The sequence below is a fragment of the Apteryx mantelli genome, chromosome 13, assembly GCF_036417845.1.
Source record: "Apteryx mantelli isolate bAptMan1 chromosome 13, bAptMan1.hap1, whole genome shotgun sequence".
Lineage (NCBI taxonomy): Eukaryota > Metazoa > Chordata > Aves > Apterygiformes > Apterygidae > Apteryx > Apteryx mantelli.
In genome coordinates, this window is record NC_089990.1 from 23,088,417 (window position 1) to 24,209,045 (window position 1,120,629).

At 45.7% G+C, this 1,120,629-nt stretch overlaps 18 protein-coding genes and 3 long non-coding RNA genes across 45 annotated transcripts; 7 read left to right on the forward strand and 14 right to left on the reverse strand.

The window, feature by feature from the left end:
- Positions 1-15,596: 15,596 nt before the first annotated feature.
- Positions 15,597-31,673, forward strand: RLIM (ring finger protein, LIM domain interacting). Of its 7 annotated transcripts, XM_067304363.1 has the most exons (5): positions 19,268-20,465; positions 21,597-21,675; positions 25,665-25,858; positions 26,722-26,805; positions 27,641-31,673. In XM_067304363.1, exons 3-5 carry the CDS (start codon positions 25,690-25,692, stop codon positions 29,173-29,175), a joined length of 1,788 nt encoding a protein of 595 aa, XP_067160464.1. In that variant the 5' UTR covers positions 19,268-20,465; positions 21,597-21,675; positions 25,665-25,689; the 3' UTR covers positions 29,176-31,673. The 7 variants fall into 7 exon arrangements, with proteins under 7 accessions (XP_067160465.1, XP_013804579.1, XP_067160464.1 ...); XM_067304364.1 differs by lacking the exons at positions 19,268-20,465; positions 21,597-21,675 and adding an exon at positions 15,597-15,742; XM_013949125.2 differs by lacking the exons at positions 19,268-20,465; positions 21,597-21,675 and adding an exon at positions 16,129-16,135.
- A 10,905-nt stretch (positions 31,674-42,578) lies between these two features.
- SLC16A2 (solute carrier family 16 member 2) lies at positions 42,579-93,672 on the reverse strand. The gene is made up of 6 exons (XM_067304368.1): positions 93,321-93,672; positions 54,622-54,766; positions 48,498-48,960; positions 47,687-47,830; positions 45,675-45,903; positions 42,579-43,942 (listed from the first exon to the last, which is right to left on the reverse strand). Exons 1-6 carry the CDS (start codon positions 93,670-93,672, stop codon positions 43,722-43,724), a joined length of 1,554 nt encoding a protein of 517 aa, XP_067160469.1. The 3' UTR covers positions 42,579-43,721.
- Positions 93,673-123,634: 29,962 nt separating this feature from the next.
- LOC106489842 (actin-binding protein WASF3-like) lies at positions 123,635-131,676 on the forward strand. The gene is made up of 8 exons (XM_013949104.2): positions 123,635-123,767; positions 125,755-125,889; positions 126,704-126,857; positions 127,530-127,647; positions 128,807-128,982; positions 129,514-129,777; positions 130,545-130,936; positions 131,519-131,676. The coding sequence occupies exons 1-8, from the start codon at positions 123,635-123,637 to the stop codon at positions 131,674-131,676; spliced, it is 1,530 nt and encodes a 509-aa protein (XP_013804558.1).
- Positions 131,677-153,889: 22,213 nt separating this feature from the next.
- On the reverse strand, positions 153,890-154,945 carry LOC106489831 (G-protein coupled receptor 12-like). Its single transcript, XM_013949092.2, has one exon. It carries the CDS (start codon positions 154,943-154,945, stop codon positions 153,890-153,892), a length of 1,056 nt encoding a protein of 351 aa, XP_013804546.2.
- Positions 154,946-173,076: 18,131 nt separating this feature from the next.
- On the reverse strand, positions 173,077-203,411 carry LOC106489860 (ubiquitin carboxyl-terminal hydrolase 12-like). 2 transcript variants are annotated; one of them, XM_067304369.1, is made up of 9 exons: positions 203,300-203,411; positions 191,130-191,210; positions 186,653-186,866; positions 185,526-185,752; positions 184,280-184,356; positions 183,308-183,391; positions 182,457-182,654; positions 180,330-180,408; positions 173,077-175,476 (listed from the first exon to the last, which is right to left on the reverse strand). In XM_067304369.1, exons 1-9 carry the CDS (start codon positions 203,345-203,347, stop codon positions 175,375-175,377), a joined length of 1,110 nt encoding a protein of 369 aa, XP_067160470.1. In that variant the 5' UTR covers positions 203,348-203,411; the 3' UTR covers positions 173,077-175,374. The 2 variants fall into 2 exon arrangements, with proteins under 2 accessions (XP_067160470.1, XP_067160471.1); XM_067304370.1 differs by lacking the exon at positions 180,330-180,408.
- Positions 203,412-207,891: 4,480 nt separating this feature from the next.
- On the forward strand, positions 207,892-219,067 carry LOC106489853 (ras-like protein family member 11A-like). Its single transcript, XM_013949116.2, has 4 exons — positions 207,892-208,477; positions 209,891-209,947; positions 212,367-212,449; positions 216,464-219,067. Exons 1-4 carry the CDS (start codon positions 208,333-208,335, stop codon positions 216,929-216,931), a joined length of 753 nt encoding a protein of 250 aa, XP_013804570.1. The 5' UTR covers positions 207,892-208,332; the 3' UTR covers positions 216,932-219,067.
- Positions 219,068-219,328: 261 nt separating this feature from the next.
- Positions 219,329-253,629, reverse strand: LOC106489854 (uncharacterized). 2 transcript variants are annotated; one of them, XR_010885582.1, is made up of 4 exons: positions 253,549-253,629; positions 252,783-252,996; positions 235,146-235,240; positions 219,329-219,650 (listed from the first exon to the last, which is right to left on the reverse strand). It is a non-coding gene; the product is annotated as an uncharacterized lncRNA (long non-coding RNA). The 2 variants fall into 2 exon arrangements; XR_010885583.1 differs by lacking the exons at positions 219,329-219,650; positions 235,146-235,240 and adding an exon at positions 238,127-239,517.
- Positions 253,630-253,902: 273 nt separating this feature from the next.
- Positions 253,903-284,302, forward strand: LOC106489852 (ligand of Numb protein X 2-like). Of its 5 annotated transcripts, none has more exons than XM_067304373.1 (10): positions 253,903-253,950; positions 265,443-265,904; positions 268,544-268,770; positions 269,529-269,725; positions 270,914-271,282; positions 273,841-274,020; positions 275,563-275,737; positions 275,920-276,130; positions 280,870-281,028; positions 281,961-284,302. In XM_067304373.1, exons 2-10 carry the CDS (start codon positions 265,516-265,518, stop codon positions 282,094-282,096), a joined length of 2,043 nt encoding a protein of 680 aa, XP_067160474.1. In that variant the 5' UTR covers positions 253,903-253,950; positions 265,443-265,515; the 3' UTR covers positions 282,097-284,302. The 5 variants fall into 5 exon arrangements, with proteins under 5 accessions (XP_067160474.1, XP_067160475.1, XP_067160473.1 ...); XM_067304374.1 differs by lacking the exon at positions 253,903-253,950 and adding an exon at positions 254,302-254,318; XM_067304372.1 differs by lacking the exon at positions 253,903-253,950 and adding an exon at positions 254,374-254,420.
- A 2,244-nt stretch (positions 284,303-286,546) lies between these two features.
- On the reverse strand, positions 286,547-315,983 carry LOC106489876 (pre-mRNA 3'-end-processing factor FIP1-like). 2 transcript variants are annotated; one of them, XM_067304376.1, is made up of 16 exons: positions 315,533-315,983; positions 314,773-314,812; positions 311,750-311,834; positions 310,289-310,395; positions 309,147-309,205; positions 307,984-308,094; positions 305,169-305,299; positions 304,192-304,316; positions 301,934-302,039; positions 300,280-300,478; positions 298,199-298,225; positions 295,650-295,707; positions 294,774-294,829; positions 293,061-293,259; positions 290,723-290,881; positions 286,547-288,055 (listed from the first exon to the last, which is right to left on the reverse strand). In XM_067304376.1, exons 1-16 carry the CDS (start codon positions 315,624-315,626, stop codon positions 287,923-287,925), a joined length of 1,689 nt encoding a protein of 562 aa, XP_067160477.1. In that variant the 5' UTR covers positions 315,627-315,983; the 3' UTR covers positions 286,547-287,922. The 2 variants fall into 2 exon arrangements, with proteins under 2 accessions (XP_067160477.1, XP_013804610.1); XM_013949156.2 differs by lacking the exon at positions 315,533-315,983 and adding an exon at positions 313,285-313,310 and having other exon boundaries at positions 314,773-314,810.
- A 3,303-nt stretch (positions 315,984-319,286) lies between these two features.
- CHIC1 (cysteine rich hydrophobic domain 1) lies at positions 319,287-343,070 on the reverse strand. Of its 3 annotated transcripts, none has more exons than XM_067304378.1 (6): positions 342,842-343,066; positions 335,597-335,651; positions 327,500-327,655; positions 324,456-324,512; positions 324,168-324,227; positions 319,287-323,349 (listed from the first exon to the last, which is right to left on the reverse strand). In XM_067304378.1, the coding sequence occupies exons 1-6, from the start codon at positions 343,006-343,008 to the stop codon at positions 323,299-323,301; spliced, it is 546 nt and encodes a 181-aa protein (XP_067160479.1). In that variant the 5' UTR covers positions 343,009-343,066; the 3' UTR covers positions 319,287-323,298. The 3 variants fall into 3 exon arrangements, with proteins under 3 accessions (XP_067160479.1, XP_067160478.1, XP_067160480.1); XM_067304377.1 differs by lacking the exon at positions 319,287-323,349 and adding an exon at positions 323,875-323,951 and having other exon boundaries at positions 342,842-343,068; XM_067304379.1 differs by lacking the exons at positions 319,287-323,349; positions 324,456-324,512 and adding an exon at positions 323,875-323,951 and having other exon boundaries at positions 342,842-343,070.
- A 962-nt stretch (positions 343,071-344,032) lies between these two features.
- LOC106489851 (uncharacterized) lies at positions 344,033-654,572 on the forward strand. Of its 2 annotated transcripts, none has more exons than XR_010885584.1 (5): positions 344,033-344,439; positions 351,761-351,835; positions 384,429-384,545; positions 454,856-454,965; positions 653,883-654,572. It is a non-coding gene; the product is annotated as an uncharacterized lncRNA (long non-coding RNA). The 2 variants fall into 2 exon arrangements; XR_001293477.2 differs by lacking the exon at positions 653,883-654,572 and adding an exon at positions 467,591-467,876.
- On the reverse strand, positions 355,608-364,495 carry LOC106489850 (homeobox protein CDX-4). The gene is made up of 3 exons (XM_067304022.1): positions 363,940-364,495; positions 358,748-358,893; positions 355,608-356,169 (listed from the first exon to the last, which is right to left on the reverse strand). The coding sequence occupies exons 1-3, from the start codon at positions 364,364-364,366 to the stop codon at positions 355,963-355,965; spliced, it is 780 nt and encodes a 259-aa protein (XP_067160123.1). The 5' UTR covers positions 364,367-364,495; the 3' UTR covers positions 355,608-355,962.
- On the reverse strand, positions 373,483-387,721 carry LOC106489848 (homeobox protein CDX-4-like). Its single transcript, XM_013949111.2, has 3 exons — positions 387,289-387,721; positions 377,203-377,348; positions 373,483-373,806 (listed from the first exon to the last, which is right to left on the reverse strand). The coding sequence occupies exons 1-3, from the start codon at positions 387,719-387,721 to the stop codon at positions 373,552-373,554; spliced, it is 834 nt and encodes a 277-aa protein (XP_013804565.1). The 3' UTR covers positions 373,483-373,551.
- LOC106489849 (vascular endothelial growth factor receptor kdr-like) lies at positions 448,515-595,708 on the reverse strand. 2 transcript variants are annotated; one of them, XM_067304380.1, is made up of 30 exons: positions 595,518-595,708; positions 555,778-555,874; positions 551,585-551,796; positions 536,864-536,991; positions 532,375-532,534; positions 530,724-530,860; positions 529,041-529,200; positions 528,307-528,424; positions 526,061-526,236; positions 514,508-514,658; positions 511,432-511,537; positions 502,009-502,117; positions 494,164-494,457; positions 491,832-491,978; positions 489,739-489,864; positions 489,521-489,627; positions 488,034-488,169; positions 486,572-486,676; positions 483,929-484,042; positions 479,910-479,998; positions 478,144-478,309; positions 477,460-477,557; positions 476,391-476,513; positions 476,171-476,282; positions 470,459-470,558; positions 469,723-469,828; positions 467,887-468,008; positions 467,041-467,119; positions 463,616-463,710; positions 448,515-454,219 (listed from the first exon to the last, which is right to left on the reverse strand). In XM_067304380.1, the coding sequence occupies exons 1-30, from the start codon at positions 595,579-595,581 to the stop codon at positions 454,009-454,011; spliced, it is 3,948 nt and encodes a 1,315-aa protein (XP_067160481.1). In that variant the 5' UTR covers positions 595,582-595,708; the 3' UTR covers positions 448,515-454,008. The 2 variants fall into 2 exon arrangements, with proteins under 2 accessions (XP_067160481.1, XP_067160482.1); XM_067304381.1 differs by lacking the exon at positions 448,515-454,219 and adding an exon at positions 459,324-459,509.
- On the reverse strand, positions 652,582-832,388 carry ARHGEF9 (Cdc42 guanine nucleotide exchange factor 9). 3 transcript variants are annotated; one of them, XM_067304382.1, is made up of 14 exons: positions 830,973-832,388; positions 822,065-822,212; positions 819,181-819,290; positions 720,478-720,657; positions 708,441-708,632; positions 701,026-701,205; positions 698,758-698,990; positions 693,609-693,738; positions 684,811-684,942; positions 667,681-667,924; positions 666,874-666,942; positions 656,214-656,373; positions 655,775-655,846; positions 652,582-653,715 (listed from the first exon to the last, which is right to left on the reverse strand). In XM_067304382.1, coding segments are annotated over exons 1-14 (2,418 nt in total). In that variant the 5' UTR covers positions 831,540-832,388; the 3' UTR covers positions 652,582-653,714. The 3 variants fall into 3 exon arrangements, with proteins under 3 accessions (XP_067160483.1, XP_067160484.1, XP_013804587.2); XM_067304383.1 differs by lacking the exon at positions 655,775-655,846 and having other exon boundaries at positions 830,973-832,385; XM_013949133.2 differs by lacking the exons at positions 652,582-653,715; positions 655,775-655,846 and having other exon boundaries at positions 656,106-656,373; positions 830,973-832,381.
- Positions 832,389-865,425: 33,037 nt separating this feature from the next.
- AMER1 (APC membrane recruitment protein 1) lies at positions 865,426-899,657 on the reverse strand. Its single transcript, XM_067304384.1, is given in 8 exon segments — positions 865,426-866,979; positions 867,670-867,795; positions 868,076-868,216; positions 869,508-869,755; positions 870,133-870,274; positions 895,744-895,841; positions 895,844-895,861; positions 896,125-899,657. Coding segments are annotated over 3 exon segments (3,522 nt in total). The 5' UTR covers positions 899,569-899,657; the 3' UTR covers positions 865,426-866,979; positions 867,670-867,795; positions 868,076-868,216; positions 869,508-869,755; positions 870,133-870,274; positions 895,744-895,781.
- A 20,036-nt stretch (positions 899,658-919,693) lies between these two features.
- Positions 919,694-922,313, reverse strand: ASB12 (ankyrin repeat and SOCS box containing 12). The gene is made up of 3 exons (XM_013949088.2): positions 922,168-922,313; positions 920,917-921,761; positions 919,694-919,914 (listed from the first exon to the last, which is right to left on the reverse strand). The coding sequence occupies exons 2-3, from the start codon at positions 921,737-921,739 to the stop codon at positions 919,781-919,783; spliced, it is 957 nt and encodes a 318-aa protein (XP_013804542.1). The 5' UTR covers positions 921,740-921,761; positions 922,168-922,313; the 3' UTR covers positions 919,694-919,780.
- Positions 922,314-929,565: 7,252 nt separating this feature from the next.
- Positions 929,566-955,608, reverse strand: MTMR8 (myotubularin related protein 8). The gene is made up of 14 exons (XM_067304385.1): positions 955,573-955,608; positions 953,170-953,292; positions 952,316-952,478; positions 949,754-949,911; positions 948,090-948,218; positions 946,777-946,911; positions 944,837-944,969; positions 943,148-943,257; positions 941,847-941,972; positions 940,522-940,571; positions 938,137-938,337; positions 937,590-937,718; positions 936,478-936,604; positions 929,566-935,190 (listed from the first exon to the last, which is right to left on the reverse strand). The coding sequence occupies exons 1-14, from the start codon at positions 955,594-955,596 to the stop codon at positions 934,909-934,911; spliced, it is 1,890 nt and encodes a 629-aa protein (XP_067160486.1). The 5' UTR covers positions 955,597-955,608; the 3' UTR covers positions 929,566-934,908.
- A 24,796-nt stretch (positions 955,609-980,404) lies between these two features.
- Positions 980,405-981,587, forward strand: LOC106489825 (protein shisa-1-like). Its single transcript, XM_067304444.1, has 2 exons — positions 980,405-980,663; positions 981,103-981,587. The coding sequence occupies exons 1-2, from the start codon at positions 980,405-980,407 to the stop codon at positions 981,585-981,587; spliced, it is 744 nt and encodes a 247-aa protein (XP_067160545.1).
- An 18,149-nt stretch (positions 981,588-999,736) lies between these two features.
- LOC136993272 (uncharacterized) lies at positions 999,737-1,015,755 on the reverse strand. The gene is made up of 4 exons (XR_010885522.1): positions 1,015,666-1,015,755; positions 1,015,443-1,015,510; positions 1,014,635-1,014,704; positions 999,737-999,967 (listed from the first exon to the last, which is right to left on the reverse strand). It is a non-coding gene; the product is annotated as an uncharacterized lncRNA (long non-coding RNA).
- Positions 1,015,756-1,016,741: 986 nt separating this feature from the next.
- Positions 1,016,742-1,072,481, forward strand: C13H8orf48 (chromosome 13 C8orf48 homolog). Of its 6 annotated transcripts, XM_067304387.1 has the most exons (8): positions 1,016,742-1,016,826; positions 1,017,322-1,017,373; positions 1,019,100-1,019,358; positions 1,021,602-1,021,727; positions 1,029,747-1,029,988; positions 1,038,347-1,038,499; positions 1,040,344-1,040,444; positions 1,044,382-1,044,569. In XM_067304387.1, the coding sequence occupies exons 3-8, from the start codon at positions 1,019,112-1,019,114 to the stop codon at positions 1,044,410-1,044,412; spliced, it is 900 nt and encodes a 299-aa protein (XP_067160488.1). In that variant the 5' UTR covers positions 1,016,742-1,016,826; positions 1,017,322-1,017,373; positions 1,019,100-1,019,111; the 3' UTR covers positions 1,044,413-1,044,569. The 6 variants fall into 6 exon arrangements, 3 of the variants coding, with proteins under 3 accessions (XP_067160488.1, XP_067160487.1, XP_067160489.1); XM_067304386.1 differs by lacking the exon at positions 1,017,322-1,017,373; XR_001293487.2 differs by lacking the exons at positions 1,016,742-1,016,826; positions 1,017,322-1,017,373; positions 1,044,382-1,044,569 and adding exons at positions 1,053,092-1,053,167; positions 1,072,433-1,072,481 and having other exon boundaries at positions 1,017,380-1,019,358.
- The last annotated feature ends 48,148 nt before the right edge of the window (positions 1,072,482-1,120,629 follow it).

Consider the following 1,120,629-nt stretch of genomic DNA (forward strand, 5'->3'; position numbering starts at 1 on the left):
AAAATGTCAAATTCCAACAGGTTTCCTGGAGACAAGTGCCTGGTTTGCTGTTTCCCTAACCATGTTTTCTGTCGCTGGAGCGTATTCTCCGTAACGGGGACAGAGCTACCACTACGACGGGCTTTGAATATGGATGCCCACCTTGCTGTGGGACCGAAACTTCAGTTCTGCTTTTCCGAAACTGCTGATTTCTTCTGACGCTCTGAAGCTCACGAGCTAACACATGCTCAGAGCACATATGGGCCTGCAACCTTATTGAAATTATTTGCCGTGACATTTGTTTTATTGCAAGCCTGGAAAATGTGTATGATTTAAATACAAAATAGTGACACCACTCAGAACTAGAGGAGTCGTTGTGCTTTCCTGCAAAACGGAGCAAAATGCCCATGTCGTTTCATTGCCTTTTTGTTTGTTCAGGTTTTTGTCATTTTACTATTTCTAGTTAAAGTCACATAGTAAATGAAGCGAGGGGAGATGTGGTAGCTGTCTACAAGTATTTGGAAGAGATAAACACTTGCAAATGTGAGAAAAGGAGCTGAGCTCAGAATGATTGGAGGAAATGAAGGAAAAGGAAAGAGCCTAAAAACCCAGCAATGCAAGAAATGTATTTTATCAATGGTTGGTGGTGCTCCTCACCAGAGCATTTCCCAAAACAGTAAGTCTTGCTACTTCTGTAGCTCGTTGAGCTCCTGGTTGTAAAGGACTAATTGGGATGGTCAGATTCTTCCTCTTCTCTTTTGGCTTCATTATCTTTTCAGCTGAAAAACCTTCATTTCTCCCATTTAATTGAATCCCCATCCATAATTCTCACCACTCTTTTACCACCTAAAAACTTATTTCTCAAACACTCCCCTCCTTCTGCCTGTACTTCTGTCTCTGCAAAGCATCTTGCTGGCTTCTTCCAAGAGAAAAGGAACAACATATGTAGTTTTCCTCCTTCCCTTGGCTTGTCTTCCCTTCCCCTTTCCTGCGTGCAGCTCTCTTTTTCCCTGATGTAAATGTGAATGCTTCTTGTCTGCTGTCCTCCACTAACCTTTCATGAGTTTGTGCATCCTGTGCCACCCCTGAGCTTCCTCCTGACCACCTTTATGCCCCAGAAAACATCCCCCAAGTCCTGTGCCGCTAGCCCAGGCTTGGTGTGTCCCACTGAACCTGCTGTTTGCCGTCATGGTTTGATGTTTCTCCTCTTTGGTTTTGCTCTAGAGCCTCTCCAGTTCACCTCCCGGCCTGTGCTCCACCACAGTGGTCTGCTCCCAGCTCCGGGATAACTCTCTCTTCCAAGCCAAAACATGGATAGTCCACTCTGGCCTGCCAGGTATGTTTAAGACTGCCAGCTGGTCTTCTCCTTTGAAGTCAGCTTCACCCTTGGCTTCCATGCCCAGCTCTTTTCTTGGTTTACTCTTCTTCTCTAACCATGTTTCTAGCATCTCTGATGGTGGGCTGTTGTCCCTCCTCCTCCACCGTCCCCCGTGCCTGTTCTGTTTGGTTTTCCAGATGAGCAGCCTGGTGCTTTCTCCGAGAGCGGCTGTCGTGCCTGGGAGGAGTTTGCTAGGAATGTCCATCTCATTCGCCTCAAACATATCTCACATGAGATCGTGCCTTTGTTCAGATGGCTGCTGAAAGCTCAGCAGTGCATTGGCAGATACGCCGTGCCACCGTGCGGCACGCCAGCCAATTCAGTTCTGCTGCGTTCTTGTGATCTGGTCTGCACCTTCCCCATGTGTGAGGACATGGAGGGGCTTTGTGCTGTATATGTGCTCCTCATACAGCAATAGCTGTGTCTTTGTGCTGGCAGCAAACAAACAAACATTGAAGACATACGTTATCCGTAGTTGCTGCTTGTGGACACCTGAAAAGATGGTCTTTGCTCTGTGAAGGTAGCTGAGATGGGGAGCAAAGGCCACCACTGCTTTGAATGCTGCCTCGCAGAAAAGATCTTAGCGTTATCTGGCCAACTCTCACTCCATCTTTGGACAGCAGGGTTTTATGGTCAGCGCAGTGGCCGTAATTATGTTGCAGACACATTCAGCGTAGCGGCTCACTGGGAAGGGATTACTCGGCACTAGCAGCACTGTGCCTGCTCTGCATACGGGCTAGCAGCCTGGTTTGGGGGATGCAAAGGATGGGTGGATATGAACGTGACTCTTGGAAATGGCTCAGGAATGGGAGACTGGACACTAGGCATTAACTAATTTCTGGCAGGAAAGAGGAAGATCCTCCTCCTCTAGGTGGTAACAATATTCTTGAGGGGAATCCCATGTGTTCCCAAGAAAAACTCAAATCCAGGTCTTTCACGGTGCTTTGCCTTCACTGTCAGGCTGCCTGTCCTGAAGTGTGAATGAATGCAGTTCAAAGGCAGAGCCTGTATGCTGGCATCCTGCACACTGATTCATGCGGGCCTTTTAGTAACACATTTAGTTTTTTACTAATACCGCATGCTGTCTCGGAAAGCCAAAAAGTCTGAATCACAGAGCTGCAGATGTAGGGCTCCACTAGTGCTTCTAAAAGCTAAACAATGTTAAAATCTAAAGCTTTCTCTGGTAGCACAAAGTATCGTGAGCCCTGTGAGCTTGACCTGATTTTATTTCTGAAGCTTGCAGTTTGATCCTTTTTAAATTGTAGAAGAAGAAGCAATCGGCATCTGGAGAGGGAGTGGCCACCAGGAATATCTAGAGGGTATCCAGTCAGTAGCTTTTTCTTCAGCTGGGGAGTCCGGTGAGATCATGCAGGCAGCCAGAATGTCATCTCATTCCAATTTTGATCAACATGTCTGGGGGATGGAAGAACTGAAACAAGCACAACCGAGTTTCTGTTTAGTTTTGCAGCTTGCATCTTTTTTCCCTGCTTGAAACATAGGAGACATTTATACTTCTTGTCTATACTTGCACCTTTTTTTCTTTATCATCAGCATTCATTTAGAGAACTTCTAGACTCCTCTCCATGTAAGATTATGCTTCTAGCCTTTTTATGGAAATAACAATAGGGGTGGGTGGCTATAAATCCAGCTTGAGACAGCAAATGCACTTGCAAAGGGAAAAGTACTTAACAGATGTGTTCCCCAGAGCGCTAGAAATTTTACAGCTAGATTGTGTGGCAAAAGATTTCCAAGGATGGTGGCTGTAGGCTGGCAAATTGGAGACTCTCACATCAAGGAAAATAGGAAATAGAGAACCAGACTGTTCAGTCTGTCCTGCCATCTGAAAATGAAGCACAAGCTATTGTCGCTGAAAACAGTGATCATTCAAGCAGCTTGGCTTTGCTCATCAAACTATCGCCACTTCAGAGGTGATCACTCGCCATCACTGAATGTGCTTCCAGGCGATGACCCGGAGCAAAGCACTCGGGCGATGCTTGACGCACCAGTCTGCCTGTCAGACACCATGTGTTTCTGATCTGCACCTTTTTCTCTGAGAGAAGGGGAAAGCGAAGCCTATGGCTTTTAGAAAGTGCAAATATAAAAAGATGCCTTCAGATGCTGTACCAAATCTGTGATGACCAGGGCCCTTCACACCTTGCGCCGTGCAATACAGTGTGATCGCAGAAACCTTTGTAGGGAGGGCAGGGCTGTGACTGACGTGCTCCTGTTTCCCTGCACTCGCAGCACAGATGATAGAAGGAAATCTCTGCTGATTCTGAGCAGTATAAGGTACATGACCTACAGATGAGTCAATCTAATTTTACCCTGTAGTGAGCACTGGTGCACCTGTGTAATGAATGGCACATTATCGCGCCCTTTGCTTGACTATCTCAATAGAACATACTTAGTCTTCATAGCCTTTGGTACGTCTTGTTATTTATTCTTCCATCTAATGTGTTTGGAACAACTTGCTAGCAAGATGTAACCCTGTTTATCCTTCTAAGGACAACAATAGCAGGAATAAATGTTAAACTAAAGGAAGGAATAAAAAAAATAGCAGCTCTATTTGTGCTATGCTGAGATGCATTTCTTGGCAGCCCTAGAGATTCAACAGTCTGGTATTTATCATGATGAAGCGCAGAAATGTCTGATGATTATATGAAAGAAAATAAAGAGACTGAGCATAAACTGCAGACTTAGAGATAAAGGCACATTTTTCTAGGAGGCAGCTGCTAAAGCGATGGTATGTTGAGCTAGCTGCAAGGGGCAAGGATCAGTGATCTGCAGGCGTTGGAGGTCAGGCCCTAAGGTGTGGACATGCTGTCAGGGATTTTTCTCTCCTGAGGAGAAAATTCAGCCCAGACTGTGGGCTGCAACTGCAGCAGCTGATGGAAAAGCTACCTACAAGGCAGAGATCAGGCTCAGTCTCCGCTGGGGACCCCGAGCGCGATCATACAGCCTTGCTGGCACGCTGTCCAAGAGGGCGGCAGAGGAATTAGCTGATATTTTACAGCATGCACAGTAGTAATCCCAATGGATATAATCTTCATACAACCCTGATCAGCTCAGGCCACCCACCCCCAGGGGAGTGGGTTTCAGGAGCAGAAGACCTTCCTTGGAGCTGGGTACAAATGAATTGGCTTGGTTATAAAATGAACGTAGACCAGGGAAAGGCTTAACAGCTGTCTGGCCAGCCGCACTGGCAAGGCTAGCCCAGCAAACCCCTGAATCTTGTAAGAAGGTGTATTTCTGAGACATTTAACCCAGAGAAGAAAAAACAGGGAGTGCTACACTAGTGAGAGACAAAAAGGGATTGCTTTGTTGCTTGGAGGTCTCAGTACAGAAAACGCTGGGCTCTGTGGTCATTTCTGGAGGTTGTGGACAGCAGCTTCATGGTCCAGCTGTTTTATTTCATATCAGAAGCTAAAGGTGGAGCCCAATCAGGTGCAAACCAATCTGATCCCAATTTTCTTGAAATAGATGTTCAGGAGAAAGATGTCTTCCAAAAGTATGACCCAGTGCTGGAAGATGTCATCGGAGAAGTCTGGTTTAAAGCATGACATTGAGGCACTAGAAAAAGGCAGTAAGCTGAGGACAGGACTTAGAGAATAACGGTAGCTGAAACAAGGGTGAGACCAACGGGGGCAGCTGGATGCTCCATCGGTCATGGTGGTGTGATGACAGTTAGTTGACTAACAGGCAAATGTGTCCATCGCAAGCTCTGTACATTTAGTTTTGGATTGGTATTGGTGGCCCTGGCTAGAACTGAGGTTAGGGAAAGGAAGAAGTACTGGAACTTGCATGGCTTGTGGGACTGCAGCCAGAGCTGGACTCTTCATGCTGCTGCTGGCTATTTCTAAGGCAGAGTTAAACATAAGCCTTGGATGTGGGAGAAGGTTGATACAGCTTTGTTTGTGTTGGATCCTCCCTGGGCACAAATGGTTGAATGACAGTGGTTAATGGCTTTGGTTAACTTTTAGCTAAGGGGCACCTCAGTCTGTTTTAGAGCAGGGTTTGGACTTGGAGTGAGGGATGAAGACAAAGGTGTATATGTGGGATGTGCAGGGCTGAGAATCACAGAATCACAGAATCACAGAATGGCTGAGGTTGGAAGGGACCTCTGGAGATCATCTAGTCCAACCCCCCTGCTCAAGCAGGGTCACCTAGAGCACGTTGCACAGGATCACATCCAGGCGGGTTTTGAATATCTCCAGAGAAGGAGACTCCACCACCTCTCTGGGCAACCTGTTCCAGTGCTCTGTCACCCTCACAGTGAAAAAGTTTTTCCTCATGTTCAGATGGAAGTGTCTGTGTTTCAGTTTGTGCCCGTTGCCTCGTGTCCTGTCACTGGGCACCACTGAAAAGAGTCTGGTCCCATCCTCTCGACACCCTCCCTTCACATACTTGTACACATTGATAAGATCTCCTCTCAGCCTTCTCTTCTCCAAGCTAAACAGGCCCAGCTCTCTCAGTCTTTCCTCATAAGAGAGATGCTCCAGTCCCTTAATCATCTTTGTGGCCCTTCGCTGGACTTGCTGCAGTAGTGCCACGTCCCTCTTGTGCTGGGGAGCCCTAGAACTGGACACAGTACTCCAGATGTGGCCTCACCAGGGCTGAGTAGAGGGGGAGAATCACCTCCCTCGACCTGCTGGCAACACTCTTTCTGATGCAGCCCAGGATACCATTGGCCTTCTTGGCCACAAGGGCACATTGCTGCCTCATGCTTAACTTGGTGTCCACCAGCACTCCCAGGTCCTTCTTGGCAGAGCTGCTTTCCAGCAGGTCAGCCCCCAACCTGTACTGGTGCATGGGGTTATTCCTCCCCAGGTGCAGGACCCTGCACTTGCCTTTGTTGAACTTCATGAGGTTCCTCTCTGCCCACCTCTCCAGCCTGTCCAAGTCTCTCTGAATGGCAGCACAGCCCTCTGGTGTATCAGCCACTCCTCCCAGTTTTGTATCATCAGCAAACTTGCTGAGGGTGCACTCTGTGCCTTCATCCAGGTCATTGATGAAGTTGAGCAAGACTGGACCCAGTACTGACCCCTGGGGGACACCACTAGCTACAGGCCTCCAACTAGACTGCACCGCTGATCACAACCCTCTGAGCTCTGCCATTCAGCCAGTTCTCAATCCACCTCACTGTCCCCTCATCCAGCCCACACTTCCTGAGCTGGTCTATGAGGATGTTATGGGAGGCAGTGTCGAAAGCCTTGCTGAAGTCAAGGGAGACAACATCCACTGCTCTCCCCTCATCTACCCAGCCAGTCATTCCATCATAGAAGGCTATCAGGTTGGTGAGGCATGATTTCCCCTTGGTGAAGCCATGCTGACAGAAGAGGGCCTGTATAGACAAGAAGCATCAGTATATGGTTCAATTTGATCCAGGTTTTGCCCTCTCAGTTGGGGTTATGATGCCAGGATTATTGAAATAAAGAATTGAGGAGTAAGTTTTATTACTGACTCTGGAAGGCCCTGGGAGCTCAGATAGCTCCTGGTGTGAGTGAGAGGGTCGTTGTATGGCTTTGGTCGAGGCTGGTTAAAGTTAGGGTTAGGATTTGAGAACAGAAAGGTGCAAATATCTGAATTATCACTAAGTCCTGTCAAGTTTGCTGACCTACAGGGAATCACATTGAGATGAAGGCTCATATTGGTTACAGCTGATGTGTTTTTGAGCAAGGAGTCATCACCAGCCTAACTTTAGGGCTAGGGTTATGAACCTGGTTAAGATTTCACTTCAAGAAAGGAAATTTGCCATTGCTTGGATTGCGCTGGATATTGCATGTTCCACAATAGTTTCTGGAAATGGCTTGTTTTTAATTTTGGAACAGGGCATCAGTAAATGAAGATTTCTGGGTAGGAAACTTCCCATGCAATTTTGTAAGATTGCAAAGCCTCAATTTCCTACGTGTGTGTGCATGCATATATAATTTGCATGCGGAGTTGCCATGATGTTTGGTGCATTGGCAATAGCTATGGACAATGTCCTCAGAGGTCCAGGCCAAGATCATGAAATTCATTATAATGTACAGACGGAGAGAAACTCCTGTTCTTTTAACAGTTGCATCCCAGTGACCAAAGAAGTCCCTCATTTTCCTATGCTTTGCTTTATTTACACAACCACAAAGCTGAAGTTACACCTGATCATGCTATTTTGGAGTCACTTAATCCTTTTACACTAAGGCGCAGCTGATGCAAGATTCAAGGGAATGGTGAATTGCACTGCATTTCCCTGGTGCTGGCATTTCCTAAGGACAATTCAATAAAAACACATAGACATGTTGCATATCACAGAGATTTTATATTCTCTGTGGGATTAACACCAGTAGTAGATTTGATGAGTCTCTGCCTGGCAAATTCTTCTGACGACAGCTGCTTTCCTCATCCTCTCTGCCCCAGATAAAACCACCAGGCCTTTTAGGATCAATAATCTTCTGCCTTGGAGGTGAGGAGATTGCTGGGTTACCAGTGAGCCTTCTAGGCTGGAGTGCAGCCCTTGTCACTCCCCCATGCCAAGGGCATCAGAAGCAATTACAGAAAAATGAAAATTGATTTGAAGAATGTAATAGTCATTCATCTAGCTGGGGAAGAAAGGATTTTATCATTGATATATTAGAAAAAAATAACATTTACTCTCTGATAAGCATTATGGCACCAGCAGAACTAAGCTTGAAACCTCAAGGACTTGCAGTGTAAATGATTTAATTCTGAGGAACAAGAAAACAATAATGTTGAAAATCAATCCAAGAGGCTAAGAAAGCTAGAAGTGGGCAGGGAAAGGGCTTCTGTCTCCAGTGGTGGCCCAAAGTAAGAAGTCAAGTGTCTCTCCAGACTCCATGCCTGCCTTTTCATAGGAATTTTATTTCCCAGCATATCATCCCCAACTTGCTTGTGTAGTCACTTTTGCAGCAGCTCTTGGAAATAGATGGATGTTTGTCCTTGGCAGGTCTCAGGTGTCCTGTCCTATTGAGGCAGAGGTGCTCGTGGCTGCTCTTTGCAGCCTCCCTTGCCAAATCGCCGCTCCAGAGACTTTCGCTCTGGTGAAACTGTGACTCACAAAGTCTCTTCGCAGCCAGAGGCTACAAGCTCGGACATCCCAGACCTGTCCTTTCTTCCTACCTGCAAGTTTCTCAATCCAAAATGTTGATCAACTCCTGCAAAGAAGCTGACCCCACTCCTTTCCTACTTTGCCCTTGGGTGCCTTGTGGAGGGCTTTGGCCGCTACACGCTGGGCAGGGTGAGCCGCAGGAGAGCTTGTGCAGGGGACAGGCAGCCTTGCCGGCAAAGCAGGGGAGGAAGAGGAGGTGCTCAGGGATGGGCTTCATGAGCGCAGAGGAGCTGCAGAGGGGCTGAACTGCACTGCTGAATTGCCATCTTAAATTAAGGTGGGTAAAGCCTCCGTCCGGGAGTTGGGTGGGATAAATCTGGTCTCAACAGGTACAGAGGATAGGAAACCAAAGACGATTAACAAGACAAGGTGTTTTTGAGGGAGAAACTGAAAACTGCCGTCGTTGGTATGCAGCTCTGCTCATGCTTTGGTGGTGCCCTTGGATGGGCATTTTTTGTCACTCTCTGCCTCAGCTTCTCTTGCTCTAAATGGCAACAAGCAGCACAGATTCACTGATTTCTGTAAAGCACCACATCTTTCTTACATGATCTAGCTGGCCCCACCATAGAGCACATACCTCAAACCCTGTCCTTAATACAGTCATTAAATGGCTCTGCTGAAAGGATGTTGTAAGATGGGACGGATTATGGCTCATCCAGAAACGACTTCCCAAGCGCCAAACCCTTTGACGTGATTCTTCAGCGTTTCTCTGAATTTTCTTTCTGCATTAATTTCAGTCAGCCCAGGGATTATTTGAAAAATAGCCTTGGGGGACTTGTTCAAAGGCACTGCCACCGCAGACGCCTTTGCATTATAAACTGAAGCGTTTCACTCCTATCTGTTTGGACATATGAGCTGCTCAGCACCGCTTCATTAGGCAAGTTATTTTTACATTCCCAGAAAGAGCAAAACACTGAGTGAGGAATTATCATTTGCCATTGAAACAGATGCAAAAAGGGTAGGCGCAAACCCACTACGGGTCCCCCCTGCTACTTGTGTAATTAGCCAGACACCAATACAAAAAGTCATTTACACACTCTCCGGCTACATATGAGATGTTAGAAATGGAGACCCAATACAAAGATTGGTGAGTGACCATCAAAACTGTGTTTTTGATGTTCATAAGAGGGCCACTGTCAGCACTGACTAAGAAAATGTCTTGGAAAGATTGCTCTTTCCTCTTTTGGTGCCCCCCCCCCCCCATCCTGTGTTTCTCCCTTTTTCTTTCTCTCGTTTTTCTCTTAGGAATTTTGAAAGAAACGGTACTTAAAAAAAAGCCATTCTAGATTTTCAACATGAAACAACGAACGCATAAAACATAAAACCTCCCCAGGACCCTTGCTTCCTCTCAATAATAACTAAAACCCAGCAGGGACACAATACTCTCCAAATGCCAAGGGACAGCAATAAAGCAGCTGTCATTTGGGGTTACTCTCGCCTTACAGCGTGTCTCAGTTTCTCCGTGGCTAGCACTGCTCTTATGGCGCCGAGGTAAAGCAAGGAGCGTGGCAAGACCTGTCAGAGGCACGTTTTGGGGTTGTCTTTTGCAGGTGCTGCTTGCCCTGCGCCTTGTGTTTTGTAGGGCGGCTGTGGCTCACATGGATAATGTTAGGCCTATGAACAGCGACAGCGTTTCTGTATTTATTCAGAAGTCTAGAAGGAGCTGCTCTAATAACCTGCTCTGAATTGCCGCCTAATAAAGGCCACCGGATTCCTTTGGATGAGATCTTGCTCAAGCTAGAGCTTTTATTTTAGAAAAAAAAAACCCATCTCATCAAATATTTCCAGTGATTCAGTGATGGAGACTCTGCCATAGGAGGTGAATTGTGGGTGGACTGTTTCCAACTTTCCTCCCTGTTAAAGATAATTGAGTGCATATCTGCGTAGGTCTGATGTCCTGCTACTGACTATTGCCATCCCTTTGCCAGATAAAGAGCCCTTCATCATTGCATCTGCCACGGAGCTTCTCCAACCTGAGCTTTTCACAGACTGAGTTTAGTGTCTTCTTCTGTTCGTGACTCTAAACACCCCCTGCTCCTCGGCGTTTCGCTCTAAGGTGCGTTCCCAGCCCTTGGGGAGGTCTCCCTTGACCCGAGCTCGCTGCTGGAGTCCGGCAGTATTTACCCGCCTGCTCGCAGCGGAGGTGGTGAAACCTCCCTCATCTTCCTCGGTGTCTCCCCTTTTACGCTTCCAAGGAAGCATCAGCTCCTTTTGTCACAGCACCTTATTAGGACTTCACCTTCGGCTGATTATTCCTTTTCTGAATCACTGTTTTCTACGCCTTCGTCACCCACCCTGGAGTCCACCCTCTAGTCTTAGGCCGGTGACTTTACAGCTGGTGGCGCCAAAAACATGGTTTTTACCTAACCTCAGGTTATTAACTGATCCACATCAGTTTTTGTATCCCTGACCTGCCCCTAACTTTTGTGCACCTGCAGATTACCAGTCGTGATTTTATTTTTTCTTTTAGGTCACTGATCGCCCATGAAGTCGTATGGGGTCCAGAACCGGCAAGAAGGGCACTGTGCCTGCCTCAGCAATGACTCTGCTTACCACTACATTTCAAGATGTACCAGTAAGTTTTCAATCTAATTAATATTTGTCATAGTGACTTACGTTGTTCCTATTTCTTAATCAAAATATTGTGAAAGACAAGATCGAATGTCTTACTAACTGAAGGTTTATTATATCAGCACTACTCCTTTGAACTATGATATTAAGAAAGGTATCTGGTTAACCTGACAAAGCCTAATTTTCATACTGTCACCATATCTTCTTGAAATGATTTATTAGCGGAGCCTCTTATCAGCCCGACGTTATTTTGCTTGGGATCACTGTCAGCACGACAGAGATGCAGCACATTTGCTCAAGGAAAGGCCATACGTTGCCCCCCAGGTTTTGCCATCCAGACAGGGCTCAGCCTTTAATTGAGTCTTTTGTAGTCCCCTGTGTTATTGCAAAACATGATGTAGCTGCCTGCTCTTTTGCAGGCAGGCTTGCGCTTGTTCTGCCTGCTCTCCCAACTGGCTGGGGATTAACACGCCCGTTGCGCAGGGACGGCACCTGAGCGAATACGGCACGCTGTCCCCAGAGTGCGGCGCTGCCTAATAAGGAAGCCTCCGATCAGAATTTGTTTAGGTCCAGCGAATCACTGGAAACTATTAAAAATCCCTCTTTAAGGTGCAAAGGTCTCCTCCTCCAGCTCTTTAAACTTCTTGGATGCCACACTGTCTGATTTAAAAATGACCAACTTGAATGTCCTCCGGAGATGGCATATTGTTTGAATGGAAAATGTAATCATAAGACATAAATATCTCTGTTCCATCACCCCCCCCATAAAAAAAAGAAAAAAAAAGAACCTCCATCCACTTGTCTGATCTAGGGAATGGCCTGTTACCAGCGTGGTAAAGCAATGTTAGTCAGTATTGACACAGAGAAAAGAGCAAAGTTATATCATTAGGTTTCTTCTCAAGCTTGTTCCAGGCTGCTACATTAGAGTAAATTGACTTCATTTACCTGTTTAGTACCTAGCTTTGCTAATACTTCGAGTATGTAAGGATTTGGGTTTGTCAGGTCTTTTTTTTTTTTTTTTGCTTCAGCTTTAGAAGCTCCCAAGAGATTCAAATTTTTTTCTGCCTCACTGCATTTGGATTATTCCTTATCTATATTGTGAATATATTATTTTAATACCTTTTTAGACAAAAAAAACATTTTTCTCATCTATCACTGCATACCATATAACCAGTTTTTAAGACTCTGGGGGATTTAAAAGCAAATTTATTTACCCTCATTGAAGAGAAAAGACATTAAACTTACCATGGAAAAGTGTTGTAATTCTCCTTTGCTATACATACATTATCAAATTGAAAACACTTAAGGATGAATTACACCACACTTTTGCTATAGATTTTGAATTTTTCCCCTATACTGGAAAGTTCTCTATGCAAAGATGTTTCCTCCTACAAACTCTTTGAAATACGCTGCTCTGCTGATCTTCATATTTTCAAAGCTGCCAAGGAGACATGCATGCATAGGCCATTAATTGCCATTAATATCCATGGGACGCTGAAATCCAGTAAGTGGCTTTGAAGAATCAGAGCCTGTTCTGCACCTGCTCGATCCTGCGACGACATTAGCAAATAAACGTCACCAATTCTTGCTGAGGTGGGTAGGGCGGCGCTTGTCCCTCGTTGTCGGCCCCGGGACGTAGCTGGACGTTTTTTAGTGCTGTAATTAAGCACGAGTCAGCAGAAGCCACCTGCCACCATGCGTTCATCTCCCAGCAAACTGCCAAACATCTGCCCTTAAGAATCTGAACTCACCCACAGAAGTAAAGAATAATATGTTTTATTCTTCTGTTGCTTTTCATTTGATGATCTTCAAGGCTTTCAGTAAGATTAATCAATTAAAGGTATTTTATTGAGGGAAAGAAGCAAACAAAATTACTTGCCAGATGATATCATAAAATATGCTGAGGCCGTTCCAGGAGCATAAACCATCCTCTCCTCCCCCAGTTTGAACAGCAGAATATGCTCCTTCTCCCAGTTGCTCAATAATCCCTAACATTTTGCTGCATAGGTTACTGGTGTATAACAAAGCCACTTTTATCCTGCTGTGACCTTCCTGGCCCTTCATAAAAGGTAGGGAGAAAATACAGGATTCACTTTAATGCCTAAATCACTTTGTCACAGTCACATCACCTCCTATTTCTGTTCCGTTCTTTGAGGTCTTCCAGTTGAGGGCTCCGATAGACGTCCTGCCGATTCACTAATTGCCAATACTCGCGCTCAGCGGCTGCCTTATCAATTGGCAGCATAAAGCTTTTCATCATAAAGTGAATCGATTGCGTGCTGATCATCTGGTCCCTGAATTACTCATGTTTTACATTGGAATTAATATTTTGGCTATTTCAAAGATGGCTGATGAAAAATAAAGCTTACACACACACTCACCCAGTCCTTCTCTCTTCAGGGGACACAGATCCTCCAGCCACTGGCATCTGTCAGTGACAGGAGCACTATCTACTGAGAAAAATCGGTTTGTTGTATGGCAGGAACGGCTCTATGTAAACAACGCAGCTTTTGCCAATAACAAATACTTCAGCTCATTAAAGCTGCAATTTTTTTGCGGCATTAAATTCACTCCCCCCCCCTTTTTTTTTTTTGAAATTTCACTCACATTGGACAGTACAACCAGATCTGTTAAGTCATGGTTTGACCCTACACTAAATCCCACCATCCTGCAGGATCAATATTGCAGACACGATGCAAAGCACTGATCTGATTTAAACTCACTCTCCCTGCTCCAATCTGATTTTAAACATGTAACAGGTTAACATTCTGTCAGCAGGTTTGATGTTGGATTAGGTATTGACTCCCTGTCGCTCCAACTCCATGCCGTATCAGGTATCATTTACCCTGCTGCAGCTGGCATAAACCTCCACGTCTTGTGCTCTGGCCAATTCAAGAAAAATATAGCCGGAGAGCTACATCTGATCCAGATGAAGCTGGGGCTGCAGCTCTCCAGTACACGTAATTTGGCATCATAGCCTTAGTTTTAGCGTGTTTCTAATCCATTTCCTTCATGGGTCCCATGGTGTAGGGAGTAAAAGTGATGATAAATACGCCCCGTAACGGACCACTCTGTTCTCCAGCACACACACTGTTCCCGCACTTCAGTTCTCACATCTGGATGGAAAAATTTAAACTGTGAACATTTAAAAACACTTCATTTACACTAGAAGTTGGGCCTGTATCTTCTTTCCCATTTCATTTTCAATGAATTTTAAATGCAACCCACCCCTAAACTTGACAGTAATCGCACTACTGTTGTAATAAACAGACATAAGGAGAAAGTAAAGGTCTCTCGTGGTCTTCTTGGAGCCATGAAAATCTTCAGAAATACCTCTTTCCTCCATGCACTGGATCTTGCCTAAAACTGAAAATGAGTTTCTTGGAGATCACCTCTGTTTTACTTTTTCTAGGTCCTTTTCAAGAGATACTTTTAAGTGAGGAGAACGGGATCTTTCCAAATGCTGAGGGAATCCCTTTCCTCCTCTATTGGAGACAAGTCTGCAAAGCCGTAACCTTTCCCTCTGCTTAAACTACCACGGACAGTCAGTACGGCACCCCAGCCCCCTCGGGCTCAAAACCGAGACTGTAGTTTTTTCTCTCCTGGTCTTCTTCTCACTGTATCTTTTCAGCCACAGTTTTCTTCCCACCATGTGTTACTGACTTCTGATTTCACCCCTCTGCTAGAACGTCACAGGGGACCCGCGCTTATCCTGGAAGGGGCATAGGTGGGATTTATAGTTGCAATGAGAGAGGAGGCACTGCAGAGAAGTTTAATCTTTAAAAAAAAGAAGACACAACACAACGAAAAACAGGACAGGTTTATAGCATATGGGAAGTCCAGCATTTAATTATTTGAGGCTAAAATTCTAAAACTGGAATATCGAGCTTTTACACAGCGTGGCAATCATCTGTAACAGGCGACGAGGCGTTCGACAGAGGAGCTCAGTATCGCTCTGCCTGCTCAGACGCGAGCAGGGGGAAACGCTGCCGCCGCGAGAGCTCCCCGGGCGGCTGCGAGGGGCCGCGCCAGGCCCCGCCGCCCGCCGCCGCTCCGCGCTGCCAACGCCTCCGCCCGCCCTCGGGGGCCGCGGCCTCCCTCAGCCGCCAGCACCGCCGCCCGCCGCTCCCGGGCGCCGCGCCGCCGCGCTCTGAAATGGCCCCCGCGTGCGCAGGCTTCGCCCGCGGCGGGACGCGGGCCCCGCCGCTACCGCAGGGCCGGGAGCCCCGCACGCAGCTGCTGCTGCCGCCAGGCCTCGGGCTCCCCGCGCACCGCAGGGCGCCGCGGGCAGGCGGCGGCCGCGGCAGAGCCGCCAGCCCGCCCGGGAAGCGCCGCCACACCCCCCCCGCCCCAACCCGCAGCCTTTGCCCCTCTTCAAAATGGCGGCACGCCCTCGCCCCCGGGCCGCTCTATGCGCGTAGTCCTCCACTCTCCTCTCGCTAGCCCGCACTTCCCCCCCACCCCGGAGGGGGAGGCGGCGCATGCGCAGGCGCGCCCTCGCCTTCACTTCCTCTGTCGGCGGCCGCTTCCGGGCCCCCGTTCCTTGGTAACAATGGAGCAGAAAATGGCCGCCTGAGAGGGGAGGGAGGGAGCCGTTGCGAGTGTTTGGGGACGGACGGAGCGGGGCGAGCCGGCACCGAGCCCGCTGAGATCGGGGGCAGCAGCGGACCGAGAGCTGGGGAGGCGGCGGCGGGCGGCGGCGGCGGGCGGTGAGTATCGAGGCCGGAGGCGGGCCCTCAAAATGGCCTGGAGAAGGGAGAGGCCCAGGCCCAGGGGAGGTGGCGGCCCCCGCCCGGCGCCGGGGGCGGCCGGCGCTGCCGGGGCCCCTCTGCCTCGGCTCGGCGCCGTCGCTGCGCGAGGCCCGGCGGGCTGCGCGGGGCTGGGCCGGGCCGGGCAGGGCGGCCGCTGGCTGCGCGGGGCCGCGGAGGCCGCGGCCGAAACCGCCCCGCGGCAGAGGCGGAGCGGGGTGCCGTGATGGAGCCAGGGGCGGTGATGGCGGTGCGCGGGCGGGTGCGCCCGGGGCGCCGCGACCATCCGCTCTCCCCGGCTCCCCCAGGTGGGCCCGGCCTGTCACCGCGGGGGCTTTTGCCCCGTCTCCCCCGGTACGTGGCAGGGGCCTCCCGCCGAAGCGGGACGGGCTCGTGCCTCCATTTGGAGCCGGAGGAGGTTTGCGCTCCCCCCTCGGGAAGGGCCGCTGGGCTCCGCACCCTTAGGTAGCCTTATGAGCTGGAAGAGGATTCGAAACCAGGCCCTTTTTTTTTGGGGGGGGGGGAAGTGTGTGGGGGGGAGAATTTCAACCACTACCTTGGGCCTCGCCATACTGCTTAGTGCCTCCTTGAGGGTTTGTAGCTTTTCAGGACCATGTTTTCAGTTTACCCTTCTATGAATTGAAACAAGAAACCCTATTTTGGGAGACGGGCAAAAGGAGTTCGTACTGCTGTCTCCCTTTATCTGTGACCTGTTAAAAGCTGTGATGTTTGCCATTCTTGTCCTGTTAATTTCTCTCCACTTAAGCACGTCATCTTTGCTCTGTCACCTTACCTTCCTGTGCGAGTCCCGCCTTCTCCTTTTTTAATACTATTTGCTGACATTCAGGGTTTCTGTTTACTGTGTTTCAAAACCGTAGTCAAGAGCACTGCACGTATATTACTTTATCTTCCGGGCTCTTTAATGGAGGATTAATATCTGGTTGTTTTGTATGTAATTGTTAATGTTCGTTAAGCTTTTTAGATCTTATTGTGTAGAATAAGAAGCCTGCCAAAAGGTTTTACAACAAAAAATACATTATTTTTGAGTAGTTTTGTTTCACCATTTTTTGAGAAGATACAGTCTTTATCCAGAGAAGCTTGTCTTTGAGTAAACAAGCCTTCAAACTGGATTGTACCCAAATAGTACAGTCATGCATCTGATTTATTTCCCCTATCCAGATTGTCAGTACTGGTTAATTTCAAGTTGGAAGTCATCATAAAAATGCGAAAGAAGCTCCAGTACCAAATTGTCCCTGAATTTTAATTGCAGTGACTTGACAAGTCTTTTTGAAGAATAAACAGTTGGCTGCTTCTTGTGCAGTTAATTATCTTAATTGGGAGTCTGATGCTTAGTTTTGTTGTAGTGGTCAGCTAGCACTTAAAATGACTGTATTCCCTGTACAGGTTTACAATTTTGGAACAAAAAGAATTATAGCTTGGAAATTTTGTCTTGCCTGCTCATGACAAGGGGAAAATGCCCCACGTTATTAAATTAAGAGGTTCTCGTTATGTCAGACCGCAGAAGCATAATAGTTGCAGCATTGCCTTCATCAACAGTTCTGATTATACATGTTTGTCCCTGAAATAACCACCCCGACATCTTTTTAGCAGGCAGTGATTGTCATTCGTAGCATATAAATAAATTCATAGACATACCAAGGTATACTGGAAAACAGCGTTACAAGTGTTTGGCTTCCATTATGTGTCTTTTTTGTATCTGTATTTTTAGGTGAAGGTCTCAATGTGGTCTCTAAATGGAGACACTTGTAAAGCACTGGTATATCATATACTTGCATGGCTTATTCCTGTATTCCTCTTCCTCATAGGAATCTATCAAAATAAGTCCCTTGATCTTGATAAGATGCTTCTAGTTGCAGTGGAGGTGTTGCGCATTTTTTTACAGCTGTAGCTTAATATAACTTTGTGTACCTGAGCCTAAAGATTGCCTTTAAGTCCAATTTAAAGGTATGTTGTTTAGTATGTGTTACTAAGCTGCCCTAAATTTTTTTGTATTCAGTCTCCATGTGTTAAAACAGTTGAATCCAAACAAGAATATTAGGTATTTATCTAAGTTTGAGCGTGAATGAGCTGTTATATTTCAATGTATGTTTTAGTCTCGGTCTTCATGGCTAGCTCTTTAGCTTGAAAAAGCATAGTCTCGAAGGGATAAAACAAAACACGAACATCTCTGTCCTTGAGATATCTTAATATGGTGGTCTTGTGCGTCTCAAAAACAATGCTTGAATATAGTGTAGCAGTGTAATAACTTAGAGAGACAGGATCTTCGTTTGGTGTGTAGGATAGCTAGTAGCATCACAGAGACTCCATTTTGCTTTTGAAGACTCCTGGCTGCAGTGAAGAACATCAGAAACACACGAGGCTGTTATCTTCATCGTATTGTCCAGGCACTAGTCATTAGGGTGTTTGTGTGTGTGTTTGTTTTGCTGATTCAGATTGTTGAAGCTCAGCTTCTTACTCAGCAAGGGCTGAAAAGTTGCACAGTTTTGTAAAAGCATCTAATAATAATTGAATATGCAACAAAAGTCAATGCACGTTTGCTTTCTCTTAACTTGGTAACTTAAAAACATTTTGCTTAGAGCGGTCTTAATTTCAATATGCAAGGTGTATGTGCGTGTAATCTTGTTAATAAAATGCTTGAGCCTGCCTGCCTTAGTCATCAGAAATGGACTTGTAGTCTTAGAGACGTGTTTAAATACAGATGAGTTTTACTTAATTTTATTTTCCACTTTTATATTTGTTATGTACTAGACATGAACAACAAAAAAATCCTTGTATCGGAATTCCTGTGTGGTTTGTGGTTGTAGTGACAGTCATTTGTTATATTGGTCTTTTACTTGCACTAGAAGCTGTGTTAGCAACAGTTTTGTGGAGACAGTGGGATTCGGTAGTCGACTTAGAGTGGAGTTTTTCTTTAAGTGAAATTTAATGGGTTATGATTGATTTTAGTACTTTCATTAACCAGAAGTTTTGTTTCTTCAGACATCTGAATACTACATGGTGGTCATCAGTTTTGTGGGTGCAACTCCCTTGGAAGTCATCCTGTTTATACTGCTCTGTCTTTCAGTGTCAACACTGGTTACTTGCGTACAGCAGTACTTCTTCCTTCGAGCTTCAGAGTGGGCCCTTGCTTGCTGACCTAGCAGGAAGCTCGCTTCTGGAAGAAGAGCGCCATTGCGTAAGACTCTTCTTCCAGTGCTGGAAACTTGTGATGTCTTGTGTATGCTAAGGGTTCTCTTTTGTGGTATCATCTGAACTTGAAGACAGAAGGCAGGACTATCGTAATGTTATTTTCAACTTCTTCGTGAAAGGTATTGTTTTAATAAGTGGGTTAAGCCCTTGATGTTGGCAGTTTTTACTGCATTTTCTTTTCAGAACTGCACCTTCATTCCACATGTTCAGTTCTGGAATTGGTAAGCTCCACCCTTTCATACTGAAGATAAAATTGGAAAACTGTGATGAGTTTTCTTTTATTGTTTAACTAGTTCTTGTTGAATTGGGAATTTGTAGGAGTAAGATGGCTCTTGTTGTGGGACCCTTGGAGACAGGTAGGCTTCCATACCTGATTTCACTACTTCTTTCTGACATTTCAGGAGTAGATGGTGTATCTGCTAGCGTTTTCATTTTTTTGTCTCAACAGCTTTTCCTGTTGAAGTGTGCATTCCTTTTTTCTTTTTCTTTCTTTTCTTTTGTTTTTTTTCTAAATTCTCTGCAATTTTTTGCACCTATTCTGCAAAAGCATTCATCTGCTTTCTGTTATTTAAAATGAGTGTTCAAAATGACATCTTCTTTTATGGCCTTTGCTTTGAAACATACTGGGGTAATGAAATAGCTGAATCCATGTTTAACATGCCTAATTAAGGTAGTATTTAATTTCTTATAGCAGTTTATACAGAGCACTTTACAGAAGACAAAATTTGCCTTCAACTTTCCAAAAAGTTTTTTGAGGCAAAGAGGACATAGCGCATTCTTGAGTGTTTAAAGTTTGTGGTAAGTTTATGAAGTCTAGTAAAAGGGAGATCTGTTCATCAGTGTCAGTCAGACTATCTGTAGAAAGCAAGAGTAGCAGAAAAAGAATATATCCACAATTCATGATACAACTTTGAAAACTAGAGAAGTTGTTACTTGTAGTTTCTAAAATGTAGATTAGTGAATTGTTCCTGTGGCATCAAAGCTTTCACTCTGATCACAGAATCAGGCTTGTGTACCTGCACAAAAAGGGAAAAGACTTAATAAAGCTCCGTATATAACACAAGTAGGTATTTGTTTCATTTCACTAGTTTGAGGTATTTTTTTCCCTTAATGATAGGATTCCCTTCTAGTCCATTTTTGCTTTTGAGTTTGCAGGCTTGAATGATGCAATATTTAAGATGAAAAAAATATAGCTCATGTTATGTCCTACTTTCTGCTAGTTTTGGGTACTGATAAGCATGGAAGTTATTTTTCCCCTTTTAATTATTCCAGGAAAACTAATACTGCAGGTGAAGTTGTTTCTGTTAGTGCTTAGAGAACTTGGAGTAACATCACTGCTAGTTCTAGCTGCTCTTCTTGTGTCATTTGAGAAATGGAGTTGCAGAGGCTGCTGAAGTCAGAGTTCCTGGAAAGGGCTTTGAACAGGCCACCTGTTGTACTTCTCCTGTAGGTGCAAAACCTTTCAGGTGCACGGGTATGTATATTCAGTGAAAACTGGAAAAAACAGTTTATCTGAAACAAGCCAAAACAGAAAATAAAAAGAATTTCTGGCTTCCACTATGGAGTTGCTTCTCTTAGTCAAAGGGTTTGATGGCTTCTGTAGGCTGGAAGTAGGCAAGGTGCTCTACCGGTAGAAGTACCTAATTAAGATGAGGTTATGAATCATAACTGAGAAATTAGCCCTCTGCTGAGCACACCTATAAAACACTTATTCATATTGCCATCCTTCTTGTATATACAAAAGTATTAATTATGTTGCTGGGACGTGAGGTAATTCAGGAAACGTTCCTAAGGTACAAGGCACAGCAGATCGTCATGTAGCATTGAAATACTAGTAACACCTAGATGGGGTCACTTTTCACGAGGAGGTTTTTGTTGCCCAGCCAGCTCATAAGTATGAGTTGTTTCTGTGGTTTAACTAATTTAAGTGCCTTTCTCCTGTTTAAAGTTTTTGAGACTTGCCCTGTACATCTAATGAAGATTATAATTTTAAGGTATTGTGTTTTCTTTTAGCCCTGCCAAAGAGTCACTTTCGAGTTTGTCACATCTTGTAAGTTTTATCTAGTTGGTTTAATGAGGATTCTAATTATTTTATGTAAATTTTATTTAAATTAAAAAACCAGGAGGGCAGACTAAGGTAGTGCCTTGGTATTCAACACAGATAAATGCTATCAGGACATATTTAATATATTTTTGAAGGAGGATGATCTAGTGAATTGTCACTGAGTCATTTGGTCCACCAGTACTTCCTCTGGGAAGAATCTTTTTTTTTTTTTACTCCCTAAATGGTAAGCAGTATGGAGATGCACACTGTTACTGTTGAAGGCGAATGGACAATGCAAGTATTCTATCACGACTGGTGGTCCAGCTGGGCTTTTTGAGCAGTAATAAATTCCTGACGGATTGCTTTAATTTATACACACCTTTACCTATGGGAAAATGTAAAACCTCTTGTATTGGGTATAAGAATGGTAGCTGCAGTATTAAGGGAATATCTAGTATTTTTAAATTGTTTATATCCAAGAGAGCATAATGCTACCTTCTCTTATAAAAAATAATGTATCAAATGATACCTGTTGTGGGCTTACTGTTTTTTGTACCGCAGTCTGCAGCAGTGGTGGCGAGACAGCTAGTCATTTGTGCTGTGGAGTCTCCGAGTCTGGTGGAGCATAACTGCAGGGAAGGTACTTTGCTGACTTGTCAGAGGATGGGAACACCAATTAAATATGCACTGCAGTTAATGTGTCTGGATATTCAGCTGCTGAAGAATATTTCTCTTCCTTCTTGTGTGTGTTTGTATGGTTTTGTCTTTTTTTTTTTTTTTTTTTTAAGAATATGGCTTATTCTAGTGAAGATCTTGTTTTGTGCAAGCTTTAGATGATATTCTCTTTCCCTGTTAGAGATTTTTCCAGATAGCTCAGCTGAAGTTGACCATAATCAACAGATCTGAACTTCCTACTCACAGATTTGACCTCCTTCAGCCTTTGTCAACCCAGTGCTGACAAGGGAGGACACAAAAGAAAGGAATTCTGAGTCTTTTTAATTTGGAGAAGAACAAAATCTTACTTTGAGTTGAACTACACCACTGGAAGAAAGAAAGAGAGTGGAAATGTACCTGCTTATTTGATAATGAAGTGTCAGTCATTCTTCTGTAACTTAACAGTATACCTGCTGGCTTTCCCTCATCAGGATTCCCAGTGTTACAGTAGTCGGCTTCCTTAAGCCAGCCTTAATTTTCTGCAGTGTATGATCTGAGAACAGAATCTTAAATGAGGGAAAAATTCTCAAGGTATTTTTGTGACACTCTACTGTGTGGAAGTAGGAGCGTGGTGGTGCAGTGGTGCCACCACCGAAATCCTGTTGCACAGCTAGGTGAGATATGAGGAGTCATGATGACATAATAGTACTCTTAATATTCTATAAACTCTCTCTAGTAATATAGAGCTCTGTAGTGGTGTGGGAGGTGACATTAAGGTGTGAAGCTTAAAATGAAAAGGTGGATGGTGAAGAGAGAGATTTCTATCCAAAGGTTTCTGCTGCTTTCTTAATTTCCATGTATGGGTTATAATATCAGAACTGTATTTTGAAGAGTTTTGTCCCATTTGCTATCAGCAGTAAGGTAGGGAAAGTGTGTTGGTTTGCTACTTACTTGTGTATTTTTCTCAAAGTGAATGTCCTATATAGACTCAGCATTTATATGGCTTTGAAGTAGCTGAACAACTTGAAATTGGGCTACGGTGGGTTAGTGTAATCTGTATTCATTGTAGCTTGCAGTAGGAAAGTACAGTGAGTTAGCGTCACTAGTAGAAGTAGTCCTGATGTAGGTGAAATTCTTAATTTAAAATCCCACCTCTGAGGCTTTCTTAGTTACAGTATCTTTGTAATCTTGACCAGCAGCTGATTTTATGGCTTAAGAGGGAAGAGCAGAGATGATCGAAAAGGAGGGGGGAGCAAACCTGGAAACAAGTGAGACTATGACTTTGACTTACTCTTGGCATTTCCTAAACAATCACCTACTGAAGTATACATTAATCTATGGGTAAATGAGATTGTTTTTCCTCACTTTGCTTGTTTTGACACCCTCCCTTTGTTCCTGACCAAGAACAGTTTCTCTTTCATCTTCTGAATAGGAATGGCCATATATCTTTGCATCAAATAGGCAGAATGTAGCCAAGGCACCTGCAAACACTGGAATTTGCAGTTGAAAGGAAAATTTCAAAGCATAAGCAGTAAACAAATTGGATACTTTGTGTGCTTAAAGCTGTTTTCTTTTTTTTTAAAACCTGTTGTACAATTAGTCTAATGCTTACAAACATGTTAACATTGTCATCTTTATGAATGCATTCCATTTGTAAAATATTTTCCTCAAAATCGTAGCAGTCCTGCTATTTAGTGAGTTTAAAACAAACAAAACTTCATGCTGCACCTGCCCCTTAGTACCTTATTACATTCCCTGATGTTATTAACTGTACTGGAAACTTTGGAGTGCCTTTGTTCCCCCACTGCTTCATTGTTGTCAGCCTCATAGAAAGGTAACACAGATCACAGAATTGTGTTGCATATCCCCAAAGAACTAATGCATCTTTCTGGGTTTTATTTTGGATGCAAGTGTGTCATTGTACTTGAGGCTTTGTTCAGGTGTTTCTTGCAAAAGCAGCAGTCTTTGTATTTCTGATGTCTTTGTTAGAACAAATATGTTTTTAAGTGAAGTTACTTGGGGTCATAATTTTGCTACGGAAAGCTTGTAAAAAGTTGTTTGAGTTTCAGTGCAAGCTAAGCTCTCATTAGAAGCAAGTGTCTGAGATTTGAAGTCCGTACAGATTTCATAACTGAATTCAGTCCAAGTTGTACATACCCTGCTGAAAGCATTGTGTAACATCCAGTGTAAACGGGCTCATTTATCAGTGTATGTGACAGCACATGCAGCTCTTCAGACGGGACATGCAGTCTTTAGATTGCACCAGAGGTTTAGCAATGCGGAGAGGGCTGTTAGGCTTCCGTTTGAAACAGCAGTAACCCCAGTGATGGCTGCTTCTTCCTGATGGATAAAAATTAAACTTAATTTGCTTGGCAAAATGGCAGAAATCCACAGAACCGAGTAATACCGGTAGTCTTCCATGCCTCTGTTACTGTGTGGCAACAAGTCATTTGTGCCTTGATACAGTTAACTTAAAAACACATTTTGCTGCTTCAGAAGTAGAGACAAAGCAAATTGGAGTACTTATTTTATAATCTACTATCTACAATAGTGGAATGTTATATCTTATGGAATTTCCTGCTGTTACACACTCAGGTTGTCTGTGCACTTTAATCGTCACAATAGCAGCTGAAAAAAAAGCTACCCTTGGAGATCATGCAGCGCTTCTCTTCTCTGGAGAAGCACTAATGTAAACTGTGGGCAGTCTTGACTTGACAGCTGTGCTGACAAACCAAAAAAAGATGCTTTTTGCACTAGACAGATGTCTAAGAGTTGGAAATTTTCCAGTAAAAAGCAGAAAAGCTTTATTCTTCCAGTATTTTCATGTCACATGAAATATGGTTTAAATGAAAGGAATGTTTTCTGATGGGGAATATTGTCACGGAGCTTTTTAGCATGCAGAGGATTAGCTTGCTAATCACCTTTCTGAGTAGCTAGATTCTACCAGTTATACAGGAAAATTCTTGATGTTGTGAATTGTGAGGCATTATGATTAAGGAAACTGGTTATTATTTTAACTTCCTTTGATATATTTGCATGGGGCAGCTAGTGCTAGAATGTTTCCAGCATTTGCATGCCTTTTGTTTTAATATTGATCAAATACAGGCGTTGCATTCATTGATGTTCAGAGACATTGTGAAAGATCTTGTCCAGATGAAAAAGAGCATGAGAAGGCTATATTGAAAAAATACACAATATAGAAAATGGCTCTTTATAGCAGAAATAATGCCTGGTATACATGGTGGATTTTTGTCCTGGGAACTTGTTGGTGATCACCATCAGCAATCCTTTTTTGAGGGATATAATATCTCTCTTTTCTGCATGTACAGTGTTCCCTAGCATCTTCAGACTTCCATATTTGAATTCCTCATAACCCACCTTATTCTGTTAAAATTCATTTGGATGTTGGCAATAAAGTGTTTCTCTTAATTGGCTGTAAAGCTGCACCGAGCCCTGCTTTCTTCCCTATGGTGCAGGGAAGGAAGAAGTGCTGAAATTTTAGTCCTATAAACTTGTCTTTTAGAGTAACAGAACATAATCAAGGATGGCTTGTGCCTTGTACTACATTGTTGTATGGCACCGTTAAGCATGTTTTGTGAGTTGTTAGGCAGTTATGGTTTTGGGGTATTTTATGCTAAAAAGGAGGGGTAGTCATAGACAGCTATTCAACTGTGTATATAAAGATAGATTAAAGGTTATGGTTAATACTATTCCTTGTGTTCCTAATTGCTGCTTTGAACATTTGATAATTGAGGCTATAGTTTTAGTTTGTGCATCTTGAGGAGTTCATGCTTTTTTTTTGAGAGTGATTTCATTTGTGATTATGCAGCTTATCTTCACTGAAACTTCATCAGCTAACTAAATTTCTTTCAGAATTTAATGATAACAGTAAAGAATGTAGTACAGTTTAAACTCACCTAAATATCATGTTAAATTTCATTACATTGGATGAAGGGTTTGTTTTCTCCTTTTTAGATCCTCTTCCACTCATCTTACCAAGATGGAAAGCTCAGATTCTAGTGATAAAGGAAACCTTGATCAATCAGAAGCACAACGTCAGAGTCAGCTAGATCGGTTAGATCGAGAAGAAGCTTTCTATCAGTTCGTAAACAACCTGAGTGAAGAGGACTACAGGCTTATGAGAGATAACAATTTGCTAGGAACACCAGGTGGGTAATGCTCATGTGTGTACACCTTACTAGAATTGCTTGTACGTGATGTGTGTCCTTTTGCTGTTCTCCTGAGTCTGTTTCACCATTTAGTTTTCTTGTTGCAGTTGTCTTCCATAGTAGGAAGTAGCTCTTTGCTGATTTGAGTAATTTGAGGGGGGCATTGATTAATGGAGAGGTCGTTAGGGTAGTGTGGATTTATCAGATATGGAAGTCTAGTGTTCTCACAACTTGAGGGGAGCATCCAGAGTTTACCTACTTATGGACTCTTAGACATTTTTGATTGAAAAGTTAAATCCCACTTAGACCTCCCTGGATGAAAAGTTTGCGCTGGTCACCTAACAGTGTAAAAACAGGATAATTAATCTGGTGTAACATGCTGCATGGGCATTTCTATGTCAGTTTTTAATTGATTTGCTTGCTTTAAGTTGATTCTTCATAGGATTATGCTTAATTCAAACCAGTTTCAATTTGAAATGTGACTTCAGCTAATGGAAACCTTTTTCATGCTTTGAAGGTGTTATTTTGATTATTTCTTTTTAAAGCTATTTAGCTGGTATAGAATGAAGAAAACTGAGTTGTAGAGGTCACAGAACCCAGAAAGCACTTCAGTATTCTGAATAGGCTGTAACTGTCAGATCCTTCAGCTTCAGTAAAAGATACTTGAGACAACAGTGTTGGGAGTGTCTGAACTCTTCAGCAATCTGTGGCTATCTCGTTATGGCAGGATTTAATTGGGGGGGGGAAGCGAAATAAGCAGTCACTTGTATCAAAGCCTTTGAAATATGGTCTTAAGCTATGGATAATGCTTGCCATATATATGATTTGGAAATATTTTTGGAAAACTTTGCTTGTTTTCAAAGGTGAAATTACTGAAGAAGAGTTGCTGAGAAGGCTACACCAAGTTAAAGAAGGTCCACCACAGCAAAACAGTGATGAGAATAGAGGTATATACAGTATTTGTGAAAACTCTTAACTTTAGCACCCCATACGGACCTTAACTTGAGTGCAGGAGTGGAACAAGTTAAGCCTAGGCAGGTGCAAGGTGAGCTTTGTTTCAAAACTAAGTGAACGTTATGTCTGATATCTGCTGCAGAGATCAGTTTGGGACAGATTTCACCCATAACGCGTCTGTTACTTACATCAAGATAAAGTTTCTTCTAGGTTTCTTTATTTTTGTTTAGATTGCTTTCTTGTCTGTTCCCTTCTGGGATGCTTTTGGCACTCCTTTTTTTGTTTTGTTTTTCATTCTTCTCTTTCAAGGATTCTGTATTGCTTACATTATCTCCCCTCTAAAGATGTTGGTGGAGGACTCCTGGAGCTTGTCACTGGGGTTTATTCTTCAGTGAGATGGGTTTGATATGAAGCTGTGCTTCAAGTGAAGGGTCAGAACAGACTTAGTTCTCCGTTTAGCGGTCACTAGATTGGCGATATTCTGTGTTTTTCTTTCCAAACAATTAAGCAATCTGATGTATTCTGATACTTGATACCTGGTTGACTTTCCATTTACTTATGATAAATAATACGTGTTATTTTAGTGACTTGTTTGCTGTGTGACCACTACAGCCTCTCCATACCTATTAGAAAAATGTCCACTCCTGCTCCCTTAAAAGAGCTCTAGCAGATGAGAGTTGATGTTACATGTGAAACCACAATAGTGCATGATAGGATTAAGCGCTTTTGAACTGTCACTTGTTAAAGTAAGCAATTATGTTCTTGGAAAAGATCACTCCAAAATTAGCTCAGTACTCTAATTTTGGTAGTTCCCTGTCTTTTTCACAGGTGCAGAGTCCGCAGAAGATGTTTCAAATGGAGATTCTATAATAGACTGGCTTAATTCAGTCCGACAGACTGGAAATACAACGCGAAGTGGGCAACGAGGGAACCAATCTTGGAGAGCAGTGAGCCGGACTAACCCAAACAGTGGTGACTTCAGATTCAGTTTGGAAATAAATGTCAACCGTAATAATGGGAACACAAATCCAGAAACTGAGAATGAGCCATCGGTAGAGCCTTCCAGTGGGGAGGATTTGGAAAACAGCCAAAGTGACTCTGAAATTCCAAGGTCTGAATCGCCATCCATAAGGCAGCCTGGATCAGAAAGGAGCACTTCTGAGGAGCTAACAACTGAGGAAGCCTCTCCTCCTAGAGGGCAGAGGAGAGCGAGAAGTAGGAGCCCAGAACAGCGGAGAACACGGGCTAGGACTGATAGAAGTAGGTCACCTATTAATCCAGTGAGTGAGACTCCTCGCAGGGCTCATCACAATACATCATCTCAGACACTTGACCATTCCTCGGTAAACGAAGCTGAGGGAAGTTCTAGAACTAGGCAGCATGTGACCTTAAGGCAGCATACAGTGGGGACTGAGATGCCAAGTGAAAATGCAGTTCTGTTTTCAGCCCCTGAAACAAGACCTGCTCCTCAAGCAGCAGGTTCTTCAGAAACTAATGGCAGCAGTGAGTCTGCAACTCCTGGGCAGAGGCCTCCTACTATAGTACTCGATCTTCAAGTGAGAAGAGTTCGTCCAGGAGAATATCGACAAAGAGACAGCATAGCCAACAGAACTCGGTCCAGGTCCCAGACACCTAACAACACAGTCACTTACGAAAGTGAACGGGGAGGATTTAGGCGCACGTTTTCCCGTTCAGAACGGGCTGGAGTGAGAACTTATGTCAGTACCATTAGGATTCCTATTCGTAGAATCTTAAACACAGGCTTGAGTGAGACGACATCAGTTGCTATTCAGACCATGCTAAGGCAGATAATGACAGGCTTCGGAGAGTTAAGTTACTTTATGTATAGTGATAGCGATGCAGATCCTAGTGGCCCCACTCCAAATCAGAATGTGGATGCTTCTGAGCCACAGAATGGAGGTGGTGGTAGTTCAAGCAATGAAGGTACAGATGCTAGCTCAGGGGAGGTGTATGAAGGTGGTAATGAAGGTGGTTCGACATCTGGTGCTAGACGAGAAGGTCGGAATACTAGGGGATCGGTCACATTTGAAGAAAGTGGTTCTCTACCATTCCTTAGCCTGGCACAATTTTTCCTATTAAACGAAGATGACGATGACCAACCAAGAGGACTCACCAAAGAACAAATTGACAACCTAACAATGAGGAATTTTGGTGAGAGCGATGCTCTGAAAACCTGTAGTGTGTGTATCACAGAATACACGGAAGGCAACAAGCTTCGTAAACTGCCTTGTTCCCATGAGTACCATGTCCACTGCATTGACCGCTGGTTATCAGAAAATTCCACTTGCCCCATTTGTCGCAGAGCAGTCTTAGCTTCCGGTAACAGAGAGAGTGTTGTCTAAATGAGATCCGAATTCCTGGCCAAGCAGCTAGTGTAATAGTGATGGGCAAAGAAGTCACTTCCTTTATGGCCACTTTTTGAGTGGTACCTAAATGTATAGTAATGACTTGGAGTGAATCTTCTCTCATGAAAGCATTTTTTGAATTAAAGCTTTTAAAATTGGAGCATTTCTTTAGTTAGGGTTTTCAAGGTCTAGTCAGTTTGTGATAAATATCGCTTGTCCAAAGACATCTACCCATTTAAAAATATTTTTTCATTATGAAGACTATTAAGTTCTTCCCCTGCCCCCCAGGCCAATAAGCATTTTGTCCTCAAGATTGTACTTATGAGGAATTCTTCTGAGAAGTCATCCCAGCTAAATGTACGTGAGTCGTAAAGGATTTTTTGCAAGAGATCCAACTACCCGACTGAAAAATAATATGAACTTAATTGCACACTTGAATATACTTTTAATTTTCATACTGGGTTAATATTGGACATGTCTGTGTAAATAACACTAATGTTAGCCCTTTCCCCATCACTATGGCACGCTGTAGGATGAGCTGTTAGCTTAATTGGGATATTTATCTTGTTGTGGAAATATAAGAATTGCCTATGCTTGTTTAAATAAAAAAAATCTGTTTTAAAATTGTAAAGCTTTTTTGTAGAAGCTCAGTACTTTTCCAATGCACTGTTGTACTAATGCATTAAGAATTAAAATTGTACCATGCTTAGAAATCGAGAATGCTTTTCATACAAAACCCACCACAGAGAGCAAACTAAATACAAGAGAGCTGCTTTTGTAACTGTGTACCTGTCAAGAGCAGTGCATATCTGTACTATTTATGTGAACAGCTACTGTAATATAAGAACAGTTGAATTAGACATCTTAATTGCATTAAAAAATGGAAATTGAATGTTATAATTGCAGTGTTTTGGCTCAGTAATGCCACCAAAAAGATGATAAAAATTAGAAATGGTTCTAATGACTGGTTATTTCTTTGTATGGTTACTAATATGTAATAATACAAATGGGTATGTACCAGTTCATTCAGTGAGGTTTATGCCCAATTTTTTGTACCAAATCTTATTTTAATTTTTGAGGCAACTCTGTGTAACTCTTCAGCAGACAAATACTGACAGATTTTTTTTTTTCCTCCACCAGCTTCAACAATATTGGTAAACTCGATCTGTTTAGTGAACATGCTGATATCCAGTGTTAGTAGCCTGTGACTAAAGTGCCACAGAAGAATAATTTTAAGTATTAACTGTAAAGCAGATTAATTATTAGTGCTAAGTTAAATTTGAAATTTCTAATTGATTACTGTAGTACACTTAAAATGTTACACTTCTGGCAATTGGCAACACGTTTAAAAAAAAAGCTCTTTATGCTCCTCTTGGACAGATTAGAACTGGTTAAATTTTCTATTAAAAGTAAGTATGTGGCATATTAAATTGAGAATTGGAAAATGTACCTTAACACTCATCAGTGTTGGGGGAAAGCTTCCCTTCACCCCCTCAGTAAGCTATTCTTTCTGTTTTATTCTTTAGTGATTTTTTTTTTCCAGCTAATGTGTGCAGTGGGGAAAGCAATTATTTATTTCAACTTCAGGGCAGTAGTTATGAAGGGATATGAACTGCTCTTGCTGGCTATATGGGAGATGTTGCTTGCTCCTCAGATGACAGAAAACCAAAGCTGCCCTATCTTTTTTTTTTTTTTTTTTCCTAATTAAAACACATTTTCAGTGTTTTATAGTGGTGGTTACATTAAAATATAGTCTCAGCTCTAAGCCATTTTAACTTCTCATCAGCTAGTTAAGGATTCCACAGTGTCCCAAAATTCCAATTTTTTTTTCTACTTGTGTATTTTTGTGGTGGTTGGTTCAGTGGGAAACCCTGACTGGCTATTGAGCTCGCTTTCCTCCTGGTGGGGCACACCATCGTGGCAGAGGGGATATGTGTATTCTTTTTTAAGTGGAAGAATAAATAAGCTTATGCTCTTAAAATTTTTCCCTCTGATGTGCATCACTGTAAAATTGGAAATTAGCTATGAATTTCAGGTGCTGGACTTTCATGAATGTAGATAATGTACTTTATGCCAAAATTTCCTCAACAAAATAACACTTCTGAATTTCTTCCGGTAGCATACACATAGCAAATACATGCTATCAGCTGCAGCTTCCAGTAGCTTTACTGGCTTGCTGGAGAGTAGAATTAGAAGGGGGGGAAAACCCAACCCTCTCTACGTGGCTATGTTTTAGATTTTGAAAATCTGAGCTACATCTCTGAGGACTAAGGATGGTGACCAGAAAGAAAGGAGCCCACTAGTGCTAATTAATGTGAAGCACGGCTGTGATACGTGTCATTCAGCATAACTCTCTTTTTAATGTTCTGAGTTTCCAATAACTGTACACTTTGGTAGAATCAACTTTACGGTTTTGTTATAGCTTGATAGTGGCATGCCTTAACATTTTATCTTTATGTAACAATAGCAACAAGTAAATAAAATGTTGGAGGTTTCCCAAGTGGTACCAAGAACAAATAATTTAATGTCAGTTAAGAAGCCCTCGACTGTCGGAGCTGTTTTGTCTGCCTTTGCGAGCACCGAGGGTGCTAACGGCGCGGGGGCCGAGCAGTGTCCCCACTGCTCCCAGGTGCGCCCGGCAGCTCGGTGGTGGTCACGGACGCCTTCGTAGTGTGCCACGCACAAAGCACAATTTTACGTCAGAGTCGTAGGCCTGGGGGCTGGCAACAGGAACTCTCAAGTGCTACCGCGTTGTGCCCTAGTGTGCCCCGAGGTAATTTCTCTTCTTTTAAAGTTGCCTTGGAGTTTGGAAAAGCCAGAATTAACACCTTAGTTGCTAACAAAACAAAAGCCTCTCTGATTTTAGCAAGGTTCGCAATTAGCCTGATTTACTGCTTATGGATTATTTTGGTATTGAGCATTTGTGCTTACAGCTTCCCTAAATTCAAGCTTGCTTGTTTTGGCATTGCTATTACAGGCGGGATGCAGCCGCTTTACTCATGCTTATTGCCATCTGAAGGGTTAAAACGGTTATTTTTTGTAATTTTCTGATGCCTGGTTGTACAGAAATGAGTATTAGGCAGAGGCAGCCTTGTTGCATCAACTGCCTAGTTCGTAGTGCCACCTTGTGGGAGCGTCTCTTACCCTTCCTTCAAAGCGGGGATAAATGTGCATCTTGTCTCTTAGAGCAACATGGTTTCTTTCTCATTGAAGGCTTTTGCTTTACTTTAATTTTGAAGGAGTTCCCCTGTTACTGCCTGCTTAACTAGAGTTGTCGTGGTGGGTTTTTAATGGCAAGCCACACGAGCTCATATTGTGAATGCCCGTCCGTCTGCCTGTGAGCTTAATTCCATTCTTGCAGGACTGATCTGTGTCCGCAGGACCTCCATACATGGGTATTGAAGCAGTTGTGAGGCCAAAACCTAGAAGAATGCACGCTATTTTTTATTTAAGAGTGCAGTGGACAGTTTAACTTGAATTGTAAACCAATAAAGAGTTGAGGGTGCTTGCTTGCCTTTTTTTTTTTTTTTTTTTTTTAATTAGGACTTTATTCATTAAAAGAGTACTGTGAAGAGTAATTCCTGAGGTTTGTTAGACTTCCCTTTTACATGCACTTTTTTATTACTTAAGTTGTTTTTTTGCAAAGAACTTGTAGGCAGTTAATTGATTTGTTTTCACAATGATTTGACTAGTGTAGCTACTGCACGCATAGAAATTACCCATTAAAAGTTTAAAGACTTTCTGTAGGAAGTATTAATGTGCATGCATAGCAGCTGCACTAACATGATACCGTACCAATTTTGAAGGAGCCATAATTGTCCATTGTGTCAACTTGCAAACTAATGTATTTCCCACTAATGTTGACACAATGGACCATAATGACTGTCATTCCAGTTTCCCGTCACTTAGCTGGATTATGCAAATATGTGGAGTCCGAAGGGCTGTTTCCCTGGTATAATTGCAGTGGATGTTTATCTCCAAATGGTTGCCTGCACAATGGGGAGATTCAGAGTGGTGCCATAATAACGCAGGTCTAAGAGAAAAGGAACACGGTTGAGGCTGACCATTGATTTCTGACTGTTGGCAGTGCGATTGGGTGTTTTCCGAAGCTCCCAGCATGATCTTAGTCATCACGCTGCAATGCACAGGTTCATCCAGTTGGCTTCAGCCACAGCCTCATCTTTAGCTTGAGATCCTTTGTACTGCTGTAACGTGTACGTTTGTGTAACTGTCTGATGTCTTGATTTTCTCACCGTTGTGCTTGCTCCTGCTGTGGGGACTTGCTTGACTGAGGGTGTGCAATGAAGTGTTGAGCTGCCGCGGTACACGGTTGTTACGGAAATGTCTGCCTGCTCCTCTGGCTTCTCCCGGGAGGAGTCGCTTTCCGTGGGGGTTGGCTTGGAGCCATGTTAAGGGAATTTGTAACAAATTCAGAAGTATTTCAAATCTATACAGACACTAGGCTTTTTGTTTGTTTATCCTTGACTAGGGAGGGAAGAAGGAGAGTGAAAAGACAGAATCAATGGTAACTTGCCCAAAGTACATTTAAGTGTTGTGGCTTTTTTTTTTTTTTTTTAAGAAAAAAGAAATTTGCATCTGTTATACCAGGGCTTCCCAACCTCTTTTTGATATGAGGTATTTTTTTTTTCTTATGGGGGAAACAAGCTATTCAATTTGTTTTGATTATCTCATCTGGCTTTGTTTCCTTAAGCTAAAATACCCAAGACCCCTTCTTGAATATTGCTATCTGCTAGTAAGGCTGTTGGTTGGGAAGCCCTGAATTAAACTGAGAATGTAATCATTTCCTTTTTTTTTTTTTTTTTTGTACACTGCTTTACATCTGTTTATACTGGACTTGTTTAGTACAAAATGGTACTCTGAGGTCATCAGACAACAGTTTGACGAGATTTGATAGCTAACATTTAGGAGGAGTTTGTTCCCTATGTAAGATGTCATAACGCAAATTGAAATAGACTCAATAAAATGCATGAAGTGATAATTTTGTGCTTGATCATCACTCCTTGGGTTTATTCTTCTTATGGTGGGAATGTATTGGAGTAAATTACAATGGATGTGATAGGAATTTACTTCATTTGTCTGCCTCCTCCCTTGAGGCTGGATGGAAAGGGAAGAACTGGAATGGTATCTAGCTAAGTTCTCAGAAGAATTTATTGCTCCTTCTTAGTACATAGAACTGCAGGAATAAATCTCGTTATGTACCAGACTTCTGTAAATCTGTCAGTGGACAATATGGGATACCAAAACAGTCATCCCTAAGTTGTCTTTCAAGTAGTAGCTGTGACTTTTACGGGAGCCCATCAGTACTAGGGCCTAGTGATCTGACTTCAGTGCTGCGAATCCAGAGAAACATGCCACGCTCTTTGCAGTGTGCTGTGGCTTCCGTAAGCACTCACAGATGGCTAAAAGCTTCATCCTGAAATTAGCATCTGATCTACGTGCAAACGCTTGCTTGAGTGGGAAGGAAATTTTTTAGGGTGTGGGATGCTATGTTTATTATCAGCGCTTCCCTCACCTCCCCTCACCTCAGCTCCATTCCTTGTGTAGGAAGTCGTAGCCGTTCCTTGAGAGAGGCGTGATGACACTGAAACAAAAGAAGGGGTGGAAAGCTGCTGCGGAGTACGGAAACATTCAGTGCCCATTGGTTTAGGTGCTCCGGAGGAGGTGGGCAGCAGTATCGCAGCTGGGCTGATGCTTGGCAGCACTGTGAGTGATGATCTGGCTGTGGTAAAAAGGAAAGATCTGCAGGGTTCCCTAAGGGATGGTTTGAATCTGAATCCTTCTCCAGCTTCAGTCTCCACGGGCAGCGCTCTTTGATAAGGAGCTTTTTCCCCCGGTTCTCATAGGCTTCGTTTTGAGCTCTGTGGTTTGTCTTGTTCTGGAAGCATACAATTACTTGACCAGTTCAAACTGAAATTCAGTCTTCAACTTAGGCCTTTACTTTTATTTCAATGTCTCCATGCAAGAAGCAGTTCCCATACTTTCTATACCAGAAACTCTTTGCCAGCTCGCTGACTTCAGCCCTGCATCTCCCTGTAGGAAGAAGTCCTTTGGTATCTGTATCCCTGTATTTGTTCCTTAAAAACTGTCATTGCTTGACCCCCAGATTGCCTTAAAAATCCAAACAAACCTTGGAGCCCTTGTGTCGCTGACTTCATTCCAATGTTTGTATTACATTTGAGATCTTTGTTTTGGCCTGCAAAACTTTGTATAACTTAGTTCCTCCCTCTCAGTGCTTAAACCCTATAACCTTTTATATTGTCCTACTCCTCCCTTTGGAGTATTCTTCCATGGAAGAACGGTCCTGTTGCTGGATGGGAGAGGGAGAAAGGCCGTAGCAAAATACAGGTTGAGGAACCTTTCCATCCCTGTGCAGATGGGAGTGGAGCAATAATCATTCATTCAGTGACGTCGCTTAGCTCTCTCCAAAAGATGTGAAGGAATCTGCCTGCAAAATTAATTTTCAGTGTCTAGAGTGAAAATGGCTTCTCTGTGTCCCTACTCGCACACCAAGCAAGAGAAGCTAGATGTTATAGCTCGGGAAGAGCCAGATTACCCTTGTTCTGTGGAAGGGCACACTTCAGAGACCGTCCCACAGCCTGTCTCCCATCTCAGTGTCCTGAAGCGCTCCGCTGAGAACAGTGAGCGTTTCTGCGGAGAGGGCTTGGGAAGCGCTGTTCAAGGCCATTTTTCAGTGGGATTTACCCATATCAGTGGGAAATACAGGGGTGGGGAGAAAAGCAAGTGCTGTTTTGCTGCTAGCTCATGCTTCCCAGCTGCTTCAAGCGTGACTGGACCTGCTGAGGGACCTTTACTATAGTGAACCTAAGCTCGGCTCTGCTGCGGCCGCGCTGGCGCAATTTGATGCAGTCAGTGGTGGTTGCAGGAGGAGCACTGAAGTCAAAATGATGGGACTGCTCACAGGGACAGCGTAAAGTCCTTATCTGTGACTTCATGCCGCTCTTCTGGTGCAGAGGAGACTCGTGGACTGGAAACCTGAGCAATCCGGCTTTTGCAAACCTCACGGGAGATTTCAGCTACCAAACGCAGCAGGAATGCCTAAACCCTTACACGCAGGGAAAACCCAAATCCCTAGGGTTTCTTGGGTTTTGGCGCGTTACCCTGTGCCGTCAGGTCGTGGCTCTTTGCGAAACGAAGTCGCCGGGCTCATGCGAGCGCTGCCGGAGCCGTCGGCGGGGCCTGCGCAGGCGGCCGGGCGCAGGCTGGGCACCTTCCCGGCGGCCGCCGGCCCTCGGCGGGAGCCTCCGCCAGCAGAGGGATGCCGTGCGCAGCTCCGGCAGGGCAGCCAGCAGACACAGCCCGCTCCGTATGTCTGTGTGTGTATATATATATATTTATATATATATATATATATATATTTTTTTGCACTGGTTTTAATTTTTAGGGTGAATTTTCCAAATGTGATTTCGCCAGGCGGGAGGTGGGAGGCCCGGAGCGGCGGGGCGGAAGCGATCCCCGCACGGTGAGCGGGGCCCCGCTGCCCCACGTCGGGAGGCGGCTGCGAGGCGCTGGGCGGCGCGTGGGCGAAGCCTCGGGGGCGCGAGGGCCGGCGGGCGGGCGGGCGGCAGGCGGGGGCTGCTCTCCGCGGGCTCGCTGGGCAGCGCTGCGGGCGCCTCGGGGGCGACCCGGCCGTGCCTGGCGGCGCCGGGCTGCGCGCGTGGCACCGGGGACGCCGGTGAAGGCGCCGGGATGCGCGCGTGGCACCGGGGATGCCAGCGAAGGTGCTGGGATGCATGCGTGGCACCGGGGATGCCAGCGAAGGTGCTGGGATGCATGCGTGGCACCGGGGATGCCGGCGAAGGCGCCGGGATGCGTGCGTGGCACTGGGGACACTGGCGAAGGCGCCGGGCTGTGCGCGTGGCCTGGGGGACGTTGGCGAAGGCGCCGGGCTGTGCGTGTGGCCCGGGGATGCCGGCGAAGGCGCCGGGATGCGTGCGTGGCACCAGGGACGCTGGCGAAGGTGCCGGGCTGCGCGCGTGGCCCGGGGATGCCGGCGAAGGCGCCGGGCTGCGCGCGTGGCCCAGGGGACGCTGGCGAAGGCGCCGGGCCGTGAGCGTGCCGGGGGCAGCGGGGACGTCGGCGCAGGGCGCAGCGCCCCGCGGAGAGCCGGCGCCGGCGGGCACGAGGAGCAGCGGCGTGTTCCCCCCGCGTCGCCCGGCCCCAGGGGCCACCCTCCCGCTGCGAGGGGGGTTTAGCGCCGGATAAGACTTGCTATGATGGTAAATTATATTTATATGTATCATTTTAATGTATATTTTATATATGAAATACAAGCAGTTTATATATATATATGCAAACTATATAAATATAGAAGAATATATAGAGCTATAATATCTATATCTATATAGAGATATATATACTAAACATACTAAATATAGATATATATACTATCTACATATATATCTCTATATACTAGATATCTACTAGATATCTACTATATATATCTATATATATAGAAATATATAGCTATATTAGAGATATAGCTTGAATTAATAGTTACATCAGATGCATATATAGCTATATAGCTATAACTACACATAACTATAGATATATCTCATTTACATGTATATCTAAAATATGTATGTAATTTATAACTATTAATGTAAACTCTAATATATATTTACATATGTTTAGTATCTAATATATAGAATATGCACATACATTTTACATTTTATAGGTATGAATGTAAACTATAGAGCTAATATATACAGTATGTAGTGCATACATATAGTATGTATATACTTACACTGTGCATAGAGAGGTATATATAAGCTGTATCTTACCATGTTATATATATAAATACTAACTAATATTATGTTGCCATCTAATACCTAATGTATAAAATATATTATTTGTAAGTTATAAGAAGTGTTAATGTAAACCAGATATTTGCATTACTAGGTAGACATTTGGTATTGCATATTTTATATCTATAAAATGACATGCTGGTGGCTGGGGTGCTCTGTCCCTGCGCAGGGCCGGCCTGTGGCAGGGGGGAGCGGCCTGGCTGCCGCCCGGCTTTGCCCCGGGGCACCGTCCCCGTCCCCATCCCCGTCCCCGTCCCCGTCCTGCCGCGGCCCCGGCAGCCGGCGGCGCTTGGTGGCCCCCTGAGAACTGCCGAGGTTGTGACAGGTGTGGCGTGCTGCTGGCGGCCGCGGCGGGGGCAGCAGCACCGGGCGCCCGAGCCACGAGCTGCGCCAGTGCTCAGACAGGGCGCCGCGGCCGAAAAGGTGACTTCTCGTATAATGCTCTCGCATGGGGATTGTTTAGATATAAGCATAGCTTGTTGAAATTGATAATATTTCTGGTTTAATTATGAACGAATGCTTAACTATTGTATTATGATTGTAATAAAAACATCCTTCTGGGGTTTGGTTCGGGCTCTTCTATTTCACTAACCTTATATTGATCTGAAATGATGTTTTTTTCCATCACCTTCCTGACTTTTCATGCAGCCTTTTCCCCTCCCGAGTCACCAAGAAATCTGCAGCTATTCCAGGCTGCCAGCTCTAGCATTAGCCTTTAGACTAGCTTTTCTTTTACTGCCACTTATCCAGTGACCGTTGCAAGACGGGGAGAGCTATAAAGTGCAGCGAAGCTACACGTTACACACCAGGCTTTCCGGTCGCAGGCATTAAAGTTAGTATTACCACTTTTCGCTCGGCCCCCTCGGGCACCCTGCGAAGCCTTGCACAGGAGCTGCTTGCCGTAGTCTCAGTCTCCTTGAGCCCGTATTTGCCATCTCGCATCTCCTGGTGGTTTCTTTTTTAAATATTATTTGCAGTAAAATATCCCCAACTTGAAAGGGTTTTGAGACACTTTTTTTTTTTTTTTTTTTTTAATTTAATTTTGCTTCCTGGGACCGGACAGCTCCAGCTCACGGAAATGATTTGTGCAAGCAGGGCAGCGCCGGCATGTGCTAGAGGAAAGCGCAGCAAAGCTGCTGGATGCTTCGAGCAGCAGTTCAGTGTCCGCGGGCCAGAAACGGGTAAATCGGGGTCCTGCCGCTCCTCCGCCGGTGCTGGGCCTGGTGGAGGGGCCGGCTCGGGACTCAGCTGAACCCCCCCCCCCCCGAGACGACGGTGTAGAAAAGATGCATCAAAACCAGCAGGCAGGACAGACACACCACCTCCCCCTCTTTCTTTTTAAACTGGGTTTATTCTACAGGGCTTTTAAACAACATTCATAAACATTTACAAAAATGTGCTAATACTCTTTTTTTTTTTTTTGTATACCGAGAATCAGAAGTTCACATTCTGAAAGGACAGATATACTTTAAGACACACACTCAAATACTTTTTACTTCCAAATACAAAATTTCAAGGGCGTATTAAGTTATAAGCAGACTCAAAAAAAGGAGGGTGCAAAGCCGCCGAAGGCGCCCGCAGCGTTTCCCCGCTTCCGCTGCCTCGCGGGCGCCGCCGCCGCCGCCGCCGCCGCCCCGGCGAGCGCTACCCGCGGGTGGGAGCCGTGAGACCCAGGCCCCGAACCCGGCCTCGGGCGGGCACGGTTTCCACCGCAGCCGTTTCCTTCGGGCCTAACCGACGCTGCCGCTTGCAGCCTGCGACGCCCGGACAGCAGCGGGCCGGTGAGCGCGAAGGCACCGGGGTCCCTTCCCCTGCGGCTGCCCAGGCACCGGCGGCAGGTTTTGAGCCCTGGCTTTGAAAGCGGTGTGTCTCCTCAGTTACCCCAAACAGCAGAAATTCAAGCCTCCCCCCCCGCCCCCCCCCCCCGGGTTATTACGTGGCGTTAGCTTAGAAACGCGCCTGTCCGAACGCGAAGCTTTGGCCTGGAGCTGCCCTTCCCGCTGCCGCATTTCGGGGAATGGGGGGGGGGGGGGGCATCTCCCCAGGGCCCCGAACCTCCCGGGGAAAGGCTCGTCCCCTGCTTTAGTGGGTGAAACGGGATACGCTGGGAAAGTTCAGCACTGTGTTTTTTCTGAAGCAATTTGATTTAATGCACTCAGCAGCCCAAAAAATCGAATGAGCTCAGGCTGCCAAAAGCCACCCTGTGGAAGCGGAAGAGAGGCTGGGGGGGCCGGACGTTCATCGACACGTTCGGGGGGATGCCAGAAACGCTACCAAAAAGACACGGGGATTTTAACTCTGTCCGGCCGTGAGCGACGAAAAGACCAAGGTATTAAAGCCACGCAGAAGTGCGGGCCAGTGAGCAAATCATCTTATACACCGCGATTAAAAACGTGCAAAAAGCTTCGCTCCTTCGTAAAACCGAGTGCTCGCTCTAGCGTCTAACCGTACGTTGAACGTCTACGAGCGTCTCACGCCAAGTCCTTGATGGGACCGTTGCAACTTTTGCAGGGAAAGGAGGCGACGGACTACGGCATCACCGGCACTAGAGGTGGCCGGGACCCGAGCGAAGCCAACGCGACGGGCAGCGGCGGCGGCGAGCGCGAAGCAGGGCCCCGCGGCAGGAGAAGCCCTTCTCCGCTCGCCTCCGCGCGGCCCGCTGCCGCCGCCGCCGGGTCGCTCCCACCGCAGGGAGACGCGCGGCGGAAGCAGCCGCCTCGCCGCTCCCAGCCTTGGCACAGCTGGCGCTGCCCGGAGGGAAGCCGGCCGCGCGTTTAAGCCAGGCTTGCTCGTTAGGCGATTCGCCCCAGAGGTTAAAAGGGCAGCTGAAACGCGAGCGAGGGCGCCGGGACGAGCGCGGGGCCCCGCGGCGGGAGCACGGACCGGCGAGCGGCTGCGGGGCCGGGGCTGGGGCCGGCCAGCGTCCCCGCGGCTTTTCGAGCCGCTCCAAGCAGCTTGCGGCTGCGCACGGCGAGGCGAACGGTGCCGAAGCCAGAACAAGCAGGGGGACCCCCAAACAGGGCACGCTTGGGGACGGGGCCACGCCAAAGCCCGGCTCAGGGTGGCAGGGGAGGGACGGTGCACGGCGCGGGGCGTCTCGGCCGCGTCGGCTGCCCGCGGGGCTCGTCGCGTTTGAGCCGTGTTTGCTGTCGTGCGCGTCGTTTCTCCGCAGGGCCATAGGGCCGCTCAGAGCCATACCAAAGCGGCGAGCGGAAGCCGAAATTTCTCACGGCCGGGTGCTGGGGGGGCTTTCCAGCCCCTGAATGCACCCAAAAGAGCCACTCCGCAGCAAAAGCCCTCCAACTTCTAATCGCGACGGTCATTAGGACGTGGGCTTTCCTGCAGCTCCTACCCCGGGAAGCTTTAGGAACTTTAAGTCAAGAATTAGCTAAAGCTGAGGCATGTGCCTTAGAAACACGTGTCCGGATGGCCGCAAGACCTCGGGGCAAAGCGCGCTGCAACGGCAAAGCTTAGGCAGCCGCTTCCAGCTTCGTTTCACAACTGCGGGATGCTTCGGCGCATGACTCACGGCCTCGCGCAGGGAGCTCCCGCAGCGCGAGCGCCCACCTGCCGGCTCGCCGTCCCCGGGGCGGCTCGAAAGCCGAGCCACGAGCCTCGCCGGCCGCCCAGCTCGCCCGAGCCGCCCCGCCTGCAGCCAGAGCCACGGGAGCTGAACGCTGTGCCTTGCTCTGCAGCCGCAGCCATGCAAAAAAAAAAAAAAAAAGAAAGAAAGAAATGAAGACGACACCAGCTTGCTTTTGAACACCCTCAAGCTAAAGATTCAGAATGGAAACGCCAGCCAAGTCCTGCCTGGCGCGCTGCTAAGACATGTCCTGCTCTTGGCGTTATATAAAGCTATGCGTCGCCCGCAGCTCCCCGGACACGCTGCTGCCTCTCGGGGCAAACGGCGGAGCTGAGCGCTCCCCCATTTCTTCCAGCACGTCCCGCTCCCCCCAAAGACTCGATTCGCTCCCCGCGCCGCACCGGGCCCTAGCTCGCGGGCAAACCCGCCCGTCCCGGTTCAGGCTTGGAGCAGCTCTGCTTGATGGCTCTCAATAAGTCATCTCTTTAACTTAACACCCCCCCCCCCCCCCGTAATCTTGCCCGAGGACGGCTTTAAAGTCAAAAACGTCATCTGAAGCCCCTCACCGATTTCAGATGCGATGAACCCCCCCCCCCACACACACACACACTTACAAAGGGAATTGCAATATAAAATACTTCTTTCCTTTAACTGTGATGGGGTCTGGTGATGCCTCCAGCTTCCCAGCAAAATGCATGGTTTATCCCCCCGCACGAGGCTGACCCGGCGCCTGTCTGAGCAGCCTGAGCAAGGGGACCACAGCCGGACTCCAGCTGAGGTGCCGGTGCGCAAATTCGTGGCCTGGCTGGGCACGTTTTTGCAGGTCGCCAGTAAGCGCCCTACCTGGCTATGGACCTCTTGCTTCCTAAAATGAGAAGGTGGTCAGCAGATACGTAACGGACGGTGCAATATGTGACCTGAACAGTAATTAATAACAGTCACAGGAAAGCATCTCGAAGAAAGGGCAGGGCAACGGACATCTCGTTTTATAGTCATAAACCAGACACGTCACAATACACCAGTTAATTCTCCAGCTGTTACAGGGACAGAAAGTAACAAAAGCTCAGACCACGAGACCTTATTACGCATTATCAAATGCAGATAAAAAAGGGCCAGAGGGGCATGCGGGATCCGTAGCCTATGTACAAACCTCCCGCCAACACCTGCAGGAGTCGGGGGCCTGAACCCACGTCAGGTTTCCGGAACAAAGTTTTGCCTTGGTGTTATAAACCGCCACAATCACACGGAAAACGAGGGCCGATGCCCACGGCACGTGTTCCTCTTTGCCCTTTTCGTTTGCAACGGCGGGTGATTAAAAAGAGAGGCGACGGCGCGTTTCTGCGCGACGCTGCGCTCTGCCTTCGCCCTGGGCTGTGCCTGCACATCTGCCGCGCTACTCGATTGCGATCTCGCTCTGGGAAAAGCAAGACGCGGCGGAGTCTCCGACCCAGCCGAGCTCCCGCTCGTCCTTAAGAGCGCGCCGACAGCTGCCGCGCGTTTCTTGGTGCATGCCGGCGTGTGTGGGAGGGCAGCAGAAAAGGAGAAGATAAAAAGATTACAGTGTGACCTGCTGATCGTTTATTCGGGTTTGCGTCGGACTAGAGCGGCGTTTGCTCCTTGAAAGCTGCCGCCTCCAAAATAACCCCTGGAGCTGCGCTGGGTACGGACTAGCTCACGTGAGTGTGACCTCGGCAAGGGCCGCCGAAGGGCATGGGTTGGCCACCTGGACGGTTCAACGAGCTCCGCCTGTGGCCTGCTTTAAAAAGACGTTTATTAGCTGTAAACCTCTGTTGTGACACGTAGAAAACTGGGAAAAGGGCGAGGAGATTGATCAAATTTGAATCCTTGTGAGAGTTCTCCTTAGAAAAAACGGTTAGAGGGAAAAAAAAATGAGGCTTTGAAATCAAAACTGTCCCGAAAAAAGCATTTCTGCTAGTTAAAAGCATTTAACTAGAAGAACTTTTTTTTTCCTTTACAAACATAGTGCATCTGCAATCATTGAGAATCACAGTCCGTTTAGAAAAGGGCCTGTGCTTAGGCTATCAAGAAGATGCTGGTGGCAATAGTGTGTGTCTAGGTGTGCGTGTGTCAGAGTGGAGGCCCAGGGAAAGGCTTTATATGTGTGCTTCTGAGGCAGGACAGCCTGGAAGCAGCTCTCCGTTCATGACCGTCTCTGAAACCAACATCTTGTCTTTGCCAGAATCCAGCCGCTGCTTCTTGAGCATCCTTTGATGAACCAGAGGGACGACGGATAGCACCAAGCCTCCGATAATGGGGGGAACTCCAGCAAAATAAAAGGCAACGTGGTAATTCCCAAAATAGTCCTTGAGGTATCCTGAAAGAAAAGAGCAACACTGGTTATAGCCACGTCAGTCTAACAACTAACTTGTCTCCTCCACTGAGTGAGGACTTCAGCTCTCTAACTCTGCTAACCAGGCTTGGGGAGACTTGGTTTTTAAAACATTTCTTTTCCAGTCCGCTCCTTGGACTCCCTGGTTTAAAAGATGTGTGCAGACCCCATTTTGTGGCCAGGATCACAAGAATGAAAGTCCCAGACATTCATTCATATGTAACCAGAACAGAAGAAAATCAGACGCATCTTGAACAATCTTCAAAGCAGGCTGAGGTAGTGTTAGGCAATCAAACGTTTCAGGTGGCACCTCTGAGAGCTTTGACAGCCACGAGGTATACAGGAAAAGAGGGCATGAGCTGCTCCTGAGCCGACTTCCTCCATCTGGAGGTTCTGCTCCGCTTAGGGACGCTTTGTCTGTCTTGGGATGTAAGAGGGAAAATATGTGCTGCCAATTACAAACAATAACCGATCCCTTGAAAACCAATATACTCTGCACTTGCTAGTTCAGCAAGTTCTCACACAGCCTGGCATGCTCAGAGAATAATACGTTACCATTCATCGACACTGGAAAATCCCTGTGAGTTTTCTCAAGCACAGCAACTTGCCTGGGAATTAAGTCTATGTAATGGGCCCCTTCATCTAATCCTGTGCCTAAGGAGTCCGATACAGGATGTTCTGCAGCACCAAAATAACAGAGAGAGACTTCTCCAGTCACCGAGTTCCTTCACGATGGCATGGAGCTGAACATTTGCTGCCAGAATCAGGAAGATCAAACATGCTTATACATTTTTAGCTTAGCTATTTCAGTCGCAGATGTTCTGTTGTTCAAGGGCCAGTTTCTGCAAAGTGCTCGCTTTTAAGGACGTTCAGATTATTAGTGTGCTTCAATACAGATACAAGTCTTGGTAAGACTTGTGCTCAGGTGTCTCCATCTCTAACTTGGATTCAGTAATCCAGGGCCTGAATTTATCAGTTAACAATCAGTCCTCAGACCTCACATTACAAAAGGACTTCTAAAAAATGTTAATCTTTTCTGTGACGTGTTACTGAGAACGATGCCTCTATCTATTAAGTGTGGATTTTTTTGTCTGTAGAGTCCACACTAAATTTTCTACCCTGCTCAAGAAATTCCCTACATTCCATTCCAGGCTGTCTTGGAAATGAATCATTACCTCCCGATTTTTAGCTTATCTTCCAGGGAAATTAGCTTATGTGCTCATTCTGCTTTTGAGCCTGTCTGGCTGCTCTCTCACTGGTCACTTCTCATCAAGCTGGAGAAAGGTCCTGAGATGCTGAGTTTCTGCAACAAGCCTGTACAAGAAACGTACAACTCGTTGGCGACACACGGCCAGTTTGAGCTGCCAGAGGGTAAAGACCGCCTGTGCTGTTAGATTTGCCAAGGAGTCAGGACAGAGCAGCCAGCTGATCAGCACAGCCTGACTCAGTTCTTGCAGTTTGGCAGGTCCAAGACAGACAGGAATTTTTCCGTGGCTGAGGACATAATGCTGTTAGAAAGGGCATATACAGGTGTAACATAACAACAAAAAGCCATGGTATATATGTATTTCAACCCCTGTGGTAACACGATAAACTAGGAAGTTAAAAAGCATATATTTGCTCTCATACCAAAATATCACCACGGGTGAAAGCAGCTGAAAGTGTTTGCTCACTCCCAATAGCCAGGTCCAAGACTGACACCAAGGGTGCTACCAACCTGCTATCGGCGGACCAGCAGTCATGGGCACGGCCATCAGGCCCATGAGGTACCCTATGGCCTGGGATGCCTGCATGGGCCCCACCAGCTCGAAGGCTATGGGGGCCATGATGGTGGTGAAGAATCCATCGCAAAGGCCGAGGAAGAGGCAGATGACAATGACGCCCTCAAACCCTTGGCACTGGGGGATCATCATGCACATGAGGCCCAACAGCATAAAGGATGCAACCTGGAGAGACAAAAGCAGGCATGTTCTTTAGGTGTCCGCGGGGGCGGATGAGCTCAGGGTTTCCAAGGGCTGCAGGACTACTGGGGATGGCTAAGAGGAAGCCGCTCTGCACTTTCCCTCCAGTGACTTGAGGGTGTTTCGTCTTAAAAGGAGAAGGTGAGGTTCTTGGGCAGGTAACACAAATACTTCAGGAAAAACAAGTCCTCAACCTCGTAGCTGCAAGTGCCTCAACTGATCCTTGGTCCCCTACCAGGTGTCATGGAGAGACGTGCAGCTGCTCTGGGCATTTGCTGTGACTCGGATGGCTCATTTGCTGTCTGGGTCTTTTTCCTTCTCCCCGACCTGTATGATTGCTCTTCCAGCCATGCCTTTCTGGCCCTCCCTGTCACTCTCCGCCCTTCACTTTCATCCCGTTGTGAAAAATTCCTAAATAACTGAAGGCCTTAAGCACAGTGAAGAACACTCACTATTTAATCCCAACATTTAATCAGTAGGAGGTGGATTTTTTTTATAGTGCTTAAACCATAGCAGATTTTTTTCAAAACATCCGGCCATTAAAATAAGGTCAGGCATCTTGAACAGGAGCAGCAAAGCCAAAGTTGCATGTTTACACAGGTGATGCTACAAGATCCAGGAATAGAAGGTCCACCAAACACTTTACTAGAACAAGTGAGAGCTTTGTGGGAACAAAGATGAGACCATGCAAGGATAGCTTAGCCTCTGAGCACAATCCCAGAGTCACGAACGTCTTACAGCACAGAAGGCCTCCTCCCAGAGATGACTTCTGAAGGATGACATTACTACCCATTGCCCTTGGTCATCTTTTCACCTCCTCTGGGATCTCTGCCAGGACCGCAGGACTTCTTTGCTATTATACTTCCTGCTTCTTGGAATTGCAGACAAAGTTCAAAACCCAGAGAAACTCTCTGATTTGAATGATAGCATGACTAGCATTTCTTCATCTGAACTAGAGAAAACAACGGCTTTAGTGCTGCCGAGTTTCTCCTTCCTGACTGAGGGCTTCAGAGGTCTCTTCTCCCCCAAGGAAATAGCCGGGCAGTTGCAAAAGCTGCTGACTGAATAGATGCTATGCATACTCCTAGGAAGAGCTGATTTCTACCTCCTGTCTGCTCTGAGAAGCTAGCAGAATTGCTCCTTTTACAGCAGGCCCGAATCCAGAACAGCAAAATAGACGGCAAACAGTTCTGCTCAGAAACCTCTCCTATCCCCATTACTTTGAAGCTGGGCTTGAGACACTACGAACACAGCGACTTGGAAAGTAAGCACCAGTTAGCAGTTCGTCAAGACCAAAACCATACTTTAAATGATGATAATACTGAACAGGTCAACAACACTACCGTGATCTCTAAGCCCAGCAATGCTGCCATCGACCCTCTGTTCTTGTCTCAGAGAAGTCCCTTAAGAAGGACCTTTTAAGAAGCCTTAAGAAGGATTATCTTCTGGATTATCTGCTAGATTTCAGCAGTTTGTTTATCAAAACTGAAAGAAGGTGAGAGGGTGTCTAGCAGTTAGGGAAAGAGTCAGGACTACAGTCTTCTGTTGCTGAATTGGTATCAAGACTTGAGGTCAAGCGTGTAACTTTCTGTTCCTCTGTGTACCCTCCTATAATAAATGTTGTTCCCTCATGGCATATGAGAGTGTTTTAGCTAATGGTTGGAAAAGGGTCTAAGATCTGTCATTGACAGTTACTAAGCTGAGCGTCCCAAGCTGTTGATCTACAGTAGTTAGCATGGAGCTACATTGAGGATCAGGCAGAACTTACCTGCAAATAAATCTTCTTTAGTCCGGGAATGCAGTCACCAATCCGGCCTGCAACCAAGCGTCCGAGCCCTGAAGTGGCTCCAAGGCAAACCAAGAGAATCCAGTCCTTTTTGTCTTCTTTAAATTCCTTCTCCACGTATTTTATCTAGAATGAAGGGAAGGAAATAAGGACGTTAATTCTCCCTAAGTTAGTCCGTTTCACACACTGCAAATGGATGAGCTGGAATGACCTTAAACACTAAAGTAAGAATTTTTTGGAAGGAACACACACTTCTAAATCTTGAGCACACGTGTGTGGACTTCTTTCAGAGGGCTCACTGCTCTTTGGGGTGGCTGCGGTGCTCATGTCCATGCCATGCTGACATGAGCTCACCACATCCACACATCACAAACCCAAAGGCCAACAACTCTGCCTCCGTCCTCTCTCATTACCGATCCTCCTCCTGGCAGTCGAGCGTGGCAGAAACGCTGCCACCTTGCCTCTGGAATCATTTGAGTTCAGCAGCGGGAAGCAACTGCTCTGCCGCTGCTTGACGCAGACGTTGACCAGAGGGAGCAATCAACGTGGTCCTTTGTAGGAACATTCAAAAGCCATCTCTCCCCTGTCACTATTCCTGTTCACAGCAAGTGGCTGCAGCAGTTTCTTAATTTCAAGGCTTTGGACTGCTCTGTCCCCATTGGTTCTCTCCTCCTCCTGTCCTTCTCCACCTTTCTACCTGCTCATTGCGCTCTTCTCCATTTGCAAGGAGGAGCCATCTCACTTGGGGCAAAGGGACCCCCCCTCCCCTTCCAGCCCCTGACAATGCTCTTACCAGGTGCATGTAAGGTACGAGGTATCCCAGGACAGCAGTAGCGATCCCAAAGGCCCAAATCCGATAGGTCTTTCTCCGGAAAACCCTCAGGTTGAAATACTTGCGCATCTGAGACCAGCACTGCTGCTGCATGCTCCGGCTGACCATCTTATCTTGCCCATCAGACTGAGAGTCACAAGAAGGTGGCAAGATGGGCCGATAGGTCAGGGACAAGAATATCTGGATGAACATAAAGGCACTGAGTACTTGGAAAGTATGTGCCAGCCCGATGGCCTTTCCGACTGTCTTCAAAAAGAAGGGGAGGGAAATGGAGAAGAGGCAGCTGCCACCGGCCACGATGCCATTCGCCAAGCCAAGGCGGCGTTTGAAGTAGTGACCCAGGATAACCAACGAGGGCTGGAAGGCGAAGGAACTGCCACAGCCGAAGAGGATCCCGTATGTGAAGTAACGAACTTCAAGAGACCTAGCAGAAAAACACATGCACGTGGCTATGTTACACAGGGGTAAACAAACTTTTTCACACAGTCTAGCAAAACCTTGAGTCAAGACTGAGGTCTCACATACCATGGGCACTACACAGGCAGCCTGGTCTTGAGGAGCTTATTCCCTAGACAAAGCAAGGATTATCCTCATTTCACAGCTGGCATGTTAAATCTCAGAGAAAATGGAGTCTAGCCGGGGAGTGCTTTCTGCAACGAGAAGTGGAGGAGGCGGCAGCCAGCCTGCTCTCCTCGGGAAGTTTACCTAACTTGAACAGTTTTTAAATTACAGCAAAAAAAGCTTTACTAAGGCAGGCAGGATGCATTATTTTTAGCTAGAAACCCAGTTTTTTTCCACTGAAACAACTAATTGAAAACACTCTGCAGCCAGTGTTTAAATGCAGAAGGCACCAACCTCACTGATTATCAGACACTTAGGATGAGAACATTGCGTTTCCGTCCACATTCCAGGCTGGTTAATTATGTTCTTCTTCTCTGAGCTCCTTCAGAAGTTTCAATTAGATGTTTAATAGGTTTCATTTTTACCTTACAGAAATGACTGCATTTGAGGAGGGAGTGAAGTGGCTGCTCTACAGAGCATGTGTAAAGTACTTGAGCCCCTTTGGAACAAGCCGTTTCTCAATTGTTAGCCCGGTTTTCCCAACAGAAGCAGCTGAGAAAGGGGTCTAAAGTTAGGCAGCGCAAATAACCTCCTGAGTTCTTGCAAGTTTCTCTCCAGAAGAAGGACTTTTCCTACCTTCGCGCAACACATTAAGCTGCATAAGTCTGCCACCAGAATGCAGCACGGGAGGAGAGTGCGATGGAGACACCTGGGGTAATTCACCTGGGCCAATAACCAGCCTAAAGACGCCGCAGGAACTGGGTCCTGGTTATTCCAGTACTCAGAAGTGCTTGCGTAAAAGACTAAACGCTTTTCCCAGAGCAAGTGAGAAGACAGCAGCCCAGATGAAACGGAGCAGTTAGAAATTGAGAAAATGTTTATGAGTGCATCATTTATTCCATTATGAGCTTGTCTCTTTAGCTAGCCGAGCAGAAAGCAGAACGTGATTGCCGTACCCAACTGCTCGAAGACAAATGGCTGTCATGAAAGGCAATTTCTAGCTACTCCAGAGCTAAGCTCCATCAGAAAAACCCTCTGCCAGAAGTTAAGCAAAGAGCTGGATTGCACAGGCTGCTCACACAGCTGTCCCAGGAAAAGCCCCAAAAGGGACAGAGATGTCACGGGAGTCAGGGACTGACCCACTTACTGGGGGTTGTGGGCACCACAGGGGGTCCTGACCACCCATGCAACAATCCTGGTGATCTCAGCTAGATCACACCAGCTTTCGGGACTGCGGCTAATCTTACATTTTGGATAAGGGGAGACAAATGCCACAGGTCCCATCTGCTCCTTGTTGGCGCTGAGACATCCCTGCGATAGGGCACAAAAGCAGGGGCTTGGTTCAGCCCTGTTTCTTAGCCAGCGTTTCCCATCCCATTCGCTGGGAATCAGCCAGCTGCTCTGCTCACCCCAGCACAGTTGCCTGTCGGGAAATGTGGCTCCATCTCCTTGGGATAATTAGGTCACTCTCTAATGGCTGCCTCTCACTTACAACTCACAACTGAAACAGCTCCTGCTCAGCCTCGCTGGCTGAAGCTTTGGGGTCTTATTCCCACGGGGGAACATCCTTAATGCCATCGCACAAAGACAGAAATGACACCTCAAGAATCCCCTTGAGGGCAACAGTGAAATTCAATGATGTGCTAAAGTCTTGTACGCCGTAACCACAGAAAACGCTGAGGATGCGGCGAGGAGCAAGGGTGAAGTAGGTGCTGAAAGCAAGAGACGGGTTTCTCAGAGAAAAATCCTTTGCATTATTAACACTGAAAGATGAAAGGAGGCAAGAGCGGTAACTCCATTGCAGAGAACGTGAGCTGAGGAGAGGTGCCTGCTGCTGAAGGCCCATGCACGAACCTTGGTGTGGTGGGAAGCAAAGCAGGAGGTGAGCTGCCCAGGGGGCTCACGGCTGGCACGCAGCCCCCCTACAGCCAGATCCATGGTGGGAGCTCCTGTTTCATCGGCACTGGGGCTGCTCTGCACTGGCAGAGGCGAGAGGAGCTCGCTGGCTGCTCCAGGAGCCCATCTCCAGCTCAGGGGACATGGCTGAAACACAGCGACATCTCAGGGAAGAAGCAGAAATTGGGTTGGAGAAGATGAGGCAGAAGAAGAGATAACCATTCCCCACCACAAAACTTAAAAGCCGGCAGAGAAGCCAGGGAGAAGGTTTGAGGGGACCACGAGGCCTGATGGACAGCAGCCCTGCCAAACTAGCCAACATTTCTGCCTCTGTCCTTCCCTGCCTTCATGCTACAACATCCCACTCCAAAATGGCGGGAAGGGGAAGTGTGAACCCAACTGATATTTATTAGACCAGCAGCAGCCCTGCCTGAGTAATAGTGTAACAAAGCTTGCTGAAAGGCGCCTAATGGAAGGCCGGAAAGAAAGGATAAGCCGCTTTGCTCCTCTTGCTGCCAAGCTGCGTGCCAGCTTCTCGGCTACAACAAATCCAGAAAACCCCAGCCTTCTCCCAGTCTCTGCTTTTCAGCACATTTTGTTAATGGAGTGTTTTGCTTATGGAGCTCCCAACGTTTTGCAAGTAGGAGGCACTGACTCCGAGCAAGCCCCAACGCCGGTGCTTGGTTCCTGCCTTTCGAGCTCCGCGGGTGCGTGGTTGAGGCATCTTCATCTCTGCTCAGAGCAGTGTCAGGACTCTCTGGGCACAGGTTCACGTGGCTCTGGCACTCACGGGTTCCGCTCGTGCACAGCATCTCCCTGGCTGTTCTCACGTTGCCCAAAAAATGGACCGCAAAGACCAAGTGTCCCTTGAGCGAGCTTGGCCAGGCAAGGACAGGGCAGCAGCAAGTGGTGCCGGGGGGTGGCCAGAGCCACCTCAAGCCCGGACTGATGAGAGAGGAGGCTTGGGGTCAATGTGCAGTGTACGATCTTTAGGACTTTAAAAACTCAGCTAGACTGTGCTTTTCACCAGCTCTAGTTGCCATGCATTTAGGCCAGCCTGCCCACTTGCATGCTCACTGCAACGCCTGCTCCGCGTGTATGATCCTCCGGCTGAGGCTGCGTGGAGTTTGTGTTGTCAAAATAAAAAAGCCTCTTCATTGTTCTGGGCGAGCAGGAGCTGCTAGCTCCAAATTTTGGGCCTGGGCTTCGTGATCCAGATGGAGCGCTTCCAAATTGCACAGCCCGGTGCTCTTCCTCTGACTCTTGCTCAACTTTGCCCAAGGCAGCTCAATTAAAAGGGCCTCCCTTCCCTTCCTGCGGTACAGCTGCAAAGGGGTTTCATTCCTCCCTTAAAAGGCAGCCAAAGGAATGTCAGCTAAGAGCAAGAGAGCAGGAAATACGGATTTCAGCGCTGAAGTTCTCCTGGAAATAATATTTTTCTCTGCATGCATTTCTTTTTTTTTTTTAAAGCCCAACACAACAATCCACTGGCAGTGATGTGGTCTCAAGAGTGCTTTTTCTTCGCACGAACACTTTACAATAGGGGGGAAAAAAAAGAGTCAAAGTTTTGTTGATTAGAGGGAAAGAAAGATTACAAGGGAAACACTCCGCGTCTTTGATCCTGTGCGCTGCCAGGAGTTCAGAGGCACTTTCGCTCAGGATTGATCAGACTTTCTCCAATTACTATTATCTTTTTAAATACAAAGGGTCATCATTTGTGGAGCAAGTGAGAGGGGCGGTTTCTTCCACGCCACTGCTCATGCTGTTGAGGGAGACGGCTACGGCATCCCCAGCCCCGCAGTTGCAATTAGCCCCTGTCCCTGCGCTACGTGCTTTGCAAGAGGAACGACGCAGAGCCCGTGCGCTGCGATGGTGCATGTTACAACTGAAAATAAAGCAAAGCCTCATGAGCTTTCTGCTGAAACGGCTCCTCCGCCCCTGCAAGCTTGCCCGTGGGGTCAGTGAGGTGATTTGCTGGGAGTCGGGTGTCCTATTCCCCAGGGACTGGGGAGCATGGGGTTATTTATAATTATTATGAGGCTCTGTGACACTGCTGTGTCCATACAGGGTTGCTAAAGCTCTGCCCGTCTTCCTGCGTCACGTTCCTCCGTGCCAGGAGCTCCTCCGGCAGGGAGCAGCCAGGAGCCACATCACATAGCAGAGCCTCAAAAGCCGCCTCCACCCTCACACCGTAACAGCGGGGCCTCCCACAGCCCCATGGAGACAGGTCTTGGCATGCTACAGCCTGCCAGACCCTCCTGCTGGTTTGGGAACGGGGCACGCACGCACATCTCTGCAGGAAACCAAGGGCTGGGACAAGCTTGAGGGTTTCATCAGACACTTGTCTTCAGGGTAAAAGTCCTCCTTGCGCTGAGCTGGTTCTCATTAGAAGCCAGCGATGGAAGCCTACCATCATGTGGCCAAGCAGCAGGCGGCCCATGCTTCTTGCACGACGTAAAACTCCCCAGAGACTTCTCTCCCAGCGTGAAGTATCTGAAGGCCCTCCTCAGCCAGCCGCCAGAGGCTGGCCTCCCCGGCGCTGGCAGTGAGCCTGGCACAAAGGCGGCTCTGGGCAGGGCGCAGGCAAGTTGTCCTCTTTGGAACAAGTGTGCATTTGCTTTAAAAAACACTTCTGGGAGCATTTTAATTAAAACAATATTGATTTCAACTGAAATCCAACCGCCGGCAACGTTTCTATTCAGACAAGCTTGGGCAAATGATGCTTGGAGGATGTCTCCACAGTGCCCAAGTACTGAGCTTTTGAGACTGTATCTAAGGAGAGACACATAGGACGAGGACACCGGGGGTGACCTCTTTTGCTTCCCTAAAGACGCAAATGTTCTGGGTCAGAAAAACCATCACACTGAATCAGGTAGACTTACCATCAAAATGCGCATCGGTGACAGGCTGCCAACAGAAATTTATGGGAAAGGATCAGCCTGGAAAATACGGAGTAGCAATCATTCTGTGTTGTGGCAAAACCAGCAGGCTTCGGAGCCAGAGCCAGTCTGGGAACGGCACAAACTGCTCCAAACCCCATCTATGTTCTGGACTTCCAGTCTCCTGTACACGGAAACTTTCAGCCTCCCTTCAGCACATCATTATGCTTTAGCGAGCACCACTAACTCTTGCCAGGTATAACCAGTCAAGTATTATGTTAAATATTATTTTAAGTACCAAATGTAAAATTGTTCGCAAAGGACAATGATTTTGTCCACAAGTGTCTCTTCTGAGTTGCCTGTGAGTGGCATGCCAACTTCTTGCTGCCTGTCTTAAAGATCAAATGAAGGACACGGAAATTTAAGAGCACATGAGCAGAGAAGCTCCCGAAAGCTGAAATCCCATAAAGCAAAGTTCCTTGCTCAGGTAAAGTTCATTCCTTTGTCATTTAAGGACAAAAGAGCAACTCAGGACTCAGTTTGGACAGTGACATGCTGTGCGCATGCGGGCTGCACATGGGCTGCAGCGATGCCAGGAGACCTCTCAGCTAGATTGAAAACACCTGATCCGCACCAAAAGGCAGCAACAATGTGTTAGCAGGGCATTTGGGGAGAACAATTAAAAAGAGCAGCTCGCCAAAGGGCTGTGTGACCCCTCGGCCCCCCAGCCAGGTGAGTGGTGGCCTTACTTGGTGAACGAGCTGGAGAGGAGTCCGAGGAAAGCAATGGCAGCTCCTAAGGCTGCTGTTGTCCTGCAGCCGATCCGGTCTGTGAAGATGCTCACGATGGGGGAGCAGAAAAAAATCATCCCCATGGCCAAGGCACCGACCCATGCTAGGAAGAGTGAGAGAGAGAAGAAACATAAAGGTCAGGATTGTTTAATGAACACGTGCCAGTTAGAGAAAAAACAGAGCACAGCAAATCAGGGACCGATTCCAGCTGTGGAGGTGGTCTCAGCAGAGAGGCAGTCCCATTATACTCTTAATTAACAATGCAGTTCATAAATAAAACCGTTAATGCTTGCGTTCCTTGCCAGTGTCGGCGAGCACTAGCACCCTTGCTAACACCCGATCGTGGTGAAGTCAGCAGCACTTAGTGTCTTTACCTGTACGAGGGAGGCATGTCTAATTTTTTCTTTTCTTCACCTCTGCTGGGTTCCTATGTGTCGTAGGAAAGGAGCCCAGCTTGCGACACCTTCTTCTGGTTGCTCTTACAGCCTGTATAATGACACCTCTGTTGATGCTCTTTCTAAACATGAGATAGCCTCTGTGGCCCAGAGCACTCATGGATTCAGAGGACCTCAGAGGCCCCCAGTGCCCAGTTCTTGGCTATTAGGAGCTTGATAGCCTGAGTTATAGCTCTGTCTTTTAGGCACCGCAATTTTCTGTCATTGTTCTCCACTCCCCAGAGAGCCAGGATTTCTCACCCCTCCCTTTTGCCACGAGGCTTTTCTTACAAAGCCGAATGTGGTTTTCTTCATTGCAGTGCTCTTCCCTAACCCACCGGCAATAGGATGTACCCAAAGCAGAACGAGCAAGGCAATTAAAAGGCAATTTTATGAACAACATACACTAGCAAGCAGCTCATGATATTCAAATTATGGGACCTGGACGTCATCAAGAAATGAAAACCAGAGAAATGGCAACACTTAAAAGGATGAGGTCCAAGCCCTACCGAGCGAGACTGGCATGGTCCAGAAGTTAAAAAATAGAAAGACGCCACAGTCGTGGGAAGGGACAGCGCTCCCTGATTAGTGTCTCACCACTACTATGTTCTTATAACTGCAGTCAGAAAGCTCATGGAGACCCACAAAGCTACATCAGGTTAAATTACATCCCTGGCTCTGTCGGGTGATATCCAGGCAGGAACATGACCTCATGTCTCCTTTCTACCTACTTCTGGAGAAAACCACTGTCTGTCTCTCTGTCTTTTTAAAGAAACTTTCATTATTATAAGATCAGTTCCTCTTCTCCCTGCCCTCCACCTTCTCTTTTTCATGGTTTCTTTAACTACTTTCTACAGGAAAGGCAGGCTTTCAAGAAAAGCAATGTGGTGAACAAAAATCTCTGTCTGCAGCTCTGAGGAGAAGCAAACTGAGAACGCAGTGCAGGAGGTGTTAGGCCTTGACTGAGCAAGGTTTCCTCCAGAGGGCATGGGGCTCAGAGGAAGGCAGGAGGGATGGACGGATGAGAAGGGAAGAGCCGGCGCTGCGGAACAGACCAACGGCCGTCAGGCCATGGTGGGAGGAGGTCTGCAGAGCACCGAACCAGTGAGATTTTGAGGGCTGAGGAGCATCTCTCAATGTGCAATGAGCTCCTGCACCAGCACTGGAGCACTTGAGACTGCACTCCAAGCCATGGGGACACAGACAGCCTTTTCACATGAAGAGGAGGACGAAGGTCCAGCTGGGTTAGTGCTAGAGGCTTCATTTCACAGACAACAAGGCTGCAAAGCAAAGTGCAGAGAAGACGACGCTAGGATCTGCTTGGCTCCCTTGCAAATGTGAACGACTGCAGTCTCCTCACACAATCCCACGCTAAATCCTCAGTCGCTGCTAGCGCCCAGCTCTGACCAAGTCCTGCGATCAGGATTGCTCCTCACCCTCCCTCGGTGTCTCAGCTGCCGCACGTGGGCTGCTCTCCCTGCAGTCACAACGCTCCATCGCCTTCCCAGGCACCGCGAGGAAAGAGCGAATCCATGCTGGAGGAGAAAGCAGCCTGATCCCACAGCAACGACCAGCAAATGGGCAGGCAGGGCAGCCCAGCAGACACTGGCTCTCCAGGGAAGTGCCACCAGACAAAGATCTGCCTGACCCCGAGCTCGTTCCTCCCTCCCGCCCCCACGTCTTGACAGCGTCATGTTTTAGCTTCTGCAAGACGCGGTTCTGCAACGTTAAGTACTTCTCCACAGCGTTAATTCTCCGGAGGTGACCTGCGGGGATCCTCCTGCTGACCTGGGGTGTTTGACCAGCATCGTGGAGCAGGGACTGACGTGGGGACCTCAAGCCGCCTCTGCAGGCTGGCCCTCACCTTGCAGTGCCCGCGGTCCTCGGACGGACCCCCTGCCTGCTGGCCTCCACGTGTTGCCACCCGCTGACAGATCTCTCTATAAATAAGAGCGAGATGACCTTTGCGGCACGGCTCAGCTCCCAGGGCCCCAGCGATTCACTGTCCAGGCTGCACCACCAGCTCTCCGGGAAACGCGGGGTCCCAGCTGCTTTCCCAGCCACACTTCAGCTTGCACCAAAACCAAGAGCTCTGCAAACCCTTTTAGCCCTGCTCAGTAACAACCTTCAACAGCCGTGAGATTTTCAGAAAATAGCCAGGTCCCTATTAAAAGAAAATCCCTGCTACATAACAGCCTCTTCAGTCCCTGCCTTTCAAAAGGGACCACACAAAGAAGCCCTCTTCAGCCTGGGAAGAACTGACCCTTCCAAATTAATTATAAGTTCTCAAGAACCCAATTTATTCTGAAGTATTCCTTAATAAATTCTGACTGAAGTAAAAAAAGAAAAGCAGAGGCCTAGCAGGAACCTTTCGGGACTCACTTGGATCCTGTCTCAACACAATATGAAATTAAAAAGAGAGAGGGAGAGGGAGCAGACCCCCTCTCTAGCTAATTTTCTTGGTTATAAACACAGCGCACAGTGTAATGAAAGTCCTTCTAATAGGATTAGATGGCACCACTCCAAAGAGCCGTCCAAAACAACTACAAAAGGGGGTGAGGGGTGGGAGAAAAGCCAGGATGGGAAAGGCTCGTTAAATTGGATAATATACTTTCAGAAATGTTCCTTCTACTTCAGCCAAGGCAGTAAAATGTTAGATGGCCCCATCATGTTTGAAGTTTGTTATTTTTGGAAATTGCTTTAAGAAACACGGAAATAAAAGCATAAGGCAGGTATTAAATTTAAAGGGCCAGATTCTGATCTTAATAACCCTGAGATTTACATGCAAATGAGCAGTATCAATCTCTGGCCCAAAACGCACGCTTACCTGCGGGGATCAAAGCAAACCCAAACGCGAGAGGCTCAGCGACGGGAGTTTTGAAGCTGCTACAGATTTCAGTTTGCAAAGGGAGATATTGCTCAATTAGAATCGGTCAGCAACAAAAAGATTCCTATGGCAAATTGCTCTACCTTACAGAAACAGCTTGCCACAAGCAATGGATAAAAATAGTTTTCAGTAATAACACCAAGTTAAAATTAGTAAGAACAATAGCCTCACTTCCAGAGTACGTTTTTGTCTTCACAGCGCTTCAGAACCAAGCCAACCCTCCCAACGGCCTGGGAAGGCTGGTGGAGATCCAGCTCTCCGAGATGCAGAGCTGCGAGAAGCCTTCCTCTCAACCTCCAGGCATGCGAAAGCTGCTAAGGCCCAGGCCCGTGCTCTGTTTTTTTCAGGGATGCTTAGCAATTTGCACCGAAATAATCCCCCAACAGCGGGTTTCACAACTACCCTTGTATTTTATCTGGCGGGAAGCAGAACGTGGGAGAGGGAGGGAGCCGTGCCAGCAAAGCTGCAGTGAAGAAGGCTCTTGTATCTCCCGGAGAGTTCATTTTACTGAGTTTCAGGGAGAGGCCGGAGGAAAGCAATGGTGAGAAATCACAGCTCAGAAAAATCGGAATTCCTACAGCATTTAGCACCAAGCCTGCCTTTATAGTCATGAACCCGGAGTCTCCAAACCTGCTCTGCACTGCGGTGAACACAGCTCCGGGAGCAACTAAAAGAACTCCTTTTTGGAAAAGTACTTAACATGGTATTCAAGTGTCTCGTGGACTTTCCTGGATCGCTGCTGATATTAATGGCAGACATCTCCTTTCCTCAGGTGGAAAATGCACTGGGTTTAATCAGCCGTCCTCACGACGTCAGTTTAGCAGCTCTTCAGATGTTAAAGAAGTTGGGGCTTGAGTCAAAGCCCACAAGAAAAAAAAGGGGAATCTTGCTTCTGATTTCAATGGGTTTTGGATCAGATCGTTAATTCCAAGCCCAGCCACGCCTCAAAAATCCTCTGTCAGATAATTGAGGCGATACATTCAAACACACAAATACAAGCCCCCACAAGACACATGAAGTCTTATCAGCCACGCAGTGCGATCAAGCACTGTTGCAGCAGAGTCTAAAAGAAAATATGGATAAAATCCAGCTCAGCGTTGGACTGGATTTAGTTCAAGTACTGTGCGTAATTTGGACATGAATCAGGTTAAGACTTGATTGAGTCTCAAGGTGCTGTGAGTCCAACCACTTACTGGAAGCCAGAGTTGAAGGGGCTTATTTTGGAGCCGGCTCTCAGCGGGACGAAACGGCTCATCGGCCGGGAGAGGCCACGCTGCCAGCACAACCGAGCGTCCGAAAATCCGCCCGGTGCTCCTAGCGCAGGCTCGCCACGACAGCAGGGAGAACAACGCTCCCTTTGTCCGGCACCTCCTCGCTCGGCGCCGCTGCCGAGACCCCCGCGCCGCCCCGGAGGAGCTCTGCGCGGTGGGAACACCTCGCTTGGCACCCGCCGTGCAGCCAAACAGGCTCAGAAATGGTTAAAGCTGAGTGTTGTGCGGGGTGAAACAAGTTCACTAAAGTCTCCAGCCTGATCCCCTTAGGGAGCCCGGTCACAAGGTCCTGCACGTGCTCCACAGCCAAAAAGCCCACCCTCTGAGGGATGCCTTTTCACAAATACAAAACTTTCATAAGCCACTTTTTAGCTAAAAAAAATTGCCATTTAAAGCACTCTCCCTTTGCTTGTGTTGGGGGGAGTGAAGATGACTTGCGGTTTTTAAACATGGGGTCGGCAATGCTGTAGCTGGCTCAAAGCAAGCTGGCCTTCAACACGGGCAGGAGGAAGACAGCGGCTGAACATCTCCAAGGAGGGAACAGATGAAGCGGAAAGATAGAGGCACCAAGGCCAAGTCAAGCTCTCCTTTCCCCGGCCCCACTTGGTCAGGGCTTGGAGGAGTCAACGTTCGCAGTTGATCCATCCTTGGAGCTGGCATGGAAGGCAGCTCCCAAAGGGCCGGGGCTGGCTTTGGCAAGCCAGCCCGCAAACCAGGGAGGAAGCCAATGCGGAAAGGCATGTGCTTCTGCATGGCCTACAGCTGCACCACCTCGTGTGCTGCTTAAAGCAAGGAGTGCTTTTTTCCTTAAGAAATCCCTTGCAGATCCCACATCCATTTGCTCAGCTGCCCTATGACATCTAGGTGGGCTTCAGTTGGGGCTGCAAGGGGGGAGCCTGGCATCAGGTGCGCTTCAGTCACCGTGTTGCCCCGGCAGGCGGGTGACACCGGTCCTGGGGACACCAACAGTGGGTGCTCGGTAGAGACCCCAGCAGTGGGGCATTGGGACCCAGGGGCTGGCATTATATGGGGACCCTAAAGGTCCTGCGAACGCCAAGGTGGTGTCCCAACGCACCGACACAGTGAGTGTATACACCCCTCAATGAGTTCATGACATCAAGACGCTGGAGGTGATCAAAGAGTTTCAGTCCAGAGTGGGGTCCCACAAGCCAGACGCTGACACGCTCTCTTTCCAACAAGGCCATCTCCAAAAGATGCCAAGCTCCCTTCCCTGCCATTATCCGAGAAAAGGTTTCTGGGAGTCATGGAGCAAAACAAGCTGGGAACAGAAGACTGGAGCGAGGTAAGAAACAAAAGGGGAAAGTGTAATCGCTCCGAGACACAGATCCAAATTCCCTCTGGTATTCAGCTCATTGTTAAAGCTTTCAGAAAAACATCATTAAAAAGCATACCGTGAGGTACATGCAGTCTAGTCTATTTGTTCCTTTAAAAATTAATCTCCTGGGAGACAAAAGGAAGGGACGTCCTTCCCAGCTATGCAGTTTTCCCACTGACCCAAATTCCTCAGTCTGAATGGATCAAGGACCAGGAGGTGACTTCAGATCCGGCCCTGGGCCCATGTAGGAAGTGTCTTCCCTCGTTTCCCTCCGTTTCTGCCCCTCGGGCGGCTCTGCTGGGAGGGGGCTGGATGCCGCATGCGCTAAGCTTTGCTCAAAGGAGAGACTGGGCAGCAAAAGATGAGGCACCACACCTGCCCAGCCACATCTTTCCTCCAAGATATCAAGTAATTTTTCGCCTTGTGCCGGGGTTGGCGATGCTTTTCTGGGTGCAGAGAAGGCAGCTGGAGCCCTGCTCACTTACACACCTCATCACACATCTTCAAAGCCTGACTTGGTCCCCATTCTCTGGTGGCCAGGAGCCAAAACAACCTTGCAGGCCCTGGGAGGCAGTAGACCATAAAAACTCTCTCCATGCAGTCAAAATCTAGCAGATGTTTTATCTTACTCCCTTACAAAGTAATTTTCATCATTTTGTTGCTCACTCAAAGTAAAGCCTGAATTTCTCCTAACAAACAGCTTGGTCTAACACACTTGACACCCAGCATAGGCCAAGTCCACTCTGGGGAAGATCTGTCAAGACATGAATAAAGCCAGATGCAAAGTCACAGCCTAAGGAGGTCACCACGGCATGTGGAAGGAAGGGAAATGCGCCTGGGTCTGAGCGGCAGCTAAGGAGCAGCTTCTGCGAAGCAGACAGGCAGCTGGGTTTCCTCCGAAAGACAGGCAACGTTGGAGCAGGCAGCTCGCAGACACGCCGGCACAGTCCACCTGGCCCCACTGCATTAGAGGACATACAAACTCATTAAATGTTTAGCAAGCCCTGCTTGGTAGCGTATCCTAAAGCTTCGTAGCAAAGTCCTTGTTTATAAAGCTTTGCAAACTTCTTCCCCCTCCCTTCCGACAGACCCAGTTGGAAAACAACCTGGACATTGGAATAAAACGAATCATTCAGACCCCAAACTCTGCCTCGTGCGCACTATCCCAGCTCGGCACAAGCTGGGACATCTCCTGCTGTCAAGCTGACACGCAGCACACGTTCACAAAGGACATCATTGCTTCAACTGGCGGTGCAGAGACAATAATATTTATCGGGGTTAATGAATTACCATTCATCAACCAAGCCATATTTACAGACCACACATGGTCTCTTACCCTACTGCAGGTGGAGCTTAACTGGAGTTAGATGACCCACTGCAAAGCAACGAAGCCAACGTACTCCACATGTCCCATCACAGCAGGCTGACTGTATATGCCACCACTACCACAGTTTGGCCGAGAAGCTGCAGGTCTTGAAGCTGATGTGACTCTGCTGCTCATGATTATCATCTGCCTCATTTCTAAGTCAAGTTCAAATCTGCTCCAGCTCCACTAAACTCAAGGTCCCCAATGAGAGTGTGGGCATCCAAGCCGGACCAACTTGTTTCCAGAAACTCCTAACACCTTTTGCAATGCAGCTGAGCATCACAAATATCCACTGAGCGACATTTCACCCATCATGGATTTTTACAACTCAAATCTGTAACAGACTTCACTGTCTGTTTGTAACTTGTCGAGAAAAACTAACAAAATTGCAAGTCAGCACAAAGCCAGGTCTGACATTAGACCTCTTTTCAGTGTCCTGTTCTTAGCAGAATTACAAGGGTCAAAGGAAGAACGTGGATGACATCATAGGAGAAGTGTTAGCAGGATAAAGTCATTGGCTGCCATCATCGCTGCATGGTCCCGAGACCAAAAATAATAAAACAGAAACCAGAATGTACAGCGTGCCCGTCAAGTCTTCGCCACAGAACACTTCTAAAAATCAATTTGTTACCGTTTCAGGAGCCCAGGGCATTGGAACAGAATAGGCTGGAAATGCACTTTGAACCCCCCACCCTCTCCCCCTGCAAAATCACATCTTTCCTCGTCTGACCTCTCTCCCTTCTGCCTCTCTCAAGGATGCCGGGAATATTAAAGTGCAGGGAATATGAGAGAGATGACCCCAAGATCCCCTCCCAGACCTCAGCACTGCAGACAGGGATCATGCTGCCACAAGAGCTGGTTGCTGAGCAGACAGCAGTGATTAAAATCCTGAGGACCTCTCTTCTGCTTCTTGCTGTCGGCAAGCGCTGCTCTGTCTCTCCTTGCCGCACCAACCATTTCAATCTCCTTTAACCGCTAAGTGAAGGATATCAGCTTATGTGCGAAAAAGTCTCAATATTAGCAGCCCTGTGGCCATGTTAAGTAGAGACAGAGACAAATCCGTGGTTTTGCTTGGCAAGAAGCAGGCACAAAGTGTTTGCATGAGGTTTGTGCACTGAATATCTCTGAAATTCAGCCCAAGCCACATTTTCTATCATTTTGTTCCAAGACCATAAAATTGAAGCCTAGTTAGGGCAAAATGGTGTTCGGGCCTATGCCTGAACTAAATTATGTCTTTCCCCTCCACAGCAAGGCTCTGGGACCATGCACCAAAAGATATGCTGTAAATACGGGAGGAGTGTTTGTCCTTTGACTCCTGCTCGGCCTTTAAAAATCCAGAGCCAGTCCAGAAACGCAAATCCTTGTGAAAATCATCCAAAAGCAATAAAGCAGCATGTGCTCTGCAGATGAAAACCACCCTATGCCCAAGCTGGGTTTTTAGTCTGAGCACTTCTCTCAGCAGGCCAGGAAGGTTTTCTTCTCTATGATGTCTCCTGGTTTACAATTTTTGAGAGATGATTAACCTACCACATACTAAGGTCACCAAACAAATGGGACTTATGGTTGTAACAACTTAATCTCAACACTGAACAGGGATTTCTACAATCCTGTAAAACCACATGGCCGTCAGAACATACGGGCTCAGACCCACCAACAGCTGCAAATATCCTTCCATGACCTAGACCCACAAGGAATTTGGAGATCTTGCTATTGTAGTCTCTCGTGCTGTTTCTTTATCTAACAAGTGACTCCGTGTTGGAGCAAGCAACGGATTCCCCTGTGCCAGGTCTTTCCCTGGCCAGACCCCAGTGACCCCCCCCCCCCTTTTCAAGTGGGAGCTCCTCAGGTTTGACGGCTCTACAGATGTTTGTGCAAAAACACCTAGTGCCTAACGCAACTCCTGCCTAAATGAAACAGCAGAGACTCTTTAGTATGGAAAAAAAAATCAAATTCTGGAGGCTCAGCACAACTGCACGCCATCTCTGACATCCACAGCGCGTTTCTCAGGTCCTTCCAGCGAGAGGCCCAGGCATTGAAACAACTCAACGGACTGTTTGGCCAAGGCAAAACGCCCAGGGGTTTCCCTTGCAAGTGCTATACCTGTCATAAAGATAACGATGGGCACAGCTCTTCTCGTGGGCTTGTCAGAGAAAAGAGATAACTGGTTAAAAGTGGGCTCTGCAAAGCCATTTACAGTGCTGTCAAACATCTCCCACTACACCTCACCAAGCCCTGGCTGTTTCTTATCCAGCAAATTTATGAAAAACAGAAAAGTTCCACTTTAATTGGTGAAAATTCCCTCCTCCTACATGCGGAGCTCCAATCTGCAATTAGCCTTTCATGTCAAACGATGTTTATTCCTGATGGAGTTTATCTTGGCACAAACACTCGCTCTGAAATGCGCACACATTTGAAGGCTCAAGCCCTGCGTTTAATTCTCTAGCTGCTTGTAAATCCGCATTGTTCCCAAGCCCCTTTTCAAAACACACCCACAGCAAGAATAAAGTTTTTTTTTAAAGAAAAGTCCCTGCCCAAGGCAGGAAGGGCAGCCGAGCGTTGCTGGCCCCATCCCGCAGACCCTGTCCCACTCCCTCCAGCCTCCAGACCCATCGTACCACACAGCTTCCAGGGGAGCTCACAGAAATGTCCCTTGCCAGTGCCATTAGCCTCCTTGCTGCCAAAAAGCAGGCAAGAACTCCCAGTGGAAAGACAAACTCCCAGTTCTTTCCATCTTTTGCCTTTTTTAATGCTTTTCTGGCTCTGATGCTCCTCAGATCTCTCCCTGAGCCCATTCAATGCACTACCCCAGTGCAAAGGAGCCCCCCCCCCCCCCCCGCCGCCTTATTCCTTTTGCTGGGTTTCAGTTCTGCCAGGCTGGTGAGATGAATCAGCTCGTGGAGGGGTCTGATGAGCGCCCAAGGCAAGTGGCAGGGGTGGGGAAGACCACAAATCTCCCCACCCTTAGCTTACCCCACAACTCACCCTGAGCGAGGCAGGCAGAAGTGGAACTACAATCAAAGGTTCTTGATTGCTGGCCTTAATGTTTTGTATTTTACATGCGTCTGAGTTCCCACCACCATTCCTAGCATGCAGTGAGCATGTCGCCTTCGCAAGCAGCCCATTCCTCCCAAGGGCAAACCCCACTGGACAAGCCCTGAGCAACCTGCTCTCAGCTGGCCCTACTTTGAGCAAGGGGTTGAACCAGAGACCTCCAGAGTGAGTCCCTTCCAACCTACATCATCCTGTGATGCAGTGCCTTCCCCACCAAGCAGTCCTGGGCACCTTCACCAACCTGTCCATCACCAAAAGCAAACAGCAGCCCTGGCTCCTTCAAAGTGTGATATTGCCCAGTAAATTAAGAAAGAGGAGACTTAAGAAAGGCTATAGACCAGGTGGTCAGGTGCTGCTCCAAATTCTCCAGCTCAGTAGTTTGGGTGACCACATCTCTACCAAAAGGGGAATAAATAAAATATCTATCTTATTAAATGAAAGGGAAAGTAAAACTTATTCACCGTGCTCAGCGCATACCTCTGCATATCTGCCTTGCTGCCTGTAATTGCACCTGGAAGTGACCTGGACATTTTTGCCTTATGGAGAGATGAGCACATGTTGGTCAATGAATGGTCACGGCAACTGAACAAGATGCTTCCCTGTGCAATCACTTGCAGCTTGCAAAATCCTTTAGGAAAGCTCAGGTTTCCTTTCCCTTCTGCCCTTTTGTTCCCCCTCACAGTTCCCAGCTCCTCCTTTTGGGAGCAAACAGTGAGCCCAGCTCTCCCTGGTCCTTTGGACGGGCCGTGCAATCCCCATGAGCTCAGCACTACCCAAACGACTGCACCACACAGAGCAAGACCGGACCTTGCAATGCCTGGCATGGTTCAGGTTGCCTCCTGGGCCAGCATGCTGGCTCAGCAGGATGCACTTTTTGGAGAAACGGTTCATGCAGCTGAAGTGAGACAGGTCCCAGAGCTGACCATGCTTCAGTAATTATTAACTGTGCTGTCTGACCCCGTTACTCCCCAACGGTCCGAGTCAGCAGTGTCCCCAGACATAGGCTGTTGCTTGTTTGAAATGTCAAGCCTTTAGAAAAGCCACGACCTGAGCAAACTTCACCACTCTTTGACTATGATTAACCTTTCCTCCTAGCACATATAAGCGTGCGAAGCGCTCGCTTGGTAACAGCTCAGCAGTTATGCCCCAGCCACTTCCCATGCAGTCTGGTGTACTTGCATGTGCAAGGACTGTCACCCCCGGAGAACTGCGGCCCTCCTCTCGCCCCCGACAGGGCTGTGGTGACACCCTTCCTTCCTCCTTCCCCCCAGACCCAAATGTGTCATCTCCTCCGAATTCCCACCGTGGCCACTTCTTGCAGCTGGAAGACTAGTCTCTAGTTACTGCAGCAGACGCCTACACATGGACACCACACACACAACTGGGAAGAAAATGAGCAACTGGGGGGTGGGTGGCTAGTTTTAGGAATTTGCTCCACTGCTTTACCTCCTGTTTGGAAATTGTCAGTGCCAAGAGACCGTTCTGCAAGACATGGTCAACCATCCAAACCCTTGAGCGCTTTCAGTCTGGCTGTGTAATCATGCTTTGTCCTAAAACACGCAATGTTTCCTTTGCACAACATCTTAGTCCACAAAAGACAGTATAGAGCTGAGAAAGGTCAGAAAACCATAAAAAAAAAATTTCCATGGGTAAAAGGCATCAAACAAGGCACCTCCGGAACTGCTGCAATAAGCAAAACCGATCCATTTGCAAACAGGGCAAGGATGACGCAACGAGGCAGGACAGAGGCAGGCGCCAGCCCGGCCCGGCCAGGACACACAACCAACCCCGCGTGGGGCAGACTGCCAGCCCCAGCCCAGGACCGAGACAGGAAAGCCAGGTTACAATCCCAGCTTCAGCCACTGGATCTCAGTAATGTCTTGGGCAAGAGGCTTTAGCCTCCCTGACACTCGTTTTGTGGCGCCTGTAACACAGGGCCTAGATGAGCGTTGGCCCTTTTGGGGGGCACCTGAGACCCTTGAGGAAAGGAGAATACCAGCCCCTTCACTGCTGGGAGCACCTCAACACTTCTGCTTCGAGCCCCGCATTTTGCACAGCAGATGTGGGAAGCTCACCTGCGCTTCAGCTCACTGCCAGCAAACCCACGCAAATCAGTTTTATAGCATTTTCCTGGAAAACAGCAGCTTTGCTTTCTTTGTGATACCCTGCCAGAAAGCAGAGGTCATGGCTTCCTTCCAGAACACATCAGAGAAAATGGCAAAGCGAAGCTGCATCTCCCAGGCCCTGGCTGAGCCAGGGCAATGAGATATGGCGCCTTGTTGTGTCAGGGTCAGTGGTTCATCTGCCGGCCCGGTGCAGCATACGCTGAAGACACTGTACAGATCTCTATGAGCAACTATTCCCAGTGCAAAACCCAGCACCGTAACCTTCATCACATCTCTATCTGCCAGCTGGCGAAATTACAGCCCAGCCCCCAGCTACAACAACACGGCTGCAGAACCTCAGAAGTCTCCAGCGTTACTCAGCGGTGAAGCAGAGGGGAAAGCATCTGGGGGGATTACAACCCTTCACCAGCTTGGGCAGAAAATGGGAATGTGGCTGCCCACCAGCCAGCCGCATTTCCTGGCCGCCAACGGGCTGCAGGTTGGGTACCCCTCAGGAACTGCAGCTGGTGACCCCAGGCTGCTCCATCCCTTGAAGAATGACCAGGCCCTCTCTGTCGCCCCTGCCCACTGGGAAACCCTGCCTGTACTGCATCTGGGAATCCACTGACTAGTCTGCTCGGAGGATGGAGTGAAAAAGGATGCTTTTTTTTCCAAACGCAAAGAGACAGCAAGGTTTCCCTCCTTGCCAGATCTCTCCCAAGCTATCTTCTGTTTTCTATTAAGAGAGAGAAGAAACCCTTCAGCTCAATTCTACATTCTTTCCCACTACAACTCCCATAGGCTCTTGTCAACATTACATAAAAGAGTATTAAAAACATCCAACCTGCTTGTCCATGATACAGTGAAATACATAGTGTCAAGGAGAGGAAAAACAGAGCAGGAGTTGGGTGGGCTGGGGAATGGAAAATGACACCCCCAGTTTGCTCTTAAATCTTCTACATAAGAAGTTTTCGACTCAAGTTGCTGGCATGAGCGGGATTTATCCCAGCTGAATTCATTCCATTTGCCAGCAAATAAATAGCTGTTAAATGGAGCGAAATGAAAAAAAAACCTCCCTTTTTTCTCAAAGGGAAAACAAAGACGCTGGGGAGAATAAATGGAGGTAAAATTCTGCGTTGGTCACAGACTCATGAAGATCTTTATTCCCCTTCTGGCTGGGTACTTGACAACCTTCCCTTTCAATTAATTAAGGGATACTTGGAAATAGAAATACTTCCAGTCTTTGCCAGTCCTGTCCATTAACTGAAAGAGTTGCAGCAGACTTCAGAATAAAACCAGAAGGCCCTCAAGAGTTGATCCAGCTCCTCCTTCTGGCCCTGGATGGAAGTGGGCAGCCCAGACACTGAAAGCACCATTTTTTAGACCAATAGGTGCCATTGCAGCACCTCTATGTCCTGTTCCCATCCTGGATGGTACTAAGCCATCCCTGGCGGGCATTTGTCCAGCCTTTTCTTAAAACCCTCTCGTGGCGGTGATTTCAAATCTTCCCTAGACAACCTATTGCAACATCTAGCTACCCTTGCAGTAAGAAATTTTCTCCTCTGAAGTCTAACCAAAATGTTCCTTCTTGCAAAATTTAAATGCATCACTTTTTAACCTGTCCCTCACCGGACAAACACAATGGTTTATTACCTTTTCAGCAACACTTACAGAGCTGAAGGAAGTTACTTATCCCCTCCTATCTTCCCTTCTCTGGCAGGAACACCAGTTCTTTCTGCCTTTCCTCCCCCACCGTGGTTTTTGGACAGCTGATCATTTTTCTTTCCTCTCCTTGATTCCTTCCAGTTGGCCCACGTCTTTCTTGATGGGTGGTGCTCAACTGAGACACAGCCCCCCCAACGGACTGCTTCCCAGGACCAGTCTGGGAAGCGAAATGGCTTCCCATGTCTTGCATATGACTCTGCGGTTACATTTTTCAGTGGATAGTTCACTTCTTTTTCACTACAGCGTGACATTACTGACACACTGATCAGCTGCTGACGTGCTATAGGCCCAGCTCCCCTCTGGAGGACTGCTTGATAATTAATCATCCCTTGCCTCTTACTCATTCCATTGACGCTCTCTACACAAGTGTAATACTTTGCCTGGTTCTTGTCAAATCACATCCTATTAGTGATACGATCACATCCTATTTGTAACTGAGCCATCTCTTTGATTTGCCAAGATCATTTTCGACTCACATCCTGTCTCCCAAAGTGCTTACAGCCCTTCTCCTTACAATTCATCCAAGTCGTTAATGAAAATACCTAGTGCAGAAATGCTGCTCTGGAAGATTTTTCCCTGTGCTCCTCCTTAGTGCCTACAGCAGAGATTTTATGTCCTCCTAAAGCAAATAATTCTGAGACCTTCCCCAAATCCAGATGCTGAGGGCAGGGATTTACAGCCCAGGCTTCACAGATGGCTTGGATATCTAGACTACACTATTGCACTTCCACTGATTAGAAACTCAAATACCCGGAGGCCACGAAAGAAGTGACATCATGAGGATAAAGTAGGACTTTCCAACAATGCAGGAGAAACACTGTCTTTAGACCCAACCTCCAGGCCTCAAGAGCTATCCATGCAGTGTCCCATCACACCAGATCTTCCCTGGTGAATTCCAAGTGAGCCTCTGTAAGCTGAAATAGCTGCAGGTCTGCCAAAACTGCATGGAGAGCTCGAATGAGGAGCATGTGGAAGGGCAACATCCCTCCAGCCTAAACAGCATCCCACTTCCTAGGGACAGCAGCTTCCCAAGTGTGCCCTGGGTAGACACGTGGCATGGGACAGTCCCCTGAGATGGTGGCAGCACTTGACAGAAAATGGGACTGAGTTATAAAGGAAATTTGCCCTCTTTAAGATAACGCAACTTCAAGCTTATTTATTCAGGGATATATTTGCTTTTGCAGTTGCTGGATTTTTTTCTCTAACCAAGAGCACAGATTTCTCCTATATGGACATCATATTCCTGAAATACTTGGCCAAGCCCTACACTAGGGCTTGTAGGCCACAGAACGCCTGTCTGCTTTGGCTTTCCAGGCCAACATCTCCACCACCGTGACATTCAGCATCCTCAATTTCCTCTTTTCGCACACTAGTCTCCGGAGAAACCTCACATTGGCAGTGCCAAGAGCAAATTGGGAGAGTTTATTTTGGGCCACTTTTCAATAAACAGTCTGTAAAGGCACTTCAGAAAAAAATGCAACCAGAAAACCTCTGATTAATGAGTTGCAGCTGCAATGACCCAAAACCACCATCGCCCTGGCTCCATGACCGGCTGCTGCCCTGCTCATGCAGGATGGCAGCCACCCGGGAAGCGCCACGGGCCCGTTCCCCGTTTCTGCGGGGGTTACACGGGAGACGCAAAGCCAAGGGAGCAGGGACACAGCAGCCTGGCGGAGAAGCTGAGATGTCCCACTTTTGAGGGACGATCGCAGCCACTCACGGCTGCATGAGCTAAGTAAAAAGGGGAAGAGCCACCTGCCCCGAAGGCAGCGAGCTCTCCCTGTCCCACCAACCTATTGCCAGGGGACATCCCTGGAGCTGCCGGACGCACGCCGCCTCCGCCGCTGCGTCTCGGACCGCTCGCACCCCGCCGGCCGTGCGCTTGGCACGCTGAGGACCTCCTGGGAAGCCGGCGGCGGCTCAGCCGCTTGGAGGCTATTTCTAGCGATTCTGCAAAATCCAGACGAGCACATTTCTGTCTGCCTGGGCGGGCGGCAGAGCCAAAAATCCAGCGGGGTAGTTTTCCTTCCCTTGAAGCAGAGCAAGTGGATCATTAAGCAAGAGGCCATACCTTGCCGCACAGAACATTTCCTCGAGCACTGGAGACGGGGCCAAGAGCTTTCCACGGGACACGCGTTAGCGACCTGGCAGGCTCCCTAACCTCACCCTGTGGGAGGGGGCATTTAAAGGTTACTTTTACCGCATGCCTAAAATAGCAAACAGGAAACTCCCCCCTTGCAAACCTCATTTCTTTGTTTCCTGGCAGCGGTGCTGTTCATCCCGTCCGGGATTCGAGCGGAGCTTGTCCAGCGTCGCTCGCTCGTGGTGGCAGGGCAGCGCTCTGGGCCAGAAGGGAAGTAGCTTGACTTCCCCGTGCGGAGAAGAAGGGTGTGACGAGGTCTCCACTCCTGTCCTGGGTTGTCGTAGCCCTGGCAGTCCCTGCACTGTCCTCTTCTTGCCTCCAGCCTGCCCCTAATACCATCTTTTGGGGCTTGCTGCATGCATGGCACAGTAGAGATTTGAGCCCTGACGAGGATCTCAAGCCCCCTCGATAGATGGGGACGTGGCCAACGGTTGGAAAACCATGATCCTCCTTCCCTGCACTTGGTGCAGCCAGAGCGGCCTCCCCTGGGTGGCCATCAGGGCCCATTCCCCTCACCGCGTGAGCTGTTCCCCGAGACGCCACCTCGCCGATAGGAAATACCTGGAAGGACGCGTCCACCCGAGCTTTGGAGAGATGCTTTGCTGCTGTCAGCGGGGGCTGCCCCCATACGGTATCCGCCGCCACACAAACATCCGCCCTGCCGGCAGCTCCCTTTTGAACGCGAAAGGCCATTTCCTGTTTTGGAGCGCTCTCCGGGCACCCGGCTCCCCGCTGGCCGCGCGCACGCATTGTTTGGAGCAGGATAGGAGCCCACCGGGCAGCCTTCCTCCGCCGGCTCACACCGGCAAGCATGCCACGCACGGGGCAGCACTGCGATGAGGTACCAGCGCCTAACGAAGCCATGGGAGACCCACCACGCCGGTCCAGCAGGCAGAGAGGAGCAGGAGCCACCAGGGTGGCGGGCAGCCCCAAGGACGACGCTCCACACTCATGCTCTGAGCTTGCATCCGAAGCAAATGGTCTTCAAGGGACTGCAGGGAAAAAGGCAGAAGTTGCGATGGGGCTACGGAGCTGTGCTGAGACATGAGGGCTGCCTCAGTGGTTTTCTCCCCGGGAAATGGACTGTTCCTTCGGATTAAGTTGGGAAAAAGTGAACCAGCACAACATTTTTGCCAGCAATAGAGCATTTGCTGCTGGGGTGCACAAGGCATTTCTGGTCCTGCCTCTCCTTCCAAGTAGCGCAGAGCTTAGAAACACTCCACATTTGAAAGCCCCATCCAACAACAGCTCTTGTATTAGTCCATTAGCATCACATTAGGCACCACCTGAACACTAGGCAAAATGCAAAAAACGGTGACTTTCATTTTAGAGATACAACGCTGGGCAACCGGGCGTGTTGCTCGGGCCGGTGGCAAGGTCCATGAGGGCCCAGGCGTCCTGCCTCGCTCGCCAGCTTTCTTCCCCAGCTAAACCCAAGGAGAGCTGCCTTGCAGACAGAGTATTATCAAAATATTTCAGTTGTGTAACTTATTTGCTTCCAATTAATGAGGCCCCAATTTCCCTGAAGACAAGGTCTGCCCAATAAAAGAGGATCTGTGTGTCTATAAATATGAAAGGAAAGTCTGCACAGCAACAACAGCTGCTCCGAGCGCTTTCCAAAGGGAAGCCCCCTCAAGGCTTGGCGAGTCGCCTTTTAAGTTGTTTTGCCCCTGAGCTTCGTTCGCAAATGAGATAACGCCTAGTTTTAATGGACTGTTACATGTGGGCTCTGGGCACGGCTTTGCAGAGCCCACGCCAGCAGTGGGGCGCGCGCTCCCGCTCCCGGAGCCTGATGGGGACCCCGTCCCAGGGAGCCGCCGTCTCCCGAACCCCGTCGCCCCGAGCTGTGCGTGTGCAGCGAAACAGCTCACGTGGGAGAAAGAGCCGGGCTCTTTTCCTGGTGACCAAGTTATTTTCGGCTCCCATGCCAGAGAGTTTCCCCCGTCTCTAGAGCGAGGAGACGCTTACTCCGTTGGACGTTGCTTCTGCAGTCTGTTCATGGGAACAAAAAAAAAATCCCCAAGCTACGCAAGACTTGCGTATTATCATTAAACCAAATAGCCAGAGGCCAAAAGCGGGGTGAAATATCCTTGTGATTTTAATCTCTTGTTGTTTCCTTATATTAAAGCACACGTTTTAGAACACCTGGATAGCTCAGAAAAATACACCGTGCTGCAAGTGAATCCAATAGCTAAAAGAAACTGAAGTACAGCAATATTTTATTTTATTTTATTTTGTTTTATTTTTTGCATAAAGAAACAGGTTATACCCTTTGCCAATGGCGTGTTACTTTTGGCTGACCTGCTCTCATCTGAAAGTTTTTCAGACACCCAGCGGATTCGGCAGCCGCTTTGCAGCGCTACCAACAGCCAGGGCTACTCTTGCAAGCTCCATGCAGGGGGGAGAAAAGCCACTGGCGAGGAGTTAGCTTTTCCTAGCGGGACGGCACCCAACTCTGGCTTTTCCAATAGCCAAGCGTGCCTCTCGCTTGGTGGGGAACACGCGGCCGAGTGCTCCACGAGATCTTCCGGAGAGCTCACGGGGCCGCTGCAGATGGGCCGCGAACGCCGATCGCCTCTCGCAAAGCTGTGCGTCTCCGGGGAAGGCCAGAGACGGCAACGTTGCTCTCCACCGCCGCGCGCCTTGCAAGGCGGCTCCGCAGCAGGAATTGCGTTATAAATCACACGCAACGCGTGACCCTCGCGGGCAGCTAAAAGCCAGCAAAGCGAACAGGGCACTGGGTCTGAAGAAATGCTGCATCCAGAAATTCATACATATATATATATATATATATATATATATTTATATATTTATATAGTATGCATGCACACACCCACATATATATATATATCCATGTATGTGTATGCATATATGTGTGTGTGTGTGTGTATATGTGCATATATGTATGTGTATATATATATATATATATATATATATACACACATACATATATATATTGAAAAAGCAAACCCCCGAGGGCTTTGACCTACACAACGTCTGTGCGAAGAGAGAGAGCGGCGCTTTCCTTGAGCCACACAATGTTTAACAAGAGCAAGGGGAATTGGGGACAGCCCTGACGTTTTAAAGCACCTCGGCAGCAAACCATTTCAAACCCAAGTGAAACATTAATGCGCTTCCCTCGAGAAACGTCCTCACTTTTTGCTGCATCAAGGGCTTTCCAGCCGTAATCAGGAACAGAAGAGGAGGTTCATAAAGGTTTCTGTGGGTTACTGCGTAGGTTTGGTCCTCCTCCAATCCCGGCTTAAAAGCCATACATCTTACTGCCATGGTTAGAGACCATCCTCTTCCTTGCCATGAAAATACTGCATTTCTGGGATGGATGCAAGAATGAACAGGCAAGTTACCCTATTTCAGCAAGTGTCAGACATGCGATTGATATTGGTCCAGTCCTTAAGCCATCGCTTGCCTTGTTTTCAAGCCGCTTATCTTCAATTCCTCATGTAAAGTCAATCCATCCCCCTACGTCTAGGGGGCAAGGGAAGAAGCCAGGTCAAGCGGCCTCAGCTGTGCGCAGCTGGAGCTTGCCAGGGTTTTTAGGGAACGAGGGATGCAGTGGCCCCCGTGGGGTTTCCCTGCTTGGAGCGGGGCCGGCAGCGGACGGGAAGGGGAGTCCTGCAGCGCCGGGGCGGTCGTGGCCAGCGGAGGTGCGCGCGTCCGTACGTGGGGGGCCGCTCACTCCACCAGGTTTGGGAGGCTGGCGGGATCTCCACCCTCCCACGTGCCCATTTTCCAGAAGAAGTACAGAAGTGCTGCTGTCCCCATCTGACAGAAGGGGGACTAAGGGGAAATAATGGTGATTTTTGGAAACATTTGCAGTCTAGCAGACTGCAGCAGAACAGGGAGCAGCGGCTCAGCCCAGTTCCAGTGAAACCACCAGTTTCGGTCTCTCCTTCCCCCTCCTCTTCCTCTGAAAGGGTGACTGACTTCCAGCATGACAGAAATGAGGATCTGAACGTAGGTTTGGAAAGTCTGCCTCAGAAATTCACCCAGGCGTATCACTTTGTTGGCTAAATCCCATCGGCAGTATCACAACGAGTTGCTGGGACATGTTCGGTTCAGATGCCAGCCTGTTTTGGCAGGATCCCTGCTCCTCTGCGCTACCATCAAGAAAACCGTGCTGGGGGAAGGACGTATTCTGCCTTTGAAGAATTCACCCGCTCCTGCTGCTTAAACCAACACCTCGGACAGTAATATCAGAGACGGGATTGTGGAGAGGAGCAGAAATAACTCGAAACGAATGGAGAGGTGCCAGGCAAACCTGCCTCGCTACCACGGGGCGGGAGGAGGGAGCCTCCCAAACGGGGGTGCAGGCAGCCCCTGCGTGGAGCTCGGCTCCTCCAGCGTGTGTTGCCACCAGCCCATTAATTTAAAGGTTTATTTTGCACCGCTGTAACGTAGCAGGAGCACTCAGGCCACTGGCTGCAGTCGTTCAGATCTTCGTGGCCACGTTCAGATAAATACCTTGGCCTCCGCAGTCTGTCCCACTCCCGCACTCCCGAGGAAAGGCTACACCGACATTTTTCATTTTGCAGCTTTTTAATGAGGTGTCATCAAATCGATCAGTAACTGCTCGTCCGCTGGGAGACGTCTCAGCTCAGCCACAGGGCTTTTCCGACAGCCTGCGCTCTGCAGCAGTGGGGCCCCTCGGCTGGAGCAGCTCAGCAGCAATCACACGTGATTTGGAGCTGAAATCGCCTCCTTGTCTTAAAACAAAGCGCGCGTGTTGCCCTGCACTGCCACTCAGGATGCCCGGAGCAAGACCTCCGCCTCCTATTGCATCTCCTGGAAGAAAGCCAGGATGGGAGTGGAGACAGGTTGGCTTCTCCGCAACAAAAACAGCCAGACTGCTGCACTGACCTAGGACAGACGCAGTGACGCTAAGACAGCAAAGAGCATGGGAGCCCTTGAGATGAGGATCTCCGTACGGCAACGTTGCGTTCAGTGCTAGGTTTGACTGGGCTACAGAACTTAAGTGACTCCGGGACCAAGGATGGGCATGGAGGCGTAAAGGAATCAGTCAATGGGAAAGCCAAGAAGATCAGTGGCCAAGCGAGGTGGAGAGGTCATGCAAGACTAGCGATGACTCTGCTGAAGCTGCAGAGCTGAAATCTTGGTGACTGGGAGGAAAGAAAGGCCGGGAGCTGTTTCGTGAGCTAGCACCTTCCCCGGGACAACGCTCTGTCCTGTTACCACCACAGCTCCAGAGGAAGCTGTTGAGGGGGTCACCTCCACATGTCTCATTCACAACCACTGACACTCACAAAGACACCTGGATCAGTCGATCAGCCACCTGTGGGGACCCTGTGTGCAGCCAAGCTGGTTCGGCTGCAGCTCAGCACAGCTGCGGCTGGCGCTCGGGAGCCTCCTGACCTGCTGCCAATCCCACCCAGGCACCAGGATGACTGCTCCATCCTGGTTGGACATGTTAAAGTTGAGTTGGCTGGAGATTATGTGACATGTATATATACAGAGAGACTTACTTATGTCTAGATTGATAATGAGGCTAAGACCAGTTGCATCTTGCTTAACCAGTTTGACCATCAGGTATGAGCCAAAACTTATTCATTCAAAAGAAAACATAAAAGGAGATATTGACTCGTCACCAGCCTTGACTAATGGCGAAAACCACCACCAACCCACATCTTGTGAACTGCGTATAATGAGGCAACTTTTTAAGCTCTTTATCACTCTCCTGAATTCAAATATCCAGGAGGGCTGCTGGGATGATGGAGCAGGGAGAGGGCAATGAACTCCTGTGGGTGCATCTTCGAGGCGCCTCTCGGGAAAGGCGACCCCGCGCACCCAGACGAGGAGCTGAACTGTGCCGGCGGAGGCTGCGCCGGGTTTGCACCCAAGAAAGACCCAAGAAAGTCTCCTGTTGCCGGGCCCTGGTCCCCCGCCTGCAGCCAGCAGCCCCTTCCCAGCCTCACCCAGCAAGGCTGCTCCACCACCTGGTCTTCCCAGTCTGCAGCTGAGGAAAACCAGCAGCAGCATGAAAACCATGCAAAGCCAGTTGCGTTTGAAGGCAACAAAATACCCACCCACTCTAGTCTGACTTTGAATCAGCATAGCTGAAGGGGGCGTGATATAAGTAATAAAAACCCCAGATATCTTATGCTAAAAATGATAATGGTTAGAAATGATGCTAACTTCACTGGGCAAAGTCTCAGATAATTCCTGAAATTTGCAACAATAGCTTTAGAAGCAGAGGGACTATTAAAACCCTTTAAGATGTTTCTTTTCTTGCTGCGCTGCCTGGCTTTATTGTTTCAACAGATTTTTTGGATTTTTTTTCCCCCCTTCCCTTTTTCATCCTACGATAAAAGTCTAAACAACAATCTCCCTTGAGTGGAAAAAGCTCTCAGACACCACTTCAGAGAAGTTCTCTCTGTTTGCCTTTTCATGCAGCCTATTTCGTTTTGTTGGGCAGAAATCGCTGCCTGCCTTGCTCGGGGCGGCACCGCAGAAGCAAAGGAGAGAGACCCGGCATGCACGCTGGGGAAGAGGCTTCGGCGACCACATTCCTGGGAGCTGAGCAACCCGTGGGGGAAGTCTGGGAAACGCAGCCTCAAGGAGAGAGTCAGCGAGGAAAGATCCTTCCTACAAGTCCTTCAGAAGCCAGGAAGCTCCTGGTGGTGGGATGCATCTTCTTGCCAGGCATTTGCTCGGTGCTAGGTAGCCACCAGACAGTGAAACAAGGCAGCCGAGCTGGCTGCTGAGCCGGAAGAGGGATGGGGAGAGGGGAATGCTGCCCAGAGAGTAGGGAAACTGAAGCTCTGAAATCAAGATCTGGGCTATAAAGGTTTAGTTTGACATTGGTAATAGAGTTAATCGCCAACCACAGAGTTCACATCAGGACCTTAAATACCTCCACTCTGGAGCTGTTTGGTTGATGATCTGAAGCAGGGTAGAGTTGAATGGCTTAAAAAACAGGAAAAAAACCATCCCCCATGACATATTATCTTTTGGCAATACATTTGATTTTATAGGAATCTATTTGAATTTAAGCCCCTTCAGCCCTTCTCCCAACCAAGCAAATTGAGAAGAGAAACAGGTAGAGCTGGAAAACCAGACCCAGCGGACGATGGAAGCCTAATGCAGCCTGGCCAGAGCCAGATGGGATTACGAGCAGTGTCCGTGCTCAGCCAGAGAGACGTGCCCCACCACATGCATGGGGGGCACGGACAGCCCACCAGGCACCAGCCCCCACCTCCAGCCCTCTGGAAACTTGGGTTTGTCCCCAGACTGGAGACTGCGAGATGCACCTTCCTCCTTCAAAGGCCATCTGCCTTTTTGCCAAGGAACAGAACATCTGTGGTGCTTGTTTGGGGCAGAAAACATCTGTAATAAGTGCCATTAAGTGTCCCTGAGCGATGACGGTTTACCTTGCCATGTATTTTACTGGCCCACCAGTGATAGCACAGCACTGAGGAGCAACCCAGGAGTTCAGGGTAGTACAAAAGGGGCGCCCCAACGCTTTGCTCTCTTTGGTGGAGATCCATAAAGGAGAAAGGTTCCCACACATGGCGCTTTGCTCTAGTGCGGTTTTGCTGCTGGCAGCATGGTCCGGAGGAGGGACATGTCCTGCGCAAAGTCGCTGGTGATTTTCCCCACACAGAAAATGATGCAGGCCTCATATATGGGGAAGACGAGTGGAGATACAGCCTGGTTCCTATCACTGGCTTCATCACTGACACTTCAGGGTGTTCAGGCTCCCCTCAACCTCAGTTTCCCTCTTCCCCTCCACAGTTTCCAAAGGACAGAGGTACTGACCCAACTCTCTGTCCTCAGGACCCAGGGCAGCTAGTGAGAAGTGGCAGGAGACGGACGAGAAGACCCACCAACAGCCTCACGTAGCAGCCAGCCCTGCTTCAGAGCCCCACAAAGGCTGGGGACCCTTACAGGAGATGTTTCATCCACAAGGGACGTTTACTGCTCTGGGACCTGGGCAGGTAGCAACAGATACATTGAGTCTGGCCAAAAGCTCCTGGAGAGTCAAAGCACAGGTTAGAGAAAGAAAAAGAGAAAGAGAGAAAGTCCTGCTTCTGGGAAGGCATTTGTTAGGGCTTCCAAAGCAGCCGGTGCCAACGGGCTGGGGGAGGACACCACGGCTTGTTTAGCCCTCGTTACACAAGACCACATATTTTGGGAGCGTTTTACTAAGCTGGGCTTGCCTGCCCTCGGGCGTTTGTTCACCCCAGCATGGTGAGACCGATTCAGTGTGGTCTCCTCTTCCAGCCAAACATTGTCCCCATCCCCTCCACCCTTCCCTTTGAAATGACGGCTGTCCCTTGAACCTTGACCGTGGCCTGCTGCGTTTGCAGACAACTGTGCTGCCCGGGCCGCAGGCTTTGCTGCCACCCACACAGCCCCGGACCTCGAAAAGGAGCCCTGTTCATCTTCCTCAAAGCAGAAATTACAAGCTGCTCTTAAAGCAGATATTTCTGCCCCGTGAGTTTGAAGCCAGAAGGCACCCGTCACTCCAGCAGGACTGCCCTTCTCAAGCCAGGTTTCTCGTTCGCATCTCCGCTCGGAAGGCTTGACTCATCCATGCAATGAATCACCGCTTCCCACCGCGCTCGGAGAGGGCCTCGGCGTGTCGCCTCCCCAGCCAGAGCAGCTGTGAAGCGCCCAGCCCGGGTGGCGGGGAAGCCCACGCCTGCCCGGCAGCCGGCGGGACGCCAACCTCGCCGGCCGGCCGAGAAACACCGCGGCGGGCAGGTAGCAGCTTCCAGCCACCGGCACGTCCGACGGCGCTCGGGAGCTACGGACGATGCCCATCTCTGCGCGGAGGGGCCCCGTCAGCAATTTCACACGCGACTCAGTAAACGAGAGAGGAAAATCCCCGTCCAGCGAGTGTAAGGACTTAAGGACCACGCAGCACGGGTAAGCGGAGGCTTTGCTTCTTGGGAGCGGTCAGGCTCTCTTGCATTAGCACTGAGCTCACATGCACATACATAACGGGGCTCACGTGCACATGCATAACGAAACCTGCCAAGCAGAACAGAAAAAACGACAAGGGAAGGAAACCGCACTTCCAAGTTACAGGGAAGAGCCAAGTGATCAAAGCACCATCAAGAAAGAGGTCGGCGACATCCCTTTCATTCTCCACTCCTCTCCTGTCAAGCCGGGTGCTGACCGAGGGCAAGGAGAACTTCCCTGGCATCCATGCAAAAGAGTCTCGGGGCAGCCGGCACGGCTTTTATTGCCCAGCCCGTTTCCCAGCCGGCAGGGCACGTGTCGGGGTAAGGGCGGAGAGGCTTGGAAACGCGTGTGGGCTCGCGCCGCTCAGCCCGAGGGAGGCAGGAAGAGCCCCACAAAGGCCTCACACCTCCAGAAGCGCCGAGGCCCTGCCAAGTTTATTCCAAAAAAAACGCTGCCGATATTTACCCCTTGGCAATGCTCTATCTTAATAGCATGCTCCTATTATTATCCGCTGCAATTAAGCGATAAAGATATAATTGCCTTATCAGATGGAGCCGGGCACGGCTGCAAGGCGAGGGCTGGCCTCTGCCTTGTTTGCACAAGCATCCCGACTGGCGCGCAACGGTAGGCTTGGTTTATGCGGCAGACAACGTATTCCTGCCGGTCGTTTTAAAGCCTGCCTATCAAAAAGTCTCTTCTCTGCCCAAATCGCACCCAGAAGCGGAGCCTCAGCACTGGGTTTCTCCCAGGCTAAGTGGAGGGAGCCTCGAGGCATCTGCTTACGAAAAGGAGGAGAGGGCCAGATTACCCTGCCAAGTCCTCTCCTAGCTTCCCCTTGGGTTTGGGGCACAGCAGATGTTATTGCATCTTCTTCCCATAGATCACAGCCGAAGGAAAGCCATTCTGCAACTCACTGAGGGAAAAGCACCCAGCCCTTGGCTCTGGGGGCCAGGTAGCGCTCAGAGCAGGTTGTGCCGCTGCCCTTTCCTAGGGAAACCCGTTTCTTGGGGGCAAGCAGCTCTTGCACGCAACGGCAATTGCCTAACACCAGCGGTGGCCCTCCTCATCCCACTGGAGGCGGCTGTGATGGCAAACCTGCTCCAGCGCTTGCCGCCAGCACAGGTTTCCTTCTCCTGAAGGCCACAGCTCGCAACCAGGTGAGAGCTGGGTGCTCCCAGAGCCCTCTGCCAGCTTCAGACCGGCAGATGGTCAACTCTGAACAGCATCCAAGTACGTAGAAGAGAGAGGCAGTTTTTTCTCGCCCGGCTTCTACTTACGCTCCTCTTCCCCAGACCTTTTCAGATCTCTGGTTCAGCATCCCGGCGATTAATAGGCTACTTTTGAAAACTTTTCTTATATTCAGGCTTTCCCTGGGAAAAAAAACAGAGTACTGGTGGTACTTTTCCTACAGTCGCAAATTCTTTTCCGAAATGGCTATGCACAAGTCACATGAATACCGAGGCTACGAGTGGCGAGGACGTTAAGGAGCGCCCTCGAGCTGCTCCCGGCCGCACGAGCCCACCACGGGACCGGCTGCCGGCCCGCGGAGCAGCCGCCCATGCCGAGACGTGCTGGTACCCAACCCGTCCTCCTTCCCAGGCAGCGGCCGCGTCCGGAGAAAGGACACGGATGTTCACAGGGGGCCCCGCAGCCGCAGCAGGTTGCGTGGCCCAGCCAGAAGCGCTAGGGAGTGTTTCATGCTGTAACCAGAAGGTCTTTTAGCACTTCACCGCCGTGCCGACCCCGATCCCGCGAGCTTTCGGCCGGGCGGTATTCGCCGGCCTTGGGAAAGCAAAATAAAGTCCTCCAAAATCCAATCGGCGTGACCCAGGGCAGGCAGGGAGCAAGGCAGGCAGGGACCGCGCAGGCTGGAGAAGGCAGGAGGAAAACCGCCCGCCGCCAAGAGATCTCCCGGATAGGCTCGGTGGCGGCAGCTCTGGCTGGGGGGGTCTCTCCCCGGCGCGGCGGGCCGGGCCGGGCCGGGACGGGCCCCCGCCACCTCCCAGCGCGCCCGGCTCCCGCAGCGCCCGCAGCCACAAGAAAGGCCCAATGCAAATGCGACCGCGCGCAGCCTTCCCCTTTTAATAACCCGAGGTGTTACCAGCAACACCGTTACAGATTTTTATCTCCGCAGCAGCGCCTTTCAAGAGCTCCGACTTGTTTTTCTTGGAGATCGCGTTGCATTTTATTAAAGCTGACACCAAAGAGGCAAAGGAGATGTTCTGGGCCCAGAACAAAAATATCCCGTTTAAATACCCAGTATTATTTCTTGGAAACAGTTCGCCTTTGACTTTAATTAAGCTCTCCCCGGGCTCACAAGCTCGGCATGCTTGGCTCCAAGGCGAGTTTAATCCCAGACAAGTTCCACCCCCCCCCCAGTGCTCCCAGCTTCCATTGTTTACATAAAGCTTCAGAAATAAACGTGTTTTTGCGAAAATACGGGGATTAATAGCTGGCCGGGGATCAAGAACATCTCGCCTGCTGATGTTGCCTCCTCGCCGATAGCCGGGTGAATAAGCGATGTCCCCACGACTGGCCGCGGTGGCGATGCATCCGCAGCGGCGATGCCTCCCCGGGGGCAATGCATCCGCGACGGTGACGCATCCCCGGGGCTGCTCCGCGAGAGCCGGCCCGCTCGCTCCCCGTGGGGCCGGACGGGGCAGCGGCAGGCAGGACAGCTGCGGGCTAAGCCGATGAGGCGTCCTGCCCACCAACCCCGTGCGTTTCGCTGCCGGCAGCGCCCATCGTTTTGCAGCGACAACGCTGGACGCGGGAAGGGCGAGCTCTCTCTCCGGTGCCTGGCTCTGCCACAAACCTCCCGTTTGATCTGCGCGCGTCACTCGGCTCGCTGGAGCCGCGGCTCTGCGCCTATTAAATAAAATAAAAAGACGCACCGCAACCTCCTTGGCTCTCGACTTTGCAAGCTCCAGCGAACAAGCAGCGACCCCGGCTAAGGGCAATTTGTATCTGCCGAGCCTTATGCAATCTCGTCGGGCTCCGGGCTCGGCTCTAATATCAATAATTACAACCCCATGGTAGAAGCACATTAGGATGATTGCAGCGTTAAGCCCTCAAAAGTTGGGAAATCCCAGAACGAAGCTTGTCTGGGCAACCTTAATTCATCGCCTTGTGCCTATACACAATGTAATTACAGTGGATCTTTAATCACACACCATTCTTTCCAGAGGACCCAAGCCAGATAGTGCGCACGAGGTACCACGCACATTAACAAACAGCCATCACGCCTCCCTCTCCCCTCGCCGTTCAGCGCCTGGTCGCAGCCCGCAGGAACCGGGCACCGCCACAGTCCTGCGAGAGCTCTCGGTGCTTCTTGCAGGGCTTTATACAACCCTTGGAAGGCCCCGCTGCCGGAGAGGGGAGGGTTCCACCGCCGGCTAGGTGCTGCAGTCGGCTCCGCGCACGCGGGGCAGCGCGCGAGCGGCGCGGCTGCTCATCGCGGAGGGCCCGGTGCTCACGCCGGGCGAACCCCGGCAAGTCGCGCCACGCCGCGCGCGCCCCGGGCTTGGAGGATCAAGGCGCTTCCAGTGGAAGAGCAGACGGGCCGCGCCGCGGGAAGCCAACGCTTCGGGGCCCTGGGCAACGCAACGCAACGCACCGCGCGGCGGCTCTGCCCATCCTGCGGGCTAAAAAACCAAAACAAAACCCAACCTGCAGCTCTCACTAAGCTCCTAAATCCAAACACAGAGCCTGGAAAGAAAAGGGGAGGAGGGAACACGGTCCCGTGACCGTGCACGCCGTTGCTGGCCCCATCCTTTGCCCTTGCGCCCCGCTTAGCTCCTCCGCCGGCGGATTTTGCCCCCTGCAGCGTATCGACGCCGCCGACGCGCCCGCAGCAGTTTCGCGAGGCCGTGCTCGAGGGCTGCGCTGCGAGGGGGAGGGCGGCCGAGGACCGCGGTGCCGGTCGAGCCCCGCGGTGCCGGCGCGAGGCTGGGCTCCCGCCGGAGCCGCGCGGTGCCAGCCGTGACTCACCGCGGCCCGCGAGGCAAGCGGCGTCTTGCAGCCTCCGAGGTCGCGTTCCCCCCCACCGCCGCCTGCAACCGGCGTCGCAGCGCTCTGCCCCGAAGGCCGGCGGCTTCGGGCCAGCGGAGCAGCTCATCCAAGCGCAAAGCTGGGCTGCGGGGCGCCGGCAGCGGCGCGGCGCCCTGGGAGGAGCGCGCCCACGCTTGCTCGGCGCTCCCGCTCCCCCGCCGCGGCTCACAGGGACTGTCCTGTCCTCGACTCCCCGGAGGAAGGGCCGCGACGCTTCCAAAGGGAAGCCGGAGCCTGGGCTTGGAGCAGCAACCTTCTCCCAGGCGGCTGGGGACTGACTCAACGGGGTCCGAGAAAGGCAGCCCGGAAAAATTGCTGCACTCTATGGAGCAACCAACGTATGGCGGATTCCTAAAGGCGCTTGCACTTGCGCTGGATAATTTTTAGGGATCCACGAATAAAAGGGGGCCAAAAAAAAAAGGCTGAAAGAGTGCTAATCCAAAACGTGGCCGGAACACCCGCCATCTCCCAGGCTGCGCCCCTGGTCCAAGGGGCGCGCGAGAAGGGCGGATCAGGAAGCGGCGAGAAGGGCGCTCGCCCGCGGTTCCTGCCGTCGCCCGGCCGGTTTGCACGCCGCGACGCCGCGGGGCGCTCGGCTCGGGGCTGCGCGGCGTGCAGGAATGACACCGCTGCGTCTTTAACGGGCTGCGCGCGGGCAGCACCTGGCAGGACCTGTTGTGCGAGCTGCCTGGGAGATATTTGAACCGCGTACAAATGAAAAGCGTGTTGCAGCAATTCGGAGCACACGTCATGCGGGTTTTGCAACCGCCCCAACTGTCTTGGGGTGGATGAACAGAAATAGCCCGGAGTGAACCGAGCTCCCCCCGCCGGCCCCAGCCACCGGAACGTGCACGCTGCCGGCCGGCACGAGAAACGGCCCGGCGTTAAACCCAACAGGAACGCCGGCCGTGTCCTGCGCATTGCACACGCATCCTTTTTTTCTCAAGGGCTAAATGCCAAAAGACAACATCTCCTTCCACTGAAAGATGGAATAATCAATCCTTCCAGGAAGAGAAGGAAAAAAAATCAGGGCTGCAGTGGGTGCAGCATTTTTGCATGTGTATAATTAGCACCCAGAGCGCGGGAGGGTACACGGTCCTCTTCCCCTCCATCTTCAGGGCGTGAAAACCCAGGAAAAGTGATTCCCCATGAAAACCACTGGCTGGAAGAGGCTTCCTCCTCCAGCGCCGAATCGAGGCACCGGTCAGGGTGCTCGGCCATATCCCGCGGCCTCGGTTACAGTCCGAAAAATACCTGCAGAGCCTCCTCTGCGCCCGCTCAGCCTGCAGGAGAGGCTGGAGGACTCCGCGGCCCCAAGAGGTGATGGGGAGACCATCAGGGTAGACCAAGGGATTTTGGTGAGGCCCTTCAGAAAACTATGGGATCTGTTAACTAGATCTTCCAGATGCCAGCCCAAAGTGGGCCAAACCCCAAGCTACGGAAGAGGGGGGAAACCCCAGTGGTTTCCAGCCAGGCTATGGTGGACACGGAGAAGCTGCCTCCACACACAGCTGAGCTCTCCCATTCGACTGCACCTTATTTAAGTCCTCGGGCTTTTGCACAGATGCACTGTCAATCTAGCTGTTGACATGAATTTAGCACAGCTCTGGCAGAGATCCCAAAGAGTCACTAGAATGAAAAAGCAAAAGGTTACCCGGGCCCTATATTCAGATGGTGCCAACCGAAAGCACTTGCTCCAAATCCAGAAAACAAATTCCTCTGGACGCAGCAGCGACCCGCGAGCAGGTCCCACCGGGATTAGCTCCCCATTAACGCTATAATATCATAGCTTGTTTACTGCCACCCATGCCCCGAGCATTAATTTCCCCCTGCTCACTGCAGGTTACGAAAACAGACTTCAGACATTCCTTCAGGGACTTTCCAAAGCAAATAGGGCACTGCTGCAGAGCGAACCCAAACGGCGCGGTGCTCAGCCCTGCCGACGCCGGTGGGCTCCCAACCGCTCACGCCTACAGCTAAGGACAGCCAGCTGCACGGTCAAAATCCAGGTTATTCCTCTTTCCCACAGCTCCTCTAGAAACCCTACCGGTGAGCCTGTAGCCCCGGCCCCCAACTCCCTCCAGGGCTGTCTCCAGCCTGTTATTTTACTTGTAGCACTGGGAGAAGGTATTTGGTCCATAAGGGGCAGCCGAGGCACTGCTGTTGCCGCAGCTCGTGCTGCCGTTGCTTTGCTCCAACGGAGTGGGTGAGATCTCTGGTGCCCTGGCTCCTGGGCTCATGGTTACTAATCAGCTTGTTTTGGGACAAAAGCACTCTGACTCCTGATATCAAGATACAGAGGAAACTGAGCTCTTCACTGAGCCCTACCGGGGAAGCTGAATGCCTCCAGAAAACCTAATGCAGGGGTCTGCCGCTCCAGCGTCGGCCACCGCCGCACCACCCGACTTGGGGAAAACCCTTCAGTGCTCCACACCCCAAGACCTGTCTGTTCCTGAGATGGGAAGATGACTTCTCCTCCTGCTTCCCCTGCTCCCCTAGCACGTGGCAAGACTGAACGCCCAACGGTGCCACCCGGCAAGGCAGATGAGCATGAGCCTCCACCAACAGCCCAGCGTGGCTCTGCAGGACACGGCCCTCACGTGGCCAAGCCAGCTCAGGCCCGCTCTCCTGCCCGGGGTATGGGAGATAGCACAACGCACAGCAGAGCTCAGCCGAGCGTATCAATCAACGTGCACGATAAGGAGAGAGGGAGACGGCCACAGGCAGAAGTTCTGCCCTGAGGAGACGAGCAGCAAGGGTGGCTGCAGAGGTACGAGGCAACACCCTCGCTAGTCATGCACGAACCATCTCACTCAACTGGAATTGCTTTCCTCCTCCCAGAGGGCCGCAGCAGAGATCCGCAGCGCTGGCGTCTCCTTCCAGGTACAGAGTTTCACCTAACCAGACGGCTCAGGCCTATTTTAAGGTCCTACAACTCAACTGCCCCGGATCGTTTCTGTAATGTTGTAGCATTACTTGGCCCGCTTTCCAGCAGGCAGGATATGCAGTCTCCAATGTCCCCTTCCCATATCACCACCCTTTCTCAGAAAGGTCAACTGTAAAAGATTTCTGATTTATGCTGCCTCTCCTGGTGTCCAAGTCCTGCTCCTTCGTGTTGACTTGACGTATTCCTGGAATTCCCTGAGAAGGGAAAATGAAACTGCTCCTTCGTTTCCTGGTACAAGGCACTTCCACTTTCTGTTAAATTCCCTGCTGTGCTCAGCTTCACAAAGCTACACTGAAAGCTTTGGACGCCTTTGAAGGAGGAAACAAAGTTATTTTTGAAGAAGACTTAACCAACAAAACAAGCCGGAAGATTCTGGGCGTTGACTTTGTAAAATACTCCTTCAGACAGACGCCTGAGAGGTTTTGCTAATACATCCAGGAGCCCAAAGGGTCGGTGGTTTTAGATCCCAACCTCAGATCCTACCAAAACCTCTGGTTAACCCAACACAGTATCATGGGCATCTGAGGTGCAAAGAAGCAGTGCTGCATCGAACTGGATTAAAAATTGAGGGGGGGACAGTTGGCAATGGAGCCTAAATTTGGCATCCAAAAACCCTGAGCAATTAATTTCAGAAGAAGTCTTGCTGCCCAAGTCTTGCTGCCCAAGTGGGGAGGAGAGAAAGGACAGTGAAGGAGTGTAAGGAACAGGCAAAAAAGCAAGAATTGCACTTTATTAAGTGTAATAACCAGAAGCTTTCAATAATTTTTTTTTCCTTGTTGTCTGGAAGTTTCTGAAAAGGCTGAAATGGGCTCAAATCACAGCAAGGTTCTTTTGTTTGTTTTGCTGCAACTGCAGTGACCGAAAAAGAAAACAAATGAATCAGGGATGACTGCGCAATCCCCGGGGAAGCGGGGCAAAAGGGACCCACCAGACACCACTTCTTCCTTACTATAGCGAGATCATGGGAGCTGCCACCACTTCGGTATGATGCTCACTGGGAAATACGCCCGAGACCGAAGCATCCCCTTCGCTGTTTGCTGCGGGACACTTTAAAGAAAGCTAAAATCCTTCAAATGGCAAGTCTGCTAGCGGCGAGGGTCCCCGCGCAGGCTGCTTTTCTGCCGTCCCTGCGCAGCGCATTGCCTGACCGTGCTGCTAATCCTGCATTCATCCTCTGCGCGTTTGGGTTGGGGTTTTTTTTCCCTCCCCTCCATTTCAACTACCAGAAGATACAGAAAGGGTTTGCAAAGCTTTTCCTCGCTGAGAAGAAAATGGGAGAAAGGCTCAAAACGGCGTGTTTGGCGTGGGACTGCTCACAGACCGCAGACGCTCCAAAGCAACTGCCATCGGGGCTGGCACAATCCTCTCGCCCGGGGCGGCCGGGATCCCCCCTCGCCTTGGAGTTCACCCTGCAGAATATCAGCATCACCTGGAAACACCGCCTGGATATGGAGATGAGAAGCTCCCTTAAAACAGCGCTCCCGCGCAGTAATAAGCGCGGTGGCTTCAACGGCCTTAAGAAGGCGGTTCAGCGGTGCTGCGACGCTTGGCTTGCTTCGCGGGCTGCCACCTCGTGCGGGGCCCATCTCGCCCTGCTCAGACGGGGCGAGAGCCACCTGCGACGGCCACCGCCGGCTGGTCCCGCCGTGGGGGCCGAGCCGAGGCAGAGCCCGGCGCCGGGAGCATCGCGCCGCGGACAGCACTGCGGGCAGCGGGACGGGCGCTTTGCAGCCGGCGTTTAGGGCTGTAAGCGGTGGCCAGGATGCCTGTGCCCACCTGGGTGGCGCCGTGCCTCGGTCAAAGCACCCGGGAAATGGGACCAGCGGTCCTGCCGCCGAGCGCTGCTCCCACCGCCAGTCCCTAGGCGAGCAGCCACGCCAAGCGCCCTCAGCAATTAATAAAAGCGTCACCTGCGGGGCGGTTGCGTAAGGAGGGCACATCCGCAGTGCCACCTTCAGGAGGAGCCCTCCCAGGCACAAGAACGGAGCGATAAAGCGTACCACGCATGGCAGACACGACAAAGGTTTGCTTATTAACGGTTCTTCATTTGATTTTAACAGCGCCGGTAAAAGGTGCTTTCCACGGTCGGCGATAAGCGTGTGCAACAAGTTATTTTTTCAAGTATGACTGAAACGAGGACTTTTTTGTCCAACTTGCGATACCACGAAGTAGGCTAGGTGCAGCCGCGCCTCCGAGCCTCTCAGCCTAACCCCCACGCGAGGGATGGGAACAGGAACAGGAGATCGCTGAACACTCCTATTACTCCTTACGCTAGCGTTTCCAGGCTCCTCACAAAAATCACCCATTCCTGCACGCGCAGGCGGCTGCTGCATTAAAACAGGCCCAAATCCAAAGCCTTGGGTAGAGGCCGCTTTTCGCATACGGCTAAAGGAAATGCATTTTCGCGGCAGCCATTCCCACTCGACCTACGCAGTGTGATCTCATCTCTGCCGTGAAAAATTGCTCGAATTTAGCGGAGAGCAGTTTCAAAAATTACCTCTTGCAATTTGCTCTCCGCTCAGAGCCTCCCGTCTTAGCTCACAGCGACCACGGAGAGGCCGCCGGGCGCGGGACTCTTCCGCACGCGCCACGCGTCGGCCCTGGTTTCCCCTCCCGCTCTTTCGGCACTGTTATTACTACCCAAATGCTTTACTTCTTCCAAGAAACAAACTCCCTCCTTCTTACCAAGCCTCTCCCTCGCCTCAAGAGGTTTTAACACAAAACTAACACTCCGAAGCGCCCCGGGAGCCTTTCGGGTTTTGGCAGGGACGGCGCGCCCCGGCTCAGCGCGCGGCGTCTGGCTGCCGGCGCCGGAGGAAGGGGGGACGAGCTGCCCCGAGCTCGGGGCGTTTCCCGGCGGGCCCGCAGCTCCCCCCCCAGCCGTCGCGGCATTAAACATTAAGCAAAGGGAGTTAATCTGTACCGAGGAGACCGAAACCCGCAGGGGGCAGGGAGGCGGAAAATAAGGAAAAAAGCAGGATCGATGCGCCCCTCCGGGCCGCCCTGCCGGCAGCCGCCAGGCCTCCGGCAGAGGAGACGTCGGTCAAAGAGGGTCGACGCTCCGGCAACGCTCTCCGGAGCTGCTCTCCCGCTCGGAACGGCTCCCGCGGCGGGGAAGGCCGAGCGGGAAGGCCGGGCTGCGTCCCCACGGCAGCTCGCGCGAGGAAGCCCCGCAAGGAGGCCGGACGCGCCGGGCAGGCGCCGGCGGCCCGCGCTCCCCGCGCCGGAACGCGGGGTTACACGGCCGGCGGGAAACGGGCCCGTCCGTCTTGCAGCGACCGCTTCCCCGCGGCGCTCAACACCTCCGCAGCGGAGCGGAGCGGAGCGAAGCGGTTCCTTTCCGGCCGAGCGCTCCCGCGCGTTTCTCTTCCAGCGCCGGCTTCTCCCGCCGATCCCCGCCGAAGGAAAACAAACCCGAAAGCACAGAGCGTGCCTTGCGAAAGTCCTGGCCCCGGCCCCACGCTGCTACGGGCCGCGGCGCTGGGCACGGGCTTGCTTGTTTACCTACGCTCGCAGTATATTTCTTTAAACAAAGGCGCCTATGCATTCGACGTATTGTTGCGAGCGGGTTTGTTTTGAGAGCCTGACCCCAAATTTGAACTCCGCGGATCCTGCGGCCCTCGAGATCAAACGCGCAAAAACGTGACCAGTGCAAACAAGAAAGAAACCCTGACAATTACGGCCGGGCGCTGGGGCGGCTATTGTTCGGCGCAGGCCGGCGCCCGCTCCCACGCGGGCGGCAGCCCTGCCTGGGACGGGACGGGACGGGACGGGACGGGACGCCTCGCTCGCCGCGACACGGCCCTGCGGTCGGCCCCCAGCCCCTCTCCGACCCGCCGCCCCCTTGCCCGGAGCGGGCCGGACACCAAGCCGGCGCAGGGGCAGGTCCCCGGGCCACCGCTCGGCTCGAGCGCAGCCGTTGCTCCTGCTCCGCAGAGCCAGGCGGCCGGCGCCCTTCGCGGCCGAGCTCGCGAGGGGAAGCGGACGGCGCGGCTCTTTGCAGGAAGGCGGCTACGATACTTCCCCGATGATGTTCGCGTGCAAACAACCGCCGCGGGGAAATTATGCAAGGGCGAAGAGGGAGGGATGGGAGCGCCGGAGCCGGCGGGGAGGGAGGCTGGAGGAGGCCCCCCGGCTGCCCTGGCGCTGCCCTCGGCTCCCGGACAGCCAAGCTGCAGCCCGGAGATTTATTGCTGCTACTGACGGCCCGGCACATATGGTCTCAATCACGGAAGGCAGGCGAGGAGCTCTGCCCGGCCGCCCCAGCGCCAGGCGGGATGCTCTCCCCACCCGCGGGAGTGCCGGCAGGCTCGGAGCGCGCCCGGCACCCTGCGTCCGCGCGGCGAGAGCAGACACCGTGCCAGGCGGTGTGAACCGCCTCGCTCTTCGCTCCCCTCCGAGGCCCTTCCCCAAAGCAAGCACCCGAGCTCGTATCCCGAAAGGTCCGAGCGCGAAAGCTGCGGGAAGGGCCCGCGCGCCGGCCGCTGGCGGCACAGCGTGCCGGGAGAGCAGCGAGCCCGGCCGGCGCTCCCAGAGCCGGGAGGAGCCTCGCCGAGGCGCAACGCCGGGCCAGCGTGTCAGAGGACATGCATTATTAACGGCCTTTTCCTTAAGCACCCGGACCAAAATGCATATTCGTCACCGAGGCAATTTAATCACCAAGCGCGGGCTCACCTCGCACGCCTACACGCCCTTCTTCCGAGAGGCCTCTGCGCGGTCATACCCATAAATAAATAGATCTCGAGAGCAGGAGGCAGATGCTGACTCCTACAGACTCTGTCTCGGGCATGTAGCCTTTAAACCACCACAACTTTCATTATTTAATTTCTTTTGTTACAACTTCTGCCTTTACAGCTGTGCCTTAGGCTTTCTAGATACGATCGCAGAGAGCAGGAAACAGGCAACTGCGCGATGAGTTTCCTGGAGATCTGACACACACATACACACACACCTTATATACTCCATCAATCACAGTAATTAAAGTTATCCGTACATTCCCAGCTCCGTGCAACACTGCTGCTGCCCTTAATTACAGGAGCACATCACTTCTCCGGTAACAGCATCACATAGTTAATTCTCGATCCTTAGATGTGGTCTAGCTTGGAATTTATTTTATTCTTGCACATTCGCGGCTGCAGTCGGTTAGCAGATGCGTTAGCTGAGTGAAGGGAATGCAGGCAGCTCTGCCTCCAGCGGGCCCCAGAACGAGACTTTAAGCGCCTTACGCAGCCCCCCCAGTACTGCCAGCATCCCCTGCCCGGCGGCACAGTCCCGCTTCGGTTTCTGACCGTTGCCCGTGTCCCATTAAAGCATCCAGAGGTGCAACATGACCATCAGGAGTTTCCCCCCAGCGCTAAGCGCTTGCCCCTTCCCACCAAGCAAAAGCAAGGCGGGCCGTGGGTTTTCGTCATGACGATTGAGGTGACCTTTTCATCGAGAGGAACGCGACACGGGGCGCCAGGGTGAGCCTCCCGGCAGCTTACGGCAGTTGTGCCCGGCGCCGACCCGCTCGCAGGCCCACCCGCGGGGACTGTCGCCCCAGCAGGCGCCAGGCCCTCTGCCAAGGCTGCTTAAACGGCGGGGTCTTTGCAGAGAGAAAGTCCCTTCTCCACAGCCCTGCGCAGCACAGCCCTCGCCTCGGCCGAGGTCTCTAGGTCCTACCAAAACACACTGCTACGCACTGTTTGCGGTCCTCGTTGTTAAAAACCGCCAAATATTACAGAGCCTACACCTCTAGGCAACCATATGCAGATAACGCTGCCAGACTTCACCTACATAATTGAACGGATACGACTCCTAGGAAGCGTGTCTGCAAGACAGATGCTCTCCCGGCAGCCACCCCCAAGCGCGACTCAGGAGATAAGGCAGAAATAGAGCTTAAAACAAAACAAAACAAAACAAAAATTATGGAAAAAAAACCCAGGTAGCTCCCTCCTATCAGTTGATTTGCATTATTATCCTTACTCCAAAACACATCAGGCCGGACTAGCTGAGGGCATGCTTTTCAGATGAATTACTTTTAATTGACTGCAGAGTAGCTTCGAAACATCTGATACTGTTGTAGATAAATATAGTAACGGCTGCAAGGGTAGAGGGGGGCAGGGAGCAATCACAGTTCAATGCATCCGAGGAGCCGCTTCCAGCTCAGCTGCATACTTCTGCGAGGGCCTGTGCTCCCGCAGGCGAAGCGGCCAGGCCGAGCACACCTAAACCCTCCCGGCTTCGCAGCGCGACCCTACCTCTGCCCGGGCGCAGGCAACTGCCGAGGTGCTGACAGCTCTGCTTTTAAGGCGGGGGGAGCCCCGAGCAGCAGCCCGGGCTCCCACCCGCCCCGTCCCGCCGGGCAGAGCAGCCGGGGCAGCGGCCCGCGACGCCGCCTCGCCGGGGGCCCCTCACCTGTTTTGAACTCCAGCGTGGGGTCCTTCTCTCCCGGGCCCAGGTCGCTCTGCAGCATCATGTAGAGGATCCCGAAGGAGTTGTGGATGCCGAAGATGGAGCCGTTGCACCAGGTGGCGGCGAAGACCACGACCCAGCCGAAGCCGCCGTCGGGGGGCTGGAAGGGCGCGGCGGCGCCGGGCGGCCCCGGCGCGGCCCCGGCCCCGGCCCCGGCCCCGGCCCCGGCCCGCGGCTCGCCCTCGCCCGCCGCCGCCGCCGGCCCCTTCTCGCCCGCCGCCGCGCCGCGCTGCGCCATCGCGGCCGCGCTCCGGCCGCCGCTCGCCGCCCGACTGCCCCGCAGCCGGTCCCACATGCCCGCCGGCCCCGCCGCCCGGCCCCCCCTTCCTCCTCCTCCTCCTCCTCCTCCTCCTGCTGCTGCCGCAGCCTCACTCCCCGCCTCCCCTCCGCCGCCTCCATCCTCCTCCTCCTCCATCGCCGCTCGGCCCCGGCCCCGGCCCCGGCCGCGGCCCCGGCCCCTACCTGCGGCGGCGCCGAGCGCCCCCCTCGCCCCGCGCCCGCCGCCCGCCGCGGCGCTCAGAGGCGGCCCCGGGCCCGGCCGCGGCCCCGCACCGCCGCCGGGCCGCGCCGCGCCGCGCCGCCCCCGCCCCGCCGCCGCCGCCGCCGCCGCCGCCGCCGCCGCATCCTGCGCCGGGCGCAGCCCCCCCGGGGCGGGCCCCCGCCGGCGCCGCCCCTCGCCGCCGCCGCCGCCGCCGCCCCGTCCCCGCCGGCGGCGGAAGAGCGCCCGGCGCCGCGGGCCCCGCATCCCGCCGCCTCCCCTGCATCCCGCCGCATCCCCGCATCCCCCCGCATCCCCCGCATCCCCCGCATCCCGCCGCGTGCGGGCGCCCCCCGCCGCCCCCCCGCCGCCGCCGCTCCTTTCCCCGCGCGGCTGGTGACTGTGGACGGCTGATGCAAAGAGAGATCAGCGGGAGAGGAAGCGTTCCGGGGGGGGGGGGGGGGAGAGGGACACCCCCGAGAGCTAAACCTAGCGACTGCTTCCTGCGCTGCCTGGTGTGCTGCGGCACCGGGGGGACCTCCTAGCCCACCGCTGACGGAGACAGATGTTCGTCAACCAGCTTTGCTGCCCAGGATAAATGACGTGCCAAGAGCAGGCCAGACACGTAGTAAAACATAGCCTCGGCAAGGGTATTTATTTTATTTCGTGCTGGTTTTGCCAGCGCAGCTTTTAGCCTGCTGGGATCCCATACCCAGAAAGGTTTTGAGAGCGCTTTCAGAGCGACGGCCTGAAGCCGGACAGGCTTATTGCTGCCTGGTGGCGGGCCCTGCGAAGCGAGGAGCCGGCTGCTTAATTACAGCTTCAGCAGTTACGTGATGTTCCCGAGAGGCAGCCGCTCGTCCCAAATTGCTCCCGCGCAGGTGTTTGCTGAGCAGGATGGGCGAGCTGACAGTGTTCCTACCCAAAGCCACGCAGGGCTCGGAGCTGCGGCGGGCCAACCTGCTGGGGAGCTGCTCCCTTGCATTTATCTTGTTTTGAAATATCTCTCCCTTTTCTATGCTTTCAATAAATAATTACAAACCCACCAATATATTAAGGCCTGTCTTTTAACACGCTCAAGTTATTTGCACTCTTATATATGCCAAGCCTAAGTTGTTATTCTTTCTTTACCCTGATGTCTGTGTCAGTGTCAGATTCCTATCAGAATAAAATAATATATCCCAACCTCATAATGATCTTTCTTTACCTCCAGGGCTATTAATTAAAAATGTCTGGTAAGTAACAGGCGGATGCAGAGACGCGAAGCATACAGCACGCCGGGCTGCATCGCCGGCTCCTCTCCCACCCCTCCTGGCAAAGGAAGGCTCCGGGGAGGAGAAGCGCCCGGGCTCCCGCACCGGCAGGCCGCAGGGGCAGAACGTCTTCGCTCACGCGCCGCGGCTCGCTGCGTGGTCGTGACGACCCTCTCCAGCCTTCAGAGCCGCTCCGCGGCCTGCCCGCCCGCCCCGCTCCGCGGATCGCTGCTAGAGCCGCTCCATCGCCATCGCCATCGCTTCCTGCGGCCCAGGGGACGGTGGCGACGCAGCCCCGCTCGTGACCCGCGCGGGCGTTGGCGGGACCGGAGCCGGACGGGCGCCACGGAGCCCAGGGGACCGCAGCGTCCCCCGCGGCGGCCCTGCCTTCCCGCCGCCCTTCCGCGCGGATCCAGCGGCAAAAGGCGGCCCTAGCCCTAGGGGTGTCTGGCAGCCGAGCCGCGCGGGTGCCAGCCGCTGCGGCTCCATTCCCCTTCCTGCGGCCGAGTCTCCTCCCCGGATCCCCGCGCCGGCAGCCGGGCGCTGGCGGCGGCGCTTGGCAGCGTCTTCCAGCGCCCTCTGCCGGCGCGAGCCGCAGCCGCCCGCCGCCCCGCGGCCGCCCCGCGCGGGGCTCCGGGGGTCCCGCTCGCTCCCGCCGCCGCCGCCGCCGCCGCCGCCTCGCTAGGGCCTGCAGCCACAGGGCGCGCTCCTAGTATCAGCACGGATCCTGAGCCTAGCGCAACACCCGCCAAGCAGCATCGCTTCTGGGCGTCCGTTCCAGCCCCGCGCGGCGGCGGCGGCGGGTGCCCCCAGGCCTGACAGGCACCGCGGCGGCTTTCTGAGCTGAACTGCCCGGGGACAGCTGGGGCGGCGAGGGAGGTGAAATCAAGGAGTCGGAGGCCAAAAGAACTGCTGGGGGGTTTAAAGGCCTAGGCCAGGGTCGCGCTGACAGGGACCTCTCCTGGGAGCGAGCCAGGCAGGTCTGGGAGAGACAGATCTCTGCTCTCTAATCCAAGAGCCAGAGCAGCCTTTATTTATAGTGAAGCCTCAAGTCCAGAGTGTTTGCTGCTCTGTAATCAAAGGCTGAAAGGGAAAAAAAACGATAGGAAAATAGAGGCAAAGCCACTCCTCCGTGCTTGCGGGCAATGACAAAATTGCAAGGTGTCCTCGTTGCAGCTGCTCGTGAACGGCGAGACTGCGGCGTCCTCCTCCTGCCCTGCACAGGCAGCGACAAGCATCCCACCCCTGGCAAGTCCTTGGCGAGCAACAGCAAACAGCGGCTCGGGAGGCCTGGCCCAAGACAAGGAGCCTTTGGCTGCTCAGGCGAAGTGTCGCTGTCAACAGCTTGTTGCTTTGCTCGAAACGCGGTGCCAGAACCTCTGTTTATGCCAAAGGTACTGGCAGCTGCAAAAAAAAAATGTTGATTTTGCAGAAGGAGAAGAGTGACTGAACGGAAATATCTTATGCAAACACCTTGGGAAGCTTAGCAGCAGGCTGCGTCCTAGTAGGAGAATACAAATTACCAGCATGTTTGCAGCCTTGCTTTGCTTCCCCTGGCAATGTGCAGCGTCGCGATGGAGACCTTAGCCCCACCATGGAGTTGTCTTGACCAGGCATCAAAAGCAAAATGGTGCAGACAACTTCTGCTGCTTGACCTTGGAACTCCGTTCGGTTAGTGAGCAGCTTCCAGCAGAGACATTCACATGCTTGGCACAGCTCGTCCCCCCACACGCCTGTCATCAGCAACGCTCTTCGCTTTAGGTTTCAGCTGTAGTTAAGACAGCCCTTACATCTGGCTTGACAAAGGCAGCAAATAAATTATCTCAACGGAATAAACACTTTGAGGGCAGAGTTAGCGGAAATGGCAGCAGTCATCCACTGGCAGGGATACGGGAACACGGAGTGCAGCGATCGAGACTTGTAGTAGCAAGAAAGGCAGCGCGAGCGCTGGGTCGGGCTGCCGACCAGAGTGCCGTCGCTGCTGCTTTCAAAGGAAAGCAAATACGGGGGCCGGCCAGAGCGGCTGCGAGCAGCACTGCGGGGATTGTCACCTTTTCCACCTAGCAGGGACAAAGCGCGTGCTAAGGTGCCGTCAGGTGCTTTCTCTTCCTGATGTTCTCAATGGCATTTGAACTGTGCTCAGGATCAAAACATCAGAGGTGCCGTTTCCCACGTTGCTAGCAAGCTTCAGGTTGACCCTACTCAGTAGTTTGGCTGAAAAATCAGCCAGCTTAAAGCTGTTGGTCCGAGCAGTACCCTGCAAATGTTCAAGGCATGAGGTGCCATCCAACCCCCTCCTTTAGCTTGGCTTAGTTAGTTGAAATCGCAGCGGTATGTTCATCAAAGTAGTGCAATCACCCCAGGCTTGCTGAGCTCCCCCCCAAAACGTGCTGTTATTACAGAGCGATTAAACGGGGAAGAGACCTGGGAGACCAGCAGCTCCAAAGCCATTTGCTACAGTTTCAACGTCCATGTAAGAGCCCAAGCACAAGCGTAGCCCCTGCACGTCCAGGCAGCAGGCTGCGGGTCCCACTCGCGGCGGTGCCAGCGCGGGCAGCCGGCAGCTCGTGCAAGGCAAGGCCCCAGCCCCGTGGCCGTGCTGCGCTGTGGCACCGCGTCAGATTAGCGCCTGGTGCAGCCGCGGCCCCCATCCCTTCACGGCGTGTGCTGGCCTTGCCGGCTGGATCACAAAACCAGCCCAGCTGTGAACTTTTCCAGCAGACCAGTTGTCGGCCAGATCCATTGCCTGCTCTGATTCACGGGAGCAAATGCATAAATAGCAAATGCGTAAATGCTGGTTGGGGCCCAAATGGAGCACCAGCATGGATCTGTTGTCATCTTAAAGGGTTTCCACCACCAGGGCTTAACAGCAGGTTCGCTGCCTGCCCGCTGTGCCCAGCATCCAGGCAACTGAAGGAGACTTTCTCCTGACGTGACCCGGCCTCTAGGAAGACGAGCCTCACTGACCTGACACACGCTTTCTTGTTCTGCTCCGCCGGCTTTCCTGCGGGCTCCCCATTCACTGGCCCCTTCAAACCACGGGAGCCATGGAAGAGGTGAAAAGCAAAATGCCAAAATCAAAATGCCAGACCTTGCTGAGGGTAGACATATTTGTTCTCCGGCATCCGAACAAGAAAAGCGAGAAGTAACCTCACCGGGTTTCTCGACCATGTAACGTTGCCCTGCAAGCTCCAGGTGAACAGCAAGTTATGGAGACTTGCAACTGTGGCAGCGGCTGCGAGAGCTGTGAAGGGCAGTTTCTGAGAGCATTTCATTAATTTTGCATCTTTAAAAGAGGAGGTACAAGTGGGAGTCTTTGCTGGGAAGAGGAAGCAGCTGGATGGCCGCTCTCTGCAGCCACCGAACACTGACCCCGTTTCTTTCCACCACCAATGACTGTCTTCAGCCCTTGCTCTCCAGGACAACACCGCAGGACCTCCACGAGAGGTGCCAGGGACGCGCTGCCGACAGCAGCCTCGCTGATGGTGCACAAAGGAGGCAAGGATCCAACTGTAAATTAATGTTTTATAGAACACCAAGAAAAACCAGAGAGGCTAATTACAGCGATAATCATCTGGGCCTCGAGGCATTTCCACGGCAGTGGAGAATTACCCAGGATTACCTCCCCGCTCCCAGCCAGCCTGCGCGGGAGGAAGAGCTCACGTGACGGCGGCGCCGCCTGCGTCTGGGGCTCAAGTCCACGAGCAGCCAGATTTCCTGAGCCTCCCGGCTTTCGACTGGAGATGCACGGGGTTTTACTTCCCGAAGTGTTGAGCCTGACCGCAGAACTGCAGGTGCAGCCTTTTGGCTGGGTAATTACGCTGGTGCCCTGCGCGGGTGTATTTATCCTGCGTGCCGCCGCAGGGAGCTGAAGCATCAGCCGCAGCAGTTGCCACGACTCAAAGTAGGTTGAAATCCAGGGACGTTCAGGGCTTTACTAGCGGAGAAGTGTGCAAACATGCCCTCAGGATAAGCCGTTCCCATGGTTAGTTCATTAGTGACGGTAATTGGTAACTGGAGCGCTTTGTCTGGGGACCAGGTGAATTCCCCATCCGCTCCTAGGTTTGTAGGCCTAGGAGGGCACGTCTGAGCTCCTGCACAGCACGAGGCTCGCCCCACGCTGTTTTAGGTCCAGCCTATGGCGTCTCTTTGGGCCGCAGCGTCAGAGCAGCCATCCGGTCTCGCTGGAAAGACCGGGAGCACTGAGCTTGCGGGGAAATCCCAGCTCAGCACCCAAATTAGGCTGTGAGCATCCGGCTGTGCCCCTCAACGGGCGCTTGCCCAGCAGCAGCGAGCTGACCGGGAGGACGCCGGACAGGCTGCTCCCCTTCCTCTTCCTCGCTGTGTCTAAGGGTGTCGCTACTAACCAGCCTGGCTTGTGGCGGGGCTTTCAGCTCTCCCCTGGCCTGGGGGGTGGCAGCGCTAGGACACAAGGGCCACTGCAGGGGACAGTCGTCCACCCACCTTCTTCTCCTCCTTGCACACCCTCCTGGGTTAGCAGAAGATCAGAATAAATCACTAGGGAATAACTGAGCGATGGCCCAGCAGGAGCCCCGGAGATTACCCGTGACGGCAGGTAGCACCTCTGGTCTCCGGTGGGAATGTGTGGCTGGGGACGGGGCTCAGCCTCTGGCACCCCTTGGGCATCTGCTGCCATTGGCGCGTGGGGATTAAAGCAGAAGAGTGAGTCACCAGGGCTTGCTGGAGAGCCGGGAAGCCCACGGAAGAAAACAAGCCCGGCAGTGGTCACTTGGGGTTTCCTTCTCTGCAAATGCAACGGTCCCTCGGCAGCGCTCCAGCTGTGGTTAGCACATCTGGCCCATCTGCACTGCTTCCGGGGCACCGCTCCCCCACTTCCCCTGGGTAATTAAACCCAGCCTCAGGGGGCCGTTAGCGGCTCCCAAGCCTCCGTATCGCACCTTGCCTTGCCTGACGCAGATATGGGTTTGACCAAGGGAAATAGCCAAATCCCAGGCTGCAGACGGAGCAAGGCAGGGACGAGTGGCAGCCTGGAGCTCCACCAGGCAGGCGGGGGCACAGCCCCGCTCAAGGCCCCCACTCCCCCCCGCACGTGCTGCTAAGGCCTTGACGGCCCCACCACAGCCACGGGCAACGCACATTGGCCTCCAGGATCTGCCGAGGAAGAGCTTGTGACGGAGGGCTCAGCTTTAGGAGGAAATTTGGCAGCAGGGCCGGTTTTCGTTGACCTTTTCCCAGGGGATCTTGTGCTCAGACCCTCTTCTCCTCTCCTCGTCCAGCGCAGATCGACACGGCAGGGTTGGACCAGGCTCTGGGCGCTCCGTGACGCAGAGCAAAGCCAACGCAAAGATCTCAAGGGCTACTGGCACCAGCTGAGACACCAGGCATGAGTGACCCCAGCCCCACCACTCCCGAGTGGGCATGGGGGAAAGGTGGCAGGGCCTGGGAGCATCCTTTGTACAGTGTCCCCCCTATTTTACCTTTTCATTACAAGGCAGGAGAGCAAACGGCATGACGAGTGGCTCGGGCCGCAGGCAGGAGGGTAGAGCCGGCGGCGTCCAGCCTGCTCCCCACGCTCTCTCCCTGGGTCTCCTGCTGATTTGCTCAAAGCCTTTTAAGCACCACTCCCACCACAGAAACAAAGCTCCTGACCTGTAGACTTGCTCCAAACTTAGCGTAAAGATACCAAGAGGTCCCTTCAGCAAGCCACCTTCCAAAATAACACCCAGTGTGTGGCCTAGCCACCCTCCGACACGTCAGTGAGACAGAAAAAAATGCCCCTGTCCAAGGACCGGAGCTGCCCGCCAGGCGCTCGCCGGCACTATTTATATCTGCCCGCACGCGTTACGGGCTGCATGTCTTTGCTCGTCCATGTCTTCGCTCGTCCGCGTCTTGCGGAGCAGATGGCCGAGCTAGCCGGGACGCAGCTGGGCACGCTGCCGCTCGCCCCGTGCACCGCCTGAGCTCACCTGCGCGCCGGCACTGCCAGCGCCAACGGCCCGTTTGGGGCCTTCGCGGCTACCCAGCTGCATTAACCCACCGTGAGCTGGCTCCGGCGCTCGCGCGCGAGTCTGCCTCTCCAGAAATCCGACCCCTCTGCTTTCAGACGGACCTTCGCTTGCCTCCAAGGCTGGAGATGGGGGGAGCACAGCGAGATACTGCATTGCAGCCGTTGCATTTCATGGCCCCCGGCTGGTAAACAGGCATAACACGGGAAACCGCATGGGCCTGGCTATCCGCGCTTTTGGCACTTAGGGGTGGTGCAAGGCGATGGCAGTCTTGAGTCAAGTTTTAAGGAGAGACGGTCCAGATGTTCCCGGGGCAGAGGCCTGAGGCGGTTGTGACATGATTCCAACTTGCGGCTGCTAGTTCCTGGCAATCCGTGGCTTCACCAGGAGCTGATCTGGCTCTTGAGAAGCAAGAAGTGCCTCTGAGCACTTACAGGGGGAAGCAGTCCATGTTTAGGAAGGTGCGGAGCTCAGCTCCTGCTCCAAAGCTGTTCCGGGCGAGCACTTGATGTGCCTGATCGCTGCAGGCTGGATCAGGCAGGTCTCGGCTCGGACAGAAAGGGCCTTCGCAGACGGCTTTTCAGACCCCGGACTGGAGATTAGGCCTCTGAACAGGGCTGCGAGGACGCGGCGCCAGCTGTGCTGCAGCGACGTGGGCACGTCCTCAAGGTCAGCGCCCCGGGGAGGCGTCTCAGCCAGCTTCCCGACACGGATGAACCGGATGGCGCTTGCCACCTCTGGCGATTCACTCGTGATTCAGGCGCTGCCATCCCTCCAGGCTCTCCTGTCCCAGCGCGTGGAGGCAGCGGTGGCACCACCGCAGCAACGCACGGGGGGCTGCTGTTGTGTTGAAGGCACGAGTGACACAACCCTTTGGTCCACAGTGAGGAAACTGCCCCTTCTCACCCCGATCAGCTGCCCTTCCGGCCACACTAAGGTCAGCAAGAACGTTTGATACCACCGGCTCAATTTGCCAGCATCAGGTGCTTCAGAGACAGGGTAGACCCACTAAGGAAGTCAAAACTGAACCCAGCGTAGCCAGCCTGAACATCCAAGCGACAGGACAGGGCGAGGTAGGAGCAGCCTTCGAGGCTTGGGGCTGAAGGACCGAGCATCTCAACATGAAGTCACTTTGGGTATGTCACCTCTCTCAGAAAGGATACCACAGGGATTCACTTTACAGACCCCCAGGTCCACACTTTATGTATGCACCAGGCACTGCTAATTGCAGCAAACTGATGGGGGGCATTTGCACGAGCAGTTAGCTGGTCCACGCCTGCCGTGGGAGCCCCTGGGCACAAGCTTGCAGCCAGGAGATGCCTGAGGGACCTACGTGTTGACACATGCACAAAGTCTCTGGTTTTCTGGCAGCTGTGGAGTGGCCCATGACAGCTGGTGGACACGCACAGGGCCAGCAGGCTCCCACCCCCCCCCTTACCTCCATGGCCACATGCTTTGTTAAACAGAAATCTGAAGATCTGAGCCCAAAGGGCCCTTCTGCTGGGGGTACAGCAGGTTGATGTGCTGGTGAAGAAGGATTTTAGAGCCGCTGCCTTGATGGTGCTTCCTTACCAGTACTTCCCTTACAAACCCAGCTTAATCCGGCCCTGCAGCACTCAGGAGAGAATCAAAGCATGACTCATTCAAATCTAAACCTCAAACCACGCGGCAGATCGTCGCTCTGGTCTCGGAGATTCTCTCGCGCTTCCCCAAAGTGCCTCTATGGAAGTGGAAACGAGAAGCAAGCCCAGTTTGCCTCTCCCCGGCTCTTTCCACAGCTAAAGCCTGTCTCGAGGCCGGCTCATTCTGCCCTCTAGTAGTAGCTGAATTTACAGCAGCGTGCGCTGTTCCTCTGCTGGGCCTTTTCTCGCCAGGCCCAGAGCGAGCCGAGCTGCCCCGGCGTCCCCGGAGAGGCGCAGCCCTCGCCAGGGCATGGACGGAGGCAGGCATGGAGGTGCAATTCGTTAATATAACTCTTTGGCCAGCTTGGAAAACTACTGCCTGCCACTGAGGCTGGTTAGTGACTACGGAGAGAGACCGGTCGAAAGCTCTGTAGAGCAGAAGTGTCCGTAGCGCTGTGTGTGCTGGAGCGGCTGAACAGGGAGAGGGCAGAGCCCTGGTGCAGGTCGCTCCTGGACCACCGCCGTAGGGCAGCTGCTAACTCCCGCCGGACGCCTTGGCCTGACAGAGACCCCCAAATGGCGAGCCGAAGCCCCCGTGAGCAGGGCGCGGAGGAGCAAGTGTGTGCCGGCACGTACCAGCCGTTGCATGAACCGGCATCTCGGCAAGAGCAGCTCCAGCGGCGTCCCTCGGGCATGACCGCGGAGAGGACAGACCTGGGGCAGCCCCGGTTAGTAACGGTGGCAAGACTGACCCCAGACCACAGGCACAGCAGAAGAGGCTTTGCCTGGTGCCCGGGCATCTCCTGGGGCCCTCCTGACTCCGTGTCGCAGCCCGGTCTCCCCCACAGTTGGGCAAAGGCGGGCAAGCGGGGCTGTGTCGGCACAAAGCTGTGCTTCGCCTCCTAATTTCTTGCTATCTGTAGCTTTCGACTGAGAAAAGCTATTTTTATGAGGCAGCAAATTGAACTTGGTTTCCTAAGGAAAGAAAACGAGGCTTGGCATGCTCCAGCACACCAGTCCCTCCCACTGCCGCTAATAGCTTTTTGGCCTGGTCACCTTCAAGGGGGGGAAGAGGTCTTAAATACATGACCAGCATCAGAAAGGTGGTGGCTACGTGATGCTGCGTGGAGAAGACTGCTTCCTCCCATGAGCGTACTACGGTCGTGTTCAGGGAGTATTGCGGGGGAACTGGGAAGTACCACGGGGAGGCCTGAGAAATAGTGGGATTACAGGGTGCGGAGGGAGAACTGAGGATACGGTGTCGATACTGTGATGGAGGAACCAGAATGAGAGCAGAAAAGATGGTCTACAGGGATGGTCTACATATGTACGCTCCCGCTCGTGTTGGTGCAGCACTTCAGCTATTCTGGATTTCCATCGGTGGTATAGCTCAGGTCGTAATCCTGCCTTCTGAGGGGCTTCTGTCTGTGCTGATGAGCACTGGATGACCTGAGCTCTCAGTGGGTCACCTCATCGTATAGGTCAGGGTTTCAAAATTAGGGAGGCAAGACGAGACAAGAAGTTTGGACCAGCCAGTCCAACACCCTGCTATCCCTGGAAAATTAGAGACTGATTTTTCATGCTGGAGCAAAATTAGCGTTTCACGTATGGGGCCATTGCCAGGAGCGGTTTGTGACCGTTATAAATCGGTGACCAATGCCCAGGTTAGCTTTGCGTCTCCATCTGCAGGACGGGACGTAGAAGATAGCTCCAAGCCCATGCAGGAGGACGGAGCGCCGAGTCAGCGGGAAAAACTCTTGCCGACTCCAGCAAAAGGCCAGAACTTCCCTCCAAGCTGGAATCGCTACTCTGGCTATGCCGGAGAGCGCTCGGCCCCTAATGCCCATCCGGGACAGCGGAGCAGATGATAAATTTGGGGGAGATGGCCTGGATGCCGGGGAAATTCCTGGTCATGCGGGTTCCCTCTGGGGATGCACCTGAGCGGCGGCGGCTGGAACAACTGGGGTTGGTGCTGGGAGCGAGGGCCGGGGCCGCGCGGGCGGCCGCGGTGCGCGGGGCCGTTCCGTCCCCGCGCACCGGGGCCGCCCGCGCGGCGCGGGGAGGCGGCGGCGGCGGCGGCGCGGGGGGGGGGGGCTCCGGGGCGGCGGCGGCGGCGGCGGCGGCGGCGGGGGCACATGCGCCGTGCGGGCACTGCGGAGCGCCGCGGGGCTGGCGGGCAGGCGCGCACCGGGCACCGCGGCGGCCGCCGCCGCAGCCCTGCACCGCCCCGCGGCGCCGCCGCCGCCGCCGCCGAGCCCCCTCCCCGCCGCCGCCGCCGCCGCCCCCCCGAGCCGAGCCGAGCCGAGCCGCAGCCCCGGGCCAGGTGAGCGAGCGGGCGGCCGGCGGGGGGGGGGGGGGGGGGTGCGGGGCATGACGCTGCAAGGGCGGCGGGGAGGGGGGAAGCGGGGGCGGGGGGGCTCCGCCGCTCGGCAGCCTTGCGGGGGGGGGGGGGTCCCCACCGCTTTGCGTCCTTGCATGGGGGAGGGGGGGGGGTCTCCTACCGCTTTGCACCTTTGCATCGGGGGTGCCCCCCGCCGCTTTGCATCCTTGCATGGGGGGGGGTGTCCCCCACCGCTTTGCACCTTTGCATCGGGGGTGCCCCACTGCTCTACATCCTTGCATGGGGGGGGGGGATGTCCCCCACTGCTTTGCACCTTTGCATCGGGGGTGCCCCACTGCTCTACATCCTTGCATGGGGGGGGGTGTCCCCCACCGCTTTGCACCTTTGCATCGGGGGTGCCCCACTGCTCTACATCCTTGCATGGGGGGGGGGGGTGTCCCCCACCGCTTTGCACCTTTGCATCGGGGGTGCCCCACTGCTCTACATCCTTGCATGGGGGGGGGATGTCCCCCACTGCTTTGCACCTTTGCATCGGGGGTGTCCCCCGCCGCTTTGCATCCTTGCATCGGGGGTGCCCCACTGCTCTGCATCCTTGCATGGGGGGGGGTGTCCCCCACCGCTTTGCACCTTTGCCTCGGGGGTGCCCCACTGCTCTACATCTTTGCATGGGGGGGGGGATGTCCCCCACTGCTTTGGACCTTTGCATCGGGGGTGCCCCACTGCTCTACATCCTTGCATGGGGGGGGGATGTCCCCCACTGCTTTGGACCTTTGCATCGGGGGTGCCCCACTGCTCTGCATCCTTGCATGGCGGGGGGGGGGGAATGTCCCCCACTGCTTTGGACCTTTGCATTGGGGGGTGTCTCCCTCCGCTTTGCACCTTTGCGTCGGGGGTCCCCCCACCTCTTTGCATCCTTGCCTGGGGGGTATCCCCCACCGCTTTGCACCTTTGCATCGGGGGTGCCCCACCGCTTTGCATCCTTGCATGGAGGGGAGTGTCTACCACCGCATCAGAGGGACCGCTGCCACTTGGCATCCTCACATATGGGGGTCCCCACCACTTGGCATCTTGCTTGGGGTGGGGGGTCTCCCATGGCTTTGCTCCTTTGCATGGGGGGGGGGTCTCCCACTGCCTTGCACCGTTGCGTTGGGGGGATCTCCACCACTCGGCCTCCTCGCATATGGGGGGCCCCACCACTTGGCATCTTGCTGGGGGGGGGGGTTGTCTCCCAACGCTTTTCACTTTTGCATCGGGGGGGTCCCCATCGCTTTGTATCCTTGCATGGAGGGGAGCGTCTCCCACCACTTTGCTCCTTTGCATCGGGGGGCCCTTGCCGCTTGGCACCTCGCTTTGGGGGTCCCCACTGCTTGGCATCTTGCTGGGGGGGGGTGTCTCCCACCACTTTGCTCCTTTGCATCAGGGTGGAGGTCCCCACTGCTTTGCGCTTTTGCGTTGGGGGGGGTCCCACCACTTTGTATCCTTGCATGGTCCTTGCATGGGGGGGGGGTCTCCCACCACTTTCCGGCTTTGCATTGGGGGCCCCCCTGCCACTTGGCATCCATGCATGTGGGGGTCCCCACCGTTTGGCATTTTCCTTGTGGGGGGGGATGTCTCCCACCACTTTGCACCTTTGCATCGGGGGACCCTCACCACTTGGCATCCTCACATGTGGGGTTCCCCACTGCTTGTCATCTTTTTTGGGGGGGGTGTGTCTGCCATCGCTTTGCACTTTGCATCGGGGGGCCCCCACCACTTTGTGCTCTTGCATGGGGGGGAGGGCGCGTCTCCAACCACTTCATGCCTTTGCGTCGGGGGGGCTCTCTGCCACTCGGCATCCTCGCGTGGGGGGGGCCCCACAGCTTGGCATCTTGCTTGAGAGGGGTGTCTCCCACCGCTTTGCACCTGGCATCCGCAGGGGTCCCCGCTGCTTTGCCTCCTTGCACGGGGGGAGGGTCTCCCAAGGCTTTGCTCCTTTGCATCGGGGGGGGGGCCCTGCTGCTTGGGATCCTTGCAGGGGGGCTTCCCACTGCTTTGCATCTTTGCCTGGGGGGGCCCTTGCACCTTTGCATCCTCGTACGGGTGGAGGGAAAGCTCTGGCACGCTGCATCTGTGACTGGGGCGGGCGGATAAGCCAGGCCCTGCGGCCGTGGCCGCCGTGGGGCAGGGCGGTCGGGGAGGGCAGCGTGGGCCGGGGTGCTGCGTCGACCCCAGCAGCCCACGGCAGCCGCCGCCGTGCGCCGCCGCTCCCGACGGCCTGGAGCCCCCAAGACCCGGAGTCTCCCCTCGGCCACCCGGGCATCACCCCATCTGCCCGGCCCCCCGCCCAGCCCGGGGCACCCCTGCAGGCCGGCTGTGCGCGGACACCCGCGCGCCCACGGCTGCAGAGCCCGGCCCCAGGCTCCGTGATTCAGCTACTTGCGGGGAGCCTTAATTTTGTCGCTTGAAAGCCGGTCGAGTTCGGTCTGCCTCGCGGTTGTGGCAGCGCGGTACAATTCCTGCGGATTGAGAGCCGAGAACGGTGCTTTTTAGCGTAGCTCGCGGCCGCGGTGTCGGTCGCTGCCTTGCGTCCGGCAGCTCTGCTGCCCGCTACTCGGCCGGGCGCTGGCCTGAGGAAGGCAGCGCGAGCCCCAGACCTACCGGCAGACCAGCGCTGGCCCAATTAATAATTCATCTTCAGAGCTTCGGTGCGCCAAGGCACAGCCCTCGTCTGCTCGCTCCCATCGCCTGTGCTTGAGAGAGGCTGGCGGCTCCATCCGGGCTGAAAGCGAGGTATTTGGGTGGTAGCTCTCCGTATCGTCTTGGCCAGCAGATCCAGTCCAACAGCTGGATAAGTGGGAGAGGTTGGAGAGGGCATCGGTCCAGCAAGAGTTCATATGGCAGCTGGAGGGTTAGTGCGTGCAGTGCCTTTCTGCTGGAAACCCGGTGCGCGCTAGGAAGGGCTCTTATACGGCTTGTGGTGGGACTTAGTCCCCACGTGTCTACTTCTTTCTTAAGGAGCTGAAGCCCCCAGAGAAAGCTCGAGCCGAAGCATATTTTGCTTTGAGCTGGTGCCTCCCTTGGCCCGGCTCTGAACCGAAGATGCTCAGCCTCCATTTTATGGGAGCTGACAAATCAGCAGGGCATGCCAAGATCTCGGCAAGTTCCAAACAACAGCCCTGCAGCCAAAAAAAGTGAGGTTTTTTCTTTTGAGGAGCTGCTCGTCTAGAGGAGGACAGCCAAAAGCTTGACCCTGTGAGCCGCAGCACCGGGCACAGGGGGGCAGCTGGCACAGGAGATGGCACTGATGGGTCCCGCCAGCCCTTGGCAGGAGGCAGCTGGGCAAACTGGCGATATTCGCCTCCGAAGACCCCGCTGACTCGCCTCCTCGCACGGCTTGGGAGCTGGCGGGGAAGCGCATCTGAGCGGACTGCGAGCTTCCCACAGCTCGAGAGCCCCGTCCCGCAGGGCCGGCGGGAGCCGCCTTCCCAGAAAGAGCCCCGCTGCCTGGAGATGTTTTCCGTGGTTTATCAAAGCGCCCTGTGTACTGGGGAGAATAGGGCCGGGCTGTTGAGCAGCATCCTATTCACACGAACCATCAGCAGAAGAGAGCCTGCTTTTAACGAGCTGAGCACCCGGGGAAAAAATCACTGAAGATTTTTTTCCTTTGGTGATAAAGAGTCGTTAAAAAGCGACACATGATTACTGGGCCACCGGGTGCCTTTTTTGGCCAAAACACACACAGAATTTGTTCCGCCACTTCCACTGCCCCATCCCGTAACTCCTTTTATGTGCCTGCTGCTCTGAAGATGAAGGAAGACGTAGTACTTCGCCAAGGCATTTGTAGAAGAAAAGCCAGGCAGGGAGCAGATAAAAGATGGAGAGAAGCATCACAGCGCTTAGTTTCACCCACACCTCTTTGACTCCTTCCTCCTTTGGTGTTAAAATACCAGTGAATTGTATTTGTGCGCAAATTTGGTTTGTTTTTGGAGCAAAGCAGCAGCTGGCAGGGAGGCCCGGGGAGAGGAGCGGTGCCGGAGCGGTGCAGGATCGCGGCCCATGTCCGGAAGGTGTTGCTGCGCACGGCGGCCGAGACCCGGTAAAGCGGATCCGAGCTCCGTTATCAGCGCTGGGGGGCTCTGAGGGCTCCCTGTTTCTAAGAAACCAAATGGCAGAACAAGAAAACCCACATAAACTAAAACATAAGGAAAATAGCTGCCTGAAAGCCCGCTTTCCAATTACTTTATAGCATCTGATAGGTAGCTATCTGTACAGAAACATATAATTTAAAGAAACGTATTAAGGACTCTGTTTTAAGACACACGTACAGCAGGGCTGGCTTTTTATAACCACCACAAGGTTAAGAGGCGGTTGCATCTGTGGCGTCCTTCTAGGAGCTAGGCTTTTCGGCTAAGGTTTCCGCTGCAGAACGCGGCCTTCAAAGGTGTTCATGATTTAGAGGCAATTTAGTCAAGTGCTGTGCTTAGAGCTGGAGCATTTTGCAGTGGAAGAAGGGAGGGGAAAAATGTACCGTGGCATTTATTAATAAAACTCTTCGGGAATATTTTTAGCCGTGATTTAATGTTATGTTGCACTTCACAGGAGAATTTTGGTTTGCTGAAGCCTCCTCTCAGTTATCACCACCGGGAAAGATGCTGCTGATTTAGCAGAGGAGGAGAGCGGCAGATGGCCCGTGGGAGAGCCGCGGGGCAGCCCGCGCCGCCGGGGACGGCTTACGGGCGACGCTCCGTCCCCGCAGGGCACCGCTCGCTAATTCAGCCCTCGCCCGCCGAGAGCAGAGTTCTGCTCCGGGGCCGGCCGCAGATGTCCCGCTCGCTCCAGCTGAGCCCTCTCATCCATTTGGCTCGAAAGCCTGACCCTTTCCCCCTTGGATCAGATCCTCCGGCGCTGTCAGCGGGCCCTTAGCTGTCTAAGTGGGAAATTATTTTGTTACAACCTCCGTTAGCGACGGCTTTCCTGGCTCCATCCCCCCACGTGGCTCGTTCGCGCTGGGAGGGCTGGTGGGAACAGCTCAGTCCCTGATCGGTCCTTGGCTGGCAGCGAGCGCTGCTTGTTGCCACGCGGGAACGGGACTGAGACCTCTCAGCTCGTTTCATATGTGCTGGCACCCAGCAATGACTTTCCATCACTCCTGGGCCCATAGCCCTTAAATCGGTGACCTAGAAACACAGCGCCTCTGCATCCCACGGCTCTTCACCTTGGCTTTTCGGTCCCCAAAGCATTTTGTCGCCTGACACGCTGCCAGAAAACGTGCTAATGTTGCTTGTCCAGGAGGGGGCTGGGAAGCTTTTCCATGGCCTGAAGTGAGCAGCAGACCCTTGCAAACACGGACGGCTTTTAGGCGCAGCGACAGCGGGGAGGAAGGCAGGCCATCACCATCGCTTCCCCCGCACCCATCAGCCTCAGTGCAATCAGGTGAATTTTCTCAAGTTGAAGGCTTGCCCTCCATTTTATTTTTAGCAAGGGGGACATTTGCGGTCCAGCAGTATTTAATTATCCTTTGGACAGCAGTTCTAGATTATCAGCTTTACGTGAAGCGATGGCACGTGTCATTAGCGTTTGTAGCCATTTCTGCTAGCAACAAATTAAGAAGTGATCGCAGATGCATTTCATAAATTAGACCAGTATGTCCTCTGTGTGGATCACGCTCCATTTTGTGTGAAGTAAATCAGTAAATCTGGGCCTGGCTCCTAGCAAGCAAGTTTCCCTGCGTTACGGAGCTGCCTCCACACTTTATGCCAGCTGGTGCTTCAGCCCCCACGGGACAGACTCCGCTCCCGCTCCCTAGGTTACATGCATGGCCCTGTCAGCCAAATATTTGAGATCAAGAACCATGAGTTCCGGCCTAGCTGAGCCAGATGTCACCCCTCAGTCACTAGGTAGCTACTGGTGGACTTGTCCTCCCTGGATTCATCTTGTCCCTTCTCGAACCTTTCTGCACTGATGATTTCCAGAACATCCTGGGGCAGGGAGCTCTGCTATTTAATTGGGAGTTATACTAAAACATTGCTTCTTATATTTGATATTTTTGATGATTTCATCAGCTGCACTTAATTCTTGTATCATAAGTAGTGAATAACCATCCCCTGCTCATGTTCTTGGCACCATTCATGGTTTTAGAAACCTCTGGGTTTGCTGCTCTCTCTACCAGTTGCCCCCATTTTAAGTGGAAAGTCCTATTTAGTCTCTGCTTTAGCTCCCAAATGAACAGTTCAAAAGTCTGATCTTGTTGCACTACCACCACTTATTCCTGCCTGGTGAGAAATGTGCAGAAAGGCCATTTGACAGGTTCAGTTCCCACCTCTCTGCTGCAGCTGAAACACCTTTGACTTTTCACACCACCAGGCTCCATCCTAGCCTGCTCCCCAACGCACCACCTTCCCTGCCCTTCAGGCACTTCAGAGCCCAGTTGAGTCTCATCCCCATCTCTTGTCCTTTTCCCGACTCTCATGTCTGCCCCTTTGCTTCTTTAAATATTTAAGGACTGCCTTGTGCTTCCTCTTTGTGCGCAGCTTCCCTCTGATCCTGCAGCCCTTTCTCACTTGCTCATTCCCAGGGTATCTGCACCTAAAGAAGGGCTTTTGACCTGAACAGGGATTGCAGGGTCTGGCACATTTTGTTCTTTTGATACTCATTTGCAAACCTTTTTGTCTTTCTCCATTCAAGGATTATAGGTTTTCAATATACTGCTTTAATTTTTTTGTACTACGTTGGCTTCTGGCATCCATCCAAAGCTTTTGCTTCCTTGCAAAATACTCCGGTTCCTGGCAGCACTCCGGTGCTCCAGTTCCTGGCAATGTCTGATAGTCTGGGGTCAGCAGGACTCTGGTGATCTTGTGTCAGAAACTCTCTGATCCTGGGGGCTGAGCAAAAGGATTGAAGTGAGAACTGAAGTGAGTGCTGCTGGGTGGCCCCAACTAGGAAATTGCCTCTCCTGACAGTCAGTACTTTATACAGCCGGTTCTGTGCCTGGCTTGAAGACCTTCTTGCAGGGATGGCTGATTTGGTTCTCCTTTTGCAATTTGGTCTCTTTTGCAAGACAGCAGCATGCATTACAGACAGGCTGTCTCAAATAGCTCTGCTCAACTCTGCAGTGGATTTGGTCCCAAACCAGGTTTCCTCCACAGGGAGGACCCAGCCAGCCATGAAAAATGAACCCAAACTTTGCCTCATCTCCCACCCTGGCCTAGTGAAAGAGCAGAGGGATTTCTCTTGCATCTCTTGCAATATGAGGCAGCAGCCTGGGGCTGAGCCAGCTGGAAGCTGGGGAATAGTTTGGAGACACAACACTACATTCTTGCCTTGGCTGTATACTCTTTTCACAGCATCGATTGTCTGTCAGAAACAGGCTATGGGGCTTGATGGACCTTCATCTGCCCCAAACAATCCCCATTCTCCTGCCTCGCTTACCCCCTCGTCACCAGCTTTTCTGTGCCATTTGTCTTCCTCCCATGCCTCCTCTTCACTCTTCCTTTAAAAAGGCTCCCTAAGGACTTGCCTGGTGTCATCTGTGTGGCCAAAGGGAGACATTCCCTGGGCTGGAAGAGCAGAGGGCAAATCCCACATCCTGCAGGAGCGGTTGCATGCAAGGGGCATCAACACAAGGCCCTGCTGGTGTCCATTAGTGATTAGCCAGTGACTGGGGACTGTAGCCAAAACACCTGTCAGCACCCCGCCTGTCCCTTCCCTGAATCTGCTGAACCCCCTGCCCAGAGCAAGCTGGGAAGTGGTTTTCAAGGGTCACAGTGGAGGCAATGGGGCAGTTATATACCTAAAAGGCCAATTCAAGCAATAGTTAGGAGCTAGTTGGACATGAAGCCCCATTATCAGCCTTCTTACAAAACAGCTGCTTTCCCCTGTAGGACAGTGGGAACTGCTCAGCAGGTGATGTAAAGTGGAGGTGCCCCTCCAACTCCTTTTGCTATGCATAGCTGCTCCTCCTCCAGCCATCACATATTTCCAGGTGCCCTGGCTCCCCAGCCTGGCCCAGGGCCTCTCCCCACCTCCTGACTGAGGTTCAGACATGCCATGCAGCAGGGCTGCAGCACAGTCCCCAGCAAGACATGGCAATGTGGAACAAATGGGATTTCAGTTCCTTACAGGCCCCAAGAGGCCAAAACTGGATACGAGTGTCCCTGGATGGAGAGGCACGAAGGTCCTCTGAGCAGCTTTGGTCCACTGCAAGGCCCAGGGGTTTGCTCAAGACTTAAGTCACCAAATGTGGTGGCTGTTGAGATGAAGGCAGACAGCCCAACATGTCCTTGCCAGTACCAGCAGCTGGAAGGAGCTGAATGCAAGGGTCACCTGTGTGCTGCTATCCCAGGGCAGGTGCACTGTCTGCAAAAATCACTGTGCTCACAGGCCAAGTCCAGTCTGCAGGGGCCACGGGGTGGCAGTTGTTGGTCTGTGACACTGCTTATTCTCAGTCCCTCCTGTGGTGGTTTCCTGCATGGTCTAGGAAAGCAAGGGCTGGTCCTTCAGCAGCATCAATAGCCAAGGTGTCAGGGTTGCTGCAGATAAGCTTCCCGATTTTCCCTTGGGAGAAGGCAGCTTCTCAGGACAGAAGTTAAAACTGTTGCTCATTTTCTCTTACCACCTTCCCTGCCCAGGCATCCCTGACTCACAGCCAATCTTTGCTTGGGCAGTGGTGAGGTAGATGCAGTTTTCCTCCAAGCTCCTTAACATGGTTTGGAAAGCAACTGGCAGAGAGAAGAGGTGGGAGTCACATTGCTACCTTGTCTGCAAGCTGGTGCCCAGCTTGAGTAGGTGTAGGTGCTGGTGGGCATTGGGATATCTGTGGCCCTGGAGAATGCCAAGGTGCCTCGTATCCTGAGAGCAAGCCCAAAATCTAGTAGAGACTGACACTTGCAGCAGTGAGTGCACTAGATTTAGCAAATGCAGTGAATTGGGCTGAGAAAAAACAATTTGTCTCCAGAACACAAACAGCTTGGGGAGGTCAATGCGAGTGCTGCAGCCAAGATGCCAAGGATGTTTGACAGATGTATTATGGAAACTGAAATGTGCTACCAGGGGAAGCAGTGATGTGCTGCTGAGATGCAGACAGTTTCCAGTTAGCATCAGCAGCAATGAGTCTCTTCTCATCTTGACAGCTCCATGAGGGTTGTCACAGCACCTTTCACCAAGGATATTTTCCTATATGGCAAGCTTTAGAGTTATTCATTCTTTTGGCAGTCGGGGAGAGGAGGCAATTGATGCGGTCCCACAGTAGGGGATGGCCCCACGCAGCAGCTGCTCCCAGAAAGCCCAGGAGGCCAGTCCTGACTTGCTCCATCTTTTCACTCTAAAAAATTCCTGATGAGTTTGCAGTTCTGATTCTCCTCCTCCAGCTTGAGGCCAGAGTTATTCCACTGAGGACTCCTGATCCACACTGATGAAAGACAGCAAGACCTTGTGGATTTTAATCCACGTAAGTAATACCAGAATCTGCCTCAACTTCACATAGCCAGCAAAAGAGAGGATCACCCTACAAATAATGTCCCATAGATCTGCAGAGGAACTGGAAGGCTCAGAGCATTGCAAAAGGGAGGAAGAGGCTTTAGCCTTTCACCCATGGCTTCAAACACAGCTCCAGCAGCTGGAAGCTCTTCCCATCTATCTGGTTCTCAGTTGCCTGCAGAAAAGGGCTTTTTTGGCCACAGGATGGCCAGCTGCCCAATGCTAGCATGGCTGTTCACACCACTACATGGTGCCTTCAGAGAAGGAAGGACTGATGGAGTTGTGCAGACTGATAGTCTCTCCAGCCAGTGCTGAAGCAGAGGCAATGGCTGTACTCGAGTACCCACATGCAGCCCAGGCTGGTATGGCAGGGGCAAGTTAAGGAACTGCGCAGTGCCTAAAGAAACTCGGACCATTAAATGAGAACTAAAATAAGCAAACTTTGCTGAGGTTGAAAGGAATGGCTGGTAGAAAAAGCTCATATAAACATCTAGAGCTATTTGATTGGGATGCTGGAGATTAAACAATGATTGATGGTGGAAATGACATGTGGGGCATCTTGTCTTGTTGGCATCTCTTGGCATGTTGGGCTGTGCAAGTTCAGAAGCACTAAACATTATCCCAGTATCCATCTGTACCTAGGCAAGCGTGAACAGGAAGGGAAGCCTCCACTGCCCTACTGAGCTGTGGCTTGGGCTAGTAAGAAAAGGAGCCATTGTACTGTCTACTGGCTCTGTGGTAGTTTGGTTGTCCTCCAGCCACTGGTGCAGTGGGCAACTCGCTGCATCCAGGATCTGAAGGTGACTAACCTTGCCTACATTATTGCTCCCACTGTTGCTAGCAATGAGGAATGTAAAGAAATTCAGTCCCGTTGCCATGTCTTTAGAGTGAGATCTGCCCCCAGGAGCTGTTTTCTCCCCTCTTGCCTGTGTTCAGATGTTGGGTTGTTGCCCTTGAAGCACTAGCGTTGGCCACACTGGCAGCCAGGCAAGTGCTTCAGAGGGTGCACAGTTCTGGCATCACAGAGACTTGAACCATTACCTAAGAGTAACTTAATGGTGGGGTCTGAAGGAAGTGCTAGACCCACATAGAGCAGTGCAGCCCACAGTGGCTGGAGTGTCCTAGCAGCCTTGATGCAGTTGGCTGCATCTCCTCATGCACTCAGGCGGAGCAGAAAGCCCAAACCCTCAAGGGTTGGCATTTTTCCCAATCTGAAATCACAGATCAGTCTGAGGAGGAAAGCAGGAGCCCTGAGGGAGGGGGATACTCATCCCCCTGACATTTGTCACCAAGCAAGGATATACACCTGGGAGTTGCTGCACCAAAAGGGAGAATTTTTAGGAGCTCCTTTACCCTCCTTCCCCCCCCCCCAACAAAAATGGATGCCAGCCAAATCTTTTGCCATCACCCCCTCTGCAGCAGAGCAGGCATTTTCTAGCAGAGCCAATCCCATTCAAAACAGGCTCTGAGCCTAAAGGTGGAAAAACCCTTCCAGATGCCCAGCTTGAGCAGCCACGTGCAGACATCCCACCTGCCCTTCTGGCAGCTCTGGGTTAAGTCAGCTCCACCCAGCAACACTGAATGTAAAATACACAGCTATTCCCATCCTGGTTTAGCTCTCATTGAGTCAAAAGAAGGTTATAGCTGCATATATTAAGTGAGTGCTGCTTGCAGGGTACTCGCCCAGCAGTCCCTTTCTATGTCCTTGTCCACACCAACAGGGCACAGCCTCACAGGGTCTGAGCACAGCAGGCAGAGCCAGGTGCTGGTAGCCAGGTCCACCAGTGGTCCCAGACAAGGCAAGTGTCCACAGTCCAGTGACCAGGGCCAGCATCCACCCAGAGAGTCCAGTCAGGAGCAAAAGGAGATGGGGCCAGAGACAAGACTACAACATGAGTCCAAAGTCCACCCGGGAGACAGGGCCAGAAGCAGGGCTCAAGCCAGCCTACAACATCCCTCAAAGGGGTCCATCCAGGAGACAGACTACTTACAGTGTAGGTTCAAGGTTCATCCAGGAGGCAGGGCCAGGGCTAGGGACAGGCACAGCTCAGAAAAAAGCCTAAGAGCCCTGGGCTGAGTTAAATAGAGCCCCTGGGCCCATGGGCAGGGTGTGGGAGGAGGCCCCAGGTGAAGCTGGTCAGGGCTATTAATGCTGATTAGTGCCCTCAGGGTCCTGACAGCTCTGCAGGCGGGCTGAGGCCAGGGTGAACATGTGAATTTGACCCTTTTTGGCCTAGCAGCAGTAGAGGCATGGCTTTACTGCTTGCATGGCATTGCTTGGATGAGCGGTATTGACGCTGCCCATGGTGGTTGCTGCTGAGCCTGGTGCACACTGTCCAAGGGGCAGTGTGGCAGCGATCACCCACGGGGACCATACTTTCAGCATCAGTGCTGAGCGCTGTGCTTTTCAGACAACACTGGTATGGCCATAGACATATGGAATAAATAGTGGATTTTTCTTGCCCTTGTGATTCTGTCCTTGCTTAGGTTTTTGCCCCTTGCAATAAGCACTTCTCCCACTGCATTAAACCAGTTTTCAGTAAACCACCATCTCCTGCCTTCTCACTTTGAAGCAAATTCAAGGTTGATGGCACAGTATATGCAAGCAGCATCATCATGCTTTGCATCCAGATCAATATCTGATTATTATCAATTTTGGATACTTGGTATGAGAGAATTTTTCACTCTGACTGCAAAGTCCGTGCTCTGGGTGGCCAGAAAACCAGGGTTCCCTCCTGGTCACATATCTGCCTTATGCCTTGAAGAATGAGACTTTGTTTCCCCTGTTTTAGCTTCTGTGGCGTAACGCAAAAGGATGGTTGACTCAACTCAATGGGGAGGTTAATAGTTACACAGTGAAACTGAGGGTTGTGGTAGCGTCATGGTTACTGCTGTATGGTAAAGATTCACAGTCTGCAGTCCCAGTGCTTCAGACCGAGCAGGATGCTGGCCCAGGCTGTGCCCTTGGCCACGAGGCTGGAAACTATTGTTTTTCAGAGCTTTCCTGTTATCAGTGGGTAGGATTCCCATGATATGACTTTAAAAGCAATAGAAAAAAATCCAACTTTTAAAAAACCTAAGCTCAGATGGTTTTTCTGGAGGGAAGCCCTTGGACCAGGGGTGCTTCTCTAGGAAGATGCCACATCAAAGAGGGCTGGACCTCACTAGGCTGAAGACCCAGCAAAAAGGGTGAAGAGGTTTCTCAGGATGGTCAGAGGTGGTGAGTGGTGAGGATGCATCAGAGGCACCAGCACATCATTAGGAATTAATGAAATTCCAGTGACAGAGCTGGCACTTTTTGGAGACCAATTTAAAATGTACTGAAGAACAACTACATGAAATTGCACTCTCCTATGCCATGCGTCCATTCCCTGTGTGTATTCAAAGACCAGCCAGATTCGTTTAGGTGTTAAAAAATACAGGCTTGATAATTTTGACTCTCCTTAGTTCTGCAGCAGCAGAACTAAGGCAGCTGTGGGAACAGGGGCAAATCCTGCTCATGCACGGTGCACAGCAGCGCTCTGGAAGATGGAGCAGGCTGGTTTGGATGAGCAGCGGCAGGATTTGCAAGCAGCATCTTTGTATGTATGAGCACAATGTGCCTGCAAGGACAGGAGTGACGCTGGCATCTGTGCAGTTATGTACAGCTCATCCTTTGGGCTATTGTTTTTTAGATCAGAAGTCGAGCTTTAAACCCCAGAGTCAGAGGCTTGAGCCATGATGCCTTGGACGCACTAGGGATGTTACGCTACAAACGCGCTTATATTGCACTTAGGACAAGGGATTTATAGTCTGTGTGTTCATACAAGCAGACACTAATTGCAGAGGTTTAAAAAGCAGCTTCCTTCCCTGGTTTATTCATAACTGTCCCTCTTGTGAAACACCCAGCAGCGGCTGTTGTTGGAGGCAGGTTAGCGGTTGTGTGGATGCAGGCTGTGGTCCCTCCCGTGGATCCTGTGTCCCTGCGTACAAGCGAGCAGGGCTGTGAAAGCCTGTGGGGTACATCCTGGCCAAAAGGGTGGAAGGCACGTGGGACACAAGCTTATTTTGAAGTGGGCAACGTTATATTTTGGTTGGGTAGGTTTGTCTGAAATGGAAACCCAGAGGCTGCCCATTTGATGACATTATCGGGCTTTCCACCTCATGTCGTCTTCTTCTGTGAGGAAAAAAAAAAATCTAACAGGAGCCAAACTTGTTGACTTTGTTATTGGGCAACTTGGACAAGGATCTTCAGAGAGGGGTAAAGCGGCATGTGGCCAAGGTTAGGCTGGCTCTGGGGATGTCCCATGCCTCCATTGGAGCTGAGGTCTCCTAGCTTGGGCGCAATACATGTCCATCTGTCCAGGAAGTCCGAGGCACAGTATCGGTTGCCTGCAAGGAGGCAGGGCAGAGCTTCATGGCCAGGGTGTCGCAGATGTCCCAACCAGCAGTGACTTATTCCCCGCCAGCCGGCTCATGATGAGGGAGTAGCTAGCGAGGCAGTGGGGTTTTCACTGCAGGGAGTTTAAGGCGAGGAGGGGTGGTTAAATCACTTGCCTTGACTGTGCAGGTTCACTCATTTACCCCTTTGCTGAGCTCGGTCTCTTCCCTGAGGTCCAGAGGGGCATCTGATGCCCCTGATGAAGAGGCAGGAAGCCTTCGCTTCCCTTGGCAGTTTGTTCTGGGTACAGTCATTTTATCGGTTAAAAATGTGGGCCAAATTTCTCCTTGACTTTTTCTGCTGGAAGCTCTCAGAGCTTGGTCTTTCTAAGGCTTTTTGGAGGAGATTAAAGGGATCCTTTTACTCCAGGGATGTTCTCCCATGGTACGTTCTCAAACATAGCGATCAAATCACATGCCAGTCTTTTCCAGGCTAAATTCTTTGACTGTCTGTAGGTCTATCCCTGCTGGGATTTTTTTCAGACCTCAAATCCTCTTTTTTTTTTTTTTTTTTTTCATTCCCTTAAGTTTCCCTTAGTGACCCAATGACCATCATAAATGTATGTAGGACCCCAGTCTTTATCTGGAGTAGAAACTGCTCCCTGCTTGATCCCACATGTCTGCTGAGCCTCCCCACAGCCCGTCCAGCCCCAGTGTGATTTAGGAGCGGGCGTCCTGTGTCACCACCCACAACCGAGGCCTGTCTCCTGCAGATCCGGCCTCCATCCCTTGTCCTTTGGCGTGTAACTTTGTGCTGGGCTACTTGAAATGGGCCTAGGTTCGCCTCTCTTGATTTTGTTTCCCTTTGCTCACCGTTATGCGCTGCTTATTCCCTCTGGTCCTGCCCTGATGGGTGCAGGCTGCGGCTTGGGCACCAGTTCCCTGGCGAATGCTGAGAATCACTCTCTGTGCCCAGCTTCTAATTGCTGGGCCCCAACAGTTCATTAAATGCTCTTCCCCTTTGCCTTCCTGTGCCCTGGCTGGCCACCAGCCCGGCCAGGCTGCAGGACAAGGGGAACTGAAGAGCCTGTGTCAACCGCGGCAAATTATGCAAACCCCTAGAGAGTTCTGACTGACAGCCTTGGCCATCGCAGTAGTTTCCAGGGAATCTCCCGCGGCTCCGAGCCTGGTGTCTCTGGGCCATGCGGCATTGCTGGGGCTGGGTTGTGCGGACACAGCTCTGCTGTCCCTGCACAACCGCCTTCGAGCCCTGCCGCAGGGACCTGACACCAGCCCAGCCATCGGGCACCGGTTTCAGGGGTGACACATGAGGGGAACTGTGTTTTTCAGCAAGTCAGTGGGAGCATATGGCAGTTGAACAGAACTGGCTGGGAAGCTGGAGGAAGGTAAGTTATATCAGTTATTTCCGTTATATGAGTTATTCATCTCTTTTGCGTGGTCCTCTGTGCAGAAAGTAGAACGATAGCAAGTTTTCATGGAGCTCTCTACCCCCTTCCTTTGCAAGTGTCTTGGAGATGACTTCAGTCCTGGAAGGGTGCTGACCCCTCTGACCGTGAGCAGTGAGATCCCGCGTCGTTTCGGGGCGCGTACGCAGGCCTCCTAGTCTCTGTGCATTACTACCGGCTTGCCACGGCCCCTTAGGCTCGCGTGGGCGTGCAAAGAAAACGGAACGCCGGCGTCTGGTGCAGAGGAGTGCCTGGAAAGAGGATTTGTGTCTGGCCCAAACAGACCTCTAGCCACAGATATCAAAAAACCCCCCTGGAAACGGTGTGACAGAAGTTTTCTCAGCCAGGAAGTAAACAGCTGGGGGAAGCCTCTTAGTTTATTTGGGAGGCAGGTGCAATAACGTCCCCAAAGTTTTCTTCTGCAGGAAGAGAACATGTTCTGGCTGAGCCAGTGGGAGCCACAGACGTGAGGATGAGCCTCGTGGCTCCCTGGCCTCACAAGGCATGATCTCTGTAAGCTTGCGGTTTTGGGAGGAGCTGAAGCAAATTCAGTTTGGTCTGACCAAGCTTGCAACATCTCCTTCAAGTGCCTGAAGAATTCCTTGACCCTGAGGACAACTTGGCTCTTGAAACCATGCAGCTGTGGTGAGCTGAGCCGGGGACATGGGGCTCCGGAGGGGATATCTGGCGCCGTCACTGAGCGATGCTGCGCCAGGGGCTGCTGGAGGAGCGGTGGGTGTCCCCAGCAAGCCGCTTTGGCAGCCTGCCTCGCCAGCACCTCCGTCTGAGGGTGCTGCACGTGCTTGCCGGCTCCTCTGGCTGTGAGCAAATGCATGGCAGAAGTGAGGGTCACGTTTACGGAGCGCTGGGTCCCTGGCAGGGCTGCGACAGCAGGGCCGGCTGCGCTGCCGCAGCGTGCGAACGCAGGGCAGACGCCCGGGGAATTTGGCGGGGCGACTTCACTGGTCCTCTGCTCTGTTACTGCAGCTCCGTTCAGACCCGCTGCAACGAGCCGGGTTGCGGCAGGCGGGAGAAGGACAGGCGCCTTCCCTTGCTCTGAACACGGCTCATCCACACGGCCTCTCTGGCCTCCTGTTTTCCGACCTTTGCCTTTAATGCCTTAATAAAAATAAACTCTTAAGGCAGGGCAATACTTACACAACGTTATCCGCACGCTCCTTTCTGAAGCTGCCTGCTCCAAGCCTGCATTCGCCTGCACGCCAACCTCCCGACGGGGCTCCCGAGGGAGCCAGCGAAGCGGCGCGGCCCTTCCCGCGGGGCCCCGGCGCCCAGCGAGCTGCCGCGGGGGCCTGGGACGAAATCGCAGGCTGAGATTTGCCAGGCTCCAGCATTCTGCTCGCTCGCGCGTCCAGCTCTGGGAGCACAATTGGCCCTTTTGGAAGCTCCGTATTCGTGATTTAGGAACAATTTTGTGCTGTTTGGCGGAGGGAGCTCTTGACACGCATTTGCATTTGAAAAGCGAGTTGCTGGCGCTGCCTGCATGGAGGGCGCGCTGCAAAGCCTACCCGGACTCTGCGGGAACGTCGACCGGGTGCTATCAATAGGAAACTGTTCTGCCCTAGCGCGCCTGGGCCAAAAAATGTGAACTCTGCAGATTGCCGGCTCCTGAGAGCGTCGGAGCTGCTGGCTCCCTTGTTGGTGCCGGCCTGCCCCAAGTCATTAACGTCTGCGCCCATAAGCTGTTTTTCCTTGACTGCCAGAGCATAACAGGATTTTGTTAAAGCCGGTTGGGGGGGGGGGATTGCCGGGGACGCAAAACGGGAGGATTTAGCTCCCGTTTCGTAGTCAGAGCAGTCCTATTGACGGGGCAGTGTAACAGAGGAGGGAATTTGGGCCATATGTTGCGAGCTGGCTAAGCTTCCTCAGAGCCGGCAGCGCCAGCCTTAACCAACGTCGTTACTCAGGTTTCCTGCCGAGGGGGAGGAAGCGCTGAAAAATAATGAAAGCAGCAGTCCTCAGCCTGCCCCGGAGGCTCAGGAGGGCAGTTTCTGGAGCGGGGAGGGCAGGTTGTTTTCTCCGGTGCTTGTAAGCGAGGGATCCGATTCCCCCCGGTTTCAATAACGGAGATATCCGTGATTTCGTTCTGTTGCGAGCCGAGCTGAGACCTGCTGCCTTCATGTCACATAAGCCCCCTGCTCCGTTGCGTGACGGCGTCAGGCTGTTGCCTGCTTTCTGCCGGCTTCGCAGCGCTGTCCTGGCAGCGCTGTCCCGGCAGCCCGGCCCCAACCTTGGGAGCCCCAGGAGCCGGCACCGCGTTGTGGCTGCTCGTTTCTCCGTTCTGCCTGCGGCGAGGAGCGAGTCGGGGGGAGACCTGCCCACGCTGGGGATCCACCCCATCCCGAAGGGCATCGGCATCGGGCCGGGAGCCCTGACGAGCGGCCGGCTGCAAAGCGCTTAATGAGCTGCTGTGCAGGAAAAATTATACGCGATGCCACGCTCGTTTTCGCCGGCGGCGCGTGAAAAATGTCCTCGCGTTAGGCGCGGCTGGATCAGCTCAGCGATGCTGCTCGGTCCTGCTGCCCAGCTTTGCCTTGGCAACCAGTTTTTTGTCCTTTCTGCTAACTGGTGCGTATATATATATATATATATAATATATATATAATGCCCCTGAGGATGGTGGTGTGCGCGGACGGGAGAGGAAAACCTGGAGAGCTTTGCGTTCGGCTGGAAATAACGGGATTACAAGCGGCTGCGAGTTTCCGCCTGCTATTTTGGTTGCACGGGGCTTTTTGAGAGCGCCGAGCGGCCGGCCGAAAGGCTGGGGAGTTGCACGGTGGCGGGGGGTTGCCTCCGGTTTGCATGCAGCTCGGGGAAGGTAAGTGGCAAAACCGTCCCCGCGCACACGGATTTCTCCGCTCGGGTCGCCCCGGGCGGCGCGGGGGCACGGTGGGGGCACTGGCGGCCGCCCCGCTCCTGGCCTTGGCTGCGCCCTGTCTGGGGCTGTCAGTCCAGCCAAACTCCCGCGAACCGTGGTGAAAAATGGAAATCCTGGAAGGGGCAGCGGCTCGCGGGGCGCGTGCGTACGTGCCGCTCCGCCGCGGGGGCCCGGGCGGCCCGAGCCGTGCAGGGTTAATCCCCCGCCATGAAAAGCCCTGTTGTTCGGCAGCTTCCAGGGCTGCAGGCGCGAGCGGCTGAAGGGCGGCTGCTGGGCCGAATCCTCAGGGGCGAGGTTCTTCCAGGAGAAGGGAAAGGAGGGGGGGAAAACGCCGACTGCCAGGCGCTGATTGCTTTCTCCTTGCTGCCGGCGCAGGGGGACGAGTGAGGGCTCGCCGCCGGGATGCCGCTGGTGAAGAGGAACATCGAGCCCCGGCACCTGTGCCGGGGGGCTCTGCCCGAGGGGGTGACGAGCGAGCTCGAGTGCGTCACCAACAGCACGCTGGCCGCTATCATCAAGCAGCTGGGCAGCCTCAGTAAGTGCGGGAGCGCGGGAGCCTCGGCCCGGGTCGCGCCCCGTCGCAAGGGAAGGCGAGATGGGCGAGCGGGGCCCGGAGCGGAGACGTGGCGACGTGGGAAGACCCGGGCGCACGTGGTCCTTCCCTGGCGGCGCCGTCCTGCGGGGACGGAAAGCCCTCGCCAGCCCCTCGCGGCCAGGCTCGAGGTTTCTGGAAGTAGGAAGGTCAGAACGCTTGCTAAAATAAAACCCCCACTCTTTGAGCAATTTTAGAGCCAAATCACTATTTTATATGAGAATCAATTCTTAAAAAGCTGCTAAGAGCAGAAAAGCTTTGGCAGTAATTTTTGTAATACTGTAGAAATCCCAACACAACAGGAAAGAAATGTTAACTAAAGAGTGAGAGTTGCGGATATACTGACCTGGAGTTTTGATTAAACATAAGTGAGGATCCATGAAGTGAAGCTGTTTAGAAAACATAAAAAGAGAACCAGTGTGAGATGAGGAGAGCAAAGTGCGGGGGCAACCACCTGGCCGCTGGGTCAAAGTCCTCAGAGCACCTTCAAAACCTCTTTGAATGGGATAATCCAAGATCTCGCGAGTTACCTGAAATCTTTTACATGAAACGTCCCTGAGGGTTTATGCTCTCTTCTTCTCCATCCCCAGCTAAGCCCATTACTTTTATCATCAAAACGTCTAGGAGGCTCCGAGGACACGTGCAATGTCAGAGAGGCTTTGCCCCCAAAGGGCCGAGACTCCAAATGGGCGAGAAGAAGAATGTAACTAACTGGGGAGCATCCTGGGGAGATGCCGTGGCCGGTGTGGGGCGGCAGCAGAGCGGCTGAGGAGAGCCGGGGCTGAGCACTCAACACATGAGCCCTCAAAGCTGCGGCCTGTCCAGGAGCCGTGCCGGGCCCTGGTGTTCGGGAGCTGCTGGCCTGGGCGGCTCCGCTTGGCCCCGGTGCCGCTGAGCTCTGGCTTTTGCCGGCTCCCAGCCTTTGGGAGTCTCAAACGCACCAGGTTGCGAAAGGCTCCAGCTCCGCTGCCGTCGTCCTGGCCTGGGACTGGTTTCAGCAGAAAAGGGCGGGGAGGAGGGCAGTGTTTCATGGGATGTGAACGGGAAGGTTGGATAGGGGAAGCCTGCTTTGCTGCTGCGTAGTTACTTAAAATAGAGAAGCCCAGTCTCTTTAGGGGTCCCTCTCTCATATATGTATGTTTTTTCCTCCGGAACTAGATTCTTTTCTAAAATACTCCCAGAAAACTAAACCTCATCTTTCCCGAGCTGCTGAAAGCACCACGGTCGGTCGTAGCTCCGCATGGCGGGACTGCAGGCGCCTTGGCACGTCTCTTTTGCTAGAGCGCTTCATTTGGAGATCTTTGCGTGGTGGCCACTCCAGGCCAGGACATGTGACCAGCAAAGCATCCAGGTTTCTCTCTAAACAGGAATTGACATCACACGCGCACACACACACACACACACACACACATCCCCGTGATCGACTCATCCAGAGGAAAAGGAAATCAAAAACAAACCGGCAAAGCTGGGCGATGGGCCGAGCACCCCCGCGCCGAAAGCCCCGCGGCCCCGCGCCGCCTCCTGCGGAACAATGGCCGCTTATATCAAAAGCGCCTTGATCTTGGGAAGCTTTTGATATATGTTTTTTGGAAGAAACCCCAAATAGCTCAGGCTGCCCTGGTAGCAGCATTGTGTTTAAAATCATTTCTTGGCAAAGCAGAGCTCTGCAAGGGCCTGGGCGAATACGGCTGTAGCCTGTAGGTGTCAGCAATGCTCAGGGAAGCGCTGTTATCCAACCTTCCCCACGGGGAAAAAAACCCGCCAAAATGCACTGAGCTTTGCAGAAAATAACTGGGAAAAGATGGGGAGGTTGGGCCTCTTCTGGCTTGTGCTCGTGCTTAGGGCACATGGGAGAGGCTCATCCAGCTGCGTTGAAGCAGCCTCCCCATCTTTGCTGATGGTGTGTCCCCCTTCCCATTTGGCCCGACAGGCAGACATGCTGAAGACATCTTTGGGGAACTCTTCAATGAAGCCAACAGTTTCTACATGCGGATGAACTCGCTGCAGGAGAGGGTGGACCTGCTGGTGATCAAAGTGACGCAGCTGGACTCCACCGTGGAGGAAGGTGAGGAGCTGTGGGGCTGCTGGGTGGATCTCAGCCAGCCCAGTAAGGCCATGCTGGGCAGCGATTTCATTTTTAACTTTGCCCCACGGAGGTAGAAGAGGAGGCAGTGAAAAGTGCATCCCCGTTCAGACGGGCAGTGTGAGCCCTGCACGGTGTGTGGGCCTGTTTTGAAAGGACACTTTCAGGTTGAAAATAATGGGCATTGGCCTTGGTTCTGCCTGGCCAGAGGGAGGAAGCTGTGAAACCCACAGGACCAACCTCCTTACTTGGGGTAGAGAGGGGTAACAAGCAAGCGAGCTTTCCAAAATCGTTTCACTGCACCAGGGGTCCATTAGTGGTGCAAGATACCTGCACCTGGCAGGGGACATTTCCTCTTCCTCAGCCCTGCTTAGCTAGAGAGCAGCCCAAAGCTGGAGGTCTGACACTCCTTCCAAAACTCTCCTGTGATCTGCAGTAATGTCCCATGCAGCTACTTCAGCTGCTTGGTGAAGCGACTGCTGGTCTCAGCAAGACCCAAGACCTTGCAGAGTCTCATTTTCTCTATGTCCCCTGGGAGAGCACAGCCGTCACCCCACCGGGGAGATGGGCTCAGAGCCTCCTCGCAGAAGGTCCTCCCCAGATGCCAGTGGCCTCCCAGAGGAATTCCCCTTGTGTGCACAAGGCACAGCCCCGGTGCGTGGGAGCCGCGGACTCAGGGCTTGGGGCTGGGATCAGGGGCTGGCGCTGCAGCCCCGAGTGGTGCCCAGACATGGCACCGTGTTAAAGCTGTGGTGCATGGCTGCCTGTTGACTCTGTCTCCTTCCTGCGCCCCCAGTTTCTCTGCAGGACATCAACATGCGGAAAGCGTTCAAGAGCTCGACGGTGCAGAACCAGCAGGTTGTGTCTCGCAACTCCATCCCTAACCCGGTGATGGAGATGTACCAGCGGTGCGACAAGCCCCCGCCGCTCAACATCCTCACGCCTTACAGGTAAGGGCAGGCCTCAGCATTGCTCCTGGGGCAGCCCTGCCCATCTTCCCCACACTCCTTTGGCCTGTGCTTGCTCTGGCAAGGTGGTGACAGGGAGCCGTGGGGCACCCACAGAGTCATTTCTAGGAGACTGATCAGGGAGGTGCGACCCATTTGCTGTACGCCAAGGGCTTAAGAGGCTGTTTTCGCCTTGATCTCATGTTGCTGTGCCACTGCCTCCGTCGTATAACGAGTGACCGTACATTCATGGGTGCCTGACAGCTTACAGCCCTGATCGTACCCAAACCTCATTCTTCAGGGGAAGGGAAGGTCTTCTCCAGTAAATGATGGGGTCTCCTTGGTTGCTGGATCAGCTGGTGAGCCCATAATGCCCAAACAAGCCACTCTGATGTCCTCCTTCTTACTAGAGCCAGTGGCCTGTGTGTAAAGCCTGGGCTGGGCCACATTGCAGGAGATGAAATGAAAGAGAGTGGGGTACAGGGAAGTGCTAGCAGGGAGGGTTGTGGGTTGGCAGTTATAGCGGGTGGGAAGGGCTGGAGGGACAAGGGAGTGGGCTGCCAAATTCCCCAAGTACTAGATCCATCCGTGCACCACTTTAGATAGCACTGAAATTCCCCTGAGGTTGCCTCCTGTGGCTAATCGCTCCCTCTGTCCCTCCCCAAATACCTTCAGGGACGACAAGAAGGACGGCCTCAAATTCTATACGGACCCCTCCTATTTCTTCAACTTATGGAAAGAGAAGATGTTGCAGGCAACTGAAGATAAGAGAAAGGAGAAGCGCAGACAGAAGGTAAAGGGCACAGAGAGGGTCCCCAGTTGGACTGGAAATTAGGCTAACCATGAATTAGTTTGTTCTACTTGGAGTTTCTCTTGTGCTCTCTCCCCCTCCTGAGGTGGGTATGTCTCCATGGTGCCTCGGTCCCCATAAACCCTGTGCTGCCAGGCTGGCTCTGAAGGGTCATTTGCTAGTGCTGAGGGTTGCTACTTCTGCATTACTCATGGTCTGAAGGACTTGAGATGGAAATGGAGCTCCAAAAATGCTGGGTTTGGGGTTTCCCTAGTGACCAGACCAGGCCTGAAGAAGCCACAGCAAGAGTCTCTGTGAAGAGTTTTCTGGTTTGCTCCTTGCACCTATTTCTCATAATGCTGAATCTCAGAGTATCCCACTGACACCTGAGGAGTTCTTCTTGGACTCATGTTCACTGCCTAACACACCTCTGGCTAAAAGAGCCAGAGCTCTTTAGAGCTTGGCCTTGAGCAGATATGAGGGAGGAAATCTGGGGGTTCTGTTCAAATTAACAGAGCCCCCTCACACATGTGTACATTGCAGAGTGTTTAAGGAGCCCAGGGATGTGTTCAAAGCCGCTTTTCTTCTGAGCTCCTTCCTCACATGTGATATTCCCGCTTCTTGTCCCATTTTGCCTGGCTAGAGCCTGCCTGACAGGCCTTAGGTCCCCCCATGGGTGTGGTGTAGGCTCAAGTCTGCAGGGAAGAGGTAGTTCCCTTGTGCCTCCAGCATGTCAGCAGTCTGACCCAGGCTTCCAAATCTGCAGGTGGGTTTGATCTGTGCTTGGGCTGTAGTAGGTCTCTGGGTTGTATCCAGAGCAATGAATCCATCACAGCTTGCAAGGTTGATGAGATATCTGCTGGACTCATGCAAGCTCCTGGACATGTCTGTGTTTCAGGCTCTCCCATCCCAGCCTTACAGCTCTGCTCCTGCCCTGTCCCACTGGGCTAGAGAACATGTTCTGAGCGGGTGCTGGTGGTGCCCATGGGCTCAGTGTCTGGGCAAGGACCATTCCTGATGCACTTTCTCATGCCCAGTGACCAGCACTTAGCAGAACGTGTCCTGCCACGTCAGCATCCTCTTGCAGCTCACACTGCACTGTGTGCAGCTCTGGGCCTGCACAGCTGCAGGCGTGCTAATGGGCTTGCTTGTCTGCCTGCAGGAGCAGCGGTTGGTAGAAGACTCCACCCGGGAGGTGAAGAAAGTGAGGAAAGCCCGTAACCGGCGCCTGGAATGGAACATGATGGCGTATGATAAAGAGTTTCGACCCGATAACAGGTTCTCACCATCCCCATATCACATGGCATCATCGGAAGGATCACTGTCCCCAGATAATAGGCAGGTTTTACCTATTACACATTTAGCTCACTGGATTTTCTTTGTGTTTCTTCACTTTTCTTTTTTCTTCTCAGTGTTTGGTTGGACATGTAGTCCATGGCAGGGAAGGGCTCATAGGCTAGCAAACAAGTAGGGCAATAAGCCATAGACCCATGTAGTTTCATATATAGCACTCTTCCTTCTGCCTCCCAGGGTGGTGTCCTGGCCCTCATGAGCCAGCCTAGTATGACCTTGGTGCTGAGATCTCTGTGGGGGGAGAGGGTCAGAGCACTTTTCCTTTAGGAGCTATGGGAAGATGTGAACCCAGATTTGCAACAGCGAGAGACTAGTCCAGTTCTGTTGGTGTCTTCCTACCCTCTGCTGTCTCAGTGCTTTCTTGCATATCTGTATTTTTGTGGCCACCCCCTGTGTTTCATTGCCCTGGCCCAGATGCCAGCTGGTGCCATCATGTTGCCCCGAGCTCTCCACACCTCCTCTCCTATCCTACCTTCCATCCAGGAGTACAATCTTTGGTGTTTTTGTGTGCCATAGATCTTACGCATCCGACGCAGCCGATCACTCATATCCAGCCAGCCCTAACCACCCCGCGCAGCAGATGCTCGCTTCAGCCTCCCACCTGGCAGCAGACAACAAGGAGGTCGTTCTAGTAGCTAACCAGACCCAGGAGCATGTCTACAGGCCTTCAGCAGCAGGAAGCCGCCAGAACAGCCTCAACCGTGTCCAGCAGCCGCATGTGCCACAGCCTCCAGAAGCTATATTAAATGGACCAAGACCTCACTTAGTCAAGGATTATGGGTATGGACTTCAACCTGCCTCTTTTATTCTGAGCCTTGTCCTGCCCCCTATAGTAACTTCCAGTGATTTGCAAAGCTGACAGGTTGGCAGCCTAGGAGGGAAGCAGTGTGAGACAGACAGTGCCTGTCCCTCAGCCATCCTGGTGTGAAACACATAGGCTGAGTCTTCCCAGTCCTACCGGTGCTCTGCTCACAGTGCCCAGCAAGCCCGGCAGCCGCTCAGGAAGGTGTTTTGTGGGAGGCTGACCCATTCCTCCTAGGGCACCACGAGACAGTCTGGGCTCATGGCAGTGCTGCGGCAGTAGGACGTGCCCAGTGCAGCTCCCAGCACCTGCTCGAGGCCTCCTCTGCAGCTGGCATGGTCTGAAACTGCTGGTAGGGTCAGTCAGTGCCATGAGAACTGGGGCCAAATCAGTCAGGAGCACTCTTTTGGGTAAATTCATGTCTGGGGCACAGCTGAGGGGAGCGCTTCACCCTGGGCAGCTCTTGTCCTATAGGAGATGTGGGTAAGGCAGACGGAGGGGAACGTTTTTGTCCGGGACATTGGCTGGCTTCCCACCACCATGTGTCCCATAGCCCTGTCTGTTGGCAGCCTTCCCCATGTCCATTCCCCAGGGCTGTAACCCTGAGGGAGAGCTTACACAGGGGTCAAAAGCAAACCAAGGCAACAGTTCGGCCCATGCAGGTATCTAGAGGGGGGGTTCCTGGTTGCCTTCAGCAGAAGGCATTGCTCGTGCCATTGATGTGCTTTTGATCCTCCTGTTGCAGCCAGCAGCAGATGCCGATGGCAGAATACTTCGTGCCACCAGCTCCTCCACCCCCACCGCCTGTCATCCCCTCTGCTCAGACTGCATTCGACAGCCCCATCTCGGCGCCCCCCGCGCTGGCACCCGGCACGGGGGCCTCTGCGGCTCACCCCTCCTACGCGCCCTCGCCGCCTCCCGCTCCGCCCTGCCCCTACTCCGCTTCCCCACCGCAGACTGGCCCCATGGGGCCCCCCGTTGCGCCCCCTCCACCTCCACCGGGTCCCCCTGCCATCACCTCCTCGCCAGCTCACTCGGCTTCGCCCCCGGCCATCACCGTGGAGCCTCGGAAACCGCAGATCCCGCTGATCCCCATGAGCGATGCCAGGAGCGACCTGCTTGCTGCCATTCGCAGGGGTGAGTTATAGCCATGAGGCTGATGACAGAGGGAACGCAGAGTTGAGTGTAATACGTGAAGACAGGGACACATGGATGGGACCCAGGGAAGGAAAACAAAATGCAATGCAGGTATTTGGAAGGGATGCACCCTCTGGGGAGGGAGGAATTATTGGAAGGTAGGAAAAGCAGGAGAGGGAGGCTGTACCTGAGAAAATGTGAATGTCAGGAAACACCACCACTCACGTTGACGCATATTCATTTCTGGGAATATGGAAGAAATCCATCACTGGAGACTGTACAGAGCACCACAAGGAGGCCCAGCAGATCTCCCATTTGCACTGGTCTCCTTTCAGTTTGTAGCTGATGATATGATCAGCAACATGTCTTCTGGTTTCCTTTCCTGCTTACTGCAAACCTTCAGGTTGAATGGAAGTGAAGGAGGAGGGTTGTAGCTTTATAATCACGTGTATCCCTCTGGTGGGGGTTTGCAGCCCTTCCTGTTTCAGCCAACACTTCTAACTTGGGGGGCTTCTAGTTCAGTATGGTTGCATGTGCAATGGGCCTGTTACCCCTAAACATTTTCCACATTTTCTAATGCAGGAATTCAACTCCGGAAAGTCCAGGAGCAGTGGGAGCAAGAGGCCAAGAAAGAGCCTGTGGGCAATGACGTGGCTACGATCCTCTCCCGCCGGATCGCGGTGGAGTACAGTGAGTCTGATGATGACTCAGAACTGGACGATAATGAGTGGTCAGATTGAGAGAGCCTGGGATGCTGTGTTGGATGGTAGCTCCTCCACTCTATGCACCACTTTTCCACACCAGGTGTGTATAGGCACCTTTCCCAAAAGTCAATGCCAATCATGGTCTGCAATTAGCCCCACTTATTCAGGAGCTTTGCTTTCACACTATGTCGAAAAAAATTCTGGCAGCATTACCACTGGAGGATATACATTGGTAGGATACACCTCTGAGGCAATGATAGCAGTTAGCAGCACCTTCATGTTTAATGATGTTGAAAACACTATGAAGCCCAGTAAATAGAATTACTCCAGATTTACGCCTGTGTAAGCAAGATCAGAGGCTGGCCTGCAATATATTTTTTAGAGAAATTAAACTGAGAGACAACAGTGTTTTTTCAGCTAGATGTTAAATTTGTAATGGAAAGCTACTGGAAAAGAAACCTGTTTCGATAGCTGATATCACCATCTGGCCACAGGCATTTAGACTGTCAGGTACTTGGTTGCATTTTGCTCTGGTGTCCGAAGTGTGGGATTGGGATGCGCGAGCCAGGGCCAGTCCCCGTTCACTGCTCTGAAAGTTGTGCGTGGACACATGCTGCTTTTCCCCATCGAGTTAAGCACCGCGTTTCACAGCAGCCACGGGAGGCAGTCACTGCGTTGTGTTGTCATTCTCTGGAGCACTCCAGGAGAAGACCAAGACCTTTGTGACGTGTTTCCATCCTTGGGACCGCTTTTCTGGGAGAAAAGAGTGTGAGGCAAGGCCAGCAAAAACCACGGTGACAGCTGCTCTTTCACAGTTAGCAAGGAAGCAAAGCATTTGTCACTGCTTTGAGAGGTGCAATGCCTGCTCTCCTCCGGGTGGGAAAGTGGGCTACCTTACAAAGGAGCAGGAGAGCTGCATTGTTTTGGGTGTTTTCCTGAAGTCCAACTATTATTGGCCTTAGTGCTATACCATTTTATTGTTATTTGAAAATAAATTAATTAGATAAAAATGCTGCTTTTAGGTAAACCCAAACCAGTGAAAGGAAGCGAGAACAAAGTTTATTCTTGTTCTCTTGATTTGCACTTTGTAGTTCCACAAGCTGTGCTAGTACGGTTGAGATGACTAACTCAGATCTGGTGCACTAATTACTGCAGGCCTGATTCTTCCCCTTCCTCTTACTCCCAGAGGGTCCTGGGGGTGGCATTCGGCAAAGCGAGGCACTGATGAGGGAGCCTGGCAGGATCGGGCCTCAGCCACGATGCTGAAAATACCGGCGCGTGTTCTTTGGTTTGTTCATCAAAATAGAGAGTGATTCATAGAAGCCTCTTTATGAAGCTATTAAAGGAGGAATCATGGGAAGCCAGAATGAATGGGTGTGAAACACTGAAAATATCACAGTCAGGAGTAAGAATTTGCAGAGAACTGGAAGTGGTTTCTGAACAGCAGAAAATGGGCCAGTGTCAGCCGCGAAACTGTCCGATTGACACGTCTGGCCATGCAGGGGCCCTCCCTTGCAGACCTATGCAGTTCACCAGCAAAAGCGTTCCCATATACTGTGAGTCCCTGAATGGGGGGAAATTGAATCTCCACATTGCCTCTCTTCCGGTGAGGATTTTGACTTTGGGCCCATCTCCCTGGCTTTCACAAAGGCCAAGCAGGTGAGCGTCAAAGAGCTGAGGGCCACAAAAGCCCTGGTGTTTTGAATACCTAGAAGTGAATAGACCTACAAAAGAGATGGGAGGAATTGTCTGGGACCCAAAAGGCTCATACGGGCATCGTTTGGCTGATGCTTCAGTTCTCCCTGAGAAATGTTAATATTGAATGATGCCCTGAGTATCCATTTGTTTTCCTGCTGGAGAGAAACCCTTCTTGGTGAGGTGAATTGAACACAACCTCTATCTTCCTTCACCTAGTTGTTCTGCAAGCTAAGAAATATCACCATAAGCCATCAGTTGCGCTGACTAACGCAAAATATTCTCTGTCCCTTAGATTTGACACTTCCTATATCTCCGCATCCCACTGACTCCTTCAGATGAGATATGGGCAGTGCTTAGAAGCACACCACGTTTCTCTCCACCCACAGCAAGCCTCTGAGTCAGTCTCGGGAGCGGTATATTTGGCAGCGGTGGGCAGCCTGAGTGGATGCTGCCATGTGAGTGTGCGTGGAAGTGGGAGTGAGGGATAAAGAAATCTCAGTAGGGCCTAGTGGAGAAGGATGCTGTCCTAGAAGTGGAGCACAGGATTGTGTCTGATTTGCAGGGCTGAGTTTGGGAGCTTGAACTGGGAAGTAGCATTGAATATGGGAGAGAGGAAGGGTGTGTTTGAAATGGATTTAGGGTGGGAAACAAAGCAGGCTACGCTGCCAATGAATCTTCAGTTCTCTGCACTGTCTTTGGCCATGTCCCTGTAACCTTACTGGATCTGATTTTCCCTTTACTTAGGTAAAACTCCCATTGACTTCAGTGCAGCTGATTACCAGAGTAGTAGCTGTACAGAAGATCCTTAGATTTAACCTCAGAATTTCATATCTTGGCAGCATTGCTGCCATTTAAGCTCCTCGGATGCTCATTGACTCAGCTTGTGTAGGGATGGACACTCTGAACTTCAGAGAACGACCTTGGAATATGAGATTGGCCATAGCAGATCAATCCCAATTTCTGCCTCAGCCTGCACAGACGAAGGCTCTTGCTTCTGACATCAACCCTCTGTTCAGAGCTAGAGGAAACCCAGAGATACAGAAAATGGCTGCATAAACTCTTGGCCAAGGCCTGATGTCTCTAACCAGGCAAATAGCCACTGTGGTGCCCATAAGGGGCTTTTCTTAGCAAGGCAGATGGGATTTGACCTGGAGCAAGTTCAAAAGAGAATCTTGTAAAAGTTCAGAATAACATTTAAACGGTCACCTATTAGTATTTATTGTGAAGTATTGTTAATATAGATGTGACTGCGATGTGGTTTGTGTATGATAAGAAATTGGTTTTATTTGGAGAATTTGAAAAGAGTAATAAAGCTTTGTGCACCTGTGAAAGAGAGAGAAAAATAGTGAAAGGCTGTAGCAGTTGCCATTATCTGTTATATTGCTCCAAAGGCTGTAGAGTAGGCTGTGGGGACCCAACAGTGGAGCTCAGACAGTGCTGGGGTCTCTCTCACCACTGGAGGACAAGGGCACTTGGATATGCAGGACTGAATTGCCCCTTGGGTCTGTGTGACTGTGCACAGGAAGGAGAAGGCTTGCAAAGAGACTTCCCTCAGGATCTTGTAGGAGAATGGGTGCAGTCTCTTTCCGTATATGGTGGATGCCCTGAGGTCTAACCCATGGGACAACTCAGTGAGAGGTGTGCAATGAGGAACCCCAGGTGTTTTGCCTTTGACAGGGCCTCCAAGCTTAGCTCCAAGCCCTATCGCTGGCTTGCAACCCCAGAGCTTGGTTTTCCTCTGGCTTTGTGCTGGTTTTGGAGCTAGGTGTCTCCACCAGCTTCTCTGGCTTGCTCTGGTTTACTCTAAATGATCTGGTCCTTAATTCTGACCCATAAATTTGCCGAGAGATTGGCTACTGCCAGTCAGTCTCCCATTCACATCGATGACAAAACTCCTGTTAAATTTCAAAGAGACAAAGTCAGCTGGCTCGGGGACAAGAGCTCCTCCTCAGGAGGAAGGGATGGAAAAGCAGGCCCTGCAGGTTGGGGACTGAAGGTGGTTTCAGGTGACCTTTGCATTGCCCAGACTCTCAGAAGCGGAGCCAGTCCTGGCAGAAATTAGAGAGGCGCTGAACCCCCCTAGAAGCCAGCATGCTGGTAGCCTTTACTGATGTGGAGACACTTGCCCAACCCTGATATGACTCTTCTGAGTTGCTTGCATGGGACACAGATCCTGCGCCAGGGCTATTCCTCAGGCTGCACTACGGCTCATGGTTGGGTCCTTTTTCTTTTCATGCACTAGTTACACTCTGTGTGTCACATTAAACTATGTGATAAGCATGAGCCATGGCTGTAGTAGGAGTCGCTACGTTGGCACGTGATGGGTCAGGATTGACCCTGTAGCCTCCCACTTCCCTGTCACCTTTGTAGTGACTTTGATCTGTTTGGGATTGACAGCAGTCAATCAGCTCATTTAACCCTGTTGTTGTCAGGGTCAGTGCCAATTGCGTGGCAAAGTGCTTGACAATCATATAAATCAAGCCTTGTCTGCCCTATGTCCGGGTCACATTTGCACAGCGAATGTGCAGCCAGGAACCTTATGACTGCAGGAGGAGCAGGGTGCACCATCGTTTCCTTGTGCATTTATGCTCTCACACCATTTTCTCCTCCCGCGGACCTCCCAGCACATGTCAACACTGTTTGCACTCTGCTTAAGGGAATTCCCACCACCTAATAAGGAGCCCATTTCATATGCCAAACTCCAAAGCAAATCAGCAGGATCATAACCTCCCAGTGTTGCCCACTGCTTGAGAAGATACGATGATCCAGCTCTTCAAATGATATAAACTGCCTTGGCTCCTTTAACTTCCCTGAACCTAGGCACCTGACCTGATGATACCCATTTCCTGCAAGGCCAACTCTGCTAACAGGCTGAACATCCTCATTTGCCTTTGGCTGAGGGACTCAGCCACCTTTGAGGATGACCGTCTTTATTTTAAGGGTGCTCATCCTTTCTTGCCTGTGTCACTTATGAAATCAAATGCGAGTAACACCAGCTCCTTGGGTCGTCCGGATCAGGTTAGCTCTGCTGCAGTCAGTTGTGCTATCCTAATTAACACTGGCTGAGTATTTGACCTATATGCTGCATGCTCAGTGTTTTGTACATATGTGCCTATTTCCGTATACTCTTCCAAAAGTAGGCCATGCTCTGTTATACAACCCGAAATGCTCAAATCCCCATGTGGGCTGATATAAAAGTGAATATTTAAATATTTTATCTAGCTTGGCAGCCATTAAAAATACAATTCAGGTCACAGATGATTGAATTGCTCCTCTCTCTCAAGTGTACCAAAAGTGGGCTGAGGAGATTCTCTTGTACATTAAGGTATCATGTTCCATGTTAAAATATAGCAACAGCGTTTTATTGCCAACAGATAATCACATAGTGCCAAACATTTAATGAGCCCAACCTATCTCTTGAGAGTACCCCTTTCCATTTTATCTGCCTTTTCCTACTTGCCGATTTATGGGCATAGATTAAAAATAATAAATAAAAGATTGCCAACAGGGAGAAGTATATTCTATGTGCATACAAATGAATTTGGCCAGAGTCAGTGAAAGAATAAATAAGCTGTTTTGATTCTGCTTGTAGATATTAGCAGAAGCCTCTAGTCTGTGAGGTCCATCAGAAACCTCTTGCACATATCTGATTTACCTGAAAAGGGATATTAGAGCGACATCTGTGCTGACAGTAAATCGGTCCATTACCTGCGAGATATAATGTCAGTTATGAAGGCTGATCGAGCTAAAGTTTTGCCGAGATTGGTGAAAGGATTGGCAGTGTTCACATCCCAGCGTTGCACCCCAGCTTCCCCTTAATTTGGGTGACCTGGCTCTTGAGGCTAGCAGCTCTTAGAGGGTCAATGTCCTGAAGGAATAAAAAGGTTTGGGGGAGTTTCTAACTTTCCAGTCTAGACGGAGATCTAGGGAAGAGTGAGCATCGCATCCTATCAGTTCTCCTGCTTTTGCAGCTATTTTGTCCTGTGAAGGTTTCATGCTGGTGTTAAATGTAATGCTGAGCATGGGGTCTCCAGAGAGCTCCCTGCACATAAATGCCCTCAAACGTCCTCCCTGCGACTTTTCTGACTCTGTCTCTCTTTTAAGACACCAGACAGTCTAAACAGAAGCTGTGTGTTTTAGCAAGGAGACACCTTCTCCTATTTGAGGTCTGGTCCTGCTTTTCCATTTGAATGCAGTAATTTCTGTAACACAGGTGACAATTCAGGTCACCGGGGAGTGAGCGCTGTGTAGCGGTGGGCCAGGGTCTGTAGACTTCACAGCAGTCCCTGGCCACAGAGCCTGAATTAATACTTTAGCTTTAACAATGAGTGCCCCAGAGCTTCATATGGAGGGAGACAGTTCGTAGCTTTGGAGATGACATTTTGGCGGGTATTTTTCAGAGCTGCGTGTATGGCAGGAGCAGGTCAGTCTCTCTCACCATGATGTGTCCCTGAGGATTGACCGTGGTAAGCCTAGGGGAGACCATCCGGTCGCAGCGTGCCATGTGGAGAGACATGCGCATTATAGGCCTCTCCTGTGGAAAGCTCTTCCAGTCCACACAGTGAAGAGGACAATGTCTTTTGGCACTAGATGTTGGCAAGCATATGTTGTTATTTTCACCACGATTACTGTTTTTCTGTAGTTGTTGTTGTTGTTATTTAGGGGTAAGGTATTATAGGTTGGCATGTCACTTTACAGACAAAAATATAAGTAAGGGCAAGGACTCTGTCCTGAGGAGCTTACAGTTTACAGCAAAGACCATATAACCTGCACTGCACTTTAGAAGACACAACTGCTCAATCACTTACATACCCATGAATTTACCCTCTCCTGTGGTGGTCATTGCAGGAGTGACTCGCCTGGGCAATGGGACCTTGAGGACGGTGCCCCTTCAGTAGCGGTAGCAGCCCCTAGCTTGGTGCCCCCGATCAGCACCATGCCTGCATCTCCCGCTGACAGCCATGTCAGTGGGCCTCCTGCCCCTACACTGTAACTACGCAGAAGTGCCTGAGCAAAGCACAAGAGCAGCAGGGCCATGCGGCTGCCCACCACCAAGGCGAGGGTGGTGGCCCACGTTGCAGCAAGACTGGGTTCCCCAGGGAGACGTGCTGATTTTTTTCTTCAAACAGGCAGCTATTCCCCTGGATGGTCCTTCCCCATTTACCTACATGCTGGATGGGGCAATTCTGATTCGTGATGACCATAGTACGTCATGTATGCGATAGGAAATGTACCCAGGAATGCTATTGTGGTTAAGTGTTAGGAATTAAAACTGTCCCATGCAATTTGTGTGGTGCCCTGTAAGCTTATAGAAATAGTTTCCTTCAGGCATTTGCACAAAGCCTAGACTTTGATACACTTCAATCTTTTTGAGACCTGGAAGGTTTTCTTTTGGTGAATCTGACTGTCCTTTATCAAACCCCAGGTTTTTTAGGATCACTCACTCAGGCTTTGCTTTCTCCGGGTGAAAATTGTACCTGTGTTTTGCTGCGTACAAGTGGTCATGGATTCCAGTGGGTGGTTTGCCCTAAAGACTTCAGTATACCATGCCCACAAACTGAACAGGAGGAGGCACGCTGTGATCTGCCCTAATGGGGTTGTTCTCTGGTGGGGGAAATTCTGGCTTTATCACAGGGACCCAAGGCAAAGGGAGACTCTGCAGCAGCAGGGGCAAGAGGATGGACCATCACTGCAGGAAACATGCAGGTAAGACCCAGATAGCATGTGCTTGGCCAAGATGTCCTTTGAAGGCAATGTAGATGTCCTGTTATCAGGACTAATCTCTTCATCCTGCATTGGTACAGCCACAGAGGTCTATGTAATGCTACCTGATGATAGATCAGAAATTCTTAGCCTTCCCCTTTCTACAGACATCTCTCCTAATAGATGTCTTCTCATGAGTAGCTCTCTGGCTGGCTTTCCAGAACAGTGACCATAGGTCCCACGATAGCCTTTTGTTCTTAGTAGTACTGTGCCTAAATCTGCTGAAGGCTCTTGTGTTTGGCGGCTTGTGATCCTTACGGGGTGTGAAATGACTCCTCCAGCTTGCCTATTCTATAGTTGCATGCAGCTTCAGGAGACAGGGTTGGCCTGGGTGGGCCTTTCTGCCGTATGGTAATTCTAGCACTTAGCTGTGTAAAAAATACTAAGACAGAATTGAGGAAACAAAATGGAAAGAAAATAGTCTGGCATCTTAGGCTGAGTGTTTAGTTATGCTTCTGCCATTCTGTACCTCATCAAGTATCACCAAGTATGTAAAACCTGCTGCAAAGAGATGAGGAGTGGGGGAATAATCTGTTCTTCATGTCTGTGTTGGACAAAACAAAAAGTCGTAGAATTAAATTGTGGCAGAAAAGAGTAAAATTCGGTATCAGGGAAACCTTTCAAAAAGTAAGGACAGACAAGCAGTGGAATAGGTTGTAGTCTCCGCCATGCCAGATCTTGGAGAACTGGGTAGGTGAACACCCAAGAGGAGCACTGTCAGTGGCCATGTGCTGGGCCAGGGGATGGTGGCGGTGCCCACTGGGGTCCCTTCTGGCCCGGTGTGTCCGTAATTCTGGGATTTTGCCTGATCCCCGTCCTTGGCTTGCAATGTTGTTGCTTCCAAATCTATCCTGGTAGCTTGCAGCCTCAGCATTGCCACTCAGACACTGCAGTTTGATTCTGTTCTCCCTTAGGTTTGCTGCCCCTTTTCTGATTTTGCTGTGAACCTCAAATGCAATAAAGATTAGATTTGCTCTGGAATAAACACCTGAGAGGGAAAGATGTGAAGCAGCTGCAGGGAAGTGAAGATGTGTGGCTGTTCCTGAAGTGTTTCGATAGGAAGAAGGCAGGGGCTCCAGCAACCTGTTCCTCACAGCCCGTTGATGGTCCACAGATTGCAGTTTGCAAACTGCTCTTTCAGGTTAAGCCTGAAAATGGACCTTTGAAAATTGTCCATTGATTTGGGGTAGCTCCGCTGAGGGATCCCTGTCCCAAAAGCTTACACATAATTTCCAGAAGGACCTAGCTATTTGGTCTCCTTCAACTGGAGCTGTGAGTCTCCAACCTGAAGGAAAAGTCAGACCTGACATTCCTGCCCAGGTGGCCACCGAAAAATGGAGCAGCTGTCACCATAACCACTTTCAAAAATTGGTTTATAAGCAGTGGGGAAATAAGACCTGAGCAAGCAGCACATCAGGTCATAATTCAGCAGGTAGATTGGCCTCCTGCCAAGTTAGGAAGTGCTTTCTCTCAGAAGGCCCAACCCCAGCTCACTGGTTTCAAATCCCACTGTTTTTTACCTGTTACCTGGGTCTGCGTATTCCTGATACTTCAGCTAGGAACACTTACCAAATAGAAAATCACTTATCATGAAAAAAACTCTTAAAATTCTTATCCTAAAAGCAAAGTGGACCTTGATCCTGAAGAAGTTACCGTGATGCACATTGAGGACTTGTTGATTTCTACTAAGGTTCTTTGAGTTTTGAGAATGAAAGGTGCTCTTGCTATAAATCAGAGTTTGGAAACAAGGAATGTGTCAGCATTTATCCTTATACAAAGGTGAGCAAAATCCTCTGTGTAGCCTATATCTATATATGTGTTTCTCTTCTTCTGTGCTACAGGGATTTTCTTACACTGCAGGGAAGATATTTCCGGTGCACTTTACATGCAATTAGTTTTTTACTGATTGCAGGGTCAAGCATTAAAAATTACTTGAAGAGCCAAAAAAATCATCTTTTCCAGCCCAGTGAGACTCTTCACAAGGTTTGAGTGGCTGCTGCTTTGGAGAGGCTGGTCAGGAAAAGCAAGAGGGAAACCAGGAAGGTTAGAAGTTGCTTTTGTGTTATGTTGCTCCTCAAAACAGGGCTTACATGAGACAGAAGTAGTGTTCAGACTTGTATTGGCTCAGTTCCACTTAGTGCCCATCAAGGAGTCCCTGAAAACAGCTCTTGGTGGAGCCCGGGGCTTCCCGGAGGTTTGTTCCCTTGTTCAGTAGCGATGCCCCAGGTAGTAACAAGGCTTGCAGGACATCTCTGCTTCTGCAGTGCATTAAGGAGGGGGGAGCTGAAGCTGAGGTTTCCCTGGTCCCAGCAGGGCTCAGTAAGACTGGACAAGCCACCGTTACTGGGTGGTTTCTCCCCATGCAGATCCCCTTGGATCCGGAAGCTGGCAGTTTTAACAGCAGTTGTGAAACTCCGCTACACTGGCACTGATTTCTGAGCTGATGCTCTCTGGTGGAAAGTGGACGGGAAGGAAGTTGGTGAGTGTGTGTGAACTGAAGAAAATGCGGAGGCAAACAGCATGCGGTTTCAGGCAGGACGTGCAAATGGTGTGTCTCAGTAAGCTGCCTGTGCTCCCCACACCTGTGTTAAAGGGAAGAAAGTCCCTGGGTAGCGGGTAACGTATCCAAGTTCTCCCTCTTGCTCTTGTTGCCTCTCCGTGGGTTGCTGCTAGGCTTCACACTGAGCTGCCCAGCACGCTCGTCCCGGAGCAGGAGCTCAGCACAGGCATTTCTGCGTTCCCAATAGCTCCAAGGGAATTAAAGCCAGGCTGCAAGCGTGGTGCAGAGGGGAGAAATCTGGTGCTCTTAGAGAGGCCAGGGCGGTGGTGCTGGTTCTGCTTAGCTCAGGCGTTGCAGATGTGGTGGTGCTGGAAGAGGCGTCTTTGGCACAGTCCCTCAGTGTCTCCAAAGATCATACTGTTAAAAGCATTGATTCCCCCCCAAATATTTTTATACTGAAAAATTTCAGATCTGCATTTAGTTCTGGCCAGTTTTTCCCAAATGGGCCTCTCTTTGTGTTGCCTTTCGTCTCAGATTGGAGCAGATTAAAACAAACAAGCAAACCACCAAACTGAATCCACCAAAAAGAAACTGTTTTCTCTGAAATGTATTTTTGGGAGTGTTTCAAGTCTGATGGCTCTTAATAGAGCCAACTTAATAGACTTCCTTCATTTTTAGGCGGCTTGACGCGCCCGGGGAAATCTGAAACAAAATATTCCCACGGCGTGTGTTTGAGTTGATTATTAAACATGGTTCTTGTTTTTTTTTTCCCCCTGCTTCCCTCATAATGAAAGGCTGCTCTGTGTCACACGCGGGGGCTCAGATCTTGTGTTTCTGTAGGAAGGAAAGTGGAAATGCAGCTGTATTGGAATTCATTATTGATACAAGTGCCTTTTATGGACATCTCCATTGCATTTCCAAGGCGCGTGGGGCCTGGAGTACGAGCATCTCACTAGGAGCGGCACGCAGGCACGCAGGCACGCAGCTTTGCTGTGGCTCCGCGGACGTGCCCGGGGCTGCTGAGCCAAACCCGTAGCCCAGGGGTGTCTCGTACCAGTGGCTTCACATCGTCATATTAGACGAAAGTCTGGGGCTTTTGCTCTGACCACTGTTGCTGGCGGGGAAACTGCAGCGCTCTTGTTCCCAGGCCCATGGCATGGAGGAACGGGCAGCGACTGCGGCAAAAGGGGCTCAGGGGGCACCTTGGCATCTCCGCACCTCCTCTTCCCAGCCCCGATTGCCAAGGTCTGCTGCAGTTCTCTCTCTCCGAGAGTGCAGGCCTGGGTGGGGAAGGGAGATGGGCAGAGAGCTGAGCATTTCGGATGCTAGTGATGTAATTTCGATGTGCCCTCATCCAGGGGAAAACCTGTACCCTCCCAAGCCCGGTGCCACACAGGTACCGACCGCAGCTCGTCCTTTCCTGCAAGCTGCGGATGGGGCGTTTGCTCCCGCGGCCGCACGGAGGCAGTTTTGCCAGCAGCCATCACTCTGATCTTGGCTAACCCAAGGAAAACCTGCTCTGGCAACTGTACGTCTCAAGGCGAAGATTTATACGTGCGCAGCGCAGTCGCGTTGTGTCTGGGGCACCGTTCGGGCAGGGCGGCCTTGCTCCTCCTCCTCCTCCTCCTCCTGTCCCAGCTCGGCTGTAGCACTGCGAGTTCAGTGGGGTGATGCAAAACGCAGTGGCAGGACAGGGCGTCCTTGGGCTGCACCGTCCTACGAGCTTTTCATCCCCCACCTATATCAGCATTGCTGCCTCTGCGTGAAGCTGGGCGCTACGGGAGCCTTAATTTTGGGGGCAGTAAAGCCAGGAGAGGGTCCTCTCCAGTTCCCTGCAACCAGCCAGCCTGCTGCAATCAGCTAGCCCAGGCTGCGAGCAACTCAGACACCCCCAAAAGCAGACCGTGTACTCAAATTCAACAGCCATGAGCTGGGGACTCTGGTCCCCATGATAGGGCAGGCAAAGAGGGGCAGTGGGTCAGGCAGTCCTAAAATAGAGGACTCGTCCCCCCGTAGCCTGGTCCTGACCTGGCTGGAGGTTCAGGCAGGGCGTCAGCAGGAGGCAGCGAGCAGCGTTTCGGGACGTGCCTGCCCGCGGCACCTTGCAGCTGCCCTCCCGGAGGGCCCCTGGGACCGCAAACCCCGCGAGGCAGCGGGGCTGCCGCAGCGCTCCCTCGCTCGCACGACATGCTCATTTTTTTGCACCAGAGGAAGTATTATCCTAATTTCCATTGACTTGCCATTTGATAGAAGCAACTGACAGCAGGGAGAGGCGTCTCTCCCACGGAAGGGAGCACACGTCACGAGATATGACTCGATTTCCATTATTATATAGTTGATATTAAAAAAAAAAAAAAAGAGATGTTCACCGTCTAATGGGGTCTTTTAACCATGTGCACTTAGTCAATAGGTGAGTATATGTTGCTGCTTGTATCTATCTACTGTACGCAGTTGCTAAATGTGAACAAGTGTATTTCTCCCCAGTGTTGTGGGTTCTGCCTGTCTTGACACTATGAAAGAAAGGTAGGAACAGTATTGGTGGCAAAGTGAACTTTCTTCTGTACAGGGTAGAGAGGAAACCTGCAAAGGTCTGAAACGCTGCTTGTAACTACATTTGTTAAAAAATGTTATACAACATAATCCCAAACTGTTGACACTTTATGCATGTGCTAAGAAAAAGAAAATAAAGATTTTAAGAGGTTAACGTATATTACATTTTGGCTTTCTGTCAGTTTGTTCTTGTTGAATCCATTTACTTTGAGTAAAAGCAGAGGAATTAACAGCCCCGTGATACTCATTTATTATTCCCAGAGGAGAGAGAGAGAGGTAGAGAGGAGGCAGTGAAACTGTGAGCTCTATAACCCTTAGCTTGGCAGAAGCAGCTCTCAAAGACCAGTTAACTTCCATGTGCATCTAATCCCTGACTATTTGGGTAATTGTATGGCAGAGGTTTGCTTTCTGATGGAAAGGCCTCTGTCCTAGATATTTTGCCTGAAGGCTCCAGACTGATCCGTGACCAAACAAGCCCAGGGGCACCCTGAGCCTGACTGCACGCTTGTGAAACCTTTGCAATTTACCCCAAATAGCCAGAGTCTTACTTGACTCTTCAAGCAAGTTGCTTCAATGGAGCAGTCCCTCCAGGCTAGATGTGCTCCTCATGTCTCTGCCTCTGGCCAGGAGGAGTCTTAGGAGGGATGCTAGATCCGCATACCATGAACACGAGGCTGGTGGCCAAATTGCAGGCCCGGCATCAAATTTCAGGTCTCAGCATCAGACCACAGATCAGGCACCTACCTACAGTGAAGCTGCAGGTAGGACAAGCTCACCCCCCGGGCCTGCCACCGGGTTCGGCAGAGTCACAGCAGGGAGCAGTGCTTTGGGAGACCCATATGCCGCCTCTTCTAATATCCTCTGAGGTCACCGTTACCAGCAGCCTAAAAGCATGAAACCAAACTAAATCCTGAGTTGTAGCAGTGGGTGAAGCAGAGCCTGGGCTGTTTGCCAGGGACCCACTCTGCACGGGACAGCAGGCAGCAGCGATGAGCAGGGAAGCACATCCATCCTCCAGGGCTGGTGCTGCCCCGGCACCAAGCTCTGGCCACTTCTGAGCCACCCATTAAGAAGCTGAATCAAGGCAGGCAAGAGCCCAGCAGTTGCTCCTACCACTTTTTCTTTCTTTCCCTACCTATTCTCTGAATGGCTCAAGCAGCTTTTATGATCGATCAGCTTGTCGTGATCGCAGTGGAAATACAGACCTCAGGTCAGGGAAAACCCACATAACTGCTCCAGGGCCAATTAGCTCATGCTCGCCTCTGCCTTCCCCTATCTTTGAGTGCCTCGGCCGTGGGGGCTTTCGCTATTTCACATGGGCAATGGACCAGGAAGATGCACTAGCTACTTCTTCCCCTTTATTTGCCTGGACATCAGTTTCCACCCCATCTCCCTGGGGTTTGATCTGCCAACAAATTTTCTCCTCTCTCCTGCTAAACTGATGGTGGTTCTCTAATATCTTGCTTTTTCTCCTCTTCTTCCCTTTGGTAGATAGAGAAAAACTCCAGACTAGTAAAAGCGTGTCTGAACATCAAAATAACACACCTGAATGGCCGTGCGGAGTAGCAGAAAGGGGCAGAGCACCAAACACCCTGCTCTTAATACCCAGCACCCAGTTGGGAGATTGGGAAGCTGGGGGGTGGGTGCTGGCACTGCGCAGTGCCAGAGAGCAGCCATTCCCATGGGTTTTATTCCCACGGCCCAGGGGAGGCTGGGGCAGCAGGTTGCCCAGGTGGCAGGGGACTACACTAGCCTTGCTGGGTTCAGATCTCCAAATTCATGTGAACCCTGGGGCAAATCCACAGACTGACAGACATCTGCTCCCGGATGCTTTTACACCTCATCCATGATGGGACAAGCCAATGGAGCTGCTGAGAAGCTGGTGCCTGGTTTTAGGCCACACTGGGGCCCAGTGGCCATGAAACAGTGACGCGGAAGTGCCCACCCAAGCATAAGGGAGCAACCTGAGGCTCCTGCTACCATCAGCCTGGTGGAGTGGCTCGGCCGACTCTGTCCCAGCTGAGTCTTCCTCCGAGGGCTGCGGGATTCAGAGTCACCCTGCTGAGTTCCCATCAAGATGGGAGGATGCTCCTGAGCCTGCCCAAGGGATTCCCTTTGGGCTGTATAAAACCCTCGGGTGCTCCCCATCACCTGTGATCTCTGTGGGTCTTTCTCCAGGAGCAGAGATGCCACCGCCCACCTCCTCTCCAGATCCCAGTTATCATCTCTCTTTCAGGGATTTCAGAGGTGACACCTTTTATCTTGGTCCCAGATACCAGGTTTCCCCCTTACCTCCACCCCTAGGGTGGCCACCAAAGGCTCTGCCCATCTCAGACTCTCCCTCATGACCGTGGGCTCCTCACAGGGGGATGCTGCTGTCCTGCAAAGCTGCCAACACGCCCCATGGACACGTAGCCAGGGGCACACAGAGGCCAACCACCAGCGCCGGCAATGAGCCCCATAGGAAGGCTGTGAGGATTGGGTGGCAGTGCCGATGCCCCCTGCTTGCGCACAGCCCCGGCTGAAAGAAAAACACAGACACAGAGGATGGCACGTACCTGGGACTAGTGCCCAGATCTTCAAATGTTTTAATTATAACCCCCTCTCCCCCCGTTTTTGGATATTCTCTTGACAAATCACTTTAACAGTTTTATTTACAGTAATAAAAATAAATTACTCTTACAGATGAATGTATAATATTATACACAATAGAGATACAGTGCAATAACAGCATTGATTTGTTTTCACTTGTTCATAAAGTGCATTGTAGGGGCTTTATTTAACCATAATTGAGTAGTAACTGCACATTTACCTTTGAGATCAACTTACCCAGTCAAGTTAAAAGGTTAATGAAAACAGTTACATCAAAATAATTTGCTGTCCTGATTATTCTGAAATTTCCTTGTTCCTAGGGAAGCAGATATGGTACAAGGCAGGTGGGCCCAGCCCCACGAGCCTCTCCTTATGCGATTCCTTTCTTGACTTCAAAGAGATTTCTGTACAAAAGAGCTGGCACTCAAGGGGTCCAGCCCTGTACAGAAAGCTTGTGCCTTTAAAAAAAATGCCCTGTTTTTCACTGCTCCAGCCAGCATCATTCAGGGTTAGGTTCACCCCAGGCAGAACTGCAATATAAGGAGCACATACTGCTTAAATCCCAGGAAAGCACTGAGGTACGTGTTTGCATCTCTCCCTTGTCAGCAATGCTCTTCGAGCCCTTGCTGAGGTCACGGCGAAGTGCGTGAAGTCAGGCGTGTGCTGAAGGGCTTTGCTGGCTGGGGTTTGGTACCAGGCAACCTGAGAGCTCACGTGGGTCCCCCCGCGGGAGCCCAGCAGCCAGGGAAGCTCACCCCAAAGCCTCATACAGGGTGCAATATTTCCCTGCCCCTTTAAAAAAGCTGAACGGACATCTCTCCCGAAGCTGCCGGGGCCAGGGAAACCCGGCACCACGCAGGGCCAACCCAGCCCGACTCTGACTGTTGAGCAGGGCAAACCCAACCCAAGAGGAGAGGGGGGTGGCGGGACCACCTTAAAACAACGGTTGTAAAAATGTAAATGAGTTCAATGGTTACTCCTGCAATCTGCTCTCCAGCCTCCACATTTTTGGGAGAGGAACAGGAATTTGGCTGGTTGACTCCCTCTCTGTCCATGTGTGCTTCCAAAGGTGACTCTTATGGACACTGTCCAAGAACTGGCCAGACTGATCTGGGTCACAGAGCAGATGAAGAGGGCTGTCACCAGGGCAGTTACTCCAGGGTCACGCTGGTAACTGCAGAGCTGAATCTGACCCTGGGCCTCCTCCATCTGGTGAGTCTCTCCCTCTAGTTTCACAGCCCAGGTGCAGCTCGTCTTTCCTAAACAAATGTCCTCGAAATGGCAGACGTTGTGCAAGTCCACCTGGAAGGCAGGGCTGTCACTGAGCTTTGTCACCTGAAACTCGTCCCTCCGAGCTACAGGACATGATCTCTAAGGACAGTGCTATTTAACCCGCCACAGGCATGGTTCTGATCTACTCGTAGTGTAAATCAGAAACGAGTCCACTGCCAGAAATAACCACTCTCAAAGTGGAGTAAAGGCAAAGCAAAGCAGACCCTAGAGGCCAGGCTGCAGCAAACTCAAAGGGACATTTGCTTTGCCAGTAACGGCCAGCATTCTGCTGTAGGTGTCTGATCATTAGTGAAATATTGTGCATTTGGAAAAGAGCTTTTTCTAGGACAACCCAGATGTTTTCCAACTCCCAGATCCTGCAATAAAGTCATAAAACTGTGTCTGTGATTTCGGTGTCTATCAACATGGTAATGTGCTGTCAGACATCCATCATCCTGGCCGTTGTGGGATGCTCAGATTGTGAGGGAATAACCTTTGTTTAGACACAGTTACACTTGACATTAAGCAGAATTTATGAATGCAGCTACTACTTCCCTCAACCTTTCCAGTTAGAGAGATCACCGAACTCTACTTGATATTTTGTCCTATGTAGTGTCACTTCAACATTTTTCAGTTGATCTCAAGATCATTTCCTGTATTTTCTCTAGTTCTAAATTACAGCCATTGTACCCTAGACTGATCATTTGGCAAGTGATGCCAGATAGACTTTGTTTTGCAATCCCTTTGGTGGGCTTGGAGTCAGAGACAGTTTTATTCAGATCCCTCAAAGTCAGGGATAGAAGAGTGTTGGACCACCGGTTCTGATCTGGGTCCTCTGTATTGAAAATCTGTTTTCTCTCAGTAATGCTCTGTATTGCAAAGTTTTCCCATGGGTGTAGGAAAACTCTGTTCTCTGGGGTTGCAGAAACAGAGGGAAGGGCAGCTATCTGGCTATTTTGCAGTAGGCAACTGTGCTGTTAACAGACTGGTACAAATGAAGCTGTTAGCAGGTCTGAAACACTACTACCTCACCAAGAGAAAAGGCCTAGCATGAATGAAAGGAGTTACAAGGAAATACCATATGCATGGAACAATTATTCCTGACAATTCAAAGTGAACTGTTAATTAATTGTTAACAATCAAGTGAACCGTTGATGCTGGTAAGTATACATCAATACAAATAATTATCAAGATCAAAGACTTTTTAAAGACCACCCTCCCAAAAATCAAATGCTTCTACAAGAAAGAGGTACTTTACTACCTATTGAGAACAGTAATGGTTTCTCATTTTTTTTATTCTAAGTTCAGTTAAAACTCTTTGTTTGAGATGAACAAATTGCGACTGCCACATTTGGACTGAGACCCTTAAGACATTTAACTGCTGGTTAGTGAAATGAACTTGGCTAAAAAGAGACCAAACCTGACAGCTACATTTTCACTCATCAAAATCTCAAGCTGAGCAAAATGGAGAAGAAAAAAAAATCTAAGCAATTTTGTTGATAAAGTCTATACATTTGATTATTATTTTTTTAATTCCTCAGTTGAAACAACCTAGGAGAGGAACAAGGTTTCATCGTAAATGCACAAGCTCACATCGACCCCTAGCACAGCTCCACAAAATTCAGGGAGTTCATGCAGCTGTGGTTACATCCAATTGCCAGGTGTCCCTGACCTTTTCACAGTGTGTATATTCAAGGAATGTTTTCTCTTTCTCCTTCTCTTCCTTTCCTCACCCCCTCGGCTAAAACAGCCAACAGCCAACTCAGAAAGCATTTCATACATATATTCTGCTTGCCACCAAACTCACAGCAGAAAAGCAAAAGGCAAGCAGAAAACTTGTAAAAAAACCCCAACCAAATAATGAGAAGCAGATTCATGTTTCTCTGGTTATGCTGGACACAGTCGTAGGCTCAGGTCTGGGTAGAAACCAAGTGTAATTGCTTAGGACCAATGCTCCACTTTTTTCTGCTGCTGTAAATCTAGACTAATACCAGTGGAGTCCAAAAGTAACATGAGTGTAGCTGGGGCCAGGCTCTGGCCCTTTATCATTTATCTATTTGCAAATCTCAATTTTCAAAGGTACTGCAATATCTGGGCCATTCCTCAAGGCGAGGCCACAGAGGTCTTCCCAACTCAATGCTGACCAGTCCTCTCCAAGCAGGCCCTGTTTCCAGCTGGAGAGACCCACAGAGGCTCTGCAGAAATCAAAGGACGCATGCTAATTTCCACCAGCTAAAGACCTGGCCCTTGTGCTGTGTAGCGCTACTGCTATCCACTTGTATCTCTTCTGAATAGCACAGCAATTAAAGCAACAGTTGCTTCTACAGACTTCAACATTTCTAATGACTTGTGACATAGGAATCCCAACAGGAGGAGGTTTGCCAATAAATTCAGTAACAGAAAATTGAAAACGATGGGCCAGATTCCCTGCTGCACTGCAGTTTTTTCTGTGTCCTTCCCATCATGAGCTATACAGAAGGTTGCTTGGCTACTTACACCACGTTTCTAGATGTTTTGGATCCTCAGAATGGCACAAAGTATTCACCGTGCTGGAAAAGCCACTCTGTGCCCCCAGTTCTCCTCTTATAGCTGGTGCCCCATACAGACGTGGCACCACACCAGTGCGATACCATTACATTTAGGGGAGCTACTCCCCATTTATGGTGGCATGACCACATGCAAAATCAGGCCCTGTATTTTGTACCTAAACGTGCCCCAAAGCCAGCACTGAAAGACACTGAACATCAGTGAATTCCCACCCTGCACACAGCATTGCTAAGTTGGTAAAGATTTTAAGGTTTAAGTTAGCTCTCCTTATTGACCACTGATGTATGACATTTGATTGAGAATTTTTTCATTTAAAAATTCTTTTTGGTGAAAGATGTTCTTTAAAATAAACAAACAAACAAATCAACACCCCCCCCCCCCAAAACCAAGGTGCAGTAAAAGGGTCAGAGATTTCCTTAATGCTGTGCACCACAGGTTAGCTCCTTTAATCTCCTTCCTCACTTCTCCTCATTTTTCCTCTTTCCACTGATAAAAAGGGGAGAGGGAGGTGAACAAAAGAAAAAACACCTGTGACAAATGCTTTTTTTTAATAGAAAGACCGCAAAGTGCCAATTCCTCAAAATGTTCTTTAGTGAAGATTTTTAGTAACTTTTCCTGAAGCCTGCTGAGCATTTTTAACAGCTTCCATGGCTTCCTGTAACAATCTCCAGGAGAGAAGTCCTCAATCACCACAAGAAAAAAAATAGATTGGCATTATTATACTGAATATGAGTTTGCAATATACTTGGGCCACATATTGATGTTGCCTGTGGGTTGGATTGCTAGAGCACAATAAGAGTTTCTTTATTGCAAGGGCTAGAATTTAGGCAACAGAGTTTGCTTGCAACAGAGTTTGGTCAAGTAACGAGCATGTCAGTGAGGACAGTTACATCTCCTCTCTAACTTAGTTGTCTGGTAATGACTATGTTCTCAGCCTTAGCTAGTCACATCCCAAATCTTTCTCCTACTGCTCTGGAGGGCCACAAAAGGAAAATTATTTTACATTGATCCTTGTATGCCTTTGCCAAATCTGATCAATGGATCCCTTAAAGTGAGGCAAGTTTCAAGCATACAATTAAACTCTAGAAGGAACATTCTTTAAATCAAAATCTTTGACAACAGGGAATTGACCGGAAACCCAATAAAATGCAAAATGTTTTATGTAAAGGTTTATCTAGAGTTGATTCGTTAATGCTACATTTCATTTAAAAATACAAAATGAGCTGCCCAGAGAAACAAATACCTGCCTTCTAGATCAAGTTGTATAAAAACATTTCAAAAATGTTCAAAATGGTTTAAAAATGGTTTAAATTAACTCTGTATTGAGTTTTCACACTGAGGAACTGCAGGGACCTGGCTGCAGTTATGGAAATCAAAAGAAATGAAGTGAAATGAACAGGGAAAAGTATTTTTATATATATGTATATAAATATATATATGTAAAATCTATATTTAATTCTCTTGTGTGTATATATATATTTATAAATATATATATAAATATATATATATGTATACTTCTTTATATATACTGACTCAACATTGTGCCTGTTGTCCACTGCCCAAGGTCTTCAGAAAGAAAGGAAATGAAAAAAAGGAGAGACTGGCCATCTTTCAAAGGCAGAAAATAAGTCCAAGTCCAGTGCATGCTTTGGAGATTCATAGCTCTTTCATGTGCACTTAGCTCTGAGGAGCTACAAATAGACATTCATTGCACAGTTCCAGAGAGAAAATACAGCTGCACCTGTATGCAGACATCAAGTGACTTTGCATCCACTGCAGCCTCACAAAGCAAGAACAGTTCTGTCCTCCGTGAAGCTACGGTGTACGCATGCTATGGTTTAGTGGCAATGATGCCGTTGGATTGTGCTAATAGGAACCTTAATCTGGTTTGCCCCTGGTACAGCAGAATTGAGCTCCTTTTCAAAGCGGGGCATTTTGGATGCTCTAGAGCACAGTGTCATCTCCTAAAGGAGAGCAACGTGTTTGGGAGCCCCGGCTCAGGTGGCGGGGGGGCTCCTGCTGAGCTCACTGAGCTGTTTCCATGCAGGACCCCAGAGCAGCGCAAGCCACGGTGCGGCCTCTACTGCTCCCCTGGGCCTCCCTGGACATTTTACCCCGAGCCTGACTTCTCTCTGAGGATTGGTTTTATTTTAAGTGAAAGCACTATTCCACTTCTTGGCCAAAAAAAAGCACAAGATAAAGGACACTTCATCATGGTCTCACTAACACCACAAAGCACATGATGTAGTAGAGGAATGTGAGGGTACTGTAGCTTCTCTAATGAAGCAAGTTAAACTAATAGCATCCGGAATAATACGTGTGATTACATAGGCTTCCCTCTAGGGGACCCAAGCAAGCCCAGATCTGTCTTTGGATCAAAATCCCGCCCCATGTAAACGATCAGTGTGGAAGCGTGCACAACCAGGGGAGCACACCACCCCACAGCCCCGAACCAGGCAGGAGAGCCCTTCCCGGCCTCCCCAGAGCCCTGGGGCGGGGGCACCCCGGCTGCCCACGCCACCCGCACACCGTGATCCCCCCCCACCCCCACCCTGCCCGCAGTCACCTTTGGGGGAAAGGGATTCCCCGGGTACCCCCCGTCGCCGTCATCCCCGCGACAGCAAAAAACAATGGCAATACCTTAAAGTGCCTTTCGCCCCGCAGCTTCTCAAAGGGCTTCGCAAACGACATAGAAACATAGAGGCATCGTCCCCCCGCGCGCCGTCCACCCCCTCCCACGGATCGCGGGCGTCGCGGGGATCCCACCGCGCGCGGATCCCGCCGGCGCGGCGCGGCGCGGGCTCCCTGCGCGGCTGCGGGGCGGCGGCGCGGAGCTGTCCGCCCCGCGGTGCTGAACGCCGCCGCCGTTATTGCATAGCAGAGCAAGACCTGATCAGAGGGGACCCGACCCCCCCCGCTCGCCCGCCCCACGCGTGGGGTCCGCGGGACCTGCCCCCGGGGCCGCGGGGAGCGATCCAGGCCGGGCCGGCAAGCACGCTGCTCCCCTGTCTCCTTACCCCGAGATGAGACAAATGCCATCGTACGTAGATCCCCCTTTTTTTTTTTTGGTGTTTTGTGTTTTTTAAATAAAAAATAAAATGTGTAAGAAAATAACATTTTTAAAGGAAACCATTATCATTCTATTCTCTCTCACTCTTTCCCCCTTTTTTCCCCTTTTCTCTTCCTGTTTTTTTTTCTTTTTGGCCATCTTTCCATGGAACGAGATGTGCTGGCTGGGGGGGTTCCTCCTGGTAGGAAACAACAACAACGAAGGGGGAAAGGAGGAGGAGGAGAGCAAGGGAGCGTATCTCGCTCTGCACTCAGTCCTCACACATCGCTGGATGTCCTTGGTCTGGAGGAGAAAGTGGAAGGGATACACCCGCAGCAGGCCAGCCACAGCGACTTCTGGATGTCTGGGTTTCTGAAGGCGTAAATGATGGGGTTGATGAGGGAATTGCAGGTGGCTGGCAGCGCCAGGGAGTAGGTGTAGACCACGGGGTAGCTGGAATCGGCCACCAGGGAGTAGATGGCGAAGGGGATCCAGCACAGGGCGAAGGTGCCCAGGATGAGCGAGAGGGTGGAGAGCCCTTTGCGGGTGGAGGTGGCCTGCGCCGTGGCGATGAACTGGTGCTGCACGGCGATCTGCTGGGCGTGCCGGAAGGCGATCTTGCAGATCTGCAGGTAGAGCTGCATCATGAGGGCGAAGAGGAGCAGGAAGGTGACGGCCAGCACCGCCGCGTTGTCCTTGGTGACGGGCCGCAGGATGCTGCAGGCGCTCTGGTCCCGCAGGCAGTTCCAGCCCAGGAGGGGCAGCAGCCCCACGCCGAGGCACAGCAGCCACATCAGCAGCACCATGGCGCAGGTGAAGCCCAGCGTGCGCTCGCTGTGGTAGGTGAGCGCGTTGTACAGCGACAGGTAGCGGTCCACGGTGATGGCCAGCAGGCTGCAGACGGAGGCGGAGAAGGCGGCGAGCAGCAGCCCGGCGGCGCCCAGCTCCGCCGCCTCGCTGGGCGGCCGCAGCAGGTAGCGCACGGCGAAGTTGGCCACCAGCCCCAGCCCCGCCAGCAGGTCGGCCAGGGCCAGGCTGCCGATGAGCAGGAACATGGGCGCCCGCAGGCTCGGCGTGTAGAAGAGCACCGCCAGCACCAGCGCGTTCTCGCCCGCCACCGCCGTGCCCGTGGCGCACAGCGCGATGTCCCAGGGGCTCACGGCCACCCCGCCGCCGCCGCCGCCGCCGCCGCCGCCGCCCGGCGCCGCCGTGCCCGGCCAGCCCGCCGCCGACGGCCCGGCGCTGGGCACCGAGGCGTTGCTGGGCCCCGGCAGCCGCTGCTGCTGCGGCTGCGGCTGCCACGGCTCCCCCATGGCGGCGGGGCCGTGCAGCATCGCTGCGGAGAGAAGGAGAGCGGGCCACGGTGAGGGGCGCCCAGCCGCGCCGGGCGGCGCGGAGCGGAGCGGCTCCGGGGCGCCCCGCAGCGCCCCCCGCAGCGCCCCCCGCACCGCGCCGCGCCGAGCTCCGCACCGCGCCCCACACCGCCCCCCACCACCCCGCACCGCGCCCCGCACCGGCCCCCACCGCGCTCCGCACCGCGTCACCCCGCACCGCGACCCGCATCGCCCCGCACCGCGCCGCGCCGCCGCAGGGCACATCCCCAGCCCTCTCCCCCCGGCCCGGCTGCAGCTTCCCCGGGAAAAAGCACCCCCCCCCAGGCCCCCACCCCGGGGTACCTTCCCCCCCACACCCCCATCACGCCCTGGGGGGGCCCGTCCCAGCGCCTCGCTGCCCGCAGCAGCCTCCGTGCGCCCGGCGCTGCGCGGGGGCCGCCGCAGGCGCCTCCACCCGCCCCGGCCCGGCACTCACGCCGCGGGGAGCGGCTTCTCCCTCTCCGGCACAAGCCCGGCTACACCTTCTCCTCCGCCTTTCCCCGGCGCAGGGCTACCTTGCCGCCTATTTATATCGCAAAGGCGCCATCCCCCACCCTCACCCCTTTCCTTTTTTGCGTGCGGCGCGTAAAAATAAATACTATTAATAGGACAGCCCTCGCATGTATGCGGAGCCGGGGATGAAACTGGAAGGCAGCGGCTGGAGACAGGCTACGTTAACTTTCCCGTTTCTTCCTCCCTTTTGCAAAACGCTGGTGCAAGATGCCCTTTGCCGGCTGCAAGGCGCTGCAAGGTGCAGCCCGGTGCTCCGGCAGAGCCGGGCCCCGCCGCAAGCGCGGACCCCCCCGGCCACCGCCTCGCCGCTGCCCGCCGCCCCCGCCGCCGGGGCCCGGCGAGCCGCGGGGAGGGCTCGGCCCGCTGCCCGCTGCCCGCTGCCCGCTGCCTGCTGCCTGCTGCGGGGCGCCGGCAGCGCCCCCGGGCCCGCTGCCCGCAGCTCCCCTTCCCGCCGCCGGACACAGGCAGCCGGCGCAGGGCACACACGAACGCCGCCCGTTGTGGTTTTACCTTGCTTTAATGCTTGAGGATCAGCTTGCTTCCCCCGTTTTGTTGCCTTTTTTTTTTTCTTCCTCCTTCCCAGTCCTTTCAGTCCTTGGTGTTAAGGCTCATTCCTCGGCGAACATTGCTAATAACGCTGGCAGATAGCTGGCATCGACTTGCACTTAATATTCCTGCCCCATTGGATCTGCTGATAAATCTCAACTCTGACGTCAAAGTCTTCACTTATATTCATGATCCAAGTCTGTGAATCAGAGACGCTGTGATCAGAATAACAACGAGGCCGGCTCCCTGCTCCACACACACATGCACAGCCGCAGGCACGAGGGGCTGCGCGCACCCGCACCCGCAGCCCCGGGCGCGCACACCCACGCGCCCCGCGCACGCCCACGCCGCGGTTCGTTCGCGCGCTCCGCCGCCGCCCGGCTGCGCCAAGGTCGGGGCCCTTCGCACCCGCGTCCTGCGGGCGCCGCTTGGGCGCCAGCCAGGCCCCGGCTGCTCGCAAAGGCGGCCCGGCAGGGCTTGTTTTTACCGCCCGTGCTGCGGGATCCGGTGATCGGCGGGGGGGGGGGGGGCGCTCGGCTGCGGTGCGGCTCGGATCCCCGCTTCTCAAGGGCAGCGGCCACGGACAGCACCGCCGCCCCCCAGAGCCGGCAGCGACGGGTGCTCGGGGGGGGAGGGGGGGGCACTGTGCAACCAGGCTGGGGCAGACGGATCCACCCGGCGGGGGATGCATCACATCGCAGAGCCTTTACCCACGGATGTGCTTTCCTACATCGAGCGTGAAAGCTCGGATCGGGTGGACTGACACCAGTGGGGAACTGCATGCACCAGCCCAGGGGTGCCCGTGGGTCGGTGGGGGGGGGGGGCTTGGTCCCCTCCCTCGGTGCTCCTCAGAGCTGCAGCATCCACCCACACTCAAGGCTTCCTATTCCTATGGAGGAGCAGCAGTTGCTCCTTCCCTATTCCAGACATTTGGCAAAGAATCAACCTCGAAAGAAACAAATCCCAAAGGCACCATTATTTTTGCGGCCACAAACGGTTCAGCGATTCACGGAGGGAGCAGGATTTTTGAAGCAGGGATGCTCGGCTCACAGATCGGGGCTATTTCAGGCACAACTTCTTCCCCCTTCGCACTGGTTTCATAACAGTCCAGCTTTACTCTTTCATCCCCCCTTTCTTCTGCAGGCTGCAGCTCTGTAGTGCAGCGAGCTGGATGCGAGGGAGGATTTTCAGCGCCTGATAGGCAAAGATATTTGGGGTTATGTCAGTGGTTTTCTTTGAATCCAATTGCCCCAGTTTGGCGCATCTGGGTTCCGAATGCGGCTGCAACCCATCTGTGGGGAACCGAATCGTCATCTACCTGGAGCCGCGGGCCGCGTGACTCGCTGCTGCTGCTGTGTGCCGAGCCCCAGCGACGCGAGCAGCATGGGAAGGGGAGGAGGAAACCCGAGCAAGAGAGCTGAATGAATTCACTCCAGCTCCCAGTAATTACGCACTGCCTGGGAAAGGGGAGGCGGATGGAGAGTTTTGATTGACTCCTATCAGCATCTCCCTCTGCCAGGAGGTCGGTCCAGCAGAACTGCTTTATTTAGCTTCGTTGGTTATTACGGCAGGGAGGGGATTTGACGGCCATGCGAGGTGCTCCTCAAGGACACAATGCAATGACGGCCCCCAGCCCAAAAAATTAATCCAGTCGGCTTCAGGCCATCCAGGCTGGCAGGGCTCTGGGGGACCCTCAGCCACGAGCAAGCACTGCCTGAGCAGAGCTGCCCCTCTTTCACCACCGTATCTGTTGGGGTTGCTGAACCGGGTAGGCAGCTGGCCTTCGGCACGCAGCCTGGCCGGTGCTGGTCCCTGGATCCCCAGGCTCCCCGGGTGCTGGCACCCCGGGTGCACGGGCCCCTCTGCCCTGCGGTCTGACTCCAGCTGCTGCCACTTAGACCTCTGATTAGGTTATTAGGGTTCCCAGTAACCTGGGTAGATGCACTTAGGCTTTGGGCTGGGAATATTCTGAGTGCAGATTTCCACAAAAGCATGTGTGTGTGTGCTCCTTGGAGGGCTGGCATTGGGATTTTGGGATGTTTATATATTACAAAAATTCTTGGTGAGCAATCAGAGATGTGGGCAGAAATATATAATCCCCTGGTGAACACAAGATGGTCCTGGTGAAGCTCTGAAACTGAGAGCATGATGGTAAAGACAGGGAATGGTTTGCTGCAATCACAGGGGAAAAACACCAAGAGTCCAATTTCATTTTAAATGGGAGCTCATCTTCCACTTCCCCGCGAAGGAGCCCTCCCGAGCTCCTTGTCCTCTGCCGGCACATCATCCCGCGCCCCATCCTCCACGCACCGGCTTTCTCTTCTCCGCTGGCTTTGCCCTCTCTTGCGCAAGGGAGCTGAGCAGTTGTAATGCCACAGCTCTCTCACTTGGGCACCCAGCAAATTCCCTTTTTGCTATATTTATATACTACCTGTCATTCCCCGACAGCTCAAAGTCTTTTGAAGACTATCAGCCTTTACAGCCAACCCAGAGCTAAAATTTGCCATCCTATCTGCCAAAGACAGAACGGGAGTCCTTCGTTACGTTTTTTTGCAGAGAGGAAACCTGCCGTGGATAGCGGAGTCCTTCAAGGGAGAGATACCCGCGCGTCAGCAGAAACCCAAAGCTGTTCCTCCTCCTCTCCCCCCCGCAGCACCGCTCCGGAGGGCCCCGGCGCCGTGCTCCCAGCACGACGCCTCGTCTGCCGCACTGACTCTGCATGCGATTGCCGATCCCGGTCCCATTACGGCACTGGGCGTTGGAGAGCGGGGTGTGAGAGACCAGAACCTCTGGCTATTGGCTGCTCAGCGCCGCTGAGCCCTGGGGCTGCCCGTAGCCAGACACACGTGTTTTGCCCACCGGGCTGCGGAGGGGAAGCGCAGGTTCACACCCGAAACCCCCGCTCAGCTCCTGCAGCCTGCTGCGTCTCATCGGACTTCCCTTATTTTCCGTGCATCCGCATTCAGTGATTAGTCCCGTACTGAGGAAGCTGTTATTGATCTGCCGTCCCTGGTGGCGTGACCCTGGCCCCACAGCGGCGTACTCCTTTTACTTAGCGCGGGTTGCCTTGCCCCTCTCCCTTACGGCTGTTTTCTGATCAGCTTGAAGCCATTTTGGGCCCCCCCTAGACCTTCTCAGCTGGGAACGCAGGGCTGCCGTGTAGAGGTTGTCAGGTTCGGACAGCCGCAAAGGGGCGAGATGACATCTCTGCCTCCGAGGAGGACGTGAAAAATTGTCTTTGCCAGCTGGGAGCCAGCCGATGTGAACCGCTTTGGAGGGAGGATGAGCAATGGGGAGGAAGGACCTTATGTTTGCTGGTGAGGGGCCGAATTCCCCAGTCCGCTGCCAGAAGGCTGCCGCTTGTCCTCCTCAGACAGAGATGGAGAAGAGGATTTTGAGTGACTTTGGACTGGGGTGAAATAATTAGCGGGGGGGGGGGGTATTTCTGGTGTCTTTCTGGAGCCCCACGTTCACATGCTGCTGAGACAAGCAGGAGAAACCCAGCTTTCTTCTGCAACCATGCTTTGTGGCTGCTTGCAGGCTCCAAGGAGATCCCTCTGCCCTGGTTTGCTTTCATGTCGGTGGTGGAGATGATGGCAGAGAAAGCCTGGGAAGCCACTGAAGAGGCTCCAGTAGATGTTAAGCATGTGAACTCTTTCGCGGCCTGTGCCTGGTCTCCCTCTTGGTCGCAGGCAGTGCATGGAGAGCTGAAAACCAGCTGAGATGTTGCTGTGGCTGAACAGTGACAGCCAGGACCCTGGCCACTGTGCAGCAGCAGGTCCGTGGGGGATCCTGGCCCAGGAGCAGGACTGCTCTTCTGCCAACGGCTGCGTCCAGCCCCTACTGCAGGCTGCAGGCTCGAATGTGCAGATCACAACCCAAGGCAAAAAGACCCAAGTGACCGTCCTCCCGGGCTGCAGCCACCTCATGCTGCTTGCCGGTTTTCCAGGCAAATCCTTGTGGTGGTGGGATGGTGAAATATTTATTCCCAAGTCGGCTGCGCTGTTTTGCCATGCCCTCCCGTACCTGCTGTCTCCCGCGTGGCGCGTGCCGCTCGTGGGGAAGGGAGCTGCTGCCACCCGCTTAGCTCTGCGCCAGCTGCTCCACAGCGGTTGGCATCTGATTTGGGAGCAGTTTCTGTCCTGAGAGTGAGGGGACCATGCGGGCGCCCTGATATCTAGTATCACTGCCCATACCTTTCCCCCTCTCTTCTTCATGGAGGTCGCAGGAGCCAAGTGTCTCTGCAACCTGAGCCACATCACCGGGTAAAGCACCCCGTGATGCTGCAGGGTGCCCCCGGCAGCCCCCTTGGCGCTGTGGGAGGGTCGAGTGCCGCTGGGGCATCCCAGGAGCGTCGCAGTCTCCTTGACGCACTGGGGACAGCAGTGACATTATATGGCCATTTCAAAGCCAGCCACGACACCTCTAGAGCTGCCCCAAGCTCGAAAGGCGTTGCATCCGGGAGGACGTGCCATTGCTAGCAGCACTCGTATTTGTGGTGGCTGTGCATCGGCCTTTTGTAGACGTGCATTACGTTGTGAGCTCCCCAGGTATCTATAAGGACATTTTTACAGCATATTGAGTGTGCTTTATCTGTATTCAAATTACAGAATTGGTAGTGAAGAGTAAAAGTTAATCGATGCCGCCAGGGAATGCCCAACTCCATAATTACGTATCAACAGGCCATCAATACCGTTTGAGAGCACCGCTCTGAAAGGAGAAGGCTTTTCACTTCAGTCTCTCATGTTCCTCCTTGGGCTTTGACCACCCAAGGGAAGATCAACGCTAAACGCGGTCCCCTGTCCTCTTCCCGGCACCGACCCGCTTGGAGCGCTGCAGCAGAGCACGGAGGTGCGCTACGTGACGCTGCTGTTAGTGGGGAGCAGGGGTGGGCTGCAGAGTCACCAGGTCTCTCACACGGCCTTAGAGACTGTGCCTTTGGGGTAAAAGCAGTGTCTGGCAAGCTGTGCCGGCCGGTGGGCAGCAGAGAAACCTCCGAGTCAAGACCTTGGAGCTACTCCTGTAGCGTGGGGCCAGCTATTCGTCTGGAGTAACGACCCTAACAGGGAGGTAACGAACAACGGGATCGTTAGCTCCAGGCCCGGGCTGGTCTTCGCTTCTCCTGCTCCTCCAGGCCTTCGCCTCTTCTCGTGAAGGCAAAGTTCAGTGTTAACAGCTGTTTGCCCGAGGGCTGACGTTTGCCGGGCCTAACTCCTGTTGCAGAGATCAGAAGGAATAATAACCGTGCTGGCAACAACCTGCAAAAGCAGCTTTGCAAACAGCAACCAAAATGACCCCCAAATCACAGTGAACCGGACTGGGCAAGGGATGGTTTTCTTCTGCTGTGTGCTGCCCACCCAGCCCCGGGCCGTCCCTGACCGCTACTAACGCTGCGGGCTTTTCCCAGGTGCTGCCCCCTGCTCTGTGGCCGTGCCCGTGTCCCGCGCAACCACGCAGCGCGCCGCAGCAACAGCACGCCTCGGACGCCTTCGGGAAAACAAATGGAGTGCAATCCTCTATCAGTCCTTTTTTTTTGTCTAAAAGCACAGAAATTGGCTTTATCTCTTATTCTAAGGTAAAGCGTTGTTATCCCGCTGTGGCTCACAAGCTGCTGCGCCTTTCCCACACTAGCTGCCGAGTGCTGGAAATTCGTGTCCGCATTTACCCTACATTTTATGCCGGTGTCTTTTCGGAGGCGAGGGGATGCAGCCGCGTTTCGGCTGCCTCTGTTGTTCCCTATTACCCCGATGGTGCTTGAAATCACAAGGAGCAAAGCGCGGCTATAATTAGCAGCGCTGACTAATGAGGGTTGCAAACGGCAGCGCGGCGCCCGCGAGCCTTCCCCGGCGGGGCCTTCCGGGGCCGCGCGCCGCCGGCGAGCGGGCGCAGCTCCGCGTTAAACGGCTTTGCGTAATCTCTGCGGGTGCAGCGCTGGAAACGAGGCCAGTTGGTCGCCGCTGCCGCCCCTGGAGGACGGGGGCTGCTCGAGGCGCCGTTCCGTTTGCAAAGCGCGTTGCTTGAATGCAGCGTTTCGGCCCGCTCTAAGGGTGGAGGAAGAAATAGGGTTTAGTGGTGGGTTTTGCGGCTATAAATGACTGTTCTTATGCTAAACCCAGGCCAGCGGCGATGGAGAAGGTGGATGCAGGAAGGCAGGAGTCCGGCTTGCCAAACAGTTTGGCTTTGACAACGACTAGTTGATTTGGCTGAAAAATCTCTGTTCAGGTAGCTATCGTAGACCGAATCAAGGGCTCAGCTTCCAGAAGTGACCTCTGCTATCACGCCTGGAACTACGGTCGCAACCATATTTTTACCTCTCAGAAGTGGAGATGGATGGCAATTTTTCTGTAGCGGTGGGGAACACAGGGTCCCAGCACGCTGGGAGTCGTGAGAGAACTTCCCTCGCGGCTGCCTGTGCCGACGGGAGATATTTCTGGGTTGCTGAGCGCGTGGACGGTGGGAGCACAGCGTCTCGCTGCACCGTTACAATTAGGGGCTGCAAAAACGCTCCCACGTTTCATTGCACCCGCGGGGACGCGTGTGCACAAAAGCGAAGCGTGACTGCTCGCAGCGCGAACGCCGGGTGCTCGCAGAGACCTTCTCGTCCCCCGTCTGCCGAGCGCAGGCTGGCTGGGGGGGACGTTGCAGGGGGCGTCCCCGGGCGCCGGGGACGGCAACGCTGCATCCTGGCAGGACCTGCCCAAGGCAACCGGCAGCCTTGCAGGGGTGGGGGCAGCTACGCGGGACGAGGTGCTGCTTGCTTCTAGTCACCAAGAAAGCTGGTTGCTCCAGCGGGTTCGCCCAGTGAGGCTGTTGCGGTTCCCCGTCCCTGGGACCAGGCTGAGAGGGGCCGCTCAGGAGTGTGTCCCAAGCGAGGGCTCCTTGGGAGCCTTTGCTGTGGGCTCAGCCTGCTTAAGGATGTGCTGCTGCATGTGTGGGGACAGGACCACAGTGGCACGTGCAGGAGGACAGGGCCTCACAGGTGCATGCACGAGGACAGGACCCCGCTGGTTCATGCATGGGGACAGGACCGTATGGCATGTTTGCAGGGACAGGACCCCGCTGGTTCATGCATGGGGCCAGGACCTCGCTGGCATGTGTCTGGGGCAGGTCCCAGCAGCACGTGCACGGGGACAGGACCCCTCTGGCACATGCATGGGGCCAGGACCCCACCAGTGCAGATAAGCTGAGGAGATGACAAACCACCACGATTTTCCCGTGCCGCTGAAGCCACAGTGACAGCAGAGCCACCCAGATGTGACCTCTACCAGGAGGTCAGAAGCAGCCCTATAATTTGAAGGCCAGCTTTGACTTTTCCTCCGGATTTCTGCTGGAAGCAGGTCAAACCAAGGGGAGGCTTTTTCCTCATCCATTCAGTGGAATCGTTCCCGTCCAAAAAATTTTGCTCCACGTTATTAAGCTCCGCTGTTTTGCTGATCCAAAGAAACACTTTTTACAACACCTTAGCTCGCTTACGCAGTAATACCACATGTGAGCACAGCTCTCGGGAGCTGAGGTTGCGCGCGAGTGTTTTCCCTCCTGAAAGAGACGCCTTGGGTGCTGGTTTTCCCTCCTCCTCTCGCGCTCTGTTCGCTGCTCTCGCTGGCCACCTCGGCTGCGCCCCGGAGCGACCGCGTTTCCCCAGCGCCGTGATTCACCAAGCTGTAGAAGGCTCCGGGATCTTGCAGGGTGAAAGGCGAACGGAGTGAATTAGTGTAATAAATAATAATTAACAACAATTTAATCAGCCTTCTAGCAGCGAGGAAGGCTTTCTGTGGGTTTTCTTTCTGAGGGGGAAAAATAAGCTTTGAGAAAGATTCGTAATGAAAAGACCGGAGCCGTTTTGCAAATCGGCGCAGGACGGTGCTTTCCTCCGTGACGTTTCCGCTGCCAGCCAGGGCCACCCGCTGTCACCAACACGAGCTCTCCAAAGCCCGGCCTGGAGCCAGTGGTCCTGGAGGAGACGGAGCGCGGCCGCGGCGAGCGTCTACCCCCGTCGCCGTCCCCGCGCGCAGGCGGCCGCAGGGAGGGACGAGCGAGCGAGCGGCGCAGACCGGAGAAGCGCGCTGGGGAAAGCCACCGTCCGCTCTGCCGGCGGGAGGTTTTGGGTGCTGCTCGCGGGCGACGGCCACCCAAATTTCCCAGGCGGGCCAGGTCCCAGGTAGCCCGGGCTACGGCGGGGTCCCCAGGGGGAAAAGCGGGGCGCTGCAGCCCGCGGTCTGCATGCAACTCCAGCGGCACCGGGAGCTGCTGAAGAGCCTGGCCGGGGCGCAGCCGGCTGCACTGCTGCTCCCGCCGCCGTTGCAACGCTCTCGTCGCGCTGAGCGGAGCGGCCGGGCCGGGATTTCTTGGCTCGCCGCGCCAGAGCGGCCGCCGGTGACAGCCGGCAGGTTTCCAAAAAGCCGGGCCCCGGGGCACCCGCCAGCCCAGCGGGGCAGCCAGCGACGGAGGAAGGAGTGTTTCAGCACGGCGGTAACGCATCCCGTACGCCCCCGTTGGCTCGTCCCGGTTGGGAAGGAAGCCAGCGGCTGGGAGCAGCTCCGGCGTGGGATCCCCGACCCGGGACGTGTCCGGAGCCTTGCAAGCAGGCAGGGCTTTCGCCGCGGGACCCCCCCGCGCCGGGCGACGTCGGGGGCCTCTGCCGCGGAGCCTCCTGCTCTGGGGGTCGCCGCGCGGGCGGCGTTTTCGGGCAGCTTTTTCGGAGAACCGTGAGCGCAAGGGTAAACTTGCAAATGCCTCCACTCCCGGCAAACGAGGCTCGGGAGCGTTTGCGCAGCCTCGCGCTTTCCCGGCTCGGCCGGGCATCCCTGCGGCTTTCTAGGCACGGAGATAGGGCAGCAGCCCCTAAAAAAAAAAATCCACCTCCGGGGCGAATATTTCCATCTTTACCTGCTCTGAAAGGTGCCTCCAGATGAGCCACGGTCTAAGATCCAGCCTGGGTGTTATCCCGGGAATGAGCTCTATCCAAAGCAATCAGCTCTTCCTGAGCTTTCCTTTTCCCTGGGGAACCGCGAGGCATTTTGCCTCGGAGCCGCAACGTGCCTCTTGCCGAAGTGATGCCGAAGGCCGCTCGGGAAGCCCGGAGCGGGAAACCACGGCCCTCGCGGGGGCCTCCGTGGCTGAACTCGCGGCAGAGCCGCGCGGAGGGAGAACGACGGCAAAGCGGCGCCGGCGAGACGCCCTCCGAACACCGGCGAGCCGCCGCAAGCGGGCCGGGACCTGCCAGCTGGCGCTTCGGGAGCAGAAGGGCGGTTTTCCCGCGGCTGCCCCGTCCCGTTCAGCGCGAGCCCCCTTCTCTCCCGAGAGGCCGGCTCGCGGTCGGAGACACAAGTCGGGATCGTCTCCCGACACCGGCGCGGTTGCGTTTGGTGACTCACTTGCTCGACAGGACCAGAGCGCTGGTTGCTATAGCGATTCCTCCCGCGGCGATGGAGGGAGAATACCTTAATTATCCTAATGACTCTTCGGGATGGAGGAAACACAGTGGCAAAGGATGGGAGCCCCGATGAGCCGCCAGCCGAGCTCCCCTTGGCTCTGACTTTCGCCCAGTTTGCTGTCCAAGCGCCTGGGACCGGCCGCCAGGGCTGCAGCCAGACGCGCGGGGCAGGTCTCGGAGCATTCCTGATTTTTCGGGGCATTCCCCGATGTCTGTGGGGCCTCCTCGCCTGGGAGAGCCCAGCACCACAGCTGGGAGGACTCCTGCGCAGCAGCAGGGAGCGGTGCACGCTCGCTCCCGCGCCGCCTTTTCCGGGCTTTCTCCCCGCTGCTGTTCCCGCTCCCAGGAGCGGCGGCTCTCGCTCGCAGCCGCTCTGTTTGTTTGCAAACACCTTTCGCACGGTGCCAGCGTGTGCCGAGCTGCAGCACGACTCACGCGCGCGGTTCGGCATCCCGGGAATCACGCGGTGGTGGTGGTGGGATACGGCGGGCAACGCCTCGGAAAGCGGATCCAGGCGCCACCATCCTCTCCTTTGGCATTTGGGGACACGCTCTGAACTCGTCCCACCGCTCCCTGCCCGCCTTGCCCGGCACGGCAGCCCTCTCCTCCCGGCACGGCGGCCCTCTCCTCCCGGCACGGAGCGTTACTGCTCGGCTCGCCCCGGAGGTGGGATTTGCATTGCCGCCGTGGGAGCAGGGTCCCCGCAGCCAAGCTGGCTCCGGAGCTGCCCTTGCTCTCCGGGGCTCAGTCCAGAGCCAGCAGTGAGTCCCCAGCCACAGGAGTCACCCCATTTGCCCCAAAGCACCCCAAAACCGGGAGAGCCATGGCCGTCGGAAACCCGGGACGGAGCGGCCGGGCTGTATTTAAGCTGCGGGCACTTGAAGCAGGGAGATACCTGCCGGCGGGTGGAAGCGGGTGGGTAAAGACGACGGCCTGGAGCATCTCGGCTATTTCTACAGCCTCTTCCCAAGCAGCTTCCCCAAAGCGCAGCGGTTCCAGGGCAAACCGCGGCACAGGCACCAGGCCAGGCTCCCCGGCCGATCCTCCGCACCAGGCGGGCGGCGGGGCCGGAGGAGCCGGGCGGCAAAGCCGGGCGATCGGCCCCGCTCGGGCGTCACCGTTGCGCTCGCCCGCCTGCCGCCTCGGGCCCCGCGGTGGGCGACTCGGTCCTAGGCCTTCCGCCGGCGGCTGCTTTTCGGCACGCTTTAGAGGCAAAGAGCCTCCTTAAGCAGCCGAGCGCAGGAGGCGGCCGCCGGGCGCTCCGCGGAGGCGGAAGCGGGAAGCGAGGCGCTCGGCGCAGCTGGCGCTCCAGCTTTGAAGGTCAGCGCCGAGCAGCAGCCGGCCGGCGAGCGGCGCCGGGCACCGCAGGCGAGCGCGCCACAGGCTGTTTTTAGCCGGGCAGCTTTTTAAGAAAACAAAAGCCAACCCAGGAGAAACACCCGGGCGCCGACGCGGTGGGGCAAGCGGAAGGGGCATCGCCGCGCCGCCCCTTGCGCATCTCCCATGCCGCCGCGCCGGGACGTCGCCCGGCGTTGTCCCCCGGGCAGCGAGGGACGGCGGGTTCGCAGAGCCCGGCTGCTCCACACGGGCGAGCCCGGAGCCCTTACTTGACTGCCCCAAACGTGGGGTGCAGCCGGCCACCCCCTTGCAGAGCGGTGCCGTCACAGCGAGCTTTGCCGGAATATAAGGGATTTCAGCCCAAGGCGCAGGCTGCTTCGGCCCGTCGGTCTCTCCTCGGCTGGAGCCGGGAGGGCAGATGCTCCGAGCAGGGATGGAGCCGCGGCTCGACGCGAAGTTCACGTGATGGATCCCTCCCGGCGTTATTAGCTGGCTCCATCGCGGCTTCACAGCGGCGGGCGGTGGTGGCCCACGGCCAAACCGGTAACATTGACGCCAAAACCAATGCGCCCTCTATTTTCAGAAGAGGCGATCGGGCCATCGAGCACAACGGTCGATGCGGCAATGGCCGAGCTGGAAAGCGGCAATTTTGGCAAAAGTCAAACGGCTCCCGCCACCTCCCTCCCCAAACCACGCTGGCGCCGGCGGCAAACCCAAGGGCTGGGTTAAACCCGCAGCAAGCCAAAGCTGGCGTTGATTAAAGCTTAAGCGGCGAGGAGGGCGAGGGGAGAGGGCTGGCGAGCCGGGAGACCTGCCACGCGGCCGGGGCTCTCCGGCGATGTTGCGGCATCGGAAATCCCAGCTTTTTCCGCCTTGGAGCGGAGCCGGGCTGCCTTGCAGCCAGCTTCACCAGCCCTTGGCGTGATTTTTTTCTGTGCCGAGATATAATTAGTTACGGTTCTTTGGGAGCTGTCACTCACCATCACGCTCGGGTTTCTTTTCTTAGGAATATGACTAACTCGCAAGCGATGAAACGCGCGCGCGGAAGAGCGGGGAAGAGCAAATTATCTTTTTTCCCCGCGACGAGAGGAACTTTTGGAGCCGCCTCATCCTCCGCCGGGCGCAGTAAGCCTGGGCTCGGGTGTCACGGAGCAATAAGCTCCGGCTCGTCCCCACGGCGGCACGGACGATGCTGCCGTCCGCAATCCCCCTGCCAGCAGGGCCCATTGAACGCAGCAGCTTTCTTCAGCCTCCTCCCCTTGCCAGCTTTTCCTCGGAAGCAGGACACGGCTCCTTCGGGGAGGTTTCCGTTTCATGGGAAGATATTCTGCGTTTGAAAATAACCCAGAGGCAGTGGCATTTCCAAATCTCAGGGAAATTCTTCCATCCCATTGGTATTTAACCTGATGGAAACGCTTCACTCAAGCTGCTGAGGAACAGTTAGGAGAAAGCCTGTTTTCCCAAATTGAACTAACTGACCCCCCCCCCCTTCCTCTTGGGGGACTAAAAGGAACTTTTTGCCAAAACAAAACTTGACCTTTCTGAAATTTCTAAAGCACGAGAAATCGCAAGGCACAAAAAAATTCCAAATTAGATTAATATCCAGTCTTGTACCATCCATGAGAAACCAGGAAAGCAAGAGTGAAATCTCCGTTCATCTCCTTCACCGCACCGTAGGGATAACTTAAGCAATAGACTTGTATTTTGGTTATTCCACACATCCTTTAATTTAGGAGGTGCCACCACCCGCCCTCGGCACAGCGGCCCGCAGCTGTTTCGGGGCCTCCCCACGTGCCACTGACAGGCTCAGTCTTTGGCAAGACCCCGGCGTTTCTAGACTGCCTTCTGCAGCAGATGCCGGCCTGGCCCGGCTCTTTTCTTCTGCAGCGATTCCAAAGAAGTTTAAAGAAATCAACTGGATTTTTTCCAGACTTATGCCCTTTTGCTTAGAGAAATATTGCAACTCAAAATCTGAAAATGAACAGTTAAAAAAAAGGGGGGGGGGTTGGAAAGCGTTGCCAAGAATAACACTTTTCGGCACACCACCGCCGCCACCATGTCCTCTCCTTCAGGTAATTCGCTCTGCCCTTACCGGGGAGGTGATGAGGGTTTGCTGGCACGAGGGTGGAAGGAGAGGGCCCCGGAGAAGTTTGCTTCTGGCAATGGGGCATTTTAACCAGACCTGTCCAGGTAACGGGAAAGGGGGACCCACAGACACGGCTTGCAGTTGTAATTTGATGGTGCCCCAACTTCTCCCTACAACCAAACACCCCCCCACCTTTTCCTTGTCGGCCGGCGCAGAGCCAAGGGCCATCAGCAACGGAGACGTGCTGCTGAGACAAGAGCCACGGCTTTCCAGCTGCGGCAGCAAGTCACCGCGACCTGCCCAAACGCTGCTGCAAGCCGGACTTTGTCCAACTCTTAGGGCAAAGCACATTGCAAATTGCCCATGGCTTAGAGAAAAAGGAACAGTCCTTCTAGCGCTCATCTGACACAGGCTGTAGGAGATGCAACGGAGGCAAGACAAGGTGGTCTCAAGAAGTTTCCCCGGGAAATCCAAGCCTCAGGGGTCGAGCTGCTTTGCAAGTGATCCCGGGTGTGTTCTCCCCTCCTTTGGGGCGTCCCTTCATTTCTGTGCGGCTTAGGGAAGTTCAAGCAAAACGCAGATCCTAACCGTACAGTCCCTATTTTCTGCTTTACAGGATTGCTGACTCATTGCCTTATTGCAGCGTATGTAGGCTACTTCTCACGAAAGGAAACAAATGCACGAATAGAGCGCTAATTAGGCCACTTAATTACAGTGGAAGTTGTTCAACTCCTACTGAAAACTGCCTGCTATTTTCTTTTGTGTCTACATCCACGGGTAGCGAGAAGAAATGGCTCCAGCTACATTTGACTTTGCTTCCATCCAGGGCCACGATCTTGTCTTCAGAAGCTGTGCTGAGATTTGCTCTAGCTGGCGGGGTGAAGCTCCAGTTATCTCGCCCCTTCTAAGTCCAGGCCTTACGAAAATGACTCTTTCCATCTCTTTTCCTTTTGGATACTCCCTTCCCCTCATTACTCCCAAATCTTTCACAAATCCTTCTTGCCTTGACCCATCAGGTTCAACTCTTCCTCTTGGGGCTTCTAAGTTACCCTTTATTTCAGGGCCTCTCTGCTGCCCTCCCCATCCAAGCTGATATTGGTCCATGCACCAACACGAGTCCACTCCCCATCACTTCATACCGATCTCAGAGACCATCTACTCCTATGCCTGTCACCTTCACACTTCACATATCCACCTCCCCAAACAGCATCGATCCCAGCATGGCACCACAGACAGCCCACAAGGTGCCCTCACAAAGAAACCAGCTGCCCAGCCACAGCTGCTCTGAGAGGGGTTAGCTGGGCCAAATGAGGTGTCCAAAAGCCCCCCCAAAGCTATTTACACCTAAAGCCTTTGGGGAGTCATTCTGTAGCTTCCCTTCAGGAGGCCAACTGCTGTTCCAAGAAGGCTTCACAGCCCGAGTCTACAGAGCCTCTGTTGGCATTGATTAACTCACCAAACTCTTCATTTTGGCCCAGAATTGCTATGTTGCACATCGAAGCAGTGCTGCACCATCATGATCTCCCTCCTTGGTGTCCCCCAGCCACTGACTGCTTATTCTGTTCAGAGGTAACTAACCCCTTAGCATCTGAATGGCATTCAGCAGATTTGCTGCTCCCTCCATCACCCATTTCCTTATGGGGACCACCTCAGGGAAAAGGACTGCCCACCCCCCAGCTACACTGCTCCACCCCACCAGGCCCAGCTGATCTTGTTATACTTTCTTTTCAGGGAAATTGGAAAGTTCTGCTTTGCAGGAGGTAACCACCTCTCCCACAACAACAGCCTAAAACCAACCCAAACGGAGATTTTTTTTCATGGTATGCAGCTTTTAGCAGTTCCTGGACAAAGCTCTAGAAGACGGTACTGTTCCTGAAAAAGATGAAGCGGGGAGGAAAAAAGCCTGAGGCATTGTTGAACTGCTGATAACCCCTGCAGTTATTTGCATTAAGGAGCTTTTAAAACAACTGACAACCGCTACACATGCTCGTTATTAGCAGCTCAAATAACATGGTGCCACTATGCAATTAGTCTTTCCCTTTCAGGGCTTTATCCATCATGCCAGGTGCAGTGCAGAAATGTGGCACACAGCTGTAACAGGTTCATACAAACAACAGCCTCATCAATGCTGCAAGAGCTCAGGCTAGAAACTGAGGACTACCCAAGGACCTACAGTATCTTGCAGTCCCTGCCACCAGGTCTTTGCTGCTCTGGAGCCTGCTGGCCTAGCACCTGGTCAGGATCAATGTCCTGTATGGTATGGATGTACTTAGTGGAAGACACGGGACTAAGAGCCACTGTCACCTCTAGGTGTTCATACAATACTGCTTCTCACTTGGTTGTTGCTTGGGGCTGGAGGAGGAAGTGTAACACAAACCTGAGCTGAAGACAGACAGCTCTGCGCAGACAGATGCCAGCTTGAAGGAGCTGAACGGTCAGCATCTGAAAACATCTAGGGCTGTTACAACTTTGTTCCACGTTTGTACGTACAGCTGCTGGCCCAGTGAGATCCTCATGCATAACCAGGGCTGTTTGGCTCTGCTTTCATACAAAACAAGCTTCCTAGATGTCATCAGCCTAGAACGCATCCCCTCAAAACTCATTCTAACCCAAAGACAAGTGAGCTAAAATAAACAGCCAGATGGTATAGAAGGTCAAACCATTCTCCTTGACAAAGTGCTCAGTCTTAAGAAAAAAAATGCAAGAGGACCCCTGCATTATCCCACCCATCCTGGTTCCTTTTTAACCTTATGTATTCTGAACTACCTCTTACAGACATCCAACCCCGCTCTGCTGCTGCTTTGGGGAACCAAACAAAGCAGGCTGGCTGGGTAGGTGGAAACAAATTCTGTAGATAGGGCTGATTTCACGGGACGGGGAGGGAAGCAGACAGAAGTAGCCCCAAGGTTAATTAGTGCAACAACAGCAAATGCTAGCAGGACTTTACATGTTGAGAATTAATTGTGTTTCAGAGGATTGTTTCCTTTTGATGAATGCCGGGGACTACAATGGGAAGGTTTTACTTGTCTCAGGGGCCTTTGTTAGTCTATTTTCTTTCTTGTACCAATCAAATATGATTTGTTTTAAATGTATCCTAAACCGAGCTGGCATGGTGACTTTAAAAACTCCTGCTGGTAACGAGAACAGGCCAAGCACAAACACCAATTCATAAGCAATGTTTGTTTCTGAAGTCTATAGGGCAGAACCTCTCCACCAACAAACAGTAGGATCTGCTGAAAAGAAGTAAAACAGCAAAAGAGGGAGCGTTTTGTTTCTGCAGAGAGAAATAATAAGCATGGGAAGGTCTTCACCCTCACTCCAGTACTATATTCTGGAAGAGACCTAAAGCAACAAGACAAACACAACCATTCATCAGTGAAAAGCAAGACAGAACCAGCCCCAAAGAGCTAATATAAATCCTGCCTTACGAGTGCTCAAAGCTAAAGCCACATTGCTTTCCAATATTCTGATTTTGGTTATTTGTCCTCCACAAAATTCATCTTGGGAAAAACTCTTTCTCAGCTCTTTCAGTGAAAGTCAAACTTGTACTTACTAGAGTAAAAATTGGCTCCGTTTATCGCTAACGTGTAACCCAGCAAGACGAGGAACAGACGGTATTTTGGATTTAAAATGTCTTTACAAAGCAGCTGCCAGTTTCAAAATCTCATTTGCTTCTATGGCATTTTAACCTAGTCCCATGGACTCCTACTCAGGGGGGTAGCCTTTAATCAAGTTTTCCCCATATAGAAGTGAACTCAAGTGAACGGCACAGAAATGAAGACCTACCCCTCAATGAACCTAAAAAACTCCAAGCATATGGTACTATTTTTGGTTTTAAATGTCTTTGTTCCAGATCAGTCAAACAATAGTTGCACCAAGTCTTACGGAGTCCAACAGCCGGGGGCGAAGGAGGGAGAAGGAAAAAGGAAACGATGGGGAGTGGAAATAACGGAGCTACAGGGGCTGAGGAAGGGACTGGGGACCACCAGCGGTGGGAAGGCTGCTGGGGGAGAAGGCCCTGGGTAACCACTCCTCGGCTTACCAACACATCAGTTCTAATCTGCAGTGCCGAATTATTTATCTTTAACTGCTCACACAGAGGTTTTACGCACGAAAAATCTACTAGTCAGAATCACTCAGGCAGCCAACATGCAGAGAGAAACTAGGGAGAGATGGTGACTAACCAATTACTTTTATTTCTGCTTTTGATTGAAACTCAAGGAAAAGCATTTGGGCCATGCGCACTTGACCATACATGACCTTTATTGGAGACAGGTGGGGTCATTTATTATACAGAAGTAACATCACACCATTCTCTTCCAATTTAATTCCTTTTAGTTTCCTTATAAATCTGTAGCAAAAGTGCACTTTTAACAGTTTTTAATCTATAGTATATATCTTTCAATATTCTCTCTCAATCAGGTATTTTATTTGTAAAAACGTATCGCCAGATATACAAAATACATGTCTAGTGTACTACATTAATTTTTGTATTTACTGTTTAGATTATTTTTAACTCAGTGCTCTTTTTTTTATTTTTTGCTAGACTTACTGATGACAGACTTCTGTTGGCGCCACCAAGGGAGGACTTATGACTTGTGTGCGAACAAGGGGAGGGGACCCTTAGCCGAGAACAATTTCCACACAATAGGAACAAGATGACAAAAAGGGTTGCTGTTATTGAATATGTCTCTTCAAATGACAGTACTCTGTATAATTAAAAAACAACCCTCCATATTTTATCTGCTGGAGGAGGAGATGCGCAGCAAGACCTGTACTCAGAGCACAGCGATGACGACCAATTTGCATTTTGAAGAGAGGAGTTACTTGCTAACAGGGTGTTTCTGGTCATGGTAAGGAAAAACAGATACGTATAGCCACCACAAGGAACTGTTTGTGATCTGCCGTTTTCCTGAGGACAATATTTTGGTAAAATATTCTATATCCTGTACAAGCCACAGAATTGCATAAGTTAAACGTCCTCAGGAACAACAGTCACCAGTGCATGCTATGAACAGCTGGACTAGGCACAAGCACACGGAGGACAGCTCTTGTGTTATCTAACAAGATGAAGAAAGGAAAAAATGGTATTTTCCACTGGTAGTTTAGAGCCAGCTGCGACAAGCTTTGGCACAGTAACAGGACTTTTCAAAAAAGAAAATTACGCAAGGTTTTCAGAGACTTCTTACAAACTCCCTTAGTCTTTTCTTTCTAGTTATCCTTGAGATTATAATATGTACACACGTAACGGATAATTACTTAATTTCAGTCTTCAAAAGACTACCATACTTTCCTCTGTAAAGCAAGGCCTATAGAGGTAAAACAACGAGAAGCGTTTTCGGGGGGTTATGATTCCCAGGTCAATACGAACATTACCGACAGGTGATGAGCAACACTTAGCAAGGTAATGTCAGGGTTTGTTTTTGCCTTTCCTTCCTAAACGTCCATTATCCTGAAGACTAAGAACGACTGGATTAGTTATGTGAATAATACTTCCCTTGGTTAACCCTTCACAATTAGTGCTGTTTCTGTGTATTAGCATAGATTCAAATGCTAGTTGCATCAGTTTACTACGTATCGAGTGAAATGTTGAACAGATTCTGTTTCAGAAAGAGGGCACTTTTGGTTTATGCAATAGCTCCAACAAATGCTGTAACTTTAAACTTTCTACAGCAACTGGTTGCCAGACATTCTTCAAAACGTAACCGCTTTTCTGCTCCCCTTGAATCTGCAGCGATGTAGCTCTGAGTCAAAACTTCTGCTTCGAAAGAAAAAGGTACAATAGATCAGGCTGAATATGGATAAAGTCCTATACCTTCTGAAGAAGAAACAGAACAGTAAAAATTAAAATATAAAAAGAAACGGTGCTATTAGTGTTATCTAAAACCAAAATAATGCATAATGGGGAATTTATAATGCTGCAGAGAGAGTTTTTTGTCTTTTTTTAAATTACAGACTTGACATTTCCAATATGTCTTAGCTTTGTACTGCTTCTCAAGTCTGAGTCACCAAAAATATCCAGCAACCAGCTGCTGTTCATATCCTAAAATATGCCTTCAGCTGACACTGAATATTGAAATCATTCTGCTAAAATACAGAAAAACGATGATGATAGAAACCAAGGTATAGCCTCAGGCCAACATTAAATGGTAAAAATTCTACAATGCTACTTTTAAAACTCTTCTTCAGTTCGTGAACAAATAAGCAGCCAGGTTTCAAGTAGAGGTAACACAGATTTTGGAAGATAGCACGTAAAAAAAGCCCAGAAAGAAAACTGGAGCAAAAGCTCTTCTTGTTACGGCAGTCAGCACTAATCCTCCAAGAAATGGCAGAGAGAAACCTTTATTCGCCCTGCTGGATCTGTCCTGGTCCTACAGCAACAATGAGGAACTGCTTCTGCTGTCACAAATATGTTCCATTTGGACATATCTTGATCCCTTTTTTTCTTTTATTTATACACATTTATCTTTTGTCTTAGTCTCTTGACTGGTAGAAGAGGATATATCCAGATTCTGAGTTTTTGGAAATGTCTGATGTTAACCCATAGAATTCTTCAATGGCCTGGGCATCGATTTTCTGAAAATTAATGAGAGTTAAAATTAGGCTCAGTCAAAACACCACTTTAAGAATCCATTTCCCAAACATTATTCTCAGTTTTTTGAGGGGGTGATGCTGGAAAGCCACACAGTATTAACAAAATGATAGAACAAACATTTTCTCCACTTATTGAAAAAAGGAAATCAAGATGAAATAAAAACTTCTCAGAAGTGATGCACTCTTAAGAGGGACTATGGCAAAGGGATCCATAAAAACGTATTCCTAAAAATTTGCATGATGCTTTTTATTTTTGCCTGCTTGTTCACACTGGAGTTACTTTTCCCAGCTATAAGTCTGCAATGTAGATGAAAAACAGTCAATGTTCAGCAAAGCAAACTCTTTTATAATTGGGAGTACATAAGGACATTCTTGAGTATATTTAACATTCAGCTAAAGTTCTTGTGGCCCTCTTGTCTGGAAAAGTCCTGCAACAGCAGCTAGTAACTATACCATAAAACATGTGGACCACATCTGACAATCATCTAAGTTTTATGAGTGTTTTCCTTGCGTTAGGATTTGCTGGTACAATGCCGATCAGATTGTTGTCACAAGGTTTGTGCTTTAAGAGAAATAAATTGTTCTCCCTATTAACAGAAATGAATGCTTTGCTTATATTTAACGTGCAGAAAAGCAGTTCTTCATTTCATACTCCAAGCAGCCAGGCCCACAGGGCATTACGTTTTAAAGACACAAGTTCCACAGTCTTGATCCACCTCCCGAGAACGATTGGTTTCGCATTACTGAATTTGATTCTGCGATCAGGGAGAGCAAGTGCAGAGATTGAAGCACTGAAATAAAATACTCCCAGTGACCTGTATTACTTGGCAGTCCGCTGTGTTTTAATATTTTAAAACACCTTTAGGACTTTAGATCCACAGAGACGACAGGCTGAAGCAGCACGACTTTGATGTGGAGGACCAATGGGAGACCGGCCTAGAATTAACAAAGCAGCTTTTCCTTTTATTCCCCAAAGAATAAAATCGAGGAAGCCAAAAAAAAAAAAAAAGGTACAGAATATAAGAGAGACACTGGGATGATCAAAGAACTCCTCTGTTTTGACTGGGAGAGGGAGTAGCAGAGAACGACCTCTGCTTATGTTTTCAGAGGAAGGGACCACGCTATGGCTCCATCAAAGAGCCTCCTCAGCTGCCGAATCCATCCGGCAGCGTGCTGAAGCACTGCTCGCCGAGCGGACTTTAGCACCACCAGCGAACCCCAAAGCATCGGTTTCTCTAAGTGGCACTGTCAAACAACCTGCAAGTTTGGGCCATTCTTTCCCCATTCCTTTTGAAGCACTGCATATATAAAAAAAAAAAAAACGGGCATAGTCAGTAAGTTTCCAGGAGATGCATCAATTCCAAGACATAACAGCAGAAAATTCTCCCTTGAATAGTTTTTCAGACGCTTTCTGTTAAAATTTTTTGGGAAAAATCAGATGCTTTGTCTTTCTCTTGCCATTTGAGGACTTTAGTGAAGTTGCAACACTGCAGTGGGGGCTTTAGGACTTCCACACAGTTTGCTAACATAATGCGCGTCCACTGCAAACTGTTAGATACATATTTTAATAGAAAAAGAGCAAAAAATATTCTTCAGTCCTTTTGATGTATTTAGCAGACAACTCAAACATTTTACTAACTTGCCACACAATCAAGTCTATTTCCACTACTATTTCCACTCACTCTGAATGCAACTCAAGCATCTTATACGGATTAATTCATTCTACAGATATTTTGTCATGGCAAACTGACTTCCTTTTTGGATTCCACTATCCACAGAAAACACAGTGGAAGTGAAAGAAGATTATATAGACTTTCTTCTTCTGCTGTCCTTAGTTTGCTACATATGTTGTGGACAGCAAAGTTTTACCCAGTTGCAGTTTTTAAGTGACAATGGATTGGTTGTTTCACAACTACTTTTAGGATTGCATAGCCTCACCTGGCATTAAGATAGTTTTTCATGTTACTGAGCTTGAATTTCCTTTGCTCATTTCTACACAATTATTTGGGCTTCCCAAACCAAATCTTTTCCTTGCGTACCATTCACAACACTCAGCTGAATGCTGCAAACCTCTGAACAAATTTTTAATCTAAGACAATCATTCCTGCCCTTTTCTCAATTTGGAGAACTCCTTGGAGAGACACTTTTCCCTCTGTTTCAGATAAACATAGTCACTGTGATGCATCACTTAGTTGCTCTAATGACAACTTGCCAAACTAACCAGAGATCAGTTACTCAGGCTTCTCAATGACTTTGCTTGGCACACTATCCCCTTTGATCTGATCTGCCTCCTGGATTTGGTGCAATTGCTTTTCACATTCACTGTAGCATGTTTTATTATCTATCTTCAGTTTTAATTGAAAATTGGCCTTCTGACCAAGCCCAAACAGATACATATGACTTCACCGCTTCCACGGCATTTAACAGGGTAAAGTACTTCCTATTGACCCTTCAGAGCTATTAATTTGTATCACTTATCAAAAATGCAACAAAGCTTTTCAACTGTATGGAAGGGGAAAGAAAATGTTTTCTCCTGTGTTGCGTTTCACTGTCAGTATCTATATACAGGCACAAGAGCTTTGGACTCACCTTCTCAAGTCTGCTGACTAATACTTGTTTCGCTATGTACCCAGTTCATAGTTAGAAAGTTAAGTGTCCAAAGCTTTAAAAAACAAAATTGTTTGCATGTTCTGTGAGTCTCTGAAGAGTAGGAGGCTTCCCTGGTGAGCCCCCAAACCACAAACATCTCAAAAATTCACATTTTAGGGGTTTTGGAGTCACTCAGTTTCCGAGGACAACTTCTGGAACGTCATACAGAGCAATACATTCCCTGCGCTGTCACCTTAATGCCAATCACAAGTAGTTTGAAAATAGTACTTGGTCATCTTCAGAATAGATATTTAAACCTCTTTGGGCAGCAGATGGAACAACAGTAGTTGCAGCTTCACTTTATTTTTTCAGTAAAAGCTAGAGTAGTGATAAGGAACTAAATCTCCAGAGCTGAGGATTAAGTGGGGGGAGAGAGAACAGATGAGTGAAACTGCAGCTACTTCTCCTAGCAGCTGGCATGATCGGCAGAAGAGAAGTAATCTCCACTATTCTGTTCCCCTTGATCACTGAAACGCCAGAAATTCAGGTGAGTTCTAGAGAGTCTAGGAAAGAGAAAGGGTGATACTTCCTAGGCAGAGGAAGGCGAGAGCTTCATGTTTATCAAAAGCTTAGAAGGCAGGAGCAGATATGACGGATAGTCAGTGAAAAGACCCTCTGGGACAAACCCAGTAGTAATCCTTACGCTACACTCTTTGAAGCAGTTCAAGGAGTAACTCTGTTCCTATGAAAGGCCCAATGATCTTGGAAGACTCATGTGCAAAACTCTCATATGCCATTTTTCATGTCTGCCATGAGGAAGAAAAACAAAGCCCAAATTTTATAGAAAACAAGCAGCATGAGCATACAGTAGCCAGGGAAAGCTTTCCAGCTGGAAAAGAAATCTTCAGCTTCCAGAGCTGCAGCTGGGGCATGGGGAGTGCCACAGGACAGGACTATGTTTAGCATTCCTGATCCTAATCAAGACAGCAAAATCTCAAAGGAGAAACACTAAAAACACAAAAAGTAGAAATTTCAAATCAAAGAGCTTTATTTTTACAGCATTTTAAGTGAACTCTGTAAAAGAAAAAGAAATTGGAAAAAAAAAAAAAGCCATGACTGAAGTCAGAAAAGCAACTTAAGAAAAAAGCATCCCTCCAGGAGAGAGAAACTACATTCTGTCTTCCTTATGACAGCTCCTTGAATTTATTATCCATTACCAGAGAGCACACATGTAAAAGCTCTGTTTTGATACATCTATAAAACTGCCAACAGCTTTTGCAGATAATGAGAAATTTTGTTTCAGCCTATAAGCTAAGACACAACATAGAAGTGATTGACAGAAAACAAATATAGAACAGCAAGACGGTTATTTACAGCTACTTTAAAAACGACAGGCTTATCTCCTGAATGGAAAAGAGAGTGCATATTTACATTTAAATATTAAAGTGAACATTATTTTCAAAATTAGCTGACATAATCACATACTTCAGCCATGACAGAGGAAAGTAACACTCAATGTAATAATAGGGGAAAGATAACTTGCCATAGTCATACAAGCTGTCCAAATCACTAGTCACCCCTGATGCTCAAAAACTAGCCAAAGATTAAAAAAAAGGAGAATTTACTATAACATCTCTTTATTTCAGTGCAGGCAAGGATTTTGCTGTACTTAGACACTTTGCATCAGGCCTTGAACCCAATCATGACATCTTAGAGGCAAACAGTACATTTTCATCTTTACAAAGAGCAGTTCTACGGTGGCATTTGATATTTGGTTAATAATTATGTGAACGATACAGATGTATAAATATTCTGGATATTAGTATTTATGGATTTGCTAATAGAAAAGCTAAGGAAAAGCTTGCTTGAGCAGACTTTTTAAACATAATCACCAGTGGTCCAAACTTCTACATATATCCTTAGGATCTAACCACCCAAATCTTTTTTACACTCTTTCTACACTCCTATTTGTTGGGGGCAACTGACTACATAAAAGTCAAAAGATCTTAAGGTAGCAAAGAAATACAACTATCACAAAGCAGGTTAAATAAGAAAACGAAGCCCAGAGGTAGGCAGAAATGTAAAGATTTGATGCGCTCAGCAAGGCCCCTGCGGTATTTTGGACTGAACAGCTGCCCACCACCCTAGGTCCTAGCTGTCAACAGAGCCCTCAGGTTGGTTTGCCAGCCATGGAGCTGCAGAGTGATGCTGTCTATACTGTTGTCACTACGGAAAAGTGTACCTACCTCTACAATGTCATCATCAAACAGCAACCAAAAGCCATGGCTCTTCACAATGGTGATATAATGTCCACGATTTGGACCACTGCCAGAGAAAGGATTGAAGATGCATTACTCTTGTGGCTACAAAGGCAGCACCCACTGCTCTCCCAAATGATTCCAGCTGTTACTGGCAGAGTTCGATTTCCCAGCTTTGAATGTTGTCTAATACTACCCACAAGACTGCTTAGCTTCTTAGACTTTGCCAAATTTCCAACTAAACTAAACCTTCCATCTTTGCCACTTGCCAAATATGTTCTAGTCAAAATATACAATTTTGTAAATATTTCAGATAGTCATTCATGTATTTCAAAAGACAAAATTAAAAACCAGTTATTTCAATCACTGTTTTGTCACATTCATGACTATTGAGTATTTTGACCACTGTTCAAAAATTTTAGTAACTGCCTGAAATACTTTATTTGCAAATGCAAAATTGGTCTGGAGATTTTTTCAAAGCTAAGTGTGTTTCAGCCTGTGGCTGACTGGGGATGGGCTTTCTGCAACCGCGGTTCCCAGGTCCTGGGGCACTCTCCCAGTCTGATTCCATCTCCTACATCCTGAATGCTTATCCTGATGGATATGGACAACAAAATGACCTAACTCAAAGGGAGAGGGATCAATAGACAGAGTAAAGGCAGGCAGGCAGCCCCGAAAAAGTAGTAGTTTGGGATAAGAAATTGTATGCATAGAATAATACGAGCTTTCCATCTACTAACCTCAAACTTTGAGACAGCAATCCAGGGACACAATGAAAAAAAATTATTTTTTTCCAAATTTTCTGGCTTTACTTTTCACTTAGGAGCTAAATAAGACTTTAAAACAAGCTACATTGATATGGCCTTTATGCAAAAGAAACTGCTTCTCTAGTTTTCTCCAGAATTATTGGTATACTTAAACACAATACCTGTCACAGGATTAAACTGGTTTAGAGCCAATAAATGAAAAGTAAAATTACAAAAACAAGTTCTGAAAGTCAACTGTTCAAAAAATATTATCTATCTTAAGTCTTTGGTAAGTTCTTCATAAGAATTAAAAACAGAAAAGTCACACAGGATCACTAAAAGCTTCATACAAGACAACAGCTTTGAGAATAAAAAGCCAAGCCAAGCCATTTAATACATCTAACACATTTAACATTATTAATCACCACATTGTTAAAACATAAAAATATAGTTATAGGTATATCAAATTAAGAATCTACAGAAAATGCACAGGATGGGTTCTTAATACGGTAGGAATAAATCCAAAACCAGCACAACTGTACACAACAGAAATCAGTTAGACTCGCATAGTTTCCTTGTGCTAAATCTATGCAACATTAGTGTGTTGATTCTGCTGTCTTGTTCCTCGCAATAGAGATGTTTCAAAACGTTTCTGCATGCTGCAGTAACTTCCTGTAACTTGAAAAATCAGTTCCAAAAGGCAGATCTAAATATTTTTTCTGACTTCCACGACTGCTGTTTTCTTAAAAGTGCTTAATTTTTTTCCTCTTTGATATTAAATATTTTGATATTAAAACAGAATTAAAACCCTATACCAGAAAAAAGTTTTAATCAAGCCCTATAAAGAGCGTAGTTATTTTTTTTTTTAAAAAAAGAGCAGTACACAGTTTATTCCACTTGATGGCACCAGCTTCCAAGAAAACCTTTAATGGTTTAGCAAGTGGCAACAAGGGATCTATAAATTAATTCTATTTTAGTAAATGCTTTTCCAAGATTTGTTTTTATTTAATTTAGTTTTCCTCAAAAGTAGGGTTGGTTTTTTTGTTTGTTTTTTTTTTTTAAAGTCTGCTCTTACTTTCCTAAGGCTCAGAGACACAACTTGTCTGAATTGCCAGCATATTTGAGAGCCGATAAAAGAGCAAGCCTGAGACTATGTGCTCTGAAAGCAGAATTTAAAACGTTGCTAAGTTAAAAATAATAATAATAATAATAATAATAATAATAATACTTTCAGACAAATAGCTCTGACGCTGCTTAGCTTACTCCCATATTGTCAGCCACGGTACTGTCATAAAATAGCATACGAGTGACCGACTTGCTTTAAATTTCAAGGAAAGGCATTTAAGGTCCGGAAAGCACAGAGACATACCTGCCACAGTGAACAACTACAGCCACAAGGTCATACATTCGGTCAGGATTTGTAGCATCTCCTGAAGTGTTAAAGAGCCGGAGCTCCAAGGGAAAGACTACACGGTAGGAGAGTTTGGTATATCGATGCAGCTGGTCCATGTATTTGAACCTTTTTAAGTGCAGAGCTAGAATCATGGGCAACTTTTTCACTCTCATTCTGAACCACAAAAACATGTTAAACAAAGAACAAGGTATTAGCAGATCACCTAAAACAAAGCTTTGTTCTAAAACCATTTCAATACGTTTTGAAGAAGCTTCTTAAAACATCTAAAAAGCTGATGAAGATTTGTAAAAGGCTGCTTTCTCATGGGTATTTTGGTGAGAATGGGCAACATTTACTTGGAAAGATTAAGGATACAACTGATACCTGCCTGCAGGACAGCTCTTCGTCTATATGAATACATCAATTTTTCATCATATCAAGGGAAAGAAGGGGATGGAATAAATCTCTGGTTTGGTGCTCTGGCTACTACCAAGGATTAAGTGACAATTAAGATTTTTGTATACAGTACGCGCAGAGAAAGCAGAGGGGATTCTTTTCAGTGGCTTTGAGCTGACTAATGCTAATGGGGGAGCAAAGAGTGTCTGGAAGCACTCGTATAAGCTTCTCAGGGAGGAATCCGAAATTAACCCCTTCATTTCTCTCTGGTAAAGTTACCCGTTTCCTCCATAGAGATAGTTTTCCTTACCCCCCTTCCCCACTAAACACAGACCTAAGTAGTCTTATGGTCTCTCTCTACTGATTTCATTTGATTCACAGCTGCCCATATTAAGAGAACATTTGCATTAGCCCAAATATTTAAACCTTACCTCTTCTGTGCTTCCTGTTTACTGCGGCACTGCTCACAATAGTATTTATATTCACTGCATAGAGTTTCAGTATTACTAAACCCTCTGTGGAAATTAAGGTGAAAGAAAAGTCAAATAGGCAGCGATACTCAGTCAGACCATCCAGTTTAAAGCTATTCCTAATAGTGCTGAGAAAACAGCATACACAGAAAATGAAATTCCTCTTATTCACATCACTCATATCTCCCAAACGCTTTTTAGCTGTATTTGTCCCAGTCTTGGGCTGTGGTATTAGCGCTCAACTAGAAAAACCTGGAAACGACTCCCTCCAGAATATCAGCTACATACTTTCTGGACAGGAGTCAAACAAGACACAGCAATAAGGTAATCGGGTTTTGTTTCCAGAAGGAGCCATTCCATATTTTACTTGGTGTTAGACATTAAATTTTAGAATCTATAACCACCAGCCATTGACTAGCCAAAGTCTGGGTCATCTTTTAGCTCCTAGTAATTAATACATCCGTTATCAGCTATTAAAATGCCAGCTGCTCCATGCAACTTGCAGTATCCTAACAGCTGATAAGCCTGGGAGCTGGCAGTCTACAACATGGAGCAAATTCTATCAGCAAAAAGAGCAGGACCAGACAACTGAAATGCAGTAACAGTATTAAACTAAACAAGACTACAGTATGAATCCAAACACACCATACTGAGCTTTGATAAAACCTGTGTGATGTAACATATTAAAAGCCCCATAAAACAAAGTGAAATCGATTCTTAACCTGCCACTAAGAAAGCACACTGACTACTAAAAACCACCAAGAAAACAGCAGATGCAATAGGCATGATAATAAAATCAACAGCACTCTGAACGGAATATAGTTTACCATACACTCAAACCCTACAACTGTTGCACAACAGAGCAACTAACCCAGCTTCTTCCCTTCTGAGCAAGGGCAGGTTTTTTCTCCACCCCAAAATATTTTCATTTACCTTAGACAGTGTGTAATTGATGTATTTTGTTCCACATCAACCGATAGATCCAGAAAGTCCTCATCTTTGCTACTAACCTTGAAAAAAATAAGAAGAAATATTTCATAACAGTTTGGAAGCTGGCAGGTTTTAGAGTTGCTTTAAGTTCTCGGAATGGTGCAGTGTCCTGCTCGCAAGTAGACAGATTCGTGATTTTACAAATATACACAGAGGCCTTTCTTGAAGTAAACTAAAAATGAACAAATAATCTGATGTGTAGTTATAATTCAAAAGGGAATATCAAAAAAAATTTTAAAAAAAGAGAAAAAAATGGAAAATAAAACCTTCCTTGCAAAACATCTCTCCCCCTTGAGCCTTCAAGAGGCATCTGCTTACTTCACTGGCAAAAACAAGTTTTTACCACTGAGAGCTCTCAGAGCTGGAGAAGCTTTAGCTGTATTCCATTCTGTTTTGTAGACTAATATCGCTTTCTGCTGCATTTTAGAGTCTAACATTAGATACTTATATAAAATGCAGAAACAGGCAGCTGGATTTTCATCTAAATCCTGCGAGGAGTTAGCAGTTAGGGAAACCATCTTGCCATGTGTGGAACAGTCACATTTAATCTCCATATAGTTATAATTTCAGATTTAAAATGCCAGGAGTAGTCACTTCATTTGTAATCATTTCTCTTTTCTTCTCTCCCCATCTGTTTTTGTTTTTTTTTTTGAAATATTATTTAATCAAAGCAGAACATGACTAACTGCAAATTCCTGGTCTGAAGGTGGTATGGTTCTTCTAATTTTAGACTTTCTGGCACTTCTTTTGCTGTCAAATAAGAGTGGCTATGGACCAGCACCAAGAAGCACAGACTTTCATTTCAAGAACCATTAAATTCAGTTAATCCCAGAGTTAAATAATAAGTGAGTAACTCTCATGTATAAACACAACATAAACTATCAATCACTGACACAAGAAATAACACGAAGACAAAAAGGCAGCTCGTATCAGCCAGGTGCAGACTGCCTTGATGGAAACAGGGAGGAGGAATAGAAAAAACACTGTGCTTTTTCTGAGAAACATACCTTAATGAGTATTGGTTTGAACATAGAGGTGATACAGTCATAAAATACGCTATGCTCCATATTTTAATAGAGTGCAATTTCATCTATCCTAATAAATGAAAAAGTGTGCTTAGTATTAGGGAAAATGATCCAGAACCTGTGAAAAATCTAAGAGATTTTGTTTTGTTTTGTTTTAAACGTACAGCCTCACAGTTAAGACATCTGGTTTCATTGGTTAGTGTTCCTTGGAAGATTTCATGGACCCACGTCAGATCAGTCTTGTCTCCTTCTTCGCTCTCGATGCTGCCGTTCTGGAGTTTGCCATTCTGTTTCTCCTGCTTTTTCTCTTCTTGTAGTAAATCAGCAATAGTGTTAAGTAGGTAGTTTAGGAATTCATGTGCATCCTGCTGCATATAATTATCAAACAATTCTGGAAAGGAAGAGAACGGGGAAAATGAAAAAATACAGATACTTAAAAATACCAAATTACCCCTTCTCTACTCTATATATGACTATAAATTATTTCGGGGTACAGTGCTGTTGTCCTAGCAATGAATATTAGATTACCCTTTCCTATCCCTCAGGTTGCAATAAAGAGGCAGACAGCTGAAAGATTAAAGGAAACTTTGGGCATTTCTTGGAAGAGAAGAAAACCATGGCTTTTTTTTTCCCCTTGGTGAGAGGGAGAGAAATAAAGAAATTCTTATGTGTTGCCTTGGGCCACCAGTTCATTAAGTCCAGCATCAAGGGGCAAAAATTCCCCTACCAGCATAAGTCTGTTATCGTTTCAAGTCCAGAGATGATAAATCAACACACAGAACTTTCCTTCACAAACCATCCCTGGGAAATAACCGCCAATTCTCATCATAAGGAATTTATCCTACCACAAATGTAAGAAAGGAGGTTAGAAGTAGTTAAGTCTCCTTTGAGACTTTAATTTCGACCAGCTGTGCAAAGTGTGTTTAGCGCATGACAACTTCTGGCGCAACCCAGAGCGTGCAGACTTGCAGCAGACCTCTAGAGTTCGTTATGCCAACGAATAACTGGAGTACTGAGATTTCTGTACACACGCTGTACTTGGTCTAAGTACAGAAACAAAGATATCTAGATAATCCTCTTACGACAGAGCGTAGTTAATACTGATATAACCTCTCTTCCTATGCTACAGAGGTGGTGAAGTTCACACCACAAACTGGAGTTCAAAAATCTCCCAGAAATCCGTTCAAACGTGACAATTTGGACTCACTCAAAAAGAGAACTGTGGCTATATTTTAACATGCTTAAATGTCCAATGTTTAAATCTGCATAAGGATTTCATTTACTCATTTACCATTTTCTTTCCTCAGTCGGGAAATAAATTTCTTGGGTGGGATGACTCCCACCTTCTTCTTTTGCGTAGCAATACTGTTGAAGAGATCAGAGAGGCATGTCAGGAGGCTTTCCTTCTTTCGGGGCTGCACCTTGTACGCCAAAACTTTTTCCCGAAATGGACGACAAAAATAAAGTGCCTGTAAGACTGAGTTGCAGTAGCAGGTATTGCCGAACTGGTTAAAACAGAACAAAAGGAAAACAAACATTTGCATGTTAGGTCTGTTAAAAGGTATCAAAAGAAAGAGGTCGCTCATGAGAAATGCTGTGTATTAAGAACAGAAAAAAATCTTCCAAAGTTCATTTATTGGGGAAATACTAGCAGACATTCACTAAAAGACTCGTCCTTGTATCATCACAGCTAGAAGAGGAAGAGAAGACAACAGTCACAATGGTGACAGGCGCAAACAAAACAGGAAACCCCTGACATAAGCGAGAGCCAGTTCAGGGCTCAGCACAAAACTCCTGGAGACACAGCGTGTCGCTAGTCCCGGGCAGGGCAGAGCCTGCTGGCGCTGACGTGAAAAGGTGCCAACGACGCAGCGCAACGCGGGCACGGGGCAATGGGAAAAGGAGGAGACGGCATCCACCAGCATCACTGCGCCTCGTCCTCTCAACTCCGCTACGGTAACAAGAGCTCAACGCACGAGCTCGTGTTTTCGGGTTGCCCGTGTCAGGTAACAAAATTAGTCTTTTGAGACAGCTAGCAAGGTATATGCTGAATATTTCCTGTTTACAATGAAATCTTATGAGAAGGACACGATGCAGGCAAACGCAGAGAGCAGCTGTTTTGCATCTGCCCGTCTGAAGGCAGCGTCACGTTACGCAGAGGAGGGCAGCGATAACACAGCTTCCAGGGGCAGCGCTCCAGACTGCTGGCAAGGACTAACGCTTAAACCACCAAAAAATCATCTAAAACAGCACAGCATCTGAAAGAAATATAGCATGCTTGAGCTTCTTCTCTGCAATTTATTCTGCAGCTGTAGAACAAAGAAACAAAAGATTTTTAGGTTTGCCAGTCCCCAGATAGTCTGGTGATGAGATTCTGCATCTCAAGAGCATCGAGAGCAAAAGATTTTAAATAAACAAAACGAACATACAAATAATCTGATTACAGAACATGGATCATCATATTAAGTGGCACTCAGAGAATATGGCCACTGGTGTTCACCAGAATTTGGTATAATTATTGTAGCAGAATGATTGCAAGTTAATAATCAGTTTGCTGACTGAGAGAAACAGAAAATTAATTCACACAGCTCAAAAGGTTACAGCCTTCTATGTACATTAACATTAATTTATACCATATGCAAACAACATGGAACAACAGTCAAAACTTATTTACATGAGCAAAACAAATATACAAGCTGAGCATGTGAATTAGGATAGAACCTAACTCTTCTGTTTGTGACCTAAAAAAATGGAATAAACATCACAGTAATTAAATTTTCATGAAAGACAAAATAAGCAAGAGAAGGACCAAAACTGGTGAAGCTCTGTCGCAATTAGGTACTTTGTCTTGGAACAATCATATCCAATATATTTGTCTATAATAATCCCAGAAAATATTTTAAGAGACAGAAGAAACTTGAATTAGCCTTATCAAAAAAATGGGAGGTCACGGTGCACCCTAAGTGAGAGCGTTTACAAAGCAGGTAGTTGGTGAGATTTTAGGGCTGTATTCAAGGAGAAAACATGGCAAAAGGTACGAAATGCATCAGTTGCACCTGTACAGCTTTGGGGTTATCCACACAGAAATTCGTAAAACCAAATGGAAGAGTTAAAGTTCGGTCCAAATAGTTTAAAAAGTTTCTGACAGTCAGATGCAGGATGCATGGTAGCACTCGTAAAGAGATGTGGCGAATAACACACTTTAGGGAATGTTTTAAATTTTACAGATGTCCTTCTAAAGAGTGTTTCAGCTGCTTTGTTTGTTACTACCTTTACATAATAAAGTAATTTGGAAGAACTTTGCTTTCTCCAATCACTGTTTTGCCTGTTTACATTTTAGATATGTCACGGCATGCCAAGCACTTTACAAAAAGACCCTGTGCTGTGTTTAATTCAGAAATTCTGGCTTTTCTAATGTTAGAACAAAATCCTACCAACTTTCGCAAGGCCTTGAATTGCTCAAACTTGAGTAAATCAATTACTGATTTACCCTTCTCTGTATTACAGACGGTTCTCTAAAAGAAACACGCTATTATATAGCAGTGTTACAATTGTAACTTCAATCTGTTTGCATTTAGGAATGCAATGTAGTCAGGTCTTCCCAGTCACGACCTTAGTTTTGCTGTAAAAAGAGGGATGTAACCATTTGTCTTAAATAAAAACAGAAAAGAAACAGGTTGAAAAAACAGGTTGGCATGGCAGTACTCAATGGGCTGCTGAATATTTGCAATCCTAGAGTGACAGGCACAGATCAAATAGACAATTCGGGTGGATAAAGTCTAATGTGACCTAAAGTACAAAGGAAAAAGCAGGAAAACCACGTAAGTTTTAACAACTCTTTTTGTCATGGTTTCTCTGGTAATAAATAAGTTTTTCAAAAGCCAAAAAATGTGTTGCTTAAAACTGACCGTATTTAGAAGCAACATAATTCGATTTCAAAAATTTTATACTTTCAATGTAAAATTAAAGTTTGGGGACTCACTTTAAGACAAAAGCTTTCTAAAATGGCGAGCAAGACCAAATTCTAGAAATGAAGCGTTGTTCCGTCCCTCCTAGGCTGCTGCCTCCCATCACACAATCCATTTTAACAGCGGGATGTCAAAAGAAGCAGTCAGACCCTCTCCCACACCCTGCAGTGGCTCTGGCAAATGTTTGACTGCAGGGAAACGGGGTCAGCTCACTGATCCAAAGAGAAATCCAGCCTTTAAAAAAAAAAACCGCCCATGGGTTCAGCACCTTTAGTGGGTGTTCAGCACGTTTACTAGTGCTGACGCAAAGGAGAAACGAGAGTGGGAACACCTGAACAAGGAGCAAAATGCGACGGCTTCGTGCAGCGCGATTGCAGCGCGTGACGTGAAAGCACATTCTTTACACTGCTCTGATTTATTTTCTCATTAAAGACCTAGAAATAACTCAGGAAAAAGATCTCCAGAACAGCAGCAGGAAAACGACTATCCCCGAGAAGCTGATTGCAAGAAATAAAGCACAACAGTATTAGTCATATTTTGTCCTTCCAAACAGCGTATGGATGCGGGTAAACTCACTCTGGTTATTTTTAGAACGCTATTTTTTTCTTCACAGTATTCATCGCTCTGCTATTTATGTTACAATTGGAGATGCCTTCCATTTTTCTCATTACGGCACAAACCTCAGAAGCTTCGGAATGGCCATTAACACCATACTTAAGGAATATAATTCAATGTCTTTAGACAGTTTGGTGTCCGAGAACACAAACTGCTAGAGACGCACACAAAAATCAATTAAATGAATTCTAATGCACTGCAATAAATAACACTTTAGTAGCTCTGTTAACCTTACTTGGTGTGTCAAAAGGTAGATCATTTTGTTCTTCAGTTTTCTGTGAAATGTGCCTAGATGACCAGTAAACAGAAACGTATCTGGGTTTACAGAGAGTTCTGCCAAAATTGTATATTCACATCATATATAGGATGATACAGAACCACTGTTTCTATATCTAATTGCTTATATAGCATCATTGGTAACAAAAGCAACAGCTGCCTTTCTCCTCCAGAAGCACAGGCAATGTTACACCCTTGCTCCATCCTTTCCACGGTTAATTCAGACAGACATCTCTTGATGCCCAACAGATCCCAGTCGAGTCAGATGTATGCAAACTGACAGATTTAAAAAAAAAAAATCATTTTAAAAGGACTCACTGGTGCACAAGGCAGTCAAAAAAGGAGTATTTCTACATGTTAGAAAATTATCAGCCAAGTAAACTTCATTTATCTCTTGGCTATGTCCTCACATAGAAGAACATCCATGAATCCCAGGAGCAGTATGTTTTTAAAGAAGCAATGCATTTGGTTTAAAAACTTTAAGGTTTACATACATTGTAATATCAGTGTAACATCAAATATCTTTGCTCTAGAAGGAGCAGAAACCATGCTCTAACAGCATTTGTACTTTAATAATGTTCCTTTCAGCATATTATAATCCTACAATTAGAAATGTGCCTAAGTAGGAAAGTTTCTCTCAAAGACTCTTAAATTAATAAATATACTTATTTTTTCAGTGTTTAAGATGAGATTTATATCTTGGTTATAAACAAAAAGGCTTAGCATCCCATGGCAGGATGTGGTGTCTATGCAGATTCCCACTTTGTGTCAGCAGTGCCCAGAGATAAAGTTCTGAAAGAGAATCCTGTTACATTAGAAATTAAGATTCTGAATTTATTCAAAATTTAATTTATTATCATTAGGATACGAATAGGACAACAGCATTTAAAGCAAAGAAAATTCACTTACATTGACCAAGCCAAAGTAATGCTCATTCACTGGGAACTGCTCAGGACCAATCTCTTTCTCCAAAGCAGAGGCATTGGCGCCCTGCAAAGAAAAAATATGCATTATGTTAGAGGGAAAAAACCTTCCTAAAATACATCCAACATAATCCATACTACTGCCATAGAAACAAAAAAAGTCAAGAAAAGGTGTTACTTCCTTGGAGAATTAGCATTTAAAGTGTTATCTGTGTTCTTGAAAATGTAATCAGAGACTTTATTTACTATTATAAAAGGTACCACAGTTTCACGTAAAAACCCCTACTTTCTCAGCCTGAATTACAGCAGAACCCTGTAAGATCCATCCGAAGGGGTTTTTGCATTTGAATTTATTTGAAAATTAACAATAAGAAAGTTGTTGTCATTTAAGATTTCAGGTTACTCACAGTGACGTAGAAATGACAATTTAAATTTAGCGAAGTATGCATTACAAAAACAAAGAAACTTATAAAACACACAGAGAGAACTTCTAAACCTGGAGGACAGAAAGCAATAGGTTTAAAATTCCATGAAAGAAAAAAAGGTCTTTTTTTCTAAACATATTTCAACATGCTTTGAGTATCTGTTATAATTCCATTAGATTTTTAATGCTGTTGCAGTTTCTTAAAATAAACATAGCTGATAAAATTCTTTTTAGAATATTAGAGTACAAAAATCCAGATTTTATAGCTGTACAACAGAAAGACTGCAAAAGAAAAATACCGAGAAACATAAACCATGTCCATCCTTTTTAATTTTCCGATAAAGGGCAACAAAAACATGCTGAAGAGAAAGAAATAATTCTGTTTGTTATTTGCATCTCTATCATATATAAAGAATTTCTGAACAACTTCTCGCCCTTAATGCTACTTTACATCAGAAATACTATCACTTTCTGGAAAGCATAGTTAGAAAAGAGACAAAAAGAACGGAAGGAAGAAATGTTTTAGAAATTACTTAAATTCAGCTCCCTTTGGCTTTGCTACCCTTACAACGTATTAAGCTTACAGTGTATTTCTGAATATATCCTTGAGTCTCCAGCAATATAATGAGGACAGAAGTCTAGATATGACTGGAAATACCGCTATACATCCGTATGGTCTTATTTGTCCCAGAGAAGAGGGTCTAAAGCATACCAACATCCCAGTTTCAATTTTAACTTTGTCCACCTCAAATTTGAAGTGGTCTGTGCATCTCTTCCCATTTTTCCTCTTTTTTACCCACCAATACCGTACAGCTGAGCTCCCCCTTGGGCTTCGGTGCCTTCCCGCATCCCGCTCCGTCCTGTTCTCTACTGTTTCTTGGTGGTCTTCCACCACCCCGCGGCCGCATCCCGCTGCATCCGTGCTGTTGGCTATGGAGTTAGGACCATTCAGTGCAGGATCCAAGCACTCTGGATTCCTGACTTTCGTTTTAGCTGTCTAAGGCGCTGGATACACCTGTAACCTCCTGCGGATAGTAAGCAGAGCTCCTACAGCACAGGTGAGCCACCTGAAAACCCAAACACAAACTCCTCGGAAAAGCACTGAACTAACCCCCAAATCAGTCCGGCAAAATCCCATTCACCTACTTCCCCGAAGCTACTAATGATTTTTAATAATTGCATAAATGTTTTGATCCTTTCCATGAGCGCTCTGCCATTAGCATAAAACGCGGACAAGTGGAGGCTCTGCACTTAGTCTGTTAAAGACATTCTAGATAGAACCAAGGAAAAACGAACAAAATTTCCTAAGAGACAGAAAAGATACTAAGAAGTAATTCGACTTAACAAAAGGAATGGAAACTCTGTAGTCAGATCTCTTACATCAGGTTTACAGGGAATAACATATATCAAAAAGACAGAAGACAAGGAAAGCTCATAATTATCTGGTATAAAAAACACACCAGGAACGTCGAGCGCTGACAGATTTACAAGCAAGGCTCTTTGCAAGCTGCAATTACACAGACATTTTTCGAGGCACCAGTGCCAGGTCAAGCAGCTTCTCTCATTTGCTTCCCCACATCCATTTCCTGCTCCCAGCTACTTGTGGTTTCCCTCCACGATGCCCCCTCCCCCCAAAAAAGCCAAATCTAGACATAAACTAGACATAAATCAGCTATCTTTAGAATAAACAAATGTCTGACCAATTAAATTAATAAACAATTGCAATTTTTAACAAGAGCATGCTGTAAAGAATTTACCGACCTAAAATAAAGCAATAATGTGGTTCAACTAAACCACCGACTTGTATCTTCCAAGGGCTTAATCCTACCTACTGCCCAAGATTTGTAAATTTGGGCAAGCTAAGTGCAGGGACAGATATCAAATTAAAGTTTCCTTAATAAATTAAATGCTTAAGTTAAAGTCACTCAGCCGCAGAAGCTAAACTAACCCAGTTTCAGTTTGTCCTAAAGTTCCTTATCAGAGAACATTTGAAATCGTCGCAGCAAAATCATGAAAAACAAAAGAGGGCTCAAACTGTAACTGCGCAAGGAATTAAACCCCCAAATTAACTCCTTTAAAATAGCTCTGAAGTTGTAAACTTGCAAATTAAATAAGAACGTATGGGGAAAAAGTACCGAAGAGGCTCCAGAAAACACACGTGCTTATCACAGCACGAGAAAATAACTCCGGGGCACGCAGCACGGAGTGATTAACGCCAGGAGCGAACGCCCGGGAGAGCTGCACCGCGCGGGGCAACGGAGAGGCAGAACACACTTTGCTTTACAGCGACAGCACGAATCGGCCGCGGTCACGTTGCGGCAGGAATCACACACCGCGTGCTTGGAGCGAGGCAGCGTAGCTGGAGTCAAAGTCCGGCTAGTCAGGGCCCGTGATCTTTGCCTCTAAACTTGCAAACAGCAAATTAATCAACGGGAGATCGAGCCTGGGAGGGCACGAACCGTACCGCGTGGTAGCGAAGCCTAACAAGCAGCTTTGTTTTCAGACCAGGGTTATATATGTTTTCTCACCCCCGCTAAAAGATCTCTCCATCTGGATAAATATTTCTGCCCGAGATCACACAAGTATCTGCTCATCAGAAACATTATGCACGTCACTATTTTGCAAACATAAATGCCCCAGTTCTCAGCTAGAAATAAAATCCAACGAGAGCGGCAAGTCTCCAAAGTGCGAGAACTGATATTTGATTATTTGATGAATTGAGGGGTGCATTTCTGTTGGGGCGAAGAAACTATTCTGCACCTTACAGCATATAGCACATTTATAACTATAAGAAAAGTCAAACTGTAGAAGCAATAAATAATGACAAGAAAAAAAATCTCTGTTACAAAGCAATTGAGCCTGCTTGGCACACGAAAGCTGAGCAAATAAAGTGCATTACAATATGCCTAAAGGTAAAGCTCAATGCAAGAGATTAGAATTGATTTCTCATTGCTAGCTCAAGACAAATAAATACATCTTCGGAAAATCCGCAAGTGCATCCAAGAGGCTTCTAGGAGGCCGGTGAAACGCTCTCAAGGAATTGCGCTGCCACCGTGGTTTGGGGAGAGATGGCAAAACTTTCCGCACGTAGCTCCTGGAGCAGGAAGAGAACACAACCCGCCTCGCAGAACCGATGTGGAACCTAGAGAGAACAAGGAGGGCGAGCTCAGCGCGCGTCCCCCGTTCTGGCGCTCTTCGGCAGCCCTGGGAAAGTCACCGGGCCCTTCTGGACTATCACCGTTTTGGCAGTTCAGAATAATCCACTGACGCTACAGGGCTTTAGCCGATTTTAAGGGCTGGAATTCTTGCATAGCAAATACTTGCATTTTAATCGTCTGTTGCTTTTGTTTGCTTTGCGTCGGAAAAAATACTGCTAACGATGACTGAGGCAACCCCAACAGCATACAGAGGATAAAATATTTCTTATCTTAGCTGCATCAATTATTTTTATCTTGGGGCATAATAGCATTCATAAAAAAAGGAACCTTTCCAAGAATATTCCTGGTAGTCACTGCTTTCCATCAAAAAAGACATTAAAGAACACCCTTAAAAAAAATCCCATATGCTGAATTATAGAATATCAAGCAAAAGCACAGGGAATTGGTAACATTCAGGTTTTTCTCCAGTTTTCAGAAGAGCTCAGTGAGGACATCACATCAACATCTGATGCACACAAGACACAGGGAAGATGGAAATAACTGAATAAAACTGATGTTTACCCAAAGAACTCCAAAAACCTTTTTTGGGGCAGATTTTTTTGAGTTTGGTAAAGCAAAAAGGGATGAGAAAAGCCCAGTTTCAAAAACTCTTGCCTGAAGAGGCTGGCTAAGCAAGCCATCTCAAGTGAAGTGATCCTACAGTACGGCTGAAATCGTAACTGGATAACCCATCGTGTCTAGTAACTTGGAAGCTGTGAATCTTTTCTGCTCGGTAGAGAAGTCTTAAAGATTTACTTCCAGCTCAATACACCATGCAAGGGGGAAGAAAAAAAAAAGTAGTAGACTATCTCTCAAATTACACTACTAACTTACCACACCGCTGAAACTAGACAAGAAAGAACCATGCTCAATCATTAGACTCTTATCATCTCTTCAACCAGCGCACGACTATTCCTGCAAAGCATATGAAGAGTTTGCCTGGCCTAGATTAAACTGACTACAGGAACTGGAAACATACCTTCCAGGGGCTTAAACACTTGCACGCCCTTAAACTCATTTGCATTTATAACTATTCCTGTAGCCAGATGGATGACAGACTGCATCGCTTGCCTGACGAGAAGCAAAAAGGGAAATGACTGTTGAAAGGCGAATAAAAGTCACTGCTTTTCTCTCCACTGTGTATGAGTAGCTTTACGGTAGAAATTATAATACGGCCCAGACCTGAAGAGTTCTTCTGAAGCTATCGAGGAACCGAAGAGCAGCTGGGAGCGATTGAAAACAACCGCATAGCACAGAATGTGAACTACAGTCTACTGATGAGACTGATTCACGCGTCCAGCATCCACATGGTTTTAGCTTAAAATTACAACTTTTCCCCCTCTTTTTAGTACCACAAATTTTTAGCAAATTTCAGCAAAATCCTAGTCCTCCACAAAACGCAGCCAGGAATGAACGAGTATTATTAATGAAAACCAACTGTTTTTCCCGAATTAACACTTAACACAACTGTACAGTGTTCTTGAAATTATACAAGTAAATCTGTCTAACAGCAGATTATCAACGGATTTGTAGACAGCTTCGTTACTAGCTCAACGTAATGGGACAAAATACTAACGGTTTGTCTACTTTATTAGAAGGGACAGGGAAAGCTACAGATACCTACACTACACTACACTTGCCAAACCACCATTACTAGAGTTTTTTAAGGCAAGAATGAAGCAGTTGCTTAAAGGACAGGAAAAAAGAGTAACTAGATCTGTGAAGCCCTTCTCATATTTTCCAAAATTACAGCCTGGAACTTGCAGTTTCTTTTTAATATTAACGATCCTAACAAAATCTATGACAAATTTGGTTAAGTCATTGTGTTTATTTTGGGGAACGCCATCCTTTTAAATGCTCCATTTACAGTTTATTTACAGATAGTACAATATTTTCAGAGAAGAAACTCTTGAAATCACAGTACATATATTACTGCTCTTAGAGTTTCAAAAAATTCTGATTTGAATATTTTATAAAGTGTAGTTTCCTACACTTGCCTATACTTCAACTACTGTAGTCCTACCTAAAAAATACAAAAGACTAATTTTGTTACCAGATTACTTTTAATAAACTAAAGAAAAATCAGTTAATTTAAAACAGTCTCCATTCACAGCTCCATATAGTCCAGGGAAATCTGACAACAAAGTCTTTCTGCAAAGGTAAATTACTTGCTATTTTTTCTCAGTGCAAAGTATTAATTTCAACATTACACACTTTTTCTCCAAGCTTTTTATCTTGCTCCCATTACAATTAACGTAGTTCAGCTCCAATAAAGTAATTAAGGCATTGCAACTTAGGATATTTCTAAACTTTTATTACAGCTGCATGCACACGCGGAAGCTGCACAGCGTGGCTGTTGGCGTAATAGCCAGCTGAAATAAAAGTGCCTTACGATACACCAGCTTGGGCACAGCACTACGTTGCCTCGGCTTTTGGATTGGAACCAGCTTATTCCCACTGAGCTCACAGCAGGCACCTGCCTGCAAAAGCCATTTCCCTAAAGAACAATGTCATCAGGCAAAAACGGGAGAGAGATCTAGGCGAGATTTCAGTATACAGAACATATCTGGTGTACAAGTCTTGCTGGAGTCTCTAATTAGTCATTTGACTCTCTCTTTTTTTTAAAACAAATTAGAGCAGGAAAAGATTTAGCATTTGAAAGAAAGCTGGGAAGTGGCTTTCAGGTTGGGCAGAAAGGCTCCAAGGGACACCACCGTGCAGACCTTGAGATTAGAAAAAACTCGTTAAATATACAGCATGACTAAAGAACGGTTTTAAAAAGCCAACACCACCACCACAACAAAAGCAAATAGGCCAAGCCAGAGCTACTAAAAACCTGTCAGGGAAGAAATCTGAATGAGATGATGTATTTCATAAGATCTGCCTACATTTACGTCACTAGAGTAGCTGTGATAATAGGCCCAGGTTCAGGACTACTAAAAATACCATGTGGGGGAGTGTGGAAGGGAGCAGAACTGGGGCTGTATTTCTGAAACCGTTTATAAAACATACAGCTGTGATTTTTTAAACCTTGGAATTAGATGCTAATTCCCCGTCTTTTAAAGCGTCTTGGTTGTGTGCAGCACTGAAGTCAGATAAAAAGAGCTGTCAGCTCAGCTGTCCCACACGGCGATTTAGGTTTTGAAATGATCCCTTTCCATGCATCGAGGCAGGCTGCGATTCTAGGCATAGCGAATTATGGTAAATGGAACTTTGGATTCCTGCACTCGGTATGCTTACACAGGCAAAACAAAGCGATAGCCTTGAAAGGAGCAGGTAGTGCGGTGGCCTGGACTTCCCAAGACTCCACATGTCTAAACACTACAGAAGCTTCTTCATCCACACTGAATATTCTGCCCACAGGAATGACCGTCTCTGCCCACGCTTCAACGGGGAGTGAAGCTTACAGAGCGCTCTGGCTGCTACCAACATTTTGGAGACTGCAGTGAAACTACAAAACCCTATTTCAAAATAAAGTTACTACCACCAAGTATTTCAAATCTGAAATACAGTTCTAATTAAAGCATTTTTAAATACAGAATGCTTTATAAAGTGTGCCACGTAAATGTTTATTCAATTAGGAGCTAGTCTTGCAAGGTCCACAGGATCTATGCCTTATTTACTGCAGCACAGGAAGACATAAATATCTGTGAAATTCCATAATTTCATGCTCTTCAAAATTAGACTGTAAAGGTAGGCTCCAGGGCATGCAGAAAGGATGCTGGATGAAGGGCAGGAAATACGGAGCTACCGATTAGAGTCTCGACTTTGGAAACGCGGTGTGGCAAACAGACTATCTCGCCCTTCTTGACCACCCCTCCAGGACTACATAACCATCCACAGCCAGCTCATCCACCCGAGAAGAGCCCTGCCGGGTTTCTCCCCACCTTGGGTTTCTCCCAGTTGACCTGGCGACGAGGCACGTAGGCAAGCAGGGATGTGTCCTGCCAGTACAGCTCAGAGGGGGCCAAAAGGCAGTAAGATAAGAACACGCACAAACGCACAGATCTGCAGGGGTATTCAAGGCCCAGTATTTCCCAGTATTGTTTTTTTGTGAGGGGTAATAAAATTTTAGCCTGATTCTCGCACATCGACGTTAAAAAACATAAGAACAATACTATGAGAAGTGAGGAAGCGGGTGCTGACAGAAGGCAAAACCTAACATTACAGATTTATGAATGGGTTGCAATTTCAGACGTTACATGTGTACAAGTTAAATAGGCACGGAGGGATGATAGCAAAGAAATTTGGGCACAGGGCCCATCAACAGATCTGAATACGTATGTATTCACAACCCAGTGCACGAGAGGTTACGTGGATAAAACACTAGGGAAGGAGCTGAAAATACAAAACAACATAAGGAACAAAACACAACGATCTACAGTGCAGCCCTGTATTTTGGCAACAAATCTAGGAATTTCCCAAATTGACGTCTGTAAGAGTAAATACTGAAAGTCATTTATTTTTTAATAGGAATGAATGTACAAGATATAAGAGATATGTACATAAATACAAATATACTCAATGTCTTAAAAACATTCGTTAAAAGTCCTGATTAATGAAAGCAAGAAACACGCAACAACACAGAGCACCTCTTGAACTAGCTACACTTGGCTGTTTTAACATCTTTTCCCAGCTATTCATACCTTATTCGTAAACTGTGATAGCTCCTATACTAGAGGCTCCGCTCGGATAATGAAAACCTAGTTTCAAATAATGAGCCATTCACTTCTCATAGTTCCCTCAGTACTCCTTGGCACAGGAATTATGTGAAGGCATGAAATCTTCAAGTTTATAGATAACCTCTGATCAAGACAGACACAGGGACAGCACAAAAACTCATCTGGGCGGTAGCTCAGGACTCCTGCATAATATCCAAAAAAACACCAAAAACCCAAGCTCAAGAAACCTGCCTGCTATCCACCCAATGTTATTTTTCTGGTAAAACGAAGTTTTAAAAATGTGGGTGAAACCGCAGTAGAGACAAACATTGTACATCAGGGACATGAAAGCCCTGCTGGAACTGGATAATGTAAATTATTCAGCTGGCGAATGGAAATGTCTTACTTACAAATGGTTCAGTCGTCTCTTCGCTACCACTGAGGTTAATGATTATATCCATGCTGTACTGATTCAGAGGAGCAGAACAGGACTACCACCAGTTTGTATACTGGATATGAGTTCTTCAGGCATGTCTCGCTGGTTTAGCAAATAATTAGACATGAATCTGGTGGGAAGCAACCCTAACCGCCTTACCAAGAAACACCGATACTTGTGTAAACAGCTTACTACAAACTTTTCACCAAATCAGCAGTCCGAGGAAGGAAAACATCAGAGCTATGCTTTTCATTTTCTTCCACACAAGTGTTTTGTTTTGCTCCTCCAAATGCCAGAAAAGCTATTGCTAATGCAACAACAACCAAACCCCATGACTCCTGACTCAGATTTCTGGGTTAAGCCTCAGTCCTACGATCAGTAGTCACCGCCGACGGGCCAAGAGGCCTCCAGCCCTCCGCAGCGTGGCAGGCGCGTTCGGGTTCAGACGACGTAGTCAGAACCACGCGACTCGGTCTTCCTTGCCGTGTCTCCTCAGTTAGGCAGGATTTGAATCTCTCCGTGACTGCACATATGCCACGGAACTACAGAAATACTGGGTTTTACACATTTTTTTGCAACAGGAGCTAAGCACTCATCATGAAGCAAAAGGGGCAGGGGTAGAAAACCAGCCTCAGGACTGCTTTCCACTTCAGTCTCCTAGTTAATTTTGCAGTCACTTCCAAAGAGAAAAGGAAAGGTCCTGGACTACATGGTAAACACAAGGGCTGGGAAGCAAAACTGAGCCAGAAGGATACAGCAAAGAACCAGAGCTCTAGCTGGCAGCTTTTGGCCATGGATGTGTCTTGACACATGGTGTTGGTCTCCTTACCAAACAATGAATCACATTCAAACCAACGTGTATTTTCCTATGAGTTTCCAATCTTTGCAATGCTACAGTTGCCACATGAGTTATGCAATCGCCAAAAAAGGGATGGCACTGGCTTACAGGAAATGCAATGATCGCAAGGGACAGGAGAGATGACCTGCACTACAAGAATCTGGAAGTTATTTTAGGGAGGGGGATCTGATTAAAGTCTGAATTCATTAGGAGACAGTAATGTAATTATGGCATTGAATTTAATTTTTAAAGAGACATTGCAGAACATGGGAGTGACTACGAGATGCAAAGTCAGGGACACCAGTCCTTACACTGCCGACCAACGAAGGAGTCCGAGAGTGTCATAAACCTGTGTTTCAATTTTCCAGTCCAAAAGGCAGATGATGATTGGAAGTGTTGTAAAAATTGAGTATTTTAGTAAAAAGATGTAAAGTACTGTGCAAGCACTATGTAGTAGCATAACTCTGAAGAAAGCAGTTTCCCAAAGAAAGCTTAGATTTTTCATATTCACATTATGACAAAGCAAACAATATTTTTACTTACTAAATGTTAACTCAAGTAGATGCAAATAAGCTGATTCAATTTTTAAACATAGCACCTAGCACCTTAAGTTTCCTGTGCAAGCTGAAGAAAAAAAAAGAGTAAACTTGACTGTACGTTTAGCTAACCTGTATATGCACCTACAACGCCGATCCTGAAAAATTCCGTAACATTTGATGAAATGGATATAGAACGGAGCAGGAAGCAAGTTTCTCCAGGGGAGAAAGCCACAATTATTTGGTGTTAGCAGCACTGCTCAACTCTTTCTCTCTGTAGAGAAATGAAACAATGACTTCTCTTGAAGCAAGAACAGTAAGCAGAATCTGCTTCCCAAAGCTGTAATATGCTGAGAATATAATTGTTAAAAACCTCCTCTTGAAGAAAATAGTACTTCAGAATGGACTTCAATATGGTACAAGTATCTCCTTGGCTTCTAGCTTCCCAAACCAAACTAAGATAAGCACAAGAGCGGAAATGAACCCAGTATAGAATATTTATAGCTCAGGTTTCTAAAAACAATCGCCGGAACACTGGAACGATTGTATTCAAATTTGGCTGCGTGCTCATAGGAAAATGCATTGCCTTACATTTGCCCTCTTAATCTGAGGCTCAGTCAGCTGATCACAGGAATGCATTCAAAATATTATATGGGATTGAGTCAATCACCTGCCTCTGGGGTAGGGAACTCCACAACCAAGTCATGATTCAGACACTTCTCATGACCTTAATTTCACCTGTGTTTGTGATGGGGAATTAAAAACACCATTTATTTTGGAAAATCTAGTGAGATCAGTGAGTTATGTAGCTCCGGAGAGCCTTCTGCAATATTTAACTTGAAACTGAAACACCAGCTATCCATTTCCATGAGAAGTAGACTTTTTTTTAAGAAGTATTAATACGAAACTCCACTCAGCTTTGTATAATATCACCACAGTTCTGTTCGACTGGATCTCAAGTTAATCAAAACTGGTACCCAGTACCTAAATTGATTTAAAAAAAAAAAATAATTAAAATAAAAGCACAAAACCGTACGCCCTGTACACACGCCTGAAATCAGTCCCCGCAAGCTGGTACACAAGAGCCTCTTCTGACACTGTGACCTACTGTCTGGTTTGCATGAGATACTGTTTCAGAGGAAATACAGGGCTTAAGCTTGACCACTTGGAGGAATTAAGATGTGGGGCTACGAAAAGCAAAATACTAAGAGTAAACACCCTCCGCCAGATGCAAAGTTGGAATTTGGCGATTCAGCTCTCTATTACAGTTTATACTCTTCACTAAGAATAACTGCGAAGCGTTTACATGGCGTATCGTTAATGAGATGCAATCTTTCACTATGTCACCTGCGCTTGAGTGCTAGATGAAGCACTCTGCTATTTACGCGGCCGTGTGGTTTCATCAAAAATTCTGCATAATCATGCAATTATCAGTCTCCCCCCCGCTAGCGTTGCACTGACGATACGGATGAGGCCCCTGCTATACGCATTCGTATGTGCCGATTACAGAGAGAGCTTTTATAAACTGGTATACGAATGTTACATATGGCTTAGATATCACAACTAATGACAGTGAACTCAACTGGAAAAAAATATATATACATATATGCTTCCAACTCCCCCGGATCACGTCGCTGTGAAAGGCGCCCCACGGCCACCCCCAAGCGCGCCGCTGCTGCCGGGCTGGGCCGCCGTCAGAAGGCGGCAGGTCTCCGCAGGGAGCTCGGGGCGCCCCCAAGCCGCGGGAGCAGCGGCCGGGCAGCGCGGCCGGCACCGCACCGCACCGCACCGCACCGCACCGCGCCGCGCCCTGCCCGGCCCGGCCGCCGCCGCCCCGCCGCCGCCGCCCGACCCCCGCGAGCAAGCGGGCGGCCGGCCCGGCCCCCTCCCTCCCGCCCGGCCGCCCGGCCCACCCCGGCGGCGGCGGCGGCGGCGCCTCCCGCGCTCGCGGCCCCCGACGCTCCCGCAAGCGCCGCTTCGGCCCCGCGGCAGGGCCCCGCGGCAGGGCCCGGCGCTGCCCGCCGCCGCTCCCGCCGCCGCCGAGGCGGCCGGCGCGGCGCTCACCATGGTACAGATGGAGGCGAGCCTGCGGACCGTCATCAGTATGTCCATCCGCCCGGCGCGGCCCCGCTGCCCGCGGCCGCCCCCGCTGCCGCCGGCGCCATGTTGGGACCCAGCCGCCCAACTGACAGCGGCAGCCGCAGCCGCAGGTGGCGCAACCGCCAAACGGCGCCGGGCGCCGCCGGTGCGGCGCCCAAACGGCGCCGGCTGCGCCCCGCGCCGCGCCCCGGCGGGCCCCCCCGCGCCGCGGCCCCCCCGCTCCGGCTCCCGCGGGCCGCCTCGGCCCGGCCCTGCCCCGCCCCCGGCCCCGCCCCCGCCCCCGCCCCCGGCCCCGGCCCCGGCCCCTTCCCTCCGGCCCGACCTCGCGGGAGCAGCGCGGGGAGCGGGCTGGCGTTACGAGGCCATGTTACGGGGTGTCTCCGCTCCGCTGGGCCGCCGGCCTGCGGCGACGCTCCCCCGAGGCGGCAGCGCTCTGCCATCTGAATACATATATATACATACATATATATATATATATATATGGATCTCCTTAGGAAAAATGCAACAAGGGAAGAAGGGCACAGGGCACTTGACGGCTTCCCGTGAGCAGCAAAGCAACAAAATTAGCGACAGGAAATACAGAAATAGCGCGGTCTGTACAGAGTTGGACCAACTCTAAATATAGATCCAAATAATTTCCTCTCTTCCCCCCCAAAATAGAACCAAGTGCTGATCACGGCTGCCACGGCAGCATCCGCGGACCCTTCCTGCCCCTCCGCCCTCGGGATCCGAGCGACGTTGCGTGGGTACGAGCACGGTGCTGAACCGACGGCCTCGTCCTCGAACACCTCCGGAGGCTGCTGCGAACCCGCGCGGCCTCGTTTTGCACGGGCTTTACCCACCCGCGCTCAGCACCCAAAGCTCGGCACGCACCAAAGCCTCTGGGGAACGCTGCGGGTGGACGTCACCCGTGCAAGCAGGCTTTTAGGAGAAAGATCATTTTGGGGTCAATGAGAGGCAGAAGGGGAAGGGGCGATGACAACGCTTCCCCCAACTTGCTGGGACCTCGGCAAGATCATCCCAGCTCTCTGCTCATCTCTTACTGCCCTTGTAAAACGCATGAAGAATAGTTATATCCAGTTTTAAAAGCAATTTGACATCCTCGTATGAAAAGCTCTATGGTAATGGCAAATATTTTTATTTTTAGAACGCTTCATCTCGAGAGTGCCAACAACAATAAAAACAGAAAATCTTATAAATGCCGTAGCCAAAAGTAACACAGACCAGTAAATAAATCTGTAAAAAATTTGGTGTGGAAATAACATAATCTCTCTGCAACATGCACAGGCGCATATCTTTGCGTGGAGCAACCCAATGAGCGGTTAGGGAAGTCTCCAGAATCATCCAAATGTTTTCAAAGTTACTCTGAGTTTTGCAAACATTCGCCCTTTAATTTAAGCTGTCATTTTTCCAAGAAAATTTGAATTAAAAACATGCTTTTTTTTAGCTAAATATAAGTCCATTGTACACAAACAATAAAAATCTCTTTTGTAAATAATTCTTATTCTCCACGCCAAGGGTTATACAATCTCAAGTAGTGTGAATCCTTCTGCATGGTTTCACTCAGTGAAAAGACAATTAGACAATTTAGAAAATCAGATAAAGATCAGATTGGAAAGCCTCTGGCTTTTATTATGTATCTTAAAAGAATTCTTTCAGAATTAGTCGAAAAGCTGTGACTCTTGAAAAAAAAAGGCACTGGAGAACATATTTAAAACCTTTGGAGAATATGCTGGGGTGGGTGGTTTTTTGTAGTATTAAAAAACATTCTCTCAGGAAAGAGATTTCTGTACCCAAGGGAAAAATGCTTTGGCCAGGAACACAAGAAAACTGGGCTAGTGTGTAAGAAATTTAGATTGAACCATATTAGAAGAGGAACTAGAAATCGACTGGGCTGCTTCCAAGATTCAGTCCAAGCCTGTGCTCTCACAGTTGCTTTAAGCAACCAGAAGCCCTCACAGCTGCCAAAAGAAGTAGTTCAGCGTTTCCTCCACCCCGGGTCTTTCAATCCTGCCCCCACGCATCTCCTCTCTTGTGTCAGCACCAGCATCCGTGCAAGCACATGCTGAACAGCTTGTTGGGTCTCCCCTCATAAAGCAGATTCTCCATTCCCTCGATCGTTTTAGTTGCCCAGCTCCGTACCTTCTCAGACTCCATGTCGCGGAGAGCCGCACACAGCACTGGAGATGTGGATACTCCAAGGTTTTACCTAGCAGCAAAATGGTATCCTCTGTCCTGTTCTCCACGTGATGGAGATGATACCCAACGTTTAGGTGGCTTTTCTGGCAGCTGCTGCGCATTGAGCTGATGACTTCTGCCAGTGATGACCCCAAGATCTCTTTCATAATTTATAGTGCCACTTCCAAGTTCAGCATCATTGAAGCAATACTTTAGATTATTTTTCCCTAGATGCTTTACCTTACATTTATCTAGATTAAAGCTCATCTGCCAACCTTCTGCACACTCACTCACTTCTTGAGATCCTTCTGACGTTCCTCAGCATTGGCACAACATACGGCTGCCCAAAAGGACTTTTACTTCTGCTTCTGTCAGCTGCGTTGCCTCTCTTTGGAACAAGTCAGTAAATCTGTATTCTTCTAAGAATGTCCTTCCTTGTATAGAATATTCCCCATGACATTGCTTAATTTATCTGGTCTTTTTTGCTAGGCTGAAAATTTTCTGGCCACTCAGAAGCTGATAGATATATTATTGTTTGTTTTTATAGGAGGAATATTGTGAGGAATACTTTTATATTACCCACCAACATATGCTTTTACTATCAAATGGTAACAAAGGTTCCAGCATCCCGCGGTTAGAGAGGGGGACAGTAACACATTTTTGCTAGCTAATCCCAAGATTTATAATGTGTCCTGCTCGATAACACATTTCAAAGCATACTGTTTATTGACTACAAGATGCTGAGCATTCTCCTCTCATTTTGCCTGCTCTTACAAAACTTCTGTGAGATTAAAGAACCCTGGTGATGAAATTTCCAGGAAAAGATTTTTCACTGTTTGGGTTTTTACAAAAATCTGGAAGGAAATTCATACCAGAGGATTTAAAAACTGTTTGCATCGGAGCCACGTCCTGAAAGACACATGATCTGGTGGCTCCCTCCCAGTACCATGAGCTGGAGAGCCTTCCAGACACTTTGTTCCACCTCCTCATCAGCTGACTCTCATGATGGACAAAGTAATAATACTTTGCAACTCAGCAAAGTTGATAATAATACTACAGCAACTCAGCACAAATATTGCTTCAAAATCAGTTTTTAGAGGGGAAACTGAGCCTTAGAAAAGTGACACATCCATAAATCTTCTGAATACTGTGCTTATTTTGCTGGACTGCTGTGCATCAAAGTTCACACTCAACGTGCTGAGGTCCTCCGTGATGCTGGCACAGAAACTGAGATCTTCTGGAAACCTGCCCCCTCAATTACCACGCCTTTGAGAAGAGGTGGTAATCTAGAGACCTGGCCTGATTTTCCAACCTCCTGAGCTAGCACTGTACCATGCCCCTGGGCTCGAAAACCTACATGGGAGAACTCATGGATATGCAATGATTGAAAGCAGCTGCATGAAAGCAGCTGAGCAGAAAACGCCTTTTTGATGGCTGCAGCCCCTACATAAACAGCCATGCCTACCGTCTGCCTGGCGGGAGCGTGCAGAAGACAGGAAAAGTCTGCGCAGCCAGGTCTCCATAATCCGTGGGTGGAGGAGCTGCGGTGCCACTTTCCCTTAACGTCCCCGTCTCCCACACAGCGTGACAGAGTGCATGTCTCAGCAGGATGCTGCTTGCACCAGGCCGGCCTCTGCCCACTGCTGTTCAAAGCTGGCCCTGCCCTTTGCAGCCCTCCGTTGACAAGTTTTTCCAAGATGAATCCTCCAACTGCAATTTCTGTAGTTTAATTTACATCTGTTTTATATTATTTACAGTTTGGCTTTATCTGGGCCATTCCCTCCCCATTGCGCTTCCCTTTTTCTTCCCTCCCCATTACCCTTGATAGCTGAGGGCTGCTTGTAGCCAGTGTATGGTTACATTTTGTCATCCCTACAGACCTCGCAGCCGCCAGCTGTCTTACAACTGCTCTGGGTTTTCCTGGAGCGGTCATTCATCCTTCATTCCCTCTATCTCGCTTGTCCCATGGGACGGATACCGAGTCCTTCCTGAGCCTTCCCGAGACTGTCACCAGCGCTAAATTCACTTTTCCATGTTCAGAGGACCAACAGTGCCCCAACCCAGTGCTGATCCTCATTCTGGTGGCCCGATAAGATGAATAACATGTAGAAAAGAGCAGATTAAATGTATCTTGGAGGATATAATGTGAGCTAGCATTTTGGGATAATCCACTGCTGTGTGAAAACTGGGGAAAAAATACATGTTTATTTTCATGAAGGGTCCCATCAGCTTCAGCACTCTGAAGGGGCCCAACCGCGGGACACAACAGGCCAGGGAGAACAACAGAGCCTGGCGTTGGAAGCAACTGAAAACGCAGAGGAACTAGACAGGCAGAACAGCGTTATTCAAAAAGGAATTAGAGCAGGGCATCGGGTGACTGTATTTTGCTGAAAACCCTACCGTGATGGCTGAAAACCAGAAGGATCTCGTTTTAGCCAAGAGCCAAGGGACAGCCCGTAAAAGAGGCAGCGGGGCGGATAAAGCGGCGAGCGAGCGAGCGTGGTTCATGGAGGCACACGCTCGCTCGGTGCCCGGCCGGAGGAATGTCATGGTTTCACTTGTGATTGGCTGGGGAATGGAGGAGTCAGTTTTCACGGGGGTTGATCAAAAAGTTTCCCTTTGCTTTCCAAAGTCGCTGTCTGAGCAGAGGCATCGGGAAGAGGAGGCCAGGCGCTCCAACATTCCTCAGGAAAGCTACTTAAATGAAACAAAAAGGCGTCTCTGTCCAAGGATTTACAGCCAAGAAAAGACGCGGAGAAGCTGTTTTCCTTCTTCTCTCCCCCAGCTCGCACGGCAGTTGATCAGCTCTCGCTTCTGGCATGCGTCTCATCTCCCAGGATACTATGTCACAGTATTCTACTAACTTTCTCTTGCTTCCCATACCCGAGTACCCCGTGCTAGACTGCGTGCCCAACAAAATCATCAAGCTCGTGGTGCTGGGTGGCAGTAGCGTTGGCAAGACAGGTAAGTCCGCAGGTGTGCTTCCATGCTGTTTGCTCCCTGCATGTGCTTTCCGGCTAATTCCAGCTCCGATAGACCCAAGGCTGTGTAAACTCTTAACCACAGCAGCTGAAAGATTTGAAGTTGCTGTTTTGAAAACGCACTGGATAATTTGTAAGGCAGGTTGGCTGGTCGTACAGACTTGGATCAAACGCGAGGTAGCGGTTAAGTGGACGGGGCACTGTCCTGGGAGCTCACGAGTGATACTCTGTAGTCTTGGGCAAATTATTTACCATCCAAAAATGGGAGGGGGGATTTTTACTCTCCTGTTGTAAATGTTTTATGCTCTGTGGACAAATAACAGTGTCCAAAATGTATTTTTCCATATTATTCTCTAAAGCAGAGGAGAAGAAAGGAAGCTAAAGGATAAAGTAAGCGCTATCTCTTTTGAATGTATGGTTTATGATTTCAGAAATGATTAAGGCCAGGTTTTATTTTACTACATCTGAGGTTCCACAGCACTCAGGAAAACATTTAGTTGTTTGGATTTGAAGCAGCCACATTTTCACATCATTTTTAAGTAACTTGTTGAAGATACCTACACTTTCCATTTCATTTAAGGGTACCCAAGAGGTGACTGTGTACCTATTGTGAGAAAAATGAATTTTATAAAAAAAGCCTATGATAGAGCTGTTTGCAGAAGCTTTTTATTTAGATATTAACTGCATAGTTTTGCAAGTGATTACGGATCTGCTGAGATGAGGACATTATAGAAATATAAGTTCCTATTACCATGAAGGGACTTTAAGTCTTATAAGAAATCAAGAATAAGGAAAATGTTCTAATCCAGTAGTGTATAAAAGCACCACTGGTTAAGATGAAAAAGAAGGCGCAGAGCACCGCAGCATGACCCTGTGTGTGTAGCACATGCAGTTTGTTTGGTGGGTGTGATTAGGTATCACTAATGTGTTTCATGAGGACAACTGAGGATCTTTAAGCCTGGGAAGAACCATTACATCCATCAGTCTTATTTCTCACATGACACAGACATCTTAAATTTGGTACTGGGATTAGTTTCAGGATTGTAAGAGTTTGCTTTGTCATTTTTTTCCTGAATTATCTTATATCAAAGGTCAGATTGTTGTATCTGCAGCCATAACAAACAGTACTCCGTAACCCACACTGAGTAGCCTAACTGCATCTAAGGGACCATTTACAATACAAGTTGCCCAAAACTCTGCATTAGGATGTCACAGCCTGGCCCCAAATCTGTTTTTTTGAGTGCAGAGAGAGGCGTTTGGAGAATAATATGTGAGCAATAGCAAGATTAACTTGATTTCCTATTACACTAACTCTTCCAGTAAGGTATTACATGTGTTCTTCAAAGATTGATTTTGGTTCACATTAAAGACCCATATTTTTTTCCTTGTTTTACAGCCCTGGTTGTGCGCTTTCTCACAAAAAGATTTATTGGAGACTATGAAGCCAATACTGGTGAGTCTGCTTTCTACCGCGGTATTGCAGATAGCTTGAAATGGAATCTGTTCTGTGACTGGTGCATATTACAGGAAAGCCAAGCAGTGTGAGATGTCCATAAGGTGCATATTTTCAGTTAATAGCCTCAAGCTACAAAAGCAATAAATCAAAGGCTCATTATTTATGATCCTTTCAGCCATTTTTTTTCCCAACTCGATGGAAAAGGATCAGAGTAAAAGGTCTGCTTGGGGACAAACCTATACTAAAAGGCAGGCTCAAGGAACAACTCGCATATCGATGAAACCGCAGGAGCCCCGTGCTGCTCTCTCTCTGCAGCCCTGGGAAGGCAGTGGAATTCCAAAGTGCGTAAAAGGCAGCTCTGAACTTTTTCTGAGTGCTTCCTTTTTTTCAGTGGTTTTTATGCCAAGGGAGATTGCCAAATTTAAGTCTTCTTTCCATGACATAAGCAAAGTGGCCATGCAAACTCCTTCTACTTTGTTTCTTGTTTAATCCTGACCTGTAAGGACACCTCAAAGACTGCGTTCATGTCAACTGTTTAATTCATAGCCTCTGTTCTGCGCAAGGTGCCAACCGTGCTGGCTACCATTGTAGAAAGGATCTTTGTACACTGTGCTCATACCTACGAGCACATCCCACACGTAGGCCGTCTCACAGTTTTGGGGTCAAGCAGGACTGGATTCAAAGCAGTGATTGCTTTGGATATTACTTTGGAGATACAGGCTGAATTCAGAATGACGAGTTAGGAATGGAGATAGTAGTACAAGACGCCTTTGATCTCTGCCTGTCTGATGAAATACAGCCTGGAAGCTTCTCCATACAGCTCCCTCTTACTGACCCGATGCAACCTGGATGGTTGCCTGCACTATTTCTCTTTCTTTTCCTTCACCTTTTCTATGAGAGACACTACATCAAGTTAGACTTCAGAGCTTTGCAAGGGATTGTTGCCAGAGACGCTGTGGAGAACCACACGGTTTTCCCGTGACCTACCAGCCCAACAGCCATGCTGTAGAAGAAACAAATATACCACAAAAATGAAACAGGTTGTACTGTATTTGTGATCATTCAGCCATGCTTTTCCTTCAGTTTGGTATAAGGCAGAGCAAAATCAGTGGCTGGAAGCACCTGCTCTTTTTTCTGCGATGCATTACAGAGTAGGAATAGTGTGTTGTCTGGTCTTGGTTCAGGGGTAGTGTCTTCCCCATAAAACAGTACCATCTTTCCAGCTTAAGATCTGACGTGCTTTCAAAAAAAAGATCCCAGAAGAGCTATACCACCCCACAGAGGCGGTATTAAAACATAATATGGGAATGTTGGATCGAGACGCAGCAAACTTTGCCATAGCAAATTTCCTTATATTGTGAATGTTTCTAGGAGCTCAGCTTCTTTTCCATTGAAATAAAACCACCTATTTCCTTCAACCACATTTTATAGGGTTAATCCTCAGAAGTGATGGCATCGTTGTCACTAATTGACCTCCCTGGCGATCTGAATTCCTTGCTCTCCAGTAGACGGTATTTCTCCAGGTCTGAGCTGAAGCACATTGTTCTAGCAGGAGCAGTAACAATTGTATTTGGACAACGTTAAAAGGTCACACACAACAGCTGTGGATATAGCATTTCTTTGTAAAGCCACGTGACTTGGATTAAGTTCTAAAGAAAAATGAGGAGGACATCAACCTCTGAAGCTATCCTTATTAAAACAATGGATATTTCGTAAGATCAAAACTTCAATTTTCTTTGACGCTCAGCCTGCACTCCAGTAACAAAATAATGTTCAAACCCAGAATAAGCTCTTACAAGCGCTGGGCAATCCTAGACATTTTGAAGCAGCACTTGGCCCCTGAATATCACTCATTTGGATTAACAAGAGCTGAGAGTCAAACTGTCCAGTCTTTGGGGATTTCAAACCAGACTTTGACTGCTAAGGTCCTACAGATCCCAGCGAGCATCTGGGTGTTCTGTATATAATCATCCAGGCTGTGTCCAAAACTGCAACACTTTCCTCTTGTTTTTAAACTTACAGGAAAATACAGTAAGAAACAGCTCACCTTTTACATTAAGTATCCGGATATCATAGGCTGAGATTCAGCCAACATGATAAAAAGGTAACACTATGGATCAAAAACCTGAATGGGATTTTTGTACCTGTTGTAACTAAGTATTTGATTCAATACATAGTACCACCCTTCCCAGATACTATCCCAGGGATGCAGTGGACCCATCCAATCACATAGCAAATACAAAACCACTTTATTTTAGTAACCAGCCACACACTGCAGTGGTGCCATTCACTTTTAGATAAGCAGCTACGTATCATAAGGCTCAAAAACCCGGACTGCAGCACTTCCATTTTGACTTTATGCCCTCTTTCTTCTTTGTTACAGTCACTGGCTCTAACGATCTTACTCTTCCACCAGGTGCTTTGTATTCAAGGAAGTTCACCATAGACGGGGAACAGATCTCCCTACAGGTGCAGGACACACCTTTTGTTTCACTGGAGGTAAAATATCTGCTTAATGCATCAGTACTTTACAAAACAGTTTGGTTTTTGCCAACACGTTCATCTCTAAGTAACTACTTATCAGCAGAAATACATGTGAGCTCAAACCCAAATGAAGCCAAGGGCGGGCATTTAAAGCCCTGCCAAAATGAGTCCTTGAAGAGGTTAAATCAGGCTTCTTTAAGAGTAAGTCAGAATTAAAAGGAATGTATTTCAAATACATTACTGCACCCCAAGCCTAAATAGCAGTGAAACCATAGGCTGGCTTGCTCCTGCCAACTCCTTGCTTGTTTTATTTCCTGTCAAATAGTTTCTGTCTCTGCATGGCACAAAACTCGCACCTGCCTGGAGGCCCAGCTGCCTCATTTGAGACCCTCCTATGCACCAGACTCTATCTTCTGTAGAAAGATGCTTCTTTCCAAGGGGTCATTCATGGGGTGCTTTTCAGCGCTTTCCTTACTTTTTTTTTAAATTTTACTCATTTCTTATTTCTCAGGTGCTAGTATTTATCCATATGCCTCTTTCAATCAGTGTTTAAGATATTCTAGATTTAATACCTGGCTAGGAACCTGTCTATAAATATTCTTTGAAGCTGGATCCAAAAATTAAGAGGTCTCTTTTTGAAAATCTGATTTACATGCCGAACCTAGGTTTCTATTTCCTTTTTTTTTTGATGCCTAGAAGTGAGTTTAAGTGGAAGGCAGGAGGCTTTGACCCTGCTGCCAAGGGTCTGCGCAGAGCAGAGCAGAGGACCCCTCATTCATTCTGGACACTAAAAAGCAAACAAAGGCAGCCATGGAAGTCCTCCAAATATTCAAGTGGGATTTAACAGTACAAAGGCTTTATGCCAGCTTGCTGAGAGAGGACGGAGCAAGAGAAGCTGTTGACGGTGATTAGGCACAACTGGGAATGGCAGATAAACACACAGCAAAGGGAATCCCCTTTCTGTTCTAGCCCAGGGAGGAAGGAGGGAGTGAAGGAATTTCATTCCCTCTTTCACACCAAATGTAGTTTTATTTTCCAGTTTCCCTATTTTGATATGATTGTGCCCTGAAGTACCATGGCTGTAGCCAGAGCTCTTCAAAATTCAATAATGCCATCAGCTGTGGTTTTTAGTAGTCAGAAACTAGTTTTAATTTAGTTAGGAGGAGCTTCAGTTTCTTTGTCCCGGTCAAAGGTCTGCACTGTTTCAACAGTTCTCACAGATGTGCTTATCTTATCTTGAATCCCTGTTTGTATCAAATGATGTATCTCAAATCACTTGAAGGGATTGTTCCGGGACAGAGCTCAGTTAAGACTGAGAATGGGTTGGATTTTCTGCTAAGGCCCTTAAGTAAGAGAGAGTTGTTTGCCGTCTGCAGGCTGAGGACAGCGGTTTCTGGAGGAAGTCATGTGGAATCCCTCAGGATTCTAGCCGCACCGGAAACGTTAATGCTTAAGAGAGAAACAGGAGCAAAGAGATAACTGGTTTTGTTAGGTGGTTCACTGCTGCTTGAACTCTTCATGGCAAGCGATTGTGTGCTTCAAAATTCATTCTCAGGCAGAGATTTCCATTGAAAATGTAGCCCATTAGCCTTTGATTTTCCTGAATAAAGCATTCCATCGGGGATTATCCATCCATTTCGCTGCTGGGTGGGCCTAGCTGGAGTCACTGAGCGTTTCTGCTCATTAGGCCTCTCTAAATGTGCATCTTCTCCAAAAATATTTTTAAACGCTTGCCAGAGCAATTAGGTCCTTTTCGCCATACAAGGAGTCTGTGGGTGAACAGAGGCTAGCGGGACGTGAAGGGCGGCTAATTAGCTGCAGATTGGATACAACCCAGACAGCAACAGCGCAGAGTGCCCTTCTTGGCGCAGCCTGCCCTGGCCTCGCTTGAGTTCGCTCTCATTAACCTTTCAAGCAAGGCTGCTAGTGAGGCTCTTCTCTCTTGGCTCCCTGTGCGACTCCGCTGAATTTTTGGGGGGCAGGAGGAGGGATGATCTGTTGAACAATTTCACTGCTAATAAAAGAAAACCAAGATTTAGCATTATGTTACTCTGAGCTGGCAAGGGCAAAGAACTGCTGGGCACGATGAGCCTCTACTGCCAACACTGAAATATGTACACGGGGCAGTTAGTTAGCAAAACTCTTGTTGGAAGTTGTAAGCCTAATTTATACTCCAAGGACTTCTAAGCCTTCCAAAATTCTGTCTCCCTCTTCCAGCAGAAGGATCTTGTCTGTAGCCCTTTTTTTTAACTGTCTGACGTACCATAAAAGAACCAATCAGTTCTGCTCATTCTTTTCAGCCTCTGCTTCTTGAGGTTAGGCTTTGTAATCTGTATATAAGTGTTTATATAAAAATGATCTGGTTTGGGAGATTGCTGAGCACAAACAAATCCTGTTAAAATGAATGTGAATGGCAGCTTTCTGCACATTTTAAATATATAAAAATATGCATATATATGTTAATAATATATATTTAGATACTGGAATATATATTTTACTCTTGTAACTTTCCCTAACTAATACTGAACAACGGCTAGCTTTTTACCAAACAGTTATTTTTCTGCTCTTTCCTATGACAAACTAAATTTCTGTTATAAAACCTCTTAATGCTTTTCCAGGTGTTTTATGCCTTAGGAATAAGTGGTTACATGGCGTCATGCATGCATGATAGAAAAATGTTTTAATGATGGTGAAGCATCTGAAAAGTTGCCTGTTTTATTTTAGGAAGAAGCTATCTAGCTTGTTACGCTGGGTCTGTTCTAGAGACTCCAATTCTCTGTAGTCAGTTAGCTGACTGACTTGTTTACTGGGCAAATTATTTATGTTGGCCAATAATCATTTGATAAAACATTCATGGGCATTAATGGGCTTTGGAGAAGATTTAAAATGCCTGTCCTAAGTCCAGCTGAAGTGGACGAAGATTTCTAGAACAGAATTTAGCAATAATAATAATAATAATAATAATAATAAAAAGATGGGCTCTGTATTCATGATGTTGAACTCCCCTGAGAAGACTCAAGAGCCTCTAATTTCCTCTGACTTCAACAAGAAGTGCCTTGTTGGATCTGGAAGAAATTACAAGGCTCCGGAGAGCCTGTACTATTGACAGGAACGTCACTTCTTATCAAACCAAGCCTACTGGCAGTAACTGCAACAGTGATCTCCCTATCTAGTTGAGTAGCAGGCCAGCATGGACAACAAAGAGGAGAGGAATAGCTGAAAATAGCCTCATCTTGAAAAGGGAGCTGATGTCTTTTCAAGCCCGACAGTACTGTATTCAGTTTTATATTCCCCACGCTGCTGAGTGTTATGGCTGTCTGATTCGCAGCGGTGAGGGATGGATCAAACATGTGACAAGCAAAAGAGTAACACAAGCCCATTCCAGCCCCACAAATCAACACAGAGATTTCACTTTATTTTCAGGTCCAGTAATTAGTCATTTGTTATAAATTACTTTTTCAAAGTAACTTTGAGTCTGAATAGCTGGAGAACTACATAGCAGTAAAACCTGTCAGGCTTCACCTAACAGAGTTAGCGAGAACCCATGTCCATGGAGACACTGAACACCGAACTGGAAAAAGCCCTAAGAAAAATGCCTTGGGGGGACGACCCTTCCCTTGCACTAGTGTGACTGGCCTGCTGAAGTTGGCAGGTTTTCTAATGCTCTTATCACGCCAATCGCGATTTTATCCACAGTAAAAAGGCAGCTTACTGTCACACTGATTCACTGCAATAGAACACAAAATGAACCCATACAAAGATATCGATATTTTGGCTGTTCTGTTCTTTTTAACCACGCGGCTTTGACCCCTCGCCCTGCCCGTACTGCTTACCTTTCATATGCTGTCGACACACAGGGGAACTTTGCTCTGTCCCTGATGCATCTCCCAGCAACTGGGGAGGTTTCTGTCTGTACGCTGAGCAACAGCCGCACATTAGAACAAAGCTCGGACTAGCTGTATGACTGTTTGCTCTGTCTGCTCCCTGTCCTCAGTTGTCTAATCTCGCACCTCTTGGTTTTGGCGGCAGGATGACACTGAGAGCATCTGCTGCCAAGAGCAGATAAACCGTTCCATCTACTGGGCAGATGGCTTTGTATTCGTCTACTCCATCACAGACTACGAGAGCTACCGAGTCATCCGACCCCTGCACCAGCACATCCGCAAGATCCACCCGAATGCTAACATCCCCCTGCTCCTGATGGCCAACAAAGGAGACCTCCTGCGAGCCAGGCAGGTGTCCTCCAAAGAAGGACTCCAGCTGGCCGGCGAACTGGGGGGCACTTACTACGAGGTGTCAGCCCGGGAGAACTGCGAGGGCGTCCATGAAGCCTTCCAGCAGCTGTGCCAGGAGGTCAGCAGGATGATCGGGAGCTGCAACGGAGAGAAGCGAAGAGGCCTCCACCTCGTCCGACCCAAGTCGCCAAATATGCAGGACTTAAAGAGACGTTTGAAACAGGCTCTGACCTCCAAAGGGAAATCTGGCACTACGCTTTGATGTAACCGACGGAAATTGTTTCCCACACCCCTGAAAAAAAGGCAAGAAAGCAAGCTGGTATTAAGGAGCATCTCCAAAATTCAACAGTCAGGTTGTGCAAGAGGATCTTTCATTTTGTCTTTGCCTCTTCCTTAAAAATCCTATACTCCTTCAGCAAAAGGGACTTACTGAATGTGCTCTTTGGGGCAAGAATTTAGAAACTGTGATTTAAAAAATAGATTGTCCCAGCCTGTTTCCTTTTTAAAAGGGACACAGTCAAATAGTTTAGGCCTAAAATGTAGATTTTATTAATAAAAATAATTAAATCTTACTATTAAGAGAAATGACTTCTCTTGGGGATGGAAGTATTCCCAAACACAGGTAATGAGCCATGGCAAGAGGCCAGGAGAATGACACGAGCTATCCTGAGCAAGCAAAACTTGCAAGATCTACTTAGTTGGCCCAAGACTAGAAAAATAAAGGCAAAAAGAAAATGAATAGGATAAATAGTGATAACTAATAATTAAAAGACAGCTTTTAACCTGTAGTTTAGAGAAGGTTCTTAGCAATGTGGGGAGAGATTTGTTTATATGCAAGCTTTAGCCTTACAGTGTCTCTTTAAAGGCAGATTTTTTAAAAATCACTGTTTGCTTACATTATTTTTCCTAAAACTCCTATGAACTATTACTGAGAATGACTAGAGGGTAAGACACACACTTTAGCAGCATTTCGTAGGCAGTTTCTTTATGGTCTGCTTCTCATTTTTGTGTAGGTTTCCTACATGGCAAAGAAGGAGGAAAAAATAGAACAGCGTCACTGTAAAACTTGCAAAAAAATAGACTGTACTGATCAAGAGCAGAGAGGTGACCTGAAACTATTTAGCTTTTTTTCCCAAACTAGCTAGATTTCAAGTACAAGATGCCGTGTGTAAGAAACACTGCCTCCACACAAAGTCGATTTAACTCATTGGATCTTTCTTTTTGAAGAAGGAAAGGTTTTATGATGCCTGAAATTCCTGCCTTCAAGAATTTATCATTTTGTTATTCGCCCTAAGACCGGACTTTACTCAATACCTCGCAATTCATCCAAATGACCCGTCTGTCAATACATATTCCACTGGCGGCATCTCGCTGCATTGGGTCTCGGCACGTACAAACAACGGTATTTGAAGCTGTATCCTGTGGTCTGGCCAGTTTTATGGCAGCAATAGCAACACCACGAAGCATCCATCATTCTGTTCTTAATGAGAGCGGAAGGGAATGGGGCTGGACCATGCAAAAGTCATGATGCAGCAATCTTTTTTTTAAACAGACCATCCCAGAAACTCCCAGGACCACGGAATAAAGTGAAGCTCGGTGATTTACACTGAGGAGCACAGCAGGGAAAATCCAAGTTTGATGGATACAGAAAAACACTCTCAGCTGTGGCTACAGAGAGCAATACAGAGCTAAATCAACCTTTTACTCATCATGAGCAGCAAATATGTAAACGGAGTCTGATGAGTATTTATATAGCTCAGGGCTTGGAAATTTTTCTTGTCCCTGCTTTCGACCAGCCTACTCAGGATTTTCCTTATCACCTGGATTTGCTTTATCTGCAGCTCACTTTCTGTTTTATTTATTGTTTTCCACAGCTGGTCATCTGAGAAAATCTTGTGTTCTGATTAATTTTAAATTCTTTTAATCGCACAAAAAAACCTGCACATTTTTTTAAGTTATTTTCAAGTGGCAATAGGGAGGAAAGAGAATATTAGATCATCCATACTGGGACTATAAACAATATCACAGGACTTGTGCTTTAGCTTACAGTTTATTAGCAATTTGATATTTGAGCAGTGTCATTATTCATTGCTGGCACTTCAGTATTGCATTTACTCGCACAGAATTTCAATATTTTAAATAACTAATAACATGGCTCAAATATTGAATCTTTAACATGAAATAGAGCAAACAGTTTAAAAGAGACACACAAAACACACTGAAATTTGTTTATATCAGAAAAATTATCCCCAATTTTGAATAGCAACTGAATATTTTACCATTCTACTACCGTATAATAAAGGCTAAATTTGCTGAAGACAATTGGCGGACAACATTTGTTTTCAAAAGAGCCTAAGAGAATTGGGTGCTCAGTCCTATTAAATATGGTTGCAACTTACTCTTTCAGCTCTAATCCTTTCTTATTGGAGAAGAAAGTTCATTTCAAAGGTGTCAATGTTCTCTTTTCAGTAGTGATTAATAAAAAAATGCAAGGCCTTTCCTGACTAGTATATAAAATGGCTCCTTTAAGTCTCACGTCTTTAAATGTTTCTTGTTTATCTTAGACTAAAAACATTTTTTTTTCCTTCTTATAACCTAATAACCTGCTTTGGAAGTATACATAGATATTTCCACATTTGTATTCCCGCGTAAGTAAGTATTCCCACATTCCTGCTGCACTGCTGGGGAAAAATCTACATTTTAGCTCAGGCCAAAAAATATCGAAACATTTAAGTCTTCTCCTAAATGCCGACATGTGGTAAACATTTCTTCTGCCACAGAAACTTGGGTATAGTATCTCCTTTGTTCACCCACCAGCAATGTAAGCCCCATCATAGCTTTGGTACTGGTTTTAAGCCAGACCTACCATCTCCAGAAGACGACAGAGCACGGCATTTTTAATAGCAAGGCAGTTCTTAGGCACCAGAAAGCACCGCTTTGGCCACCGGAGCTGAGCAGGGCTGGGGAAGGAGAACGGTGGCCTGAAAAGCAGGGAGAAGAGTCCAATGCAAATTAAGTGCCTAAAAATAATCGTGTAAAATATCAAAGATTCATCCTGTAGAACCCGATCCTGAATTAGTATCTTCAAGCTGCCAGGGAAAAGCGTATTCTTCTGAAGGTTTAAAATTAAGCCTCTAGATGGAAGATGCTTGACACAAAGTCAAGAGAAGAAAGGAAAAAAAGATTTGAGTTTTTATTGTGGGTACCAAGTCAAATTTTCTTCTCAGTTATACTGATTAAATCCAGATTAACTCTGTAACAATACCAAGAGCAATGAGCTGTAGAATTCACTTTTTTTTTTTTTTTATGCCTCTTTTTCATTATCCCGCACAGTTTAAATCTCGGGCAGCATCTGGTTTTCAAGATGCTTTACAGCTGGGTTTGCTTGGGCACAAAGCACTTGAGTGATTCGCCCCAAGGTTAGACAGCTGAGCAAGTACTTCAGAGGAGCTCAAAAACTGGCCTTTGTAATTAATTCCCAGCTCTTTACAGCAACCACCAGACCATAGCACCTCCCTCAAGGTATGCACAAAGCACAGTGAGCTGTATTACCCAGGAATGTAATTAAAAGTTGGAAAAAGTTACTTAAATTACAAGCTATGTTAGGAACTGACAGAGCACAATATTACTGATACGCTGGCACTGTGCACAATTACAGTAACACTGAAGCTGCTTTGTGAGTTATTGAAGTAAATGATCATTTTCGGCAGTATTTCTCAGTTGCGTTTCTCACACGTTTCTAGTGATCCCCCATGGAAATACAGCAGGACTTGGGAGACAGGAAAACCAAGCTCTATTTTTAACTTTTCCTATGACTTGCTCGGTGATCTTGGCCAGCTCTCTTAATCTAAGTTACCATGTCCATAGCTAAGAATCAGGATATTTATGCATCTTTCCAGCGTGCTTTAGCACCCACAGGAAAGAATGACCGAGCATTACAAACACATGAAATAGCCAGCATGGGCAGCGGGGATGGCTTAAATCCTAACACCTGACTTCAGAGCTTGCTCCCAATTTCCTCCAACTCAGAGTTGTTTGGATCTCACATTTATACCCGACGTATGTTAAGCATATGATCAAAATGGACAGTTCGGATCCTGACTTCTAGGAACAACTCAGAGAGGAATATTTGTATCCAGGGTTTTGCCCCAGGTACCTGGCTACTCACGGGATTTATGTCAGGGATACGACTGGAGAGGGAAGAGCACCTTTCTGAGACATGAAAAGAAACTTAGTCTGGACTGTAGAATAGCTAACGGTTTCAAAAGGCCAACTGAAAGCCTGCCAGCTTACTGCTGCAGCTGGATTTTCCTATGCCCAACGGCAAGCTAGAAGACTTTGGGTCAAAATCACATCGACTCCGTTGGAGTCGCAGCTATGTTTGCAGAGCTGGCACGTGACCCTGAAGCTGCAGGACGTGATGACACGTCTGTTAGTTTTTAGTTGCTCCTGTATTTTCAAGGTGTTCTTATGAGTTGTCCATGTCTCTTTTGGGGCTAGCACAGGACAGCCACACGATTAAAAGTTAAAAAAGATCTCTAGATTCAGTCTAAAAACCTCAGAAGCAGAGACAGTGGTCCTAGAAAAGACTCTCCAACCTATCCCCTCTGGAGACAAAGCAAGAGTGTTCCTTTGATACTTTTTCAACCTCTGTTCACACTGGTTCTTTCATTCCTTGTCCCTCCTCATTCATTCCCTCCTTCGTGCTGCTTTAGTTTAGTTAGCAAGCAGAAACTCTTCTGCAATCGTTCTTCCTTAGGTTTAGAAGGTTATTTTCTGCCGTTCAGCTTAAAATCTATTTCCAAGACTTTAACTCCAAGCAGACATGGTTTATATCAAAAGAAGAGTGCCTGCTTAGCCTTTTGACCTTATTTACCTAAATCATTTTAAATTACATCTAAATCAAGTCAGTGCAACTCTGTATTTAGACAAACCTTTGGATTCATCTCATTTTCCCCCAGACACTCCCATTGGCTTAGCCTAACAGATCCTTCCCCTGTTGTGTGCATACATCATTAAGCTCATTTGTGTTGCTTAGTCATTGTTTATTTAAACCTGCTTAGTTCTTGTAGAGTATGATAATTTGCTGCTCTTCTCCGAAATCTCTTCAGTTTAATCAAGCGAGTCCTCTTTTCTAAGCAGCTGTGCAAGCTACAGATGAGCTCAGAACAGCTGCTGATTTTCTGCTCTGTCAGACTTTTGCCCATTCTTGAAGACTTTGGAGTAACTGGGAGCATGTAGATAGATGCAGCAAACTTAGTTCTCATCTCCTTTCATCTTTCAGTCTCCTTCGGTGACAATAATTTGAACAATCCATCACAAAGTGGACAAAAGTTTATCTTAAATGATAGTGTATCAGCGTGGGTTCCTACAGACGGAAAAAACACAAAGCATGGAGCAGATAGATGAGTTGGTAGGCTTCTGTAAACCCTACGATCCAATTCATTTAGGAGCTGTCATACCAATCCTCTTTCCTTTAGAAGATACATTTTTTACATTTTCCATTTTATCCAAACGAGTTTCAAGGCGCAGCCTCTGGATCTCGTCACACAGACACTTACTGTCTCCTCTGTGGCAGGTCGAGGGGAAGCTGTGCATTTTCCAAATGTGATGGGTGAGAGTATGCATGCCTTGTGCTGCTATTATGGATGACCATGGAGACTGTTCCTAAGAACAATGTTTTTCTTCTTTCTGGGCAATAATGCAGAACACTAGCAATCAGTAACTGGTCATTTTGAAAAGATGTGAGTTCTGTTCACTGAGTCTGGAGACAAACTGTGCTTTCTCCGCTGGTCAGAAAGCTCACCAGATAAGTGGGGGTTGGGCCTGTTCTAATGCATCCTTTGAACTTCCACAATGAGAGTTGAATTATGTCACTTTTTGATTGTGATCCAGGTTTCCAGATGCTTGCAGGAGCCACCACTCTTCACACTCCGTTCTGCATTGTATTTCACTTCAAAACTCCCCCTATTTCCCTATGCCATCACGAAAAAGAGACACAACTTTGAAATATCACACTGAAGTGCAACAGCCCGTTCCCTTACCCCCTCATCTTTGATGAAGACCACGGGTGCCTGAGCTGTTTTTTCTATTTACTGGGGACTGTGGGGCCAGAATTCATATTCGTGCTTTATAAGTATAGGCTTTATCACTTCAAATGAACAAGACTCTTCATTATTTAATTAGCAGAGCATGGTATACTGTGGTACAGCTCAGTTGTTCTGTGACTGTCAGTAAGGAGCACTGGGACAGGGAAATGAGACAGCGGCATAAAATCTCTAAATTATTCTCCTGTGTGTATTTTCTTTTTCTATGAGACAAAGATAGACTGACTTTCCCTCAAGCGCTTGGAAAGATAATAAGCTGGTGGCAGCGCTGAATATAAAGCGAGTGGTGATGGCAAGTCTAGCTAAGCTGTCTGTGCTCCAGCCCATCCGTTTCCCAGGGTGGGTGGGGAAGCAGTTTTTGTAAGAAAAAATTCCCTAGTGCAGAAAAAGTGGTCACTGGGAAAACAGGAGTTCTCTGAGTCAGAACTGAGCCGACGTGTCTGAGCTATGTGTCTGGAGGTGCTCGCCGAAATGGAAAACCAGAGCCCAAGCCTTGGAGAGCCATCAGCGTTTCCCATGGATATTCGTTCGGGGCGGTGGTGAAAACCCCATGTCTTTGTCACATTCCAGCCCACACGATTATGTTATGCCTATGTCAAAGTCACTTCTCCTAAAGGACTACAGTCACATTGCTAGTCTCAGCGTAGGTACTGGTACAGCTCCAGCAACGAACCGAGAGGTTGGGTCACCATTCCTATCCACCCCTTTAATTGGCAAAACCACCTACGAAGGGCAGCGTCCTAGAGCTGGTTCCAAATCCCAAAGGTATCCCAAAGGACTGGTGTTCCTCAGCTTGTGCTGGAGATCAGGAACTGGCTCTCAGGAGAGCCACGATCTGCCAAAGGAGCAGCGTTTAAAAGCGACTAATGCACATCTATCACAATTGTGAAATGGTATGTTGTATTCGCAAGCGCTATTCTGCTAGCATTATTAGGCAGCTTTAAAGAAAGCCTGAAGTTTTGTTTTTAAATCCTGTGTGCTAGTCATTAAGATTCCTCACTGTATCTATTTTTGATATTTTTAATTTTAGCCGTTTACACTTGTGAACTTTGCGTTGGGTGCTGAGGCAAAAAGAATGGAGCTAAAGGTTCATCTCTTTACATGCTTGGCACTGCACATTTTCCCCCCACTGCAAATATGTCTCAACGCTGACCTGGAAGAACCAAGAATCATGCACAGGGCTGAGAAATACATTCAGTTGCCAAAGCCCAGACACCCCTCAGTCGCTATGCTGCAGCTATCGGTGAGAGCCCTAGACAAGGACATCACGTCTAAATAGGTGTTCACCACCTATTTACACATGCTTTGCAATGAGCATTAAAACCGAGCCTTCGCAGGGCGAGGGGAGAAGGTTGCCGAAGGGTTAAACGTTTCCTGCCCGGGCCCTTTAATCACGAATCACGTAATGCGGAATGAATGTTTCAGCTCAAAATGTTTCCTCGCTCTGACAGCTTCATGGTGTGAGGTCAAAGCGTGGAGGGGGGACGGGAAGCAAAGCGGGGGAGCAAGGAGCGGCGGGCTAGGAAACCCAGAGAAACGCCCAGACGCTCAGAGGGATGTAAAGGATGGTTTCTCAAGCACTTTCGCCCCGGCTGGAAGGGGCTGCAGCGGAGCAAGGCGAAGCACGTCTAACTTTATGGACTTCCTGCTCGGGAAGGGCTGCCTCGGCTTCTCCCATGTGTGCGTGCTTCTGCTCTGGGCACCGTTCCCACGCTGCATTGCAAAATACGCCTCGAGTTTCTCACAGTATCGCTGCCCAGACGCACGCTGCAGCTTCGGTCCTTCCTGCGCCTGCGAATTCGGGAGGTGGGGCTCCTCGGGGGGCACTGCTCGCTGTGTTTGCTTTTCCTGCAGATGTGGATCTTTGCCTACGCTACCAGAGCCGCTTCTTACACCAACGGGCTCCTCCCAGTGCAGGAAACTCAAATTTAAAAAAGCATCGAATTTCAAATTAATTTGATTCTGCAGACCAACCTGATCTTAAACCATTTCTTATACCAAGGGAGACTGGTCTAGTCTGACTTCACTTGCAAGCCTTCTCATCAGCGCAAAGTAATCAGTCATTCGGTGCATCCCACGTTTGTCTGTTTTCCCTGTAGTCTCCACCTCCTCCATCACGGGAAAAACAGTTTCCACTCGGGCAATTTGTACTTATTTAATTTATTGCCATTTAACCCGAACATCTAACCACCAATTCAGGTAGTGCAACTACGGTCCCCTGTGGGTGTCCCTGCCCTGGCATGGGTCACCCACAACCACGGCCCCCCGAGAGTATCCCTGCTCTGGGTCACCCATGGCCGTGGTCCTCCAGGAGTGTCTCTGCCCCAGCATAGGTTGCCCATGACCGCAGTCCCCCAGGGGTGTCCCTGCTCTGGGTTGCCCACAGCCATGGTTCCCTTGAGGTGTCCCTGCCCTTGCATGGGTCGCCTGTGGCTATGGTCCCCTGGGGGTGTCCCTGCTCCAGTGTGGGTCACCTGCGACCGCAGTCTCCTGGGGGTTTCCCTGCTCTGTGTCGCCCACAGCCAAGGGCCCCTGGGGGTGTCCGTGCCTTGGGGTGGGTCGCCCGTGGCCACTGCCCCTCAGGGATCACCTCCCTCGAGGAGCACGTCTCCAAGACAGGTCTCCCGAGCCGTCTCTCCCTCTAAGCGTCACCCTGCGTGTCTCCTCATGCCTCTCCTCACACATCTCCTTCCCACACAGCTGCCACTCTATCTTAGATATGTTTGAGCAGGGCGCCACGTGCTCCTCCGACGGGCTGACGTTTCGGCGCGTGCTGGGGTGTCGTTCGGTTTCGCAGCTGGGTCCGGCTGCGAGGGGCACGCAGCAGCTCGTGGCCTCGGCTCTGCAGCCCCCGGCTACCGAAATCCGGCCACGTCTGCCGGCACAGCGCTGGTGCGAGCGCGAGCTGAGCGCTCGTGCGTGAAGGCAGTTTATGCCCTGTACACTCCTGCGTTGCAAAGGTGGGAAACCACAGCACACACCCCAAAACGATGGCAGTAACACAAAGAGGTTCGGTAGATCAGCCTCCCGCTGAGATTATTAAACTCTGCATCTTCCCACCAGACGATAACAAAGGTCAGAAGGGAATCAGCTGACAAACCCTCTTGCTCAACACGGCATGCCCCCAAGCCGCATGCAAAAACAAACTGCTTTCAGGGCAGGAAATCCTCAGGCCAGTTTGTCACCAGGATTCAGAAAGATTTAAATAGCAGAGCTACTACTGCTAGATATCGATGGGTGAATGATACGGCCAGCGAAGCTGGCAAGCAAGCATCTCCACGGGCTGGTGGGTAGAAAGGCCACTGTAAGGATCTCAGGCAAATGCTTTCGGGGGAAAGATTCAGGTCTTCCAAGGATCTTAGCTCAAGCGTTAGGTCTTTTTGATAGTTCTACATGAAAACAATTTCTTATGAACTAGGAAAAGGTCAAACTCGAGCACAGAGCTCCAAATATTTTATTTCTAAAATGGGCCACTGCCAAATTTTCTAGGTCTGAACTATTAGTTTTCAGCACGGAGTTTCAGCCAGATTTAAGTCTGTTTTTTTCTGCCAATATGTGTATTTCGGGATGTCATTTGTGGGACATTACCAATTCCTCTAGTTCTATATCTTCACACTCCCTGTCTTTCAGGCATGTTTTCCAGCTACTGCAAGAGGCAATGTAACCTAATGGACCACGAAACACTGCAGGGTGTTGTTCAAGTTGTCCCACCCCTCTGTTTTGGTTCCCACAAAATTAAAATGAGACTTCCTTCCTTTGTAAAGTGTTTTGAGATCTATTGATTAAAACTGCTGCACATAAGCCAGGTGTCACACCATTTTAAATACTCTCTTGCTGCTCCCTTGAGAGGAGAAGAGCTGATGGTTTGTTATTAATAGAGCAGGAAGCGGGGATTAAACTTTGCTCTCTAATCACAAACAAAAGCACAAGAGCCCTGTAGCTTCTGGGTAAACCTAGGAATGAGCAACTGTTTCTAAGGAAAGTGAATCCCAGAAGTAGAAACCCAGATTGATGTCTCGCAGGGACTTGAATTAAAACAAGGTCAGGCCTGGCAGCCTGCCGCCTCTTCACCTTGTGAATATTCTCCAAGGGACTGATCTGGAACATAGCTGTTTTGACACAGGGTTTCCTGTTGCAAATGCTCTGTGCAGACTCCACAACAAGCAGCTGGGATTTTATATGCGTCTAAGCCACATTTCCAAGCAGTGTAAAATGCCATAGCTCCACGAGAGGCTTGCAGATCAACAGAGACCCACTTCCAGTTTTTACTGGCTAAGGATTCAACCCAGCCTAAAAATGGCTAACAACAAAAACCATTCCTGAGGCCAGGCAGGTAGCTTCACATCTACCGAGAAATTAGGTCAGACATCTTTTCAAAGCTGGGGTTACCTCTGCAATACCAGAGAAAGCTTTGTAGCAACAGCCTTTGTGTTTAATGGTGGTCTCTGTCAAGTCACATGGAAAAAGTCTGGAGAGCTGAGTAAACGTTGAAACAAAAGCTCTAAATGTTCAGTGACCCTCCGGTTTGCTTTAAACTCCTCAGGCGTGTTTTGCATTCACTTTCCAGGAATAGCCGAGTGAGATTCTTCCCGGCACAAAAGGTCCTAGCAACTAGGATGGATATCTTTAGGGTATTGATTACCCTCTGTGCAGTGCTGGACTACTACGACGTACACAGGAGTCCTGACCCACCTGCGGGCTGCTAGATTCCTGCCACAAAACACAGATGTTATCACAGCGACAACAGAGAATTTGCGGATGCACCAGTACCATCCAGCATGGTACAGACGCTCCTGAGCTCCGCTGGCCATGCTGGGACACCCAGCTAGCACAGCAATTGCCTCTGCAGTGATACCAGACCAAAGAGCTGAGAGCAGCCCGGCTCTGCTAGCACAGCATTGCAATCTAGCCAATAATCCCTGCTTAATGGCAAAAATGTGGCACTGGGCTAACACAGCTCTGCTGCTGCCAGTGTTGGAGCCGGTTTAGTCGGCATTGACAGAGGAGTCGCTGCCCCACGCTCTATTGTGCGATGGGGACATGCCCTCGGAGCTAGACAGCGGGGTATTTGTTCTGGGAATGCTTGTACGCTCACCCACTCGGCACAGAAACAATGCAGGGCGCTTTTTTCCTACGAGATCAGAATTAACAAAGCGCTACCCGTATAATCACACGGCACTGCTCAACATCGCGACCTCAGAGAAACGCGCTGCAAAAAGCACCACCTCCCTGCTGCTTCTGAATAGCAAAAAAAGGAGAGGAAACAATCTTACCACAAATATGCAGTGAGCAAAATAAAGTCCACTCTCAGCGGCAATCTCCCTGCCTTTAAAGTTCAACCAGTGTCTAATAAAAGCTCTATGGTATGGGCAGCTTTTACAATTGCTAGGCATTTACTGCACTGGGAATTGGAGAAGTGACAGACACAGTGTTCTGTAAACATCTAAGCGCACCAGAGCATGTTAATTTATTATAACATCCGTGGCGGCAGTAGCTATGCCACTGTGGTGCATGCCCAGAAATCCAGGTCTAAGAAAGAGCTCTCACATAAAAATAAACAGGACTCTATAGTCCAGTTATTTAACAGGGCACAAAAGCAGTTAAAGAGATACTGAGGAAACCAGACATGGAAAATTTAGGTCATATTATTTAAGCTCAGTTCTAAGGCTACGTTCCTTCTTTAGCATATGTTTCCTTCCCCACGCTTCACTGTTGATTCTAATGATGCTGGCAGCTACATAAACATCAAGATCTTTGAGTGTCTTTCTTCTGACTATTGAATGTCCAATCTGACCTTTCAATCTGCCAATAAGTCCAGATGCTCCAATAAAGATATCACTACTATCCGTAAGGTAAGGACCAGGAAATAAATAGAACCACAAGGAGACACTCGACCTAGGTCCATTATGGGAGTTTGTAAAGTACCAAATGTAAAAAACAACTTAAAATTAGCACCAGTATAACAAAATCAATCAAGTATTTCAAGCAAACGTAGAGCAAAAACAAGTAGCCTTGCCACTGTGTACAATAAAACCTTTTTTCAGCTAGTGCTCTACTCTTCTTTCCATATACCTCTTTAATCCCGTTTTTCTCATACTAGTATTTCAAGCCATCTCCTGTGTGCAGGAGATTTTTCTTCATTTGATCTCAGTGGATCAGATTGTAGAATGACCATTTTGCCTTTAAATTCTAGCCTGTTTTAAGGCAGGCACTTCAAACTCAACTCTAAGAAGCAGGGCAAAGGAGTTATAACATTGTCCAATGGCACAGCTGTGGTTCCCAGATCCCTGATGATTTACAAGACCATGAGAAAAAACCTGCAGTTGGCCCCCAGAGTCATACTGTCCCTACAAAGTCTTCAGTTGGAAATGTGGGCAGGTGCACGACAATCTGCAGTCATTTCTTTACGGCTGACTGCAGTCTATAACCCAAGTTTGGGAATTGGTAGTCTAGGGCAGATTAGGTTTTAAAGCAAGAGTAAAAGCAAGTTATTTTTGCATTTCTATTAAGCCAGTCAATGTATTATATAATAAATTAGTTTTCTCATCTCTTCGTTTGTACCACTGCTTTCACATGGTCTCTGTGTCCTCTGTGGAGGGCAGTCACATGCTACTGAAAGTTCAGTTTTATATGACATCCTGGACCATTTTTGAGTGATGGAGGGGCTGTGTGGAGAGCTATGCTTTATACCAGACATAAGGGCCAACATTTTCCACTGCAGAAATCCCAAACCATGTGCTTGAACTGCCACTCAGGCATACAAATAAGCACCTGTGGCTTTAATGAAAGAGTATGGCTGTTCACCAGATGTCCATGGACATAGAAATGATCCAGGCTATATAGACAACGCTGCAGAATCTGGCAAAATGCCAGCTGGGAAATCAGTAGTTAAACTACAGAAAGCAACGCTTGGTATAAGGATTTTACTGTAGGTAGAGAACCAGTTAAAAGAGAAATGGTAACAGATTGGATTGAAAAGGATTGGACCGGTATGGACCGACTAGCAGAATTTCTGAAGAACTGGGCTTGGAACCAATCTTATTAAATATTTTCATGAATGGCCCTGGCACAAACCTTCAGACCATGCTAGCAAACCTTGCTGATGATGTGAAGTTGGGAGGCCCCATCGATGTACAGGAGAATCAGAGCGTCCTGTAGGAAGAACGGCATTCCTCTGGGGAGTTGAATCATAGCAATAGGATGCAAGAGCAAACGCCTAGGGGCCGAGAACAAGAATTTCTGCTCTAATCAGTCAGAAGCAGGAAGAGAAAGGCCTAAGCGTATTACAGTAGCATGTATGAATATAAGTGTATTGCAGCTGTGGGACAGGAAATGTGATCTGAGGATGTATCAGGCAACATAATTACAGCAAAGGCAGGGAGTATTAGTGGCACCGTACATGGGCTGGCTGAGACCTTCCTCTGAGTGTTGCGCACAGCTCTGGTCACCCATATTCCTGGTAGAACAGGTGCAGGGCAGAGGAATTACTGAGGGGTAGGAAACCTGTGATATCGGAGGAGGCTGCCACATGTATATTAAGTCCCTGACCTCCAAAGATCCTGTTTTTATGTCCACATGGTACAGTACACTACATATGGAAATATTACCCTGGATTATGATTAGACATTTGGTGGTAGAGCTGCACATACAATTCCTACCCTGCACTGGAGCCTCTGTCTTCTTGCTCTTGCCCCCAGGCTGCTGCTCTCTACTGTGCTGACACAAACATTTGTGCGGTCACCTGGGAACTGAGTCAGAAAATTGATCCAGCCGAAGAACAATGCAGCAACAACAGAAAAGGTCATTTTTCAAGGTCAAGACTCTAGACAGTCAAATAACTCGGGACTATTTTGAAATCTGAGACAAGCTCAGTCAACGGTAACTTGGGTATCTCTGCAATGCGTTGCTTCTCATTGTACAGACAGGCCTTCAAAAGAGGGGGACATACTTGGTCTAGAAGAAGCTATACTGAGATGGGGCAAAGATACTCCCTACAAACCAATCTGAGCTTCAAAGGCGACTTTTTTGGCTATGGAACAATGCTGAGCAGGAATTAATGCAGAAAGTGGCCATGAATTCCCAGAAGACTGGGAATTAGAAGTTGGTTTCTAACCATGGGAGCAGTGAAGTTCTGGAAGACTCTTCCAGTGGGGGACAAACACTTTAACTGGTTTTAAAATGAGGCTTGGCCCTTAGGGACTGTACAAGACAGCTGTTTGCAATAGCTGGAAATGTCCTCTGCATTGAAGGAGGTCCCTTCCAGCAACCTGACACATACAGAGCCAAATGTTAAGTACCCTCCACTGACAATCTTGGTCATAGGACGCAGTAAAATGTATGGCAGGGCACACTACATTTCTCTGCACAAATCAAAAAAACTTGGCCATTTCTCTCCACTTTGTACTTTTTAAATACAGTGCAAACTCCACAGCTATGGCTTATCAGCACTTTTCACTCATATTTCACAAGACAAAGTGACCACACACGGTGCAAGACAGAGAAGAATAAGGCCCAAGAGGCTGACCTTCTTCTTGCCTCAGCAGAAACAAGTCCTAAAATATGTGGGAGAGAGGTTTATCCTAATCTTTCATGCTGAAGAGTTCCACTGCATTTATCCCCATACCATTCTTCCTCTACATTAGAGATTTCCATCCTGGGCAGACTGACTTCAAGGGCTTTAAATGCATAGCAAAGAGCAGCTGCCCATTATGGCTCAGAACAAATGATCGTCATTAGGATGACATTGATCCTAGATGGAGAAAAATTGAACTTAAAATGATACATGAGGAATAAACTAGGCTTTTCTTCTGCACCAACCTAAAGCTGTAGAATAAAATTGGGAAGTTGTAGGTGTTCTTTAGTGCGTGCCTGTCCCCAAGGCGCAAGGCCACGGCCTGGGTGCATGTCAGAGCCTTGTGACCCCAGTGAATTCCCACTGTCTGCAAACCTGCAATGACACCTACTGGTAACCAAAGGATAATCAAAAGCAGATGTTCCTGCTTACAAAAAACACGAGCCTGCCTGCTTCCAAAGGCAAAAGAGATTTATTTTTATAACTTGACTTTCCATCATCAAGGTTCTCCACAGACAGTATTTCTGTACACCCTCATGTGGGAAGCTGGGCTCTGCTTAGCATGGCTTATTTGCAAACCACTTGTTTACCGTTTGGTCTTTGGTTCCAAGGAGCTGCATAATCGTTGCTCCCTCTGGGTGAGGTCTGGGGGCTGGAATACGTTGGCATATGTACCTAATGTGCGTAGGCTTTGGGACTCATTCCTCCTCTCGCCTAGAGCCAAGTCAGTCAGGTCAGTACAGCACAGACCTTTCCTGGAGCTTGCTTATACTTCCACACTAACACTTCTCTCATCCTACAGGACAGGAGTTGCCCTTACACTGCAGTCCTCTGCACCCAACGCCAACTGCTTTCTGAAGGCCTTGGAAGGTGATTCTCTTCATCTGCAGGTGTCAGCAATAACACTCAGAAGGTCACCCGTGAACTGGTGAAACAAAGCAACCATCACTTCAAATAAATTAGTCCCACTATAGACAGCAAGGGAAACTAAACAGGATTTAATAGAAGTCTAATTTTAGAACCTGACACTGAAAAGTTTCTGAGACAGTGACATTACATTTCCTTCAAAAACTTTTGTTTCCCAGCCTTAGAATGAACACTTGGAGAAAACACATCCACCAGCTCTGTGGAGAACTGACAGCGTGCTAAGCACTTCACCGGCTAGAAGAAGGCAAGAAATGTGACGGCGCTGCAAAAAGTCTCAAACCTCAGCTCAGGGTCAGGGTAAGGCTTTCTAACTCCAAAGAAAAACATGGAAAGAAAGAGAGGAGTGAGGAGGGAGCAACTGCAGATATCCTGAAAGCTGAATGGGTTTTAATGCGTGTTCTGTCAGTCCACTGGACCGCCACAGAATGATTAACGCTTGTGCCATTAATCATAGGAAAAATACAAGCAAAGTAATTAGACTTAGGAGTCCTACGTGAGATTTTCTTACTGAATTCCATGGATTGGTCCCAAATTTTAAATACTCTCCTTTGTCTTTTTCCAGCACATTTCTGGGTGGCACTACAGCCTTGCATAAATAATGACGGTTTCTTAAATTATTCCTAAGAACATAATAGTTGATGGAAACTAGTCCCTCCCATTAAAGAAAATCTGCAGTGAGAATATTCTATATCTGTAAATAGGTAAGGAGCCAAATAGAGGGATTATCTGTTGACATCCCAGAAGAATACATAGCCTAGATTAATCTCATTAACTTTGGATGTGTACAGAGTAGACATAAATACCCGAGGGCTAGTTTTTCAGCCTCCCTCTACCACTAAGAGAAATGAGTACTTGTAGGGCACAATTCATCTCATCCTAGACATCTGAAAACATCTGTGTAAGGACGAGATGAATTGTGCCTCAGAGAAGTACCTGTTTTTCCCTATATAGAGACAACACATATATCAACTTTATGTAATAGATATATAAACTTATGTGAAGGATCCTACAAAGAGAGACTGCACAACTTGTTCAGCTGCAAGTATCTAGTGTGAAGAGACAACTCTCTCGCCTCGTGTTAGGAGATAAACCTTCTTTCAATAGCCTTTGCAGGGCACAGAATGAACTTTAACTGCAGAATCATAATGAGAGGCCTCATTAATTCCTTTTACGAAGGGATTATGATTCTTGGAATAAATTTTCAGCACAAATGTAAACCAGCATTTTCTGTACCTTTGTACAGGAAAGTACCTGCTGAAGTAGGTACTGCCTTTTGACATCTTATGTTCACATTATCCCACATATTTTGACGTTCACCTTTACCTCTTTGATTAACACAAATGTGACAAATGCCATCTGGGACAACGGATGGCCCCACACAGGACACCCAAACCCCCAGTGTCCCTGTCAATGGCACAACCCCCCTCAGCCAGGGGGGTGCCAATGAGAAATCGCAGTGCCAGTACCAATGCCTGGTGAGGGGCACAGCTACTGAGAGCCATTTCATTTACATCATATTTGTCTTCTTTCTGTCCTATCACCCCAGGGTATGTTTTGTTTGAGGTATCAGGAACAAAGTCAGCTGCAGGTTTACTTCCTGCAACAGTTCCTAATAGCTTTCCTTCGCACTGAGCATAGCGTTCCCAGAAGCTGGAGAACTACAGTCCTATCCAGTGTAGAAAGCCATTGCAGAACGGAGAACATCATTCGAGCCCTTAATTTGGGCATAAGTAACAGCTTGCTCATTCAAAACTTTCTATGGTAAAATAACATGTAGAACAGAGTATCTTTTTATACAACTCCGGAAAACAATTTAGCTTCTAAATAGACTTGTTTGTCCATGGCTATAACAGACTGAGAGCCAATCCACTATTTACTTAATTTGGCAAAATTTGAAATCTTCCTTTAATTAGAGCTAAATAAAGTCTGTTCTTGAAATTCATTTATTTATACTACTCTGCATCCCCACTAATATACTGGAATGAGAATTCTGCCCGTCTCCCATTTTTGCAAACATGTTTTTCCTCCTGCATTTAGAGCTCATGGAATTCCGCAACACTTTGAGGCCAAAGTCTGTGACTTAAGTGAACCAATTCTTTGGCAGGAGCCACTTCTTGCAAAAATAATTTTGGCCTAGAATGACATGGCTTATATAGCACTCCACGGTTCCCTATCACTAAAATACCACAAACTATTATGGAATGAAAGAGAGTCAGGGGTTAAGCCAATGCCCTCTAGATCTCTGCAAATCCCAGAAGCTGATCCAGTTTAAGAGTCTGTCCTTAAAAAACACGGATTTTTTCCCCCCAAACCATGCTATCTTTAAAACTTGTCCAACCACAGAACACTATAGCATCTTCAAGGCTGAAAGAGTAACGCTAACGGTTCACCTGCGTGAACTGGCAGCATTCAAATGCTTGTCTTCACAGCAACAGTTAGCTTGTAAAAGAGCGGTCACACTATGAAAAAACACTCAAGATACACAGCGTGATTTGATTAGCTGTACAGAAAGACGGGATTAGCGGCCTTGCCGGATTAGCAGCTGATGAGCTATTACGATCTGAGCTACTGCATCCCCACTGTGCACAGCACTTGGGCTTCACCTCCCCTCTCCAACAGCCTCGCTGGGGCAAGTCTGAAGGAGCAACTACACTGGACTGAAAGATTAACGTGGGGACAGGACGTGGGTTAGCACTGCAGCCAGCTCGGGTATCTGCACACCCTGCACTTCAGGGCCTGCTGGATAAACATGCCACTAAAAACCAGTAAGAGCTGAAAATCCTGAAGAGGTTTTCCAGTGATCTATCAGAAGTGAATTTAGCATTTGCACTCAGAGTTTAGGAGACAAACAACCTCCCCACAAAACTCACCATGACAAATGCTGCCAAGGAGGGAAAGAGCCTAGATGGGCGAAAAGCTCAGTTCATCATAAAACCACTGCAGGGGCTTCTCTTTGGATTAGTTCCTGAAACACATAAGTAGAGGGATGTCCAGTTATCATCGCCGTACATAACTGGGATAACCAGAAGATGCTAATTTTGTGAATTTACACATGGTACTCGCATTCTCACACATACACAAAAGCTGCAGGGAGAACGAGAACGGTTCGTTATTGCATAATGCCCTGGAACGCGGCAGAAACCTCAAAAAATCTGTGAAAAGTCTGATTAGAGACAATACAGGAAAGCATCCCAAGACACATTAATAAAACAAACAAGGAAAGGGTAGGGACCGATTCAGGAGAACAGGGTATTATTTAGCAAAGGATAATACTTAACAAAGTGCAGCAAGTCTCCAACTCTTTCTAGGTATTTGTTCTCCTGAGTCCAAAAACTGAGCATTATTCTTTTGCTTTGAGGTGGACAGAAGGATGGTCCTGCTGGACGCTGCCATCTACAAAGAAAACATGCAGTTTCTGGACTTCCTTAGGATGCAAGACTCGACCCAGAAAAACCTAATGTGCAGAAGTCCCTTCTCCTGCACCTTTTATAGTCATTTCTATCTCTATAAAGAAAGGCAAAACAAACAAAAAAAAAATGTCACCAGTGCAGCATTGTGGTATTTTACATCCTTTTTGTACTGATGTAAGTAGCAACAGAAAGTTTTGGAAAACAGAGAATCAAAGCTGTTGGATGCCAATATGCAATTAATCTGTTTTCATTTGTTCGTTCAAATTTTATTAATACACCAGAATAAAAGTCAGGGGATCAGAGCTGAGCCAAATCCTTCACACCATTAAAGTTTCACAATTTTTTTCTGAAATCTTGTTATTTTAGAACTATAACACAATAGCAACTAAATGTCTCCACTAGGATTAGGCCATAAGCTACCCACAAAAAATAAGCATTGCCAAATATAAACTGTCCCAATTCTTTTTTCCTGTCAGCAAACAAATACCATCAGCTTGTTTACACAGAACAGTAACCAACTTTGCAGCATGTAAGGCAAAAATTCAGCAACTGATTTCCATTATTTAGCATGCAAACGGAGCATCCTGCGAGCCAGCAGAAAGGTAGGAACGGCAGATGGCCTCTGAGGAGCAATGCACGGCAGCCTAAGTTGCATTGCTTGTTGACGTATAAAAAGGAGCCGCAATAAAAGAGCAACGCAGTCTAAAGGGCCAAGCATTTCCTTTCTGCTCTGGAAAGCTCTAGTGTGAATTACAAATTGTTAGTCCCTGTGATGTGTGGGTGCAGGATACGGAGAATACTCAAGATCACTGTCAGTGAGAGCCTTTCTCCGTGAAAAAGTGAGCTCCTGATCCAACACTGGAACCACAGTGGAAAGAATAGTTGCTTTGCACGTAGCTGACCCTGATACCAGCCCTGGCAACGCACAGTGACTTTCTCCTTTAAGCTGCCAGCTACTGAAGACAGCGGCTGTCTTGATCCGCGTCTCAGTATACATCAAGCACAATGTTGGTGCCTAAGGATGATTAAGATCCCAGGAAATTGCTATAAACACAGCGGGAAACTCCATTTGATGTCAGGACAACTTGGTGCTCTGTCAAGGGTAGATCAGCCAACATAGGAAACGCTGGCTCCGGGTCACAGTCTCCTCATTTCTGAACATTCCTAAATGCGATGCATGAGGACTTGGCTTACTACAGACAGATTCAAAGTGCAGCCTAAGATCTGAACACACGTCAATGTTTGGGCTGTGGGACCAGATGCGTCTCAATTATTTATAGCCATCTTTTCATAAAGCCTCAGTTCTGTGGGTATTTGTTCTCTCTATTTTTATTTGTAATCAGGACTAACTTAAGAGCGTGCCATGCAGCTATGTTTTGTGGATCTGCGTTAATTAAGGGCATATTGCTATGGGTTAGAGAAATGCTTGCTCATCCAATTAAAAAAAAATGCAGCACTAAGTAAATCACTAAGTAATGTTAAAAAATTACATTTTCACGTGAAGAGACTATGCAACCTTAACTTTCCTCTCTGTTATTTACAGTGGGGAGGCCAAACTCTTGCAGTTGTGCTTTTCCACAGCTTTCATACATTTAGGCAGAAATCTTTGTTTCTGGAATCTTTCTGTGTTGTCATGGAAATTATCACCACATCCCTAACAGTAGGATAACAATTTTATGACAAATCACAGGAGATAGGGAAGGAGAAGATTTTGGCATGAGACAATACTTACAAGGAAAAAAAAAACCCATAACATTTTTGCACCCTTAAAAGGCATCCAATTAAGGATTTTACTCTCTAATCTCTGCCCCTTCTTTACAACTAGGCGAGCAGGCAATTTAGCGATCTGCATAAAGACAATTTTTCATGCAGGATTTGATGCAGAGCAGCCCGTGGAGTTCAGGGAAGGCTGGCCGGGCCGTTTCAGCCTGCTGCCGACCATCCATCCTAAGCATCAAGGACCAAAATCTATGAACAAAGCGCATAAAAGCATAAAAAGCTCATTAATGCTTCTGACCATTTTAATACCTGAATCTTGCAGACTATGTCTCTCCTAGGCACTCTATGAAATCGGCAGGTCTCTCTTTATAAAACTGTTCCTACGTGGAAATCATCTGGCTGGTACCCAACAGAGATTTTTAACTCACTGATTAAAATACTGTAGTGTCCAAAATTTCTACTACTTCTCACTTTGGGCATAACTAATTGACCAAGAAACAAAAATAATAGAAGTTCTGCAGCTGTCTGGAAAACAGAACATCCAAAACGGTTCAGATGAAGAGAACTGATATTTCTGATATTTTTAAGTGAAAAACAAACAGGAAAAATGAAACTTAGAAAAAACATCCAGAACTTTTTTTGCTTGATAGACATTGGGGATTATTTTAGATTTCAGGTTAATTTTTTTGTTGTGGTTTTTGTATTTTGCAGACAGCACAACACAGTAGTACTTGAAATCAAAGTAAAGGTATTTTAATCTTTTGCTGGTTGCATATAAAAAGCCCAATCATCTGAAAGAAAAACTGCGAATCCACAGTCTTTAACAACAGCTCTGTGTACGACTGGAACATTCAGAAGTACAAACTTGACTAAGAACGTTTATTGCACATTCCTGCCCGCTCAGCAAGCGTTAATGGCATTTATGAATCTTTATGGTTTTTACACCAGTTTTGGGGCTGGCTTCAGAAGAACAGATGATATCTGACCAGCATAAAAAGCGCCACACAAAATTTTAACAGACCTGAATGAGCTGAATAAGCAGAACGGTACTTTGCATTACATGTCTGAGCTGCTTTTAGTCCAGTTCTTGGAAAATCTATAAACAGACGCAATGAATGAGGGTCCTGGAGAAATAAGCTCTCAAAAATCAATGGAAAACATTTGTGCATGTTTTTTTTTTTTTAATATTGATATTCAAAACTATACTACAAGAATTTGGAGTTTCAAAATTTGATGCTCCACTCTGCTTTCTACTTAGCAAAAGCATTTTTTTTCACTTCTGATTGGAAAGATTTTTCACATTAAAAAAAGGGGGGTAATGTGGGAAGGTCCTGAAACAAAAAAACAAAAAATCCCAGGCGTTTTGAAGACTTTTTCCTTTTAACGTGATGTAATGTGTTTAAGTAATAATTTCAAACGTTTACCTATAGAGGGCAGAATCTGACAATAAATTGGGATTACAGCCATAAAATCACAGCAAGCTTTAACTTAATTAAAGTGCTAAAGCTAAGAAAAGGTGTGGATGACGCATTTGAAGACCGTCCCTTACAAATGCATAAATATGACAAAAGCTCTCAAAATGGCAATCCATACGGCTGATATCACGGAGGGAAGCGCACCGCTGAGGGATGAAACCTCCAGCTTGAGAAACCAAACATGTCCCTTCTTTTCTTCCTGCCGGACAGCAAGTGATTTCAGCCAAATTATTTATTTCAAAAGGAAGGAACTTCCGCGTCTGAAAACCGCACCACAAAGCGGTTCAGCACAAACCCCCCCAGACCTGGCGATGGGGACAGCTCAGAAGAAGCCGCACCTCTGGGGTTAGGATGGCTTTGAAGACTCGAAAGGCTGGTTAAAGCCCTGCGCGGAAGGACCAGGGAAAGACAAACAAGCCTCAAAGGCGCAACGGCCCCTTCCCCAGACCTGATAGCATCCTTCAGCCACATCAAAAGCGCGCAGGTCTGTTTGATATTCGCTTTTCCTCCTTGAATTTGGAAACATGTAAACAGAGAGCCGGGCCAGTCGCCTTGAGCCGGCCGCAGCATCGGCGAGGGAAGTGGCCCGCGGTGCAGCCGGCCGCTCTCAAACCCCACGGTCTGCCTGAGGTCGGCCCCTGTAGATCAGATAAAAAAAAAAGATACAGCCCCTTTGAGAATGTACGACTACGTTTGGCGACTTCCCGGCCGAGTCACTGTGCAGTATTTCACGGCAGCCCCCCTCTGCAGGTGCCAGGAGCTCGCCGCAGCTCTTGAGTATTGCCCTGCTTCTCCAAATGACCCCGCTCCCGGCGTTTGCGGTGCACCTACAGCACTCAGCTTTCACATTTAAGGAGCTTTTAATAGTTGTAGAATAAAAACTAAAAACCGTAACCCTAAAGGGTGCAAATCCAGGAAGAAAGCAAAAATAGCCCAGTGTTTATTGTTTTTAGGTTAGCGAGGATTTTATAAAACATCTCATAGTTTGGTGGTTGACTCACGGTACTTGAAAGCTTGAGGATGTCAAGCCTATAATTATTTACCTCTGGACAATCAAAGAGAAACCCAAATTTTCATAAACCTCAAGCTTCAGAACAGGAGCCAATCTCTGCTTGCACGGGAAGCTTCTTTTTGAAGTAGGTTATTTCAGAGGGGCTCTTGACGGAGATTCCTCTGAAATACCTTGTCTTGATGTCTGCAGGAGATGGCAAATGACAGTAGATGAACCGCTGGTCAGGTGGCTTAGCAATTCCTACAGCAGCAAGGCACCTGCTGACCAAAATATACGGTCATCAAAGTATTCTGAATGATTCCTCGACAGGCTTACTGAAGCCACCCCTCAGTGCTGCGGTGTCAACGCTTTTGGTGCCACTCTCTACGAAAAGGAGGGAAAAACCCATTGGGCTCGGGCTTCTGTGAGTTAGCGTTTCTCTCCAGAGTCCTGCACCAAGAGGTTCTCCTCATGCCACCGGACCGTCTCTCCCCAGCCCTCACTCGGCCTGCCAGCCTTCCTTAAAAATACCTTTTCACAGGTCCCACAAAACCTTCACAACAGTCTTTGCTCTGCAGAGCAAATCCCCCCGCACCGCTCTGCCCTCCAATCGGATCCCATTGCCTTTCCTTCCTTCTTCCTCAAAACTGACTTCCCTTGACCCGTTTCCCAATGCTGACGTTGCAGAGCGGGGCTTGTAAACCCCATTACTGCTATCAGAAAAGACTCCCGGGACCAAAAAGCTGAGGAAAAAGCACCTTTGATTAGTGAAAAGGTTACAAAGATGAGCTGTAAAGGGAAACTTTGCCCTTCTCCCAACGCCTGAAATTTAGGTGGGATTGGTTTGGAGTTTCCAGGCTCATCTCTGAATGTGGCCCCTTGCGCAGACAGCGGTGAAGGAAAAGGGTGGGAACAAGAGACCTGTATGCGCTCAGACCTCTTCCCTTTGCTTTATCCCTTCTTTTGCCTGGCATTCAAAGGAATCGCGCAGCTTAAAGGTGGCGCCAGCCTGCGGCCGGCGGCGAAAGGCTCGCGGCGCGATCCCCGGGCAGCGGGCAAGCAGCGGGGTGGAGGTGGATGCTCTTTCCTCCTCCGCTGCTCCCTACTTTGCCCGCTTTCATGTTCCGGACTTCAGAGGTGCGTGGCTTCGCACGCCAGGGTCAGCACAAGGTCGTGACTTGGGACAGGAGGTTAATGTAGTTGTTAAGTAACAACATGAGTCTTTTCAGCGGCATGAATATTCCACCCCACCCTCTCGCAGGCGCACACACGCTCTTCGTCGCAGGCCTGGAGCCCGAGTTAGACGCTTCTTTAACGTAACGGCGACCACGCACGTCTCCTGGACGACACGCAGTGCAGTCACGGATTTTTCAATTACCACATACTCCACAGAATAAGCTACTTAATATTTAGCATTGCCAAATTTCAAATCACTGAAAAAAGCCGGGTGAATAATGTGATCCCCTTTGGACAGCTGAAAATGAATTATAAACATTGACTGTACCATTGATTCTATAGTTGTGAACAAGAAGAGAAAGTGCAGGTTGATCCAAGTCTCCAAGTTTGCTGAATATCCGCAGTTTTCATTTCCTTGAAGGGGGACTGCATATGCTTAGCAAACAACATAGTAGCTCTGGATGAGACTTCTGGAATTGGAGATGTTGCAAAAATTGTGGAACTGTATTTCAACTTTGCACATTTTTACAGGCAAAGCACTTTGATGTGAGGGTTGTCTTTTGGGAGGGGGGAGAAGGAAGAGGGAGATGAAAGAAAATTTTAAAAAGCGTCAAGTCAAGATGCACTGATCTTTTTTGCCTCTTCTGCAAAACTGCTAACACACGCGCTGCTGACCAACGAGTTAGTAGGTCTTTCCCATTGCTATTTGCTGCAGTTCAGATGAACATACTCCATGTGGGTCATAAGCGTCCAGCTTAAACGTCAGCGGGATCCTGGAACAGATATTAGCATCAGAATGGGGTACAAGGCCCCTATTCGATATCCACATGCAAGTGTGAAAGGGGCAGCAGTTAGGGCTGGAGAAGAGGAATCATAGCGACTGTCTGCTTTGCTAATGACACCGCTTTGTCTGTGTCTCTGAATTCTCCGAGGGGGTCTCAGAATAGCTGTTTACCTACCTTCCCTAATCTGATGGGAACCTTTTGATCTCAGCTGGATCCAACCACTCAGTTTACAAAGTACTATTAAAGGCAGATAAAGCCTCTCGACAACAAATCATTCAAATTCGAAGGCTCTAGAAAAGAGCCCCAATGATCTTAAAGTCAGAAACCTGCAACTTTGATGCCTAAGATTTTGAATCCAAGCTCACGTCCGAAAGAGGGAAGGGGCTGATCAAAACTGCATTAGATGTCGGGCTCTGAATATAAATGAGAACAGCAACACTAACAAACCACACATAGCAAATTAGACAATACGGCTTCCCTCCAAGACAGAGGAAAGAAAAGCCAAACCTGTTAGTTTAAGAGACTTCTCTGTCTGTAATAATCACACAGCTGCAGACTTGAAAACTCTTACTACTGTGTCAGATTTGTAAACCAGCAAGTATTTCACGGCTACATTACAGTTTGACAGAGCTATCAGGAAAAGAACTCAGATCTTGCTTCTCATGAAAAGTGTACGTCAAAGCATTTTGTAATGGTTTTTAGTGTCAAGATAGGGACAACAACGTGTTACCGCGTAAGTTGTAAAGCTATTCTTTAGCATTCACAGGCAACACTAACCAGTAGAAACACAGACATTCAGAACCGAGTTCCTCTTTGATGTAGCTCCCTCTGGAGCGTGTTGTTCTCGAGAGCTGCTACCTCATAACATGACGCATCCAAGCAGGGCCGTGCTAGTCATCAGAGATCCCCAGATGTCAAGGACAGGAAAGGAAATCAAGCCGTGTTGTTTTTCCTCTTCAGTTCTGTGGTTACCCAATTGATGGGTGAGGTAGTGAAGCTATGGAATGACTCCCAAAGGATGGGCGCCTATCAAGGACCGCCTTGCTGGTGTTTCAGACCTCCAAAGGACTACTTGAGGAGGTGAATATACAAGATAAATGCATTAACTTACTACTCTCTGTACAATCTAAAGTGACATTTTGGAATCACTTCTGTGGTGGTGTTCAGTGATAGCTTTACCACGCTAGATGTGCCTGATGGTTTGTGTAACCGAGAGGTACCAAGTTTTGCTTGAGACAGTTGTCACTAAAGTAGTTTTAAAAGCAACTGTCATGGTTTTATGCGGGTTTCTATGAAGTTACAACAGCTGTCCAGTTATAAAGCAGCCTACAAAACATCTGTGAGAGGCCCCAGAGAAGGCAGTTGGTTCCCATATGCTGCAAATGCCTAGACAGCAGGCGAGTGATACACAGCAGGGCAATTAGGGGTCCAAGGGAGCTTAAGCCTCTCTTTCCTGAAGATGTAGTGCACAGTTTATGAAAGGGAATGGTTAGAACTAGACATGGTGCAAACTGTAGTCAGCACAATTTCTGTCTCCTTCTCCCCTCTTCTGCAGGGGGTTTCTAGTCTTGACTTGCAGCTACTCCTTTCATCCAGCTACACTGACTTTTCATTGCATTCAAGACCTTTCTCACAAAAGCGTGCGGATTTTGAATGGGGTCTTTCATAATGTAACAAGACCTCACTAGGCTTTTGAACTAATATCATGAACTACTTTCTTTTTGAGGAGGACAAGAAATGAAAGAAGAAAATGGTTTTTCATACTGAATATTTTAAAGAAATGTAAATAAAGATGAAATTCTGTTATTGGAATAAATTTCCAAAATGAATACATGGACATTGGGATAACTTGATAAAACCAGACAGAAGAGCAACAAATAGGACAGAGCCTAGTACAAAAACACGCCAGCAGAGGGTACTCATACTTTGAACATCTGCAGCACTGGTGCTCACCAGCAATGTAGCTCCTGCGACTGTTGGAGGGACAGCACTGGAGGACAGCAGGGAACTTTCAGGAATAAGCAGAGTTCTGAAACAAGTGAATGAAAGAGTGCCCACAGCTGTTCATGACTTTCCCGTCGCTAAAGAGCTTCATCAGAAGAAGCTGCGACTAATGTAGTAAGGAAAAGAACATAAATCAAACTTTGACCCTGAAAATGTTGGCAAAGACAGTGATTTATAGGTTGTTCCCAAAAAGCTACTCTTTAACCCTCAGTCTTCTAGGACAAGCAGTAGGCCACAACTACTACACAGCAGCTAGATTGACAAAGCTATCCTAAACACATTTGTTATACTCGTGTAGCTAAAATGTTGCAGCTAAGGGAAAACAAGTCCAAGCAGAAGTACTATTATCAGCGTGTACGCACTCATACCAGTGTAGGCTTTTCCCATATGCATTGGGAAATAAACAACAGAATATAAGCCCATTTTACCCGTGTATGCTTGTATGCATTAACTGGTATGAAAAAAACCTACAAATCTTGTTGCCAAATCAGTGACATCACTCCAAAACTTGGGTTTTGAACAGGGTTCAGCCTCCACGGGACACTAGCTTGCACCACGAGAGTAGTGCTGACCTAGGAGCAGCCAGGATATTCAACAGAAAGACAGACATTTCTCAGGGGAAAAGGGGAGTTGAGCAATGAGATTTCTGATTGTAACGGTGACTTGAGAGCAGACAACAATGAGGAAAGTTCATGCTTCAACTATCACATGTTCTATATTTTTAAGACCAACTAGGATTTTAGCTGCCAGATTTAGGGTAATCTCACCTTAATTTGTTGTAGTCTGATCACATATGGCAACAGCTTTTGAGGAGTCTTTTTTCTAACTTAGATTGTTGTCCTATTAGGACAGGTATCTAATCTACTACCCTACCACCCAGACTTAATTGCAGTGTTGTTTTAGTCAAGCAGAGAATGTATCTGTTGTAGAGGTAAGTGATACTTTGAACAATTTAGCAAATTCTAATTTTAGAGTAGCAGAACTTATTTTGAACATCCAGTGTTGGAAAGAAGAGCAAGGATGTATCAGCATTTTTGTTTGTGTACAGCCAGCTAACCCTACCTTATGTAGCTGTCCCTTTTTTATTTTATTATCATCTTCTTGGATCCAAAATGCTACATGGTTCTCCCCCTTTTATTTTCACTTTGGACAGCAAAAACATGATAGATACACCCTGCTCTGTGCCAAGGTACATGGAAGCAACACCTTGGCACCAAGGATCCACAGAAGGAGTTTCCTTGTGATGTCTTTACAAGATAACTTTTTAGGAAGTGAAATTTCATAACCAATATCTAATAATCCAAACTCAGATTACCATGTTACCTTTATTTTGAACCCTAAGCACCAAACTAACTGCTAGTGTAACACCACTAGTGTAACTTAGAGTCATATCAGAGCTGAAGCTGGCATGACTGTCTGGCGAACTCTTCAAAAAATTCCCTACATAAGCCTTCCTATTCTCAGCAGAAATTAAATGATTCAGGAAGTCTTCCTTTTTGTAGGAAGCAAGAAGATTGCTGGATCAATTTTCATAATTATCAAAAGAATAAAAGAAATAAAGAAATACACAAGCTGGTGTAAATAAGGATCGAATCAGCCCTTTGAGTTCTACTAAACACCCCATCACAGACCTTCTTTGCAGCGCTACAATGACTAAGCTGTGTGCCTCACTTTCCAAATCCGTAATATGAATTGTAAACAGGGAGACTGTCAGGAGGTAAATCTGCAAAATAGTATCTGAAAACAGCTTTGATGATTAGGTGAAAAGAAACGAAGAAGGACCAAGTATTATGAGCAGAGAAGGCAAACTTGCTAGTGAACTCATCAGCAGGCTGGAACTTTCCTGGAGAATGAGGAATGTAGTTAGACCAGAAAGCAAAAATGTCATGGGAGCTGCAAAACCAAAAGAAAAGCATCTTCAACCACAGGAGAGGAGGTGCTGTAGCCATGAGATGGAGCTGCTGGTTGAAAAATATCTTTTCTGGTGCTTTATTTTCTAATATACATTTTAGTGCAACAATTGAAGAAATTCTTTTCAGCTAGCTATGGTGAAGTTATATCCCCTGATATCACTGAACACAATAGTCCCCTTGTTTATACTAAACAGATGAATAATATGGATGCCCCTCATGCAAGCAGAGATGCACTGTTTATTATTATTTTTAATATACAAGGATCATTACTTTGACCATTGCAGCTTCTGAAAAATGTAAAAAGGACAGCAGTGCCAGAAGCGAGGGCTGATTTCTGTTCTTGATAGTTGAGTAGATTTAATATCTACTCTCTTCATGTCAGAAGACAGACTAGGGTATAGGATATACACTGGACAATATTCTCAGAACAGATGGTTCCTAAATAGGTCTTCTCTGAGGAGCACCAGCAGTGCGACTCTTGCATTTTTTTTTGTTTGTTTATATGAATTCAGAGCAGGGCTCCAGATTTTGAACAAAAGCGTAGGTTAAAACAAGCTGCAACTAAAAGAGCAGTTATAATTTGGGCGGAAGGTATGTACTTCAGTGAATGCTGTATGATACATCTCTGTTCAGCTGCACCTGGCATCTCTTGAGTTTTTAATAAAATGATTATTGAAGGTGCTTCTTGAATACAGGCAGGAAGATTTGTCTACTGTATGCACAAGTGAATCTAATCTATGAGAGAAGGACTGATATCATCACTTGGTATGGAACAGCCTCCTTTCAGAGTTAGGCCCATTACAGGAATGCTGTGGACAAAACAAAAACAAAAGCTCTGCCAGTGAAGCTCCATTTAAAATACCTGACTGCAGTCAGAGACATACTGCATTTCATACGGTAACTGCTTCCTATCAAAGTCGGATCTTTCTGGTAAACATATTTTTATTCCTGTCAATACTCTGAAGTATGGATGATTGAGCTGCCTTACCGAAACCGTTGATTGTGTTCAATCAAGAATCTTCTTAATTTGAGCCAAGCAAATTATTCACAGTAAAAAAATTGTGAAAGTTAGCTTTTTTGCTAACATTATACAGAAGCATTCTTATGTTAACTCATAATTTGAATATATTTAACAAAGTCCTTCTTCATATGTCATGAACAGCTGAAATTCAAGCCAGGCTAAAACTGGTCAGAAGAGTCTCACAGAGCTGCTTATGCTTTTTGAGAAGATGAGTCCCAAAAAACTGGGTTGATAAGATTATGTAGAGAAATACAAAAAGGTTGATTTCTGCAAATGATGATTTGAGTGTTCAGAAACTGAATCAAATTTGCAGAGACTTGTAACTGTGGCTAAGAAATTTGTGTATGATATCCATATTCCTTTCTTCATATTTCTGGGTTGGGAGTTAAAGAAGAAGCCAGAGGGTTCAAAATGTTGGTGACCTGAGAGAATATGTGAAAACTGCCAGAAAATCTGAGGCATCTGCTCCAGAATTTAGGTGGCACCACTGCAGAATCCCTTTTCTCCAGAAAAGGGCCTGGCAGCATGCATTACAGAAGCGTGTGGGACTTAACTGGACCTGCTAAAAACAGCCCAGTGACAGCCCCAAGTTGTGTCAGAATTAATTTAAAAACTAAAGTATTCCTAGGAAAGGTTAGCATTATTTTTCCAACTCTATTACTACTGTGACACTTTAGGTTTCTATTGTACAGTCCACCTAAAATCCTAGAAGTGCTCTACATGTACAAAGATAACAGAAAACTCTATAGTCAGGGTTATAGTGTCCTTTCTGAGCTAGAGCCTGTGATGCAACCGGGGAAGTTGTGCGTGCTTGTCACAAGTCTCCTCTTCTCACATTATCTCTAATGGTGCTGCAAGGAGAAGATAGCAGCTAGAGCTGCAGGTCCCCTGGGAGAGTTTAGAGAGTTCCTAACTATCAGCTAAAAAAAATTAACCTTGTGTTTTGGATATGGAGTAACTTGGTCTACGAACGTGGCAGAGCACTCACACCAGATGCCACAACAGCATTTTCAGAAAAGTACTTCTAATGGTATAATTGTACTTTAAATGGCTATATTGCTTATTCCTCTGATCTCTTTCTCAGTGCTGTGGCAGAATGAATTTTTGCGGATTATCTTGTTAAAAAGTAATCCTATTTAGTGGGTATCTTTGCTGCAAGGCAATCTTGGCTTCCCACCCATTCAGTTAGGAATGTTTATATTTAGCTACTTTTCTGGAAACAGAGCTCCAGCTGCAGCACATTCCAGTTAATTTGGATGGATCTTGTTTTTCCTCAGGACATGCCTTTTTCTTGTTGCAGACTCAACAGTCTTACTAGAAATGTGTCATTTTGCCCGAAGAGAGTTTTGAAGAGCAAGTACGTGTAACCTGCATGGGTCCAGGTCTGTGTTAGATCTTTTCCTGATGAGACTTGCAGCCATCCCACATTCTTCTTTTCAAGCCTTTCTGGTGACTATTGCTGTTATTAAAAATTGATTGTTGTATAATATCAGGAGTATTCTGGGGCAGTTTTAGCAACAAATTCCAAGGTGGGTCAGCACATTTGGCATCTCCAACATCTTGATGTTGAGATGCTTCTTCACGCTCTTGCATGATGCTGCCATATACCATTAAATAGATGAACACTAAGTCTCATCTTCCATTCCAGAAGTAGGTGCAAGTCAGGGAACAATGGAGCAATCCCTATGAAGTTATTTTCTACATACATATTTAAATTGCTTTGGTGCCTGCTGTGCTGAAGGGCTTTCCTAGCACTTTCAGCAGGCTGTTGACAGAGAACTGATGAATAGAACCTGCTAGTTTGTATGGGTTTTAGGATCTTCATTTTTATTCTTTAATATTCCTGATATAGCTATGGAAGTACATTGTCCCACTGATGATGGCTAGTTTGATACACAGGACTTGGTGCAGTAATTTCTTGAACCCAGGTGAAGGCCGTCTCTGTGGAGCTGGGTGAAACACCATCAGAAACAGACTAGAAGAACATGTTGAAAAATGTTGCTCTTCTGTAGTGGAACAAGCCAAGGGAGCCTCTGGTTTAGTTTCCTGAACGCAGATGTCCTCCTAGCGAAGGGCAGCGTACGGCCAAGCAGAACACAAACAGCCTTCGTTCTACGAATGACCTTGCTGAAGCAGACAGCACACCTCCCAAGACTGGAAGGGGAGCGGTGCTGTCGTTATCCAAAGGGCATCCACTAGCCGAGTATTCAAAATGGATGATGATCCAAATCCCCAAACTCGTACCTTATGGAGTATTTTACACGTACTCTGGAGGAATAAAAGTGCCCTGTCAATTATTACCTTGAAATAATGAACAAGACCTGAACATACTCCAGAAATACCACTCTGTGCTCTCTACACCCCATCACCCAGACATACTCATTACTGCTGCTACTAAGCCCTTGTGGCAGCGAGTTTGCTTACGCTAGGAATAGCGCTGCAGATTTCCTGCGACTCCTGCTCTTCCAGGAAGACTGCGCTGAGCTGCCACAGTCTCGCTTGGGACTTCAAGGGGGAGAGTTTCCTGTTAGGGACGTGATAACAGCTATACTTCCTTGACACACGTAGCCTTTGCCTCCAATCCAACAGTCCAAGAAACAGATAATGTTCATAAACACAGGCAGCAGAAAGTCAGCATTCGTTAGCAGAACAGAAGCAGCTAGAGGTCAAATTCTAAATATTTCAGAGACAATGTTTAATTAATACTCTGTATCAGAGAACGGCAGTACCTCCTAGGCACACAATTTCACAGATAATATTCCTGAATTGGCTCAAATCTACTTAATATTTGTTATCAGTTTTAAGTTAGAGAACAGTGTTGAAATTAAGGCTGTCTATGAAAATAATTTCTAGGAACTTGATGGCACCTTATCTCTTATCTTCAAGGAAAGTTAGTACGGGAGGGGAGTCAAGGCAGTGGGGCTTAGAATCTCAAAAGATCAAATCCCAATGAGGTAAAAGAAAAACAGAAAATTCAGTGGGTCCTGAAATTGGCCTACTGAAATGTTATTTTATCTATTGCTATGCTATCTTTCCTGATAGACGCTGTATTTCTGAAGTCTCATGCTGCAACAGAACATGGTAATAAAAAGAAATATATTTTGGTTAAAAAGCAGTTGCAACATTTCAAAAGTATCACTCAAAAAGCTATGAAACCGCCATCAACACTATTCATTACAGCAAACCAGAAAAGCTATTTGTGCACCTTTATATATATATTTTTTGATATTATCAGATCTCCTCCACTGTCAAAAGCCAGATGGGTTATTCCTCTCCTAAGAGGCGCCAGATGTCCTCTTTATATCTGCCAACATATACTTTCCTATAAGCAGAAAACCAATCTGTTTACTTCTAGTGAAAACATTCTACATATCCACCAAATAAAATATACCGACATTGTCAATAACTAATGCAATAAAACACCGTGAGGAAAGATGATAATGGAAAATAGTCCTAAGTCATTGCTAACAAATACAAGATTCTTATGCTATATTTCTTAAAATTTTGTTTGCTCCACTTTTACACATTTCAAACAGGAGGATTCCAACTACTTCCTATACATACACAGTATGCAATGCATACATAGGGATAATTTGCAGCAAACCTCCTATAATAAAGTAATGCAAAATGAACAAAAGTACTACAGAACCTGGGAGAATGAATCCAAACAATGTGCTTGGGGCCGCGGATTCCCCAGAATCCGGCGTGCCTTCATGTGCCTTCTGCCTTCCACAAAAGGGAGATTCCATGCCATTTAATCATAAATTCCTGGGATGACTCTCTCTACTTGTTTGTGGGACTTTTTTTTTTTTTTTTAAGTGTATTTACATTCTTGTGTGTGGGTTGGGAATTTAGGTTTGTTTGTGATGAAACATCAAAGTTAGGTCCCAAATTAATACCGTGTAGTCATATAGTCTTTGTACCTTCCCACAAGAGGATGACAGAAACACACAAGGTTACCAAGCTTTAGGCAACATTAATGGGATTAATCCATAAACCTTTGTGTGATCTGACTTTGCTTCTCCATTCAATTTTCCTACTGTTATTTTTCCAATCGCTTGCTTATCAATTTTCTTTTTTTTTCAGATTTTACAAGAAGTGTTTTATGAATCTTCATGTGAAACAAAGGATTATTAAAAACATTCTTAATCATGCAAGTATATTTAGTTATTATATCTGATCCTGTCTATCAGAAAGGGGCATCATCACCCTGATGTATACACTGAACATGAATTTGGCCCATAATCTTTCTGCACACAGCGCAGACAGCGATTATTGTACAAATTATGCCATCACAGACAGGAAATTATTAGCAGACAGCAGATAAAACCTCAAACTGAGATTGCTCTATTTTTTTCATGGAAAATCTTTTCAGTTAACAAGAAGTACAGAAGTAAATTAACAGAACCGCTAGTAAATAAAAAGTCCTCGAGTTCTGGAGAACAACTTTGGCTTTGAAGAAACCAAGAGTAGGACAGAGCAGAGACTAACAGATGGTGGGGTTTGCAAGTGGTGCCACAGAGGAGACAGCAGGTCAAGCTTCTCTTCAATGCAAGGTTAACGCTCAAATTATAACTTGGGTTACTAGAGAAACTACTCCTTCTCCCAGATGTCGTGATGTTTTCAATGCAAACTGTTTACAGTTAAATAGTATGAACTGCTATTCAAATTTGCCCAGCACATTAGCTGCTAGCACAACGATCCGGTAGAGCAATCCATCTACTCTTTGCAGACTGAATATTGAACTGTGGTTTGAGGTACAAATCCTTCTTCTCCAGGACCAGTTTCATATTTTGCCACTTTCCTCCACCGTTGCTTGCTCCTGTACTAGTACGAGAGAATATCACTGATCCATAATCTCTGAATTATAAACTAGATTTGGGAACTAATCTAGCTTTAAAATATATATGCATTTATTTAAAAATATGTTTATGTTTTTTAAATAAAATATACTTCGGTATATTTTTGCCTGGATTATTTCTCAGATAGATCAGTATCCCTGTCCGGTTCACAGCTCAGCCACACGCGGAGTTGCACAGGAGCAGCTAAGGGATGGCGTGCTGCATTGCAGGGGCAGGACCAAGGAACAGGTAGGAACCAGTAATACAGCAAAGACTTCATGTCATTGAGCCACAGTCTTATTTCCAGTGCGGCTGCTTTTGCCCAGCCAAAGAAAGGAATGAATTTCAGTTCCCTACACTCGTGTTAGCTCTAGAGCAGAGGCCTGTAGGCTCCGTGAGTCCATGCGGAAACCATGACTCAGTGGGACTCCTCCATTGCAAAGCCAAACCAGAATTCCAGCACGCTTATATAACAAAACTTTCACCATACCTTAATTACATAGTGTCCACTCAGGAAAACAGGTCATCAGCTGTGATAAAAATCTCTAGCAAGTGCTAACTAGATGAAGTTCCTGATTTTAAAGGTTTGCCTCTATTTGAAGTTTCCCTGGGCTTTGCCCTCCTGCTACCCAAGTTCACCCACACATTTCCTGTCCTCCCGGACTGAGCCATACGCTGCACGGAGGAGAGACTGGTTTTCTGCTACGGCTCCAACCTCTCCCCTTCAGAGCACCCCACCAAGTTTAGTTTAAGCCTTTACCTGTACACACGTAAGCCAGCACTCAATATAAATCAGCTCTCTGTAAGTACAGGCTCCGTCTCAGACAGTTCAGGCACAGCCTGATGTTTCTGCACCAGGTTTGAGTGCTACCAACAGACCTGACAACACGCTCCCAGCAGTTACGCAGCTCTGGCCTGCTGCTATTTCTCCCTGGCACAGGAGTTTAATTGCCCAAAGCCTCAAACCAGGCAGCCGCTATGTTAACAGAATATTTATTTGTGCAGGATGGTCTGAGGACGTGATGCCACCCATCTTTCCCCACCAGCTCAGCCTTGGTGCTTCAGACAAAATCCTACCAGAGAACTAATTTAGTCTAACCAAAACCTGGGGTTTTGCAAAGCTAGATCACAGTTCCGAGTCAATCCCTACAAAAACATCTTAAATATCTTACAGTTTGTGTCCTGTAGTAAGTTGGATCTTGATGAAGGATGTGTTGCTGGCATGCCTTGGTTCCACTGGATTTCCAAAGACAATCCGAACGAGGAGCAGGAAGGGTCTGGTTGCATTTTCAGTACACGTTGCATCTCTGATGGTCTCGCCTTTACAATATGGAAATCTTCTTTTGTGTTAACAAGCATAGCTCACAACCCCTCCGTGAAGGATTTCTACAGACAAAAACAGGGAACACAGAGAGATTAAGCAAGCTGGCAAAGAACCAAAAAGATTACACAGGAAATATAGTGCAGGATTAGGAAATTAAGTCAGCTCTGACCATGCCTGAAATAAAAGGCTATCTCTTCTCTCTGTAGCAACACTTCTTCCCAGCCTTATCTTGAACAACATAAACCCCTAGTGAAGGGGAAAGGGAAGGGATGTTGCCAGGGGGTTTAAAGCACTCCTCTCTTCACTGAGGCCTCTGTCAGCCACCATGGGGCATGCCTGAATCATCAGCTACAGACAGGTGTGTGCTAGCACCACCTGCGCTGCATACTCAGGCACGTTAATGCACACAGGTTTCCTTGCTAATGAGCCCTCCTCAAAAATATAAGGTTCTGAGTTTTTTTTTCTTTCTTGGCCAAAATGCCTGTTTAAGCAGCCTTGTCTTTTGTTGTGTTCCTGCACTGCCCTCTTTACCGTAGCGCGAGCATTTGCAAGGCACTGCCATGAGTCAGAGAGAGAAATGATAACCCTGAAAAAAGCTATGGTTATTTTTCCACCTGAAACAATTCCGGTTCACCATCCGGACTTAAAAGCGACCCGGCCCAAGGAAAGGCCTGGTACGCGGCCAGCGCCGGCTCTTCCCTTGGAACCAGCTCGGACGCCGTGCCGTGCCCAAGGCTCCCAGCCTGGCGCTTCGCTGGCTGGAAGCGGGAGGCAGGGAGAAGCGCCGGGGCGGCAAGGCGGGCGGATTCGCGGGTTATCCGGGAGCAGCGCGGGCGCCGTCGCTTCCCGCCTCGTCTCCTCGCGGCCGGGCCCCTGCCGGCCACGAGACCGCCCCGCCTCTGCCCGCCGCGGCCGAGCGCCGCGGCTGGCGGGGATGCGGGCCCCGACAAGCACGAGCCGTCCCTCCGCCTGCCTCGCCCGCCGGCGGGGCGGACAAAGCGCCCCGGCAAAGCCAGGTGCCCCCGCGTCCTCCTCGTGTCCGGGCAGCCGCGGCTCCGCCACCGCCCGCTCCCGGGGCGGCCCCGTGTCCGCCTTCCCCCCCCCCCAGCACCGCTTCGCGCGCTTCGGGCGGGCGGGAGGCCGAGGGGAGGCGAGGCCGGCGGCGGCGCGGACAAGATGGAGCCCGCGGCGCCCCCCGGCGGAGCGGAGCGGGGCCCGGCCGGCCGGAGGAGGAGGAGGAGGAGGCGGGGAAGGGAAGGGAGGGCCGGGCCGGGCCGGAGACACCTGGGCGGCTGCGCCGCCTCCTCCCGTCGCGTAGGTTTCGACTTTCTTCCCCGCCCGGAAACTTGGTGGAGGAGCCGCGCTCGGCACCGCCGCGGGCCGGGTGAGAGCCGCGCTTCCCCCCCCTCCCCCGGTCCCGTCCCGTCCCGGCGCGGCGGCCCCCGCGGCCCCGGCCCGAGCCGCTCGGCCGCCGCGGCGCCTGCAGGTGAGCGGGGGTGGGGGGCGGCGGGCCTGGCGGGCGCCGCGGGCGGGCGGGCGGGCGGGCGAGCTCCGTCCCTCCTTCCCTCCCTTCCCCCGCGTGGGGAGGGCGGCTGCCGCCGCGGCTTCCCTCTCCCGGAGCGGCCCCGCGGGGCCCGGCCGGGGCTGGGGGCGCTGCGGGCAGAGGCGCCTCTCCCGGCGCCGGCGCGGCTCAGGTGCCGATTCGTGCGGAAAAGCCTGTAACTAGCGATCGGGGTGACAGCAGGGGGGAGCCCCGCGGCTGCCTGGACCTTTGGGAAGCGCCTCGAAGGTAGGACGGGCGCGTGGGACGCTCCGCGCGAGCTCGTCGGGCGCTGCCACGGACCTACGGGATGCCCAGGCCGACGCTTCGGCCCCGGAGCCGCCCGCCGCCGGCTGGGGAGGCGCGACGTCGCCGAGGAGCGAGCGTCAGGCGCGGCGGCGGCGCCGTGCCCTCGAGGACCGCGCTGGCCGCCGCCGCCGCCGCCGCGCCAAGGCCGGAGCCCTCTGGCAGCTCCCCAGCCGCGGAGAAGGCGAGTCGTGCGCGCGGCTCCTCCGAAGCGAAACTTGTCGTCTCCGAAATCGCGCGCTCGAGCCGCTCGCTCACGCTGCGGCCAAGCCGGTAGCGCGGCGGCGGCTGAACGGGGCCGACGCGGTGGCGATGCCCCCGGCCCCGCTCCGCGTTGGGGTTCGCTCCCTGCGCCGGCTCCCGGAGCGCAGGGAGACCCGGGGCTCGCGTGGCCGGCGGCGAGGGGAAGAACGATAAACCCGAGGACAACCTTGTACGGGGCGAGCTGGCTGCTGCAAAACAAAGCTGTCTGGTAAAACCGCGTCTCCGTTCGCGTCGGTTCTGCCTCCGCTCCAGCACGCGAGCCCGGCGCGTGTTTAACCCGCTTAAATAACGGCGATGCGCTAGCGTAAAACCCAGTGAAAGGGAGAGAAGGGCTGGTGGTGTGCAGCAAAAAGAAAACTCCTTGTTGGCAAATGGGTTTTTAAGTTTCTAACTAAATGAGTAGTGAGGGAAGTGAGCAAGAACTAGAAAACAAAACCAACCAGCCAGCCTGGAGAAGGAGAACTGCAAAAGGTGGAAGAAATAGGTGCGCAGTGTTTGTAGCTTGGCCGTGAAAGAACCTGGTAGCCAGGGGACCTTCTCCTGCTTTAAGAACAACGTGAGGTTCAAAGGTACCCGATGAAACAGGTTGAGGATTATTCTGGATAACGTTGGTGCCAGCTGAATGGAGCATCCAGTAACTTCAACTGGAAATTGCGATGGATGGTTTCGTAAACCACAGTAGCTGTATACTTCCTTAAGTACAGTTAGTAGCTCAATTTCTGCGTGCTTATGAAATTGTAGAGTCCTGGACTAAATGGTAGGTGGCCAAAATAAAATATCTGTAGTTCACGAACCATCCCCTGCTACACCTTTCACTGTGCATTCCCTTGTATTTCTAATTTTCTTCTGAAACTGCTACGTTGGTTCCACTTTGAAGATTAAGCTGCCTGGATTTGTCCTGATTGCGTGTATCTTGCTGGAGTAGTCGCAGCTGGTGTCTTACTCCCAGGCCTGAGTAGGTTTTGCTGATTTATTACAACCCCCCCCTTGTTTGGCTTTTCCTTTTCAGCTTCTTTAGTGGTGCTCTCCCTGCAGTTGTTGGGAATTACATTTGACGGTCCTCATCAGTTTGTCTTCCCTGATTTATACCATGCAAAATGGTGCTCTAGACTGAAACTTGGCATTTTTTTTGGACATGAATTGAATTTAAAAATACGCAAATATCTGGCAAACTTTTTAATACAGCGAATGGCAAATAGTTGATGAGAAATTGGTTCATGAAGTGTCTGAAGTGTTAGAGGAGGGTTTAGGGAGCCCAAGTGGTAGGAATCGCTACACTGGTCCAGGAAAAAGCATCTGCAGCTAAAAGGAGGGAAAGAGGATGAAGCTGGAGGAGTCTGGAGAGCGGATCAGCAGCTTGCAGGCAACGGCAGGTTTTAAGCGTACATGTTGCTCCCTGAGTTTGGAGGGTCTCTAGGCAAGGTTTGTTTGGAGACTGTGTTGTTCCTTGCTTGGAACCATCTGTGGAAGGGAAAGTCCTGGAATGGATTAGGTTTAAAAAAAAAAGTGTTGTCCAGCTTTGTCTAGTCTTTGTCTGGGCCGTAGGCATCTCCTAAACAGCTGCAGCAGACTTCTCCTTTCGGAGCTGATGGGGTGTGAATTAAAAAAGGATTGAAATAAAACTCAAACAGCTCCCTTGAGTTTTTACAGGGCTCGCTCGTGACAGCAGTTATTTTGCCGTCGCTGAAAGTGCAATAAATCGTCATCAGCCTTATTTGTAAAGTTCTTGGACGTATTAACCTCCCACCTCTAAACTCATAAATAACAGATAAACCCCTCTCACCTAGTAAGCACTACTGCGGTTCTCCTAATGGAGATGAGAGGGGGGAAAAAACCCCCATAAACCCGGTCCGTGCCCTGGGAACTTTAGATCTGAGAATATTCGCTTTTAATATTAAACCATCTCAATTGGTAGTGAAAAAAAAAAGAGCTGTATGATTATTTCACATAGGTTACCTAAAAAGCAACATACTGGGTCTTCTGAGCCTCTTTGTACTTGTGACAAAATAAAAAACTTCCCCCGCGAGGTTAACACCGGGTTGCTTGGCTGCTTTCCTAGTCACCTTGACGGGCTCAGAAATGAGGAGAGAAGGGCGGTTGCCTTCCCCCTCCTACGTGTTCCCCGGCTCAAGGTCGCTCCGCGACTCGTGCGCTGGTGGTTAGGGAAGAAGGTGGGCGCTGCCTTGAGTCGCGGATAGTGGAAGGACTTTGGTCGCTGGGGCTGTGGTTCCAGCTCTTCTAACTGGTGAGAAAGCCGCACAGGCTTTTTTTTTTTTTAATTATTCTTAGCACAAGGGGGAATATAAATATCAGTTCACTCATACTGTAAATACGTGCATAACAGGGCAAGATAACAGTGATTCTCAAAGACCTGCCTCTGGTAGGTGGAGCTGGACGCAGCTCTAAATCAGGATAAGATTTGAAAAAACAAATTAAAAAAAGCCTTGCTTTTTTTTTTTTTTTTTCTCCAGCTTAGCTTGTGAGGTCTGAAGTCAACCAAATACGCCAGGTGAAACCGTATGGTGAAAAGGCAAATTTCACCTTAAATCACACGCGCAACCGTACTTAAGTTCAGGCGCCTGTAATACAGGTATCCTCAATGGCAGAATATGTCTCCAGACTCTTACAAATGAGCCGTGACACCCTTCCGCCAGCCCTGCGGGAGGGCCGTCCTCAGCCAGGAGATGTTCTTCGCCCCTGCAGCGCTCCTTTGGTTCCCGGCCGTGGCGCGGGCCGGTTGCAGCGGCCGTTCGGCCCGGCCGCGGGCGCCGGCGGGAGGTTAAGCAAGCTTCGAAGGTCGCTGCGCAGCACCTGCAGCTTGCGAGCACGCGGCGCAGGGAATTCTTTATTTTCTTAATAGATAAGCGTGTTTGTTTCTCTCCCCTTTCCCCTGATTTGGTGAGATGTAAGGGGAATTACAGGCTCAATTATTTTTTAATTCCACTTTTTTAGTTAGTTGGAACAAGCTGGGGCTAGAAAGTACTTTGCGCTGGTTTTTGTGAAAATGCCCTCTAACCCTGTGAAAGGAAGTCGCGGTTTGGTGTGCGGAGCCGAGTAATATGGTGATGGCGTAAAGCGGGGGCCAGAGCCGTCTGGCACCCTTGCAAAAAAGCGCCTGGCCTAGGGGAGCGGAGAGGGACCCTCCGCGCTAGCTCGCTTAGCCGTGCTGCCTGCTTCTCACCTGGTAGCTCGCTTCGTTTTGCGGTTTGGATTTCAGGTGCCTACTGATATAAAAGGATACTGTCGTACCTTGTGCCAAACTCTTAACTTTAGGGCAGAGTACTGTAAAAAAATTAGCGTAACTGAGACCAAAACTTGACTTGGCGAGGGTAACTAAGAGTTCCGTGCTGCTTTCTCCTGCAGTAGAGCCCCAGTCCAGCTTGTGATGTTAACATCTGTAACGGCGATCTGTTGATAGGAAATATTTCATGGTCAGGTGCCAAACTCTGCTTTCGTGCTGCTGGATCGCTTACGGTAAAGTCGTCAGGCTGCTGGTAATAGCTATAGGGGTTGGACAGTGCTGGAGGCTTGTACCCAGATTCTGTAAACTGTGTTGCTATTTTTTTTTATTATTACTATTATTAACAAGGAATTTATGGGTAGACACATGGACAACGATGTGTTAAGAGTGTCTGATATTCATATATAGCCAATAGACATACGATCATTACCTGCTGTCAGAAGCAAACCCAGCTCTTTGGAAAGCAAGTGTTCTACCCGATTCTAGATGAAGCCTCAATTTTAACATCATCTCTCCTAATCCCTCTTTGATTTGGTTTTGGGCTTTTTCTTTTAATTGCAAGAGAAGTTTTGTTTATTAATGACAGATTAAATCCTTTATCCTTAAATTATAGTATTGGATTCCTTCTTTTCTTTGTCACTAGAAAACCTCATCCCCAAACATCAAACTGATTTTTAGGGATGGAATTGCAGATTGCTGCCAAATTCAAAGTGTTGGTGGGGGGATGGTAGAGGTAGGGGTATTTAATTTCCTAGAGAGAGAGGTGATTAGAGAGAAGAGAAAAACCTAATGAATGTGCAAAGAAAATCCATATATGCTGCCAGTGTGGAAACTTCCGTAGGAGCCTTTGGATCCAATTCTGCAGAGATGCAAATCGATCTAAGTGGTAAAACAGAAGAATCTGCATAAGCTTTGTGTTCCCCTGAGCATAAAACAAGTAGCTCGCGTGATTGCGCGGAAGAAGGGGTGTAGAAAGGCTCGTGGGTGTAGGAGAAGCACCCTGCAAAGGTGATAAAGCATGAAGGAATATGATAAAACAGCTTCTCCTGCAGCGCATGTCTTCGCTTCTATTTGCTGGCATTTAATTTATCTGTTTTGCACACCAGTAAATTAACATAGTGGCTATTTAAACCACTTGGAGGAAAAGCGTAGGTGAAAAGCATTTTACGCCACTACTGAATTCCTTGCTAACCGGAGGGAGGGAATTTACTGGTGTCTGTTACCCAGGTAATATTAACTAAACGGTAACACCAGAGTCTCCTGCTCTGTACAATGAACTGGGCTTAGCTGTTGAAATTACACTGGTGTAGTCCCACTGCTGTCAAAAAGACTAACAAAACAGTTTTGTTTTTTTTTTTTAAGCAACTGCTCTTGAAGTGTATTAGGGTAGAAACACAAACCCAAGTACCGTACCGGAGAGCTGATAGTGCAAAAGTCACTCGGGAGAAAATCCCTTGGCATAGTCTTGCTATGGTCAAACAAGCCTTTTAGCACATCTCTCAGAATAGTGTTTCCTGGAATAATAAGTCTTTTCTAGTCTAACATGGTAATGCGTCTGATTATAATTCATGAAAATACAATTGGTTTTCTGTTATTCTGGTAGAGAAAACAGATACTTGCCCAGAAGGACTTTGAGCTGGTTATATGCAAAGTTGTCTGACAAGCACACAAATAAAAGGGATTTAGAATAAAACTGATTTTCAGATTTATGATTAAAGAACAGGCAAAAATGATTGGGAGGATGACAGTGTTTTAATTGGCAGTCTTGCTTTAGGCTGAGTGTAGTTCTGCTTTAGTTTCTCAACTGGAGCGTTGGGAGATGTGCAGAGCGGTGACTCGCTCAGAGGTGGCTTATTAGGAGAGCAAGGCAAGGTTAATGTTCTTGGGTTTGGTGCTGCAGTTTTGCTAAAAGCTGACCTACTTTAAACATAGTTTACAAAAATCCTCTGATGTTTCCATGTTATTTTCTATGCCACCGCTGTAAACTCAGGAGAACTCGCTCAGGGTTGTGAAATATTGTAGCAGCCCGGTGGAAGTGTTCAACCAGAACGTTACTGTAGCTCGTGTAAAACCTGTCCCCTTTTTCTGCGTGCGAAGTGCCTGCCCAGGGTAGAGCTGAAATTCGGCAAAAAATCTGTTACAGAACACTTTTGCAATAAAAATCCCCCCCCCCCAAAAAAAAGCTATTTTATGAAATACCAGACTCTTTGAGTGAAAGCTATTTGAAGCAAATTTTGCAAAAAAAATTATCTCACTTTTTCTTATGGTTCGTTTTTAGAGTGCTGAGCTTATGTCGGGGTCCACCTGGAACTGGCTGGTTTTGTGGAAGCAGGGAGGTGTCTTGGGTTAGCGCCTTCCTGGCGCGCACCCTCCGTCATCTTAATTGATCCGGCGTGTTGGGGCTTTCTGTCCACCCAGAGAAATGTAATTAATCGTTTTGGCCTTTAGCTGGAATGTGGCATGTCCAGTCTCTCAGGGAACTGTTCTCATAAATAACGCAGCTGGCATAACGACTGCAGCAAGCCATGACGTGGCAGCGTACGTGGGGCACGCGCTGCCGCGTGCGGCTGGAAGCCTCAGAGGCAACTTTCACGTTGGGGCGTTCGGTATCATCGATCCACGTTAGTACGTAAGCTTTAACCTAAAGGTGAAGAACATAAAACCCTTTATGTCTCCAAAATACTTCCCATGTTACAAATAACCTTTTAATATTAAGAGCTAGTTATTTGACAGACTTTTCTTTAAACTGAAGCATTATGGGGTGTTTTTCTAGCCACCCCGGTCTCTTAGGGAGAATCGTCATGCTTCTGTTTTGTGTCCTTGCCTTCCTGTAGCCCGACGGCTTGTTTCACGGTTTTGCAATATGGGACGTGCTCCAGTTCACTTAACGTACTTGTGGTTTTGTAAATCAGTTAATAGAAACAGTCTTGATTTTTTTTTCTTCTTTTTTTGATATCACTTTGGACTTGCAGAGTGTTTTTTGGTTTTTTTCTGAAGACTTTCTCCATGATCTGAGCCAAGTTGCTTAGGGTCAGATTCACAGTTGTATTTAAGTACCTAATTCCCGTGAGTTGATGCCTCTGTGGGTCTATATTTTAGCCTCCCTTGATGTCGGTTTTCGGTCTTTAAGTGGGAATAGCATACCTCAAAGAGATGTCATTAAGATAAATATTTTTACGGCTGAAAGCGACTTTTATCAAATGTTGGGGCTGTATGAATAGACAGGCCTGGGCTGAATTTTCCCTGTTTGTGCTCCAAACTGAATTAAGGCTGAGTTATATGCCTTAAAAACAAGGAGTGGGAGTTAGATTTGGAAACGTTGAGACTTCAGACGATAAGATTGGAAGCAGTGACGTTGTTCTTGGGGTAATCGGGTATTAAAACCACAGCGCTTCTTCAGTCATTTTGGTGCAAGCAGATGCATGACGTTGGAAAGCTTCCTTAGACTATTCCCCCCCCGCCTTTGATTTGATTTATTTTTATTTTTTTTAACAGCTTAGCTGCAGAAGTAATTCATCGGTTCTGCTTACAAGTTCACGGATGTATTGACGACTAGTTTGGGATTGAATTTACCCACCCGAAATGGAGCCGAGCGGTTCACTTTTGGGTGGCTCTTGGCAGGCTCCCCGCTCGTGCTATTAGCTCCGCTGTAGACGTGTGCGGGGGGGGGAATATCTGAGGCTCTGTGCCCTAGCGGAGCTAAAACAAGAATAGGCAACGTGCTAACAGTGTCAGGAATAGTCTTGCTTTGGCGGGGAAGTAGATTAGACAACCCGATAAGTCTTCCTTTCCAAAAAAAAAAAAAAGTAATCTGTTCTTTGAGTCAGTATTACAGTACAAGAAAACCTAGCTGAAAAAACCCCCCACCATAATTTATTTCATACAGTGAAGATGATGCTTAAGAAATCTTTGTCCTGGGCCACACAGGGTAAGAAACTGGGAAATCTAAAGAGTTTTCTGCTGGTTTCTGCATTGAGGAATGCAGGAATAGGGTATTGCTTCCTAAATAGTTCAGACTCTAGAGGCATTCCTTGCATTGTGCTTTATAAATGGCAGAGTCCATTATGGCAGCAACATACATATATAAAATATATATATATATCTATGTCAGGCTTTTACATTCTTATGTGGTCAGTAAGTAGTAACTCGGGACAAAGCTAGATCCTTATTTTACGACTTCCTCATATTATGCATGTTGGGTGGAAGCTAGTGTGGCCTTATCTTGAAATTAGTGTTTTGTGGTGAGAGTGAGGCCTGGGGAGAGATCTGAATACCGCGGAGAAAGGGAAAAGCAGGGGATGTGTACGAGGGGTCTGAAAGCGGCATTGCTGGAAGGAAGCAGGGAAGGGGGAACGGGATAGCAAAAAGAGCAATGCGAGAACGAAGGGGGTTGGGGCTCCTCCGGGCTTCAGAGGTCCGAATGAGTAGCTGAGATTTGATGGCACCGCTAATGATTGTATTTCATATTTCACCTAAAAAGCACAGTCTTAGGGCCTGATTGAAGCGTAACTCTAGGCGGACTCTATCAAGGCTGGCGTATCGGGACGGAGCGCAGTTGTGCCTGTCGTGGTGACACAGCGCCTTTGCCAGACACTTAAAATCTGTCCGGTTGCACCAAAGGAGCCGCGGCTGAAGACGACGTTAGCAATTCCCCTCTTGCAGCACATCTGCCTGAATCGGGGAGCGAAGGGCAGGCTTGTCGGAGCCTGCCGCCCTCGCCGGCGCCGCTGCCCGGCCGCTGCCTCGCCGCGGGGCGCGCTGGGTTTCGTCACCGAGGAGGTGTCAGCCTCGGCTGCCCTGCAGCCCTCCCCTGCGCCGAGAGCACGGCCGTGCCAAAGCGAAAGGTATTTTGGCGCTTCTGGAGGAGCGCTTCACACCTTGTTTGCAAAGGCGCAGACCTGAGAAGACGGAGCGATGCGGAGTTGCGAGGAAGGGGAAAGCAGAACGGTTGGGGCGACGTTTTTATCTTCCTCTAGTTCTGGAATGACTCATACGTGGGATTCATCTCTTATAACCTTTAGACACAGAGAGAGGGAGATGAATTGGTAAATATGTGGCAAAAGCCCCGTATAAAAGCAGTTTATCAGCAAAATTACTCCGGAGTTTGTTTTCACTGAGAAACTACATTTGTTTAATCACCTGCCAAAATTTTATGCAAATACTACAACCCGAAGCACAAGTACTTCTTATTGGTAGGGGTTCGCCTTGAAAGCTTGGCCTTTCGTGAAGGGCTGGCGCTGAGCTGATTGATTCGAGTTGGTAGGTGATGTTCAGTCATTGTCTAATGTAAAAATGTTCCCTTTTGGCTTGCAAGATAAAATGTCGCCATTTGATCTTAAATTATAAGATAAGCAGTCGAGATATCGGAGTCTGTTTCAGGTGGAGGTAGGTACCGAAGAACAGTGGGCGCAGAGACATCTGCTTTATTTGCTCGTGTGCTGTCTGCACTTTTTCACTATGAAATATGCGTCTGATGGCTTTCCTTTTTGGGGAGTCAGTGGTGGAGGCGTTAAAAAATAGATCCAAACGGGAGAGCGAGGACTGCGTATCCCGTGTAAGTGCCTCTCTCAAGGGGAAGATGCTTTCTGGCACCGCAGCAAGAGGAGAAGCAAACAGCTCATGCCCAGGACCTGCCTGGAACCTTGGCAATAACATTTCACTCTTTTGAAGTGAACAAGTTTCTATGGCTAGGTAAAAAAATTGCCCATAAAATGGCTTGATTTTTATTTTATTTTATTTTTTGGTGATACGTTATCCCTTTAATTAAATAGCTGACTTATGCTTGACAGTTAATTGAAGTGGAATGATGTATGATTTTTATTAGAAACCCATGACTAATTTTTTCTTGCCGTTCTCCCTATCTCATTGTTCTGGCCTACCCTCCTCCGAAATTGCCGCTGCATGCCAGGCACTGGTGCAGACCAGCGCTGGCGCTTGTTTGGGCTCTTACCTGTTCCAGACAAAGCCATTTGTTTTCAGACATTTTCCATGTCATCTTTCAAAAATCTTCCATTTCATCACGGTTCTGCAGGGTTTTTTTTCGTGTTAGAAGACTCTGGCTTTTGTAAATGAGCTCACACAAAAAAAAGATAATACAGAGTGTTTGCTTCATGGAGGACCACATTGCTCGCTTCATTAAAATAGCTGCCAGGTTACAGAAAATCCTTCCTGCGGTAGTGCCTGCGCTTGCAAAATAATCTGCTAGCAGACTCGGGTGAATTTGATATTTGATTATACTAGGGAAGACTCCGATTGGATGTGGATGGAGACATCTTTATTAAAATCAGTATGGAGGCAACTGCAAAGAACTTAGCTTGCTCCTTAGCTTCTTACACTTAGTGAAAATAAGATATTTAAGAATCTGCTGAAATGCAAGCCTGTGTGTTACATTGCAACAAACCGTGGCACGGGCTGGTTTTTACATCTCTTATTCTTAGAAGGCTTTTTTCATAGGAAATTTGCTTCGGTGAGTGAGCTTACGCATGGATGAGTTGGGAACAACGCGGTCTTTGTTAAAATGAACTGTTTTCTTTTTCAGAGGGAGTGGGCTTAAGAGGAAGGAAACGTGCTGTAGATTTTTTTTAAGTTTCCTTTAAAAATTTCTTCCTCTTCTTTTTTCCTCTTTTGCCTCCCCAAAGCACAAACCAAAACAAAAATCCCGACAGCCAGAAGTCCCCAGGCAGATATCTCACCATGCATATCTTTAAAATGAGTAATATTCTGTATCATCTGGAAAGCTGTGCAGGGAAATCGTCAGTTTAAAAAAAAAAATGACCGTCTTGGTTATTTTCTCTCTCGCTTCCCTTTCTCCTCCCCTCCGGGTTGTTCTCCCTCCAGAACACACAGCTTTTGTTTCAGTTTTTCTAGTCTGTGTGTTTGGCAGGGTTTTATCTAGTCCGAGTCGCTGCTGCACGTAAAGTAATTTAGGCTTCAGTTTACCCACGTGCTTAAACGTTTTGCTGAATCAGGTCCTCGCGTTTGCTGTTGCCTGGGTTGATGATTCACAGGGCCGCACTGGAAGGAAGAGCCCTAAGGTGGGTTGGTGGGGGCGAAGATACCGGGGGGAGCTTAAGGCAGGAATGCAGTTTAATATCTAATTGACTAGATCTAGAGGTGACAGTTGGCTGGAAATCTCTCTTTCTCCTCTCCTCGTTTAGAGGACCGCCGTCCGACAGCGCCTGCGTGACGAGCTCTCTTCCCGCTGGCCCGCGAGCGCCTGATGCTGGTACCATGGCTGACCCCGTAGCAGGAGACCCCGTGTCCCAAGCCGGCGAGCTCTGCAGCGAATGTGGTCAGTTCCACCTCTTGCCCGACAATCATCTCTATAACTTCCAGGATGAAGTGGACGACGAGCTCACCTGCCACATCTGCCTGCAGCCTCTGCTGCAGCCTATGGACACCCCCTGTGGACACACGTACTGCTTCAAGTGCCTCGAGAACTTCATGCAGGAGTACAACTTTTGTCCGATGGATCGCAAAAAACTCTCTTTCCAGCAGTGCCACAAGTCCAGCCTCCTGGTGCGCAACCTGTTGGATAAGCTGGTTGTCCTCTGTCCTTTCAAGGCAGAGTGTCAGCAGACGATGCAGCGGTGCGAACTGGAAGCTCACCTGCAGAACAGGTGCCTAGCCATTTACATAATATTCCTACTCCATGTTTAATGCCGTCAGTGTCTGCTTTGCATCTGAACAGAAAGGTCCCTTCGCAGAGTAGTTGTTAAACTGGGGCAAGATGGGGCTCCAGAGGGTGAGGCCAGAAAGGTGGGTGGGTGAAGACAACCTAATTGTGTGTGTGTGTGTGTACGTGTAGCTCGAATGTGCTAAGGAAGCACTTCCCTACTTGGCTGCAAGTTGTCCATGGACTCAAAACCTGTCAAATGTATGTAAATGTGCGTCCTGATCTGGGGCACCTGACTCTTTGAAAGTTGTTATAAACATGCTTATTCCTCGTTTCACTTGCACGGAGACGAAAGACAGGCGCTAAGTCAACACTCTGGAGGCAAGGGATCATGCAGTGTTGCCAGTTTAATTGGTCCAATTAAGATGTGCAATACATAAGTCTTTGATCCAAATAATGTAAGTCCCTCCAAGCTGCACATTATGCAGTTGCTGAATCACCTACTTAAAATTCCATTATCTTCCCTCATTCTTCTGCTGAGAAGAAGCAACTGAAAAACAGATTCTTTTTTCCTTCTGTGGAGGAAGGGGGACTTTTTTCCTTGCACCTTTCAGCAGGGATGTGTTTTGGTGCTTCCACTGCTGGTTTTGCTAGTGGCAGGCAGAATTTTGTAGCTTTAAAAGAACTGCAGGTGACGGCTCTTGCCGTGGCGCTTGAAGAGCATTTGTTCTAGTTAATGATTGCTGGAAAGGGAGCTAAGTACAAGCCATACTGCAAGCAGAAGCAGGGCTTCATCGGCAGTGTATTTTGTTGGTGTGTGATGAGCAATGCAGTAGGCTGGTTTCCCTTTGGCTATGTTGTAGCTTCTTGTGGCAAAACCACATTTAAAATAAAAATAAAAATAAAAAGTCAACCGGCGTGCAGGTAATTGATGGTTAGGATATCTTTGCGATTCCAGCCAAGCGTGTATCCTTGTGAGTCCTGCTTGCCCACAAGCTGAGAGCTCGTGTTAGAGCCATGGAGCCTCTTGAGTGAGGGAAGATGCTTAGAGACTCCTTCCTCCTGGTCTGTGAAAGTTCATAATCTCCTTTTTCTTCAGCTAACTCCTTGCACAGCTTTCCTGTTAGCCAGCACGGCTGAACGCTGGCGCTGCAGGGACAGGGCTGCCCAGCCTCGCAGCCGCTCTGCTGCATCGCCGGGACTCTCCCCCGTGCCCAGGGGACGTGCCGAGGCTGACGAAGTGACGGGGGAAGAGACCTTCCTCTCCCCTCTGTGAATCCGCCCTGGCATCAGTAAATTTTTCTGTCACTTGCTAATCCCTCTGATGTGGAAGTTAAACGCCGAAGAGGGAGGCACCCTGAAATGTTTATGTTTCCGACCTCACTGGAAACTGTATCCTTCTCTTGCACCTTTCGTAGGACTTTGGACCCCCTTGGGGAGGGGGTGCTCTAAAAATGGAGTCTTTCACCTGGTCTGTGAGCCTCGTTGGAAATCACAGTGGGACTTTGGTGGCAGAATCTTCTTGTTTTTTAGTTTTAAGTGAAATTAACTGACAGGAGGAGACTTAAGGGAGTAAGAAGCAATCTAGAAACTTGTTTCCTTGGAGGATTTTTCTTTGCCCTTTGCAAGAGTAGCTTTTTTCTCTATGTTTTAAGAGGGACGTTCACAAGTGGATTGATCAGCTCCTGCCTGTAAGTTTTAGGGCCATGTTAATGCTGGGAGAAAAATGACCAGGAGTAAAGCAGAAGAACCACAATGAGACTTGTTTAGCTGGAATGTAAATATTTTAATTTTAAATGTGACTCTAGTCACCACCCAGTGCTACTCAGGTCTCTGGAAGTGATGCTTTTGCATTCATGACTTGCCTCACATGCCACCTTTTTTTATTACTATTTTTTACTCTTGATACTTAATTTACTCATGATAAAAGAGCTTGCTTTTCCTCACTCATTTTTGCTGAGGTAGGTTGGCTATGGTATAGCTGCACACAGTGTGTTTTGTTGAATATAGAATTACTTCTTGGACCTTTATGTGGGGAGCAGTCAATAGGAGTATAAACTTTCCTAAACTGCTCCCATTCAAGTAGAGCCATCACCTGCGCGGACTGGAGATTGAGTTCCATCAGGTCAGGTCTTGTTCAGCAAAAAAAAAATAAGCAAGCTGGCCTCGGTCACTGTTGTTGCATGTTACTGATTTGTTAAAAACAAAGCCTAATTCAAGGCTGACCTTGAAATGTGAGTCACTTCCTTTGCATAAAGGTATAGTTCATGTTCTGCCCTTTAGAGCTGACCTAAGTATTTGCTTATGTTTTAAAGGATGTATTCTTGTCTTCACTGATGGCTTGTCTGGTAAATATTTAGCAAGGAAAACTGTTCTTCCTATTCCATCTCCTTTTTGAACTAATTTGTTTAATAATTTTGAAAGAAAGTGAATAAGAATCCCACTTTTAAACTGATACTATTAGAAGCAGATGATGAAGGTCAAAGGGGACTGAATATTAGCATCTGTGCTACAAGCCATGCGGATGATGAGATCTTGAACATGCTTCTTCGCTTACATTTGTCAGTCAGAGCTTGCATGTGTGCTGAGTTAACCACGTAGGCAGAGAGCGTCCGCTTACAGTCACAGACGATCTTTCTCTAGGTGTCCAGGTTTCAAGAAATACAAAGCTGAACTAGAGCGGAAAAAGAATCCCTTTTCCAAAGGGAAGGAAGATCTCCCTGCCAAAGTGGAAACAAATACACCCAAGGATCCCGAGGTGCCAAGCGGAGGATCGTCGCTTGTAGCAGAAAGCTCGGCAGCTGCGGTGGTATCGCTAGGGACTGCAGAGCCTGGACTGGTTAATCCAGCTTTTGAAGAGACTGAAGAAGGTGAGAGTTTGATAGAGAAATGTAATTATGTAGTTACCTTTTACACTATAAAAATAAGGTGATTATTTCATATATATTAATTTTTAAAGTGTCCCCAACGTTCTTGGATATCCTCAGTGCTATTTAGCCATTAGTACCAATAGGGGTAGATCTCTTCCCTCAGCTTGTCCTTGAACAGCAGAAAGATGCATTCATGTGCATCGAGTGTGGCAAGATCTGCTCACAAGCACAAAACTGTTCAAAACAGTTCAGAGCATCTCTGTTAGACTGTAGCGGATGCTTTATTTGCAGTGTTCTTTTGTCGTGCTGTAAGGAAACAAAGGCAGTCCCTCTCAAAAGGGAGCGTGGCATAAAACACTTGAAGAGGCCAAATAATTAGCAATTAGGAATAGCTCCAGCTTCTTCTTAATCTTGTTAAGAAAGTTAAATATACAATCGGTTTCCTGGGGTGGTCAGCACCTCCCTAATGGTACTAAGCAAGTGTGTTTTTATAGCCTAACCTAATTTTTGTATTGATAGTTATGAAACCCTTCCAGATAAAAGTAACTGTCTCCGCTTCAGAATGCATCACTTCTCAGCTTTTAGTTTGACCTGTTCTTTCCTCTCCTCATAGCTGCTTTCCCCTCCTCTCCCTCCAAATGCTAATTTGGAACACAGCCTGCCGGTGTTGCAAGTCTCGTGATGTTTGCTATATGAGGGAAGATCTATTCACGTGTTGTTGTTTTGTTTTTTTTTTCCTCTTACACTTTCACAATCAGACCTTCCTCAGCGAGCCAGTCTTGTGGCTGAAACGAGCACGATTGAAATTCACCGAGAAGACCCTGAGGAAGACCTGGGGATGAGGATAGTGGGGGGCAAGGATACCCCACTCGGAAACATTGTTGTTCAGGAAGTCTTGCGACATTCTGTTATTGCTGCAGACGGAAGAATAGCGCCGGGAGACCATATTCTTGAGGTGTGTAAAATCCCATTGATAGTCCGTTGCTACTTCTCTTGACTGGAGATGAATTTTATTTACTTTGCATCTTCCACAGCTTTTTGAGATTTAGACTATTTTGCATAAAAAGATCTCTATCTGATAAGTTTCAGCCAGTAACACCGCTTCTCTCCAACAGACTGTGCTCTAGCTAGAAAATCTTATAGTTGCCTTCCTCTACTATGTTGCTTAAGCTGCATTTCCTCGAGCAGGTCCAAAGTTTAAGACCTTATGGCTTAAAGTCAGCATCATGTGAGTAATGAAGAGCACCAAACTCATAGCAGAGCTGACCCACAGCCAGATTTAGTTTGCAGATTAACCTGACGTACCGTTATGCTGCATTGCAATGGGCTACTCGGTGACAGAAGCTTGTACGCCGCAGTAAAGCTGACGCGCGGAGAGAACTGTTAAAACCTCCTGGCTATGGCTGCTCGATCATTTGACAAGCAATCAAGACCTAATTATTCTGTTGCACTGCAAACTCCAGTGATGACTGGGAGCCCCATACACATGTGGCAGATAGTCTCTTGAGTTGGTTTCTCAAACCAAGTGTAACTTCCATTTTATCCAGTCAAACTATGCATGTTGCAGCCTTGACTGGACTGTACCTAGAGCAGGTTCCCACGCTTAGTAGCCCTGTTAACATCCTAAAGAGAGACTGTGTGGAATCTTACGTGACAACAGTCAAAGCAAAAAGTAGCTTCTCCGAATTACCCTGGTGAAGGCATGACTAGACTGATGATTTTAGAAGTTCTGTAGGCTATGGACCACTCTTCCAAGTGAGGATGGGAAGTCTCCAACTTGAGTTCTCTCCAGCAAGTGTGTATTGAATACTGGAAGTTAGTGGAAAGTAGTTCTGCATTGCCATGGGTTGGAGGTCATGATTTTTAATATTTTGCACTTTCAGATTTGTAAGCTGTATCAGTTGTCCTGTCTCTTCTCTGTACTCAGCAATTCGCCATCACTGTTGGTCTTGCTTAACTGCTTTCTTCTGCATTTTTTTTTCTAGAAAACTCTGCTCTCTAATGTGCATCAGAAGCAGCTGCTTCAGTCAGGCACTGAATAGGGTGTTGTACATCCTGGCTCCAACTTTGATGTTCTGCACTGCAGAAAGTGCCTAAATTATCTTGGTTCTGATTAGTGGCTCTGGTTTGTTTGTCTTTCTAGGTGAATGGTGTCAACATTAGCAGTGTGACTCACTGTCAAGCTGTCTCCTTCCTGCGCCACCCAGGCCCTGTTCTTCACCTCATGGTCCTGCAGGAGAAGGGTTTTTCCAGTAAGACTGTACAGCAGGATTCCAGTTCTGCTCCAAATCGGGAAGTGATCCACGTTACCTTGACGAAGAGAGACCGATCCGAACCCTTGGGAATCAAACTCATCAGGAAGACAGATGAGGCAGGGATTTTTATTCTAGATCTGTTAGAGGGAGGTTTGGCAGCCAAAAATGGAAAGCTGAGCCGGAATGACAGAGTGCTGTCCATAAATGGCCAGGACCTGAGGCAAGGAACACCTGAGACTGCCGCACAGATAATCCAGGTAATTTATAACATGGCAGAGTTGTCTGTCTAATGACTCTGCAGCTGTCTGCGTTGATAGCAGGGCTCCTGTTCTGACCCAAGGGCTAACAGAACATGCTAGAGCAAACTGCATTCCCTTAAATATCTCTTTGGGAAAGCGGCTTCCCTGCGGATGTGTGGGAAGCACTGCTTCCAAATGAAGATAAACATGAAGAGTGGGAATCCGTCGTGAGTCATCTCTGACAAATCTGAAGCGAGGCAGTTGCTCATGGCGCTTTAGTTCAGCTAAGGCAACTGGATCTCCTTTGCAGTGTGGTGTTTGGAGCCTTTCTTGCAGAATGAATATTTGTACGCACCGTAGATGCATGCACCAAAGATGAGAGATTAGAATGGCCTTTCGTGCCTCATTTCAGCTAGTCAAACTAAAGATGTTTGCAGGGAGATCTGATAGGCTGGCAGCACAGAACAGAACCATTTTGATTTATTTGAATCCCTCTTAAGATTTCCCACTTAAACTGTATTTGGTAAGAGTCTAGAAAGCAACAAGACCACTCAGACTAAAAACCTCCTAAAATACTAAAAGGGAAGTAGCACAGTGGTCTTTCCCTGCATGATGGGGATGTGTTCTTGTTGCCGTGTACCAAACGTTTTGGTGAAGGGACTGGGCAAGGAAGTTTGATTTAAGGAATAAGGATTGCTGGAGGTGTGGCAGATTTCATGTAGATCAGTTTTAAATTCTTTATCTTCCTAGGTGGTGGCCTCCAGTTTCTGTTTTTACCTAAAGATCCTGACACAATACATCTCATTACATACTATTTATATCCTGGAAAGGATCTGAGGTCAGTAGAGTGAGGGAGAGCCAGTTCTCTTCCTGGTAATCAGCACAGGAGTGCAGTGGGGTGGGAGAAAGAGCAGGGTTCCAGTGATTCGATACTATAATCCGTTAGAATTTTGTTTGCATCCCATTAAGTGCTGCTGTATTTCTTTTCCAGTGTGCAAGTGTAACTCCTATATGAGGAAATCTGTCTTGATCCCACAGAAATCACTAACTAGAGTCTCAGAACTGGCTTCAGTGGGTTTGGGGATTGAATTCCTTTTGAAGTGACATTTTGTAAAACTGTGATGGTCTTCCAAACATTATCTGTTCTTCTGAGTTCTAATTAAATTCTTGGTTTAATTTTGATTGTAAGCCATTTGAGGAAAGGAGCCCTTCTACCTGTATTGTGAAGTACCATTTGCACCTATAGCATATATATATATATGCACACACTCATATGTACTGTACCTACAGTTTGGTATCTCCCAGATGAAGGGGCGGGTGAATCCTCCTCTTAAAATAGAATGTATACAATATATTTTATGAAGGCACAGATGTGTGCCAACTATCGTCTGGAAAAAATTGTCCCATCTGAATTGACTTTTGAGGTGTGAAGCTTTTAAATTATTTTTCAGAAAACAAAGCTTTCCTATAGTAATAAAAAAATAAAATAAAAAGACCCCTGCATCAGTTGGTGTAGCCTTCTTCGCAGGCTATGGGATTCACTGCTGCGAGGTGCTGTGGCACCAGGAGAATGAGCAAAAAGATCCCATGCTGAGAAGTGAGAGCAGCAACTAGTTCTCTCATCTGTTGTAGCAGGTGTCATAAATAAGCATATACATCTGACCCAAATAGAGTCCTTCAAAGTAAGGTTTTGTCAGATTATCTAGAAGAACAAACCACATTACAAGAGCAATAACAATAGTGAATGCTTCCCCTGTAGTGCTGCCAGGGCCAAACATACAGCTGGTGAAGTGTTTTAATTGGCAACAATCTTGGACAAAAGGTCATGTCTTCAGGTACTTCTCGGAGAGAAAAAAGAAAAAAAAGAGGGGAAAAAAAAAAGGGAGCTGTTGAACAATACACATGGTACATAAGCTGGGAGGCAAACAGCTTTAATAGGTCTCTTTGCAATCAAAGAAAAGGCATCCAGCTCTTGGATCACAGTCATCCACCATATGAGCCAGCAGGTGTTCTAACTCTGTTCGTTTTGTAGCAGAATGCAAAACAATATTTTGGTTATTTGTACTGAAGTGGAGGAATTAATCATCTCTTGCCACTTTCTCTTGTTTATCTGCAGCAGAGGGAGGCAGAAGTGAAGCCTGCCTCCACTTTTATTCTTTCTAACAAATGTTTACCAAATCCTTCGGTCACCATAGGCTTCTGCAGCTCTTCACAAGAACCATCACGTCATGTTGCATAGCCCTGTTTCAAACCCTTCGTAGAAACTTCTTTCTCTCTCCCCAGAAATGATGGGGCTCTCCCTAACTTCTAATGTTTTTGAATCTCTTTGAGTTTAACTAAGAAATGCATGTAAAGACAAAACTTTCATCAACGTTGCTTATGGATTGCTCTTATGGATTGGTGTGGTGCACACACCATGTGTACCTTTTCATAAAGCCACAGCCACAGTGGACAGCTTTCAGAAACATCATTTAAAACAGTCATAAGACTAAGCTACTTACTAAGGCCCTTTGTGAGCCATGATGGGACTTTGCCCTCTCATGGTTTCAGACACCTCTTTTTGCTTCTCCTGGCAGACCAGTGAATCAAGAGTGAACTTTGTAGTCCTAAGGCAGCCAGGCGTACAGCTGTCGGACTCTGTTGAAGACGGCAGCACATCGAACAACAGCAGCAGCAGCAGCAATGGAGGAAGCCCGGTGCACCATCGAAGAAGACTAGATCAGAATCATTATAGACGCAAATCTACCTACCAGAAGGTAAGCTTTGTAATAAAGGCAGAAGCACTTAGTATTCTTGGTCTAACAGGTCAATTACTTCAGCTCTGATGGTAATTCCTCATATATGACTTATCAGAAGCTCCTTTTCTCCTTTAACTATTGAAAAGCGGTATGCGTTTGACTTTCGGCGCAAGAGAACCATGCGAAATACAATTTTTAGGGAAAAACGTAAATATCTGTTCAAATGTCTCCAATCTTGATGTGGAACCAATGTTTAATCCCTTCTCATTTGCAAAGGGCTATGGAAATTTAACCTCTGTGAGATTCTAAGGGGACCACCGCTGGACTTGGTTCTCAACAGCCATCAAACACAGCACTTTCAGAATACTGCACAATGGTATAAGCGTACACTTAGAGTTTGGAGCTAGGTAGTTTTATGGTACAGAAGTGGAAACTATGCAAGTTAAACTAAAATGCCGCTATGCTTTCAGTGTTGCTTCTATCACCCATTTGTACGTTATAGGAAACGAGCAAGAAGAGAATTGCCAGTCTATTGTACCAATGGAAGTTTGCTCTATGTTTAAAACTACCCTTTGAGAAAACTCTTGCTAAAACTGCCTAGAATTTGTGTTTAAGTGCGTCTGTTGGAGATCACTGACTGACATAAATAGCTGCAGAGCGGTTCCTTGATTTAAATATTGAAACACAGTTGTATATAGTTTCTACAACAGTACACTACAATGTGTACTTTCACTACAATCTAAAAAATGAAGATGCTACTGTCTTTCAAAGATTAGTTTGTCCTTTAAAAAAAAAAAAAGTCAGCGTTGGCCTACTTCTGCCTCCAAAGTTGGTTGCATCTGCAATTGTTTGCAAATCAATAGGAGAAAAAGATGAACTCTGATATTTAAACTTTAAATAATACCATTATAATCATTAGAAACATTAATTTAGCTATGTAAGGATGCCAGCCATCTTCATGACCATCTTCAAGTTTTGACCTTATTATTTCATATATTGCATCTGGAAAACATATCTCCTAGCTGACTTTCAGTTTTATTCATTTATGTCACATTGGGTTTGACAAGCAGAACTTGGTCATTCTAATAAAAGCAGAGCTAAGCTTTAGTTAATGTGCTCCTTTATGACATGCACGAGAAGCGAAATGACAGAGGACAGGTAATGCAAGTTACTCATCCTAATCCATCCCAATTTATCAGTAGCTGGAGAGGGGTTGGTCGCTTGATGTGAACAACCTTGAAATGAATTGGTAGCTTGTTTTTTTCAGAGCAAAACTGTTCTGCTCGGAGTGAGCATCTTTCTGCAGCGAATGGATGTGGAATCATTAGGAGAGTGGCATCGTTTCCCAAGCAGCAGTCCCTCGGTTGTGATGGTATCACACTGGGAATACAGGATAGTATTTCTACCCAGAGCAAATACAACAGAAGCTGACTTTGCTCTCCAGTAACATCGCTGAAAAGCTCTGGGTTAAAGATGCAAGGTGTTCTGTTATTTTCTTCCAGCTGTGGACTTCTCATGTTAATTGCGTAAATAAATCTAAATTTTGTCATTTCTTTGTAGGATCTACCTCAGGGATACATAAGTCATGAGAAGACAGTTTCAATAAAAAAGGAACCAAAGGAATCTTTGGGAATAACAATTGGAGGTGGAAGGGATAACAAAAACAAGCTTCCTATATATGTAACGAGTGTACAGCCCATTGGATGCCTCTTCAGGGATGGCAGAATCAAACGAGGTATGGAGGCCCTCAGACCCTTAGTTGCACTTTATGAACTGTTTTTAAGTGAAAGGTGGACTTGGACACTAAAGTGAAGTTGAAAACAGAGTTCTACATGAGGCCTTGAGGCAGAAATGGAATTCTTAGCAAAAATGTGTAAATCTGTGTGGCTGTAATCATCCTATCTTCTTAATCAACAGGAGATATACTTCTGAGCATAAATGGCATTGATTTGACTCATCTGAACTACTATGAAGCTGTCTCAGCATTGAAATCTAATGCAGCTTCCCACTCAGTAGTACTGAAAGCCTTGGAAATCCTCGTATCAGACCCAACAGATCCATCTCTGGACATCAAGGAGCAAGGATTTGGTTGGTCTCCCCTCTGGATCACATGGCTCGGACTGCCTAGGTATGCTTGCTCAGTGACCGTATGGAGAGATCTGTTCAGTCACAGAGTTGACTTTCACCCCAACACTAAAAATGAGTTGCATCATAGGGTTGTCTTGAAAGCAATTAAAAATTACTGATATTCTCCTTTAGTTAAGGCAGTGGGGATCCTTATTTGTCAATGAGATCGCAGTACAATGAACACATAAAGAACTTCCACTGCTTTTCACTGTGACACCCATTGTTTCCCCCACTTCTATTAGATAGTAACCATATTTCAGAATTTCCTGAAAACCTTGCTTCTAAGAGAACGGACATAGAGAATGAGAATTATAGAGTATGGCATTTGAGGCACTGCCTTGAAGTATAGTCACTGTAGGAATAATCCCTGCTAGAATATCATTAACTGAAATCACTGTGGCTCTTCTGGATTGCATAACACAGGCCAATGTCTGTACTGTTTTATAGTCAATAATCTAATCCCCTCATTTAGGGGAAGGCAGTCTTTCAATCTAATTCTTACTGGTTGTTTTAATTGTGTAATTTGTAATATAAAGCAGAAGTGCTTCTCAACAGTTGAGTTTTCTGTTGCAAAGCATTAGACCGTAGACTTGCCACGTTACTGCTAAAATTTGTGCTAAGTTCTATGTGACAGTGTTGGGGACTTCTCAAGAAAGGAGCCAAGCATTAGACCGTAGACTTGCCACGTTACTGCTAAAATTTGTGCTAAGTTCTATGTGACAGTGTTGGGGACTTCTCAAGAAAGGAGCCAAATTCATGCTTTAGAGGTGAATCTGTTTTGCTCGCTTTTGCAGTTTGAAATGTATTCAGCCTCGAAAGGTATGGTCTTTTGCAGTTCCAGCTAACTGGAGAAGGTGTAGGAGATGCACACAAGAACAATAAAGCCAAACCCTCTTGTGAAAGGCTCAGGTTATTTACAGCCTTGTTTCTTGAGGCACCTGAAAGAACAAAAACTAACAAAGCTGCTGTTACATTACCCTCGTTACCTAGCAGCCTGTAAATGCTAAATGAAACAGCCCGAGGAAGGTGGCTTTTGTGTCTCAAGCCACTGTAGCTTGGCTTGTATTCAGCACAGTCCTACCCAGTTCCTCCGTTCTCTCAGGGAATGAGCCTGGCTGTTCTGCACAGGCCTGGTATGAACTAGTCCAAGCCGCACCTGGCTAACCCAAACCTGAGTACAAGTCCTCAGACGCTGGCTGCTGTTGGTTTTCTCATGGGTTCTACTGTGGTGAAGTTCAGCAAGGCACCGACTGCCTGCGCTTTCCCCCCTCTTCTCTTTTCCTGTTTATCTGGGTGTCTGGGGCTTGCAGCCTCACCACAGGTCTGCTACAAGGTTTGGAGTCTAGTCTTTGCTCACCAGGCATCTGCCTTCATTTCGAGAATAGACTATTACACTACCTGCTACGTAATACATTGCTTGAAATTCTTCTGCAACTGGTATTAGTGTTGGCACCTCTTCCTTTGACTATTACTATCCCTTTCCACTGAACCAAGGCACAATGATTTCAGAAGTACCTTCTGCTCTTACTCTTCCTTGCCTGCTTGGACCTTAATTCAGGCATCTGAATTTCTATGCCTGGCATGCTTGTGAGGGTGTTTAAAAGGCACAAAGCAAGGTTATTTCATTTCAGGATCTAACAAAACTTTTTCTTGTTTCCAGTAATAAAAATGGTTGCAATTCTGTCATGTGTGCTTCCTCACTAACTTTCCAGTCTGCTCACAGCAGCAGCTAGCTGGTCTTCTATAGAATGATTTCCCTAAAGCCACTGAGAATGAACAGCTCTCTGCCCTTTTCAGCTAAGCAAGGTATTTACATTTTTTGACATGGTGGCTGGCATGATCAGATTTTCTTATTTTTTTAATATTGCTGGCAACTCCTTAAACTGAAGTGGCACCTTTGCTTGTTGTCACCTTGAAATGTTTCGGGTGCCTCTATGTTAGCATGCTGGTTTGGATCAGGAATGTGCTGTTGAAGAGAGGATGGACAGAGTATGGACCTCACTCCTCAGCACCAGTATTTTGCTCAACAGACATGTTCCTTGTGGTCTGCCCTGCTTGCTAAAGTAGACATAACCTCAGTGTGCTAAATATTTTGCAATACAGTGTGAAAGTCTGAAGCTTACTGCTGATGATGTGGGTTTTTTATTTTTTTTCAGCTTTTTTTCCAAATATTTCTCTGATCCAGCAGAAACATCCTTTCATCCCTCTTAAAAGAAGCCCATGTATTTCTTACCAGTAAGAAATAGTAACTTTGTGCTGAAAGAGTGGAGTCAGTTTGCAATGCTTCAGCCCACGGTGTTCAGTTCCAGCCTTTATTCTTGTATTTGTGTTTTATTGTTTATGTTAAATACCAGCTGTCATCTTGGCTCGCTCGGTAGCTAGCACGCTGTCTCTTAACTGTAGGTTTATAAGGCAGAGCCCCTATAGACTGTGCTGTAGAACTGCTGGACTAATGCTGCTGAAGGGTTTCAGGAGAGAGATTAAAGCCCTGGTTCTCTGTCTTTCTCGGGATGATGGGTAGAAAAGGATGTAACGGAAGCATTTGGGTCACATTCCTCATAAAGGGAAAAACATTGTGCTCCTAAGGCTGCTTCAAGCATTACAGCATTTAGCATGCAAGCCTGGATCAGTAAGCATCTCCTACCTCTGTCTGACCACAGACAGTGCCAGATACTTCCGATGAAGATCTGAAAATCTCCATACCAGGGACAGTACAGTGATATTTTTCCCTCTAGTAGTCGGCTGTAAAGAATCAGGTGGTTATTATCTTTCTTGTGTTTTTATCTTGTAACGTAACTGCAGGTAGCCCTAATGTCCCTTTGAACTTTCACTGTGTCCAGTCTTTGGTTTGTTATTAACTGATGGTGGTGAGTGTTTTGAGTCGATTACACACTACTAATTACTGCTGCTGAATGTTTACCATGAGCACTGGATGTCTTCACGGAAGACAGCATAGAAGCTCTACTGATTTCTTCATAGTATTATGTTAAATCTATACCAACTACTCATAGTATAAAATTCCATCTCAAAAGAGATTTGCAGGCAGCTAGGGTGTTTTGGGGGGACCTAATTCATTGCATACTAAAACCTAAAGATTGTACAAATACTAAGTTTACAGCTTGACTTCTCTCTGTAAAAGCTTTGGCTCTTGAAATGATGATTCTGTCCAGTATGACTTGTGCCTAATTCTCAGAGAGTAGAAAAGCAGTATTTTTTTCCCCTTTTTCCTGAGATTTATCCGATGCCTGTCTCCATGAAGCCTGAGCTCTTTCTGCAATTGCTTTCAGATGCTCCCTGTCATGGCCCCGCTGGAGCAGCGCATTTCACAAATTCTGAAAGGGATGCAGAACCCAGCAGAGTGCTTGTCAGAATAAAACCTGCACTTTTATAGAAAGGACAGTCTAGAATATCCTTCCTCCTGTCACTTTCCATTACAATGAATTAATGTTTCTCTTCCTAAATGCCCTCTTCACATGGAAAATGGATTTCTAGCAAATACCTGATGTAGAAGCATGACCTTGTCCAACTTTTGTACAAAGTGTATATAGTCCGTATATATGAAACAGTGCTTCCCATGTTTGCTTTCTGTGCTATTTCGTATTTGCACTAGGTGCTGAATGCATTTGTCCTAGCTGTGTCTTTACATTTGTGTATCAGTAGGATGCAAATCTAGAGGTACCAGTAAACTGAATCTTCCCGTGTTTATGTATGCAGAACTTGTACAAAAGTAAATTACATTTTGGAAAGTAGATAATTGGGTCTTTCTCCTAGCAAGAAGTTAACTGAGAAGGCTTTTGAAATCTGAAACCCATACCCAAACTGCTGCAGCAAAGCCCTGGAGGCAAAAACGTTTATTAGGAAAAGTTTAGCTGCTGGAATACCTCAGTGGGGTGATCAGCGGCAGTTTCACGCAGTGCGGTTCGGGCGGCACAGCGGTGCCAGAATGGAACCTGAACGCGAGCCAGAGCACATGAGCTGCCTGCCTGCGCTCCTGCCACACCTTTGCAGGCACCTTAGTGCTGCAGCACACACTAGCCTTTGAATCCGCAAAACTGAGCAGACAGATACACTGCAGCAGCTGGTGTTCGTAAACACTCATCTTTGATCTCTCTCCTAAGAGTCTAGTATCTTACTGCACACAGTAATCCTGGTTGCAAGTCCTGCAAAAACCTTTCATATTCCGATTTGGCTGGGTTTTGTGTTTAGTAGAAGAAAGGCAGCTTTACCTCGTGTTTGCTTTCTTTCCATCAGTGATATCTGGCTGCTGAATGCATTCATTGTACCAAGCATGCAGTGTACACATGGAATAAAAAGCCCGATTCCTATGAATTGCATGGGGTGTAACAATGTTGTTCACAATAAATTTAGCTTCCTTTTCATTAGTGCTGTAATGAAGTTATTGATTGCTTTCTTTCAGGCCTCAAACCCATTTACAGAGTGGTAATTTTTTTGTTACCTCTTAAACTAGCACAAACAGTACTGAAAAAAGATTTCTAATGGGCTGGTATCTTCAGATTTGTGACTTATCCCTGGTAGGCAACCAGTGGACAATCTCAGCCTTGCCCTTACTGCTCGGTCTTTCTTTCCCTTCACAGTAGTGTTGCGTCCTTAAAAACACAATAAAGATGAGGCTGTTAGAGGCATTTTCTCTCTGCAACGGAAAACATGAACTTGTCAGGCAATTTTCTTTGAAAAACACATATAAGCCTTGCTTGTTTTTGACTGTGCCTGTCTTCACAGCTACCTTCACTGCTGTCAAGATATTGTCCTGAGTAAAGGTAACCTGGAAAGCTGGGGATTCAGCATTGTTGGAGGCTTTGAAGAAAGTAAAGGAAACCAGCCGTTCTTCATCAAAACCATAGTGCCTGGGACTCCTGCGTTCCGAGACAGGAGGCTGAAGTACGTATGAGCTGCTCTTCGGGGCTTTGGGGTTCGTGACAGAAGCACTGACAATCAAGACTTCCAGTAGCGTGCACCATTTTATTGAGGGGTTGTCTGCTACCCCTCTTAACTAGCCGAGCTGTTAACTAGCTCTTAACTAGCTGAGTTAATGACTTCCAATTCTTAGACACTCACTTGTAGAGTATTACTACTACCAAAGTTGTAACAAACCAAGTCCTTTATTAATGAGTGTTTTGGTTTCTCTATAAGATGCAACTACCAACTAACGGGAAGTGGTTGTTATATTTTAATTTTTATATTATATCCTCTTTGAACGCTAGGACAGCAACGCAGATAACTTGCTGGCTTCTGTAAAACTGCTACTGCACCTCAAATCACTACAGGTGACTGGTACAACCACTCAGTGGATAGCTTGGTGCTCTCCAAAGTTGGGCAGATCAGGCAGGCTCCAAAACCTCTACTGTAGTGAAGTACAAGTGGGACAGCATGCTTCAGCCTTGTTAGCACTTCACCTTAGCATCTGCTCGTCAAGGAGCTGTAGGAGAGACACTGGTGGTGAATTGTTACCAACACAGATTTGTTTTCTGCAACTTTTCCCTCTGCTGACTGGCCTTTCAGTTGCATTTCTGATGACCTTTGCTGCTTTATCACTCGAATACTTGCATCAGCCTCCTCTTATCTTTTCCATCTCTTCATTTTAAGTCCCTTTGAACACAGAACTTAGAAGCAAGTCGCTGTCAGCAAATGGTCTTTGTACTTGCACGCACTCCCTTCTTGCCCCTAATCTTTCATCTAGTCAAATAATTTACTTCGACAGAGTTTATAATCTCATCTTTGGGGAGGGCTAGCAATCCTAATGTTTTGGGATCCTGGAGTGCTGTTTTAACAATGAGTTAAATGTGTCCTGACGAGCATGTTTTCTGACTTAGGTGTGGAGATGAAATAGTGGCAGTAAATGGAGTGCCTGCTATAGGAATGAGCAATTCGGAACTAATCCCAATGCTGAAAGAGCAAAGGAACAGAGTCACTCTTACTGTGGTGTCTTGGCCGGGAAGCCTTGTGTGAATGCCAGAACGAAACATGCAGCAGTTTCAAGGATCATCTTTTGTATCAGATATTTGTTGACTATCGCACCAAGCTAAATGTGACAGATAAACCTGAACTCTTGCTCTATATACAGTGTATCGTCATGGAAGACTTCACTTCCCTTTTGGAGAAAACATTTCTAGACTGTGTTGAAGTTACCAACAAATCTGATTGTTAGAGTCAATGTAATAGTGAATCACAGCAGTTCTAGCTTCCTGGACTCATCCGAGCTCTTTAGGACTGGTGTTGTGGAGAAAGCTATTTTTCCAGTGTTTCTCTACAAATTGCCCATCTGTACTTTGAAGCATTTTCCTCAGTTGTAGAGCTGTTTTCCTTTTAATGTTCTGAACAGGTTAAAACGGGAGTGACTGTCAGGTACTTCCTCTGCTAGTTAAGAATACAGTTCTAGCTACTGCTCTCTACCTGACTGCCACTCTTGGACACTGGGTTATTTTATACATTCTTAAAAGCCACTAATAAAACTGTAAGGACATGGATCAATGTCCCACAGTACTGATCTTTGTAGGCAACAGCCATCTAATGAATGTTTATATATATATATAAAAAAAATTGGTAAGAGCTGCTACATTAGTGTTCTTGAGCTGTGCTGACTTGCATGAAGGGCCGATCAGAGATGAGGAGTTTGTTTAATTTTGATCCCTTCCTCAGCTTGGTTCCCTTGGTTTCATGACTTGATAAAATAAGGAGCTTTTCAAAAAGAAGGCAGATGACTAAGTAAACAGACAGGCTTGTTTACTTGTGAGAAACCTCTGTCCCAGGAAGCAGTCTTGTAAATTTGATCACAGCTTCCCAGTGATCAGATGCAGACTTAAAGCACTGGAGGAGGAGGAGGAGGATGTACCTCTCCTTCCTCCCTGTAGCACTGCCTGCCACACGGTACTGCCCAGTACGTGGGACTCTAGCAACACACTGGATTGGGGTAGGCTCAAGGGAAGTTGGTTGCCTCATCACCTCTTCTAACTGTGCTGTAGCAATGGTATGAAATAAGCTACCTCCAGGAGGACAGTGTGGCCGCTTTGGCTACAGGTCAAATGCACTGTATAGTTAAAATTTAGACCACAAGAAATGAAGCCAAGGCAGGTTGACTCTGACACCTTGTTAATGTCCTACTGGAAAATTCTCCATGAAGCAGTTTTCTCCTTTTTTTCCACAAAGTCAGTTAATCAGCAGTAGAAATGACTGAGATCTTTTTCAAATCAGGTTGAATTAAAAATCTTTCCTAGAATGCCATTATTGCTGTAACTCTTATGGGGCCAGCTCAGATTGTAAGAATCAGAGGAGTTTTTTTTCTTTCCCATGTAAAAATGCTCCCTGGAATGAATGTCAAATTCCTTTTTGGAGTGAACTGACTGCAGATAAGCACCCATCATCTTAAGCAGTGCTTTTTTTTTTTAGTAGCTATTACAGCAGAATAGAGTTGTTCCTTGCTAGATGATTTAGCTGTTTACATATAGAGTGACTTCATTTCCTTTGGCTGTTAGCTGAAGGCAGTATCTAGCAGGGCCTGTTATCAGAGCCCATTATACAGAAATAGCCTAGGATCCAAGTCTCCCAAAAGCTTCCCTGGCATGTGGTGTGGCCCCTTTGTTTGGCTGATAAATACTGCTGGGGACTTGGACAGCAGAAGGATTTCTTGGCCAGCTGGACTCCTGGGCCTTTTTTTCTCCTGTTGTTCCTAGTGAATGGCGAGAGCAATGTTAATTCAAAAGTCAGGAAGGTGCCTGGGGAAAACTAGTCACTCAACCGCTGTCTGATGTAAAGAAACAGAAAAAACTGAAGTAGCATTTGTCTTTTTCCTACCACAGTGCAGAAGCTGTGCCTGGCATGGAACGGTAAATATTTCTGTAGATATAAAGAGGGAAGGTTCCTACTGCAAGTATAGTAAAAGATGTCCCTTGTATAAAATAGAATAGGAAGAAGTCATGCAGATGGTGGTCAGACAGTTTTAAATGAAGGGGATGCTGCAGAAGGCAGCATGATTTTTACTATTACTCCATCTTGTTTCAAGGTGCCTTCAACTTCACCAAAATGTCTTAGTAATTAAGTATTGTTTGCAAGATCAGCCTGTTAATAAATGTTGAATTTGTTTTGATGCCTTTATAAATTATTCTAATATCACTGAAAAAACACCATGGGCTGTGGGCTGTTTTTTTTTACCTTTCCTTCCAGCGTATCTGCTAATAGCCGCTGATTCAGGCACCTCCTCAACAGCCCCTTCTCCAAGAAGTCCTCCTCCCCAGGCAGGAACCAAGTATCCTCGTCTTCCACTGTTCCCAGGAGGGGAGCTGGACCATCTTGAACCATCCTGTGGCTGTGACTACATAGACGTTTGTCCTGGCAGCTTCAGTAGTTTTTGCAAGCCCTGGCCCTCGGTTTTGCCAGTGTTCCTGTCTGAGGCTGACCACGGCACACTACTGCCTCTGGGGCTCAGAATTGACTGTACTAGGAAATAAAGCTTTATTTAACTGGGCTTAACTCCCTGATCCAGCTTGCTGCACAGCTCAGCAGCTAAAAGGCAACAGGGGAGGAAGCGTAGGTCCAGACTGAAGGCCGGGGTTAGCTTTTGTTATGATTTCCACTACTGCAACACAACTAGCCCAAAACATCCCCAACTGGACTGGTGGCGTCTGACGTTCTGGGAGAAAGATACCATTGCAATTGCCACTACGCCGCGCAACAGTAACGAAGCTGGCCTCTCTCCTTTTTCATGCTGTGCCCCTTTTATAGTTCACTTGCTGGATGTTTTCCCACGATGCCTTACACCTCCTCTCAGTACTGAGCTCACTGACAGTTGCTCAAGAAGACTGGTGCAAAAGCTCCTTGCTGGCTGTTAAGTTTACCCTCTTGGCGATATTTAGCACCTGGGGCATTCTGTACTCATGACTGCACAGGCCCATTTCTCATCTCCTCTAGATTTAGTCCAGAAAAAACACCGATGCCACCAGACCAAGAATTGGCCTCATTTCTGAAAAGGGTTAGATTGACCATCCATTATCCCTCTGAACATGACAGTGAAACCTCACTGTTACTCACATCAGGTAAAAATTAGTTCCCAAACCCCACCTTTATACTTCTCTAATACTTTTAGCATTGTAACACCTCTATCTACCTCACTAAAATAAAACTATTTATTTCCGTTAACTCCACAGCTGCTTCTAGGAGTGCAGCCCTGCTAACATCAGCGAAGCGCTTGGGCCCATCACTGGAAAAACATTCAAGAACATACATATACAAGCATTAACACACACGAATGGAAGTCTTACTGACGAGGTGCTGAACCCTAGACTTACTTACCTTCATGTAAACGCTAACGACAAGCTTTCTCCCCTGATATGAGACAGGCAATAAGCAGCTCAGACTCCTGGTTTGGGAGTCACTACTTGGCACTTCCTTTGGTGCTAGCTGCCCTAGCAATCTTAGGCATCGTGTTCTGGAGGAAAAAGAAAAAAAGAAAAAAAAAATCAATTTCAGAATTACAGAATACAAAATCTTTTTGGAGGCACAGCAAGAATTCATTCCCCCTCTCCCCCGCCTAGCAGCTGCAAACCTGTGGTCTGGAAGGGGAGGGTGGGCACAGCTGTTGTTGCAAGGCAAAGATGAGGGTGCAAATAAACTTCTCGATGACAGGGCTGACTTTGCTCCCTGTCACTCATTCCCAGCCCATCACCCTCTCCTGCACTGGGCCAGCACAAGCATTCATGCAGCAGTAGGGTGAACTGCATCGAGGAACCAATCATGCTGAAAAATAACCTTATTTTCCTGGCAAGATTATTTTTTCAGCCAGCTCTCCTGCTTCTGGATCACCACCACACTATGCTGACTTAGCGACAGTGGACAAGGCAGAAACTGCCTCCACCAGCCTAAAAAGCAAGTTGAACTGTGGCCTTAACCACTGATCTGGAGTGATGATACACAGCGAGGGATGCAAAACACCAGTATGTTTCTAGGTGGCACATACTAGGCACTCCGAATCCCCACCTTCTTACCAGTTGTAAGTTGATTTCTCCTCCTCCCACCCCATTCCCCAGCAAATTCATGTCAAGTTCATGAAAGTTTCGTCACAGCTGAAAACTGCCACCCTTGACCAGAGCAGAAGCATGCCAGGAGTGGTCCTCTTGTTCTACCTACCCGATGCTATGGGCAGGGACATCCTGAAGCTCATTAGTGCAGCGAGGCACGACTGTCCTAGTGTGACTGCGAACGGACGTCAGATGCGAGATGCCACATTCCTAGATCACGTTGTTCTACTGGTACTGTGACATGGCTGCAGAGGGCTGAGCACTTTGAAGTCTTGTCCCAGGCTTTGCCCTTTAACTCTGGTTTGCTGCACTTAGCTCCCCAGTGCACATAACATTTCCCATGCTCTCAAAGCAAGTTTTAAAAGCCACATTTACAAAAAAAAAAAAAAAAAAAAAAGAACACCTTTATTCTTCTCCCCGCAGGTTTTGCAGTTAATGACCCATCAAATGCACTGTCAGAGCATATAAACCATTCTCATAGTGCTATACTGGCTCAAGTCTCTAGAGGCTGCAAGCTTCACATGACATGATTACAATACAAAAAATATGTAAGATTTCAGAACCACATTATTTTAGGGGAAGGATTTAAGACAGTTTTAAATATCAAGTCAAAGAAGCAGAAGATATTTAAAATGAGACACCTGTGGATTTGCACAAACAGAAGTACAGTATTCTGTTCAAGTATTAGACATACCAAAAAACCCCAGAATGACTTCCCCTGTTCTTCTCACCCAGAAATACCTCTGTTGCCACCCTGCCCAACCAATACTAAGTCGAAACAAACTTTGGAATTTGACTGCATTTATTTTGAGACCTATGGGGGAAGGAATGCATTGCACAGGAGTGTTGGTGATATCCAAATAGAAATAAGCCAACCCAATGAGGGCAAACTGCTAGATGGGACTTCATGTTCTCTAGTGTGCTAGATTATTCAGCTCAACCCTTATTAATAATAATAAAAAAGTTAGTCAAAACTAAAGGGAAAATCATGCTCTTACTATGGGTCTCCACTGAACGTGGTTTTCCACTTACAGGTGTAACACATGGTAGAACTACATTTGTAATGGATAAAAAAAAGCTAGGTTCAAAGTCTTTGTACACCCTGTGTAAACACACTTAACAGCTTCTCAAAGCCATCGGACCAAAGTAAGATCACGTGACCCACCAGTAAAAGTAGTTCCTTCCCACATGCTGCCAGTCTTGCCACAAAGAAATGAGAAGATATTCTTGGAGCTATAAAGAAATGGATTTGGGGATGAGACTTTTCACTACTAGAAGCCAGACTCTAAGCTGGCTCTCAGGATCTAAATCACACGTTTCTTTGGACAATAAATTTCAAGTTGCACTTACTGTCCTACTTTTCAAAAAAGGAATGATGGTCACAAAAATAAACAAAAACTATCACCTAAATGCGTTAGTTTCAGCTGAAGCCATCTTTCATCAGAAACCATAGGATCTGATACAACGAAGTCCTCCCTAGGGACGTTTATGAGTAGAGTAGCTCAGTGCTTTTTTTATATACTAGTACTGCTGTATTTTGTCTTGTATCAAAAAAAAAAAAAAAAAAAAAAAACCCAAAAAACAGAAGTTTATCTGCACGTGCAGCCTTAACTCTCAAACCACTGCGATGTCCTTCACTGCTCAGGCAGAGTGAGCCTCTCTTCCCTTGGGAAAAAAAAAAGCAAAAAACCAACACAAAACACCACCAACGCCACGCTGGTTCGAAAGGAGCGAGTCCCCTCGGAGGGCTGACGGTAGGCCTGCGTTACTCCTTGGCATCCTGCTCCTCTCCCTCCTGGGCACCGTCCTCGCTGGCCTCCTTCTCCTCTTTGCTACGCTTGTTCTTTTTGTGCTTGTGACGCCGATGACTCTCGCCCTCCTCGCTCTCGTGCTGCTTGCTGTGGTGAGGAGCAAAGGGGAGAAAGAGAGATCAGAGGCTGCATCAGCACAGCTCTGCCACAGAGAAGAGCTCCAAGCGCACTGCCCCTGCGGCACGTACAGGGACAGAGCGCTTTGATCTAGAGTAAGCAGGAGACAGAGCAGAAATGCTGAGGGCATCGTGGTGCCACAGAAAGGCTTCATCGTGTTTATTTGGGACGATCTGATAGCACAAGCAGCTGAAGCAAGGGCAGGTTATGCAAACTGCTCGAGGTGGTTGCTTGACACCACATGCTGCATCATCACATGGTCTAGGCGGGCGGCATACTGGACGGACTGCCGTCAGAATCACTTTTGGGAAGTTTTTATAAACAACAAACATTTGTGTCACCCTCCCATTCCTGAGGGAGCTCTAATAATCTTGACACATCACAAGCTTCAATATCAAGCACTGAGCAGAGGTTCCTGCAAGAAGGAAGAGTTGTAAATCTGAGAGACCTTTGAAACTTTCACTTTATCTCCCCTAAACATCTTGGGGAAATCCCTGGACTAGAAACAAGAAACGGGTCCGTGTAGCTAGAGAAATGTGGGTTTCCCAGCAGGAGACAGATCCTGTTTCTACTTTTGCTTGCTCATAAATGACCTGGCACTTCACTACCTCTGTGCTCTAAAACCTCTTTCCCCTCAACCAGAATCGTTTTCCAGATGCGGTTGGACAACCACAGACTTTTATCCAGGATTTCTGGGATGCTGGAGAAATCCCAGCCAGAAGTAACTTTGACTAGGTTGTGCATATCTGAAAGTCTTGTACCACTGACCACAGCCGGCTGCACTGTGCACGTACAGCGTGCCTGACATAACCCACACACCGAGGTCAGCATCTGGGCTTTCATCTCCATCAGGGAAACTGGGAACGGGTGAGCTCTGGTTTTGCCCATTCTGGTTCTCGGGACCTCATGGGAGGAGATTTTCTGCTATTCATCAAATATGCAATTATTTCTCCCTGCAGGTTTAAAACCAAGTGAGCTCCCTAGAGCTGACCATGGTGTGAAAATGGCAGAACTAGAACAGAAGACAGGAAAAAAATCACACTAAATTTATCACAGAAAGGTGTGTGGTCACACAGTATAGACACATAGCTCCAAGAGTGGGAACACACTCAGGTGCAGAGACACATTCTTACTGCAGCTGGGATACCAGTTTAGCAGTTTAGTAGCAGAGACATCTAACTTGCTGAACCACTGAAGCCCTGGCTGAAAACCTCCAGGCTTTGAGTAATTTTCTGACCTGTTCAATAAATGGTTTCATAGTCAATTTAAAAAAGAAAAAGAAAAAAAAATGACTGCTGCCGCTCACCAACACATCTTCAGCCACCTTGTGGACAACAACGCAGCAGTGGTTTAGGCTTGAACAATGCAACCGTCCTTTAATATTTAAACAAGCGTCAGTGATTTCCTTCAGACTGTTCAACTTGGAGTAAACTGGAAACTACAGCAAAACGCTTTGATCTTCACCTCACTTCCACCTAGTGCAGCAGCCCATTTTCCTAACTAAGCTCTCAGAGATTCTGGCATTTGGTGAATTCCACCTTGTTCATGCAGCCAGGTAACAGCAGATTTCAATTCTGAGTACAGAAAGCTGAGAAATAACCCTTAAAATTATCAGCCCGTTAGACTGGTATCATCTCAGCTTCTATTTGTTTTGTATTTAACTTTGATTGTGCTCCTGGCCTTCCTTTCCACCACTTTGTTTCCTGCTCTTCAGCAATCAGTCCTTTCTTGAGAACTTACTCAAAGCATCTCCCAAAAGATGAGGACAGCCTTTTACCTCCAGTCACTGTGTAGGAGTTTTTTTGATACCAAATTCAAAATAAGGCCAATTACCTGCACAGCTGACACGAATTTCTTATAAAAGTAGTAAGCTGCAGCACCAAAAAAAAAAAAAGAGCAAGTCTGCTCAAGTCATTATCAGGATGTAAACTGACACAGCAACTGAGCACTGCCTCAAATTGGAGACCAGACTTTTTACATTGCTAGAAAGGATCATCTTCTGGAAGATCATCTGTAGCAAATCATACATTTTCTCCAGAAAAGCTGTTAATCAGGGACACCCTGCTCTGCTCCAAAAGTGCTCCACCTTGGTCCAAATCATCAACATCACTGGCAGAAGCACAGGACAGAGAGCTCTGATCATGCAGTGTTCAGCCAGTTCCTTACACAGCCTCCTGCTCCAAGAGGGAATTTCAGATTTGAGGCTTAGGAAAGCTTTTCTTTTCTGCACAAGAACACTTAGGACTGAGAGCTGATGCTTCTGTTATGTTTTTGCATTTTCCTTTGCATGCATTTTCCTTACACTGGGACCTGTGCTGTACAGATGTGATGTTCAGGGCAACCTCTCCTTTGGGAATCATGGCTGCAGTTTTGTTGGCAATGATTTGACATCCTGCTAGCTGCCTGAGAATGTATAAACCACAAGGAATCCTCTCCCTACTGCAGACAGCCCTGCCTCCTGCAGGTACATGTCCGAGACTGCTTTCTCTGCCCAGACTTCTTGTCTCAGGACATTAGCACGTCACAGGACGCCAAAGTGACCTAGGGCTCCAGTTCACTCTAAGAACTTCAAGCTGCTTCTCTGCAGCTAAGGTGCATTCCCATTAACAGACCAGTTCAACCCTGCACAGCTCTTACCGCCTTGAAGACTTATGCTTGCTGCTCTCCTCTTTGTCTCTGTGCCTGCGCTCTCGGTGACGATCCTCTCGCTCCCTGCTGCGATCTCGGCTCCGGCGGTAGTCACGCTCAAAGTCATAGCTGCGCTCTCGGCTGTAGTAGCGGTATCGTTCATCATCGCTTCGGAAGAGAAAGGAGAAGTGAGGCAGGCAAACAGGCCATTCATGGACATGAAAGTCAGGAGAGGGCTGCAGAACCCCACCCTCAAAGTATGTCACTTCTTGGGGAAATATTTAAAGGTGCTGTTCATTTGAGCCTGGAATTATTCTCCACCAGCATAACCAGACAGCTCTAAAGGAGACAAAAGCCTTCTCAAACATCCAGAAATTCAGGATTGTTTGCCAGTTGCAGCTTAGAACCAACAAGTTTATGAATCTGAACTCTCCTCTACCAACAGGCAGATATTCATGACGCTCTCCTGAAAACACCCCTACTAATAAGCTGCTGCTTCTTATCCATCCCAAGCAGCAACCCAATCCTAATTTCTGACCACAGTGTAATACTTTCTCCACTTGCCTAGTACACAGCCCATAAGCCCAAACAACGGAACACCTGAACACAGCTTTCTCCTGGCTTCTCAAAGCAGAACATTTACAAGCTTTGCTCTTTGGATGTATTTGCAAAGGAAATACCTCAGCAGCAGGCACATGGTCAGTGTTTCAGGGCTTTTGCCCTCACAGTCCTTCTGGAATACGTCAAAGACATCCAGCCACCCTTGTTCAAGAACAACAGAAACACGTTCCTCCTCTTATTCTGCATCTCCTTGGGCTGGATTTTACCTTACAACATTATCTTCCCCAGATAGTCTAATTCACACAAAGACATTACAGGTCAAGAGACTATTTTCTTACCTGTAAGTTTAGAAACCCAAACTGCATACTTTGCAATTGTGAACACAGCTAAGATGGTCTTTTTGCCTATACCCGTCTGCCCAAGACACCTCATTCCACCTACATACAAGAGTGGGCACAATGTACCCCAAATTCAGATACATCCTGCACTCCCTTTCTCTCCTTGCTCTATGGTCCCTCTTCCCCATTCACATGCTGAATGCTGTCATCTAAAAGGTTCAAAAATCCCACTGTGGGAAACAATGTTCAGACTCCTAGCGAAAGCAAGCCTGAAACTCTGTTCTAAGACTAATGGAAACAAGCCAGACAAGTCCATCTCCAATATTAATCACCTGGGAGTGCTCCAAAGGACTCCACTGAGCACGGCTACCTGCCCTGCTTGTTGAGTATGATCTTAGGGACCAATTTTCTCTAAAGCACCCAGAAATGCTAACAGTGTGCCCAGAAGTGCTGATCACAGGATTTGGCTGCAGCATAAACCCACTTGGGAACTGTGGGAGTCTGAGCTCTTCAAACTACACCAAGTTTGCGTTCAGCTCTATTCCTCCCCTTTCCTCCTACAGTGCCCACAACATCAAACAGAAAACAAACAAAAAAAGCTTGTTAGGAAAACGTTGCCCTGTTTGCTCACCCCAGAGCCTGGAGGTTCCCAGGGTAGGCAGCACCCCTCCGCCAGGAATGCACATTCTGATCGTGTTTTAAATGACTACTGGCATTTCCGAGCCTGAAGCCTGCAAAACACTGACGCTGCCTGCGACAGAAACATCACGAGCACCCCAGCGCAGAGCACACAAAGCAACAGCTTAGAAAGAGCCCTTGCACTCTAGCCTTCTCTTTAGCTCTCTAAATCAACATTAGGAGGCTAAGTGTCTCCTTCCCTGAGCACTCCCAGCACTGCTGTCGCCCGAGATCGTGTCACTTCCCACCAAGGTGGCCGTTTCCAGCACTCTGCTCAGAAATGCCTGGCCTTGTTAAGGATTTACATTTCATGGTTGACTCCTGCTGAACGGCACTCATTACCCTGAAAGTCTCTACAGGAGAGCTGAGCAAAGCATGGGTGGTTTTCCCTTTGATCTGACAGTTGCATTTAGAAGACAAGAAGCAGCAGCTTCTATATCCAATGTTTCACACTGAGCAGTGAAGTACCTAGTGAACAGAGAGGGGCTATTTCATTCACTGGCCTCATGTTACAGGTGGGAGAGCAAGCATAACTGGTTCTTCTGGATTAAACAACAAAGTGACAACAGATACAGGAAATCAGCCAGAGACATTGGCTCCTAGTTTTATCCTCCTGTTATGGATCCAAACTCTCTCTTCTCCAGATAGTTCAGAAAATTAAACTGATACAATCCCATCCCCAGACCAAACATCATCTTGCGCTCCAGGGCAAGGCCAGAGCTCCCTCCTGGGTAAGTGTGAGCAGAAGCCTGGTGAAACACAGCACTCACTTGTTGTATTCACTAGTGGTCGGAGTGCGGTCTCTGTCTCTCTCCCTTTCCCTTTCCCGCTCACGCTCCCTTTCCCTCTCACGCCTCGAGCCTGAGTACTCCCAATGGCTGCTGCTGGAACTGCTCGTGCCTTTGTCCACCGTCGTCACCCAGGGCGTGTGGGATGTGGAGATGGGTGGGTAGCTGATGAAACCTGAATCTGCAGTGAGAGAGCAGAATCCTTGTTTGTCTGAAGCATTAGGAGCATCCTCTCCATCCCCCTCTCTCCACACACACCATCTGGATATCCCTTGCCTGTAGCTTCCAACTTGGCCACACCAGCAGCCATTTGAGAGCCCACCAGCTAAGCAGGTTTAGACTAACATGCTCTTGGATGGCAGTTACCAAAGTAGGTGGTACAGCTGAATCCAAAAGTGATACCCTTCTCTTGGAGACAGCAGTGGCCCAGTTCCTTCCTGCCTTCACATCTTCCTTTTTCCTTCCCCTGTATGCTAAGAACATGTGAATACCTTTTCCCTAGTGATGACAAGCAAGACCAGATACTTGCAGATGTCGCCACAAATCAGCCCAACCCCTAACACAGCTCATTAATGTAGGGGCTACACACTCCCCCAGTTCTTGTTCTCTGTACAGGGCACACAATGAGGTCTCCACTGAGAAAAGTTCCAGCCAGCCCCTCCTAGGCATCCTAGCTCAGTGGGCAACGGTGCCTACAATGGTGGGGCATCCCTCTACTGCTGCCAAGTCCACCAAGTTTAATTAGTCTTAGGTTCTTGGCAACTCCCAGAAGGTCCCACTTCTCAGCAGGTACCTAGGGCCAAGGGTACCACCTGCTGAGCTCAGAGCCACCAGCATGTCCCCATCCAGATGCTGACCTGCAGGCCTGCTCAGCTGGACCAGGCCAGCAAGGTCATGGCCCAAAGCAGTACCAGCTGCTGAAAAGCTGTGCACATGACAGCACTTGAGGCTGCTGTATCTCAGGATGCCCTTGCACTGCCCGCTCCCCAAACCACCTCCCACAGAGGAGATGGTGGAGTGCTTGCTGCCTGTGATTCTGCCTGCTTGGTGAAGGGAGGAGGTGCCGCTCCAAGGACAGCTGGTCACTAAGGAAGGGGGACAGGACATTGGCATTGCTGGCAGGGTTGCGACAGGGAAGGAAGTCTGCTGAAATTCTGGCACTGCCTCTTCCATTACAAAACAAAAGGAGACAGATGCCTGCAAGTGTGTGTAGGCAGGGTGCCTGCATGTGCCTGTAGGCAAGGAAGATGATAAAGTGGGGGAGGAAGGCATTCAAAAGCTCACGGAGGAGACATGAAGCTGAGGGCTATGATTGTCCCTGAAGGGTGGGGGGAGCGAGGGGAAGGAAGAGAGCATGAACAAGCCTGTGTGTAAGCAAGCAGAAGAGCATGTTGCTGTCAGGCACACGGAGCCTTCTCTGCTGCTGGTATCTGCGTTGAGAGCAATGAACTGATGCTAAGCACTCAACTACAAAATTGCCTTCACCATTGCTGCGGAAAGGGTAACAGCTTTCCAAACACCTTATGGCGTAGTCAGACTCAGCATGTTTCTAGTGATTGGGATAGTCTGGGGCACATGCAAGGCCATAAAGTCAAAGTAAGCATGATTTCAATCAGTCTAAGAAAAACCTAAGCCACCAAGAACCAAAGAGAAGAGATACAAGCAGTTTGACTGTTCTTTGTCTTAAGAGCTCACCTGCAGAGTTGTAGCCAAATGGAGGAGGCTGCCTGTTATTGTAGCTGGCTGGCTGGCTTTGGAGAGAGCAAAGGATACAAGTTACTAACACGAGCGACCTCTTAGTTGAACTGCTTGCAGGTACGTCTGCACTGCAAGTTTACATGATTTTTTTCTGAAGCCCTGCAGAACATTCCCCTGGAAAACCTATGGTTTAAGTGAATCTGTTTCACCTCGTATTGCAAAATATCAGGAACGCAGGCACAGCCGCTTTGTCACAGCTTCTGAAACTGCTCTAACTCAATTGCTCATCCTGCTTTGTCCCTCCTTTCTGTAAATCAGGGGTAGAAAGCTTCCTGGGAAATGATCAGTGGTTGCAAAGTGCTTGGAGATTCCTTTACAGAAAACGTTTGGAAAACAAAACAAGCTATCAACTACTCTGCACTGGACCCAAGGAGACTAGATTTCCTAGATTTTATTGACTCCCTCCTATGCCAGGAAAATGAAAAGTCAAGGCTAACTACTGTAAAAGACCAGTACCGTGCAGAGAGGATTCCCTGTGGACTTTGTTCCGTCCCTCAAATCCCAGACCAGACTACTGGCGCTAGCACCAGAATTACTAGCACTATCCTAAGCTTAACCTCCAGCGTTCCTCATTACAGAAGAGTTGCACCGATGGCTCTCCCCAGGTGCTGTGGACTCATGTTGCTCAAGGCACTGACCACAGAGCAACCCAGCTCCTACCACTGGTGCACTTCAAGTGATGAGAGACACACCGGATACCAGTTTGTGTGCTAATGCCTCCCACCCAAATGAGGCCATTCCACTCTCCAGCTACACCAAAGTGCAAAAACCAAAGTTGCAAACATATTCTGTAACATAGAGGGAACTTCTTACCCATCCAACGTTGGAATGAGGAGAGCTGGTGGTGGCGCCAGAGGAGGCGGGAACAACCCTAGACAGAAGCATAAGTCATCAGAAGAGGTCTCACAGCTTTACAAGAGGGAACAAGACTTTGTTCTGATTAAAATTAAGCAGTTAAAGCACCCTTCTACTCTAAACAAGGCCCTGGTTGAAATGGAAAAATTTTCCTTCAAGGTCATACCTCCTACCAAAATTAAAACTCTATAGCTGCGCTAGTTCTATAGGACTACTAAAAAAAAGAACTACCTAAGCCTTCTGGCTGATTCATCATCAACATAAGATTAATTAAGGAATAAATATTAAATCCTTACAGTCCTGTGGAGAACAGAAAAGTGCGACTCTTGGGAGCAGATAGGTTGCAAGTATGGTGAAGGTTTTATTGCTCCATTGATTAAAATGAGTAACACGTTTCATGAGAGACAAAGTAATATAGATAGAAGTCTTTTTTTTTTAATTACAGAAAGCCAGTCTTCTGAGCATGTATACGTTTAAAAATCATGAGAAGACATAGCAACAGTGAAGCAGAGAGAGATGTCGAAAAGGTCCCCACAGCTGTCTGATGCTTTAAAAAGGGGGCCAATTTCAAACACATTAATAGTTTATTTATAGAAGCAAAAGACAATATCTTCAGAAAGCAGAATTAAATAGAAGTATATGAAGGCCACTTCTAGAGGTGACATAAGCACTTGGAAGCCTAAGTCCTCAACCTCAACCAATCTGAAAGTGAGGAAGGATGTGCTGACTGCTCCTAAAGGCACTTCTTAAACTTCTATCCATAACTATAAGCAACCGTTATAGGTGGTTACCAACGACAGCAAGAACAGAATAATCAACCATTGGCTTGACTTTGCATAAAGACTCCTCTGTTTATCATTAAACAAAAAAAAAGGAACAAACTGTTCTGATACCAAGGATAGGAGTCACCTGATTAACTTCAGATATACACGTTAGAGCAAGCAGCTCCAGGCTCCTTTTAGAGTCAAGGGACTTTCAGACAGTGGAGTCGATGAAACCTAGAGACAATTAATTCACCACCTCTAACAGTATCCAAAATGGGTGAGGAGAGCCCCTCCCTAGAAGCCCCTCACTGCCAACAGAAGTAGCCTGAAGTGACTAGCTCAGCTAGTGGAGAACTATGCTGCAGACAAGTTGGGGATATATCTCACCCTTAGATACTTCCCTCTTTTTGTGAAAGATCTTTCAACAAAATACAATGCCTAGAGCATTTCCATCCAACTTGCTCACCAACGGCAAGCACTTCAAAGTGCTACTGTTATTAGCACTTTACTCTAATGGTGGTGGATCATCATCATTATCATAATTAGCAGGTATTCGCCCTCATCTCCTTTTTCAACGCAATTACCTAAAGTGGAAGCTCTTTGGAACAGCCTGGTCATTCATTTCTTCCGCCTTGTTCCTCCCAAACAACTTTAATCTGAATGCACTCAGACTAGCAAGTGGGTGCTGCAATCTCTAGAATCAAGGCCAGGATCTGCATTTGCACTACAGATATAATTTTTCTAAATCCAAGTTAAATATGAGCAGGTTTCTTTCAGTACAATACAGAGAACCAGCTCTGCAATATTACTGTGCATGGAGAAGAGCATAAAAAGTGACATTACAACAAACTGCAATTTTCTTGGTCTGAGGGATGGCCCAGCTAGTATAAGTTTTTTGTACTTCCATTTATCAAGCTCTGAGCAGAGCACGAGCACAAGCACAAAAGCTGTGCAGCAGGTACATGTCTGACACACAGCAAGGACAAGCGCATGAAGTCCAAAGTGCTTTGGATGCAGACCTTTTGCAAGTATGTGAATCAAATGTACAATATAATACCGAGGCAGTGGTCTGGCTGCAAGTACACAGTGGCCACCAGCCTTGGATTCCCAGATGTCTGTCACTTGGTCACAGCTATTGGACCATATGGTCTGCTACAAAAATAGCTAAATTCCTTTTCCGCTGGATTAGGCAAAAATTCTAGTAGAAAAAAGAATAAGAAGAAGAAAAGAAAGATAAATCTAGAGAAATTCAGTTGTATAGTGGCCTTGAATTAGCTATATCCACAAGATTGGTTGTTACATTTCTGTATTAGCATTCACCAGCTCTACTGCACACCAGGGAGCAAAGGCTTCGGATAGAAACTGCATTTGGAGTCTCGTGCTCCAAAGCACTGATTTGTCACTTAAAAACTTTGCTATGCAAGAAGCCATAACAACAAGAAACAAACCATTCCAAATTTAACCAAAGGGCCTTTGCCATCTGAAGTTCTTTTCGCTTTCTGGATTGCTCTTCAGAGAAAACAAGATGGACTTAAGAAGCCCTACAGATTATTATTTAGGTCCAGAATAAACGATAAGTGGCTAGAGCAATTCAACAAGGCATTGGAGTTTATTAGCCTTAGTTTAACTGCATTCTAACATGGGTTTTAGAGTCATCCTATTGCATGCTATTTAATCCAAATGCTCAGATAGGGCTATCTGGGTGTTCAGAATCACTGCTGTTGAAACCAAGTTAGCACCTACCTGGAATAGGTCCGGGTGGCGGCAGACCTATGGAAATAAACAAGCAAACAGAACTAGTGAGGACAACAGGACAACCGTGTCATCTATGTACCTCAAGCTAAAGCAGAAAGCATCCTTGTGAATGTTTCACACATTTCAGCAAATAGATCAGCAGGAAAAATGGTGCTATTAAGCAGTAACTGGTCTAAAGGCTATCATTTTCCCAAATAATGACCTGTTTACCTTCATATTATAATTTTAAATGCTGTTGCCCTCCTACACTGGAGGACTCCTTTTCCCTAGTGTTAACACACAAATGGCTGATTCGGCCTTGAGAACAACTGGAAAGGCAGGGAGGAGAAACTGCTGCGGTTAGAGGGGCACATCGAGATGCTGAGGCACACTGAAGCGCCCAAAGCAGGTCACCCCTTTCGGGGCAATTACTTTCTGTCCCTGGCACATTCCCTGTAAGAGTTTCTGTTAAAAGACCGAAATCAACTACTTTGGCTGGACGTGCAGAAAGTTCTGGTGGGCAGCAGGAATGATATCCAGTCTGTCTTTTTGCTTGCTTTTTTAAACATGTTTTTCAACATTTTTAATAATCATACTTACATAGTGGATCAGACATGCTAGTGAACAACCAAAAGAACAAGTGGACAATATATCCACTTCTCTTGAATTTGACAATGGAAGGCAGTAAGAGGAGTCACCACAGTCCACCAGTGAGTACTGCAGTAATAATCCCCCTCAGATTAAAAGCCTTGACCATATTTTTTTTATTCTTCTGCCTGTGGAGCAGAATGTGGAAGTGATTGCATGATGCGCTCCTGGTGACTTCTCAGGAGACTCACTACTGCATATGGGACCAGGGAAAGCCCAAAGCACGGCCTTCACTTCCACCTTGATGCACTACTCATGCCAGAAACAACAGGGGCACAGACGTGACTTATGTTGGATCACAAGATGCAAAGACTTATTAGGAAGCGAAGACAGAAAAATGTGTTTTAGGCCATGGCCAGTATGTCTGTAAAATTGCACTGAAAAGAGTCAACAGAAATGACTTATGTCCCTTAGGCAACTGAGAGGAAAATACTCTGAATGAGTAAGCACAGCTGGGCTTCTCAGCTGCATCAAAATGCTTTATTCTTTCCACTAGTATAGCTCTCTCCTGCCTGGTGCCTAGAGAAAGCGGCCAACTGGCCTTCATGTTGTAGTTGCATTAAGAAACTTTGCAGAAATAGACTGATTATATGTACAGAAGAGACAGTAAACTGTAACATGCTGCTCAAGACAACAAATTAGGAAAAAAATAGATGAAAATTAGTTTTACCCAAGCTATCTCATCAGGTCTCACCACCCAATGTGTAACTACAGGGGTAAAGGGCATTCTGGCAGATACAGGACTTGAGAGTATCTCCACAAGCACCAAGTGCACTTAGCACAATACAAACCCGTCTGGTTATTGGTAAGAGCACAAAAACTTGCTAAAGCTGTGGACAACATCCAGTGGTCCAGAGACCTCATTTACATTATTTATATTTTGCTTTTAAAATGAAGCACCACTGTAATGTCTGCTTATAAGACACTTCTATGAGCAGTAAGAAGCATCCGACAGTAGCAGCAGGCACAATAAAATACCTAGAAACAAACACAGGAAGATACAAATCTGTATCACCTGTCGTGAATGACCCTTGCAGCATTTGGCATCAGTCATAGCCAGTCAGGATCCTGAACTAAACAGCCTGCTGGTCTGATAAAAGATAGCAATTCCTATGTTCTTAGCTTCCTCCACAGATGAACTGGAATCCATTTCTTTATCAATAAAGCAAATTGATCGGTAGCACCCATGGAAACACAACCTAGAGGTTTTTCAAGGAACAGCCGCTATTATTTAAGTATACAAGAGCAAATTGTAAAAAGGCTAATGGAGATAATGAACAGAGATTAGCCAAGTGAAAGGACCTGTTATGTGATTGCTTGACTGCCCCATAGCATCTACTGATTAAACCTTTGATTTGCTCCATGCCTGGGATGTTCTAACTCACAGCCTCAGGAGAGTGCAGATGTTTGAGACTGCCATATACTACTGTGTGAACACATACCTGGAGGATGCAGGGGAGGTGGGACAGAAGTAACTGGTGGAGGAGGGTGGAGAAAGTGTGGTGGAGGTGGACCAGCGAGAGGGGGAGGCGGCGGACCTGCTGGTGGTGCAAATGGCTGTTGCTGAGGTGGCTGTTGGGGCTGCGATGGTTGCTGGGGCTGCTGTGGGGGTTGTGGCTTACTTCCATGATCTCCAAGGACCTTAGAAGACAGAGGCAGAGGAAAGAAAAGACAGCATGTTAATCTCTTCACTCCTGCAGCTGGAACCTCACTGTGCTGGCATAAAGGGAGTACAGAACCAAAACAGGCAGCACAGTGTTACTGGAAAGAACAGTCATGTTAGACCCAGGGGATAACATCCTTTTGGGAGGAAGGAAGGTTGACTGAAGCAAGAAGTACCCTTAGAACAGGTATCTTCTCTTAATCAGAACAGCAGCAAGACTGGACTCAACTGTGCAGGACAGCTGCACATCTCAGTGTTGCGAACACCTTTTGTTCCACTGTCAAGGGGCTGAATTCAGCACCTAATGGGAGTTGCCAATGGTACAGGCTCCAAATTAGGAGCAGCCGTATTTGAGAGTGACATTGTAGCTCTTCCTATTTTTAATACATCCATTTTGTCCTTTCACAAGGGCAACAAGATGTCAAATCCTGCTCTAGATTGTGCACATGTACACCAGCTAACAGAATAAGGCTGGATTCGCATTTGTCGGACGGAATAGGTCACACACACACTATTGCTGAAGAAATGATCAATATGCAGAGATTCTAGAATGACTTGGAAATGCAAACGTCAGCGCTTGCTAAGTGGGAAGAACAACAACCATTTCTCAGCAAATTCTTTCTCTTAGCAAACTCTTAGGCCACTATTGGCAAATAGCTGGAAAATTAGCCACTAAAATATAAATAACAAAAACAGGAATTGTGTGTAGGCAGGGAAAAGGTTCCATATTGGGGGGTTTTGTGGGCAGTGGAGGGTGGCTGGTAGGAGGAAGGTGGTTAGGACAGACAAATTCTTGGCAGAAAGTCCTGGGAACATGCCTAGCACCTTCCTGCTGAGAAGCCTACCAGAACATTAGGGACATACACTGGACATGGAAGATCAGAACTGGGTTCAGTTTTAAACCACAGGTTTTTATTTTTTTAAGGGACGCTATGCAGTAACACAGGCCTGCCCCAACTCTGCAGTGTGGGCAGTGTCTGATGATGCTTAGTCTATATGTTACTTTGAAATAAAAGAAATGTAAGCCCCAGCTAGAAGTCGTCCACTGCAGAACTGGAGATTCCAGCCAAACAGCAGCCAGGTAGTATATGGGAAGGGAACAATGCACACAGGAACCCCCCAGCACCCTGAGGAATACTTAGGGAGTGCTGATGACAAGAGTAACTTGGACCTTACCATTCAAATAGCAAGGCTAGTACTTGAAAGGATGAATCTCTACCTCCTAGTAAGGTAAAGCTTACAACGCAGAAGTTATTTCAATCGGCAGAAGGGAATGGCACATGCATACACCCCAACAGGGATGATACACCATGTCTACTGCTTTGCAGAAGGAGACAGTGACCCAGGAGATCAGGAACGCGCAGACATTTGCTCAGGATTCACTAAAAGTGCAGTAAAATCAAAAATTTGTCAAGATTGTTCAAAACTTTTACCTGAATGGGGTTTTCCTCAGAGGCATGTTTATCACGTCGTCTTCCTTCTACCCTCCTAATTGTGCCTGCCTGGCCACCGATCACATCAATTGTCCCGCCCAGCTTCCTAGTACAAAGTAGATTCATCTTTTTAGGCTCAAAAACAGAAGGAACAGTTTTCCCCATTACCAGACAGAGCTCTCTCTCACACTGGCAGATGTAAAGAAAAAAGGCCACGGACATTCTTTTCCATCCAAGACAAATCTCTCCAGACAGCAGTCAGGCTGGACAAGAGATGAATGAGAAGTCTTTTTTCCACGTTTGAGCAATTTGAGCTCTGCCTGCAGGGGCAAGTTAGGTCTCTCTGAACATCTAGGAACATGATCCAAAGAGGAATCATGTACTGCAGTAATAATACAGGTCACACACTCCAGTTCAGAGCTTAAACCCCTTATTCATTCTCCAGATTAGAATAACAGTTGCAGAATCGCACTCAATGAAAGTGGAGAGTATTTATCAGGAAAAGCCTTTGGTGTTACCAGCCCAGATTTTCATTCCTTTCTGTCCAACCTTCCAAGTGTTGCTAATACCACTCATGTTGTACATGGATCAGATTGTCTGACATTTTCTATCCCATCTGCCTGGGGTCTGCCTTTTTTTCCCCCTATTAAAGTTAGTAAGCTTTGCCGCTATCTTCAATGAAATCAAAACTAGATCCTTTAAACAAAAGGTATATTCATGCAACCAGAAAACAGTGCTCTCTGCTGCACTAGCAGAAATCAGCCAGAGAACCTGCACTTCACCATGTTCTTTCATCTCCGTATCCAGGTCACACTTAGGGCAAGAGCATTTTTATAGGAGCTGGCTGGTTGTAAGGTCATCACAAGTAAAGGCTTTATGAGAGAGAGAAACTCCGGCAACTGAGGTTTAAGAATCACTCATCCTATATTCATGTAACAACTGATTCGTGTAAATATGGCCTTAACATGTTTTCCTGCAGTTAACGATGGCAGAGAAAGGTCAGCACTTTGCCAGTTAGACAGCAGACCTTTCTATTTCAGCGAGAAATTTATACATACAAAAATGCTGGCTAGCTGGCAAGAGTTTTCTTACTAAAATCAGCTCTCACATTAAGCAAAACATAAATCTAATCTCTAATCCCATAATTTTTATGATGTGGTTTATGAGGACTCTCTTCCTGGTCCTGACAGAAAACATCTGGTCCTGAACAGAAAGCTCTGCTGCAGGAACAGAATCTTTTGTCAGTACTTTCAAAACCAGACTGCAAGTTAAAACGGACAAAAATGCTGTATAGCTAAAATAGGATCAGCTTGCTTTGTACTGACGCAGAGTTTTGAAAATCTCAGGAGAGATGCATGACAACTGGAAACAAAACTGACCAGTCTGATGGCACTATGAAGAGGGACAGAAATGCCAGCAAAGTGCTTTAATACAAATGGACTAAGTATAATTTTTAAGCTTATACGTGAGGCTTATAGTTGGTTCTCCTTTGGACAAAGCTCTATTTCGAAAGGGGAAAATTGGGACGAAAGATTGGTTTCTGCAAGACAGGTATGAAAAAGATGGAATGTGAACAAAATAAGACAACAGAAACACCCAGACCCCAAACTTCTGGCTGTTCCGGTGTCACGTGGCTTTGTTTTTCTGAAGCTTTTGATAAAATCCATCAGATTCATAATGTCAGCGAAGTGAATTTCCCAGCAGAAGCTGCCAAACAAAATGACTCAATCGTTTTACTTTGCCCAGCCTTCTGGATCCTCTTGTTGGAGGAAATAACTAATTCATATGCACCTAGCGGTGTAACACACAGGTTCAGAAACCAATAGCTCCTCTCATCAGCTGCCAAATGTGTAATCCAGTTCCACTTAAAGGTAAAGATTAACATCGTGGGAGTAAGAAGAGCCAAGTAAGCACAAGCAGCCAGCAAGGTGCACCCTCAAAGCAGAGGGATGTTCCTTGTTTCATTATCGCCCAGAGATGAGTACCCAGCTGGGGTACAGGTTTCCCTCCCTATCCAACGCTATACTGGTGACACCACCGAGGACAGGTAAACGAGCAGCTGGGGTTGCACAACCCTCAGCAGAGCACTGCTGAAGGAGCTGATAGTTAACAAGTGATGAAAGTAGCCTCCAGTACAGTTTATAAGCTGCTTCTCTTTCAGGCTTGAAGAGACTCAGATATGGTCCAGGTGGATCCCAGCTCCCCCTATGAAGAACACAATATTACTCAGGCTTTTTTTTGTTTGGATCATCTCTTACCTATTAGGAGGAGGTCCAGCCTTCATGCGCCCTCCCACCAGAGCCAAGAAGTCCGTTTTGAATTCTGTTTTGATGATGTTGTTTTCCACCTCTTTTTCAGCATTTCCTGTCCTTCCTTGCTGAACCTAAGGAATACAACATGTAATACAGGTTTAATGCTTTCCCTTTCAACTGAATGGAGCAGCAGAGATGATAAGCAGGTATCAGCAGAGGATAAGCGCTCCACTGAAGAACAATCTCAGGGTTCTTGCAAACAAGCAACCTATTCTTCAGTCAGGCAGGCACATGTTTTTGTAAACTAGTTGGCTTTTCCAGCCTTGGCCTGCTGTCCATGCTGTTTCCCCTTAGAAGCCCAGAAGTCTAATAAGCTAATGTCCCATCTTACATAGTTCTTAAGTCAAAAGTGGAAATAGTGGCACTTGCTCTTGGCTTGTTGTTTGAAACAGAGTTTAACAGCTGCTGGCCACCTGATGAACTTCTGCAAAGGGTGGTGGCCAAGGCAGTCACCAAACACTCACAAAAAGCAGTCACACAACTGTAGCAGTCAACAGCAACAACCAAACAGCCACGGATGCACAGCTCCCCTCAGACTTTGAGCAGACCTACAGATCAACCTTGAAAACAAAGTTCCAGCAATTCTACACCTCTCTTTCATATCCACAGGATCTCCAAACCAGACACTCCTGAAGGCAGGTAGCCTTGAAGTGCAGGGAGTCAACAGGAAATTCACTCAAGTCTTGCTACTCCAGCAGTTCAAACTTGGCAGATAACTGGAGCTCTTCTTTCCACAGGGTGAGGAAAGACTTCTAGCAGAGACACTTAGTTTTTTAAAGATATATTTTTGTATTTCTCATCAATGGAAGGCATACTGCAAAGTTAGGTTTTAAGCTAGCTTCTGTTCTTATACTCTCACTTCTGTGACCACAGAAACAAGCCCCGGTTATACTGCAGCCATATGCAGGAGTGACATCACCTACTGTGATCTTATTTTCAGTGCTGATTGGAGGAGCAGGGTCCAGTCCAAGCTGAAGCCGTCGCTGTTTTTCACAATAAGCTTTCCACGTTTCTTCATTGAATCCATAATTAAAGTAATCAGAAAGGTCAGCACCTAACAAAGGTAGTACAAGTTAACAAGGGGATTCTGGCAGGCTTGCACTCTCCAACTGTCCTGTAAGTGCTTAAAGGAAGAGTTAGGAGAAAAACAAACACCACTCCCCTCCCCCTCCCCCCAAAAAACAAACAAAAAACCCAAAAAACCCACTCTTGTAGAGAGCACAGTTTACTCCCCACTTCGTTCTATCAGAAAGCTGCCGCGTGCCATCCCAGAGATGGCTGCATCTCTGGGTGGGAGCGGGACTACAGCCTGAACAGTGGTGGGTCTGTTTGGGACACACAATATGCAGGCTATTAAGAGATGCTTGCAACCAGTTATTCACCACCTGGGTTTTCCAGAGTGGTTTCTCGCAATTTTATGAATGAGTTGAGAGCTGGGGAAAGCACAGGAACGATGGTTGCAGCTACCACCGCAAAGATGGGATGGTGCCACACAACCTTCCTCTGCCAACGCGTTTTGCTCCTGACTGTCGTTGCCTTTGCTGTTTTGAGCAGAGATTCTGGGACTCACCCATTGGGTGAAACAGGACTAAAGCAGAAGCCTTCTACTGATACGATTCAGACTACACAAGCAATTCCAGTTCAGTCGTGATCCTAACTATAGTCTTCCAAGATTGTTAGCTTACTCTGACATTTAGTATCCTGTGAAACGTGCCATTTCAGCATGAACACTGCTCAGGAAGAGAAGTGGCCACAAACTGCTTGACAAGAAAACATAGATGCAGAAGGACAAACACAGCTTCAGCTCCGTAAGGCATATCTCACAACAGAAAGCATTATAAAGCATCTCCTAGCCCTGCTGAGATGTCCCTCAAGCATTCCCCTCACAAAGCTATTCCTAGCCAGACCAATTCTAAAACAAGAAGCTGATACACAAGGGCTAAGCAAAACACTGTTTGGCCATGCTAAGCTTGGATCTATGCAGCAAGGTTTAAGTTTATCTTCTAGGTAGGCTGCTCTTCCTGTTGGACCACCCAAATAGGCAAATTTCACCAACACACTCAGCCGCATGACACTTACGTAACTGTTTTATCGGTCTATGTTTCAGCCCTCTGTCAGTGCTTCTATGCCATATTTCTTCTTCCTCTCCCTCACTTAAGAGGTACCACCTTGCTGACCAATTAACCACACAGGATGTAAACCTGAAAGGCTGTTGAGTAAGAAGCTACTTACTTGCCATCTAATATAAACTTACGGGCCACACCTCTGCAGACATCTTCCCTCTATTCATACTTCAAGTCAACACTGTTTTAAGGCTAGCTGGATCCGTTTTGGTCCAGGGATGTCAGCATGACCACAATGATTTCCATGCTTCTATCTCTGAACTTCACTTCATTGTTTTCCTTCTAACTTCTTTTCTTCCTAGCCCCCTCTTTCTCACTTCAAAACCAATGGGAAATCCCCTGCAGAAGAAAGGCTACATTTTCTATTGTGTCTCTACTAACTCCTACTCATCACAGAGTGCTCAGTGCTAGTTTGATAGCATGACAAATCAACGCAGTTATTTGCACTGTCATGTACTCTGATGCCCTCTATTTCAGGTGTGCAAGAGATATCAAATATGCACCATGGGCAAACTTACAAAAGCACTACTTACTTAACATAATATTTCTAAAAGATAGGTAAAGTACAGGACCGGTGGGGAGAAGAACTATACCTGGGGAGAGGCAAGTGGATGTTATGCTTCAGTTAACATTTTGTCATAACACATTTCACGAGAGTGGCACAGCAAAAATTTTGATCTCTTTGGTTCCATTGTTTGCTTTCGTATCAAATTCAGATAAAAAAAACCCCACAAGATTACTTGTAGCATCTTACAGCTGTCATACAAGAGCTGCTTTGCAGTAGAAATCTCCCGAATACAAATGAGAAAGACAAAAGAGACCATGTACATATTAAAACCTGCTGTGCAAAGTACTATTTGGACAGCCGAGCAGTCTAGATAATAAGGTCTACAAGAAATAAAATGGGACAGCAAAATTATTTACTCAGGCACCGAGGGGCAGGATCTGGAAAAGAATTAGGCAACGTTGCCTCTTTAGAAGAAAAATTACAGCCTTTTTTGTCACACTAGCTAGCATTTTCCTTCCTGCTATTCAGCTGTCTGGGGCAGGAGGACACAATAGCAAAAGGCGGCTTTCCCATCACGATGTGCAGCCCTGTGCTAATTCCCACCATCACTGCCCTCTGCAGTGAGGGTACTTTCCTGCAGAAGTGTGGACATCCCCAGGGCCCAGGTAAGAAGGCTGCACAGGGATGACCATGAGTGTGGCCATGATGAATACAATAAGCAAGCTGCTGGACACGAAGAGGAGACCACGTCTCATCACCGTCAAATCTTGCTCTTGCTCAACTGACTTCAAGACGAGCAAATGTGATCACATTGATACAAGCACAACATTTTCTGGAACTAGGGAATTAATGAAATATTTTTAAAAGGCTTTTTTCTTTAGGGAAGTTAAATTAATAGAGTAAATGCAGCCCAATTTTATGTAGAGGTATGGCTTAATGAGTAAAAGTCACTAACTGTCTTGATGGATATCAGATGCTGAGCAAATAGAATTGTTCAGACTTTCCCCTTCCCTAGCAGCAATAAGTGGACAGAAATTACAAGCATAATGAAAAAGAAACAGCTAAAACTGCAGAAAATATTTACCACAAGAAACTGTGAGGCCCCACCTGGTTTCCTCCATGGTTTGTCTTCAAATGAATCTAAATCCACTTCTATAACAGGCAATCCATTTATATTCCCTGCGGCATCTAAATCAATACCTTTGGGCTGCAACTTGGCTTTGGAGAGAGAGAAACTGTTACTACTTTTAATGCAATGCCTTTAATCCACTGATTTGCTGAGCAAATTATTCCGGTTAAAAATAAATCTCTACTCTGAATTCAATACTGGCTTTACAGCATGTAGGTAACCACAATCAAGTTTTTAATAAAAAACACTCTTGTTGCTTTATAAATAGATGGCAAGAGTGTGCAGCACCTGTAGCTGAACAGCAGAGAGGCAAATTCAATACAGATTGCTACTACAGACAAATGGAGCAAATTACAAGAGCATGCGTAAAATTTACCCCAAAGAAAAAACTTCTTTCCCAGGCAAAATTTGTATTTTTTTCCTCCAAAGACACATATATTTACTTATAACAACAGGCTGCTTCAGGATCATTCTTAAGTGAACCATGTAATAACTGGAGTCAACAAAAACCTGCGGGGCACAGAATCTCTACGGGAAATTTGTGCCTGTTCTCAATCAGAAGAGAAGCATTTACATAAGGGGAGAAACGGGAGGAAGAATATGAAGACTGTAAAGGGACAGTCTCAAATACGAGGTAGGCTGGAATCTAAGTCCCAACACACGGTATAAATTAAACTGAACGAGGAGGTAAAGCTTGTCTGCGGGAATGCGCATAGCTAATGCTCAAGGCCAGAGTCTGTTTAACCGGCAAGTAGCTCAGTATATTGACCATAGAGTGAAATTTCTTCTCTAGGCAACTTCAAATGTTTGGCTCCAGTGCAACTGTATAGTTTAGAAATATTTTGTATTTTGACCATAGGAGTAATAATCAATGCAATTTTTTCCAGTTTAAAATAGAATTATAGTCAGCTTGTTCAGTGATCAGTAATCAACCAGCCATCACTCCATGGCACTTTGGGCCACCAGACTGTCCCAGAAAGACTGTTTCTCTTTAGAAAAGGCACTGACTATTCCTACTTTAAATAAGTTGTACTTATTTCATGTTCCTCCAAATAAGAAACAAGGGTTGCAACTGCTCCAGCTGTCAGTGCCAGAGAAGAGAAATATTCCAAAATGTGAAGGATGAAAGTAACAGCAATACCTGAAGCAGATGCTCCATAGCCTCTACCCGTTTTTAAGTTTAGATTCATAGGAGTTCCCCTATATGGAAAAAGAATCGCTGCATTGGTATTTTGACAAATTACTTGGTTTGAGTCTTTCATGCAAAACATATTCAAGCCTCAACACCCTTCAGAAGATGAAGTGAACTAAGGTTCACTTGGGTTTATTGATACTTCTTTGCAGTTTTTAATATTAAATCTTCAACACCTTAAAAGTGAGATTCAACTACCACATAACTTTCTCTAACCTTATGGAAACCCAGCAAACACATAAATACATATCAACCAACAACAGAATGCAGGAGGATTGTCTTGATGAAGAAGAAAAAAGTATTTCAAGGAATGGTAGTTATCATTCTGCCCAGGAACACACTTATAACTAAGTATTTACACGAAGCTGAACACCATGGAAATTACAGCTGCACGTATATCACAGAATGAGGAGCAAAAGGTGGAAGCAGCAAATTCCATACAGGATGTTTGCAGAATCTAGTGAGCTGGTGACAGGCTGGATGGAGCATTGCTTTTCAGAATAATCCATCAAACTGAAACCACCTCTACAAAAAGAGAAGGAAATTATCTGTGAAGTGGAAAATTAGAATATGCTGCAAAGGACATGTAAGTCATTTCCTTAAGAGGAAGGTTGCTAACAGCAAGTAAAAATACTGTCTTATTTTTATTCAATGCAAATCAGTGACATAATTTCCTGGTTTGCAAACTCAGCCTTGCTATTTCTGAAGCATGAATGGCTGAAGATCTCAGCAACTTCAGCACTTACGTAAATTCTTACCACTACCGATTTTGATTCCTGAAGTTTTCAAAGATGAGTTAAATGCAACTTCCCGCCTTTGATTTTGCCTGATCAAGTGTTTTGGCAATAGTTAATTTTCCAACAGCAGACCTATGAATTATACTTTTTTTTTTTTTTAAACAGATGGATTCTCCAACAAGCAATGCCAGGACAGGGAAGCCCACGAGCTTCTAATCCCAGTCCTGTGTTCTAGACATTAGACTCTACCATCTCCCAGGAGACAGATCAGCTCTCTTCCTCACTTTCAAACCAATCAAAGTGCTAGAGAGTTATTTCAGAACAGAAACGGTCACCATAATCAGCAATACATACATATACGATGGTGCTCCTGTTTTAATATTGCCAATAGTAACTTTCACGTCATCATCATCACTGTCGCTATCGCTGTCTTCCTCATCATCTTCGCCACTTGGAAGAGCCTAGCAATAATGAAAACACACAGGTGTTCATTAATACTTATAACTGAGAAATTCCCCTGGATAGTAACTCAAATCTTAAAAAGCTTGTATGAGGAAGGGCTTTAGAAAGAATGATTCTGATATAAAGACATCACTTTCTACTTCACTCCAAGGCTGTGCAAAGAGTTGCCTCTAAAGGCTAAAACCAGGAAAGTAACCAGCCTTCCACACAAATGGGCAGCTGCCCAGGAAGAAAGTGCTATGTCCTTTGAAGAATTAACCTTAGTTCAGAACCAGGATAAGATTTCTCAAGGTGGAGAAGGTTTATCTCAGTTCAAAGAACTGCATCACATCCCCCAGTTCCTCTCTCCTACTCTCTTTGAAGTGGCTGGGGCTTTCCTAAGATATCTGCTTCAGAGGTCCATGCTCAAAGTATATAATCACAGATACAATTGCCCAAACACATTCACCAACCTTCCCGTAAGGACCTTGGAGCAAATATTCTCTCTCACTGCAACCTTTGCAATAGGAAGCTGCTGAGGAGCTCTGCCTGGCTTATTTAGCACGTTCAGTCCCCAAGCCACTTAACCTTAAGTGAGAACTTTGCAGCTGTTGACTCCAGCACAGCACCGTACTGTGATCAAAAATATACCTTTACTGCTGGGGCACAAAACAAAGGAAGTCTTCTAGATATCCAGCAGCGCAGTTTCATAAGATGTGTGAGCTGAATTAACACCTCGCCACTAAAAAAAGGGCATGAGGAAGGTGTTCCTGATCCTTCCTCCTTTTCCATGGCACACGGGCTTGTCGGATCTCTCTGTGAGTTCTCTTAACACACCACAGTGGTGGAAAATAAATCCAGGAAAAAAGACTGGAGGGAGTGGGGAAGAAAACCTCCCCCTACCCTTTCAGCAGCGGTGGGCCAACAGATCACATTTAAGAGGCCTGAGGGTGAATTGGAACTAGATCCCCAGCAATCCTAACACTGCGGGCTTTCTATCCCAGTGTTTCCCATATTTTCCCGACCCCTTGGTAGTCATACTAAGTAAATACTGAGCTGGAAGCAGCAACATGTTTTGCTCATCCTGTCAACAGACTGCAGCATCAGAAGTCTTCATCTGACTTCTTCAGTGGGCATAAGTGGTACTTTTGAACTATACTTAGATCCGGGACCACTACTGCACTCCCTACACAAGAGAGGCTGAGCAGAGAAGCCTGTTGTTGTACATCGCATTGGGAATTGACCATCAAGACACTCCTACAGTACAAATGTAACATATTTGGCATTACCAGCATCTTTATACTAAGACTTTTTTATCCACAAATATTTTCACACGCATAAATAGCTGTCTACCATTTACAGTGGAACACATACGTGTTGTGACATCTCTCGGTCTTCGCTGCTGGCAGGCCGGTTCTCCTGAGGAGCATCTTGCAAAGGATGAGAAGATTCTGCATGTCTAGTAAATGTAGCAGATAGAAATAAGTGGACAAGCCTGACCTAGAGGTCTACCGACAAACATTTCTAAAGCATTTGCCCAGGTGACTTTCATACAATGGCTTTATTCACATAGTGTGTTTATTCTGCTGGCAGTTAGCTCAACTATATGACAAAAAATTAATCATTCTTGCTTGGCTTTGCTTTTGTCGGAAAGAGTCAATTTAGTGTTTCCAAAGAGTGCCAGACAGACAGCAAGGCTGCCTAGCCAAACATCAGTCAACCGTTAATATGCAAGTGGCAGGTATAATAGCTTCCAGTTTGGGTTCAGCGCAATCACAACCGACAGGAAGGAGACCATGACTAACTGCTCACTGCATAAGCAAAACTTCATCTGTCCTTCAGGCTGCTGACAATTATACAAGTATTTTGGAAGAAATAAGGACATCTGTCCAGTAGAAATTAGGGAAAAAGTGATTTTAGCCTTTATGCAAAAACACTTGCTTTGAATTTTAACTACTCAGCAGAGAAGAGAAGACAGATAATTACCCACCCAATTTTCTCATTCAGTACAAATTAATGCTAATGCAGCATTGGCTGTTTTCAGATTTACTTCCAGTTAAAGAGCTGGTACAAATGTTAGCATTCTTGTATGCATTAAGGAAGCAAAAAAGTCAAACTGACATACTAGAAAAGACTGTGCTGAGTGTTACAAAACTGAAATACAAACAGAGATTTTTTTTCTCTAATGTCAGAGGTAAAACCTATTAGAACTTCAAAATAATTCTAGCTTTTCAGAGGAGAAGATTCTAATAGTCTAGGCTGAGGAAACCCAATTCTACCACCAGTACTTGGAGAAAGTTTGTCACTAATTTAAAACCCCATATCTGGTAGTAAACATACACAGGATTATTTTCAAAGGGAAGAAACCTACGTAACACCTAACAGAATCCAAACACTGGTCAGACTAAAGCCATTTCAGAGGCTGCAGGACAGGAGACACCAAACAAGTAGGACAAAGATCACAGTAACACAACTCGGAAAGCAGTCACTGCGCATAAAAAAGAACAAATAAACAAACAATTTGAGCAGTCAATGAAGCTCCCACATTAGAAAAGCCCAGTCCCATATACAAAGAACTTCAGTAACAAAACCAAGAGGAAAGAGAAGAAGGAATGAAGGTTCAGCAGCTGACCAAGGAAGCATAGGTCCCATTTTTGCCAGGTTCCTAAGGTGACAGTTGAAGACGCTTTTAGTTATAAAATTAGCAGAGGCGTCTCAGGAAAGATCAGATGTGACATAAGTCGTTATGTAAGGATGAAGAGATGTACCACTAGAGAAAATTTCACAGATGGTTCCAAGGCCTTTCGCGTTTCATTTGCCAGATCAAAGCAACTCATAGCATCGACCTCAACCCCAGAATTTCCTTAGAATCCAAGATGACTGAGTTAAGGAAGAGTGACAAGTATTACCTTCAGCTTCAAGTCACATGAAGTATCTGTGGGTGTGCATTAAAATTTATGAATTGGCGTTCATGTATACATTTGCTAAGTAACAGTCATTCCCTAACCTGTTTGCTTCCAGGGAATGAACAATCTGAGAGGACCATAGCCATCATCTGCGTGCAAAAAAAGTCTCAGCTAGCTAACATCCCTGGAATACTAACATAACCCCTTGCGCTAATATAACTGCATCCTTCACAGACTGCTGGTATTTAACGCATCTGTTAAGCTAAGGAATGTTAACGGACGCTGTATCCTACACTACACTGATTTCTGATTCATCAATAGACACAATACCCTAGATAAGCAAAGAGATGTGCAGAGATGCAACAGTTAAAGTAGCAAACAAAAGAGTCATTTTCTTAGAACATACCACTGTTCTTAATTTAGGAACATTCTCGTTGTGGTACAAAGATCAAAAAAAAAAAAAAAAGAAAAGAGCTAGCGTGACCAAGAATAATACTTTGCCTTCAAACATTTTACAGTTATTGGAGACAGTTGTTGGAAATTCAGATCTTTAATTCTGCTTGGAAAGTAAAATTATATTCAGAAGAAAGTGACAAGGAACAATAGATTTAAGCAAGCTAGCAGTAAATTTCCATCTAAGCTAACAGATGTTCCTTCTCACAAAGCTCAATTGACATTTGTAGGTAAACACGCAAAAAATCTAAAATTTGTTTTTGTGGATTCATGTTCCCCAAGCACATGATACAACAGAATTAGGATAATATCCGTAACAGAAATTCCGCAGACACTGGACTCGCAATGACCTTGGAAGACAGTGAACATTACGCTGAACTTCTGAAAGTGCTGAGCACACAGAAATCAAGTGAACATCAAGTCTTTTGAAAATCAGACTGTTCAAAAATTGTTCACAGACAACATCTTTGCAGAGAAAAAACTCTCCTGACGCAAAAGATACCCCCACAAACAGGAAAATTCTGACCAAGAAAAGCAGACAGTTCTTTCCATTTACAGAAAGCGATACTGATCATTAAGTTATCTCCAGAGCTTTTATTTGAAAGTCTCATCCAAACCACATACTTTATAGAACCGATCAGGTCAATGGCTTATCTCAAGCTCAAGGTTTTTAAGCTTTTCAAGCTTAAAGTAGGAGCCACTGTTTTACCAACCACAGGTGAGCACACAGTCTAACCCTCAACCACCTTTCTTTGTCCCAAGAAAATAAACCAGGAAATTGGTCTAATCTAAAACTAATCAACAGGGGGGAAAAGTTAGTTTTAACTCCAGTGAGTTCATTGATCCAGTTCACTACCCAAAAGCACAAATGCTGCACGAGCCCAAGCAGGGCAGCTGGGCATGACCAGGTGGGAAAGGGATGAGCTGCTGGTTTTGGCAAGAGCTTTGGGCTAAAGCAGTCACAGAACTACGCTTAACACAGCATGATCTTCTCTCCCGTGTATATTGTTAAAATGAATAAACAGGCTCTGGACTCACCCAGAAATTGGTCCATCTTCTTGCTTACCAGTGGTGTCATCTGCAAAAATGATAATAACGAAAAGAGAAAGTCATTCAAGTGAAATAGGCCAAACGTACAGCACAAAGAGCATCACAGCTTGGGAAATACCTATCCACGACAGTGCATTATAACCTTAATGCTCCCTCTTCAACAAACCTCAACAAGAAACGGAGCAGCTAAAAAAAAAAAAAAAAAAGAAAACAAACTGGCAAAGTTTATCTGCATAAGTCACACGCCGCTGACAACAGGGCTTAAGACACCTATCCAACCAGTCACAGAAGAGAACGAACGTGGGCAAACACCAAAAAAAGGAGCTGATGTGCAAATCTTCAGAAAACTTTAACACCCAGAGTGGGGGGGGGGGGGAACGACGACAAAAAAGGTGTAAAAGCACGCGGTTGGGAAGTTTACGAGGAGGACAAAGACACTGGAAGCCACCAGCGCTGCGCTCCGCGCCCGGCAGGGGCAGGGGCAGGGACCGGGCCCCCCCGCGCAGGGGCTCCGCCGCAGCGGCCAAGCCGAGCGGTCGGGGGCACCGGGGCGCAGCGCGGCGGCGGCAAAGGGACAACAAAGAAACGACCCCCCCTCCCCCCCCCCCCCCGCGGACAGGCCGCACGCGCGCGGCGGCACCGCCGCCCCCCCCGCGAGGCCGCGCGCCGCCGCGGGCAGGGGCGGGACACAGCGCGGCTCGCCGGGGCCTGCGCGGGGCGCAGCGGGCCGGGCCGGGCCGGTACCTACCCCCGTAGAGCCAGTGCTCCTCGTCCTCCTCCGCCTCTAGCGGCGCCGCGCCCGGCACCGCGCCCGCCGCCGGCGGCTCCAGCTCGGTGGCCATGGCCGCTGCGCGGGGCGCCCGCGCTGCCCGCCTCCCCCGCGGCCCGAGGAGGAGGAGGAGGAGGAGGAGGAGGAGGAGGAGAAGCGGCCTCCGCAGCGGCCGCCGCCGCCGCCCCGGGCCCCGCTAGGCTGCCGCCGCGGCCGGAGGCGAGGCGCGCATCCGCTGCGCTCGGCACGGGGCGGGGAGGGCCGCAGCCGCCGCGCCGCGCCGCGCGAGGGGGCCTCGCTAACGTGCCGCCATTGCTCTTTCTTTGGCTCCCGGCGGAGGGAGGGCGGGAGGACGAAACCCCCCAACGTGGGAGCGCAGGCCGCCGCCGGGCCCTAGCGCCGCCCGCTCCGCCGCCACAAAGGGCGCCGCGCGCCGGGCCCTCGGCGGCGGCCGCTGCGCAGGACCGGCCCGCCGAGCGCGCATGCGCGGCCGGAGGGGGGGCGCATGCGCCGAGGGGAAGGCGCGGGAAGGCCGGCCGGCTGGCCGGCGGGGGGGGGGCGGACGGGCGGCCCCGGGGGTCTGCGGCGGCGCCGGGCCTGCCGGCACGAACCCCCTCAACCCGTCCCCGGGCTCAGCCGGTTCCCCCCCCCCCCCCATACACACCTTCCCCGAGGGGCGGTTTTTAGCGGCTTCACCGCGTGGCGGTTTTGGGAAGCGACCGGAGGCAAATCACGCCGCTGTTTGTGCCCATTTCAGAAGCCTTTCCCGTAGCGCTGTCACCTCAAGCGGTATGCACAAACACCACGTTGGCCATGCTGTACGAAGGTACTTTTTGGACGGGATTTACACAACTCGTTTCTGGCTTCGCAGCTCATAACTGAATTTCCATTTTACACCCTCAAGATGTAGCTCCTGATGCTTATTTTTTGACAGATTAATGCCATCTGGCAGCTTCCACTTCGGAGCAACTGCACCAGGATAGCATACGGTTCAGCTGCAGACCTCGCGTCACCCCCTCCGAACTTCAATCATCTTAGTTTCACAGAAGCTCACAGCAATGCAATCTGCAGTGATATTCAACGCTGCTAACAATGATAAAGAGCCACAAAACGAGTTACCTTCTCTGCCCCGAACAACAACTTATACAAAAAAAAGCAGTTACCTCAGAAGCACCTCGTCTCTGGGGTTCATCTGAGCGTGGCTGGGATCCGTCCCGCGCCTCCTCCTCGTCCCCTGCTTTCTGCTAGAGGTGGAAAGAAATGCTGCATATACGCTCACCGGAGCAATCGCGATAGGAAATCGGAACCAGGCCCACAGGGAAACACGGACCCCGAAGGGTGCTGGGAGCAGACCCCCCCCCGAGATCCCCTGGTTACGGGCTACCGCGGTTTCAGATTAACTCACGCTTCGGTAAAAAGTTGCTGATCGTAACCCGAGCGTCAGCACTACTTGCGGCTGGAAACTCTTGTTGCTGATTAACAGATTTAACAATAGAAGTTTTTTCAGATGGTTCCAAAACACCACTTGAACCTTACAAATGCCACGTCAGAGGATTAGATAAAACTGCAACAACAAAAACCCCTTAGGAATAGAATTAGAATTGAATTTATTTGTACTTTGAGAGAAGGGGGAAACAGCAGTTAAGCTAACTGGCTTCTTAGTTTTCATTTTACACCTCTGTGCTTCATAATCTATCTTAAATTAAGATTTGTGTAGAACCCCTCTGTGGCTGCTGCTTTCACCATCCATTGAACTGTCACTGCAAGGTAAAACCAAACTCGTCTTTGACGAAGCATAAAACGGGCAGGTGCGTAGGAGACTAGCGTGGAACTAAGCTCACAGCTGCCAGGCGCCTCCCAGCTATTCCCATTATTATTTGGGCGCTCGACTTCAGCAACGTTAGAGGGGCCGTTGTTTGCAGAAAGTCATAACAGACCATATTCTGAAAATCATATGCTTTAAAGCATTTCAAGGAGGGCATCCAAAACCACAGGGTGTATTAGTAAATTGTCTACATTGCCAAAACAGTAAACTCCTTTTCACTTTTGGTGCCCTACTCAGTCACTTCAGTATCATCAATGTCCCAGCTCATCCCTGTAGATATTTGTCTGGAGAACCAGTAATTCTTCAGTTATTCATTTAGATTTGTGCATTACATGATTTCCAATCAATACAGATCAATCATTAGCTTTTGTTTGTATATGCCTTTTTACTTTTGTTTTAAATTCTTTTAATCTGAAAGCTACTGTAATCCCTCCTCTTAGTTTTACTACAGTTTTGGATATCCCATATGACCTGGAGTGTCCTTCAGAAGTGTTTTTCCTTAAAGAAATCTCAGGTCATATTTATGATTAGTGTCCTTAAATATATTTATCCATTTCCTGCAGCTATTTTATTCTTCAAAAGAATGCTAATATAGATCATACAATTTACATGTAAACAACCAGTTTCCGTAAGTGCTCTGTATAATTTATATTTCAAAAAGAATGTGGAATAAAATGTGAATATATTAAAAGGATAATCCTCTAACTAGACCCAGTAACTACTGAAAATACAGAAAATTCAGTAGTTTAGCCCAGATGCATGTGAACTGTCCTGTTCACGTGTGCAAAATAAATAGGTGTGAACAAAGTCCAAATAGGTTAGATCAATCAGAAAAACTGCAACAGAGAAATTACCAGTTTAGCCAGATGAAGAAATAATAGAAAATATTACATCAGATATGAGACTAAGTAAAAGGGCTTTTAGAAAAATACAAGCAAAATTCAGGGATCAGCCTTGGGGACTAATCTTTTCAGCAAAAAGATTTTTAACTTGATGATGAAATCAGCTAGTGACAAAAATGTGTTTATAGGAGGAATGGGAAAGGATTTTTTTTTTAAAGGAACTTTGCTAGTAGCTTAGGCAATTAACATCTCATAAACCGTAACAGAGGATTAACTTGATGACTCAACCCAGTGTCCCTATATTTAGCCTCACAACCATGCAACATTTTCTAAATTTCTCAAATATTAGGTATTAGCAGTTACATGTTGAACAGCAAATCAATGGGGATGCTCCTGCATTTCTCCGAAGAACTGAGGACAATAACTTTCAACAAAAACATTAAACGTATCCATTTCAGGAATGCAATATTTTCCCCTCAGGGTGAGCCAAAGGCTTTAATTGCAAGTCCTGCTTTCACCTGTACAAAATTTGCCTGTTAACACTCAAAATGCTGCACTGTCCTACATTCACAGTCGTCTGTTTAAACCAATAATTTATTTCACTGATGCACACTATCCATGCTCAAGTTACGCTCCCTCTGAGGTCCGACTACAACAGAATTGGGAAATAAGCCTCCGCTTTTCTCAGTTTTCTGTTATGCATCACCAAAGAAACATCATGGATGCTCCAGATATCAAAGGAGCCCTGCAGCAAGAGACCCCGGTGAGAAATCCTTAAAACAGAGGCTCTGTAACCCAACTGAACAAAGCATCTGCAAGACCAACCGTGATGATCATTCTGCAGTTTTCTTTTCGGGAAAGACTTCACAAGTTTTCCAATGCTTGTTCTTTGGACCAGCCAAACCATACTCCAAATCCCAGTGCAAGCAACCGATCTGGCCATGCCAGCAACACAGCACGTCTCCCGTAAAGAAACCCCCCAATATCCCATTCCACTCGCAGCTCATCGGCACACAGGTACAGGAAGAGACACAAAGGATTTTGTTTCCATAAACACATTGCACTATTTAAAGGTTTTCATCTTTAAATTTAATTAAAGAAAAAATGTCCCAAAGTGATTAAGCATGTCTGACTTCCAGCTTCTTTTAATGGCACAAGCCAGTGCAGTAAGTTGTAGATACAGAGCTCAGTTAGATTTTTATTTAAAAAAACAAAACAACAACAACAAAAAAAACTTTCAAGGTGTGAGGTCCTATTAAAAAAGTGGCTGTTCACTTGTAAACAGAATAAAAATAAAAAGAGCGCAATTAAAGAATTTTCATACAACTTAAACAAAACCACTTTTCTTAAGCAATACAAGTTACAACTTTGTAAGTACACCAAAAGCAGAAAAACAAATAAAAAAATTGCAGAAGAATCACGTATTGTTTACTAAAAGGATAAACTATTTACATTGAATATTAATAGCTTGACATTTTTATTGCTCCAATGATAGTGTGTTTACAAGTAAGTGTAGTAAAATGTCATAGTGGGACACTAATACGCATATATTTATGTTTTTGCATATGGAGTTTTGTACCTATCAAGAAGAGCATAGGAATGTTTGTATTTATCAAGACTACACTAGATTTAGCAAAAATGTTTTGTTTTAGTCATCCATATAGAATCAAATCCACACTTCCTAGATGTGTCTGTATGAGTCTTAAAACATATATATTTTTTTCCTCCTATAGTAAAACAATTTCACAGATGCAAGTGGAAAAATCAGTAGGTTAGAGCTTTGCTACTCCACTCATTTTTTGATACTTTAATACTTCTTAAGATACAAAACGGTCCTAGATACAAAACCAAGTACTTCCTAGATAAAAACTAGAAAGGAAAATAAGTGTCAACATGTTTATGTGAAAAATTAAACACTGATTAGGTAGATAGTATTTCCATATCTGCTTTTAAAAAATCGCTGCAAACTCGCACTGAATGCTGTTACTAGTTCCCTTTTCCTCATCACTCTTCGCCCAGTATTTTCTCTTTTGTTGGAACCAGTCAAGGCACTTTCTTTACCACTACTACTACGCTTTGCTAACATTAATCTGTTATATTGCCATGAAGTCTCTCTCCAATTAACAAGCATCCTTCATAAATGGTTTTACTAATTCGTGCTGACTTCTTACTCCTAAAATGAGTTTTTTAGTCTTAGAAAATATAATCATCTGCTGAATGTTCTTTTAATAAAGCCAAGGACAGCCTAGGCAAAAGAGAACCTGCAGGCAGTACACAGTGCCCCGAGTTCACAGCAGTACTTACAGCTGCCTTCATCTTCAAATGAGCTATGGAACCCGTGTCTTTCAGATGCAAGTAGTATCGCATGCTGGTTTTGCGTTTTAATGCAAATCTATCTACTTATTAAAATATGGAGCTTGCTAAAAATTGCTGTTTTGGTGCTCAAATTCTTTACGAGTTGCTTTATGGCCACAAGTTTAGACGCCTATTAAAACACAAAAAGAAAAGCCCCTTTCATGTTTTGAAGGTTATACAATTCATAATTTAGCGTAAAGAAACATTTATAGAATTTATGCACTTAAATATAAACCTTCTAACTTCATATTCTATGAAATACACTGCTTAAGTGGGAAAGCTCAAGATATTCTCTCAGCTTGGCACAGCATTTCACAGAAGCAAGACAAATCAGATGGCGAGATTCTGAATACGATGAAGTCAGCACAGACCCTGGAGAGGATTTCTGTTAGCAATGAGACCGATGAACTGTTCAGTATTCAACACTGGCAATTAATAGAAGTCTCATTTGGCTTGCCTGTTCTCTCAGTTTGAAAGGAACGCTTTGAAAGAGTAGTCGCATAAAAGAAGAAAAATAAGAACCTGCTGAGATTTTTTGACTTTCTTGCACAAAAAGGAAATGATTAACAACAAAGTTCTGGCATAACAGTAAGAAATTTTCATCATTCTAAGTTAGCAAAAAAATTAAGCTAAGCTCCCTTTATTTGCTGCCCAGGAACTTACTTGTACGGGAAATACATGTAGAATTGAATGTGCTATTTCTGTTTTGGTTTACACTGTATTTTTCTACCAGTAAGCATCTTTTCTGCTTCCAGTTAGTTAAGACTCATCCTAAGAAATAAATACAGCGGACAAAATACTCTAGATGGTTCTGTGATGGAAATCTGAGTTGCAAGGTGCAGCTAACATTAAATCCAGACACCACAGTGTTTTATTCTTTAAATTGTGTTATGAATGGAACTGAACATTAGTTGCCACCCATCTACTAGTGTCAAATGAAAGCTCTGCACTCAGCATACAGATTTCAGAGTCTGAAGCATCAGTCCGACTGGAAACTACTGCAAGCTCTGGAGCCTGACATTCCTCAGCTGCACATAAGAGGGACCAGAAAATTGATTCAGAACAGCTTGCATAAAACTGGCCTTCCCTAAACACTGTGTACGAGAAATCTTGCCTACTACAGCTATTAGAATGCAAGGGTTTTACAGAGACTTTATTTGAATACAATATTGCATACTGAAAACATGTAAGTACATTCAGAGGAAATCCTAAGTCAGCATGAAACTGAAAAACTTCAGATGGTGTCAGAGGAGTCAAGCTGCTGCAAAGAAACGCTTGGACACTTACGATGATATTCATCACAACTTACAGACACTAAGTCACCTGCTGGTTTTCTTTTACTCCTTTTTTCTAATTAGAAAAGGGAGGGATCTTGCATCATTTTTCATTGTGTACTATTACCAAATGGTCTTGCTTAGGCCAGATGTTCTGGGAAATCTTTCTACAATTACTTCCCTTTCCGATATCAGGCAAACAGGGAAGAGTCCAAAATACCTGTGAATTCCACAAGGCATTTGCGGCTGTGCAGACTGTGCTTGAAGGCCATCCACCGAAACATGCATGAACCCATTCGACTGATCCACTTCCTCCCATCAGCATATTCTGGAATGCTACTCTGATTTAGGTAAAATTTATCTCCACTAGAAAGGATGCAGTATTACCTAGCTCCAACTTTTTCTCCTTAGTAATGAAAGTATTCGATTATGAAACATTTTTTTCCTTACTTAAAAAAATAAAATAAAAAAAAATCCAAACTGACATCCGTATAAGCCTGGTTTAAAAACAGGCTTTAGGATATTCTGATAATAGCAGCTGCCGTCTACTCCACAAATATGATTTTTTCAAAGATGAACAGTATTTAAGGTTCTTATTTCAGGTACTATAAATGACATCCGAAATTAAAAGGAAAAAAAAAAAAGAAAAAAAAACCCAGAAATGCTATGCATTTTTCATCCATTTACTAAACAAAGTGCAACTGAGCCCTACACATCTGAGAGTATGTACAAACTCATTATGGCTTTACCATAAAAAAAGCATGTGAATGGGTCTATACAGTCAGAGGGATGCTAACAAATGTAACGAATAAAACTATGTAGAACTGTTGGCAATGGAATAGTAAGAGCTATATTACATTCTGTAAACCTTGGCATACCACACTTTACATTATGCAAAGACTCAATATTTACAAATCCATAGTGGGTGAAATAATTAACCCCCTAATGTAAATGATGATTTTGCAAAGTGCAGGACAAAACCAGTGCTGTTAATTGCAAGTCCTATGCAAGCAAGTTATACTAAAATCATTACTACTAGAAGCTTACCTGGACGTTTCTACTGAGGATTTACAGGAGTGCAACAATTAGGATGAAATACAGAATGACATGGCGTTAGGATGTATGTTTAAGGACAGCAAATACAGAAATTAATAAGGCAGCATGCTCAGAACAAGTTTAAGCAGCACTGATGTTAGATCCCTAGTGGCAACTATATCAGTTATTGTTAACGTTAAAAATTCAGAGTGCAACATAGAAGCCTCATTTAACATAAAAAAAAATGTGCAAATTGTTCTCTTCTTAAACAAAAGAAAGTAACATAGCAAGGAAGATATTCTACTGAAGAACATTTTTAAATCACAGCAAAGTAGACCATCTTCTTTCCAAAATCATCTACAAGGCACTAAGGGTAGAAAATGACAGGTAACATGAAAGACCAAGCGCTGTTCCTCAGTCAGGTCGAAATATGGGATATTTTGGTAAGAACTCTATTAATATTACCTGTTGAAAAAGGGAAAAAGACAGACAAGAACAGAACACAGTAACCAAAACGTTCAAACTTTTAGCACAATTTCCATGCAAAATTATCTAGTACATAAGACTAAACATATCTGAGATATTCTTTAGGAAGGAAAAGTTTCCCAGAATAACAAAAGAGAGACTTTAGTCATTTTGAAATACAGGTCTTACAGGCACTCGACTTTTTGGGGGAAGACTACCTCTTCCCTCCAAGCCTAGGAAATCTTCATGCCTATACATGAAAGTGGGTGGGAGAACAGAAGAACAGAAATACCTCAAATTCTACTTTCCTAAATGGATCGTCTACCTTGAATAAAACTCTTTGAAATTCAGAGCTGGGGAGGGGGGGGAGGGAAGGGAAATCAACGATCCAGACAACCCCCCCCTCCCAAAACACAGAGCCTACTATAGTGCTGCACCAAGTATGTGAAGTAATTATAAATACTGATCTATCAGTAGGTAGTAAGTGTTAAGAACCTGTGGACTGCTGTGGGAATCACACCTAGGCATGAATTCGCAGTGGGTCTCCCTCATTTCAAATTACAGATCAAAATAAGTCTACTTGTAGGGCAAATGTAGAACTGCTATGAAGAGAAAATATGTTAGCAGTCACAATTTCTGAGTTTCAATATATGCCGTGGCTGCTCTCATTATGAGCTGCCTTAGCAGGTACATGCCAAGCAAGACTGCACATTTTTCCGAGAGATTTTTCAGGCAGGTGAAAATCTAGTAAGTTAAGGACTTTCTCTGTAAATCATAGTAATGTCGAATACCAAATAAGTTACAGGAATAATACTTACATATTCCATCATATTGCTAGTTTCGCATTTCCTTTTACTCAGCTTCCAGTGCAAACCAAGCTAAGAAAATAATTATCAGAGGATTAATGTGTAATACAGCATTATTTTAAATGAGTTATATAACATAAGCGTATACCAAATTATTAGGATCTGGACACTAAGGTATAAGATCAGGACTGGATATAAAGTATGGAATTATAACACGACAGTAAAATTCCTATACGCCAATTATGCAAAAAACTTACTATTCTTAAAACTGAAGAAAACAAGCACTCTAACTTTTCTTACCTTATGATATAGTCTGTTATTTTCCCATTCTAATAACTTCTGAATTGATCTTCTAGTCTAAAAAGTAAGTCAAAACTGTATTATAAATGGTTCAGTAGCCAGCCTCATCCAGAAGAACTTTACTATTGTATTTCTGGCTTAAGATTAATTTAAAATGTTAGTTTTATAAAAGCAGAACCAAGCAAAAGAAAAACTGGAAATGCAAGTCCTACCATGTCAACTAGCCATTTCTCAACATCAGATCTTCTTCAGAAAAAAAACACAAACAAAACTTTTTTTTTTTGTTAACTTAGGACTGGAACTTTCCAAATCCTCTTTCAATTATTAGAGGTCCTTCTGAATTTAGGATTTTTGCCCACCATAGCCAAGCCAACAAAGTAGAATCTCCGATCTTCTCTTGGACAAAATGCTGCCCTCTCTGTGGATAGATTACTGAATGCAAGTAATCCACATACATGTAACTTCCAGGTTTTGCTAATCTAATTCTCATCTGAATCCTGAAAAATCTCAAGACCACAGAACTCTGACTCATAATAAACAGAGTCTATTTTCAGCTCTTAGATATTAAAGTACACACGACCTTCATGTTCTGCTGTCTTCACAAGCTCCCTCACAAGCCCTATTCAGAGCTTCCACAATACCTGTGTGCCAGAAGATCATGGCAACCACCAACATACAAAAGGGAACCCCTGAATATGAGATACAGTTCCTTAATCAGCCTATGTCTACAATAGGGACCTCATTGTGACAAAAAGCCAACCCATTTCTAAAACTAACAAGCCATTTCACCGATAGTGGGAGAGGGGAAAGTGTTTTTTTAAATTTATTATTATTATTTTTTAAAAGAGTTTCAGAGATTTTTAAGGTCAAAAAGAGCACTGCAACTCCTGCATGGTATGCCATGGAACTCTACCCCCCAATTCTTTTGTGCAACCTAATAACGGAAGGTGAGCTAAACCACCTCATTTCAAAAGATACAAAGATATCCAATCCTGAGTCAAAGATTTAGTGGTAGAGAAACCAGCACTTCTTTGTAAATATATTTTTTTCCCAGCAACCAAGTTATCCTCAGGGTTAAAGAGTACGTGTTTCCTGTTCCAGCTCTCTGAGTTTCATATTCCAGCCTTTGGGTCTTGTAATGCCAATTTTTGCTAAATTACAAAATTAAGAACCATCTTATACACGTGATTCTTAGAGTGATCAAATGACTTCTTAATGCAATGTTCAATGACCTGAATAGATACATTGTATTTCACTGCACAGCATTTTTCTTTCTCCAATTTTCAAGTCATTTTGCTGTTTTTCTCTGAGTCTTCCCAATTCTTTAAATATTTTTTTAATGACATGTTGATTCTGAACTGGAAATACTTCAATATTGGTCTTAGCCATGCACCACATAATGTATGTCTATACTGCAGTGCTGCCCAGAGATATCAAAATTAGTTTGGACGTGAGAATAACTAGTGACAACAAAAGAAACCTTTTCAATGTTTTTCTATACGTGTGTGTGTGTGTATGTGCACACATCCATACATATATACAAGCACATCCAAAGTAACATGAGCCTCCCAAATCCTGCTTGATACATATGGTTTATACCTTTGAGAATTACATTAGTGCTACAACATCACATGCACATTTATTTGTATGTTCACTAGCACAAGAATATTAAGTTTCTAAAAATTTCAAATATTCCATCTGTATATCTTAAGTATGTTCCACTGCAATAAGAACATATATAAATGCAGCTAAAATGAGGAAAATAAATCTTGCAACATTTTAATGATACAGACCTCAGCAATTAGCAGTTTAACAAGTTAACACAATTCTTTCAGTGCCGTGATTTCAGCATTTTGTGGCCAAACACTATCTCCTCTAAAGCCTCTGTAAAGCTTTGGTCTCCAGTGTAAAAAACAAACTACCTGGTTCTGGCTCTCACCACTCAGAAGAGACCCAGATTATAATAAAAAGGATTCTACAAAATCTAACCTGAAGAATCTGTATGGGATATATTACATATTGCTTTTACAGGTATGCTTCACTTGCCAGTCAATGCTACTGATATTTTCTGAGCAAGCTGGAAAGCTTGGCAAAACACATTTCTGTTTTATTTTCTCCGAAAAGCACTGCCTATTCCTTGTCTTTGCTTTTAGTTTGCATTCTTAAAGATAATAAACTTAATGGCAAGATTTATTACACTTTAACATATTTCTACTTAAGATCTTCTCCTATACTTAAGCTGACAACTATGAAAGTTTTTTTCCCCCAGTCATCCTCGTGCTATTACTATTTACATTTCTGGATGGTAAGGTTTTATGGCTACAAGTAGCACAAAATATATAGCTGCAAAGATTATTTTTTACACTGTTTTCACTTACATATTTCCAACAGGTTTATCACTGTGATAAACCAATTCTAAATGGAAGCCATAGAAGTAATTAAAATTATATTTACTCGATCTTGTTAAAGTGTTTTTCAGGATTATTATTTTGGACCTGATTACAAAGTTCTTCAACAGAAAGTTGACAAAATAAAGGGAAATCTTAACACTCTCAGAATGGAAAATTGAAACTCTGATCTTAATAGAACAATAAAATATGTCAAATAAACCACAGTTCAGAACTATTATGGTACATATTACATACAACAAAGTTATTTTTACTTTCAGAAATACTTATTTCTGAGAGAAAAACAAGGGTAATTTTCACTTCAGTTAGGGCAATTTTTGAACATCTAGTTCTGCACTTGTTTAACACAATTCCTACAGCTTTAGAAATCCTGGAAGTTCAGGGTATCATATACACCATCCTGTTCCTTGAACTGAGATGGGATTAGCTATACCTAGACTATCAATCCAACTGGCAATTCAGTATCTTTTACTTCATTAACATGTATTTTTCTAAGGTAAAAACTAGAAGAAAAACAGAATAAGCTTTTGAATGCAAATGAGATACAGAAAAGGGTTTTGAAATGGGGAAGATACAGTTAAAATTTATTTAATGTTGCCAGCAGCTGCAAAAGAATGCAATGAAACACGTACTTACTCTTTTGTTAAGACAGACTACAGGCCACAGGCTACAGCCCAGTGTGCAGCAGCAGCACAGACAGCCGCAGAGCAGCCATTTTACATTAACAGGAAGATTCTTTCTTAAACACGCGTTCACACGACTGATGCTGGTCTTGAATTCTTCTGGGGCAACCTGCAAGAGAAGTGCTGAACTTCAGTGCAAAGCCATCACAGAGTATTTTCTTGATAATTGGCTCTTACCGATTTAAAGGTAAATGAAATGTAATGCTATTATACACTACGACCCAATCTTCCAAAACACTCGGTTATCATGAAAAGGCACTTTCCTGTAACAAATTTATTTATGGTGCATGCTTTGCAAGAAAAATTACATTAAAAAGCTGAACATAGTAACTTAGATGAACAGCCTTATCCATATTTATTGTGCCATTAATAAATCAATCCTCTTGCTAATGTAACAGCCCCAAACAAAACTGGAAGTAGGACACAGCCATGCAACATATGCAACACTGGAAAAAAAAACAACAAAAAAAGGAAGAATGAAGGATATCTGATCTACAGAGGAATGAAGGCAGCTTTGTAGTAAAAAGGCTGTGTTGTGTCCCACAGGGAAAAGGAAAACATGGTCCAAATCTAACTTCATACCAACGCAAGCCTACAATGTGCCTGGGGTAAAGGTGGACCTCTGTCCACAGATAATTTGTGGAAATGGCCTACACGTACATTAGGCCACAGCTTTAGTTGTGGCTCCTTCCTAAACAGGGAGGCCAAGAAAGGCGAACACAGGATTACATTCAAGGATTAATAAATGCATCTTGTACAGGATTATGAACCAAACCTATCGGCACAGCATCCTGCAGATTAGGTATATGAGACTGAATGATGATTCAGCAAATTCTAGTTCAATGGATTTTCTTTTATAGCACAGCGACATTAAATGGCAAGCGACCAGTTCAACACTGTCTACGTTTATACAGCCTGACTGGGAAGGATGCCTTACTCTGCAAGTGCTTAATCTGAAATACTTTAACAGAGCTTAATTTTAAAAGTGGATACAGCGTGTTTTCTAAAATCTGTGCATCCTAAGAAGGGCCCTGTGAGGACTCTGATTCACGTGAGCTGAACAAACAGCCGGGATAGTTTAAGATGACAGTGCCCCAATTTGTGCGTTACCACCTCTCTAGAAGAAGAGGTGGAAAGAAACATGAGTTCACCTGCTGTTTCAGGTTATCCTCCAGGATTTTAGTGCAAACCCATCCTCACCACCGGCTGGAGTCCGAGTACTCGACTGTGATCACAGCAGATAAGCCCACAGCTCTGCTCCACCCACTCCATGAGCTAAGAAATAACCTCCAAAGGGCAGAGGCACCCTAAAAATCTACATCAAGCTTTTCCGGAACTCTTGTGCAAACACACAAGTATAATCTTAACAAAATCACTAATCATTCTGGGAAGCTTTAGCCCAGATGAAAACTTTACAAAGACGGAGATGTAAAAAGATGTAAAATTAACTGTTTATAACTTCGTGAAGTGAAAATACAAATAAAATGCTACTACTTCAATGACAGCCCCCCCCCCAAATTACTCAGCCTTGTGCTTAGCAAGACCACTTCTTTTTGTTACAGTCTCACCTACTTATTCAGAACGAGAAAGCTTTCAACAGCACGAATTTCTAAGCATGGAAGAATTTTACATCATTTACCTGTAGTTTGGTGCAATACTATTTAAAATGTCAAGTTTTCTTTTTTTGGAGTAAATTAGACAATACGTGACATCATGGTTTTGACATTTTATCTGCTAAGTTCTCAATTTTAAAAATATGGTTTGAAAACCAACTTCTTTAAATGAAGGAATATTCAGAAAAGCTTGCTCAAAATAACATTTTCTATATATAGCCACAGCAGAGTCACAGTGGAAAACTGCAGGCTCTATCAGAAATAAGCTTCTCCAATGGCAGCATGTTTCTTATAAAAGAATGAGAGCATTTAACTATCCACATGCCCCAAATCTCTCATATCTTTACAGAAGAGCTTCTGGACTTGGTACTGAGAAGCAGTCTAAGCACGTCCTGTATTAGCACTCCCCAAAGGATATCGGCTCTGCAAAGACGATCTAAATAACTTGAATCCAACAAGTCGGATGTGGACTCATGGTATTAGATGTAGCTTGAATCCAAGACGGCACTCAACTTTATTCTGCTTTGTGAATCCAAACTCGGGATTGTGTTAATCAGATCCAACTTCAATAGACTCAACAAGTTAGGTGAAACAATTCAAAACCAGAAAAAAAAAGTTTCTTTCCTAACCACTTCCTGTGTTGAAGAAAAAAAGACAACTTAATGTGTATTCAAAGCTGTGCAACTACTACACAGTCCTTCCAACCAAGCCCAACTCTTTCGATTCTGCAAACAAGCAAAAAGAAAAAAAAAAAATTAAAGACACCTTTCACCAAAGGAGCAAGACCAAGGGACAGGAAGTCGAGAGGACCTGATCCTGCTACCTCCACCTAGCCACAAGAGCTAAAAGCATTAAAACATTGCAGGAAAGGGATTAAATAAATGCATCTGTTTCCCGGCCCTTCAGATCACCATGCAGTATAGAGTCAGAGGTCATCTGGGTTTGTACACAAGCCAGGTCTACAGTTAGTAACATAAGAACATCAATTCACATTGTGATTATTTTAGAGTAGGAATGAATAAGTACACAGCAAGTATCTCAACATTTAGTTGGGGGTTTTTTGACAATTAAAAACATGGTGTAACACAGGCAAATCATGGAGATTTTTTTTCCCAATACTCAAAACACTTCCTTGCAATTCTTTTCGCATATACAAAGTGGAGCAAATCCAAAAATTCACTTTAGACTGATTGGAACATTAGAATTTAAAATGTATTTTATACCAGATGTCTTATTCAGGTTAGTAAAAGAATGATTAAAAGAAAAGAAAGAAAGGAATCAAAAAGTTCAACACAAATCGGCAAAAGGAAACAGAGACACCCCATGGCTTGGGATGTTTTGAATGAACAGAAAATAATCATGTTGTAATATGTGGAAAACAAGCCTGTACTTGCATGTGTCTGAAACCAGAAGGTTTTACAGGTCTCTCTGCAAATGCCAGCTCTCATATCTAGGATATCACAAACATCACATGCACATGAACAGGACCACTTCATCTTCACTGTGAGAGCAAATTTTGTAGTAAAGATTGGGTTGGTGGTCTGCAGTATGAGCAGTTTGAGGTCAGACATGCTTTCAAGTAAATTGGGATTACACGTGTTAACAAATGAGGGTTCCTGACTTTTAAGGAAGTTTACATGTGGCTCTGTTTGTAACATTTAGATATATACAAATGGCACCTTCTTTGATAAGACCCTTGAAATTTGTACATGGATCATCCTGTTTATTTTAAAGATAAAAATAAGGCCTTTTTTAACCTCATTAGTACTTGTGCAATAAATTCCACTAAGAAAGGAGACCATTCCCTTTTTTATTAGTCACAAAGTTTGCTGGACCTTGACAACAACCACCCCTCCCACCCCCCGATGCAGCTGTGCAAGCCTACCAAGAGAATGGAGCTGCACAGCCTACAGCTTAGCTCAACGCAAAGAAACTCGGTTATCAGTGACAACATCCAACATGAAAAGCAGCGAGCCGGATTCTTAGATCTCAGCCGGCAGAAAAATCAGTTTGCGTGTGTGTGTGTGTGGTGGTGGTGGTGGTGGGGGAAATGCACATATAGGACCAAGTAGGAAGACACTGGCCTGGTAAGATTCCCTATTTCTGTTCACTTTTAGAAGAATCGTTTCAGTTTGATGCTACTTTATAAGAACATTATTAAAGTACTCTCATTCCTACATAGGATGGTATGGTAAATGGCTAATTTTGCACGCCACCAAGCAGCACGGAGATTTTTTACTTCAGGTATTTTGGCATAATGTTTATGATAATATAGTATTATGAAAGTGCCACTCCTACCTCCTAGGGTATCAAATACTTTCATGTAACGGTGTATCTCTTGGTTGCAACATAACATGAAATTACTTAAGAGCACACAGTTTTGACTAACCAAGATTACTGCACATATTTTTCCCTTTTAGAAACATCTTCATTTGAAACTTAAGGAGCCGGTGACCAAGATATGGATCATTCTGTGGTACAGAGGAGAAAAACACGGTTTTGTTCCTCTCAGTTTATAGCAGTTAAGCAGATGATGTTACAGAGTGACAAAGGACTAAATATCTGTAAATAAAATAATACCTTACTAATATGCTATTCAAATGAAACAATTACCTATGAGGTTTATTGATTTTTGACCTAATTTTAAATCTTGCCATTGTTGCAGCTAAAGATATTGAAACATTAATATGAAACAACCAAAATATTTCAAATAAACAATGGACATTTAACAACGCTTCCAGTGCAAAGAAAGGTCACTAAGAAAGTCTAGATTTGAATAATTTGGGAAAGTCACTTGGAGAGTTTCTGTTTGGGTCTTGAAAAGAAAGAGATAAGTACATAGCTCCTGGCTGTGCAGTACACCTTGTAAAGAGACATTAGCTCCTTTCAGGTCTTTAAAAAAAAAAAAAAGGAAAAAAAAAAGCCCCCAAAACATAAAAGGAGAGGAGGGAGTGTCACAGTATTTTACAACAGGATGCAGGAGAATCTACAAACACAGGAAGAGAGCAAGTAAAGCCCAGCAGGCCTGATCTTCCTCCTTCAATCAGCATGATCACAAACCCTATCAATCACAGGTTGCAACGGGATCACAATACCACGAATACATTTATGGCTTACACTTCCCTGCACTGCACGCTCCTCGCTGTATAGGACCCTTATTGTTTTCGGATCAGGGCAGGAAACTCCACTTTCTTCCTTCAGGTTCACTGGTTCCATCATTTTCTTGTCACCTGAAGCAGTGCGCGCTTTGTGCCACATACCATGAGGAGTTTTTTTTTTAAGCTTGGTATAAAATTCATGGTAGTGAACAAACTGCCTAAACTTTTAGAACTAGAAGGTACGCTTCGCTTTGGCACAACTATAAAGTTGTTTTAAAATTGTATTTTAAATGCTTGTTTCAAAAGATCTAATAACCCTGTAAAACTGTAGCATGTAGAATTTAAATTTAGCTGGAATTTAACTCTAGCCAAGTCCAATCACATTATTCCAAGATAAATATTACATCCGTGTTAAGTGCAAGTCAAATCTTTTCCTGTAAGACTTTTGTTTTTTTAAAAAAGAATCAACTGTTTCAAAGCCCACCTCTGTCTTCATAAATCAGTTGAAGCTTGCTTCTCATCTGGTAAGATAAATATCAACTTAACCTAGCTGAATTAGCTGGGGCCAATATCTGACCTACCTGATATTTTCCTTCTCTTTGTTTATGTAATTTCCTCAAATATATGCATCCACCTCTCCCTCAAAAAAGCAACAAGCATCTCACTTAAATATTTAAGATGCACCTACGTGCATCCTAGCTGTAGACAACAAATCTACAATAACTATCCAGAACCTGTAAAAATGGGGAGAGGGGTGGAGAAGGAAGAATATTTCAGGTAAAAACAAATTGGTGCAAGGTGTACTGTAGTCCTTATGTAGATGGGCAAATTGAGGGTCAGGAAGCTTAAGTATGTCCCCTAAGGCTATACAGCAGTATAAATCAAACAAGCTAGTGTTTCTGGGAGAAAAGCATAGCTGGTTTTATCTATTTTGGATCTTCATCCAAATCAATTAATTAAAAAGAAAACAGTGCCACAGAGGTATCCATCAACCACAACTAATGCTTTCACCTTTTCTACTCCATTAGCAGATGGGATATATTATCAACACCAATTCATAATGGACAACAGAGCCATTTAATGTAATGCTACACGTACATTCTGAGTAAAGTATGACATTGCTTTATATTAGCCATGTATTAATGCAAGTTTACTGTAAACATTTTAATCAAAAAATAGGACTAAATATAAACAGTCACTATGCTACGCACACATTGTGATTTGTAAAAGAAAGGCAGAAATTCTGAAAGTGATGCATCAACTGCCTATAATACTTTGTATTGTGAATTATTTACAGGGTATTTGAAGAATACTTTCTTACTGGAACAAACCGAGTTTTCATTTTCAGTAGGGATGAAGGTGATTGACTGCCATAACCAGTAGAAGCAGCAGATTATTCATTTCTTGCAATTCATGAAAGCATTAAAAAACAAAACAAACAACCCACAACCCTGGTTTTTAATGTCCTTGATGACAGTGTGACAGGCAGCAAGAAAAACTGTTTACTGCTTCATTTGATTGGTGTTTTCCCCTCAACAAAAAGAAACTAATTTCCAAAGTCTTCTAACTAAAAAAAAAAAAAAGTCCCTCAAATCTGTATATGAGAAAAAGATAACAGAATATCAAGATTCTCAGTAGAAAAAGCATAACTATATACAGCAAATCCATGTTTTGTGTGATCGATGCTGTCACAGATTAGATCCATAGAACAAGAAGGGGAAATGCCAGGCAGAAGCATTGCTAAATTAAGTCCAAGCAGTCAACTGAACTTTAATTTAAACTTTTGCTACACAGTGTTAAAACCAATTGCTTGCTGTCCATTTAACAGGAGGACAATCAAGTGGAAAATATGACAGGTATTGAGATTTGCATCAAAAAGCTTTTTTTTAAAAAAAAAAACCACAAACATTTTAGAGATACAGAGAAATGCAATTATTTCATCAAATTAAGTTTTAACATTTCCCACTAGATATTTTTTTAGGTTTATTTATAGAAAACTACAGCTTGATTAAAGCAGATAAAAACTGGTAAGATAGTTCCAAAAAGTCATCTGTGGCTTTTCAGTGAGCTGAAAGAGTTTCTTGGAAAAGAATAAGCCTATGACATGCAAGGTAGTTAAATACAGATGGGGTCAGCACCAGCCTTCACATTAGACACTGTGAAGTCAATAATATTCTTCCTTTTGACTTCAGTGAAATTCTGAATGGCAGCCAGAGCTCCTAGGTTGCCTTTTAACATCCAGAAATTCCAAACAACCTACTTTTCAACTGGACTCACGTCAAGTAATGCTGGACAAATTCAGCTGGAGAATTTTATCATTATACTCTGGGGTGAAAGTGAAGGGAAAAAATTAAAAAGAAAACCAAACAGATTTGCCAGAACAAGCAGATGCCATCCAGCTGCATTTCAGTATAGTGTTAATGACTCTACAGCTACAGCAAAAGTCCGCAGAGACCTGTGAAGCTGTAGCTGTATGGTATGTCATTAGAGACAGCAGTAAGAGCCAAATACCTTCTTCCTCACAAACGCTGGAAAAAATACACAAGGGGGATATAAAATGAAAAAAGAAAAGCACTAAACAGCTGAAAGAAAACATACATAAGAGAAAAAAAATCAAAATAAAACTAAAAAAATACAATTATGAAAAGCATTTAAAACAACAATCAATTTTGTTACAAAATTTCATTAATAATTCGCTACGAATTAATATTTATTGACTAATCTTGCATTTATAAAGAAAATAGGATTCCAGAGAAAGCAAAGACCATGGCAATTTTTCAGAAGAAAACTAAACGATTGTACTGGTGAATATATACTAAAAAACTACTTAATTTATAGATTTGACACATAACACCATAACATCTTGTTCCTTAATGCTACGAAAAACAGCTTTTTCTTCCATAGAAGTGTCTAAAAATAAACTTAAAGCTTGACAGATATTAAACAAAGAGAGGTCTAGCAGCTGAAGTAATTGAATTCATACAGCAGGTAGCACAAAGTCTAGGCATTTATAAACAAGGGTAAATAAGCCTCGGTTTCATGTGTATTGCTGGAAGAAAACAGTATCATGCCACCTTGAGTTCTTCTGTGTTTAGAACATCAGTAATGATGAAAATCACTGCAAATTATTCTTTTTCCTTAAAAAAAAAAAAAGTACACTGTAAGGGATTGGTCACTGACCACCTAGTTCATACAGGACAGAGTTACTCAACAATCCTCAGTGCAGTACTGACCTGCAATGGATTTTTGTTTGGATTCACCAACACGTATTTGTAGCACAGAAACTGCTGGATGCAAGGTATCTTTCCATTGAAAGGAACATTTTAATCTCACACTTACCTTCCCTGTCAGAATAGAAGGAAATTCTGTGTCAAACTTGTTGCTCAAGCCAAACCTTGAAAACAAAAGAGACAAACAAGATATATTCCACCTAACTTACTTTGTTTCCCTTAATAAAAAAAATTATAATAGCTTTTGTATTTCAAAAAGGAAAGTCTCTTTTGTCTTTATGTTATATAATCTCTTTTATCTTTGCATTTACATCATTTCACCTGCTTTCAATTTACATTTATATAAGATCTTGTGCATCATTCGTAAGGTAGTTTATAAAACAAACATCCCCCAAAAGAGAAATATAGCTTGTTGTCTTACTTTAAATAGCTAAAAGTACAAAAAATCTCTTACAATGGGAATATGGCAAGTTTTAGTCTTTCCTTCCTTACAGAAAAAAAACCCTCTAGTTGCACTAGTTCCACTAATCCTTTTATTGTTATTTTTCTTACTCATACAATTTATTCATATGCAATAGATGAGTTTCTTAAAACCAGCTTTATCTTCTTTTTACAGCATTCATAACCATATATCTAAATAAAACACAGCTTTGGCCTGAGGTAAACTATCTCATGCAAAATGTGTAAGAGCCTAAACATAACAGTTCTAAAACAACTATGAACTTCAAGAAAATTAAGTGTTAGGTATCACTGTGACTAGTGGTTCTTCAGTGAAGTGTTCTCATGATGGGCATCAGGTCAGCATTTATTGTAGCCCCTGAAAACTATAGGGAGCTGGGTATTTTGCAGAGTTGAGAAACTTTGCTGGGAAACCTCTTACCACTAGCTCCAAACGTGCTGAACCAATTCAAAGTTTCAATAAGCTAGTTTTGTAGATCAGCAGGACACTGACAGTGCAGGCTGACTTGGCTTTTTCCCCCCCTTTTCTTATTTTTAAAAGCTTGTATGAAGGCAAGAGGTTAAACTCTGATACTAATCCTGCTAGCTTGTGCAGATTCACAGAACTATATGATCTTCCATCCTCTCCACATCTTTAGTCCTTCCAGTTCAGCAGCATAATGAAGTACAACTGTAATGAGCCATTGGCATCTGAGCTACAATCTTTTAGATTGGAACAAAGCTGTTTACTGTACATCAAATTAAAGGCTTCACTGTCAACTCTCTCAACTGCCTGAATAATTTTGTTCAAAAAAAAGGGGAAAAAACACCACCACCACCAACAAAATCACCGCCAAAAATAAAAGCATTAACACCTTTTGCATTGTTTATTTATTGTAGAAACTAATCTTTTGGGAAGACAGTATTTGCTTCGAGTCCTTAATGGACACTTGTACAAATACTAGTATTGCCGAAATGTCACCAGTCCCCTATCATTACATCACATATGTACACTCACACACACACAGTAGTAATTCAGATATCCAGACTTGGCAATGTAACTTGTTTAGAAGTAAAGACAAGTGTGTAATTATCCTCAAAGAAGAGAGAAGCATAATAAAAGAACTTGTGCTGTCTTTGGAAACCTACTAAGCTAATTAAAATGTTTGTCAACAGTACTAGTGAGGAAGTCTAATTAAGTACTTCAGTGGCTAATTTAAGTCAGAGCATATTAGAGTGCTAGTTGTTTAGAATATTTAAATAAATCAATCAATCAACCGAAAGGGTAGATGCTCATTTAAGCACTTCTGAGCCTTTGTCTCTTAAGCTATCCTAAGTACTATATCTAACTGCCACTTATTTGTGTTTGTTTCATTCAAGGTATTTTCACTGAAAAACTTCTAGAAGCACATGCAAGTGAAGCACGGCATAGGCTACAACACGTTAAAGTGAACTTGAAAGCCATGATACTAAATTAGTGCTACAAATATAAACAGTAAAAACAATAGAAAGTTAGGCAAACACAAAGGTTACTAAAATAAGCACATTTTCATCTTCTTCCAACATAATCTGGCAGGTCAGTCTCCATTTTTTGTAGGTTTTATTTTTAAGATAAAATTTCCAAGTTTTGTTATATGAAATACTTCTTTTTAAGGAAGCTTGATAAAAATGAGGTAGCCTTTTCAGTCTTTAAAAAAATACAGAAAAGCCTAAAAACAATATGAAGCACATACACAAGCTTGCTCTTGAGGAACAGTGACTTTTCCGTCTATCAGCAATGAAACTATCTGAAATGATCATAAAGTTTTAGCAGTCAGACAGTGTAAGCAGTGAACTATCAGAAAGTTCAGGGAATGCTGCAGAATTATTTACTACACCCACGTAACATAAGACTAGTTGCACTGGATTGAGCCCAAGGTCCACCTAGCCCAGAACACTGAATCTTGCAGTGGCCCATAGCAGATGCCTAAGGAACAGCAAAATAAAAGTGCAAGCGTGTGCTAGCATTTCCCCAGCATACTCTTCTAACAACAACCTTCAGCAATTTCTGGTTCAAGAACTTCTTGAGCCATAAGTGGTGCCTTTTATCTCAATGATCATACACTCATTAAAATTCCCATTGCACTACCAATCTCCCCAAAGAATAAAACAGATTAATGCTTGCTGATTTAGCGCTATTAAGAACATAACAAAAGCACAATATATTTTACTGGATTAAATTTGAAAGCTGATGAAGTCCTGAAACATATTTAAAGCCCCAAACTTCTAACAGCTGCCAAAACATTCTGCTCAGTTTTAACACACATCCAAGAAATCTCAGCTACAGAAGCGCATATATTTTACCCTGACACCTTCAAAATGGCTAAAAGAATATAAAAGGCTTTGACTGTACTGAAAACAGAATTATGCTACATCGTAATACTACATGTTTAGTGAGCATCACTGATGGCCTTTAGCACAGTCTCACTAACGTGTCTCCAGAAGTTTTACAGAATATCTTCTTGATGATTTACTGCACAGTTCAGACAAAATTAAACTCCCATTAGCTGGGGGGGGAGAGGTAGGGAGGTGGGAGGGGAGAGGAAGGGAAGATTCAAGAACCCAATAAAAAAAGTAATTTTTTAGAACAATAATTAAAGCAGAATGTTGTATAGCTCTAGAGCTATGTGAGCAACTTTGAAAAAGCACTTAAGTTTTAACAAAATATTCAAAGTCAAAAAGTTAAGACCTGAAGTCTTGATTAAAAGAGAAATAACTTCCTAAGACTTTCTACAAAAGTCTAACCCATAGCAATAATTAAAAAAAAAAAATCACTACATAAAACAAACTCGGGTATCTGTCCTTTAAGTCATTTAAAACATCAGTTGGTGACCACTTATTTGGGGGTTATTTTTCTGGGTCCTGAGTGTAAGGCCTAAGATTTAGAAATTCAGATAAGTCATCTCTATACTTTAGTTGCAATTTTCTCTCTGCATGAGAAATACCTCTAAAAGCAAGGTACTGTTGCCTATAGGCACAAGCACTGGGATAGAACTAGGACAACCTCAATTTCTAGTTCTTTCTCCGTTTTTAGGTACGGCATCAGACAAGTCCCATCTTCCCTATTTGTAAAATGGGGAGAATACAACTTATCACAGGCAGTTGTAATAAGATACATCTCTAAGTCCCTCAAAAGTTGAAGCCCAAAAGGCATATCCTGAATCATAAGTTGCAAATTCCTGCTGCCACAGGTATCGCATTATATAATTCCTTCCATTAGTTTACAAAGCATGATATGGAAGCGAGGTGTCTTGTCCCCAGAACTGAAACAGGCAGAATTTGGTAAACATTTTCCAGTATTCAGAATTATCTAGTATTTAAAAACATATTTAGAAGTGCTTTACTTTTTTCTTCTTTTGACTTAAACTGCCCTTCACTCTTGTTTATTCTACTACTGTATTTACAGACAGTAATCAGGCCTATCAGACAACATGAGCTAAACCTGTTTAGTCAACTCTCATATGATAAGCTTTCCATCCTCCTTCAACATGGTTCCTTTCCCCATTCCTAATCCAGTTTGAATGTAACCTATCTTGAACAGGTGAACTCAAATTCTATGTGCTATTCCCATAGGTGACATCAAAGCTTTCTGTGATGGTAAAGAATAAAGAAGATATTCACCAGCTGAAATCTCCTTGGACACCTAGTATTTCTCTTTTTAGTCTACGACCTTTTCCACTGAAGCCAAGACAACTACTGAAGGGCACAGGGCAACCTTACTCACAGACGGTGTTTTAGAAAATTAATTTTTTGATAGCTAAGGTCACTTACTATTTTAAACATGTGGAAGATTTATAACTCTGGGATAATCAGAAGACAAAACCCAAACGTCTTCCTATCTCAACCGAGAGTACTTGGCTCCTGCCTGCCTTTCCTAATTCATGACGATATGCTGTTCATTAGCACCTCGATTACAGATGCCTGGAGCACTCCAAAAGAAAACATAATGGAAGGAAAAAAAAAAAGGTTAACTTCTACCCCAAACTAGCAGGTTTGCAGATTTAAGCAGAAATCACAAACTGAAAGATGTCCATTCACATGGACTTAATAACATGGAAAAATAATATGTCAGATAACCAAATTAAGAGTCTGTTTACTGCTCTGTTTTTGAAAGTTATTGCTGTTTCTTTGGTGGGTATATGACTCAGTCTTAACTAAGAACATTTATGTTGAAATACTTGGATATGCCACCAGAATCATGCCAACTGTGTAAGAAATGGAGAGCAATGGGCAATTTACAGTTCAGAAACAACGAAAAATGCATTTACCAGGTCCCAGCAATTTCTCTGTACTGAAATTGAAAAGCCTGGTAAAAACTAGCAGTCATATTTATTGTTAATTTTTTTTCAAAGCAAGAATCTTCTAGAATGAAAAAGCATTGGGCAACAAAAATTCTGCTACCTGCTTTCATCATCTCTCTTAAAAAAAAAAAAAAATACACTTTACACAATTAGTCTTATCATGCACAGGGGTAAAGGGTTAGCAAAACAGTCAGTGGAAAAAGCAAAATCCTGCTAAAAACCCTTAGAAGATTCCTGAAATCTATATTTAGTACAGTTGGATACTGCAGTGTAACTCCATTAGGTTCAGCTCAGAGACAAGGTCATATGAGTAAAAACTCTCATGCAAGCAACTAATATATTGTTTGAATCTACTAACTTGGGAGTATTTATAAGACTGTACATGAAAAGCTTGACCAAAAGATGACACTGGAACTGGAGAATTACCCCTTCTCTATACATCAAAAGCATCCAAGAAGGCCAGTGTCAGAGGAGGAACTAGAGGCATCTGAAACAAAACCCAAGGAAAACAATGGGTTTTCTTTTTCTTTCTTTCTCTCTCTCTTTTTTTTAAAATGCCTGCTCCCCCCCTTTAAAAAAAAAAAAAGAAAAAAAAAGAGAGAACCAGAGTGTGTCTCACTTTTGCCAAGACAGAAATTTTATCGGTAACATTCCAGATGGGCTCAAAAAACAAACACAAGTTTTACTGGATGATGTATCTCACTTCAGGAACTAGAGCAGGTTGCTCCTGAAGCCAACTGATTTCAAAAGAAGAAGCATTTGTGTGATCAGAAAGTGACAAGAGTTTCAGAACTGATATACAGTAACCGGAAGTTCTTTAAGAAGAAAAACATCCCTCATTTAATGAGGGGGTTAGGATTATATCCTGTATTGTCTAGTGTTTATTTGCACTTTATTGGTAGCAACCACTAACTGTTTTTATTAGTTTAAGGAGGTTTTAAAGACGTCATGATCTGATAAAAGAAATACTGTCTTCTGTCATCTTCCCAGGAAGGCATATTTGTCACAGAAAGAAAGGGGAAAGTGAGGGGAATGGGAATTCAGTTCAGGTAGTTACATGGGCATGTATGCTAGCTCATGATTCTCTCATCACTTACAAGCATTGCTTTCTTTTGATGTAGACATCATTAGTTGACCAAGTTCTTGGAGATGCTCCTGCCCATCCCCAAAAGATGTTGGAGCCAAGAAGAAGCTTTAAGGAAGATCACTAATACACAAAAAGCATCACAGCAGACAAAGCAAATGGATGGGTACAATTTTTCAGTTTAGTGCTTAAAAACAGGTAACTAGTAAGAGGGGTATATGGTATTCTGATCACTTTGCTTGTGTTACATTCCTCCTCGGGTTAAATTGCATGCTATTTGGGGTCAGGATAGAAAGAAATTCCATCAAACAAGCAAGTACACTGCGGTGCAGCAGAAAACTATCCACTGGCACTAGCTCAATGCAAACCTGATTTGGACTTACATGATGGGCACAGTATCAAATCCAACATTAGTTCTCTTAGGATGTGAGAGCCTTCCCCACCCAGTGTTTTTGCTGCAGATAGCTAGATCACACTGCACCTATTTACAGAGAGAAACGTGTATTCTTTTAAGCAGTCCAAAGATGGATCCAAAGCAACAGAAGCTTGATGGATCTCTACAATATGAAAATGTTGATGACTCCCTCCCTGTCACGTAAACAAGTGTAACAGCCAACAATTTGTTATGGATGTACTTGTTATATTTCTCCACTTGCAGGAGTAGGAATATTAAAAATAAAAAAACAAAAAAACAACAAGCAAACATTGCATATTGGGTCACGCTGTCTGATTGCCTTGCATTCCAACTGTACAAATGAGCGGCAAACATTCAGGCTTAAGTTGTGTTCTGATGACAAAAGCCTGTAACTAAACCTAACTCACCAGCAAAGTTTGGAGAAAATAAACTACAACCCAGCCATATGTCTCCTCTGCAGTGCAGTGTGGGGATTCAATGGCTTAGCTGAGACACAGAAAAGTAACTAAATTGTTTAATAAATTTGTTGAATAATAAAATCGTTTGAGCAAACATGAAAACCATCAGCTGATGCTAACGTGGTGTAGTGTTAACTTTTTATCTAAGAGAGCGTTTGCGATAGGAAGTACACTCGGGATTGTCGGGGCTGCTCCTGCACGGAACAGGCAACTGAACTTCACTTGTTCATTCATGACTTCGCGTTGCCTCGAGCTACCGGAAAACAGGACGTTTTCCGCCTAAACACGTCAAAAGCAAAACCCCTCACGCGAAACCGGTACCACGCAGGGGCCGGACAGCTGCTGCGGGCACCTGGCGCCGGCGGACGGCTGGGGGGCAGAAGAGGGATGGGGCGCAGTCCCGCCGGCGCTGCCCCCCCCCGCGGCGCGGCGCGCAGCTCCCTCCCTCCCTCCTTTCCTCCTCCCTCCTTCCCTCCCGCCGCCGCCGCCTCGCCTCAGCGGCCGCGCCGCCTCCGCTGCGCCCCGCGCCGCCTCCCGGCCCCCCGCCCGCCCGCCGCGCCGCACCGCGCCGGCCTGCCGCCGCCGCTCCTCGTGCCCGCCGCCAGCCCCCACTCCTTACACGGTGATGTGCCCGGCGCCCCGTACCGCCACGGGGTCTGGCGCATCGCGGGGCCGCGGCAGCTCCTGGCTCCTCACCACCGGCTCGGACTCCTCCTCCTCCTCCTCCTCCTCCTCCAGCTCATAGATAGTGTCGAAGTCCGCCATATTGGGGAGTAGTACGCTCATCTCAACCCCTCCCCCAACGCGGCCTCCCCGCGCGCCTGCGCACTGCGCGCTGGGGGCGGCACCCCGCGCGCCACGGGCGAAGCGAGGCGGGTGCGCAGGCGCAGCGGCGCCCGAGGCGTGTGCGGGCGCGCGCGCGCGAGCGCGGAGGGGAGCGCGGGTGGTCGCCCGCCGCGTGCCGGGCGGGGGGGGCGTTCCCTCAGCTCGCCCCGCCCGCGCAGGCCGAGCGCGAGGCCTCCCTCCCGCCCGCCCGCCCGCCAGCCCGCAGCGGGCGCGCCGGCCCAGGGGATGCGGGTATCCCCTGCGGCTGCCGCGGTCTCTCGGGAGGCGGTGCCAGCGGGCGGGGCGGGGCGAGGCGGGAGGTTGCGCCCGGCCCCGCTGGCAGGGGCGCGCGCCTCTTCCCGCCACCGCCGCGCGGCGCCACGGGGGGTGGCGCGGCCGTTGCGGCCGTTGCGCGGGGGGCCGCTGCCGCCGCCCCTCCCCCCGGCCGCCGCGGCGTCCCGCCCGTGAGGCGCCGGGGCGGGCTGGGCGCCTCGCGCTCTCGGCCCTGCTCCAGGTGCATCTCCAGGGGCTTATTGAGTAAAAGCGCTTGGGTGGGGCCTGCCCCTCGCTTTTAGCCGCCCGCTCGCTGAGCGGCGCTCACGTGGGCGGCAGGGTTTTGGGCAGAGGGGAGCTGCTTGGTGGCCAAAATGAAGATGGGAAAAGGGGGTGGTTTTAGCCACGAGGTTAGTGGCTTGTTGAATTGTCCCAAAGCGTGAAGTGGTTTCTGGAGAGAAGTTTTCTGGGAACCGAGCTCACTCCTGTGCAGGTTAACAGGGAAGTCCTGTGCAGGTTGAGAGGGAAGAAAGTCCACATGGGGCTGAGAGGAATCAGAAATTAAGGGAGAAAAGAAAAATCTGAGAATAGCTGAGGGCAGTGAAATGCCACACACAAGTATAAATGATTGCTAAGGTAAGTTTAAGTGTGTATTATCCACCTACTGCAAATCAAAAGTGAACTAAAAAGGTAATGGTGGTTTTAGTATCAAGACAAGAGCCAGAAATAAAATTCTGAGAGGAGAAAAAAAAAAGTTATCGTTTTAGGCACTATAAAGTGACACGTTGGATCTGGTACCTGGCCTGTGGAGGTCAAATCTGAACTCCTGTTCCACAGCTACTGAAAGGAAGGAAGCGTATCTTCCTACATCCTCCATTACTGGAGAAAAGAGGAAGAAGGGGTCTCCGTTCCTGTTCACTATTGTTGGGGAAAGACTTCTCTCGCAAATCGTGTTTGCTCTTTTTCAGGACTTTCTAGGCAACAGCAAAGTGCAGTTGGCCCAGCTGTGAAAATTTTAGCTGCTGGCAGCAGGGTTCTGAAAGCAAACTTATGTGAACTGCAGTTTATCAGTGTCACACTATTACTTCACCATGTTATCCATCTTACGTGGAGATACAGGTAAACCACATTCTAATGACTTGAAATAAAAATGTGACTGAGGGAGAAAATATATTTGTTAAATGAAATTAAAATATATGTTTTGTTAATGTTCTCCCCTTTATGTCAAAATTAAGTTTTTTCTTGTTTAGTGATGAATACTTGTAGTGGATAAATTGCAAAGAAGGTACGTGTGTGACAAAACGTATCTCGTTGTTGTTGGCCAAATATTAGAAAGATGTCCTGCTTAGAAACAGAAGTAAAAAAAGTGAAAATAATATCATTAATTGAAGTTCTAATATTTTTTGCTCATCTTCAGTTATATGTATGATCCCCATTCCTAATCCACAGAAAGAAAGTCTTGAAATCACTGAAATAAAGGTGTGTATGGGGTTACAGATAAGATGCTGGCCTTTATTTTATTCTCAGTTAAATTCAGGATGTCTGCTTTAGCTCATCTGAAAGTCTAAAAGATATAACTGTGTTAGTCATCGCTCAGAACACCTTTAAGAAATGATAGGTCTGAGGCAGTGCAATGACATGATGGATTTTAGTATTTAGTTAAGATTGTCTTCAATTTTGGCAACTTTGGTGGAATGTCCATGAGAAAGGTAATGATATTTAAAATATAACTGCAGGGGATATAACCTGCTGCCCTTTTGGCGAGCATTCTCTTTGAAGAGGAGCTAAACACAGGCTCTCAGGTTCAAGGCTGTCTGCGAGCAGTTGCTGAGCAGAAGAAAGTCAGTCCTGGAAGCATTTCAGAGCAGTCAGTGGAACAGTTTTAAAATGCTGTTCTGAATGATGAAAGCCGCTTCGAGCACTGTACTTGCAGAATGCTAATTAAATTAGTGGAAAGTTAATTGCCTTCTCTTATTCACCATGCCACAATAGTTTTGATTTTGTCAAGGCTTTGTATGAGTTTTTCCGCTGATTTTGTAAATCTTACAGTAGTGTTTCTATTTCTTAGACTATTTTAAACTGACAAATGAAGTTTTTACAAGTGCTTCCTTACTCAAAGGAATAATTTGAACAGAGGGCTACAAGCTAGGGTTTCTTAAATAATTAGACGAAGCTTTGTTTGTAAAGATACTTGGTGTCTTTTTCTATGTTTAACAAACTGTCAGCTTCTGTACTTCTTAATCATTATTTCCCCTGCTGTGGCTTTGCAGTAATCCCACTAATGGAATTGTGAGTACATCAGCAGCAAAGGTTACTTTGCTTTCAAAGAGCCTTGTTGATTCTGACTTGTAACCGCTTCTCTGTAACCTTATAAATTGAGAGGTACTGGCCATGTCTGCTGAAGTGTGTGGTTTTTCTTTTTTTGTGTGGGACCTTTTAGGAAATAAACATGAAAATGATGGTGATTCCATTGATACAATGTACTTGGATTTCAGAATAATTTTCCATAGGATATTCCACTGCTGAAACTAAGCTGTTCTGGGTTGATGGATGTCTGATAGCTTAATAACCAGTTAAAAGATAGAAAAGAAAAGGTAGAGTTAAAGACAGTCATCATAACAGGGAAAGATTACTAATGGAGTCCAACAGCCATAAGTGCTGTTCAACGTAATCGTAAATAATTGGGAAAGGAGGGTGACAAAGTTTGCCACTGAGATGTTCCACTGTCACATGGCAAAACTGGCTCCATGTTGAACAGCGCTAGGGAGGGTGGGGGGGTTAACTCTCCTTTCAACCCTGTCTGGGAAGTTTATGCCTTTTGCTCTGCATAATACTAAGGTACAATAGAGAGAAAGGTAAACCATGAGACCAGACAAATACCGCAGGTAGCTAAGGAGCAGTATGAAGCCTGATAGTATGAAAAAATGAGTGCAGAAGAGGCACCTAGGTAAGAGTTGTAGTCTAAGGTTTCACATGGTCACTAAACTGCCCCACTGGCATGATTCAGCTTTCACTTAGGTGAGTGTTTCTGCATTGACTTAGGATATGGATCAAACCCTTTAAGAACATTTGTGCCAGGTTTTTTAGAGAGCTTAGCACCCCCACTTGGAGGCTACAAAACAAAGCCTGGTTCCTGTCTCGGTCTTGCATGCATTCAGTTTTGTTGAAATAGTAAGAAACTATTGAGAAACTTAGAAGAATGAAACAAAGTGAGAGGCAAGCGGCATCTGTACTTTAAAGTGAAATAAAGAAACCATCTGCAAACATTTAGACTTTAATATTAGATAGGACACAATGATGGATGCAAGTAGTAAGAAAAGGTATGTAGAGAACAGTGAGAGTTATAGCAGCATCATCATGCATATTTAACTGAAAAACATCAGTTTTAATGCAACTTATGTTCTAATTTAATACAAAGTTAATGTTATGTACATTTAAATAGACAAAAGTGAGCATCTGGTGGAATTAAGACATGGGTTCAGTTAGGCACTCAAGCAGGTGGTAAAATACTTTGCTAAATTGAAGCCTAAAATGAGGAGATGTAGAGTCTTGGCGTAATATACTGTGTGACCTCTGTATAATGAGCATCTGAGGTATTAGGAAACCAAAAAGTCTCTTTAATTGAAAAAGATATCCTGCTGTACTAGCTTTGTATTATTTAACTACTTATGCTTCTTAATTAATAGATTAAAGTCAAAGTTAAGCTGAAGTTTCAGTAGATTCTTTCCCTTTTTTTGGGGAAAATGTCACACATAGAGCATGAAATATGAAAAGACTGTGCAGGAAAGATAGGAATTAAAATAAAAAAAAAGCATAATATTAAATAAAAGCATTGTTGAGAGAACATGGAGAGTGAATGCTAATATGGGCCCAAGAGGTACACTGCAAGAAGACTCAGTATTTTTTCATTCTTTCTTCCATACAAATCTCCATCACACAATCACTTTTCAGAAGGAAGAACATACAATAACAGATCCCATGTTAAATGAAGGCTGTCATAGTTCACTCATTTCAGAGACTTGTGTGTTTCCGCAAAGGAAGACCTTGTTGGGTAATAAGAATATATTCTTTGAATTTTAAGTTTGATGGATGAACCATCATGTTTCTTGATCAACATTTCCCCCTGCTCCTGAGCCAAAGATGGGGATTCAGAACTTGAGAACCCAAAGGAGATAGAAATGTCTGGTTTTGATACAGCAGAAATATTATTTTCCAAAAACAGTGATCAGAATAATCAGTATTAGATCTCGCACGTAAGGTACCCCTTTCCCAGCCATTTAATGCAAGCTGAGATTGAAAAAAAAAAAATATATATATATATATATTTTTTAAGAGAGTTCAGAGTGGAGACTGCTGGGAAACTTTTTTGCCTAGTTAGCTTGTTTCTTTAGTCCCTAGTGTGAAAAGTTCTGGAAGAACTGAAACAGACTTGTAGAAGAGATCAAGTGGTAGGATGTGGTGATCAGTAATGAGAGGGTTTTCAATACAAATGATTTACATTGACGTAAGCCCCACTGCATGATGTAAAAAGAGCAGTTTTCATAAGAATTGTTTCTTTCCATTTATGTATTGTATGAGCTGCTTTGGAGAATTTACTTAGGCTGGAATCGAGATTAACTTGACACAGGAACAAGTTAAACCGTGATAGTGTCAGAACATCGATGTTTATGCTTCAAAGAGTTTTGGTGAACCATCGCATTTTTTCAGTACTGCTTTCAAACCTATTCCAGCTAAACTGTTTTCTTGGCTAGTTTGTATGTGCTGGGCTGCTAGTGACTTGCATTACATTCCTAACTGATTTTTGCACTTTCTGCTCTACAAAGAGAGGAAGGTGCAATAAATTATCCTATCCAAGCACAAAATTCATGTCATATTTGAAGAATTTCCCATTGGCACCATAGCAGAATGCATACAGAGCTGCATGAAGACAAAACTTGAAAATAGTCTGCAAGTGTATTAAATACAGAAACTGCAGTCTAGCCCTGCTTTAACTATCCTCTGTAGTATGAGGGCCTGGATAGGATTTTTAGATGGGACTGAGCTGTGCGTTATGGGTTGCATGTGGATGATGAACTAGATGTCAAGAGGATTCAGATCAATGACTCTGTGCAAGTGAAAATGCCAGACAGAGGCCTTAAAAGCCAAAGCGGATAATGTAGGATAGTGTTCCGTTATCAGACAGCGTTCCGCGCCTTAGAGCCCTCAGGGTGCTAGCTGCACCTGTGAAGTGACTGATATTACTGCGATTGTCCTCAGTGCAAAGAGTCGTTATTGAATGCCTGCTCAGTGGCAGCTGTATATTATTCTGCCCAGAACACTTCTATCTGGGTACTTGTAATCAAGTTCTGAATTGTTTTCTTCTACATGTTAGCTTTTCCTTGCATCCTCAGTTGTTAAAAATGCCCCTTTCTGATACCTTCTCTTGTCTCCAGCTGCTTCTTACTACTCTGCCAGTGCTCAGGGTATAGACCTTACAATAAATCACAATTTTGCTAGCTTTCCCTCTTACTTGAAACCTAGGCCAGGTTTCTTCCTCTACATAGTGATGCATGCATAACTGCTGAGTTTTTTTAACATGGAAATAATTTTATTGATAAGTGAGCTTGGGATGGTTCTCTTGCATGCTGAATTTTGGTTCATAGAAAATGACCACAAGTATGTTTGACCTTATCATTAGAAACTCATAGCATTTTTCCCAGCAACGTTTTTAAATAGGTTTTAACAACACGATAGCTCATATCACATTGCAGAGGTTTACTTTCTTTTTGATTATCAATTCTGAACCTTGGCACAGAAGCATATGGGTTCTGTGAATTTTGCTAATGCCAGTCGCAGGAATTTTGAGTTTTCAGATGGTGAAGGGCTGACCCCAAACTTATGAACTGATAAAGCAATACTCAAGTTGATGAACTGGCTCTGCAGTACTGTGAAGCTCTGCCCAGATATAGAATCAGATGGAAAGCAGCTCCACAGAGAAGGACCTGGGGGTCCTGGTGGACAAGCTGACCATGAGCCAGCAACATGCCCTTGTGTCCAAGAAGGCCAATGGTATCCTGGGCTGCATTAGGAAGAGCATTGCCAGCAGCTTGAGGAAGGTGATCCTTCCCCTCTCCTCAGCCCTTGTGAGGCCACACCTGGAGCGCTGTGTCCAGTTCTGGGCTCCGCAGTACCAGAGAGACATGGAGCTACTGGAGCAAGTCCAATGAAGGCCCACTAAAATGATTAAGAGACTAGAACATCTGTCATATGAGAAAAGGCTGAGAGAGCTGGGACTGTTTAGTTTGGAGAAGAGAAGACTGAGGGGGGATCTTACCAATGCATATAAATATCTGAAGGGAGGGTGTAAAGAGAACAGAGCCAAACTCTTTTCAGTGGTGCCTAGTGACAGGAGGAGAGGCAAAGGGCACAAATAAGCACACAGAAAGTTCTGCCTGAATCTACAGAAAAACTTGTTTACTGTGAGGGTGACTGAGCACTGGAACAGGTTGCCAAGAGAGTTTGTGGAGTCTCCTTCCTTGGAGATATTCAAAAGCCTTCTGGACACGGTCCTGGGCAACGTGCTTTAGGTGACCCTGAGCATGAGAGGTTGGACCAGATGATCTATAAAGGTCCTTCCAACCTCAACCCTTCTGTGATTCTGTGATCTTTATGAAAATGTTTGGAGTTCCAAAATACTGCTGAAGTATTTTCCCACTAATATGAGCTTGTTTCCCAGGTCCAGAGATGATACTGTTTGAAGTTACTCCATGAAAAATAGATGCAGATTTAGTGGGGAGAAGGGGGAGAAACCTTAAGTAGCTGGACTCTTCCCATTAACACCCTCTGATACGTAATGAAATTTGGGACTCCGGTGTGGCTCCATCATTCTCATTCAGGTTGGAACTGTGACAAACACGGAAAACTCAGGAGTGTTTTATGAAGCATTTGTTTTTGCCCTTCTCATCCTCATTATGCTCTTGTTCCATCTTAGTTCAGCCACATCTTGAGATGGCAAAGTTGTAGTTGGTGCTCTTCCATTTACTGTAGCCAGCTTTGTTGGGTGCTACAGTGTTTGGCTTTCAGAACCGCAGCTACCAGATGGCAGCACATCAAATGCATGCTTCTGAAATCCTGCGTCGTCTTGCCAATGTCTTGAAGCAGAAATGTCTCATTCAGTGAAAGTTGCACTTGCTACCTGAAAAGCAGTAATGATAAGGGTTTCTGAGAGGAATCCTGGGGCCTGTAGAGAACAACTATGTGAAATGTTGAGATTTTTCTACTGGTCTGCTCTTCTATATCCCATCTCTATATGAGGTGCCTGTAGACAGTGTTTTAAGTTTCAACTGATTTTTAGATGTCTCATTTTATTTGCTCCACTTCTGATATTTGGGACTCTAGGGAGGTTATAAGGCCCTAGGCAGTTTCACTTCATGGTTCAAAGTATTAAGTTGATAAGAGTTGTCAGACACTTCAAACATTTTTAACTTTAATTGCGCAAGAAAAGCAACAGCCAATATGGATTTTGGACCCATGTTCACAACTTGATTATCTAGCATTCAGTCCTCTGCTCAGCCATTCACCTGTGATAGTATTTTTCATTTTCAAATTATGAGTCTTTACCCAAAATGAATGATGCCATATGCTACAAATAATTTCAATAGGATCTTTAGGGATCAGGGCATATGGAATAACCAAAATCTGTACTTCAATGCAAATATTATTTTCTTTTTAAAATAACGTATGTCAACAGTGTTAGTTACCAGGTAATCACAGATTTGTTCGATAATACCTGAGTTTTGATCTTTTTACTAATAACCCCCAAAATGTTAGCATTACCTACTGGTTTCCTCTTTAGTAACAAAAAGTGCGACTTCTGAATGGAAACTGTAACCCATCTGTAGGTGATCCTCTCTAATATTGTGGAATTTATTACAAGAAAGAGATCGTGGTAACTTCTGTGGGTTTGGTTTTTGCATTTAACAAGATTTTTTTCCCCTGTCCAGGTGTATCCAATATCTCACTGCAAATTCAAGGTCTTTTGTTTAGAAATAGATATGGGTAACTCATAAGGCAAATTTGGATATGTTCATTCGTTGAATTAAGGTAAACTAAGGGTGATGTGAGAGGTTTAATGAAATTAGTTGTATGATACAAATATTTTTAAATGTCTGGGAAGATTTTGCATTGTGCAAGAATATACAGATGTATGCTTCTTGTATTGAAAATGTCTAATGTAGAATTAGATCCAATTTGCAAAATTAATCTTTGTCTCAAAAGGTTCTCAAGTTTTCTGATCTAGAGTTTTGATTTGGCTTGTATTACTACTACTAGCAGTCAAATCAGGGCTTAAATTCTTCTCTCTTCTCTGTAAATTAGCATTTTAAAAATATCTAATAATAGAGTCCTTTCTAATTTCTAGTCTAAACTATCTGTAATTACTCTCTTTCTTTTTCTCCCACAGATCAATATTTAGAAGTTAATTAATGAAGCCAAATCACTGTGGTGCTACATTGAGTCTCAGCATGAACAATTTGTGGTAAAATCTTGCTTCTTGATTAAGTATTTATAGATAGTGGGACTGCGAAAGGCAGTTGTTCCCAAAGCTTTGGCAGCTCTACAGTATTCTCATAAGAATAAAGATGATTCAAAGAAATGTCAGAAGGGATTTGCTGGCTGCTAGAATAAGACAGTTGTGCAATGCAGAATTTTCTTTTGATATCAGCATGGTGTTAAATTTGCTCACTACTTTGCAAACTCATAATGCCAGTTAAACAGCTGAATTTAAACATTGTAATTTGCAGTTGGATGGTTTTCTGTTTACATGAAGTGAAAAAGACAGGAAACGGAGAGAACTTGGGGAAAATACCCACTGGGTGAGAAGGACTGTGTTTGATTTATTATTATTTTAATTGCCTTATGGTGCTAAGGGAGCATCTAATTAAAGTCCCTGAAGAAGTCTTCAAAGGAGGAAAGATAAATATTGGAATATGTTATTTATAGCCTTTAGTGTTTCTTTTCACCCACATAAATACACAAATTAAATACAGGGGTTAGATCATGTCTTCTGAAGGTTTTCCTTTACATATGCAATATGGTAAAGTCAAAGCAGAGCTTTAAATAGCTCCCCAGAAAATAATGGCAATGTAGGGACTTTTTAATGGTTCTGTTGTCTCCACCCAGCTGCATATCCTGATCCCAGTGTTCCTACGCTGATATTGGCAGAACGTGGATAAAGGATGGACTCCTGTCAGGCTGTCCTCTACTGAATTATTAGTCTTTAATGGGCCATTAAAATGTACCAGCATGTAGTTCTGAATTGTATTTTGATTTGGGATCAAATTCTCTAGCAAAAAAATGGCTTAGCCTCTGGTCAGATACAATGTCCCAACTCCATCTGAGACAGAATAAGAATTTTCTTCTTTCACTGGCTTGCCATTTCCCCTCTCTATGGATTACCAGGCTCCTGATCTGGTAATATGACTGCATATTTAATTGCTATCTACAGCAGCTTACAAAGTGATCCAGGTTAGCTTAAAAGATTTTAATTATTATTTTTTTGCCTGTGTCATTTTGAGAAACAGATGTGCCATTATACTTAGATTTAAAGGGATGTTATGATCTAGATGGAAATAGTTATGCACAGTACAAGGTAGGGGGAATAAGTTCTTATTTGACTGAGCTGTAGCCAGAAAAGATTTTGTGATACAATTTTAGGCTTAATGATCTTTATCTAGTGCAAGAAAGAGACTGTTCCCCCAAAATATTTATTAATGTATGCTTTGAAGCCATTTAAAGTGTATCTGGTGGAAAAATTTCAGGGTGGCGATTGTGAAAGAGGAAAGGAACACAGTTTTTTTTAAAAAACAGATTAATTTTAAATACCTTATAGGAGATGCTTTGTGTCCCATTCACAAGCTCTCATTTGGCATCTAAAATAAAAGTCTCATTTTAAAGTGTTTCTTTTATGAACAGTGGTTGTTCTGAAGTTCAGACTATGGTATGAGCAGCTCTTCTGCCTGCTTTCTCAGAACAACATGGTGTCCCTTGGCTGCCTGGCAATGCAGGGAGATAACCTGTAGCTTGTTTAGAAACTGCAGGATGAAAATTTTGAATGTGTTGAATTTCAACCTGATAAATAGCTGTGTAAGGCTTTTATTTCAATTTGTGAAATAAGTTAGAATGAAAGCAGTTTTAACTTAAGCTGTGCATTCCTGGCATGCAAATATAGTGAATGGCTGGTGTGTTTATAGCCATTTTCTTGCCATTCTTCCTTGTTGATTTGAAAACTAGCTGATCACAGAAAAGCTCTAGAAACTAGAAAAAACAGTTTTCTCTCCCTCTCCAGTTCTCTGTCACTGGTACCTTCACAAAAGCTGTGGCCTGCTCTTCTATGAGGGTTGATCTGCTGATGGCGTTGGAATTGGGTAGCAATATAAAGGTCTGGCTCCCTACTTTCTTGTACGTGTAAAGCATTATGGCTTCTTTCTTCATGTGTCTTTTTGGAAGACGAGTTTTCTTTATCTTCTACATTCTTCATGTATAAAAGGACAACACAGGTGGAGAGGCTGGTGGAACTGAGGAAACCTCCTCTCCTCAATCTGTTATAGAACAGATATATGTATTTTTTTGAACCGGCAGAGCAGCATGTGTATGTCTGGCTTTCTGCTGGCAGATACACTTCTATTCATATAAACAGAAGTAGATAACGTTTAAGCGTGCATGTGCTATAAAATGCTGCGCTCTCTTCTAAAATGTCCAAAGACATGCACTATAATATCAGTGAGCAGTTTTAGAAGATCCTTAATTCATTAAAGCCATCCAGATGTGATATCAGTTTCTCACAAGGATTGACTGTTACATATGTATATATGTAAGATTTTCTGTTTGCAGTTTGTTTGCATTAAGATATGCCCATTTATTTTATCCATATCAATGGAATATTATTGGAAATGTACTGGAGAATCATTTATAAAATGCTTACAGTCAGTAAAATCTTATCCTGTGTTACAGATTTTCTTTCTAATTTAGCTTGAGACACGCCTACAATTTAATCTAGTAGTTCCCAATAGAGTTACTTTAATGATTTACTTTAATAAAGTTATTTTTAAATAACTGCGAAACGGTGAGGTGATTTTCAAATTTAACAGTTGTCTAATCTGTTGAATCCAGAAAATGAGTGTTTTTGCAAGTTCTGCCATTGCTGCTCAGTACATTATCAGTGCTAGGTGACACTAAGAAAAGCAGAATTTGAGCTGCTGATTCTGAGACCAAGAGTTTGACCTCACTGAGTGATGCATGACTATTCAGACGGCAGATAACAGTATTTTCAGTTTGTTGGTTTGCTTCTGTTTTCCCTTTTTCTTACCTTTGCTCCCAATGACCTTTTCAATAATAATAAAAAAAAATTCCAATAGAACACTTACTTCTATGCTACAGAGAAGCTTGTATTATGGAATTGCTGTGAATAGGACTACTGTGGTTTTTTTAGCACTCTGGGTTTTCCTCATACCTTTTTTTACTCACACCAGTTTTCCTGTAGATGCCATTGCTACCTTCTCAGCTGCCTACGTGGGCCAATAATAAAAGCTGACCACGCTGTGGGCGTGTGTACCCCTCATTTGTGCTCTTTCAGGCGTGCACATGGAGAGATCGCTTCTTGCATTACACTCTGGCTGGGACTTTGCTTGTGAATGCTAAGCCGCTTGATCATGGCTTTGAAATACAATGCCAGCTATTTTTAGATATTTTTTGCCTTTAGACCAGAGTAAGTGTTATCTATAAAATTAGTGGCCTAAGACTACTATTTGACTTAAAAGTTTAGACACATTGAACTTTTTTGCTTTTTGGTGATTTGATAGTAATAATAGTTCTGTTTTCATGTTTCTCCTCTCATTTTTGAGCAACCATATATGCATTCATTGAAGATTGAAGTAATATTTACATCTTCCAAGCCATTTGATATTTACTAATGTGCATGGCAATTACTACATTTCTTAAAAGTGAGCAAATCTTGGCAGGTTTGGTATGATACTATGTGACTGTAATTATTGTTTATAAGGTTGGCATGCTCAAGGGCATACGTAGGGCAAATAAGATTTGTTTTAGTTAATTAAATGCAATATGTTGGTATTGCAACATTATGTTATGTTTCTTGCAGTGTTTAAAATGTGTTTTTGTTGTTTTTAAAACATGGCATTCTTTTCAGTACTCTTAAGTGTGAATATTTATAAACATCTACAGTTTAATTATATAAAAGTAACAAAGTAAATACACCCAGCATCTTGTATTTTCTGAAATAGTACTCTATTTTAATCAGTTCACTGACAATTTTCTGCATATATATATATATATATATATATATATATAAAAAATCAGACTAGAACTACATTTACTTGAATCTTCTGTTGTATCATTCTTTCTGTCAGTATCTGAAGCAAATTACCTCCTACTCAAAGATTTGGAGTGATGAATCTTAGCAGCAAGAGTTCCCTGAGATTTCTGTAATAATTAAAATATTATGATAATAAACCCAGATCCTGTACATAGAAATCAGCACTCTGAAGACAGTTGAATGAGAACGGTCCTTTGCGATGTTGAATTTTCCAGAGGGGAAAAAATCCATTTTTGCCCCCTCCCCCCCCCCCTTTTTTTTTTCCTTTCTGTTCATTCTGAAACTATGACTTGATGAACGTCAATAGGCTGTAATCCATTTATTCCATGTGGTGGTGGGAACAGAGAACTAGATATTTCGTTTGGGCTGAGTGAACCAGAGTCACTCTGAACTGAGCCGCCACTGCCATCAAACTGAGAGATTTTCTTCTTGATCATTTTTCTCTCTTTGGCTCGGCGATTCTGGAACCAAATTTTCACCTGCAAAGTTACAAATGATATCTGATTAATTCAAAGTAGAGTCAGCTTGTTACAATAAAAGTAGCAATGAAAATATAGGAAAAACAATACTGCATTTGTGCAGTGAAAATTTTTTAGTTACTCTATATTCATTTTCTGCATCATAACCAATAGAAAACTATTGGTCTAAATTGAACTTGCTGGTCTAAATTGAACTTGCTGTGTTATATTTAGGAACACAGGAATCATCATACTCTTTTAGACTCAAGGTCTGCCTTGTTCATCATCTAGGCTTTGACAGTGGCATGTATCATACTTTAAGGAAGATGAAATTATGGAATAATTTTGCAAGTTTCTTCTTCATCCCTGTAAGAGATTAGTTGAAACCCAGTAATGAGGGCTTATTTTCTTCTGTGCTTACATTAAGAATAACTTGTGTGTGTGTATATTTTCACTGTGTGTTTAAAATTTTTGAAGTTTTTTTTATTACTAGACTTTAGAGCTGTATATCTATATATGTAATAAAATATAAAATATATATAGCATGTATATATATAGATATATCAGCACTACTAACTGATAGTGAATTTCCCAGGCTAATTATGCATATAAAGAGGTATTGATTCCTGTCTGTTTGAAATCTACTTTTAGTTTAAGTATCTGTACTTTCTTTTCTTATGTGAAAGTGCAAATAAATAGAAGACTCCATTTATTTTTTCCTTACCATTAATTACCTATGTTCTCACTTTTACAGTTTGTGCTATATCCTTTAAGATATGCTGAATATAATATTATATAGAAAGATGTACCATTGCTTTATATTAAAAATCTCTTTATTATTTTCCAACATGTTTATTATTTCATTACCTTACAGGTAATGCGCTAAGAACCATTTAACTTTGTCAGTCATGAGTCCTGTAGAAAAGTAGATAGATTATTACGTTTTGTCTACATTCTACCTGAAGGTAATTTACCGCTCAAAAATCAGAGCGCTTTGAGAGAAAAGCAACAGTATGTAAAAGCAAACTAACTACTGATTTTTGGCAGTATTACTAGTTACTCCAGGCATGTTTGTGTTCTAAATCAGCCAGCTTGCACAACCTTAAAGCAGGGGTTTTCAATCTTTTACAACTGCAGTTCTCCAAGAATTTTCCAATGGAGCTACGTACTACTATATAACAAATTTAAGTCCATCAATGATAGACTTGTTTTTCTTAGTTACCTTTCAGGGGCCACTTATAATCTGCGGGCTGTAATGTATGCACTAGTTGGGTTCGAGAGTGAACATCACTGCACTAAAATATGTATTTACAAAAATCTGATGCTGATCCAAAAATATCATTGCATATCTATGCATCCTTATGCTCTTCCGCCTCAGCTGGTCCCTTTCTGTTCCATGTTCTGGCACAGACTGAATGCAGAAGAAGAGGAGGTCATGAAGGAGGAGAATATTTTAGAGAACTGGATGTGTATATTCAGAAAGAACAAAAGTTTTTAACGTTCTAAAAAGAAGGCTCTCTTGCTTAAGTTTACCTGGGGGACAATAAGTCTGGCTGCTAAAGTTTGAGATGCTTTATTCAGTATCACCAAATCCTCCCTTATCCTCCAGTTGTAGCAGAACCATTGAAGTTCTGTTGTATTAGGAGGGTTGGATTCAACAGTTCTACTTGCAGACTGCGGAGCTATGCTTCGTAAGCGTGCTCTCCAATGCAGTGATTTTTAGGATATTCTTTTTCCGGAATCCTTCTAGTTTTTGTATGAACACAGCTAAGATGCTTGGGGCCCTACTCAGGAAACAGAACAGCTCTTAAATACGTGCTTAAGTTGAATGGATACTGAGGTGCTGCCCAAATTAGCGATGGATCTAAGTATGCACTTGAAAATTTCCTGTCTTGGCTACATATACGTGCATAAGAGGCTTAAAGATTTGGCACCAAATCCTATAGCCTAAAGCAACCTGCACATAATAAGTGTTTGTGCTACCTGTGAAAATAATATCCAAAAATTCCTGACTTGAAAATCAAAGGCCATTAAAGACTCCTTAAAACATGTGCTGAAGTCTCACTCACTGAGGAAGAATGTGGCCTGTGGAAATAGTGGTAATAAAGTTTTAATAAAAAATACACAGGTGCTTCATTTGATTGCTCTTTGAATGCTGAGTTTTCATTTTACTGGCTTACAGCTGAAATGTATTCAGTGCTTTGGATCTTTTCTGGCCACCATTTTGTATGATTGCAAGAAGCAGTAAACTGGAGAATCTCTTAGCTCTATCCATGATAGCTATGACAATAAGAGCTGGACTGTTTAAATTCTAGCAGTCTAGCAAGCTGTTATGTAAGTAAGAATAACTGCTTTTCCATACTTCTATTACAAATTAATTCCTAATCTCTTGTTTCCTAAAACTGCAGGTTTCTGTCAAATTAGCCTATTAATTTGTAATTGTGGAGTGTATTCTCTGTGTGTCAAATACACTCACAAACCCCATCATGGTTGCCCTGGCACTACTGTTGCATACAGAACATGAATACTGCGCGTCTCCTCTGACAGTACCAGTGTCTGGTGAATGGATGCATAAGAATGATGGATAGTCTCGGTGTACCTGTCTTTCAGATAGTCCCAGGTTTGCTGCAAGTTCTGACTTTCTTCTTATTGTAATATATCTGTTGCAGTGAAATTCCTTCTCTAATTCTAGTCTCTGATGGTCTGTGTAAACAACTCGGTACTTTTCTTTTGTTCTTGTTTTACCTGTTTTGAGAAAGAAATATTATTAATATGTTGAATTTGATTTTTTTGTAGCATCTTTCTTTCAAACATCTCGAACATTTTACAGACATTGTTAAACTACAGAGTACTCATGGGATTGTTTGCTGGATGAGGACGTATGAGAGAAGTAGTAGTTTTCCCAAATGTTAAGAAAGTATTGGCTATCATAATTATTTCTCTCTCTTTCTGTCTCTCTCTCAATATACATTTAAATAGAAAGCTTTTCAGTGAAAAACACCCAGCAGCACCTTATAAGAAATAATTCATAGCAGTACATAATTGGTACTGGCAATATTTGAGCTCAGATAGGTTTCATTTCAGTGCTCATTGAAGTGATTTCTGTGCATACGCAGACTTACCTTCAGGAGTAACTTTAAGACTGAAGTTAAGTCATGATTTGTTTAGTAGCACCTTGTCCTAATTCTGTATCAGAGATTTTAAGTCACATGTCTCTAACTCAAAGAAATGTCCCACTAGAAATGTGTGTTTGCTGTCTTGTTTGGCTGTAGGACATGCTTATGAGTTCAATAATAATTAGAACTTATTTTTTCAAAACAGATCCAGTCTTGTTAGGTGGTAAGTGCCTGCAGAGCTATTGCTGGGGTGCTGAGTGCTCAGTTTCCATTTGGAGTTGAAGGCACTTGGCAATTTGTAAGACTAGGCAATAAAATACTTGTAAGAGTATTTCAGTATCGTCCTATCTCTAACATATAAAACAAATATTCTTAGATATATTGAATGTCTACTGGTAGCATAAAACATTACTTGATATTGCAAGATATCTTTCACTGCTTAAACTTTTTAAAACTATTTATCATCTGATAATAATACAGATAGCTCACTTCTTATTTGTTCTCTTTTGCACTTTCAGCAGTCAACTGGATAGTTTTCCTTTTTCTTCTGATCTTCCCAGGTTTTTTTTGATGTGAGTTTTCTGGGACAAACTGTAGGACAAAGACTCCTTTAAAGTGGTTCCCTAAAATCCATTGAGGTGTTAAGATGGAGCACACGCCACACAAAAGAGCGACAAGAAGATCTTATCAGGAACCCCTTTCACATTCAGAAACACAAGCCAATTGGTTTGGAATTTACAAGCCCTAAACAAATGTCAGACTCTTTCATCTTAGGAGGAGTAAAAAAGGACAGAAATAGATGAAGGAATATTTCTTTCTTCAGTTCCTCTTAATTTTGGACCAACGGTGAGGATAGACTGAGATATTTTTACCTGAACACCAAAGGTAAACATGGCTTAAGACATTCTGAAATACATTAATTAAGGATGATTTCCTAAATCATGCAGCTTTGACTTCTAGTGTGCAAAGATTCCTTGCTTAAATTTGCAGGGCTAAAACATTCGTCAAACCAGGTTTGCTTTTTTCAAGGTACAAATTGTTGGCTTTGAAATATTTGCACAAAGTGATAGTTATTTTAACAATAGTGTAGATATTCAGGTTCCTTGTAAACTGAAGGCTTAGAAGGTAACCTCTGAAAACAAGTTAAAATTCAACAGGGTTATTCCGGCTTCCCTATAATCAGCAAATATAACCATGATTTGAGGGGGTGGAGAAAAGGAGCAGTTTTCCCCATTCCCCTTGGTCATAAAATTCACAGAGCATTTCTTCTGAAGACAATAAAGCTCGGAGAAGGCCTCTTTATTTGCTGTGAAAATCATCACCCTTTCCGGCAATATAACTCCTGAAGAAAAGAGGGAGAAGGAAGAGACAAGACTGCATTTCAAAGCAAAGAGAAGTGTTGAAAGGGTCTGTTGCCTCAATATGACAGATAGGCCTCAAAACCTAAGACAATGTAGGCCAGAGAAAAATAGATGTCACAACTAGTTTACAAAGCAAAATAAATTAGCATTAGAGCAGAGGCTTGGCCTTTTTTTCCTTATAGTTGCTCTTCTGTTTTATTTTCTAGCTGTGTTTTTGCTGTGATGTAATCTGAATTACTTGTACATCACTGCCTGTTTAAACAAAGACATAAAGTGTGTCGAGTATAGTTAAAGAAAAAAAGTTTTCTCCATCTGTTCTTCCAAAATACAAAGTAATCTTGTCTTCTCTGTAGTCCCATTACAGTCTGTTCCCTTTCTGAGAAGGATCTCCTCCAGATGAAGTTTCACATAAGGTTTTAAAAGATAAAAAATCTTTTTTCTGGACCTTTGTTTGGATATCTTCTTTTCAGTGAGTGCCATGCCTTGAAGGCTCTCTCTCATGAAGTTCCACATTTTACATTATTGATTATACTGGTTTTAGAAACAAATTGGACTCAAGTTCTACTCTTACATAGCTGAAGTTGTCAGGACATTTTGTCTTTGGTTTTAATGAAAACAGGATCAGATGAGAAGGAATTCTGAAAATGTTCTTTTTTTTGACATTGGTAGCCTGTCTTGAAAGACATTCTTGTGAAGCCCACTTTGAATGTTTGTTTTTTAAAATTTCTTATTGCCTAACATGCCTGCAATTTCTGTACATTTGAAAAAAATGTCTAGTTTTGAATATACAGTTATGGTCTTTTTGTAAGAGAATATATTAATCAAAATTTCAGAGTAAATTCTGTCTGTGGAAAGGACATAAAAGAGTATTTCTACCTTCATGATATTGTTTCATCCTGAGAATTGATTTTTGTCGAGTAAATTTTGGTTTCACTTTTACTGCAATTTAATTACTTATATAAAATGCCAAATGCATTGAAGCAGAATGTAAAGTATTTAATATAGTGTAAATTGAGAAAAAATATTCTGATAACTTAAAAAAAAAATCCATTATCTTTAGGACAGTATTTAAGTAGGCTCCCTCATTTAGTTAGATATGTTTTTGATTTCTGTTATTCCAAGATGCTCACATACATCCATCTAAGTACACACCACAAGTGAAGTTAAACACGTACATATATATAAATATATATTTTAAAAATTTAGGGTGATATAATTCTGAAATAATTTTAGAACAATGAACTGTATTAGGCAGGGATAATGTTGATGGGAAGGAGCCAGTAGCTGCTTAAATAGCATGTATGTATGTATAATATCCTGGGGGTATGGAAAAAACAAGGAACAAGTCTGTGTTTCAAAGAGTGGCTATAATGGCTTCAGAAAGGTTTTTAATGTTATCTTCTAGATCAAATACTGATAAGTTAACATGTAGTTGTTACATGCATAATTTTAGTCTGTTATAGTTATCTAAATTTTTTTTCCTTACGCAGAACTTTCTATTTGTCAGTATTATCAGCTTAGTTGCTGGTACAATATACCTCTTTTTACGCTTAACATTATTTTAAAAAATCTCCAATAAAAATCCAAATTGATTTAGTACTTCTCCTGTTTTTGCAAAATATCACACACATGCTTTGCTTTATCAAATAGTTTTTTTTTAAAGCAGATTCATGTCTTGGGCCCAATTCTGTGAAGTCCTGAATTGTTTTTAACACTTCAAAAGGTTGGGCTCTAAGAATGTGAAGCCTCAGGACATGTAAATACCGACAGGCCCCCATTCACCTGTCCAGTATTGTTCATAAAGTATTTCAGCATGTGTGTAAATTGTGTGCAAGTGCTTTTCAGACTAGAGATGCTTTTCTGAATTGCATCTACATTTCATGAAGTTGAGCAAGCATGTGTGAAGCCTTGGAGTGTCTGCCATGTTTATGCAAGAAGTGTGAAACTAGGATTTAGATTTTAAATCTATCTGATTCTTAAAAAAGACTAATAGATATAAACCTCAGTGACACCTTGACAGAGATGGGGTTGCCCCATTGACATGCAGAGTAGTCACGATGGATTTTGGTCCGCGCTCAGGTCTTGCATCACCTTTTACACCTGGAAAACTCCACTGTTGTTAATGAAGTTACTGCTGATTTACATGAGTGTACTTAAGGGGAAAAACAGACTATAAATCTGTCTGGCTTTGAAGAACGTTGTAGAGGCTCCATGTGGAAGGATGGCATAACGATAATGCTCACTAGGGATTTTATGTTTAGTAACAGTGGGAAAAAGTGTGTATCTGCTTTATAACTATGAATCAAGTATAATACTAATCTTGCTCTTTAGTGATAACCATTTGAAGGATGATCGTTTCTCCAGTGACGGTGCTGATTTTCTGCGTCCTCTAAGATTGCTCCCATTGTAACTGCCCTTCTTTCTTTAGAGCATTTTCTTTGATGCTCTCTAACACACACTTACTACTTTTAACCTTAACAATAGATTTAGCAAACCTTGCTACACCCAATTTACACCTCAGGCGTATACGCAGAAAGGTTCTTCTGGCATGCAGTTTGTGGCAGAAACAGGCACATCAATGAGTGGCACTTGGGACAAAGTGATTTTTAATTGTCTAATTGTGGCAAACTGTGAAATGCTGATACATGAGAAATACTGTAAAAACAGATTTGAAACTTAATGAAAAGGAAACTTCACTGAGGAGCAAACAAAAATAGTCTATGCTAAAAATTATAATTTGAGTAAAATTAGTAATCTGGGAATATATCTTCTCACCTAAGAAATCTGTAGAAAAGTAAAAAAAGATAAGAACAGCAGCAGAAAATTGCATAATCACTACAGTTTGATCATAGCACATAATTCTCTTTAAAAATATTGAAAACTCTATAAAGATTTTTAAAAAATCAACCTATTGTTATATTGCTATTTAACTTGCTGCACAAAATAATTAGGTACTATTTTTGCATGTAACTGCCTATAATGTTGCTGCATTCAATGTTCCTTAGTATTTTCAAGTCTGTCACATTTTACAACCAAAATGCTTTGCACAGTGTTAGAATAAAGATTGCTAAACCTGAGTGAGATGCAGCCGTATCTAAACACACCAGCCATTCCACTATAGTAACCATATGAAGCGTTTATGAGATGAAAGTGAAACTAGTGCAAATTCAGTTAAAACTGAATTAAACGGTAGTAGGTTAAATAAATGTCATAAATGACCGACCAACCTATGTGCTTCAAGTAAAGTTAATTATTTATAAGATCGGTGATAGCAGAACATGCTTTCTGAGGAAGAAAGTTTAATACCCGCTTACCAGTAGTGTTAGCTTGCGCCGTTTTCCTCATCCATTCGTAAGAGCTGTGCCTTTGGCTGTTGGGCGAGATTTGCTGGGTATTAGTTGCATCTGCGGGAGGTAACCCCCCAGCTGCAGCGGGATGGAGGGAGCTGTAATCAGCAGAGCTGTAGGAGACCTGCCCAGGAGAGGAGCCGTTGATCTGTGCAGCAGCAACGGTGCTGGAGGGTCCCGGGCCGTAAGCGTTCCAGTCCTCCCTCTGTGGGCCGTAGTGAGATCCCCAGGTTCCCGCAGACTGTCCGTGGTTGTCCAGAGTGGGCACATGATGATATCCCATGTAATCTGGATAGGGTGGAGTAGACACAAAGTTTTGCGCCGGCAGGTTGTGGTTACCCCTTGCAGATCCTGGATACATGGTTTCTTTATCCAAGAGGGAGCTCACATACATGGTTGTCAGATTGTAAATATGTCGTCACAACATCCTGGTCATCTCAATTTTCTTTCACTGCTTAAAAATAATTCTGTGTTTGGTTTTCTCCAATAATGGCACTCTGCTTGGAATCTTTTACTTCATCCTCTTTTATTATCGACTGCGTTACCAGGTGCTGGTGGTAATGGTTTACCAAGATCTTGTCTGACGTCAGCCTAACTGCCTGCCTCATAATTACATTTGCATTCAAATGAAGGGCTGACCATGCAGGCAACCCCACCTTGCTGCTAGTTCATGTGCTTTCCTTTTTACAGAACTTTCATGTATCCTATTACCCTTCCCTGATATTCTACAGCAATTTCACTACTGTCAGATGATGTAACAGTAGCTTGTATTTAGTAGCTTAGTATATAGACCTTCTAAAAAAAAAAAAAAAGACAAAGTTTACTCTAATGTTTGGCTTTCAATCTGCTTTTAGAATGATACTTATCCATGGAGTATATTTTGTGATATATTATCAATCTATAAGTAAGTGTGTTTATTTATCTCCTAACTTCTCAGATTGTTAAAAAATCTCATAACTTCTCAAGCTAAGGGATACAGTCAAACTGAATAATTGTAAGGGAATAACTTCAGATTTAGAACACCTTTTAAATAGTGTGTCTTTGATTTAGCTGAGCTCCTATCTGAGAGTTTTTCCCTTACTGATGTTTGTAAGTGGTCTTCCAGCACGGGAGGAATTAAGACTCTGACTCTGTAGTGAACATGTTTGTGCTCTCCACATGTGGAGTGGTTTAAAGAGATCCCTTCATCTGGTGGCCATTGCAAACTGATAAATTTTATAAAGCAGACAATAAAGTGTCCTACCAAAGATGGTGCCAGAAGTATGAAAGAAATGACTGAAAAAGTAATGAAAAAAGTCTTTGATTAAGCCCGGTAATATTGTTGGCTTCTATTTCAAACTGAAGAAGACCTTTATGTGCCTGAAAGGTTTGGGTCCTTGCCCTGGAATTGCTTATATATTAGTCTCTTTTCGGTGGCGGCAGTTTTGGTAAGTTCAGTGCATCAGAACCGCCCTGATGCTTGTCTGTCAAGTGCCTGACACACATCGGGTGCTCCGTGGGTTAATACAAGCCTTCCTACCGAGAAAGCTAATTCTAAAGATGTTTATATATGTCATTATTAAGAGCTTGATATTAGCCTGGGAGGAGGACAGTGTACCTTATGACTTGAGAATTGCCACTGTATGGTTGTCTAGTTACAGTCTGTGGAGCGTGTTCTACTTCATATTTTCATCTTAGATGCATTTCTTTGCAGTGAACTATTTGTCAAGGGGTATGCCTGCAAAAGAGGTGCAAATTATAATGAGTTGTTTCCCTTTGCAAAGGTGTGGTTTTTCATTCAGTCCTTCACGTTTTGACACTATTTACACTATTCATATTCACACACCCCTTCTAATTCCAGTACTAAAGGATTCTAAGTGTGTACTTGAAGAGAGGGAAGATACTCCTCTTCTATTTTCTAGAGAAAAGTATTTTTAGTGACAAGTGTAGCAAAATCTTTATAATTAATTTGTAATATTTCCAGATTTCTTTATTTCTTAATCTCAGGATCCTGGGAATGTTGAGGAAAGTTGCATCATGGGATAGGGCATAGAAGAAGTAAGGCTTTCTGTAGTTGGTGTGACCCTTTACTATTAAAAACACTTGATAGAGACTCTTTTTCCCTTTTTCTGTAGCTGAAAGAAAATACATTGTAAAACAATTTTTTGAAAGCCCACAGACCTTTTAGTAGTGAGTTGTCCTACAAAGGACTCCACTGAGCGCCATTCAAATTAAACAAAATATGTTGCTTATACTGCAAGTATTCTCTACCTCTTGGAAATATTCTCTACGTCTCTGGCCTATTCATGAGCATTATTCTAGCCATTAAATTCCTAAGTATTGCCAAAAACATTATGCATCAACTGTCGACTGTATTTGAAATCTATTGACATACTACAAATGAATATTAGCTGTTCATAGATTTCAGATCAGATGCGTTATTTGACTTTTCATCCTAAACAGAATTTTCCCATCTCAGTGAATGTCATTTAATTTCCTAGCATGCATTAGATGATGTTAACATTTTGAATCCCTGGTCTTTCTCTTCCTTTATGGGATGCCTCTGCTGATACCCCCCTCCCCCAATTTCCCTATCACCTAATCCTATTTTTTGTATCTCAAAGCTTTATCCTTCATTCTCTGTTCTTCTTTTATCTTTTGTTTATGCTCCTCCTTTCCCTTTCTTGTTTTGCCTGTTTCATTATCTGAATTTTCTTTAGATCTATTTCAGTTCTTTCCAGAACATAATTAGATCAAGATACGCCGATGGCGAGTTGCTGTACTGATTTGATATCTGCTAACAATAGTAAGCTTTGAATAAGGCATTTTGTTTAAAAAGATTTACATAGAGGGATAAGATTGTTGGGTAGGACTGCAGATTTTTAGCACCATAGTGAGAATAAGATAACTAAAATGGCAACATTCAGATGATCTTCCACACCCTGACTCGTATGCCTCCCATTTTGTGCAATCATATGGACGTTTTAAAAAGGAACTACGTTTTTCCATGTAGTCCTGTAGTTTGAAGCTATGAGAATTTTAGGGTGGATCTTTTTTGAGAGCTACTTTACTGCTGATCTGAGCCTCCCAGAGAGGCATTTCTTGGCCGTGCACATGTCATTTCTGCTCAAATCCAGCTGTGAGCAGCTTCGGAGCTTTACCCATGTGGTTCTATTGCAGATGTGAGGGCTGCAGCCGCAGAACCGCTCCATCTTCAGCGTATAGCAGTGACTCACCCTGCAGTTCCCCCAAGACGGTTAGCGGGCATTGCTGTCAAAGCAAACCAACAAGCAAAACCCCAAGCTGCCCCTTTATTGTCCTCGCTGGCACTGTGAGGGGGCAGCAAGGAGTTGCTGGTGGTAGAAGAGCTACTCTGCTGCTCCTGCCTGTTTAAAGTGCTTGTGAGACCGTGGTGTTACCATGTGCCCTCTCTGACTTTCTGGGGTGGTGAGAAGAGAGAAACAGTTCTGAAGCAGTGGACTAGACCTCCAGAAGTCTCATCCATGTGGCGGATTGTGCTTGAGTGTCTTCTGCAGTGGGTGATAAGGACGGAACAGGAAAGGTCTGCAATGTATTGGCAGAAAGTGTGCTGTGCTCTTTGGCATACTTCAGAGAGGTTGATTGCCAAAATGGTGATAACTGAACTAGGTTATAATTTTCCATTTTTTTTCTCCAACTGTTAAAAAATTATGTATAATTTATGTACTCAGCCAGGGCCTGTAGGAGTTGCCACAGCTTTTTGTTGAAGTGGAGGGCTGTATGTGTAAAATGTACTTCGATATCTTTGGGGAAGAAAATTGTTTAATTTTCTAACAAGTGGTTTACAAAAATCTAGTCATAATAACAAATATAGTGATAACCATTGAAACTATTACAGTTTTGTCTGACAGGCAGTGTAGATTATAATACTATACTATGTGTGCTGTTCTGAGGAGCATTTCCAACACTGGTAATAGCACTATAACCACAATTGCAAAGTGCGCAATTAAAAGTTTTAATGACAATGATTATAACTTCAATTTCAGGAACTACTGATGGATTAAAACTGTCCTGTACAACAATCACTCATTCTAAAGGCATCTATACATGTGATTGTTTTTATAAATATATTATGACCCTGACTTGTAAAGTTTCTCTTCCTGTAGTATGCAGATAAGAAAAAACTAATCTGTCCCTCTCTGAAGTGTGAAAATCATATGAAATGTACTTTCGGGAGCTTTGTTTCTGAAGAGAAGAAAGCACCCGAGCTTAGCATGTTCCGTTCTGGCGGAGGCGACAGACGTTTCGTTTCCTTGCCTCCGGCTGGTCGTTCTGATAACCCGTCACTAAACATCAGGCCGAGGAATGCTTCTGGCCCCTACCTTTCTAACTGCCTGCATGGAATTTCAGTGGAATGGCTAGCTAAGGCCTTGGTAGTGAACCACGTGTTAATGAGGGATTGGTGCAATATTCCAGAGGCGTTATTGACCCTTTGTGCAAGCCGGACTTTACAAACTCACGCGTTCCCCTCAAAATTAATAGTTGGCTGTACAAATCTTGAGGAAAGGATGGTCAGTACATGACAAGCTGAGGTCAGTTCTGTTGGAAAAAAAAATCTGACCATTAATCCATGAAGGAGGACAGATTTTTTAAATTTTAAAACATATCGCTGAAGGGCCTGCTCTCGTTCAGCATCAAGCTTCTAAAAACTTTATTTACCCTGTTTAATTGGGCTGGTTTAATATACAACACTTTAGTTTGATGTTCAGCCTGTGAAAAGCAAGCACACGCCCAGTTGTACTCCTTGTGGATGGGTGAGGTGTAGCCTCATGAGCTGAAGGAGCGTGGTAACTGAACTATTTTCATTAGCAGAACTGAGCTTTTCTGGAAAAAGAACAGGTCTGTCAGAGGTGCCAGTTCTGCCCTGTGCTTCGCTTTCATCCTTAGTGTTTGTTTCTTTTCTCCTAAGAGTACACCAGTAGAAATACAGCTGTCAGTTTTCCATGAAGCCTTCATCTACATTGCCATTCTGAATTCCATGTTCTTAAATTTTGGTTGTTAACAAATCCTTTTGAAAAATCATCAGTGATAAAAAATGAACTGGTGGGAGCAGGGTGATCTTACTTGCCCTTTTACCTCATATTGCCATTTTTCTAGCTGCTGCTGACAGCTTTCATTTCTTTTGGCGTTAACTTTTCCATTTTATTAAAGTAGTGGCAATATATAAATCATGTATGGGCTACATCAGTGTTGTGTATGCCAGGAAGCAGTGCTCTGGAACTAAAGGAGGGTCTCGCTATTCTGAAATCTCAATAATTTAAAATCTACTGCAAAACCAATACTGACGATAATAAGAATATGTCCTACCGCTCAAGAAGGAGACATACCAGATCAGAACTCAAAGAGCCTGCATGTGAAATCCAGGTTAAGTCAATTCTTTCCAGCAAAACCACGAAAATAAGCAGCAAATTCTTTAGTGATACTTACTTGGTTTTCTTCCTGAATCATGGAGTGTAGAGCTCCCTCTTTCTGTAACTAATTTATCCAGAGTATAGGTAGGAGGGATTGCTGGGTGCCCGCTATGGAATCTTTCAGACATTCTTTAGTATGGTCTGTGTTTCATGAGGTATCAGAAGAATTGATTGCCTTTACTGTTTGACGTTCTTGCCATACACAGAGGTTTTATTCCTGGCAGACTGTTATTTCTATCACACAAATTTAACTATTCTTTCTTATTCTCAGGTAAGAGAGATTACTGTCTATATGTGGACAGTATAGTCTGTCCTGCATTAGATTGACTGTATTTTATTGTGGCTTATGAGACCAAGAACATGCAGGATGTATCTTAATGAAGCCTCTTCATTTATTGTGGTATCCTCTCAGAACAGTTTGTTACAGAAAGGACAAGACAGTACCTGTGCTCTTTGAGTACGAGAGGAAAACAGCTAGCATACGTTTTCATCGTAGAACCTGTTCTTTTAAATAATGAGGCTCATACAATCTTGGGTCCACACAGTAGCATGTAATGCCATTCCAGAGTGTAACTAGCTGTGTAACTCATTCAAGATGCACAGGGATGCATCATTTCAGCGTATATGCCAGATGTAAAAGCTTACGTATCTCACATTAATCTCACATGTAGATTAATGACTGTATACCACGTAAGCGACTGCAGATAGATGCTGCATAATTGAAGTTTTTATGTGTTAGAAATGCCACTTTGAATTGTATATGTTGCTTAGTTGCATGAAGTTTTTGTAGGAGATCCTGCTTGATATGTTCTTCTTGATCTTTTTGTGCATGTGGATCATGCTTCTTGCTGGGCAATAGAGTTTAAAGGTTAGTGAATTCCTCTGAAAATTGGATATACCTTGACTGTTGGTTTAATCACAATTAGGATTAAGGGCTTAGATACTCTTGTGATGTAGTCTTCTTTGAGGCACTTAGCTAACAACTAATCAGTCTTCCCAGCAAGTCTGCTCTAGTGTCCCTAGTTTTATAGATGTGATAAAAGTGACAGGTTATATGATATGCCCAAAGTCAGAAAGGAAGTAGGTATTGTTCTGAGGTCTGGTACCGGTATTTCCTGACTCATAATGTTGGACCCAAATACTTTTAGTTGATTTGGCTCCAGTTTTGTGTGTCTCTTATTTTTAATTATACACAATACAACATTATTTAGGCAACAATACTATATGGGCTTCTTAAGGTACAACAGATTTTTTGTGTTTTTACTGGACAACGGTTTAAAGGATTAAAGGACATTGAAAAGATTTAGTTGAATAGATTGCTGGTAAGTTTTACAAAAAATTTAAACTACTTAAAAGAATCACTGGCATAACTAGAAGGTTAATAATCCCTAAGGTATTGCCTGGTTTATAGATACTGCTTTTGGAGCAATAAATTTTAACCTTTGAACATGTGCTTCTGCAAATAAAATACAGCCTTATTTTGTGTACTTAACAACTTCTGACTGGCAACACATAGCAACCTATAGCAAGCACACTTTCAGCAAACTGGAACAGAAATGAGGCAGATCTTCAAAGTGATCACTTATCTTCCTCAATAACTCTTCTACATGTAAACAAGATAAAACAAGTCATTTTGCCAGACCCTTCATTCTTTGTCATGTTTAAATAATTTTAAAAGGAAAGAAGCTGTGTTCAGGTATATTTTTTGTCTTAAAGGTCTTTCTTAAGGGATTTAAGTTTTTGTTTTTCCTCTTTAAAATTCTAATGCAGAATTATGCTATGCCTTGGAAATGTGCATAAAGAATAGGTAAGTATGAACTTGATCCTGCAAAACCTTGGGGCCAGGGCTCTGAGCACTTAGCTAGGAGTAGGTGCTAAATTGTTGTTTAGCAGTACAAAAGACAAACTTTCCCTTTCTATTCTTACCTTTTAAGATTCTAAATCTGGAAAATTTTATTGATTTTCTAGTACTCAGGCATATTTCTGTTTGTATGATTAGGCAAATGCGAGGATGCTTTTCTTTTTGAACCATTTTTCAGTCTCTCTCTCTCTCTCTCTATATATATAAAGTATGGGATCTGTATGGAGAATATTTGTAGTGTTTCACTTTGTAGGCAGAATGGCTGTTCTGTGTATTTCCAATAGATACCTTTTTTGGACATATCCAGTGGATATCTCTTTTGGAAGACCAATGTTTTCTTTGGTTGCCATGCTCATCAATGTGATGCCAAGTCAGTTTTGTTCCCAAGTGCTGTTCATCATGTGCCACCTTCCATAACACATTGAAATCAGTGGGAGTCTTTCTGTTGAAATGAACTTTAAATTGCAGAAAAGTTTCTTCATCTTGCCTGAACCTGGTTCTAGAAGAGCCACATATAAAACTAGGAGAGAGATTTAATGCCAGCAAATGGAGCAGCACTGGGAAAGGAAAGAGTGGGAATTTTACAATGTAGATGGATATCCATTTGCTGTTAGTTTGGGACCTTACTCTTATCTTACGCTGTCCTTCTTGCAATCATGAAATGATGAATGAAATTAAGAAGCAATGAAAACTGCCAGTTCCCTGAACCATCCTCATTTTACCATTCTTCTCTACATTCTGTAAGCATTTTTTACCATCACCCTGCGTTTAACCTTTATGTTACAATTCAGTAACAGACTGATCATGAGAATCTTTCTGCCTATGTGCTAGTTACAGTAGCTGGTATAACGCTGGAAAATGATTAGTGAAAAAGTCATTTATTTAAATGTTCTTTATATACAAAGTAATTTTACATTACTCACATTCTGATGATCTAATAGTACTATTTGTTATAATTAAGAATCCCCCCCCAAGGATGTAGTGCCTAAATGACTCAATGTTCCTCAGTGTTATTTGCAACAATGATGGAGGCGTTTAGGAGAACACCTTGATGAAAATTAGTGAGGATCAGGATCCCAAATTTCTAACACCTGAAGAAGCAAGTGTTCTGATTATTCTTATGTACTGATTACCTACCAAATTCTGCTTAGTATAGGAGGGATCAGCACTTCTGAAATTGAAGCCTCATATTTAGATGCTCAGATACGGATTTAGGAGATTACTGTTAGGTGCCTGCCTAAAAGTTGGCCAGAGGTTATGTTTAAGTAAAATATTGCTTTGCTTTGCCTTCTATTAATTTGGCTTTTTAGATTTTCGGTATCTCAATAGGCCTGATAACTAGACAGAATTTAAAATTACTTGAATGCAATTACTGCTTCTTTATCCATGGCTTATGCTGTCTCGTGAAATGCAATTACTCTTTTAAATACCTACATTTTTTTAAGGAGTTTCCCTCCTTTGCCATTTCTTCAGGATACAAAATGAGTTTAACATGATTTTTTTTCTATCAAGCATGAATTCAGGCCAAGATTCACAATTCCAAAATGTTTTCCTCTGGAAACGTTTATGGTAAGATTGTAGGGTGCATGTTATGGTATGTAGCTTTGGAAATCATACCTGTCAAAGCCAAAAAGTCCCAAAAAGCTCATCCTTGACCTATGCCATCAAAATGTAGTGGGTTCAACCACCATGACCCAAACTTTCCATCAAGTGGGTCAAAACATACACCAGGTTTTCGTTTATCAAGATCCATGTGCAAAGTCCATGAAAGTGAGATTAGTACATGGAACCTGTGTGGAGATCGAAGGAGAAGGAAGATACTCTTTACCTAGGATCAAGGGATGGAGCACTTGCATACCGCTGCCACTACTGCCTCAGGAAAGTTGTATTGCCTGTGGCCCATTTTGTGCTTTTTCTGTCTGCGGTGTAGCACAACAGGTGGCCGTATGTGGTCCTCAGCTCTCCTCCCTCCCCGTGCCTACCCACCTGCTGCACGGCTGGAGGAGCGCTTGCTCTGTGGCACAGGCTCGGCACGGCATCCCCTTGCAGAGTCTCTCTGCACCTAGGGCTCCTTGCATACAGCAGTTCCATTGCCCTGGGAAGCTTGCACTATCCTGCAGACCTGGCAAGTGGCTCTTGGTTTACTGTGCTTGAAGCTTTTGTGCGCAGAGTGGTGTGACGCTGGGGACTCTTGCAGAACAGCTACAGCTGTCCTCTCTCTCTCGTACTGTAGTGCTCCATGTACTGTTGGGTTAGAGTGTTCGTGACGCAGCAGCGCTTTAGGCAGCCTCACTGAGAGGCCACTACCTGCTGCAGGTTCCCGTTGTGCTGCAAAGCGCTCATTGGAAGCGGAGGTGGAGGGGGCGGCGGGGGGAATAAAGAACTGGGCATTTCTGAATGAGTCTGTTGGTCAGGAACTGGCATGGGGCTCACTGAGCTAGAGTCACTCTGCATAGAGCCAAGGTTGCTGCCATCAAAATGAGTCATTTTCTTCTTCATTAATTTTCTTTCTTTGGCTCTGCGATTCTGGAACCAGATTTTCACCTGCAGAGGAGCAGAGGAAACATTTTTTCAATTACTAATAGGATGCAATGTGGCCCTTTATGTAATTAGTCATGGGGCATAAGAGAAAATCAATTGCATGAGGACCACTGAGAAAGGCAGTAGCCAACTAAGACAACAGAGCTGTTTGCTTGTTTTTCACACAGGAAATCTTCACTATCTGGGAATCAAATATTTATTGACAGTTTGATAAAGAGTTTTTCAGTGTTAGTTTTATTTTTAGGAAGTATATTTTATGGAATAAAATTTGATTTTTGGGTACAAAATCTAATGGAAAAGAATCTCATGCATCACTTTGATAGCCAAAATACTCTGAGAATATCTTTACATTGGAAACTGTATGCTCTAGGTCAGAGTAAGTCTAAACCTGTTGTTTGCCAATGGACTGAGGAACAAAAGCTTTCCTGTTTCAAAGGCTGCGTGTTAATCGGTTTGGTCCAAAGTGTAAGCGAAAGAACAATGGCAATACAGTTCGGAGCAGGATTGCACCATCTATCAGCACGTCCCATACTGGACTGTGCATGTGTGCTACTGTTGGTACACACATAACTTCAAAGAATTATGTAAGCAGTGCCTTAATAGCTGAGTGTTTTTTTATTGCATTTGTAGATGGAGCAAGAATCTGCTGCTTATGGTGCTTCCCACACAGCCCACTGCTATATACCATAGTCATTGCTTTATCACAGAAATGCAGTCAGCTTTGGGAAGAAATGGAGCAGCTGTTGAAGAGCGTACAGTTTTGGGTAGGATGGAACAAGCTACGATATGAGATGAAATTGAGCAATGTTCTGTTGAAAGTACAGCAGAATTAAAATGAATTTGATCAGGTGTGAAAGGGTAAATGTTCTATGGCAGGTGAAGTGTCTTTGGACATGAATCCACAATATTGGATTTGAACTGGTGAATTCCAAATTTATCCTTGTTTATCCTTGGAGGTGGCTCTATATTATGTCTTGTCTGTGTAATGAGTCAAGCTATCGCATTCAGACGTGTTCTGCTGTTTTCCCTTTGGTATTCAGGTGACAAAGGAAGCACTTTTGTCACCATTTTGTATAACCAAAGAAAAAAATCTGTGATTTACTGAGAAATAGTGATTTGTTGAGTTATCCTTTGCTAGAAGCATAGGAAAGAAAAAGAGTAGGATGATCAGAAAGAAGATAAAACAATAAAAAGTGATATTATCTGTGGGTATTATGTTGTGTTTTGAAAGAAACCTAGTAGTTAACCCACAATGTTACCACAAAACATCTTAAGGAGTTTGTATGGCAGTCTCAGTGTATTTGTCATTGAGGCATTAGTATTCCCATTTTACAGTTGAAGAATTTGGATACAAACAAAACTTGTGGAAACTTGAACCCAGGTTTCTTAAGTCCTAGGCTATCATCTCGAACATTTGGCTGTTCCTTCTGTTGTCTTAGTTTATGGAATATCATTTCAGTGGCAAGTTCTGTTCTCAAATACTCTCAAACTTGTAGCGTTCTACTTGTCCTGAGGCAACCTAGCCTCACCAATGCGTTTGCCAAAATTCAGGACAAGATGAAACAGCCTAAAACTCAAGGTAACACGAGATGCAGAATTACCCTCTAGGTTCAGTGTTTTTATCTGCCTTTGAATGTAGTTTTCTTTTTTTTTTTTTTTAATTAGGGATGCAGTTCTATAGTGGTGATCCAGAGAGAAGTTTTAGTAGGCACTTCATGTTCATATGCCAATTATCCAATACCTACAAGTGAATACAAATCTGAAATGATAGACTAAGAGCTAATGTGGTCAGTTGTGTCTGCCTGATTTATTCTGTCTGTGTTTTTTCACTTGGTGGTCTCTTTTCTTTCAGTATTTTTTCAATGGTTGAGTTGTCTTGCAAGTAACTTTTCCCCCCAAGTCTAATCTTCTCTCTTCTTCCTTGTCCTCACCATCTCCTTTATTTCTGTCTTTCTATATCAGCAGTCCTTCATTTTACCGCTCTGTTTTTGATTAGATGTTATGTCTTTCCTTCCTTGTCTAAACAATCATCCTTGTCCTTTGTCCTGAGTGAGATATTCCTTCCCGTGTCCTGGATGGGATTTTGGCACAGCCAGTAAAAATGCTTTCCCAGAAAGTCATTTCAGCTCCTAGGCAGAGCACAGTACCTCTAGGACCAGGATAGTGTATGTTCAGTCAATGGTGGTGTCATATTCATGTGGTGGGGTTATACAATTCTGTACAAAAGGTTAGTGGGAGGAATATATATCAGTTATTTCCCTCTTAATCTTACATTTTCAAGAGAGGCTTCAATGAAGTTTAGGCTTTGTGCATTGGAATTAATATTGTTCATAACATATATTGATGATGGAGCAGAGCAAACATTACAAGAAATGTTGCTGTGATTCCTATGATAAATATGAAAAAAAAAAAGTATTGTGCCCTTTTTTGCATCACCACTTCAAATATGCTAACAAAAGGTTTTTCAGGAATTATCACTGAACTAGGAAGTTTCAAGTAAATATTGTTCATTTACAGAAACAGATCTTAGTTTTTAAATTTAGCATAATGAAGCCAAGTTATTAAGAATTTCACAGTCAGGGAAAATACAGATAGTATGATTTTTATGCCCAGTTGAAATAATCTTAATTTTCAATAATTAAATACTTGCACTGAGCTGCAGATTGAGAAATGCTTGCAAAATGTCTGTTTGCTTCTCCATTTCTGTAAGCTCTTTCAGCACTTGCTTTGCAAGACAAGTGCACGTTGGATGAACAGCTAGGTGTATTTTAGACTATCCCTGCTTATTAGATCCCACAAGCAGTGGTGAATCAGGCATAATCTTCAATGAATAATTTTGAATAGTAATTTACTGAGGAATCAGTGCTGTAATAGTGTACAATTTGCTAATAGAAAGCTAATGAGCGTATTATCCCCTGAAATCTGTTACTGGAGATCCTTCAATAGCACTTTTAATTTTATATTTAACTGCTTATTTCAGTGTACTGTGTTAAACTTTCAAGTAAAACAGAACAGAACAGAAACTGTTGCAAAAATTTCTCCCTGCTACTGCTGCCCTGGTAAAGCAGAGAGAACTCCAGCCAGGATTTTGGGGGGATTTTTGAGCTCCTGTTTCTGAGAACAGGACTGTATTTGAGACTGGTGTTTGCTTTTTCAGTACTGGTGCACAGCTCGGTGCTTTCATTGTCGGAGCTGAGCTAGTGCTGATGGACTATTTAGAAATAAGTGCAAGGAAGGCCATCGGGCTGTTCTGCTTTGAGTTCCTACACTGCAAGTGGAATCCAGTCACGTTCACTTATTAGAGGCATTAGCATTTCTGTGTTTTTAACCAGTGCTATTATCTCCTCCGCAGCGATAATAAATTCAAAGGAAACCCTGAATGGGTGATCCATACTCTACCTGTCTCTCAGAAAGTCTTAGGTTTGCAGCAAGTTCAGACTTCCTCCTGATTGTAATGTATCTGTTGTAATGAAATTCCTTCTCTAATTCTAATCTCTGATGATCTGTGTAAACCACCCGGTACTTCTCTCTTGTTCTTGTTTTACCTGTTTTGAGAAAAGAACACATAGCTTCAAGCTAGAATTTTTTTAAATTCAGTAACACAAAATATCTGACTTACATTTGAAAATATGTTTATGGGTATTTTAGGCCTGATTCTCTATGCACTTACCCAGGGTAACTCCCTTGACTGCAGTGGACTCGATCTTGATTTACAACACAGGAATTTCAGACCCTCAGATTTTGGTTTTACTCTTCAGTAAATAGATGACAAACTGGTGCTTAGATTCTTTATTACCCTTGTGTTATTTGGGAAATCAAAGGTGGTCTTGTTAAGAGCTAGGAGCCAGGAAACCCTGGTTGTGTTCCCAGCTCTGAGGCAGGCTTCCTGCATAGTGTTAAACGGCTCGGTTTCTCCGTCTCTAAAGCTGATATAATGCTACCTGCTTTGGAGGGAAATTGTGAAGTGTATTTTACTGCATAGAAAATATTGAGAGCTTCCAAAGTTCCTCATTTCTTGTTTCTGGAAAAATTCATATAATATTGTGGTTATTTCAATTTGCAGGTCATGTTTCCCTTCAAGTCTGGCGCAATCTATCCATGACTTGACAACAGCACAAAGAATAGTAACGTAGATTTTCGGATGACGATAACAAGATGGGAAAAAGAAAGCAATAAGGTTTAACATAGGACATTGAACAATACTAGAATTGCAGCATCTGTTCTTTCGCAAGCACCTTTGCTACCTCATCTCAGCTGTCAGTACAGCCGACTGAGACGTGGCTCAGCAGTACCTGAGGTTGCTAGAAGGTAATGGCAAATGACATGAGCCAATGAAGACATATTCAAGTGGCTGGAAGTTTATGGACTCCGTATGGGATAATTTCCGAGGACAGCCTGTCTTGGCTTTAGTGAAAGAGGTGAGAACGGGACAGGCTACTGGTGCTCCCTCTGTCACCTGCCTTTCCTCTTTTGTTCATATCGGGCAATCAAAGTATCAGGGATCAACACCTGTTTCAAAACAAGGCACTTGAGCCCTTCCCTAAAGTCTTCCTACATTCTGGAAAGATTAGATCATTAATGTGCTAAGACCAGTGTTATCACGCTCACTAATAGTGTCTTATTCTTTCGCTTGTGCTTCCTTGTTTATCTGTACTCATCTGGACATTTCTTCTTATATATATATGTTTAGACTGTAAATTGTCTGGGACAGGGAATGTGTTTTTATCTGGTATTTTTTTGCAGTATCTTGCATAGTGGTACTCTAGTTAGTGATTCTTTGTGTCCTTGCTGGTCACTCTGATAGTATAATTAATGAACAGCCCCTTTAGATTAAAGTTCTCTCAGATCATGCATAAAACTTGAGGCACATGGTGGCTTGCCGCCTTTAACAGTCTGCTGTCACTGCAGATGTAGCATAGCTTTGTACAGTGGATTATGCTTGCTTTTCTCTGAAAAGGTTGTGTGAATGCCTAGTTTTTCAAAAAAGGGGTTCCTCAGACTCGTACGACTTGCACACCTAATAAGAGTAGTTAATTTTGAAAGAACGAAGAGCTCTGGAGAGCACTGAAATAGATTTTCAGGCTATGAGTTGGTAAAATTTCAGTCTCCAAGCAGGTGACCACGGTATGCTGCCCCACAGCAACCAGCTTCCCCCCTGCAGGAAAGACCCTAGCTGGAGGTTTCATGTCTCAGTGGAATTGAAGGCCTGACTGCTCCCCAGTCCCCCTTCCAGCCCCCCATGCTTGTGAATTTTTACTAGTGCCCAAAGATCAGAATTTGGGGTGCAGAACTGCAGCAGAATCTTGAAGTACTTTATGCCTTAATTTGTGACTTGGTTTCACAGACGTTTTCCCTCCATCTGTGGAGGGAGACATAGGATTTAACTCCTCGTTTGGATAGCTGAACGTATTTAAAGTTAACATTACTTCTCACTTGCTGTCTAAATGTATACACCCCATGGTAATAACTTGAGAGCCATATCACTTTCTCTCTCGCAGCATTTGACAATCAGCGCTGTGTTAATTGTAAGAATATTTGGCTCCGTATGATAGTATTTACATTATAAGGACTTTAGGGCATTGATCCTTTTAATACTTTTTGTAAAGATCCAAGATACAGATTTGTTTAGCACTGGAAGTCCTGGACACTGCAATGCTGTAAACAAATACTGTTACGCCTCTGGCTGTGGACAGTAACTGGTTCGCCCTATGTGACAGGCTGTCTCTAGCCCTCTTCCCAGGCTTGTAGAACAAGGTCTACATCAGAATTTGCTCCTACAGCTTCCAGGCTCCATGCTACTCGAACCCTGGGAAAGTACTCTGTGTTAATAGGAGTTTACAGTGATACGGGCATTTTCCAGCTATCTGGAGCTCATCAGCCTGTTTACTGGGAGTATTTCAATAGGAGACATAAGTGTATGCATGTACGTATTTGTTGCTTTTGTTGGGGCTTCTGCTCGTTCCACGTAGCCAAAAATACTTTCACTCAAATCAAATAACTTTGCTGCCAAGGTTTTGCTAGGGTGTGCTTGACTGGGTAAGTTTACTCTAATAATCAAGTGAGAAGTGATGTTAATTCTAAAATATTATAGGAAGAATTTTAGAGTCCCTGGAGAATGGTGGTTATTCAGTTCAGCTCACATAAATATCAAGACATTTGTTTTCATTCTTTGGGAGGGTAAATTGTTTGTTTAATGTATCATCACCTGGGGTGCTTTAATGCCTTACTTTATATTTTTTAACTTTTGATCTCTCTAGCTTCTGTTTTGGTTAGTTTTTTCCTTTGGTTAGTTTTTGGGGTCATTCTATGGGACAAAATGCCTCCAGTGTTTCCCTAGCTGTCCTTTGTATTGTTAAGATGGAGTACACAAAAGAGCAACAAGGTGATCTTATCTTGCACTCTGTTCTTATTCAGGAGCCATAGACAAATATCAGATGATCTTCTGTTGCCAAAACAAGGTGGTAAACTTCAAGATACACCCTCCTGTTTCTGATTTTAAGTGCAAAAACATTTATTATCAGAAGAGGAATGTTTTTCTTTGCTTTTTAAACTGAAGAAGAAATTAAATGTATGTGGATAACAGAACTTTTTCTCCTACAAAATTCTTTATTGTCATATAAGTACCTTTATATTTAGTAGTGATGATAATTTCTGATTCCTTTTAAAGGAACATTGGGAGCTTTCACATCTAGTTTATTTCTTTAAAGGAAATTAATATTTTTAAGAAGTGGAAAAGAAAAAGGAGAATATTTCTTTCCTGAAAGTTAAAAATAATCTGAGTGAAAATCTCTGTGCTCTCTCAGGTAAATCTTGTCTTTAATAATCTGATTTTTTTGCAGAGTAATACCCTGCATGGGAAACAGCAGAGAGGGAGAGCTGAGGTCTGCCAGGGCCTTCCTAGAGGCTGCTTGTTGTTCTGACAATGTCATGTTTCACTCTGTTGGGCCCTTGCCCTTACCTGTCAGGGAGAGACTTCCTACTGCCCTTGTTGGATGCTGTGCTGGAATTACACTGAATATGGCATTTCCTTTCAAAGGCAAAGGACATTTTTCATATATCTTACAAAGTTAAACAAACAATAGCAACAAAACCTTTCTGTAAACAGTTTGGAACTTCAGCCTGTAATTGCATTTGTTATGTGGAATTGACCCTCTCTGTGTTTGGAGCCAAATCTTGGAGACCTTCTGCTGTTTTTCCCTACAGTGGTGCATTTTATTTCAAGAAGAAATATTACCTGAGTAAAACCTGAGGTAGGATTTATGGATTAACCTCAGAGACAGCAGAAGGATGTTCTTCATTTCTCAAACTTCTTTAGGAGCTAATGACTTTAATCATCCAAAGCTAAAAGTTAATTTTTTAATCCAATCCATTAGTGAAATCCTGTTTATTTTACTCATTTAGATAGGTGAGTGAACTTAGCAACATCCAACTTTCTACAATCTTAATTAACCTTTTATTAATGGCAGTTTATCATTTTAATCAGCAATATAGTGTCAGTTTTACTGGAAATTTTGTATGGTGGACAATTATACCAGGGAATGGCAAGCGGCTGGAGAGGTTATCAGCAGTTGAAGCAGCTGCTTTGAAGCAGCTACCTTTGTAGTACGACCGCCTTTGGGATGGTGTTGGGGGGTGGATTCCCTGATTTTGCTGAGCTATTTAAGAACAGCGAGCTTTGTCAAAAACTTACTTCCCAAATAGTGACTACCTGAGAGTGCCTCTGGAGTGATGCAAAATCAAGAAAACTTTTCATGAGGTTTAACAGTCCGCTTCTGTGACACCCACTTTAGCAATTTTCGTGAGTGGCCAAGTTTTGAGTTGGGGGGAAGGGAACGGCTTTCCTATTGACCATAAAATTCACAGAGCATTTCTTCTGAAGACAATAAAGCTCGGAGAAGGCCTCTTTATTTGCTGTGAAAATCATCACCCTTTCCGGCAATATAACTCCTGAAGAAAAGAGAGAGAAGGAAGAGACAAGATTGCATATCAAAGCAAAGAGAAGTGTTAAAAGGGTCTGTTGCCTCAATATGACAGATAGGCCTCAAAACCTAAGACAATGTAGCCCAGGAAAGGAAAAAAAACACCATCAGACCTCACAACTAGTTTACAAAGCAAAATAGATTAGCATTAGAACTGGCCCTGGCCCCTTTTTCAGTGCCTCCTCTCTTAACTGTTCAGGAATGCCCTTGTCTTCCGTAAATTGGCATCATTCATAGAAATCCAGCAGCTACCTAACTTAGACAGAAGGTATCATGGTATAGAATAGTGTCAGGTTACTTACAGAGCATCATGATCTCAATTACGTAGTTTAATATCGCTTCAGAGGGAATTAATGTCAGTGCCTGATGACTGGAATGCAACTTAAGTTAGTGAGAAATGTGAAATGTTTTTCTGGCTTGGAGATAGGCTCCGTTCAGATCTGCATCTTTGTGTTAGCTCAGTATTAAGGGAGAGATTAAAGATAGTTTTTGTGTTTATGATAAAGCCATCAGAGATCAGGACCCAGAGTTTTGTTTTGGGCCTATCTCTAAATATTTATGCACTTATTTTATCAGTTAGGAATAGAAAGGGCCAAATTCACCCTACTTTGATTTCAGTGACCTAACTGGAGTTGTGAAAAAAAGATAATTTTAAATGAGTCTGGAAGAAGGACATTGTGCTGCACATGACATTCTGTAAAAGCTAAATTTTAAAAAATCCTTGTCATTGTGTTAGAAAACATTACATGGGCCCAATCCTGTATAAAAATGTGTGAGTAATCTCATTCCTGCCAGCATTCTTACTGAGATGAATAAGACTATTCATTATTGCAAAATGGCTGCATAAAGGTTTGGTGAAATTCTGTGTTTATATTTTCTGGTGGGTCTTGAGCATTTGTTCTTGTTATACATATTGAGATGACTCATGCTAAAAAGAAGAGAAGAGAAACACAGAATCAAAATCTGGCAGGCGACTTGAAGAATTTTCCCTCTATTTTGCTCACTTCTGTTACTGAACACTATTTAAACCTCTAATGCCATCTATTAGGGATATCTTCTACTATTCTGTAATAAAGCTTATTGGCCAAATTATGTTCTTCAGTTTGTTAGTGTGAACTATTCTATTGTGTTTTATTAATCTTCATCATACAGAAGTAACTGAATCCAGAGCAGAGTCGTCTTTTGTCGCTTTTTGATGATGATTGGACAGACCCCCCGTGTGGGTTTTATTTGGCAGGAGGACACAAGCTGCGGAAAATGTAGGCAGGTTTGTAAGTGGCAGGATCAGGGGACGTTCCATTGCTAGTGACACGCTAGGCTAAACACAGGTGATCAGCTGAACATTTTTCAAGTGTTACATGTTCTTTAGGCATTCAGCGTTTTGCAGGTATGGCTTATTCAGAGGCTTGTTTCTCTTCCCTAGAATTGAGGGAATGTAACTTCTTTCTTCTTCAAAGACTAGATGCTCTACATTTACAGTACCTTTGCTAATGATGCCATCAGCACCTGTCATCATCAGAAAGAGAGTCTTTGTATTTTCAGAGTAAATCTTTTATTGAACAAGAATGACAGGAGAATTATCATGTATAGAAAATGTCTCTCTCTGCTTATAATTAGCTTCCCTCTGTTTCAAAACTCCTGCCCTCCCTATTTTATGGTAACATAAGTGCAGATCTTAAGATGTGTTTTCAGCTTTGTGAGTAAATTCTCATTGCTGCTGAAACTGCCTGGCAATTAACTATTCAGACGTATTCTTTTGGGCACAGTTTTACCTCAAATTTTTGTTGCTTTCTCACAGAGACAAAAAGAAAAGTCTACTCCTCTGTGAAAATGTTCAGATACCTCCGAAAAAATATTGAAACCAAGAGGAGAAGATTTATGACCTGCTCTAGGATGGATTTCTTCTACTTTCCATCAAAGAATTTGACAGTAATCACGCTATTTATGTGCACGCGTGCGTGTAGAATTTGTAGCCTTGCCACCTCAAATCCTAGTTCTCATGGCTGTGTTCTGTCCTCTGTTGTAATTGCTAGTTCCTTGGCTTTGCTTGTCCTTTCAAACTGGTAATTTAGGAGGGGAGAGGGGAAACGGGAGCAATATTAGGGTCTTTTTCCACCCATGTTCTTGGGTGAAAATACTAGATAGTTAGGGTTTTCTCCTTGAAGTGTTCCAAGTCAAAATACATTTGCTTTCTCCTGTATTCTGAACACCCTCAAGAATGCAGTGACCAGGCCTTGGATCCTGCTCATACTGCATGTAGGATCAGTCCTGCCAGTTCCAAAGGTGCTGGGAGACACATGCAGACAGGCATCCTCCAACCACACGATGGTGGTTGAAAGTCTGACTAGATCTTTGCTGTGGGGAGTGCATTCCAGCACCGCTAGACCAGCATGGTAGTCTCACAATAAATTCTGAGATCTTCCAGAGGTTTCACGTGGCATGATTTCATGAATGTCACATAACACCAGCTGAAGACATGGTCTTATATTTGTTGTTGTTTTTGGAGTTACACAGTATAAGACTAAATAAAAGTAATTTCTTTTGTTGTTCCAGGTAAACTGAATAAGTGAGAGAATACAGAAAGACTTCTAAGATATGAGACAGTGGTAGAAATTTCAATAAAGTGGTTTTTTTGTCATCTGCCAGGTCACGAGGCCAGAAAGCATCAGTAAGAAAAGCTAATCGTGAAACCTCTGGAGATGGAAATGTCATTGATTCTGCACCTTGTTTCTGTAGCTGTTACTCACAAGTCGGACTACTCATGTAAGTAAACCTATGGAAGGATTCTCTCCTGATTTTAAAGGGATATGGTTACTGGCACATTTCATGCAGACTTACAAGATCATATTGCAAAAATCACTTGCCTTAATAGTCTGTGTTTCCATGGTAAAATTGTATTATTATTGCTCACTAGTATTTTGCAACAGTTAATGAACAAATAATAAAACTCATTTGTCTAATTTCTGTTCTGATAGAGTTACTTTGGGTGAGTCTGAGCCTCAGTTTTTCCATCTTTAAAATAAGAATAGTAGTTCATATCTATTTCACAGGGAATAAGGATAATTAATAAATAATAGCTGGATTCATCAGCTCCTGTTTATACAAACCCTCTACTGAAATTGCTAATGGTTTTTCAAAAAGACTGAAGGGTCATACTCAACGTACATATACAACTTTAAGAATATAAAGAGCAATAGATTCAATCTAACAAGTTACTCAGCGTTTTGATTGTGATCCAGCAGACAACCTCAGTACTTGCAGTCAGCCTAGTCACATGTTTAAAGTCAGTGGCAAGGCTTGCACGCTCAAAGCTACACTCACTTAAGTGCATAGCTAGATCCGACCCGTTAGTGTTAGTTGCTGTTAGTACTAATTTTGAGTTTTTTGGAAAATGGGGGAAAAACAAAAGTGTCTTTGCTTCTAAACAGAGGAAGAGGAGGGAGTGAGGAAAAAGAAACTGACTCCAGTGAAGCAAATTTATTGGAACTGAGTATTCCCGGCATATGAAAAAAAGGGGGGGGAGGGAAACGGGGGGGAAGAAGCAACAGGAAAACTATTTGCCTGAATGTTTCCCTAAAGCATGACCCAATACCCGTGAAGTGAATGGGTAGGCTCCCACTAATTTCAGAGGGCTGTACACTGGCCTCTGGGCATTTGAGGGGATACGGCCTTAGGACATGCTGATTTCTTCAATTCCTCTGGACTTGAAGGTACTGAACGTCTTATTGGACCAGTCACTTCAGAACGGAGAGACTGCCAGCACCGCCAGCGGATGCTCTGACCCTTGCAGGCTTGTTACGCAGGCGGTTAGAGCCCTATTGTCTGTTATACATAGCACAGTGTCCCCAGTATTAGAAGGGACAGCACAGGCAGCTCAGCAGACCAGATCTCTCTTGCAGAGAGGCTGCATTTTAAATCCACAGGAGCAAGAGGCAGGTAGGTAAAGAAGAGATGAGAAGAAGTGGATTTTTGAATAAGTTTTCTGCCATCAGAAATTATATGGTGAATCATACGGTTTGTGAGTAATTTCATTGCCCTCATAAGGACTGCTCAGAAGTAAGTTGGAAGTTTTTGCAAGATTGGGCCCTCTTTTGTTTTTTCTTGGGTAGTATACAGTGAAGAACAAATGTGATTAAAAAAAACACTATTTCTTGTATTTGGCAAAATTCTTGTTCACCCAGAGTAACAGCTTACTCTGATTGTCCTATTGATTTCTGTGGACTATCCATGAAGTTGCAGTCAACAGTAGTAATGACTTTGTCCATACAGATTAGATGCACTATTTTAACAAAGACAATTTTTGTATCTGGGTGCTTTTATTTTTCTAGAACATGTTTTAAATAATTATCTTCCCATCGGAGAGTGAGTCAGAACTTGCTTTAAAAATCATTATTTGCAGGCATGTGTGGAGCAGAGGTGGCAGAAAGGAAGGACTGAAAGGAAAGGAAGCTTCCTAAAATATAATACTGAAATACTATGAGCATCTCTTTAGAGGATATACTGGGCATCCTTAATTCCTATTGATCTCAGTGCATGTCAAAACTGCTCAGCACCTCAGAAGATCAAATACCTTTATAGCAGATTGTGTCTTAGTTCTTTTCAGGCACTTTCCTCCCCTCTTCCTCCTGTCCTGCTCCCCTGTTTTGTTCCATTCTTTCCTTCTGCTATCTGATCTAAGGTATAGACATTTGGTTTAGGGATATGCAGTAGTGTTTTTTTTTTTTTGTATTGTTCCTTTCCACAGTCAAAAGGGATCCTTTCCTGAAGCTTCATGACTTATTTTTACTTTTTAAATGCAGTGAAGCATCATTTTTCACTCACACACTAGTATGCATTGGAGATTGACCTGTCAAGGTATTAACTGGTTGTATTAGGATGGATCTTTATATTCCTGCATATTCTGAAAGCTACGACTACAAAGTGAAGCAAGCCTTTCCTTATCATTCCTGTTTTCAATTCGACTCATTGTTTGATCTTGCCAATCTCATTTCATTTCAGTGTTCTGAAGAAGGAAGTTTAGGGAGGTTGTTTCTAACACAAAACCTTATGTCCACCCCCTTTACGTTTTACTTGAGTCTTTCACGTCTGCTCTAAAACTTCAGGAAAATAAGCAAAGTACTGGGGAAATATGATGCTTTCATCATGATTTCTGTCCACAGACATGTGTCTTCATTCAAATCTGTAGGACTCGTGTTAAAAGCAATTATTTGAAGTTCAAAACTTTTTTTTTTTTAAACATATTATCTTAAGTGAAGGTACTTCACTGTTGAACAAAGCTCATGGCTTTTTCATCTGCCCCAGCATTAAAAGTCAGGAAAGAAATATAAGAATTCATCATCTGATCAAAGACACGATCCAATAATAGAACTGATATTTAACTGCTAGCAAGAGAATCCTTCAAAGCAATTAGGATCTTTTTCTTTTTTTAAGATGTACATTTCCTGTAAACGGGAAACTTGGCCACAAATAAAAGCTCTTCTCAGCATAAACCTCAGCGCCCTCCTACCTGTAGAAGTGGATTGCACCGTTTTCCTCATCCATTCGTAAGAGCTGTGCCTTTGGCTGTTGGGCGAGATTTGCTGGGTATTAGTTGCATCTGCGGGAGGTAACCCCCCAGCTGCAGCGGGATGGAGGGAGCTGTAATCAGCAGAGCTGTAGGAGACCTGCCCAGGAGAGGAGCCGTTGATCTGTGCAGCAGCAACGGTGCTGGAGGGTCCCGGGCCGTAAGCGTTCCAGTCCTCCCTCTGTGGGCCGTAGTGAGATCCCCAGGTTCCCGCAGACTGTCCGTGGTTGTCCAGAGTGGGCACATGATGATATCCCATGTAATCTGGATAGGGTGGAGTAGACGCAAAGTTTTGCGCCGGCAGGTTGTTGCTGCTGCACCTTGCAGATCCTGGATACATGCTGGTTTCTTTATCCAAAAGATAACTCACATACATGATGCTCACAGCCGGGCTTTGTCTTGCTGGGACATCCTGCTCCTCGCAGTGTTTGTTTGATCTCTCTTCCCCTCCTCTTTCTTTCTCTCTCTTTTCTAGCCCTCCCTGGCTCTATAAATGACTCCTGCTAGCCCTGATGTCCCTTTACTACACATGATTAACAATGGTGTTACCAGGTGCTGGTGGTAACAGTTTACTAAGGTCCTGCCTGATGTCACAGATAACTGCCTGCCCCAAAATTACATTTGCATTCAAATGAAGGGCTGACCATGCAGGCAACCCCACCTTGCTGCTAGTTCTAGTGCTTCCTTTCTCACAGATCCTTTATGTATTGCCATCCTGGTTCTATACTCCTTAAACGTAGTTTGAAATCTCATGGTCTTCAAGCCGAGTTGCATACATCATTAACCAATAACTGTTCAGGCAGTAAAAGCAGTACTTTACTTGTGCAATACATGGCAGAATCTAACTTCAGGCTTTAGGTTATAGTTAGTTAAAGCCTGTTATCTGCTAGTCCGGCAGTCTTTTGTTAGAATGTGCTATGTTATTGTTTTTAAACTGAAATCAAAGGACTAGTTCAGTCCTTAACTGCCACCCTTCCGTACTTGCTCACATGAGCGCTCCTCTTGACTTCAGTCCTTAGTCCATGTGAGAGAGCACTTACAAACCACAGTAATCCTATTGATTTTAACATTACAAAGGATATACAAGAAGTCTCATAGTCATTTTGAGCATTTGTTCATACGAATAGTCTTGTTGATGTTAGCGAGCCTATTCATGAGCTGGCTGCTTGCCACCGTGATTGAAGTTTCTCCGTTCTGGCTTACAATGTTAACAGAAAGAGAATCTGTTATTGAGCGAATGCAAAATCTGTCACTTTCCCCGTGCCTGTATCGGGTTTGTGATATTGAAATGAGTGGTGGTTTTCCCTAAACATTGTTCTGGTTTCATTGCTGTGTTTGTTCACAATAAGCAGCACTGTTTCTTATAAATATGGGAACAAATTATAGGTTTTTAGCTTAAAAACAAAGCAGCTTTCTAACTTTCAGGAGAAATCCTGCATTAATAAAAAAACAAATTCCTATGAGATTATTTATAACCAGGAGTGAGGGGTGAAGGTGTTGATTTCTTTTTTTAATGAGCTAGATACCTTGGCATTGTCTCTTAATGAGAATTTACTCTGTTTTCCTTCCTCTTCCTTTAATGATGTGATACTTAATTGCACCTTTATTAATGAACCAGCTTGTTAAAAGGATATTTTTGTTAAACAGGTGCAAAGTATAATGAGTTTTTTCTTTGTTCTGAGGTGTATTTTTTCTTTAAGGGTCTTTTGCACTTTAACACCATGTAAACTTACAGGTTCCTCCTTCTGGTTCCCAGGAGGAAAGAATCACTTCACACACCTGACAACACTGCTGTTTCCTTCCCTGGGAGAAAGGTCTCTAGGCCGTATTCACACAATGGTTTGTGACTGTAGTTGTGGGAGTCCTTTTTGACTCTGATATCAGGGCTAGATGGAAAAGGCCAAACTTTCTGTGAGTATTTGTTAAGATTTTCCTACTGCGCATTGTGGCAAAACTTACGCTTTTTTGCTATTTGCTTCTTGTATTTGCAGGATGATGTTTTGTGGCGTAACTGTTGAAAGGTATTTTCAAAATCATTGGCTGGGGGAAGTTTGCAGAAGCAGCTGATTGTGTTTGCGAGGGTGAGCGTATTCAGTTGCAATTTACACATGTGAGACAGCCGGCCAGTCAATAGGAATGAGTACAGCTGTTGGTGTAGACTCCCCAAATGTAGGGCAGTCACCGATCTGCGCGTTGTCTGAACAGCTTGACAGTCTCCTGTATCAGCAGCATAAATCATATTAATCTCTCTCTTGCATTTTAGTGTCTCTAGACAGCCTGTGGCTCAATGCAGTGGGATACAAGTTCTGCAGCACAATCTAGATATACTTTGTCTTTTTCTTTTTACTAGTACTTACTCCCTTTTTTCAGTCCTTTAGAAACGCATAGAATCAGTGAGCAATGTGGTTGTTAGTAGCTGTCAAGTTGAGACAGTACTGAAATAATTACAAAGAAAGATTTTTTTACAACTTTTTGTTGTAACTTAATTTCAATTTCCTTCCCTCCCCCTTTTAAGCATTGATGTACCTCTCCTGAATGCAGCTGTACCAATAAATCAGCCAAAACACTGCAGAAGAGCTGAGTATCACTGCATAGTTTGGATCTTGATCTGCTCTTATTCAGCATTCAGGAATGCTGGATATATCAGACTACAGCAGTTCTCTATCCTACTGCAACATTATTATGAGAGAGAGATTTTGGACCATTATTCCCTAATGGTATAATTTGGTTTATGAAGCTAGTGAAAGAAGATACTATACTGAGGTAGTATTTATTCATGTCTATTAGAATAGTATTAATAATTACTACATACAACTACCTTTTGGCACTTTCAACTAATATATATTTACGGGCGTGTAAGGACTATCTTGTTGTTCCATACTGCTTGAAAAAAGTACTTTACAATATATGATTGTTGAACTGACAGTGCTTTACTCCTTTGGCCGCATGCTGTGAACGCTACGTGGATTCCTGAGTGCCCTAAGTTGGTCTTATTTGAGCAAGTTGCATTTTACTGTCAGTTCCAATTTTTTAATTTGTATTACTTGAACCTAACCTATTAGTTCAGCCATGTCTTTGGACATGGATGTTGTTTAACTGGTGGGGGTAGATAAATAATCAAATACTGATATAGTTCATTTAAAAATAAACATTTTCATAGATATAAAAAGATTTTGATTTCAGTTGCTTTTCGTACTTTATAGCAAGAATATCTGTTAGTAACAGGTGCCTTCTTGGGGAGATCAGTCTATCTGTGTACCCAGTCCTTCGTAAATATGCAGTTCTTCAGTCAAAACCTCTTCTGGGGAAAAAAATTGAGAAGTTTCTCCATAGTCAGTTGTTATATCTGTAAAGTGTTTGTATGCAGTGCTATATGTGTAGACTATTTGGAGCTACTTCTTTTGTTGAGTAAAGTCTATTGACTTGTACATTTTCTTAAAACTAAATTGATAATTTTCTGTACTGTGAAAATAATTATTCTGTTTCATAGGTTGAGGATAACGTTCACTGCCTCTTGCTGTTCCAGGCCTGCCCCAGAGCCCTTTATCAGAAACAAAAAGCAGATCGTGTCTAGACAAATGCATCTCTCTGTTTATGCCTGCTTTTCCTCTATGGCCTTGTTGGTTTTTATGTTTTCCTTAGAGATTCTACTCTATGGAAAAAGATATGTAGACTTTTGTATTGTACATTTATATTTACAAAAATTATTTGTATGTAGGATAACATTTTTTGAAACTCAGTCGTGCTTGGAAAATCAGTTTTGAAATAAGACTAAGAAGTTTTAAAGTCACAAATACGTAACCTTAAAGGTAAAATAGAAGAACAGAAGATAACTAATCAGAAAATAGTTCTTCCTCTGAAGAAGTTTCCTCCTAATATGTGCAGCTGGTATGGAGCTGAGTGTGAATCTATTTCGTTCTGCATTTAGTTATGCACTAACACAATGTATTGGTACATCAAAAAATCATGATTCACTTCACACAGGAATTCAATAGGCAGGTAAAAGCACATCAGATGCCCACCATTTTTGTGTACATTACTGTTACTTACAGTGAAGTTTGGAATTTGGAACTGAACTGTAGATTTCAAACTCTGGGTAGTTTGGTTTCCGAATTCTAGCCCAAGTTAAAGAAAATTTCCAGTGTACTGTGAATTCTGACCTCTTCCTCTCCAACCTGGTGATATTTATAACTAGCATTTTGTATTATTTTGTTAATAATCCTGCACTGACAATTCTGAATTTCATTCTGTTATCCTGAATAGAGTTCTTCACAAAATTTTTGTTTAAGAGCATTATGCCAAGTGGAAGAGAGGTCCTTCTAGAAGGGAAGCTGAAGTAACAAAGCAGGGATCCAGCTCTTTTTCCCGAGTATGTTTTCCCAATAACTATGTTCTGAAGGATATAGCAGTCCCAACCTTCTCCACACTTCTCATCTTTGCTTGACTCTAATGTAGCAAAGGAAAAGGGTAGATTCTGATCTAAATAACTTCACTGACTTCAGTGACAACTGCCTTACATGCGGTATAACAGTTTCACTGCTTACAGTCTGAGCCCGCTGGAGGCCTGCCACGTTCGAAATGGCATTGCTTTGTCTTTGAATTTATAGTCAAATGTTCTACAGAGAAGCAGATAATGGGACTGAATTATGAAGGCTGAACAAAAAGCAATAAATAGATTCCAAGTTCATAACATAAATTTTATTAAGTATATGCAGTATTTCACCATTCTTTTGTGAGTAGCAGCGTTACAGCTAGAAAGCAGTTAAGGTGGTATGAATTGCCTTATAAAATATTATTCTGTCTTCCTAACAGCATCTATTGCGTGATAATAAATCCCAACCATTATCAGTAAGAAACTCTATTTCTCCACATTGATTTGTGAAAAGACCAAATCCAAAGTCATATGGGTCTAGCAAATTTAGTAACAAGTCTATGTTCTAGGCTTATGTTGAGAAGCCAGAAGATAAATGGAAATGAGGAATTATCCTGGATTCTGGAGACAAAGAAAAATTATGAGCCCAAGCCACCAGATTCTCCCTATGGCTTCTCTGAGATACCTTTTCCAATTTTAAATTCTAATAGTTTCTATAGCTTGAGGTAAGGAAGTAGCATCCATCATAGATATTGTTTGGAAAAACATCCCTTAAGGTGTTTTTATCAGATACTGCAGAGACTAGGCAGGAACTCTGGATTGCTCCAATTCACTTTGATCATTCCTGTTCTCCTACATGACTCCAGATCTCCAGGGCTTCCTTTTGTCTTGTCATAAAATCATAGATCTGATAAAATTGTATCTGAAGCTTCTGATCCAGATGTTTCAAACCGTAACCACGTCAGTGCCCTAGGAGGCAGATATTCTCCTACGCATCCATTTATTTTAAGGTGTAAATATTTATTTAAGTTTTCTCCTGTGCTACTTATAACAGGGTTATTCTATCTTGTTGACCTTTTGGAATAAAAAAGAAAAACTCTGAGAAGGCACATGCAGAGTAAAGCTAAGTCAGACAGTAAACCCTTTTCAGTTTAACTCTGGAAATGTCGGGACCAAACTGAACAGTATCATGGATAAATCTGACCTTGAAAATCCATGATATTTTGTAGCAGCCCTTAAAAACAACAGTAACTATCTTTTTTTTCTTCTTTTTTTAAGATAAATCCTACAAATGACAACAGCTATGGGATGTGCTGTTGTCGTGGAGGAAAGATTAACTGTAATAGCTCATTTTTATTTTTTATGAGCTTTCACTTTTTCCCAAGAGCAGTCGCACTCATTTTTGGAGGCAGATGCCTATCTGAAAATAGGCTTTCAATTGCAAGACTGATCCTTTCCTCCTGTGAAGCAATGGGGACAGCTAGTGGTCGGCTGGCTGAATGGCAGGCCATGTCTAATAAAAATTCCAGTGACTATGTCTGTACTCAGATTTCAAAGTACTTGAGCTATTCTGTTTTATAGGGAATAGAATAGATAATAATAGGGTCTTAATATCATTCTGATCTCGTATATTAGCTTCTTCTAGGAGTGCCTTAAGTGATGTGATTCATATCTGTCACGTTCGCTTTTCATGCTGTCCAGATGCAGGAAGAAGTATGGTTAATGAAGTGGTCTAACCTGGAATTTGGGCTTTGTTGCAGTGATTTTTGCCATGCTATTTAATTAATTGTAACATATCTCTTTTGAAACCTGAAGTAATGCTCTCAGGGAACAGGGCAGGCTTTTTAAAATTAGTCTTTACAAGGGGGTGGTTTTTTTGTTTTTTGTTCTGCAGAGTGCTCTTAGGTCCAAAATGTGCTAGATATTGAGAGCTGGATCACTGAGGTGCCATATACAACTCAGGGTGTAAATATACAGGACTGGTCTCTGTTGCACTGAAATATTGCCTCTCATGTAATGTAAAATGCCACCAGTCCAAATGCTGGTATTTCACACCCACTTTTCACTAGTAGAAATGCCTTATGAGGCAGACTGCTCGTATGGCAGTGAGGAATGAAGAGCAGGACTGTAGTATTCTAATCTAGTATTCCTTTAAGGAGTAGCTGTGTTTCTAACCTATATTCCACGTTAATGGGTATATGTGTTGTCACGAGAATGATAGAAACTTCCAGGATTACGCTTCTTAGCTCCCTGTCTTGTAAAGAGAGAGCTGACCTTCCCGAGCAGGTAGACAGTCGAGCAGAGGTAAGATAGAAAGAACATTGAGATAGCTGGTTCTCAGGGCCACCGATCTGTTCAGTTACCTTGGACTAACCGAGTAATTGGTGATCCGCAACAGATACTAATCTGTAAAATAGAAGTAACACTCATGACCTCGCGTGGTATGGTACAAATTAAGAAGTGCTATGAAAGTGCTCAAAGCTCTCCGTATAAGGGGTAACATAAAAATACGAATTCCTTCTTTCATGGCTTGTGAAGTAAATGAGCTAACGTTTGTTGCCTGCAGTAGCATGCAGGGTACCTAACATAAAAGACAGTCTCGTAAGAACGTCAAGAATATTGCTGGTTCTGATTCTGAAGGGAAAATCTCCTTTTCTAACTGTTATTTTCAGGTTGCCCTGTGCTTTGAATTTTTAATGCCTTGCAATATGCCGGATCTCCTCCGGCTGTGTGAGTCACGCCACTTCTGCGATGTGATGGAAAGTGATGAAATTCATGTAGCCAAACCTGGTAAGTCACTACCCAGCGTAAGAAGAAAACCAAGGGGTCTGCTCAGTAATTCCACAACCAAGCACGGCCAGATCTGAAACCCATGTTCAGTGCTTTGGTCTGTTTGCACGTTGTTGGTGCTGCAGGACCTCGGCCGGTCATTTGGCTGCCTCCAGCAACAGGAGGGAAACCCTATGCTGTAGGCAGGAACCCACCGAGGCCGGTTCGTAGCTAATGTGCTGGCAGACCTGCTGCGTAATGGGAGGTTTTCAGTCGCTGCCAAAAAAAGCACAGGCAGCGACAGGAATGCCTGGTATGAGCTGTGACCAGCTGAGTTAAGCAAAACGTAATCTGGCGTTCCAGTACTCTGGTTTTTGTGAGTTTGTGTATACGTATGTTTAAGGCGCTTCTACTGAGTGGAAACTCTCATGTCTGCAACTCTCAGATTTAGAAGAGAACTGTGTTGTTCTTCATATATGGCAAAACAACATTGTGACTTTTAAATGCTATCTGGTGAAATTCTAAATAATCTAAAATAATGCTTTGGAGAGTTCTATGAACACAGTTCTCTAGGTGTAAATCCTGTTCCTTGTGCCCTATGTGCTATTAGGCAGTGAGCTGCTGGCACAGAATCTGTATGTGGATGACTTGCAACTAATTCTTAAATAATGCCAAGGATTTTTTTGGTGATTGCTGGAACTAGTGCTGTTTTTTCATTTAGCAGGGAAAATATCCCTGGATGTAACAGAGTGTCTCAATGTAGGTGACTCACTGATCTACACCTAGTTTTCATATAGCTGTATAGTCATTCATGAAATAGAAATAGTCGCAGAAATAGCCTCTCATTAAAGTGATCTTTTCCACTAGGTGGCACTTTTAATACGTAGTCTAGGCAAACCTTTCATGTCTGATTAAATACCCCTATTAGCTGCTGCTCAAATTTGTAGTTAGTAATCGACCAAGCTAAAAAAGGGTCAATGTATTGCTGCCTACAGCGGTTTTCATAGCTGCTTTTAATACTAGCATTGATTAAATCCCCACCCCCTAGTCTGTATAATGGTAAATTAGCTCAGGAATTATCCCCCCTTCCTAATCCTTGTATCCAGCCTTTTGCCCCTCCACCCCCCCCCAAAAAAAAAAAGAAAGAAAAAGAAAAACAACCCAACTAATCTTTTCCCTCCCTGGAACTTAAATATAATAGTGTCGTTTAAACAACAAGTTTTATTTTAAGTTGCCAGATACAACCAAAATGAAGTGCTCATGTATTCCCCACGGTTGTTAACCATATGAGTGGGCATCACGGATCATTACTTTGCTCAGTGCTTCTTCCTAGCCCACTGACCAGGCTCGTTCCCTGTGCTCATCTAGCCTCTAGTGGGGCAGGTAGTGGGAGTATGCACGAATAAAATAAGCCAAAAAGCAAGGACAAAAGTGGCAAGGGGAGCAAAGGGAAAAGGAGTAAATGACATGGAGAAAAATGGGAGTTGCAAAGGGAAAATTGGATGGGAATATGAGTAGCATTAATTTTTATATTTAGAAAACACTTGTTTGAACTTTTCTAATATTTCATTTCTCTTTTGGAGCACTTTACAAAACAAACCTTCCTTGTGCCCATTTTATACATGAGACAAGTCACCAAAAATTGCACAGTATGGAATTTATTTATACTAAAACTCAGCTCCCCAGCTGCTTTAGTTGCCTCTGCTACTGGAGCTGCCTAGGAGCCTCAAGAGAAAAATTGAAAGAAATTCTTGCTCTGTTTGGAGGTGTGAGGTATACTCTATGAAAAATGGAATATAGGTAAAACCTAAGAATGAGAATATCCTCAGTGAAGTTATATCATGTTTATTCATCAAACTAAAAATTATTGGGGAATGGGAAGAGGTGCTGGAAAAGGCTTTAAATTACTTCCCTCTCCGTAAAAGAGCTAGATTAACTGATACAGGCTTGGTGGTACCGCATATCCATTTACCACTAGTGAATACAGTACGTCAATACTGTATGGTATTGACCGTGCTTATTATCCTAAATTTTGAGTTATGCCTACCTGGTAGAGCAGAAAGGATAAAGATGCTGAAAAAAAATTGAGAAAACAAGTTCGATTTTCAGCTCAGACCGGCAAGATTAATTTTGCTTTGGGCGAATTATTTAATCTATTTAATTTATGGCAGTACAATGAATCTTGAACTATTTAGGAGTACAGTAATGAGTTCCAGTTTTTCACCATGAGTGATAAACAGATGAAGCCAGGTCACTGATAAGACTGAACTGAATTATATCTCTTCCAGCAGCTCCAGTTATGGAAGCAAGCGCCTTCTCAACAGCTGATATTTTCAAGTAATTTTGTATGTTAAGCTTGCGCATGGCCTTCTACTTGAGCACTCTGTTTTAGGGTCCAAAATCACTCAGTAAACTCAAGAAGACCCTTTAAGCTGTTTATATTGACTGTGCCCTTTTGAGGGAAGCTACTCAAAGTAGTAGGCTTGCAGTTAGCAGGGTTAAAAATTCATTATGAACCAGATGAGATTATTAAAAATAAATCAGATACTTTTGGTTCAGTTGCTCTGATTAGCTGAGTGTATTTCTGCAAATCCCTGTATAAACTCATGACTTGAAAACATTTCAGTTTGGTGTTAAAAGCAAAACTTCCATTGTCACCCTGAAAGAAGCTATGAAGTGTCATATATGGGAGGTTTGTAGCTGTACAGCTGTTGCTTAAAGTGTGCAACATCTGCAAAGTTGATGCAAAAGCCGAGTTTAAATATAGAAAAGTGTGAGCACTGAACCTGCTTCTTTTGGAAGGTACCATACCTCTCCTTGCCCAGTGAGCGACCTTTTTGGTTGTAGCCTTAGTGCACTGAGGGCCTGTAGCTGGGAGACTGTTTACCCTCAGGTACCTGATTTGCTCCTCAGAACTTTAGGGGAGTTATGCAAGAAGTCAAATATAGTGGCAAACATTTTTAAAAGGAAAAATGCCTGCAAGCTCCTCTCTGCTTTCCCTCAAAAGGCGTTAATGGGAGTGGTTCTAGCTTTTATACAAGGACAAATGGCATGTGCAATTCACGGCTGCAAGATCTTATTCAAAACAAAGAGCTTAGAAAGGTTTGGAAAAAGATTTGGTAATTACATGAATCATAGCAAATACAATGCTTAAAGAATATAAATCCTCATGCTTCAAGGTACATATTGTCAGGGGAAATTTTCCATAATTGTCTAGTGTGTGGTTTACTGAAGTTTTCTCTGAAGTATCTGAGTTCAGGTTCTGATTATTTAAAAGACAGTATACTTTAATAAAGCATCAGTGCCTCAATTTTGCATAACAATCCTTGTTTCCACTATTTCAGCTGCTAATGGTATTTCACACATTTTATAGCGCCTTATATTCAAAAATATTTTGCAAATATTTATCTTTATACTTCTAGTAGCCAGATAAGTATTTTTGCTCAAATCTAATCTGTTACACTGCCATTGATATGACTGCTAAACTGAGCGTGAGATAGTTTGAGGCTAGATAATTATCTGCATAAATACTTCCATGAACTGTTTATAAATGACTTGGCCTAATTATGTTGAGTAAGGATGTCCTGATAATAGAGTCATGGCTAATAATGTTTATTTGCACATTGCTTAGCATAAAATCCAACATGCACCTTTCCTGAGTCACTAGTAATTTACACAGCTACCACTAGTGGAACAGATGATCATCTCACAAGCATTAGCTAGGCTTAGCCTCATAATACTTCTTATAGGTACAAAGATAATATTCACCTTTATATATTGAGAATTGAGGCAGAGAGAATTGATGTGGCAAGAAGTCAACAGTACAACAAGAAACAGGAATGTATCCCCTAAAGCATAATGCAGTGTCTTACCTACCAAGCCATGCTTTCTCCTCCTTTGTACTTTCTTGTTAAATTGTCACTGAGTGTATGACCCGATGTGTATGATGTGCTGAAGCAGCGAAACTCTGATTATGGAGAAGTCAGTGGCAATGTCAGAACTGGAAAGGGGGAAAAAAAAGGCATATAGGAACTCTGCCATTGGACTCTGCCTTCGTTCTGCAAATAGTCCATCTGAAGAGAGAGAGAGGGAGAAACCACAGTCCTGGTACATGGATTCCAGAAAAGTAATTAAGGAATTCTCTTTTGATAAAGAGCCTTTTTTGTTTGTTTGTTTAATTCCTTGCATTGCACGGGTGGTGAATCTCCAAAAGATAAAGGCTGTCAAATTAGGAGAAACTCTAAGATGGTTTAGTTCTTTGTTTGGGCCTGTTGCTGCCTTTCAACCCTTAGAGGCAGAGCTGTGGGGAGGAAGTCGGTGTTCCATTCGCCCTGCTGGACTGCACTTGAAAGTGATGAAAAAATTTCAGCTGGTATTCTTTACATGGAGAAGTGCTAAATGAAGGTGAAGATTACATCAGTTTATTCTCTTATTTCAATCTCTGTGGCTGTTGAGTGGCACCTGAATTTAGGTTTTGGAAGATGCTGCTTGTATGTGAAGGAGACGGCATAAAACGGCTTCGTAGTGGGTTCTTTCTTTTCTCTGTGAAGTAATTCTTCCCTGCCTCGGAAGGCTCTAAAATGAAACCCTGTAACTCCAGCCAGGCTAGGTGCTGTGCCAAGTAACACAGAGATACCTTTCAGTTTTGTAACAGCACAACAGGGCTGTTGCCAATGTGGCAGGAGAACAAAAGATATTGTGTGACTAAATTGTGCTTGATGCTGCCAGGGCAGATGTTTCTCAATAGCCATCAGTCACATGGAGGAAATCTCACCAATACTGTGAGGTAAACAGAATTATTGTACCAACAGCGTTAGTTCTGCGTGGGCTTTAGGACTGGAAAGTTGTTTGAAATGCCTGGCTGGTTTAGTTCTCTAGGTGCCCTTGCTGAGTCCTCTTAGCAGTGACCCATGTATCTCAGAGTGGAGGAATGAAAAGTTCCAGTCAGGCTTAGAGAAGAAGGATACATTGGGGTTTATAATGGAAGAGATCTTCAATGCTGGTTATCAGTATACTAGCAAAGCTTTTCCAAAACAATCTTGGACGCCAGGATGAAGACCTCCAAGTATCCCACTGACATTTATTTTTCCGATCATTCTTAGGTGCTTATTGTTCTTAGCCTTTGGTGACAGCGACAGAAAGAGGAAAATGCATATAGGTGATTGCTCTATGGATGCTAACACGAATATGTGGTTCTTCTACTATGATGTTTTTATAGTGTAGGAAGGTGGTTCTCTGCCAGGTGAAGAATACATATGATGTTTGCAGATTAAAAAAAGGTTATCCACATGGGTAGCAGTTCCAGTACCCTTCATTCAAGTAGTGCTGCAAGTCCAAGCATCTCTTACCTCTTTATGGATATGTAAAGGATGTTATCTGTAGTCTCCAAAGAGTTAAATATACAATAGGCATACTGTCTTGGATCCAAGAACTTCTACAGAGCTTTTCAAATATAAATTAAGTTAAGCATCAAAACTCTCAAATGACACAAATGTTAGCTTCATTTTTCTTAAGGGAAATTGGGACTCTCAGAGTTGGCTAAGGTCACACTATTAATACAGAATAGAACCAAGAACTCTACCTTGGAGTTTGGAGTCTGCTCTCTAAGGATTTGACTATATTTTTTCTGTATCTTTTGTTTTCTACAATTTTTTCAGATATAAGCAACTATTAAATGTTCTCCCATCCCCCTCTGAGTCATGTCCTGGTTATTCCACACTTTAAAATTTTTCAGGACCCAGCTGTGAATATTGCCGAGTGGCCTTATTATTTTTTATTTCTCAGAAAACTAGTATGTTGTAGCTAGAAGAATTTTATTTGTATATGATGTGTCAGAATGTCATTTTCCTTCTTGTAGCAGCGCTCTGTGTGTTCACAGCTAGCCAGCCTGGATGAGGGAGCTGCTAGTGCCTATTAATGACTTAAATAGCCTGGGCAGAACAACCCTGTGGTGTGGGTCATACTTGCAAAAGTTTTGTTCCCTTCACATTATAAATAACTGTAGAGTTTTTGATTTTCTTTGTATCTCAGATAATAAAGAATTGCAGTGTAATGTTCTCATGCTCTCGTCCCTTGCAAGTAATCTGTGTCTTCAGTTATTGTAAAAATATTTCTTAGGTGTGTGGGGGGTGCCCTGAAGATTGAAAAATTCTGTCCTTTTCTATGGGGATGAGAATTTATTCTAGTCCCACATGAGCCTTGCCCAAAGTGATTGTTCAAAAGAGCATCAGGACAGATGGATAACGATTATCCTATCTTTGTGCAAAAATTCAGCTGCCTGAGCAATTTGGTCTCTTTGATTTAGATGTCCTTTTTTTATTGGATAAATTAAAAAACTCTTTCATTAACATGAAGGATTCTGTTTTGCAATCTCACTTCCCATCTTCTAATATTCTAGGCATTCTTGAATCGTTAAGCTGCAAACCTAATATGATTCCAGCAACTGTTTAAATAGAGTAAGATATTAAGGTGAAGCCTTAGCAATTATAATGCATCGATTTGATTTATTAAATATAATATGAGAAGCCCCAAATCATAGAAGTCTTTAAGTGAAGTTGATCATTCCACTGACAATAACCTTCATCTTCTGTCTCCATCTTTGCTATGTGAATATCCTTCCTACCTGTTACGTCTTGTCCCTGTTTAGACTTCAAGCTCTGGGAGTAGAGACCGCTTCCTATTTTACATGGGCGCGTGTTCCGCACTCAGCATTTACGGAGCCCTAAGTCTAATCAGGGGCTTGGGAAATGCCCAATGTAATGCAATTTCCATTCTGAAAAACCGCTATTAGTTCTGATAGATATGTTCTGGTGAGTCCTGCTGTGGAAAACATAACTGCTTTCTAACTACGTGTGCCATCCCACTGAATGAGATTTCTGCCTTCCTGGCAGAGTTAGATGAAGAGAACCATGCATGTGCTGGGAAGGAAACAACCCACCCCTCTCAACCGGCATTAAAGTGCGGGGGGTGTTATTTTCTTTCATTTTCAGTTCAAAGTGCCTGAAACAAAGTAAGGGCTGTGTTGTGGCTTGCCAGAGTGGGATTTTGTGACATAAAACCGACGGGGGGTGTTTCATGCTCTGCCTGCGTCTCGAGTGCGTATGGAGCTGTCTGAAGGTGCGGCTCCTGCTGGGGTAGTCGCGGTGGGCTGCGCAGTGTGGAGGCAGCTAGACCTGGCCTAGTCTCAGCCGTACTGCTCATAGAAAGAAGGTCCTAGAGTAAGCTGTCCTTAGAGCTGCTTTGAGATTCATTTCAGAGGGACCAGAGTGGTTAACTCAAAAGGAGCTCGGGGTGAACTAACTGCCACACAAGGTGGATAATCAGGGTACCAAAACCCAGGGGTGCAGCAGGGACCTAAGGTAAACACTGGATGTTGTAAATGTTCTTTTAGGCTATCCATAATATCTCCCCAGTGCTGGCAGATAGGGCACAGGATCTAAAGAAGACCTTCCTCCTTCTAGAGTGGCAGCTGGAGGCCAAGGAGGGAGCCCCACAGAGTCTACGGTGGCAGTAGAGGCCTATGTTTAAGCAACTGGATGCCACTTAGAAAGACATGGGCAAAACCTCGCAATTTCATTTTTACTGTCATTATTCCATTCACTGTCTTACTGTATAAGGCTGGTACAGAAATTGCTTTGACTGTTGAAAGCATTAGACAATAAAAAAGTAAGGACCCTATGTAGAGGAAGACTACACAAACAGACGACTATCTGGAATGAACCCATTTATATTTAATGAATCTTCAAATCTTTTTCAGCTGATTTAGAGAAAGGACCCTCTGCTTGTTCTGCTCTTGCTGAAGAACAACACAATAGGTTCTGGTCCGTGAATGGGGCTCCTAAGTGCTACTATGGAAATACTATAGTTCAAGTTTATAATATTGAAAAGGGGCTTTATATACCCTATGAAGGAACTTCCATGAAAAAACAACCATTTAGATAATTATAATTATTTCTGTCCTGTTTATTCTTTAAGTACTCCTCTGACCATAACGCTTAAGTATTTTTTCCTGTCATATTTTCTTTTTTTCTAGAACTACTTTTTTATTTCTCCTGGAGTACAGGAAGGAGACCTTGAGGTCCCAGGCTCAGTATGTTCTTTCTCTCAAAGCCTTCCAACAGGATATCCCAGATTTCAAAATAAATACAGCATTTTGTTTTCGGAAAACAGGAAGAGCAGGCCATGGAATGGATGGCAATAAAGATTGTTGCTGAGATTTCCAAACTTGGATCTCAAATTTTAGCAGAAATTGTACAGAACGAAAGCATGAACCTTTCCTTTTGAAGGTTTTTAAGGAAAAGAAATCTTAGCAGGAAATGTTAAATGGAATCTCTTTTCAGTCTTTTGTCAAAGGATTTATCTTATCCACAAATATTGCCACTTTAAGTGCAGACTAGATTGTAAGCATGAGGAGAAATCTTTTGTAAACCAGATTTAGATATTAAGTCTGCTGATTGGTGCACAAATAAAAACTAAACAAAGTTTTCATTAAGCAGCAGCAGCCAATGCATCTTATTTTTATATTCCTATATTTGTGGGTTTGTGGGCTTTTTTTCCCCCCACTCCTACTACAGTTATGGTGTAAAAATTTAATGAGCCATCTGCTAAAATACAGTTTTGCTCTGAAAATCAACAGAAAAACCAGCAGCTTCTTCCTCAGAGGAGCTATTCCTTAAGAGTGTTCAAAGTGATATTTTTCTCATCTTAGTGACAAAACCCTTTTCTTTTCCAGTGCCTTTTTTTAAATTTGTGTTAGATTCATAGAGCCTGGGAAGCTACTCTGGAAAGATCCAGATTCTTTACGAATGACACTGTTAAACTTTCTGTTACGTGGACAAGTCTTCTCTTCAGTCACACCTGTGAAGCCCTCTCAGGATCACGTATCAGACCGGCTCCGGTGGAAAAGAGCCTGTTGCTCTGCAGAAATCTCAGAGCAGCTTCAAGGTACCGAGGGTGCTCAACCCTTAACGTTGGTTTTGCTTAGTGACATTTTAATAAAATCACTTTTCAGAATATAGCCATGTGTTTAGCATTCAGAGCACCTGAAAACACCAGCCTTAGGATAAGCCCTTTTTTGACTGTATATCATCAGCAGGAGTTTTTCTAAGACAGACCACTAGGTATGGCATCACAAGGATCTATTTTCAGTCTTCTATGAAATTTTAGAAATTCCTTCCCTGTCAAATGTTACCGATTTCCTCAAGTCAAACCAGAGGCAGAGGATGACATTTGTTGACAGGTACTTACTTCTTCCTTAGTGTAGACATAATATGCTTTAGCTTGCAGACTGAGCAGGGAACATCTTTCTCCCCCAGTCTGCGCAGAAGTGTATCTCGATACGATCTTGGTATAGCATCAGTGCCATAAATGTAGGTGTTTTCTAGCCTTGCGGTAACGATAGCCTTTTTTATCATTAGGCCTGTTTCTGAGGAATTTACGATGTGATATCACTACTTATCAGAATGCCTTCTTGGGTTATTGGTTTTAATTCAAAAGCTTATCCTGTGAATGAATCTTGCATGTAAAGTATCTTAAAGCTATTTACAGCTTTTAGGATCTAAAATAGTCCACAGCTCCACTTTCACTTACTGTTAAGTAGAGAGAACTCAGGAGAGCATTATTCAAAATCCTTATACCCTTTTCTTTGCAGAGTGGACCCTAAAAGAAGCCCCAAGTGGAATAACCACTGCACAGAGCCACAGGTTTAGATTATTCTTGTGTTCATAGCAAAGGAGCAGTTTGCCACTGCTGCAGCTCCGAGGCCATTCCAGTGGCAGTAGAGAAGATGCCTAATGAATCTGTGAAAGATTCCAGGTTTAGGAGGAAGAAATTTTACATCCCAGCTCCTCTCTCATCCTCCTGCTGGAAGACATTTACTAGGCTCTTGCTAAATATTGAAGAGCAGAACTCTGAACTATAGATGGGAAAGGAAAATAAATGTCCCGGTAGTAAATATATTATGATATTTGAAAAGTAGATGCTGAGGAATTGAGTACAGTAGTAAGGGCTATGTCCGTCTGTCTGATCCAGTCTGCTGGCTGCTAATGCATATATCCAAGTAACATTAGGAGACTTGATCACTGTATTTGAGAAAACTCAGGTGCCCCTGCAAGAAATGATATTTCATTTGGCAAGATTCAGGTTGGCAGGATTTCTTTCCATACAAATTATTTAGTTTTTCTGCCTGGATGAACGATTGGCAAATAGTCTTTATTATATGAATCTGGCCCAGAGATATCTCTGCAAGCCTAACTATGCTTGTGATTACCTCTTTTATGGCTGCTTTTAGATATATGCAGTTCTTAAATTAGGTTTCAGGGAAAACTTGCCAGTTTTGCTTGCTGGCTAGAGTACAAGGCCAGTATAGCGAGATCTTCCTTGCTCCAGAAATTGCTGGGAAGGAAACAGTAAAGATGCCTTGATAGAGGTAGGTTGTCCTGAGGAAGACTGCTGAAAAATTACAGTTTCTGCTTCTGTAACAGCGCAGTGAATGCTACTAATTGTATTAGTAATATTACTACTGTAAACAAGGAATGAGTCGCATCTCTCGCCTGTTCGTAACTGCTAACTGATTTATGAACAAATTGATGATAAGGGAGGTAATTGGTTTTCAAGGCACGTCAAAGTGATATTCCAAGTCGGCTGAATGCATCTGATTTTGCCTAATGAATAAGTGACGACAAAAAAAAAAAAGCAAAAAAAAAAAAAGCTCCAGCTGGTGATCAATGCTGCTTTTTCAGCAAATGATCCTGTTGCTATGAGAGACAACAGGGAATCTCAACTAGCTGCAGTGGCACAGTTTGATCCAAACCCAATATAGAAGGTTTGTCCTTGCCAGATGACATGCTCAAAGTGTTTTTAAGTATTTACAGGACCTGCGGAAGGCTTGTTAATGTAATATTTCTTCCATTGGAATGTCAGCAGAAATAGAAAGAATCAGCCTTATTTGTGAGGCAGATTTACAAAGAATAATGGCAAATTAAGGATTCCCTGTAAAATGACTGAAAAGATTATAGCTGGGCTAGGATCCCTGAGCGTTTACATATCCTGCATGCCTCATGGATCAAGGAGGAGAAGCTTGTGCACAAAGACCTGCAGGTCTGTACAAAGACCTCAAGAAACATCAAAGGGAGAGGCTTTTATTTATAAATTATTCTGTAAAATGGCAATGTGTGATATCAGGAGATAAAGGAGACACTCTGCCTCCATTCATAGGCATTATGCCAGAGAATACCACAAGGGGTCCAGGAGCCTTTGAGCCCAGGGTACTGTTTCAATCTCTGGTTAACACCAAATGCTTTGAAGATAATTATAAAAACAGCATATATATCAAGCCATGATGTCTTTAAAAGAAGAAGAGGAGAGTGTATTCTGGTTGTGTTAGTATTAATGTCAATAGCATTAGAACATTTCCAGCTTTTATTTCTAGTTCCATCAATGGAAGGTCTAAGCAAGCACTCAGATTAATTTGTGGTGGTGTCTTGAGGTTATATTATAGAATTTTAGAACTGCTGCATCCTTATTCTAGGATCAATGTGAGCTTCTTCATATAATTTTTGGCTATGACTTTGTATGCTGAAATCCAGTGAAATCCTAAAATAAATGTTGTGTATGAATGTGAGGAACTATACATTCTGCATCGACAATTACTGGATGTTTTTCGTGTCAGCTACAGATATTTTATAGCTCTGAAACACAACTGAGTGCACAATTCACAGAAAACTGGAGTCCCTTTTGCTTCTCTGTATTTGTAGTTAAATGGAAGTTCAAACTGACTGATTTAATTTGATCATTTGAATGTTTTCAGCCTGTATGGCTTTATTTTACAATATCAACAGAAATGCTGTCATAAATAAATAAGTCTGTGACAAGGAGAGCTTTTAAAAATAATGCAGATGTTATCCTCTGTGTAGCGTTTGCAGTCCGAACTCACCTGCAGAGTGCGACTGCTCAGAGCCAGAGAGGAGAAAATGAGAAGTGGAACGAACTAGCCAGGGATGTTGAACAGAACCTACACGAGCAGCACAGTTGGTGGACAAATGTGTTTTAAAGAAGCTTTTATCTTTAATAATCTGAAACACAACTAGCAAGACAATTTTTTTTTTGCCTTGACAGTTCTTTCCTCTAGAAATAGCAAAAAAAAAAAAAAAAAGTTATTGGAAGCTGTACCTTTCTTATTTTGACTGATGCAGCTGATACTTAGGGAGTAAAAGAGAAAATGAAGCCTTGCCAAGCTTTTTTTTTTTTTTTTTTTTAACTTTAGCTGGTCTTTTTTTCATTTAGGAATGGGGTAAATAAGAGCAAAGAAAAAAGCATGGCCTATTTTGAACTGATCTTCATTTGAAAATAATCAGCAGCATCTTAAGGAAGTTCTAATGTCCCTTCAGAAAAAAGTCCATTCAGTGTGATTAGAGGAGCTCGATGGTAGGATGAAGAGAGTGCAGAACTGCTTTCCTTGCACATTCGTTATATCATACAGAAGCTGGCAGCTATTTTTGCTCCCGGGTGGTGATGCTGCAAAGAAGCTAAGAGAAGCGGAGAGGATCTCGCGGGTCCCCTATTGCAACACAGTATGTAGAAAATACAGCTTCTAGCTCAGAGCTTAGATATCCTTAAAAGGTTTGTCAGGATAGCTACACCAATAGCCTACTGGAAACGCAGCTTATAAAAGAGCTATTTTATTGATATAACCTAAAGCACTTCTCCAAATAATTCTGCTGTACTGGCAAAAAATTGTTTGTTATTTTATTTCCATTCATGCTCTGTTTCCTGTCAGCAGAGGTATGTTAGTTAAGGTCGTGATTTTTTGGCCACTCTCCTGATGGTTACATAGTGCAGAAAATTTTCTGTGGAGTCTAAGCCTGGGAGAACCTTGTCGCAGCACCCACTGAGCGGCTGTGGCGATCAGGGCCTGCTCTGTAGCAATGTGTTATGGCAGGGCCCGTGCTAATTCCACATTAATGCTTTTCGATCACATGGGGGGCAGTAAGAAATTCATACTGATCTGGTACCTTTTCACTCCCGAGTAAGGTTTGCGTCCGGTTTGGTGTCACGGTATCTTGCATGTCGGTAATGAAGGCTAGAGTTCAGAGCAGTGCTTGGGGAAGCTCAGTTTAAGGGAGAAACCAGCAAAGCCCAAGAAATGGGGTTGAGGGCTATTTGGTCAGTGACAAATACCTGCCAAGGCATGTCTCCTAGGTTGTATTTTTGCATTATGGCCCTTTATAAAACATAACCAAGTTTTCTAAGCTCAGTATGATTTCAGCTTCAGCTGAGCTACATGCTCTTCTGCTCAGCTGAGTCACCTCAACATCCGCCCCCTCCTTTCTTCGCAACTGGAGGGCAGATGGTTGTTGCTGGAATTAGCCAGGCATTATCCCACCTGCTGCAAGTTTCTGTGTATTCATTATCTTTGCAGCCACCTTCCGGAAAATGAGGGGGAGGAAGGGTTTGGAAAGTGTCTTGGGACTTCTTTCATGCTGTTTTGCACTACCGAGTATCTCTGAGGAGCAGTGTTCCCTCACCTGGGCTCAGCATGCTTCACCCACTGAAGAGTGCACCAGAAAGCAAGCAAGTTTTATATATATATATATATATATATATATATATGAAAAAATATATATATATATAAAACAGCAGGCCTTTTTTAACCCCGTACTGCAACATGGCAGGAACAGCACTCGGTAGTAGCATCAATTTGGGGGCAAATAAAGGTGCTCTGGACCACTAGGCATCGCTGTGACATGAGATCCCTTTGCAGTGTCACCGCTGTGACCACCCAGGTGACACTGAGAGTCATGGGCAGTTTTGTGTGTCTCTGCTCCCCTTGGGTGCGCGTGTGGTCTCCCACTCTTGTTGCTAAGTCTCAAGACTAGCCAGCAGGGATCCTGCTGATGCTCAGAGACGGATGCAGTAGCAATATTTACGTAACATCTGGATGTTTTACGCTTGGATAACACCGTCTCATTTTAATCCTCCCACTACAAAATCCTCCTCTGCTAGGAGATACAAATACCTGAAGTTATCCTCATGGGTAAATGAATGCAGCGGGTTTTCCTGATAGATTTGGGACTATATCACTCTTGTTTTGTTTATGTTTATCAACTCTGTCTCCATAACCAAGGGCACTAGGAATGTGTTCATTTTAAAACTGGAACCTGAGGCTGTGGTGCGATAATTTGACTTGCAGGAATAGTTTCTATATGCTTGTTTATAGAGCAAATATATTGATCTAGCCCCAGTCTTGATGTACTGAGTAGTCATTTTCCACTCTTTGCCTTCTTTACAGCAAGTTAACGTTTCCATTTTATTCCATTTTTTCAGGTAATAGAAATTTAGGCACAGAAAAACTTAATTGCCTCTGTTGAATTTAGGAACTACTATCTCGCAGGCCTGCTCGGGGGCCACAAGACTTCGTTTCCTGATTACACAGCCAGAGCGGAACAGAGCTAATTCCAGCTGATGTTTCTTTGAAAAGAAAATATTAAGAGGTTGCAGTTACTTCCCTTTCTCATTTCACCTATAACGGATGGCATGTTTCTCTGCTGAATGGGATCGCTGCTATTATCAAAATGTAGAGATTTGTCTCTACATCTCTCTGAGCAGCTGCCATCATTATTCTAAAGCAGTGTTTGACTTTTCAATTGCAGATTGGTAAGGAATAACGCAAAAACCACATGGACTGAGCTCAGAAAAATAATAAGTTAACCTCTATTATTATTATTATTATTATCATCATCTTCTTCCATTCCAATGATGTGTTAGTTTGGGACACATGCAAAAAAATATGAAACTGACTGCTGACCGTCTGAATCTCTGCAGCAATTTCTTGATAGCGAAATGTCTTATTCTGTGCTTGTGGTGTGTAGAAATGCCTACTAGTACCGTTACACTGACAGACAGGAGAGACAGCTTGTACTATAAATTACAGCTTTTTTATTTTATCCGGTCGTTTTGTGCAACTAGAACTTTTGCATTTGTGGTTTATGGTTTTGGACTTTTGAATTATAGGGTTTAAGCTTGCTGTAGATTGCTGAAAAGTTTTCGTGGCTAAACATTTATTATGTGATTATCGAGGTGATTGGATACGATGACTCAAAGGGTATTTCTCAGCCCTACCTTTGCGCCTGTCCTCCTCAGCCTTTCCAGAGAGGAACCGTCTTCTCTGATAGTGCTTAGCACTCGCACCTGCCAGCGTGGGAACCACTTGTAGCTCCAACAGTCGGCAGTTTCCACTGCCCCAGTAGTTCGGTTGTTCTTTATAGCATTTGTCTGATGAAAGTGGAATTCAAACCTGGGACAACTTTGGGAATCCCTATCACCAGTGTTTTCTACCTTAATATTAGTTGATCTTTTACCTTTGATGTAGTTAGCATGTGCATTTATTTTTTGTATCTTAGCATGCCGTTTTGCTGCGCACTGTACAGACAGATGGTAACTTTCATTCCTTTTGCCAAGGAGCTCGTTGCTAATAGGCAATGCAGCCAAAAAGTGGGGGACGGACAATAGTGAGAGAACATTATTTACTCGGTATCATGTGGCAGGATAACAGCGGAGCTGAAGCAGAAGCATGATCTAAGCGCTGGGTGGGAAAGACATCACCAGGTCCAGGGTACACAGCGAGCGTGCCCGGCTTCGGGGCAGAACGCAGGCGCTCTGACTTGCAGCACGTTGCTCTACCCTGTGAGCTCTCTAGATGCTGTCCCGCGTTGCCCGTCTCCTTGTTGCACCATTTACACCAGGTATGAAAACAGTGAGAAGTTAGTGCTAGCCACTACCAGATCAGAGCACTATTATTTTACACTTATGTTGTTTTCGTAAAAATGGCACCATGAGACGCAGGCTATAATGGAATCTTGGGCTTGATGATTTCTTGCCATATGACAATTGCTCCAGTATTTTGGCTGGGGGGTGGGGGGGAGAAGTGGAGATGGGTTTTCTCAAACCTTTCAAATTAAATCCTCTCATATTCCCAAAGAAGAAACAAAGGAAAAATAATCATTTGTTTAAGATTAAGGATATTCAGCCTTTGCAATAGAAAATCAAATCTAACCATTCTTCTGTTGGAGAGATATGTACTGCTGAGTTTCCGACCTCTTGTGGTCAGTTATGACACTCTTGTGGTTTTTCTGTGAGTGGAGCTCGATATGTGACTTAAATTTAGGCCAGGAATTCAAATTTAAGTGTAAATGATACAAGCTTTGAACTACTTCAATTTCAAGGGGAAAAGTTATTCCTCAATAGTTACTCAGTGTTTTGAGATGTTTTATTTTTATTGTTTTATTTCCTTATTTTTATTTTGTATTTATTTCCTTCCTTTTGTTTTTTATTGTTTTTTATTTATTTCCTTCATCTGTTTTCTACCTGTGCCATAAATCCTCTAAAAATATTTGTTACTGCTCATACTAATCCAAAATGAGCTTAGGTCTGAGCATTTGAAATTGTATTTCCTCCAGGACAGTAGATAGCGGCCACACTGAGTCCTCTAAGTTGTATGTGGTGAGATCGATGTTCATCTAAGTATTATATTATAAGTAGTATATTATAAGTATATTGTATTTTATTCTTAGATGGTATGGGAGCACGGTTGCAGTCATCATCTTTCTGGTCATGAAACGTGGTCATGAAATATTGTCAAAAACAGAAAATCTCAAGGCCTCAACTCAAGGAATCTTCTGTTTTGCAGAACCTTCTGCAGCGATCCCAAGGTTCTGCAATCAGATTCAAACAGTGAGGTCTCCTGAAAACAAAGTCTTTAGACTGATGTTTACCTACATCTGGCTCTCCTGGAGTTCAGGAGATGAGAAATCAGACTTGTGGAAAGGACTGTACCTGAATGCTGATTTCAAGTATGCAGTAACTTTGTTTGGAGACTTCGTTCACAGACAGCTAAAATTGAAGGTGTGGCTCGGTGCGGTGGTTTTTTTTTTTTTTTTTTTTTTGATAAACATTAGCGTTGAGATAATCTGTAACAAATATGTAATGATTAAGGTAGGTCCACTGCTTATTGCTAATGAATGTCTCAAGCCAGATGCTTTCTTCTCGCAGATTGAAACAGCTTCCCACTGTGCATCTGTTGTTCTTATTAACACCAGTATTGCTGATATAGGAAATAATGTAAAAATAATCATAACATTAAAAAGAAACCCATATAATTTTCAGACTTGAACTAATTCCCAAACTCCTGTTTTAAAACCTTTAAATAGCTAGTTGATATAAGGCAATGAAGAAAATCATGAAAACTGACTTTTCATGCAAAATGATTAGTTGTGTGTTCAGGACAAAAAGAAAAGCTGTAAAGTGGATACTTCATGTTTGTCACCTTTTCAGCAGCATTACCACCAAAGATCTGGTGTCATTCCCCTGTAGCATCTTCTTTCGCCTTCCACCTGCCCACTAGGGAACCCTGCGGGGCTCTGCAGAGAGGACTACAACAAGTGGTGTAACGCAGCTCTGCGATCCCTTCCCGCCTACTCAGCATACGGACGTGCTTTCTCTCCTCAGTGGATTAATCTGTTCAGCAATAATGGCAGGAAAGATGAATAGATGCAGAGGCGTAAAGAGGGTCAGGAAAGACGACCTGCAGTTTTTCCACGTAGGCGAGTGTTTTCCTGGGAGGCAGTGCAGTTTCCCTGCACCTACAGCACGGCTGGCTGCAGAGTCCTGAGGTGCTTGTGGGACTTGTTTCTCTGCGCAGCGCAGCCCCAGCATTTGTCTGCTCGCATGGGCGGGCAATGCAAAATCCTTTTGCTGAGCTCCGGAACGAAGCTCCAGATCACACCTGCAATAGGAACAGCACATGCAAACAGTGTACTTAGTTTTCAATTAAAACTTGATTAAGTTGTTAACAGGATTAATACAGGGGACTGCATGCAGTGAACCAGGGATGTCCTTTCCAATCCCATGTCCCCAAATCATGAAGCATGCGTCACCAGTAAGTGCCAAGTGCTTCCAGAGGGCACAGAAATGCTTGTAAAGATAAACTTGTGGTGGCACATGGATTACATAATGACACTTTCCCTGTCAGGGGCTGTAAAGACCTGTGTCACTCATGGCTCCGCTACTTCGAAGTCAGATGTCATAGCAATATAACAGCACTTAGAGAGGCTGTGGGAGAGGGGAAGCAGGAAGTGCCAAGAGCGGTGTGCCTGGAGAAGTCACAGTTTGTATCCCTACACAGCTCGACTCCCTTTTGGGGGTTTCCCTAGTAAGTTGCCTTTCTTTTTCTCTGTATAGTATTGAAAGTGAGGACCTGACCTCCCACAGCCATTGGCCACGTTCACAAGGCATTTCATTACTTGTCTAGAAAGCTGTTTTGAGAGGAATGAAGGGGGAAATTCTGGCTGTGCTGCAGCTACTCTCCGCTAGTAGAGCTGACCTAAAGTGGCAGCAAGGCTGCTGGAAGGCTCCCAAGAGAAATACTGTGGCTTGAGGAACATCACGGTGGGTGTACGTCAGATTGGTATCTTCAGACTGCAGGAGACATGCCCGTGGCACATCTCAGGCAGAAGAAAACATTAGAAGCATTTTCATACCTCATTTGTTCCCCAGTACCACAATGGTACAAGGGGTCAGTGCAGTCGGGGAACGAGCGCAGGCCTCTCTCAGTGCTTCTGTGACTTGCAGTAGATGATGTAATTTCCAGAATGATGTATAGCTCCAGGATACAGAGGTAGAAGCCACCTAAACTCAGTATCTTCATCTATTCCAACAGACTGTTTAATGGAAAAGCTTGGCTCAGACAGGGAGACTTAATTAGTTTTGACAGCTGTGAAACGAAATGAAGGCATTTAGGAAATGAGGATGAGGTCCTCCAACAGGGATTGGGCCTTGTTGAGTGCATATACTTTTAAAGTTCTGCAGAAGTGAGAGGCTTTCCAGGACTGGCATACAGCATTGCCTCTTCCTTTCAAAGCAATATGCAAATACTAAGACTATTAAAAAAAATACTTGATTCACAGCTCCTCCTCCACTTGACATTTAAGTCTCAAGATCAAGATTAGGAAAAGCAAATCAGAACACCTATATTTAAATCAAATTACACTCTATGGGTACCACTTACAGATGCCTGAGTAGCTATCAGCTGGGCAAAGGAGAAGTTTGACCAACAAAAATCTCTTTTTATGAGAAGTACCTACAGGTACCTTCATTAAGCATTCACTTATACTCACTGTCACAGTCCAACTACATGACATTACTGTGGGGAATGAATGTTGAACGAGGTCTGTGACAGGAGGAGGGCTTTATGGCTGTGAGGAATTTGCATAGCTCGGTGGAAGAAGCTGCTTTATTACTTTGGCAAAAAATTCAGTTAACTTCTAGGAACATGAAAGTACACCGGAATGTATTTTGAGTAAATTTTCTCTATTTTAGCTAGCTATTAAGCAATAAGTTATAAATTTTCCAAATTACATTATTTTGAGGGATTCAACTTATGGCTTACTGGATAATTTCAAATTTTGGGCACACGATTGTAGAGGCGGACAGCACTTAAAAGTCATAGAAAAGTGACATTTGACTGAATCTACAGACGGCTTGAGAGAAGCATAGGGGAAACATTGTTGGCTTACCAGTGTTTTGGTTTGATCCCCTATCAACAAGCGTTCCAGTAATTAAATTATAGTGAATACTTGTGATAGTTTTAGTAACTGTTTTGTACTGAAAACTGAACCACCTACTTGTTCCTCTTCTGTGTTTGGCTTTGGTACCTTAGGAGCCCCAGTAATGCAGAAGTCTGTGTGTTCATGTCTTCTGGTAAAACCATCCACTTCCTTTCTGCTCTTCAAAATTTGGGACATAGCAGTTTCTTTAGTGCAGTAATTCAAATTATTAATACTGTCCTTCTAAACTGTTTGGGGATTACAGAGCTCAGAACTTGTTCAGAGCCTGAACCATGCTTAAATGCACAGTTCTGATGAGTTAAGACAATCACAGCTCTGAAAGCCACCAAAAGTTTTGAGGCAAAAAGGTAAGATGTTTTATTTCAAAGCATCCACTACATTTTTAAAAAATAGAGATGAAATTTTGCATTTGCATATCTGAAAAGCATCAGCACTGCAAAACTTATGCCACATGTATCATCAGGTACATATTTATCGCAAGACTAAAATAGACAATCTGGATCTGGAGAGCTTTTCTTATGGTAACTGGCAGGTTTTTTTCCAATCAAGTCTATACCTGCATGCTTCACTGAGCTGAATGCATCCGCTAGATGGACATAGATCATGCTGTGAGATGCCGTAGGTATGTTGTGGGAAGAACAAGGCAAAAATATTGCTAGGTATATCTATGCAAACTGACAACAACTGATGAGCTGGTTCGTTTTCCAGCGAGTTCAATTTACTCAGATTCCCAGTAAATGGAAATGACTTGCTTACGTTTATTTTGAACTAGTCCTAGTGAAATGCTGACTCTGTCTCTTTAGGAAATATTTTCCTCTACCAGCTACTTCAGCATTTTGGGCCTAATCTAGTTCACTAATATTAGTGCCTGCAGTGTAGGAAGGAATACGCACACATACAAGTGCAGATGCAAACAGTGTACAGGGAAAGCCTGTACTTCGTAGCGTACACTTGAAGGCCTACCCATGTGTTTAAAGCTATGCTAACTTCTCTGGTCCCTCAAATGAGCAGTGCTGCTGTCTGATGCTTAAGTTAGAGGTAAGTGTTCCCAATTTTTGCTGTTTGAGGCACAAACAGGAGATATAGTATGTGACAAGGGCAATATAAAGATTCCTTCCTTCTATAGTGAAATGGATGTTAGCAAATGTAGCCGTCCTGTAGCCCAGAGTAGGTGAAATCGGTGCTGCCTAGTTGTAGAACATGCCTCAGTGTGGATCAGAAACCTTAAACTGATTTTATCACCCTTGCCTGTATTATACCTTGTAGAGAAAGAAGCACCATTGGTGCTGAAATATTGCCACCTCTTCCCGAACAGTGTGGCTCCAGGCCTCTTGCAGGTGGGAGTTCTGTGTCTGAGACATGCATAATGTCTTCTGGAGAAACATTCGTTAAAGTTAACAATAGTAACTGCCAGATATGTTGTAGGTGAATTGTTTGGAATGCTTGCCGTCCTTTCTAGGGAAAATATATACATATATTAAGAATTTCATTAATGACCTTCATTTAGGAACTTCATAACAAGAGCAGGAATACAGCAGAGAGCAGAATTCCCAAAGCCCAAAATCCTAGTGCAATGGCCCAACCCACAAACGACTTTAGCAGAATAGGGTTTGTAGAGGTCTAGAATAGGTCTTACTCTTTTCAGCAGAAGTAAACAAAAACCCTACACAGTAAACTGGATAATTTTTAGAGGTGAGCAGACTGATTATTTTCATACTTTTTCTTCTTCCTAAGGAAATGTGAATAAATCCTCTTCAGTTATTGTCATTGCTTCTTCTCTTCCATGCCTGTTGTATTTCATCTAACAACTGTGCTGCAGTAAAATTTCTGTTATGTCCATTGATCTAACACTCTCCCCTTGTCTGTGCCCCCTTCTCTTTTAATCCTTAGAGAATGCCAACGTTTTTTTCTATATTCAAAGAAGCCTTTCCTTTAGAGCACTTTACAGCCTGGTCCCTGGATATCGCTTGTTTGCTAGTACCTTCATTTGATACCTGTTTTTCATTTTCTGTGACAGAGCATACAGTCCCGGGTAGTTTTATAAGGTGGCTGTCTCCTTCGGCAGGCGTGGGTGCTGCCTCGCCTGTGTTTGATCAGCTGCCTCCCACCTGAGACTGATCAGGCGATACGAAAGCCAGCAGGTTGCTCTGATTGGAGAGAGATGCCGGGGAGACGCCAGATCAAAGACTTCAGGAAACAGCTGATTACCCCTGGCTGGCACTGCAGCAAGGCAGAGGCCTCGGAAGACCATCCTAGGTTAGGAGAAAAGGCTGTCTGTGATGGGGATCATTTGTTCAGGTCTTCCTGTGTTTAAGTAAGAAATGAAGCACTGAGGATAAAGGACTTATTCAAAGTCAACCTTTCCTGGGACAGAGGTGCTGGCCATGATATTCCTCCTCAAAATCACTAGCTTGTTTTACATAGGCCAAACACCCACCCGGAGTGATGACTTAGTTGCTACTGACCTGCAACTGCACTGTTCCAATGAAACAAGTTGCAGGCCAACAGCTGCTGAAGACAGGCAGGACTCCTGCCTGAGGTGGGAAGAGGAAAGGGACTGCAGGCGTTTTTTTAAGCTCCTGTTCCACTCTACCGCCTGAAACCTTCTACATTCTTTTGTAGCTGAGCAAGGTAGGAAGGTGAAACAAAGGAGTTGTTCACAAACACAGAGTGAAGGGTGTGGAGGTAAAGTTTTATCTTATTTCTCAAATATGCCATATAGGTAAAATGCATCCACATGCCTGACCAAATGATGTAGACTTGAACTAAGTATAGTGCTTGAGAAACTGCCCTGCTGTACTAGTGATGCCAAATAAACAAAGGCCGGGATTGCTATACCTCCCAGGGCTATCCAAACTGCTGGGTCTAATTTTGGCCTCTCTTGGTTTCCAGAGGTTACTACTAGCAAAAGGCAACGGAGCAGTGGCAGGTGGAGCATTTGTGGGAGCGACATTTGCTTCCCTTCCTGGCAGGTTGCCCAGAGAAGCCTGCTGTGCTGCACGTCGCCTTGCGCCTCTAGTGCTGCCATGCAGGTGAGCCAGCTGGATGCTGTTCAGGTAGAAATTCCTACAAGATTTGCTAGAGAGAACCTTTAAATACCTTCCCCTTTTCCTGTTTTGCCTTCAGAGTTTAGTTGAGGCAGGGACAAGTCCTGCTAATTCTGAGGTGTCTTCATGTGCCACTCAGAAATCACAGCAGTCTTGGCCCCAAGTGACCTTTATCTTGAACAGCATCGTGCAGTTGCTGAGAGTGGTAAGAGAGAAACGAAACCTCAACTATTTTAAATCTGGCCCTGCTAGGAAGGAGCAGAACATTAAGGCTACTTAACCCTAATAAGTTCATCTCCATGTCCTCTCCTTTTCTGCCTCCTCTTTTTTGGAGAGGGGGAATAGGTGGGTGGGAAAGACACTTATAGAAGAATTGTTAGAACTGAAGAGGAAACAGGGCATTGCAAAAGAGAAAAGTATATGTGGGTCTATGTTGAGACACTTGAAGGAAGAATTTATTGTATCCATTGAACTGATTTGATAGTGAATGTGATTTTGGTCTCAGAGGCTGACAACTTCATCACACTTAAAAATTGTTTCTTCCTTCCAAAGTTTACTATCTGAATGAACAGATTCTCCCTTCTTATTTTAAAGGAAAGAGGAAAGGCTTGCTTAGTATTGCCAAATAAAGGGTGATTGCTGATAGTTCAAGATCCAAAATAGTTTTAGAAGTTAATAAAATATTCTTTCTATCCTTTTTTTGATGTGAAAGGCTTGAAGGAACTATTGCCAGTCTTTCCAAGCATTGCAAACTGGTATTGTGCTGGGATTGTCAGAAAGTGAAAAATAAAGAAAATAAGAATGATATTCTTTTTAAAATCAGTTTAGGTTTTTAAATCATGCATTGTGACCAAAGACAGAAGATTTGGATATTAAAATTGTGTTGCTACTAAATAGAATTACAGTTAGTTAGCAGATATCTTGTTTAAATTGATGTTGTTCACTCTGTGGGTAAATATTTAAAAAACACATTTGACCTTACTTGAGGGAGAATTGTCCCTTTTAGGAGATGATTAATTGGAGTAGTGAGAAGGTAAGCACAGCTGTAGTCATTTACACATGTGCATGCATATGTATCTGAAATAATAATTGCATATACCACCATAATCAACTTGAACAAAATACTACTATTAGAAAAGCATCTGTCTGAAAATTGCACGGTCTCACTCAATAGTATGTATTCATCTATTGCCATACACTTATGAAATGTGTTTAAAATGCTTTTATTCCTTGCATGGTTGTGGGGGGAGTGAAGTAGGAGACTTGGACTGGCTCAGATCAACAGAATTAAGTACCAGCTGTACAGCCAGAGTCCCCTCCAACTGTATATATTGATTGAAAGCAACAGGGGTATACAGTCAAATATATCAAATTTAATTTGGCCTCGGGAATCTGTTACTCATGCATGCTGCTTGATTCCCCAGGTTGAATTTGAGGATCTAGCAGTTAATATTTTATATTTAAATATTAATGGAATGAATGTGAACTGAAAATAGTGCAGTATTTATGTTTGCTTCTGTAAAATATGGCCTTGAATCTCACTGTATGCAGAAGTATTTTAAAATATGGCTACATAATGGCTACACCAATCCAGTAGCAAATACCACGTGACAATCCTGTTTAGCTAGCTGAAGGTTATGCAGTGAGTTAAAATAAGTAAATTTCCTAGATAATACTCAGAAACCATATATTGATTGCTTGTTAAACCCCAGAGGTTGACGATACCGAGAATGTTGATATGCAGAAATATATTCTTGTGCTTAAATATCCATTTACAGATAGATTTAAAATTCCAACCCATCGTTGCCAATAGTCATACAAACACTGACAAGATTATTCATTCTAGTTTAGTAAACAGAAGTGTACAGGAATATTTACATGAAGAATACAAGGTCCCAGTCCCAAGAGTTTACAGTTTAATTTAAACATATGTGATAGATATATTAGAAGTTGCTAGGTTCCTGGAGGGTGCAGGTTCCTAGGTAACTATTTCAGTGACTGCAATGGAATTACTCAGATTAACACTTCTGCCTGAAAGCATAGTTTGACCCCTTGCCTTTGAGAAAAAATCCATGACTGCAATTTTGTTTGTATGACAGCAGTGAGTATTTCACTGGTTTTGAAAAGCATTATCATCCTGGAGTGAAAAATTCTTTTTACATTAGATCGGTTGGTCCTGTCCCAGTTCCCAGTCCAGGAGTTTAAAAAGCTTCCGAGTATCTTATGCTATGGAGTAATGACATAGTAGGTTTTAAGGCATTTTAAATCAAATTTCACTGAAACTGGTAAGTTTGGGGGCTGAGAATTTTCAACATTTATGGGAGGTATATACAGGCCTGAAAAACTCCAGGTCCAAGTCTCTGCTTTGCTTTATTCAGAGTAAAGGGTGTTTTTCCTCCATCTTAAATCACTCCGAATTAGCTAGGCTTCAGCATCTGTTTTACTTGCTGCTCAGACCAGCACCCCAGTATCAGCCTACAGGGTCTGCCTGTCTTTGCTAAAAAGTGATTACAGAACTCTAAATTCTTCTTCAAACGGTTCAAAAATGGCCACTGTGGCAATTCAGCTTTGCAAAATTAATAAATGCATAAACAAAGATCAAAAGAGCTTCCTTGCGTCCCAAAGCAGAGCAAAAATGCATTTCCAAACCTCTAAAGGCATTGTGAATCAAAGCTACCATTCAAGCAGCTCTGCCACAGTCCTTTTGTCAGTATTATTTTTTAAAGCCTTTATTTTCATGGGGCATCCCTTTGTTCTTGTATTTCAAAATAAGCCCTGTGCTGAAATATTCAGTGGGACCAAACCAGAATGATTTACCTCTTGATTTTGGTGGAAAGTACCCCAGCCTTCTCTGCTTTAGTATATTCTAGATCCTCTGCACTTAAGATTCTTTTTGTCTTTCCATCTCTCCTTATGAGACTTTACTCCAAAACTCATCAGGAGGATGCAGTTCAGAGACTTGATAAACAGTCATCCTTGCTTATCAGCTCAGCAGCACAAGGCGCAAACAAAGCACCCCAAAGATATTTCCGTAGCCAGCATGACTCAGTGCGTCACTGAAGTCTGCTACGTCAGAGCCTCAAGCTAACCTGTGCAACACAAACTGTCTTAGAAGGAGGTTCATTTCGGAAGCTGATAGAGTCTGGGAGCCTTCCCGAATTGGTTTAGTTTGCCTCTGGGAAGGCTTGAGTGCCAGTGGCTAGGGAACAATTCAGTGGCAGCAACAGCTTGTTTCTAAAAGATTTAACTCTGTATTCGTGCTGCTTGCAAGGGTAAGGAAATAACTACTCATCAGTCTGGATAAGTGCTTCATGAACACGTAAATAGCTAATGTAAAAGGAATTTAAATGTATTACCCAGAAACAATTCACTCTTACTGAGCCTGAAGTAGTAAGCAATGAGGCAACCAAGCCACTGTGCAGTTAAAATACAGCAAGCAGTGAGGTGCCTCTTCACACAGGAGATGCTGCCTGCGATTGTACTGGCCAGGCACAGTCATCCATGTATTAACTTTTCATGCCTGGCATAAGCTCACAAGCTAGCACTGGCAAAGTGAGGCTTAGCTACCTTTTAAATTTCCAAGGTTAATGAAGGTGGCTTCTCACCTACCCTCACTTTTTCATGGCCTTCAGCCTCAGATTAAAAAATGCCTCTCATGAATCAGACCTCTTTCTCTCCAGGCCTGAAAGTACCACACCTGTTTAGCCCAATAATATTAGAGGGAACAAAACTAAGATAAATATACTGATAATCTGTCAGTATATGAAGGTTGGGGTCTTTTGTGAAGTATTTAGGACTTAACCCAGCAATTGCATGAGCAGATGAAATACCACTGAAGTCAGTTGCTTGCTGTCTCCAAAATGGAACTTGATCTGTAATGTAGCATCGCATCTTCTCCACTGAATATGCTAAAAGCCCCCATGAGAAGAGGAACTTTTTGATTCGTGCTCAGTTTTGCCTTATATTGCAGCACTTACTTAATTTTGCCCTATATGATACGGTCAGGACCCCTTTGCACTTGCACCAGGTTGTCACTACTCTGAAGTGCTGATAAATAAAAGAAGGATATGTTGACAGGAGGGGACAAAATTTACAGCCCAGTTAAGTGATACTCATCAAGTCAGTTAGTTTTAACCATTCTGTGATCACAGCCAGAAATTGATACCCCAAATTTAAGTTTTTCTCTCTGGTACAAGACCATTCCTCTGTAGACATGACTGAGAATGGTATCGATACCACATATATAACTGCTTTTGTACCTTTGCTGGGTCTGAAGTGAAAATAAGCCAGAAAAATGAACAAGTAGGATGTTAAATCTGCTGGTGCATTTAAAATGTACATCCTTTTTAGTGCTTAAAGCCATTCTTTTTTACAGAGGACTTGTCTGGGGAAGTAATTCAGATCATTATGGGGAGCAATAGTAAAAAGCTTAGGATAAAGCAATTTTTCTTGGGAATGCGTTTATCTTGAAATAGGGAAGCTGTAGAATTGGATGTATTGTGTTATACACACAAAGATCTTGTAGAACGTAGTACCTGAAAACATTCAGGAGCTACATGTGCGACCTGTTTTGATTTCACTGGAGGATGAAGTAGCTACCTAGTCAGTCACCTTTAAATAGAAGTTGCCCTGATTAACAGACATCGCAATGGGAGCGACTGGAAATACTGCTGAACTTAGTGCGTAGCAGGTGAACTTCTTTTTCTCATGGCAGCATTTACATGCAACCTGCCCGACTTCCTAAGCTCAAGTGTGGTAGAGCGGTCCTGAAGTACAAAGACAACGTTCATCACTGAAAAGGGAGAACAGCAGTGTCCACCCACTTCTACCGCCCCAGCTGGCATAGTCACCTGTAAGAGATAGGCCGTCTCGTGACTTGAACTCTAAGCCATAGGTCCGCACCATACTACTGCATTCCTTATGTGCAAGAGCTTGCCCTCCTGCTGCAGCAACAAAATTTTAAGCTACCCCACTTAAAACTTGTGTTAGTTGTTAAATGACAGAAAGCCAATTTCAGATGGAAAAACATCAACATTTCAAAGTTGTTGTGGAACTAATTTATTCAGAGCCACAAAGAGTTTGAGTACGGGGAATCATCCACCGTAAAGACATGCTACGGTCTGAGGTATCTGATGGAAAATTTCTTATTTTAACCACCCTGCTTTGCTGCAAGAATGTTGTCGCTATTCTAAGACCAGTTACAAATTATGGGGAAAAACAAACACCACCAAAGTCTTCAAAATGGTTTTGAACTCATTCAGTACTGAAAGATACAGTGGAAAATCTTATTTTTATATTTTTACCTTCTGATGAATATAATTTAAAATATTATTGAATTCTTAAATCCAAGTAGCAATTTTTCATGGACTGTTGACACAAAAAATACTTTGCGAACTAGTTTCCATGCATATGTAAATGCATTTCTGCCTTTTTCAAAAGAATTCAGAATTAGTATTTTCAGATTATATATCTCCAACAGTTAAAAGAAATTCTCATTTATCTTAACCGTTTGGAATGAGATTATATCAAGTCCTGGGAGGGCACAGCATGAAGCAGTGACAAACAGGATGTCCTAGTTAGGCAGTGGGTTGCAACAAGTCTGGAAGATAAAATTTTCCCAATAAGACAATTTAAAAAATGATCCAGATCATTTCTTAATAAATAAGCAAGTATTGATAAGTGACCAAGCAAGCAAAGTGTGACCAACTATTTAAACTATATATACCGTAACAGAAAAACAAAAAATCCAGCATCAGTATCTGACTTGTAAAGTCTGCAGCACTGCTAGCGTCTTCTGGGCTGTTTATTCACGTGCCCTAAACACGTGGGGATCTCTTGACATGAATCTGTCTGAAGAGTGCTAAGCATCAGCAGCAAAGTAGAAATAAAAGCGCTGGTGCCACACATGCTCCACTGCCTTTGAGCATACTCAACCCTTTGACTTCTCCCTTATCATGATGTGGAATATAATTGCGCACTTAAAGATGAAAGGCTAACCAGTGATTTATTTAACAGGCCAGATAGTACAACTCACCCAACCGATTTTTTTTACCTCTAAGAACTTGGCTCAGATGTAACTCAGAGTCGCACTAACATAAAAGTTGCTCTGAGGCGATTGTGGCAGCTTTTTATAGTAGATTAGGGATAAACTTGACAAACATTGCACAGTTTGTGCTCAGGAAAGCTACATGGCAGAGCCAGCGCTGCTTCTGCCTAGATAGATTATGGTTTTGAACTCTAAAAAGGAGCCGGAGAGCAGCGCTTGTCCCTTTCACGGACTGTGCAACTCGTGAGCACTTACAGTAAGTTCAAGTTCTCCAACAACATTACAGGCTTTTTCTAATGGCCTGTGGTACTTTAAAGTACTTTGTATAAATCTCATCTTTGAAGAGCATCAGATCTGGGATTTACTGTGGAAGTAGAAGTAGTAGACTGTTAAATACTAAAATAGCCTCTGCCATCTGGATGCGGCAGGTGTGTGCAATACAAGGCCTGGATACAAGTTACAGCGTTCAGTTCTGTGCCAAGTTAAAACTGAGCTCAGTCGTCGGTCAGGCCTGTCTGAAGGGACACAGACTAAGAACCACAGCATTCCCATCTGAACCCAGAGGAAATCACGCAGCGTCAGATTTCCTGTGTTCAGTGGGGCTTCGTGTTACTGACTGTTCCAGAAAGGAATGGAGAAAACTGATTGTTTGCAGAAGCAGTCATTTAACATAGCTTAGATTGAGTTGGCATCTCCCACTGATTAAAAGGAACTTCTACAACTTAAGTATAAGCGTCACTCCAGCAGATAGCTTTAACACTCTCGCTTTAGGCCAGGAATGGATGAGGCCACGATATGCATTGTCTTCTCCAGAGGGAGGAAATTCATTTCCCGCCTCTGAGGCCCACAACAGCGCAAAATTCCAGATGGCCCTTTCTTATCTCAGTGAACTTCGATTTCTCTGCTTTGCTGAAAGTCTATTTTAAGTCATTCCATCTTCGAGGAAAAATTTCCTCTAGAGTTTCATGGGGATTAGGCCCGATGGCTTATATTAGAACAACTCTAAATACCTACAGAGTGCATAGGTTCTTACTGGTAGGATTTTAAAGTCTTGTTATTCATTACAAGGACAGTAAATACCAAGGGATATCATATGCACTACCAGTGTAGGTATTATGAAAGCTGGAAGATGATCATGACTGGGGAAAATGCTAGAAAGATAGCTGTAAGAAAGCAGCTGCTGTTCCGTAAGGAGAGACACTGATTATTGGCCATATTCTTCAGGTTCTTTTAGTTTAATTATATTTCATTTCACTGGCAGCCATTTTGATGAAGAAAATTTAAAAACTTCTCTTTGCCTAAAAGCTTGAACTCTGTTAACAGGCTTTGTCAAGACTCAGACTTCAAAGTCCTGGGCAGAGCAGTTTAGAGACTTGAAGAAGACCCTTGTAGGCTACAGCAAGTTGCAGTTTTCTCCTAAGCTTCTGCTCTAACTCAACCAGCTTGGCAGATGTTAAGGCTATTTCCCTTATTTTGACTACACTTCCATTAAACTGTGTTACCTAGCTCAAGCAAAGAATGCACTTTTAAATCCCATCCCAGAACTTGAAAATAAATTTTCACGCATTCAGAAAGCAATTTTGAAAAAAGAACTTAAATCCCCCATGAGTTTAGAGTCTCAAAAATCATTTCATTTTGGTCTAATCATGTAATTTCAGGTAGATTTTTGCACTCAGCCCATTTTGGGCCTCACAGTTACAGTGGTGATGCAGCTCCAACAGATACCTCACCAAATTATCATTTCTCCTTGGAGTTATAAAGTTCTTTTATTTTGACCCAATGTTGTTAAAGTAACTAATGAAAGTTATTTATTCGATTTTTAGATATTGAGGCAGGTCCTATGTGACAGGGACCTGGTTTTCATAAAGGATAATCACTGTTTTGAGAGCTAGGCATTTTACAATACTTCTATTTTATGACAAAAAACAGACCCCCAAATAGAGAGATTTTCTAGAACTAGAAGGTTATTTCCTATGAGCTCAGCCTCCTACTTCTTTCCTGGGAAATAGGGAAGTTCTAGAGGTTAACAGAAATAAAGGGGTTTTTTTTCCTGATTTTTTTTGTTCAAAGCAACATGAGCACCTGCAATCTTGAAGAAGGACATTCAGTCATAGGAAGAAAGGAATTGTTAACTTTATTTCCCTAGTTAATCAAGCATTTTATTTCTTTAAGAAAGAGTATACCAAGAGGCTAGTTCTGTAGGAGACAGGCAAAGCAAGGCCCCTGGCCAGGGCAACTGGGTATCGGATGTTCTTCCTCTCAAAGCCATCTGCCTGGAGCACGCTCATTAAGGAGAGGAGCTGGACTTTCCAACCAATTCAGCAAAAAAAACCAGGGCAAAGAAGCTCTTTCTAAACCTATAATTTCATTCTTACTTATTTTCACAAAAGTTTTAGAAGTAGCGGTTGAAGTAGAGAACTTTCGAAAGGCGCAAGGCTCCTTGGGCAGTTAAGTTCTCCATGTTGATTTGCTGGAGCCGTGCGGAGCCGGGGGAGGAGCAGATGCTAAAGCTTCTGTCCCAGGTGAGTGGAATCTGCTTGAATGAGAGCTGAGCAGTGCGCTGGAGCTTGGGCTGCTTAATAGCAGGCTACCAGTTCTTAACTCTATCCTTTTTTTCCCTGTTTTCATTTAGAAATAGGTGTCTAGGAGAGATCTGTGCTAGTAAGGGAATTAGCATGAATAACCTACCAGTTTTTTAGTTAAAAAATTTCCTTCTATCAATAAGGGCTATCATTTGTGAGCTCTTTCTTTTGAACTGCCAGACACTCATCTCAAGTCTGCATCACACTCTGTCATGAGGAGAGATAAAATTGTCACCTTGGAATCGTTTGATTGACCAGTGACCTAGGGGGATAAGAATACAACATTAAAAGGGTGTTTAAGTACCGGTGGTTAATAAGACTGTGCGGACCGATGCAAAGGGCATGAGTTAAACATGCAAATCTAGCCCCAACCTTAAGACCATGTTCTTTCTGGTGGGGTTAGCAGGCTGCAGGACATCTCAGGGAAACGTGGCTTTGTTCAGGCTGAGCGAAGCATCTGCAAGGCCGTTATCGAAAATGCTTCTGTGCTCTTTTTGCTTTTTTTGGCCCATGTGACTCCTGTAAGCTGTCTGTACCAGTCTACAGTCCTCTGCGTGCCATCTCGAATAACCGAGTCCTGTACCTAAAACCCTCTCCTCTGCACCACTCCGCCTTTTATTTCCAAGTGAGAACTCTCCCAGGGATGCAGAAATACTTTCACTTCACTAATTCCACCGTTAGATGTCTCTGACCGATCGTGATTACGGCAGCCAGTCCTCCTTTCCTGCTGCACGCGCGACTGCGTCATAGCTGCCTTCAGCACCCTGACGGCGGTGCTGGGGAACCTCTGGGCGGTGAGGGGGGGCCTGGAGAAGTGACCAGCGCAGGGAGGCTTCCTGATATCCTGGATTCCTGATATCCTTGCCTGCTGGGCACCGTGGGAGGCAAAGGGCAGTTTGGGAAATGCCCGTTCCTAAATGTCATTAAAATGTTATTGTAGGTGTGTGGTGTTTGGTCCTCTGTGTTAAGAAATGCTTCTGTGCTCAATGTTAGCAAGTGCTTGTCTGCTCGATATCTTGAACATATGAAGTGTTAAGTACCGTTATTTCTAAAATCGTACCAATTCACCTTTAAAGTTTGCTATAAGCTTATTGTGTGCAGTGACTGCCCTGAGTGCAGGATGAAGGGGAACTTGCTTGTCCTTTAGGAAAAAAAAAAAAAGGAAAAAAAAGAAAAGAAAATGTTCTGGGAAGGATTGCACCTTGCAGAGATGTGCCCAGTTACCCAGACACAGGAGCTAATGCCGCTTCTGCCGCGGCTCTGTGCCTCTGCGGGGGACGCCTTTCTCTGCTGGGTGGACAAGGCCACTGGTTGCCCTTGCAATTTGCTGGAAATGCGCTGGTTGAAGGCTGCTGGATGCCTTTCTGGATGACTGTACATACAGAGGACTTCCGAGAAAATGATCACATTCCCTTTAAACATGCAGTCGCATGAACATTTACCTTTCAGAGCCGAGACAAATGGCATGTCAATGGTTAGTGACTAATAACAGTGATAATAGTGCCAGGCTCTGCAGCAGCTTCAGAGCTACAGACAAAGAAATGACTTAAGTGGTATCAGAGTTCTGTCAGAGAAATACTGTTATTCCAGTGGCTTCACATTGCTGATTTACCTTCATTATCTTCTCCCTGAAACAAATCTGATTTAACTATTAATATGTGCGGTATTGATCTGTCAGTACTTGTTTTCTGTAATGATCTGTTAGCGGTGCAGTGTTATACTTGTTAATAACAGCACATTGGTTACAGGTCAGCATTCATTTCAATAATGATACATTAGTTATTCTGCTATTGTTAGCAGGCTGGCAGAGTGAGTCTGTTTGACATTTTTGGCCAGTTTTTATTCTGTGAACAAATATAGAGAACAAATTCAAATTCGGTTTTTTTAAAGGAAAGAAAATGGGAGGAAGTATCTATCATACAGAGTTAAATAAATGCATATTCTGTATGAATGTTGCCTGTATGGTAATGCTACTGTTTGCCTCTGTAATCAGGAGTATTTTTACATAACTCATTTAAATTTCTTGCTTTTTTTCCCTATTATTATTATTCTAGCTGTTTAAGAATGTGTGTGTGAGACCATGTATATGGCTACATACAGAGTAATGTAGAATAAAGCGGTAAAAAGATTTGCTGTGCAGAAGATAAGAGGTTTGCTATTATTCATCTGTTAAAATAACAGGATAAAATAGTCCTAAAGAAGGCAAGTTTGTCTTATTCCATATGCTGTTGTGCCATTCACCTTGGGGAAAATTAAATGGAATGCTCTGGTGTTTATAAAAATAGCAAAGAAGTAGGATTACTGTAGTAGAATTTAAACTTACAACACTGAAATTTGAACCTCTGCTTTTTCTTTTCTTTATCTAATATTTCTAACTTACAGTCCAAATCAGTTCTAAATACTTGAAATTGTTTATCAGTGAAGTCATCATAAGAACGGCCACCCCATGGAATTAGTTCCTAATGAGATTATTAGGCCTGTGTTTATTCTGTGGGCTCTGAATAGCTGACGTAAACTTAGACATTGTTATTTTGCTGCCAGGATTGTGTCTGAAGTTCATTTTCTTTTCCAAGACTTTAAATCTAATATAGCAGAGCTCCCAGAAAGCGGTAGGGATATCTGCATTGTAGAAATCTTCATTATGCCCTGGGGAAAAATGATCTTGACCAAGTTGCCAGCCAAGCGAATGCTTAGTAATAATCAGACAAATAAATCACAACCCAAACATCAATTTTTTTTTTTAAATGCATGTTTTTCGAACCTAAAATGTTCTAAATGGGATGATTTAACCTGGAACAATAACTTATTTCACCAGTGAAGTGAAGACTCCTACAGATGAGCAGGATTATGTCAGAAACATGCTGTATGATGATGTGGAACGCAGTAGTGTTGGAGAATCTCTGAATGACGCTGTTCAGCAGTTTAGATGAGGAAGTGAAGCAAGATTCTGTCTCCATTTAAAATCACACGGGACATTTTGCAAAAGCAAGGCATAATTATGCAAGTAGCAATTTTTTTCAGGCCATCATAGTGAATACAAATTCTTTTTAACACATTTGGCTTGTCTATGGGGTTTTTTTTAAGTGCGGTTGTTCAGAACATTGTATTTAAGCCTGATTTGAAAGATGGTGTACACTCAACGCTCTGTAATATGACAGTGGGACCTTACAGGCTGTGTGCAACATAGGGATTGCCACGTTATATTAGACCGTTGGGTCTCATTTCCATTAAGGTGCCTCTGGCAGATCAGAACCAGATACTTCAGAAAACCATGCGAGAAATTCTTCGAACCACAAGGTGTTAATCGACCAGAGAGGCTGTTGTATTAGATCGACCACCAACTGTCTGTGATTATGCTCTAGAGAGCGAAGGTTTAGTTTACTTATACCTTTACCCTTACTAATATGATAGTGGATATATAATAGTTCTTGATTCCTGAGAAAGTTTGGCGCTCAGTAATATTGCGAGACCTGGAGTTCTGCGGTTTTCTTTGCCCTCTATGAAGCTATTACTTTTTCTCAGAGCTAAATTTACTTTATGCTGTTTCACTGCATTGTAAGAAGAGCAAGTAAACACCAATATTACTTGCTCTTTTGTATACTTCCTACCTTTTTCCCCTTCCATACACCTCTTTGAACCATACAGTCTGGTCTTAATCCATTTTAATAAAAGGTGGTGGTAAAGAACCATACTTCTGAACTACCTATGTGGCTACTTGGAGCATACTGCTTTCTTGGAGAGGTTGTTTCAGAGACATTTCCGTTTCCATCAGCAGTGTTACAGTCTAGGTCACAGCACATTTGTACTGTCATCCCTACACTTGGCTTGTGCTTTAGCCAGGATTGATTTGGTCCATCAGGTATAAATTTGTTTTGCAGAGTATCTCCTTAGTCAGATGTCTTTGAAGGAGGTTTCACTGTCAGTGCAGGGTAAGTGGAGGTTTTGCTCGCCATGATTTCCTTAGGCTATTTTATTCTTTTTTGAGGTGTGAAAGCTCTTTGAATGTGAACTTTTTCTCAGTAAAGCTCATATTTCTGAAGAGTTATTGGAGAACTAAATTTACATCAACAAAAAGCCATGGATGACTTCCATTCCAGTTTTTCCAGTTTTTTTCCCCAGTTACCTAGACCTTGGATATACACAGCAAAGTTAAAGAAAGTCCTCAGTGTAGTGTGATTGTCAAGAAATTTGTGGGTAATTTGTTAACGTTCATACTGGTGTGACACTATCCTCCAGTGAGGTTTATACTGGTGTAAAATGGGCGCCTTGTTTCGGAAAGCATGCTGGTTCTAACACTGTTGTTTGATTCTTGTGGTGTTATTTTGTCTTATTGTTTCCTTTAAGAATGACCTGGGAAATAATTATTGCATTCTTGCACAGAGTTTCCTAGTGGACATAGTATTTTGTTTGTTTGTTTTTTAATGAATTCCGTTTAATTGTGGTGAGACTAATAGGCAAGAAAAGGAGATGTAATAGGAGATAACATGTTTTTATAAACTCTGCAGACAAGGATGACTGAGTCCTCTAATTAACCACAGGAAAACCGTATGAAATGGCTGCTTAGTAAATTAGTAGGAAAAAAACCCATAGTCCATTATAATGGCTGAAAACAGGTATATATGGCTAATCTTGCTAAAAGACATTGGACAAATGGTCAGGAGAACCTGAACTGAAGGTAGGAATTCTTTTTGCTTGTGTGAGCATACTAGGAAGCTGAAATTTTTCTTCACAGGAAAATAAAGGGCACATCTGCTCTCAGATGTACCTATTGCTGGGCTCACATAACCAGCCAAAGCCGAGATATTTGGTCTTTCATGTTTTCACTGTCTTCCTGTACTTTTTTTCTCTTGGGGGCATCTCCAAACTTGGCTAAATGTGAAAAATACGAAGTGACTTAAAGGTTAAGGACATTTTGTCTTCTCACTCATGTTCTTGTTTAATTTATTCAGATAAAGTAGATATTTGAATAAGTAGGAACTCTCTAATAAAACAAAAACACAGGTTTCAGGTCTCCTTTCATTTAGACTTATGTTATCTCACAGGCTACAGGTGAGCTACACTGTGATTTACACTGATATAAGAGGAAATCAATTCTAGACTTAAGGCAGTGCCTTAACTCTATTTTATCTATCTGAGTAAATTTATTCTATGAAATAGTACTTTAAATTCAGTTTTAGAAATGGAAAGAAACAGGGAATCATTCTTTGCTGAAGGCAATATGAGAATTTTTGGAATCTGAATTACTTGCCATGCTGTGTGTGCTACGTGAACTGAGCGCTCTCTGCAAAGCGCCCCCATTCCCGTTTGCAGTATAGAGATTTGCTGAATGACATATATTGACCCCTTCCTCAAAATATCATGTAGAAGACATTATAAATATGGCAATTTCCTTGCCATGTCGATTTGCTTGCCTTTTTGTCCCCGGGAAGAAAATTAAAACTTGAAACCCATCAAGAAGATGATTTGTAGAGCAGTTCTCAAGCATTAATGCATTGCAGTTATATCACACGCAGTTGTGGTAGTTGCTGCAGCAAGTGCTCTTGGAAGGCTGCCAAAGTTAATACTCGGCCTCTCTGAAGAGCTAACAAAATGGCTACTGCAGTCAAGTGTCTCGAGATATTGCCTTCTTTGCGAAGCTTTGGATGCAGGTCACAACTTTTACAAGGCAAATCCCTCATGAGACTTCCCCATATTCAGGGAGAAGCACGTGAACGTTGAAAGAGCAGGACTTTCTGTCTGCGTTGCCTACTTGTATTTTGACAGCAAATCTCAGCTGTCTAGCTGGGAAATATTCCTAATTCAGAACCAAGCCCTAGAAATGTCACAGAGTAGATGACAGTAAAATAAATTGGTGAGGCTGACTCTTTTACTATACAGATGAGATTTTCTCATCATGCTGTAGCTCTTCCATTTGCACAATTGATATCAACAGGAGAGAAGAATGAAGTGAATCAGAAATGTATTGTCGTTAGAGATGGATGCATACCATCAAGGAATATAGCCTGCGCTCCGCTTCTTCCATGATCAAAAAGGTGGCCTCCACTTTCAAGAACTGTCAGTGAAGAGACTTTAAGGCAGCACATTTAAGAAATTGTGTATATCTCTGTTCAGCAATAGAGAAAATGGAGTGCTGAATGCTGGACTTTTCAAAATGTTACAGATCACTGGGACTGGGAATGTATCTGAATTATTACATGCTTTGCAGAGACTTGCCAGAGTGCAGACACGTTCAGAGCGGACCACTCACTGTTACTTCTGAGAAAGTTATTTCTTCACCCTCCGTTTGTATAGATGAGGAACTCGTAGTTCTCAGTTCGCAGTGACTGTTTTTGAAGTCACTTGTACATGAGAACACAGGTGCCAGCTCATATCTAGGTGCTGTGACATTTAGTATCCAGCGTTGGCTAGGACTAGAGGTTTCCGAGGAAGGTGCAAGAAGTTGCAAAGAGGGCAATAATGTAATAAGCAGCTTTGGGGAAAGTTTCTCTCTTGCATTCTGGCTTTGAATCCCAAGGGCTTTGTATTTTTCCTTTAATGTTGTATTTCTTTGACCTCTTCTAAATGTGGATGTTCTAATTATCCACATAAATGTCCAGTTCTCTTTTGGCTCTTTGAGCTTGTGCAGGTCACCAGCTATGGCTCATAATTTCATGAGTCACTGCTGAATATGCACAAATGTTGATAGTTAGGACAGTCTGACCCTTAGCTTGCAGCACGAGATCAGTCCATTCACTCTTGAAGAGATTACCCCAAAGAAACCCCTTGCTTGGACCTCCTGTGAAGCTTTGTCACCTTGCATTGTTTTAAGTTCTAAACGTGTTTACCTTTCAAACTGTGATAAGAAGCAGCTTGTAATGTGATCCATATCATATAGGAATATAGATAGAGGATGTAAACCTTGCTGAACAATCAATTACAATCTTTCATAATTCATAACTTCCATTGGAATAATAATGACACATTTAAAACAAGTGCTTTTCTTCATCAAGACCTTATCCTTACTGTCTCGTATCTCAAGAAAGACGCCTGTGGCAGTTCTGTAGCTGATTAAGGGCACCTGGGGCAAGAGGAGCTCTTTTATTTTGTAATGGTAAATTGGCGTAGAAGGCAATGGGATGTTTGTGACATGGGAGTTCACCTTCCAGTGTTGGGGGGTGCTCTAGGATTCAGTTCTTTTGGCAGGCATTTCTGTAGATAAACCATAAAATCACCTGTGAAGAGAGCTGGAGATCGTTTTACCCTGTACTTCAGGAAATGTACCCAACATTCATGTTTCAGGACTTGTTAGGATCCTTTATTCTTTGGTATTGGTGAGCCAAAGAACAAGGATTTCTTTATACCTTGGTCTGTATAATATGCGCCCTGTTCTTGAATGCATATGGGAAATTTGTAAGAGTTTCACCTTGGAACAAGCAAAACAAAAAGTGCTATCAGTTACAGATGTAGTATAATCTGAATAGTAATGTGATCAATGCGTGAAATACCTATTTCCCATTTTCAGCAAAGTTGATATTCTATGGTTTTGATTCATTTGCTGAGAAGAATTTCATCTACGGAAAAGGCTCTGTCTCCACTTGCTCCGTGAGCATTAGAACTTACGATATGTGTCACTGTATATGCTTCTTAAAATTTCTGAGCATTAAAATGATAAGATTAGGAGATAAGGCTCAGCTTTCTCAGGGTTAATATCAGTTCAGTTTCTCCTCTCCTCAGAAAAAAACTTAGAAGAACAGCTAAAAAAGAAGAGTAGAAAAATAACATCTTTAATTAACGAAAGATGATTCATTTCAGACACTTCAGAATTAAGCTAACTCTTCTTCTCAGTAAGGTACTGAAAAAAAATCCGTAAATTGCTCTAAAAGTCACAAACAAATGTTGAGAAAACTGTTACTTTGGTTAAAAATATCACAAGTCATTTCATAAATAAACCTTTAAAAAACTTTTAGAGGAAATTCCAAAGATGGATCAGAACTGATCAAATGGATGTCATTTAATTTCATAACGCTTAAAACACTGCTGTTGTTTGGTTAGGGACACGGGAGTCTTTTGGACGGGTTTGGATTTTGTCATGGTCAAAGAACTGGCTGACCTCAGACTGTTTCATTTTTCTTTCTTTTTTTTATGACAACTGATTCCCTAAGGCAAAGACATGGCCTGTATCATTTTGCTGAGTAATTCTACGAGCCGCATAACTAAACTTCTCTAGCAGAAATTGGTGTGGGTATGTTTGGTTTATTGCTGTAAGATTTTGGTCAAATGAATTCACTTGCTGAGCAGCAATGGAAAGTATTTCTAACCTGTGCTCTTGTAGGCATTAGGAATATGTGGAAGGAAGGTGATGGTGAATCAGCTATTGCCCTTCAGGAGTAGTTTTAATTAAGTCTTCAAAAACAATTTTCACACTGAAAGACTCTTCTCTACCAAATTCCTTAAAAAAAGCAAAGGATCATTTGCCCTGCTCTGGAATGCAGCCTCTTTTAGGCTGTGACATGGCTTTTATTGCTGCTTGGCCATTATCTGAAAGGCGCAGGTGAAGAAAAGGGCTCTAACTCTAAATGCAGGAGGAGAGGAAGCAAAATAATCCCTTATGATTTAATCCTGCGAGGGGCAAAAGGAAGTTCTTTGAAGTCACTTGAGGCCTCCTTGCTCATTCGGAGATCTGCAAGGCCAGGAGGGACCATTAGATCATCTGGGCTGACTTGGTGCATTACAGACCCTGGAATCCGCAGGTGCAGTGATTTGCCATGTGGAGTTAATTGTACAAACTCGGCTTCAAACTAGAAACGGCCTGGACCCGAAATGAGTTATCGTCCTTAGGTAAGGAGTGCGCAAAGCAGCAGCCCTCCAGGCAACCCGCCGCTGTCGTTCCTCTGCAGGAGATTCGCTGTGTGGAGCTGAACACCTGTCCTTCCAACCGAGGCCCGGGCAGGAGTGATGACATTTGGTGACAGCCTTCTGTGTGGACACCAGGCACTGCGGCAAAAGCAAATGCCAGCCGGGTGCTGACGGTTTGGTGGGGTTTTTGACAGCCCTCCTCTCCTGCCCCCCATGGTTGTGATAGGATTGTAGCTGGGAGTGGTGTCTGGAATTTAATAGAGAGCTCATTTTGCTCTGCATTTTATGAGCTAATAACCTCAGCGAATCTGTAGGAGCCATTTACTGCCAGAAAGAGATAAAATTATCATTTGTAGACTTAACATTTCAAAAAAGTGCTTTTTTTGTCCCCTCTGCACTCTTTTATATTCCATAAAGAATGATTTGGTTTTTCTCCTTTGTTTCTCTTGTAGTTTATGAACCTACCAGCTAATAAAATTTCAGGAAAATCTAATTCTATTGAAAAGTTCAATTCAATTTTTTTTAATAGGAATTCTATTTGAACATCCTTGTTTTAACATAGCTGCCAGCAACACGAGCAGTTTTAGGGGTTGCTGGAGAACAGTTTTCATTTCTCATTCCAAAGATGTGCTGGATTTTAATAATTTCCAAGGGCAGGAGTCGATACTAAAATGACATACTGCTGTTGCCTGCTCAAAAGCCCCTAGGCACCCTAAAATAAACATTGCCAGCAAGGGCAGTGTACTTTCCAATCTCCCTGCGGTGGAAGTGGAAAAAAGTAACAAAAATTCTCTTTCACCTGTTTTTGCTCAGTGTACATCAGTCGCTTTTGAGTTCATGAGTTGCGGTTGTCTCCTGCAGGCGCCACTGGCCTCTGGGCTGGGCATGAAGCTAGAAGAGCTCCAAGACTGCCGGCTCCCGAGTAAGTCAGAAGCCGTAGTTTTGCCTGGATTGATGGGGGATGCAAAGGTTGCTTACAGATATTTTTGTCTTCCCTTTTCCCTTGCCCCGTTCCCGTGCTGGAACAGAAAACAGAGGCTGGTGTGAGTCATGGTGTTAATGAGTAGTTCGGGAGCTAACTGTGATCCTCAACTGGTGAATGCTCTTTGTCAAAGTTTTTCAGAGAACGCTCAGCTGAACACTTTATAAAGATATTTTTGTTTTGATATTAAGGTGCTGTGGCTGGTATCCTCAGACACACGATGGCATTGGTTTTGCTCCTTTGACAGAGGACTAGACGTTTCAACAGAGGGTCAGGAATGAAAAAATTCATAACTTCTACTGCAGATTTTCACTCAAGTTCCTCCTATTTCAAAATGCTTAAAAGAAATTAATGCTTTCAAGATGCTTTAAGATACTTTTCACTTTTAGAGTATATTGTGTCCCATCTATAGACCAGTTAGGATTTTGTTCACTCTTTTACCTTAGTGCTTTCTTACCTCCAGTTTCCTCTTCATGCTCCTCTTGGCTTTCTGAAGCAGTCTGACTGGCTAGCCAGGCTGCCTGCTTAATGCTCCGCTAGCTAAGTTTGCGTTTGGAATCAAACTTCCTTTGTTATTACAGTTGATTGATAGCAGAATTTGCCTGATTCCAGGGGTTGAGGCTGGTGGAAAAATCAACATACACCATGTGCTGACATCATCAGTGATTTCTACAGGGTTGGTGTAAGAAGTTCAGAAAGTGCTTTCTTTTCAGAAATTGGTCAGTTGAGATGTGCTTTGGTGGAAAGGAGTGAGTCTGTTTTGGAAAGCCTCTGCCTTAGGAATAAAGCCCAATTCAAGAGTGCTTTCTCTTGCATTGCTTGAAAAGTGTTTTCCGCATCGAAAGAACCCCAAGAGTTCAGAACCAGAACCCGCGATAGCAGCCAGACCTGTGGGCTGTCCCCCAGACCACTGTCTGCTTCTCGTGTTCGTGCTTGTCCAGAAGCTGTGTCTCAGCCGATAGAGGCTGTTGGTTGTGTTCACAGTCACTGTTCCTCTGTCAGTTATCAGGTGTGTTGCTCGCTTCGTGCTACTTCAGACGAATACACCGGTCTGGGGTCGTGCACTGTGTTGTGCAGTGTCCTGTGCACATGAAGTAGGAAATGGAAATTTCTGCTTGCAGCCTGATCACCCTTTTCCACCTCATAAATCCCTGAAATTTTCAACGGTCACTTCTGTATTGAATTTTGGCCCAATATTGGTTAGTTTCCACAGTTGGCTGTATCACTTTCTAGTTTCCTTGGCAGTTGTGCTAGATGCACGGACATCAACTTCGCTCCTCGGGGGGGAGATTGAAAGGAACCTTAGCATTGACTGGATTGTATCCTAGAGGACATTGCAGTATCCTAATGCAAAATCAATACTGTGCTTTTTTTGGACTGTTTCTGCCAATACTTTCACCCCTGGGATGATGAAGTTAGGAGCTGACAGTGAACAACTGAACCTGTGATACCTGCCAGGATCCTTGCCCTGCACAGTCCACAGTCTGAGGCTGAGGTTGCACTTCCAAGGTTTCAGTGCCCACTGCACTGAACAGTGGATTTCATTCCCTGAATGAATCTCCCCGAAAGGTTTGGATCAGCTCCTTCTTTGTGCTCTGTATTGCTCATGTGTTCAAGGTGCAAGGCGTGAAAGTTCATTAGTATTCTTGATATGTCTGAGATTAATCCTTAAATGAAAGCCCTGAGGCTTTGCAGTGTGCTGTGCATCTCTGAACCCTATTAGCTGTGCTTGTACGATAGGGGTGTGGATGCAGCACTGGTCAAACTTCCAGCATCCTGTTTTAATAGCGTCAAAACCAGGAATAACTATTTGTTGGAGGGGAAATTTTTTCTTTGACTTTTGCATGTTCTAGGGAGGATATGAATTATGGTGTGTCTACTTATGAGTATTTATGATATTCATCTCTCCTTTTTTAAGACAATGACAGTGGGAACAATGATCTTCAGTTTCCTTTTATTCCTCAAATGTGTGGGTTTGGGTTTTTTGTTTTTTTTTGTTTTTTTTGTAATACATTGAGAATCAGTCTGCACAAATCTCATGGAATATCCACGTCAGTGCAGCCACTTATGTGTGTGTACCAAATGCAAACAAGGTGATACAGGGAATCTGAGTAAAACCCCTTGCTATAGGATCACCTGGGAGTGCCAGTAAACATGCTTTGCCAGTAAACATGCTTTCTCTTTGCAGGAGAGTCTCATATTTCTGTTTTGATTTCCCATTTGATTAGTGAAGTAGCAGCAATAAATAGATTTCTATGCCACACTTTCTGAAAGGTGTTTAGACCTGGTTCAGTCAAGCTAACAGCTGAAGTCCAGCTATTTCCTGAAATACCTGTTCAGCACACCTTGTTCTTGCTACCTGGAAGGTCTTGGAGATACACAGAGGTACAGTGAGAACCTGACCTCATGCCAAATTTCACCATGTATCAATGCACCTCTGTGTTTCAGCTGTTGAGCTATAATGATCTGCAGTCTCCTGTTAGCTGGGTTTGTACGTCAGGTCTTTACATGTCACAGCTAGGGAAGTGACTGAAAACCCAGTTCAAAATCTGTAACTCCTTGCGTGTAGGAGCTGGAAAGATGGGTTTGCTTGAGAATAAACTTGTAATGCTTTGCAGAAGTGATGGTCAGTTTTAAAAGCAAAGAAGCTAAAGAAGCTTCTAAAAGAAGCAAAAGTTAAATAGGATGAATGTCTTGTGCTACTTCATTATTGCAGCAAGTGTTACTAGTAAATTTTCTAAACCTATAATGACATGTCGCTCTTCACTGTAATGAACACAAAACAGTTGTGATCAGGCTTTTATGATGACGGTTTAGTGGAGTTTTGAAATATTCTTTTACACTATAGTTGACTCTTGGATTCGCCTTTGCCATGACCTTGTTAAGAAGTTCAGTCAGCAGTGAGTATTTATAAATGACCAAAATCTGCTCAAATACCAAAAGGCATGACAGTAGAGCTGAAGAAAATCCATTTTAAGGAAAAAACTTCCAGAATGGTGGCACGTCCTAGCTCAATATAACGATATACGTATTTCAGTGGATTTACCCCAGTGTGGGGGCAGATTTTTGAAAGTCTGCCCTGTCACAAAGGAGATGGTTGAACTGAACCAAAGGACAACCCTTTCCTTTAGAGATGCGTTGAAATGGTTGAGATGAAAGCTTACACACATTCAAAAAGAAGGAAAAAGAAAGAAAAGAAGAGGAAAGAGAGGTCCCTTACTAATTTCTCATTTCAAATCCTCAAGACTTCAAGATTTTAATATCTCTTCTCAAAAAATTCAGCACTTGTACTATTGCTTTCTAATGGACTTTTTCTCCTATAGACAACAACTAGCACAACTAAGAACAAACTCTCTCATCAACAAACTCTTTCCTCTAAAAAAATACAGAAGTCTTAGCAATTTAATAAATCCATAATCAAAAACTTTTTCAGTAAATAAATACAGCCATTTTTCTGGCTAGTGAAGATGAGCGCCTCATCTTAACAAATAATGTCTACTTCTGATCAAGTTGATGTTTTACTAATTTTCACAGTTTCCACACATTTTCTCAGTTGTTTAAGACACATGAACCACTGATGATAGAATAAAGTGATTTTGGAAGTGTATATATGTTTTTATCTGCGTGGCAAAGAAAAATATGGAAATATGAAGTCACCATATGACATTTTCAATCTTTCTGCGAGCAAGTAATATTTACCAGTGAATGTAAATATTGAAGCTGTGCTGAAGTTTCATTGACTATCTTTACAATCCTCTTCATCCCTCATTAAAATAGAGTCTTAAAAAGCGTTCTCTGCAGGCATATGTGACCAACTTTGACTACCTTCTTCTAGTTGTTTGGAAAATTTTTTCTTCTTTCAATTTCATATTTGGAATATTTCATATGATGCCTTATCTTACTTCCTAAAAAACCTAAAGTAAAAGCTACAGGACTGAGAAGGAGTTTTCCTTTTATGGGAGTCTTTATTTTGACATATTATGTGTTCAACATAGGTCATGCTGAAATCATGCTGGAAAAAGATCTTTTTCCACTACCCCTTTAGCATCCCATGCCAAAAATTCTGGTTTAGAGCTTTTATTTTCTATGCACAATAATTGGTTTTGCCAACCTGATTCCAGTTGTCTCCTTGCACTGTCATTTTAATAATTTCATTCTGGTATTCAAACTTCATAAGGACATCTTGATGATGGCGAAAACCAAATATCTGAGACTTTGGTAGAAGCCTGCTAATAGCCTGTTAGGGCATCAGAAGAAAATGGAGCCAGAGCTGGGTGGGCTGTGCTGAGGCTCTTTGTCCTGCTTGTCTTCTTGCTTTGGAACAGCAGCACTGCTCAAGTGTGATTTCATCTTCAGTCTCTTCAACTTTGGGCTCTTTCAGACTGAAAAGTTCTTTGGGTTCATTGCTTTTGCTTTAATCCTCAGGCATCTAAACTTCCTTGCACATCAGAAGTGACAATACTTTAAAAGCTTGGTTTGTACCTCTTCCAAAGGCCACCTGTGTCACGGATGGGCTGTCCACAGCCTAGAGCTTCCCTAACCTCCTACATTTTTCTATGCCTGTCTTTTGGGAATGCAAATTACATATGAAACATGATTTACTTGCTTGAAATATTGGCACAGATCAAGACAAAGCCTTTTAGCTATTAGTAATAACCAAAAATATGCCCCACTTTGGCAGAGCAACAACTGAAGCCCAAGCCAAGCGAAAGGGAATAGCTGGAAATGGTGAGACTAATATCTGAAGTGTGGGAATATAAACACTAACAGTATCCTCCCATAAAATGCAGCCTATACAGTAGTTCTTCCCAGACTTCAGACTCCCGTTGAAGAGTCTTCAAAACAGAGGGAAGGTCTTGAATCTCTCTTGGGATTTACACTGTCATTTGCAGGACATTTTTCACATATTTTGTCATAACTTGTACTGTGCTTGCAAAAACATTTGCAGCCTTTGTCTCCTTTTAAAGCATATCAAGTATGTGCCCTGCATAGTCATTTGGTTTGAATTTCCTAAACCCCAAATGCATGGCAGGGAACTAGTATAATTAAATGGTCTAGTGGTCGGCTTAGTTTTGTTCTTCTTAGTATTTCCCCAGTTGTGATCTTTGCCATCTATTTTAGAGGAAATGGTAAAATCTCCCCAGAAACAGTAACAACAATGGGAGTAAGATCTAGCAACTGATCTACACACTGGCCTCAACTTGGATTTTCCAAGTTTATGTGCATGGTTTCAAACACAAAAATAACTGCAACGGATAGTTTTGTATTCCCATTTTGGAGGTGGACAATGCAAGCTCTAATCAATGGGTGCTGATCAGATACCTGCCGTCAGGTACATTTATTTGGTCTTCCATTATTTGAATGTACAAAATAACAGGCACAAACAAAGATGACCTTTAAGCTGATTTCTTATCAAGTGCTGTTCTACATAACATGGGCAGCTCTTACTCTGGGGATAACGGGGTCCACCTCTATTAGAGTTTTGTAAACCTCACTAAAATCTTTCCTTGTTTTTTTCTCTTAATAGTTGCATGCAGTGGTGGTATAATGCAGTGGGGTTTTTGGGACAACAGTATTGCAGAAAACAAGAACAATTGTGATTATTCATTATCAAGATGATACTAACAAAGAGTTACATGTTGGAAAACATGAAAATGGTCATTACCTTGTAAAGGACAGTGTAACTTTGGTGAAATCCTTGTGAAGATACAGTGATGGATTACTTTTTACTGGATCGTGAGAGAGGAAGGGAGTGTCAAAGACATCAGGAGTGCTCAGTCCAAAATAGATTCTTCTGGGGAACTGTAGGTGTTGGTTATGTGAAGTATATGGGCCCCAAACCAACAGAAAATCCTCAGTCTGCCTTGAAAGTTGGTAATCAATTTATAATTGTGCATCTGCACAAGAAGAGTAAGTATTTAGAATTGCTTATGCTACCTGGTGCACTGGGAGTCATAACTAGCCACATTTTTCTCTTATGTTTTTGGGGGGGATTTTGCCATTAGCTACATGGCAGAGGATTCTAAATGGTGGTTGACCTGTAGGCCAAAATATAACTGTTATGGCTTTATCTTTCCACTTCATATGAGATACATTAAACCCCACCAAATATATCCAGACGTTACTTACATCTTGCATTACTAGAGGAAGTAGTTTCAAAACTTTAGATTGATAAAGAAAGATGTTCTTCACACTTTATCAGAATCAGTAGCTCCTTGAAGTTCTCCGGATAAATCGTTCTGTGTACTTTCTTAGTTAATATTTCAGCTTATTAAAAGTATCACTCTTTAGTTAGTGGGGTTCAAATAGAAAAAAGGTGGGAATCAGTCTTGTTTAAGGAAAAAACTCCTTGGACGCCTAAATACAAACTGAAGTCTTAGGAAATAGCTTATTGTTGATTCTGCCACCTTTGGGATTATGTGAGGACAAGGGAACTACATAGCATGAATTAGCATTACATAGCATTTTTGCTGTAGCTTGCTCAGTCTAGGGAAAATTACTGGCTGTACTTTGGATAGGTAAATTTATTTTCAGGTACATCTATAACCCAGCTTTCTATCTTTATCAGTTAGGGTTGTTCTTTCTTCCCTTGGTTCAAAGGTATGTAAGCAATCAGGAGGCCACTCGAGAATCAGTGCTTCTCCACATTGGAGTGGGAGTTCCTTCAGGGTAATTTGATGCAGCAGTGCAGGACCTAGCACTAGCAAGAAGCAGCTACTTGTTGCTCAGGGAAAGAAAGGAGAAGACTTCAGTTTTTCTTTGCAATTTGTTGGCACGTCACATTTATTACAGAAGAATCCTGAAGGTTTTTGGGATCTCACAACATCCAGGATTAGCACCAAGGCAAAATGGTGCTGAACCAACACAGAAAAAATTACCATTCAGCAGTAGAGGGATGCTGAGTCAATAGGTGTCAGTGCAATGGTTTGATCTGCTTATACATCATCATGACAAAAGGGGGAATTATTGATGTAACCTCAAGTGCAGCTCGAAGTTCAGAATCAATCCATCAGATAGCGAAGGAGTTGTTCGTGATGTTCAGATTTTGATCCAGCTATTTGAGTACTTGGAGAGGTAGTGTTTCGGTTTCAGTCCACCATACTGTCCATGGGGCTGTGAAGTCATATTATACTTCTATCCTGACATCATATCAGGAGGGTGATTTGTTGCTTGTTTCAGGGTCTTCAGGGAAATAGAGGAAAGTAATTCTGTACATCCCAGATTTTTTAGTAGAGATGATTAGGAAGCCCATTACCTCGATCAAGCACATCGGTGCTTCTCACCCCCTTCTACCTGCTCTCCTTGCCTTACCCCTGCTTGTCTTTGTAGTTCTGCTCTGTGCTACGATGGCTTGTGACATCCTAGCTTGGGGCGTAAACAGCAGAAGACAAGATCTGAAAAATATACATGAATAAAAGGTCAAAACTCTCCCAGGAAAGAATAAAGTTTTGTTGTTTTTTTTTAATGCATAGTTATGAAAAGCAAATTAACCTTTGGGTTTTTGAGGAATTCACTGTGACAATGGTTCAGCTTGAAAATAAACAGCTGCTACTCCAAGTATAGGGTCCAAAGATGCCCCAGTTTATTCCGCTGACCCTGAAGATCACAAACTATATAGTCCTGGCTTTAAAAAGTCATGTTGATATTGCTCATCCACAGCAGCCTGGAGGGGCAGAAGGCACAGGCCTACATGTGGGAGATGCTGGGCCATTTTTTTTTTCCTATTTCAGTGAGAAAACAAGGGCTGCATTGTGCCTTTGGTTTCTTTGAACTTATCTGCTGTTTCACTTGAATTTTTCTTTGGCAATATTACACTGGCAGAAAGAAAGACAAAAAAAGAAAAGAAAAACTGTAAGAAGTTTTCACAGTGAAAACTGTGAAAAGAAAAATATGTGGAAAACAGAGGAGGGAGATTTCTACCATATCTGAGTCGGCCAAGAACAGTGTATTATTGACAGACGCGTTGTCCTTTTTCCCCTAAGTGACCTGGAGGAAATAAGATCCCAGCTTCATTTGCAAGGGAGAAGAGTGTCTCTTTAAGGTTTTTAAAACATCGTATAATGATTTGAGAAATTTGATTTGATTTTAGAGACTTGGCCTTCCACAGGATTATGATAAAAATGCGACATTAAAAGAAGTTCAGGGAAACAGACAGGTCAGCAAGCATATAGTGGACAAGATTAACTAATGACTAGTGTCATTTTTAGGTGTGTTAAAAGGATAAATTATGGTTTGAAAGAACACTGAGTGATATAAGTTATGTGGCAAGTGAAACAGAGTAGTATTAAGAAAAAATATCAGGCAAAAGTGTGTATCTGAAGCTGTAAGATAAAACTGCCTGTAAGTTTTCTTGGAATAGCCAACTTAATTCTGCCCAAGCAGAACGCCATTTGTTTCACTGGTGTCAGTGAGATCAGTCTTGCCATATATTTGCTTTGATGCAAACAAATAAAAAAATCCATTAACTATTAGCAGGTGCTAATTTGTATATGATTCCATGAGCTCTGTTGAGTCTCGGGGTGAGTCACTAAACATAAATTAGGAAAGGCATAGAAGTTTTCTGCTGGTAATTTGACTGTGTAGGTGAATGCAATTTCCATGCAGAGAAGCTATATTAGAACCAAGGGCTGAAGCAGTCATTCATGATCATAGGATAATTCAGGTTGGAAGGGACATCAGGAGGTATGGAGTCCACCTTCCGGCTCAAAGCAGGGTCAGCTATGGGGTCAGACTAGGTTACTCAGGGTTTTATCCTGTCTGGTCTTGAAAACCTCCAAGAATGGAGACTGCACAACCTCTCTGGGCAACCTGCTCCACTGCTTGACTGTCCTTGTGGGGAAGAAGTTACTTCTTATGTCCAGTCTGCACCTCTCTTGTTTCAATTTGTCTGTTGTCTCTCATCCTCCTACCACGCACCACTGCGAAGAGCCCGGCTCCTTCTTTTTGACAACCTCCTTGCAGGTGCTGAGGGGCTGCTGTTAGGTCCTCCAAAGCCGTCTCTTCTCCAGCCTGAACAAGTGCAGGTTCTGCAGCCTCTCCTCATAGGGTGAGTGCTACAGCCCCCAGTCATCTTGGTGTCTCTCTGCTGAACTCCCCCAGTCTTGCTTGCGTTGGGGGGCCCCAAAACTGGACACAGTATGCTGGATGTGGTCTAATGAGTGCTAAGTAGAGAGGGATAATCACTTTACCTGGCTGTGCTCCTGTTAATGCAGCCCAGGATGCTGCTGGCTTTCCGTGTTGCTGGGGCACAGTGCTCAGCCTGGGTCTACCAAAACCCACCGGGCCTTTTTAGCGCAGCTGCTCCCCAGCCAGTCAGTCCCCAACCCATATTACTCCAGGAGTTAGTTATTCCCAAGTGCAGGATTTGTCCTTGTTGAATTTCATACGGTTCCTAATGTGGCTCTTACTGTTTGAAACCATTTTTTTGTTTTCTTTTGAATGGGTCAAATCCTTCTCCACATGAAATCAGTGAACTGAACTGATGACCTCTGTAGCTGGTTTGCCCTAGCAAGTATGCAAATGATGTATTTAATCCATTAGGATCGTTACCAGGGATTTGGATGAGTGGCTTATACCTAGGAGACTTATACTGCCACCCCCTCTGTGATGGGCAGAGTCCTGCTTCCTCAGAGATCCTGCCCTGCTCAAGTCTGTGCTTCCAGACCTGCGGGCTGCTCTCAGCAGGGAAAACCTGCATGCTCCACTCCTGAATTTTATTCTTGCCATTCTAGCAGAACTAGCTGTGTTTCTCCACATTTTTCGGATCCATCGCTACAACTTGCCTCCTGTTTCAAAACAACTGTAGGTTTTTTTCTTTGGACACCCCCCTAAAATCAATCTTGTGAAATAATAACATAAAGCTAAAGAAAAGTCAATAAAACAATCTGTCTTTATTCCAGTGAACTCCTTGTAGAATTTTCTGCTCTCTAGTTTAACTTTCTCTAGCTAAATAAGGCCAAACATGCCCGGTGTGAGTCCTGTTGAGTACTGTTTAAGTCCTGTATGTATTACTATTTTTATTATTTCAGGAGACCTTCTTTGGTTTGAATCTGGACATTTCTTACACGGAAACCATGATCACTGTTACATGAACTAGAAGAATAAATCCCGTTAACAGGAAGGAAGAGCAGGCTGAGTTCCTCCGATTAGGACCTGCCTTTCAGGGAAGACAAACAGTTGCATTTGCCTACACTGGGTTACACGCATACTTATTTCTCACTGTATGTTGTGAGCTCTCATTCCAGCTAAATCCCCTTCTGTGGGCTCACCAGCTAGTGAAGGGCTGACAGACAAAATGCATCTTTTTGTCTCCTTGGTGGTCAGTCTACAGTCTGAAGAAGCATCTCTGGACCTCAAAGCTGCACAGCTTAAACCACAGAGGAAACATTTCTTCTTTATTGGGTACAAAGCTTAGTAAACACCAGGCTAGACTCAGGCCCAAGGGATTCTGTGTAGATCAGATATTCAGATGAAATACCGTCAGTGACAAATGCCTAGAAAGAATAGTAGGCTCGCCTCATTAACTTCATTCACCTGGGCATTTGACGTTTGATATTCTGACAGCTTACGTACGTTCTGAGATATCCTTCAGTCCTTTTTCGTCCTTCTAAATGACAACCCTGTCTTCAATGCCATTTGCAGAAATATGGAATAGGAGTACTTAGGAGCCGTGTTACTCTACCGTGGCTGTTTGGGTGGATATGGAGGAAGTGAGTAGACTGTACACAAAGAGGAGAGGAAAAGGCTAGTCTCATTTTCTGCGTCCGTGTTGGTGGAAGAGAGATTAAGTGAATTGCCAGGACTAGATTTCCTGCATTTTGTTTCCTGAGTCCCCGTAGAAGGAACAGTTTAAACAAAATACTCTATTCTCTCAGTTTTAATGAGTACTAGCTTGTCAGGCTGTAATAACACTTCTGTGACTCATCATAGCCAACTTTAATACTGTTAAAAATAAGGGCTGTATTTATGGCCCTTGTACAGCTTCATCTACTTTTTAAGCAAGACAAGTTCATTACAGTATGATCCGTAGGGGGCATTTTGAACAGGCAATAGCCAGCAATTAAAATATATACGGGTATCCTATGAAAGACTCGGGCTACTTCATAGGTTTGGAGATAAAATTATTCTCTGCTGCTGGTGGGCCTCAATATGTACTAAGCATATAGAAATAGCAGTATTTTCCACTCTGGCAGAGCCTTTACACTTTGCAAACCTTCGTAAGTTAAGTCTCGCTATGTGAGGAAAGAAAAAGCACCCGACTGGAAATCAGAAACTGGTTCTGGTCCTTGCTTTGACGCTAGCCTGTTAGGTGACCACCAGCAAACCTCTTTATCTCTCTCCTAAGTCTTTCTCTTCCTAGTCCCTGTTGTCTTCTTGGATTTTTATCACCTCAAGCCATCAAATTTCAGCCCTTCAGATTGAGATTTTCTGGTTTTGTATCTGTACATGCTGCTGCAGTAAAAACAACCAAACAAAAATCTTTTACTTCACATATGGCAAAAGTAAGGGACAGAGAAGTTAAGTATCTTGGCCAAGACTAGGAGAAGAGCTTGTGTTTCTTGATTTCTAATTTTGTACTTTTTCTCCCCAAAATACTTTTCCAAGGCATGCCAAAACAGGGTACCTTGCAAGAAGTAGCTTGTAGCTCAAGCTGTCTGTAATACCAGGCGATCAATAATTCACATTTTGTGCTAAAAGCAAATTGCAGTTAACTTTCTATATTTTCCTTCCACCATTTAATACGTTAGTTTCCCATGAAGAGGGAGGCTCTGTATTGCCTAGCAAGCTTATACATGAGTCATACATTATATAAACCACTAAAACATTTTATATTTTACAGAGAATAATGTTCTTGCTCATTATGTGGATGAAAGGAGACGGCTGCATTTCGAATGAGATGTATAATTTAGACACTTATTTCTACGACTGTTTGAAACAGGGAATGAAGAGAAACTTTAAAATGTTTGAAGTGACTAGAGTGCTTCTTGTTTTTTACTGTGACTAGCAAAATACACAGACCAATAACTTTTAAGATTGTGCTAATGGAAGAATGGCTCTGAAACGCTAACACAATCTTTGCTAATAACATTATTTTAAGGCATAAGCAGAAACTAATATTTGTCAGTTTGTATAAAAAGGCAAAGATTTCATATTTTTCAGCCAGTAGTTACCTACTTTGCCACCAAAATGAAAAGAGGAATTGGAAATTATATTTCAGGAAGATTAGTCAAATGGTAAGGAAGAGGATGTAGCCGCTTCATTTGAATATTTTGGGGAGATTTTTTATCTTCACCTTTCTAAATGCTAGACACTAACTATGAAATAAGAGCATGGAACAGTCAATATTTCAACAGTGCAGATTTCATTCAAGTGAAAATTCAACATCATCATCTTGGCTGTGCATTGGAAAATATTTATTTGTTCTCTTTTTAGAATATTATTGCAAATTACATTAAATACTCTTTCTGAAGTTTTAGACCTGAACAACCCCAAATACCATCATGTTCTGCAAATTAGCTGCACACACTTAAGTGCTTATGTGCTTTGGTGAACATGGCTTTTATTTAGAAAGCGTAATTCTGATTCTCTTAGGGCAGTCTCATTGATTTGATAACCAGACTACCATCTCTTGTGTTTCGTGGACTGTTCTTGGCAGCTGCTGGATTTGTGGATTTCTGCATCAAACTGGGCTAACGTTTTCCCAGATCTGTGACTCTTTTAAGCAAAGGTAGCAGCTAGATATCTCTGAGCAATGACAGTGTAGCAGGTTCATGTCCTGAGTTTTGAACCCCCTGTAGAAATTAATACAAGATCTTTGCCTTGTAAAAAATCTCTCGAAACCGTTGCATTATTTATTTATATTCAGCTTCAAGGCCAACACTTCACAAGCCAAGAGAGGATACAAAGGAGCCCGTGGCTGTATAAATATAGAATCTTTTTATTTGGGGGTTAATAGATACAATACAATTTTTGACTACATAAGAAAGCAGAGTTTTCAGTGCATACATTCTTCAGACAGACAGGAACAGGGCAGACAAACATTCCTTAGTGTTTTGAGTATTACATGGCACTTAGGTTATTTTATTTAAGTCCCCAGTTATTGAGTTTTCCCAGTTTTCATTAGCTGCTTTGACAGCTCGAAGTCTAAGGGAAACTGAAGTGAGTAATAAGGATGTACAGGCTGTTGTGAACGGGATTATGAGGCAGGACAACGGGACACCACTCACTGCATTCCTCACCGGCCTGCTTTAACCATGGCCCTTAGGGCATCACATTTGCTGGGGTCCCAAAGGACCCAGTCTAGCAAGTTTTCTTCTTCTGTGTTAACACGTTATGAAGACACACATACGTCAAACAAACAAGCCAGCGCTTGGGCTAAACACTTACATTCTAGACACTCTCTGACCGATTCGTGATAGGGTCAAAAATCTGGAAGGCTTCCCTGAATTTTACTTGCATAAGATGGCGCTGGTGTCATTGCATAGGCAAAATTCCTTCTGTTTTTTATGGGGCAGTGTGAAAACAGGAATATGGATCCCAGGGTTGGGCCATTACTACTTGTAGGGAGGGACCAAGGAAATACTGGTACCTTCTGTATTTTCCATCCACTTTATCATAAGAAAAAAATATAGGCTGAGCCTTGAGTATGATGCTGATCCTGGCTAGCTCGTGTGTTCAGAAAAACCCTGCAGTGCTTTACCTTGTTACGGAGCTACTGGCTAGTGATGCTTCCCTGCAACTGCTTTGTTTCCTGGCGTTGTGCAGTTGGTGCTGCAGGGAGCTAGAGACCGGTGACCCAAGAGCACAGCCGTACAACTGGAATAGGGCCACATGAAAATTTCGGAGCAAGATAGGACATGATAAGGCTGTGCCAGCGTTCAATGTGAAGGGTTGTTGAGAAGAAAATTCTTAAGGTGTTGGCTGGCCAGTTACAGGCTTAAATGCCAACAGACGTTCCTACAGTATACAAGAGCCTAAATATAAGGAGTAAAGTGCCCGGACTTACTTATTCTACATTATTCTAGATGATTGCTAAGCAAACTGAAGAGCAGTGTTCATCTTAGTGTGAAGCAGAGCAGTTTATACCGGCAGGCAACCAGGAGAATTTAAACCTGCAGGCAGTCTTAAATGTAGTTCAAATTTCAGTGGGTTTGTTTGAGACTATTATTCAGAAAGACTTTACCTTTTTATCTGACCTTCCTTGATATCCTGGGCAGATGGTGTGGACCCAGCATCCTGGTGAGGGTGAGGATGACTTGGAAGAACCAAAGAGAAACCAAATTGTTTGAGAAAGGACTAGGAGAAAGACGAGATTCAGATAGATAGACAGCAACCTTTGACTTGCTTCAGGTATCAAATACTGAAATAACAGAAGAGAAAGAAGCGTCTCTTGTTCAGGGAAGGATACAGAGAGGCTTCCAGACAAAGCAATATAAACTAGTTTCTCTTGCTTATATTAGAAACATTTTTAAGGTGAAAAAAAGCTTGCTTTAGGTTATCTAATTCAGCCTCTGCAAGAACAGAACACACAAAACAGCGGGTGAAGCTACCTCTGTACCTGCCCTTGCTCTAAAGGCAGAGAAAACCAACTGGAGGGACTGTGAAGAACATCAAGTATCAAGAAGTACATGGAAAGTAAAGAAAAGAGGAGGTAGGAAACCAGGCTGTTGTAAACACCAGCCTCAACAGTAACATGCAGGGGAAGGCACCTTTTCCTTGCTTGGACTCCTGCATGGCAGGTGATTTTTGGGGAGAAGACAGTACTTTTCTCTGGAAGGTGCTGAGTCCCTTCGCTCTAATTCTCTGGGATTACAAGAGAAACGAGCAGTAGGAGGAAGCACTACTAAGGAAGAAAAAGGGACTTGCTAATATCAGATATCATTGAACTCACTAAGGTTAGAAAAAGCAGGTGGCTGACAGGAGTCAGATAGGAATCCCTGAGAAGTCTGAAAGAACAATAATCAAACGTTACGTCATTTAAGCAGTTTGGCCCCTTCTCTTGCTCTAGCCGATAGACCAGTCTTGAGCTAAAACAGAGGCAGTAAAATTCCTCTCCTTTACCTTGAGCTGTGTGGCGACACTTCCAGGAATGAGATAAACCTGCCGGATTCCTCTAGATCCCTGTTTCCTAACTGAAGCTAAATAACAATTGGGAGTAAGTGAGAGCCAGAGATACTTCCAGCCAAAAGGAGAATTGCTATGAAATGGCACTCAGAGGGTACTGTAACCTGGAGCCTGGCCTGCAAGCATTAGTGAAATGTTTAGTAAAGATACTTAAATCTGTTATATGAGGGTATCTCTTTCTCATTTGACTAAAATGTTACAAATATTACCACATAAATGAATTGCTATATTTGTGTCTACTGGGTAAACTATATACATCATTGTAAGAACAGAACAATAATTAAATTAAGGGAGGAGAGAAAAGGATGAACAAAATATTAGTAAATAAAATAGAAGACATATGTTCAATAATACTTTTCAGGCAATATTTTTGCTTGTGGCATTTATCGTAAGTAGGAGAAACCTTCCACGCAGAATAAATGTTGGAAACACAGCTGCCCAACCATCAGTCACTTGCCATTTTCAGAACATTTGACAGCCAACTTTATGGGTTTGGAGGGTATCTGTGCGGCCGGAAGAAACGGCCATCGATACTGCTCGAGACAGCCGCTGATTTTGCCGCTGCGGAGGAGCCCTCAGTTCTCCAGGGGCTGTCGATGCAGCCAGTGCTTTAACACGTGTCTTGAACACATGAGCCTGTGCTGTGTTTTCAGATCGTCTTACGCGAGGTAAGAAAGGCTGATAGGTGCTACTGGGAGCCAGAAAGGCTGATCTGGCTCTCAGGGCTCCGTTGGAGTGTCCTCGTAGGTCCCGCTCTGGAAACACCCTTCACGTTCCTCTGGTTTCAGAGGAACGTCTACATTTTGTCCTTGATAAGAAGGAAGGAAAATATACTCAGCTCTCTCGGAAGCACACAGTTCACACAGCAGTGTTTCCCGTCTTTTCCAAAATGGAGAGCGTACTTGCAGTTTCTTCCCTATATGTTCTTATTTTGAAGTTTAAAAGCAAAGGTTTTTACACACTGCCACTTTCATAAGCTGCAGAGCAAGGCGCAACAACAAACCGTCTCATACTGATGCCTTTATCAGTACAGCCAGACAAACCATATGCACATTTTTTTTACATTTTGCCATGTGAATAAATTATTTCCCAAAGAAGTGATTTACTATTTGATGAGCTCTATAGATAGTTAATTTCCTATTTGATGAAAAACTGATATAATGAGCTTACTGCGGCTCATTAGATGAATTATTTTCCAGTAGTTTCTTCTGTTGTTTGACCAGCTCTAGTTAATACATAGGTACTAAAATACAAAGAAGTGCAAAAATGACCATAAAGCAACTACAGACCACAACTTTTTAGCAGGTCCACTATAAAGGAGGGGCTCTTGAGTCACGGCAGATGATTTCTTTAGTAGGTCAATTCTGAAGCTGAGGAGACCCAGAAGTGCAGTTCCCAAGAGCCCTTTCTTCAGATGCTTCAGCATTCACAGTTAACATGGTATGGGGCTTGGCGCTTTGTTTTCCCCTGTGATAATACCTGAGGCTTTTTTCATGTTTATTGCAATGTAACCAACTCGAACTGATCATCCAGAAACGTTTTCTTCGCTGCTGCGAGAACATTTAGGCTGTCTTCACCAAGGTGAAATGATTGTTTTGCAAGTGTTGGATTTTTTTTTCTTCCTTTAGCTTGTAGTCCTGAAGAAAAACTCTTTCTCTCTGAAGAAGACAAATCAGAGTGTCAAGCCTGAGAAGGAAAGGAAAGGGTTGTGCAGACCTTGGAAGGAACTGTGCACAGAGAGAAGTCTATATATGGACCTAGGGTTACAATTTAGCAGGTTATAGGTTTGACTGTCAATGAACATCTTTCTCATCCTTGCTTTTTAGGCTCGGGAACCTAGATACTTTATCCCTTCTAGTTTTCTAAAGTCAGCTCTGATTATTTCATAGCACATTAAATGACAAGAATTATTTGCTTACTTGGGAAACTGCTGTGAGAAAGACAGGGGTATGCGTGGGACCCGCGTGTGCCTGCTTGCAGGCCAGCAGTCCCTACCACCCACAGCTTTGGGGTGCTTTGGGGGTAACACATCTTGCATTTCTCAAACGTGGGCATTTTTGATCCATTCAGTGTGTATGATTAGAAAGTGAAAAAAGCTTGGACTTAACCATGAAGGGCTTGGATGCAGAGGGCATTTCATTCCATACCAATATTTACCTTGGCGAGACAGTCGGTGACAAATATGTATCACATATGCTCACAGTTTAGCATGGACTAGCATTCCCAAACTGTGTGGCATCTGTGATGGAAGCCAGAGGAAGTGCTTTAAAAAAATAAAAATAAAAAAAAAATCCGTCTCCAGAAAGAAAACACAAAATTGCTGCTACACTGCTGGCGCCTCAAGAGCGTATGCGCATTTATATGTGTAACTGTTGTTAAAGGGCGTTGTATGCACACTCGCATAAATATGTGCACGTGTGGTGGGAAATTCTGTTTATTTAAGCTTAACCAGTTCTTATTTAAGGCACTGACGATGCCTTGCAATCATTAAAGATGCATCTCAATCAAGGTTCCCTAATGCATGCATCCTAAAATAAATTGCTGTTTTGACAAGGAGAAAACACAGGGAAACAGCTTTAGTCACAGTGTATGCCCTGAAAGCCTAAGAGGCCGGCCTGTGCCGTGATACGGGAGCGCCGTCTGCTTTGTGCGGGCTGTGCCGTTTTAAGAATGGGTCCTGTAGGCAGGGAAAATATATTGCAAATTGTAACAAAAATCTTTCGGGCATTTCAAAACTGTTTGGGGGGGTGAGATCCCAAGTTAAGAAAAATGTTGTAGTTTTGGATTTTCTCCAAAAACAAAAGGTTAGAGTTTACGGCTGTTGTTTTCAACTGATCCTTTACAGCATCATACTGTGCAATCCCGGCAGGATGTGTGCAAGGCCAGTAGAATGAATCCTGCTTCCAAACTAGCTTGACATGACTCTTGGTGACTCATACGGAGTAAGAAGTGAATGAAGGAACTGGCAAAGCTGCAAGTGCCAATGAACGGTCCCAGTTAGGGGAAGGAGGAGTGGAAGCAGGTCTGGGTTGCAGCTCCTATTTATGATTCCGATAGACAGAATTTTAATTTACTGCGTATGTCGCAATAGGCCTGTAAAGGTAGCAAGATGGGTGCTCCTAAAGAGCTTCCATTCGCATCAGAGATGTGCCAGAAGAAACACGTGAAGCAGCGGGCAGTCAGATTTCCTTTCTCGTTCTACCCAGCCTCTTTCCCCAGGCCTGGAGTCACGTGAGAATTTAGCGTTGTTAAGAGAGGCGCAAGGGGCCCTGGATCAGCTTGGGCTCGTTACACTGGAGGGGCAGAGTAGTGAATGACGGAGTTGTAATCTGGAGGTGGGCTGTGGCATTCCAGGTTTGGATCCATAGGGAGAAGAACAGAGTCTTCCAGTGTGAAGTCCATGGTGTCCTCTTCAACCTGTACTGCTGGCTGGTATTTGACAGCCTCGCGCTCATGGTCGGATAATATGGATTCTTTGCTCTTGCTAACAGCTCTCCGCCTGTGGAGAACAAAGTGTAACATATTGACCTTGTCTTCATAAGGTTTTGCCTCTATCTGTCATTAATGATCAAAATTAATTTTAAATATATAAAAATCATTTGAATTCAACTTTGCAGCAGCCTGTAAGACAGTGACATTTTACAGATTGGATAATGGGGGAACTGAATTAGGTATTCCAAATAACTCAGTGTATCAAAAGTAGATTTGAGGCTGAATCCAGAAGTCCTCATGCCATGTCTTTTTAGCTTACCGGTCTTCAGAGCACTGTGTAAACCTTAGTTATAAGTGCTCCTGTCCTATACATGCAACAATATTCTCTCTCATTGTTCGGACACGAAGCAGTAATTCTGACTTTTCTGAAATCAAAACTTAAGGCTATGACTTTAAGTATAATAAAAGATGAATTAATAACTAATCTATGATAGACTCTAATTTAAAATAATACTGAAAGCAACAGTGTGTGTTGAACCAGGCAGTGTAGGGCAAAATCTCTCTCGTATTCTTTAGCCCTTTAAAATTACTGTGCAGCAGGCCAGTGAAGAGCAGTGCTTTTCAGCGTTATAACTGCTGGCCTGTAACCGATGCTATTAAAAGAGAGCCAGGTTTCATTTTCTGCTGTCTTCTCTCATTATAGGTGATGTAGGCAGTGGGAGAGAAGCAACTTATATCGCTTAGAGCAACCCCAATGGTAAAAGTGGGAGAACCCTGGAGAGGATTTGTATCGCGAGGTGACCTTGAGGAAAGGTAAGCTTTGTGAACAAAAAGGCACTTTCTGTTATAGGCTGCCTTAAAAATCAGGGTTTGTTAAGCCTAGTATCTTCCATCTGAGGAATTTTTTGGAACATGTCTGGATAATTTAGGGTTGGTTCTGATAAGGATCCCAACCTGAGAATGGTCTTTTGAGCTTCTCTGCTTTGCTTAGGACCATTTAAGCTGCATCTCTTTGGAATAAGCCACACTCACAGGCTGATTATGGCATTGCTCGTGTCTCAATTCAGAATGACTCATGAATGTGCCTGGGAGAATTTAAAATTAGACAGTACTCAAGCACTTTGAGTGTCTCTTTCACATGTGTTTAAAGGAGCATAAAGCTGCATTCTAATGACCCTAAAACAAAACCAAATAATTAACAGTTCATCAAATAATCATATTATTCATTACAATTATTTTATTTGTTTGTATTGCTGCAGTGCCTACAGACTCCAACAGTAGATCAGGGATTCAGAGTGCTGGGTGCTTTACAAAAAAAGCAAAGCCAGTTCCTGTTCCAGGAAACATAAAACAATAGCCAAGAGACAGATACAGTAATTGGAGGAAGGGGGACAAAAACGGTGAATAGGAAAAGTAGTAGATCCAAGACACCAACCGTCTGCACTGTTATATTTTTGTAGATATTACAGCAGAGAAAACCATTGCAGACTTAAGAGCATTGCAGACTTGATTCTGGATATGACAGAGTTGTAATATCCAGTAGGCACAGCTCCTTTCACCTGAAGGGGTAAACAAATATGCCCTGCAGGTTATGCTACTATGACCTTAGAAGTTGTGTTATCTTGCCTCTGAATCTGGAACCTGCCCAAAGCTTCAAATTTCCAACAAGCTGCAGGTATTCTCAGTCTGGCTGACAGAATTGGTGTCGGTATCTTCATTTAAAATTTTGCTATTTCTGAAAAGGTCCTGAGTGTGCATGGAAAATGCAGTGCATTGGCTAGGGTGAAACAGTGGTCTATGAATCTGTCTGCAGCCACATTTAACAACCTGTAGTGCCCATCTGTGAATCATCCATCCCTGTAGTTCTCCTCTTGGGGAAGTCTGCGGAGTAGGTGATAGTCTGTATATCATAGTCCATGCAGCCATTCATTCTAAGCCATGAGCTAACTGAGATGCTCAGCCAAATTCAGACATAACATAAACAGCTGTAACTCTCATCCGCTGCAATGGGAGATTGGCTACTTTATAGCTGGCCTGATTTTAGCATGAGATGGTGGCTCTTCACAGAATGTTTGTATCATCTCCAGCTTGGCCCCTAGGAGATGAACCCAGGACCTCTGAGTTGTAAGAGAGAGCCAGCCATCTCTTGCACTTCTAAAATAAACTGGGGTTCCTGAGACTTCTACAATGCAAAGACAGAGATTATAGATTAAGGCCAACATTACTGCACTCTTAGACCTGCCCATGGCATTGAAACCAAACCTGGGTGGCAAAGCAGAAAATCTAAAATAAATAGTAACCCTGAGAGCTCCAACAATGTAGCAGTCTCTGATTTCACGGTCTAAATTTCCTCTTTGTCCAGAGAAAAATGTGGGTGAAAATTTCTTCTATATACCATACGTTTGGCAGCCGTCCCTTTCTGCACACACCCACTTTCTCTGTAGATAAATTCTTCCCTTGCATAAGCAACAGAACCACCGCTTTGCTTCATTGTTTATTTATATATTTTTCATTTCGTTGCTCAGCCCTATTGACTCGTGTCAGCCAATTCCATGGATGCTCTGGCTTCTAATTTGCCAGGTATTAAAGTTGTCAGTGGAGACAGGGAGAAGCTTGAAAGTATCTGTTTAACTTGGCCCCCAGCCTGCATGTCTCAGAGAGCTGGAGAAAAGAAAAGTTATTAGGGTTTAGTTTGGCCACACAGTGGGAAATTTTCAGACCCATGTAGACTCCCAGCAAGTGTTCTTGTTGGGTTTCTGCCCCTCCAGGTCAGGAGATCGGATCTGCGAATGACTCTGCCTATCACTGAAATCATGCTGGTGTTTGAAGAACGACTCTTAAATGCTGACATTTAATATTTGCTCCAAAGGCAGAAAGCTGATGAGTTAGGTCAGAAGCAAGTTTTGTCATTAGCCATCTTACAGCAGACCAAAATGCAATTAACTTTCAAAACTGTTCCTTTCATTCTAAATACATTGCCTAAATTAAAGCTCTCCAAGGGTCCTTGCGTTTTTCCCTTAACGCTCTATATTTACTGGCACTTCGTTCTACTTGGTTTTTGCTCAGCAGCAGAGAAATGTGCATATGCTTGGAGTGTGTATTGCAAAACTAGGCTGCAGCTTCCCTGTTCTGTCTGTCCTTGAAATCCCATTTGCTCCATAGAAACTGCCACACTGAATCAGGCACTGAGTCCGTCTGTGTCTTGCCTCGGGCAGTGGTCAGTACTTGGTGCTTCAGAGGAAAGCAAAAACCCCTTTATGCTCTGAGCCGACCGTACGGTCCTGTATAAGAGAGAAAAATCCTCCCTGAGCCCCACAGATGAGCATTTTCTGACCTGAGGCATTCAGTTTGATTAATCACAGAATTATATAGCCACAAAAGTTAATAACGGTTACATAATTAAATAATTTTGTTAAAAGCTAGCCATTATTTGATTCAGTGCTTTTCCTGGATTGGCATTAAACTGCTCAAAAAGATACTTCCTTGCACTAAATCTGCTCTGCCTAGCTTCCGAATGCTGCTGCTGCAGGAGGAGATAGAAAGTAAGTGCTACTCGGTTTTGATAAGTCTGCTCATAACTGTGAGTGTCTCAGTCCAGTCCCACTTGACTTTTAGTATTCTCACCACAGCACGATACTGAAGATTAGGTGCGTGGAGACTGTGAGCCTCAGCTAAACCACGTTTGCCCACTGACCCAAGCTGGTCACATTTCCCCCAACGACCAGTCTGAAAACTCTTGATTTTGTCCTTGCAAGAACATGTACCATTGGGGGCAGCATAAGGGGAGAGAGGAGAACCTGCACACTGTCATCTCCTGACCTCAAAGAGGTGTTGTAACCGAAAGAACCCTCTCTCATGATGTGCACCTTCGTATGCGCTGCTGCTGGGGGAAATGCATTTCGCAGAAGGTGGTGAGCTGGCTTCAGTCCTACTTCATAGGCAGGACAGAGACTGCAGGTGGCTAGGCACAGCACTGGACTCTCTTCTTCCAGTAAGGTACCTACAAACTGGGGAGGTTAAAGGATGGAAGTACAAAACCAGTGAAAGCACTGGAGCAACTAATACAGAAAGATTAGAAGAATACACCTCAGTAGCAGCAAATCAGCTAAGAGCGACATTCATAATTACCAGCAAATCCCCCTGCTCTTCAGGCTGTGTTTCTATAGTGTCCCTGAGCTTGGTCCCAATGTCGAGTTTGTTAGGTGTAAAACCAAATGAGGCGAAGGAACTTCCCAGTGTGGACTCTGCGTTGATAACTGAAAACCTGCCTGCGCCGTAAATAGAACTGTGTCAAGGAGCCTGGCTGTGCTCTGTGCCATTGCTCACACGTGTGACGCGTCTGCGTGGGGCCACAATGTTGTCAGTAGGTCTCATGACCCAGCCGCAAGCTTGGGCAGGTGCATTTTCGTGCGGTACTGTGGTGCGGGCAGTGAGATCCCTTTGCAGTTCCCATTTTTACTGTGCTTTGTCAGATATTCTGGTACTGATGAACCTGGAAAGTCTAGGAATTAAACTAGGCAAAGGAAGACAGCCTGAATATTAAGTAATCTTTCACAAGCTTTTTTAGGTTTTCCAGAGAAGTGTCAAAGTTGTTTAGAAGATACCACAGAGGATGATCCTGAAATAGAAGGTCTAAATGACCTAATGAGACTTTTTCATCCCACTCCATGAATCAGTGACTTTGGTTACAAGGAGAAAAATACTGAAGTCACCGAAGAGCTGGGAAATCATTACTGGAGCTGGGTTTTTTTATGTGAGAGGGAGCCAGTTGCTAATAGCCTACATCTCAGGGTCAATGACTTGCAGGGGAGCATGGAGGAAGAGAGATGACTAACAAAATCACCCTAGCCAGCGAGGAACTATGGTGCAAGGCACAGCACTTACTCCCAGTGCTGTGCAGCTGCTTTTATTGCTTTGCAGTAAAATGCCCAAGCATCTTGCCCTCAGTAGGAAAAACTAATGAACTATTACGTCCATTTAGAAATCCTGGACCTGTTTAGAAGCTGTGTTTAGGGAAGATGAGAAATTGGGCTGAGCCTTGCCAAGTATAGCAGTTTGTCTTACGACCGCATCTTGTAATAACATGTAGCAGCTTCAGGGCCTTATAACAGCTTTCGTAGGTATTTAATGAGGCACGGAGTAACACGATTAATTTTTTAATTTTTCTGCAATGAAATAAATAAAAGGGTTGCTTCTTCCTTTAATCGTTATGACTGATTCACAGTTTGCTTTAATACATTCTGCAAGGAGCGCTGCGTGGTAGGAATTTAATACTCGGATCCCCTCTGGCAGTATCGACGCATCAGTAGTCCACTGGCAGGGGAAACTCAGGGGGTTAGGATCAGGGATTCATCGTTCTGAAATGTTTCGAAACACAAAATACAGCTAAACTGAAGTTTTAACAGGCCAGAGTCACCCACTGATTAAGCATGCACGTGGGACAAAGTTGGTCAGCTACCTGAAATTTAAATCACCCAGACTGAAAGTCTCTGCCACTAGCTCCAGCACTTAAAAAACAAGGGAGATGAGAAGCACCGCAGTCAAAACCAAGCTGGGAACCACAGCCTTTCATAGTTCTGCTTTGGGTCCTTGCCACTACAAGCACATAGACTAATCCTAGGAAAAAATTGGCTTACGTAACTCTCCAAATAGCCACCGATTCAAAGCTCTTTGTATTTTTGTCATTGTGCAAGGTACTGCGTGACATTGCAGTAATGACATTTGCTACCCCAACATGCTCACCACTGAAAAAGAAAAATCTGCTGAAACTAACTTCCACTGTGGAGTGGACTTATTGCCAAATTTCACTTCTCTGAGATGTTGCAGAAGGACTCTAGCCTGCTCAGCTGGATTACGTTTTCCTTGGGCACCTCGCGTTTGGACACGAATGCCTGACGCTACTGAGCAGAATCATTTTGCTTCAGTACTGCTGACTCTTGCCTTAGGCCCGGTTTGGCTTTGGCAAAGGCAGAGCCCTCAGCGCTGTGATCTGGATGCAGCGTGCGGAGCCCAGAGCACGTCAGCTGAGCCTCGCTCAGCTGGCGTCACGGGACTGGGCCAGAACTCGCCAAGTAATTTCTGAGCAACTGAGGATAATCAGATCGGGCGGGGGGGGATGAAGGGAGGACAACGAAGCAGATATCAAACCTATTATAATTTTAAACAATAACTTGATTAAAGAGTCTCCGGGAGAATTTTAAAGCAGTGCTTGGCAGTGGCCTGTTAATATTACGAGATGAAACCTGACACCAGAGTCAGCCCATCATTACATCCCCTCTATGCTGAATGTATTTCCTTGAATACTAACTCCAGTGTCATTATCCTGGTTATTCGTGCCGTCTCTCACCACGGCTACTGCTGTAGCTTTAGACGACAGCAGGATAAAACGCTTAGAGCTCAGAAATGGCTGGTCCTGTCTAACAGTGCTCCCAGAGTATCAGATTCATCTTCAATAAACTCTTGACACCGGCATTCTGTGGTGTGTAGTGTTGCCAAATTTTAAAGTCGATAGAGAAATGAGCGCAAGATAAATAAACAGCAAGTTTTTGGCAAAAATAATACATGTAGCCACCCTGGTTTAGAAAACAGGCTAAGCCTTTGAACAGTTTTGTGTTAGAAAAGAAAGACTGTTTGAAAGGGATCCAGGGTAAATGTTTTTGATAGAGAGAGATACACAATTAAGAAAGGTGACTTTATCTTTCCCATTAAACCAGCACTTTTCTCTGACCTCTCCTACCCATTTGGAGACTATTCCATGTGCTTATTAGGTTTGTTTTTCAAGTTAGCAGTGTGGGAGGGCCAAGGGGTGACATGTCCTGAAATGAGAGGGCATCAAGATGCTCTGTGATTAATATGTAAAAAAATGTTATTTGTACCAAGGATAGTCTGCAGGATGATCTTAAAAAAAAAAAGCTGACAAAAGAACCTTCTCAGCTGGACCTCAAACACTCAGTGAAGGATCTGGCCAAGAAGAAACAATCCTCTGCCCATTCAGTGGTAGCAAGGATCCTGGGAATAAGGAGGCAAACAGCTTGCTGCAGGGTTTGTTTTTATAGCAGACCTTTAAGATGGTCTTTTGTGGTCTGGCTGGCACAGAAAGTATCAGGTGTCTTGGGAAGAATGGAATCCCTGTGGAAGTGTTGACTGTAAGTGGGGAGAGCCCCAAATGGTGTTGGTCAGGCACAGGTTCAGTGAACCCAGCAGAGCAGTGTTAGTTCATGTTCACTCCCAGAGGCCCTGCTATTGATTCAGAAGGTTTTCCTGGAAATCTCAGAAGATTATGGAATTTTTGTGTTTCTACATCTGGTTGGATGTGAGTTTTTCTGATTTTCAGCAGAAACTTTGTAAGGGGGAAGGGAGAAAACTTTCCTCTGCCACTATTCCCTGCAACTATTTGTCCAAACAGTGGGAAACTGCAGGAGGGAAAACACCAGTCAAAGGTGTTTGACAGAAATCTTTAGAAGGACAAATCTTATCGGGAAGGTTGTTTCCCTGTGTTTGTTGGGTTTGTGTCAGCTTGACATTATGCAGAAGAGCAGGCTAAATCAATCATCAGAGTAATGCAGCTTGACTGTGCCTGGTATTTGAGCTGCTTTCTGGAGAGCTGGTGCCATTTGGTCTCCATAGCAATGCACTGTGCTGTGCAGAAATGCTCTTAGCATGTGTGTAAGAACCTTCTCTAGATCCCTCCTAATCCTCCAGCAGGTCCAACACTGGGACAGCACCACAGAGGAAACAGTGTTGAACACTGTCATTCCTGAAATCACACCCCTTCCCAGCTGAATCCGTAGCAAAATGCCTGTTAGTGCAGCAAGGTTCCCCAGCCTGGGCTCCCTCACCTTCTTCCTTTTCCTCTTTCTTCTCCTCTCCTGCCATCCCAAATACTTCGAGGAATTTATTGTGGTGAGGCCTGAAAAGACACGGCAAGCTTCTTCCCTCTTCGTTTTCTCACTGAGGGAGGGGGTTAGCCCCTCTGAAATACTGTTAGGCTCTGACTGTGTACTCTCATGTGAACTCTCCAGCACCATGCAGGAATTGAGCTGGCTTCCTCTAATCTATCGTCTCTCCCTAATGCAGAAAAACCGACTTCACACAGAACAGGCAATTGCTCTGGTGGGAAAGATACATTGAATTTAATAAGGAGGAAACAAATAGAAGCCTTATCAGTAGATTTCTCAGAAAACTCTAGGCATTTCAGTTAACATCTAATTAACTTAATTAATTTAAAAGACATGGAATTCCTTGCTACAGAATTGTTTTTTGAAAATATTTTGGGTTGCTATTCTTCAAAATTCTACAAGTTGACATTTGTATGTATAAATGGGTTATTATTTCTAATATACTTTTCTAGCAAGGTAGAAATAGCAAAGATCTATTTCACTACCAGGTTAACTCTCTGTGCTTGTGCCTGGTTGTATTTTGTAGATTGTTAGAGAAATATAAGTACTGGGGGCTAAGAAACTATTTGCTTTTGTTCTGTGGTGGTCTGTACTATGAGTGGATAAACATATAGCAAACACTGGCATATGTTTGCTCTATTTGTAAACCAAATATGAAAAATCTAAGTCATACAATCGTGATGATAGTAGGATTAAGGGACTTTTCTGGAGGACTGTCATCATATTTATGAAGAAGCAAATGTAGAGAGCAGAGTTATGCTAAATATACTTGCTTTGCAGTGCTTAGACTATCCTTTACTAAACATTCCTTCTTAAATTTTCTCGCCTCCCATCAACTGCAAAGGTACAGTCCTTTTTTATGTCTAAAGTTAGATATATCTTTGGTTGTCACAGATATAATTATAAATGTTATTCTATGGATTAATAAATAAAGTTCTCCAATCTTAACAGTTTCTTCCCTGAGTAAAGGACAACACGTGGAGAGGCAGTAAAGAGCAAACTAGTGTAGATATGTATATTCTCAGTTCTTTTGCTCCTCTCATTTGCCATGTGCAGAATATTTAGCCTCAAGAGATCAGACCACAAACATAAGAAAACCAGCTTTACTAGAAAGTCTGCACTTTTTTTTTCTTTGAATATGATGCAGAATCACAAGGCAACTTCGCTTTTTTTGGAAAAAGAGTTAAGGTGGTTGACAAGACATTATGTGCTCAGGGTTGATGAAATGGGTTTTCATTTTTATCACATGATCAACATTTTTCCTGTTAATTAACATTCCTGCAACATAAATCTGGCAATGCAGCATTCCTTCCAGAGACCTGGAATGGTGTTTTGTGTTCAACTTCTTTCTGGAAGCAAAGTTTAAATTACAATTTTCTTGATCTTAAAATACTTTAACCATGGTCTTTCTGGTATAGTATTGTAATCCAGAGCTGCTTCTCCTTCTAGCCTGTTTAGATAGTCTAACAGGTGGGTTTTTTCGAATCAGAAATAAAATTGCAAATTTCAGGAGCATTTTTTGAATGAAACGCAGACTTCTAAAGAAATATGCAAAAAGAACTCACGCTAGAGCCATGATTCCATAGGGCCAAGAACGGATTTCCAGCCTCTTCGGGCTTTTTATCTCATCAGAAGTCAACACCATCCCACTGTCTGATTCCTGTAGAGCAAAAGGAGAGAACGTCAGCCGAATGTTAGCTGCTTATGACAGCATGAAGCACTTTTAAGTTAGAAATGTCCTGCCAAGGGAAGAGGTGGAGAAGAGTCAGACTGAACCACCATTAAAGCCAGTGGAGAAAAGCAGGCAAGGAGCCAATTAAATACCAAATTCCAGCTATTTTATTTTATGATGATATAGCTTCTAGGCATTGGACTTCACCTTATAAAATTGTCTCTAGCTGCAAGGGCAGGAGAATGCAACTTCTTCACCTTGGCCTGTAGAGGTTGGGACTCCCTGGCAATGCAGTTATCAGGGAGAGAGTGCCAACAAGCTGGCCATCTGTAGATGTTATGTTGCGGTGTTATACACCGATACTTGTGTACCAGAACTGCTGTAGGGGCTACCAGCTGTTCTACGTAATCACAAGATTATGGACATTACCAGGTAGGAATGGATTCCAACATGCAACCCAGAAGGCAAATGGTTGTATCAAAACTCTCAAGTGTGTGCTATTTAGTGAAGCGCTTAATGCATAGATATGTCCAGTCGGTATATGACCTTTAGACCATTCTTCTGATTGTTAAGCAGGACCTTTATTATCAGTCTTTATCGAGCTAGTCCTAATAGTGCTACTGTTTTGCCTGAGAACACTTGCCTTGTTTTTGTGATGATAAAAATTTTGAGCTGTCTTTAAAAGAATATTAAGGTACAGATATTCAAACAGTGTAACACTAATAATTTTTTTGCATGTTTTTTCTTGTATTTTGAAAGAACGTCCTTAAAATGAACAAAGCATAAAACAATTTTGATATTTTCAAATGTGAAATTGATATTAAGCATGGCATACAGATACCCTCTAGATAGGATAGCTGAGATGTGAATGGACAGAAGTTTATAAAGAATATATCTAATAATACTGGCTGGGTTCCTCAGATTAAAAAGTACCAGAAATACCTACTAGAAGTACACTGTCTGTTAGAAACACTGAAATTTTAAGGAAGTGGCAGTTTAGTATAGGTTTGGCAAATCCAGGTGCTGTGCAACGATATATAGCCTGCAGGGCTGATGGTGCTTGAGTAATGAAATTTGTATTAGCTGTCCAACAAAACTATCTTGGTTAGGTTTAAAGTGGAGGTTGTGACTGAGCTGCACTTAAAGTTGAGTCTAGAGGTTGCAATTAAGATCAGGCTGTTATTGTACAGAGTGCTACAGAAGTTCACAGACATGCGCCGTCCTTGTTTTAAATTTAAAAATATTGCATGAAGAATGTTCTGGGGGATTCCTTTGCATTTGAAATATTTCCTGATGCTGGAAAGCAGCACAAACAAACGTGCTGTCCATCAAACCCAAGAAGGGAAAAGACTTAAACATGGGAAGTGAAACTGCGATCGGCCTTATTTTAGTATTCAAACTGATTGAAATAGAACAAATAATCACAGTGAACAATAAATAAAAAACAAGCTTTTATAAATGGTTTGGTAATATATCAGTTGTCAATAACTGTCAGGAAACTGTTTTTCAATATACAAAGTAAAATCCTAAGTTAATTATTTTGTCAAAAACTCAAGTCAGTAGCACCAAGGATTTCTCTCTTTTTTATCTTGGCTATTTCCCCTTAAAATATGTGGTCTAGAAGTAATTTATCTGAATTGCTACTTTTCATTTAGCTTGCAGAAAAATTGTTAAGAAAAATATCACCAGAAACTACAGATAAGTAGCACAAATGCAGGAAGGTGTAGTGCAGCACTTCAAAAGTTCCTGGGCAGCTCTTTGAAATAATGACCTAATCAGTATTCATGTCTTGGTATTTAAGTTAATTATAGTAATTCAAGTGCACTTACTCTGTCCAAAAGTAGATAACACCACAATTTTGCTTTAAAAGATTCCCATTGCATTCCCACATTCACTTCTGAGTTGTTAGTGTATTACCCTTTTCTGAAACTTAGGGAAAATTCCCCCTCCATGTCGGGACCTTAGAAATGCCATGAATGAGGAGCACGGAGGAAAGCAGTGCTCATGCTGACAGTGGTAATCTTTTAGTGACGCCAGAGCTATCTAGTAAAGGTCTTTGTGCGAGGGACGGATTTTTATCCTGCAAGAGGGAAGATGCAGGAGCCAGAGAAAATTCTAAACCTTCTAATCCCTAAGATGCACCGATAAAGGCACAGAAATTACACTTGGCAAAGTAGTAGGAAATAACGGGCATCAATTCTGAGCTAACAAGAGAACAGATGAGAAATAGGCTGTATTTGTCAAGGACACGAAATATGTCCAGGACAAGCTGTAGCTAGAGATTTCAACCTTCCTAAGAGAGCATATATGATTTGGTTTGAGGAACGGCTGTCTGTTCAAGAGGGAATGCTAGCTGGAGAGTGGGACACTGTTGCCTGACTAGCAGAGCAGACAAACAGGCATGTTTCTGTACAAGTCTACACATCTTCTGTTTCTTTTGCTGCTCCTAGTCAGCAGATGCTTACCCTCTTCCTATGTTAGAAGGTTTCTTGAGGGCTTCATGCTTCTTCCCTAAATTTGTATCTGCTTCGAACATGCGTTACAAGGTTTCCTCCTTAGTGGTGCAGAATCTGTCTTGAGATAAGTAGGGTGGAGTGCATATGACACTGAAGCCTATGAGCACCTCAACCATAAAGAAAATTCATGAGGTTTTTTTATAAGGAAGAAAAACCTTGGAAAAACCTTCCACCCTTGGAACCTGTAATTTCAGAGGAAACCAACAAGCAGAGCTGTCCTTCTACAACAAAACAAGCTCTCCACTGGAGTGAAAATGAAACATTTCAACTACCTCCCGCCCTGCAGAGCTGTTAACCGAGCAATGAAACTGTTCTCCTAAGGTGGGGAAAATGCAGAGTTAAAGCCCTTTGTCTGAATCAAGTAAAGCAGGAACTTGAATCTTGGTCCTGTCTATCTGGAATTGAATGCCCTCACCACCAAGCTATTGGCTATCTCAGCAATTCTGTTCTGGACACACTTCCACCAAATGCTGTGCTTCAATGAAGTGCAATTTTCTTATGGGGGAAAAAACATATATTGAAATATATTCCTGACCAGCTGTAACATAAAGCTCATTAGCCTGATCAGAGCTAGAATAATCATTCATGAGCTTCTCTTTAATTTATTCATTAAACAAAATGCAGATCTGTCTTTGTTCTCGCACAGACCTACGTGTGCAATCCTAGGGCCTAATCTTCTGCTTGATTTAAAGCTTTTTCTTACCAAACACAGCTTGCAAAAGCTCCAGTAACTGTTTCTGGTGCTGGTGACAACTGATCTGTGAACCTGGTGGAGAAGGATGCAATCACCTCACCTACTTACCTCATGTATCACTTTCTCCTTTTCCACTGGCACCTCATCAAATGTCTTCACACTCAGTGGTCGCTTCTTGCTGTTGTTACTGAAAGCAAGAAAGTTGAGGGGTCAGCATAAAACCCAAGCAGATGTTGCACCAGTTGGTAGCTCAGTTAACATCCCAGACCCAGCTCAGTTGCCGTACCAGGCTTCCTTTCTCATCTCTTGTAATTAATAAACAATGCCCTGACAAATAGTATCCAAATACGTGTTGTGAAAAGTGACTCTGTCTTGGAGCTCCTGCTAGTGTCTACCTATCTATTCCATCTTCACCAAAGATACCAGTGGTTTATAAAGTCAAAATTGAGTTCCTTGATTTTATTTTTATTTATTAAGTACAAAACACTGAGCATCTGATAAAGGTAAATCCTGAGACCTAGTATATATTAATGCTGAATGAAGTACTGTAGATACTGTTATGATTCTCCTAATACCTATTGGAACAGATGATGGCTCCAACCATCTCTAGCTTTATTTTGCAAAATGAGTAACATTGTCTTTACCCTCTGTTACACAGGAGCAGGTACAGAGGGAAACTCAGCACTTCAGGAAGATCACTCCTCCCTGGAATCCTCTCCCAACTATGCAGATCGGGGGGGATGAATGGAATAAGTGGTAAAGAAGCTTCACAGTCAAGAGCCCTCAAAGAAGTCAGACTCTGTCCCCCAGCCTCGTGTCACCTGAGCTGATGAGCCATGAATGTGTCCGTCAAACTCCTTTAAAACAGTAGTTTTGAGAAAGGACAACGAACAGTGCCCAGCTGTAGCAAGTCTTTCTCTCTCTCTCATACACTTACACACACATTTTTCTTACCCAGTTTCCACTGCACTCCAGCGGTTAACGCAGTTCAAATTTTCTTCCACTGGGCCAGTTTTGGAGTTAGATTCTCCATCAGGACACAAGGTGATGTTCAGTGGAATATAGTCTTTACCATCCTATATAGTTAATAACATAAAAGAAAACAAAGCTGGTGAAGATCATTTTGCACTGCATCCCAGCTATTAAAGGTTACATTCGGCAGAGCTTTACACTGAGAAGGGACTATGTTTTATTTTGATTTTAGATTTTGATATTTCTTTAAAGTGGTTAGGATGTTCTTTGCAACGTGTGGAAGTTAGAATGTGTAGCTTTACTCAATATTGATTGTGTAGGAGGCTTTGCATGAGGAAGATTGTTCACTTGGAAATCTCCTAAGCAGAATAGTTGAAAACTGTCTCTGAAGTTCCAGTGCTCAGCTGCAATGAGCTCCTTTTCTCTTCCCGGCATCTCAGCCTGATCTATTGCTTCACTGGTCTTCCTAGCACTTACAAGACTTCTAAATGTCCCTCACATATGGCACCACAAAACAATGGTTACCTTGAGGGTGTCTATATATATGCACCCGCTTTAAGATAGTTGGCTTTACTGACTCTCACAGCAGCATCTTTGATGAGCTTGCAGCCATCTCTTCATTATTGCTACCTTCGCAATGTGTGACTCTTCCGCCTCAGTGAAGCGGAACAGAAGTCCACTGCTCTGCGCTTCAGGAAAGCGGTCATCTACGTTTTCATTGTGTTGGCATCCTTGGGAATTGCAGGGGACTGATCTCATGGACACCTAATTCCAAGTTTAAGCCACGTGTTTGGGAATAGGGAGGGAGCAGCATGAACTCACAAAGCACCTATAGCTGATACAACTGTAATGGATTTTGGAATTGGAAAAAGAATATTGCCTGCATAAATAGATTTTTCTTATGTTCAACTTAAGGATTAGAGTTTAGCAAGAGCCAGTTCCTAATGCTGTATTTGAAAAATATTTTATTTCTTGACTTTTCAAGAAATTGGTGCAGTGACTTTAATGGAAATCCTTACACATCTTAATAAGCTATGCATTGTCACTAGAGCATTGCAGTAATCTTTGGAAATGACTCTTTGGTGAAGTCCTAAAACTATCTTCCAACTTTCACTTTGCTTGATTTTTTTTTAATTCTGAGAAGCAATTAAGTGCCCTATTCCCTTATCATGCTTCTTACGTCTCCTTAATTTCCTTTGGTTACAGTATAAAACTCTTAAGCACATGGCAAACTGGGCCCTCTCAGCTTCACTTAAATTTGTTTACAAACAGGAAGGAGCTAAAGGAGAGTGTTTGATTTCTTCTTAAATTAACTTGACAGTTATATAACTGGTCTGGTTGTTTTTACTGAAGAAGAAAAAAGTTGATTTAGCTATTATGAAATTAATAATTATGTAATTGACTTTCTGAGCTTTAAACTGCATCATTTTAAAGCTCTAAGAGCACTGATGAACACAAGCTCAGGAAATGAGAGAGAAAGTTCGGACTAACTATTGGCAGTGCTGGAATCTAATTGAAATTGTTTGTGAGATAAAGCACTATTGTTCCTCTAAGGAGCAACTGAGCCTTTTTCTAATTAATGTACAGTAAGTTTCAGCTTATTATGGATGGATAAACATCCAGTTTTGCAATAAAATTCCCTTTGAAGAGGTAACATTTTCTTCACTCATCCCAGCAGCCATATTCCTTGTAACAGCTGTTACGAAAGTCAAATCTAATACTACTGCTCAACATAGTCTTTACCTGTGCACATGTACACACATACATATACATCTATATATGTACACATTCATTTAAGAAATGTTTGTATAGCTGTACCTGCTGTACATTTGCCTGAAGAAGATCTCCTAAACGCTCCACAAGCTCAGTGAAGGTCGGCCTCTCTGTGGGTACTCCATGCCAGCAGTCCAGCATCGTTTGGTAGCTACATAAACACACAGGTATCAGAGAAAAAGAAGAGGATAAGGTCTGTGCTTCCAAGCTGTTTCTGACTGCTACTGCTTGTCTTGGTCATCATTCAGACAGTTTGGGATAAAACCAGGTTCAAATCTGCTTGTGCTCAAATTCTATTCTATTTTCCACATAGGATGCTCTTTCTTTCTATATTCCTGTTTCAATTGAGCCAGTAGGTTTTTATTCTCACCTAACTTTAAATTTGAATGATGGGCCCCACTGATGTTGCTGAAGTGGGTCATAGTTGTGGATGCCTAGTTTCTGACACAGTAGTCTCCTGAACTGAGATTCACACGCTACAACTGATATTGGGATAGCTCTCAATCCCCTTCCTTGGCAAAGGTCATGACTTGGTCTTTCTTTAGCATCGGTCTATGGTATCAGAATACCCAAGATTTGCACAACCATAGCATTTACTAAAAGAAAGTACAGAATATATAGCACATATATTAAATACATATAGAATATGTATTTAAGTGGGGATAAGGGAGCTGTCATCTCATCAGATGACAGCTCCCTTATCCCCACTTAAATACAATATGTCTTTTGTGTTACTTAAATGACATTTATCAGCTCTTAGTACAAAAAGAGGAGCTCTTACACTTCTGGAGTAGAGTACTCTGGAGATCTCATCCGGGTTCCTTCTTTGAGCCGGCGGCAAAAGTCTTCATCTATCTGCACTCCAGGGTATGGTGAGGCACCTGATGGAGAAATCCAGAACGGCTCAATCACTATTTCCCAGTCCAAGGAAATAAACACAATCAATGTTAACTGCTGAGAATTCCAGCTTAGCTGGCCTACAGGAATACTGAATTGCTTAATGGGACTGACAAAAGCTTCTTAAAGGTCAGACACACTCTCTTTCAATGAGAGTAATCTGCAGATGCTTAAACATCTTCATAAGTCTGACCCTTCAAAAAATTACTGAAATACAGAGCAGTCTTTTCAGAAATGAAATTAGGGGCATAACAGACAGATTGCCCACAACTTTGAAACACGACCACTCTGATATGAATTCAGCTAGCAAAGCTCTTTGGAAGGCGCATGCTGATGCTGCCAGTGCACCAGACTATGCCTTGCTCTTTAGCAATGACTGAGCAGTCCCCAAAGCTGCTGCAGCTGCATCCAATCCACAAAAACATCCCCACGTTTTGGTTGCAGAGCAAACTAGCTCTTTCTTTCAGAGATTTCAGTCATGCTCACTCCTCTGCATTCATAATATAGCCAGGGCCCTAAGGTGAAACAGCGCAGAAGAGAAATAAATTTTATTAGTTTGAGACTTTAAATGACCTCTTGGTCATTGGAAGGAAAGTTCCAGCTCATTCACCTAGTTATATACTGTTTTCTAGACTGCCTGTCTGCCAACATCTTCCACTAAGTGAATACACATGAAGTAAATAAGTCCTGCTAATCATTTATTGCCTCAACATTGCTGAGTAAATGTATGTATAGTGTAGCCATCTGACTCTGCAGAAAACTACGAGAAATTCCTTGGAAAATGACCTTCAAAATTCTCAATCTTGTTTTCTTTTCTGAGTGTGAATTTAGTGCTGCTTATTTTCAGGCCCACTCAATCCTTAGTGTGAAACCAGGGAGGGCAGTTCATGGCAACTGTAATTGCTTTTGAGAGATAGACTTCTATAAATGGGACTGGTGGTATCGTCTTAATTTGCATAAAAGCTGGCCTAGCAGCCATCAGAAGAAGTAGCTGGCCTTTCACTTTGCTGGGTAAATGGCTATCTTCAGGGCAAAGATTGGTAGAAATGTATGTATTCACTGGATGTGCTATTCTTCTCAACAGAGAAGAGAGCGGGGGCTTTTCAGAGATTGTGATATTTGTTGTGTGACATCCGTACTTCATGTCGCACTGTGAAAAAGGGGAAGAAATTTGTAATCTGGGAAAGTGCTCTGGCCTCTTTCTAAGTAACCCAGATCTCACAGGTAAAATTCAAGAGATGGCTGAAGCTGAAGTTAGAAATGTTACTGAATCTGTTGTAGACATATCTGAAAGATCTGTAAGTTGTCCTCCCTTCCTCCTCAGCAAAAGTTTCATATGCAGAGCAAGCCTTTTCTTTCACATTTTGGCATTCTAGAGGCTGGATGGTGAATTTGGAAGAACATTTAATCAGGTCTTAACATAAGGGATTGAATGGAATCTGGATCTATAACCAGACCTTGAGGAATCTGCATATGATTTACTCTCTATAACATTCCTGCCTGAATTCCTGCATACTTTTTTTTCTCCTGTTTGGAAACACCATCACGTACTGCGCACTTGGGGGCACAACAAGTACAGCAGAAATGTTTTGGATGAAAGAACTGAAAAGGATGCTAAAATGTGGCTGTTCACAGAATTATTCAACTCTGTGAATCTGACCACTCAATCTGCAAAGCTATGCGCTGGGGGCAAAAACACTGGCGACTACCTAAGAGGGCATCTCAGCACAACAAGGAGGCTCAGATGACGTTCAGTGCTCAGGCACACTTAGCCACAGCACATCTGAAATCCTTTGGTGTGAAAAATACCATTAGAAGTATCAGATCACATTATCAGAGTGTTTTCTGGAGTTAGATAGCTTGGAAATAGCAGGGAGCATCATTTCTGCTTTGTATCTGGATTTTCCTTCCCAGTTTTGTCTTTGGCCAGACATTGCGATCATAATAATCTACTGATATAATGTTCAGCTCACATGGCATCACCCGTAAGTCAAAGAGCTCAAAACAGGCTCCCATCAGCTCACAAGATCTCTCTGAATAAACAGAGAGAGACAGAGACTAGGTCACTTTCCCACAGTTGCACTGTGAGAAAATGGCAGGGATAGGAGTAGGGTCTGAGAGCACTGACTGTTTTCCAAGCTACTAAACTGCTGCCTCGGTACATCTTCTGAACTCTCGCTAGCTTGTCTTACCCGTACGAGTTTATCTTTACAAAGCCTTCAAAAAGCACTGAGGCACCGTGAATACATCTGTGACTTGCCCAGTTGATCCCATATCTGTTTAACAGTGGCACAGCCTCTCAAGAGAAGTAAGATAAGCCTATCACTAAACTGTCAGTGTACTGGGGGAGTGCTGAAAACAACATCCTCCATTAGAGGAAGAGTAGGGCTGCATAGCCTTTTCCTTTCATTTCCAACTGCGTTCTGTGATTTTGTGCCATCATACTCAATAGCTGACTGCAGTCAAATCACTGAGGAGTCATTCCAGCTGTTTTATGCCGACCATTCGGACAAGCAAAAGACCCTTCTGCTTTGCTGAGGTTCACTGATTGCCTCCTGCACATGGTCGTAGCAGAGTCTACTGGTAAGAACTAGACTTGCAAATACATTGATTGGGACTGATACACTTAGGACAACACTTGGTGAGATGGGATGAAGAGGGATGGAGAACTTCACTTGCTCTGGCAATCTGAGTTACCTTTCCTTGATTATATCATATGGAAATCTACTGCAGTATTTTGGTGGCAGAGAGTACAGGGAAGGCAAGGAAAAATGATTCTTGGTTGCAGGATCTCTTGGTGGCTTATATTTTGGCCAATGCTAGCCTTCTACCAGCTGGAGGCAGCTCGGATCTCAAAAGCAAGGAACTAACTCACCCTTCCCCCATCTCCACTCATGTATCATCTGGACTTTGTGATATGCCTAATAACTTGGATTTGGGATACTGAGACAACTTGGGAGAAATGTAGGTTCAGACATATGGTATAAGGTCTAAACATGACGTTTTCCTTAGGGGAAATCTGTTGCAAAATGCTCAAAGATGTGGCATGCATGGGATATGGTATCACTCTTTTGATCTTGCTTTTATTTTAGTAGGATAATAAGATGCTGATGTTATACTACCAGGCGCTGCTTGTTTACATAATTACCTTTGATTGCCTTTTGAACACTGCACATTTGCATTCCAGGAGACACTGACATTTTGTAATGCGCCGTGAAAGTGATTTCAAGATGTATTAAAAATTGCTGGCATTACCTGACACCAGGTGCTCTGACCCTATTTAAATAATTAATAGCAAAGCCCAATGCAAAACCAGTCACAAATCAAAATTAACAGTCCCTCATATCCACATTTCCCTGTGTATCACCAAAATGGATCCAGTCTGCCAGCCTTTCTGGAGGAAGTTTGTAGTGTTTCATTCGACTCCTGACCTTGACAGGACCCATGTCCAAACCAAACTGTGCATTTTGCTAGTCAGTAACTTTTCCTTTTTTAAAGAGTGCTAAGTCTGTAGGACCCAGTAAAAAGCAGCAGCTGTAGATGTGGGCCAAGACATACCCTGTAGCAGCAACAAATAACTTTTCATCCCCCGGCTCTCAATGATCTGTAAAACTTTTACATAAGAGAGTTCAATCAGTGACACAAATCCTTAATTAAATATTTATCGTGTGAGCTGCAGATGTGAGTAGTGCCAAACCACAGACATGCCTGGATGATCTGTATGAAAAACCCTCTTAGAGAAAATGACTGGCTTTTGAGTCTGTGCCATGGCTGAAGAAAGTGGTTTGTGATCTACGTCATACTGAGGGCAGAGGCTGCTCTACGGATGGCAGCCCTTGGAGTAATTTAGTAGATTCTTCTGAATTCAGAAGAGGACAGTCTATTGTTCCAGCTAAGCACCTTCATTAAGAAAGGAGGCCATACAAAATGAAAAGAAAGTAGCTAAATGATTAAAAAAAGTTAATAATAGAGATGAATTTCAGTGAATATGCTATTATTTTTCTTCACTTTCTGTATTAAAGGCCGAATGATCAGAAGTTCACATCTGTTCAACACTGTCAGGACCTTTAGGAATGGCATAAACAGTTTGCTTTCTGAAGTGGTCCTTGCCATTCATCAGTATTCAGTTCATTTGGTTCCTTGGAGATGCCCAGTGGAGAGACTGTCCTCTCTGAGTGTGTTTGTGCATGCTAATCCGTGTTCCTTAATAATCTGTTAGCACTGGGGCATTGCTGGTGCTTCTGGAGCTTCATCTTTCTGTGATATTGCAAAGCACAGGCAGCAGGTGATGCCCTTGCAAAGCTGTGGAGATGGTACACCAAAGTAACAAACTCTAAATATATATATGACTAAACTCTGGGGAAAGCCATAACTTCCACTTGTGCATTTTAACCACTTGAGTGGGAAATTTCTCTGTTGCATGCTGATATAAACTAGAGAAAAGTCCAAATCAAAGAGTTGGACTGAAATCAGGTTGTGCTCTTTGCAGCCAACCCTAACTAAAGCTTAGGATATGAACAGCTCCAGACTTTGCATCCAGATCTGGACTTGGCATCTTGAGCCCGGTCATTAATTTCAGCTGATCCATGAACCAAAGATAGCAGGGGATTACAGAGTTTGCTTTAAAATTCAGCAGCTGAAGTTGACGCTTCTTGTTTTCTTCTGTCTGCAAATGCTGATGAAGAAGCCAGAAACCGACATTCCTAAATTCCCGCAGGAAAAAAAGCCTTGCCCCTCTGCCAGGGGGACTGGGGAGCAGCATAGCCCAGTTGTCTGCAGGGCTGCTTGTCTGCATTTCAGGGCTTTATCTGCTGGACAGTAACCAGATCCCAGTGAGGCCGAGATTTCTAACAGCACCATAAGGCAAGTCTAGGGAACGTAAAGAACAATATTACTATTCTTTCAAGAACTTTGTGGCTTGCAAATGATATGGCCAGAAAAGTATGCGTTCCACCTGTGTGCTGCCAAAAGGACTTACGCAAAGTCTAGCCCTGGTTCCCACATCAACCTGATGGCGGCTGTTGCCAATACGTTTTTCTTACTTAGAAAATCTTACTTAGATTTTGCAGAGGAGATCATCAAGCTGGGATAAAATGTCATGCGGGCAAACCCCCTTGTGTTTCGTGGTCTGCCCCTAGCAACATCAGACCACTGTGTCCACAGCGGTGTAATCCTCTGCAACCTTAGGGCTGTGTGGTTTCCCGAAGCAGAGTGCTCCGGGGAAAAGGGAGTTTGACAGGGAAACTATTTCATCGCTCTAAAAGAAATATTTTACTCCAGAGCAACCAAGGTTTGCATTATCTCTACGCTCTGTTGGTTTCAATTATTACAAATGTCAATTCCAGGGGGGTTTATTTTGTTTTGTTCCCCTCCCCCCAATATTCACAGTATTCATGTACTTTGCCAGATAGAGTTCTCATTGACTTCAATCCAGTAACTTTATTTTACAGTTGATATGCACTATGCACTTGTACTAACTGAAATAGAAACATGGCACCATGTTGTCTTCTTTTGTTAAAGGCTTTTCACAGCAATAAAGCCATAAATTAGAAGAAAAACCCTCAAAACAAAACACATGGTTTTAAACCAGTCTTACCTAGAGAAAATATTTCCCACAGCAGCACTCCAAAAGACCATACGTCACTCTGCGTTGTATAAATTTTATCAAAAATAGCCTCCGGAGCCATCCATTTGAGTGGCAGTCTCGCCTAAGAATGCAAAAGACATGACACATTGCCAGAATTGTTGCTACTAGTCTGCCCAAGTCCCAGGGGGAAAAAACCTTGAGATCAGCATTTCAGGTTTCTCCCACTTACATCTCCTTTCCGTACATAGTCAGGGTCTTTGTAAATGTCCCTGGCTAGTCCAAAGTCACAGATCTTCACCACGTTGTTTTCTGACAGAAGGATGTTCCTTGCTGCCAAATCCCGATGAATGCACTGTGGAGAAACAGGGGCAGGTGAGATCAGAGGGTCTCCCTGGAGTGGCTGCTGCTGGGGTGTTAGACCTCTTTTGGAAATGGAAAGATAAATGAGCTTCTGTCGGGAGCAGGTTAGAGTGGGAAAATACATGTGGGAATCTGCTGTAAATATACTGGAAAAGAGAAAATAGGGAACAAGCTGAGAAAAATAGTGACTTGTCAATTTTCAGACTTTTTCTGTGTGAAAGAACTTCCACAATTATGATGAGACTAAGGGAGTGCCGTTTTTGAGTTAATTATTCTGCAGCAAATTTGGGAGAGGTCCAGAAGCAGCCGCAGCTACCTTTGCAAATGAGGTCTCATGAGCGTGCACAGGACTGGATAACTGCCCACAGGCAACTGTGGTGCGCAGGATTTCTGTGTGTGCTACCCTGATAGCTGCGTGGTAAGTGCAAGCTCACAGTTCTGTGAGTACTCCAGCACATGTATTACATTCAATTTACTTGAAAAGCATGTTTTCCACAGACTACAAGCATATTTGTATTTCTGTTCAGAAGAGACACTAATTTGGCTGATAGTCGCCAACATTACTGACAAGCTAAATAAATAGGTGTATACTCCCTCTTCATTTTTCAGATGTACTTTTGTTGACTGTACTAGAAGGATCCTTCTCTATGACAAGCTTTTCTGAATTTATAAGACAGTTCTGTGAATGGTCTTACAATCTATTTTCACTCCTTCTGTCTAAACTCACATTACAAATGCCAGTCCTTTTAGCCAAGAACGTGATGGAGATTCCTCCATATCTCCTTTAGTGCTACTTATTACATAACGCGGAGAGTTAATGTGATCTCCAACACTGTATTACAAATGCAAATAAAAGATTAATGAGTCTCAAAAGTATATTTGGATTCCTTCACATCTGCTATGAAAGAAGTTCAGCCCCGATGTTTTAATAAGCTCACTTTTCTGGAGGCGAGAAACTCCATGCCTTTTGCCACTTGGAAGCTATAGCAAATCAGATCCTCCAAAGTCAGGGGCCTCTTGTACAAATCCTCAGCGTCTAGGAGAGATCACAGACACAGCAAAACGGTAGAGCAGCAGCTCTCAAACTTTTTCACCATTAGCACCAGTTCCAGGCTGATGATCCCAGCCCTGCATCTGAATATTGTTAGGTTCATGGGCCTTCTTGTAAGTGCTGTAACTCCACTAGAATTAAGCTCTGGTTTGGGAGCCACTGACAGAGAGGCAGAATATCAGAACATTAAAAAAGTTCCACCCAACATTAATCATGTCATTTACTACTGAGGAAAACAACATTTGGGGATAAAAGTGAGGGGAACTAATTATACTCACTGAGTGAATAGACTGGGGACAGATTGGCCCCACATATCTGGTAAAATACTGCTATTACTCCTCCTACACAACAGAAACAACTTTTATACACATACGTTATTGCAGATCTTTTGTCATGAGAAAGTTAGAGTGGGGTAGAGGGAAGAGAAAGAATTTGTGATCTCTGAAACAACTCAACAAGCAGAATAAGGCCTTGTTGTAAAGTGTATGACTATGTGTGGCAGTGTAACAGAAGCAAGAAGTAACAGAAATCTTTACTATAAAAGATCTGGGAGTAGGTAGGTTTCTTTTACCTTCTTCATCTTCTTCTGAGTCACTGTAACTCTTATCTTCAATGAATCCTGAGCTGGCAGAGCTTCCTGTGCTGGCTACACTCTCAAGGCGCCTCTTGATCAGTTCGGTTAAATCACTGTTGGACTCGTCGAGACTCTTCTCTGCTTGGTCAGAGTTTTCCTGGGACTAAAAATGGTGTAAAACTGATTTTTAGCTTTGGTGATGCAATGCCTGGACATTCAAAGACACTTGGTGGAATGAAGGTACTTAATAGAATGACATATGGAGAAGGGTCCTTTGAAGGTGCTCAAAGCACATTTGAACATGATGATCCATGAGCAGCAGCAGCAAAACTAATGAAGTCTGGTTTCCTGCTGATTAGTACAGTACCTCCTACTCCTACCACAATAACTTCAGCTCCCCCTACTTGTCCCATATAAGCTTTCTCCTGCAATATATCAGTTCCCTCTCATATTTCCTCTATGAGGTCTTTACCAGCTGGGCGAGAGGCAGCCCAAATGGTGGCTGGTTTGGAGCTGCATGTGTGCTGCCGCATGGCTTGCCAAGGTGGCTTTTAGCTGCCCTGTGACGTTAGCTAAATTCACCTTACCTTTCTCCAGACTTGGTTAACACAGCCTCTTTTTTTCTCTCAGGCTTATGAAAACTGTATAAACTTATTATCAACCAAATTTGACTGATACCCATATCCCGCTATAAAAATTGGCTTGAAAAATTGGCTGGGTGAGACTGTTAGATGATCAGAGAGACAGCGTAATTCTGTACATCTCACTTTCTTAGGAAACGAGGCTAAAATCACAGTTCAAGGTATGTGGTGTGATGTGCACCGAAGTGAAGTTGTCTCACCCTCCCCAGGGTAGGGAGGCACGACTGTCCCTGCAATCCATGGAAACAACGGTGAGACGAGAATGTCTGAGTGACTGTACCAGAGAAACCTCCTTTTCTTACATAAGGCACCTTATGTGCTGTCATGCCTGCGCACAATATCTTATAATAATAACAGTCGTCTGAAAAAATTATCTTGGGGAGGCTCCAGTTTCTGGCAGGGCTTGGCTCAGAGAGCCCTTTTGATGCCCTATTTCCCGGTGAAGAGGTAGTACCATCTTCTCCCTGTGGCTGGTTTCTGGCCCACTGTGTCTCCCCCTTTACGCCCTCCCAATTTGTGCTAGCACAAACAGGTGTGTGGCTGCACACAACCATTGGGAAAACAGAGCTTTTTCATTAGTTTTAACCAAGACCGTGTTTGTGATCTTAAGCTGGAACAGTGGAAAGGAGGATGCAGGAAGCGAGAATGAGCAGATGAGGAGAGGGCGAGCTGCTCTGGGTAGCTAAGCAGGGGGAGGTGGGTCTAGAAACAAATAAATCCCCAAACCCAGCTTGTATTTGAGAGGGCTCACCTCTTCCTAGTTCAGTTCATGCCAGTTTTTCAGTGCTTTTTTTGTGCCCCCTTGCGCTGGATGACACCTCACAAGAAGTTCCCTTTCTGTCCCAAGTGCACCAGGGTGCTTGGGTGTTTGCAACTAATTCTTCAGGAGGTGCTGGAGAAGAGTTTGGGAATGAGCTCCTGAGGGGAAATGTTCCCTTTGCTTGCTCATACAAATTGAAATGTGGTGGGAAAATAAAGCGCCTATCTAAATATATAAATAGAAACTAAGCTGTCTCAGTGGCAAGGCAGAACAAAACCCAGCTTGTTGTCAATGGCCATGAATTCTTTGCCTTGTGGCTATGAGAAGCCCGTTTGTTTCTGGTTTTTGTTTTTCTTTTTTACCTTGTATGCAATGAAATCTCCTCGTTTTCCTCTTAGATAATTGGACAGATTTCCATATTTGCAATATTCTACTATGACCATCAGAGGACCTAAAAAGAGAGTGAAAGTCAAATGAGTTTGGAAGCACAGCAAAGCACTTATTATTAATTTATCCTCACAAATCCTCTTCAAAATAGGTAAATATTATCATTCCTATTATAAAGATGAGGAAACTAAGAAACAGAGAAGTGACACCCTAGAGGAACACAGGCAATCAATATCAGATATGGAGAGATGGGAATACAGTACTGATTCTTACTTTTTCCCCATTACATGAGAACAGTTGGTATTCATTCCTCATCTCTAGACAAAGGAAAATTCAGAGTGATAAAGGAGAATATACAATCCCATATGCTATTAAGATTGTTTATCACAGAAAAAGTCCTCTACATTTATAAATCTCTTTGTTTGGGGTGGGGCTAATGCCAGTGGAGGCAATAAAATATTTATCCAGGATCACAGGCAGATCTAAATCAAAAGTTTGCAAAATATTTGGTCTATTTGAAAACCTGGAAAGTCCTGTCCGTTTCTTCCTTTCTTATTTCTGTGCAAACTACTGTAGAGTTCAATGCAACCGCTGTTTTTGTACAATTAGGCGTGTTTTTAAGACCTACTTGAAAGTGCTTTTATGTTTCAGTGTGAGCCATTAAGGACTGGAAAACTGCAATTTCTACCCTTAGCACAATCACTGCTTTTTTGCAATCATCAGAGGTAGGATAAGGTGAAATCATGGGACTAGAATGCATGTAAACATCTATTCTTATCAATCCTAAGCAACCAGACTTTCATGTCCAGAAACCTTTTTCTGTCTAGCAGCTCCACATTCAGACTCAGGAGTTCCAACTTAAAAGGAAAAATGCTGAGAGCTGCGCTTGGCTGTTCGGAGAAGAGGCAACGCTAAGCAACGCTCTTTTGCCTGGCTGTTCCAGAAACACACATACAGGCTGGTCCTGCAGTCCGTCTGCTTGGTCCAGGCTGACGTGCGTAATGCTGAATGCAGGGCTGAAAGCAGGGCTGTAAGTGAGAGCTGGTGGGGATCGAGGAGGAAAAAGCAAACCTGAGATCTCTTTACTGCATCCCAACTCAGACTGGGTGACAAATACCATTGGAAAGCAGATAGTCCCTATAAAAGGGAGAGGGTGAAATCTAGCAGTAATAACTGATAGCTTGCCAAGAACAACATTGTATACTTCTGCCAGGCGTTTTAATTGTACAAGTCTTACGGCACTGCTACATGGAGTGCACAGCTTGGGGCTGTGTGGGACTTCCAGTTGCTATTGACATCAGTTGTAACATGTTCAGTACCTGTGTACACTGTCCCCGTGTCTGCATAAATGCAGCTGGCCCCGAATCAGAGCTGCCAGTGGTTTTACTGCTGACCACACAACACTGCTCACTGGGCTTAAAGGGGGCTGGCTGGCTTGAAATGATAAGTAGGCACTGACATAGGAGCAGACACCCAGCTGCAAGTAGCATGGAGCTTCTCTGAAGTCTGGAAGCAGGGATAGATGCACAAGGATCTAGTTAGACAGCACATCTCTGATCCTGCAGCTAAATCTGCATTATCATTTCTCGTTCACCATGCTACCTCCTCTCTTGGGCTTCACATCGCCCGGTGCCTCCCCAAAGCAGCGCTGGGTTCTGGCAGTGCAAAGGGCATCTCAGGGGGATGTTCTTCTGAAGAAACTAAAGTCAAATGGCCCTCATGGATGCCCTGAGGAAATGCAGATTCCACCACAGCTTTAAAGCTCCGCTAAGTGCTTTATTCATGTTTTTGAAATGCTTCCTAGACATAGCCTCTCCATATTTTATTTCCTTGTTGTAAATCATATACCATGCATTAGTGCTAGGTGCTTAACATCAGACTATCTGCCAAGGTGTTAAGATTTGATATTTGTTATATTGTTAAAATAATGTATGTGCATGCTTAATATCAGTTTTCATCAGGAATACTGTTACATGGTTATATAAAACTTAACAAGGAAGGAGGGAGAGAGCACTGTATTCTGCAATAGCATTTTAATAGTTACTCTTATCCTCATGTCTGTCTTGAGAGCTCAAGGCTATTTTTCTTTAGTCTGCCGTTGCATTGCTCAAAGGTAAACACACCACTGCCTGCCTTGAGGATCCTCAGTGCCCTGCAAGACCTTGCCACGCAGCTCTGCTCACTCCGCTGCTCACTAGAGTCAGCAGTGATTCCCCTGGGCAGCTTGTAGGGAAGGGTGAGGGTGACCTCTTCATCCGGGAGGGCGATCAGGATGGAGCAGGGTGGAGAACAGGAAACTGAGGAACCCCTGGGAGAAAAAGCTACTCAGAGAATGGACAGTCACACTATCTGATCGGTTACTTAGATGTATTTTGCTATGCAGCTAGAACCCTATGGCTAAATTAGTGTTTTGGTTAATAAATATTGACTTCTTAGCACTGCTGCCATGTTTTACGCACCTGTTTGTGTTAAGCCACCTCATTGACTTGACAGGAGAGGAGAGTCACCCACATTCATAATGTTACTTCTCTTCTACTCACAGGCTAGTGTCCTTGCTACTGGCAAAGGCTACTTGCATATGCATCTGAATCTTTAAAACCCGCTGGTTAAAGCTCACTGTCCTCCCAAAAAAGCTTTTTGGGCTTGTAAAGCTACAAGGATTCGTGCAAATTCCCCATTGATGGCTCCCAGATTACAGCAGTATCTGCGGTTGCTGTTTGCTGACTGCTCCTTGAGGAGCTAGGAATATCTTGCTGGAGGGAAGATTTCTTTCCTGGCACCCTGCCAAATCTACCTCACTGAAGTTTCCTTTTCCCTCTTGACTGGACAACTACACATTCTTTGGGAGAATGATCGCTTCAGAGTCTCAGCTGACAACAGATGTGTGCACCATCTCTCTCACTCTTTCCCCTTCATTTATTTTACTCTGGTTTCTTTGTCCTCAGCTCTCCTAAATCTATCCTTTGGGGGTTGTTTTGAAGGTTCATTGTAAGCAGTAAAGAGGCATCTTTGAGAGTTGTTACCCTGAATTTAAAGCACAGTATAGTAAGAGACAAGGATGCTTTGTATGGCAACATGGGAAGGGAAGGGATGTTTCAGTGACAAAGTTCTAAGATTTATAGAGTCCTTTGTTCAAGTCTGTTCTTTGCAAGATTGTTTGTATGATGTACAGCCAGTTGTGTCGGCTCAGCCCCTTGAAGGTCCTTAGCTATTGCCCCATTTGGCTTGGAATGCCTAAAGCTTCCTGCCTTTGCCCTGCAGGAGTGAAGTGCCTGGGAGAAGAGGAGGTCTCAAGTATGTAAGTGCTCTCCCTGGTGCATCTTCCTGATAAGGCAGGGATGGGAGCATCTCCTGCTGCGAGTCAGTCACTCAGGAAACCCATGGAGGGGAAGGCCTTTATCTACCTCCAGATCACGCTCTCCTACACTTGTTCCGAACTTCATTTAGTGCTCTGAGCATCAGCCAGTATCACACCTGATTTGAGGGACCTTCTTCAGCATCTCTGGGGAGTTGGTTTGAGCTCATAATGCTGTTGGGTGCTGTCAGGGCTGAAGGGCCTTTGGAAATGCAGACAAGGGAAATGAAGGCCCTGGGAGGACTGAGGGCTGGAGAAAAGCTGAGAAGCACCTTTGAAATGATCAGTGGTGCTTATATGGAGAACTTAGGCACCTAGCTGCACTTAAGGATCCTGCCTCCCTTCAGTCCATACTCTCTTGTAGACAGGATTACAAAGAACAGAGAAAAAGAAAATAGAGAAGTAACACCACTTGCTAGGAGAAGGCATTGAGAAGCTATTGATGAGCTGTGTCCATATTCTGCAGCAGCACAGTCTGTCTTGTGAGCAGAAAGGTAGAAGTGTTTGTGTCTGCAATAACAGCACGCGCAGATGAGTTGGAGTATCCACCACAGACACATCCAAACTCCATTGTATCTGAAAAGTGTTTCTTCTTTGCTCCTTATTTACTGACCACTTATCAGACTGTACGTTTCTCACCTCCAGCTTTGGTGCAGGCTCCCAGCAGGTTGACTACATTCAGATGATGTCCTATATGGATGAGGATCTTCAGCTCAGACATTAAAGCCTTGCATTCATTAGTAGTTGCACATTCTGCTTAAGATAAACAGGACAAAAACATATTTACACAACAGGATATTTTTAACAGGACACAGCAAGATCCTGTTTATACTTGAAAATGAAACCCACCCAGGTTACTTGCAGTATCTCTGCCTTTCAGACTCCTAAACAGATAAGAACTCATCCGCTTCACTGTCTGTTGTTGACCTTTATGAAGTGAAATAACACTTTATCTTTTGAGTGACCCTTCCTTTCTCTAGCATGGGTTACAGAGGGTTACTGTCCAGTAGGAGAACCCCCCTGAATGAGACACCAGAGAGCCTTTGCAAGGACTGAATTTTGAAAGCTTAGTAAAGGAGCAAACAACCACCCCAAGCAACAATAACACATAGAAGAAATATGCTCCTCCTTTTTAAGCGATGTGTAGTTTAGCAGTACCTCTTTGCAACACCTCAGTCTATTTTTCCACAGTACGGAGCAACTCTCCACTGCAGGTGATGGAGGAGTCCAACACATCTGTAAGACGGGTCCCAAAATATACTAAAAAATGTACAGCAGTATGTGTTCTTGCAGAACATTACTAAATCTCCATCATGTGAGATCTTATCAACTCAAGAAATACATTTCCCAGCAAAGCAGAGGGGGCCATATTTGCTTGTGAACCATTAACTCAACACTGAACAACGCACTGGTTAGCCAGTTATAAAGTACTTTCATTCTCTTTTGCTACCAAAGTGAAGGAAGGCATCCTCAGGCCAGAATGAAAAGGAACTATTTGAATTACATAGACATTTGCTCATAGTTTATCCCATTTTCTGTGCCATATGTAGTTCAGATGCTGGCTCGTTTCCACTAACATCTTTACAAAACTCTCATGATCAAAATGGATTTTAATAAAAGGGACTGTGGCCTGTTTTCTCTGTATATCATCTGTTTCTGCCTTTGCACCATGTTAAGATTTAAAAATGAAGAAATAGTTACATAATAAATCATTTGGTGTGACAAACTTAACCTCCTTATCGGTCTGCAGAATTCTCCATAAACAAATTTTCCACCAACTTATGTGTCATAAAGAAGGGGCTATTCCAAGGCCAAGTGTTCTTCAGTCAGCAGTTTTTGTACATGGGGGTATCTCTGTTGCCTTCAGTGGCATTGCTGCTGATTTATACTGGCATGAGCTGGGACGCATGCCTAGTAAAATCCAAACAGAACAGCCTCTGAAATGCTCCAGATAATCTAGCGCATTAAGATACAGCCTTCAACCCAGGACAGATACCAAGATACTTCATGGAAATGACAGATATGCTGGAATTACAGTAATGCAGCCATCTCCAGAGCTTTTTTTTTCTTTCTTTTCTGAATGGATTGACTCACACTAGAGAATCTGGTTTATTGAGGAAAATGCTGACTTATGGACATGTTAGCTGGGGAAGGCCAGGTTAGAGCAGGAGGCCGCTGTCTCCTCTGGGGGTGAAAGGCGTAAAATTAGATGGAGGAATTGTCAGAGTTTACTGAGTATGTGCAGGCAGGGTAGATTTGACATGAGGATCAACTGACAAACACAGCATGGAAGTAAATGAAAACCCGGAGCTATCCAGGGCAGTAAGTTTTTGATGGAGAGGGGAGTATGGATGGATCAGGGGCTCCTAGGATCTTTCAGGGCAGGATCTGGAAATGGGCATGGGAGTGCAATGAACAACAGCAGGGGAGAAGGTGATCTGAAGATCTGTTTAGTGATGCAGAGAAGGAAGACCAGGTCCAGAGGAGGTCCACAAAGGTGACAAACAGATGGATTTTGGCACTTCAGAGAAATGGGAGGTAGCAGAGCAGCAGGAGAGGCAGCTGGCAACAGAAGCCAAATACTGTGATGTAAGAGAAGTTCCTGAATTATGGCATTGCAGGGGTTAATACATCATGCAGCAGCAATACAGAGCAGTTTGGGCTATGAAAAGACCTCCAGTGAACACCGTTTGTACCTTTGACAAAATCCGAAGTGAACAGCTAAAAACCTGCAACCCAAGTAGTCAATGTGCTGGCTGATGTATTTATTCATAGGCTGTCTGCAGAGTCTTTGTATGTAAATGTAATATGAAAGAATAGGCTCCGAGTTCACCCTTTCCCCACCACCGAATGGTAAAAGCACTCCTTAATTTCAATAATTGCAAGCAAGTTGTCCCTAATTCACTCCCTTGGCATTGCTTTTTTTTTCAACCCCTTGAACTGTTCTACATCTGGAAGGGCTGTGATCGAAGCCTTAGGTCCAAATTTCAGACTATCCGATGTAATTACATTCCGTAATCTGCTTCCCTCCTAACCCCACAGACCTGGAAGCTGCCATTTTCCTCCTCTAGGAATACAAGACTTAATCAGCAGCACAGCACGGAGCCCGCTTGTCGTTTCCTACACGTTAACATCCACTGTATAACGACTAATTGCTCCCATATGGCAAACCCACTCCCTTCTGAACACAATGAACTTGGGACTGGTTTGGAGCTGAGAACTGAAAAGCTTCTTGCCGACAGGTTCCCTGAGGAGTCTTCTGAATCTCAGAGGGATATGTACCTTTAAGCATTTTAACAGCAACTGTTTTGCAGGTTGAAGATTTATCAATGCCAAAAGCAGACGCTTCCACCACCTTCCCAAAAGCACCGTGACCCAGTGTTTTACCTAGAGAAGCAAGAGTCAAGAATGAGCCAAGGGGGTCTTACGACAGTCTGCACCAGATAAGAGGGAAACATGCATTCACAGCTATGCAAGAAATACAAGACTCCAAAGCCCAGGCACAGCATAGACCGATAGTCAATAGAAGCCTGTATCACATATTGCAGTATATGTATATGAACACTATGGTTTATATCCATATGACTTTAATGCAATACAGTATGTGATAGAACAGAGTAGAATAAATAAATCTGGATTCAGCTGGAGGCAAGGTTGAATATATACCAATGACTTAAGGATAAAACCATTACATATAGTTATCTCCAAGCCCAGGAAAATCAGAGTTCAGGTTGAACATGGAATTGTGGAATCCTGATCTATCATGAATCACAATCATGGAGATAGCTAGTCAAGGCATTCAGGCAGTCTGAACCCTTTAACCCTTCAGTTATTGACATTTATTTGACATAAAAGCTATATTAAATGGAATTTAAGCCGATAATCTTTCTTATTCTCCCTTTCATTTGAATTTTCCAGCCCATATTACCTAGTGTGCTCTGAGGGCTCTGAGCCACAATGCAGCAGGGCACACTGGGCATCACCATCTGACTTTCTGGTCCTGCCACTTTGTCCCTATGACTCACCATCCTCCCATGTGCTTTTTCATTTTTGTCTTTCTTTCTCCTTCCTCCGTCTTTCCCAGCTAAAGTACCACACACTCATATGCATATATTCCATGTGCACACTGTTGCACACAGACACTGCTGGTTCCCTGCGTAAATACAGTCTATTTGGTACATTTCCTTGCTCCATCATCTCTTGTGCCAACCTACTGAATGAAATTTGGTTCATTTTTAAAAAAAGAATTTTGTAAAAATGACTGCTTATTTTTCCTGACAGTTCTTTACAACTCAAAGCCAAGTTCAAATGAACGGTAAAGAATTGAATATTTGATGAATTGATGAGTTTCTTCCAAAGAAAACTCACTGAAAGACTGTGCTGTTTAGGATTCATGTCCATTCCCCTTGTCCTCTGTGGGAGTGAAGCCAAGCTCTTGACAGGACGGGGACCTGGAACATTACCTTTCTTCTCTGTCAAGAGCTTGGCTTCACTTCTTCAAGGAACAAGAAGAGGCAATGACTATTTTGAGAGATGGCATCTTTGCCTCTCTTACCAAATCTCTAGTTTGAACCCCAACAAAGATGATCTGGAATTCTTTGCCTCACTGCCAGTTCATCCCCAAGGATGGAAGTTCACTGGCACTAAATGGTAGGTTGTTTCTTGGATTATACAACCGATCTACTGAAGTTGAGGACCATTAGAAATCACCATTCTTTACGATAGTAATACCCAAACCACTCACCCAGCCGCAGTCTGTCTCTTGGGAACTCCCATTTACTACTGTCATAGGGAAGACGGTCACACTGCTCATCAAGAGGCATTTCCTCTGGATCCATTATAATTGACAGGTATCCTGTTTTAATATCTGTAGCATCAGGCTAAAAACAGGGTGTGGAGAAATTATTCACAATATTTACTCTGCAATTCTAATGGGAGAGAGCTGTCATCTAGAAGACTGAGTGCAAGCTGGGGAGTTCCCTGAATTCCAGTCTTACCTCTGAAATTTATTCTGAACCATAGATGCGTCTTTTCAGCTTCCTGCCTTTCTTTTTTTTCCTTCATCTGGGAAATAAATGTTTATATATGCCTGCCACTTGCGGGTGTTCAGAAGAGTCACTGATTAATGTTGGTAAACACTCTGAGGACACAAAATCTATCACTCTCTTCTACCTGTATCTATTAAAGGAACCCAGTGCTTTTTATGGGGACTCCATGAGTTATGCTTCTTGGTGCCCTGCTGAGCACGTTCTGCTGCATTTTGGCAGTTTATTAGCATTTTGCTTTGCAGAATTAGAAGCATGCTACGTGACTTTAAAATTGATAAAACACGGGGCCTGATTTTCCACAGTTATCCCCTTATAGCTATTGCTTATTCTAACTCAAAATTAGTTAAAAGCTAGTGAAAACTGCTACTGCTAATGCTGCTTGGTGAAAAACTGTGATTTGGTGGGACCTGTAGACGAGTGCACATGAGTGTAAAATGTAATAGGAAATTCACTGTTCACAACTCTCTTAAACTGGATGCAAAGAGAAAAAATGTGAATTTAATCACTGTATTTGCAACATGAGGGGAAATTTTATTCAAGTGTTAAGGATCAGCACAGGGACTGTAGTCTGTGTGAGCTTCAGAGCAGACACCTATGGTTTCCACTCTATTTACTGTTTGTTTTAGGAAAAATAAACTTAAATTTAATTAATTTTATCAAATGCTCCTTGGAATGTTACTGAAACTTTACTTTTTTCAAGCCACAAAAGGGAGGTAAAAGAATAACGAGCCTTGAAGATAAAACAAACTGTGTGGTTTGGGCTCATTTGTAGAACAAACATCCTAGAACAGTTCTTAAAACAGGGCCTCCTTTGCTATGTATATTTTAGAGAAATCTTATGAGACACGTGCTGAAATCAAGCCCTCATTTTAGGGCATTAAGGATTTCATTTGGTCTCCTAATCTTGCAAGCCAATTAGACTCATAGAAAGGGAGGAGCCTGATTTTCTGATACCAAGGAAGTGGGTAGAAATCTTGCAAGTACAAGTGACCTCTTGAGATGTCAAGGGACTAAGAGACTATCAGCAGAAATCTTGGATTGAACTTTTATAGGAACATTTTGCACATTTTTTTACCATCTGTCCCAAACATTCACACTGACTTGACTTCAGCCCTGAACTCTGATGCTATGCCTAAACTGGATCCAATCCCAGAGCCTTTGGACAATACGGATGCTCTCTTACTTTTCTCAGTTTCCGAATGAAAAGGGTCAGAAGAAGCCAGAAGAGGGTAGCTGCTAGGCCAGTGCAGACCAAAATGATAACTTCAATGTTGGATTTCTCCTCAGAACCTGTAGGTTAAATGGACAACCGGATTTTAAATTTAGCAGAGGACTTTGACAAAATAATAGTTCTCATCGGTCCGACACGATATATGCATTTTACCTTATCTTGGACCTCACCTTGTATTTTAATAAAGGCTGATGTGCTTTCTTGACCCATGTCATTGGATGCCTTGCATTCATAGAGCCCTTCATCATCCTTTTTCACTCGCTCGATCACCAGGGTATTATTTTCCATGGAAATTCCTGTAGTGAGGGATTTAGGTTAATTTTATCACAATGATCTATCTGCCTACAAATGCTTTTAGGAAGCAGAGCACTGAAAGTGAGGTCACAGCCATGCAGGCCTGGTACTGATCCCTGTAGGAGCCACTCTAATGCTATCCTCTTCCCTGTGGTCTGGCAACGACTGTCCCTGCCGTTTGTTTTCTCCTCAGCCACCTGCATAAATTGTTTGGGGATCATTTAACCAACAGCAAACGTGGCTGTTTGTTAATTTATCATGAGCGGACGGAGCCTGACGAAACTTTTAAAGAAGCTAGTGGGATGCTCTGATCAACAGCAATGGGAGCAGGATTGGACCTGAAAGGAGCCTGCTGGCGCAGGTACCTCTCTGCTTCAGCTGCATGGCTCAGGGCAGGCCTGGAGCTGATATTACGCCTGGCTCTTCTGTTAAGGCAAAGTAGTTCACACTCACACGGGTATGAGCAGAGACTGCGTGTTAGCGGGGCTTTCTGCTGTGGGGTTCTCGCCGAGTTCTCCGGCATCCCAAGCTTTAGGGAGGCACGATCTTACTCCCTTCTCTGCGGGCTGCAAACACTAGCCCGATGTGGGAAGCTGGGTTTTCTGGTGGCCTCATGAGTAAAGATTACAAGATACAGTGGAAGAAAAGAAAACTCAGAGAAACTCTTGGAGAAAGCTGATGTTCTGGAGGCTGTGGGAAGTGATGGCAGTTCTAACACATGGAAAATCGAAAACAGATTAGACACATCCCTGGAAAAATCACTGCAGAGAGTAATTCTGAATTCACAGAAAACCAGGGGCAAGATACGGAGTAGGAAGAGGGATGTGGCCTAGGTATGACTTAAGTGAGGCTTTTCCATATTTATTTTTCCTGATTCTGTGGCACAAAATGGAGAGATCATCTGTTTCACTAAGAATGTGTTTGGGGCAGAAACGGGAACAGACAGGGCTTTGAATCCAAAAGGGAAGCACATTTTGAGTTGCTGGGTGTTCTGCCCATGAATCCTGTTGTTGTTAGCAAAAGTACTGCACATAACTTGCTATGCACTGTGCTGAAATATTTACCCTGAGGTGGTTTTTTCCAAATATTTTATTTATGTTTCCATTGGTTGGATGAGTTACATTCTTGTCCCTCTAGAATTATTTATAAAATTTCAGTAGCTATAAAGAGTTTCTGCTCAGAACAGTCTGATCTGAATTATGGATGATCCTAGATTTCCTACCTCGCTCAAGATGCAAAATTAAAGTCACAGGACTAGCTACTAGGACTGGATTCTCCCTGATTTATAGGAGATTGCAGGACAGAGAGATCAGAAGGAATTCCAGGCACAGATAAGGGAGCTCACGCTCCCTGCCTGTGGCAGCTCTGTACAGCTGAGCTGAGAGCACTTTCTCATTACTGTGTTGTGGGAAATAAAGAAATGATGTGCGATATGCCAGAGCAGAGTAAGGGACCTGACCATTAGGGTGACCGCCCTAACGACTTGCTGCAATATATTCCGATCAGGCGCCAAGGATATCTAATAGTTCAGGCTCGGGTTTTCAGACCCACCTGACAATCGGATACACTCTGACTCGGTTTTGCACACAAAGTGGTGTCTTGCAGAAGCAGACTGAACAGCAGCGTGCTGCCCTCCTCGGTTTTACTAATGCTATGCTAATGTATGCAGAGTATCTAGCTGACTCTGCAGGCACGAACGCTGCCACTTGCAAAAGGGCAGCTGCATAAGCAGGCGTTGGGTTGCAAGCAGTCAGCAGCTCTGACCTCAAAGTCCAGGCTGAGACTACTGCAGTGGTCTGATATTTTTGGATTTGTGCTTGTGTTTTCTGGGGTCAGGTGTACCATCCTGATTCAGCAGTGCTGGTAGAGGCCAGGGAGCTGTAGGTCCCGTATTTGTGGCAAAGCTGGCAGTCTGTGACCACGTGTTGCGTACTGTCCCGTGGCACTTGCTCGAAGCGAGCGCGCTCACCTGATGCTGCTGAAACGGGATAGCCATTCTTCCTCCACGTAATCTGAGGCTCTGGCGTTCCACTGACTCTGCACTCCAGAATGATCTTGCCACTGATGTTAACCTCCAGATCTGTGAGGTTCTGTATAATGTATGGTGCGGCCTTTGCTACAGTCACAAAGTAAAAAACACAGAGTAAGTTTTCAGAAGGCAACTCCTACAGCTCTGCTTTCTCCTCGCCTTTGACCACCCACATGGCCTTTCTGGGCTGGAAGTGGCAAAGACTGGTTGATAAGAGGTAGCAACCCCCCCCCCCCCAAATATTATGGTAGGAATGGGTTCATTTTGCTTATTTTCAAACTGACTAAGCTTAGATTCAGCTCCAGCTTGAACCTCCTAGGGTTTCCCATCCTCTGAAAGAAACACAGGACGGTGAGTGGGCAGAGCAAATGCAGTGAATACAGAGAGAGGAGGGAGGAGGCAAAGAGGAAACAGATCTAAAGATTTTGTGGTTTTCTCCATCATGAGGGCAGTCATCTGCCTACCGCAAAAGCACATTACCTCCACTTTGTGTTCATTTATAAAAAATACAGAAAAGCAGTGAATAAAACCCCAAGTGTAGCATAAAAAATACATACAAGCTGCAATAAAGAGAGTAGCTAATGCATATCAATACATATAAAAGAATTATCTAAAAGCTAGTTTGTAGAGGGGAAGGGAAACTGGCTTGGAGGGGTGTTTCCATGTGTGTTCTCCAGAAAAACTGCCTCTCTGACATGTAGCAGACAACTAACAAAGCCTAGTAATTCTTACAAGAATGTGATTAGGATTCCAGTTCTCCCGTGGACAAGTTCCCAGTCTAGCTGTGTTTTTCCCATAGCCCTCATGTGTAGGTGTCATGTGTAGGTGGCAATTTGACTAAATGAATAAAAATATCTGCCAGGGGAGAGGAAAGTGAATTACCTGCATGCAGAGTGCAGAGAAAGCCCCGTGCCCCCACGGCAGATGATGCCGACAGGTGGGCTCAGCTCCCAGCTGTGGGGCCAAGCCGAACCATTAGCAGTGTCTAATGCAAGGGGGAGACTCTCTGCCTTCCTCCGCACTTCAGGAAGAGGCAGGTGCTCATGCCATTTCTTAAAATAAATCGCTTCCCACTCAGGTATCAGAGCCATGCTGGCCACAGCTGTGCCGTGGGTGAACGGTTTCTTTAGGCGTGCGTGTGTCTGTGCGGAGGGGGAAGGCGCTGTGAGCGTGCTGTTGGCTGCACTGGGTATGAGCCCGCCTTGGAAATGGGCTTGTTCACTTAAACAAGAATGAAGCCAGCACCGCATGGCTTGGTCTTAACCTAAGTGACAAGTGCTCCCTGCAGCATCACTGTCCCTTTGGTGTCACATTACCCATTAATGTAAGTGGGGAAGCCAAGTTAAAAATCTTTGTTTAACTCGGCTTCTAAAGTATTGTTTTCTGTACCCCGACTCGCTGCTGTTTGTTTCAATTCTACTCTATTTCTGTACTTTGGGTTTGTCTTCCCCATTAGAAGATCGCGAATAAATTCACCCATTCCAGCAGCACTTTTTCTTCTGAGAAGGCCTAGAGCTGATCACTCTCATGTTCTTCACTGTGAAGCAGAAACAACTTCACAGGTTGCCAGTGAGTTTCTGCTAGTGTAGGCCTGGAAGAAGTATTTCCTGCCCTTTATATTCATATATCCAAAGAAACCAGGCTTCAAGATCTACACTGTTACTATTTTTGTGTAAATGGAAAAAAAGAGTTGGGAGTTTGGGTATAAGTAAGAAAATACAGTTCTTGCAAAGAAGTGCATTCCACTTACCCAAAATAAATGATACACGTCACTTGATTATACATTTGACCAATAACATTTGTGATTATTTCTGCTAGGTCCAAATCTATAGGTATCCATAGGTATCTACATAATGCTGGTGGCTGTAGAAGGGTGGAGTCTTCTACCAAAGTCATATAGATCTAGGGTGGCAGTCCCAAATGGTAGAGTTGTGCTGTTAATAACATGATGGGTGATGTTTCTCCCCTCAGTCAGCAGTAAATCTGCACCCAGCATTGAGTTAGAAAAATAAAATGCTGCTGAAATCTCCTTTCTGCGCAAGGTGAACATTTTATACAAAACCAACAGTGGCTGGATGAGTAATCCTATGACTAGGTGCCAATCCTCCCTCCGCAATGTGAAAAAAAAACAAATATGGAGCATAAAGTGTATATTAGGACTGTTCCTGAGAAATGCTGAGCACCTTTTGCTCCCCAAAGCATCAAAGGGAACAGTAGATGCACAGCACTTCTGCTCATAATGCGTCTATCATCTTCTCCCGGCAGGACCTACCTTTGACAAGGAGCTGAGTGTGCTGTTCGAGCGTGTCGGTGGTGTTGTGCTGGTTTTGCGCTCTGCACTTGTAGAGGCCGCTGTGGTCCTTTGTGACGTTATTAATGACCAGTGTCAAAGAAATGGAATAGTTGTCAATTTTCTTGATCACTGAGTCCCTGAGAGCCACCTCTGAGGAGGGGTAATACCAGGCCAGGTTACTGTAGATGTACTTGGAGGCCCTGCAGGTCAGCTGAACATCGTTCCCCACAATAGTCGTAATCTTTGGGTCTGTTTGCAGACCAAAGGGCACATCTAGGAGGAAGCGAAAATATGTTTACCATTAAGGCACATCTGAGAATGACTTTGGCCGCCTGTTTTCAACTTGATGGTCAAATTTCAAAGAGTGGTCGTAATGGGGTGAGCCAAATTCTAATGAGAGCTGCATTTGCATGTGCAAACGGGCACTTGTACTTGTGAATTAGGTATCTGACTGTATCTTTCACGTCACAATACAGGCGTGGGGTAATTTTGCCCTGAGTATTCTAATCATTATAGTTTTGAGTAATTAATTGAAAGTTTATATATAGAATTAGTTAATGTACTAAAAGAGTTTAATCAAGAGAGACTGCTATCCAAGCAGACAAATGTGTGTTCATGAGATGTTCTCTCTCTATCTGCAATCAGTGCTTAAAAGTATAATTATATAAGAATAAAGAAACCTAGTCACGTTTCTCAGAAGTAACACTGTCTTTCTTTATCACTGAGCAATTTCCCAATACTTTCTTATTTCAGCTATGCTAATATTTGTTTTCATCAGATGTTCCTCATTGGTATATACTTGCTCACGGAATGGATTAACTGATCTGCTGATGTATAAATCCTTGAGGCCTTAATATTTAATAGAGAAATAATTGGAGGCATAAGTCCAATCTATCCACAAAAGAATCAGCAGTTCCTTGCTATATTTTTAGTAACTTTTCACTCCAGAAAAAACTCAGTTTTCCTGAAGTGCCAGACTGAATCCCTTTGAAGAAAAGCAAAAATATTTCTGAGTAAGAATCCCAGAAACTGGCCAACAGACATGTTCCTATCACTACTGCATTAGCCATCAGAGACCTGCAATTAAATTCTGTCTGAAACATATTCTTTTCCTATTTTTATTCTGTTAGTTTCAGTGATCTCCCCACCCAGCAGACTTGAATGAAAGTGCATTGATAACCAGAGTGACCTTGCGATTCTTCCTCTTGTCTGTTAGAACATGATTTTGAAGCAGCTGAAATGGAGAGTTATGAAGACTCCATTATAAATTTTACCTGAGACCCAGGCATAGGACCTGGATGGGACACTTTGGGAAGACTAGCTCTGGATTACCTTCTGAGTATGAGGCGTGTTTGCAATAAATCTGACAGATCGTTGCTTCAGTACCAAGCTATTAATAAGATGCTTTCTCAAACTGTGATGAAATGGATGGTACTTTGAGAAGGACAGAAGTTAAAGAGGAGCAAGTACGCATTGCACTTGCAGTCTGACAGATTCCACATGGGAGCTGGAATCTGGCCAAGGGCTTACACTGCAAACTCTTGCAAAAGTACTGTGGAAGCTATAGTTGAGGATTAATAGTGAGGCTGTTGAAATAACCAATCTGCCTTATAATACACCATATATTATATATAATACAGAGCCCTGGAGGAGCTTTCCAATATGATTAAAAGTCTTTCTCCTTCACAGGTCATCTGGAATAGAACCAATAAGCTTTGCTTCATGGTTTTTAAAGACTGGCACCAGAAATGTTTTACAAAAGATCCAAAAAGAGAAGAGACCCCTCAGGCCACTGCTGTGGAAATTATTTCTCTCTTCTTCCCTTTTTCATGGAATTTTGATTTAGTTTATGCAGCATTCTGTTAGCCTCAGTTTCTTTCTTTCTTGCTTACTGCTAGCTGCATGCTCCAGCTGACTTGTGTAATACTTCCATTCCTCAGGTCTGCTGTCCTGTGGTTCCAACATGTCAAGATGATGTTTTTCAAGAAGGGGGAAAAGTCTGAGGGCAACAGAACTTCTCTAAACAGGGGGAATTAAGGTCCAGTGAAAACTACAGTATGTGGCAGGGGCAGCAGCTCTCTTGAATCCTTCAAAATGTTTAAATGAAGTCCGGAATACAGCCCAGCCAAACATGACTGAAGAGTAACCTCTGCCTGATCTCTGGAAGTCCCTGTGTGCCATCTGCTAGAAGTTCAGAAGAGAAATAGGGGAAAAGTGCCCTCTTTACTTGCCCATTTCTTATATACTTTTCTAAGTATTTTCTATTAGCTCCTGCAAGAGATGTGGTACCAAGTTAGATGGATCCTTGGTCAGGCTCAGTCTTTAAGTAAGCTCAGTAGCCTGGGATGTGCAATTTCTATCCTTGGAGGTTTTCAAGATCGGACTATAGAAAGCCCAGGGTAATCTGCCCTTCACCTTGCAGCTGACCCTGCTTTGAGTAGGAGACTCCCCGAGGTCCCTTCCAGCCTGAACTCCCCTATGATCTGAATTGCTGGGTCTCAGGCAAAGTACAGAGGGATTCTAGCTGAAGTGGTGAGGCTGGAGCTTGGTCACGTTACCCAGAGTACAACACTGTGAAGCTCTGCAGAACATGCAAAGCAAGCTAAAGCTTGGCTGTACTGGTTTGCCCTTGCTTCTGCCTCTCGGGAAGCTGTTTCTCCAGAATTTATTCTCACATCTTGTAGCCCCATTTGTTTTGCAGGGTGAGTTTCCCGAATGGCTGTGGGGGAAATACTGCAGCTCTTGAACAAGGCTCCTGTATAAAGCACTGCCTGTTGCTGGCAGTGACAACATGGGCTGGAGCACCCAGAGATCTCTGACATTTTCGTGTACGTTCTCAGTGAATTTTATGTGTTAATTTGCAAGCTGAAATGTGAAGGTTGCTCGGTGTTTCAGCCTTGCTGCTGGACTTTACATGTGCAGGGTTTTTTCTACCAACTTAACATTCTGAGAGCAGAGGACTGGCTTGTTTTTCTTATCGTTCCTTCTACAGACATTTTTTATTTAGGATTTTGAATATTTTTAGCTGGGACTTGTGCTATTCTCTTCCATCTTGTTAGCCTTTCAAGAAGCTCTTTCTGCTCCAATAGAATATTCATTGATTTTCATTACAGTGGAAGGAAAGAGAAAAAAAAATCAGTCTCTCTTGCTCTCCTTTCTCTTTCCTCCTCCTACCTGGATTGTCTGGGGAGCAACTGCAGCTCTGAGAGTGTGTTATAAGTCAGTTCATCTCTTAGACTACTTTGCTTACACAATCTTGAACCTGAGCAGTGATTAACTTCCTCTCTCTGAACAGATACAGTGTTTTATAAGACTCCTAATAAGTCGGCTAAAAGAATGCACCGTGGGGCCTTTTCTCTTTTATCAGCAGTTACCAAACATTTGTCTTTCGTATTGTATTACTGTGTAGTAGCAGTGAATTTCACTCTAGACTGTGCGGGATTCCATGACAAAATAGGGAAATGAGCCATTGGGGGAAGGTAAAAAGTCAGCATAAATCAAAAGAAAGTCTGGTTCCATTTGTATTTACAAGGAATTAATTGGTTTTAATTTCCTGTGCTTTGCACAATAATCTGTATAATTCAAAACTTCTGCTCTTTCCCAAATTCCATCGCGGTGCCTGTCAGGGTGGGGGGGTCTCCCGGCAGGCATATGCATGTATGAAAAAGAGAGAGTGAGAAAAATACAGGGTGAGCCCTACAATCTGAAACAGCACAGAGCTTTTCATAAATCCTGTAAACATGTCAGGAATAAACAAATTGAGAGTGGCAAGCAGTTGTAGAAAAGCCCAGTTCATACATTGTTCCACTGTCTGATTGCAGATTCTTATCTGATGTCTGAAATACAATATTTTCTTTCTGGTAGAAATCTTTAACTCCATTTTTCTGAGTTGTTTTTGCAGTCAGATAAGAGTTGAAAAGGGGCGTTTGTTATTATTTGTTATTCTTATCATAATTCATTTGTATTCCAGGAACATTCAGAGGCTTCAAATGGGTGGGATCCCATTTTGTTGTATGGAGTACAATCATATAGTGCTAGGATTTGATTTACTGGGGACCTAGAGTAGTAGCATATAGTTGCCCTTCGCAAGGTGCAGACCAGAGATTAGAAGGTAAATAATCCTTGTTCATGGCAGAAACTACCGCCAGGAGATACCAGCTCAGCTTTTCGCTGCACCAGAAAGGTTGTGGGCTGCCTTGAGTGCTCTTTGGGCATAACTGGTGGTGGGCAATGACACGAGGCAGTTCTGAGCATCTGACAGGTTGCCCATATTGCTCCTGCCCGTGATAAAATAGTAATCTGAGTTAAATGGGAACATTGGTGTCAAAGCTGCAGTAGGCAGGATATCTAGGAGACGGCTTCTATTTCAGTAAGAAACTGTAAAAGGGATTTACACAGACAGACCAGAAATACTGGAATAAGATTTAGGCCAGGGCAGTAGGGATAACATCCCCACTGCATTAGTAGGGGAGTTTCTGTTGCCTTGAGCAGCTTTAGGAGAGCTTCAGAGGGCCATTGACAGTCAGGACATCTGCAGAAAGAGCTTAGAGAGGCTTTAGCTCTGTCACTTAATGATAAGATTTCTCATCTCACTGGACCCCTTATATGGTTTGGTTTCAGAATGATCTCCAAACCCTGGTGACCCTTCAGTGAAATGCATTCTGCTGGCAAAGAAATGCTTTAAAAATAGATATCAGTGCTATTTCTAGTGTCTGTGGGAGTTTATGAGGGGGCTCTGCAATGGAAGAACAAAATGGCTGTTTTCATTATTCCATTGGGGTAAATATATTTTTCTGAAGTGAATGCGGTGGTGATGAAAACACCATACTGAAGAGAGATGTTTCCTCACAGAGCAGGTGCAGCCTGGACAACACCTGCTCAAGCTCTGTAGCTCTCTACAGTGTCCTAGCAAAACATTTTAACCTTGACCCAGTGGGGCAGGCTTTTAGGGGAAGAAGGGAGTTTTGCCTCTGTAGCACCTCAAGACTTCTTAGCAGGGACATGGAGGTTAATTAACCTCAAGCCTGCCAAAAAATTTGAAAGTGACTCAAGACCCATCATATTGTTGGTCAGTAGGAGATAATTGGAGATCAAGATTTCCAAGTCAGCAAATTGCTGAATTAACTGTGGAGTCCCACAAGCAGTAGCTGATTTGCAGAAAACAGAGTGTAGCTGACTGTGAAGTGCCAGGAACTTTTGCTAGATGTGGTCCTAAAGGCCCACACATTGCTTGTGTGCTCTCAAACCTTAACCCAGCCTTTGCTGTCAGCTTTCACATTCAGTGCACATAAAATTAATCAGCCTGGCAGTTGTAAAATGATTTTCTTCTCACCTACTACTCGCCAAGAAGTCCCCAAACTGTCAGTTTTGTAGCAGTGGCTATATCAGAAAGACTAAAAACTTGAATTTTGAGGCAGGATCTCTGACAGCGTGCTGTTACAGGATAGTCTATTGCCTCTGCCCAACACACGTTCCCTCTATTCATGTGCAGGAAACCTTTTACTATCTTGGCAAATCTGGCCCACCCAGCCTGCTTATGGCCTTATGCTTTCGGACTCCCCCATTTGGTATCTGACAAACTGTCCCAAAGTGTTCCTCCAACACTGACGGTAGATGGCAACTGCTGCTGAGAGTAACCTGGCAGTCACTTGGCATCCTCCAAGTGCAACCGCTAGAAGACAGTGCTGTTTTTCCTTCTGCGAGGCAGACCTTTAGCAGCAGCTCTTTTGGCACACAGGCCACTTGTTGGAGTAACATGTATTACTCAGCAGAGACCATCACATAAAGAAGCAAAGGAGGAGGTCACTGTGGTGCTTGCTTTTTTTACCACTGCAACATGACCCATTTTAGGACTGGGATTCCGCATTTAGAAAGATTTCATTTCTTCATAATCCATGAACATCACTATTTTTAAACATACAATTTATAAAAGTCAGTCATACTCAGTCAGCATCTACTTTTCCCCAGAATGGCACAGTCCCACACTCTTCTCTTCAAGGGCAAGAATATATCTTGTCTTGCCAAGCCCAATTCACCTTCTGGTCTGCTGGAGGTAGAAAAGGAACATTTCTACCATAACCACTGTCAGTAATTTCCTCCAGTGATTCATTTCTTTTATAATTAAAAAGGCATGATTAAAACATTTGTGTCTGAAAACATTACCAGGTTGGTCTTAAAATAAAAAATATGAGATATTAGCTCATCGGGGGGGGGGGGGGGGAACCTACATATTTTATGCCATTTCCACTGAGAAGTATTTTTCTGTAAAACAGTCTTTCTCTGAAAGGCATAAAATGAAAACGTATTTCTGAGGTGCATAGATTGTCCTAACCCTTTGACACTGACCTTATTCTAGCTGCAGATTAGTTGCCGCAACATTGGTTTTAGTCACTAAGTATTACAAAGTACTGTGAATAGCTTGGGAACATACTGCTTTGAGAAACCCATCCAAACATAATATCTGGCAGAGTTCAAAGCAGAAACAAGCCCTTGTGAAGACTCACTTGGAAGTGGTGAAGTGTAAAATTAATAGCTGATCTTCAGCCTGCCTTGGTCATCTTGGGGACCTCTTATGTCTGTGCCGTATCCCTCAAAAGTGCACCATGACGGGCTTTATCCTAGATAAGCTGAGTTAGGATTGGGAGAAAATCTTCTGGAGGCTTAAAAACCTCTTCTGTCTCCATATGGCATTGCAGTAGTGCAAAGAAGCTGTAATCGGAGGTGAAATCTTTCCTCCATATGGCACCAGCTTCATTATCATTGGATGACATTTTTCCTATTAGCACTTCTGTGTAATAAGAATGGCAACAAGGTTTAGTGAGCACATTTTTGCTTCGCTCAATTTGAAATGTGCTGAAATGCTTTAGAGCAATGGAGTCAAACAACACAGGATGCAAGAGAGTCAGGGGAGAGCACAGCACTGTCAATAGTGAGCTTCACCCTCAGAGCTTGTTTCGTGGGGAAGAAACTACGTGGTGAGAATTGGACATTTACCTTCCAGGACAGTCCTGCACTCTTTGTTCTGCAAAGTGTTATTTTGATGCAAATTCTACCAGCCAACATCCACTCATCCAGAAAGTGAGCACAGAAGTGATTCAGTTTAGTCTAGTTAAACATTTGAACAACACTGTCCCTGGACTCCTCTCTTTTTTAAACTCCCATCTCTCCTAAAAGCAGCATATAGGTCCTGATCTCACTACTAAGGAATTTCTGTGTTAAAAGGTTAAGCAGATATTTGTTTGGATTTGTGTTCTTTGGAGAAATAGCATGTCCACCTCCTCCCTCCCTAAAGGGCACTGGAAAGGCTAATGGCTCAGGCAGAGATCCAATGTCACAACAACTCCCGGTGATATCAGCAGCCCTGGATTAGGTCTGAATATTGTCCTTGCTCACCTTCGCTATGTCCACTGGCTTAATCAGGAATCGACCATTGTCCTGAGTCAGGGAGAAGCTTGAGGTCTTGGAAGATTACAAAGGACTTAGTTTTTGCTAGAGGTTTCATGAGGACAGTGCTCAAATGTCATGAGTGTTGCTTTAAGACGTAGGCAGCTAGGCTCAGGGCCTATATCTGCGGTTTGAAAAGGGCAAAATAGGCATCAGGTCTGATGCTGGACATGCCAGACTCAGTTGGGCATGGACACAGGACCCGGCCTTGCATGGGGTGAAGAGCCCAAACTCTGTGTGATTTGGAGTTTTCTGCAAACGCAGCGTCCAGGGATTCCCAAAGATTTTAACGAGTACTCACCAGCCATATAAAACTTTAAGGTAAATCAGATCATCAGCAGCAGCAACTAGATTTTGTGTAGTGTCTCTCATGTTATTTACCTGAAACGTAGAACTCAATGCTCCTCTCTTCTGTGTCGATCTTGTTGGAAGCCACACAGTAATAGATTCCTGATGCACTGCTGTTTTCCATAGTTAGCGTGCTCACAATCTGCCAAGTGAAGAGACAAAATAGAAAGGGCTTTCAATATAGTGTGGGCTTAGCAGAGAGGCTTGAGAGTAGTGGATAAATATATATTTTATGGCAGGAAAACTGCCAAGGAACTTCTAGTAGTGAGTGAAGTTCACAGACGAGTGCTTCTACCAGTTTTTTGGTCTCTCAGCTCACATCACCTCAGCTCAGATAATTTTCTTCCTTCCTTATTCCTAAAACCCTCCCCTTCTTCTTTTCTTCCTATCTCCCCTGTGAAAAAGAGGGCTCCCCTTTGCCGCACTGCCACAGTCTAAATGTGACAACATCAGCAAAGAGCCAAAGTGAAGGACCCCAAAGATTCATCCAAGACACTGGAAAGACATCCAAGACACTAGCCCCACGTCCGCAAATTTTAATTTCTGATATAAATGCTTTTCATAGGTGACAGGACACCTACATTTGCATGGGGAACAGGTCATTCTGGTGGATGTGATATAAGGAATATTTCAGGGATTTGCTTTGCAGTGATATATCCCCAGAGAAGGGAGGGATGTGGCCCCTTTGGGCCTCAGATTACTTTTACATATTGTCCTTGGGAGACCCTTGATTCAATAACCCTTCCTCTGAGCCTCACCACAATTTGTGCAGTGCAGAAGGCAACCCCAGAGAAGCTGCCTGTGTGTGTGACACTTGGCAAATGCAGAAAGAAAGGGAGGTTCGTGACCTGCGGGAGAAAGAAGGACCCCTTGTCCTGAGCTCCACCGCACAGAAGAAGGGAGCAGTTCAGTTACTGATGAGGGCTAAATTCAAACGTGTCCTTAACAACTTGTTTTTCTTAAACAAACTAATGTCCTGCCTTGCTATAGGTCCTTCTTAATGGGCAGCCAGCCTGACGGCACTGTCCTAGCCTGTGTCGATGCACTGTCACAAGCTCGGGGAGGAATATCCACAGGTCATGGCTTTAATTGTTTCTGGTACTTCCTTCGTGATGCTAGCAAGAAAGCAGGGACTAAGCCACCAAACCAGAGATGGTCTTGCAGGATTACCTTGCTTTCCCTGCAGCCGTTCACCTGAGGAACTCAGAGCCCTCACATTTGGAACAAATACCGTTTTCTTTGCAGTCCTTTCTAAGGGCTTTAAGAATCGAAACTTATAACACCCCCTGGCCCTTTGCCCTTATCTCCCCAGACCGCTTTGATGTGCAGGAAAGCATCTCTGGATTTTTTTTTTTTTATATATCCTAAACTAAATTCACACAAAGCATTCCTTTTCTCTTCATAAAGCTACAACATGAATGTGTCTCTAGCTGTGTGGGATGTATTTTCAGAGAGTTATTTAAGATTTTCTGAGCTTTGGCACCTTAAATCCTGTAGGGAAATGAGTTTCAAAGGTTTTGATCCCAAGTGCATTTTACATTCTAATGGGGAACATTTTCCTTTTCACCTCAGCAGAATAACAGATAAATGGCAAAGGAAAAGTACCTACCTCTCATGGGTACCCAACACACAGAAATTAACCATTAACAGGGACAAATCAAATTAAGGGGTGAAAAGAGGAGACCAGTAAACCCAGCTCCCTCTGGTGTCCACCAGAGAAAGAGCTGTGCAGTCCTCATGCTTATTTATGATGTGAAAATAGCTCTACCTTGGCTATAAAATCACCCAGGGAAGCAGTCTGCTCCTGCTCCTCTTTCTGTTCCCATAGCACTGGTTCCCACGCTGCTGGTTCCTAACAAGTCCATGTTCACAGTGCTACCCCTGACTTTAAGCATTAGGCACTTCCATTTGAATCACTGAAATAGGACCAAGATTTTTCTTCTCGTGATCACTGAATCTTACAATTTCATATTTAGGAATAGAAAAGGCCAATATAGATGTACGTGCTGCAGCTGATTCACCCGGGACAGAGGGGGATACATCTGGACAGCTATTTAACAGTTCTTAATCTTGCTAAGTGACAGTTCTAGATGGGAAATTAAGGACAATGTTGTAGACCCGGTCAGAATGGTAGAGGGGAAATGTAAATATCCATTTTGGGGCATGGCCAGAGTGTTAGGGGTGACACTGTGACTCTTATAAAAACTGATGTAATGCCTCAATGTGCACTTGGTGGCCCAGAGGTAAATGCACACATACAATCACGCACATGCAGGCACTGACACCCTTAACTATGTAACTCAAGAAAAGTCTGGCACGGTAGTGGGGAAAAAAAGAGCAAATGGCTATACTGAGACCTCCTTCTGGCTAATCTCAAATGTGTCTAGATGTGAAGGTGAAAAAGATGTTGAAAGGATGGAGGAAACAAGCTTGATCTGGGGGCAATTTCTTGAGAAAATTTCACTGAGGAAAAGAGAGGAAGCAATTTTCTTGTTTGTGTGCTTAAAATCACTGTTATGCACCTGGATACCAGTTTGATACACACCTGAACTCACGAGAGAACTCAGTTTCCTGTCTTGTCTCAGAAAGTCCTCCCAAAGTCCTCTAAAATGTGACTTTCAAACCAGCAGCATCCAGTGCAGAAATGTATGTGATTTCAGTGATGGAAATAAAGGATTGGGAGTGATTTTCTTTTAATAAGATGAATCCCTTGAAGCCATTATGCAGCAGCCTTTTACTCTAGCTGTGTGCTCCCGGGTAAATCCCTGAGATTGGGAGTCCAATTATCTTTGCAGTATCTTACATAAAGTCCTCAGCTGCCAGACTAACCTAATCCTGGTTTAGTCTTCAGTAGACCAATGCTTTGGAACACACACATGATATACCAAAGGGTGTTAACACCCTTCCTCCCCTCCATAAAACCTCCATAATCTTCCTCCCCTCCATAAAACCATGTAGTTTTGTCTTTCACCAAAAAGAACCCAAAGGAAACGTTTAGGCAGCCAGCTGTGGTATCAGCACCTGCTTTTACCTGGACAAATCACTCAAGCAGATCCCATTGAAAAGTTACCTCTATTAAAACAGATTATAAAAAAAAAGAAGAAATACCCATGGTATTCTCAATGCAGATGTTTTGGTGGATATTCATCACCTGTTCATACAGCCAACCCAAGCTGAACAAATATTACCTCCATGAAATTTGTCTGAACTTGGTCATAGCTGCAGGTAGGGAAAAGAGAGTTGTTTTTCTAAATCCCATCCTTATAATTTCAATGCATACATTTCAAGAAAAGTATGCAAGAAGAAGCTGAATGTGAAAACGATATGAATTCGAGCAACCAAACATAGGAATTTTTTCCCTTTATTAAATTGAAAGCTGTTATCAGAATTCTCTTTCAATAGAACGGCATAGTCGCAGCATTTGGGGACCTTTACTGTAGAGTAGAAAAAAATTATTGAAGCATATTCTGAGGGGATAATTTACTTTCTGTGCTTTGTGCATGCAACCGCCATAGCATTTTCTATTCCTGGAAACTGAGCCAGGATAGAAAAGTTTATCCAGGCTCATACAATCGTAGAACGACTTTAACTGAACGGGATCTCTGTAGGTCTCCTGCCCAACCTCTTACTCAAAGCAGGGCTGACTTCAAAGCTGTATTTCATCCCTTCTACTCAGAAAACTGTTCCCAGACAGAACACAATGCTTTCTGCTAAGCCTAAACAAAGATGCTAATGCAAAATCTGCAATTACCTTGAAACATTGTATCACTTCAGCAAAATTACTGTTCAGGAACTACTGACGGCCTGGAATTTTGCACTTTTTTATTTGACCTTCCACCCAATATCCCAGTCAAGAGCAGTTCAAACTAAATGACACATTAACCCTTGACAGTGTTCTCCAGCCACAAGTTGTAGCACAAACTTTGTGGCTCTTCAGTCCTTTGCTTCTGTGCAGACAGTGCTGAAACCAATGATAATTAATAACAGATTATTGGCATGCAATGTCTAGACATCTTCCTAGTGGGAGCTGGCCTGAGATCCTGCAAGCTCACTGCATGCCAAGCACCAAATACCCTTTGGTTGATAACCAGTTCTGATTGCCTGTGTTGAATTTGGAGGTGAAGGGCTCCATTTCCTATGCTTAACCTGAAGGCCACCCAATACTGCCAGCCTGAGGAAGGGATTACTAGCTAATAAATAATTATTACAAAAGAATAAATGAAGTTTAAAATTCAATAAGAAAAGAAAACGACCAATTTCTGAAGAACAGCTATAGCAAGTAAATAGACATTGCTGCTGGGAAAAGCCATAATGGAACAGTTCAATAAAGTCCATATGTCTTGCACTGAAATGTTTCTAACTGATAAAACAAGCTGTTTTAGAAGCAGCCAAATAACATTCCACAGCCATATACCATGAGTGTTTTTAGACATCTCATGGTAAGGACAGAGCAGCAAGGCCTTTTTTCAAGCTGGAGCCAGCATGAATTAATATATCTTATTATTCCCTGCTTTCTCTTTCCTTTCTAATCCCACCCTCCAATGGCTTTAGTTAACAATTCTTCTCTCTTTCACTTCGTTAGCTGCATGTGGGCGAGGATGAGGAGTAGAAAAAGTGGGTGGAAAACTTCTCAGCTATCTAACTCTGGCAGAGCTGGGGTGGAGGTGGCTAGAGAGAGATGAAATTAATAGGAACTTCACCAGAGACCCCGCAAAGAAAATATTCAGCTAGCTTCCAATCCATCTATTTGAATGGCACAGAATAACACTTATTTTTATAGCCTGACAATTCCTATCTATGATCTTAGTTCATCCATTTAAAGCATGCTAAAGGATGGACTGAGGACAAGGGATAAGAGAAGAAATCTGAGCTGACTGGGAACTTCTGGGGTTTGCTCTCATTTCTGGCAGTGACTTTTTATACCTCAGTTTTTCTCCCTGTAAAATGAGGATAATCATTACCTTCCTCACAGAAGTATAGCAGAGCTGATGGTCATACTGTGTGATCATCCCCTTAGGAAAGGTGCTGAATGGAGCAGAAAATTGCAGAAAACTGGAGGTCTGAAGGGCCTCTGGAGGGATTGATGCACATTTCTCATGGGGGTGGACTGATCACTGGCCCTAGGGCAGACAGGTAGGTGTTGACTGTTCATGAGCAACGACCACCCCCATGCTTCTTCCTCACACCCACTGATTACAGCTAATAAATTAAAGTGGGCAGGAGAGACAGGGGGCTCTTTCTTACGTCCTTGCTGCTAGCCAGGCTCTCTCAAGAAGACTTGCCAAGGACAATGCAGCCCATGTGTCCCTGTGCTTGGGAAGAGCCTGAAACATCTGGGCTTGTCTCCCAGAAAGTGAGTGCCTTGTCCAAAAAACCAGCTACATGACAGTTCACCTTCCCCTGCCAGAGACCAGTGTGCCAAGGTTTGTGGGAGCTCTCTGAAACAGGCACCCACACAAGGAGACAGATTTAAACAGCCCTACTGAGTTGTTCACGTGCTTCTTACTGAACCCATCCCACCATGATGTGTAGTCCCTTAGTTCCTCCAGGACATTTAAACCTGGCATTTTCAGGTGGGCTTTCTTGACTGCTTATGAATTTCACAGGCTAAATAAATGCATGAGTTTCATTACAAAAACATGTCCAATCATCCATGTGGCAGGGCCATCTCTCTCATATACACATGTGAGAGAGAAAAGAGAGATGAAAAGAAACTCCCAAGAAGGACTGAATTATGTATGGATCTTGCTGTTCTTTTCTACTAAGACCTGTTCTTCCAAGCTCAGATCAGTATGTTCAGTTTACTAAGAGGAAGAAACTAAAATAGCAACTTAGCTCCTTGCAACCTGAAGAGGAAATTCAGGCAATTCATGCAATCAAAGGTGTTTCACCTGGTATTAAAAAGCAGTTTTCAGAGGTAGCTACATAGTGGTTTAAATCACAAAGTGAAAACTTCAGCATTGACTCAAAACCACAGGGAAAAATTAAGCCGGCACAATGTAATTGCCTCAACCAGTATTTGACCAAGACTTCTTTGAGCTTATAACGTTAATGATATGACGTTATAATGTTAATGACAGCCACATGCTTTTCCTTAGGAATGAAACTCAGTCTGTGGGAAGACAGGAAGGGGTGAAATTCACCTCCCTATCTGTGGAATAATAATGGAATAATCATTATCATTATGACAAAGATGACAAGAGACCTCAATTTTACATGCCACTTCTGTCAAACAGACATCACAAGATCTCAGTGTGAGACAGCATCACTGGTCTGATGGAAAAATCCTTGCTTGCTGCCTCTGTGAGCTTGCTTTTAAGCAGAATTCTGGATCTGGGAATTTCTGTTCCTGTGTTCTTAGCAGCTCTAAAAAGTTAATGCATTTTTTAAAAATGTCACTGAAGAACATTTATTGCTACAAGTCTTTGAGAGTGAACTGCAGGGACACTGAGAAACCTGATGAAATCTTTGAGACTAGGTAAATTCCACCTTCTGCTCTGAGACTCCAGCTATCATCGGACAGGCTCAAATCACACAGGAAAAATAACCAATCTTGGCTAATCCCAGCTTCATAACACAGTCAATAAAAGCCACGCTAGCTCAGACTCCAACATCTTTATTATTTCATCTGGCTGGTCAATGCAGATGAATTACTTGCTAGGACATGGTGGGAATGGATTGGGCTGTTTCCTGTCTATTTCATTTCTGGTGGGAATAACGACTGATAAAAAACAAGGAAAAGTCTGAAGGCTATGAGATTTCATCGGTGTCTTTTTTCAATTATATTCTATTATCTAAAGACTCTGCTTAACTCAACACAGATAGCCTTGAACTTCTGAAGGGGGGAAGGAGAGGAATTGTCTGCTAATGTAAACAGGGAGACAAAGTGCTGAAATCTGAGATTCAAAAAATCTAGTTTTATTAATTTGAATAAATCTTGTTCAGGACATAAAAATTATTAGGAAACACCTCAGAATGTGTTTGCAACCAGTGGATCAAGAGGAGATGAAAATAATGAATGTACTATAAATTATACAATTATGCAACTTGTGTTTTAAGGAACTTTAATAATGAAATACATGGAAGCTTCAGTTAAAGGGGTGTGGGCTGAGCTTTTGAACATGTCTAAAAAAAGAACATTTCAGGATGCCTGGAGTCTAGAGAAAGGGCAGAGAGCAGAGACGGCTGCTGCAGGGCTGAGCAAAGAGCAGCCACAGGGGAACTCAAGGTGCGAGCAGCGGCAAAGCTCTTGGAGAAAGAGAGGAGTCATCTTTAGGTGAACGCATCTGGTTGAGGTTTCTCATGGCCCCCATTTCTGTCGAGCATCTCCCCCGGCAATGCCTCCCTTGTGCCAGCACTCCCGTCCACCACACTTCACAGGCAGGAAACAGGCATGTGGCTGATGCCTACACTGACCTGCGGGTATGTGCTGTGGGGTCCCCCATGGGAGTGGAGCCTCCTCTGATAGCTGCACCTGGCTTTTCTTTCCAGGGAAAATAAGGGATAGAGGAATGCTGCAAAGTCCCTAATCATGCACCAACATGGAGGCAGGATGCGTTTGGAGTGCCCCACTGGATCCAGGAGCTCCAAGGCACTCCTAAACACCACATTCACAGAGACTGCAGACAAATCCCATCTCTTAACTCCACGAACAGACTAAAATTTCACCCACTTGTATATTTGCCTCAGCAAAGTTGGTGAGAAAAGAAATGGGAGGGGCATACGTATGCATAAAACAACAAAAAATGTTGTTTTTAATGCTCTTCTGTTGTAGAAGTGTTTTTCTGTTGTAGAAGCATCTCACTATCCCAGCCTGAGGGACAATTCAGCAGCCAAAGACTATCGAAATGGAATTTTTTTGAGCCACAGCAATTGTGAAACCCTTCTCTTTCATATGGGGACTAATGTAACTTTAAAACTGATCATCAGACATAAATTAAGCTCTTGGACACATGATCATATATATAGACAGACTCTATATATGGAGAGAAACAATAGTTATGAAAGACACAAAACTCTTTTCAGTCCACGAAGCAACCAGAAAGTCTTAGAAAAGAACCTTTGTGAGTACAAGTCACTGGTGTCCATTTTTTACAAGTAGTTGAAGCTTTGTAGGTGGTTGCTTTTTACCTAAGATCTAAAATTCTGAGAGAATCTGTTAAAGACAGAGCTTATGGGACACTATGCTATCTAAATGAATCCAATTTATAAATATCTTCCAGCAAGGGGAAAACTCAGGAATGGAAAGCGAACAGTGATTTTCTCCTTCCCAGCCCAACCTCCATGTTTTCAGAGCTCTGTTTTAGATTATGTTTAGAGCTGGAAAGTCTCCATGAGAAAGAGCAGATGGCTAAGGCACTGATCCTTCCAGATGCTGATTTAGTCTGGACCTGATCCAGAAAAGCACTTTAACTTTGTGCTTAACTTTAAGCATGCGAGTAGCCCAAGAATTTTATCATGTGCTTAAAGTACGCCAGGATACAGACTGCAACATTCAGCACCTTGCAGGTTTAGGAACTTAACTATCTGAGGCATCCACCTGGAAACGTGTAACCGCAGAACTGCTTTTAGAGCCACAAACCTCTGCAAGTCCAACAGGGGTAAAACAACTGTCTGAGCCAGACTGCGGCATCTTCTGCAAGGCATAGCCAGAAGTCTGTGAATCTAGAGCAGAACAGCTGCAGCGATTTCTCAAGGATTCGCATGGATGTGTGTTAACAGTATCAGTCAGTATCACCACAGGTACCCAGGAGGCTTTTTAACAGATAATTCCTGGCTGGGATCTTTGCAGTTCACGCAGGAAGCCTGCTCCCAACACTATCTGTTTGGACAGGGAAGCAGGCAGGGAAATGTAGAAGGAAGGAGGTCCTCCCACCTTCCCCTGCTTGGTAACATGGTTGGCACCCCAAATGGATAAGGAAATATCTCCAACTCCAGCCAAAACAGGCAGGTACTGCAGGCACCCAAAACACTCCGAAAATCAGGCCAACTACCTCTGGCCATGGTAGGCCCCCTTAAATAACACAGCTGTTTAACTCCTACTACTGGGAGAGTAGGCAGGGTCTTGTGGGTCTCTTTGGGCAGTACAAAGCGCTCTCTAAGTGCTAAGCAATTTGATGAACGTAGAGTCCTTATCAGTTGTGTGTGCTTCACAAGACCCCTCTTGCACTGAACCAGTCTTACACTTTCTCAAGACTGAGTGAGACAGAGAAGTTTTTGACCCAAAAGTCTTTGGAGGGCTTTAAACAGGGTAAGTGACATCATTGCCAGAATCCCGGCATTTATAAACAGTGGAGATCTGAAAATGATCCCAGGGCTGTGGAATTTAAAGCATGCTAAGAACCAGCAGCAGCTTGGGAACCGCGGGGAGAGCTGTCTGTGAGAGCGCAGCGTCCCGTCCGTAAAACCCACTGCTATTCCATGACATCAGTGCTCAGACTTCCACCAGACACATACCTTTCTTTTATCCCCATGCTTCATGGTTATGTTTTCAATGCTCCTGATCTTGTTGCCTATATACATGTTCTCCTCAACCACGATTCTTTGCCCACGGGGGTTGCATCTGGAGGTGCAAAAGCAAAGGTGGTGTTCAAAACCTGACTCATTGTGGATAACCCAAGGAACCATTATTAAAGGTGTCATTCTTAAGCAATAGTCTTAGGTCTTAAAAACTCCTAAAAAGCTTTTGCTGATAGAGATTGTTACCTTCTGGTGCAACTGCGATATTCCTTCACAACATTTCAAAGCATTTCATTTAGGACCCACCTCGACAGGACAAAGGTCACAATTTGACCAGCAAGAACACATCCCAAACTTTCTAAAGACTGAAAATAGAAAATCCTGGACACCTAAATCAATTCATGTGAGTTTAATCTGGCTAATAGGAGTAACACCCCAGCTCACTGCAGCTATAGCTTTTAAGGGCTTTGAGCACTTGCAATGCATTTCAAAATTCAAAATGTCAGTCATTCGACACAGTGTGGGGAGGTGAATGCTGCTGACTGTGACTGTGTAGCGTCATGAAGTGCGGGCTGAGGAAGCAGAACAGATGAATATTGGGATAACAATAGCAGAAGGCTCCACTGATATTGCGTACTCATTGAAAGAGAACCAGATCTTTGTCAGTTAGCAATCTTCATTTTTGAATTATGGGCAAGAGTAGTGAATGTAGCACACGTCATGCCGGGAGGCATATTTGCACCATCCAAGGCAAGAGGTTTTTCTATCCGCTTTAACTACAGCTCTTTGTACAAATGAGCAGAGACACAGGCGTTCCCATGCTTAGGAGCACAAAGGCTGCAGGCATGCTGGCTGAGGGCACTGCTGGCTGTGCAGCTCAAGGAAGCCTTTCCAATTTTAAACTTTTTAACAATTCCATAATTGCTACTTAAGCTCCAATCCAGGATGCCTGGGTACTACAAACTGTGAATCCATGATGGCAGGTTAGTGAAGTCAGTTCAGTCCCACAACTAGCTGCAATTGCACAAGTCATCCCAGTGCACGACAGGAATAAGCGTCTGTGTTCCCTCCTCTGCCTCTGCAGAGGCGCCGCACTTCCCACGGCCAGTCCCACAGCCTCAGAGCCTGCTATCCTTGTAAGGATTATAGGAGGTAAAATGAATATGGATTTCCATAGGTGATGCCCAAGGGCCAATGCTGCAGACAACTAATCCATAAGACAGCTGTGCCTTTGCCAAGTCCTCAGAAGACACATGGTTACCACCCTGGGTCAAGGGAGGGTTTATAGCTCTCAAAACAGCCTAATTAGAAGATGTCTTAGGCGACTTCCTGCAAGGCACAATTCTGTCTTAAGGATGAAGGGAAAAAACTCAAAGGAAGCAAATCACATCACAGCTCTAAGGAACAATGATAGTGTTTTGGGATTCGAAGTGCACCAGTGAGGAAGGGGGAGAGAGAGAGGGAGAGAGAGGAAGTGAGACAACAGAAGGAAATGGGGTCTGTGTCATTTCCCACAGGAATCCTCCTACAGCTTCTGCTGCAGAAAGATAAGGCTGCCCCGGAGGCCAGAAGAGGTAGACGCCACTCTGCAATTGTATTTAAATTGATAGCATCAGAGTCAGGGAGCTGGAACAAAGGTTATACGAGGTCTTTTGCCACCAGGTCACTGGTTCAAATCTGGCTTAATTCAGCCTTCTCTCCCGGGAGAGAAAAGTCTGGAAAAGGTTTCAGGTCCTCTCTGGGGCTTTCCTACAGAATGTATAATCTGTTTCCTTATGGTATTTCCATTCTGCTCTTGCCGGACACCTTCAAAGCAGCAGCTTGTGTACCTTCTGCTGACCTGCAATGCCAACAGCCCTACCTAAACATACAACTCCTGGCCAAATGCTAAACCAAGTAATGGGCTACTTCCCTCATGGAAGGACATACAGTCACTTCTGAGACCTGATCTGAGCCAAGATCACCCAACACTGCTGTGACGGCTGCAGCAGGGAACCTGGGACAGGAGCTTCTCTTTGTGGCTTGTCTCAGTCTCATGGCCTGCCATTCACAGTATTTGGAAAAGCATTGAAACTGTGAGAAAATAAGGAACAATCCAGCAAAATTTCTCTCATGCTTCCCAGATCTGCCTTGATTTTTTTAAGGAGAGAAAGCTGATTTCAGCCTTCTCATTGCAGGGAAGAGTTAAAGTATTGTCAGAGCTGTTACACACGGCTCCTGTATGTCCCCCAGGGCTACCAGGGGAAGCAAACCCATTCAGGCCTGAGCCAAGACCTCTCCCCACAGACCACTCTGCTCATATAGCAGCAGGAACAACAAAAGTGTTTGTATAAGGCAAACCACATGAGGCATCTTATGTTTTAACTTGCCAAGTTCCTATCTGACAATTTAGACCCAGTGACTTGCTTCTGTGTCTTCACACCTCATGCTGCCTCCAGACTTTTAGCAAAGAAGGGCTCTCAGTAAGGCGTGAAGGCTTGGTTACCTCTGCCAGCAAAGCAGAGGCTGTGATGAGAGCCAGATGCTCAGTGTGCACCAGTGAAGACAGCCCTTAGGAAGTGGCACGAAGTCAGGATGGCAACTAAACAAACACAAGCCTTCAGCAGGTTTGTCTGACACTAGCCCTTACAGGGGGAAAAACGTATGTTACCTCTACACAAAAAACAGAGTGCTCTTCCCTGAGATCTGCCCTTCGCTGGTCTCTCACACCTATCTTTTTTTTCTTCATCAACATCATAGGCTGCACCCAAGAGGTGTAAGAAAAAATCTTAGTAAGTCTGAGGTACCTTGCTGGTCAAGTTAAAGAAAATTCAAGTCTGATCTTCAGTCACTTTAAACTTATTTGATACAATTCTGATCTTATAAAAGGTGCTTGCAACTCCAAAAAGGATCATAGACAACTAGATATCTATTGGGTTCACAACCCCCTTGTGATCTTTAGGTGGGGAATCACTGCTAGTGATTTTTAATACAGATAAATAAGACACACTGGAAAGAAAAATTGTCATGAAACTACCAGATCAAATCACAGCACGTTCACCCTTAGGTGAGAGCTGCCTGAATGTCCACTTACACTGTTTCCGTGAGGCTGCAGGGCTGCCACTGCCACTCGATCTTTGGGTCAGGATTCCCACTTACGGTGCACTGGATTTTGTGTTTGCTTCTTAATTCCACCCACTCAATCTTATCAAAATCTGTCTCCTTTTCATAGATTTTGGGTCTTTCTAAAGAAAAAGAAAAAAAAGGAGCTTATATCCATGCTAGTGTTATTGTTCCATCAAAGGTCTTGAAACTAACAGTGATGATACAGTGAGGTTGCTGAAGTTGTAGAGCAATTACCAGCAATGCTGAAACTCTTCCTTCGCAGGAACATGGGCCGTGGTTTTAGTGTTTCAGCAAATACGCTGAAACCCTACCACATTCATCCTCATTGCTTTCAAATGTCGTGCACCTTCTACACGTCTAGAAAATGTATGCAGTGAGACTTCTATTGATTTGGGACTGCAGGATCAGGCTGTTAGTGTAGGTACTATCGACAAAATAGCATTCGACTTCTGATGTCACCGCCCGAGAGGAATCTTATCAAACAGCTGGTGCTCTGCAATATCGTTACCATTGTGCACGTTCTCCCAAGGGTCTCTGCAAAAAAAGTCTTTTTCATTGGGAAACGTTGCTTACCTTTTCCATTTCTGCGTAACGTGCACTGGATGGAGGGGAGCAGAATGCAGGGAAGAAGTGGTGAGGAGGAAACACTTGCAGAATAATGCCAAGAAATGAAACCACTCCCAAGAGTGAAACCATTAAAAATGTCGCTGCCTTATTCACATCTGGAGGGGCTGCAAGATCACACCCTTGGACTGGAAGTCTCACAAGAACAAACTTTTGTGCGACACTTTCAGTGCTGCTCGTTGCCAGCAGGAAAGAAATGCTTTGTCCCATCTACTTCCAGCTCCCACGGGAACACGTGAAAATGAGAAATAAGGCTAAAAAATCCCCAAAGTGAACTGAACTTTTCCTAACCTCGGAGAGGGTGGGTTTGAGTTTGGGGTGAAAGCGCAGGCTCTTCCCTTATGCAGACAGCTCTGTCCATCCCTGGCCATATCTCTTTGTCTGCTTCTCATAACAGGAAATCACACAGATTTATTGGTCGGGGTCCCTCTGTGGAACACCTCCGTGCAGCCGAGCGCGGCTGCTTTACGCTGAGGGCTTTTGACAAGTTGGGAAGTGAATGTAGATTAGATTTCTATTTTTCGGGTTAACTTATTTTTTCTCCTGTCAAGGAGGCCCCAGATATGTAAATATGAGCTACTGCCCACCTCATCAATCTTGAGCCCTTTTGCTCCCCGCCTTTTTTTTTCCCCTCCAGCCCTCTACTCTTACGAGAGAACTGACCAGTCTGATCCCATGTCTCGGTGGGATCCTCACTTTCCATTTCTCATGGTTGCCAGGTCAGAGTTTGAATGATCTTCTGACCTCACCATTGCCTGAAAATATATCAGCCTTCCCTTCTTCACCAGATGAAAGAAGGAGTATTGAGTGTAATTGGTTCAGCCATACCCTAATTCCCATGCTATAGTACAACATCAGCTGCTTTAAAGAGTCTACATTAGGTCCTAATTAGTGTTTCACTTAAAAAATCCAAATGGCTGGCCTTGCTTGGTTTTAAGATGGACAGCACTGTTGTGCTCCATTTTGCTTTTTCGATCCCCTCTGGTTACGTTTTGTTCCCCTTCTGCTTGCAGATGAAGTTCTATCTGTCTCCAAAAATACACTTCTCACTCCTTCGTCCTTTCAGACCAGGAGAAGGGTTATCTTTGGTGAAGGAGGAGATCAAGAAGGCAGCAGACAGGGCAGCCACGGCAGACTGTGCCTGGGGACCCTGCTACTCACATCTTCATCTGCACCATGTCGCTGCTGGGTCCCAAAATGTCCCGCTGACCAAGGGCTTTGAGATTTATGCGTGTATGGGCAATTCACAGGACAAATTATTGGGACTAATGTTGAACTTCCTTGTAACTAGCATCTCATTTTTCATCACTAAACTATTCCTGATTATAAAAATCATTCTAAAAAACTCCACAGAGGTAGAAGCACGTTTTTCATCATCTCAGACATTTTTCCTTTCAGTCTCAAATCCTTTGTTCAACATGTCCGGACTGAACTCAAGAGCATGATTTTCACCCAGAAGAAGAGGCGTGAAGTTCAGTGTGAAAAGTTACTCAAGTGTTATGTTTTCTGGGTTGTAAGAACAAAGCTTTACTCGCTTAGGGAGAGAGATAGTATGCAGGGGGGTTGGACTAGATGATCTCCAGAGGTCCCTTCCAACCTCAGTGATTCTGTGATTCTGTGATTCTGTTTGTTTGTGTATGTGTGTTTGCGTGAAAGAATATGAGGGGAAAGGTTTGGTTGTTATCTTTGAATATTAGAAGAATTTTTTACACTCTTGGTGAAATGATGAACATATTGACTGTCACTTAAATTATCTTTCTAAAAAAGAAATAATATTTTTAACTTGATCTAATTAAAATAAGAACATACATGAGTGACAAATGAATTCCTAATTCCACAGTGACTTTACTGCAAGGCACTATTAAATATTACTTGAAACCTAAAATGAGTCAAAATGATTCATTCAATGAAATAATAATTATTTATGAGGCTTAAACAATTATTTTCTTAAAACTTGAGGGGTTGGCTAAAAATGCCGCCCCAGCATTTCTTTCACAGTGCCTCATAACACAATGAGTGTGGGGTAGTAGCTAATTATGGGCACGGTGCTCAGAAACTGGGGCAGTTTTTATACCTCTCTCTCTTTCTTTCACTGCAAAATGTGTAATGGTGGTAGGTGTCATTCTGCAGATGACTTCTACTATGGTTTTGAAATCTTTAAAGCCCCTTCTTTGTGTTTTTAGGGACATCAGCATTGGCTCAGTGTGCCTCAGGTTTGTGATGTGGAGTGTGGGATACTCTGATGTCTCACACGAGGCAAGTTTCAAGCCTGAGTTAGGCCAACCTGATCTTGGGTGTGCTGTTTTGCAGTGAGATTTTGATTTTTGAGCTGAATTGCTGGACCCTTGAAGTGTTAGGGGAGGACTGGAACCACTAGGGGATATTTCTTGGACTGAAAACGTTCAGAAGCTCTGCACGCTTTCCTGGCTCTTTTACCTCTTAGAGTGCCCACTGAGGACAACCAAAGCATTTCCAGTCACTTTGCTCTGCTGGGCCAGATCCTATTTACAGAAGTTGCCTCTATCAGTGGTGGAAACACCAGGACCTACCAAGTGAACTGGTTTCTTCAGTGGTGGGTACTGGCCTTTTAGACTTACTCAGACCATAAGCAGATAACATAAGCTGTGTGCTGGCATCTGCAGCCATCTTGCCTGCAGAAAGGCTCTCCGTGTTAGCATGATGGGGAGTTTTTCCCTAAAGCCAGTGATTATCTAATGTACACCAAGCAGTGTATTTCTCAGATAACCCTCTCCCTCTTCCAAACACTGCTTTGCTTTCTCTTTCACGTTTGCTTACCAAGCAGTGCAGTGGATTATGCAGGAACTCTGTGTACCTTTGCTCATCTGCCCGAGGGAGGGAAGGCCTGGGGTGCGAATCCATTTGCAACCACTGCCACAATCCAAGTATATTTCTGGTTGCACCTTAAATTATGCATCTCAAATACGGATTTCATCAACACATGTACATTTGCATGCGTATTGCTGTTTTTTAAGCATGGAAAAAATAAGCTGTTGAGAATTGGGAGCTTTAGCAGGCATTGGACTGATGGCACTCACGAAAGCTGAGTAAACAAGACAAAGCCCTGCAGTGCACCTTCCCTCCTTGAGCAGGGGCAGCGCAAAGTCCTCCTTTCTCCTTGAAGCTCTGCGACTGGGCTGAGAACGTGACCCAGAGCACCCTCAGCTATCCTAACCTCGCGCTCACCAAACACCTCCCCCTTAGAGCCTTGCCCCCAGCCGGCAGCCCTCTCTGCTGCGCTAGTGCTGAAATGCAAGGAGAGACCTCTAAATACACCTCATTCCTGCCCTCAGCATCCCTCACTATCCAGTTTCTTGCTTCCCACTTGCCCCCAGAGATCTGCCCGCTTACTTCTTTCCTCCCCCTCCAATCCCTTGGCCACTGCCCTCCCCAAGCTGAGTTTTCTCAAGCAGAAGCCAAACAAACCTTAAAAGCTTTCCTGTCTGTGGCTGCATTTGCAACGCGCAGTGTTCACATGGCTTTAAATGTATTGAAACGAATGGGTTTTCGTCCTCTCAGGTTTAAAATGTGATTGTATCCCCAACCCGCTTTGCAGAGGTGCAATTGCTGGTGTGAGAGCTGACCTGAATAACTAAAGACTTCTCTGCTGCTGCACTGTGCAATGCAATCAGAAGCAGTTCCACTTGCTGCAAATTTAAATTTATCAGCATTAGGTAAATCTCACCTTATTTTCTAGTGCAATGTTTAGTCTTTGGGCATTAGAAGTAAATGATATGTACAATGATTGGGACAGTGACCCCTCCGTCCGACACTGCCCCTTTTGCAAAAGATTCTTCTGCCTCTAAATTTGTCGTGGATGTTATGACAGGGTTGCACACTTGCTACCCAAAGGAGCGCCCCAGTATAGAGGACAGGCCATAAAACATCTCCCTGTTTTTTGTAGAGAAGCTTTGCTTTACTTCCAGCGACCTCTTGCTGAAATGCTGTTTACACACCTTCCCCATTACAATCTCAGCTGGGTTTCAAAAAACCTTTTCACATTAGGCACATCATTAAAATAACATAGAGTGGTCTAGCAAAGCATTTAGACCCAACCTTATGCACTCTCTTGGACAAGGGGCTTCATTAAAACTAGTGACAGAGAGGCAGCTTGTTTTCTATTTGTCCTTTCTGTTTCCCGAAAGCAAAAGTAATTTGGACTTCCAAATCTTTCCTCTGAGGGACTTTATGGCAATGCAAGCTCTGCAAGTTGGGCTAGGTGAATATTCAGTAAGATAGAGAGGAAACTCATTAACGCAAGTTTGGACTGGCCAAATGATGTGGGAAAAAGAGGATGAAATTTTCCCCAAAGCCAAACCAGTTTGTTTGTATTCAGTTTACAAGTGATGATCTTTGTGGTTTTTTTTTCCTTTCTTTTGTTAAAAGGAAAGAAAGAAAAATGAGGAGCTAAATGACCTGAAAACAAAACTTTTGTTTCAGGCTGAAGAGAACATTGTGTTTGACCTCAGCTGATGTGCTTTGGGTGTTTGCCTTTGTTTCGGCCTGTTTGCTTTTGGGTTTATTCCGTGCAGTGGGCAGCGGGTGCGCGGCATGGTCCCTGCGCTGCCTCCGGGGAAGCAGGCGCAGGGATGAAACGACTGGCCAGAGCCTCCGTGGGAGTCCATAACGCGGCCAAGGATAGACTCAGGGTCGCCGATGATCGCTAACCTCGGGCACGTGCACCCTGCCGCTCCATTGCCACCCGCCGTTACGGGCCGTGGGTGCCAGGAGGGTGGAAGCACATGGAGCAGAAACCCTCGGTTTGAGGCTGTAGGGACAGATGTTAGGAAAATCACAGGGAGCTTGACCCACCCTACAGGGACTTCTGTGGCTGAAAACACAGTGCAACTTGGTTTTGTTTTTTCTAGCCTTGTACTGTCACTTTTAAGCATCTCCTATATACGTCACTACAGAGTAAAGACTCTATAGGAAGAAGACCGTCTCTCTTTCAGTCATGTACCGCCTTTTCCCAGCTCTATCGGCCATCCCTGACGCAGCCGACCTTTGGGAAAAAAGGGTTTTCTTTCCTCCTGTCTGTCTCTCCCCTTCTTATTTTTTGTGGCCAAGCAGAGTTCAAAAGCAAAGTGCTTAACGATGAGCTGCTTAATTGCTAGCAGAGCAGGCAGTTTGCTCGGATTTTTGTCTCTGCCCCCTTTGCGTGCTTTTCGAAAGAAAAAAACCCCACTAGTTAATCTACCTGCAGGCTTGGCTGAGAGACAGCATGGAAACCATGTGCTGCCGCTTTCCGCCTTCCCCCCACCGCTCGGGTTTTAAAGGCTGTCAGAGACTGCTGCAGCAAAGACGCGAGCTGAATGCTTCGGATTTTTCTGGCAAACGCCGGCAGGCCCCCACCTTCCTCTTCCTCAAATTGCTTTGGCTACTGCTAACAAAATGAAAACAGCTCGTCTGACTTTTTCATTAGGGGTTCTCCTGGGAGAGCCCAGAGGCTGAGGGCAGGCTGGGTTGCGGAGCTGCGAGTGTGCAGGGATCGCATGATGTCAGTGAGAAAACTCTTCCGAACTTGCTAATACTTAGCGTGCCGGAAAGGCTCGCTGCGGTCTGTTTGGGCTGCCACGGTTTTCCTTTCCTCTTGCTATATCCCAGAAAAAGTCGGTTGCCTCTCTCCTGCCTGCGTGTGGTGGAGGAGATGTCAAGGATAGCCTGGAGCACTATATGGTGAGGTATCTCTGCATTTGCTCTTCTCAACCGAACGTCCTCCCCACCCTGAGTACTGGCCACATCTGGTGCCAGCTGTACCCAGGAGGAAAGCAAAGCCATGGGCTTGGGGAGGAGCTCAGAGGAACAACGGTTGGACAGAGACAAGCTCTGTTTTATTTGGGGGTTTCTGGTTTGCTTGGCTGGCCCAGAAGATGGAAAATAATTTCTTCTATTTTGCCTTTTCCTGACTGGGTCCTCCTCCAAGGAGCTGCACAGGAGATGAGTATGATACACAAAGGAAAACCAGACCTGGCAGGATTTCCAATCATGCAGGCACGGTGAGGGCAGATCATTTTATGTAGCCCTGCTTCTCATAGCCGGCTCAGTCCTTTAACCTAATCATCAGCTGTGTTGCACTGATACTCCAAACAAATGCGTGTTCCTCACAATCCAGCAATGTCAAAAGAACCAGGTATGAAGAGCTGGGCTGATGACACAGCGGGGCACCGTATGCCTTGCTACGTCTTCTGGAGCTAATTCTCGCTAGGAACGGAAAGCGAGGGATAGCCAGCCGCCACGCTGATGGAACAAGGAGTGCGTGTGAGCACCCACGCGAATTCTCCGTGCACCCCTTTCCTTCCCGTCCTTGCCCAGGAGAGAGGGAATTCATAAGGAGCCTGTGAATTACTACTGCTTATGGTACTAGCTATTTCTAGCACTTAATCCTGCACTTGCACGACGCAAGAGCTTGTGGGATCAAGGACTGTACGAGGGAATGTAGTTTCAATTGACTAGAGCAGCAGGAACCCAAAGCTGGAAGAGCCTCAAAGCAGCACAGGGAAGAAATTTAGGGACAAAGCAGAAAGGCAAAGTGGCGAAGGAGATTATTCATCCCATCGTTTTGAATTAACTCCGGCTTCAATACAATCTTCACTCACAACGTGGTGGTCAGAGCATGCTGACTGCTCCATAAAGTGCTCAGCAAGAACCCTGCTACATGCAGATGACTTGTGCAAGGGTGAGAATGAAATGCAGCCTGCTTGCCCATAAATAGATTTGGGGCTTTTTGTTTATGGTTTGTTCTGAAACTGCTTTGTACTCCAGCCTGGAATAACTCTTTTCTCCCACGTTTCTCCTTTTTGGATGCCTTGGATGTGCCGCCACCAGCTGTTTGCTAGGATTGTCTCTTCTCCTTGCTCCCTCCCCTCCAAATTCTTCAGGACTTTATTTTCTTGAGGCTTTTCTCAATAAGAATTTAATCAAACAAAACAAAAACACAGCAACCCGCCGTTTCTTGGACAGTGTTTGATGTGTAAATATGTAAAGAAGGAGCATTTTGAAAATGCAGTCAGCTACCTCCTGGGGACTTGAGTCCTACAATGAGCCAACGTGACTCTGCCAGGGAGGTATGTGCTCCTGCGAGATTAAATTCCAGCTGCAGTGGGAGCACGGGTGACCAGAGGCACAGCTAAGCCACTTCTTAAAGAGATATTTGTTGAACAGCAGTGGGATCCTGGTGGCCAGTCTCCTCCAGGCCAGGCATCAAGCACACATGTCCACGTGCCATGTTCCTGCATATTATCAGCAGGCATTGCTATGGGTCCCTACCCAGAATTTGGCCGTTTTGCTCTTTTTTGCCTCTGTTGAGCTGACACGATGGATACCTGAGCTCCCTGTAGATACTCTCCAATTCTATGGTCCCTTCAAACTTCGGGGGAAATAACTCTTAAGATTTTACTCATTACCATGGAGTGAAATGCCTTGCACACACAGTGTACGTGCCCAGGGAGGGCGACTCCACAGCAAGCCGGCAGCAGGGCTGGTCTTTTAGCACGTTAAGAGATATGCTGCATATAAACTCCTGGCTCACAGGGGTTAGGCAGCTCACTTCTTATCTCGTTCTCATCCCGTTTAAAGGGGCCTCTTCCGCTGCCATTATTATTGAATAAAATACACTGCAAAATTAATGTAGTGCATTCTGATGAATAAGAGTCCTGCTGCTATTTATACTTTGGTTGCGGACAACAATTCACAACACTATTAACTTTCAACTTCCTCTACACCTACTTCAAATTGACAGTGATGGGTTCGCCAGCATGCTGACTGCCAGTTATACTCTCTGCGCTGCTCAGGAACATTAACAGTGTATTATTTTGAAGAGACTCACAGGAGAGGGGGTTGTATGTTCACTTATAATTTCTTCAGTGCAGTGTCCCTTTGCAAAACAAGGAAACATATCCAAGTAACGTTTACTGTCTCATCTAAAAGCCTATTTAAATAATTTTCCATCTTCTCTTTAATGATATAGATGAGGACTCACTTCTTCCCACAGATGCAGCTCTGAAATTTAGAAGACTGGCCTGGCTGGGGGAGCGGGGGACCGTAATGCTGTTACTCAAAAGAAATGTTTCTTGCTCCTCAGTAAGAGTGAGCTGGTACATAACCAGCACTCAGCATGAGGCTTATCCAGTGCTGGATTGCTGCAAGCACCATCTTTTAGACATGATGTAAAGCTGATGCTCCTACCACTGTGTTCACTGCAAGGCCACGAGGATTTTTCATCAAGTCTGCTAATCCCCGTGTTCAAATTCCAGCTTCAGTAATTGCATTCTCCCTATGGCTTGAACTGGAGACATTAAAATCTCCCCTCTTCAAACCTGGCCATTTTCAGCTCAGAGGTGGTTGTGTTTCAGTGGTGGGCAAGGTAATCCCTGCACAAAATACCTAGAAAGCTGAACTCCTGTTTGGCCACATGCATTTGGACAAAATGACCCTCCTCTTGGGTCGAGCACTTCAGATAGAGCATGCTGGGTTAGTGCTGCAGAGAAGAGCCTGGCAAAGGCAATATAGATTTCCCAGATGTTTTGTGTCATGCATGTCCTCCTCAGTGTTTGCAGCCACTAGCTTAAAAACAGTGGCACTCTTTGGCAGGTATTTTTCTCTGCATGTTCTTCATTTCTGGGATGGTCCATTGTTACCAAAAAAGAAACCCTTGCTGTTTATTCGTCCTGTGCTTCAACATGCAACACCTTCTCCAGGCAGTAACATTCCTGCAGGTGCTGGACTTTGCAGACTCTGAGAAATGGTGGTTTTGCAATGCAATATTTATTCCTGATTAAAGTCTCTGTTGCGCTGTTCTCACAGAAAGGCTAACAGTGAGCACCGTGCTAGGCGTGCACCGTGTGCGAGAGAGAGGATACCACATACTTGTACACACACTAAAGATGAAAGGCTTGTACTGTAGTTTATAGCAAGGGATGGTTTAATCCTGAAATAGCATCTTGTTCATGCAAACAAGGTCTGTTTGTTTTTTTCATATGCCTATTTGGGGAATGGCTGCTTTTCAACTAAACATTCTCTTTTGCATGCAAACACTAATATTTACCTTGACAAGATGATTTATTATCATTCTTAATTCTCTTTTCCTTTAAATGTTTCCGTTCTCAAACAAGACCGCAAAACCATTTTATGGATAAACAACCTCGAGTGAGCAAATTACTGCGGCTTAACACATTACTGCTCATCAGCTGAGCTGCAGTAGCTGACCTTAAACATATTCCTAGCTCTCTCCACTCCTGCATTACACACCTTAGTTTATATTATCATTGAGGTGATTTAAGCTAGCATATCTTATTTAGCATTTCTGGTAGGTGAAATGTGCCCAAACAGCCAGTTCTCCGTTCGTCAGGCATTATTCCTTTGTGAAAGGTGAAATGAGAAAAACACAAATGCTGGAAATTGCATGGTACAGCAGCACATAAGTGATACAAAACAAGACAATTGAGAATATTTTTAGGTGTGAAGAGAAAAAGAAAAGAATTCACAATAGAAAAGAAAACAAACCTGCATCAATAACTTCATTTATTTCACTGCCTGACTGAACCTCAGGAAATACAAAAGAAAGCAGAGCTAACTTTTGCTGAACTCCTATTTGGCCTCATGATTCAATCTCTCTGCTCCCAAATTCAATGGATTAAAAGAGGCAGTGGATGTTCAAAGAGACAATGTGGCTCTGTCTTTCATTATCCCAGCAAGGGAGATTAATAAATGTGATTCCAATATCTGTTGTTCCTCTGTGCCAAATGAACCTGCTTCAGTGCACACAGTTTACTTCAGTTTTCCCAGGATTCCCTTGAAAATGACCCTGTCTCTCAAATGCTCCCATCGGATAAATGACAAAACATGAAATACAGACTTAGAAAGTATTTCTGTAGCAGGATGACTGAGAGACATAAAAGACAGGGTAGCTCATCTAGTTCCTTCCGTCAGCCCTTTTGGGACTTTTCCTATCCCAACAGGATGTTCTCCAGTGCTTTGCCTAGACTGGTTTTTAATCTCAAGGAATAAAATTTCCACCACTTTTGGGAAACTATGACTCCATCTCCAAGAGCTCACTACTAGATATCTCCTCCAAAACTCCTATTGAAACTAAGTTTGTCTTTGTTCACTTTCAAGCCATTTCTGCTTCCTTCTGCAGAGACACTGTCCTGACAAAAAAGTCTTGCAGTCTACTTCTGAGGTGCAATATCTCGGTGGAAATTAAGTGACTTTAGAAGACCTGGTTTCAGATTATCATCTCATGTCAGCTCCCTATTCAGGAATGGGTGCTGCTTACGATTAACATGAGGTGACATGGGATTGATCTACAGTAGATCCTGAATAAGGTGATAATCTATGCACAGATCTTCTGAAATGCAAATTCCTAACTGGATAAAGATGCTTCTCTGAATATTTGTTGTGTGTGTGTGGCTAATATGTGATGACCAAACGCTTAATTGCATAGATGCCCATGATCATACACTCTAGAATCTAGGGTACATTTGAATATGAGGTGGTCAGTATATTAACTGTTGCTCTCCATGTTGTGCAGTGGTCAGCATCCCAAAATACTGTAGAGTTCATCCAGGGTGTGTTCTTTACTCGCTTAGCCTTGGGAAACCCTTTCTGAATGCATATTTGTTGCTGAAAAAGCCCACGTCTGTTGTATTCTGACATGGACCACTCATCTTCCCAGTTCTAAGGCACTAACATCAGCCTTCACCCACTTCTGCTTTGTGCTGAACTGAACTCTAAAAAGATATTCAGCCTATTCCAATGCTATATCAGCTCATATCAGCTAAACATGGGGGAATGTCACTCATTCCTGTTGACTGGTAAAATTGGATCACACAAAAAATGAGAAAGAACCTAGTAGAAGTTGTTATAAACATGCAGGCCTTACCTGTCACTACCAGCTGCATGGTGAGGTTCTTGTACAGGCCGTATTTTGCATTGCTCAAGACGATGGTGTAGTTTCCAGCATGCTTGGGTCTCACATCTCTTATGCCCAGTCTGTACTTCATTGGATCTGGCTCATAGCAAGTGTGGTTATCCTTGATCAGTTTGCCATCTTTGTACCTGTTTTGAAAGTCCCATCAAGACTCATCATGTGTTTGCATGTTAGCCCTCAGAAAAACTGACTATTACTCAAATTAGAATGGGTCATCCTTTGGAAACAGCAAGGGAAATACAGATCTGTAATCACTGTTTGAATGGGACATCTATTCCTTTTACCCCACCACACCAAAACTGATTGAGTAGCATTTGCAGTGCTATGGGATGGCTTCATCCAACAGACAAGAAAAGGATATTTTAAAGGTCTGAATTAACAGTGCCTCTTGCATGCTCAATTATAATCAGAAATGTGCATCTAGATGCTGCTGAATTATGCTGGACAGTCAACAACAGCAAGATGTGCAATAAAAAGTGCAGTAAATCATTGGTTTACCAAAATTTGAGTCATCAGTTTTAGAACAAGAAATTAAGCAGAATTATTTTTCAGTGTGTATGTATGACCCTCTACTGCTTCTGAAAACACTGAAGTCTCTGTCCTGGAGAATTTCAATAGGAAGGTCAGTGATGAATTTACAATCTTGAGTCTTCATTAACTAAGACTATAATAGCAGTCTGCAAGGCCTTCTCCCTCTTCACTGCTAAGCTGTTATGCAGATTTGGGTTTTGAATATCAAATAGGCAAGACTTTGCCACACACAGAGCTTCAGGGCTTGGTGGAAGGAGAAGCTGGGACACGTGTCCTACTGTCTGAGAATGCTGGAAACCTTCTTTACAGTCATTTAAACAACTTGTACTGAGAGACCTCCAACATCAACAGCTGTAGCTTAGAACACACAGGAAAGGCAGCTCTGGTGGTCCCAGACAGCTACCAAACGATGCTCCGTGCTGAGCCTGGAGAACAAAGCTTTGGCAGAGAAAAGGGGGATGGTCCCCACTTCAACTCACAGAAAGGTTCCCATCTCCTAAAAAGCTGCAACAATTAAAAATATCCCCTGGCAGGGCTGAGTTCTCTGATTTGAAGTGAACATTAGAGAATTTCATGTTATTTCACTGCTAAAAAAACACAGCAAACGATCCCTGACCAGTACTTTTTGCTGACTGCCAGCCCACCCTGAATGGACCTCAGCTAGCCGATGAAAAGTGCACCATGAAGGTGCCAATGCACGCCAGCCACCTTCTCTGCCAGGAGAGGCAAACCCATGCCAGCTGTGGTAGAGGATTTCATACAGTTAAAGATGTATAAGGTGATGGATGGGGTAGTTAAAGACTCCCTGTAAAATGAGGTGTGAGAAAAGTAGCAATAGAGAGGACAAAAGAGATGAAAGAATAAAGAGAGAGATGAGTGTCTCCTGGAGTTGCTGACGTGTTGCACCTCCTATTAAGCTGATCCGTTACAGTCCCAGTGGAGCCAAGGTTACTTGGCAGGATTCTCTGCACTGTCTGCAACGATCTGAAGTTGGAGTAGGGAGTTAGAGTGGTCATGGGTATGTCTTGGCGTATGGAAGATGCTGAGGATGACTCAGATAATATTGCCTCAGTTGTTGACTAGAAATCATGGGCAGAACTAGTGCCATAATGACATCCATATTTTTTACAAGTGGCACAGGCCAGAGTTTTATATGTCCCTAGTAGGGAACAGACCAGATTAATTTTCCACACAACATTGCGGGTGACACAGGAGTGGAGAAAATTATTTAAAAGAGATAAAGAAAAAGAATTTCACATGTTAGGAATTCTCTTGCAGCTTTCTATTAAGAGCTGCCTCTTTGCAAACTGACCACCAGTAATGCTGTTAAGCTAAAAGCCCTTCTCCAGTCACTTTCTATTTGAATCTTCCAAATAGTTCTGTGTCCAGGATAAATGAAACTCATGTTTTTGTTACGGGGACTTTTCTTGCACACCCAGGAGGGAAAGATAGCAAAGAAAAGAGGTATGGCTTGCTCATCTTCACAGAGCATATGGCACTGCAGAAAGGAGTCACATCTCCTTAGGTGAACTGTGAGACCGAAGCTATGAGCACCACCAACTCTTTTGTCTTTTATCTGTGAGGTAAGGAACAGTGAAAGTCTGTTCCTGTCAGGAGCCCAAAGAAGGTCACGCATTCCTGATTTTGCACAAGATGACATTACTCACCAGGTAACGCTTGGACGCGGAAAGGCATCCACCTTTGCAGCCAGTTTCAATGACTTGTGTCCTGATGTAATCTCATAGTAGGGCCCTTTCTTATGTGAAACCGTAATGAAAGGTTTATCTTGAAAGAGAAACAAAAAAAGAAAGTCAAGCAATGGCAGATCTGCCAGAGCACAGTGCTCACATCTTTGAATATTATTGTGTCTACACTGGCTTTCTTTGCAATACAGATCTGCAGAAGCTACAGACAACCAAATGGAATGACAAGCTGTTATAGCAGTTGCCTTGCAAAGCTCTACCACAGCCAGTGTGTTTCATCTCCAAATGAAAGATATTTAAAGTGGGGAATCAGTAATACCTGCAGGGCCCCTATGGCAGTGTGTGAAAATGCCTCAGCTGGACTGTGTGATTGGCCACGTGAATTCCAGTAGGCCAAATTTTCCAGGGCATCAGCAGCCACATGTGGTGCCAGCTTTTTTGAAACAGTTCAGCCCCCAGGTAATCCATGTTCTCAGACTTCTCAGTCTTTGACTCTCTGAGGTTTTTTGAAAACACAGTGCTGGGTGCTGGCTCTTTCATCAAATGATTATAGATTACAGATGATTAATGTTTGTTGTAGCTAGTTGGCATTCTTCCTAATTCCATTTGCATACCAACTGATTTGATAATGCATCTTTATCATTTACACTAAACAATCTTGGTTCTCAGTATTGTTCTAGTTTAGCTGCAGAACTTACCATACACTGTAACCGTGACGTTGGCCTCCAGCCTTGTTGCATTGAGTGTTTTGCATATATACAGGCCTCCATCTTCCATGGTGACATTTTCAATTGTCAGGCTACTGTCACCTTTATACACCACGCCACTTTTGTCTATCTTTTTTCTAGCATAACGGTGCTGGAGGTGAGAAAAAACGGGTGTCAAAAAGTACTTTTGGATTATTTTGTTCAGCCTTTCTAAGTCTGCCAGTTAAGAAAAGCAGTGATTCAGGTCAAAACTGTCCTATCTCCCCATCACTGAAATAAATAGTATAAGGGACAAATCAGCAGGAAAAGCTCTTGTGTGAGTTTTCATTAACAAGTCTAATAAGAGATGCACATAATCTAACAGAGTGGAACTGTGGCACTTTTTGACTGAAATCCGGGCAGGCAGGTTAATAACTGGATGCATAAAAGATCAGCCCTACTCAGGGATCAAATCCCAGGGACCAACACAGCGCAAACAGTGTTGGCACAGTACCGTTGGCTTCTGGAGGGTCCAAGTTGTGCATTTTGTTGTGGGTTTTTTTTTTTTCTGGTCAGTTTTCATCTGTCTTAAAAAGCAAGCCTACCTTCTAAAAGAACAGAAGATCTATTTTGTCAGCCAAATGCCAATGCAAATTCCTCCAGAATTTGAGAAAGCATTATATACTTCTGGTAGGATTTTTGACCACACAGATTTGGCCAAGAAATTTTACATTTACTGTGTTAGAATTCTAAGGAGGGTTCAAGGAAGAACAACAGAAGAAAGACCACTTTCTCTTCCATCATATAGGGTTCAAGAAACAAAATTCAGTAGGACCATATTGCTTGCACCTCGGTAAACTCTATACATATTTTCTGTAGTTTCTTCACAGAAACAAAATGAAACATGCTTGCTTTATGTAAACAAAAGAAGTCCAAAAATAATCAAATTTTAAGGGTCACATTTTCTACTTTCTCCAAGTGGCTTAGATGCTTCTTTGAACTGCATATTTTGCTGAATTAAAAGAAAACAACCATTTTAATTCTGAGAATCAATTAGAACCTTAAGTACTGATCTTGGACAAATGAACTGATCTTGAAAATTCCCTTTCTTCCCTCTGGATTTCCTTAGGAGAACTGAAAGATTTTAGTACATCAGAGGAAATGCTCTGTCCCTCATATTTTTAACTTCAAATCAGGCATTTCTGTGTTGCATTCCACAGAAAGCTCACGAACCTGCACTCAGAACTTAAATTGAATTCTGTGGTGAGATTTCAGCAGATGCAACTGGCTTTTGTTTCACTTTTACCTACTTTATAAATTCCAAGATGGATGAGCAGACTGACAATTTGCAACCTTCATGACTGCTTTGAGACTTGCCACTGTGAGCTGGGATCAATACAGAGGCCAACAGAAGCGAGACAGCTATTCTTTCCAACAAGAAACATTTACTTATGGCTTTTCTTGCAAGCATTCATTTAGCCTGTGATTTGCAGTTCAATTTGCAGGATCAAGATGGTCAGATAAGTTTTATTCTCATCTGAACTAAAAATACGATCAATTGTATGCTTACAAATGGTTGGCTATATTTCAGAATAATGAATACTTAGGATTTACTCGGCCCTGTGAACAGATCTTTCTTGGGGTGGGTGGGGAGAGACTGCATCAAAACAGAATTCCCAATTTTCTTCAACTCACTTTCCCGTTAGGACACACCCATACAAATTCAATTCGCCCATTGATGAAGGTTTCTGCTCTGCAGTCCAAACGGAGAGTTTCCCCAACCAGCAGCTTTTTGGGAGTTGCTTTCAGAGCCAGGTTCTGTATTCTGCCCTCTGAAATGAAAAAAAGCCGAGGTGTAACCACACAGCCCTTTATCTGCATCAATGACTTTGCAGATGGACTCCACACTCCAAATGCCTCGCCAACATCCATTCCTTTCACCATTTCAAAAATACTGTGCCTTCCTCTGGCATCTCTATGAAAACTGTCGGAAACTCCAACACAATGGAAAAATTAGGTCTCTTGTGTAAATGGCTGAACATCACTGTATTACAGCTGATCAAACTCATTGATCACATATGGACACAGTAATATATGAATTATTTTTCTTGCTTTTGCCATGTTGGGCTCTAACCCTCAATTATCATCAACAGCTCCACAGCCATCCTGATATTACTCTTCTCCTTCCCTTCACTCCTAATTCAGAAAAGTTTTTCAAAAGTGACTCATCCTTTCGAGTGCCTCAACATTTGCTTATCTAAGGGAGGGTTATTTTCTATAAAACATGAACCATGTCTCTCCTGCCCTCTGATGACAAGCTTCCTTTCCTTTCTGAATGGGATCCACAGATCTTGGTGTTACAGTCTTACTGACCCCCTAAATGCATCAATTCTGAAATAAGCCTGCATCGAGGCCGTGCCTCTTTATCTGTGGTGCCACAGACCAAATAAATACACTTCTACCACTGTACAGTAATACATTATAGGGTAAGGTCTTGCCTGTGTCCTTTTGGGCTAAACAGGGATGACCTAATGGGTTTTTTAGCTTTGCATTCATGACTGTAGTAATAAATAATTACTTCAGCAATGAAAAAAGAGAAGGAGATATTTCCAGCACTTTTATTTGGCTGCCATACAAATTTACCAGCCTGTTGTTTAAAGCTGAATGCTAATTGTATAGAAGGATGCAATGAGCTAATGGGAAAGAAGTCACAGTAAACTCTCCTATTTGAAAAATAGAGTCTATGAGGAGAGAAAGAAAATACACAGAAAACAAAGGAAAAATCAATTATAAGTGGCTTCATATAAATCCCCAGCACTTCAAAATCTAATGTTTAGTTGCTTCCCATTCAGATTTTAATTCTGAACTGAAGCTCAGCTATAAATATGAGGGAGAGGGTATGGTAAAGCACTGGGATAAACCATATAAAAAAGCAAAGATTTGAATCAGCACTTTAGTGAGATTTTTATACCATGCTCTCCAATGTTTAATGACCAGAAGTGAGAAGAAAGCCACTGTTTGGTTTATCCTAAACGAGCAGTTGTTTTAATGTAAATATCACTCTATCCAAACAAACTGAGCTTTGGTGGGGTTTGGATAAACTACTCCTATTTTGTTCCACCTCAATTTTTGGTAGCTTTTCAAAACCAAGAGTGGATCAAATCCAAGTTCTATTGAATAGGAAAAAGGGAAAAATGAGTTTAAGCGTCCCAGTCCGAACTTGCTCAGGATACAAAGCAGTGAGATATATCAAATACAATTAAGGCTAACCAAGGAATAATACCCAGAGGCTTAGCTATGAAATAGAAATATTATGGTCCTTCCTTGGCACGCACTAGTCACTCACCCAATCTCTGTGTTAGGTAATAGGATGTGAACACACTTCCATTGACATTTGCAATGCATTGGAGCATTCCAGAGTAAACGAAAGAAGGAGAGGGGATGACAAATCCTCTTGTTGGGTCCCACACCATCCTCTTGAAGGTCGTCTCTACAGGAGGAGGAAACTGAAAGAGAACAGACAGATCGGAGGCTGGTGAGACATTCCCTTTCCTCTCAGACCATAGCAGCAACCAGCCAGAGCTGTTCTGCTTTGGAGACAGAATAGATATTTGACCTGTTAGAGTGGCTGGTGGTCTCATTCCACACATAGCTGAGGCAACATCAACATATGCAAATAGAAAAGCCCTCCCTAATGTATGACCGTCTTTGAAATCCAAAACTTGGATGATCGTAACTGCGGCCCTTGATTCAGTAGCCCCAGTCCTGTCAGCTCTTCGGCAATATGCTGTCCTACCTATTTGAGGTCCTTCATCTCTCTACTGGAAATAATTATACCTATCTTACAGGAGTTTTGCAGGGTAATCTTTCTGAAAGTGCCTAAGAACAAAATGTGCTTCTCCTAACTTTACATGTCCCCACCATACATTTTTCAGGGATCTCATGATACAGTAAAAATATGTGTGAAGTTGGACCTCCCCAAAATTCAGAAGTATTCATGTCACTAACTCACCCGATGACAGGCAGCTATAAGTTAGGTGTAGTCTATGGATAGTCATCAGCTTCTCTCTATAATGCAGGAAGGGATGAGTCACTTTCAGAGGGGCCTCTTGATCTCCGCAGAAGCAGCCTAGCTGATTTGTTTAAGATGCTAAATTGTAAGATGGCTGAAATAAAGGGACTTAGAAGCACAGATTTTTTTTGTCCCAAATTCATAAATATTTGTAGTGTTCTGAGATTCTTGAAAAAATGATGTATCTAAATTCTGCTTATGAGGAAGAAGTGAGGATATTAAAGAGTAATGTGGAAAATAAGCTAAAGCAAATATTAATTCAGTATGAACCCTATGTATACCCTTGGACAGCACCAACGTCAACCAGGTTAGCTTTTTTGAGTGGAAGTAATGAGTTTATTATTATTATTAACACACAGGGAAAACCTTTATTTACTAGAGAAAATGCAATTTACTTTCTAATCATTCTTGAAAAATCCTAGATTACAGTGTAGAAACGAAATACGTGAAATTAAATACAGACAAATAACACATGAGCGTGTAGAAGAGCAGATCACTGAAGTTCACCCATCTGAGCCCACATACAGGCAGGTGGCTGGAGGCACAGGCTGGGGCTATGGCTTGTTCAGCGGGACGCAGGAAGGCTCTCTAGGGCTGAGGACGGGCTGCAGGAGGGTTGAGACCATTCTCCAGTCTTAGCTCAGCCAGTGGGAGCCACGGTTTCAGCTCACAGAGAAATAGAGTGAGGAGCATTAGGAGCAGAGGCTGGGAAAGTGGGAATGCTTTTGACTGGAAAACGAAGGGTTTGGGAAAACCTCAGTGTGCCTGCAGTTGCTGCATGGTAACTAACAACTTTACTTATTTAGGTTAAAGACTCATTCCTTTAGAAGGAGGGAGTGCTGTTCCCTCCTGCTTATCATATACAGGCTCCTCAAAGACAAGGCGAGTTAATGTTTTGCTTTTCAGAATTGCCCTGTTTTAGTTTTTGGAGCTAAGCAAGGGAAGAGCTGCGCTAGGGACTGCAAGTGGGGATTTCCCCAACGACGTAATTAGTTGTGCTCTTATTCTTGTGGTTATGCAGCAGGCGATTTATTTTTCTGCCTCCAAACAAACAGCAGTCTTATGTGGCAGCGTGGTTTAAATAGGATTCAGTTTAAATAATGCTCCTGCTCTGCAGACATTTAGCTTCAGGCCTTGAGAGCTGATACACATGCCACTCCTATGGAGAAGCTACTGAGCAGTTTGGCGTTATTTTAGATCCCTTGTTTTCCCATATTCAGCATCAAACAAAGACCAAGCAATGGTTCCTGCAGGACAGTGGTCGGTGGCGTGGCTGTGGGCAAGCAGGCAGAGCTAGGCAGTGGCTTCCTTTCGGAGCAGTGGTTCTCTGCTGGCAGTAGCAGGAAACACAGATTTCATGTAAACGCTTTCAAAGTTTTTGAGCTGTGGCATCGCTGTTCAGAACCGTTAGGAAAATTCAGGGAAATTACCAAACGAGATCTGAGACCCCAGGCTCAATCAACGCTTTAACACATGTGAAGGTCAAAGCTGTAAGAGGCAAATATACACTGAACCAGATCAGTCAACAGACAGATCTGCCAAGACTGAGCGCTATTTTTCACCCAGAATTAAAAGCATGTTAAGCAAAACTAAAAATTTGAATTGTATGTCTTGCTCTGGGTTTCTTAATAACAAAGATGGTATGTACAGTTAGCCAGGATCTGTTTAGTATTAGCAAGTAATACCTTTCCCCATACATATTTAAAAGCCAGAGAGTGCAATGATTTTAAAGTATAATGGTAACATAAGAAACTTAATTTATGAGGAAAAAAAAGTGCATTTTGTACAGAAATAATGAAATGTGATAAAGCTGAATTTCATGGTTTGGCAGCTCTGCTCCCTGATGCAGGGGAAGGAGAAAGAAAAAATAACCCTACTCAGGGGGCCCTTTTCAACACTACACACACATAAAATGCCTTCATAAAATATTCAAAAATATATATTTAAACAACCAAACAAAAAGCGTCAGTGCTGCTAGAAGGAAATCGCAGTGGCTTTCCTCCCTTTGAAGTTCGCTGTCTATCAGAGATTAAATTTGGAAGAAGAGGATGTTCTAAATCTGTCTGATCGCCTTTTTCACCTCTCCACCCCCATCCTTACCTCCACCCCTTCTCCCGCCCCGCTTCCTCTTTGCATGGGAAGCAGCCACCTTGGCTCCACATGGTGCTATGAAATTCCCAGACAGAGCAAAACAAGCAGCAACTTTCCGTACATGGAAGCTCGGGCCGGCTGCGGCGGCTCCCGGCGCCAACGCGCACCTCCCTACGTGCATCCTCTTGAGCAGAGACGTCTCTCCAGCTCACAGCCTAAGGATGGTTCCTTTGGGGAGTGAAATTCAACATATACATCCTTCCCTGCAGTCCAGCTGCTGTCTCTAGAAGAGGAAAAAACTTTAGGGGCCAGTTTTCTTTGCAATTCAAAAGGGAAATCAGCAGAGATTTCATTCCCTCAGCAGTTTGCAGCAAGATCAAGGACTTCAGCTTGTGTTTGAAGAACTGCCTGGGAGAGTTTAGCTCACGAGCAGGGAGAGCAGGGCTGCCCGTAAATAAGGAGATAAATCTGGAGGTCTGCTTGGTTGAGGTTCCAAGGCCACGTTTAGATTCGTGACGGTGCCGAAGTCAACAGCGATACTCCAGCAATGAATTTGGTTGAAGCAGGCTAAAATAGGATGGGATCTTTCATTTTTATAGTCAAGAAGGAGATGGTGATAACACTTATCCAGGCTAAAGTGATAAGCTATAAATGGAGAGGAGTTTTATTCCCCTCTGCTTTAATCCCTACTGGCAAAACTTAAAAATAGAGATCTGCTAAAGTAATAAGGCTAGTGCTGTCCCCATGCACATCTACTGGAAATTTGCCATTGGCTTCAGCAGGAGCCGGAGCACTGTCCCAGGCCTCCATGATTTCATGCTCTGTCTCCCAGGAGCAGGAGACATCTAACAACTAAGAGAAGTAGATCAGCCTCTCTGCGTGTGCTGTTATCAAGGCCTACGCAGTGAAACAACCTTGTCTCTCACAGTCCCTCCAGAACAGGCTGTGGAAGAAGGCGCTGAGGCAGAGGATGGGTTCTTGTTCCCAGTAGGACAGCTTAAAGCAGTCAGCCCAACGGGGAAATGGAAGGACACATAACCTATCAGTTAAAAGGCATGGCTGGAGCCAGGAGACCTGTGCTCTGCTCCTTACCCTGCTAGGGGCCTCTCTGGAGAGCAGTTCTAGACCCCATCAATTCATTAGGCTTTGAGGAAGCCCCGACCTTAAATTTCCATTTACATCCTACAAAATGGCCTTGGTCTCCACAGGCTACTGTGCAGCTTTGATATTCAGATGTAACTGCTGCCGAAGGAATAGAAGCTGTAGCCATTTCCCTAACTTGGTTCTAATTTATGAAATCAAACAGAAATGGGCAGCTGTTCAGAAGAAGAAACCTCAGGGTATAAAACTGATAAGTTTTCATGGGGATAGCTAATAGCCAGATGTCTTACAAAGAACTTTCAAGTAAAATACTGTCTTGCCATCTACCTTTGCCAATGCATGCAGGAACATCAAGCCACAAGATGGGAAAAATCTTTGACACACTCAGCCTAATCCCAACAGCAGCCTTGGGCACGGTTCAATACTAACGCATTGCTAAAACAGGACTGTGCTTCTGGATTTTCAATGCCTTTGGTATATTTTTCTGAGACTTACCTAGCTTCATGAATTTTATTTTGCGCTTTTACCCAGACCTCTGAATTATTTCAGTTTCTCCGAAACAGTCACTTACCTGTAGAAGCTTGGGTTTGATATCTGGAGAGGTAACTCGGCAGGGGACAACCACTGTTTTCTTCTCATCTAAAATGTAGATTATATCAGGATGTTCCGAGTGAATCTCCACAAATGGATTGCTGTAGTCTGCAGGGAAAAGAAGATTGATTTGCAAAACCGTTCCTTTCCTGGTCAATGACCAGAGTGGCACAGCAATACCGCGTCGGTGATCTGAGTGATGAACTACCCACAGAAAGCCCACCGTCGCATGTGATGAGACAGTCACTGATACCTTGCCTGCTTAGAAAAGGCAGTGTCACCTACGGGTTATAGCCAATGACTGCAAATCAGAATGCCCCATTTCTAGCCTTCTTTTACTAATTTGCAGTGCAATCTTGTAAAAGTTGCTTTTCCTATCTATTCCCCCGCTGTAAAAATGAAGTCAATGTATCAACTCCGTGGGTCTTCATGGCAGCTGAGTTCTTTTCCCAGTGCTCTGAATTTCTCATAATATCTCATAGGAGATATTATACCAGTCAGAATTCCCGAGTGGTTTGGTGTTACAGTAGGTTTACAGAAGTTAAGGAAACCTACTGAAAGAAAAAAAGTTGCTTTCGGTAAATGAGGATCTCGAGAGCACTGTGGAAAGTACTCCAAAAGGGAAAGTACACCCAAGATATCCAAAAATAGGCAAGAAGAATCTGTTTAAACTAACAGAGGAGTAACTTGGTCACCCTCTTGGGGAACCATGGGGGTTTCTACATATTTGATACAATAAATCAGACTGGATTTACATATATAGTAGAAATAAATAAGAGTCTGAGGTAGTTTAAGCTCATAAAAATTCTGAGCCTGCTGCACTGATTGTTGATTGCATGAATAAGTGATGGCCATCAGAAGATCAAAAAAAAAATGTTTGTGAAATCCTGAAACCTCCAAGATTTCTCTAACAAGCATTCTTCGATTTGAGGTTTTAGTTCCTCACTGTCAGATAGTCTTACGGTATAAGTTTCAAACACCATTCAGCTAATATAATGCAAACTACAGCACATAGTGTAGGCAAATTTTTGGTTTGGATTATACTGTTTACAGGAAAGGAGGTGCAGACTGTACGATAACCTCAACATACTTATCCTTGGCCTGGGACCTGCCTCCACACACTTAATTATATTATGGCTACAAACAGCTTCACCTAAAGAATGGGAAATAGCTGACATAAAGGGTTTGTGCACAATCTAGGTTGCAGAAATACGCCTCTAAAGTACTTTGGCAACACTTTAAAAAAAGGATGCGCTATGGGGAAATTAAAAAATATGCATTTTTTTCAATTAAAATGCTTAACCACTCCCAAATAGGCTAAATTGGTAATGAATGCAATTGGCTCAGACTGACACATATGGATTGATTAGGAGGTCTTCAACAAAGGCCACACTTTTTATGACTTTAGAAAGGGGAAACACCTATAATAGAGGTGGCCGCTTCCCCAACACTGTATAAGGAAGGAAAGTTTCCTTCTTGATGCAGCTCATCAGTGTACTTCCTGAACTACCCTTGTATCCTCAGGTCATGCTTTCTCTGTAATTCCTGATAGAATATTAAGGGCTTTTTTAATCGAGAAAAAATCAATTCCTTATTGCTTTGTGGACCTAGCCACGCTTTTCAACTAGAAATTGCCTGGAATGGCATGTTTCTGTGCAAACACGTGAAAAAGTCCACGCATCCCCAAACTTAAGATGGGGATGCTGTTTTTCAATATCTGGGACCCTTGCCGCTCTCGCCAGTTGAGAGGCTTTCAGCAGAGCAGGGGGAGGTGAGCGGAGCCCGGCGTCGGGCGGCCGCGGCGCAGCGCCTTCAGGCAGCCCTTGCTGGACAGTTCCCCGGCGGGACGCGCCGACGCGCCCACCATCTCCTCCTGCAAAACCCCCGTAGCCGCGGTAGCCGGGGCCTCGGCTCCGTGTCCCCCCTCTTTTTCACTACGTGTGAGTCTGACCTGCAGCGCGGTGGGGCGGTATCGCCAGTAAAGACGGCGCGCGCCCTCGTCAGACGCCTCTCGAACGCAAGAAACGGAAACGCGGGGTACATTTAGAAGCCGAACTGCGTGATCACCTTGGTTTAGCATTGGCACAGCTAGCCCCAATCTTTTCACCTAAGCTCATTCTCCAATTGTACATCTAGGGCTGTTGTGGCAGCTGTTCTGTGATTAAAAAAGAAATCCCTAGTCGAGGTGTGTTGGAGCGAGCCTATCTATTCACCCCATAAATCCCTGCACTGCTGTATCAGGCCTCTCTCCCTCCTGCATCTGTTGGCAAAACTGGAAATGTTTTGACATCCCCATGAGAAGATGGTACAATATTTCTTTAACATTTTTAGCCAGTGAGAAAGAAAACCTTGTAAATGGAGTTTTACAAACTCTAAGTATACCTTTCTGGATTTTGGCCATTCTGGCTACTTTTGAGAAGGGTCTAAAGAAATAGTGAGTTTCTTCTTTCCCTGCACCCAATCCCTGGCAAACATGATTTTGCTTCAAATCAGTGGGGATTCATTTTCAATTTAAAACAAATATTCACCCTTTAGACCCTATTAGGGAGCTGTGGTATTTCATGCAGAAAGGTCTGCATTTAAGCTCGTGTTGAATTTCTTCTGGGTAACAAAGGCTCTGCATAAAAGTGATATAACTGCTTGTGCTGTATTTTTATCTAGTTGTCAGCTTCCACTATTGCACTTAAACAGATGCACAGTTTTGATGGTAAATGACTTTTAGGCTTTGAAAAGTGAATGACAGTCATTCACTGGTCAGTATTTTCCTCTAAGGACTACCTATCAGCCCTAGGGATTTTTGTTTCCTGTTAGAAAGTGGTGCTGGTTGTTGGTCACCTGCAGAACAATTTGAACATGGGACATGAGGTTTGGGTTTGCTCTTCCTTTCCACAGCACAACTGCACTGTCAAAGGAAAACCCAGAGTTGGTTTATCTCATCTGCTCTGTGTTTATTACCCAACGACTGGCAACTCAGCTGGGAATAGGTCATTCATTTGGGCATATCGGTGTTTGTTTTTTGGCTAACGACAGCAGTCTTTGCTTGAGGATCGTCATGGAAATATGTAAGTGCTGTCACTTGGAATTCATCTTCAAATCATGAACTTGAGTTCCTCCCCTCCACCACCCAGAAGAGGTTCAGAGCCACAAAGGGTGAAAGGTGGGGTTTGAGACAGGGAAGAGGGGCTGATGCCCTTTGTAGTTTTGGTAGCTTAATTTTAGCTCTGAGAATTAGAAATGGGCATCTTTGCAGACCAGATGCACCACGCGCTTGAGGCACAATGAGAGCAAGTGCTGACGGGGCTACTTGTGTGTATCAGAAAGGTCACAAGTGTTACAGCGATGTTTTACAGCGGGCGCTTGGGTCACTGTGCAAGTACAAGCGACGCATGATGAACATCTGGGGAGCTGTGACAAGGAGCGGATCAGGAGCACTTCAAAGCTCTTCTGTGCACTTTTTGACCTTAACGTGAGGCAGTAAAACAGAAGACAAAGACCAGAAATCTGGATGATGCCTATCATTTCACATAATGTCTTTTCCTGTCAGCGTTTATTCCATGGCATTGAGTGATTCTGCCTGTGTTGGTCTATAAACAAGCAGGTACTTTGGAGTAAGGGCACTGGAAAAAACATTATATGACAGATATTAATTAGAACCAAAAATTAGACCTGTAATCTCCCCACATTTAGGAAGCATCAGATACACATCTGAACTTTCTGGACAAGCCTGCACTGGATCTAACCAAGTCTCCAGCTGAGAAGCCTGATCTCCAGACCACAGCTTTGTAGCTTGTTCCAAACCCCAAAACTAATATGAAATATTTACACTCAGTCCGTTTTGTCTAATGCAGTTTTGCAAACAGGTCTGCTAAATTGTTATATTGAATTACATTACAAAAATATGTTTAAAGATTGTTTGTGAGCATTAATCCTGCTTAATACCTCTGTACCTCCAAGACTGACTTCCCCCAAATTTTCAGTTTTACAACAGATCTAAAACGAATCCATTTTTTCAGCTGTAAATGCAACAGATACTCATCATGCCACTTGTAAACTACTGGAAAACATCTAAATGGGAAGCATGAATTTACGCTATATATTATAGAAACTGCATTTCATTCCTAATTCATTTCTAATGGGAGCCTGCACCTGAATTGCCATATGTCTAGCCAGTAGCTAGAATTACACTGTCCCAGATCACAAGCTACAGTCTGAGTTGGAAGCCAAAACATATAAATCTGACCTTCTACGATCAGTATTTGAAATCTAGAGAATGTTTTAAAATGACCGTGCAATTAATGACAGTAGAAGGCAATTTCTGGGTTATAAAGATTGGCTAGGAAAGGAGAGGATGATTTGAAATGCAATTGATTGTTAATGCCTAGTAGATGTCAGGTCTCACGGTCATTATTCCTGCTCTACTTTGAAAAGAAGGAAAAAAAGAGGTGTTATTTTATATGGGTCCTTCTCTTTCATACAGTGCAGTGAGGCTTCCGAGAGGATTACAGCAGCAGATGGCTATAATTTGTGTTATCTCAGTGCTTTATCCAGTTTACAGTTTTAGCCTAAAGAGAGTTCTCCCTCCATCGAAGGCCTCCTCTCCTCCCTATTTCTCTCTGCAGTACTGGAGCTCTCAAACAAGATGGGCCACCTACGCAAGCTAGTGGAGCTCCTCCTAACCTGAAGATGCTAAGGTGGCTGTTACTTGCAGGGCTAAACCACCGCAGCTTTGACATGAGACCTTGAACACGAGGGTCCGGCTGAACTGTGGCCATCATGAAAAGTAAGCCTGGAAGCGAAAGGAAAAGGCAACTGCAGGTAAAGATCAAGCACTGGCTCATAACGCAGGGAATGTCAGTGAGGCCAGGGAAACTTTTTTTTCCCGACCGTGAAACTCTTTGTGCAAAAGGAAAAATAGTATCAGCGAGCCCCAAAGAGTAGCAGCGCGCAGAGCAAGAGAGCGAGCCTCCGTGCATCCTGCGGGCGGCGTGTGTTCCCCGGGCCCACGCTTCGCTCCCGCTGCTCTCTAAAACACCACATGAGCAGCAGGCCAACTCCACTTGAACGGGTAAGGAGACGCTCTGCGCAGGAGCCCCTTGCAGGCACTGTTCGCTTAACAACGTAAGCAAATATAAAGTGGCTCAGCTTTGGATCTTCTTAACAAAATGACAAAGAATAAATACTGAATGGGGAACTAATCAGCTGCCAGCTGATACCTTTGGAATGGTTTGCACAGACAAACAAAAAAATTCTTTATGAAACTCCTAAGTAGTTCAGACTGACGGCAGCAGGGAAAAATGATCTGCTGGGACACTAGGAGTGTCCCCACCAGCTTCTATAAATACGTTCCCCACCTTAAGTTAATCAGCAATCAGTTAACTCCTTGTAAAGAAGTGTCTCAGAGACAGAACTTCTTGCAACAAAGGCGACAGGGTCACTTTTCTTTAAAAAATGATAACCTTGGCCTCGAGGAAGATCTCTATTTCCAGCTGGTGTAGATCAATTACGCTCAACTGCTACAATCTGGAGAGCGGTGATGTGTGAAATGCAGGTGCCATCCTGCAATCCAAGACTTGGAAACTCTCTGCACCCAGCAGGACTGAACTCCGGGGAAAAAATTCTCAGCAAAGAAGCACTTTATGAAAACAAGGTATTTCCCTGTCACCGGGTACATCTGTTCCTCCTGAGTGGGGAAGGTGTTACGCCCTATGAGTCTACCCATAAAAAACACCCATCAGTTCGCATAGGATAAGCACAAAGAATAATGTACTGTGGGCTGCAAAGCTCATTATAGGTGAAGAAAGACACGAGCGGCAGCACGCTGGTGACTTCTCAGCTGCGGCAGCGGCTCCGAGGAGAGGGCAAGGCCCCTTCCCTTCGGTCTCAGCCTGGCCGTCTAGCTGCGCAGGTCAGTGGGAGCTTGCAGGAAGCTGCCGCGCGGCCAGGGCGGTGCTGTTTACCCAGCGCAGCTCAAGGAGGAAGGCAAACAGAAAAGCTGAGGAAGTGGAGGCAGCGGGACGGCCGAGGGGAAGGGCGCCTGCTGTCCAGCCGCAGCCGCAGAGCCCGGCAGAAAAACCGAGCGTGCTGCACACAAAAGAACCTCAAAGGTCAAGTGCCTACAAGAACATTGTTTACCTTACGGCAGCGAAGCCCTTCATGTTTAAATTCACATTCTGTTGAGGAGGAGATTAATTGCCGCTCGGGATGAGCTTAGGGAGGGTCCCTTTTAACTCAGCGGTGGAATAGCGATTGCCTAGGGAACATGCAGTTCCCTGTTCGAGCCCCCGCGGTGACAGCAGGCGAAGCCAGCTGGGGCAGGCACCAGATTCGGGACTCCTTCGCCTCTCGGTGACATCTAGTCTCTCGCTAGCGTTATCTGTAATGTAGCTGGATATCTACCAAGAAGTGGTAGAGGTCTGCAGTTATGTCATTCTCACTTGCTGTGTAAAGCACCGTTTCAATCCTGCTTTCCAGCGGGCTCCCAGCCCCGTCCTGCAGGCTGATGAAGCTGAGGGGACTTGAAAGCATCCCGCAAGCCCAGGAGCTCAGCATGCTGCAAACTCAGGCGCTCTCCTACAGCTCTTTACTTTTCAGAGTTACATCACCAGCCTGTGTGTTCAAAACATCCTCTCGAGACGCACGCACAGGATTTTGTACAGGATTTTTGGCACTTTTCATTTCTGTTCAGGTTTCATACGCTGTGAAAGCAATTTGTCTCCTGATATTTGTATCATATCTGAAGTGGTGGAGATAACATCACCTCGCCCTTCAGATATAATCCATCACCCCGCAGAGATAATGAACGCTAAATGTCTCTTGAGGACATTCATCCACTTCTGTACATTTCTGTGAAATTCCAAAATGTTCTCAGTTTGCATCTCTCTTTGTTCCTGCTAAAGATAATTCTCTCAACCTCACTATTTATTTTCTTCATTCAGTCATACCTTAAAAGAGCAGACTAGCTGGGAAGCCTGCATGGTGAGAATTTAGCAGGCCCTTTTTGACATAAGTTCCATAAAGTTTGTCTTGATCACCCTCAAGAACACTAAGAGGAGGTTCATAATCTGTTCTTTATGTTAACAGGATCATTAGCAGATAAGTAACACTTTGGTCAGAGTATTTTGGAAAGCACTACAAGGGAATTGCCTAGTCTGCTGTATTCCTCGTGCCAACCTATCAAACCTACTTCCTTCTTCTAGGAACAGGAGTAACTTTTATAAAGTCACTTGTCCAGAAACTGCATCTTTAGAAATAAAGGACTTTTTCAGTTTGGCAGGCAAATGAAAAGCACTGGTGGTGGAATGTTTAGCTTAAATAGAAAGCAGAATATTTTATCTTTAGGCAAAGCAAAAATTACTGCAAAACCCCCCAGAACCCATTCTGAGTCAACATAAAGCATTCTCTTTTGGTCAAATGAAATACATTCTTCCCTTGGAGATTACAGCTAGAAACACAAGAACATTTGTAGAGAAAAATATTACTTTAAAAAATGTTACTTCAAAAATTGTGGAAGCAAAAAGGTTTCATTGCCAAACAAAATAAAGCCAAAATGGAACCTTTTTTTTTAATAGGTCTCCATACTTTGGCTGAAATTATGTTTCGAGCATCAGATGATTTCATAAATTCTGGTTCTCTGAACACTCGAATTTAGACAAGCTTAGTCTTTGTAAAAATTACTTCACCAGTTTTACTTGAAATCTGATCATTAAAGAACTGGTCTCCTACATGAGCTGCTGCCAATGGCACAGCTTGGGTAAGGCTCAGCAATTAGCAATTTCTGGGCAGATAAGCAAGGGGAAGGAAGACACAGGGGAATGTGTGCGTGATTTGGACTGTCAGGCTTTCATTTAGAAATTCTTTATCAATGAAAAGGAGGGGACTGTTACGTCCTCCTGCTGCGATGTTAAATGCTGTCACTGACTTAGTGCCAGAAACTGATGCTGCTCACTCCCATCGTGTCTTACAAGGCTCCTCCACTTGAAAGTGCCCCTTTAGGATATGATGTGAAGATACTGAATGTCTTGATTCAGGATTGAAAGTGCCCTACTTTTCCCCTGGATCAGGCACTTACAGCTTGAGGAACAACACCGAGGGCCCTGCATGCTGACATAGCCTATATTCCCACTTTGCGTGGCCCTAACCTCTGTGGATGAGAATATGGGTGCCAAAGCTTTCCACCACTCTGCGAGACAGTCAGCTTATCTGCTAGGCTCCACACTGAGCAGACAGGACACTATTTGCCTATCTATCTCAGCTTGCTGAGTGTCTGACAGCAAGTGGAGCTGTCTCAGTGTCTCCAGCTAAAAAGAAGGAAGAAATGCAGCCCCAACTCTCTTCTCACTGGTAATATCTTCTGGAAAGCAAGCCAAAGCCCAAGTCAGGACTGTCACCCTGGCCCTGCATGTCTACTTCTCACATTCAGATTATCTCTGTGAGCTGTCAAGTGAATTAAGGAGGCAGAAATCAGCTTCAAAGGATGTCAGAACCAAAATATGATCTCATGTGAGGGGTGCTTTCCTGCACTTCTAGCCTCTTCAGATTTTGCTCAGTGGGGAAGGGATGCGAAAGATGGGGCTTCGCAGCTCTGGGCTGCACCATTTGATAAGGAAAAGCCTGCCCTGATGCAGTACTTGTACCACCTTCCCTCGTTATTCTTTGCAATGGCAAGAAATTGCTCCTCTTCTTCACTGGGGATCTCTTGCTGTGCGACCTGTCAAGCAGTGAGATGCATGGTTTGACAGGACAAGCTGCTTGGATGTGTCCCCCATTTTCCTTCAGACTGGCTAAGGAGGAAGAGGAGCTAACAGGAAGTGCTGGATGACTCCAAAAGAGGCATGGCAAGAAGTGAGAGATTTTCCTGGGGCTATGTCCGCATGGATAGCTTAAGCGGCTCTTGAGTTCCATAAGGAGCCTTAAGTGCGCTTGAGCTCCCATATAAAAGTCTCTGTCTCACCTAAAACTTGATTTCCAGTTCTTGTGCTCTGGACCCCTGGAAGAACTGCACTATGGCTCAGGCCTAGGGTGCTGGTGCTTCATGTTGTCCACATGAACTTAAGAAGCAGCCAAAACTCAAATTCTGAGCAGGGGCATCTTCTAGTTACACTGTGTTCATGTGAATGTCAGTCCTGAAAGCCAAACGTATGGAAACAAATTAGTCCATCCCCCCTGCCATGTACCTAACTCAAAGTGACTTCAACTTCCAGCTTTCTTATTTTTCACCTCCTTATTTCTGGCTTTACAGTTCATTTTTCCTCCTCATCCTTCTCTTCACACCTGAAGCTAAAAAGGCAAAGGGTAATAGTGTCCAAAACCTCCTATTCAGAGAGGCCCACCAGGTCTTTGACAACACACAAAAGCTTGTTGTGTGTTTTCATTTGGTGCATTTTCATTTGGTACTGAAAATCACCAAAGGCGACCAGGGAAACTGGGAGTGCACTGCCCCCAAATGTCTCTGCCTGCCTGCTGGCAGCACATGTGATGTCTGTACATCAGCAGGGACTGCTAAGACCCAATATAAAAAAAAACCTAACAGATAAAAACAAGAATAAAGGAAAGAAGAATTCATTTTATGTATATCTAGTCAAAAGTTACTGAGCTCTCATTCCCTTTTCAAGAGCTTTGTGGCATGCCTGTACATATATCATCCTTCTGATGGAGTCCAGGGGGTAGGAGATCCTATGCAAGCTACAGAACTGAGTTACCAGGCTTTTAAAATGCCCAAGAAGCAGAGAAGAAATTAAGCGGAAAAAAAAATCACTTAAAATTAAGCTGATGCCTCACAAAGCTGGAATGAAAACTGTACACAGTTTTGCTAGAGGGAAGTAAAAACAGGGAAAGATAATTGTAAAAAAATGTGGATAAAATTGTATGTGTTGGTTATATCTGTCATTTCCAGAACTATGTTGCTTAACAAAATAATAAAGACCTAGGTATTTGCTGCTGGCCTTGCTAGCCCAGGAAAGCTGCCCTTAATGCCTGAAGGGCGTTCTAGGATCCTTCAGTTTGTGAATTATCAGTGCAACTCATGAAATGATATATTCTGAATGACAGCCCATGGGACTTCAGTCCTTCTCTGTTCACTTCTCAGGTGATCCCTGTCTTTGCCAGTATTCAGTATTCAAACATTTCAGTGGGGTGGCAAATTTTCTGAACCATTTGGATTTGCCAGTGAATTTCCAAATGGATTTGCCTCAGTTACCCCAAATCTGCAGGGAGAGCTGGAAAACTCAACACTGAGATGTGAAACACCAGCATCCGAATTGCTATGGGTGGGAAGACACTGCTAAAATATTCACCAATCTATGTATTCAAAGAGTGAACTACCCTAGGCACAAACAGGAATTGGTTATTCTACGCCAGCATACTTGGACCCTTGTGGGGCAGCCATGTATCATGATGTATCATGCTCATATTAGTCACGTTGTGCCAATTACAGCTCAGAGGAGGTGGGTTTTCTGTTTTTTGAAGTAGTTAGTTGAGAACCAGCCCTAACATAGCCATAATTATTTTCAGAAACAGGATAACAGCCCTGTTTTGCTTAAAAAAAAAGAAAAAAAAGGGATATCTGTTGCTGGCCCTGCTAGTCCCATGTCTTCAATGAGGAGATTGCATCCTTTAAGCTACGGTTCTGGTAAAGCAGTACTATTTGGGTGCATGGACAGGAATCAAAGCACAGTTTGGAAATGTGGATGAACTTTTCTAGACATGGTTTGGCAAGATACAACCAGCTCCAATTACCACAGTGATAATGTCAGACAAGCTGCTGATAGCAGGAAGCAAAGCAGAACCTAGCTCATGCTCCCATTCCTGATGCATTGACTGAGCGGAGCAAAAAGGTATAACAAATCTGATGCCATTACAGTACAGAGCTAAGGACTGCGAGGGGAAATCAGAGCAAAAGCTGAGGCAGCATTTCAGATGGTACAGGGAGCTCTTCCAGCTAACACCCTGAGGACTATCTTACTTTGAAACAGTTGCTCTGCTGACAATACCTGTATTTCAAAGAGCTGAGATCTGCAAGTCCCAGCTTCTGTCTAGGCTGAGGCCTGGGGTGGCGCTTTCGGAAGGTAGAGAAAATCTTTGCTTGGTTTGTTTTTTTGTTCTTCTTCTCCCCCTTTCCTAAGCCATGTTAAATTTTACACATGCCCTAGGAAACACAGTATATTGGACCACAAAAAAGACAGCCTGCACTTTGCTTTGGCACAGGAATCACAAAGGTTAAAATAAATGAATGTTTGTCACAGGGAAGCATCCATTCAGTTGGGAAGGGTGATTGCAGGAGATAGGAGCAAGCGGCACTGCCTTTCGTCTAGCTGGCTTTGGCAGCATTTGCAGTGGAAGTGCCGTCCCCATGAGTCTTTTTGTCTGTGGGCTCCTGGGTGGGCAACCAGTTTGCAGTGAAGACTTGGCTCTACTGCTACTGGGAGACAGCTTGCTAGCCAGACACGTACAATCTGTGCACTGAGGGTGGGCTTCCTTGACTCACTCTGTTCTCTGGTAGCCGCCCCAGAGAGTCGCTTGGCTGCTCTTTCAGTTGAGCAGCGTAGTGTCATGTTCAACCAGACACTGTGCTTCACTGCAGAGATTTTCCCTCAGAGTTGCAATGAAGTTAAACAATGAAGTTAAAAAACTCCAACGGTTTCTGTTCCGGCCTTAAGCTACATTGTATTTTCAACAAGGCGGTGAGCAACAGGAGAAAGGGGCTGTCTGCTTTGTAATTAAGATCACTGGGGCTTGCAGCTGCAGCGGGAAGCAGAAAAGGCCTCGGGAACAATTATTCAGGATGAAGATCCTGAGTTCTCCCTCCCTGCAGACTGTCAGTGCGCAGCTGAGGCATGGAGGCTGACCCTGCCGCCATCGGGTCCCTTATGATCCGACTGATGTGCAGGGGTCACGGCTCAATTGCACCGGGAGGGGAGAGCTGCCGAATGCCAGATTGTAACAGAGCTTAGAAACTCCACCAGGGAGGCTGTAAAAACAGAAGCAAGCACAGGAAATAATAGCCAATAAGCAGGGCTTCCGATACAATCATGTTCTCATTTCAGTGTCAAGCAGCAGGTCGGGAACGAAGGGAAAAATACCATTCCCTTTCCTTTTTTGGCAATAATGGCTTGTAACCTCAGAGGAACCTCCAGCCTTTAGGGATTGGCTCAGCATTTTCTCACTCCACCGGGCTCAGCCGTATAAACACCCTGCTGAGCGCTCACTGTCTCCGCAAAATGTCCAGAGAGGTGTCTTCTGGACCTCTCCCTTGCCTGGCACTCACAGGGAACTTAGTTTTTCACTTGGAGACAGTAGATGAATTTCTTCGTGATGCCCAGACAGCGTAGGGCCAAGTTCCTTAGAAAGGCGTGCTTGAATATTGAAGAGAATCATAGGCACATTCTGAATGCCTCGCTCAAATCAGTAGAGCCCACACTGGCCAACAGCTTTCTTGTCCCCAGAACAGCCTGCTGGTACTCAACAAATATATATAGGAATTGCAGGGGAAGAAGAGCATGCCCTGTGGACAGCATCCATGCTGGGGTATAAAACACTTTATTTCACTGAGGCTAAGCAGCTTCCTTGGACCGGCAGGCTGAATCCCAGCGGGCACTTGCGGGCTCAAAGGTTAAACTGCTGCCCTAGAGCTCTGCTGTGTGGTGGATAAGCAGCTGGCTCTGCAGGACATGGACTAGATGGTTCCCCACTGACCATCTTTTCTCACTAGTTCAGCCATGTAGTGTATAGTACAAGGTGGCTCATTTTTTGCCTACACTTCCCTCCGTAACTTTTAAAGCATAAAAGTCTGGGTAAGAGTTTGTAGAGTAGGGAGGGCATATCACACAATGAAATTGCATCTGAGAGAGGAGATTCTTTGAGGTGATTTAGAGAAAACAGTCATCCATTGCTGTTTTTAAGGGGAACCTTGGCATAGCAGACTCAGGCAAGCAAGAGGACATCCTGTGATTTTTTTCAGATTAGCAGTGTTCCAAGTCCTTCCATCACCGGTAAGCATTTCATAACTTCAAATATTTTCTTAAGGAAAATGCTCAGGCGGTCCCAAAAGATCCGTAAAATTTCCTGCACGTGCTCCCACCATAGAGTAATGAAGTTCTGGATAGCCAGCCAGGGCACTGAATCAGGACAGAGATCTGAGTTTTTCAGTGCACTATTTCCTGTAGTTTAGGCATTGGGTTGGGTTAACAATATTAGATGTAGGGCATCTGAGCAGTGTGTAATGAGAAGAGGAAACAGCTCAGCACAAGAAGTAGGGTGGATAAAGAAACCAGGGCTTAGAGTAACAAGGGAAAATAAGAAAAAAGGAAATAGGGAGAAAAAAAATGACTGCAGGAACTAACAAGTAACACCAAAAAGCTATTTTCCGATAAGAGGAAGGTTTGCTGGGACAGCAGGATAAGGGCAGAAGAGGACTATTTTCAACAGACATAGACAGGAAAATCTAATCCAAATGCATCAAACAGATGTGTTCACCTGGTAGTTCAGAAGTTAAGTTAGCTGCGTGGGCATATAACAATCCCCTTAGGATGGACATCAGGCCTCCGGATGGTTTCACCATAGTTAACAGTACCATGAGACTACGAGAGCTGGCTAGCAAACGCTTAAGTGTTTCCTGTAAGCAGATGATTTGATGAACTATTCAAATAATATCAGCCAGACTCATTCCCTCTTTAGGATTTGTTTTAGTAAGAGTATTCAAACAATCACACTTTAGCAATTACTGGAAAAAATGAAATTCACCCGTTGCATGAGTATGTGTGGGAAACTGAATAGTAACTATTCAGCACCAACGGAGTTTGTGTCATACCCTATTCAAGACCCAAAAGGTCAGCTACTTTATCTGACTATTTACAATCTGAACTTGGAAGATCCAGGGTGACTCAACAGTTTAATGCATTAATGCATTTGTCAAGTAGATTTGAAAAAGATATCAGAATTTTCCAGGAATATTCTTTTAACAAAAATTCATATTATTGAAATTGCTGTTTAGGGTGTTATATTCACTTAACTGCAGAAGACTGTGCTCATCTGAAGTTTCTCTTTCCACATATTATTAGACCTGAACTCAGTGATTCTCACACATGGAGGAGAGGCAGCTCAAAGAAAACAAAAGTGAGCAAAGGGCCATTTTTTCCAAAATCTTTTCAAGATTTGTTATTTGTAAATAAAATATTTATAATGCACTCATCCAACTTTGCTAAGTATATTGTTCAGATGTGGAGGACAAAACCGTATACCAATGTGTAGGAGAGAGGAATTATGAAGAACATCAGAGAGTTTCATGAATGGGGAGGGAGTGGAAGAGAGAGGTTTTGGGTATTCAGGATGAATCTTAGGAAAAGCACTGTGATAGCAAGACCCTTTGGAGTAAAAGAATTAATTCTTAAAAGGAAAAAAAAAAGGGAACGGAGGTTTTAAAGAAGTTTTCAAGTCTTGGAATTAAACAAGATAAGTATATTCCAGTTCTCATGTGTGTCCCTGTGAATTCAGCTAGCATGGAAGCCCAAAATGTAATCCAGCCTCTTGAAAATGTCAAAGCTGCTGTTTGCTCCAGCACTGGGTCAGTGGGGAGGTGGGGTTTGTGAATGCATCTGAACTGGATTGCCTGTTCTAGCTAGCACAGATCAAACAGTTAACACAGCTTATATTCCCAGTGCTCAGGAAGGAGAAAAGCCCTAACAACAAAACAAAATGAAGTTCTTACCTTTAACAAACACATAAATTTTGGCCATGAGATCCTCATTAGATGGGAAATCGTCATGAATGCAGGTGAAGTAACCAGTGTCATTTGCTGTGACCTTCCTGATGACAAGCATGCTGCAGCTTTGCCTTGTGTTGTTACGGCAATTATTTATGTGTACTCTAGGGTCTTCTTTCAGGTCCTCCCTCAAAAGCCAGCTTACAGAAGGTGCTCCCCTGTCAACACAACACACAAAAATTGAAGATGGGGTCATGACCTCAGACAAAACTTGGGCTTCCTTCTGGCCAACTTGTATCAGTATTCCCAGTATTCATACTCCTGACATTTGGCAATGAATGATAAAAGTTGATAGGAGTGCTTGTGTTTCCAGCCAGAAGAAGATAAGGTGGATCACCCAAACTTTTCCCCAGAGCAGTCTCTAGTAACTGTAGCAAGCTAATTCCTGGAGGGAAGTTTCATTTTTATTTTAAGAAACATCCTGAACAGAAGCTTTCTTTTAATAACACTATATTTTAGCCACTTCAAACATTAGAAAGTACCAGATAAAATTATGTGTTTCTTCCAAGCTGTGGACTTTGCATATTTTAACAGCTCTAAGGCAGCATCGAGAGAGAAGAACATTTAAGTAACTTCGCCTCACCTTTCTTTCTTAATCAGCAGTGACTGAATCTTGATTTTGTGAAGGGTCTGGAATTAATCGGATTACAGATCTTAGAATATCTGCTCAAGACACATTTTTTTCTATTCACCTCGTCACTGTGGTCAGAACACAATACAAGCAGGGCAGATACACCATTTCACCCACCTGACCTATTCGTTGTCTTATCTACGATCACAGCTAATGTCAAATACAATTCTACATAGTTCACTGACAAAAGGCAAGGTCTTTTTACAGCCTGTTGTGGAACTCAGAGAGAGCTTTCACTTGACCTAAGTTAGCTTGGTAACAAGCACTGGCTGTGCTAGTCCTGTTGTATTAGAAACATCAAGGCACACCATGTGAGCAGAAGCTCTTGGAGCTCTGTTCAGCGTGGGATGCACTTGCAGGGCTCTAGTGGAGTACTAGGTGCTCATGTGATGAAGATTATGATCTTTCTATAAGAGACTGGTTTTTGCTGGTCAGTGTGGAAACTGATGGTGTATCGGGGGTAACTGTTCGTGGATTCTTCTGGAGCAGCTGGAGTTTGTGTTAATGTTAAAGGGGGGCAGTTTCTCCTTCTGTGTTTGCAGAGAGAGGCCACTGTTCAAAAGCACAGGGAGTTCACTCACCCCTTCTCAATGAATCCCCATTGAGCAAGTGGCATTTGCTGAGCTGAGGAAGGAGGAAACACCTCTGAATTTCTCCAACTGAGGGTAGCCAGGGAGAAATCCGGTCTGGACACATCCATTCAGTATAGAGATGCTCATACTCAATGCATCTAACAAGCATGCCGTGTGAGATTTCCAGTTAGCTAGTAACGCTGACTATTCTTTCTGTACCAGTTGCTTTCTAGTGGCGCAATAGGTGCAGCAAGGGAACATGTTTGCCTGTAAACTCTCAGTGATACTTAAACAAACATCCTCTTGGCCCTCGTTTCTGCCCGTCCTTTTGTCGCCTTCCTGAAGATGATGCGGACACAGGGCTGAACTCTTGAGGTTATTCTCAGCACGTAGCTGACTGAGAGCACTGGGAAAAGTGTGAATATCCTCTCTGGTGAGCAGCCTCACCCTCATTTTTGGATGCACTGTTGACTTGAACAGCTCCACCTCATCCGTCATACCAGCTTCCTGTCCTTCAGAGTGCTGAATTACTTTTTGATGGGGAAGTCCCTACCCCGTGTTCTTTCCCAACTTTACTAACGTCATTAATGGCGTAATGACCACCTCTGTCAAAAAAAATGGGATTTGTGGCCCTGCATACGGAGCAATGCCACTTCACATTCAAACATTCAACACCCACTGCGTGCTCAGGTCCCTGCCCCTCTCCTGTCACTCAGACTGTGCTCTGCAGCCTGGTGTCTGCCAGGGTTGGAAATCTGCAACAGTGGCTCTGCAGAATAGATGAGGGATTTCACACATCTGTGTTTCCTTAAACGTGCCCACTTTTTCCGCCAGCATATTTTATCCAGGTGGAGGATGAAGACTTTGGCCTTTGCTTTGGGATTTTCACACATCTGGTGGAGGGGAGTTGCAGCAGCAGCAGCAGCAGCTCTGGCCAGACTGCCAAACATGAGGAAATCCTGGCCAAGAACCTCAGAAGAACGGAGTTTGAGGGAGAAGGGAAATTCACACAGAGTTACCTCAGTCTTCAACAGCTACCAGCTCTTTCTGCTCTCTTGTGCTGCACTCCACACAGCCCTAATGCTGCTTGGAAGTAGGAATAACTTCAGAGCTTCCTTCTGGGCCAGTCTGGAGATAATCTGTGAGTGTGCAGGTGCTCATGTCTACATGATTGACATCAGAGGACCTGATACAGGGGGATCTCACACTCAGAAAGTAAAAATCTCAATTCTAGCTTCTATTCCCTGCTGTTGCATGATGTGAGGCAAGTAACTGAACTGCTCTGGGCCTCTTTTCCCAGGTTAACATGGAACGTAATATGTTTTTACCTCTCAGGCCTGCTGTGTGGATTTATTGCTTCACATCCATAAAGTAATTTGGGATGACTGCCAGCACTACAGAAGTGCTAAAGACATAATAATAATTTCTTCATTCATTTGTTCATCTGGTGATATGAGAAAAATAGGATGTTCCTACAGATTAAAAGGGCAATGGATGGTGAACTGCTGAAAAGTAGTGATTTAATTGGCCTGGAGCACCACACTGAACTCAAGTCCACAAAACACGGTTTATGGAGCATTTAGATTTTAAAGGACAGTTTAAACTTTATTGCCTTCATGCTTGCTGCTTGCCAAACTAAAAATATCATTGTAAGGTTATTTTGACCTCATAAGCCACACGGCTAGCTGCAGGTATTTGGAAAAAACTGTCTTACGCTGCAGAAAACATCACAAATGTATGCAGAATGAATCAACTTGCCTTTCACTGTAACACTGAATTAAATAGACTGGGACGAAAATCAGAAGGGGCATATCTGTCAGCATAAACTATAGCTTAGATTCACCTTCCCACTGTGTTGTCTTACTGTCTCCAGTAGCTTCTGTTGCAGGAAACTAAACGTACTGGCTACGGGTAACAGTCAAGGAGACTTTGCCAGAAGGTGTAAAAATAGTGTGCGTGCATGAGAGAGAAACTGTGGATAGTTTGCATTACTTTAAGCCTTCTCTCTTACAATGCTCTCTGAAGGATTTAAAAAAACAAGCTCTCCCCAAAGCTTGGCATATAAATCATACTCAGAACAAGTGACGCCTCCTTACATCACAGTCTGAGGCCTTTTGTGTGACCGAGCAAGCTAATGCGTGTTCTGACACAGCAGAAAGTGCCCTGACGCTCCGCATTTGCTACTCAGATGCCTGCCGGTCAGCTGTGGCCATACACTCTGTGCCCCACATTTCTAGAGGATCATCTCCCTATAAACACAAGTCATTACCAAAATTTTGCATTTTCCTTACAGGGCTAGTTTCTACACACTGTGCCAAGAGTTGAAGAGCCTTCAAAATTTATGATCAACGGTCTGGTCTTTATGAATCCTGGCTATCTTTGATTTAAAGAATATGATCTGTTCAAACAGGTCAGGTTTTGAATGTACGCATATTAACTGCCGTTTATTTAATTGTCATCTCTTAGGCTGGACAGTATTTGAGGCCAGGAAGTTTAAGCACATATATATAGAACGGGCTGATTACATACCCTGGTGATCTTGTGTGTCATTTACTTACGCACAGAGTGAAAGACTGATTTTAGCTATGCAGGAGTTGAATCTGAACCTATTTGCAGAGGAGGATTTTCCAGCCATGTCCTTAAGTGAGATACATCCCCCTCCCATAAGCTTTCCCGTGCACTGACTCAGGAGTTTGTTTGGATCCCTTTACAATGTACAGAATCTGTCCAAGCTGAACATTGACTAAATACTTTCCTCCCTGCTCTAATACAGCCATTAAATTCTACTCCACACAGAAATGCATGTGAGGGAAAACAGCACCGGTTCGCAGATCATGGCTGTGCAGTGATCTTTGCTCTCCCCTATCCAGAAGCTGCACTGTGCCAAGGTCATCAATAGAACCAAGGAAATCCAGCGCTGCTGGAGCAATCCTTACCTGCATTTTATTTTTAGGATGTCTCCTGGAGAGATGACAATGTGGTCTTTTGCAATGCTCAGTGTTGGTTTCTCAAAAGGTTCTTCCTCAGCAAGACCTGACCCAAATAAAGAAAAAGCATCATTAGGCAGGCTATTCAGTATGTTCTGAACAGACACAACTCTGCCGAGGAAAGCTTTTTGTTTTGCAAGCAGCGCCTAATTTGGGGGCCCATACAAGGCTTTCATTTATACTGATGCAATTCAGTTGAGCATAGAGTAACGTTGTACCTAGTGAGCTCCCTTTACTTTGTTTTTCAGTCCATTATTCATCTCTCTCTTTTCTAACACTGGCACCTGCATTTCTGCTGATAGTCTCTCCTCTATTTATTCAGGTTTGGCTGTATCACTGGATGATTGCAATTTTAGGACAACAAGTTAGTTTCAAAAGGATTTTACACACACATAAAAGTGGAGGGAATCATGTCTTTGGGAAATAATTTGATGTATGATATTAGTAATGTTTAAATTCATAACATTTTAATCAATAGAAGAAGAAAAAACAAAAATTTGGGGGAGCAAATCTTTCCAGTTAGCAACTGCAAAAAATCTGCTATATTAAAAGCAAAGCAAAAGCCTACCATTTTCCAAAGCAATATTCACAAATACTGCATTTCAACTAAATAGCAAGCTTTGGCTGGTGGACCAAGCTGCTGCTTTCTGTGCCTGAATTCAGCAGATTCAGCACTTTGAGTCCTCCTGACAACCGACTTCAGAAAGTTGAACATGAAACTGTCCTAAACAAGAAGCATATCTAAGTGTATATCTATGACGATATAATTTTCAGAGAGGGAACTGAGAAGAAACAGAAGTGAGGTTGGCCAGGCTGGTTTTCTTGTCCAAACTCAAAGTAACATAATCAAGGAAAGGACAAAACAAGCTTAGATAAGCATCTCAATTTCCAAAGCTATGACATTAAAGCCTTATGTTTTCTTTCCCCTCCTGCTCTTCACATCTATATCTTCTTTTTTGCCTTGAACTTGATAAGCCAGAAATATTCATCTGGGCTTACAAGAGGCATTATTCTCAGCAGAACAGTGATGATAACATATCTAACAAAAAGAGAAACATGAGGGTTTAACTTTTCAACTGGATGAAACAGTGATTTTCTTGCCTCCCACCTCCCATCGCCTCTCATCTCCCTTTTACTGGATTCAAGTGAAACGCTCTTCACCTGGCATATTGGCTCAGGGAGGAGAGTGAATCACTCCCACTTTGGACAATCTGGTTTCTTCTATGAGCCATTCGAACTCCCATCAGAAATGACCTGCTAATATCTCATGGCACTAGCTGCCCAAAGAGGTCTTTGGCCAGAAATCGCATTGCTAGACTCCTTCTGAAGGCAGATTGACCTTTCCTACGGACCTTTAGCGAAGACTTTAGACTAGTCCTGACCATTGCTCAAGACATTGCCCATACACAGGCACACCTGCACACACGCACACAATTTTGCGGGACTGCTGATGCTGTAGGCCTAGCTCCAGCGTCCGCTGCAGAATGAGGATGCAGCGTTGGACTCTGGCCAACACAAGCTCCCCCCCTGCATTCGCGTTAGGTTCTGCATTTAGCCCTGCCTAAAAACCACTAGTGTGTGTGTGCATGTGTGTGTGTGCGTGTGTGTGCGTGTGTGTGTGTGCGTGTGCGTGTGTGTGTGTGATGCTGTGGATACAAAATAACCACTGCACTCCCACCCCGCAGTTCCCCTGTTTCAGTAAGAAGTGCAGTTATTCCTAAAGACATTCAGGGTGACACATGCAGGGCGCAGCATCACATTTAGTAAAGAATCGACCGAAGAAAACCCGAACCCCACAGGAGGAGACCCTAGGGGGCAAGTAGGTCCTTGCACTTGACTCAGAGGTCCCTCAGACTTCTGGAAGCGCCCAGTTCGCACACAGCACGGCCTGAGTTTTGGTGCATTTGTCCCACTGCGCTGGGACCATGTGTTGCTCTTTGCAATAACAATCCAAAAAATAGGCAGTAGCTTTGGAAATGTTTTTCAAGTATCATTTAATGAGCTAGCTGAGGGTTATTCTGGTCCTGTGTAGCTCTCTGAGGACACAGCTTCTACCATGATACACTCTGGGCTGTTTATGTTGTGACTTCAGCCAGGTGCTGGCTCGACTTAGAAAATCCCGGTCTTTGTAATAATCTTTTATTTGGTTCCTCTTGTGCCTTCAATTGTTCTTAGGGCTTACAGGGGCTTAGCTGCTGCCTTGAGCTGGCTTTCGAACAGGGCTGAGTTTTACTTCTCGTGAGCGAGGGTGACGCCACCCGAGGGGTCTGCAGCGCAGTGCCACGCAGCCGCCCTAGACCCGAGCTGCTAGTGGGACTGCAGAGCAAAGCGGTCCGTTTTATAATATTTGAGGCTGCTTTTTATAAAAGAAAGAAAAGTATTTTTCAATTATTCTGTTTATATTTCTGAGCTACTTCTTTCACAAAGCTTATTTTGGCCTCGGGAGCTGAAGAAAAGCATAAGCAAGGGTAATTTCAGTGCTTTTCTACCCCACAGAGAGCAGGGGTAGAAATTCCTCTGCCACACACCCATCTAATCGCTGCTGCCAGGTGACAGAGGGGTTTTATAAACACGGCGCGTGCCCTTTCTGCCATGCCAGAGCCAAAGCCAAGTGCACCGAAAGAAAGAAGTTCTCCAGCCAAACTGGGGGAAAAGGCCAGGCTGTGCTCGGTCAGCACGTCCGAATGCCAAAACCAGCAGGATGACGCTGCACAAAATTTTTATCCTTCCCGTGGTCCCTTCAGAGCTGGCCTTCATTTTCGGAGGCAAAGCTGGGGACGGCCCTGGGGCTTGCTGGACGAGAGGAAAGGGAGTTGCTCCACTTGCCTATTTGTTTTATATATTTGAGGAGCCTCCCGGCTTTGAGCAGGCATTAGGACTCTGAAAGCGACTTCCTGCAGAGAGGAGCAGGCATGTAGGCTGCCTCATACTTGGCAGCGCGTCCCCTTGTTTTCCACCACTGCTGCACCCTAACATTTGCTCAGGATCGGATTCTTGTTCGCGCTGGTCAGTGGTGCCAGGGGATCCTGGGCTGGAGCGAGATGCTGTTTAGCTTGTACAAAGCCTGAGTCTGCTGGGACATTATGTGCAGGTCTTGTGCTTGCTGGTGAGCTCTGGATTACAGGAGTTGTGCAATGCAGGCAGGTACAGTCTAGTTTGGGGAAGAGCAGATTTAACTCAATGTTGCCTTCTATAGAAAAGCATTTTTTTTAAATATGCCATGTAGCTGCGGTGCAATGCTTTTCCTTTTTAATATGCTACACCATTTAGCATATTTCATTTGCATTTTACGGCTTTAATCAATACTCTAGCACTTCTCAAAAAAAGGTTTTGCAGCTACTGTGCACATTCTGTAAAATCTGCCAGACTTGAAGGACATCTCTGTGAGGTAGCACTCTGGTTCTCCAGTAAACCCAGCGCCTACAACCTGCCCGGGGTGAGGTGGGAGATCCGTGCTGCTGGCCAGGGTCCCGCCAAAGCTGGCTCAGTCTGCTTGCACAGCTCAAATTACTACGTCTGGGCCTAAAATAATATTCTCTCCTTCCCCACTACATAATTTTGGTCCTGCTCTAGGGCTACAAGGGTCATAAAATTAAAAACAAGTTCTCACGCCAGCCATGTCATTACCATAGCAAAGCTCTCGAGAGGAACAAACAGCTAGACAGGCTCTGTTCTGCAGAAAGATGCAGAAAAGCAACAGGGACCTGCGTCAGCAGGACGGCTGTGCCCGCCGTTCCCTTTGTGAAGCTGCCGCTGCCGCATGGCTCGGGTGAGCAGGCTGGCGCAGCATCCCTCCTGAGGCTCTCTGGGGCAGTTTGGGATAAGATGCTTGAGGGATCACGTTGCAGAATTAGCACAGTGCCCGTTACCTCCTGCAGAGCTATACGCAGGTCTGAGCACAACAAGCCCTCTGTAAACCAAGGGAGAAAGACAGGTTCCTCCTGCGAAGTGACCTGGAGTGCCTGATGTTAGGTTCCTGCCCTCAAAAACTTGTTCCTGAAGCCAGTTGACTATAGTGAGACTCGCGAGCTTAGCGTTACCAGGCTAAAGGTAGAAAGGTCTCATGAATGAGGCCCTAGACTGAGGGTCTGTCCTGACTCGGTGGTTTTTTAGGGGCTATTTCCAAGAATTTATTCTTGCCTTTAGTTTAGCCTTTACCATTTTTCTCTTGACAGTGAAACCCCAAACACAGCACCACTACACAAATCCTTGGGAGCGAAATGCGAAAGGTTGACTGATACATTATCCAGAGAAGAAAAGTACATTTAAAACCATTTCTCCTGTGATAATCTGATTTTGTAGCACAGCCAACGTTAAACATGGGAGGATCCCCAGGCAGAGGGTAATGTGTGACCTCCCTCACCTCTCTGTCAGATGATTTCTAGCTCTATCTCACTTGGCTGAGGGAGATGCCTCCCACGCTAAGCTAATGTCTGATTGTTCGTGCTAGTGCCATTGCTAAGCATGGATAAAAACTATTTTTAATCTCTGTTTCTTACTGTAACAGTCTTCCTTCAAGCATCCCCTAGGCACTGTAACCACCCGGTAGCTCTCCTGAAAAGAGCACTCATAAATGCTTGCTGAGACTGAATGTATCTAGGTATCGTTTATAGTGACAGCTAATGTCAGCGCGATACCTGATTAAGGGATCCACATATCCCTGTCGGGCAGTGCAGCACACAGAGGAGGGCAAAGCTGAAAGAACAGTATCCAAGAGCACCTAGCCTCCGCATCAGCTGGCAAAGAAATAATGACTAGTCAAACAGGAGACCGCTCTGTTGGCAGCTAAACGAAGCAGGATTGACTAAGGCCCTGATTCCGCAAGGACTTGGGCGCACAGAGAGCTTTACGCGCATGATTGAACTCCAGGGACTATTCATGTGTGTAAAGTCAGCCTTGCGCGTAGATCTGCGCCCTGGGACACATCAGGTCCCATTAGAAAGGACTAGAAGTCAGAGTTGCCAAGCTGATTTTAGCGGGGGAAGGGAAGATGCACAAACACAATATTTAAAAAGTATTTCTTCTTTGCCGGCGATAGGTGGGGAATGCTTTTAACCGTAAGCCATGCTTACGTTCAAGCAGCTTAAATGTTTTGAGCAAAACTGAAAGTATTTTTGAAAGTTAGAGGCTAGATCAAGAACGTGATTGTGCTCTGGAAACACTCTGTGGAAACAGCGGGGGCTGTATAAACGGCACGCTTGGTCCCAATCACCAGTAATAGGGATTCTGCAGATGAAGCTCGTTAGCGATGCTACCGGCCAGGGAAGAGCTGATGACAGCTCCGTCTCTCCCAACCGCTCTGCGTCTGCAGCACTGAACGACACGAAGGGGAGACGGCAGCCTCTCCTCTGAGACGCCAAGGTCTCTAATCCCGAGCACACAGTGTGAGCACATCTGAAAAAAGAACAGGTGCCAGTTTTAAAAGGGGATTTTTATGAGTAAGGAAATTCTGTTTTCACTGCAATTAGAAAGTTGAAGGATTCGGTGAAAAACTGTGTGTGTTTCAACCAATGGCCTGCAATCATTTTAGGATTTATTTGAAGGTCACCCCCTATGAGAAGAGAAGACAGAGCAGTACTGCCAGCGTTATGGTAGCACAAGTCTTGAAATATTTGGTGTGTTTATTAAGTCTTCGGCTCCTATAACCAGCTTTCACTTTTTATAATTGAGTAAATTTCTATCGCTTTAAAAGCTTAAAAAGACAGTAGAAATTAACTAAAAAGACTTATCATCTGCCCCCTTTTTTTGTTGCAGCTTTGGGTGGGAGATGGGCATATGATTTTTGATTCCACTAGACTCAGCTATTGACGCTGATAAAATGTCTTATGGTCTCTATTCAAAATGCAATTTTTTCTAAATGAAATGTTATTGCTGGCATTGACCTTGCCAGCAAAGAAGGGATGCTCTTGTGGGGAAGATCCTGGCTGTAAGTTAGGAACAGACCTCTCAAATTTCTTCTTTTCTGCCAGCTAGTGAGTGCTGTGTGAGACCACTTGATAGATACTGAGTCAATACAGAGGGCAAAGGCCCCAGTGGTGGGCTGGAGATGGGGAATGGGTTGCTTTGTTGGAGTTTTTTGAGGGTAACTCACCCTCTAGACCTAATGCAGTTTGATTGTTTCTCTGTCATTTCATGATTTGCTCATGGAGTTGGTTTTGATCTCCCAAGCCCCAATTCTCTATTTGCATATTGAGGTTAATGATTTCACTTGTCCATAAAGTTTTACACCATTCATCTTTTCCTGTGCATCTGTACAGTGCTCAATGTACGGGGCTGTGACTTCCTCCTTGGGTGCTGATACAGCCCAAACCTCTGTTTATTCCTCAGTGAGCTATTTTTCTAGAGGAGGAGATGAGTAAGGGTTTAGACTGTCTCTGCCCTATTCCCACGCAAGGTGGGAATAACACTTTAGCAAGTGGTCCATGTTGCCCAAAGAGGTTGTGGAGTCTCCATCCGTGGAGATACTCAAAACCCGACTGGAGATGGTCCTGAGCAACCTGCTCTAGGTGACCCTGCATGAACAGGGGTGTTGGGCCAGTTGCTCTCCAGAGGTCCCTTCCAAACCCAACTATTCTGTGAGGCAGGTAACCATGCTATTCCTCACATACCCAGACTGGACATCTTGGTTACATGATACTTCCGCAATAATTGCAAAGCTGAGAAAAATCACCCAAAGGCAATGGACAAAAAAAAATCAAGATAGCTCTGCCACCTTTGCTGAGGAAACCAAACCACGCAGAAATGCAAGAGCAGGTTGCCAGACTCTCCACACACACACGCCACCAAAAAACAAGCAGAGAAAGCACATTTGTTTATAGCTCTCCTGGAGCAATCACAATTGCAGAGCCAAATACAATGGAAGCAGATGTTTAATCACCTCCAAGAAGTAGGCCTGACTGTAATGGGAAAAAAACAATCACCCTGAAAAGCCTATCTTTGGAAAATGTGCGTGCTCCAGATCTGCCAGGGAAGTCGAGTGCTTGCCAATTCGTGCTATGTGGGCAGCTTGCTTCTAGTTGCCACTGCCCAGGGGTCTGGACCTCACTGCCATTTGGTCCTTGATCTATTTGCCCTCCTTTCTGCTAGCTAGGCCTGTGGATGGAATTGGCCACATAAGCAAGGTGCCCACAGCCCAAAATATCTTTCTGGGAGAATTCCTCCCTTGGGACAGCTAACTGACAAGAAGAAAGGATGTTATTGGTACAGCCTTGGCAACTGGCAGGCTTAAAGCTTTCTGCATCCCTGGGTAGCACTGCAGCGTGGGGGATGCACCTGCCACAAAGCTGCATTTGACCTTCCAGGATGGGAGTTCAAGAAACCCACCTACGGCACTGCTGAGTGCTGTGAGCAGCCTGCACAGCTCCACAGGACACGAAAGGGGCAAGAGCAGAGCACAAGACTGACCTGGAAACCAGCTACAGAGAGATGAAGCACCTGGAGGCATGCTCTCCTCTGCTAGCTTTTGCAAGCTGTACATATCAGTTAGGCAAGAAAGGCAAAGAGCAAGCGAAAGGGATGCATCTGTAGCTTTTGCCAAAACTCTCTCCTTGTCCTGCACTGCTGTTAACTAAGCAAAATTATTTTTAAGGAAAATGGCTCAGCAACTTTTAAAGATTTTACTATTTTCTTTGTTTCGTTTAGGGGAAAGGTTGCAAGAATCATATCTTCCTGTTGATTCCCACCCAGAAATACCCAGGAATCCCCAAGAACAGTTCTGCAACAGCAATGTTATGTGTAGGAACATAACTAGCAACCTGTAGGCCAGAGTCAGAGCTTCCATTCCTACAAAGCTTAACAAGTTCATCCAAAATTAAATCAGCAATCACAAACTCATCAGGAGAGATGGCTAAAATTCTCCCAGGGCATTCTAATGCTAGTGTTAACCCAAGAGGAGTATCTGCTGGCAAAGCAACAGGCTTCATGGGTTTGTTGATTTTCCAAGCCAGAGGAGCTAGTATTTGTTTAGCTGATTCATGAGAAAGGGGAGTAGTTCACACCCCTTCTTGTTCTGCCCTCCACAAATAGAAGTTTTGTGTAGCTCAGCCAGGAGACAGTAGTTTGGGTGTAAATGTTCCTGGTGACAACAACAAAAAATTAAATCATTAGTCTCAAGTGGAGGAGACATCTACCCTAGCACAGTAAAAACAACTGCTAAGTAGAGCAAGTGTTTAAAGATAAGATAAGACATTGGCCTTTCTCTTGGGATTTGTTCCTACAAGGCTTTTCCTCACCCATAGATGCATCAGCATTTCCTGGGAAGTGGCACAGGGTTGCTCTGATTTCCTTCTGTAATCAACAGAAACCCTTCAGCAAGGTCACCTGATTGTTCTGTGTGCTGACACTTAGAAATCCCGTGTTAATTAACAGGAACTTTACTCTGTTTTTCTGTATTCAAAATATAACCTTTGGATTTTGACAACACCTGCTCAAAGACAACTCCCTGACTGTGTGATGCCATGTGCTTTCTTGGCTCTCCATCATATGGATCACTGTATCAGTTGCAGATTTATGGAAAGAGGCCACAGAAAGCAACTCTAGGTCAAAATTGTTTGGTCTTTAGTGGCAGCAGCTCATTAATCAGAGCCGTTGTTTTCTCTCTGACACGGCAGAGTGTAGAGTCCTAAAGAATGACAGAGATATCACTGCCTAGTGCCTACACTGAGTTATGTAGAGAGGGGACATGTCCTTTCTTTGTAACTGTATGACAAGTCCAGGATTTAGATCTACAGCCGTAAAATAAACATGAGATCTGGGAAAGGAGGTGGCAACATCTGCTATCATCTGCCATGCACTCAAGCACAGTTTAAAGTATTTAGGAAATGCAGTAATCTCGTGTCAATGGAAAGAAGGCTGGGAATGTTGTTATTTCTTGATCCAAATGATGGCAACTCCTCTGGGAAAGAGGAGACCTGGCATGCCTCCATGATTATCAAATATGTAGACCCGGTGGGAGAGAAAGAGAGAGAGGGAAAAAAAGAGACCATGCTATGTACTAAAGACTTTACGGGGGGGAAAAAAAGAACAGCAAAAAATGTGGGGTATGAAACTGTCTTTGCTTCTCCCCCAGCATGATTTCCTGAGAAAAAGTTTTAGGGTTACACATACAAGTATTTCCAATGATTCCCAGATAGGATTACTTCATAGGAGCTCCAGACATAGATTTCATTCTTACTCGACTTGACCACTGTGAAGGGAGGGCACATTCTTCAGACAAGGCTTCTAGTCCAAGGAGGAACAAGGGCACATGTTGATCACTAGCATGGGGAGCAGCCAGCACAAGAGCCTGCCCTGTCTCTCCAATCTTGGGGCTTGGCCCCAAGTGCATGGAGGTCAATAGGGATCTTTCCATTACCAACCATCTGAAAGAAGCCCTAGGAAGATTTAGGCAGGATTTCACACTCCACTTTCCCAGTGCAATCTTAGTGACCTGTCTTCAGTCACTGCAATCTACCACAGCATATATTCTGCCTGCCCTTCAACTCTTCCCACAAGACTCAACAAATGAGGACTTATTGCTACTCTGTCTTCAGATATAATCTAGCACAGATCTGCAAGTGAATCCGGCCAAGATTTCTCTCCTTCCTCCAGAGCACTGGCTAATAAAATGGCAAGGTAGAAGACTGTTCAGATGGATCTCCACCAGGTCCTTCCCAGGCTTTCCTATGTCACTGTGTCAACTCAGAATTGTCACCACAGGTGAATTCCTGGGAGACCATTTGTGTATTCATGGATAGATCATTTTACTGCATGTCACCCCAACACTTCTTCATAGCTACAGACAGTAAATCATGGACCAACTTATGATTCCAGCATGTCAAAATACTGCATTCATCCCTTTAATCTAATCAGAATTGCTCTATGCAGGATAATTTGGATGCCAAGGAAGGAATGTTTTAAAATTCCTTTAATTAAATTACTTTAATATTTTGAGTAGCTATCAGCAGATTAGCTCATTTATCAAGGGTGACATGAGGTTGAAAAGTCAACAGCAGTAATTCACAGACTTCACGTGTGTCATTTAGTGCAGCACTAAACACTGCGTTCACTCACACATCAATGGCATTGAATTTGGCACCTCTCTTATATTTCTTTCAAACTTATTTGTTTTGTACAGCTGCAAATAATGAAAGCAATTGTTGCACTGACTCTGTTCCAAGAACTATTCCCCAACCTGCTCATGTGCACAGAAAGAATCAGTCACTATAGAAAACTATCTTGATGTAAGCCAGGACCTCTCGTGAAAGAACATGTAGTAAATCTTTATTGATGCAAGCAATGATTTCTCTCCTGTTCCTACCCAGTTTTAAAATTTACGCTGGACTTTTAACCTGCAGTAAACTGGCTGCCTTTACGCTGGATAAGAGTAAAGCTCTTTAAGCTGGATTTTTCATTAAAGAGAAGGGACTTTTTTTAGGTTAGCGCACTGGTAGAAAAGGTTTCTAATAGGTCTTCTCTTCTATATAGTTTTATACCTTTCTAATCTTTCAATATTGAAGTGACAATAACCACTAGATTCAAAAAAAACCCAGTAATTTTCTTTTCAGTGTAGATATGAAATGGTAATATTTCTTTACTTGTCAATCATGACATTATTACACACTTTTGGCAGACTGGAAATATATACAATGGTTCCTACAACATAATAGCATTTCCTGGAGAGGGAACATGGGGCACCAAAGCAAAATTAAAGCTACCTGCAGGTCACTCTGTTAATAAGGCAGATGAGAGGGACAGTGCAATGGGATTTATATATTTATAAAGCAAGAAACTGCCTTCAGTTTAGCGGTTAGGAGACAAGGCAATAGCCCGTATATGCACCAGTTAATAATTCATCCCTACTGCCAGTAGAGGTCAGACTTTAAACTGGCAACGTGAAATGTTAGGGAAGGCTTTCCCGTACATGCCCGAAAAGATGCTAACAGGAGAGGCCATCGGGGTGAAATGAAATTTTCGACAAAAGTCAATAAAGTAATTCTCGTTTCACACATGCCTAAAATCTGTCCTGGTGCCTGGTCCTGCAGGCACCCAAAGCATACTGCTATATTCGTAAATCTAATCTAGTACCCATCATCTTCAAAGTGTAATCACAAAACAACCCTCAATAATAGTTTACAGCAGTCAGACTTGTTTCTGAAGGAGAGCTCTGATATCGTGGAGGCCTGGGAAATAGCACTCACAGAAATCAAAAACAAACAAAAGAAGGGAAAATGGTGATCTCTCAAGTCAGAGAGGCTGGTAAGCTAAGCTTCACTTGGCCATAACACACATATTAATGGCCAGTATTTACCCCAAATAATCCCTAAACTAATATGATCCCACTAGGCTTATACAGATACATTCATATGTATAAATACATAGCATATATTTACATAGCTGTTAAGGGATCATAACTTTTAAATTAACCTAACCTGGCTATTTAAGTTCTAAGCCAGAACGTGCATTAACAGAGATAATTTGCATGCAAGCTATGGTAATATTAACGTGCAGCACAATGTTTCAAACTACTGCGTGAATTCAAATACTGCACTGTAAGTCAGTGTCCTCCTTTGACAATACAATCTGATGAGATTCTTTGGAAAAGTGTAAGATGGATCTCCTAAAGAGGCGTTGCCATGACTTGAGAGGAAGAGGAGAGAGAAGTTATGAAATCCCTGCAAGCCTAGCTCAGGAAAAAGCGTGTTTCCACAAATGCAGTGTAAAGACTGTGACGGCAATCAGCCTCTGCCTGCACATATCAAATGGGAGGAGGCTTCCCACGCACACCCCTCTTCTACTGTTTGCGGACTAAATTGGTGGCTCCCGAGCCTTTCTTCTTGCTTCATCTGCCACTTTCTTGTAAGACTGTTGGGAAAACTCCCAGACTAGGTATAGCATAGCCTTAAGCACTGTACAGTACAGAATGGCCTTTATAAGATCCAAAAAAAGAGGTAATGAGCCCAGTCCATGGGAATTATCAGGATATGCCATGTGGATCCGTTCTAGGTCCTGTCTTTCCTTCTGGAAATCTTTGTACACGGAAATGATTCGTTTGCAGTGATTTGAGTTGGTAGAGCCGGATGAAACTTAAGAGGGAGACTGAGTAACACAGCCCTTCATTTGATAGGGGTCTGTGAAAACTGCACCTAGATAAGGCCAACACATTCCTAAACTTGGTAGCATGAACCTTCAATGAACACACAGTTCAGTGAGGAAACCTGTTCAGTGGCAAGCCAAAGAATGAGGAAAATTGTCTCTGCCTCGGGGCTGGTGGCTCAAATTCACTGAAGATGAAAATCTTTCAGTGCTACTGAGATTTTTAAGAAAATAGGAGTTGCATGTTGCAAATTATTATTTTAAAGTATCATTTTCTCTGTGTTCTTTGGTGTTCAGTCAAATATCAATTGCCCAAACTTAGATAAGGGAATACTTAAAGTTACTAAGTATAAGCATTTGGATCTCAATTTTGTATCTTGAATTTGACATCTCACGTGTCAACGGTTATTCATACAGACAATTTTGGCTCAGCATCTTATAATTGTTTTTCTGCCTTTCCATATCTCAGGCAAAATGTCACTGCTGTTTAAACGCCCGCCCCTTTTGCCACTAATCTGTTTTTTTTTTTACCTAACACTGACACTTTGCCTAAACCTGAAGACCCAGAGCCCTCTGGCTTGATCTAATGCTAGCTTCTTGCACACACATTGTAATGGGGCCCTTAGATGCTACAATGATAAAATTTTTGTAGATGAGAGTGCTTAACAAGAGGGGTTGGAATCATGGGACATCTGATACCAAGGGCAGCTATTTATCTGCTTTTTCTGTTGCAAGTGGTAAGAGTCTAGGGAGAGAAAAGAAAATCTTCCCAAGGTTGAGTTATATCAGCCTGTGTAATTCATCTCCCAAAGGAAGCAATGATGCCAGCCCTATCTTTAGGAATATTTAAAATTAGACCAGATAAAGTGCTAGGAGATGTCCTTCAGAAAACGTTTGCTGGTGACCTACATGAAGCAATCTTTAAGTGCTTCAGCTGCCACATTTAGGGCAGTGTTAGTGCCACATTGTTCTGCTCAGATGGTCTACCAGGGTCTGACCTGACTAACAGGTCCCTTTCCACTCCAGACTTCTTTGGTACTACCTCAGCACTGATGAGATTCAAAGGCAGGGTGGTTGTTCTCAGATTTGGAGTCCACAGTGCCCATAAACTAGACCTCAGAAGGGGACTACCGCTGTTGTCAAAGAATTGCAAGAGCTGATGGAGGAATTTGGATGAGGTACTGCTGAACAATAAGTTCAACTTATTCATCAGTGACCTAGATGAAGGAACAGAGTGCACCCTCAGCAAGTTTGCTGATGATACCAAACTGGGAGGAGTGGCTGATACCCCAGAGGGCTGTGCTGCCATTCAGAGAGCCCTGGACTGGCTGGAGAGGTGGGCAGAGAGGAACCTCATGAAGTTCAATAAAGGGAAGTGCAGAGTCCTGCACCTAGGGAGGAATAACCCCATGCACCAGTACAGGTTGGGGGCTGAGCTGCTGGAAAGCAGCTCTGCAGAGAAGGACCTGGGAGTCCTTGTGAACAACAAGTTGACCATGAGCCAGTAATGTGCCCTTGTGGCCAAGAAGGCCAATGGTATCCTGGGCTGCATCAGGAAGAGCGTTGCAAGCAGGTCAAGGGAGGCATTTCTCCCCCTCTACTCAGCCCTTGTGAGGCCACACCTGGAGTGCTGTGTCCAGTTCTGGGCTCCCCAGTACAAGAGAGACATGGAGCTACTGAAGCAAGTCCAGCAAAGGGCTACTAAGATGAATAAGGGACTGGAGCATCTCTCATATGAGGAAAGGCTGAGAGAGCTGGGACTGTTCAGCCTGGAGAAGAGGAGACTTAGGGAGGATCTTCTCAATGTGCTTAAATATCTGAAGGGAGGGTGTCAAGAGGATGGGGCCAGACTCTGTTCAGTGATGCCTGGTGACAGGACGAGAGGCAACAGGCACAAATTGAAACACAGGAAGTTCCATCTGAACATGAGGAAAACCTTCTTTACTGTGAGGGTGACTGAGCACTGGAACAGGTTGCCCAGAGAGGTTGAGGAGTCTCCTTCCTTGGAGATACTCAAAACCTTACTGGACATAGTCTTGGGCAACCTGCTCCAGGTGACCCTGCTTGAGCAGGGGGGTTGGATCAGATGATCTCCCGAGGTCTCTTCCAATCTCAACCCTTCTGTGATTCTGTGCTTCTGTGATAAGAGAGTGGCTCGCAAAGCAACCTCTGACCCTGCTCCATAGCTGACTCCCAGTACTGCCAGCAAGCATGCTGCATGCCTGCTGACCACTGAATGGTTTAGCAGCTCAAAAAGCCTCTCCTCTCAGGCCACATGCCCCAAGGCTTCCTACTTGGAGCCTTTGGGGTCATTTGTTCCTGGGAGGTGAGTGGTGCGGGGCTTGAGGCACCTCTGTGTCAACTTGCTTTTGCTGAACTGCTTCTGGACAGCCTCCGTGCATCCTTCCACCTCCACGCAGCCTGCTCGCCCTGGCCAGTGCAAAGCAGGCACTTCCTGATCACCGCCTTGCTGCCCCGTGCGGTGCCGGTGGGGTTGTGTAAGCAGCATCACACAGACCCCGGTGGAATCTGGGTAACATGTAATCTCAGGCCTTCTGCACAGTGGTGAATTCCTTCCCCCCCCCCCCCTCCTGTCCCAGCTCTCTTTTCTAGGAAATCTATTAACTGGTATAGAAACACTTCATTGTAAAGAACATCTGCGTCCCCCTGTGTGATGAATCACTGACCTGCAGAAGGCACAGGCCAATGGAGGGCCAAGATAGGGCTGGAGATGAAATCAGGATGGGGAAGGTGGATGATTACAGTGAGGCAGAACAAAAGTGCACCCCCAGTTAGCCAAGTGTGGCTCGGGTTGTTTTTACCATTGTTCCTCAACCTATAAATACAGAAGCAAATGAGCCAGCCCTTCCTGAGAGCAGCTCAATTAACGCTCCACACCGAGCAGAGATGGATTTGATCAAACTGCAAGGTTCATACATGTCACAACTGGGCAAAAGCTAAGTGACAGTAAAATCTGCTCAGAGGGTAATTACTTTGTTTTCTCCCTTTTTTAACTTTTCCCATTAAGAAGAAATGGGCTGAAACCGACTTTGGACTTGACACCGGAATCTGTTTTTGATCAACTCTGTGTTCCACTTCTGTTTGTTTGGTCTGTGTGACTCTCTCAGGAGGTTTTACTTCTTTTTTTTTGGTTTGTTCTGAAGGGTGGGAGGTTGCTATTTTGGGAGATGAAATAAAAGTTGTTTGCTTGAGATGGGCAGAGAGAGCCTAACCATCTCCTTAAAAACCATTTGCAGTTTCAGTTACATTTCCTCAGCATCAGGTGATTTTATGTTATCGCTTGCCTGCAACCTCCCTGTGTAGTTTGGCCTAAGTAGGTCTGGAAGCTGGCTTCCTCACTGGTTTGCATTAAGCTGGAAAGTACCAATCAGACCCAGGGAATTGGCTGCAAATCATTTGTGAAATCCTTCTTAATGACAAACTCCATCAAGCCATGGAACAGGGCTTCAATCACTTCCTCGCAGCCTCCACCACACTGTTACCCTTACATGACCCCAACATCTCCCCTGTTTGTCAGGCTTCTCCACAGCTGTGACATAATGTTTTTGATGGCAGGGTTTGGAGGAATTCTGCTTGTGGCAAAGCAGGAATCTGCTTTGAATTAGCACTGCACATATTTATCGAGTCTACGTAGCATGGCTGTCTGTTGACAAAAGTCCCTTCTTCTATTCCCCTGCTGGTTTCCAGATTAGCTAGCTTGACCTGCAAAGGCTGGGAGCAAAAGCCATCACTGGTGCCTGAGCGCGGCTTCCCAGAAGCCCAGAGGTAGGTGATACACCAGGTGCGATGCCTGGAGTGAAGCCTGTTTCTTTAGAGCCAAATCCTGGCTCTTGGCATTAGTGTGAGGAGCTTTGGGAGGATCAGACCCTTAAGGGAATCCTTCCCCTTGCTGTTGTGGTGCTGGCTATATCCTCCACGCTGCTCCAGCCCTTGTAGCTACAGCAAGTCCCTTTGGAGACAGGTTGGTGAGGTAGCCACGGATCAGTTCATCATCTGAAAATGTTCCTTCTCTCATAGCTCAGGGGTATAGTGGAAGCAGAGGATTTGCTTTGTGGGGTCCCGCTTTCAAAGCTGTTTTACTACAATCGATTTCAGGAAAAGAAAACATTGCTGGGTACCCATGAGCAAGCCCTGTTTGTATTAAAGCCACCTACGCCATTTAGCAAAAGTTGGGCAGGAAATTCTTCATTCTTCCTGCCTAAATATTTAAGATGCATTTATTTATTTTAATCCCTGTTGTGCATAGGGATTAAACAAAAATCCTTCAAAGGTTTCTTTTTATTATTATTATTATTATTATGAAAAGCAGCAACAGAAAAAGACTTGTCTAAAAATAGTCAGATATTTAGGGCAGTCCCCAGTAGTGGGAGACACAGATTTGGAGGCATTATTCAGCTGAGGAACATGGTGTCTCCAACATCCTACACATGCCTCTCGGTGACAAGGTCATGGCATTGCTGGGGTCTGACCAGAAACACCATCCTGGCTGGAGAATCTTTACTTGAAAACCGCAACTAACCCAGCCAATTTCTACACAAAGTTTTGCTGCATTGTAATTTCCTAATGAAAAGTTATTTTGTTATAAAACTCCTAACTCATAATATTTTTACCATTGATTTCAAAGAGAGCAGAAACAAGCCCACCACAGTTTTGATTTCCTAAAAATTTCACCTCTTCAGCCCGAGAGTTTATTGTAGTTCCCATACACAGACAAAACATGAAGTTGCCCTTTGAAGAGTAAAATTAGTTCTCATGCTGGATAGTTAACGAAGTCAACAAATATGACTCTAAAAGCAATTAAATGAAGAAAGCACCTCCTGGTTGTGGAGCTCTCTTTTGACTACCTCTTGTGCGTAACACAAGCCCTGGTAAGAAACACAGGTCTGGAAGAAAATGATTAAGAGAAAAGGGAATCATGAAAGTTAAGTGAGCAGTGAATGAAAGCAAAGTGAAACCTTAATGTCACCAAAAAAGAAAGATGTTGCCATTTAGATTCAGGAAGAGAGAAGTACAGTGGCAGGAGATGAAAGAATAATGCAAATGCGCACAATCAATTAATAAGACTTCTTGCCATTCTGAATTCACATGTTCAACCTCGATTTGCTGTGCTAAGAATTCAGAGAATTAATCCCAGTAATGAAATCCAGATCTGAGACACGCTGCAGAGTAAGCAAACAGCTTATCAAGGTAGAGCAATCATTAGCTGGAGTCTTTCCTTGATCCTTTAAGAGGTCTGCTCCCTCTTGCCTTGATTAGTCAGTAAAATTTTTAGTACAGCATATGAATTTTGGCCTGGCAGATGTGGACTATGTTACTGAGGGATTTCTCTGCATACTGAAGAAAACCAACAGATTCATAGTGTCTCCTGCTGAATACGGTGGTATTTGTGTGTGATACGTATCGAGGAAGAGAGGGAAGCAAACCACAAAGAAACACGTGCATTGAAAAAGCAAGTGTTGCATGCTCAAGTAAAGGTGTTTTTTTAATTTGCGCTGGATTTGCCTTAAGTTCACGCAGCCGCCTGGATCTGCATGACCAAGCCAAGCTGAGAGCAGCCACTAGTCTAGCCAACAACAAGCAATATTTGACTCAAAGAAACATGCTTGTTTTCCAGCTGGAAAGGGAGGCCAACCATTTTGTTGCACTCTTAAGCTTTTGAAATGTTTATACTCATTTAAAACAGACTGTTGAGGAGAGTATGAAAACAAAGATGAATTTTCAGGCTGAGACCTCAGATGCCAAGTTGTAAACCCATGGCTAAAATGTCTTAGGGTAGAAACAACTGCGCAGCATTAACTGCATAACAGTGGCTCATACAGGACTCTTAAGAATAAAGACAGTATTTAGCAAGATTGCAAGACTGCGAGGCATTTCATTTGGGTTTTACTGCAAGGTCACAGGATGTAAGCAGCTTCTGGAGTATGCAAAAAAAAAAAAAGGTTTCAGAGTAAAAACGCCTGCCATGCAGCGGTCCTGAATCCCTTATTCACAGGAGTTGTTGTGTTGATTTGAACATCTGTCCAGAGGGAATACTTCTGTGAGGCCACGTTGGAGGATCAGGACTCCAAGAGCTGAAAGCTGAGACTGAAGCACAGTGGGGAGAAAGCTGTAACTGGCTTTGCCATGAGTTGACTCTGCCTTGCAGTCCAAGATAAAGAGATTGTGACAGTGGGCAATGGCACTGTAATTCTGTGATTAAGGGGCAGTTTCCACTGCTAGGAACACAAAACACAAGCTCTCCTGTGCTCGCACCACCACTGGGAAGGAGGACGGCGGTTGAATTTTGGTATTCTTATACATTTGGGCTATTTTCCAGTTACGAGCCCCTGAAACAAGCATTGGATCTGTTTAGCTTTTTAAAGTCCCTTTAAAGGGTTTCTGTTTGTTTATTTTCAATGAGTTTTATTTGTTTGGATTTTGGCCATGAAAATCTATTCTATCTTAAGAGATTTAATGTGGTTTTACCAGGATATCAAAAAAGCATGAGTCAGTAGTCTGCTATGTGGCTCAGAAAACATGATCCAATTCACAAATGCATAGTGGTGCGCGCCTGATGTGTGACTACCATACAGCCCCGTACCCACGGAGCAGATGTGCTAATGTTTGGGTGCGATCGCTGGGCCTGACTCGGATCAGTTGTACTTCTGTGCACCAACTGATTTTCTCCTGATCTCTCCAAAGGCACAGAAGCAGAGACGTAGACTGCACAACCTGGCATGCCTGGAAGTTAACAATGTCTAAGCACGACCTGTTTACTGCTTCAAAATGTGTATGTATGAGTAATTCCCTGTATGATTCATTGAACTCTCTTTGTTGTTCCTTGGACCTGTCATACGGTTGTGCTGGAAGATGTGTTATTTTATCACTACAATGAACAGGAGAACTTTCCCTTTTCCCTGGTTTTCTGAAAAAATGTGGGATGTTAGGAATTGGGTTAAAGAGAAAGAAGGAAAATTTGTGGGTTTTCCTTTGGAGTCTCCCTTTCTGAAATTGGTTAGTATCTTCCACACATCCTGCATGGACTTAGACCCTCTTGACACCATCTCTTAAGCCAATAAGCTGCCGTATGGGTTGAACGCAGCTATGACTCCAATCTCTCTAGTCTTTCCCAGGCGTCTTTCACACACACGCAAGTTCATTTACAGCACTGTAAATAGCAGTTTGACCTCTTACACATTCCCGCCTTGCATGAACCTTACAATCCCAGTCTCATGTGCCTCCCTCATGCTGATGTGAGACCTCACTGTAGTTTACACAGAAAAGAAGTCTGCGGGTGTGTTGTTCCACAGTAGAAGGATTATAGTGTTGTAATTCAGATATCTAACAACAAAATAGAAGGCAATGTGAAGGATGTAGGAACCACCCATTTGCAAACACTGCAATATATTAAGTTCTCTGTTGCAGTGATGCTCTCTTAAGTGAACATTTAGTATTGAAGACCTGAATCCTAGGATTTGGAGAACAGTAACATGCAAAGCTTGTTTCCCCTTCTCACTGAGCCCTGCTTGAACTATGAAGTTTAGGATCTGCAATCTTTGCTGACCCTCTAGGACAGATGCAGGAAGGAGGAAGGGAAATTGTTCTGTATTCAGATTCAGATATAGAATCAGCTCAAAGTTCTTTTCTCCCTATTCAAGCGATTCACGTGCCTCCCTCTTCCAGCTTCCCCCACACACAGCAAAATCGGTGCACTTTGGTGAGTCCTTAACACAAAGCCCAACAGAAGAAGCAATCCAAGTACAAAGTTGAATGCTTTTCTATTTAAAAAGCAAACAGGATAAAATCTGCAGCTTTAGCTCTTCTGCTTTCTTAAAGAAAAGACCCTGCCCGCCCCCAGCCTCTGTGCAGGATTCGGCAATGGACAGACAGATCCTCTCAGTACAGAAGGCCTCGACCACCTGCCTCTTGTTCCAAAACACAAAATGAGGCTCCTCCTGAAGCTCACAGCTGTTGTTACCCCCTTTTCACGTCCCTCTGGGTTCTCCAGTGAGGCCAGACCTGGCAGTAAGTGTCCTGCAGCTCACAGTGAGAGGCTGGCTGGCTCTGGGAAAAGGCAGGAAGCATCAGGAGCCTCCCTAAGATAAACCTGTTCTTCCACAAGCTCCATCTATCTCCCGCAGATCTAGGAGGAACCCTTAAGGTGCTGACAAGCACCTGAGTGTTTGGCTCGCTCTTAGGATTTAAAGCTAATTCACTGTGAACACAACCCGAAGCAGAGCTCAGCTGTTAGCATGGAAGACCATGGAAACATGAGTGTCCAGCTCTGAGCGGGTGCTCTGGCTGCGGGTGAATTCGCACCCCTCACCCCAAGTTGCAGGGGTTCACTGTGCACATGTATTCAACTTCTCTTTCTTCTCATAATGTGCTTTCATCTCTTCCCATTTTAAAGAAACCACTGACCGCTCCACCCTGTTGTACAACAACTGTCGGGCTATTTACCACTTTGAAAGGAAATCCCATGTCACAACCCCTAGGAGCACAAGGAATAATGTCCGGAATTCCTTTATCTGTGACCAGGCCTGGCTCCCAGTCTCTTTCCCGTCTCCTAAGTATACACAAATATATTCTTTTCTTTTGTTGAGGCAATGGGCCCAGATTTTAATGATGGCTTATTAAAAAAAATAAGGCTTTGGCAGAACTCAAGAAGAAACGTTTTCTGTCTTTAGGCCCTTTTGTTCTTCAAGGTGAAAAGTAACTATAAAGAATAAGGAAAAATGAATCACTGGTCTTTGCCCTCCATAGTAAATTTGACCTCCACTGTTTTAACAGTACCTAAAATTGGTGTTCTGCACTAATCAGGGAAGTAACGTGATAAGTGTTTCTCCATGGCTGCTCTGCATAATGATTTTGTTTAAAGTGATCAAAATGGATTTTTCTTTGGGCATTGCAATTTTTATTAACTCTCAGCTTTGAGGCTTCTGCTCATGTCTCCATGCTAAATTTTGCCCAACTGAAGGTCAGGCTTATCGCTTGCTAGAGGATACACAGTTTTCAGAGTGATGGACTGAAGAGCACCAATGGACAGTGCCAGTTCTGTGGGCAGTACTCCGCTTGGATGGGAGTACCAGATGGGAAGGAGCAAGATGCTGCATATAATTAAGTGGTTCCCCATGCACTTGTGTGCAGAGTATGGGGAGTTCTCTGCACCGGCCAGGCCTTGCAGCATTGTAATGTGTTCTGATCACACTGCAGCTAGAAAGAGGATGAGCAGTCAACTAAAAGGGCTTACTTGGGTATCTGAGACATCCTTCCAGGGCTGGCAGACACGGGACACCTCTGAGATGCCTGTGTCCTTCCTTAGGGAGAGCTAGAAGCCTATAGGGTTATCCTATGACATCTCAAACAGCCCTAGATGCCTTTGCACAGGCAACTGAATCAAGCTCTGACATTTGCCTCCTTCGAGACTAGAACAATGCAGGGTGCAACCTGGACCATCAACCGCAGGAGCACGGGGAGGGAAAGCTATAGTAGGAAATGGCTGGGAGCAAGGAAGTTGCAACAGAAATATTGGCACCAGCAGTCTGAGGGAGGAGGGGGAGGGAAGCAGAAGAAGGAATCTTTCCAGGAAAAAGAGCATTTCCATCAGATACTTCCAAAAATAAAATATCGTCGTGTCAGAGAAATGTTCTAAATATTGGCAGCACTGCTGCCTTGGCCCGCCACATTTTTCAGGGGATACAGTCCTCTTGTGGATAGCTTTGAAAGAAGTGTTTATGATCCCTTGCTTTTTGGTCCTCCCGTGCAAAAAGAGAGAGACATGCCAGTGCGAGACCCCAGGGCAGCCCCAAGAGGGTCATGGCACCCTCGTCTCACTGGGCGCGGTGATATTGGAAGGCCGACAGCCTTGCTGCGGTAGAAATAACTCACCAGCTGGAGTTTACTGGCTCTTTTATTTATATTCCAAGAGCACACAGGCAATGCCAGATGTGCTTCCCCGATTCATGTACGTTATGTTTGGTGTCTCTCATCAGAATCAACCCTGGGCTAAATCCAGGAACTAAACTGTTTTTAGCGGAGATAAATATTTAGGCAAGGCCGTGATTGGCACGAGTACGTCCCTCCCTTTGCAGCCGCCTTTAAATGGAAATAAAGGTAGCGGCTCAGAACCCGAGCACATCAAAGATCTTGTCTGCGCGGGGGACAGGCGGTGCGTTCTCATTGCTGACAGAGCAGAGCAGCTGCTCTTCCAAAAGGCTCCAAAGCGGAGGAGAATTTGGCAGGACAGGGCGTTCCAGTGGCTGAAACCAGAGCGTTTACACAGCATCGTGCCTATGTGCTGGGCCACAGCATCAAATTAGCACCTGCTCCTATCGGCGTGCTGTCAGCCTCTCTGCTCTCTCTCCAGGGCATGACAGACAGTGTTGATAGTAGAGCTATCACAGACTCTGACAAGGGGGGGTAGAAGGGGAAGGTATAAATTACGCTCCTTTCCCTGCCGTTTGTCAGGTGTGGCTGTGGGTGTCTGAGCTGACTCTGGATGCTTGTGAGTTGTAAGCCTTGATTTTCCTTTGCCCTCTGTAGTCTGGTCCGTAAACTGCACGTATAACACAAGGGTTTCAGTCGTTGGACAGCGGGTGTGGAGGCTGTATACACACTTTTTTCCTCACTCTCCGACAAGCCCACTCATTTCTCCATTCGCAGAGTGGCATGCACTTTATGGGAAGAAATCTAGCACGCCTCTTAGCTTCGTTCCGAAGTCTCTTGGGAATGGCCGCTCTTTCCTGTGTTGGGATCTTCCACAAAGAGGTATTTTCACAGCTCTGGCTCGCCTGCCCTGCCCACATCATAGTGGCTGTCTTGAGAAGACGCCTTGTCAGAGCGTGGTGGATGCTGTGGTTGTGCGAGGCTCAAGTGAAGGGATCAAAGGGGAGATTCGGGGTGGCCCTTCTCTTGTTCAAGTCAGCCATTTCGTTGTGACACAGCTCATACGCCAGTTAAGCGCTGGTATTGCACTGCTTACAACAGGCAAATACACGTGATGCTCCGAACTCTTAGGCGAATGACTAGCTGTGTGAATTCAATTCATGCAAGTCAGAGTAAACTAATCCCTTCTGTTTCCCTGCACTGTCACTTTGCAGTCAGTAACAGTGATTTAAGGCCACCTTACTTGTGACCAGGCTTTTATTTCACAGCTTTATTTGATTGACCTTAATTTTCCAGACTGTCTTAAGCCAAGAGGAGATGAGCCCATATATTACAAAGGATCTAGGCTAATACTGACTGTAATGGATCACAAATGCTCCTGCTCCCCATGTCAAAAAGACTCAAGTCAGTACTTCACTGGCGTTGTCCCAGAAGGGGAAACCCACTTCTATAGAGATATGCTCTGGCTTGGAGAAGCTGGTTATAAAAGAGCTGTATCATTCGGTCTGCTTCAAAGAGATGAGGCTGTTGTGCAGTAAAACTAGAAGGCAGTTCACCTGTGTTTCACCAGCCCGGTGTTTCTGATGGCATTCGCATCTGTTCTGAGAAATGCTGATTTTGGATGCAGGTACTATGAGGAGTACACAACCTGGCAGTGTTGATATCATTTATAAAGGCTGGCAAGGATAAAAAACTTAGCACAAAGTACCCCAGCCCCGCTTCCTGGGTAAGGGGTTTTGGAAATACCTCCGCTATTTTGTATCCTGCCCAGTCTCTGCTTTTGAGCGAGATCAGAAGAGATTGTTATTCCCATCAGAGGGTTGCTGTGCTGAAATGTGGAATTTTTCAGGAATTTTTCATTACCGTTGGCTCTGGCAGATAAAATATTGGCCAGGCCAAAGACAACAAGCTTGGGAATATGTTGCTCCTGAGCACAAAGATACCGAACCCTTAGCATTGCAGTTCACACAGCAAATGGATTGCCACAACTGACAAATAGAATAATAAGCCATGAAAACTGATAATGGCCAGGTATTTTGTTTTAAATATATATTTTCCTCTTAATTAAAACGCCAGGATAGCATATTCCAAGGAAAACTCATTTATGCTGTCCCATTTCAAGTGAGGGAAACAGCTCTGTAAGAGATTAAGCTAATGAATTGCTTAGCCTGGATGCAAAGATCAACTTTCTATTTCTTCAATAATTTGATCTTTTTTAGATGACTTAACTGCATGTGAAAAGTGCCAGATTATCAGTCAAGGGTATCCAGAGAAGTGGCTGAATGAGTGTTAAGTGCTCAGTACCTTTCCCCGAACTGGCTTCACAAATGTACTTTGCTGCAGGGTGAGCGAGGAATTTGCGACGACCGTCATCCATAAACCCATCTGATCCCTGGTAATTCAGCAGAGAGCGAGGTGTTTGTATAGCCATTCGGTGAGGCAAACTTCTCTCCTACCAGCTAGAGCATGGCCAGCACACCTTGATACCTCCTCACCCTCCAGCAACCACCACACAGGGCTTCACTGAGACATTTTGGTCCCTGGGGCATCTTTCTGCACTTTGAGCTCTCACCTCTGCTGCCTTCTGCTCACTTAATTCCCAGAGACTTGCAGCTCTTCTTCCAGGGCAGCAAGAGAATAGCAAGACCTACATGTACTTTCTCCTGTTGGCTCCTGTCCTACTGTGACACCCCAGCAGAGAGCTCTCTGGACCTGCTGCTGACAGAAATGCATACTGAATACTTAAAGATCTGCCAGGCCAGCTGTGTGGGCAAAAAAAAAAGCTTCCCAAAGAGTAACAATGCCTCTTTCTGTCCTTCTTCCCACCCTTCCTCCCCAAGATAAAAATCTTAACACACACTAAAACAAGCATCAGCAGTGTAGCCTCCAGGTATGGGAAGAGAAGGCCCATGACTTGTCTGTATCTGTGTGTCCATCCACTGTTTTCTGCATGGCTATGCCTACCCTCTAAGGGCCTTTGGGAATGAAGATCGAGTATGTTGTGCTCAGAAAACGACAGAGTCTTTTGTGGAAACTGATATTTAAGCCCTACCTGTAGGTTTGGGTAGGTGTGGACATCATCGAAAAACACCCGTGGCTGAGAAAGGACAGTGCTGAAATGGCAATAAAAATAATCATAACATTCTGCACATCTAAGATTAGTTGCAAGATGGCTTACAAAGAGATTTAACCTTGCAACATGTTTGTGAGGTTGGTAAGTAATTGCTATTATATACTGCTGGAAACTGAAGGCAGATAAGATAAGTATCTTACTTAAGGTCATACAGGAAGCCTGCAGCACAGTAGCAATTAGGGCTCAAGCAAATTAGCTCCCAGTTCTGCGCCTGAGCTGCAGCATCATCCAGAGGAAGGCTCTCTGGTTTCCACAGGAGCTGGAAAGAGCTGACACTAATGAATGTCTGCTGTCATGGACAGTGGTGCCCTCTCCTGTGAGGGTGTTCGATGGGGCAAACAGAGAGGGCAAGGAGAAAAGAGCAGGTGACAGTGTATTTCAAACCCTAGCTGAATGCTGCCCAATTGCAGGTCATTCCTCTCCCCGAAAAGTTTGCAAGTTAAGTGAGTTCCTAGCAAGGGGGATTTCTCCTTTTGCTTCCTCAGCTTTGATAAATGCAGTATTCACTCTCAACCCCTGGCACAGTCTGGCACCTAGAGGCACCTTATTTCTGCCGGGCTGAACGTCGACAGAAGACTAGTGGGCTACGAAGGTGCGAGGGATACCCTCCTCCTCTGAGGAGCAGAAATGTCTTCTGAATGTCAGCACAACCACAGTCATGCTCAGGCTCATTAACTAGCGCTCCAAGAAGCACCTCCGACACAGATGTGTCCAGGGGAGACTGGAACAAACTCTCAGTCTGGAATCCTTTAACTGTAGCAGATGCTCGGCAGGGGAATCCATTAGACAGGAGCTGAAAATTAGCTTGGCAAATTTCTCTGTGCCAGAAGACACGGTCAAAATGAAAACCAAGAAGTTCTTTGGAATCTGGTGGCATGCAGAGTGACACTGCATGCATTTGCACCTGTGTGCATGTGTGTGTGTGTGTGTGCGTGTGTGTGTGTGTGTGTGTGTGTGCACTTCATGATACCTCCAAGGAAGCTAGCAGCAACCTACAGCGTATGTGTGGGGCCAAGAGGCTAACAGAGGTACCATGTAAAAAAAAAAATCAAGAAAAACTGTAGCCTTGCAACCACTGAGCATGGATGCCATACCCCTGGTGGTACCCAGGACCTGTCAGCAGGCTCTGCAAGCCAGCATTTGCAGGCAGTGGTGTGCTAGACACACCTTTTGGATGGGATATGCACCATTTTAGAAGCAGGCGTCTCATTTCTCAGACTGGGCAAAGCTGTTTGCAGAAGATAGGGTAACAATGACTGATTGAGGCTCTAATCTTTTTCATCTACTTGGCTTTGTTCCCATGCAAAACAGCTGAGAGCACAACATGTTAGTGCGAAAGAGCAACAGCCAACACCAAGCTCCTTTCTGACAGTTCAGAACTGACCTAGGGCCGGGCCTACCAAGGTATCCCAGTCCTAAACATTGCAACTTTAAATGCCTCAGTATCCTTGTAGGTTCAAATGACTTTTTTTCTGGCGATGGAAGTGAAAGATGAAGTAAATTTACGGCTCCCACCACTGCAGCACCTGAGCTTCTTTTTCTCTTCAAAATGTTTATCATCCCAACACTCCAGGGAGGAAGGGAAGTGCTAATCTCCGTGTTTTACAGAAGAAGAGCAGAGGCACAAAAGCAGAAAGCGTGTCTGGACCACAGTGCTGAGTGCCCAGAGCAGGAGAGGTCTGAGTGGGTACCTACAAACTCAGGAGCGCAGCTCATGAAGCAGCTGAGCTGTGCTCCTGGGCAAAGTGTCCACACTAATCGGTACAGTGAACACAGCTGTAATTGCATCAGCCATTTCACATCTAGAGACTCGGAGTGTTCCTGTATCATCCCCCTCCATATTCCCTGTTCTGGAGTTAGCGCTGCCAAAGCCGCTGTAGATATGCCCCTAAGTAGCTTCCCCTAAGGTGTTCCTCAACAGGCAGGGAACCAAAGTAGTGTTACTTCCTTGTCACTGCTTATGCCCTGCGTTCCTGACCTCTTGGCCTGAGGCACTGTGCCTGGCCAGCTGCCGACCAAGCTTCCCTCACCCAGTTCAGCTGAAGCTCCACAGCCCTGGCCTGGTCTCCTCTGCTCCTCTCAGCCTGGCCCTCCTACTCACTCCAGAAGCACTGTCAATGCACCACCACGTTTGCTTGAGGCACTTCCATCTCAGGTCTCCCCTGCTTGATGTGCAGTATGTCCAACATGACAGCAGTTCAAGGGAGAGGAAGACATCAAACCAAATCACATCTGAATCCACGTTCCTAAGAATGTGAAGGAAATGCGGCCAGAAATGCCCTACACAGTCACAGAAAGTTAATGTATGCTCGTTTGTATATCAGAGCATTGTCCTGGGGAACTCTCCGTTTCCTCTCAGGATCTATAATGAATAGACCTATAAGAGAATGTTATGGCAGCAGAGATTTCTCTTTTCCTACTATTTAACTTAGAACAATATAGAATCAAAACAAAAAAGGCAGCCTTTCAAAGGCTAGCCTTACAACACACACTAAAGGACCTCACTTGAACGATTAAACGAAAAAGCACCAGAGAGAGACCTTTGCCCTATGTACGCTGAGAATTCCTCTCAATTCCTTTATCATATACACTGCAAGAAGATGGGAATATTAGATACTCTCTTCACATCCCACCACACCCAGGTTTCACGATTTTGCTTTCACTACCAGCAGATGTCAAGACCAGAGCTCTGATAAGCAGAAGGATCTTAAAACGCGAAAGATGACTAAAGGAATTAGGTTGTTCTGGGCTCTCCTAATGATGCTCTTCTGTGCATTCCCTTCAGCACTGGGCAAATCAAGCAGGAGAAGGTTTCCAAAACTGGTTAATGACTGGGGATAGCTTAAAGAGGGGAACCCTAAAAAATCATGGGTCACTTGTGGCCTCATCTATAGAATGAAGCTGATGCAGTACAGTAACATCCTCAAACTCTGTTTAGCTTAGCTGTAAATTTAAGGAGCCTGTGTACAGCAACACCAGACAAGACCAGATATATCGGTCAGTCTGGAAATCAAAGAACCAGAGGTCTGAAACAGAGGCTCTGTAAGGCATTAGCTATGTGATCCGTCACGGTGAAGTATTAACCTTGAACCATAAGAGTGATGGTTTTAATGATGGCATTATTAACCACTGTCTCTGCTGCCCAAAGAATGCAAATAAGTACACAGAAAAGGGTTTGATCCCTACATCAGAAATGTCCAGAACCTATAATAGGAATCCCAGCCTAAAGCCTTCTGTACCTCCCTCATGCAGAGTGTCATGCACTGGACTATAAATTATAGATTACACCTGGCCTTTTGTTGAGGAAAAGGGCTTGTTCTCAGCTCTGGTGGTTTTCACCTTACTGATTGCATAGTGTGGCTGCCCTAATGTGGTCCAGGAATGATAAAGACACCATCTGAGGAGCATGCTAGCAACAGCATCGTCGCCATTTGAACGGATGTACTTCTATCCCCTCTCTGCACAAGGAAAAAAGCTCTGGTGGCTTTTTTAATGCAACAGACCAGCCCCTAAAGGACATTGCGCAGTACTGCATGGGCAACAGGAGCTCCTTAGAGCACGTTTCTGACATGCATTTGCAGATCCTGGAACAATTTCTAGTTGCCTTTACAAGTGGATTTGTCTCACCCTTGTAAGAGTTCATGCTGTCAGCTTTGTATCACATATTTCTGGCTTAATTGATTCTATCCAGTCATTTCTCCTGCCATGATCACTCCTCATTTCCCAAGCAATAGCTGCCCATTTCTGAAAGTTACCTATATCTTTTTAATGTAAACTATCCTGAAAAGTTCCTTATATAAAAATTTCAGTCACATCAGGAAGATGTTTAGACCAAAACCCTCAGCTCAAGTGGTCAGACTGAAGGACGTCACAGTCACAGGTAGACAGAAAGACAGACTGTCAAAGTTGCATTGCTCAATAACAGGCCACAAATCCATGTATTATTTAAAAGACTAGATTAATGTTTTAAAGCATGCTGATACTGTGACATAGCACGGTGGCAGAGCAAATGGCTTTGAACTGCAGCTGTGCAATCTCTACCCCATGGAAATCCAAACTAGCCCAGTTTTAGCTTTTCCAGTAATCTCACCCTGAGCACAGAATTTTCAGCTTTTCTGCCCTAATTTTCCCAAAGGTGCAGGACAGGTTTGGCAGATGAAAACTGTGGTTTATACTCAGACAAAATTGTCTCCTTTTCTCTTCCTTTGTCCTTCTGGCAGAAACTCTCCAGAAAGTTGAAGATACAATCATGAAGAATGTTAAAACATAATGTGGCACACGTTCTTAGGGTGGGAAAAGGCAAACCTTTCTCTTGGGAGCATTAGTCCGCACTAGCAGACTTGCAGGATGTTGCAGTGCCTCTTTGTGGCTGCCTGCCCTAGATGACATTGTATACCAGCTCTGACATGCTGCATAGTACATTAGGAAAGGAAAGCTGGTAATTTAATGATGGTAACAATATAACAACCACAGTTATGCACACGCTTCAACAGAGATCAACTTCAGTAACCAGGAGAAGGCACACTACACTCCTTCATGATTTATTTAAAAAATCAATTTATTAAATTAAATTAATTATGGAATTTCACCATGCAAGTTTGAACATTACATTTCAAATGTAAAGTATACAACCAGAAAAAAGACAAACTACAAGACAATCAAGCGTTTTTTATCCTTGGTATAAAAATCACACTCTAATTAATATATTGTGAAAACCCAGATCTTATTAGCGGTCTTTCTAGGTTCCCCCACCCCAGTCTTTCTAACAGTTTTCTCCTGATATAGGCCACAGCATATGAATAACCAAGTCTATTGGTCTTTCTGGTTGAAAAGTGTATGGATCAGACAGCATCCCTAAATAAAGTCATGTCTAACGCTAAGAAGCAGGAATCAGCCTTGTATACATCCTGCTGCCAACATAATGACAAAATCTCCTGATGGGGATTGCAGTTCACAGTACTGTCTGGAGTCAGATGAGGGGAATTTTTCAAATGCCCTACTCAGCAACCTGCCACCATCCTGAAGTCTCCTTGCCCCGACAGCTCCTCCATCTGAGGAACTGTGTCATATTGGGCCATTTTGTTTGACCTGCACTTCTCTTTCATTAGGGCAGGGTGATATTACCCAAGCTAAACTGCATTTTACATGAGGCAAAATGTACAGAGCTACAGTGACCTAGAGAATGAAGCTACCACTGTTTATTTTACTTGGTGTGAAAGCCATGAGAAAACAATCCAAATGTGAGCACAGCCTGGAACACCAGGAGCAATTCCAAACCTAAAAATACATCATACCAAAGACTGGGTTTATTTCCTCGCTGCACAGTCAGAACCTGACGTATCAGTGGATTAAGGAATAAAACTGTTAACACAGTTATTAGCAGCTTCATGGTAACAGCTGGGCTTTCCTTTCCCAGAGACCTGCAGGATCATTGGACTTTGAGAACTCATCACTGAGTGGGATGATGAGAAACCCGACGGCTCGCTTTCAAAGTGAGATGGGCCAAGTGCGTTGAGATTACAGCCAAAGGAGCTTCTGCCCCAGGGAATCCCTCCCCTCTTGCATCCTGTGCTCCCTTCATGCTGACATATGATTCTGCAGTTTAATTGCTTTCTCTGCTAAGTCCTATTGGGCCAAACCCTGCTCTCTTGTCCTAACTGCTATTCGTCCTTACGAAAATGTGAATCTGAATGAGAAAAGCACTCACTGAAAGCTGCTCTCATGACTGCATACTTTGTGCTTTTCTCATTCAGATTCTACCACAAAATTTATAAACAACCATAATAAAATAAATGCTCTCAGTCAGGTAAATTCAAAGACAGGCAATTGTCTTCAGCCAAGCTACAGTTTTAACCTGATGTAGCTGAGAGCAAAGCTTGTCCCAAATGCAGGAACATGAAATGAAAATAATCCAGACATCATCCATTTGTATAGGAAAAATGTGGCAGGCCAAAAGGTTAGCTGATTCTCTCTGCTTCACACCATGTAATAGCTTAAAATGTGTTTAAAAGGTTCTCAGGGTGACATCATTGTTTACATTCACTTGAATCATCCTCTAATTGTAACAGTATAAAACCCTTTTAACCAGCCAAATTTGCTGTTTAGCTTTGTCTTGCTGTGTCACGCAGTGAAAGCTGATATAACTTCTTTGCCTCACACGTATCTACAGAGAGGCCTGGGAAAAGCATTTTTCCCCACACCTGGGCGCCGCATTATTATTTCTTCTGATCATTCCTCATGGGCCGAGGAGCAAAGGCAGTACCTGTCCTTTTAAGCAGTGCATGTTCATGAAGTTCCCTTATCTTTGCCGAGCAAACTAGCCATGACAGTATCGACTCAGGCTAGATGTGGCCAGGATCGGAGCGGGTTCAGTTCCCTAAGCGGAGAGGGGGGAACGGATCTAGCGACACAGCGCTGGACAACACTGCATATTGTGCACCTGTGGGATTTATTTTTCTGCAAGGAAAGACAGAGACCTTGAGGCTGGCAAATTATGATCCACAGTGTTTTACTTCCCTCCTTTCAAACACAGGCACATACGTCTTCCTGTTCGGGGCTCTGGGCAATCTCTTCCAACAGGCATTTCCTGCATGAAGGCGCGCTGTAATTAGCATTGCCCACAAGCAGGGTTTCCAAATGCTACTGTGTGGGCATGGGTTATGGCCCCTCTGGGAGGCAGCTTCAGGCAGCTGGAAGAACAACTGAAGAAGTGGAGGGGAAAAAACACTTTTTATAGTCCTGAAGGACATGTTTTGGTAGGCATCAGCGCATTAAAGGTCTGAAACACCATCCCATATGCAACCAAATCCAAAAGCTAGGGAAGGCCAGGCTCAATATCAACTTCCAGGCATGATCCCTATGGCTCCAAAGGGCCAAATTAAGCCCTTCTGAGGAGCTGTGAGGGACTCTAGGATCAGGACTGGGATTCTGGGAGGCTCCACATCCACATCGGCAGCTGCACTTTTCCAGGCATGGAAAGAAAATTGCTTTCACTCCTAAATTGTTTTATCTGCGGGGCCCAAACCTGCACTAGGCTATCTAGAAAACAGGGGGAAAAGGTTTTCTGCATTTGGTCTGAGTGCCCACATTGTTGTATTCAGCACTGATTTCAGTTAATTAGAAAGGAGTTAACACCACACACAAGACTGATCCTTTACAGAACAGCTGCTTTTGGGTGTATTTTTGTGTGCATTACCTCTCTGAACAATATGGGCCATCGCATTTCGCTCACAACTATATAGGAATAGGCAAAGTATCCCCATGGTGGTTGGTGTTTTTCCTGCAAACTGACCTTAATGTATCTGTGAGGAAGAATTTAAGGTGCGCAATTTCGGAGCTGAAGGCTCTAAGGAAGCAAACATTTTGGCTGAGGTGTTTTAGATTCATGGAGATTTTTTTAAAAAATGGAACAGGTAATGACTAGGTCAAACTTCCTTGACCCTCAAATCAAGAACAATCCCAGCAAGGCTGAAAACTCCCCTCTCTATTTCCTTGGCAATCATGTTCCCACAGTTCACAAAAACACAGGAAGATCTAAGGAAACCTATGTGGAAATGCAGAGGACAAAGGCAAGTGATCTGAAAATAGAAGGCTAGTCCATATATTTCCTTTACATTCTGGGCCTGAGTCTAGTTTCTGGCTGAATTTTGAAATCTTGGGGACCATATGCTTTTGCCATTCCCGTCAGGGCACAAAGGAGAACTGGTTTGTGCAGCCTTTCATCAGCTGAAGGGTTAGACGAGGTTCTTCCCTTCTTGCTCAGTAATGTCAAGAATTCCTTCTCAGTGCTAAAAGCTTTACTGCTCAGAGCCACAACAACAGCCCTGAGCATTGGTTACAAGCACAGCACCCGCTTGCTGTGACTCCTTTTGCATCTGTACATACTGTTGGGGGCTTGCAGAAACTGCATCTTGTAAAGCTCGGTACGGCATGAAGACGTAGTGCCTCTGCTTGCAGAAGACTGAAGAGATTCAGCTGCAGAGCTTAGGCAATCCCACCCTGGCTTGCCAGATCTTTGCACCAGGTGCAATTTAAAAGGCAAAATTTATTTTGGTATAGGGCAGAGAAACTGTGCAGACCCCTGCTGTGGCAGGGCTGAGAAATTCCTCTTGGCTTTTTGTAATGTAAAAATTCTAGGAATCCTGAGCCCCGAGGGGAGTTTTGGAGACATTCAGGAAAGGGGGGGAGAGAGCACCAGAGGGACGTAGGATGTAGTGAGGACAAAAAGTATGTGCTGTAAAGACAGACTAATCCAAGGACTTGGAGACGAGGGTATTGGACTGCCTCTTAAAACGGTTCAAAGACTCGATTCACTATCCATCAGAGCACATAGTTGTATTACACCGTTAGTAACAGCCTAATACAAAGATAGCAACATTTGCACAGACTAGGAGCACAGTTGCCCTCGCTGTGTGAATTCATTGCTTACATTTTCAAAGCTTTTGAAAGCACAGGGCTGAGATAGTCACTCTGGTATATACGGTGTAATGCCAGTGATGCCTGCTCATCCTGCAAACCCGGCCTCGGCTAAGGCGCAGACAAGCCTCATTGCACCAGATTCAAATCCGTGAACTGGGGACTGCACTTGATCCAATAGATTCCTTCCAGTTTTATATTCCACTTACTGGCAAATGCAGGAGGTGCAATCAGGTCATAAAAGCAGTCACAAGATTTGCCTGGTTCGGTTCCGAATTTATGCTAATACACGGTTTCAGGCGAGCCGGGGTTCCCGAGTGTGCTCAGCACTCAGGCAGCGTGCAATTTGTACAGAATGGGCAGCAATCAGTGTTGCTCCTCACAGTCTCATAAGATCAGAGTCCCCACCTGCTCTCAACCTTTCTCCTTCCCCACTTGAGGAAAACAGCTCATGGATGAGTCTTTAAGATCACACCTCTCATACAAAAATCCTTGCTTCAAATGATTTGCTCTAATCTTGCCTTGCTCCTGGTGATTGCAAGCTCTCTGCTGCTAAAGTTCTGCTCCCTGGGGCAAGCTCCAAGCATGTGTGCTTACATTAAATGCCATTTCCAGATAATAACCTTGGCTGGTTGATTTTGGCAGGTTCTGCTATTTTCTCTGTGGCCTTAAAAAGAAAAAGAAGTGTCTAACTTAATGAGGAGATCAGTTCTCTATTACAGGTTTTATGCCAGTTTATTTATGCAGCCTATTTTTTTGTGGTTGACTACAGTTAGATGCTCTGGCCAAGGGTGAGGACCGGAGGAACAAGAATGTCATGATCAGCCCTCGGGAGCCCTAGCGTCCTGTCAGTCATTTGGGATGGGTGCTGAAGGACAGTGTTTGGGACAGACCTATTTTGCTCCTAGCTGTTGTTTAGATGTTCCAACCATCTTTTAATTATTTCCATTTGTAATTCCCATTCCAATGGCATCTGGCCAGTCTAGAGAAAAAACAAAGGTGGAGTAATGGAGAAAATCAGAAGAAATGTCAAACCAAGTGAACTGCAACAGGGCCAAGCCTCAATGTCCGTCTCAGACTCTCACTGTGAAAGTCAAACTCTGCCTCCTGGAAATTTCCTGTATTTAGGTTGCTGCTGCTGCCCCTAAGCTGCTTTGCAGCGTAAACCGAAAGCAGCTTCCTTGTTCATCCTGCCCTTCGCTGATGATCAAGTGGCTCTTGCTGCATATACTTTGTAAATGTCTTTGGAAGCAAAACACACGTTTCACCTCCGTGAGGGTATACGGCATATGGCAGATTTTCACCCTCCTTCAAATCATGCTGGCAATTTGGAAGACAAACTTAGGAAGAAAACAGATCACCTATCACTGACTGTACCGAAGAAATCTCCTGTGGTTGTTGCAAACCTTTTCACCTGTGCATAAACCTACTAGCAACATAAATACTTCATCTATGGCTCAAGTTGATATATTACTTCAAACTGAAGTAGACTGAGCTATTGCTTTTTGCAAGTACTTCATCGTAAAATGAACAATTCAGAATACCTATAAAAGGACAGAGATAACTCAAATGTACCTTGTTGCTCTTGTTTTGATTCATACGTATTAGCAAAGGGGAAATGTGTAGAGAGATATATTTTTGAAATTTTTAAAGAAAATAGGATATGAAGTTCTTGTACAGAACCTGCTACAATCTGGTTTGTATTCTCAGTATTCTTTTGGGTATGATGCTGTTTTTTAGAAGTTAGGGAAGTATTCAGAAATACTTTACATTTTTTTCCTTGACTTAAATAGATTAATTGGCGTAAAGAGATTTCCAGTTGGTTTGAATGTGGCAGCTTCAGGCAGAGAGGCTCATATATCACAAGCTTAAAAGAAGTTTTCTCTGCTGTTTATAACATTTTCCCATAGTAAAGCAAATATTTAGAAATAACATCAATTAAGAGACAGATTTTTGGTTTACTAGAACTGATCAACAGCCCATATTGTCAGCTATCTGATCCTCAAGTTTCCAGCACTGAATGCCTCAAGGAAAGGCAAAAACATACCCGCAGTGCGTTTCACTTTGCAACGTTGTACCACTGAGCGTGGTCTTCCTCACTACATGCAATGATTACTTTAGCCGCTAAACCAAGAAGAATCTGAGTTGACTTAGCTACCGATATGTGGCATATTTGAAACGTATATGTTAGGAAGATAAATTGCCCTTCCTAAAATATTTTATCTGTAGAAGATGTTGCAAAATGAAAAAAAAATTAATTTCAAGCTTGCTTTAATTTCAAAGGGATCAGGCAGGTCCTAATTTTTATTCTTGAATATTGTTAGTTTTTCAGTGTTAAATCATTGAAATTACTGAGTTTATTTCAATTCTCCAAAAAGTTATTTGGACTGCTAATATATTAAAAACCTTTTTTTCTGATGATAACATCAGGGGGTGAAAGGCACTAAATTTTCCGTGCAAGATATAAAGTGTTGCCAGTGTCAATAATTCTTTTTAACCAATCCACTCCCTACCAAAAACATGGACCAGCTGTTGCTATCTGCACAATAGTTACTACAGAAAAGGTCTTGAGCAGAAACACTCTAACTAGTACTATAAAAAGTAATAAGAAATTTCATGATACCTGTAGAACTGTCTTAGGAAATTTAAAGATTCCTGTGATATTTTAAAGCTCTTTTTTATAAAGAGTGAGGAAATTGTTGGGATGAAGTTTGCACAGCCACCCAAGGCAGCGAAACACCCACAAGGATGGAATGAGCCACATAGGTTAGGAATTCTCTGCAGGAGACCATCCGCTGATCTGTATGAATTTTATAGCTATGGTTAACTTCCATCCTCCAGCATCAGTTCAGGAATTCTGAAACATTTTTGGTTCTTCTTTTATACCCAGGCAGCCTCCACTATCTGCTGACCAGCAAGGCAGAAGGACACAATGGTTGCAATCAGCCACTAACACACACGGAGAAGGCACTCAAACTCCTTTGCTAAGATTTGGTAAGAGCTAAGAGTTGCCTTCACTTGGGCACCTGGGAAGTCCTGAACAGGGAGGTATCCCTCGGGCTGCCCTCACTCAGCAACCCCGGCGAATGTGCTTCACAGTTGCAAAACCCTCTATCTGCATTGCAGAAGAAACTGTTTGGATATGAATCAGATTCAACTTCTTCAGTGCAACTCTGCCTAATTTAGTCCACAAAGTTCCCCGAGAAGGTTCAACCTACAGCCTGCAGGATAGATGCAGGCTTGCATCCCCCCTTGTGCCTTGGGAAGTCAGCGTTTCATTAAATCCATTGCTGGAGATGAACTTTGAGGAAAAGGTGACTGAGGAGTTAATACCTCCACAACATCAGGGCTATCTAGAATCCTCTGACTTCCTGGCCCTGTTTCAGTTTGGCTTCCAGCCTAATTAGGGCACACACAGACTGTGCTAACAGATTATCTTTTCCTAATGATGGACAAAGGTCTGACATCCATAATGCTGCTTCCAAATCCATCATCAGCCTTTGCCTAGAGGGACAGCTAGCGATGTGCCTGTCTGCCTTTCTTTGTCACCAGATGCAGACACGGCTTTCTCCCTGCCCTCTCCGTGCCTGGCACTGATGTGGATGTGAGTCTGGATCAAATTCCAGAATTATTAGGACTAAAAGTATTAGGACAGTAATGCTGGCAAATAAGGAACAAAGTCAACACTGAAATGGGGGTAGCCAGACTTTTCCCCTACCCCCTTCAGTAGCAATTGCGCTGCGTGTGCTCCACTTCATCCTGGATTCTCAGGAACACTTTGTGGCAAGACACGCTTTCTGCCTTCTGCCAAATACTTTTTATTATCTCTCTGATCCACAAATGTCCACGGTAATCTAAGCCTTTATGAAACTCATCAGGATTTCTGTAATATGCCTTCTCAGGCAACCTTTCCAGACTATTCAGACCTTTAAAAACCGGTGTAGCATGCAGCTGGCTGCTCTCTTGCACGTGTCAGCCAGATGGAGCACATTACAGGAACTCTCTGCGGACTGCACTAGCTTCCTATTTAATGCCAGGTGCAAGTCAAGGTACTGATACCCATTCTGATAAGGAACTGCCTTATCCTGGGTTAAGCTGGACACTTCTACTGATGGTTGCTAGAGCATCTTTGGTGGAGGGCTCCTTACTTCTAAGATTTGCTGTTTTTTCAGGAGAAGTTGGACAAGCCCTTTGGGGCACTGTCTCAGGCGAAGCTATTTATTCTACATGTAACTGTGGAGAGTTACTATAGGGAATATGTGAAACTATACTATAGGGAATGTATGAAACTCACTGGGGCTGGGGCTTGTCAGAGAGTTTCAAAGAGTTTCTGCAGAAGGAATACATTAAATCTGAATGAATCCAAGAAAACCAAGGACACTGATGCTTCACAGTGTTTCCAGAAGCTATCCTCTTGATATTAAACTAGGAAAAAAACATAATATGCTAAAGAAGCATTGTGTTGCCAAATATGTTCACTACCCAAAGAAAATCATAGAGAATTACTGTCAGAAGAAATTCCACAGTAAATAACAGACCATCTCCCTTATACAATTTGCAGTGTCATGAATGAATAGCATGGTAATCCAATGAAATCCTCATGCTTAATGAAATAATGAAAAGTCATGTGGCAGATGGAAAAGCTCTTCTAAATCTCATTAACCTGCTTCCTCCTTTTTTCTGATATTGGTGAAAATCAGGAGTAACTCCAGGGAAGACAGTGCATTTCCAGCAGTTTAAAATGAGCGTTAGAGAAAAGAATCTAATCTAACATCTATACTGAGGAGAATGCAATAGAGAAACACCACATGAATAAGAATGGAAATACCACAGAAAATGTAGGCGTTTGCCTGTGATTTCCGTACCCACACATCTCAGAGATTAGGTCTCATGAAGAAATTAAGTTGGCCTGTTTGCCCCCGCTCCTGCATGCAGCAGTGTGGAGCCCCCAGGTACACCACAGCTCCTGCTTTTGAAGCCTCATCTTCCTCAGTTCTGTTTCAAATGATCAAATGCAACTTGAAATGCTCCCACATTGGACAGGGAGACACACAGAGACACGAAGCCCTGTAAGTTGCTATTTTTAACCAAATGCTGAAACCTCAAGGGGATCAGAAGTGTTAACGTGGAAGAAAAACGTCCTTCAAGTGCAACAAACTTCAAGGAGATTTTTCCTGAAGATACAGCTTCCTTTATTTCCAAATCTCTTTTAATGAAACCCTGACCTCTTTGAAGTATAAAACCCCAGCTGCCAGCGCTGTTGGTTGATTTGGAGCTAGCAAGCCCTTGCAAACTCGTTACGGGAAATTCCAGGGTCAGTTCATCGTTTGCCCACCGGGCACCCAGTTAATTGGAGTCTACTGGATGGGATTTCCTTGGGTGCCTCACATCTGCGGGAGGGGAACGCAAAGGGTGGGAAGCCCAGGCGGAGGAAAGCCAAGGGCGAGGACCGGTAGCTGCGTAGGGTGATCTGTGAGGCTGGTTCTCCCTCTGGGACGAGGCAGCAGGGCGCTGTGAGCCCGCAGGACCTGCTGCCCCGGGCGGGGAGACCCAGAGGCCACCCGTGACGGGCCACCAGATGCTGCCGCCTGCCCCAGGCCTGAGGGGAAGGGTAGGCCAGGGGACGGCGGCAGGAGAGCGGCAGGAGAGGCCGCCGCCCGCCCGCCCACCTCGGCACCGCCCGCCGCCCCCTCAGCGCCGCCAACCGCCCCCTCAGCGCCGCGCGCCTCAGCGCCTCGCGCGCCCGCCGCCCCCCTCGGCGCGTCCCCTCAGCGCCGCCAACCGCCCCCTCAGCGCCTCGCGCGCCCGCCGCCCCCCTCAGCGGCGCCCGCCTCAGCGCCTCGCGCCCGCCCGCGCGCCCGGCGGGAGGCGCCACCTAGCGCCCGCCGCCGGCGCCGGCCGCCCCCGCGCACTTGCTGGCGCGGCGCGGCGCCGCCACCCCCGCCTCCGCGGGAGGCGGCAGGACGCCCCCCCCCCGCCGCCCCGCACCGTGCCGCGGCGGGGAGACCCCCCCCCCCCCTCCGCGGAGCCTCCGCGGCGCCCCCGGGCGGGCGGGCGGGCAGGGCCGGCAGGTTGGCGGGGCGCCGGGCGGGGTGCGCGCTGTCACCGCCCCGGCGCGGCGGGAGCGCGGCGGCGGCGGCGGGCGGGAGGCAGCGCGCGAGCCCCAGGTGCGAGCGGGTCCTACCTGGCAGCAGCAGCAGCGCCTGCAGGGCGCAGAGGGCCAGGGCGGCGCGCGCCCGGGGCACCATGGCGGGGCGGCTGCGAGCGCCCGCTATATCCTTCCAGCGCGCAGGAGCCGCCGTCTGCGGATAGGGACAACTTTTCTTTGCAGCAACAAGTTTGTCAACGGCTGCGGGCGGGCGGGCGCGGGGAAGGGAGGGGACGGACGAGGCGCGCCGGAGTTCCCACTTGTTGATCCCAGTTAAAGTGTTCTTTCCCGTCACCGCTTCATCCTCGCGCTGCGGATTTCCTTGTCCGTCCTTCCTCCTGGCGGCGCGGGCGTTGGGGGGCTTTTTCCGGGCCAACTTTATTCCTCGCCGCGTGCCCCCCGCCCCCCTCCCGCCGGGACGCGCTGGCGACGGGGCCGGGCGCGGGCGGCCTGGCGGGGCCGCGGCTCCGCGGGGCGGCGCAGGTGCCGCGGCGCGGGCGGCGCTGGGCACGGCCGGCACCCGCCGGGCGGCTCCTGTCCCGCTGCCGTCCCCCGCCGCCGGGCTGCCGTGCCGGGCCGTGCCGGGCCGTGCCGTGCCGGGCTGCGAGGCTCGGTGCGAGCCCGAGATTCTTTATAGGGACAGGAAAAAAAAAAAAAAGAGGAAGGAGAGACGTCACCGGCAGAGGCAAGGGGGGACTCGGCTCGCTCCCGCTCCCGCTCCCTCCCCGCCGTCTGGCCGAGCCGCGGCTTTCCGAGCCGCCGCTGCCCTGCGACGGGGGCCCCGGCGTGGCCCGGCAGCCTCCGGTGGCGACCTGGCCCCGCCAGCCCTGCCCGGGGCGCCGCCGCGGCCCCGCGGCTCCCGGGGACGGGCACGGCGGGGAGCCGCCGAGCAGCGGGTCCCTTGGGGGGCCGCCGGCCTCGCCCCCCTTCCCCCTGCGACGGGAGCGCCGTTGGGGCCCTCGTCGTGCTGGCGGCCGCCTCCAGGACAGCACGGACTGGCCCGGCCCAGCTGGGGACGCCCGGGGCACAGGCGGCCTCTGCGGTGGCAGGTTTTGCTCCCGGTGTCGAAGCCCCGCTCGCTGCCCGGCTGCCTCCCTGGCCACCGCCGCCGCTCAGCCCTTGCTCCCGGGGCCCAGAGAAAGCCGCTCGCTGGAGCGGGGCGGTCCGGGCAGCCCGAATGCGTGGTCTTGTTACTGACATAGCTCAGCTGCCTCCCTAATCCCCGCGGGTGTTCGTGGCAGCTGCTCCTGTGTCACCCAAGCGTTATCTCCGGGCGGCTGGGTGTCAACAGAGCCGCCCACGCGCGGTGGCTCCCAGCCTCTCCGCACGCCCGTGCCCTTCCCGGGCCCCGCAGCCCTCGAGCAGGGGTGAGCGCTCCTCCGATGCTGGGAGGCAGCGCGGTTTTGGCCGGGCGCATGCGGATGCTTCCCCGTCCGCCTCTGTTGGAAACCATGCTCGGGCGGTGCTGGGCATCCCGGGAGGTTTCACCGGCCACGCGAGGGACCGCTTTCCCCAGGATGGATATTCCGTGCCGTCCTTATTGCAATGCACTCATCAGTTTTGTGGCTTTTTGCATACGCAGGCCACAGCTCCCCCCACACACTGGTATTCCTGATAATGCCACGACGGAGACACTGGGGTTAAATGACCTGTTACGGCCAGAGAGTAAAGCACTGCCAACCCCCATGGCTGAATGTCAGGGTTTTTGTTGTTTTCATTCTAGCTCGGTTTGTCTTCAAAAGAAGCAGAGAAAGATAGCATGTGCATTAGACCTTAAACTGAACTGTGGTCAGGGCATTGCACAGCTTCCCATGCCTCTTTTGAGTGTGCTTCTAAATTCTTAACGCGTGTAGCAAGTACACGTGCTACATCAAAGTGCACTAGAGCAAAATAAGATATAGGTGCTGTTCTGTGAGTTACAAACTGGTATGTTAGCCTGCAAGGAACATGGGCACATCAGAGGATCAGAATTGGTACCTGGTGTAGAAACGTCCCAAATACAAACAACAAACTGGACGCAAAATAGACTGAAATAATTCTGACTCGTAGGAACTGCAAGGCATCATTTCTCATGCACTGTGTTAAATCCGGAACACTGTTCTCAACGGCACAAGGTGTCACCACCAAATGCTAATTTTCATATGAATGCCCAGATCATTCCCAAGATGACAAATGCATTTTGTATTCCTAAAATTAATTTTTAGAACATACAACTCCCCCCAGAACAGTATTGCAATAATGGTCTTTTAAATAATTATGGATGATAGTAAAGTCCGATCATATAAGAAGCTTAACTGAAGAATGAAAATTCTAGGTCAGCTATAAAACTACAGTATATGTTTTATTTATGGGAGTGGGGTATTCAAAAATTCATTTATTGTTCTTGACCAACTGCTGGTAAATTGTGCATAGTTTATCTGATGCCCCAAACATATCTTTTAATTGTTGATCAATTTAATTGGCTTTTTAATTGAGATCAGTGCTATGAGTGTGTAGTTTTGCAAGGAATTCAGTGTCAGAACCTGGCCAAATAATCCTGGGAACTAATTTTATTTCTTTATTTTCTTCCCCGAAACGTGCAAAATCAAAAATAAGGCTGTAAGAATGGCATGTTTTGTTCCTGAGCATGCTAATATACCTGCAGCAACTCGTTAAAGTTTTCCAAAGCACAGTAGACGTACATAACGCAGCAGCAGGTTCCATCCGTACAGGTGGAAAAAGCAATGCTAACTGGAGTATAACCTCTTCATAATAGCGCGACTCGTTTTGCCATGACAGCCCTACCACCCGAGGACCTCAGCGCTCCTTACTAATAACAAATGTCTTAGCGAGCCTCACTTCCTTGTTGTTATTACTTTATTCATTTATGGCCATACTGATACAACTGCCAGGTGCCTTTGCAAAGCTAGTGGCATTTCATTTGGGAGTGAAATGGCCTTTTCTAGCCCTTCTTCAGTTCCCACGGGTATTGCGAGCCTATGTCTGCTGGAAGTGCTAATGGATTGGGGGGCGAGTAACAACTACCAGAATTTTGCCAGGATACCAGAGCTATGGCCTCTTCTGTTAGATAAAGTGCCCTGTGTTTTGTAGGGCCAAGGCGTACCTGGCAGTGTAGTCTGTGAGACCTGCACTAAATAGAGGCTTTGACTATACAGCTTGGCCAGCCCTTGAAGTATCTTCCCATCCTTTGATGGCACAGGCCTGACATGGAGGTCTAAATGCAATACTCCTTTCCTTTTGCCAGTGTGACAAGGGACGGTGCCTGAGCAGGAGAATCCTTCACTGCGTTTTGCTCCTCCGTTGGTGCCTGTCCTGAGTAAGTGTGAACCTAGGACACCCAGTGGAGGGCATGGCTGTAGATCAGAGCTGGGCCTGGGTTTGCCCAGCATCCTCCGTTACATGCTGGGATTAGCTTTAGCCAAAGGTAAAATCTAAGTGTAGCCATCCACGTTTTAGATGTCTAATCCAGGCTAGTTACATAGGCTCCCAGTGTTGTGACTGCAGAGATGGGTGCTGCCGGAGGGCAACTCATCCCATCTATGCAACACGTCTTTTATGAACCTTCCTTGGCAGGAGCTTGTTTGTCTCCATTAGCCCATGAGCCTATATTTTAGATGGCTAATTCTGCCCCGTGTCTTCAGGTAGAGGCACTTTGATCCAAAGACAGCCTTTCCTATAAGCTTGAGCAAGACAGTCCTGACCAGAGGCATGTGCTATGAAACAGAGGTACTCTCCAAAGCAGCTCTAGCCCTTTTTTGTTAGCGAGAGCTGAGATTCATGGCTGTATGCTAGGCTAGTGAGTACTCACCTGGGCTTCCAGAACTGGGCTTTGTTGCATGCCTGCAAGAGAGAAACAAGTAGAACATGCCAACGAACTCAAAGACATTTTTCTCTGTCCGCAATCTGTGGCAGGTGAGGAGAAGGACAGTGACCTCCTCTAAGAACTGCGAGTTGGCAGGCCCATGGATTTCCATCTCACACTGTGCCTTGTTGACTTCTCTGTCATTTTTCGGAGAGTACCTAGAGCTCTTTGTGGTTGGGCACCCTTCCATGTCTCGTATCCTGTAAATCCAAGCCCCCAAAAGAGATGATGGGAAACAGGCATGACATTGCTAGTGTGCCTTGCACTTTACCCCATTGTTGTGAGATAAAACAATGCATGTCCCATGAATTCAGACATTATTTATTTGATGGGAACATAGTGTGGCTTGGAGGCATGTGCTATCCTCCAAGACAATCAAGGAGCTGGCTGCGTATGTGTCCCTAACCCAACAAACAGAAATACAGGCATCATTTCTTAGAGTCAAGTTGCCAGTCCCACCTGATCCCCTCACACAGATGAGGAGTACTGCTGCTGGTAGCTGCTCTCTGTCGCAGCAGAGCTGCCTTAACCCCATGGAGAGCTGCAAGACCGTCGCTGGGTGTGCCTCTCTCCACAATCTCGTCAGGCTGTCTTTTATTCACGCGTAGCCTGTAGTCCCTTGGGGATCTCGAGACAAGTTAACGTTGGCAGTCTGTGACCAAACCAGGCGGGGAACTTTTTGATGAAAATATTTTTTGTTGGAAAATGGCATGTTATCAAAACAGAAAGCTTCTGTGGGAAGGCTCAGTTTCGAATAACTTCTGCTAAGGATGGAAGTTCTGGGGAAAGAAAGCACCGTCCCAGCCTTTGCCTGCAGCTTGCCGGTTTCAAGACCTCAGTCTGAATCAGATCAGAAAACTGTGCTGTGATCTCCCGAGTCTTGCAGGAGAGGTCTCACCAAGTCTATTGGCTGCGCTGTGGCCGCTGAGTTCAGTTTCTTGCAGACACGTTTGCTTACTTATTCATTTGTTTTGACAAAATGAAAAAAAAGCTTCCAAACCCTCCCCATTTGGCTCAAACACTGAATGGGAACAAAATGTTTCTCTAACTGGGAAAAACATTTCCTGCACAGCTTTATTCAAATACGTAGTAGTACATAGGCAATTAGAAAACTAATAGGAAGAGGTCTGGGGCCAGCAGAGCCACGGGCATGTTTCTGATGACTTGATGCTCCTCCGTGGGATGGCAGCTTACACATACATTAACAGAGTCTCAGGGCACCTTTTTCTTTTATACCTAAGGGGAAAATATGGCAAAAAAGGGTTTAACGATTCACCCAAAGCCACAAAGCAAGGCTGAAAGAGGAGACCTGTCACTCTAATAGCAACAACAAAGCAAAAGTACAAAGTAACGTACTGCAAGTGATTGTATTTTTATTTAAAAAGTGTTAGGTCACACTGGAAGAAAACTCCTCATTCCTATTATCCATCCCTTCCTAGCATCCAGGCAGACTCTTCCCTCGCTGTCCCATTGAGGCTTCCCACTGCCCGCATCCATTGCAGTGCAAGCCCTGGTCACAGCCCGTCCTGGTGCTCTTCCCTCAGACAATTTTCCTTGTATTTGTAGTGGTGGAAAAGCACAGGGCCCTGACTGAGAACACCGCTTAAACATATGTGTTCAAACACCAGAGGAAAGCAGAACATTTCATCCTTTCACTGGAAACATGGGAGATTAAAGGATAAAGATTACTCACCTCCCATTATACATGACTTTGAACTGTAGTTTGTTTTTTTAAACTTTAACAGGGGGGGAAATGTGTGATGTTCCATCTCTTTGTGTTTTCGCTCTGAGGTTGTTTTTGAGCATCCTTGTAGCTGTTTGACTCTAATCCTTTATAACTGAGGCTGCCTAGGGAGATCCTTACAGCTTATAAATATAATCTAGGCCTTGGGCCCATATGGCTCTTAGGAAGAATTAACTGGTTTGGAGCACTAAAGAGACTTCTGAGCCAAGAGTACAAAACGAGAGAAATGTGAGGGAAAATAAATAGCCATCAACAAAAGCAGACAGGCAGAGGGTTTGATCACGATTTTGTTCTGCTGGAGTCTGTGGCAGAAAGACAAAGATATCCACCTAACGAGGAAGAATTTCATGAGCCAGGTTTCATCCATACACAGCATTTGAGGTAAGAAGAATATTCCATTCCTTTGAGGTACCTTCGTCCAAATCTTCTCACTGCAATGACCTTCCTCAGTCAGAGGCCAGATTTCATGTGAAAGGTTTTCCTTAGCCAGAATGTGAACTTCAAAGTGTGAGAAAAATGGGTTTCATCCAGCTGTAGGCCTCAGAGTGAGTGACCAAGAATGCTTGTTTTATTTATTTTTCTTTGGATTCTAATTCCCTCTTACTCTTTCTCCCTCTTTGGGGATAAACTGGGATTTTCTTACCACTAGGGCTGAGAATGAGAAGCACGGTTCACTTCCGTGGGACTCTGCGGACATTCCCTTTATAGCGAAGCTTTCTGCTCCCATCTCTGAAGCACGTTCGCCAATGAGACCTGGCTGATTCAAATAACTGGAGTGGAGGGAGAAAACTCTGCAAAAGCTCTGCCTCACTCCCAGACGGGTAGAGCAGCACCTGCAGCGGCGTGAGACGTTCCCTTCAGCTCTGACCCGCAAGGCCAGGATGGTCCCAGACGTCCCGCGCGTCATCCAGCAACGCTAAACTATCCTGCGCTAATGCACTGCCCGGCCCTCGGCTGCAGAGCATGTGATAATCTTGCAGTGATGTGAGACCTACTTAATCATGGCACTATTTCTTTCTTCCCGTTGCATATGCTAAAAGAATACGCTCAGCACTGCTTTCGTCGGACTGCCGTCTTTCTGTTAGATTTCACAAGTAAATGCTTCTTGTCTCCATAGGACGAGCGCTGAGATTATCGCTGGTTACACTAGCTCCAAAGTAAACCAAAGCTACATGACTCAGTGCAGCCAAGCCTGTGGGGCAAAAATAGCAGGCTGGTGTACTGAGATGGCGGAGAGAATCAAAGAGACACTGTCCAACAAAATTAAAATGTCTGCAATCAGCTTTCAGCCTGTGCAGAGCCAAAAGAAATGTTTCTTCCATGGACTTGTTTATTTTTGAAATCTGAAAGGAAGCAGTTGCTAAAGACAAATGGACATTGTGCTGCGGGTTTTAGAAATCCAACGTGGTGGCACAAAGACACTGATAGCGAGGCTGCCATCACTGATCTTCATTGTCCGGGCACAGAGGGACTGAATACGGGCTTGAGCTAAAGCCAAGGGGAGTGAATGGGAGGATTCCCACTGCCTCTAATGAGTTTTGGCTCCGACCCTAGATGAAGAAACATAACTAATAATGAGTAAACTAGATTATAAAAAAATCCTTTCACCTTTAATAGAACACAGTGGTGTTAGTAAAATTACAAAGAGACTCTGTTTACCACGCAAATTTTTTAAAAAAGTGGCAGAGTCTCACATTGTGAATAAAAAACCCTAAGCATCATGCCTTGTCCTTGCCTAGGTCAGCAGCAGCAGCCGGGCTGGAATCTCAGATCTGAGAAACGAAACCCATCCTGACTCCTTCCGCAGAAGGGAGCCAGCAGCGAGCAAATCCAGCACCCTCTCAACGAGGCCCACCTCTGCGTAGAAAGGACACTCTGAAGAGGACCGAGTGCCGCAGTGAGAGGCTGTGGTTATAAATGCAAAGTGCTTCAAGAAAATAAGCAGCTACCTGAACACAACTGTGTGTCCCTCTTGTGATAGGATAGCCTGGTGTGCTGTGAAAACAAGATTCATTGGCACAGTTAGGTGTAAAATTAAGGAATGGGGAGCAGAGAGAGATTATAAGAAGACAGTAGGACAGTTTCATCTGTCTGTCCAGATCCTACTAGCCCCAGGGGGCAGGTGTTGAAGGAAGGCAGAAGAAATAATATTTCATATTTATTCTTAGTCTACGGTTCGAATAGAGTCCAACCTTAGCAAACCATGATGGCTTTTACAGACAGAGAGGCTTGGATGTAAGAGTCTCCGCAAGGTCACCGAGTGAGTCAGCGGCAAGTCCAGGAATAGAGCTGAGGACCAGCGCGTCTGAGCGGGCTTCACGCAGCCGGAGACAACAGGCTCCCCTTTGTCTGCCGGGAGTCACCGCCCTGGCCGCGGAGCCCGCTCCGGCCCTTCTTCCAGCACAGGCTGGGCCATGAATTTCAGAGATAACATATACACTTCTTGGATGCTATTTCCTGTACAAAAAAAAAAAAAAAAAAAGAGCTAGCGAGACCTTGCCATTCTCAGGGACTGCATTCAGCTATTTTGCCTGTAAAAGAAGTCAAACACATTCTTCCTGTTTGCTGCTCTTCCGTCTCCAAGTTTCTCCATCAGCAGTCTCATAAACTCAGTGGGATGTCAGGCATTAGATGGGAAGAATGATGCAGCGATTAGGGCATTAGCCTCCACTTTCATAGCATGAGTCAAGCTACTCCTCCACCAAAGTCTACCTGTATGTTCCTGGAAAAGTCACTTGGTCTCGCTGCACTTCTGGCCCTCGTGTGTAAAGTGAGGTTAAGAGTATATCCCTGAGACACAAGGGTCTTATAAAAGCCGTGTTCCGGGCTCTGTGGTAACACTGGATATTGAATACTGTAGTTACCCTGACCACGGAGTCTTATCCTGGCAGAAGACATTAGACAGATCTACCAACAAGGTGGGAAAATACTTCCGTCTGGCTAAATGGGAGAAGGATCTTGTTACAGTTGCCCATCGTATCATGGCATGGAGATGAGAGTGGCTGCTCCAAGCATGCTGAATTGAACCTGGTGCGTTACGTGAGCCTGTGCTCAGTGGCATAATGTTCAGTAACAGATGAAGCTCACAAAAATCATCCATCTCTGAAAGAAAATGCTACTACTTCTTAATTTTTTTTTTTTAATTTTATGTTTTCTAGAGGCCAGGCACCTGCTATCTCACAGCATATTTGCTAACATTAAAGGAACAAATCAATTGTTTTTTGAAAGCCTAAACATCCCTAGCAATGCCGCGGGGCTCTTTTGTACACAGGTTCTTTGTCTTCTGGAGGACAAAGGCATCAGGAAGAATGAAAAATACTGCAGAGATTTTGCACAGTAAAAGACAAAGGTGGGAACAGCAAGGGCCGTTCTTGCCTGCTTTCAATACAAAAAACAAGGATTTAAAAATGAGAGTTGGGTGGGTCTGAAAGACTGAGTTGTACATTTCTTGTCTCTGCTTTTATCTCTTCTTGGCTGGCATGTTTGGCAGTTAGGATTGAGATCTCTGGTCGCAGCAACCTCTCTTTTGTAAGGTAGCCCTTTCTTCGGATGAAGGTTAAGTTCACAGACAGTTTTAAAACAAACAAACAAAACATGAAACTGCTGCTAAGTCTTTATTCTTTTAGCTGTAAACTCCTTGAGCCAGATGGCTCTTTGCTCCATTTCTCCACACACTGCAGAGCCCACACTGGCTGCAATAGAGAAATCATGGTCTTCAGCTAACCGAATGCTAGTTCTAAAGCTACTCATCTCTCATTACTCATGGCTTCATGGCAACAGTTAGTAAATCACAGAAGAACTTTCTCCTCTTCTTGTCCAGAGTCCAGGGACATCCTCAGATTTATTGCCTCTGCTTATCCACTACCGAGGAGAAAGAGATGGCTTAATCTGGGGAGGAGCTGAGCCAGGAGGGCTCGGCCCCTTCGTGGGAAGGGACCATGAGCGAGCTCCACAGGGAGCGTTTGGTCCTGCCTCAGTCAAGACTCAGATTTCAGAAAAAGACCAAAAGAAGTTGGGAGCCAGGGGGGAGGAATTGCACTTCTCGCTGTCCACACAGTGTGTCACCCTTACTCCATGCCGTTGTGCAGTCATATAACATTCCTATGGGATCATAAATGCCTTTTAAAGGAGCAAACTTCACTGACTTACTTGTAGTTCATAAGCTGACACTGCAAAGGTGGGACAGGGATTTTAATGGTGGACAGGGATTTTAATGGCGGCCCTCAGAAGGATGAAACCAATAACTTCTTTTGAAAGAAGAGCCAGCTTTGGGAACCGAGCCTTTGAGGTATCCTGCCAGAACCACAGCTTGGCGGGGGGGTTGTCCAGCCAAAAGCTGCCACTCCCTTCCCATCATTGTTCCCAAAGCACTAAGGAAGGCACTTGTCCTTTCAGTCTTTCCTGCAGGACTCCTGACAGAGCCTCCTATTTCTGCTTGCCAGATGCTTCACCCTGGAGCCAGTGGGCATGGACACCACCACGGACAGCAAAGTGTCTTTAGAAAGATTTGATGGTGTTTTTATGTCAGCCAAAGTAAAAAAGACTCTTTCTAAATCTCGTTTCTCCCCCAGTTCTCCATGGTCCCATCACATCTTTGCAGATCTTCCTCTCAGCTCTCTTACGTTGCATTCAGCTGTGTTATCTTGCCTTCCTTCATCTGCTTTTGCGTGCTGTACCCCTGCATGTCCTCCTGGCTCTTCTTGAATTGTGCTGGCCTCCCACAACCACCTTCTTTTCCAGCTTCGATGCTGTCCTGTGCATGCCCCTACCACCTCCTCCCTGACCTTCTTCTCACAGTATCCCACCTCATCAGCCTTTCCCCTGTTGTTGTAGGTAGTGCTGTGCTTTCACCTTCCTCGCCGAGTCGCGCGGTTTTGCCAGCCCGTCCACTCCTAGCTACTGCCCCGTCCCTGGCTACGCACCCTATCCCTATTGCTCTCTGCCCCTTGGGTTTCTTCACAAGCAATCTGAAGTGGTTGTGTTATTCTGTGGCAATATGTTTGACACATACCGCAAAACCACACTCCAGGGAGCAGCAGGTTTGACCCGGGGGCAAATTGGAGAGAAAGTACTTCTTTGGATAATAATGTCACACTTGCTCTCCTCGATTAAGCAGTTATGGTAGTTCATGTGAAAAGAGGCAAGGTTCAGCACTTGGAAATGATAATGTGTCTCCTGTCTAAGGAGAGCTGTGATTGTATTGGAGATGTACTCATGGGGACAGGATTCAGCACATCTTTCTATTCCCCAGTTACATCAGTTCTGTTACTCTGCTTTAGAGGTTTTTTGTTATTCTATTGCAGGTACATTCAGGTAGTCTCAGAAAAGCTGTCACTTTCAATGGGACTGTTTCAGCAGTAAGGGACTATTCAAAATGCATAAAGGTATCAGAATCTGGCAGAAGGAAGCTGATATAGCACTGTAACAAAGAGCATTTCAGAGGGTACTTTCTGCCAATTTTATGCACTTTATTAAAATTTAATAGGCTTGAAACCACCAAGGTCCTGTTGGAATCTAATGATGTTTTATAGAAATTGTTTAAAAATATATAAGCTGTATCTTCTGTTAGTGTACATTGGCAAAATCAGTAGAGTTATGCTGGTATATACCAGCTGCCTTTCTATCCCATATAATTGAATAACAAATGAGATATCTGCGCTAGACTTTTGCAGTATAATTCAAGAATTCTAGACTAAAATTATTAGCCTGTATTAAAGCCTATAGGATTCTTCTAGAAGAGTTTTTCTTTTATTCCCATGAACATAAAAACAGTGCTACAGTTTGGTGGCTGAATTACAGCATCCTTCAAATCCCTTCTCCTAACCCTAGAAACTTGAGCTGCAGTTCTGATGTCCCTTTGACAAGTAATGTCATGACATTCATATAGCTCTGATATTATTTTGATTCTGTGCGATTTGACTGCTGTTTGTCTTCTTCATTCAGTCAAGAAAGCAATGCCCCTGAATAGCAAGGAAAATGTTGCAGGGTCAGCTGCTAATATTTGCTTTTTGCCATCCTGTTTGTCAATAGCTTATTGTAAGTATTGCCCTGGAGAGCAACAGAGATTTTGCAGATTTTGGAATAGGAAAGAAACAAGTTATGATTGTAAAGAATTATTTACTGCTTCAACCATATAGTGATGTTTGATGTCACTCCTCCCTCCCTCCACAAAAAGCATGACAGGGGAAAAGGTCTAGCAAAGGAGAGAAAACGTGGATCTCATTTAATAGTGAAAGTGTCCAGGGAACACTTCCCTTCTGCGGGTGAATATCTTGGCTTCCTCATTTCCATGGGCTGCATCTATCTGGCAACTACAGTAGTTGCTTACACGTAAAGACTTGTTATTAAATTACAGCTCTAGCTTCTTTTAATGCAATTTAGCAGCTGGAAAGCAGGAGGAGAGCCAACAGCATGGGAGCAGCCAGCTGCCTGCGTACCTCCAGCAACTGCTCTGCACATCGGAGCGTGGGGCTACTGCAGTGGCTGCAAAGACTGTGCAGCTCGAGTGGAAAGGCAGCAAATCTTTTCTTTGGCCTCAGACATTCCTCCTGCTTCTGCACAGGAGAGGGAAGAGTGTCAGGTTTAAGACTCACTAGCTGCTTGCTTCACCTCTGGCAGTGCCCGCCTGGGGATGCTCATTAGAAATAAGACTCATTTGGGAACAGAACAAAGGAATGGGTAAAGGAGGAGTGGCTTCCTGTGATTTTCCTCATCTAGCACATAAACTTTTAAGAACATAAGACCATCAATAGTATATCATATCAAAGATCCATCTAATTCATTATCCTCATTTATCTGGTGGCTAAAACTGGAGACATTTAAGAATTCAGCAAGGAAGTAATCCTTTCCAGGATTACCACAAGGTGCACACTGAAGGAAAGGTGGATCCCCTCTCCTCTTGAGAACATGCGTACTTTTAATATCCACAGCAACAAATTCCATACCATGACTGCAAGTTTTATGAAGAACCATCTTTTTTGGTTTCTTTTCAATGTGCCAGCTGCTAGTTTAATTTGATGCTCTCCCTCGGTTTTCTATTTTTCAGGCTGGAAACTCCCAGTTTGTTTAACCGATGCGGACATGGAAGCTGTTCCACAATTTTAATCCTCTTATCACCTTTTTAAAAGCTTTTCTAGTGGACATCTGTCTCTAACTTGATGCTAATAAAAGAAGCAGTAACTTCCTCTGCACCTACTGAGCAAAAAGTCCCAAGGAGTGAGGAAGTAGGCCAAGTCTGCGAAATGGAAGTCGTTGGTATGGGGAATGTTTTGGCCCCTGTGAACCCATAATATCTTCTAGAAGACCTGTAGAGAGTTTCCTGGCCCATCTCCCAAGAAAGAAGAGGAAAAGCAAAGCAAAAAGCCCTCTTGAAACTATTAGTGAAACATAGGGAGCCAGTGGAAAGACTGAAGCAGTTGTTTTCCATTAAGTGTTAGCTTCTGAGAAAAATTTCCCAAGTGTCTGAATGTTTATTACTGTGTTTATTTTGGGTTTCTTTTTTACCCATGCTGATACTTTGTGCTGTGTTCTTGCCTGAATGCTGTAAGAAGCCACCTATGGATGGCACCTCAAAATGAAGACGGCAAAAAAGCCCCTTTTGGAAACACTGTCTCCCCTAGACAAAGTCATGAAACATTTCATTATCTCTTCCCTTCTTACAGTTGACCTATCTGACTTTTTTGAGTCCCTCCATGCTCAGCAGCTCAACCTGAGATGCCATGGAGGGCAATTTTTCATAAAGTAGTTGTTTATCTCTTTCTCATGCCTTTAAAAACACTCAAGATGGACACATAAAATCCCACAGATTAATACTAGCCACAGACTGGGATGAACCCACAATCTTGACACAAAAATCATGATGGACATCTCACTGCACTCAACTATGCATTCGCTCTGATTTATCCTGGACATACCACTGTTGTCAAGGGTTATTTTGCCTTTTATTCTGGCATGATATGATAGATAAAAGCAATGCTCCAGACTATTTGATCTTTTCTTTTTTTGGACAACAGCTGTGTGTGGTTAGTCTCCATGTGTTCTCAATGATGGGGTCTCTCTGAGGTGACAGTGGCCCTGAAACCCATTATATGGCAAATTCCAGAAAAAATGGGAAGGTTGCTGATTTCTCTTGGTGTAAGAATGATTTTTCTGCCCCAACTGAGTCTAGTTCTGTGTGTATTTATGTCATGCGTTATTATTTGCAACCCTTGGCCTCTCTGCCTTTGCTGTCCTCCACTGTAGATGTGGTAGTTTCCTTTTTTATTACCACTTCTTCCTGTGTGAGCAGTAATTTACGGCCAGAGGTTAACCTCATCTGCTGAAGCATCTGACTCCCTGCGCCAATAGATCTATAAAAATGGAGAATGGGCATGGAGAGATGGGAAATAAATAAAATATATATTCTTCAAATGACATACACACCTATTCCTGTTGAGACACAGAAACAAAAGCATTTCTATAATGGCTGAGATCAATACCAAATCCAGTGTTGTGCCTTTGCCGGTATCTTGTAGCATACCTCGGAGAAAAAAGACAACTCCATTAAGTAAAAATTGTGGAGCCATCTGCCTGTAATGAGCTTTGCTCTCTGAGCCAATTTGCTTCCTGAGCCAAATGCTAATTGGTAGACACCTTACAGCCTAATATTTCCATACTGGTACATGCTTTTACATAGTTTTGTCATCTGTGGGTCCTCCCCTTGTGCTTACAGCGCTGCTGAGTTCTTGACTTTGATGACCTTTCGTGGTAATGAGTTCCACAGATTAGCTATGCATAAATATATTTCCTTTCTTTGCCCTGTGATGGGAAGTGGCTGCAACTCAAAGTTGCACATTGCCCTCTCTACCTGCAGCTTTTGAAGGAGTTGGAAAAAATGCATTTGCATGACAGAAATGGCTATGCGTTTTCATACCAGAATGAGTGAAAGGACAGGGTTGGATCCATTTGTATTAAGGGACCTTGAGTAACCTGGATTTGTTTGGCAATTTGCACTCATGCTGGAGAGCTGAAATTCTGGGGTTAGTGACTCTTGCAACTATAGTGTGCTTCCCTTAAAGTCCAAGCTCTTGGAGTTAAGTGGATATGCCAAATGGAGGCTTTTGTTTTTTTCAAGGTAAATTCTAGCTTTTTTGTGTGTACATGTGTGTATGTGGAGAGCTCCAATGTGCAAAGCCAGAAGGCAAGTAAGGAGATCGGGGGAATCTGACTCCTTTTCCTTCAAACACATACTAGAACTTTATCACTGACTTGGAAGAAGGAGAAGTAATAAACACTTCATTCTTCAGGCCGTGGTAGCAGACACAGACTTTCTGGCTTTCCTTAAAATGAGATTTTGGTCTATCTATTGTACATGACACTGTCTCCAGGTTGCCACAGAAACTGCTTCAAAATATGCCCTCTCTGCAGTCTCTTCATTACTAAAAGTGGACATAAAGACCCTTTGGTACAGTAGCAACATTTGTGTTGGTCCTCCAAAATTCAGGAACTATGTCACATTTCTCCAGACCATACACTGGTGCTTTATTTAATATTTCTATATATTCCTATATTATATTTCTATAATATTTCTATATTAGTTCATTTTTATATTTATATGTAAACATGGAACATTTCTGTAATGCTCATTCTGTGCACTCCTGGCTTTCAAGGTCTGTACTGAGCACAAAAAAGGGCAGGATTCATTTCCAAGTATTTGTTCCATCTTCCCTTCCCTGCCCCACAATTATTTTTCATTATGTTCCACATTAATCATAAACAGGCAGTGCTGGTCGTCAAGTAATTATCCAAGTAATCATCAAGCTCAGTCCCTGGTGCTAAGGCAGGATCTGAGGTTTGGTTGATGGCGCTCAGGAATGGTCTGTTCTTAAAGATCACTCACTACTTGCCCACCAGCCCTCTCTGCTGTTCGACCACACATTGTGATTTATTTTCTACTGTCCATCCAGCACTTTCCTTTCAGCTGATGTCTTCTGATTTTTTCCCTGATAGCCACCAAGAAGAATTGATCACCATCCTCCTTGTTGCTTGCTGGCTATTGATCGGTAGTTGATCATTCCCTGGAATTAACTATTACTCAAATGTACTAATTTATTAGAAGACTGTTCAGACAATGACTGTCCTGAAGACTGCTCAGACAACGTGAGTACAGCAGGAATAACCTAGCTCCCTAGCAGATCTGCAGGACGGGTGTTTCTCACCAAGCCTCCTTCCGGCTTCCCATGGCGTGGGGGTTGACAGAGCAAGTTCTCTAGTTCACAGCCGTGGGTGGGCGTCTTGCGCATCTCAAACAACCTCAGACTCCAGCTCTCTTGGGTGTAATGAAGCTATTTCTGTGTTGTTCCCTTGGTAGGGCCCTGTCCTAACTTTGGCTTCAGCATAGATGATTCTGTTAGCGCTTGCCGGCTGGAGCAGCTTATCAACCTCAGCTGATAGCTGGCCAGCTTTGCGATATATAAATCAATTGGTATGTTCCTAATTCATTTCCCAAAAATGGGCTGAATGTGACAAGGCAATAATTTTAGGTTGCAGGAGGCATGTTTGGCTAAGATGAGTTGGCAGCTTCCCCAAGACTGAGAGAAAATATTCTAAATACAATGAAGAGCACTATAAAGCCCAGCTTTAAATAAATATTAGGCTTTGACAGCAACTGGAAGAAGACAAATTTCCAGTTGCCGATAGAATGCCCGACTCCCAGGAATGTAATCTGAGATTCTTGGCTGAGTCTGTCTCAACAATATAATAATAATTTGGGCTGAAAAAGCCCCAGATTGTTGTCCACCTAAGTGATCTTGAACATAAGTTAAAATTGTCCAGGGAACTCCTCTAATTAGCTACAGCCTGACACTAGGTCTACAGTTATATAGTTTGTGACAGAGTCTGCAAATACCCTCATCCAAGCACCCTAGCTATTTTCTGTCCTGCTCCAGCCATGACCCTGTCCTGTCCCAAATGGGCTAATGCCAAGACTTGTAATGTAGCAGTAACAGTGGGCCACATACCCTGGTTCTGTGCTACTCCTGCATGGTAGAATTCCCACGGAAGGCACATTTTGAGGTTTTCATCTCTGTGGTTATTTTTTGGCAGGTCCTGTTTGGTAACCTGCCCTGTTTTTCGTGTTTACTGATGAGAACAGGGTGGGGAGAGCTGTTGCACTGAGCAATTAAAAATATGTGCCACATCCTTTCAGCAACGGATAAAGCAACTCCCCTGGTCTGAATCAAGTGGCTCCAGCTCAACTTTCAGAGCACCCAACTTGCGTGATCTGCAGGCTGCAATATTCCCTGGTGGCAGTCAGAACATCCTGGAAAAAAAAAAAAAACCCTAAACAGAACAGCTTCCTGTGAGCTAAATAAATACAGATACACAGGAATAGCTTTTGATCTTGGATAGACAGTCATAATTGTCCTGTCTTCCTTTTTCCTAAAGAAAAGAAGAGAGTCCTATGGAACATGTTTTACTACCCAAGATGTTGTCTGATAAATGAGAATGGGAGAGGGGAAGTGGGAGAGGAGGGAGCACCTTAAGAAAGAATGAAATCCTAGGCTCAGATCTAGGGCATTAATGCAAAACACACACACATCATATGCTCACAGAATAAATAGGCCCAGTTTCTCCTGGAAAAAAGCAGAGGAGCAGCATCAGTGTAGCACTTCCAAGTGTCTTTCCTCCATTTCGGGCAATTGTTTTCCTGGGGATCACTGAGCACTTTAACTCCTAGAGCTCCCACCTCTGGTAACAGAACAACAGTGTTAAAAATGTAAATCCAACCTAAGTAAACACACCTAGAAACACCAGTTCAGCTTCAGAGAGGACAGAGGGTGAAGATTCAGGGCCTGATTCCATGTGGAAGCTGTGCTCAGGCTACAGGCTTTCTCTGGGACATTCGGAAGAGGAGGTTTGGGTCCAAGCATGGACACACTAGCAGTGTGAAATGGCTCACTCCACCACCACGTACCCCACCTCCCCTCTGGGATGTCCCACGACCTCAGCCTTGGGTTAGGATGCTGCACCCTAGACACGTGCACATGCAAAGGCAGCCTGTAGAACATTTCCAGCTTCTCCTTAGCAAGGCTAAGGCTGTCAGGTCTGGCCGGCTGGGAATTTCCCTTGTGCCAGAGACCTCCTTCTTCAGAGCACTGGGTTGGCAAGGAGAAAGCAGGCATGGCTCGATAAAGACATGTTTCAAGAGTATTTTTACACTCAGGTATTTTCAGCCACCAGAACGTGCTGAAGTAGCTGTATGTCCTTGTGGGGCATGAACTGGTGCCCTGTTCAGTCCCAGAACCAGGAATCTGTAAAAATGAAGTCCTTTTGCTTCCCTTTCAGACTCCATGCTGAGCAGAGCTTGGCCAACCCTGAGCTCTGAAGCGAGGTATCTAGGTTCCCGCTGTATTCAATGATACCTCACAAATTTTTCATGTCGTCCTTGCACAGAGGACCCTTGTCTGCCTCATCCCAGTTCCTCATGTATGATGTCACTGTCCATCTCCACTGATTGCCAGCTGGGAACAGGCAACTAACTCAGCCTGGATGTTCACTGTCAGGTGGCAAAAAAGGGAAAACGCCATCAAAGTTTGTGTACGGAAGAATGGAAGGGTCAGGAGAGCCACAAAAGCTGGTTGTCTTGAGTGTCATTCTCTGGTCACTTGGTTTAAGTGGGCTTATAAAAATACGTAATAATCTCTTTATCCTGAGTGCATCCCTGCAATTGCATGGCAAGTGCTTAAGAAACAAGTAGGGGCTGTAGAGGAGAGCACAGAGAGGTGCTGCAGAGAGTGGAGCAGGGAGAAGACAGACCCAAAATAAAAGCCTGGTTACGTATTACTCTGCTGTCCTATAAAAGAACAGAAAGGCAGGACCCCGAGCCACGTATGGGGAAAGACCTCCAGGAAAAGGCAGGGGCTGTTATAGGAGTATCTGCAAGGGCCGGATCCTAGCCTGCTGCTTTGCAGGAGGAGCGTTCTCAGCAGCTCACTGGGGGACTGAATCAGCAGGTCAGCGGCTGAGTTTGCCAAGCAGGCTGGTTCGTGCCAGATGTAAGGTGTGGTACTGGCGCTGGCAAGGCTGAACATTAGGTATATTTAAAGAGTCAGCAAAAAAAGTGCAGTAATCGTTGCTCCGGTTGGCACTCCTCGACAGGCTGATAGTCTGTCTTGGACTCTGAGCTGCGAGTCTGACCTGCGGGTCGGAGTTGTAGTTCCCAGGTAAAATACCAGCAAAATCCCCTCTGACATCTACAGGAGCAAACTCCACACCTTAATTTTTTTTTTACTTCTTCCCCCTGTGAAACGCTGCCAGAGTAGCTTCACCACCTCTCTGCCTCGTTGCACTTCTTTTCAGGGCATGATGGTAAATGTGTGTGGCCTCTGATCCTGAACTTCAGGGTCTTTATTTGAGTGTCCAAGATTTCCCTTCATTCCCAGGTTAAAATCTCACTTTTAGGGTTGCTTGTCTCAGCTTCCTCCAGTTAAAAAATTCCTACCAGCTCTTTCGAGAATGTGTTTTATGTACATAAGGCAATGACCTGGCATCACACCCAGCCCCGCACACTCATGTATTCCTAAATTAATTTTTAGCAGCAGCAGTAATGCCTCCTTCTAAGATAAATAGAGGCAGATATGGTTCAACTTGAAAGAGAGCATGGGGATCCCCCTCTTCCCAGTGGGGTCATTGCAAGGTGGAGCATCCAACCCACCATATAAATGAAATGCACGGTGAACTGTGCTCTAACCTCGGAAAGCTGAATCCCACCTGCTGCTCCTTGAGACTGCCGTTTCATCACCACCCATCCCTCTTGAAGTATTAAAAGCTTAACAGTTAAATAGCTTTAGCTGGGACAGGAGAGGGAAGAAGAAAAAGTAGAACAAGGACCTGAGCCAGACACTCACCTGGTGCAGCCTTCATGAAAGGAGCCAAACCTACGTGTGTACCAGTGTGCACGCGCGCGTGTGTGTGAATGTTTATGGGTCTATCACTAAGGCAAAAGACCTTATCAGGGTGTTAAAACTTCTACATGCAAAGAGACAGGCAACTGTTTTTTACTCAGCTAGATTTTTTATTCATCCTAACCGCGTGTAGCATGTTCGAGATAGACAGCACTTCTTGCACCTGAATCTGAAGGCACAGTGCTAACCTTTATAATCTTCAGGAGGGATTTAAGCTTTCTCTTGGTTTCATATTTTACCTCTTGTTATCTGTTACATAGCAGTATGGTGGGAATAATGCATTGTCCTTTTATAATATCTTTTATTTAATGACTTCAAAAATCTTTGAAACCGCATGGCCTCTGAAACAAGAACTGGGTCAGCGCTGCCTTCCTCATTTTACAGATGAGGACAAACAGATAGAGAGGTTAAATGATTTGCCCTAGGAAAAAGCAATGTATCCATAGCGTAATTTGGAAGAGTACCTAAAACGTTTGGCTCTGTTACCTCTGCACTTACCGCAGGAATGAATTTCCTCCTTCTGTGAAAATTACTTCCTCTGTGATCACTGAATGTGAGGCTGCCAGCCAGAAAATGATAATTAAAGAGACCCCAAGAAGATTAACAGCCCAAAGCTGAACTTCCTCTCCACAGAAGAACCTGGGAGGATGATTTAGAGGGAGCTTGTAGAGGAGAATGAGACTTGCGAATGTGTGTTCAGCTGATGAATAAAGTAACTGTAAAAAGTATCCCAGCCTTCAAAACCAGCCTTGCACCTGCTGCCAGTAGCCCAGCCCAGCCCAGTGCTGAACATGGGACAGAACTGGAGCAAAAAACAAACTTTTGGAGTATTTGCTCAATCACAGACTTTAGGAAACTGTAGAGCACCAGTCCATAAACCTGGCTAGCCAACATGCATAATAAATATTTCTCTCCACTTCTGTGCGTGTATTGCTAGTGAAACCCTGGGCATGGAAATCACTGGGAAGTACCTTGCTCTTGACTCTCATTTATGTTGAGTCTCATGATAGCTCGTGCTTTTCTGGTAGTGACAGTTTCTGCAAAGATAAGATTGCATGAGAATCTCAGCTTTCATTTAATGGCAAAACTAAGTCTCTTGCCATCATAATTGCAGAGAAAAGCCTAGGTGACGGTTCAAAGAATAGACAAGCTTGAAATGTTGTATGCTGGGCCATCTCCATCAAATCATCCTGAAATAAAATTAACATGGATTTCAGTTTGATGTGTTGTTTCATCATCTTGCAGAGGGCTTGCAGGCTCAGAAAGCAAAAGCTGTTTTGAGTATGTCAGATTTATGCCCAATTTGTGTGGCCAGACAGTGACAGCAGGTCAATTGGACCTGAAAGCATTTCAATACGGTTGCAACAAAGTGCTTCAGGAAGCTTAAGATGAGAAAATGAAATGCGTGATTGTGCTACCCCATCTCAGAATTATGGAAAGGTTCCTCCGTGTTTATAGCCCATCTCCTACCCAAGGACGATGCAGTCCCGTGCAAAGGGTAATGCTGCTGCACTTTGCAACCCATACTTTCGGTTGCAAAGTACTTGAGGATTTCCTGAATGGAAAAGGTACTTGCTAAAAACAGCTCCATGGCCATCCCTTCACAGACCTTCACCTCTGGCTTGAAATCTGCCTGTATTTACTTCCCGTTGTGTCTGTATCACATTTGCTTTTAGTAATCAGGTTTTGCCTTAATAAACAAAGTTTCTCAATCTTGAAACTCCTGTGGGAGCACCTCAGTGCTACTGCAATCAGCGTGAAGTGTTTTTTGACTGCAGCGTAGAATGTGTCACACAGGCCTTTGAGGAGGGGCCTTTGACAGTGAAAGCGCTCTTAGATTGAGGATGAGCAAAAACCCCTGCCCTAAACATACTGATTCTGTTCCTGCAGCTTTCTTCCTCACATATATAAGCACATACTGCCTAAATACCTAGTGTGATGAAATGAGCTTGTCAAGTGAGTCACATTAAGTGAGGGACACAAGAGCAGGCACAGTTATTTCAGTTGACACCGTTGGACCTGGGGAGCCTGAAGTTTGCCTGCTTAGTGGCCAACCCTCTGTCTTGTTCAAGGGTTTAATGTGACCGTCAACAAAGAGGCATCTCCTGACGCAGCCGGCTGGGTTACGCGCGCATCGGTGCTCCCTGCGGTGCTACTGCTAGTTCTTTCAGCAGCAAATATCCACGTATCCACCTTGGTTTTGCAGTATGGCCCGAAAAAATGCAGCTCCAGGCTGCTGACTATGTTTTCAAATGCTGCCCCTGAATGAGCAAAAGCCTAATTTCACTGTCCTAGTGATTAACAAAGATGGAAGAAAGCTTCTACGCCGGGGTACCGCATCACGGGAAGTGGTATAGCTTGTGAAAATCTTTCCTGAGAGTTTTTCCTCCCTTCTCGGTGGATCCTGGGAGGGGAAGGGAGAAGACAAGGTCTCCAAAGACGCGGCAGGATTTCCAGCAGGAAGGGCAGCACGTCCTTAGATAAGACACTTACTGGAAGGGGAAGGATGGGAAATGTTGATTCATCAGCAACTGTGGTGAAACAAATATTTAGAAAATGGCTACATTTGCGTGTTGTTTATAAATAATTGTGCTTTTAAATTCCCTGTCAACAGTATGATTGTGCTGGGAAGCACTGATGCGATCCCGGACAGTCCGGCAACTTTGTCCACAAACCGGCACTCTTTTTTTCAGTTGTCTGCAGAAATAAAGAGGGTGTGGGAACCCCTGGAGGCAAACTGATGAGGGACCAAGGAGTTATTTAGAGCAACTGCCTGGAACATTTAGACCTGAGCAGGGACTATGACATATACAGTGTCTAGGAGGGACAGCATGACCAGTGGAAAACAACGTCAATCCCAGTGAGGTGAATACCTTTCATTCACTTGAAATACGGCAGGAGCTGATAGCAGCTGCAGGAACAATCTTTTTCGACAGAAATCGATTTTCACAAGATTGCCAGTAGAGAAAAAAAGGAGCATATTGGCATTAGCAGAGCGCCTACAAATCCGGTGTTCGCTTCCACCTCTCCAAACAGTCAAAACACCAAGAATTTTGACAGTGCAGGCGCCGACCCTTTGAGGAGCACTTTTCAGCAGACCGGAGGATTCTCCACCTGCGGGCTGAAGGATGAAAAGAAATGTTGTTTTCCAGCTGGTGCTTTAGAGCAGGCTGCCTGCCGTTTTGGCCTGTGCGCGCAGCACGTCTGAGCCAGCAGGTCCAGGTTAGCGGTGAGATAAGCAACGGGCCAGTAGTTCGGGATGAATGCATGTCCATCTGTGGGCACTCTTGTGTACCTTTAGTGTGTGCCCGACATAAAAAAAGGAGGTATTGATTACCCACTGGCTTCAAAGAAGCTGCTTTAAAGCTATTGCTGTCTAAAACAGCAACGAAAAATAGATTTTATGTTTACATTTCAACGCGGGCAATAATATTGCTGAATTACCTCCGTGTGCATCGCTTGGACCTGTCTCATTGCACCTTCCCTTGCTTTTCTCCTTATAAGCTGTGCCGGTGACGGTGGAGGAGAGTTTGCCTTTGCTCCTCGTGGCAGGTCCTGAAAGCATGAGCTCACGTGCACGATTTTCATGTCAAAAGCAACAAGATTTCAGAAGTCAGGTGGGGCTTGTCAGCTAATTTAGGATCCCAGCTAGCAAGAGAGTGAATGCAAAATAATCGTTCCTTCTGGGGGAGGTGGAAGACCAGGGTTGTATGATAGAGCCAGCAGTGAGGCATTTCCCTGTTGGCAGGGAGAGAGTCCTGAAATGAACGTTAAAATCACACAAAATTGTCCTGAAAGCTTTGCAAATGATGCAGCTGCGTGAACTGCGATGCTCCAGCACCGCATAAAGCGATGAGTGGAGCGGCAGCGGGGCAGAGGGAAAGTGGGAGCCCCACGTGCGGGCAATATCCCTCCGTGCATGGCCGCTCTCCTTGCGGCAAGGCGGCCCACCTGCAATGCAAGCCGAGGATATGGTATTTTCCTGGCAATAACTGATGAAACTAGCTAATAAAGGAAAATAGTAATTTCAGAGGCAGATGAAAGGTAGCCAAGGAAACCCCGCATCTTCCTCTCTGCGCTGTCTTGCCTCAGGGAAAACACGTTCTCCAATATTGATGCCATCGAGATAAATTCACATTTAAAAAAAACCTGTACCTCTGCTACTAATAGTGCTGGATTGTTAAAATGATGAGAACTGGTCCCGTTTGCCCGGCGATGTTCGTCACGGTGCCGGCGCTGACCGGCACATCGCCATCACCCGCCGGGCAGCACCCTCCGGGGACAGCCTCATCCAAGCGAACCTCCGGAGAAACCGGAGGGAAGCAAGGGCAGAGCAGGGCGGGAGGAGGTGTCTCCCGGACGGAGCCGGTGGGCTGCCGTCTCGGCGGGCGATGCAGGGCACTTGGCTCTCCCCAGGAAGGGCAGCCACAACGATAAGGGGGCTGCCGCGTGGGCGTACAGCGTTCGCTCGAAAAGGCCACGCTTCCTGTGGCCTTAAGCGCTGCTACGCTGCTGTCGTCGAGTGCTTAAATAGCAACAGAAGGGTCACCGCTGCCTTCTTCCTGCCTTGGGACCGCTCCCTTGCTCACCCAACGCCCGCGGCCCCCGGAGGTCTCCGGGCTGAGCAGAGGGCTGGCATCGCCCTCTCCCGAAACGGCAGGTCAGCTCCCCTTTTCCCCTGGGAATCCGGCGGGCAGCAGCGGTCCCTCTGGGATCCTGCTTCCTACATGAGCTAACACCAGGGACTTTAACGCTGTTTCGTGCTCTTGCATCGCTTCGTTAATGCTTTGCTTCCGATGGAGGTGCAGCGCAAATTTCCCGCCCAGATGGTGACGACGATAACGTGCAAACCGGGAGTAAGACACTGAGAATCGGTAATCATAAGTGCCAGTCAGCTGGTCCCTCTGGAGACGGAGCGCTTCCCATCCCAGGTGAGCCCGCAGCACTGCAGCCGCGGGGGGCGAGGCTGCCCGTTAATTCACGGCCGCGCGGGGAGCGATGCTGGGCCTGCGGCGCCTCCGGGCACCGGCGGAAGCAATCGCTTCCCTGCGCTCGCGCGTCAGTCTTGCGCAGCTGCTCCGGGCCGCGGAGGACGCAGACGATTAGGAAACCACTTCGAGCTCATCTTTCGCTCCTCAGCCTCTGCCCTGCTTTATGCCGCTGGTAGCTCAGGCTGCCGCAGAGGAGGTCCAACCAGCAGGACATGGCGCTTGCCAGGCACAGCCTGGAGACCCTGCACAGCTTAAGCCTTCCGTGCCTCAGTTTCCCTATCCACAGCTACTTCACATCTTCGCGGTACCCTGGTTTGGGTGATGCTATAGGGAAGCTCAGTTTTGCTGAACACCAACCGAAAAATACCCAAAGCGCTTGCTGGCCACCAGCACGCAGCACTCCGGGAGGGGATCCGGCAGCTGCTTAATGATTCCCAGCACCTTCCTCCGCCCGGTAGTTCCTTGAACCATCTGGTTCTGCAGGCGAACCGAACCACGCTCGGGAGGAGCACCCCGGATGCAAATCAGACTAGAAATAATTGCTCTCCCGGTGATTAATGTGGGAGTGCTGGCCTGTCCCCTAGCATTGCATGTTAATGATCTCTCCTGAGGAGTGCAAGGGGAAAGAAAAATTGCGGTGCAAAAGTCAGTTGCTGGAGGCAGGTTCCGGGCATCCTCCTTTGGTTAATTTTCAGACTTAAATAAACAGATGTAAAAAATGAGATAAACAGGGAAAGCTATATTTTTCCCCTTTCCTTTTTTTTTTTTGTTTTAAGTTCTTTTTGCATTAATCAAATCATCCATGATTATAAGCCATGTGGCACTGAATGAATGGCACAGAAATGGCATTCCCAGAAATGTCAGGTGGGCAGTTTATAGTAAACATTTTAATTTTAACAGGGTTCTACTGGAGAATGAATATATGCATATATAGAAAGAGACAGACCACGTACAGCATAATGACTTTTCAGTAATGCAAGCAGAAAGCACTGCTCATCGCTGCAGAGGGCTCAAAGCCAAACTGGGAGATCTGCAGAGGCCCAGAGACCCCGTGGGACTCACTGCTGCTCCTTCCCCAACGCTTGGTTCCTGCTAAGAGAACGCGAGGCAAAGCGGCACGTTGATCTTTAGGAGGAGGTCACAGCCACCAGAAGACACCTATATTTTTACCATATGCTCTGTGCGTTTCTCAGGTGAATTCTTCCAAGTGCGATTCCAGAATTAGACAAACACCTTCTACTTTGTCAAAATAGCCTGTGAAAATCAAGCAGGTGTAACCATGCCCCGGTTGCCTGCAATGCCGTTGCCCAACAGCAGCATCACCCCTGTCGCGGCACAGGCACCGTGCAAGAGGACGGGGCAAAGGTGGCATGACCCAGCGGGCAGAGGGCCCTCTTCTCGCTGGAAAGAGGACTGCCGTTCCCACCCATGGCTGAAGGGCAAGGAGACACTGTGTTTTCCCAGGGTTCGTGGAGCTGGTTCCCTGCAGTGCAGCAGAGGAGTGCTGTGCCTAATGCCATTCCCTGAACCCTCCATCTCGGCAACAGGTTGATTAGATGGTCTCAAGCTTGTGAGGAGCAGCGAGATCACAGTCCTCAACTGCTAGACACCCATGAAGCAAAGCTTAGTAGAAGAGCAGTGCTCCAAAAACCTGCTATGAACTTGTCCAAGCATTAAAAACACCCAAGACCATCCTCCAAGATGCTCTGCAACCCCCCCGAGATCCTCTGCTGAAGCGGGGGCAGTGCCAGCACCAGCCGGGCTTGGAGGGCCTTAAAGCCAGGGTGCCATCGAGCGATGAAGGCACAAGTTTCCCCAGCCCTTCGATAAAGGGGGGTGTTGCTCCGTACGGGGTGCGACACCCTCTACAGACACCCCGGGTGCATGCGATTTGGGTGGCAGTCCTTTAAAACGCGCATCTCAAAGATTAGATAACTGTTGGCAGCGTCCAGGGACACTGGCAAAATAGATAAACGGGATTTTCTCGCCACTCAGTGATTTTTGGGGGGAGAGAAATGTTTCAGACACTGTCGCCTGATTGAAAAAAAATCAACTAACCCAGAAGCAGAGAAACTTTAGGACTGACTTCTGACAACAGTTACAAGAGGCTTAGCGGGATGAACTTTCAGTGTTCCAATAAGATAAAGTGGAATAGAAAATTGATGTGATGAAAGAAGAGATTGGTGAAATAGACATTTTTGATGTGCCACCCTGAAATACACTGTATTTCATTAAATTATTCCTTTAGTTGAAGGAATAACATTTAAGCGCAGTGAGATTAGGAATTTAAAAGACTTCAAGAGAGCTTTTCTCGGAGAATACATTCAGAGACGTTCTGACATTTAATTTCATAGTAAAATTTAAAGGGAAGCTAGAAAATGGGACACAATTAACGTTTACTGAAAATTGGATACAGTTTTGCATTGGTTCAAACAAGAATGCAATCTGAGTTGAGGAATAATTTCTTTGGTGACTTTGCTTCCTTATTTCTGCTTCCAACTGTTTGCGACCAGCTCAGACATCCCCATTCTTTTCTGGGAGGCACCAGTTATTCACCAGGCAAATTTTATGAGTAATTCTTAGTCTTTCCTTGCTCAGGACCATATTTAGCTTTTCTACTGTGGTAGCTAACATTGAGTGGATGCTTAGGTCACCCACTACTATTTTTATTCTCTGACTGGGTGCAAACACATACGCTTCTGAGTACTAGGGCTGTCTTAAAATGTCCTCTGATTTCTGCTAATGATGTACTCATCCCCTTGATGGAATGGTCAGAAATGAATTTTAAAGGGAAGCGTGCAAATATCAGTTGACCTCAGCATCATTTTGAGCTGCTGTTGCAGATATTTTGCGGACTATTTTCCCAGTTCAAGTTTTAAACGCACCAGATGCATAAATCTGATACACCATTTCGTCGAGGTGATAGGAGAATGCCTCTCAGCCTAGGGCTTTTCTTTGTCATTCTCCTCTCGGTGGAGCAAGCTTAGATAACTGGCTTAGATTGAACAGTAATTTTTAGATAACCAAATTTATATGAAACGAATCCCCTCTGAGTAGAAAAACAACAAAAAACTCGGAGAGCATTTTGTTGAGAAAGCAGTTTCCTATCAGAAAAACAGCTTTAGCAGCCACATTTCAATCACCAATATCTATTTCTAGAAATGCATGCAGTCCCTCTGCATGAGGGCTGGGCTTGAATCTACAATTTTGCTTGGAAGAGTTGATGCAATTTCTCCTCTGTTTAGCATGGATCAGACTGATACGCACAAATCTCTGTTTATACCCCGACGTACCCAGATTAACTGCCAGTGCGTCATTTCCCTTCTGCAGGCTTCTTAAGAGCACCACGGCTGCGCATCCCCATGCTGCTGCCCCCCGGCAATTTAAAGCCATTTATTGCTATAAGCTATTATGGGACGAACGATGTGTCTTTTGAAATGGAGATGTTACAGCTTGGGATGTTTTCTGATATTACTCAGGGCTCCATCTGGAATTCCGACTTCATTCACATCATGAAGCGCTGCACTGGAAATGTCAGGTGCTGTACGCCGTTGCTTTATGTCTCCACTGGGGTTTCTCTGAATATACATGTTCCATTACCCAATTTAGATGCTGAACATTGAAGTCTTGAGTGTTTAATTCAAAAATTCAACAACTAATGAGCACAGCGGGTACAGTTATACATGGCCTTAAAAAAGTAAAATCTCCTTTGATTTGTGAAAAACATGGTATTTCACAATTTTATCTTGAATTCTACACCAGAAGGCAATTTTTGGCAAAGAAGCCAATGAATAATTTTTTTTTAACAGCTATCAGCCGAGGTCTTTGAAGAATCCCACCAGGACATCCCGATGCCTTGCAGTCAGATGCCCACACTGTATATCAAAGGCAAGGCTAGTGCGGTGATATGACACCTGCCTTGGCACTAGGCAACGAGAAGGGCTGGAGTCTGATCCTGATACTGTCACTAAATATTTTGCAGGCTGCACCATGTCACTTTACTGGGGATTTTTGAAAGATCCAAACACCAGACGTTACTAACCATGCTTAGAAAGTGTATTTATTCCACAGCAGGAAAGCCAGAGGAGCTCTAGATCGGTGTCACCTGCAGTCTGCAAGATGTTACCCAATGATCCACAAAACTATCACAACACCATCAAAATACACACACACATGTGCACGCTCACTCACTCAGCAAATGGGTCAGAGCCAGCACGAGCTGGCGCTCACTCCTGACTGCTCTTCATACCTAACAGCAAAAACAAGCCATGGCTCATACATTATTTAATCCATATTTTACATTAAAATGCCTGTAATCTCAACAATAACTGTGTTTTTTGTAAAGCAATGTAATTGTCTTTACCTCCACCCTAAGCGCTTTGTTTCTTGCTTTCGCTCCAACTGTTGGGAACGAGACAGGCTATGGATAGTTTTTTTCCTCAGGCAAAGAAGTGTCAGCAACTCTGTTCTAGGTAGGGCTAAATCCTGAGATTTCTTCTGCATCTACATTAGCATTTAGGTTCAGAGCAGTCATATGATTTTGAAGGGATCCTGATTGTCCCCACTATCTGTGTTTTAGTTTGTCTGCGGAGTTTCTTCTCATTCTGTGGTTCAGTGGTGTCCCACCGATGTTTCGTCCTGCACAGACCGGCTGAGACTGCGGTCACAGGGTGCTGGGCTGGTGCTCAGCACAGTGCAGTAAGCAGCTTGCTCTGCGTAGGCTTCAAGCTTCCTTGCTGCCCACTTTCCGCAAGGCACAGCAGTCACAGAGGAGGTGCTCGGTCCAGTTGACATTGGCTTGAGGCTCGGAGGTCCCTGTGAAGGATCATGGGTGTCCAGTGTGCCCTGAGGATTTTCCTCCTGGACCTTGTTTCCTCATCTCTGAAACAGAGATGTGTGTCCATCACAACCTCAGGAGGGTGGAAGGAGGTGATGTACACTGACAGCAGTGAGGCATTTTGATCCATGGTGATGTGTGTGAGAAGTGACAGTGGAGTATAGACAAATCTATGCTGGGTTTAATCCAACTAGCTCCAGGGTTGGTAGTTATCTAGCTGCTGTAACAAGTCAGGCTTGCATAGTAATGATGTAGTTCCTGTAGAAATGACTTTCATGACCTATGGCTATTTGTTCTGCAAGATGATCAAGAGCAGACATCATTTTTAGCTGTGTTCTAGGTGGGTGGTAATGCCATTAAGGGCTAGATTCCTCCCGCCCAGGTTTAGATACTTAACTGAGGCATCTGAGAGAGATGAGGACCTGGAAAGGGGGATGCAGATCTCTGAAGGGCTAAGGTACTTTCTGCTGATGTCTGTCTCTCTGCACTGACTACTCAGGGGTGTAGGGTACCTACACTCCTAATTTCGGTGCCCACTTTAGTGTCTAAATGTGGGTGGGACAAATGCAATGCTAAATGGCTTAATTCCACATTTGCTAGTGCCCATGAGAGGTTTAACTGACCCAATAGGCCTATTTTTACACCTAAAAACATAAGCACAAACCCCACAATCCAATGAAGGAAAGCCATTAGTCTTGGATCACAGAGCAGATTAAAGGCAGAGCTGAGAACAGGAACCCAAAGCTGAGTCCTAATGTATTGGTCCAAGAATAAAATGCAAATTAAACAAACTTATGACTGCCCTTCCATTACTGCAAATCTGGGAACCAGAGGTGTAGTTAGAGACAGCTTGGTTGCTCCAGCTGCAAGGGGCTTGCAAACAGCTCAGGTGTGGTTCCCCCCTGGGCTTCATCCCACACTCATTAGCAGAGCTCTGCAGGGCTAAGGATGGCCGGATGAATTAACATCCTGCTAGGAAAGGCAAATGGTCTGTGGGGTCTGGTGAGGATGATATTGGTAGGGAGCTCTGGGGCGTTTTGCAAGCCTGTTCAGCCCAGTCATGTCCCATGTAGAGTGGTAAAATCACTGGGCAGCCCTGTCTTCTCCTGCCTGTGAGCTGTCCCTGGAGCTCCATCTTGTCTCAGCCCTCCATAGTATGTGGCATGCATTTTCGTGTGGCTTCTGCTGGGATTTTTGTCTGCAACTTAGCAAGTCAAGGTGGTTGGCTACTTTTGTGCTAAGGCAATGCACTCAAAATCCAAATGGAAACTGTTTCCAGTTCACTGGAGAGCTATTTGTCTGCAGTTTATTATCATTGGCATGTTGCTGGTCTTCTCTTGTATTTTACTTTCTCTTTCATGTGGTTTCCTTTAGTAGGCCAAATCAGAGATTTATGCAGAAGCTGTTTTAAAATGGTTGTGAGGCTCAGTGGCTGTGTCAGAAAACCTGTGCACATGTTCCGGTGAAATAGTGTTTTTTTAGCCTGATGAACTGACTGGCTGCTGCAGCTGTCATCAGGCTTAAGTTGTTCACTGTTTTCAAGGGAGTTTCCTGACTCCCTGCTGGAAGGAGATACTCAAAGGGGAACAAATATCGGAGCTTACTACAAAATCTCTTTGGCAATCAGTAGTTTGAACTGGTCTGGACCTTATATCCTGTTTTTTATCTTGGGAACTTGCAGGACAGACCAAGGTTGTATACTTATGAGTCTTTCTAAGTAATGTCCTTCAGTAAAGGCAGAGTGAAATGAGTTCAAAAAGCTCTAGCAACTCTTAGACTAATAGATGAGGCGAAAGGAAGAGTAAGAGAATTAGCAGCAATGACTCACTGGGCCCAGGACTGCTGTAGAGGAAGGCAGTGTTTTAAACCCAGGATGTGTAGGATCAAGGGATTCGATAACCAGAGGTGAGCTCTGAACCACGCTCTTTAGTCCAGAAATGTTGAAATCTGCGTAGTCATCTCCTGAATGCTCTTGACCTTTACAGGAGAACTGGACCTGTTTCAGGTGCTTCAGACAAATTCAAACTTGAATCCAGAGCTTGGTCTGTCTTCGACTATTTTTGTCATCGATTGTTCTTTTCCAAAAAGCTTGAGAAACAGTGACACAGAACACAATGCCATTTGTCAGCGGTTGATCACAGCAAAGGCCAAATGAACGAAAGCTGTTTTCTCGGTGCCTTTCACTTAAAGGCAAAGTCAAGAGAGGTGCTGTGGAAATGAGAAAGCTGTGAAGTTTTGGAGGATGGGGAGTTGCAGATAGCAGTCGTAACCTGAAACGGCCATTACCATACAGCTGTAACCATAGCTACCCCTCACTGAAAAGAAGAGCGGTGAGATGTGTAAAGCCATCTTATTAATTACAGACTGAAAGGCTGTCCTCCACCCTCTTGGTGTGAGACAAACTGTCTTTTAATATAGCTTTCAGTAAAGCTTTGATCCTGGTGAGCTTCGCTGAGAAGAGGGAAGGGGATGGTATGCTTAAAATAAAAAGGCCTGCTATGATCTTAAGTTATATTTAAAGTCAATCCACATAATAGGGGCATATTCCAAAGAAAATGTGGTCAAGGGCAGAAAAAATAAATCTGCTGGTACAATAGATGGACTGCTCAGTGAATTGTGTATCAACATGTATATAAACGCATGCACGTAGTCTGTGAACAAAAAAAGCCACTATTAGTCCGTGGAGTTGCCTGATGGGCCACTTAGGTGTTCCTAAAAGACTGCAGTGTTATGATTTTAAATCTGCCAGATTCTGCTCGTAATTAAACCACTGAGTCTGCAACAACCTTACTGACCACAGCACAGAATTTCATGGAGGAGAAGGGGAGAGTACAAACTTTTATCACTCCAAAATGACCAGCCCCTCTGAAGAGGTGTTTTAGCTATGAACAGGATACGATTTTTCAAGTTGGACTTAAGAAGTTCTTTTGACTCTAGCCGCAAGACGGCAGTCTAGGTGTTTATCAATCGCCCTTGAAAGAGGAAAGAAATTCTTCTGTTTACCAGTGCATGTATGAGTTTGAAAAACCCTGCTATTCTGTTCTGGAAAGCAAGAAGCGCAGGAAGCTCAAGTTCCCAAGCTTGCTGGAAGACCCTCAGACAATAGGTGATATAAGCTCCAAGAAAGGCATACACTGCAGTAAGATAAGAATACCACTGCAGATTTCAAATAGATGTGGACAGAGAACAAAAGGACTGGTTAGAAGGAAGGGGCTTTGTCAGGAGCACAATCAGATATTTATCTTTTGTGCAAAATCCTTAAGGAGCTGCAGGGCAAAATTAACATCTTTCTTAGGACATGAATTTATAGAGCTATTTCCACTGCTTTTGAATCCTATATGCATTTGCTACGTGAGATTCATTGTTTTGGTGACTGATTTGTATAATCTAGCTATTATAGTATGCAACCAAGGATGAAGAAAATAGTTAATGGTATTTGCTGTTTAACAAGGAGTGGCAGATTTGGGGTGTGTGCCAGGGCGCCGAGGTTTTTACTGACACTTGTTTATTAATGCTGTGTTGTCCACCCCAAGCATTCCCAAACCAGCTGTCTAGTTGCTCTCTCCTCTCCAAAAAAACATAAGACTGGCTTAAAAAAAGAAAGCAGGAGACTTTTTCGTGTAGAGAAAAAGGGCTGAAGGGCTAGGTGCTCTGGAGTTCCTCCTGCTTTAAAGGAAGCAGTCTGCCTCAGAAATGTTTGTGAAGTGCTGGAGACCAAAATCTGTTTTTTATATCTCTCTCCCTGCAAAGATGTGTCCCCTCCAGGGACAGGAGAGCAGGGCTTCCTGCCTGGCTGCATGGGCCCCTCGACCCCTCAAGTGACCACTCTGTTTTGCTGGAAAAAGAAAGCGATGCCCAGGGAGGGTCCAAGCATACCGTGCTGCTTTTTTACGGGAGCTGCCAGGGATTTCCCTTTGCAGGCATTGCCAGGTGTTTTCATACATCTTTGCTGCATTTGAGGGCTGTAGCATAAGGACAAAATGTGCATTCAGTTGTCCCCAGGTCCAGCTCGCTGGGGTAAATCCTACCAGCTTGTATTTGACATTAAGACAGTTTGTATAGCTCTTGGTCCTTCTTTGTGTTTTTCAGAAATCAGTACAGCTTTCCTTGGAAACAGTCCTCAGGCAAGTTTCCAGTCTTTCAGCATAGCTCAGAATTTCAACTTTTCTGCCCCCCATTTTTTCCTTCTCCCTGTGGAAGTGATTGAATCGAGATTATGGTGATTAGCCGAGAACTAATCTTCAGGTTTTTCTCCTTTGCCATGTGGCCTTTCCTGTGGTTACATGAGTGACCAAAACCTGCCACCTGTAGCTCTGGGTTGCTTTTTGTGTGACTTTTTTGCAATGCACGCAAAGTCTTATGCTTCAGCACAAACTATATGGCATCGTTCTCCTTCCAAGGCTGAGGTTCAGAAACTGTTTTAGCATAGATAGCAAGGAAGGAAAGGGTCTCCCCACCTTCGTCATCCTTAAGGCAATTAACTGTTCTCAATTGCAATGTCTGTCTGACCTACAATGGTCTTCAGGAGTCTGGGAAACCTTCCATGAGCCTTTCAATGGCAGGGTGTAGGGGTATCTCTCTGGGTGGGGGCCATGCTGTCTGGTCTCCACACAGACTAAAGTTTGACTGGTATGAAGTACCTCCTTTAAGGTGGAAAACTTCTGGAAGGTGAGGAAAGATGATTGAATCCTTCTGGGTGTGCAACTTTCTGCTTGCAGAACACCTTCTTGCTGGAGTATTTACTCCCCCACTTCTTTGAGGAGACTTGACAGAGCTGCTAGCGAACATGCATGGCTCTTCCTCCTGAGATTGGTATCTCCCAAAGCCGCACTGGTTGCCAGTGAGGACGTCCCACATAAATCCAAACACCCCATGGAGAGGGTTTCATTTTCAGCTTGGCAGATGTTCCTCATGAAGATCCACTGTGGTCTGGCGCCTAAGCAAGAGGCAATGGATTACTCCACTTTCATCTGTGTAGTACCAAATGCTCACTGGAAGCGTTTTGGCATTTCCGTGGTTTGAGGCACTGGTGACCACAGAGAAAAATATGTCCTTTCAACCTAGTCTCTAATTATTTCCTTTGCTGAAAGAAGAGTAAAAAATTCTTGGTAATGTATTAACCTTTGTCCTTCTAATATGTGTCATTTTAGTCATCGCTGAATCTTGGAAAACAACACTATTGCATCTGCTTTCACAATCAATTGAGTGTCTGTTGCTTGTGTAATGTTTCGCTTTTTTCCTTTTGCAGATACCTTGTCATTTTCTGTATTTTTTTTCAGTAGTTAACAACAAAAATATTGAAGATCTTTCTTCTGAGAGGATATATTATAATTAGTTTTAAGATCCATGCTGTTTGCTGTCTTATGTCTGACATCCATGATGAGTAATTGAGAAGATACTTCTGCATCAAGAACAGCAAACTTAGGTGTCCGTTTTCTTCCATGGAAAACTATTTTTGTACTTATTACAGAAACTGAAATGACTCTTCTTCTTTAGAAGTCTTCTTTAGAAATGGATTATTTTAAACTACTGCTGTGCTGTTTGCAGGTTGTTAGGATCACACTCAAGGTCAAGATATATGTGGTGTGTGGTGTGGGTTTTTTTTTTGTTTTTTGTTTTTTTTTGAGAGGGATTTAAAAGTGCATAAGCATTTGGATTCAACCTTCTATAAAAAACATTCTGACTGTTCTGCAGTTCCTCTTCACCAGACTGACAGGCAGAAGGTTTCATTACAAGTAAGATGACTTGGGGGGAAATTAAACAGTCTTCAGCAAATTTAGTTCATTTTTAGCTGCCTGTAGCCCTTCTTCCAGTCATTTCCAGTTCTCTGCTTTACTCAGCCCTATGAGTACTTCAGTGGAGAATATTGTATGGGTTCAGGATAAGAACTTTCTCTCCTAACTTTTTCTGCAATGCTCAGGTGGTCCTTTCCTGAAGGCCAGAGTCTGCTTTTATTCCTGACTCAATCTCCTGGCTTGGACATCCGTCCCTTCAGTGGATGAGGACACTGCAGGTGCTGCTCTGCTTGCGTGCTGGGTGGTGGGCAGTTCAGCTGCCCTGCTAGGGAATCTAGTTATGGGGGTTTGAACTGCTTGTTTTCCATGTGCTTCAAGGCATTCGTCTGAAACACCTCTGAAGGGCAGGGATGCAGCACTTGGGACTCGCTTTAGCTTTCTCTGGAAGTGTGGAAGCCTCCTACTGCAAATGGAGAATAAACTGATAAACTGCTTGAAAACAACACTCCAGACCTCATGTCGTTATTGCTGGGTTTGGGACAGAAGAAATGGAAAAAGATTGGGTAAACACCGTATTTTGAAATGGCAAAACACGCAGTCTCTAATAGCCTTGCCATATCTATGATGGGGTGTTGCTGGGTTGGAAGGGACCTCTGAAGGTTGTCTCATCTAACCTCCTGTTTGAAGCAGGGCCAGTCGCAAGGTTTGAGTGGATTGCTCAAGGCCATGAGGCATGTCCAAGTATCCCTCGTTGAGTGTAACTGATGCCTATTCTGGGTAGATGCAAGATGGTAGGAAACTTTGACTGTAGGTGAACATATTGAAGCTGACTCACATTAATTTTCCATTTTCTTAAATGCTGCTCTGACTTGGATACTTTGAGGAGACACTCCTTAAGGAAGGAGCTAAGGCAACACTTATATTCCACCAGGACTGTTTCAAATATAGTGCTGACTGCTTGAACAGTGAGCAAGAGTCCCTGGGAGCAATGGTATTATATAGCATGACATAGCTTAAAAAGCAGCGAGGTTTAAAAACTGATGATGTTAAAGCAGAGCTGCTACTGTTTTGGCTGGCACAAACCTGCACTTTCTTTGCTGTGCCTCTGTATTTTGTCTTTCATTTGCTGACGTCAATAAAAATAGACTGTTATGTTTTGGTTCAACTTCTTCCAGTTCATACCAGTGGTCTCCCAGGGACTCCCCTTGACTGCTCCTTGCAAAGTCTGAGGACCATAAGGTTTTCAAACCTGCCTCCGTGAGATATTTTTCTCAGTTCTAGTGCTGGTATCAAAAATATATGTACATTGTTAGGGAAACTTGATTTGTTGCCACACACTAAAAGTTTTACATTGGTCTTAGGACAAACTTTAATATAAAGAAAGCGCCCTGAATGTGAAGTTAGAGTAAATAAAGGAACCGAAAATTCCTCCTGGGGGAAGTCTGTGGTTGCTGCTGCAGTGTGGAAGTGTGTGAACCTTACAGCAAGGGGTGGTCTATAGCTCTTTATTTAGGTACCTATCCTGGGTTTAGCCATTCGCCACCAACTCTGTGAAGTACAAAGCATGGAAAGAAGCGCATTTATTGAGACATACTGAGCAGTGTGGGCCTTAGCTTATCCCTGAAGGAGCTATGAGGGGACATGAGCACTCTGTAGTGCATGGGAACCTGGAAAGTGCCCCATGGCTTGATCTCACCAAACTCTGTGTGAAGGTACTTGGTGCTTTGCAGCAGACCCAGGCCTGAAGAAAAGTACTGTAAGCTAAAACAGTCAAAGTTCAGAGAGCAGAGCAAGAGCAGGTTGTGGTAGTCGAGACAAGCGTCTTCTAAATGTTAAGGGGCACGTTGCAGGAGATGCTCAACGGACACAAAAGGTCACCACTGCCCAAGCTTTCAGCAAAACAAAGGCCAACTATTTTTAACTTAATTTCCAGTGGGAAGCCTAAAGCTATAAGCTGGCCTGATTCCAGAAGGGCCAGACTTCTGATGATCAGAGCTGTATACATAATGTGGTCCTATGACCACGTATGCACTCATAAACAGTGTCCAAAATTTGCCCTGATCTCTGTTGATGCAGTAACGCTCGCAGCTGCAGGTGGGGCCCGATTGTGCTAAGTACTGCAAGCCATGCAGTAAAAGCAGTACCTGCCTAGGGGTTACTGTAAGACACGGTAACTCATGAACCAAAGGTGGGATTTAGTTGAAGGAGACATAAATAATTTGTTCCTTAATAATGCCGCCATCTCCAGCTGCTCACTACAAATGAGTAAAAGAGCAAGAGATACCTCACCGATTGCCAAAAAAAATGGGGCAGAGGCCTGAAGAGGCATTGCTGAAGGAATCTGCTGGGAGAAGCCACGGCTCCCTAGCTGCGTATTTTTTTTTCTAAGACAGATTTGCAGGGATCATGTTAATGCTCCTGCTGGCAGGAGTCTGCGGAGTGACAGGAAGAAACTTGCTTCTCTGTCTTACACAGCTTCTTCTCACCCTGATACTTGACTGAAGAGAAGACAAGTCTTGGTCCCAGACCATATCTGCTACTGTGAAAAGTGGGACTTCAGATGCAGGTTTTAGTTATACTCATTTCTGGTATAGAAGAAAAGCTGCTGTAGCTTGCTAGTGAGCTTCATGACCAGCAGGATCTGCAGGCCAGCTCAGACTGCTAAACAGTCTGCACCAGACCTCCAAAAAGTCCAGCTTGTCCTCTTTCTAATGTGATGAAAGCTATGTCAGGAAGGAAAAAAATGCAGGTGTGGACTAGCCTTATTTCTCCTGAGATAGTATTTGCAGCAGGGCTTTTTCTCAAATGTACAGAGGGCATAATCAGTATTTTTCTGCTCTCTTAGTAGTCCAGCAGTGCAAGTGAGGCAGACTTCTCTGTAGCGGTGAGAGGCTTGAACTCTCAGCTCTTTTTCTGTGCAGTTATGAAACTGGATCACTATACGATTATGGCACTCTAGGGAAACAGGAACCTTTTTTTCTTAGGAATGAGTTTGGAAGGCTTTTAAGTACAGGAGCTTGTTGTTTTATTGACGGTCGCTAGGGACAGGGGACAGAACATAGCTCTAAAGGCGACTCCACGGGAGGCATGAGCCCATCATTTCACTTTGACTGACAGTTCATAAATGACACTGATTTGTGCCTCTGGGTGACTGCCAAGCGCACTACGAGGGCACTGCCCGCAGCAGCGATGTGAGCGAGAATGGAAAGCTTTTTGTGTCCAAATTAATAACTGCAACACAGCCTGGGCCTGTTCTCGGCTGCCTTTCCACCGGCTTCAAAGGGGAGCAGCTATCAGCATGAGCGCCACGTCTGCAGCTTTGGGACACCTGCAGCACGTGGCCGGGAGGGCTCGCGGTACCGGTTCCCCAAATGGGCGAGCTGTGAGTTAGCGGTACCTCCTGATGTTATGGCTCCCGTTTCTCAGCCGCTGCTCAGCCCCACATCTGTCCTCATGGCAGTGCAGGAGATCCACCAGCTCCACTCTTGAGTTGCACTTTGTGTTTCTGGGAGAAATTCTTCTCTTGTCTCGGCAGCTATTTTCAATGAGCAGATTTCTCCTCCCTTCAGCAGGGGCAGGGAGTGTGCGTGGATGCTGCTATTGCTAAAAGGGTCTTACACCATGAGCCTATTACCTTTGTGCAAGCAGCACAGAATGGTTTTCCACAGCAGCACCAGAGCTTTGGAGCTGTGCTCAGCACAGCAGCCCAGCTATTACCCTGACATTTCAGTCGCCTCTTCTGATCTGATGAGTGACACAGACCTCCTAGGACACCTCCTGAGCAGCTCTTTAGCACTCTGTGTTAGTGACTTGTGCTTTTGAGGAAACCAGCATGTCTCCAGGTTGTCCAGCTGCACAGAGAACACAGATACACATTTTCATTTTATCTGCAGTACTCATCTGTCCCCCAGCTGCCGCAGAGGTCACTGAGCAGGTATTTCTCACGTTTGCCTGGAAACCCGTCTTGGAGCAATGGTGATGCTTGGTGAACCTTGTACAGGACGAGCTACCTGGGGATCCCAAAGTGCATCAGCGTTGGGGTATTGCACTTGTTTTTCTAACAAGGCACAGAGATGTTAAGAGGTTTGGTAGGAGTCATACATGGAATCTCTCCAAGAGCTGGCGGTTCGGTATGGGAGGCTCTTGGTCTTACACTTTCAGTGAGAGGCTTAGATCCATGGTGACATATTTCTCATAAGGACCTCTGACAAATAGCTAAGGACTCAATCCAGTCAACAATATGTTTAAATAGTTTTAAGTAATGAATTAGGTTTTTGACTGAATTATCACTTTTTAAGAAGGTACTTATTTTGTACCAAAAGAAATCAAATCTTTTCATTGGATGGATTAATGCTCCCAAATTAACTGGGGTTTTCTTGGAGACAAATTCCAATATATTTGGAGTTGTACTTGTGATTGTCTTGTAGAGAGGCTCAATATTTTCCACATTCAACACAGATGATTTTTTTTTTTTCATTAAAAAGAAACCTCATCTTTGAAGGAACCAACCAAAACCTCTCAGGCCCCTTGGCTCAGTGGATGCAGATCAACCTAACTCCAGCAGTGGCAGTGGAGTTGCAAGAGTGACTGGCCCTTGCTTTTTCCACCAAGCCCACAAGTGACTCAGACCAAACATTTCTTCCTCCAGGTTTGCTAGGATAGAGACTTATTTATGTCTATACCCTTGAGTGAGAATCTTTCTCATATTGCACCCTGTTCATCCTAAAGCACAACAGGAGGCGATTGTATGTAGAACCCTCCCTGTGCTCCTCAGGAGAACAGTCTCATTAACCAAAACCAGGCTGCATTTCCATAGTGTCCTGCAGAACATCCTCAGTGGGCACTTTTCAGGGTTAGCCATTACAATCAATAATAATTAAAAGCAGTCCAAAGAAGTAAGGGGATAAAGGCCTTTTCTCAGTTAGTGTCAAATCCGTTGCAGACTGCACGCTCCAAATCGCAGGCGGGAGCTGATGCTATGGGTGAGGAGCAATGCTTAAAAAAGCCCTGGCTGCTTCCCAGAGAGCTGAAGTACTAATTAGGGCCATGGACAGTCAGCTAATCCAGACCTTAATGAGCCCCAAGGGACTGCAAGATAACAAAAGCTACGCTGGGTATACCACTGTGCAGCCCTGAAGCAGCACTGTTTTATTAATAAGAGCCTTTACAATAGATGTTGCATCATACATGGAACCGGGAGAAAGCTGAAAAAGGAGCTTGTGAAATCCAGACAGTAGAGGCAGGTCCAGCCTTTACTACTGGCAGATTTCACCTGTAAAAAGCCAAATGCACATCAGCACGATTTGGGGGTCTCTCTGCTGAAAGCCCAGAGATCTGCAAAGTTGGATTGCTATTTCTTGGGCTGCAAAGAGGAACCAGTGCTGTCCAAAGGCAAGACTGAGGTGTTCTTCTTGCTTTGAGGACTTGGGACTGGGCCTGAAATTTCTTCTCTGGGTGGTTACTCTTTAGCTTGATTTTGAAAAGAAGCTGTGGTGTCTTTCCCACGCTTCATTTTCTCGGAAAGCATCTTTCAGATGGGAATTGCAGGGATCTTTGCGTGCGCACACGTAGGTCTGTGACCCACACGGGTCTCCCGATCACCTGTGTGGAAACACGGCTAACCGCTGACACAGCAGAAAATAGGACACTTCCATATCTCTGGGATATAAAACAGACGTGAGGCGGAACAAAAAGAAAAGAAAAAGAAGAAACCCCCTCCCAGCTGCCCTTGTGACCTGCTGCTCCCTCTGAAGCCTTTGCAGAAGCTGACCATAGTATTGCACTGGGGTGCTCTAAACTCCAGAGAGTCAGGCTTGCCACAAAGCCCAGTGAACCCAGTGTAGCTTTTTATCATCTTCAGGCAGCTTCATCTAACACACTAGGGACCCTATGGGGTCCTTTATGTGGATCTTCCAGCAGACCCTTCCGCTGCTTGGATTTTCACTCTTTTGAAGCGGAACAAAATTAATTTGAGCGTGAATGACGTGATTTCCTTTCTGGGGGCATCCTGGCAGACGTGGGCCAGCCTGGGCAGCCAAAGCAAATATTCCCGTTTGCTCCACGCTGACAGCCTGACTGCAGGATACCGAGTGCTTCTGGGGCCGGTTCCTCCCGAGGAGAAGCAGTAAGCAAAGCTGCTGCCCTCTTCCCACTGTGCCTGTGCGTGTGCAAAAGCAGTCCTTCTCCTGTCTCCCTCCTGCTGCGACTTCTGTGCAGCAAAGGGCAGGATTTGGCCTTTAATCACAGGTTTCGATGAGGGCTTGTGCCTCTTTGGCTGCAGCACCAATTATCTCTGCATTTTGCCTACTGAGAAGATAGGGGTAATTGACACAATTTTGCTTCAGAGCTCATTTTTAATGAATTAAATTTAAATTTAATTAACTATTTCTCACATTTTTTGCATGTTTTTTTCCTCCTTTAGTAAGCTAAAATGCTAATTGTGGAGCGTATGATCATCATGGTAAGCTACTTTCCTGAGAGTGTAATGGAGGGTAGCAAGAGGAATCTCTTCACACGCAAAGGTTCCTTCCTGCCAAAGGAGCATTAGGTCTCACCTAAGGTCCTTTCTCTCCCAGTTAGGCCTATGTTTATATACATACACACATAGATATATATAGATATATATATATCTCTCTAGCCAATACACCGCATCATCTTTTGGCACCCTGGGGAGGAGCCGGGGGCACAGTAGATCTTTCCAGTGAATTCGTGTGACTGTCATTTGCCCTTTAGATATTGCCTGGCTGCTCTAAATTTTTCAGAGCCCCCATTTGCTTCTGCGCCTACGAAGCGTCCCCGCTGTAGGATCGGGCGCTGTGGGGGCTCAGCTGTTGCGGGTCAGCATCGCAGCCCCGTCGAAAGCAGGAACCCCTGGCTGGGCTCTTGGGGAAACAGAGGAATTGCCTCTAGTTTTCCTCCTCCCGGCTAACTGGAAATTCTCCTCAGGTTGCTACAATTCTTCCTCTGCATAAATTAAAATGGCTTTTCTTGCTGACTGCTTCAAAACTGATCCCTCTGGGAGCCCGGGCGCCCCTTCCCGATGCCTAGCTGTTGCTCCCTGGTTGCTGCAGTGCCGACTCCCTCCCATTCGTCTCTAATCCTTCGTATTATTGCATGGCATTTTCTTTTTGTTTGCTACTACACGTAGCAAACTGGGCCAGTACTAAATCTCTGGGCGTCAAGCCCCTGCGAGCTGCATAAGGAAAGCAAGAAGACGTGACGAAGGTGTTAGCTCGCCTGGAAAGCTGGACCTGGCCAACGGTGAGAAAGGTTAATTTGACTTCCCTGCTAAAATAAAGGATGGCGCCTTGATCCTTAGCCTTTTTTTATCCAGTTCAGAAAGAGTTCGCTGCTTCATAAGTCAGGATCACACCCTTCCTCTTACTGCCGAAGTGCGTTTCCTGAGAAAGTACAACCTGTCTCCTCCATCTGCCGTTGCAATTAAAATAGCTGGGGTGGGAGCTCTCCTCCCCCTTCCCAGCGCCCAGAAGCGTTACTCAAGAAAACAAGGAAAAACACAACACCTACTAACCAGCCCCCATGTGAGATTATCTGCCTCGGTATGAAAATGTAAAGGAGCTGGGAGTCGCTGTGCTCCACGCGTGGCTTCAGATGCAGCATGAGGGTGGCAGAGCAGGCTCCGGGAGTGGGTGAACACTCAGGTGTGGGTGCAAAGCATGTGGCATGGTCTCGCCGTGACCTGTGTGGTCAACCAGGTCCACCCTTGTGTACGACTACCTTCAAATCTTTTGCATCCTCTCTATCCTATATCTTTATCATATATGGTTATTTTTATCTATATTCTCTCTTTTGCATCTCCTCTATGTGAACAGCTCACATCCCCATAATATCCCAGCCTGGCAAACATGTACGCAGTGACAAATGGCCAGTGGCACCGAGCAGAAGCCACTGACACCTTGGGTCTGTTTGTGCCTCATGTACATGCAAATATAGGGGCATACAAAAGCCGGTTGATTTTTCAGCCGTTGCCTTGGGCTGCAGGGTGCTTCTCCTAGCAGCTGCAGTCAGAGCAGGTGAGAGAGCGAGCGAACAGCAAGGAGCTTGGACGTCACCAGCGAGCGAATTGCTGCCCCTCAGTCTTTATCATTCATGTTTTTGAGCCATGAACATTTTTCTGTTCTCTACCATCCTCTCTTTTGCTCCTGTCCTCTTACTGAGCTGCAAAGGGCAACGCATCCTTTCAGCCAGCATCTTACCTCCAGCACTTACTGGATGAGCAGTTTCTTTCTAATGCTTCAGCTTTTGGTACAGCTGCAGGTTGAAATGGCTGCAACACAGACAGGAAAAAAATGCTCATTTTTGGCTACTGCTGTTCTTTAGTATCAGAAAGTACTGGGATATGTTGAAATTTGTGATTTTCTATATATTTTTTTCTTTTTGGCACACAAACTCAAAGTTCTTTTTATTGTGGCTTATATTCTCAGTATATAAACCTTGGACATTTGATTTTGCAACCTGGAGTTCCTAAATGGAACATAAAACAGTACAAAGCTTGTAAGAGTTGGGGGACCGGCAAGAGGCTGCCTCATTTTGAGGGGCTTTGCTTTAGGAAGGTATGCCTTGGTCACTTATTTGTTTGCTGCAATAACGTAAGGGTATTTGTTTTTTCTTGTTATTTCTAGTGAAACCTGCTATGTCATGCAGATTTTTCAACCAAAATTTCACAGAAAGTTCTTTTGAGTCATCTTTTAGGAAGTAGCTACTAGAAGTCTCTTCTCTTCCCCCCCTTCATCTTCCAAACCATGTTAAAGAACTGTAATAGGAAGTAAAAGAGTCTTCAACAGAGATGAAGCAATTAAATGCCACTGAAGATTTCTGTCTATCATCTTCAACTTCCACTTCTGCTTAATTTCACTGCCACACTCAGCTCCCTCTCATCCCTGTTCCCTTCACATAACGACCTGTCTCTCGCTACGTCTCCCACCTCTCCCCTGTCATCTCCTGGCTCCCTCTCAGCTTGGTGCTCAGTTGGCCTCAGACCTGTGGCCTCATCTCATTCCACCTAAGGGCAATGTGTGAATGGAGATTTCGTATGCTTTTATGCCTGTCTATAGTCTCATCATTGAGTCTGATGATTGCCTAGGATGGGCAAAGGTATCGTGTTATTGGTATGAGAGCTTTGTGAGTTTATTGGGGAGGTCTCTGCAGCAGCTTGGCCATTGACTCTTGGAAATATTTTATTAAATACCATAGAGAGAATGCTACTTCTGTCTCTATGATGTTTGTGTTCACTGCAATGAGAGTAATAATGTATTTTGTGGTGAAATTCTCTTGGATGCTCTGCATCTTACTTCCTGCTGAAATGCAACATTTGTGGCTGCCCCACTGGAGGAGCTTCATCGGGGAGTCTTGGTGGAAACAACTCTTTCCCGATTGAGTAATTTTTTATTTAATGAAAATCAGAAGTATCACAAGATCAAAAAAACCCTCTGTAAGAACCGTGAAGCAGCAGCCTTCCCTCTAAGTCTGGTGACCCAGCACTACCGCTCACCCATGGCAGTGTGATACATGGAGAGAGACTGTAGAGTCAAATGGAAAGTGAAGGAAAACATGATTCACCAGACATTTTGCAGCGTTATCATTATGACAGTGATGTATCAGGCGAGAGCTGGGCAGATATTTTGTGCCATAGCCTCTTGTCCCAAATTAATCCTCTTCCCTTTCCCCTTGCTCCCCGGCCGCCACCTTCAGCAGCAGCGCTGCTCCTGCTTTTTGGGCAATAACAGGGCTCAGAAGGGCTTTGGTATATTGGTTCCCACTTGGCACCCCTCTTGTTCTGGTTCTGCCGAGGGTCTCAGACACCTGGTGAGCAAACCCTACTTTGTGTTTTTATTTTTTTCTCTTCATTGGTCCTTTCCTGGGCTAACAAAATAAGAAAAATAGATTAGCAAAGCTCACAGCGGTAACAAACCGTGAAAGTCTTTGCTCTCCGATTCAACTGCTTGGCATTATCAAGCAGAAGAAATGTGAAATGGTGACACTCTTTAATTCATTAATGTATTTGTTTGCCATGGCTTAAAGCATTCTCTCTTCCTTGCTCTTTATGAACGGCAAGTACAAAGCATAAGTATGGAAGAAAAGGCAGGCACTTGCACAAATAAGTGAAAATAATGTTATAGCATCAGTTGCCTGAAAGCAAGAATCAAATTCTTTCCCATTCTGCTGAATTTGATATGCATCAAAAATACAAACTTTCTGCATTTTCAGTTCTCTGTGCAGAAGAAAAATACAATCTATTTCCCCCATTAATGACAAACACCTAAGCAGCAATCAGAACAGAATAACAGAGAACAGCCCAACTTACTGCATTTGTTTTTGTCAAAAATGCCACCAGTGTATTGTTGTAGATGAACACTCTTGAGAGAATTGGGACGGAGAAAACAAATGGGGTTGTTGCAATACAAAGTGTGTCTCCTTTCAAAAACACTTCTGGGGTTGTTTTTCTTTTTTTTGCTATTGTTTTCAAGAAGCTCTGGCTACAATGCTGGTCTCTTCTGGCATGAATGTCTCTCTTGAGAATATTTTCCAGGGTTTTTTTGGAAAACAGATGTATAGTTGAGAAATCAAATGAGGAGTGCAGCAGGCAAAGGGAATGGCTTCAAAGGTTAACCTGTTGTAATGGTTTGGCACTGCTTTCTTGGCGTCCTTGCCTGGACATCTTAAGCCAAAGATGCTATTGCTATCAGGACAGCGTAACCCTTCTTTCCCACTTTTCTCTCTGAAAGTCTAACCCATATCCAGAGGATGAGAAGTGAAGCTCCTAAAGAAAAAGGAAAAAAAGTGGTGCAAACAGCTTGGTTTGAAAGAAAACCTCCTCCCCCCCATCTCCTTTTATTTTAAGAGTAGATGGGCTTTAATGAAGAAAAAAGTTGCTGGGCGGGAAGAGATGTGTCCTCTCTTACTTCTGATGGAAAACAAGGCTAGATGAGTAGGATAGCATGGACAGCCAGTGGGTGTTTCCCTCATTGAAATGAAGCCTAAGGACAGGAAGAGGTTTAATTTTTTTCTGTTAAGAAAAAAATTGTGTCCCAAACTGACCTTAACATTGTAATTTTTTTGTTTAACTTGAACAGGGTATCTTCCTTGGGGTTTTTTTGTTTTTTTTTTAAGGTACTTTTCAGTGGACTATTATCTACCTGCTCTAGCTGGCCATTTCTGTGCCATCTCCATGCAAAGGCTTGATTTTAAAAAGCAGTGTCATACCAAAATGTGACTGCATTCAGGGCTTTAAGGGTCTTTGTAAATTGACTGCAATGGAGGTGGCAGCCAAGACCCATGGACCAAGCTTATTTCTTCTGCTCGCTTTTCCCCATACATATGTCCTTGAATGATGTCAGACAACACCGAGCATCAGCGACGATGGAAGAATTATATAGTACTGACCCTTGTGATTATTGTCCCCTGGGAAGCTTCTCACTCTTCTGGGTTTAGGAAGAGTTCAGGCATTTGAAAATGCATTGTTTTAACATTTGGCAAAGTGAGGATCCAGAGGAGAGACCACTAAAAATTTGCTTTTCATTAACACAGATTAATTAAATCATTTAGCTAGCACTTTCTGTACTGAGAGCACCCAACCACACCCTATTTTGGGGTTTCACTTGTTTTTTCTGCCAACTGCTAGGCTCCAAAGCAGCTTGATTTCCGAGCGGGCGCTAAAGACTTTTGGACACTATGATGTGCCATCCCTTGGATCTGCTGGTTTATGGCTTGATTGTGCAAGTCTCACCCAGGCAATGTGACTAATTTTAGACGTGCCTCACAGCGTGAGGGTAGGACAGCTTGCTGGAGTGCCGGCCAGTGGAGCAGCCCCGGGCACCAGCATTATTTGTATGAGGATGAGTAAGTCCTGAGTAAGGCTCACATGAGGTAGCTCTTTATTTTAATTTTGTGTTAGTAAGGTGAACTCTGCTGTAGTCAAGGGTTTCCTGAGATTATTAGCTGTGATACACCAGGTCCTAAACACCTTTTATTTCTCGGTAGTAGAAGCTGACCCCTTTTGCGGTTACAGTGTACACACCAGGAAAAAGAGCCTGATGTTTATAATTCGGGGGGAAACTCCCCATACACTTCAGTAAGCTTTGAATGAGGCCCTTCCTGAGCTACTAGCACCAAATTTTATTCAGTTCTTCAGTGGGGCTTTGCCTGGCAAGAGCAAAGCTCCAGCACCTTTCCTATTTTGTTGTGGTTCATCTCCTGGGCAGTCCACTTTCCACAATCCTTCTCGCGTCTTGATTGGATGTAGACTTTGTTTGCCTTCAATAAACTTATTTTTAGCTCAGTAAAGTACATTCCAGTCTTCCAAGGCAGCTATGCTGCTGCCTAAGCAACCATATTCTTTCTGGAGCATTTCACGTAGGAGTTGTTTTTCAGTAAGTAGTAAAGTCGTGCTGAAATACATGCGGTGCTTGGCGTGGAGTTTTATTTCCCAAGACGTAGACGAGACAGACGGAAACCCTGGCCCCACAAAGTCAACAGTAAGACCCCGGCTGACTCTAGTGAAGTGGGGACGATGGGAGAACAGCAGAAATGCAGCCTTGATAAAACAGGGAGGGCGCAGTGAAACTCCAACCCAACTTTGCCCTCCGCAGACTGCCCAGGCCCAACGCACTAGCTCCCTGCTCTTCGTCTACCCCCCCCATCAGCAAAATGGCACTTTAAACCATCGGTGAAGGCTGCATTGCCTGGATGTAAGAGTGGGTCTGTCCCTGCAGATCCCCAGCGTGGTTCAAAGGGCAGAGGTTTGCAACTGGGGGGAATTTGGCCATCAAGACTGAAGAGAGCCAGGTGAAAGAGAAGAGGGAAATCTGCAGCGAAATCTGAGAGGAGGCTAAATACCGAGGTGATTCATGCCAGAAGATTCAAAAAAATTGAAAGCGGAGGTTATACTTTAGAAAGTAGTGCGGAGATTAGAGCCTGGTGTTTGCCTGGTTCATTCAGAGGAAAACTCCCCATAGGCTTCAGTAAGCTTTGAACGAGGCCTTGGCTGGGCTGCCACTGCCACATGTTATTCAGTCCTTCTTCAGTGGGGCTTTGCCTGGTGAGAATAAAGCTCCAGCACCTTTGCAAAAGAGAGGGCAGTGCGAGTGCCTTCCCAGTTGCTACTATTAAGGCATACCGTTTAATGCGCGGCACGTCTCTCAGACCCTGGACTTGCCTGAGCACTATTGCTGATGGAGACTATACCCCACCAGGGATTGTCTGGGTGCCTTGCGTGGCAGAAATCTGGGGCAGAAGGACACTGAGAGCGTTGCTGCAGCCCGGGGAATAAGGAAAGATGGGCCAGGGCCTGAGATTTGGGTCTGGCTGGTGGTTAGCAGCTCATACAAGGTTTGCTCAGTCTCATTCCTTCTACTAAAATAGTTATCCCAAGGGAGTTCTAGTTCCCTATCCACTTTCTGACATACAGTCTCTTTTCCATTGCTGTAATTTTTATTACCATAGCTGCTAACAGTCCTCCAGTTGTGCCAGCGCTGTGCACACATGGCACCAGAGCTCAGTCTTCACGCCTTACATCAGGAGCTGACAAACATCTTTGGCCAAGCACCGTGCGCATCAGTATCTTGGGACAGCCATTTCCATCCATCCTGGAAATGGTGGCTTGTCCCATGATCAGCAATAGCACGTCTGACTTCCTGGCTAGGCTATCTGCTCATTTACAGTGCTATTAATACATACATGCCTGCGTGGGATTGCTTAACGGAAGCTAAGCTACAACGAGAGACAGACAGATAGGGGAATATTAAAAGAAAATGGTCAGGGGAAACGCAGTAGTCCTAACAGCTGTCTTACCAGAGCAAGAGCCAGTCTGAAGGAGGGAGCGTTGCAGGTGTTTATGGAAACCTGCCTTGGATCTGGAGGAACATGCACAGACACACGCCGGAAAACCAAATGCAGGAGGCATCACGGTCCAGTTGGAAGCGGAGGAAGGTGATGCAGGATAGAAGATGATGGCTAGCAGGGAGTGGGCTGGAAAGGACTTTGCAAGTGGAAGCCAACAGTCTTGTAATCTGGAGGGCCCCTTATGTCACTGATTCCACTGGGAAGGTGAAATGAGGAGGCTGTGAGGCATGGTTTGGAGCTGCTCAGCCGGGGAAATATGATGGTCTCTGCACCTTTACTGTCTGCTGCCAGCAGTTTCTGGGCTCCCTTTAAAAAATGAAAAATGTAAAGCACAAAGGAAGTGTTGAAATATTGCAAAGACAAATTATTAAAGCCAACAAAAGCTGAGAAATGCAAGACTGAACAGGGCTGCAGTGTTCCTGCCTCAGCCATTGCTCTCAAGATGTGTCAGAGGGGTGTCCTTTCTAGCTAGGATCCAAGCTCCCTCTGGCTCATTTAAAAGCATCCCAAATTTAAAAATCAACTCCTTTAATGCCCTCTAAATTGCAGCTGAACCAACCCATGGGACCCAAACTGCTAAAGTCAGGGTTGTTCTTAGCTCCAGCTTCTGGTTCAACCTCGAGAGCATGTACGTTAGCACCTGGGCAGTGGAGCAAGGTGAGACTGAGCCCTCTCTCGATACTTCAACAAGTGCCGAATAATCGAGCGCAATCAATACGAAAGGCCTTTCTTGGGGTAGGAGAGTGTCCTGGCCACTGGGGTGGGCTCCCCTGGCTGTGATGGGTTATCATCCACACCAGGCTCTAGCAGGAGACCTCTTGCATGTTGGTGTGAAGATCTGTCTTGTTACTAAAATAATGGCGTGCGTGCGTGTGTGTGTGTGTGTGTGTGTGTTTGTGCATGGTGCCCAGGCGCGACAAGTTCCCAGCCTGTGACTGGGCTTCTAGGCATCATTACAAGAATAACAAGAAATAATGGCCCTGGAAGAAATTCCTCTGTCTAAATGACTTGCTCGTGGCTTCGCTTTAGACATTGCGACGTTGCAGAACTAATGGCCAATCACCAACATTATGGCAAGGCACTTTTCACAAACGAATGCACACGCTGGGCTTTATTTTTGTAATGTCATCAGGCTGGCGGATAATGAGCAAGAACAATTTTTTGCCCTTAAATAACAGCACATGGAAAAGAAAAAAACAACCCACAAGCAGAAAGCAAAGGAGTTTGTGCATCACCTCTCCGCTCAAGGATTTATAGCGCGCAGACCTGGTCGGAGCGGGGGAACCCATGGAGATGACTGAAGTCTGGTTTTTCTCAACAAGCCCGTTTGTATCTGGGAAGCGAGAAGGCGATGAATCAACCAGAAAAGAGAGAAGCAAAGGCAAAGAGGAAACAAACAAACAAATATATCAATTTTTAAGCAGCAAGCTGCCCAAAGGGGATGGGAGCAGAACAGAGGGCTCTAATGAGAGCTCATGCCCTGCTCTGGTGTTACCGCACCTGCGTTCCCATGAACATCACTCATTTCCTCACAGTAGATGCCTGACCATGTTGGCTGGACTGATAAGAGCTTCTGCAGACATGATGACGTGCCTCATTCCCAGGTTTGGTTAGGACGGATACGTGGCGGGTTTGGCAGCGGGATGGTGCCGAGCCAGGGCCAGGGAAGAGCTTGCCGGGAGCACCTGGAGGGCACAGGGCTGCCTGGGACCCCTCCAGCCAAAGGCTGCTTCTCCAGGGTGGGTTGTTTTTGGGGGGGCGGCTGCATGTTTTTTCTTTACAGGAGCATCGGGATAGAAAAAATTATTGCCCGTCCCTTTCCAGAGAGGGAATGTGGTGCCGCAAATGGTCAAGAGCAGCAATTCAGGGTGGCCGTTAGCAGGCACGCAGCGAGGCGGGAAGCGGTGCATGCACATGAGACAAGAAGAGAGGCTTTTGCTTCAGCTGTGCCGGGTCCCGGGCTGTTTGCAATCGCTGGAGCAGACGCTGTGATCTCGGCACCGGCCTCCCTCTGATCAGCAGTGGCTTTGTTCGTTTTGTAAGTAAGTCCCCGACCTTTCCTTCCCTTTCAAATGGGACTGAAGTTTCTTCTACTTGTGTGATTGAAAGTACGTCCACCACCCTCTACTACCTTAATCTTTCAATCTAACCATCTGCCAGCTTTTGAGCTAAATGCTCTTCTCGGGAGACGAATAACACCAACACTTCTTCCCAAGCAGCTTCGAGTTGATGATACAAGACCTAGGTCACGGGGAGCAATTACCAAAATCAATGTATTTCACTTAGACAAGCATTGCTAAACCATTAGCACCACCTTAGTTTGTAAGAAGTCTTTTTAGAGCCCGCTTAGCCTGCGAAGCGGCTGCTGTCCACGCCGCGCGCGCCGCTCGACCGGGCAGCGGCAGTGCCGCGACGGGCTTTGCTGGCTGCTTGCTTTAAGCTCGGTTTCACTCGAAGGGTCTCCGCCGCGATGTTTGGCTGGGAACACCGCAGAGGCAGCGTTATTTATTGAAGCCATCTGTTTCCGTTGGCCCAGAGCGAGCCCGTCGCAATGGTTCGGTTGGTCGCCGCACTCTTTGCACACCCGGCAGTTGCCGCACGTGTTAGCAGAGCAAAGCACCCAGCTCCTGACGTTACGGAGAGGTCACGCAGGTACAAATAACGACTGCAAACGAAGCCAATGCCCTTGGTCTGCCTCCCTCTCCGAATTTCTCCAAACTGGGAATAGCACAGGAATTACAAACCTGAGCCGTGGAATTCAACCTAGCATTTCTATAGCAGTTTGTATCAGCATTTCTCTTCCAGCAAAAGCTTTTGGATTGTCTTTGGTGTGGGACAGATACAGCCTTTAACCCGCTATGTAACTGAGTATTACTAAAATACTTTCTCATAAAAAGCTAAGCCGAAGGAACTGTACAGTCAGGGCAAAACAGCCCTGGAAGTCTCCTATTGCTTTCCTCCAGGGCTGTCACCTGCCACTTTTCGGGGACCTGATGTTCCTTGCCTGGAAAACATCTCCATTAGCTCCAAACTCCTGGCCCCAGACTAAAAATGAGTCTATTTTGGGAGTGTAAGGAACACTTTCCATGGTGAAAGTGCCCCCCCCCCCCCCCCCCCCCCCACCAAGAAGAGACCGCGAACGCTGTCCCTTGCTGCTACAAATGATGCGGTCATGCTTCCCACGTTTTGGTAAATCGGGGGGCGTCAGCGTGCCCAGGGCGCAAGGAATGGATGGGAAAACCCAGCCCAGTGTTTCTCTCGCCGGGTAATGCTGTTACCGCTGGCTCCGGCATTAAACCAAAATGTGCTAGCCCATGACAAATAGCTCCCTTCCTCGCTGTCCAGAAATGCCATTAATTGGAGCCCCTGGGTAGCGCTGAAATACGCTACAGCCTGAAACCGCTTATCTATAATCAAGGAACAAAATAAAGCTTGTTTAAGGGTACAGCCATGCAGCAGACAAAAAAAAGGACGGTGTAACCGTGCTAGCAACACGGGGACCAGCAGCGGGACCCATCCTGCATTTGGCCACCCAGCCTGGTGGGCACGGGGCACGCCAAGTCAGCGCTGAGCATGGTGACAGCGCAGGCAGCCCGTGCGCTCAGTAGCGGGCACCAATGGCCCTGGGAGCAGGTCTGAGGACCACGGCCTAGCTCTCACCGTGGGCTAGGAGCATTTACTGTACTTACTGCTGTTTTCTTTTCCCACTCCTGAGACTCTGGATTGCCTTTCTATCGAGAAAAAAAAAATCACTGCAGCAGAAGGGCTGGACCGGCACGCCAGCCTTGCCACCAGGTATCTGCAGGGGAGCAAAATCTGGAGGAAATCAGTGCCTTGGTCACATCTTCCCTCAAAAAATAACCTGTAGGACAAGGGCTGTGTTAAGGCAGGTGGTGACATGGTTACGGCTGCCCTTGAAGGGAAGAGAGATGGACAGCCAGGTGCCCGACACCCCTGCCAAACTGACATGCCTCTGCGCATGTGAAAACGTAGAGGGAAAAAAAAAAAAATCAGTATAGAAAACAGAGGTGTTTGCAGAATAAAACTGAAGCGTTTTGGGTCAGTAAGGCAGCGAGCGAGGAGGGATTTTTGCAATTGCACTAACAGCACAATTTTGCCTGAGTGGCTCTGTTTCGTTCCCGGGGCCGGGCCCGAGAGGCTTTGCAAGGCGGCGTGCTTTTGTGGCAGACAGCTGGCGAGAAGAAGGCGCCGCGCGTGCCATAGGACTGGTCTTTCCGTCACAAGAAAAGCAGCGGGCAGGTTGCCGGGTGTTAATATACAGCAAGCTGCAGCTCTCAACATTTATCCAGCTTCCAAACAGAAAACAAAGGGCTCGTCGGACAGCACGAGTTCTTGGAAAGCAATTTCACTTGAAGGTCTGCTGAAATACTTTCAGCTCAAGAACCGCCGTTTTGCTACTCAGGAATGACAGATGGTGGGAAAGCTATCGAGTGTCCAGGTCAGTGGGCATCAAAGTGACATTAAAATGACCGGAGCAGTACGGCTCAGCAAAGCTCTGCTCAGCCCCTGGGTTTCTGCAGGAGAGCTCGCGCACGGGGCTTGGGAAATAGCCCCGTGACCAAGAACCGTCTGAGATAACCACAGCGGCCACTTCCAATTCTGCAAAGGGCTTATTTGCTCAGACCTGCAGCTCTCTTCACACTTTTTGCAGTGTTTTGTGGTGAACGTGATCTAGCATCAACCCAGCCTCATATAAAACCTGTATTAAAAATTGCTGTCTGTAGTAGGGAGAGGTATCTTAAGTGGCAGAGCTGACCTGTTCCCAAGCATTTCCAGTCTGCACTGGTGCAGTCGCTAGCTAAAGCCCGTGGATCAAATACCGCCTTCAGTTACACCGGGAATAAGCCTGCGGTAGGTCACTGGGGTTGTTTCAGTCTACACCAGTTCAGAAAGTCATGACTGTGATTTTTGCCCTGATTGTACAGTTCTCGGGACAATCCCACCCAGTTACAGGTGACTGTGGATGGCTGTTGGGCAGGTACGAGGAGCCCCAGCTCTGCTGGTGTAGATGACTTGTATGCACACCCACACACGTGCAGGCACACACACGCACACACATAGAAGTGAGCTAAAAAGAGAGGCAAATATAGCGATATATCCTTTTATTTCCCCAGATGATAAGAATAAAAGCTCTTTATTATCGGCGCCGAGGCTAATTCGTAACATGGCTTTTCTTCCGTTGACTTCCTGGGGAACGCAGGTGGACCAGCCAACAAGATGCCGCTTCGTCTCTTGGCGCGTGCCTTCGCAAAGGTTATAGATAGGCCATTTAGGCAGATGGTTTATTCTGAAAAATCTCAGCAGCTGCCTAACTCCTACCAAAAATGCATGCCTTTTTTCTCCCCCGCATCCGTACGATGGGTTTAAAGCTAGCCCGTCGCTAGCTGAGATGAAGCTGTTAAGGCTCTCTGCTATTACAGCAGCGGGGCAAGGAGGAGAATGAGTATTAAGAGCTGTGTGTATACATCCATCATCACCGCTCTAAATCCAATTAGCAGCTCTCTTCTCCGGCTGGTGAGCAGAGGACGCAGGGAGGGAGCCAGCGGTGACATATACTCGACTAGAGGTCCAAGAACAGAGCGCTTGCTCAAGCACTAATGTTTTCTTTATGAGGCGATCGTCTCTGCCAGGGTTTAATTTTTTAATATATATTGCCCTTAATGAAAAATTAAAAAAAAAAAAGAAAACCCACAATGTTCCTGTCTTAGGAGATTTGGTGGTGGCGGCGGTGGCGGCGGTGGTGGTGGTGGCGTGGCTGCTGCTGTTGTAACTAGCACTGAAAGAAGACGCAACGTCCACGTCCATCAAGCGACGCGCGTGGGGCCAGGCTCGGTTTGGGTGGCGCGGCGACCCCAGAGCTGCTGGAGGGAGGGCGCTTCGGCCAAGGGGCTGCGGGGCGGTGGGACCTGCCGCCAGCCGCCTCCGACCGCTCGGCCCCGGCTGACCGCGGCGGCGCCCTCAGACCCGCAAGAGGTAATGGACTAGTTTGGCTCTGAAATGAGAGGCTGCAAATTTTCGCAAGGACGCTTTTTGCCTTGAGGGAGCTAAAAAAAGAGAAAGGACGTGAGCGTTAAGCGCGTTTAAGAAATCACCCCTACCTCTTTTCCGCAGCAAAGGTAAAAAAGATGCAGGCGGCGAAACACTGTTTCACAATTCGTACTTGCAGTCTCAGGGAGACGATAGCGGGGCTACTCTCCTCCCTTAGCACGGGAGCACTGCGAATCCCTGAGCGAGCAGCGCTCGGAAGCGCTCTCGAAAACGCCGCTTAGTCTCGCTGCCCCCACACCGATGTGCAATTCGAGTTCCTTCTTGAAGAGCACCGCACAGATGGCGCGTCGCATGCTTTGGAGGACGCTGAACTGGTGCTGGGTTTAGTGCAAAACCTGGTTCTGCTTCTCGGGTGCAGAATAACAAGGAATTCGAGTGTTTGGGCTAGACTGGGATCTGTAATCCCAGAAGCATCAGTCAGATTCAAAGCATAATTCCTTAGAAAGGAGGAGCTGGTCTGTAATACCCTGGATATACGCACAGATAATACAGAGAGGGCTTAGACGTACAGTCGTTCATGCAACATTTGCATCATGTCACAACCATATTAGCCTAAAAGCTCGAGCGATTCTATTGCAATGCCCCGAATGGAGGCAGGACCTGATTCGGGTTGGGCCGGGTGAAGGCTGCACCCTGCATTCCCACGTATTTTATTATTATATTATAGCAAATGCACAGCGTGAATGTAGACATTCATTTTAAGGTGCTTTCCCTAATGATCGTGAATTCCTGAGCTATTCACGTGAACTCATGAGTGTTGCTAGTGCTCCTGCTCCCGGGACCCGTGATGGGCAACTGGGCTTCTTCCCCTTTCCCTCTCTGGCAGGGCTTTTTGGGGGACATCATTACCCATCTTGGGCAACGTGTACAGCTAGCGATCCCTTCCCGAGCCCTTCCCGAAGGGCACGCTTGCAAGCTCGGAGGTGGAGGTAAAATTCTGGCAAACAGCTTCTTGCCCCATGAAAACGCATGGAGCAAAGTGGGTGGTGCAGGTAGGAGAGACTCTGCGGAGGGAGCCTGTTCTCCCCCGCAGGATCCTTTGGGAGTGATGCCGTGCCCAGCCTGGAGGCTCAGTTAGGCGGGATAAGCGCAGTCCTATCCCCGCCGGCATCCGCACGGGCTTCCCAGCAAGCAGGCACGGAAGCGGGGCGCAGAAGCGGGGCTGGTGGCACGGCCGAAGCGGGAAGCAAGCGGCACGCCGGGGCGTCCGAGCTCAGCGTGCCCCTGATTTTCGAGCCCGCCGCAAAGCCGGAGCCGCAGAAGCCTCCACGCTTGCAGCCCGGCATCGCCGGCGCGGGCGCGCGGAGCAACGCTGCTTAGCTTTTGCATTTATTTTTCTCATTCCCCTGGCTGACTTTGCCTAACACGCGCGGGCTCTTGCGCAGGACACCGGGCATTGCCCCAGCCGCTGCCAGGTCTGGACGCCACGGCTAAATAAGCCCGGTTTTCTCGATCCTAACACATTTTCCGCGCTCTCTTGCGAGCTATCGCTGCCTTGTCTTACCTGAAAGACGCCGGCGAGCGGCGGGGCGAAGCACCGGGTATTTTTTCCCCTCCTCGTGCGCCCATTTCTCCCTGCTCGGGGAGGGAAAGTCGAGGCGGGCACCCGCCGGCGCCGGCTCCCGCCGGACCGTCCCCGCAGCCCGCTCGGCTGCTCGCCGGCTTTACCTAAAAACCCGGCTGCGTTGCGAGCCCCCACCCCAGCGGCGCTGGCTCATCCTTCGGGGAAAGAGGGAGACCGCCCTGAGGGAAATGATGTAAAAATGCCTTCAAGATGCCTTTTCACTTCTTTTTATTTAATTCCATAAATAGTTTCATAAGGCTCAGTGTCTTTACAACACTTTTTTTCAACACTTTTTTTTTTTCGTTTGTTCGTTTTATACACACAACTTTGACACTTGTTTGACAGGGTCAAACAGTCCAATATAAACAAAATAATAAAACTGGCAAGTGCGGATCAGCTGGGTTACCAAAATCCTTTTTTTTTTTCTTTTTTTTTCTTTTTTTTTTTTGCTCTTACTGTTAAAACCCCAAAAGCACTAAAATATCAGTATTTGGCTTCAAACTAGAATTTTAAAAACCTTTTTTTTTTTTTTTTAATTCTCTGCTACAAGTCCCTGTCGTCATAGTGCCTTTAAACTCCTACAGACTCTTCTTTGCTTCTCAAGGAAAAATAAGCTTGGTGATGCCATGCAGAACTTACAATAGCTACTAAATATACATGTTCCCTGAAATGTAGCTGCAATGAAAAGATGACAGAGCATAAAGAGAACAAAACCAGAAACCCAAAGCACCACAGTGTACTATCAATAACATTGCAATGGACGGCCGGTGACCGTCCGGAAACTGAAACAAAATTTCAAATATATTTTTCTATGTATTATTCTCTATTTACAACTGTTAGATGCACCTAGGTTGGTTCTCGTTTGCGCTTTTTTGGAGAGGGCGGGGAGGCGAAAGTCTTGAATTTAGATCCTCTGTTCTAGTGTCTAGGTCAAGGGGTGATGCGAGTCATTTACCTAGGGAAGAGGGTTGGGTTCTGTTTTTTAATGACTATTATTTTTTTATATATATATATATAAACATATATATATATAGTTCCAGCCAGAGAAATACCGCAAACAGGTAGGTTTGTTACAACTGTCTCGTTTTCTGCATGTGGCATGGTTATGCGGGTCCCTCCTGTCTGGCATCGAAATGAAAGTCTCTATCGGCTGCCCGGTCAAAAGGACCCAACCTGACGGCGGCCGAGCCGCGGCCGGAGCGCCGGAGCCCGCGCGGCCGCCCGGCCCTGCTCCCTAGCGGGAAAGCCGCGGCAGGCAGCAAGGGCGGCACCGCTGCTGGTTCTTCTTGGCGCCACCGCGCCACCTCTTGCAGCGCCTCGGCAATTTATGGAGGGGAAGAGCTTGCTTGAACGTCCTGACCGAGAGCCAAGCCCCTGCTTTCCTCTGGAGCAAACGCCTGCATCTGCGCCGCCGGCCACCCGGCTGGGGCAAGGGCTCTAGCAACGCTAGTGTGGCTTGGCTTGCCGGTTAAGAAAGGAGCTGCGAGTCCAACAAGTGGCCTTGTCAGATCGAGCGCGTCTTGATTTATGATGCAAATAATGGTGTGGCGGTGGTGTTTCTTTTTTCCTAGTGCTGAATATTTAGGAAGCATCTTCTCATAAAAATTATGGATGTCTCATTCTCACTCTCTGAGGCACAAAACAGTAAATGAACAGGCTTAACTAATGTGCTTGTTACTTTTTTTTTTCTTTTTTTTTTCCCCTAAGCAATTAAAAAGGCAAAGGAATAAGTGAAATTTCATCATGCTGACAATATTTTGCAATCTCTCTCTCTTTCTCTCTCTGTCTCTCTGCAGCTCTCTCCAGCCATTCAGCAACTGTACGATGCTTCAGTCCACTTCTGCGAACCAAACTCAGTCACTTCCCTAAACACCCAGGCTGTTCAACAAGCAAAATAATAATCGCTGCATATTCTGGATTAATATCTGAGCATAAAAATGCAGAGATACAAAAGAGCATTAAAATCAGTTCTGATTGATAGAAAAGGGTGTTGCCTCCTATCTGGAAATCCTGGCGTTTACCTGTTGCCTACTGCCGGTTGCAGCGGGGAGACGCTTCCCCTCTGCAACCCTGCTCGGGCTTTCCTGCTTATCGGTAATTTCTAGGTTACTAAAAAGTGCTGAGATTATGGTTGTGCTTAAATAAAAAAAATATATAGTCACTGCCTTGTAAAATGCTCTGAAAGAGAACAGGCTTCATGGAAATACTGAAATCGCACTCTCGGCTGGTCTCCCCAATTTCTTGTTTTTCTTAAGGGAGAAAAAAATGCATCTCCATGCTAGGTGGCCCAGGGTTGCTTATAAGGTGCGTGAGATTCACAGCAACGCAACAACTACCATGATCAATCATTTCATCCCACATTTGCAAAGGAGCTTGCAAAACAGCTCTGCAAAGCTTCAAGTTCATCCTCTAACACTGGTTAAATAGTCTCATTTGTCCAAGCAAAAAAAAAAAACCATCCTAGGGCACAATAATTTGTTTTACAAGCTTAAGAAATGCACCGAAGGCTGAAATCGTAGCAGGCGGCTTTGAAATCACAGCTATGAACCTCCAGAGTGAGAAAAAGAGAGAGAAAGAGACCCAGAGAGTTTAAGCTGATTCCTATCGAGCCCACTGACAGCGCTACACCTCTGCTCGACCATTGCTCCAGGTTGGATTCAACCCATCGCTGCTCTGGATCGGGTCACGCGACCACGGCCGCGTGGCGAAACTCCTCGGGCCGCATCGAGGCCACGGCGAGCCCTTCTGCCGCTACAGCCCGCATGCGTTGCATAGCAGGTGGCTACTCCCAATCACTTAAGCAACGATCCTGAAGCTAACGGGTGGCTACTGGCAGCTAACGGCTCGCTTGGCAGGTCGGGGCCCGAAGCGAAGCCGGGAGCTCACGGGGAAGAGCGGAGGGCGGTGGTGGTCCTCGCTCCGGGATCACTGCTCCTCTGAACAGCCATCAGTGCTTCGCTAGAGCAGGGCTGTGCAGGCGTGAGCGTGGCCGGCAGGATGGGACCTTAGTTCCTGAAGGAAGAAAACCGGCCATTCGGTGGAGCCTAATAGCCAATTTTCCGCTAGCTAGAATGGAGGGCGTGAAGCCACCAATTTTTAAGCTTTTATCTTTGCGTAGGAGACAAAGATAGCAGTGGGCATTTCAGAGTTGTGGCTCGGCTTCGAAAGAAAACAAAATCCAAACCAAACGCAACCCCACGGAAAGAAAAACGGGACGTCAAAGAAACGGAAGCCCCCGCTGTTCTTTTCTCAGCCTTGCTCCGAGCGTGAGCAAATCACACCGCACTGAGAAAAAGACAGCGCTTAAAGGAAAAATAAACCAAAAAATCGAAAAAAAAAAGAAAAAAGCGAGACATCAACTAAGGAAAACCCGCTCACTTCCTAAAAAGCCCTTCGACTCGCTTCCCCCTGCCCACGAGGAAACAGGTAAAGCCAGAGAAATGCTGCGCAGCAGAGCACGGTGCACGACAGAGCACATCCAGACAGGCACGAGTCGGACCGGGCAGCGCGGGACGGCGGGGGGCGGGGGCAAGGGACGATGCTCTTCCTCGGCACGACGACTCCGGGCAGAGCCAGGGACGGGCTGGAGAGGGAGGGAGAGGGAGCAGCGATCTCCCGCCGCTCCGCAAAACAGACAACATCCCCCCCCCCGCCCCCCGCCATAAATAAAATCAAATAAAATATACACCAGTGCAGTCCACGAGGAACTTCGGCGACGAACTCACACAAGCGAGAAAGCGCTCTGGGATGCCAATGGCGACTTGAATGAAAATGAAGAAGGACGGGACAAAACCAAAAACAAAAAAAAAAATTACGTCCGACCAATGGAATAAAATAAAATAGGTCACATGATTAGAAATCATTGGTGCTTCCTAGTATCTAGTAGCAGATTGCTTCCCAAAAACAACAAAAAAAGTTTTTGGTCCTTCTATATATATACATATATATATATACGTGTGTGTGCATATATATATATATGTATACATATTTAGTTGCAACAGTGCTTCTCCGAAAAAAGGTCCATCTATAAATATAATTTTATTTATTTTTATTTTTAATTTTTAGGTTTTTTTTAAGTTTAAAATTCTCCGTCTCACTCTACGTATTATTTTTTGAATGGCGTTAACCTGCTGAAGTTTTGCCAGAATGGTGACTGGCTGCGTTTGGGTTCGGTGAACTCGAAGACCTGGGCCTGGGATATGCCATCTGTCACCATGTACTGTCCCTGATTTAATGGATCCTGGGGTGGTGGGTAGGCTGGAGGAACCGACCTGGAGTAGCTGACACCTGCATCGATGATTGGGGGGAAAAAGAAACAGATCAGTCAAAGTGCAATGGGGTCAATCGTCGTTCTTCGTCATGCTAGCGCTTCTCAACAACCAGGGTCCCGACGAGCGGGGAGCTGGGCCAGAGACGGCAAATCTACGGACGGCATCGGCAGCTGCCGTGGGTCTTGCCTTGGAGGCCACCTACGCTAGGCAACGGGCTGACGGCTCGGAGAAGACGCTTGACTTCCGCGTAACGGGCAGAGCGGTGCTGGCCCTTGCGGAGAAGTCCCGCGCCGCCTAACGGCCCTCGGACGCACGGCCAGGCCCGCGGGACCATCCCTCGGGCCGGGCGAGGGCGGCCGGCGGCGTCCTTCGACCCCGCTCCCAGGTTTCAGCCTTGCTCTTTCCAAGCTCGGGCGCTCCCCCCGCTCCCCTCGGGAAGCCCCTCGTGGCGGGAGCGAGGGCAGCCGGCCCCGTCCTTCCGGCGGCCGCGGCGGGACTTGCCCGGAGGGTTTCCGTTCCGTTCGCCCTCCGGCACGGCCGCTTCCGCTCGGTCCGAGCGGGCCGCGAGGGGCGGGCTGGCGGGGCGAGACCTTCCCGCGGCGGGAAGGGGGCGCGGGGCCTTTCCCCCGGGGAGCGGCGGCCGGGGCGGGCCGGCCGCCACGCGGGACGGGGCGGGAAGCGCGCCTCGGGGCGAAGGGCGCGGGGAAGCGGGCTGCCGGAAGCTCTGGCCATCTGCGGATGGCCTCCGCGGCCTGCGGGCCCGCTCTTCTTTCCGCGGGCCGGCCAGCTTCGCGCGGGGCGACCTCGAGGCGACCGCCTGCCCTGGCTTCAACCGCGGGTGCCGGGCGACTCTGCCCAAGGAGACCAGTGTCCTCATCTGGAAAGCGGGGTAGTACGACCCACCTACCTCACACGAGGGTTGTGAAGCTAAATTAATTAATGTTTGTAAAACGCTTTGAGATCCTCGGCTGGGAAGGTGCTAGAGAAGGCAAAATACGGTGATTAGCACCCAGGTACCACAGCAACGTGTGCACGAGAAATGCGGCTCTTTGCACCCGGTCAGCGGTTCCTAGCCCCGCACAGACGCATGCTCTGCGGGAGCAGCGCTCGGCGGCCCTGCGACGGGAAGGGCTGCGCGCCGCAGGTACTTACAGGCAAAGGAATAAGCCTCGCAAAGCGCACGCGCCGAGTTCAGCCGACAACTTTTATACGTTGCCACATTGTAATCCGGGACCTCTTTTTGATACGAAGCTAAGGCTTTAGTACGGCAGGAGAGAGAATTAATTCGCTTCCCCTTGCTGCAGAATTTACCAGTCCCGAGTTGTTAAAAACCCCCAAAGGTTCAGACTGAACAGAAATATCATCTTGACTATGCCTAACTGGTTTCTTCTTCTTTACAGCAAATACCCTCAAGCCATGCAGCTCTCCGTCCACTGTAGGGAGGAACCAAGACCTTTCCTTACAGTGGACAAAACCTGCTCCATGATTCATTACTTATTAATCTTTAACAGGTTCATCACAGTTAACGTTTCAAAGTTAGTTGGAAAGAACAATCTGGAGATGCGTTTGTATCTGGATTCTGGAATCTGAACTTACTCAGCAACTAGTTTTCTGCTTTTGTACTTTATCTAGCTCTCCACTTTATCTTTCCCAACCTCCTCTCTCCCACAAGAAGCCTGCCAAGAAGAACGCAAACCCCACAGAGCCCTTGCTGTTCTGAGGACAAGTCCAAACGGGATTGCTTCCAGGATGCCTTGGACAGCTTCTGGACCATCCTTGCTGGCTGGGCCCAACTGTAAATTTGAATTTGCCACCCTGTGTGATTCAAGCCAATGATGTCCCATAAGGGCAGGGCATGAACTCATCTCTGCCCTCTCTCTTCCATCCCTTCTCCTTCTACCACTGTCCTGCTCTGAGTTTCCTTGCCAGAGGGCAATTCAACGGGTGGCCAATGTAACCAGTCGCAGAGTCTGCTCTGGAGAGCAAACTCTATCCCTGCACCCTTACAACAGTGCAGACATACTCCTGGAGACCACCAGCCATTAGTGCTCCGGGATTACCACTTCTCCCAGATGAGGAGAGGTTGGAGAGGACTTCTAGGGTCTCTGGGGAGGTCAGGATCTGGAATAGGTCCCTTATGTGGCTGGAGCTGGGAAATGTATCTTCTTCTGTCTGGTAAGGGACTTGGATCTTTGGCTGACCCAAAGGACCACGTATTACTTTAATGGGAAATAGTCCTTGTGCAACCAGGGTTATTAACTAATGTTCCACAACATGAAAGAGCTGTGAATCTAAAGCTGCTATTAAGGGACATACAGCAATTGTTTCTAGCTTTGGAAGACCTTAAAAACACATTTCTTTAATGACATGGCCCAATGGCTTTTGCATCCTGCGGCTGCAGAAGGACAGTCAGTCTCATGATGTATCCAGCCTGCCCTGCTGAGCAGGTCTGAGCTCTTTATTGTCACTAAACCAATTTGTGGAGGGTGAACTAATGTATTTTAATCACGACACAGAAGTGCTGAGAAACCTCCTGGATCAGCAAAATTTTATGCGCTTGGAGGGATGAAGTGGAGAAAGAACAGCCTGGCTGAAGCCCACTGAAATCCATGGAGTTACGCTGCAAAGCATATACTCCATAGCCTGTCTTCTCCAAAAGAGAGCAAGGCAGACTCCCCTGGCCAGATCACCAGCAACCCCCCATGGGAACGTATACGTCCCCTTGGAACATATCTGCATATACGCTGCCACTTTCCTCAGTAAAGAAACTCAGACCTACACTCTCCAAGTTGTTTATGTGGCTCTGCATGCATAATTGCTGTGTGTTTGTAGGCATGCAAATAAAAACATTTGTGCTCTGGAAAATCAGGCTGAGAAGTCCATAATAATACGTTTTCTTGTGCAATTGTCATACAGCACTTTGCAATAGCTAGAGATGCCGCAAGAAGGGCTTTTAGAGATATCCACTTTCTTGACAAGGTGGAACACAGGAATTATGTGGGGGGAGGAGGAGGGAAATTCACCCAATCCGAACACCTTCAAAGCCTGAGAAAGAGCAATTCTGGGAAAAACTGTGACAGGTTGGTATTTTTGTATTCTATACTGAAGTAGTTTGTTCCCTCACCAGAACTCGGGGCTATTGTGCAAAATTGTCTCTGGAGGGATTTTTTTTATATGCAAAGCCCTAACTCCACTGCAATTCAGCTGAAAAAAATGAGCAAAGCTCTTTTCCAATGCCATTTTGGGCTGCTGGGTGCACAGAATTCAAAACTCAAAGGAGAAGAATCGATAGCTAAGTAATGATTTCTAGACACAGCTGCTGTGCTGCCTTTCCTAGGTGCAAGAAAGCAGCCATATCCCAACGCCCAGACTTGGAGCTCCTTCTGCTGGTTCATACATAATTCTGCACTGGAGCAGACCGTGAAGCTTGCAGCTGCACAGTGAGATCGTTCAGTAGGGTGGGGGCTGTGGAAATCTGTTCAGAATGAGCAAAAAGAAAACTCTGGGTTTATAAGCTGGCTAGACAAAACTGGCAGAGAGAGATGATGCACTGTCAGTTGAAATCATGGCTTTTTTTAGTGCCAGACAACGTCACTTCGAATCATCTGGATTTCTCAGATCAGGGAAACAATTGCAGCGATTTAAAACTGTCTCTTTTTTCCTTCTAGTTCCCTTTTTTCAAAGTGTCTCTCGTGCTTGGAGTTACCGTAGGAACCCCAAACAATATTTCCAATAGGAACTAGCACTGGAAGATTTTGGAGCGAGCTATTAACTCCCAGGCATCCCACATGGATGTGTGCCGACAGACCCAGTTATAATCTAGGACAGCTACATTAACACCGTGCTGTGCCAGAGTTAATACAAAACATACACAGAACACACTTCTATTTGCCAATATACAACCACGAAACCTTCCCTTACAAGATGTTTATTCCATCCTCAGCCTGTTAAGATTTTATCTCATACTTTCATGAGCTGTTTTGTATGTTTTTCTTCTACCTACCCATCTAGACATCACGCTGTTCATTAGCAGGGTTAGGTGGGAGATAATAAAATATCAACACCTGCTCTCTGTACTGGCCAAGCCTGGGACTCTGCTGGTAGAAAAGGAAGCAGTGCTACACCGGGAAGCTTTCACGTCCCTTTGCTCTCAATAGCACCTACGGCAACTTGCATCTCTCCAGAGACATGCTCAAAACCCTCATAAATTAACCCTCCTCATGGCCACCGTAACTCCCATGCAACGTGGGGCAGCAGGGAACGCACCTCAAGAACACTAGGCGTTGTACGGTTAAATACTCCCGCAACAGCGACGAGTGAAAGAAAGAACACGAAGCGGTCATGGCTGAACAGCCCTTTGCCCTTCTTCAGCACATTTCAACAGAGGATCTCAAAGCACTTCTCCACTATTCATTGAGTTGCTGTGACATTTAGAGTTGGCAGACTGCTCGGTGTCCGACAGTATTTCTGCTCCCTGACTGCAGAACTAGCTTTTAGAGCAAGAGGGGTAGCTAGGGGCCGCGACTAGGAAACGCTGCCTCAGACGGCAGTCCTGATCAGCCACCTACTTCCTCAGTTGTTGCTTGCACGCTAAACTACCCAGCTCAAATGTTGTCATACTCACCCAATTCAAGAGGAATTTAAGTGGTGCATTAGCCATGGCTCTTTAAACAGCAGGGGATTTTACTCAACAGCCTTGCAGAGGTATTACCAGGAACGGTACCCGGTGATGAGATGTGTCTTAGCTCCTTTTTCTAACCACTAGCCTCCCTTCTCCGTTTGGGGGAAGAGGAAGGGAAAAGGGCCAGCTGCTCCTCTGGGGGGACCTTGCAGCCTTTAGAAATGTGACAGAGGGAAATAACGGCCTCGTGTCCTGGCTAATCCACAGCCAAGCGCAGTATCTACAAATACTGAGGTAACTTCACCTTCCTGAGTATATTTATCAAGTCTGTTACTGCAACCTGGTGTTATTAGACTAGACGTTAAGATAATGATTCCTCATGTGATAAGCAAGAGCTAAATGAGGCAAGATGGAATAAATTATACCAGGGCATTATCAATCAAAGCCAGGTGAAAACTAATTTATCCCATCCTGTAATTATATAGTCTCCATCTCCTCCAGCACTGTGTACACTGATAGCAAAGATCACTCCATCTATTGCATCGATATGAAGAGGTCACTTCATCCATCACTTCCCTGAAATGCAGCCTCTCCTGGGCTGAAGAAATGCACCCAGCTACACTATCCCCTATCTAAAACACCACATCAAACTGAAACTGCAGGAGAATCTGGGTTGACAGACTTACTGAAGTTGGTTTCTCAACATGACGCTGATGTCAACACCTAGACTCTTCAAATAAGGGCTTTGGGATTGCTGGAAAACCCAAGAGATCCATTTCACATCTCACCAAAAAGATCCCTCTGGAGAATTTGCTCAAAAGCATGTGCCCACTGCAGAGTCACTGATGCCAATCTCAGAGGTCTCGCACCCTGGAATTTATTCCTGATTTGCTTAGTTTGTAAATCTGACCAAATCTCAGATAAAACTACTGACTCCAATCAGGTTAGTAATTACTCCACTGAGAAGTCATCTATCTAGATGATCATCAGTGAGACTAATAAGTGCTTTGGTGAGCCCTAGATAGTCACTGCATAATCACCTTGGCTGTGTTTTGGCGGTTCTGGTTGGGGTCTCTAATTTACAGGCAATGGGATGAGCGCTAGGATTTCTCTGAATCCATGGGGAAGCAGTACTGAGAACATGGTTAGCTCCATTCCTTCACCTACGCTGTGGGAAGCTTTGTAAAAAAAGGACAACAACCTTGATTATCTGAAAATGCAAATGCTCCTCTTCATTTTAAAGAGGTTACTTTATGTGTTGCTCAGTCTCATTCATTCCCCCCAAGGCTATGTCTACACATGAGAACAGGATGGGGAACCATGCCAGGGCCACGTCAATCTGGCTAGCAATGAAGATGCAGTAGCATAGGCTCAAACACTCAGGAAAAACTGCAGGAGGCACCTAGAAACTCTGTTACCCAGCAAGACCTGTCCTAGCCAGTCAGATAAAGCCAGCAGAGGTACCTTAGCACTCAGTCATCTCACCTGCATTTTGCTAGGGAGACTTGCTGTGGGACAGCTTGAACTGCAAAAAGGTTGAGATATCCGAGAAAAGGTGTTGGGTGTTTGGGTCAGGGCTTTTATGGGCGAGTTAGCCACAAGCTCAAGTCATCAGAAGGGAAGAAGTCAGCAGGAAAATGCAGTGACTCAGAGCAAGTTTTACTGGAGGCCCAAGCAGTTCATGCTGGCTGAAGATTTAACCCCTACTGGGATATACATAGCTGGGTGTTTATGGGCAGACTGAATGACAGATGGAGCTCAGCATCCATCTAAGTCCACGACTAGGTGGGGGGGTGATTGAATATATGTTTCCCTCCTGCCAAAAGTGCCCAAACCACCAGCCTGAAGAGTAGTGTGGGTCAGGGGCATCTGCTTTGGTGAAGCTGTGGCACAGCACAGAAGAGACAACACGGGACAGAAGGGGCTGACTCCTAGCATGGGTTTGCAGCACTCGCCTGCGAGGGGGAAACCCTCCCATCTAGCACTTTACCCTAAGGTCACTCGTATTACTTTGAACAGCCATTTCACACCAAACTGGAAACATTCATGGGAAACGGTGCTTTGAGATTGGGCTCACGTTACTAGGCACCGCAATCTGCAATCACCAATAGCTTCTAGGATCGTGAGCAAAGACACCTTACACCCTCGAAGGAAGGAGACAGACTACGTGCTGTCCTGCGTGGGGACGCATGAGGCCATAACTGAGCATCCGGTAAGGGACTGAAAGCTTCTGAGAGCTGCAAACACTAAGCGTTGCAGCGGAGATTAAAAGCAGCTATCGCAAAAGCAGCTCTTGACGGGCTGAGGCACTAAAGAAGCACTGGAGCCTGGTGTTTTCAGACACTTAGAAATGGCAAATGTACCCTGGATAATCCTGGCTCTACATTAAAGATGGACTGGAGATCCACTGGGGATCCATTTTCCAGGCAACTTTAGCCTCGTTTTCACTGTTTTAGTCAATTATAAGTGTAATTTTGGAAGCACAACCTGACGCGATCTTAATGTCTCGCTTGTCAGTGCAGGCAGCAAAGGTCCTCAGTGGCAGCTGGACTTATCTGCAGAAGAACTGCACGCTTGATTGTCTGTAGCTTAAAAAGGGTTGTGGGGATTTTTGTTGTTTTTGTAAATCAAGCCAAATAAATCTCTTATTTTACTATTTCTAGGAGACACCACACTGAATTCTATTCCCTGACATTGAAAGAAGCTAAAGGGCTGTAACCAAGAGGCAAAATCTTAAACAATCAATGCAAAACAAAAAATAATAATTAAAAAAACCCATGAAAACCAGCCCTTTTCCCTGTCTGCTGCGAAGGAGCACAGCCAACACTACCCGTTCACTCTATGTCTAATGGACTTAAAGCAGGCAGAAAATTGGTTTAATGCTGTCTTAAGGCACCTGGTCTAATATCCCTCCGTTTTGCCCCATGCAATATGTAGTCCAAACCCTAGTGTATTGCTGAAATCTCACCTTGCTCATCGGGACATCGACCTGGCAGGGACCTTGGCACTGCGGGCCTGGTCTCGCCAAAAATCTTTCAAAACGCAAGGAGCTGTGCTACCCGAATAACGTTTCCATTAGCTTAGGGGGCAGAGTTTTGGGTTCTTCTCTCGGTACCAGCTGAGCTCACCGCCTCTCCCTCGCCTACCGCAGCGAGCGGCAGCTGAAAGGCTGCTTTTTAACGGGCACGGCAGCTAGCGCCGGAGGAATGCTTTGGGGAGGCAGGGCACAACGGTGCATGAAATAAGTCGTGGTTTTACACTATGTGAAAAATGTTTTCCTGCTTCGCCTCTGCCAAAGCTGATTGCGTTTTTCCATTTCACCTCCTTAACGGCCTTTCTCTCTTCCTTAAGTATTCTGTGACAGGGAAATTACCACTGTTTCCCATCGAATAGGTGGAGGGAACGACTGAGCCAATCTAGAAACAAGCCTGTTAATAGACATCTGCCGGCACAGGAACGGGGCTCTCGGCATGTCGGGGCAGACTATAAAGCCCTCAAGTCTGGCGGTAACCACTGTCCAGCAAAGGTCTTAACTCGAAATGGATAAATAGTTCTGCTGGAGCTGGGGGAAACGTTCCTATTCCTGAAGTGCTTCCCTGCTCTCAGGATGGAACTGATGCTCCAGAAGCAACTCAAAGCCCCTTGCAGCGCCTCTGCCTCGCTGCGGGACGCTGCCGTGGAAAGTCCAGGTGCCCAGGTGCCCGCAGCCGGCACCCTTTCCAACGCCCGCCTGTCTGCCCGTCCGCCTTTCTGGCAAAAATCCTGCAGGCACTGCATGCAAAATGCACATGGAGCGATTAAAAAGGTCAGTCCCTGAAAACCATGTCCCGGGAAGGTCCCCCTGCTGCCGCGCAACGCCGCGGGCTCCCCGCTGCAGGAGCTCGCGCCTCGCGTTGGGCTTGGGGCAAACGCACCCGACAAACCACTTTCCTCCGAGTAAGAAACCCACTAGTTTGACTTTGGCAAAGCGTTCAGTGCCAGCACCTCCTCGAATGAACTTGAGATTGGGCTACGATTACTACAGCGTAGGACAAGAGAGGCAGAGCGGCTAATTGAACGATGCTCTTTGCTGTTATTCCAGAACTCACGTGTTAGGCAAAGCAGCGAGGCTTCGCTTAACTCGACGCTCTGAGTCTGACGGAGTCGCGGTCGGACTCGAGGACTTCATCTCATAAAAAGCATTCCCAGTGTTATGGCATAAGCTCATTCTGCACAAAGAAAGGCTGACTGATGTTCTGGGGAGGTAGGAGCTAATTAATTTTAAATCAGAGGAGCTGAGGATAATACCCCCAAACACTTTTTCATATCAGAGAGAGAGAGAGAGAGCAAAAGAAAGAGAAAGAGAGAAGATAAGAGAGCAATTGCTGTGTAAGAAATAAATACAGTTAGGCATATTATGCTTGTCAGGATGCAAGTACAGTGATTTAATTGGGAGCACTGGTAGGCATGCTCAGGCACTTTTGAGTTGTGTCAGTTAATGATCAAACAGTAAAATTATTAATTAATTAATAGCTTAATTAATTAATAATATAATCGAATGGTTAAATCGCAAATAACAATTAAAACTGGCTTTGTTACGGCCGCCATGCAAGTCAGGTTCTGTAATTTTCCAGCTGCCATAATTTCAGTGATAGCTTCCGTGCTAAGGGAAAAGCATGCAAGAGGTGAGGGGCAAATCTGCTCAGCTGATCTCGTGATAGTAGCCTGCACTGTAGGTACATCGTATACGATAGGTGTTCCTGGGCCCGTTTTGGGGTGTATGCATATTTTGAGCTTAGAAAATCTGGCCAGGAGAGCTTTTAGAGAATGTTTCAGAAGACAACATAGGGAGTTAGTAGCGAGGAGAAGACCAATGACGATGGAGAGACACAGCAAACCGATGTGTTTACAGTTGGCCTAGCGAACCACTACTGGACCAGCAAAGCCAGTAGACAACAAATAGGTGAGGCAGAAAGCAAGGAGCTCCTTCGACTTGCAAAAAATAACCCAAAGCCTGTACTGAATGGGGAAGAATCTGCCCGGGACTGACAACATCTAAGAAATGATGAGTTCTCGCAAAACCCATTTAAAGGCCTGGGTGTGCCAAGGTACTTTGGTAACTAATCAGTATGCCTGTGACTTTGGGAAGCTTGGGGAAACTTGAAAAATGACCTCCCTGACTTTCCCTCCGTAGTTCCTATTTCAAAACCTGTAGCTGCAAGAGTTATTGCAAGAGATGAGTAGCACTGGCCTTTCAGCCAGTTGCAACTCGGTTTAACATCTAGCATGGCATTTCTTAGTTGGCTGTAGTCTGCCTGCGCCGGGAAATGAATCCGACGTTAGAGATATATAATGTCTGGACTAGGATGCTTTACTTCCTAGAGCTGCTGCGACTGTGCTGTCCTTAAAAAGTTATAGGTAGCCCAAGGGAATACGGGCCCCCCCCTCTCCAAAAGCAGGAAAGGGGTAGATCTCTTATTGGCTCCAGCATTTTAACCATCTTCCTTTCTTTTCTAACGGGAGCCTTTGGGTGTTAGGAAAAGCCCCCGCCGACATCTCCGCACTCACTCCCATTGCAGCCTGAGATAAACGACTGCGTGTGTTTAGTCCGAGGATCAGCGAGCGGCTTCTGCCCCCAGGGACAGCTTCCGGACACGAGACTGGAGACACGAGATCAAATTCATCTCTGGTAAAATTCCACTGGCTTCAATCGCGGTAGACCAGAGATTAATTTGGCCCACAGATACATTAAGAAAGGATACAAAGCACAAACGGTGTTTTATAAAAAAAAAAAAAAAGAGAGAGAGAGAAAGGGAGGGGGAAAATTCAAGGGGAACGCTGGATCCTAGCCCAGCAGGATTCAGCCCAGCCCGCTCCACCCTCACATCACCTGGCACAGGGCATGTTGCCGGTTACCTTTTTGCTTACTGACTTTCCTTACTGTCATTGCCGCTTGCCGCTTTTGATTTTCAGAAATTTCAAAGCCTGAAAAAGGGAAGACGGCAAACAGAGTTCAGAAGATTGCTTACAAAGCCGCTTGTCCTTTCGGGGCGGTGGGGACGGGGGGATTTTCTGCACCGTTTAGCAAACACGGAACCCCCTCGGTGGCAAAGCCTCAGCCCGTGAGCTGTGCGTACGGGGAGGCGTTTTATTGAAAAGCAAATCAGCCTCGCAAGGAAAGGCCTCTTTATAATCTCGCTTGTGCAGGGACCGCATGAGACGTAAGATTAGACCCGTTATTATTTATACAGTATCATAAATATGCCCAGTGCTCTACAGATGAGCAGCACAAACTGATTTTGGTTACAGCCAATTTACGGGCTCATGCTGAGGGAAGGGCAAGGCCAGTAAGTCATCGACTTTCCTGCGTTCCTATCCTGCACAAGACATGCTTAATCAGAGCAAAAATGACGCAGCCAGGAGACTCTGAGGTTTCCCTGAGGGTAGGTGGCTGGAGACGTCTCTCTCCCAGCAATACCCACGGAGGTCCACTGGGTCCAGGCTTGAAGCTATGGGCAGAATTTGTTTGGGGATGGGCAAAAATACCAGTAACCAAATGGGAAAGATACCTATTTCATGACATCGAGACCAGCCAAAGACATTTGAACAATTTTGAACAGTAATTCTACAGAAAAAAAAAAGAAAAAAAAAAGGGCTTCAACAGTTGGGGCTAATTTTAATATTACCATCAACCTCCTTTCAGATTCATTTCAGATTCCTCACCTATCTTTTCATCTTCTTGTACCATCTTCCTTTCTTCTCTGAAAGCTCTGAGCCATCGCAACTTCTCCTCCAGTTTCTTGGCAAAGAATAAGTGCATTTCCTCAGTCTCCTTGTTATGAAGTTTGAAGGCATTCTTCATGCTGACATTGAAGTCATCATCTCTCCCATCCTCTATATCCACCACCTCGTACTTATCCATGTCTATGCGACCTTTGTAATACAGGATATCTCTTCGTATCAGGTCCTGTAGAGAAAAAAAGGAGAGATGGGCTGATCATAAGACACTTACAGAGCCTGAACCCAACAGAGAATTCATGGGAGGGTTGAAGAAAACAGGGAAGCAATGGTGAAATATGATCAAATTCTTAAAACCTCATCTGCCATGAACACATTTGCTGTTGGCTAAGTGAATAGGGTCGATTATAGGCATGACAGAAGAAAATATAAATCCTCAGGCTGCAGGATTTTGCTTGCGGGCATGAAGAAATGCCTCTGAGTAGGTAATGCACTTCCATCCTTTTCCATGGGTTTGATCTCTTCTAATGAAGCACATGCTGTGACCCCTGTTCCACAGGAGAAGAAGCTGGAAAATAAGGGTCTGATCGGGTTCCTATGCTGCAAAAGAGGCTGTGTAGAAGGGCAAGACTTGAGAAATCAGCTTGCGTATTTGTTTGGCAGTGCAAACTTGGTAGAGCAGCGCTCGGTGTTTTCAGAACCAAGTCTAAATGTCACAGGAGATGATGGGGTTTCTGCCACTTCTCCCCGGAGCTCATTTCCCAGTCTTTGAGAAGGCATCGGTGAGAAAATTACCCTGATTCTCAGTTCGGAGAATTCTTAGCTCATCTCTACCCCATCACCCGCTGGTTTTAACCTCATGGTCCAGCTCACATTTCTCTTTTTCCCTCCTGGACGTCTGCAGCCTTCAGAACGAAACTGGTTCGTCCTCGGCTGCTTTCTGAGGAGATCATCCCCGGCCTTTTTTTTTTTCAGAGACAGCTCACTTCTCGGTGTCAGGAAAGGGAAAGAAAAAGTAGTCTTTATTATTAATTTTTCTGAACTCCCAGGAAAACACCCACAGCTCCTGGGGCTCATTTCCACGCCGGCAGCCGCCTGCGCAGCAATGCTACGCACCAGCTCCCCGCATCCCCCCACTGAACCACGGCGGGTGCTCGCGGCAGCTGGGAGACAGCGGTAGGTGGAGGTGGCACTAAAAAGTATTTTGAGCGCTGTGGTGTCAACTGCTCAATCACAGAGGGGAAATTGCAGATGCTGACGAACTGCAGCAAAAAATAGCACTCCCATTTTTTTCTGTTTTCCCCCTTCATATTTATTTTGATTGGGTCCATCAAGTTTTGTATCGCCTTTAATGAAACGATTCCTGATTTAAACTGGTGCAAGAGGAGAATCAGACCCACATCTATACATTTTTCATAGGAACAGGTAACAAAAGATGATCATCAGAAAACAGGATATTAATTATATAAAAGCATGACCACATAAAGTGACTCAAGTGACAAGGCATACATATTTAAAAAGCCAAATTTAGCAAGGCACAATTAAGAATCCCTTTCTCCACCCACTCTCGTAACCCAATATTTAGCCATATGAAATTAATCTAACTTAAATACCTTTTGGTTTTTTGAGAGTGCCATAGATAAATGCTATGTCTAAGGATTCATTGGAGAGGAAAAATAAAACCAATGTACAGCATTTATTTACTCGAATAAGATTTAGGAGTGAGGTTTTTTTAAAGATAAGCAAGAAGTATTATTTTAAACAAATCATTAATTTCAGAAAAGCAAATTGCACATCACAAATTTTCAGCAAATTTCCTCACGGGTCCGTCAGGCAGCACTAACAATCATGAGTCAGGGCACCGTCCAGAAGCTTATAGTCTTTAACACCCGGCTCCCTTCTCTGAAATGCTCTACCAAAAAAAGAAAAAAAAAAGCCATTGACTAACATACTGTAGAAATTTCTTCTTCTAGGATGTAGGCTTTGAATTGTGATGCAGTCCAAAACTTTGGAAAAGGAAATTTCAAGCTGAATATGTAACAAAAAACCTTTTCTATACTGTGCTAACTTGGAAAATCGGTTCTTTCCTCTCTCTCTGCCCCCAACAGTGAAGTGCTGAGAAAAGGCCGTAAAAATTGCACTAAATTTGCTCAATTAAATCAATACTGTGCATTGTGTTTAAATTATAGTCTGGGACTAGTCCGTAGAAATAGCATTTATCTTTATCACATTCTCAAAAAATCTGGATAACAAACCTTACGGGGGGAAAAGAAAAAGATGTGCTCGTTAAATTAGCTCTACTGAGAAATACTCCTCCTCCCCCAGGGGAAGCAGCAGACTCACCGCTTATGAAAACTTCCAAAACAAAACACCGAACAGACTGTCCTTGTGAGTGAGGGAGGTGAAGCGGCACCAGCCACTCTCCTCTGTGCCATACTGGTGACGGTACAGAGATTCATGCATAAAAGCTATGATGAGAATAAATAATCGCAATCCTCCTCATCTGTTTCTGAAAATGCAGCCCTCGGTGCATTAGCTTTTTTCTTGGGCATATTAAATGCATTATTTTTTTCACTCTTCTCTCCCCAATTTGTGTTTGGAAGCCACCACGGGTTATTTTTAACTAGCTGCCGCTAGCGAGCAGCTAAACCCCGATGCACGGTTGAACAGCGTGGCGCTCCTGTTACGCTCCCAGAGGACGGTGCGCTCGAACCTCATCTGGTTTGCACCCATCGACTGAATCGCTACATGCATTTCCCTTCCAAGGCTCCTGCAGCAGCAATTGCTGCCTTCCGCTACGCTTCGGTGGCGCGTTGGGAAGGCCTCCGTGGTGCGCAGGCACCGCTGAGTCCTGGAGATGAAGGTAATCAATGATGATTGCCTAGGAGCTGCTGAAGGAACGATAAGGAGATAACGGAAGCACGCGAGCGCTTTTGGGGAGCAAAATGGCCCCACGCGCTGCTGTTGCCGGTGAAAACGCAACAGCGGGCAGGAACGCGCTCGACGAGCTCCTCTAGACCATTTGCAGAACACACGCGAAGATGAAACGTCGCGGTTTTGTCCTTGGGCATTAAATGAGCACGGGTGAAAATCAGCGAAAGGCAATAAGCACGAAGCTGCTGTCTGCCGCTTTTCCTCTCATTTTGAGAAGAAACTTTTCAATAAGGAAGCCAGAAGCAATGAATCATCTTCTCCCCCATCACCCTCCCCAGAGCTCTCAGCCTCCGGCTTGACGGCAATTTGCCAGTGGAGACTCAGCCCCTGGAGGGCAAGGAGGAAGGCCCAGAGGAGAGATGCATACTGCAGTGGGGAGAGATGAAATCACCCAAAGAGGTATGGAAAAGCTACAGAGCTCCAAAAAGGTCCATGACATTATCTAGGTGCAAGTTGCTGCCCAGCGACAAGAGTGCATACTACCATACGTTGCTTCATACTGCCACAACAGAAGGACCGTCCCCCACTTGGTAACTGCAAATTCCTGCACCACTGCCCCAGGTTTTTAAGGGATCCTTGACTTTTCGTACCGTGACGGAGCACAAAAACATCCGAGTGAAGAGCAGGCGTGGGTGCATGGAGTGCAAGTTGGAATGGACTTGGTTTCTCAGAAAGTTCAGTCCATATTGCAGATGTGGTGACTGTAACTAGATTGGGGCATTTTTAATGAGTTAGTCATCTCCCATCGTCATTCCTCCTTTCTTCCCCTCTTCAGGCCTACACTCAGTGGATGGATACTGCTCACTAATAAATGAAATTTTAATATCTATAGTATGGGAAGCATAATAAGTATTTAATCCATGGCTATTTTATCACAAATGTTCCTGCAGCTCTTCAAGAATAATACATATTATTTAGCTCACCACTGAAGCATGGGCACGTTCAAACGCATTTGGCTTCCAGTGCAATTGATTTTAACAAAAGTTAAGAACCCATCTGTGCTACATGAGACATACACCAAATTAGGCCAAACCCTTGTTTTAAGGAGCTTCTTATGCATGTGGGCAAGAGAATCAAAATTCAGGGAAAAATCTAGGGAATGGAAGCAATGCTGCTTTGCGCAACTGGTGCCAGAGCCTGCAAGGGAGCCCATAGCGGTGCTGAGAAATGAACCCTGTTGTTCCGGACCCCATTTTTTGTCGGGCACAGGACTATCCTTCCTCTCTTCAAGCACATAAGCTGAATCAAGCAAGCACACACAGGTAAAGGAAAACAGATGTCTTGCTGAGGATGGAAAGAGATGACTTAAAGAGACTGGCATAACTACTACGTGTGAGAAGGACAAAGCAAATACATACACATCAAATGGAGACTTGCTGGATATATAAGTTGCCGTACTGTTAAAAGGTGCTTAAGGGAGGGCAGAACCTGCAGCTGGGACAGCTGGCTGCTGCTAGTCCTGATTATCCCAGGAATACCATACTAGGGAACTGGGATGAAATTACTGAGCGATGTTTAATCAGGATGAGGACTCAGCTGGATTGCACTGCCTCGTTTTGGATGTCGTATTAAATTTCTTTTTTTTTTGAGTTAAATTGGATGAAGTGCGAGAAAAAGTACAAAGGAAAAAACCCTCAGAAAACACGGTCCCGGGGGAAAGGCTGAAGGACTGGAGGTGTTTAACCTAGAGAAGACATGAATGAAGAGGAACATGCTACTGGTATTTCTATACACGAAATCTTCTTGTAAAAAGGCCGGTGATTATTCTCCATCTTGATTGTAGCTTGACTTAATTTACCACAAGGGAGAATAAGATTAGATACTTGTAAAAAAAAAAACCCCTCTGTGGCTATAAGGGTAGTTAAGCACCAGAACAGACAAAATAGGGAAGTCTTGGGACAGCCTTCCTTGGAGATTTCAGGAATAAGGTTAGACAAACATCCATCAGAGATGATCTGAGGATACTGGATCCTGCTAAGGGAATAGCTAATCTCCCGGGGTCCTTTCCAGCTCCACGTCGTGACAGTGCCTGGGATGAAGCGGCAGATGGAGGAGGAGAGGGATGAGAGCAGGCAGGATTGCTGCGGGCTTCAGGGGCAGCATGACAGAGGCCCCAAAGCACAGAGCGGGACAGCAAACGCGAGGAGCAGCCACCTAAGAGCACGGTGGCGGCAGACCGCAGCCAGATTGCCTTGCGTGGTGGACGCGTTTAGGTCATTTGTACTTATTTGTCTAAATACGATCTTTTTTTACCCTACAGCTTCTGCGATTTCGCCTTCTTTCTCTAGCAGAGGTTAATTAAGCTCTTCTGAACAAAAATGCTCTGCAGTCTGCTCATGTAATGTGTAAGAAGGATTTGCAAGGAAAAAGATGAAGCTCCCCCCCCAAAAAAAATTGTTGATGGGAGCACAAAACAAAGTTTTGACACATTACATATATCTACCACAACCCTGCTCTCTGCAGTTGCTTTTTCGGAGGGTTAGAGCCGGAGTGCTGGTGCCTGGGGTAGCGGCTGTGCTCAGGGAGATGGACCCGTGCAGATGATCCGCTTGGGCCATTTTCTCCTGCTCTGACTTAAATCTCCCCGGCTCGCTGTCCCTTCTTTGAAGGCAGGAGGGGACTTTCACTAGGAGGGCTTGGAAAAACAAAAATCTCATTTGTGACTGTCATAAGGAAAGCAAGACTTTAAATGGAAAACATCCCAGCCTGCAGATCTGAGGCAATGAATTATCCACCTACCCTCCAAATCACTGGACCGGATCTAGCTGTCTAATAAAGGATGGTATCTATAAATCAGATTGTTCAATAAATCTCGCCATTAAGTCGACTTCTTCTATTCTGCCTGTCTTTCGTGCTGCCTCCTCCTCCCGCCCTTTGGCTTTAATCAATCAGCTGCTTTCCGCTGCGAGCATCCCAGCCGGTAGCTACCTGGGACAGGCGCTGCCTTTGCACGGCATGTTTGTGCATGACTCAGACCCTCCCGTGCTGCTGCAGAGGAAATATAATATTAATCACAAGAGGGACAATCTGCCTGCGTAGTCGAGTGCTAGTGCAAAACGGCTCCAGAATTAGAAGCCGCCCTGCAGCTTAAAGGAGCACGTAACTATGAAATACGCCCCTCCGTCAGAAGGCACAGCCGAGCATTCGGGGATCTCCTGCTTAGCTCTCATCCCTCGCGGAAATGGGCACTGGGTGTTTCAAGTACACAGGGGAGCAGGTTTGGGGGCAAGTTGTGGCTGGAAAAAGCCCAGGAGGAATCAGAGCTCCTTTCGGGTGTAACGAACCTGCGCTGTGCCTGGGCTAAGAGTCCCACCGGTGAAAAAAGAGGATTTGTTAAGGTCTAAAGGGAGCTGAGGGGAGACGGAGGAGTGATGCTGCTTGTATTTGCTGCGCTAGGCTGGTTCTCAGCAGCTCTCGTGCTTCTTGCAGTTGAGGCCACTGCAGATTGACTGGGAGATGGAGGGGAACGCAAAAGCTCCTCTCCCCAAGGCAGAGTCCAGCCTTGAGAGGCAACCTGGCCTAACGTATGTGCCAAATGATTTGCACCTGGTACCTTTGCAGGTCCCCATTCGGTCCTCTTTATGCATTTCAGAAGCTCTTCCTATATATTTCTTTGGGCACGACAGGCGAGGAGAGACTATGAGGTCTTATGCAAGGCTTATGATTTTAGGATGGCCCATTTTTTCAAGTGCCATGTTTTACTCTATGCTAGGTCACACTCTACTTCTCATGTGTAAAACAAGTCATCTGTAAAACACAAGCACAGAGAGAGCCATTTGCAGCCATGACTCACTAGATCCCTTCTACGAGCTGACAAGATAAAAGATGCTACCCTCAGAATCATCGGTTACAAGTTTCCCGTTGCACATGTAGGTTATTGGTCCTTCTGATTACCAAAATCTTGCGTATTCCAAAGGTAAAGTAGTTTCAAAATGACCTAGGGAGGAAATATTATGCACTGTAAGTGCATGGATACAGTCAGATCTTTTGAGCTCTGTTCCTGAAGCACTGACTGCTGCACGTCTTCACGTGATTTGCAATTCCTCCATGCATCTTTCCCCACGTCTATAAAGGGATAATGATATTTGCTTATTTTACAGGGCAATTGTGAGCTGCAAATAAGTAATCTGTGAAAGACACAGTGAAAGCCGTTGATGGAGGTTCTTTAAAACCTCAAGGCATTGTAAGAATAGCTTAGCATTGGGCTTACGGGTGCTTCATGATTTGGAGCTAACAGACCAAACGGTCTCAGAGGGAAGGCTCTGCAGGCGGCAGGCACAGCCCAGGGACGGCAGACGTGCATGTGGCATCGCACAGTTCCCTGTGTCCCTCCTACAAGGCAAAGGGTGGCCTTAGTTCTGCTGGCAGTGAAAGACAGAGGTAATATAACGGGTGGCTCTTCCGCTGGGGATGGTGGGCTCCATCCCCAGCAAAAAATCTATGGAAGATCATCTCAATAACATCTTTGAGATATTTTCCTCTTGCACGGAGCATGGGTTACGGTGCAAAGCTACATGAGGGCTGTCAGGGGGTTCCTCCCCTTAGTACTCCTTAACCTAAGTACATGCTTGGTTTGAGGAGCATCACCTATAAAGCAACAGCCCTTGCAAGCGTTCATGGGGCTGGAGGGCTCGTAGTGTTAGCCTAAGTAGACGTGGGTAAAGGAGAGCCAGGACTTGCCCTAAAGAACTAGCAACTCAAACATAACACAGACAAGGTGGCAAGGCAGCAATGCATTCACTGTCACTGCAGATTATTTTGCCTAGTAGGTGACAGGTTCTTCAGCTATCAAAGGAAAATGGGGATTCAAGGACAAGGCTGAAGAAAGAGATCCTGCACAACTGGAAACTCTGTAACTTGGCCAGCTGTTGATGTTATGCTGAAAATGGGAAAGACTAAACTAGGTTCTGTAACAGCTATGCCCAAACCCTACCCATGCTTTGGAAAAGGCTGAGTTGCCTCTTGAACTCAGCTGTGGGTCTCAGACCCATCTCTGGTGATTTCTAGTGGACCTCGGCAGTGATCAAAGTGCAGCATGGAAGGCAAGCAGATCCAAATTTCTCAATTTACTCCTGAAATTTGTCCTAATTTTCCTGCCTGCTCTCCATCTTCATTCTGCCCAGCCTGCCGTGAGCAATGAGAGCGTGGCACGCTGCCACTTCGCCATGTCTTTGGGTATCTTCAGTCATAAAGGCTTTCAACATTCCTTGTTTTTTTTAAAAAAGACTCAGTGCCTACATTTTCAAAATCTAATTTACCTTAAAGCGACCCTTTGAAGAAAGCGGTTCAGCCTGCTTTTCATGAACACTGAGGACACAATTTTCCATAGTATTTGTACATTTAACTCAACTCTACTGTGGGCGGATTTTTAAGACGGGGCAGTCACGCGCAGTTCTCACTGACTTTCCCAGAAGCTGGGTGCATTGCAAAACTGGCCCGTTCTCTGTCCAGCTGAGCACCTATGAATTAACGAACCCTTCTGTATGTTTTTGTCCTAAATAGTCCTGGTATCAGAAAATAAATCTAAGCCCTACTATGGGGTTGGATGCCAGCGATGGTGAACTTTGCTATCACCCAGCAGTTTGGACCAAGCCATCCTTGAAGAGCAGCCCTGAAGTGCCCTGGGGGATGGATCGTGTTATAACCACGGAGAGGTACCACCACCTCCAGGAGAGAGCCTTGGCCACTCAGGTCTTCCCACAGACTCCCTACGATGGGCCAAATTACTTGGTACAAGTTGTGCCAGGGGCTGCCATGCGGAGATGGGAACTGAAATCTCCGAGCGCGGGGTTTATGTAATCCCTCCTTGCACAAGGACAGCTGTGCTGGGGAGGCTGGCAGATTCCTGCCAAATTATTCAGCAGTGTCTGTCTACTGAGTTTGGAAAGAGCTGTTTGATTCATCCTTGCCAGTTCCATGAAGCTGCAGTGTGGGATCGGCGTGGGGGAGGATTGGAGCTGAAAGCATTTGTGTGGAAATGCTATTTTCGTTCGACGTATTTATTGGAACATCAGTGGCATTTTGATGCCTTGTTCCACCTGAAGCCCAGGCACATTGTATCTGAAGCAGGGGAGCAAGGGTGCGTGCTTTCCCAAAGAACTAATAAACAGAAGAGACAGGAAACCTTTCCGCAGATGCATCAATTTGCTTTTCTGCTCTCTTCATTTTGTTCTCGGGGTCTGAAGATCGTCCTGGTGAAAGGGCACTGGAGGAGGAGGGATCGACTTGCAGCTTTTGAGGTCTTGCTCGTGGGCCAAATTTACACCCACTGCAATTACAGGCGCGACAAATTAGGCACAGCGTGTATTGTATAGCAGCTCGCATATCTATAGGGTTACATGACTAGGCTCAACCTGCTCCCCATCCAGAAAAGAAAACACAGACTGCGAATGGCTCTCTAAACGCAGCCCTTCCTGGATTTCACCATCGCGTGAGTAACTAACAGCCCAAACCCTTGTCCCGCTCTCCTCTGCCTGTAAGTCTCCTGCGTCCGGCTGACCCGGGTGTTTTCTCCCCGCAGCCCAGCTGCCTCGCCGGGGCCGCGCTCCCTTCTCCGATATTGCACGCCGAGCACCCAAAAGCAGCACCCGCCACACCGAGTCAGCAGCACATCAGCAGCTTGTCAGTAGGTCACCGGCTCCTGCCAAGACGGTGCATTAACCCAAGCCGTCCCGCAGAACTGCATTCAGGGCAGGTCCCAACCAGCACGCGGGCTGCAAAGCCGCAAAGCGTTCACCGAGCAACCGCGTTAATGACTATCTTGACTAAATATTAAAGGACTGTTTCGTTTTCTTCAATCTGCCACATCTGAAAGTTAAAAAAACCCTTTTCCACAACCCTTTTTAATATATATTCTGCCAACTGCTGGAATTTATCGTGTTCTGCTACCTGACATTATTAGCCGAGCAGACTGACAGAGATGAATGAGAGGATCAAACTGATTGGTGTTTTTTTCCTTGCTATGCTGTACGGTCTGGACCCACAGAAACCTCTCATCTGCCGACAGCACCGACTGATCGGCAGGGCTACATCAGTGGGGTTGTGGAACCAACGCTCCTCAAAAATTTGATTTTATACTTTGCTCTGGGACTCTGACCAGGGCATCCTCAGCCGGGCATGTTTTCTTTGGTCATCTTCATGCTCATCTTGTGCTGTCTCACAAGATGGAATAGCAAAACACCTTGCTTGTAAGTGCAACACACAACCAAGTCTCTACTGAGCTGCAGGGAAATACAGCCCGACCCTGCCTTGCTGCAGCCTGGAACCAGGCTTGACCCGACACATGGGGTTTTATGGAGATCTGCATTAATGGGAGGAAAAGGGAAGAGCTGGGGATGCGCAAAAAGTCCAGCCATGTTCCTTGTGGGTGGAAAACCAACTTGAAGGAACAAGAATTGTGCCAGTGTTGCCTTCTGTTTGCAAACAAGATTTTAGGCTAAACTTATGAGACCTAGTTAGCCTGCAATAAGAGCAGGGCCTTTGTTTCGGTGCAAAGATTACCTCAGCGTTTTTAACTGAAGCAATATGGGGACTAGATCTTCTCACACTAAAAGGGCTCTGAAAGGTCTCTTTTATCTTCCTATTTGGAAACTTGAACTGCAATGAAGGTTGACAGGATTATTTTATTTACTCTATCTCCTATAGCAAAGCTATTTCTGGCTGAATGTCTGGCTCCTGCTATTAAACTGGTCTCATTTTGCTTCTCATCCAACCTGCTTTGCTCTGAGAGCTCAAGGGAAGACAGCAATAGCAATAAACCACAAGCTGGAGTTTACATTGCCTCTCGATTGCAAGAGACACATAAGAAGTGCAAATGAAAACTAAATGTGTTTCATGCAGTCACTGATCTTTCTGCTCTGTCAGAAAACACCGAGCATGGAGCCCCACCAAAGCCTGTTCCACTATTGGCAAAAGAAATGTGTAAGTTGGTGTGGAAACGCGGTTAACCCTTCCTACTCCGTGCTGTCATTTCCAGCCCAGTACAGCACTCTTGAGCCCGTTGGGGAAACCAAAACTATCACCCAGAAGAGAAATATGCAGATCTTCATCTATTATATGGTAAGTACCTCGAGCATCCCCCAACGTGACGAGCTATGACCATAATTAATACTGTGTGTCACAGCCCTGGATGTTAAGCACTGTGATTTGCAAATTTAAAGCATCTCTGTCAAACACTCTCAACTTCAGGGTGGCGAGAAAAGTAGGTGCCTTTAAGGCAACATCTTTTAAGGCTAACATCATCAAGGACTGACTTCATTTCTTGGTAATTACGGTTAGCATACTGGAATATGTATTCTTCTCTCCTGATTACAGACATATGGCAAGTCGAACAGAGGCCAATACTTGCTTCCTACACAGTTTACTCCCTTCTTCCTTTCCAAAAGGGATTTTTGCATTATGGAAACGAACCTACAGCTTCTTCTGAAGAAAGCACCACTTTGTCCTCATGAATACAGCAAACACCCAGCCTCTGGTTCAGGAAACACAGACAGAAGATTCATTAGGAGAGTTTGATGTTAATCTAATAGCCTCAAGTTAGCTGGCTTTGCAAAGAAAATCCAAATCATGAGTTTCATCTGTGGCTCTTAATCATGAACTGTAGACATCTAAGCTAACTCAGTCCGCCCCTTTCCCCACAGGTTCTGGAAATGTTCTGCAATATCTACCTATACGCCTCGGTATTTCAGTATTCACTGAATACTGAAATGGTCGACACGGTCATTCATCTGACTAAAATTCTCACATCCTAGCACCAGACAATAATTCAGTGGCAATATTAGGAAGCAACCAGTACTGACTCTTGTGGCAAAATTTGAGCCAAAGAGATTGATTTGTAAATTTGTGAAATTTTTTCCACACAAGTTGCTTTGCAAGATGGTTGCCAAACGAAGGCTGGCTGCCGCAATGTCAGCTTGTCCATCTGCTGCTACTGCTCTTATTCATACAACTCTTGTAAACCTGAGTGCAAGTTTCCTACCTGGAAGAAAGACTTAGCTATATATCCATAGTGGCTGAGATACAACATCTGCCAAGTGCATTTTAATACAGTCCTTGATAATTATTCATTGTCACAAACTAGGTCTCTTTGCAAAGTGCTCTCAGTTATCCAAGACGTGGTGGTCATGGAAATGCATTTTGGATTTCTCTTTCTGAGGCAGTGGAGCTTATGTTGCTATCAAGGGAAGGAAATTAAATCTGACCAGCGCTGTGATTCCTCTGACTTCCCTGCCTGATCGCTGAGCCACGTATGTGCCTTGCCAGTTCTCTGAATGCACACAATCCATCAACCAACTAATCACCCACCTGCCCCTAGGCACATTTACCAAGAAAGACCCTTGGCTCTGCTCACGTTGCAAGAGCTCTTGGAAAAATCCCAGGAGATTAGGCTACTGGGAAGGCAACAGGGACATTCACATTCAAGAGGCTGCTCAAACCTGCAGCTAGCAGTCCATCCCACCCATCTGTGGAGCAGCAGATCACCTTTATGAGATGAGTGAGAGAGAGGATACAAGGGGGTAATTCCAACCTGCTGAGATTTGCAGACACCCACGATTTCAAAAGGCCAAGCAGATGCTGAAGCTTTGCTTGAAATGTTTAGGAGCAATTGATAAATGCGTTGAGTGATGATCAGCTCGCTCGTGGCTGTCAGATGGCCTGCCTGGCATTACTGATGATCTTCTGCAGGCGTATCAAGCCGGGGAGCCACCATGTGCTAATCGCAGGAAGAATCATCCTGAGAGTTATCCTCCCTCACAGAAACGTTTTGACCAGATGTTCAAAAAAAATCCCAACCTTAAAAACATTTTCAGGCATCAAGAGAAAGAAAGGGATTGCAAAGCTTCAGGAAAGTAGGTCATTTTCAAAGCAGAGAGGCGTTTATTTGGAAAAAAGGTTAACTGCTGCTGAAAGCAGACAGTGGGATATTAGAGAAATACTGGCATACCCAGTAGGCCCTGTTCCTTAGGCACAGGCAACAGCGGGTTGATCAGTGGGAAAAAGAAACTTGGTAATTCTTGCTAGCATATGATAGGTGTCCTGCCGAAACCTTCCTAGCCATCTGCCTCTATTGTTGATGTAATGAGCCTGATCCAAAGAATAAATGGTGGAAAAGAACACATTTTAGAGCTTCTGGAATGTGCCTTGCCTTTAGACACAAAGTAGGAGAACTGAAGTAGTCCTAAGTATGTACTAGCAGATAAGATGACCGCTATGAAGAAACTCAAATTTGCATGGGGAGAGGACATGTTATTTTGCACGTAGCCCTCGCCTGGAATGATGGGTACAAAATGAGCTGTTATCTTGGCTGATGATAGATTTTTTTTATACTCTGCCATGGGTTCAGCAATTACACAGCTTGCACAAAGAAGCAAAAGCTTGGAATACAGATATATACAATGGTTGCTGGCATAAATGTAGCAGTATGTTCTCCTAGGAATGATATATCCAGTGCATGGGCTGGCCATCACGCCTGCTGGAAGCAGAGTTTTGCTGTTACTTTTGCAGAAAAAGGAAAACTCGGAGCTATAAAATTCAGGTAACAGTTTGATTTTGGACATGCAGGAGAGCTTCCAGCAGCTCTTTTCCAGACGTTGCAGGAGTTCATGTACTGTCTTCATGGACCTAAAGATGCATCTATCGGTATCACTGAATGCCACTACCACTTCTTAGCCCGGAGGGGCGAAGCTGATTCCAGCCAGTTTTTGCCACATCGAGACTGCTTATTTCATCACCCGCTACAGGAATTAGTGAGCAGGAACCCAACGATCTTTGCAACGCAGCCCCACAGAGTGACAAGTTTTGTAGACAACTGAGTTCAAAGGGAAGGACCAGAAAACCAGCATCCAAAACTGTCGTGGAGCTTATGAAAGCAAACTGCATCTGTTCCATCAAGAACAGATGCATCCGTGTCTGCCAAACTGTATCTGCCAAACCACAGAATCCATATGCATTAATAGGGGCTTCGAGAGCACAGAGCTCTTCCAGCTGCAAACCCGTACCCATGAGACAACGTACAACAAAGGTGAGGGTGATGTGCAGATAACTGAAGTGGAGATTCGGAGGAGTGGGAGATCTTGTTTGAAATATACTCTTATCGTCCTAGAGCCTCTCAAGATATCTAGCCTGCTTTCACCAAAGTAAAATGCTTGTGATATATTTAAATACAGAATTTGCTTTAGTTCCTTATTTCTATTAAAAATCTCTTTTTGTCCAATAGATAGGTAAAATTTAACCATGATAATTCAAGAATATATGTATTCTCAAATAGACTGTGTCATGATTAAGGATGTGTCACACCTACTAATTTACTGTTCAGCTAATGTTATCTTATCTAAAGAAAACCCACAAATGCAGAAGATTTTCTGAAGAGGGAGATTTACCGGGATACGCCTTCTTAAGTGGTACCAAAGCTGAAACTTTTGTTCATGGCTCATTGACTAAATGAACCTCATGCAAAACATAGGTCAGGTCCTCTGGGAAAGTTCTCACCATCCTGAAGAAGAGGGGTCCTGTTCAGTCTGCCTCTTTGGAAACCTCTGAAGGGCTTAATTCTCCCTGCACATGAGACAGAGAAGCTGGCGGCCCTGGACCAGTCTCAACTCTGAATCCTTCTGGAAACCAAAACTTCAGCTTTTTGCTTTGCCCTTGCGCACTTAAGCAACTCCGATTCCTTGAGGGTTTGTGCAAGCGCGACGTGAAAGCGTGCAGCAAGCCACACGCCGCTCCGGAGCACCTCAGTTCCCATGACTGGCAGCGGGGCTGCGCTGCCGAGACTGACCCCAGCCGATCAGCCTGCGACGTGGCAGCTCCGCCGAACGCCGGCCAAACGGAGCTGGAGCACCAGGACCCCGGCAGACCTGCTGTCTTCTCCCAAGTCTCGGAGATGTGCGGGTCATGGTTCACCTCCCTCAGAGAACAAATTTAAGACACAGGGTAGGGAAGGCTGGCCACCCTTGGCTTCCAGCACCTCGACAGAGATGGTGTTAGACTGAGACAGCCCCAGGCTGTCTGGCTGTCTGGCTCTAAAATGGAGGCTATCTTGCCAGATGGCTGCTTGTTATGATCCATAGCAAGAAAGGGTCAAGACAACACAGGTTGTAAATCATTCAGATTTACTTTATATAGAATATGCGCTCCTGAAATGTGAATTAACACTCCTATTAATTCCATATTTGAACAATCTTTCTTCACAACGTTCAAGGAAAATGCTATCAGTGCTATGGGGAAATGCTATGGGGAAGTCCTGCTGTAGCCCCCTCTCCCCTCCTACCCCCCTACTCTGAAAAATAAAAAATGCAATTTGACCTTGGAAAGGCTGGCACTGCAGATGCAGAAGGAGATGCTGCAACTTGGTGTGGCCGCTGTGCCTGTGACATCAGGCTCAACCACCCTCTGCCCCATCACCCTAGAGCTCAGCGTGGAGACTGTCCCACAAGGATCTTGGCTAGCGACAGAAGAGCTTGTCACATCTGCGACACGGTGCCAGCCTCCCTACCGTGAAGACCTAGAACCACCACGGTGTCTCCAAGACAGAGCTAAAAACTACAGGATGTTTTCCTGTGAAGACACCTCCTGTGCGACATCGCCACACACACAACACACAACGCCTTTTGAATACATAAGGGAAGAGGACAGTGCCACACCAACAGCGCTTGCATACTGATGCAACCTTTAAGCCCCCAACAGCCTGCTGGGAATTGCTGAACACTCTCCGTTCATACTGATGACCACGGAAATCCCAGCTCTGACTTCACTGGGAGTTGAGGCAATGCCAGAGACCTCTCTGGGTCAGACCCACTGCAAGCCAAATTGAATGCTTATGAATTGGAAATTCAGGGTCATGATCAAAGTTCAGGAGGTCAAGATTAAAAATTAAACCCAGCTGCTTATTTCCAGCCCCATCTTGACAGTTCTCCGAACATCTGACTTTTTTTTTTTTCTTTTTTTTTTTTGCAGAGCTGGGAAAGATGCAAAAGGGACAGAAACGAGGGAAGAAAAATAAGCATACGCATTCCAGAAGGCAAAATTTCAGCCAGCCATGACTCAGGGAAAAAAGTGCCACCCACTGCATCGCACAGGCCACAGCTCCCGCGCCCCGGCAGCGGGCAGCGATGCCTCGGTGAGTCAGGAGCCACCCACTCGCTCACCCACCCACACGGCTGCCTGCAGCGGCAGCGGCGGCAGCAGGAGGGCCGCCACGCGAGCGCGCACCTCGCTCCACCTTCCCGCCGCGTACGAGCTCCGACAGGGACGCGGCCCCGCTACGTTCGGCTGCAGGCATCTGCAGCTTGCGCTCGTTCACGCTTGAAGCCAATCCAGGGGACTCCCTCTGCAGAGCTATCTATATATCTGCAGTGAAAATGTCAATGAATCCAAGTGTGTCAGAAGACGGAGGCATCCAGGACTTATGAGCTCCATCGCTTCGCACACTGACGTGTTCTTTAAAGTGGTGTGATAATAATGAGCCGGGATCACCTTAGCGAGGCTACAGCAAAACAACGGCAGGAGGCTCATAGCGAGAGATGATGATAATGCCTAACGCAGTTGCTCCCAACCACAGTTCATCCGCTGCTACTAATACTACACTGTGTTAGGAGCAGTATTCTTGACTATCTTTCTCCGCCTTCCTGGTGGGTTTCATTGCAGAGGTATGCCCTGTTAGCTAGCACCGCAGCTACCTGAAGATGAGGCTTAAAACACGTCCCACCGAATGACAGCACGTCTACCCCGGTAAAAAACACATTGCTGCCTGCTACTTCTTCAAGAAGCAGCAATCGTCATTTTAACGCAGTAATTGAGTCGTCCGCTTACGTGCCAGGTGTCACAGTCCATATAGAAATTCCAGGGCTATCTGATTCCACATCACATGCTGCTGCAAAAACCCTGAAGGAGAAGCGAGGCAACGAGCCAAAACAAGGGGCATGCGAGAAAAAGAGCGAGGCGTGAACCGAACAAATGGATGCTGGATTTGCCACTAGCATACAAATCCTTCTACGTTACGCTTGTCACCCTGTAATTCAGTATTTCTAGGATTTGCACTGCCCTTCCTCGGTGCTACCAACGTCCTCTTCTGCACGTGTGGGAAATGGCCACCTTGCCCTAGAAACCACTCTGGGATGGAAAGGCTGCAGCCTGCCCGCGGTGTGTCCTTAGCAGTGCCTGTTTCTCCCTGGATGTCCTTACCTTCTTGCAGAGAACCATCTGGTGATCAAAGAGAAAGAAAACGCGCTGCTGGTTCCGTCCATAAGGCTGGTAAATCCAGGACATCTCCCCTGTGTAGATCAACTCGGAGCTCCGGTCCAAGATATCGTCTCCCTAGAGGGCACAGAGAATGAGGTGGAGTGACTCACTGCTCCCCACCGGCACAGCGAATAAGTTTCTCTGGGTCGGCTGGCGGGGAGCAGGAATTAAATGACATTTTGACCCTCCTGCATCTCTCCAAGCTGCCCCTTCTGACCAGAAACCAGACCACCCCCACCAGCTGCCTGGAGCTCTGCCCTTTCTCATGGCACCCAGCTCTCTGAGGCAGGCAGGAGGTACGGGTATGGCCACGGTCTCGCTGCAACCTCTCAACACATGTCCTCCAAGCAATTCCCCCTTCCTCCACATCCAGGGCAGGGAATGCCCCTGGGGACCCCCAACCTTCAAAAGAGCTGCCCAACGCAAGTGCCCCTGCTGAGCATCTCAGGTCATCTCCCCCACGAACGAGCAAAGTCATCCAAAGTAGGATATCAATTTTCTCTCCCTCGAGGCTGTCAAAACTTCTATCTCCAGATTGCTGCCTCTCTTCCCACTCTTTCAGGCAATTAGATCCGCTTCTCCCGGAGGTCGTTAGAGCTCCCCATCTCCAACGAACTGTCAGGACCACCCCGGTTCATCTGGCAGCAGCCAGCTCCAGAGGCTGGCGAGGCCTCCCCGGCAGCCTGCCAGGATGCCCTCACCCCTTCTCTGCCTCAGGCTAACGCTTGTTTTCCTCTCCAATCTTTTTTTTTTTTTTAAAGGATTCATGAGCAGATGGTCTTGGAAACACAGCTCGCTCTCTCCCACTCTCGGAGAGAACAAATGCAGTCACCCTCCACTAATTGGGATGAGCTGGACTTTTTTAAAAGTTAATTAAAATCTATTTATTAAAAATGGGTGAATTCGCCACCACCTGCCCCGTGGGCATCTCAGCGTATCTCACACTCTGAAACGCCGCAGAAGGAATCGGAAGGACTTCAGCTGAAAGGTAGGGAGCAGGATGGGGGAGCAAGGCAGAGAAAAGCTTTTTTTTTGTTTTTTGGCTCCCAAACTAGTGCAGCTCTGGCTTTGATGCTGAACGAGAGCTAATTCTAGGACAAGGCCATTCCAAAATCTCAGCAAACAGCACAGAAGGCTTCAGCCAGCTACAGGGGGCATCTGGAGGGACACGCTTTTCTGGTACCGCTTAGACTTGCAGGTGCCGCAGGACCCAAGAGCCAACCCCCACTCCTAATTTCCTGGTTCGGATTTCAGGCTGCTGCTCAGGTAAATGTGTAATTAACCTCCCGGCATTGATTGCAAATGAACGCCTGAGTCCCTGGGCCCGGTGACAACAGCGGCTTCATTAAGTCGCTGCACCGTCATGCTGCAGCAGACTTTCCAATCGCCTCAGCGAGCTCTCCATCCACCCCTCTGCCTCACTTTCACGCCTGTGGCATCCGAAGGCCTCATTAGGGATTACTTGCCGGGAATACCGAGGGACATTCACAGGGAGAGAGGCGTTGTGCATCCCGCAGCGTCTCGAGAGCGCGGTGCCGGGGTCTGATCTCAGCTGCGTTACCTCCTGGTCACATCCCAGCCTTTACAGAAACTGGGTCCTGCTGAGACGGCTCAGGTATAATCAAGCCCTTGAACAAGAAGCCTCTGAAGCAAACGTATGGGCTCCAGAAGTTGTGGGCCATGCTGACTAAACACGAGCTTATGTGAAGAAGATTTGTACCAGCCTATGGAGGGGAGCTTTTATGAGAGGGGGCGAGCCTAGAAGAGGCTGTCTGCTAAAAATAGAAAGCCAGCTCTGCGTTTTACTCCTGTGGTAGCATCTAAAGCCTGAGGACACACAGAGGACTCTGTAAACACATCTACTTGATTAGCTGAATCCAAACTGTGTAGTCCCTGCAAGCAATATGAAGGGGAAAAAAAAAAGATAGGATTTGTATTGCATTTTTTATGTGGTGAAAACTATTTATATATACAGTCTATAGGCCAAAAATAGATGCTTTCCAATGTCGCGTTTGCAAATTTGGAAATATATATTGCAGATAGCTTTAGATTAGCATACAGCTGGCCAGCTTTCAGCCCCCAAGAGCAGCACTCTCCATGGCCCTGCCTGTTCCTCAAACCCTCGGCTGCTGTAGCAATACTGGCTTGGCTTTGCTGCCAGAGCCTCCTAGAGCAGATGCAGTGAACCTTGAAAGGAGGTTTTCTGCCAACACAGTTATACCACCTCTCTGAACAGCATAAAGTCTCTTCTGGTGGTGGAGCATCCATATGGGGGGTTTACCAGGACAGCGAGGTCAGCCAAAGAGTGGGGGCAAGGAGGGAAGTGTTTGCCTTTCTGCTCCAGTGCTAACGTGACCACCCCGACTGGCCTCTCTACGTGTCCTGGCTTGAGGAAGGCTTTCATGCAATGCCTCTCCCAGGCCTTCTCTAAAGCCACTGCCCTCAGAGTTAAACTGGGTGGTGGAGCTGAGGCCAGGCACACATTTGGACTGCCTGGCTTGATCACCCAAGTGGAGGCAGCCAGCCTGTTTTCAGCAGTAAGCAGCTCTCTGGTGACTAGATAGTTGTCCAGCACTGAGCAGACTGTCTGAGGTCTGGCTTCCTCCAATCCTACACAAAACTAGGCAAAAAAGTCATTTCCCTCTCCATTTTTTGCAGGCAACCCCCTGAGAGGCTGGGTCTCCTATATCCTTCTGTAAGCTGAGAGAAACACCATCAAAAAAGAAGAAGATGGATTTCCAGCAGCTCTGAACCAGCAGATGTCTTACTGACTTTGGCAGAGCACAGCAGCAAAGTGGCCAAGACCAGATTAGATGACCTCCTGAGGTCTCTTCCAACCTGAGCTATCCTATGATCCTGCAATAAGTAAACCCAGCCCTCCGCAGCCTGCACACAGGTTTGCACTGGGCATCCTGCTGCAAACGAAGGGCAGGGAAAAGAAAGCTGAGTCCTCTTTTCTTCAGCACGATCACAGAGTCCAGCTACTTCATGTGCAGTAACGGGAGCAGAAGGTCACCTGAATCGAGGCTGGATGTGTGCTTCAGGCTCCCTCGAGATTGCCAGCAGTACAGAGCAATGCCTGAAGTCCTGGGGACAATCCCAAATGTGGTGGCAGAGGGTCAGCTCTGCTACCGCTGCTACGCAAAGATGAAAATCAGCAGCTTGCCAGCTACGCTGCAGGTGACCACCGCTGGAAGGGCCCAAAGGGTTTTTAGCAGCGTCACAACAGGAAGGCTCTCGGGAGAACCAGCATAACAAGGAAGGACGTTTCCCTGCGAGCTGCATGTTACACCTCCCCGTCTGCACCGCTGCTTCTTCCCCACGTGAGCAAAACACTAGCTGGGCAGGTGGTAGCAAGGGCTCCGAAATGCTCGGCGCATCGGACGTGGGCCGCGGCGCCCAAGCCCACCGCCTGACACGGCTCCTTGCTACCGCTGCCGGGCAGAACCCCCCCTTCAGTAGTTAGCATTCAGCAAGCAGGGCGCTCTTCTGCCTGACACCGCTGTTCTTTAATTAGAGACTGACAGGCTGATTAGCACTCTGGGCTACGGAGAGATCACAAAAAGGAAAGTGAGAGAAATGTTGTCCTTTTCATCAGGCTCGTTTTCGATACCTTCTGTTGCCGGGAAAAAAAATAAGAAAGGGTCTGTTTCAGCGCCGACGTGATTTTTCCCAGGAGGATTTCTTGTCAGGCTGTCCTCGCTTTGAAAACACTACGCTGGTCGCGTGCATCATCTTTTTTTTTTTTTTTCCCCATGTCATTCTGGGATTTAACAACGTCATATTCAGCTGAAGCCAACTATTATGCATTACATAATTAAGGGCACCGAGTCTTGTTTTAAAGGACCCGTAAATAACAAGAACGGGAAGAAATTTAAACGGACAGTGTTCATTATATTTCTCAATTATATATATTTCGCCCTTCATGTAAATTTAATACTCTTGAAACCTGCCAAATTGGCAACCCAGGGGAATCAGGGCTAGAAATATCTAGAAATCTGCATAAACCAATGTCATTTGTTTAACCTTAAGGAGGAACGGTTTAAGCCTTCTCCCGGCTGGGCTCTCTCCTGTGTCAACCGTCCTGCCACTGGCTCAGGGTCCTTCAGCGATGCCCGCCCCATGGACGGCCACCATGGGCCAGGGGAGTCCGGCCACTTCGCCTCCCTCCTCCAAGCCAGTCTGGGCTGAACAGGAGGAGAGTGGAGCTGGCCACAGCCACAGAGGCTGGAGGGGGCCTGAGATGCTGCTCTCCTCCCTTGCCCGGGAGCTCAAGTTAGGGTCGTTGCTGCCTTTTTTGTTTTTGGGGGTTTTTTTGACTTGCTTTAAGAGTTACACAGAAAAGGAACCGTTGCCCTCTCACGGGAATAGAGCAATCCTGAGGTCCATCAATGTGCAAAGCTGTTTTCCGTCACTGCGCCATCTCAAATGGGTGGTTTTGAGGAAACAACCTCCTTATAGCAGCATCACCTATCTCACCGCTGAGGTCTGTAACTCTTTGAGAGGGCACGAGCACAAGAAGGGACTGAGCCTCCAAAGGCTGCCCAGCACGGGCTTCATCTGGCCCCTTTTAAGTCTGATCCGGAGGAGACTTTGAATGCTGCTCTGAACCAGCTCCAGCTAACCTTGGGGGTCAGTTTGGCCTCCCTGCTTTTAAATGTCACTGCTTTGATCCGAGGGTACGTAACTATGGGCAAGGGGACGACGCTGAGCGAAGGGGAACCCGGGCTGGACCCCGGGAAACACTTCACAACAAGGAGAGCTCCCAGACCTTGCCAGGTCCCTGCAGGTGGTGGTGGAAGCCCTATCCTCCGAGCCATTAACAACTGCAGGGACAAAACGCACCAGGGAATTCGGTGTAGGCAGGGGCAGCGCCTCTCTAGGGCTGTTTACGTCTTGGAAATTCAGGTTGCAAAGAAAAAAAATGAGTCATACGTGGCACTAGTCCAGCCCAGACTTTTCAGTCAGGACCACGTTCCTACGAGTTCTGCAGGACCGCATTTCAAAGCAATTGGGATGATTTCTGATTTACGGCAGTCGGAGAGATCAGCATCTTTCCCTTCAGATTTTGCTCAGTCAGGACTTGTATAAAGCTGCCAAAGCTGCCAATAATTCCTTAGACTTCATGCCTGGGCTGCCACAGCACAGTTATCAGCTACCGCTAAAGTCAGGCCACCCTTGCTTGGTCCCATTTGTGATTTAAACCATCAGATCCTGCTTATGTGACATCTTGAAAAAAAAATCAGCCTTGTTTAACGGAAGGACATTTACATTTTTCAAATGCGGACTCTGAAATTAACCTTCTACATGGGCCATGTGGAAAATCATGAGGGATAAAAACCATTCCCAACACATACGGGCATGACTCCATGGGATTCAACAGAATAGCTTCTGCTTAAGTTAGCTAGAACTTGCCCCCTACTTTTTATTTTATTTTATTTTAGGATCACCCTTATGCATTCATTCAAAATAGCCACCTCTCCTGTGAGAATATCTGTAAGCACACTATTTCATTTCAGCATTCCTTGAACATTCATGATCATCTCAAATATTCACTCACTAAACACTGTTTTTGTTTGGTTTGGATTTTTCCTTCTTTTTTTAAAAAAATCTTTTCTAAGATCTCATTGCAAAACACGGATAAATTTAGAAATGAAAATGCAGTTTCCAATCAGAAAGTCTAGAGATGTGGAGGAAAAACATAGAAATTTCTCCAAATGAAACATTTCAACAAGCTTAAACATTTACCCTTGGTTTCTGTTGAAATAACTCACCAAATGCAACAGGCTGTAGTATAACATTAGGTGGAAAGTAGGGATTATCCCCATCTTGTGCCCTGGCTGGATTGCTAGTGAAAAAAATCGGAACTGACCGCTTTTCCCCTGATTCCTGCTTTCTTGGATTCGTGCTTTATTGGCTCATTTTTTCAGGCTAGTTTGAAACGAGCTTGCACCCCAGGTCTACGTTGCTATAGCCAGTTTGCATCACCATGCCAGCTGCAGAATGGAGGAAGCCACCGTGATGCCCACAGGGACAGAGAGGGAGAACCTCTGGGTGCAAACTCCAACTAGAGCAGGAATAGGGCCATGGAAAGATGGGAGGGAGAAGCTGTGGGTTCCTGTCTCTGTTTCAGTGAGCACTTAAATACAAGCTGTACAAACATTTATAGAAGCACAGACTGGATGTCAGGTCACCCTCTTTCACCTGAGTGTCCTCCACCAAAGAGCTAGGTCTTCTTCCACTCTCCGACCCAGATAATACTTGCATGTTCCCCACAGACTGGAAGAGATGGGGGGGAAGTACTAGGAAATCTGTCTTAAACCCCACAACAGCTAGGAGATGATGGCTTGACTCCCTTCGGGTGGGGGAGGAAATCCACCCTAGATTCCCTATTAGAGTGCTTCAATCTGTTATGAAGAAAAGGCAATTTCTGTCGACTTTGACTGTTTCTTATGGAGTCAGGAGCTGTGCTCTGAGGAAGAGCTGAACTGGGTCTCCAGGTAAACGAGGATTGGGAACAAGTCCTACAAGTGAGATGAGTGCCATGGCGGGCTGCGTCTCACACAGCACTGCCAAGGCTCAGGGGCTGCCAGGCACACTGGAAACTTCACTGGCGAAAGCAAAGGCACAAAAGGTTTCAGACGGTGCTATAGATAGAGATCGGCTGAGTGGGATTTTTGGAGGCTAGCAGCTTGGGCTTGCAATGCCTAAAGACTGTTTGAACAGATCTAGGACAGATCTAAGCATCTGGCCCTGCTTTTGATCTCTCCTGCTCTCTTTTTGCAATATAATACAGTTAACTTTCGAGTATTTTGTTTTTTCCTTCATCTTCCTGGCCATTACATGGACATCTGTGAAGCAGGGGCTGGATTTGAGGACTTGGAGGTTACTTCTGAGGCAAAAATCAAGCGGCAAAGTCCTCTGCTGGATCTAGCTCTCATAATCTAGCATTCTTACCACAGTCCTATGACTCTTCTTGATCCAAAATACAAAAGTAAAAATGGCAAGAAGGCTGTTTTCCTTTGAATGGGGGCAGTATCTGTATCCCCATTGGAGCTCTGAGCAGTAGCAACAGCAGGTTCTGCTGTGTTACGAAAAGCAGGAGGATGTTGCTGCAATAATGTGCTTAAAAATTTGGAAAAGTAATTGGAAAAAAACCCTGGAAATATGATTTGGAAGTATGATTTGGCAAGTTCCTAAGGACAGGATGGGGATAAAGAATGGGTACAGCTAAGCAGGAATGAATTATTAAGGATACGGCTAAGTAAAAATGAATTATCAGCTGGGCTAATGGAAGTGAAAAAGAAACTACTACACCATAGATCCTATATGGAGGTCACCTTGGCTTTCCACTCACACATGAATATTAACTGACTTGGAATTGATCCGTCCTTAATCTAGATTTATTTACAATGACCGTCTTGGCATTTCTTACAAATGACACCCATTTGCTCATCACACAGAATATATTGAAAGCTGAATATATATCTGATGGCCCTGTGCCTCCTTGGGAGCAGTTTTCTAATTCTGAAAATAAGTCTGCGTGTCAGTATTAGAGAGAGTTTTCTTCCCAGTAAGCAACAATAAAACAATCAGGGAAATCATCTGCATTCTCTGCTCTAACCACCACTCAAAATGTAAGAACCGACAATGATTGGTGCATTTATATGCTTTATCCGGAGAGCCAGGGTTGAATCTAACCCTCGTTAGAGCAATATAACTAATAATACACAATTGGAAGGTGATGCACCTGCCTTTCTCTTCATCTTCTCCCAGCCTTCCTAGACCTTTTCTGGAAAAACCTATTAAAGGACTAACGATTCTCCCTATACCTTAATTTACACAGTGTGGTCCCATTGACTTTAATGTTGAGTTATTCCAGATCTTTATAACTGTAAAGAAGAAGGGAGGCCATTCCACCACTATACGAATCTACTTGCTAAACACACGGCTTGATGATTTAAAACAGAGGGGGATTTACAAAAACATTTGACTTCGGTCTGATTCAAAAACCCTACTCACAAGCTACATTCATAAAACAATTCAAAAATTCAGGGAGGAAAAGAAAAGGAGAACAAATTGTATTTTGGATTAAAAAAAACATGTCAAAAGTACAGAAGACTGAAGGCCTGGTAGTGAGGAATCCATCTGCTGACTTTGCCTTGCCTTTCTTTCTAAGCTCATTGATTACACCATGACTACAGGCTTGGTTCAAAAATATCTTTAAGTGGCTACTCACTTTAAATATGCAGATAGCATTGCTAGCTTTAGCTTAACATTTTGGCTTCTAATCATGAAGCGATCACCAGAAGAGTTTTCCCCATTGTCTTAACCTGTCACAATTTCCATGGCTTTCTGGTACCTCTTTCCGTACGTCCTCCCCAGGGAGAGAGCACAAATACCTGTAAAGAGTTTGATTCAGATCTCACTTACTCCCAGCGCAACAGCATTGCAATCACCAGAGTTACTCCAGGTTTATATCAGTGAAATTAGAACCGGACCCCAGACTACCTTCAGAGCACCACTAGTGCTGTTTTACATCTTAAACACCATCTCCAAAATCCGTAAATATGTCATCTTCTCTGTCCTGAGTTTAATCCTGGTTCTGGGGTCTTCTCCAACATATACCCTGAGCAGGTCGTGTGAAACAAACTACATGCTCTAGGATGATTCCAAAAAGTGCCTGGAATTTACTTTTTCCAGGTTTATAGCACCAAATGAGGATGCAGTGGGTACTTTACCTCCCAGTCCAGAACGGAGGCCTGCCACTGAGCTATCTTGTCGATGTTCTCCAATCTCCTCTTCCGCTCATTGATCTGTTGAGTCACGTTCCTCATGACTGCGAGTGCAGCAGCCACATACCTGTAGTCACTGTCAAACACAAAAAGGAGCCCATGAACTGGAGCCTGAGGTGCACTGGAAACATACAGGAGTCTCTCCTGAGCAGTGGCATAATCTCACCACCCTTTTAGAAAGAAATGCAGGTAGGATTTGCCACTCGTTATTACAACGCCATAACTTTTCCATCAGCAATAACTTTCTCGATCATCAGCTTGCTTAAAACTGAAATTGTGTGTGCGTGAGATAGACCAGCAGGCCAAGTCCTCAGTTGGTTTGCATCAAGAGAGCCCAGCTGAGTTTGGTCTGCCTCTACTGATCTAACCTAAAACAGTTGTGGATATCGGTCTTTAAAGTCTTAGGACGCTCAGTTGAAGCATCCAAGAAGAAAGTCTGAACATTTTTATAATTTCTGTCTTTGGGCCTAGATTTTTCCATTTTTAAAATGAACATTGGAAATATTTTTAATATTTTTTTCCTTTTGTAAAAGGTATCTCCTTATTACAACAATTTAAGGAAAAGATGCAAGATGCCCAGAAGGACCGTCCAATAATGCCATTCCCAAGTCAGCTGGTTTAACGCTGGTGGGTTTCACAGTCATTTCATGCAGATAAACAGCATGTGAGCAACTTTGTCCTACCTGGAACCATCTGTCTGTGCACCTCCACCCAAACAAACATAAATGTTTATAGTCCCAAATGTGACATGCTCCTGCTTTCCCTCTTCGCTGTCTTTAGCCATAAGAAAATCAGACTAGAACTTCTGGGGTGTAAAGGTCTCCTCTCATAGTCTACTCCTGCATGGCCAAGCCACAGGCTTCTCTGGCCCCGCTGTCTGCCACATTTGCTGTTGTAGGCAAAAGGGTGGCGATGTCCCAGAAGAATCAACCCTCACTCTCCCAATTCACTCTGCCCGGCTTGAACACAGAGGTAAGCGACAAAGCCACCGATGGAAACACTACAAGTAATTGATCTCACAGTCTTTAAGACGTAAGGCCAGAGCCCCTTCCAAGCCATAAGGTGATTCCAGTAGTATCACCAAGCATTTATCCCGTGGCATTCACTTTTACTGCAGACTTCAGGTGAGCAAATCAAAGTAATTCTTTTTTTTTTCCCCCAGATGGGCCTGTGAGTGTAATAACACAGAGTGAAAATAGCCTCCTGCCAGAGCCAGCAAAGATGATGATCAGTCTTTTCAAAAAGTGATGTGGAAATCAATGTTATTGATTTCCACCCTGTGCTTTCTTTTCCATTCCAAGGAACCTTAATGTTCATTTCAATCGGAAAGACAGGCAAGGCCAGTTGCCATAATGCCACCATAATTTATTATTAACTTAAGGGCTGATATTGACTGCTGACTAATGAGAAAAACTGAGATCTTGGGCAACTGCTGGGGAACGGCTTTATTGATTATTGCTAAGGATTGCACTGGTGACAGTTAAAACAGGGGCGAATGCTGTGAACTAGAGTGAATCTCTAGATCCATTTCATCATATGACACAGACAGAATTAATATTAAGAAACAATCACGAAACAATATACAACAGAATATTATTTGCTATTTTGCCATCCTTTCTTGGATGAAATCTTGAGATCTGTTCTCAAATTTTAATCAACTCTTATGTCAAATTCAAGCTGAGGTTAAAAAAATCCTACAAATTCCCAAAAGTCAGGGCTAGTCCTTCAACAAAGAAGGATAATAGAGGATGGGATATCTGGCTTATACACAGTGATGCACAATGAAGAATTTCTTGTGCCTTCCTTCGTGTGAACACCTGTGGGATGTGCATGTGCCTGGTTGGTTAAGGGAGAAACTGAGCTATTCCAGAGACACACTAGTCCGATCTGCGAAATATCCAGGAGATCTCATTGGAAAGTTTGAAAGTCGCTATGGTCAGAAAGGATCTGTAAAGGTAGGGAGAGGTCCAGGGATTAGAGAGAGTCACAATCTCCTGGCAGCTACGCTCATGCAAAGAAGGGAGGAGAACTTCAGTTGCACCCATTAGCAGAGTCTCCCCTGCCTCACCTAGCACATTCACGCAGCTCTTGACTCTGGCTCAGACCTGCTGCGGGAACGCTGGGGACACTAGTAAGCTGCACTTATGACCTTCACATATTTAATTCATATTAAGCTGGTGTAAACCTTTAGGAGGTGAACAGATGTGGCTTTGTGAAAAATTCAAATGAACCAGTCTCAAAACAATGAGCAATTCAGCGGAGCCGGGCTTTGAAAACACCCCCATGCCTGCCTCCACACGGAGTGGGCTGGTGCCAATCAAGCTGGGTTTTATCTTGGTAATGCTAATTCACTAATTCTAATGTTCTGGTTGAAGAGAAACCCCCATGCACATTTTTCTTTCACCTAGTAATGAAGCAAGAGACAGGACTGAACTTTTTGGGCTCCTAGCCCATGTCTGTGGTTGAGCTGGCAAAAAATTAGAAGAAAAATAATAGAAGCAAAGCATTTGGCCAGTGAATTAATAATAGGATAGCATTAACTATGAAATTAAGGTAAATAAATTGTTTGTCATTTATAGTTGGGATGCAATGACCTCTTTCTAGTGCTCAGTCAGGATGCAAGTTGGGACTCTTGCCAAATATCACATGCTATCTTGAGAGAGAGTGATCAGGTTTCTCGTTTCAGCTCTGTTGTCCTGAACTGGTACAGAGAAGATGCATAACTATGCAAAACTGGTATTAGTGAAGAGGAGGAAAAAAAGAAAAAGAATATAATGTGCTATCTCAGATGAAGCTAACACACTTGCTTTCATTGGAACTCTTGGCCCTTTCTGAGTTGTGTCTTAACCTGTAAATGGTTCAACTGATTTTTTTCAGAATGGTATTTTCTGCATAGTATGATAGCAATCGGCGGGCATAAGAGACTCTTACATCAGCCTGCGATCAGCCTGATTTCTTTGCATCCGTCCATTCTGTAATTTTATAGCTTCTGTTTCCGACTCTCAGTCAAACTGCGAGCATTGCCACATTGCCAGCGCAGGAGGACACCTCACAGCCTGATTAATGGGGCCACCTGAAGCTCTCCAGTTGGCTTCTCAGTATATATCATTCATAGCTGACATTGATGGCATCCCAACCAGCAGGTACCTGTCTTTTTCCTATGTCTGATATTGCTTCAACATGACCTTCCTCAAACATTATTCACTTTCCCAGTCCCAGGCTTTTCTCTTCTCAGCCCTGATCCCAAAGCGAGTGATTATAGCAGCAGCAAACATTCATATTTCAAGCAGGTAATCAGGGAGCCCTGGACTTTCGGCACAGCCCTGAGGCAGAACCATCTGCTGCTGAGTAAGTCCCACTCGCTGCCTCGCTTTCCCTACTCGTGGCATTGAACTGGTCTGGCGAAAGAGCCGGGTGACTTAGAGGATCGATAGCTTTCAGGCTCTTTGAACATTTTAATCAGAGGAGCTGGACCACTGGGAGGTGTGGTGTAACCCCCCGCACTTCTGCATTATAACGCCACGTAACATGAGGCAATAAACTCTCCAGGGCATGCCCACACTAACTGAAGCACATCATACGTTCGGGGTGGAGAGAAGGCATAGACCTTTTGCTGGCTCTCTGGGCAGGCACGAATTCCGTATATGCACTGTGTTACAACTTCAGAGGGCTAACGTTTTATTAATACAAGGCAGGCAAATATTATCCTGGTTTCTCTTTTCCGAAAATGAAGAAACAAGAGAAATGAAGTGTTCAAAGCTGTGTCCTATCACTGACACAATCCAGGATAAAAGAGATCTCAATCTGAGTCAACTAACTGTTGCTTGGCCACAGGAAAGGTCTCAACTCCTCAGTCTGATTACATAGCAACACACTGATTTTAAGATATCCCCAAGAAAAAGGAATGTACTGACAAAATAATTCACCCTTGGTGCAATCGTAGTGTCCATATCCCCTCTGGTATTGTTACCAATAACTCAGAGGAGGTCACTTTAGAACATAGACCTCTCCTCTCTGAGGCTGCTAATGTCCTCCTGTTGCAAAGTCACAAACCTGAATTCACACCATAAGCACTGTGGGGACATCTCATGGGCTGGGGCTGGTAAGGAAAATAAGCCACAACATTTGGGATCCTAGAGCTGTTTTCAAATACCCTTATGTTCCCATGAGTCCCCTCCAAATTTGATTTGGCCTTGCAGTGAAGGGAAAAACAGAAATTAGATGTGGAGCCAAATGCATGTCCGAACTGGTGATTTATAGAGCGACATTTGGCTAGTGTGAATCAGCGAAACTAGTGAACCAGCTCAAAGCATATCAATGCTGATGATATGCTCTGCTCATGTCACTTCTCTGTGCATTTCCAGAGCGGGGTTTAATAAAAAATATCAAACACTTGCAGAAATTTTTGAAATATTTGTGGTCTGTTTTCTTTCTCTGAAACATTTTTCTTTGAGTGGGTTTTGGTAAGAGAAAGAGAACTGGCAGGGCAGGGGAAAATCTGTTTTTAGGGGGCCTGATTAGGGGAACTGACTTCATAGGTCTTGATTTACACTAGGTCAGGGAATCAGGTTGATGGCCCTCACCACAAGCAAAAGACATCCTGGAAGATTTAGGAAATAATCAAATTGCTGGGTGCTCCTCAGAACCAAACCTAATGGCAAAATCAGCGATGGAGTGAAGTTGAAAAGCAGAGCAGGTTCTGAATTCTCCCCAAATCCAAGCATATTCAGCTTTGAGTTACGGGTCCTGGCTCTCCACCTGCTATATGATGAGGGCCTCTTCAGGGTAAAGGAACAAGCCTCTCTGACCGCCGAATGCTAATTTTTTTTGGTGTAGCAGGTAGCATCAGAAAGTACATCCAAGAGTAATTAGTTCACATCACTGATTACAACAGAGATGAGTCTGGCTCCATTGAAAACCAGGGCTTTGGAGAAGCTTTCTGTCTAGTCTGCCAAACCTCTGCCTTGCTTCAATTTATATAAGATGTCATGAAGAGAAGAGCTGGACAGAAATTGCCCAACCGCTGGGTGCGTGCAGAGGCAACGTAGAGAAGCAGTGAGCAAAACCGCGTGAAAAAAAAAGAGCGTTGCAGTACCTGTGATCCTGCGCGGTGTACTTCAGTAACTCTGCTAGCTGCAAGGGGTATTTGCAGATCTTCTGCACCGGCGTCAGAAGGAAACCATCTATGGCAATATCAATCATCTGCTGCAACAGACGGCACGCTTCGAAGAAATGCTGGTACCTGCCATCTTTCATCAGCTTGGAAAGCTCCATGCACGCATCCAAATGATTGTTACAGTACTCCGAATAGATCCAGAACCCGTCTTGCTGTGAGAGGCAGGAGGGAGGGGATGCACACAGAGAGGAGCACACGTCAGACAAGCACTGACAACACTCAACCAGCCGACTGGCTAACAAGAACATGTTATGACTAAAGAAAAAATGATATCCCAGCAGGAGGAGGAAGAGCTGATCCTGGAGGATTCCCTCTGCTTGGAGGAATTGCTGCATGGGTCCTCGGGGGGCCAAGGGAGGCAGAGAGGGACCCCGTGTCCTGACACATTGCTGACGGCTGCGTGGGTAGAGGGTGTATTAAAGCGATGCCCAGCGCAGCGTTGTGGGAGCTCTCCGTTTCAAACTGAGCGAGGGATTTTCTTTATAAAAGGTGGAGGTGGAACCCAGTTACAGCTCTGGTCTTTGGCAATAGAAGAGGACAACCTTTCCCTGAAAGAGCACGACACACCTGACAAGCGGCAGGGAGCTGAGCCTCCCTCCTGCTCTGCAGGGTAGACTTGAACCACCCTTTACTAACAAGGAACCCAAGGCACCAACCACCGTGTGGATTTGCCTGTGGCTATAAGGTCACAAAACACCAAAGCTGGAAAAAAAACCCCAAAGAAAACGTATTGGAGCATGTGTGCCCAGCCAGCCTTTGCACTGGTCTAACAAGTGGTTTTGGCTTGATCTTGCTGGAATCTCCCTTTTCTGCCTCCACAGACCACGGATGGGGCCGTGGCAGCTGGTCACCCCCTAACTCAGGCTTGGTTCATCCAGGCCTCACAGAGCAGGCAGACTATGGAAAGGGAAGCCCCTTCCTTTAAATATACTTGACCAGCAATTCGCATTTCTCCGATAATGTACTTTTCTGGGGATGGGGGAGCACGGTTTCTTCCCCCATGCCTGTGGCTGACTGCGAGCCACGCGCTGAGCACCTCTCTCTTATTTAAGTTGCTGAGCAACAAGATACTTTGCAGATACAAATACCAGAATCTTAACATCCTTATACCTCAGTTTTCCCAAATGCTTATACAGGGATAATTTGGCAGGAATTTATTAGCTTGCTTTCAACCCCATGGGAATGACAACAGATAAGTATCAGACAGTCCTTTGAACAACAGCAGTAATTCTTACTGTTGTCACTATAAATGAATTGACAGCACAGCCCCAGGCCATGAAGTTTTAGCTACTAATTCTCACTAAGATTTTTTACATCTTTTCAGCGCGGAGGTGCAATACGCTGCTACTTCGGAGATCTCTGGCTCTGATCAAAGGAGCAACCACTGAATTGGCATTTAAGTTGTTTATAAAAAAATATCTACCAAGGAGCAAGCGAAGAGGTCAAGCTGTGTGAAGCTGCACCAAAGAAGCTGGATGGTGGACATCAGGTTCAGATGCCATGGGCAGCATCCACAAGCTACCTGCAGCCGTGGCTCCCCACTTCCCCCCCAGCTGGTGGGGTTTTTCATCCCTTGCAAATGCATCTCGTTGCCAGAGCAAACACCCTGAGCATTTGCTTTCCTCTCCTGCAAACGAGCCCCCGACAGCCCGCACCTCTTAGCAGGACAACTCATTTCTTTGGAAAGTGATAGGTGGAAAGACCTCTCCTCTTTTGCTAAATTTTCTAGAAAAATACTGCTTTACTTTTGGATCAACTTCTCTCCTAGGAGGAACAAATGTAGAGGCAACACAAGTTACCTCCTTAAGCTCCTCTGGACTCCCCCACCTCTTCCAGCCTCGTTGGCTTCCGCAATCTGATTAGACCGGCCTGTAAATGGGCTTAAGTCATATTATAAAGAGCAAAAAAAGATGGGGAGTTGGTGAGGGACCTCACAACGTAAGTAAGAGTGGATGTGTAAAGGTGTAAATTCAAATGCGTGGGGAGAGTTTTCCAACTACCTGCTTCACTTTGAACTCTCCCTGCATCCTCATCTCACAACGTGAACGGACACTCATGGAGTAGCCTGCGATATGTAACCAGAAGAGTACTACCCACAAGTTATTTTGAGTGGTTCCTGCCTTCTGACTCTTTCTGCTCCCCTTCCCCCCCAAAAAAAACCCAACAAAAAAAGCCAAATGCACTTACATGTTCAAGAAAACATGGTCCAATTTCGCTGAGGTGGGGGTCCTCATTGTTGTATTGTTTCTCCAAGTCCCGGACAAAACCCATCTGAAATCTGTAGATGTCTTCAATGTTGCCAAAGATGACCTTTAGCTGTTCATCACTGAACATATCCCTCCTCTTCCGGCACTGCTTTAAATAACCCTGCAAGGAGTAAGAAAGAGCAATGCATAAAATAACCCGAACTCTGGCAATCCCAGGAGAGCAGCAAGAAAGAAAACACTTCTTGTTTTAGATTTAAAAAAAAATAGTTTGGCACTTTTACTGATACAACTCCCAGACTTTTCTTGAGGAGGTAGCAAGTAAAAACAGAATCAGAAGACGGCTCTGAAGACAAAATCCACTTGTTAAGGCACAACAATCTCCATCGACTCCTGCCTATGACTTGGCATGCGATAAGCAAATCACACCCCTTTTTCGGCAGACGATGCTTCACGTGCAGCTTTTGGCACTTACAACTGCTGTTCCCACTGCAGCCTACAGCACAATTCTTGCTCCGGACCCGCCAGAACCACTAGCCGCAGGGCTGGCCGGCCTGTGTTGGTTGATGCTGGAGACCGCATGCGTAGGAAAGTGAGAGCGTGCGGAAGACAGTGCTGGGTCCTCAGCATCCTTCGGCACGCTGCACGGAGCAGTTCTGCTATGGGAAAGTTCCCCCCACTTTCTCAACCACCACAGCCTGAAACCGCTCCGTCCCGACCCGTGGGCAAAATTTGGCCGATAGCTCCAAAGAGATGGGTCCGAGTTTTGCACGCCCGTCCCTTCAGAAATCACTGCCCCGCGGCACGCGATGTTCTGGGGAGCTCCTACAAACGCTGCCGTCCCCCCACCCTCTGCAGGGGCGCACGGCTTATAGAGCTGCCAGGGCCCGTTTGACCGCCTGCCCGCTCCGATTTCTCTGTTTGGCCGCAGTAAGCAGGACGAGGAAGCTGCCAACCGTGCTGAGCAATACTCTGCTAACGTCTAGCCGCGTGCCCTTGGTCTAGCGAGAGGGCGCACACGGTGCACCCTTGCTTCAGCACCGAGCGAAAACGCATCTGAAGCCTGCCGCTAGCCAAGGGCCAAAAATACATCCAAGCATGCCAGCTTTCCCCGATTTTTTAGGCAACGTGGTTTATCCTGCTATTATGCATCTTCCCACGTAGGGGAGACCGAAGCGGGAGAGCTGGTTGAGCGCGACGCAGGAGGGCTGGCGGGCATTTCGGCTTCCCGGCCGCCGGGCGAGGGAGCAGCCGCGGGCGGCAGTGCAAGCTGCGGATTAATGCCATCTAGAGGAAAGCAGCACTATTTTAACTTTTGCTTCCTGCTCTTCATTCGATTCCCCCAAATCCGCTATTCCAAGGAGCGTAAAATGAGGGAGAAATTTTGTCCTGTTTTCTCAGCTATCACCTTGCTTTGCTTTTCTTCCTTTCTTAAGCGGGACTAGAGGAAAGGGCTTTGTGCCCTGCTTTGTACAAACATCAGGGTCTCTTATTGAGTCTATAGGCACGAAAGATAAATGGTGAAAGAGAGAGGAAGAATTTGGATGCAGAGAGTTTAAGGAAATTCTCCAAAATCACAGTATGAATCTGTGGTGGAGCTGGAAGTCCCAGCCCAAAGCAGCAATATAAAGATCCTCCTTATTTATTCTCCATCTGCCCACAATACTGGTACTGTGGCCAAGCTCAGGGGGACATCACACGTGAACTTATCCCTGAACTCACCATCCTGGTCTCATCTGGATCATGAGGAATCCAAACGCGCTCACTCGGAGCACACGTGGTCTAGGGGACGGGGTGACACAGCAAGGCTCAGGATGGCCTGGGCTGTATTTCTGCCCCTGCCACTGACCCGTGTGCCATTGCGCAAATCACTTCACCCCTCTGTGCTTTGCCTGTCTTCATGATTTAGGCTAGAAACCTTGTAGGGGCCAAATATCAAGTGCTATATGCTGTCCTAGTCCCACCTGTGGCCTCTCGACTGAAATGACAACAACATGGGGGTCATCACGAGACGACTTTGTCCTTTATTATATACGGAGAGGAAAAAAAAAAGGGAAAAAGTGCCAGCAGCTCCAGTGGAACGGCTATATTTGGGAACTATAGATGCTTAGTCACAGAGATGAGCAGCCAGCTGGTGACACGCAGCTGCTGAGAGACAATGCAAACTATTGCAACGCTATAATAAACCGTCCTTCAGCCTCACCATGCGGTTCCTGGGAGGGAGAACTTCAAATAGATGAGTGATAAATGTAACTTTGGCCAACCTGGCAAAGAGCCGACCTCTGAAATGTCCAGCTAAAGGATACCATATAATGGACTGGCTTGCTTCTTCAGCTGGGAAGCCTGGGTTACGGACTACCTTTCGCGTTTGCTAAATCTAGGTCTCTTTGCTTTCAGGGTTTCCTTGGGAGCTCCTTGCTGACTCATTTTCCTGGGTTTCCCTCTTTCATTTATCAAGGCCAGAAGGAATGGGAGCAGGCTGGTTCCCAGGTTGCAGGACAGTTGCAGGGCAAATAAAAATCCAAGCTAGCAAGGAATAACGCAAAATGCTTTCTGCGCTGCTTTTCACGATTACCTGCTGATCCCAGTACAGCTAAAAAAGCCACGTGGACTTGCCTCCCAAGGGCAGGCTCTCGGACCCTGGCTGGGGTGCCAGCAGCGCTGAAGGACTGCTGCAAGCCGGCCTCCCTTCTCGCATACCCTGTTCGGTGAAATCAGTCAACAGCTGATTTATGTGAACATCTTTCAGCCCTGGGGTTGCTATTGACAGCGACTATTGTCTTGAATATTCCCCATCCTCTCCGCTCATCGCTTTACCTAAGTCACGTGTTTCAGAAAGCTGAAGCAGCACATTTCTGTACAGGCACCTATAAAACCACAGGGACAAAATAAATGCACGCACGGAGTTCCCAAGCCCTATCCTGTGCCCAGCCTGTGCATTTGGATGGTTGATTTCCAGCACAAGTGAGCAAATGGCAGACTAAAGATTTATATATAAAACCCAGCAAGCACCAGCTAGAAGGCTGCTGCATAGTTTTTCCAGTAAATTTACTTCTGTTACATAAAACAATGTCATCTTCCTCCTGCTCGTTCCATCAGGTTTGCTCAGAGAAGGGATAGCTGACTGACAAGCAGACGTTGCAGAGTGTTTTGCTCAATGAATACCTAAAAATAGCTGTCAAACTGTCTCCCTTCAAAGTACTTTTCCATGTAGTCCCTAAGGCATAGACCAAAGTTGGAAAGTATTGGTAGGAGGTTAAGTGCTAAGTTCTCTCCACCCTGGAGCGGGTACAGGGTGAGTCAGGAGAGGTGTCCAATCCACCTACCCTTTTCCTTGTCCTGCTGAGAGCAAGGTGAAGGAGGAGATGAAATTCCAGTTTCCTTCCATTTCTGAGCCAGCTTGGAGGAAAGCTTGCCTTTTTGACCATCCTTTAATTTGGACAGCACTAGGCTCTAGACTAGTAGACTAGCAGTCTAGGCTCTAGACTACTTTAGACTAGTATCTAAAGATACTGCTCTCTAGAGCAGGGGCCACAGCATCGGGGCGAGCATCATGCGTGAGCACGATGTGCTATGCAGATACTCACACATCAAGAATAAGCACAAGAGCAAAGTTCAGGCTGTGTGAATCAGAAAGGCAAACTAGAGCCGCGTCTGCTCACAGGACTCTAAAGCGCTTATTCAAATAGCTGCCAAGAGCAGGTACTGAACATCAGGCACATAACGGTGCACCGGTTCCTCCCCGCTCCTATTCCCCATCGGCACCGCTGATTCTTGAGACGCAGACTGTGATTGCCATGGGGCCCACCTCAAATACATAAAGTCCAGCCGCAACATAACCTGGTTCCTCAAAACGGCAGCCAGCTCCAAAACAGAAAGACTAGATGTACACAAGCAGGCTGCAAAAGACAGCTACAAAACTGTGCATTGGGGAAAATACATATACATATTTTATATCTAGCTAGCTAGCTATACAGAGAGAGGGAGATAAAAAACGTTGTAGGTTTACACGTTCTTCTGAACTACTGGGATGCTTGCTAGCAACGCAGCAATCTGTCCACATGCCGCCGATTCCCCATTAAGCCAAAGAGCTTTCCACTGAGCCTCCCTCCAGTTGGGTACCTGCTACGGAGAAGCTGGTCATGAAGGGCCAGCAGCTCCCTGTCCGTGGTCCTCTGAAGATGGACAGCATCTCTGCCAAGAACGTTTCACACTGCTTGGCTCGGAGGCAGCACAGATAAGTGGTCGCTCTCTGTCTCCGGGAATGAGTCAAGCTAACGTCACCCAGACCACGTGACAACTTGTCCCGTCAGCTCTGCACAGCAGACTCAGCTTGACGTGTTAAGCTGCAACGAGGAAGTTGGCCACGTGACATTCAGAGCTGGCCTGGCACCAAAGCAACGCTTAGGCGGAATCCAGTCAAAATTATAAAAAAACAAATGCAAAATGAGATTAATTGAATTCACCCTTGCATTCTTAATCCGTATTCTGGTCCAAACCCTCCAGGGCTCCTCCCCGGAGCCCTGCTGTGGCTTCTCCTCCCGCTGCAGCTCACGTCACCTCCTTTGCCCCTGCTCTCGCGAAGGTGCCTCCCGGTTTGAGCGTCGCTGCTGCTCTCCCCGTGTCACCCCGCATCAGGCAGCGGCCCGTCAGCCTGCTGCTCAGGGCTGTGCACGGCGCGTCCTCCCGACGTCCCTGCCCTTTGCACCAAAGGGAGCTGCAGGTGTTCAGGGCATCTGCGGATTGTGACCGCAGCCCGCGGGCTCCTGGTGGCAGGGAGGACATCTTTGCACGCCGGGAGATGGCCATGCATATCTACGGGGTTTTACAGGACAGGGAGCGAGCAGCGCTGCCTGCCATTAAAGCTGGCTAACGCTACCCATTACAAAAGCCCAGTTTTCAGTAGCTTGTTATTTTCCCACGGTCTAACTCTTAAGCCCAAAATTCCTACTGCTGGATATTTCCCTGAGGCTAAATTCTTTTTCCTTTTTTTTTTTTTCCTTTCTTTTCCCTTTGGGGATATTTCAGAAGAATGACCCAGCCACTCCTGATAACGCAGCCCAGGGAAAAGATGGCATTTTACCTCTACTGTAACTCTTCACGAAACGGTTTCACCGGGCAGCAACCGGACCTTCACACTCTAAGCGAGGGCACAGCAGCAACAGCCGCGGGGGCTGCGGCGCTGTGCCGTGACGGGGAATACCCCTCCGAGCCAGCCGCGTTGCAAAGCTCTCCGCTTGCACAGGTCATTTTTATTCCGGTGCTGGCTAGCTTTGGAGCTCCTGACTTGGCAGGACTAGCGCGATGGGTGTTATGAATAATAACACGGCGTATAATAATATACCAGCAGGTCCCGGGAACGCATCCGAAAGCAGAAAAGAGCAATCTGAGGGCTCTTAATCACCTAGCGGGGGCTACAGTCTTGCGATAACAACCACCCATCTTAAGGTGCCTCACTGCCGGTAGGACTTGTTATTCATTACAGTGCTGAGGATATAACTGCACGGCGCTAAACTCGATACTAAATCAGGCTCAGCCTTCACCACCCAGCCAGAATTCCTCTTTCATCCCCTCCAATTCATCATAACGCAGCTGTTTGCCCTGACGCCTTAAAATAAGGAGCAAAGGGAAAGGGGGGATTTGCCACTGCCAGCAGCACTTCTGCCTCTCATCAGTACTTGTCTGGAGACTACTCGTTCTTCGGCGCAGATAACACCTCTAGATGAATCCAGCCACTAGCACTGAGGGGTGCTCAGGCTGGCCCACATCTCTCCATCTCCAGCCACCCTCCTCTTCCGCACAGATTCAGTCCCGTCAAGCTACGCAGAAAGAGCCGGCCATGATTTAGCTGCCTCTGAGCCTTCTCGAGGCAGAACGGATTGCTCTGATTAAACTGAGCAAAATGAGATTTTCCCCAGCAATGGGCAGCCCATCATTTTGCAGATGAGAACGCCCAGCGCAGTCTTCTTCCTTCTTTTGTAGATGAGGCAGCTGAATCATTCCCTGGTACTCTACCTGGAGGGCAGATTTATCCCCTCAATACCGTTCTGTATCACACAAAGCAAGGTAAGAGCCTTAGAGATCTCCTTCACGTACAGGGCATATCGTTAGGTGCTGAAAATCAGTGTCACTCGACAGAAGTCACCGAAACTATGCCCTTCTGCACCTGTTGAGAGTCTGACACGGCAGAGGCATGGTGACATGGCTGGCAAATGCAAGTTCAGGGTTTTTTTTCTTTTTTAAACAGTGCAAATGCAGGCAAAGAAACAGTATGTGGAGAAGTGCCGGCAGTTCTTCACTTCTGTGCAAACACCTCTGACTGAAATAACACAGTGAAATTAAGCTCCTCTGTTCCCAAACTGAAATCCCAAGACTCTTCCATCCTTGAAAAGCATCACAGATGCCTTTTGCATGGCTGCTTGTCAATCGAAAAGTGGCAAACTGGAAGGGAGGAGGAAGAAACGTTCTGAGGAAGATTCATAAGGGACCCCACCACTCGGATTCTGCAAAGCCTGGGCACAGCATCATTAAATCCCAAACCCTCAGAGGCAGGAGCTGAAAGCCGCCGGCTTTGGTTTTAGAGCTAACAAACTTCTGCCTCCAGGTGATGGGAGCACTCCCCGCACCCAGCACCCAAGGTGGCTGCACCGCTCCAGGGCGCAGCCTGGTGTTCCCCTTCCCAAGCACCCAACGCCGCACACCCTTGACGTTGGGCTTTGCTCGTGCCATGAAGGCTGTGTTGCAGGACACTAAGGCGTTGTGGATACTACTCCAGACCGACGGTAACTGTGACATAACGAAGGAGAACTGGGTTGAGGACGCAAGGGATCGGGCTTCAAAGCCAGGGATCATCTGCTTGCAGCTGCCCTTACACTACATAAATCTGACGTACTTCAGTTCCCGCGGTGACGATGTTTCGCTCTTCAGCTCACTGTACGCAAAGCCAAATAGGAGCCATCCCGAGCAAGGGGAAATTGCGAACGCGATGTGAAAGACAGGGATGAAATGGTTAACAAATTTGTTTAATTACAACCTAATTCCCTCAATCATGAGTTCCAAAGCAGTTGGCAATGAGATTTAATTAAGGGGAACGCTTGAAAGATATCAACCTCATCATTTTTTCAGTCAAAGAGGTATGGAAAAAGATCCAAAAACTGTATTTTTAGTTAATACAAACTAAAGCTAATTAGCAGATCTAGTAGAAAATACTCAGAAGTATCAATATTTATTGACAGATACTGCTCCTCTATTATACATGCTAATTATAAACACACCGCATCTCCTTCTCCCATCACCCACATACAAGCGTGTCCCCAGCTCTCCACGGCCCACCATACGTCTAGCTGTGGCACCTGACCCACCCCGCTGCGCGGTCCTGGCGTCACAACCCCCCCGTACCTCGCAAATGTCCTTGAGGTGCTTGATATAGTGGCGCTCTGTGCTCATGATTTCGTTGATGACGTTGGCTCTCATCTGGTCTCGGTTCTGGAGGGTCCTGCCGAGACAGAGGCAGTCGGCGCTTGGATCCAAATGGCCATTCTGCACTTCGCTGGTTCCTTCCTCCACTCCGTCCTCTTGGTTCACCCATAGCTGCGAGGAGAAGAGGGAAGAGCAAGAGGTTTATTGGGAAAAGCATCGGGAGAGCACCAACTGAAGACTGGCTTGGTAGTTGACTGGAGGACACAGAGAGATCTTAATTAAAATTAAAAAATGACCATATGAAGGCGTAACTGGACTGCTGGATGCCGTCAGGTGCAGTGAACCAAGATGTGCTCACACGCACAAAGGACCAACCTAAAGAAAATTGCAGTTATAAACATGTACCATTACTTTCCCTGGTTCTCACACACCATCGCTTAGGGTCTGCTCTGACAGGAAGAAATCTGATGAAGAAGGATCACTACATTTCCACGGAATTTTCTTTCCATCACCAAATAAACAGCATATATGGAAGCTGTAACCTAAAAGATAACGCTAACTCCTAGTCTCTTTGAACAAGGCTGCTCTCTGCACACAGCGTATGGATCAAGCAGCCTCCTTTGGTTACCTTCTCCCCCAAATAAAATCTGCTTAAAATGACTCTGTTGACTCAAAGTGGGCTCGACAAAGTTTGCAAACAAACATTACCTAAAACACACAGAAATACTGTGATCTTACAAAGGTCACCTAAGTTGCTATGTAAATGAATCAAGTTTTCTTCTCAACAGTCAATGCCCAAAATACTGGAGGACTTGAAACTTAAAAATACATCTACCTGTAAAACAGCGAAACTGTCCAAGCAAACAGGAGGGCAGACAGAGAACAAATGGCAGAGTTAACCTAACCTTCTAATCTTGTTTTCAGCTCTAATAGTTTTCAATCATTTCCCATTATTCAGCATAAATTCCATTTTTGATATCTTGATCGTAAAAGGCTGCGTTCCTTTACATTGGTCAAGCGAAGAAACCTGAAATAACCTTCCTCGCCGAGCTCTCTTCCCTGTTTTGCTAACCAACGATTGCATTTTGCTCAACAACATCTCCTCTTTTTACAGCTCTCACATTTTGTCTTCCTATGGTGAGTTTTAAAGGTCAAGAAACGGAGATTTTGGAAGAAAACCCATCTCTTCTCCAGCAGAATGTTAATGGTGCAGCAAACTTAACAACAACTGCAGTTCAACATGAAGCAAACACTAAAGTCATCTGTTCTCCTGATCACTGGCTAGGCGACGGGGAGGGAAATCAGGGGAGGTGAGAAAAGCCCAAAGTGGGAACACGAGCCACAGCACATGGACGAAGCAAGGAGTCCAAGGGCTTAAACGCATGCTAGAAGCGAGTGTTCACGGAAACGCCGTGCAGCTCCGGGTGCCAGAGGAGGTGACTTTGGTGACCAGAGCCAGTTGCAGCCACGCCGGCTTAGACACGCTGGAGGTGTCGCTCGCCTCCTCTCCGTGCCCGGCCGATGCAGCGCGCTGGCGAGTGGCTCTGCCTGTTCCCCCCTAGGTCTTTCCCACGGGACGGGGTATTTTCCACCCTCGCAGAGCTCTCCGGCATGGCATCTGCTGCAGAGATGGTGCAGGTCTCGTCCCCTCCGCTTGCCTGCCAATGCCACCCGGTTTGGGGGCTGCATGCAGCTCTTTGAAGGATCTTTGGATGACTTCCCTTGGCGGTAAGCACCTGGGGCTGGGCTGACCCCCGGGGTCCTGCGAGGGTCGGCGCTGAACTAGCAACCTCATTCCACCCCAAAACGAGGGCATCGAGGACACAAGCCCTCTCCAGTAACCCCCCACCCTCCGCTTTGGAAGAGGTTTCAATTACCCCTGGACGGAGCAAGGCTTCACGCCCGCGAGCCGTGTTTTATGCTGAAAAACAAACTTCCAAGAGCCGCTTCCGAGTAAGCGCCGTGCCGGGGTAGACCGCCAAAGCGCTCTTGGGGGACTGATTTACTTCCAACAGTGCCATTGATTTTAGCAGGGGCTCGGCTGCAAAAACCCAGGGGCCGTGCTCGGGAACAGAAAACGGGCCAGAGCTGTGAAAGGCGCAATTGCGCCGGCAGGCCTTTGAGGGATACAGCCCAGCGACAGCTTCATTGCTGTTCCGAGCCAAATACACGTTGCAAATCAAGCGGCACCGAGGTAGACATTAAGCCCTCAAATCCTGTTTGTGGAAGTTAAAAATATCTTCCCAGCCTACCTTTCTGCTGCTAGGAAAAGGTGTTTTGCAGCTCTCCCAAACCCAAGTGGAACAGCTCATTACCAAGGGCCATGATAGTCCAGCCAGTTTTGCAACGGAGGATATTTAAAAAAAAAAATCTCTATTTTCATTAAAAGAAAAAAAAAGCAGGGAAGATCTAATCTTCATAACAGCGGAAGGGAAAAACCTGGAAAGCACAAGTCCAAAAGGCTCTGAAACTGTAAGGCGAATACCAAAACTGCAACTTTCATGATTTCTGAAAACCTCACAACTCGGTGCGCCTGGCGGGTGCCGTACAAACACTCACAGCTTCCAGAGCTGGGAGTCTCAGGAGTATGGCTTTTTGTTTTCTTAATGAAATGTTTGCTCTTTCCTGTCAGGATTCACGCTTCCAAAGGGAAAAACTTGCAGTTCTAGTCCAGATGACTTCTGGTTTAGATTAAAAACACATGCAAAGACGTCATCTTTAAGAGAGGAAGCCAAATGTTTCTCGCATCCAGCACTCTCCAGCCTCAACTGCTGGAAAGAGCAATCCCATTGCAGCGTTCAGCACGTCTGCTTTTTGTCTTAACCTCGAAACTTTGCTAATATCTGTTTTATATCAGCAGGGGATTCACTGGCTTTCTCTTGCGTTATTTTAGTGTTATTCTTTCAGGTGGCGCTGGGTGTCTGAAATTACCCTGACAGTCTTTATTCCCAGGAGTTTCAGGCAAGATTTGCAGTCTCTCAGAGGTTAGTGCTTTCAGGGAGAGAGTTCACCTTCTGCCTGTTTATCCAAACCAGCCAAAATCTTCAAGCCATGCCCCTTGCTTTTGCTCAGGGACACGAATCCATCTCCTTGCAGAGTGCTCAGTAACTCTAGTAAGGGTCATTCTTCCAGGGGATCACTTTGAAATTTGGACCACAGCTCAGAGAAGATGAGTTACCTTCCTGGCTCTGCTGCTGACTTTGGGCCAATCACTTAAACTATAAAATGGGGATAATCTCCTTTACCAGTTATATTATTCATGAATATTTTTGAGGTTCCCAGACTGTATGTTGAAGAGGGGCATGAAAAAGGCTATGCAAAATCCTAACATGGACTTAACACATCACTGTGGGCTTGCCCCATTCTCATAGTCAACCATGGGCAATCCTTTGGCTAGGTGGACCTTTGGTCTAACGCAATATGGCTGTTCTTACGACTTCAGCTTTTGGATTTGTACAGCTCTCAGATCCTCCTGTGCTCTTGCGAAGAAGTGGCTGTGCTGCACCTGGGCTAGGAAAAGTTACACTGCTTCCAGTGGTAATTGTGTCCTCCGACCCAACGCCACCACCGCAAGCCAGATCCTCTATGCTTCACTGACCTGCTCGCTCAGACCTCAATGAGGGTACGCTGGAGGCGACAGTGAGGTGGAAAAGGCAAACTGTGGGTGGTGCTACTTTTCCCCAGTACCTTATTAAATGTCATATTCAGTCGATCTAGACCATACTCCAAAGGTTGCTATTTTTGCCCAGTCCCTGTTCTCTAGGATTTAGACACATGCAGCTCTCCTGACATCACCCTCCTGCCTGAAATGCTTGACCTCCTACTGCTGCAAATAAGAACCGAGATAGCACAAATGGCAAAACACCTCTCCTTTTGCCCAGTGACTTTCTACTGTGCACTGGACACAAGTGCAATGAGTTGCCTCCTGCCCAGTGCAACAAAGTCTGTTTGGTAAAAGCAGCTTCAAAACTCTACTTTCTTTCCCGTTTCACCTCATATCTCCAGCCTTCCCTGCTCAAGACAGGTAGCTGCCAGCCCTGCTAAGCACCTGTGATGCCTTCCCCATAAAGGCGATGGGAATTCAGTTCCCTGACTGCTTGTCAGCTCTGCCACTCACTCTGTTTTCAAGAAGTCTCTCCAGGCTCCTGTCCCGTCTTCCCAAGGAATTAGGGGTTGTGGCTTGGAGCAGACCTGCATCCAACGCCTTCTTTTTTTGCAAAAAAAAATAACAACAGCTGCTCAGCAACCATCAACAACCCTACAATAATAAATCAGCCTTCAGTGCCTTTTCCAACACCTCTGCAATGCAAAAAAGCATGGGCACTGACATAATACAGCACTGCGGATGTCTCCCCCACACGCTTCTAAAGGTCCGGCATGCCAAAAAGATGGAGCCTGCCCTGATAAATTGCCGTTAGAAAACCATTTCAGACTCTTCATATTAAGATGTTGTTAAAAGAATCCAACAAAAACTACGGGAAAATTCCGGGTTGCATAATGCGAGCGCTAAGCGATGCTTCACACTGAAAGGCCACCCTACACGTGGAGAACAGCCTTGTCACGAGTCTTGCAGCCCTATTTCAAAACTCAGCCCTAATTAGGAAGTCATGACTGGTTCCTGCATAACATCATAACTTGCAGAGGCAGAAAAGAGCAAAATCGTCAAATAAAAAGCCCCTCTTGCCTAAGGACCCGGTTCTAGGAGCCAGGGGGAGCTGATCATTTCATTGTGCTGGTTAATACTCTATGTGATTTATATAAAATCTGTATAAAAGTGATTTATCAGTTTGCAGCTATACCCAAATGGTGCATAAAATCACCACATGGCACCATTCCAACATTAGCTGACCTGTAATTATTATATATTTAGACTGCTGAACGCATACACTGTATATAGAGGACATTTTACTTGAACAGGCATTGAGGGCTGATGGGCTCGTAATAATCAGAACGCATGATAAAACAAACATTTTAGCAGCCATCTGGATTATTAATCTCCCTCCACTGGAGATTTGCAAGGACAAAACCAGCAGATAATGCGTCACCCCTGGATGCTAGCTCACAAATAAGTAATGCGATGGATTAAAGATACAGATCCTTCCAGGGGGGTCTTGCATCCCACCGAACCTGCCCTCACGAGTGACTTGATCATAAACACCAGTGCAAGAAGCCCAAACCTTGTTTTGAAGAGCTAGAATTAGTGTCATTAGCCATCCAACAACTGCAGGGCACTGTAGGATACTCCAATAACCCCGCGGGAATAAACTGCAGCACAGAGCCTCGAGACTAATTTGTATCCCTTGCCGTCCTCTCCCGGCGCACGGGAGCTGCTCTGGGAGCTACAGGCTTTGCCCTCTCTCCCTTCTCCCCTAAGCTGGTGGTTTGCCAGCGCTGTGGCTGGTCTTCAGCCGCACACATGACACACATATGCTGTTGGACTCTACTGTACTAGCACTATCCCTCGCTCATCTGCCGTAAAGGAGCGCATAGAAACGCCAGCCAAGGACCAGAAGCCCCCGGTGCAAAGCTCTGCGTAGCTAAAACAGCCGCAAATGTCAATCTCTGCAGGTCACTCCAACAGGCAGAGCTTGCCCTGCCCTCGAAGTAACGCGCAGCCTGTCCCGGGCTCCCCAAACGCCCGGGGCAGCTGCTGCTGTCTCAGTGCGAGTGGGCAAATAGATACAAAACTCCTTCGGGCTTCTCCTTGCCCTGGTTGCAGAGAGGAGGCTGGGATTTGGCAGCGGGCAAGAAGCCCGGGGATGCTAAGAGAAGTCCCAGCAGGCGCCCCTGCCACTAGCCACCTTCCCATGGGCAGGCCACAGGCAGAGTGGAAAGCAGGGGACTGTGGCTGGGATGCCCCGGGCTCAGGGAAAACAGGGATCGCAGTTGGGGTCCCAACAAAGACCATCTTCTCCCCATAGCCTCTTCCAGAAGGAGGAACAGGGCATTTGGCCCTACAAAGAAAGGCAGTGAAGCAAGTTTCTTCCCTCCGTGGTCCTACCACCATTTTCTCCTACAGCCCCAATTTTCCCCTCTGGCTCTAACCTTGCTGTCCTTCACCTCCCTCCACCTCCCTGAACCTCTTCCTTCCCTCCCTCCTGCAACTACCCAGCCTCCCCAAGCCCACTCCCAGCTCTTTCCCTAAGACTCTCCATTCGCAGCGTCACGAGTTCCTGTTCTCCAAGTTAAGAAACGCCCCTCACTCGTTTCTGAAAAAGGAGAAGCCAGGGGACTGCTTCAGACCCTGTATCCTTGAAAGATGAACAAAACCAGCTCCAGGAAGGCTGCCCCGGGCTTCCTCTCTGTGTCCAGCAGGCGAAAGGCACTGACTCCCGAGGGCTGGAGCAGACCAGATTTACGGCCGGCGACGTGGCGGTGCCTGCCCGATAGATGCTCCGGCACTGCAAACACGTGCTACATTTTATTTCTAGGATACTGTGAGTTAGGGCTTAGACTCCCAGATCCCCAAAATCAAGAGTCCCCGGTCTGTGATGTTACACATGACAGGCAAAAGGTAGGAGCCGAAGCTCAGCTGCTCAAGCAGCTTGTTGCAGAAATCCTGCCAGGCTGAGGAAGTTTGCACTTTTTTTCACTAGGGACTGGATCTTCCCGACCAACACGCTTGCTTGGCTGAGGATGAGGACTGCAAAAACTCGTGCCGATTTGGCCTCATGCAAGGAATGGCCTCGAAACAATCTGGTTTTGCACCTGCAAAGCAGCTGGTACGAGGAAGGGCCCAACTGCCGGCATTTGAACCTTTGGGGATCTGACAGATGCCGAGCGGCCTGAGTGGCTTTAGTTGTCACATTAGTGGCATCTGCAATTAGCACAGGCTGCGTTTGGATGCTAAAACACTGCTTGACTTTAAAAAACCCCTGACAATTTGTCTGCAGAGCATCCTGTCACCCTGGCACGCCGCTCGCTCCGCGTGCGATACCTCCACCAGAAGCTATTTTTATGCTGGATTTGCCACAGGAGAATAAAACCTCCTTTACGAGGCACTGACTCTGCAGCAGACACTGCAGCGCGTATCGTGTTAGTTGCCCAACAGGTGAATCCCGCTTCGGCGCCGTCCCCGTTCTCCCTGGGAAATCTCACCTAGATGCCGCCACGATTGGTGCTAAGCAAACGCAAATCCAACGACGGCAGCTGACTGAGAAGCAAAGAAATCAGTCTAAAATTACAGCGCTCAGGGAAACCTAAGGAATGATGAGAAAGAAGGCGGCGCATCGCTGCACCGGTACCCCCCTGCGTTTTCTGCTATGTAAGAGGGTACCGACCACAAGGAGTTTATACACAATTTTTGCTGAAGGCTTTGGGGGGAGTTATTATCCTCCAATTCACCCCAACACCTTGACAGCCACTGGGCACTACGGGAAGTTGCAGTAGAGCTTCCTCAACCCCAGATTTGCTCCTTAGCTTGGCTTGGTAAATACGAGAAGAAGTCACCACTGTTGAGGTGCTAGGAAATATTTTCAGGAAACTCTATCTGCCTACTGGCATCCAAAGAGATTAAGGACAGCTGTATAACAAAATAAATCCCCTTCTCCACCCAAGAGGGGTGCATTCTGCTGTGTCCGTCTCTAGGGTAAGATCGCACAATAATAAAAATCAGCAGATTTTCATTTTTGGACTTTTTTTCCCCAGAGCCCAAGCATGATCCTATCTAGTTTTCTGGTTTTGGAGTGTTTGAATCTCACATGAGCCATTTTGGAGATGTGATGCTGGGCTCTGCAATCAGGGACTTTGCTCTGAGACCATCTTTATTTTCTGAAGGAGACCTTAAAGTATGGCAACTGTCTGATTTGCAGTACTGGAGTATTATTCTGTGCCTGCAGAACACACAGAATTCCTCCCTACAAATGCTAATCCTAATTTTTTGAGCTCGCATGTGAACACGGACGTGCTGGTATGCAAAAACTCATTTGCACAGCATCACATAAAGACAGCCCAGGGCTATGCCCTTCATGAAGAGTTCCTCCATGAAAAAAAGAGCCTCAAGCAACTCCCTCACTACAAGCACATGAAATCCTTTGCAAAATACCTGCTGTTTTCGTGACCGTGCCTCCCCCCCTCTCGGATCCCTCCAGTTGACGGGACATTCAAAGACACCGAGCAGCTAATTCCAAGGTTGACTTCTGTGTCCTGCAAGAGCACTTCTAAATGGTTGCCTGGCATGTTCACTTAACAACAGACGCTTAAATACAAGGTAGATATCTTAATCTGTCTGAACCAGCTCATCATCCAGCCTTCAGTCTGGTTCTGGAGTTCTCATCTGCCTCTCTAATGATTTAAGGCTTTTCATAACTTGTTTTCTCTCTGAGGGCAGCAGCTTCCTACAGGAAATCATTCACCATTGTTTACTAAGCTCCAAATTTTACTTTTCCTCTATTTTGCTTTTTCTCTTCCCAAAAAAGCATCACTATGTCATCCAGTTTCTCCTTGAAAGCTCCCGTGCTCCCCCAACTTTATGACTTTCATCTCTCCCACTTCCTTCTAGCCCAGTCTCCAGCTACAAAGCAGATAACGGCGGCCTTAGGCACACAGAGACAACAATTCCCGTCCGGGCAGGCAAGTCGAGTGCAGTATTTGCGTGCACGAACCCCCCTGAACTGTGCATGTAAGAGAGGCCGAGGGAATCGGCAGGTTAACGCTTTCCTCTGCACTTGCAGATGCGAATTGTTCCTGCTAGGAGATTTTGCGAGTGCCAAATTCTTTGCCAAAGATTTTCATGTGATCTGGCTGCGGAGCAAGACGCGTCAGACATCTCATCGCAAACTAGGTTTTCCAGGCCAGTTTTGCACTCAGAAGTGATCCAAATGACTTTCAGAGGAAAGTAACTCTGCAGTGATCTTGTACTGCAACTCTGTTAGTACCTATGAGAGACCTGCAGCCTTAAAATGTCCTGAAATTATTCCTGCTTGGTTTTAGAGACCACAGCTCTGCCCTGTCTCTTCCTATGTGAATCACTGCTTGTTTCGCTGTTTTGATCCTCTGCTAGGCAACTTGTTGTCCTGTTTTCCTCCTATACTCGCGTAAGAAAAATATAGATATACAGGGAAGCAAATATTTTTCTTATGCAAGCAGAACTGGAGCCACCCAGGCTAACTCAGGCAGTTTTCTGGTATCATCTTAAAAAAGCAGGGCTCAAAGCACAACCACGGAGAGAAAAACAGCCTCCTCATTATGAAAGAGCGATCAGGTCAATAAGCAGCGAGAAATACAAGAATAAGGTGGAAGGGAATGAAAAGCAGAAAGGTTGCAGGTTAACTGGTTCTTGGTGGGACCCTGAAGGAGCATAGTCTGGCTGCAGCAGTCCTGCAAGCTCTAGAGGGGTTGCAGGCATCTTCTCTAAAGGCCCCAAAGGCTTTGCAGGCATCTGGTGAGAATCACTCTGTCTTTCTTGGTAAGTAAAGTGGGAGGGGGGGAAAAAAAGGAATATGCAAGAATAGAAATGAAGAGGCAAGCGAGCGACCTCAGCCAGCAGAGGAGAGGAGAACATGACAGCCCAAATGGCAGTTGTTTTCGCAGCACAGGGCAACCGGGGAGTGGGCTGGCTTGCGGCAGCACGCTGCTAGAAATACTGCGCGGGGAAGGCAGCTCCGCTTTGTAAAGCCGCGCGGTGAATAGTCCCCTTCAGCCTCCCTTGCAGAGCTGTGGACAAACTGTGCCAGAACTTCACTCGCCTGGGGTTTTTTTGCAATGCCTGGTACTTATTTTTAAATACTAACTACCATTCGTGGCAGCAAAAACATGCAGTCTCCTTTTTGGGAGCCCATCATTCAGTCCCAGGGCGTGTCTCCGGTCTCGGACCCAGCTGAACAAGTGTCTTGCAGAAGGAGCAAGTAATCTGTCTTCTTGCAGACTTAATGGGAAGATTGATTTTGTTGGAGTAAAGTCAAGCCATCGGGTTGTCACATTAGACAAAATGGGCAAGAAACTTGCCTGGAAAGGCCATCATGATCCTATGCACCAAGGTTCCCTCCAGGATGTTGCTCAGACATTTTTCTCTGGGTTTCATGGTTTGAGATTCATTGATTCATCCCCTTTGTTTTTACCGACTTCTAAAATTACCCTCCCGAGCCTTAGGGAGAGCTGGAAAGCTCAACCAAGCCAAATGATCCATGGCTTTGGGCCCCAGAGTAAGTGGGCTTACTTGTTCAGTTGTATTTTTTAGAAGACAGGATAGCGCAAAACAAGACTGCTACTTAATCCACCATGAACCATACATTTACAACATTACGCAAAAATGGATATTAAGTATTTTCCCCTGAAACACAAACAAGACAGCACTGGTAAATGCATTGAAAAGTTAAACTGGCCCAGATCATTTCAGTCTCTAAACCAAGCGAAAAATAATCGGACAGATTTTTATAATTCAGCTTTTCTAGCTTGCCATAGGGATGAGACGTGCTAGCAACGCAGGTGAGAATATTTTCCCCGATAAGATTATCATCTTGATCACGCCTTGTACAAATCAATTTTCCAAACTGTGACTCACTCCACTGGGAGCCGGGTCAAACTCACGGTGTCCTAGACAACAAAATACTGAACGCTATTTATTACTGTGGGTTTTGGGCTGGGCTTTCTCATGCAGGGAACCCAGGCTCCAGTTCCAGCCCCTGATCTCTTGCTCCTAGAGCTGGCCAGACCTAGGAGAGACACAAGAGCTGCCTAACCAAGCCCCACAGGGGGAAGATACCTGTCCATCGGGGAGCAGAGGGAGGCAGAATCCAGGGCAGGTCTGGATTCCCTAAGCAATGGTCATTATACACCATTAGGAAACACCAGGCCATACATCTTAACCCACTCTTTCTAATCCACAGGGCTATTTCCCAAATAATGTGGTATAAATCCAGCAAAAGCAAAGAGGGATCTTGATGATGCAGGAATGCCCCAAAGAGTAAGGATTCAGGGGGAGAATAAGACAGGCAGAGAGACAAGGCAAATACAGCACCACTTTAGGATGCTGCTTGGTCTTCATTGTGCGCTTCAGAGAAAACAGTCTTCTCCTCCATCGCTACTGAGCTTGCCAAATTGCCTGGGAGGTTCAAAGGAAAGTCATCTTTCAGACAATTTTACAAGGCAAAAGAAATCTTCATTTTTGAACCATATCCCCTAAGCTTCAAAAGGAATTAAATCTCTGATCCCACCTATCGCACCCTCCGCAGAAAGGAGAGAAAAAGGAAGCGGACAAGGTCAATGCTGATGTCTTGACTCCCTGAGGAAAGCTTGAGAGCGCCCTAATAACGTGGCAGGAGCTGACGGCAGCAAAAAGGGTGTCTTCTTGTGCCTTTGCTCTCTTAAGACACAGCGAGCAAATAAATAAAGTGCTGGAATGCTAATTTGTGAAAGGCTGGATCACCACCAGAGCTGCCCGGGTACAGCAAAGCCTACTTCAGCAGAAAACCAGAGACAAGGGACCACATTTCTTGTCCCCTTGAAAAATAACTAAAGCTAGTCACAGACTAATTAGTCAATTAATTCTACATCAAAAACTGCTGGAGAGCCAAAGCTCAACACGGTTTGTGGAGGGGGGAGGGCTGACACCTCCCTGTGCTACATGGAGCCAAGAAAGCTCTCCCCAATACAGGTCTCCTGTAGCCAGCATGGACTCCTAGGCACCCCAAAATCATCTACCCAAAGCCTGCAGAACAGATAACTGGTTTTCCAAAGAAGAATCGCTTAAGGAGAGAGCCCACAACATGCCGAAGCACCCAGCGAAGGTGCTCTGGATCACAGGATTTCATGGGTTACATCCCATTTCCTGGGATACATGGGCCAGCACCCATTCTGGTCACCCTCTACCCCCTCTCATTTCTTTTGAAACCTTCTTTGTTCCCCTTTTGCTGATAGAAGACAGCCACACTGCTGATAGTAAACAACAGTGGTGGCAAATATGGTGGGCAGGACCTTCCTTTTACCATCAGGCCAAACTGCCATTTCAGTCCATTGACCAATTCAAACAGCACTGGCAACGACACACTGCAGTGGGACAAAGAAGAAAGTCACTCACCCTCACGAAGCTGGCGGGAAACCATCCTTCTTCATCATCGATCTGACCCCACCACCAGTCCTTGTTGGAAGCATCCAGGACCTTGATAACGTCTCCTGCTTTAAACGCCAACTCCCGGTTGGCCATGGTGACGTGATCCCATACTGCCTCAGCACTTACAATAGAACCACCACTGATCAGCTTTAAAAACAAAAAAGAGACAGTCAGTAAATGCTCTGTTCCCCAACACAAACACATTCATATCCACAATACAGAAAAAAATGCTTAGCCATAATAAAGCAATTTTTCCCCATTCCGATACCTAATATGGTTGTATGTTCCACCCTCACACGAATAATAAAATATTAATCCAGTCTGCAGCCACCTATACAGACAGCCGTTGTGCTCCTAACCATGTCAGGCCTGGCTTTGAGAGTGCAGAAGTGAACACCACGTGCACACATTCAGCATCTCTCAGGTCCTGGCCCTACACATGTAAAAAGCAACATCCCCCCTCCTCCCTGTCACTGCTAAGCCATATTAATGCACATGCACACCTATCAAGGCACCTGGCTTTCAAGTATAATTTAGTTAGCATAATGTATAGCTGGGAAGTCCCCAAAATGGTCAAATAGATTGATGGCGCCTTGCAAAGGAATTTTAGTTTCACTAAAAAGCTTGCTCTGTTAAAGGAAATATTCTGATCTTCAGGTTTAGAAGGCATCGCATGCAATTCCAAGCAATGAATTACACGGGCTGTCAATTTTTGGGGTGGAGGTGGCAAAGCTTCCTAACATATTGAGGAGAACATTTTTTTTTAACTGTGAATTTAGTATTATTAATTCAGTGCTGGTGATATACTGACAACCTTTCATTTGAAATCTTCAAGCTACGCAGCAGAGGTAAGAAGGGCACCATACCACCCTGCTGACCTGTTTCAGACCTAACCTGGAACGCAGATCAATCCCAGTGGTCCTCACCCTGCCTACAAGCAACCTTCTCGTGACGGCTGTGGTGACAGCCTTCGTGACGCAGATACCTGCTCACTAGAAACTGGACTGAGGCCAAACTTGTGTCCTACAAGACCCAGAAAACTTTCATATGGAGTGCTTGTCTGCTTATAGCTGAGTCAGAACAACCACAAGGACCTAGAGGAAAATGGTTCTGGTTTTCAACAGCAAGCTTTCGAGTCACCAAGTTTTCTACAAACTCCTGTTTAATGCTTGCAGGAAATACTCATACAAACAACTGATGTTTGTGCATCCACAAGACAAATCATCCATCTGTACCTGGGACACCCACTGCTCCTCAGAATGATAGTCATTGATTTAACAGAATAATAAATTGTGTTTATGTTTTGTCCACTGCAGGAATTCAGCGCTGAACAGTAAGACTGTCCTAGCAAATACAGACTCTACCCATATGCTAATCAGCTTGTCAGAGCCATCCTGCGCCTTGCTCATTAATTCTGCAGTCGGAGATGCACCAAGCGTGGTGAACTCTGGCTCAGCTCCAAATCAGAGTTTCAACTCACAAGGCAAGAGCCCACCATTACAGGCCTTCCACATGGCAACACCTTACCAACCACAGACACCGTCTCGATTTAGGCAAACAATACAACGCATACAGACAAGGGCCCATCGCCACGGTTAAATAAGCGCAGAAGCACTGTGAGAGCTCTTAACTGCTCTTTTACAAGTCTGGCTTATAAAAACATCACTTAACAACTACCTGCACAGTACGAACTTGCAGTAAACCTTTTAGCATCGCTGCAGGGGTTCTCAGCATAAATGTATGAGAACATTCAAGTCCTATGGACGGTTCAGTCAACAGCTTAAAGGACCTGATTTACAGTTTTCCTTGAGCTGACTTTCCTTTAAGAAATCAAGCTTCTTAGGTTTGTGGCAATTACAGTTGCCGTTTCAGCTCTGCAATTGTTACAGTCAGTTGTACATAAGAGAAGCAAAATCTAAGACAGTCCAACTTGACACTTAGTGCTTTTCATCCTCAAAGCAAAGATTTAACTAGTCAGCTCACTTCTCTTGCTCCTATAGAAGATAAGGTAAAATAAAGCTCTTCCAACTTCTATTTTGCAAATGAGGAAAATAGAGAAGGCAAGCTCAAGGCTGTAGAAGGATTCAATGCGGAAGATGGGACATGCACGTTGGACACCTGACTTGACCACTTCTGTGCCCTTTCCGTGATGCCAACGATCACGTGCAGGTTCTCACATTCATGCTGCCAATGGCAAAAAAAAAAAAAAAAAAAAAAAACAGTTTTGGAGAAACAACCCCAAATACGTTAGGTAGCTGTTAGCAAAAATGACAAATTATCCTTTCAAATCCAGAATCAGCTGTAAAAGAAACGTGCCTTCTACATGTATCATATAGAGGCTTCCTAGGTACAAGCCTTACAAGATCACCTGATAACAGACAGAAAACCAAGGTACACCAAAGCACAGGTTAATAACAAGCCATCATTTAAGAGTCAAGCAATGGACCTAATCTACATGCTGAACTTACCACAGAGGGCATCTAATGTACTGACATGTATTTATCCCACATTTGGGCATTTAATACAGAGCTGCAAGGAGCTGGGCACCAGAGGATCCCAACGAACCTTACAGCAGCTGCAGTCAGATGGCGTAAGGCCCTCCCTCAGCACATCCTAGCTCTGGGGCCTCTCTTAGCCTAAGAGTAGCTAAATCTGCAAAAAATAATAGTTATAAAGCTTGACTTCTGATTCGAATGCAACAACTGAACGCTCAGCCCAGGGGGTGACATGTTCTAGTGCTTGCTTACAGCACCTTGTGCTGCTCTAAACCATCAAGACTTCTAGGGTCTTTCATAAATATGAATCAGTTAAAACCTTGAAGAACCCCAAGGAAGGAATGATAGACTTCTTCACCCTCCATATTTTCATGGCCAGCTAACAAAGATTCGTTCTCATGCCAGTACTGAGCTCTCCCCCTTCGGTAGCGTTCACCCTTGACGTATTTATGGAGACAGTCACACCCCCGCTTTCAGCCTGTGTTTTTCTACTTTAAGTAAGCTCTGTTCTTTTAGCCTTGTCTTCTCCGACGGCTCTTCCTTCCCCTGAGCATTTCCCTAGCCCTTCCAGGCATCTAGATATTTTGGCTGCATCTTGCTTGAACACAGATGACCAGAGCTGTAAATACTATTCCCAAGGAGACCTTACCGGGGATTTGTGAAACAGCATGAAATATTTCCTGTACTGTGTCAGAGAAATCTTCTATTGTATCTCCCTTTTTTCCATGGCTACCTCCTACCAATGTCTCAGAGTAATCTTGCATTTGGTTAATTTAAATTGATGAGATTGAATGCATCCTCCTTGTCTAGAAAATCAGTTGTCTCATCAAAAAATAAATCAGGTTGGCTTGACACTCCTTCCTTTTGTTAATGCCGTTGGGTATTTTAGTCCATTTTTCACTGATGGTGAACCAGGAAGAGAGCTATTACGCAGACGCTGTGTTTCTGCTTTTTCTGCTTCAGCTGCCATAGACTGTGCTGCCACTTCACATGCACGCGGTCCTGGGTACTGAGCTGCCACAAAAACCATCACCGAACCCAAATTTCAGAGGGACTGTATTTTAGATTGCCCTAGCCCAGTCTGCAGAAGTGCATTACCAAGCCTCAGGCTCAGTATCGCATCTCTCAAGATTTTGGCTTGGCCAGCTGCAAGGGATGGCAGGGTCTTGCAGAGGACCAGAAAAACAGGGCTGTTTGCATGGCCTTCCTCTGCTGTTAACACAGAGAATCGAAAGATGCTTTCAGCAGACGTCAGAAGCTGAGGTGGCTTTGCAAGGTGTTTGTTGATACACAAGAGAAAGAGGGGCTGAAATGTCTTCTTTTTCACTTTCTAGTGCCACAGGGTAGAAGAAAGGCCCCGGTCACGTTAGCTGGTTCTTCGTGGTCCTTGGTCTGTAACGCTAGCCCAAGAAAGGGACCCACATGCCAGGAAGTCTGCGAGCGAGACTTGGCCTTCCAGAATATAAATACAGTTCACCTACACTAAAAGGATGGCAGCAGGATGGCAGATTTCCCGTTCCAGCCATCAAACGTGGCAGGTCCATCGAGAGAATGCCAGAGCCCAAAATGAAAAGGTCCAGTTCTAATTTATTTTATAAGACACCTTGCTGTATCTGAGAAACAGCCTGACTATTTCAGGGCAGGGCTACAGAGACAGAACCTGATATCTGCAGCAGCACGAGATGAAGAACTAGAGAAAGGTCAGAATAAAATGTTGTATTTTCTGAGAGAATTCAGCACAGGAGCTCTCCACTCCAGAAACTTCAGGTATCTTGGTTTAGGGCTCAGATGCCAAATCAGAAGCTGGTTCAAAAATGCCTAAGCCCCAAGTTTCAAATATGGGTCTTGACACTGTGGTCAGACATACCCATCCAAAGACCTTGAAAGGGACTCATCTCCCCTAATCCTAGATGACTACCATACAACATCTGAGACAGTCATCGGGACTCCTTTATAATCAGTGAAGAGAAAGACACATCTGGAGTGTGATTCATCTCAGCTATTTCAGTTGTTTACCTTCAAGTGAGGTGAATCATACCCTACAAATGACTATTTCTCTTTGTTTAATTGGGTGATGCAGAAGTTTACGTTTCCAGCATCTGAAGTTCATCCCACCTACAATTTGGCCATCACTAAAACAGGGTAACCAAAAACTGGATTTAATAATGACAATCACAATAAAAATAGTCAGATTGTTAAATCAAACTCACCCAGACACAATGGTTTCTCAGTAAGCAAAGGCTGTTATAAATAATGCAATGTGCTCCTTGCCCATTAGAAGAATTCACAAAATCTCAGCTGTTTGAATTTACAACAAGGAGGATGTGAGTATTTGGGAAAAGCGTCCTATTTATAAGGACAGTGAGGCAGTTAGAAAAGCACAATAGGTGATAACGTACATTTGTTTTTGAGATACACTGAATATTGCATGTCTTCCAGATAAAAGTCCTAGATCCCATTGAAATCAATTATTCTTGTCATTTGGTTGTTTGAACCGAAGAGCCAAAAGAGAAAAATTTCTCAGTGCTTTCATCATGTAGCATCAGTGCAGGACAAATGCCTGAGAGCATTTCATAATAATGGAACTGAGTATAATTTTTATTGCTTTATGGTAGACTTCAGGGCACAGCCAACCGCTAGCTGTCTGGGGTGAAGAAACAAATTTCTCAGTGGGCAGATGACCGAAGATCAACCATGAGGTTGTTGGCCATGGTCTAGGGAACTGACCAGAATGGAGTCACTGTTCGCCATGGGGCCTCCATCACCTTCCGGTGAACACCTGATCGTGGCCAAAGATGAGTGCCAGATGAGACAGATGAAGGGTCTAAGGCCAAGCTGGCACTTTTTACATCCTAGTGCCACCAGAGAATTTAATGAGGAAAGGAAAAATGGAAAAAGAAAAGGCTCTAATGATATGCACAACCAACACATTTCTGGAACGTATACTAAGAACACGTGGCATTACTACTGTATCATTAGGATTATACACTTCAGCTTTTCCAGTGATTTTTCACTACAGGTTTCCAAAGCGCTCTGTAAATGCCCCATAATTCAAAGAGCCTCGCTCTAAAGATGCTTATTTAAGACGCTCCTGACACCCATGCACAACAGGTGAACACTCGCACAAGAGTGAGTAGAGTCAGTGCGAAGGAATCAAATCACTTCATCTTGAGGTCCACGTGGATTTTCCTTCATCCTCTAGTCTGGTTTTATTTCCAGGATGGAACAAGGCCATTGGAAATACTGAATTACATTAGAGCTGCTGCCAAAATAGAATGACAACAACAACAAACAGTAAAAAAGGTTTCCAGAGGACTCTGCAAGTGGTGAACTCTGGGATGCAGGGCTGTCAGCATATGCCAGCTGAGGGCTCCCGACACTGGCACCGCGGGCCGTGGCATGGCAGGGATATTGCAAGCTGTCCCACAGTAAACATTGTGGCACATCATTGCAAAAACCTCTGCTGCGCTCACCTAGCTGCGATGGTCCTGACTAGCGTCAGCAAAGCGCAGCAATGCCCATCTGGCAAACGATGCCCATCGTTGTCTTTTTCAGGAAAGCTTTCCAAAGGCCTCAGCCAAAAGGGAGGGATTGCCACCAAAGTTACCGCAGGAAACTTTCAAGGAAAATAAAAGAGGAGCTCAGATGTGGTAACCTGACTCTGGAATCTGCTTTTTTTTTTTTTTTTAGTTCTGGCCATGGCTTTGTGGCACTGCTGTCAAGATAAAATGGCTATCACCGCCAAAGCAAGCAGGAAAAGAAAAATAGAAGGAATAACAGGAACAACACCCTATCACCAAAATGCATTTGGTGGAATTACTCCACTTAACCCCATTGCTTGAGCAAGTAGGGGGAGCAAACTTGTGCAACCCAGGAGAGAGGAGGGGAGTGGAGATGACATGAAGGACCCTCCTGCAGCAGCAGACTCCACGCACCTTGGCATCCCCTATCTAGCTGTCTTATCTATAGCACGTTCTCATCAAAAGAGTGCCAGGATCACTGTGTGAGACTTTTTTTTTAAAGTGCATCTTGGAAAGTGTCCTCTAAACCAAGGTTTATGAATTCTTCCAGGCTAGTGCAGGGTTTAAATCTACTAGCCAAGAGCTGCCTGCATAACTGCAAAGGGACTTTGCTCCAGCTCTACAAGATGGGGTGCTTTGGAAGAGGAATTTGGGGAACGGCTGAATCTTTGTCTTCATTCAGCCAGGTGCCTTTTCCCTGACTTTGCTCACTTCCAGCGCCATGATGCCCAGTTGGAGGCCACCATCTGCTCCTGCCCAGCAACTACCCATGGTGAGGCAGCCAAGGATGAAACACGTTTGGCTGAAATCAGCCACTACTGCAAAATTCTGTTAAGTATTCCCAACTAATCAGCACTTATGGGCTTCTAACTGGAAAAAGAAATCAGGGACTTACTGGTCCATGGAGACTGACATGAACACAAAAGAGCAGAAGTTCTTTCAGGGTGGTCATTCAGTTTGAGGCTGGGCCACCCAAGCCACTATTGGCTACCTGTACCTCTTCCAGGGATAAATAACAGCCTTTCGCCCACAATATTCTGTATTGAGTTTCCGACACAGAGTTTCTCACTAGCCCAAAATTCACTCGCTGAACACCCACCGCCAAAAAAACCCCCAGAGAAGTCTATCGCAGCTCTCCATCTCCTTGGAAAATCCTGAGTACCTACAAAGTACCTATCAAGAGCATGGTCTCTGGGTAATATGAATAATCTTTGGGCAAGGATATATTTCTCCATGAGATAATTTAATCATACAATGGTGATAATACACCAGTAGAGCTACAATAACAAAACAGAAACAAAATCACTGGCTGGTGCCCTTGCAAATTAGCATTGCATAAACTCTGTATGGCGCTCTAGCACAGAGGCCAGACCACGGGAAGAGGGCGCAAGGTGAAGCTGCACCATTTGTTCAAATTGGTCTTGTATAGAAGGTCCTGTACTCAGAGAGCAGAAAAGCAGTGTAAAATAACAATAACTTAACAATAGCATTTCCTATCATATTCAACAGGCCCTTCCACAACAGCGGCAACCAAAACACCTTCAAACAAAAATATAGACATATTCCGGAGAAAGAGACCAATGTTCGAAGTAACCCCAACAGAGCAAGAGACGCAAACGATCTGGAAATTCCCAGCCAAACGAGAGTACTGCTTTAATCCATACGCTCCCAGAAGAAAGGTGCCTCGTGTGAGTTTACCCTCATGTCTTTTAACTGCATGGCTCCCTCCCGTGCAGTAACGTTTACAACACAGATTGATAGCGCTGTTCATTATGGGGCCACTTATTGCAATAGCAATGCCGTCATTGCAGAAGACTTCCCGGGGGTGCGTTGATAGCTCCGCCGAGATCCACCCATGCAGCTCCCCCAGGAAAACACCGTATGCAATACAAGCGCCGCATGGGTTCAAGCTCACCTGAGCGCCGCGAACAACGGGAATTGCAGCTAGGGTGTCTCAGGCCAATGTTTTTCGGCTCCTCACATCTAGGGCAGGTCCGTTCAGTTCACGGAGCAGGCAAAACCGAAGACGATGCCACCCCCACCCCATCGTGCCGTACGTTTGCTCTTGTATCCTCTCCCGACAGGCCCTTTGATTATGTATTTATTTTTAAACCTCTCATCCGAAATTATACAAAGTGAATGACGCCAAATCGCAGCGGATTAGCTGCACAGCTCTCATCCACCAAACAAACAGGAGGGCATTTCCACTTGATTTGCTTAGTCTCTGAAGAGGTGCAATCACAGAAAGGTTAAGCACGAGGCAGAGAATTTCCCTTTTTGCATTCAAGCCCGCTGATGAATTTGACTAATGGCTGGATTTCAGCTGAAAGAGGCTGATGGGAGGAAGAGAGCCTCTGCTGTCTTCCTGCGCCGGAAAGACTGTCACACTTGGCTGGAAGCTTTATATCTATCCAAAGGTGGAGAATCGGTCCAGACTTAAAGGTTCATTAGGACCGAGTTACTTTATTTTTCGTTGATTTAATTTGCTTCAAGAGCTATAGCCTGGCACAAGTGAAATCACCTGGCCTCCTACAGGGTACAGCAGTAGACTCCAGGGCAGGGTATTACTCTTATTCGCCGTCTTATTCTAGTTATTCACCATGTCATTCCCATTAATACTAACGGCTGCAACACGGGGCTGCATACCATATCTGGAGAGCTGGCGATGCCTTTAAAACCCCGGTAGCAACGAAGTAAAGACTGAGCTGGCCCAGGAAAGCCCTGCCCATGGGGTTTGAATTGGCTCTGGGGCACTGCGAGCATCACACTTCGATGGCGCCTGTGTCCCTGCAATTGCTTTCCAATCCCTTTTGCGTACCTGGCACAGTACGCCTCCCCTTGCCTGACGACATATCTTTCATGTACGGTAATTACAAGCAACCACTCAACGTAATCTTTTAACTCCAAGTATGAGGTTAGTGCCGGAGCTCAAAATGTAAACTGTTTCCGGGAAAACAGCACCTTTCTGCAAACGTGGCCAGAGCCGCTCATGCCGGCACGCCAAATCAGCACCAACGCCGGCTGTCAGAGCGATTTTTGCACGAACCCGCAAACGAGGAGGCACTTAAACGCAATGAAATCATCCCGCGCAGCCCGTGGCATCGCTAATCCCCGGCCTCGAAACCCCTTCACACGTAACCAAGACTTGGCTGGAAACGGCAGCAACGACAAGCCTACGTGCACTCCGCATTTTGCCCAAAGAGGCTGTGGCAACGCACAGCTGTGCAATCCCTGTTCCGCTTAGCGGAAAAAAGGGCACTTGCACTTCAGTCTCAAAAACCTGTGCTTGTTGCCCAAATAAAGCATAGCAACTTCACTTATCTGAAATCAAACATTCACAGTAAGACAAACAAAGTGAAAGGAACAGGACTAATGAAAGCATGGGAAGGCAGATACTTTGTTCTAGAAAAGCTGACACAGTTGGCCGGGGTCTAAAGATCATAAAGGAAATTAATTCAAAAGCAGGGCTGCGATTACAAAACCAAAACATCGTTCCTGGACAGCCAAGTACAAGGAGCAAGCAGCAAGAGCCCCGTTGCGATATCAATCACTGCAGTGTGTTTTAAACACACTTTGGAAATGAAGCAGGTGCCTGGATTATGTCATGTTAGACCACAATATATTAAAACACATCTTAAGTAATAGACTTAATAATGCATAATTCCTGTATACTGCAGGATGAGGCCAAAATGATATCATTTTTTTTAAATGCTGATATTTTTAGTAAGGCGATGAGAACCCGGAGGTTAAAAAGGAGCGACTGTCATTAGCGCAAAACCGTGCCCAGGACAGAGGAAAGTTCAGATGGGTGGATTACACTGACTGCAGCCACTGCTCAGGCTCCCGGCCGCTGTCTTGATTTCTTAGCGTAAGTCACTCGGCAGCTCACGTCTACTAAAGTCAAGGAGTGGCCCATTTGCAGATGAGCTCGAAGAGGGGAATGCCACCAACAAATTGTTTCACAGACCCGGAGCCTATGGAAAAGTGTAATTAAATGAAAGCCTGAAGTGAGCGACGGCTTAAGAAACAACGCATTTCCCCCAGAAACCACCCCAGGTTTCGGCTGCCTTTGCAGGGGCAGCAACAGCCAAGGCAATGGAGAGCAGCGCCTGTCCGGCTGTTCTTTTGCAAGCTAAGAGCCATCCAGGGAAAATCCCATTGCTTCAACCTCGGGCAGCAAGAGGAAAGAGCAGGATGAGCGCTCACCTTCCACCCGTGCCAGCTCCGGGAGGGCAAAGAGGCAGGACTGAACCGGTGTAAAGCGGCTTCTCCCTTTGGATGCTGCTTAGGACAGACCCGGTGGTTTCCACCGGCTCTCCGAGCTCGCAGCCCGCACCGCCCGGGGCCGGCACAGCGCCCTGGCCCGGCTTGACCTCCCAAGCCCTGCAATAGCTTGCGCGATGCACTGCATCGCTCACCGATTTCAAGAGCATTGAACAGCGCAAACCCTGCCGTGACCACGGCCGTTTCGGAAGCGGCGCGCAGAGCAACGAAGCCGGGGCACAGCCGCCTGCACACCCCTTCACTCCCTTGGTTTCAGCACAGAGATACCAGCTATCTGGCTTGATACTCTTACTCCCATCGGATTCACTTTGCATTACCGTGGTTCATCCTGCTACAAGCTAAATGGACAATTCCAGATGTGAAGAGCTGTCTTGCTGGTAAGGTAATAAAAGATGTTAGTTAAATGCACGTAACTCCTGCAGACTGTCATCAAGCCCTGTAAGCCTATTACATGGATCGGCCAGATCAGTAACGGGATACGCAGCCTTCCACCCCTAAGCTGCTTTTCTCACTTGAGCCCAGGTTAGTAAAGAATGAAAGTTAGTGTCTGATGGCTTCTCAGATTTTATGGAAAACCGCCACAGCCAAAATGGCCTCTTTTAAGAGGAGTAGTTCCAAGCAGACGCTTGCCACAACCCTCTCCCTAAACTGGACCGCAACTCGCTTCCAAGCTTTTCAGCCCCTGGATGCCTCTAATTAAAAGGAGGGTGGAAAGCTCCTAAATAACAGATGTTTTCCCATTCTGAGGCAGGAGTTACGATCGCGGCCTGCTGGGCTGTTCCCACCAACAGCAGCTATCTCACGAGCACCGTGTGCTCCTCCGCTGCCTCACCGCCCACCTCCCGTCCATCCGGCCGCCCGGCAGCAGGCTCTCTCCATCCAGGTCAAGCTGCACGATACCCGGCCAGGTCCTCCTCCTTCTCTGTTCCGTCTATTCTATTCCCAAAAGGCAACGCTTGCTATTTAGTGTAACGAAATGATCCCACGGATGGTGCTGGAGGAAACGGTTCCACACCAAGATAATTCCATTCCAAGGCTGGAGGGCAAAGCTGTCACAGATGAAATATCGTTGTCTATTATCCATTGGCAAATGCGCTGCATAATGGCAGCCACTCAACTTAATGGCTTACATCCCAGCTTCTTAAAATGAGCCCATCACCACTGTATGTAATCACAGTATATATTTAAAAGTATCATTTCCATTCGAAAAGACCATGCTGGAGCAATATGACTCACACGGTTCCCCGTGCATCAGAAAGCATGTCATGGAGCCTGGGAATTTGTGAGCCAGTTACCATCTGTGTACAAATTAGGCCGCGGACACGATTCTTCAAACCCATCTACGGCAAACTCCCGCTGACATAAACGGCAGCTCGGAGGCTGCTGAGACCTGAAAGCCAGGCCCTCTGCCTCCGCGCCCAAGGGAGCAGAACCATTTTCTGAAGCTGCATGGGAAATAAAGGGCTACGGATCTCAAAGAGGAATGCACTGGAATTAAAAGGCATCTCTCCCCATATACCTATTGTAACATTTCCTATCTGAATAGCTATTGCTGCCAGCTTGGTTTCATTTCTGCCATAACAAAATCATCTCCACAGCGTAATTAGCGTGTTCATGTTACAATGGGTCCAAACGCATGGGAAGGAAGCACATAAATATGATTTGTCTTCCAAGACAACCTGATGTTTTCCCTGGTTAATAGATTTGAATCATTAAAGGAACAACAACAGCCAAGCAAGCTATGTGCAGGAAACATTTGCTGATTTTAGCAGCTTTTTCTTCTTGGTGAATTATCCACAAACAGATTGCTTTTCATATTATTATTTGTTACCTGTAATGATTTGACAACTCTTTATAGTCTAACTTGGCTGCGCGTTGTTTACAAGTTACTTGCTCTCTCATTATTGCTTAAAATAGTGAGTATTCATAATTTCCTTAATGGTTTGGTTAAGTCACCTGGCACTATTCTGTTCCCGGACTGGATGACTATCGCATTTGCACACAATTTTCAAGATGGCTGAATCGAACATTCAGCTGAAGAGACATTTGCACTAGGATTTGCAGAGCTATCTTAAGGCAAACATCTGAGTTGTCTGAAGGGGTTATGAACCGCTAATTTTTTGCATTATTCACCTACCTCTAGAAATAACGCTCCATCTGTTCCATGCAATAGTGCTTCTTTTTTTTTTAAACTTTGGTAAAATGAAGGTCACGCAGTGCATCCAAAGAAAAATTTGCACATCCCCAGCACCCTACAACCATACACATATACACAAACACACGCACCTGGTCAAGGTCATTAACCAGTCAAAGACAGAAATACAGCTGTCAGGTTAAGGGGAGTGAGTAATCGCCTAGTGCATCATTGCTGCGACAAGCACCCCAGGACACAGGCTGGAGCCAGAACATGTCCTTTGCAATTAATCATTAATCAGGACGTGTTACGACAAAGAAGTCAAATGGCAACTCTAAGGTGAACCACAGTGTTACTTTCAAAACACTTATATTAAAAAAACCCCCACCAACTCTCAAATGAGAGGGGAAATGCAAAAGGAGCACATACGAAATCTAACCCAATGTTTGGGTAGAAAACATCCAAGTCCTATGGGGACATGATTCACCCCAGAGCAACAGGCAGCAGTACAGCTCACGTGAGGCTAATACCTGGCTGTGGGGCTTTGTTGGTAGAGCGGATCTTTCCTTCCCCTGGCCTGTCCCATGTCATTGACCTGTAGAGGACTGGAACGAGCCCCAGGTGCTTTGTGTGACAACAGGACGCTGCCTTGCACTGGTCCTCCTTGGAGGAGGAGGGAGCTCCTACCCAGGGCTCCTACTTGGGCTGGACTCACTGCCCCTGGTGTGCTTGGGACAACCATTAGAAGTTCTGCTCTGGCTCCAGGGTTCAGAAATGTTATTGAACAGAACATGAGGAACACAGACATCAAGGCTCATACTCTGAAGACAGGCTAACAGCTTCACAATGCAAATCTTTAAAGTGATCTAAACTTTTCTTATTTCCCCATAACACTGTTCTTCCCAGTTATCTGTTGAGCACAGACAGCCTGGTTTGTACCGTTAGGCTCTGTCCTTACTCCAGCAAATAGTGACACTAAAATCAATTTGAACATCTGCAAGCCTAGGTTCATCAAATACATCTGGTTCTTGCTTCGAGGAATATATAACCCAAGTGCCTGAGGTCTCAGCTGATAGATTTCAATGATGATTTTATACAGTAAAGCTGGTGTAAAATGTGAACAACAGTCTGGGGAGCTTGCTACATACAGGTACAGACAGATGTGAGGGTGCACTATGACAGCTCAGCTTGGATTTGGATTGAAATACCCCAAATGGAGCTGTCATGGCCCAGCTCTTTGGAGTCCGTTAGCCCAAGCGGATTCTCATCCGAGGTTCTTAGCCCCAGCTTCAGCTATAGCACATGTTATTTGCCTGGTAAGCGCTCTGTACTCAATTATATCCAGTATAGAATTATTACTCCTTTCAGAAATACATCTTCCTGGCACTGAATGCATTAAAGGATGTGAATCATTACTTCTAGGATAGAAAATTTCAGAAAAGGGACCATATAATGAAGCTGGGAGATTCTGATCTAATGGAAAACCTCCGACCCTTTTCATGAGGATTTTGTTTGAGCCAAAGAAACAGAAGCTGAGTGTGTGGATCCCACCCTGACGGCACACTCTGCGGTGAGCAGCACACGCCGGTCACATCAGAGCTCAGGCAAGCACGGCACATAGGAAAGACGTGATGCTTAAACCTTGGCCAACTGCGATGACACCGCTCCTAGAAAGATGGTGGGGAAACGGAGGTAAGATGGAAATGCACCGGCGTTAGCTACAAGGTGAATTCCCTAAAGTTTCTGCAGTGAACCACATGCCCTGAGATAACATTACTTGACAGTGCAACTTGCTCACATCTCCAAAACAAGAAACTTCAGCTCGAGATATTTTGGCTAATCATTGAATACAAGAGTATGTACACCTCGCTGCTCTGCAGCCTGTTTCATTTCTCACTAATTTCTCTTTCCATCACAGAAACAATTTCAAAATATTCCCAAGGCTTTAGAAGAACGCTATGGCAAGCCCTGTACACACTATCTATTCTAGTATCATTAAAAATTGATATTGTTTGTTGAAAGCATCCAAGATGTTCTCTTTGGGATAGTACTTGGTGAGTACCCTCTCCAAGACATTTTGTAAGGAATTTTTACTACTGGCCTAGATATGTACTCCACCTAGAAGAATTAAGTGACTCTAAGGAGCTGTTAATCCAAGGCGTAAATCTTCATTTAAACATGCCCTATAAAAATGAGATAGGAGCTCAGATCGGCTCATTTATTTTTGTTTTATGGTCCATTCATAGAGAAAAAAACCAGGCAAGATGCAACGCGATCTCTCTCCCTCTCGCAGGTTTCCATCGCTACTGCATACCTCACATCTCATTGCTTTTCCTTCCTACAGCATTGGCATGGAAGTAATAAATTATCTAACTCTCACAAATTTTTAAATTACTTTTTATGGCCAATTTGGACAGGAGAGACTTTGAGACAAAGTTCAGCTCTAGCTCAGAGAAGTTTGGCTTTGAGGCTGCGGTTCAGCTGAATACAGGGAGACAGAGGTCCTCTTTGGTAAGCTCCCTACTCAAGGGACTTTGCCATCTACATGTATGCAAAGTATGTAGGATGGTGGGAGCACACGCAAACAGTAACAGAACTAGGGTAGGAAGATGAATTCAAGTTGAGAGACATATGAACAGGCAAGGAGGAGGCTGGTTCAAACCCAACTCCAGAGAAGGTCAGAAATCTCAGAGGAGTGCTGGATGGTTCGACAGCTCAAGCCCTACTTTTTCATACCTAACGCTTTATAAAGGAGCTTGTCCAAAGTCTGCTATTGCCTTGTAGGAGCGTATGTCATTTCTACAGTAACATGATGGAATAAAAGATAATTTCGCCTCCAGTTCAGCCACAGTCTTTGATGACTTGGATCGCAGGTTCAGTTTGCTGTCACACAGCCTTAAGGATCCGGCAAGGTAGTGCATAGCAAGAAAGGACAGTGCAAGAAACTAGGAATGGGACCCAACGATAAGCGTTTGGTGCAGTCCTCATTACCTTTACATCTTCACTCCAAGGTGGAGGAGGTGATGATATTCAGTAGTGCTCCTTGATGATATTAAATAAGAAAACCTTGCAAATATCTCTGAGAACAGAGAAATAAGGCTAAAAGAAACTCAGAGAGATTATAAACCTGAAGCAAACAAACTCATTCCCAACCCATAGTCCAAGGGAGAGATGCTCATGGGGCAAGGAAGCACGGGAGCAACAGGGGCAGGAGATTCGACGGCAGGCTGAAATGCCGTGAAATGAGAGCAAGATGTGTAAGAAGCTGCAATGGTCCCTCCTCTCACGGCCTGTTCTGCACGAAGCAACTCATTTCAGGCAGATATTGACAGCGTGGGAGGGATTCAGAGAAAAGCAACAAATTTGATCAGAGATTTTGGAAGGATTAATATCTCAAAAGAGATTAAACCTGTTAAAAGCTCAGCTAAACTACCATTTCAGAGACTGTGCTTAACACAGTTTAAATAGTTCCAGGAGAGGTATTATGTCTATATAACGGGGACAGCTAGGAGTATAATGTCTGAAATGAAGAAAGGCTCCATTTTAACTCTCTGAAACCAAAACATCACCAAGGAGTCATTTCCTACCTACAAGGTGAGGAAACCTTTGAAGAAAAAATAAATAAATGAACTTTTCCCAAATGGATGAAGTAGCAAAAGGAACCGCAGCAGCCCAGGAACGGCAGGCAGGCAGCGCAGCAAGCCAAGCACATGCCCAGCACCGCAAGTGCCACAGCAGTAGCCAAAGACAATGGCAGAAAGTCCCTCTCCGCTGCCACCTCTACAGCAGACAGGGCATCCGAACCTCTCCAGGCCATGAAGAGCTTTGTACGTGGATGTCTAGCCACCTAGAAGGAGTTTCTCAAATGCAAGACTAGTAGAAGTGGACAACGAGCGTGCCGCAACAGCACCAGGAGCTATGCTCAGGTGAGAGCTACTGTGCTAGGGGCTGTACGAATTCACAGGCTCCTTCATAAAGACATTGCAGTCCAAGGAGAGACTGTTGAAAGTCTCAGCGATGTAAGGCAAGCACGGAAACGATCCCTTATGTTTGCAATAGGCCCTATAATGGCCTAAATAGTACACTGATATACTAGATTTTGTCTCTATTGCACTGTCTCTGCCAAAAACTGGACTGCGGCAGGAGGATAGTGTTATTAGAGCAGCAATATTTGTTCATATATTTCCAATATGAAAACAACCTCAGAGAGTTGCCTAGTTCTCCAGATACTCTCTCGTATATGCCTGATCTTGGAGGACTCAAACGTTCTCCCCTTACAAACTGTGGCTCTTGGAGGGTCTTGCTTCCCTGGTCCCGGCGACACCCCAGAGTGCCCTCGAAGTATGGTCTGCTCCGGTGGCAGGGCAGCTGCCACCCTGCCAGAAGCTCTTGCCTCTCCCACGACAGCCCACGGCCACCCCTTGCTAGAAGTACACGCCGCACTGCTGAGAGCTCCTGGCAATTTGCCCCAATAACTCCCTTGCGTTCCTCCATGTCGCCGTGCTGAAGTGGCCATGCAGAGCCTCATCTTCTTCCACCCTCCTGAGAACTTACTGGTCTTCAAATGTATATAGATACTCAGCTCATTCGCTTTCTCTCTCCCCTTAAAAAGGCACAAAGAGTCCCACTTCCGTTATCTACAGTCCCTGGAAATGCAGCTCCTCAACTAACTTCTAACAGTTCAAGTCAGCAGCCAATTAAGTCAAGAGGAATTTCGTGAAGGTTTTGAATTGGGCTGTTTCAGTGCCTGAAACTGCCTCGATTGAATATGATTACACGTAAATCCTACAGAATATCTCACTAAAGGTGTCTGCACTGTCACGAAGGGCAACTTACAGTGTTGCTCATGGGGGACAAGAACTGGAACACCCCCCTCCTTCGGGCACTTAAGAGCTACAGGGGGACCTGGGAATATTTCTTGCGGCTAAATTGATCTGGGGGAATTAAAACACAGATTATGCGTTTGCATCAGGTTTCTACATGCTTGTTTTCAGATAGCAATAGCTATCCAGGGGAAAGGAAAGCGTTAGTTGATATAACATGACTGTTTTGCCAGGGCAGTCATCTAAAGGCGAAACAAATGCCCTCCTTCTCCGCAAGCCCTGGACACGGGGAGCATGCTTGCAGGAAGCTCGTGCATATGTGCAAAGCCGGCAGCGCATGCAGAGCTGCTTGCTGGACCTGCGGGTGCCAAATACAGAACCTGCCCTTGCAAGTTTTCACCTGTGCAAATGCGTGAAAGGATATTTTTGGAGACCGATAACTCTTAATCCTTTTCTGCCATCGCCTGCAGGTTTGAACACCTCTCCGAGAGCGGTTTTGAGCTTCCCTCACAGTCCTGGCCATTAGCAGCTCCACAACATGCTGCTTTATCCCAAAGAAATCCCGGCGCGGAGTGCAAAGAGGATTCTGCACATGCTAAAGGCAGAAGTTTAGCTCTGCAGCTCCTGCTCCAGAGCGGCGGCTTGCCTCTGCCTCGGGGAGCAGCAGTGCTGCCCCGCCGTACTGTGCATTTCCGAGCTGCCTTGCCGGCACGACATTGCCGGCTGTGGGATCCCCAGCGGAGCACCGATTTGTCACCCAGAAAGGCACAACCTTGCAGTGCTCAGGTGCTGACAGAGGCCACGAGAGGCTGGAAATCTCACGAGAAAACCTCTTCTGGTCTTTCATCCCGGCTGTCCTTCTGCAGACTGAGCGGGCAACAACCGCCAGGTTGCCAGAGGATCCTGCCCTCCCGAGCGGCCCTGCTGGCCATGGAAGAAAACTGAAATTGGGGAGTAACAGGACAAATCAGTGCAACGCCCCATTAGGGAACCCTGACACAATGGACCGTTCCTCAACCATCAACGGTTTACAAAACCCAAGTGACAGCAGTCAAGGACCTGAGGACTCCTCTGTGACGAAGGAAGGACAATGTCTGAAAAGGGCTCAGCAGGGGACAAGCCCACCGGTCACGCACACCAGTAAAGTCCTCCAGGTTTTCCACCAGTGTCCATCATGCTCGTACTCACGAGAGGTCAACAAGATTGAGACCAGCTAGAGAGAGACCTTGCCTCTTCTTCACTCTGTTGCCCACCAACTAAAGAGAGATGATGGCAACTCTTTACACCAGTCCTGCAGGGCACTGGGAGGTGCAATCCAGCATACGCAAGTCATGGCCAATTCTCAGGCTCTGCTCGGGGGCACAGCTGGTCCATAGGGTGCTCACCGGCACTTTGCAAAGAGCTAGCTAGCCTTTTCCTTCATTTCCAAAAATGAAATCTCACGAAACAGCAGCTAAACACACCCACTCTTTCCCCAGCACTGCTTCTCCAGGTGAGTAATTGCCGCGGTCAGGACAGGCTGGGAGGTAGTCGCGGCGGCGCTAGTGGGACACCAACTCTCTACCAAGCTCCCCGTAAGGTTGTGGTCCACGCAGTGCAGAAGTTTGCGAGCCCCAGCTCTCCCTAGTTAAAACTGCAGGCGGGGAAGGATGCAGGAAGGCTGAATATAATCAGCCAAGCAAGAGTTTAGCTGGGACACTGTGTCTTAACCCACTGCCTCGTGCACAAAGCCCTAAAGGAGTTTGATTACTGCGGCCGATGGGAATCTACAGCTGTGACTCCTCTGTAACCCGCACAGGAAAGTCACTGTTTTTCTCACTCCTGATTTACTTTTGTTAATGTACTTCCATGGCCACATCTTTGGTGGCCAGGGCCAAGCTGTGAAGTTGTGTTTGATCCTCTATCAAATTTCAAGAGAATAGGCTAGGCTGATGGTGTCGTTTGGGCCCGTCTCTTAATAGCTACCGGCGATTCCCCCGGGCTCACGAGGGGAAGGACAGCACGGAAGAGTAGAGCTGGTCCACATTTACAGGGACTCGGGGAGGGGCTGTTTGTTCTGACATATAATAACCAGTTTTTAAATGTGAATTTTCTGATTCTTTCATGCTCTTAGCTTTCTTAATTTCACTTTACTTTTATTTAATATTTTAAGCACCAAAATACGAATTGAAAGGTCTTCTTTTACCAAAAATGAACAGCCATTTGAATTCTGCTTTTATACATTTTGGTGGCGAGGGCTCTTTCTTACTTTAAAAATGCAAACACTTCCCAGATTGCCAGAGAGATGTCATCCGGAGTGCTGCGAGGTCGGGATAACATAGACATATTTTTATTTTTCCTGCTTATTTTCCTAATAAGCAATGAGTGTGTTCGCACGCCGCCGTACACCTTCAGAGTGTCTATTCAGTACTCTTCTTACCCTAGCAATCTTGTCAAGCTAATTCATCACTAAGGACAGATCTCCTTTTTTCCTCCCTCTCCACGCTGCGTTAATTAGCTCAAGTGTTGCCATGGAAACCCAGCAAAACTACTTAACACACCATAATTTGCCATGTTGGTGAAACGTGGACTAGAGCACTACCGCAGGCGGCAGAGGTGCGTGTTGAAGCCAGATTTCCTCCTTCGATGAAGGGTTGAGGTCTCCTTGGTCGATAAAAGTCAGAGGACCTTCTAACATACCTGACCCAGACCTGGACACCAGGACAAGTTATTCTATGTATAATACCGAGGGATGGTTCCCATTTTCCTGATGTTTCAGCAAATTCAGTTCTAGGACACCGGCAGGAACCAAAATAAACCAACAGAGGTTTGGCTGAGCACACATGAAAAAAGTTAAGGCAAGTGATCAGATGCAGACATTCATCTTCAGTGATGACCAGTAAAAGCCAGGGCCAGCTTAAGGCCCTGCAGCTGGTAAATGCATACAATAACTATTTGCTAGAGCTCTGCAGCCACGCTGCGTTGGACGCGTACCGTATACACCCTCTCGCTGCCGTGACCATACAACGCCTGTAACTTTGCATCTCTGCCTTTTAAGGCCTGGATGTTGCAGCAGAATCTGAGAGCGGGCAGCAATTAGGAACACAGACCAAGACACCAGCTCCATGCGGCCCCATCCATCCATCCGTCTGTCCATCCATCTATCCCTCATGTTTTTTAACACCACTACTGCCTTAGGGAAGCCGCTCCACAACCTCGCTCCTGTCTGGCTATTAGAAATCATCCTCTACCCTCTGCCTGTAATTTTCCGTGATCACTTAATACCTCCCTGTTCTTTTGTCTTTCAGCTTAAGTAGTTCTTCTCCCTGGTGGGTGTTTGTCCTCGGAGCATTTATAGAGCACAGCCACACTCCTGCTCAGTCGTCGATTTGCCAGGCTAGACAAGACACTCTCCGCTCTCCGCTCCTCAGACAGATTCTCCATTCCCCTGATTGTCCTTGTCCCTGTTCCAGTTTGAATTCATTTCGCTGAATATTGGCAATCAAACAGGCTACACTATTCCAAGTGAGGTTGCACCACTGTCTGGTACAGCAGCATTAATCTCTCTACTGGAAATTCATCTCCTAACACATCCTTGGATCATACCTTTCCTTTTTACGGCAGTATCACACAGGCAGCTCCTAGTCGGGTTTTGGTCATCTGAATACAGCTAGGTCTTCTGCCTGCATACATTATATGAGGTTGCAGCAGGAGCCGTTCTCCCTGCGAGCCGCATGCTGGTATGTGCTGTTATGGGCTGCTAGTTACCTCCAATCTCCTATTTGGTTTTTTGGTTACCCTGGTAATAGTCTGTATCGTTCTGCGCCATCGCAAGAAGTGTGAAAGACAAACCTTAAACCACCTCATTAAATAGCCAGATTTCACTATCTGGGTAAAACCAGACTCAAAGCTCAGCGCCAAACTAATAGAGGTATTGCAGAAGCAGCACAAAACCATGGCTTCCTCAGGCAAAGAAATCCTGAAATAAAAGCAGGCATTTGTCTGCGTGTCCCCGAGCCAGCTCCTAAGGAATGAAAGACCAGGCGCTTCTCGGCAGGCCACCCCAGCGTGTCAAACCAAAGCAAATTGCCCCCTCCCACGCTTGCTGGAAGAGAAGTTATTTTGGCTATTGCAGTCTCTAACATCCCAGAGAGCACAAGCAGAGTTCAAATGCTCCGAGCCGGCCGGCTGAATGCATCATGCTGAGCACAGCCTCGCTCCCCCTGCACGTACAAGCGTTCAGCTGTGAAGGTGGTAGCCAACTGCGGGTTTTTTTTTTTCTTTTCACCTTCTTTCACTCCAGAGGGAAGTGTGATGCTCATGCCAAAGCTGGCTGAACAAGGAATCGTCCCTGAACCTGCATCTCCAGAAAGTCCTCTTGCTTTCCATGGTAGCAGTAAGAGGTGCACCAGCATGGTGGTGAGTTTTCAGACAGCACTAGCAACCTCAAGCCCACCTTGAAACAACGCTTCCTCCTAGTCCAGGTCAAGATTTGTTCACCAAACCAGCAGACACTTCTCTACTCAAAGCCCAGCTTCAGGATTTGCTATGACTTGACTCAGCACATCTGTGCAATAAGTACTAACTGGCAACATCTCTGTATTTAGCAAAAGGGTCGTCCAGCTTCATGAGAGCGGATAAGAGAGGAATTTTAACCTCTGCGCAATTATCCATTTTGAGCAAACTGAATTTGTCAAAACCATTGAAGAAATCAAGCTGGAAAAATACCCACTGCCAAGTATCTGCATCCCTCCATATCATTCTAGCAATCCACCCGCAGAATTTTTTCCTCATCTTGAATACATAGTTATTTTTGCATTTAAGGAAAGATGGAAATATTTTCCATACTTTCAGAGTTTCTCTGGCAGTGTGGAAACTATCCCTGCTCAAAATACCCTCCAAACCCTGGGGAAAAATACATTTGTGGCTTGTGCTAAAAGCTTCAGAGGCTGATGTTTCTTCAGTGATTTGCTTTCCTGTTCAATAATTCAAAGGCTCTGAAAAGGCACGAACATAGCAAGGAGCAGAAACACTAAACCAAGGCTGGACTCCAAAGCTCTTGTGAACAGACAACCTGAAATGAGAGAGAGACAGCTTCCAGAAAGACAATCTTTCCAGAAGAGATAGTAAATTGGATATCTCAAGCCCAAGTTCCACCGAGCATAGGTCTACTTTTGGTCACAAGAGCAGGAAGCTCTCATATCATGTAGTCAAAGTGGAGAGAGCTTTGCTCAAACTGAAGGCACTAAGCTGACTGTATGCCAATGAAGACTCTAGCTTAATAATGCCAGTCAAGCTCAAATTATAGAAGATCAAAAGCTGTTTCCTGAATTAACAGTTCTCAGTCCAGTTTCAAGTAGACAGGAATCAAGAAAGCACCAGCAGAGTTTTGAAATCAAAGGAAATCTGCTAGATTTCCCAATTTCCAAGAGATTTTTGGTTTTGGCTTATACAAATGTGAACAAGATCCGAATTAGGTCTTCTTGCCCCAGGGTAGCATAGGATTATCCAGCCCTGGAAGACTTCTGGTAAGGGGAAGGATAGCTAAGGGGAGACTAGAATGAAGCGACATGAAGAAGGCAGTCAGGTCATCCACATTTGAGAGAAGGTATGTTCATACTTGGATAACGCCCAGACATTTCAGTGGACATCCCAACCAAATTTGATTCTCCCCTTACGGATAATAAAAGAATAAAAACCACGTGCAGTATTCTACACTGTAAAAGATAGTGTTAGCAGTAAACAATAAACATGCACGCACACCAAGGCCCACATGCACGCACTACTGGTCCTATACACTCCCATGCAAATGTATAGGTACCCACCCGCCCACGTAACCGCACACACTCATGCAATCGGTTGTATCCAAATGCTTCATACCATATAACTTCCTCTTACAGAGCAGTGCTTAAAGAACTTCTAATACATCCCTTGAACAGATAGCATTAAACTTTGATGAAGTGCCGTAATGTTGCTTAGGGAATCATACAGGTGTGTGGTTCTGCCTCTCGCAGCCAACATCACATTAATCCAGGGACTGAGAGCTGGAAGAACTTTGCTCCAGAGATGCTCCGCTGTCATCTGCGGAGCCAGTTCTTTGTCTCAGCAAAGTCACCCCAGATTTAACTGCGATTGAGGTGATTGAGGTGATTGAGGCCAGGGACTGCCCCAAAGGAAGGGGCAGGGAAAGAGTGACAACAGTTAAAGCTCTCGAGAAAGCAAATCTGAAAAGGAAAGCAGAAGCTAGAGGGGCCTTCAATTACAACGCAATGGTCATTCGGATCAAGCGAGCTGACACAGACGCAGCTGTAGTTTCTTTTGGTTTCGAGACAGGGATCTGAGAATCTGCATCCAAACAGAAATCCTCTTTCCTTGCCTAACCCAGTGAAAAGCTGGTTATTTGATCAGCAATTCTATTTTCATCCCAGCTTGGGCCACTGCAGTTCTGCAACGCATTTAAACGGGGAAAAAATAATCTATGCACTGTCATTCTATAATAGTGATTTTTTGCTCACGTGTCTAATTTGAAAACTGATCCTTGAGCAAAACATTAAATACCACCAAAAGTAACCAGCCCTAGCAGACAAGGAGCACGCACCCAAGGAAAAAGAGCCAGAAAGCAACCTAGTACTGCAAAACCCAGCAAATAGCCCAAATAACTTCCCTTCAGCCCTTCCCAGCACTGTGCTAAATGATTTCTTCTGCTTCTGCTTCTTTTTTTTTTTAGATTTGCAGCATGTGTCTATCATTTTCCCAGTGCCTGCACTGCAGACCTCCTGGATAAGAGAAGAAAAACCCTCCCGGTTCTTCCTCCAGCGTATAATCTCTCTTTCTGTTTTGGCCAGATTTGACGCGCAGCCGGTTCACCCTCGCCCCAAAGCCCCCGGTCGCAGGCAGGTGCATGGAAGGCAGAGCCATCCCACCACCCGAGCCCGGAGCGGCTCCTCAGCCACATACCCCTGGCGCTGCGCCTCAGTTCCCCCTCTCCCCTCTCTGTTTAGGGTTCTTCCCACGAGCCGTTTCTTTGGCACCTTTAATTTAAGCATTGCTTTGCACATCCAAGATGCGGTACTCTTACTGACGGAACTTTACCGGGAAATGCAAATTTATACTGAGGTATGCAAATGCTAAAAAGGTGCAGAAACTTTCTTCTGAAATAGCTGGGAGCTGGGTTCGCAAGGCTGCTTGGAAAACGTAAACTTGGACGATTTAAACCAAGTAATTCCACCAGCTCCTCACTAGCTAAAGCTATCAGGGCTGTTGCAGCGCTACACGTGGCAATTTACCTTGGTGAAAATGCTCTTAAAAGAGTACATCTGTCCCCAAAATCTTACAGTCTCCAGGAAGAGGTGGGCCACCTTGCTCCCGACTCCTTGAGCCGCTACAAGGCCCCATTTGCTCTGGGTCTCACAGGTCCTTCAATCCTCCTTGTGCAGGGCCCAGCTAGAAGAAGGCTGGTGGGCACCAGGACCTGTGTCTGGCCTCTCTGGGGCTGCTCAGCCAAGGCCATAGCACTGCTGCGTGCGTGAAGGTTTCCAAAAAAAACAAAGGGGCTTCATCCTCGGATGCAGGGGTCCTGTACAGCTCTCCAGGTCTCGGACATGCTTCGTGTCCTACCAACCTTGCATTTTCAGCATCTAAGCGCTTCACGGCATCTCATCCCAACTTCCTTGCTTTAACCCCAACAGAAACGCCTTTTCCCTTGCAATATGGAATTTCAAAATGATTGACCTTGACACAACATAACCTTTTTTTTTTTTCTTTAAACTTGTTCTTTTCATACTTCAAACCCAGGACATCGGGGCTTAGGAGCACAGGAAGGCTGGAAAGTGAAACTAAATAAATACAAAATGAAAAATGGATTCTCCAACATGGACATAGACGTAAGCACCTGCTGCCTGTGGGGAAAATAACAGTGCACATGGAGCTCCTTCCATTGCAATGCCCAAGGTGGTATGCGAAACATGAGTTTTTAAATGACGTTATTTTTATCCCAGCCATCCCCTCTTATTTATGCCTTGCAGAAGGGAGATATCTTGCTGTTATTTTTAAACCCTGCTGCTCGATACATTAAAGATCACAACCTTTGCCAACAAGCTGGCGGATCTATCAGGTCTCCACTGGCTGGATTTTGCGCCGTGCAAAGGCATGGGAGCAAGCTGCACCACGGCAGCTCCCCAAGCTGTAGAGATCTTGCCAAAAAGGCAGTTGAGTCTGCTGCATCTTCGCTTCCCATCCTCAACGCCTGAAATAACACCAGACCGAGCCGGGCCCAAGGGATATTTCGCAGAGAAAACCACAGGCAGCTGATGCAGCAGGGTAACTCTCGTGCTGAAACCCGGAGGGATTTCCGTTGCCATTTTGAGGGAGGTTTTTTGGTGTCCTGCATAAAATTCGCCTTCGGAGGTGTTTATGGGAAATTAGTAACTGAGGTTTGCTCGGAGCTTTTTGGCTTCTGTTGCTTTGATTTATCCTCAAATGCAGGTATTAGGAATTTCTGTTGGGGGGGGGGGTGTGCACGTGGTGTCTGAAAGAGAGCAAGGAGGATGAAGGCTTGTGCATACACCACAAGAGTAATTACTCAGTCATTACCCACCCACTAGGTCGCGTTAAGTAAAAGGTAACGAAGGCCCCAAAGAAAGGGCGAGCACACGTCCGAAACCCTTCTGTCATCAAAATAAAGCGCCTCAGCTGCTTCTTCTCCCCATGCTAATGACCCAGAAAGGCAAAGAGCCCTTCTTCTGCAGCCACCGCAGATGCCAGCCACGAGCAGGAGAGCGGGGAAGACGGCGCGGAGCATCAGTGCCGTGACGAGCCCGGCGCTAGCCGAGCTCAGCCGCTGCGGCGGGAGGGGGAAGGCTGAGAGCAGGAGACGGTCGGGGTGGACAGTCGGCTTTGGTTGCCCGCCAAAACTGTTAGGATCGCAGTGGCTTTGGCAAGCAACGTGCCAACCTCAGAGTGCCCGTCCGCAGCGGCAAGATAGAAAGCATCTTGATTAGGGCTAATTGCAGTTGAAGCTTGACCTTCCCCACTCTCCACCACCCACAAGAACCACAAGAGCGGTTTGCTAGCTCTCCGAGGATTAGCGCAACTCTCCTGGCTGTTTAGTTTCCTTTACCACCAAATAACCAAGGCAGAAGATTTTTTTCTTGACCTTTTTTTTTTAGGGGAATTAAATCCTTGCTTTCAAAGATAATCTCCACGGTCCAGGAGCCCAGCTCCCGGGGACAATCTGGCATTCTAGGATTCGTGCCACTGACTCCAGAGTACACAGATAAATCCCACGGCCTGCTCAAATGTGTTAACCCATCGGTCTGGAAAGACACTGGGGTGCTCAACAGTGCCAGCAAGCCTGACAGATCCTGGTCTCATGACAAGGCACTTCTGCCCTAAACGAGCCTCAAACCAAACCATTTATTTCAACGTTATCTTCTAAACACCCTACCTAGACACAAAGGATCACAGACGTCAGGAGAGGACGCTATCGTAACTGATGGCCCATGTGGGCAATGCCACTGCATTTCCTACATGTCCCCTTCTGCAGGAGGCCACCGGTGCTCCTGAGGATACCACTACCTGCCTGGTCCACGCGGGGTCCATGCAGCTGCACCTTCAAGAGAGCCACATGCCGGAGCAAAGCTGGAAATCCCTCTCCCTTCTCGGCTATGTCAAGATTTTGCTTGTGTTTCTTTGACTTAAAAAAGGCACCCATGCAAAATAGTCACTACTAGAGGCTGAGGACTGCCTTCCCGCTGCCTTTGCCAGGGACCGGACCTCAGCGACGGAGGGTTTGGGGGGAGAAGTAACGTTCTAGTTCACTCTGGACTGCCCGACTCAACCCCACAGAAAGGCAAGATTAACAACCAAGGTGCACCTAGCCCCTCCCTGAAAAACTTGTCCTTTTGTGGTGACCAGCAAAGAGTTGGTTATCAATTAAAGTGAGGTTAAAATACCGGAAAAGCACCACTGTAAAGAGCTGTCCTCCAGCGCCCCTAACCCTCACTTGAGCTTCTTGCAGGAGAGAGGCAGCCACATTCCTATTTCCACCTTAGGAAGAACTCCATATTAAAGATATGCACTAATATTTATTTTGGTTGCCCTAAATACGGTACTTAGGACTTTTCACTTTATTATCCCAGCCATGGATGAACCAGTTCTGATAAAATATCTGTCAAAGACTAGTGCCTAACCCCCGCAGACTAAAACAATCTTTTTCTTTTTACGAACTGAAAGGTTCAGTTAGACCATTATGAACTTCACTGTAGCCAGAACAGAAATGGAAGAGCCGGAGCACCAAGAAGGCAGCTATTCTTCTTAAATCGTTCTCAATTTCTCATGTAACCCATTGCACATTATTGGGGTCATATCCCTACACTTCTACAAAAATGTAAGGAGTCTCTATGACCCGTAGAATTTAATAACCAATGCTATATTCCCACACCGTCTAAAATGTTTTACAGAATTTTATGAGATTCAGTTATATAGGTCCCAAACACCAACCAAACAGAAAAATCCATTTCTTCCAGATTTTCACATCCCAATTTTTAAAAGGCTGGAAACACAAATACAGTTCCTGTGAGCTAGTTAAGCTCTGGCCATTAGCTTTTATCTAACACTGGTTTTCCCAGCTATCATGTCACACGCTTCCTGGGCGCAAGAGTCCCCTGTTTACCACATTAACGCTGTGCCATTTACTCTTTTCTACTTTCCTAACGTTCTAACGTATTGCCATTCTTTAGACACAACTTTTCCTGGAAAGCTAAAATAACCTGTCACAAGGCTCTTTAGACCTAACAGCCTAATAGCAGGATGACAAACTTAAGTATAACGTGTGGTTTTGCTGCCCACTTTCCCTTTTCTTTACATTTTTCTTAAGTCTTCTACCCGCATGCGTATCTGTATTTCCCACAGGGCACGTCTGGAACTGAGCAAAGTGGTTGAGACCACTGAAGCATCCTTTCCATTTTTCTCCCCTTTCCTCCCTCATTCCGGACACGCTGGTTGTTTCGCTGCCAGATTTAAGCGCTGTAATATCTGCAGAGCGTGCCAGCAGCAGCGGTACAAGCTCACACCACCCCAACCTAGCATCAACGCGGACAGGAAATCTCAAGGGCTCAAGGTCAATTTAGTCTCCAAGGCAGTTCGGTCTTTTGGCCTCGACAACTCTATCTTCAAATGGGGACATGAATTACGGCAATGGTTTCGGTGATGTGGGTGTCTGTCTGGTAGCAAGAGGACCGAAACATCAACATTACTTCAGGTCATATGGTACCACTTTCCGGACACCGCCAGCCAGGGTGGGATTTATACTTTTCATCTACTGTATATTAGGGTTGTAAAATTTAAGCTCGTTTCTTCTCATGCTGCCCTTCGCATTCAGACTAATTTTATTAACAGCTATTTTCATGGGCCCTATAAAACAGTGTTCTGCATTTGGGCCCCTTTTAAGAGGAGGAATGTCTACATAGATCTTCTATTATTTGAGAGCCACTCTTCAAACACAGTCCTTCTTTGCCCTGTTTTTTTCTCAACGAAAAATCCTCTCTTCTTCTCCTCAAGAAAGGTCTAACCAATGACAGAACTAGTCAAGTAAAGAAATATCACAGCTGGTTTCTGCTAGGTGCCTACATTACACATTATCCCACCCCAAAGGTGAGCAAGGACCTTCAGGACCCGCGGCGTTTGGATCCCTTGGGTCAGCTCCAATCTGCCGCTGGAGCAGGTGGCTAAGAGCTGCGGAAGACCTAACCGAACGCTGCTTTTTCGTGATTTTACACATCACGTTTCCTGTTCGTGTTTCCGCAAAAAAAAAAAAAAAAAAAAGTCTTATTTCACACTGAATGACAGCACGGCAGCTCAACAAATTAATAAAACCCTCGCCGGCTCTGTATGTTGAATGCGCCCTCTGTTTTACATAAGAGAGGATGTCAAATCCTTGGACCTTTAAGCTGAGTCTTTCAGAAGCAGTTTTGGCACCTCCGAGCCCACCGGCTCAGCCGGGCTGTCCCCTGCGCCACGCCAGACCTCGTTTCCTATCGCAGCGTGGCTGCAAACAGCATTGTGCAAAGCCGCCTGCCAGCGCCGCCTGCTTTCGAGCAGCCGGGCAAGATTTCCGCCGAAATTGCTCGAGAACGTGCTGTCGGCTTGATTTTCTCTCGCTGCTAAACGGCGGACGCTGGCCGGAGCTAAGCCCGACGCCAAGCCTTCAGCTTGCACAGTGCTACCTTCCAGCCACCCGGCTAAGGCGTTTATGGAGTATCTATCACTGCGCTGGATGCCAGATACTGCATTTAAGATTAACAGGTCAACGCAGGGCGCATCTGAGCCGCAGCACCGCTCGCTGCGCTCTCCTGGGCGACTATTTCTCCGTTGATAGCAAAGGGGACTATACATCTGGGCTCGCTTTGATCTGTTCTGCTCTATTATATTCCTCTTCCCAGGGTTTGCTAGCAGCCTCTGTGTGGCCGTGCATCTCCACCTGAACATATTAATGAACTTTTGATGGAGTACTTGAACCCTGCCAAGTCAAACGGGATGGTCTACAGAGAGCGGGCGAGACCCTGCCGGTGGCCAGGGGCTGCCTAATGCAGTCCCTGCGCCCAGCACCGCCGCTCAGTGCCAAAAACTCAGCCCCGGCAGCAGCATCCTTTGGGCAAACCCCTCCGGCTCCGTCCACCCCGTGCCCCAGCTCGTCCCAGAGGAGCCTGGCCTCTGCAGAGCATTTCGTATGAATAAACCGCTTCTCCGCTTGCTTTCCGAGCGCTGCACGCTGGGCGTCTTGCTGCCTCCTCCTCCCGCTGCCTCCGAATGTTTCCCACCTTGCTTTTGCCAATCATACGGGGGAAAATTTTAGTCTGAGCCTCATTAGTAGAGGATGCAAAAATAGAAGTGCATTATCTTTTGCAGTTCTCTCAGTTGATTCATCAGCAGCATGAAGGTAAAATAATTAAATGTTTGTCTGGTGTAAGAAAACCCACAAGAGAGGCTGGTTTTGCATTTTTCTTGAACCTGAGCATGGAGATTTCAGGTCCCTTATGATACACAGGCTTTGCCCTCCCCACTCTCCGTAGCTATAAAAATGCCTGATGATCATATTTCCCTCCTCCCCTCCTTCCCTCCTCCTCAGTGCAAAAATAAACACATGACAGAGGCTTCAATTCAGGAAAAGCTGGCAAAGTGTCTCTGCCGCAAAGCACAAACATCCTGCAAATCCCCTACAAAACTTGGACTGAAAGCTCCCCAAAATCCTGCCTTGCAATTTTGCCAGCACCTCCAAAAGCTCTCCCGGAGACACCAGGGCGGGATGAGCAGGACTGTGTCTGCATGGACCAAGGTCAGCACAGGAGATGTTCAGAAAACATTAGTGAGTTGACTTGATCCTTCATCAAAATACTTCTGCTTTGCCTTCCTAACACTTCACTGCCCACGACATGGCAGGCTGAGCCGATGTGACAAACTGTCGAAACACTTTTTTTTTTTAACATAAAAAAATTAAAACTAGGGTTTAAAGGTAGAACTGGCCCCTTTGGTCTCTCTATCACATGTGACACGTCTGCTGGAAAAAGCAGGGGACTGGAGAGCAACTTGCTGGGAAAAGGCACCTACCAACTGGTTAGCTCTAATCTGCAGCAGTGACCTCCGGGGTTTAGTTTTGTCTTTTCGGCTTCCATTAGTCAATAAAAATAACCACAGAGCTACAAAAGCGCCTGAGCATTTGCCGACGTCCAGACACAAACCTATGAAAAGGTGCTGCTCCCCGATTCTATAACGAAACAATTAGATATCATCTAAATCATTCCGCTGGCACCAGTAATAATAACTGCTGCCACAAAAAAAAAAAAAAAAGGATCACAACAAACACCATTGCTCCTAACTCCCTAAATTCATACGCCATGGTTTATTACTGTTATTGTATTAGTAATGACCTATTTACCGCGGGGCTATTGAGGGTGTCAACTCCAAAGTGCCTCCGTGCGCCCTGTAGGAGTCTGAGATTGCTATTGATGAGCTTAGTGATTTGATGCAAAGGAAATGAGTAGAGTTTAATGCTGCTGGCCGTCTTCTTGGATAAATGCCAGGGATTTTTTATGAAGAGTCTTCAGAGTGCCAACAGAGTGCCAGGGACGTGACTCAGAGTGGGCAGGCATCTCCATGGAAATCCGTGAGCAGCAGAGGTCCGTCTGTGTTCGCGCCACGACCGTGCACAGGAGAAACCGCGAACGAGTCTGTGATGGGTCCAAACCCGTATATGTGGCCAAGGGTATTTACCTGGTTCTCCGAAGCTGCCCAGAACTCAGATTTATGGTGTACACACCGACGAGCTACGCGTGCAATCGCATGTACGTGCACCCACAACATCTGTGGAGGCGCGTGGATGGATTTTCGGACGTGCACGGCTGCAAAGCAATGCCTTTGTGGCATTATGTGTGCTTGCGAGTGTGCAACAGCCAATAACCGTTCTGTATTCTTTGCTTTTAATTAAGTCAGGTGGTTAAAATAGCCTATTCTTAGGGCTGGCTGAGTACTGAGTACACACAGAAAAGAATTTACAAGTGCCCTGGGAATAGACTAATTCCTGAATATTCATTAATACCAGTTCCAAAGAAATCAAACCTTCTCATTTTTCTCCAGAATCCAGTTGCATATTTACTATAATTCCAAAACAATTCTCCTGACAGTGGAACGAACACTTTTAAATGATTATGTCTTATTTCAATACACAACAGTCCAAGGCAGATGAAAAATTACAACCTGCGAGAGCGACAAAAGGGATACCAACAGCTTCCCAACAAACAGCTCAAAAGCTAAGCCTTAGCTGACCGACAATCTAGCTCATGGTTTCCGTGGTTTTGGGCTCATTCCCAAATTCTCACAAACCGTTCCCAGTGTTCCCCCCGCATTAGGTCCATCAGGATTAGCAAGAACCCTGGAGTTTCAGTTCACAGTTGTAAAATGGCTGGTGTTACTGAAGGCAAAGGAAATGGGGAAAAAAAAGTCTGTTCTGTATTCACACAGCAGTGTAAAGTAGGCAGAGTTTTTGAACAAGCGGTATGCGATGGGACAGAATTATTTAAGAATGAAAGGGGTTTTTTTGTGGTGGAAGAACAACCTGACGCACTTGGCAATGAAGTATTTTTTAAAATAACATATCGAGGCTGCTGGACACAGATAAGACTCCACGGTTCGGTCTCTCTAGCACCGCGGCTAACCAAACACAGTTTGTGCTTTCTAAGGTCATCCATAAATCCAGAGGACTTTTGACTACACTAAAGAGATCACGAAGGTCTGGAATAGGCTATTGAACTGCCAAGAACAATCCTTTACTTACGGCCAAATCTGCCTCCGTGCAACTTCCAAAAAAAGAAGGAGCAGTAATCAAAACGCCGCTTCCGACCTGGGAAATATCTCACTTATTTGTTTCTACTTCCTTAGGTCTGGTGCCAAAACTAAGACCTATTTGCAGCGTACCCAGTACCTGTAATCACAGTCTACACCAGAAAAACCATCAAGCCTAACCTTGAACTTTTACTTAAATAGTTCTTTTGGGGTTCAGAAAGCATAGCGGACACAGGACCCGCTGTTCAGGGTGACAAATGGGACTGACGGGCACACGGGCACATAAGTCCCCAACGCCCGGCTTTCGAGCACGGTCAGACTGCCAAATCCTCCCATCTCTTTAAGGCTTGAATCCACTCCAGGTAATAATAATAATAATAAAAAACATCCCTTCACCTCTGCTCCGGTGTTACCCAGTGCCCGTTTCCAGAGCGTGACTCCATCTGTCCTTGGGAGGTCTAGTTGCTCCTCTCTGCAATTATCATTAGAATAAACCTTATTCTGTGCGAATCCTGACGGCGCTGCCCCTTCGTTAAGGATCACTGAATTAGGGGGGCCACTGCGAGAAACATATTTGGATCATCTGCCGTGCTCAAAGGCAAAGGGAGATTGCCCCCAAGAGCACCCGCTCCCGGTGTTTTCTCCAATCTAATGAGAGCTGCCCCAAGTGAAGGTACCTCAGCTACTTGCCAGAAATACAAATCCGCAGCCCAGTGGTTTTCTGCATGTTATTTTTTCCCCCTGCTCTCCAGCCTCAGTTTTCCCTTCATGATATCGCTCCTTTTTGCTGAGTTTCACCCCCTGCATCACATATTTCTCCCTCTTTCATCCAAGCTCATGATTCTTTGTAAAAGCCAGGTCCCCTCCCCTTGCCTTGCCTCCTTGGACTACTGACCCAGCCAGATGCTCCATCTCCGAGGGTTTCATCCTGGCTCAGTAAACCCACTCCAAACCCATTTTCAGTTTCTCTCAGTAATTTAAACGTGAATGCGCTTAATACCCTGTCAGCAGAAACAAGGACCTGAGCCGGCATCCATCACTAATGCGAAAAGACTCAGTGCTGTCCCATGAGGGAAACGTCCTCCTAGCTTGATCGGAGAGGTCAGCTTAGCTCCTGCTAAGTGAGAGCGTGTAGCACCGTCATTCCCCAGACGGGACAGACGGGACAGATAGATTTCCGCTGGACATGTAAGGACAGTCCCGGAGAGACAAAGCAAGGGGAACGCCCTTGGAAGCAAGGAAGGAGGGCAGAGGAAACATTGCATATCTTGAGATGGTTGCTTATGTTTCGAGCCACTCTGCTAGGAAATTTTTCTAACTGTCTGGCTGTCAGGAAAGTCTCCCGTTTCCTTGGATTCCTGTCTCATTCCGTCGGCCATCTGTGAAACCTGGCTTCCAAACAGATGTCTAGCCTTCAAGAAGCCCCACTGAGGAACATCTCTCTCCCCGGGCTGCTCTCTCCCAGCTCCACCATTCAGTCCACCTCGCAGGACCGTGTGACAGGCAGAACAAGAGGCAGGAGGAGACAAAGTTTAAAGGGACATTTTCAAAGCTGCCAGCAAGCGGTTAGCTCCTTGAATCCCCTACGCGCTAAGGGAAGGCACTTGGCCAGATTTCTGGGAAATTTCCAGTCTGGGAAAGCAACAGCATGTACAAACCCACCACAAGCAGCAAGGTGAAGCACAACCTACCTCCCAGAAGGGGAAGAAAGCTTGTCCCACACTGCTCAGGGCTGCTTGATGGCAGACCTGAGCTCTGGCCTGGATACATCACTGGTTTAGTCTGTGCGTGGAGCTTGCCAAGAACTGGATTCAATGCAAATCACTGTCAGCAGCTCCGAATGGTCAAGATGCAGAAGAAACAAGGTAAAAGCTCCTTCACAGATGCCACCCAGTACAAGAGAAATGCCAGGGGCACTATGCTGGCCTTTCAGGAGACTGCTGGGAATGACACTGAAGATCACAGTTAGATCCAGTACTCAGTTCTACCAAGACAAACATACCGAACCCTGCCAGACACCAGAAGACTTTAACACTGATGGACTTCAACCTGTCCCTTAAGCAGGATGAGGGTATACATGGGGAAAGATAAATATCAGCTGACTGGGCAGACATAATACCGACACTGCATGAGCTGGTGATACAGTCTAACGTATTTAAAACAGAGGTGATCAAAGTAAATAACACAATGCGGCTTCAGCTATATCACTCATACAGAAGTATTGCTTCTGGAGCTCCCTGCACATGGGCAGTAGGTCATCTTGACTACATCAGTCTAGTCCAGCAGATGCAGCATAGTCCTCTCTAAAGTGGGATTATCCCACAGAAACCTGGGGGTTTCCACCTCCACACCCTATCCAGGTTGGATGAAACAAGTGGTCTCCACATAGCATGTCCCACTGGTGTAACCCTGTGAGGCCAAGGCAGGCTCACCACCAGGGTCTCGGGCCCAAACCCACCGTGCTCACCAGCACAACAACTTCACAGCGTTTCTCAAGGAAGTCAAAGAGTAAAAGTTCAGTGGGAAAAGCACCAGGCCACTCCACTTACTGCCCGGCCTCCGACACAACTGGGGAGAATTCTTTTCCCGGCCACTGCAAGAAAGAATGGATTAAAATAATCCATGGAAGAAAGCTGAAAATAGAAATCCAGAAAGCTGCAAACATCTGGAAATCCAATGCTTTGCTCTACAATTCTGAATTGATTTCTTGCCTCAAATAGATTTCTAGATGGACCGCAATTAAAAAGAATTATACAATGCTGTAAAATGTTACTCGTTTTTGTTTCAGATTTTTTTTTCTTTCTTCGCTTTCTATATCCTTTCACGTTTTATCAGCCATGCCTTGGTTTTTAGCTATCTTTCTCTTTTCCACTATTCTTCTGGCCAAGGTGCTCTGCATCCAACCATTTCTAGGTTTTATTAGAAGGATTATGCTGCAGGTGGCTTACACAGCCTTATAACGTTTCCCTATGAAGAGCTGGTCAGTGGCGAAAATGCCCGCTGTGAGCATTGACCACAGCTGCTGAGAAGACTCATGGAGACATCTGAGTATTTATCACTGTGGTAAACGTTTCGTGAGCCTCCCCAAGCCCTCGGGGTGCCCTTGTCCCATGCCTCCAGAACAGGAATTTCCATCTCTTGTCCTGATTCCTGCTCACGAGCCACAGGGAGGGAGGAAGATGGTGAGGAACGATGGACAACGTGAAAACAGCTTTGCCTTTCTCAAGAGCTTGCAAGGACACTGTTGGGTTGGACACAACAAAGAGACCGTGCAGGTCCCCCTCACTGCCATGGGATATCACTGTACCCCAGGCTATTCTGGGCCCTGCCACGGGCTTACACTACTAAGGGCAACGCGATAGCCATGGTTAACTGCCCACCTAGCCTAAAGTCAGTCCAGCTGCCACCAAACAGGCTACTCCTGCCATTGCCCCGCTGCAGCCATTGCCCCGCTGCAAAGGGACGCACGCGAAAATGGGCTGATAATGCATGGGGTTTCCAGCGAGGGATCTCGGACACCAAAGCTCTCCAGAGCCCTGGGGTTCAGGCTCACAGATGCGCCGGGCTCTCACCGGCGTGCCAGCCCCTTCGCACTTATCCTGCACAACCTTACTGCTGAGCTCTCGGGGACGATACAGAAAACTGCTAGTAGCCCCACGGCTTTGATCTTCACCTGCCTTTTGAGGGCTTTCAGGCACCCATTTCCATCTTAAAATAGGCAAAGTACCCCAGCACTTATTTACATTTGAAGCATTTGAAGGTGCTGGCACGAAGAATGCTGAGTATTATTGTTACTTGACTTTCAACGTGAGCAAAGGTAAAACGGTCTGCGGTGGAAACGGGGCAGGAAAAGAGGAAAAGCAAAGCAAGCTAGACCCGCTGCTGGCGACAGTGAGATGTTTTCGGCCGTGGGAGGACTGTTCAAAGGAACGAGCAGAAGCCTTTCATGACCATTCAAGACTAACCACTACAGACAGTTCCTGCCGGGCTTGACAAAACGGGAGGGAACGTGCCCTGGGGAACGATCTGCCTTTCGGGAAGGGGATGGGCAGACACAGAAGCTCTAGAAGTGAAAAACTGGAGAGCAAGACGGGAGCTTGTGTCACTTGGGCAGAAGGATGGTGACCTCGGCAACCCTCGGTCTCCTACGATCACCTCTACCTCAAACACAACGCCTTCCCTCCCAGCGCTCAAGCCGCGCAACGGCAAAGGGCAATCGCAAGAATTTCCCAGCTACGCCGAAGACTTTCGTGGCCTTAAAACCGTGGAGGATTCAAATTCTCGCGCCGCCAAGAACCGGGAACCCGCGAGCTCGTGGGGCTGAAGGAAGAGCGCTCCGTACAAGCAGGTTATTCCCGTGTCTCTCCCAACTTGCTCTACAGCACGGGTAGACCCTGTCCCAGCCGGGGCGCCGAGTACCCGTACTACCGGTTTGATCCCGCACGGCAATTTACTGCCTCCTTGGGAAAGCTTCGATATTTTCCGACCACAACAGAGTATTCACCTTGCTCCAAAGGCAACCGCTAGCTTAGCTTAGCCGCCACGGAAGCACCCGCAGCGCCCTGGGAGCCGGAAGCTGCTCAAAGCCTTTCGGTTTTATTGGGTAAATTAAAAATAAACAAACAAGTCCCTTTTTTTAATTATCATGATTATTTCTTTCAACTCTGCTAGTGCCTGTTCCCCTCCCAGGCTTTCGAAGCATCGTTCGGACATGCAGGAATTAAACCTGGAATCTGGGCTGCCGTTGCAGACGGAGACGCAGAGATGCGGCGCCTCCGGGAGGACGGAAGCACCCTGCACCCCGGGGCAATTCCCCCGGGCGCAGAGATTTCGGGGAGCCGTCGGATGGAGCAGGATCTGATGGAAACAAGGCCGGGTGACGGAGACGCGCCGCGCCGCGCGGCGGCAAAGCGGGGCTGGAAAGCCCTGCTCGCAGCGAGCCTGCCTCCGAGCAAGCTGCTGGTTTTCTTCGGTCCCAGGGATTATGTAATATGTTCTTGCCTGCTGCTGACTCACGTTTTTCAGACTATATCTGGGAAGGAAGACGCACGGCCGCGCGTTTGAATAGTACGTTTGCAGGAGTATGCACGCGTCGGGATGAATATACGGGGGGGGGGCAAAATAACAAGCACCGGGCAACGAAGCGGAGAAACTGGCGGAGAAGCTTTAAAAGCCGTTTCATCGAGCCTCCAAACCCGTTCTGCACGTGGTACTTTTTAACTTCATTCTCACTAAACCTCACGGAAAGCATCCAGCGCGCCCAAAAGCTTTGGAATGAACGTGAAAACCGAACACGAACAATCGATCGAGCTTTGCCGCGACTACGATAAAACTGACGGAAGCTCGACCAGATAAGGGAAGAGAATTGCACATAAATTAATCGGTCCCTTATCAAGCCAAGAAGGAGCTTTCGACAGCAAGCGCTTCCTAAATTCGGTATCAGAACAGAAACCTCAAGGCACAACCTACTAAGAAAATCTTGTCAGACGTACGGAACGTAATACAGGAATCGGAAATAACGCGGGGAACAGGGTCCACAGAAATGCTTTGAAAAACCCGTCTTTTGATAATAAAAGTGGGCAAGATTGTGACTTTTTTTTTCCGGCTGGAACAATTTTACGCGACAAAACTTCTCCGCAGACAAGCGCAACGAACGAGCCCACGGCGCGCCGGGATGCAAGGCTGATCCTTAGAGCATTTCTCCACGTTTCTATCTACCCTCGCGTCGCTGAGACCACACTGGGGTTTTTTTAATTCCGAGAACCACCTCCCACATAATTAGGAGCCTTGCTGCTTTCGAAATCCCTGCAGCTCCGCCGAGGCCTGTCATCTTTCGCCTGTGCCGCTGCAATCGCTTTTGCAGCCGCAAGCTCACAAATAGCGGCTTAAAGAGGCAGGAACCGGCAGCGGGCGAAACTTAACCCTTCGGGAGCGGCAGCTCGCGGGCAAGGAGCCGAGCGAAGGGTCCGTGAGCCGACCCGGCGGGCGAGGACCGACCTCCGTACAGTCGGCCACCCGCCCGCGACTGTCCCCTCCGGATAGACGGGGGCTGGTACTGCTCGGCTTGCAAACCCTGGTGGGATCCCGGAGGACGGAGACATGGAAACAGTCGGCGCCTCCGAGAGTTAAAGCGGCGAGCCGAGCAGGGAGGCTTGCAGCGTCCCCCCCCCCACCGCTGCTCCGCTGGGGACGCGTGCCTAGAACAGAAATTAGACCGCTGCCGGCGGTCCGTGGCTCAGCTGGGGCAAAAGATGGGGCAGATGCTGAAGCACGCGGGACCTTCCACAGGGGCACGGACAGACTCCTCCGCCCCCGCGCTCTGCTACGCCGCGACCTTCGAAATCCCCTCAAAGATATCCTTCACCAGGGCGCAAGAAAACCACCCAGACAAGCCTGCTCGGGCGACGCCGCAGGAGGCAAGGTTCAGATTAAAAAACGGACGAGCCAGGAAGGGCCCTGCGCGGTGGCCTGACGCGCAGCACCAAGGGTGAAGGAGCCGAGTCGAGCGGGTCGCGCGCCAGGAGCCCCGCTTCCGTCCCCGGCTCCGCTCCTCGCTTGCTGCGCTGCCACGCTTTGCTGTCAGGCCGCCTCGTGCCTCAGTTTACCAGCCTGTGTTATGGGCGCAGTGAGAATAAACCTTGCATACCAACAAACCAGAGTCGGCTGAAACCCAGACCTAATGCTTTAAATACCTTCCTGTCATGCTCCTTCAGTCCCTAAGGCCCTCTTGAATTTGGTGGTAAAGCTTGTAGGTCTGCCCAGCACGTCCATCCGCGGGAGAGCTCTGAAGGCTTCTTGCCCTCAACTCCTCAGGCTTCCCGGTGAACACGCCGCCGGGCTGATGGTCCTGACAATGCAGGAGAAATACTCCACAAAGACTGTTTTTAATTGGAAAGAAGCAGCCGGGCTGCCTGGCACTTTGCCGGTGAGGAGGCCAGCAGGGCTAGGGACAACCCGGCCACCGGACGGTTCTTTCGAATTAAGAATAAGACTCATTTCTGCTCAGGGAAAAGCTCAGAGTCCCAAGAAATTCAACCACAGTGGACCGAAACAATAATAAAAAAACCCTTCCGTGATTCCTCCAGCAGCATCTATTTTTAGTCGGAAGCATAAATCACTACAGCTTGCCATCTAGAACAGGATTCCCTCCAAACGCACGCAAAATCCCGCTACGCACAGCCGGGCCAACATGGGTGCACGCACGTTGCCTACCTGTCCTGCCACCCCGCTGCCACGCGGATGGAAAAGTGACACTTTGCCCCCAAAGGACCCATAGGGAGAGAAGAAACAGGAGCCGATCGGTCTCGGCTATGCTTCTGCAACGTATCACGTCCCTCTCCTACAACTGGGGAGGAAAAGTCACAAGAAGGTGAAGCAACGCGCCCAAGGCCGGGCGGTAAAGCAGTGGCAAAGCCGCGACCCAGCGCACCTATCCTCTGCCACCGCCGCAACCACCGAACGCGCTCACCCTCTTCAGAGCAAGGCAGTTTTTACGCTATGATTAACACCGGGTCATTCTCCTCGAGCTTCCTAACTTCTGACGGTCAGAGACGCCTCATCTAACGGAGACAAATGGATGCATTTTATCCAAACGGCTCTCATAAAACTCCACGATACGATGCACACTGAACACAGTCGTCGCCCCCCCCGGTTCGGGAAGAGACGCCCGGTGAATGCAAAGTATAGCAAACTCCCCCCCCCTCAACACACAGATGCATCAGCAACAGCACGGAGCACATACGAATGGGGTACGGGCACAGCACCTCCGTGCAAGCGAGCGCGCGCGCGCGCCACGCACAAAGAGCATTGTATCGCCCGTCACAACCGGCCTTCGTTCGACGCAGCGAGGAAAGAGCAACAGCAAAACGACACGCGCGATCACGGAGAGGGCTTCTAGCAACCCATTTAAAGCAAAAACCAAAAAAAAAACCCCCAAACCCCCCAAAACTTACACGGATTTTTGGCATTTTTCCTGCGGACATTATACACAGCGCTTGGGCTGCGTACTGAATACCTGATCCAAAAAGAAATATAACCACATCGCGCCAAGGGACGGGAGGGGGGAGCGGGAGTCAGGTGCACACGCAGCTCTCAGCAGGGCTCGGCTCGGGGGTCAAAAGCCGCCCGGCAGGACGGACGGACGCCAAGCAGCACGTCGGACACCTCCGAGCTGGCGCGGCCCCCCCCCGCCTTTAACATGTCACGGGAGGTTGCAAACGGGGGGGGGGGGGAACAGCCAGGGACGGGGCGGGGGGAAACCTTTAAGGAAAAAACAAGCCCGCAAGCGAAAGCAAGCCCTCTTCTTAGCCGTAAAAAAAGAGCATTAAAATCACCGTGAACGCGGGACTGGCACCGATCAACGGGACACGGATGCTTTTTCGGCAGCATCTGAAGGGGAAGGAACGCACCGCTTGCCCTTAGCCAAGGCGGGCGCCCCAGTCTTTAAGGAGGCGGCTTGCCGCTCCGGAGGAACGGACTTTTCCTGGACCGTGTGGAACGGGGTTGCTATGATACAGTCAGAGGCATTTCCATGACTCCTGTGGCAAAGAACGTCGAATCCCGCTCGAGCGGCCAAACAGCGGCTCGGGTCTCCCCTCGCCCAGCCAGCCCCAACGCACGGCAGCAGCCGCCGCCACGAGCTTTCGGGGGTTAGAAATCGGCCGTTTGCAATAAAATCAGCGTTTTTCTTTGAGGCGGGATTTTGCAGAGGGTCAGTGCTGACTTCTTCCCCCCTCCCTGGGCTGCAGCGTCCCCACAAACGGCAGGTCCGGAGCGAGAGCTACGGGGCCACGAGCCCGCGGGAAGCGGCCGCGAGAGCCCAGCGCAGCAGCACCCGCATCGTCCCGCTGGGCTGAGCGGGCAGCAAAGAGGCAGCTGCCTGCAGTCCCTTTGCCGTGTGCCAATCCCCCCCCCCCCAAATTTTGCCAGTGCTCTCGCTTCCCGGCACAGCTTGGCTGCTGCAAGGAGCCAGGAACGGTGTCAAGAAGCCGCAAGGCTGGCATGGATCGCACCGTTCCTGAAAAGTTGGGCTCGTTCTAGCTCGCGCCTGCAAAGCTGGTGGGCAGAAGCTCAGCGGCAGGCTCGGAAAAGGCAAAATCACTGGGACAAAACTACCCCGCCGCGGCCGGAGCAGCGGGCTCGAGGCCTGCGGGAAAGGGTGGCCGCTGCGGGCTGGGTGTCTGCAAGAGGGAAATCCAACTAAACAAGCCAACCCCCCCTTGCTCGCTCTTTTAGGCTCATTTCCACACTTCCTCCCCCCCAAAGGCCATGGGGCAGCCCGATATGCCAAGCAGAGCGTTTGCAAGCGCCGCACAAAGTTTCCTGCTCCAAACTTTCACGTTCGGGTTGCCCTGCGTTTCTTGGATGCCAACCAGCCTTTGGGAGGGCAAAACGCAGGGGGGTCGTAATAAAATTGCATTAATTCTCTTAAGTCCGCTAGGAAAGGAAACGCGCGCCCAGCAACGACCGCCCCGGGAGCTGAGCGTAGCCGCCACCCTCCCTCCATGCATCCCCCCGGCTTTAACCCCCCCGGCAGCACAAAACATCCCCCCGACGGGATTAAATCCAGCTCGTCGGAGCTGAGACCCGAACACAGACATTCCACGCACGTGCTCCGACACGCGCCGCCGGGTGCACGCGCGCCGCCGACGCAGAAACCGCGAAGCCCGGGCTCGGCGCCGAGGAGCGCGCTGGCAGGCGACCCGAAACCGCGCCAGGTCCCCGGCGTCCCGCGCCGCCCAACCGCGAGGAAGAGGAACCTCCGGACGCAGCCGGATCCCGGCTTTCCTCCCCTTTCGGGCGGCCTCTGCCCGCTCCTTAGCTTTGCGAGAGGCTCTGCAGCCCGTTGCGCTAACGGCACCGTGTCGCCCAGGCGAAAATAAAGCCGAGCGGAGCTGCTCAGCGGTCCAAAGCACCGTCCCCAGCGGAACCGCCTGCTTTAAGCCGACTCTCTGGGCGTTTTGCAAAGCGAAGCAGACGCCGCTTCGGCGGAGAGCTACAAGTGAGGAAGAGGAGAGCCGGGCTGCAGGCAGCGGAGGGGCTACCTGGGGCTGCTGCCACTGCCTTTTGGCATTTCTGCCCATTAAAGTGGGCTACTGTCATTAAAAACCACCTGAGGTGGCCGAATGCTACCACCCTGGGTCCCAGCGAGGTTCTTCCCCCCTCCTCTTGCATTTACAGCTAAAGCCAGGTTTGAAAGTGCCAGATTTGCAGCATTTAACTTAATTTCCAATCGTGACGGCGGCCAGAAAGAACTCTGTTCCCAAGTATCTCCATGCATTTAACTTGCAGCCGATCGGCTCTCCCATAGAAACAACTACGGCTCAATCTATAAGCCCCATCCGTGTCTTTTCGAATCAGCTATGTGAATTTTGCCGATTAGCGGCGTGCGGAGCGTAAATAATACCGACAGCTGGAATTAGCACAAACTAGTTAAATCACCAAAGCAATATAATTCCAGTGGATATTATCATGAGATGTAAACATTTTCCAAATCAACTCTGATTTTTTTTTTCTTAGAGCAATTCCGATCTTTTCCAGAGGGGAAAATAATATATAGCAAATAGGAAAGATTTCTAACGGCAACACTACTAATATTCAGAAACGTATCTTCGAGGAGAAAAGACGTTACTCTTTTTCAGACAGTCCTTTCATATTCTTACTAAACTTCACGCACTGCAACTCGATCCCCGCAAGTCACCTCTGCCTGCAAGCCGTAAACACTGTAATTTTGGTCTAGACCTCTTTCAACAGAAGGACCTCTAACCAGTGGACACCTTTTCATCAAGCCCATAATATGCAACTTGGCACTTCATTTCCAAGAAAATCAATGCAAATGAAGTCACACAAAACAACCCGTCTCAAAATCGTGTCAGCCTGGAGAGGGGCAAAGCTTTTTCTTAGGCACATTACCCAAAATTGTGTATATATATATATATATATATATAATATATATATATATAATATGTATATAAAAGAAAGGTAAAATAAGATTTCTCGGGAAATCCAAACAAGCCCCAAGCCCTCCGTATCTGTTGCTTTAGCAAAGCAGAACAAAGCACGCACCCCCTTTTATCGCTGATCCCTCCTTGCCCATTTGCAAAGATATAAAGCACATACTAACAGGAAAAAAAAGCCCAGCAGGTTATGTTTCAATGCCTCTTACGTCTTTAAAGAAAGGAGCGAGGCTAAATCTGGGTGGCTGTAGAATTTGGAGGCTTTGGGGCTGAATACTGAGAAATCGAGTCGGATCATCAAGGCAACACGGAGAAATAAACAAATTGGAATTTCTCCCCCCCCCTTTTTTGGTGGCTGAATGTTATTTTAGCAAAGATTTAATCCTTTAATAGGATTTCTCCCCCCCCCCCCAATTAAAAACGTCCGGAGCTCCGTCCACTTGCACACGCCGCCTCTCTCACCTGGCAGCTACATGGTTACTCTCACGGCCGCTACACATTAACTGCTTGCTAGAAATTTCGACCAAAAGGGCTTATTATTAACTTGAGCCCCCATTTTCAAAGGCAGCAAAATAACGCAGCCAGCGCTCGTTGCGGAAAGCTGTTTGCGCTCGGCTGCCGACCGAAGAGGCATAGCTCGCTCTCGGCTGCAGACAGCTCTAGGAACGGAGCATCGTTATTTAGCACATTTAAAAACCCAGGCAGGAAAAAGAAAAAAAAAAAAAAGGAAAAAAAAAGAAAAAAAAAGCAGCTACACTTACAGGCATACTTAAAAGACAAGACATGACAAAAGATTTAGGGAGAGATAATATACCAACGTCATACATATCACAGCGAGGCCATGTTGAAGCTCAACGCGTTTCCCCCCTCAGTAAGAAATCTCTCTCTCTTTCTCTCTCTCTCTCTCTCTCTCGCCTTTCGCTCTCTCTCTCGCTCGCTCGTGCTCGCTTGTTGAATTGCTAGTGGCGGTAGTAGCCCCCAACAGCTCAGGAGAAAAAATCCATTTAACGCGTGCCCAGGAAGAACATGAGTATGACATTCACAAGCAAGAGCACCACGATCACGGCAAACACGACCACCGTTTGGACATCCAAGGTCATGGTGCAATGCAGAACACTGTAGTGTTCGAGGTGGGGGGCCGGCAGGTTTGGAGAAGTCAACCTCTGCTCTGTAAGACTGTCCATACATCCACCATGCTAGAATAGAGGAGCGAACTGTCCGCGGCCGCCGTTTGCCTCGGAACGGGCTGGGTTCCGCTTTGGGGCTTTTTTTTTTTTTTTTTGGCTGGTTGGTTGGTTGGTTGGTTGGTTGTTTTTTTTGGGTGGGGGGGTGGGGGGGCGCTGTCCCCCTCGCCGCCGCCTCTAGCTCCGGCTGGAGCCCGCTGCGCGAAGCATCCTCACGGCCAGCGAGCGCTGCGGCGGCCGGGCGCCTCCTCCGCGGGCAGCCAGCGAGCGCCGTCCCGCGCCGTCCCGCGCCGCCGCCGCCTCCCGCCGCCGCCTCCCGCCGCCGCCTCCCGCCGCCGCCTCCCGCCGCCGCCTCCCGCCGCCGCCTCCCGCCGCTCTAGTCCGTCAGGCCGCCGCGGGCGCGGACGCGGAGCCCCGGCGAGTGCGGCGGCTCGGCGAGCGGCGGCTGCACCCCCGGCGCCGGGCGGCCCCGCGCATACTAATCAGCGGCGGGGCCCCGGCGGCGCAGGCAGCGCCGCTGTCACTCAAACGCCGAAGGAAGCGGCGGCCCCATAAATACGGCCGCCTTCCGCCGGCGGCGCCGCGCAGCGCGCCCGCGGAGCCGCCCGCCGCCGCCGCTCCGCCGAGCCCGGGGCAGCCCCAACCCCAGCCGCAGCCGGCGGCCCCCTCCCCGCGGGGCGCTCGGCGCTGCACGCGGGGAGCCGCGCAGCCCCCACGCGCGGCCCCGCTGCTGCCGGCTTCTCCGTGCCGAGGGCGCGGGCGGGCTCCGGCCCCGCGGCCAGGGCCGTCCGGGAGAGCGGCGGCAGGGCGGGCAGGGACAGGGGACCTTGAGCCGCCCCGCAGCAGCCGGAAGAACCGACTCCTCCGTTAAATTCACGTGCGCGCTCAATGCTTAGGGTCCGGCTGCTATGCCCGACCTCACTCCCGGACCCCAGAACCAGCAGTTACCTTAGAGGGGCATCCCCCCCCTCCAAAAAAATATATGCTCAGCTGGAAAAAGCGATTTACAGCAGCAAGGGGAAGATAAATGCAGAAATATTGCCAATGCATACGCCTTGCACCCTGTTGCTGCAAGGCGGAGAGCTGGGGAGCTGGTGGGCAGCGCTTCTCCCCCACCGCAGCAGCCTCCCGGGGCAGGGAGCGGGGCGGCAGCGTTTGGGGAGGCCGCAGGGCAGCTTACGCTCCCACCCGCCCCGACTCGCCAGAGCTGCTGGCCTGTGCTGCGGACAGCAGGTCGGCCGGACCGCCGTGCTCAGAAGTCGCATTTTCCTTTGCTAGATCGAGTAGGTGTTTTCAGGATCATCAGCCCAACAGAGAATTTCTAATGCAATCTTAGACCAAGCAGAATAGCAAACACAGAATGCATAGGGAGGGTTTATTGCCATCCCCAGCCGTTTCCAACCCAATAGGGGCAATTTTCCAAAGCCTCAGCCTGAACTCCCAGGAATGTCCAGGAAGTCCCACTTTTGGCCTCAGCAAAATACGTGATGGGCCCATGGGACTTCAAATTTAGATGCATCTTTAGGGCCAGTTAATCTTTTCCTCTAAACAGGAGCGAACACAGAAGGAGCCTGGGTCTGGCTCCCAGGTTCTGATACATCTTTATTTCCTATGGAAAGCATCTGCGGAGGTTTTCTCCCTGGACCCCGCGGGCTGCAGAGCGCTGCGGGGGGACCGGCGGGAGGCAACGCAGAGGAGCCGGAGCAGGGAAAGGGACTGACGTGCGCTGTTCCCGGGCACCATCCCAGGTGTCCAGCACCGGAACTGCAACCGGAGCTGCTCCTGGACCACACCATCATAGCAGACCCGACTCGGCCCCCTGCCTTGTGCTGGCTGTTTGCTCCCGGCCGGCACCGTGAACCGGGAAGCAGCAGGCTGCACCCTCTGTGCTTTCGTACATATATATGGGGGGTAAAACTGGGCAGCTAAAAGCAGCAGAAACGTCCAGAAAAAAAGGTGCAGCAGCCATTGCACATGCTCAATAGCCACTTCCGTAGCTGGGAAGCAGGATTTCATTAGGAGCGCTGTGCCTGGCAGCTCTCCGGCAGTCAGCCTGCAAGAGCCGAGCCAGTCAGCGCGCAGGGGAGGGCAGAGCTTACAGGCAGAGGGGATGCAACTTCACATGACGGCCCGATGCGGGAGCGAGAGGCCCCCCGCTCTCGGAGCCACCCGGCAGAGCAAAACCGGAGAAACGAGAGAAGATGCATGACAGTTACATAAAACACCGCCTCACCGTCCTCAGCCCTGCTTCTGCACCGCACGTGCTGGCCCGGCATTACGGCAGCTTTCACGAGCCCAATTTGCAGCACGAGATAAGCGATGGCATCTTCTATATGAGAAAGCTGTTTTGAGCTCCAGCATCTCTGCATCAGTCGTATCGATAAAGAAGGGGCCACAGCTTTCACTTATACATCACATACATACCTATATATATATATATGTATATATAAATCTCTCTATATACACATACATACATAGATGTGTATATACGCGACTTCCAAATAAGAGACAGAGCAGAAAGACCATCATAATAATGCTAATTACAATAATGTTAATTTTGAGATATCGCCCTGAAGTAGATGCTGCCAAACCTGAACTCCTCGTGTGCGTAATTGGGCCGAGGCATGTGACCACGACTCCCTCCGATGGATGTCTCCAGCAATTAGCACAACCTGCTACTTTCGGCTAAACTAATGCAGCTTTTGCTCAGGAGCGAGGATTTATAGCGTGAACGCATAAAGGTCCTACACTCACCTCCCACCGCCAGGTACGCTATCTCCGCGTGGGCTGGCGGCAGCAAGGGGTTCAGCCCCAATTCCCTGTCCCGCCGGTGGCCCCCCGTGCAGCCTAACCACGCTCCACTGCAGCCACTGCATGTCCTGCACGTGCAGAAGCTTCTCTGCTTTCCTACCGCGTCAGCTCTGTCTCCCATTAATTGCAAAAATGAAGCACTCCGATGGGTAACCTTAACACCGAGCCAGCAACTTATCTGACTGCAGCTGGGGAAAGCGGTGTACGTGAGCTCTGCCGTTTGGCACGAGCATCCCACCTTGACCAGCCTAGGAAAACGGGCTCATCAGCCAGCCAAAAGTGATAAATCTTTCCGGGAACCTGGGAAAATGTCAAACAGATCCTGGGCTGGATCCTGATTCTGAGTGGGAAGCAGGAGTGTGTGTGATTAAACCATGGTGTAAGGGAAAAGGGCGGTCGGTTGCCATCGTCCCTGCACTTCCCTGGTTCTTCCTTTCGCATTCCCTTCGTGAGCACGAGCCCTGTCTGAGAACTGTGTGGCAAAAAGGGGGATTTTCGTAAACTGAAGGTTGCCACTTTTTCCTTACTGCAAAAAGCACGCACGTCTGACACAGAGCCCTCTTCTGCCCCACTTCGGCCAGAGGGGGGGCATCAGCCTATGAAGGAGCTTGTGCAATGTGCAGGTTTTCTTGAGGAACTCAGAAATTTTGTATGTTTATGGCCTGACTTCGCTGTAAACTTTGGGTTCTGGTACCTCTGAAAGGCCCCAAATGCCCCAAAGCAGTTATCCAAAGCGAGCAGTGTGCAAAATCACAGAGTTTTGGTAAGAATTTGGACTCGGGGAGCTCATCTTGGCAGCTAAGAAGTTTTCTTTCTCAGCCACCTGCTTCTCCTCGCCTGTCCACTCCATCTTTCGACTGCGAAGTTTCCTCACTTTGATATGAACTTGGGACTGTCTTCCCCTAGTTCTTCTCTCGACCTTTTCCCTTTCAGTGCTCTACATGCCTCCCTTAGCAGCTTTTGCTTCGCCCCATCAGCTTGAGGGTCCTCTACCACACAAGAAAGCCAAGTGGCGAGACGACTACGAAGTTCAGCTTCCTACAGCACCTTACGTATTAATTGCGCAACGTGCTTTACCAAGCGTAACGAGACAAGCAAATGATTCATTTGTAAAGCTAATGCAAACCACAATTATAGAAAGACGAGGGGGAAGGAAGAAGAGGGAGGCAAGATGAGAAGATGCTCTCGAAAGCTGGTGAGGCATAAATAGACTTTGAGAGGGCAAGAGCCTGCAAAGCAGGCACTGGTCCGAGCTGACTGTCTTCTTCAAAACTAACCGCGTTCCAGATGCACAAGCGTTAACCCCTTGAGAAAGGGGGGGCAGTGACACGTCAGATGCTTGGACCACATCTGGAAAGGAGACCTCCGTTAATCCTGGTTCCTTCTACAAATGGAACCAACGTCTCAGCAGATGGTGCTCTTCCCCCTGCCAAAGAATTAAAGCACACGCGCGATGCTGGGAAGGGGAGATGACACCAAAGCCTTGTCCCTGGGGTCTTACGAGGTGCTTGGGTGCTTCCTCCAGAGCACCCTGAGCAGACCCCGCCAGGGTGCTCGCTCTGCTGCTGACAGATCCTAGCACCGACCGTCACGTCTCTGCTCACGTCCTGCCCCATCTGCTGTGCCACACCACGCAGACACAACTTCAAGGTCCACCCCAGCTGTGGGGTAGAAGCAAGGGGGGCGATGCACCAATATAACCATCTGTACAGCTTTTGTAACACGGTACAAATCAAAGCTCAAATGGCAGGGAGCGGGAGCTATCTGGGGGGGGTTAATCCTGTCGTGCGTGTTTGGATTCCACTGAGAAAAACAAAACTTCTATGTTTAAGTTGATCTGAACTTGAAGCCCAAAGAAAGACTAAAATCTCGTGCCTCCAGCAATCACGTTGCGACTGCTTTCCTTTCTACGTGCATCTGCTCCACCTCCCAGCCTGTACTCTAGAAACATCCTCACACCACCAGTTTTGCAAAATTAAAGAAAAAACAGCCGCAAATCCAGCCAAATCCAGGGGAAGTCGGAAGTGGGAACACCAATTACCCCCGGCCATGGAGACCTGAGGGACTGCGAAAGTTCAGCTTAAAAGATGACACATCAAATTCAGGTATCTGTTTTCATCTTACGTAAGCTCTCTTGATCTGGAAAGCTGGCCTAGAAAAATACATAGGCATGTAGCTCTTAAGTTTATTTCCCTGGGCTTCCAAATAAGCTTGGAAACGCGGCTAAAAACCATGTTCAAACTGTAGAAAAAAAATTTTTTTAACTGTCTGCCCAAGCTTACTTTTGCCAAATTGGAATATTAGCCAATAGGGAATTAGCCACCATGTATACCAGGCAAGCGGAGCCCAGGCCTCCTTGCTGCCCTCCTCGGACCCCTTCGGAGACAGCGATGCCCGGCCCGCGTTTCGCCTTGCAGAGGTGCTGAGTAAAGAAAAAGCATCGCGTTCAGCTGATGACCCATGGGCCTCGTGCTCTTCCCACAAATCAACCTAGAGCATTACAAGTATTTGGTATAAATCGTTTTCTCCCCTTCTCCCTGCCGCGCTGGCTTCTCCGAGAAGCCCCCTCCCGCGACGTTCAGCGGCGGAGGTCAACGGGCAGCGCCAACGGGCCGGGGCTGGGACATCTTCGTGTGCGCTCCCGGAGGGCCGTGGGCTTCAAAACAACCGCGTCCGAGAAGGGCTGCTAGGATTTATTAGGTGCCCAACCTCAGCTTGGGCTAAATCCGAGGAATTTGGCGGCGGGGCAGCTCCGGGGAGAGGGAAGCTGGCATCCCAGCTGAGCAGAGCAGCGACACGTGTGAACGTCCCTCTTGGAGCTGACCGAGACTCAAGGCTGGACTTTCCTCCTCCTCCCTTCCAAGACGAAGCATCAGAGATCCCAAAACCAGCTCCCAAAGGGGATGCTCCGGCCCTTCTCCAACACCGCGCGGCTTCCTGCATTGCATAACAGGCAACTTTATTTATTTATTTCATGCTAAGGCGTCTTTTCATAACAAGAGAGACTACCGGAGACCGAGAGCGCTTGATGAATTTTTCCTATTATCTAAGAGCTTAGTCAGCCAGGGAATTAGTCATGTTCAAAATAACAGCCGGGCTCAAAGATATTTGGAGCAACTGTTCTGGAGCACAAGCAGCTAATGTCATAAATACATTAAGATGTTGGCTTGAAGCATTTCAGAGATTTTTCAAGAAGTCTTTAAAAGAAGAAAAAAAAAAAAAAAGGCGACTAGATAGAAGGAAATCGGGTTCCCGGCAGTTAAAACAAACACGGCGGCTTACAGCGCCCGCCGCGCTCCAACCCTGCAGCTCCGAGCGCGGGCGGACGGGGCAGCCACCGCGCTCTGCGGTCCTCGGGCACCCTCCGATCGATGCTCTCGGCGGGTTTTGCAGGCGTCCGAGTCACCTCTGCCGCGGTGCAGAAGTCGCCGTTCGGAGCGGGGACTAGAGCCAGGCCTCCCACCGGCCACTCGCGGGACTTTACTTTTTCTTTATGATAGCCGTGAAAAATATCACCAACTGATTATTTTAAATACTTGAACAACGCGCCCTGTAATAAGCTGGCTTTAACAGATTGGGACTCTGCATCTCTTGAAACCAGTGGCTGCACTCTGGCTTTCACAGATACAAGATTAAGCCCAGAATGAGGCTTGGAGGAAATAAAGAAGAAATAAAGAAGAAGAAGAAGGAAATAAGTTGAGGAAAAAAAGAAAATGAAGATGCAAGCTTGTATTTCCTTTAATAAATACAGCCAAGGCCTCAGGAAAAAAAAAAAAACTGCCCTTGTCCGATAAAAAACTACTTCAGAAAAGATTGTATTATGGCACAGTTTAAACCAATTCCTCTGATTATCCCGATGGATCAATACTCTCTGAGAAGAAGGCCTAACCAAAGAATCATCGTACTTACAACGCTGATCCAACGCTTATATTTATTCTCATCACTAGCAATGACAATTGCTTTCATCTTTCAGGGTTAGAAGCTGACACTAGCAGAGTTTAGCGACTCAGTGCCAATGAAGCATGTAAAACACCCTCATGGGATGCTAGCATAATTGGCAAAAGATTAATTGTTTAAAAAATGGAAAGCAGCACATGCAAAGGAGGAAAAAAGAAGGCCCGACAACTTAATATTATGGAATAATGGCTAGGTTTAAGTGGCTGATTTAGGAATAAAGAGCCACCTGCCATCGGAACAAAAGGTACCATCACTGCTAAAATATAGTGACGTGCTTCTTGGAGATGACTAACTCTGAAAGGACGCGAGTCTGGTTCTTTAACCCAATCCAGTGCTGAGGACGTTAGAAAACAGCACTTTTTGATCAATCAGTGAAGGTACTCCAGGTTTAGACCAATGTGGCCGAGCAGAATAAAGCCCGGGGATGTTACCTGAAGCAGATTTCTACTGCTGTTCTTTAATGGGTGTTAATAAAATAACAACGGAGAAAAAAATTACAGCCCCAAACCATAATCAGTGGCTTACTGCTCACGGAAATTGGGCCAGTGTTGCTCTAGACGAAGGGGTAAGGTTCTTCACCATGTGGGAAGTAGCCAAGCGCGCGCAAATGGATCAGCCAACCTCCTCCTAGGAGTAACAGCAGTAAACCACTTTACACTTCCATAGCAAATTTTGGCCAGAGGACTGAGACGATAATGTCCACACTGACCCACTGAAGTGCAGCTACTTCTGGTGTGGGACGTCTCATTCATTTAGCAGAGTGCTGCAATATGACCCAACACTTTAAGTCCAAAAAGACCTACCCAACGGGAATAGCGGGGAAACCTGAATTTGGCAGACTGTAACCATCTGCGTTGGCATTTGGCCAGGACACCTGGACCAACACTGCTTGTCCTGCAAAAAGCGAGCAGAATTTGTGGCGAGCGAGGGTCACCAGGACCTTGGCTTCCCAGCTCAGCGAGACGGCGCTCCCAGCAGCGCAGTGCCTCCCGGTGCGGCACCCTTGTTCGGGCACCCGCAGAAGCAACGTCGCCTGTGGGACCGCTCAGACCACGGCCATCCTCCCTGGGCTCATAAGCTGCTACGGAAATCTCCACTGGATTAATCTTATTCGGTTCAATGGTTTGATGCGGTTCTATAATCCATTTCTGCCTCATTTCTGAGTGACACAGAGATCCGTGGAGAACCCTCAAACACCGCTGAGGCTGTTAAACCCGCCTGTAACGCGCAGAAACCACGGCCCTCTGCTTCATTTCTCCCTAACTAGAAGGGGCAATACCAGGAAATTCCCGGAAAGAGCCTGCTTCGGAATCAGTCACCTGAGGGGGCACCGACACCCCCCAAACTGCAGCGAGGTGCCAGGCAAACCTTAACCGGGACCCTAAGGACGCAGGATGCCCGACCCCCCACCCCCACCCCCGCGCCGGCCCCGCGGCTCGTGAGCCCGGCAGCGGCGGCGGCAGTGGCAGCGGCGGCAGGTCCCGCTCGCCCCGCGCTGCCGCCGGCTCCGCTCCGCGCTCGCCGCCCCCGCCGCCGCCCGGAGCCCCCTCGCCGCCCGCGCCGAGCGCACACGTCCCCCCGCGCCGAAGCCGCCTCGCTTCCACCTCCCCAGCGCCTGCACCCCCCCCCCCCGCCGCCCCCCGCTTCTAATTGCCTCCTCGGCGCAGCGGTTCGGCAGCGCCGAGCCCCTAAACATGGCTCCGGAGCGGGCAGCGCTTCCAAGGACGGGCAGCGCGGCGGCAGGCGCCCGGCGCTGCGAGCGGCGGCGCAAAGCGGGAGCCGCAGGAGCCACCTGCACTCACCATTCCCGAGCCATCCCTTAGCCACTGCATCTTGCCGCCGCCGCCGCCGTCCTTATCATCAGGGAGGGGAGGAAATTAAATAAATAAATAAATAAATAAATAAACAAACAAACCAAAGCACCCGGCGCTGCTGGCTGGCGAGAGGCGAGCGAGCCGGAGCCCCCCGCCCCCGCGGAGCCCCGGCCGGCAGCAGCGCCGTGCCAGCCGCCTCCCCCCTACCTGCGCTTTCAGGGATTTTTTTTTTTTTCCCCAGTCTCCGATCTATTTTTTTTTGGGGGGGGGGGTTCTATTCCCCCCTTCCGCGCTTTGCAGCTGTGCGTTTCCCGCAGGAGCGGAGGGATGGAAGGGGGGGCAGGCAGTGAAACTTAGGGAGACTCCGTGCTGGCTCCGAGTCCCCCACCCCGGGACTCCCGCGTCCGCTGAGCCGTCCCAGCCACCGTGCTCAGGGCAAGGCGCCCGGGCTCACACTGACATGCAGAAGGGCAGCAGGGTCCCCCCCGCTCCCTTCGGGCCACTCAAGCCCCCTTTCACCCCAAACCAAACCTCCCAGCCGGGACTCAGCACCGGGTACAAGATCAGTCCAGCGCTGGTTGGGAGAGACAACGACAGCACATTGGGCTCACACACCCGACGGCAAAGTGGAGGGAATGCTGCTTTCTCCAACTGGGACACCTATGTCTACACCGTTCTCCCCCTTTCACAGGTGACACGCAAAAAAGCAAAGGAAAACCTGTAGAAAAAAGCTGCAGTCACCTCTGTTACATTTGCAGAGAATGCAGGGTTTTGCTGTGCTTTGTTTTTTTTTCCCCCCCACACTCCTGCCTCAAGGGCACAAGGGCATTTGATCCTCCTGCTCCTGCTCTGGAGGAGCCCAAACTCTTCCTCCACCTTTGGAGATTAGGAGTCAGCAAACACCAAGCAGCTTCTCGCGACTGCCCCTTTCTGCTCCTTCTGTGCCATGTGGCTGGATGCAAGAGGCACCAGAGCCTAGGCATGTTCATTTATTTATTCAAATAAGACAGGACAAAAGTACGGGGAAGAGGGGACGGATGCATCCTTGTATCACACAGGCCCCACGTAGCCTGCTCTAGATACATCAAGCCACATTTCATCACCTTTTCTATAGACACTGACAGCCATCACGACTGACAAAAGTAAGAGTGAGGAGGCAAACACTTATAGATGTCCAAACTCTGGAATTCTACCCAACTTTCCTGTGTTAGGTGATAGGAAACCCAGGTAAGTTACTTGCACCCAAAGGAGGTGTCTGATCTGAAAATCCAACCTCCCTTCCTGGAAAGGGGCACGTTGTCAGTCTGGGTCTCCTTCGCACCCTCCTCACTGGTGCAGGGCACAGTCCCCTGCTACATGGTACAGCAATGGCCACGCCGCTGTGTGACCCGTCCCTTTCACTCTGTGTCTTGCCCTCACCATTGAATCACACCACAAACAGAGGGCAAATCAAAAGGAAATGCAAGGAGAAAAATCCAGCTGTCCGGGTCTTCTCCTGTATTCCCACATCTCTCCCTGTAACCCCACCTCCAGCTGCAACCACAGCATCTCCAGCACCTCCTCCTATTACCTTGACAATGCTGTAATTGCTTCACCTTCTTCCTACAGCCTTTAAATCCGCACTGTCATGGTCTCCCATGTCTTCTCTCCACCAGCTGGAGAAGAAGCATAGCATGCCATGGTGACTGGCACCGTGCTGCCCAGGCAAACAGCAACCAGCCTGTGCCTGGCCGCTTCACAGAGCGAGCAGAGCAGATGGCACTTGTCTGAGCTTCTTTTCGCTATCCTGTTTTTAGTTTTCACCAACCTCGAAGGCACATCATTTATTTGAGATGACTGTCAGATCCAGTGGAACTTCACCAACTGATTCAAAAGCCATGGGGGGGGGATAGAGATAGGACAGAAGAACTGACAGACTGACAGACATCCTGCATGCACACGCGGTTTCCTTTGGAAACCGGCTTAAACACAAAAGCAACAATCTGGGCTATTGGGCACCGTAGGGCAAACGTTTTTCCAACAAAGGAATCTTAAACAAGAGATCTGCAGTAATGTCAGGCGCACGCACTCAAATAACACAAGCCGGACCCTCCTAAGCACAAGATCATCCTGAAAAGACACGCTATCTGCATCACAGCAATAACTCCACTAACTTCCGTCAAGGCTGCACCCATCCTAACCTTGATAGAGCAAAAGGAGGGAGAAGCTGGGCCACAGATCCCTGTCAGTTGCTCTAATTGGTAAAGTGGATCTGGAGGAGGAGGAGGACATTTTTCGTTGCAGGTTGTTAGGCACAAGCAGAAATTGGGCTGATTTCTCTCCTCCCCGCTGTCAGCTGTTGATTAGGCCTGTCAATAAGGCTAATATTCCACTGCTTCACTTTCTACCCCTTGTTTACGCTAAGCTGATTTGAGAAGTAATTCAAAGGTTAATTCTTGCTTTTTGTCACCTTTCTGGGGAGCAACGAGGACCAAAGACTAGCCAGATCCTGGAACTGGCTTCAGTCTGCACACAAGTCCAGTCTTCCTCAGATCAGTGGGGCGGCGAGCCTCACTGGCACATGAAAGCTCAGAAAGCACCTAGCTGCATGTCCTCTGCCAAGAAAATGCACCTCCGTTGCTTCAATCTATATGCAAAGCAGCTTGCAGTCAGCCAGCTGGGCAGAGGACCAAATCCAGAACCTCTGCCAGAGCAGGGTGCGGAATAGGAAGAGATGCCCGCGAGCTGCTCTGCTGGAACGATCCTGAAAGAGGGGAAGGTGCTTGCCGTTCTTGCAAGGGCACCGAGTCTTGGCTACTTCGCAGGGCATTTGGAAAGGGACATTGCAACCAAGCGCTGGCAAACGCACTAGGGGAAGCCTTACGGGGACACACGAGACATTTAGCATTTCCATTGAGGCACTAGTGCTGTGAGTCTCGCAGAACACTACGGAGCAGCGCTACAGCCCGTGCACTCGTAGGAAAATCCATATTAGCCTAAGACGGAAACAGAAAGTCAACTTCAAGCATACAGGATTTGGGCACTGAAACGGAGCTTGCATTGCAGGCCTGGACTAGCTCCTTCCCTGTGATTTACCTGGCAAAAAGGTGATTTTTGCAAACAATGACAGTGAATAGCTCACTACTGTTTTGAATAATTTGAGGAAACCCCTCTGTTCCTAGAAGGGCACAGAACACCACCGTTTTATCTAGTTTTCATTACCACTCCCCATTGGCCAGGAAAGGTGGGGATGTGTCACAACCACATGGCAGGACATCCAGCGTGCTTCTGCAGAGGTTCACATCAGCTGGGGACCTGCCAGTGCTAGGCATGGACCCCCAGCCATACTCACACACCCAAGACAACTCCAAGCAGCACCAACTCCCTCTGCAGAGGCCGGGGGTATCTCCGAGAATGATTTTGCTTAGGTGAGCAGAGCAGGTTCTTGGTTTGCCCAAGGGATAACTCCAGAAGGTGACCCCAGGAAGAACTCTCATGCACGGATTTCTTATCAGTATTATAATGTCATTATGAATTCATTCTCAGCTGAACTGTGGCCTGATCACATTATGGCTCTTATAGGTCCTAGAACTCCCTGTCCCTACAGAAGAAGGACCAAAAATGGCCAGATGTGTTTCAGCCTCTGAGAGCTGCTTCTGGATTCCCATTGCCTGGGCAATCTCTTTTTATCGTGGCCTTGTTGGTCTGGATCAACCAGTTTTTGAGACAATCCAGCCACTTCTTCTCACTCTCCTCAGATAAATAGAACTACTTGTGGCGTGGAGTGTCCTTTCCAACCCCAACACCACAATCTTCTACCACTGGGAAGCTGATCCCAGCCCACTGCTGGAAGACACTGCTTTTAGACTGAGCCCTGAAAGCCTCCACAACCAAGAGCTTGACCTCAGCCGATCATCCGGTGCCTCTTCATCCTCGGTAGCTGGCTGCAGACAAGACAATGCCAAACCACAGGCAAATCTTCCCTTTGAAAGTCTAGTCCAGTTTGGGGACTACTGCTTACCGCTACATGACTGGTATTCATAAAGCATAATAACCTCCAGGTGAGTAGAGACATGCGAAGGCAGGGAAGGCAGAAGCAAGGTTTACCTGGAAACTGCTGTGTAGTAGCAGTTGTGACTGATGTAAGTACGATAATTGTTAGATTAATGCCACTTTTCCACGTGCAACTTTTTTTTTCCTAATTACTTGCAGCTGGAGAGACTGATGCAAAAGCAAAACAAATGGGTATGAGCAGAAGGATGCTTACTATCGCATCACGCCGCTTAAAAAGCAAAAAGGCATCTCCAACCTCGGACCTCATCAAATACCTTTGGAGTCATGCAAGGGACATACTGAGATTAATGACATCCCTACTACAATCTGCTGTCCAAGACCGATCCTAAACAGGACATTGGGATCTCAAACTTCATGGTAGTTTTCTTAGCATCTGTGAGAGTGGTAAAGGAAGCACAGTAGCATTACAGGCTTTCACCCGTCTCTAAAATCTTTTCTTTACTATATCATATTACAGTGTCACCACTGAAATCTCCTTTGGAACTGCAAGGTCTCCTCTCTTTAATCCCACCCAGCAAACATCTCTCCATTGCATCGCCAGACCTGAATTGCCTCATTCAAGCGGGAGCCTGACAGCACTCTTTGGAGAGCCCCTTCCCACAGTGGTTATTTCATTGCTGCAGAAGGCAGATGTTCTTCGTTACATATTAGAGCACAAATATGTTCTCTACTGAGCTGCAAGGAAAAGGCGTCCAAACCTACAGGTTAATTAGGGAGTAGGGTGGGGGAATTTGTCTAACCTTTACGAGGAATTATCCAATGTGGCTTTAAAAACCGATCAGCTAGGCTGCACAACTGTGAAACAGGCACCTTCCTCTGGATGAAAAACAAAACAAAACAAAAAACAAAACACCTATGCAATACTTCGATAATGGTCCAGTGCCTCTCAGATTAGCTCAGCAATAACACTGTGCTTTGGGCTCTTTCAAGGTGTTATTATTACTTATGCTACATGACAAGGTAGTGTGTTTGATCCTTAATTGGAGGTGACATATTTAGAAGCCCCAGCTGCAAGCAGCCTCCTGAACTAACTCTGACACAAAGATTGTTCTAGTCATGAATTATAGGACGTGAAGAAGGGCATAAAACTGATTTGCTCTGATGTAACCGATCAGGATCTTGCTGTTTACCCTAGAAAGGGGAAAAGACTGGTACCTCCCTCTTGCAGAAGCACGAGGTCTTCCACGGACTTGCCATCAAAGCAGGGGCAGAGACACCCGTGGGAACTCCAAACTTGCAGCACTCGCTCTGAACCACCTCTGCAACCCAGACCAGCTGCATGGATGCACGCTCCGCACGCTGGCACAAACTCCAGTTTTATCCCTAATTTAATTATATATACTTGGCACTATGAATTAGCCGGTAGGTTTATACTTAGCGGTCACAGCGCAAGCACAGACACCAGGCTGCTTCCAGGCAGTGAGGTGCACAGCACCCACAGCTTGATCCTCGGGCGAAAGAAGGGCTCACGATCAAATGAACCTTGGCCACACCGTCCAGAGACTGTTCCTCAAAAAGCAGGACTTTTTTTTTGGTTCTATTTTGACAACAAGATGAGTTTGGAGTTGCGAAAGGAAGAAAAACCGTAACATTTGATTTGCTAATATCCTTCAACTTTTTCCAACGGTGGCGTTCTTGAAACTCCCACACCTGCTTTAATTACGCCGTGGCAGTCTGTTGCCAAGGAACGCGCTCCGTTGCCAAGGCCTCTGCTTTGGAGGCGAAAATTAATAACCTGCAGTCAAATTAAACTTGGGGCGCGACGAGGAAAGCACCCCGGTTAAGATCCCCAAGGCCCCAAGAAGTCTCTCCAGCGTTAAAGCCTGCTTTATGTCCATCTGCTACTAGTGTTGCCCTAGTTCTGCTTATTCAGGGAAAATCCTATGGAGATTAAAAAAAGGAATAAACCTAAATTTGAAAAAGGAAAGGGCTTTTTTTTTTTTTTTTAACAAGTAACAGAACACATGTATTTAAATTTAGCTTGTGCATTTAGAGAGAGATCTGCAGCCTTTCCTGTCCAACAGGGCATTGCCTTGAGTCACCCACCAGCACCAGAAGGAAGGACCATCGCTCACAAGGAGAAGTACCATCACCCCGTCCTACTGCCACAGACCCAAAGCTGTCGCTGTTCAAAGCCACCGAGCACGCCGCTTCCATCCCAGGCCACTTTCCAAGACCGCTTCAAGTCCCGCAGCCCCCTAGTTTTATTTATATTACTTATTATTAATGATATTTATACCCCCCAATCCTATTTTCATTGGCAGGGCCAGCCCAAGGGTCCCCCTACCACGCTCCGTCCGCCGTGCGGCGTTTTGATCTCGTTCCATTTGGAGAGGCGTACAAAATTACCTTTCGGACAGCACCCTTGGTCAAACCTGGCTGCACAGTGGGGATGGTTAATGGTACACGCACGGTGTAAAACACGGGCATGGAGCAGCTAGCACCTTCCAGAGCATTTACAATTTCGGGTCATAAGCAGACGGAAGGCTGCAGAGCTCAAATCTCAGGAGCAGTTATAAAACGGCGGTCAAATAAATGAAGGGGTTAAAACCAGCTCTAGCCCTGCCTGGAAAGCCTTTCTGCAGAAAAGCAATTACTTTGTTAAACCAACATCCCTACAAGCAGGCAAAGCCATAAACACGTAGCATCCTCTCCCTCTAGTGGCTGGAGGCTTGGAAAGAAAGAGGGCAGAAAACGATCCTGCAGTTCCTGGAAACAAACAGAGTTATCCCCCCGGGCCGGTATCCTAAAATTCCCATCGCAGATCCCGTAGGCAGAGACCGCCCCGGCAGGTGCTACGACTGCAGCAAAGAGCCAATATCTAAAATTCAGCCTGGTTTCCCCGGACGGGGACGTGTTATTACACCAGAGTCACTCACTCACGTCCTTCGCCTGCATTTGTTTGTGCAAAAATGTGCTTATAAGAAAGGGCTGGGGGGGAAAAGGAAGGAAGAGGTGAGGGAGGCTATCTGAGAGAGTCGGTGGCTTGGATGCAAAGGCAATGCTTGCAAATATTCGTTGCCTTTTCCCCAGGCTTTGGGTGCCAATTGCAAGCACATCCGTGTCTTTCCAACAGCCTGTAAGAACCAATGAGACAGGCAGATGTTAAAAACCACGTGTATGCCAAAATCCCATTAAACCATACTAAATCCAAATCCCACTGAGTTGCCATGTGCTTTTCCTGCGTTTCCTCCCCAACCACTGCGGGTTCACGAGACGTTGGCGTGAGCCAGCTGAAGGCTTCTCCTCCGGAGCCGGCCTATGGTGCCAGCCATCTAGAGCACCCATCAGAGGGAGCCTGATGGTCCCCAACAGCCGCTTGCAGAGAAACTGAGTCAGGCCTGCCCTTCCCCTTCCCAAATTGTCCCTTGCCCTTTGGTATTTTTGTTCGGCCATGAAGCTTATAATCAGGGCCCAAAGGCTCCTTGGCATCGCTGCTCGAGTACACGGGATTATACAGCTGCAAGGAATTTAAGAGCCCACGCGATGTGAAACGAGAACGCCATCCATCACCTTCTGCAACGCTAAATACACCAACGTTTTCCTACGTATTTGCCTACTTAGCTATCTCCAGAGCAGTCTGCATCAGCCCCTAAAGAAGACAGTTTGCTATTTATATATACAATGTGCTTGGCAATTTTTGTCACTAAAACTCCATAGCTGTATTATACACGTGGCTTCTCATCCTTTTAAACTTCAACATGGGAGAAATCTACATTTATATATAATCTTCACAGGTTCTTCGGAGGGGATGTTGTCAGACTGGATGAGTGTCCTAACACCTCTGAGAGTGTAATTCCTGTAAACTGGGGGTTTTAACAATGTTTTAGAATATGGGATGAGAACTAAGTTATACAGCCAGCCATTGAAAACTTTCATTTATGCCACGTACAAGAATGGTAGACTGGTGTGTTTAACCCTAGATTGTCATAAAACAGATGTACATAAAGTGCCTCAGGAAAGAAGTACGCATGATTACACGTGCGAGCCAGGTAAGGCTGCAAGGTCAGCTTTTAAAATTATTCCCCAAATCTAATGCTTACGGAAACGCATCAGGCAGACGCGTTCATTCAAGCGGCTAGAGACAATCACGGAGATTCTTCACAATCTCAGCTGCGAAAAACGCAGACAGAATCCAAGGCGCCGTGCTAAAATAAATGCCGGGTGCGTGGCCCTTGCTTGCTTAAACTCAGCGCCAGACCGAGCGTCTAAAAACATATGCGACGCACAAAATGGCCCAAGCAAGATGTCTTGGAGGCTATAAAGGCAGCTAGAAACGCCTCTCGAGTCTGCTGAACCAAGCGGTCTGCTTGCCGTTCGCCACCTGGATATTGCCGGATTTGGGTTTTTTTTGAAGAGAACCGGATTTTGAGTGCACAGGATTGTTTACAAAACACCATTTCCCTTAATTAAACCATGTTGTGAAAACACAAAAATAACCTTTGGGGCACAGCAGACTAACTGTGCAGAGGCATCGCAAAAATATTTCCATGTAAAACGAGAAGGTGTGAAACACGCGTTCGTAAAAAGAAAGGGGTGGCTTACGTCCCACTCCGCTGCTGCGGCGCGGCCGCCCGGCGGCTGCTGCGTTCTATTAATACCCGCCGAGCTCTGCCGTTATCCCGCTTTGCGTCTGGATAAGCACGACCGGTGCACCGCTTGGGGTACATAAATACTTAATGCCGGTACCTTCAGTGGATAGTGATGCTCGGATGTCAGCTCCACCGTAAAGAGACTTTGATTAAGTCTCCGGCAACCTGCTCTGTTAAGAGCACTCCCATCCCACGCTATTCACAAATAGGAGAGTGATTCCTCTGCGTCTCTCCATGAATATGGAATAATCCCGCTGATATATAGGCCTTTCCATTACCAAGGCACAAAAAAGCTCTACAAAATTTCCTCCAACTTTGAAATGAGCCCACGGCTTGGGTGAAATGTCCCAGCAACCAGTACAAAGCAACACTAACAAGGGAAGAGTACCAGCGTACCAGAGGCATCCATACCATTTGCAAGCAGCAGCTAATGATTCATACATTAAGTATTGCACATGTAAATACCTAAGCAATTTCTTTCATTTCTAGAATTTCTGGTCCAAAGATGCACAACCCGACACAGTCACATTGGTTATGCCTCAAGCGCATCAGCCAGTGGATTGATATGACCCATCGACTCAGCAGGCAGAGAGGTTTTACAGGGTTTTTGTATGTTCTTTGGGATTAACCGTATGTAAAAGGTGTCTTCGCAGCACCCTGTGACACCTACGGTTCACATAGATACGGTTCCCAGGCGAGCTCTGAACTACCCAAATGGGAAGGGTAGATGCATCAGCAAGGAGCTCTTGTTATATTCAGCACCTTAACGACATTAAACAGATTTCTGCACGGGAAGTGGCTGGAAGTATGCACTGTACAGCTAGTTTAAAACTAGCTCAAATACATGCTGAAGTCCTGCTGAATGTGTTATTCCAAGGAGGGCAAAACTTTGTGTTCCTGGAAGCAGTGTTATCTATTTACCAGAAGCCTGAGGCTGTGACCTATTTCTACCTGCATATATAGACTCTTAACATGAAGATGCATATAGCTTGAACTCGTTACAGGATGATATAAATTGCTAGTTGCTGGCTGATAACTTTTTGCTGTTTGTAAATCAGCCTTTTCTTCACATCCAGTCGCTTCCACGTGCTTTGGAGAGAATATGACCTATCACAAAAGGTGGGGAATTCAACAGCGATATTGATATACCACGAGATCACGGTATGTGTTTGGAGTCTGGGTGACACCTGAATCTTTCTTGTAGTGCAGGACAAATTCCACCGAGTAACATCGAGTTCCCTCCTGTCCACTCCAAAAATAACAACTCATTTGTCCCCATCAAGACCAGCAAGGGGAGAAATGCTGTCATAAAACCTTTCTAACCGCATTTACCATGACCAAGTGACATGACTTCACCCTCAACAAGAAACAAAATAGCTGTCTTCTACAAGGAGAGGAATTTGTTTAATCGGAAGGGGAAAGAGGGAGTCAACCTTTCCAACTCAAAATTAAGTAGATAGTTCTTTATCCCTGTCCTGATTACACCAGCAGTTCTAACTGATGCTCAGGTAGATGGGTTTTGGTTAGATAGCCTCCAAAATGTCTCCTGGGTTTCTTGAGCCCCAAAACCTTTGCTAAAAACCAAAGAACTGGTTTTCAGCAAAGATTCCCAGAACTGCTGCTCATTTGAGAACGTCTTCCTGAAATTATTTGCTTTGACACCTGCAGTCCCACCCAGAACCAGAAAATCCTTTCGCTGAGTATTTCAGAACCAGAAAGGGTCCATTTTCAAGGGGGACCCAGCACAGAGTGATTATTCATGACGGGTCCTATCTTCTCTCCACAGTCTCCAGTAATGATCTAGATCTCCCCCTCTGACTTTGAGGTTTTAAAAGAAAGGCAATGGGAAACCTCTTTCAAAATCAATTAACGCCACACACACACACAAAAAAAAGAGAAACGAGAAATGCAGTCAGTGCTTTTCCTTGCCCTGTATGCATCCCATTCAGAGTAGCAAGCCTGGATTTGACATATTTAGTCACCACGGTATAGCTGCTCAGGCTTTTTGGTCTGCCAGTTGTTGTTCCATTCCTAGCTTGTGCTCTCTCATTTTTCACATGATGCTCAGGCTCTATTTTCTGATGCGACATAAACCGCCTAGCATCATTTTGGCCCTGATGGATATGAAAGCTGCATGAAGACAGAAAATGGCTCATTAAATTCTATTTTTTTCCTCCAGAGCTTTTTCTTTTTTTCCCCCCCACCCTTTCCTTCTTGTATTTGAATGTTATTTTTAACATCTAATAATGGATCTGTTCCCCCACCCAGAGCAGGGCCAACTCCAGCGAAACACCAGGCGCTCTCTGCTCCCGTTGACTTCAAGCCTACATAAATCAGATTGAGGAGGGGATCTGCGCTCGAGCAGCTCCAAGTGCTCACTTTTATTGCAACGGTCTTAGTGCTGAACCTTACAGGACCTCAACTCATTTTACGCTCATTTTCGGAAATTATACGTGATATTCCCTTTCTCTTTCACTGAAATGGAGCTAGCTGTTGAAGGCAACCATTATTTAGCAGCCCACAGAAACACCCTACAATAGGTTAAGCGGCCAAGTAAAGAACACTTGGACGCACAGGGTACCACAGCCACCATGGAGCTGATCAGCAAATTGTGGCTTCGGTGCAAAAGGCTTGCGGATATCAAACCACACCCCCAAATTTCTTTCTCGCCCTCCCCTCTCCAGTGCATGTTGGGCTGCATTAGGGAAGCAAGGAGACGCGTTCCCAACATGCTCTGCTTGACATCAAGTACGCTGGTATCAGATCAGTGTTACCAACAGAAGATCTCATCTTTTAGAGAAGTCCTGGAGAAGTTTCCTACACGGGGCAGCGCTCCTGCTGGGATCACAAACACTTGTAAGGGGAGATACACACTATATACACATATAGCTATATACACATATAGCTTTCCCTATAAAACAGACAGATTTTAGTAGTATCTTCAAATAGCTACAGAGTTCATTGACAAGGAATTAGCCCTGGTGATCACAAGAGGACTCTGGGTATGACCTGCCCGGAGAAGCGGAGGTACAGCACAAATGCTGCACCCTCTTCCATATGAAACAGCGAATGTTCTATGACTAGAGCTGTTTGCTCGCGCGTTGGTTGGAACAACAGGGCAATTTACCCTTGAGGAAATCACTTTTATTTTGTCCACTTGCTCTGCTTGTTCCCTGGAGGAGCTGCCTGCTTTCTTGTGTTTAGGAAAACAACTGAACCCTGAAAATCAGTGTACATGAAGCTTGCTGGAAAGCTGTGCCTGGTACGTTTGTACAGTACAGCGCATTGATCAGGCTGCACACAGTCTTTCAGCATATTAAATTGCTTCTCCCTGAAAGCTCTCTTCCCACTGAGTCTGCTAATTGTTTCTTCTTTTAAAAGTTATTAATGAATTTAGTGTTGGGCTTAGATGCTTGGGTAATAACCCCTGAGACTCCCAAACAGGTATCAGATAGGCACTAGCGACAAAAGCCTTTTTGTATCATTCGTTAAACATGGCTTAGAGAAACCACCTCCCCAAAGAGGTGAAAGCATCAGTCCATTCCTTAAGCTACACTATCATAAGGCCAACTTCTGCCCCAATATAGGATCCCATCTGACTTCTCCTGAGAGCAAACCAGCACTCCCACTGACACTAGGACACCCTGTGGTCCCGGACATGGAGATGAGGAAGCCTGGGCCCTCACAGCCCCTTCAGTAACCGTTTGCTCACAGACATTGATACCTGGGCACTTGGACAAGAGGCACTAACTGACACCACCATTGCAGTGGAATGACCAAAAAGACATCGTTCCCCGTAGGGAATGGCTTTCCCTCCCCACCAGCAAGTTGGGCAGGACAGCCAGGAATGAAGAGCGAGCCCATTTCACAGCACAAGCCCCCTGAGCCATCTGTCCTGCCTCCACCTCCCCCCACTTACCTTTTCCATGAACAAATTGTTATTTCTTTACCCTTTCAGAAGAACAATCTTCCTGTGCAGTGTGGTGACCAACAAGCTCCAATCCCCACCTGCAGGAATCTTGCTAAGATGAGCTGGAAGCTGCTGTGCTTTTCTTTCTAGTGTATATTGTCAAAGGGAAAGACTGGGCTTCAATTCCTACTCTGGACCCCTTGGGCTCCAAAGCCATTCCAGAAGAGCTGTGAAGGCAGAACGCTTAGTTTCAAGCCTCAACCCAACAGACACCCTTTCAGCCTGAAAGCGTGTCCTGCAACGTCACTTCCAGACTCTGAACCAAGCTTTGGGAATCCAAAATCATTCCTTGGCTCTCACTGCTTCTCCTGGTCTTATCTGCCGTCTTGTGCTGCTCTTTCAGAGACAACGTTTCCTTTAACAATGCACATTCCAACAAATCAACATATATTTTTCTTTCAGCAAGGCTCTCTGTCTTATTCCCAGATGTGCATTCATGTGCCTCTCCCACCTGCTTAGGAAATCCCTTTTGGAACTACACACCAGAATATTTTAAGACTCACAAAGTGATACAGCTGGGGGTGAGGGGGAGGTGGGAGAAAAAAAAAAAAAAAAAGAGAAAGCTGCCTGAGTGCCTTTGAGATGGTGAACCAGCAGGATGAATAGCCTACAAGTGCAAACATTTCTCCAGTTCAAATGATTAGTGCAAAATATTAAACATCGATGACGGAAGCTCCTTCATGTCTGGTCTAAAATAAGAAGTGCTCTGGGAAGGCATGGCCATGCAAAAGGCTTCCCTCACACCGCTCTGAAGCACACTCTCTAAAAAGCAAATATCAAGCAAACCTGGAAGTACCTTTGGTGCCACAGGACAATGATGAACCGGAGCAGGCTGTCCCCACACAGTGACTCAAAATAACGATTCTCAATCGGGACAGGTAAGAAACCTCAGGCAGATGAGTGAAGAGGAGCACCAACCCTTCTGACCTCCAGGGAGCAGGCAGCAAAGTCAGAAGCCAAAGAAGAGGCCTTAAATCTCACCCTTCTTGTTCTAAGCCTACTCAGCATGAGGACATAAGTCAACGTGAAAAGCAGTTCATCCCGCATACACCTTCCTTGGCGGCACCTGGCACTGGATACTGCCAGAAAAAGGATGCTGAGGCAAGCCTGCAATGCCATGTGAGCATGAGGAAAAGCTATGCAAGCTTGAAGAACAGGAAACATTATGGTTTAATTATCACGTGAGCACGAGGAGGGTGGGAAAGGCTATGGACCAGTTTTCTACTTAATGTGAGGCTCAAACACCTCTCAAGGGAGAATCCCAGACTGCACAGCGACACCAAAGGGGCTCTAGAAGGTGTCAAGTCTTTCACTTCTTTGAATCATTTTTCCAAACACATTCAGTGATTTCTAAAGATCTGCATTTCTGGAGAGTGAACTCATCCCAGTTTTAAGGGTAAAAATGAAGCACTGGCTCCACTCAGTTTTCCCATGAAGAGTGATTGCAAAACCGGGTGCAGGCACCCTCTCGCAATGCAGAGTGCCCCAGCACAAGGGTCCTTCAAGTTTCTTGGCAAAATAAGGTGCATGCTAGAGAAAGGAGTCTCCAATTGGCAAATGTCAGCAAAACTTCCAAAACACGCAACAAGAAGTGAAGAATGAATCTCAGATGCTTACATCCCCTCAAGCCAATTACAAGTGAGTGAAATATCTCACTATTGGGGGAAAAAAAACCAGTAAGGGATGAAGTTTACTGAATCAGGCCCTTGAGGGTGTACTATACTGACAATACTTTCATGCATAATATTAGCGGCCACCTTCCTAAAAATCAAGGCACTGACATTTTCTTGCAGAGACAGAAAGCCAGCAGGTAAACAGAGGACCATGTGCAAGCATCTTCCTCTGCTGCTCATGTGTCTCTCACCTGGCCAGCCTGAGCTAAGTCCAATCACATTTATTTTTTTCAAATCAAATAGTTAACTCAACTGAGCAGCCTGAAAGTTAAAGGCACACCCAAAATGTGAATACTACAACATGGTTTCCAAATCTGTTTTCACCCTCTCCTTCTTTTGCTTTTCTTTTAGTCTCCTGGGTATTGATTAATTCAATCTCACTGTTTTAGCTACTGAAATTAGACTGCAAGATCCTTGGAGCAAGACCGTTGTCATCTGTTAAATGGACAAGGATCTTGTGGCATATCGCTAGATGTTTTGTGTGTTTACAGCATTATGGCCAACCCAGGAGAGTAGACTTCAAGGTATTGCAACACCTACAATCAAACACGCACTTCAGAGCTTTGGGGGTTTGGAGGCCAACGTAGCAAATGTAATACCAATGCTGACAACACACTTCAATTACTGGTATGTGAAGATATATTGCGAACATCAAGAGAACCGATGACAGCACAAGTGCAAGAAAATAATTAGCATTTAATATTTCATCCAAATGCTTAAACATTCAAGTTGTCAGTTGGGGCTTTTTTTAATTATTCAGCTGGTTTTACAGCATTTTTGAGAATTTCTTTCCATGCCTCAGCCAGCCCCTGCGCCAACTGGCTTCCAAGTGACGCCAGATGCTTGATGTCCTTCAAGATGGCTGCCATCAGCCAGCTCCTCCGAAATGGTCTTTTAAATTAAAAACGCTATTCCTGACTGCAACTCATGTTTTATTCACGCAGAGAAATGTCTTACCTTGAGCTCACAGACTCCTGGGAGAGGTACCACGGATCAAGCTTTGCTTCCAGGTCTTTCAAGGATGCGACAAGGGAAGCTGGCAAAGGGGTCCAGCTCTGCACACCTTTGATCCGGACTTCAAGAGCACTTCAGGTTGGACACCTCTCCGCACAAAGCAGCAAAACTGTTCAAACGCTCGAGCGCGGCTGCTGGCAGAGAAGAACCTGCCCGAAGGACTTCTCCTGCCTGTGCTGGGGAAGCTCCTGCTCTCACCGGGGCAGCTCTCGCCCTCCCTCCGAGGCCATGGGCAGCCCCTTCCTCGCGCTGTCGGCACGGGGGAAAGCAGAAGATACGTCAGTCCCTGAGCTCCTGCCTTTAACCCAGGGACAACCGGGCGCTCCTACAAGGAGCTCGTCATGTCCTTCCCACCGCGCTGATGCCCACGGGGAAGCGAGAGGCAAAGCGTCGCGTGCTCCTCTCCTCCCCCAGAGATGTCTGAGCTTTGGGAGAACAAAACAGAGTTTATTTTGACCTGTGTCTCGCTGACAAAATTACCAGCTAAGGGCTTTTCTAGCTGGTGATGCCAAATGCAGAAGGAGCACACCTGTCTGTCAGATCCCAGGTGGAGTTTGCAGCGCGGCAGTTGGGAGGATCATCCTTCCCTTATAATTGGAGCAAGCTTTCTGAGGATGTCACTCGGAGAACAAACACGAGCCTGTGCAATGCGTTTTTACCCTCGCTTGCCTGACTCTAATCTAGCCTTAAGCATCCCGAATGTGATGTGGATGCAAAGCGTTAGGACAAGATACTCTATTAAATCCTGGATAAAACAATCCTACCGAAATTTTGATTCTAGGCTCGAGCCTCTGTTGAAGCCACCTCAGGACCTGTTCTACCCAACGAAACAAAGAAAACAGGCCCCGTGACTCTCTGCGTCACGCCGGCAGAAGGCAAGGAAAGCAATCCCCAAACAGCAGCGCTCAGTCAGTTGCCAGGATTAAATCCACTCTCAGCGCCGAGTAGCTTTTAATCCCTTCGGCGCTGTCACTTCCATAACCACCTGTTTCAATGACTGCCCACAGCAAGGGCAGGTGATGCTGGAGCCTCTCAGGCTTTCCAGCACGAACTGTACTGACCCAGTCATCAGTTCACCTGGAAACAAGGACACTCAATTGCATTTTCGTTTCTCCAGTTTCTAAGAAGGAGATGGGGGGGAGCTAATATTAGCTCTTCCAGGAATAGTTAGGTGGCTAAAAAGAGAACAAAGGTGACAAAATAGACTGTGCCTGCAGCAGCCAGGGAAGAAGGTTCATTCCTCCAGCCCATCTGTTTCTACCCCCGACAGCCTCTGCTTTTCATTCTCACTTGTTGGAAGAGCTGGGTAACACACCCGGGTCAGCCCTGTGACATCCACAGTCAAAGGAGGACAGGGTTAAACGCACCTCGGCTAAAACTAATAGCACTGGTAGGCTGGGGTCTTCTGCAAATACATGCAAGTTGATAAGGAAGGAAGAACCTCTGGACAGCTCAAGAGGTTCTTCCTATCAAACACCGTACATCACTGCAAATCCGGGTGATGAACAATAATGCCACGCTTTTGAAAGCCCTCCCTGCAGAACCCCAAGGAGAACTATATGTTTTGCAGATTCCCTATTCGAGAGATGCTACCAGAAGGTTTTGACCAAAATCACAGCAGTCCACACAGACCTGGAACGGGACCTCACTCTCCAGTGCCCTCTCTGTGTAACCAGGGTGTGTTCACCACACACATTCAGATCTTTTCCTTCTCTTTTCCTCCCTTCTGATCCTACCAGGCAGTACGGAACATGGTCAAGAGGAATCCCTGAGAACAAATGAATTCTGGTCCTTCTTTGCATTGATTTTCCCAAGCTCCTTCAAAGAAAGTATTTGTCGCAAACTAACTCTGACTCTCTGCTGACAAATCACCCTGAGGGCTAAAACATCCCCTGACCAAAAGGGAGAAAGATCCTGTTCTGCAATAAATGGAAGTGAAGTGGGTTCATTCCTGCCTTGCCAAAGCCCTGCTGCAGCTAAGTTAAAGCATCAAAAGCCATGACTTAAAATTCCTCCTGGACAAATAGGGGTTTGATAATGGCAGGGAACTGCATAATTTGTTCCCATTTCCATGACTGCATTTTGCCTTTTTGGGCCACCATCAGGCCTTGGTTTAATGGCTTGCAAATTATACACAGAAACACTCATATACTGTACTAAGTACTAAAGGACTTTTCCCCCCCCCTTCTCAGAAACAAAGGCTTGACATGTCACTGCCTTTTTAAGCTTGTCATGAATAAGCCTGCTTGGATGACTATAATTACAGGAATTCAGTAGGGTCTTTTGTTTTGTTTTATAAGCTAAAAAAATAATAGGGAGCTGGAGGAAATGGAAAATAAAAGACCTCTGGACTCAAAGAAGTTTTCCAGGAACTATATGAGAGAGCAGAGAATTGCTGTTTGCAGGAACACGAGTTCTCACCTGGCATTAACAGTGCCGGACAGTCAATAGGGAAAGAAGATCCAACAAGCGACAGGGCTACAGAAGGAAAGATGCTTGGGAAAGAAATTACATCTCGTAACTTCAGTCATTCTGTGAGCCAAGAAGCCAGAAGTGGACAAGCTGTATCCGATACGTGTGCTCACGCAGGGAGGGCTCGCAGAAGGAAAGAGCCAGAGAGGTTAGGGCAGACAGTCCTGACATCTGGCGAAGGGCAGATCCGTTACGCGAACAGAAGCTTGCTTTCACTCATTTCTGTATTTCTGCAAACAGCACAATTCTGTAACGGAAGGACACAACTTCTCAGGTGAGCCCCAAAACTGAATAGCCAGCGCCTGCCCTAATTTCTGCATAATCGTCACATCAGACAGGGAAAATCTGCCTGCACAGCTATAAAAGCTAATAGCTGCCACAGAGTGAAATGGCTTCTTGAGATGTAGTTTTTCCTCACTGATTTAGACAGCTGAGAAGAAATAATGGCTTGTCACTGCTGTATTTTCCTTACAACGGGAACAAGCCTGGAAATCCCACAAGGAACGTGCGAATCTGATCCTGTGATGAGAGTCTGTTTAGGATCAGCAACCAGCAAGGTACCTGGATGCCCTGTGCGCATACCACTCCTCCAGACAACCCTCTGCATCTATTAGCAGCATCTGCTGCTAATAAACAGGGAGAAACCAAGACACCGGCTTGCTGCTATTTTTGGATTAGAAGCCTGTTTTGAAAGCAAAGGAAATTTCCAGCTTTCGCAAAGGCCCTAACCTTCTTCACATGGGAAACTACCTCCTGCGTATTCCCACCAGGCATATACCCACATACAGACTCTATAAATCACCTGAGATGCTATTAGCATAATTTCCAAGTCAGAAGCAAAAGCACGTTGCCAGAGGAGAGAAAACAGGTTATAAATTAACATTAGCCACAAGCGTAACATAAACCCAAATCTATGTTGCTGAGCCAGTCGGTGAGAGAGATCAGCTATCAGTTGTTCACACAGAACGATAGGGAGAAGTGCATCAAGACCCCTTTTCCACTGCCACCAGAGGGTCTCGGAGCTAAGTCACCGACCCCATGAGATCTGGGTGAGGAGTGTTCACACAGTCCGTGCCACCAACTGTCCTTTTGGAGTCATAAGCCCAGAAAAGGGGCAGCGCTAAGGAGATAAAAAAGGTGACATCTTATGCCTTTATGGTCAGATTTACAAGAAAAGCGTGCTGCCTACCCAATGCAAGATGTTACGTAGCCTAACATCAAAATAAGCGCTCCTGCCTCAATCCTCAGAAGTAAGAAGTCAAGTTGTTGCAGGTTTAACTTTAAGGAAGGCAGTGGGATTACTCCTGTGATGAATGCAGCACCTTGTCTTTTATCACATCTGGCTCTGACACTTTTCTCCGACTAATACTTATAATAGATATAAATGGGCCCCAAGCAAAAATCACAGATCCTTAGTGACTGCTTCAAAAATCAAGATCTCAGTTTGGTTACTCAAGCTCTTCATTACTGCCGGATGCTCCCAGCAGACTTCTGCCCACAAATCTCAAAGAACAGAGGGCTTCGAAGCCTGGTTCCTCAAGCCACACGTCACCCAAAAGTCACAGAATCATCAAAAGCTAGTTTCTGGCCCCTGTGGCCACACTTCAGCTCGTTTCTGAAGCATGAGGTGAGACTCCTTGTTGGGTGGCATGACAGTGCTGGCCTAAAAATCGGCTCCCACTGTCAATGTCATGTCCCATGGGGCGGCGTGAGCCTGGGGACCGCAGGACTGCTCCCCACCGGGCTCCTCTCGGCCAGGAGCCCACAGCAGAGACACCCCAACGCCTTGACCTCTTCCCAAACCCTGCGGGTCAAGCGCTGACAGCGAGCAAGCTCCCCACACAAGCAAAACCAGGGGCAGAGGCACTGGGGACGGAGGGACATGAGCTGAGCACAACGCAAAAGATCCGACTCAAAGGGCAATTTAGAAGAGGGCCCAGAGCACCCAAGCTCGTTTTCCTTCTTGTTTGAAACAGAGATGCAATTTTTCCATCCATGTTATAATTCGGGGGGTGGGTGGTGAGGGCTGACTCGTGGCTCGCAAATGCTTCGGGTTGGCAGTGCCACAGGCGCAGGGGGAGCCCGCACTGAAAGAAAGTGTCCTTTCTTCTCCACCCCGGAGGAAAACTGTTGCAACCAGGGGATCAAAGGGGCTGCAGCAGAAGAGGGGGACCAGGCTAGAGGGTTCTCCAGTGACATTTTGCCGCTTTCAGTCACACAACGCCAAATCCTCCTGCCTGCTCCAATCCACACCAAAGCCCTTGCAGCCAGAGCATCTCCAGGGACAGCAGAGGGAAGGGAGTGGAGGTGGTGGTGGCCACCACTTTTTGCATCAGAGGAGTTCTCCACTGAGATTTTTGTAAGAGGGTATTTAAAGACCGGGGAGGCTGCAGTTCCTCTGAGCTTTCATAATTCCAAACTCGGCACAAAACCAGGCTTCCCCTAGCCTCCTCCCTCCCCTTGCAACCCTTCCCCATCTCCAAGCAAAGTGTCAGCTCGAGACTGATGTCAGACTGAAAGCTGCTGGCGGAAAGGTGCTGTTTTCGCATTCGTGTTTTTCCAGTTGAGCCTGCGTTATCCACAGCGACTTGAATATTCAGAGAGCTCAGATAACCGACGATGCCCCCAGGACGTGTTAAAAGGAGATTGTCAGAAAAGAGAAGCTGGCCTCTTTCTAATGCCCTGAGATGCCCAAGTCTTTTTTGCTTCTTCTGAGCAGCCAAGTCCCTTTCAGACAGATACAAAAGAATATTAGCCTTCAGGTGCTAATTCCACAGCCAGATACTCTCAGTCTGCTCAGATCCTTGCAGTAACTTAAGCACCTTACCCACCACCCTCAGAAAAGGTGCAGGAGTTATCTCTCTCCTGATCATGTTGAAAATCTCCCTGAAGCTCACGTTGCCAGAGGAGTCCAGCTGCTCGTTTAATTTTATCCAAATGTTTTCAACTGATCAACAGCTCCGTAACGGCTATGTTTGGGCAGCCGGGGCAATTATAGGTCCCTAACCTTGTGGTATCTGACCATATTGGCTTGTAGAGCACTAAAACTTCCAGGGAGAGGAGCAGGGAGTAATAGATCACTCAAAGATAAATTTAAGCTGCCTGTTATTAGACTCACTTTTCTTAGTTATTGTTTGCGGATCCCTTCAAAGCAGCACAAAGAACACAGCTCTAACCACCGTTTTAACTAATGCACCCGAGGGACCTGTTGTTGGAGCTCAGCAAGTTTCTGCAGCTTGAGGGCTAAACCAGCAAATCCAAAATTCACTAAAGAGAGAGAATGCCTGGATGACAGAGAAGGATAATTTTTAGGCTCTGACTCCTCTCAGAGATGATGCCCTAATTCTCAGATCAATAGCTAGTGGTGCTCCAAACATCTGAGTCAGTAATCCACAGCAAACACGCAACACATGACACTAGGTCATCTTTTCCCACCAGCAGAAGGTGGAATTCTTGAATTTCGAGTGCTGGGAATAATATTTGTGCCCTTCCTCCTTTTGTGCAAATCAGCTCAGAATCTGCAAATACTGAGATGTCATGAGTCTGTGATGAACAACCAATTTCACCTTCTTAATGCTTCTGCAGGAAACTTCCAAGCACTCATCTCAATGGATCTGAGGGTGCGAGGATTTCTGTTGAAGGAATATTGAAGCTAGAGTGTAAAGTGGTGGTAGGATTACCTTTGCCTTGACCAAGGTGACAGTGGGAGAAAGAATCCAGATCTCCAGCCTCCTGCTTCCATGCCAAAGCCTACACACCATAAGTCACAGGAGTGTGGGCTCAAATAACTAACCAACACAGAGTGAACTGTAAATATCAACCTGTGCAACCTAAGCCACAGTTCAGATTTCCTTTTGGGAGAATATTCCTGCTTTAGAGATTTGATATTTATTTTTTAATGACTACAGAGCTAAGGATATTCATGCGGGTACAAGAACAGATCAGGGAAGGAGTATGCACATACCTTCACTATGACTTCAATCTGATTTCGAATATTCTTTGCAGAAGAGGTTTCCCATCCTTTTCACAGCTCCAGTAAAGAGTAACCCATTAGCTGAACTCTAAAATAAACCCCAGCAGCTTCAAGCTGTAAATAACCAAGTCAGATATGCTGGATTACATAAACGGCAGCTCTGGAGCTCTGTGATAGGCAGCTCAACCCTGCCAGATCCGTTCCTGGCATTACAAAGTCCTCGTTTCCCCTAACCATCTTTTTAAGAACTTGAAGATGGTCAAGAAAGTGCAAAGTGCTGTAATGGGAGCAATAGGGGAGAGGGGATGAAAGAAGAAATTTTAAAAGAAAGTTCATGCACTGTAACACTGACATGGGGATTATCGGTCTCTGAGAGCCCCAGAATTAAGTGCCCAACTAAGTTTGCTAGAGAGATCTGCTCAAGTACAAAAACAGAGGATTATTTCCTCTAAAATTATGTATTCCTCTGAAATTATTTCCTCTAAAACTACCTAAGCTCTGCCTGCAGTTTCTACCAGGCTGGCTAAGCCCACAACCAAATACCCTACCTGCAGCCACCATGCAGGTCGCTCCACTCCATCCCCCAGGGGAGAGTTTATGGGAGCCCCTTGGGGATGTTTGCAGGAGAACAGCTCCATGACCAAACTGGACCCAGCTGGATGGTTGGATTTTGGGCAACCCCAGTGCTGCTGAGGCACCTAGATAAGGTGATTTTTCTGAGATGCTCAACATGCCCCAGAAGTCAGTGATGCTCAGTACCTCTCCTGGTTAGGCCAAGAGTGCTCCTGGCTTTCTGTCCTGGCACCCTGGCAGTAGGGAAGCCTGTAGGATACCTTAACAAAAATGAGCATCTCTCTTCCCATTCGCTTCTGTCCCTATTTCTCAGTAAGAGCCCACAAACCTCTTTTTTAAAATGATGGTTGTCTTCATATTCAGGCATAACTATTTTTGTTTAGGGTTGGAGCAAAGAAATAGTATAAATTATGCTAAAGAAAACCCTTTGGCATTTTAACAGGCATTGGAAAGAACCAGTTTCAGAATGCTGCCTTATAATGGATGTCTCCATGGATACCTCTCTTTGTCAGCACTTCATTAGATAAGAGCTGAGACTTGTACGAGCACCTTCTCCTTCTGCATTCCTGTAGGCACCTCAAAAACACTAATTATGCAAATCTCCATCCCCTAACTGATGGGTACTTGTGAGTTTGGGTGACAAAACAGATGAGCTGAGCGGTGCTAGGAAGGGAAGGCAAGAGATTTCATTTAGACTCTCTTACAATTGCTGAGACTTTGACAATTACCAGAGCCTAGGGAACTCCATTAGGCCATGAAACTGCTTCTCCCTTCACCTCCCATTTCTTTTTAATGGCAAGAAGATGGAGAGGAAGAGAGAAATGGAGAGGCAGAATTCAGAGAGTAGCGTCTGGGACCCCAGAAGGGTTTGAAAGCAGGTAGAAGATTCTGTGTGGCAAAACCATCAGCAGAACTGGCCATGACATGGTAACTGGAGACACACAGCCCAGATGAGCACCCTTTCTAGATACTCCAGAGATCAGTGTCTAATTAGTCTCCACAAGAGCAAATACTTCAGTTAAAATTAAAATCCAGCTCTGGTAGAGACACAGAAACCACAAAAAAAGCTAGCTTGACTTTCAGAACTGCATCAGTAGCAGTAAAAAGACAAAGACGGGGATTGAGAAACTCACATTATCTGTAAGCTAGGCACAGTCTACAAAAATATCAGAAACAAGGTGAATTAGATAGCTTTGTGGGAGGCGGGCATGATCCACTGGGACCTCCAATTTGTTCTTCCATTGCTCAGCACAGCAGAGGTTTTAAGTATTGCAACCTCCTCCCATTCCTGAAGCATCTGAGAGCCCACTCGGATCTTGGCATGGCTTGGAGCTGCCACAGGGAAAGGTTTTCCTTTATCCCTGAGCAGTTAGCACAACTCAGCCAAATTCACAGGCCAAATCCTTTGGACTGCTCTCAGTTACGCTGACGTACAACAGCTCCACAGGGCCATCTACCAGCTAGGGGTGGCTGACACGCTGCTGCTTCGTTGTGCTGCCTTCCTCACCTCCCAGACGGCAGCAGAGAAATACCAACTTCGTAACGAGGTAAAAAAACCTCACGACACCAGTGAGCTGGGTGTTTGAGCCCCTTCACGTGGCTCCACCACAAGGCTCAGAACTAAGCCCGTAGGAATTACCTTCAAGCAGAACAAAATCATAGTGAAGCCTTAGGGGCATAGTGCAAGACAGGAGGTGCCTACTGGAAGCAATTCTTACATGAGACCTTGCGGCACATTGTTTCTGCTTCAGGCATGCTCCTTTGAAAGCTTCTCTCAGGAGCTAAGTGGAGCCCCACCAGGTTTCTCTCAAAAATAGCAAAGCAAAGACAGCTCACCTGACAAGGTGCCACTGCGATGCGTTAAACAGCAGTTGGGATTCTTAGCACTAGGAGGCTTGGATAAAGCACAAAGTTGGATCTATCTAGCAGGTTCATAGAGGTAAAATGTCAGACCCTGAGAGCGCTGCCAGCTTCCAGCATGGCTCTGGCTTGCACCAGCTGAGACCTAGCAAAAAACTATGTCCAGATAAAGACAGCAGGTGGGTAGGAACCTCAGGAACTGTCCAGGAGGCACAGAACACTGTCTGCAATCAAAAATACAGTGATATGGTTTATTGGGAAGGGTTACCAAGTTAGAAAAAGTGACATTCCAACCATCATCCTGCTGGCAACTTGCACCCAGGCAAACCATTTTCTCACACCCTTCTCTAAACAAGGGCTGCGTTTTTCTGTCCATCTATCCATTCTATCTATTTCTATTCTAACAGCACAGCCAGCAGAATGGGAATAACGACACCAAGACCGCCCCGCAAATGCTGCTGTCTAATGGCAGGGTGACCATTAGCAAGGCACCAGGGATAAAGTTTGGGCACTTCATGTTTTGGGGCCCTAAATCAGGGTAACTGAAGCTTTATTTTCAGAGGAACCCGGATACTAACAATTGCAGTTAGAATCAATACAAGAGCTTAGGAGCTTTGTAAAAAGCATGGCTTACATGTCTTGGCTTAAAAATTAAAGGTCACTGAGTGTCTCCATGAGCCATGCCTACAATGAGGATACTGGTATGCCATAAAGCATTTCCGCATTCCCATAGGAAAGGTGCTACAGCCTGTATCAGGCAGACACACACTTACTGCCAACACGGGGAGACACTGCGTATACGTTACATCACCAGCTTATTACGTGTTGTTCTTTGACGACTGTTTCATCAAAGCTCCTCTGTCACTCACTTGCAAAAGCCTTCTTCAGTCACTGGAAAATTCAGAGTGTTGGTGGGAAAAAGACGTACCAGATCAGGTCAGCCCCATTGCTTTCTCCACCAGTCCACGTGAGTCCTGTCCACTGCTGAGATCAACACAGCCATCTGATCCAGCGTCCTCCTCACTCCTACACCTGGCCTAGGTCATCCTCATCTCTTGGCACTCCATCCTTTCATCTGAGTCCATGCCAGTGCTAGGCACAGTAATTGCGAACCCTTCTTTCTCATTCTGCCACGCAGTATCTGTGTCGAGATCCCTACTTACGGGAGTAAAACAGCAGCTTCCGTGCCACCTCCCAACCCCAAATGACACACTTACTGGGGTGGCTGAGTGGATATACCTGGGCCTTCCCCACGCTGCAGCCTGCCTAGCCCCAAACACCCTCCTGAACCACCAGGCTTCACACAGCACCATCGATTCTTCTGCGTCAGGTGTACTTGGTCACCCCAATATTGAGAGGTGCCATCCCACATCAGGACTTCACTTCTCCCCTGGGCTTTTCTGCTCTCAAGCAGTATGTTGACACCACTTTGTGAGGTCCTTCTTGGTCTCCATTCTTGCTGCAGAGACTCGTGTCACTCTGATTTGCAACTGCTAAGTGACTGTGCCCAGACTGAGCAGCCCAAATACTTCTGTTTCATCTGTCATACAAACATCAGTGGATTTAATTAGGCAAGAATGGGCTCCCTTGTGGCCCATCTTCTTTATTAGTCCTTTACCTGAGGCTGTGTGAGCAGAACTGTTTGGACGCTTTTCTAATGACAATTATTTGTACTGATGTAGTGCCTGTCATCCTAAAGAATCCCAAAGCAGTGTAAAAGAGGGGAATCGCTTTACTGATCCCTGAACCGTAACTACCCCAGCAGTGCAAGGTGGCAGCTGCTTGACAACACACACAATGATCTGGGCATGAAGTTTTAAAAAAAAAAAAAAAAAAAAAGAGCTTCCCCTACTTGTGACAATGAAGCAACGAGAAAACTTTGCCCAGTGAGCTTTTAAAATACGGACTCAGCACTGGGACCTGTGCCACAATCCCACCAGACCGTTGAGTGCCTTCAGGATCCTGGCACACCAACACCACAGAGGTGGCTCTTCGGATGCACAAAGAGTTCAGCAACTTTTGTGCTCTGATCCTGTCTAAAATAGGTGTTTTGGGTTAAACCGTAAGGCTGGAGGCAGTGCTGGGAGACACGGATAATGCAGCGAGTCAGGGACCCTAAAGTAAACACCCATGTCCTGCAGGGAGCTCGGAGGAGGTTCAGGCACTTTGCAAACACGGGAAGGAAACTGCAATTTAGAGAGTACAAGAGCACTTCAAATGCCACTGATTTTTAGAAAGGGCAGACTTAAGCAAAGCTGAATTTTGGATATTTTTTCTCCCAGCTGTTTTCTCCAGGAATCCCTCTCACAGAGCAAAGCCTTGGTATGCATACGGAAGGAGATACATCCATTCTTGACCAAAACCCTTCCCTATATAAGGAAAATTTACTAAAAATTTCCCATGACTCCCATCTCCACTCCACTCTTCCACAAACGGCAAGCCAGGGCTTCCAGTTACCAGTCAGCACCATTACAGTGTGATTTCCTTAAAATTTACTCTGCGTAATTATTACCTACACTCATGAGAGATGTGGCAGGATTTTTAATCTAACCATCTTCTTTGCAGCAGATGTTAGGAAAGATGCTAGGAAAGCAGATGTTAGGTTCATCTTAAACACGGCTAGATTTTTGATATTGAATACAACATTAGAAAGCTTGGCAAGTCTGAAGAAAAAGGATCATAACCTATAAAAGGTCACAAAGTCAAAGGTGGTTAATCCAGTACTGCCACAGTCTTTCTCCATGACCCTGATGAAATCACATGGCTGTTGAGTTTCATTTGCCTCGCCAGCTGCACCGGAATGATAGCTTAGCGTCTTTTCTTGCTCAGAGTCACCACTGTGGTTGGAGGAAACCCAGCCATACCCTTAACACCCACCCTCATATTCCCCAGTGGGTCACTGCCAGGACTGACCAATTATGCAACTCTTCCTTCAGCAAATCGGCCATCTAGAAATCAGAGGGAGAGCTTGCAGAAGCACACGGTAACATCATCGTTGCGAAGAACTGGAAGCCTAGTGCAGCGAGCCTAATTCCCAAGGTGAGCATTTCGTCACTGCTAAGCTGGGTTGGTTTTGAACCAGTGACCCAGAGTAAAGGACAAATGCTAGCAGATAAGAAAAGACTTCATAATCGACCACCTAACTTGAATGGGATTTTCTTTAAGAATTTTTCTCCTTTTTGTCAGAAGGCAACTTCTTCCCATTCCTCAGGAACTTCTGCAATAACTACAGCTTTCTGAATACATTTTAAAACAAAGACTTGCTTGAATATTAACGCTATCAAAAAATAATGGGATTTGAGAGTATGTCCTTGATCATGTCTAGACAGAACTGGATGTAATGGATTTCCAGTACCTAGGTAGTGGATATTAATAGATTAATATTACTCATAGACACCAGGAACACCTCTGTGCATTATCCAGAGAGGAGTGATCCTATAGCACAAGCTCCTGCAGATGATTCATTGCCATTCAGCTCCTGACTCTCTATCTGCAAATTATCTAGGAAAAAAAATAGTCAAGGGGTGCTGAGTGGTTGCTCAGAGTTGACCTGCCAGTCTTGTCTCTTCCGGCAGAGGAAGTGACAAATGCCATCAAATGACACCAAAACTAAAGCTTAATAAACATTAAAGATGAGGAAACTGTACCCAAAAGCTGCAAGCAAAGTGCCCTATCAGTCTCTGAAGAAGTTCAGACCTGAATGCCACTGTTCAAGACAAACATCAGGCCAAGCAAACGGGAATGTCAGGTATGAAGTCAAATCTGGGTCTGAACTCCATGACTGTGCTTCAAAAGCCTCAAAGAGAGTAGAAGAATTCCTACCGCCTATGAAGTTCACCCTGCTTTCATGTTACAGCCAGCAGCCCAGAAAGGCAGGAAAGCAAAGTTCACCAACATCCTATACAGTTAACAGAGGCTGTTGCAATATTATGCCCAGGCCCCACCATCTGGCTGGCATAAATCCATCCACAGCACAGAGCCAAAGAGGGATATGGCTTCAAGTGTACCAAAACCAGTACAGACAGAGACAGCATCAAAACTTTGCCTGATCACTGTTTCTTGTGCTCTTTTGCAAATTGAAAGGGATATTTTTTACTGGAAGAGACCTACAGCACATTAGGAGCATAATGGTATCAGCACAGACTATCCCCACTTCTTCATTTTGCAAGGGACAGCATGACTCCCCCTCCACAAGGGCATGCAAGTATCCCCAAACTCTCCTGCACCAACTCATTGCCAGTGCTTAGCACTGATCCTCACAGCTGTATCAAGCTCACTGCTCTAAGCTTCCAACTCTTTTGTTTGGAAAAAGCCACCATCAGGAACTGGCAGATCTTTTTTGGGAGACTTAGGTGAGACACCATGAGCCAAAGTAGGTTGTGCTCCCCAACAACGCTTGAATCTTGATACTGTCAAACACTAGTCTGGACAAGGGGCTGTATCTGCGAACACAAAGTTCAGTTCACACGAGGCACTTTGATTCTTTACAAGAGCACTAAATGTGCGGGGCAACAACCAAGGTACTTCAAAGATACCATTCCTCTACAAACTTCCTTAGCAATTTTTTAAGTGAGGGAAAAGAGGCGAGGTTGTTCCTAAGTAAGGTATCATTTGATGACTGCCATGAGAGAACTGTAAGTCGTACATTAAAACTTGTTCCTGCCAAAGCTCTCCTCCCGTAAATCCACACATCTGGGGGAAGAGCGAGCCGGAGATCCTGAGCTCCACTGCCTGGGCAGCCACAGTCTTCTCCTGGTAGAGGACATGTGCTACCTCCATCACTCATCATCATGCATGCAGGAGCCATGGCCCTGAATAACGGCCACCACTGTGGTGTCTTGGGGGTCTTCCACTGTGGAAGGCATAAAACATTGCCACCTTACATGTTAACGTCCGTGGCAGTAACTGGGGACTGTTGCACAGAGCTGGCTGTTGAGGAGCAGAAACATGCAGGGGTCCAGGATCACTGCCTGTGCTGCAGACAACCCCTACTCCCATTGCTTATGTCCACAAACTTGTTTCCCTGAAGAGGAGCAGAGAAATGTTTACGTGGGACACAGCTGGGTTGGTAAAAAGGAGCAGTGCTGGCATAAGAAACATTCACACTTACCCAGGAGTTCAGCAACGTGAAGCCTTTTGTCAAGAAAGGGGAAAATGGGGAGGGGGAGAAAGAGCAGGGGTGGGTTCATCTATGAATTAAAGCTGCTTTAGGTGTAAGCCTGGGGGAATCAACTTTAGCACTCCATCTCAGCTTCTTTCTCCCTTTCTCTTTCGCACAGACTTGCATCTCTGTGCTGTCAGACTTTGATGGTTTTATGTAACTGTTTAAAAATTGAACAGGCTTCTTAACTTAGGTTTAGCAGAATACACTTTTTTTTTTCCTGCCTTGCTCTCTCTTGAATGCACATTAAGAATAAAGATTTCCGGCGAAAACAAGACCTTTTCCATCCTCTGACATCAGCCACTGTAGTACAGAAAGCCGCGTCCTTGAGGAGGCTATTTTTTGTACACTCTGTTCCAGCACAAGCCGACGTATCTGCAGCCCCAGTGGGCTTTCCAACTGGTAGCCGGAAAGACAGACTCATCCCAGAGAAAATACGCAGGTTAACCACAGCAGCAGAAACAGCACCCACGGTGCAACTCCTCAGCAGAGGAGAGGATCCTAGAAAGCAGGAAGGATGAAGGAAACCCAAGTGACAGTGCATTGCAAAGCCAGCACACCTTGGCGGTACACTATGGCAGCAAACGTTCACCAAGGGGCAGGCAGAGGTTTGCCCCATCCTACAGCTTAAGACGCACGGCCCATGACCTTCTGCTATCAGAAGAATCATTTTTTCTTTCTTTTTTCTAAACACAAGCAGACAAAGTTTCTGCTCTGGGCAGCTTGATGAGAAAGCTTGAGAAGAGGCTCCCTCAAGGCTCAAAAAACAGAGACAAATGACCCCCACCCTTTTCTGTGTTTATATTTCTTCATTGCATTCGTTTCTAAGCCAGAATCATATTTGTTGATGCTTCGGGTTGGCAATGCTGGCGGTTGAGGCTTTTGGGAAACCCAATAAAAATATTCAACAGCAAGATTTGTAATTAAAGTCCTTCTCTCCTTTTGCATTGGCTATTACAAAGTGCCTGCCTTGGTTGGGATTGTGGGCCCTCTAGGGCAAATACTGCTTCTCAATGCTTGCACAGGCCCACAACAACAGACTCATTGCCACCTGGGGGCCAGGAGCTACAGTCAAAACCAAACACACAATACGAGCATCTCTCACTCAAAACAAATTTGCTCTCGGCTTGGAGCTGAACCCCTGGGCTGAATCCTCTGCACCCAGCCACGGCTTGTGGCAACAGGCTGGGCCTGGGAAAGGGACTTGCCACAGACTTTGCCCAGCTCCGGTTTTGGGAGAACACGAGCAAAGATCCACCCAGTTCTGCTCCACGCTCATCACTATTGCATCAGAGTGCCTTCCAGTTGGGCAGCCCGACCAGCGTCCCTCACATGGTGTTTCTTCTCCTACAAGGAGCTGAGTAGTTCCACAGACAACCCTCCAGCTGCTCTTTCTGCTCACTAACCCTGAGCATCCTTTGCTACGGGGATCCCAGCTATCAAACCAGGACTAGCTCCTTCTGCTCAACTCTCCCAACACAATACCATACCTCTCTCAGGTCACAAAATAATCCCCAAGGAGAAACCAAGCAGTGCAATCCCAGCATCATAAAGTCAAATTAAACATTTTGATATCCAAAGCCTTTTTCACATGAAGAACCTGGATGTGATTAACAAGCATTAATTAGCACAGTCTCACCACACCGCTGCGTGGAGGCCAATGCTATGCTGCCCCTTTTAGAGATGGGGATGCTGAAGTACAGAGAAGCTACATGTTATCCAGCAACATACAGTGAGTCAGGAAGATGATGCTGAAGAAGTGCATTTACTGAGATTATCTGCTATTTATCTCATGGCTGCGTGGAAGTCCCAGCTCTTTCCTGCACTCCCGTCTGCAGCATGTGGTGTTGGCTGTTAAAGACAGCGAATGAGCTATTGAAAAAGCTGCCAGTCCTGAGCACTGCACTTTCTTCTCTACAGCTTCAGCCTGCCACATCCCTACTCCAAGTTCCCCGTGTCCCCAGCCTGATGCTGTCCTCTGAGGAGATGTCCTTGACACCTAGTCATCCCGCTTGTTGCTGGTTATTTGGCAGGCAAGATGTCATATCCAGCACGTCCTGACTGGGGATCGGAAGTGTATCAGAGGCTGGTTCTTGGTTCACATGGACACTCATGCTGGTGTGCCAACATCACAAAGTGGGCTAGGAACCTGCTTCGTGGGTGCAGCCCAGCCCATGGGCCATACGTTGTGCAGGCTTGCTTTAGGGACTGTACAGGCACATAAAGTCCAAAGGGTAAGTCCAGAGTTTACAATAAAAGTGAGACCTTAGCATTTAAGAGCTAGATGGAGGAACCACCAGACCACATTCCAGAAGACGGAGAAGTGTCCTAAATAAAGTCAGCCCTGACCAGAAGATTGCAGCTTCACGAGGTTTTTGCATTGGGCCAAACGTGGCCAGCTTGTGCATCAGTGCTGTGCACCTGTGTTGTGCATCCCGGGTTTAGCACACGGTGCATCTGGACCCAACCAGATGGCAACAGCACAATCAGCTAAAGGAGTTCCTAAAGTGGATTTGCAGAATGCTGCCACGTGTTGCAGCTGCACCAGGCAGAAAGCAAATAATGGAATAACTGGCAGAAGACCCTGACCTCGCAGAGGCGTCGCCGACGGCACAAGAACCGTGTCGCTACGGCACAAGCGGAGGGGCTGACGGGGTGTGACGGGAACGCGTGTCACCAGCACGGCCCGCGGCTCACCCTTGCAAGGACCTTGCTGCCCCGAGTGCAACGGGCAGCCGAGAAATGGAGCCGGAGGCCTGTTTTCCTGACCTCCCTCCAGCTCAGAGGGTTCCTGTAGACTCGGGTGTCACACAGCCATCATGTGCAGTCCTAGCAGGAAGGTTCCTCCACCCTGCACCTAGCAGGGTCTGCGTTCTCCAGAGAAGATTTACCAGCTACTGAGGGAAAGCTATAGAAAGCCGATTTAAAAGTTTTTCCTTTTAAGATAAATTCTGGTACAAACTCCCTCAAAAAGGCGATCAAGAGGCAGCACGATAAAGCTTAAGTTGCGCAAAGCCCACCCCAAATCCAAGCTGAACCCCAAATTCCTCATCCACTCTGTACAAAGCCACACGGCATCAACGCCCGCCCTTAAGACACCCGCAGGCACGGCCGTACCCTGCTCCGGGCCACCGAGAGAACCCGCATCAGCCTATATTCGGCACATGATATAAACTATACAGCAGGAACCTCCTCTCGCACCACAACCAACTCCCTGGTTAACCCCGCAACCCCAGCAGACCCGCAGCTGCCTGCAATATCCTCGCCCAGCCGGATCTTCCGATGTCAAGCAAGAGTTACCCCCCCACCAAACTTCTGACCTACTTTTGGGCCGCGTTTCTCGCCCTCCCCGCGCCTGCCCTCAGTCCCCAATTAAATCTGTGCGAGATTTCCTCAATTATCCTCTTCCTGCTAATAGATGGGGAAGGAGGATGCCGCAACAACGTATTCCCCTGGCAACGGTTCAAAATAAATCTCAGGATTAATGTTGAAGAGCGCAGGATGTAGGAATATCTTAATCAAGCACAAATGCACGGAAACGGGCAGTTACATTTGAGACGCCGGGATATAGCTGACCTTTCGCTGTCGCCACAGCACTTAACCTCTCAGACATACGCCGAGACTCTTAGTGGTCTTGTTTAATTGACAGGCCTATAAATTGGCGCTAATATTCCTTTTTAGTGCGTGTGTGTAGTTGTGCGTGCTGATTTTCAGCTGGGGTCAGCTATTTTGGAATACCGCAATGCTCCAATTGGCACAGCTAAAAAGCAACATGCCTGGGAATCCTATTGGTAAAATGCTCCGGTCTGGAGCAGGCAAAGCATCCTAATACTTAAAAGGTTCATTTCTTTACCTTAGTTTCCCAGATATACATATGCCAGAACAAGAAGGGGGAAAAAAACCCAAACAAACAAAATCTGTATTTGGGGATTTTTGCAGGAGAATGATTTCATACACACCTTTGGAAAGAAGAGAAGCAGAAATGGGGAACTTGCATTTGAACAGGTTAAGCAAGCTACTCTGACAGGTACTCACAATTCTGCATGAATATAATTTGAACAAGATTTCTAATTGAGAGAGGAGAAAGAAAAATCCGTGAGGAACAGGTAACGAACAGCATCGGGAATCACTTCCCCCCTTGCAGGAGACAGCAAGTCTTCATGCAGCTTTATAGGCCCCTTTGGACTCATCCCAGAGAAAGTACTGCAAGATAAGGAATTGCAAGTCTTCATAAACAGGGGGCTTTTATCCAAGGAGAAACCACATCTGCACATGTACGAGCAGGATTTTCCACACCTGAGTTATGACTTTATCTCCTTTACGTACCCAAAATGATACCTTGGGCCAGCAATGCTATGCAATCTCCTAACAGCTAGACAGCAAGCTGCAATTAAGCATATCACTGCAAAGGCAGACCAACATAACGATACTATAGGAGAAAGAAAAAATTTTATTTTAAGCCTGTGGCGTGTAAATGCAGCATATTAAAGGAGGCTGGACTCCGTCCCTGCTGCAAACACAGGGTAAGCTTAACAGCCAGCACGTCTGTAAGCACAGAGCAAATAGCAAGTGGAACTCTCTGGCAAAATTATTTAGGGTATTGCCTTGCTGGATGAGGCCAAAATGAAAACAGATGAACGCTTAAGCCAAGTAGCAGGGGCAATTTCTCCGCGATGAGATGTGAAACTCTCCCGCAGCGAGGGGCCGACCGGCTGGCTGAGACTCGGACCGGGCAACGCTGGAGGAGAGAACAAGCCTGCACTGTTCTGGAGACGGACTGGCTAAAGGAAGGAAAGAGAAGAAAGAAAAAGGGAAAAGCCACAATTCTGAACTCTTCCCTAGCATCTCCACATGCTCCGCGTGGGACGCAGGTGTTAAAAATGATTAACACCCCTGAGAACAAAGCGCCGTCTCTCAAAAACCTAGTCCCCTTTCTGTATAAGAGAGGCAGTAACTCCTATACCGCTGGAATTGTAAGCAGTAATACTCTGCTCGTCTCCGGAAAATGCACTTTCTCTAAATATCTCCTGAGAGGCTCTGAACAGAAAGCTGCAGCTTCCCCTCCCTCCCCTTGCCGTTTGCTGTACGTACACCCAAAGCCTTCATTTCCACCTTAATGCACATGTGCTGGAGCTATTTTTGGCCAAGAGTGACGTGGCTTTGTTTGCCTAACTGGGTTCCCACCTCATGATCTGCCGCTCTAATAGTTTGCAAAATAATAGCTGGGAAATGTCTGACTCCCGAGAAGTGCTTGTAAAGTTCACTTTGCCGTTATCTTCAGGGAAAAAAAAAAAGTAGGAAAAAAAAATCTTTCTGCAGAAGAGCTTGTAAAATGCTGTAGCAAGACGCAAACCAAATTCTTCAGTGATGGCCAGCTGGGATGTGGGGTTTTGTTGCCTAATTCCCCCCGCTGTTTTGCTGAGACAGTATCAAAACAGAAAAGATGAAATGAAACTCATACAAGACGACAACCATTCTACACAAATTTGAAACGCCTGATCCACTCTCAACCTGACTTGTAACGACTCAGGTCAGCCTGAAATATCATCCATAGGAAATGCAAACTTATCACCAACGGTTAAGGATGGAGCTCAAAACAGCAGATGAATCGAGTGTGTCAGCTCGGACAGTTCTCACCTGCCAAAGCCGCGCGGTAACCAAAGACCCATCCTGAGGAATATTTGATATTTGTCCAGTGCAAAAATAAAAGTGAGATACTGTAGAAGAGAAAGATTAAACCTGATTAAACAGCACAGGGAAATAAACTGTGCACAAATAGATCCAGCCCCTGGTTCTTCTTGCCCAGCCTCCAACTACGGGCAGAAGTACTTCCAGTACTTCAGGGGAGAACAAATTCATTTCCATAAGAGCTTTGTCACTGCAAAATGCTGTAGAGGTGGGCCTGAACATCGTCCTGACCTGGGGAGCCTTCTCTAGTGATGCCTTGAGGCAGGAGAATTGACCATTTTTATCTCAGCATGCCCTTGCTTTGGAAGTACCACACCTTCACATTCCTACTCTGCTCCTGGCTTTGTCTCCAAGGATGGTGTTGCCCGAGCGAGAACACTACGTTTGGGCAGGATTGTTGCCGTGCAGAGGTATTTTCCTCTTTGAAGACCCTGCCCCATGATGTGGCGTGCGGTTTCCTGGGGCAGCAGATTCCCGCAGCGAGAGGCGATCCCTTCTACTCATCTCACCGCCATTCGTTCTGCCACGCGTGCTCGTGGGCAACGGGAAAAGCAAGCAGAAATCGTTTTCTATTTGAGATATCTGTCTCCACTCTCTGCCTCCCTCCTGCCCATCCACCACCTTCATCCACCGCTGCATCCAACACTGGAAGACCTTGGGGCAATTCACTTTACGAACCCATTGGCTCTACAATGATAAATGATTCAACACCATGAGCAGCTCGGTCCCGTATAAAACACTGCCTCAGTAAGCAGCAGGGACCAAGACCTTCCTGGGGAACAGCTCTTCCGCCCCCTCTCTAGGAGGAAATTTCTCAGCTGAACAAACCACTGGGCTGCCAGAGATAGGAGGAGAGTCTGGAAACCTCCTTTCTTACACTGCTCCAGAACACCACGTCGTGGTAGCTCCACTCATGGTGTTGGTTGGCCGATTGTGCTGCACCATGTAACAGCTGGGGAGTTAGGCAGCAAGCACCACACTATGCAGTTACAGGGAAAACACCTGACGATATCCTGTTCAGCAGGCCTGATGGAGATAAAATAATATACTAGGTTGCAAAAGATTGCATTAGCTTCTTAATCATTTCCAGAGCATTTTGTAGAGTTGACGTGGAACTGAAAGTCTCACATCACAGAGAACAGGTCTCCTGTATTGCAAACACAGCAGAAGTCTACCGAAGGTGTTCTAGCCACCAATTGCCCAAACACTTGAACATCTGGGAGTCAACAATAACAAGACAAAAGCAAATCCGCAAGACAGCTTCCACCAGCACAGTCCCACGCAAGTCCAAGAACACTAATGGCATTGCAAAGGACTGAAGGCATCACTGCTACGGTGAAGTCTTGGAAAAGCTTCAGTTTGTCTTAAACAACCCTCTTTTTCCTCTGCCCAAGCTTTTAATTGGCTCTACCTCCATATTAAAGACTCAAGAAGGCTCTTGGCTCCCTGCTGCAAGGAAGAGTTAACAAAGAGGTCAAGAGTCCAAACGGGAAAGGCAGGTAACGCTTCAGGCAGGCGCAGCAGGTAGATAGCGTGGGTAGCGGCACGCGTAGCTGGGTCACCCTGCGAATGAATCAGTGAATTGCAGTCCCCATGGCCAGCTTTAATTTACCGTTTGCTATTTTCCCTTCCCCGCTTTCTAGGGGCAGTAAAGGACGCCAGCTGGCTGCAGCCCCTCCAGAACAGAGCACAACTGCAGCAAGGCACCCGAGCCAGCGCTCCGCAGCACCCTGCTTGCTATTCAGTTCAGTCCCTTCTCCGGCATTACGCTGACACTGATTTGACCCAGCCATTTCCACATCCAAACATGGCAGGGGAGCTGCCTACACCTATGGCATACCAAGTCCCCTTTAAAAGGCAATCACAAATTGTAGCCTGGCTCCAGCGGGAGCTGCTTGTTTCCCCAGTCAGTGGCTGAACTCACCTAAAAATTCGGGAAGTGTGTCAAGAGAGCAAGCAGAGGAGGACCCGTCATAGGAAGAGCAGTGGTAGAGGTATTTTTGCTTTCAGACATGCAAGTTCTTGTGCGAGGAGGAGTGTAAAGGGGAAGCATTAGGTACTGACTCATCTCCCTTTGGGGAATCTGCTTCTTTGGGCACCCCGCTCTCAGACCACACTTGACGTCAGTCCTCTTCCAGCTCGCAGCAATTATTTTACTTTGCTTTCTATCCTTTACTAGATCATATAGAGCATCACTGGGGAGGCATCCAAAATTTGACACCACCACACTAAGCAATGACAGGCGGACAGAACTGGAAAAGGCCAAACTTCGTTTGCATGCAGATTTGCACAAAAACACGTCTTGACCTGGGAAGTGACCCGTGCCACAACAGCTGTCCACATGCAACTCAAGTTAAATCCATTCCTGAGGACAAGAATGGTCCAAGGCCTGGCAATCAACCAGTGCCCAAGGAGCCCTCTGAAGATGGTCTCAAATAGCATACAGGCTTTGAGCTACATCCCCAACAAGGGGGTAGTTTCTCTGATGCTGGCTCAAGGTGGTTCAGGCTCTACAACCTCCCATACCCTTCAAAGGTTGTGTTAACACAGCTGCTCACACCATGCAGTGCTGGGCCAAGCCCCCACAGCTGGCGAAGTGGCCAAGGCTCTTCTCCACAAGTGTAGGCAACCCAGGCACAAGCACCCAGCCAGGCGCAGCCCAAACACCCATTTGCAAAGCACAATTCCCTTGTGGATGAGAAACTGCTTGGGTGTGATGGGATGCTGCAAGACATCAGAGTGGGAAGAACAGTCCAAGGCTCGGATACAGAAACTGCTCTTGTGAGTCCCCCTCCTGACTCAGCCACATCCCTCGCCTGTGGAAGTCCTTCTCTGACTCATGCCTAAGTCGTCAGCCAGGCGTGACAGCTACTGTCCCCATTCCTTCCCCTCATCCCGCTAGTCCTTTCCAGCCTCGGTGGTTTTCTGCTGAACTCTCCTCCACACACCTGGATGGATCCAGGGGACACTAACGCAGCATGACAGCCTGAACCCATTGCACCTTACTTGTTCCAACTTTTCCCTTACAAGTTTATTTCATGGCTACTCTCCATAGACTGATGCACAATGTGTCTCGGTATTACAATGGCCAAACAGCATTTAATACTGGTAAAAGCTCAAGGACACCACTGCACTGCAACCAGCTATTATTTGGTCTTTTTTTCCAGCTGCACAGGAGTGCAACCACTGACCCCATCACACCAGACACAGCTAACATGAATGTCTATTCTAGTTCCAATAAGACCAATCTCTCAAGATTTTTGGACAACAGGATAATATATATCCCTAGATATTAGAGACTGAAAGAGATTTATTAGGGAAATTATCCTCTATATTCTCTGCAGTCAATTAAGAGATGAAGATTAAGAGACTCCCTGATTCATCTAGAAGCTCAGTCCAGGCCACGTGGTTTCACGGATATAATATCCAAGTTCCCTTTGCAGCTTCTCACCCAGTTAATTTTATACTCCTCATTCTCCAAGTACATGTGCAGCGTTTGGTTAATGTACCAAGTTCATTTCAGGTATAAAAGCATCACAATTCTATAGAACAAAACCAGGGAAAAGCTAGACCATTTACTCCTACCTGTAGTAGTGACCGGGGCAATGCATTACCCAAACTCCACTTCAGCTTCTGAATTTCAAAATGCAGAGCAAAATCCACCCAAAGCAACTGAACCTTACCTGCAAGCCCCGATTTTCACATGCTAACCAAAGCACATTACACTGTGGCCAGGTGCACTGTGTTTGTTTGCTTCTGGATGTACCCCCCCCCAAATTACATGACTACCATCAGACTGAAGGAGATGTGGGAAGGAGTAGAGGGGATGGTCACAGATCTTCCTTCCAGTGGGACCAACAGAAGTAAACCAACCGCACTGGACTCATTGCTGAATTGCACAGAGCTCACGACAACATTGGGGTTGGACATCAGCCCTCCCACTTCCACAGTGCAGCTCTCCATCGTGAGAGCTGAAGGGGAATCGCCTTCAGACACATCGGTTTGATGATGCACGGTGAAGCACTTCAGACCTCATCTCTCAGAGGACTTCCTTTCTATCCCTTAATGAGTTTTTCCTCAGAGCCAAGATGTATTCACATACCCAGTGACTTCTGGCTTCAGCGGTACTTTTGTATGGAAGATGCATCTCAGAATAGCATCTCAATAGTGACAGAAGAGGAGATTTTTAGGCTATGACCTGTGCTTTCGCCTTTCTCTCCCAAATTTAGCTCTTACTCAGCTAAATACTCATGACACTGCAGTAGCCTTGAATTCCAAATGCAGCCAGAGCTTAGGAAGCACTACAAAAGCATTTGTTCCAATATTTACTCAGAGATTTTTCATGCTACACCTAACATGGACTTTGGTTTATTGAGAACATAGTGCACTGGGGAAGGCCAAACCACACAGGGTATATACTGCTGCCAAGCAAATTGTCATTAAGGTTTTAGCAATGCAACACGAATTGAGGTTACATTAAAGCTTCTTTTGTATAAACCGTATCCCAGAGTGAAACTCAGTGACAGAGCTGAGTAATAAGTTGAAGCAGAACAATCAAGGTGGAACTACTGAGCAATAGGAAAAAGATCCCTTCTTCGCTGATATTTAAGATGAGGATGGAGAGCTTAATTTGAACTGTAGAAGAGTTGATTATGTACAGTCACCACCACACACGTTTATCGCTATTGTAGGATGTAGTACCCACCATCTGCAGGGGCACAGAAAACAACCCGAGGTTCAATTACACTGTAAAGACCATCAACTGGAAGCTGAGATCTTTCTTAATATAAGCTTATATATAACCTCTAAAGAGCTGAGAATCTCTTCAAAACCAGGAACGTCAAATCTCTCTCTTTCGCTATCCAGAACAGAAACTCACAACTCAAAGCTCGCTGTTTTGTCACTTGAAGCTTCTCCTTCCAGTAAGGATTCACGCTTGCTCAAGCCTCGTCTGTCCCTAGGGGCTGTGCAGAAACATCTACGCTATGGTACTCTTGGTGTAACACCAATCAAGGCTCACGTTTGAGACCAGCGCTGCTCTGTACAGAAACACAGCACTCTCACATGTTATTCCTAAGCAAAACAAAACAGCCAGACCAGGTTAAGTTCATAAGTTCTGCTCGCTCTTGGTACAAGCAATCTTAAAGCCTATTTTGCACTTACATTCATCCCAGTCACTGGAGAGTAAGTTCAAAGTACGGTCCATTCACGCAAAACGGATGCAAATCGCTTTACGGATGACCTGGAGTTCACAGTAGACTATACACATTCATTCAATGTTCTTCATGCTCTGACAAGTTCATAAACTAAATTGGATCAGACGCATTGGACCTCAGGTGCTGAAGCCCCCACCGCTGCTGCAGCCCCCACTAATTCAGAGAGCCTCACTGAGCACAGTTCACGCGGACACATGGGCAGCATATGACGCCATTAGAAAGTCATGAGGCTCCGAGGCAGGTGCATCAGGGTCTGGCAGCTTGGACTTAACTGCTGTTTCCTCCTTGAATGAGCAAGTTTTTTTTCTCACAACGCTGCACAGACAGAGTTTTTCAGAACTTGGAAGAAATGTGTTTATAAACACCTAGAGTGGCTTCAAGGAGGAAGATAAAGGAAAAAAATACATTTAAAGATTTCAGAACACTGTTAAGTAGCACAGCATAATAAGGTTTATTAAGATATAAAACAAACTCCAGAAAATATACATATCAGACATACCCTGGCAGGAGAAGTACTGAATGTTTGAAGCGAGGGAAGAGAGATTAGAAGAGGATGTGTTTTCTTGGCAGCCCCCCATAGGTTTATATAAACCTCGGGTCACCAGCACACTGATATTTAAACTATTTAGCCCAAATAAAGCAATGGGACTATGCTTTTCTCTGAGCCTATTCATACGGACAGAAGAACTAAAAAAAAAAAAAAAAAAAAGTCACTGTGATTAAATCCAGCTCACGTATCAGAATGCAGCAGTCTACAACCTCTTCCACACCCCCTTCCTCCTCAAAGCAGTAAGGCAAGAGAAACATGGCGCAGGACACATTTCAAACAGGGGAAAAAAAACCCAACCCCACCAAACAAAATGCTCACTCAGCATTACGTAGGAGATAAAAATAGAAAGCAGGCCAGCTGGTACAGAATACCAAGCAGCATGCCCTATTCAGCGCAACGCAGTATGAGCAAGACAACCCAAATCAACCTTCCCTTCACTGTTCTCTCAGACGCTGCATGTTGCTTGAATTTTCTGCTCCCGATAGACATCCCGGTGGGGAATTAGCGCTGGGGAGCCAAGGACTGGTGCGTGTGGCTCACACATCCACCAGTATTGCAATGGCAGCCCCCCACCAGCCTCCAAAAAGAGCTCGTGACTCGGAGAGGAGCAAGGACAGGTTGGGCTGGTGGGGTTTTGTGAATGTTCAGTCGCTTTGTGCAGCAGGTCTGTAGGCTGCCTGCTATTTGTACAAGTGATGCCAAAGAAGCTGGCTTTGATATGGAGGCAAGGTTTCCATCCTCAGTTAAGTAATGAGAGCGTGGCTTCATCCAGCATATAAATCTGTGCTTTAGCCCCTTGTACGAGACTACACTGTACAGGAGGTGGGGAAGAAGCAGAGAAGAGGAAAGTTTGGGAGAAGATTCATCTTTGCTAAGTTGAAGACTAAAAGTTAAATCTCTAGACATGTATGCTCCCTTCACAGATAGGACCCAGCAAGCTAATACACCCATGCCTACAATTCTCGAGGGGATGGTTTAGATTTTGGGATGGGCTGAATTCTCCTCCTGGAGTACATTCCCCCAGCACTTGCCTATGGAGGGAGCCGAGATGACTAACTTTGGTCAGACAGCTAACTAGGAGCAACAAGTCCCTTCCTATATAACAGCAGAGGCCAGCAATTTGGGTCAGAATGAAGCCATTTCAGGATGGGACTGTCAACCTGTACTTCCGCCATTCAGACCCATAAAATATCTGCCAAAATTGCTCTGGTGCTGGAGAAAGTAACCAATTTCTACCCCAGGACCTGTCACTGGTCCCAACTGGTAGGACCTGCTTGAGAACATAGCACAGAGGTATGGTGAGAGGTACCAAGGGCCCTATCAGAGCTAGGACAGCCTTTCTGGTTACTCTTTGGCATTTCAGCTTTCTACTGCAAAGACTGCAGATTTGGGAACCTGGAGGTCCTGTGCAAGCTGGTCCCGATTGTGCCAAACTGCTCACATAAAAGCAAAGGTTGCGGACAAGCTAAGGATTAAAACAAGATGTTTTGCATAAAAACTACTTCAATTCAAAGTTACTCTCCAGGCAGAGAAACGTACTTAAAAAAATACCAAGAGCTTTTAAAAGAAGACTCAGCTTGACCCCAGTTTACTTTTTTCCCGCTTCTTGAAATTAGGAGAGAATAAAAAATTTGTGCATGGCTCTGCATGTACCACCCTCTGGTGCTTCAGTTTACCCATCCCCACCTAAGAAGTGGGATAATAAAGTTTACCTACCCCACTGGAAACTTCTAAAACCTGTGTCCAAAGTTGCAGATACTCATTTGTTAGGACAGCTCGGGCATGACGGAGAGGAGAAGAGAGTCATGGGCAATAAGAAAAAACACAGGAGGGTGTGTGTGCATGTGTGCACTCCTAGGGTGAATGGGAGATGCAGCACAGAATGAGATGCTTCCCTTTCTCTCCTTTCCTGCTGCCATCACTTCCTTCTCCAATTGCATTTTGCTCTTCTTTTCCTGCCCTCAGGCGCAATGGAGAAGTACCATGAAGGGAGACAGCTTGGCTTCTAAGAGCAGCCATCCTTGCTGTCTAGGCAGGCACATGAAGATGCAGCTAGTTGCAAAGTCATCAACACAGTTTCCAGATGTGACATTTTATGGTCTTGACCAATGTTTTGTCAGCGCCCTCTTGCTCTCTCTCCACCTCACACATTCCCACTCAGGATGGAAATCAGACACAGTTTCTCCAAGAGCCTGGCCTCTGGTTTGGAAGTATAAATCACTCCTTTCTGTGCTAGATCTAGCCACTTGGCTGGTCTTCAGCTGCCAATGAATGGATTTGACAAGAGATACCCAAGCCCACAAATCTTTACTCAAATTTATAAATCTCATCAAAGAAGAAATTTCCTTCTGGCAAAGAGGTGATTTACAGACCCATAGATCTTCACTCAGCTTGGGACAGAGGTGACAAATGGATTTTCAAGCTCTGCTATTGTTAGCCACATTTATAAAGAACTGCAAGAGCAGGATAAACACAGTGCTTCTGATTTATAAACCCCAGCACTGGTTTCACACACCTGCTTATTCGCTGTAATTCAAGCCAAGCAACAAGCTGCCTAATGGCAGCAGTGAACAAGTCTCCAAGGGCGTCTTGATCAGCACCCAAAAACAATTCCCCGGCCCTGTGACGCGCAGGTCTTTGGCACGGCTGCATCCGAGCCGAACCTCACGCGCTGGTCTCTGTGCTCATTTAGAAGCAGTTGAGAAGCTCATTTCCCTTTCCATTTCCAGATCCTCTGTTGATACCACCAGTGGAGAAGGAAAGCTTCTTAGCTATCCATTCCCAGACTTCGGTAGTATTTTTAGTTTGCTGGAGTTTTAATTTTCACCTGCCTTTGTAAGGATGCTCTAATTTCCCGTCTCTAGGCTCAGTCAGAAATAGGTCCGTGTATTCAGATGACTCAGAGCACAGGCCATCTTGTTTTTCATGCATTCAGCAGCAATACCGTGCCACAACACAACGGCACCTTGGCCTCAGAGTGGGGCCTGAAGGATGGCTATCGAGGCTGCAAAACGTACGGTTCCTCTTAACAGATTAAGAAAGGATTTGATTTATTAAGCTGGACCAAACATAGCCACGCATCAGTCAGCACCAGCTCCTGAATACGGAAATGTTTTATATGATATAACACAACTGACGGTATTCCTAGGTAGGGCTTACATACTGTGCAGCAGGACACTTCATTGCTGTAACAGCAACGCCACGGGAACGTTATCATTGCCTTCCTTTATTCTGCCCCAGAGCATGAACAGCTCTGTTGGTATTAGGTCACGTGTCAAGCTAGAAGCTTAGATGTTCCGCACCCCTACAACCAGAACGGCCTTCCCAAGTGGAAAGAGGCAATCCATGTCTGGTACAGATGTAGACGAGGAACCTGCAAACCACAGGAAGCAGAGCAGGACACAAGGGAAGGGAGGGAAAAGTCCAGCTCCCTCCAACTTGTATCTCAGCCCACTAAAACTGTGAGACTCACTCACGGCCAGCTTACTGCTTCTATCGTGGAAAACCAAATGCCCAGAGGTTGGGTCCTCCCTGGAAGTCGCGGGTCGGGAAGGCAGCTCAGCAGACGTCAAAGGGAAAACGTCAACAATAGCGGACTAGTACGGAGGGACAGGAATAAGGAGCTGCAGAGACCCAGCTGCAGATGGTCCGTTTTCCCCTTCTTTTCAGGGGATCAACTCCCCGTTTCTGGCTTCCAGCTCATCCTCTGTTCACCTGCCCCCGAGGAACAACAAGGGTGAGACCTCTCCTGGCCTGTTCACTAGCCACCTCTCCTCGCATCACGTTAGACACGAGCTAGCAAATCTACCGTGTTGCAGACAGCCCAGAGCCTTACACGCTGGGTACTGGTGAAACCGGACTCGCACAGGAGACGCATCCCAAAGACGACCGTGGGACAACCAAGGCTTCCAGACATGGCACACAAGGCACCGCGCAGAGGAGAAACAACTCCACGCCCAAGCAAGGAAGCGCATCAGCCAACGGCAGGAGATTTTGCCATCTTTCCTGCAGTTTTTTTCCATTCCCAGAGAGAGGCAGGGGCATCCCCAGCCCCCCAACAGCTTTTACTCCCTCCGCGGAGATCATCATCCACAAAAAAAACCCTCCTGGATTGCACCTCTATTAGCAAAACACTTGGGGAAAGAAGCAGGCATATAAATATGTCACAGAGATGACACAGCTGGTGACAGACTCAAACCCAAAGGACACACGGTTAAAAAGAAAGAAAAAAAAAAATCAAAATCGCATAGCAGATCTACAGGTGATTTGAAATGTCACAGCGCGCTCCACGCGCGAGGAGCGCTCGGCCAAAGGAAAGGGGGGCCCGACACCTCTGTCGGCCCATAAAGCCTCCAAAATAGAGCAGAGGGAAACTATTTTGGCAGAAAAAGCTTAATGCTCCCCTTCTTTCGTTGCTACAAAGTAACGCTCATAACCCCCAAAAAATCCCCACCGGTGGCTAAAGGAACCAGGGATTCAGGAAGCTTTTACTCGAGCAGATTGCTAGTTTCCGAGGCTAAACACGCGGGAGAGAAATGCCACCCCTGCAGCAGGAGAAGGGACAGCTCAAACAGCGCCTTACTTTATCCACCAGCAGCTGCTCAGCTCCAGGCTTCAGGGGTTTCCATCGGCTGCCACCGTTCCTGCAGTCCCTGCGCACCTCCAGCGTCTTTGAACCCAGGTCGTTCTCAGCTGCCAGGAGAAAATCCACCGGGAAAAAAAAAAAAAAAGGAAAAGGAATGACAAAAGATAAATGCTGTGCTTGAGCTCAGGCTGGGGGCGGAGGCTGTTCTTTCAAATGAGAGAAACAAAACTGTTTGCAAGAGGCTCAGTTCAACCTCTCCTTTAGCAAAAAATAAAAAGAGAGCAGGGAGTATATTTAGGTGTTTTATTCGGTGCTCTTGGGATACAAGAAAAATAGCGCAGCTCGGGCACTACAGAAACGCAGGCACAAACTAAGAGCCGAATTCGGAGGCGGCGCAAGCAGGTACGGTCAGGCAGGCTGGGTGCGAACGCTCTCGCAGAAGCGCCGGGCAGCACCAGTGTATAATCTGCGTGCACCACTATTAAAAGTGCGGCAGCTCCTTGGGTCGTAGCTGCTAACAGCACTTCTGCAGCCTGGGAGCGGCAGAAATCCCAGCTTCACAGTCACCGGGGTCTACGTGATGCAACGCCTTGAAAAAGAGAAAAGCTCCTCAAATTTATGCAGGGGGAAAAAAAAAAACCCAACAATGAAAGTGTCTATAAAAACCTGTTTTTTCAAAGAAGCTGGGAGAGTTTTCTCATCCCAAGCATTTCAGGCCAAGCGCTTGCAGACGCAGTTCTGGTCCAGTTTTAAGCAAGTTGCACCACTTCCCCCAAATCGCAGCTTGGCCCTACAGAGGGAACATACCAAACACAAACCCGGCTTGGGAAGAGGAGGCACGTGGTGGAGGAGGACTAGCAACTTCACTTTCAAAACTAAGCTCTGCTCTTCTAATCAAACTGACTTTCCAGCTCGCCACCCTGTCCCACCCTTTTGGGGGCGACGCCGTCGTTCCAAGCGAGACGGGGGTGTTTCCCTCCAACACTGGGCAGTGTTGGGTTTTAATCCCATCCTCCAGTGGACCCTTCGCATCCCTCTAGCGTGGAGCGATAGCTGACAGCAGGAAGAAGCCAGCGGCAAGCACCATGTGTCCCCCGCCCCAGCAGCTGCCAGCGCCGGCTCCCGAGTCGGACCAGGCAGCACGTGGGATGTATAGATGTGTGTGTGTGCATGCATATACATGCCCATGTGTGTTTGCATCCCCTGGAGGCTCGTCATCCCTTTCGGTGAGAAAAGCATCTCCAGAAAGCAGCCAAATTCCGCAATTCTTGCCTAAAAGATGCACGACCCTAATTTTCTTCTTTTGGATCCACCTCTAACCCAGGCAGAGGTTTCCCATGCGTTAATCCTGTGGGCCCCAAAACCGGCCAGCAACAGGGCAAGTGGTGACAGGCTTTGGGAGAGTGGAGATGAACACCCCGGGCCCCGCGCGCCTGCAGTTCAGGTCACCCTTCCCTTACAGGGCAAGGCGCACGTGCTGCAGACCGCGGAGCATCGCAGGCCACGAGCCCAGAGCGAGCGCAACCCGCCAGAGCCGCGGCCGCAAATCGTTTCCCCTGCAGGCAGGCCCCCTCGTAAGGGACGGGGCTGAAGGACTGTCCCTCACCAGCAGCGTAAGCAAATGAAAACCCTCTAATTCTTGACCCCGTAGGTTTTCTGTAGGGCCACAGAGCTGCGGCTTCCCTGTGCCAGCCCGAGGACCCTGGAGCACTTTGCAATCAGGCAAGTCAGGACACGGAGCATCGGTCTGACTCACACGCACAGGCTAATTAATAAATTCACAGCCACGAGCCTAACGCTGCTCCCAAATTGCAAAGATGGGGGCTCCGCTGCTGCCCAGGACAGCACCAGAGCCGAGATCCTGCTTGGATCTGGCCTGGGTGGGCAGCAATCCTGCTTTTCTGCCAGCGTTGCTGGGAGAGAGATTGCACGGAGCCCCATTTCCCAAACGTGATGCTGACGTAGGCAGCCTGCTGCTATTTTTAGCAGCCCGCGTTTCACTTTCTAGACTCGTAGCAAATCAAGCTGCAGCGCGAGTGCTGATTATAGCAGGAGGATGATACCGGGCTCCGGAGGCAATGTGCCGACATAGTAGCACTCACGAGCAACGTGCAAACACAGTAACGCTCGCGTTTTTGAGAGATGCGTGTGCTGCTCCCCACGCGCTAGAAACGTGCGCACCCCTATGGAAGGGCCACCAGCGAAAGAGGCAGCTGTCTCACCTCTTCCTCCCCGGTCCTGCTCACTCCTGATGTGCTGCCACCACGCATTAACTCTTTGGATCCCCAGGGTGCTCTTTAGCGACGCCAGCACAGCCTGGCAGCGTTCCCACGCCCGTACGCAGCCAAATTACAGGATTTTGGGCGACAGCAGGTGTCCTTCAGGAAATAAACTTCCTCACTCTCATTATCAATCTTTCTAATTAGAGGTTCAAAAATGACGTCACCTATTCAGCCATCAGCCTGTTTACCTGCCAACACAACGCTTTTCCAGCAAATGCATCTTGTAGTGCTCTCCTCTAGGGTCATTTTGAACAGGACAAATTACAGTTACGATAACCAGGCTCTCCAGAGGATAGTTCATCACAGTCGCTGGTTTGTGACACTCTCTTTTTGATCAAGAGTACCCAAGCAAGACACGAGCTTTCTTCTGCTGCCCTACGTTTCCAAACGAACGTCAGACCCGAGCTGTGATCTGAGCTTATCGAGAGCATCCACCACCATCCCAAATGGTAAGCGTATGCCATGGAGACTGATACCAAATGTGGATGCAAACCCAAGCCACGTTTCTGACTTCAACCCACTGCTGCCCTTGTCTTGCTCTGTAGGACCCGTGGGACTGAAAGGTGTATCCGGGAGTAAAACAACCCAAAGCTACTCACCGCCTGTGCTCAGTAACAGCCGCCTCCTCCAGCCCAGCTGGTCCAGCCCCATCGGGGTGCTCTGGGAGAGGGGTAAGGAGCGACATCTCTCCAGGAGGATTTTGAAGGGAGGTGCTTGTGGGGATGGATGAAGAGGATGAGACAGAGGCTGGCAAGAAAAGGGTGGGAGAAGAACATTACCAATGTTTGTCAAACCTTGGACAAAACAATCACTGCGCATTTAATAATTTTTTTTTTTCAAGACACTGTAACACACCTGAGACATCCTCACTCAGATCTCACCCTCTTGGGTTTTTTGACTGAAAGATTAAGACTATCAGGCTGCCCTATCTCCCATTTCACATGGCTCACTAGCTTGACCACAGCTTGAGGGTAACACTTTCCAAGTTCCTTAAGTCCTAACAACTTCCAGTAGCATTTAGCCTCCTAGGCACTTTTGGAAGCAACATCTAAAGAAAACTTCTCCATTCTGGGCAGCATTTTGCCTGTGTCCACTACCACATCAGCAGAGTCCCATGGGTCAGGACTTGCAGGTCCCATGACCAGGTGGAGCATGGCTGCAGCAAAGCTGCAGACCAGCGCTACTATAGCATTGCTAGGCAGGGACTGACAGCCCCGGCCTGGGCTGAAATGGGGCCCTGGACCCGTGGGTGTGGGCAGAGGCCCCAGGGGAGGCTGGTCAGGGCCATTAAAGCCTATTAGCACCCTCAAGGCCCTGAGCAGCCTCCCCTCCCAGCTAGGTGTGTCCTCACACCTGATGGAGATCTGGGTGCAGCAGGGGATGTAGAGTGGTTTAACTGCTAGGAAAGGGATGTGGCATGGGAGACTGAGGCTTCATATGTCAGGGCCGGTGCTGGGCCTGGAGAGGACAACCAGGCTTAGTCACAACCCAGTGATGGCAAGGCAGAGTTGTGGTGACAAGATAGGCTCGGGGTCCAGCTGGGCAATCAGCCCATGAGCCCGGGTCCAGATCAGCAGGGCCCACAGCCAGGCGGGAGCACAGTCACAGTGGAGCTGGAGACCAGCTCTGCATTGCTGGGACAGGGACTGATAGCCCCAAACTGGGCTGGAACGGGGTGCTGGACCCTGGGCAGGGGTGGGGGAGGCTGGTCAGGACCAGCAAGGCCATTCCCACACCTTGCCTCGCATCAGGGAGAGTCCTCGGTGTGTGATCCGAGCACCTTTGGGATGAAACTGTGCTGAAGGACACACTGCCGTTGCACAGCTGCTGTGCAACCCGAGCCGAAGCACGGCGAGGGAGGACAGCTCGGAGATGTGCTTCAAGGGGTGCTCCTGAAGTGAGCTACTAGATGCAGCCTTTGCTGGCCTACAGACAACAGCAGGCTGTTCATCTCCGCTCTTCTCACCAGGCAGCTGGGTGGCCATCACCATTGGCCTCCTTGTAAGGCCGTGCTGAAGAGATGGGTTAGTAAAGCAGTGGGAAATGGGACAAAAGGGATTTTTTTGCAGTTGCAGCACTTGAAGGACACAGTTATGGAGTAGCACAACAAGCTTGCAACGTCTCTGCTGATGGTGCAGTTTAGGAGAACAATCTGCTTGTCTTTCTGCCTGTCCAGCATCTTATTATAGAAATAAAAGTTAACAGTTTTTAGAATAAAGCTAGGATACTCACCAAGAACAATTTCTGCAAAACCCTGACTGAAGTATTCAGAGTCTTGCTGATAATAATATCTATGTAAAAGTGAAATAAATTAGTAACAGGATGTCATTTTCCTCAGTCCCTGAAATCTTAACAAAACACTCCCTTCCAGGCATTTCCAGAGGTCTTGTAAGGTCTCATCCAATTCCACAAACAGAAGCCTACAGATGGTCTTCGAAGCGGACAGGAGGCGAATAATCATAATAACAGCATTGCTATTATTACTGTGCTGTTGGATTTTCTAGGTCTTTATCTGAAATGTTTGTTTTTAGCTTATAGTAGTAGATGAAACACGGGTAATATTCCCTGCTGATTAAAACAGCTCCAAAGTCTTGCTACTGTTGCTAAAAGGTTAGCTCCAAATACGTACTATTTTAACCACCTGGCTGGCCTGACCGATGGCTTGGGGTGGTCAGTTAGAAGAATAAGGACTAACTATATTGCCTAGCACTTCTAACACTTGCTCTTCAGAGCATCACCATTTGGGCCAGAACAGGGTCCCAGAGCACCTGATGCGCACACACACCCAGCCGGCCACTCCATGCTGAACGGGGTTGATGTGCACCTTCTTCTGGGCTTCTGTTACACGGCGTCACTCTCAACACACCTCCCTACAACGTTTTATCCCTGTGACTAACGTGGTACCTACACCATAATCATTGAAAACAAATTGGGGTGGTACCTCATCTCCAGGTTCAATCCTTACCAGGTTTCGAATGGTTCAGATGTAAGGATGGGGCAAATGACACCAGCTAAAAGGATACCTGGGACCAATTTCTGGTTCTCGGAAAATGCCAGGTATTTTTTCAGGAAAATTAGAACAATTCTTTTTCCCAGAAAGATTCACAGGGAAATGCAGAAATTATCATGGTGGTTTCCCTGAAAGCTGACCGACAGCAACTGCGAACATCACTATACCAATAGCCTAGGATATACTATTTGAAACAGTAAGACACTTGCAACTGATTGAAGCACCTATAAAGCTGATAAGTACTCTGGCTATACCTCAAGGTAACATTAATCCAAAGAAAGAATTATCTTCTGCAGCTAACTGGAGAAAAACGTTGGAGTTTTTTGACGATCCCAGTTTAAGAGAAAAAAGATTCAGAAAGAGACAGCCGTACGGTGATATTTTGCAGCGCGGCTTCTCTTTCAAATCGCAGTTCAAACTCCTACTTTCCTCTTCGTTCCCCACGACGCGCGGCAACATGGAAGTCTTGCGTACGACGCGAGAGTCGAGGAGTCGGCAGAGGATTCGGTTTTACAAAGGCCAGGAGAAGGAAACGGGAGGGCTACTCACAGAATCACAGAAGGGTTGAGGTTGGAAGGGACCTCAGGAGATCATCTAGTCCAACCCCCCCTGCTCAAGCTCACCGTGCGGCTCTTAGTCCGTTAGAGGGGCCGACTTGTCGGACTCGCACCGCCCCAGCTGCTACCTGGGGGTCTTCCATGCTCTAGCAGCCCCAGTTTATCTTTATTCACAGATGACGAACGACGCGGAGAGGCTAGAAGTACCCCAAAGGCACAGTGGGAGCCTGTGGGTGAACCAAGGCTTGGTCTCTCATTCCCAAGTCCCACCACAGGCCCCATATCCACTCAGCCAGGAGCTTCTCTTGACTGAATAGCAGCAGGGAGGTAAAAACCAAAGGAAACTTTCCAACCAGAGAAGTTTTTGACACACGGTCCCTCTATCGCACAGACCAGTAACGCCCAGAGGCCCCCATTCATAACACCAAAGGTGGTAGGAGATGGGCCGGTTTGAGGCAGGGAACTAGATGAAAGCAAGACTCAACGCATATTTTAGGAAAACGTGGAAATCTGAATTATCCACGTGTTCAGTGGGTGATTATACATATATATATTTATGTATATATATATATGCATGTAAAGCCTATCAGCTTTGCAGGCTCAACCTGCCTTTCACTGACAATGCTAAAAATATGTTTTCAAAAAAAAAAAAAAAAAAGCTGCCGCTATACATAGCACTAAATATAGGCTCTAATTCAAGATTTTGCCTGCATGCTGCGGTTATTAAAAATATGAAAATCTGAACAGCTTGGGATTAGGCTTTAGAGGTTTCATCTCTTTTAAAAATAAGATGATTGTCAGACGTAACCATACTAAAGGCCATAAGGACACAGGCTCTTCATTCTGCAACTAAATCATACCTCACTGCAGACTAGAATATAGCGCTCCTTTGGCAAGAGCAAGATTTAGAAAGTAAAGTACTATTTCTTAACATGAAAGGTCTGTGAAGTCTTTTATAAGCAGAACTGCCAGCAGCAGGCTGGGAGACAACCCAGCCTATTGGCAAAAAACCGACAAGCTAAAGCAAGCTCTGAAGATCAACTCTTGGAAACACACGTTTCCCGGTTAGTGTCATTGCTGGCGATTTCCCGTCAAGCACAGAAAAATAAAGTAGCTACGTCTCCCTCTTGTGAGCATCCGACTGCCGCGACTGCTACAAATCCAAACTTCGCGTCTGTGGGAGAAGCTGAGAACGTCTGCGTTCACGTCCAGCGCTCCGGCTACCAGAGCGCGTCCTGCGGCGGGTGCGTGCTCAGGCAGATCCGCAGTCCTGGCCTCCCAGTTGCACCCAGTGGGCAGGGAGAGCCCTGGGTTTTCCCCGCGGGCAGCAACGCGGTGGGCAGCTACTGCTCAGAAACCACATGAGCTGACATGGGCACCTTCATGGCACGTGGGCAGGTTGGCTCCATAAGCGACGGCGAGCACCGTTCGGGGGACGAAAGCTTTTCCACCTTTAGCCTTACAGGACACGGAGGAACTGGCAGCATCAGTACAATATTGACAGCGGGAAACACCCGCCAGTCGTCCACTGTGATGCTCAGCAGCAAGTTCGACTAGAGAGCCCCCCGTGTGTGCTTCCAGGGCTCTGACACCAAATTGCCTGGGAAGCCTTGGGGGTCCACCACCAGTGGGGCTGGCACCCAATGCTACCGGTGGACACCTTTTGGTGTGACCAGGTCTGCTGAAATCTGATTTTCACCCTTCAGGCAGTCATATTCCCCCAGAAAACGACATCACCAAACCAACTCTTTTCTACGTGGGACCACAATAGCTTGCAGCAAGCAGCAGTCTGCGAGCCTTTTGGAGACAAAACCCAAAATGCTTTCTGCAGAGAAGGGTTTTTTTGCTCTTTAAAAGCAGATCCTTCATTTCACAAATAGCCAGCAGAGGGCACAGAAAGACTGCAGTGAAAAGCCCTCTGCAAGAGCAGCAGGAGCCAAAAACGCAAGGGAGCTGCTCTGCAGTACTCCGTCCCTGTGCACGGCCCGAGACGAGCAGAGAGAAGCCCTCTGCCAGCAGTAAGCCTAAATCACGCTTCTGCATCCTAAAAACCCTAAACTGATGTCTGAAATACGAAGCCACGTCCCTATTTTGCAACTTTTCCTCAGGTCATGCCAAAGGGAAGTATCAAAAACCCTCGTGCGCCCTCCCTGTCCAACGGCAAGTCAGGTGGTTTGAAACCCCAATGGAAATGCCCGAACCGCAAACCAGCCTACAGGGTATCAAAGCTTCCATCCCAGCTAAGCACCACCTCAAGCTACTGGAAGTGGCCAAGTACGACTTCTGGGCTATACCTGACGCCCTAAGGCAGCGTGCTGCCTGTTGGGACCTTACGCTGCTTTTAGGGGTGGGATACGTCATTTCTTTGAGTGGCGAAACTGCAAAGGGAAGCTTTGATAGTTTACAAGAGAGAGCCTTAAACTGGCAAAAGTCTAGACACACCTGCATTTCATCCTTCAGTTAATTTCTCGGCTGCCAAAATAAGGACAGCATTTTCATTCTGGAGCCATGGCAGAGTGAACGGTAAAAATCTGCAATTTGCTCCCCATTGACGACTTATTTTGACTTTTACGATTCTTTCAGTTCTTCAGAATGTTTTTAGCTATGCTGTTTCCTAAGTTCCCGGAACAAACAGGAATTTGGGATGGCGTCTGAAAGCAGCTAGGCAACAGCAAGGTTTGAGAACTAGGTGGTTTTCTACCTTTCTACACCCACTCTTCTCATTAAGTGCCACTGTGATGTCATTTACTTTACAGCATCAAGATTAGAATCCTACTGAGCTGTTATTTGCCCATAATATCGATCAGTCCCTGCCCCAAAGACCTTAAAATTTTAACAGGGAGACTGCAAAAGCAAGAAATGGCAGCATTAATTGGAGGAGAGTACAGTCAAACGGGAGATTTAATTTACTGCCCGGCTAGGAACAACACCCAGGTCTCCCAAGTCCTTCACACTCCACCATCCTAATCCTCCTAGATCATCCCCTAACAGGCCGGGTCAGGGAGCCCCGGTGAGAAGCGGAACCTTTGCGCTTTCTGTGGGAGACCGTGTAGGTTGTTTTGAAAATGTTTGCAAGGGCAATTTCTGCTCTACGCAGGTACATTTGGAAGCTGCTGGAGCGCTTGCTTACAGTGGTTTACCCAGTCAAGACATCCCATCCTGGCAGCGCTTTCCCCCTACTTGCTGTTGAGGGCTGCACTTGAAATCCAAATCCTTCAGTCCAGAGAAAGCAGTCTGGAAGCGGAGGCAAAGAACGGTGACAGATGTCCTGGAGAACAAGTGCCAGCAAAGAGCTGGATTTATCCCCAAAACAAGAGGAGACACGAGCTTGCTGCTAGTGTCACAGTCAGGTTTCAGTCACTCCTATTGCCCCTTTATTTTTGGTAAAGCATTTCCGAGTGTCACTCCCTGGTGACGGACAGGCAAGCAAATCCCTCAGGTCCCTCAGGACATTTGTTCCTGGAATTCCTGATGGGGTCTTCATGACCTTCAGGTCACAAAATGGCACATTGCCATTCCCAGAGTATTCCTCCTCTGGCCTGAGCCTTGACTGCTCGGGGCTTGGCTCTCCTGCTAGACCACTTCTGCTTCTCTCCTCAGAGGTTCTGGGACCCAGAAAGTGGTTGCAAACCAGGGTGGGCCACATGCTTCCCTGCACCCCGCTGTTCCTCAGCCTGGAGGAAGCAGCAGGCGTGGAGCTGCGAAGCCGGAAGCCGCGCTGCTCGGGAGGTTGTTAGTGCTATCGCCGCGCTCGACGGGAACGCAGGGGAGGTTTCCTGTTCAGTTATCTCAAGTGCCATATTTGAGCTTCTCGGTCATGTTTGCAAGCTGCAACAGCTGAGCTGGGACTGACCGCGTCTCCTGTTCATGCAGCTGACCTGGGAAATCATTCAGATTTTGCTCTAAGAGCTCTGCGATTGGGCATGCAGCCACTGCCCTCAGCTAGCTGTTTCATTTCAGAAGCGTATCTGCTCTAGGAAAAGGGTGCCAATATTTTCCTCTGCTTTGCTCAATCCTTTCGTGCCTACGTTATCTTGCTCCTGCCCAGAATTCTTTCAGCTTGGTCCCTGTGAAGGGAAACAAGTGATATCACACCACCACCCTCTCTCATTCAAATCCCTCCTAAAACCATTTCTCCCTGGAGGCCACAAATGTCTGACCACTATTCACCTCGCTTCATAAGTGCCTGGAATTACACAGTGAGCAGTCATTATTTTTTTGTATTACACAAAACAGAGCAAAAAAACAAATCCAGGAATAACTAACAATGGTACTGCCCATTTTAGCTGGAAGTCAGAAGTTCAGATTTTTTTCCCCTCGGTATTTCTAATCTGCTGCCAATTTTCAAACACTTCCCCTCTTGGCTCAGAAGTCACCATGACCCCTTTTCCAACAGGGAACAGTGTCACCACCTCTGCAACATTTCTGGGCTTTCCAAGCCCAAAAGGGAAGGAGAAAGTTTCTTCATGACTTGACCTGATTTCCCTACCTGGCACCTCAAAAATTAGAGAAAAAGTCACCATTTGAGCCTCTGCTAATCAGCAGAGATCCAGAAGAGAACTGCTGGGCTTCAAGCTTATTCCTACCATGGCTTGTCCACAAACCCGTACTGTTTAAAACTGACACTGAGTGACCTGAGCCTCAACAGACCCATCAGTGACTGAAATGGGTGCAAAACTGCCTCCCCCAAGAGAAACAAGGTTGGGCCACGTTGGCCACTGACAAGCAATAGGCTCATACGACTGCTACCACTCATCTTTTCCTGCTCTATATGAAGAGGTACACGCTTGATGGGCTCAGAGTTAACAGGGGGAGACTATTGGCTTCAGGAGGCCTTTGCTCATCCTACATGTGACTTCCTACCCATGTGACTTCTGAGCCTTTCTAGTGCTACAAGCTGGACAATACATACTCATAAGATCTAGAACCTGGCTCAAAATACAATGTCCACTTAAGGTTTTGACAATTTTAAGGGCTTTAGAAGACTTGTTTTAGGGAATGCACCGCAGGAACACACTGCAGTAATTAGAGCCACAATTTTCAAAGGGGTTGAATGGATTAAGCAACCACCATTACCCGCCTTTCAGTTAGAGCTGGATATTTAACTTCCTAAAAGGCGATGTTGTTTCGTGCAGAGACAGACGCAAGGCAGCTCTGACCAGACCTCAGGCCAGCATGCAGTCACGTTAGCAAGGCATTTCACTCACACCATACACCAAGGCTTTCTGTCACAGGCTCAGCACCAAACTAATGAGGCCACACAGCTTCTGACAGGTTTGGAGGATGGAGAGAGCTTACTCTGATGTGCCAGAGAAACGATCTGATGAGCTCTACAAGACATGGGACATCTTTCTTTTCTGTTCTTGTACTACGTGTCAGGACCCTGACACATGACTGGGATTCCAGGTGCTGTGGGATAACAAGCACCACCTAACAAATAGCAACTATTGCCACCACCACCGCTGCTTTCTTAGGTACCTCAGAACACAAGGACCACAGTGACATCTCTCAATACAGTTTGTCCACTGCACTCTTTAAAATTCTAAACTTGCCAAAAGTGCTTTTGTTACGGGTTTCTACTTCAAATGAACTAAATGAAGAAGGCAAAGCAAAAATAAAGGTAGTGCCTGGAAATAAATAAAGTTCTGCTACAGCTCTCTTCTAGGTGCATTGTTATAAATGACACGGACAAACCATCATAGCAGGAGCAGCTCTCAAGGTTTACGTTAACAGCTCAGGGATACACCAGTTAAAAGGCTCTTCTTGGTCTGATATAAAACCTGTGTGTCTACTGCTATCATTCATATGACAGTCTAATTAACTGAAAATCCCAATGAGATATACGTAAAAATACTTTCAAGTGAAAACCGTCTTCATAAAAGATACCGTATAATAACAATATGGTCTTATTGCTAGTGTAACAGTAAAGATTACTCATACCTTTCCATTGTTGAGCTTGCCAAAGGAGACAATTGTACAGACGTTCATTTGGAACGGATGGCGCATTTCATTGCAGTTAAAGTCATCCTCTCTGTCAGGTAGCTCTACAGAACTTTGTTCTACAGGTGAACTTGTTCCATGCTTTTTGACAGGGCAATCAGTCTGCTTCAGAACTTGTTCTTTAACTGTTGCACATTTTAAAGAGATCACTGCAGAAAAGTCACGATGAGCAGCTGGAGAACTGCCCAGATCCTCAGTACCCAGATTATTCACAGAAAGATCATGAGAACATGACAGCTTCCTGCCCAAGTCCTGTGTCTCCTGCGGAGTACTGCTTGTATCCTCAATCTCCAGTTCATCCATAGACAAGTCTTTCAAATGCAACTCAGTATTTCTCAGGTCCTGCATATCCAGTTCTGTCTTTGAAAGCTCCCGAGCCTCTGCTGGAGAGCAATCCATGTCTTTGGTATCCACTAGAGCACAACCCACATCCTCGGTATCTAGTTTAGTCAGAGTCAGGCGTGGAAATTGTGGCAGAGTCTCAGAGGGGTCTTGAGTATTTAGCATGGAAAAAGAGTCATCTGGGAGCTCTGGCAGGGGGGAGATGGATGGTTCTGGCCCAAAGGGAGAAAGGGACGTTTCATTAAAACTCTCATTCTCGCTGCCCAGGGCAGAGCAGCCAATTTCTTGCGATACCTCTGGGTTTTTGCAGTGCTGCGCAGGCTCCTTCCCTGTTGAACTCTCAGAACTCTGATTATCCCAGATGCCTGAGTCTGGAGACTGCAGAGATGCTCCCACCGTGCAGAAAGCCCTCGCATTCTCATTCTCGATAACCAAGGCTTCTTTGTGGGAGGTGGCATCCTGCCTCCAGCTTTTGAAACTGGACTGAGGCCTTTTCTCATCTGGTGAAAATGCCCTTGAAGAGCCTCGCAACTTCCGAGCTGCCTCCGCAACACTGTTAAAGAACCTCACAACGCCCCCAAAGTGAGTGGCTTTGGTCGCACTGTTTGATTTTTTTCGCTGGCTAAGATTCTCCTCACACCTCGTATCAAAGTCAAAATAAGAAGCAGAATTATCAGTTATATTTTCTAAGTTCTGGAAATTGGTTTCAACCCTTTGATCTGGAGGCTTTGAATTATCTTTGCTAGTTAATGAAATTCCTTTCAGATAGCTCCAAACATCAGAGCTTTTTCCTCTTCTGCTCTCCTGTGGGAGCACAATACACCTCTTTTGATTGTCCCCTTCTGTAACTACAGAACTCTTAACGTTTTCAAAATTCAAAGACTCGCTCTTTCTAGCTGGTATTTTATGGCAGTTACTATCATTGTCTTCACTCTGCAATCTGACATTAATATCCCTGAGCCATTTATTTTCATTGGCATCAATTTCAGGAATGCTGATATTCAGCTCTACATCTTCAAAAGAAGAATCCAAATCATCAATGTACCCTGCGTATGAGTGGCGGGAAGGCCTCTGACTGTCTCCCAGTTTCTTAACCCTGTAGACTGCTCTTTGGCCACTGGCATGATGGTCCTCCTCAGGGGCGCAAGCAACCTGAACTTTGGATGCTCTCAAGTCTACATTCTTAGACATGCTGGAGGTTCTTAGCTTTTTTAAGGACCTCACCCTGTCCATGAAGGATGTTTTTTTTTCTTCTGAGGCCTCAGAGGTAACTCCTAGCAGGATCATGGATTGGGGTCTTTTGTTATTCATGGAGGGACCTTTCCTTCGACTAACAAAATTCCAGATCCGGTTGCCCTTGGCCTTCTTCTTATACCTGGGCGCTTCTTCCTGTTCATTCTGGACTGCACCACTGGAGGTGCAGTGCTCAGCACCGCAGATCTCCAACGCATCAGTACTGCCTTCCTCCATGTTTGCTTGGAAAACCCTGTTTGCATATCCATTTGGCACTATCCCAGGACCAGTGTGCTGGCAGCCCTCTCCAACTTCCATATCTCCGGCTGGTTAGCTGGTATCAGGTGTCACAGCTCCATTGTCTTCAGATTTTCTTCATAAGACTTAAGGAAAAAGAATAAAGGAAGGCAATTAGCAACAGAAAGTTTTTTTCAGAAGACACATTTATTAAATCAAAGGTCAAATCTTATCGCAAGGACAGCAGTGGTGGCTTTGCTACCGATTTCACCGAGGCTGAGATTTTGCTCCCAAACTGTATAAAGTTGAAAGCCACTCAAATCTGATTTAAATGACTGAAGTTCTAGTAACCACAAATAAACTTCCTGCATTAATAAAGTTACCACAAAGTAAACACAGATTACCATAAATCACATCTTGGTCTTACAAATCACGAGGACTCTGAATACACCAGAGTACACGACAGAGAGGGAAAGAGGAAATTACAGTAAAATGTCCCTGTGCACGTAACTGTCATCTTCGCTGGCCCCATCTGCCAGGACTAACAATGCACTCCTGATGAGTTCAGTCTCTTCGGGCAGGCATTCAAAGGAAAGCCAGGATGAGCCTTTTCCTGGAGCTGAGGCAGTATCAGAATATTTCAATACCAGAAAACCCATGGAATATCCATGCCAGGTTTTCCCACTATATCTGTGACACGAGCATGGGAATCCCTTGCTGGAAACGGACTGCTAACTGAGGGCTGCAAGGCCATCACTCAACACTACACAAAATACACGTTCCCTTCAAGCGAGTTCCAGCCTTAAGCAAACAAGATTAAAACCACCGGTACCCCATGCAACAGCGATGGAAACCACTTCCTACCCTTTGTGGGAATACGTTTGAACTCCTGCTCATACTGATCCCAGATCTTCCCTTCCAGTGTTGTACCTTGCAAAGTGGTCCTGGGTTCACTGTCTACCTGTGCAGCATGCATGACTGCATACCAGGCACTGAACAGGGTTAAATTCCCTGAATTCCCCATCCCGCCCTCAAGAGGAAAAAGGGAGCAAGACTAGGGACAAGAAAGGGTAGAGCCCCAGAGACGCAGGTCTGATCACGGATGATGAGAATAGGCAGTGACACAGAGCCATGAAGCGCTTTCCCAGGCTGGTCCTTTTTACTTTGACTACCCTGTAAATAGTTCCCGCCTTATCTATAATGAAATCCATTACGTTCACTATTACCATTAACACCAGGGTTAGTGATGCAATGGCTATCACCCTGGGGACCTTGTGAACATGGAAAGGCTCACCGTTGCACTCAGTCAAACAAATCTTGGTTTCTACTTTTCCACCACACCTGTTTTCAGTGACTGAAGCCCACCAAGACCTCTGCAGATGGCAAAAAGCACCAAGGACCCAGAGCATATCCAAGCAAGGCTGAAACCCTTCACAGAAGCATCCTACCACCCTGCTTCTATATGAGCCGCATCCATCTGGCTTTCACTGCAGCTATGACACATGGGCCACCCCAAACATTTTTTGGCACCAGCAGTAATTAAGGTGACAAAGACAGATAGTTGTTACAAAGGTTAACTGTAAATAAAAAAGAAAACACCAGAATTTCAACATAAAGAAACTGTCTTCCATAGGCATACCTTTGCTCTGCTTTGGCCGTATATTTACTCAACTCACTGTCTTTCATCAGCTTCGCAATGGAGCGATCTTAAAAGATGACCTCCTTCCCGAGGCAGACATCTACACTGGGGCCTAAGCACAAACTAACCATCACTTAAACATGATAATACAAATTTATACGGGATCTATGTCTTATACTGGGTCACGTGGGGCTGTTCATCCATTAGGATCTCCAGAGACAGACAGACTTTCCTCATTCCCCGGGCTGTTCATCTCACTTCAGGTCCATGAATTCCGCACAGAGATCACCGCCGCAACTTAAATAACAACAAAAACCAAGCTGATGGGGGGATCCAGGCCCTGCTGAGGGCCGCGGTGCAGCAGCGGTGCCATGCAGGGACCGGCCATAGCCGTTCTGAGGAGGAAGAGGCCAGTCAGCAGGGCCCATTCCTCGCCTGGGTCTGGGTGGTTGGCTGAAGCACATCACTTTGCCCAAAAATATCCATGTGTGTTTGCGCTACAAAACACCTAACACCTCTTCTGGTGAGGAAAAGAGTTTCTAATACCGTAGCTGACAATCAAACACTGCAACCCTTCCACCTTAGGGGAGCTACTCTGGTCTCTACCTGCTCTCTGCATCTTCACTCAAGATCTAGCTGTTCCTGCCACAGGAATCGCAGCCCTTAATTCTCAAAATTCACCTTTCTTTTTCAAGCAATTCAGGTTGACAAGTAAGTTAGGACTGCACAAGATCCCAATCAGCTGGCACCAGGTGTGCTACACAAACTTGTGTGTCCATGGACACGATCCTCCTCCAAATTCCTTGCATTTTTTTTCCACTACCCAAATCTTTCAGAAAGCACTAGGCACTTTGTAGCTCATTCACGATTGCATAACATTTCCTTGGCAACGAGGCATTTCTGACACCAGACAGGTGGGTGTGATACCAATCCGGTTCCTTTTAAATGTGCTTTAGCAGATGGAAACAAGAGCAGAAATAACACCGTGGGGCCCGGTAACACCCGCTGAAGTTAACAGTTTCTCATGGACTTAGTGGACACTGGATCAGGCCCAAGCACCCGGGCCTGTCTGTCCCAAACTACCATGCAGGGACCGATGCTTTTCTTGGGCAATCTTGTTCTCCTGCACTGGCCAGCCAAGATTCCCGTAGTCATTTTCCAGGTGTTACCCACAGCCGTAGCAAAATAAGGGTGTCTACGTACCCAAAGAAATGAGGGTAGCGAGGCTGGCTAGCAAAGAAGCACCAAACACGAAAGGTCTCCTGGCCCAGGCAGAGCTTAGCTGTATCAGGAGACCCCAAAGATAGTAAAAAACGCCTCATTTAAAACTGGGCAGTTTTGGTTATTTCCAGGGCTGGTAGAAAACAATTTCAGAACAATATTTTATGTCATAACAACTCTCGGGCAATGAGTAGACGTATGTTATTGCATGTTTGATGCCGTAAAGCTAAAAAAAACAGCATGTTAAAATTCTTAGCAGTGAGGACCTCTGTCTGGAAAGAGGACCTATAGAAGGGTTTCTGGGTTAAATATTTGGAAGGACTCTCACAGCCATGAAAACTTTAAAAATTCAGCTGAACCATGACTCCTCATAGGAAAATATATGGAAACATGGAGCAGATGTTTCAGGAAACTTCTTTGCGGGGTATGAATTTCATCAGCACCCAGAAGCAGCACAGGGGCTGTAAATCAGAGCTCGCCTTGCACCGGCTCCGTGTCAGACCTCCGAGCGGGAGGAAACTTCATTTAGCAGCGAAACTTGGCAGCAGAGCAGGCTCCCAGAGAAGCGGGCAAGACTCCACCCAAGCAGCCCATGAGGACCATGAGGTCACGGAGACGCTACCGCTGCAGAGCCAAGCTGCCACCAACACGCTGTGCTCCCTGCATCACGGCCACAAGCCCCCCCTCCTGGGTACCGACAGGAGTATTTATGGATCCACAGGGAGCCGGATGGGGGAAACAGCCAAACTGAAGATCCATTGGCTTCGTTGTTCATCAGATCAGCCAGAGGAACACACGCCACAAGGAAAGGGCCGGGGTGGGGGACAGGACTACCCCTTTCCCCAGCAATTAGATTTTTGCTGGAGTGAACTTCTTCAGTAGTGGGGGTTTTTTTAATTGCGACGGATAATGAGCATCCCCAATTAGATCTTACAATTCCAGTGTTATGCAGTCACTTTTCTTTCTCAGAAGACCAACTATAACCAGGCATCCGACCAAAACAGTTTTTGCCCTTCGCTAACAACCTGACACCGCCAGCGCTGTCGAAGCTGGGTTCTGATCAGCCACCACCACATCCGTTTCTTTTTTACCTGCTCTTTTAGTTGCAGAGCTGTCACACCAGGGCGGCACTGCCAAGATTAGCCCCCTCTCCGTGTCCGCACTGCTCCCTTGCTGCAGATTCCCAGAAGTCCCTGCCCCGCACATCTGCCAGCACAGGAGTTTGTTCGGTCCCTAATTCACATCACATGAAAGCACACCAAGACCGTCGCCTGCTTAAGCTGCCAGAAAGCTTGCTCTTACCTTGTCCATCGCCTGCTCCAGGTGCGCTGAGGGCCGCGTTTCGTTCCAGCAGGTCTAGAGGGCCAGCACCAAAACTGGAACAGCAGTGGGAACTCACCTGGGCCAACGGTACGTGCCATTACCTGCTGGGTACGGGAGCGCATGGCGGACTCGCCCCTTGGCCAGACACGTGTCCATGAGCGCTTCACGCGAGCAATGGCCGAGCCGCTTCCCTTCCCCTGCTCCTGCTTGGGGCAGCTCTCCAAAGCTCTCAGTCCATCTCCTACCTTTCGGCAGCGCTAAATTTGCTTAAAACCCCATCGGCTGCCCCTAGCAGCACAAGGTGCCGCCGATTCGCGCCCGAGGATTTGGGACCGGGCGCCGGGCGAGCCAGCTCTCTTGCAAGGCGGCACTGGGAGCTGGAATGTGCCCAGGGCCCCCGGGGACACGAGCTTCCACCCGGCTCTTCCTCCGCGGAATATAAAATAACAAACAACAAGGAGCGTTTGGCCATTGTTTGTCAGGGAAAGGGGGGCGGCGGGGACAGGGCACACGGCGGAGCCGGCCAGAAGGCATGGCTAAGCTAAGGAAGTCCTGCCTGGGCTTCAGTGTATCCGCTCCTCTCCAGGAGGGGCGGGGGGAGGCAGGAAGGAGAGAAAATAGAGAACAAATGATCCTATAACCCTTGAGAGAAACCTGTCTGCTCCAGGAGAGCGTATTTAGCTCCAGAACGCAGAGCCTCTTGCTATACAAAAGAAAAAGAGGAAAGAAAACCCCGCCAGTTCTTCCGTTACCATGTTCTACCACTGGAAAAATGGGAGGAAACAGATGTTAAGCTCTACAGCGTCAGGAAATTATCTCTTTCATGAGGGTACAGTTACCTCAGTGTATTTAGGTCAAATAAATAGCTGGAGAACCGTGACTTCTCCCCCTTTCTGTTTACGTCTCAGCAGACATCTCCTCGGTCTCTCTTGGTGCCGCTTTGAAGGACCAGCCACAAAGCGGCACCTCGGTTTCTCGCAGCGTGCGCCCAGACGCGGCAAGCTGGAGCCAGGCACGCGTGGCTGCTGAGCAGCGACCCGGGTCCGAGTGCCCATCCCGGAGGTCCCCGCTTGCGCTAGCGCAGAAAGCCATCATCGCCAGGAATTGCTTCAACCCTGTGGTCCCTACAAAAGTTCAGGATCTCGTTTACAGGACAAGGCGGACTATTTGCTGCTATGCTTTGGCCAGGCACGGCGACACTGTAGCTTCTGTATTTATTTTTTAAATAAAGGTGGAAGGCACGTGGACAAGAGACTTAGGTGAAACATCTGTTAAAGGGATCTGCAGGCCTTCAGCAAGTGCTATTACAGCTTTCCGGTGCTGGCTCCCCAAGGAGTGACGAGCAAGTGCCCATAGGAAGTGACCACAGAACTTAACCATGATTTTACATGCTCTACAAAATATGTTACATGGGAAGTTAAAATTTCCCATTAGGAGGAGCAGGAGGTGGCCAGACGGACAGGAGATGAGCTTGAATCCCACTGCAGTCAGGAGAGGACAGACGTTACTCAAGCACTGAGTGACTACTAAGCAGCAGAAGTGAATCTGAGGCAATGGTCCATCATTGATGACAACCTACCAGAAGACTTGGCTCCTCGCGCACATCAGTCAGTCTGTGCTGAGCCATCACGGCAATGCCACCATTTGCTACTGCAGCAGGTTGTCAACAAAACCACCACAGAGCAAACTTCGTCCTGACACGGCCCAGTTCACCCACCGCCGCTGCTTGGGCAGCTCTAGCATTTAACACCCTGGAGGATGCACTCGAGTAAGGCAAGCAACAGCTCCCATGCGGACTGAAAGCAACTCCAGCTGCACAAATAGCATGTTTCCAACCACCCACACTGCACGCCACATTCTTAAGCATTTGCTACAACAGGATTTTCAGTGTTTTGCCCATAAAATACAGCAAGGGTGCTCCAAAGCCATACGCACAGCGATTTGCACTCATGAAGGAGAGCTGGAGCTACAGCAGCACGTATCTGCCCGGCACGGTGTTCACTGGTTTAAGCCAAAGCTTTTACAGCACTGGGACTGAATTTGTGTTTCTGTTAATTCAATATTCGCTGAGCGGATGGATGGATGCACCGACAGATAGTGCCACCAGTGTATTCATAAAGAGGGAACTCAAAACTTCAGTTTGAGTAAATCAGTTCACTCATGTATAATTTAAACATTACTTCCTTCCCATTTCAGGGAGCTTTGGAGTCTGTGCGATGGCTAAACACAATGAAATTAGGGCAGGCGACTCATTTCGCCTACAGCCAAAGGAGAGACAGAGTTGTTCAGCTGCATCTGTCAGATAAACTGGACTCGTGCTTCTGCTGCCAAGGGTGGGACCAGCTCACTGCAAGCACAAGCAGCTCCACAGTCCAGGCTCCATGGGCATGATTAATCGGTGTGATGCCGAGAGAGGTACTGCGCCTTGCTCATGATCAGCACTTGGCCCCACTTCGTGCTGGGCAGCTCGCTGCCTGCTGAGCCCTAAAATCTTCCGTCAAACCCGCAAATGCTTCATTCATTTCCCCAATGCCAGCCCAGAAAAGGGAGACGTGATCTAACCCATCATGCAGAGCCAAGCAGGAGAAGCTCAAGAACAAAACACAGAGACATAAAAGACCCTGTTAATTGGAATCAAAAACTGCGGAAGGTTTAACAGATTATTTCCTAGCAAGCCCAAATTTCAGGGCAAGGCGCTACTTAGCTTTGGCATCATACCTGTTGCTGAGTGCCTTTCTCCAGACCCACACAGCTGACGCCTGAACTGCAGGTGAGACTCCCCCCTTGCCCACTGCATCCGCGTTGCATTTGCGAAGGCATCATCCCCTGCAAACCTCCTGGCATTTCTGTAAGCCCTTTGCTGCAATTCCAAATAGTTTCACTGCACAGAAGAGTACCTAATAGATCTGAAAGGATACCTTTTTTTTTTTTCTATTGACTTGCAGGATGCAGAGGGGCCCAGAAATAAAATGAGGGAGCCAGAAAAAGTAGTCAAGTTCCCAAACAAGGTTACGCTTTGATGTGCGACAGCTGCTCCCCGAGATCTTCTTGCTGACTGTGGCCACCATAATATAGAAAAGCCTGCAGTTACACGTAGGTTATTTAGGCTCTTCTGTAGTCACCTGAAAGTAGCTAATTATGCCTAGAAAAAATTAATTATTATCCAGTAGAAGTTGTAGGTATTCTCATACCATGGTGATGAACTGAAATGCAACTGTATAGGCAGATTTGGAGGTCTGCGCCCACATAGACCCCAGGAAAGTCCCATGAAGATGTCAAGCCGCTGACTGCCACGCTTTGCTGGGATGCTGGGAGGCAAGGACTTCGCGATGCTCGTTACATGACGCTGCACTCCAAATTAATCAATTTAGGATCATGATCCTGGAAAGCAGGGTCAAAAATGGAAACAAGTGGCGAACTACTGCCTGTTGCTCCCCTCGGTCATCACAGGCGCCCACCAGCTCAGAGGTCCACCCCAGGACACGGCCTCTCCTCCAAGGAAAGCAGAGATTCCTCGGGAACTTTACAGCTGTGACATTCCTCCACAGAGAGACCATTAAAAACACTTTCCTTCTCCGAAATCTTAAAGTAAAAATGCACGGCCATCTGCAGTCTTAACTAAGAGCCCAAATCGGCAACCAGCATTTAATTGTTTATACCTTGAGACAAAGATAGCGTCCACATGATTGTCTATTGTATCCCAAAGACAGCACAGGAAAACTCTTCCCCTAGCAGGGAGCCTACGGGTCACACATGCTTCTGCCATAACATTTGCTATAAATAACCTTCTGTTGAGCAAAGGTTTGCGCTCCTTACAGAGCGGCGTAAGGCAGCCACCGAGCTCCTATCAGCTTGAGCCATTAGCTCTCCCCAGAGAGTGCATATCCTACCCTATTGTCCCTGCGAAAACGCTTGAAAGAATTATTTTTTCCTTGCTTCTTTTGTTTTGGGGAGTTTATTTATATTTCCTCTTTGACATGGAATTACTACTAGAAGAAGAATCACTGCCGTCTTACCGGGCGGCTCACCGATGCCAATATTGAAACGAGGTGCGCAGGGTCGCGTTTGTAGATGCATTGCCATAGTTACCGCCTCTGCGATCCGCACTTCTGCGCTAACGTGCGCTCAGCGGATTCAGCTCTGGATCGGGAACAAAGCGCCGGGTGCCAAGGACGGCCCCGAATCCTCACGCGGAGACTGTCGGGGCACGCAGCGACTGGTTTCGCCCAGACGTTTGAAAGAATTATTTCAGCGTATTACTCAGCAGCTCCATTCCCCGGCCCTGGCGACGTCAAAGGCCACCTAACGCGTACCTAACTGCCGCCTCTAAGTCCTGTTTCTACGTCCAGCCAGATATCAAGTGACCTGTTCTTTTTAGGCAGCTTTAGGGCTGGGATCCCCCTGGACTTTCCCCCCACACACACGCACACACACCCTTATTCTTTATAGCAGCTTCAACATAAGAACCACGTTCACATGGAAAATACCATTATCTACAAATCAGACTGAAGATCACTTCTAAGTACTGCGCTCCAAGGATACAGCCACCCGGCAGCCTGCAGGAGCAGCCCGGCTGCCGGGCCGCCCGCTCGGGAGTCGCACCAGCAAAACCCCTCTCCGCGGGCGCCTCGATCGACTTGCACACCCAGCGACACCTCTGCAGCTCCAGCGCCATTGAGTGAAACGCGACGCATCTAGCGTGGCTTTGGAAGGGTCCACCACCCGCCTCTACCACTAACAAATTAATCATGGGTTTCTACACGCTCCCGGGAACCACAGCTTCTTGCGGGTTTCCTTAACAAATGGATCCGACGCATCTCCACATCAGAGAAAAGAAATGGGAGGGCAGTGAACTGGGATGGATGCCTGCTCCCAGCTTTCTCACAGGTAGGCACCCGAGCTGCTGGGAACCAGCTAGCTGCACCATCTCGGTTTATAGCACAGCACTCGAAGGCAAACGGGAATGAAGGACGCCACCTTTAAAACAGACGCAATGCAAAACTGCATGGCTGGGCCACTGATCTGCTGTAAATTCCCCAGGCACCACATTACGGACAACCTCCATTCACCAAACAGAGCCCTTAGACCAAAAGCTGTGGTATAGCCTGACCAAGCTCGGAGATGATATTGGTGGCAATTGTAAGACTGGAGCCCAGGGCATCAGACTTACAAGCTCCATTTGCTTGAACAGCCAACTCTTGCTTTAGAAGGAAACTTCTGCACTGTCTTTGGTGACAATCTACCAAATTTTTAAGTGCCCAGAAGTTTGATGTCCCAAACTTGCACGGGTCAACAGCATGCACGCTGGGCATTTGGGCACTACCACATTCAGGCATGTCAGACCAGGGGAGGTGGGTGCTCTTGCACAAAATTGTCTTCAGACGCATGAAAAATCTGATCCTGCGTTTCTTGAGGAGCAACATCACTGCTGGGTCCCTGCTCTCTGCAACTGGTTCCTTCCACCTGAGAACCACAACGAGCTTTTGAACTTTGAGTGTGACATCTAATTTGATATTAGGTTCCGAGTCACAAGGGTAGAGGTTCCCACTTCTCTCTCATAACCCCGTAGAAGCCATGAGGTCCCTCCGAGACTTGCAGACATCCTTCTCTTGCCTCGCACCGTCACCAGAAACGAATGGCTTGCCCACCTGCCTTCATACCCCTGCTAAAAATCCTTACTTGCAACCAGTGTCGTCGCCCCCGGGTGCCCGTGACATTGCAGTTGGCCCCCTTCGGCGCACGCAGCAATTGCTTTGCAGTAATTATCAGTGGGCGTCTTCTTGGGTGCCTGTTCTTGGTGGTGACGTGCTGTTGACGTAGGTGTCCACCTCCACTCGTGGAACCCAGTGACCTTGTGTGGTTTCCTTCGGCCAGCGCAGGGTCCCCGCGTGGGTGCTACACCCCAAGGCACAAGGAACCGCTGCTCTTTGATGCACACCTGCCGTGCCAACCCGATGCTGACGTTAAGCTAGGCGAGCAGCTTCGCAGCCTCCTGCACGGCCCCGAGAACGGATCCCACCCGGACAGCTGCACCTTCTCGCAAATGTGGCTTTGCCCTGCAAAAGGGGCCGTCAGCTCGTATTGCTCGCGCCGGCCGCGCTCGGCTGGGCGCCGGCAGCAGGAGCCGCGTCTGAGCGTAGAGAAACAACATCACATTCAATTAGCGTCATCAGCGGCGAGCTTTTTCATCTCTGGGCTGTCTGGGGCCCTCCCGCGCGCTCCCGGCTGCTCTGACCGGAGCCACGTGCGGACAGACGGCCGCCCAAAGCGCTGCGGGCAGCCAGCTCTGCTTTCCCACGCCATCACCCACCTGGGCCAGTCTTGGGTACCCAAAGGACCCTGATGCCTTGGGTTACCCCAAGTTTCGGTGCAGACATAGGCAAGGTTTTCCCTTCCGCCCCCAGCCCTGAAGCACGACACCGCATCCGCCCCACACCCCGGCCAAACCGACTTCTGCACTTCTGCTCTCCCAGCTCACACCCCAGGACAGAGGCTCTAGTTTTATGGGCCCTTTTGAATGGTAAAAGATGAAGTTCTGCCCCTTTCCATACCTCCAAAAGCTTCTTTCTGCCTCAACGATCTCCTTACCTATAACAAGGCTTAGAAGTGGATCCGACTGCAACTTAACACGGGGTGCGGGGCAGCACTTATTCTGCAGCTGGAGCATTTCCCTGGGGCGGTTCAGCACACGTCCACAAAAACGTGCCCACCAGCGCGAGAGAGCGGGCAGCGTGGAGACTGAAATGGAGGAGCTTTGAAGGCACATCTCCAAGGATGACCCCAGCGCATCCGCATCTTCAACCCCAACAGTTTGGGAATACGTGCAGGCGACCTGTGGGTTTTGCAGCAACTTGCATGGCATGAATATGCAACCGCCGTTGACTATCAGGTGCAAAAAAACCCATAGGATGATTTGCCAGATACGCCAACCAAAATTCCCGACATGGTGCAGCATCCACCCAACAACTATGGGCGCTGATGTCCCGGCCACAGCTGAGCGGGGCCGCGCATCAGCTTTGCGACTACAGTAACGCACCTACTGCTTGGGCAATGAAACGGTAGGTGTTTCTGCTGGCACACGCTCCACCTTCGGTGGCACAGGCCCAGCCAGGGCGCTCTGCCTCGCGTTTTCTTGACGATGAGGTTCAAATCCTGCTCAGCCGGTGCCAGGGTTGGGGATACTCCCCCAGGCTCCCGACTTGCCTGCGCACGCAGGCAGGGCAGGCTCGGCTCCGGGGGCACTCACGGTTCTTCCCAAAAGCTGCCGCGTTTTCTGGTTGCTACCGAAGTGCCGGTGGCTTTATTCGGCTGGAATCCACACTAGCTGGTGAGGCAAAATCACCTTGGCTTACGGACCATATGGCCAACTTCTGCTACGTGCTGTGGTGATGCTTTTCCTTCCTGTAGTAAAAGGAACTGGCTCTCCCCTACGTACACACATCACTCCCTTGAAATAAAAATCCTTTAAGGGGTCAAATCCTTCCCGTCCATCCCACCGGAGAAGCCTCAAAAGAGGAACTTGACACTGAACTGTGGTTGCGTTCGGCCAGCTCAACATTACAACGGCACGGGCTACAAAACGACCGTGCCGACATCAGGATAAAGATGCTAATTATATCCAGTGGGGTCAGCGGTCCCAGGTGCATCTTCCCGCAATGGTGGTGATGCATCGTTCACATCAGCGGCATGGGAAAAGGGACACTTTGTCCCCCACAGAGGAGACGAGACGCACTTAAGAATATGGGGGTCTCCAGCAGGGATCAGGGGCAAAACTTGGTTCCCACAGAAGCCCGGAGGGATCTTCATTCCCAACGAGTCCTGGGCTTTACCCTTAATTTCTCGAATCGCACGCAAATGAGAGCAGCGGGCCCCACCAAAGACACAAGAGCTCCATGCGTGCATGGGTGCTACCAGACCAGCCCTGATTTCACAACCACCCGCAGCAAGAAAATCGAGAAAGCCGACGCCATCAGCGTGACCAAAGTAATCTCCCCGTCACCGTGCCTTTCAAAGAGCGGGTGACGGCGCGGCTGCAGGAACGCGCTCAGCCGGTGCCCGGCCAGCCCTGGCCGAGCCCGAGGCCCTGAGCGGGGAAGCGGGGGGAAGTCTGGAAGGAGGCAGCAAGTGAAGCGCCTGCAAACCCGACTGAACACGGCCTTTCCAATCCTCACATCAAAGGCGTACGCCTGCACTCAGTTTGTTTATAACCCCGAAAGAAGGCGGTGTTGAACTTTGCCCCCTAAGCCGCGCATCCCATCACGGACTCCCTGCTTCCCACGCCCCAAAGTCAACAGCAAAGAAGGGGTGAAGGAAGAGGCACATGAATTAAGCATCTAATTTTGAAGCATTTATTTGTGGCATGCTTTTAATTGCTTCCGTCAGAGCGTGGCATCCCCTTTCTCGCGCAGGCCGCTCTTTCGAAGTGTGAGTATTGAAAGCCGGGCGAGTCCTTACAGAGGGAAGGTCCGCAAGGGCTGGGGAAGCAGTTGAGTCCATCACCCCTCAGCCTAGGTCATATGCTGAATATGAAGTTCTGGCCCATCGCTACAGAAACGTGGCTGCATCGCCTCCATGCCAAATCCAGCCGTCATTTATCCCGCTCACACCACGGTCTGCCCGTACCCTCTTGGCTGGAAACAGCAGTTCGAGCAGCATGAGGCTGAAGCCCAGTTTATTACCACCACCAGACTGACACTGGGCTCCAAAGAGCATTTCCTCACCAGACTCTTTGCCAAAGAGCTTGTCCCGGCTTGCTGCTTCTCTAGAAATTCGCCTGCGCATCTTGGGAAACGTGCACAGCCTGCGCACCTCTCTACGAGAGGCCTAACCCCAGCTCCTGCGTGGCCACGTCCCGACCATCACAGCAGGCACGCTGCATCTTCAATACAAAAATCAGATTTCCCTCTTACGTGCTCAAAAGTGGATTTAGCTGCCTAAATTAAGCCTGAGCTAGGGATCTCGATATTCATCCTTGCAACGTATTTATACTTGTGGGGCAGAGGGCATGTAAAGAAATAGGAGCTGAAGCAGAGGGGCTTCTCCAAGATCACCAGTCAGACAGATGTGGTCTCCAAAGACAACCTTCTGCCTGAAACCCCGGATCCTCCCTGCTCCCAGCAGAAGACGCACCTCCTTTCGCAGGCATGTTTGAGGGGAGACAGGCAGCGTTTTCGCGTTTTGGTACGAAGCTCCAAGGAAGAGGTAGCAACCCGTGTCTGTGTCCCCTGGCTACGGCACTGGGCAGATCCACAGCAGGGTTGTCCTGCAGCATCCTCCAGTACCGCTGATCCTCAAAAGAAACCTCTCTGCGCTTTCAGCTCTTATTAAATGCGTTTATGCTCTAGCTGGAAACGAAAGGGAAACTTTCCAGCAATCAAAGCAAGGCGCCTGGACTAATTATCACTAGAAAAGTTCAGGTGTGAAACTGTATGGATATACTGCTCGTACTTATTCTAGACAGCTTAAGTGGCATTGCCCTCGTTCTTTATGGGTGAAAAACCCATGGATTTCAGTCACAGGAGTGTTAGGACTAGAAAACATAGGGGTTGCATATAAGCCTGTATTCCTCCTTTGCTTTGGACAACAGTAGATGCTTCAGAGGAAGAGGCAAGAATTTCATTAATGAGTAATTACAGAACAATCTTTGTCCAGGAGAAAATTGCTTCTAGTTTTCTCAAACACAGGTGGACGTATACCATGAAAAATATTGATTTATCTTCCTTGAAGTGTTTTCAAGATCTATCTTCATTAACATTAAAATATTTAAGGCTTAAAATCTTAAAAATCTTATAAGCCATCAAAGCCACTAATGAAAGTGGCCTTGCCCTTTGCTCCTCATCTCCATGCCCGGTGCCTTATTCCTCACGCCAGCGCTCACCTGTGCAACTACGCGGTGAAGCAGGCGGGAAGATGCGACCACGATTAAAACAAATCTGCGGAACGGCCAACTTAGCCTGTAACGGACCGTCAAACTGCAGCCCTTGATGGAGCACAAACACCACGTGACAGCAACAATGCTAAAAAGAAAAAAAAAAAAAAAAGGCAAAAAAACCACCCAACTTTGGGGGTTCTCTTAAAGTGAGGAAAGAAATGCCTAAGTTGCTTTGCCTGCAATCTTCAGGGACAATCTGTTCATCCCTCTCTGGACACCTCGTTCCTCTTCTTCCGCTCTGGCCTCGCAGAAGACAGAAGTTGAAATGATCGATAGGGACCTGCTGGACTCTGGAAGAAATAGCTCCGACTCCCATCAAGCAGCAGATAAGCACATCTGTCCATGCAAAATGCTGCCCCAGGCTGTCGAGCTTCCCAGTGCTGGAAAGGGCACGCCATTTCCCCAATTCTGCCAGAAAAGCTAAATACGCGGGAAAAGGAAGGTGTCTGACTTTCCGTGGAGCACGAGGTACACACGCAGCACTGACCACGAGTAAAACATAGCACCGTCAGCCCAGCATCCAGGCCACGTCCGAGATCAGGGCACCACGTGGAGCCTACTCAGCATCAGAAGACAAAATTGTCTGGCAATGAGAAACACTAACCGAAGGCACAAGGCCTCAGCTGGAGAAGACTTGCGGCTCTCTCCCAGCCCCATTCGAGGTGGTGGGGAAGCCTGGCATCACCTTGCTGGGACCTCACTGAATGCTACCGAGGGTCCAGGGTCCACCAGAGAATTGACTCACTGCCATTTCGATACTTCTTCATGCTGTAATGGCCTTCAAGGTCAAAGTCTTTGGCCCCCAACAACTCTTTTCCTTGGCAACTCAACAGATCGTTCAGGGGAAACGCTGTCTGAAGGAGACCCAAGCCTTTCGGAGACCCTACAGGGACTATACCGACCTGTTCTTTTATCACCCCTATCCTTACAAAGCCTGACCCACCACACGTCCTTGGTTTCGTGCTGTAGATACCCTTTGCACACAGTCTGCTCTCTATCTAAATATAGCGCAGCTTATCCATCGAGAGCAGGAAATGGCTCCTCCGGGCCGGCCGGGCACTGCCTTGGCGGCTGGGAAATCACGGCATGCTGCCACGGCTCCTGGAGAAAGCAGGAGACTGGGAGGAAATATGGGATCTTCCACAGGAACCCAAGATACCACACATCTGGGATCTAGCCAAAACTTACGTACGGTTCATCTTGGGCTAAAGCCCACCAGAAAAGAAGCTCCTACCTATGGCAGCGCTTAGATTAGAAATTGCCAACCCTGTTTCTGGGGTTACAGAGACCCGCAGGCAGGTAGGGAGGAAACACTGCCGGGAGAGACACCCGTGGCCGGACCAAAACTGGCCAAACTGGCAAGTTTATTCCCTGATCCAGCTAAAAGTAGCATGGAAAGATCTGAGATCCTGGGAAAGGAGGAGGAAGCAGGGCAAGAGCAAGGGAAAGTGTTAGACTAAGATGGGAGAGAAAGAGGGTATCAGCTGGCTCCCACTGGGGGAAGTTTAAGGGCTAAATAAGGGCTGTAAAAAGTTATCCCGGGATCTGCTAAGTCAACGCTCTCCCTGCTCTCCGGAACAGGAGAGCGCCCCGGAGGAGAGAAACCCGCCATCCCTGCAAAAGGCTCTTATCGCTTAAGCCTGGCGGAGCAATAACAGGAAGAAATTGTTTGGGCAGGACTTGCACCACGTAAAGTAAACTCCCCGGCTGCCGCTGTTTAAAATGCTGTTGGAAAACACATGCCGCTGGCCCCGCCGCAGAGATACGGGGCTTCCCCCGGGGCTGCAGCCTGCACGCCGGCTGCCCTCGGGGCTCCCGCGCATCCCGCTCCGCCGCGCCTGCATCCGAGCCACAAAGACAACTTGAGGGAAAAGCAGAGCGGAAGCGAGCGCATGCAGCGCAGATGGTCGCTCCGGTGCTCGGATAAGACGTCGAGGCATGGCGAGGGACCGTGCTGGGGCTCTGGTTTCACCCCAGATTTTCATTAACCCTGAGGATTCCTGTGAAAAAAATGAGTAGCGAGTTTGAGCAGCAACCCGGCGACACGGGGTTTCCGCAAGAACACGCTGTGTGCAAGCACTGCCTGGGCATCGGGGTGGGCTCGGACCCCCAGACCGGTGACCGGAGCCAGCAAGCCGTTTTCTGACGTGAGCAAAAGCCGAATCCTGCTCCAGCCCCAAACAATAGGTCCGTTACAATGGTGCGACCAGAATTTCCTGCGCAGGGGAGCACGCCGGCTCCGGCGAGCAAACGCCGCAGGAAAGTGCTGCCCCGCGAAAGGAGCTCTGCAGCACGTCTGGGCGACGTCTCCGAGCCTCCTGCAGACACCGCTCCTACACCCAGGCCAAAGCCGAGGAGCACCACGACCAAGTCCAGGCCAGAAAGCAGGCGAAACCGCGCTAACGCATCGAAACAGAAGCCGCTCGGCTTGGAAACGGCTGTGGAGAATTAATTATCACACCAAGCCTTTGGCAACATCTGGACGTGGCTTTCCCTCACGGGTATTTCACCATCCTGCGCAGCCCTCGGGAGAGCACTGCGCCGGAGCGGGCCACGATTTGGTGGACCTGGATCTCAGCTGCGCCGGCGTGAACCTGCGTAACATCCCTGCTCGCTGCTGGGCGCCAAGAGCAGAAGGCAGGTCCTCCTGGAGCCACGACGAGGCAAGCAAAGACCCACTGCCATTTGCACTTGGCGCCCAATGCAGAGACGAGCCATGGTTTTGAAAGCCCTAATGTTCATCACCTGCCTAAAACTACTGGCAATAAAATACGGAAAATACAAGTGTCTGCTTTTACGCCCAGGAGCACCTGCCCTTCCACTGCCTGCCCGTCACCCAGGAAGTCCCTCATCAGGGACATGCAAAAAGCTCAGCCTTTATTTCAAGATGAAAAAGGCCACCAGACAGGTGACAGCACCTGAACCCGACTCAGCAACAATCCCAGGTAACTCTGGATGCTCCGGGACCTCAGCCGCGGTCTCCTGGAACTAGCCCAGTTGGCCACGTTTGGTCGCTTTCTGCTGGATTCTGCAGGTGCCTTGCAAGCACCTCGAAGGCTCAAATGCTTGCAAAACACATCAGCTGTTTAGAGATCCAGCGTTCGGGGCCTCGGCTCCAGAGTTATGCCGAGACACAATGAAAGACCACTTTTGGAGAAAAACCCTGCACGGGGCAGTTAGCATTCCCAACAGGAGATGGGCAAACCAGAAGCAAAGGGTTCTCACCCCATTTCTCCCATCAGTTCACCTAACTTCCCCGTGCCTCCTCCTTCCTGCCCACAAACAAGGGATAAGGGCTATCATATTCCCAAGCAGCAGCTCCAATTCCCTCTGCCAAGGTGGCTAACGTGTAATCCAGCATCCCGAAAGGCAGGGATGCTGCCCCCACCAGCGCCAGAGGGACCGTGGGGTACACCACAACCCAGCCGCATCTAGAGGAGACACGTTGTCACGTTCAAAGACAAAAAGCAAAGTCTTGATCTCAAGACTAGAGAGGGCCTCTGGGTCCAGGCTGGGACCGAGAAAGTGAGGACGGACACACATACACACAGAGTGTGGTCGGAGAACATGAGGCTGAGACCTCAAATAAGTTGAAATCGATGGTGATTTGCGTTAACATGATCTGGCTGGAATCAGGGTAAGCAACAGGCAACTCAGCAACCTGTTCAAGAGGAAGGAGATGAAGTCCTACGGTCAAGGAAGACCATCCACAGAGGCAGTGAGACCCTCTTTTCAGAGAGGAAGAGCAGGGAAACTATGGATAAGAACATCAGAGCAGCGTGAAACTCTTGGAGCTCAACCTACATCAAGGAAGCTGTTTACTGGAAGATATTCGGAAAATGCCTTTTTAAATGGCTTCACTAGAAGCTCCAATAGCCACTCAGCAATTTTTCATTTTTAACGAACACATGACGGCCTACAGACTTTGGTGAGACAGGCAGCTGGCGTCACCACACTCAACCCTTCACACAGAGAGCTCCAAAACCCGTTTTCTGACATGAAGGTGAACAAAAATTTTGTTACACTAGGAAACCCATTCCCCAGGCGGAAGCCAAGGTTTATCGCAGAGGCGGTGGTTTTCCAACACGCATCGCTGCCTGTTTAATTATCAAGCTGAGCTGACGTTGTTGACCTCACACGCTACCGAAATTCTTTACAATGTTTGTAAAATGTCCCCTCCTGGCAAATTATAACTGAGGTTTATGGATCATATACTGTAGAAGAAGAAATCTGTAATAAGCCTGTCATTTAATGAAGAATTAATGCTGTGTGCAAAACGTCTGCAACAAGCAGAGACACAAACCTCCCTTCCGCAGATAGCCATGAGGGATCAAGGTATTTATTTAAAGGGAAAATATAGAAAGATGCTAATAAATGTGTGGGCATATATCAATTCCTCAGCCTTCTCCGTTCACACCTGCGTGCATTTTCTGGACCCTTCCGGGTCAAACAAGTATAACAAATCCCCCAAAATAAAGCCTCACCAAAATCAATGGTTGAGTTGTTTACGCACTTGGCAGAGACCCGGCACATGGAGAAGTCCCAGTGGAAGCAGCAATTCACATCCCGGGGGGAGATAACGGCCGTACAGCTGATGTCCAGGAGAAGCACTAACTGAGCGCCAGGGCAAGGTCAGAGCCTTCGTCCATCCCGCACCAAAGTAAAAACCACGAGAACGCAGTTATCCATCACGCACATGTGTTTTCCAGTGGGAAAGAGCAAGCACAAGCCGCTGCCGGGCTCTCTGAGGCACTGGGGCTCCGGGGGTACGCATCCAAACGCCCCTCGGGATAACTGATTAAGCAGCCCAGAGCAGGACTGGACCAACGTACTGTGGACCAAGCTTCAGGAGATGCTGAGCCACCATCCCACAGCAATAAATCTGAGGCTCAGTAATTTTTATTAAATCACCTAATACCATTGCAAAAATTGAGAGAGTCTCCAAGACCACGAGACCTTTTGCGAGACCTATCAGCGAGGCAAACAAACATCCAGCTAAATCCAGGTAGGAAGAATTGCTCCAAGTGTAACCAGGTTGCCGTAATTAGCTCAGTGGTTTCCAGCTCCTGGTCCTCGGATCCCTGGGCTTTCAGAGACTACTTCTAAGAGGACTAAGTAAGATAACTGTGAGAGCAAACCATTTCTCACGCTGAAGTTCCTCCCAGGCTCATCTGCAGTTTTCACAGGAGCCTGCAAGCTGGAAAGAATTAAAACCCACAGAATAGGATGGTCGAGCGCAATTAGGACTCAGGAAGCCAAGAGGTGAGAGCAGGAGTCACTAGCGCTCGGGCAACCAGAGAGCAAGAGGCAGCATCTGCAACGGGTATGGGATGAACCGGAGGTGGAGCAAAGCAAATACTGCAACCGGCCAGAAAATCATCCTATTGCACCCATGATTTTTAGTATCTAGTCGCACCCACTTTAGTTTCCACCCTCATCTTTTCCAGGCAGTTCTGTACGGTGCTTCCAGATTCTTGGGAATCCAGCCTGCCGTTCCCATGGAGCAGACAAGACTTTTCCACTTCCGGCATTCGCACGCCTATGTGAGCACACTCTTCCCTTCGCAGATGCACCTGCTTCTTCCTCTTTACCTTATCAGCCAGACTTTTCCCATTTGTCCGCCACGTCCTCGAGGGGAACGCGCCGAAGTCCCGTCTGCACAAACGACAGCCGCCCAAAGCAAAATCTGCTCCCGTTAGCGGTGCTGCCAACCTCAGCCAGGCTCTACGTACAAGCAGGCCTGAGCGACCATCTCAGCTCCTGGTCTCCAGCAATGCTCCTACCCAGAGGGAGACAAACTAGCTCGCTTCGACAGGGGTAATTATGCCACTCTCACTTTTAATTCCCCCGATCAATCCAGATACCGTGGAGGGAGTGACCGGCATTCCATAAATACTTGATTTAAATGGTTACGGCAAGTTTGGACCAATTCGCTATAACCTGTAACCTCCCTGCAACGTTACCACCGTGCAGTGGAGCAGCCCTAGTTAAAAACACAGCCCGGCGCCGACTTTCTCACGAACTGCAGTAAGTCGATTTAGGGAGAAACGGCCAGCTGGCATTACTGGAAGGAAAGTGTTGTTCCTTGTCCTATAATAAAATCGCAGGGAGGAGCAGGAAGGTTCTATCAGCTATTAATTACTGCATTTTGAAACAGCTCATCTAATAAATGTTAAGGTGTAAAACAAAACCACAGAGGTGGAGATCTGAACGTGGCATCTAACAGGAACCCTCCAGCCAGATCCTGTAAACATATGAGTAAGTCTTTTGCACAGAGGTTGCCCCATCAGCTTCACCAGGACTACTCAGATCAGGAAGAATTGAGCCATCCAAGCCAAAAAAACACTCATTACAGCCAAGAGAAATACTCTCCCGGACTTAAACATACTTTGAATCAGCCTCGGTGAGTAATTCTTAGGCAGTTCATGCGAGCGAATATCAGGCATAAGCTGCTGAAATCAGACGTACACGTACAGTGAGAAACAAAACCAGGCTCCGATCAGAATTTGGCCCAATGCAGCAGCTCTCTAGTGTAATTTAAAGTTGTTACTTCCTCAGCAGCTCAAACGAACAAACAGGAAGATAGCTTTGCATTCGCTTGCACTGCACAGATTCTTGCAAAACTAATATGGACTTTGCTGCTTTGTATTCACTGACAATTGCATTTGACTACAACGATCAGAGAGCTCATATGGGGGGGGGGAGAGGCATCCTGCAGTTTTCGACATCATTACATACTTATCAGCTGTCAGGAATACAAAGCAAACTGATCCACTTGCGAATATTTTTTTACCTTGACGCTGCAAAAGTCCCAGCTCTGGTAGCACCAAGCTCGGGCCGTGCCCACGCCGAGCCAGCCCGCCCCAAACTGCCCCGGGAGCCCCTCGGCGCCCCCGTCTTACCTTAGCACGTGGCCTCTGTGCAGCCCACGAGGAAAATCCCGGGGAAAAAAAATTAAAAAAAAAAAATCCTCTTATGTCTTGAAGTTGCAAAGTTAAAAAAAAAAAAAAAAAGCGCCTAATGGTGCAAATTACTCAGAGCAAAGAAAAAGAAGGGGGGGGGGGGAGCGGGGTGCCTCTGCCCCGCACGGCGCTCTCTGCCAGGGCTCCAGGGGCCCCGCGCGGCCGCTCCGCGCCGCTCCGCGGAAGGGCCCCCGCCCGGGGGGAGCCGCGGCGGCGCGGGCTGCCCCGGGTTCCGCCGAGGCGGGCGGGGGCCGCGGCCGGGGGGGGCAGCGAGCGGCCGCCCGCCGCTGCCGCCGCGCATCCCCCGCCGCCCCGTCCCGTCGGGGCCGCCCGGCGGCTGCCGCTGCCCGCGGTGCCCGGGCGCTGCCCCGCCAACGGGACCAAAAAAAGAAAAAAAGAAAAAAAGAAAAAAAAGGGAAAAACTCGCCAAAATATATTTTGGAAAAGACACGAAAACGGCCCGAGCTCGGGCGCGAGTGGGAGGCCGGAGGGAAAGTTCCCGCGGCCGCTGCAGCGAGGACGCGCCGTGTGCGCCGCCGCCCTGCGCGCAGCGCCGCGCTCCGCGGAGGGGAAGGCGGGGGGGGGAGCCGGTGACACCGCAGCGCCCGCGGGGTTGTTTCCGCAGCAAGGGGCGGCAGCGCGGCCACGGCGCGGCTCTGCCCTGCCCCTGCCGCTGCCGCTGCCCCGCTGCCGAGCCGACGCCTGCTGCGCACCAGGGACCCTTTGCGCCGTTACGGGTCTACCCACGCGGGAACGGGTCCTTTTGGTCTGCCCACGTGCTTCCAGCGATTCGTTTTAATGCCGTTTTAAGTCAGGGGTTGGGGGGGTTACATGGAGAGGCAGGTGCGTGCTCCAGAAAAAGGGTGTTATTGCTGGGATGACTCCCATTTCACTTAATGGTGGTTATCCCAGCAATCACGCCGCAGAGCAACAAAGTCTCGGAGTTTTCCACCCGGTTTTCTGATCGTTTTTGCAACTCGTTGCATGTCAAATGCTTCCCTGGCTTCGTGCCCGGGAAGCGCAAAGCCGCTTCTTCAGTTTTGCACCGTCGCAGCCGTCCGCATCGTCCCTCCTCCCGAAGGACGTCGCGGTCGCTCGCCCAGCCTCTCCACGGCCGGGTGCAAGGGTGGCGCGTTGGGACACGCGGTCCCATTGCTCCGTGGCTCTCGTGTCCGGCAGGAGCTGCTGCACGCGAGGGGAGCAGGACCTCAGCCAGACACCCCGGTCACCCCACGACCGCACTGCAGGGGACAGAAACACCCGCCGACGGCCAAGGGACCACCACTGACGCACATGCCAGCACACCTAGAGTATGGGCTCACGCGGCGCGGGCCACCTCAGGGGCTCAAAAATGTGGGATAAAAAAACAAAACCCCCACAACTTTCTCCATATCTCTTTTTTTTAATTTTCATTCTGGATTTTAAGCTTTGAAGTTTCATGTTCTCTCACTTGCAGAAAGCTGCGAAAAGCTGTTTTTTTCAAAAAAAAAAGTGAGATTATGAGATAATCACAGGGCTTCATAAGAGGGGCTTTCGGAAAAACTTCAAATACATGACAAATCTCAATAACCACAAAATCCATGGGTGCTGACATTGAGGCACCTGTACTATGTCCCCCCCTCCTGGGTCTACCAGAGAAGGTGCAACATCTCACACTCATCAGCCCATTTCCCCCAAGGAACGGTTTTTGCAGCGCGTCACCAAAATCTCAGCAAAGAGCCCACTGAGCTAGGCACTTTCTTCCCTCTGCTAAATCAACACCAGGCACCAGCCATGCTAATTAGCCCAAGGAGCATCTCATTAGGCGATTAGCAGCCCCTCTTTCCTCCTTCTCTCTCCCAGCAATCATATTTCCATGTTCATCAGCTGAAGCTGATTGTGGAACAAAAAATAAAAATTAAAAGATTAAAAAAATCACTCAGTATTCACCTGGGAATTTGTGACTAGTCTGAAATACCCCATGCACTTACCTGCTGTGTTTCAAATGCTCCAGACTCCTCAGCTGCTACTGCAAAGGTGGCCGTGCTGCAAGAACGCCAGGAAATCCTGAGCAATTAAGTGACCCATGGAGAATAAGGGCCAAGTTCCAGATCCACTGAAGATAACAGGACTTTTTCTACAGACCTCACTGAGAACCAGATCAGGGCCACCCACCCATCAGCAGCTGGTCTATAGTGGTTGCTAAGATAGCCCAGTTTTCCCCATTTTCAGGATGAGATACAGCACTGGATTTTCCTGATCTACTGAATTTTGATACAGGATTTTGATATTTGATTCTCAAGGGCGCGTTCCTCCAGCCCCGAGTAGTGAAGGTCCCCATCAGGTTGGCAGCGTACCCACGAAAGAGGAAACCCATGGCCACATGGACACACCAACTGCTTCACCACCAGCTTCTCCAGAGAAGTGCTCAGCTTCAGAGTCTCAGCATCTTTCTGCTCCACCTGGGAGGCAGCAAGGCCAAACCACCACATCCTCCAGCCCCTGAGGCCATCCCCATGCATGGCCACAGTGGGTCTGGAAACCACTTTGTTGAAGACCCTCCTTAAAACCTCCTATCCGACACAGGAAGGTGGTTGCCGCTCGCTCCCATGTAGGAGCTGCCCTCCTTTTCCTTGCTGCAGGCCCCAGTAGCACCCCTTCTCTTGATAAAGGGCAGGATGAGCCAAGCAGCAACCTCTTCCAGCTCAGGACCAGCAGGATGAGGCCTTCACAGGTCTCCTTTCAATGTTGCTTTAGGTCCACAAGCAGATTAACAAACCTGAGGGACCACGAGGACTAATCAGGACAAACTCAGGCCCAGAAATTTTGAGCTGGTGCCTTGATTTATTTTTCAGGGTCTAGCAGAGCTGGCTGCTTGGGGCAGCTGAGCTGGGGCTGTTGGCAAAGCAGTGGCCTCCGCAGGTAGAGCAAGGCTATTTGGATATCCTCTGGCAACAGCCAAAACCTTCCCCACCTCCCAGCTGCTGCAGGGCTGAGCCTGTGGTTGACCACAACCAGCTGCTGCTCTTCAAACATGATTACCCCAACTAAACGAGGCACCAAGTGCTGCTGCAAGAGACGTTAGTTAAAGCTCGTTAGCCAAATCTTTTCCACAAACGTTCATTTTCTCTGCCCCTAGACCTGTCCTGTATGGCCAGCCTCCACATCCAGCCAGGCAGCTTTAAGTGCTCCTCGGGGTCCCACCTTCCTCCCACCATCCCTCGCTCCCCCTATAAACGCATCTTTTCTAATTCCCCGGGAGGATGTAACTGCTCTGGGACCATCTAAACACGGCTCCTTTGATATCCCCCAAGTGAGAAAAGAAATAAAAGCGATAAGGAATGAACAGCCTCTTGGAAACCCAAACAAGGTTCAACAGCCCCACGGTTGACGTTTGCCATCTCCTCCAGCGGACACGCAGAGGAGGGCTGCCCGTACACGCAACGCTGCTCCCTGGCCCCACAACCTCAAGCCTTTTCCGTTCTCCCTCGCCAGCCTGATATCGGTCTTGGTACCTTCCCGTGCATGATGCTTGCACTGAAATCAGGGAAAAACCAAGATCCGTACTCCTTATCCAGACAGCCTGAACGGGTGTTACAGGTTTCTCTGGGAACCTTCCCCATTTGTGCTTCCCCTTCCCCCGAAGGGTTAAGCACTTTCACACTCCTAATTTATTCACAGCACAAAGAACCAGCGCTATCTGGGTTATTATCTCCTTCTTTCATTTTCCACATAATTCCAGGTGAGATGGGACCTATCCTCCTTCCACTAAAGCTGGGCATGGAATTAGACTATAAACTCCCCAAGGTGGAGACCAGAATTCAGGTTAGCCTGGAGAGCACCTTGCACTGCCCCAGGACGACAAGCCCTAGACACTGCCAAAATAAATGCAGTAGCTGCTCTCCATCACCCGCTCCCGAGCCCAGCCGCCGTGGCACGCAGGGCTGCCTGTCCGCCGTCCACCCCATGTGCACCCACTGTCTTCTCCGCTCTGCTTTCATAATTCGCTGCACCGCAGCCAAACGTATCCACTTGGGTGTTTGCGGGGAGGAACATCAAACCCTGCACTCGGGATTCGCATCCAATTATGGAACCTGTGGAGGCACTTAAAAACATGCAATGAATTTTCCCACCCTTTGGTATTCTGGTGCTTCCCTCTCGCTTCCAGGTTCAAGTTGAGACCTGGCGTGGCGGCAGACGGATGCTACTGAGAAGTCAGGGGTGGGATTCAACTCACACGATGCCGCTTTGTGGTCTCGAAGCAGACAGGCGCTGGGTGGCTCGGTGCGACACCACATTTCGCAACCTGCAATCAGTGCCCTCAAGTGACCTGTTGGCTAGGTCAGCCTGCCCCGAAGGGCTCTGGCTCAGGGCGACGCTTGGGAGCAGGCAGGGCAGGACAGCTTACGTGCTTTCGGTTAGTCACAGCTCGCAGGATGCTGAATTAAGGATGGTGAGATGGAGGTTTTTTGTTGTTTTTTTTTTAATAAAACACACACTCATGGCTTAGATGAAACCAAAATATGGTGCAGCGGTAGACAGTGATCCCCTTTTTTTGCTTCGATGTTTTGCTGGCTGGAAGATAGGGCAGAGAAGTGTTGGGCTCTCGAGAAGGTCCCCAAACCACATGCATCAAAACCTGGTTCATGCTGTGACGATGGGTCATTTTTGCTCACTTCTCCCCCTTTCTCTAACACGGACAACGTGCTCTGTCGGTTCATTGGGGATGTCTATTCTTGCCCTGGGCTTTGGCTATTCCTTGCCCACGAGTGTCATTTTTTAGGGAGGGGAAGGCCTAGGACTATGTCGTTGGAACAAAGTAGCAGCTCTCACACCAGCACACGGAGCCGGCCCAGAGGAACCGCAGATGGGAGCGAGTTACGGATGGCAACCTGGAAGAAAGGACCAACGTCCAACGGCAAGAGCCCCATCGTAGAGGGACATTTATAGATATAGCACTTGCTTGAGCATTAGCCATGGGGTGTCCGTGCACCCCGGCTGCGCCCTCCAGCCGGTTCAGCTCCACAGGTGGCTCCCGAACGGCACCTTTGGGAGCACGTTAAGGAGGATCCCGTCTTAACAAGACACCAGCCAGCTAGGAAGCCTCTCTGCACGCCAGCGGATTTCACCCAACCCCTCTGCCAGGCAGGCGCTCGCTTTGGCACACCGCCGGCGATTTGCACGCTGGCAGCTCGGGCTGTGTGGGGCCAAGCCACCCTCCCGGGAAAACACCCAAGGAGCTTCCCTGGTTTAATCCCTGGGCTTTGAACCATCCGGGATCACTCCCTGTTTCCACCGACGCTGATCCCAGAGGAAAGGCGGCCGGGGCTCTGACGTACCCACCTCCTCCGCTCCCTCACCCAGGTGAGGACCCGCTCTGCCGCCCCGAATCCTCCAGCGCGGGAGCCCTCTCTCCCCTTCGCCACCAAAAACCGACCCCCCAAATCCCTCCTCTTGTCTCTAAGCAGCTCAGCCGTCCCTTGATGGGCTCTGCTTCCTATGCCCCAAACCCTAAAAATCCCTGTTCTTCAGCGCTTCTCCAGCTATAATCCAGCCCCTCGGCAAAGCCGCATCCTGTGGAAGGGAGCGATGGTAAAGCGGGAAAATAAAGAAATATTCCCTTGCATTAACTTCATTTTCTCCAAGCCGGCGGCCTCACCGGGCTGGCGCTGGCGATTAAAAGCACGCTGCGCCCGTTGCGTCTGCACCTGGGAGCGACGCGCGGTAGAAGAGCTGCCAGTAAGGAACTGGGCATCACAGAGCAGGAGTTTTTACCGCTTTCCTGACTCGGGATGCCGGAAACCCCCTTTTTAAGCCCAGACTAGAAGCGTCCCCAGCAGTGTTTTTATTTTTCACGTCGGTGGGGCAGGGGGATTTGCTCCCGCTGGTGTCTCCTGCGTTTGCAAGCCAGATGCTGCTCTAAACCCAGGCGCCGAGAGGAGCTGCAGGGAAGCAGCTGGGCACAGCTGGACTGCCCAAACGCCGCGAAGGCACCTGGGCAACCCGCCCGAGCGGATTCGGCTTGCTAAACAAAGGGGAAAAAAAGAAAATCGTGATAATTCCAACTCTGTTAACAGCACAGACACGATCGTTTGCATTTTTTTTTTAAAGCATATACTTTTAACTAGATAGGCAGCCTTGGGAGCAAGCAGAGCGGGAGGTGCAGCGGGAGCAGAGGGCAGCGCGGGAAGGAGCGCCTGCGCCGCAAACCAGTGCCGACACGCGCACTCGAGCCGGGCGTCATTTCCAAAAACCGGGGAGAGGACCCCAGGGAGCGCGCTGCCACCTGGCTCCCAGTCGCGCAGCCCTGGGGCCGGGACGAAGTGCTGCCCCGAGCCATGCTGTGGCTCGAAGCTGTGGCTCACGGGCGTCTGCGCGACGTCCCCTGCGGGAATAACCCCCGGGACTGCAGCTCCTTGCATTGGGCTGTGCACAATTTGCACTCGAGCGGGGAAAGTGCCCGAGCGTGGATGAGGGAGAACTGGGGGCTCTGGAGCTTGGAAAGTCTTGGCAAAATACTGCAGATGATTTTAAGGCCAGAAGAAGTCATTACACCTATCCCCAGTTGACCCTAAAGTTGCTAACTTGACCCTCTCTTTAAAAAAGAAAGAAGGAAAAAAAAAGGCAAAAAAAAGCCCCATACTTCGTGTCCGGTGGGAGTTTCCCACTCTGCAGCTCCCCGCCGCCGGCTCTCCCTGCCGTGCGCTTTTAAGCGTGGGAGGATCCGCAGCCCAAACTTGCTCGCCCCAGCGCTGAGCTACCGCCGGCTCTGCCGCCTCGCAGGCTGAGCTCCAGACGCTGCGGCTTACACGTGCCCCCGAGCCCCCTTAGAAGCAGGGGGGGCTGGTGGAGAACAGTTTAGGGGCCTAGGAAAATTATTGTTATTGAAATTAAAATTATTATTGTATTATTTAATGTTGTTTCATTATTTATACACATTTGTCCAGGCACACACACCTCCGTAAATACACCCCTACGCGTCGTCCCTCCCACCTGCGAACCCTGGCTGCGTTTCCAGCCGGTTCAAAGCCTGACGGTTCATCACGGAGCTTTTAACCTCTGAGTTTGTCAGCCCTTTCTTGCTTCCGTTGCTCACTTGCCTGTGTGTTATCACAGGAGCTTTTCGAAGGCACCGGGGGGTCCCCGCTGGTCTCGGCAGTGTTGGCTTTTGTCCTGGCTTCGGGCGCCTCGGTGAAGCCACCACCAGCGCGCGTGCTCAAGGGCATGTTGCACCAGCAAGGTGCGGGAGCAGCAGGCTCCTTGCGCTCACGTGGCAGCGGAGGGGCTGAAACGGGGAAGATTTCACAAGCGAGACTGGAAGAGCTCCAGGCCGGGAAAGCTGGAAGAAGGAGGAACACAGAGCGAGGTGGTTTATGCTGGAGAAGGCTACAACCTACCTCAATCCCGGGCTCCACGTGCTCATGCAGGGAGAGCAGCCAGCTCTTCAATTTAGCAAAGAAGAGCAGCAGAAGAGCCGGCGTTTGAAAGGCAGGCGGAGGCAGGAAGGGTGGTTTCAACATCTCGCCAGCATGCCGAGAGGGTTTGCCACCACCTAAAGTCTTTACATAGGGGCTGGAGGTGTCCCCCAGCTGCATCCCGCACCACGGTCTGTCCCAAGGAAGGGACTTGGGGTCTTTCAGGACAGCACCACATGGCCACGCCGGTTCCTTTTTACTTAAGGATATAACGGCCTCAAAAGCCAAAATTGTAGCCGGGAAGTACAACCGAGGAAGGTCCTGACCCATCCCTTTTCTCCAGCCCCATAACCAGGCACACAGAAACCGGTCAGACAGGGAAACCCTGGGCGTGAACCGGGCGGCTTACGCAGGGCATGCTGCACGCACAAGGTGACCGCCCGCGTCAGCCCTGCCCAACCACTGTCTGAGTGCCCAGACTGCTCCCCCAATCTCCATATTCCTCCAGAAGGGCCTCAGAAAAAAAATCCTGCCACCCTCCTGTGCCAAATCTATCGATTCGCTGACCAGCTTTTACCTGGTCCCTAGGTTTAAACCACGCTCCCCAAAACCTGGCCGTCTGCACGCTACTCGATTTGGGTGGAAAACCAAAGACAGAGCTTAAATTCAGTGCCACAGAGGGGTCAGTAACATAATGCACTGTCATCTCAACCTTACTTTAAGGAAAGGAAAGCCGTAACTACTCATCCCCGCAGAGCAACCTTACACTGCAGACACAACAACCCCAGGACAGTCCACGAAGTCGCAGCATCTGGGAGCTGCCTCAGTACGGCTAAGAGATGCCCTCCTCCTCCATCAGTCAAAGTGAGATGATTGCATCAAAAAAAAAAAAAAAAAAAAGCAACTCCAAACAAACAAAAAGGAGTCGCTGAGCCGCACCTCTGGGAAGTTACGTGCGTGAAAAGGGCAAGTCATATGTCATGATGTCAATCTTGCTTCAAATGAGCCTCGATTCTGGGGCCAGGAGGTGATGGTTTAATCTCCAGGCTCAGTTCGTTACCTGTGTCACTGGTGGGTTGTTAGCAGAAGCTCTTGGCCAACCGCGTCTCCTCCAGGCCAAGGCTCTCTCCACCTCCTGCTCAGCTGCCAAATCTTCAATTTCCTCTCAGCAAATGGCCATTTTTCACTCTTCAAATGATTTTCAACAATCGGTCCATCTAGCTGACAGCATATTGCAGAACATGCAGCAGCCCGGGGACCTCACAAGTGAGCTGCAGCGTCTCAGAGTGTCCCAGCCACCACTAAGGCGCAGTCTGCTGTATGCACGTTTTAATGGGCATGTTCTGCTGTGGGCAGAGCTGCTGCCAAATGGCCACAGCTACTGGCAGAGGAGGTTTCACTTCCTTCTGCAGCGAGCTGGATGCTGCCTGCAGCAGCCGCTCTGGACCCGGTGGCTGCACCAGCCCATCGCTGAGAAAGTCGGCTCGGCCAAGGGGAAGAAACAGCTTTGCCAGGGGCTGCGGCAAAACGAGAAACAGGACCACTGGTTTCAACTGGAAAAACTTTCTCGCTGAGTCCTCCGTAGGAAAAAGCGAGGGTATTGCACAAGTGAGTCCAGAATTGGCTCCCAAGTGTACAATGCTGCAGCCATGGTACAGGCTGCTGAGGTCACTTCATCCCAGGTTCAAAGCCAGTCATTTGTCCCAAAAATGCTGTTCATGGTCAGTTTTGCCTTCATTACTTGTTGTCTTAGTCACCGCAGCTGTCCTATTTCAAGGAGCCAAGGGGGCAGTCTCTTTGGGATGCTGGAAAATTGTAGGAATGTTTTTGTTCTTTTTCTTTTTTTTTTTAATGGAAAAAGTTCCTGCCATAAAGCCCTCTGGACCCAGGCCACTCACAGCTGCCCGATGCCCCAAGAAGGCAAACTCCCAGTGGAGCTGCAGCCTGGGGAGGCAGGTCCCCCTCCCTGGCCATCACCAGCACGTGACAGCTTCGAGTGCTGCTTTGAGCACAGCTGACGGGACCCCTGGAGTGACAGCTTTTGAAGCCTCCCAGCACCTACTGCCCTTCTTTTCCCTGAAATCCCTCTCTTCTGCATGGATCATTTGCCAGAGATGAACCTCTCTGTGACTGAGCCTGAGGTTTGTGAATGCATTGGATCCTCTCTTGTTTTGGGGGGGGGTTAGGACCTCATTGCAGTCCCCCTTCCCTCCTGGGCACAGCGCTCTCCTTGGCCTCATCTGCTCAAAGCTCCGAAAATGTGGAGCTGAGGGTGCTGTCCCTGCTGTGCAGCGACCAAAGATATGCCCATGTTAATCAACTTTATAACAGAGCTCAAGATGAGAAAGAAGGTCCTAAAGAAGGACAGGCACAGTTAGAGAGTAAAACACTATGTCCGTATGACTTCTCCGTACCCACCGTAACCCCAGTGGAGTTGCAGATTTTTCCTTCCTCACTAAAGCTTCTTTATTTACTGCTCACGGCCACAACAAGATCCCCGGCCAGAAGATCAGCAGGTTGCTTTGGCATCAATAAGCCCCAACCTCACGTTGCTTTGGGCTGCTGTCGGGGAGGTTTGCTAACATAACTACAACGAAACAGCACAGCCGCACAACGTCACCGTGAGGGACTCTCCAACGGCAAAGGGTAACGCCTGGAAAAGCCATCTCACGTAATCCTTCACAAGGTGCCCAAACAAGTAGTCACTGAACAAAAATAACACGAGCCTGCAGCCTTGCCCTCTGCTGCCCTGCTCAGACGTCAGCGCTGCCACGGAGCTGCAGGGACCAGGAAAGACGTTTCGGATGCAGAACATGAGCCCCAGGCCCAGGCTTCGCTCCAGGCGTTTGAAGCTCAGCGGCTCCACACAGCCCTTTCTGGCTGGCTCCCTGCAGTGGATAATGTCATGCCAATGAATAATCTATAGACGCAGCCCAGAGAGTTTTCTTTTTTAGACTGGTTCACTCCTTTTTTTTAAGGAAGAAACAATAAAAGAAAACTGCACTCCCCCCTCCCCTGCGTTTGGTTTAATTCCAGGCTTCACTTTTTTCTAGTTTCACACCAAGTGGTACTTCATTATTGGAAACAAATGATCCGTTCAAAAGGGAATGCAAGCCCACAGAAGATGACAGCACACCCTCAGCACACCAGCATTGTATACCCGTGTAATTTAACTTCCTAAGGTTGCAAAAAAACCATAGGAGAAAAAAAAAAGTCGTGACTGAGTATGGTGGGAAGGTAGGAGATCAGATCAAACACCCTGATCAAAGTTAACATACTGCTACTCAACAGCAACAACCTAGAGCAGACAAGAAAGGTTCTTAGACACGCTAGAAACACACACAGGCATCGACATGTGAATTCCTGTCTTCCCTTGGTAACACGCTCCTTGTACTTGAAAGCACGGCGTCTTCCTAACGCCAAGATCACGGGACCTCTGCATGAACACGCAGGCAGGATTTACCCGAGGAAGAATGAAGGGCGTAACCCCCAGGAGGGGGTGGAAATACGTCTGCGAAGGGTTGCAGGAGGAGGTAATTATCACAAAGCCCTCATTGTGCTGGATGGGGTATTCTGAGCAAAACCGGGGCGGAACCAAGTGCAGGAAAGATGAGGCTGAATGTAAGAGAGAAGGAGTCCGTGGCACAGAGCCGAACGTCAGCCTTCAAAGGGACGAAGGCAAATCCCTGCCTCTTGTATCATTTGAAAGAAGATTAACCAACGTGCAAGCCAAAGATGTGGTACGAACCACAGCTCGCCAAGCCGGAGCCTGCCGGGGCTGCGTGAGAGGGGACAGCAATTAGCCAAAGCCAAGGCGAGGCCGACCACCAGCCCAGCAGATGCTTTGAAGGAGAAATCTTTCCTTCAGATCTGGCTGAAGGAGCCCCGCTGCCGCTCCGCAGCCTCTCTCGCCCTCTGCCCCCCACCCACACTGGCTGCACCCAGCCTTTGGAGACGCTGGCCTGTAACCCGAATGCTAAGTAATGCTCTGGATCCCGTCCCGTGCGTTTCCCAAGCTTGGGGAATATAAGGGAGTCTTCATCAGCCAGCTCTTGGAGCGAGAACAAACACAACCAGTTTTGTGTGGTTTTATAAAGGATTGGTTTATTTATATGTTGGCGGGTCTTTGGCATCCTGCCCTTTTGACATCCCTTCTCCAAACGCGGTGGCTCAGACCCTGCCCCAGAGCACCCTTTAGCCTTCCAGTTGCGCAGTTCCTGCAGCAGCCCGCAGTGGCTATCCCTTTCTCCCATCACGTCTCTGAACCCTCCTGCTCGCTCCAGCTGCGAGGTGCCTTGTTTGCTGACTAGAGCTTTTCCTTTGAGGACCACGTTCAGACGAGAGAGAGCAAGCCACATACTAACCATGATTTTGTGCTGAACAACAAGGCCTGACCCAGACCCTGCTTCAGCCACGACGGACCCGCACTAGGACCAGGCAATTCCCCCAGGACAGCCAGAGTCCTGGGTGACGGGGCCCGTGCCAGGGTGCAGCAAGGGCAGGCAGCTCCCTAGGGGAGCAGAGCCAGGTGCGATAACGTGGCCAGCAGGGCAGGGACCTCACCAGCCAGGACCCCCTCCCACAGTACCTGAGCAAGGCAAGCAGTGCAGGGATGGTAGCCAGGTTCAACCAAGAGTCCAGACCATCAGGCAAGTTCATGGTGACGAGGCAGGTCAAGTCAGGATCAACAGGGTCCATGACCAGGCATAGCTGCAGCTGGAGAATAGACAGACACTCCTTCATCATAGCCCAGGCCCAAGCAAAGAGCCCAGGCTGAGCTAAAATGGACTCCTGGGCCCATGGGTTGGGGGTGTGAGTGGAGGCCCCAGGTGAAGCTGGTCAGGGCCATTAAGGACAATCAGTGCCCTCAGGGCCCTGACAGTCTGGCTCCAAAGTGGTCCTGCTGGAAGAGGTATGACATAGCCAAAATGGATGAGTAAATACAGTGGGAGTCGAGGCTCAGGGAGATCCTGGCCACCGCTGGGGCCACCCCCTGGCTTACAGCAGCCTCTGTGGGGATGATACAAAGGGAGCACGAGGCATCGCCGCCTTGGCTCCGGTCTGCCTGGCTGAATCCATGCACAGACTCCCTGGAGCAGCAAGCAAAGCCCAGAGACGATGAGAAACAAAAGAGCAGACCTGGAGGGTCCAAATGTGCCCGGTCCTGCACGAGTGCAAACCTGCCGCTCCATGGAGAATTCGCCCCATCAGTGCCCCGAGTCCTCAGCTCTTGCAGGCTGGGCAAAGCTGACTTGCTGGAACTGGAGGGTTTCAGGCCCCAGCTAAGCATTATTCAGCAGGGCTCCATTCGCTGCAACAGACAGGAAAATGCAAGAAGAAAAGATCATAAAATTTATAAACAACATCTGTGAGGTCTGGCCCATGTTGCTTTCCTTCCACCTCAAGTGATTTCACAACACTGAGTGTGCAGTGAAATCCCTCTATTTATCTCATAGGATTTGTTTCCTCAAGTCCTGATTTTCAAAGTCAGCATTAATCACTTTTTAATCATATTTGATGCTTCTTTGCCTTCGGCATTCCTTAATCTCGAAGATGCTTCCCATGGAACAGCCATGCCTTTCATCCCTCCCAGGAGGGCTCCATCACGTAGGCTGCAGGTCTTAATTAAATGAACATGTCCTTGACGTTACTGCATTCTCTGGCCCTGCAAAGCAAAGGTAGAAGTTCACTGCTGCCTCCAGCTCTGTAACCATTGTTCAAAAGCCAAAGCAGCCAGTAGAGGAGTCTTGACTGGAGCAAAATGCAGCTTGGCTTCTCTCACTCAATTGACTTTTCTCCTACGGTTGTTCTAGTCAATGCAGTTTCTTCAAGAACTCCAACCCACACTTATTAAGTGGGTTTCTCCTCACAGAGAGAGCACAGAGACACCAAGCTCCTTTTTAATAGTGGATGAGCTTTGTGTCTGCTAATGTAACACAGCGTAAACCTGGCTGAGCCAACACAAAGTGTGATTTGACTCCACTTATGAGAGAAATAGGCACTAACTTAGTCATTGTAGCAGTGGGATTTTTTTTTTTTTTGTGGCAAGCTTCTGCTTAGAATTGTCATTAACCAAGGGCAATGCATGGGCATCTAATCATTATTAATTATTTTTCATTCTTAAAAGCTATCTTTGGCTAATAAAACATAACTGCTATTTCTTGTGTGTAATCAAGTAACCGTGTCACAACACAGTGTCATGTTCCTTGGCTTTTGCTCCAACCCATTGTCACATCCCTGTAGAGAGCCAGGCAACTTTGTACTGTTGTCATACCATGACACCCCACTGGCAAATGGTGACAACAGGCTCTCTGTGATTCTGCTCTTGCAAACACATTTGTGGCCGTTTAGCTACCTGTGATCTTAGGGCAGGCAGCAGAACCCAAGTTTGGTCAGCAATGAAGGCCGGGTGGCAGCCAGGGCTGCGGTCAGAAATGTCCATCCCAGTTCTTTGACACTTCTGCAGTTGTTGGCCATGGCTCTGTGGAAAAGATGACACTACCTAGACACAATTGTCCCAGTCAATTTTATAGAGGGTCTAACTTAGACTCAAAGCAGTAGAGTGAATTTGCTTACACTGATCTGAATTTGCTCCTTCCCCTCAATCCCTTTCTTTCATCTTTCAGGTCATTCACGTGTTCATAGAAATTGCTGGATTTGGCCACTTGACCACAAGTGGTCCAGGGTCCATCTCCAGCAGTGATGCTCACAAGCTGTTTTTAATGTCATTTTCAAGGAAAATGGGAACTTCCTGTGCTCACCTGTTGCTGTTGCACATTTCTCCCAGAGTACATCCTATGAAGGCCTGCAATTCACAAATTTTGTGGACAATGCCACCCCGCAAGCAGAAGCCCAGCGAGAACCTGGTTACAGTTTTCAGAACAGAGAAAGCGGCATCCAACCTGCAAGCAGCAAAAAAAAGAGTGCATAAAAGCTAGAGGCAGCACATCAACATTTCACAGATCTGGAGAGGTAACAAAAGCAACCATGTTTGGGCCTGTTGGTTTGCTTGTGGGCCAACTTGACATGCTTTGGGCAGAAAGCAAGGATAGCTTAGAGACTTCTTCCTTATTTGGTTTCTCCCCAGAAGGAGGAAACGAGCTTCTGTTCCTCCAACTCTGTAAAAAACAACTTAACTTCTTGTTCCTATTCCAGCTGGGAGGAGAAATCCTCAAAAATCTCCAAAGGGCCTTAGAGCCAGTGGAAGTGGCATCTAAGGTGATCTTTCGCATTCTGAAAAATCTTCCCCTGTGCTTTTGGGATGCAGCTGGCAAAAATGTACTCAGTAAAAATCCATGTTTATATGTGCTCCCAGCGTGATCTGATTAGATGCTAACACTGGAGGTACAGGAGCTCTTTGTGGCATGTGCTAGAGGTATCCATGCATTCACACTGGACATCCTTAGCTCTCCAGCATCTGTAGACATCCTTACACTTACTCAGTGAAAAAGTGTTTGTTATCTCATTAATATACTGCAGGAACCAAATTAAACTCAACAGGGATGGGCTACGCAGAAGTTCCCCATGTGTGGAGCTGCTTCCTACTCATAGTGTCGAAATGCCTTTGCCACCCACAGAAGAACCCAGCCACTTCTGAGGCAAGACTCAACAGGTGCTGTGACATTAGCAACACTGAACAGAGCAGGGTTAGATGAAAAAACGGGCCTTTTGAGCTGGATGAATGCAGGAAAACAGCAGGGTGAATGAGAGAACTCCTCCCAGTTGCACCAACTGGAGAAGATCTCTGCCTGAAGGGATACCCATAACCATCAGCAAAGATGTGCCAGCCAAAGACCCTTTCCTGCTATCATCCTGAGCAGCTCAGGACTAACTGCATTATCCTTCTCCTTGATGTATGGCTACCCTTGAATCCTGTTCCTCTCTTAGCTGGTATTTATGGTGGCAATTCATTTGTGCTGAAGGACAGGAACCACGTGACTGCCATTAAGGCCATGACTGACTACTTGCTCTTGACAGTTTCCAGACAGCAGATTAGCAGAACAATAGTGGATCGTAAGGAGCCACCACTTACAAAACCCCTTAAGAGCCAGGATTAATGCAAGAGTGAAGAGAAAGCTTGGTGAGGTGGGGTGGTGGGGATCAGGGGACAGAGGTGTCCCTTTAGGAGGCAGACCTTTGTCTTGCCTGACTGATCCACAAAACCGGGTGGGGAGTCAGGAGGAGCGTAGTTACCCTCAGCTGCCCTGGGTTTAACAGACCCTTTCGGCTCCAGGATCACTTCTTTTGTCCTCTTCTGGTTCCCTCTGCTTTTGTGCTCCAGTGCCCGCTGGCAGGCTCGGCCGGAGCCCGGGCTGTGCTCAGGGGCTCTCCCTCCCTTGCAGGTAAGGAAGAGGGCAAAGCAGGGAGTTTCTCCTCCTCTGTATCCAGTCCAAGTCCTCTATCCAGGCGACGGGGTGCCATCGGAAAGGATGAAGAGATACCTGTCAGCAAGGGCAAAGCACGGCCGGTTAATACAGAGGCATGGGGACACCCAGTGATGAGATGCGGCTGGGGAACGGTTGCAGTGGGAGGCAGCTGGTGGCCAACGTTTTACAGCCCCCTCCGTGCCTCCCAGGTGCCCTAGACTTGCAGCAGCACATCCTGAACTCCTGTCTCACAGGGAGAGGCCGGCATCCCATCCCCTACTGTTTCCAAAGGCTTTTTCTTTTTTCTTTTTTTGGCAATACAAAAACAAGAGCAGGAGGAAATACATAAAAAGCTGGTGCCTAGGAGACTGCAACCTCTGTCTTCTTTCCGTTCTGCCTGTCAGCAGTGTCTACAGCTCCCCTGGGCGCCCTCAGAGCAGCCTCTCATTTACCTGATGGTTTGGTCTCTGCTCTCCTGCTTTCCCCGGAGGTGTCCGGCCCTCTCCTCTCGCGCCAGCTGGAAGTCACCGTCTTGGCTGCACCCCGCGGCCTTGCCCCCAGCAGCCGGCTCCCGCAGAGCCCCACCGAGAGCTCCTGCGGGATAGCAAGGTGCAGTCAAGGAAATCGAATACCACTTGCTATTATACAATGTAGAGTGAAAGCTCAAGTGGCCCTGCCAGCACCAGACGCTGAAATGCAAACAGCTTTATCAAGATACGCTGAAGCAGTATAAATTCCTTGGCAGTAAGGTGAGGCCAGCAAACCGTGCAGGGGTAATCACTCTGCCCAGATGTTTCTCACAGTGGAGAACTTTGTCCCTCGGGAGGCAGGAGCAGAGTGGAGGGCACACAAAATATTCCTGGCAAAGTCCAGACTGTGGAAAAGCAAGGTCCTGCCTCCCCAGAAGAATGCATTAAGCCTGCCCCATTTTGCAAAACCAGAACAAACTTCTGAAGGGCTCCGCAGTTCTGCTCAAAGAGCAGCCACCCCAGCCCTTAGGTGAAGGCTGTTTTGGTTTTGCTCCACTTACGAGTTGGTGGGACTGGCAGGAGTTAACTGGGACCTAGCAGGACCCTGGGTCAGGGAGCTGAGGTTAGCAAGGCCACAACAGGTCACCCAGGAGCACATGTCTCAGGAAGGGCTTGAGCTCATCAGCCACTTGGTCAAAAATGTCTCCTATGAAAGAGAAAGGGTGCAAGAGGGGGAAATACCAGCCGTTTGGCACCAGCAGGTCACAGCTACCAAAACGAGGTATTATTTGACCTGGATTTATAATTTTACACAATACTTGAAATTTCTCCCCATGGTCTTCAGGAAGCTTTATTCATATTTGCCCTTTGAAAGACCACCCGAGAGACAGTTTGCAGGAGTGAAGTGACCCACTGATACCCAAACAGGAGAAAGGGACCAAAGGGAGCCTGCCTCTCGCATCCCGGGATCCCAGGCTTGCGGGCAGGCTCTGCCAACAAAGTAGCGATGTAGCAAAAAATACGAGGTTCTCCACCTTTAAACCTTCCTAAAACTCAAAGCAAACGGACACAAGTTCATCCTGCCTCCATGCATCCCGGAAAAATGTCTCAAAGAACAACGTTGTGCCCTTCTCGCTGACTGCCAGCCTGCAGAGAGCTTGTGAAAATGGGACAAACTTTCAGGCTTTCCCACCTCCTCTCAAAGCAAATGAATGAAAGCCTTTCCCTGTCGGTGGCTGAAGCACAGGCCACCAGGCCTGCGGCGCTGGCGAGCAGATGCGCTGCGCTGCGCTAGTCCCTGATGCCCTCTGGTGCCTAAGCACGACATGGCATGGATGTAGCCAGCTGATGGGACCAGTCAAAGCCATACTAAGCTTTTGGGTAGCTTTCAGCTCCCCTTACAGATGTGACACTGGTTCCTCTCCAGCAGCACCACTATTTTGAAATGGGACAATGGACGGTCACAAAAGGCAGTGGTCAAACACGATCAGCAGCGAAACCACCTCAATTTTGAAGCAAAGTCAGACACCAGAACAAAGTTGTCCACGTATTGTGTCGTGAAGACCCTCATGGCATTGCCATGTCATGACTTGGCCTCATGTCATGAGGGTGCCTTGTGTCACGCACCCTCAACTGCAGTAGGAAGCCAGGGAAGGAGCTTTTTGCTCTCCTACATTTGCCTTTTCTCCAGCCACAAAGATTTCTCATCCGAGAGATCTTGCTCTGAAAAACAGAGCTGCCTTTGACTGCTGTATCCATATGGTGAAGGGGGGGGGACAGGTCTTGCCCAGCCTGGCCAAAGCCATCTGCCAACCCCTGTGCTACTACAAGCGGCTGCAAACAGATCGGGAACATTCGTCTCACCAATTTGGGTGGCGTGGAGATCCTGGAGCTGGTGGCGTCCACGTGTGGCCATGCCGGACCAGCCTTCCCCTTCCGACTGGGATGGTTTAAGGGGGGAAAGAGGCTCTGGGGAGTGCGGAAACCCTACACAATCCCTTCTTCCCTTCAGAGCCTCCCTTTAAAGCAAGACCTAGAGGGCAAAGACGCTCCGGGGAACCTTTCTTCTTTGTGTGGCTTTTACGAGGGACACACAAAATTGCGGCCGGCGTGGCTTTGAAGTGACAAAGCCTTTCCGTTGTCGGCGTGCGGCAGGGGAGTATTCCTGCACTTTCATCCCCTGCGCGCGGCGTGCAGACACCACGTTGTTCCCAGCGCCCGGTGCAGACCGCTGCGGAGATGCTGCCGTCCCCCGAGAACGGCGCTCGCCTGCTTTTGATCTAAAATAAAGGTCTTTGTGACCAAAATCGTCTGCTCCTTTGTCTGGAGGGTAGGAGAGAGAGAGAAAATATATATATATATATATATATATATATATATATATATATATATATAAAATAAAACAGAACGCACCCCAGATGGGATGAAAGAAAACTGCCAAGTCCAGAAAGTGCCATGGCAAAATAGCACAATAAAAGCTGTCCCCGACCCCAAAAAAACCCAGTTCCCGAGAGGCAGCTCGCTCAGCAGCGTCATGGCGGTGCTTGCTGCTCGTCTGCCAGGCGCCGGCGGACCCAACCGACCCAAGGACAGACGGACGGACGAGGTTCACGCTCAGCTCCGCGGTGGTGACTTCGTTGGATGCACAGACGCCGGATGCCAGACGCGGCAGAGCATGGTGCAGGGGGGCAGTTTTGCGCCTCTCCACCTGGAAGCGCGGGCGGGCGGCCGCGCGGGGAGAGCAGCCCCGGCGAGGAGGCTGCAGGGCTGACCTTCTCCCTTTCGGACGACGACAGCCTTCCCGCAGGATGTAAACTAATCTGCCGCGTTGAGCTGGAAAAACAGCCCCGCTCGCCGCCTTTGACTCACTTCCCCTCGCACAACAATGAGCTCGGAAAAGCTCCGGAGCTTTGCCGGGGCTTTTTTCTTTTCTTCTTGCCAGCCCTCAGCTGTGCCCAGCCTGCTCGCAGCCCAGTGGAGATGATTTTTTTTCCATGTCACTGGTACACTTTAGCTGCTGGTGCCCGGCTCCGGGTGAGCCCAGCCCTCCAGCGTGCGCCCCGGCACGGTGACCACTTGGTCGGTCCTCATGCTGCTTTCTTCCACCGCGGCCAAGCAGATGCCAAAGCCAACCCGGTCGTGCCACTTGCCTCTCCAGCTGGCTGCCGGGCTCCCCCTGCCTCCCAAAAGCAATCCTTGCCAATAGCTCCTGCTAGAGGCAACACCAAGGCTCAAGACTCCAGCTGAGGCCTCCTTGCACGGCTTCAAGGAATTATGAAGTTTGTCGTTGCTTTTGGCATCTCTTCTTGCACATCCTGGTTTTACCGGAGGGTAATTCCCAGGAACTGCAGTGGAGTTGCTCCGGATTGACACAATGAATTCACCAGGTCTCCAGGGGAACTGAAGGCAGAAGGGCTGTTCGGCTGCTCCTTAAGATCTTCTGGCCCCTGTATTGGTCACAAGGTGACAGGACAACGCAAGGTTAAAGAACAGGCTGGGATTTTTCAAACTTGGTGGAACGTTAACCTCTTCCTTTGCTTTCCATATCTCACTCTTTTGGCCCATTTTGTACCTTCTGCTCTTCCTGCTCCACCTCCAGCTCCTGATCTGGACTTCACAACCTATTTGGTTACAGTTGTTTGCTACAAAATTGTTGCTGGCAACTCAGCTCAGAGCCTGGTCCAAGAAAAAGAAAAAAATCGAGATCATGGGAGCCCTTTTGTTCACTTCCGTGGCATTGTTCAGCAGAACCAGCCCATTTGGTATGGGGCGGGGAGCGAAGGAAAGAAGACCGATGTCAGTGTTGGATTTACCAGGCAAAAGGGGCCCACAGGCTCCCACGTCGCCACTGCCTGGTGCACTGGCTACCGTGCTTTACGAGTGATGGAGCTCCAGGTCCGACCCATGGGACCTCACACCTCCTCAAGGGCTGGGAGGAAAGGAGCTGGGCGCCCAGCTAGCTAGCGAGGAGCTGCAAAACCTTACCTTGCCCCTACAGACAGTGAGAATGGAAAAAACAATAATGTGCAAAGTCCAGAACCTCTTCTGGATCCTACGCCGGCAGCGGCTGGCGCTCCCGCTGGGATGACCGCGCTTACTGCAGGATTAGGAGTCAGACCTACTGACCCACATTCAAACCAGATCAATACATTATTTACAGCCGCTGAGGCACCAGCTCACATTCAGCTCCTGGAGGAGAGCCCGCAAAAAGCTGCCTGTCGCACTGAGGAACTAGACATGCGGAAAAGAAGTCCGTTTTGGGGAATCTGCGCGTGATTTCACCAGCGCTCCATTTTTAAGCGATTCCCCAAGGCCACGCGCAGGCTGGAGTTTGGCTAAGTAAAGCAAATGGCACAGAGTGAACAGGCAGGGAAGAAATGAGACTTAATGGAAAGTCAAGCTTAATGGGCTGTGGAAAATGCCTGCCCACATTCGTACGACCGAGCTCTGCTATGGTATTATTACACCGCGGGTTTGCTTTCCTCCTGTGTCATGCTTGGAGATCAATGTCTAAACCAGGATTGAGTGGTCAGAGAGCTAAACCATCCCGCTGAATAGCTCAGCTGAAAAAACATACAACAAACCTGGATTTTCAGCTTGGCTTAACCTTTATCAAACTTAAAGGACAGCCCCTCTTCCATAGATGGGCCAACAAGATGGAGTCTCCTCGTGGGACTTGTTACAGGCTATAAGGTAATATATATCTCGCCACGGGGTTACCACCTGGACCTGAAGATGTTAAAAGTTCAGGAACTGTTTGAGAGACACGTCCAGCCCAGCTCGCAGGAACTGAGGGAGGCCAGCAGACTGCGTGTGAACTGGATTCTGCCTCTGCTTGCAATCTGGAGGAAAATGTCCAGGCAGGTTCAGCACCAGACCCTCAATAAAGATTGAAGTGATATGAATCAGGGTCCCATTCCAGTTCATCTCGGGTTTTCCCTCCACACGTGTCTCTAAAAGTGCTAAAAGCATGTAGGTGGCTTTTGCAAAGTGAACTGGCTACATGTGCTGTGCAAAAAGGATTCTGCCTATGCCCGGGTTTGCTTGGAGAGGACTTCTGCAAAGACCTGTCTCAGTGTCACTCAGGCAGCCAGTATCTTCTCAAACTCAGCTAGTGCAGTAACTCATCTCTCCCTTAGAGGTCAGCCCAGCATAAAACTAGTAGAGAAATCCATACAGAGCCCAGGACGGGAAGTACATTTTTGTCCTCAGAGTCCCTCCTTTCCAGAAGCAGAGCTGTTGCTGAAAGAAGCGCTTTGTCCAGGTGCTGCAGAATGCAGACCTTCATCTCCAAACCCAAGGGCCTGCAAAGCGTTTCAGAAAGCAGTCATCTTCAGATCTGCCAGCAGGGCACGGACAGCCGCAGGAGCACCGAAACCTGGAAAAAGCTAGTGCTGGAGGTGTGCGGGTCAGCTACGGCTTGCACAGTAACACAGTCTGGCTCTCCTCGTGGACCCAGCGAGGCTCATGCTTTTAGAGCTAGAGATCTAGATAGAGTTCAAATCTGTGAAAAGAGCAGGAATTTGAATAAAATGGCCATTCAGCAAGGGAAAATTATGCTCTCCCAGACACTCGGATCCTGTTGGCTTGCTGTTTGCAGAACAGCGATCCTCAGTGCCAAGCTCTCACATGCTTTCTCCTCCTAAGGCAGCTGGAACACGCTGGATATTTTGAACCCCACGTATATCTGTCAGTAAGGGGGGACTCCGTGGGGATGTCACAGCCTGTGACAGGTACTGAGAGCCTCGGCCACACAGAGCATGGACAGCAGCAGTGCCACCTTCCTCCACGCGGTTGCTCTTCCTTTACTCCCTACTTCTGCCCTGCAGAGGAGAAGGAAATTCAGCCACCACATCCTGCTTGTTAGGGTCCAGGAAGGCCAATTAAAGCCACCACAGATGCCGTTGTCCATATGGGATTTGGGCCTGCTGCACGTATGTAAGCGGGTGTCAGATGTTTGAACCAGTGACCTCGGGTTCGTACCACTTCTGCTACTGCATTGGGACTCTCCCGCAAAGGGAACGCGCAGAACTGGGTAGAGGCTGTGGAAATACGCTGTGTTAGCTAGAGAAGACACGCACCAAAGCCCTCCGCTGCCCAGGACTGGTTTTCCATTGTGCTACTGCTAGGAGAAAGTCTCTCTGACTCCAGCGGACAGTTATTTTAGAGCAGGAGGAACCGAGGCCCCTCCTCGCTGCTGCTGTAATATTCTGCGTGCCCACGGGGCATGGCACAACTGCTCCAAAGTCCCGGGCAGGTAGCAGAGAGCTGGCTACAGGCAGGTTTTGTAGCCCTGACGTTTGCCGGATTGCACCCACGGAGACAGGAATCGGAGCCATTTTCATCGCCTCTGCCAGCTTGCCTTTCTCTCCCTAAACTCTCCTAATGGCTCACTTACGTCAGACCATAAACTAGTACCGTGAGGTTAAAAAATAAATAAATAAAACCGAAACGATCCATCGGCCAGGCTCATCTCAACGCCGAGCCCCAGCGAAGCCCTTCTGGTGTAACTAATCCCACTCACCTCCGCACAACAGCGAGCTGCTGCCGAGCAAAACCCCCGCCAGGAAGGGCCCGGCAGCTCCCTCGGGGGCTCGCCAGCGGTGCCTGCCAGCACGGCATCGCTCCCGCGGCGATTCGCTTGCCGCGGGAGGGGAAGGAGGGGAGCGAGAGCCGGCCGGGACAAGGCCAGCAGCTCCCCAGCGGTGATCACGGCGGCCCAGCTCGCCGTCACAACTGTCCCCGCTCCTGCCTTGAAGCAAAGGGCTCCAGGGAGCCTCAGCCCCACCACCTCGTTTCTTCCACGGGAGGGACAAACCCACCCCGTCACCCCTGGAAAAAAAAGGACAAACCTCTTCCCTCCATTTCTTCGGGAGGGAAGTGAGAGCAAGGGGAGTCAGAGTGACCACGGAGCCAGGGCCAGCCCCACGCTAACCAGCTGCGGAGCAGGAGCAGAAGGTACCAGGATGGTGCACACCAAGCATGTGCAAGACCCTCCCAGGGACCGTCTCGCCGAGCACCATCTATCATAGCAGAAAGCACTGGGGAAAGGAAGGAAGAAGCGTTTCCCACCTGGCTATTTCTAGAACAAAGATAACGTCGAATGTAAAAGTAAAATCCAGGCGCCAGTAGGGAGTAAGACCTTCCGACAGAGCTGCCCGGCCTCCCAGGGGAACATCAGCCCGCTGCGCTGCCCGCCCTGGGAAAATGCTGCAGTTTCACAAAAACAAGCCCAACCATTTCTCATTGGCAAAGTAATATCATCCCAGAGGTGGCGAGGCTGGGAAAGGCTTCCCGGGGAAGGGATGGAGGAAGGGTGGGGAAGCTGCAGTCCCCAGACGTTCACCCTCATCCTGGAGTTACCCAAATCCCAGCCCGCTGGGGTTATAGACAGATCCCTGGAAGAACAAGCCAAGGGTCTCTCCAAGTCCAAAAGCCATTCAGGGGAAAGGCCAACGCTAGCGTGTCAAAGTCCTTGCCCACCCCAAGTGTAATTTTGTTTGATAGGGCAGAAGAAACTTTTTTCTTTTAGCCTTTCCTGACCGTTTCATAGCTTTTGGTATCAGCTGAGAACCTTGTAACACTTAACCCTGATATGTATGGGGGGGTGCGATACGTATGATATCTATGAGGGGGGATTTTCTATCAGAAAGAGAAAAAAAACAAGAAAAAGTCTCTTTTGCAAGTCTTATTTTTCAGCCTGCCTGAACTTCTGCAGGTAAGTGGGAGCCATTGGTCTCTACAAATGTCAAAACAACACTTTTCACTTAAAAAAAAAAGCTTTTAAAAACAAATTACATGTCAGGACAGTCATAAATAGAAACCCTGCTCTGCCCCCACAATTCTGTATATTTATAATAGCTCCCAGCTCATTACGGTTCGTTTAGCTACCCGGCAATTCTTCACTCCTCTCGTAATTAAGTTCACCTGAAGCTGCAAATTAAGGAAGCGGCGAGAAAAGCGCGCAGGTGAGCAGCGAGGTTTTGTCTTCTGGGGGCTGCTTCTCTCGGAGGGGCTGAGCACGCGTTTCTCTGGGCTGCGCTCGCTTGTTTGCTTTGCATCTTTTTCTCCTATTTCCTCCCTTTTCTCCTATTGCCACAGCCTTGACGGTCAAAGCCAGGCAGCCGAGTGCCTACGGCCGGGGCCACGTGGGCGTTTCTCGCGGCGGTGGGAGAGCTCAGGGTGCCGCGCGCAGCGGCGGGCGCTTCTGAAGGACACGGCTGCCCACGTGCTTCAAGAAACTGGGAAGATGCTTTAGAGCTGCTAAGCCCCATAAATGTCAATAATCATCGTGTCCTGAGCTTCAGCTGGTGCCGCTTCCTAAGATTTCCCGTATGCAATCCATGCAGCCTTTACGTCCGCTTCTTATCCTAGATTCTCGCAAAGCAGCAGTGCAGACACGCTTGCTGTGCCGCAACCCCAGCAGGAGCAGGGGCTTGTATCAGTAGATGAAGGTGGGGAGCTGTCATTATTTTAATTTGCTTTCCCTTTGGCTTAATCGCTCCTTCTCTTTTCCTTTCTAACAGACAAATGCAACTCAAAGGAATAATAAAAAAAAAGCCTTCACTGACAGCTCGTGTATCAGAAGGAAAATAGCTACTTTTTTTTTTTTTTTCCAAATCCCTCCAGCATAAAACAGATCTCGGCATCAGCCTAAAAATAGAGAGATTAAAAATAAATCTCCGGCATGCAGCCCTCGCCGGCGAGAGGCACGCCGAGCGGCGGCTGCTGCCCTGCAGATGGCAGCAGGAAATAGAGGCTGAGGCACCGGGGCAGCCGGAGCCCCCCAAGTCCCCTTGCTACGGCAGTGCCGGGGCATCTCTGCCCTCCGCCGCGGTGCCGCGTAACGGCGGACAGCAGGACACGGGCTATTTAAATGCCCCGCGGCTGCTGCTCCAGCTGCCGCGTTGCTGCTGCCGCCGAGCAAGCGGCCGGCATCTCGTGCCCGCACCGTCCTTGGGTTTTTCCTCCGAGTCTGGTACGGGATGAGCTGTGATGGGCTCCACCGGAGGCAGATGGCACGGAAGAGGCACACAGAAGAAATTAATGTAGCTGTCGCAGCCACACGGGCTCCTCGATATTACGCCGAGTGCAGGGGGAGGCCGCTCCAGGCGGCACCAAGGCCACCCGGCTCTGCTCCGGTTGTGAGCAGAGCCCAAATCATGACATTGCTTGGGGGCTGCTCCAGGTGCCCTTCTGTCCTCCAGGCTTTTCGGGGTCCCCATGCAGGGGACAAAGGCAAGAACTTACTACAGCAAACTACATCTTTGGGGTAAATAAATAAATAAATAAATACATTTCCTATACAGAAGGGTGATGCCTGGGACCCTGTAACGCCTCAAGGCATACCCCCTGGAGCAGGGAAGGAGCCAAGGCGAGCTCCTGACCTTTCTCTCCTTATACTGTGAAGATATTAATGGAAATAAAGAGGACCCCCACCCCAAGCGTCCTCTGTATCCCTTCCTAAAGCATAACGTCCCACGTTGGGTTCCAGTGCAAGAGGAATACAGGAAAAAAAGGGGTCAGAGACCAGAGGTCCCCAATTCAGCTGCCCCTTCGCAGTCACGGGAGACCCGGCACCCAACAGGCACCCAGAAGCTGCCCAGCACCCTGCAGCGCCCTGCCGCCCAAGTTGGCCCTATGTAACACTGAGAATTAGGCTAGTTATGGAATATGCACATTTCCAGCTTCAAAAGTCCCTCTTCATTCATGTCCTACACCATTCCTAGCCTTAGCACCTTCATTGTACCATCTGGGCCTTTAAAGCTCCAGCCCAGTCCAGTGATTGCATAGGAATCTTATTTATATGAGTTCAAGTAAAGCCTGAAAACGTGAAATGAGTGTAAACTAAAAGAGGAGTCAACAGAAAGTAAATAACCCCTCCTTTTTTTCCATTTCAAAAAGCACCTGTGGGTTTTGAGGGGTTTTGACTCATTTTGGAAGCCTTTGGGTCGGCAGCACCCATGGTCGGCATTGGCTGCTGACAAAGCAAAGAAGTTAATTACATCTAAAAAGAAATTCAATGTGTCGCTACTAGTAACTCACGTTATTGAACCCAGAAGCGGCAGCTGAGGTATGCAAGGCCTCTTCGGGGTGTAAGGGTTGGGGGGCGAGTGGCGCAGAAGCCATTCAAGGTTAGCACCCGAAACCTTTCGTCTCTGCCCCCCGGTCTGACTCCGGCTCCGGAGAGGGCAGGCAGAGTCGACAGAGCGGAGAGGTCTTCTCCAGTTGGCAGTGGAGAGGCAGGGACAGCCCGGCTGCCGGTGGTCACGTCTTTCCAGCACTAAAACCCCAGGAATGCCTGGAGCCTGCATTGCCAGGGACCAAATACAGGATAGAAAGGAGGAGACGTCTCTCAAATTCTGCCGTAGGATCTTACGGAGGTAGGCAAGAGCCAGTCTAAGACTTGAGACCTTCTCGCAGAGCCTTGCGAAGGTTTGGATCCAGGCCCCGGTTAGCGACTCTGACCAGTTCCTTTACAATTTGGGGGCGTTTTGGGTGTCCTTCCCCCCTCTGCGGCCACGGCTTCCCAAGAAGGACGGGAGATTTGCTGCACTGTCGCTCGCGCAGAAGCGCTGCCGTGCCAAGCCCTTGCCTCCGGCAGGGGAAAGGACGGAGCACGCCAAGCTGCTCTCGCCGTCCCCACGGAGCTTCCCCCGGGACAGGAGGAACGTGCCAGTCCCCACTGTCCCCAGACACACGTCACTTGGGAGGAAAACACAACTATCACATCCAAGCCGCTGCAGAGACGGAGACGGGAGCAGTAACACAAGGTGAACGGCGCAGGCTCGTCTGCATTTTGGCAGTGCGGCCGCTCCGTCAGCAGCCAGCGGATGCATCCGAGTGAACCACCGCTCCGCATTAAGAACCGCAGCGAGTGATAGTCACTATCCTCTGTAAACCTCCTAGGCTTCCAGCCCAGAACTGGGGCAGAGGAAAGGCCCACATGGGATCGGAACTGAAATGTGAATGACTCCTCATTTTTGCTGCCGCCATCTAATTCCCCACGATAGCACGGCTTTAATCTCGCCTTTTGGGAGCCTTTTGCGCTCAGTTCAGGCTGTCAAAGAGGGACACCCACACGAGATGCTCTCTCCCAGAGCTTTTACTGCCTCTGCCTGGATGAGCTTTCCCTTCACGTCAAGGATTCAGATGGAAAGTATTGTTTGCTCTTTGTCTGTAGTAAAACCTACTGTGTCGCTAATTTGCTCTGTCATTTCTAACCGGTAGGGGATTGGCTTTGCAAGAAGTTCTCAGTTGCTTTGCAAAGTTTAATTTGAACGGTGGAAGATGAAGCAAGACAAAAATCCAAACAGAGGAAATAGGAAGAAAATACTACAGTCTTTAAGCTCTGTAACGTCCTCTAATCCCATCTTCCAGAAGTTGGACGGTGACTACGGCAAACAGCGAGTAGAAATCTGGCGTCAAAGACAGTCAGAAGAAAACATGGGTCTAAAGGACTGATGCTTCTCAGAACTAGCATGCGGCTAAGCAGAGCGGCATAAGACCCTGTCAAATGATATTCTGGGGCTGTAATCCAGCACTCCATGCTAAAAAGAGCACCAAACAGAAGCCAGTCCTTCCCTTGAACCTGAAGCGAATCTAAAAACTCCTAGAGAGCGCTGCCCCATTTCCCTTCTGCCATGCCCGTTTCAAAAATGAAATATTATTTTAAGTTCTGTGTTAAAGTAGAAACATTGCCAAAGTGGTTTCATTTATTTTTTTCATCTCTGCAAACTTCCGGGGGTGCCCAGTGATTTTCAGCTGAAATATTTTCTTCTGTTATACTAATAATGTTAAGTAGGTCCTGGTTGAGTCACCAATTACTCCTCTGCCTGACCCTCTAGGCTTTGTACAAAGACACCTTTGAAAATGTATTTACCTTTAATGGAGCTCATCTGTGGTTCTCTCGCCTTCACATCTCGTACCCTTGAGAACAGAGAGCTCTCTTTAAAGCGCGGATTTAGAGAGATAAAGATCAAATTAAATATATAGCAAGGTTTGTTAGAGCAGGTTGCATAGCAAAACCCAAGTCAAAGAGCATACCTACACAGAAGCACCTCTCTGCAAATTGCATTTATTAATGGCCTAGCTGCTAATTATCACTCCTGGCTTCTTTAAAAAATTGGGACAGGCTGCACTTTGTTTGGCAGCCCTAAGTGCTGTTTTTAGCTGTGATCTCAATGAGATTTCATGCCTTTAGGACAATGCTTGGATGTGAGACCCGGGAGAGCTACTCATCTGTCTCCAGTTTCCTGACTGGTCCTCGCTCCTCAGCACTGACATTATTATTGAACTGCGTCCCCAAACGTGTTCCCCCTTCACTACCTAGCGGGGCCACAGTAATATGGGTGAGCGTCCTTCAAGTTAGAGAGACACCAACGAATTGCTCTTTGCTCATCCGTAAACCGAGGGAGGAAGAGGCAGTCCAGCTGGGTCAGGAGGTTTGGCTTCCTCTGGTTTCTAATGCTGTGGCGAGTACGTCTTGCTGCCCTGTGGGTTTGTACAAAAAATGTCCATTTTATTCTCAGAGCCAAACCACCTAAGACTGATGCTCTCTTTCTCTAACCATTCCTAGGGAAAGCAGTTTTATTCCTCCCACCACGATAAAGACACCCTCGCATGCAACTCCATAAGGAGCCCAGCTGAGTATAGCCCATCACCAGCTAGGGAGCGAGCTAGCCATGATCACCTGCAGCTACCCACTGGGCTGGTCACCTCCAAGCCTAGGCAGCCCTTGGGGCGATGCGGCAGCCGTGACTGCAACAGCCCATACCAAGCTGATCAGCATTTACCCAATCGTCCCGGCTCGCCCAGCCCTGGCACCCAACAGTTTTCCTCTCCCAGGACAATGAGCTGACAGAAACCCACTGCAGCTCAAAACCCCTGAAGAGACGTAGCTGCCATCAGCTGGCTAAAACCCCTCTGTTTTCAGAGTTATCTCATCCTTTTCTCTGCCAGAGTAAATCTCACAATCTCTTTGTCCTTCTTGATTAGTATCCTCAGCTGAGACTATTTCAGGCACATTCTCCACAGCCCTTGAAAGACCTGTTCTGCTCCAGCCTCTGGGAAACAAGAGTTATGACTAAGCCTGCAACTATTAGAGAAGCCTGCGTCTTCCTTAATGGCATAACTGCATTGTGTTTTTTTTTTTTAATTACTTTGAGAAAAAAAAATCCAACACTTTAAAGCGTGAAATACATTTGCATGAGGACACCCAACTCTCAGTGTGTTTTTCAGCACCCAGATCACTGGCCCTGTTTGCAATGAATGAGCCAATTTTGTATTTTACTACCAGGCAATGAAAACACTGAAGTTTCCAAAGCATTCAAGGGCAGATGGGACACACCAGAGCCCTGATCCCTCCGTCCTCCCAAGGAATCCCTAGTGGCAGCTCCTGCACCCCTATTAATTGCTACTCTTGCCACATGCGTAGTAGAAAAATGGTAAGAGAAGGCAACACGTAGGGCACAAGGTTAAACTAAACTCCTACAGCATCTGTCAGCCAAACAGCTCCACAGTGGCTTCTAATGTCTCCTCTGGCAGCTGGCTCTTCATAACACCAGCCAGCCCGTCCCCTCTACCTGCCACTCTGCCAGCAAGCTATTACTTACTGCTGGTAAAACCAAGGGGAATACACCCCAGAGAACAGTAACGAGATGCTATTTAACACCTGCAGGCATGAGGGGGTTGCCAGCAGCCCTCAGATGACCCAAATCCCTTCCAGGGGCCACCTGCGCCTGCTGAGACAGCCGGGAAGCCTGCCTTTGCTGCTGCTGCTCCCCAGGCAGCCGAAGACCAGCAGAAGGCTGCTGCCAAGAGAGCCTGTCTTCCCAAAGACGGTCCTCACACGCTTTTCTCAAGCGGTCATATGTGACGGAGCAACACTTGCGTAAAAATGGAAACGCTCCCCTTTGAGATTAAGGACTCGGAGAAAAGTACTGGAGCAGAAGAGCAGCCTGTGCCACTTCTGTCACCAGCGCCTCCTAACCACTTCCCTTGTCCCTGAACATCAGCCCCAGCTGGAGCCTCGGGGAGCAGGAGCACGTCATGGCACGGTGAGCCATGCCCATGAGCACCCTCACCGCAGCGTTTCGGCTGCCTGCTGACCAGCTACCGCTCACATTTTGGGGCTGCCCGCTACCAAAACATGACCATCGTCCGCTTTTCTGCTGTCAAAACAGCGTGATTCTGCCATCCCTGTCTTAAAAAAATGACTTGGCAGCTTTAGCAGTCTTAGGCCTCAAAAGAAAACTTGAAAATGGGGCTCGGGTGCTTTGGGGAAAGGTATTTTAGGTCTACGAGCATGTAGGATGCAAGAAGAGTACTCAGAATAGTAGATCCCCAGGCTGCAAAGAGTTAAACGCCTGCTTGATATAGAGGCATAGCATTCAGCTTCTTTTACTGCTTGTTACACCCAAACACAACGCGCCTAACCCATCCCAACAGGAAGCTCATTAGCAAGAGCCATTTAATGTCCAAGCGTGGGGTTTCTGTTTGGTGGCGATGCACCCAAGCCCAGCAGCTGGCCCTCTGCCTGCCCAGCTGCTCTGTTATCTGATTCCCTCGGAACAGATTAGAAACCCCAAGCCCTTCCGCCGGGATGCTGCGCTAGCCCACCCTCTCTTCCCTTTTAATCACTGCGAAAAGATGAGAGGAGAAGGTGAAGACTAAGACGAGGCAGTGAGATCTGAACTCGTGACCTGGGACTGGATCCATCGAGTACCACTGGGAGCGTGGATTTTCTGCAGACACGCGAACATCTTTCCTGCCCATCCTTTGAACAGCTTTTTTTTCGTTCTAGAAGAAGCTTCCATCTTCTGGCAGAGGGAGAGCCCTTTGCAGCACCAGCTCAGCTTGATGTTTCATTTTTTACAGCTGATTACGCTTCAGACCTCTGCCCTTGTTTAAAATGAAGGATAATAATTGGACCTCATCAATCAGTGACAGTCGGTGTCTGCCCTCTGCTCTTTCCCCTTTGCTCTGGCTGTACGATTTTTTTCCCCTAAATTCAATTAGGTATAATTAGGAGTCAATCACCTTTTACTGACATGACTCCCAAAGGATAAGCACCGGGCTGGTGGCCTCTCCCCTCCTGATGGTCCTGCTCGGCTGAGCGGTGCCAGCTTGTTCTTGCGAGTTGGCCTCAGGTGTTGTCTTTGTCCCTTGCCATCCCCATGAGAGAAAGGTCACGCAAGCAAGTCCTCGTGCTCCAAGCCTACAAAGCCCTCACCGTCATCCTAATGCAACGCTTCTCTTCAAAGGGCCTTACACACATTATGAAATTAGTCCTCACAACCTCCCTTGGGACGGATGGAGCCAGCCCCACTTACTTAGCGCGGGCCTGCCCAGAGCAGGACAGGGATTGGGGCTGCCTGAGCCACCAGCTCCTGCGTGCTGAGCCAGCCCGTTTCTCTGTAAATAGCTCCTCTTGCTGAAGCTCTTGAACCTGAACCATCACCCTTTCTGATGTGGAAAACACACCTCGCTGGGGCAAAGCAATCAAAAAGCCCCTGTTTAAACCTCAGTGAAAGGCTGCTGGCTTGTCCCAGGTTCAACATGGCTTTGGACACTGCCAGAAGATTTATGCTATAACCACCCAAACTGAAGAACAGTTTTGCCTCCAGAGTCTGAGAAAGCACCAGGAATTATCCTGCTGCCTCCGGAGGAGGGAGTAATCCTGGCTGTCCCTCCTCTGCCAAACTGCAGAAGCTGACCAGAAAATGAGGTTATCGGCACCCGCTGTGGATTATCTCCTGGCCCTGATGATGTCAGTGACAAAACCACAAACATCTTCTGGATGTTACCCTGTAGGTTAAGCAGCAAAGGGCAACTAGAGTTTATTTTCCTCTCTCCCTCAGGCTTTGGAGAAGAGAAAACTTCTTTCTTTAAATAGAAAAATATATTAAATAGATTGAAATGCACCTTTTGCTGTGCACCACACACAGCACAGGCTTATTCACAACGTGAGGGGGGATTCACAGAGCAGCCCATTGCTGAAACACGGTGTAGCAGCCCCAAGAGGTCTCTCTGGAGTCCAGGACTAGCCACAAGAGGACATTTGCACTCTCCTATTCAGATAGCTCCTTAGATATCTAGTACTGCAAGCCTAGAGCACAGTCAGAGCTTAACGAGTGCTTCATGCCATAACATCTGGGCACAGAAAGCCTCCGTTCTGAATGCAGAGAGTCGAAAAGAAAGCACCAAGCGACGCTTAGACAAGGATTGACAGGAAACACGCATCAGCCTGCAATTATTTCTGAATTCAAGAGCCTCTCCATCATGAGTGCTGCTTTCCTACACCCTTATTAAAATTGTGTTTCTAATGACTAGTCATCACAGTGGTATTTCCCAACTGCCTCCTGTTAGAAACACCAAGTGTAAATACTGCTGACTTAGGCAAAGCTTCAAATATTTTGTTGTCAATGTGCCCTAAAGCTTTTAATTGGTTACAAGCATCTACTTGAGGGACATGTGGCATAGGTGAAAAAGATAACAGATGGTGGGCACGCAGAGCAGCTGCTAGTCTAATACAGAGTGGCTTTACCTATAACCAATCATCACTCACATCTGTTGGTCTACGATCAAAATCCGTTGCCATTACAAACCCTGTTTGCATCTAAAAGTAAGATAATGAAGGATTCAGGCCTGGCACTTGAAAGTCCTCCAAGGAGCAATCTCCTCGGATCAGCATACAATTGCTAGAGATGCAGGAAAGCATGTTGCAACAGGAGCCCTGGGATTGCCTTCAAGGTCCCCTGGGAATTCTGTGCACGTCTGCTACCAAGAGGTAAGCATTTTAGGGCAGTCAGTGCAAAGTCAGACAGCAGAGAAGCAGCTCTGACCAGACAAAACCTTATAGGAAAGTCACAATTTTCAGGGAGGATGCTGGCCATTGAAGGAGCTCCTGGACAGTGAAAGAGAAGCACAAACACGAGCAGAGGTGAAATGCATTCCCAGTTGCTGGTAAACCCCACAACAGACAAAGGTTTCAACTTCCCTTCAGTACAATCAATGGTCATGAATTTCCAATGGATGCAGTCGGGAATGCTAAAGCCTCCCCAGGGTATCTGGCTTGGAAACCAGTCGCCCCGGACAACCATTCTGGAGATACTAATGTAGCAGCTTGTCAAGCATAAGATGTAATTACCTCTTCGCAAATTCAATTTTTTGCCTGGGAGCGGGGAGGGGAGAACAGGACTCTCTTTCTAAGTATTGTGCTGCATTTTGAAACTTTGAGAAGTACCCAAGTAACTTCTAAAGCAGTATCCAAGTTACCAACAGGATCACATGTGAGATTGCTCGCTGTGACCTGAGCAGGCCGGGATGGGAAGGATGCTTCTGGTATCTACGGCAACTCCTACACAGATGTACACAATTACCACCGAGCCAGCGCGGTCAGTAGGACTGAACTCCAAACACACAGACCTCTCCCACGTCAAAGAAGGTGCCACTGCAAATAAAGTAGTTTGGCCTGCACAAAGGCTCTGTCGCTCCCAGCTGTCTCTTTTAAGCGCTTCTAAAGGCAGCTGACCTCCAGGTCAACCTCTCTCATTGCCCTGCCTCGCGTTTGCACGTCTGTCCTCACCGCACCTTTGGCTTTTCAGATTTTTGTAGAAAAGAGTCCTTTGATTCAGATGGCCAGCAGCGCGTTGCATGGGCTGTAAAGCACTCAGCTGTCCCGTTAACATCAGGAGAGTTCCCATACTGCTTTATGAACGCAGGGTGACACATGCTCATGGCTTTTGGTTCATTGTTTCCATTCACGCTGGGCTATTTGTAGGCTCAGGGTATCTTAGTAAATCTTATCTCAGCTAGTAACACACTTTCCTGCTAAAAATCGAGACAGCAATAAAATCACTGGGGCCAAGCACTGAAGCACAAGAGAAAGAATGTGAAGCACAAGTAATGCAGAAAGATGAGTTTCTTTTAAACAGCCACTGGACAATGGAAGAGAAAGATTAGGTGTCTCTGCTCTTGCCTTCTCCCTGCTCTACCTCATCTTTCATTCTGACACATGCTTTCTGTTCCCAGCTACAGATTTTTGAACATCATCATGCAAAGCAATGCTGGAGACTCCGTTAATTAAAATAGATTTGGTGAATAAGTCCTTGCATATATTTATCAGCTGTGAGCTGATGGGGAAATGCAGTTCCCAGCACTAGCCCAGAATCACAAACACATTTGTGAGCGTGTGCTTTGCCCAAAAGTGAGAGAAGGGCACTCCAAAATCCCTGGTGGGGGGAACCAGAAAAGAGGGGTACAGCAGAGCCACAGCTTGGAGGCCAATGAGGGGAAACTAATGCTACTGCAGTTCCATTGATTACCTCCCAGAAACGCTTATCGCACAGTCAAAACATCCACCCAGGGAGCTGCAATTATTGGCATGATCGTGCAAGTTCACTTGAGTAGTAAAGGTTCAGACCACTGGTGAATGGAGCAAGTTTATCAGACAGCCAGTGTGTCCATAAGCCAAGTGGTAAACGCTGTTAAATGCTTTTCTCCACCCAAATTAAAACTGTTCCACCAACCCATTCTTTATACTGTCCCTTCTATTTGAAGACACGTACTGGCGAGATCAACACCGGCTGGTGTATAACAAGGGGCAGAAGGGGAGGCAAAGCAGTCACTGGTTTTCCTATTCCTGAGGAAGCAACCGAGAAACTCCCCTGTACTTTGCTCTTTTATATTTCACTGAAAAGAAACAAGCCCAGTTAGACCCCACGCTGAAGCACTGCTATGTGTCTGCTTGCCAACAGCCGCCGACACCTCGCAAGCCTGGACCCGAACCAGCAACGTGTCGCTGGCTCAGCCGGTGAAGCCAGCGATCTGTTCTCCTCTTCACACATGCCCAAGTCCTGGCTAAGCAAACTCAACAAGAAATAAAGATGGAAAAACGTGACTTTCGGAGGCGGCGCCTTAAGCCACGGTTATTTTGCAGTTAGTTTAATAGAGCATAGTTTGGCCAGGGAATACGTATTACGGGCTAGCCAGGCAGACCAGCGGCACGCTGTGTTCTCTGAAGCACGTCCGCTATAGCCTTCTCGCGTTCACAAAGCCGCTTCGCTTTCAAATAACCGAGAGGTAGGAGGGGAGGGAAAATAAACATAAGAAAGTGAGTATTTAAGAAAAAAAAAAAAAAGCCAGAAAACAAAACCACAGGCGAAATAGGATATTCTCTAAAAACCTGAAGTTTATTCATTAGAATGCAGTGAAAGGAACATTCAATTTAAAACACAGTCAATACATTAAAAAGTTGAAAGAACTAGTAGCAATGAGACCAGGAAAAAAAAAGAAAAAAAAACAGAAACAGAAACAAAAACAAGCCAGTCACCTAGTAGGGGCAGAAGAGAAGCTAGCTGCCATCCACCAGGCCAAGCTGTTCGGCCCAAACAGGAGGCCAGGCTGCTCTTCGCGGTGTTTGGAGAAGAGCCTTCTTCCGCAGCTGGCCTCGGAGGGTGACAGCAGAGGGAAAGCGCAGGGCAGCCCGGGAAAAGGGCCGCTTCTCTAGGAACTGACAGGCTTCTCTAGATTTTAATTCATCACTTCACCCAAGCGTAGCTTCTTTCATTTGTTGGCACCGCAAGAAAGCAATCTCGCGGAAGAGGCAGCAGCAGGATGAGGCCTGGCCATCGCACCGGAATGTTTGAGAACCGGGGGAATGCGCACAGAGGAGGTGCCCGGCCATGGCAGCAGACGGGCTGGCTAAGCTGAAGAGCTTTTTGATTTCTAGGATAATACAACATTGGAGAAAAAAGCAGGCAGTCCCATTTGACTGACTGCAGCTCAGTGCACGGTTAGAGCTGCATAGGAGACAAGGGAGCTTCAAATTAAGGGGCTGGGGGAATGCAAAATGCAGCGTGGGTGAGACCGTCCCAGGAACGCTTGCCAAGCAACCCACTATCCAGTCCCCCTTCCAGGAACAGAGGCAAACCCATTTAAAAAAGCAACAAAAAGGAGCACTGTTAGGTTAAGAGCTACTTAATTAAAAGATGTAAAAATCCACGCAGAGCCAAAGGTCTCAGCGGCAATTGCCATTTCTGCTGGCATTGGTCAGGAAGGGGCAGGGGGGGAATGAGGAGGGGGAAAAAAAAAAAATCTGCTTTCAGCTGTAATCTTTCAGCTTTTCAGCATTTTATTTTCTTTTTGCGTGCCTTTGTTTGACATTGTTCTCTTCCACCCAATTAATCAACTCGACCTTCTGCAGAGGAGTTATGTCAGCCCTTATACCCCCACGCAGGGCTGCAAACCCTGCAGGGGCACAACTTAGAGTCAAGTAAACAAAACAATACATTCATTCAACTAAGAAAAAAGAAAAAGAACCACATCAACAAGTGTTGGGTTTTAGCTTACCAGAAGTGCTCCTTTTAATTATGATTGCTAGACAGAGCTCCCAAAATCCAAGGCAGTGTTGCGCCAGGAAGAATCTTTACTCCCGTTGGCAACGCAGACAGCACAGCACTGGAGCTGCTGAGACTCCAGAATGGCAAAACAGGAGAAAGAAGGTGGAAAGTCCCTCTATTCCCATTCAGATTGCGGGATTGTTTAAAGAGCTATTTGCAAACACGGAGCGGGCAATACTGCCTGCACAAGGGGGAAAGCTGCCGCTAGACTAAGCTAATATCTCTAGCTCAGGCCAGCAGGTAGAGCAGGGCTGAGTGGATACACTTGCACCTCTCGTGGCCTTCTGCAGCAACAGTAAACTCCTTTTTGAAGGACACCCAGGCACCCTCCCTGCTCTGCTAATGGTCCTTCTGCCTGCGGGGGAGAGTGAGTTGCACAGAGGAAGCTGTGTTGCTCCTGTGTCAGGACATGAAGCTCCTTCTACCAGGCCCAGACCTGGCCCAAATAAATGTGGCCTGGGAGCACAAAGGAAAGAGGAACTTTGCCACCGGTTTCAAGACACCACCAGGCACCAACCAACAGCATCTTCTGCCCTACAAGGGCAGTTACTTAGGGGAGCAGAATTCTCCGTGATTCAAGAGAAGCCCCAGTTTTGGATAAAATAATTTAAACACGCAGAACAAGAGTCCCAAATGAAATCTACGGTTTTCTAGTTTAAAGACAGCCAACAATACTTTTAGGGGGAAATCACCACAGTCCACAAATTCGGATTAAAAACAGAACTAAAAAAAACAGTCGACGAGTGTGACAAACCAGTATGAAAACAAAGACATCTTAGCAGTGCCCACAAAGAGTGCAGGTATTGGTAATGGACTGGCTTCCGATTTTCAGAACTAGTCCTTCATATAAAGTCGAAGAGCATGTTACACAAGGATATTAAGAAGCAAGACGGTGTTCTTCCATTGCACAGGCAGTGGCAGCAGCAGTGACAGCAGCAATCGCCTTTTCTCCATTAGAACTGTAAACCACACCATTTTACAACACAACGTACATAAGTAAAAGAACAGTCCATAAAATTTCCCCGTGAATATAAAATGCAAAACTATACAAAAATAGATAAAATTGACAATTTTCTTATGCATATAAAAACCAAAAAAAAATAAATCCCAAATCCCCCAAATGCAATACAGAATTACTTGGTAGACTGACCCGAATGTCAGTGGTTTAATCTGCAAGTTAACAGCCTCAATTCACCATTTTGAGCCAAGGTCTTTCATGCAAGGGACATATTCAGTTAATTTCATGAGGTTTGAGGGAGGGTTTTCTTTTTCTTTTTTTTTTTTTAATGCCTTGGCAAGACAATTTGCTACTCCTGACTTTCATGACTCATTATTGGCTCAGTAGACGTCATTATCATCAAAAGCTGCAACTACTGCTCTTGAATTTAGGTTCCTCAGGTAAGTCTACATTTTACTAGGTTAAAAGACGACGACTTCATCCAGATATCACTAAAACCGTTGCAGTTCTAACTGAGAACTCAAACTGATTCCATCTTATCCGCAATACAAGGACTCGGGTTGGCAACTTTTCCCCATCAGGTTTAATGGAAAATACTTGTAAACATTACAAGATTGGCAGTAGTGTAAGAGCAAACGCTCACACCCCAGAAAGCTCACGACCAAAAAGAGCTTCCCAGGCTGACGGAGTCCCTCTCTCGCATCGGAAGGCGGCGATGGATGTATCCCACTCAGATCTGACAACGCACTTGCTCAAAACACTCTCTGCTACACCCAACGCTCACTCTAGTGGGCTTCAATGAAGAGAGGCCACTACGTACACCTAGTAACAGCCTGCTAAATTAGAGAAAGGATGAAGGATCACCCTTAAATCTTATCCTTTCATGCCAAGATCCATTGCTTTCGAAAGGAAAAAATAAAGAAGTGCACAAGCCTATCACCCCCCCCCCGCAGCTGACTACGCAGCTGTGAGAAGTCTCTCCTAGAGCCATAGGGGGACAAGGACAAGACGCAGGAGCTTGTATTTGGCACTCAATGAAAACAAGCAACGCGAGCCGAGAGGATGCAACAGATGCCCCGGATTGCCTTGGGATTTTGGCCACTATGACCCCTCTCCCTCCTCAGCAGAGCTTAGGAGGGCGAGCAGGGCAATCTGTTACAACTTAAAAGTGTGGCTTCTGGAACGTCTTTCACTTTCTCCATCAGCATTTAAGAAATTGCTGCTGGTCATTCCACCCCCTTAAAGGCATTTCTGAATTCAGGAAGCGTTATAGCCCCTTTATGATTGTGGGGAAGATCTGGTCCTATTTATTCCTTGGCAGACAGGTATTTTAGGAACAGCAGTACATTAGGTAATGAAATCCAATCTCTCTGTAGCAGTGAGAATTTACAGACTGGGTTAGTACATTGAAAATTCTTGTTTCGTTGGGTTAATGGGGCAGAAGACTCCAATAATCCAGTAAATTAGCTCTAAAATGTTTTTAGAAATCTCATTTTAAATCAAAAGATATCTGCTTCATTTAGTTCAAATCAAATTAAGAGGACAAACCTTTGGTATTAAGTCAGATTATCAAGTCTTGGCTGTATTGCTTTCACACACTAGAGTCTAGAAACTGTTTTCAATAAGTCTTTCTACTACGTACCTACAACCAAAATAATTATTATTAGAGACATGCATTTGCAACTGAACATTCATTTTTAGCACTGAGACACTTTCATACTTCACCAAAACTTTGGCAAAGGCTGCACCATTTATGAACAAAACACTAAGCAAAACCCCTATAACCCACAAGATGCCTTTGGTGACACGCTAAAATATGATAAAAAAAAACATAATTTCAAAAAATTCAGTAAGAGGCTGCTGCTCAGGCCAAGCAAGTACCGTGAACACCTATTTGTGTTACAACCACTCTGGTGTTGCTGGCAATATCTGCTAGTGATCTGTTGTGTGTGGCAGTGGGTTGCAACGGACCTCAGCTACGATGAACCTGCGCTTACTCGGAGCGAGAGGGAGGCCTTGAGCTGTCCCCCATTCCAATTAGGCATATTAATCATCAGACGCTCTCAACCCCGATCCACAGGGCACTGACACACGGGCTCCCGTGCTGCCCTAAATAAGGATTCCTTCCCGAATCAGGAGGGGAGACTGCACCAGCAACCTTGGAGCCAAGGTGACCTTGCATTAGCTGAACGCATTATCCTTTTCACATAAGGGAATCAGACGACAGAGCACCATGTGTATCGACTCAGTGCAGGAATGAACACACACACTTGCCACTGTGGACGGCAGCGTCAAGCATAATTAAGAGCGGAAGGTGTCCCATGAAACCCCTTTTGCTACAACGGGGCTGCACAGAGGGAAGGAAGAAAAACGTGGCACAGCAGGTTCCCACAGTGACACTCTGCAGCAGTACCAGGACAGTAACACTGAAGAACGAAGAAGGTTTAATCCCAGGGACACACAGATGGGTGTCCTTGAGCCTCGGGAATCTGTTCAGAAAACAAGCACGTGAATGGAACCACCAAAAAGCAAAGCCTGATCTTGCCCTTCTCCTCTCCTGCATGGATATACAAGGGCAGGATATTAAAAAGTCTCTTCTCCATAAGAAATATTAGGACCTCACTTTCCTGAAAAAACAAAACAAAACACCCTCTCCCTCGCCCTGCTCTTTGTGCCTTGGTACTCTATAAACGCAGTGATGCCAGGGAACTGCTTACTTTTCCAGCTGGAGCCACATCTGTAATTGGGTTACGGATCTAGAGAGCAGCACTCAGTTTTCTGCTCTATCAGAAATGGCTGGAGTCAGCAAGGAAAAAACAAGTTAGGGCTGAGCAGACCCGCCATTCCCCCCACAACTTGCTACAAGACTCCAGAGAAGGGAGAACATCGTGATATTTCCAGTTTGTTTGTTTTTTTTTAAATGCTACAAACTCTGCCGCAAAGAAAAGCGGAGAAGGGGCAACTTGGAAAGAACTCGTAGTTCATCATCAGCTGAATTAAAATCAGAATACAGAACTTTGACAGAAGCAGAAAGAGGCTTCATAAGTCACAGAAAGGAAGGTCTGTTTTAGGGATGAATGTACAAGAAATCAACAGGAACACAGGAGACGTCTTCAGGAAAGGTATGAGCTCTGCTCCAACAGCCTGAAACAGAAGTTTCCAAGAGCTCATACAGCCTCTTCCAAGCAAAGTGTATCTCCTTAGCTCATTTCCCTCCTCCACACTCCTTGAAAGAGGCAAAAAAATAAAATAAAAAATCAAATAACTGCAGCAACCTCCAGCGTTTTTTGTTCCCTCCAGTTAGGAGGAAGAAGTTGTGAAGCCTAATTTAGGCTGTGTTACATCCTGTATTCCAACTAACAGAATACTTTCCGCATATGAGTTTATGCAAAGAGAACAAACATAAAATAAAAAAAAATCCCACAAAACTTCCTTTTGAAGAAAGTAACAGCATCTGCAACTTCACAGCCACAGGCACGATCCAAATTTAGCTTATTTCAAACCTGCTACATGTGCCCCATGGCCTGGGAGAGGCTAGGAATGTGGGACAAAGCAAAAGCAAAGGTTTCTGTTGAAGATTATGCGGCATGAAAACAGACCACTGCAAAGAAAAAGGGACTGACACTTTGTTCTTAAAAGGGACACCATCAACTGAACGTCTCTCCGAGCGCTGTGTTTTTAAGTGAATTAAAACTAGAACGGGAAAGTGTTATCAGCACACACACGAAAGCTCCCTCTTTCCTTTCGGGCAGGAAAAAATAAAAGTTACAGCAAAGTTCCCCTTTCAGCTGAATTGCTTCCCTTCCTCGCTCTCCTTCAAAATAACCCACGTCCTTCCTCTCAGTTCCACCAACTCAAGAACTCAACAAGATGGAAGAGAGTAAAAGTCTGTCCAAGATGAAACATTTCACCGGGATGACAATAATTTCTTTGGAGAGTTTTCACAAGCCTTGCTTCCCTAGGTCCAATGACGAAGCGGTCATTTCAGGAACGCACCCAAAGCACCCCGACACGTTCTGCCCCAGTCTCCCCCTTTCTGCTGCGCCTCGCTTCACGCACAGCCATGGTGCGAGAGACCCAAGCGCACAGAAGCGGCTATTCACAACCAACACGCACAAAGCAAGTTCACAGGGCAATAACATTTCTCGATCTTTTAAAACCATAAAGCTCTCGCTTCACTTCTCTCTTTTGAAGTTGATGGTGTCCCTTTAGCTAAACCTGCAGAAAACAAACCTGCCGTACTAGAAATGTGTCCATTTCCAGAGTTTATTCTAGCAGCGATGGGACTGTGCACTGGGGCTGTTAGCACATTCTGCACTGCGTAATGCATTCAAGAGAGTGGTGGTTTGCACTGAAAGAAGAAAAAAAAAGTGCCTCAGTGTTAATCTATGAATCTAGGAGGTTGCATTAAATCAAACCAAAGTACCTGCAGCAGCGCAGAACGGCAGCAGCATGGAGACTATGTACTGCAGCTGCAAGAGAGTTCATCTTTGTTGGCCCAGTACTAATCTGAAGTCACTCATTAATGTTCACTTTCTCCCCCCCCCACGCGTCCCTGTTAACCCTTCGCCACCCTCCCCGGCCATCCCCAAGAAGCTATTTGGCTACTGTTACATTCACTGTAGTGCTTTGACAGCTCACGGGCAGCGTGCTGCCCTGCGCGGCCCTCCCTTTCAGCAGCTCTCTGCTGCCGCTTCCGTACAGCTCTGCAAAGCAGGCCGGGCTTTTTAAGGTTTCAGTGTTGTCATCGTGAAACTGGGGCATTCCCTGGGTGACACCAACAGGTTTGCACTTGGCTGGTTTCTCAGGGGACTGAGCAAAACTAAAGCTCTGCGGTGAATCAGACTCCGTTTCTCCCAGCGGTAACACACGAGCAAGCTTTTTGGCCACAATTTCTCCATGATACCTATAGGAACCAGACACCTCCTGGGACTGTCTCGTGTCAGTCTGCAGAGGTAAATTGGATGGTCTGACCAGATGCTTGCTCGGCTCTGTCTCTTGGGGCCTCCTGTCCAAAGTCTCTCTAGCATTGCTCCGGGAATGAGAGAGAAAAGAGGAATCCATGTCTGGCTGCTCAGATGGCGCCCAGGTGCTCTCTATCACGGCAGCTCTGGCAGTGGGAGCAAAACCCCAGTGTTTCATCCTCTCAGAAGCCAGGTCAGTGTCGTACTGGAGATGCTGCAAGCCCGGCCAGCTCAGCACACCATCAACCTCTCCACCTTCAGGAGCAGACAGCTCAGCGTCCCCTTTGCTCCTGCTCTGTCTCGCTCCATCAGAGTCCTTTTTGCCACTGTCCCACTTAGACCAAAGCTGGCAAGGCTTAAGGCCATTCTTGGAAACCTGCAAGTCGGCAAGTTCAAACTCCAGGCTCTCCGTGTCGAGTGACCTGCTCCTCCTGTTAACAGAGAGTGGTGCTGGCATAGAAGGGCTCAGTCCATGGAGACGCAGGTGGCGGGGAAGGCTGGCAACACCCCAGTTACAACTCTGGAAGGAGCTGTGGGGGTACCCTGGAAACATTCTCTCGTCACATTCAGCAAATGACTCTTTCTGTACATAGCTGTCATCAAAGGCATCAAAGGATGCGGCAATGTCCTCATCAGCGTTCATCTCGAGATGCTGCTCGCACTCCCCTTCTCCTTCCTGCTCCACATCGACAATGTCAAACGTGACCATGGTCGGGAGGACAGGGAGGTTCTGAGTGAAGGAAGAGCCAGAGTCGGAACTACCAAGGCTTTCAGAAAGGCTAGAAAAGAGGGTCCCGTTGCTGGTGAACTCCACGAGAGCTTGTGAGAAGTTAACAGCATGTTCGGGTTCACATTCGCTTTCTGCCTGGGGTTCCCTGGCAGTAGTTTCCACTCCATTGTGGTGATCACTCTGCAAGCAGCTATCATGCTCATGGGTTCTGTAGCTGGGGTACGTCCCCGTTTTGGCTGGGGCTAAGCTACTGTGAGCAGAACCCCCAAACACCGTATGATCCAGGCCAGAATCAAACGCAGTATTGTTTTTCATGAGCTGAATAAGGCAACTTCCTTGGGCTTTTTGGCTGTTGTAACAGTTTTCTGGACACAAAGTCCCTGGAAAATCCCTCCACTCTGGATTTTCAATTCTAGCCACTGAAACCCCACTATTCACACTTCTGTTTGGAGCTTGAGAGGCAATCTGCTCACTACCAAGGCAACTCTGACTTTTGCCAATCAAGTTGGCTGCTCTAGTTTTACATTCAACATTCTGCTTTTCCCTGGGACACTTCTCTTTGCTGGAAACATCAAGTCGCTTCAAGACGGGTTCCCTTTGCAGCTCCCAGTACAGCAGCTCTTTCTGAATGGCAGCTAGCCGCTCTTCTTCAGTTTCCATAACCCCACTTTTCTGATCCATCATCTGGATCAGGCTCTTCTCAGTAGGGAGACAGAAGTCTAAGAAGTAGCTGAAGATCTCCGGACGAGACACTTTGCTCTCAAAAAGGGATTCTTCCCCCTGAGAGGGACTCATCAGTGTGTCATCAGGCTCATAAAACTCATAAAGTGCATCACCACTGTAACTGTCTCTGGGAAGACGATCCTTCTTGATCTCACCAAGCCCATCGCCAGCTTCATCCTCTGGCCCTGGCGTGGTGGAGTCGTAATAACCCTCATCGCTGTTGGGTGCAGACTCCTGCTGGTCACTCTGGGGTGTCAGGAGTTCAACGTCACCCATCCCTCCCGCAGCATAAGGGTGGGCTTCCACCTCGTGCAAGCCGTGTGTCTCTAACTTGCTACTCACCACTGGTGGTTCGTGACTGCTCACAGTTGGAGGCAACTGGACTTCATAGTTCCTATCCCCTTCAGCAGTGCTGTCCCACATCTGCTGGAGGTATTCCTCTGCCTCCTCTGGCATGGCCATCTCCTCCCCACCTCCCTGGTATGTGACAAGGCAGGAGCTCCGCTTAGTGGCATCTCTGCTGCGCTCCACAGAGATCGTGCTCTCAGCAATGCTGAGAATGTCAGGCTCAGCGATGATGTCCCCACACCCCGTGAGGGAATCGAAACTCTTAAGGGATGTGACATCTCCAAAGATGAGGCTCAGCTGGTCCCCAGAGTGTAACGAAGGAGGGTCGTTGTCTGTGAAGTCTGGATGAAGGGCCACAGGGAGCTGGCTATAATCAGACTCCATGCAGACAATAGCATCAGCCTCTGATTTTGCATCTAGAACATCCTTGTTCGCAAGCATCACTGCTGCATCCCCCTCAGAGCTGTCTTTATCAGCCATGAGCCAGTCTGGCTCAGCACTCTCTCCAAGGTTGGTTGTTGTGCCTACAGAGCAGCTATCCTCAGAGTTCTCCGGGCAGGCAAGAGGGACAAGTCTGGGTCCCCCTCCCTCTGGAACTTGCTGGGTTTCAGCTCCCATGCCTTGAGTTTTGTTGGCCTCCTCTGAATCCCCACTCCACCCAGGGAGCTCTGCTTTCTCACACTCAGCAGCTTTGCTCTTACGGTGGCGCCGGATGCTGTTCAAAAGTCCTTTCAGGCCTTTTTTCGGCCTGGAAAAGGACAATGACTTGTCCCCATTGGGTTTTTTCTCAGAGCCCTCAACGCTCCCTGGTGGAGAGCTGTCCTGCCTGCTGAAGTCAAACTTGACACTGGTATCTATGGCCAAGTGAACACTTTGAGAGCTTGGCAGTGGACAAGGATGTGAATCCCTGCTTCCATTCGAAGGGCTTTCCAACTGCACCCTGCTGCTCTCCTCATATGCAGCACCACTGATCCCATCATGGGTCTTACTCTTACTGAGACCCTTTTTGGAGGCTCCTTTCCCTTGGCCTTTGTTTCTGCCTCCAAAGAAACTTGGCAGCGTACATATACTCTTCTTCCCTCCAAACAGCTTGAAGGCTGTTTTCTTCAGCTTGCCAGGGGGGGCCTGAGGCTGCTGCTGCTGCTCCACAGCTGTGCCAGAGGCATCGCTCCATTCGGACAGCCGTTCTCCCGCTCCGTTTTCCTCCTGCTGCTGGTCGCTTCCCTTGCGTTGCCTGCAAACCACAGACTGAGACCTGGTCCTGACAGACTCCTCTGTGCAGTCCGTTTCCATGGCAGCTGCTAGGTTCAGGTGTATCTAGCTGGAAACAACGACCTCAGCAGCAGAGTCTTCTTCAGGGCGCATAGACCGAAGCATCATGACTGATCTAAAGCAAAGAGAGAAAGGAGACATGAGGAGACAGCAGCGGATGGCACAGATGCTTGAATAGGTGTAACAAGGCAAAAAGCTTCGACACCAGCTGGAACAGGAACTGCAAACACCTCTAAGAGCCTCTCGTCTTGCTCCTCCCACTAAAGCTTGGCATGAAAATGTCATGCTGCTTATATTTACCAGTTTGCTAGCCCGGGAAACCCACATGTATCCCTTTGGCAATAATATTGCTTGCTGGGGACAGGCAGATCTGACCTCTGAGCCACCTGGTTTTGAGGGCTGGCTCTCTCCGCTTGGATCGGCCTCACAACCTTTCATCAAAGCAGCAATTAGGTCCAGTAATGAATGCCACCGAGTATGGGAAACAAGGCCTCTCCAAAGGGGCAAGGGACTGAAACCTGCCAAAATCGACTCCCAATTCTCCCAAACATAGCAGCAAAGCACAGGAAGCATTTTGACAGACAGTCAAAGCAAGAAGCAACCTTTTAGCACGTGTGTATCCAGGAAGAGAGTGATTTACTGCACCTACTTTTTTTTCTGCACTAGGTTTCAGTTGTTTTAAAAATCACCTTTCAAGCAAGAAAGAACTGCATTAAAAACAGTTCACTACAAGACACCCTTATCAGGGGGACATGGGGGAAGAAAGAGAGAGAAAGAGAGATTTTAAACTTGATCCTGCATTGATCTCAATAACAGGCAAAACCAAATAATAGTATTTCTTTTGCAGAGGTGGGATTGGAGAAAATAAATCCATCTAAAATTGTAATGCACTGCTGAGCTTTAATACCTGCGGCTTAGCTCTTACTGGTATGAGGCCAGTAAAGCTCTTCATGGAGTTTACCCAGATATCCAGAATGAAAAACACACTCAAAGTCATGGCCTCTAGCTTCTGTAACTCAAGAGCAAACCTGTGGAGAAAGATTTTTTGCTCGAGTCTTGGGAGTCTGTGTGGAGAATATCACAACATTTATTTGCCTCTATAATTAATGATAACCCTGGTGTTCACCCTCCTTACTAAAATTAGCAGCTCAGGAAAACAGCTGGGCCAGGATGTAATTATATTAAAGCGACGATTTACCAGAGTGTTGCAGACCAAAGTGATGTGCAGGTAGCTATTTGCAGATCAAATCCTTCTCCCTCCTCTACATCCGTGCGGAGAGCCGCACTGCAAGGACAACATGGCCGGCAGACAAATCTCCCTTCCAAACCTTCCTTCCAAAAAGCAAAAGCAAAGGAGCCTTTGGCACGTCCCATTCCTGCGTTTACACGCAAAGGGCCATATGCAGTGGGCCTGGATTCCACCTCTGCGCCTAATGTTTCTGTTGGCTGGCTCGAGCCCTTCGGAGGCACCGAGCCAACTGGAAACAACAGACTCAAAGGCACGAGTGTAATTTAGGCCTGCTGAATGTAACTGTACAGTTGGGGAGCACTTGGGGCTAGTCCTTGAAAATGATCAGTGAGAAAGAGCCCATGCTCAGCTGTGGATTTGCTGAGACCTCGAGCAACAAAACTGCTCTGCTGTTCACCTGGGGAGACGGGAAAAGAGGGTTTGTATTCACAGGCATCACTGATGTAGGCTAATTTCTCTGCTGGATTTAATCACTGTAAATACATCCCTGGCAGAGCAAACTGCCCTGACATCTCAGCCTTGGCTCAAGCTTACCTAGAGCTCTTCCAGAGCAACTTGGTGTCTCCCCAGGGCAATCCTAGGGTTGCTCTAGAACACATCTAGAGCTTCTCCAAAGTGGGGGGCAAAGAGGGCTGCTGGAGCAACTCCAGAGCATCTCTAGAGCACACCTGGGGCTTTAGATCCTTTCTAGAGGAAGAGTGCCACCAGAGCCTTTTTTTCATTCTTTCTTTCAGCTTTTCTGAGGCCCTTCTTGAGTGCACCACTCCCCAGCTCTTTGAGAGCACTTCTACAGCTTTTCTGAGATCTCACTGGACCACTTCTAGCACTTTTCTTTGGTGCTTTTGGGGCCTTTCCAGAGCGCCAGTGGAGCTTTTCTAGGTCTGTCACTTAGCACTTCTACAGTCCTTCTAAATGCCTCTGAAGCCATTCTGGAGCATCTCTGGGCTTTCTCTGGAGCTTCTCCAGAGAGATCTGCTTAGACAGGGCTGAAAGAAAATAGCGTATATACATCTGTGTGCACACAAATTGTTTAAAAAGTGAAAAAAACTGAAACAGAAACAAGATTTCAAAAATTCCAATCGAAAATAAGATTGTTCTGGCTCCATGTCAGAACTGACATCAATAAATGCTCACTGCTGTGACCACACAGCTATTTATAGACACTAGAAAAACACAGACACCAAGGGCAAACAGCTGTATCAATGAAATATGAAAACAGGGTTTAAAAAAACCACAGTAATAAGAGACAGCACTTCATTGACACTCAGCTTTCCGGGGTGGCCGAGGGGGACAGGGGTAGAATGCGGTACAACAGGGAAGGAAGGTGTTTTGATTTGTCTGCCCTGCAGTTGGGCAGAAGTAGGGCACCTCCACACCATTCAGAGCAGAGGACCTGGCAGCCACCCAGGTTAGATTTGGGAGGTTTGTTAGAGCACAGCCGTGCCACAGCACCCGTGCCAACAGGGTGCTCTGCACCCGAATCAAGCTCTGAACATCACATCCCCTCCTCCAGCACTTCCAGCGCACTGAGGGCAAGTGACAGAACAGACCCTGACATAAATGGGACAACAGCCAACCATCCCCTCAGCAAAACCTACCTGACTGTGGGATTCAACACTAGCACTGTCCAAACTGGGCTACGGCAAACACAAACGCTGCACGGGCGCAAGGCAGCTCTGGTCTCAGACCTCACGTGTAGGTCTGTGCTCATGCTGGTGTACAAATCTGGCATGATTTCACAGCAGGAAGAAAACTTGAGCCCTATATCTCCAAGTGGTGGGTGCAGATTCTTCTGAGCTATTTGTACTGAAACACCCAGGAGCCTCCTTCCACACCAGCTCTCAGAGGCCCTCTAGTACCCTCCAGCTTCTCCTTCGCTTATGCCAACGAAGGATGAGAGAGCAGGTTGGCCTCGGTTCAGGCAAAGAGAGAATCTTTGGCCCTGTGACGAGGAGGATAGACTCCATCACTCAGGTCCTCCTGGGCTACAGTGCCCCTGTTACAGGAAAAGTAACAAAGAACAAAGCTGTTTTCTCCCAAGCACTTGCTGAAGGTGGTGTCTCACTTGCTGAAGAAGGTGTCTCCTTCAGTAACCCAGCTGGGCTCTACAAGTTTTGAAGAGAGCATCCATGAAAATTCACAGCCACCACAGCATTAAAAAAAAAAAAGGAGGTGGAGGAGGAAAGTCTCCCAGCCTGTACCCAAAAGCCTTGGGAAAATGTCACCATTTTATCCCCTAAATACACCCCGGGCCTTAGGCAGCTCATCAAGCCTCTGGCCTTCATGTGGACTGACACCTCCTGTAGTAAACAGACTGCTAAATCCTTTCACTGTGTTGCACCAGAGATCAGCTTGTGTGAGTGACTGATAGCAATCAGTGGGCTCGCCCTGTCTTTACCGCAGGCTGCAGCATCATCAACGCTTCTCTCATTGAAGGTTCACTCTCTGCAAGGCAAGAAACCCTCCAGAAATCCTTCAGGAATCCTAACTGCAGAACCCAGCTACGTAGCACATCCCTGTCCTTGACCAGTGCTGGGAGGACGGCCCACCAGATGGATCCATCAGCCCCCCAGTCTACAGCCTACTCTTCTCAAGGGTCCTGAGGCACGAGGCAGGGAGCAGGTGCCTGTGCGGGATCAAAACGTAGGTGTTTCCATAAAAGGGAAGCAAACCCCAACACAGGGCAGCCAAGCAGTCATGCTAAACAGCTGGGCTCTGCAGAAGCCTGCTCAGACTCCACCAATGGTCACAGAAATGCCTGGCTGCAAAGAAATACCAAGTCATTAAGTAACACGAGCATCCAGCTTGAGCTCTGTCTTCCCTCACAACGGAATACAGACCTTCCAGAATAGCACCAAGCGTCTGACTGACAAGGCCCGAATACAACAAAACAGAAAGCCCATTTCATATAGCTGTCTCGGGTAGGCAGGCGCATATAAACACCCGTCACACAACCACCCATGCATCTAGCGAGGAACACAAGAGACTATTCTGAACACATTGCAGAGGGCAAGCCACAGCGTAAAATCCTTAAGCAGCAGTAGCAGTAAAGCTACTTGAACTGGAATTAGGCACTCCAGCTATGAGGAGTTAATTCTCCCAAGCACCAGTGAGGACAAGTTACGATCAATTAATTCTCAGGAGCCACAGCGAGGAAAGAGCAACATCATTGCGATGTTACAAATGGGAGACTGCAAATTAAGGGACTTACCCAAATCACAAGGGAATCTATACCGGCGTCAGGATTAGAGTGCAGAAGCGTTCCCAGCAAAAGAACGGATTTCTATAATCCAGGATAACTGAGCTAGCTTGAGCACTAGCCATAGGTTTTGTCTCAAAGTACCCGCTGGCCTTAACTCACAGGTTTGCTTTCATTTTTAAAATATGTTTTCCCCCAGAAATAGCCTAAAGAAGTACGGGGGAGTGCGCATTCAGCATTTACATTAAACCTAGCCTCTCCTAGGCATGCACGTGCTGGGTGCTGTGCTGCATGCAATGTATGAGTCTGCACCGGATTATACGTGAACGCAGGCATGCAATTCCTGTCCTCCCTCATCTCTAGGCAACCTAAATTGGTAATCCCATGCTGGAAACGAAAGAGAGACATAAAGCAAACAACACTGACAGCGCTTGCCCCTGCCTAGCCACAGAGAAGCCTCAACCGCTCTGTTATCAGCGTTGTCTCTCTAAAGACGACCAACAGCAGTTGTTAGGCTTCGCAAGTAAAACAGCAGAGACGCATTAGCCAATTTTGAAGTCTGAATAGAAACAAGCCCCATCTGTCTCACAGCCAATACAATAGCGCAGAGGAGGCTGGGGGTAATTCAGCTCTCCTTGTTCGGGGAAAGCAGTGTAGACAAAGGCAGGGGAAAAGTATAGGAAGCCTCTCGCGCGCGGGGAGGCGAGGGGTACTAGTGCGGGTGCGGTCTTTGGTTGCACCGGTACGGCTGCGGCTGGGCACCAGCATCACAGAGGACTCACGCAGCCCCTAAGCTGACATAGTTCTCCTGCATTGTGACCGGCCCAGAGCTCTGAAGAAGGCATCGCGGTGGAGGGCAAACTTGTTCCTGGGCCTCTCAGATAAAACGTCAATACAGGCACATTAAAGCAGCGCAATTCTGCTCCAGCTCTCAGGTTTAAAAAACAAAAATCTAGCGTTCAGCCCGGTCACAGTTTGATTCACCACATGACTGAGCCTGTAGATAAGAGATCCTTCCGTGGTTCTGAGAAATATCTTGTTTGAGATGCAACAAACCTGGATACAGATACTTATGATGGAAGAACTCCATCACGGAGCTCTGAAATTCCCTGCCACAGGAGGTCCTAAAATCTCTTTCCACAAACCTATCAAATTCCTCTGCAAAAGCACTTGGGAGCATTTGCCTAGAGTACCCTAATGACTGTCCCAGAAATCAACAGCTCCGAGAATTAGAAATCATCTGCTTTTTTCCAAACTAATTTGATTCGTGGCCATTTTATATTCACTTTATTTTGGACAGCTTTTTTTTCCTCCTGCAAAGTTTAGCCCCTCAGTGTAGTCACCCCCAATCAGACACCCTCTCGGCCTTCATTTCCGGGGCCAAACAAGCCCTCCAGTCTCTTCCTGAGCAACAGGCTCCAAACTCCCTGAGCGATCTTGCAGCCTTTTGCTACGCCTGTTCCAACAGAAATTAATCTTTCCTGAACACAGGCAACAAGCGCTGTAACCGGTATTCCAAGAACCCCCTGTACCAGACCCAAAGCTTCGCCGTCGACTGGAAACTCCTGCTGGAGAGAGCTTGGGGGACGAGGGCTGGCGGACAGGACGCAGCGCTACGGACTCCAGGAGTTTCCAGCGTAGAGCTGGAGTAGGGAACCGCACCGACGGCAGGGTCGGCGAGGCTGAACGAAAAGCGAGCACGTAGGTGCTCCGCACGGCCCCGTGACCATGACAACAGAAATGGCACAGCCTTGCTGCTTCAATAAATCACCCATACAAATTCCACTCGACTATTATTTTTGCAGACGTTGCTTACCAACAAGAAATGGCTCTTTACACGGCACCGCTCACACAGTCCCACCGTTAATGCCTCAGTTTACAGGCAAACATTATTACAGCTGTCAATGCTGACAGACACAAAGCCGCTAAAATATGCGGCCACTTTCCCCGCGTAGCTTGTTGCACACGCGATTTTTGTTAAAACAAAAACGTCATGCAATAGAAAATATTTCGTGGGAAAGCTGCGCATTAATGCTATTCTCTCTAAAAGAAAAAGATAATTCAAGAATATCAAAAAAGTTTCAACACGGAGGCCTGACTTAACAGAAGCTTTATAGCCGTACACTGCTCTGGTCGGAGCTCTGATTTTCCTCATTTGTTTTTCACTGCGATAACCGTGCCATCGCGAGCTGTCACGTGGGCAGATAACTACAAGTTGAAGAGCGCCTGACGCCAGCATTGCTTATTCCCAAACTGTTCCTACTGGTATAACCACATGCACAGTGGGAAAGCCTTGACCCTTTACCCCACCTGGGTGTAGTTAACGCACTGAATTTACATATGTATTTAGATAGGCTGAGTCCTCAGGCGAGCAAAATGCTGCAGCTTGGGCGGTTGTATATACTTACATACGCGGAAGCATCTTGTTTTTAAAGCGAGATATATCTGGTGTGCCAGAGATGTTCCTGAGACACTGGGGAATGATTAAAAATAAGCCAAGCAAATTACACCCCAGTTTAAAGGCAGGCACAAAGCCATTTAAAGAGGCTTCTGTTCATCAAGCAGAGCTTGTACAGCTCCCCTGAACACCAAAGAAAATGCCCATGACAATACAGATGTGCTGAAGGGTGCGCTGGGCAGCCCAAAACCACACAGAACCGCGCACCTCTCATCCACGATGTCAGCCAGGGTAGGGAAGGAGCTACAAGCTGGTCATGAACGCTAGGGCTTGAGAAGTTTCTGCCCAGTTCCTGGAGGAGAGGTGTCTGCATCAACCAGCCAGCAGCACACCTTATGTTCCCGGCCTGTGCCTTAGCTCAGCAGCGTTAAATCACCACGAAGACTGAGCTGCCCCTGCTTCCCCACCACAAGCACGGAGTAAATAGAGTAAAGAGTGGAGTAAATAGTGGGGCGATGCTGCGGCGAAGCCCGCTGCCCACAGCGTGCAGAAATGGAGCCCCTGGTCGCTGCACCCGTCAGCGCCGCGTCTTTCTGATCTTTGCGATTTGCATTCGCCAGCAACCTCGGCCTTCCCCCGCTCGGAGTTTGTCTCTTCTTTTGCAAAAGGAAATTCTTTCACGTTTCATTATGCTTTAACACTGGGCAGGGGGGGTTTGGAGCAAGCTGAAACAGATGGGTAAAGACGACGACGTCCTGGGAAGTAAACAGGGTTAGCAGCCTGGTTAGGATGGTGCTGTTAGGTTGGGATGTGCTGCTGAGCACAGCGCCGCTCCAGCTCTGAGCTGCTGAAGACAGTCATTCACTGGAGTAGGCAGACAGACAGCGGCCTAAACACAACCCAAAACCTGAGAAATGAGCCAGGACCATGCAAAAGCGGTGTCCAGAGAACAGCTGAGTTCCTACTGAGAAGAAAGAAGCCACTGCAAGACCGCAAAATCTCTCCTTGCTACAGGACCTCAATCTTGACCAAAGCTAACTCGTTCAACTATCACGGCGTCGCAGCAACAGCCCACGCAAACCTTAGGGGTAAGCCAGGAGCGCCACGCTTTTCCCTCACACACGCTCTATTCATTGAGATCACAGCTACAAGTTCTGCGAGTAGTAACCACATTAAAAAAAAAAGAAAAAAATGCAAGCGAATGCTTTTACGAGCCTGGTGTAAGTTTAACAGCTCTGCGGGAAGAAGTCGCAACGCCTCCCCTCAGTCTGGTACAGAATTAGAATGCAGATTCCTCCTACGTAGGCATTCCTGTGCCTCTCCCCACTCGAAACCATGTGTGTATGGCTTTGTTTTCGTGCTCTGCTGCAAGCAGAGTTTATCTGTCTGTTGGCCAGGCGGTCAAGTCTGATCTGCTGCTGTCCTTCACCTTGCAACTGGCCAACAATTAATTTGCCTACATGAAAGAGAAGTGTGGCGAGAAACATTACAATAAAATTAAGGAAAAGAGACATTTCAAGAAAAAACACACATGCAGTCACCCAGTATTTGGGGAAGACCGGTTGGATCAAGGGGCTCAAGCAGTTCACTGTTAACCCGAACACTAACGCTTGCTCAATAGCTCAAATCCTACCAAGGCCCGAAGCAGACAGAGCAAACACCAACAGAAGCCGGACCAGTGCTGCTCAGCTCTTTTGTTCTTACAAAAACTGCACTGAAAAAAAATCAGTATTCAGGTTGCAGCTTGCAGATAGCTGATTTTTGCTCGACAGGACACCAGCGACCTAAAAGCAGGGCCACAAGCCACTCGGAGTTCGCACTTGGGGTACGACAGCTGGGGGAGGAGAAATACATCCAGGAATCCGGGGCCACACCTGACACTGCAACGAACTGTGCTGCAAAACTCTTCTCAAAAGGCTTTCTAAGGACCTTAGAAAGCCCCAAGGGTCTACCACCTGTTTTGACAGGATAACCCAGAGCTCGCTCTGCGTCAACCATTTGTCAAGATATTTTCCCTGTCTTGAAGCCACTATCTCTGTAAGTGAACGACCACTTCAGAGTAGTTCAGCTCTGGGAGAGAGGGAGGGGGAAGGCAGGACAAAGAGATCATTGACTGTCCAAACTGTCCAACCTGTCCAGGGTTAATCTGTTTAGTTTAACCCTCAGAAGTCCAGCACAAGCAGGCCTTCTTGAGGTTGCTCACGGAAATCCTCAGGGAAAAGGAGAGGATGAGACGGCAAAAGTGTAGCATCTCCTAGGTTGGTTCAGTTTAAATGGGGAACTGTTTCACAAAAGGGGAACCTCAGCCACGGTCCCCTCTCGGTAGGGACGTGAGCTACAGCAGGCTGTCACCAGACAGCCTGTGCTGTGGGCAGTCTTCTGGGACACCAGGCCCATTTCAAGACTTCCCATCTCGACCTTAAGTTCTCCCTGCTTGTGACCCACCACCCTATACAGGTTGGGACTTTATGGGGCAATCTCACCTTTTGCACAGCTCTTGATGGAGTGGGAGCTCCCACTCACCCCACAAATGAATTTGGCCAGAGGGTCTACAAGCCTCTGTAGAACATGGAAAGGTCTTGTGTTTTAGAGTTCCACCACCACGAAGGCTACAACAGCAAGCTCTCCAGACAAGCAAATTTCTGAGAGGCTGTTTGCTCCTTACAAGAGGCGTGTTGGGGACCGTGCTTTTGCTGTATGCTTTGAGTACGGCTGCTGCTAAGAATCCTTCTCGGCAAGGTTGCAGCAACTGCACAGAGCTGCGGGCAGTGGCAGAAGCCAAGCCCGGCACCACTGGCAGAATCTAGCGCGCCATTTCGCACAGTCCCCTTGGATCCGTTCCTAGATGTGCCAGCACAGCTCATTCGCTCCACAGGTCTCACCTCTACAAAAACGTGCTTCAGGAAGAAGTTTGAAGCAAACCGTAGGAGCAAACTCCCACTCGTCCGACCGACTTAACCGCTGCTCCAAACCAAAAAAACTACCGGCAACGTTTCTAAGAGGGGTCAGAACACAAACAGCTGCCCGCATCCTCAAGTCATTCTGTTAAAAACCTGTAAAGTTGGAAGTAAGCTTTACGATTTTAACGCGCTAGAGTATCTCGGGGAGCTGGCGCAGAGTTAGAAAGCAACCAGGCGGCGAGGCAGAGGGGTGGCATCAGCCGCGCACGGGGCACAACGCCCCGCAGCCGGAGGGCTCCGCTGAGGTCGCCAGACCCGGGTTCCGGCGCGGGGCCGCGGCGCTGGGGCCGCGGGACGGGCCGCGAGGGCGAGGCGGAGCCGCCCCCCGCGGGGCTGCGGGACGCGCAGCCGGGAGCCCCCCGGGAGGCCGCGGCGGGGACACGCGCGGCGCCTCCCGCCCGCTGCCGGGGCGGCCCCGGGCGCCGCCCGCCGCCGCGAGGAGAGGCGAGCCCCGCCGCCGCCCGCCGCCCCTCGGCCCGCCCGCCCGGCCTCACCGCCCCGGCTCCACACAAAAGCCGGGCGGCCGCCCCCCGCTCGCCGCCGGCCGGGCCGGGCCGGGCCGGGCCGGGCCGCCGCGTCCCTGGGCGCGGCGACATGGCTGCGGGGGGAGGCACCGGCGCGGCCCCCGCGGCCGGCACTTACCGGCTGCGCTGCGCTGCGCTGCGCTGCGCCGCGCCGCGGGCAGCCCGCCGATGCGGGCGGGGAGGTTCAGCGGCCGGGCATTGTGTGCGGTGCGGGCCGCCCCCGCCGCCGCGGCCTGCCCCGCCGCCCTGCGCTCGCTCCGAGCGGGGGAGGGCCGCCGCCAGCGACAGGCTGCGGCGCCGCGGAGGGCGGGCCGAGGAGGGGCCGGGCGGGTCAGCGAGTCCGCCCCGCGCGGCGCCGGCGGGCGGCGGGCAGCGCCGGGGGGGCGCGCGGCCGGGGGCGGGGCGGGGCGCCGCGGCGGGGCGGGGCGGCCGTTGGCGGCCGTTGGCGGCGCGCGGGCGGGGCCGCTGTGACGCCTCCCCCCCCCCCGCCCCGGGCACGGGGGCGCCGCGGGGACGCGGCGGGGTGGGGGGTGGCTGTGACACCGCGGGGGACACGGGGACAGCATGTGTAACGTTGTGTGACACTGTGTGTGTGTGTGGCTGTGACACCACAGGTGGCACAGGGAAACCATGTGTGACGCAGTTTGGCGCTGTGACACTGCGGGTGACACAGGGACACCCTGGTTGTGTGACACAAGGGGTGACACAGGGACACCGTGTGTAACCTGCTGTGTGTGGCGCTGCGACACGCTGGTTGTGTGGCACTGTGGGTGACATAGGGACACTGTTATGGTGTGACACTGTGGCTGTGACACCACAGGTGGCACAGGGATACCCTGATTGTGTGACACTGTGTGCACGCACTGTGACATCATGGGTGACATGGGGACACCCTGGTTGTGTGGCACTCTGCAGCTGTGACACTGTGGGTGGCATGGGGACACCCTGGTTGTGTGACACTGTGCAGCTGTGACACTGTGGGTGATACAGTGACACCAGGTGTGACATGGTGCACATGGCACTGTGATACCCCGGTTGTGGATACTGTGTGGGGGCAGCTAAGACGCCGTGGGTGACATGGTGATACCACGACTGACACTGGGTGTGTGCCACTGTGACATGGTGTGTGTGTGCTGTGGTGACATGGTGTGCACGCCCTGCTGTGACACCGTTTTTGTATGTGCTGCTGTGACATGTGTGTGATCCTATGACACCCAGCGCCACCATCACTGTGTGTGCTGCAGGCGCAAGGTGACACTGACACTATGACAGCGTTTCTGTGCTGCTGTCATGCCATGTGCCACTGTCACCCCATGCACATGCTGCTGTTGCACCATGTTTGCCTCTGTCACCTTGTGCCCATGCTGCTGGCAGCCTTGTGTCACTGCCACCCCAATGTGTCCTGCTGTCACTGCTTGTGTCACTGTCACCCGCTGTGTGTGCTGCTGGCACACCATGTACCACCACAATGCTATTTCTGTGCTGCTGTCACCGCATGTGCCACTGGCACCTCCTGCAAATGCTGCTGTCACCCTGTGTGCCACTGTCATCCCAGGGGTATGCTGCTGTGACCCCGCTGCATGCCACGGTCACACCATGTGTGCCCCTGTCACCCCACCTGTGTGCTGCTGTAGCTGTGTGTGCATGCCACTATCACCCTATGCGGGTGCTGCTGTCACCCTGTGTGTGCCACTGTCACCCCGTGTGTGTGCTGCTGTCACCTCTGAGCCCCTGTCAGCCTGTGTGCCACTGTCACCCTGTGTGTGCTGCTGTAGCCCTGTGTGCATGCCACTGTCACCCCATGCAGGTGCCACTGTCACCCCTGTGCCCCTGTCACCCTGTGTGTGCGCTGCTGTCACCCCTGAGCCCCTGTCACCCTGCATGTCACTGTCACCCCGCTGCAGGCAGGGAACAACATCAGCCAGCGCTGGGCTGAGGAGGAGGAGGAGGAAGAGGAGGGCACCTGCCCCTGCGGTGGCCCAGGGCCAGGCCTGGGCAGGACGCTCGAGTCAGCCGGGCTGGAGCACCGCGGTCACCTCCCAACTGCCCGCGGCGCGAGGGACACGCACCCCCCCACACACACTCCCCCCCTTTTCTTGCTCACGCAAAGTCCGGGCGCTCCCTGATTTCAGGAGAGGCGGCGCGAGCCGATTCTGGCCGCTCGGGATTTCAGGCGAGCGATTTGTGCTCAGTGGAAAAGAGCCTCAGCGGATAAACACGCACGACCAAAGAACGGGACAGCAAAACGCAAAGTCCCTTCCGCTACCTGCCCGCAGAAATTTTCCCCCAAATTTGATTTGGGGACGGCAGAAACAACCGAATCTCTGCTCGGCTGAACCACTTCCAGTCGAGACCCAATATTAATGGCATTTATAAGCTTTACTCTGTCCTTCCGTATCCAAAAATCCTCGGGGAGCTTCCTTGACTCGCCGTGTCAGTACAATAGCGGATTTGGGTTTTCTTCACCTTGCAATAAGTCACGTAAAAGCATTTGGGGAAGTTACTCATGGCGCTGACAGCTCGGAGGAGTTTATCCCAAGTCTTTCCCTACCTGGCGTTTTCTGCAAACTCCAGACCCGGCTGAGGGCTCGTGCCAGACTCTTGGCTCTGCTGCGTTTCAAGGGGGTGATTCAAGATGTCACCCCCGTCCCCGTTGTGACCGGTGAGCTGGCTGCAACGTCCTGCCACCGCGTGACACGGGGTCCCCAATTGGTAACCCTAAAGCAGCCCAGCACCCCCTCCCCGTGCGCACGTAGGTGCCGTGCGTGTCTCCCAGAGCCGCCCTGGGGACCGCAGGCAGCTCGTCCCCACAGTCCCCGCAGCCACCGCTGACAGCCAAAGCAGGTCGCAGGGGAGGACAGGAGGAGCCTTCTTCTTCGGGGGTAGAGGGACTCACGTTGGGGATGAAAGGGCTTCGCTCTTGCTTTGGGGACAGAAGGGCTAGTTTTGGGACTCACTCTTGCTTTGGGGACAGGAGGGTTGTTTCAGGGACAGGAGGGCCGTTTTGGGGACAAGAGGGCTCACTCCTGCTTTGGGAACTGGGGGGTCCCTCTGCTTTGGAAGGACACCTAGCGGCTTTGGTGGGGTAAGAGCGAAGGACCGAGACGGAGTGGTAGCACTCGCCAATTAATTCTACGCAGAGCAGATTCGCCTTTGTCCTCTGACAGACCAGCATGCGTCAAACCAGGATTCCTTCTTGTTCCCATATTTAAAAATGCCTTAATCATTATATGGCACCTTCCAGGGCTCCAAGGGCTTTTGCGAACGAAGGAAGGAAGGGACTCTGCACAGCTAAAGCAGAGCATTGATTTTAACCCTGAACTGTCGAACAGAGTACGCGTACAACACGACTAAGGTAACCCTGGTTTATTCTTCCATACCGTTTCATTCTGCATCTGCAAAACGCCTCCCTAGAAAGTTGGAGCTGTCCTCATGAAGAGGACACCCTGTCGCATTACCTGCAGAAGCAGTCACAGCCGTGTGATTCAGGGCGCTCTGGAAAAGCTGAGGCTAAGAGAAACGTTCATCCATTTAACTCGCTTTCCTAGCACCGACCAGCACTGTGCGGAAGCTCGTGTTCAATCAATGCTGTACTTTCTTTGGGGTGAAAATTGTGTCCTTGCTTTTCCCCGGCGCGCTGGGAGAAATACAGCAGCAGCACAAGGGGTCGAGGCCTCCGGGGAGAGTCGGTCCTGGGATTCAGGACGTGCTAAGTGGAGTCCTGCAAGTCTTGTCTTTGTTGCGCTATTTGATAGCTACCTGAGGACAAACTTCTTTGCAATTCATCACAACGCTTTAGGTTTTCAGTGCTCTGCTACGAGTCATTACCGGAAACGCTTTCCAGTTCATCATCTGCCTTTTTACTTCTTCCCTAAAACTTGCTTCCCAAGTGAACAGCGGTCCAGCCTCCGCGGCAGCCCGAGGGCTCTTTTATTTGCATTATCCTAATCATCTTAATTTGCAAAGGGATCATCAAAAGCACGTCCCAGCGCGAGGGGCCGGTGGGATCATGGGGGTCACGGAGGGGGGCTGCAAGCAAGCAGCTGAGGCGGCGCGGAGCCAGATGGTGCCTGAGAGCAGCGGCGAGCCCACGGATTAGCTGTCACATCAAGCGTGGGGATGGATAGCGTGAATGAGAAACGTGCACGCTAGGCTGAGCGCTGAAATATTAAACCAGCTCAGCGGCGGTCAGGCTTGCCCAACGCGCCTCACTTCCGCCTCGCTCGGCAGCTCGAGAGGCTCCGTTGCCAGAGGGGAGGGAGCAACCCGCACGGATGCTTTGCCTCTCGGCCCTCGGTTGGGGTAGCCGAGGCCAGGCTGGAGCAGGAGGTTCCTCCAGCTTTGGCGGTCCCCGGCAGGACATCCCACCAGGAGGTGGCCGCCTCCATCCCAACACAGGATGCTCCCGAGGAGCTTAGGGATGCGCCGAGGCCGAGATGCGTGCACGATGGGGATGTCCCAGGGGACCTGCTTGGCTTACACAGCCGGGACTCGGCAGCAAGCTCCGCCACTCGCATCCACGGGCAAAGATTTCAAAAGCTGCTGTTAAATTCCCTCGAGCATGTTCCGCTCATCAAAACGTTGCTAACACCTCTCAGCTCCCCCGGATAATCAGGGGTCGAGGATGCATAATGCCGGTGCCTGAGGCCAGGCAAGAGTGGAGCATTGCTATCAGCTGCAAAGTGCATTGCTCATTCCATGCGAGAGGCAAAACCTCCCGCAATTTGTTGCAAAATGTTTCCCCAGATTTTACTTGAACTGCTGTGAATGAGAAATTCAAGCTGGAAATGTCTTTTTAAACAAAAAAAAAGAGCCCTTTCTCAGATATCCCGTATCGCCTGTTGGGCAGTGAAAGCAAAGGAGAAACTTCTCTCTAGTGTGCAGCCTGCTGTTTGGAGCTAGACGTGCTGCTGAAAACTGCTCCCCATCATGAAATTCCCATTAATTAATAAACATGGGCAGCTGTTATTAGAACCACCAGCTGCTACTTGTTTAGCACGATTACCTTGAAAATGAAATTTTTCATCCATTCAAATATTAACAGATTACATTCCCATTCAGGCTGTCGGCTCGAATCCATCCCGGCTCAGCAGGGACTGGAAGTCATTAGCTCCTCGAGCCTGTTAGTGGCCCGTGGGCAAGGAGGGGAGGTAGCCCGGTCCCTGCCCTACCAGGGAACTGACCCATCACAAAATCCCCCCGAAACAGCTCTCCAGATGAATCAGTGCGCTGGCTGAGGATCGCCAGGTGAAGGCTCAGGACCCAGTAGGTGCTGGGGACTCAGCTGTGCTCCCTGCATGCAGTCAATAAGCACAAGGCACCTTTTTCATACACGAGCGCTTCCACAGTGCAGGGATGTGGCCAGCAGTAAATTCAGCTGCGAGGATGCAGTCGGGGTGCAGAGGAGGCGATTTCCCAACTTCTGAGTGTTGAAAACTGTAAGAGTCAGTATTTAACATCCCTGTTCGATCTGGGAAAGATTAAAGAGTCAGGGCATTTCTGTTGGTCCTGGGTAGGGTGGAGGTTTGCTCGGGAGGAAAGACACATTTAAAAAGCTACACCTACACCTGTGTGACTCTAACCTCTTTCTGCATGGTTTTGGTAGTGGGCTAATGAGAGCAGAATAAGCCCCAGTCAGGCATTTAAAATACTATACAGAAGTAGAGTATAACAACTCCATAGTATGAGACTTACCTGTCCCAAACTGTAGTAGAAGAGCCAGCATGGCCTGTTATATATAGCTCTAAATATATGCAGCTTAGTGTTCATGCATAAAACAAACTTTACTGTTCTACTTTTAATTCCATTTCCTAGGACTAAAGACAAGCCTAGAGACAAACTGGTGCTGAATAAACAGCGAGAAGGTTTCCAGGTGTCAACATGAACAGTAAGGTGTGCAGCGACGGGTTTCTCCTCATGCAGGCGACAGGAGGGCCTTGATGGTCCCTCAGCAGATCAGAATAGTGGCTGAAAGGATTCCCATCAACATCTCCAAATAAAATAGAGGATTTTTAGCAAAAGGCAGGGGAGAAGGAACACAAATCTCATGTTCTGGATGCAACACGGCCTGGTCAGTGTATTTTTGCATGTGTATTGGCTGTGCAGAGATTTGACAGATCTTCATTGACCATCTTCCAGATCTGCTGCCCTCCCAGTGCTGCTTCCTGCCTCTCTGATCCGGGACTGATCTTTCTGCAACAGCAGCGGCCCCAAGAAGGTGTTGCTGGGCTTATGTGCAGCTGAGCACCAAAGTTTTCCCAGAGCTATCCCTACTGGATAGGGTCAGGTTTCCTTCTCTGTGTGGACACGGGCAGGGATTACACCCTGACCTGCCAGAGGTTGCAGCTTTCTGCTAAACTGTCACCCAAGAAATGGACCCTTCCACATGCAGCATATCTCCTCTCACTGCCCACAGCCGTGGCCACCACCACCACCACCCAGAGTGGGAGCGCCTCTGGCTCGGCCTCGGCACCAAATGGGCCCAAGGCTGTTATTTCGGGAGAAGCCTGCACAGCGCAGAGCAGATCTCGGGCTGCACGAACGAGAGCATGAGCCAATGTGGGCCCCTCCAAGAAACGCCTCACTGCTGCTCCGCGTAGGCTACTGGCCCTCTAACATCTGCATCTGTGCTCACTTGGTAATAAAATTAAGCTTCCCAGGATTTCAGAGACTGTAGCAATTCAGATTGAAATGAGGCCTACAGCACCGGTCACGTTTATTGCCCTGACACAGATATAGCAGACCAGCCGACGTAAGCCCGAGTTACGGCTGCCACAGGACGTCTAGGGTGTTTGCCCCAGCTTCTGCAAACATCTCTCTGCTACTAGCAGTATGCAGAAAGGCACTTTTCCTGCGTTGCCCCAGCAGCTGTTGATATTAACAGGGCACAAAACGCGCATTCAGATATTTCTTCAGTTCCTCAACGGTGCTGGGACTCGGTCCTGGTGGGGCAAGGAACATACGGACGAGAACTCTTGTGTATGACCGGGCTGGGTAGGAGAATTATTTCCCATGCCATTAATCCCACCCCTTGAGAAGAGGCTGCTTCATCTCATCTAGGGAAGATGAAGACCTATTAGATCACTGAGTCCCGTTTCACAGCCAACACACAACTGCTCCCTACAGAGTGGTTTCCTAAAGCTTTGTCCAGGCTGATTTCAAATATGCCAAGCTTGGGGCCCTTAACACTTCCCTCTGGAGATGTCCTGCAGCCTAATAGATGCTGATTAATAGATCCCACAACCTTTGAAATAACAATTAGATCAGAAGCCTATAAATAATGCAAAACATGCCTGTTTTGCAAACAGCAATCTTACCCGAGCTGATGCCAAGCCGACACTTTGCAAGAGACGTTCAATAACAGCTAGGAGCAAAGTTGCCCAAGTCTCACAGAAAACATCACTCTGGGAGGCTGAAGAGCGTTTCCGCACACCCTGAGCTCCCGAAGGCACCACGTGATGTATTTGGACACACATGCAGCTTCCGCTTGCCTCTATTTTAACAGTGGGTGCACCCGAGATACAATTACACTAGAGTAAGCAAATTATACGGGATATATTCTGCTAAATCCTAAAGATGGTTCAGAATGTAACAGCCACACATGCGCTGGGCTGCAAAGGAGCAGCAGTGGCACTGCAGGGTTATAAATCTAAGGCAAATCCCTCTCTCCAGTCCACCGAGCATTCCCTTATACCACGGCGATAATCATGTTACAACACAGCGCTGAACGGCTAAGCTCTTTCTCTGAGATGAGCCACACAGTTTACTGCTCCAGTGATTTCACTACTCTTTCCTTCAATGCGTTGAAAGGCAGCAATAAAACTAATTAAAGCAAGCTAGTCGCAGCTCCCCGCTGTCACAGCATCAGTTATTAAGAGCATCGCGAGGATCAGTACAAAACGCTCAATCTGCGCTTACCCGTTTGGCAATTTTTATCACTCGTCGTCCCCTGCAGGAGGGAGCAGCAAGGCTATCTACTTACACTACAGCCTCCTCTGAGCTGCAACCTGTAATAGCGAACCTTGACTGATGAGACTAAGCAACGTCGTCCCCATTGCAGGCACCAAAAAAAGTGCAGGCTGGAGCTGCCCCATCCATTGTGCTGGGGAGCACCAAAAGACTAAAATATATCAGCAGGTGACACTGTCATAGGGAGCCACTACAGGTAATAAGAACTTACCCCACGGAACATCTATTCTAGCTGCCTTCTCCAATCTTCTGTTTTTCCTTGAAAAAGCAGAGCCCAGACAGCTCTTCTACAGCCTGTCCCATTCGGAAAGGTCCTATTTTGATCCACCCAAACACCACTCCCTGTTGATTTTTCTACTGTGATTGCTAGGGGATGGATCACAGTTAATTACCGGTTTGACCAACGCTTTGCAAAACAGCTGGTTTCGCAGAAGCCCAGAAGAAAAAAACCTGCACATTTGCCAAAGCCAGGAGTGAATCACAGGCAGAGCCGCCCCGGGAACGCCTATGCTCCGTCTCTGCCTTAAATCCGCCAAAATACAGATTTCACTCTGTGTGAGCCGGTCCCAGTAGACTTTATAGCAAGGCAAAGCAGTCACTGCAGATAGGTTGTGCATGGTTTTACTTGAAAAAAACCAGTATTTTTCACACCTAACACTGCAAAAACCTTGTTCAGTGGGGTTATTTGAGATGTCCTGTGGGCAGAGTAGGTCACAATTTGCAGACTGGCTTGCAAACTTGCAAGAGAATAACACGACTGTGTTATCTTCTGTAAAGGTAAATACGAAGGTAGCCAACTGGGAGCAATCCTGGTACCTGTACTTCTGCCCACAGGGGGATATTTGAACAGCAAGTAGCTCCTCGTGTGAGCAGCGAATAAAGAGGTCTGGCTCGGACCGAACGGCGGCGCCTTTGGGGAGCGCTCCCAAACCTTCGCTTCACTGGACTGGAGCAAACCTAGGTAGTCACGCCGTTGGCCAGAGTCCCGTTCCCAGCAAATACTGTGTCACTTCCAAATGATATTGGCTGGGCTTCCAGGCTCTTCCCTTACCAATCAAGCAGTATTTTACCAAACGGGTCACAACAGTTTAATAAGAACAGTAGGATACATTTAAGAAAAACCCTGCACAATCAGAGGCACGCAGCTGAGAAAGGACCTCTCCCCTTCGCAACAACAAAAAACACTTGTGAGTGGAAGAAAACGATGTTTAACAATACAGCCAAAGACAACCTCCTTTCTGTCAGCCACGGAGACTCCAGAGGTAACACAGGCCACAGGGATGGAAATCCGCCGCCAGCCCGAGGGTTTATAAGAGGCGAGCTCTCGACAGCACACGCTTCTCCTCTGCTGTCCACCACCAAACCGGCCCGGTCTGGCAGCGGGCTCTGCTCACTGGGCTCAAAAACCAGAGGAAGCGCTTCCAAAGCCTTCCCGAAATGGGTCTTGCATGCAGCTAAGGCCACACCGCAGGGAAAAACCTGCGGGTATGAAGGCCAGTTTTACCTCCTTCCTCTCTGCCTTTCCCCAAGAAGGGAGGAGGTAAAACCAGGCTTTCTTCCTCAGGCTCTGGCCATCAAGCCTTTTCCCAGTCTCTTCTCCAACCAATTAACTACTAAAGGTGTAAAGTTCTTCAGTGAAGAGGGTTTACAACCAAACACTAATTAAATCAGATCCGGTCCTACCCATCACGCCAACACTTTTGGTGCAGAGCAGGAGCCAAGGTCTCTTCCATTTGCTTTCACCCTCCTGCCCTCCGCTTACTTCCTTTTCACACAGGCAGCCCCTTTTGGAGACACTTCTTAAGCCACAACCACTTCGCAACTGCTGATCAAATCAGGGCTGTTTTGTGTTGTGCATCTGTGACTTCAGAGCAGCTTTTAATTTGGGTGCTTGACACGGTTGCATGGGAGCTCGAGCTGCGGCGGGGGCTTCCCCTAGGACTGGTGCCTCAGGTAGCTCCGCAGGACGGGTGGGATCTCCAGCTCGCCGATGGCCTGCGCGTGGCCGGCCAGCTTCAGAAGGCTCCTCACTGCCAGCCGGGACTGAGACATCAGGGATTTGGGATGAGCTATGTAAGGAGAGGGAGGGAAAAAAAAAGACAGAGAAATCACTGCAGACTTTCAGTTCAGTTCACTGAACCTGGAGGAGATCTGGGAGAGGTTGGGCGCTGCGGCCGATTGCTCTTCACGTTCAGCCCCAACCTTAGCATGGGAGCTGGGCATATAGAGATGAACTCTCCCGACATTGTACTAAACTAAGTGGAGTTTTTCTGGACTTAAGCAGTACAAGAGAGCCAATGTAAAGCAGCAGAAAGGAAAGGAACGGAGAAGAGTCTTGCTGAAAAATAGTATTTAACACAGATTTATATTAAGTGAAAATACTGGGTTCTGATAAGGAAAAACCCACAGAGTCTATACCAGCACCAATTACAGAAATGATACTCGCAACAGTTTCTTTAGAAACTTCTAGATATTTATGAAGAGCAGACCCTGAGAAGAGTCTGAAAGGAAGGACAAGAACATAAATAAGTAGTGGCTGCACTGAGTCACATCAAAGATCTCTAGTAAGGTAGCCTGGCTCCAACTATAGGCAGTGGCTGGTAAGTGGATGCTTATGTTATTGAGTGGGTATTAGAAACAGTCCCTCCTGTGATGTTCTCTTCCAACTTCCAGCAATTTATTTCAGGACTTTCCTAACCTAGAGACTGTACCAAGGCCAACAGACTTAATGACCAGTGGTGGACTCGTTCTCTGTGAACTTGCTACATCCTGTGTTCAGTATTGGAGCCTTTGGGTTTTTTTGTTTGTTTGGTTTGTTTTTTTTGGTCCTGAAAACAGAAATCATGGGGGGAGAGGGAGGAACAGTATTCAAGAGATTGAGGCTGGAGAGGGAGACTCATATACTCAAAGGAGTCCAGTCTTTAAGAAAGCCTTACTCACACCACTCTCCCTCTCGCTATTGGGAGGCAGAGGTAAAGGGAAGGGGAACCCGAAGCAAATTTTGGCCAAGCAATCTCAGAAGCAAAGCCGGTGCTCGCTCCCAGCCCTCCAGCCACACGCACCCACGTTACCTCTCTCCCTCATCAGCAGCTCCAGGCCCTCGCTGCTGGGCGCGAGCTTTTCTCCCGCGACGTTCGGCAGGTACACGTTGGCTCCAAAGTCAATGAGCAATTTGACGAATTCGCTCCCGCAGCCGTGTCTCAGGCAGATTTCGAGCAGAGTCTTGGGCTGCTTGATCCGCGCAATCATCTTCTCGTCCATGCAGTTATAATTGGGGTCGGCTCCGTAAAGCAGTAGCATCTTGAAGCACTCCAGATGCCCATAAACCGCAGCAAGGTACAGCGGGCCCGAGCAAGCTGCAGAATTGGCAGCCCACTCGGGCACCCGCGCCTTGACGTTGGCATCCGCGCCGTGGTCCAGGAGCTCTCGCAGGATCCCGACGTCTCCATCTCGAGCAGCGGTGAGCAGTGGAGAGCAGTTGTTGTAGATGCTGCCGGAAGGACAGGCCCCCGCATCAAGGAGCGCTTTAACACACTCCAGGTGACCGTTGCTCACGGCGGTGAACAGCGGCGTTTGCGCTTTCACATCCAGACTGTCCACGTCTGCTCCGTGGGCCAAGAGGACCTCTAAACTCCTTACGTGGCCCTTGGATGCAGCGAGGCGGAGGGGAGTGCTGGGTACACCCCAGCCACTTCTGCTGTTGATACATTTTTTGTATCTGTCTTGGCGCAAGAGTTTATCGAGAGTTTGATAGTCATCCTCGGATACCGCTTGGTTCAGCTCCTGGCTTTCTCCGTTGTCCTCTTCATCTTCTCTGGGCTGGAGCATGGAGAAAATTTTAGTTATGTCCATTAGGCTCATTTTTTTGGTCTGTCTCCTAAGTACCACTTTCATTGTAAACTGTAAAGCGTGAAATCTATGGAACGACAAGAAAAGAGCATTAGAACCTTCCCTCTCCGACACCAGCCCTGTCATCTTTTTTACAGTTTAAGGGAGATGCTCAAAATACACAAATAACACTAGATTATGGCGATACCTCCTTGCCACCACAGGAGAGGAAGTCCACGCTTGTGAATCCACAAAGACCGAGATCATTGCTCTAGCACATATGCGGGCCACATCTCAAAAATGTTGCAGTGAAGGACAAACACGAGCTGCTATGTTTGAATTTGGTGTTAAAGGTCACACACTGCATGGGTGAGCTCACCAACTCTCTTTGTTTTTATTGTAATGGTTTAATGCTACGCTACTGCCCCCAGAGGTGGTAAAGAGTAGGGGATGAGTCGGGGTGTACTCAGACCCTGAGTTCAGGGTAGACCCACCATTTAAAACTAGACTTTTGAAAGGATTCTGCACCCAACCGGTAAATGAGGCCACCAGCTTTCCCCAAATCCTCAGAAATTAGCCAGTCCAGCTGTTCCCCACGAGAGCTGTCGAGTGAAGTGCGCATCTGAAAATAGCAAGATCAGCTCAGCTTTGCACCGGCCAACGCATCCGTAAAAAGCCCGACCAGTCACTACATTAACGAATAGCTGCATTAACAAATATTTTGGAACCTACAGAAAATCCTAAAGATGATTTAGGAGCTGATGGTGTAGCTAGGTTTTACTCCAGAGCAGGCGCAAACAAGTACCCGATAATTTTTATGCCCTGCCGTTTTTAAAGGGACTAGTTTGGATTTGATTTCAAAATGAAAGCTGAAGCCAGTGTAATCTCAGCCTTAAGAATTTTTCGCCTGAAACTTCCCGAAACCATGCAGACGTTCAATAGCAGCAAACTCTCTCGCCTTTCTCCTGCCTCCTCCAGCCCCAAGAGCGAGGCTGCAAGAGCGACGTTTCTTGCTGCGGGTGCACTGGACATGGGGAGGAAGAGGAGGGGATCGTGTGCTTGCTACACAGGGATTCTTGCTGCCTTCCCTCCCCGTTACAGCTCCAATTTCCTCCGCGAGAAGCGGTGGCAGCGGAGCTCCATTGCCTTCACAGCTTGCAGACGCCTCCTCTGATTCTGCTCCGGTCTCAGCATAGAAAGCAGCAGCACGAAGCAATTAGCCTTTCTGCAAACATGCCCCTAACGGTGACGAGACAGAGCCACAGCAGACGTGTCCCACATCAGCCTTTGACTGTGCGAAGCACGGCTAAGAAGGTTCCCCCATGCAAGGTCACCTCAGCAGCTATATTTTTTGATTAAGTAGAGCAGGTTTGATGTCAGCTTGGGAAGGCAAAGCCCTGTTGCACTCCAACCCGTTAAGTTAACCCAATCAATTTATATATAAATACGTGAAATCACAGATTAGCGCTTTATTCAGGAGACATGCTAATAGCAAGCCCTGGAGCTTTGAAACCCTCCCAGCTACGGGACTTTGTGCTGGGGGCTGAGGGGAGGGGGATGTGCAAGAGTCAGTTCAAAAAGAGTCCACGGTTATATATACATTCCCAATGGAAATCAGCCGGAAAAGTAATGAACAGCTGTAACGTTTCCAGAAAACGGAAATCAGCATCTCCAAAAGGACGTTACTTGGATGGTTCGAACACTGGTGTGAGGAGCCTACAGATGCTCATTGAACAGAAGACTCGGAAACCGAGGTGTCACCTCCTGAGCTGAAGGAAACTGCCCGCACATCTGAGACTCCGCTAGAGAGGCTCCAGGTGACATAAGAGTGACGGAAAAATATACTCACGCTTTTAAAGCGGTGGTGACCAAGTTACCTCCAATTGCCCCAAGTTGTCGAGGTATCATTATGCTGCTGCCTTACCTCTGTGAGGTAGATGACGCTCACCTAAGGCTGGGAAGGAGGCTGCTGTCCCATGGTTAATTCTCTTGCTTTCAATGAGAACGGAGGGCGAGGATCTTCCTGCGTCGGGGATGGCCGCCCGCTCCGCCGAACGGGAATAAAGCAGGCTGTCAAGCTCGCAGCTGAAATGCCACCGCAGGCAGACGGGCCTGGGCTCTCGGGCTAATTTTAGCCCCCGCAGGCGTTTTATCTTACTACTTCCATTCTTGGAAAGTTCCCATTGGGAAGGGTAAATATAGCGAGCAGCAGAGAGGGGCGGGAGAGGCGGACAGGTGCCGGAGGCCGTTTGACCAGAGCATTAGCTCCGAGCAGCTACGTACTGTTCATCTGCTTTGCTGCTTCCTTGCTCAGCTCATTCAGAGCCTCTGCTATAACCTGGGCCACCAGGCAGGTCCTTGCCAGGTCCTGGCTGAAACACCTACTGCACCGACAGCAGCTTTTAGGGCTGCTGTGTTCATTCCTGGTTATCGCCAGTCGTCTAAATTGATTCTCTATTAGTCCTTCTCCTAACGTGTTTTCAACTTTCAGAGCAGTATGAACTACTATTAGCAACACCCCAAACCTTGTTTATGAAGGCGCAGAAGGACCAAAGCCACTGAAGACTGTCCAAATTTCTCAAGGCAACTCCTGGGGTGCAAGTCCGAGCTGTTACTTACGCTTTCCCACCAGCTAAACCTGCCAGAATAAACCATTTCCTTGGCTTTATGAAGTTAAGCAGCATATAAGAAGGCATAAAAGCTTATGGGGTGAACAAAAGAAGTGGGAAGCGGTGTCTGGGCTGTCTTATCAAAAGCTGTCAGCTGCTAAGTGTAAGTGTATTTTATCCAGTTCCCTTTAAGCCTCTTCCAAACTTTTTGGCAGTGGGGAAGGAATAGCCTGACAGGTTGAAGTGGCGTTATCAGTGGTACTAGATAGCAGGAAAGGAACTAAATTACCCAGCAGAAGGATCTCCACTACTGCAAGGACTAAAAGTCAGGGGACTCTGTGAAACATTTTTAAAGTCTCCACCACTGCCTACACACTCCAGTGAGCTCGTAATGTACCGTGAAAAGCGCAAAAAGTGCAAAAATGTTAAATATTAATAGGTTTTAGACTTTTGGTTTACTTGTAGTTGCACTCTCTCCAAAAATCACTCAAAAGTAGAGCGTTACTTCAAAAAGGTCCATTTTCCAAAGCCAAGACTACGAATGAAATTATTAAGGAGAAATGTGGATAAACGTTTGAGCAAAACCTGGGAGTTAAGGATTTATTCAATAGAAGAAGCTGCAACCGCAGCTGGGCTGCCAGAGTCGGAAGGGACAGTCCCGGCTGGAAGCCCCTTCAACAACATGGGGAAATCAAAGCAGCAATTAAAAAGACAGCGCATTATGAAGGGAAAAGGGGAATACAGATAACAAAATCGATACACATCAGAAAACATGAAAGGTAGAAAACTGGAAGGGAAGCTAAGGACGTGAAAGGAAAACCCTGGAAAGGGAAATTTAAGAATAAACTGCATATTCTCTTGTTATTATTGTTGTTCTGCTGGTACCAAAAGAAATATTAGAAACTACACCAGCTCTTTAGGAAGTAACAGGGATAATCCCAATACTAATGAAGCAAAAAGTACGAATTACCTACTGAATAAATCTACCCTCAGCCGGAAAGAAGCAAACTGAAATACTCTTTATGCTCCCTTAACAACCAAATGTGCTAAATAGCATCTCGTATGAATATTTAAATGGGAAGGTTCAGGTCAATGCCAAACAGAAGTCTAAGGAGAGTTGACCGATAAGCCTGACCCGTTTAGGTTAAGCTTCCTAACGCTTCAAATCATGGGGAGGTCTCCAAAGTCAGGAAAAGCCCTCACGGTCGGTAAGAATTCAAGGAGCAAGTAGCATCGCCCAAGGCAAGGTAGCCAACCTGGTATCTTTGCCAGGCAAAATAATTCCTTTATCAACTTTCCCTTAACTGGTAAAGAATTAAAGGGCAAAAGTACGTTTAATGCCAATCAAGAAGTTTCTTTGGAAGGTAAATCCTGTCCGATGAAGTTGCTTTCGTTCTAAGAGATTATAGCTATTAATGCAGCTGAGAAGAGGTAATAAGCTTTCTGATTTAACGCCGCAAAGCGGTCTGATTTCAAAGTTTAGCGCTAAGCACTGCCAAATAAATCAGTAAATTCTTAACGTGTGAGAAATAACAGTCCTCAAAGTCGGCTGTGAGGAACTACTGCATGGGGATACTTCTGCCCCCTTCCGTCTTTGAACTCAAAATCACTGCAAAATATTAATAAATCCAGGGCATTTTGAACTCCATATTTGCATCTGTGCCCATCTAAATACCTGCTCACAGGTTTCCGGCACTTGTCTCCTCCTATTCGGCTGGTAGCCCCCCTCCTTCTTGACTGCACTTGGAAGCGGCTGCCGGCACGGAGGGTCCCCAGCAGCGCCGCGCGGCAGATTTGACCCGCGAGAGGGGACAGCCACGCGCCCGCCAGCCCTCGCTCCGGCTCGCCTTGCGCACAGCAACAGCGTCCAGAGCCACCCGTCTCGGGCGTTCGACAATTTAATGGCTATATTAATAAAGCAACGCAAAATTAAAGCCGCGGAGAAATCGGATGAGCTCAATGAACTGAAGGAGGAAAGCAAGGAGCGACCGGTTTCTGCAGTTCCTCGAGGAATTTCTGCAGCAGAGGAGCTGCGGAAGTTCGGGTGCATTAAGAGGCTGCTCCCGGCTTTTCCCGGCATCCCTTTCTTTTCAGGGCCAAGGATGCAGGGGAGCCAACAGCTATAAACTGATGCAAGGAAGAGCTCGCTAAGGGCCTGAAACGCAGAGCGCTACAACTCCGTTACACTAGTTATCTGCATAACACAGAGTTTGCAAAAATCCGACTGTTTGTCCCAGCATTCTCTACTAAACGTGCTTCAGGCTGTCAACGCTTCAGAGAAATTCTTCATAGGAGCACGTGGGGATCTCCCTGCTTTTGTTTTACAGGCACTGGTTTTAATTCCAGAGATTGAGAGGAAGTAGAACCCTAATCGCTTAAGAGCCAGGCCATGCAAAAAACCCACCCTTGCCCTGAGATCACAAACCGTATATCCTGCAAGCGAAGTTCTTCTGACTGGCCAAAATATCAGGCAGACAGAAGGCAGCAGGAGAGCTATCAAATTCCTAAAAAATAATAATAATAAATATAGAAATATATGTGTATATATATATATATGCATATAACACTTAAACAATTCTCCAGCGGCAGGCAAGACTGCAACAACAGTCCTTCCGAAGTGAAATTACTAATCGGTGCGAATTGCTGTGTTTGCCTCAAACGCTTAAATCACGCACACTGAATCAAGGCATAATGAAAATTTCATTGCTTTCCAAAAGCTATTTGGCCATCCAAAAAATCAGCCAAAGGAAAGCATTAAGTTCGGAAAAGCTATGGGGGGTGGAGGGGTAGGAAAAAAAAGAATTGGACCTGATTTTCGTAAAAGAGCAAATACAGTCTCTGTATTTATTTTATTCTCTCCCTGGTTTCCCCTTTGTCAGATAAGAAGTTCTGTAAACAGCATCTCTTTGGGTTGCTTAACTCCCTCTAAGCGCCTCAACCAGTGCCAGGGACTGTCGCCAGAGGCTGTACAAAAACCTTGAATGCTTGCAAAACCGTCAAGTTACGGAAAATCTAGTTGGCCTTAGTCCTGGTTCGCATCCCTGCAGCAGCAGCCTGCAAAGCAAATATTTAAGAGCAGCATCCTCCGATTGCAGAGCTCCAGTGAGTGAACTGTGGACTTCACCAGCTAGGGTTAGGAAAGTTGTTTTTGCAAGTGGGTTTTTATATTTATTTTCATCGATTCCCACTCACACTGGCTTCTTCGCTCTCTCCCACGGATGAACAGGCTCTGAGATCTGTTCTTTGCTGAGCGAAAAACAAGATTTAGTAAATTGTCCCTAAACCACTACAGCAGAAACATGGAAAATGAGGCTCTAATTTGACCTTACAGAGTTTTCATCATTCATAACACTGCTCCGGGTTTTTGTCCCCAGCCCCTGAACAAAAACACAAGTTACAGGAGAACACTTGAATTCGGAAACCATTTGCATTTGAGAAATTATAGACAAATCTTCTGCCTAGGATCGAATTTTTAAAGAAAAGTTACTCAGGATAAAATTTCACTTTATTTAATGGTACGAACTCACATGGAAACCAATTGGCAGCAGTTCCACCTTAGCTGATCTGTACGGACGCCACAAAGGATCAGCTGCGTTTCTCCCGTCAGTAGTAACGTCGCAGAAGGTTCAGTCCTGTTATCGTGATATATTGAACGCAATGAAAATATCTGATGTACTTGCCTGCGTAAACAGCTTAAAATATACACAGTCTGTTGCTAGCCTGGATTAGGATTTTTGCTTTTTTAAAAAGAGTCATTAAATCAAGAATTTGCAGTCTGCCTTCAATATTGAATAAGTTCATCATTATATATATATATATATATATAAAATATAAAAAAAATCACCTGCATCTTTAACTCCCAGGTAACTGACCTCCACAAAGCAGAGTTAAAAGTTACATTACTACGAAGATGTGAAATATTATTGATCTACTGCACCAAAGACCGCTCCAGTGCGGAGTTAAAAACGGATCAAACGCCGTTTTAAGCTATTTTTTGCACATATGAACCTGAATCTCAACAAGAAAGTGGGTTAACTTAACCGTTCCCTTTTTCTATCTCAATTTAGATGTGACTTGGAAGTGAGTTTCAGTATGTAGCTCCCATTAAGTTTACCGATCAGTATTTTTACTTAATGTAAGGCATGTTCAGGAGCTAATACAAACCAGCAGCTGTTAAAAACATAAGGCTTTGGCGCTGCTCCTGCAATGACTCTGAATGAAACCTGACCCCTCAAAGTTAACTTCACTTCAGCAGAGAAGGAGGTTTAAATCACCCTCAGCAAAGATGCTGTCAAATACACAATAAGTTTCCCTGAAATGTAAATTACAGCTTTAACAATTGCATTCAGTTTTCACACTAATAATCCAATTAAATGCAAGGAAAGTCTAATTTAGGTAAATGAATAATTGCACTGGCAATATTAAGAATATTTAAAAATAGCAAAAGGAGAAAAAAGACTTGAAACATCTGAGGATTCAGAATACCCACCTGTCAGGCACATTTTTGCCTTAAGCCATAGAAAAGAAATACACGCTTTTAAGATCCACAGTGCTAGGGGATAGCATTGATCAGGGACTGGTAATCATATATCGCTCTGGGGCCCATTCCTAGAGCATTCTCCCAATTCTCCATTTTTGAGTTGTCCTCATAAAAAAAAAATTAAATAAAAAAAAATCGTGACTCAATACTGAATTTATGGTTCAAAGGAACTGGATAAAAGAACATTTTTAAATGATACCATCAGCAAATGCACTGCAAATTCTTCACACGAAGTTACCCAGAAAAATCCCTTCGCTTGCTACCACGTGCGGCACCCCCAGAGGTCAGACTCAGTTCCCTACCATGGGCTGGGACAGGGTCCTAGTTGCTTCTCAGTAGGCTTTGGAGTCAGCCCCATGCCACCTGCAGACAGACTTATCCATGGGGTGAAGACTTATCCATGGGGTGAAGGGCAGGCAGCTTTTCAGGAAAAAGAAAGCGCTGAAAAGCTACTAGTTTTTAATACACAACAGGGAAAAAAAAAATGGGAGCAACCAAATATACCGAAGCTCCTAAGGGATTTAACAATGTTTCATCGTTGCTTCTTTAGAGACGCTGGGTGGTTTTGCGCTCGCTGGTCCCGCTGAAGCCAGGGAGGTCACCGGCTTTCTGCTCTGTAAGAGACGGGGACGTGGAATCACGCTCGGATTGAGATCAGCCTGCTACTTACTCGTCTTAATTGGTTTCACATTTCAAAACGTGAACTTCTGCTTTGAGTTGAAATTTAAGGAAGAGACCAGTCATTTACTTGAAAAAGGCAAGGTATTTATTTCTGTTGGGAAATAAAAAATAAACCAGCGTACAAATGAAACTTCATGAGACAAATACATTGAGAGGAAAAGGACACAGTGCTCCTTCAAACATGTTTTTTTTTTTTTTTTTTTAAGCAGTGCATTAACTAAAATGACTTATACGCAAACGGCCGTTGCAGCACGTTCAAGAGTATTTAATCATACATGATTTTATACAACTGTCCCTCAACAATTACACTCAGGACAAAAACAGCAACCGACTTACAGAAACAGCAAAAACATTTAGACCTCGAAGCAGAATACTACACAATTTTAGGCAAGTTCCTACGAAGATCGGTTTGCGGATGATAAGGAAAGGTACACGTTTGTGCTCAGTTACATACGACTAGATCCAGTGCTACAAGTTATTCCAGTAGTACGCTGCTACATTAAACACGGATGCACGCACAGGGCCATACGCACACGGATGAACGTTAAGAGAAGAGATAGAGGTCAACCACTTCAACCCACCCGCTTTTCTGCATTGGCTTTGCAGTTCAGAGACGTCAAAGGGAAGCAGCACTGCATGTTTTAATACTTACCCTAACAAATCACACTGACTACAACTGGCACCGACCCAGCTACTCTTAGTGCTAGACGGTCAGGAAAGCATGGACTTGGACATCACCTGGTTTGAGACGTTTCTTCTCTATATTAAGTGCTGTGTATTCATTAAAACACAACTCCCGCATTCAGGATCAACTCTTCCGCCAGCAGAATTCAGGCGCTGGATGCGCCCGTGTGCTATAGGGACAGAACCGAAACAAGGAATCGCATCGGCTGCCAATAACTGCCCTGGGTCCATACAAAAAATGATCCCAGCACTCAATGCAAAGGGCTGGTGAAGGGGAAAAAAAAAAGGGAAACAGCGACATTTTGAGTTCTTTTGGTCACCTGTGCGTATTCATTACTGAATAGTGCCAAGAAATTATTCCTTTTGAGGGGCAACTGCCAGGCGCTAAAGCTACCCAAAGACCAAATCTGCCTGAACACGAACTGAAACCGCATCCGGCACAAAAGCTCTTTTAAACGCGTTCCCCGCCCGTGTTACAGGTTCATTTGTGCAACACGCAAAGGTGCTTTTTGGGACACTATTAGGGCCCATGATCACCAAACCCAACGCAAACAGCAGACGCCGGGCACTTCCCAATTTGGACATTCCTACCTGCAGCCCAACCGGGTCTCGCTCAAGGCAGCGATCCTGCAAAGTGCTTCCGCTCCCAGGGAATCTCACCAGGCTCCCAGACGCCAGCAAACCCAAGTTTACCGGCTACCTACAAGCAAATCTCTTTCTTCATCCTATTCAAGGTGGCTTCAGCTAGCAGCAAGCATCCGCATAGCGGGAGAGTATTTCTTCTAAGCGCTTAAATAAGAGGCATTCACTAAGGTCAGGAACAGAATGCAGCTAAGAGTATAGCACATATATGTGCTTTTAAAAAGCAGCCTTTACCATAAAAGAGGGCTAACTGAGAACTACAGCATCTACAGGCAAACCGAATATTCCCTTTTTGTCCTGTAAAGCACTGGTTTGCTTTTGTCTGTCGCTGACAACTGTAAAGCAAAATATAAGTTAAGAATCCAGCATTCTGAAATTCACATTAAGACATTTCACCGAGAAATAAAGCTATGCAGGTCCCTCCTCTACTTCGAAGTAGTAGCTTTAACGCGGACGACTAGGCACTTCCCGATGCAACGCTGCACCTATCTGTAGCAAGCGCGAGAGCCAAGGTGCAGGCGTCGAGCCACCCGCGTGTCCTGTTAAAAGCGAGCCATCCTCCAGAAACAGAAGAGCTGCACATAAGCAGAACCCACCCACCGCCACCGGGATCCCTCTTCCCTCTCCGTCCTCCCCGCTGCGGGAAGCCAAAGGGAAAGCAGCAGGTTGCGTCGTTCGCTCTACAGCTGCGAACAAGAGAGAACTCATGCTGTAGCAACGCAGGGAGGTTCAACCGGGAATAAATAAGTTATAGCAACTTTCCTCCCATACAGCGCTCACATAAGACAATATCTACGTAACAGTTTTTAAGATTTCCTTGAATACTTTTTAGGGACGGTACAATCGAGTCACTCACCACCGTCAGCCGGCAGGGCGCTCCCTAAGGAGCCGAACAGAGTCTTTCTGCAAGGGTCTAGCAGCCGCCGTAGGAAGCCAGTCCTAGTTGATCGGGGACCTGAGGACGTGCTGCAGTGCTTTAAACTGCTTTTTTTTGGTCTTGAAACACACCGCAATTATCTTCCAAACTAAGAAGCTTCCAACTAATTGGTTTTCAAACAAATAATCTCATGGAATTCCAGGAAACCCTGGAATCTTTTTCCAGCCACCTAAATCTACAGCACCGGCACGAACGACTTTAAATACGTCGTAGACTTTGACCAAGTTTGTATATATTATATCCGAGAGGTTTAAGAAGACAGATCATTACCCTTTTTTTTTTGGCGAGGTTTTACACTTCAAAGTATCAAGTCATGCATTGTTTTGTTACTGAAGTCAAAAGCAGCAAGGTTACTTAAAAGCTCATAAATATTTTCAGTGTATAAAGTAATCTTCTCACGGCTGTATACACAGAAAGTAATATCGCAGTCAAGAATAAAAGATTTCAGGAGATGTCAGTGTCACGTTCTTTTAGGAATAAGCAAAGATCACTGCACTTTTTTTCCAAGGTAACCTCTGGTAATTCAAAAGACAAGGCAGCGTGTAAACATTGATAGAAACATTTTGCAAAATATTCTTATACAAAGATTAACAAACAGTATGCCTAAATCCTTCAGTAGTCAGTCAAAATTGTCTATAATTCTGTATCTCTAATTCTCGTTAGAAATCATGTAAGAGAAGGAGGACTTTTAAAAGAATTGGTCCTAAAAAGTGCCCATATTGGTTCCATTCACCATTTAAGAGTTCTCTATTTAGGAAGCCATACATACAATCCACCACACCTCTTCTCCTACCTAGGAAGGAGAAACAGGGTTAATCTACCAGTCTGCTTGCAAAGGGCTCAAAACAGCCCAGTGCATGTACGCGAAATTGAGCTTTTACACTATAAAGAGGCCAAGGGCAAGAATCTGCCCAACACTTCTCAGTGCGTATTTGGTGCAGTGTGATTAAGACTTCGGGCACAATCCATTCTTCAAAACGAAACACACAGCTGTCTGCTTGATACCGTATTTTTGATATGTACCCATGCAAAAAAAACTTGAATGTCTTCTGCTTAAGCATATCTGCTTCAGTATTTCACGTGCTTAGTTTTTAAAGCAGTTGCTCCCTGCAGTTCTCTTGCTCACACTTTGGAAACAACTGTTTTTTAAGCTGACTTAAATATTACTTGCTTTGAGATTTTAAAACCTGCAACACTAAAAAAGTTTGTTTCTCATTGCCGTTCTAGGCGCTGAAGAAAGCGCCCGTTCTCTGGTATTGCCCTTCTTAATTGGGGCTTTTGATATGCTTAATAAAAGATATCTTCTCACCTACGGTGAGACACTTGGATGGTTTTTTTTTTTTCCTTTTTCTACTCTGTTCATCTTGAACACGGAAACTAACCTGGTTGTTTCACATGAGATTATAAGTGTACGAGCAACGGCTATATCGTTTTACAATACTATAGTGGAATGTTTCTACTTTTTATTAAGGGTTATGTGTGTGGGGGGGTAATTCAGCGAATATTTTTGGTTGGATTCAAAATTTTTTATAAACTGAAAAACTGGTTTGAAGACCAAATGGCAACATCTAATATAAACATGATCCAAAGAAAGCTGAAAAGCATATCAAATTAAACCGCGCAAAGGGTCTCTCTGTGCAACTGGACACGCCTATAGGAGAAACTTGTCCAGAGCAGGTACTTTGGTACAGCTCTTCTGGTCCATCCTCCTCCCTGGGGAGACGAGCCCTTGTCTTTTCGGAAGAGTTGTGTGTAGGTGGAATGTACTTCTTTTTACACTTCGCACTTTCAACCGGTTTCTCCAGCTGAGGTTACCGTACTTTAAAGCAGCCAAGTAGCATAACAAGCGCCGAGGTGAGTCCAAGACGGAACCAGATCCATAAGCCAAGATGTCCATCTCTCCGTTCCAGGAATGGGCCACATCCAGATTTACCTTTCGTCACCCATTTCACAACATTACAAAGTTCACTGCCACGAGCAATGTTGTTCGCTTCTGCAAGTCTCGATGGCATGGACAAGACGCCTGTAAGGTTTCACGTAGTTTTAACGTCCCAGATAACATTTGCTATTAGCGCTCAAGATGTGATGTGAAGTAATCCTTCTAGCCTACATTTCAGTAGCAGAACACACCTCATCTAGAATTATGGCCTCATTGATGGATCCGAGAAAAGCACATTAATTCCAGCTTAGAACAAAAAAAATTATCCTCTTGTTTTATTAAGCCAAGATCATAAAACAAGAGCAAAAAGTTCCATATAAATCTGAATAGTCCTATGCTTTCTCATTTCTAATCCTCCCTCTATCAGAAATAGATGTGCTACAGGCCGTCTTTGTGGCTTGCTGCACTCTCAAGATCAGTAAGTAAAATCCATAAAAGCTTATTTTCTGAAAGGTTGGCTTAGAAAGAAGCTATTAAACTCAGGGAACCAGTCTGGGGAAGCCAGCAGCAGATACAAAACCTAGTTTAAAAATACTGACTACAAAGAAGACCAAGTACTACACTACACACTACAGTAATAAAAATACTACATTGCATGGCTAGACATTAAGATGGTCTCTGTGAAAAGGCACAGGGGGTTTGGTTTTGTTTTTTAACAAATATGCATAGGAAACAAAAAATGAATCTGTTCTGCCACAAGGTGAGGGTCCATGCAGAGATTCATTCCCAGCTAAGAACGGACTTTTTATCATTTTAAGAAGAACTGAAATGGCATTTGCAACCTTTCACCACCACTAAAAATAAATGGATTGCATCTTTCCTACTCAAGTTATTAACACTGTCAAACTCCTAACCCTCCGTCCGTGTTATTTGGTCAAGATGCCTTTTCGCTTGAAACACCAGTACCGGCAGGCAGTTATAAACCTTGAACACATACCGCGTTTCAGCTGGAAAATGAGGTTTACGCTCTAAGTCAAGACAGCCTTCTTGGCAGCTCTGCGCGCATCATCATTGCAACTGCAGTAACGCAAAACAAACCAAACGCAGAACGTGTTCTCTGCAGCGGGAGAACAGCCCCGCAAACATACATACTAACACTTAGCTGTAAATGGTTACGTGTGCTACAGCCCTCGCCGGGGCACGGAGCTCGTATGCCTTACCACCGCAAGTGCACCGTTCATTTAACTCGGTTTCCAGAGCCAGTCAGGGGTGCTGAGGCTTCCCATCCTTAGCTTCAGAGTCCAAAACACCAAAGGCGTCTTTAAGATCGTGGGGGTCCTGGTGCTTAGACAGGTTCTCTTTGTTCTTCTGGTCCACATCTGACATCACCTCTACATCCCCCACTGCGGTACCGTTAGTCAACACAGGAGGTGGCTCCCCTTCATAATCCTGGGGAGTGTTAAGCATCGGCGTCTTTGAAGCACTTCCCATTTTAGGGAAGGAGCAGGCTTCGGTGGGTAAAGGACCATCAAGGAAAGGAAGCTTCTACACAGAGAGAAAGACATTTAAAAAGTAAGGAAAGCTGAAATTCCCAAATATCAGGGATATAAAACAAACAACTGTCAAGATAATCGTCCTCTGTCGAGTACCTCAGTGCCTCCTTCAGCTCCATAATCTAGGATTACAACGCAACATGTACGGGTCAACGTCCCATGTGAAGTTGTTTTTTATAGAAACATCAGAAATTGATTTAGTTAATAAAACTACAGTTTTCAGCATTTACATTAGCCTGGCAAAGGACACTGACAGATATTCTCACCGGCATATCTTTAGATGAATGCCTCACTGCTGTATTTCCTGATTTTTTTTTTTTAGTATGCATGGAAAGGCTATTGCAAGCAGAGCCTCGAGCGTAAAGAAAACCCACACTCCTATCGGGCAGCTCTACAGAGAAGCTACAGAAACACAAAACTACAGCAGTGAAAACCCTTCCAGGACTATCTGCACTTTCCCCCCCACCTCGCCCCATGCTGAGATAGGTATCTGTATCCCTCTACAGACAAATATATAACTCTGGGCAATCTGACTAGAATAAACTTCTGTAAAGCCTGTTTCTGTTTACTTCATTATTGTGGGTTGAAGGGGAGGAACTGGTTATTCTGGAGCCATTAAGACCTCCGTTCCCCAACGCCACAGACCACAGTATCCAAAGTGCAAGCTTGCCCTGTGTTGTCCTAACAAAGCACTTAAGTTGGATCCAAGATGGCCATTTTTAGAGGATAATTTGATCTATATCATCCAGTTATTCTCTGGCCATTACATGAAAGCCAACTTAAGTAATCCCACTGTTTTAATACTTGGACCATCATCAGTTTTTCCAATATGTCTTGTAAATGAAAAGAAAAATTTGTGGGCTAGCCAAGAACAAAAACATTTTTATGTTTTCATATTCTTTGTGGAAAAAAAGTGTGCCCCTTTTTCCCCTCCCCCCAAAATTTGCCACAAGTCAAACAATATATGTTGCAACCTAGATGTTCTTTTAACATTTGTTTTGTTCAGAAAATTAGAACATCGTGAGTCCGCAACAGAACTCGACCAGAACTATTCACCAAATAAGTTAGCTAGCAAACAGAGTTTGGGTAATCAAACCCATTTACTACAGCTACGTCATTTAACCTGTTTTTGCCCAGATCTGCTCAGCACATTGAAAAAATTGTTCAGTGACAATCTGTGGATGTGGTACAATCACCTCCCTATTTTCCTGTTTTAATCCCAGTTAAATTTGCTCAAACTATCATGTGATTTTGATTATTATTAACATTCAGGACTCACATTTTCCAATTCAGATGCGTTGTCCTCTAGTTTCATCTTTTGGCTCATGCAGCTTAGGAGATGATCCAACACACACTGTTTTGGATGCATTCCTTTGTCAAAACGATTATACATCCCGCACCAAAACCTCAAGAACAAGGTCAGAAAAGAGAATTAGAAGGCCAATCATACATTGGTGGTCATGACAAACAGCAGCTAGATAATGTCTAAGAAAAAGGATTTTCAACCAATTCAGATTACAAACAGATTTAAAAAAAAATGCCACAACTGTGGATTGTAAGACTCGGTACGAAGAGCCAAATTTCAGAAAGCTTCAAAGTTCAATAAAAACTTCTGAGGATTTAAATGCTTCTCCCTTATGATCCACATACTCTGGAGAGAGGTATTAGAACAAGAGGAAACTGCGCTTTGCTCTGTAGCAGACTCACTGGAGGCTTGGGCTGTTCACCTGCAAGTTCTTGGTTCACACTACCTTCCTCCTTTAAATAAAATACTTTGCCCTCCTGTAACCACATGCAGTGCTTACAAACACATTTCCATCTCTCTCCCTCAGCAGGGAACAGGAGCAAGGGAGAAACACAAAGCAAAACCGACCGCTCCAGCTATAGCGCCCTGGGCAAAGAAATGCACAAATACACACTACAAGAAACCCCATTGTGTCACAACCACCCTCGCTGCACAAGCCTGGGTGTGACTGGGCACTGAAATTCATATATGAAAGACTTCCTTATCATACAGTAAAAAGGAGGCAGTATCTTTAAAAAATTGCCTACCTTCTTCTGCTTCTGTCAGAGCAAGAATTTGGGGGTATTGAGGGGGGCAGAGGGGAGAAAGCTGCATATCTGAAGTTCTTATTTTGCTTGCTTCTTTTTTTTTTCCTCCCTCTCTCCCCCTTTCTCAACACTAAAGAACAAATATTATTTTAAATTACAGTATTTGCACTTAGCAGCTACCTGTGTGCTACTACTCTCAGTTAATGGATGAGGAATGGAGGGGGAAAAGCAAAGTGAGCCGCTCTAATCGGTGAAATGGCATTTCAGTAAACCCGAGTCACCCAGCTCCACTACGTGAGAAAAGGTCTCCGTTCTTCCCTCCTTCGATAAGCAACTTACTGGAAACTGAAAGGTAGCGTGTTTGGTTGAAGCTCTTTGTAAGCTGTAAATCCTCTGTACAAAGGATTTCTGAACTCCTGCTTCTTCTGCAAGAGGAAAGGCCAGAGAGAGTGGGTCTTCTCAAAGATTCTGTCAAATACAAGTAAGATCTAATCACTAAAAAATAAAATCACATTAAGCGGATTAATAACTCTAGCTGTTCTGAGCAGAATTAGATTAAGGCAACTAAGAATTATTTCCACATGGTATTTAATTAATTGCATAAACACAAAATACATCACCAAGGAACATATAATCATTTAAAATGGACAATATCGAGTCCAAAAGTGACATCTGCAAGTTATTACTGTGGTCCAAATTAAAACATCTGACTTCAGGGGATATAATTCATCTTCAATTTTTTCACACTGTAGAACATAAGCAACTATCAACAGAACGTTACGCTTAGCTAATTTAAAATTGCATTAAAAACAAAAACACAACCTGCCCTTTTTTTTGATATTTGAAGCGATTTCTAGACTGGTGGCTCCACAAACTGCCAACTCACTTCAGATCCTCACGCTCCTTATGACAGGTCCCAAGGAAGTTGCCAAACTGGCAGGAGTAGACATGGTCATGGATTTCAAGGAGGAAACGCTCATTAAACTCAAAGGTACACGGAAACTGCTGCATGAGCTGCCAGACGCATTCAATGAATTGAGTGAAGACAGGAGATACCTCTTTTGGGTCACCGTCCAAATGGCCACACCTACAGGGATACAAACAAAACAGAGTTAAATCCTGTGTCCCCCAACAACAAAAAAATCCTCTAGCTATTAAACAGCTGGGATTTTTTTTTCACTGCCAGAATAAAAAAATCACTCTGCAAAGTTAGAGAAAAAAAACACCAAACTACATGATTTATCTTACAGCAACTGCCCATCGAGGTGTGCCATCCTCAAGGGAGTAAGCTCTTGATGAGCCTGGGCTTCTGCACACACAACAGGACTATTCTGATCAACAGCAAGATCTCAAAATGCTTTAGGTGCTTCTATACCTCATATTTTGAATTCAGGGATTAACAGAAATTCAAACTATCTAGCTCTTTCGTCAAAACAGAATCCAAAGAATGGAGACACCCTTAGCAGTGGAGGAAGAGACGCAAAAGGTAGGGCCACGCAGAGCAGCTTGCCCAGTGTCCTCCATGATCTTCGGTGATGGTGAGAGTACTTGATCACATAGGCATAGCCACAATGGGCAGCGACAGCCAAAATAACCTGATCTTGCCCGTGTGGACGCCAAGAATGAAATCCTGGCAATTAGGCACAATTGTAAGCAATTCGGCAAATGTAGGCAATTATGGGGTGTGGGAGGGAGCCCAAAATAACCAACCAAAAAAGCCTTTTTACTGTTTTAGATGGAGTTCAGAAAAACCCTATTAATTCTGCAAACATCTAGCCAGAGGTATAGCGTTCTTTATAATCTACCAAGAAACAAAAGGTAACTAGAAAAAGAATGACAGTCTTTCTGGAAAACAGCCAAGCCTCTATTATACTGCCCTGACTGTTGTTTCTTAACAGGAAAAAAATGAATTCTCCCTTTGTATAAAGGGATATAACCTGGAAATCCATGGAAGGGAACGTAGACTTTATGCGATTTTGTGGAACCTATTGCTCTAGACAATTTTTTTACTCACTCTCCCCAAACTTAAGTGCAGAAATGAAGTAGGGTTTCTTGTTACAGAGATCAAGCTAACCAAATACCAATTCCTGGTTCTATCGTTCCAACTATACTGTCTTAAGAAGAAGCATGAAGAAAGATTAATCTCCCTAAGGACCACAATGCACAGGCTACAGCTAGGAGAGGAACAATTTTTCTCCATCTACTAGAATAAAAGCTCATGTTCTCAGGCGATGGTGAAATTTGTCTCTACAATATTTTTTGCATACCTTGCCAAGTTCTCATATTTGAAACAATGCTTTATAACATAACGAATCTTTTATAATAGAAATATATAACAGAAAATCTTTTATAATAGAAAATAGTGAATTTATTTTCCTGGTCTTAGAAAAGCAAGAAAGGCAAAAATGGTCCCTACAAAAGCAGAAACGGTGACCACAGAACATGAGTTTGGCCAACAATGTTTGAATAGCGGTTGATCTTTGGACCACTTCTTCTAAAGCACCAGTATAAGGGCGTGCATATTGCTCATTCTTCCTAAATATGCTTTAAGGAAATAGATTTGCTTTACTATTAAAAAGAGGACTCAGTTTCACACTGAGTCAAAAGTCTCAACTTTTAATAAGCTAGTATCACTGAACAGACTGGTCCACTCCCTCCTAGTATTAGTGTAGACATGCTTATTTCTAGTTTCTATATGGTAATTAAAACAAACAAACAAACCAAAATACTATTCCTACTACAGGCAGACTATCAATTACAGGGATGACAGCATTTTCAATTTGCTTAAAGAATGCAGATCAAATTGTTTTTTAATATTATACCAGGCTGAACTTATGTTCTGAACTTGGTAAAAGGTCTTGAAAAACATTAACTGAGATTTTCTTCCAGGAAATTATTGCAGAAGTATTAACAAGTATTGCCAAACCATTAACACTACACATATAATATAGATATTTTACAGATAGGAAGACAGATTCAAAATTTAAATAATCAGTTCAAGACTACAATGTTGCAAAGCAATATAAAAAGAACACCCAGGAAAAAAAAGCACTGGTGAACTAACAAGCCCAGCAGATACTGCTTTAGGTCACCAGCACCAGTGGTTTCCAAATTAAAGTCCACAACAGCTGAGAAGTGATTTGCAGGCCTGTCTCCCCTTTGCTGTGTTTTCATTTAAAATTTTAATGGGAGTGAATGAACCTGAAAACACTCCGTTACCTTCACTGCCAAGCCTCCCCCAGTCACTGCACCCAAGATTAAATGCTCTTACCTGTGCGAGAACTTGTGACCCATCGCAATCCACTCCTTTTCTATTAGGACCTTCAGTTTGCAGACAGAGGTTGAAAGAAAATAAGAAGTATTATATCATTTAGCAAAAGTAGAATGAAGCCTTTGATGTTAAACACTAAATATACAGCTCATAACCAACGCTACCTGCTGACCCTACCGTTATGAATATATTCACAGAAATCAATGAAATATTAGTGATTTATTGATTAGTTATTTACATTAAAGATCAACTCCTGATATCATCATCCAGAGACTTAAAGAACAAAAGGAAGGCAAAAATTCACAAGATATCTTTGGTAATTCAGTTATACTGCTCATTTAGATTTTTCTATTCTTTGTGGTTCTGTTGCATTCATCTAGGTACAACCGTAGTCATAGGATCTGTGCATATACACCGTATGCAAAGAGGACAACCGCTTGTCTCTGTTCTAGCGTCTAGGTTACAGCTCCTGACCCTCATCAAAATCACGTTGCACAGTTCACACAGAATTGTCCAGAGCACTACAGAAGTTCAGGCTAATGTTTCATGTTCTGGTATAATTTTAACTGTTAAAGGACTGCAGTATCCAGAAGCAAAAATAATAATAAAAAACAGCATGTAATGCAAAGTAACAATTCCAGCAGGGTAAAGCACATACACACAGGGGAGGGAACATTTGCACTGTTCTGATTTCATGGTCTCTTTTAAGAAACTTCCAAATATATATTAGACACATATACAAATCTTTCTGATATTTAACAAAAGGAGATGAATGGAAACATCATAGATTGCACTGTATTCATGCAGTGATGATTTCATATAAAAAAAGCTTGTATGAGAAGCAAACGGCCAAATTCTTGCGTAAAGGCTTCAAAACAGGTCTTCAGAGATGCACAGATTTTACGTGATCTACAAGTTTTACGCATGCCCTTTGTACGTGAATGAGCTCACCCAATTTGAACTCCTAGCAGCTATGAGACCATTTGCTATAAGGGTCTTAAATGACAAGCTTTTTTGCCCCTTTTTTGTGGACTGCTGCCAGAATCATACCCTTTGCTCACTCATCTACTGCTGAAATGTCTCATTAGCGGCTCTCATTAGACATTCAAGAATATAAAGATTTGGGAACTGTAAATCAACCACTGCCGTTGTGTGACCTTGCTGTTCAGAGCAATTCAAGCTTGTTTATGGAATCAAAGCTGGTTTCATATAGGTCACCTACTGTTTGTTCCAGGAAATGGCCTAAACATTTAATCAGGGTTTGTTTACATTCCAAATCCAGAAAGCACTTCTTATTTTTGCAATTCCAACATTCATGTTCTTACCATGAAGCCTTTAAAAGTCCTATAGAATGGGTCTAAAAGGAGGCTAGCCAGGGAGCAGACCTGAGCTGTGCGATCCCATCCGTCGGAGCAGTGGACTAACACACTTGCCTTTTCATCTTTTACAGCCTGCAAAGGAGAGACCAGACAGAACCGTTTAGCAGCTTGCTAGCTTGGTCACTGTAATTAAATGCTCTCCCTTCATGTGCGTTTACCAGTCTGCCCTAAAACCCAAGGGGAAAATTTGTCACTTCTCATCTGGACCATGGAAATCATCATTTCTGGGCATATAGCCATCAACCCATAGGAAACCCCAACTAGAATAAAACGCTGTAGCATGCCTTGTCAGCACCACAGACTGTCAAGAAACAGAGATCCTCAGATCTCAAAACGCTCGGTCTTCTGAAATGCCAAGAACTCTCAGTCCTTTCCTCTAAGGAAAAATTTGGTGCATGAGTAAAGAATAATAATTGGACACTCAGGGACTGGGAGCTTCTCAAGAAAAATTAGAAGAGCTCATCCCAGCTTCCTCCCATATCGATCACCTTCTTCCCTTTGTACCGATGCTAGAGGAGAAACACAAAATAGCTTCTTGCTTACTACACTGGAAAATTTTAAGAGAGAAAGACAACATTCACAGAAGGTCACTACTCTTGCTACTTGTTGCCTACATTCCCTTTACTGTTACTGAAGAGCTGTGAGCTGTATCGAGTTTTCTCCTCCTCTTGCCTAACCTGCAGCCAAGTCATACTCTTCCAGAAGCCCTGGAAAGGAGGACTGCATCGAACGATCAAAATTAGCAAGCCCTGTATCACAGAAAACCAGACGATAAACTAGTCTAAACAATCCGTCATTTAAAGCACAACACTTCAATAACTAATGAGAATATCGAGCAAGCATACGAGTTCTCTGAATGACTAATTATGCTGTGGGGTGCAGAGGCATTTATAAAGGTTATTTATTCACATTCTGTGATTTTATATATTTCAAGGTCGTTTTAGTAAAGGCTAGGTAACCGTTATAATACAGTGAATGAGACAACGCCTCAACCTGTTGCAGCAATTCATTTAGTCGCAGGAAGCAACCAGGAGAGCTCCAGCTGGGAAACCCACTTGACGTTCTCATGTTCAAACCCAACTGCAGCTCTGTTATTTTAGACCTGAGGCCAATCTAAATAGCAAGGTTTTCCCACCTTCTTTCTGGAGTTGACTTCACAGCCTTGGAGCAGTCACTAACAGACAAGTGTATATATATATATATATATATATATTTTTAATTCACTGCAGGTTGTGGTACAGTTTTACCTTGGCGAGAAAGACACCTGCATCCATCACAGCTTTAATGTGCCGTAACCAACCTGAGTTTTCCAGCCCAGTGAGGAAGTCGCTCATTGAGGGAGACTTTGTTTCACACACTGAGAAGACAAACGAAATAATTAGCCAAGATTCCATAAACAACATTTATTCCTTTTTCCCACCTCCCCGTTACCTCTTTGCAGCAATAAAACTTGGTAGATCATAAAAGCTAATACTCTCAGACTTCTTAAATGTCAGCAGCAATATCCTGTCTAAAGGACAGACAAACTATCAGTTGCACATCTATATACACGATCCAGAACTTTTTAAGCTGCAAGAGAACTTGAGGATCTGAAAAAAAAATATCTTCTTTCCCTTTCTAAAAACTCATACATTGTTATTGTATCAAGTGAGCTTTTCCCAACAAAACCCCGGTTGTTCAGTGTTTTTATTTGTCACTTCACTATCAAATCACCACAGACACACGTTTAACAGTCACTAACATGCAATCACTATTAAAAAGATTTGAAGCAAGGAGAGTTCTAATTTACAGAGAAAAATAGCATCTGAGCTGTCTTCAAGGTTAGATATGTTATACTGAAAACCACCATAAGAAATAGTAATACAGTTCAATAGTCCCTAAGCAGCAAAGAGAGGGATTTTATCACTGTGGAGGCCTGGTAGCCAAGATGACAAATATGGGAGTAAGAAGTATTTATTCCGCCTCTTCCTCCACCACAAAATAAATCAACCAGCAACAGGCGATTAAGGACTTGCACTTGTGCTCACACCAATCTCATGGTCCTGCAAATGGCCTCATTTTTCTCCAAGGTCACTGCAGATCCTACGGTGCTACCAGCCCAGCCAACCTCTAGCATCAGATATTCAACTATTTTGAAGCAAGATGACCATCGTGCTGGTTTATTAAGATATTAAACTCATATTCTGAATGACAGCATTTGCATTCCCTTTTAGAAACCTAAGCACAGGGACCAAAGAGAAAGATTTACAGCATCTACCCTGCCCTCTTCTCCAGTCTGTGTCACCATAAGGATGTTAATACTGATGGAAATAAGCTAGCAGAGTGTCCTGGTTTGACCCAAGCCACCCTATCACCTTTAACAGAATTTCTCCAAAATTACATCAGTGTAAATATGGGCCTGATTCATCTCTCGGTCTCCGATGGCTCAGAAAAGCATTTCTTCTGCCCTCCTTCTCATTTTCCCCTACAATCACAATCTCACAGATTAACTTAAATATCTGGGCATTCACATATTAAAAACAAAACAAGTTCAGCTAAGGAGATCAGAAATAAATGAAAAAAATAGCCCACAAATTAACCAAGAGACTATCTTAATGATAAAATGCAGTTTCTCTAACCTTTTTGCTTTAATTTAGCACATGTAAGAATTTCACATTTTATATAACTAGTGCAATTAATGAATGTAGTAAATGTTAACTTCTATCTTTAAACCATCATAACACTGAGCACACTAATATACAAAATCTCTGGCAGGAAAGTAGTTAAACAACATTAATACTTTCAGGCACTTCAGTAACATGTTGACTTTGCTAACAAGTGTCCATCACCACACCAAGCCCTCATGGAGCTGCGCACCCAGAATTTATATATTCAGCAAAGCGTTCTGTCGAAAGGCGGCCAGGCACCGAAGCAGCACATGGAGGCACCATACCTACCTTCCCGGAGTTTCTGCAAGCTGTTCCGCATCACATGGATGTTTTCTATGCCGATAAATTTAAAGCGAATGTTATCATAGTTATCTTCATTCTCATAGCCCTTCCCAGCAGCTCGGTTGGCGATGGCGTTTAACTATCACATTCGAGGGAAGGGGAGTAGGGTAAAATGGAAAGAGAGAAAAATGACAATAAACAACACAGAAATAAGTGAATCCGTTTTGCAAGGACTTCTTTTTCTAAAAAATCTCCCAGAACGTATACTGAACAAAGTTGCTACTCGGATGTACTTTTTCCCCCTCTCTCCCACACATTATGTCAGCAGTTTTATTAAAATTATGCCAATGTCTCCAGTCAATTAGCCATATGCAGAAACCCCTTAAGAGCTCGGAGAGCACTTCTTAGGACAGGCAGCATCAAAACCTTGTCCAATTGCAGAAAACTGTTGTCAAAATGGACCATCTTAACTGTGAAGCTATATAAGATTCAGACAAAAGCATATGAAGGTAAAACTAGGAAAGCCATTTTTATAAGTAACATACATACGCGGTGGCATAGAAATAGCAAGAGAATCCCAAAGCTTTTCACACACATACATGCACAGATGAAATAAAGCCACCTGAGGGGAACAAAGAAACATTAAAGTTGAGCAGCAAGTATACAGCATCCAACTGGGATGGCAGAAAAGGTTGGAAAGCAGCCAGTTGCTCTAACAGAATTATCCAAAACAGCTCAAGCGTTACCAAGGAAATCTATAGTGTCTGCAAGGAAAGAGTACCTCAACCCCTAGGCAGACAGATTTGGGAAGAGGAATTATTTGCCTCTATAGAAAGGAGAGAAGGAAGGAAATTCAAATACAAGACGTACAGCTTACCAAAACTTGTACATCGTACCAAAAGAACATGCAGTGATTGCTATAAACATGCATTTAATTACAGAACACAGAGGACAGGCTATCTTTAGAGAATGCTGTATTATAAAAAATATATATATATATATATCTTGGAACAACAGATGAGATGTTCCTTATGTTTTCCCAAGAGAAACTTTTTTCCTTTTTTATCCCTGCCAAATTTTAACTAAACTTGTAGCTTGTATAAAATAATTCCAATAACTGAACAGGGAAGCAGGTTCTCAGAAAGCCAATTTAAAAAATGATCACGGTATTTTTAAATCTTGGTATTTAAATAATTGCGGACTATGCAAATCCCTGCGTTCCAGCTTGCTTACACCTATACTCTCAATCAATATACTTTGGAGGTAATTGCTTGAAGCACTTTCTAAACTGTCCGTTCCTCAAAAGGACAATCGTTACAGATTTCATTTGGCAAGCTTCTTCACTAACCTACTGCATTAAACACCTCAGCGACCACGTTTAGCCCTGAAGAGCGACTATCGACCAGCGAGGAAGAGCTGAAACGTATTAAATCCCAAGCTGCACATTATGAACACATTAACGTCTTTTTGACCACGGCAAAAAATTGAGGAATTGTCTCCCTCAATTGTTAGCCGATTCCATACCGGCCCGCTTCTCCCCAGCTCCACTGAGAACAGCCCTTCGGTCTCGTGGAGCCGCTTCCTAAGACCTCTCTCCAACTCGATACCTCAAGAACTCAGCTCTCTCCTGGAACACGGTTCACCGGCTCAGCCAGCCCCAAGGCTGCCAGTCATTTTAGGTTATTCTTAACCCCAGTCTCGTCCCCGAATACTCCAGGAGCCCAAGCATTCTTAACGACGCTTAACATTACAGTTTACTACGCACGAGCATTAGTCACATTAAGACCAGGAGCCTGGTATTGAACACTCATCGTTAAGGAGTGACGCACACTAACCTAATGTAGCACGAGAAAGCATTAGCAGAGGTATGAAATAATTCACCGGAAACAGCATTACTAATTCGGATGCAAGCTTTAAATGTAGCCCCAAACCCCATGAAAAGATACCTTTGGCCTTGTGTCTACAACATACATGAACGGACTGCCCGGGTTGGCTTCTCTGATTGCCTGCAACATCTGTTCGTCCTCCAGGCAGCGCGCGCTGAATCCAGAAAGAGGCTGGCTACAACGGCATATGGCAGCCTGCAAGACACAACCACCCACGTGCTTCCGCTCTCAGGCTGCCTCTGCTGCGTTGCCCTCAAGAATGCTATAATTTGATGTCTGTAAGTGTCCTACGCTCTGTTTCACTGAAAAGCTGCTACCTAAATGGATGGAAATATTTCTCAAAGCTAGAATTTTGGAATTCTTAAGAAACTAGTGAGGCTAAGGAGCCTTGTTCCCAACTTTCTCGCTACGTTCTCAAACCCACTACACTCTGCCGATGATCGCTGTCCCAAATATCAGCAGTTCTCACTTGGTTTCTATCGCCCTGACCATCCTTTTTCGTGCCTTTGACGATCAGTTGTTACTGTTCCAGGCGCAGAACAGCGTGGAGCACGTTTTAGGAAAGTTTTGATAGTTTCCAGCACAACTCCTTACAGTTGCCCAGGTCAAGGCACGCTTCCTCTGGCATCAGCAATTTGACTGCAACAGCATTTTGCTAACATCCGCATCTAAAACACTGCTGAGACAGCAAAGTTAAAAATCTGCATTCAGTGGAAAAAAAGAAACAAAACTGAAACCTTTACTTATTTTGAATTAATGGGGATTTGTTTCACGGTGGTTCCTCCTCTTCAATATTAGGAGCGTTTAGCCAAGTTAACATGCATCTTGTTAAAGATTATTCAGTACAGCTAATCAGTAAATTAAAAATAAATAAATAAAATAAAAGAAAGTCAACAAGGCATTTCTGAAAGCTGATCAAAAAAAATTCAAGCAGGAAGTTTAGAAAGCTTGTGCTTTTTCACACATCTTTAAAAGACTTCTTTGAGGAAGGGCGGGGGGAAGCACAGCAAGAGATGTACAATGTCTGATAACTAAACCTGCCTCTGTATAAACATCTTTCAACATATGATCTGTTCACATAAGGGCTTGGAAAAAACAAATCAATTCCCCATCAATTGACTTATTACTACTTAAAACTTAGAAAAGAAATTTTGCAGGCAGCCAGCTCTGGGCGTTCCAGTATTTAGCGTTAACGAGCTTATTCTGACACTTAGAAGGATCCAGCAATAGAGCTGGAAAAAGAAATACAGCTCTCAAATGTGAAGTCGATATGCTCTAACCATTATCACATTCTTTCCCTTCACTTAAGTGGGACTGGACAAGAAGGGGAACCCTTATCCCCTCCCAGAGACAGCAGACCATGAACAACTAACATTGTTTTCTTTATATAAGTAGGAAAGCACCGGAATCCGCCCTCTGCTTCTGAATCTTGAACTTCCAATCACTGTTGCCTTATTAGCAGCTCTAGGCACCACTATTTCCGGAGGGTACGTGTTGCAAACCTAAGCGAGAAGAAAGAAGAAATCCAGATATTACTACTTACCATTTGCATATTCATGTAAAAAATCATTTTTTGCTTATTATCTGGTATTTAACAATAGCAATAAATTGTTTGCCATGGCATGTCAAGAGTAATCTGTATTTTTTAAAAGGTTTCAAGCAATTAATAAGTATTTAGAAAAAAACACAGGAATGGGTGCAAAATAGTAAGGCAATGTGATGATGGAAATGTTGATTTTGCAACTGAACCTGAAAAACTGGACAGCATAGTACACAATACATCTTAACAGGAAGTCCTTTAAATCCAATAATTTTTATGAGTTCCTGATTTGCCACAAAAAGAGAAATTAAGAACAAGTATATTAAAAAAAGTTCCTGCTAAATCTTATTCAACTTGAAATGAGCTTCCAGCAGTCAGGCAGCATCCTCAGAATTATCCTTGTTTCTCAGACAAGCACAGTCTTTTCAGCACATATTTCAGAGAAAAGCTATTTTCAAGTCTGGCTTTACTTGAGGCTCAACAATTTTAAACCAAGCTAGAAACCCTGAGGAAATTACAAAGCACTGGCAACTGAGAGTTACAGACTACGCTAGCAAGTAAAGCTTCAAAGTGATTAATGATTTTTAGATGCCCACATTCAGATGCCCAAATCAGCTAATGGGAAAAAAGCACCTCTCGTGTTATCTCAATTCAGGCATCCAAAGATGCAGTCATTTAAAATTACCAGTCAGCTCTGACAGCCCACGTTTCTTCAACCCAAAGCATAACAGTAGAGAACACCGGGGGGGGGGGGGGGAATATGGGGGGGATTCAAGTCTTAATATGCTGCCACTTTTCTCAGAGTTGTCAGCTTTGTCTTTTATGCAGAAACGTCTGTTTGTGCACGGAAGGGGAAATAATATAAAGCAGAGTCTGAACAAATATGCTGAAAAATGTTCTCATTTTAATGTTGTTGAGATCTAACCTGTCTTAAAGGGGAGAGAGAAGGAAATAACAGCAACAGCTAGTGAGGACTGAAACGACTGAGAGCCCTTATTTAGCCTAAGATCTAACAAAGCCAAAAGAAAGAAGGGGGGGGGGTAAGAAACAGGTGGAAAGACAAATCTGGTTGTTGGGCTTTTTTTCTCCCCTTGCCCTGTCCCTTTCCACCTGTCTTGTTCCCCACCAAGCAAAACCGCTGTCCTTTATGTCTCTTCTACACATCCGTCACCATCTTGGTGGGACAGGGCTTGGAAAGACCTGAAGAAGCTAAAGGTACTTCAGTTTCTTGTATCCGACGGCTTGACATTTCTCTAGAAAAATAAGGATCTGGTTCTTTGCCAGAGGGATCAAGCAAATCAAGGTGACTCTGCAGCTCTGTTCTTCCATAGCATCATTATCTGCAACTTCACATCAAGACGATGCTGCTTCGATTAAAACCAGCTGAGCTCATTCCTCCCTAGAGGCATCACTTATGCAGCAGCAGAAGGATTTCTGTATGTCATTAATATTGAAGAGTAGATACTGCACCAAATGGCTACTTTGGGCAAGAATTACCTCATAGTCTTTATTAGCATCCGTTATTTCCCAGTAGTCATTTGGAATTCCCATACGCTGGTAATCTACTTTTAAATCAATCAGTTTCCATCCAATCTCCCGGTTATCTTTAGACATTTTAGGATTATAAGAGAAAGCATAAAGATCTTCAGGCTTCACTGGGAACAAGAAAGAAAAAAATTGATGAGTTAGAGAGAGAGATACAAAGAAATACAAAGAAGTCAACACTTCTTCCTAAAGGTTGTTTCTTTGGATACGCGCCCTGTGCAAGCCAGTGTACTACAGGTGTATCACAACTGATACAAGGACTGAAAAAAAGAAAATTATTCAGGCAAAAATGAATGGGAGACTTAGAAATGTTTTACTATCAAAGCCAAGTGCTACGCCACTGTAGTGCATAACTGGCTATATTTTAATTATAGCTATTTTACTTAGGCTTTTGCCTTAAAGATAGATGCCTGAAGTTTAAGTTTTCTTTTATCACCTTTTGTACTTTACTAACCTCCACAAACTACGTAGACTGATTCTCAGTCCTTAAGAAGTTATTTGAGTAATACAGGGAAGAGCGGGAATATTTAAAATTTTTCAAGGATTACTCAAAACCATTCCTATTCATCTTTAGCTAAATGAGACACATATAGATGAAATGAATTACACGAAGGTTCTAAATTTGGGCCTTAATCCAGTGTTCCTCATATTTACAGGTTTTCATTCTGGGTCAGACTGAACGCCAACAATTCTTATTTAAGTCCTCCGGAATTTCCAATGCTCAGCTCACACAGATGAGGAAAGATACTACAGCATTGCATTAGAATTAAAACTTTAAAATAGTAATTTTCCTGAACAAATTATTCCCTACTGAGTTCTTTACAATACACATGCTAGACAAGACTGATAGCCTAAGAATTAATCCATAAATGAAAACATGCAGTAAAAGATACTTTTGCTATGAAGCGTTCATAAAGCAGCTCTTGCACACCTGTAAGTTCATCTTTCAACAGCGTGTTCTGAGCCACCTGAAAAGCTTGATAGATGTCCTGAATATGACTGTCAGCCCAAAAGCTTCAGGCTGTGTCTGACAAATGATCATTTCTTCCCCCCCTCCATCTCTACCTTCCCAATTTCCTTCCTTCTCTTCATAAAATGCAAATCCAACCAATAACTCATTCAACAGATTCCCAAGGCAGCCAGCTCTCCGGAGACGTGCTGAAACCTGCCAGCGTCTGATGAAGTAGCCAGGTTACCAGGCAGGTAACCCGTAACCGTCAATCATACGCGTGCAAATCAGAAAATGATACGCTCTGCCAAAAAAACCACGAAGGAAGCAGACATACGGAAGTTTTAAACCAACACAATAGAACTGTTAAAACCCATAAATAGAACAAAATGAAGAGTCACAGCCTACAACGTAAATAACTACAAAAGAAGCTAATGTAATCGCCCGCAATGACAGCTCCCACACTCCAACATGCTTTATAAGTCTCTAATTTTCCAAACTGAAGGAACAGTGACAGCTTTTAAACATAACACCAGAAACTTGCCAGATGCAGTGTTAAAATCGGGACTTCAGAACTACGAAAACTTGCCAGCTCGGGACATAAGGGAAAACCAGGAAACAGATACAATTCCCAATTTCAATCAACAGTTCAAAGACACACTCAGTGGAAATACTTCTGCTAAAACACTTTGATTCAAATCCTACGATGGCCAATATGAAACAGACTGGTGCTATCAATTCCCTTCCTACAAGACTACCGATAAAATTACAAAATGCAGTTGCAAATGGCATCCTCACAGTCATGCAGGACTCCAAATACTAGCTCACTAAAGGAGCATCCCAAAAAATAGAAGCAGCCATAGACCATAAGAAATCCAGTAGAACTCTGTCCTGCAAGAAGAACAAAGCGCCTGAAGATTCAAACACAACAGACTAAAAGCTGAGGCCAGAAAAGACCAAAGACTGTTGAGGATGTTTGCATACTCTCTTAAGACTGGTTCCAAGTCAGGGCACGCCGGGTGAAGCACAGGGTTTCACAACCGAAAGAGGACAGACGTGAAGCAGGAGCATAAGCATGCTCTTGAGAAACAATGAAGTACGGCAAGGTCTAAAGCTTTATTTGTGGGATTCCACGATTTTGCGAACATCCGGCTCAACTGGAAAAGGCAGAACTACACGCGGCCAGCAGCTAAGTCACAGAAGCAGCCAAAACCAGCCAGGTACGGAATGACATTCAGCACCCGTGCTGTTAAGAAACATGGCCTTAGCTGGACGAGCCATCTTCGCACAGGTCTGCCGAAGTTACTTATGGGAGACCACCTCACTTCCACCACCAGGAAACGTTTGTGTTTTGTTTGGAAGCCAGTGGCCTGGTGCCACAGAGCAGCACTGCATTTACTGCGCTGAACCACACAAACCACCGCCGCAGTGGTGGAAATGCATTATGATTTGAAATCCTCCCAGCAAAGTCAATACGTGACAAGCAAAGCTCTCTCTGTTGCTCCAAGAAGCCTCCCAGCTTACCGCATTTCAAAAACGTGCCCAAGAGACTCCCTCCCGAATACCTGGTTGCGAAAGCTTAAGCAGTGAGGTATACACTTCGTGGCAGTCACGCTCCTGCCCGATAACGAAGTGCGCCACGTGGAAGTTCTTGCAGTGAATAAGGAGTGGGCACCCAGCTGTGGTCAGAGGCAGTTTTTCCACAGTTGCGATATGGTGATGCAGAATCTGAAAAACAGGAAATAAACTAAATTTTAGGGAAGCCACCGATAAGGCCACAAGCATTACAACCAGATAGGAATATTCTGCAGTACTATCAGCCACTTACGCTTACTGTATCTAATTCGATACTAGCAGCAGAAAATAAGTTTGTGACATTTATCAAGTAAACATAATAAACATCCAGCTTGCGCACCCAGAGGCGAGGCAACTAAGAGAAGGACCATGAAAAAATGCAGATGTATATATATTACTTTTAAAGGCTGATGTGCAACTGGGTATTCCAGGTTCTAAGAGGAGTCACTCTCTTCACTTCAGCTTCCCTCCACCCCCATAGGAAATAGATGTTGTCATTCCCCTTTTATTTTATAATTAGAAACAAGGGCTAATTTCAGCTTTTTACACTTCTAAAAGCTGTAAACTCAGGAATGGTGGCTCAGTATATTGAGTTTGAGGTAGGAAAGCAGACAAGTCTTTTCTGTTCCCGAAACTAACACTTACTCACTACATGCCCTCTATCAAGTGACTTTATGGTTGTGTTCATTTCCTTCTAAAACAGCCGTTTCTGTAAAACACTTGATATCAAAATGCTACAAAAGACTACAACAATTTTGGAATTCTCAAAACTGTTCATTTTGGATATGAGATATAACCAATTTTTACACTTGTATTTAAACAGACTCCAGGTACCACAACATACCCATGTTTCTTTTCTGACTTCAGCAGAAGCATCTACATAGATAAGATGAGTAGCTGTCAGGTATAATGTTCCATTTGCTGCCTTCCTATTTGTATAACGATCTAATAATTTCACATTTTCAACCTGCAATATAAGAAGAGGGTGAAAAATAAATATAGCGTTGATCAAAGAAATCTCTACAGACCAGCTGAACCACAATCACATTACTGGGAAGAAAGTGAGAAAATAAGGTTTCCCCTGCAACACTGAGTCAGCCTTACATTAGAAATTCATATTATTTCTCCAGCTATTAAGACCAAAAAGGTTAAACAAAGAGCCAAAGTTTAGCATCGGAGTGAATAACAAAAGTCCTAGATTTGTAGCCAAGATGATCAAAGTTTATTATTTGGCAAGGCTGCAGAAATAAACAGAGAAGGAAAAGACTGTACATGTTTAGCATGATCAGAGTAACGTTGTGAAAGAAACAACCCTCCAGTCTGACTTCCAACTGTTCAGTTTTCAGTCATGGTACTAAAACAGCATTAACCTTTTGCAGATTATTTCTTTAAAACCTATATAAAAATGTATTGGTGGCTACTTGTTATAACACAGTTCTTAAGTGCATTTCACAAACCACACTAGGCTAACTAATAAAGACAGTTTTCAGAAATGTCAGTACAGACATAAAAATACTCATTTTAAAAGTATTTTAAATTATTTGATTGATTTTCTTCTGGCCTATCTGCTTCTTAATGAGGGCAGCTTGAATTTTTCTTTCACCATTAAGAAAAATAAAGTGGAAAAAAAGAGAAACAGGTGGAAGGACAAAGAAAAACAGTTTAACAGCATACAAAAAATTACTTCTATATATTGGATACATAAGTTGCCTTATAGAGTCACTGGCCCAAGATAAATCATAGAAAATGTGAGCAAAGAAACTTGAAGAGCAGAGATCTTGGTCTAGATGCCTTTCTAATAAATCATGTTTTTCAACACACGTAACAATTATGTCTAATATTGCCCTTTTTCAGACCGGTAAAAACTAGCAGGTACAAGAAAGCACCTTGGGCAACATTCCCATTATATCTACAAAATCAATAAGGAACATCCCAAAATCAAACTCCTGGAGAATAAAACAAAAGTACAGCAACTGTCAACCTTACTGGCATTGCAGTATCAAAGAATAAAAGGCTGAATGGACAGCTGCTCCAAGTAAATATTTATTTATTTATTTTTTTTACCTGTCATGACTACAACATTCCCAGAACTTCTGTTACTCTTTATTCCACTGAAAAATAAATTTTGATTCAAGTCAATTACTCAGACTGAGCGGGTTTTGGCACTTTGCTACAAATTAGCTAAGTTTACAAGAACCATACTTCTAAACACTTTTTGACCAGTAGCTTTATAAAATTGTTGCAATATTTCTCAGTGCTACCAGAGGCAGGAAGAGACACCAAAACCCTACGCTAAGTAGTTTTAAGCTTTCCAAACTCGGTAGTGACCTGGCTGACAAGCACAGGGGACACTCAGGAAGGGCTATTCCTTACAGGAAAGCGAGGATAGTTCGTTTACTGAAATTAATCAAGGCTTTAAAGAAAAAATAAATAAATTAAAAGGAAAAAAAAAGCCTTGAAAACATACTATCTTGACCATAACTTTTCTCTGACTGAAGAGCTGAGAAGATTCTCATTTGTTTACAAAGTTTATAGAGAACGCTCTGCTCTCTCCATCCTTAAAAAGGAAAAATAATGAAGTCACATTTTCAGCGTGTTTTAAAGGGAAATAAAACACACCCCATCAGCTGTATTTGAGACTATTTAAGCTTCCACAAAGCAATTAAACCACGTAAAGCGGCGGCTCAGCGCAGGTCTCTGGCCAGGCTACAGGAAAAGTCGGTCAGTGCTTGAGGCAGAACATGCCCGTGGTATCGTCAGCGAGGGTCTCGCTAGACAGCCAGCATTTAGTTTTATTAGGAAAAACGCTCCCGTGCCTCGCTCCCAAGCCTAATGTCACTCAAGTCCCGGTTTTGCTTGGCGAAAGCGGCGGGAAAAGCTCTTCACGGCTGAACGGCGGGTGCTGCTGCGGGGAGCTCCGCGCCCGCGGAGGAGAAGGGCCCGCGCGGAGCCGGCAGCGGCCGCGCCGCAGCGCCCGCCGCTCCCGCCCTCGCCCTCAGCAGGCCGCGGCGCCTCCGGGGCCCCTCGGCCCCGCCGCGGAGGGACCCGGGCGGGAGGAAAACCCCCAAACCTCCTCCAAGCCGCACTTGGGCGCTGAGTCCTCCCCGGGGCGGGGGGGCCGCGGCCGGGCCCGCTCCTGCTCCCGCGGCGCCGTGGTTGCCAGGGCGACCGGGCCCGGGCCGCGGAGCAGCGCGCGGCCCCCCGGCAGCGCCGGCGAGGGGGCGGCGCGGCCGCCGCGGCCTCCTACCTTCGGCGTGGTGATGTGCTCCATGGCGGCGGCGGCGGCGGCGGCGCCCGCCCCGCTTCGCCTCGCCGCGCCGCGCTCCTACGGCCCGCGGCGCGGCCTCCGCCCCGACATTTGCACGGGGCAGCGCCCGCCCCGCCGCAAGTCTCGCGAGAGCCGCGCGCGGAGGCCGCCATCTTGGGCGCCCCAGGGGAGCGGCGCGATGTGGCGGTGCGGGGAGCATGTGCGGCCTCGCCGCGGCCGCTGCCGCTGCGCTCCTGGGGGCCCCTGCGCCGGCCTGGGGGGGTTACGGAGAGGGGGGTCCTGGGCAGGGTCCGGGCGGCTGCCGAGAGCGGCCTCGCCCTGGGCCCTCAGGGCCGGGCATTGTGCGAGGCCGCAGGGTTTTATTTCGGGGCCGCGCAGGGCCGGCGGCGGCACCGCCCGGGGGGAGCGGGCTGGCCGCATTCACCGCTCCAACCTAATTCACCAACCTAATATTGCTAGTTTTATCTGTTCCTACATACACTTTTCACATTCGAAACATGGTGCTGTCTCTTGTGGAGGCCTGAGCTTGATCCTGAAGAACAGCTGCAATTACTACTCGCTTGCTGTTGCCTTCGCAATGAATATTCATATTATCTTGCAAACCCAAGGACAGCAAAGTTTTCCCAGGCATTCCTGCAAATATAAAACCTTAATTTGCAGAGGAATTTACTTCAGGAGGATGACTTTGTATCAAACCCAAGAATCTATATTTTTAATTGTTACATACCAGGTGGTCTTAGTGTAATGCACTGGTGCAAGTCTTCGTTATGGATCCAGTAAGCAAGGCACTCAGACTCCATAATGTATTGATTAAATACCAATATTTGGAGATAAGAAGGAAAAAGAGGGTAGCATAGGTAATGTTACATCCCTTCAGATGCTGGGAACCCCGGGCTGTGCAGCATCTGGCAGACCTCTAGGCAGGACACGGCACGTTGCAGAGGTCCCGTCAGTGCCGAGGTTTGCCAGCATTGTAGTCTTCAGAGCTTTTAGAGGATATTCTTAGAAGTAAACAACTCTATTCATCATTTCTGCTGTCAAGCAAAAGGATGTTGTATGGAAACATGCTGCTTCACTTCAAGATAAGATGCGCAGGGGGCGTAATAGGTGCCAAGTAGGAGCCGCCCAGAGGCTTCTCCGTTACAGTCGGCTAAGTTCATCCAGCAGCCAAGTGATACATACAGTACTGAATGGCCATGCACCTATTCAGCTCAACTGTCACAGGTCTCACTAACTCCTCGATGTACAATAGTCTTCTGGTTAGGACCACTGCAATTAGCACATCTTTTAACTAAGCAATAAACTGAGTAAAAAAGATTACAAACTGAGAACTCAAATCTAAAATGTTCAAAAACACATTTAGAAAGCTGGAAAGAGTCTACGTTTCTTTGTGTTCTCATTGCTTTTTCTATGCACATATCTAAGCAAGTCATTCAAACGTGACTTAAGGAAAGATGCTAAAATACAGTGTCATTTTTCCAGTGTTTACAACTGAACTCCTGGGGTTGCCTCAGGAAAACACATTGAAATTTCAAGAGTTTTACTTGTGCCTGTCTTTGAGTCACAATGGGAATATAGGAAAGAAGAAAGGAAGGGGGAAAGGGACAAGCACATTGAAGTTTTATCAAAGAAAATATATGCCAAATTCATCTGTGATAAAATTTTAGTTGCTTTAGTGATTATGGGGGTCCTTCATGTCCAATCAATTCTTGTTAGTTAGGGCTTTGCATCTGTGCTGCACATCAATGCAAAATCAGAATTTTCCAGCAGCCTCTCATGAGGTTTACTGAAGGATGATGGTAGTTTATAACAATATTAATAAACTGGTAGGCAGCATCAAAGGGGACCCCACAGTGCTAGATGATGTGCACATATAATAAAAGCACTTTTCCCCTGCTTCCCAAAGGAAAGTTGACACATAGAAGACAAGGAATAACCAATGAGGGAAGAAACGCGCAGGTTTAGATGAGGAGCAGATGCCATGGAGTAATAGACACATTTCTTAACTAGTCCCTACCACCCTCACAGCTTGCTCCCAAACTAATCATTATCATGCTGCAGAGATCAGTTTTGCGCAGGAATCCCAAGGATTAAAGGGTGGTGACTTCTAGTAGGAAGTTTTTCTCAAGTAATCAATGGATGCATGGGAAAAGTACTTAAGCAGAACTGAGCTACACAGGCTGGCAAATGCTCCCAGTTGAGAAACGTGTTGATGCAGCTTAATCTGTGAGAACTTTGAAAGTAAAGGCAATTGTAACCCAACTTTATCAGGGGTATATTGTAAGAGGGGAGATGTTGTCCAACCCAGAATTTATTCCTTCTCATCTGATACAATGGCAGGTACGCTGTTCCCTTTTTGGCCATTCAGGTCTGTGTCCACACCTCATACCAGAAGTCTGTATTTAGTAAGCGTGAAGAGATGAGTAAGTGGAAGTAAGTGACTAACACAGAGAATTAGACCACGGAAATGATCTTAGCAAATAAGTTTTGAGCATATTTGGGGAATGGGGCAAAACCATAAAAAAGCATCTTATAACCATTCAAATCGGTGATGAATAAGGTTTAGAAAACAGGCTATTTAACCTGCCCTCTGGCTTCTTTTGTTTGGTGTTGCTCTGCTTTCTTGTTGTTTTCAAATATGACAATAAGAAAAGGAAATTTGATCAGACTGTGCGCTAAGGCAAGGCTGAGCTGCATTTCATATGATTAATCTGAGCTCTAGCCAGGTAGAATGTTTAAAAAATCAAGATCCACTGCATTAGCTGCCTCAGTGCATTCACTCCCTAATGAGGAATAACATGACTGCTGTGGTAAACTGGAGGCAGAATTAGGAGAGTCACAGCTCGATTTTCCAGGTACCAGGAAAGTACTTTTAAAATATGAGGTAGAGTCATCAGGAACCCCTGCTTCCAACAGAGCTGTCGTGTTGAAGCGGAACAACAAGGACACGTCACTCTGACACAGCATGTCCCCTTGAAGGGCCACAGCGTCATAACAGAGCAAAATGCATCCTAGAGGGCCTCTTCTTTACCATAATCACTGTGAATATGTCCGTATGGCTCACAGCAGCACAGTATCCTACTGAGGTGCTTCAGACATGTACTGATCCAAGCAGAGGCCCACAGAACACTATTATGCTGCTTCTGGCACTGGTGCACTCTGTAGGCACATCCAGAGAAGTCAGTCCTGCACCCATTACAAGAACAGCCTCAGTGAATATTTTTCTTGGGTAGAGGCTTTTGAATCTCCCCAGCTGGATCATGAAGGGCACTCAGTATGTTGAAACTCCATATGATAGAGGAAGAAAACTCAGAGCAATGAAGTGTCTTGTACAAGGCCACCAAGACTGAATCTCAGAAGCTTGCCTGGAAACACCTGGTATCCAGTTTTAAGTACAGATCTCAGCAAATTTAGGCTACAAGTTTCTTCTGCCTCCTTTAAGTCTCCATGTTGGCTTCTGTTACAGAAGTCCCTCCGTATGAGAGGAACCTCTAAATTTTTTTAGTCTTGCACTGTTACTTATGTTGCTATTGATCCTGCTGTTCATATGGGGGCCACAGTCAGAACTGCCTTTGGTGGAGCTATCCCCAGATGTTAAATTGGCCAGGCAATGATAGGCATTCAGGTGCTTGCCTTTTCTGAAAAACTGACTTCTCATTCTGAGCTCCTCAGATCAGGAGAGTGGCTTTCTAAAGTGATTTCGCAATCTGGAGACCAGCTTGAAGATCTTCAGTTTACAGGGGAAGATAAACTAGGCTTTTAGTAGGGTGTATTCCACGCCAAGCAATTCCTGCAATCTCATTGTTATTAGAGTCACTCGTCATTTAGGAACTGTTCAACAGACAGCTAAACTCTACCACAACAAATCCCTGTCAATGAAGCAGTGAAATCTTGGGTAATGGGAAAATTAGATTTTGTCCAGGAAAGACTTGTGAAAAACAAATTATTATGTCACTTCTCCTGAGTGAAGAATGGGAGAGGATATTATTAGACATCCATACTACTAAGCTCCAGAATACGAGTGTTGAAGAGGTTGTTGACAGAAGAGAGCCTTGTTTAAAGGTGTTGTAAGAGAATGATGTCAAAAATACATTGAGATGATTGTTTCGGATAAAAAATGGAAGAACCAATTCCAGAGAGTATGCACAAAGTCCTACAGAGATGTTGGATTCTGTCATTCTGAATGTAGACAGCATAACGTAGTGACTGACCTCATAAGGAAAAAAATTCCCCTGATAATTAATTTTGTCTGACTGACCCTGGCAATAAAATTATATACATTTCTGAAATTTCGGTGCTGAAACACAACCGTTCCAGAGCTGCGCAGCTTGCATGGAATTGGATCTTCAGCAGTGATGTGACATGCTCTGTATGTGCTGGGGCCAAGTTCTTTGCTGCTGCACTGATGTTAAGTTCAGTTGAATTACACCAGGGATGAATTTGGCCTTCAGAGTTGTTTTTCTCTCTTTAATGACACTCAAGAAATAGCTGTCTCTTCAGGAGACTTCAGAGCCTTAGGGAGCGCAGCAGCATGGATTTTGCTCATATTTTAAAATTTTGACTGTCACAAATAGATTCTGAAGTAGCTTCCCAGAAGAGAAAATTTTAAATATAGCTTAGCTCAAGTTATATAAAGCTGCTGATATATGTGAAAGCAAAACTGGGTACAGCCTCCTACAAACTTTACTTTAACCTTTGGAACTGTCCTTATTCTAAAGGGTCCTTTAGCAGAAGATTTTAAAGCGAGTTTAGATATGATGAGGTTTAAGTGGTGTCAGGGTGCTTATGTGATAAGTTACAGCATTATTATTATTACAGGCTCCACAAAGAGACTCAGTACTATGCAACCAGTGGGTTTCCCCAGAGCTTTGGAAAATACCTCATGGAAAGATTCGTGCCATTTTCTTATACCATTTTCTGCTAGCATTCCTTGCTCAGAGCAGTCGTCTTTGTGCTATACATCTGGGTCAAATGCACTGGTTCCTAAAGCCTGGATGCAGGTGCTGCATTGGAATTACGTCTCTCACCTCATAAGACATCAAGAGAGATGTTTGCAAAAACACAATTAGTTCTCCTCTTGCTACTACTGAAGTAGTCATAGGACTAGCACAACATATGCTGCCTCTGAGGTGATACGGCTAAAGTAATTCAAGAATCCAATTTAGGGCCTGATCTCCCCTTCAAAAGGTTTTACACTGCGGAAGAGACTGCAAATACAAACAGGCACCAAGCAGTGGGCATGTGGGGACCATCCTTCTCAGTTAAATTCAGTACAATCAAATGGAGAAGCTTAGGTGTCCCTGGTATTTTTAGAGTCCGCAGTCATGTTGCTTAGCTTTAAATTGATAATCTGCTAGCCATGCTGTGATGGGGCTGTGGGACAGCACCTCCAACCTGCTTAGAGTCAGAAGATTTTTAGTTAATTAAAGCATCACTTGCAGAGATGGAAAATCACTAAGGAGATGTGAGGTAAGGAAATGTGGAATCAAGTGTTGTTTTTTTTTCCTTTTGCAGTTGCTGTGGCTAGATGTTTTTAATGGAAAGAAAACAAAATGTCATCATAACAACTCTGATGAAATCTCCTGACACTTATGCCCACTTCCAGCAGAGTTTAGGAAGCTAACTGATGAACACGTATTTTGATCTGGTTTGTTGCCCTTGGAACTGAGCTGAATAATTTCATAACAAATAATTCATACAGTGAAGTTTCTTCTCTTTTCCAGTGAATGGCTATGAGCAGACTGTGAATTTTCTCAGATGTGTTGGGTTTTTTTAATTATTCCACAAGGTTCTTTTTGTTTGTTGCCTTGCAATTTGAGCTGCACTGCTTGTTTTTGAATGGTCTTATCATTCAGTGGCACTGTTTCTATTCCCTGAATAGAGACATTCTCCTTGAACATCACAAGACACGCTCATATAAAATTTACTTGCTTCAAGAACTTGAGAAAGTGGATATAAATCTGACCTTTGCAAAGAGCCGGGTTACTGAGCACTCATTTGCACGAACCTCCATGGAATGGGACTGTGGGAGACCTCTGAGCAAGGCCAAAGCAGACGTGTTTACCATTTCAAACAAATCTCTGTAGATAATGTTTTGCGGTACGTGTCCATCTCTGTCTGTGAAGCCCTTTGGTCTTCATCACAGATCCTGGGCTTCCCTAAGTACACAGAGCTATCGTCCCTCAGCCTGCTGCCAAGCGGGTAAGAGGGAAGAGGTTGTGTCCTTGGACTTCTCTTTAAGAGAGCTTCCGTTGCACATGCAGCTCGCAGTTGGATTACAGTCTTCCTCTTGGCATTGCACTAGATTAGCTGAGGGCTGATCTTGGCTCGCTGTCTTTTGCTGCATCTGGAAACAGGACAAAGAAGCATTGAGACTTCTTATACAATAGAAGAAAAGAGATTGTGTTGACTTATATCCAAAACAGATCCAGAACTTTTTAGGGATCTGATGGATTCTTTTCCTTTAGTATAATGGATGATCTAACCAAATATAAGAGATCTTGTGCCTCAAAGTAAGTATGGCAGAGAGACCAAAGAGAATATTCTTTGCTATACTAATGTGTTTTAGGGTCTTAAACTCTTTAGTCCAGTACACAAAGCTCTGACCCAGTCAAGCTTGTTAGCAGTGGCAAATTTATTCCCAACTTTATTTTTCTTTGATGAAATGGAGTTGTTCTTTTTCAAGACAAGACTCAATCCATAGTGACAAAGGGTGGATTATCCGTCTCTCAGCAAGCTACTGAAATGTATCAAAGTGAATTCGGATGTGGGTTTAGGAAAGTATTGAAAACATGCCAAGAACCATATAATACAGCGAAGGAGAGCAGGGATAGTGCTGAAATGCAGTATGATATGAGAATGTTGGCAGCATCTGGAGAACTGAGACGGTGCTTGGCAAATGACAGAAAGGGATATAACGGAGGACTGGAGCCAAATGCAAGCTGTATTTGGCTGCAGACAGAATCTCCTTTGGGCTTCTGCCCTGCCAAATTGTTTTTGCCCGTTTGTAATGAAGCTCAAATTTCAGCCTGGCTTATGGATGCAGTACCCTTTTTTTAGTGGGAAGATGAGCTAGACCTTGTCCTGAGGCCCAGCTTTTGTTCAAAGGTTAAAAAAAAGGCTTTTGGAGATGGCTTCTTGTTAGACATCAAATTAAGAAGAGATGTCTCTAGTGCTCACAGTGCAGAAAGTACTTTACAGTTGTTATATGCTGTCTCTCCCAGAACCTCTTTCTTTCTGTTATGCATATCTGTGGATTTGATTCTGTTGTTTAATTACAGTTCTAATCATCTTAGTTATGCTTCATTTCCCACTGTAAATAAAAAGAATTTTAGGCTGTACTTTGTTGTTGTTTTTTTTTTCCAAGTGGCTGCATAAATTTGCCCTTTTTAAAAAAGTGACTGATTATTTTATTGTGAAATCATGTGTTCATCTAGTTACATTACGGAGTTGAGTCATTCCATTGTCAGGGAAGGCACCCTAGGGAACAGAGATGAACAACGCAGGTTATTTGTCATCAGCAGAGCGTGGAGTGCTTCAAACACACTGAGTGATAGCAAATGACAGCAAGATGACTATACTTAACATGCATACGAAGTATAACGCAGTCTGGTGAAATCTTCGCTGGTTTTATGTATAGTGACAATGGCAAACTTCAAAGGAAGGGAAACTGAATTTATATGTTTTTCCTCGTGTCTCTGAGGACAGTCAGCTGCTACCGTCCTCCCGTGGGGCTCCCTTACCTTTCTGGAGTCCGTCGCCAGCGGGCCACGTTTGCCTGTTTCAGCAAGCAGCAGTTCTAGGTTGCAACGCTCTTTGTTGGGTTACCTTTCCAAGGAGGATCAGCCCAGAAGCTTTGTGCCACATCTGTTCACTGCTGAAAGGGCCCAAACTGCTTCCAGCAATAGGCTGGAAAATAATTTGGGAAGGATGAAGGGGTAGGGAGGGAAACGACATATTCTTAGCAACAGTAGTTTCTCCACAACTACTTCAAGTTCTGCAGCACAACAGTGGCTTCAATCCTCTCTTCACTCCCCACTGTCTTTTGCCCAGCTCTGCCTGAGAACTACAAGAAGCAGCACCAGGCTGCTTAGAGTAGCCTAGCACTGAAGGGATCTTCATCTCCAGCCATATCAGTTACCATCACACTGCTTTCAAGTGGCCTGGCCAGTCTTGTTCCAATAGTCCCAGCCCCATGGGGATGGACTGGCTGGTTTTATTTGTGTGCATCTCTCATCCATCGAAGGAGCCCTTCAGGCCGAGCACACTGGTCTGTATATGGCCAGGTGCTCTCTCTCCAAGGTTGTCTTTTTGTTGTTGTTAAAGAAAGCAATCTTAATTTTGGGGCTGATGTGGGTGATAGAGTCCCTTCAAAGGCATCTCTTTAACTTAGGTATTGCAAGATTGCTTTAACTGAAGAGCAATGGAAGAAAAACAGCAGTGAGGAATGGTGTATTCTAGTCATCTCTTGATTACCCTGTTGGACAATGCTGTCCAATGATGAAGTCCTGCCTGGTAATAACTGAATATCTATTAAAGCCAGCATGTGATTAGATGAAACATGAATGTTTCTCTGCAGTGAACTGGAAAAATAATATGTGGTTGTCTAATAAAGTACTTCAAGGACACTCTAAAAGCAATCTTGATAGAGGACAATTTGTCCAGGGACTCTTCGAGCTCTTAGTCACCAACAAGTAGCAACAAAATCCATGGTGAGAAAAAGCAGAGGCCTCCTTCATGCCCTTGGACAAAATAAAGTGCAAAAAAAGAGCCAGCTGGGTCTCACTTGTAGTGTCACTGTGAGTTGTGGAACAAAACTTATTGTATGTAGGTCTGTACTGTTATTTGCGAACTTACCATGCTTATTCATCCCCTGTTGGTCTAGTCATTCGCAACTCAAGACAACAAAGCAGCTGGCAAAGTTTGCATTGCAAAGAAGAGCAGGGTGAACTTGCACACAAGCAGGGCCTTGTTACCTCTGGATACTATCATGACAGTTCATAAGAAATGGTTTATACTTACATTCCCAGAAAATAGACACTTACTAACAATTCCCATTTCTCACTTTTCCCATGCTTTAATAATAAATAGCGCTGATGGAACTTGAGAGGGGAATCACAATAGAGACCCAAATGGTTCCACGTAAGGAACCTCAGCACAGACTCTCTCACTATTTACCATTCTTACTGAGCTAATCTTTTCTGAACAGGCAGGATTGCTGATAACTTCCTACAGGATACACATCAGCGATCACTATGTTAGCAGTGGGAAGCAGTATTTTGGTGAGATATATAAAAGAAAAAAATGGCCCTGACATGTAAAAGTAGAATTCTTTTCTTTATACTTTATAAAAATCTGTGCAGCTACTACTCTGCCATGCTAATGAGATCATACAGCTTCTAGAAGAAGGTGGAGACCATAATGTAGTCCATATAAACAAAATACGGCTAGTTCAGAACTTAATTAGCCTTGGCATACCAGCAGCACATATCTGACCCAATACCACAGAGCAAATTCTTTGTAGTTTTTCTTTAGCATAGTAGAAAATCTTTTAGTAGAAATCTGTCCTCATCCTTTTCTCTCTCTTTTGCTGAACCTGAGCTAGATCTCTTAAATGCCAAAGCAATTCAATTGCTCATCAGCAAAGTAAGCATAAGGCATCTACAGCTCATATTTAATTTTCCTGGATGAAGCACACTGTATCTTAGCTTAGTCAATTCTCTACAGGCATAAATGAAAAATAAAAAGATGCAGTGAAGCAAAAAAAAAAAAAAACTTTTTAGCCTATGGATGAAGTTTTTAACTAAAGAACAAAACAATTTTGGAGGAAAAAAAAAGGGATGAAAAGCAGTTTCTTATTTGGTTCATATTTTAGGATCTGTATAGTAAAGCTAGTCCATAATACCTGTTTCACTTAACAAGTCTACATCAAAGAGCTTCCCCTAAGTCTGTCCATTGATAAATTATTCCTAGCACACTACTGTGCACACTAAGTCCAGCACATCCTTAGGGAAGGTAACTCAGGAGCATCAGAGAGAAAGAATGTGACTGCTTCAGAAGCAAAGCTGTACTGAGTGGAAAAAAAAGAATTTATAAACCTTAAATCCTCTTACTAAGATTTTCAAAATCCTATGTGAACTGACGTAGATCTAATTTTTCTCTCTTCATCAAACCCCCTTTCACAAAATCATATATGTACAAAACAGAGACCCAATTAATTTGTATATTAACCTTGGATTTCTCATTTTTCTACTCTTTAATCATAAAACATGTAATTCTCTCCCTCACAAATAGTTAAACACTCAGTATATCTTGGATGCTAGACCAAACCTGCCCCTTTTGTGTCTTTGAGCGCTATTTTGGGATTACCTGTTCCTCAGAAATCCCCTTGCAGGGAGAACTTAATGTTTCTCATTCCAGTGAGAAGTTCACTCCAGTGAGAAATGCTTGGTAACATTTATAATTGGCTACCAGTCATTCTGTATTTTTGAACATTAAACAAAATACATTTATAGGACTGAACAAAAGTTTTAGTCTGCCCAGGCTATTTGTGTGCAGGATTGCAAAAGAAGTTCTAAATCACCTTCTTTCCTACAACTCCTCCAGCACTGCTTTTGTAGCAGCAATCCCTTGGAAACATCCCAGCATGGGAATAACTAAATCTGTGTAAGAATTTATGCTGAGCTCTCATTGAACTGCAGCTATTTGCACAGCCAAGATCTTACTCCATCTTATTCTTTTGCAAATGGTTTATTTCACCTACATAAATGCTGGTCTACTATGAACTTAAAAATATTAATTATCCATGTATTTCAGATGTCATTCTTTTCATTGAGAGTCCAAGAATGAAACTGTGTCTACGTCAGTCAAACTTCTATTACAATTTCTTCCAATGAAACTATAGAACTGGGGAATTTTGAAGGCTCTTCTCCCTTCTTATCTTTTCTGATACAGGAATTTTTTAATTCTCAAGAAAGTTTCTGTAATGGGCTGTATTGCTTTCTTCTAAGCAGCTTTCTGAATTATTTAAATCCCCTTAAGGAAATAAAGGAATTTAGTAATTAAAGTAACCAGAGTTACCTTAGTTTATCCTCTTTAATGTGTTAGTCATGCCTGTATCTCCAGTTCTGCCATAGTTAAGATATATTGCTTAACCGTATGCAGGCAGACTTCCGTCTCCATATGAGATCCACTCACATCCACTCAAGTATTATTAGCTGAAACCTTACTATCGAAATTTGTATTTCTTCCTCTTGGTCAAAAACAGAGCACACAAGAGCTATCTCTTTTTTCTGAAATCTTGTGGGAATTCTGTTCCATGCAATTCCATATTGTTCAATAATATTGCTTAAATGTTAACGCTCTGATGCTTTTCTGCTTGGAAGAAAACAGTAGAATTGTCTTTAAAGCCAAGGGTTTCTTAAAGGGACATAAGAAGAGTAGCGGGCCTTCCTAGCTTTATAGAGAAAAATGCTGTAATTTCCACAGGGAGTACATTGAAAGATATGTGGAAACTATTTTGTACATTTATTCAAACAGCTTACGTTAAGTTTATACCTAGTTCTACCTCCTTCTTTTGCTTCTGCAGGGACGTCTGCCTGATAAAGTGAATCAAGCATGATCTACTGGGGTGAGAACCAAGTGTCTACATCAGATCTGAATTCTATTCTGTGTTTCCTGTCAATTTACTATGTGTGTGAGTCATTCAGTCTCTTTCTATATCGGTTATTCTACTTGTAAAATAGAATCACAGAAAACTTGAGGTTGGAAGGGATCTCTGGATGTCATCTAGACCAACCTTCTGCTCAAAAGAAGACTAACTTCAATGAAGATAAGCACAGTAATAACCTACATTAGAAAGGCTGGAGCGTGATTCAAGATGAGGGAAGGTTTTCATAAGATAAGCCTTGCTGTTGAATCTCAGAATCCTAAAGCTGAATCCCTTTGTGATCCTGTGATTTCCATTACCGGGAATAATTTCTTACCCTTTTTGTACTCTCCAGTTATGTCTTTATTGTTATTATGTGTTCTTGTGGATTTTCTCTGTTGATTGCTTTTGGCTATAAGGCCTCAAACCAGAGGAATTTGGAGACAGAGGGGAAGAACATTGGTTCTTAATAAAATAGTACAGCAATACATCAATGGATGCTTGTGTTACAGTGACAGTTTAATATGCATGATAAGTATGAAGCTGAGCTGCCAACCAGCCTGTAAGGCCATTAGCTATGATTCCACAGAGGGTATCAGGTTGGACAATAGCGGGTTGACCAGTAACTAAGATTATATTGCAATTTGTAAGTCAGTAAACATAGCTCTTGTCTTAACTGCTGACATGCTCCCAACCAGCAATTTTTCTCAGTCACTGGGCATATCAGACTTCATCTATCATACCTGGATTGCTAGTAAAGCACTAGGCAATATACCATAGGAAATAATCGTGTGCTGCAAAGATGTCCTACCAGACCTGTTTTGTTTGAAGTTAGTTTGATTTTAGTACGATTTTATTTTCCTGAACCCACTCTCATTTGCTATGGCCATGGAGGCTATGCACAGAGGAACAGCTTCCTGATCCTCGATCGGCCAGTGGTGGAGACATTGGCTGGAGCTATTTCAGTATATATATATATATATATATATATATATTTATATATATACATATACTAAAGATTGCTGTAAGCTATTTCAGTTACCTGCACCTGAAAACAAGGGGTGTCAGCCTCAGAGAAATGCCAGGCACACTTTAACGGCTGGAGGCAGAATAGGAACCACTATACCAGCTCTAAAATGGATAGGATGGTCTTTCTTCTTTTGGCTGCTCTGACTTCAGGACCATGTGACAAGAATAAAGCAAATTACTGAGGTCCGTCCCAAGTTTCTGCTGTGAGACAAATTATTGATTATATGTTTCAAATAGTAAAACTAAAAGCTTCAAGTTCAGTTTAACCACCTGAATCAAAAGAGAATTTGGCAGAACTGAGCACTGAGACACCGGCTGTTTGCATCAGAAATGCCACCAGTGTTTTTTAGTGATGTGCTCGGAACATGGTCTGTGTCAGAGACAGTGGGCAAGCTGCCCCGCACCGTTCTGCTAACTCAGCCTTGGCTTGCAACAGCCCTTATTTCAGTCTCAAAGCTCAACAGAGCAATGCAGTCCTGACCTAACATGTCATCAGCTCTTACTGGCAATATCCTCTTCTGGGGAGCTTGCCAATCACAATGAATCGTTCCATTCAGTGACACTTCTGCATCTGGGAAAGTATCACCCAGCTGAGACTAAAAAATTAATTCATATATGACATGCATCTCACTCGAACAGCTGAAGCCTGGTTCTTTAGTCTTACAATTCCACTTGTCTCTGCCATGCCTTCCCATTACGTGTCCCACCAGATTGTCTATAAGGCAGGTTATTTCTGACTAACATTACAGTAGATCTGATGAAGTTGTTAAGATACCAAAGTACAGCTTATTCTGAAAAGTGACTTTATAAAACAGACTCATCCTAGAGTTCTATGTTCATTAAGTCTCGGTAAGCCCCTCTCACACTTGCTTAGCTAAGAAGTCAAGAAATGGATTCACCCCACCCCCATGGCTATTTCTGCACACTCGGCCTAGATGCTTATAATTATGAAGATGTGCAGACCAAACAGCGCCCCTTATTACAAACGTGAAACCTTCTTGCTTTCAGAGGGACTCCAGGGATATGACTGACGGCTTGCTTTGAAAGCAAGGGGATTGCACTGCTGGCTTTCCAACTGAGATTTATGTAACATATATGTTGATATCATGGAAGACAAATTAGGCTTCAGCTCGTTATCCCCTAGCTTTGTTCCTTCTAGATGGCTAAGAGGAGAAAAAGGAAGTAAAATTTGCTTTTGCTGCTAGGTATGATGTGCAGGTATGATGTGGAATATACTTGGTGAATATACATGGCAAATGGAAAAATGTGCTGTTTTTATCTTCTCTGTCAAATAAAGCATTTTAGGCCAAGTTTTCAGCTGGTGGTTAATCAAGTTGCAAAGTTTTGTTTCAGGTGAGAAGCTGACCCTTTAATTTTCCTTTGGTTTTTAATAGAGGATCTTGAAAAAGGCCTTAAAAGACTTCTAAAGTTAAAGTTGTTTAGGAATACAAACATATACTCTAGTGTGACCCAGAGTTACAAGTAAGCTGTGTGTCTCAGCCATGCTCCAGTGACCGCTTCCCATCTCCCTGCCTCCCAGCATGGGTGCAGCCGACAGTGGAACGGGATGGGGGCCCAACCTGGCTGTTTCTCTTCAAAGCCTCTGTGTCCGTCCTGGGGCTTCAGGGTCAGCTCTGTCGAATTCCACCACCGTATCTCTCCTTCCACTGAAGAAGTTAAAAACAAAAGCAAATTTTATCAGCTATGTGTTTCATACTTTTATTAGGGTACCCTGGGAACACAGGGGCATTGCCATCTCCTTGCAAGCAGCTACCAAAGCCCATGGTTTCTCAATCAATGGCACCCTCTGGTGGAAAAGAACAAAGGGAAGATTTTATTGTTGAGAAACAAGAGCAGAGTAGTCTGCCTTGAGAGAAAAGGTCTGGCCTAAGAGAGGGTGTATCTTTTCTGGCTCCTGCAGTGTTGTTGCTGGCCTCTCCATAGGAACGTCAGGCCACTCCTGGCAACTGTCCTGTTTACTTGGAGGTTCTGCTGTGTTGTCCCCAGGCTTGCTGGTTCTGTAATAATCCCCAAACCAGAACAAGGTCTAATATCTGTTCACTGTGTGCCAAAGACCTACTGGTTATGCTGGGAACTGACACACATGTATTCAGACTGAAAACAGATGTCTTCACAGCTAGAGGTCTCTGCAAGGCTTGAGGTCCAATGTAGAAAGGGTACAGCAATCTCTAGCTCTGGCTGCTGGCTCCTGGAGAAGGACCAATTGCCACATTTCTTCCCCTCCCTAGCAGCACATCAGTCATCAGGATCACTAAAACCAAGAGCAGAGCTCTGTAGAGATCACATGTGCCTCATCTCTGTAGAGGTTTCCATACTTCACTTCTTTCTCTCATGTGCCGTGAAACTGCACCAACGGTACTGTCATTTGAGGAGCAGGCGATAAGGAGTTGGGAGTGGGGACACAAAATGGGATGAGCTGTGGCTGAGTGCTCAAATTCCTGTGCGAATATCCCAAGATGCTTAAGCGCAATTTTCGGAGTACAGGGACAACTGGTAGTTAATGGGTACAGGGCACTGAAAGAATATTCATCTAAGCACGTTACCTGCTCGAGCAAAAGTGACAGGTAAGCTCCAGCTTAGTGAGCTCTGCACTTGGTAGCACGCACTCCATGTGTGTGGAATTGGACTAAGAGCAGGGCAGGGTCAGGCCAACATTATAAACCTTTGCTGACGTAGCTCTAATACTTGAGGCTGTGACTGAGGTGTGAGATGCAACAATTACGCCAGCTAAACTACTACGTGAGTGAGTGTAGACTCAAAAATGGTATTAATTACTTCATTTGGGGGAGACAGATCAGCAAGGAGATCCCTCAGCAGAAGTGCAGTTTTGTAGCCTACCACCTATTCCTAGTGCACCCTCAGAGTGCTCCTAACGTAATATATGAGCCACTGTAGGTCTGGCCTAACAGCCTGAGTTAACCCTTTGGGACAGACATTTCGCAGGTAGCTGCAAAATGACGAGCAGTAGTCTAGAATATGGGTTGGACTTCAAAGCCACGCTTTAAATTGCTTCCGGTTTTTTTGCTCACTGATTATTTTGCATTATATCTGAGATCAGTCAGGGAGAAGAGGAAGACTTTGTGCAGGAAACTAAAGTAATACATGACAGAACTGTTCAATGTTTTAATGTCTGGGGGATTTAATCCCTTATCTCTGATGCCAGCTGGGGAGAATGAAAGACTTTTCTTGGCATTGGATGAAAATTAAAACATCACTTATAAGAAGTAATGGTCAAACTGAAAGAGGTTCAGAGGTTCAGCTTGAGGTTTGGCTTTGATTAAGTATCCAGAAATAACAATGCCTCTTTAAATGATCTCAAACTTTTGGGAATGAATCGGGGAGGGAGGGTACCCCATTTCTCAAGCAATTTCTGCTGTTCCCTGGGCTTTTATAACCAGAAAATAGGAAGACAGCTAAATGTTGGCACTTTTGCTTCCTCTTCTAGTCAGAAATCATTCTGAGAAGCTCTTATTATTCTTAATGGCCATGGAGCAGGACTGTAAAACAGTAAAAACACCAAATGAACTGAACTTTTCTGAATTTCGAGCAAGGTTTGGGTTCTGTGAGGGCAACTGTTTGGCTTACTGCTTATCTTATTCAAACATTTGTCCTTGTCTAGATGCCAAATGATCCGTTCTACTTTCAGTGCCACTGCACGCAGTTGGGCGCAGTTCCCAGCTGTCTCCCTCCCTGATCTATCCGCTCGGTCTCCCCTGAGCTGTGTAGGACTCACTGGGTTTGGTCCACACAGGTGTTGTCAAGTAATTTTAGCCCACTAGGGCCCAACCATCCCATACATAACTTTGAGGGAAAGGGACAGAATGGCCCCAGTAAAAGGGTTGGCTCTTTTTGCATCACATGGTTTTGTATCCTGCTGAGATCTGCTTTTACTACCATCCATGTGACAAAGCTGTACTTTGAAGCTGAAGCAACAAACAACATTCAGCATCACCGGTTTGGTGGCACATTATTCTGGGACAAATCTGGGCAGGGAGCATAGACGTTGAGGGTGCTGTGGGTCACAGTCCCGGCATTACCTCCTAAGTCTTCCCTTTCTCCTCCAGGCACATTTTTATAGTTTCCAACCCGAGACATCCCCATCACTTCTTGCAGGCTACCCCTGTGCTACGGTGTGGTAAATCCTGCCAGTGCGATCACAAAAAAAGAATTAAAATTATGGACTGTGACAGGTGGTCCCCGAACCACAAGCCAGTGAAGATAAAGCCAATTCCACAGTGAATGTATGAGTGGCACATGGCCTGCCAGCAAATTCAAAGCAGTGATAAGTGGCTGATGGCATATAAGGTTTCTCTCAAGTGTCAGAGCAATTGCAGAACTGCCAAGTAGATCACAACTTGAATCTGCAGAATGTAAGAAAGTGTCAAGAGAGACAATCACAAGAGACATCCAAGTAATTTGAGGAAAGAAACAAGCGGTAACCAGAAAGCACTATGAAGACACATACCAAGAAACAGAAGAATGAAGCATGCAGTGGACATCTCCTAAATCAATACTTAATTTTCTCAGTACAGTGCCTACAGTCTAAATACAGCACTGGGATTGAGATGTTCTAGGTCAGTCATCAAGCACTTTAACTCTTGTCTGACAAATTCTACTGAAAAACCTTAGGTGATATGGTGTTTTTCCAGGCATTGACTCTTTGCTGTTTTGCATATTTTCTGTCTGTCTATCTTCCTTTCATTGGGGCTAAATGAAGTCTGGGACTTATGGCTAAGGGATCCCAAATCTTCATTTACTACATCTCCTTGCTCCCATAGAAATATAAAGAAGGAAAGAGATTTAGAAAGTCATCTACCTTCTCCCATCTTCTTCTCTCAATGTAGCTATGAAGGATGGGTTCCTGCATTAAATTATCTAATGACTTTCTTCTCTTTATTTTCAACATCTCAAGTGATATGGTTGGTACCAGTGTTCTTAGGGGAAGCACAGCCAGACTTTTAACATACCATGTTATGGTTATCACCTTGATAAATATAACCTTATCCTAACTGTCTCCTTACCCGTCTCTTTGAATCTTCCCTGCTGACTCCTTCTTCTCTTTCCTATCAAGCATAAGGTTCTCTTCTTCATTTTCAGCATCTTCATAGCCTTTCTTTAACCGGGCTCCAAAATCTTCATGAGAAGCCTTCACATATTCCACCATCTCTTATTTGCTATAAAAATATTTGTTGCAATTCCTGGCTAGTCCATAGCCTCCAGCTTGTGAAAGGCTCCAGCTTGTCTAAACTTCAGTGAAATTCCTACATTCTTCTGCTCTTTCCATTTTCTCGTTTGAGAGAAGGTCCTTTTAAATACTCACAAAGCTAGCTGCTTCTTAAAGTCAGGCTCGGCTGTGATGACCCACAATAAATTGACGACTGTAGCTCACAAGTAAGCTGAACTCACTGCTGACCAGTGCTCCCACTATTTCATTGTACTTCCCCTGAGACAGAATTGATTTCCTGCCTTACATGAACACTATTAGCAACTTAGGGCAGAAACCATCTTTGTGCTATTTTATACAGCACCTAGTACAGGTTCCTTGATTGAGAGTTATGTAATACACACACAGAAAGAAATACAAATGAAACTGCTGTTCCGCAACCTAACATGGTCATCCATTAGGACACATTCCTGACCACGCTCTGATGAACCCAAATGCCTGTGAAGATCTTGAGTTAAGCTTATGAAGCATGATTCAAGTTGTCACTTCTCCATGACTTGACTTCAGTTCAGATATAGATGCCAAGCTTTTCATAGCAGTTTTTTATATTTATGTGGAAAATGCCACACCCTGCTACTGCAGAAATATTCAACAGAAAATAGTAAGAGCCCAAGGGGTCAAATATTCATTTAATGCAGAGCTGAAGAGTCTAAGAGCAGGATTTCCTGTGAGATTTCCAGCATTTCAGATTTCTAATCTGTTTGTGAACTCTGAAGCAGATGGATTTGAAAAAAAAAAAGAAAAACTTACAACTAACTAAATAAAACCCAGACTTGTTTGAACTCCAAAAGTATTGCGATTTGAGTTGGCAAGGAAATTTTGGGTTAACTCTTACTGCGTTTGGTTCTTAGGATCAATCTGCAATGAGAGCAATGTTCACTACTGCCTGGGCCTGGTTTTTAGAGAACCTGAGCTCCTGCAGCTCCGCCTGACTTCCAGTGAAGCTATTGGGACTCGTCTCCTCTTGAAAATCAGGCCTATTGTATATGAGCAATCAAAAGCAATCAAGCTGAACAACCATTCAGAAGGTACACTCAGTAAATCACCATCTCAATAGGTTCTGCCATTCTCTTTTCCAGTAACCTTCTAAAAGGTGGTCCGTCTTTTTAGGGGACAAAGGCCACTGGGCTATCCAGACTTTTTCTGAGGGTGGGGATTCATTAAAGAGCAAAGATTCCAGTAGGATGGACATGGACACCTAATTTCCTCCCTCAAAAGAATTGTCTTGTCCTAAAGAAGTGCAGAAATGAGGCTGGCTTTTCAGGAAAGAGAAAACGGACAGGTAGCCAGAAGAGGGGCAGAAGAAAAGTCACCAGGAGTAGAGGGGCTCTGAAAGACTAACTCAAGGGAAATTTAACAGCCAGATTTTTACTGAATACTTGAAAATTGCAGATGCAGTCAAAAAATAATGCCCTGAAGAAAGATAGTGGTGTTTAATCCCCCGATGTAGGCTACCTCTGTCCTATTCTCTTTATTGAGGAGGAAGAACAACAGTACTTATGGGATTTAGTATTTCCTCGTCTGTTCTGTTTTTAAAGACATGGCAACTTTGAAAATGAGAATTTTAAAAGCAGGCTTAGTTTAGCTTGTGGTGAGTAGGCAACTCATTGCACATGAGTCACCTAACTGCCCCTTTGGGACTGTTTTCATGCATCTCTCTAAAAACAGATCCCTAAGATGCTGGTGTTGTCTTTTTTTTATTTTTTGCTTTTGGAAACTTTGTGAACATTTCTGCAATTGAATTCAGTTAAATTTTCAACTCACTTTAAAAAGACAAAAGCCAAACTGCCCAAAAAAAGTAAACTGGAGAGCTATCCAGTCCAAAGGACTATTGGTTACTCCAAGCCAGCACACCGTGTTCCTTACGTTCTCCAGGGCCAGCTCCGACATCTTATCTAGACTCATTTTGATAAAGTAGAGCCACGCACCAGCAGGACACTGCCCACGTGAGCACAGAGCACTAAAGTGAGCCAACCGGCTTCTAATAAGCAGTAACGGTTGCTATACAAAACATGAAGAAATTGTGTCCTTCCTAAACTAATAAGCTTTCAGGTCTGCTCCTTTTCTTCTGCAGAGGCAGGATACATTTTTACAGATACTAATGTTGCTGATTCCTTAGTCTGCCTCCCCCTAAAACCTGCCCAAAGCATTTGCAAGAACAGATGAAGTCATGCAAAAGTCTGTATTTTCTTGATAACATAAGGGGAGCTTGATCCCGTACCCAGTGAGCAGCAAGGAGAGGCAGACAAAAGACAATCTCACATGAGGGTCAGATCTGTATCTCCAAAAAACAGTTGCTACTGCTGCTTTTGCTTCTTCATTATATTAAACACTCAAGTAATGATTAGCTTCTCCTGTAGCTTCTTCCTTACAGTGGCAAAGGATGGGTTTTGCTAAGCAACTGTCCACAGCATGCCTTCTGGGGCTGCGATGACACCCCTTCACTAATCAACCTCCGATAGGGATGTGGCCTCCTGCCTCTATCCTGAATCACTCTCTTTTGTTTGCCTACATTCTTCACTCCCTTTAATTATAACATAATCAAGCAATGCCACAGTAATTACTAATAAAGGGATATTTGTTAAAGGACCAGTCTTCAGTTAGCAGGCCGTTGCCGCAGGGGCCTGCCCATCTGCATGGCGCAGTGCCAGAATGAGAAGACTGCTCTGCAGGACTCTACGCAGCACAAGCGCAAGCATCTGGAGCCGCTCCAGCCAGCTGTTACACTGCTGCGAGTAGAGAATCAGGTCTCAACAGCTCCGCGAGAACAGAACTGCTCCTGGGTATGGTAACACTGAGACGGCTTTGCTTTTCTGTGCCACGAGGCATGGTTTGTGCACCGAAATCTCCCAGGGAAACTTGCCTAGCAAGCCCCAGTCGCTATCCGGTGGGCTCCTCCTCGCCACTCCGTTGCCTTGGGCAGCCAGTCCCTGTCTCTCCCTCTAAATCACGATCACCGATCTTCCCCGAGTCTTGGCTCCTAGAGTCGTTCTTCTGCCCTGTTAGTCCCCGTCTCCCTCTTCCCCCAAACTCTTCATCCACAGGGAGTTTGCATCTGCATGGACGCACGGGGAGAGGTGAGTACAGGTACAGAAGTCCCTAAGCAGCTTCAAAGTAGCCATCTCAGGCAGCAGCTGCTTTCCAGCTTACACCTGACTCCGTGACACCCCAGCTGGTTTCCTCTGCTCCTGACGCTGCAAAGATTGCCCCAGGGCTCCAGACTAGCACTCACCTTCCCATGCTTCTCGGCTCGGTCTTCCTCGCCAGGCTCCTCCTCATTCACCCCCACCATCACCCTCACCACTGTACATTTCCGTCCCCCCACTCTGCTCCCCTGCCTGTTCTCTCCCCACGGTCCTTCCTTGTTTCCTTGACAGATCCGGTCTCCCTGTTTCTTCACCAGCTGCCCTTCTTCAAGCCTCTCTCAATTAGACATTCACACTGAACTAGTTCCTCTCTTAAGCTGAGCTTTCTGCGTGCATGAAGGTGCACGGGGAGATCAGGGAGAAGGAGGCTGCTATACGTTCAGCGGTTAAGCAGAGCCCTTCGTTCTCCAAGGCTCCCCAGCTAGCACCTTACACCCTTGGGTGCTGCAACGTTGAGAGGAATAATGAGTTGTGGAGGCAGGTGGCACTGATGATGCATATCAAGCATGGTAAAAATAAAGTACGGCGATATGCAGATACACATTATGCCCTGTGCCTGGCTATCTATCATAGAATATTTGCATAATTGTTCATAGGCGGCATTTACTCAACAGCCACGCTCATGAAATGCAAAAAGAACAACGTTGCTGTAGCGCATCAAAGACGCTTCCCAGACTCCTCGAGCAGGACCAGGTGGGAGAGCTATCTGCTGGTAGAGGTCTCGGGGCGTTCTGGCAAAGAGATTTGCCACCGCCGCGGGACAGCTGCTAATAGAGAATGTTCTCATTGTGCCTCCTGCATTTCCCTGGATTCATTTAGGGCCCGATCCTGCCAGGCGCCAGCACCCAGCACAGTGCTGACCGACCTGGCGTCAGGGGGAGGTAGCGTGCATCGCGTCAGGAGAGACATGATCGGCACCTTGCAGGATGCAACCGCTAGACCGTATGCTCCCGTTAGCAGAGAGGGATTAGTCCTTCCCCTGTTTCTTGCTCTGAATTGAGCGCTCAGTTGGTGCTTAAGAAACGATAGGAATATACCTGGAATCAGCCTTCAGCAGTGTAGAAGATTATAAAATACTGATGCTGAACAGTGGTACCGCAGAGAAGGCAAAGCAGCTGCAAATCAGGAAGTTTTCGGTTTGTACTTTCTGCTTGGAATAACAGGAATTTTTAATCATCTTGCTGCCCACATAAAATTCACAAGGGGGAATGCACATTTCCCTAAATAAGAGAAACAACTCTCACAAGAAAAAAAAGAAAAGAAAAAGACTTCTCTCTAAGGGCTATTTCCATGGTAACTTCTAAACTCAAAGCTCAAGCTGTTTTGGCTGTAGGGGTACTCAGAAAAGGTAACAAGGTTGTTTGTTGTTGTTGCTAATAGTGGGAAACCATCATCACTGCTTTTTCATGCAAAATAGGCTGGATTGGTTTTGTTTAAAACTTCCCCCAAACCGGCAAAGAAAAAGCATGACAAATTTCACCCTGGAAGGTGAAAGACTGAGAAAGCTGAGAGAGACTGAACATAAGGAATTGGAATAGAAACGTATTCATGATTTACCCTAGTAGTTCGCAGCCAGCTCCCAGTCTATCCATGTAGTTCTTTGCATCCCCTGAAAACTCAAAGTGGGTCATGTATTTTGTAATGATATACAATTTTTTTATACACAAATAAATTCAGCTGTTTCTGCAGCAGCTAAGTGGACACCAGCGCACAGACTGGTCCACGACCACACGAAGATGAGAGATTTTGGAAGAGGACACAAATGCCCTCTGGAACACACACACAAGCACACACACAGCAGGAATGGGAACGGGAATGGGAACTATGATTTGATTTTCAAGAGTTCATCCCTGCTAAGTGAGGTCATGTAATCCTATGCAGGAGAATAAATAATATATGACCACAGTGTTAAAGCTAGCATAGAGAGGAAGGATGAATCTTCATTCATAGTGGTAAGGCAATGAACAAGTTTAGGTATTTCCTAACATTTGAATACCTGACTTCGATGGTTTCTTAATATTCTTTTAATGCGGAAGGTGGAAGGAAAGAAGTGTATCCAATTATCTTTACTGAAGTATATATTGTTATGATGAGCTCTGCAAAGTGCTAAGCAAAGCCTTTCTGAGATTGTTTTTTCCATAACAACAATAAAGTTAGTAATTAGTTTGGCCTAATATTGCTGAGGTTGAGCATGTGAATGAACTAGCAACTTAAGGCAAATAAAGCTTTGGACTTAAAGTATGACTTCAGTAGTTTAAGAGTCCAATCGAAGGTATCACATCACTCATCTCCAGCTGCCTTTTAAAGGGTGTTGGGGCTGCTCAGTGCTTTTTAGATCATGCTCTGTGATTTACAGGATTAGGGATTAGGTCCTATGCAAATCAGTCAGCCTTCTGCTTACAGAGCTGAAATGCAGCAGGACCGAATGCATATCTCAGTTCTCTGAGCAGCACTTAGAAGGGTCTCTAGTTATACAGAAATCTAAACAGAGATTTCATTTAACATTTCTGAATCTAGGGATCTCTCTAGCCGTGTTTGCCAAAGAGCTGACGAAAAAGGGATGCATGAAAGGTGACTGACTGGCAAAGGTGATGGGCGCTGATGTCTTTGGCAGGCTGGAAATAAGACTCAACTGAACCTTTGAAATCATTAATGAAGCACAAATATGCAAGCTGTTATCTAATATTATAGCGAGAATTATCAGAAGGGAGATAATTTTGTGCAAATGTTTCTAAAACTTTGCATCACTGGACAGCCTCCCTAAACAATCAGTGGCAAGGCTCCCAAAAAATTCAGGGGGAACCAGATTTTGTCTATGGTAAAGAACACGTTTTGGAGTCTTAAAGCAACTTGCAAACAGTGCTACAGATGACCAAGATATTGGTCCAAAAGATGTTGCCATAACTCCCTGCTTTTCAAAGTGGTCGATTAGGAAACATTTTCTTCCTCACTGCAGTTAAGCACAGGTTTAAGCGTGCTTCAGACGCAGATCCTGCCTCTATAGCAAGCAGCTGGACTTGCAAGGGGGCTACAAAAAACCCACGTGATCTGTTTTTAGTTATAGTTCAAAGCTGAAGAGGTCACTGTCACTTCTGTCCTGGTACAGGGTCTTTGTGACACAGTAGGATTTTCCTGCATGGGTGAAACTTTTAATTTCTTAAAATAGGAATTTTGTCCCCTGAAACGTGCTGGTGAATTCACGGATTGCACTGCGTGTAGGGAAAGCGTAACCGCAGAGGACCCTTTACAGTTTTCAGCCTCGGGGCTTTTAACTGTGCAGACGGAAAGCAGACCAACATGGGGCTTTCACAGCTAACTTCTCCTACATCTGCAGTTCTGTGTATTTACACAGTTGATTCCCTGTGTTAAGCAAGGTAAAAGCGCCTGATGGAGCCTGACGCTCCATCCGTTTTTACAAAGGCGCCTTCAGCAACTGGTACCAGTTGCGCTTGCCAGCCCTGCGCGAGCTGGCGGGCCCTGGCCTTCGCTTCTGCTCCTGCAGGAGGGAGGCTTTGCTCTGCATGGCCCTGCTCGGCCGTGGGGGAGACGGGCCGTGTCCGTGCGCGCCGGGGCCGCTCTCCGCCGGGATGAGGGGGCGAAGGGAGGAAGGTGGGGCTGCAGTAGCTGCGAATGGCTTGGGTCCTTCGGTGCCGGAGGGAAAGGGGATTAGAGGCGGGCCAGGAGATAAAAGCTCCTGAGCTTTGGTGGCGCCCACAGCCGAGGTTAAGCCCCCCAGGAGCCGCCATGGCCGGGGGGCTCCTGGTGGTGCTGCTGCTGGCGCTGCGGGGCAGCCCGGGCCGGGCCGGCGAGTACTGCCACGGCGGGGCCGGCAGCCCGCAGCGCGGCGGCTTCCAGTGCCCCGAGCGCCACGACGGCCCCGAGGCCGCGCTCTGCTGCGGCTCCTGCCGCTTGCGCTACTGCTGCGCCTCCAGCGCGGCCCGCCTCGACCAGGGCCTGTGCCCCGGCGCCCCGCCGCAGCCCGGCCCCCGGCCCCCGGCGCCAGGTGAGGCCCCGCGGCGGCGGCGGGGAGGGAGGGAGGGAGGGGGACGGGACGCGCCCGCTTCTCGGCAGCCCCCAGAGCCGCCCGCCCGCCCGCCCTGGGCCGCGGCAGCCCCTCCGTCCTCTGCGGCTCAGCCCTGCCGAGCTCCGAGGCCGGTCCTGCCGGGTGGGCGGGAGCCGCGAAGGGGGAACAACCCGGGGGCTTCGCCCCAAACGTTCGGCTGTACCCGTAGAGTAGCCTCCAAGCTACTACCAGGCTGCTCCAGGCTCTTGGCAGCGAGCGTGCCGTAGCAATTGCCTTTTCTTGGGCTCGCCGCTCTCCTGCAGCGAGAGAAAGAGCTCGGAGTAGGACAAACTAGGCCGGCTTGCTCCCCACCGAGGGGGAGTCTAGCCTAGGACCTGCTGTCAGCGGCGGCTGGCTAACGTAACTCTCCCTTTCTCAGTGCCCGTGTACCTGCCGTTCCTTCTTGTCGGATCCGTATTCGTGGCATTTGTCGTCTGTGGCATCTGTGTTGGAATTTGCTGCTGCAAACGCTTAAAAGCCCAGGACGAGGAGCAGCAAAGCGCACTCGCACCTGGCCAGACTTGGCTGCTAGAACCTGATCTTCCTTCTCGGCTCGCCGCCTCTAGTTCTGCCACCAGAAGCTCCCTGGGCAGTGGTCCTCAGACCAGCAACATCTGCACGAACCTCGCTCCATCCCTTCCTGTCACTGGGTTCACCGAAGATGCTCTGTACTTAAGCGCTCTGCCTGCCAGTGGAAGACTCTTGCACCCTTCGTGCACTGGCCACGGCATACCGACGGCTCACACCACAGGGACTCCAGCATCCTTCCTGAAAAGACCAGTTTATGGACACAGTGCTAATGCATCCCCTATCAGTGTAGCGCGTGAGGACCAAAAGATGTACTTGGGAGTACTTCGTGTCTGACAAGATGACACATCAGCCTGAAATGAGGAGTAACAAATGTTTGAAACTCAGTACGTGCAGAAATCTTGGCTTTTTATATCTCTGAAGATAATAGGACTTGTTTTAAGTGCTTATTTTTAACTTGTATGATTAATGCTATCGAAAAGGGCTAGATTCTGCGGATCTTAAACCTGTTAAAGGAACAACCGAAACTGCAGAAATAAGTTTCACCCTTCCCTGGTTCCTTCAAACCTGCTATACCGCGCTTTAGGGAACACAGCAGAGGACTCGGTTTGAATTTCTGTGCCACTTCCCAGCCCCCTCTGTTAGAACAGGGAGGCACCTTAGTGGAGTTATTAATTTTGGATGCTCGACAGCCTGTAAAGCAGGGTGAGACGGTTGTACTTATCTACATGCCTCTAACCAGTAAACTGATGCAAAATGGTAAAACACTGTCAGCGATTTTCCTGCTCCTGATGAACACGTCCCTGATGAACTATCGGTTAAGTGGTGCTGCTGAAGGAACAACTGCTAGCTCTAAACTCCGTAAAATGCACTTTTTGTACAGACAGCAGGGGAAGGCAATAAAACAGTGCACGCGTCGCCTCCTCTTCTACAGCGGCTTAGCAGGGTTTTTTTAAAACTTCCTTTACGTAATTAGATCAACTGGCTGAAGAAGTACAGGGGAAGGTAAGAACAAAATGTGACTCCCATCACAGTTTTCTGTTTCCTGGGCACATACTGGAAAAGCTTATCTGCTTTGACTTAAGTACCCGCTCGGGCGCCACTGGCTGACTGCAGCCATCCCCATCGCAGCAGGACGCTGATAGGAAGAAGTTGTCAAAATATACTGCTCACTGCTGGAGTGTTTTAACACCTCTTGCCAGCACGGAAACCTGAGCGATTACACCGTGAAGGCATGTTAAAAGGACTCCACAGGTGTCACCAGTAGGAGCAGAGGCAAAGGATTAAAATGTTACGTGTACAAGAAACAAATGCTAAAGTCTCTATTAGTGCTGCCTATTAAACCGAGAACTGGTGCAACAGAGAGGCTTGGAGACTCTTGTAAATCTATGGGACTAATGTACTTTGTAAACAAACTTATGAGCTTAGACTACTTTATAAATATTTCATGCTGTAGAATATTACATCTTAATGCTGCTGGGCAATTCATTCTGCTGCAATGCTAATAAGCGTGTGTATATGCTAGTACCCTAGTTTGCAGGGGTAAGCTGACTGTGTTCGGATAACTTCCTTGCTTTCTCACAGATGTAAATCAGAAATTTAATAGAACTTGCCTAACCCAGGATTGTCACGTTCACTAGGCCAATTCCACTTAAAATTCAAATCAGAATATAGGCATGAGAACAGAATACACTCAAAAATAAAAGCTTCCAAAAATACTGTATCTTGAACGTTGTACTCTTTTTTCTTTTTGGGCACTGAAAAATAAGAGAAGTCAAAGCTTCCAGAAAAATACTAGCTTGAACTTAATAAAAGCTGTTGTCCTTATTACAGCAAGTGAAAGGTCATTGGGATTTACTGATAATTATGCCAATAAGCAGCACTCCAGTAGGACTGCTGATTTTCAAAGTTAGGTTTCAAACCTGCATTGCTGAAAGCACCCTAGAAAATGGTTTCCTTTTTGTAACGTGACTGCTGTGTTTGCAGTTGGCTTAAACTAATTCATTTGGTTAAAGTTTTTCTGTCTGTCTGGTTAACATCCAATTTTGGTAGTACATAATGGCAGAGACCGCAGCCAGTTCAGAGATGAATGAGCAAAAGATATCCTTCCCGATGTTGTTTGTGCTGGGAAAAATCTAAGAGAAACTCACCTCACACTTACACTCTTAGGAAGATATATTTTATGCTTGGTAGACTCAGGCATTAGAAATAGAATATATATATATTTTTAAATAAGTCAGTCTCTCCTTTAGTAAAACAAGATTGTTCTGTACTACAGATTTCCTGAACTAGAAAGGCAAGGAAATATGTGACCTGGCAGCCAGTATAGCTAAGCCTCAATCATCTGTAGTGTTTATAGAATTCCTGTCAACAGAAATGGAAATCTCTCCAGGAGGCAGCTTCAGGATAAGGTTTTAAATTAAATAAGAGATCAGACAAACAACCTTCCTGATACTACAAACAGAGAATGGTCGAGAGGTTCATGCATGACCCTAAAGAATTAAAACAACAAATGTTGATCAGGATTGAGGAATGGAAAAGCTAAATGATGTTGTGAACACCGCCCGATCGCTCTGCAGTTAGGACTAGCAGCGTGCTTGGAGTCAGGATACCTTCATTTACCCCCCCCCCTTTTTTTTAAATGTTCCACAATTGGAAAATTGAGACAGAAAGCCAAAGTGGCTTCACTGAGGAGACACTCACGGGCAAAGGTAGTACTGGGACTCACAATCTCCTGGCCTGCTATCACGGTATTTTCTGTACGGCTAAGACCAACATTTACTGCAATACAGCCAGGTCAACTACTCCAAGGAGTTGTTTTGTTTGCTCTTTCCCAAGGTACGGTTTTTTGAGAAGTAACCAATTTCTTTCACTCCAAGGTTGGAAGAGATATTTTTGAAAGCACAATTGGCTTAACATCTTCCATCAAGCACCACTGTAAACTTGGATTACCTTGGTCTCGCTTAGCATCTGCATTCAAATCAGATCAGCTCATGTGGGGACTGGGGAAAAAGCGCAGAGTCTCTCATGTAAATTCGATCCCTTTACTAATTTGAGGGGCCTCGCCAGTGAGTTTAGCACATCTTTAGATAGATGGGATATGTTCTTGCTAATTCCTTTTCTCCCCACCCTGAACTGCTTTTCCTGGTTCAAGCTAAAGAAGTACTTAGCAGAGCCTAATAGTCTACTTACCACCTATTGTACTGGGTGCTTTGCTTTGCTTGCCTAATGATGCTCCAGCCCCACTTCCCCCAACTTCTCATTAACAAATGATTTACGCTCTTTGCCCCTTAAGCCTCAGTAATGACACAGGTGATCTGAATTGTTCTTGGTGTATTCTTCCTGGATTTAGGAAGAAAGAACTTCATAAGAATTAAAAAGGTGAAGATGAGAGCTTTAGCCCTCAAAACCGTACAAGGTTTCTTGCAGAATGGTGTCCATGTGACTTCTCACAGGTTTTTGCACACAGAACTGCGTGTGGTCTAATTCATTGCCTTGGTTTGAATGGTAGTTTTAATTCTCTCTAGCTTCAATCTGTTCCCAATCGATTTAAGATAAACCAAAACGGTTTTTTTTTTGTTCAGATTTTTGGACATGTTTAACTAAACCAGTCTAGAGTAGGGCAAGTCTGTACATTGCACGTAACTGTCTCTCCACGATATTCCTGTTGTACTCCTTTTTGTTGCACTGAATCAACATACAGCCCTGACCAAGCCATTCTGTACTACTAGAAAATAAAAACAAAGCAACTTAAAGAACTTCTACTTTGAACGCTAGAAAGCCATGACTTTTAAGTATTGAATTAAAAAAATCAAACCCTTTCTGAATAGGTAAGTATCTCCGGTTTACCCCTGGGGAAAGCTAAGGCACAGAGAAGTTATTCAAGTTTTTTTTCCCTCTTTCATTATTCATCTCTTTCGAGGCCCCACAGCATATTGGCAGAACTGGGAAGAGATTCCGGCGATCCTGGTGCCCGCTATCGATATTAACAAGATAATGAATTTCTTTGCCTAGGAATAATGGTTGTTATTTGCCTGGCGTTAAGTGATAGATTCACTTTTATTCGGTGTAGCTGCAGTTCTTTAAATGTAAAAACAGGGGAGCTGAATGTTCCTGATGCTGCATGTTTCTCTTCACGCTTATGTCTAGTGTTACCCAAAGATCTGCAATGATTTATTTCAATCAAGTCAATTCAACTGTGAGCTGAAACAGGAAACCCCCCTCTATTCTTCAAGCAGATGGATTTGCTCTTCAGCACCAGGTATTCTGGCAAATGGATCAAAATTGTCAGAGTGCAGAAGCCCATCAGACCTACTGGTTCCTATGAGATCTCAAACCAAGGAGTAGCTTCCTTCATATGGAAGCTATACGATTTCTTTAGGCCCTTTCTACAAGAAAGTGAAGCTACTTCCAATGCAAGTTCAAAGTTGTAGCGAAAGCAGTACATGTTTTATCATGCAGTACCGACCTGGTATTCACAATATCCCTTCTGCTGAAAGGTGTCAGCTAACATGGCTCTGGTGTTACATCTGTAATGCTGCAGCCTTCTGTGTTTGCAAGGAAATACATCCCGGAGGCTTTGTATCTTGGGGAACTCTCTCCCTTCATTGCCCCACCAGCTGCTAGCCTCAAAGCATGGCTTTTCTTCAAATGAGCAGACGCAAACACAGCTATGCATGGGCATGGACAAGACTTCATGGGCCAGAATAAGGGCAAGACGTACAAGGGCAGATCCTGTTGCTGTAACCATAAAGTGTGTTAACTGGTGCCATCTGATACAGTTGTATTAGTACTACACAAAGGAATGGATAGAGACTAATACCTGAACACATGAGGGACAGCTTCCCATCAAAAATCATGGTGGAGACTAATGCTTGTTCCCTGATATTGGGGGGTATGAGTGGCAAACACGACACGGATCAAAACCCAGGTCATTGGTGTTAGTGGTTATCTTTCTCCTGCTCGAACTGCTGATTATTTCAGTCCCTACTTGTTCAAAGCACCAAGACGACTGCTTTTATGAATGAATGCTACGTCTCAGTACAAGACTTTGCACCCACAGAGGAAAATATGGTATATTCTGCTAGCCCTGTTTTTTAATTCGTCAGGCACAATTTGGGAAGAATAAGGTGACAGTGGGGTTGCCAGGTGCTGTGGATGCCGAAGTTCTGAATCCTGTAGTCCATCTCTACAATTTATTAATGCATACTCTGTTAGAGCTGAAGAAACTTGATTCTGGACCAGGACCTCACTATAGCTGGCACTACGCAAGCCCAGGTCCTTGCCTATAGGTGCTCATGCAGTGTCAGCTCCGGCAGCATTTTACAGATACAGGCCTACTGCTGCTCTGAACTGACAAAGCACTTCTGGCATACACACAGCTGCACTGACGCACATAAACTTTGTACCAGTAAAATTACTCCAAAGAACAAATCAAGCTCTAGAACAGCTACACAGGATATTTTCTTATTATATCTCCATAAGGGAATATAATTGCTTGCTAGGGCACTCAGATACCATCATAATTTCGAGTGATACAGGAGTGAGTGATACAGAGCGACGTCAGAAGTCCATAAAGCAGACAGAATAAAAGAGAGAAGTATGTCCTTTATTAGTTCCATGGATTGCAGCTGGATTTCTTCTTCATTTCTCTGGGCTCTTTAGTCAAGGGAGTATCTGACTCAAATGCATTCTGAGTACATTCGTTCCAGTTCGCTCCCCTGCAGTATGTACTAATGAGCAAGTCTTACAGTTGACCCCTCCACGGGGGTATTGGTAGGAGCTGCCTCCTCCACCTGCCTACCTGTTTTCATGAAACTCTTGGGAACTTCAGATCTTTGAGGCTTCTACTTCTGTATCCAAATATGCATGACTTGATCAATGGACTCAAAAGGTGTTGGGGAAGATTAGAAATGGGGACTTTAGTAAACAAACTGGTATAGTCACATACGTCTTGGTTCCTTGGGCCACCAGGATAAACAGTCACCAGACTCTACAGCACCATGCTGGATGGTGGAGCGCTTCGTAAACCGATCAGGTCTTTTTGACAGTCAGACTCACCATTTGGATTTTTTTCTTTCCGTTCTCTCATCTCCTGAATTTGAAGAGCACATTTCAGTAAGGATCTTGAGCTGGCTATTAAGTAAAGATGATGCATATGTTCCCATTGGAAGAACTTGAGATTCTTTATGTAGGCTCTTGGCCTAATCATTATGAAAGCGATTCCAAAGTCCTTCCAGCTCCAACTGCTGTGACTCTATCATACCACAGGCTTGGAGACAAGTGAAGATAAAAAGAAAGACTGATTTAGAAACCAGTTCTTATTATTTTCAGTGAAATCTCCCTACCTCACAGACTAAAAAATGAACCTGTTAAACTTATTTTTGTCTGTTTTAAAAAATAATCTGTAGATAAAAGTAAAGACATTTTCTGTAAGGTTTCAGAGACAATTTCAATTAAATAGTAAGCAAGGTTTTCTTAATTTCCCTGTGTATTTCACTCATATTCCCTAACTACCAAATTAATCTCTCTCCTGAAGATGCATCTTTCTTGTCTGCCATGCAATTGCAATGACAAAAAGGAAGGGAGAGAGGTGAGAGAGCAAGAAGCAGTGCATGGAAGAATATGCATCAGGGTCCTGCAGTAAATACCGCAGTCTGCAAAGCCCCTTTGTGTGTACCAAGAAAGACAGCTGCCAATATTTTATGATGCCAAAGTGCTACAAAAGGAATGACATATTCTTGGGGCTTATATAACCAGACTTTCTCTTATGCCAGAGCATCAATCGCTGCTGCACCTGCTCATCAGCCCACTTTAAGGAATCAAGTGTAGATTTTGATGGCTCCTCTCCAATGGAGAGCTCCTCACTCACTGTCCATCTTCTGTACATGGGGTAGGGAAGCAGATCATGATACTGCACAATTATGTCTATCAGAAAAGCCTCCATAACCAGGGAAGTCACCACTGAGCCTTATTATGATCCCGTTACGTTACTTCATTAACTCATTTGATAAGCTGACTCTCCATCTTCAAATATCAGCTGATTATTTCTCACAACTCTTGTGTTGTGCACAGCGTTCACTGGTAAAAAAAAAAAACAACATATGTGTAGCAGGTGAGCTGCTATTTTCTGCATTATATGTGGGGGAATCTGCAGTTTTAGACCACATTTTGTTACAACTACTAACTTGTCACAGTATTTATATTACCAGTTAACAGACAGGGAGATCAAATCAGAGAGATCAAGGCCTAATTCTCCTAGAGTACTTTCCTGGAGTCCACTGATATTTGAGGCTATTTTGGGTTATCCCACTTGCAAAATAACAAATCTAAATTTCAGAGGTGCTGAAGACTCACACTTGCAGCAGAGTAAATGGGAGCAGCAGGTGACCGGAGCTTCTGCAAGGCAGTCCACAGACGTCGCAGAGTCCTGAAGCCTCCTGCATCAGATACGGCTTATGAAAGCAGCCCTTGAATAACTTTCCAGGAAGAAGCAGTGACCAGGCTCTTAATAGTGGTTCCTGGCAACATTTCCTCTAGCCAGACAATATTACCTAGTCTTGGAGGCTACGGTTCCATTTTAATGTCAGATATATGGAGTAGGAGATCATCTGGCAGCACAAATTTGATTGAATGAGGCAGGAGGATATGATCACATTTTTTTATCAAACTAGCCAGAGCATACGATATGGTGTTTATGAAGGCTTTGTGGTTTAGGCTGGCTTTCTGCCAGCACTGTAAAGCTAAATGATACCTAATGTGTCACAAAGTCTGCTGAGACAAAGTTATTACACAACGTTTTTTAAACAGACTTGAACCAGTGAGTTTGTGCTAGTTCAGTGCTTTGCTGCATGTCATCAGAGCTTTTTTGGCACAAAGTGCCAAAAACCAGACTTACCCCTTCATAGAACTACAGGCTTAAGTTATCAAATGAATATACTGCCCTGCAAGAGAAACTCAGAATGATGCTTTACAACCTACGTTGTTGACTTTAGTAAAAACAAACCTGATCACCATGAGAATTTTTGTAAGTACTATAATCAAAACCAATTTATTTTGTAATTTGGTACGCAGTGGCAACACTCACAGTTGGAATTCATGAAACCTCCACGCTTCCACCCAAGCTTTTCCAATGGCAAAGAGCTTCTGCAGGGGATTAACTGAATAAATTGTGTAAGGGACTCATACAGTGAGCAGGGGAACCCGCACTTGTGGGAGTTTGTTTTCCTTCTGCGTTCATTAAGCAGGGACGATCAGTTTTCTGAAAGCAAGAAATGCTGTGCCTCAAACAGCATGGATAACTTACAAACTAATATTGCACAGGGTAGAAGAAAAAAAAGAAAACCGCACATATGACCCTCCTTTATAAGCAGGTTTTTAACCCATGAGACCTTCAGTAGAAAGCCTGGGAGAATTCTCTTGCCCTACTTAATACACTTACACTCTGCTTCCACTGAAAGAGCTATTTCTGTTGAATCTCTGATTTCTGTATTTTCAGACATTTTCAGGTGGCACTTAAATAAAAGAGCCGTACTGCCCAGCACATCACAGCCCACTGCTTAGGTAAGATGGAGGTAAGTAACTCCAGAAAAAAGGATTCCAGACAGCCAATTTGCAAGCAGCAGCAGCCCTCCGAGGAACATTTTTAGGGAGGAAGTTTCCCTGCATGGCCATTAGCAGAACGTGGGGCAGAAGGACTATGAGAACGATCCAGCCGTACAGCCTTAATATTCTCTATTAAAGAGGTGAGACAGGGAGTGATAATCCTGCCAAAGAATCTGGCTCCAACAAGAGCAGGGTTTTTATGTGAATAATAGACTCTTTTGAGGACCGAATGACTGAGGGCAGGCAGGGATGTTCCGGATGGCTGAATGCAGAAGAATATAATAGGATCTCTAATGTCAGCATGAGCGTGCAGGACTTCACTTTTAAGAATCATCACCAGGCCTGTTTTTAAAGGCATCACCTTACCCATCACAACATCTTTTGATAATGTGCTGGGAGGCACCAATTCAGGATTAGCAGTCAGGAAAGTCGGAGTATCAGTAGCATATGGTAGAGCAGAAAAAGCCTGTTGAACCCAAAACAGCATAGGAGAAGAGTGTCTTTATGGGGTTAATAGGTAAGGAGCGGCCACCTTACCAACTTGCTGGGTTTTGAGGAGCAGAGATGGGATCTCTAATGAAATGCTAGTGGATTCTCTGCCAGCTGACAAAGATGGTGGATGCTTTATCTAGCATTTTTCAGATTTTTCCCTTTTTAACAAGCTGTGGCCAAGTGATCCAGATGCTTTACTTTCTTATGAACTTCTGAAAATTCACAAATGTAAGGAATTTGCACCACCCTGCACACTATCATTTACACAGGGTAAGTGGAAATAGGATATTGTTACTTCAAAAAAGTGTATGCACACATATTCTGGAAGAGCTACAAGGCTCTCTGGAGACAGCAGTCAAGGGGAAAGGGAGGAGCAGGCTGCGCAGCATCTATCCTGTCGCAAGACAGGCAGTATTTGCCTTGCCAAGCAGTAGTTTTATACAGACTACAGAATTTTCCTCTTAAATTTCCTCTTTCTCTATCGTTCAAATTAACATTTGGTTTTCAAAGTCTCCAAATTAATTTTCGAACGACAGTAAGTAAATATACTGCGGAGCGTAGCTCTTCAAATTCCAGAGGTCTTCAGATCTAATTCTCTGAATCACTTGGCTTAAGAAAACAGGCCCCTGACATTCAGTATAATAGAGAATCCATCTAAACAGACTAGAAACTATTACAATAAACAGATGGACGGTTTTGATTCCTTCCAGAGGGAACAGATGTGGTTGCAAGCACAAGCATACGCATTCACCCAAATTAATCATAATATTCCTTTTGTGTTTATCCCATAGTTTATCTCAAATCCATGAATTAAACATTCTATTAATATTTTGTATGCTGTAGTTCAGTGTGTTTTGGCTTTCAGACTGACTTCTGCAATAACGTTAACATAAAATTGCATCCTGGCAGTAGGACAGCACCTTCAAATAGTTACAATTAATTTGTCGGGTTTTTGCAAAGCCAAGTCAAACCAAAGTAACTAACAAAATTAAGATCTGGCAATGGAAAAGTTGCAATATAAATGATCACCAGCTATAGAACTTTAGTCAGAGCAGGAAGTCATGGATGGACATCATGCCTGGGACTTCTTTCACCATTAAAGCAATGAGAATGGTACTTCATTTGCAGGTAATTTTTTCCCTGAATAAATAAGAAACTCTAGCAAACAACCCCTCATTGAAGAAACGCTAAGCACAAAACCAGATGAACTGGTGAAAATATATGCATCCAGGGAGAAGTTGTACTTTTCTGTGCCTCTATTAAAACAGCCTAATTCAGATAGGGATTACACAGTTCATTATCAAGTAGTTTCCTGTATGTAACTTTATTATCTAAAGTTTTGGGTGGTTCCTGATAACTATGTTTTTCACTGTCCACTGACTTTGAAGATCACAGACTCAAAGATTAGCTCTTCAGCTACCCATGAACAACATGAGTACCTCTTGCTAACATAGTTCTCACGTGGTAGGAGACCATGACCTGCTGTATGCAGAAGTTGTTGCAAGAAGCTGTTGCAATTGTAAATCTTTGCTCTGCTAAATAATACCAGAAGTATTAAATACCAGTACTACTGCACTGTGGTACTAGTCTTCTATGCCTTTTTTGGACTTTGTCCATCCCAGATGATTATTAATCTCTACTGGATGACCTCTTCATTCCTCTTGCTTCTCCAGGCCAAGTTCCCCTCGCAGTCACCTCCCCTCTCCAGCAGTGAAAAGGGTCAGCCTTGCTCCCGCACTGTTTTCTCTAGCCACCTCTGTACCTATTCTCAGAAAACCGGCATAGCACGAGCCGGAGTAGAGTTGCCATTCATGTGAAGATGTATGGGACAAACCTGAGGGACAAAGAAGGTTGTGCTGGGTAAGACATCTAGTTTCCACCACTGCTACAGGTCTGGGGAGGAGGAGAACTAGTGAAGGGAGGTAGAGACTCACTCCCTCATCCACAGCTCCCCCAAATATTCACCCTGTTTGAAAACTTGGTGGGTTTTATCACATCTAGGTTCTTCTTTCAGTGTCTATCCCCATGTGGCCATCCCTGTCATATCTCATCATCTCAAAACAGCCTTTTCCCCAAAGCCACTAAAAACAAAAGACTCACAATTGTTCAACCCATTAATGCTGCTAATGGTAGCAGAGACTATTTTAGAGATAACAAACAAAAAAAAAACAAACTAGGATTTAAGAAATCTCTTTGAGTACCATAGGTTTTACACTTACAAAGGTCTTATACTTTACATCATCTTCTCCCCTATAAAGAATTGGCGGAAATTTTCATGACAATTTAATCCAGATGAAAAATAACAACACAAGGAACAGGGCAGTGGAACATCAAGCCCAGTGAAACTAGGTTTCCATTCCTTTACATTTACATACAATTTTTGCAGTCCAACAATGTTGCTTCAGAAAATGAAACTAATTAACTTTATGAAAGGGAATCCCTTATTTGATGTCTTGTTTGCAATCACAGCGGACTGGACACATCTCCCTTTATACTTCAGGGTATCCCACCAATTTCAGAAGAGTCAATTGTGCTGCAATTTCAGCCTCGTGCCCAGCTGAAAAGCCCTGTGTCATTTAAAAATGTATGCACCTGCTTATATTGTAGAACTATACTTCAAAATAAAAATATTTGAAGATTATTTCCTTTTTTTTCTGGCCTGCAAAGCACCACAGTCAGATTCCAGCCTGTGGCTCCTGGAGAGCAACAAGAGGTAGTCAGTAGTTTAGCTATCCAACACCGAATGAAATGCAAGACCAGCTTCTGAAAAATTCCCATTAAAACGGTCACAAAACTTTCCAGAGGAGTCCGAGCCCCGACGGCCCAGGCAAACACCCGCTAGGGATAATCTGCCTCTGCACCCAGCTTTTCAGTGCTGTGCATTTGTCACCTTCCTGCCAAAACAGTATTTTTTGTTTGGGATGTTGTTCAGACCATTTTTTTTTTTTAATGTCGCAGTGCAACCCTAGAAGGGGCTGAACTACGATGAAGAGTGAAATGATTCATTCCTGCTCACTTGCTGGGCTGAGGGAGGCCACGGTAAAATGCAAGATGGACAGACAGATGATAGAGAACAATCCTCTCATTTGCAAAATGATGGGGATGTAGATAGCAGTAAGAGATGAGGCAGTGTCTGCCTAATCACATGGACCGCTGGGTTTTACGTGGCTGTGTTTACTGTAGCTATCACAGAAGACTGTCGAGCGCATTGCGAGGACCTCGTCTCAGGCCGATCACTGCTTGCGAGTGGAAATTCCCTACGGATTTTACACCAGACTGCTTCAGGCACAGGCTCAGTGGTTATTTCTACAGGTGCTGCTGGAAATGATTTAGCTAACCATATATTACGCTTTTCCTCTAAACTTGTTCTGGAGAAAAATGACAACGCGCTGCTAAGCTACACAGTCACAACAGCTATTTCTGTGGTGAGGGGTGCGGAAAACATTTTAAAGGAAAGGGAAATTTCCAGCAGTATCTGTCAGAGGTCCCTCTACCGCTGGAGAAAGGCAGTCTGAATGCCCCGGTATGCACTAATCGATTAGAGGGTTTGCATCTGTTTTTCAGAGACAAATCATATGTGATTACTCAGTTCCAATCACAGAAGAATTCAGGTGCAAATATGCCCATCCGGCAATCCTAATATAAACTGAAGTTGTACAGGAAAATGATTATGACAGAGCTGGCTAATATAAAGGAAACACATTTATTTCAGTATCACAACCGCAAAAAGCATAAGCAGAGGTCCCACATGTACAGAAAGCATTTTGCCAAAGAGGGTGTGATACATCTCCTGGGAGAGAAGTCATTTTTCTTCATTGGTTCCCCTGCTTCTTTTGCTGAATAAACAAGCCCAACTGATCTCCCTGCTCCAGATGATCTGTCCAAGCAAATCATCTTTTCATTTATTTTTCCCTTGCCTAGGAGAATATCTATCTTTTATATTAAAAGATGGTTGCATGGGAATACTGGTCAATGGTCTATGAAATGAGAGAAAGAGTGAGAGAGAAATTCATTGTTGATAATTTAGATAAAGATATATCTAGAGCCATTCTTCTGGGCTTATCCTCTCAGTAACTGTCATTTCTCAAAACACAGAGGGAACGTCATCCTCACCAGAGTGTGTACGTGCATTACTTCTTTCTGCCGGAAAGCATCAAAATTGTTCATCTTTGTGTCACGGAGCCTATAATGACATTTCCTAATGGAAACAAGTCCCTTGTTTATTTGGAAAGTATCCCCATTTTAGGAATGAGGAGACTATTTTTGCACTATAAGGATCGGACTAGCCTCAGTGGACACACTACTGACATCTGTGAAGCGCTCAGGAAGCTACACATTTGTTTCAATGCAAATCACCACTTCGAAGAGGAAAACAGAACCGTGTGATGCCAGGCACATTTGGGTAATATCCTAAAAAGTCACTGGGACATGTCCCAGCATGGTCCCCAAAAGGGCTGTGTTGGCATAACCAGGAGGTAGAGCAGAGATGGGGAAAAGCAGTTAGGCACGAGAGAGTGGCAACAGTTAAAGCAGGTACAGCCAAGAAGGTCCTTGCGTTGCTGAACTATGGCTTCAGTTAGACATCTGCTCTCCCTGGGTTCTCTTTAGCGTCAGCGCAAAGAAAAAGAAACCCCTAAAACATGATTTAAGACATCCAAATCTCTTACTGTGAATAGCCCTCAGAGATCTGCATACCCTTTGCCTACCTCAGAATATTAGTCAGATACTTCACTAAATTAGGCACCTGGGGTAAGCCTAAAGATAAGCCTAAAGATAAAACTCTTCCTCCAGATTGTGTAGCACATGTAACGCTTGTGCAGTGCTGAGAATGGGTCCAAGTTCCTTTGCCTCTGGTGCTGGGAAGTAATTACCTTATATATATATATGGCAAAACTCAAAACTTAAAGAGTAAGAAGGATCTATTTTGAGCTGAGAGCAGTCCCAGATGATAGGCAGTATACTTCTGGTTTCATAGAAAGCAGGAAAAGGTATTCAAAAGCACTTAGCTATTTGAGACCTCATCTTTCAACATATTAAAGGACATATTAAAGTGTCAGAAAGAGCAAAATGACCACCTCCTGAAAAACAGGGTCTCTTTAAAACGTCTCGAGTTAGCAACCTAGAAATACATCCAAAGGCACTGCTGCAAGCGATAGCTCTGCTTCTGCAGAGGGCTTCTCCCTGACGGCAATGGTTATGGGATTTTTACCTTCCTTGTATACTGGTGATGAATTTATAAGCAGATGCAGGCAGCTTGATGGCCTTTCTCTTTTTATCCTACCTATTCTTATTCACATAATTGTCTAATCCTTATTTGAAACTCCCTAAGCTATTTGCCTCAATAATATAAGTTTTATTCATACTCTGGGGTTTGAAGAAACAGAGCGTAGTCTCTCCTGCAAGAAAAATCCAAATGATGTTTCTTTGTGGCTAGAATTTAATCTATTCTAAGTGGTGCCTCTGTTCCCTAGTGCTTTGCTTACCAGAGGTTAGTTCTCTGGTGTTGAAAACAGAAGATATTTTAGCATTTACGTGCAAGTGTGTGCATACAGGAATTCAAATTTATAAAAGCTCCGGAGTTCATCTACAATACTAATAGAATTACAGAGCTCCCCATCTGAATAAAATATGGTGCTCGTTGCTACTTCCCAAACATAAGAAATGTAGTTATAGGTCTATCTCTTTTTCCATTGGTCAGCAGAGAGGGGTCTTAATTTTTGGTGTTGTTACGCAAAGAAAATGGCCTTGAATTTTCTTCCAAGGGCATTGCTTAAATTCTTTGCTCTCTTGATCTCTAGAGGAGTGATGTGGGGGCTGTTATTCTCCGAGTGCTTTTTAAACATTTATAATTCTGCTCAGGTGTTGTAACTTTACATCCAGTTTACCACGTAGAATATCCTTCCAGATTCGAAACAGGAAAGAGACAAAAACAAACGACCCTCTCAGACACATGACAGCAAACAGAAATGCGAATAGGAGACATCTACCACCACTTCCACGGAAAAAAGCATTGCCACAACAGTGGCAAGCCCTTCTGTTAGCAGAATGAACTGCTGCGTGGGGACAGCTCCGAAGAGGAAGGGAAGCGTGGACTCCTGCAGCTATGGGAGCCCGCAGGTCACACAGCCTTGCGTGTGTACGCACTGCTACTTGCATACCAGCTCTTCATCATCAAGTAATGAACTGCTGCTGTGCAAACAGCGCGCGAAATAAACTCACTTTTCTGGCGATCTAATTTGACTGATCTCCCCCCAGTCGTCCCTAATTGTCGCATTTTTTATTTGCATAGCGCAACAGTAGCAAAATGCCAAAACAGAAGTTTGACAATTCAGTTTCTGCTTCTGTCTACCGCTGTCTTTCTATAGGTGACTATGGACAAGCTATTTTTTTCTGTATCCACTCCCCATGCAGGAAAATGGGCACAATACCATCCACCTCACTCATGAGTAACGTTAGGCAGTTCAACTTGTTAATATTTTTAAGTAAAATCCTTAACAATCCTTCTATGAAAGCTACTGAAAGTCTTTTCATAGTCATGATATTGGGCAGCTCTGTATTTCCTGGCTCTATCCATGACAGCATGTGAATATGTGCAGCCACTGCAGGAACAACTGTTAGCACGGCACTCGCAGCACAGTGGCAAGGCCAAGAAAGACAGTACCTGATCTTGCAAACTCAATGTAATGGAAGTCCTGCTGCAACCATTAAGTCCTACGGGTGAGGAAGCAAATGAGGGAGCTTCTCTGGAGGATTTCCATCCCGAAGATGAAATTATTCCTGAAACTTGCACTGGGGAGCAGGGGCTGGAAAGGTTCCCCAATAAGCAAGTGTTCTGCATAAGGCCAATATACAACACCAAGTGTAGCCCTTGCTCTCCCCTGAGTTTGCAGTTGAAAAACTCAAGGACAGCGTCTGAAAACATGGGTGGCTTTGAACCAAATCATCAACTCCCTTGGAGCCGGCAGAGCACTGTTACAGCATCTGATTTCCCTTTAAAGAAGGATCCTGCAAGGCAAGTTAAGAACTGTAAAGCATGTTCACCCAATAAGTTTGAGTGAGGTGAATTTTAGATCTCTCAAGAGGCTCCAGCCACATAATTGTAAATAGTTTTTATTTTATCTGAACCTCATAACTCTAACTTGCAGTGATTAAACTGAAATTCCCATCCCAGATCTGCAAGAACATGAGTCTTAATAACAACTGCTAAATCACAACATCACATTCAGCCACCTTAGTAACCTGTTCAAAAAAAACCAAAAGAAACCAAAAGCAAACATCTGCAATCACATTATCAACCAGCCAAGGAGCTGAAATTTCCTAAGGGGATATGTTTGATTTAGAGAGAAATTTTGCTTAAAAATGAAGCTTATGTCATCAGGATGAAAAATCTCAACCAAAGAAAGCAACAACATGCTGTAAAACCTAACCACAGTGAACAACAACTTTCTCTGTATCTCTTTAATGCCTGAATAGGGTATGTTTAAATTATTTAGCAATGAAAAAGAAGCTGGCTGTGGATTCTTCTCCTTCTAAATGCAGGAATGATAATGTAGGTCCAGTGCATTATAAAAAAAAATGCTTCGGGTTTATCACAATGAGCTTAGAAATCCTTCATTGTGGCAAGCGCAATTAATACAATAAATTCCCTCACATTCTTCTGTGGTACAGCTAAATAATTAAAAATAACCTCTAATACTAACACAGTTCCCATGTCATCATGATGACACCGCTCTGGTGTGTCTGATGCCTGTATACTCTCCTCATCCAAACGGCATCAGCCATCTGAGTGAGGGCAGGTTTTCTTCTTTAATGAATCAGAGAGAGAAACCAAACGTTGAAGCTCATCTTGCAGAAAGCTTTCAGGTGGCTGAACAGAACGTCCAGGCCCTCACCGGTGTTACAAAACGCCCGTAAAAATATAGAAGCAGACTCAGATTCAAATGGCTAACAGCGTTGCTTGTGCTTTGATTTCTTTTGTGGAGAAGTTTCTTTGGAAGAACAACAGCAAATATCATTCATTACAATCACTTTGTAGAAGTTACCGTTGCCGGTGGCAACTTCAGTCAGAAGAAGGTGACTTAGTGGTTTAGGGCGACGTTTGATTCAGAGTGGATGACAGAGCGGCTGCGCCTCAGCACCCAGATCGTTGTAGGTGACATCTGACCACCGACAGTGAGAGGCTCAGCCCAGACTACAGCAGGTTCAGCAACACCATCAGGTTACAGAAATTCAGCAAGTCACCACCTCGCAGCTGGGCTGGAGTGACCGCCTGTGCACACTGACCCGAAGGTGAGGTAACGTGGCTTGGCCTGAACTTAAATGGTTTAATGTCAGGTGTGTTACTTCACCCCAGGCATCTGGCAATTTAACCTTTCTCCTGACCACTTCCCCCTCCTTTTTTTTTCCTGCTGGATGCTGAAGTTGCAGTACACGTAGGTCAGTGGGCCAGCTTCATGCCTTATCTTTTGTTTTCTGTTTTTTGATAAAGTACACCCATTAACTCTATCATTTCTTCTTCTGCAATTTGCCAAGGATAAAGAAGGCTCAGACAATAAGATAGTTAACTGGGACTGCGAAGCACCTTTTCAAAGACTAAATTTTACATTTTCAGTTTTCTTTTGTTTTTCAGTGACTCTGAAGTACAGAACGAGGAGGCTCAGCCTAAAAGAAGCAATTTAAGCCTTAAATGCATACTAGATTGAGCACAATTACCCACCAACTCTTTCGAACATTTATCTACAGACAGGCAGCGATGAAGCGTGGAGAGGAGGGACAACAGTAGCTTTTTCATGTAACAAACTTTAATGCTCTTGGCTGGGTAGCAGTACTCCTAGGACTTCTGAAGCACATGCCAATGTCCCTTATTTCCCTCATCCTAGGAATGTATCAACAATAAAAGGGACATTTACAATTAAATATTATTAATATGTTGTACATAATAAGTATAGATGGATTCAAGCCACAGCATTAAAATTTGGGTATGACAAAATAAGGGTTGTTCGTATGTGGGGTTTTACTTTAGCATGCTGAAAAGATAAGATCAGAATTGATTTTGGCTTTCGAACACCCTAAAACGTGCAATTTCCATGTACACAGACAGGTACTAAAAGAGTTGGAGGATGTCCTATCAGCAGAAGGCAGGATGAGGAGCCTAAAACATCTTTCGTTACTGGTTCTTTTCTTCATGCGAGAAAATTCGCTTAATCTCTCCACTACAATCCATGGCTCTGTAAATCAGGTCACTTTGGATGTGTTGCTGCTCAAGCACTTGCACATTAACCTACTTAAGCCCCCACCTGCCCTGCGACCCAAGTCAGTTGCTTTGGCCTGTCCCTGAGACTGGCCCATGTGGTCTGCTACAGCCTGAAATGACTCCTTTGTTCCTGCACCTATTTTGCAATTAGTATCCCAAAGGGTTAGTTTAAAGCTCTATTGGGTATATTTACATGAGATCACACCTCTGGGCTGTAGTGCAGACATCCCCAAATTTCCAGCCCTTCGTCTCATTCCAAACGAGAAAGATCGAGCACTTTATTAACGTAACCCTCTGCAGAGTGTTCATGACTACAGTCCAGTCCAGGAGAATTTTATGTACCAGGCGACATCGGCTCTGTTCTTGGCTGCGGATAGAGGAAAGCAAAATGCAATTTTCAGTGGGAATACGAAGAGATTTCCTAGTCCCTCCCACATGCCCTTTGCATCAAGCCATGCCTGTTACACAAGACTTATCATATTAAAAATCAGAAATGGTTGTAAGAACCACTTGTTAAAAATGCTGGCCGTGGAAAATTACCATGACTTCCGTTAAAAATATCAGATTCTACAGGTCGGCCACAGCACTGCTTTGTCATCGGATCAGAAAAGCCAAGAGAGACAGTCGATAACTTTTAAATGACTTTTTCACCACTAGGACAGAACATTACGTCCCAGATGATGAGTACAGACGCTACAGTTGAGTCCTATGGCCCTCAAGACACCTGTAATCTATGTATGTTCTTTCTCTCCATAATTCTTTGGCAACTTGAGTCTCAATTGCACAGCAAGCAAGCAGGCAGAGCATTTATTAATGTGCACAGAGCAGGGAAACAAATACCCTGAATGACAGCAAAAAAGCGAAAGGTGAAAGCACTCGAGGGAGTTCAGCCTCCTCTTCACCTTCAGTGACTCAACAGTCAATATACACCCAAATTTTGGCACACCAGAAACACTAGTGACTTGGGAAGGAGACAACACCTCCTTTTGAAAGGAGTCAGCATCTTGAACTTCCTAAGTAAAAATACACAGGCCGAATAATCTGAACAATCACTGAATTGGTATCCTCAGCAAGGAGCACTTGCAGCTGATTAGTGTGTTCTTCGGCTTGTCAAGAGAAGGCCAAAACAGCCACTCCGACGTGTTCAGGGTGACTAGCAATGGCCTCGGTGACTCAGCCGTACTAGGCTCTGGTCTACACAGGAGGGCAGATACAAGAAATAAGGATACCCATGTCGAATATTTGCATTTTGTTTGGGGGAGTTACTGGGCAAACTCACTGATGGGATACTGTAATGACAGTTCTCACGAGGCTATTTCACTCCAGCAACTGGAATCCACCTGTTGGTGTTACTGAGACCATGATGTCCCAGATACTCTTTTTTAAAATTTTTGTTCTCCTAGATCACTATTTTGCCCACAGATACATAGGTGCAAATTGCCACAGATGTGGGAGTCTGCAAATATTCAGGTGTAAGCAAGAGCCCTCAGACCATGCTCTCTGTGTGTTTGTGTGTGTGTGACATTTTTAAGCAAGCCATTTCTAGGTCTCTCATGAAAATATTTAGGAAAGCTGTATTCTCTTTTGTTCCAGTGAACCAGATGATTCTGTTGATTAAACATGGGCTTTATTCCTTATTCCAAGCTCCTGCTCAGCAGGCATTGCTGGAACGCAGGATCAAGGTATTCACGCTCCACAGAACCCACCACGTTTCAAAGTCTGATTGCTCTTTAGCACCGCAGGCCAAGTTTGGTTAGAAAATGTTTTTTGTCATCCTATTCACTGAGTAATGTCTTTGACCTTCCACTTCACAGAATCACAGCATCATTTAGGCTAGAAGAGACCTCTGGAGATCATCTCGTCCAACCCCCCCTGCTCTCAGCTACAGCAGGTTGCTCAGAGCCATATCCAGTTGAGTGCTGAATATCTCCAAGGACGGAGACTCCACAACCTCTCTGGGCAACAGGTTCCAGTGTTTGACCAACCTCACTGTAAAAAAGTCTTTTCTTATGTTTAAGTGGAATTTCCTGTATTTAGATGTGTGCCCACTGCCTCTTGTGCTGGATACCACCGAGAAGAGTCTGGCTTTGTCTTCTTTACTGCCTCCCACCAGCTATTTATACACATTGATAATGATCCCCCTGAGCCTGCTCTTCTCAAGGCTAAACAGTCCCAGCTCTCTCTCCTCTCCTCACATGACAGATGCTCCAATCCCTTAATCATTTTAGCAGCCCTTTGCTGGACTCGGTCCAGCTTGTCTATGTCTTTCTTGTAGTGGGGAGCACAGAAGTGGAGTCTGACACGCTCCCTTGCACTATATATCAGCAGGACTGCAGTCCTCTGATAACATGCTAAGTACCGTCTCAGCTAAAGAGCAAGGGATAGATATAGCTGGTCATTCGTATTTTTTATAAAATTATCAGCAAATATTTTCTGAGAAGACCACAGTGCTCCTGACTTACTAGTGTTTTCTTTTTTTAGAGGAACACATGAGGAGAATCGCTTCTTTAACTGTAGTGATTACTAAATGTAACAAGTACAGTATTTTGAAAAAGAATGGAACAACTGCTTCTAAATTAGATCATCGGGAAATACAAATATTACAGTCGAAATTGCAACTATTCTGGAATCTCCTTGGTAAATTTCAGCACATGTTACAACCCCAAATCTATCCAGCCTAAAACCACTAAGAAGTTAGAGGTTCTACACTAACACTCTTGTAGGCTTTTTAGTGTATAGTAAGTTTTTTATTCACTTGTTCTTTTGCACCACAGTTTCTATGGTGGGAATAAAGTTTTCTGCATCATGATCATGTAATATGGATTTTCCAGGCTGTGTAACTCGGAGATTATTGAGCAACCAGAAGGTGACGATACTGATCCATGATACTGATAACAGCTGTCAGCTGTCCTCTGGAAGGACAAAACTGTGAAGTATAAGAGAAAGACAGCAAATAGCAGCTGCTTTCTAACTTTGAATGCCTCAGAGTGCAGCAGTCAGAAAGGCCTTTGTATTTTTAATAAGCTTTTAATAAGCAAATTCATCCCATTGCACTGTACAAGTGAGGAAAATTCACCTCAAAAGCCAAACAAATCAGTGACACCTCACAATGTTATTTAAAAACATGACAGGTTTTGAACCATTTTTATTTATGGTTCCATAATCATTTATTTATACGGTGTGAATCTGGAGCTGATAAATCTATTTGGGAGTTGAAGCCTGTTCTCCACCAGCATGAGCTGCAGCTCCATAAGTTCCCTCACACAGCTCTACTTCTCCACCGTGAACTGAGGGACAACCACAGATGAATGAGCAAAAGTTGTGTACCAAGCCCTGCTACTCCTTGGGTTTTTGGCTGAAACGGTCCACAAGAAGGGCAGCTGAACGAAAAAGTTTCTTGGGTTTCTTTGATGTGGATCATATCAGTAAAGAATACTATTAGGTTCTTTTATTTCAGTGTAATGACAAATGCTTAGAAGAGTAGGCACTGTATAGAGACTCTAGAGAAGTTATTAGGAATAGCCAGAGACCAAGCAGAAGACAATCCAGGGCCTTAGGAGGCATCGAGGATGACCCTGGAACTGGACAGCTCTGGACTTTGAGGAAGTTTGCATTTAAATTTGAAATTCACTACCCACAACTATCTCAACAACCTCCATCCTTATAATTAAGTGACTGTTAGCAATCTCAGCAGCTAAAGACCATACACAGATAACCTATCCTTGTCTGCAGTCATGTGAGAAAAGCACCTTTATCTCTCAAATAAAGCTTCTCTTATCTGATGGGGGATTGTGTTGCCAGTATTTAAAGGAGTATCATCATAATTAATTTATTTTAAAACAATGAGCAGGTTCCCAGAACACCTGATAGGACTGAGTCCACATAAGTTATAACATTTACTTTGCTTTTTACTGCGGATGTTTGGCATTTTCACTTCAGTGAAACACTAAAACGAGAATATCTCCTGACTGTTTTATTTTCCAATTTTTGTTATTCTTTTATTTATTATAGGCATGTCTCTGATACTCATCTTCTTAAATTATTAGTGCTATCTTATCTTCAATGCAGACTAGTAGTAAAAGGGAATGGCAAATTATTTCAACAGATTAGTAATACAGTCCAAAATAATGATCTACACACATTTTGGTTACAACAACTTTCCCATCTCCTTTTTCTGCTCTACAGAACCTAAAGTTTAGGCCTAAAATATCTGCAATATCTTAACAAGCAGAAACATTGCTGTGGCTTCTATTCACTGCTGTGAAAAGAGATGACTCTGCTAAGAGCTGAGAAACATCACTAAACGGGCAAAAAACTTATCTGAGATTGGCCAGCATAAACATGGAAATTTATTCCAAGCTGACAGATAATTTAACAAAGCGGAAGCAAGGGAACCCAAGGCAGAGCCTGAGGAACTCTATTTGCAACTAAGCAAGGCTTTGAATTATGTGACTTCATTAAAATTACCTGCCTCTGCCTGCTATACAGGTAAAATGTGAAGGTGCTGAAAACTTCAGCCCAGTTCCTGAGAAGCTGCAAGAGAGTTGCATGGTCACCACAACCTTGGAAGATGCTCTCAGATCCCCAAATACTAGACTGGATAGTGATCCTTAAGTTTTGTTCATGAACAGTAATTTTCCACCCTGATGGGAGCTCATATTGCACAATGTATGGAGGAAACAGGTGCTTTCTAAGTTATGGAGGTAATATCCCCTCCTCTACTTTTGCAAAATTTCCCACATGCTCTCTCCTACAGGACACGTTCCTTGAATCTTAAGCTTGAAGCTTAACACTGAACCCTGAATTAGTACTTCCAAGCATCTGCTCTGTGCTTAACTCTGGATTGCCTGAGTATAGCCAACACCTATCGCTTCATATCTAATTTATACTAATGTTAGTTTTGGCATCACCCATCTAATGGACACCAAACCATGCCTTAATATTTTATCTTCTAAACCATTTGGCTAGGGCATGCTGCAGGGTCCCTTAAGCAAGTAATGGAGGCCCATATGCTACAGCCTTCTTAACGTCCACACATGCCTCTGAAGACACAGACGTCCAAGAAAAAAAGTGTGATATAAGATAACCATCTATGGAAACATTACAATAAAAATGATCAAATGATAGTTGAATTGTCTTCACAAATAATACAACTAAAAATTTACAATCAACAAAACAATTCACTATTCTTCCACGACAGCCATCGAATCAGCTGTTTGCTAATTTTCTCCATTATCCAGCCAGATGCTTAAAATCACAGGTGAAATCAGAGGCAAACGAATAGGAAATTACCACTCCAAGGACAGATATTAGGATCTTCTGCTTCTAACAACAAAATTACTACTGTTCATATATAAAGAAGTCCTGCTTTCTGAACAGGAGAATTCAATATAAATTGCTCTTTTCAGCATCTGTGTCTCACTAGTTGGGATATAAGCTAAAATGCACAGATCGCAGTCCACAAAACGTTCTGTCCCTCTCCTTTCTATCAGGGACTGCGTAATGTTGATCACTGTTCAGGGAAGTGTTATAGATCATCTTTGAGTGTTTTAACACTATGCAAACTGAATAATAAACAAGCACCCAAAGTCATTGGAACAGCTGCCCAGGAGCAACACTTAATTTGCTGTGTGCAGCAACTCTTTCAATGTCTTTTTCCTCTGTAACTAAAAGGCACTAAAATGTGTTTCCTTATGGTTGTGTAGTGGTTACGCTTAGACTGCGTTATTGCAACTGGGGTAAGAGGCCTGGGAGCGATTCAGGTCTCACAGGCTCGCATTAGAGGGAATGTGTTTTAGAGATGGCTGCGAAGATCATAATTGCCAGAAACGGCAGCTGCGCCCCCATAAATATCTGTCCAAGCCAGCCTATCAGCAGGGAAAGCAGGCGAACACAGCACAGCTTATATGGACACTGCACTCATAGGTAACAGCTATAAATGCAACAAGAAGAAAGGCTCCCTATTCAAACTTTCAAGTCATTTTTGAGCAAAGATCCAGGTACTGAAAATAAATGAAGATCTTAAGGTCTTGAATTATTCCCATCTGTATACCAAGTAGAAAACACTCACAGTAACTTTGAAAAAAATATTTATTTTAAAACAAAAAGGTTAGGTTGAGTTAGTGCTGGAAATTGTTGGCATCACTGGAGACAGCCAGGAAATTCTGCATCTGTCATCAGAACAAGTATTGAGCGGGCAGTATTTGTGCCAGCCCTCACTACCTTCAGTCTTCTGCCAGGGTACTTTAACCCCACTGTTATCTATGGCCTTCACGGGGCAAAACAGCTCTGTCAGACTTTGGTTCCCCTGCAGAAATTCCCCAGCAGGAAGCCAGTTAAGGGCTGTCTCTGTAGAGCAGACTCTGTAGGATGCTTGTAAGATGAGTTTGTTCTTCTAAGAAAATTCCAGAGATGAGCTGTCTCTCCCTGTAGTTATCAGACCGACAGTGACCGCCCTTCCACAGTCACCTGAATACGTTTTCCTAATTCACAGCTTGAATTAATCACAGACATCTGTCTAATAGGTAATACATTCACTCTTCTAACTTGTTTAACGTCTATAACTGAATCACTATTGCATTATAATGATTTTAAATTGATGCAGTTATGGGTAAGAGTCGAACTAGCAATCAAAACGGAAAGGGTCTAGAATCAACAGTTGTGCTTCACTGGTCCGTAGTAGTAATAGCCACTATAGAAAGCCAGAACAGAGACAGGCGTCCTTCAGTCCTTACAATTCTAATTTGTAATATAAGAATTTCTTTAAAACAGTCTAGTAACAGAAGCGATTTGTAGGAGGTGACTAAAATTTCACCAAGGATCTGGCAAGAAGATTTGGACTTATGCAAAGCTAAACATAAACACCAAAGCAGTCCAGGCGGAAACCAGCTTAGTCCTGTCCTTCAGTGAGCTCCACCGACTAGATCAGGACCTCAGACAAACAAATGCAGAGACATGCCTGGATGCCTGCCAGGAAAGGAGCCAGTGATATACAGTTCAGCTTCTTCAGCTGGGGCATCACACCAGCCAGCTAAAATAATTTTGTTAACGTTTGCTTGGGAAGGGAAAAGAATAAAGTTTAAATAACATCACAGTTCTCTATTTTTTTAAAAAAAAGCCCCTATAGCTCCTGGGATTATATCAGCCTAGATCAAGGTCACCTTACGCAGAGGGTTTTTGTTTTTAAACACAAGCCTGCTCTGGTGTTTAATGTTCCTTGATGCTGCAAAGGACCAAAATGATAAGAAGACACTGGTGTAAGGACAAGCAATTTTACTCAAGCAGACCACATTTAAACACACGTAACAGCTTCTCTTACATGCTAATGGTGCCACAGCTTCACTGTCTCATCTTACTCTATCAACTTGGTAGCTGAATTATGGTTTTAATATCTTAGTCTCTGTCCTGACTATGATTTCTTCTGGTTGTTTTTCTGATTTGCACTTCAGTGTAATATATTGTTAGGGACACTTTAATTGGTTGCATTGGAGCATTGCAAACCGAAAATCTCTTCATTGCCATTCATACAAGTCATGTATGCACATGTGTGTACATGATCTAAACATACTGCGTCCAGTTCTGGGCTCCCCAGTACAAGAGGGATGTGGCACTGCTGGAGCAAGTCCAGCGAAGGGCTACAAAGATGATTAGGGGACTGGAGCATCTCTCTTATGAGGAAAGACTGAGAGAGCTGGGCCTGTTTAGCCTGGAGAAGAGAAGGCTGAGAGGAGATCTTATCAATGTGTACAAGTATCTGAAGGGAGGGTGTCAAGAGGATGGGACCAGACTCTTTTCAGTGCTGCCCAGTGACAGGACACGAGGCAACGGGCACAAACTGAAACACAGACACTTCCATCTGAACATGAGGAAAAACTTTTTCACTGTGAGGGTGACAGAGCACTGGAACAGGTTGCCTGGAGAGGTTGTGGAGTCTCCTTCTCTGGAGATATTCAAAACCCGCCTGGATGCGATCCTGTGCAATGTGCTCTAGGTGACCCTGCTTGAGCAGGGGGGTTGGACTAGATGATCTCCAGAGGTCCCTTCCAACCTCAGCGATTCTGTGATACTCAGAACTTATGTATTTTTCAGAACATTGAGTACAAAATACCAATAGAATAGAAATATTTCTTTAGACCTAATTTGTAAATTAAAAACAGCAGCTTTCCACATAATGCTTTTTCCACTTGACATATTTTGCTTGTAACTTCCATTCAAAAATGTATCTTCCATCCACTCCTTACAATTATTTTGCTTTCAATATTTAATGATAAGCACACACAAGACAATATTGGATGAATGTGGCCCTAATTCCATAAACATTTTCCAAAGGACTACACACATGCATACAGTTTGATACATAAATAAGTATTCAGCAGATCAGAGACTATATTATTATTCATAACTCAGACGACTGTAAAAGTACACTGCTTCTTCTGCTGTGCTGTCACAGGAGTCAGCAGGTTTTCAATGAACGAAGAATTTGCAAGTTCAGGGGCTCATAGCAAGACGCGTTCCTTATATTGAAGAATTTATAAAGGTAAGTAGATGCAAGAAACAATAGTGGGAAATTCCACTTAATTCAGGACAAAGGAAGGAAGGGTGCAGATACATTCTTAAAGAAGGGAATAAAACCTGTCAAGGAGCTGATGGACCACCCAAAACCCTCAGTTCTTGTGGGCAGATAACTTTCCCCAGATGAATCCATCTGCTGATTGTACAAGTCGCAGTGGGACAAAAAATTGCCTTCCACCAAATCAAGTTCAGCACGTCTTTCAACATCAAGTTCAGACTTGATACACCCTAAATTCCTTTCCATATACCTAACCTGCATCTGGGACCTGCCAGGTAGCCCCACTCTGTCCCTTCATGAGCATTTTGATAATGAACAGTGGGTTACAATGACGCAGGAGATTCATCTGTTGGCAGGATGGGATTTTCAAGCAAAGATTGCCATGCTCTCAAGTCTATAATTCAAAATGCACTGCAGTATAAAGATACCTAATCCAATTCCAACCCAACTGTAGAGAGCTAAATCCTTTATAAGTTTCACAGGAAAATAACTCAGGCTTCAAGTTCTTGTAGTTTTCTAGCTTAAGTACAATTTTTGAAAGCGTATGGACTTGAGTAACTGAAGTAGAATGATGCTTTAATTGACACTTTGCCCATTAGGTTATTCAGAAGATCAGTCCATTTGTTTCAGTTGCTTTTAATTATCTTCTGTGGAGTCATTCTGGTTTTATACTGGTGTAATTAAACACATCCCATCCCACGCTGTTTAATTTCCTTAAAGATTTTGTTTGCCTGTTTTTAATTTTATGAGGACTTTAACTTCCAGGTGTTTAAATCAGCAGTGAAAGAAAAGGAAGATCATCTTAGAATGAAATGGAATCAATTCAAAATATATTTTAACTTTATGAGTGTTCATTTTCTTATACTGGCAATTCCCAGTCACCAATCTCAGGCAAGATATCCTGACATTTTTAACCATATAAATACCATAATTTTGAAACCACTATAGGCTTCTGCTTGTTGTTTAAGATTCAACAGAGGATACATCGTAAATGGGGCTTTAAGGAAACCAATTCTATTATTCCAGCTAGCTGGGGCAATGACTGTCATCAAAGTAAAATTACTGCCATTAAATCAAGAATCTAATTAGACCCAGATCATCAAGTTCATTGTCTGCTGAAGACTTGGTCTACTGGCATAGAGTAGAATGATTTACTCAAGAGTATATATCAAGGCTGACCCATGCCTCCAGGCTTAGCATATTTTTGTTATTCGAGCTGCACGAAAGCAGCTCAGTAGTTAAGAAGGTTCACAGGTGCCTCTTCTGGGAGCTGGGAGCTAGAAATGGGCTAGCAGCTCTCACTTAGAGAAAGACTCGGAACACATAGATCTGGAAATCTGGCTCAAGCCTATATAGAGAGTCAAGAGGAATCAGGCCCTAATCCAAACGTAATTCAAATGGACCTGGAGCCTTCAGATGACTGCATCAAACCCAGGGATAATATCTCTTCTTTTTCGTTATTCAGTAGAGAGCCCCCCCGCCCCCCCCCATACTCTGACAGCAAAGATCAGTATGATATCAAATTGAGAGCGCTATGGTCTGCTTGTGCTTGAGCTTCTAAAAGAGAGAGAGGATACATCTCTGATTGACATAACCAGACATTAACTGCATTTGACAGTATCTGTGAGATACTCTTTTGTTATGCTGAAAATCCCTTTTCACAGACAGACACTGGAAATCCCCTGTGCGCGTCATCATTTAACCTGTCTGCCAAACTCAATATTTCCTTCCTACTGCCTACCTCTTCCCCCTGTGGCTGGTTCAGCAAAGCAAAAGGCACGTAATTATCTCATAAATATCCATCAGTGAGCTTATTAAACTGGGGAAAAGAGCATAAGACTTGCTAAGTTCTGGTCTTGTACATACCTGTGAATTCCATGGTATGGTGATTCACCGTACATAACATACCCAATTAGACAACTTTTCATTATCGGAAGCCGATAATGAAAGAGACGATGAGTAAGAGGACGCACCTTGTCACAGCAAGAAGTGGCATGATTAGAATCCAGGAATCTTGGCTGTCATTCTGCCTGACCTTCAAGGAGTCATTTATTCCTCATGCCTTTGTTTCCTTGCCTGCAATGTGGCAGCACTAATACTTATTTTACACGTCTTTTGAGAGTAATTAATGTTTCGAATGTACTTTGAAATTATATGATGAGTCAGTGCAAAATGTGCTCCCATATGTACACTTAATTGCTTTTTAAGGACATTTTAGACATATGCATGCTAATATGCTTAATATGAACGCTTCCCAGCCTATGATGATTGGAGATTAAAAAAATATCAAAACCTCACATATATTAAATTTCTTCTGCTAATGGGACTTCAGAGTTAAGATTTTTGCAATTGTGTTTTCTTTATAACCAATATGCACTGGAGGGGATGATAAATTTACTTAATAGCTACAGCTTTATTCAACACAAAACTAGTGGAACGTACAGAAAAGGACCTGGAAGCACCAAGTGGTTTCTCTGATTGCCTCCAACTAGCTATCTTGCAGGTGTTGGAAACGACAGCCATGTTTCAAGTAAGCTACTGTTAAGAGTACAATAGCTTTACCAATACAATAATGATTACTATTTAAGATTATAGTGGCTATATTTATTGAGAAGGCCTACTTTAGTCTAGGACAGCAAAGTTCTCAAACATCTCCACTAACACACGCACACCCACATGCACACATTCACACATACACACGGATAAATGGCACAAACTGGTTGCCAAATTTAAGATTAGTGTCAATTTTCAGAGTTGTCAAACAGTCCCAGAAAATTAAGAGAGAAGCTCCTCCTCCATAACTACGATCACCTGAAATCACTCAAATCCTCACCAGCAATGAAATGCTCAGTACCAACACTGATGTTCTGTCTTCCAGGACCATGAGATTTCTCAGAAATAAGCCCACCTTCAAAAGAGATTATAAAGACAGTGTCTTCTGAAAAAAACCCCCTACAAAATCATTCTGTCTTCTCCAGTAGAAATAATATTCCATCAATAAAGTGTTAGAAGAAGGAAAACAGAAAGAACTTACTGATGTGACTTACAGCATCTGTAAGATGCTTCAGTAACACAATGATTAGCATTATAAAAGCTATATGAATAAATATTGTGTTTTTACACACAGATGGATACATGATCAGTTAAACAGTGTTAATATGAAAGGCTGCAATTTCTAAAAGAAGGCATTTTCTCAAGTGTCAAAATGACCTATCAGTTTGAAATAAATTCTGAAAGATTCCCCCAAAAGTCAACCTATTATTGAAGAAAACTGATTAATAACTCTAGCATTGATCTGTGGAAAGTGCATGAGGAATTTGCCTTTCCCTTAGAAAGCTCTCCTCACAGCAACACACTGCAAGTTCTTCCAGATAGTCTACAGAGACATCATCAAACAAAAATAATAAAAGGAGAAAAGAAAATGAGGAAAATTTCAAGCATTTACTATAGAAGGTTCGGAGCTCACTTCTTTCAGATGAATTAATGTCATGTTTAGAAACAGTTTCAACCTGTCCATCTAAGGGAAAGCATTAATGCTCACAAGCACAATGCTAAATCACTGGTCTGAAATACCAAATATTTAAAGGGTCTCCTTAAAGGCATCTGCATGGGGAAAAAATAAAATAAACTTGTGCATACAGGTATATGAGAATGAAGACGTTAGAATGAAGTTAAAAAACAACTCTGTGTGTCTCTGTAATGAATGAAAGCAAGAGGATTGGGAATTAGAAATTTCTCATGCTCAAGCTGCAGCACTGACTCTATCCAGACAAAACCAATCCAGACTATTAAGAAAGACGTGATTTAGAGATTCAGTCCCAACCCACACGATCTTACATTTGGGATCAACAAACAGACAATTCAAAGTGAAGTACTCAGAGAAACTAAAACTGGGATCTAACTCTAACTGCCTCTCCACTACTAGTTTCACTCTTTCGCAAGAAACTACTGTCGTATGACTGGTCTGTCTCCTCTCTATTCTTAATGCCCTTATTTGATCTGCTTTGTATCTCCTGTTTGTTTAATTACATTGCAGTTGTAAGGAGAAAGGACTCACAAAGCATTTTACAACCTATACACGCAGTTTGCAGTTTGCGTTGAAATGTGGCCAAACATGGGAAGGTACACATTGCTATTTAACAGCACACAGTTAGGACACAGTAAGTGTACTTATCCAATTCAAAGAGCAAAGCAAAACTAGGAAGCTGGAGTGCAATCAAGTCAACTGGAATCTAGCCTATGCACTGAGACCAATCCCAAACCTCAGAAACACAGCTGTGGCTCTATCGCAATGACAAGTGGTAATTACTGTTTTACGTCTCATCCTAAGGACCACCTTTCCCCAGGAATACAACGCTTTGTAGCAAATCACAGAAGCAACACGCTTGCACAAAAAGCTTGGTATAAAAAACTCCAAAACAACACACTATTCATAACCTGGATCTTCATTGGATGTTCCTCCCCCAGGTAGTTACCAAGTCTGACATAGATAAAAGTGTACTTACCTGCAGAAGCGATAGCGTGACTAAGGGCAAGACAGTAAGAGATAGTTTATTCACAACAGATTTTTAATCCTCCCTTCTTCGCCCTGAGGCTTAGTGAAAAAGCACCTAAGTGCAGTTTCCTACAGCCAACCAGAGCACAATTAACAACAGCTACCTGTTAGTCACTCTCTTATTTCGATAGTACTGAATTGATTCTTTATATGTACTTATTTGTAACAAGAGTACTAGACATTTTCAGCATGGCATCTCACTTTCCTTTTGTCTACACCTTACACTTACTAAATGACCAAGTAGCACACGCTTGTGCCAAATTCTCCTGAGCTGGCGAACTATTCTGACAAAGACTCTATAAATAAGATGTTTTTCTGTGTGCGAATAATTCTTTATTATCAAAATGTAGTCCTAAAAAACGTAGTATTTATCCTCTGAAAAGGTCATGTTTTGCTAAAAATACAGGTCTGATGTATATTTTTTCTGTCTGTGAAACTCAGCCCACAGCTTTCCTTTAATTTATGCTTATTTAAACTTATACAATAGTGGTCACTTTTAGCATTTCATTTGTATGCACACTTCTGATCTACCATGGACACCAGCCAGTCTCTAACAACGTTAAGCAAAAGATCAATCCATTTCCTAATTAGAGATGTGAATTAATGGAAACAGAAACCACCATTTTAAATACAGCAGGCCCTAAACAAAAACTTCTTTAGGTGCCCCATGTCCTACACCATTTCCTGCGTAATATTTTCAAGTTATCCATTCTCGTCAATGATTTATGGCACTAGATGCTACTTGGCAGTACTTTCAAAGTCTGTCTGATAAAGGAGAAAACCTCTATTGTACCTTGAACTGTCAACAGCTTGCTTCTGAAATTTTCCAAAGAGTTTTTGCATTTGTCCTTCATACGTAGAAAGTTTCAAAAAACACTCAAACTGCCTGCATTTTCATATAGAAAGATGCTTTATGAACACCTCATTAAGGAGTTGCATCAACTTTACCCATCACCAGAATATGCTTAGTTCCATTGGCCTCACACCATAATTCATCGGCTGGGTACTGCACCTCGTTGTGACAGCCCAATTAGTTCTGCTAGCAACATTAATGAGATTACGATTATTTGAGAAACACACCTAGCAAGTATGAATTCTTATGTTGCCCTTTGGTTAAAAGGGATATTACAACTGCAATAGAAAGAGACATCAGAAAGCATTTACCCACACAGAGGCATTCAACGATTGTGTTTAAATTTAATATAACATATAATAAAGAGATGAGCTGCAGTAAAAGCCTGTCACTGCTTTTCACACAATACTATTTATGCTCTATATTGGACCAACTCCAGGATATTGGCAGTACGAAATCCAGATACATTCTCACACAACTGGACTGGGCCATCTATTATCACTCACAAATCCTTTAAAAACAAATACGGGTTCAAATAATTATGCTGTTCAACATATTAAATTCCTAGACATCAACCAGGGGAACTGCAGTGATAAAACAACCTGTTTTAGGGAAGACCAGTGAGAAGAATTATCTGTATCCTGGGCTTCAAATCAAATGCCTTTAATATTAGCATCACACTTTCCACTGAATAAATGTCAGAGAAATAAACTTGACAGAACAATATATTTTCCATGCTCTAAAATTACGAATTTTAAAAAGGACTGAGAACATGAAACTGTGAAGTATTTAACCTCTAGGGAATAAATTCAAATACCAACCAGGTCAATAATAATCTAATGTCAACTCTTACCATAAAAAAGTGGACAATGATAAATAATGAAGTATCAAGTTGCCAGAGAGGTATTTAGTGGAAACTGTGAGGATCTGTGTTATGCTTTCGTATTCTGTGTCATTCTCTCTGTATCTTGATTAGAATTTTAAAGAAAAGGTAATGTTTCTCCCTATCCTATTTCATGATCATTTATAACTCGGAGCATGAAAATTGTCAGCCTACCTCTTGGATTCTTCCATATACTGTTCTTATTCAGTCTGGGTGCTTGCTAGCTTGTCTGCAATGTTGCTGTCTTAAGAAGGAAAATACAACACAGAACAATTGGTAAAACACAAATCCTTGAGTTAGAGAGGTTTAGCACACGTTGTAGATTTTGCTGATCTAAATGACTTGTATTTTCTTAATTATATTTTTCTCCCTCTATAGTGTTGTCATCTTAAAGAAAAGACTGTTTTGTGCAGCTCTCTCCCTCTCATTGGTATTCATTTGACTCCCACTTCCTGCAGTACGGATAATTTCCCCTTCCATTCACAGTCGCATACCTCTCTAATTGCTACCATAATTTGTATAGATGGAAAATATAAATGAAATATTTATCATGTATATACTAATTTAATTTCTAGTAGCAAGCTAGATGTAACTGAAAAGGGCCAGCACCATGTAAGCAGTCCACTCTCTGCAGAAACCAATGAATCACTGAATTTTAAAACATCTAAATGATATGTAGGCAGAGCTGTTTAATCAACTCTGCCTTACACTCTACTGCATCAATGAATTTATTTACTCTTCTGCAATACTGTGCATCTATCTCATTACACTGGCCAAACTGTTTTTCTATATTATATCAGCAGCACACAGAGGTCTCTCTTTCAGGAACAGGACCGCTGGAGCTGCTAAGCTACACTTAATGAAACATGAGAGAAGGCAAGAGGTCTCTCCTTAAGGATCTCAAAGTCAAGCCGAGACCTCGACAGCTCAGTCCTGATACAGCCTGAGATAGTTACCACGATAAAACACTTTGGTGACTTACATGTGCGGGGGAAAACACTATGCGCCCCAGAGCTGAAGTATGTGCTTTTCTTGATAAAAATGACTTCCCTGAAAGCAAAAAGTGGGATTAGCTGACCTGAAAGAGCTCTATGAAACCAAGATCTCCCTATACAGAAGACGTGAGCTGCTTTTATCATGATGTGTCTACAGAAAATGAACCTCAAGCTACAGGTGGATTTCACCGAAACGTGAACTTCTTTTACCTCATTTCCACAGCAGTATCACATCCAACGCTGTGTCTGCCCTACAACTAGCAGAAATGGCTGCAGCACAGGCAGGCATCAACATTAAAAAGGTTGTGACATGGGCCTGGCTGCCCCAAATATGTACGTAGAGTCCCAAGCAGAACAGCTCGGCCTTGCCCCTACCGATAGCAGCACTCGACCTCGCTCAGTTACAGCTAACTTGGGTATGTCTAGTCCCGCTGCAGCGACAGCCCCAGCGGCCACGCGAGCTTCTCCAAGGTAGCTGCTGCCATATAAAAACAAGACTTTTTCAGGTGATGCCTACCCTCACCCCGCCATCTCCTCGCACTGCCACATCGCCTCACCAGGTCCCCTTGCTCCCCCATGGCGCCTCACCCCGCCATGTCACCTCACCAGGCCCCCATGCCCCATCTCCTCACCCTGCCATGTCACCTCACCAGGCCCCCATGCCCCATCTCCTCACCCCGCCATGTCACCTCACCAGGCCCCCATGCCCCATCTCCTCACCCCGCCATGTCACCTCACCAGGCCCCTTCGCCCCGCCAGCTCCTCACCCTGCCATGTCGCCTCGCCAGGCCCCCTCTCCCTGCCATCTCCTCGCTCCCCCATGTCACCTCTCCAGGCCCCCTCACCCCGCCATCTCCTTGCTCCCCCATGTCGCCTCGCCAGGCCCCCTCGCCCCGCCATCTCCTCGCTCCCCCTCCCCCCGCCATGCCGCCCGTCACTCGTCGCCCCGCCCCGCCCCGCCCCACACGCGCCATGGCGGGCGCTCCCGAGGGCCCCGCGCGCGCCGCCGGCGCCGCCGCTGGGAGGCGGGGCGGGCTGGGGGAGGCGGGGCCGGGGGCGGCCCCTGGCGCCTCCTCGCGCCACCCCCCCCTCCCATCCCCCCTCTCCCCCTCCCGGCGGCGCGCGGAGCCGCGGAGGGAGCCCGGGCGGCGGGAGGCGCGAGGCGCCGCCCCCTCCGCCCCGCGCGGCCCCCGCCCCGCCCCGCCCCGCCCCGCGCAGCGAGGCCTCGCGCTGAGGGGCTCGGCGGCCCCGCCGACCGCCTTCGCCCTCCGAGGGGCCCCCGCGGAGGCCCCGCCCGGCTCGCCCCGCCCCGGCCGCTGGGCCTCGCCTGGAGCGCTGCGGCCGCCTGCGGGCGGCGTGTGGCGGAGGAGGGTAGGTGTAGCGAGCTGCCCGTTCTCAGCGTGCTGTGTTCCGCGGGCAGCTGTGAGAGGCCAGGCGCAGCGGAGCGCGTTGGTGCCGTGCCAAGGCGCGTTTCGAGGACAAGACCTCAAATATCGCTGGGGCCTCAGGGGAGAGCAGGGAGCCGCGGGGGGTGGAACGCAGGCTTGGCTCAGGCTTGGCTCCCCTCTGCATAGCGAGGCATTTGCCTCGCAAGCAGAGCGCTCGGTCAGCCACCGGGCGTGTTGAAAATAGTTTTGGAAAGTTCATTTTTTCATGCTGGAAATGCAGCACCATACGGCTTCTTAAAAATGTCTGTGGCTATATCTATTGCCTTGAGCTTCAACTCAAAAGTACACAGAGAAGAGTTGCTTCATTGGCTCTTATTTGGTGTAAATGTGGTTTTTTTATGGGAGGGGGATGCCTTATAATCACATCTGTGGCCTACTAAGAAAAAACAGAGCTGCTTTTCCTCAAATTTCCTTCTAGAGCGCTTCGCAGTTCCTGTGGCGGTGTGTCACGGCAACCGTTCCGCTCCGTGGTGCGTGAAGGTTTGGCTACCGCGCCTATAAGCCGAAGCGATTAGTAGAGAAAAGGAATTCAAACAGTTCTCTGGCTTCTCTCTTTCGACATCTTTACTGAAGGACTGAGCTTGCTCTTCAAATCTGATAAGGTTGATACTACCTCATCCTTGTGAGGAGTAAAAGTTGTATGTTGCCAGTTGCAACATTAAAGCAGTTTCCAAACACGCTTTATTTACAAGTATATTTATTCTCTGTAATCTATTTTTATCTTTTAATGCTGTACAAATACCCGCTTTTCACTGTGGGAAAATCAGCTAGTATCAATCGTATCTGACATTATGAAGTAGCTTTAGTTCAGCCAGTCTTACTATTTGCCAAAATTCATCATCTCGTTCCTTTTCTATCCTCAAAATACACCGAGGAAGAAGTGCTTCTTCTGCAAGTGCAACTTCTTAGGTCAGCTCTGTGCTGGAGAGCTAATTGCCTCTCTGTCTGCATTTCCTATTGTTTTTCTCCAGTAGACCTGATCTAATTAACCATTTTCCAGCACGAATCAGTGTTGGTGTGATGAACAAAATAATTACTTAATGCTTCTTAATATTTAAGGTTTAGATCAGAACCATTCTTTCATTTTGGGGACGATGCTAAAACAAAAGGAAAAACCTCTGAAAAACCAAGAAATTTGATGCTACAGATGGGGTTTGGATGCCCAGTCGCAGGAAAGAAGTGCTGAATTTGAAGGACATGGGGTTTTTATACAATGCATGAAAAGACTTTGGCAATAAAAGCATCACTTAAGCAGCGTGTTCAGTAGGGAAATGGCTAAAGTCAGCACCTTTAAAATGAAGTTGACTAAAAAGCACCAGTAAACGCAGAGTACAGCAGCATACTTGAAATTCAGGCAAGACAGAAAGTGCCTTCATCTACTCAATATCATTGTGTTGGGGTTCCCTCCTTTCTGATGGAGGAGCCATCGCTGTTGCTGCTAAAAGCATCTTTCCAAAAGGATATTGCCTGTATGGTTATGCTCCTTCCTTTATGGGAGTAGGGGCTAAAAATAGGACAAAATTATTTAGGACAAAGTTATTTGGCTCCTTAGTTTCAAAGGAAGATGGGCTAGTATTGCATCCTTCTAATAACAGAAGTAAGGTAAGTAAGACTAATGCTTTAAAATGTATCCATAGCACCTTACCTATTTGATGTTGTGTTTTTTTTCCTGGAGCTTGACTCTGGATGACTTTGTTTCTTTTTCCGTGCTGAGAGTAAGACCTGTATTCATTTGAAAGCATCAAGTGGCTGATGCTTGCTACATTTTCTTTCTAATTTTCTAGACATAAAATCTAAGTAGAGATGCTTTTTATTTCTCAGTGGTGCAAGATTTAAAAATAATGCCAAAAAATCCAAGTATTCTTGTTTTCATGAATGATTTTTTCAAATATTACCTGTAATTCACTACAAATTTGAAGAGAATGTTGCTCAGGGTTTGTTGTTAATGTTCAATCTTGTTATTATGTGCTTATCTAGCAGAGATTAATAATGCACTACACTTAGCAGCAGTCGTGCTTTGAAGGGTGTTGCCTTGATCCAGCACATTGATTAAGTAGTTATTTCATCCTCCTGTTTTGGCAGCTAAATTTGGGTTGAGCTGTAATCATTCTCCATATGTGCCCCAAGGCTATAAATAATCCACTCACTTCTTCCTATATAATTGAAATTATGTGCTTTTTTTGTTTCTATTTGTAGTGCTGCGCTGTGATGACCACCACAGCTGATAACTTTGCTAGCTATGAAGAGGGACAGGTGGAACTGGGCCGGAGTTCCAGTAGCTCTGTTTTGGACTATTCCGAAGATACGTTTGAGCCGTTCAGCGAGGAGGAAGAAGGCTGCTCGCAATATGAGAGTGAACCATCTGAATCTTATTGTTCCACAGAGGATTTAGAGAGGTCTGCTGTATCAGATGTGTTGGAAAGGATAGCACAGCTGGCAGGCCAAAATCATGCAGGTATGCAGGGTTTACCATGCTTGAGACCTGTCCTTCATAGCTTTTCATCTGTGGAGACTTGAATCAGCAAAAATAAAAATGTAAAAATTGCATAGATTGTTCTTGCTGTTCAAAGCAACACAGGTTCTGTATGTTCACTTCTTCAGCTAGGCATGTATTTTGTCCTCTGAAGATTTGCTGGTGACTATATGCAGAAGGGTATTATTTAGCCATGGAAACCCTTTCTTAGTAATCTTGTGGTGCTGAAATTCTATTGGTATGTTAAAAAAATTCTGCAAAATACTCTGAGCGAGTTACCATATATGAAAAGTAGCTGGGATGTAGAGTATTTTAATGCCTGAAAGCTGCATCAGATGAATGATTAAGAATAGGCAACAGGGCATAAGTTAGCTGACATAACCTTGTTTGTTAGTTGCTATTTTTTTCCATTTCTATGGGATTCTCTGTCATTCTTCTGCATTCTTCTTTTCTCCAAGGTTGGTCCGGAAAGTATAGTGAGTACTTGAAGACATTGCTATTTTTTTTTTTTTAAATCTGGCCTTGGAATAAGGGCTTGTCAGGATATATAAACAGCATAGTTTTAAAGATTATCTAGGACAGTTTAATATATATTTTTAAATTAGTGTAGATATAAGATGTATTTTAATGTCTGTTAGCTGTTACTGATGTAATCTCATTCTGCTGAGTTCAACTTGATCAACTGGCTTATACCAATATATGTTTAACCTTGTCTGTAGTAAACTTTTAAAATTGGAAAACTTTTCCTATTACAGACAAGCCCGATAGTCATGCCCCTTCCCTCCCTCATCCACCCAACACTTTACTCTTTTTCACTCTGCAGTAATAACCAACACTGTTATCATTAGAAATCTCTTTTAAACATTGTTTAGACATGAAATCCCAACAGTATAGGCCAAAACTTGTCATCAGATGTATGTGCATGAATGTAAACACTGTTTATCCTAGAACAGAACATAGCCTTAGAGATCAGTGCTTCGGAATCTGAATTAAGAGATAGTGTTCGTCTTGGTGTCTTATTCATGCTACATTTATGTAATTGAACTGTGTCTAATAGATTAAATTTGACAGTCTTGCTCAAGATTTTTACTCTTACAAATGATAGATTTTAATAAAACTTTTCTGGAGACTTTTGAAATTATTCCTTGCCCAACCACTGAAATCCTCATTTTTAGGATCAAGGAGAGCATGTTTAGAGGAAACCTTTTTCTGTACACAGAAGTGTTTTTAAGAAGTGAAAAAGAATACATTAACAAGTGTTACCACTTTGTTTACCAGGTTAATATTTCTTAAAATTGTGGAGTCTTCTGAATACTACTAGTTCAATGAGAAACTAGGGAATAACACATGGAAAAATGTTTTGGAAAACAGAGAGCTTTCTACAGCATATATCTTTCTGAGAGCAGCATACATAAATAATAAAAAAAAGCTACAGAAAGCCTGTCGTGCTGGTGTCCCTGTGGGGACACATTATTTCCTTGTATAAACCCACTGAATTTCCTATCAGTACGCTGACAAGAGTATAGAGAATTTAGTTGTTTGCTGATTGTGCTTAGTATGTTGAATGGGGCCCGTGTCTTATGTATATTGCCGTCGGTGGCGGTGTCTCTTCGGACCTCTAAGTCTTTTGACTTCAGCCAGCCATTCACTTCCACTTCTTGGCAATTCCCTCAGTTACTGCAGGACTGAAGTTGTACTGAAACCATCTGGATAACAGGGAACTGATACAAATTTTGATTTCTCCCCCTCCCCTCCCCCCCCATTTTTCCCTTGGATCAATTCCTGGATGCGGTTCACTTAAGCTCTCAGGAATACTTGTATGCCACAAAAGAAGAGGCCATGCAGGGTTGAAAATAAGTGATGGGACTGAGGGAAGGGGAAGGTAGATTGGTGTTAAGTCAACTTCTCAAACAAAATTGAATGTGTTGACAAGCCCTAAGCATTAGTCTCTGCTCTTCTCAGCATATCCAGTGTTGCCTTTTGGTGGGGTGATTAAAAATGAGCAATATAAGATATTTTTGTGTGATAGAAGCTTGCTCAGTACATTTCACCCCCAAATCACTGGTGTCCTCTGTGTAGTCCTGTGGCTTGTTTTTTTGTTCCTTCAGTGGAGAAAACCCAGTCATGTTCAAGTGGAGAATTATTTGCCTCCTGCTTTATTTTTGTTTTGTCTCAGTCCTGCTTTCTTCACAACGCATATTCTAAGCTACCTTTTTTCGTTGTAGATGAGCAGTCTGAAAGAGCAGAATCTGCAGCTATAGAAAGAGATTTCTTGGGGAAGCAGATTGACCTTCTAAAAAACAAAGAAGCTGGCATTAAGCAAGACAAATCTGTCATCAGAACTCAAGCTGGTAAGTTCAGCAACTCTAGTAGAAGTTATAATTCTTGTTTCTTTTGAAAGCTGATGTAAATTTTTAGCTGGACTTAATATTACATACAAGTTATTAAAGTCGAGCCAGGTAATTAACAAAGTACAATGTTTTTTATGCTTTCTGGGAAAACGGTTTGTCTTCCATAGCTCATATTGCTTGGATGCTCCTGATATGACATCATCCTAGTAATGCATTATCACAAGGTCTGGATAAATCTACTTTAGTAAAAACGTATCCACATTTCAAACTTAACTGTAAAAAGTCAAAATTTTACTGAAGTGTTTAGTATTTTCCCTTTTTTCTCACCAGCTGTACAGGTACTAGGACTTTGGTCTGGTTGTTTCTTCCAAAATAAATATTACTTTAGAATTTGGGCAAAATGTGCTTCCCCCCCACCCCCAAACAATTCTATTCCTCCTGTCAGCAATATTTTAGTTCCTTTCCCAGATGGAGGGAGGCAGCAGGATACCAACTTTGACAAGCACAATGAAACAGCTTTAACCAACACAATGATGGAGAAGGAGAGGGAAGAAAGAAGGATGCTGTTTGCATGTACTTGTTATGAAAGCAACTGCAAGAGCAGATGGTGGCATGCAAGTCCTGCTCAAGTTTTCCTATGAAGTGTGTCAGAGATACTATTTTTAATTAAAAACAAAAGCAAGAAAGCAGTAACTGAGTAAAAAATGATTGAAGCAGAAGGAGTATCTTCAATCTGTATGTATGTGAAAAGTGAACAAACTCTCAAAGTTTTGTAGGTTGCCTTTAAGACTGATTCATCGGTCAGAGATGGATCCTCCTTCCCAGATGCTTTGTGACACTGCACTTAAGTACAAGCATCCTCAAGCCCTCCGTATATCGTGTGAAAACAAGACATAAGATCATTTTTAGGTTATTCCTAAGTTTAGCTTGCTCACAACAGTGGTGAGTCAATGTTACAAGTTCCTGACTCCATCTTCAGCATTTTTCTTATTATTACTGGACTTCCAAGACTGCAGTGTAGTCAGAAGTGAAAAGACAACTATGTAGATCATCTCTTCCACAGCAGAGAGAGTCTAATCTCCAAGGTAAATTTATCTGTGAATCAAAAGGTCACAAAATACTGATGCATTTTAGGAAAACTAAGAGGAGCTGATGAGTTTGGATTCACTTAATGAATGATAAACAATATAGCGTTAAGGAAGTTTTCCATCTATATAGGGTTTTCCCTTGAAGGTTAAAGTTGGGAAGATTTTATTCTCTTAATCAGTCTCAGATTTCTGTAGTTCTGCACGAAGAAACCTGCTTTCATTTTGTATGCTTTAATGGGTAAGTGGAGTCAGTCTGGTTACAGAGTCTGAGTAGCCAGTTCTGTCTCATTAGCTTGAGGTGACTTAGGAAATGATGCCATTTCTTCTGCCTGCCTATCTTATTGCTGATCATAGCAGCCAAGCAGTTTTCAATTTAATTGTTACAGTGCTTCCAACTACTAGCAACATGACAAACAGAAAATAAGGTTCATGCTTGTGCTTCTTTCATGTAAACAGTACGGTCATGTGATTGACTGGTTATTCCCAAATCTATCAGCGTCAATCGTGCACTTAGCTGTGTACTACGTCACGCTACGAAGGTTTGATAGTAACGACTGAGACAGTAATGTAATAAAAAACTATGTTTACTTCCTCATGCAAGCTCTTAGATTAGTAAAATCCATTAAAATAATGCGATTACTAATTTAGAAAGGATAGTCCAAAAAAGGATAACCTGAAATCGTTGATTATTGATTCAAAAAGGATAACGTGAAATCATCGATTACTGATTTAGAAAGGATAACCTGAAATAATGCAATTAATGGTTTAGAAAGGATAACCCGAAACCATCAGTTACTGCGCTAGTAATTGGAAGCACTGCTTATCCCTACTTGAAAGCTTTCTTGTTCACTCTCTTAGCGAGAGGGCTCTCAACCTCGAGGAGTTACTACTTGCAAGCTTTTGGTTCACTCTCTTAGCAAGAGGGCTCTCAGCCTCGCGAGGAGTTCCCTTAACCCAGCATCCCAGGAAAAGGGGGGGAGGAGTACTCACGGTCCAGCCGGAGAGGATGGTCAGGTCACGTTCCCATCCCTGCTCAAACTCTCCTGCTCGGTGACCCTTTTTTATACCTGGCTGGGACTCTGGGCAAATATCATCCATGCTGATTCATGCATAGTTGCATATTTGTAGAGTTGCTTCTCATTGGCCTTTTTGGCTTTATTATTCGTTTCCTGCCCCTTCCTGATATGCTAATTAGGAGGGGGTGTGCGAGATAATATTAAAATAGGGTGTAATGAGCTGAAGGTTACCATAGGTCAGAGTTAAGTTCTGTGATCGTGGTCTTTTGCTCCTTGCGAGACAGGGAGGTGGACTGCGATGTCTTCACATCGCTTCCTCCTTCGCCTCGTTTGTCTCGCCACCATCCTCATGTTGGCATCTGGACCCGGCCATACTCGTTACTCAATCCCTAACTTCTCTAATTTCGTTAGTCTGTGGACTCATAATAATAGTTTTGAGACGGTCTTTAGTATCCAAGTCTCTTTTTATACGGCTGGGACTCTGGGCAAATACTGCTTTCTCTGAGCTCTGCGAGTTTTGTAACAACAGGACTGTTTGCCTGCTCGGAAGGACCCTGCTAGCGAGGCAAGACCACAACATCTCCGTATGGCTTCCTCCTTCCCTGCGGGTCCGGGTCCGTGCAGATTCCTTAGTTGGCAGACTTTTTCAGTCCTGTTAACCCTTCACTCGCTCAACACTACATCTTTTGCAGTAGAATATCAGTATTACACAAAATAAGCAGAGCAACTTTCATATAATGGCGTCTGCTTCCCTTTGACTTAATAATTCAGTACTCAGTAGCCTTGAGACTCTCTTATTATTTTATCTACTTGGAGTGTGCGGGGGGGGGGGTTGGGTTTTTTTTAAGTAAAAAAAAAAAAAAAAGTAATATATATACATTGAGCACACGTTACTTTTGATTTGTTCTTCAGGTAGTATAACGAGTTTTTTTATATCTTGTCATTGATAGGATTAAATGTGAATAAATTCCTGGTTTGCATATGGGAATGCCCCGGAATATAATCTTCATTTTTCTTAGTTTTATTTATAGCTTCAAAGAAGGCAAACCTAGATGTTGGCCTCAGGAAAAATGAGAAAGTTTTGTCATCATTATTGTCTCTTTCTTTCTTCTCTGCTTCTCCACCCCAGTTCTGCACCAACTAGCTGTTATTAGGCAAATATATCTCCTAAAGGACTGCTATTTCTATGAGTCCCTGACTCCGTATCAGTTATTCCAAAGACCATTAGTCTTGGAATGGAATAAACTTTAAAACTTACTACAGAAAACAGCAGTTCTTCAGCTTAGGTGTTTCTGAAAGTTCAAGTGGAACTTTTAAATGCTCTGACTTGTACTTTAGTCAGAAATTTGCTCTCACCTTTGTGTGTAGTTGTCTACACTAAGCTTTTTGCTCTTTCCTTTTTCTGCAGCGTTACCACTGCCCTAGTGCTAGCAAAAGCGAGAGTGCTGTAGTTGTTAACATTATGGTATTTAGAGGCACGGAAACGTTTGAATTGGGTCAGATAATCTTGTGGCTGAAATACAGATGGTCAGTCAGTTTTAACAATTTCACCATTATTGTTATTATGCTAATGGTATACAGGCAAATAAATGCCTACAATTTCTGATGTTAAGGCGAAAGGAATTGGCATGTGCACATAGATACGTGGGTACTGAGGGAAGCATAAGGCTTTATTTCTCTGTATCAGATCTTTTTCCCGGCTTGTCCAGTATATTTCTGTCTGCTGAGTAGATCTAGTTTGTATTCGCTTTGTGAACAAGTTTCCACATGCCCAAGCATTTAATTATTGACTTAGCACATTAACAACCAGGTTTAAGGAGCTGGAAGGCCAAGAGGCAGAACGTGATAACCTGAGACATTCTACGGTTCTTCTAAGAAGCTTATAGCATTTAACCATAAAAGAATAAGATTTAATATCATCTTTTTGACATGGTTGGATCTTTTATAAGATCATGCAACAAATGGATAATAGAGCCAAATGATATCTCAATTTTTTTATTGGTTCTAAATACTGAACTCTGCTTGGAGCTAAAACTGATATTTATCACTGAGAAATGGCAAATACAGTACTAGAGTATGGAATCATAGAAATATTAAATAACTCACTAGATGCATATCGTGCTATATGTTGGCTGTAGTTGATATTCTCTATTCCATAAATAGGGGCTGGAAGGGGAATTTCAGCTAGCAACATCCACATGGAAACTCCTGCCTGTAAAGAAAGTTCATCTGGTTCATGAATGTCTTTGTAGAGCCGGGAAAGGATTTGTTTCTTACTCTGGAAAAGAATGAATATCTTCTGAAAGACATAGATTCTGCAAAGTCCTTACCGTTGTCACTTCTCACCAATGTCAGTAGAAATTAAGGATACCCTGCACCATGCTGGAGGAACTTTTCTGGCTTTGAATTCATTTTTATATTTAATGGTAAAACCCTGATTTATGGGACTGCTCATCTCAGTTCTGCATTACCTGTGCAAATCTTTCAGACATTACTTTTGCTCATTAGGCTTGTCTGCCTAATCTGAACTGTTGTATTCAGTCGTACCAAAGCAATTTAGATAATTATGAAAATCTTGAGATGTAGAGATGTAGGGTTAATCTTTCTGAAAAGTAGTTATCACTTCAGCGTGGTTACTGCCTTTCACAATTATCTTTCCATTACCTATTTTACAATTTCTCTTTTTAAAATGGTGGTAGAGCATAACAATAACAAAATGCCTGCCAAGTTTTTGCTTTTAAAACAAAGCTACACGTAAAAGGAAAACAAAAAAAACAAGCAAATGGTCAATTTTCTTTATTTTTCTTTTTCACTCTTACAGGCTTGAAATGTCATGTTTAAAAATATAGTCACATACAGAAAGAAAAACCTATGTAGGTCACTGAGTTGTAAACCGTGTAAGAGGGTTTAGAATGTAGACACAGAGATTAGCTCTCTCCATCGGTGCGCATCAAGTGCTTCTGTAATCAGAGCAACTTGTTGCTCCGGTTCGTTGTGCTTTAATTCCTACATGCTGTGTTTTGTGATCTTACTAATGTATGATATGTGGCTCCAATCTGCCTGTTCTCGTGCCTGGTTTTGCTTTTCTTGTCGCGTCTTCCTACCTTTGCTCTCCTCTAAGACAGAGGGCGTGGGAATGCAGGATTTCGGGGCAACCAAGCATCAGCAAAGGGTGCTTCTGGAACAGTAATCGGCGCTGGCAGGGATTCTCTACAGACAGGCATGCGGTGACATTTAAGTCTGCCACCACAAATGGAGATTAGCATTCGAGCATGTCTAGCCCAAAGATGGAGAGAATTTCTTGTCTGAAAGACAGGCAAGAAATGAAGCCAAACAGCAAAGCTCGTGTGTAGATCCTGTTGTATGCATCTCTTCCCTTTTGACTGAAGGACAGGCAAATCCGAAGGTGTAAATAATCATTGTATAGTTAAGACTACTTTTTATAAATTTAACTGTGTTCTGGCTTTCCTCATGTTTTTCTTTCTTATTTCAGTAAAACTGTAGCCCTAGATCCTTGAATTCTTTTGTTCTTTCTCCGTTTATTTACTGTTAAACTTGAATTCATATTAAACTAATAACTCCTTTTTGAAATAGGTTGTGCAGTCATGGTTAAAATCACTGTTCTCTTTGCTGGCATTGCCTCTAATGTCTGTAGGTGCATGTCAGCAAATGAGGAGTGTCTGGTAGCCCACAATCCATGCACTGCTACAAGCCAATTCTTAATTAAAATGTGCTACTGTAAGTCAGAAGCGACTGAAGTTAATGAATTAGGCTGGTATTCAACTGTTGCAAAATGTTCGGCAGGCCCCATGCGTTTCACTTACCCATCTGGGTACTCAGTATATGTAAATGCTTTGTTCTGTTTTTTTTACAATAGTACTTTTTAATTCTTTTATTCATTTGATATGCAGCATAATGAATATGCATGTATTTTATTAGTGTAAACAAGCCCAATACCTGCCTGTCACTTGCCCTGTGTTACAGGGCTTATGCAATACACTTGGAAGGGAAATGACCTGATGACTGAGTGATCTTTTCCTACTCACATGTTCGTGATTCCACCAAAAATATATATATTTTCTGTTTTTAATTCCTGTTCATCTGTCTAGGAAGTATCGCCATGACTTTGGCTGTAGTGAATTTGATGCACCGAGTTCTAAGGAGCAATAAATTGATTTATGATGATTGATTCTGAACTGTGGCAGTTGCGCTTAAATCACACATTTTCCTTGTCACCCGTAAAGCAAGGCTCACTGATTTCGACTTCACTTCATTTTAAATACAGATTCACTTACTCTTTATAAGGACCGGCTACGCTTCTGAAGAAATGTTTTGCTTCTCTTTAAAATTCCAGAGTGATGTCTTGGGTACTTGAGGTTAAATTCATCACTGCATATTTAGGAAAAGCTTTACGCTATTTCTTCCTATGTTTTTAAGAATTTGTCTTGTGGTTATGCCAAGGTACCCCAAAGGCCTGGAGTGCTAATGCACCAGTTGTCGTACAAGCAGTGCTTGTCGAGGAAAAGTAAAACTGAGTTTAAGGGAATCCATTGAAAGCAAGCGAACGGGACAATAGGAAAAGCTTGCTTAAGAGATATAATCGTGGTGTCCGGCTGAGTAGGCAACATTATTTGGTGTTTCTGAATACTTTGAGTTGAAACAAAGTCACCATCCTTAACTTGTGGAGTCATTAGTTGTCTGACTTTTTTTGGCTCTTCAGTTTTTTAGACTAAAAAAATTTTTTTTTAGTTTTTAATTTGTTTTGACTCTCAGAGCAGAGCCCTGAGAAGGGAACTGTGCACTAGCCTTAACTGAATGCAAAGACGTTCACGAGGTTTCAGCACTTTCTGCGCTGTTTTGTCTCTCATTTCTCATTCAGTTGCACATGTTTAAGTGTTCAGTTGGGTTTAGTAGTTGCATAAAAGTGAAATTTGTGTAAGAAAGGTAGAGCAGTATTTTGCCCTGTTTAAACAGTTGAAAACAGTGGTGTCTTTTATGACCGTGTAGTGCCCACACAGCATCATTATACACTGCTGCTCGTGAAATACTGAAATTGTACCAGGAGGGAGAAAAAAAACAACTTATGTTAGCTAGTCGGTATTGACTGGTTCTTTTTTAGTCAGTGAAAAAACTCCCACTAAGCATTGAATGAAGTTCTACGTCCGTCCTTATCCATCCATCCCAAGTGTAACCTCTCAGTTTTTATTTATGCTGCTGAAATGAAAGAGAGAAAATGAGTGAAAGATATTGTCTAAATAAGATCCTATAAAGAATTTATAAAGCGATCACTGAAGCCTCAGAGGAAAGTATTTGCTAATATAATCCCATTTCCTCAAAAAAAAAAAAAAAAGAGAGGAAAAAAAAGTGGAGCGATACCTAACTATAGACTGTATATTTGAGATATTTTCCAGAAGTTTCTTCAATAGGCTCTACCTTAATTTTGCAGGGGGTCTATGACTTGCTACCTAGAGTTATTAGGTGAGTAGTTAGTTCTCTCTTGAAATGTTAATTCATTTTGTTTTAGCCTGGTGTGGTTTCTGGTAGGAAAAAGCTAAATCTGTTTTAGGCAGCCACTGAAAGTCAGTTTATTTAATGTCAGAGTATTCGAGTACTTTCTTGCTTTACTGATATATTTGTGCTATATCATCAAGTAGCCTATTTCTTTAGGGTTCTTATCCCCTCTTCCCTTTTGAGACTACTCAGAGACGTTTATTGCGCAAGTTCCTACAGTTATTACCCAGGTTCCCATTTAAATTCTGCACCGCTCTTATGAGTATCAACACCTCCAGGCTTGACATCGGTTTTGTTTTTTATTAGCTAGTTAAGAAGAGGTCATACAGATAGAAGACCAGTAATACTTTTCTTTCTCTGATAGAGTAATTGCTGTTTTTGTTTTGTTCATGTATGTCCGTCAGAAATTACTGAGGTACCAGAGGGAGAACTGGATGCTCTCTGCTCTTTTTGCACTGTTAAGATAAGCAAGATGCATCACCAGCTGATCTCTAAGCAGTCAAACGGTGGCAAGCCAAGAAAGCTACAGCAAGGATTCACCCCAAAGAAATGGGAGAAATCAGAGACAAGCGACTTGAACTGCATTGTTCCTCTTCAGCTCATGAATAGAATCCACCTGAAAAATATCAGGGAGACAACGAAACAGGTACTGTAAAAAAGAAAATGTAAATTTTTGCCTACAATTTAGGGAGAACTACTGGGGAAAAAAAAGCCATAATAAGACCAAATCATGCAGACTTTACCCATGCAATGCTCACTGGCTTCTGGATGAGATTTTTTGCTTGATATTTCAAGATTTACCTTTCTCATCTTTTTGTTAGACACTACTGCAGAGCTGTTGCTTGTGAATAATCAGATCATTGTAAAATGTTGTCTGGTGATAAGATGATGGTTTGCGTGATCGAGAGAGGCTGAGATGGGCATTTACTGGAATCCGCAGTAAGCCCCAAATTAAGTGGGAGAAAAAGTCCTTGCTCTCTGATTATTTCTGCGGCTGTTATTTAGAGAAGTATTTTGCGTATTATGTGATTGTGGAGTCTCGGTGAAACATCTGAGAGACAGGGTGGCATCTCCTTGCAAAATGTCTGACGAGCGAGTGAAGGGTTAGCAGGATTAAAGAAGTTTGCCAACTGGTATGTGCAAGGCCACGGGATAGAAACTGCACGGACCTCAGGGAGGGAAGAAGCGATACGGAAGTATCGTTGTCTTGCCTTGCTAGCAGGGACTTTCCAAGCGGGAGAACGAACAGTCCTGTGCTTGTGCAGCTCGCCGAGGTCAGCAAAAGGAGTGTTTGCCCAGAGCCCCAGCCATATGAAAAGAGACTTGGAAGCTAAGAGAGTTTGAGCAGGGGACGGGAACGTGACCTGACCATCCTCTCCGGCTGGACCGTGAGGTTTCCCCCCCCCCCCGCCTTCCCTTTTCCTGGGACGCTGGGTTAAGGGAACTCCTCGAGGTTGAGTCCTCTCACTAAGAGAGTGAACAAGGTAGCTTTCAAGTTGGGATAGGCGGTGTTTCCACTTAACAGCGCAGTAGGCGACAGTTTTGGCTTATCCTTTCTAAATTAGTAATTGCATTATTTTAATAGGTGTTACTAATCCGAGAGCTTGCGTGAGGCAATAAGCATATTTTTATTATGGTACTGTTTTGGCTGTTACTATCAAACCTTCATAGCGTGACAGTAACTTTTGGGGCAGCAAGCAGGGTGCTGACTCAGTAGCTGCGTAAGCTAGGGAGGACAGGACATCCCCCCCCCCAGGTGACACAATAAGGAAATAGGGACTAAACAAGGAGACAGGGAGAAACGCAATAGACTGTGGCGACGTGCCCTGGCGTTAGGTGTCCCGCGATCCATGCTATGGAACCAGAAAACGGAGGACATAGAACAGCTAGTGAGCAAACTGGAACAAGCGAAAAGGGTGACTCTGTCGTCGCCCCCCACCCGGCTCACAAGAGGACAGACGAGAATCCAAGCCTCGTAACCCTTCCTCGGAGTTACGAGAAGAGTTGCGTGATCTAAAAATCTAGGTAGCACTGGTCGGAAATCAGGCCAACCGACCTGAGTACTATCAATAGCGCAGCGCCCTGAAAGCTTAGAACCCTGGACTGTGATTCGGGTAGGACCTAGAAGACACAAAGTTTCTTTTTTAATTGATACTGGTGCACAGATAAGCGTTTTAGACAAACACATGGCCAATAAGTTAAATATTAAACTGTCTAAACGATCAATATACTAATAGGGGGACCTGAAAAGGAGGCAATGTGACAAAAAGCCCACTTAATTTGGGGAAAAACTGACTAAGATAGGGCTAAAGATACCACAAGAAAAATGCCAAGGACCTGCCAAACAGTAACCTTCCTAGGCGCCAAATGGGTAGCAGGAGCAGAAGCAATCCCTGAAAGGGTGCTCGAGACTTTAGAAAAACTCAAAAACCCAACTTGTAAAAAAAGAGTTGCAACAAATTATGGGTACGTTGGGATATTGGAGAAAGCACGTCCCAGGATTCTTGATAATTGCCAGACCTCTTTATAACCTTACGCGGAAGAATAGCTAATGGGAATGGGACAACACCCACGAACAGGTGTTAATGCAAATAATGCAAGCAATGAATCAGTATCAAAAACTAAGTCCCGTGCATCCTAGTAACCCTCTTGATGTAGAGTGGGGGTTCAGCACCCACGCAGCTTATTGCGCCATCTTTCAATCACCAACCAGTGAACCTAAGCGGCCAATTTTATTTGAATTCACTGCTTTCAAGGAGGCCGAACTAAGATATAGTGAATGGGAAAAGGGAATCTTAGCCATGGTAAGGGCTGTGAAAGCTACCAAAAAAATAGCGACCCAACAGAAAGTAATCCTAAGGGGGTCCTTCCGCATTTTAGATGCTGTGAAACGAGGAACACCACCCCCTGAAGGTATAGCCCAGAGACCAACAGTCCGTAAATGGTATGCGTATCTGTCAGGAATCCAAGATAGCCTGGAGATAGAGGAGGGACCAATAAAGATAACTAAATACCAATTACCCCTAACTAGCCTTGTACCAGAAACAATACTGGGCTACCCAATATCTCCCATTGCAGTAGCTGAACTGCTTGCTGAAAAGTCTGACCTAAATGGGGGATGGTTCACCGATGCCTCTTCGCATAGAACAGCCACGGGGTGGCAATACAAAGCAGCTGCCTTAGAAATAAGCACAGGCCGTACGATGATAGAAGAAGGCGATGGCAGGGCCCAAGTAGGAGAACTCAAGGCTGTCCGACTTGCCATAAGCAATGGAGCAACAGCAGTGTATACCGATTCGTATGCAGTATTCAAGGGGGTCACAGACTGCATAGGATTCTGGGACTGTAATAAATGGCAAATAAATAGGTGCCTGGTATGGCAGCAAGCAGACTGGGAAGAGTTGTTGGAAGAAGGAAGGAAACGGTCTATCGCAATAGGATGGGTGAAAGCCTGCAACTCAGACGGAAGTCTGACAGCTAAATGGAACGGGAGAGTTGACAAGTTGTTGAAGGTAAGAGGAGTGACAGTAAAAGAAGTAGAGTGGAACCGAACAGGAGAATGGCTACATATACAGCGAGGACATTCGGGGGAGAAGGATTTAGTAAAAGAAAGTATAGCTCGAGGGTGGCCCATAGATATAACAACTGCACGACGAATCATAACAGCCTGTCCTCAATGCCAGCTAAGATTAAAAAGGGATCATCCAGAACAGCAAGCCCCACTACATATCAGTAATAAAAGACAATTGTGGCAAAGCTGGCAGATTGATTATGTAGGGCCTCTTAAGCCATCGAGTGGGAGAAAATACATATTAGTGGGAGTCGAGGTGGTCTCCCGTCTCCTCCGAGCGACAGCTGTCAGATCTGCGAATGGAGAAGCTGCCGTTAAGGTATTACAAGAATGCTTCAGGGTATTACTGGTACCAAAGGAAATACAAGGTGATAATGGGACTCACTTTATGGCCCACGTAATACAGGACTGGATGACACAAGAAGGAATTAGTTGGATATTCCACGTCTCCTGCTATCCCTAGGCAAACGGGATGGTGGAAAGGGCCAATGGCTTACTTAAAAGACATGCTCAAGTAGAAAAAGCGAATTGGGACCTACGCATTAACCATGCTGTGCACCTACTTAATAATCAATGGGGACCATTCGGTAGTCCCAGAACCCAGGCTTTTTTCCTTAACAGTACAGGTATCGTTAAGAATAATCCTGATATTGATCCTGCACATGGTAAACCAGGACAGCCTGCGATGGTAAAACTACCACAAATTGGAGTAGTCCTGTTGACGTTGTCTAAACCCCAAGGGCCCCTTGCATGGGAAGTGCTTGATGCCACAGGAAGAACCCATCGAATCAGTTCTCGGTGGATAATTTCTGATTATTAACAATTTATCCCGAGGCACTTCCCTCGAGGAAAACTTAAATGTGTTCTTTTATAGGATACCATGTTCCTACTCTGGACGGCCCTGGTGACAACGTTGATCTCAAGCCCATGGGGCAGCAATGTCAATATTTGGGAAAAGTTAGCTAGGGAAATACTAAATACTACTCACTTTTGTCTAGAAGGAGGAATTTCAGCAGCCCAAATTTACTCTACTTGCACTGTTGGGTTCTCTATACCCCTGGAAATGGTGAAAAAGTCAATACTAGCAAAATTTGAAGTAGAAAATATGTTTAGTCAGATTTCTCAATGGAGTCCCACCACAACATAATATAACAAAACAATGATAGAAGTTAAGGTGAAAGGAATGTTTCCTGCGGTTGAGTGCGCTATAATGGTAAATTGTACCGACAAAACCCAACCATGCCACAACTTTATGGAAGATGGGCCTCCTCTTAAATGTAATCAAACAATCAATGTAACCTTTAACTGTGCACATATTGTGCTCCCTACAGGAATGTTTTGGCTATGCGGGGTAAAAGCTTACTCCTACATTCCAGCCAATGCTACTGGTGGCCCCTGTACCCTTGGTCGCTTGAGCATCTATACGCCAAGCAAACAAGAGATAGAGGAAATAGCCGGGAATCAAACACGAAAAAGGAGGGAGGCCTCATCCCTCGACCCTGAATGTAATTCAGAAATAATCTTATTCTCAGCATCACAAATCTCAGCCGCAGCATTCCTTACACCTGGGGTGGGAGTTGCTATGAACTATCAAGCTATAAAAAAGCTCGCATGTTCTTTAGCTAAGACTGTCAGCATCACTTCTGCTGCCCTATCAGCAACGCTTAGAGATGTGCAAGCCTTGCGCGCTGGTGTGTTAGAAAACAGAGCGGCAGTAGACTATCTTCTTTTACGGCACAACCACGGATGTGAAGAATCTGAAGGCATGTGCTGCTTCAACCTGAGCGACCGTTCGACCCTGATTGAAGGGGAGATCACAAACCTTAAACGCCTAGCCTTGGACATTAAACAGCATAATGATAATGGGTTTAATTGGTTGCAAAAGTTGCTCCAAAGTTTCGGACTGTCCCTATCAGCTTGGTTTGCGTCGGGCTTACAAACTGTCATAATTGTACTCATGATGATTATTATAGGCATTGCTTTTGCCTGCTTGAAAGCTTCAATCTTTGCTGAGGTTAATGCTTTAAACACAGGCTACTTGCCATTGCAACAACAAGACCAAACCCATGATTGTCCTTGAGGGCCAAAGGGGGGGGTATATGGCTGGGACTCTGGTCACAGGGTGGACTGATGAGCGAGTGAAGAGTTAACAGGATTAAAGAAGTCTGCCAACTGATAAGGCCGTGGAGTCAAAACTGCATGGACCCCAGGGAGGGAAGAGGCGATACGGAGGTGTGGTGGTCTTGCCTCGCTAGCAGGGTCCTTCCAAGTGGGAGAACAAACAGTCCTGTGCCTTGTGCAGCTCGCCGAGGTCAGCAAAAGCAGTGCTTGCCCAGAGCCCCAGCCGTGTAAAAAGAGACTTGGAAGCTAAGAGAGTTTGAGCAGGGGATGGGAACGTGACCTGACCATCCTCTCCGGCTGGACCGTGAGGTTTCCCCCCCCCCCACCTTTTCCTGGGATGCTGGGTTAAAGTAACTCCTCGAGGTTGAGTCCTCTCACTAAGAGAGTGAACAAGGTAGCTTTCAAGTTGGGATAAGCAGTGCTTCCAATTACCAGCGCAGTAGGCGACGGTTTGGGGTTATCCTTTCTAAATTAGTAATCACATTATTTTAACAGGTGTTACTAATCCGAGAGCTTGCGTGAGGCAATAAGCATATTTTTATTACATCGCTGTCTCGGCTGTTGCTATTGAACCTTCGTAGCGTGACAGTGTCTCTGGTGGTCAGTGTTCGAAACACCCCGACTCTCCTCACGTTGATCATACGTCCCTACCCGGTTGCATAGAGATTATCCGGATGGGAGCTAAATGGCGCCGTTTGTGATCTGCCTCTCTATATTTATATTGCTACGATGTTCATGTGCCGGTAGCCATAAAGGTAGTTGGAAGCCGGATGTTTACAGGTCTGCATAATGCTTGCTTTCTCTTTGGGGGTGTTGGGTGTTATTTGGGAGGAGGGAAGGGCTTTTTTTTTTTTTTTTTTTTTATAACCTTCTCATCATGCTCAGGTGAGCAATGCAGAAGAGGAAAAGGAGGTGAGGGAGGCTTTAAAACGCAGAAGCGCGTATTAATATACAACGTACGCAGGGCTAGTCTTTACTCGGTGGGTTTCTTGACTGATAGGGATCAAATGTCATGTTGCGTGTGGCTTTCTTGCTTTTCAGCGCAAGAACCGGTGATAGTTGTTGCAGTCTGGGCCTTGAAATTTTCCAGATAGCTGATGTTTCTAGGGACTGTTTGATTTGGAGTGCTACTGTGAATAGAGAAGTACCTTATACACTAAGATTATTTTGAAAGCAGTTGCCATTCTCTTTGCCTCTCTTTTTCAAGGAAAAAAAGCGTCTTGAAAAATACTGTTAAAAGTATTCCAAAAGGCACAAACCTCCCCCCTCCCAGCTTTCTTTCCTTTAATTTTTAACATTTACTTAATGTCTAGAGCATGTGCGATAGAATCGTGGTTACATCTGTTCGTTTATTAAGACGTATGTATGTCATCTTTACACAATTTGAAGGGCTTTTATTTTTCACCAGCCCAATTTTTTTCCCCATAGGACAGGCAAACTCACACACCTCCTCGCTGCAGCTCTGCATCTGTCAATAATCTCAAGACTGGTATTTTTTTTTTCCCCTGCGGTGATGCTTGCATTCTTGCTTCGTACTTGTAAATGGATGCGAATATGCTATAGCAGTGATCACCTACAGATGCCTTTACCCATAAATCTGAGTCTTGGCAAACACCTGTACTTTGTTTGAAATTGGTACGGAATGCCTGCATTTGGGAAAGTATTTCTGATAAAACAAAAAAAGAGCTTTGACTGGTAATTACAGTAATTTGTTTTGCTTTTATCTCTATCACATACACCCCCTTTAATTTTTTTGCCATATAACATAGTAAAAGTGGCTGTTAACCTATTCCTGTGCTAAGCCTGTGAGCAGGGAATAATAGTTTTAAAGTCAATTCTGGGATAGAGATTCTTTCGGGTTTCTTGTTCACTAACCGTTTCGAAATTCCAGCAACCTGCTTCTTTTATGCTGTTAACATTATCTAACCCCCTGCCCCCAAATTTTATAGAGTTTTTACTGTTTCTTTTTCTCTGACGCTTTTTAAAATCTGTTTTCTAAGAAAAATGACTTTCTTTGACCTCTCCGTCTTCTCCTCTGTGTAGAACATTTTTATGCAGAAGAGAAGAGATGAAGGAAAAAGGAGGCAGAGGGGGATTGAGACATAACTCTGGGAAGCCAAATACGATTGGTTCCATGGCTCTTGTAATAACTATTACATCCATGTTGTGTACCAACATGGATTCTGTGTATATTAGATTAGATAAAAATAAGTGCTATTTCCTGAATACACCAATACTGAGGTTTGTGTAAAGCCATTAAACATGCTCAAGGTTTCACGGTAGGTGAACTAACACAGGAATTAATAAGTTTACTGTGTGTCTTGCAAAGAAAACTGCTTGTAGGATTTTATTGCTGTTCCGACTCAGAACTGCATCTAGATATTTGAACTCATTGCCTCCGAGTTTATTTTCCTCATAAAATTCATACAGGTAATCGTAACCTCTGTGGCTGGTACTTAAGGCCTTATGTATGCTGTCAGCATGGTTCCAGCATAGTTACCGACAGACAGCTGTATAGGAATTATTGATGGTTAACAGTTGCTGATACTGAGTTGTGATGATCAAGTACGTGTCCTCTTTTAGCCTCCTGGAAGCATGGAGTAAAATACGTTAACTTAACTTAATCCATCCTTCGCCAGTTAATGTATTTGCTATGGGGGAAGACTGGTTATCACGCACAGACTGTGGCTTCCCGGCTGATCAGTGACTTGTTAAGCAAGATAACTTATGGCTGGTGGGGCTCTGAATGCATTTTAGCGCTAGCAAAGCACGTATCGATTTATATTGGCCAAATCGTAATTTGTACTCAGCAGCCCCCCAAGGTCAAATGAGTTAGACTAATCAAAATACATTTTTGCCAGTATAACTGCGTTGTCACTATTGGCTTTGGCTGGTAACAGATGTGTTGGTTGGCTCTTGTGTCACTTCATTTTTCTGGCCATTATAGTTACTCTGGAAGAAATCGGTCATGTGCACACAGAGCTTCAAGCATCAGGAGTGTTTGTCTACTGTAAGAAAAGCTAGTAATTACAGATCGATGCTCTGATTCTGAAAAACAAATAGATAATCTTAAATTAAACTAAGTTATCAGTGCTAGAAGGGGTAACACATGGGGAGAAGCAAACGTATTTTAGTGTGAATACATTCAGACAGACTCCTCAAGATGATACTATGACAAAGATTATGAAATAGTTCACAACTGCTTACAAGAGCAGACACGATCTATATCTGTATTTTTATTGATTATTCTTAATAGTGCGGCCATCTTGCTAGGACAGACGTTACTAATTGCATCAAATTCTCGTCCTTCAGGTGACGGAAGCTGCAGTGCACAAACCCTCACTGTGCCCTGACTGTAAGAAGAAAAAGGCAGAGCTAGCCAAGATTACCTTTCTCAGGCAAAAGACGACTCTAATGGAAAGAGCGTTACTTCAGGAAAAATTGGAAGAACAGATTTACTCCAAAGTAAGCAAATGTTATTAAAATAAATGTTGTGGTGCATTTTATATACAGACTGCAACTAAAGAAGCCATAAGCCAGACTCCCTCTTGATTTATGGCAATGCAGTCACGTTGACCTGAATACAGTCTAAGTCAAAGCAGAATTTGGCTCCGTATCTTTAATAAAATGCCTGGGACTAGCATGCTGATCAAGTCATTTGTGCTGACCTGATCTACATAAGCTGAAAATCTCTCCCATGGTGTCCTAGAATTGTTTTGGATACCTCTTGATTAATTCTCAGTCTGTTTTCTGATGGGCTGTCCAAGAGAAAAGGATAAATAACAAAATGATTTAATAACAGGTAACTATGCCCATACTAGTCTTCCTTGCTCATCTTTTGGGTTAGAAGACTTAGAATAGGAGACTGCAACATACAGTGGAGGCTAAAGCAGATTATTGCTCTCAGAGACTATTCCTAAGACTCTTAACTGTGACTATGGAGTGATATGGTCACCTGAACATGATCAAAGTGAAAAAGTGGCTTCTGGAAGAAAACCTGGCCATTTTTTAAGCAGTTGCATTGAGATCAAGATGGCAGTTTGTTACAGATTATACAGTTTGAATGCCAATTTTTTTCTGTCACAATATCCACTCTGAGACATGTATATTTACTTTGCGGGTTCCTAAGGCCCTACTGCTCTGCGTGGCAGCAATATCAGTTTTTAGAGCTTTTAATTTTGTACGCGCTTATGCATGTGGACTTTTCATTTTTTTCTAGTGGTGTATGCTTTTTTTTCCCTCTAAATCTGTTTAAGATTTTGCAATGTGATTGTCACTTCCTGACTGAATAGGAGAGAGGAAAGTCAGGGCTAGTGAAAACCATCTGAGGACTTGTAGAGGAGGAGAAAAAGTGGCTTTGCAAACAAGTACTCTCTAGCTGTCAGTTCTTCAGAAATGCTTTGCCCTTGTAGGTCACTGCCACGTAAAGTTCTCTATTTCTGGGTATGGTAGACTTGAAGTGGTTAGTCTGCAGCATCCTCTACAGGTACAGTGAGATTTCCCCTTGGAGAACCCATTGGCCTGCTGTCTCAGAAATTCGTGCTTCCTTGTTGGGAAATCCCTTTGAAATAGATTGTGGGTAATGTAAGCTGAAACTCCTGGAAATTCCTGGCTCTTCTACGGCTCTTCCTTAGGATGATCTACGTTTCGAAGGGGAGTCGGATTGAAAGCGAGTTGTTTCTGAGCGATAGGAAGTCCCTGAAGCCCTGAGCCCTTTCTTTCTGTGTCTGTGAGCAGGGTGGGAATTCGTGGGCTGCACAACACACTCTTTTTCTCCTAATAATGCTGCTCTCCTGATTTTTCATTGGTGTGTTCATACCATGCTCTGTTAAAACTTGCATGCACTCCATACCTGAGGTATAAGAACTTCAGTGTCAAGTCAGGCTTCATTTTTCTTCTCTTGTTTTTCTTCCAGCTTCTCTAAAAAGGTCAGCCTTCCTTCCCTCCTCTCCCTAGGGAAGAAACCCCGGGGCAGCAGCCAGTGCAGTGTATGAGCTACACAGTATTATCGGGCTCCCTGTCATCTGTCTTGGCAGCCATCCACGGAAAGCAGTAGTGACACGTGGTCTCTAGTGACCAGCAGAGATTTCTGCACGCCTGCTTTGTTGGGCAGATCACTGTCCACGCTCTTCGGTGAAGCTTTTAAAGATGATGCTTCAAAAAGGCAGCAACATTGTGCTGATGAGTTCTGCCTACTTAGCTGCTTTTCAGGGACTGGGTATAGCTGCCAATATAGGACTCATGATAGGACATGACAAATGGCAGGAATCCAAAATCAAGTAATATTCTGTGGTTTGTTTTTATTTCAGGATGTGCTTACACTTATAGGAGAAACACTCAGAAGCTTTCCCAAACTTTCAGAGGATCCCAGGAACTTATGGCAAAGGCTGAAAGAGAAAGGTCAGAAAATGTAAGGCCTGAAACTGGTAAACATAACTCAAGGACATAAAGAACTGGGAAAGCCTTCTGCAGGCAGCCATGTACTGAATGCCAACTATTGTGGATGTAACCTGTTTTGTCAGTGATGAATTGAGTGGTGGTTTAATATTCCTGCAGGTGGAACCAGATATGCCCAGCAATGCTGGAGTTTGGGTTATGATTGAACTCTCTGTTCTTCCCAAATGCAAATGCTGCAATACAGTATAATCCAACTAAATACATTTTTCAAATTATGGAAGCCAACATTTTTTATTATTAATCTGCCAAGCAGTAGGTATTGTTTTTTTGAGGTCGCTCGTGGCATTTCAGAGCAGCTCACAGCTGCTTTCATCCATGAGAAAAATAAATGAATTCATTTTTTGGGGCAGGGAGGTGTAATTACTGGGTTTCAGCTTAATCTTTGCCCACTGCCTCCTGTTAAATTGAAAATGAGAGCCCCAGGTGGAGGAGAAAAAGAAGGTTGCAAAGTAACCATAGAAAGCAGTAAAATGTCATGCAGTATTTATAGAACTGAAATAATTAGACTATAACAGAAATTAATCAGTAACACTGAGGATGCCAACAGGACAAGAGATGATAATAAATTAATCATAGAACCTGTCTGGAATATGTGTCTAGGAGGAGAAAAAACATAACATAGATTAAGATTGGAATAAAATAATATTTTTTGATAGTTTTTTTTTTTGAATGTACTTTGGAATTTGTTGCAACTTTCTGTGCTTTCCAAGATGGGGAAGTCACTACCTTTCAAAGAATATATCCGGGTGAAAGTTTAGTACCCAGTACTCGTCCAGATAAAATGACTTTGTGCTGGGGATCTCAGCAGGTAAGACACAACTGAAATCATCTTCATTGTAACCTCAAAACAGTCTAGGATATATGCTCATCTGTGGTCACAGATTTCTGCTTGCTGTTTAGAGCAATAACTCATTGCGTTGCTCTTGCAGCGGTGTTGTGGCCCTAGGATGTACACGAGTCATAAAGTTACTGACTCTCAGCAGTCTCCAGTTTCCTGGTTTCTCTGCGTTCAGTCCTCTGAAGACTGTGGAAATCTTGAAGGATTATCCATGTCTATGAACCGTGTACATCAAGGATTTCCCTGCTTAATAGTTCAATTTTATGTTGAGACACAGGATAAAATGTTGCTGTTCCTTTGCTTTTTATTTTTGGGGGGCAAGAACATACAAAAATCAACTTCAACAGTGTATTTTATATCCAGGTAGTTAAATTTTTTCTGTATATTACGTATACTGGTTTTAAGAATACTGAGGGCTGTTTAACCTCTGGTTTTCACTTCCCATAGTGAATATTTGCCTTTTGGTGCTTAAAAATTGCCTTGAATGATTTCACTGGGAAGCGATCCTGAGCAGGTTGAGCCCCAAATGGAAGCATAATGCAGTCTAAGTTCTTCAAAGCTAGTTATCCTTATTCCTTCATTGACAGTTTATTCCATTTTCTTGTCAGCTGGTGCTTTTAGTAATCTACCCAAAAGATTCCCCTAAGCTTGACTTTATGTTTTAAATTATGACTGCAAGTTGCACAGCTATCCTATATAAAATGTAAACTGCTGCTTGGTTCTTCCCATTAATCTGTAATCCTTAGAAGTGTTTCAATCCCTTAAATCTCCTACCTTCCAATCTTATAAGCCTTTTCTTTTTAGATTCTCCATCTCTGTTCTGTATTTGTTTTTGGACTAGACTATCTGTAGACTCTTTTGAAGTCTAGCAAACTGCTTAACACTGGGCAACGGACACCCGTTATTCCACAGGAGGGGTCTCATAAGGGCTCCGTCACACATCAGAATGGTGATCAGGACCTCAATCCTTTGAAAATGTAATTTTGTTTTTATTTCCTGTGAACGCATCTTTCAGCCCTTACAAAAGCACAGAAAGTGATTGCCAGCACTCTAAATACAGGTTGATTGTTTTTCTACCAGAAAGATGTTTTGATATTTTGCTTTCAATAACTTGATCCTCTCTAGAAATACTGAAATATTTCTGTCTTACTCTTTTGTCAAATATTTATGTAAATACATGGAAGTGTGAGTTGTTAGGCATCTGACAATATTTGCTTGTCTGGAAAATATTATTCGTACTCACATGGCACAATAGCTAATATGGTTCTTGTTTGTCTGCACAGTGCTTGAAAAGGCAATTCAGAAGGCTCCTCTGAAAAATCAAAGTGTATTTTGCTTCTGTCTGTCATGTACCTATTCCTGCTGCTTAATACAGCTGTTTTTTCCTTTTTGTTCAGGAATTGACTCTGAGATCTGCGTGTTTGTTTTCTGTTTTCTTGTCGCAGCTATTAGGGATGTACAACAGAATGATTGATCTCAGTCTCTAAATAATTGATTTCATAATCCTGCAGCGTTTGAGACTAGTGATCCACAAATCCTGATGTGGGGGAAAAAAAATGTAGATCATGTCTCTTCCTTTTCCTTCTCCCAGGAGCTTCCCCCTCCCCTGTCTTCCCCAGTGGTAGATTTTTGTTTTGATCCAAAGAAGCACTGTAAAACTATGATCAGGAAATATTTATTAATCGGCTCCCTTGTTTGTGCTTGCTGGGGCATAAAAGGAGCAAGGTGGCTCAAGGGTGATTCATACGGTAAGCAACTGTAGTACTGAATCAAATTAATCCACCTATGGTTAAAAGTACTTTGGAACTTTTCCTTCCTGGCTTTCACGCCAGACATAGTCACTGTTTAATCTTCTGAATGACTTGCGATGTACTAGAGTTTATTGCTCTGAGCTCTGCACAAATACAGAAGGGTTTGTCATATATACATTGTTTAAGTTACATGTACACTGATAAAGTATAACATCACAAAACCTGTTTATTATTGACTCTTTGGAGAAAATTGTATTCCTCAAATTACCACTAAAATCAGTTTCCTGTGGACTGTGGCAGTATCGTTTCCACTTTCCCTTGCCCCAGCTTTCTCTCTGGAAGAAGTTAACCTGGCTTCCAGACTCAGTCATTCCTTAATCTTGTTTCTAACCACCTGTCGCGATGCTGGAATTTGAGTTTCTTTCCGCCCTAGGATAAACTTCCATCTCATTCAGAACAGGTTACTAGCATGTGTTTGAATGAGAATGATGCTTTATCACAATTAACTTGCCTGGCTATGAACTGGGCACAAAGGTAAACGTGTCTGGATAACCAGTTTCCAAACACCGGGGAAATACGTAATTTTCACTGCTCCAGTAATCTTTGTAACAGTCTTGACTCTTCCCTCTGAGGCCGTGCTAGGAGAGCGACGTGCTTGAGGCTCCCGTGGGGCCACTGCCTTTTCGTAAATCCCTTTCCCAACCATAGCTTTATTGTGGCCAAGAAAAAAAAGAAAGAAATTTTACTACAGCCAATTTGATGGGCTTCCAAGAAGAGGAGCCGAACCCGTTTATTCTTCCTGGGATCTTGACAAAAGCTTTGAACTAGTGGCCCTGAGGACAAAGTTTCCCTGCTGCAAGAAGGGATGGTGCCCCCCCGGTGCACCACGGTGAAACTCGTAGCTGACACAGTGCCCAGATTCCTCTGCAGTGCAAATCCGAACCGCTGATTTCAGCGCAATGGTTCTGAATCATATACGCAGGTATCAGCAATACTGGAATGGTTCTGGCTCTGTATTTCTTAAAGCATTTTGAAATATACTCGCATTCTTCAAATCCTAACTTTTTTACTATTCAGTATGATTTTCCAAGATGACTTTTTATTGTCTCCGCTCAATAAAAACTAACCTAGATGCTATACTATGTGCATAGGGTTACTGCATGCAACAGAGGTGCTGTTCTAAACGCCACTGTGTTGGTTTTTTTAAAAACACATAAAATTTTGTGAATACATATATTAATCTTATGCATACTACATTTGCACTGTTTTTATTTCAACTAGCAAACTGTTCCTTTTTCCAGCACAACTGTGATTCTGGAGATCTTTGCCTGAACGGAGCAACATGATCTATATGGGGGCAGGCTGCGAAATGAGGGGGGAGTGTATCCCTTCTGTCAGTAAGGTAGCAGGTCCTTTATCTTTCAAATTGCCTATAGAATTGATCAGGGGAACTTAAAAAAAACATTATCCAGCTTCTGGGCATGGATATTCATAGCTTATTTATTTTGTAATAAAATAGTACTGTTTGTTCTCACATAGAATAGTGTGTATGATTCATAAATAGGTTGTAAAATATATTTGTAGCATGTAACAGAGTCCTTTAGAATATCCTGCGAAAATTCATATTTTTAGTTCATAGCACTTTAAGAACATTTAGATCCTTCATTTTCTTGACATTTTTAAATAGAACATTTTTTTTGCCTACAGAAGTAAGTTTACACCATCATCACAGTATTATAGCTTGTTTAAAAATACATACAGCATTAATGGTAATTGCAAGCAAGCTATATACTTGAGCAGGGTTTTGTTTGTAAATTTACGTGTTTTCTACTTTTAAAACAATTACTTCTATTAATATTGCAGCCAACACTTTGTTAGAAAATATTACGTATATATGCTACTCACAATAGAGCTGTCATTTTTCTATAACATAATAATACAGGCTCTGAAAATAGAAACACACCATTGTATGGTTGGTTAAAAATAATTACAAGCCAAGTGAAAAAGGTGTATTAGGCTTGCTCGTCCCTTGATAACTGAGGTCCCATTCTGTGTCGTTGAATGTCCTTAATCCACTTACAGCTGGAATGCCACTAGCACCTCTCAGCACTGAACCTGGTGCGAGAGAAGCATTGACTTACAACCTTTTAGCAAATTTAGAGCTTGATCCTGCGTGATTTCTACACTGAGCTGTTGCTGAAGACATGAGTTCTTCAGCTAAAGGCTTTCAGGATCAGGCTGCTACTTGCTGAAACTCTGTGAATCTGATTTACGTAGGACTCCAATTGCATTTCAAAATCTTCGGACGGGTGATTGGATTAGTGCAAGGCAACATAACTCCATTGATTATTATCATCTGTGTTGGTTTGCACTCACCAAAATCTGACCCTTTGCCTTCCACGGGTCAGTGGGTTTTTGAAAGAGTTGGAGCAAAGATTTTTAGGTTACTGTTTTAGTAATACAGTAAAGATTAAAAATACATGGTTGCGTTGATTTTTACCTTGCACAAATGAGACTAAATATATATATATGTATAATAAAGCTGTAGGAAATCTCCAAACTGCTAACAACTCTTATAAATGAGATAAAACAAGGATATATTTGCTTGGGAATTTCAGAGTTGCCATTCTTTTATTATTTTCATTTTCCAGTAATGCAAGGCTATTCCATGTTGGATCCATTTTTTATGAAACAAGTCCGGACGTGCTTTGAAAAATGCTCTTTTCATGGTCTTTCTGATACTCCTCTTGTGCTTTCTGCAGTTTTTTACCTCTTAGTTTCCACTTGTGAAAACAGTAGGTTACTAGGGATGTCATTATCAAAGAGAAAATAATACTCAGCACTATTATCAGTGCAATAGTAGACGAGAGGGACCCCTCTAGCTGCTTAGTTTCAGCGTCTCTCGTTGTGTTTAGTTTAGTAAAGTTTTCATATTCTGTTGAGGCCAAAAGTGCGGGTACGGGAACTTCTTTGAATTTGGGCCTCATTGGGATTCAGTAGTTGTTCTCACTCAGTCCAAATTTTGCAAGAAGCAAGAGCTACGCTTCCCTTGTCACCTGTGTCGTTCGTAAGACAGTTTTTCCCTGGGTGCTCCAGGCATGGATGAGGCTCAGCAGCTTTGTTTGTTTATGAAGCCGTATAGCATAGGAATAACAGGATGTGTCACAAAGTTTACGGTGCCGGTCATCTATATCCAAACAGTGTATAAGCCAGAAACTCGTGTGTACTGTTGCCTTCTCTATCTAGAGGGGGAAAAAAAGCTGCTTAGCTGACTGCCAGTTTGATTCTTTGTTTTCTTGAACAGATAATTGAAGCAAATGAAATCAGTTTTCCGGGAACGTTGTGGTGGCAGGGCTCATCCTCAGGCTTAAAACAAAAACGAACACTGCAATAACTGTAGTTTATATCTTATGAATTTGTTCAGTGAGAGCTTTTTCTTCCCCCAAGTATTCCCAAAAGAGAGTGAAATCAAAGGCAGATTTTTTACTGAGGGGCAGGCTTGGTTCTGCTAACATCATAGGCATTAACAAAATCGGCTACAAAACAGGATCTCTCATTTTAATGAAGGGTTTTGATTTTCCCCTCTTCTTTGATACTTGCTCTCAGACTTGGCTTGTCTGGAGAAGATTTTGGTTTGGGGTTTTTGTTCTTGTTATACTGGAGTTTAGGAGACGTCCTCACTGATTGCAAATCTGGAGTCTGGAAAAATGACCTAGGCGAAAAATAACATAGGATTATTTAAGAGGTGACGTTCCCTTAAGGCATGTGAGCCTTAGAATTTAAAAAGCTTATTCTCTTATAATTCTGATAGAATTTCAAATGCATTTAAGTCATTTGATTTTGATATGCTCTGTATGTGCTTTGTGTGACAAATCCTACAAAATTTACTTGTCTGAGCAGTTCTGCTGAAGTTAGAAGAGCTGGTTTTGGGCAGGAGGAGAGCTGGTGCGAGGAAGGGTTTGCATTATCTGCCCCCTAGATGTCATCTTGGAGTTAGATGCCATGAGGAACAAGGCTGGGCTGTTCTTGGTGGTTCCTGCTTACAGTCAGGACAGTAGGATTTGGCCCCTGGATATTTTAATTTCAGGAGCTTTAAACATTTTCAGAGCTATTTATTTCAAATAACAGATTGCTCCAAACCCCCTCCACCCTACTCCCAAATGCTTTGAGGCCCAAATTAGGTTTCAGAGATCTTGCAGCATAGCCATTTGTTCTGAGATGCTCTGTTTAATAGGATGCAATTGTAGTTTGTCCTTCTTACGGAAATCTGTGGTTCATCCCACTCAGACTAGCAGAGAATTGAGGGTCTCTTTTACTAATTAACAGCACTTTCAAGCCATTCTTGTTTGTAATAAAGACTGTTTACTCTAGATTAGCATTCTGTTGATGTTAAAAGATGTAAATGAGCAGTTCTTGCCAGTTTGGAACAATATGTTCACATAGTCAAAAATAAATGTTGATTTTAAAGTTTAAAAGCCAGATTTTACTGTAGTTTAGGACAAAAAAAATGTGTTTATAAAGCTGATGGAAAGTTTATTTCATACAAGAATAGATCGAGTGCAACATACCACATCTTTGATAGATGTCTACATGTTGCACTACTAGCAAGGGGCATATCGGGAGGTTATGAGCAGTTGAATCTTTCAGTGCTCCTTAGCTGGGTATTCAGCAGCTTTCTCAAGTAGCCTAAGAAAAGAAACTGGAATAAAAGTATTTTACGTTAACGAGTAACTGCCCTTCTGGCTCATGTGTCCACCACCCATGTTGAAAGTCCAAGAGAGTGGAATGTCTCAGCACTTCTGAAAATCAGATCTTATCATACTTGCCTGAAACTGTATCTCATCTCATCTGTATCCACACCTATCAGATTCCTATGGGGAAGATGTAAAATCATTAGGAACTGTACTGTAGGTACCGTACAGTACTGTTCCCAGAAGGTAAGTGGAGGTTATTTGTAATTCCATTTCACAGCCAGTTCAGGTGGGCATATTTTCCAAAACAAAATAGGAATGCTTTTAAAATCTAGGTCTCCAAAGTATTGCTTGTGCCGAAACTGCATTTTAGGGTGTAAGAACGAGACTGCTTTTATGGATGAATCCCTGCCCTACAAAACTGAATGTCTGAGGGTTCAGTTCGTGGCTCTGCCACAGACTTTCTGAATGACTATGACCAAACTACTCAGTAGTGTGGGTAATATGGTAGTGCTGCCACCTTTTTGTAGTCTGCCTTGCTCAAAAGCAAGGGCAAAGCATGTTTCTTCCTATTTTCTGGTACTGCTACGTTCTTCATCCAGCGAGGGCTCTACTGACATTCAAAGCCTTTAGACTTTGCAATAATGGTGTGTTGTAAAACAGAAAAATAGAGGAAAGGAAGGCTATGCTCTCCACTCCATTTAATCCGTTGCTGCGCTTTCTATCATATATGTAAGAACCAAAAAGAGATGGGAAGTGGGAGTCCTTTCAAGTCAATGCAGAAGAATCACACTGCCTAAGCTGGGTCTGAGCTCAATAACCAGCTATTTCAAAATTGTCATCTGATTTGAACAATGATGGAAAAATAGCCATAGTCTCTATGTCTTATGTCTCATATCTTCTCTAAGACCCTGCAGATACAAGAGGATCCTTAGCTGTACTGAAAGAGGAGCAGCCAGAGTCTGTGCTTATCAGAATAGCTGTGGTGCCCTGGTAGGAGATGAGGGGCTGGAAGCTCTGGGTGACAAAGCATCAGTGCCAGCTGAGCCTGAATTATGCAGGAGCACCAGGAAGAAGCAGTGGGCAATAGGATTGGGAGACTTCCTCCTGTGGAGGACAGAGGCTCTCATCTGCTGACCTGACTTGCTGTCTAGGGAGGTTTTCTGCTTGCTGGGGGCTCGGATCCAGGACATTCTGCAGAGACTGCTGAGGCTTGTCTGGCCCTCGAACTATTACCCACTGCTGCTCTTACATGTGGGCACAAATGATACTGCCCAGGGAAACCTGGAGCATATCAGGAGTGACTACATGGCCCTGGGGGTGAGGGTCATGGGCATGGGGTGCCATGCATTTTTTCCCTTGATCCTGCTGGTAAGGCGAAAGGGCTTGAAGAGGAGTGGATGGATCCTGCAAATCAACACCTGGTTGCACAGGTGGATGTAAGCAGCGGGTATTTGTTTTTTACTGCTATGGGACCCTCTTTGAGGATTGAGAACTACTACGGAGAGCCAGAATCCACCTGATCAAGTGGGACAAAAGCACCTTTGCCAACAGGCTGGTGAGGAGAGCTTTAAACTAGGCACTACGTGGGAGCAAGATGACGAGCCACAAACAGGAGGAATTGGTGGACTGGGTTGGCAAGGCTGGGGGCCTGCCTCAAGTGTGTGCACACAAATAAGCAAGTGCTGAGAAGACAGCTTTCTGAGAAAATCTCTCATACTTTTTCTGTGAAATCAGGACAACTGGATGCCCGTCTGAAGTGCGTGTACTTTAGTGAACACAGCATGGAGAACAAACAGGAGGAGTTAGAATTCTGTGTGCTGTTGCAGGACTATGATCTCACTGGAATCACAGAGACATGGTGAGATACCTCAAATGACTGTGCTGCTGTGGATGGATACAGGCCCTTAGGAAGAAGAGACCCAGAAGGCAAGGAGGAGGAGGAATTATCCTTTATATAAGAGAGCAGTGGGAATGTGTGGAGCTCTGCCTAGGGACGAATGTAGAGTCAGTTGAGAGTTTAGGGTGGGACCGCAGGGCAGATCAATATGGGTGGTGGTGTGGTGGATGTCTGCTACAGGCCTCCTGATCAAGAAGAATTAGCTGAAGCCTTCCTCAGACAAGAGGAGGGAGCCTCATGTTCGCAGGTACAGGTCTTTTGGGGGGGTTTAACCCTCACATATCTGCTGGAAGGGCAACACAGCAGGGCACAAGCAATTCAGGAGGTTTCTGGAGTGCATTGATAACTTCTTGATGCAGGTGTTTGAGGAACTGATGAGGGGAGGTGCTCCGCTGGACCTCCTGCTTACAGACGAGGAAGACTGGTCGGAGATGTAAAGGTCAGGGATAACCTTGGCTGCAGTGACCACGAGGTGGTGGAGTTCAGGATCTTGAGAGGAGGGAACAAGGCAAATAGCAAGATTACAACCCTGGGCTTCAGGAGAGCAGATTTTGGCCTGCTCAGGGACTTGCTTGGAAGAATCTCATGGAGGAAAGTCCTGGAGAGGAGAAGGGTCCAGGAGACCTGGTTGATTTTCAAGGATCATGTCCTCTAAACTCAAGAATTGTCTGTCCTGATGTGCAAGAAATCAAGTGAAGGTGACAGGAGGCCTGAACAAGGTGCTCCTGACAAAACTCAAACATAAAAACAAAGCATACAAGAGGTGGAAGCATGGACAGGTGACCCAGGAGGAATATAGAGCCCCTGTCCAAGCATGCAGAACGGTGTTAGGAAGCCAAAGCCCATCTGGAGTTGAATCTAGAAAGGAATGTAAAGGGTAACAAAAAGACTTTTACAGGCGTATCAGCACCGAAAGAAAGACTAGGGGAAACATGGGCCTGCTGCTGAATGGGGCAAGGGTCCTGGTGACAAAGGACCTGGAAGAGGTCAAGGCATTCAGTGCCTTCTTCAATGTGGTCTTTACTGGTAAGATTTGCCTGCGGCAATTCCAGGCCCCTGAAACAAGTGGGAAAGCTTAGAGCAATGGAGATTTTCCCTTGGTACAGGAGGACCAAGTTGGGGAACATTTAAACAAAGTGAACATAAACAAATCCATGGGACCTCATGGGAAGCACCTGCGAGCGCTGAGGGGAGCTGGGCAATGTCTTTGCAAGACAACTCTTGATAATTTTTGAAAGGTCATGATGTTCCTGAGGACTGGAAGTAAACAAATGTCACTCCTGTCTTCAAGAAGGGCAAGGAGGGTCTGGGGAACTACAGTACAGGACCTCAGTCCCTGGAAAGATGATGGAGTAAATCCTGCTGGAAACCATATCTAAAGATATAAAGGACAAAAAGATAATTGGGAATAGTCATCATGTGTTTACAAAAGGGGAAAATACGCTTGACCAACCTGAGAGCCTTCTATGATGAAATGACTAGCCTGGTGAATGAAGGGAGAGCAGTGGATGTTGTTTATCTTGACTTCAATGAGGCTTTTGATACTGTCTCCCATAACATTCCCATAGACCAACTGGTGAAGTATGGACTAGATTAATGGACAGTGAGGTGGACTGAAAACTGGCTGAACTGCTGGGCTCAGTGTTGTGATCGGCAGCACAAAGTCTGGCTGGAGGCCAGTCGCTAGTGGAGTACCCCAGGGATCAATACTGTGGTCAATGCTGTTTATCGTCTTCGTTAATGACCTAGGTGATGAGACAGAGTGCACCCTCAGCAAGTTTGGAGATGATATGAAATTGGAAGGAATGGCTGATGCGCCAGATGGTTGTGCTGCCATTCAGAGGGACCTTGACAGGCTGGAGAAATGGGCAGAGAGGAATCTCATGAAGTTCAACAAAAGAAAGTACCAAGTCCTGCACCTGGGGAGAGAGAACCTCACACACCAGTATAGGCTGGAGGCTGACTGGCTGGAAAGCAGCTTTGCAGAAAAGCACCTGTGGCTTCTGGCGGATGACAAGCTGAACATACACCAGCAATGTGTCCTTTGAGTGAAGAAGGCCAATGGCGTTAGAAAGCGTGTAGCCAGCAGGTCGAGGGAGGGGATTATTCCCCTCTGCTCAGCACTGGTGAGACCACAGTAGCAGTAAAGGAAAAAGCCATTGCATCAGCTCATACTGCAATGTCCTACTGATATTTCAGTTTCTGAGAAAGAGTTGGACCTTATGCTTAAATTTAGCTAAGTCTTTTCATATCATCTTTAATGATTGTATTAAGTGCACACTCATACACACACAAAGTATACCTTTCGAGTTGAGTCAGATTCCATCTACTGCAGTCTCAATGTCAACACATTCTCAGGAGGAAACTTTCCATTAGAAAAAACAAAAACATTCTTCAATATCCATGCCCTAATTTAATTTAAACAGTAGAGAATAAATTATTCTTACATTGCTTGGTTATTTTTGCGTGAATCATAAGTCTTCAGTGTATTTTATCTGAGCATTATGAACACGTGAACTAGTATCTCAGGAATATACACATTTAATTCCCATTAACATTTAATAAATGTATTAGAATGGTTCAGGTATTTACAAAAATAATTCGAGTGCTTTTGGTCTGGAAATACTTATTTGTTGGAATAAACTTTGCATGAAAGCATATTGATATATCGGGAAGCTCAACGCATTTCTCAGCTTTTTAATGAAATTGTTGTAATGTTTGATACTTACATAAGAGCAGGCTATTGATGTAATAATATGGGTCCTCATCTAGAGCTGTGTTTTGCTACCCTGGCTCATATTTTTGTGTTTTTATATTAGCAAGCTGATATATGAAGTAAAGCTTAACTTAGTATAAGCTGTTGAGAACAAAATTGCTCCTTGTTTTATAATGTCCTTAGGACAGGCGTTATGTTTTCTTTTTGTTCTTCAAGTTTGACCTCTGTGCCTCTAAGTAGAGTACTCCAGCAAAGTAGAGACAATTGGATTTTTGAGTTTTTTGTCTGAGTTTTGAGGTATAAAAGAAGAGAAAGTTTGATACAATTTACATGAGAGGAACAAAGGTAGCTCCAAAATGTACAGTAACAAGAATTAGTGTCTCAAAACAGATTAATTGAGGTTACTGGATCTGATCAAATGCTGAATTACTGGAAAGAAGAAAGAACGTTAATGAACAGCTCCTTGATTTCACTGAAACCCCTACCTTTTTATAAACATTGTAAGCAAAACAGGCCTACTGTATTTTTGTGACTTAGTGATAATAATATTAAGGTTAGTATTAAAAAGAACAATGACAACTTGTACTGAATCCTTAAAAAAACAAAACGCTGGGTAGAAGACCAGGCTTATCTAGAGTTTTAGTTGCCTATTTTTCTTTTTTTTTTTTGTTATCATAACTCTGTTTTCTGGTTCTTCGTTTCAGTTGAAGGAAGGGACTGAGTTCTGCGGATATCTGAAATCTCCAGCTTCACTGGAGGGATGAGGGCCAGAAATCACAGGTTAGATACTGCAGTTTTGTTGTTTTAACATGAAGTTCATTGTACATACACTGCCTTTAGGTCAACTCACACTTCCCTTCTTTGACTTCCTGATTTTATCCATTGAGGAAGAATGGTTGCCAGAAACATATAAATGAACAGCAAATGAGAAAATCGTATGTATGATACTGTTTTCAAGTGAACACAAAAACGTGTTTTCAAAGTAAAGACCACTGGCCTGAAGCTATAATCCTACTCCTTGTGAATCAATATCAAAAATCTCTTTGATTTAGGTAGGAGGAGAATCCCTGATATCTAGCTTGTGCGCATCTCTTTCATGTATTCACACAGACTCATACACACACTGCATTTTCAAATGAAATGTAGAATTACTTCTAGCGTTTATATCGTCTTAAATACATATTGACTTTTTAATACACTTCCAGACTCTCTTTCTGCCTTCGGCTCACTTATAAATTTCCCTGATGCCTTTTAAATGCATCTTCCGTGTTTATTGCAATTGGAGAAGAATGGGCCTGCTTCTTCTACATTTGCATCTTCTTGATGTAGATGTCTCTCTGAAATGTATCTATCATGTTGTAAACCTGCTATGGAAATGATTCTTTTCTCCTCTGCTAGAGCTAGTGTAGCAAGACATCTACTAATACACTTGCGCATAAAATTGCAGATGAAAGCCAGAGTGGGAGTGAGAGCAAGAGAAAGCAGGGACAAGGAGGAGGGAAGGAAAGGGGGAAGGAATGGGGAAAGGAGAGAAGAGAGGAAAGAATTCAAGAAGCACATAGGGAGAGGTATCAGTCTTGCTACCTGTTTTTCACTCTGTCTTCTATAAATACTTGTGTAAGGCCCAATGGCCAGATTTTAAGGGTATTTCAAAGATGCAGATAGGACCAACAGAGCCATTTTCAAAAACACCTGTGCATACTACAGACAGATCTATCTCCATCTTTGGCTGCTTAAAATATCTTGGGGAATCTTAAGGTTCCCAAATTGCAAAGTGCTAATCAGCTTTCAGCTGAGAGCCAACTAGGCTTCATACTTCTCAGTCAGTTGTGTGTACTTTGAAGGTATTAAACAGTAAACACTTGGGTATTACAGAACGGCAATGCCCTCAAATATGTTTGTAATGTCAACAAGTTTGTAGGTGTTAAACTCAGCAGATTTATCTGAGAAGCACTAAAATCAAATGACTTGTTTTTACCTTTGCCTTCCTAATTGTTAGCCTCAAATAAAAACAAAAATTGATCTATATTAGATTTTTTACACTTAATCATACCTTAGAAACTTAATTTGCCTGTAATCCTTGCTATGATGTCCAATGATATAACAAGCAACTTAAATGAAGATTTAAGCAAGTCAATCAGTCTTTTCATTAAGTCTATAAAATTCAGGTCTTATTCTCTCAGAATGCTTTACTCTGTTTTTATCCTAATGAAACAGGAAAGTCTGCTTTTAGCAGTTGCTCAGCCTGTTCTGTCTTCATTATGCTCTGGAAATCTGACGCGAGTTTTCTAGGCTGTCTGATGGTTTTGTTTTGAGGTTTTCTCCTCCCTTATGCAAAAGTAGGAAAAGACCGCAAGTTTTGGAATTACTCGTAATAGCTCGTTCCAGCATTGATCAGGTACATAGATCAACAGAAGGTCCAATCTTGTTCCTATGAAAGGAACAGTATCCCGTGGTTTCCTGGATCAGGATAGGACCAGGGATATCCTGATTCTCCTAAAAACTGCAGTAGGCTCAGATAATTTTGAGGGACAGACTGAATATGCCAAAAGCAAGGAATTTTAGAGCAGAACCTGATGCCGTCTCCGCACTGAGAGATGCTGAGGACAGCAGCTTCTGTTGTTTCAGATGGAAGTTGAAGGTTTTGCTTTTATGTTCCAGAACTACTGCGGTGGGCATGTCTGTCTGTGATTTGTGAGGACCATAAATGTAATACATGATTTCTGTGGGCTTTTGGTTTGTAGAGGAGCTATGGGGAGCTACTTCTGCTTTTTAAGGTTTTAATTTAAATTAAGTAACCCCTGAAGTAAGGACAACTGAAGCCACAGACCTGTTGTTTTGTAGGCTCTCTCTGAAACTGATATTCATCCCATTGATTTTAAGGTGACTTCTCATGACGTGTTAATTTGGTGTAAGTGTGATTTGATAAACACCAGCAGCTTCCTAGGCTTGATTATAGCCTTCTTGTAACTGCATGTTTTGGCAAATGTTATCTTTTGTGTGTACACAGTACAAATACTTATGGAAGTTGCTGGTGCCTGTTTCCAGGAACAAGCTACGAGTAAATCATGTTATAGATTAAGTGCTTGATGATTTCCGCACTCAGACTAGGGCTACCGAAATGTACCCGTGTGATGTGTGTTTTAATCTTCTGGTCTACATCTTGGTGTGAAGAGAGTTGATCATCCTGAGCAATGAAATCTTCATGTAACATTTTTTGCAGTAGCTTGAAATTCTATATTAAATGCTCCTAATAAATGTGCTGAGTGAGGCTACTGCATGCTGTAATAAAACATGTTAGGAAGAGGCATCAAGTCTTACTCCTTTCATGTGCTCATATTTGGGGAAGTTTTATTTTTTTTGCTTTTTAATTTGGAGAACAGTGCTACATCAAAGTGTTGTTCTCTAAACATTTGAACAGACCTGTTCCTTTATGATGCTCACTTTGAAATAAGCTTTGCTGCATTTTAAAAACTATGTTGAGATTTCTTTTCTCGACACATCCCACAGTATTCCTCTTCTCAGAGGCTGCATCTTGCAGATAAGCCAGGGTTTGTTTTTCCTGCTACAGAAATAATCGCATATGATCAGCTAAAAAATGTATCCCAGAAAAGCTGGATCCTTTTTTCCCTTTGGAAGTTGTCTTTCACGGTTGACTTTTTGCTAATGTAGTTTGTATTCTTTTCCTTTTGCACACCGTTCTGCACGGTTCTTCCCACATCCCTTTCAAAATCAGGGGCAATTAGATCCTGCGATTACAGAGGCAACCCAGCAACTTTCCCATTTGTCTATATTTTAGATATTTTTCTGTGAAAATGAAGCTTCCGAAGTGCAAGCAATTCCCTAGCCTCTGCTGATGCTCCAAATCACTCAGTGACTTTTCCATTTGCCTCTTTCTAAGATCAGTTTGTCCTAATGCTCCATGTTACATTTTTGGGGGAGTCAGAACAAGTACTTACCAGTCCAGATACAAGTGGATTGTTTTAATCATTCTCTTGAATTACAGGATAAATGAAAACTGAAAGCTGTTTGGAGTTGAAATCAAATGAACAAAGCAAAAACCTAAGAAGCAGGATCTTCATAAAATAACATCTTAAGAAAGTCGGTGTCCTTTTCATTAAATTCTCATTTTCTCTGTAGGTGAGGGATGGTTTTGGTTCAGGGCTAATTAGTTGTGAAAAGGAAACAAATGAGATCTCTGTTCTCCTCCCTCTCCCTTTTTAAATCTCTCCTCTCCTCTCCTTTTTCTTCCCCCTTTCCTGCTGCTAGTGAGGGATGTAATTACAGATAGGACGCTTTGCAGCCTTTCTCTTGGATCTAACATTTGCCCAGATTGAAAATCCTGCAGGGATAACTTTTTTTTTTTTAAACTTTCCCAAGAGCAAAAAGATTGTTTGAATATTCAAGTGTTCATCCAACTCCTTTAAAAAGACAAACTCCTCTCCTTCCAGCCAGTGTGCTTGTTCTTGAGGAATAGTTCCAGCCTAGGGCTACAATACATGCAGTACTCGGGGAATTTCGCCTTCAAAATTGTGCAGGGAAAATAAGTTAGAGGGTGGAAGGAATCGGGGGACACCGAGGGGGAGTGATGGAGGTAATGTTAGATGCAGTCTTTACCTTTCTGGGATGAGATCGTATTGATTTCCCCGCAACACGGACCGGGGCCAGCCTGGGTGTCGTTTGGGTAAGGAAGCAGTAAGGATCCTGCCTCCCCGCTGCCCTCTTCTCCTCTCCTCTCCCCCAGCCTTAACGCAGAGCTACTTTGTTTCTGGCACAGGAAGAGCTTGCAGGACGTGCGGTGAGCGGGGCTCTGCACCCAGCCTAAAGCGCTGGCGCGCTCGTGCGAGACAGGGGGTTAAAGGCTCCCCTGGGCGTTGCGCCTGCCGCTGAGGGTTGCCTTCCCTTTTAACTTAAAATCGCGTTCGCAGAAGAGGAGGAAGTTGTGCGAAACGCCTCGCCGATCCCCGCCGGGCGATGCCTCCTCCCGGTGGCGGGGCGGAGGAGCGGGGCTGCGGGCGCGCGCGGCCCGACCTGCCGACCGGGCGGTGCGCGGAGGGCTGTGCCCCTGCCGCGGCTGCCCAGGGCGGGCGAGCAACGTGGATAACGGGGGGGGGGGGAAGGGGAGGGGGGGGGCAGCTGGATGGCGAAGGTGCTCGCGGCGGCGGGAGCGGGGTGCGCGGCGAGCCCCGGCCGGGGGCGTGCAGGCAGCGGCGCCCGGTGCGGCGGCAGCCCCGCACGGCGGGCAGGAGGGAGGCAGGCAGGGGGCTGCGGGCAGCCCTCGGGGGGACGCCGTGCCCTGGGGGCGCCCGGCGGCCGCGTCTTCCGCAGGCAGCTTCCCCTGCCCGGGTTTCTCCCTGCCAGCCTCTCCGCTCCACGCCGGCAGCGCTCCGCCAGCGATTCAGCTCACTGCGTGGATTCCCTCGGAAAGGGGCACACGTGCCGTTTGCCCTTCGCATAGCAGCGGAAGGCAAGGAGGCTTTCGATACGTTATTTATCCGTTCATTCATTTGTAATTGCGACCGCTGCCTCCTGCCGCCGGCGCTCCCCAGCGAGCCTCCGGTGCCGCACGGAGGCTCCATCCCGGCCATGCAGCACTCACCTCCTCCGGCCGCATCCTCCTCCGCCCGCTGGGCTGCTTTCGGAAGGGGACGCTGCCCGGGGGGGGGGGGCCACGCGGAGGGCCCGCGGCGAAGCCCCGTCGCGGAGGCCGCCCGGTCCCTCGGCAGCCGCCCGGTCTCGTCCCCCCTGGTCTTGCGAGCGGCGAGCGCGGCTGGTGCTGCAGCCGCGGCGAGGGCGGAGGAGCGGCGCCGCCAGCCACCTCGGCAGCACCCTCTGCGCGCTGCCAAATTTTTCAACTTTATTTAGGGGGAAGAATAGATCACATGGGGAGCTTCACCCGGCTGGGAGGAGCGTGCTAGTGCAGAATCAGGTCACTGACATAAAAGCCCGAGGAGTTAGTCGCAGACACAAAGATTAATAGTGTTAGCATAAGCCAGGCATAAAAGCAGGCTGAGACAAAGACGGCAGATGCTTATGGGAATTAAAAGCGTCTGTTTTCCTCCCTTATCTGAGTCATTAAGCAGGGTAATCTCTTGCTCTTTTTATCAGGTGAGTTCTCCTAATTGAGTAAGAAATAGAAGAGAATGTAAAATAAACGTTTCCAGCTTCCAAGTGATTTTGAGCACATTCTTCTTGGCTGTCAATCTAGGATTACTACGGGGGGGGGGGTGTTCTTTTCTTTCTTTTTTTTTTTTTAGTATCTCAAATGCTTGGTCTGCCTCTCTGTATCCTGCTTTGTTGTATCGATTCAGTCCTGGATAAATAGATGCTGCAGACCCATTCCAAAACCTGCCCGTGGCCGCATAAAATAACGTAGGTTGAACAATGGTCTCTGACTGCAATCTTTAATTTGCATCTCTTGCTCAGACAAAGGCAAGAAGGCTGCTGGCTGAGCTCTTATTGTCCCACTGACTGAGAAATCGTCTTAGAATGAAGTTTCTACAGTGCCTTTTTTCTGATCCCTGTGTTTCATTCATTAATAGATGGCAAAGCTCCCAACGGGAGTGTAGCTAGAACAGAAGCTGTCCCTGAGTGCGGAACTGATCACTGCCAGGACCGCAGCGTGGTTCCTATGACTTCTAAGATCTTTGTTTATTTAATCAGCAACTACATTGGAAAAGCCTGGGATGGATTTAGGTTAGTTAGAGGCCAAAACTCAAGTGTGGATGCCTAAATATGGGTACCTAAGTACACATGCATCTTGTGAAGAAGTGGGCCTGACTTTCACAGGTGCTAAGCAACTGTTCTTCTGCATTTCCATCTGCTTTTAAGTCACAGCCCACCCTCTGCCACCTTTCTCATGTCCACACTTTTAAAAAGAAATCAACTTTGAAAAGTAGCCAATATCTTATTCCTGTGCTTACAGAAGCATCCTGCCCGAAAGCAGCTCCATTCTAAAAACATGATTCAGACCAAGGGGAAATCAGATGGATGCACAATGAAGACAAGAGGCCTGATGTGTCCAGCTAGTATAAAATTGTCTACAGGAGATTTTATCTGCTATATGATGACTCAGCTGGTCACCCAACAAGTTGCACCTGCCTACAGAGTAACTATCCTTCTTTCAGCTTGCAAAAAAATTAACCAGCTCTGGCATTAAAGCTGAAATGGTCAAAATGTTAATTCCTGGCAACTTCTTAATGAAGGCTTCAACTAATCTTTAAGGGGCTCAGGATTAGGAATGGTGCTGAGTTACATCACATCAGGAAAAGCAACCCTCACCTCAGTGTAGATGAAAATATGCAACTCTAAGTACTTGGGTGTGCAATGTGGTTCTTTTTGCTGCGTTATTTATGGGGTATAACTTACGTTCCTTGTTCTCATTCCTCCAGGCCTGGAGTGCAAAGGGGGAACCTGTGCCTGTTCCAGGCTCCCTGCTTACCGTGGGTCTCTTAAAGGAGTGAAGGGGAGCCCAGTCACTTAAATCCGAGGAGAGAAGAGCTGCAATTGCAATTCCTCCTTTTATAGGACAAATCCATGGAGTAGAGAAAAAGCACTTTACATCTCCACTACAAGAGAGACACGCTGAAGAGTCAGCTAGAACCTGTCCCTGTGCTTGAGCTTTGAAAATGGGGTAGCATCTCTGAACTGGTCTTGCAGAGAACCTGGGTTTTTTAGCTGGAAGATTTGCCCCTAATTGTATAATTTTTATTTCAAGTGTGCAGAGGCCTAATTTTCAACAGAGGTGTCATCCTTTCCTCTGTATGTGTAGTTTGAGATGTTTTCTTTGGTTTTATTTTTTAATAATTTCTCTTTATTGCCAGCTAGCAATGAAAAGTAAGATAACAAGACTAACAAAGACTGTAAAAGATCTGTTTAGTCCTTATTTATTTTTTCATCCCCAAGTTAATTTGTTCTTACTGACCGAAGGTTTCTGTCTTATCCATTCCATGAAACTTCTCTTTATATTTCTTTTTATACACAGTTTCTTACTCAAGTCTCTTATTTCAGCCGGAAAGGATATCTCTACCTACCTACCTACCCACCCACCCACCTATCTGTCTGTATTTATATATTTGGTTGTTTTGGTCAGTTGTAAAGCCTTGGCAATACAAATTCCTACCAGTTTGTATTAGTAGAACAGTAGCTTTTTCTCCATCTTTTTATATATATATATATATATATATATATGTATGTATGTATGTATATATATATATCTGCTGCATTTTTGCTTATGAACTCATAAATAAGCCATATTTCCTCTGAAGGAATGTCTGAAAATGTTCTAATTTATTTTTATGCTACACCGAATCTTTTTTTTTTCCAAACACTTGATCTTAATCCAGTATGACTATTAAACTGAAATTTCTCATACTATCAAATTTGCCACTTCCTAAGTGGCAAATGGCTTGTAACTGGTCAGGGAGTAGATCAGCCAATTTGAAGATTATGGCAATGTCAGAGGACTATTGACCAACTACATGAATGATATTGATATGGTATAATCCTATCTCCTCCAGAAAACCTGCCTTTTCCAGAAAATTGGTGGGTCAATAAACACTTTATATCATGCTTAAGCCCACAGATCCAGATCAACAGGGACATATAAATGCCCAACTCCCACTGATTTCAACAGGACTTAGACCAAAGTACCTTTGTGCTTACGGTCTCATGACAACAAATGCTATTCGAAGCTCATGGAAGCCATTGGAAAGACCACAGTAAGTTCTCACAGTAATTGAAGGGATCAAAGAAAAATGAACATTTGAAACTCCTTGAGAAATTCTTCAAGCCTTGAAAAATGACCCAAAGCTTCTCTCCTAGTCTGCAGTGAAATGTTCCTTATTCATCGTTGCGAAAATCTCTGATGTCCCAGTCAGATTGTTGACATTTCTGTTGCTGCTTCTATTTTAAATGTTATAATTAGTAATTTTTCACACTTGCAGATTGTCCTTTCTCCTAGAAATTTAAACAGTAAACACTGTGAAATTAAATTGCATCACACACCACTCTGCTGTAGGTACAAGATACAAAGAGATTGCTCTCAAGCTAATGTTTTCTCCTATTCTACCTTCGGTGCCTGTATTGTCAAGGTGCTATCTCATTATGAAGAAACTGAAACAAGTCCACTAGATATAATGGGTCACCATTTTACGTTGGTACAGTGAAAAAGGAATCTCACTCTGGCTTTGCTTATTTAGAAGCTTTTGGAATCCAAAAGTGAGGAGGCAGGCATTAAAAAACGAATTATTAAAAGCAAAGTTTTTCATCAAAGGCAGGCCATCAAATTCCTCTTCATTTAATAAAGTTATAAATATTGACTGCAGGGGAAGAGCCAAGATTTATTACCAAATATAATGAAATGAAAACACATTATGTAAAAAGTTTCAGTGCTTGTGTACTATTCTTCTTCTCTTCAATCCTTGCGAGAAAGTTTGATTTTATTAGGCGGGATAAAATTTACTTAATCAAAAAATCAGTTAACAATCTATTCCTGGATGAGCACACAACGTAAGAATGACTTACCCCAGAACTATTACTACATCTATCAGTATCACTAATTTTAATCAAATGTAGCCTGATCATAAAATGTGGAATGAGTTTTGGAATTTCAAAGTCATTGTTGGTTGGAGTTATCAGACTATTCCACTAATAGTGTGCATGAATATCTATGAAATTATTCCCAAAGAAGACTGACAGTCTCCGAATTCTTTATTCCAGAAGGGAAGCAGGCAAGAGGGAGTATGACAGAGTATAGAAAATAAATAAAATGGAGGATGTAAACTGGAAATTTCTAATTAATCAATGTCATTTTTAAGAGTAGGGAGAAATTCAGTGAAATCAAAAGGCATTACAGATAATTTTAGTGGAAGGAAGTACTTTCTTACACAGCACATTATTCTCCTGGAGAGTCCGTTGCTGCAGACTTCCACTAAGGTTGAAAGCCTTGAAGGATTCAGTAGAGGTGTCAATGTTCCTGTGGGAATGAGAGCATTCACAATTTCAGCAGTACATTTTTATCATAGCCTCTAGTTGTAAGACAGATACTACTTAGCAGATGCAAGGAAGAAATCCTCTTTGAGGCAGGTTTCCTCTGTTGTTTTTCCCCTGGAAGTGTAAAAGCATTTTTAAAAGCATTTGGAGCTGACGAATATCAGTGTATTGGGCTATATAGTCAACGTGTGTGATCTTATATAGTGATTTTTGTTTTCTTACCATAAAACAGTTCTGGACTGGCTTTATTGCATTATGTTGCACATCTTTTAGGTGAGAAACAAATTCTGGTTCAGCAACAGCAATGTAAATCTAGACTTTTCCACTAAGGTTAACTCCTTCTGTGTATATATATACATAAATTTCTATTCCTAGCGCTGGTGTCTAGAGAGTCAATGTTTCTTTTACAGGATCAAAAATCTCCTAGAAACAGCTTGAGTCAAATAATGAATGTTTTGGAAATTTGAAATATGGTAAGAGCATTCTCATGCATGTAGGATAGGTACACCGTGTTTTACATCACTGTGTTGCAAAGGTCAGAACTGTTAAAGAAGCTGACATATTCTTAGAAATGACCCAGAGCAATCCCAGAATAGATGTCTGCCAGCGCCAACCTCATCATTTCTTGGATTTTCTTTTGTTGCCTCTCTTGCCTCATGTAGAGTGCCAGTTAAATTTAAACACCAATCATGTCTCTGGACAATAGCTCCCGTTCATGAAATAGATGTGTTCTTTTATAAACGGACTTCCATGAACTATACATAACCTCCTGTGTTTTGTATCTGTGATTCTTTCTTCCCATCTCTGATTTGCTTTTAACATGGAAATACAGAAGCTTTCAGAGCGTGACAAGGCTCTGCTCAACAGTTGGCAGAGCTAAGGTTAACTGTCTTTATCATTTTCTTTTGATAAGGAAACTGCGACAGCTGCCTGCCTTCCTGCAGAGATTGCCCAGAAGGCCAGCCAGGAAGGACAGCGGCCAGGCTCTTCTGCAGAGCGTTGCTTTCTGGGATGGGACAATAGGAAAAGGGAGTTCTGGTAAACTCGTCGTTATGAACTCCTCTTTTCCATCTTTTTATCTTGCTTCTACCATCACGACAATATATTAGGACACAAAGCGGGGTTAACATTTTGCTTACTCTATGGAGGAGAAGCTTGTTGAATCCCTGGGATGCTCTCCAGTGGAAGGTACTGTATGCTGATGGGCACACCGTGCTTTAGTGGTGGTGCTGGCTGCAACTAGCCTGCAGGAGAGCCCAGATTTTAGAGAGTGCAAAGATGGCTGAAACCACCTTAGTTCCCTTACACTTCTACAGAGCAGCTGTGTGTTCGTATTCTAAGGTAGTGTGTCGTTGCTTTTGAAGACTTTTCTAGCTGTTCCTGCTAGATGCTTCTACTCAGTAATCTGTGTGCCACCCTCTGGTCCATTCTTTCTTCTCATGCTTCAGGGACAGTCTGCAACCTCCTTCCTTACCACCAGAAGATCTGTGTTTTCCCCTTCCCTGGGCATCCTTCTCTGCTCTCTCTTCCCATGCCAAGGGATCTGTATATCCCCTCTTCTCACTTAACTGTCATTTCCAGTGAGTCAGTGGCAGCTATTCTTACATGCCATACCATGGGCTGCTGTGTATCCCTCATTGTACCCTGCTGTTTTCCTGTTATTTATCAAAAGCAGTATGGTTCTGTACATTGATGCCTGGAGACAGACAGACAGACAGACAGACAATGTCATCAGCTTGAGTGCAAGACCTCATATCCCTTGGGCAGTTACCTGGTTACCTCCTCTATTCCTGAGGATTCACTGTGCTTTTTGCTTAAGTTCTATTTCCAGGTACTTACAGATTTGCCGAACATGTAACACTGTGCCAGCTATGTCTGTCTCAGGTTTTGTTGGCCTTTTCTTCTAAAGTGTTAGTACTTCTGTTCCTGAAGCCTGGAACTGAAAGCTGATGAAGTGGTGACATTTGTCACCATGATCAGTTGTTTTCCTCTATATTAAAATTTACCCAAGTTTCACCAAATTATAAGTGCAAGCACAATACAGACTATGGAAACGGTGTTAGCCCTTGTGGACACCCTACCCATATAGCCAAGTGCCTGCAGATTCCATCTTCACAGACTGTGTTGTGGCCTGGGTCGGAAGAGGTCTTTTATGAATCATTATTCTGGGTTTTTGCAGGCTGAGTTATGCTTGAACCTGAGGGGAGGATAGCCTGGGACTGACTCAGCAAGGAGACTGGGAGTGGGAGGAGAAAAACACTGCATTTGGTTAAGGAATATGTAGAGGGTGATTAGGTTGGGGAGCCAGTACATTCAAGGGAAGTGGTTAAACTGTGCTTTACTGGAGGAGCACATTTAGGGAATTTAGGAGAGGAGCATTTAGGGGAGGAACTGATGGGAGAGGATCTGGAAGGGAAGCAGATATGGGAGTGAATCTTCAGAGACTACAACAGGAGTGTGGACACTGATGTTGTCCAGTGAGGAAAATGGGAAACTAGGATGAAGAACCAGAAGTGAAGACAGGACTGGAACACAGAGATTTCAGCAGTGATGGAGAAGAGGGGGATCTGAGGGAAATAGATCATCAGCTCTGAAGGCATGCCCCTCCACAAGCTGGAACGGAAGCAAAGACCCCCTGCCAATACTTTCCTGCCAGCTAACACAAGTGAAACCCATTGACAAAGAGTCTCATCACCTTCTCGCACTGGTCCACACAAAACATGTCAATATAGTGATAAATTCAGGCTATGTCATGAAAAAACTTTGACTTTTGAAAAACAGCTTCACTGGTTGGAGAAGTTTGGAAGTGTATACCAAACAACACTTTAAAGTGCAAGAAAAAGGAGAAGGTTCTCAGTAGAGAGAGTATGGCTGACATTGGTTCTTCTATCTAGCCTAACACCTGAATCCTTGGGGTCCGTGGATCTGGGTGCATTTGCACTCCTTCTTCCCTTGATAACCACATCACTAGGTATCATTGCTAGCACAGTTCAATGCAGCCTTGGAAAACTTGATTTAATTTCTGCCTTTACTACTGAGATCCTAATGACGAGTTGCTTAAAATGAAACCTTTTTGAAGTATTCATTAACTGTATGTTCTTCATTTTCTGGATACTCAGTTTGAGGTGATATCTGACTTGCAAAAACTATATACTTAGAGCTGCAGCTGGAACTGAGTTTTCAACATTTAAAGCACCGTATAATGCTAAGCACTCTACAAAAAGCATACTTTCATCCTCTCAATTGGATATCCCAAATTAATGAATACTTTTACAGCACAGAAACCCTCTAGTCATTTTTTCACCAGCCAATGGAGATCAAATGGAAGTGTTGGGACAATAAATTCATCAAGAATGTCTTAGTAATGTGAACCCTAGAAAAGCCATGGATAAATCAATCGTATGTTCTCAGAGTAGGGTTTGAGTAGGGTGAAGGAAAGCGGGTTAAACGAAGCAGAGATGAAATGACCTTGTTCTGTAATAAAGCGTTCAATCAGGGAGTTGTTCAACTGTTTCTGAGTAACCCCCTGTGGAGACGAGCCGTCAGAAATGGGCTACACACCAAACAACAAGAAGAAAACAAATAATGAATAGCTGCTCATTAATTGAGAATCATCCACCCTATAGACTGAATGAGGCAAGGGTCCTATGGAAAAAAATGATATTTGATCATGTAATTAAAGGCAGTAGCATACTGGGTAACACAAGGGATTCAAATTGAGATCACATAGGCAATTTTATTTCTGGAACTTCTGAACTTTTGAGTGTTTGACTTAGCATTCTCAATAACGTTCTTTTAACTTGGAATATTGTGTGTAATATACATAAGTGTTGTTTTTAAATAAAACTGGTTTGTCTCCAAGTCATGTCATTTTCGCACTGCCTGCTGTCACCATTTCTGAAGGAGAAGCAGCTGGTGTGCTAAAAGAAGTTATGGACTTTGGAATCCTGCAAGGTTAGGAACTGAGGGGTTGGAGGGAGATATTTACACAAGATGTCGTCTCTTTTTTTGGCCTGCTAGATCCCTCCCACTGCTTTCCCCACCGTATTTTATAGAGCAAAATGTAAACATTTGCTTTGACGTGTTTTGTGGCTCTAGTCTGAAAGTGACCCTAACAGGATCTTGGTGGGATTCCATGATTGCGGTTTCTCAGTGGTTTCTCTATCCAGTCTTCTCAATTAATACATAGAAAGGTAGAATTCTTCATAACTGCCAGCTGCAAATTCAGCAGGGGATCTGAGAGTCAAACAGCTCTGCTGGCTCAAATGCTGCCAGCAGGAAAGACTCTGTAATCAGAACTTGGTTAACTGCTCTGCTCATGATGTTTGAGCCAGAACAGAATCCAGCTCCCACTCTGAGAGCTGTGTAGGCTCCACCGTGCTAAGTAAAGACAAAATATCTAAAATGGTGATAATTATTAAAGTGAGCAGGTACATGTCTGACTACAGGGAACAGGTCTAGTAAATAGGAAAGTGTGGCTTTTGCTTATTTACTTTGAAACCAATCACATTTTAAGACGTGTCTTTAGTTACTTTAGGAAAGTGTGTTCTTACAGTAGTTTTGTTTGGTGTATTCATAGTTAAACAGAGTGTAAATGAAAACTGATGAGTTTCTCTTACTCTTTCTCGTAATCGCGATACAAAAGAAAGGGCTGTGTGTTTGTAACTTTGAGAAAGACCATTAGATATATTGTCACAGTAAGGCAGAAAAATTAATGGGGAGGGTTTGTGGTTTTAACTGTTTAGTCCTATTAATGAATCTCCCATTTCATGCTCATTGGGTGTTTAGTGTGTGCCGTGATTGAAGAGCTCATCCAGAATTGCTCTTAGCAGGGAAATATAAGTTGATTATGAGCAGTAAGAGTCAGGAAGAAATGTCTTGCCCAGCACATAACCCTGTCCATCTAGCTAAATATGTTGGGTTAAAGGTTTATCTTCCTGTAGTATGGTTTTCATCATCTACAATGTCATATCCTGAAAACTCAACCAACTTTTAGACCAGTCAAGATTGTGGCAATATCACTGAGATAGATAATCTTAATAAGAACAGAATGGGAACTGAGTGATCATTTCAAAACTTGCTCCATTATATATAATGAATAGCATATATATGCTGTTCATTCATTCTTTGACCAATGTAGGATACTTCCTGTACTTTTGCTGAAGTGAATCTCTTGCCTTTGGCCTTGATTGCTGCATGAGACACAGTGTTCATACCCTAGGATTTTCACAAATTGTAGCTTGAGGGAAGAGAAAATATGACCATACTGATGAGTTTTGGAAACTCACAAATTGTATGTGCTACCTTGTTATGATATACGCACAGATATATCAGAAAGAAAATGACTCTTCTTAGGAGGAGATGTTATTCTGTGCTCTGTTGACAAATTAGTGTCTCATTTCACTAAGTACTTAAAAGAAACTGTCATCAGTGCATTTATAAGTTCCCGAGAAAGGCTGCTGAATGGGAGCAAACTGCATGCTTCAGGTTCTGCCAGTGGCGTTCAATCACTATTTCCTAACAATCTTTTTCCTGTTTTGCCTCGTTTCTAGGCACAGGTGGATTTAACGTTGAATTTGACCACCATATGAGAGGCAGAGGCTTAGGGCTCTGAACAGGATGCTAGGAACAGATTCAAAGAGCAATATGAGATCATCCTGCTAAGTTGCATCAGGTTCTGTTAGCAGTGCTAAATTTGTACTCAAGGTCATTTAACCCACAGTATAATATTGCGTCACATTTCTGTGGATTTTTTTTAAGAAAAGGGGCACATTTTTGTCTCCCTCTTGCGTGAGTCATCAGGTGCGTAACAAATGAGCTAACGCTGAGTTCGTTCTCTTAGTCAAGAAACTCCTTGCTGTCAGAGGCTGCTGTAAGGAGACAGTTTCTCTCTCTTGCTCTATTCAGCCTCTTGTTTTCATGAAACATGCTCTTCTCTGAGCCTTTGTCAAATTGGATTTAAATCAGCCAAAGGGTTCAGAAGGTATTACCAGTGGGACAGTTAGATGGACATTTACAGATGATCACCTAAGGCAACAGGACTACAAATAAGAAATGTTTGGACTAAGGTTGAATATTCTTAGGAGAAAGAAGGGTACAAGTCTGAATCCTACACTCTAGTTTGATCTCCACTCTGAATCTATGTGCTGCTCCTGCTATGTGATAAAAGAACATTGTTAAAATAGGATTTCTGGGCAGTTGTGTACACATCTGTCTTCATGGTTTTGTCTTCAGTGGGCTGCAGCAGTAAATTTCCAGTTTTCCTTCAACAGCAGTCCCTATCACCCTGAGAAACACAGCAAGTGTGACGTGTTTTCGAATAATGACTCCATTTCTGGGTTTTTTTTGCTTTGTTTTTTTTTTTCCCCCCAACAGTTGCTCTGAAATTTCTTCATTGCAGTTTGAGTATGGAGCTTTAATGGATTTTTCTTCCCAAATGCTAGATGCATCTTGTATCTTCATAAGCCTTTGAATTTATGTGTTTGCATGTGTCTCGGTATATGTATTCACAACTGTGTTTCCTCTTCCCTGGGGGGAAAAAAATAACTTCAAACCCCTGCTAGTGGTGTTACCTAGTGAAAAGTCTTATTGGCTCAGTTGTGCATCTATCACTTGTTACATTTCAGAGACCTCAGCATTTCTCCCTTTTTCAGATTTATTCTGAAAAGCTTTGTTCCTGCTAATCCACACACCAGATGCTACTGTATTTTCTGGATGTCTGAACTCTCCACTCAAAACCTGTCAGTGTCTTTTGTGTAGCTAACTTGAAAGTGATATTTGTGTACCGTGTCACTCCGTGGTCTGATTTTTTTATTCACTTAGCTTTGCCAGTAGAAGTTCTTACACACTTGCATTTATGCTGGAACAATGGTATTTAAGTCAGGTCTACACCCTAGATTTCAGATAACCGTGTCCTTCAAGAACGTGAAAAGGTGTGCGATGCAGAAGTCTATAGTCTTTCTGTGGTACAACACGTTTCCCTCAAGCAGATAGTTTTGTTATATTTATACAAAGTGCAGCTTTGCTGGTTTATTTTCATTCAGCTTGGAGCTCTTTGCCAGTGAAGAATACTGTAATCCTATATCAGTAAAATGGTGCTAGTATAGACCTGACTGTATAATGATTCCCTAGTGTATACATTTTTAAACCTATAAAAATAAATTATACTTGAGAGCTTTGCCGCTGTAAATATGGCCAAATAAAAGCTGCAAAGTTTTGCTAAAGATAAAACTAGTACCAGCAAAAGGATCCTTTTGACAGTTGGGAAATTGGTATAAAAATACCACAAAAGGATACATTTGGCCCATATCAGTGTCACCTCCCTGAAGGGGTATGGGGTATATGGGGTAACTATTAATATAGTAATATATTACATTATTTATAATTACTACTACTGATAATAATCATTGTACTACTACTGATAATAATCATTGCAATAATATGTTAACATAATGAGGTATAACTATGACCGGAGCAAAGCTTTTCTAAAGGCTTTATCTATTAAATGCCAGCAAAACATACCTAGAGGAGACAAGTCTGGAGCTACCTACCTTTTCAGAATATTTTTGACATCGTAAATGGCACAGAGAAGTTTTTATATGAAACCTCAGGGTGTTGGGATGCAGGTCTAGTACTCTGCAAGGAAAGCTCCAGCAAACATAAGTTAATGGTTTAAAAAAAAAAATCCTGTCAAAATGCCACTTCTCAGAAGGGCTGTTTTTCCAGCCTTCTGTTGTAGTGGTTTAAAGTTTTATTAGCAGCTAAGGCAGCCTTCGTCATGACGGAGCTGGTTAAGCTCATATTTCACATGCACAGTTCATGTCTCAGCAGCTGCTGAGCACCCAAAATAAACGATGGAGAAGTACACCTCTTTGGACCTAAATCAGCAAGCTTTCCGAGCAAACAGGTTGCTCTTCATGTTTCTCAGTTGCAAGGAGCGTGAGTCTTCAAGCAGTTCAAACTACTGCTTCCTGCTGTCCCCCTCAGGATTAAATCCCTTGACGCCGTAGTTGGCATGTTCTCATTGCCTGAAGCCCTAATACTTTTAATGATGTCCAAACAAATTAACTATTAAACGAGTTATGAAGCAGCACAGTGTGAACTGACTTGTGTGAGCTAAGGATCAAAGCGCAAAGTTGTAAAATGAGTCCTGAAGTGCTAATAACTTCTAATAACTTTTAAAGAGAGAAAACTAAACTGTGGAAAGAGCAGCTGTAGCATATTCTGCCTATGTAAAGAGAAGCATGGCTGGGATGTATTGCTGTTTGCATTTTGACTGGCAGAAACTGGTGAGATGGCACCAAACCAGCACATGTGGTTTAAGGAAGGTCCATCCCAAAAATGAAAGAGTCAAAAGAACCAGATCGGATGGATCTGTTTTCTTTGCATGTCGGTCATATCTGCGTAGCTCACTAATAGACAACTACATGTGTTACTGCTTTTTTAATTCCTGATTGCCCTCAAGACCCAGCACCAGGGGAGTGAGGTGAAACCTATCCTTTTCCTGAACAGTTACCTGCGCAAAGCTACTGGTGAGAATGTGTTTACCTGTGAATGAGGGCTCAACTTGTCCTGAAGAACTCTGAATCCTTGTTAATATGTGCAAAATTACAGTCCAGCCGGTTCCTTTCTGCCATGCACATTTAGAGAGGAGCATCCTTTTGCTTATAGGCAAGTACACAAGGATGCCTGCATTCCCCTCCTTCTCAAAGCTATCTCAAAAACTGGAATGGCTTTTCCTTTCCTGCCTTTATTCCTCTTCATCGACTTCCTTGTCTTTGCTCCCTCTAGTGTTCCCACGTAGGTGCTGTCTTGCTCTCCTACCCTGGGCAAGGAGATTTAATATTGAAATCTTGGATTATTTTCCCTGCGTATTACATAAACTGGGAACGACAGCAGCCTACCTGTCATACCCTTCGAAAAGAGACGCTAGCAGAGGCCTCAGCAGCCTCACTTCACCTCCGTATGTCACCGGAGCAGTGCGCCAGTCCCAGCCTTTCACAAACCTTGAGGCCAACTCAAAAGCATTAGATTTTCAGTAATACATCTTTATTCTTTTGATGGTTTCCAAGCCTTTAATTCATTCTTAGTTCATAGGATTTGGATATTTTTACAACTGTAAGCATTTTTTTTTCCTTATTCAGGGAGCTGGGAATTTAAGAATAATGTAGGATATGAAATTTGGGATTAAAGCCACAGGATTTGGTAACACGGTGACAGCATCCATTGCACTATATACTGCGCTGCCTCACTCTTTCATTTATTCTAGCCACAAGAGCTTTATTAGCCATAAGAGATGTCCTGTCTTGCTTATTATTTGGAAATCAGAAAATATGAAATGGGACTGGAGATGTCTGTGCATCTCTGAATCACTGGATCCCTGCTGCAGAGAGAATGTGTAATTAAGAACGGGGACTCCCATTTGCAGTTTATTAACTGAAACTTAGTTGTTCTATGTGCTGTAAAAATATGTATTCCTAACCATTCTTAACCAGGAATCCAGGTGTAGCTGGTAGTGACAAAAAGTCTTTCCCGTCTCGGGTTTATTTGGGGATATGTGGTCTTCCTTCATCAGTGAAAATGAACTGACATTTCTGGTGTTAGGAAAGAAGACCAGGGTAAATAAGAGCAAAAACTGGACTTCATCCTTTAATTTTAGGAATGATCTGTTCCTTATTTAAAGGTTAGAAAGGCAAAGAAGAGAGTTTGAACTGCTGTAGCTTACATCTAGTCTGTGGATAACTGGTACTATAGTGATAAAAGTTTAAATTAGACCAAATATACCAGTCTAGTACTAGTACTAAATTTACTGCAAAAGTTAAAGGATGTAATCAGACTCTAAAATTTGAAAATATGTCTGGCAGAAAATTATCAGATGACATTGCATTAGCTCTCCATTGACCACTCAGCACCCTCATGATGTTTGGTGAGGATTCAGGTTTATAACTGTGAGGAGAAATCACACCTGACGCTGGGTAGATTTGGAGCTGCTTGGCTAGTGGCAAAGCGTTGTCTGGTTTTGCAGCAACAGTGAAGCAGAATTTTCTTCACAGATGCCCATTTGCACTTGACATGGAGGGATGCTATCTCCAAGAGACAGGAACGTCTTCCACAAGTTCCCAGGAGCGGGTGAGTGACAGCTGAGCACTGAGTCCATGGTGAGCCACATATCTGCTAATTACCACCTTCCTCCAATCACCCTTCCAACAAACTACTTTCTGAAATCTGTTTCGGTGAATTTTGTGTTTCTGTCACTCTGCATTAGGTCATGGTGTAGCGCAGCTTGTCACTTTGTGTTACATTTGATCGCGCTGTCTGGAATAGGACCCAACATAATGGAACGTGACGTGGTTATAGCGGAATTTAACTCATCAGATTTCTTCCAGCAAATCTTCCACATTGTGTCATCAGTCTGTTACAGAGCTGGGTGCTGGGTGTCTGTTGCGTCACAGAGGAACGGAGCAAGTGACATAATACCCTGTCTTGACCAAAATGATTATTCCCCATGGCCTTATAACTCAATGCGGTAACATTAGTTGGTAGTAGACACTCCTCACACACATTAGAAAAGAAGAAAACCCTTTTTAGAAAAGCCCAACATATTTTCATATAGTATCTGGCACGCAGGATATGAGTGAACTTGCAACATCTGCTTACGTCTGTCTCTCTGTGGTACATTCAAGGCGTTGCTTGGGGATTTTGAGTACAGAAATGAGGTGCTACAGGGTGTGGAAAGTGTTTTATGCTGTTATCTGTGAAGAAGAAAAAAAGCAGATGTTCCATATCTCCTCAGAGCCTGTGCACTGCATGAGGACCCTGTGAGCAAGAGGACTGACTATGATGATCCATATGGAGACTTTATTCCTAATTACCTGTGTCAGAAAAGCTCAGACTATGGCGATTTGCAGCCCACATTCATGTGAATGCAGCCCACTCCTGGTGACCCTACGTCTTGTGGGTGTCTCCAGGATAAGCTGCAGGCAGAAGACATTGCTGCAGGCCAGAAGGTGGTAGACATCATCTCCTGTCACAGGGTAGTTGAAGAACCCAACCAGCCCAGAGCCCCTTCCATTTCCATGCCTGGGGAGCTTGGGAAAGAGGGTAGCTGGGAGCAAGCTGCTATGAATTTCTTTGTCGTCAGCAAGTATATAATGAAAACTGCCAGGCCTTCATTCTCATTTTGCAGGGTTTTTACAACTGTGCACATGCAGCAGAGGTCCTCCTAGTCTGCAACGCTAAAATGAGAGGAAAACCAAACTCTGTTTTTACATCTGTTTGGTGAAGTTACCTGAACAGTTATGTAGATGCAGACTGAATTATTTTAACTGCCCCACCGGTATATTTGAGATCCCAAATTGCATTGAGGTTCCGTAGTATGTGTGAGTTGCATGGCACTGCTGAAGACACCATTTCCCTTGTCAATAAAACTCTTATACCTATAGAGCAGATGTATCACATTCAGGGCAATTGGGAGCCTGTTCTGCAAAAGCAGATGGTGCAGATATTGCACTTAGGACACGTGCGTTACAGGCCTGATTCTGCAGTGTGTATAGGTTTAGGCTTGAAGGGAAATAACTAGCATTTTGCAGATAATAGTCAGTGACCTCTTTGCTTCCCAACAGCTGGCTTACAAAAAGGAGCACATGGCGAAATGGCACCTGCTGAAGCCTGAAGCCTGGAATGACGTTATGTAGGACAGTCATAATCCAGGAATGTCTCATTATCTGATCAGCAGTGATACATATTTTCCTCTCAATATGCTGCACCCTCAAAGAGCATAGCTGAATACAAGGTGCTCGAGAGTTCAGGAGGGCCATTTTCAACACCGCTAATGGTGCCGGTGAATTGACGTTATTGAAATATGATTGCAGAATCCTGGCAACAGGAATGAAAGGCAGCGGAAGTGCTGCCCCTTTTGTTCTACCCAAATGATACCAATCACTGGCTTTGCTAATGATACCTTCACTGAGATGTGCCAATAGAAAATCTGTGTCTTTTTTCAGCATACACATTCCTAGACCACTTTTTTTTCCAGCGTGACCATAGGGGGTTGACTCAAATTACTATACTGCCAGCACAGCTGTCCTACATAATTTGTTGTTGCATTAAGCTATAATTAATGATTTTAACAAGTACCAAGGCAGGCATATTGTGAATGCACACTGCAGAGTTTGGGTCTCTGAGAAGACACATCTGCTATTAACCATATGCAGTTCAGAGTGAGTGCTAAGCAATGCTGGGTTTGACCACTTGCGCAGAGGTGATCTCAATACTGGTGGGACCAAACCTTGTCGAAGACCAGATTAAGGGCTTTGTGGCTTGCGCATGGTACTGGTTGTGTCAGGACATGCTCTTGCATCTCAGAAGAGGATGGTGTTGAGTAAGGAGTTGAAGGTTAGTGTTGTGTTGCATTGCGGTGCTGTGTAATTTGGTCGGCGTGGTAGTTGCTGTCTTCATGATGTTACCTGTGAGGAAAGGCATATCTTAGCCCCCCTACCGCATCCGGAGGTGGCTAGGAGCATGTGGGAAGAATAAGGCTGAAGCAGAATAACTGGAACTACAACTGGAAGCGTGAATGAACCTGTGTGATGGCAGCCAGTGGATCCATAAACCAAGCCATCCCGTCTGGGAGAGAGATCGCTTATTGTGTCCATTTATTTTCCTTGAAAAACATTTTCACTGCTCACTGAGATAAATCTCCTAGAGCTTCGGGGAAGTTTAGAATCACACCCCGAATAAGCAGCTCAGGCCTACTGATATACAGCTTTTACTCCAGGAAACATATGGGAAGTTGCAAGAAAGCCTAGAAACAGCAACTAAAGTGATATGTAAGATTTTCCTCTCATTTCTTCTCAATGAAAATAGTACAGAATGGAGATGGGAGGCTATACGAGGTTAATTTTTTTGTTGACTTAGCGTTTCCTATTATCATAGGGCCTGCCAAACGCCTGCTTTTAGCAGAGAAAGGGAAATCAGACGTGTTTAAAATAGTTTTCTTCTTCTTGAAACAGGAGAAACTAACAACCCTGTCATGCCTGATTTTCTGGGATTTTAGCTTTATTTTCCTACTTCTGAACTTCAACCGAGCACAGAGAAATAGCAGAAGAAAATTTATTGATTTGCTCGCAAAGCTCAGTGAATCTTAACTCAGAAGACCACAGGGAAAGGGAAAAGCCAGTGAATACCTCCTGGCATAGGATACCTTCATTCAAAGTCTTGTCAGGGAATCTGCAGAACTTGCTTCTTCCATCCCCAAGACAGCTGAGCACAATATTGTCATCTTTGTAATCGGTTTTGTTGTCACTGTTGCTGATTAATCCCGGAGTCTGGTCTCAAGAGTTGCTGAGCACCTCTTACTGTAGTTAGTAAAATTTTTGAATGCTTATGGCTCGCAAAATAATACTTTTGCTTTCCAGGGCCTTGAAGTTTGATCCCGTATGGAAAGCATTTTTCTTTAGTGAAAAGAAATGTGGCCTTCAGTACCTGTAGCTACAGCTTTGCTGCAATCCCTGGGATAGGGTGAGGTGATAATAGTACATGGGTCTAGGCAGACCAGGCAGGGGGTTGCAGAGCATCTTTTACAGGCTGTAATTATGTGCTGTGAGCAATGGTGCTACAGCTCCTTGTACTATACGTTGCCTGTTGGGGAGGGAATGAGGCAGAAATGTCAAGTATTCGCACGTTATTGCTCTGGGGAAAGAAGAGGTGGAAGTTTGAGTGTGTGAAAGATGCTCCAAAGTTTGTAACAAAAAGAAGTAATTCCACTGAGTCTCATTACAAAGTGGCCATTAGCAAGATTACATCTTTATATCCGCAGAACAAATAAGTGGAACTGAAAGCAACAGCTTCAGAGGAAGGAGAATCACTCCCTGAAGTGCTGTAGATGTTAGCAACTGCAAGACACGAGCAACGCAAACACCTTGAGGGGTGAGTTAAAAGCCTTTGGTTCACCTTCGAGCACTGTTATCTGAGCAGTGCAAAGAGTTCAGGGAAACTAGTGTGGCATCAAAATGTGACTTTTATACAGAGCTTGTTTACTCAAGCAGCACAAACCAGGAACGCAGACTGGTAGTATCAGACGCGCAGAGCATTTTCACTTTTGATCTGTTCACTTTTATCTGAGATAGTAACGTACTATTCTCTGGCTCTTCCCGTCTCAGCAGGGCACTTTTGGAATCACAGCATCAAAGAGGGTTTTCTGCCATTGCAGGGAAACCTGTGACTTTGCCCCGTTGCTGGACTGATGGCGTGGATCAAATATCCACTGCCTGCAAGTATGGGTTTCGTGGCATATCTCATACACATCCGAGAAAGCAAATCTCTGAGTGACACAGTTGGCTGTATTCAGATGCCCAGCTGTTGTTGTCCAGAAAGATTTAGCTGGTTAAATGACATTTAAGTTGTAAGAAGTGGTGTGTATCTCTTGCTGTCCTGTTGTATCAGACCTTGTCTGCTTATGGTCGATAGAGAAAGGCAGAAAGCACACCCAAGGCAGGAAAATACAATAAACACTCTGAAAAGACCTCCTCTCTCTCTCCTTTTTTATATAGTCTGAAGCACCTTTGTTCTTTTTAACAGTCCACCAGTAGGTGGTCTGAATTCAGCTTAATGGCAACAACAGTTGGTAGCAGAGACTGGGCCGTTTCCAGGAAAAATTATCCTTATTGGACCAAGCTATATCACTGATATAAAATCACAATCTGTTGTGTTTAGGGCAGAAGAAGGGAAAAATAATGGAAGTGTCCGGGAAAACAGGTGGCTTCCTATGCAGCTGCAAGAATAGTAGAGGAAGAGCCCTCCTCTGAGAACTACTGGAAACTTTGCCCAAAAGTGATACATCACAACCTCCCAGTGGCAGATCTTCTGCTGCTGAAGATATTCCTCCGGTGGCTTGAGAACCGTTCACCACATCCCTTCCCCTCAGCCTTGCAAACAGCAACTATCTTTCATCTGCAAAATAATGTTAAATGGCAGAAGATGTTAAAAGGTGACACTTGATCGTTGGTCGGTGTTCCTGGCACCTTTCATACCTAGAGACAGACTATAGGGTCGCACCATTAATTAATGCTCCTTAAAATTGCCTGGTTTCCTCTTCCTCTTAACTTGGCTATTTCCTGGTTCATGGGAAAGGCTTCAAGCGTCAGGATGCTGCTTTTTCACAGATGGCTGCCGAGAGGAGACACCTGGCACTCTCTGAATCTCTTTGCATTGCTCACATAACATTAATTACAGCTCCAAGGGAGGCAGCCGCCTGCCAACCTCTGACATGATACTATTTGTATTATGAATGGCACAGAACACAATTCTTTCTCTGCAGACATGCGGTTTACCCTGCTGCGAGGAATTCATTGCCACTTTCCGGGCTTCCGGATGCCCCATTAGCGTTCATGACGCTGGGGAAAGGGCCGCTCTCGCTGACTGCAGCATGGGGTGAACGTCAGGGCTTGTCGCTGCTGTCTCTTGCTTTGTTCCTAGCCTGGCTCGCCTACCTTTACAAAGGTGTCATGAGACCGTATGCATTGATGTGCATATAAAAAGTGGTTTGAGATCACTGGATGAAAGGTGGCAAAACATATTTCATTCAGAGCTGTTTCTTTTTGTCCTTTAGAAGGTCTTTGCTAGGCTTATCCACAGCCAGGGAGCTAAATATTTTCCCCGATCCGCTTCCATGTGCAGCCAGGAATTCCACGGTGATGATCACAAGGCAGAGGGAGAGGAGGCAAACGTGGGGACATTTAATGGATTCAGCACCCTGAGTAAAAAAAGGATAAGCATGGTTCTACGAAGCAACCGGGTTCATTACAATTCCCAAACACTCCTTCCCTTTCTCCACACCCTTGCTTCAGCTTTTCTCCTGCCTAGTTTCTCAAAAAATGCCTTGCATTTGCTGCGCAACTGCAGCTCTCCCATTAGTACGTCACAGCCTTTGTGCATTTACTCTCCAAGGGGAGCTTCTATGCATCTCCTTTAGGAAAGGTTTAATTTATATCTGTGGCAGAATACGTTTACCTGACACGCTTGTGTGACTGTATTTGTCTTCACTGACTGGAACCAGGCACCTTGTCTCTTCCCCAGTTAGTGACTGGGACTTATTCCAGTGAGTGACAATCAAGTAAATGCTTAACCCGGGTTATTTTCTACTGAGTACTTAGATGCAAGATCAAAGGCAGTTTTGCCTTTCTCATTTCTAAGTAGTCAGATTGTTTCTCCGGCAGGAGGAAAATACATAGTGACTCACTGATGTGCAAGACGCAGCCAGAGACTTCCAAATCGCAGTTATGGGTCTGAGGGAAAACTGTGCTTCAGAACTGTATTTACAGGCTTGGAACAACAAGGAAATCTACTGCCTGCTCAGTTTGCCCACATGCTGCTGGGAACCAGAAGTTGCTAGTGTCTCCGGGCCAGTGGTATCCTCTGGGAATTCGGTACCTGATCTCCGTTCAGCTCGCAGAGAACGTATGGATTCGTCACAAGTGGTCTCGCCTCTTTTGTATCCAAGGGAGGGCCAGAATCCAACGGAAATGTGACTTTGATTCTACCTCCTTATTCTTCCATGGACTTCACGTTGAATTTGGTTGAAAGGTTTCTGCTAGAACCGTTTCCCATTAGAAGCTGCTTATTCAGCCAGACCCAGCTGTTTCGTGGCAACATGTGTATATTCAAAAATTTCAACCAACAAACGTTCAGACATCCAAGTACCCCTTGCTTTGTGGGCGCGAACACTTCACACTGACAGAGTTAAAGACCATTTTTTCACTTTGTGTGAGAATGTGATATTTTTCAAAATGATAGAGCTGGAATGAAATGCTTCTACCTGTCGAAGCGAGGCAGTTCAGTGAGGCTGTTTCCGCATCAGCCTTTTTTAACTTATTTTTTTCATGAGCAATTTCAAAACTCCCATTTTCTGTTCCAGTTTGGGACAAAAGAAAGTTTGTGGAGCAAAAATTCCAAAGTTCAATCATTTCTCAGGCCTAGGTTTTAAATACATTACGGCTAAATGGCAAGAACCAAAAAGATTCTGGAAAAGAATATATAAAGCTCTTCATGATCTTTCACTGTTGCATCCCTGTCCTCCCATACACTCTTATCCATCATCTTCCCTTGCAATGCTCTGTCTAATTATAGATTCCCTGAGGCAGAGACCTGCCAATGTTTCTGTCAGAAAGTGCCAAGCACATCTATGATGCCTTACAAATAATGCATATTTTGTGAAATGTTTAAGTTTTCCTGTTTTTCAAAAATTATATATATGCCATATCGGGCATGATTAAATTTCCGCATGCCCTCCTTCCTTTAGTCAGATATTAAATCAGCATCTGTTTCCTCTATCATCCTTGCTTCTTCCAAGTATGGGACAAAGTCCCCTTCCCCTTCTTCTTCCCACATTTAAAAGGAATTTTATTTTAAACCCTAGCGACTTAGATGTCACTCTCAGTCATGGCAAGAGAATTTGAATGTCCAAGGTGTATGGGGATAAGGGATGATCATCTCAAATCTTCTTTAGCTGCCCATGTAACACTTGAGTTGACTGAACTTTAACTCATTATTATCTAAAATGACTCAAAATACCTTGTGCAAGAGGTTTACACAAGATGTTTAAGGCTATGCAATTCTCCCCATCTTCACGTACAACTCCTCAGGAATTGAGCACATCCAGCCCCTTGCAAAGGGATATCTCTGCCTGGCAGCTCTTCTTCTGGGCTTGCAGAAGTCTGGTTTCCAAAAACAAAGCATTTCACAGGTTACCAGTACTGCAGAGAGCTCCTGCAAAATGAGGCTTCTTAACTTTCCATTCCTTCCACTGCACAAATTATTCATCGTTAAAAGCGAACAGGCATGTAGCACTCAGGAGACGCGGGGCCTCTCGTCACCAGAAGTGTCATTGCGCATTTGCATACAGGGCGCTCCGGAGCTGGGTGGCCTGCTGCTGAGCACCCTCCTCGGCAATCAGCGGCAACATAACACAGCAAGTGCCAGATAAGCCACTTATTAATTTATTGAACGTAACAGCGGGGAACAGAAAAGTGTTTCTTTGTGCCTTAATATGAAGGCGAAGGAGCCAAACACCAATATGCAGTGTCTGGGGAAGCTGGCAAAGCCTTTTTTAAGTGTCTGTGTGATATTAGCGCTTGTGTTTGCAGAGGTCCTTAGCACTTTTGCCTGCTTATGCTTTCCAGATTGCTGGGCCTGCCTTTATTCTCTCCGCCAAAGTGGGTGCCGAGATGAGTTTTCCCACTCGTGCTGCCCTGTGTGTAGTGATGTTGGCTCTTTTTGCAGCGGTGGTGGTCTACGCCGATTGTGTTGCTAAATATGTATCACGCAGGCTCAACAGCTGAGGTTCAGATTGCTTAATGTCACTGTTCACTTAAGTCTGAATGCAAATGTTGCTGTTTACCATAATGAGATTTATTTTCTCCCCTGTTCACTCCCTTCCGTCTTGTGCCTTTCATGGCTTTCCTTTGCAAAGATAACGCAGTTCTGACAATTCTTAGGGAAACAAATGGAAGACAAGACTGAAAGATCTTGGATAAAATGAGAAGCCCACCAATGATAAAGGCTTCCTAAGATACCAGAAGTAACTTATGCATTTGTGTGGGGGGTGTGTGGGTGTGTGGGTGTAAGAAAGGAAAAATCTTGGGTTTTGAAGTCTCAGATCCTTCACACCAAGATAATGATTTCAGGCTGAAAGTAGCATTTGCTGCATTTAAACACAATTCCTGGGCAGAAGAGATCTATTCAGAGAAGTGGAGATCAGAGATAACCAATAACTCTATTGACCCTGCATTTTATTAGACCAAAGATAAGCCTGCATAGAGAAGTTCTTTTTCTGAAAACCAAATGTTGTTTTCTAGCTAGGTATCTAAATATACTTGTTCCAACTTTCTCTTCATAGAAAGGGAAGAACTATTTATTGGCTTCTTCACTTTTTTCTGAAGTCTGCCCTGCATGAGTTTGCTTTTCTCCTTCATCTGTCAGGAGTCCTTCCTGAAATTACATAATTTGTTTCTCTCTCCATAGTAAGGATTTGGGAATAGGTAGTTTTTCTGCAAGAACTTTGTTGGTGCAACAATTTTGCATTAATACCACTGTGTTACAAAATAAATTAAACCCTAAATTGCTAGAATGACTTTAAAGGGATGGTGATTCCCTGGGTGTCATCATGTGTGCTTCTGTTGATTTTTCCAGATCTGTAAAGTTTGATTCTCCAGCCCAGAATGATCAGGGTGATGACACTAGCTAGATCAAAGTAAGAAAGATTTCCATATGGAAATCAATTTTGTTGCTTACCTTTGTAAAAATAATTGATTCAAGAGTCCTTGCCTCACTAATTGTTAGGCTACATAGCTATTAGTTGCTCAGAAATCCAGTCCTGAGCTTGTATGGCTAATGTATACCTCAACGATTTGAGGTGACAGCTGGGAAAGAAATTTGATGTTAAAATTGCATTTTGCTGGTTTATTTTCTTCTTTCTGTAATCTTCTTTTTCACTTAATAATTAAGAGCCTAGCCTTTTTCTTTGCTAGAATTAAATTATATGCTTTCACCTTTAATCTGCCTGATGTTGAGTGAATTCAAGTGAAGCTGGCAAGCACAAGACAGATTACTTCTCCAGGGGAAACATATCCATTTAGGACAATAAATGCAGGAAACCTCTTGATGTGTAGCTGCCATTTGGGCGAACCCAGCAATGGAACATGTCTCCTGCCCTTCAAGAATGAGTTTGAAGACTGGTATTACCAGCTGTAGGGTGCTAGGGACAAGCCTCTGTGTCAGCAGAGATCAACAGCTCCTGAGTGGTATTCTCCAAATCATCACAGTGAGCTGTAGGATTTCAAAGATAATTGATCGGAATATGTACATTGAGATTGATTCAAATTAGTCTTGTATTTCAACAAAATATGTTGATTGTCTATAAATATCAGTGCAACCAAGAAGAAGGTCTTGATTTCTCACATGTGGTTTCTGGACCTTACACAACATCTCATCTTTGTGTTTTTTCACTAAAACCTTATTAATTAGAGCCTACTTCGTTGGGACTGTATGCTTGGCTGGTCTTCAAACAAGCTAGCAGTAAACAAGACCTTCCTGCTGATTACAGCATGACTCTGTGCTAATATCCTAATAAAATCATCCAAGCAGAATAAAGGCTAGTAAAAGGATTTCACAAAGCTCTAGAATTTTTGTGGGGTTGCTCTACAGGCTTATTAAAGTAGCAGTGGCTGGAGAGAGCAATTATATCCCCCTTGTTTTGCCCTATCTGCCTAAACTTGAAAAATCCCTGAGCAAAGGTGTGTCATCAAGAAAAGAAATGCATAAGTGTTGTAATCTCCACGGGATTAAAAAAAATAACTCTGTGTGTGTGTGTGTGTGTTATGAAAGATGAACAAATCTGCATTGTTGAATGCGATGCTGTTTCAATGGCAACTGAAGCTGGAAGATGCAAGACCTTGAACTACAAAAATAGTTGTGGAAGCAAATGTGTAATGTGACACAAAAGGATTAGTGGGAGTGAGAGTAAGGTTAAACTGCTCTTTAAAATGCAGCGTGGGACGCAGTCATGCTCAAAAGAACTAGACTCAAATATAATCACTGCTTCTTCATTTAAATGATGGACCCCATACTTGCAGTTGAACAGAATAGCTCATCTCTGAGCAGAGGAAAACCGTATTTATCAGGTTAGCAGTTAGAGCCCTGAACAGGGATGGGTAGCATTGAAAAAAGGCCCTAAAGTTTGAAGATGCTCAGAACAGCTGCAGTGACCTACAGATAACTATAGCTTAGAGCCACTGCCAGCCATTTCTTTTCCTATATAGAGAAAAAAATGTGGGGATTTGAGCATTGATCTCCAAAGGTAAGAGAGGAAGAACTTTCAGGCTGTGCATCAGCCAGCAAAGCAAGAGATCAGCTGTGAGCGCTGAAAGCAGGTGTGGTGGTGTGATATGGAGCTGCTTTGTCAGGCAGAGAAGTATCTCACCACCTCTTTGAAAGTTTTTCACTGAGCTGCACACTCCCTGGCTGCCATCGATTAGCTCAGGATTGTCCCAAAGACAGAGCAGTGCCCTCCTGATAACATTTTCAGGGAAACTACACTGGAACAGATCCATGGGCACTTCATGATGGGAGTTCATGATGTAAATATGTGGCACTAAAGGGCACCTCTCATTTAAGCTAAAGGAGGATGTCTATTAATGTTTGCAAGGAGAGATGTTGCCACCCAGCAGGTAAGTTCAGACTCCATCTAGGAGGGGTAACTCAGACGCACTAGCTGTCCTACTGCCACACATCAAAAAGTAAGGACAGGGAAACAAGAGCTTTTCCGTGATCCTTCTAACCTCTAAGCTATCCTTTTGACCCAAAAGCAGGGTTTTGCCCTCTCTGCCTACTGCCTCTCCTTCCTGTACTGCCCAGGAAGAATTTCGAGCTGTGGCTTCTCTGGAGAACAGATGCTACATAGAAGTTCAGTCCTGTGACTCCCAAGGCAGCTATATCTGATTGTATGAAGACACAGCAAGTTTCAGCAAGTTAAATCTGTTTCTAATTCTGTATTTGAAAATGAGCTTAAATGCCAGCGGTGATGTAATGTTCATTTACATTTAGATTCTGTTTCTATTTATTTTTATTCCTATTAACTGAATCTAGGTTCTAGCAGTTTGTTTTTTTTTACCCATCTAGGCTCTTTTTGATATGAACAGCTCATTTTTTACTTAAAGCTTGCCAAATTTCATGCCTTATTGATTCAATAAATGAAGAAGAATGACAGATAGAAAGAGAAATGGATGTTTCCTCCCCTTGGGAAGGCTTATAAATTTCACAGGATCTGTTTCTGTAGGAAATGTTTTCTCTGATTGCCACTATAATGGCTCTGGAAGGAAGTTAGAGGGTATCATTCACTTTAGGTTTGCCCTGGATGCACATAGCCGGAGAGTTGCTTTGGTTTTAAGATATCTCCTGCATCATATGTTCCATAAACATGAGCTGCCTGTATGTGAAAGATGGCTTAAAACATAACTGCAAGCTCTCATCGGCACCCTCTCTCTTTGTGGCTCTGCTCTTGGTGCTGCTGTGTGTTGCATCTGTCTGACACTCCAAAGGGCCGTCTTGGAGGTAGGAGCTACCAAAGCATACTGCAACTAGTTGGGTCCTCTTTGGCGATTAGGCATACTTCAAATGCAAGAATTCAAGTGGTTTCTCAGCTGCTTCATACCCACAGAGCATGAGGCAAAGACAAAGGGGCCAGGACAGAAATCACTAGAAGATTAAACCCAGGATTTGTGACTCTGAAGTGTAGGACAGAGGATTGAGGCAATCAGGGACCCACACATCCTACAGTGCAGGGGAAAGTCTGGCTCTTTCCCCACACTCTAACTCTGATCCCAGCTGGACTTATGGTAAAAAGACATTCCCCTTCTTCCTATACATGAGTGCTTCTGAGCTTTGGGCTCGTTATACTCCCAGAAAGATCAGGGAGATTTATCTTTAGAAGAAACAGAAATGATAAAAGCTAGGGTCATCAGCAAGATTTCTCCAAGTACTTGCTCCCATAAATATCCACTGGGATGACAGAGTTCCCTAACGGGATGGTGTGCAAAGAGTTGCCAGAGTAATCAGTTTTCTACTGGGCTACACAAGACATTTGATATCTCTCAAAACTATTATTTCAGGCTTTCCACAGGCGCAGGCACACTGGTTACACTGGATTCGCCTACTCACAATTTTTTTCAGAACAGAGAGGTTTACAAGAGTCCTATTTTTTAATTTAAGATCCTGAGATAATTGCATGAATTCAGGAGGCAGGAGACTCATTGTGCTGTGACTCAATCCAGGCAGGCATGCAAGTGAGAGAATAGGCAAGCCATAGCTAATAAGAAAGCTCTTTTTTGTACACAAAAAGTTACATTAAACTAATATTAGATTGGCTGCAAATTGAAGAACTCTGCAGTCAGAAAAGAGGAGAATGGAGGTTGATTTTACAAATTTAATTAGCCCTTTTGCCCATGCACATTGATATACCCTTTAATTACCTGATCACATCTTCTTCCAGAGAACTCCTGTCTTGAGGTCACATATTGTTACCAGCTTTATGTTTCATTAATTTACTTTTTAAGAGAGCGCACAAACTGGATGTAGCAATTGCCTTCCACTGGTTTTTGTGTTATGGTGAACTGTTCTTACAGTACAGGGCTGTAGGGAATGTGCATACCATATACAACGTAACCTGTCCTACAGATTTCCACAAGCCTAGCAGAGGCGGTACTACTTCCTTTAACTTATTAGCAAGGTTTCATGATACAAGTGGTCTCAGAAACCCTGGTCTCCTCAAGGAACCCCCTTTGCTCATAATCAGGAAAATTGCTGTGCAATTACTTTTGTGCTGGGCAGTTCAAATTTCTCAGATGCAATGAGACATATTTACCGAGGGTGTAGGCCGAAGGAGCTCCTGCTGACTTTGGAAACCCATGAACCAGGGTGAAATCTGATCCTTGAAACAGATTCAGTCAGATTCACAGGCTGGAATTCATAAAGTCCTGAAAGATACTTTTTTTGTGAAGCTTTTATTTCCTCACAGTTATTTGATTACAGTCGTATCATTCCTCAAGTTACCTGCCTCTTCATTTTCCCCTTTCCTCTCTCGCTGCCCTCCCCATCAGGACTAACAAGAGCACCTGGGAGAATAAGAGGCCTCTAAAAAGTCCAATACCCTCTAAAAATCCAGCTCAGCAGAAGTCCCCTCCCTGTTCCTGGTGCCTGCTGCTCTGACGACTATGCGAACGAGGACAGTCATGATCATTGATCAACGTGACGGGAGACGCGATTTGAAACTTTGTGCACTACATGCTGGTCTGAGACATACTTCCTTTTGCCACTACGTAGGTACTGAGTACTTCAAAATAGCTGCTACTCTCTTCTTCTTCTTGTGTCATATATTCTAGTCCTGAGATGGAGTGGGAAACTGCCTCTGTCCAGGACAGGAAGCCTTCACAGGAGTGGCAGCAGCGTTACGCTCCTTATCTCAGCCTTCTTGGCTGTTGTTGACCAGCGTATCTCACAGCTGGTGGGTAGGAATAGGTGTCGGAGCAGCTTCGCTTCTAGGGATTGCCTTCTTTTTGCCTACTTCAACGCAAACTGGAGAAAATCAATCGTCTCCCTTTGGTCCTTGCAGATACTCTGTCAGAAGGAACTTTGCCTTTCATTTGATGCTCATCTTTGCAGACAAAACAACGAAAAGGACCACGTCTTTCCTGCGCCAAGAGCCAAATGCAAATAGAGTGGCATGAATGTGTCTGAGGAAAGGCCAGGTATGTGGAACAGCAAAGCAAGTGGCAAGCAAAGACATCTGATTTATGCAAGAGTCGCTGGAACCGATTCTCTTCTCTTCCCAGCTCCGCACTTTTTAGAAATGGGCCCTTTGCTTTAGCTAATGCTGAGTCCAGAATAGAGTATAATGAGTTCTAGCACTGTCAGATGACAGACCTTAAATGTTTTCCCAGCCTTTTAACAGGCACGGACAGACTTCTAGCCTTTTTGGCTGGAGCTTTGATTAAACTCTTGCTAAAGTTTCCCTTGGTTGATATGTTCCCTTTCAGGCAAAGGTGAAGAGTAGGGAGAAAAGAAAATGCTCTGTCCGCGAGCGTGTAGGCTCCCACCTCCATCCCTAATAATGCCGGGGAGACCTAAGCAACTTGCTGCCTCTCCGGGCTCAGTGTCTTGGCTGGCTGGGGCATGTGGCTCATGAAATGCCTTGCTTAGCGAGGGCGCTAAGCGAGATGACTGACAGCCTTTCCGTGCCAGAAGACCAAACCGGCTCAATCCACGGCAGGGAGCTTTCAAGCCTTAACAAGAGCAGAGTCTCCACTGCTCGCAGCAGCCCATTAGTGGTTTTCTGCTTTTGAATCTAAGTTTAGGATGTACCATTAGGATCCCAGATAACCTTATCAGAGATGTCGAAAGGAGTTAGCAAGAAACTCTTGCTGTTTGATTCCCTCCTGACCTCAGAATGAAAAAAAAAGAAAAAAGAAAGGAAGATGCAGCTAGAGTGGAAAATATTACCGCAGCCTCTAAAGGAGCATTAACAAGCATTAGGGATTGATTAGTAGGTACTAGATGGCGGTATGTTAATAACAGAATATCAGTGATTATCAGGCGCTACATGATAGGTGAAATGTCTGATCACAACGTGATAGGGAATCCATCGAAGGGAAATGTTTCAAATTGCCTGCAGATTGTAATTAGCTTCCTCCCTGCCTTTTTTTCCTCTTCTTTCCTGCCCACGTTCTGATGTGCCACTCTCGCTACTTACGCAATTTTTTCTGTCAGGATTCAAGAGCAAAATGAAGCCATTTCTGATCTTTCGCCATGACTAGTGGTTCCTGAATCTTGTTAATGTTGTCAGATCATATCACAAAAGTGACACAGACGTCTGCATCAGCCTCTGCCTGACGCATCTGCCACTGCACAGAAACATGGGAACAGAAGGATGTGGCATCTCTGCCTATTATCTTTAGCTAGCGCAAGTCATGGCACAGAAGATCTGTTAAAATTTTCCCATACACGCGACTTCCAGGACTTACACAGCGCTCTAAAATAGCACAGAGAGGAAAAGCAACAGTTAATTTTATTTGCAATTAAAGGTGTCGTCTTTCAGACAGTCATCAATTAAAAATGCAACTGCTGCTCCATTGCAGTCTGCCACAGAGCAACAGGGACTGAGCACTGCTTGGCTGCAGTCGCAGTGCACATGAGAATGCCGTTAGTATTTAATTTTAATTACCTGACAGGCTAGGTGTTACTACCTCATCCTCATTTCACCATGCAGCCATACCTGTAACCTAGATTTCAACATAACTAGTGCCCAGTTCTCTTCTCGCTACCGTGTTGTATATACAGAGTACTTCCATTAAGCTCAGCAGAGCTTCACTGATGCAAAACTAGAGTAACAGGAGGATTAGGCTGTCGAGCCGAGACAAGTAACAGGCTCTCAGCCTAAGCCTTTGCTTGCTCTTTTTTTAAAAATCTGCTTATCTTCATTATTATCAACTAATCCAAGACTACTGATCTTAATTTTTAAGTGTATAAGAGGTCTCAACATTAGGAGTTGGCCTTAAGAGTCTGGGTTACCCCTCACTTTGCTTACAGGATGGGATATCTCTTGCTTCTTACCTCCCATCCGTGTGTTTGGGAGTTTTAATGATCCAGTGGAGACATTCAAAGGTAGCAGGATGATGAAGGAAGAAGCAGGAAGAAAAGTTGGGAATGTGGATAAGGGTCTCTTAGGTTGCTTATTGCTCTGCCTGCTTAATGGAACATTATGTGAGACTATCTAAGCTGCTGGGCTGCAACAGGCTCCTGTTAAAAGAGAAGGAAAGAAAAAAAAAGAACTGTTTTAGGACAACCTTTCAGACCTGAGATAGGTTCCCAGATATTTGCAGGGGAATTTGGTAATTAATGATAGTCATGAATATCTTAAGGATGAAGTTTCATCGAAAGGCAGATAAAAATAGTAAAGTCAGAATTTGTGCAGGGTGGAGCTTCTAAAGCATGCAAGGAATTGCTGGTACTTTCTCAGGAAGCAAGCAGCATGAATAACACTGCCCTTATCTTATTCCGTGAGAAATGAACTGATTTTCATGTAATTCCCTGCTATGACTATGTATATTTCTAGGGGGGAAAAAAAAAACAGAGAAAATCAGTGGTTTTTTTATTTTGCACTGAAACACATAATGAAAGCACTGAAGATTAGCAGTCAGAGACATTCTGAAAAAACCTGATTCTCCTACGTCTGAGAACAGAAATAGCATAACCTTACCTGCACATATTATGCTGGTGTAAGGCAGCAGATACAGCTATCGAAATGTCTGCACGCATTGCAAGTGTCTCTCTTCACTGTCATCCTGCCAGAGCTACAGCTGAGACTTCAGGAGAGAATAAGTCCAAAACAACGTCTCACGTTTGCCTCTCCCATTCCTCGCCTGGGATCCTGCCGGCAGCCTTTCAGCCGCCTGAGATACTTGTTTCTCGATGGTCAGTGAACCTTGACAAAGCATTAGGACAGGTCCTTACAACGAAGCACTTCATCCTCAAACAGCAACAGGGCTGATGTTCACTCTTCTGCCAAGCCAAGAGTGTCTGGTGACATGACAAAGTAGATTCATTTGACTTCATGAGAAAAGACTGTGGCACGATTAGCAAAGTGCTTGGATCCTAATGCAGTAAGGATAACATGGCACAAAACTGTAACAGGTCCAAAACCAACCTGTTAAGCAGCCTAGTTGTGCTGGGATGGAAGGCTTCTTGGCAAACCCTGCTTTTCAGGAGCTCGGACCCCTCCTTTGAAAGCCAAACCCATGCCCCGACAATGACTCCCAGTAACATTATTTCTCAGGATGATACAGTCTAGAGCAATAGGGAAGAGCAAGGCCAGGCCGGGCGATTTTACAGGTCTAACAAGTGTAAGCATGTATTGATGTCCTGGGTGACCAAGCTTGGGATGATGTGCTTGGGAAAGGAGGAGAATTATCCCTTTGTAGCTGTGAAAAATACTACAGGAAACAAGGTAGCTGAGGAAAGAGGTGTCAAATGGCAGGGATGCTGCCTCCTAGCAAAGCATGGGGGATCACTAATTTCCGCTTAAGCAAAGCCTTGCGCAGAGGCTGTCTTCCTCCACTTCCCCTTGATGTCTCTCTCCTTGTTATCCTCTTGCCTCTTCATCACTGCAAGGACTTGCACTAAGGTGCAAGCGGATGTTCTGTCTACCCGTGGCACCAACAGCTTGTAGCTAAGAAACGAGAAGCTCGGAGCGGCACCTTAAAATACAGGGTGATTTTGATAAACGTTAAATTTTTTTTAGAGGGCAGTGTGCTTGTTTATAGAGGCAGCAAATCTTTTCCCTGTGAGCAGAAAGTGAAGTATCAATTAAAATTTTTAATTGTGTGACAAATGAACATGAATGCCTCCCTCCCCCCTGCTTCATTTTAGGAAAAAAGACTGACTAGGAAAATAATTAAGTGGTTGCTTAACTTTATGCATAAAAGCAGCTTCATTTAATTTCAAGACAATTCCTGCAGCTTCCTATTGAAAGCATCAGCAGAAGGGCGAGCAACAAAATCTCCATAAAAACACTGTTAATCTTGAGAAGACCTTGAGTGGCGTCTGCATTTGCTAATGGAGCCTTTCATCGCCCTTTTCTTTTCACAGCCTCATTCCTGTGAGGAGCACTTTTGCTCGCATGCCAGCAAAAATACAATAATTCAGGAAGAACCATGAACCTTCCTTGAACTAGTGATCTGTGACTCCCACTGAACAGAGATGGAAATGGAATGGGTTTCACGAATTTGGCTTTGGCTCAGCAGTGCAGTGGGAATACAGACCTGTGCCAGCCAGTAACCCACATCAGAGGCCCATCCGACTTCTTTGATGTGTGCTAGGTACGTTTTAAGAAAGCTGTGATAAGTTGTATGAGATTGCTCTAGGTCTACAGTAAAGCGTCATCCATGATCAGCATCATGTGACTTTTTGCAAAGGAAGAAACAAACTTACGCTCACTCATCATCAAGGAAAGAAAGAAAATTTTCATATAATTAGACTTAAGGTCACATCAGAGACAACAGGTAACTCTGTACTGTATTTTGGGTGTGAGTTCGCATCTGTGCTTGAGCCCAAAGTCCCCTTTTCCCACATTTTGCATTTGAACCTGCACTCAAGCACAGCCTTTGGTAAACTTTGGGGCATGCCGAGGATGAGCGTTTGGGCTCGTGCTGTTGATTAGCGTGTTTGAAACAGGAGAGTGGGCCAGGCTGAGCACTCTGGTGAGCGTTACGTTACGTATTCCTCTGGCCCTGGCAGCGTCTTTACATGGCCAAGACTGGCCCAAGTCACTGGGGCTTTCAGGAAGGGCCCAACACAGCAGATGGAAGAGTAAATGAGCTTGGCCCACTAAACAGCCTGGGGGTATGTAGAGTAAGTGTGGGGACATGGGAGGTTTTAGCATTTAAAAAACAAAATGCGAAACAATTTAGATTTACATCCAGACAGGCTGATGTAACCTCAAACAAATCACGCGGCTCTTTTTCATGTCCTGTCCTGCGCAAATCAAACCTTCTGGGGACAGATAACCCTGAAAGTCCTTCCTCCCTCTTGCACTTGGCCAGTCCTGTCTGACTTGTCAGACCTAGCAAATACTGCTCCCTGGCAGCTGCGTGGGTGGCTGCTGGTGGAGAGATGGGGCAGGTGGAGAGATTGCGGAGCCCCAGGTGCAGATATGAAGGCTGTGCGATCCCCAAAGCAGAAGCTGGAAGCTGAGCCAGAACCAGCAACAACGCAGAAATGTATTCAGGAAGAGCAACAGCAAAGGGTAAGGCGGAAAGGAGACGGGGCATCCGATGAGACAGTGGAGGCAGCAGCAGTGATCTTTCCTCCTCATCCACTCTGTTGGACCAGCCGCTGTACGCACTTTTACCTGTCTGTGCCAGTTGTCAGGAATACATTTTGTCGTGTTGCTGCCCTTGATAACATTACTAATTTATTGAGCGTGCAGGAGTAGTTAGAATAGAGAAGAGCATTCATCTGGCAGTCCCACGTGCTCTGATACTGGCTGTCCTTGGCAGTGGGCACGCTCTTAGCCATTTGTTTGGTTCAGCTGTTTTGCCAGCTGCTTAGGTTTGCGTTGCTGATTTCTGGCCTTTGAAAAAAAATCCAGCTATTGGTTTGGTGGCAGCACAGAGCTGGCGTTCCAGCACGGCACTGAAGGGCCAGCTACCAATTTTTTTTTTAAACTCCTATGGTGTGCCATAATGTGGTGGGGCTGAGGCTGGAGAAGAGGGTCGTATGTTCGCTTTCAGTATGGCTATACCATTACCTGCATACCGCTGTTTTGTATGTGTCTGTAATATGGTACGTTTCCTTAAGTATACTTTCGGGGGGGGGGGGGGTTGTGTGTGACTGCATCTGTCTCTGTTTGTGGACCAGACTGAAGAAATCAGTCAGCCTTTTCCTCCCTGTTCCATCTTTGCCTTGGTTTTGTTTCAGCCAACTGACGTGAGTGCAGCAGCTGAGCAGCTGGAGGTTGTTTAGCCCTGACGAAGCTCTGAACTGTCAGGCTCTGCTTTTGTTCTAGCAAGGGAGTCTAATGCTGGTAGAGTTGCCTCCAGAAGTTTCATGATCCAAGGCTGTCAAATGTCAACAGACATCATATCCAGGACACAATACTTAAGACAGTTCCAGAAGTTCAGTTGTGTATTTGGACAGGCTTTTTGGATAACCCAAGAGGCCAGAGGAGAATTGTAGAGGAAGATGGCCAGTGAAAGAGAAAATTACTGCCATATTGCTACGGGTGGTACGTTATTTCTTACATGTTTAGAAAAGCAGATTGAGTCATACCAGTTCTTACCAGACCATTGGGCAAAAGGTGTGGACTTCAAGGAGTAGTGCTGGTGAGTGGTTTGGTAGCAATCCTTACTGCATGCAACAGCGGCCTGTGATGGGGCAAACTGGTGTCTCTCAGATGATGCTGACAGTCAAGATCCTGATCACTCGCACATTTTTAAAGATGAGGTGGCGCATTTTGCAAAGGTATTTTAAGTTCAGGGCCTTGGTGGTATTCCAGTGCGAGTTACCACCTTGCACTGTCCTAAGTCTCGGTTTTATTTTGGACATAGTATTCCCTTTCCATTTGCTCTTTTCAGCTGTTACGTGCACTGTTAAACGCCTGGCGCGCTCCACCGCAGAGGTAAAACGTGTGCAAATTGCAGGGCTCGTGCAGCCTTCGTTCTTCAGCTCAGCAGCAAGGCAAGGCCAGGCCAACCTCCCTGAACCCCGCTTGAGCTAAGGAAGGTAGAAAACGCTGCCAGTACACTTTCCCTTGAAACATAGCCCTGCTCCAGAGAGGGCGGAGGGAACTGGCTGCAGGCGTCTGGGTCGCGCTGCGTGGCCGACGTGGCATGAGCAGGAGGCAGAGGACGCACTCTGAGCCCGCGACAGGAGCTGTGAGCAGGTCAGCGGGCTCGACGACTAACGCCAGCGAATGCAACCAGCAATGAAATCCACCCTTCGAGTACCTCCGCAGCACCACGAGGTACCTGTTTGGGCTGGGGAGAGCGACGTAGCGGGTCTGGTGGAGAGGTGAGGCGAGGGAATGAGGCTGTCGGACCGGGGTACTTGCTTAGCGGGAGGGAATAAGGTATGAGCTGCCCGGCCGGGGTCCACCTTGTCCCTTGTGCCAGGTCCTCCACTGACCACGCAGCGTCACTGAGCTGAGGCCCGTGGCAGTCTCTGGGTTAACTGCTGCCTCTTCCAAGGTTGTGGAAAGGCGTAGAGAATACGGGTCTAGGAATACAGCGGTGTTTCTCTCAAATACGCGCTTTGACATTTAGGAGCCATATAAAGAACTCAAAATGTGGTGGTGAGGGGATTTATGGGGTAGGTGTGCATGAAATCTGTGAAGATACGATGCACCGCTGCTTTATTACTGGCATTAAATCCTATCACCTTATGAGCGCCAGTGTACGTGTGTGTGTGTGTGCACGTGGTAGGGGGAAAGCAGTGAGATACTGAACTTTAAAGAAACATTTCTATTGAACTGCAATTTACTGGTATTTTAAGTATGCTTTATCCCTGCTATTTGCTGGCACGGTAATCTCAGTAAACATTACTGCTAGTTCAGCATATCCATAATTGTCTTCAAGATCTGGGGCTGTACGGCACTAATATTAATTGCACATCATTGTTCCTGAATTAAAATGTTCCTATTTACTAACCTCCTTCCTCATTATAGTCCGGAGCCACTGGAGAGTTTGAAGCTCATCTATTTGTCAAATATGTTTTATGAGTTAATTCTTCTGTCAGCTTTATTGGATATTTGTATCCACTGGTAACAGCCCAGGAATTGCCATTTTACTCGGGAATGGATCATCCAACCTGACTGTGCTGTCAAAGATTATGCAAATAAATAAACAAATAACTTGAGCCATTATGTGCCTATGCTAGGAGTACTATGTGTAATATAATTGTTATGTGCATAAAATAACCAACATAAATGACTTCTGAATATTATAGATAGATGCTCGTTATGAAATGGGTTGTTTTGTTTTATTTTCCAAGAATGCAGTGAAGCTGTGAGCCTCTGCCTCTGCCTCCTTCTCCACACTGGGCAATAAATCACTGTAAGAACCCGTTGCTTGCAAAAAGATGGCCCTGCAGAAATTAAACCACACGTTATGCAGCACATGCAGGGCTCATTCCAGACTGCTGCAGAGTTGCAAGAGGGCTGGAGGCAACATCTGGAAATGGATCTGTTGCTCAGACCTGTCTAAATCTGGCGCTGTCCACAGCGATTTATCTTCTAGATAAAGGAATCAAACTTTTTTATTATCATTTTTAATGTTTTCATTTCAGGGCCCTTCACAGGCCTTCTCTGTAGTCTCAGAGATCCCTTTCTCTGCCCTGTAAAATAACATCTAGGCAATGGAGCGATCCACTTGGCTGAAGACTTTTAGATGCTTTCAAACTCTCCGTCAATGTCAACCAAGATATTATTCCTGTAATCCCATGGCTGTGCCTGTTGGCTTGTACGTTACCCGGGCACGTTAGTGGGAAGGAGTGGATTCCTTCTGTCTTTATCTGCAGCCTCTCGCTTTTATGACTCCTTTGTATCATCCGTCTTTATTTCCATCGTGGGGAAGAAATGTCTTCCCCCAGAGGCTGCGTCCAGATGAATGTGTTTGATTCGCGGCGAGATCAGAGGAGGGCGATTTACAAGGGTTCTGCGCACTCAGACGCAGGAGCACTGGTACTACTGAAACTTGCCTTGTATATGATGGATGGGGCATATTATCTAAATGCTAATAAATACTGAGCCACAAATTGGCTCCATTTTTCTTCATTCCTCTGCTGCCCGTGGTTGCTGAGTGACGCTAAATCTAGCCTTGGACACATTACAATACTAATTAGTTCCAATTTCTTTCTTTTTTTCTTCCTTTTCAGTAGGGCAATATGGATGTGCCGCCTCTGGGTATATTTATGATACGGCCTCGTTGGCTTGCCTCCACGAAGAGTGCGTAGCACAGTTTGGTGCGAGGGGGACAGCATGCAAAGCTGGTGTAAATCTCCTCTGGCACAGAGTTCTTGAACATAATTTTAAAAGGCCAATATGCTTATAATTCTTATTAAATGCTATAGGACTTTCCCAAGGGGTGATGTGATTAAATATACACTTAAAGGACATATACGTGATATAATATACTCTTTTGGGTGAATACTTGCTACAGTATCTTATGCATAATCTCTCGATTGTTCTTTTTAGCATTCTAATGCTAAATTTAGCATTTAGCATTAGATCCTTAAAGATAAGCTGATGAATATTGACTTTTTAACATTTACATTTTGGGGCCAAAATTTCAAATGCAAGCATGTGACTTCTGCTTAAACAACTCTAAATATGCTTCGGCAGTGTCAGAACAGATCCGCTACTGCCTGTATAATAGCTGGACGTGCTGTACCCCTGTGTCTGCATTTACAGCCATTTGCGTGTGGATATGCCGGGGGTGTTGGTGAAGCTCACAAGCATGCCTACATATAGTTTGCAAATATCTCGGAGCTGCTTGATGAAAACCTGCCCCCAAAATCTCTGTGGGATAGTGTTCCCTTGCAGTTCTTCGTAATCAAGTCATTCTCAGTACTAGCATGTTGCTTTTTGGCCAGGCAACAAATTAAATGAGCCATCTCGCACTGATGCCACACGTGCATCCTGCAAATCCTGCAAGTTATTCCAAATGAACCCCCCCAAACTGTCTCATGGTTCACACGCAGCCAGTCGGAAGGCTAAATGGCACCTTCTGGGAGCGCGCGGGACCTATGCTGAGTTTGTACCAGCTGAAAACTTTGAATAACCGCAATATTAGGAAATAATCTGTCCTTTTTTAAAAGAGCTGGTTATTACAGATTCAGAGTTTTCTCAGTTCACTTTGGGATCACTAAGAATTTTTCACCTCAGAGAATTCAGATGTTTGCTAGATAATTGTGGGAAAACTTTGCGATTTGGTGCAGTGGGAATAGCCTGTCTGAAACAAAGGCAAAAAGAACAAATACTTATTTAAAATATCAACAGCGCACGCTTATTCTGTGAAATAGGGCAGCCAGTTTTTTTCTTCCGTGGGTTTTTGGTTTTTTACCAAAAGACTTCCAAAACTGGGTGCACTGAATTTAGCAAACGGCGCTTATGGATGACTTAATGAAAATCTACTCATCCACGCACAGGGAACAAAGCTTTGGTAAAGGGCTCTTCTGTCTGCAGACAAGAGTGTAACGCAATCCCAGCTGAATCAAGGCTGGAGGTAGGGCACTCATTTTTGATTATGCCAGTGATGAATGTTGGAGATCCAGTCCAGGCACTGCAATAATTTTCTATAACCAGAAGTTTTAGTTGGGCCCATCTTCTGGACCATGTTCGGTAGCTTAAGCAAAGAGTTGCATCAAGGATATATTTTATGGTCTTTGTTATAGATTAGATAAATGATCCAAATGGTTCTTTCTGCCCACGAAAACACAGTCTGTGATTCTTATAAATAAGTGAGCTGTTATGTGCCGTCCTCGCTGGAGAGTTCTCCCAGGCTCGCACAGGAGGTTGGGTTGTGATTTGCCATGTACACACACTGTTTAAAGGAGCTTTATTGTTAAGCTGCTGAGTTTGTGGTTTCCATGTGGTGCAAGGGAGGCATATCAGATGGGTGTCAGGGCAGAAGGTCTATTGGGACACTTCCATAGACTCCTTCTACTGCAATTCCAGGCTCTTCTGCAGGTATTTATCCTGGGATGGATATCCTGTATTTATCGATGACAAACATTTTGTAAGTGAAACATAAACTACTGGAGGGGAGAAGACCAACATCCATGCTGTAGTCATCTACCATCTCCTATGGTCCTTGTCTGAAGTGTATTTTTTAATTTAACTTTTGCTTATGAGATGAATAAAGGAAGGCATTTCATATTCTTCACAATTTAGGTATTTAAATAGCCCAGGAGAGTTTGACAGGACTGAACTAATCATGCAGTCTGGCTCTGGTCCAGAGCAAAACCATCCCTGAATCCAGATGCAGGCTTCCACGTCATGCATTCACTTCCTATTTTTCCATATTATTACTGGCCTCTATGTTTATTTGTTTAGGGCCAAATCTGCGCTCACCTGATATCACTGATCTGTAGGATCAAGCTCAGCTCCAAGTGTGGGGTTTAGGTTTTTTTTTCCTAGTTCATCTTTTCTAAATAAAGCTGATAAAAAGCAATTCAAAGGTGCCCGGTGGGCGCAGAGGTACAATATGTCAGAGCTGTCTGCAAGTGTTGATGAGATGACCTCAGCAGTCCTGAGGTTTAATCATACACATCCAAATACATAAATGAGACAATCTTGTTAACTAATTGAAGTGGTATTAAGTTCAGGCCTCTCACATTTAGTGCTTTTCAACTTTCCTGCCACTTGTTCCATTGCTCTTTGCAGAGAAATTACACTTTTCTAGTTTTAGCATTTGTTCTGCTCGGTGTCACCGGCTCCCAGCAGCTTCTGCAGACCTCCCGACCTCCCTGTTTCAGCCGGTAATATCATGGCTTGTTTCCATGGAGACTGGAGTAAAGTGATAAATAAATGTGGTCGGGAATAGCAAGCTTTCACCTTCCGTAACCAGGATAAAAACGGAGGGGGACGCATTGCTAGATTGTGTCGTTTGGCGCAGAGGACAGGAGAGCCCCCGTGCCCTCCGCTTTGGGTCTCCCGCGGCACCGGAGCGATGTGTGCGCGGCTCGCCCTGCTGGAGCTCAAACAGGGATGACTTTGGGAGGCCTCGGCGTCCCCAAGGGGCTGGGCAAGCCCCAAACCGCTCGTTGCTCTTCACCATACCTACAGATTGAAACCAGAGCACTGGGTGCATCTTCCGCCCTCGATCTAGTCCCTAGATGCTGGTGTGATGGCATTTACTCAAGGGTGCACCTAGTTCTGCTGAAGGATGCTGAAGAGCTCTGTGCTAGCTGAGGGACCTGTCATTTGGTTGCATCAGTGAAAGCCTCTGATGGGATGAGGGCCTGGGAGCCATAAAAACTTGGGTTCGGATGCAAGTTGGGTTGCTGAGCCATTGTGGGATCTTGCCAGATCATGTCTCATTCCTCTCCTGTGGTTTCTTTATGAGATTATAACACTTCCAGAGCAGGCAGTTCCTTTCTGAGCATCTTTTATACGGTGTCTGTTCCAGGGCGGACTTTTTCTTCGTTAAAGTTTCTAGGCAAATTATAATAATAAATAAATCAAGTTCAGGAATACTCCTGGAGGCCAATACTATGTTTTAGCCTCCCACATACTCCCTCTTGTTGCAGGTCCTGTAATAGTAGGGACTCCTAATGATCATGGGTCTCGGGAAACTGCCCCTACAGTGAAAATGGGAAAATAGTCTCGGACTACGGTGCATGATTTCAGCCAGAATTTCCCTTCCTGTGATTCTCTGCTTAGAGGGACATTGTTCTCTGAATAAATGACTTTTCTTTTTGGAGGATTCAATTTAATCTGACATTGCAATGAATATATTCTCATATGGTAAAGTAGGTGAATTTTGTCACACTGAATGCCTTTGTTGAAAGTCGTGGTAAGTTCAAAACAAAAAAGCTAGTCCAAAATACCCTTCACCTCTGGAGAGAATAAAAGCTGAACCCATAAGTGACTGCTGTGGTCGTTCAATGCAAAAAATTCAGAACTCCCATACGGGGAGTGGAAGTTTTAAACTGTATCAGATCCGATCTGTAACCTGTTCGTGCTCACTTTTGTATCCACATTTTCACTTTCTACCTTGTCACATTTATTAATTATTGCAAATATGTTTATCTGTAAACAGATACTCTTTTCCAGGTCTTGTTAATACTCACTATTGGAATCGCTCTCTATTCACCTTGCCCGATTCTGCTGGGACATTCTGCAGGGGATTTTCCAAGGCTACGAGCACAGGACTGTGTGGCAGTCATTGCCAGGCACTGATGCTGCAGAAGATACTCTTTCTTGTGATTTACCAATAAACCAGCAAGACACTTTGCTGCTAGCAGCCCTATACTGCTGAAAATTGTTTTTCAGGCGAGATAGTGAATTATGGTCTTTCACTTTCTGTAGACAGAGCTGTTTGATAGATCCAGTTTTGGTGTTTTATGTTGTCAGACAGAAAGTCCCCTGTGGTTGCCCTCCCTCCAGGTGAAAAACAGCTGGTTTGCATTGCTCTTCCCAGAGGCGGCTGCATTTTATTAGAATTTGTGTATGCAATATAGATGGGGATAAAAATTGGCATAGCAGGAAATATCTTCTTTCTTCTCTGCTTGCTCCAAGGGCAACAAGAACGTGGATGCTGTTGGTGTGCTGGGGACCGTGCTTCTGCGCAGCTGTCTAGGAATTGTGAGGCACTGCAATGATTTCTTTTTGTGCCTGTTTTTATCTAGTCCGGTCTCGTTCTTCTGGGAATTTTTCTGCTAGGGGGATACAAGTCCGTGCAGTGTGGACTTGGAGGATAATAACCATGCCCGGGTGGCTTTGGAGGGAGCCATTCCTGCCGCCACATCTTTGGCCCCCTACGTTTTGACCTGTGGCGCTCCCTTACGCATTACGGTTCCTCCAGTTTCAGCTGTCTGAACAGCTCTGCGTTGGCAGTTTGTTATGGTTGAATACTTCTCTCTCGCTCCTGCCCCCTCCGGTTCGTTCCTTTAATGTCTGTTAGCTTTATATTTAAGATTCCTTTTAACTGTAAGTTCTGAAAGAGGCTTCTGATTAACTGCCACCTACGAACACCATTAAAAAAATACCAGAATTGTCCTTGAGCTTTGTTCTGGCCCTTTTCTACTCAGACAGGAGTGGATACCTAATTATAAAGAAATATGGAAATTTAAAGTTCGCCAGGAACCGTTATGTCCTTTCGAGAATCCCGTTTGACAGTCCGATGATCCTCAGGAAGCAAGGACCGTCCCGGTGCTGTCCCAGAGGATAAGGATTAACAACCTGGGAAGCAACGAAAGGAGATTCACGCCGACGGGAGGAAGAAAGATGTGCGTGCAGTTCGAGTTCGTCTCGGCAGAGTCATGCTGCAAATGCCAATCCGACAGTTTTAATGCTGGCGGGAAATGAAATGTAGGAGGGGGCCGCGCAGGCGATGGCTCGTTCTCGCTCAGCGTGAGCTACGGCGGGGAGGCCGTCGGCACTGACAACCCCCCGCGTGCTCGGGGTGGCTCTTCTCTGCGAATACACGTCCAGGTGACAAAGGACGCCGACAGACAGATGATCGTTCATCTCGGGCTGTTGCTGCTCGGTGGCGAGAGGGATGTGAGCTGAGATGTTTTTGCCTCGGGCAACAAGATGTATCTATGGAGAAGTTGGGGACGTAGCTGTACCTGAATTACCTTTAAATTAGCTAGGACAACTGTGACAGCAGGGCAGCTGCAGGAGCGCAGAGATCAGCGCAGGCCACCAAATTCACTTAGGAAGCTAGGTAGATGCAGCGGGGGTTCTGTATGGAGAAAGCCAATGCTGGGAAACGCTTTACTCACAGTTACCCGCTGAAATAGTCCCACTGTGGTTTGAACATACATCTCCAAGGGGAAATTCATGATAGTTTTGGTCTTTGTGGCCACAAAAGCGGTGTAAACCTTTGTTGTCCTTCTTCAGTCCTTCTCAGTCATATCTGTTGGAGTGGGGCAAGGTGTCTCTGACTTGCCACCACATTGGGCTCTTGTACATAATTGCCCTGGTACCAATATTTCACATTATTGTAGTATTAACAGACACTTTTAGTGTTGTTACTTCTGGAGGAAATTCCTCTGAGGCTTGACATCTCTCAGTCCAGAATCCCGAGCAGGTTTCAGAGGAGATTACATCCCTAGGGAAAGCACCAGCATTTTGTCTTACAAATAGCTGAGGAAAGGGAAGCGTCATGCTTCTCCCAAAACAAGTTCAAAAATCAGTTCAAACCAAGATATTGTGGCATTTCTTCCTCTGCTTTGTACGTCGGGAACACGGGCTCCTGTAGCCTTTGCAATAAAGCAAAAGACAGTATGATGCCATGTAGACGTTAAAAGTCAGGAATTATAAAACACATGGGTATCTCCTGCCCCCTTCGAGGGGTATCAACGCAGGGGCAGAGGCACAAGTGGGCAGCAGGCTGGATCCAGCACCGCGCAAGGGCGCTGGGCTGGTCTGGCCCGCTCGGGTCGTGGACCGTGAGCAGGGTGCTGGGCAGCCTTGTCTGGTTTTTAACCAGTTCCGCCTAGCTTAGACCTTGCCCGGCTGCCTGGTGGAAGCTATAACAAGGCTGGCAACGGTCAAGAATAAGCTGGGATCTGTGAGTGTGCAATGAATTCCCTCCTGGAGAAGAAACCCTGCTGCTTATTAGGGTTTCCATGGCTCTTTATAGCTGGCACCCCCTGCCCATTAAATTAAATTAGGGTTAAATTAAATTAGGGTCAAGTCTGAGCAAAAGGGTTTTTTTTTTTTTTTTTTTTTAATGCAAACTGTGGCGCTTTGCTGCAGGTATGTTGGATACCTGCTGGGTGCAGCACAGCTGGAAAGTGAGGTGCTTTTGTAGAAGTTTCTGTATTGGTGGTAAAAAGAGAGGAAGGCTTTGATGAGGCTTCCCGTAGTATTGCACTGGTGACTTGTTTTTCCAGGGAAAGTGGCCATCAGGGTGCTTATTAGAAAAAATATTTTGCTGGAATGCAACCCGGCAAACATCTGCTGGTTGGAAAACATTGAAAATACATTATTTATATACGTGTTTGGGGAGAGCTTTGCCGCTTGTTGTGTGTTTGAAATCACAGCCCCCTGAATCTAATGGAGATGCGGTTTGCACCTGGGGGAGAGGAGGAGAGAAGAATAACCCAAAGATGACGACTTTAGGAGGCGGTAACCCACGCGCTACTCTCAGTTGTGCTGCCTAAAGTTCATTGGGGGAAATTGCTGCTCATTTGTGAAACAGCTGTCACATTTCTCTCCAGAGGTGGCTGGTTTTTATCAGGGTACACACGGAATAACGGGATTGTATCTGCACAAATAAAACGCTGTCTTGGCTTTGAAATTTAAAGCAGGATTTTAGCTGCTAAGAAAAACAGCTTTTTTTTCTTTTTTAAATTAAAGGAGCACACTGTTCCCTCTCCACTGTAACTTTCTGAAGCTGGAAACTAAAATCTCCCCATTTCCTCCTTCTCCTCCCCTTTTGTTTTGCCATGAGCACATAGAGCATCCCGAAACTTCCCCTCTCTCTGCTCTGCACAAGCAAGCCATGAGCTTGAAGGGTTGTCCATGTGCGATAGATTTTTGCAGGTGTTGTTATAGTCTACATAAGACACAGGTTTGTCTGTGTTGGTTTTCCTCCACAGATCGTTTTAGCTCTCACACGCCTTGGACTCATCTCATGTCCTTGAAGCGGTTTGTCGCCTCTGGATACCCAGCAGGACAGAGGAAGCTGGTGAGCTTCTGAAGCCAGTTGCTTTGTATTTGAACTTTCTAGGTCCCCTCTTACCGTGAGTCTGACAGGCAAGGACAGCTTCTGGCTGAGATATTTCATAAACTTTTCGCTGATTTCTTCACAGGCGTCATAAGAAAACATCTGTGTAGAGATCATTTGTTGGACCTGCAGCTGGACTGGTTGGTAAAGGACAACAGAAGAAGATCTGTCCATGTAGAAAGTGAGTTTAATTGCTTGCTGTCGGTCAGTACCATTCTCAATTACGGGTATAAATCTAAAATAAAGCTTGAATCGGACAGAGCAGAACATGTCCTCAGTTTCATTGGCAAACTTTGGCAATACATTGAGATGAATTAATTTTAATATCATCTACAGAGTTACAGGGAGTCATGCTAATCTATACTACTGCCTTAAAGTTGACATTGGGAGACATCGGCTTTGATTTTGAGTTACTCGTCGCTGCAATAGAGGAGTTAGCGTACAGGAGGTCAAAACTCCGCAGAAACGAGTAATTGATAATTTTCATAATAAGGGGGCTGCGTGGGGAAGTTCGGGCCAGAGGGAACAGGCCCACCTGCCCCACGGGGAGCGTGCGAACGGAGGCGGCGCCCGCTGCGGGGAGCAGCCTGCTCCAGCGCCCGCGGGCTGTGTCCCCGCCGGAGCCTGGAGGAGCCACAGGATGCCTCCAAGGCTCCTGCGGTCCACATTGCACCGCGCTTGGTGTCACGGCATTTACATTCAACTCTGCACCTTGATGCCAGCACAGTAAGTCAGAGGGATAATAAAAATGAGTCAGGCGTTCGAAGGGCTGACTTGGATAGAAAGCTAAAATTGCTCAGCGTGTATCATTTGCCTTAAGGGCAAGCTGGGAGGATATGGCCATGAAGGAAAGAACAGAGAAGGATCTGGACACGACGGAGGCACAGGGTGTTTGTGGGAGCTGTGGAGGAGCCGGTACGGCCAGGGAATAGAGCAAGCCTCAGGAGAGTAGAAGTAAGTTCTGTCCCCAGCACCGAAACAGACTGCTTGAATGATCTCAGACAAGTTACTTACTTTATTTGGCTGTCATTTTTCTTGCACGCTGTGAGAAACGTGATTTCTTGCTGCAGTTGAACCTATTTTAGGTGGAGTCCTGAGGCCACTTTGTTTTCAGAGAACACAGAGGTGGTTGGCTACTGCCATACACTCTTGGGAGGCTTCTCTTGCAGTTCTCCTAAAATAAGAAGTTATTTAAGAGTCTTTCCTCTGCGTGCATTAAATATTACCCTCTCTGCTGAAAAAAAAAACCGGTTCTGATGATAATACATCTGTGAGATGCTCTGAGTCCTGTGGATTAAAAAGTGTTTTTATATGTTAGCATCCTGTTTAAAAATTACTGGAATGTTTGAAATCATGGTCCCAAATTGTGTCATAGATGGCAAAAACAAGGCACTGCAGTAAATTGTGTGTTTAAATACATTGCTGTTAAATATAAGAGTGTAGCTCTTGTTGCAACTACGTAGCCGGTGTTATATCAAGGGGTAGTAGGTCAATGAAATATTGGAAGTTAAGTATACGGTGAAAATGTTGACTTGTGAGATCCAATAGATAGGGATCATCTCCCTAACAAGGTTTCGATGCTGGAGAGCAGCGGTTGGTGCACTTGAGATTACAATGGTAGAGAATAATCTTGTCATGCGCGAGGGCATAGTAAATGAAAGGAGTCCTTTCCTGTTCAATTGCTAAGGCTCTTGCTAAGGCATGGAGAAGGACAGCAAATGCAAAACACTTCCCTTTCCTCTCAGACCTGTGTTTCAGTGCACAACGTACAGAGCTGTTGACCTCTGACTAGTTGGCATCGCCATGCTTTCGTGAAATAAGCATTTGAAAAACAAGGTGAAGGAGGAATACAGGAGCATGTGCATTATTCAAGCCATTATAGTGCTCGGGGAGCATTCAAAAAGAAAAAAATCCTCAAGAATCTCCTCGAGCATTGCTAAGGTTAATTGACTGCTTGAAGCTGTCACTGCAGACTTGCCAGAAACGAATGATTTTATGAACTGAAATTGGCAGTTGCGTGTCACCTGCACAGGAGCACTGCTCTCTCTTGAAGCTGAATTTTCTGAGGCGACTCAAATGGCATAGAACTGGCTAAAGTGCATGTTTATAACACGTCTCCGTGGGACTGACCTGTTGTTTAAAGGTGTCTTCAACCAGGACAGCAAGGTCGTAGGAGAGATTCTGCACCGGGCAAAACACTTTGGGAGCAGGCACGTTCAAGTTCTTTCCTGTCACTGTAGATGGACAGAGTACTCATAGGTGGTCACGGGTATGTCAAAATATTAAATATATGTCTAATTATTTCATATTCAGGTAGCGTTCAAGACTGTAGTTCAGGGAAAAAAACCCCAAATCCAAAATAGCATCAGCATGCAAATCAAATGGCAGCACTACAGAGCCAGCTGATCCTCACCTCAGGGCATGATGCATCAGTATGTTTTGCACCATGCGTACTACTGTATCAGACATCTAGGGACATACTTGTATGATAATAATACGTTACAGCTGAGTCTCTTAACGGGAAGTTGAGGTGTCATGCTTAGGTATAAGTGGAAGATAACAAGGCATCTAAAAATACCAGTCTGATTATTTCAATGATTCAGTAGTTTCTGAAATGACTTGCACAGTCCGAGAACGGTCTCCAAAGTCCCTGCTCTAAAAGTCAATGTCCTTGTGATTAATGTTCTGTAGGAAAAGCTAGAGACATATCAGAGTCGCAAGTTTATCTAAAGGATTCATTAAAAAGCTAGCGTTTGCAAACCTCGCCACGTCAAGCAGATAAATATTCTCCAAAAGGCTGAGAGATGCGTGCGTATACGTGTGCACACAAAGACCAGCTAGGTGAGGCTATCTGCATTTCCATTTGAAAACCAGAGACTGTCTTGGAGCTGCAGGTTCTCCTTTGTTCCCAATTCTTCCGATTACCATATTAATCCTGTTTACAGCAATCTCCGTACAAACTGATTTTGTTGGGGAGAGGGGGAGTTGCCAGTTTTGGGACAACTGCGCTTAAAAGTATATTTACACTATTGAAAAGTAGGTGAGTCCATCAAGCTGTCAGTAAAGCCTGCTTTTCATACAGTTCTGTATGAGACTCTTCTGTATCCTCCATACATTTTTATGCTGTCTATGCAAACGGTGAGTTGAGTATTCAGATAGCGAAGGGGAATTTGTATTCAGAAGCTCTGCGACCCTTCACTTATTTTAAACTTACCCTATAATCCCTGCTGGATCGTCAGCGGGGTTGAAGCCAGAGGCTTTCAGCATGGAGTGCTTAAGCTAATAGAAGTGCAGCAGACTGGTGGTGTTATTATCCTGGGGACTGATGTAGTCTCCGGAATATCTCAAACTGATAGTCCAATGCCTCAGTGCCTTTTTGTTAGCGATAAACTCGCAATAGAAGAAAGTTTGTCAAAATTATTTCCAGGCTTCTCAATGACTTGTCCCACTAAAAATATTACAAAAAGTATAACACAGCGAAGCTAGAAATCACTAGTTGCCTGTTTTAAAGATGTTTAAGACACGAATTATGCAACAAATGAAGTTTGATTTAAAAACCCGTGCATACCCCAGGGTTGACTCTTGTCAAGCTCAGCAACGCTGTAGCTAGAGCTAAAGAAATGGGATGAGGCTCGCTGAAGGAAACAGAAAGGCAGCAATGGGAGAGAAGAGAAAAATGAATGAAACACCAACCTTTCCTAAGGACTGGAATGGAGAGGAGTAAGTTTAGGTGTGTCTGATCCCATTTAATCTGGAGATACAATTTCTTTTTGGTTTCTTCCTAGCCAGAGGAGAATGAGTAGTTTAAATAATTAGCTCAAGAGTAATATAGACTGGATCAATAATCAGTTAACTAAACTATTTTATTGTTGTTTCAAAGCGTAGATTTAGTTTTGATCACTTTGGGAAGGATTTTAGCTATTAGGCCAGGCGTGGTAGTGCTGGTAGGGCACTTGTATATGTTTGGGGGGGTTTTTTTTACACCCCTGTTCGTCTGTTTGGGGTGGTTTTTCTTGTTTAATGTATAGGAGTAGGAAAATAGAAACCACAGAAGCAATTCTGCTCTTGGGCAGGCTGCAGAAATAAACGGATTGGGAAGACAATGGTTTGTAGGGGATTTAGAGCAGACACTGTGATTTTTCTGTAGTACTTTAAATTCAACCAATCTATTAATGCTTGGTAACTTGATCCCATGAAACGGCAAGTTATGATGCACATCAAAAATCCTCTGTCTGTACTGCTATTTATTGCTCCTTCCTCCTCCTTAACTGTCAGCCTCTGCAGAGTGCAGAAGTAGCTTGCCTAAGGCTACAGATGTAAGCGGTTACAGAGCTGTAATTAGAAGTTGTAGCCTGCTGGTCATTCTTTTGGTGTCTCTTATCTTGAATTATCTGACTGAGAGCCCAGAAAATTCAGGGCAACATTTTCAGCTCTAAGAAATTTAGGAAACTTGATATCTAATCTCTTTTTTTTTTTTTTTTTTGTATTTAAGTCCATCTTTTACCAAGCAGACACCAAGAAGCTATCTCAAACTGTGACCATTCAAGACCTGAAACACACTAGAGTATCTGATTAAAAAAAGGATCCAATCGTCTTAAAGAAATGTCCTTTTAAATTCTACTTCATTGCAGGTTTTCAAATATTTTTATTTAGTATATAATGAAGCCCCAAGCACATTCTGCTAGTGAGACGTGTAACTGTTCCTTTAACTTGGCATTCATAGACCTTTCACATCTCAGATATTCATGGAAAAGAGGTCTTTCTACTGCATTTCAAGAAAAGAGCATGCTGCTTTTTGAGGGTAGAATGCTAACATGTCATTTACAGGAATCTTCCATAAACTTCTAGTAAGGCAAGAAAATACTGAATCTCTCTTCAATTTTTCCGTGATTTTTTCTTTTTTTTTCTTTTTGCATTACCATATGTATTACAGAGAAGGACTGGAAACTATTAGGTGTATCATTTCTTGTTGCTCTACTTCCCACCTTCAAGCAATGTTCTCTGTGTGCACATTTGATGATTTATTGTATCCTTTGGGCTGTTTTAAGGGGAAGCACTGTTCTCCCAAACCTGACTTCCCTAAACTCTCTCTTCTTTCCTTTTCGAGGTACCTGAAACTGAAAATGCTTCTGCTTTGTGCATGCCGATACACGCACCATGGCCTGTCTGCCTCTTCATGCAGAGCAGGTGAGCAGTAGTGAACTGTGGAGCAGAAAGAACAGGTAACAGATGTAAAATATTTCTTACATACTTCACTATTATTAATATGAACTACAAGAAAAGATACCATGACAAGGAAGATTCAAGTTTAGGGGGTGGAAAGGAGAGGGAAAATGCATTAAAAACAACTCAAGCTGATTTGACCTACTGCTTATTTGCTCATTGTTCAACACAGGAAGAGTGAAAATACTAAAAGATTTTGTATCATATTTAGACAAAGGATTTTCCCTTTGTAGGAAGGTTGTTTTCTTTTCATGTGTAAATACTGATCTGTGCAGCATGCCAAGATAGAGGACTCTCAGACCGAGCAGAGATGCTTACAAGGGCAGACAGACCAACACCGGTACAGGCTTTCAACCCCAGACGTGCATGCCACTAGCTGTGTCTAGTAGACGCAGAAATCTTGCTCTCGGTGTAGGTTTTTTGACAGAGCTTTGTTGTGCAAGGCTGGAGAGAGACATCTGAAAACAAAGTGCACCCTGGGGAAGCGCGCGCTGCCGAGCCACTGGAGATGAGTTGGCAGGGTGCCAGCCCCGAGAAGAACGAGATGGAAAATGAGCTCTGACAGGTTAGATGTGATGCTGCAGGGCCAGCTGCGCTAGATATCAGCCTCCGTTTTGGCCTGCAGAGGGGTTTTAGCTGCAATGGCTTGCGCGGGGAGAAGTACTTGTTCCACTGCAGGGTGGGAGCAACAACCTCCTTGAGCACTGGGGCTTCTTTGGAGGCTGAATCCAGGAGGAGGTGACTCAGGTGCTCTCCTGAAGCTGAGGTTGACCATCAGTGCCTCTGTGGAGTCTGATAGTATGAACAGATACGGACCAGCTCATGGGCAGCGTGCAAGGGCCCTAACTTTGGGTGTTGGCACTGCAAGTTCAAAGTCTAGCTCATTTGGAAAACCCCATTCTAGCTTCAATTCGCATCAGTTCCCAAATCCTGCCAAATAGATACACCTGGCTCTCTGTGTGTGAGATGTTTGCTCCTGGAATAAACTGGATAGTGCAAATAGGGGCTGAAATGACACTACTCACCTCTGGGATGGCTCGAGATGAGAACGTGCAAACACAGCAGCGGCTGTGGGTGGAAGCGCACTGCTCGGTGAGTGTTTGGACAGAGGATTACAGCAGAACTAATGCTATAAATATGGGTAAAGTGTGTTGGCAGAGCTGTGTTTTGAGAGGGGTTGTCCATAACTGAGGATTATAAAGGCAAGCTGGAAGGAAATGATTCTGCTTGAATGAAAATACCTGTCAGCTTTTTTATGTACACTAAATTATTTACTTAAACAATAAATTTGCTGGTAAATTTATAACAAACCTGCTCCAGTGGAAAACTGAGCCCTAATTACTGTGCTAGTGTTTTTTCTCACCCAGAACTTAAGAAAATGAAGGAGAAGAAACAGATTTTTTCCCAAGTCCCTTCCAAAATTGACAGGAATTTGAATATGTGCCCAAACACAGTTTGGTTCCAAGCAAAGAAGTGGTTAGATAGCTAAGTGGGGTGGTTGTATGTGGTCCTCTCCAAAACAAGGGCCCACATGCAGGCGGAAATGCTGCAGAGACCTGATTTATGGGTCCAATATGACCATGTCCTCAGAGACTGACTTTTAGCAAAGAATAGGTGGAAGGAAAGCAGCACTAAGAAAACATTTCAGTCCCTTTGCTGAGGAGTTCTGCCTACGGCCAGGCTAGAGAAGGAAACAGAAGATTGGATTTGGTACCACGAAGGAGGAGTGCTTGCTGGCTGAAATATGTGTGAACACGCTACTCTCAGAGGAGACATGAGGGACAACGGGTGATTTCCCTGTGCTGCCTTGCGGGGGAAATAAAGGCAGTGAGAAAGGTAACCTGCTGCTACACTGCACCGATGTAGCTTGGAGTCCAAGTCTTGATACATTAAGATCTAGTAAAGGATTAGGAGCCTTACTTAACTGCTTCTACCACATTCAGCCTTCTGCCAATTGCCTTGAACTTGAGTGTTGTGAAATTTTTGTGACTCTTCCCAAGGGAAGTTCAAGCTCTTAGAGTTTGGTGACATTGCCTGTAGGTGCGTCTTGTGCCTCTCTCTGCTTTGAGAAGTGCCATGAAAACAGATTTGGTTCATCTTCACCATTCCTGGAATTGCCTGGTTATTCATGCCAGCTTCTAGCTTCAAAATACTTTAGAAGTTCTTATGTATCTTTCTCTCAACACTTGCTTTTTCTGCACTGATTAATCAACTTTTTCTAAGCTGATGGGTAATTTGACTGAGACCAGGTAAAATATTTCCATGGAAACCAACATTTTTTCACACATCGGAATTCCTAACTGAGGAACGTGCCCTTTACTTCTTCCCTGTTCTAGAAAACACGTGACATCTCTATGGCTGTCCCTGTGAAAATATCAGATTCATGTGGGCTCTTATGTTCCTTGCCATCCGATTCAAATGCTCAGGGGAAATGGATACACTGAATTATGTTTCCTTTATAAATTTTGAGTAAGTTTTTAGAAAAACAACCCTGCGGATAAATCTTGAAATTAGCCTTTCACCATGTGAATGTTACTCATGATGCAAGTAAAGCAGGGGACATGTAATGAGACCAGTTAGCTAATAGGATATCTGAGGTGCCAACAGTCTTTCAAGACCAGAAAAGAGCAGCAACAAAACATGTATATGGACTTTGTCTTTGAAAGCAAATTCTTTGAAAGTTGTTGTTAGGATCTGAAACTGTCATCTGTGCAGGACTTTCTTGGCAGACCTAAGAACATGCTGCAGCTTATTCTGAAGTCTCATTAGGTTTTCAGGTAAAGGAAACTTTATTTTCTGTGTGAGCACAAAGAGAGATTTTCCTGGCTTTTTAAGCTGTTTTCCTCTGAGAAAATATATTCAATTATCATCCTCCCTCAGAAGATGTCATTGTATTTTATATTAAACCCAGGCCTTGCAGTGCCCTTTGAAAAAGAGCTGATCCTTATCTTACAGATTGAGAAGGGGAAGTAGAAGCAATAAAAGTCAAAGTGATTTACCAGAACTAATGAAGAGAATCTATGATAGAGCTGAGATTAGCACCTTAATCTACTTCCTTGTCTATACCCGACTGTAGATCTAGGTCAGCTCTTGCTGGACTGAAACTGGGATCACTGAAAGCAGTGGCAAGCCTTCCGTGAACTTCAGATGGAACAAAAATTTTCCTCAAATATGCCTTGAAATAGTAATATAGAAGCCTGTAATGCTCCTTTTGCTATATGTCCCATGCAGGCTGTCACTAGTTAACATGCTGTATTAGGATTTCTCCATGACATTTGTCTTAATACAGTTTTCATCACATGGCTTGGATTATATTGAATTAAGAAGGCACACTACAAAGACTCAGAATATGGGAGAAAAAAAAGCAGATCGTTTCTACTGGCTTTTGGCCAACGCTAACCATCTTTGTGATGGTCTAAATTTGAAGGCCTCGCAAAGATTGCTGCATTAAAGGTGAAGGGGAAGAAGGCCCTCTCTTCCCCAATCTTGATCACTTAGTTTGGGATTTACGTAGCATCGGTGGGGGTTCAAAATGCAGTTGCAGCAAGGTATCTAGCTAGATTCCAGAAATAGGGTTTATGCCTACAGGATGGGAGAGTCTGGTCTGGACAGCAGTGATCAAAAGATGGATTTAAAGACCATCACAGAAAGCAACTTGAAGACATGCTCTTGGCGCCCAGTTGCGAGAAGAACCTTCAGCATGATATATCTAAGGGCACGGAAAGGTGTATGAGCACAGGGAGGAAGGCAATGCTGCTGCTGGATTCAGGTTGGCCTGAGCTGAACTCCTTGCTGCTGCACGTAGGATATAGCGGCCATCAAGCTGATGGTTGCAGAGGCGCGTCGTTGTGCCCCGTTTTCACTGCCGTGGCCGTTCGGAGGGCAGGCGTGTGGGGAACGATCTCCCGGACCTGCAGCGGCAATCGCACACGTTCTGCCCCTCTGGAGAAGGCAGGATTTTAGGCTGCTGCCTAACCCCCCTGTGCCAGGCAGAGCAGCTGGGCTGGGTAGGCGTGAGGTGTACAGGAAAGAAGGCAAAATGGGAAAAATCAGAGGAACTCCCTCTAGTTTTGACACCTGGTAGAGAAGCAGCAAGTCTACTCTGCGTATTTCATCACAGCAGATTTTCTTTAAAACTTACCTTAATTTTCCATCTGTCTTATCCATGCACTTTGTACAGATTAGGGTCAGTAGTTACAGACTCAGATGCCATGAAATAGGTTAACAGTGTCGCAGCATAAATTGTTTTATTGATAGGCATTACGATACCAATGACTATTTGTGGGTCTAGGGTTTGGCACTGCCAACAGAGAAGCGAAAAGCTGAGTCCAACATCAGTGTTCAAGATAAAAATACAAACTGCAGAACAGCAGGAGGAGACACTGAGAGGAAGCAGCAGATTTGCAGAGGCAGGAGGAGAGAGGCAGAGACAGGAGGAAGAAAAGCAGAAGGAAAGTGTCTGCGACGGAAAAAGCAAAGGGAGGATTGGGCATGATAAAAGCCCCCGAAGCCTGGGAGAGGTCTATGGGTAGCGGGGGAAGAAGGAGTTAACAGCGCTTGCTGCAGCGCTCCCTCCGCTATTAGCCCCGTTGCTTTGGCTGTGCCAGCCTTCAAAATACACAGAGAAAATTCCAGCTCAGCCGCCTGTGATTTACTTTGTTTGCCTGTGTCTTTGCTTCTGGCTCTGAATTCTCCAGGGGCACCAGAGGGGAGCAAAGGGCTTGAAAGACTTCCTTTTCTAAAAAAAAATTCCTCTGCACTGAAATACATGGTCTCTTCCAGCATTAGCCTGAAGCCTCATTTACTAGTTAAAACTTTGCATTTAATCCAGAGACCTATTAGGGAACCAGCACAGCAGGAGAGTAGACTGTTGAGTAGAAAACAGGCTTGCTAATAAACCCCTCGTTCTCATTAACAGTCCCAAGATGCTAAACACTTTTTGTTTTAATAAACAGAAGTCGGTGATTTCAGATGATACTGGTTTTGTTTTCTTAAATTAATACCCTGTGCTGTGGTTCAATGGCGAGAAAACTGGGCATTTCAGACAGAATTGCACAGTTCGTGTGTATAAGTCATCCCTCCGCCTGACAGATACGATCACAAAGAAAACAAAAACTTGGATTTTTGTACCTTTAGTGTATCTTTGTTGTCTGATGTGTCTTGGTATGGCATAAATAAAAAGAGGACAAGGCCCTGGAGGCTGTATTGCACTCATTTCATCTCATCAGTCCTTGCTTTAGTATATGTCTGTCTAGAGCCAAATTTCAGCTTGTTCTTTATGCCTGTTTTGGAGGTTTTTTGGGTTTTTTTGATTTTTTTTTGGAGACTTATTTCCATGAGCTTATCTCAGTGACTACTTGGGCTTTGCTTAGCAGCTGAGAAATACCAACCCGGTGGTACCTTGTTCTGAGCTATTAAGAAAGAGCTGACATGTAGAGGGTAATAATAATAATAATTTGTGGGAGAGAGATGAACTTGGGGGAGAGCCAGTGTACGTTACCAGCATTAGTAAAACCCTGGCAAGCTTATTTGTGAAGGTCTGAAATCTCTCTGGGTATTTCCACCCTCCCCAATGACATGGTAAAGTAGGTGTCCGAGTCAGGACTGGAACTTGGGTTATCCTGATCCCCAGATCTCAGTTTACACCTTTTCTTTTTGTTCTTCTTTCCCAATACATGTTGGATGTATTTACAAAATGGGGAAGATTCTTCAGGCATTTTTGCAGGTAAAGGTTTGGATGAGGTTACTGAATTTGTAAGTAAACCTTAATTGCCCTGAGCAGCTTCACCTGGGACCTGCTCCCACGCTGCACATGGCCCAGGAGCCAATTTCAGCTCAGCCCAGGACACCTGGTCCCTTCCCGAGCCACGGTGGAGCAGTGCCTGTCCTAGCCCTGCTCTCAAATGGTGGTTTATACCTCCTGGGTTGACCTTGGTCCTGGCTTGTTTTCCTGTTTTTTGCCTGGTGATGGTTGGGCTGTGGATGGGATCCACTGTGGTTGTGACACTGCTGGCCTGGCTCGGGACCGACGGGACCATGCACCATCGGTGGTCGGTGAGGGCATGGCATGGCCCATGGGCTCACCCTGAGGCTCCCGGCTGCCCTGCGCCCAGGGAACAGCCGGGCCTCCCTGCTCCTCGGCAAGATTTACTGGATTTCCCTGCTTTTAGCCCCAGGCAGATTCATTCTGCTGCCTGAAATGAGCCCCTTCTTCTCACCCAATCGGTTTCTCTACCTGCTTAACAAATTGCTAAGTATCTGTAAGTCCCTGGACTAAGTTAAACAGCGATTTTGCAAAAGAAGGACATTTCTGTAGTTTGTAAATGTTTTGACAGCGGTCCTTTGAGCAACCCAACTTCCACCTTGTAGAAAACGGCTTGGCGGAGAGGACCATTTGGATCAGCTGAGCTGCAGTAAGGGGAATCAATAGCTTTGTAGCCCTCGTGACCAAATATGTCAGCATTGGTTTCACAAAATTGCTTCTTATTGCTTTATTGGTTTTGTTTGTTTTTCTGTGAAATCCTAGCTCTATGTTGGAGTTAAATTTGGGGGGGGGGGGGGGAATCACATCAAAGAGCATAAAATGATTATATTTTAACTAGGGCATCCTTACATGATGAGTGTGTGTATATATGGTCAGCTCAAATCAGTGTAAGAAATGAAATGGGTTTGTTTTAGAAGTAGCAGGATAGTTTTAGACACACAGAATAATAATAAAAATATTACCAATCCGCAGGCATATGGGACAAGATTACCTACAACTAGGCTGGCATATGTGTAGAAGGAATATGTAGAAACTGCCTATGTTCCCTTACACAATATCATATAAAAATTCATTGATTTCTTTTAACACTAATCAGTATGTGTTTATTAGCGTTATTAGGAATAATTCTCATCTTAATAGTAATCACTGTCTGTCATGGTTCTCACGTGAACCAGTATGGCCGGCAGTAAATTTTATTAATTTTGTGCCATAAACTGAATACTTTGTAAATGTGCTATCAAAGGATGTCTTGCCTTCTTGATATTAGCCCTTGCATAAGGGACGAGATTTGATTTAAAATCAAATCTAGAATAAGGACAAAGACCTTGCATGCTGTTATTGCACTTCTAAGGGTAAATCTTGGTTTTGCTGCAATTGATGGGAGTAATTTTCCTTTGACTACCCAGTTCTAAAATGAATTTCATATTTTCCTATTGCATTCATAGGATTAAAAGAGCAATAACACTGGCAAAAAATTAGCCATTTTGCTGGCAAGAAAATGAATGGGCTGACCACTTCTGCACATTCATATAGACGGCGGGGCTCGCAGGTAACACCAGAAGCTACTTATCGAGACTGTGGAAAGCCATGGTTCTGGTTTCTTCAGGCATTTTTGGCCATAGGAAGATGGAAATTGCTTTGGTGGAGCTAATCTTAATTTCATCTAGTCTTAGATGAAATCTAAACTTTTTACCTAGATATCTAAGATTATTAGCTAGTCTCAATTTCATCCTAAAATGATTAGGAGGAGTTATAAACTTCTTGAGACCCTGAGGAGGTAGATCACCCTGTCTTTTACACCCTATTTTGTTGATATGCTCAAATGCTTTCTGAGGTGGCTAGTAATTCCTTAGGGAAAAATGTATGAAATTCCCATATCATCTGATACAACTAACGAGTCTGTAACTTCTTTCTGACTCATTTTCAATCAGTTTATCTGTTTCTGAGCTGAGACTAGATGCATCTTCTCAGGATTAAGCCTTCTTTAAGGCCCTCTTCTTTTTGCCATCTTTCCACTAAAATGGGTTGCTGTTCTCCTGAACAGCAGGAATGAATGAATGAATAAATGAAGCCACCTCATTTATAAGCCTTTTTGGAAGCCTTTTTTCAGACCCTTCTGTCAGGTTGTTTGCTCTATGTTTATTTTCATTGCCAATCTGGTTGGCTCGGCCCTTCATACTTCTCTTACTTTCCTTGAAGATGTAGCTCTGAAGAGTGCATCTCCACAACGTGAGCTGTGATGCAGATAAATCAGTCTGCTGCTTTGCAGCGTCTCTGTTTTGCTTAGTTGCTCCCTTTCATTTTGGCTGTCTATGGAGCCAATTGCTCCTTGAGCTCTGAAGACTTTACGCAAGGACTCGTAGCACCCAGCTAGCTAGATTAGGTGTTCTTGATTGGATCATCTGTCTTTTAAAAGACGTGGTCTTCTCTTTCTTACCACTCTGAGCATGCTACGTATGAGCTGGTCTTCATGGAAATGGGTATGGTAGTCTTAACTTCAACCCTCAGGAGAATTTTCTTTTGCAAAGTGTAAGCAGCCCAAACTTTCTTCTGAAGCCCAAGGACTTGACAGTTCAGGTTAGAGACTGTGAAACTTTTGAGAGAAAGTTGGTACTCTTTTGTACTATTAAAATTGACTTAATCAGTCTGCTGCTCAATAATAAACCATTCTGCTTGTTGGACAGCTTCTGTCTTGCAGGACGTTGGCGTCAAGACTTTGGCACAAGAACGACACAGCCAGCTACCCTTACGTAATTCAGCAAGGAGATTTCTCTGAGGAGACACAGCTAGATGCTCTGACTGTTTTCAAGGTAACCTAGTATATATGCCTTACGGTGTTAACTCCATTCCTGGGGGAAAGTATAAATCCGTTTCATGTGGTGATAGGACAGAGAGTGATGACTTGAAGCTAAGGCAGCAAACATTCAAGCTAAAGCCTGTAAAATTATTTGTGAGCTTTAGAAGTGAGCACCAAAAAATGAGTAAAACGGTAGAGGGCTGAAGTACCATTTCTTAAGGGAATCAAAACTAACAGCTATTAAGGATGACAAGCTAATCCACCAAATGTTTATTTAGGACAAATTTAGCATATTGGATAGAGCATTAGTGTTTTAAAGAACCAACTTTGTGTAGTTGCTGGGGTGAAAAAGTATTACCTTCACTAGCGCTGCCGGTGGGGTTGCCCTGAGCTAACGAACAGAAGGTTTTGATTTGTTTAAACAACTGTTTTATCACTGCAGCAAGTGTTGCCAGGATTAGCGTTATTTTGATTGCCATTAGATGGCCAGGGAATGTGTTGGATCGGAGCCAAATTCCCAAGAGCGTAAACAGAGAGCACAGGTTTGGTTTTATTTCTGGAAACAAATAAAACCAGACTTTATTTTCCGAAGTGAATAAACTTCAGAATGAATTTAGTTAATTACCCTCCAACAAAAAATCTATCAGATTAATGTTATTTATGGGTCAGCAACAAGGTCTGTACGAAGAATTTAAAAGAAATGCTAATGTTGTAAGACCAAGAACTTAGAAATTAGGAAACATACCTCAGAAGTGGTAACTTGTTGCATATATACAATAGCATAGCATCTGCCAGCTCAAGCCAACAGTAGATCTCCATCTGTTTCACTCTTGGTTGATCACAACTAAGAGTAACTGGTGTGGATAAAACACCTCACCCTACAAGTAGAGATGACCAAAACTGAAGCTCTTTTCCTTTTGTGCAGGTTTTCCACTTCTGCATTCCTGTTGAGACTGAGAAGAAATGTCTACAAAGCATTTTAAAGGTCATATTTGTGCATCCTATTTGTACCCGTCTCCATCTCTTGGCTTGAAAGGTGAAATGATGGTTCTTTATTTTGCTTGCTGTCTTTAGTTGCTTTGATTTCTGGGTTCTGTTCCGCTAATTTAACTGCTGGGTCCCCTTAATTCAGGGGAGTATTCTTGTTTTTAAAAAGGTAGAGAAACCATTATCTGCGGCATATTCTAAAAAGCGTCCTTTGTATTAAGCTTATTTTCTGAAAGCCTAAATATTTCAGTAACATTATTTAAACTACGCATCATTATATGCATCACTGACAGCATGAATTAAACCAAAAGAGTTCAGGCTACTTTGTCTTCATAGTAAAAGAATCAATAAAGGATACTCAAGGAATTGAGAGGATTATTTTGTGTGAATATAAAGTCTTCTGGAAATTTAAAGCATTTCCAGCTTGCTTGGTGCTCTGGCTCAGCAGAACTAAAACCAAGTCGTTCCCTAATACCTTATTTAGGGGTCTATTTGCCAATGAGAATTCTGTTGTTGTCAAGATGTAGAGCTAATATGGGACTCGCTCTATCATGATTTCCTATCCTGAAGCAACTTTGCACTGAGGAAATCCTGTATCTTGCAATATACCAGAGTAAAAATGACCCAATAAATCAAATCAAAGGCCAGGACTCCGGTTTGTTCTCCACTTAGATGGAAGGTTAAAATTGTCCAGGTAAATCTAGCTTTGCTGTCCTGAAGCTCAAGTAATGCGCCATGCAATAAACTTAAATGCTGAGTTTTGTCCCGAAGGTTGTACTTAACATACTGATCATGTGTAACTGCTCTTCTGCAGGGTACGGTCAACTCCCTAGTCAAAGACCATCCTGAAAGTGGGCCAAGCTTAAGCCTGTCTCCGAGAGAGCGTTGTTTTGGTTGGCAGCACGGGCAGAAAGGGAATGGAAAGATGAAAATACTCTGTTTGTGACATGGAAAACCTGCGCGTGGTCATACTGGCCTAGTGCCCCAGAAGCCAAGAGGTGAAACGCACTATAAATGCGAAGGGAAACGAAACATATATTGTGTAGGATCAAAAGAGATGAAGTGGTTTAGCAAATTGCCAGCTGGGCTGCAGTCACAGACCATGGGCATATTCTCAGCCTACCTCAGAGATGAGATAAAATCCATTTCACGCGTGCAATAGGCTAGGGGTGACTATACAGTTCGTTACGTAAGTTAGCAGACAGGTGCCAATTTGGAGTAATGGTTTCATTTTCAGCTGTGTGTCTGCACCTTAAGATGATGAATGACTGTAAAATATAAAGTAACCAGTATTAGTAATAGGAAGAAGAACCAGGTTATTGTTTTTTCTTTTTTTTTTTTTCCCATAGTATCCTAAACTCTTACTTCCATAAGATCATAAGGAAAGATGAAATATATCTTCATCAACAGTGTGTGTGTGTGGAGGCTGAGCTTTACATCCGTCTGGTTAAGCTGATATGGGCTCATGTTTTCCTATACGACAGCAAAGGCACCGACAAAGCTGAGAGGCACCTTGGCGTATTCTGGGTTCATGCCTTGATTAAAGCCAGCGGTGATGCATGGCGATCCTTCCTCTTCAAGGCTCCCCAAAGCCTGGCTGCTCCTTTTGGAGACCTTGATGAGGCTGCGCGTGCCAAGCGGAATAAGCAGCGGGGAGCACGGCGTTTTGTCACTGGGCTGCTCGCTGCCCTGGGATTGCGCACCTACGTTTAACATCTGACTCAGCTCTGCACTTTCCCACTGGAAGGTTGTTAGCGAGTCAGGTCCTAGCGCGCTTAGTTTTTTTTGGTTTTTTTTGCACCCCTGTCCTGCGCAGTTATTAATTTCATGGCTCCGTTATAGAAGGTGGCAGCTGTTGTGTTTAATTTGAATGCAGTGCTGATTTCTCTCAAGGAGTCTTTGTCCTCATATTAAGAGGGAACAGGAAAAATACTGTACTGGAGCCATCCCATGATTTTTTTATTTCTTCCTACTCATCCATTTTTTTTTCCCCCCTGACAAAGGGCTATATATCTTAATTATCTTTTGGCAAATCATCATTATTTTTCCAGTTTATGGATGCTCACCTGGGAATCCCTTTCCCTTTATGGTTCAAGCAGTTCTCTGGACAACTTAAAGTTCTCTAACGTTCCCCAGCTCCTCATTTGTGTCTCCTTCAGTGACGCTTTTCATCCCCGTATGAAGCAAGTCGAGGTTTTGCTTTCCTGGAGAACAAAGCTAACAGACTGGATCGATTTATTGCAGTTTGCATGTGTTAAGCAGGTAAATGTGCATTTTAAGACCGTAGGAGACCTGCTAGGTTGGAGGTAGTACTGCTAGGCGGCTGCAGGGGCAAGGGACAGCACGGTCACTGTTACGTGAGTAAAAGCACTGCGATTCGGGTAGTCTGTTCTCAGTGGGGCAAATCTCCGCTCTGGTCCCCCTGGTGCAGTGCCATGGAAACAGCAAAATTACAGTAATCCCTTTAGTCCAGGCCTTTGAGCCCTGGCAGTAATTGGAAAGTTATTCCAATTTGTAGTTCACCCCTGTTGATTAAGAGGTTTAGAAGAACATCGAAGAGCAGTAAATCCATTAGTGGGCAATATTAGGGAGGCGGAGAGAGCAGGAAGGTACAGCACAAGTTAAAGGGGGTCCGTATTTGTTAGGCGATGCAGACATACAGCTGATTCTCAGCCGTGGTGAGAGGAGGAAAGGCCTTCAGCACTGGTTCTGCTGCTCCCCTGCTTGACGACTACAGAAGTGGCAAGTCTGGCTCCTTTTCTGTTCTCCGTCCCACCTCCCTTCTCCCTGCCCATAGCTGCACATTCCTTCCTCCCTGAGGTGGCTTAGCTGTATAAAGTCTCTGAAAATGACTGGCAACCGTGTTTCTGGGAACCCTGTGTCAGGATCTCAGCTGGACGGGCCAACACATCGTTCTGCCGTTAAGATAAGAGGGCCAAATATGTGCGTATGCTCCAATGAGGCGCGATACGCGTTCAT

Bases quoted from the DNA above. Each gene is read 5' to 3' on its own strand.
- RLIM (XM_067304364.1), top strand. From the start codon at position 25,690: ATGGAAAGCTCAGATTCTAGTGATAAAGGAAACCTTGATCAATCAGAA. The intron at 25,859-26,721 runs GTGGGTAATGCT...TTGTTTTCAAAG, and splicing joins CAATTTGCTAGGAACACCAG to GTGAAATTACTGAAGAAGAG. The intron at 26,806-27,640 runs GTATATACAGTA...TCTTTTTCACAG, and splicing joins AAACAGTGATGAGAATAGAG to GTGCAGAGTCCGCAGAAGAT.
- SLC16A2 (XM_067304368.1), bottom strand. From the start codon at position 93,672: ATGTGGGACCGGCTGCGGGGCAGTCGGGCGGCGAGCGGCGGCCGGAGC. The intron at 54,767-93,320 runs GTGAGGGGCCCC...CACTCTTCCTAG, and splicing joins CACGCTGGAGTTCAAAACAG to CATGGGTCGGTGCCTTGGCC. The intron at 45,904-47,686 runs GTAAGTTCTGCC...TTGTCTCTCCAG, and splicing joins TAAAGAAGATTTATTTGCAG to GTTGCATCCTTTATGCTGTT.
- LOC106489842 (XM_013949104.2), top strand. From the start codon at position 123,635: ATGCCGCTGGTGAAGAGGAACATCGAGCCCCGGCACCTGTGCCGGGGG. The intron at 123,768-125,754 runs GTAAGTGCGGGA...TTGGCCCGACAG, and splicing joins CAAGCAGCTGGGCAGCCTCA to GCAGACATGCTGAAGACATC. The intron at 125,890-126,703 runs GTGAGGAGCTGT...CTGCGCCCCCAG, and splicing joins GGACTCCACCGTGGAGGAAG to TTTCTCTGCAGGACATCAAC.
- LOC106489831 (XM_013949092.2), bottom strand. From the start codon at position 154,945: ATGCTGCACGGCCCCGCCGCCATGGGGGAGCCGTGGCAGCCGCAGCCG.
- LOC106489860 (XM_067304369.1), bottom strand. From the start codon at position 203,347: ATGGACATACTGATGACGGTCCGCAGGCTCGCCTCCATCTGTACCATG. The intron at 184,357-185,525 runs GTACGTTTAAAA...ATTTTTTTCAAG, and splicing joins GATGTCTTAACTGTGAGGCT to GTTAGTAGCAAAGATGAGGA. The intron at 175,477-180,329 runs GTAGGTACACTT...ATTAATTTTCAG, and splicing joins TTGATGATGACATTGTAGAG to AAAATCGATGCCCAGGCCAT.
- LOC106489853 (XM_013949116.2), top strand. From the start codon at position 208,333: ATGCGTCTCATCTCCCAGGATACTATGTCACAGTATTCTACTAACTTT. The intron at 208,478-209,890 runs GTAAGTCCGCAG...CTTGTTTTACAG, and splicing joins CAGTAGCGTTGGCAAGACAG to CCCTGGTTGTGCGCTTTCTC. The intron at 212,450-216,463 runs GTAAAATATCTG...TTTTGGCGGCAG, and splicing joins CACCTTTTGTTTCACTGGAG to GATGACACTGAGAGCATCTG.
- LOC106489852 (XM_067304373.1), top strand. From the start codon at position 265,516: ATGGCTGACCCCGTAGCAGGAGACCCCGTGTCCCAAGCCGGCGAGCTC. The intron at 265,905-268,543 runs GTGCCTAGCCAT...ATCTTTCTCTAG, and splicing joins GAAGCTCACCTGCAGAACAG to GTGTCCAGGTTTCAAGAAAT. The intron at 271,283-273,840 runs GTAATTTATAAC...TTCTCCTGGCAG, and splicing joins CTGCCGCACAGATAATCCAG to ACCAGTGAATCAAGAGTGAA.
- LOC106489876 (XM_067304376.1), bottom strand. From the start codon at position 315,626: ATGGCCACCGAGCTGGAGCCGCCGGCGGCGGGCGCGGTGCCGGGCGCG. The intron at 305,300-307,983 runs GTGGGGCCTCAC...TACCTTTGTTAG, and splicing joins CAAACCATGGAGGAAACCAG to GTGCTGACCTTTCTGATTAC. The intron at 295,708-298,198 runs GTAGGTGCTAAC...GCTTCTGTCTAG, and splicing joins GCCACCCGGACCTATTCCAG to GGTTGTTCCCGCCTCCTCTG.
- CHIC1 (XM_067304377.1), bottom strand. From the start codon at position 343,008: ATGAGCGTACTACTCCCCAATATGGCGGACTTCGACACTATCTATGAG. The intron at 327,656-335,596 runs GTAAGTGTGAGA...CTTCTCTTGCAG, and splicing joins CTTCTATTCTGACAGGGAAG to GTTGCCCCAGAAGAATTCAA. The intron at 323,952-324,167 runs GTAAGTATTATT...TTCTCTTCATAG, and splicing joins CTAGCAATATGATGGAATAT to CAGTTCTACATTTGCCCTAC.
- LOC106489850 (XM_067304022.1), bottom strand. From the start codon at position 364,366: ATGTATGTGAGCTCCCTCTTGGATAAAGAAACCATGTATCCAGGATCT. The intron at 358,894-363,939 runs GTAAGCGGGTAT...TTCTCAAAACAG, and splicing joins GGCGCAAGCTAACACTACTG to GTAAAACAAGAACAAAAGAA. The intron at 356,170-358,747 runs GTACACCGAGAC...GTAACTTTGCAG, and splicing joins TGGGACTATCTGAAAGACAG to GTGAAAATTTGGTTCCAGAA.
- LOC106489848 (XM_013949111.2), bottom strand. From the start codon at position 387,721: ATGTATGTGAGTTATCTTTTGGATAAAGAAACCAGCATGTATCCAGGA. The intron at 377,349-387,288 runs GTAGGAGGGCGC...TTCTCAAAACAG, and splicing joins GGTGCAATCCACTTCTACAG to GTAAAACAAGAACAAGAGAG. The intron at 373,807-377,202 runs GTAGAGTATGGA...GCTCCTCTGCAG, and splicing joins TAAGACTTTCTGAGAGACAG to GTGAAAATCTGGTTCCAGAA.
- LOC106489849 (XM_067304380.1), bottom strand. From the start codon at position 595,581: ATGGTGCCCCGGGCGCGCGCCGCCCTGGCCCTCTGCGCCCTGCAGGCG. The intron at 484,043-486,571 runs GTACATATCCCT...TATCTTAAGCAG, and splicing joins TGCTGTTAAAATGCTTAAAG to AATGTGCAACTACTAATGAA. The intron at 476,283-476,390 runs GTAAGTGGGAGA...TTGCATTCTTAG, and splicing joins ACTATGTACGGAAAGGAGAT to GCGAGACTGCCACTCAAATG.
- ARHGEF9 (XM_067304382.1), bottom strand. From the start codon at position 831,539: ATGCTAAATACTCAAGACCCCTCTGAGACTCTGCCACAATTTCCACGC. The intron at 693,739-698,757 runs GTACTGCAACGC...TGTGTTTGACAG, and splicing joins TACACCGCGCAGGATCACAG to TGACTACAGGTATGTGGCTG. The intron at 684,943-693,608 runs GTAAAGTACCCA...TGTGCCCTCTAG, and splicing joins CCTCCGTTCTGGACTGGGAG to GGAGACGATATCTTGGACCG.
- ASB12 (XM_013949088.2), bottom strand. From the start codon at position 921,739: ATGAAAGTGGTACTTAGGAGACAGACCAAAAAAATGAGCCTAATGGAC. The intron at 919,915-920,916 runs GTAACGTGGGTG...CTCCTTACATAG, and splicing joins GCTGCTGATGAGGGAGAGAG to CTCATCCCAAATCCCTGATG.
- MTMR8 (XM_067304385.1), bottom strand. From the start codon at position 955,596: ATGGAGCACATCACCACGCCGAAG. The intron at 946,912-948,089 runs GTTAGTTGTTCA...TGTGTCTTGCAG, and splicing joins ACTTATATAAAGAAAACAAT to GCTGCCATATGCCGTTGTAG. The intron at 940,572-941,846 runs GTAAGAACATGA...TGCAAACTGAAG, and splicing joins GGACTTTTAAAGGCTTCATG to GTCCTAATAGAAAAGGAGTG.
- LOC106489825 (XM_067304444.1), top strand. From the start codon at position 980,405: ATGGCCGGGGGGCTCCTGGTGGTGCTGCTGCTGGCGCTGCGGGGCAGC. The intron at 980,664-981,102 runs GTGAGGCCCCGC...TCCCTTTCTCAG, and splicing joins CCCCCGGCCCCCGGCGCCAG to TGCCCGTGTACCTGCCGTTC.
- C13H8orf48 (XM_067304387.1), top strand. From the start codon at position 1,019,112: ATGACCACCACAGCTGATAACTTTGCTAGCTATGAAGAGGGACAGGTG. The intron at 1,019,359-1,021,601 runs GTATGCAGGGTT...TTTTCGTTGTAG, and splicing joins GGCAGGCCAAAATCATGCAG to ATGAGCAGTCTGAAAGAGCA. The intron at 1,040,445-1,044,381 runs GTAAGGCCTGAA...TCCTTTTTCCAG, and splicing joins AAAGAGAAAGGTCAGAAAAT to CACAACTGTGATTCTGGAGA.